Source organism: Bos taurus, chromosome 17, assembly GCF_002263795.3.
Source record: "Bos taurus isolate L1 Dominette 01449 registration number 42190680 breed Hereford chromosome 17, ARS-UCD2.0, whole genome shotgun sequence".
Taxonomy (NCBI): Eukaryota; Metazoa; Chordata; class Mammalia; order Artiodactyla; family Bovidae; genus Bos; species Bos taurus.
In genome coordinates this window covers 17,146,091-18,299,523 of record NC_037344.1, presented here as the reverse complement: position 1 = coordinate 18,299,523, position 1,153,433 = coordinate 17,146,091, and the positions used below count along the sequence as shown (strand labels likewise).

Genomic DNA, 1,153,433 nt, shown 5'->3' with positions numbered 1-1,153,433 from the left:
TTAAGTATTAACATGAAGAAGAGAGCCAAGGATACAAGAAATGTTAGGCAGATAGCACCTCCATCAACAAGACATGAAGGTTAGCAGTGATGCGCAGGGTTTTGGCAAAAAAAAACTACCTTTAACATTATCATTAAACAGGGTCAAGAATTGAGAGGGAGAAATTGAGGGAAAAAGAAAGAGGTCTTTTCAGTCATGAATTTTAGGCATATAACATAACGTGTAGTGGGCAGCTAGGTATGAGTCTAAAACTTACAAGAAAAGTGACTTGAAGAGTGAGCCATGAGTGGTATGACTTGACAAGACTGTTCAAAGAGAATAAGAAAAGGGGGTAGAGGAAGAGAAGCTAGTGAAAGAACCTAGTAGTCAAGAAGCTAGACTTTGAAAATAATAGTTTTGAGGAATCAAGGGTTTTCAAGGATTGGGGTCAATAAGTTCAAAATCAAGACGCGATAATTCACATCAATCTAGTTGTTAACATTTTGGAATAAGTCTGGATATCAAATGTTGGCTAAGATGTTGAAAAACAACAGAGGAACTCTCAGGTATCCTGTCTTTGAGTGTATAGATTGGTATAATCATTATGAGGGCAACATTCATTTACTAAAATGAAACGTGCATAAACCAGCTATTCTGATAGGATACCTGTATCTATAGATCTAACTCTTGATATAGATCTCTGTGTCTGTAGATATATAGAGATATGCCCTGTAAACATTCCCACACATTTGCCAGATACGTGCAAGGATGTTCATTGCAGTATTGTTTATAATAATGAAACTTGGAAATAAAATGTAACATAAATGAGTAAATTGTGGTATATTCATTTAATGAAATGCTCTACAGTTAAATAAGCTAGGATTAAGTGAATCAAGAATTGCGCTCCAAAACAGTAATGATCCACAAGCAAAGAGGAAGTTAAATGGCATTATATTTCTTATATGTAGAAATTAAAAATTTTCTTCTAAATTTTTTAAGCCAGATAATACTAAGTATGGTTTATGTGAATATTCACATAAAGTAAAAGTTTAAAAACAGGTTTGGGAATTTTAAACTGTCCAGAATTCGGGACAGTGGTTCTCTTTAAACAAGGGAGAATCATGTTGGGAACGTGAGGGTCCTATAGTTTTTATTTCTTAAAAAACATGTTTGAGATAGATATGGCAAAATGTTAACATTAGGTGTTTTTGTTCATTTGGGGTGGGGTACTTTTTTAGAAAGTTAAAAAAAATTTTTTTAAATTCCCTACTGGATAAAAGTGGGTGGACAAAAATATACTAAGATAATACTAACTCAGAAAGTAGAGAAAAAAATCTATAGTCAAAACAAATGCTTCTTTGGTTTCCCAGGAGGTTAAGGATACTTTTACTGATGTATTAAGCTTGATGAGAGGGCTTCCCTGGTGGCTCAGTGGTAAAGAATCCACCTGCCAATGCAGGAGACATGGTTTCAGCCCCTAGTCTGGGAAGATCTCACATACTGTGCAGCGCCTAAGTCATGCTCTACAACTATTGACCCATCCGTGCTCTGCAGCCTGGGAACCACAACGACAAGCCTACGAGCCCTAGAGCTCGTGCTCCGCAACAAGAAAACCTACCACAATGAAAAGCGCGTGCTTGCCACAACTAGAGGAAAGCCCAAACAGCAAGGGAGACCCAGTCGAAGGATGTGTAACAATTTTTCCAGAAGAAAAGAGACTCAAATAATGTATAAAACATTGCCCTTTGTAATTTCCAAAGTACTCATTTATTATTTAGTTGCTAAGTCATGTCCAACTCTTTGCCACTCCATGGACTGCAATGTGCCAGACTTCCTTGTGCTTCACTATATCCCAGAGTTTGCTCAAACTCATGTCCATTGAGTTGGTGATGCTGTCTAACCATCTCAACTTCTGTTGCCCACTTCTGCCCTCAGTCTTTCCCAGCATCAGGGTCTTTTCCAGTGAGTCAGCTCTTTGCATCAGGTGGCCAAAGGATTGGAGCTTCAGCATTAGTCCTTCCAATGAATATTCAGTGTTGATTTCCTTTAGGATGGACTGGTTTGATCTCCTTGCAGTCCACGGGACTCTCAGAAGTCTCCAGCACCACAATTCGAAAGCATCAATTCTTTGCTGCTCAGCCTTTATGGTCCAACTCTCACATCCATACATGACTACTGAAAAAACCATAGCTTTGAATATACAGACCTTTGTTGGCAAAAAGATGTCTTTGATACAGTGTCTAGGTTTGTCATAGCTTTCCTTGAGAGGAGCAGACATCTTTTCCTTTAATGTCTGCAGTCACCAGTGATTTTGGAGCCCAAAGAAATAAAATCTGTCACTGTTCTCACTTTTTCTCCATTTGCCATGAAGTGATGGGACCAGCTGCCATGATCTTAGTTTTCTGAATATTCTAAGCCAGCTTTCTCACTGTCTCTCTCACCTTTATCAAGAGGCTCTTTAGTTCGTTGCTTTCTGCCATTAGAGTGGTATCATCTGTGTTTCTGAGGTGGTTGATATTTCTCCTGGCAGTCTTGATTCCAGCTTCTGCTTCATCCAGCTTGGCATTTCACATGATATACTCTTCATAGAAGTTAAATAAGCAGGGGGACAGTATATAGCCTTGATGTATTCCTTTTCCAATTTTGAACCAGTCAGTTGTTCCATGTCCAATTCTAACTGTTGCTTCTTGACCTGCCTCCAGGTTTCTCAGGAGACAGGTAAGGTGGGCTGGTATTCTCTCTCTAAGAATTTTCAGGTTGTGACCACACAGTCAAAGGCTTTCACATAGTCAGTGAAGCAGAAATAGATGTTTTTCTGGAATTCCCTTGCTTTCCCTGATCCAACCAGTGTTGGCAATTTGATCTCTGCTTCGTCTGCCTTATTTCTAAACCCAGAAGTTCTCGGTTCACATAATGCTGAAGCCTTGCTTGAAGGATTTTCAGCGTGACCTTGTTAGCATGTGAAATGAATCCCATTGTTATGGTAGTTTGAACATTCTTGGGCATTGTCATCTGGGATTGAAGTGAAAACTGGCCTTTTTCCCATCCTTTTCATCATAGGGTATTGAAATGCAAAAGTCAAGAGATAACTGGAGTAATAGGCAAGTTTGGCCTTGGAGAACAAAGTGCTCATGTGTAGGTATTATTTTCCTTCCTTTATGGATGAAGAGATGTGTCTCAGAAACATTACATGACTGGCTAAAGAGTATCCAGCTAGGAGTAGAAAGCTGGTTCAATGGACCTGTGAGCATCTTTCCTTGTGTTCCTTCTACCATTATAAACTAGGTGTTGAAGTCCATGAAACTAGATGTTAGAACAGAACTTGAGCCCAGGTTTTCCTTTCAAGGCAAACTGTAAACCCCACAGTATTCCTGGATCACATTATTTTGCTTAAAGAGCTAAAAGTGAAAGTGAAGTCCCTCAGTCGTGTCTGACTCTTTGTGACCCTATGAACTGTAGCCCACCAGGCTCCTCCGTCCATGGGATTGTCCAGGCAAGAATACTGGAGTGGGTTGCCATTTCCTTCTCCAGGGAATCTGGAGACCCAGGGATTGAACCCAGGTCTCCCGCATTGCAGGCGGACGCTTTAACCTCTGAGCCACCAGGGAAGCCCCTTAAAGAGCTATTACTGAGGTTAAATGCCTTGGCTATTTAGAAGTGTCTTAGAAGAAAGTTGCTGCCATTTTAAAAAATGGATATTTTCTAAACTATGCATTTTTGTACAGTAGTGGCTCAGAGGTTAAAGTGTCTGCCTGGAATGCAGGAGACCTGGGTTCGATCCCTGGGTTGGAAAGATCCCCTGGAGAAGGAAATGGCAACCCACTCCAGTATTCTTGCCTGGAGAATCCCATGGACGGAGGAGCCCGGTGGGCTACAGTCCACAGGGTCGCAAAGAGTCGGACACAACTGAGCGACTTCACTTTCACTTTGACTTTGCTATATACAACGTGTTTTATGTTGATACTGCTTTGTTTCAAACTTAACCTTTTTTTCCCTATAACCCCTTTTTATGTTTGGATTTCCACTCAGTGGGAAGTGAATTTTTAACATAGTGAAGATCTATGTTTAAGATCATTTACCAGTTCCTCCTTTATCCCTTAAGATCCCTTAAGATCATTTACCAATTCACCCTTTATTCCTTAATTTACATGCAGTGAAAGAAACAACTGCAGTTGCTAAGCTACCCATAGTAACCTGGCCAAGAGCTGTAAGTCATAGATGTATTGATTATTAGAGATTGTCAGGCTGTCTTGCTAAAGTATTATGATTAAAAACTGAGATAATTGAGTCTATTTCGTCCTTTCACACCAACTACAATATTATACTTCAAACCAAAGAGTGACTCTTCCTGAGTAAAATGAGAGAAGACATTACCACTAGTGAAAAGTAGCATAAACTCACAATTCTAATGTTTGTTACATTTTGTAGTTAGGAAGTCCTTCACAAACTTTGCAAAATCAGTTTCCACAGAGTAGTGGGAAGTGAAGCCAGGGAGGGGTTTGAAAAGAAGATGGAGATGGTTTGGAATAAGCACCTGACTAAAGACAAAAACATTAATGAACAGTGTTAACCACTGAATTGATTTTGGAAATCACGAAAGTATAGTGATTTTCTGATTGTTTCTAGTACCTCAGCTGAATGGCTCATAGAACCAGGCATGTTACAGGACTGACCGAGAACTGTGAGTTGGATGAGATAAAGAGAAGACGGGATAGGTGAGGATGAAGGGAAGCGGGTTGAGGGCACTCGTGCCCAGCAGGATACAGCGATGTTCTATAAGTGTGTGTTGGAAGAGAGCAGGGAAGGGAACATATGGAGGGGGATTAGAAGCACCAAATAAGAGCCAGTTATGGAAGGAAATGGAATGAAGAATAACCTGGAAGCAAAGGCAGTATTATAGGAATGAAGGTCTTAAGCTTGTGGATCAGGCATACTGAGGGCACTTTGGATGGAAGGATAAGGGTACTGAAATCACTCTGAGCTACTCCATAGCAAAGCAGAGACTGCGGCCCGCAGAATGAGGTTGAAGTAGCCCTTTATCTGTGATGTTTGGCTGTTCAACAGACCATCCACACAAATATGGAAATAGGTAATGTTTCATGCAGTGAATTAAATAAAATGATCCAGGTATAATGTTATTCTGGAGAATGACCTGGAGATTAAGATGTGAAGGACAAAAGCAAGGCAAAGAATAGCAAAATTGGATGGAGTAAACTTCAAAAGAATGCAAGTTTTTATAGAAAAGTGAAATGCTTTAGAAGGGACTATGGGACAAAAAAGGGCAATACCAGTTCTGAGCTTTGTGGAACATACAGCTTGGGGAAACTGCCAAGGAGACAGTATCTTTGAGAAAGAAGTCGAGGAATTAAGAGTCTTCAAAAAAGGCTGTAAAGATATAGGTGAGTTTACTTATTGCAGAATAGGTTGCCATGGCCCACACCAAGGGCCAAGGGATGGTTTTGTGGGGACGGTGGAGATGAGGGGTCAAGAGGGCAGGCTATCAGGCACGAAGCAGTCAGGAGATGAGAAATGACAGGAAGCTGATGGATGGGTGAGGAGGCTGCCTTTTGAGCAGTGACCAGGAATGAAAAGTTGGGATGGAACTATGGTTTCTCAGCTTTTTATCCAGTTGTTTTGGACACAACTGGTTAACTGAGGGTCCCAGGGAGTGTTTAGCCTTATCTTTGTAGGAGTGTGCTGTGGTGGTAATTGCTGCTGCTTTGCAGGGATTGCTCTGCAGAAAGTTAAGTATGGAAGTATTTGGCCTAGTCTCTGCTGGACTTCCTTGTGATTTAAAACAAGCCACCATGGATTTGCCACACTCTGGCTGGTGTGCAGCACCCCATCTTCTAGAGAACAGGACCCCTGGACTTTTTCTATAGGACTGCACCCTCTTGAGTGTAAGGATCAGTATCTGTGCTTTACATGATATGCAATTCCCTTTTTTCCTGCTTTTGAAAAAGATTTCATTCGCCAGTCTTTGGGAGAGAGTATGATACAGTAGTGCCAACATCCGTTGGATCACAGAGAAAGCAGGAGCTCCAGAAAAACATCTGTTTCTGCTTCACTGTCTACGCCAAAGCCTTTGACTTTGTGGATCACAACAAACTGGAAAATTCTTAAAGAAATGGGAATACCAGACCATCATCTTACCTGTCTCCTGAGAAGCCTGTAGGCAGGTCAAGAAACAACAGTTAGAACCGGACATGGAGCAACAGACTGGTTCCAAATTGGGAAAGGAGTGCATCAAGGCTCTATATTGTTACCTTGTTTATTTAACTTATGTACAGAGTACATCATGCAAAATGCCAGGCTGGGTGAAGCACAAACTGGAATCAAGATTGCTGGGAGAAATATGAATAACCTCAGATATGAAGATGACACCCCCACTATGGCAGAAAGTGAAGAGGAACTAAAGAGCCTCTTGATGAAAGTGAAAGAGGAGAGTGAAAGAGCTGTCTTAAAACTCAACATTCAAAAAACTAAGATCATAGCATCCAGTCCCATTACTTCATGGCAAATAATTGGGGGAAACAATGGACCCAGTGACAGACTTTATTTTCTTGGGCTCCAAAATCACTACAGATAGTGACTGCAGCCATGAATTTGAAAGATGCTTGCTTCTTGGAAGAAAAGGTATGACCAGCCTAGACAGCATATTAAAAAACAGAGACTTTGCCAACAAAGCTCTGTCTAGTCAAATCTATGGTTTTTCCAGTAATCATGTATGGATGTGAGAGTTGAACATAAAGTAAGCTGAGAGCCAAAGAAATGATGCTTTTCAATTGTGGTGTTGGAGAAGACTCTTGAGAGTCCCTTGGACTACAAGGAAATCAAACCAGTCAGTCCTAAAGGAAATCAGTCCTGAATATTCATTGGAAGGACTGGTGCTGAAGCTGAAGCTCCAATAGATTGGCCACCTGATGCAAAGAACAGACTCATTGGAAAATACCCTGATACTTGGAAAGATTGAAGGCGGGAGGAGAAGGGGACGACAGAGGATAAGTTGGTTAGATGGCATCACTGACTCAATGGACATGAGTTTGGGTAAACCTGGTCATGGGCAGGGAAGCCTGGCATGCTGCAGACCATGGGGTTGCAAAGAGTTGGCACACTACTGAATGAACTGAACTGAACTGATGATATAGTGGAAAAAGCATGGACTCACACACACTTGGGTCTGAATCCTAAAAGCTTGTTAGCCAGTTTACTTAACATTTCTGAGTTATATGTACATCTTGGAGATAATGGAACCTTGTATGTCAAGTGCCTTAAACACAAAAGGTACTTAATAAAATTTTCTCCAGGAGAGCCTTGAGCATGAGGTGGTCAGAGGAGACACAGTCACCTACCCGCCTTCTCCGTAGTAGAGCAGCCTAAGCCACACTGGTAGTCACATTCACACCCTTTGGAAGGAAATATAATTGGTTGGGGCCTTCTGTATGTTTCTTAAGTAGCTGTATGAAAGAGAAATTGAACACTGTCAAGAATGTTTCAACAATATACTCAGTATTCAACAGCTAGATGGCAATGTTGTCTTTGCGTCTTAAGTGAAGAAGTTGATCAAATTTTCTGTCAGTGAATGGCCTGGTTTTACATTATTGCATGAGGTAATAGTAACAGGACAGTTTATTCCATTATCTTCTTATATTCTGAATTTAAATATTCCCTAGCATTAATTCCCTAGTAAAGTTGAGCAGTTTCAGTCTATAGATATAAATGTTGTAGACCATTGTACCTTATGCAAGGTATTTAATTATTTAATAGTACCTAATCATTTAAGTGCCTTTGTCCTTTTTCTCATGATTATCTTATCTGGTCTGGAAATTAAAACACACACATACATAGATCTTACTAAAACATTACACTAACCATTTACTCAGATTTGACGTAGAATGGTATAAAAGATGAAGTTGATGGTCCTCAAAGGGAGGTATATTTTTAAAAACAGTTTTATTGAAGTATAGTTTACATATGGTAAACTCATATTTAAAATGTACCACTGACACATGTGCACAGCCATGAATCATCACCACAATGAACATACCCATTCCCCCAGAAAGTTTCCTCGGGCCCGTCTGTAATCCTTCCTTCCCATCCATCCCAGCCCCCAGCCTCAACTTTCTATGTCTGCAGGTTAGTCTGCACTTTCTACAGTTTTATGTAAAAGATCATCATACAGTATTTATTTTTTAAAATCGGGTTTCCTCCACTCATCATAATTATTTTGAGAATCATCTGTGTTGTTGCATGTGCTGCTGCTGCTGCTGCTAAGTCACTTCAGTCGTGTCCGACTCTGTGCGACCCCGTAGACGGCAGCCCACCAGGCTCCCCCGTCCCTGGGATTCTCCAGGCAGGAACACTGGAGTGGGTTGCCATTTCCTCCTCCAATATATGAAAGTGAAAAGTGAAAGTGAAGTCGATTAGTCGTGTCTGACTCTTAGCGACCCCATGGGCTGCAGCCTACCAAGTTCCTCCATCCATGGGATTTTCCAGGCAAGAGGACTGGAGTGGGGTGCCATTGCCTTCTCCGGTTGTTGCATGTATCAGTGGCTAATTCCTTTTTAGTGTTGAGTAATAACCCCCTACACGTGCTCTAGAAAAAACAATTTTGAGCTGTTAGATGAAGAAATTACCATGAAGCACTGGGACTTGGGTTTTTCAGACATTTAAATGAATCTTTCTGATCAAAATGGTCTGATACTAATCTATATATTTTTGATTAATTTTAATTGGAGGATAATTACTTTACATATTGTGGTTTTGCCTTCCATCGACATGAATCAACTGTGGGTGCGCATCAGCAACTGTAAGCCAATAAAATGATATTAGTCTATATTAATGTTGTGCTTCATGTGCTCTTTCATCGTTGCTCATCAAAGTCTCAGGTTTAGCTTTACTCACCATGTGGTCAAGAGGACCACACTGGAGTCTTGTTAAAAATACTAACTTTGAAAGTTGAAAGAACAGGCCACTTCCATTGTTGTAGTGTCTTACCCAAGTGGAAATCACCACATCATATTTAAACTAGAAATCTGCTTTCTTTTAATCTATGAACAGATAAGTCACTGGATTATTCACAGTTCTGCAAGCACTCCCTGTGCTTTCCCATGTCAAGTCTTTTCAAACTTCTCACTCTTGCTGAAGTGTTCTTTCCTCAGTTACCAACTGAGCAAATTCTGCCCATTTTTTTCTCAGCCAAGTAGAATTTCTTCTCTAATCTTTCTTAGCACATATCATCTTTCTTTTATTCACCTTTATATGTAGTGTTAACTTAAACTTTTTTGACTGTGCATCTTATTTTTATACTATTGTAAGCTCTTTAAGGGCAGAAATCACATTTATTCATCTTTAAATCCCCCAAAGTGTATATTAGATGTCTGGTTGGTACTCAGTATATTGCAATAAACAGGAAAGTCATAATTAGTTCCATTATCAGCCTTCTTGAGGATTGTGCTAGGATTCCAAGGGGAGCATCCATTGGACACTTAAATACATTTGGAGCCCCGTGAGCTTTTAACCATGTCCTTCACCGACATTAGAAACAGAGTGTTGTTGCCATGATACTGTTATTCCGCCATGTCCCAGGCTTGTGGTCTTAGCATCAGAATGGGTACTTTTGATATGACAGGGACATTTAAGATGAAATATGTATTATATATATATAAGCGGAATTTTGACAGTTGCATACAACATCTGTCATTGGCAGCGAGCATAGTCTCACTTCCTCTTACCTTTGCAATCTGATTTCCCACAACTCTCCTAGGCACAACTCCCTTCCAGCCAGACTAACTCACACCAACCTTTAAAGCTGGGGCTTTTGCCCATTCCATTCTTCTGGCATGGAATTCACCGTGCCATTCCCATTCCTTTCCGAGTACAGCATATGTCCTTTCTCTGTGATGTGTCCCTGACCATGTTAACCCACAGATGCTCCCCTCCTAGAAATTCAGCTTTACTGTCCTTTCTGCTCACATCAGAATATCTGATGTTTGCGTCAGCTCAAACTGTTATTTAGTTCTTGATTATTTGATGTTTTTATTTATAAAGATTTTTTATTCCAGCCTTTTGTTTGACAGGTACTGAGTGTGATAGGGAAGTGAGGATTAACTGCCCTCAAGAGTCTAGGAAACTCCTATGAAAAGAGTGTTTCAGAACTGGCCCGAGCAAAGGCCTAGGAGGCACAGATTCTGAAGAAAGACATTTGGCAACTAGGTCTAGGAGTGCATTTTTTCCTACCCTATGTCAGTAGCGACATAAGATACAGCCTCTATTCAAGCCTCTGATTTACTCAGATATGTTGATTGAACATGTCTTGTGTTCCGGGCACTGTGCTAGATTCTGGGTTTGGGGTTACAATGGCAAGAGATTGAACAGCCTCTTTGCACAGGAGACATATAGTCTAAGCCATAGGCCTGTTGGATGGTCTGAATGTCTGTGTTCCTCCAAAATGCGTATGTTGAGATCCTGGCCCAAATCCGTACCAAGGTGATGGTATGAGGAAGTGAGACATTTGGGAGATGACCGGGTCATGAATGGGATTGGTGCCCTTTTTATAAAAGAGGCCCCAGAAAGAGTTTACTTACCCCTCCCATCATGTGAGGATGCAGTGAGAAGTCTGCAGCCCCCGCAAGGGGGTCCTCGCCTGACCATGCTGGCACCCTGATCCCAGACTTTGAGCTGGCAGAACTGCTAGACATACATTTTTGTTGTTTATAAGTTGCCCAGTCTGTGATGTTTTGTTATAGCAGCCTAAACAGGCTAAGACACCAGGAAATAGACAACTGTAATACTTGATATTACAACAGGGCAAGTAGAGGGTATGACAGGAATATGGACAATGGAGGTGGGACAGGTAACCCAGATTTAGGAAGATCAAGGACTGCTTCATGGAGGAAGTGCTGAGTAAGCTGAGACCTTACATATGGGTGTGAACTATGAGGAGAGGGGACAGAGCAAGAGAAGAGAAAGGGAGAGTATTGTAGGCAGAGAACAGCATGCTCAGAGTCCCAAAGGCAGAGTAAGGAAGACAGAGACATTGAAAGAAGCCTGCTTCTTACCTTGTAGGGCTGTTGTGAGGTTTGGCTCTTAGAGCAGTGTCTGTCACAGAGTATTCCATAAATATAAAAAATTATTACTGGGCCTGGAGCATAGAATTAAGGGTGAGGGTGAAAAGAGGTGAGCATTAAGGCTACACAAGTAAGCAGAAAACTATAGATTCTGTACCAGGCATTTAGACTTAATCCAGAAGTCACTGGCAACCTCACTCACAGATTGTCAATAGTGGAGTAAAATTCCTGTATTTTAGAAAGATGGGCTGGGACTAGTAGCATGGAGACAAGATTGTTGTAATCACAGTCTGAACTAGATGTGGATAATGATAATGGGGAAATGTGGGTGGATTTCAAGATATTTGGAAGGTGGATGTGTCAGTTTCCTGGGACTACCATAACAAATGACTATAAACTTGGGGAATAAAACAACAGAAATTCATTGTTTCACAGCCAGAAGTCTGAAAGCAAGGTGTCAGTCGCAGAGTTGGTAATCCTTGTTCCCTGGCTTGTAGCCTTATAACTCTGGTAACTCTCTCCATCTTCACTGGCCTTCTCCCCATGCCTGCATCTCACATCTCCTCTTCATCCTCCTCTCCTTTCTCACATAAGGAGCCCGGTCATTGGATTTAGGGCCCATCCAAAATCCAGGATGCTCTCATCTCGAGACAGTTTTGATCATACCTGCAAAGAGCCTGTTTCCAAATAAAGTCACATTCAAAGCACTGGGAGTTTAGGACATGGATATATGTTTTGGGGAGAGGGGGACACAATTTGACCCAACATAGTAGAATTAATGGAACCCTACTGATTGGCTGAATGGGGGTGAGGGGTTTGGAGGGGAAGGGGAAACCAGGGGTAACATCCATCAACAACTGGGTGGCGGATGGTGCCATTTACTAAGTAACAGTGGAGGAGAAACAGGTTTGGAGGAAGAAAATGACATCTTTATTTTGAGGTGCTTGTGGAAATCCAAGTGGGGTCAGGTAGCAGTTGGTCATGTAAATTGTGAGTCCAGTTGATGGAGAGGAGGGCTGGGCATACAGTTTTGGGTGATAACTGAAACTATGGATATGGGTAAGATTGCCAAGGGAGAATCTGTAGAATAAGAAGAACCCTGATCAGAATTCAGACACACAAGAGTTTTGGGGAGGGACAAGAAGAGTAGCAGTCAGGAAAGTGGTAGAAAACATTAAGAGAGGAAAGTCTCGGAAAAGGTCAGGGAAGAAAATGATGACAGCAGGAGTGAGCTGTTTCTAAGGAGTTTAAGAGAAACCAGAATGAAAGAGAGGTGAGACAATGCAACGAGCATAAAGAAATACTGCAAAAAGTGTGGCTGTTAGGAGCAGGTGAGATTGGCAGGTGATAGGAGATGCAGACAGAAGAGTTTTTTCCTTTTAATTTTTACTCAAGATGGGGTAGACTTGTGCCTGCTAGCAAGAAAATTCTGTAGGTCGGAGTGTTGAATGTAAAGGCCAAGTCAAAGTCATTGAGGAGGCAGGACATAGATGAGACATTAACCGCAGATAAGAAGGAAAACAAGGAATTCTTTGACTGTCCAGTGGTTAGGACACTTCCACTATAGGGGGGCCTGGGTTTGATCCCTGGTTTGGGAACCAAGATCCACATGCCCTGAGGCATGGTCAAAAAAAACAGGGAAGCAAACAAACAAAGGAAAACATCTCTTCTGCTTAGTGGAGGAAGAGGGGGAAAAGGATGCCTATAGAAGGGGGTAAGTTTGCTGATCTGATGGCAGGTGGCTATGTTTTTCATTTATTCATTCAACAAATATTTTTGAATGCCTGGCACATGCCAGGCACTGTTCTAGATGCTAGCGATACAAAGAGAATAAAACAAGGTCTCCATCTCCATAGAACTTACATATCAGGCAGGTGGATAGAGAAATATGTATGTATATATTTTTCAAAGCCCCAGTAGTTGGTCAGCGCTACGAGAAAACAAGAAAACGTAAAGAAGCTTAGGGAGGGAGACTTGAAAGGGTATCTGTTTAAATAGGGTGTCTAGGATCAGCCTCTTTGAGGTGGGAAATGAAAAGGCAAGGCATTAAAGATCTAGAAGGATTATTCCAGGCAGAGGAAACAACAGATATACAGGCTCTGAGGCAGGAGTATATTCGGCAGCATCAAAGAGTAATAGTAAGGAAGCTGTCTGAAACTAAGATTATAAATCAGTTATACTTCAATTAAAAAAAACAGTAAGGAGGCCAGCACAGCTGCAGCAGAGGAAGGCAGGAGAGAGGGATGAGAACGGTAGGCAAGGTTCTGGGCACAGAGGTCTAGTAGGCTGTGGTGGGGACTTTAGACCTTTAGTCTGAACGTGATGAGGACTCTTGGAAGGTTTTGAACAGAGAAGTGACCGGATACAATCTGTGAACAAATAATCAGGCTCCGGTGCAGAATAGACGGTAGAGAACAAGAGCGAAAGCAGGGAGTTCAGTTAGGAAGTTACTACACCGTCAGATGAGAGGTGGTGATGGCTTGCACCCGCGTGGTAGTTGTGAAAGGGTAAAAAATTAGTCCAATTGGGAATCGATTCTGAAAGTGATGCCCACAGGTCTTACTGAGAGACTGAAGATGGGATGTGAAATAAAGGAAGTTAAGAGCCTCAAACACCTCAGAACACTGGCTAACACAGAATTGATTCCTTCAAAGAAACCCTAGCCCAGGTATATGAAGAACGTTTGGATGAGATAAGTACATTACACAGGGAAAATGGAAGGAAATGTATTGGATATATTTGCTAGATGCCTATACTGTGCGATTTTTATGTGTCAACTTGTTGAATCCTCCCCACCACCTATGGTAATGTTATTATTCTTGATTTTAGAGATAAAAATTGTAATTTTGGTTAGATTTAATAGTTTATTCAAGTCATCTTGTGAATTTTAATTTGATTAACAACTAAGCTCTTGTCACTAACTTAGAAAATAACACTTTTATAGCACTAGTATTAAGTTTAATCAAATTAAAATATTTAATCTATTTTGAAGCAAAAGTACTTAAGAAAAGTCAGCTCTAATTAGATGATGATTCAAAGGTATGTATCATTTTGGGAGCAGTTCTGAAAGACTGTTTAGGTTTTCAAGGCTCTCAGAAGCTGATGGCACTAGTTATTCCTCATTTCTAATCTCACTTTCTGAAGAATCATCCCTAGTACAATTTTTGCACTTATTGGGACATATGCCTTTTTTTTTTTTTTTTTTTTTTTGATGCACAAAGATAGATCCAGAGCTAGACACCATTTCTCCTAAGAATTTGGGCAAGAGCTAGGAGAGGGGAAGAAGTTCATGAACACGTGCCTGTTGTGATGCTAACTCTTCAGCTCTGGGGAATGAAAACTTAAGTGGGAGAACATACCCTGGAGAAAGCTGGAGCAGGGGAACCCAGGGAAGCATATCTATAGTCCCAAGATTCCTTAGCATCTGGACACCGGAACAATGCAGAGTAAGTCTGTTTCTATCTGGACAGGATTCTTACAAGCAGCTGGGGCAGGGCTACTTTGTTTCTTTATATTGCTCTCCCTTAATGTTTATACTCTTTTTAACCTGGAGGAATTTAACCCTGGACATACTTAAGAGTTCTCACCAAAATCACTGAAGGAAGAGGCAGTGGGATATAGTGGAAAGGGCAAGGGCAATTCAGAGACTAAGATGGCACCTTAGCGGAGGTGCGGGAGAGGAATGTGGACCTCAGAATGCCTGCGCTGCCCCAAATGGGCAACCTCAAGTAGGTCACTTTCTCTGAGCCTTAGGATCCTCATTTGTTAAGTAGGGATAAATGAGAGTAAAAATAGGAACTACCTCATAGGTTCCTATGAGACTAAAATGAGTCAGTCTATGAAGTACTTAGCCAAAGGGCTCCACAAGAGAGTGTTACTATTGATAAGTTTCACTATCAGTGTGACTCTAGACAGACAACTTAAACTTTTTTGACTTTATTTCCTCAGCTGTACAATGACCGATAGAACTAAGTGATACTGCAGATTTCTTTACAACTTTATAGTTATGACGTTTGTTATGTATGTTGTTTCTTAGGGTGATAGGAAAAAAGTAAGAAATCTTCCCATGGTAGCCACCAGGTGGCGTTAGTGAGTCTTATGGACGTCCCACTTTGGGGGGGAACTTCTAGTTTTTTCAGTAAACAACAAAAAATGTTTAATTACTCATAAACTCTATTCCCAAGGAAATACCAATAAAATTTTGATGTATAACCTTCCATCCAAGTTATTTCTTCACATATACATGTAAATTATCATTTTTCAATTTTATGAGAAATGGGATACCATATATTGTTTTGTAATCAGTTTTTTTTTAAACACAAAATTATATGGTGAACATTTTCCATAGCAATTGACGTAGTTCTAAATCATCATTCTTAAAAGTTCCATGGTATTTTCCACAGGTATGTGTTTAAACCATGATTTGTTTGAACTATCCTCTACTTAGCAAACACTGATTGGAAAAATTTCCAGAAGTGAAATGCCTGGGCTGTGCACCCCTTTTCTCTGTTTTTTGTTTTTGCATCTGGTAGAGCAAGGTCCCTTATTAGAGCCTTCCTTCAGAATTTAATTGACTATCTAAAGCCTTCAGTCTTCTTGATGAAATTTTAAATCTTTAAATAAAATTCTGACCCGCTGTCTCCCCTAAAAATGTCACTGGGATTTTGATTGATACTGTGTTAAATTTACAGATTAATCTGGGGGGGTGGAATCTGCATCATTCCAATATTTTGTCTTTCCATCCAGCAGTATGGTATACTTCTCTAGTCACTCAATTCTGTCAGAAAAATGTCAATGTTATTTAGTTTTCATTTAGCTTACTTCAGGATATTTTTGTTGTTGCTGCTGTTAATAAACACTGTCTGTAAAAATGTTTTCCTAATGGCTTTTGCTGGCATGTAGAAACACTATTAATTTCAGGGTTATTGATTCTGTAGTTGGCCATGTTACTGAACTCACTTATCGGGTCTAATACCCTTGTGTATCCTTTCACTCATTTTGTAAACACTCATTGAGTGCTTACAGTGTGCAATGCACTATTCTAGGCCTTGGAAATAAGTAGTTAAAAAAAAATCTGTTCTAAGATCTTTACATTCTACTGAAAGAAAATACTAAACAAATAAATATATGACAGGTGGTGCTAAGTGCTAAGAAGGTGGGAAAGCATAGTAAGAGGAGGGAAACTGACCACAAAAAACTCTATTTTGGATAATGTGTTTAAATAAGCCCCCTCTGATACATTGAACTTTGAGGAGAGACCTAAAATGATGTTGTTTTTCTTGGGTTTTCCCAGTAGATATTTATATCATCATATGTTCCCCCGTCCCACCCCACAGCAGGGTCTCCATGCTCCTGGAAGACTGTCCAGTGGCAGTGACACCAAAGATTTAGTTTGTAAAGGAGGCTTCTAGGGTTTTCAGTGACAGTGTTGAAACACTGTCAGTGTTCAAAGATTTAAATAATGGCTCTGGAAGTCTTGGCAGCCGCAACCCCAAGTGGATTTTAGAGGTTCACAGAGTTCAGCGTGCTGCTGTTCAGACTACCTTTCCCTTCCCCTCCCAAATCACGGGATCTACCTGCTTCACCAGTATAAACTGCCTAAGGGGACAATCCCAAGAGACCATTAGTATAGGCTACAAGCTGTTTGAAAGAACAATCCCAACTGGCTATAATTTCCTTTTTAAAAAAATTAGAAATAATTCCATCATTACTCATTGCCTTTTTTAACAGGTCAAGTTCATCACATCGAGTTTTAAAGTAGTGCTTTAATGTATTTGTTGGCTGTGCTGGGACTCGGTTGCGTGTGGGCTTTTCTCTAGTTGAGGTGAGCAGTGGCTGCTCTCCAGTTGTGGTGTGAGGGCTTCTCACTGCGGTGGCTTCTCTTGTGGAGCACAGGCTCTGGGGTCTGCAGGCTTCAGTAGTTGAGGCTCCCAGGCTCTAGAAAACAGGCTCAATAGTTGTGGCACTCAGGCTTTAGTTGCTCCAAAGCATGCGAGATCTTCCCGAATGAGGGATCAAACCCATGTCTCCTGCCTTGGCAGGCGGATTCTTTATCACTGAGCCCCCAGTGAGGCCCTGACATATAGATCCGTAACCCCATAACGCTTTGTTTTAATCTAGCCTAACTTCCCACTTTTCTTAATCTGTTTTGATTCTTTCATTGTGCTGTTATCAGTCAAATCCCCTATTATCCTTAACAGCTTTTCTAAACATTCCCTTTACTCTAACCCCAAACCTAGTCGTCTGCTGTAATATTGTTTCCTTGCAATACTCTCAAGTTGTAGCTGTTTTGTTCTGCTTTAAATCCTTCAGGTCCTGCTTGCTCCCAATTCCAAACGTTTCCCCTTCCTTGGAAAATCCTAGTTCCTTTGAGGCGCATACCATTACTCTACAGCCTGAATCTACCCAGGTTGTGTCTGTGTGTTCACTTTAGTCGTCTCCGACTATTTGCGACCCCATGGACTGTAGCCCGCCAGGCTCCTCCATCTATGGGATTCTCCGGGGAAGAATATTGGAGTGGGTTGCCATTCCCTTCCCCAGGGGATTTTCCTGCCCAGGGATCAATCCCATTTCTCTTAGGTCTCCTGCATTGGCAGGTGGGTTCTTTACCACTAGCAATACCTGGGAAGCCTGCTAAAACAAAAATGTAAACATTCTCAATAGAATGTAAGCAATACACAGAGGTTCAGAACAGAAGAATCAAAATGCCCAGGATACAATCTAAAATTACTAAGCATACAAATACCCAGGAAAATCTCAATTCACATGGGAAAAAAAGATGTCGGTGCTGAGAGAACACAGAAGTGGACTTACCTGACAAAGGCTCTGAAGCAGTCATTTGTGGGAAGACAGCTCTCCATTGATCTCTTGTATTTCTGCATGTCTTCTAGGCAAGGGCATTAACAGCTTTTTCCTGATTTTTTCAGGGATGTCTGTGTAGCAAACATCCTTAGAAGACAGAGATAATGTCTTCCTCTGGGCCCAAGGGGAGATTTGTTTGCTGTCTAGAATAAAAAAGATGAGTTTCTTTCCACTACTCAGTTGGATAGGTTTGCGAGTCCTTTATTACAAACTGGAGTTTCCCCATAAAGTTCCTCTCCTATCAGGAAACTCACTGCATACACAGGTATTACCTGGTCCTCCTGGCATTACTTGGTAGGAACTGGGACTCAGGAAACTGTCAGAAATCCTGATATTCTACTTCCCACTACTGCAGTGAGTGATAAATTGTCCTTTGTCTCTGATTCAGGAGACTCACAACTTCACCACTATGCATTAAACTGCAACAGCCTAACTTGTTAACTTCTAAGTAAAGTAAAATGCCAGACCTTTCAAAATTCCGAATTCTGTTATAAAAATTCTCTTAACAAGCAATAAAAAAAAGCACTTTTGAAACCAATGGAAAAATATAAAGTATCAGCAAAAAACAGAAAATATAAAGGAACAAATCTTTAGTTTAAAATTGAAAAGTGTAATAGCCAAAATTAATTATAAAAATTCTCCATATGGTCTCAGTAGCAGAGGAAATGACAGAGGAAAGTGTCAGTGAAATTGAAAACATCAATACAAATTATCCAATCTGAACAACAGAGTGGGGGAAAATTGGATAAATAATGAATAGAATCTCAGGGACCTGTGGGATAATAGCAAAAGGTGTTGAAAAGTTTTTGAATATATAATGAATGAAAAGTCTCAAGTTTGGCAAAAGATACAAGCCTATTGATTCAAGAAGCTCAACAAAGCCCAAACATAATGAACATAAATCTGTGTCCAGACACATCTTCATCAAAATGCTGAAAAAGACAAAAAAAAAAATCTTGAAAGCAGCCAGAGAAATGCAACATATTACTACAGGGTAACATCAGTTTGAATTACTATAGATTTCTCATCAGGAACCATGCAGTCCAGAAGGAAGTAACACATTTTTAAAGTGCTGCAGTAGAAGAATGGTCAACACATAATAATATATGCAGTAAAAATATGTTTCAGAAACTAAGGTGAAATAAAGGCCTCCTTCTCAGATGAAGGAAAACTAAAAGAACTCATTGCCAGTTGGTCTGTTCTAAAAGAATTGCTAGAAGAAGTTCTTCAGACAGAAGAGAAATGATACAGGAGAGAACCTGGAACATCAGGAATGAAGAAACAGCACGAGAAATGGTAAATATTTGTATAAATATGGTAGATTATTCTCGAGTTTATAAAACGTATTTGATGTTAAAAGCAAAAATTACACTTTTGTCTGAAGGGTTTTTTTGACATGCGTGCTAAGTCGCTTCAGTTGTGTTTGACTCTGCTACCCTATGGACCCTAGCCCACCAGGCTCCTCTGTCCATGGTATTCTTTAGGCAAGAATACTGGAGTGGGTTGCCATGCCCTCCTTCAGGGGATCTTCCTGACCCTGGGATTCAACCTGTGTCTCTTACGTCTCCTGCATTGGCAGATGGCTTCTTTACCACTAGTGCCACCTGGGACATATGTAGATGTAATTGATGCCAACTAGAACATACAGGGGAGAAGACCAATGGGCCTATGTGGTGGTAAGGGTTCTGTATTTCACTTAAAAAAAACAAAAACAAAAACATTGATTCTATACAAATTTTAAAAGTTTTAATATTTGCCTTCCTTGAACTTTGTTTTTGCTTCAAGGGCTTTGCAGCTGTTTTTTCCTATGTCTGAAAAACCATTTCCTTATATATACCGTCAGCCCTCCCTATCTGAGGGCTCTACATTGGTGGAGTCAACCAACCTCAGATCGAAAATCTTTGGAAAAAAATTTTCAGAAAGTTCCAAAGAGCAAAACTTGAATTTGCTACGTGCTAACAACTACTTACAAAGCATTAACATTCTATTAGATATTATATGTAATCTGGAGATGATTTAAAGTATATGGGAGAATGTATGTATTAGGTTAAATACAACTCCATTTTATATATGGGCACTGAGCATTTATGGATTTTGGTATCCTCAGGGGATCCTGGAAACAGTTCCCTGAAATTGAGAGTGTTTTTTATGTGGCATATAGCTAGATTTTTTAAAAATTTCAGTTTCTATCTTTGGTAATTTTAATTGTTGTTGTTGAGTCACTAAGTTATGTCCGACTCTTTGCAACCCCATGGACTGTAGCATGCCAGGCTTCTCTGTCCTCTACTATCTCCCAGAGTTTGCTCAGATGCACTTCCACTGAGTCAGTGATGCTATCTAAACCATCTCATCCTCGGTTGCCCCCTTCTCCTTTTGCCTTCAGTCTTTCCCAGTATCAGGGTCTTTTCCAGTGAGTCGGCTCTTCGAATCAGATAGCTAAAGTACTGGAGCTTCAGCTTTAGCAACAGTTCTTCCAGTGAATATTCAGGGTTGATTTCCTTTAGGATTGACTGGTTTAATTTCCTTGCAGTCCAAGGGACTCTCAAGAGTCTTCTCCAACACCACAGTTCAAAAGCATCAATTCTTTGGTGCTCAGCCTTCTTTATGGTCCATCACATCCATACATACTATTGGAAAAACCATAGCTTTGACTATATGGACTTTTGTAGCAAAGTGATACCTCTAATTTGAATACATTGTCTAGGTTTGTCATAACTTTCCTTCCAAGGAGCAAGAGTCTTTTAATTTCATTGTTGCAGTTACTCACTGTCCACAGTGATTTTGGAGCCAAGAAATGAAATCTGTCACTGCTTCCAATATTTCTTCTTCTATTTGCCATTAAGTGATGGGACCGGATGCCATGTTCTTAGTTTTTTGAATGTTGAGTTTCAAGCCAGCTTTTTCACTCTCCTCTTTCACCTTCATCAAGAGGCTCTTTAGTTCCTCTTTACTTTCTGCCATAAGAGTGTTATCATCTGTGTATCTGAAGTTGTTGGTATTTTCCCAGCAATCTTGATTGCAGCTTGTAATTCTCATTCAGCCTGGCATTTTGCATGACGTATTCTGCATAGATGTTAAATAAGCATGGTGACAATATACAGCCTTGTCATACTCCTTTCCCAATTTTGATCCAGTCCGTTGTTCCATGTCTGGTTCTGTTGGTTCTTGACCCATAACACAGCTTTCTCAGAAGATGGGTAAAGTGGTCTGGTATTCCCATCTCTTTAAGAATTTCCCACAGTTTGTTGGAATCCACGTAGTCAAAGGCTTTAGTGTAGTCAATGAAGCAGAAATAGTTGTTTTTCTGAAACTCCCTTGCTTTTCCATGATCCAATGAATGTTGGCAATTTGATCTCTGGTTCTTCTGTCTTTTCTAAATTCAGCTTGTATGTCTGGAAGTTTTTGGTTTACATACTGCTGAAACCAGCTGAGCATAACCTTGCTGGCATGTGAAATGAGTGCAGTTGTACAGTAGTTTGAACATTCTCCGTTATTGCCTTTCTTTGGGATTGGAATGAAAGCAATTTTAATACATATACATTTATTTTGATTCTTGATGTATTTGAATTTATTTCTACATCCTTTATGTTTACCTTACTTTTTCTGAGCTGGGTTTTTTTTTGCCCTTTTATGGGGGGATTTTTTTTTAATTAACTTTTGTTCAGAGTTTTAAAATCCCATTTTTATCTCTTTATTTAGAATTGGTACACTCTATATTTGTTCTTTTTAGATGTTTTCTTGTACCTCTAATTTAACAAAATGTAAACAGTATATTAACCCTTCTAAACAAAACAATGATCTTAGAATCATTTTAACTCTACTGACTACTCTTCCTCCCAACACCTACATGCTATTATTATTTATTCAAGATACTAATTCTGTCCATTTTTTTTTAAATTCTGTCCATTTTTTAAACCTCACAGATTACACATTTTTTAGACAGTGTTTAAGCCTGATATGCTGCAGTCCATGGGGTCGCAAAGAGTTGGACACAACTGAGCAACTGAACTGAGCTACATTGACAAGTTTGTTTACCTTTGATTCACTCTCAGTTCTGTCTTGCATCTCAGACTATTCTAGGATAATTCCCTTGTAAATTTTTTTTAAAGTTCTCACTTTATGCCAGGCTTTGTTCTAATTGCTAGTTTCTACTAACTCATTCAATTCTCATAGCAAGTCCATGAGATATATACTGTTACTGTCAACATTTTACAAATGAGAAAACTGAAGCACAGAGATGTTAACTCACTTGCCTAATGTCCCACAATTAGCAAATGTCTGAACAGGGATTCACACCAGTCAGTCTCCAAAGTAAATACTCTTAACCTGTTTGAAACACTGATTCCCTTGTATCATCTAGGAGTTCCTTTAATGCAGGTCTCTGAGGTAAACTCTCATTTCTCATTTATCTTAAGTATTTCTTTTTTACTCTTGTTCTTGAACAATAGCTTGGGGAAGTACACAATTCTAGCTGACCTATTTTCTTTCAGCACTTGAGAGCTATTATTCCATTAATTTTTGGCTTCCATTGATGCTGAGAAATCCATTGTCATTTTAATTGTTCTTCTGCTAGTGGTCTGTCCTTTGGCTGCTTTTAAAGTCTTAAGAGTTCTTCATTCATTTACTATGTGTCATTATGCATTTCTTTTTATTTATCCTGCTTTGGTTATGTTGTGATTCTTAAAACAGCAAGTACCTGTTTTCATCCTTTCTGCAAAAGATAAATATGTATATATTTATTCAAATGTCATATATTATAATATTTTATATTACATGATATTTTATATAAATAATTTAATAAATATTAAATATTTACTAAGCATTAAAATTTTAATCTCATTAGGATACTAGTAACCAGTGAAGATAGAGGGCAGGGGTTGACTGACAGGAGGCCTGAGGGAACTTTCTGGGGTGACAAATATGTTCTGTTTTTTGATACGATTTTGTGTTATAGCTGTGTGTGTTTGTGTGTTAGTCGCTCAGTTGTGTCTGACTCTTTGCGACCCCATGGACTGTAGCCCTCCAGGCAAGAATACTGGAGTGGGTTGCCATTTCATATTCCAGGGGATCTTCCTGACCCAGGGATCAAACTGGTGTCTCTTGCATCTCTTGCATTGGCAGGCAGATTCTTTAAATGATATAGCAAATGTAACAAAATATTAATTAGAATTTAGGTGGTATATATGAGTGTTCACTCCACAATTTTAACTTTTCTGTGTATTTGAAAAGTTTTGTAAAATGTTAGGGGAGACTACTGCCTCTTCTTTATTCTACTCTATTCTTCTGAGACTACTGTTAGTTAAACGACTGACCCTCTCATCCTAGCCTCCATCTCTTAATTATCTCTTTCATATTTTTAGTTATTTTTATATTTTAATATTTTATATTTTAGTTAAGTTTCATATTTTGGTTATTTTTAGTTGGGCAAGAATCCCTTAGAAGAATAGAGTAGCCATCATAGTCAACAAAAGAGTCCAAAATGCAGTACTTGGATGCTATCTCAAAAATGACAGAATGATCTCTGTTCATTTCCAAGGCAAACCATTCAGTATTACAGTAATCCAAGTCTATGCCCCGACCAGTAATGCTGAAGAAGCTGAAGTTAAACGGTTCTATCAAGACCTACAAGACCTTCTAGAACTAACACCTCCAAAATTTGTCCTTTTCATTATATATGACTGGAATGCTAAAGTAGGAAGTCAAGAAATACCTGGAGTAACAGGCAAATTTGGCTTTGGAGTACAGAATGAAGCAGGGCAAAGGCTAGTAGAGTTCTGCCAAGAGAATGCACTGGTCGTAGCAAATACCCTCTTCCAACAACACAAGAGAAGACTCCACACATGGATATCACCAGATGGTCAATACCGAAGTCAGATTATGTCCTTTAAAAAAAAAATAGTTGGCAGATAATTGCTTTACAATGTTGTGTTGGTTTCAGCAGTACAGCAACATGAAGATCCCTCACTTTTTTAAACATTTGGAACATAGATATTCTATACTTTATCAGTTCTACTACTATGGCCTTTGGAGTTATATGTCTGTTGAATATTATTTCTGCATATACTCATAAAATGTTGGCTTCTTGGTGCTTGTAGTTCTTTGATTGTAAACTCTTTTTTTTTTTTTTTTTTTTCCCGGCCATGCCACTTGGCTTTAGGATCTTAGTTCCTCAACCAGGGATAGAACCTGGGGACTTGGCAGTGAAAGAGTGGAATCTTAAACCACTGGACTACCAGAAAACTCCCTTCACCTCATTTCTTGACCTTAATTTTGGGAGTCCTCTTAACCTAAACTGGGGATGTTTACTTTCAGAAAGTTTTGCTTCTTTTTCTGCTCATAGCCAGGGAGCAATACAGACTTGAAATGAATTCAGCTCCCTTAGAGAATCTTGTTTCAGTAGGGACTCTCATGCTTGGCTTTCCACCTGGCAACTGGGCCAGGGCAGTGTATCAGCATTGCAGCTGATATCAGCATAGGTCCTCATATCTGCTTGCTTATTAGCCTGGGCTAAGCATATGTGGTGGTAGAAGAGATTCCTTAGGACTTTCTTAATCTCTTGAGAATAATAGAGCATGTCTTAGGCAGATTATACCCATTCTGTAGGAAGAGGGCCCCTCTAAGGACCTTACCAGCCATGCTTCTAGAAGAAAATATTTGACTTTATTAGTAAAGGATGTATTCAACTCCTAATTTATCAAAGATTTTTAAATTAAAAATGGGTGTTAAATTTTAATATCAAATGCCTTTTCAGCATCTGTTGAGAAGGCAGATACGATTTTTCTTCTTTAACCAGTAGTATTAAGAACTGTTTTATCTCCTAGATTCATTGCCTGTTCTAAAACTGGAACTATGCTCTTTAAATATTTCTCCTTTGCCAGTTGGTACAGTGTTAAGCTATGTCAGTAGAGAGTGCTGGAAAGAATTTTCCTTCTTAATTCTTGCTTGCTTTGTTGCTTGGCACTTGGACCACACATAGCTTCTCTTGCACCCCTCATCTTGCAGTGCCTGCAGCTTTTCCTTTGCCTGGCTCCTGCAGTCTCGGTGGCTTCCTAGCGCCTGACTCCTGCAGTACAAGCGTGTCCCCCAGCACCAGGCTCCTGCAGTATGGGCAATTTCTCCAGCACTCAGCAGCTCCCCTAGATCCCCTACCTTCAGACTATTTTGGAGCAGAGTGGCTCCCACAAGACTCCTACCCATGAACAACTTTCTCTGCACCCAAGAGGGTACATTTTCAACAAATTCCAGAAGATGGATTTCCAGCATGCCTCACTGGTACAGAAGCAAAGCAAATTGCTTGTCAGTCGGCAAGCCATGGCCTTGTCCTCTATGGGCTTCCCTGGTGGCTCAGTGGTGAAGAGTCTGCTTCTAATGCAGGAGATACGGGTTTGATCCCTGGGTCAGGCGGATCCCCTGGAGAAGGAAATGGCAGCCCACTCCAGGATCTTTACCTGGGAAATCCCACGGACAGAGGAGACTGGCGGGCTACAGTCCATGCAGTCGCAGAAGAGTTGGACACAACTTAGCAACTAAACAACAACACAACAACTTGTCTTCTTGCAAAGTCTGGATCTCAGCCTGGAGTTGGGGCATGGCCCAGGAGCACCATGGGGACTCTATCTTAGCCCTAGGGGTAGTAATTAATTCTTTTATCTGATATTCCTATAATATTTAGAGTTCTCTTTACTTTCTATTAGCAAACCCGTTGTTATCCCAGTCTCATCGTAGTTATAATTCTCTATATTAAACCACATGGTCAAATTACTGGTTTCTGTTTCCTGATTGGACCTTGACTAGTACTTTCAGTCATTTCTAAATTTACTGAAAATTAGAAAAAATGTCTTCCAGTTTATGGTGTATCTTGGTGGAATGTTCCATATACATTTCGAAATAAATGTGTACTCTGCCATTGTTTGATGTAGAATTCTATAAATATTAATTAGGTCAAATTGGTTGATGAAATTGTTCGAGTCTTCCATATCATTGCTGATTTTTTAAATCAACTTATCTATCAAAAACTGAGGTGAACGTTGAAATCTGTTATAGTTGTGGATTTGTCTGTTTCTCTTTTATGTTGCCAGTTTTTAATTCATGTAATTTGAAGCTTTGTTACTATACCTTCTTGATGAATTGACCATTTTATTATTATGAAACATCCCTGTTTATCCATGATCTTGAGGATAGGCCAAATTCTTTTTCCTAAAGTCTATTTTGTCTGACAATAATATAGGTATTCCAGCTTTATTGTATTTGCACATCTTTTATCATTTTACTTTGAACTTACCTGTGTCTTTATGTTGATGATGACTTTTTTGTAAGAAGTACATCATATTTTGTAAACAATACATAATTGAACCTTGCTTTTTTATTTGGAGAGGTTTGTCTTTTTAATTGCATGGTTTAAACTACTTACAATGAATTATTGATATAGTTGATATTTATTTTCTATTTGTCCAATCTACATTTAAAAATTTTTTCTCTTGTCTTCCTTTTTGAGTAATATGTAGAATATTCCATTTAATTACTCTATTGACTGCCTTAGCTATGCTTCTTTCATCATTTCTGTTGTTCTAAGTTTTACAACGTGCATCTTGAACTCATCATAGTCTATTTTTATTAATCATACTATAATACATAGTATAATATATATATGTTTACTTCTGTTTTTCCCTCTCATTCTTTGTATATTATGGGCATATATTTTCTTTCTATATGTTATAATCCCCATAGTATACTGCTATTATTTTTGCTTTAAACAGTCAACTCTGAAAGAAATTTTAAAATGAGAAAGGAGTCTTTTAAAATTTATCCAGATATTTACCATTTCTGGTGCTTTTCATCCCTTTGTGTAGTTATGCATTTCCACCTGATATCATTTTCCTTCAATCTCAAGAACTTCCTTTAATATTTTACATAGCATAGGTCTGTTGTGACACATTGTCTTGGGTTTTATTTGAAAATGCCCTTATTTTGCCTTAAGTTTTGAAAGAAAAGTTTGCTCCATAAAAAAATTCTAGATTGACTTTTTTTCTTTCAGCACTTTAGAGATACTGTCTTTTCGTTTCTGGTATATAGTAAGTGACAGTTCTTTGTTCTTATGTATTTATTGTTTTTTTTTTTTTTTTTTCTGGCTGCTTTTAAGAGTTTCTCTTTTCACTGGTTTTCAGCAATTGATATAAAGTGCTTTGATGTTTTCTTTTTGTTTATCCTACTTGGGGTTCATGGAGCGCCTTAGATCTATGACAGTATAGTTTTAATCAAATTTGGAAATATTTGCAGCATTGTTTTTTCAAATACTGCCCTCTCTCAGGGGTATTCCAATTACCTCTATATTGAAGTGAAAGTGAACGTTGCTCAGTCATGTCTAACTCTGTGACCCCATGGACTATACAGCATGGAATTCTTCAGGCAAGAATATTGGAGTGGGTAGCCTTTCCCTTCTGCAGGGGATCTTCCTAACCCAGGGATCGAACCCAGGTCTCCCACGTTGTGGGCATATTCTTTACCAGCTGAGCCACAAGGGAAGCCCAAGAGTACTGGAGTGGGTAGCCTTTCCCTTTTCCAAGGATCTTCCCAACCCAGGAATCAAACTGGGGTGTCCTGCATTGCAGGCAGATTCTTTCCCAATTGAGCCATCAGGGAAGCCCTGCATATTGGAGCACGTCATATTGTTCCCCATGAAACTGAAACTCTGGCCTTTGTAACTATGTGTTATAGTTTTTTTTAATTGTGCTATAGTTTGAATAGCTTCTACTGCTGGCTTCAAGTTCACCAATCTTCTACAGTATCTAATTTGCTGTTAAGCTTCTACAGTGATTTAAAAATTTTTTCATATATTGTATTTTTCATCTCCAGAAGTTGAATTTCATTCTTCTACATATCTGCCATTTTTACCATAATGTTCATATTTAATTATAAATTCTTCATTATATTCATATAGCTTTTTAAATGTCTTAGTGCTAATTCTGTGATCTCTGTCATCTCTGGTTCTGTCAACTGACTTTTGTCTTGGTTATGGGTCAAATTTTGCTGAAGCTTCACGTATCTAGTAATTTTTTGTAGACTAGTCATTGTAAACATTATATTGCTGATTGTCTTGTGTGTGTGTGTGTGTGTAAGTATTGAGTCTTGTTTTGGGAGGAAATTAAGTTACTTGTGGATCAGCTTGATCCTTTCAAGATGTTACTAGGTTACATCTAGAGTAGCTTTTAATCTAGGGCTAATGTAGCCCTACTACTAACGTATAAGCCTTCAGGTGTCTGTACTTAATTGCTCAGTGTTCAGTGAGGTATTTACTCCAGCTGGTAACTCTGAAGTCATCCAGTCCATTATGAGCTCTGGGAATTTTTCCATTTATAGCTCCCTGGTAATTGTTCTTTTCTTGGTGGTTGATCTTTGCTTGGCCTTGCACAGTATTACTCTACACATGCTCAGATTTAGCATGTGTAGTCACAAGCAGTCAGCCAAAGACTCAAGATTTCTGTAAATTTTCTCGGAGTAAAGAAGATTCCTTTTTCTCCAGTATTCTGTCAAGCAAATTCCACAAATTGCATCTTTTTGGTAACCACAATATCCTTGCTACTGCTAAGTCACTTCAGTCGTGTCCAACTCTGTGCGACCCCATAGATGGCAGCCCACCAGGCTCCCCCATCCCTGGGATTCTCCAGGCAAGAACACTGGAGTGGGTTGCCATTTCCTTCTCCAATGCACGAAAGTGAAAACTGAAAGGGAAGTCGCTCAGTCGTGTCCGACCCTCAGCGACCCCATGGACTGCAGCCTTCCAGGCTCCTCCGTCCATGGGATTTTCCAGGCAAGAGTACTGGAGTGGGGTGCCATTGCCTTCTCCACGATATCCTTAGCCACATGTATAGGGCCAGCATGTTATGTGGTAGGTGCTCAACAAAATATTTTTATGAATACATGGGCTTGTATTCTTTCATATTTAAAGTTTCCATTATCAGAGTCTATCTCCTTTTTCATTTATTCTTCTTGACTGCTCTGGGTCTTCACTGTGGTGCACAGGCTTCTCTAGTTGTGGCATGCGGGCTTAGTTGACCTGCAGCATGTGAGATCTTAGTTTCCCGACCAGGAATTGAAACTGAGTCTCCTGCACTGGAAGGTCGATTCTCAACCACCGGACTATCAGGGAAGTCCCTCCTTTTTCATTTCTAACATCTTCTCTCCTGTTTTAAAATCTTTGCTTTTATTTTGCCATATTTATTTTGTTGAACATATCAAATAACCAGCTCTTTCCTGTTATGATCTGTTCTGTATTTCTGGATTCTAATTCACTGCGGTCTACTATTATTATTTTGCCTGCTGTGCCTTAAAACTTTGTGTTTTTCTCATTTAAGATAAGAGGCAGTGTAATGTAGTGGTCAAAGAACTGGGTTTGGTTATTGACTTTATCACTTATTAGCTGAGTGAACTTCAGGAAAACAGTAAACTCTCCGAGCCTCAGATTCTTTATTGATAAAAAAGGGAGAATGTTACTTGCTTTATATGAGTTAATTTTTATAGAACACAACAGTGTCTGACACATTAAGTACTATATAAGTGATAGGTAAACCATATTTTTACTATGATTTTTACTAATATTTACTAATATGATTTACTAATATTTTTCTATATTGGTTAGTATTAAAACATTGATCTGTGATTTTCCTTTATGTACTACTTCAGCTGAGTTCTTATGTTGTTTTATTGTTCTCATTGTTATTACTTTCTAAATAGTTTGTAAATCAGTGATTGTGATTTTTCTCCTGAACCAGAATTAGAGATTTTCCTCTTAGCGTCCATACTGTATAGTAGATAAATTTTCTTTTTTCCTTCTACTTAAAGAAAAAAGAAAAAGAATAGCTTGTTTTTATCGCTTTGGTATCAGACAGTATAACTTAAAATTGAGATTTTTCTGTGTTATTTAGAAATAAATGTTTATAAATATGGACATTAAAAAAGTACATCATCTTCAAGGTGGAAAGTTTAATTTTAAATCTCCTAGTTACTTAGATCATCTTCAGAATTATCAGTTGCCTTTGTTATATCAAATATAGGGAATGCTATATAATCAAACATTCTAAAGGTGAGGAGGGAGAAAGGGAATGAAATAAAGGAAACAGCAAAGACCACCATGACTGCATTTTGCACATATCAAATATTTGTAAGTCTTGCTTACTCATAATTTGAGTTTATTATAGAGAAGAATGGCACTACCACAGGCACACTCACCTTTAACTTATTGTCCACTACAAGAAGGCCTTCCATCCTAGCTCCTTGACCGCCTCCACACTTGAACACATCTAGAATTTCTACAGTCTTTGCCCCTGCCCCAACCACAAGAACAGTGGAGATATACAGAATAGTTAAATTTCATAAATCCTCAATGATCCAGCTTATAAAGATGTAACTTGAAGAATTCTGAAACGTAGAATTCTGAAATTTACCTATAAAATGTTGATGGTAATTTGCTACTTAGATGCTAAAACTAAAGCCCTTGTTATTTATAATGTAGTATCTCATAAAATATTTGGGGTTACTATTAACCAGTGATTTGGTAATCTGGTGGAGGCCAACAAGACCAAAGCTATACTTCTCTGGGGAACTGGAATTCTGTCTTTAAGGGAGAGATGATTCCTGCTGTCAAATGGGATGGACAGGAGACCAGAATTAGCAGAAAATCCCTTATATAGGCCAATAATTCTCAGTGAAAGTGAGAAAGGGACATAACACCCCTCAGGGACATTTGGCCATGTCTAGAGTTGATTTGGGTTGTTCCAAGTAGGGGTGGGGTACTCCTGGCAGATAGTGGGTAGAAGCCATGTATGCCACTAAACGTCTTATAATGCACAGGACAGCTGCCCACAACAAGGAATTGTCTGGCTTACTGACAAATACTGCTTGATATCACTTACATGTGGAATCTAACAAATAATACAACTGACTGTATATCCAAAACAGAAACAGACTCACAGATATAGGAAACAAACCTGTGGTCACCAAAAGATAGAGGGACAAGTTAGGGACAAACTACTATGTTCATAAAATAAACAGTAAGGATATACTGTACAGCACAGTGAATTATAGCCATTATCTTGTAATAACCTATAATGGAGTTTAATCTGCCAAAGTACTGAATCACTATGCTGTATACTTGAAACTAACATAATAAGTCAACCATACTTCAGATATTTACAAAAAAAGAATTATCTGGTGCAAAATGTCAGTAGTGCCAATAAAGGCAAGCAGGTAAACTCTATTTTGTCCTTTGTACTCAGGCCTGAACTTAAACAGTGAAGTTTTCTAGGAGCTACTCCTTGGTTAAGACCAGTTAAAAAATGGCTTCTGCCACAGGGTGGTGGCATCTCTTAATAAATAAAAGTTGACCGTAAGTAGTTGTATTTTGTACATAAGAGTACCCTTATTTTGTTAATATCCAGTTTCTATCTCCTATTAGAAAAATACTTTTTTTTTTAAATTTCTAAACATTTTTATTTCAAATCTCTTTTCACCCCTTCCTCAAAAAGACATGGGTCAGTACAGCAATCATAAAAAGGAGATACAAACACAAGAGTCAAATGTCTCCCGCACTGACACTTTACAAAAAACCGGGAATTGTGCATGAGTTTTCCAAACAGGACCTGCAGCAGCTACTAATGTCCCTTTACAAGAGTCAACATGCCTATTAATACAGTATATACAGACACCCCATTCTGGAACTAATCTACAGGGACATCCCAACACCCCCCATCTTAGAAAAATACTTTTAAATAAGCCATCTTACTCTAAACTATGTAACATTCCAGTTGTACCACTAAAGGATCCAAATTCAGTCTCTTCTCAGCTGTGCAGTAAAATATGAAGGAAAGGAAGGGTTACATGCTTGTCCTTTGAGGCCAAGTGGTAGTGGCGGCAAGCAGTGAAAAACTCCAAGAACAAATGAATTCTCAGAAAACAGGGCTGCATAATCCATCCACTCTTCCCAACAGTAGCATCTTCTTCAAGAGTCAAACCTGGAGGTTCTGGGATTATTCAATAAAAAAAGAGTAACATACACTTTACTCACATAAGGAATCTCTCAAACTGCAGACTGAAAATACAAAACTCTTCGTAACAATGTCAGGGTCTTTTCCATCTAAGCGGTGCTGAACTGTGTATAACTGGTAAAGGGTGCAACCTGACAATGCTTACACAAGAAATTTCTCACTAAACTCACTTATTCATCATTTGTTGAGTAACAATGAGCTCTCCGTCAGTAGTCAAGAGCTGACATTCTAGTTGGAAGGCACAAGACATAACCATGAAACAAACAGCGAAGACAGTACTGCTGAGACCAAAGAGCTATACCCCAAAAGTGTACTAGATTTAGAATAAGTCAAGAACATTTTGAGCTGAAGTAATCAGGAGTAGCTTCTCAGAGATGAGACTTTTGAACAAGGATATGAAATGTGAATAGGATCTAAATAAACAGACAAGAAAAAGACTAAACCAAAAAAAAAAAAATACAAAAAATAGAGCAAGGGTTTTGTGGTGTAGAGACAATGATGCTTTTTCACGATCCTTTAAAATTACCTGATTATCCAGCTTTGAATTCTTCAACTGTTTTTTGTTATTAAATCTTCAGATGCTATCCTTTAAATGGGATAAGTAGAGTAGATTAGAGGAATATTTCCAAGGCTCTCTAAAAGTCTCTGGGATGATTTATCTTTATGGAAATAAAGTCACAGGTAAACCATTAGGATTTTCCAGGCCATGTTCTGGTTTCTATAACAGGAAACTGACTAAATGTATTTTACTCACCTGGAACACACATTCAACCAGGTGCGTAACCTTCTTTCCCCTGGCTAACATAACTTGGTATATCAGTAACTGTATAAAGTTTTTCTACCGCAACAGAAATGATTGTCTATTAAAGGCTTTTGCAAATTGCTGCAGCTCGGCATACTCAGCTTTTACTACTAATTTGCTCTGACCACATTTTCATTTTATGGACTGAAATGAGCAGTTTATTTCCTTTCCTAGGGCTTTTGGTTCTCTGTTGTTCCCCTCATACTATTTAAGGCATGCCATGTCTTCCTCGCCATAGTCCTTGAATTTGCAAACTATGCGCTCAAACAGAAAACAAAACACCCCCAAACTCCAGTCTTGTTATCAGAAAACAAAACTCCTCACAAAAAGCAATATTTTTGGACATTTTGGAACCATTCTATGACTCAGTGTATGGTAGGTTTCCTCGGAAAACTCTCAGTGGTCCGGAGAATCCTCTTTAAGGCTGGGTGATCTCGTCTATTAATATTTTCCTGAGATATATGGCTAAAGACAACTCTGTGTGCTCCGTAATATTCAACGGCTACATCATCGTCACCCAGACACGAGGACGTAACTTGGGCACAGTAGGTTATATACTCTCATGAGAGAGGCCATCTAGTACCAGCTCCTGGGTTCAATGCCACCAGGCGGCCCCCCTGTGATCTTCTGGACGCGGGCCTTGGGCACCTGAATCCCGCGGATATCGGAACATTGCTTCGGCGCCTAATGAAATTCTCCGCGCGAAGGCGGCAGGCGGCCTTGAACTCCCGCCTGCTCACTGACAGCCCTGCTCCTGCCAAGACCCAAGTTCCGCGCGGCCGGAGCTCGCCTCTAAGAGTTTCCCAGGCCCAAGGCGCGGGCTTCTGGCGGCGCCTAGCGCCCCTCAGCCCCGGTCGCTGTCTCATCTCCTGCCATCCCGAGAGTCCGGAGGGAGCAGGGAACGCGGAATCGGCCCCCAGCTGCAAGCCGAGGGGACCCGCCTCCACTTCCAAGTCCAGGGAGCCCAAACGGGAAGCCAAGGCCAGCGCCGGACCTTCCGGAGACCTCACACGTCCCCGTCGGGCCCACGCCAGCGTCGAAGCGGCTCTCCCGCCCTCTCGCGAGAGAGTGCCTGGTGGTACCTCCTTCCTTTCAGCTTTCTCTCCCCGCCCCCAGAGTGCTCGCGCGGCTTCCTCCCGGGGGCGGGAGCCTTGGACGTGGCGGGGCCGGGACAGCCAGGGTGCCGGGCCCGAGGCGGTCTGCTCGGCTTCTCAGCAGCCGGCCTTCCGCGCCACCGACAAGCCCCTGACAGGCCCAGTGCCTTCGCAGGTAGACGGGCCCCGGCCTGACTGACGCTGCGGTGGAGCCATAGGCCGGGCGGAAGGATCAGCGAGCCTGGGCTGGTGGGCACCACACCTGCGCGGGCGGAGGCCGGCAGGAAGGTGCGCACGCGCGCTGCCTGCGGGAGGGCGGTGGCTCCGGGGACGCCGAGCAGCGAAACCCACGGGCTGGGCGCGCTGGGTGGCGGTGGCGTAATCTCGCAGCCTCTTAGCGTCTCCTTCCCTCCGCCTCAGTTTGGGGCGGGTCAGGAGAATGGCTTCGGACATAGAGTCGTCGCTCGAGGCGAGCTTCTCATCCAGCGGTGCAGTGTCAGGGGGCTCAGGGTTTCTGCCACCGGCTCGCTCCCGCATCTTCAAGATAATCGTGATTGGCGACTCCAATGTGGGCAAGACGTGCCTGACCTACCGCTTCTGCGCCGGCCGCTTCCCCGACCGCACCGAGGCTACGATCGGGGTGGATTTCCGAGAACGAGCGGTGGAGATTGATGGGGAGCGAATCAAGGTGAGCGGATGGGAGACTGTCGGGAGGAAGGTTATCCCGGGATGACACGTGTGCCAACCCCTTCGTGGGTTAATTGCTGGGGCCCGGTATAGGGCGTGCGCTTCATCTTTTCTCACGCTGATGTGAAGATGGGAGTTGGAGATTGGAAGGATTTGTATATAGCAAACTTCTAAGGCAGTGTTTCTCAAACTTTATTGTGCATGAGATTTACCTGGGTTTGTTTGTTTTTCCCCAAGTAAAGATTCTCATTTGGTCAGGTCTCCGGTGTTGCACATCAGCTAGTCAGTGGAGCACACACCGAGTAGCAAGCGTGTAGGACTGACTTATGGGCCGGGTTCTCACGTGTTGGGAGTTAGTGAAGTAAGGCCAGAGTAAATATAGTGAAATTTCTCAGGCATGGGAATTTCATTTAGTAAATATTATTTGTTAAACATTCATTTGAACACTGCCCTAGGTTTTGTGGAAGTAAAACCCCCGTTGTCTTTGAGGAAGTACCTAGGTATTCTCTTGCATGCAGTTTTGTTACAGTAGTTTCCAGATGACACTGAGTTGTTTAGAAAATTATGTTTTCTTGTTGAAACATTCTGTAGTTTGTACTTGGTTCCTCAGTGGGTTGCCACATTCTTGGTGCCACCCTCTTTTGAGTCTTAAGTCACTGGCGGCTCCTGAGACTGGAGAACACAGTAAAAGTGGAGAAGGTAGTAAGCTCAGAGCCAAGCCTGGGATTCTCAGGGATTGAAATGGAAACATTGGAGAATAAGGCATCAGTGACCAGACTGAGGCACCTTAGACACACTTCTTCACTCTGACTGATGTTCAGCCACCTGCTGATACAATCCCTTAAAACAGGTGGACTCGAGGAACTACTCTGCTTTCCTTATACTGTGTTTTTTTATTTATTTATTTTTTGCTTTAAATTAGGATGTTCATCTTTACCTCAGTCCACTGTGGGGGGAAAAATAGGCTCACTTCATTCCCACACCCACATTCTTCAGACATGAACAATTTAGTTTTTGGTTCTCCAATCTAGGGGCTTCCCTGGTGGTGCTAGTGGTAAAGAACCCACCTGCCAATGAAGGAGACATAATGAGAGTTGGGATCGATCCCTGTGTCAGGAAGAGCCCCTAGAGAAGGACATGGCAACCGACTCCAGTATTCATGCCTAGAGAATCCCATGGACTGAGCAGCCTGGTGGGCTACAGTCCATGGGGTCACAAAGAGTCTGACACGACTGAAGCGGTGTAGCATAGCATAGCAGAATCTCTGGCCCATCTCCCCACCCCCAAAGGGGTTTTACTGCCAATGATAGTAAAGGAGAAATAGGGCTGAAAAGGCATCAGTCCTCTGTAGGCCCTTTTGCCTTTTAATCTTAGCTTTAATTTTTCATTGTCCCATTCAAGCTGGGAATGGTGGTCTTTTGGATGCACTGTATTAGGGAGTTAAGAAAGATCTGCATACATTGCAAAGAAAAGGGTAGAATAAAAGGCTATTTTCCATCAGAATTAAGTTAGGCCCAGGAACCTCTGGGGGAGGAAAATAATAGGATTTCTGAGGTTAGAGGGGGAGTTTGTTTGGCAGAAGGAGTTCTGAGAGAAATTGCCTGGGTTTTGAAGCCCAGCTGGCCTGGCTCAAATCTGAACCTATGAAAGGGCTACGTGTCCTTCGTAGGGAGATCAGCATTACCTAGTTTTCAGTATAAAGTCTCACATCCCAGGAACCGTCTCAGTCTTAGGCGAATTGGTGTGGTTGGCTAGTCTGGTGGTTAGGCAGTTTCTTTAATCTTTCAGAGTCTGTTTTTCTCATCTGAAAAATTGGGACCATAGTACCCCATCAGGCTCACATGAGGGTTAGATGAGAACAGATAGAAGGTACTTGGCTCAGAGTCAGTGATCTTGAGAAGATTCTTCTCCCCTGGTGGTTTAACATCATGATTTCTCTTTGGCACCATCAATTCTATGATTGCACAACCAGAGTGAAGCAGAGATCAAGTAGGGCATAGGCAGACAGCTGAAGGGAAGGTGAAAGTGAAAGAAAGTGAAAATGAAGTCACTCAGTTGTGTCTGGCTCTTTGCAATCCGTGGACTGTAGCCAACCAGGCTCCTCCATCCATGGGATTCTCCAGGCAAGAATACTGGAGTGGGTTGCCATTTCCTTCTCCAGGGGATCTTCCCAACCCAGGGATTGAATCCAGGTCTCCCACATTGCAGGCAGACGCTTTAACCTCTGAGCCACCAGGGAAGCCCAATGGAAGCAGGATAGTAACAAAGTAGAGGGACTGGAGGCAGGCGAGGAGTTGGGGTTCAGTGACCCTTTACCTGCCTCCAGGTTGCCATTTACACTTTAGATCACAGATGAATCAGGTGCAAATTTAAGAGAGACTTATAGCATATTAAACATATGAACTATGTCCAGTGTGTGACATCGAAGGCTTAGCTTTCAAGATTGGTGCTGGCGCTGATAAGTGAAGCAGAACCTCAGATGGGATGAATCTGGGAGCACAGAGTTGATCCTTCTGGTTGAGAGGAGCAAGGAGAAAACACTTTTCTCTGTGATTGTCCTTCCTGAGCTTTAGCCTGACCTCATATGTTGATAGGGCCCCTGAGTTGGTATCCTAGTTGGTAGAGAGGCTGGATTTCTTTTTCTTCTAAGGCCTTATCTGTTGACTTGTACTTCCAACTGTAAGACTTGAGAGGTTTTTATTGTGGTCAAAAAGATTACAGAGATTTCTGTAATAGAAAAAGATATGAGTATTTTGGTGGGGGAAAAGTTTAAGGTGTTTTTTTGGTGTCTTAAAAAAAATGAAGTGATATAGAATAGCTTTATTCCATATATTGCTGCTGCTTTTTTGTTAACCTATATTATGTTTTAAGTGCTGCTGAGATGTTCATATTATCTCTTTGGAGCATTGTAAGCCTAACCTGAAACGATATTTCTTCTAACTTTTCATCTTGAAGTGAAAGCTGGAAAGCTCTGTTACTTTATTATTTATTAGTAAGTAGACATTATTTTTACGTGTTTGGTAAAAGTGAGAGGTTGTGTTAAATGTTTTGTGGACTGTAAATTTTTCAGAAAGCGTATCTTATAGCAGTGCTGTTTCAGAATCACTTAAAATGTTTTATAAAATGTGATAAAGTCTGTTTGCTATTCTGTTCCTGAGTACTATATATGTATAATGGAAAGTGTAAAATCTTGTTTGGAGAATTTGGAAAGTTGGATAAAATTATATAGTTAATTCCTTAAATAAAAATACATTTGGTATTTAAATCAAGGTATTTAATCCTTATGCTCCTTCTGTCTCTGTGTATCCTCACCATGGAAGCTATTTTCCTTTCATATCAGCACGTGACAATGTCAGACACCAACAGAATCATTCTCTGTCTCTCACTAGGGATCCTCAGTTCCTATTTGAATATTGGGATAGCTTACCTGTCATTTGTAGTGAATGAGATTTTACATGTTAAATGCAAGATGTTAATATTAACTAGATAAAAATAATCAGGGCCTCTCTCTCCATAGGTAAAGCAAACATTTAATGAGTAAACGTTTAATGGAAAGAAGACATTTTGTTAGACAAAAATAATTATGATACAGTGCAGGAATCAGCAAACCATGCTTGAGGGCTAACTATGGCCTGCTGCCTGGTTTTTTAATTTATTTTTCTGTTTTTTTTTTTTTTTATGTGAAATATGGTTGATATACAATATTATGTTAGTTTCAAGGGTCCTACATTGTCATTTGCTATTTGCATACATTATGAAATGATCGCCACTGTAAGTCCAGAAACCGTCTGTGCCCTGCTGTCTGTTTCTCTGTGGCCTGCAAGCTGAGTTTTACATTTGCAGATGACTGGGGAAAAAAGAACCACAAGAATAAGATTTCATGACAAGTGAAAGTTACATGAAATTTAAATTTCAGTGTCCATAAATAATAAAGTTGTATTGAAACACAACCTGGCTCATTTGTTTATATATTGTGCTTGCTTTTGCACCACAGTGGCTGAGTTGAGTAGTTGTGACAGAGACCGTTAGGACTGTGAAGCCTTAGATACTTAGTACTCTGACCCTTTACAGGAAAAGTTTGCTGACCCTGATACACTGCATAGATGATTTGCTGTCCTACACAGGAATAAAATTTATATACCTAAAAAGATGGTTGAGGGCAGGAGGAGAAGGGGGCAACAGAGGATGAGATGATTGGATAGCATCATTGACTCACTGGACATGAGCAAACTCTGGGAGATAGCAAAGGACAGGGAAGCCTAGTGTGCTGCAGTCCATGGGGTCCCAAAGAGTTGGACACGACTGAGCGACTGAACAACAACCACAACAGAAAGATGACTAGCAAAACCAGGCAGTAGGTGACTGCCAAGTTATTTTTGGATGTTAGTGGAGGGCTCATTCTCACTGGAGGGATATTTTGATGAGTAACATTAGCAGGATGCTCCAGCAGGATTAAAGTTTCCTGTGGAAAAGTGGCAAGTGAGAAGAATTGCATAGGTGTTGGTAGCAACATTTCTGAAGAGTTTCTAAACAGCTAGAATCTAGATTTCATTTTGTATGTGTGCTAAAAAGTCCAAGTGTTTTAGGAAGATAAATGGGGCAGTGATTGAGGATGAATCCTGAGTGAGCCTGATTCTTCCCCTTGATGAACTGGTTTTCTGTCTGCATTCTCTCCTTTAGTAGACCCTTGACTTTGGGTATCACTTCTATGAAGGTAACTTCCAAAGCTTTGTTTGGCCCAGCCCTCACTCCTCATCTGTCCCTCTGTGTTCCCTATCATTTTGTCTGCTAAGTCTGCTAGGTCGCTTCAGTCATGTCAGACTCTGTGTGACCGGATAGACGGCAGCCTACCTGGGACTCTCTAGGCAAGAACACTGGAGTGGGTTGCCATTTCCTTCTCCAATGCATGAAAGTGAAAAGTCAAAGTGAAGTTGCTCAGTCGTGTCTGACTCTCAGCGACCCCATGGACTGCAGCCTTCCAGGCTCCTCCATCCATGGGATTTTCCAGGCAAGAGTACTGGAGTGGGGTGCCATCGCCTTCTCCGCTATTGTTTTGTAGACATGGCTATTTGGATAAGCCCTCCCTCACCTCAAAATTCTGGGGTGGGTTCGTCTTTCCTCTCAAATCTGCCTCTTCTGTTGCTCCTCTACGTGACCTACATGGTCCAGATGTTGTCCGCCTCATCCTGGAGGCCTCACCATTCTTTGCTCCCTAAATCCAGTTAGTTTTCTACATGGATGATTTCTCTCATCCATTCTTCTTTCAAAATCTTAGTTCATTTTTTTCACTCCCTATACAATGGAATACTCCTCAGCCATAAAAAGGAACAAAATTGTGCCATTTGCTGAGACGTGGATGGACCTGAAGACTCTCATACAGTATGAAGTAAGTCAGAAAGAGAAAAACCAATAACATAAATTAACACATATATGTGGAATCCAGAAAAATGGTACAGATGAACCTATGTGCAAAGCTGATGGGGATTTATTATGCTCTGCTCTATTGTAGCAGTTCAGCTCATCTCCCAACCCCAGCCGTCAATTAATTTGTTGTATACATTGTTGCCAAAATGCCAGATTAATGTTGCTCTTTAGGGAGAATAATCTCCCCTGCCTCAGATGCCCAGAGTAGTTCTCCATTGTATTGTAAAAAGTTCCAACTTTTAAAATTAACATAAGACCTTCCTTCTCTTGCTCCAGACTGCTTTTCTAACTTAACTCCCCCCACCATTAATTCCCTTTGAGTACTCTATAGTCCAGCCAACTATTTGCTTATCCCTGTTTTCCTGTTGCATTTCCCACTCTTTGCCTGGAATAACCTCCCTTTCCATATTTCACCATGTGTAATTCTTCCTGATTCACCTCAGTGTGTCTCTGTCAGGAATCTCCCTACCTCTCATTCTCCTTTCTATTTCTTCTTTCTCTCAGCTTCCTTTAGCACCTTACCTGAGTCTTTAAATCTCTGCTGTTTGTACTATATGTGTGTCTGCCTCCTTTATTAGGTCTTACTCAGTTTTGTTCAGGACAGAGTCCATGTCTGATAATTCCATAGACATCTTCCGGAGTCCAGCTCAGTTCTAAACTATATAGGGCTCAGATAAGTGTTGCATATATTGGAAACGGGAGATCAGTTGGTAGCTTGCTCTGGAAATCCAGATTCGGGGTGATGAGGGAAGCTAATGGAAGGAAACAGATGACATGAGATATTTTGATGATAAAGCCGAAAGGCTTCAGTAACTGGCTTTTTGTGAAGAGGAGGAGGACTCAGATGGCTGAGGTTGTGGATCTGATTGACTGAAGGTAGATTGCACAGAGTCGGACACGACTGACGCGACTTAGCAGCAGCAGCAGCAGGTAGTATCTTTAGTAGGGATAAGGAGTATAGACTTCCCTGGTGGCTCAGATGGTAAAGCGTCTGCCTACAATGCGGGAGACCTGGGTTCAATCCCTGGGTCAGGAAGATCTCCTGGGGAAGGAAATGGCAACCCTCTCCAGTATTCTTGCCTGGAAAACCCCATGGACGGAGGAGCCTGATAGGCTACAGTCCACGGGGTCACAGAGTCGGACATGACTGAGTGACTTCACTTTCATGGAAGATTGATTTTTGAGAGGCTCTGTAAAAAAAATTTTGTGTTAATCATTTCTTTGTTGAGATGGTGTTATATTCAAATGGAAATGTTGGATTGGCAGCTAGAAGTGTGGAACTGGAGGAAATAATCATGACTATGACGGTGAAGTTGGGGAGCATAGGTAGATAAAGACAAAATGCCCAGTGTAGTTAACATGCTTAGAGAGTGGACTAGAACTTGGCTTCAGAGTGTAATGAAGAGGATATACCATGAATGCTGAACCCAAATAGAAATCAGATTATTTACCCTTCTCCATTGTTTTGTCTTAATCTTTATTAAAAGTAATCCAGTGTTTATAAGTCAAAGAGTATTTTATTTTATAAGACATCTTACACCTTACCTAACTAGAATTAAATTGAGAATTCATCTTAGAAGTGGTGATGGTGCAGTATTGTAATTAGCCTCCAATTAAAATTTAAAACAATTAAAAAAGTGGTGATGGTGGTTAGCAAGATACCAAATTGGTCCTCTTGATTTGATTTGCACTGGAATTCAGTGAATGGGAGTATTGACAGTTGGGGTACCCTAAAAAGGAATCTTAATCTATGACTCCTTAGCTCAGAAAACTGGGATATTTGAGTCTGGAGTGGTTTGGTCTTGAGTCCTGTATGGTATAAGCAGTCTCCATATTCACAGACCCAAGCCATTCCACTATCTGAAGGATCCCTGGAACCAGGCCAGAGCTCCCATTGTTCTTCCAGCCTGATCAGAAGCCTGTGATTCTTATAGCTCTTCTTTGAAAAGTAGCAACATTGGTGTTTGTACTCAGATGTGAGATGTGATGGAATTACTAATTTTCCAGGGATCTTTCATCAGTAGTTAAGATCTTTTGTTTTAGAGTCTGTGTCAGATTTCTGTACTTAAATTAGCTTAAGCAAAATGAGATTTTTTTTTTCCCCCACATAGCTGAAAACTCAGGAGAAAGTACTTCTTTTTCTGTCAGTTCTAACACCAGTACTAAAATGGAGACTCAGAGATTCTGCTTGGGGACTGTGACATATGCCCATCCCCAAACTGTGGTGGTGACATAGGTGTGGGGATGGGTCATGTGCCTGGCTGGGGGTTCACGTGAGTTGAAGGCAGGGGAGGGGTGGTTCCCCAAGGAAAATGAGGTGCTATTAACAGTACCCGGTGAAGAGCCAACTCACTGGAAAAGACCCTGATGGTGGGAAAGGTTGAGGGCAGGAGGAGAAGAAGGCGAAGCAGGATGAGGTGGTTGGATGGCATCGCTGACTCAACAGACATGAGTTTGAGTAAAGATGGTGAAGAACAGGGAAGCCTGGTATACTACAGTCTACGGGTCGCAGAGAGTTGGACATAAAGACTGAAAAGCAAACAACAATAAACAGAATTGGGGTTGTATGCTAGACTGGGAAAACCAACACTCATCTGTAATAGAGTCACTCAGCCCAGATTTAAATCCTGGCTGTAAGACCTTGGTAGTACAGCTCTTTCAACCATCTTGGAAGCTGTGGAGGCCTGCTGGGAACAGGACTTCTAGCACAGCTCTTAATAATATGTCTGGAAGACTATGATCCAAAGCCAGATTTGCCGGCTGTAAGCAGGGTCTCCGGACCCAGAGGGATCATACAGCCCTTTGTAAAATTGAAGATGTTTGTGCTCAAGATGAAACTGAAGTCTGTCTAGAGATGTACTTATGTGTATAAAGCAAAAACAACATAACTTCTGGTGGAAAACCTAAGAAAAGCAGAGTTATGTGGGGAAAGGTAAGTGGCTCTTGTGGAAACAATGGCGTGGCTTGTATCAAATTCTGAAGCAACCTTCCTGTTAAGGTCATTGGATGCAGAATCCCTGTGATGCCATCAAGGATTTAAATTTATCGAACAGAAAGTAAAAGTGTGGATTTGTTTAAAAACAAAAAAAAAGGCTTTGTAGCATAACCGAATCACTGTGGTGTACACCTGAAACTAACACAATTTTGTAAACCAATTAAACTGTAAACTGTACTTCAATTAAAAAAAAAGGCTTCATAGTCTCTTTGTGTCCTCAGGTGAGTTACACAGCCTTAGTAAACCTCAAATTGCTCATCTGCAAGGTTGAGTAATTGTTACATTCAGTTCAGTTCAGTTCAGTTCAGTTGCTCAGTCGTGTCCGACTCTTTGCGACCCCATGAATTGAAGCACGCCAGGCCTCCCTGTCCATCACCATCTCCCGGAGTTCACTCAGACTCATGTCCATCGAGTCAGTGATGCCATCCAGCCATCTCATCCTCTGTCGTCCCCTTCTCCTCCTGCCCCCAATCCCTCCCAGCATCAGACTCTTTTCCAATGAGTCAACTCTTTGCATGAGGTGGCCAAAGTACTGGAGTTTCAGCTTCAGGATCATTCCCTCCAAAGAAATCCCAGGACTGATCTCCTTCAGAATGGACTGGTTGACTCTCCTTGCAGTCCAAGGGACTCTCAAGAGTCTTCTTCAACAACAATTCAAAAGCATCAATTCTTCGGTGCTCAGCTTTCTTCACAGTACAACTCTTACATCCATACATGACCACAGGAAAAACCATAGCCTTGACTAGACGGACCTTTGTTGGCAAAGTAATGTCTCTGCTTGATTAAATAAGATAGTGCTTGTAAAGGACTTAGCATAGTACCTGGAACATGCTTGGGCTGTGCAAACCTCAAGTAAATATGAGTAGTTTAAGTTCAGTTCAGCTGCTCAGTCGTGTCTGACTCTTTGCAACCTCATGGACTCCAGCACGCCAGGCTTCCCTGTCAATCACCAACTGACGGCGCTTGCTCAGAATCATGTCTATTGAGTTGGTGATGCCATCCAACCATCCCATCCTCTGTTGTTCCCTTCTTCTCCTGCCTTCAGTCTTTCGCAGCATCAGGGTCTTTTCCAGTGAGTCAGTTCTTCGCATCAGGTGGCTAAAGTATTGGAGCTTCAGCTTCAGCATCAGTCCTTCCAGTGAATATTCAGGACTGATTTCCTTTAGGATTGACTGGTTTAATCTCGTTGCAGTCCAAGGGACTCCCAAGAGTCTTCTCCAACACCACAGTTCAAAAGCATCAATTCTTTGAGTGAACACTAATACCTTCGGGAGAGATGGTAATAATGGAAAATGCATAAATAAGCAGAGAAAGAATAGGGAGGGAAGACAGCTAAGATTGCTGTTTCCAAATTATGTGTATTCTTTACTCTTAAGACCACAGCTAATGAAAAGAAAAGAAGATGAGCTCATTATGTTATGTAAATTAGCCCTGATTTTAAGGTTAAAGCAGGCTTTTGAAAAGGTGAATGACTGGATCAAGGTCCCACAAATTGGTGGCTGGGCTGGAATTTACAGCCCAGCTCTTGCTTCCTTTCTCTCCTTGCTGACTTCCTATCTCTTGCATTATGCTATAATTAAATTCTTCCTTTAAATTATTTCTAGTCACACAAAATGTGTCACTTCTCCTTGTTAGGGAAGCTAAAATTTATTTTTAAAATTTGCCATGTGGATCTATATGTCAGATGTACATATTACTACTCTGTACAGTGTGCTAAAAGGAAAAAGAGTTCTGTTACAGTGTTACTAATACTAGTTATGATGTTGATTTACATCATCAAGCTATTAATAGAAGCTTTTATGTAATCATCAGATGATCTCTCATATAGGCTGCTTAGAAGCAAAAATAATAAAAATGTGTTCTTTGAAAGAACAGTGCCATGCTTAGTCACTCAGTTGTGTCCTACTCTTTGCGACCCCATGGACTGTATAGCCTGCCAGGCTCCACTGTCCTTGGGGATTCTCCAGGCAAGAATACTGGAGAGGGTTGCCATGCCCTCCTCTGGGGGAATCTTCCTGCATTGCAGGCAGATTCTTTATCATCTGAGCCAAGACTGGGTAGCCTATCCCTTCTGCAGGGGATCTTCCTGACCCAGGAATCAAACCGGGGTCTCTTGCATTGCAGGCAGATTCTTTACTAGCTGAAAGTGAAAGTCACTCGGTCGTGTCCGATTTTGCGACCCCATGGACTATATAGTGCATGGAATCCCCCAGGCTAGAATACGGGAGCGGGTAGCCTTTCCCTTCTCCAGGGAATCTTCCCAACCCAGGTATCGAACCCAGGTCTCCCGCATTGTGGGCAGATTCTTTACCAGTTGAGCCCCAAGGGAAGCCCAAGAATACTGGAGTGGATAGCCTATCCCTTCTCCAGCAGATCTTCCCAAGTCAGGAATCAAACTGGGGTCTCCTGCATTGCAGGCGGATTCTTTACCAACCGAGCTGTTACCAGCTGAGCTACAATAAAAATGTGGTCTTTGAAAGAATAGGGGAAGAGGAAATTTGATAGCTGATCAAAGAAAGAAAGATCATTTGGGCTAATACTGTATCTTCTTTAGTCAAGCAAAAAAGTATTAAATCAGTTTGCCAGATCATTTCTCATTTTGGTAATAAAACTACTAAAAAGAGCTTTCACGAATAGTAAGAAACTTCTCTTAAGATTTAGCAAACAGATTTGTATTGGAACTTGATACTTGGATTTAAAGTAGGGATTCATGAAATATTTTTAAAGTATATTTTATGTTGTCTTTATAGTGTCTCAAACGGGAGAATATCGTGTAAAAGCACCTTTGAGCCATTCTCTTTCCTAAGATATTAAGTATTAAATTGGGAAAAATTGCTCTGAAAACACTTCCTAACTTAACATCTGCCAGACAAAAGCATGTCACTTGCTTAGTTTCCAAAATGTCATTTTCTCTTCTTTTCTAAGCATTGTGAACCACTGCACTCAGAGCTAAACCTAGAGATTTTTCTAGGTTATCATAGGTTTGTTCCCCATTGGCCCACTGGGGAGCTGTATCTGCCTCTCTTTCAGTGACAGTTCTCTCTACCTTCGTGGCTGACGGTTTTTATCAGTTGTGCTGTCCTCTCTTTGCTGAGGCTCTTGGCCCTCACCTCAGTGCACACCCGAGAGGCAGCAGACAGCGTAACAGTGTGTCCTAGGCTTTCACTTGTTCTAGTAATTCAGTGAGTGAAATTTTGAAGCTTCCTTTTAAATTCAGTTCACTCTCTGTATCTATGGGAGAATATTTGGGGAAAAAAAATTCCCCAAAGCAAAACTTGAATTTGCCCACTGCTGGCAACTGTTTACATAGCATGTACATTGCATTAGGTATTGTAAGTAATTTAGCGATGACTTAAAGTATACAGATGTAAGTTAAATGCAAATACGATGCCATTTTATATAAAGGACTTGAGCATCCGTGGATTTTGGTGTTAGATTTTGGTGGGGGTTCCTGGAACCAGTCCCCCATGGATACTGAGAAACAGCGGTATTTCTTTGTAAGTGACTCACGAACATAGTATATACTTTTAAGGCTGTCCGGTAAAGTGTGAGATGTTATCCCATACTTCTTGTTTCCTGGAAGTCTTGATATGATCAGAATGTTTTGAGTAAGATTGATGGGAGGAGGCTTATTGTTGAGTCAATCCTAGCTTAAACAAACAGTTTTCTTAAGGCTGAATATCCTCATCATCACCACTTGCATTTATTGAGGATTTTCACAATTCTTTGAGACAGGTCTAAATTCTGCATGATTTTTTTTTTTTTACTTTAGTTTGTTAAAACAAATGTATGTTTGTTACAGAAAACAGAAAAGTAGAAATAAAGGGGGAAATTTGCCTTAAATGCAACCATTTAAAAAATTACTTTTAATTGGAGGATAATTGTTTTACAGTATTGTGTTTTTTTCTGCCTTTTATCAGTATGAAACAGCCATAGGTAATATATATGCCCCCTTCCTCTTGAACCTCCCTCCCACCACCCACCCCATCCCCCTCTCTAGGTTGTCACAGTGTACTGGGCTGAGCTCCCTGCGCTGTACAGCGACTTCCCACCAGCTCTCTGTCTCACAGGTGGTAATGTGTATATTTCAGTATATTTCAGTCCTGCTCTCTCCATTCGTCCCACCCTGTCCTTCCCCTGCATGGTCTATTCTCTATGAAAGACAACCATTGTTCCTGTTTTGGTCTGTTACCTTCTTGTGTACTTTTAATTTTTTTAACTTAAATATGTCCTCTGCTTAAAACGTTATAAATCATTATTCTTCATCGGTGAAATGAATTTTGAATACTTGAGCTGGGAAAACGTTATTAAAAGAGGAAGACGTCAGTTCCAGTTCTTTGGACGGCTTTTATGTAGACCATCCAAATTATTCCCAAAATATCTTTCTGAATGTTAAAGATACAGTTTGAAGTGGGATTTTTTTTTCATTCTAAAAAACTGAGATATTTAAGATTTGTGCTTTGAAAATAAACCATTCAGTGGTTTTTAGTGTATTCACAAGCCTATGTCACATCATCACTTATGAATTCCAGAACATCTCACCAGAAAGAAACCACTTACCCATTATCAGTCACTCCTCATTCTTCCCGTTCCCTCGGACCCTGGCAACCACGAATCTGTTTACTCTCTCTGGAGACTTGCCTTATAGTGGACGTTTCATACACATGGAATCTTATGACGTGTGGTCTTTTGTGTCTGGCTTCTTCATCCATGTTGTAGCATGTGTCAATATTTCACTCCTTTTTATGGCTGAATAATGTTCCATTATATGGATATATATTTTATTTACCCATTCATAAGTTGGTGGGTATTTGGATTGCTTCCACCTTTTGAAAGTTCAACATGTTGGTCGCTCAGTTGTGTCCGACTCTTAGCAACCCCATGGACTGAAACCTGCCAGGTTTCTCTGTCCATGGAATTCTCTAGGCAGGAATACTGGAGCAGGTTGCCATTCCCTTCTCCAGGGGATTTTTCCAACCCAGGGATTGAGCCAGGATCTCCTGCATTGCAGGTGGATTCTTTACCAGTATAGTGTAAACATAACTTTTATACATGTAGGAATAAAAAATTCAGTAGGAAACCAAAAAATTAATGTGACTTGCTTTATTGTGATATTTGCTTTATTGCAGTGGTCTGGAACTGAATCTGCAATATCTCCAGGATATGCCTTATATTATATTTCTACCTTGAACAAACTTAGACTTAGGAAGAAAGGGAGACTATTTCAAAAATGGATACATTTGGACTAAGAAGAGCTACCATAAAAAAAAAAAAAGATGAAAAAAAATCAGAACTGAAAAATTAAGATAGCCTGGGAGTGGTGATCAATATTTCCATCTCTAACTACATGTTTAAAGTGTATTCATTAATTCATTACATTTTAATTAAGCAGTTACTGCCATGTTTCAGCACTTCCTCTTTTATATACTACTTACTTTGGGGGCCATCTACAGTATCCCCTCAGTTTTCCTCTCCTTTGGTATTGCTTTCAGTTCACTCACTCAATCATGTCTGACTCTTTGCCATTCCATGGACTGCAGAATGCTGGGCTTCCCTATCTATCACCAACTCCTGGAGCTTTCTCAAACTCATATCCATCGAGTCGGTGATGCCATCCAACCAGCTCATCCTCTGTCGTCCCCTTCTCCTTCTGCCCTCAATCTTTCCCAACATCAGGGTCTTTTCTAATGAGTCGGTTCTTCGCATCAGGTAGCCAAAGTATTGGAGTTTCAGCTTCAACATCAGTCCTTCCAATGAATATTCAGGACTGATTTCCTTTAGGATGGACTGGTTGGATCTCCTTGCAGTCCAAGGGACTCTCAAGAGTCTTCTCCAACACCACAGTTCAAAAGCATCAATTCTTCGGCGCTCAGCTTTCTTCACAGTCCAACTCTCACATCCATAGATGACCACTGGAAAAACCATAGCTTTGACTAGATGGAGCTTTGTTAATCTGCTTTTTAATCTGCTGTCTAGGTTGATCATACCTTTTCTTCTAAGGAGCAAGCGTCTTTTAATTTCATGACTGCAGTCCCCATCTGCAGTGATTTTGGAGCCCGAGAAAATAAAGTCTGCCCATTTCCATTGTTTTCCCATCTATTTCCCATGAAGTGATGGGACCAGATGCCATGATCTTAGTTTTTTGAATGTTGAGTTTTAAGCCAGCTTTTTCACTCTTTTCTTTCACTTTTATCAAGAGGCTCTTTAGTTCCGCTTTGCTTTCTGCCCTGAGGGTGGTGTCATCTGCATATCTGAGGTTATTGATATTCTCTATAGAAGTCATCTATTTAGGCTTCCATACTCGGAGTATCTATAAATAATACAAGTCTTTCAGTTAAAAATTATCTAGGGGACTTCTCTGGTGGCAGAGTGGATAAGAATCCTCCAGCCGATGCTGGAGACACAGGTTCGATCCCTGGTGCTGGAAGATCCTACGTGGGTCAGAGCAGCTAAGCCCATGTGCCACAATTACTGAAGCCGGCTTACCTAGAGCCCATGCTCCGCAACAAGAAGCCCCCACTTGCTGAAACTAGAGAAAGCCCATGTGTAATGATAACCCAGCACAACCAAAAATTAAAAAAAAAAAAAGCTATCTGAGCATCTCTGTCCCTGGTCTTTTCCATTGTGATTAGTACTCTCATCATTTAATATTTCTCAGGAACTAAGCAGGGACACAATAAATTCCATGTTTTAAGAGAATCATAACACATGACTTGTATTTAGCTTTAGATATCATTCCCCCCGCCACCCCGTATTTCCATTGGGAGGTATTGGAATATTTTTATTGGTAGAGATGTTTAGAATAGATAAGTGATTTCCTAGTCATTTAAATTTTTTTAAAGGGGCCTGGATTTTGTCAGATGTATATATATGTTAGACAAGGCTGTGGTCCTAGTGTGATCAGATTGGCTAGTTTTCTGTGATTATGGTTTCAGTGTGTCTGCCCTCTGATGCCCTCTTGCAACACCTACCGTCTTACTTGGGTTTCTCTTACCTTGGACGTGGAGTATCTCTTCACGGCTGCTCCAGCAAAGTGCAGCCGCTGCTCCTTACCTTGGACGAGGGGTATCTCCTCACCACCGCCCCTTCTGACCTTGAATGTGGAATAGCTCCTCTAGGCCCTTCTGCGCCCGCGCAGCCACCGCTCCTCGGGCGGGGGGTAGCTCCTCTCGGCTGCTCCTGCGCTGTCGAAGCCTGGTACTCTCGGCTGCCGACCCTGACCTCGGACATGGGGTAACTCCTCTTGACCGCCGCCCCTCGGGCATGGGGTCCTCCCGGCTTCTGCCCCTGACCTCGGACATGGGGCAGCTCCTCTAGGCTGCGCTGTGTGCGCTGTCGCAGCCACCCACACTATGTCTAGTCAAGGCTATGGTTTTTCCTGTGGTCATGTATGGATGTGAGAGTTGGACTGTGAAGAAGGCTGAGCACCGAAGAATTGATGCTTTTGAACTGTGGTGTTGGAGATGACTCTTGAGAGTCCCTTGGACTGCAAGGAGAGTCAACCAGTCCATTTTGAACTTCAGCCCTGGGATTTCTTTGGAAGGAATGATGCTAAAGCTGAAACTCCAGTACTTTGGCCACCTCATGCGAAGAGTTGACTCATTGGAAAAGACTCTGATGCTGGGAGGGATTGGGGGCAGGAGGAGAAGGGGACAACAGAGGATGAGATGGCTGGATGCCATCACCGACTCGATAGGCGTGAGTCTGAGTGAACTCCGGGAGTTGGTGATGGACAGGGAGGCCTGGCGTGCTACGATTCATAGGGTCGCAAAGAGTCAGACACGACTGAGCGACTGAACTGCACTGAACTGATATATATGTTCATGTGGGGGCTAGGCCTCATGACTTTTCACATCTATCCTAATTCTACTATTTTAAATTACATGAATGAAAGGCAGGGAAGGGCATATTGAATTTGTGGAAATTAGACACTTAACATGTTTTTAAAATCTGATATCTGTTTCTTTTAGCATTTAAAATCAATTTTTGAGGTATAATTTTTCCAAACAAACTTGACTTACTGAATTAAAGTGCTAAATTGAAGTACTTGTTCTGCCACTTGTGTTAATCATGAAGTGACTGGACTAGTATCATGACATTTAAATCACATAAATAACACCAAAAGGGCACTTTCAAGGGAACAAAGTAGTATAAGTGAAGCAGCACAAAGGGCCGTGCGAAGGTAGTGAAATTTTTCTGTGTGTGTAACTGGATGAAATTGTCAGTTTTTCTCTTCTTTTTCCCACTTCCAGATCCAGTTATGGGACACGGCGGGACAAGAGCGATTCAGAAAAAGCATGATCCAGCACTATTACAGAAACGTGCACGCCGTGGTCTTCGTGTATGACATGACCAACATGGCGAGCTTTCACAGCCTGCCGTCTTGGATAGAAGAATGCAAACAGCATTTGCTAGCCACCGATATACCACGGATTCTTGTTGGAAATAAATGTGACTTGAGAAGTGCCATTCAGGTACCCACAGACTTGGCACAAAAATTTGCTGACACACACAGTATGCCTTTGTTTGAAACCTCTGCTAAAAACCCCAATGATAATGACCATGTGGAAGCTATATTCATGACCTTGGCTCATAAGCTTAAGAGCCACAAACCCTTAATGCTTAGTCAACCCCCCGATAACGGAATTACCCTGAAGCCTGAACCAAAGCCTGCAATGACATGCTGGTGCTAAATCACAGTCTTTATTACAGTATCTAATATTGACTAAAGAAATACTTCTGAAGTATGACAGTGATAAGTCATAGAATTTAATCTCAGATACAATGGATCATCCTGACACATTACTGTTTATCATTGTTATGCTTATTTTTGTATTTTGTGTCTACTTAATCAAGTTTGTCGCTGTGACACCACAAGGAAAAAGTTTTCAGGTGAGGTTGAAATGAAGCAATATTAGGATGAATCAGAACATCTTTGCGTTGAGAGCTCGAGGAGGCTTCATATGAGAGCATAATGGGATTTTTAAGAGTCAGTGATTGTTTGATCCTGTGTTCCTGAAATTGAAAAAAATATATTAAGGGTTTAGGACACTTACTGGTATGTCCTTTGAATAGGAAGTATTCTCAATAGGATAAAAACTGGTATTTGCCTCTCCATAGAGTTCTTTCTTTGTATTGTTAGTATATTAACTGCATTATTATTGGTACATTTTAAGAGCCAAGACTTCAGGTCTGGTGGCAGAAGACCTAGAATGTTTTCTGGTTCTCAGCCCAGAAAGAATGACTTTCCCAACAGTCCTAGATGTTTGATCTTTATAATCAGTGTCAGTCAGGCCTATAAAAATATCATTATTATTTTTAAAAAGAGTAATTCTAGAAAATATGCAGAAGTAAATCAGATTATAATGCAAATGAAATGACATCATAAGGTGCTTTATACTTTACTTTGATATATTTAAATAGTAAAAACTAACTGAAAGATTTGAGATGTTATAGTTTAGGGGAAGTAAGTGGACATGGCTCCTGGCTGCCACCAGAGACTTTCCAATCCCTGGCTGTCAGTCATTTCAAGCTGTGTGTCTGACATAGGATCTCATGCTCCCCCCATCCCCAGTCAACTCAATGCCTAAATGCATTCATCCTCTCTTCCATTTGGATTGTAACTCTGAGGGCATACCTATAATTGCTGTGAGTCTACATTTATTTCTGTAATAGAATTGTGTCATAATCTATAATCTTTAAATTTTATGGTCACAACAAACTACTCCTCCTCAGTATGAAAAATAAATTAGGTATTAAAAAATATCTAGCCAATCCCTCAGTGATGGAAGGAATATTTTAGAAAGTATTTTACCCTAAATACTTTTGTTTTGAATGTAAGACTTTGCACATAGGAAATAATAAGCTTGCATATGAAGCTATTATATGAATGGAATGTAAGCCATGAACTCTAACTGAAGTGTGCACATTCGCTAATTCTGAAAGATTGCTGAATTTACCATTTTAGAGGAAATTAAGCTGAAAGGTGATTATACTTAAAATATTTTCAGAATGTGGGAAACCAATGAAATATGTGATCTAATCTAGAGTTTTTTCCTTAATCATCATGGTGGTCCTGGCTGAGTAATTTAGTTATAAAAACAAGATAATTCTATTACATAAACTAACTGAAGATAATAATTAGAGGAAATAGTTACTCTATTTTAAACACGAGACCTTAAGGAAAGAGAAATTGTCTTTGTTTTTAATGAGATTAATCCATTTTTCTTATCATGCTAGAATTAAAAGTGGTTTGACTTTATCTAAATTGATATTAATTTGTAACTATTTTTATAGCAAAACAATGACAGCTGTTACAATTGTTGTGGGTGTTAACAGTTTTTTAAAGAAGGGAATCTGTTTATTGCTTATCAAAACATTTTCTAAAGTGGGGGAAGAAAGTTTACAGACTTTCCAAGCACATTTATGTTTTTTCAGTGCTGTTTATTAATAATTTTTTAAAAAGTAATTTAACTTTATTTCTTTTTGTAAGGAGTTAGTAGTAAGTATCCTTTAAAGTTCTCTAAAAGGACTTATTTTTTCCACTTTAATATTTATTAATTTAAAAATATTTGTATCCCATTTGTGGTGATTTGTTGTTTTAATTTTCTCGATACATGTTTTCATTTTTAAAAAGAACATACTTACCAGTTGAATGGGGATGAAGCTTTTAGATATTTTCCAAAATATTTATAAAACACCAACTATTGACAAATCACTTCCAAAATGGTGGCTGTTATTAATTTTTAAAGCACAAGTCACAAGTTTTATAACTTCTGTGCGAGTTTATTTTAACTGTGTCCTTTAGTTGAAAACCTCAGATATGTTTTGGAAAAGTCATAGTTTGGGAGAACACCAAAGGAAGCTAATCCAGGCTGTAATATAGTTCTTAATGACAGTGCTTTATTGACAGTATGTTGCTAATACATTTCTTCATGAAATCTAAACCAGAGTTAAATAATTTTGTTGTGAAATAGCATCACTGTAATTTTGCCCTCATGAAGTTCAATAAACCAGCTTTGACATAAGGAAATTGTAGCTTATTTTCTTTCTTTGGCTGAGTAGAAAATGAAACCAAAAAAAAAGTTTCTTTTTTTCCCTTGGCTTCTAGGTAATGTGTAATATACTAAACAAACAAAAACACTCATTTGAAAATTTATTTGGAAATACATTCGAGGTTAAAGAAGGTTTCAGGTAAAAACCCTAAATTTTAAAATGAGCTGATAGGGTAGCTTTTTTATTTGTGAGGTTGAGTAGTCCCCCTTGTTTAAGAACAAACACTTCAGTGCAATTGGCAGATACCACAAGAGTGATTGACATTTCTATTCTAGATTTAGAGGTCAAAGGATTTAGAAAAATGAATAACTATAAAATGTGTGAGAAAGAAGATGTGGCAAATGTAAAATTATAGTCTCTGTATTCAGATGACTGGTTTAGGAGAATGTGGACTGGGGCCTGGGGCCTCTGAAGTTCATACTGCTTTCCAGTTTATCTCGTATACGTCCCTCTTCTGTTCAAACACAAAATTGCGTTATTCATGAAAGACGGCTTTTTTAGTTGAATAATAAGACAATAGGTTGGTCTTTGGGGGACAAACTTACTAGAGCCTGTGTTCGTGCATGTTCAGTCGCTCAGTCGTGTCCGACTCTTTGCGACCCTCTGGACTGTAGCCTGCCAAGCACCTCTGTCCATGGAATTTTCCAGGCAAGAATACTGGAGTGGGGTGCCATTTCCTCTTCTAGGGGATCAGTCTTCCCGACCAGGGATCAAACCTGAGTCTCCTGCCTCTCCTGCATTTCCAAGCAGATTCTTTACCACTGCGCCACCTGGGAAGCCTCTGTGGCAAACGCTAATTCACTGCATTTGCTGAAGTAACCTGATTTATCAAACATTTGTCAAGTACCTGCTATGCATTTTCCAGTTGTGTTGGGCGGTGAGCTGCAGAGATGAACAAGATTGTCCTTGAAGAACTTAGAAAATAGTACATAAACCAGTAGGAATTCTACAATGTCATGTGGTAGATGTAATTAAAGAGGCAGATACAAAGGACGATGAGCACACAAATGGCATGACCTTGTGGCTCTGATGCAGAGGAGTGAGTGTGTGGTGAAATGAAGGGGTGGTCAGAACACTGGGAAATGAAACCAGCAAGGCAGGGTGTGGTTGAACCTCCAAGTTGCCATATGTAGTGTAATTAGGACTGACTTGGTTTAGGTATCAGAAGCTCAGTTCACGTCAGCCTACAAGGGGGCATTTATTGCCAGAGTCTGACTTGTCTGACTTTGGATCAAGCTGCATCCTTGTCCTGGAGTCTAAAGAAGAGCTGGGATGGAGCAGTTTCCTACCTGTGGGCTCAACTCACTGCACACCTTCATTTTCTTTCTCTACACCTTCATTCATTCTCCTTTATTACTGGATTTCTCCACTTTTCTGGTTCACTTGGCAGAAAACATGGCCACTGACCGCTTCTGAGCATTTTTGCATGCTGCAGAAATCCAAAGAGAAACTGTCAGTCCCAGGTCAAAATATCTAGGATGACTTGGCTAGATTAAGGTGCCCAGCGTAAGACCAATAGCTAAGAAAAGATTAGTTACCAAATATCCATGTTTGGGGAAGAAGGAATTTTGGGGAATGGAAGGGAAAAAGCCACACAAAATCATTTGAGCTTTACTATTTAGACAATGGGTTGTTCAGTTGCTAAGTCGTGTCTGACTCCTTGTGACCCCATGGACTGTAGCATGCCAGGCTTCCCTGTCCTTCACTATCTCCCAGAGTTTGCTCAAACTCACGTCCATTGAGTTGGCAATGCTATGGCTAGAAAAAGCGTTTAAACATGAAATGCTTAAGAAAGCGTGCAAACATTTTAGCAAGGAAGTAAGTAAAATAATCAGATTTATGCCTAAAGTTCCATTGGCAAGGGGAAGGTTGAGAATGGAGACATGGGGGCCAGTTTACTGTAATAGCCTAGAAGAAAGAACTTCCAACTGAGGTGTTGACAGAACAATATGCCATACAGCACTTGTCTTCCTCTGGCTGGCTTATCTCACTTAGCACGAGGCCCTCCAGATTTATCCATGTTGTCTCAAATGTCGGGATTTCCATCTTTCTAAGACAATAATATTCCTGCGTGGGGGGTGTTTCCATACCTTGGCTATTGTGAATTAAGGATCCAATGAATATGGTAGTACAGATCCTTTTGAGATAGTGATTTTTTTGCTTTGTATACCCAGAAGTGGGATTGTTGGATCATATGGTAGGTCCATGTTTAATTTCTTGAGATAGCTCCATACTGTTGTCCATAGTAGCTGTACCAGTTTACATTCCCAGCAGCAGTACACAAAGGCTCTCTTTTCTCCACATCCTTCTTTTTGATGATAGTCATCCTAAGAGATGTGAGGTGATATCTCATTGTGGCTTTGGTTTGCATTTCCCTGATGATTAGCAATTTGAGCACCTTCTCAGGTACCTGCCAGCCTCTGGTATTTCTTCTTGGAAGCATGTTCAGGCTCTTCTACTTTTACACTATTTACTTACTTTTGCTATTGAGTTGCATGAGGTTCTTGTGTATTTTGGATATTAACTCCTTATGGGATATGTGATGTGTCAAGTTTCTGCCATTCCACAGGTTATCTTTTAATTTGTTGATGGTTTCCTTTGCTGTACAGAAGCTGTTTAGTTTCACGGAGTCCCACTTGCTTATTTTTGCGTTTGTTGTCATGTAGTCATTTTGTTAAAGAAAAGGTCGACCAAAGTAAAATCCACCAAAAAGAAATCAGGTCTCCCCAAACCCGGATACTCATCTGAAGTGGTGTCTTCACTCTGCGGGGTGCTTGAGAACACACGAGTGGTTCATCAGTGTCCTGGTGTTTATGTCTGCCAGTCCCTGTGCCTTCACCCGTGCTCTAGGCTTGGCTTACTGCCAGAGAGCCTCCAGTTGCTCAGGCCCGCAATTCACAAACTTCTTAAGCAAATATAAGATTAGTAAATGGTATCTGCTTTGTGGAGTCTATTAGTTCGCTGTATATCCACAGACGCTGTATAGCACACATTTAAATGTTCTGAAAACTCTGGGAACTTAATCCCAGAAGGTCATGTGTATCATAAACTGGACAAGGAGGCACTCCCTAAGCCTTTGTCCTTCTTCCACTTCTCTTCTAGCTGAACACCCTTTCCCTTTATGAGCTCATCTTTAGAACGCTCTTGATTCCCCAACCCACTTCCAGGGCCTTGACTTGGCCCCTGAATTCCTGTGGGCCATCCTCCTTTTAGGGTACCAGTGACACACACAACTAGATATGTCAAAATCCAAACTTATAATTCTCTGCCCTAAACTTTTTCCCCCCCCTATGTTTCCTCAAAACCCCTAGGCTCTGTTTGAGGCTTCCCTTCCTGCACCTCCCATATCTGGTCTCCCTTCAGGATCCATTGCTTCCACTGCTTCTGATCCTTGCATCTGTCCTCTTTCTGAGAGGCCGTGGACACTGCACATAGTCTCTGAGGTCTAGCTACAGGCGGACCGAATCTAACGCTAAAATCTCTCAGGGCTTCAATATCCTCTCATTTTGTTAAAGTCTTTATTGAATTTGTTATAGTATTGCTTCCATTTTATATTTTAGTTTTTTGACTGGGAGGCATGTGGGATCTTAGTTCCCTGATCCTGCTTTGGAAGGTGAAGTCTCAACCACTGGACCGCCGGGGACCTCTCATTTTTAAAGGGGACTGACAATAATTCATAGGGTTATTGTGAGAATTAAATGAGTTAATATGCATGTTCTCCAGTGTTGCATAACAAATATTTCCACAACTTAATAGATAAAACCACACTCGTGTGTTACCTCTCACTGTTGCAGTGAGTTAGGAGTTGGGGAGCTGTCCAGCAAGGCAGCTCTGGCTTGGGTCTCTCATGAGGCTGTAGTCATCTAACAGCTGGGCCTGGAACAGCTGGCACTCCCCAGGCATCTCCTTCTGTCTGGTATCCCCACATGGTGGCCTTGAGGTAGCCAGACTTCTGCTAGGATGGCTGGAGGTACCCTGAGCAACAGCCGCAAATACACCTGCAGATGCCCCAGGGTCTTTCCTCACTTAGCTCAGAAGTCCTGCTCTATTGTCTTGATCGAGGAAAACCTGCTGGGGAAAGAAGATCTAAAGAAAGAGAAAGAATGAAGATGGATTAGAATAAGCGCTGACTCATTGGAAGGGACCTTGATGCCAGGAAAGATTGAGGGCAAGAGGATGAGATGGCTGGATGGCATCACTGACTCCGTGAACATGAGTTTGAGCAAACTCCGGGAGACAGCGAAGGACAGGGAAGCCTGGCGTGCTGCAGTCCATGGGGTCACAGAGAGTTGGACACGACTTAGTAACCGAACAACAACAAAGAGGATAAAAGGGGGGCTGGGAAGGGGATAATAGGAACCCTAAAGGACAAATACAGAGGATAAAATGATGGATCAAAGAAACAAAACCCCACAAAAAACCTGCCAGGATTGAAAGTGGGGAGACATAAACTCTGCATGGAGGCCTGTCAGAACACTTGTGGATCTTAAAGCCGTCACAGAGAGTGGCCATGAGAATGTTTTGTACCAGTCAGCTGACTCACAGCTTATCTCACGGCGGTTTTATTGAAAGACTGGAACTAAGATGTGCTGCACGTTTTTCTTTCACAAAAAGATATGATTCAAATTACTGGCCATTTGTATAGTGATGCGTGTCTGGAGTGTGTTTCATACTAAAGAATATGCTACCTTGATAGTTATTTTTAGAAAAGCACTATTGCTTCCTGGTGGGCATCTGAAAATGTTTTTATCTGACACGCTTTTATTTCTAAAGTCTGTGTCACCTATAAAAATTCTATCTGAGCATTCTGAAAGTTAGAATTTTCCATTCTGTTTAAAGTTCTTCCAAACTAAGACTTAACACTAGACTTTGGATCTGTTTGTTAAAATGAAACAATTAAAAAAAAAATGAAACAATTAGTTTGCAAGAATGAATTGGGGAGATGGAGCTCTAGCAAATGGTTTCCAGTAAAAACCTTTGCATATCTGGTAGGTGGAATTGAGAACTCAGCATCAAGGTTTAATTAGGCCTGTGAATGATGTTCTTCTATTTGGACCTAAGGATCTTTTTATTTTTCTCTTAACTTTGGTAGTAATTAAATGCTAGTATCAATGTAAACAGTTTATAAATAGACTTTTGCCATGCTTTATGTTGAAGTATTAAAGATTTTCAAAATAATGAAGCATATTTAATCCTACCACTTTCACTGAAAATTAGTTTCAGCTAAATAGGGCTGTGTGAGAGAGAGAATAAAAAGGTTCTTTAAGACTATGTGAAAAATATAATAATTATTTAAAACTATACTTCATCTCATCTCTTAAATTTCTATTTTGTGTATGTTTCTTAATCTACTTAAGGTTGTCAGTACAGATTGTAGTTATAGTTCTTTTTATTAAATAGTTGCAAATTCCTTTTTTTTAATTTTTAACATTTTTATTTATTCATTTATTATTTTTTGACCATGTGGTGTGAAGGATCTTTGTTCCCTGACCAGGAATTGAACCTGTACCCACAGCAGTGGGAGCATGGAGTTGTAACCGGCTGGACTGCCAGGGAAGTCTCTTGATCGTGGCTGTAGTTTTAGATGAACCAATGGATAGTCACTGGAAGTGTTACCAAACCAATCTTGGGTCTGCTTGCCCAAGTGCAGAGTAAAGCCAATTTATCAATACAAGGCTGTGGTGAAGAAAATGCAGTGTTTAGTGCAGGCCGCCAAGCGTGGAGTTCAGGGCAGCTAGTATTTGAAAGACTCAAACTCCCCAAAGGCTTTCAAGATTTTTAAAGACAGAGTGAGAGGGGATTGTGGGGTTTTGATCAACTTATGGACATCCTTCTGATTGGTGGTGAGAGAGACAATGTCATCAACCTTCTGGTTCCAACTGGTCTGGGATCTGTGTTCTTTTTCTGGGCTCAGTTGACTTCTTCCCCCTGGTGGGGGTTTCAGTATCTGCAAAACACCCCAAAGGACATGACTCAGAATATTGTTTATAACCCTTGAGGAGGAACTAAAAGTCCTTTGGCTTGGCTTAATGGCTAAAAAAAATTTTTTTTTGCCTTCCTTGACTGTTTTCCTTTTTTTCCCCCTGCATTTTCTTACTTCTCCGATGAAGTTTTCCTTTGACTAAAGTTTTTTTATACAGACAGAAGGTCAGCAGAGGACATGGGGGGGGATCTATTTTGGGAAGACCTATTTTCAGAGGGTCCTGCTTAGTTACAGAAGTGCTGGTCACACACTTTTTCTGATAAGAGTGTCTGGTCTGAAGAGTCTGAAGACCACTGAGGTGCACACTTCCATCAACGTCTGTGAAACACCCTGAGCTGTTGGCATGCATGTCCTCCTGCACTTTGTGGATTTGGGCTGTGTCTCTACGAAAGAAAGCTGAACACCGAGGAATTGAGGCTTTTGAATTGTGATGTGGAGAAAACTCTTGAAAGTCCCTTGGATAGCCAGGAGATCAAACCAGTCAATCCTAAAGGAAATCAATGCTGAATATTCATTGGATGGACTGATGCTGAAGCTCCGATCCTTTTTGGCCACCTGATGCAAAGAGATAATCATTGGGAAAAACCCTAATGCTGGGAAAGATCAGAGAAAGCAATGGCACCCCACTCCAGTACTCTTGCCTGGAAAATCCCATGGATGGAGGAGCCTGGTAGGCTGCAGTCCATGGGGTTACTAAGAGTCGGACATGACTGAGTGACTTCATTTTCACTTTTCACTTTCATGCATTGGAGAAGGAAATGGCAAACCACTCCAGTGTTCTTGCCTGGAGAATCCCATGGACAGGGGAAGCCAGATAGGCTGCTGTCTATGGGGTCACACAGAGTCAGACACCACTGAAGCAACTTAGCAGCAGCAGCAGCTGGGAAAGATTGAGGGCAGGGAGAGAAGGGGGCAACAGAGGATGAGATGTTTGGATGGCATCACGACTCAGTGGACAAGAATTTGAGCAAACTCTGGAAGATAGTGGAGGACAGAGAAGCCTGGTGTGCTGCAGTTCATGGAGTCACAGAGTTGGACATGACTTAGTGACTGAACAACAGAAACTCTTAATGACGTGGGAAGAGGCAGGAGCCACTGCTTGGGGATTTGTGCTAGACATACTCCCCTTAATTGATCCCTCCCTAGGATATCACGGGGGAACGAGAAGGAACCACTTGCCTTAATTCTGCTGATGGTAGCCTTGATTATCTATAATAATCTCCATATTTTCACAGTCAGCATCTAGTCTTTGAATGTCATTTGTTTCCTCCACAGTCACCCACTTTCCCAAAGTGTTTGCCATTTGAAAATCACTCGTATTTAAGCAATTCTTCTTGATTCGTTAATGATTTGACTCCAAGGGCTTTCAAAAGGAAAAAATATTCCTGATATGATAGTTGAGTCATGCTTGGTGAAATGAGCAGTTCAAGCCCTTCACGATGCTAGAGCAATACTGCATTCAGATTTTGGCGAGAACATGTGTCTTCTGGGAATTCTGTTACATGAAAGTAAAAATGAAGTCACTCTGCTTTTAACTCCTTTGCCAAGCTTAAAAAAAAAAAACAAAAAATAAAATCAAAGCAGGCTTTCTTAATATTAATAAACTTAAAACACTGAGGTCCTCATGTTTTTCTCTTGTATTGTGATGGCAAGTGAGATCAGGTTCTGCCAGCTGAACCTGGGCAAGACCCTACAAGCCGTGTTACATGTCCCTCAGCCTCAGTTTCCCCATCTGTAAAATGGGGTCAGTAACAGTCTGTAATAATACCTGCTCCCTTTTATGCCTTAACATAGTTATTATTAAATCAATTTATGCTAATGAAATCCTCTTAGAAGCGTAAGACTTCTTTCTTCTGCTGTTGACAAAGTTGTTTCTAATACAAACTTCTCTGCTTTGTATTGTATTTTGTCTGGTGGGAGCCATTGTCCCCACATTTCCTACAGCCAGAGTCTCTTTTAGCCTTATGAATTGAATTTAGATCAGATCCTCTTGATTTCTGCAATGGATATCCTCCACTGCAGAAATGAAATGAAACAAACAAAAAGCCATCAGACTCTTCCAAACTGGTTATGCCAGTCTGGAGTTCCTGACCAGCACAGAGCCTTGCTCAGATTATATCTGGTTACTGTTTTTTGTGTGTTTTTTTTTAGTGTATATGGCATTTATTTTTTAATTAAAAAATTATTTATTTTTAATTGGAGGATAATTGCTTTACAATATTGTGTTGGTTTCTGCCACACATCATCATGAATCAGCCATAGATAATATATATGTCCCTTCCCTCTTGAACCTCCCTCCCACTTCCCACCCATCCCATCCCTCTAGGTTGTCACAGAGCACCAGATTTGAGCTTCCTGTGGCATACAGCAAACCACCACTGAAACACACATTACCACATGTGAAACTAGATAGCCAATGGGAATTTGCTCTATGGCTACTGTCTTACAGGCTGTTTTCCTCGGAGGTGGCCTGTTAACACTGGACTGCATAGGCAGGAATCGCTCACCCTTGCTGCCCTTGGAAACTCAGGGCTTCTTACTTCAGCCCAAGTTTTGGAACTTGTGCAATGGCAGCTGTCTCAGAAAGAGGGACTTCCCAGGGAGGCTTAAATGGATCTCTGTTTTGGAGGCCCTTCACTGAGTCACCCATTTCTAACTCCTGCCTGCTCAGGCTCTTTACTCTTTAGGCAGCCAGTAAATGGAGCCTAGGACAAAGAGCTTTCTGAAGACCGATGACAATTTTTGAGACCTAGAAAAAAAAGGAATTTACCCCAAAATATGAAAATAAGACACAACTAAGAATCATTTAATTAAATGTCTACAAACTAATAATTAGGCTATTATTAGCAAAATGTTAATATTCAAAAATAATAATAATTTTTTTAAAAAGGAGGTTAAATCATTCCCCTTCAAAAGGATCATGTACCATGCTTGCTGAGAAATTGATTGCAAATGAAATGGCTGACTTGTAGCTAAACTGTTAAAACTTTTTTATTTCAGGAAAACAATACTGTAGGTGCATTTTAATATATTTGATATGATGTAGAGGGCTTGGGAATTTGAATGAAGACTGTATATATATATATATATATATACTAGATGGCATTACAGAATGATTGTTAATTTTCTTAGTTGTGATAATGATATTGAGATTAAGTGGAAGAATCTGAGGAGCTACTTATGGAAGTATATTTAGGGGTAAAGTACCTTGATATTAGCAACTTGCCATCAAAGTGTACTGAAAAATAATAACTATATGATGGAAAGAAGGAAGCACTAATTCCATTTCTTCTGCTTATGTCATTTGTTTGCTACACAGTCATCCTTTTCTCTTAAGTGTTTGTCATTTGAAAATTACTCAGCATGTCAGCCACCCGCTTTCAAAAGTTTCTGCAAATGATAATAGCAAGTATATGTGTGTTCATATACACACACATGTACAGGATAAATGCAGTGAAATGTTAACAAGTGTTCTGAAGACTAGTAAAGCAGGTTAGAGGAGTAAGAATGATGGAAGCCAGGGGGCATTGTTTGGATAGCACAATCAGGAAGCCTTTGGGAGGAGTAACATCTGAACTGGATCTGAGTCAAATATGAATGAGCAAGATATACGAAGATTTGAAGGAAGTATTTGTTGCTGCTGCTGCTGCTGCTAAGTCACTTCAGTCATGTCCAACTCTGTGCGACCCCACAGACGGCAGCCCACCAGGCTCCCCTGTCCCTGGGATGCTCCAGGCAAGAACACTGGAGTGGTTTGCCATTTCCTTCTCCAATGCATGCAAGTGAAAAGTCAAAGTGAAGTTGCTCAGTCATGTCTGACTCTTAGCAACCTCATGGACTTCAGCCTACCAGGCTCCTCCGTCCATGGGATTTCCCAGGCAAGAGTACTGGAGTGGGGTGCCATTGCCTCCTCCAGAAGTATTTGTTAGGCATATGCAAAGGCCCTGAGGCAGGACTTCAAAACACCTGATACTGTCCAACAAATTTTTTGCTGTTGTTAATCTAATGACAGTAAAACAGACTTTAATTATTTTAAATTTATATTTCCCTGTTTACTAATATGAAATTTTTAGTATATTTATTTTTTATGTGTGCTTCATTTTTTGTGAAATTCTTATCTTTGTTTATTGTTCTATTGGCTTGTCTTTTTTTTTATTGATCTATAGTCCTTATATTCTGGATAATGACTCCTTTGCCCATTATATGTTTGGCAATTATCTTCTTCCTATTTATGGATCCTCTTTTCTGTCTTTTTAGGGTGTCTTTCAAGGAATAGGTGCTATTAATTTTAATTCCATTGAGTTTATCAGTCATTTTATTTATGGTGTGCATTTTTGTGTCTTAAGACCATTTTTCTTACCCTGAAGTGAAAAAAGATGTCCCATTAAGCTACTCTAAATGTTTTATGATCGTTTTTCACACTGATGTCTTTAATCCGCCTAAAATTGATTTTTATGCAGTACAAGGTGAGAACCCACTTTTGTATTTTTTTCCATATTGAGTATCTACTTTTTCTGGCACCATGTATCAAGTAGCCACTCTCTCCCTAATGATCTGTAGTGGTCACTGTTTGTCAATGAGGGCTCCATATATTCTTGGATCTGTTTCTGGGCTAATTTTATTACATTCATCTATTTGGCTGTTACTGGACCAATACTTGGAGAAGGAAATGGAAACCCACTCCTGTGTTCTTGCCTGGAGAATCCCAGGGACGGGGGAGCCTGGTGGGCTGCCGTCTATGGGGTCGCACAGAGTCAGACACGACTGAAGCGACTTAGCAGCAGCAGCAGCAGCAGGACCAATACTACCTGTCTTAATTTCTAGAGCTTTATGTCTTGATATTTGGTGAGGCAAGTCCCTCGCCTTTATGCAGAGTCTTGGTTATTTTTTGACCTCTGTTCTTCTACCTAAAATTTCCGTTCAACTTGCCAAGTTCTATGAAAAGCTCCGTTTGGGATTTTGAATGGAATGCTCTGAACTTAAGGGAATTGACATCTTAACAGTGCTGAGTCTTCAGTATGGTACATCTTTCTATTTATTTAGGTTTTTTTTATTTTTTTAAAATTTATTCACTTATTTGGCTGCATTGAATCTGTGGTTGCTGCGTGGGGGCCCTTCCTTGCAGCTGGCAGGCTTCTCTCCAAGTTGTGGCCTGTGGGCTTAGTGCTGTGGCACACCGGCACAGCTGCTCCAAGGCACGTGGGGTCTTAGTTCCCCGACCAGGGATTGAACTTGTGCCCCCTGCATTAGAAGGCAGATTCTTAACCACTGAACCACCAGGGAAGTCCCCAGATTTTTCTTTAGTCTTTCAATAATTTATAATTTTTTTCTTAAAGGACTTGACAGTTCTAAGAACTTCATTTTTTTGTTCTTTTTTGAAGGTTATCTTTACACAGCTTCTAATTGTTTTTTGCTATTGTATGAAAACGCAACTTATATCTGTGTATTGATTTTATCTAGGAACCAGGTAAAACAATAATTCTAATTATTGTAGATTCTTTTTGGTGTTTTACATAAATAATAACTTGCAAATGAGAACAATCTTTATCATTATTTCCAATTCTTATACATGTTTTGGAGAAGGCAATGGCACCCCACTCCAGTACTCTTGCCTGGAAAATCCCATGGATGGAGGAGCCTGGTGGGGTGCAGTCCATGGGGTCGCTAAGAGTCGAACACAATTGGGCGACTTCACTTTCACTTTTCACTTTCATGCACTGGAGAAGGAAATGGCAACCCACTCCAGTGTTCTTGCCTGGAGAATCCCAGGGACGGCAGAGCCTGGTGGGCTGCCGTCTATGGGGTCTCACAGAGTCGGACACAACTGAAGCAACTTAGCAGTAGCAGCAGCATACATGTTTTACCTTTATCTTTTTTTATTGCACTGACCGAGATGTCCAACACAATATTAAAGAGGGAGGTGACAGCTGACATATATGCCTTATTCCTGATCTGAAAGAAAACGCTTCAGGCATTTCACAGAATACGAGGTCTGCTGTAGGTTTTTCACGGAAACCTTTTCTAACGTGTGTTTTCCAACACCACCAAGCAATTCTCCAATTCTCGGCAGATACTGACAAGTTGTCCTACAAATTTAACTAGATTCTGACAGTCTCAACCTGGAGATAGGTCTCACAGGTTAGGAGCTCAGTCTCTGAAGACAGCCCCACTTCACATGCCAATCAGAAACAAGTCCAAGTTGTTATCTGTGCTTCTGACCAACTGGTGATAAGCTGGACGTCCCCGTGACCCTCCTCAGCTTCAATTAATTTGCTAGAGACACTCATAGAACTCAGGAAAACCATTTTACTTTCTAGATTACTTTCTAGTTTATGACAGGATCTTAAAGGAATGAAGAGATACGTGGGGTGAGGTCTGGAGTGTTCTTGAACACAGGAGCTTCTGTCCTGCGGAGTTTGAGATGGGCCACCCTCTGGTCACATGGATCCATTCTGATTCGCCAACCCTGAAGCTCCCTGAACCCCATAGTTCAGGAAATTTTATGAAGGCCTAATTACATAAGCACGATTGATTAAATCGTGGACCATGGGTGATTGATGATGGATCAATCAACCCCTGTCTCCTCCCTGGAGGTGAGGGAATGGGCCCGAAAGTTCCAACCCTCTAATCACCTGGCTGTTTCCACTGGGAACCAGCCTCCATCCTTAGATGACCTCCAGGTATCCAGAAGTCACCTTGCATTGATGTAAATATACACGTGGTTAAAAGAGACTTGTTATTAATAACAAGACACCAACTTTACCTTTGTTGTTTAGGAACTGAGGGCAAAAGATCAAATATTATAACAAAAGATGCTCCCTCTGTTTTTATCACTTAGGAAATCCCAAGAGTTTGGGGATCTGTGAGCCAGGAACTGGGAATGAAGACCGGATATACATTTCTTGTTATAAGTCAAACATCACACGTTTTCCCCCTTCTTTTCCTCATTAAATTGCCTCCAAACTCACCTGTTTGTTTTCAGTTTATAACTTTATTACTCTGGTCCATCCTGGGCCAGGTGCTTTAAGTATTATTTCTTTCAATCTTGACAATAACCCTTATGAGGTAGGCATTATTGCTTCTCTTAGAGAAGTAACTTTCCTAAAACTATATGCTACAAGGGGATTGATCGAAGCTTGTCTAACTTTGCAGGCTCTTTTCGTCCCAGAAATCTTTGCTACCTTATTCTTGGGTTGAAATTTATTCAGTACAGGGAATCCTAAGGAGATGAATCAGAGCAGTTGGTTTGAACAAAGGAGGCCTATTAGGAGGGGAAGTAAAGAGGAATGGAAATTTAAACAGACAGTGAAAGACACCTCACAGGCATGTGATGCTGAGTTTGCCAGAAGCAGGCATTTCATTTTGACTGGCTGGGTCACCTTCACTTCCAAATGTCTCCTCCCAAGAACCCCTGCGGTGCTCAGAGCTGTGGCAATCCACACAGCTATTGGGCAACACTGTAAATCATCCATACTTCAATTTTTTACGAAAGTGAAAAACCAAAATCAAACAGCAATCAAAAAGCCCAAACAGCTACTGGGCAATGAGAGTAACACAGTGTTTTTTTTACTACATTCCATTCTTGGCCAATCACAGTTGTTCCCTTACAGTTTTGGGGTTTTTTGCTACCAAATTGGCTTCCCTGATTATCCGTTCCTGGAGTTCATCCAGTGGTTATACATGTTCTGTGTTAGGCACTTGTTATTCCCACTACGAATTGTTAATCCCACGACTCAATGGACATGAGTTTGAGCAAACACTGGAAGACAGTGAAAGTTAGGGAAGCCTGGCACGCTGCAGTCCATGGGGTCACAAAGAGTCAGACACGACTTAGTGACTGAACACCAATAACAAATGAACAGAAGATGGAGATGTGTAGGCAAAACCCATTCACTTATTCAGCAAGTACTGAAGGAGTGTTTGCTATATTTCATGTACCAGGCAAGGAGCTAAAGACACAGCAATAAATGAGACAAAAGGCTGTTCCTCAGGAATGCCTTTATTCTAGTGATAGAAGACAGACAACTAACCTAAGCAAAGAAACAACATAACTGGGTTGGGATACTAGTTAACAATGAAACAAATTGGGTCCAGAGATAGAGACGGTGAGTCGGGAGATAGGCTGAGTGGAGGACGGTCAGGAAGGTATCTCAAAGGCGGACTCATGAGTGAAGGGCTGACAGGTGACACCAGCCGCACAGAGACCTGGAGCAGAGCAACGGGCAGAGGAATCAGCAGGTGTCAAGGCCTCGAGCCAGGGCTACACTTGGCAAGTCTGAGGGACAGAAGGTCCAACTGGAGGATGGGGGCGGGGAATGGGCTGACTGATACTGGGGATGCAGAGGGAGCCAGGCCAGTGTGCATAGTTCAGATTTTATTCTAAATGCAATGGAAAGGGATTCAATAAGGCAATGGAATGACCCACATCACTACATGAAAAGCTCGTCTCTGGTTGCTGGGTGAAAAGTGGAGAATGTTGGGATTCCCTGGTGGCTCAGAGGGTAAAGAGTCTGCCTGCAATGTTGGAGGGCTGAGTTCAATCCCTGGGTCAGGATGATCCCCTGGAGAAGAAAATGGCAACCCACTCCAGTACTCTTGGCTGGAAAATCCCATGGACGGAGGAGCCTGGAGGGCTACAGTCCATGGGGTTGCAAAGAGTCAGACACAGTGAGCGACTTTACTTTCACCTTCAGGAGATGAAGGCAGCATGCCTGCTGGAGTCTCTCTCTTTCATATAGTTTCCCAGAGGCTTGACTCACTGACTCACCACTCGTCGCCAGCATCTCTTGGGCCAGAACTGGGTCTTCTGGCCAGCCCTAGCTGCGAGGGATTCTTTTTTTTTGTTGTTAATTTATTTTAATTGAAATGTAGTTGATTTACAATATTGTGTTGGTTTCTGGTGTGCAGCAAAGTGAATGGTATATATATCTGCTGTATTCTAAGTATTGTTTAGTCACTAAGTTGTATCCAACTCTCTTGTGATCCCATGGGCTACAGCCCTCCAGGCTCCTCTGTTCATGGGATTTCCCAGGCAAGAATACTGGAGTGGGTTGCCATTCCCTTCTCCAGGGGATCTTCCTGACCCTGGGATCCAACGTGCATCTCCTGCATTAGCCCGTGGATTCTTTACCACTGAGCCACCTGGGAAACCCATATACATATCTATCTATCTATGTATTTTGTATTATTTTCCATCATGGTTTATTAGAGAATATTGAATACAGGTCCCTGTGCTACATAATAGGACCTTGTTGCTTTTCCATTTTATATATAATAGCTTGCATCTGCTAATTCCAAACTCCCATTCCATTCCTCCCCGTTAGCAACCGTAAATCTGTTCTCTATGTCTTTGAAGGATTATTTCCTTTTTTCTTTTGGAATTGCCATAGTAGAGCATTCTAATTTTTTAATTTTTGTTTTATTGAGGTATAGTTGATGTACAATATTATATGTTTCAAGTGTACAGCATAATAATGTTTAAAGGTTATGATAGCTTATGGTGAAAGGTGTCGGATTTGTGATCTCCAAAGAAGAAGATTTAGCTTCGGGACCAGGGACCAGTCTTGATCACTCAAGAGCTTTTGTGTAGCAGAGTTTTATCAAAGTATGAAAAGAGACAGAGAAAGCTTCTGACACCGACATCAGAAGGAGGACAGAGAGTGCCCCCCTTGCTGGTCTTAGAAAGGGAGCTATATACTTTTTCAATTGGTTATTACAGTAAATCAAAAGAATGCCTCAAGGTTGTAAAGGTCTTACCACACCCACTCCCACAATTTACATTTTAAGGTAATGGGATTAAAAATAACAATAGAAAGATCTTGGGCTTCCCTGGTGGCTCAGATGGTAAAGTATCTGCTGGCAATGTGGGAGACCCGGGTTTGATTCCTGGGTAGGGAAGATCCCCTGGAGAAGGAAATGGCAATCCACTCCATTACTCTTGCCTGGAAAATCCCATGGACAGAGGAACCTGATAGGCTACAGCCTATGGGGTCGAAAAGAGTCGGACACGACTGAGCGACTTCACTTTCACTTTCACCAGACCCACTCACGTAATATACATTTTAAGATGACAGGATTAGTCAGAAAGTTCTCAAGAAGGAGAAACATGTCCTCAAGCAGGATACATTGTTGTTATATAATCATTGGTACAGAGTTTAAGGAAAAACATATCTTTGAGCAAGATGAGTTGTTTTGTTGTGCAATCGTCAGCTCTGGGCTTTAAAAAAAAAAAAAAATGTTTATCCTTTTCTCCTCCTTGAGACCTCCAGACCCCTGTGTCCCCCTTGAGAGCCCCAGACCACTTTCTCCTCTTTGGGGACCCCCAGACTTCTTATCAATCTACCTAAGAATTGACTCAGTTACAAACATTTGAAGGTTATATTCCAACAAAATATTGGCTGTATTTTCTGTGCTGCATTGTATATCCTTATTATTTATTTTATACACAAGAGTTCCTACCTCTTAGGCCTCCTACCCCTGTTTTACCCCTCCCTCCTTCCTTCTCCCCACTGGTAACCACCTTTGTTCTCTGTATCTGTAAGTCTGTGTCTGTATTGTTATGATTGAGTGTTTTACTTTTAAGGTTCCAAATATAATTGATATTATACAGTGTTTGTTTTTCTCTGCTTATTTCACTTAGCATAATACCCTCCAAGTTCATCCATGTTGTTGCAAATGGCAAACTTTCATTCTCTTTTTATGACTGAGTTGTATCCCATTGTTTATACATATACTACAAGTTCTTTATCCATTCATTGGCTTATGGACATTTAGCTTGCTTCCACATCTTGGCAATTGTAAATAGTGCTACTGTAAACATTAAGGTGCAAAGGAATTCTTAAAATATGAATATTTTAGGCACAGGAAGGCAAGGAGGGAAATGGCTTGTAAATTACTTTTTTGGTAGCCATTCTAGTCTGTCACTAGGGTCATCTGTATTATTCCTAAAAAGAGCCTGAGAAATAGGTGGGGCAAATTTTTTTTTTAATAAATGTGGTAGACATTCTTTCTTTATTTATCACACCACACAACACTCGGGATCTTAGTTCCCCAACCAGGGGCGGAACCTGTGTTTTCTGCTTCAAGACTCTTAGCCCCTGGACTGCCAGGGAAGTCTCTGCTACTGCTGCTAAGTCGCTTCAGTCGTGTCCGACTCTGTGCGACCCCATGGACTACAGCCTACCAGGCTCCTCCATCCATGGGATTTTCCAGGCAAGAGTACTCTCTGCTGCTGTTGCTGCTGCTGCTGCTGCTGCTAAGTCGCTTCAGTCGTGTCCAACTCTGTGCGGCCCCATAGACGGCAGCCCACCAGGCTCCCCTGACTCCGGGATACTCCAGGCAAGAACACTGGAGTGGGTTGCCATTTCCTTCTCCAATGCATGAAAGTGAAAAGTGAAAGGGACGTCGCTCAGCCGTGTCCGACTCTTAGCGACCCCATGGACTGCAGCCTACCAGGCTCCTCCATCCATGGGATTTTCCAGGCAAGAGTACTGGAGTGGGGTGCCATCGCCTTCTCTGAGGGAAGTCCCTAGGTAGGCCAATTTTTATTGGACTCATTTATAAAGGAAGACAACATTAAAAAGCACAAAGTTCAAAAGGCTTGGATCTCGATCTTTTGACCTCAAATTGAATGTGTTGTTTTCACTACTTTTCATTTTTCTCATCCCCATAAATGACTGAACCTAGTCACCACATGTCCTGTTGCATCTCAATGTCCATTGTCCCTGAGCAATTATCACAGCTGAATGGACACTGGAGGGAGATCAGTTCAGCAAAACAAATTTTTGAAATGGAAAGAAGCCTTCTAAAAAAGAAGAAAGAAAAATAAAACAATAAATAATGTCTTCTGTTATAGTAGGAAAAATTGTCCCACCAAACAGAATGATCAGGTGGAAAGAGCACACACCCCGGGAGATGTGGGAGACAGTCCCCTGGAGTGTGGGACGGACACTGAGAATTTTGTGTTTGCATGGATGTAGACAATACAGCTATAGACATGGAAGCTCAGCGTTGCTAATGTTTACTTATTTTTATCAGGCTGCACTGGCTCTTACTTGCAACATGTGGCTCTAGCTCAGGGATGAACCTGGGGCCCCTGCATTGGGAGCACAGAGTCTTAACCACTGGACTACCAGGGAAGTCCCAGCATCGCTAACATTTAATACATGGATTGACACTGGGTATCACACAGGCACATGCCCTACATATGTGGGATTCAAATCATATCGTTATCCTACAGTCTATACCATGGTGAGGTTAGCAGTGCTCTCACTGTTTATTTATTCTCTCTCAATGGATTGTGGCAATAGGGGTTGCCAAGTGCCTGATTATGTGGATTTCCTAGTAATGTTATCTTAAATGGTAAACTCTTTATAATTTTTTTTATAATGAGATGGAGAGTTTCAGTGAAATTATACTTAGAAGAACAATGCTTAACAATCATTACATATATATACATATATATATATAGTCATATATATATATATATAGTCACATATAGCCAAACAATCATTATGGATTATATGCAGTAAGAATTCAACATAGGTATGTTATATACATAGATATGAATGTAATTACATACCACAGTGTTTTCTACTATGAAAATTAAGACAGCTAACAGAAAGCACCTAGTACAATGCCTGCTGTATGTATTTTCGTAAACATTCAATTAATCAAGAAAAACAATCACAAACTGGCTAGAGTGTTATTCACCTGGCTGGCCTCTGAGTGGTTACATCAGAAGATATTCCTTGGGAAGTTTTCCTTGGCTTAATGCTTTTCCTGGGTTCAGACCCTGGATATTTTGTCAGCACATTATTAATAGCTTCACCTTTCAGGACAGATTCATTAATCAAACTTACAAGACCAGAATCAAACCCAGAATCTGAGTTTGCTTACATGCTCAGTCGCTAAGTCATGTCCAACTTTTTGCAACCTCATGAACTGTAGCCCTCCAGGCTCCTCTGTCCATGGGATTCTCGAGGCAAGAATACTGGAGTGGTTTGCTATGACCTCCTCCAGGGGATCTCCCTGACCCAGGGATCGAACCTTGTGTTTCTTGCATCTCTTGAATCCGAGTTTAGTGATATACGGTTTGTGAAGTGATGCTAGCATGATCAGACTATGTTCTCCCTGAAGGTGGACTGGCAATCAGACAGTGCTTGGTGAAGAACAAGGGGAGCTTTCACTTATACACGTGTCCTGTTTAATGCCCTCTGATAGATCCGTTTCACAATAGGGATTAATTTGCCAATACACTCAGGAAATTCAAGGCAGGCAATTCCTTGGACAGAATCAGGGCAGGTAATGTGTTTTTCTCTGTGGCACTTGATTTTGAAATTGTAGGAGAACAGGACATGCCACCCCCAAACGTGTCTCTTTGGTATATTCATTATATTAAATTGGTTATTTTCTAGGAAACATCAGACATAGGAAAAACTCTGAAAACCAAGTAGAAGTTACCCTTTGGTAAGAAACACTCTGATTTATAAGAGAAACCTCCATGTGTAAGGGTGTCTCCCTGGCTGTACCAGGAAGAGAATGACCAGATCTCTAGACACTTTGATGAATGGAGAAAACAACGACTTAAATCTGTGTAAGAACCTTACACTCGCTTACTGTGCTTTTCCAGTTAACTCTCCATAACCGACTCTTTCCACCCTCTAGTCTTTAGCAAGGATGATATTTAAGGTGAGGGGTTCAGCCACTTCTTTTGGTAAGTCACTCAGTCCCCCTGGGTCTCTCCCATGTACATGCCTGCTCAGTCATTCAGTTGTGTCTGACTCTTTGTGATCCCCTGAACTGTAGCCCACCAGGCACCTCTGCCCATGGAATTCTCCAGGCAAGAATACTGGAGTGGGTTGCCATGCCCTCCTCCAGGGGATCTTCCAGAGCCAGGGACGGAACCTGTGTCTCTTAACTCTCCTGCATTGGCAGGAGACACCTGGGAAGTCCCTGTGTATACATGCTATTAAACTTGTTTGATTGATTTTTCTCCTGTTACTGTCTCATGTCAATTTTATTCTTTAGACCAGCCAGAAGAACCTAGAAGGATAGAGGAAGATTTCTTCCTCCTTGACAATTTGTTTATGATTAATAACATTCTCTTTTTCAGTTCCTTTTTTCTCCTTTAACTCTTTATTATGGAGATTCTGAAACATACACAGTGTAAGTTAATGAGCCCCATGTACCCACCACCTGACTATAATCCCCATTCACACATGCTCAGTCAGTCTGGTTTTATTTACGTCCTCACCCACATCTCCTACCCTTCTGTATTGGAATTTGTAAACATCCTGATTAGTTTTAAAGATATGTTATTGAATCAAGTCCTGCTGGTTTGAGCACCATTTTAATTTTTTTTCTTTTTCTGGTGACTTTAACTATCTCTGCTCCGATCTTAAAGTGCTTCCCAGAGAGTGAGTGTTTATTTCTCAAGGGAAGCCTATGGTTCTGAAAACAATTACCATTATCATTAGGCAGGGTACATTCCACTTACTTTTATCTTTCCTTAATTACCCAGGGATATCACTCTGAGCATCATCTTTTAGGATCTGAAATAGCTCAACTGGAATTCCATCACCTCCACTAGCTTTGTTCCTTGTGATGCTTCCTAAGGCCCACTTGGCTTTGCACTCCAAGATGTCTGGCTCATGAAATTAAAAGACGCTTACTCCTTGGGAGGAAAGTAATGACCAACCTAGATAGCATATTGAAAAGCAGAGACATTACTTTGCCAGCAAAGATCCATCTAGTCAAGGCTATGGTTTTTCCTGTGGTCATGTATGGATGTGAGAGTTGGACTGTGAAGAAGGCTGAGCACTGAAGAATTGATGCTTTTGAACTGTGGTGTTGGAGAAGACTCTTGAGAGTCCCTTGGACTGCAAGGAGATCCAACCAGTCCATTCTAAAGGAGATCAGTCCTGGGTGTTCTTTGGAAGGAATGATGCTAAAGCTGAAACTCCAGTACTTTGGCCACCTCATGCGAAGAGTTGACTCATTGGAAAAGACTCTGATGCTGGGAGGGATTGGGGGCAGGAGGAGAAGGGGATGACAGAGGATGAGATGGCTGGATGGCATCACTGACTCGATGGACGTGAGTCTGAGTGAACTCCAGGAGTTGGTGATGGACAGGGAGGCCTGGCGTGCTGCGATTCATGGGGTTGCAAAGAGTCGGACACAACTGAGCGACTGAACTGAAATGAACTGAACTGATGTCTGGCTCTAGGTGAGTGATCACACCATTGTGGTTATCTGGGTCATGAAGCTCTTTTTTATACAGTTCTTCTGTGTATTCTTGCCACCTCTTCTTAATATCTTCTGCTTCTGTTAGGTCCATACCATTTCTATCCTTTATTGTGCCCTTCTTTGCATGAAATGTTCCCGTGGTATCTCTAACTTTCTTGAAGCGATCCCTAGTCTTTCCCATTCTATTGTTTTCCTCTATTTCTTTGCATTGATCACTTAGGAATGCTTTCTTATCTCTCCTTGCTATTCTTTGGAATTCTGCATTCAAATGGATTTATCTTTCCTTTTCTCCTTTGCCATTATCTTCTCTTCTTTTCTCAGCTATTTGTAAGGCCTTCTCAGACAACCATTCACCTTTTTGCATTTCTTTTTCTTAGGGATGGTCTTGATCACTGCCTCCTGTACAATGTCACGAACCTCTGTCCATAGTTCTTCAGGCACTGTCTATCAGATCTAATCCCTTGAATCTATTTGTCACTTCCGCTGTATAATCATAAGGGGTTTGATTTATATATACCTGAATGGCCTAGTGGTTTTCCCTACTTTCTTCAATTTAAGTCTGAATTTTGCAATAAGGAGTTCATGATCTGAACCACAGTCAGCTCCCGGTCTTGTTTTTGCTGATTGTATAGAGCTTCGCCATCGTTGGCTGGAAAGAATATAATCAATCTGATTTCAGCATTGACCATCTGGTGATGTCCATGTGTAGAGTCGTCTCTTGTATAGTTGGAAGAGGGTGTTGGTGTTTGCTATGACTAGAACGTTCTCTTGGCAAAACTCTGTTAACCTTTTCCCTGCTTCATTTTGTACTCCAAGGCCAAACTTGCCTGTTACTCCAGCTAGCTCTTGACTTCCTACTTTTGCATTCCAGTCCCCTATGATGAAAAGTGCATCTTTTCTTGGTATTAGTTCTAGAAGGTCTTGTAGGTCATCACAGAACTGTTCAACTTCAGCTTCTTTGGCATTAGTGGTTGGGGCATAGACTAGGATTACTGTGACATGGAATGGTTTGCCTTGGAAATGAACAGAGATCATTCTGTCGTTTTTGAGATTGCCCCCAAGTACTGCATTTCAGACTCTTTTGTTGATTCTGAGGGCTACTCCATGTCTTCTAAAGGGTTCTTGCCCACAGTAGTAGATGTAATGGTCATCTGATTTAAATTTCCCCATTCTGGTCCATTTTAGTTCACTGATTCCTAAAATGTCTATGTTCACTCTTGCCGTCTCCTGTTTGACCATTTCCAATTTACCTTGATTCATGGACCTAACATTCCAGGATCTTAAGCAAATCCTAAAAGATGATGCTGTTAAAGTGCTGCTTTCAATATGCCAGCAAATCTGGAAAACTCAGCAGTGGCCACAGGACTGGAAAAGGTAAATTTTCATTCCAATCCCAAAGAAAGGCAATGCCAAAGAATGTTCAAACTATCTCACAATTGTACTCGTCTCACGCGCTAGCAAAGTAATGCTCAAAATTCTCCAAGCTGGGCTTCAACAGTACGTGAACCATGAACTTCCAGATGTTCAAGCTGGATTTAGAAAAGGCAGAGGTACCAGAGATCAAATTGCCAACATCTGCTGGATTATAGAAAAAGCAAGACAGTTCCAGAAAAATGTCTACTTCTGCTTTATCGACTACACCAAAGTCTTTGTGTGGATCACAACAAGCTGTGGAAAATTCTTAAAGAGAAGGAAAAACCAGACCACTTTACCTGCCTCTTGAGAAATCTGTATGCAGGTCAAGAAACAACAGTTAGAACCGGACATGGAAAAATGGACCGGTTCCAAATTGGGAAAGGAGTATGACAAGGCTGTATATTGTCACCCTGCTTATTTAACTTATATGCAGAGTACATTAGGTGAAATGCCGGGCTGGATGAAGCACAAGATGGAATCAAGATTTCAGGGAGAAATATCAATAACCTTAGATATGCACATGACAACACCCTTATGGCAGAAAGTGAAGAAGAAGTAAAGAGTCTCTTGATGAAAATGAAAGAGGAGAGTGAAAAAACCGGCTTAAAACTCAGCATTCAAAAAACTAAGATCATGGTGCCTGATCCCATCACTTTGTGGCAAATAGATGGGGAAACAATGGAAACAGTGACAGATTTTATTTTCTTGGGTTTCAAGATCACTGCAGATGGTGACTGCAGCCATGAAATTAAATGATGTTTGCTCCTTGGAAGAAAAGCTATGACCAACCTAGATAGCATATTAAACAGCAGAGACATTACTTTGCCGACAAAGGTCCATTTAGTCAAAGCTATTGTTTTTTCCAGTAGTCATGTATGGATGTGAGAATTGGACCATAAAGAAAGCTGAAAGCAGAAGAATTGATGCTTTTGAACTGCGGTGCTGGAGAAGACTCTTGAGAGTTCCTTCAATTGCAAGGAGATCAAACCAGTCAATCCTAAAGGAAATCAGTCCTAAATATTAATTGAAAGGACTGATGCTGAAGCTGAAGCTCTGATCCTTTGGCCACCTGATGCAAAGAACTGACTCGTTGGAAAGATTTCCCAGACCCTGATGCTGGGAAAGATTAAAGGCAGAGGAGAAGGGGATGACGGAGGATGAGGTGGTTGGATGGCATCACCGACTCAATGGACATGAATTTGAGCAAGCTCTGGGAGTTGGTGATGGACGGGGAGGCCTGGCCTGCTGCAGTCCATGGGGTCACAAAGAGTTGGACATGACTGAGTGACTGAAGTGAACTGAGCTGATCACTCTGAGCATCACTTACTGGACTGCATGGCAAAGCAGACATGCCAGACGTCTGTGCTCTGCCCAGGGGGACTTGATCCACATGCAGGGTCTCCGAGAGCTGGGTCCAAGAAATTGCATCAGTAACGAATTCCCAGGTGACTCTGCCCCTAAGGTTGGAGAATGTTGTCAGAGTTTGCTAGGGTTTCAAAGTACTTAGGTTTCCAGCCATGGTGCTGAAAAACTGAAAGAGACTTTTAGAAAACCAGCTGCATTTTTCTGGTGCTTCCTTCTTCCGTTTCACACCTCTTGGGTCAGAGGCCCTGAGGCTGGAACCTATTCCTTGGTGGCTGTGCCAAGGTAGTTCTGCAGAGCAAAGTTCATGAACTTCGAAATAGCGATTGGCTGCTTAGAAGTCCCTTGATTTCAAGTTCCTGGCTGTGTCCTACATAGCTGTGGGTGCTGTAGGTCTTACCTAGATAAATGGTGTTATTATGGGCTTCACAGGTGGCAGTGGTGGTAAAGTATTGCCTGCCAATGCAAGAGACCCGGGTTCGATTCCTGGATTGGGAAGATCTCGTGGAGGAGAAGCCCGTGGACAGAGGAACCTGGCACTCTACAGTCCATGGGGTTGCAAAGAGTCGGACATGACTGAGCAACTGAATACACACACAAACACACACAGGCTGAGTACTAGATTTGCTTTTAAAAAAAATTGAAGTATTGTTGATTTAAAATGTTGAGTTAGTTTCAGGTGTACAGCAAAGTGATTCAGCTATATTCTTTTCCCTTTCTTTTCCACTATAGTTTACTATAAGACATTGAAAGACACAAATCTATCTCCCTGTGCTATAGGTCCTTGTCGTTTATCTATTTTATATTTAGTAGTGTGTATCAGCTAATCCCACACTCCTAATTTATCTCTCCCTTCAGCCCCTCACCTTTCCCCTTTGATAATCCTAGGTTTGTTTTCTATGTCTGTGAGGCTGTTTGCATTTTGTAAATAAGTGCACGTGTATCATTTCTTAAGATCCCACCTAGAAGTGATATCATATGATATTTGCCTGTCTCTGTCTGATGTGCCTCACTGAGTTTGAGAATCTCTAGGTCTATTCATGTTGCTGCAAGTGGAATCATCTTATTCTTTCTTATGGCTAAGTAACATTCTACTATACATGCACCACATCTTCTTATCCATTCCTCTGTCAATGGACATCTTGGCTATTGTAAATAGTGTCACTATGAACATGGGGGTGCATGTATCTTTTCAAATTCGAGTCTTGCCCAGGAGTGGGATTTCTGGATCTTATGCTACTAGAGCATTATATTTTGAATGGTTCTCCTATATAGCACCCTTTGGAGAAATTTCTTTAATATCTCAGCTCTCCTGGGATAAATTTTCCTTTGAGTGACCAGGTTCAGTAGCATGGGATGAACACTCATACTCCCCGCAGTGTTCATTCCAGTCCTGACCCTGTTTTTTATTTCAAGCTGCTTAAGATTTCCTTGTTTTGGAGAAAATATATTCCTCTGAGGACTCCCTGGTGGCTCAGTGGTAAAGAATCTGCCTGAGTTGGAAAGATCCCCTTGAGGAGGAAATGACAACTCACTTCAGTAATCTTACCTGGGAAATCACATGGACAGAGGAGCCTGGTGGGCTACAGTCCATGGGATCTCAAAAAGAGTGTAGTTTGTGCATATGGATGGCTGGGAGATAACTCCCCCTGCTGATCCATGACCCTCTTGTGACACCATGGGGTGACTCATTAAAAAAAATAAAGAGATATGTCAGGGAAGTACAAGATAAGATTGGTTTAGGACTAGAAATTACAACCCATATTTTGCAGAAAACGGTGCTTTTAAAGAGCTACCTGACCTTAAAATGCTTTTTAGATTTTGTTTTAGTTTGAAAGGAAAACAAGCTTTGTTCAACATAGTTTATTGCAAGTTCCAAAAGTGCTCTTCTGTGCTTAGTCCCTCAGTCACGTCCGACTCTTTGTGACCCCAAGGACTGTAGCTCGCCAGGCTCCTCTGTCCATGCGGATTTTCCAGGCAAGAATACTGGAGTGGGTTTCCATGATCAAACCCAAGACTCCAGCATTGCAGGCAGATTCTTTACCATCTGAGCCACCAGGGAAGCCCTTTTTTGTAATTTGGGTGTATTTAAAAAATAAAAAAAGCCCTGGAAATTGTGTCTTCATTTGTCTGTTCAAAGTTCAACCTGATAATGGGAATAAGCATCAGCTCAGTTTTCATGTTTGTTTTCAAAACGTATTAAATCATCTTCTTGCTTAAGTTCTTTCTGTTCTACAGCCTCATGTCAGAAACAGTATGAAAATAAATCCTTACCACAAGAGGGAGCTGGATCACGAAGAAACTAACGGGTTGTTTTGGAAATAGAAATAAAAACTGGGAGAGTGCTGGTGTTTCACGGCAAGACCGTCAGCATCAGCAGTGGTGACAGAAACGATTTTCACAAGCGATTATTTCTTTCTTGTAGTGGTTCAGACCAAGAGCAGAGTTGTCCTTGATTCCTTACTTCCCAAAGAGTTAAGCGTGTCTTTCTCTTCTGATGCGTTGACATCTGAGGCCTTGCTGAGCTGGGCCACCAATTTCTTTAGCAAACGATTTGTCCTTTCATATGCAAACCTACCCGTCCAGAGCCCATCCTGCAACCCGCTTCTTTGTCTTCTTTTTTAATCCATAAAGATGCTCATTGCAGTGTTATTTATGATTCCATAGTGCTAAGCAACTTGAATATTCAATAGGGGATAGGTTAAAGAAATCATGGTACTGTCATATAATATAGTACAGTGTAGCTTTTAAAAATTATGCCTGCGTGCTAAGCCACTTCAGTCGTATCTGACTCTTTGTGATCCCATGGACTGTAGCCCACCAGGCTCCTCTATCCATGGGATTCTCCAGGCAAGAATACTGGAGTAGGTAGCCATGCCCTCCTCCAGGGGTTCTTCCCCACCCAGGGATCAAACCTGGGTCTCTTAAGTTTCTTGCACTGGGAGGTGTGTTGTTTAACTAGCACCATCTGGGAAGCCTAGAACCCAAATTTTTCAATGGAAATATATTTATGGTATATGTTATTTAAAAAATTTATTTAAATTAGTTTTTATTGGAGTATAGTTGCTTTACAAACCAGCTTTCTTTTTGGCTCTTACACTCCAGGCCTCCATCACCCCAGGGCCAGGTACTGAATAACTAAAAGCACCCCCTACACTCCAGAGCCTGTTGAAATTATTCAGACTTGTTTAGTTGCTAAGTTGTGTCTGACTGTTTGTGACCCCATGGACTGTGGCCCGCCCGGCTCCTCTGTCTGTGGGATTCTCCAGGCAAGAATACTGGAGTGGGTTGCCATTTCCTTCTCCAGGGGATCTTCCTGACCCAAGGATCGAACCCGGGTGTCCTGCATTGCAGGCAGATTCTTTATCAACTGAACCACCAGGGAAGCCCCGTTTATGAATACTCTGTGACAGACACTATTCTAAGAGCTAAATCTCACAACCGTATAAGATAGGAAGCAGCCTTTTTCAATGTCTCCACCTTTCTTACTCTGCTTCTCAGACTTTGAATATGCCATTCCCTGTCTAAAATACTCTCTCTTGCTTTTTGTCCCCTCTCCCCATAATTCACTCTTATATGTAAAGTCTCAGCTTATTCAGCACTTCCTCCACGAAGCAGTCCTTGATCTTCTTAAATCTGGGTTACTTGTCCCACCCCATGTGTCTCTCGCATTGGCAGGCAGATTCTTTACTGCTGAGCCACACCCCAGAGCCCACTGAAATTATTCAAAATAATTAATTCTAAACCTTCCGTGCCTGTTCCTTCCCCCAGAAACCACAGTCCAGCCTCTAGTCTCCGTTTTCCCGGTCCTCTCTGCCTCCTGACCCACCCTGGGTCCCCCAGCCACACACACACACCATGGCTTGGTACCCCTCCCCTTGGGAACTGTGAGTAATGAACTGCCTGGTTGACAGCACTGATCTGTTGGCCTTATCCCCTGAGTGATAATAAAACCAACACCTTAAAATCTCGAACCCACATCTCAGCAAGACCTACTGTCGCTGCCTTTACGGCATACCCCCGGGTCAACCCCTCCTCATCGCCAGCGCCCCTTCTGTGTCTTGTTCTTCCAGCTTCCACCTGGGTTCCCCGCCCCAGTCTGTTCCCCACCCTGTGTGCAGTCAAGGTGAACCTGTTACACAGGTAAGGCCAGTCTTATCACTCTTCTCTTCGGAGCCCTCCAACTGAAGGGCTAACAGCAATTACAGTTTCAACAGCATTTTTGGAACTGTCAGCTACAAATGGGTGCTTGCCAAGATTGTTGCCAGAGGCTGAACAACAACAAGGGCACTTCCATCTGCCTCTGCAGAGACTGAGTCCTGTGCTGCTTCGCCTGCTGACCTTTGACCCCCCGGGGGATTCAGGGCGGAGAGCGAGGCACTCTGTGCTCGGGAAACAGATAGTTAGATACTTTCGGGAACTGATTTCATGATCCCAATCCTTGCATCTCCTCATATCTAGAAAATCAACGAAATCCCTTCTTGGTGACATCAGCTCCTTGTGACTAGCAGAAAACCTTTTGTAAAGTAAGCACTTGACTGCTTTGAACTCCTCTTTCTCAAAAACCTTATATATTGACCTTCCCCCACTGCCTCTTTGGAGCAGTCTCTCAGAGTCATCTGAGGTGCTGTCTCCCAGGCTGCAGTCCTCATCTTGCCCGGAGGAAAACTTAACTTGCAACTCTCAAGTTGCGAATTCTTTAACTGATAGAACATTCAGAAAACTAAGATTGGATAAAGCTGGTTTGTTTTTCTTAAAAAAACACACAGAAGTAGTTTATGTCATTGGTTGACTTTTCATGCATTCTGAGTTAAAAACCAAGTCCTTAAAATGGCTTTGGGGGCCCCTATAGAACTGGAAGACAGTGAGGGTGGCTGGAGAGGAAGCAAGAGGGTCAGAGAAAGAAGAGGGCTTGCAAAGGTTCAGTCTTCACAGCCCCCGAGCAACCCTGTGCCACAGGTGTTATCCACTTTTGCTAGACAGCAATCTAAAGTCCACTATCCTACGGGGCAGAGCTGATACAAACCAGTCTGACTCCAGAGCCAGGTCCCCCCCAACCTCATAACTCTCCCCGGTGCCAACACAGAGAGGCAGGAATAGTGAAATATCCCTAAGGGAGCTTCAGGTAGTGAAGGTGAGGAATGAGAAATAGGCTGGGGTGGAGAAGCTACGACTGGAATCCAGGCAGAGGATGTGGAAGTTCTGGGTCAGGGCAGAAGGTGATGTGCGCAAAACTATGGGAAGTTGGTCCGGGTATTGATGCCAAAAGCTCAGCTTCTCTGCACACCAGTGCTGAATCAAATCAGAGACAAGAGTTTTAGGTGAAGCAAAAAAAGGATAGTTTTATTGCTTTGCCAGGTGAAGGGGGATACAGTGGATTCCTGTCTTTGAAAATCACGTGTCCCAATCCAGGATGATATGTTGAGGAGTATTACAGCAATAGTTCAAGGGTGGGATTGCTGATAAGATTAGGGTGTGTGCAGGGTCTCAGGTGGTTGGTCTCCTAGTCTTGATGAGCTTCTCAGAGTCCTTTAATCTCTCCTCAAGTGGCTGCTTCTTCCTTGATTAGTAATGGTTCGAATCTGCCCTTTGGAACACAGGGGAGGTCATGGAGGCTGGAGTACTGCCTAAAAAAAAAGGCCACCATGCCTGGGAGCCCCATAGGGCCCCAACTTGGTTTCACTATTACATGAATTGGACCAAGTAGGGCCTGGGGCCTGGGACATCAGTTCATCGGTGGGCTAAGTAAGTGATCAAGGGGATAGAAGCTGGCTTTACCCTGTGGAGAGCATGAAGTGAAGGGCAGATGGAGAGAGGAGCTCCCGTAAGTATGGTCTGGAAAGCAGCCTGGAGCCCAGCCCTCTGGCTTCATGCTTTGCCTCTGCTTCTTTCTTGTTAGTTCTGTGACTGGTTACTTAACTGCAGTTAAGTAATATCTCTTAACATAGAGATGTTAAGGTAACATCTCTTAACATAGAGATGTTAAGGTAACATCTCTTAACATAGAGATGTTAAGGTAACATCTCTATGCCTTGGTCTTTCCTTCTCTAAAATGGGGTGATGGCAGTACCTATACACATGGCTGTGTGAGAAATAAATGAATAACCTAAACATTAAAACTGCCTTATAAGCTTGACCTACATGTATCTTTGTAGAACCTCTCCAACACCAGTCACTGGAAAATTCTGAGTTGATTAGATTAATTAGAAAATCCATTTGGGGATTTCCCTACTGGTCCAGTGGCTAAGAAAACATGCTCCTAATGCAGGCAGCGTGGGTTTGATTTCTGGTCAGAGAACTAGTTCCCACATTCAAGTAAAGATCCCATGTGCTGCAACTAAGACCAGGTGCAGCCAAATAATTAAAAAAAAAAAAAAAAAGCAAAGAAAACCCATTTATTTATTTGAAGAGACTAACCTCTTTTCTTTTCAGAAGAAAATAAGACAAAATCTATGTTGCAAAAGAGACAGACACTGTGGGTGGTCAGCCCAACCCTTATTTCTCTTTCCTTCCTTGCTGGGAGAATCTCAGCTTTGTTCAGGCCCTGCTATCCTTCCGCTCACAGCTATATGCTTCCCTCAGATACTAATGGTGCTCCCAGGGTCCTCCCATGGAGGACCAAGGTTTCCTCCATGGTAGAGACCATACAAGAGACTTACCTTTTCACCCACTGTATATTGCAAAATCTGGCTGTGATGTCTGGAACTGTGACAGCCACTTTGTGACTGTGGGGTGAACTGGCCCCTAAAGGCAAACCTGACCTGCTAAGAATTGCAAAGCAGAAAGATAGAAAGAAATTTTGTTAGAATTAACCAACTCCAGGGTCACTCAACACTTCTTGTTATGTGAAAGAGTAAATCTTAGTTGCTTCAGCTATATTGAGGCAGGTTTTTATGTTTCTTGAAGCTAGAAACATTCTGATATTTGCAAAAGGAAAAATTTGGGAGCAATGTAGATGGAGCCATTCATCCTTTTGTATGTATAGTGTAAGAAGTGAAGCTCTAAATAAAAAGTCATGGCTTTTGGTTTCACACCAATACGCCGCAGGGGAGTTTGCATCATCTTTTTATATGGAAGGCAACTGTTGCTTTCTAAAACACTTGGGGCAAAACTTTCTAGTTGAACAACCCCAACCCCCAATCTTCTGAATGACTATTATCTAATTCTAATTCTAGAGATGACCCCTGAAATCATTTCAAATTGAGTATGAATTATCAGCCTAAGTGATCTGGAACATTAAAGCCCAAAGGCAGATATTTTATAAGCAGTATATGTGGGGCGATTACTGAGCATAAAACAATTTGGTCTCGATCTTCCTCACAATCCCATATTCTACCACCCTTTAGCCCACTCCATCTTAACCCACAAAAAATTGCCTGATCCTTCACTTTTGAGAGTTTAGCTTCTTAGATTTATTCCAGTTTTATTCATTTTAATCTCATACTCCTCTTCCTCACAAGCAGGAAGAATACTGTGCGTTGGTGAGTGAAACTCTGCCTTAAGGATCCAGGGTATGGATGTGTCTTCATCCGAGTGGTAAAGCTGGTCCAGGGCTGGTTTGGACTGAGTCATCTCACTTGCTTCAATGGAAGGAAGTGTGATAAGAGCTAGGAATGGGCAGCCAAGGGGGCTAAGAGAAAGCAGGCGTGCTCATGGATTGCTCTAGTTTGACACCCAGCTGACTCACAGCTTGGCCCAGCTCCCTGGAATTCACTGCTTCGGGACCCTGGGCAGATGGTGCAGTCGATAGCGAAGTACTATTTTTATCCCCTTTGTCACTGGCTTTTGTGCTTTGGAAATGTTGTAGGGGAGAATTTGGGGAAGTTGATTGTGATTAGGCAAAAATAAGGGGTTCCAACTGAGTGAAATAAGTCAGAGAGAAGGAGAACTATTGTATGACATCCCTCATATGCAGAATCTGAAAAGATATGATACAAATTTACAATATGTTCCTTATTTACAAACAGGAACAGATTCACAGATGCAGAAAGTGATTTATGGTTGTTTCGGGGGGTGGGCAGGGAGAACAGTTAGGGAGCCTGAGATGGACATGTATACACTACATTTAAAATGGACAACCAGCAAGGGCCTGTGGTATAGCACAGGGAACTCTGCTCAATGTTACGTGGCAGCCTGGATGGGAGGGGAGTTTCGATACATGTATATGTATGGCTGAATCCCTTTGCTGGTCACATGAAATTATCACAACAACATTGTTAATTGGCTATACTCCAATTTAAAATAAAACTTCTTTTTTTTTTAAAGCAATAAGGGGCTCCTGGCTTCCTTGGCTCAAAGCTATCCTAAGATCACCAATACCTATCATGACATCTAACAACGTTCCTGTATCTTAACCATGAGTTTCCCATTCTTCTTACCTTTTCCCTGATTTTTCTCTTTTCCGTTCAATACTCTTAACATTTATGGAGTCGATCAGATATATTTGGCTGATGTTGCTAATTTTTCTGGATTCATGGGTGTATGTGGTATTATGCCAAATATACGGGATGCTTCTAATCTTTCCATAGCCCTCTCTCAGTTCTTATTATAATGCTTTGAAAATGGTAAAAGGTGAATACTATTTTGAAACTAGTTCAAATGTAAAGTTTGCATAGTAATTTAAATATATAGATAGACATGGCATGAGAAATGTTACTGCTTTTCTGCAACCAAAGGAAGACAATGACAGGTGATTGTATATTTTGTTTAATACTTGCATTGTTTCTATAGCGCAATTATAGCAATCTTTAAATTGACTTCTCATTACAAATATTTGTCAAGTTTTGTTTCAGAAACATTTTTCCTACTCTCTTGCACATGCACCCAGACACACTACAAAAAACTCATTCATAACACAGTAAGGGCGAACATTATTCATGTAAACATCTTTCATTAATTTCCCATAATTTAAAAAAACCATAGAATTATAGATATTGAATAAGGCTCATAGATTTAGTTCAAATTCCACAAAAGACCAATCAAAGATGCTCATTAACTGTGATGAGGTTAACTTTTGGTTGCAATAAATGCTGAAAGCATTCCCTTGGCTTCCAATCCTTAAACATACCTCACAACCTAATTGATTTGTTTCAGGATAAAAAGAGAACACAGAAAACGCAGGAGAAAAAACTCTTGAAGTAGGGAGCTCGGAACCATGAACCCAACTCTCTTCTATGATAAGCAGACACGACGTAGTCCCTGTAGCTTCCCAATGCATGAATCGAGATGAGTGACAGTCATCCAAAATGTAACCAAGTTGTATATTAAGATACATCAGTACGTGTGTACATATTGCTAGTATACACAGTGAAAATCTGTCATCATATTTATCATTTCATTTCATCCAGGACCAAAGTGGAAAAAAACAAAACCCACTCAAGTTGACTATCATTATAAAGGAGTGTTCTAGTAAGAGTCAGGGCAGTTGGGAGGTATGTCCTAGGGAGGTGACTGGTCTTGATGTTAAAACGACTTCTAACAACGGTGTGTCAAGTCACAGACAGAGGAAGCAATGATCTGCGTTATCCAAGGATGTCTCTCTCTGGTGGAAAGTTCGGTGCTTGGGTGCATAGTTGCCCAGAGCTGAGACAGGAAGTGGACTGTGCTGAGAAATGGGCCCTGCCTTGCCAGCAGGACCCTCCTCCATCCTCTCTCGAGGTGAAGGCCTGGAGGCAGGGACTGCTGGCAAAACCGAAGAAGCCCCACCCGGGGGATCTGAACCCCAACTCCACTCAGGGCAGCCTCCCTGACGTGTGTGACTAGGCAGTAAGGGTGACGGTGGATGGCGGCCAGAAAACCCGTTCCAAGGTTCCCACGGCCACGCCTGGCTTCTGATTCTGCTGCCCTGCAAAGAAATTGTGCTCCAGATAACTGCACCGGTGTCTCTAATGCCTCTGAGTCACTCCCGGCCCCTGAAGGCCTGGAGTGATGTCACTGAAGGGTGGACACAACTCCACGAGCACCTAACTTCCACCAGGAAGCGGCTGAGGCACTGGGAAGCCTACAAGCTGTCTCCACGTCGGGGGCAACAACGCGGGGAAGTTGCCACGCGGCAGAGTTATTTGTAGGCTTTTGATTCTTTAAAAATCAAAATTGATCTGCATTATATCTCAATAGACTCAGAGAATTCTCACCAAAAATTTTTGCAATTTGTTTAAATAGCACTGGAATAATTCAACTTCATTTAAATATATTCATTCTACCATGAAAATAGTTCATACAAACATCTATTTACATACAAACACATTAAAATTTGTGAAAAGGGTTTCCGTCCCTGTGGTTGTATGGCTTGAAATAGTTTTCATTGCTTTGAATATGTCTGCACACATTTGGCAAAATAAAACCTTAACAATTTAGTATTTTTTAAATAAAAATAGACACCGAAGTTCCAAATTCCTGAAAAAACAGAAAAAAAAAAAAAAAAAACTATCAAGGTACCTCAAGTAGATGTAAAAATTTCATATATTTTGTGAACCTTTGATCTGCGGCAAATAAACATTACCACTATCAGTCTTGCAACATAGTTTTGCTTGTTTTTCTAAAACAGAAGATGTCTGGATTCTAAATCACTACTCTTAAGACAGAAACTTGAGGCAATTGTTTTAAAACAAAGCACAACAGAAAAACGATACCTTCCTGGAATATCTTAAATGCAGTTTGCAGTGAGTGATTTAGAATTTCATAGATTAAAGGAAAATTACTAAAGTGCCACATACGACTCACGGAGAAGACAACCCTTGAACTCACTGTTCACAGTTACTGCAATTTTATGGTTACAACTAAATATCATCAATGGTTACACTTGGCCTTCACACTGGCCTTTTTCAGGTTGTTGGTGATGAGGAAACTGTTTTTCAAGTGTGAAGAACCCCCAGAGGGCAGATAAGTTTAAAGACAGCCTCAGACAGGTTCAAAGGGCTCTTCAACAACAAATTTTCTTCTCAGTGTCTCAGGCAGACCAGGGATGAAGCAGGTTAAAATAAGAATAGGTACTGCAAAACTCAAGTCTTCCATGTCAGTTGCTTTTTAATCTCATCATTCCTTTTTCAGAAATTCAATCCTTACGTTTGTTTTTTTCTGAGTCCGTTCAAATGCCCGTTTGGGGACATACTCCTACAGATTAGTTCCTATTCCTAACTCTAACACAAGATAATATTTTGTCATAGAAAAGCTGCTAAGGAAAAATCTAGTCATGCAGGAGTTGGACTGAGATGGCTCTGATTGAATCTCCTGGGGACCATGGCATCACATACCCATCTCAGCACTGGCCTTTTCTGGGGAGCCAGAAAGTTACTCCTGTATCCCCACTACACGGATTCTTCCACATTTCTGTGCTGTTGCTCATGAAACTACCTGCTTCCTGACACAGCTCCTTCCACAGCGGATATCAAGACTCAGTAGAAAAATACATCCCTCAGCTTTGGCTCAAACAGGGAAAAAACACCCTTATTCCCTCAGCAGTTCATTCCTCAGGGGACCCCGACCCCCTTGGCGGTTTTGTCTACCTACAGAACACAGTGAATCTTAAGGCGCCCTCTAACCCCACCCTGTGATGAAGTCTTACATTTAGGAGTGTCGGGGGAGGGCAGGGGATAGGAGGAGCGGTAGATTCAGACATGGATGCAGAGTGATGGAGAGAGGTACTCCTGGAGGGAAAGACAGACAGGGCCCCAGGGGAGCACACAGAGGGAGCGGGAGCCGGGGATCAGCTGGTGGGAAGGGGGGATCAGCTGGTGGGAGGGGGGGATCAGCTGGTAGGTTGCTATGTAGGCACACTGGGGCATTCTCACAGATGACAGAGAGAGAGAAGAAAGCAGAGGGCATGAGAAAGAAGAGCCCGGAGATGCAGAGAGGCTCGGGTTGCGGGCACTGCCTCCTCTGATGTGTCTGACTGTCACAGACACACTGCCAGGCTCTGAACTCAAAGTGTTGTCATTCACGATGTCATCTGAAAAATGGATTTGTGCTGGTTAATCACTACTATTTAATTCACTTCGATCGCTTTTATCAAAAGAAAAGAGAAATTCCATTTGAACTGGGTAGCCCATTGGTATAGAAATGACACCCCAGGGCAGCCTGAAGTCCTTGCTGTGGGGTTCTGTGCCAGTCTTCCCCCTGACCTCACTCCCAACGCCACCGACCAGGGTTAGTTCAAGCCATCTTTCTCTGGAGACAGTCACTCACTTTGGGACACGTTTGAAGGAAAGCACCTGTCGGAATACAAGTCCCAAGACTCCGTCGTCTGTCACAGTTCACTGAACGGTCTCTTTCTACAGAATAGAAGCGATCCTATCCTGGTGCCTTTTAATCTGAAAACTTCTCAGTTCCCTTCCTGGAAGATCTTTCTGGCAGCCCTCAGAACTTCTCACAAGCGAACCAGCAGCATATCTCCCTGAAACCAAGGCCACTTAGCCGCTCTGCCGGGGGGACACAGGGGCTCTGGGAAAGTCTAACCAAGGGAAAGGCTGAATCCTGTGCCTGGAGCCAATTGCCAGAACTGAAAGCTGTGAGCAGCTCTGGATCAAGCACTTCTGTGAAGTTCTTCCCACAGCACGTGTAACTGACACAAAATAGCCAACTTCCCCCTGCCTGTTTCTTTTCTCCTTTCTGAGCCTCCCCTAGTTACAGGAGCTACAGTGTGGAAGGCTTCAGCTTTCAAGACCAGACTGACTTGGTGACAGGTGCTCTGCTGACAGCTGTGACTTGGAACAAATGTTAATCTCTAGATGCCCAGCTCCAAGCGAGGCATCTAGGGAAGGCGTAGCTGTGGCATGTGGCAAGGGCACTTGCCATGACCCCCAAACTCTCAGAATTCATTCAGAGCAATCCCAGTTAAATTACATACCTAATTAGCTAAACTAAAAAACAGGGGGGTTTCTCTTTATTTCTGCAGTTGTGATTACACATGGCTAGCAAAATGACTGAAATGCTATCGATACGGTTGCTTTTAAACTATACAGGTGTTAATCTTAATTCACAAGGCTTTGAAGCAGGTAAATGATTTGAAATTACAATGATGAAGAGTTAGTTTTAGCAGTTAAGGTTTGATTTGTACCTAGTGATCAGTACATCTCTCTTAATAGTAGCGATTTAAAAAGAAACAAAACAAAGGACTTTCAAATTCTGGATTAGAATTCAAGTTTGCTATTTGACTTTTGAATTCAATGTACTGCGCCACAAGCCAGACTGCTCTATGTTATGTACATTTAATGTGTATCTAAGGAGAAAAAAAATGACTAGCACTATTGAAGATACTGCAAAATTGCCACAGTTACTGCTTAGAAATACTAATTTCCCTCTCTTCTTTCTTAAAGTATATATTACAACTCTTCCATAACTTAATGCAAACAAAGTAAATTCATCTCTTCTCACATCTTAAAGCAAAGATATCTTTGTTTACATGCGAGAATAATAATTCTATAATAATAGCCTGGCACTAGGAGCCAGGTCTTTATATTAGGAAATAATAATGAAACAATGACAGATCGATAGAAAGAGCCAGAGAGACCTACACGCTGGCGAGGACACGAAATCTGTTTGGAAGTTTTCTCTTGTGAAAGATACCTAAGAGAGAGAAGAGGACTAAGGGGTGAACTGACTCAAAAAGTGGGGTTCTGTTCGCTAGGGGGCAAAAAACAAAGCCATTCTATTGCAAGAGACAGATCAAAGGTTAAAAGGCAAATTATACTACATTTACAGAATAAAAATGTAGTAATTCTCCCCTTCGTATGGCGCATATGCAAGTGTGACACCACAATTTGCATTGGCCATAGAAATAAATCTCATGGAAAAACCACTGACTAAAAATGACTGAAAAACCCCCTTATTTTCCCTTTTTTCAGTCTAATCATTTGGCATCTCTGAAGCGGTACAGATTTAGACTTGAACCACCCAAGAACATCATGCTGTCTTCTGTCAAGTGCTCGACAGTACCTCTCAGGAGGGCGTTGTTGCGAGGCTAGCTAATTTTAAATCTGGTATGAGTAATACAGTCAGACCTAGTTAGTATTCGAGAAAGTCGTAGCGAACGCAGAGAGGGTGTGATGTCACAGCATGAGCAGTCCCTGGTTGTCCCGTTGTCGGATAAACGTAGTGCATAGATCCAAGTTTCTATTCCAGGTCCCCTGAAGCCCGGAGCCAGGCCTTTCACTTCTGCTGGGTGGCCTGGAAGGCCTTCAGCTCCACCTGGTACCACTCGGGGGCTTCTGGCCCGCTCTTCCCTGGGGGGCTGTGGTCGTAGCCATAGGCAACGGTGAGTTCCTCGTTGGCCTCCACGGCTCGGAGGGTGCGGATGCATTTGATGGGCCCGAACCGGGGGTGGACAAACCTAGACATCAAGAGGCACACAGTCATTCCCAGGTGGACCAGAAGGTCAGATGCAAAGGCTAGAAGGGCTGAGACAGGGATCACCCACATGCTGTGGCCTAGACACCAGGGGCAGGTCCTCAGGGTGACGGTCACAGATGAGCCAGCATCAGTGTTCCCTGGGAGCCTGGTGCTCACGGTGACACTTAGGCTACCCCACCCAGACGTGGCAGTGGAGTCTGCATTTGAACACCACTTCCCCTCCCCCAGGGCACTCATGTGTGCACGCTCAGTCGCTCAGTCATGTCTGACTCTCTGTGGCCCCATGAACCGTAGCCCGCCAGTGTCCTCTGTCCTTGGGCTTCTCCAGGCAAGAATACTGGAGTGGGTTGACATTTCTTCCTCCAGGGGATCTTCCTGATCCAGGGATCGAACCCTCATCTCCTGCCTCCTGCACTGCAGGCAGATTCTTTACCACTGCATTGTGGCTTAAAAAGCATGGCCCTGGGACTTCCCTGGTGGTCCAGTTGTTAAGACTCTCTGCTTCCAATGCAAGAGGCTGGATTGGACCCCTGGTTCCAACTAAGAGCCCACCTGCCATTTGGGATGGCCAAAATAAGTAAGTAAGTAAATAAAAAGTATGGCCCTATCTTTCTTTTTGAGCATATTTGGCACTCTGTATTTATAAATCAATAGCCAGATCTACCCCAAAAATCTGTCTTTAATGAGAAATCAGATTCAGTGTAGTCTGTCAGCATTTCAGCTCATCCGGCCTGTAGCATCAGATTACCTGACTGTGTCTCAGGGCAAGGGCACTTCTGGAGTTTTAAGAGAGAGCCCTGTGGATTTTCAAAAGCAAAAAATGCTGTATTCCATCCTGTACTTCTTGAGGAAGTGTTATTTTCTAGTTTTGAAAGTAAATGAAGATTTCTTTGCAAGAGGGAAGCCCTGCCACCCTGCTTCTTTCAGATTTCCCGCTGACCCACGCTGTGAAGGGAGAGGCTGGGCTCATGCTAGGATTGTGCTCATCTACTGAAGGCTCCCAGCCCGGCTCACCTGCACAGCTCCCTGCAGGAGAGCAGGGGCTAAATAAGTATTAATAGATTTGTCTCCTCTAACAAGGGATTCCCAAATGGTGCTAGTGGTAAAGAACCTGCCTGCCAATGCAGGAGATGTAAGAGACCTGGGTTTGATTCCTGTGTTGGGAAGATCCCCTGGAGGAGGGCATGGCAGTCCAGTCCAGTATTCTTGCCTGGAGAATCCCATGGACAGAGGAGCCTGGAGGGCTGCAGACACATGGAAGGCATGGCCAGAGAAAATCTTATATTTTTGTATGCATATGATTGAATCTGTCTGGTTCATTTACATTTTGAACAGAGGGCACTGAAACATTACAGAAGGTCCTAGATCCTAAGTTAGACGGCACATTGTGCGTGATGGCAAGCACTTGGGGGGAGAGGTGTGTCTGCGGCATACGGACATACTTTGTGTGGGATGAAGAGGAACAGCCGCATCCTCACGTCAAGGGGCCTCAGTGTCTGCCCGTCCTGGGTGTCCTGCGCCCTGGCAAGCACACTTAATTTGGGGTTGAAGACTCTGGTGTGAGTCCTGGTTCCGCACGTTGTTACTGCCTCCTTCTGGAAACTCACCTGTGCAGCTCTGAATCTCACTTTCCTCCTCTGCAATCATGAGACTAGTGATTTTTATCCTCCAAGAGTTCCTGCGGTGACAAAGTGCTGTGCTGTGCTCAGTCACTTCAGTCATAGCTGTCTCTTTGCGACCCTATGTAACCCGCCAGGCTCCTCTGTCCATGGGATTCTCCAGGCAAGAACACTGGAGTGGGTTGCCATTTCCTTCTCCAGGGGATCTTCCTGACCCAGGGATTGAGCCTGCATCTCTTGTGTCTCTTGCACTGGCAGGCAGGTAGGTTCCTTACCACCACCGTGTCCCTGGCACAACTGAAGACTCTCATCAGTGACTAAGCATGTAAGCAAGCCTGTGGGTGTGTGAGATTGTGCACATGCACAGAATTCTCAAATGCGCTCTGGCACAAAAGATATTCCTGGACCAGGGATTTGGGAATTACTTATGAAAATCACAACTCGTGGTCTCTAAAATATTTCACTAAAAAAACTATACTCCTTACAGTAGAATATTACTCAGCCATAAACAAAGGAAGAAATATTGCCATTTGCAGCATGTAGACAGACCTAGAGATTATCATACTAAGTGAAGTAAGTCAGACAAAGATAAATATCATATGATATCGCTTATACATAGAATTGAAAAAAATGATACAAATGAACTTAATTTACAAAACACAGACTCACAGACATAAGAAAAACAAACTTATGGCTGCCAAAGGGAAAGGTGGGGAGGGAGGAGGGATAAATTAGGAGTATGGGATTAGTATTAATAGATACACAATACTATGTAGAAAATAAACAATAAGAACCTACTGTACACTACAGGGAACTATATTTAATATCTTATAACAACCTACAAAAGAAAAGCATCTGAAAAAGAAGACATATATATATATATATATATATATATCTGAATCATTTTGTTGTACACCTGAATCTAACACAATATTATAAATCAGATACTTCAAAAAAAAAAATACTCTTGAAATGGAGCTCTAGTTAACCTTGTGGTACACCAAAAAAAACAAAAAAAAATCCCACAAGAAGCCTAAGATTTCTCTTATTATCCTCTTGCATTTTCATTTTCCTACTCATTTTCATTATTTTCAGAGTAGAAAACAGACAGACTGAAAAGAAAGAACTCAGTCTCAGGTGCCGATTCTTCAAGGCAGCCCTAAAGCACAGAGGTTTAGAGCACTTCACTTTGACAAGAGCCCTATGTTTCCTGTCCCTGATCTGGGATACTGGTAATAATCACCAGTAATACTGGTGGCCCCACGAAGTTACTGGGAAGATTGAATGACATCGTGCACAGAAGCCTGTACCACAGTACTGGCCTGGAGAAAGCGCTCAGGAAACACTGGGCAAGATCAGCCCTCAGACCACACCTCTGAGCACGCAGTTCGGCTCCTTGTTGATGAGTAGCCTGTATCTATAGCAAGGGAAGCAGTTCCTGTCTGTCATTTGGCACACTGTACTGGACTACAGTTAAAACAGCTTGCAGACGTTGTTGTTCTGTGTTAAAGTGTGCATAACAGTACCAATGATTTTAGAAACAAATGAATCCCATGGAATGGTATCTGAATGTTCTATCTGATTATTATTCAGACAGTCTCTCCTGGGGCTTCTCTGGTGCTTGTGGTAAAGAACCCACCTGCTAAGGCAGGAGACATAAGACATGCGGGTTTGATCCCTGGGTCAGATCCCCTGCAGGAGGGCATGGCAACCCACTCCAGTGTTCTTGCCTGGAGAAGCCCATGGACAGAGGAGCCTGGCGGGCTACAGTCCATAGGGTCGCAGAGTTGGACACACCTGAAGTGACTTGGCACAGTCTCTCCATGACCCCAAGTAATTAATCATTCACACTGGGCTTGAAAAAAAAATTTCTGAGGAGGGACTTGATTTTGCACAAATGGTTTCTTCTCTTTTCTCCTGTGCTCTCTTACTTTTGATGAGAAAAATCATATCCTTGCCATTAAATCACAAAACTCATTCGTTTTAAGGGGCAGCCTAAGTAGCATTTATCGGAGAAGGCAATGGCAACCCACTCCAGTACTCTTGCCTGGAAAATCCCATGGACGGAGGAGCCTGGTGGGCTGAAGTCCATGGGGTCGTGAAGAATCGGACACGACTGAGTGACTTCACTTTCACTTTTCACTTTCATGCATTGGAGAAGGAAATGGCAACACACTCCAGTATTCTTGCCTGGAGAATCCCAGGGACTGGGGAGCCTGGTGGGCTGCCATCTATGGGGTCGCACAGACTCGGACATGACTGAAGCGACTTAGCAGCAGCAGCAGCAGCAAGTAGCATTTATAATCCTTTGTTACCATGGGTTTAAATGGTTATTGTTCAGCTGTGTGCAGCCTGGAACGATGCTTTGGCCTAATTTACATTGGCCACAAAAGCCTTGGAGTTAATAACAGTGTCAGTTTCATTTCACATGACACATGTCCTCTGCCATTTCTGCTCGCCCTTTAAACAGAAGTTGTAGCTTCAGTACTTGGTACTGGCTGCCAAGGAGAACAAGCGACTGCCAGAACAATTTTAAAGCCATCTCAGGGATGCAAGAAGGGACACGCGAATCCTGGCACTTCTCCTACAGATTAAACGCACACGATCTGATCCCGCTTATGTTCACAAGCAAGAGAACCAAGCAACAGCAAACTACAGCTGAGCAGAAAAGACTGCACCCGGCTCCTGGCTGCTAGGAGGAACTGTCATCCTCAGGCTGAGCTAAGGACAGCAGTAACATGGAATCTCAGCTATCCCTTTAAGGAACAGTCAGAAATGCTTGACTTTGGGAAGACAGTTTGGGAGTGCATGAAAACTACTATGATAGTGTAGGACTACTATGTGGAAGAGAGATTGATGTTGTACACAAGAAGAAAAGGGATAATTAGGGCCAAGGGCTGGAGAGTACAGGGAAACCTACTGGGGCTCAATAGAAAGAACTTTCTAGTCACCAGAGCCCAACAGCCAACTCCATAGTATGTATTTGTTTGTCCAGACAGCTGCCTTTGTGGATAATGGTAAGGTTCTCATCCATGGATGTTTCCAAGAGGTTCAGTGTGCCATTGGAAGGGGAGGCTCAAACTGAAAGGGATTATTTGATTTTTTAAAACTAATGACTGTGCTGCTGCTGCTAAGTCGCTTCAGTTGTGTCCGACTCTGTGCGACCCCATAGACGGCAGCCCACTAGGCTCCCCCGTCCCTGGGATTCTCCAGGCAAGAACACTGGAGTGGGTTGCCATTTCCTTCTCCAATGCATGAAAGTGAAAAGTGAAAGTGAAGTCGCTCAGCCGTGTCTGACTCCCAGCAACCCCATGGACTGTAGCCTACCAGGCTCCTCCGTCCATGGGATCCTCCAGGCAAGAGTACTGGAGTGGGGTGCCACTGTCCTCTCCCAATGACTGGTGAGATGTAATTCAGGCTTCATAAAATGCACCCATTTAATGTGTACAATTCAGTGGTTTTCAGTTGTGCAACCACAGCCACTAACTTTGGAAGCCTCAAAAGGAACTTCCCACAACCTAAATATCTATCAACAGAGGGATGAATAAAGAAGATGCGGTACATATATACAATGGGCTGTTGAAAAAGAATGAAATAAGGTCATTTGTAGCAACATGGGTGGCCTAGAGATTGTCATAGTGAGTGAAGTAAGTCAGAGGAAGAGGAATATAATATGATATCACTTACACATGAAATCTAAACAGGTGATACAAACGAAAACTTATTTACAAAACAGAAATGGACTCCCAGACTTAGAGAATGAACTTACGGTTACCAGAGGGGAAAGGTGAGGGGAAGGGATAGTTAGGGAGGTGGAGATGGCCATGTACACACTGCTGTATTTTAAGTGGATAACCAACAAGGACCTGCTGTATAGCACATGGAACTCTGCTCAAGGTTATGTGGCAGCCTGGATGGAGGGGACTTTGGGGGAGAATGGATACACATGTATGTATGGCTGAGTCCCTTTGCTGCCCAATTGAAACTACCGCAACCTGTTAATCAGCGATACTCCAATATAAAATTATAAAAAGGAACTCCCACGCTCATTAGCCATCAACTTTCGCTCCCCCAAGCCCGGCCCCCAGCTCTAGGCAAGCACTGATGGGCATTCTGTGTCTGGGGCGATAGAGGACTGTTCATAGAAATGGAATCACACACCACACGGTCTTTAGTGACTGGCTCCTTGCGTGTTTTCACAGGCTCATCTGTGTTGTTGCCTGTGTCAGCATTTCGTTCCTCTTGGCTGTCAAATGATAGGGACTCTGACTTTATAGGTTGGTTTTTTTCTAATACCCAGACCTCACGCCCTAGGTGTAGGATTTTACAGTCCTCCTTCCTTTCACATCATAAAAGGATTCCCTAATCTCTGCAGTGCAGTTTCAATTTGTACTATTACTTCCAATGACACTAGCCTTAATTTTCCAGAATGAAAGTGCTGAAGAACAGAAAAAGCCACAATAAAACAGCAACCACAAAGCATAGTATTTCCACAGCATGTCTACTCTTTGAAGCCCTTTTCTATTTCTGAGTTTCAAGTAATAAGCATGAGTAGTCCCCTGGCAGAGGACCCTCTGATATTCTAAGGGAGCCACCTTCCTGGGGGCAGGATATGCCTCTGAGGTGCCCTCCTCATTCCCGGGGCCCCGCGGCTCTGGCAGCTTGGTGTCCTACTCACATGTCATAGACACAGTTTGGAGTGAAGGAGTGATTTGCCTTGTGTCCCAAGGAGGCACAGTACTTGGATACATGGTTGTAGGGCTCAGGCACATCAATGACCGTTTCCTCGTCAAGGGAGAGGGTGTTCCCATTGAGAGCCCAGTCCCTGCTGTCAACCTGCAGAAAACAAGAAAGTGAGTGTTGGAAACGAGCTTCCTCCCAGGAACTCAAAGGACACTGAAGATATTAACTCATTTATCCCTAACCTCATGGTTTGAGTGTCACATATAGGGCAAAAGCCTAAGGCAGCGGTCCCCAACCTTTCTGGCAATGGGGACCAGTTTTGTGGAAGACAGTCCTTCCATGGGTCACAGTGGGGGATGGTTTCAGGATGATTCAAGTGTATTGTGCACTTTATTTCTGTCATTGTTACATCAGCTCCGCCGCAGATCATCAGGCAATAGACCCTGGAAGTTGGGGACTCCTGGCCTAAGGCATCCCTTGCACTTTGATGGTGCATACTCCACACACTGATGGTGGGAAGGGCATACATGAGCAGTGCAGGGCAGCTCAACTTACTATTTATTTTTCAAGTAATTTACTTGATTGATTGATTGATTGATTTTTGGCTGTGCTGGGTCTTTGTTGCTGCGTGGGCTTTTCTCTAGCTGCAGTGAGCAGGGGCTACTCTCCAGCTGTGGTGTGCAGGCTTCTCATTGCAGTGGCTCCTCTTTTTGCTGAGCATAGGCTCTAAGGCAAGCGGACTTCAGCAGGTAGGCATATGGGCTGAGTAGTTGCGGCTCCTGCACTCTGGAGCACAGGCTCAGTGGTCGTGGCACCCAGGCTTAGTTATTCTGTGGCAAGTGGGATCTTCCCAGATCAGGGATAAAACTTATGTCTCCTGCATTGGCAGGTGGGTTCTTTACCCCTGAGCCACCAGAAAGTGAAAAGTGAAAGTGTTAGTTTCTCAGTCGTGTCTGACTCTTTGTGACTCCATGGACTGTAGCCCACCAGGCTCCTCTGTCCATGTGAATTTCCCAGGCCAGAATGCTGGAATGGGTTGCCAATCCCTTCTCCAGGGGATCTTCCCCACCCAGGGATCAAACCTGGATCTCCTGCATTGCAGGCAGATTCTTTACCATCTGAGCTACAGGGAAGCCCACGAGCCATCAGAGAAGCCTTCAACTTACTAATTAACTTTCTTCTACCTTATATAAAAAAAGAATTTGAAAGGTGTTTAGGCCATGGGGGCAGGTAGAGCCCTTATGAATAAGACCAGAGTTCTTATAAGAGACCCCTGAGACTCCCTCATCCCTCCTGCATTGTGTAGTTACAGCAAAAAAAGGGACATGAGTGAAGCAGGAAGCAGGCTCTCACCAGACACTGAATCTGTTGGCACCTTGATCTTTGACTTCCTGGCTTCTAGAACTGTGAGAAAGAAGTTTCTGTTGTTCATAAGCTATCTAATCTATATCTTTACTATAGCAGTCTGAGGTTGGCTGTAGAACGATATCTGAGCAATTCTGTAAAAAAGCCTAGTCTTTTGTTTCTTTCTATTCTTAGTGAGCATTAAAGTAAAAGGACCAATGAGAAAATCAAGGGTGTCTGAAACAAAGCCCTTTCACCAATCAAACTGAGTTCCCACTTCTGCCCCACTCACCTCTTGATGTGTAATTCGGACTCCATTGTAAAAAGACATAACAGTGTCAGGTCCCGCAGCTACCTTTGAAAACAGCCCTTCTCCAGCACTGGAAATGAGAGATTCAGCAACATAAACCCTAAAAAGAAAAAAAAAGGCAAATGCTCTGTTTTAGTTTGATATATCATCCCTTACTAACCACCCAAATACCGTCATAGCTACAGAATCCAAAATGTGAGTTCATAGTAATCCAATGACGAAGAAAGAAAAAGTGAAATACAGATTTTGGTCTTGAAAACTGGAGAACGGTGTATACTTACGATTCTCACTGCTCTCTAATGAAGAGACTATTAGTATATATTCACAAAGTAACTCAGTGCTTGATATAAGGTTTTTAAAAATGTGTATGTTTTAATTAATGACAATTTCCACTGTCTTCTTGGACTAGACAAACACTTCCCAAAGCTAGTTAAAGCTATACCCAAGGTTCTCAACCCTGAGATGAATCTTCTACATAAAAGAGTGACAAATAATTAATAAAAGATACTCAATAAGTACTTCCCAACAAAGGAGTTTATAACAAATTAGCTAACTCTGGCCCAAGGATCAAATCTGGTTGTTGTCTGTTTTTGTAAATAAAGTTTTATTGGGACACACCCACACCTATTTGTTCAGTATTATCTAATGACTGCTTTGGGGTTACAAAGGCTGACTTGAGTAGCTGCTGTAGAAACTCACAAAGCCTAAAATATTGACCACGTAGTCCTTTACAGAACAAGTTTGCCAAGTGCTGGTTTTAAGAAGATAGAGCTCATGATTATAGAACAAGATTTATTAAGAGAGTGAGGGCGTGCACGTTAAGTCGCTCAGTTGTGTCTGACTCTTCATGACCCCAAGGACTGTAGCCTGCCAGGCTTCCCTGTCCACAGGATTTCCCAGGTAAGAATAGTGGACTGGGTTGCCATTTCCTTCTCTAGGGGATCTTCCCGATCCAGGAATCGAACTCACATCTCCTATGGCTCCTGCACTGGCAGGCAGATTCTCTACCCCTGTACTACCTGAAGTGAAGTGAAGTGGCTCAGTCGTGTCCAACTCTTTGCGACCCCATGGACTGTAGCCTACAGGCTCCTCCGTCCATGGGATTTTCCAAGCAAGAATACTGGAGTGGGTTGCCATTTCCTTCTCCAGGAGATCTTCCCAACCCAAGGATTGAACCTGGGTCTCCCGCATTGTAGGCAGATGCTTTACCATCTGAGCCACCAGGGAAGTCCCTATTAGGAGAGTACATGCCCCAATCACATAATTTCAGTTATTCCAGCCCCTGTGGTGGATAAAAAGTCTGGTGGAAATGGTCATTTGGGATTTCTGTTATGTAGATCTTCTGCTTATTTGATGGGCTGGAAGGCTGAATTACTGCTTCCACCTCCTGACTCTCTCCCTGGGACAGAGTCATTCTGATTCTTGGTCATGTGACTGCCCTTCAGCTTGCATGGAGGATAATGTCCCTGATCTGCTTTGCCACTAGGCAGAAGTGACTGCAAAGCTAGGTCTCGGGTGTTAAGAAGCATGGCAAGTTTCTGCCAGCTTCCTTGAACTTCTATTCATCTCCACAAGGAGAATATGCCCCAGGGGGGCTGTTGTTTGCTTAGCCTGAGTCTTGGAATGAAGGCATGTGAGACAGACCGGAACCCAACCTGAAACCTGGAGCACAGCCTAGTCCAGCTGGGCTGAGTGGAACCCAGTTGAAAGTGGCTGAGCCTCAGCCAATCTACAGACGTATGAGTGCAAAAGAAAATATTTGCTTTCATAAATCGCTGGTAGTCTGAGGCTACTGTTATGTGGCATTATCACAATGACAGTAACAAAAAAAAAAAGACAGATACATATGGTTAGGGGACTGTTGTGTTTGCGGGGCTAACAAAGACCAAATTTTTCTCTCTGCAAACAGGCCAAAGCCTCATCTCAAGAAAGGGGCCATTCGTTCATTGTGACATTGTAGTGTCAGCCCTGTCAGTTAAACCAGGGAAGAGGCCTTTTCTCAGATGCAGACAGAAAAGAAATGGAAGCCATGATTAAAGAGTGAGGCCAAGAGAAAGTCAACTGCAGATGGCATTCTTACCCACAAACAGGCCAGTTGCTGGGGGATACGAACCCCAGTCAAGAGACTAGAGAAAGCCATTCCAGGAATCCAGAGCTAGAGTTTAGCTAGCATGTCAAATGGAATGGGGCTTGACACTCTGGGATGGAGCTTATAGAATCAGAAAACTGTAATTTGTAAGCTGGAATGTTTTTATGCTTCTTACATTTTATTTACTTCTGTCTTCCCTTAGTGAATAAAGAAATTATCTTGTGCTCCAGACCCTCTCAGCTGGGCTAAGTAAAGCAGCAGACATCTGGTCCTGCCTCGACTAGAGGTTTCAAGAGTGTGAAATGCTCCCAAGGGGCTAATAGAGGCTGCCAGGACAAGAGCCCCAAGAAAGCGGACACCTGGGCAGGGCATAACGGGCTGCCGGACCCAACTGCTGTCCCTTTGTAGAAGCTTCACTCTGGGACTGACACACAGGCTATTCTGTGCTTTATGGGCGGAGAAACTCTCTTACAGGGACAGATGTATGACCATAAAAATGCTCTTTCTCAGAATATACATTTTTTTTCTGCTAGGGAACTCAGCCTGAGTAGAGGGCCACCAAGGAGCAATAATTCCCACCACAAGAGTTATTTAATCTTACATAAATGATGTCATTAAAACCACAAGGGAACAATTACCTCTCTGATTCATATGGGTCTGGAAGAAGAGCATTGGTAGAAATGCAAGATGAAGTTGACTTATCAAAGTGGTACACTGAACCTAAAAAGCAAACAAAAATTTCAGTACAGGCCCAGAGTTAGGGAAGTGCATCAAGAACATTTCTCTCATCAATGGGACAAGCATAAGTTAAATAATGCAAAATGTTACTCAAGTTAGACCAACTAGAATGAAATTCTTCAGTATAAATGGAGAGCTTTTTTTACTAATACTTTTTCATGATAAGAAAGTTTACTTATTCTGAGTGTGCAAACACAGTAAAATTTTTAGCTTCATTCTCCGTCATATTCATTATGCGTCTCTTGGTGACTATAATAACATTCATTATTTTTAAGAGAATTTATTAGTGAATACATAAATCCCAACCCATTTTGTCACCTAGTAAAAGATACACATATGGGGTTTCTTTCTTTTGCTGAATATCCAAGTGGAAAAAATACAGAGAGACACTTAGGAAAAAGTTAATCTAAAGTAACAATTTTTTATTACTCCTGAGATGCTTTCACTATGTTCAGGAATATAATAATGAAGTTGGATACCGTGTTGCAAAGCATAATTTACTTTCACTCTTTCATTCTTTAAATATCTGGAATTACATGAGTGACCTACATCTAAGCATCATCCAACCCATTGGTAGAACTCACGTTATACTTCTAAGATCATTCCTGATTTGAGAATCATTAAGTATAACAAATATTGTCATAACATCAAATATTCTTATACTAGGGGACTAAAATCTGATGGTTCATTTGTTGAACTTTGTGATGCTGAATTGAGTTGCTAAAAGATATTTTTAGGTTGTTATTGAATACAGCAATTGGGTGCTTAGTAGAGGGCATGGGTACCAGGTGATAATGTTAATTTAATTAAACTACGTGATAGGATGAAATAGTTGCTGGTTGGCTAGATAACATGCTTCTTACAAGCAAGTTTACACCGGTAATTACAGACTGCTGTGCAAAATATAAATGGTTAGTTTTCCGATTTGCTCTGGAGTTTTGTTATCAGGTCTTCAGAGCCATCAGGAATATCTCCTAAAATTCCATTTTTGCTTTTGATTCACATTTTTCTTTACTCACATGATTTAAAAGCTGCTTGTGTAACTAAAAATTTTAATCGAGAAAAGGCTTTGTCATGAAAACCTGAGATCTCTCTCTGGTTGGATAAGACTGGATAATAGTTTTAAATTTTCCTTGTGTTTTTTTTTTCACACTAGACACAGTCTGTAGAATCCAACCACCCACCCTTGGCAATTGTCTCCTTCACTAAAAATAAACATTCAGCCTCACTAGAATTAGGGAGAACAGACTGCTTTTGATAAAGCATTAACAAAGTCATCTTATTTCTATTAAAGTGGTTCAGAAACCAGTTAGTAATTTATTTCAGAAATGAAGGCACACAGCCACTCTAGAATTAACATTGCTGCTAAGCTGCTAAGTTGCTTCAGTCACGTCCGACTCTGTGCGACCCCATAGACGGCAGCCCACCAGGCTCCCCCGTCCCTGGGATTCTCCAGGCAAGAACACTGGAGTGGGTTGCCATTTCCTTCTCCAATGTATGAAAGTGAAAAGGGAAAGTGAAGTCGCTCAGTTGTGTCTGACCCTTAGCGACCCCATGGACTGCAGCCTACCAGGCTCCTCCGTCCATGGGATTTTCCAGGCAAGAGTACTGGAGTGGGGTCCCATTGCCTTCTTTGAGAATTAACATTACTTCTCTGCAAAAAATTAGCCTCCAAGAACCCTCACAGAGCAGGAGGAAGACATAAGGTGTTCCAAAGGCTAATAAGTAAAGAAACAAGTTTACTCCTGAAAAGTCAACATTTTAGGCACTAAGGCATCATAAATTATCCATTAAGCAGTTCCTAAGCAGTTACCAATGGTTACCAGGTCCTCTTTCTTTCTTTCTTTTTAATACAATCAAAACCCAAATTAATGTTTCAAACTAAAAGTCTGAGATCAGTCCATGTCATAGGCCATTTGAGTATTTTCAAGAGAGAGAATTTAATACAGGGAATTGGTTACACAGAAGACAGAAGAGCTGAGAAGCCAAAGGCGGAAATGAAGAGCCCAGAAACTGTCAAGAGCAGAAATCCATAACCCTGAGTCATAGGAGCAGTGTTAGTCACTCAGTCATGTTCGACACTTTGTGACCCCAGGGACTGTAGCCTGGCAGGCTCCTCTGTCCATGGAATTCTCCAGGCAAGAATACTGGAGTGGGTTGCCATGTCCTTCTTCAGGGGATCTTCCCCACCCAGGGATCGAACCCAGGTCTCCTGCATTGGCAGGCAGATTCTTCACCGTCTGAGCCACAGAGACATTCCTGGACCTCTGGAGCTGGGGGAGCCCAGGGAAGCTGGATCTGAGGGGAAGTGACCTGCTAGATAATGGAATCGGGAGACAAGCCCCTGCTGGGGACTCTACGGGACACACCGAGGGCTTCTCCCTGCTCCTGTCCCTGGTCTGTGGCCAAACGCAGACAGAAGCTGGAGGCACGGAGTCTGGGAAATGTAGGCAAGGGGCAGACACCCCCACCTGCAGTAAAGCAGGGCAGGGAAGGCTGAGAACCAGCTCACAAGCAATTAAAGGAAGTTCAAATAAGAAAAAAAAACAAACCCCAGAAACCCCACATTCCCAAACCAAACATTTCTGTGGAATAGACATCCTATTGTGCACAAATTCTCCTAAGAGCTCCCATCTCCTTTCCTTAGACTAAAACTTTCCTCACAAATGTGCTAAGTGCCAACTACACATAAAACACCACGTTGGGGACTGTGCAGATACAAGCAGGAGTCATGTCATATCTCTTCCTGCTTTCAAGGAGTCAATGTGTCTTCTCCAACACTGACCGTCCCTCCCTCCGCTCCCTTAGACAGGCTGAAGGCACCCTCTCCTCCCTCTATTCCTCTGTCATTGGTACTATGACCTGGGACTGCAATTCATCCATTCAGTTGACAAATGTTACTTCTAAGAGGAGAGCCAAGCCATAAGGATGGAACAGGCAAGGATTTCCCTTGCAGTCCAGTGGCTGGGACTCTGCACTTCCACTGCCGAGGGCCCAGGTTCAACCCCTGGTTGGGGATCTAAGATCCTGCAAGCTGCAGGGCACGGCCAAAAAAATACTAATAAGGACCTATTGCATATCGCAGGGAACTCTACTCAATACTCGAATGGCCTATATGGCAAAACCATCTAAAAACGTGTGGATATGTGTGTGGGCATAACTGATTCGCTTTATCGTACACCTGAAACTAACACAACATTGTAAATCAACTATACTTTGATAAACATTTAAAGAATTAAATTTAAAAAATGCAACTTCAATCTAATTGAAGGGGGCCTGATAACCTGCATTTCTAGGAAACATTCAAGTGATGCTGATAATTGCACTAAAAAAGAGACGGAATAGGCATTAGCCAGGAATGGAATTGCTATGTAAAGAGGCGAAGAAGAAATGAGGAGAGAAGAAATTCCAGGCAGAGGCACAAGGAAACTCCGCAAGAAGCGTTTGTTGATCCAAGAGCACAGTCAGGAGAAGGCAGTCAGGAGGGTTTTAGGTGAGACCCATGCGTTCTGTTTGCTCCTCCCCCAACCATTGGGCCAGAAGCCACATGACCCCGAAAGCCCTCACCTCTCAGCCAGTCAGTGGCTCGGTACTTGTAAATGGAAGAGGAAGGAGACAGAAACAAGAGGGGCGGAACACAGAGCAAAGACTGGGCCTGGTTCCTCCCACCCACCCAGAGCAACTATGCCTTCTGACCCCTTTGAGACCCAAATTGTTCAACCCAGCTTTAAAAGAACTGAGGCCTGCTGGAATCTTGCCAATAAACCCACCCCTCCTTTTCTGGTCTTAAGTGAGTTTGAAGAGGGTGCTTGCTATTTGCATCCAGGAGTTCTAAGAAAAACCATAATTCCCCTGAGACTGATTACTCTCACTTTCCAAAATGCGTTTCAGACTTATACCAAGAAGAGTGTAATAACCACAGTAACTTCCCTGATGGGGCTTTATGGTAGGTGCCAATATCTGTATTTTATAAGGAAGAAACAGGTTCTAAAAGGATAAGTAACCTGCCCCAAGCCACAATACAGTAAATGCTGGAGCCAAGACTCCAACGAGGTGACTCTCAAGTTCAAGACTCCTGCCACTAGAAGTGTTGCCACTTCTGAAGTTTTAAAATCTGCATCACCAACTGGGATCTCCCCCTGGCTGGAGTGTCCTCGTTTCTAAACATTGTAACACTGTCTGCTATTGAAATGGACATGAAGAGTGCAGATATTAGAGTTTAAAGTTCAAAGATTACCTTTACACTTAAAAAAAAAATAAACACTTCATTGTGGAATGACTTTAAATTTACAGAAAAGTTGCAAACACGGTACAGAGAGCTCCTGATGCCCCTCACTGTTCTCCTGTTAATTTCTTATGTTACATGGTACATTTGTCCAAATTAAGAAACCAACATAGCGTTACTATTGAGTGAACTCCAGACTTTATTCAGACTTCACCAGTTTTTCCACGAATGTCCTTTTTCTGTTCCAGGATCCAATCCAGATTCCCATACTGCATTTAAAATGCCTCAGTTTTTAACTTAAAAAAACAAAAACGGAGACATTTATAACAACCCAAGTTGGAGCTAAATGTAAAGCGCTAGGTTTCCTATTTTTGGACAACCACCCTTTGGAGAATCTCCTTCCAATCCACAGAGCTAAATATTATCTAGGCCTGGCAGTGCCTAGATGCACTATCTTTTCTACTTTATTCTTCTTATACCTTAACTTAGATTAGAAATACATATATGTCGGGAAGATCCCCTGGAGAAGGAAATAGCAACCCACTCCAGTATTCTTGCCTGGAAAACCCCATGGACAGAGGAGTCCGGTGGGCTACAGTCCATGGGGTCGCAGAGAATCAGACACGACTGAGCACTTGACTTTCACGTTCATACATTGTTTTCTCAGGAATCAGACCAATTTAGCTTTCTTAATATTGTGCCACTCAAAATATAAAACCTTGATTTTTTCTTTGTATGTTTTCCAGATTTTCTACAGTAAATAATTTCGTAATAAGAAAAAAAGTTTGGTGCCATCCTGTACTTCTAAAAGGAAACAGGACTTTTTCTAACATGGAGACCAACAGGCTCATTTGTGTGTGGAGTATGTCTTCCAAGAAGATGCTAGATTTTCCCCTCCCACCACTTGCATAGTTCAGCATGTGAGATCTTAGCCAATCAGGGGCTGAACCCATGCTCGCTGCAGTGGAGGCACAGCGTCTTAACCACAGATCACCGGGAAAGTCTCAATGTTAGACTGTGAAGAGAGCCCAGGTGCCAACGTGCATTTATCTTCCCCAATCGGAACTCAGGTTGAGTCAGCGTTACAACTTGGAGATCTACCTAATTTGATTCTTTATCAATTAAATCATTAAACTGTAGGGTTTTTTTTTTCCCCTGAGATATATTTTAAACTGATTAAATTACTGCTGTCATTTCTTCACTCCTGTGCATTAGAATTATACAGCTATGCCCTTGCCAGGTGATTCTCAGTATCTGCTACTAAAGTGCCTTTGCTTGGCCTGGCCGTGTGACTTGCTTTGACCAATGACAAGTGGGTGAAAGGGGCTTTGTGTCAGTTACACACCGAGGCTTCAAGAGGCATCGCAGGTGTCTGCTCATGCTCTGGCTTCCTGTGGACACCTGAGAAAACCAACCGACAGGGCCCAGAATTAAGACACAGCACAGGCTCTGAGCTGACCAGGGCTTCCCTAGCGTTAGAGAACGGTGGTTCCGTGTTAAAGAATCTGCCTGCCAATCAGTAGGAGATGCTGGTTTGATCCCTGGGTTGGGAAGATCCCCTGGAGAAGGGAATGGCTACTGACTCCAGTATTCTTGCCTGGGAAATCCCATGGACAGAAGGGCCTGGTTGGACTTCAGTCCATGGGGTCGCAAAGAGTCGGACATGCCTTAGCGACTAAACCACCATCGCCACCACCGAATTGACTAGAAGCCTCGAGTCCCACCTGGCCTGGCCATGCCCCACCCGGACCAGTGAATACAGCTGCTTATCAGACCTGTGTTTGCTGTTGTAAACCACTGAAGTGCTGAGGTGTCTCATAAGTGGCCAAGCTGATACACCAGACAAGACAAGGAAATTAACTTCTCCCCAATAAGCCCTGACAACCTGTTTTGGAATTAAAGCAACCCATCCGAAGCAGATTCAACTTACTTCCAGGCATCAGTTCAAAGTGAGGCCTGCCTTCTTCAGTGGACAGAAGAGTAGCCAGCTTCCCTTCTATCATCTCTCCATCGATGAATTTTCCATACAGGGCCGTCCTTTCATCAGGGTACACGTAGGCTATCTTCTCTCCTGTCATCTCCCCATCTTCATTTACTTCTCCTACAAGGCTGCCTCCATCCTGATGGGAGAAACCCAAAACCAGAAAATATTATATTATAGTATTTATCTATATGACACGACCAGTATTCTTGGGCTTCCCTGGTAGCTTAGCTGGTAAAGAATCTGCCTGCAATGCGGGAGACCTGAGTTTGATCCCTGGGTTAGGAAGGTCCCCTGGAGAGCGGCTACCCACTCCAGTATTCTGGCCTGGAGAATCCCACGGACTGTATAAGCCATGGGGTCCCAAAGAGTCAGACACGACTGAGCGGCTCTTACTCACTCACTCATATGACACGAGTTCAAGGTATTTCTCTTGTGCATGCCCACTGTTAGTAGCACTAATATGGATCATAACAGTTTAAGAACTCAGCTTTTCACATGAGCATGAACAGCATGAGGCATATCATCCCTCCCCACCCAGTCTCCTATAGGCTATATGCACAGGGAGCGTATAAGCCTGATTTACAGAGTCAGAGATGGAGCTGTACTTTATAATCCTGGACAAGTTACTGATTCTAACTTGGTTTCTTACCTAAGAAACAAACATGCTGTATTTGTGTGAGCACGTGTATTCAGTCCCTTCAGTCGTGTCTGACTCTTTGCGACCCCATGGACTGTCGCCCACCAGGCTCCTCTGTCCCTGGGATTCTCCAGGCAAGAATACTGGACTGGGTTGCCATGCCCTCCTCCAGCTCTTTCCTGCCCAGGGATGGAACCTATGTCTCCTGCGTTGCAGGCGGATTCTTTACTCACTGAGCCACCCATTTGTAACATGTCATAAACACTGAAAGGAAATGTAACAAGGGTTACTATGGGCCAATATCAAATGTGATGAGGATCTGTAGCAAAACAGTCTTACTCACTATGCTTAGAAATTCGTTTTTCAAATATTGAATTCTGAATTTCTGGTCTATTAAGAAAATCTTTAGTCCAAAGATACTTAAGAATTAGTTCAGTGTACGTGAGTAGAGAGTTGTGTTTTCTAAGGAATAAACAAAAGAACTTTGAGATACTGTCTTTCTGAGAGTCCTATACCATGGCTTTTTATTTTTTTGAGCTAGAATGCAAAGTGAAAAAAGAACAACTAAATTCTGCTCCTTTGCCCATCACTTCCCTCTTCCCACTCTTCTTTATTTACTGCTCCCTTCTGCCTCCTTCCAGGAGAGGAGCCAGCTGTGCTTCCTGTTTTACTGTCACTTGCTTCATTCCCAAGGGTCCTTAAATGCTTTAGGGCAGAGGCTATCGTAGAATTCTCTATCCTGGTACCAGTGCTAGGGACACAGGAGGTGATATAAATACTTTGTAAATTGCATTGGGACACTAAAAATAAACCAGTAGTTAATTATTATTAAATATTATTAAATTATATAAATAAATATTATTATATATTATTAAATAAAAAGAATTAATTAAAAAAATCGAATCTAGGGTATAAGATATGTTTCCTTTTTTTCCTTCCCATCTAGGAGGTCCTCATGGTATAAATAGAAATCTAGGACCTTTGAGGGTTTGACCTAAGACTAGTAAGGCCATGACATCTTCTAAAAGCTTGGCTATTTCCTCAACTGAAAGGTTCTAGAAGTAGCTACTCAGAGTCAGTGATGTGGGACGACTTCTGAGTGATTTCAAATGCTGTTTACTGAGAGAGAGCAGGAAGAAATAACCACCAAGTATAGGATCTCCACAGTTCACTGTAGTCTAATTGCTCTTTGGAGAAAAAAGAAGTTATAAATTTAAAAATGAATCACAGAACTTCCATAGAAAGCAAAATACTTGGAAGCATTTTTCCCAGATAGAGAGGACATTGCTACTGCTGCTAAGTCGCTTCAGTCACGTCCGACTCTGTGTGACCCCATAGACAGCAGCCCAACCAGGCTCCTCCGTCCATGGGATTTTCCAGGCAAGAGTACTGGAGTGGGGTGCCATTGCCTTCTCCGAGAGAGGACATTAGGCATGTATTACTGCTCTTCCTCCTCCCTGAGTTAATTCTTAATAACCCAGCCTGAACAGAGATGTATTTTCTGCAAGATCTGCCTTCAGACTTGCAGTGATGAAGACAGCTGAGTGGTGTTAGAGCACATGAGCTCCTCACACACTGTAACTAATTAAGCCATCAAGATTACTATTTATTCAGCATTCTGTCTTTCTAGGGTCTCAGGTTTTCTCCCCCCTTACGTGCTTTAAACTTCGTTTTGGGGGCAAGTGATTTTATTTGTCCAGAACAATAAAGCAGAGATTCTTTTATTTCAGAAAGGAGTTGGTGGTTTTAGTTGCTAAGTCATGTCTGACTTCATGACCCCATGGACTGTAGCCCTCCAGGCTCCTCTGTCCATGGGATTCTCCAGGCAAGAATACTGGAGTGGAATGCCATTTCCTTCTCCAGGGGATCTTCCTCACCCATGGATTGAACTCGGGTCTCCTGCATTGCTGCAGGCAGATTCTTTACCGACTGAGCTACCAGGGAAAGAAAAATGAGTTTTTAATGAAAACTCTCCATCACTGTACCAAGGTAAACTTTCGAAAGAAATAAACTACCCTTGGCAGCAGCAGCAGCACCCTTAGAATGAGCTTACAAATCCTGTATGGAGGATCATTATTTTTTGCCTCGCTTTGTTCCTACTTTGACCTCAAGTCACAAAACACTTCCTTGTTGGCTGTGCCGGGGGAGCAGAGGGAAAGCTGCTCCCCTCTCGCCTCTGCTCAGTGGCTCCCCCTATGGGAAGAGGAATCCTTCACTTGATCGGTGAGAAGGCAGGATCTGACACCCATCTCTACCAGGTTGGGGTTAACAGGATAAAGACTGCTGTCACATGTTCTGCATTTTTGCTCACCTGTTCTGAGAACTGGCAGCACCCATGGGCTGCACCTGCTCTCCTCTCACCCTCTCTTCTCCTTGGGGAAGCTCCCCCAGGCAGCCCTACTCCCCAAGGGAAAACTGCAGCTTTCTAGCTGCTCTGTGGGCACCTGGCCCATCTGTTTAGTTCAGAGGGGCAGAAGTAGAAACCCATGACACCTCTGCATTCTAACTCTGCCATAATGAAGTCCTGATCCCTGACACCTATGTCCATTTCTTAATTGCTCAGTTGAGTCTGACTCTTTGTGACCTTATGGACTGTAGCCCTTTGGGCTCCTCTGTCCATGGAATTCTCCAGGTAAGAATATTGCAGTGGGTTGCCATACCCAGGGACCGAATCCAGATCTCCTGCATTGCAGGCAGACCCTTTACTGTCTGACCCATCAGGGAAGCCCACTTCTTAATTGATTCTCAACCTGGAGATCAGAGCAGTGGGATGCGATCACCAGCCTCACGCCTGGCCCCAATGCCAACAGATACTATACACAAAATGTCATCAACCAAGTTAATTTTGACAGCTTGTAACTCCCCAGTGCTTCTTCCTTTCTAAGGTGGAGTCCTCTCTTGGTGTTTAAAAGGACACTAATTCAAGCTGAAAGCTAAAATGCAGCTGCGCATTTTAGGTTTCAAACTGCAACTACATTGAGTGAGTCAGGTCCATTCACCTCAGTGCATCTTTGATCTCCTCTAGGGACTTAAATTGATCATAGTTACAAGTAAAATTACAAGTAGTGGGAGAATCTTGTAATCAATTGCATTTCCCTCATTTCAACTCCCAGGAGGAATGCCACTTTCCCTGACTTCAAGATTCACTGTGCTATGGGCAGCTCCCTAGCACGGGGCAGTAGGAAGCTTATTCTGCCTAGTGACGAACCAACAGAAGTTTCAGGCTTCCTAATCTGGTGGGTACCTCCACCTCTTCTCCCTCTGTAACAGAAACTTCTGAGCTACTGCAGATCCTACCAAGAGAATGTATAAATGTGAAACATTTTTTTTCTTTGGCTAGAGTATAACTTATTTTTCAGCAACAATAATGTGTAAGTAGATTTTCCTGGTATTACTTTTCCTGTTATACATATAATAGAGACTTTGTTTTTATTGATACTTTTAAATCATAAAAGGAAAGGATTAAGACTAAGAAAAAACATATTTTGACTTAAGCTCCGGACAAAATAAAATATTAGATAAAATATTTTTGCAGGTCTATTTTCTGAAACATTTTCTGGAAACTCACTAAGAACAGATGGGGTATTTGAAATGCAAACAAAAATTACAGCATTAATTCCCAGCCATGGGTTTTTGCTGCTTCTTTCTGCTCTAGTCAACTCCAGAAAGATCATAAAATGTTATCAAATATTCAAAGGCTAGTTAATTTTAATCACCTTGATTTAAGCAATATAAACCAAAAAATGGGGAGGGGGATTGGAAAGCCAAGTAACAATAGTGTAATAAGTCCAAAAAGATGTGAAATTGTTGGAATCATTCTTACATATGAGAGAGAATAAAATTAATTACAACAATGAAACATTCCAACATTCTTTCTATATCCCAAAGAAATATTTTTTAAAATCAATGTATTTTTGTTTTTATTGGTGGTATAATCAAGCCAGTTTGTCTCAGTTTGGTTTTCTTTTAATTTTTTAAAAGATATTTACCGTAGGATCAAACCCAGGCCCCCTGAATTGGGAGCATGGAGTCTTGGCCACTTGACCACCAGGGAAGTCTCCTCCATTTTGTTTTAATTGTGACTAATCATTTCTTTCCAAAGCCACCCTGAAGAGGAATTTACAGCAGATCGGAGGACAATTTAAGTCAACTGTTTCACAGTGAGAGGACAACCCCCCTAAGTTGTTGGCTTCAGCTACTGGCTCTCAAGTTTTCACAGTCTCATGTTTTCTAACACAGAGAATACATTTTATTCTTCATTGGGAGGACTCAAAGCCTTGTCTTAAAACATGCTATTTTTCAGCAAAATGAGCAGTGACAAGACTTACTGGGTAGTATATCCAGCACACTCCATGCCGAATGTTATCTTTGTATTGTCCCTTGAAGATCAGCCTCCCGTCTGTGTCGTACTCCTGGGCCGGTCCATTCAGCTCTCCGTCTACATATGTGCCCTGGAGAACTCCTCCATCCTCGTAAGTGTAAACTCCCTGGCCCTGCAGGGCATCGTCCACATAATATCCCTCCAGGGTGCTGTGAGACAAGGGAGAACAAAAGAGGAGAGTGAGACCTCGACTCAACTCTCCTAAAAGAAAGGACCGTATCATGCCCACCTCTGTTCCAATGACCACATGTACTCAGTACATCCTCCTGAGTTCTCTGAGACTGCTAGGGAAAAATACTCCAGAGATATGGGTAGGATTAGAAACAGAGGAAGATCTAATTCCTAATCTCCTAGCTCCTATTAAGTCCAGTTTCTCTACTGAAAGAAGTACAAGAGAAAGAAACCACAAGTGGAAATAGAATAAGCCTCATCTAAGTTATGTTTCCTGGGGCTTCCCTGGGGGCTCAGATGGTAAAGAATCTGCCTGCAATGCAGGAGACATGGGTTTGATCCCTGGATTGGGAAGATCCGCTGGAGGAATGCATGGCAACCCACTCCAGTATTCTTGCCTGGAGAATCCCCTTGGACAGAGGAGCCTGGTGAGCTACAGTCCATGGGGTCACAAAGAATTGGATACAAGTGAGTGACTAAGCACACTAAGTTTCCAAGGCTAGACGCTGACCAACACCAGGCAACAGAAATGCTGGTGTTACCCTTTCCACACATAAACCACTCCTGCTTAACTTCCCTCATGAGTGGTCCAGAACTCACTGGGAGTTCTCAAGGGTCTTTAAATGGCTTATATAGAGTGGTCTCCAATAATACAAACATGGTTTAGAACATGTAGATGTCTACCTATCTGTCTTACACTATTAATGCATTATTTATTGGTGACAACCACAGTTAGTATCCATTCAAAAGTATCCCCTTCCATCTCTTTGGAAGCTATCTGGGGAGGTACTTGTGTGTGTGTCTATGTGTGACGTGTGTGTAATCATGGGCAATGGGGGTAAAGTATGGAAGACGGCAGGCTAACCCTGACTAACACCAATTGCTGTTGTTTAGTCACTTTAGTCATGTCCAGCTCTTTTGTGACCCCGTAGACTGTAGCTTGCCAGGCTCCTCGGTCCATGGGAGTCTCAAAGCAAGAATACTGGAGTGGGTTGACGTTTCGTTCTCCAGGGGATCTTCCTAATCCAGAGATCAAATCCAGTTATTTGAGTCTCCTGCATTGTAGGCGGATTCATTAGTAGCCTGATAGAAAGTTTGAGACCCATAGTCCCAAAACTGAAGAAAGCTCACAGGGGTGTTTATGGTGATTTTATAAGAACCTTTTTTTCTCTCCTCATAAAGCACTTTTTGGATTTCATAACATATTTTGAGTGTCAGCCTTGCAAAGGCCATTATGCAACAAAGCTAACTTTATCCAAAAATTCCTTCATGAACTGAAATTTGGAATAAAGGGAAAGACCAACTCAAATTATTATTTTTTTTACAATTAAAACATAAGATGCTTAGCAACAAACAGTTTGATTATTTTAACATGCACAGATAACACTCATTCATTAATTCAACTAACATATTTATAGGATGGCTTCAAGTAGTGAGTACAGTTGTATGAGGATCTAGGAAGCATTATGAACAAGACAGCCATAAAACCAGGAGACAGGTACTGGGGACAGGAGGGAGCCATGGGGACGGATGTGGCTGCACCTGACTCTGCCTGGAACAGTCTTATCTTGCTGTTAATGAATGATAGAACGATCTGTAATTATTAAAAGAAAAGCACAGTTGAAATAACGATACCCTCTGATTACAATGTAATTAGACTATCTGTAGTCTCCCAAAGAGATCAATCATTCTCTTTCAGTTTTGTTTGTATGATCGATGATAAATAGGCCTAGTAAATTCATGTAGAGATGAAGGTGTACTTCAGCAAAGCCCTTGCATCAATAATCAAAAGTCTAAATTAGGGAGGTTGGAATTAATGAGATTACACTGTCATTAGATTTCAACCACGAAAAAAAAAAGAAAAGAACAATCTTGGTGAAGGGTAACCAATCAACCAATATAATGACACAACAGACAGGACAAAAAACTATTTAATTATCCATTTTGACTTGGGGAATTACCAGATAAAATACAGGATGCTCAGTGGAGTTTCAGATAAATAACAAATAACTTTTTTAGCATAATTATGTTCCAAATATTGAACAGGACATAGTTATACTAAAACATTTTTTGTTGCTTATCTGTGTGTGTGTGTGTGTGTGTGTGTGTGTGTGCGCTCAGTCATGTCTGACTCTTTGCGACCCCATGGACTGTAGCCTGCCAGGCTCCTCTGTCCATGGAATTTTCCAGGCAAGAATTTTGGGATGGGTCACCACTTCCTATTCCAAGGGGATCTTCCCAACCCAGAGGATTGAACCCAGGTCTCCTGTCTTGCAGGCAGATTCTTTACCAGTGAGCCACTTGGAATACCATTTTAACTGGGTGGCCTGGATTTTTATTTGTTAAACCTAGCAACCCTATTGACTGAATTCTCAGTGGCATTCAAAATGTTACTGTGTGTGTTTGGGCAGAATTATCCCCTGACAGACTAGACTGCCAATATTTCTTAGGTTTATGATGAAATCTACAAGGCATGGGTCTCAAGAATCAGTTAAACAATCATGTGGATTTGCACATATTTCCCCCTGGTCATGTCCAGTAGCTTGTCTCCCCCTCCCTTCCAGCAGAGCCCACCCTTATTAGTATCATAATCCTAAGAACAAACTGCTATTTCCTATAGCTCAATAAACCTAAGATTCCCAAATGCAAAGTCATAAGACTTTGGAGAGCAAAACTTACTGCATTGTTTTCCAGCCCCTGCCTGAGGAAACAGCTTAGCTTCCTTGGTAAATTGTTTTGGTAACTTGGGTGGAATCTGATAACAAAAAAGGGACATGTTATCATAGGAACTGTGATCTCCAAGGCAATAAAAAATGATAAGGCTCTGAAATCTTCTGTCACTTAGGAAATAAAATAAAAAAACCTTCTTAGTCTGATGTTAAAGGCACCACTTCTTTCTCTAACTTTTTCCTCCCGAAGAGGCTGGCAAACCATAGCTGGCTGCCTGTTTTTGTAAATACAGTTTTACTGGAACACGGCCACGAACATTCCTTTCCGTATCCTCTGTGGCTGCTTTCATATCACAACAGCAGAGTTGAATAATTGCAACAGAGGCCATACGTGGCCCCCAAAGCCTAAAATATTTATTATCTCCCCCTGGGCAGAAAAGGTTTGTCCAACTTCTGCTCTAGAAGCCCCTACTTACATTATTCACTGGCCTCAAGCACACCTCTATGTATCTTAGCTTCTATACTCTGTTTTCCCTGCTTCTTCCCTTAAAACATGTGTAACTAAACTTTTTAAATTCCTGAGGATGCCTTCAGGAAAAAAAAGAAAAAGTTATGGGTTACATTTGCCTTTTTATCATTCAAAACAAAAATAACTTTGGGAAAAGAATGAATATTCTCCAACCTCTGGTCTTTTTCTATTTAAAAAAGAAATCAACTATGAGAAAATGGCATTATGTTGCACTCAATTGTTAGTATCCAGTCATATTTGAGAAGTAGCTATGGAGGGAAAACTTTCTAATCTTTTTCTTGCTGAAATGGCACAGGGAGTTATGCTATAAAGGGTGCTCATCATCGGCCTCCCTGGAGCCTACCCTTCCCCCACATGGAGCCCTGCTTCCAAAGGAGGCTACCTTGACCTCTGTAACCACAGTCGCTGGAGACTAGTCATGGACGGGTACAGGAAGTGCCACGTCTTTATCCATGATCAGCTTATGGGCCCCGTTTCTCTAAATAGATTGTAAGCCCTTTACAGGAACAAATCGGGCATTATGTATTTCTCCCCTCACATATAAACACAGCATATCTTCAAGCGCTATTTCCTAAATGAAAGAGTGAAACTGGGATAATCTTGCTCTGAGAAGAGGCAATTGAGAGGGAACATGAGCATGTTAAGAGTATTTCTCAAGCGCAGGGAGAATTTTTTATATGAAGTGTATGTGCATTTAAAAAAGAAATCAACTGTGAGAAAATGGCATTATCTTGTAGCCACTCAATTGCAAGTGAGGAAAGTTTCTTAAACTCTGTGCTTTATTTCTCCATTTGTGAACGGCAGCTACTAATGAGGCTATTCAGGATTACAAGGTTTAATACACAGCAAGTGCTCAGAAGATGTGAGGACATAACGATGGCTCGAATAACAACTGTTATTATTATTATTATTATTTTTTTTTTTTGCTTTTTATGCTGGAATGGAAAATTTTATTTTATTTTATTTTTTTTAATTATTTTTTTTTATTTTTAAACTTTACATATTTGTATTAGTTTTGCCAAATATCAAAATGAATCCGCCACAGGTATACATGTGTTCCCCATCCCAAACCCTCCTCCCTCCTCCCTCCCCATACCATCCCTCTGGGCCGTCCTAGTGTTATTATTAAAATAGCACGCACTTTCATGTATATGACGGTGAGCTTTTTACTGAGAAACTTAGCTTAAAACAGCAGCACTAGGGAACTAGTTATGAGACCCTGGAGTAGACAAAGAAATGAACAACACTGCTCTAGATTTACTTTTAAAAAACCCAGCTAGAAAGATTCCTCTCTGAGGGAAGGATGAAATAAATGCTTAAGTGAAAAAAGTAAAACATATTCATTGTAAAACGAACAAACAAACATAAAGCAAATCAAACACTACAAAGATGTGGAAAGCAGAAACCCCTGTACACTCTTACTCAGTTTGGCATATATCATTTAAGACTTTTTTTTTCCATTAATACATTATGCATTTTCCAACCTTGCGTGGTGGCTGTTTTAACAAAAATGGGATCATACCACACCCAATGTTCTTGACTTGTATTTTCTTAAAATTTCTTTCAACACTTGGCAGATATTTTAGTATGTTAAGAAGCTACAAAAAATGGTTTGATTTTTCCAGTACCAGCACTTGAATCAAATAACTTGAAAACATGGAGAAAATTTAAAAATCAGTTTTAATTAGATTTCCTTCTTCCCATATACACACAGACCATTTTTATCTGTTTTATCAAAGCTCTTGTACTTAATTTTCCAGTATTAAGTTAAATGAGAAAACCTAACTTACAAAGAAATGAAAAAATTTTATAGTTGTTTACCTAGGCAGATACATCTGCAATCTATTCAACTATTTTCACTGAAGAATTCTCTTTAATATCTGAATACACAAAAGTGTTCTTAGGAGACTAAACAGCTTTGGCTTTTCCTTCACATTTTGGGCTCTAGAAGGTTTGGGGCTTTCCAGCTCCTGAGGCATAAGCTGTGCTCCCTCCAGCACCGTGTTGCCTTCCTTCTGTCTGGTACAGAACCTAGAGGGAAATTTTATTTAAAAATTATTTATTTATTTATTGGTCATGCTAGGTCCTAGTTGCAGCACATGGGCTCTTCAGTTGCAGAATGTGGGATCCAGTTCCCTGACTCGGGAGCAAATCTAGGACCCCTGCATTGGGCAACCACTGCACACCCAGGGAAGATGAAAGATATTTTAAATGAAGGGTAATTCTACTTTACACTCCTATCTCTAGCCAAATTAACTTTTGACTAAGTTTAAAACATTGTTCAGTTCACTTCAGTCACTCAGTAGTGTCCGACTCTTTGTGACCCCATGAATTGCAGCACGCCAGGCCTCCCTGTCCATCACCATCTCCCGGAGTTCACTCAGACTCATGTCCATCGAGTCGGTGATGCCATCCAGCCATCTCATCCTCTGTCCTCCCCTTCTCCTCCTGCCCCCAATCCCTCCCAGCATCAGAGTCTTTTCCAATGAGACAACTCTTCGCATGAGGTGGCCAAAGTACAGGAGTTTCAGCTTTAGCATCATTACTTCCAAAGAACACCCAGGACTGATCTCCTTTAGGTTGGATTGGTTGGATTTCCTTGCAGTCCAAGGGACTCTCAAGAGTCTTCTCCAACACCACAGTTCAAAAGCATCAATTCTTCAGTGCTCAGCCTTCTTCACAGTCCAACTCTCGCATACATACATGACCACAGGAAAAACCATAGCCTTGACTAGATGGACCTTTGTTGGCAAAGTAATGTCTCTGCTTTTCAGTATGCTATCTAGGTTGGTCATAACTTTCCTTCCAAGGAGTAAGCATCTTTTAATTTCATGGCTGCAATCACCATCTGCAGTGATTTTCGAGTCAAAAAAAAAAAAAAGTCTGACACTGTTTCCACTGTTTCCCCATCTATTTCCCATGAAGTGATGGGACCAGATGCCATGATCTTCATTTTCTGAATGTTGAGCTTTAAGCCAACTTTTTCACTCTCCTCTTTCACTTTCATCAAAAGGCTTTTTAGTTCCTCTTCACTTTCTGCCATAAGGGTGGTGTCTTCTGCATATTTGAGGTTATTGCTATTTCTCCCGGCAATCTTGATTCCAGCTTGTGCTTCTTCCAGCCCAGCGTTTCTCATGATGTACTCTGCATAGAAGTTAAATAAGCAGGGTGACAATATACAGCCTTGATGTACTCCTTTTCCTATTTGGAATCAGTCTGTTGTTCCATGTCCAGTTCTAACCGTTGCTTCCTGACCTGCATACAAATTTCTCAAGAGGCAGATCAGGTGGTCTGGTATTCCCATCTCTTGAAGAATTTTCCACAGTTTATTGTGATCCACACAGTCAAAGGCTTTGGCTTAGTCAATAAAGCAGAAATAGATGTTTTTCTGGAACTCTCTTGCTTTTTCAACGATCTGGTGGATGTTGGCAATTTGATCTCTGGTTCCTCTGCCTTTTCTAAAACCAGCTTGAACATCAGGAAGTTCCCGGTTCACGTACTACTGAAGCCTGGCTTGCGGAATTTTGAGCATTCCTTTACTAGCGTGTGAGATGAGTGCAATTGTGCAGTAGTTTGAGCATTCTTTGGCATTGCCTTTCTTTGGGATTGGAATAAAAACTGACCTTTTCTAGTGCTGTGGCCACTGCTGAGTTTTCCAAATTTGCTGGCATATTGAGTGCAGCACTTTCACAGCATCATCTTTCAGGATTTGGAATAGCTCCACTGGAATTCCATCACCTCCACTAGCTTTGTTCATAGTGATGCTTTCTAAGGCCCACTTGACTTCACATTCCAGGATGTCTGGCTCTAGGTCAGTGATCACACCATCGTGATTATCTGGGTCGTGAAGATCTTTTTTGTACAGTTCTTCTGTGTATTCTTGCCATCTCTTCTTAATATCTTCTGCTTCTGTTAGGTCCATACCATTTCTGTCCTTTATCAATCGAGCCCATCTTTGCATGAAATGTTCCCTTGGTATCTCTAATTTTCTTGAAGAGATCACTAGTCTTTCCCATTCTGTTGTTTTCCTCTATTTGTTTGCATTGATTGCTGAGGAAGGCTTTCTTCTCTCTCCTTGCTATTCTTTGGAACTCTGCAGTCAGATGCTTATATCTTTCCTTTTCTCCTTTGCTTTTCGCTTCTCTTCTTTTCACCCCTATTTTAAGGCCTCCCCAGACAGCCATTTTGCTTTTTTGCATTTCTTTTCCATGGGGATGGTCTTGATCCCTGTCTCCTGTACAATGTCACGAACCTCATGCCATAGCTCATCAGGCACTCTATCTATCAGATCTAGTCCCTTAAATCTATTTCTCACTTCCACTGTATAATCATAGGGGATTTGATTTAGGTCATACCTGAATGGTCTAGTGGTTTTCCCTACTTTCTTCAATTTAAGTCTGAATTTGGCAATAAGGAGTTCATGATCTGAGCCACAGTCAACTCCTGGTCTTGTTTTTGCTGATGGTATAGAGCTTCTCCATCTTTGGCTGCAAAGAATATAATCAATCTGATTTCAGTGTTGACCATCTGGTGATGTCCACGTGTAGAGTCTTCTCTTGTGTTGTTGTAAGAGGGTGTTTGCTATGACCAGTGTGTTCTCTTGGCAAAACTCTCTCAGCCTTTGCCCTGCTTCATTCTATATTCCAAGGCCAAATTTGCTACATGAAAATATATATTTTTTAAATGCTCTTTTTTAAAAAATTGAGATATCACCAGCATACAACAGTATATTACATATTATCTCTTAAAATATTGAGAACTAAGTAAAGAAGAACAGCAATAAAAAACCCAAGTCATCTGCTAGGGCTCTATCCAACCAGAAATGCCAACTTACTCCAGGATGTGACAAGCAAACTGAATGGAGCTCTGTCATGCAACCATGTAATCCTGTGTTCTATCTTCAAAATTTCTTACCTTTTAATAGATCTATGAGTCTGTAGCTTCTGATTTTTATAAAGTTTCAAGATAACAGCAGGATATGTGAAGGGCAATCAGTGAAATTGAGTTTTGCTCTGTAAAAATAAGCCCTGGGAAAACCCTGCTGGCCACTGTTAACTGATAATAGTAATATCAGTAATAAAATATAATAGTAAAAAATCATAACAATAATAATCCATCCTTGCTCTTGTGGGCATTGTGTTAAGTCAAGTAAGTCAGACAAAGACAAATACTCTATGTCCCCACTCATATGTGGAACCTAAAAAAGCTTAACTTGGGATTTCCCGAGCAGTCCAGGGGTTACAACCCCTCACTTCCAAGGCAGGGGGTGAGGGTTCAATCCCTGGTTGGGGAGTTAGGATCCCACATGCCTTTTGGCATGGCCAAAAAATTTGAAATAAAAAATAAATAAAAACAGAAAAGTCTAACTCCTCGAAACAGACTAGTAAAGAGTAGTGGACGCCAAGGGCTGGAGGGTGGGGAAATGCGGATATGTTGGTCAAAGGGTACAAACTTCCAGTTATAAGATGAGTAAGTTCTGAGGATATACAGCATCCAATTAGATCAGATCAGTCACTCAGTCGTGTCCGACTCTTTTCGACCCCATGAATCGCAGCACGCCAGGCCTCCCTGTCCATCACCAACTCCTGGAGTTCACTGAGACTCACGCCCATTGAGTCAGTGATGCCATCCAGCCATCTCATCCTCCGTCATCCCCTTCTCCTGCCCCCAATCCCTCCCAGCATCAGGGTCTTTTCCAATGAATCAACTCTTCGCATGAGGTGGCCAAAGTACTGGAGTTTCAGCTTTAGCATCATTCCTTCCAAAGAAATCCCAGGGCTGATCTCCTTCAGAATGGACTGGTGGGATCTCCTTGCAGTCCAAGGGACTCTCAAGAGTCTTCTCCAACACCCCAGTTCAAAAGCATCAATTCTTTGGCGCTCAGCCTTCTTCACAGTCCAACTCTCATATCCATACATGACCACAGGAAAAACCATAGCCTTGACTAGACGGACCTTTGTTGGCAAAGTAATGTCTCTGCTGTTCAGTATGCTATCTAGGTTGGTCATAACTTTCCTTCCAAGGAGTAAGCATCTTTTAATTTCATGGCTGCAGTCACCATCTGTAGTGATTTTGGAGCCCAGAAAAATAAAGTCTGACACTGTTTCCACTGTTTCCCCATCCATTTCCCATGAAGTGGTGGGACCGGATGCCATGATCTTCGTTTTCTGAATGTTGAGCTTTAAGCCAACTTTTTCACTCTCCTCTTTCACTTTCATCAAGAGGCTTTTTAGTTCCTCTTCACTTTCTGCCATAAGGGTGGTGTCATCTGCATATCTGAGGTTATTGCTATTTCTCCCGGCAATCTTGATTCCAGCTTGTGCTTCTTCCAGCCCAGCGTTTCTCATGATGTACTCTGCATTTAAGTTAAATAAGCAGGGTGACAATATACAGCCTTGACGAACTGCTTTTCCTATTTGGAACCAGTCTGTTGTTCCATGTCCAGTTCTAACTGTTGCTTCCTGACCTGCATACAAATTTCTCAAGAGGCAGATCAGGTGGTCTGGTATACCCATCTCTTGAAGAATTTTCCACAGTTTATTGTGATCCACACAGTCAAAGGCTTTGGCATAGTCAATAAAGCAGAAATAGATGTTTTTCTGGAACTCTCTTGCTTTTTCGATGATCCAGCAGATGTTGGCAATTTGATCTCTGGTTCCTCTGCCTTTTCTAAAACCAGCTTGAACATCAGGAAGTTCACGGTTCACATATTGCTGAAGCCTGGCTTGGAGAATTTTGAGCATTCCTTTACTAGCGTGTGAGATGAGTGCAATTATGTGGTAGTTTGAGCATTCTTTGGCATTGCCTTTCTTTGGGATTGGAATGAAAACTGACCTTTTCCAGTCCTGTGGCCACTGCTGAGTTTTCCAAATTTGCTGGCATATTGAGTGCAGCACTTTCACAGCATCATCTTTCAGGATTTGAAATAGGTCAACTGGAATTCCATCACCTCCACTAGCTTTGTTCGTAGTGATGCTTTCTAAGGCCCTATACAGCATAGTGACTATAATTCACAATACTTTTACACTCGAAAGTTGCTAAGAGAGTCCATCTTTTTTCTTCCCTATTCCACATAGCTGTGGGATCTCAGTTCCCTGACCAGGGATTGAACCTGGGTCTTGACAGTGAAAGTCTGAAATCTTAACCACTAGGCCACCAGGGAACTCCCAAGAGAGTTAGATCTTAAGTATCATCACCACACACACATACACAAAAGGCAATTATGTGGGGAAATGGAGGTGTTATCTGATTGTGTGGGAAAAAGTGCAGACAGAGTAATAGGAAAAAAGTAGGGAGCTTCTGGGTTGGTGACTTGTGAAGACGCTGGGGGAGTGATGCCCTTGGAGGGGGTCTGGGAGCCGCATGCTCCTTCCTCTTACTTTGCTCAGTGCATCTCTTCCATCTGGCTGCTCCTGAGTTTGGTTGCTAAGTCGTGTCTGACTCTTCGTGACCCCATGGACTGTTGCCCGCCAGGCTCGTCTGTCCATGGAATTTTCCAGGCAAGAATATTGGAGTGGATTGCCATTTCCTGCTCCAGAGGATCTTCCCGACCCAGGGACTGAACCCAGATCTCCTGCATTGCAGGTGGATTCTTTACCGACTGAGCCACCAGGGAAACCCATTGTAAAGGGTTATATCTTAAACTGAGTTATATCCTTTTTTAAATGGACTGGTGATCTAGTTTTTAAAAAATTACTAGTAGAGCTCCTTCTAGGTACCCTCCACTCTAAGGTCTTTACAGGCTTTTTCACTCAGTCTTGACAACTAGGAGAAGTTGATAATAATTATCCCCATTTTTCAAATGAGGAAACAAGTTTAGGGAGGCCAACTTGCTAGGGCAGGGCTCTTCTGAACTGATTCCTCTGGAAAATCTCCCGTCAATGTGCCAAGCTCCCAAGTTGTTTAAGCTCCTACAAGAAAGTAACTGAATTCACCCCAGGACGCCTTTGAATTTTCCACAATTAAAGCTAATGAGTAACCTCAAGTAAAATGAAGGCATGAAACAGAAGGTCAGGATCAGAGCTTTTTTTTTTTTCCCTTGGCATGTGGGATCTTAGTTCCCTGACCAGGGATTGAACCTGGGCTCCCTGCAGTGGAAGTGCAAAGCCTTAACCACTGGACTGCCAGGGAAGTTTGGAGCTATATCCTTGCTTCCTGTGAGAGGAAGGGAGCAGATTCAGGGAGAAGAGGGGTGGCTTTGGAATTGAACTCACCTTGGCTTGACTCTCAGCTCCAGCTCCTACCGGTGAGGTCATGTGGGGCAGGTCACTTCACCTCTCTGTGCCTTAGTTTCTTCACAAGTAAAAAAGGACTATGAAACCCACTTCACAGATTGCTGTGAAGGCTGTATGCCCAGTGCTGAACAAATGGTAGGTATTCAAAGTTCTCCATCTCATTCCCTCTCCCTTTCTTCTCATCCATCACAAAACTCTGCCTCAGCCAGAACTGTTCCTTAGGATACAGATGAACGTATTTGTTGAGCCTGGTTCCAACAAAACCAACATAGAAAGGACTTTTGCCTTGCGTGGGAAGTTGGGATACATGACTTCAGAAGTCTGTTCCAACTCCAGTTTTCTGAAATGCCACCAAGTGCTTTCTAAAAACCCAACAAAAGAACTCCTCTGTGGACCTGTCACCTGGAAAATATCACCCTTCTCCATGGCTCATCAGATGGGCAGCTTCTCTTAAGTTATCTGGTCAGTGATTAACTACAAGGAGCCCTCTTAACCAGATTCATTAGGAACAAATCAACATCAGAAAATGTCTTGGGCAGAGGAGGATGAAGTCATGGAGTAACAAATAATACTTTGAAATCTAATTGGCAGGTCCAGAGGAAGCATCAATAACGTTTAACAAAAAAAAAACTGAATGAATTCACTTATCTCTATTTCATAATCAGGCTAAAAACCACATGATGCCCTAATACCACACAGCCCAAAGCCACTCTACATTGAAATATCTTTTTCTTGTTACCGTTCTAAGATTTTGAGAAGTCCTGCTAAATTGTCTTTACATCCACAAATCTTGGCTGAGATGAGAACAATTGGGACAATTAACATGTCCCAGAATCTGGGATTATTACTGTATAAAAATCAGAGATGTGCATATTGAAGCATTTTGCATACTAAACATTTTTTAATCCCCTACAGTACTCCAGCGGATTACTGGTGCCAGAGAGACTCCAGAACCACACCAACAAAGCCTCAAGATTCCTCTCTCCTCACCACATAAATACCATTATATCAGGACCAGAGCAGATGTTAGGGAGTCCCAATTACCTAATCTTAGGACAATTCTCTTCTTTGCATTAGAAAGGGGGAAAATGGGGAACTGCTTGGTAGCCCAGTGGTTAGGACTTGGCGCTTTCACGGCAGGGCTTAAGTTTAGTCCTTGGTCAGGGAAGTAAATCCCTGCAAGGAGCATGATGTGGCCAAAAAAAAAAAAAAAAAGGCTGGGGCGGGGGTGGGTGCGGGAGGGGCAGACTGGAAAACAACGGCTGCTTGAAAAGACAATTTAAAAAATCAGGTCAATTTTCTCATTCATTCCTCATTTGTGGGATAAACTATCTGGTTGGTCAGACTTTATGTTTCTGACATAATAAGCCAGATTTAACTTATGAAAAGACAGGTCAACTGTTAAGATCTCAAAACTGGCGACAATTCTGAAGCCTCTGAAGCTAAGACAGCAGTAAAAACGTACATGTTGGCTATTTATACTGATTTAGAAACAGATAACTAGTTCCTAATGGCTCAGACGGTAAAGAATCTGCCTGCAATGTGGTAGACCTGGGTTCGATCCCTGAGTTGGGAAGATTCCCTGGAGAAGGGAATGGCAACCCACTCCAGTATTCCTGCCTGGGAATTCCCATGGGCAGAGGAGCCTGGCAGGCTACAGTCCATAGGGTCAGCATGACTGAAGCACTGAGCATATTCACTTTTTACATTTCTGTATTTCTTGAAATTCTTTTTTCTACCAAGTATTTGCTACCTATGTAATTTAAAATCAAAATAAAATATTCTGCTTCTATTTTTCCAGGCCATCTTTCCTGGCGATCTGCATATTTAAAATTCTTATTCAGATTTATCATATTCTGCGCATAGAGTCGGACACGACTGAAGCGACTTAGCAGCAGCAGCAGCAGCAGTGTAAGGGAAAAACTGATTCTGGACCTTTCTTGATATAAGTTTTTATTTGTTTGAAACCTTCTCATAAATCACACACCCAGTCTATGGCACAGATTGTGGTGATGGTTTCATGGATGCAGACTACGCCAAATTCAAGTTGTGTACGTTAAACATGTACAGATTTTTGTATATGAATCATGCCTCAAGTTAAAAAAAAATTATACACTCAGGTTCAGGTTTTATATAAGATTAAAAATGCATCAAGCCAAGTCTTCTGTCACTACCCTGGAATTTTCCAAACACAGGCTCCTGTAACTGCAAACAAAGCCTTTGATGGCAACATAAGCTAGTGCTACAGGTTTGCACAACTTTAAAAAACTTTATCAGAAACCTTTTGTTTCCTCAACGGTTATTTCAAAACCTTAATTTCACCCTTTTTGGAGGAATTTTTCCAGACTAAAGCCTCCTGACTGCTAATAAAAAACCATGAATGCCCACTTTATTTTACTCAATACATTAGACCCCCCCAAAATTGGAAGCAGTAAGAGGGAGAAAAATTAATAAAGCAATGTAAACTAAGGTGCTGCTTCATGTAGAAACTGACTTCTCTATGACCACTTCCTGCACCTCCCGGTTAGATCTAACAGATTACACAGCCTTTTATTTCAGTCATAAGAGTCACGAATTTTTCCACAAATTCTTTTTTTTTAATTTTACTTTTAACTCTATTAGTACAATTTTGGGATGGTATCCGCCACCTCCCGGTTAGATCTAACAGATTACACAGCATTTTATTTCAGTCATAAGAGTCACTAATTTTTCCACAAATTCTTTTTTTTAAATTTTACTTTTAACTCTATTAGTACAATTTTGGGATGGTATCCGCCACCTCCCCGTTAGATCTAACAGATTACACAGCATTTTATTTCAGTCATAAGAGTCACTAATTTTTCCACAAATTCTTTTTTTTTAATTTTACTTTTAACTCTATTAGTACAATTTTGGGATGGTATCCGCCACCTCCCCGTTAGATCTAACAGATTACATAGCATTTTATTTCAGTCATAAGAGTCACTAATTTTTCCACAAATTCTTTTTTTTTAATTTTACTTTTTACTCTATTAGTACAATTTTGGGATGGTATCCGCCACCTCCCCGTTAGATCTAACAGATTACATAGCATTTTATTTCAGTCATAAGAGTCACTAATTTTTCCACAAATTCTTTTTTTTTAATTTTACTTTTTACTCTATTAGTACAATATTGGGATGGTATCCACCATACATTAACATGAATCAGTCATAGGATACATACGCCCCTCCAGCCCGTCTCCTAAAGCACCCTCTCACCTCTCTCCCCATCGCCTGCTCCAAGTCACCAGCTTTCAGTTCCCTGGATCATACAGCAAATTCCCACTGACTGTCCACTTCACATATGGTAATGTATGTTGCAGGACTACTCTCTCAAGTCATCCCACCCTTTCCCTCCCCGACCATGACCATAAATCTACTCTTTCACAAATCCTTCTAATAGATGTCTCACAACATGATCGTTATTGGGCTTAAGAGAGAAGGTGATTGCGACCTTTTGAGAACCTGTCACCACATGACTTCATCCCATGTCACAAAAGCAGTGAGACTGATCTTTTCCCCTCAAGGGATTACCTGCCATGCGCACAAGGCTAACAAGGGTGAGCTTTTCAGGTCCCTGCTAATTCCATCATTCCTTGAGTCTCCCATTGGACCTAAGTCTCTTCAGGTGTTTGAGTGGTAGGTATAAAAACCAGTGAATTTGTGCCCCCAAAAGAAAAAAAGTGAATTTCTTTCTATTCCTGAGATAGTTACTGACCTAATGCTTCAGCCTTACCTGGTGCTCCAGTCTGCGCTGGTCTTGACCCATAGGCAGATCGCTGCATTAGTAAGGCACACTGGAGGAACTGGATGAAGCTGGTCAGAGCTGGACGTGACTAGCTTGGCAGAAGGAGGGATGCATTTGGAAGTCTCAAGGTCCCACTCAGCACCCCAGGCCTCATTCCTGGCACACTGGTTGGGAAGCTTAGCCCAACTCTTGAGTACAGAGCAAGCCCATATGCTCAGTCACTGTCATGTCAGACTCTTTGTGACCCCATGGACTGTAGCCCATCAAGCTCTTCTGTCTGTGGAATTCTCCAGGCAAAAATACTGAAGCAGGGTGCCATTGTCAAGAAGATCCCCTGGATCCCCAGGGATCAAAGCCAAGTCTCCTGTGTTGGCAGGTGGATTCTTTACCACTGAGCCACCTGGGAAGCCCATAACAAGCCCACAACCAACACTAAATTCAACCAAACCTGCTGGACTGCTTTCCCAGAGTCAATCAATTAATTAGGTATGACCTTCAAAGTAAGAGATGTAGGGTGCTCTTTAAATACTTGTGTGTGTGTGTCTATGTGTGTGAGAATTCTACCCTCTTTTTCATCTCCTATCCTCATTTAGCAAGAACTTTTTTTTTAGTACCAAATTAAGAGAAAGTGCTATTAAGCATAGAAGATGAAACAGACACAGATTTTGCCCTCAAGGAAAGCTCACTTCTGTAGGGCAAATAAGACTCATTTTTGGCTGCACTTGTTGCTTGTGGGATCTCAGTCCCCAACCAGGGACTGAATCTGCACGCCGTGCATTGGAAGTGAGGAGTCTCAACCCCTGGACTGCCAGGGAAGTCCTTGGAAATAAGACATTCCTATAAATATATATTTGTTGAATGAGTAAAGGAATAACTGCATGAGGTAAATAGTGACACTTTCCAAAAAAGAGTTATAAACTCTTTTAATTATATTTATTTTATTTTTAAATAAACGAGGCAGGAAAAATCTCCCTCTGGATGGCTTAAAGGGGTTGTGAGAGAGAAAAGCGCTGATACCAAATCCAGTAAGAGGCCACTACAGGCCTTGGGTATCCACCAGGGCAGAAAAAAGGAAGTAGAATACTAATGAACATGAATAGTTTGGAAGCCAGTTTCTGCTAAAATGAGGTTGAGTGTGGGCTTGGGGACAATGGGAAAGAGAAGGTTGGAGTTAAAAGTTTACAAAAGTTCTCTGAGGCTTTTATTGCTTTCCTCACCCCTCCTTATTTCAGATAATTGAGGGCCTGAAGACATATTAATATTTTTTTTTAAAAGCAACTCACTCCACCTACAGGAAAGGGATGGGATGCTGGGTCACAAGCCAGTGTCTATGATCACCCTTCAGCTATCAGCTTAGACAATCTCTCTCCTGAAGAAATTTCAAGGTTTGTGGAAGCTTCAGTTTATTACCAGTGTCAAGAATTTAGCAAGTGGTGCTATGCCTGATACTGAGCAGGACCCTGTGGAGCTCCTGGGCAGAAGGCCTTTCTGTGCTCCCATTTCTTTGATTATAGGCGACAAAACTTCATTCAGTCTCCATGACCTCTCCTGAGTTTCAAGGGGCAGATTCAAGCAGTTGTTAATTAGGGAAGGGAGGGGATGCAAGACCAGGGAGAAACAGTCCAGAGCAGCCTTGGGGCAAACTCCTATTTTCCCATCAACAGATACAGGTGACAGACAATATCTTTGAGCCATTCTGCAGAGACTGAAACCCCCTCCAGGTGGGAGAAGTTAGTGATTAATGACGGTATGCTGCCCACAAGCAATGCAGACCCCAGACCAGTTGGACCTGAAGGTTGACCATATGGACTCCTACTTATCTCACTGCCAACCCATCAGAAGAATATTCATGAGCTGGTCACACCCTATGTGAACAATTACTATAAAACTTGTCACTGTCTTTCCCAAGATGGGACACTTGGTTTTGAGGGCATTAGCCTGCTGTGTTCCCCTCTGCGTAGCAAAGCAATAAAGCTACTCTTTTCTAGTTCACCCAAAACTATGTCTCCAAGATTTGATTCAGCACTGGTGTACAGAGTAGCTGAACTTTCAGCATCTTGTCCCACAGAATTCTATAATCTGCTTTTAGCTAAATCCATTTCTGGGGTCTTCCCTGGAAGTCCAGTGGTTAGGACTCTGTGCTTCCACTCAGGGGGATGTGGGTTGGATCCCTGTTCAGGGAACTAAGGTCCTACATACAGACCCAAAAAATCCATTTCTGTATTACTCAGTCAAGTGGTATGAAAAGAACCGGTTCTTCTGTGCCTCTGAATTCCTCTAATTGCTGGAGAAATTCACCCAGCCACTCCTCATTTCTGAAGACGACATGGCTTAAAAGTCACTACTGGCAAGCTGGGCCTGTGTAACCTATCTCTTTTGAAAGAGACTAGTCCTAGCTATCGGAGAAGGCAATGGCACCCCACTCCAGTACTCTTGCCTGGAAAATCCCACGGATGGAGGGGGTGGGCTGCAGTCCATGGGGTCGCTAGGAGTCGGACACGACTGAACAATTTCATTTTCACTTTTCATTTTCATGCATTGGAGAAGGAAATGCAACCTACTCCAGTGTTCTTGCCTGGAGAATCCCAGGGACAGGGTGCCTGATGGGCTGCCGTCTATGGGGTCGCACAGAGTTGGACACGACTGAAGTGACTCAGCAGCAGCAGCAGCAGTCCTAGCTATTCCCACCTATCTCAAGAGGGTGAAGACCTTCTGCCTTATGGTGTTCTCATAAAGGAGGTGAAAGCAAAGTAAAAGAATCCTGCTGTGAAAAATATTTTAACTAGAGGGAGAACATAGGAAACACAGCATCAGCACTGAGGTATCACATGCAGTGTCTGGTCACCCCAAAGACAAGCGTTTACAACACTGGGCCTGGAGCCGGCCCCGCCTTGTTCACCCGTCTTACTGCATGAACCATGATGACAGGCTTGGAGGACCTCTGCTAAATATTCTCTTGGCTAATCTCAGGAGGGGAGAGAATATGCTGAGAAAATGATGAAGCTGCAGGAACAATGGGGTGGCTGAAGCTTCTTTCAGGAAATCAAGAAACTGGACCATGATGTCTGAGAATGGGCTGAATGCAATGGAGTAAGTGCACATTACACTCAAAAAAGAGCGTGGATCAGTCACTACTGGGATTGCACACACTGGTTCCTGACGAAGAACGATCCCCACTTGTGTAACTTTATGGAGACGCGTTACCTGAACAAGCAGGTGAAATCCATCAAAGACCCACCAACTTGTGCTAGATGAGGGCCCCTGAATCTGGCACGGCAGAGGGTGTCTTTGACAAGTACACCCTCAGAGGTGATGATGGCAGAGCTGAGTCTCAGGCCATAGCCATGGTGGTGGGGGGTAACCGAGCAGGACCCTATGGGATCTTCCCAGGACAGACCCCTCCCCCATATCTTCTGCGGTAGCTCCCCTCTGAAGTACCTAGATAACAGTACTGATGCACATTTCCCAAGTTGACTTACAGATGCTAAATCCCTCAGCAAATGGAAGAAATTGACCCCTTGACGACCATGAGCGAGTAGCCCCCAGACTTACTGACGCCTCTGGGTTGGTAAAGCTAACCCCCATGACACCGCCCTGTTACCTCACCGTCAATCAGAGAATTGTACACAAGCTCATTACATATCCTGGGATGCCTCGCCCTTACGTTGTCTTTAAAAATGCTTTCCTGAAACCCGTGCAGGAGTGTAACAGGCAGCACTGGGTGCCCTGGACTCCTTGCTTGGGGCTCTGCACTGAACACTTTCCCTCCCCACCACCTGGTGTCAGCAGACTGGCTTCCCTGTGTGCGGGCCACTTGAGTTCTGTAACAGGGGCTGAATTCCCTGGGTCCCAAAGCAGTACATGCATGTTGGGCTTACCCTGACCTTTTCTATACATTGTATTAAAATACTGAAATTCTCTCATTCATATCATTCTTCCAAATAGTTTGGTACCTACCTCCTACCCCCAGAACGAAACAAAACCAAACCGTGAGTGCTACCTGCCATCAAAGAAGAAGAACTTGCCCCGTCCATTCTTTTCTCCGTGAATGAAGTTGCCCTCGAATCTGTCCGTGGAGGAGTAGGTGACTGTGCAGAAGCCGTGCGGCAATCCATCATCGTCCAGGTGCCCTGGGGAAAGGGAAACACAAGGCAAACCTTAACATCTTCCATGCTCCCCCACCCTCAGATCTGTGCTTAGATGCTGCCAGCAAGTGCCCTGAGCAGCCTGGGGGTCCCTTCCTTGCTCAGGGAAGGGCGAATGCCAAGCTTTTTCTGCCTGCATCAGCACCATCAGTTCCACTCAGATACGCTTTCAAAAGGACGGGTCCACGATAGAGCACCTTAGACACATGTAAGAACAGGAACCCAAGCCACAATCATATTTTGCTAGGGACTGAAAGTTATTCTCAATAATAACATCTGCAGTGTGAGTTTCAATTGACTTAGTACCAAACCACATGGTAGTCCTCAGGTTTGGAATTAATGCTCCTGAAAGGTCACGCTTAACCGAAATGTGGTTGAGATGGCACACTGTCTTGGCAATATGTGATGTGGTTGTAGAACCAAGCACAATACAATTTTATACATCATTATATGGCTATGGTTTTTCCAGTGGTCATGTATGGATGTGACAGTTGGACCATAAAGAAAGCTGAGTGCTGAAGAATTGATGCTTTTGAACTGTGGTGTTGGAGAAGACTCTTGAGAATCCCTTGGACTGCAAGGAGATCAAACCAGTCCATTCTAAAGGAGATCAGTCCTGGGTGTTCATTGGAAGGACTGATGTTGAAGCTGAAACTCTAATGCTTTGGCCACCTGATGCGAAGAGTTGACTCACTGGAAAAGACTCTGATGCTGGGAGGGATTAGGGGCAGGAGGAGAAGGGGACGACAGAGGATGAGATGGTTGGATGGCATCACCGACTCAGTGGACATGGGTTTGGGTGGACTCCGGGAGTTGGTGATGGACAGGGAGGCCTGGCGTGCTGCAGTTCATGGGGTTGCAAAGAGTCAGACACGACTGAGCGACTGAACTGAACTGATACGGTCTGATGTGGAGCTCTGCTGGCCAGGCACCCTCTGAAAACCCCCCTGCTCTTTGTTACCTTCTGACAACAAGAGCTCAACCCACCTCTCTACAACTGCCCTAACGTCTGCACCTCATTGTACAAACACACAAACTCAGAGTCCTTCTAAGCTTGAACTTAAGCTTGAACTTACTGCTTTACTTTACAAAAACCTTTCAGCTTTCAATGTTCAGTAATAACCTTGTCATATACCTTCTGCCCATTGGGTTCAGAGGGTTTGTGCTTTAAATGTAGCCAGAAGTATCCACATGACCATTTAAGCAGTGATTTTGAACATCAGTAGCCATGATTACACTGTGATCTTTAAATTGCTGGTTCTTCTCGCATCACCAACTGGTATATTTTAATATTTATGTTTCCAGTCAACATTTAGGTTTCTTATTATTATCCACATATTTCACAAAACCCAGGAGTCACCTCCTTGGTGTCTCCCCAGTCATTTTGCTGAGCTAATTTTGCAGAGGTGGGTTGAAAATAAAGGCAGCAGTTAATCTGCTGACTTTTTCCTGGGTTAATGACCTGAGTCATGGATGAAAAGGTATAAAATAATTAAATACTGTGCAATGCAGAGACATTAAACACTTAAATATGGCTTCCAGATGGCTCACAGACATAAAAAAAAAAAAGGAACACAGACCATAACACCACAATGAATGCTTTACTCTCCTAAAATAATTTCTTCTAAAGTGGTAAAACAGTATCATCCCTTAGAAGGGATAGTAAGCAGGCACTCTTATCAAGAGCAAAAAACCTGTTTATTTGTATTATTGATTACATAAACATAAAATACAAATGAACAAAGACTGTTTTATTGCTATATCTCATTCTGTATAGAATGAATTACCTAGAATATATCACAAGAAAACATGGCTACTTAAATAAATCACAGTCAATAAGGATCCTTTTCTCTTAACACAATTTTTTTTTCACCAAGGGCCAGGAAGTTAATGGTTAGGAGGGAACTAGACCACATTTGCTTCCTTGCTCTAAAACCAAAAACTGTATGTGACATGATTCAATGACACTTGAATCATATGAAATAATTTGGACAATTATTTTCTAAATATCTACTGATGACATTTTTCTCATTGAAATAAATTAAGTCTTTTTCTTTTTTCATAAAAAACCCACTCAGTGTATAGTTAAAAGCTTTTTCTAATGAAATGTTGCTCAGATCAAATTAAATTTAGCTGTTAGCATTCCTATGAATGTAGCATCCCACTTTTGATTCAGGTATAACTATCAGAATAACCATTTTAGCCTTATATTGAAGTACTTACTAATCTGTTGAAAATGCTTTCTCCATAGAAAACAGTTCACATATTTCAGACTTTATAAAACTAATGTTTGATGAAATTAGTGATTTTGCCTCATTTTTTTTTTTTAATATATTTAAAAATTTTATTTGGCCATGCGGGGTCTTAGCTGTAGCATGTGGGATCTAGTAATAGTTCCCTGACCAAGGATCAAACCTGGGCCCCCTGTATTGGGAGCACAGAGTCACCGGACCACTGGGGAAGTCCCTATTCTACTTTGGATCAAGAGAAGTATTATGATAAATATGAACCCTAAGGGGAAAAAAACCCAATGTAAATTCATTTCCACCTTTCCTCAGTTGCAATGGTCCTGTCCTATTTCTGAGCAAAACACCGCAGGTGCACCCTCAGCAGCGGCATTTAGATATTGCAGAAAATTGGAAGCATCACAGAACACAATAAAAACACTTGAGGGACAGTCCTGAATCCTACCGAGATGAGAGCGGTAATACCAACCCCACTCCATGAAGGATGCGGCCTCTGTACCGGCCAGTGGGGAGAAGTCCCAGCACCATCTTAGTCTCCAGGGAGAAAGGAACAGAGGGGCTGCTGAATGTTGGCCGTTTTTCTGGTGACACCACGTGTCTAGGAAGAAGGCTGGGACGGGTGACCCTTTACTGCCTTTCCACAGGTGTTCAGGTTGTATGCTGCGAGAAATCTCTGAAATCGCCTTCTATCAGATCACAGCAGGGTCCTCTGGTTGGCTTGTCTGTTCTCTTCTCATCCTTCCAAAAGCAGGATGATGTGATCAATGACCAGGATGTGATCAATGACCAGGATCAATGAAAAGGAGCTAAAAGTTAATACGGCTTATGATCATTCAAGACTTCCATCCTGAATATTTAATAGCCTGGGGTGGTGTTTCTGGCAGCAGAACTTTATATTTAAAACAACACCCACAACCAAAACAACAACAGCTAAGAGACTTTCCAAGAAAAGAAATGTCAGGAAGAGAAGAGACTGGGTTGCTATGACCTCACATCTCCTACCAACTAGTGCTATAGGAGCTTCTGGTACAACTCTTGTTCCAAAGCCATTTGGACAATAAGATCATGTAATATTTATTTTGCCAGTAAGTGAATTTAATGGAGAGGGAGACTGAACCACAGAGAAGAAAAAAACATCTGTCTACCTACTATGCATCAGGCACTGAGTTATGTAATTTCCTATTATCTAAATTAAACCTCACAACCATCCCTCAAATTCCAGTCTTACAGCTGAGAAAGTCATCCCTATTGCCCAAGAAACACATTAACAGCTACCCTGAATGAGCTAATGGATGTTAAGAACACCTTCCCCCACTCTTTCAATCCTGGGATAAGAGCGAACTGGCAGGGTATCCTTTCCTGCCGATGGCAGGAGAAGTGACCTCTAAAGAGAGGTGATCTCAGGTCCCAGACAGAGAAATGGAAGAGGCCTTCAGAGTTAAGAGAGTTCTCACAGCACCAGCATATCCTGACGGCAAATGCCTGCCTCTTCCACGTGTTACCAACGCAAAGAGCAACACTAGTCCTGCCTGCTCGGATCGAGGTCAGCCTGTGCAATGTGCCAAGTCAGCCAACAGCCTTCCAGGCCAGTTCCCACTCCACAGAGGTTGACGGCCAGACCCAAACAAGGAAAACCCACTAGAATGACGGTCGTGCGTTGGGAGAGCTGCCCCGGCTCTTGTGTCGTACATCTGTCTGTAGCACGGCGTTCAAATATTGACAGAAGTTAGAGAAAGGGGAAAAAAAAGAACCGTCTCACAAATCTACTTTTTCACTTTGCTCTCAAGATCATTATCTACTGAACAGACAGAAGTTCAATTTTTTTTCCCCTTGGGTTCCCTCAGAGTTTTTTTCATGAACCTGATGAGAGCGAGGGCTGTATTTTGTGCAGTGATGGTTCCTCTCAGCACAGGAAATTCCCTCTGGATCAGACACTCTGCTGCGTACAGCCTCAGGCTTACTCACAGGAGATCTGAGTGTGTGTGTGTGTGTGTGTGTGTGTGTGTGTGTGTGTGTGTGTCTGAGAGAGTGTGTGTGTGTTCCTTTCAGAACCCGAGACCCTTACATGCATTGTTGGTTTTGTAGAACAGAATTATTTTTAAAAAGGTAATAATCATAAAAAAGGCAAACTTATTCTGTTTAGTGCAAGAATGTGCCTTCATGATGAAGCACTGATGCTTGTGGTTAAAAACACAATTTGATTTTTGAAAGTCATCCTTTGCAAGAGCTCAGTTATTAGTTGTGAGGGTCATAGTTTTAACGTGAGGCCCACATACAAAGCGTGTTACCAGACACCTCGCCTGTATTCTTCCTAAGTTCAGAGCATCAGCAGTCTTATTAGAGACAGGTAGGATAAGTGATTAGGAGGACAGTTAAAAATACTCTTACTATTTGAGAGAGAGCAGCATGGAAGCATGGGGCTTCCCATGGTGGCTCAGACGGTAAAGAATCCACCAGTAATGTGGAAGACCTGGGTTCAATCCCTGGATCGGGAAGATCCCCTGAAAGAGGGCATGGCAACCCACTGCAATATTCTTGCCTGGAGAATTCCATGGACAGAGGAGCCTGGCGGGCTACAAGTCCATGACACGACCGAGTGACTAAGCACACACACAGCATGGAAGCATATACATTAACATATGTAAGATAGACAGCAAATAGAAATTCGCTGTATGACTCAGGGAATTCAAACCTGGGCTCTGTCATGACCTAGACGGGTGCGAAAGGGTGGGAGGTGGGAGGGAGGTTTAAGATGGAAGGGATATGTGTACACCTATGGCTAATTCATTTTGATGTATGGCATAAATCAAACCAATATTGTAAGGCAATGATCAATCAATTAAAAATAAATAAATATATTTTAAGGGGAAAAAAAAATCCTCTTACTATTTGAGGGGACTGGGGCAGTGAAACACAGAGATTCTTATTTTCATTCTGGCTTCTTTGTTCTAGTGATGCTGCTTTCCCCTTTTTTTCTTCCTCCATGTGGCCTTTATGTTTCCAGGCCTGTCTGATTTTTCCTGCCCTCATAACTGCTACTTCAAAGAGCCTTCTAGATGATCGCTTCACCTGCTCCCCACTGCCTGTTCATTCTCCCAGAGCAGAGCCCCCATCCTTCCACTCTGAACTCTAAAGAGCCTCTAGGACACTTCACGGTCTGGGCCTGTGACAAGACTCCGTTCCCTGTGTTACCCTCCACTTTTCTCCTCCTCGACCCTCTGTTATAGTAGAAGCCAGCAGTTCGTCTCTGAATGTGCCTACAATAATTCCACTCTCCCCCTCTTTTTCCTTTTCCTTTTTTATGTTTTGATGTACCTGGGTTAACCTTTGATTAGCTGAAATTCCTTGATGATACTAATGAATCATATGTAAGAATGTCCCCTTCTTTGCAGGATGATATTAGTCTTATTGAATTTTGCCAACCTAATTAGAGAAAACCTTTATCTCAGCATTTGCATTTGTATTTATTTAGTGAAGTTGTTTCTTTTCAAATGCTTATTGGTCATTTGTTTTTTTTTCCCCTGTGAATTGTAGTTTCATTCCACACCTGTCTTTTCTCGAAAAGTGCCTCTCTCAACTGGACTCAATTCCACGCCAACTCTTCCAGGAATTCCTTTCCCAACTACTTCCACAGGCTGTATGCAATTTCCACTTCCTCTCAACCACCATCACTCATCTGATTAGATATGATATATTTATTTCAAATTACATTAGGGAAAACCTTGTATTCATCTTTGTGTCTACTGGTAGGCAAAGAAATAGATGTAATAAAAACTTCTATTCCCAAAGTTAAACATCACCCTTCCCCGAACCAATGAGCCTCAAAGAAAAAAAACCACAGCAAGGGGACTTCCTTGGCCATCCAGTGGTTGAGACTCTGTGCTTCCAATGCCAAGGGCATGGATTATCCCTTGTAGGAACTAAGATTCCCATATGCTGTGCAGGGCAGCCAAGAAAACCTTTAAAATAATAATAATATAAAAGAATAAAAACCACAGCGGGAGCTCAGGTGATGTTTGCAGGCCCGCTGAGCCCCAGGGCTGCCCTCCCAAGGAAGCCCAGCCAACATCATAAACAGAAACTCCCTCCCCTCCACCCACCTGCCCTCAGGGATTCCTCCACCAGAGCTTAGAACACCAACCAAGATGCAGTTCCACCCTAACAGAGAGGTAACCAAAAGATACATGATGTGACAATCAACACTCAAACTTAAGTCCTGAAGAGACCAGTTTCTTCCCCAGAGTAAATTTCTAAGGAGGAAGAAAAAGGATGTCGGTAGCAGAGGCTATAAGTTAAATTCTCTTTCCCCAAATATATTTTTTTCTGAGAGTCACTGAACTCTTTCAGAACCAGCCTCTAAAGAGTGACACTGATAAAGAATGACACCGACACAACATTTAACGGTTGCTTTCAAACTCAGCTACCAACTGTTTCCTATATGTGACTGGCTCATTAAGAAATAAAAAATAAGAAGGGTGTAGGGAGACTACTAGAGAAGCGAATGGCAATCCACTCCAGTGTTCTTGCCTGGAGAACTCCACGGACAGAGGAGCCTGGCAGGCTACAGTTGGGGGGGTTGCCAAGAGTCAGACATGATTGAGCAATTCACACACACACACAGGGAGACAATGTCGTATGGTGGAGCTGGGTTCTGGGGTCCAAGCCTGTCCCCTGCATGGCTGAGGGTCCTTGGGTCAGTTCTTAACTTCTCTAAGCCTCGGCTTCCTCCTCTGTAAAATTAGGATAATAGGAGTACTCACATCATGAGTGTGTGTGTGAAATACTAAGCACAGAGCCTGCACATAGTAAGAACTAAATAATTACAGCAATAATGATAGCTAAGACAATGAAACTGCAGAGAACACACGCTCTGTATATGGACAGAAGTAGGTTAGCCGGTACTTCCACACCAAGATGCTCAGACTAGCCTTTTACCAGTCCCCCATGCGTGTGTTAGATCTTGACACTATTACAGACAGCACTTTAAAAGGCCAAGAATGGCTGGGAAAAAGCCTGCTTTTACACATGCGTGCTCTAGACACTGTGTGAGTCTACGCCTTGTGTGCCTCTAAGGACTTAAAGACTCTGCGTTACTTTGTTTACTGTTGGTATTACTGAGTAACCATGTGTCCTGGATTCCTCCAGACATTCAAGGTTTAAGCCAGTTGTGCCAGCATAAGAATTAAATAGTGACCCTTCTCAAGTACATTCTGACTTTGGGTAATAATGTATATGAACATACCCTCACACTCTATATAACAGAAACTTCCTTGCTTATATAAAGAAGTTTCTCTGCTTCCACCCATTAAGCAATCTCAAAAGCATCGATGTATTTCTAAAGCTGCTTGTTCACATTCTGCAAGAAGCCTGGGACTGTGGACAACTGAGCCTTAGGTTTCCAAACAGCTTCAAAGGGTAAGGTAGTTTAACCTTGGGAGCACTGCCTGGGATCAAGGGTTTGCATTATTTTTACAAGTCTAAGTAAACTTTGAAGAATGAGAGCAAGTCCTAACAATCTGAGAGTAGCATTTTTCAATTATCTTTCATAACATGAAGGCACAGGTAGTCAATAATTTAAGTTTAAAGAAGATTACCAATCACCGTCTTTGGGCCCCAGTAAGTCCCAGCATTGGCTTTATTTAGAGAGAAATAGTTCAGGGCATTGTGAATTTAAAACAAAACCAACACTCCTTGAAGCACGATAAAGAAATAAGTTTCAACAGTTACATGAAGACAGATTTTAGAGAATTAAAAAATATTATTCAACTTAATCTCTCCCTAAGACCTTGGGAGCATCGCAAACGGAGTCAATCATGTTGATATAAAAATTGATTTTTTTTCCTCCCAAAGTAGCAGTAACTGCATTCTCATGCATCTGTAAGCCTTGTCACTTTGTCTTTCTTTACCATTTCTAAGAACTTGTTAATACAAATTAGATAGAAAGCAGATTCAACCAAAAGCTAAAAAATGTTTACTTAGCTGTTTGGTTAAAATATTCTGGAATAATACCACGAAGCACTGCAAAACATCACGACGTACCGTCCAGGGTAGAATCATAGAAATAAATAACGCTAACGTGTATTTTCCAGTATTCACTGTTACAAAATCATAACGTCTCATGATACAAACAACTAGATTGTATAACGTCCCCACCTCGTTTTTTTAGAACTAGCCAAAAAAAAAGAGGTGGAGAAACTCAGCAAAACAAAGTGGCGAGAAAAGTCGGGGGAGGGGCGCTGGAAGCGAAGGGGCGGAGAAACACGACACAGAGGCGGTGATATCACCCACAGCCAACTGCATGGAATTCAGAAAGTTAAGTGTCACCCAGCAATTTGGGTCCGGGCTTGCCGGGCGCCTGCACAGCGTGGCGGCGGCGGCACCCGCCGGGGAAGCAGGAAGGGGGAGGGGCGGTTTGGCCGATGCGCTCCGGGGCAGCGGAGGCCAGGTCGGCGTGCGTTCAAGCCCCGGGTTGGGAGCCTTATCCCCGGCCCTGCAATGATTTCATCTTTTCAGAGGAGCGACCGCGCGAGCCGCGGCTGCCACGTGCCTGGTCCAGCCCTGTGCGCTGCGCCGGGGGACCGACCCGGACGCGACCGCGGTCACCGCGGGTCGCAGCGGCAAGCCGAACGAAAGGGCTGGCGCCGGGAGAGGAGCTCGGGATTGCTCCGCCGAGATCGCCAGTGGCGGCGGGGGAGGGGGGGCGGGGGGGTGGTCTATCCTCCTGCGCACCTCCATCTCCCATCCCCGAAAAGGGGAAGGCCGGAGTGCGGGGCAGGTTTTGCAACTCCGAAGGCGGATGCAGGCGGTGGCCGGGCAGGATGGAGCAGCCGTGCCCCTCTCCTGACCCCCCGGGGACCCCGACCCAGCTGAGCCCCGTTCCCGGCCTGCGCCCTGCCGCGCACTGCGCGCTCCCAGTGGCGTGGCCGTGGCCGTCCGGCCCCTGCGCGAACCCGGCCACCCGCCTAGGGGACAGTGGCGGCCGCTGGGGGCCCGGAGCCGCGCCGGTCGCAGCCCGCCACTCCTTCCGCGTCCCGTGCCCCCTCCGGCGCCTCCTCCCAGGGCTCCACAGAGATGCTTGTACCTTCCACCGCCTCCTCCACCATCTCATCGTCGCTATCCATGGCGGCTGGGGACCCTGCCCAGCTCGGGGCCGCGCGGCTGCCTCGCGTCCCTCCGGGTGCTCGCGGCGGCTGAGCGAGCGCTGGGGCTGAACCCTGCGAGTTTGGAGGAGGAGGAAGAGGAGGAGCAGTCGGGGCTGGCTCACACTGCCTCCCCCTACAGCCCTTTCAATTCCTTGGCCTTAAGCTGCTCCGTCGGCAGCCGTCCCTCCTCCCTTCGCCCACTTGCCCCCTTGCCTCCCAGGCTCCGGGGTGCTGCCGTGGCCGCCGCCGCCGCCGCTGCAACTTTCTCCTGTAATACCCCCTCTTTGTTATCGAGCAGCTGATCCGCTGACATCACCCAGCGCCGGTGCGCTCCCTCCCTCGCTGATTGACAGTTCCCTGTCCCTTCCCAGAAGTAAGGCTCCTTAAAACGAAAGGCGCTCCCGGTCCGCGCTGGCTCTGCGCCCCACCCTGCCAGTCCCCCGGCCCATCACGGGTTTAGCTTTTGCTTCTGCGAGGCTGGGTGCGCTCCGAGAGCGCTCCTCGCGGCACTTGGGACCTCCGGGTAGCCACCCTTGGGGGTGGGGAGGGCTCAGAACGCTCGACCTCCAACTATGCCAGGGACCCCTTGGAAGTCCGCGTTCAGTGTTCGCCAGCCGCAGCAGCCCTCCCCTCCCCGCCCCGGCTCCTCGGGACAGCCTCCAAAGAGCCGGGCAAGCTAAGGCAGCGTTCCTGATACTCCAGCGCCTCAACTTCCTCTCGCCCTCGCCCCCACTTCATCCCGTTTGCCACCCGGAGCTGCACGAGTGCGGCACGCACGGGAGCGCAGGTGTCCCCGCGTTGCCGCATCATATCCGCGAGCAGGTTTCCCAGGCGCCAGGGGGTGACATCCAGCCCGGATGCCGCCGGACTGCGGCTCCCACCCTAGCGCGCTGCGTCCCCACCCTCCTCGGGACCATCAGGCGTCTCGTCTCGAGTGATTCAGAGCTTCAGCAAATCCAAATGGCAGCGGGCTCTTTATCAGGCAGGAAATAAGCCGCGCGGAAGGCCCGGCAGGTCCCTCCTCGCGGTGGTGGTAACGGAAAAGGAGCCAACGACTGGAGCTCCCGAGGAAGGACCCTCCGTCTGGCGCGCCTCCTCCTGTCGCCTCCCGCCCAGTACGTGTGATGTCCCCAGCCGTCTCCTGGTTTCTCCAAGTGCCAGCCCTTCACAAATTCCTGCTCTTGAAGTGTAGAACATCACGGGGCCCCCGCTTCCCGGCCCCGCCACTTAGTGTCATTACGGCGTTGCCTCTTACAGGTGGCGGTAAAGGGCGGCTGTAAATAGCTGGTTAAATGGATGCAAATGTACACAATGTACCGTGGAATTACCGGGTGCCGCTTTGGGCATCTGCCAAGAACAGCTACTGCACGGAGCGAGCGGGTGAGGGCGGGGAGAGGAGAGGAGGGAGCAGAGAAAGTTGTTCTATTCTGTTTTCTGAACCACGAATGAGACTTTGCGGATTTCGGAGTACTTCCAGTACCCGGGAGACCACGCCTTGTTTTGGGGCTTTGTGCTTAAATGCCAGGTATTTTTTTTTTTAATCGAGTACTGTGTTTCTTCTTAAACTCAGTTTTTATTCTGTGAAAAAGAGCACAATGTTAGGGACATGTGTCTCAGCACTGCCAGAAATTTCAGTCCGTTTTGACTGAGAAAGAGCGGGAAGGCCCCTGAGCCAGGGGTTAAGAAGGTTGTGTCCTGGTGATGCTCACCTGCAGAAGGGCCTGGGCAGGCCACCTTTTCACAGCTTGAATTCCTCCCCTAGGAGATAAGAGGCTTAGGCTACACTGGTATCAGTTCTGCCAGCTCAGGCTAGACTGCTCAGAGGTCCTCCAGCCTAGTCTATACTTTTCCAAAGTCTTCTGGCTTAAATATAACCTCCTTAAAGTCCTCCAGGGCAGACACCTGGGCTCCAAAGCTACAAAAAGAACCAGTTCCTGCAGTGGAAGATGAAAGAGCCACTTTGGATTACACCATTTTCAGACATGAACTGCAGAAATAGAATTTTATTTCGGATATTAAAAAAATAAAACCATCAGATACTGAGCTTGGTCAAGCACTAAGTTTTAAGTTGTATGATATTTTTTTCTTATTTCCCCTTTTAAAACATATCATCTCCTCTCTTACATATTAAACACTGATGCACAAAAACACACAGATACTCATCTTCTTCAGTTTCCAGTTTATTTTACAGGGCAAAAAAAAAAAAGATGCTGAAAGCTAAACGAAACACAAATAATTTATTTCTTTACTCAAAGGGGGTTGAAACAGGGGCATAGTAGGTTAAATCTTCCCTCAAAACACACATGGGGAGTCAACTGAGACCCAAGTTCGAGGTGGGTGGGGGTGTGTGTGAGGGGAGGGAAAGGAATCATGTCACAAGTGTCCACAACTTGAGGCTTATAAGGAGGATGTCTAACTGCCCCTTGGTGCTGGGAGGTTTTCCCAGCTCCCATAACTTCAGCAGACCTCCTCTGGATGTAACAGGGGTGGGGGTGCGGGGGGAAGCAACCAGGGTCTTCCTGCTAGAACCTTCCTCAGGTTTGCACAGGAGGCAGGCAGCACCCAGGGCGCAGTCCCAGGCCCTCCCTGCCCCACTCCTGCCTGCTGGCTCTGGGCCCAAAGTTTAGGCAAAATGTTTTGATGACTCCCTTAAGAGCCATTTGCATTTTTAACACCTCATTCCGTGTGTTTTCAATCCCCTTCTCTAGACTGACTGATTCTTCTTTCTAGCCTCAGAACCCAGCACAGTGCCCAGTACAGAAGGGAGGTTAAGCCTTGTCCGTGATGGTTGTGCAGAGAGGAATAGTCTATTTTATATAAACAGCGCTGAGCCTTTCTCACATACCAGATCCTTCCTGTGTTTGGCAAAATGCTGTGTTTTTAGTTCGAGTTTGAAGAGCATTTTTGAGTTGTTCTGCTTTCCCACATCTACTGGCCCCAGATCTGCTCCCATCGCATTCTTTCCCACAGTTTTCTTCATTGAGAGCTCATTTCATAAACCCTCTTTCCACTTGGCTTCCCGCCAGCCTCCTCTGCCATACTCTGTCCCCACCAATGTGGTCATGGGCTAGAAAATCAATCATTGAGCTCTTAATCACAGTGCTGGGCGGCAGCGGCAGCAGCCAGGCTCAGTGCCTCACTCAGCAGATCCCAACGGGCCGGAACAAGCCCGACCCGGGAGGAATGGCTGGCTGGGAACGACCATCAGCCAGGCCTGGGGGTTGGGGTGGGGACTTGCCCCCATGCTCACACCAAGGAGTGACTTTTCTACGCTATTCCGCCTTGTTCCTAGGCATCCAAGGATAAATCCCTCTCTTCCCACTCAGCTTGAGAAACAGAAGTCCCTCTTCCACTGCAGCAAACAGTCAAAATACTAAGTTATTTTATTCATTTTCCCACCCATGCCTTTTCCCAGAGAAGGCTGGTGCTTTCTTACAAGACTGATATAACTTTTGCAATAAATATATTTTCACAGGCATCATGTATTTTATGCATCTTCCTACACTGAGGGGGAAATTTTCTGTCAATTTACCACTGTGTGTGCTGGCTAATAGTGAAAAGCCTAGTGGATGTGGGACTTGAGCGGAGTTCATTAGCCTGGCTGTCTCTGAACCCTCCTCTTGTCCCGCTGATCTGGGCTGGAGGGGCCCAGGCCGTCTTCAGGGTCTCCAAGCTCCTAGGAGGCGGAGCCTCCCCAGGTGTCCTGGTGGATCTATGACTGGTATGCATGCTCTGCTTTGATCTTTTGCTTACACTGCTGGCAGGGAGACAAGAGCAGAATGAGTGAAGGAACTCTTAGGTAATCATCAAGTCTGGTCTTGGCACTGCTCACCCCTTAATAAGATTTTTTTTCCGCACCAAATCTGCCACTGTACTTGAGTTTTCATCCCATATGTTTTGGTTCCTCCAAGGGTTAGCCATGCAGCTGCTCAGTTAAACTCTCTGGACCTTGGTTTTCCCATCTGTAAACGAGGAGGTTGGTCTTCCATCGAAATCCTAAACTTAAACCTTCTCTGTCCACCTTTCCTGGGGAAAAGTTAAATAGAGCATGAAGAGCTCCAGGGACACACACAGAAGAAGAAAAGGGAAGAAGTAGGGGGTGGGGGCTAAACTTGGCAAATGGAATATTCAAGGCCCCCGGACTTCTATACTGAATGGTACAGAGATCTGGGGGTGATGGACTTGATCTGACTCTGAAAAGAGAAGCAGGGGCCTTTGCGGAGGGCTAAGGTTCTTGGCTTCTGAATCACTGAGTTGCTAATCAAGTGGCTAACTGTGTTAGTGACAACTGCAGAAGCTGGAGGGAGGGGCAGAGAGCAGCGCTGGGGGAAGGGTGTGGGGGAGGAGATGTGGATGAAAGGGAAGCATTTACAGCGTGTGGAGCTCAGCGAAGAGCAACTGGGAACATCAAGGGCACCAAAATAAAGGTCTGGGAGCAAAGGAAGAGATGGAGAAAATTCATTCTGCTGGAAATAGACATGACTGCAGTCGTGAGGAGGACTCACAGATTCAGGGTGACCTGATTTGATCACTGCAACAGGAAGTGCAGGGGAGAGAAGGCAGGATAACCTGACCCGAGGAAGTGAATTAAATAATGGAGAAGACATCATTGTTGCCATGGCATTTAAATATCTCGCACCACATTATGCTTCTTCTTCTCTCTTTGGCTTGATTCTTGTTCTTGCAACATGTTAATGTCATTGCAGTAGATACAGTAAACTAAATTTAGACCTTTTGGAGCATGGAGGAAGGGAAGATGAAGCCCAGGTCTCCCTGTCTGGGTCCACTCTGAATACATGTTCTTCCTATGCCGTGTGCCTGGTTCTTTTGGCCTTTGCATTATGGGTTATGAAAACCCTTGTCAGTCTTGGGTTCTGTGAAGCTGCTGAATGACATAATTAAAAAAAAAAAAAATTGGAAACGATTTCAAAGAGGTGACTGCTTTAGAAAATAGAAAAATCAATAAGGTGCAGGAATTTGAAAAATAACGACCATCAAAACCAAATGTGTTTTCTTAAGTATCATGTTATTGTGTTGCTTTTTAAAAAATATCTTAGTGGGCTGCAGTTAAGGTTATTGGGTCCTGTAATCAGTCATGTACAAATGCTAACATTCAGGGGGTGGGTACCTTGTGTATCTTTTGACATTACTGTCCACAGAGTGAATGGAACGGCATTTCCAGTTGTCTTATTTACTACAAATGTAACAACATTCATCAAGGCCCAGATTCTGAAATTCCTCAAATAAGACCCCCAGAGACTGATGTACAGACCTGAATTATGATCAACGGACCAGAATACTCATGCTGCCATGGCAAGCACAGTCTCTATAAATAAAGGTACTTGAGAACACAAATTTTATCCAGATGTTTGCTTAAACTGGATTTAGAATAAATGAAATTAGTTGTATGGTCCATAGAGAAATACCCCTGACACAAGTCCCTGAAAGCCTGAGGCAGCCCACACACCCCACCCATACTTGCTTAGATGGGCCTGCCAGCTTCTGAGAGTTTCATCTTCCTTTCCATATCCACGTGTCTCTTCAAACCAGTTTCTCCCACACAAGGTCTATATGGCCAACTAGGCGGAGTTACACTTTTAAAGTCATAATCACATTCCGTGTCTCAGTTCAGTTCAGTTCAGTCTATACATCAGTGTCTCTTTTGCTGTCTCGTACACAGGGTTATTGTTACCATCTTTCTAAATTCCATATAGATTCGTTTTTCTAAGGGCCTATCTCTCTTGTTACCATGTTGTTGTCGTTGCTTAATCAATAAGTTGTGACTGACTCGTTGCGACCCCGTGGATTATGGCCCACCAGGCTCCTCAGTCCATGGGGTTTCCCAGGCAAGAATACTGGAATGTGTTGCCATTTCCTCCTCCAGGGGATCTTCCCAACCCAGGGACTGAACCCACATCTCCTGTGTCTTCTGCTTGGCAGGCGGATTCTTTACCACTGAGTCACCTGGGAAGCCCTTTTGTTACCATACTCTTCTAGTATATGGAGAATTTTATGTTGAATAGAAAGCAATTTGTTATCTATGATCTCATTAGTATCTCAAAGAAAGAAAATGAAACTCGCTCAGTCATGTCTGACTCTTTATGACCCCATGGACTATACAGGCCATGGAATTCTCCAGGCCAATTCCATTCTCCAGGGAATCTTCCCAACCCAAGGATCAAACCCAGGTCTCCTGCATAGTAGGCAGATTCTTTACCAACTGAGCCATCAGGGAAGCCCGGTATCTCAAAATAATCCTCAAGACCATGATGATAAAGACTTGCCCAGGATCCCACAACAAAAGCATGGCTTAATGGAGCTCAAATCAAGGTCCATTGGGCCTTCAGTCATGCCACACATCTCATGCAGAGTGGTGAGACCCTTCAGAGGACAGGCATAGGAGGGCAGGAGACGAGTGAGAAGAGAACAGTCCTTAGAGACAGTCTGCTATGTCCCAGGACCTTGACCCATGTAACTTCATTTAATCCTGAAACGACCTTATGGAATATTATCTCCATATAGAGATGAGGAAACCCGAAACTCTAAATAACTTGTGTACAGTCATATCTGTAGCGGTTTGGGGGCTGAAGTCCAAGATATCCAAACCGTGAAGAGCCACAAACAGAGGAAAGGGAAGTGACAGGATAGGGGTGGAGAAACAATTCTAGAAGCTGATTGAGTAAAGGAAAAGTACATCAGTTTTCAGGGTGTCTTGCAAGGTGGATTTACGGGATTAGAGCCACAGGAGTATATACATGGTTGACCTTGGGTAGCAGAGGAAAGCTTTCACTTTATCTCTGAAGGCATGTGCACCCTTCCGAGTTTTATTGAGACATAACTGACGTACATCACTGTATAAGTTTACAGTGTACAGCATAGTGGTTTGACTTAGATATATTATGAAATGATTACCACAGTATGGCTAGTTAGTGTCTGTCATCTCATATAGATACAATAAAAAAAAGCAAAAAAAGTTTTTCTTGTGACGATGACTCTTAGGTTTTACTCTCTTAACAATATTCCTGTATGTCATACAGCAGTGTTAACCGTAGTCATCATGTCCATGGCATCTTTAGTCCTTACTTACCTTATAACTGAGGGTTTGTACCTTTCCACCACCTTTGGAGGTATGCTTTTATGGAGGTGGCCGAGGTGACCTTCATCTATTTGAGATGGCCTGCTACTTGGGCCCACATTGCTCAGTTTGTCTTTCTGGTGGTGGTGGCTGAGATGGATGGCAGAAGTGATGTCTGCTGCTGCTGCTGCGCTAGGCTGCGTGGTGCCTCATACAGTTCGGACATGTAGGCGTTGAGATGTGTGCTTGTTGCCCGGAGGTGCTCTCTGCCATTGAGGGACCAATTCTAACAAGCCCACCAAGAGCCTGTTGCTGGGAAGGGCCATCTTGGGAGCAACTTACATCGGACAGATGACTTTTGAGCCAGGGATGTGGCAGAAGACTGAAAAATGTTTTTTGGAGAACTTCATCAAGTTAAAAACCATCTAGTCTGTCTTTTTTTGGCTGTGTCATGTGGGATCTTAGTTCCCCGACTAGGAATCAAACCTGGGGCTCCAGCAATGAGAGTGCCAAGTCCTAACCACTGGACAGCCAGGGAATTCCCAAAGATAAACCAATCTTAATCTATAATTTTAGATCACCATTTACTTTATTACTTTTAGAAGCAAAACACTCATTGTAGAGATATTAGAAAAGTAAAATATCAAAAAGAAGAAAGTGAAACTCACTTGAAATCCTAACAACCAGTAAAAAAACTCACTTGAAATTCTAACAACCAATAACAAACAATAAGTAACTTGTAAAAAAACAGTGTGGTATATGGCGGCTCAAACAGTAAAGAATCTGCCTGCAGTGTGGGAGACCTGGGTTCCATCCCTGAGTTGGGAAGATCCTCTGGAGGAGGAAATGGCAACTTACTCCAGTATTCTTGCCTGGAGAATCTCATGGACAGAGGAGCCTGGAGGGCTACAGTCCAGGAGGTTGCAAAGAGTCAGACACGACTGAGTGACTAAACACGTATACTCTTTCAGACACTTTCTAAAAATATAGAAGCACAGTTGGCTTCCCCAGTGGCTCAGCAGTAAAGAATCCACCTGTAACGCAGGAGATGCAGGAGACTTAGGTTCGAGACTTGGGATCTTCCCAAACCAAGGAAGATCCCCTGGAGGCGGATCTTCTTGTATTGTTGCCCAGAGAATCCTGTGGACCGAGCCTGGTGAGCTACAGTCCATGGGGCTGCCAAGAGTCATATGCGATTGAGCTACTGAGCAGGTCATAGTTAATTTACAATGTTATTTTAGTTTCAGCTGTAGAGCAAAGTGACTCAATCACATATACATACATACATTTACATATATACTTTTTCAAATTCTTTTCTGTTACAGGTTATTATAAGATACTGAATATAGTTCACTGTGATATACATACGTCTTTGTTATCTATTTTATATATAGTAGCGTGTACATGTTAATCCCAAACTCTTAACATATCCTTCCCCCAATTAACACTATTCTTAATTAATATTTCATAATAGTTGACTATCCAATAGTATACTTGATTCTGTTTATTATAATTTCACATTTTTTCATACTGTCATTCAAAATGGATTTGTGGACAGTAATCTTAAAAGTAGTAATAAAAATGTTTTAAAAAAAACTGTAATCTAGGAATTATGTCCTGTATAGAAGTAAGCAGTTTAATGCTTTTGAGAGCAGCAGACAATGTGTTTGGGGCTTCCCTGGTGGTTCAGTGGTAAAGAATCTGCTTGCCAAACAGGAGACATGAGTGTGATCCCTAGGTGGGGGAGATCCACTAGAGGAAGGCATGGCAACCCACTCCAGTATTCTTGCCTGGGAAAATCCCATGGACAGAGGAGCCCAGTAGGCTACAATCCATGGGACCGCAAAGAGCTGACGGAGAAGGCAATGGCATCCCACTCCAGTACTCTTGCCTGGAAAATCCCATGGACGGAGGAGCCTGGTAGGCTGCAGTCCATGGGGTCGCGAAGAGTCGGACACGACTGAGCGACTTCCCTTTCACTTTTCCCTTTCATGCATTGGAGAAGGAAATGGCAACCCACTCCAGTGTTCTTGCCTGGAGAATCCCAGGGGCGGGGGAGCCTGATGGGCTGCTGTATATGGGGTCGCACAGAGTCGGACAGGACTGAAGCGACTTAGCAGCAGCAAAGAGCTGGACGTGATTTCAACTAAACCACCACCACCACCACCAGACAATGTATTTGCACAGCACGACGACTGGAAGAACATAAGCTAAAATGTTAACAGCAGTTATCTCAGGGCTATGTGTCTCAAGTGTTTTAGTTTTTTTTCTTTTTGCTGACTTAAAATAATTTCCTTGTAGTGACTATTATTAACTTATATAATTACAAAAGGAGGGTATTAAAAAAAAAACTACTAGCTGGAGGCAAGTTTCTTTACTTTTTTAGGCTTTATGTATCATATGGAAATTCTAATAATTTCTAATAATTTCCGTTCCACAGAGTGGATTCATCAAAGTAATGCAGGTAAAGCACTTGTAAAGAGTCCAGGCACGTGGTGAGTACACTGTACCTGTTGGCCACGACCGTCCCGACTGTCACTGTATGAGTTGAAGCTTCAGCTTCTTCTACTCTTGTCTTCTCGTGGAGTAGGAGGGAGACCCTTCAAGTCAGTTCACATTCACCATCGCCCTGCTTACAGCCTCCCAGTGTTGCCTGTGTACTTGAGATCAGATCTAAACAGCTTACCCTGGTTGCAAGGCCCTGCAGGATGTGGTTCCTGATCAGATCTGCAAACAACTCCCACATCCTTCTTCCTTCCCTGACTCTCTTGTTCCTGGGATAAAAATCAAGTTCCCTCCTGCCTCAGGGCCTTTGCACTCACTGTTCCCTTTACTTGGAATTCTCTTCCCTATAGCCTCTCACAGCTGGTTTTCATTTTGTTTTTTTTTTTTTTTTTAATTGGAGTAAAATTGCTTTACAATATTGTGTTAATTTCTGCTGTACCATGAAGTGAATCAGCTACATGTATACATATATCCCCTCTCTCTTGGATCTCCCTCCCAACCCCGCTTCCCATTGTACTCCTCTAGGTCACCGCAGAACACCAAGCTGATTTCCCTGTGATATACAGCAGGTTCCCACTAGCTATCTATTTTACACATGGTAGAATATATAGGTCAATTCTCATTCGTAGCTGGGTTTTGGTGTTAGTATAATAGTCCCTCTTCAGGGACGCCTTCCTGGCCACTCAACCAAAAGGAGCTGCCTGGGCACACCTCTCCTGTTTAATTCTTCCTCTGTTTCCTTTTCCTCTTAGCATTTGCAACAACATGTTCTTGCTTATTTGTGTTACTCAGTTCAGTTCAGGTCAGTCGCTCAGTCGTGTCCGACTCTTTGCGACCCCATTACTCTGTTACACTATTACTCCTAGTGTAGGTCTACCCATAGATGTTCTTCTTTATGTCAGAATTTCCTCTAGAACACCTACCACAGTGTCCACTCAATATATAGTTGCTGGATGATTTAATTAACTACGTAAATTATCCTTGTTAAGTGAAAATTATCTTTGAGCAGTTCAATCACGTCCCACCACCTTCTCTTCAGATGGCTGGTGTTTTCCTAAAGAGGAAGAAGGCAGTGGCAGACATATCACTTTATTTTTTTTTTCGTATTTGTTTTGGCCAAATCACATGGCACAGAGACTGAGCCTGTGCCCCCTGCATTGAAAGCATGGAGTCTCAACCACTGGATCACCAGGGAAGTGATCCATTTTATTTCTAGCCCCATTGTATTTCTAACCCCTTCTCCCAGTTAGAAAACAGATGATACAAACATCAAAACCGTTTATTTTTTAGGGTCTCCCACATGTGGCTAGATTCATGCTTTCCAACCTAGAGTGAGATTTAAAAAAAAAAAAAAAGAGCTGTCCAGGTTTGAAAAGAGAACCCCTTAGAGGCTTTTGCTCTGATGCATGAGACCGGATAGGCAGTCCCCACTCTACAAAAGAGGTCGTGTTCCCAACATTTCTCTGTGTATGTTGTTTGTTTCCAACACAGAATGCATTTTTCACTGAAAACAATGTTCCCAGACTAGCCCACAAAAGCCTATTTAACCTACCATGCTCAGTAGGGGAAAAAAAAATACGTTTAAAATCTAGGAAACAAAGCAAGGAAAATGAATAAGAAATACAGTTTAGACGTTTCTCTTGAGTACTAGAGCCTGCAGAGGAGCCGCGTTCAGCAAAGCAGAATCGGCTGTAAGTGAAGGTTGTAGAGGACTCGGATGCCACAGTCCTGGGTCTGATGGACCCAGGATGTTGACAAAAGCCACGTCTCCTGGGAGCGGACAGGTCCGAGCCTGTCTGAGGGAACATTCCTGCAGGCCTGGGTGCCAACAGAGGGCTGGCGAGGCTGACACCTGCTCTGTCTTCCACACACTGAATTCTAGAGGCTACAGTCAACATGTGAGAGTTCTCCCATAAGACCAAGTTCCCATAAAGCTGTTGTTCTGGTGGTCCATGAGCTTTCTCAGAAAATTTCTGCCTGAGTTACATGACAATACAGCTTAAAAAAGAGTAAGTTCAGTGTTGGTTTCATCACCGAAGATCACCATTTCATCACTGAAAGTACCACGAGGTAATTTCAAGCATGCTTTTCCCTGTATCTGATCTTTGTGCTGCCACTTAAGGCCAAAGATTTTATTGCCTGAAAATTAAGCCCCAGAAAGCAGGGGGGCTCCTTTGATGGCAGTTCTTCTGAAACGTTGTGTATTATTTTGCATAAGAAAGTGTTCCATTTGGGGAAGACCTATTAAGCTGAAACAACTTCAATCAACTCTAATTCTGAAAGTTTGTAGACAGAGCCTCTCAGAGATCAAAGCTTCACTCTCTGAAGTAGCTGTTTCATCGACTACAAAATAAAAACAGTCACACTTCTTACATCACTGTTTTTTGTCCCTTTTCTTATAAATATGTAGATTTAATCATTGATTAATTTATACTAATAGAAGCAGGATCTTTATCCCTGTTTATTTGATTTAAATTTCGGATGATTTAATTTAAAGCCATTTTCAGTTCAGTTCAGTTCAGTCACTCAGTCGTGTCTGACTCTTTGTGACCCCATAGACCGCAGCACGCCAGGATTCCCTGTCCATCACCAACTCCTGGAGTTTACCCAAACTCATGTCCATTGAGTCGGTGATTCCATCCAACCATCTCATCCTCTGTTGTCCCCTTCTCCTGCCTTCAATCTTTCCTATCATCAGGGTCTTTTCAAATGAGTCAGCTCTTCACATGAGATGGCCAAAGTATTGGAGTTTCAGCTTCAACATCAGTCCTTCCAATGAACACGCAGGACTTTTACTTAATGTGCTTTGGTATTTACCTAATTGTAGGTATCTGGCCTGGCATTTTACTTTAAATAAAACAATGACACTAGATCCTAAGTACTAGCATCGGTAGTTGAGGAACTGCTTAGGCTTTCTTTTCTAGGTTTAGTCCTTCCACAGAGGCTACTGAAGGGTCAGCAGCAGTATAATGTGGAAGGCTTTGGGGTCAGATAGTCTGAGATCAAGTTCAAGTCCCATTCTTTTATAGAGCCATCTGATCTTCAGCAAAAGTCTTAATCTTACTTGGTCACACCTGTCCTTTATTTTTTTTAAATGGAGATGAGAATAAAATAAAAGTAGGGATGACTCTGGGCTTCCCAGGTGGTGCTAGTGGTAAAGAACCTGCCTGTCAATGCAGGTTAGACATTAGAGACTTGTGTTCGATCCCTGGGTTGGGAAGATCCCCTGGAGGAGGGCATGGCGACACACTCCAGTATTCTTGCCTGGAGAATCCCATGGACAGAAGAGCCTAGTGGGCTACAGTCCATGGGGTGGCAAAGAGTCGGACATGACTGAAGTGACTTAGCACGCAGGCAGGGATGAATCTACTTCATTGGTTATTGAGAGGATTAAATGAGATCATGAATGTAAAACCCAGCAATAGATGTTGGCCATTATTGTTATGTTATTATTATTTTAAAATATAGGCTGGTAATTGTATTAATCTTCAAGGGTTGCTGTAACAAAGCACCATACACTGAGTGGCTTAAAATAACAGAAATATATTGTCTCACAATTCTCGAGACTTAGAAGTTTGAAATCAGGTTGTCAGCAGGGGCCTGCTCCCTCTGAAACGAGTAGGAGAATCCTTTATCTCTTCCTGGCTTCTAGTGCTTTGGCTTCTAGGTATATCACTCCAGGCATGAGGCATTTTCTCCATATGTGCTTTACATGGCCTTCCCAGAATGCATGTCTATCTCTGTGTGTAAATTTCTCCCTTTTGTAAGGACCCTGGCCCACATTCATGACCTCATTTTAATTTGACTTCTGCAAAGATCTTGTTTCTAAATGATGTTACATTCTGAGGTCCTGGAATTCAGACTTCAGCATATCTTTTTCTTTGGTGGAGGTCGGAGAGGTGGAGACATAATTCAACTCATAACAGTAATGTAAGTTAAAAAAAAAAAAATTCTCCAGAGTAAGAAGTAATGTCTCACATGTCTAAAATCTTTCCTCACAAGATTTTATTATCACTGAGATTTTGCTCATCAGGGAGGTTTAGATATAAAGACATAAACTCTTAAGTTGGTTCTGTTGGTCAATCAGTTTGAAAGTAAGGAATTTGCTTTGTTTAAAGAGGGAGGTATTCTTTCCTGCAGAATTCTGTTTAGTACACGTCACTAGTACCCTATTTACTGCCTTCCATCCAGACAGGCAAGAACCCAAGCCCATTCTCTCTTGGCTGGTCGCCAAGCCCCTCCCTAGGTCTTGATTTCAAATGGTCATCCAAATCCATCCTCGCAGACTCTGGTCTGCAACAGAGACCGGTGTCCCTGTTTCGTGTGACATTTGGAACGTACTTGGCAGTGCCAGGACTGTGGGTGTGTTATCAAGTTGCCCTTGGTGGAGTAAGGGAAACTATCATAAGTTCTTAGAGTTGGAAGATGTCTCAGAGATCATCTTGTTTAGTTGTTCCCAAATCTGGCTGGGTGAGAGTTGGACTCTAAAGAAAGCTGAGTGCAGAAGAATTGATGCTTTTGAACAATGGTGTTGGAGAAGACTCTTGAGAGTCCCTTGGACTGCAAGGAGATCAAACCAGTCCATCTAAAGGAAATCAGTCCTGGGTGTTCATTGGAAGGACTGATGTTGAAGCTGAAACTCCAATATTTTGGCCACCTGATGCAAAGAGCTGACTCATTGGAAAAGACCCTGATGCTGGGAAAGATTGAGGGCAGGAGGAGATGGGGACGACAGAGGATGAGATGGTTGGATGGCATCACCCACTCAATGGACATGAATTTGGGTAAACTCCAGGAGTTGGTGATGGACAGGGAGGCCTGGTGTGCTGTGGTTCATGGGGTCGCAAAGAGTCAGACACGACTGAGCGACTGAACTGAACTGAACTGAAGGGTCACTCAGGGAAATTTAAAAATATGGCAGTTCCGAGGCCTCATCTGAGAGATATTCAATCAGAATGGTAGGGGAGAGAGGAACCTTAAAAAAGCTCTCCAAATGAGGCCCAAAGAGGCTGCATGACTCCTCATGCTTGGTTGTCATTAAATAGTTGACTGACTCCTAGTTAAGGGCTGGTTCCATGCTCCAACTTTCTTCTCCTATGATGCCAGGACCTTTTTTTTTTTTTTTTCTTCCCTGGCTGTGCATGTGAGATCTTAGTTCCCCAACCAAGTATTGAACCCACAGCCCCTGCACTGGAAGCTCAGAGTCTCAGCCACTGGACTGCCAGGGAAGTTCCAGAGCCAGGGCTTTAATTCTGGTGATGTTTGCAAGGTGAACACAAAGATTCTCTCACTGCTGCTTGTTCCAGAGAGTATTTCCAGGGCACAGAAGGTCTTGGAGCATTTGTGATTTTTTTTTATATGTAAAATAGCTTTGCAACAGGTTGTACAGGCTGGTAGGTCTCCTTCTGAAGGTCCTGTCTTTTATGTTATTTGTTCCAACATAATTTTTTACACCACTGAGCCATGTTTTCTCATTTTAAGATATGAATGTGTGTGGTTTTTTAAAGGAGAACTTAAAGGATAGTTATAAAGAGTTTTCAATACCTTTTCATCAGAAACCACCCATGAACGGTAGAGAGCTTAAAGGGAGTGGGGGCAGGGTGGAGAGAAAAACTGTAGGGAATCCGCTTCCCCTAGGGGTGAGAGTTTGGGATGCAGACAAGGAGGACAAGAGAAGCATGACCCAGCTCTGCATGTTAGGACACTGTCTGGCTATCAGTGCAGCTTGGTATGAGTCAGCCGTCTCAGGGTCAAGCTGAATGTGGAAGAACATAGAAATCAGGAAGCCAAGCTTTTAAGTCAAGGAGACCTGGGTTCAGATTCAAGCTTTCTCACCACTGATCCATTTACTAATGTCTCTGAGCCTTAGTTTTCACATCTGTAACACTGAGGTAGTAGCACCTCATAGGGTTGGGGTGAGATTTGGTATGTCTGATACCTGGTAGAGAGTGTTCAAATGTAGATGCTATGATCATTGAAGAGTTACACTTGGGGGACTTGCAGGGACATTTTTCTGTTCCTTGCTTGAGGCCTTCTGCATATATCTTTCCAAGGGAAAACATGCCACTTTAGCAAAGTACATGGGGCATGATTTGAATGTGGCCCCACCTTGCAATCAGAGGAAGGAGGCGCTGTCTCTGGCCGTCTGTCCACTTTCTGGTCTACTGTTGCTGGATCTGAACTAGCAATCTTTTACATTGCAAAAATGAGTCCATGAAGAAGAAGCAAGTTTTCTCTGGGAGTGGAGACCACAGGAAAGACCTTGTGTAGAAAAATGTAGTTGGTTCTGGAGAGGACGTGGACTCAGGCAAGAGAGGGTAAACCCCAGACACTGGGGTGTTGGGCAGGCTTGAGGCTGAGGAGACAACATCTACAAAGAAAGTAAGACAACAAGAGAGAGCATAGAGAGGGGAGATGACAAAGATGGGACAGGCTTCTGAATCTTAGGATTCCACCCAGGCTTACCATCCTGGGTGGACTTTATTTTAAGCTTTGAATTCCTCCCCTGATTGTGACTTGTCCACCTGGGCAGGATGCTTGTCTCCATGCCCCAACTTTTTCATCTCTAAGATGGACAAAACCCAAGGCCTCCCTCATGCATTGATTAGAATGTAAGGAGAGATCAGAACAGCTTAAAAAGTCTTGATTATATTCCTTAAGGGATACATTTAAAGAGACCCTTGAGGGAACCCCTCCTACACTGTTAGTGGGAATGTAAATTGGTGCAGCCGCTATGAAAAACGGTGTGGAGTTTCCTTAAAAAAACTAAAACTAAAATTGACATATGATCCAACAAGCCTACTCTTGGGTATATATCCAGAGAAAACTCTCATCTGAAAGATATGTGCACCCTCAAGTTCATAGCAGCACCACTTACAATAGCCAAGACATGGAAGCAACCCCAGTATTCATCAACAGATGAACGGATAAAGATGTTTTACACACACACGATGGAGTACTACTTGGCCATGAAAAAGAATGAAATAATGCCATCTGAAGCAACATGGACGGACCTAGAGATTATTATCCTGAGTGAAGTCAAAGACAAATACCAGACGATATTACTTGTATGTGGAACCTAAAATATAACACAAATGAGTTTATCAACAAAACAGAAACCAATTCAGAGACACAGAGAGCAAACTTATGGTTACCAAAGAGGGAAGGAGATGAGGGAGGGATACATTAGGAGTTTGGGATTAGCAGATGCAAACTACTATATATAGAGTAAACAACAAGGACCTGCTGTATAATAGGGAATTATATTCAATGTATTATAATAAACCATAGTGAAGAGAATATGAACGAGAGTTTGTATATAGTATATCTATCTGAATTACTTTGTTGTACATCTGAAACTAACACAACACTGTAAATCAGCTGTATTTCAATTAAAAAAAAAGAGAGAGACTCTTTAGGGCACCTTTCTTCTCCGCTAGGACTTTGGAAAGGGCAGTCTCTAACCCTTGAAGGGATTCAGACAAATTTGTATGAGCCAAAAGGCATCGACTCTATTTTCCAGACTGCAGGGGCAGAGGTTGTCCAGGTGGTGATAGGGGCTATAATCTTGACCTTCTGATTTAGGAAATCCCACCTGATTTCCCATAGGTTCCCTTCATTTGTGAGGCATGTACCCCTATTTGGGGCTCAAAATATTTGATCGGGGTAGCCATGGGGTAAGAGAGAATTATGAAAAAGCACCCTCCACAAATGTCATCTGATAGCACTTATATGTGGAATTTAAAAAGAATGATACAAATGAACTTACAAAACAGAAATAGACTCACAGACACAGAAAATAAATTGATGGTTACCAAAGGGGAAAGAGTGGGGGAGGGATAAATTATAATTTTGGGATTAACATATATACACAGTACTATATATAAAACAGACAACAAGGACCTACTGAATAGCTCAGGGAACCATATCCAATATCTTGTAGTAAACCATAGTGGAAAAGAATCTGAAAAAAGAATATATTCATGTATATATACATATCTATCTGTCTATCTACCTGAAAAACAAAACATTGTAAATCAATGTAAATCACTGTACTTCAATGAAAGAAAAAGGCACCCTGGCAGCCCGTGCTCAGTAGTCTGTGGGTCAGCACAGCACAAAAAGATACACACATCCTTGCTAAGGACTTCCCACCCCTGAAGTCTGCCTTTTACCTGGATGGAAGAGAAGATCTGCAGATATTTTACTGAACAAACCACCTACTTACTTCTACCCCTTGAGAGAAATCCCTGATTAATTTGTATCCCCTCCCCAGTGCCAAGGGCCAGGAACTGGGCACCCACACCAAGATCAGCATATAGCAGACTTCAGTATGGAGGAAGCGGAAGACATCTCTGTGGATAATTTCCCAGCCATTTTCACCTTGGTCAAAGTCACCACCAGAACCTCCAGACGCTGCCTCTTCAGTCAAGTTGTACGGAGGCAGGTCATTGTGAAGCACACGTGTGAGAATGACAGCTATGAAACCCACCAGAAAGAGCACAAGCACCGTGGGATTGATGATGGACAACCAGTGGATTTCCCATAACCCGGGAAAGCAACAGCCATCATCACATGGCGCCTGTCCCTCTAAGGCACAACTGAAGTCTCAGACGAGCGCACACTGTAGGTGAGGGTGAGGTCGAGGAACTCATGGGGTTGTAACTCATTTAAATTGTGGCGCTTGACACCCCCAACTGAGACTTGGGCAAATATAATCCAGTCTCCATGGAATTCTAGGTGGAAGTGCAAATGGATCCAGAGCCCTATCTTGTGGCCGTGAGGCAGGAAGTCACTCTCCTCCCTGCAAAGCCACAGATTGGCAAGTTGTCCACACAAACTCAAAGTAGTAAAGTTCCTCAGTGGCCTGGCGCAGCTGTTCCATCTACAAAGAGCAAGTCAGGGGACTTCCCTAGTGCTCCAGGGGTTAAGGCTCCGAGCTTCCACTGCGGGGGGCACAGGCTTGATCCCTGGCTGGAGAATGAAGACCCCACGTGCAACATGGCATAGTCAAAAATAAAATAATAATAAAAAATAAAACAAAATATTAAAAAAACAAAAATAATCAAGCAAACAGAACACCCTCTACCTCTCCCCACCCTCTTCAGCAGAGGGACAAGCCAAGGTTCTGAAGTGGCCCAGTCCGCCTGGTTGGGGGTGTTGGTGCTGAGTTAGAAGCTCAGGGTATTCCTGTGCATGAGCTAGGGGATCTTTAAAATCCTAGTTCTTCCCCATCACTCCCTGCGTTTGGGAGGAGGTGGGTGAGATGGGACTGTGGTACCTTAGGATCAACTCTGCCTATGGTTCTTTTCTCTTAAAAACGTCTTTTCTAGATGTTGGAAGGAATCTCCCCATCCGTCTGTGATGGGGTATTGAGGGGTTATTATCTCTCATATTTCACAGACAGGAATAGTAAAGAGTGAAATGCGCAAGTCATGCTCCCAAGGTCATGTGGTGAGTTAGTAACCGAGACAGGGAAAGGATTCGGGTTTCTGGTTCTTCCAGTTTTATTGCCTCAGCATTAGACCTCGATGTCTCTTTATATTTCACACGTAGTTAGGATTAGGGTCTGTAGCTGTGTATTCATTGTTGTTTTAGTTGCTAAGTCGTGTCTGACTCTTTTGCGACCCGATGGACTGTAGCCCGCCAGTCTGCTCTGTCCGTGGCATTCGCCAGGTGAGAACACTGGAGTGGGAAGCCATTCTCTTCTCCAGGGGCTCTTCCCAGCTCAGAGACTGAACCTGTGTCTCCTGAAATGACAGGCAAATTATTTCCCACTGAGCCACGAGGGAAGCTATCAGTTCCGCCTTAACCTTGTTCATTAAAAAAGAAAAAGTGGGGCAACTCTTGCTTTCCAGGCCTCAAAACTGCGTTGTGACTTTATTGGGCAAGACCTAAAAGACAGTCGAATTTCCCCCAGCATGGCTGAGTATCTTTGTGCTTTTGGCTACTGGCATTCTGCAGCAGCTGTCTGAAGGAGATGGAGAGCTCCAACAGGGATGGGCCGGAACTCCAGCTGCTGGTGAGCAAGTGTTCCCTATTTATAGCAATAGAGGGGCTGCGAAGGAATGGAATTTTTTTTCCTTTGGAGTCATTTGTGACGCAACCAACAGGAAGTGGGCTCTAATAGATGCTAAATTGGATGACATGAATGAGATCTACTACAGCGCTTCTCCAGCCTGACGATGCATCAGAATCACCCAGAGGGCTTGTTGGAACCCGGGTTTGTTGGGCACCACCCCTAGAGTCTGTGACTCAGTAGCTTCTGGGGTGGGGCTCCAGAAAGTACATTTCTAACATATTCTCTGAACGGTGCTGATGCTGGGGGTTGGTGCAGCAAGTGGGGCTGCTCTTCCTTGCGGTGCTGGGCTTCTCATCACGATGGCTTCTTTTGCTGCGGAGCACAGGCTCTAAGCCCAGTTGCGACATACAGGCTTTAGTTGCTCCACAGCATGCGGAAGCTTCGTGGACCAGGGATCGAACCCGTGTCCCCTGCGCTGGCAGGTAGATTCTTAACCCCTCTACCACCAGGGAAGTACCATATTTATTCTTAAGCTTAAAAGGTTTTAAGATTATGACTTTTCCTCTGAATAAATTTTTGACTACATCTCATAGATGTTAATAAGCAGTGTTCTCTTGATCATTATTTGCTAAATTATCTAACTTCTCTTTCTTTGAATAAAATGAAGCAAACATCTTTGGCTTTGCTGCTGTCAGTGTACTCGGGGAGCTGCTGTCTTTTCCTAAACCTTTGTAGATTAAAGCCATAAAACCGTTTTTAATGACATCTCTGTGACTTGTGTGATAAACAAGGTTACATTGTACTTTATTGCAATTTAAGAGGAAATGGGATTTGGAAGATGAAAATCTAAGCCTGACTCTGCCACTTTGTACTGGTAACCCAATAAATGCCCATTTTGAATCTCACTTTTGTCTGCCAGTGTTGGATTGAGTTACATTATCTCTCCTGTCCTTTTCAATTTATGACTCTAAGAGATTTGGAATTAGTTTCAATTAAACTGGTTGGATGATTTCTAGGCTGACTTGTTAGCAGATGTAACACGGCCAAGTGGAAAGATCCCTGGCCTTGGAAACTGGAAAAGCTGAGTTCAACCCTTGCCATGGGCAGCAAAATGCTTGTTTCCTCGCATGCTTTCTTGTGTGACACTCTCAGAGGAAAGAAAATCTCATGGCCCTCACAGCTTATTTCCTCCCCTTTTGTGGCAAGAAGCCAGCCTGGTCAGAGTTAGCTCAGAGAGGAAGAGTCTGATCCTGGAGGATGAGCCCGGGAGCCTCCTCACGCTAGCAAGGCTGGCTGGTGACTCAGGAAGCTCCATGACTACGAAATTACCTAGATGTTCCCGTGCTTCTTTCTCTAACTGTGTATAGAGCACTGAAGACACAGCCCTCCTCTCCTGGGATCTTTCTGTGATGTTCTTATCTCCTATGCTGAGTCCCACACACCTTTCTAGGTTATAATGGGACCTCAGAATCTCATGACCACACGTTATTTCTATGCTTGTAAGTTTCCCCCTGATAAATCCTATTTTTAATTTGCATCATGTGTGTTATTAATGGTGCTCCTGTCCTTTTTGTACAACCCACACTATTTGATGAGCATCATAATAAGTGCTTTACACACAGCATTTTATTTAATTCCTATGAGGAGTTTGTGAGGTATATTACCCCCATTTTACAAATGGGGGAAACCCAGTGCCCAGAAAAGTTCAGCAATTTTCTGGAAGAGGCAGAGCTAGAGTTTGAATCCAAATAGTTTGTTTTTCAGGCCTGGCTTTTAACTCTAAAAGGATGCCATTCACATCCTAGACATCACAGGCAATTTTCCTGCAGCTGGTGAGAAATGGTCTTATTTTTTAAAAAATCAGTATGTTAAGCCAATTTATTTTTAAAATGTTTATTTTGCTGTGGCACATGGGATCTTTAGTTGTGGCTTGTGAACTCTTAGTCCCAGTGTGTGGGGTCTAGTTCCCTCACCAGGGATCAAACCTGGGCCCCCTGCACTGGAACCACGGAGTCTTAGCCATTGGGCCACCAGGGAACTTCCCAGACGATTTCAAAAAATAGATTAAGATAAAGTGTAAATGTCCAAAAGCATTTCTAATTTGTCCAAATTTCTAATTTGTCTAAATTTCTAATTTGTCCAAAAGCACCATGTGGACAAGCAGCAGCTGTGATGTAACCTGACTATGTCCTAGGAGGGAACTTCGGAATGATTTTTTTTTTTTTAAAGAAAGGTTCAATTCAAGATGCATTCAGCATTCCTGAGAATGCAAAGCCCAGTCTCAGAGAGAGGAGAGAGGGAGGGCAAGGCCAGAAGTGGTGTTTCAGGAAACCCAATACATTGACCTCTGTGGTCCTGAGGCCAGACATTCAGGGTCACAGCCCCTGCTTTCCTTTTGCTGCTCTGTTGATGATTTTGAAGATCTTATAGTAAAATTACTCAACGCTCTAGTGGCTATGACAGTTCCAAGGCACTGCTGCTTAAAAAACCTAATTTGTTGTCCTACTGGTGACATGAAAGAGTGTATCTAGGAACATTCGTTTTATAAAGGCAGATGGGGGGAAACCTTCATTTTTAGGAAATTAACTTTATTATGTTTCATGAGCTAGAAGTGACCCTTTGAATCCACAGCCCTGCAGACCCCCGTGGTTCTGTGTAGATCCCCCACCTTCCGAACAGCATTTTGTTATAGAATTCCTTTAATTCTTTTCCATGAGGCTCAAATGTCCTACTTCCACGTGCTATTTTCAGTTTTTGTGAGCAAAATCCTCTTCTGAGACTTGCCAGCGCTCATGTTAACTCATTCCCTTCTCTTCTTCGTGGTTCAGCGAATGACAGCTTCTCTGGGGTCCGAGCAGGGCCCAGTCTTCTAGATTCTCCCTTGACTCACCTGTCATTTGGTTTAAGCAGAGCCAGCAGTCTTCAAATGCCCCTTAGGGACTTCTGATAGCAAATATGTGTCTACCCTCTCAATACCCAGATATACACGTGTATGCTTCCTTTCTGGGTGATGTGCTGAAACTGTGAGGGGAATGGTCTCACTGGGCTTGTGAAGTAAAGCACAAGACTTTGCTGTTACACCTGAATGGAGGTGCACAGACAGTCACACAGAAACACTGCACTTATCCATACAGACAGAGGTACACTACCCGGAGAGAGCAGATGGATGCATGGAGGACTTCCTGTAAGAGGTATATGTTGGGAAGGAAGAAATTTTCCTCTACTCTGCTAGGTTCTTCTGGCTGGTCTAAGAATTAAATTGATGTGAGACAGATGAGGTGGCTCTAGTGGTAAAGAACCCACCTGCCAATGCAGGAGATGTAAGAGACTCGGGTTCGATCCCTGGGTGGGGAAGATCCCCTGGAGGAGGGTGTGGCAACCCACTCCAGGATTCTTGCCTGGAAAATCCCATGGACAGAGAAGCCTGGTGGGCTACAGTCCACAGGGTCACAAAGAATTGGACATGACTGAAGTGACTTTGCACACTTACATGAGACAGATGAACAGAAGAAAATCAAACAAAAGTTTGTTAACATGCATACACAGGGAGAGACCCAGAAGTGAGTAACTCTCCAAAACGGCGAAAACCCTCACGTTAAAGACCATCTTCAAAGACAAAAGAGGATGTTGGGAGAAGTGGTTTGGAATGTTAAGGGGGAGGAAACAATTGACATGGAGATAGAAAAGCAAATGTTTGGTGAACAAATGTTTGCTGGGCCACGCAGAGACAGTGTGATGAGAGGAATTTAAACAAACTTTGCTAGGTTTCTTCTTGTCTACACGCCTAGTTCATTCTAGAGTTACCTGCAATGAAACGCCTTTCCTGGAACTGTCCTCTGTCTACAATCTTTAGGCAGATAGACGGAAGGTCAAAGGTTCTTCACGAGTCTTTGAGGCTTTGATTGTTTTCAGTTTGATGTAATCCACATACTAAAGAGACATTTTGCGGGTGGTGAATTTGCTCCTCTACACAAGCAAGTACCTTCATAGACCCTTGATTTTAAAGGATGCCAAGAACTAGGAGATGGCACCCCACTCCAGTACTCTTGCCTGGAAAATCCCATGGATGGAGGAGCCCGGTGGGCTGCAGTCCATGGGGTCGCTGAGGGTCGGACACGACTGAGTGACTTCACTTTCTCTTTTCACTTTCATGCATTGGAGAAGGAAATGGCAACCCACTATAGTGTTCTTGCCTGGAGAATCCCAGGGACGGGGGAGCCTGTTGGGCTGCCGTCTATGGGGTTACACAGAGTTGGACACGACTGAAGCGACTTAGCAGCAGCAGGAACTAGGAGGAAGGTCACACTGGCGTAAGCTCGAGAAGACAGCTGCCTTGATGAGACTAGGTTCACCGACGACTCCAAGCAGAAGAATGGGCCCTGGAATTTCATATCAGTCTGGCTCCTAGCTTGAAATCTAGGAAAAGGAGTAATTCTAACAATGTGATTTTCTATGATTCCTAAGCACCGCCAAGAAAGGAAGAATGTGATGTACACAGGAGTGTTCCTGGTAGGAAAGTGGTTTTATGTAAGTTGTATGGGTGATTTGAGTGAATGTCCCTTAAATCTGGGTGGTTTCCATTTTACTGATTCCAGGTCCTTCTATATTAGTTTTCTGATAATTAATGTGGCTCCCCTGGAGGTCTCTAACTAATGCTTAATACAGCAGAATTGTAGTAAAACCAAAGATAGTTCCCTTTGGAGTTTTTTGGGTGCTTCCTAGGGAAATACTAAATCAGATATGTCTCCCACTACAAAAATAATAAGAATATTCTGGTGCATAAATTAGTCTCTTGAGAATTGGGTTAATACAAATTCATTCAGTAGAAATCGAACTAAGAAAATGGAGTTTATCTTTAACACCAGCCAAAATAGCACTTCCTATAAGGATTTACACTAGCCCTTCAAGAAGTAATCTCATAGATCTCATTCATTCATGCACTCATTCATTCAACAAGTATTTACTTAGCACTTGATCTGTGCCAGGCCACCTTCTAGGTGATAGAGATCCATCAGAGAACAAAGTATGCAAAACCCTCATGGAGCTTATATTCTGGTGGAATTCACCCTTGGAGTCTCCTTTTATGGAGCTTCACACAACGTGTTGTTATTCATTTGCGTGATCATTTGATTTGGTTTTTTCCTCTTCTGCAAGGTCCATGAGGACTGGGTCAATTTGGCTAAGCATTGCACATCTAGGATTCACACAGTGCTGACTCATAAAAGGCACTCGATACATATTTGTTGAATGAATAGATTAGTAACTTCTCAAGGCTTCATAGCTGGTCTCTGGGCCTCAAGCAATTGCTCCTGAACCCTCAGAACCATCCATAGGTTTGCATGTTTGGAAATTACTAATGGGCATTGCTTTCTTGATAGGAAGTTACAGAGCCAGGATTCAAACTCAGTCTCTCTAACTCAAAAGTCAATGTTTTATTCACTACACCAGTAGTCTCAAACTGGGAAACCCATCCTGAAGGTATTCAGAGACATTTCAAAGGGAATGTAGGTTCAGGTGCTTTTAAGGGTATGACTGATTTTATTTTTCAAGATTAGCTGAAACAATATTTCCCATCCATATTTTCTGGAACCTTGCCACACCCTCACCAGAAGGAGGAGTCTGTGTATCTTCCCTTTGAACCTGGGTGGGCTTTTATGAATATCTCAACTCACAGAGTGGGCAGAAGTGATGCTACATGACTTCTGAGGTGAGGTCCACCTGGTGCATTCTCTCAGGTCACTTGATTTGGGACCCAGCTGCCATGCTGTGAGGAAGCCCAGACCTCATGGAGCAGCTCACATGAAGAGGAGCTGTGGGGAGTGCCCAAGACCATCCCCAGGTTTGATGATTCACTGTGAGGTCTCACAGGACTCAGCATATGCTTGTACCCCCAGCTAAGATTTATTATTATATGCAAGGGTACAATGCAAAATCACAAAGGGAAAAGGTGCGTGGGGCAAAGTCAGGAGAGACAGGCACAAGCCTCTGGAGTCCTCGCCTTTGGGAGTCACACAGGATGTGCTGAATTCCTCCTGAAACTTGTGTGACCACACGTGTGACCATGCGTGTGAAATGACATCTACCAAGAAGGGCTTATGGCCTTCTCTGGTGGCTCAGACAGTAAAGGAGCTGCCTGCGATGTGGCAAACCTGGATTCAATCCCTGGGTTGGGATGATCCTCTGGAAAAGGGAATGGCTACCCACTTCAATTTTCTTACCTGGAGAATCCCATGGACAGTGGAGCCTGGAGGGTCCATGAGGTTACAAAGAGTTGAACACGACTGAGCAGCTAACATTTATTGTCATTGTCAAGAAGGGCTAAGAGACAAACTGCCCAAGGCTTTTATGGTGGGCTGGGCTTGTAGGCACTCTGCCTAGTATGTCCCAAGATTCTAGAACCTCAGAAAGAAACTGGTATTTAGCATAAAGTACATTGCTTGTATAAACAATTTAAGCGCAGAGAGCCACTCTCACCAGTTAGGGAGGTGAGACCCTCTCCCCACATCCAAATACCCAAATACTAGTCGAGGACCAGCCTGCACAGGAAGCCCCTGGCTTCCATCCTCTGAGCTCCCAGGTGACAGCTGTGGATGACTTGACATCCATGTGAGAGGTCATCTAGGAAACATATCTCCCAGCCCTTAGCTAAGTCCCATGAAGCAACAGGCGAGCTTTCCCCTCCCAGTCCCACTCGAGGTACAGATTCGAGAGCAAATTAAATGACTGTTCTCAGTTTAAGCTACCAAGTTTGGGGTATTGGTTATGTAGCAATACACAGGGAATCGTTTGCCAATTTGAATGTTCCATACGTCCTCTGTGAAAATTGATCATCCTAGTTCCTTCGCTGTTCTATCTGAAACTGTCACAACATTGTTAGTTGGCTATACCCCAATACAAAATAAAAAGTTCAATAAAAAAAATAAAAAGAATCATCTTGAGAATCCAGCATCATGACAGACCCTTTCACCATGGCCCGTCTTCACTGCACAAATTAAGGTGTGGCGTCATCCTCCTGACTTCAGCAGGAAGTTGCTTTGTCCTAGATTAGGATTCAGAAAACTTTACCTGAAAAGGGTCAGATGGTAGATATTTCAGAAAATGTGGGCCACATACCATCTCTGAATGTTCTTCTTCTTTGTATGTGTGTTACAATCTTTTAAAAATGTAAAAACCATGCTTAGTTTGAGGGCTGTACAGAAACAGGATGGCAGAATTTGGCCAGCATCAGCTGGCCATCGTTTGCCAACCCCTGTCCTAGATAATTAAAAAAGCAAAACTCGGCAAACAAAACAAAACCTCCAGTGCGGCAAAGGAAGGGATAGTTTGAAATAATGGTGTCAGTACTGAAAAAAGAGAATGACTCAAATATTTGGTAATAAACCCTTTTGCAAAGCAGGTGGTTTCTAATTCTTTGCTTTCAACTGTACAAAGGAGACATAATCACATTTTTAGCTGGTAGATCATAAAAAAAAATAATTCTAGGTGTTAGATCACTGTGAGATTGTTGGTCCATAACTTGGAAGGCATTCAGAGAATTAAGTAAAATTGCAGTTATGTAATTTACTCCATTTTCAACATCAACAATATTCTTTGGTGCTGTGTCTATAAAAAATAAAAATAGGAATAGAATTTATATAGAAGCCTGTATCATTCTAGAATTAAGTAATATATTAATTAAAAAATTAATTTAAAAAATAGTCCCATCTTATTATGGTACACTTCCAATAAAATTCCATTTTTCATCTTTAACGAATATATATGTTGTTTTGTTCAATTATATATTACTACTAACTATAATATTGTTAGTATAACAACAAAAAACTATAATATTTAATCCAAAATAAAAATCTTAAATACTCAGAGCCTAATAATTATAGGAAATTTAAGTACATTTCAATTTCATCTTCTAACATGCATTTATGACAGATACGTGAAAAAGTGATCAATAAAATACTTTTAAGAATAAAACATATTACATTAGCATAAAATTCAATGGAGGAAATAGGATGGAAATAAAAGCTCAAAGGGAAAAAAGAGCAATATAAAATTTCCAGTTGTCAAGAGGAGCTTATTCTTGTATTTTTAAAAGTTAGATGATTCACATTTAGATTCCATTGAATATATTTAAGGGAGTGATGTGACGATTTTACTTAAAATGTCAATATTTACAGTACATCAGAATAGCAGTTCTCAGAGTGTAGTTCCAGAGTCCTCACCCCTGGGATCACCTGGAAACTTTACAGAAATGCAAATTCCCAGACCCTTCCCGAGACCCACTGAGTCAGAACCTCTTGAGGACAGGCCCTGGTATTCTGTGTTTTCACCTGCCCTCCAGATGATTCTGATGCCTGCTCAAGTGTGAGACCCACTGTACCATCTGTTACTGCTTTTGCAGGTACTTGAAGTTATAATAGAAACTTTTAAAATGTCAATTTAAAATGTGTGAAGGGACACATGGTCTTATAAAAAATTATCTGAGGCAAACACAAGCAAAAGTGTTTGAAGACCACTGCACCAGACCCTGTGGGGTTCCCGGGGGGCTCAGATGGTGAAGAATCTGTCTGCAATGCAGGAGACTAGGGTTGGACCCCTGGGTGGGGAAGATCCCCTGGAGGAGGAAATGGCAATCCAGTGCAGTATTCTTGTCTGGGAAATCCCACGGACAGAGGAGCCTGGTGGGCTACAGTCCATGGGGTCACAAAGAGTCAGACACAACTGAGTGACTGACACACACACACACACATGCACACACACACACCAGACCCTGTACCTCTTGTATGTTTAAGCTAAAGAGAGGTTTCTTCTGAAGGGGAATTACTGGGTCGGGACACGTGTTGAGGATGGTTTCACATAGAAACAGGAAAGGATTTGGACAGGCATGAGACAGGAGAACACGGCAAAGTAAATTTATTTAAATTTATTTATTTATTTCCAGTAAATCTGGAAAGACAAGACTGCAGTGATGCCAGGACTTCATTTTGAGCAGGAGAAAGATGTGGTCAGAGATGTGCTTTTATGGAAAGAGTCTGGCAGAGATCAGGTGGGAGAGGCTGGCAGCAATGAAACCCAGGAGGGTCACCACCGTCTCTTAGCTGGAGTGGTCCTTGTCCACCTTCACTGAAAAGTACAGGTGCTGCCCACTGGTGTATCAGAAGTATATTTGGACTTTCTCCCTGGTTCCTGGCACAGAACTCCTCAATCTCTTGGGATTCCCGGAGTGACAGAGTGTCTTTTGTTTTTCATAAGAAGCCCCCTTTGAGCCCATCTGAGTTCATGCTAATGAGGTGACTTAATGTGGGGCTCCTAGGTTCCCTCAGATGGGACTGGTCACCTGAAAGGCCAAGGGGTTAGAAGGCTGGAACTTTCAGCTCCACACACCAACCCCTGGGAGGGGATGGAACACTGCAGATGAGCTGTATCAAACCTCACAGACAATTTGATGAGCTTCGGATTGGTGAATGCATCCAGGTGCCAGGAAGGTGGTACTCCCGAGTCCCCGGGGACAGAAGCTCCTGTAGTCAGAACCTTTCCAGACTCACCCTATGCACCTCTTCAACTGGCTGTATCTTTTATAAATATCCCCTACAATAACTGACAAATGTTAAGTGTTTTCTGAATTCTGTGAGCTGCTCTAGCAAACTACTGAACCTAGGGAGTGGGTTGTGGGAATTTCCTATTTACAGCCAGTTGGTCAGAAGCACAGATGACAACCTAGACTTGTGATTGGTGTCTGAAATGGGGACCATGGAACTTCAGCCCCGAGCCAGTGAAATCTGAGTGTCAGAACTGAGTTAAATTTGTAGGATACCTAGTCAGTATCTGCTGAGAATCAGAGAACTGCTTGGTGGTGTTGGAAAACATTCCAGACCACCCAACCCAGGACATTGTCCACCCAATCCAGGGAGGCTAGCAAACCCTAGGGATAGAGAGAGTCATGTTTGGAGGCAGCTATGTCCATCTGTTGCGTCGGGCTTCTTTGAAGTCTTGGCCATTCCTTAAGTCTGGAGCCCACCTCCTGAGATCAGTGAGAAGCCTGCAAATGCCAGGAGTTGTTCAGGCAGAAGGAATTCACCAACTCCTGGAGCACCTTATTGTTATCTTTGTTTCCATTTAACCAATGGCTCTCCAGGGAGAAAAGGCATTGCATCATCGAAGCACGCTCTTATTGGCTGTCCATTCCCCACGGGGCGGGTTTTCTTTCCAGTCGCTTAGTTCTCCTAAGTATTATGTGCAGAGCAGAGTCATGTCCTGTCACTTCAGTTTCCAGATGCAATGCCTCTGATGTCATAGGTTATGGCAAGAGACTGAGAGAACACAGTGATGGTAAATTTTAGTTGACAGTGTGATGCACCTTGGAGAAGGCTGTTCTGAGCCTCCAGTTTTCCCCTTTAAGGTCACTTTCCACTTTGCATCGCTACATTAATTCATAATGCAATATGCATGAGGGACAGGGATAAGGAAATTGTGACACTAGCTCTTCTATTTAGTGTCTTACAAAATGGGATGCAAATGAATTGGTTCTGTGGGAGCATTTTATCACAAAGCTTCCACCTACAATTCCTACAAGGATTGTTGTCCACGTGCAGATGAGTTTCAGGTGCCATCTCAGCTTTCATTTGCAGGTTAATAATTGAACTGATTTTTTAAAAAGTCTTATATAATTACGTTGAAGAAAAGGGAGCAATGGTCACAATTCCTTTTCTCCAGACTTGAATTTGATATTCCTTTTGGATGCGAGGAGTTAAAATGAATGTCTCAGTTTTGGGAGCAGTTAAAAAGCAACATAATTCTAAAGTGAAATTTCACTTAATCTATCCAACAGTCCCAATCAGTCTATAAAAAAATGTCAAGAATAAAATTTCAAAGGAATTGGATTTAAAAATAACCACTGGGCACATATTGTAATAAAACTTTTAATAGCTGTTTTATTTTTCATTTCTGTGCTTGTCTTTAGTGAAATTGCTTGGAGGTGAATAGAGCCAGAGTGATGGCCTAGGAGACAAAAGTCCTTTGTTTCTGAAATAACAGCAAGTAGCATCCTTTGGTGATGTAGACTGTTTCTCGGGAACTTACAGCTGCCTCTAACTAGGCTTGCCCCATCCCAGGCACATTCAGTCCCTCTGGGCTGACGAGGCTTGAGGGGCTGGAGGTTCTCCTGGTCTTTTAGATGTGTGGGTGAGGAGGCCCTGGAATGGGCCATAACTTGTACCTTTCCAAGTGAAACTGAGGCCTGAGGGCTCCTGGACAGAGCCCTTGCATGCATATGTAGCTCTTCCAGATTTACTCACCCCATGACTTCATGGTTTCAGAGATGGAGTATCAGATGGAGGAGATGCTGTTTTTTCTCCCTTTCTCACTTACCCTAGTTTTTCTGGAACATGTATCAAATTCACTGCAGTGATGTCCAAAGGAAACCTTCAATAAAAGGGTGTTTTGCAAAGGGTTTTTCTGATTTCAGAGAGGGTTTGGGATGGTTTATATCTGAATATTAAGAATTGAAGCAGTCATCATTGTCTTGTGTGCATGCTCAGTCATGTCTGACTCTGTGACTCCATGGACTGTAGCCCACCAGGTTCCTCTGTCCATGGGATTCCCCAGGCAAGAATACTGGTATGGGTCACCATGTCCTCCTCCAAGGGATCTTCCTGACCCAAGGATCAAACGCAGGTATCTTATGTTTCCTGCATTGGCAGGTGGGTTCTCTACCACTTGAACCATCAGAGAAGCCCCAGTTAATGCAATATTGTAATTCAAATATCAGGCTTAAGAGTTATGCTGGGTTGGGCTCCTGGATTCAACACATTCATTCGCTATGTGGCCTTGTAAATGGAAACTTTCAGAGCCTCAGTTTACTTTTCTGTAAAACTGGGATACAAAATCTACATCATAAACTTGATGTGTGGATTAAATAAGATTAAATGCATGTATACATATATAATACTTTATAATATACAAATTTATGTATACAGTGCTTAGCACAATACCCAGCACATGTAAACACTCAAAGTAATTTGATTTCTTCTTACCAACTTTACTTTTATAAGTCTGATCCTTTGTTCAAGAGTTCCAGATCGCTGAATTCTTTTCCCTCTGTAAGATAAACTGACAGTGTGACTCTGGTGAGCTAGGGTAGAGAAAGAAGTACTTCTGGTCTCCCTGTAAAGTGTCTCTTTCTTTTCTTGGTTCTGGGAGGCTCCAGGGTGGGTCAGTTTCCCTGGTATCTCCAGCGCCACCCTGAGCAAGCTGAGACTTTCTGTCGGGTACAAGGATATGGAGGTCTGCAGAGGAGCCACGGGCTGGATCCCTCTTCCACAGGGCTCTGCTGCTGCTGCTGCTGCTGCTAAGTTGTTTCAGTCGTGTCCGACTTTGTGCGACCCCATAGATGGCAGCCCACTAGGCTCCTCTGTCCCTGGGATTCTCCAGGCAACAACACTGGAGTGGGTTACCATTTCCTTCTCCAGTGCATGAAAGTGAAAAGTGAAAGTGAAGTTGCTTAGTCGTGCCTGACTCTTAGCGACCCCATAGACGGCAGCCCACTAGGCTCCTCCGTCCATGGGATTTTCCAGGCAAGAGTACTGGAGTGGGTTGCCATTGCCTTCTCCGCCAAAGGGCTCTAACTGTTCCTGATAATTTCTGTCTTTTGCTGGAATTGGGAACAGTCTACTGTGTTTTAGAGGACAGAACATTTCCAATCCTTAAAAAAATCTTTCTAAAGAAGTCTCTTGGCACAGAGCAGAGACTCAGATGATCCTGGTGATGATGGTCTTTTCTCCTATCAGTCTGTTCACAACCACGGACTCCCCAGGGCTGAGGAGCCTCCTGGGAACTCAGGTTCCTACCAACCTTGAGGACGATTTACTGTCAAGGGCTGAAGGAGGACTATTTCCTGAACTGCCTCCCACCCAGGCAGCATGACTTCATCCCCCGCGGAGAGAAAAGGGCTTCGTGCCTGAAAGGGCTTGTGACTAAGTCTTGTGACATTCTGAGGTTCAAGGACCCGTGTGTTGTCAACCCTGTAACCGAGTGTAGCCGGGAATGTTCTGACTTTATGAGAGAGAGCAGTCTTGTTGCCTGCAGAGTTTCAGAGATGTACCAGCCCTGCGGGCACCCAGGGAGGCAACCTCCAGCTTGGAGGGGCTCTTCTGGGGTCAGGGTGGAGGTGCCCTCTCAGCCAAGCTTGCAACGATAGGGATACTATAAATACACACCCTGGGGATTCCCAAGTACACTCAAGAGAGGGGAATTTGGATGTCAAGCTGGTGGAGGCTGTGAGTCATGGAGATCTGGATATTAATATTGATGAAATCCCATTTGTGGTCACAGGCCAGTGAGGCCTCAGATATTTTGGCTACAGAGACACTGAAGCAATTTCCACAAGATGTATTTTTTAGGATTTAGCCCTCGATTCTCTAATTTAACCATTTATTACCATATTCATGAAAAACCCAGAAAATGGCTCAAGATTGAAGCCGTGTCTTTGGGATGCCCATTTGGTGGAAAATCCAATCCATCACCTCACTCTGCTTTCCCCTGCGAATGACAAACAACTTGCTTAACTGCACTGATTGATTTGACCAGATGTTTGGCATCATGTAGCAGGTTTCAGTCAAGACGGTGGGCTGTTTTTACTTGTCTGATTGCTGTCTTGGTGCCTGAGGTGACTACACAATTTTCTAGACATAGTTTAGAACCTTTTAAAACAGTTTCTCTCAGTGATTTCCCTCACAGTTCTATTAAGGATCACAAGGCCTTTCCCTCAGGAGCTGAAAGTGAGGGAAATGGTGTGATCCCAGGCAGCAATCCCTCTTGATGGTTTCTCCCACCTCGTGTGGGGTTAAGATAGATGACTTTCTTTCCCTTCTGAGTCAAATGCACTAGACACTGACCCACTGAGAAGGCTTTGCTGATCAGAATAACTCAATACCTTAAAAACATACTTCACTCTAAGTCACTTCAGGATATTCATGATTTCAATCAAGATGTCCCTGGCTTTTCAACATCATAAAAGAAGAGTTACATGAAAATTGCGCCATCTCGTTATAGGAAATAGCAGAGGAAACGTCAGCTTTTACCTGAAACCCTAGGCCTGAGAATTTGCAACAATGACACAGCCAGAAGGTGGAGCTGATCCCTCCTTCCCACTTCAAGCAATTCTTCCATTCAGCTTCTAGGCTTTGACACTCTCCTGTTTCTCCTCCTGCCCGCCTGGCTGCTCCTCTCAGCTCTCCGCTGGGTCCAGCGAAGGCTGGCATGGCTTCCCTCTCCTGTCTCCTTCCCTCCCCTGGTTATATCACCGGTCCTGTACCTTGCTGTACTGCCTGTACCTGTACTGCCGAACTTATTTCTCAAGCCCTGCACTGTGCCCTGAGCTCCAGTCTTATTCACCCAGATGCCAGCTTGACATCTCTACTAAATGTCAAATAAGCCTCTCAAACCCAACATGTCCAGCACTGAGGTCCTAGACTCCTCTCCCAACTCTGTTCAACCCACATCTTCACCATCTCAATGAATGGCAATTACATCCTCCCAGTTGCTTGTGTTAAAAGAACTTGGAGTCACTGCAGTGAACTGAAATGAAGTCTCCCCAAAAGATATGGCGTCCTCACCCCCATTATGTGAATGTGACCTTAACTGGGGGGAAGTTGTTGGCAGTTATAACTAAGCTTCTTTAGGTGAGATCATGCGGAATTATCTGGGCAGGTCCTAAATCCACGGACAAGTATCCTTATGAGAGATAAGAGATGACACAGACACAGAGGAGAAGTCCATGTGAGGATGGAGGCAGAGGTTGGAGTCATGTAGCCTCAACCTAAGGAATGCCCAGATCCCCCAGAAACTGGAAAAGGCAAGAAAGAATATCCCCTAGAGCTTCTGGGGACAGGCACCTCTGACAACTCCTTTATTTCAGCCTTCTGGCCTCCAGAATTGTGACAGAATAATTTTCTGTCACTTTAAGCTGCCAAGTTTGTGGCTCTGTGTTTCCGCAGCCACAGAAAACTAATGGAGGGTTTAACCGTTCCCTTCTTTTTTTTTTCTTGAGCCAACCTCGCAGTAAATCCTGTTGGCCCTTTCTCCAAAATAGGCCCAGAACCTGACCACTTCTTACCAGCTCCATTGTTATCCACCTGGTTTGAGCTCTTACATCTCTTACATGGAATATTGCAATCCCATCTTCCTGGTTCTGCCCTTGCACCCCCACCCCCACCCCACCCCACGCCAAATCCTTTCAACATGAGGTCAGATCATGTTACTTCTCTAGCTCCTCCTCACAGTAAGAGCCAAAGTCTTACTAACAAGGGGCTGCCATGGCTTTCATAATCTGGGCCGGCTTCTCTGAGTCTCTAATTCACCTTAGACTATGTCTCCCTTGCTCACTCTGCTCCAGCCACTGTAGCCCCTTTGCTTTTCCTTGTATGTATCGATCATGTGTCTGCCTCAGGGCCTTTGCACTGACCTTTCCTTCTGCCTGCAACACTCTTCTCCCAGATATCACCATGGCTAAATCCCTTGTCTTATTCAAGTCTTATATATTTCCTCAGTGAAGTCTTCTCTGACAATTCTATTTAAAATAACAACCCTAATATATGCTCCATCAACCCTCTCCATGCTCGAGCATGCGTGTGTGCTCAGTCACTTCAGTCATGTCTGACTCTTTGAGACCCCACCAGGCTCCTCTGTCCATGGGATTCTCCAGGCAATAATACTGGAGTGTGTTGCCATGCCCTCCTCCAGGGGATCTTCCTGACCCAGGGATTAAACCGATGTCTCCTGCATTGCAGGCAAATTCTTTACCACCGAGCCACCAGGGAAGATCCTCCATACTCATATTATGATATAAATACTGTATATCTTACTTGTTTATTTTATTTGTTGTTTTTCTCCATCTGCTCGAAGGTGAGATCCCTATGGATATATTTATGTATTTTTTTACATATTTAAAAATATATATTTAACCCATTTTTCTCTAGAAAAAACAAGCTATAAAATCTCACCAACTGAAGAATCATCTTCCAAATAGTTGCATCTTCCAGAAAGCATTTGCATCATATTGCTTATTTCTGGCTCTTTGTAAGAAGTACCTTGGGGACAGTAGCATCTCATGGGTTTATACAGATATACAGTGCTTTGAAAAAATGGGAAAGTGAGACTAGGAATATTCAAAACAAAGTCAGAGTGTGGTTGTTTACATTACCGAAGGACTCTTAATTTAGAAAGGAAACCAGCGTTGAGTGCCTATAAATAGCAGCTCCCTCTGCAAGTAAGTGCTTGTTTATTTGACTAAATGCTTGAGGTCAGGAACACTTCAAACTCATATGTTACCAGGTCAGCAAGATCCTTTGAAAATCATTGGAAATGATGGTAAGTTAGACCTAACATGATGGTGTAATTGGTGAGAAAAAAAGTGTATTTACTCCATCCGCCCAAATCATCTTCAAATGACACTTTGGCAACACATTCTTGACATGAAGCTAAGCTCAGTCATACTTGCATTTGCCATGTGGAACTGTCTGGCATTGCAACTCACACAGAATTCAAATTGGAAGACTGTAGCTGTCAGCAGTTTTACAAGATCAGGGGATAAAAAGTAAGTCTGTTTACAGAGAGGCAGCCAGACCCATAACTTCTCATTTACAAGCAGCACACACACGATTGTTTTATGTGTGTGGTTTGTTAAAAAAAAAATAGCAACTTGATTTTCAAACTCAATAAAGGTTTAAGGGCCTTGGAAAGCACTGTAAGTCATAGTCATCATAAGCAGCCACATACACTAGAGCGTTAGTTTTCCAAATGATAATCGAATTCAACCATTTAAAACCATGGCTATTTCAAGAGAAAGTGTTGTAGTAAACGCAATCTGAAAATGTCATGTTTCATGAGGAAATCTTAATATTCAAAACTGAACACTCAAAGCGACCTCTGCAAAGGCTTTGAAAGTTATGTGGTTTATGTAACTTTTGTCGATTTCATGGTTAAATACACCTTTCCAGTTGATTTCTTTTAACAGTAAGGAGAAAATTCAATTTCTTCATGAGAAAATCCCACCCAACGGCAGGAACTAGATGTGTGTCAGTCTTGACAGAGTAACAACAAGAGACAATTTACTTCTGTCACCAGAGGGCACCAAAGCCCAAGCTGCCAGGAAAACTGCAACCCACAAGGACACAGCGGTCGGACTAGAAAACCCCTGATGTACTGGACAAGACCTTACCTAGTTATTTCAAAGGACTGCCAGTGTCTCCAATAAGGAAAACTTCCCTAGCTTGTTGTCATAGAGCAGTCTATTATTCATAAACTCTCCCAGCCAAGAAATTCTCTACATCAGCTCATTTACTCATCCATCTCATATATATTTACTGAGTCCGTACTATGTACCACACCCTAGGGAGCAGTTGTCGACAAGAAAGGCCATTTCTGCCTTCGTAAACCTGGCGGCCTACAGTCCATAGGGTCGCAAAAGCTAGAAGGGAAGACTGCCTCTAACCCACTCTTACAGTTCAGTGTGGTGTGGGTGATGAAGAGGGCAGAGAGGGGCCGTGGGGGCAGCGAGATGCCCTCCTCACTTATCTTCGAGGTCACCAAAGTGTGGTCATTTCTGTAACAAATGATCACACATGGAGTGGCTGAGAACAACACAAAGTCATTCTCTTGCAGTTCGGGAAGCCAGAAGCAGAAACTCAGTTCTGGGAGGGCCGTACTCCCTCTCAGAGCTCCCAGTGTCTGTCCATCCGTGTTCTAGGGGCTCCAGGCACCTCAGGTTTGTGGCTGAATTTCCCCAACCTCTGTCTCTAGGGTTACATTCCTGTCTCCTCTGTGTGTCTGCACTATAAGGACACGTGATTGCATCTGGGCTTCCCAGGTGGCGCTAGTGGTAAAGAACCCGACAGCCAATGCAGGAGTCATAAGAGACACAGGTTTCATCCCTGGGTTGGGAAGATCCCCTGGAGGAGGGCATGGCAACCCATTCCGGTGTTCTTGCCTGGAGAATCCCCATGGACAGAGGAGCCTGCGGGCTACAGTCCACAGGGTCGCAAAGAACTGGACATGACTGAAGTGACTTAGCATGCACACATGTGATTGCATTTAGGCCTGTTGTGGATTGAACTACGTGTGCCCCTCAAATCCATATTCTGAAGCCCTACTCCCAACATGAGTATATTTGGAGACAGAACCTATTTGAGAATAGGGTTAAATGAGGTCATAAAGGTGAACCCGCTTCAATAGGACTGACTGGCTGCCTTAAAAGAAGGTGAGACTTTTCTAGTGGACCAGTGTTAAGATCCTGAACTTCTACCGCAGGGGGCTCGGGTTTGATCCTTGGTTGGGGAATGAAGATTCTTTATGCCGTGCAGCATGGCCAATTAAATGACAACAACAAACAAAAAGAAGGGAAGGAGACATTGGAACCCTCTCTCCAAGGAAAGACCATGTGATGAGAATGAGAATTCAGCCATCTGCAGGCCAGGTAGAGAGGTCTTACCAGAAACCAACCCTGCCAGCGTCTTGATCTTGGACTTCTAGCCTCCAGGACTATGAGAAAATAAATTCCTGTTGTTTATGCTACCCAGTCTGGGGAATTTTGTACGGCAGCCCAGTGCTCCCCCACCCCCTGCCCTGAACAATCCAGGAAATCTGGAGATGCCTAGCTTAATCACATCTTTTGCCATGTAGGGTAATAGTTACAGGTTCCAGGAATTAGGATGGGGATAGCCTTTTTTGGATAGGGGCACTACTCAACTCATCATGGAAAGCCTCCTTCCCTCCTGAGAAAGTGACATTTAAGCTGAGACCGGAAGACTAGTTGCAGGAAGGAGAGGTGTGTTGCAGGACTGTCTGAGTGAGCTTCGGGGAGCAAGGGGGAGAGGCAGAGAAGTGAGAGCCTTGGAGGCATGTCAGAGAGTCTGTGTTTTATCTCATGGCCTATGAGAAATCTTATAGGAATAATGAGGAAGGGGAGGAGATACAGGACACAATCTGATGAACATCTTCGATCAGTCAAAGCTGTTAGCAAGGATGAAGACAGGAACCAGGGGGACCGACCCAGAGGGTTCTGCTGAACTCCCTAAAGCAGAGGCTGGTGCCTGGACAAGAAATGGCAGTAAGGATGGAAAGACGGAGCTAGATGGATAGATTTTTAGGTTAGACAATTGGAAGACTTGACTATTAACTTGATGTGAGGAGTTGAGAGAGGGAAGTTTCAAGAATAAAGTCTGAGTTCCCAGCAGCAGCACCAGGGTAAAGAGTGGGAGCATTCCTGTGAGCAGGGAAACCTGCCGGAGTCATGAGATGGGAGGAAGAAAGGAGAGTCATGAGTCAAGTTTGGGACATAATGAACTTGAGGGGTTCATAAGAGATAGATTCAATGGGAGGTGTCCAGGGGTTGTGCAGCCACCTGGAGCTCAGATGAAAGATCTAGACAAGATGAAAAAGGCTTGAGCATCATTAGACTTTAGATAGTAAATGACATCTTGAGAGTAAGCGAGCTCGTCCAGGGGGAATTTTAAGAGTAGAAAGAGAAAAGGGCTTTGAACAGAGACTTAAGGGCAAGTACAGAACAAGACACGTCCTTTGTGGATGGTCTTGAAAGGAGACTGGAAAGGAGGGGAGAGAGAGAGGGAAGAAAGGAGACCAGGCTGCGGTCTGAGGGGCAAATGGTGCCTGGAGGTCAAGAAAAGCAGAACCAAAGCTTAGGGGCAGAAAGCTTTCTCTGGGTCAGAAGTGGTGAAAGCTATTTTGGTGCAATGGGAGCCAGAGGTCAGCTGGAGTGGGATGAGTGAAGGATGTGGATGCAGAGGTCATTCACGGAGAGGAAAGAGACAGGTTAGAAATGCTGACTGAGGGTGAGCTTTGATTTTACTTACTTATTTTCATATTTATTTATTTATTTGACCGTGCTGGTCTTAGGAGTGGCACGTGGGACCTTTGATCTTCACTGTGGCACGCGGGATCATTAGTTGCGGCATGTGGGATCTAGTTCCCTGACCAAGGATCGAACCCAGGCCCTCTGCAGTGGGAGCATGGAGTCTGAGCCACTGGACCACCAGGGAAGTCCCTGATTTTATTTTTTAAGACAAGAGAAAATGAGGATATTTAAATGCCAAGGGGAAGAGTCCGCAGAAGAGACTGGGAAAGAGACTGAAGATGAAAAGAAGCTAATTCGTCCCTGAGAAGGTGGTTGAGGAGGAGTTCAGGGTCCAGGAGAACAGGAGGCCCAAGGGTGACCTGTCCACTGTACCCAGAGGGAGGGGACAGTGGAAGGAGGCAGGGGTGGTGTTTTGGTGGCACATGTTACAGGTGCTCTTTTCTGGAAGCATCTACTTTCAGAACCGTGAAGTGAAGAGCTCTGTTCATCGTGGTGGATCTTGAGGTCACCTAAGATGTTGACAGGTCTCAGAATGGAGAGAAGAGCTTAAAACCAGAGCCAGAATCTTCGCTGGAAGAGAGGAGCCTGTGTGGAGCAGGGCTTTGAAGATGAGGAGTCCTGGAGCCAGGACTTTAAAAGTAGTTGTCCTCTGGCTGATGAAGATCTACAGACCAGTCTAAGGGTGGCTTGGTTTTTTTTTTCCAAACTGTTGTTCTTCAGTCGCTAAGTCCTGCCTGACTCTTTGTGACCCCATGGACTGCAGCAGGGGATCGCAAAGAGTTTCAAACTGTGGTGAAAGCCAGTTAGAATGTCCTAGCAGAAAAAATTGCCAGATCAACCAACTGGTCCAGTCGATTGTGCAATGAATGAATGCAGCAGGAGAAAAAAAGTCTGCAAAGCAGTTAATAGTGGTCTTAATAAAGACATTCCCTTAATACGTGTCAATGACTTCAAAGCCAAACAGTTTTTTTCCATTATAAACTGGTTTGCATTATCCGTTCCTGGATTCCTTTTGCTAAGTGTGTTTAATCCAGAGTTCGCTAAATCTGTACTTTAAATGCCACAGTTAAGCCTCATAATTCATTTCTGTCTTAGTGGCAATGGGACGGAGCTGACCACTATACTCATCATAATAGCTTTTAATATCCTTATTGAAGACAGCTATTAATTTCACACACTCTTGCCTTCCTTTTTTCCAGGCTAAATCCTGTGCCTGGTGTCTCTTTCACAGTGCATATTTCTTTACCCTTTAATAATTTTATATTTAAGTCTAAAAATCGTCCTTTAAAAAATGCAACAGATTTGATAGGACCATGTACTTTTATTAAGTGTATCCAAAGACAGGTCAGTACATGGATACTAGAGATATGATGTCTAAAAAAATTTCTACTGTTAACAATAAATTATTATTATTATTTTGCCTATATAATTTTTGCATCCTATGGGTCAGCCAGGGTCTCTCCTCTGATCTTCAGCAGAACAAAACCTATCCTGGAGGAGTTTCTTTTTACAAATGTCTCTACTGTTAGGACTTCCCTGGTGGCTCAGTGGGTAAAGAATCCGCCTGCAATGAGGGAGACGCAGGCAGATGTGAGTTCGATCTTCTGGTCAGGAAGAACCCCTCCAGTATTCTTGCCTGGAGAATCCCATGGACAGAGAATCTGGCAGGCTACTCTGTCCAGGAGTCGGACTGAATTGGACATGACTGAAGTGACTTAGTCTTTCTTTCTTTTTTTTTTCTTTTTGGCCACTCGATTTGTGAGATTTCAGTTCCCCGAAGAGAGATTGAACCCTGGCCATAGCAGTGAAAACCCAGAATCCTAACCATGGGGAACTCCCAAGAATCCCAAAACCCAGAATCCTAACCAATACACCACATTTAAACATCACAAAGCCCCTGAGAGGTTAATATTTGTATTATTTCCCTTTTATGGATAAGGAAACAAGCTTAGAGTTCAGGTATATGCCTGAGGGGGCACAAATCAATAAAAAGCAAAACCTGAATTCAAAGATCAGTTTAAATCTAAAATCCATGTGATTAATGAACTTCTGCTGCTGTGATGAGAATGCAGGATGAATGTGCATGCCTGTGGGTGTGTGTGTGTATGAGAAAGAGAGAGAGTGAGAGGGAGAGAGAGAGGTTGCTGGTGGCAAAGATGTTGGGGGAGGGGCAGGGACTGGCCTATATGGAGAGAATAGAGTGTGGCAATAAATAAAAATATATATATATATAAAGAGAAACATCAGAACTAAGAAAAAAATGTAATGTGTTTTTTAATGTCAAAACTCCAAAATCAGGTGTGGGAAACCTTTGTTCCTTTAAGAATATGCTTTTTCACTCTTTTATTCTACAGAAATCTGTAATAGGAACAGCCTAGAGTAAATTTTCTTCATCTGTTTTTTTTGCCACCCTGCTGGCTTGCAGTCATTGCAATTCCCCAGTCATTGATCGAACCCAGGCCCTCGGCAGTAAAAATGCAGAGCCCTAACCACTGGACTTCCCTGGTAGCTCAGCTGGTAAAGAATCTGCTTGCAATGCAGGAGAACTTGGTTCAATTCCTGGGTCAGAAAGATCCCCTGGAGAAGGGATAGGCTACCCATTCTAGTATTCTTGAGCTTCCCTGGTGGCTCAGATGGTAAAGAATCTGCCTGCAGGAGACCTGGGTTCAATCCCTGGGTGGGGAAGATCTCCTGGAGGAGGGCATGGCAACCCACTCTGGTTTTCTTACCTGGAGAATCCCATGGACAGAGGAGCCTGGCAGGCTACAGACCATAGGGTCACGTAGAATTGGACACGATTGAAGCGACTTAGCATGCACATGCATGCAACCACTGAACCACCAGGGAATTCCCTAGAATACACTTCTTAACACTCTTCTAGTTTTCTTATCTGGGATCGTCTCTTCTTCTTAGGTGGGAGGACTGTAATCGGTAGCTCTGCCTTCTTTCAGCCTGGGAGCAAACAAGTGGCTCCAGTTTAGATGTTCTGACTCCAGTCAGACGCTTGTCTCATTTTGGGATTGTGACTCAGTTGTGCTGTCTCATCCCTGGGGTAGGTCCTCATCAGAATTCTCTGTCACAGTGTTGGTATTTAGTCTTGGAGTTTAAATGCACTCTTGGGACTTCTTGGTTGTCCAGTGGCTAAGGCTCCATGCTCCCAATGCAGGGGGCCCAGGGTTCAGTCCCTGGTCAAGGAAATAGATTCCACATGCTGCAACTAAGACCCTGCCCAGTCAAATAAATAAATAAAAATAAATATTATTTTGAAAAAAATTGCACTCTTGGTTCTGTTTCCTTGACCTGTATGTTTTCCCTTATTCCAGTACTACAGTCTTGATTGTTGTTGCTTTGGAATAAGCTTTAAAACTGAGAACTCTGACTCCTCCTACTTGGCTCTTATTTTCCAAGATTTCTTTTGTTGTTCTGGGACCCTTGCCTTTCCGTATGAATTTTAGGACCTACTTATTCATGCATTTTTGTACAAGAAGGCAGCTAAAATTTTGATAAAAAATTGTATTGAGTCTGTAGATCAGTTTGGGGATTGTTGCCACCTTAACATTATCTTCCAATCCATGAATTCAGGAAGCTTTTCCACTTACTTAGGTCTTTCAATATCTCTTTCAGTGATCCTGTGTAGTCTGCAGTGTCCATGTCTTGAAACAGAGCAGGACCCTATGGTCCTTGCCTGTACCTCATGTGCTCTGCCTGCCTTTTGTCTGTGGAAATCTTTAGTCAAAGAGTAAGTTTAATCAGAGAAGTGAAAACATGCAAAAACAAAGGAAAACAGTCAAAGAAGACCAAATAATAATAAGGTACTCACTTAGCGTAGTCAAGGAGCTTTATTCCTTTCTCAAGGGCTATAGATAATATTCTGAGTCATATCCTGTGAGTTGCTTTGCAGACACCAAAAGCCCCACCCACCAGGTGAAATTAACTACATGATGACCAGACTGTAGCCATGGCATAAGCTGCCACAGTTCTGAGAACTAGCCTCAAAGAAATGGAAACAGACTCCGGAACTGAAAATTAACTGTACCTAAAACAACCAAGAGGCTGGTCAGACCTCCAATGACCAATTTGAAGATGACTGTCAGAGTTGACTGTGCTGTTTCTTCATGTAGCTCCCCCCTTCTTCCTAAAAAAGCTCTTGCCCCACTGGTTGCCAACGGGTGGTGGGGGGGTGGCGGCCCGCCTTTGGATAGATGTCCATTCTCCCCCACCAGTTGCTGGCATCTGAAATAAAGCAAACTTTCCTTTCCACCAACTTAGCCTGTTTATTGGCTTTTGTGTGGTGAGCAGTCAGACCCCAAACCTTTCAGTAAGTCTTACATTTCTTTTGTAAAATTTATTCTTCAATATTTATTCTTTTTAATGCTATTGTAAATGAAATTGCTCTCTTAATTTTACTTCTGGATTGTTCATTGTTCGTATGTAGAAATACAACTGATTTTTGTATATTGATATTGTATCCTGCCATCTTACTGAATTTGTTTATTAATTCTATTATTTTTTTCATGGTAATCAGGATTTACTATAAGAAGATTTTGTCATATACAAGTAGAGATAGTTTTACTTCTTCTTTTCCAACATTTATCCCATTTTCCTAAAGGAAATCAGTCCTGAATATTCACTGGAAGGACTGATGCTGAAGCTGAAACTCCAAAACTTTGGCTTTGATTCGAAGAACTGACTCACTGGAGAAGCCACTGATGCTCAGAAAGATTGAAGGGAGGAGGAGAAGGGGACGACAGAGGATGAGATGGTTGGATGGCATCACTGACTTGATGGCCATGAGTTTGAGCAAGCTCTGGGAGATGGTGATGGGCAGGTAAGCCTGGAGTGCTGCAGCCCGTGGGGTCGCAAAGAGTCAGACATGACTGAACTGAAATGAACTGATCCCATTTTCTTGCCTACTTGCCTTGGCTAGAACCTACAGTACAAATGTTGAATAGAAGTGGTGAGAACAGACATCCTTGTCTTGTTCCTGATCTCAGAGGGAAAGCATTCAGGTTTTCACCACTAAGTATAATGCTAGCTGTGGGTTTTCCATGAAAATGAAAAGTGAAAATGTTAGTCATGTCCAGCTCTTTGTGACCCCATGGACTGTATAGACCACCAGGCTCCTCTGTTCATGGAATTCTCCAGGCAAGAATACTGGAATGGGTTGCCATTTCCTTCTCCAGGGAATCTTTCTGACCCGGGAATCAAACCTGAGTCTCCTGTATTGCAGGTGGATTCTTTACCATCTGAACTACCCAGGAAGCCCTCTAGAAGCTAGAAAAGACAAGGAAACAGATTATCCCCTAGGGCCTCCAGAAGGAATGGAGTCTTGCTGATACCTTGATTTTTAGGATTTCTGACTTCCAGAACTGTAAGAAAATAAATTTGTATGATTTAAGTCACTCATTTATGGTCATTTGTTACAGCAGCAACATACAGAAAATGAAATATCAGTTTCTGTCGTAACTCCTGGACTTTGCTGTTGTAGTAAAAGCTGTCGTAGATAATATATATATATGAGCAGATGTGTCTGTGTTCCAATAAAACTTTATTTACAAAAACAGACAGGCTGGATTTGGTCCATGGACAATAGCTTTCTGACCTCTGTAATAGCCTTGTATGCATACCTCTATTCTATATAATCTCCAGTTTGGAGATGTAAGTTTGTCTCCATTTTTAAATTACAATAAATAATGTTCCAGTGAACATTCTTGTGGGCAGTTCATTGGGCATATCTCAGATGACACGTCTAGAACAAATCCTAGAAATGTGGTTCTTGGGTAAAAAAGTGTGTGTATTTTTCCCTAGGCTGACCTTTTGCAAAGCCACAATAATTCACATTCCTGGGGGAGCACAGCACAGTCTACCACATGCTCAGAATAGCCAATTCTTCATACGTAGATACACAGGGACTGGGGTAAAACACCCGGATAACAGCTCTCATTCATATTTTACACACAAATTTTAAAATACTGGAACAGGTTATTTTTCTGGTTATCCTGAGTTTCGACTGTTTAATGTGAAGTTTTAAATGTGGGCAATAGAAAAGAAAGTATAAAGTCTAATACCTAAGCATGCTAATAAATGATTATAATCTTTACATTTTATTGGGCTGTGCAACTCAGTAGGTTGCTAGTTGGTAACAATACTTGGATTTTGGCCTCTGTGTGTTAGCCCACTGAGATTGGAAACTGGCTGGCTAGATGCATGTGACTTTCTCATCAACTGTCTAAACAGAGACTTTCAAGGCCAGTATTTCTGGAATGTGCTCTTGATCAATTTATTTTTAGTATAAGAAAAATTTTCCTTGTATTCACAATCTTATTTCTCTTGGTCTCTGTAGGAATTTGGAACCCCTGATTTGGGGTGGTAGCATATAGGGAAAATGGTTAGTTGATTCATTCCTTGCTTTTTGGAGGAATGAAAAATCAATACCTCTTTTTTTTCCAGCAAAATGCACCATGTTTCTAAGACTGTTCTTTGACTCTTGGCTTTAGCAAGGATCTTCCAATCAGGGGTTATATTCAGATTGGCCAAGAGTGTTTTTATGATTCTTAGGGAAACTTCACAGGTACAGCGTCAGTGTCCTGTATCTGAATGATATACATGGACTTACCTGGTGGTCTGGTGGCAGAGACTCCAAGCTCCCAATGCAGGGGGCCCGTATTCAATCACTGGTCAACAAACTAGATCCTACATGCCGCAGCTAAGAGTTCATATGTCGAAATTAAAAATCCCATATGCCGTAACTAAGACCTGGCACAGACAAATAAATCAATTTTTAAAAAATGAAATACACTGTGTGAAGATGCGAGGTGTGCACTAATATAACTAACATTTGTTGAGGATTTAGCATGTTCTGGATGGGAAAATTTTTCCTAATTAGTTCTGACACCATCTTTGAAAGCTAGGCATGACTATTACTGTTGAGGAAACGAGGGGGAATAAATAACTTGCCCTATGCTAGGAGCTAATAAAGAGTTTCTGAGAGTGGAACACAGACAATTCTATTCCAAAGCCCATACTTTGCATTATGGATTACAATAGGTAATCAATGGATGCATTCTTCCTTTAATTTATTTATCCAGTCAGTCAGTCAGTAGGTGTTTGTTTATTGATTGGGCTTCCTTGTAGTTTAGTCGAGAAGTTGTGTTTGACTCTTGAGACTCCACGGACTGTAGCTGGCCAGGCTCCTCTGTACATGGGATTTCCAGGCAATTACTGGAGTGGGCTGCCATTTCCTTCTCCAGGGAATCTTCCCGACCCAGGGATTGAACCGGGATCTCCTGTATTTCAGGCAGATTCTTTACCAACTGGGCTATGAGGGAAGCCCTTTTATTGGGCTTCAGTTCAGTTCAGTTCAGTTGTTCAGTTGTGTCCGACTCTTTGCGACCCCATGAATCGCAGCACGCCAGGCCTCCCTGTCCCTCACCAACTCCCGGAGTTCACTCAAACTCACGTCTATCGAGTCAGTGATGCCATCCAGCCATCTCATCCTCTGTCGTCCCCTTCTCCTCCTGCCCCAATCCCTCCCAGCATCAGAGTCTTTTCCAGTGAGTCAATTCTTTGCATGAGGTGGCCAAAGTACTGGAGTTTCAGCTTTAGCATCATTCCTTCCAAAGAACACCCAGGGCTGATCTCCTTCAGAATGGACTGGTTGGATCTACTTGCAGTCCAAGGGACTCTCAAGAGTCTTCTCCAATACCACACTTCAAAAGCATCAATCCTTCGGCACTCAGCTTTCTTCACAGTCCAACTCTCACATCCATACATGACCACTGGAAAAACCATAGCCTTGACTAGACGGACCTTTGTTGGCAAAGTAATGTCTCTGCTTTTGAATATGCTATCTAGGTTGGTCATAACTTTTCTTCCAAGGAGTAAGCGTCTTTTAATTTCACGGCTGCAGTCACCATCTGCAGTGATTTTAGAGCCCCCCAAAATAAAATCTGACAGAGTTTCCACTGTTTTCCCATCTATTTCCCATGAAGTGATGGGACCAGATGCCATGATCTTCATTTTCTGAATGTTGAGCTTTAAGCCAACTTTTTAACTCTCCACTTTCACTTTCATCAAGAGGCTTTTTAGTTCCTCTTCACTTTCTGCCATAAGTGGCATATTGGGCTTAGTATATATCAATAAACAAAACAGGAAAACTTTCTGTCCTATATTAGAGGTTTTCCTTCCAGTGAGGGCCATGACAATAAACAACCAACAATTAATATACCAAACATAGTAAATAAGTTGGTGGTAAAGTGTGTTGGAAGGTATTAAATACAATGAAAGAAAGAAATAGAGCAAAGGGAGTGGGGGTAGGGAGTGGGTGTATGTGGATGGGCTTCATTGAGAGGGTGGTGTTGAGCACGGATTCAAGGAGAAGAGGGAGTTCTTAGGATTCCTATCCAATCATCTTCTACATTTGTAAATCTTTCTCAGTGAAATTTAAACCAGAATAATATCTGCACCTCCTGTCTAGATGGTAACATTGTATTTACCATACCACCTATAGACTCCTTGGAATTCTCATCAAGCAGGGGACTCAAACTTAGATTATCAAGTTACTGAAAAGCGTAACTAATAATATATATAGCTTGGGCTTCCTTGGTGGCTCAGTGGTAAAGAATCTGCCTGCCAAGCAGAATACCTGGGTTTGATCCCTGGGTTGGGAAGACCCCCTGGAGGAGGGCACAGCAACCCACTCTGGTATCCTTGCCTGGAGAATCCCATGGACAGAGGAGCCTGGCTGGCTACAGTCCATGGGGTCACAAAGAGTTGGACACAACTTAGTGTCTAAACAACAACAGCCTCGATTATTTGGACATTAGATGAAAACAATGATCCCCCTACACCAGTATATCTGATTCATGTACATATATTGACTTTACTACAAGGACATCTATAAAATTCAGGGGCAAGATAAACATCACAGGGAACTGACAGAAAACCAGAAGAAAAGCTACTGAAAAGTAAGACTGAACACCTGTTTCCTCTCTGGCTTTCGTTGTCAGGCAAACATTTTTCCAGGGAAAATGGCATAAGACATGAGAAGTACTGAGGATTTGTTTTTGTTTTCATTTTAGATGCCTGCCTGGTGTCTCGACATAAAATATTTATTGAACTGCATTTGAGAAATATTTTTGTAGGTCACATTCCAAAAACAAAAAGGAATTAAATTGGCATTGATATATACATGTCTCGGTTGAGTATGAAGTTTGTTTCAATCTTTATGAAATTGTAAGTTTCATGGGGAAACAGTGGAAACAGTGTCAGACTTTTATTTTTTTGGGCTCTAAAATCACTGCAGATGGTGACTGCAGCCGTGAAATTAAAAGACGCTTACTCCTTGGAAGAAAAGTTATGACTAACCTAGATAGCATATTCAAAAGCAGAGACATTACTTTGCCAACAAAGGTCCATCTAGTCAAGGCTATGGTTTTTCCAGTGATCATGTATGGATACGAGAGTTGGACTGTGAAGAAAGCTGAGTGCCGAAGAATTGATGCTTTTGAACTGTGACATTGGAGACGACTCTTGAGAGTCCCTTGGACTGCAAGGAGATCCAACCAGTCCATTCTGAAGGAGATCAGCCCTGGGATTTCTTTGGAGGGAATGATGCTAAGGCTGAAACTCCAGTACTTTGGCCACCTCATGCAAAGAGTTGACTCATTGGAAAAGACTCTGATGCTGGGAGGGATTGGGGGCAGGAGGAGAAGGGGACAACAGAGGATGAGATGGCTGGATGGCATCACTGACTCGATGGACGTGAGTCTGAGTGAACTCTGGGAGTTGGTGATGGACAGGGAGGCCCAGCGTGTTGTGATTCATGGGGTCGCAAAGAGTCAGACACGACTGAGTGACTGAACTGAACTGAACTGAAGTTTCATGAGGTGGAAGTATGTGTCTGTCTTGGTGATGCTCAATAGTTGTTTGTTGAATTAAAGGATGAGGGAAAGAAAGAAGGATGTAAAGGAAGAAAAAAGACAAGAAATAAAGGACGGAAGAAAGGAAGAAAAGAAACCGAGAGAAGAAAAGAAAGTAGACTCTCTTTATTCAGGAGCAGAAGTTGAATAGAAGATAATAATGTAAGATTAGGCTTCCCAGATGGCTGAGAGGTAAAGAATCTGCCTGCAACGCAGGAGACACAGGAGACTTAGGTTCCATCGCTGGGTCGGGAAGAGCCCATGGAGGAAGAAATGGCAACCCACTCTAGTATTTTTGTCTGAAGAATTCCATGGACAGAGGAGCCTGGTGGGTTACAGTCCACAGGGTCGCAAAGAGTCAGACAGGTTTGAGCAACTGAGCACGCTCGTGCACACAGTCTCCAGGGACAAATCGTTTCACTTTTGTGTTCTATGTGTGTGCACTAATGGTTTTTCGACTATGACAATTGTGAAAGAGGCATTTGTGCTTGCAAAGAGCGACATGAATTCACTCCTCGTTTTGGGGGAGGTGCACACGATGGCAGTGGCAAGAAGTTTCATGAAGATTTCTTTTCTGGACATCCATGTCAATATTTGACCCTATGCGGATTGGGGCTGAGAACAGAGCCTTATATTAGTGATTTCCAAATTGCAGAAATCAACCTAATTTTTTGTGACCAGCAATTAAAAAAAAAGAAAAGTGCCACATAACAGGGAAGAATCAAACACATCAGAGTGCCCTGTGTGCTATGAGGGTGAGCGTTGCACCGTATACGTGTTTACTGGATGAAGAGGCAAAATGCATTTCCAATTGTGGAACCGTTTTGTTTTGGCCACACCAAGTAGCATGTGGGATCTTAATTCCGTAACCAGGGCTTGAACCCCTGCTCCCTGCACTGGAGTCGTAACTTTTGGACTGCCACGGAAGTCCCTGAAAAGTTTAAGTTTAAACTTTGAGTGAATGAAGCGATGGGATTGGTATGTGCATGATCCCCATGTCATGAATAAGCCACCGAAATCCCTCTGAAGCTCAAATCCTTCTGAGTTTAGCAGAGAAGCATTGAGGGAACGTCTTTCTTGGTTCAAATCCAGCCTCTACCACTTCCTAACAGCTTGACTCTGGGCCTTTCTTTCCTTACGTATAAGATGGAGTAATAGTAGTATCCACTTTAGAAAGTTGTTCCGAGTATTAAAAATGAACTACTGTATGTGAAGTGCTTAGAAGAGTGCCAGGCACATAGTAAAGACTACATGAGTATCCTGATTATTATTGTTACTGTTGTTGCTGTTGTTACATGATGAGCCCTGAGAGGGGAAATACATAGACATTGTCTTGTTTAACCTAAGACCAAGAGTTTCAGCACATGCAATACTTTACACCTTATTTGAAGTAGAGTCTGCCTATCTGACTTCTGTTGGCAGGAACACCCAACGGCTTAAAAACCAACCATCTCCCTAGATGTTCTTCTACATAAGATCATACACAGTAACTGGGGACACTCTTTATCTGGGCATGCAGTGTTTTTTTGTTTGTTTCTGGTTTTTTTTTTTTAACTTTTAAAATTTGAACTCCCCAAGTAGCTTCTCGTGGCAGAGACCAAATTTGCTTTAATATATTACATATATACATACACACTTGTGAAATACATGTACTTTGAGGGGATCTGTTTATTTTCCATTGGGAGTCATTCTTTACTATCAGAAATCTCACCTGCTGCTTTATATATTTGGTCAGATTCCTAACATGTTTTGTTTCCTCTGTTTAGTAAAGATGTTCTTCCTGGAATGCATTAAACCTGCCTTTTGATTTAATATACTGAAAAAGAAATTGAAAGGTTAAGATTAATTTTAGGAATGCCTTGGGTTGTGTATTAAATAGCCATTCATTCTGGAACACAAGGATAGGATTGCAATAAAAGGAGATGGAACAGTTAAAAAAGAAATTACCTCAGTCCTTATCACTTCCTACTGGCTAAAGTCATCTGACAATTTATGTTAACTTGTCTGATCCCTCAATGCATTTGCCTTTTAAATCCCTTCTCAAGATTGAAGTGCCTAAAACTTCCTTACTCTGCACTTAGCTGCTTTTCAGCTTCAGATCTTTAAACTGAATTAACACGTTATTACCTAACGGGGCTGTCCCCTGTCTTCCACGTCTCCTGGCCTTTCACCCAAGAGGCACAGGGCAGGTCGCTCTGCTGTAAGCATCTCACCAAGCTACCTTGTGCTTGGTGGAGCCACTCTGAAATGGAAAGAAAACTTCTGTGAAGCACATATGTTGTCAGGCACAAAGCCACGCACATCCATCTAGGGACCTCACGAGACTCCTGGGCTGAATTCCAGAACTTCTGCGATGGCAGGTAGAGGAGCTATGGGAATATTCTGTGTTCATATTGCAGCCTAGAGTACAATAAAATATACGTAAGTTGGTGTATTATGGGCTTTAGCTCATTTTTAACAAGATCTTAAATTTGTATGGCACCATTCTCTAAAAAGCTAGCAATCTTGCACATACTGGATATAATTCATCACCACACTGATTCCTTTAGAGAAGATAGGTGGGTGGCATAGATTAGGGGAAAATGTAGCTACCAAATGGCTGCTCACATTAAAAATATCTAAGGTTGGGACTTCCCTGGTGGTCCAGTGGTCAAGACTCCGTGCTTTCAATGCAGGGGGTGTGGGTTCGATCCCTGGTTGGGGAACTGAGATCCTACATGCTGTGCAGCCAAAAATCAAGACAAATATCTAAGGTTGTATAGCTGAAAAAGCCATAGGTTTCAACTATTCTGTGAAAAGAGCACAAGAGGACTGAATTTTCTGGTTAATCTGATAGATGTAGGTAGCTCAGGGCTGTACCATCTGGTCGTCCCTATGGAAAACATGTGCCATTTCACATAGGGCTGTGTAAAGACTCCTGAGGTCTATAGTTCCCTTATTGGCCATTAGAGTCACTGAGAAGAAAAAAAAAAGCCTTCAGAAAACACAGCGTGAATAATGGCAGCAAGAGAAGTTCTTGGTTATAGCCCACTCACATATTTTTGAAATGTAGGTCAGATCTAGAGGAAGTGAAAGAAACTTCCTGTTGGATTTTCATTTATAGCATGTGTCTGAAAATCTCTAAATGTAATCTCTTGGTGTAAAATAAACTGCAGAAATCTGGGATGTGTCAGTCTGCTTTATGTTTATTGAAGCCATTCTATTTGAAGCTGAAATGTTGTAAAATTATATAGTGGAGTGAACAGCTACAATTAGTTTAACAGACATGACCATATTTTTCAATTGAAAAGCTGTCAAGACCTCAACAATCAGATACAAAAAAAGATCCAAGAATCCTATAAAATCCTGTCTCCTAGGAAAGATTACATTTCCCTTTGGTTGCTACACATCCTTTTGAATATTTTACTATCTTCTACTCTTTTGTTTTTTTAGATTTTAATTTTTTAAAAATTGAAGTATGGTTGATTTAAAACACACTGCTAGTTTCAGATGAATAGCAAAATGATTCAGTTATACATATATAAATATATATATATATATGTTCTTTTTTAGGTCTCTTTCCATCATAGGTTATACAAGGTATTTAATATAGTTCCCTGTTATACTGTAGGTCCTGGTTGTTCTACCATCTCTTTTTGTGGTTTAAAAAAGGCACCTCCTAAAGATAAAAAGATAAGTTTTTTCCCTCCCCCACAAATAATGTTTAAAAAAATTCGAACTGGCTAGAACAACTTAGATATTTTCATGATCCCAACCATGCTCTTAAAATAAAAAATGTTTGGGCAAAACTAAAAATCTCATTACCATAGCATGGTAGATGCCCCCATTTAATTTATCTGTAGTCTACTTCGATTTTGAATTTTCGTTCTGAACTGAGATGAGGATTCTATTAGTTGTAAAAGTAATGCTACTTGATGACCCTTGGTGTCACCTTCAGCAAACATTGTTGATGGCCTACGCAACCAACAGCAGAAGCTCTGATTCTGCGGTTGTATCAGCCCTAATGTGTTCTGTGAAGGTCACCCTGCTTCCTACCTGGGGGGATAAATCACCATCTTGTTGAACCAGTCATGATCATCCCATTTTCCTTGACAGTGAGAGCAGAGAGATGGAGTGAATCTGGACCCTTCATGGTATCATGAAACCATCAAACTCTGAAACAACCTACACTGAGGTTTTAAAAATGTGAGTTTTTTTTTTTTTTTTTAATGTGTAAGCCAAATTCAGTCAGGACTTTCCATCACTTGGCTCCTCAATTCAGACACCCTATTGCAACAAAGAAAATATTTCTATGCCCTCAGTCTTTCTCAGCATCAGGGTCTTTTCCAATGAGTCGGCTCTTCAAATCAGGTGGCCAAAGTATTAGAGCTTCAGCTTCAGCATCAGTCCTTCCAATGAATATTCAGGGTTGATTTTCTTTAGGATGGACTGGTTTGATCTCCTTGATGTCCAAGGGATTCTCAAGAGTCTTCTCCAGGACCACAGTTTGAAGCCATCAATTCTTCAGTGCTCAGCCTTTTTTACTGTCCAGCTCTCATATCCATACATGACTACTGGAAATACCATAACTTTGACTATATGACCTTTGTAGGCAGTTTCTCTGGTTTTTAAAATATGCTGTCTAGGTTTGTCATTGCTTTTCTTCCAAGGAGCAAGTGTCTTTTAATTTCATGCCTACAGTCATTGTCCACAGTGATTTCGGAGCCCAAGAAAATGGGCTAATTATGAAGGTTAAATGAAACAACGTGTTTGAAAGGCCATTGGATGGAGTACCCTTGAGAGCACGTATTGTGTTGTGCTCATCTTTGTAATTTCTATCACACAATGGCCAGCATATAGCAGCAAATACTTACATATCATCTACTTTGTGTCTGTGTTTTTCACATACTAAATATTTTTCATGTATTTTAAAACTCATTTAATTGTACTCACTCATTTAATTGTCACAACAACCCTATTGTATTTTTCTACTTTATGGTTGAAGAAAGAGGCTTAGAGATATTAAAAAGTATATCCAAGGTCATCCCAGTAGGAAGTAGTAGAGACAGGATTTGAATCTATGCAGTGTTCAAAGTCTAGTGTCTCAACTACACAATATTCTACATAGTGGGGGCTTAGTATTTATTTGATGGGTCAATGCTACCTGATACAAGTTTAATGAATGTTTATTGATCAAGTGGGATGTAGCAGTTGAATAACAATTACTTTTACTTAAGAAAGAATGTTATACTTTGGTATTTTTTCTGTTGGGGAAAAAGTAGTTCTTCCAAGCTTAATGAGGTTCTGTGACCATAGGTCGTTTCAGGGGACATTTTTTCCATGTTAATAAGTGTGGCCCCCAAAACAGCTACCAATAGGATCAGGCTTGAATACAAGGATTATTCAGCATCCTTTAAACCAGCCTTATAAATCATCTGCTCCAATTTATTAAATCAGCCCCGTTAAATATCTTGGCCTCCATTGAATCAGTCATCTGTCTTAAATCTCCTGACACCCATTATACCAATCAAATCCCTTAAGTTTCCTGACAATACCCTCAAAACCAATCTGTCTTCTTAACTCTCTAGATATCCATTAATTAAGTCATTCTGCCTTTTTAATTCTCCTGAACCCCAATTAAACCAATCACCCCTCTTAATCTCCTGACAGCCCTTAAAACAATAAGCCCTCTTAAATCAGGTGATTGCCTTTGATTCTATCAGTCCCCGTAAATCACTGGGCTGCCAATGATTCAATCAGGCCCCTCTATCTTGTGACTCTGTTGATCTGATCAGGCCCCTAAATCACATGGCTCCTATTGATTAAATCAACCCTGCTTAAATCTCCTGATGTCCATTAAACCAACACCTTAGGTTTCTTAATCCTGATTAAATTAATCAACCCCTAGGTTTCCTGACCCCCATTAAATCAATCTGCCTTCTTAAGTCTTCTGATAACCATTAAAAAGGATGATTCATTTAATTAGGGTGAGCTGTCCCCCATGGGGCATGGCTTGGCAACCCCTCTGCGGTCCAGCCAGGGAGTGGTGCTATATTTCATTGGACGGTCTCTGAAATGTAGAATACCCTTAGTTTTGTCTATCATCTCTTCTCCCAAATGGTTTGTTAGAGCACATACTAGGACAATTCTGGCTACTAGAACATCCTGGTCACACACCCATGATTATTTATAGCTAAAGGTTGGTTAGCTAGGTTGATTATTGGTACCTAAAGGCAGGAGGAGAAGGGAACAACAGAGGATGAGATTGTCGGATGACATCACTGACTCCATGAGTTTGAGCAAGCTCTGGGAGTTGGTGATGGACAGGGAAGCCTGATGAGCTTCTGTCCATGAGATCACAAAGAGTTGGACACAACTGAGTGACTGAACTGAAAGTCTGGTCAGGAAAGTGAGTGTCTCATTTCTGTGCTGTGTCACCGTTCCCTATGGGCACTCCCATGCCTCTGTCCCATCCTCAGCCCCAGTGGTGCTCTGCTCACCATTCTTCTACCTGCCTGCTCTCCATTAAAACCTGTGGTCAACAAACTGTCTTGAAGGAAAGAATTCTAACCATGAAATCAAATGCATAATGACAAAAATCATGAATTGCACACCAAGTTATGTAACTGGCTTCTCAGGTGGCTCAGTGGTAAAGAATTTGCCTGCCAGTACAGGAGATGCTGGAGATGTGGGTTTGATCCTGGTTCTGGGGGATCCCCTCCCTGGAGTAGGAAATGGCAACCCACTCCAATATTCTTGCCTGGAAAATCCCATGGACAGAAGAGCCTAGGAGGCTACAGTCCATGGGGTTGCAAAGAGTTGGATATGACTGAGAATGCACACACATCATGTAATTGACTCATAGTTTAATCAATGTGTTCTTCCTTTGAGGACAGTGGACAGAAGCATGCTTCTCAACTCTAAGAGGTCAAGCTGACAGGCCAGCATGAAAGAGTTCATTTGGAAAGGAAGCCTTCCTTCCCAAAGGAAGGGAAGATATAAGGCCTGGAGAAGAAAGAAGGAAGGCCAAATACTTCAGAGGTGATAGGGTCACTGAGATGACTAAGTGTTAGAAGTACAAGTAGGTGACCTCATGCTAAGATGTCACCACCTCTTCAACTTCCTTCCCTCTTCCTTCCCCCTCCCCCAGAATCTTAAAATCAAAACAAGTTCTTTTGGTCATATCTTTCTTCTGGTCAAATCTTACTATCTAGACAAATTATTAAATATTTTGATTTTTCTATGTTCTTTCATATGTCTTCCCAGGGAAGCCATGATTTCCATTATGTACCTAAAGTCTGGTATAGAATGTAGAAAACCATGGAACTAGTCTTTGTGAAAGTATTGCTTCCAAATACTCTCTATTCCAGACTTAATACACGTTATAAATATAAACAGAACAAGAAATTTCACAACTTCATAGAAAAAGGACCTAATAAACTTTAACTCTAAACAGCACTGTCTGGTAAAAATATAATATGAGCCACATATGTAATTTTAAAATTTCTGGTAACCACAGTAAGTAGAAAGTAACAAGTGGAATTAATTTTAATAATAATTTATTTAACCCAACATATTAAAAATAGTCATTTCAACAGGTAATCAACATAAATTTTTTGATGAGATATTTTATATGTTTCTTTATATTAAGTCTTTGAATCCAGTTTTACGCTTATCACATGTCAATTTTCCAGTACTCACTAGTAATATGTGGCTATTGGCTACCACACTGGACTGTGCAGCTCTATACTATGCACATCTTTTCATATATTCTGCTAATTTTTCTGAACAGTTATATGTGTTTTTTTTCATGTATCTAACCAGTTACTCGAACTCTTGCATTCTTTTCCCCTGAATTACTGTGTACAAATGCATGTCACATACGCACCATGCATATTGAAATATATAACATATATTTATCCATATGACTGGTATGATCCATATAAATGGCCTACCATTTTCAAAATCAATCTAATAATCTTCTGTTGTGTTATGATACTGACTTTTGGGCATTCATCTATTGGACATCTGAGTAATTTACCATTTTTCTCTGTTACTCTTATGAATGACTTTTTTTTAGAGTGGAATTTTTTCCCCCTTTCTTTCTCTCTCTTTTTCCCCCTATTCTATGTCTTTTTCAGGATTAAAGAAAGTGAGATTGAGAGACCGTCCTTCCTCAGCTGGTCCAGGATCAACCACTTCTCCACTCTACAAGCACTACCTAGGGGCATCTATGTCTTCAGCAATAAAGTTGGTTACCAACTTAACGGGCCCAATTAATTCATGAATGTGTAAAGAAGAAACAAAGATGGTAGGGTCAGAGGCTTGAAGGGTATAAAACAAACAGCTTCTTTCATAAAGGCTCTTGCAGGAGAAAAGCAAAACCCCCTTCATTCTGAAGTGTCAGGAGAGGATGTAGTAGCAAAACAGAAAACACAGGCGTGAATATGGATGCAGTTTTCCACCCAGCCCCGCTGACTTGAAGACAACAATGAAGAGGCTATTATGGCTCCTATTACAAAGGTGATGGGCTGGATGTAATTAAGGATTAAACTGAAATTCCCAGTACATATCCAGTGTTTCCGGAACTTGACAAGCTGCCATCTCTCCAAGATCCCTGGGAGGAGCAAAGCAGCTGGCTTAATAGAGGAGAGGGCATGAGGGGGGCCTGCCCGTAGCAAGCCACTTACGGCAGTGCTAATGAACGGGGAGGCCTTCCAAGAGGGGAACCGGAGCAGTGGTGTCACTTTCCCGTTGTCATGTGCACATCAGCTGGCTTCTCCTTAGGGGCAGTGACTTGTCAGAAAGGAGACAAGTTGCTAGGTAACCAGGGAGTATGAGGGAAGCCCCTCCCCCATCCCCAGGGAAGCAGAGAGACAAGGGGGCTCCAAGAAGGATATGTCAGTTAAAAAACAGACAAAACAACTATAGCCTCAAACATGGAAAGATTAACTGCTACCCTACGAAGTAGCAGGATACTTTTTTTTTTTTTTTCAGAAGGGGGAGGCTAATCAGAAGAGAATACTGTGACCTGGGCGTCCAAGGAGAGGGAAGAAAAGGAAGGGAAAAGGCCAGAGAGTAAAGGGAGAGCAAGCTGTGTGTTTGGTTTTGGGTTTCTTTCAGCTGTGCCGCACAGCATGTGGGATTTAGTTCCCTGACCAGGGATCAAACCCATGCCCTCTGCATTGGAAATGTGAGTCTTACCCACTGGACCACCAGGGAAGTCTCATGGGGGAGCAAAAGAGTGAGGGAGAAGATTGTGGGAAAGAAAGCATCTCCATCAACTCGGGAAATGACCCTATCATAAGACAATGTATTGGGGCCATCATGAACTCCAGGGCCTTCAGAAGGTTAAGACACTCTATGCGAAAAAAAAAAAAAACAGGTTAAAAAGTATGATCTTTGGACCAGCCAAATCTAGAAACTAGCTGGAACACATCAAGCCCAGATTCAGGCCCACTGCTCCAGTAACTGTGTTCTAATAAACCCTTCAGGTGATTCAGAAGCACACCAGTTTGAGAGTCACTGCGGCAATGAAACAAGATTTTGGAGAGTGGGGCAGGGGCCTGTCAAAGATGACACTGTGCAAAGTCAAACAGGCAAGGAAAATGTCATTCAAGGCTATTGCAATAATGGAGAGAGGCCAGTGCTCAGACTTAGCTCCCCTGCATCAGAGGGCAGAAGGATTTTATTTTTTAATTTGTTTTTCATTTTAAATTCTTACTTGGCTGCTCCAGGTCTTAGTTGTGGCTTGTGAGATCTAGTTCCCTACCAGGGCTGGGACCCCAGGCCTCCTGCACTGGGAACTGAGTCCCAGTCACTGGACCACCAGGGAGGTCCCCAGAAGGGTTCTTAAGTTTTGGGGTGAGCTAGCAGAAAACTACTGGACAGTGTTAGGGTGATGTCAAATGCCATCTGTGTTTGTTCATAAGCTTCTCCTGTCTTTATGGCAGAAGGTAGCTTTACAATCAGAAGCAAGGTGTTCTCTACTGTTAGGCCAGAGGCTGAGATAGAGAAGCTGTCTCTTCTGATGATTACCTTTCCAAAGGTCCCCAGGTCCTAGAGAAGGACATTCTTAGAGCCATATTGAAGATGACAAGGATGAAAGGCAGGTCTCCAGAAGGAGACCCCTTCAGGGTGACGGAGGGAGGGAGAAGGATGGAGTGACGGAGGGAGATGGGGAGGGACAAAAGCAGACGGTGCAGAGTGTCTTCTGTTGTCGCTGCTGGTTTCATTTCTTTCATGGGAAACCAGACAAAGGGAACACAGGCAGGGAGGGCAGCTTGGGCTTGATTTGCCAGATTCTCTCAAAAGGTTTTCTGAAGAACTGATAATATTCACCTGGAGCCAATTGTCTGTGGTTAAGATAACAAGCCCACGGCTGTCCTTCCCAACTTCAGCTAGGTCTTACTGCTGCACCAGTGATTGTAACTCCCCATAGACCTACCTCTGAGGGACACAGACAAGATGAATTGCCTTCCATGATAGATTTACTGGAAGACTCTGCACCTCTAACCATGGGATTCCTGGGAGGTATGACTACTCTCGTCTTTGAGCATTAGAAGTTCTGCCAGAAGAGTTGGCTTGCTTCCCACCGCATTGTCTGCTGTGGCTACGCTTCTTCCATATTGCTGGTGACTGAGCACGCAGGACTGATCAGGGTTGAACTGCTCCAAAGGGCAAAAAGGCTGTCACTAGTGACCTTTTAGATAAACTGGCCCATGCCTCCCTCCTTTTTTTGTTTTCTTTTGCTCAGAAAGGTAAGGAGGCAGATGTTCCTGGAAGTCAAACCAAGGCCAGGCATGAAAGTTTGACTAGTGTTTTGTGGGGCGCTGTGTAGCCCCTCACAGCACCAGGCTCAGCGGACCTGCCTCCTGCACAGAACAGAGGGTGAAGCCACAGGGCCAAGGCCTCTGGGGCCTAATGTTGGCTCAGCTCAAAGACATATGCACCCCCATGTTCATAGCAGCATTATTTACAGTAGCCAAGACATGAAAGCAACCTAAGTGTCCATCCACAGAGGAATGGATATATATATTATATATATATATATATATATATATATATATATATATAAATATAATGGATATGTATTTATATAGTCCACATATATACAACGGTGGACTATTACTCAGTCATAAAAAAGAATGAAAGAGTGCCCTTTGTAGCAACATGGATTGACCTGGAGATTATCACACTAAGTAAGTCTGAAAGAGAAAGATGAATACCGTATGACATCACTTCTCTGTGCAATCTAAAGTGTGACACAAATGGATTTTCTGACGAACCAGAAACAGACCTACAGAGAGAGAGAAGAGGCTGTGGTGGCCAAGCGGAGGGTGGGTGGGGGAAGCATAGCCTGGGAGGTTAAAATCAGCAGATGCAAACTATTACACGCACAGTGGGTGAACAACAAGGTCCTGCTGCATAGCACAGGGAACTAGATCCAGTATTCTGTAAACAATGTAATGGAAAAGAAAACAGTAGGTTCGGCTGCATAGTAATGTCTGCCACAGTCCATCCATGAATACGATGCTCCTGGGACAACCAAATGGTGATATTTAAGAAATAAAAATGCTGGGAATTCCCTGGTAGTCCAGTGATTAGGACTCTGGGCTTTCATTGCTGAAGGCTGGGGTTTAATCCCTAGTCAGGGAACTGAGATCTTCCAAGACACATGGCATGGCCAAAACATTTTATATATATAAATGAAATAAATAAATAAATAAGCTATGAAAGCGTTCATCATTATCACTTTACCCTGTACTCACTGGCTTATTTGTATCACTAGACTGTGGGCTTCTCAAGCCAGGGCTAACCAACCCTCAGTGAATGCCTGTGTTGATATGTGAGTAAAAGGATAAATGGGAGGCCCCAGGACTCCCTTTGTCGACTCTGTGGTTGCCCATTTCCTTCTTTTTTTTCCTTCTATTTTTCTGTTTTTTTTTTTAAATTATTTTTTTATTGAGATATAGTTGATTACAGGCATTTAACACAGTGATTCACAATTTTAAAAGTTTTATTTATAGTTATGACAAAATATTGGCTATATCTCCTGTGTTGTACAATGTATCCTTGTAGCTTCTGTATTTCATACATGGTAGTTTAATCCTCTTAATCCCTTATCCCTATGTTGTCCTTCCCCTCCCTGTCCTCACTGATAACCGTTAGTTTGTTCTCTATGTCTGTGGGTCTGTTTGTTGCTTGTTATATTCACTAGTTTTCTTTTTTAGATTCCATATATAAGTGATATATGGTATTTGTCTTTCTCCGTCTGACTTACTTCACTTAGTATGGTAATCTCTAGGCTCATCCATATTGCTATGAATGGCACTAATTCATCCTTTTTATGGCTGAGTAGTATTCCATTATATATCTATACCAAATCCTCTTTATCTATTCATCTGTTGTTGGACACTTAGGTTGCTTCCATGTCTTGGCTATTGTAAACAGTGCTGCCAGTCTCTTACCATCTTTTATTTCACCCATAAAAATGTTTTTGAGAGACAAAACAAAACTGTGTTTACCTCACCATTCTTAAGAGCTTGAAAATTGCTGCCAGAAGAACTATAAGTAGATCGGCAATCTTGGTAATACTGGGTATTAATTAAAAAAAAAAAAAAAACTAAGTTAACCTGAGAAGAATATCATCTAGCAAACGTTAACAGTTTTTGACTGAACTGCTGAAGACCCAGTGAATGCAGGGGAAATGCCTGTTTGTGGAAATGACTTACAAAAATAGCCAAACCAACATTTGAGAGTGTGGATTAGTCTAAGACAAAAGATTGATGCAACCACACCATAAATAATTCATTGAGGAAGTTATTTAGTGAATATTTACCATTTGCACAACAGGTACCTCACCAGCCACAGAAATGCTAAGACCACATTTATCTCCTGCAGGTTTCTGTAAGCAAGGTGCCCTGATGGCCAAGAAAGAACCTCATGGAGCCTGAAATTGTGCACCTGAAAATAACATTTCTGGGACTTCCCTGGCTGTCCAATGGTTAAGACTCCAAGCTCCCAAGGCAAGGAGCATGGGTTAGATCCATGGTTGGGGAGCTAAGATATTTCATGCCATGGGGTGCAACCAAAATTAAAATTAAAAATTAACAGAACAAAACATTTCCAAAGCAGATGGTTTTAAAAGACACTATTCTAAATAAATTTAAAACAACAACATTGAAGAGTTCCCGGGAATTCTCTGGCTGCCCAATGGTTAAGACTTGGCGCTTTCATTGTGGTGGGCTCAGATTTGATCCCTGGTAAGGGAACTAGCAATGGCACCCCACTCCACTACTTTTGCCCAGAGAATCCCATGGACGGAGGAGCCTGGTAGGCTGCAGTCCATGGGGTCGCTAGAGTTGGACACGACTGAGAGACTTCACTTTCACTTTCACTTTAGTGCATTGGAGAAGGAAATGGTAATCCTCTCCAGTGTTCTTGCCTGGAGAATCCCAGGGACGGGAAGCATGGTGGGCTGCCGTCTATGGGGTCGCACAGAGTCGGACACGACTGAAGTGACTTAGCAGCAGCAGCAGCAGCAAGGGAACTAGAAAGTAGAGGTGATGGAATTCCAGTTGAGCTATTTGAAATCCTGAAAGATGATGCTGTCTGTGAAAGTGCTGCACTCAATATGCCAGCAAATTTGGAAAACTCAGCAGTGGCCACAGGACTGGAAAAGGTCAGTTTTCATTCCAATCCCGAAGAAAGGCAATGCCAAAGAATGCTCAAACTACCGCACAATTGCACTCATCTCACATGCTAGATAAGTAGTGCTCAAAATTTCCCAAGCCAGGCTTCAGCAGTACGTGAACCGTGAATTTCCAGATGTTCAAGCTGGTTTTAGAAAAGGCAGAGGAACCAGAGATCAAATTGCCAACATCCACTGGATCATGGAAAAAGCAAAAGAGTTCCAGAAAAACATCTATTTCTGCTTTATTGACTATGCCAAAGCCATTGACTGTGTGGATCACAAAAAAATGGAAAATTCTGAAAGAGATGGGAATACCAGACCACCTGACCTGCCTCTTGAGAAATCTGTATGCAGGTCAGGAAGCAACAGTTAGAACTGGACATGGAACAACAGACTGGTTCCAAATAGGAAAAGCAGTTCGTCAAGGCTGTATATTGTCACCCTGCTTATTTAACTTCTATGCAGAGTACATCATGAGAAACGCTGGGCTGGAAGAAACACAAGCTGGAATCAAGATTGCCGGGAGAAATACCAATAATCTCAGATATGCAGAGGACACCACCCTTATGGCAGAAAGTGAAGAGGAACTCAAAAGCCTCTTGATGAAAGTGAAAGAGGAGAGTGAAAAAGTTGGCTTAAAGCTCAACATTCAGAAAACGAAGATCATGGCATCTGGTCCCATCACTTCATGGGAAATAGATAGGGAAACAGTGGAAACAGTGTCAGACTTTATTTTTGGGGGCTCCAAAATCACTGCAGATGGTGACTGCAGCCATAAAATTAAAAGACCCTTACTCCTTGGAAGAAAAGTTATGACCAACCTAGATAGCATATTGAAAAGCAGAGACATTACTTTGCCAACAAAGGTCTGTCTAGTCAAGGCTATGGTTTTTCCTGTGGTCATGTATGGAAGTGAGAGTTGGACTGTGAAGAAAGCTGAGGACTGAAGAATTAATGCTTTTGAACTATGGTGTTGGAGAAAACTCTTGAGAGTCCCTTGGACTGCAAGGAGATCCAACCAGTCCATTCTAAAGGAGATCAGCCCTGGGTGTTCATTGGAAGGACGGATGCTAAAGCTGAAACTCCAATACTTTAGCCACCTCATGCAAAAAGTTGACTCATTGGAAAAGACCCTGATGCTGGGAGGGATTGGGGGCAGGAAGAGAAGGGGACGACAGAGGATGAGATGGTTGGATGGCATCACCGACTTGATGCACATGGGTTTGGGTGGACTCCGGGAGTTGGTGATGGACAGGGAGGCCTGGCGTGCTGTGGTTCATGGGGTCACAAAGAGGTGGACACGACGAGTGACTGAACTGAACTGAACTGAAGGGAACTAGGATCCCAGAAGGGAAGGTGTGGCCAAAAAAACCCCACAACAGACAAACCAACCAAAACAACAAAAAACATTAAATGGTTTCCATTTTAAACCTGTGGTATTGAAGAACAAAGTAATTTTCCTTATGAAAAATTCTCAACAGTGCAAAACTAAAGGACGATTCGGAGAAACTGGTTTTAGCCAGAAGAGGAAAAGTTTGGAAACGCACCAAGCCATATCCCTTCCAAGTGTCTTTATTTCATCTAATTTTAAGGAGCAAGCTGGCATGCTCTTGTAAGCATTTGCATGCAAAATAGGCTGGAAAGTGGCCTTGTTTAAATAAGAGGTCCTAGCAAGGGCACCCACCGTCGCCCACCCTTGGCAGCAGGAACCTACCAGCAATGAAAGAGGTGGCCACGTGAGAGTTGAAGCTGAAAAGAAGGCTTTGAGTCGCTCAGCTGTTTAATAAATGCGGTTTTCCCGCTAAGGTTAGAAATCAAGCAAGTGGGGAATGCATTTGTGAGCGATCCACCACTCTGGGTCCTTTCTGTGCTTGCAGAGAGAGAGGCGAGGTGTCCTCGCCGTGGGCAGCTTTTCAAGCTTCTGGCGGAACCCTCCCTTATCCCCAGCGGTCCCTCCATCACAGCGAGGCCTTTGGCTGCAGCGGGGCTCTCAATGGGTTGATAACCACAGGAAAGACGCTAAAGCTGCTTTTGATCCTGGCATAAATCAGAAGAAAAAAAAAAAAAAAATCCACGCCTCCGACCACAGAACTTTAGTTATCTAAACTGGGATATTTAAAAACTCAGCAACCCTTTGAGAGGACTGTGAAGTGACCCAAGATGCAGGCAGAGGGCTCCCAACTCAAACAATTGCTTTTGTTGGAGGCAGAGGATTTTCCTCAGTCTGACAGCCGGCTCCAGAAATCCAGAGAATGGAGGACGATGAATGGGCCTGGGGGAGGATGTGGGGAGGTGGGTGGGCTGGTCACGTGAGAGTCAATGTCTCCTTGTGTGACAAATCCACATTTGTCACCTGCCTCCCCCCTCCCTCTGCATTTATGCCACTTGAGCCAGACCTTTGCAACATCGTGAAGAGAAATCTAGACATCTAGACATGAAGAAACATCCTAGACAAACCTCCCTGCTTTATTACTATTTACTTATTCCTATTAATATTTTCTTGTGCTAGTCTGCTTGGGCTGCCATAACCATGTAGCCACAGGCTTGGTGACTTAAACAACTGAGATTAATTTTCTCATGGGTCTGGAGGCTTGATTCAAGATCAAGGCGCTGGCAGGGCTCGTTTCTGGTGAAGCCTTCCTTCCTGGCTTGCAGAGAGTCACCTTCTCTTGTGTGTTCACATGGCCTTTCCTCTGCCTGTCAGCTCCTCCATTCTCTTTCTCTTCTTAGGAGGAGGTGAGTCCTATTGAATTAGGGGCCCACCCTGATGACCTCCTTTACCTTAATTGCCTACTTACAGGCCCTAGCTCCAGGTTTAGTCGCAGTGAGGGGTCAGTGCTTCAACATATGGATTTAAGGGACATAGAATTCAGTTTGTAGTACATCTCCTCCCTCTTCTTTTCTTTTTTAGCAAGCCTGACCTTTTTACTTCTGTCCCCCAAACTCTTATCAAAATATTCACTCCAGAAAGGGCATAGTTGGCATTGCCCTAGGAATATAGGGGTTGGGGGTGGGATGGACAGTTGGATGGTTGGGAGGTGCCTCAAGATACCAAGAGTGTCAAACAACTAGACTGCAGAGTATGGACTGGGACATGGAGTGCTGGAACTAAGTGGTTACTACACTGTCTTTCTCCTTTTCGTATTTAGCTTCTAGAAAAAGAGTCACACTTATTTTATTCATTATTCCACTTTATTTCCAACCTAGCTTGTCTTCCACCACAATTCTGAAATGTTCTTTATTGAGATGGCAAAAAAGTGCTTCCCTGGTGGCTCAGATGGTAAAGAGTCTGCCTGCAATGCAGGAGAGCCAGGTTCGATCCCTGGGCCGGAAAGATCCCCTGGAGAAGGATGGCACCCCACTCCAGTATTCTTGCCTGGAGAATTCCATGGACAGAGGGGCCTGGTGGGATATAGTTCATGGGGTCCCAAAGAATCAGACACAACTGAGTGACTAACACTTTCACTTTCAAAAAGTGACTGCTAACCATCTCCTTGCATCACACTGTAAAGGGAACAACTTGCCCCTGTTGTTCTCTAATTTCACATTTCTGACACAAGATGTGGGTTTATTCCCACACTAGCCAATTCAGCAACACTAGCTGGGTGTCTTGCAGTTCAGTTTGGTTCTGACACTCCCTACTTAGAACTAGCATCAGAGCCCTCGGTCCCTCAAGGCTTTCCCCACCCCTAGATGCCAATTGCAAGTTCCTTATGCTTTTGACCTACCAGTTGTAAGTCAGAGATTCCCATGACCTCCTGCTCCAGTTTAATTAACTTGCTGGCGCAGCTGACAGAACTCAGGAAAACAGTTGCCTTACTAGGTTACCGATTTATTAGAAGAAGGTATGTCAGAAGCAGCCAGATGGAAAAGGTGCATAGGGCAAAGTATGTAGGAAGGGGTATGGAGCCATTCTCCCTGCACGGCCATATGTTCACCAACCCACAAGCTCCCTGACCCCATCCTTTGAATTTTAAAAAACTTTATTTATTTTTGGCTGCACTGGGTCTTCATTGCTGCACACAGACTTTCTCTAGTTGCCAAGATCGGGGGCTCCTTTTCCGTGCAGTGCTTGGGCCTCTCCTTGTGTGGCTTCTCTTGTAGCAGAGCACGGGCTCAAGAGAGTGCTCGGGCTTCAGTAGCTGTGGTACATGGGCTTAGTTGCCCCAAGGCATGTGGTATCTTCATTGAATTGGTGTCCTCTGCATTGCAAGGCAGATCCTTAACCACTGGACCACCAGGGAAGCCCCCATCCTTTGAGTTGTTAGGTAGGCTTTATGACATAGGCATGGCTGATTAAATCATTGGCCACTGGCAACTGACTCTCATCTCACCAGAGGTCGAAGAACTGGGGAGGGCTGAAAGTTCCAACTCTCTGATCACGTGGTGGGTTCTCCTGGCAACCAGCTCCCATCCTTCAGTTCAGTTCAGTCGCTCAGTTGTATCCGACTATTTGCGACCCCATGGACTGCAGCTCACCAGGCTTCCCTGTCCATCATCAACTCCCAGAGCTTGCTCAAACTCATGTCTATAGAGTCTGTGATGCCATCCAACCATCTCATTCTCTATCACCCCCTTCTCCCACCTTCAATCTTTCCCAGCATCAGGGTCTTTTCCAGTGCGTCAGTTCTTTGCCTCAGGTGGCCCAAGTATTGGAGTTTCAGCTCCAGCATCAGTCCTTCCAATGATTATTCAGGACTGATTTCCTTTAGGATTGACTGCTTGGATCTCTTTGCAGTCCAAGGGACTCTCAAGTCTTCTCCAACATCACAGTTCAAAAGCATCAATTCTTCGGCGCTCAGCTTTCTTTATAGTCCAACTCTCATATCCATACCTGACTACTTGAAAAACCATAGCTTTGACTAGACAGACCTTTGTTGGCAAAGTAATATCTCTGCTTTTTAATCTGCTGTCTAGGTTGGTCATAGCTTTTCTTCCAAGGAGCAAGCGTCTTTTAATTTCATGGCTGCAGTCACCATCTGCAGTGATTTTGGAGCCCCCCAAAATAAAGTCTCTCACTGTTCCCACTGTTTTCCCATCTATTTGCCATGAAGTGATGGGACTGGATGCCATAATCTTAGTTTTCTGAATGTTGAGTTTTAAGCCAACTTTTTCACTCTCCTCTTTCACTTTCATCAAGAGGCTCTTTACTTCTTCACTTTCTGCCATAAATGTGGTGTCATCAGCGTATCTGAGATTGATATTTTTCCTGGCATTCTTGATTCCAGCTTGTGCTTCATCCAGCCTGGCATTTGGCATGATGTACTCTGTATATAAGTTAAATAAACAGGGTGACAATACACAGCCTTGATGTACTCCTTTCTCATCCTTAGAGGCTTTCCAAAAGCCACCTTATTAACATAAATTCCAGTGCAGTTGAAAAGGATTTGATATGAATAATGAGACCCTCTATGGCACCCCACTCCAGTACTCTTGCCTGGAAAATCCCATGGATGGAGGAGCCTGGTAGGCTGCAGTCCATGGGGTCGCACAGAGTCGGACACGACTGAGCGACTTCACTTTCACTTTTCCCTTTCATGCATTGGAGAAGGAAATGGCAACCCACTCCAGTGTTCTTGCCTGGAGAATCCCAGGGACGGGGGAGCCTGGTGGGCTGCCGTCTATGGGGTCGCACAGAGTCGGACACGACTGAAGCAACTTAGCAGCAGCAGCAGCAGCTTTCACTTTTATGGCTCTGGAGCTATTTCAGGATCCAAGGCCAAAAGGCAAATTTTATAACAAAAGATGCTCCCATTCTCTTATCACTTTGGAAATTCCAAGGGTTTTAGGAGCTCTCTACTGGAAGACCAAATGTATACAAGCGGTCGCTTCAGTCATGTCTGACTCTTTGTGACTCTATGAACGGTAGCCTGCCAGGCTCCTCTGTCCATGGGATTCTCCAGGAAAGAATACTGGAGTGGGTTGCCATGCCCTCCTCCAGGGGATCTTCCAGGCCCAGGGACTGAACCTGTGTCTCTTGTGTATCCTGCACTGGCACGCAGGTTCTTTACCACTACTACCACCTGGGAAGCCCGACCAAATATATATTTGTTATTATAAGTCATGATCTTATATATACCTATGTTGCTGCTGCTGCTGCTGCTAAGTCACTTCAGTCGTGTCTGACTCTGTGCGGCCCCATAGACGGCAGCCCACCAAGCTCCCCCATCCCTGGGATTCTCCAGGCAAGAACACTGGAGTGGGTTGCCATTTCCTTCTCCAAGGCATGAAAGTGGAAAGTGAAAGTGAAGTCGCTCAGTCGTGTCCGACTCTGTGCGACCCCATGGACTGCAGCCTACCAGGCTCCTCCATCCATGGGATTTTCCAGGCAACAGTACTGGAGTGGGGTGCCATTGCCTTCTCCGATATACACCTATGTACACTTCATTCATTTAAGCATGCATTCAACTGAATACTGCATTTGGTCCCAACCCAAGTTTGTCCTGAGTTTGCGTATGTGGGGCCTTGTGGACAAATGGAGTTTTGGTTCTTGATCCTCTCCTTATTAGACTAAGTTATGAGGTTGTACATAATATTCCTCTCCTCTTATATTTGAGTTAGAAAAGTGCTTTTCAGATTTTAAACACTGTGGTGTGCATGATGTCATTTTAACTTGAGTAATGGAAAAGTGAAAAAGTTGCTTTATTAGAATAATTCCATGCCTGTTGCAATTTTGTATTTTGGGGAAGGAGCAGAATTCCTCTTAGAGGTTCATGGCTTTTTTTCTTTAGGAAAACACTGACAGGCCTTATGGAAATAAAAGGTGGGACACCCATGGTGACAAGGGTTGTGAAAGAACTGCATCATTGCATGTACTCTCCCTGTATACGAATTTAAGAGTATTATCATGGAGGCTTGCAATATAGGGAGGTTAGGGGACCAGACCTAAAGAGGATGCAAAGTGGCGAAGGGTCTCTATAGAGAGAGATGACATGAGCAAAACTGCCAGAGTTAGCACCCAGCGGGAAAACTGGTCCTTGAGAAATTCCGATTGAGGACTTGAAGGTATTGACCAAGAATTAGTCAATCTAAAATTGGAAAATTTTACTTGAGCCAAATTCAAGGATTGTAACCTGGGAACAGCATCCCAGAAAGCCCTGAGAACTGTTCCACATCGAAATAAAGATACAGTTTATTTTCTTTTTAAGACAGAGGGCTGTATATTGACATATTATTGAGTTTACATAATGCAGATTTAAGTGCCACCATGGCACATCGTGTGACCTTTACAAGATCAAGAAGGTTGCTTGTCTGCTCGTGACACTGTTCATTTAGAGGATCTTAGATCTTAGTTCCCAGATCAGGGATTGAACTCAGGCCTCAGCTGTGAAAGTGCAGAGTCCCCTCACTGGACCACCAGGGAATTCCAGGAATGTTAGAACAGTTGATTAGAACAGTTTGGGTGGGGCTTCCCTGGTGGCTCAGTGGTAAAGAATCCACCTGCCAATGCAGGAGACACAGGTACAATCCCTGGGTCAGGAAGACTCCCTGGAGAAGGAAGTGGCAAACCACTCCAGTATTCTTGCCTGGGAAATCTCATAGACAGAGGAGCCTGGAGGACTGCAGCCCAGGGGGTCGCAAAAGAGTCAGACACCACTTAGCAACTAGACAATAACTTGATGCTAGGAGAATGTTGTTGTTTATGGTTGAGCAGGTATTCCTGCTGATGGGGAGGGTGGCTGGTGCATACTGCAGGTACACAACGCAGAGTGGGTGATGAGGGGAGGCCAAAGGTCAGGGAAGAATTTTTATGTTTACATTTTTCTTGTCTTGACATAAATAAGAATTTTATTTCACAAAGACTTCATAGGTGATGTTCAGTTTTCTTTCTAGCCATATGCTGTGCTGTGGTCTCCTCTTTTATCCAGGAATAGTTGGTAAATGTCTATCACATGTAACAGCTTCGTGCTGGTGGGGCTTGAGGAAGGAAAGAGTAACCGTGGCCACATGTGGAGGGTCATGGTGAGGGAGAAGGCTGAGGAGAGAGAAGAGAGAATAAGCTGATTCCCCCTCTCCAAGGTTTAAGCAAGAGAGGAGAGACCCAGATCCTTTAGAAATCCTAGAGTGATTCTTAATATCCACATAGATAATCCACTCAACACTATGACCTCTAGTTCCTTTATCTCCTCATTTCCATTGATCTTGTCCTCCAGCCTGTCACTCACTCTCATGGTCTTATCAGTTGCTGCATCTCTTCCAAAATTTTGATTTCAAGCATCCTAATCCCTGATCATCCTTACATACCCTTTCTGCTCCTCCCTATGGCACCTCTGCTCTAAAAATGATCAGCCACACTTGGATTTTTAACCCACTGACTTTCCCATCTTTGCATTTCTGTCCACCCTTTCATCACATTACTTATTTCTTAACCCAGCTGAGAGTCTTTGGGTCATCCTGAAAATCACCATCAGCTCCTCCTTCCATCACTTTTTCCTGCAAGCTACTGACTCCTGAAAAGCGGAAGGCTACTTGGAACAGTCACATGCTGTTTGGATTGGTCTCGTTTTTAAAACGTTTTATTTTGTTTTTTATTATTTTGGCCACACTGTGCCACATGTGACAGTTTCCTGACCAGGGACTGAACTCATGCCCTTGGCAGTGAAAGTGTGGAGTCCGAACCACTGGACTGCCAGGGAATTCCCTGGTCTCACTTCAAATTTATGAACTCAAACTTCAAATGGGCTGCTATCGGTCTGGGTCTAACCAGGCAAAAAGAAACTAAGTGTTTAAAACAGTGGGAATCCGATACAGGGAATTGGTTCTGTAAGTGATGGTTGATCTAAGAAATCAAGGTCACCAGAGAGCTTAGCAGTAGCATGGAGCTCTACCAGCCTGAGGTTGGATACAAAGATGGAGGCTATGGCCAGGGCCCAGGACCAAAGTCACCGAGTGAGAGGTGAAAGCACCGTGAGCATGGCCAGAGAGGGCCAAGACGAGATGACACCACCCAAGTGGGTCAGTACTCTGCAGTGCAGGGCGGAGCAGGGAGAGGGCAAGGAAGAGATTAAGGAGAAACAGGCTGGTAAAGTTCTTCCCTCTGTTACTCAGAATCAGAGAAGCAGAAACACACATACTCTCACACATACATATATATACACACATATATAGTTCTTAGTTCAGACTACTATTAATATAACAGAATATCTTATGAGTACATCATAAACAAAAGAAATTTGTTTCTCATAGCTCTTCATCTGGGAAATCCAAGATCAGTGGGCTGGCAGATTTGGTGTTCAGTGAGGGCTCGCTTCTTGGTTCATAGATGGCCCTTTTTTTAAATGTCCTCACATGGAGGAAAGAGGGAGGAAGCCCTCTGGGGCCTCTTTTAAAAGGGCACTGATGCTATTCAAGTGGGCTCCATCCTCATGACTTAATCACCCCCCACTCCCCACAAAGCTCTACCTCTTAATACCATCACACTCGGGCTTAGGATCTCAGGACATAAACTGGGGTGGGGGGTGGGACACAAACATTCAGTCATTGGCAGCACACAAACATTTTAAGGGATTTTTATAGGAGTTTGACTTGTGCAGCTGTGGGAGCTGGTTATGCCTTCCGTAGGTGGCTGTTGCTTTGGTCTCCGGAGCCTGAGGTCAGTAGGGCAGGCAGTTAGGGGGCACAGGTGGATGTGAAGGGAGGTAGCAGGTGCATATTAGAACCTCCAAGGATGGGCTGGAGCTGAGGGGAAGGACTAAAACGCACGTTAGTCTCTTGTCTCTTCCATCTCCCACATTGGTGAGGGCCATGACCTACAGTAGAATCTGGTGCTCTTGGTCATAGAGTGAATAGACACCTGGGCCGGAGTCCAAGGCACTGAGGGAGCAGGTTCAAGAGAGCAGGTCTGTGGCTGCCTCACGCCAGTGCCCAAAGCCAGCACATGAGCGCCCACGGGCCTGGGTGACCACAGCACCGTGTGTTCAGTGCTGACCGTCTAGTATAAAAAGAAGACCACTGCTTCACTTCTGTCTTCCAAGTCCTACACAAAATGACTCTTGCGGCCTCCATGAGCACAGAACTTCTTAGGAAGGGGATGTATTTCTAGTTTAGCTAAGTTGACACATACAAATCCACCAGAGCCCACACTGAGATGGAGTCTGTATCCTTTTAATGATACTTAGATTTTGTTTAGCCTGGTAGGCTGCAGTCCATGGGGTCGCTAAGGGTCGGACACAACTGAGCGACTTCACTTTCACTTTTCCCTTTCATGCATTGGAGAAGGAAATGGCAACCCACTCCAGTGTTCTTGCCTGGAGAATCCCAGGGATGGGGGAGCCTGGTGGGCTGCCGTCTATGGGGTCGCACAGAGTCTGACACGACTGAAGCGACTTAGCAGTAGCAGCAGATTTTGTTTGAGGAAACTCTGGGAGACAATGAAGGACAGGGAAGGCTGGCGTGCTGCAGTCCACGGGGGTGCAAAGAGTCAGGCGTGACTTAGTGGCTGAACGACAACAAGATTTACCTCCAAATTGAGAAAATAGTAAAATAATGCTTCCACTTACACAATGGAACTGTCCCTCATACAACTGAAAATATACTGTTCCTCCAAAAGAGGACCCAAGTCCTTTCCCCCTCTTTGGGTGATGATTATTTGTCTTCTTAGGGCCCCAGTGTCTCTGTGAGATAGAAAGTTAAATGCTATGAGTACACATATGTTAGATGGGTAGGTGAATGAAAGAGGGTGAAAGAGAAAAAAGTTAATATAGAAATAAATTCATATCGAAATAAGAAAGAAAGACTCATGATGATTATGGTTTTTGTTTTTCCACATGATCACATGGTCTTAGCTGGTATTTGTGACTGTTTCCTTCCATTGCTGGTGGCTCAGATGGTAAAGAATCTGCTGCAATGCAGGAGACCCAGGTTCAACCCCTTGGTCAGGAAGATCCCCTGGAGAAGGGATGGACAACCCACTCCAGTATTCTTGCCTGGAGAATTCCCTGGACAGTGGAGTTTCACGGGCCACAGTCCTTGGGGTCGTGAAGAGTCGGACACGACTGAGCGACTAAGGCTTTCACACTTTCTTCCCCTACGTACCTCATACTTCCTTTGCCCTTAGCAAATTTGACTGGACAAGGTAGTGGATGCCCCAAACCTTCATTCCTGAAAGATCTGGGTGATCGTCAGTCCTGATACTATAGCTTTCCACGGACTCCAATCCAGGGGTGAGGGGACTAAGAGATGCCCTGGGTGTCCCCCTCCATTCAAGATACACTCCTCCAGATCCTGAGTTTCCCCTGATGGCCTATCACTTCAGCTAGTACATCACTGCCTTCTTTGTCTGTTGACTTCCCTGGCCTGAGGATCCCAAAGTGACCAGATGGCAGTCTAAACTTCCAGTTTCATGGCACCATTGCTGTATCCACTGATGGAACTAAAATGTCTAGCTTAACAGAGCCTCACGTTGCAGGGATAGGAATCGAAATTTCCCCAGAGAATGTCATCCCTCTCCAAGTCATCAGCTGGTTTTCTGGCTGTTGGTTAGTAGCTAAGTCGTGTACAACTCTGTGTGACCAAGGCACTGTAGCCCGCCAGGCTCCTCTGTCCATGGGATTCTCTAGGCCGGAATACTAGAGTTGGTTGGCATTTCCTCTTCCAGGAGAAATCTTCCTAAGCTCAGGAATCGAACTTGAGTCTCCTGCATTGCTAGGCAGGTTCTTTACTGCGGAGCCACCTGGGAAGCCCAGTCTCATGATAGCAGGTTGATTATAAGATAGCTACACTAATGGAAGGGGGAAGAGTTGGTTCTCACTAAAATAGACACTTTTCTGGATACAGATTTGCCTTCTCTGCCCGAGATACATCTACACAAACCACAGCTGGACTATGAGGCTGGGCTCACAACTACCACATATACTCATGGCTCCTGCATCCTATAACTCCCTGGACCATGAGGCAACACACCAATACAGAAATCTGACATCTTGACAAGGTGCCCTTGAGAAGACTGCATCGGGGCTGGGTTGAGAAGGACTTAGGTTATCAAACCAGGGCTAGTTTTCTCCCTAAGGGAACAGCGGAGCAGCCTGAAAAAAAAGGTGCTGGAGATCCAGAGGCATCGAATGACCACTCGATCATTTCCCCAGCAGAGGGCAACCCGGTCCCCAGCCACCAACCATGATCTCCAATAGGAGCTGCCTTCTGTACTCTCCAGCTAGGTATTTCTCTTGTCTCTCCTCTACAATTTTCCCTCCATAAAGGGACAACTGAAAAGACGCTTACTCCTTGGAAGGAAAGTTATGACCAACCTAGATAGCATATTCAAAAGCAGAGACATTACTTTGCCAACAAAGGTCCGTCTAGTCAAGGCTATGGTTTTTCCTGTGGTCATGTATGGATGTGAGAGTTGGACTGTGAAGAAAGCTGAGCGCCAAAGAATTGATGCTTTTGAACTGTGGTGTTGGAGAAGACTCTTGAGAGTCCCTTGGACTGCAAGGAGATCCAACTAGTCTATTCTGAAGGAGATCAGCCCTGGGTGTTCTTTGGAAGGAATGATGCTAAAGCTGAAACTTCAGTACTTTGGCCACCTCATGCGAAGACTTGACTCATTGGAAAAGACTCTGATGCTAGGAGGGATTGGGGGCAGGAGGAGAAGGGGACAACAGAGGATGAGATGGCTGGATGGCATCACTGACTTGATGGACGTGAGTCTGAGTGAACTCTGGGAGTTGGTGATGGACAGGGAGGCCTGGCGAGCTGCGATTCATGGGGTCACAAAGAGTCGGACACGACTGAGCAACTGAACTAAACCAAAAGGGACGACTTCTTTGAAATTTCTTACTTCTCTATGAATTTCTTCTAAATGGGTCTCCATGGAGCCTGGCCTGGGTGCATTCCCAGATTGAACAGACCCTCTGGCCTAATCTTGCAACCTGGGACAGCCCTGCCAACCCTCCAGCCACTCAGGGTGAGGCAGGCACATCCAGGCTGCCACCCAAGAGCTGGCTTCCAGGGAGGCAGGCCCCAGAGAACGAGGGAGCTCTGTGATCTCCAGGAGCGTGCTGCAGTCGGGGCCTTCGAAGGAGAGAGATGAGGGGAAGCTGATTTTCACAGGGAATAAACAGTTACTGATGTTCTAATCAGTTCATCAGTTAGAGATCCCAAACCAGATCCATCAGGGCTACCACATGAGCCCCAGAATGGACTGTTTTTTGTTTTTTTTACAATTACTTGGATTCTTTCCGCTATGTTTATCCTTAACATCACACAACTGAACTTCATGAGCACGTTGTGACCACGGCTTCTCCTGTGACCTCTTGGGGCCAAAATTAGGCACAAAATGCTGCCCTCTGCCCCTATCCATTAGTGACTGGATCCTGTTATGGACTGACTTGTGTCCCCACCCCTCCAAATTCGTATATTGAAGCCCTAAGCCCCAGAAGCCCAGAAGGTGACTGTATTTGGAAAGAGGAACTTTAAAGAGGCAATTAAAATAAAATGAGGTTGACTGTGGAAAACAGCATGGAAGCGCCTCAGGAAACAAACAAAAAAAATCCATATGGTCCAGCAACCCCACTCCTGAGTGGGAAGTAGATGAAAACTCTAATTTGAAAAGATACATGCACCTCAGCATTCAGAGCAGCACTAGTTACAATAGCCAAGACGTGGAAGCAGCGTGCCCCGCCCCCCCACTCCCCAATAGAGTACTATTCAGCCGTAAAAAAGAACGAAATAATACCATTTGCAGCAACATGAATGGACCTGGAGATTATCATACTGAGTGAAGTAAGTCAGACAGAGAAAGACAAATATTACATGACATCACTCACATGAAAAATCCAAAAAATCATATAAATGAATCAACATACAAAACAGATATAGACTCACAGACAGAAAACAAACTTGTGGTTACAAAAGAAGAAAGTGGGGGGGTGTAAATTAGGAGTATGAGGTTGACTGATATAAACTATTATACATCAAATAGATAAATAACAGGATTTACTGTATAGCACAGGGTATTATATTCAGTATCTTGTAATAATCTGTAATGGAAAGGAATTGGAAAAAAGTGTAACCCAATCACTTTGTTGAAACACTTGCCACGAATACAATATTGTAGTCAACTAGGCAATGGCACCCCACTCCAGTCCTCTTGCCTGGAAAACCCCATGGATGGAGGAGCCTGGTGGGCTACAGTCCATGGGGTCGCTAAAAGTCAGACATGACTGAGCAACTTCACTTTCACTTTTCACTTTCATGCATTGGAGAAGGAAATGGCAACCCACTCCAGTGTGCTTGCCTGGAGAATCCCAGGGATGGGGGAGCTTGGTGGGCTGCCGTCTGTGGGGTCGCACAGAGTCGGACACGACTGAAGCGGCTTAGCAGCAGCAGCATACTTAAAAAAAGAATAGTAACACACCTACAAATAAAATAAAAATAAAAGGAGGCTGTTTGTGTGGCCCTCATCCAGTCTGACTGGTGTCCTTATAAGAAGCGAGGGTAGGACACGCAGAGAGACCAGGGATGTGCACACAGGGAAATGGTCGCGTGAGGACACAGTGAGCCTGGAGAGAAGCCTCAGAAGTAAACAAACTGTCTTCACCTTGATCTTGGACCGCCAGCCCTCAGAACTCTGATCCTTTGTTAGGGCCGCCAGCAGACGAAGACAGGTCCTTTAGATCGGGGGCACGAGTGGGTCCTGGCAGTGCTGTGATGTACTAGCAGGTTGGGCCAGTGGGCGGGAAGGGTCTGTGGGAAACGACCCACCAGTCGCTATGGGGACCGGCTGCAGACCTGGACTCTGCGCAGCACCCCGCCTGCCTGCTGTCCTCACTCTTCAGGACACACTATTCCCTGATGTGGGTGGGACTCCTGCCCTGGTGTCAGGGGTGGAGAGAAAATAGAATCAGAGATGTGGGTTAGCAGTAGGACGGGAAAGGAAGAAAAAAAGCAAATTCATTTATAGTCTGTAAAGAGCCAAGCAAGGATCCCAGTGGGAAACGGGGCCAGGCAGAAGGCTCCGCGTTCCTAAATAGAGCTCTGTTTTGACACTCTCCCTGCAGCTGCTCTCCCGCACGCTTGTCTGTCTCGCCAAGTGAACCGATAGAAGCATCAGGACTTGCGCCTCTCACGGCGCCACCTAGTGGCGCTCAGGGAGCGGTACAGTGGTTCTTGCTCACAGACTTCTCCCCAAAACTTGGAGAAACGCCTTCTGTTGTTCAAGAGTAATAAATAGAAGGGTTGGATACAGACACTCTGGGGAAGAAAGCAATAGTGCAAACAGCACTGGACTGGAGTTAAAAGTGGACTCTAGCTTTGCATCTTATTCGTTGTATCATCTTGGGCAAATTAATGAACCTCTTTGTGCCTCAGTTTCTTCATATAACAAATATGAATGACTGATACCAACAAGATCTTGTAAAGGATTCATTGCAATAAAGACCCCCAGATCAGGAAAGCCTCAGCAAATGCTTCATCCCTTATTTTCTTCAGTCTTCCCTGTATTTTCCCTCCTCTACATGATTTTGTGAATAATCAAATGTTTTTGTTGCTGTAGGCACTGCCTTTTAAATTTTAACGGTGGAGGTGGGGGAAGGGGGTTTCGAAGGACCTGAAACTATGAGTTGGGAGAGCAGGAGGGAGTGGGTCCAGCGAGTCCCAGGTGCGACTTGGAGACCCCCAGGTTCTGCCTTTGCAGAAGTCAGACCTGGTGTCCTTAGACCTAATCTTGACTTTTCATTTCAGAAGAGGACCCTGCCTACCAATGATCAGGGACAGGAGGTGGCAGGCTCCCATCACCTCAGGCCTAGAAATATTATAAGTACATGAACTAAAGCACCACTGACAAGAAATCAGTCAAACGCACCAATGATCTAAACACACGATGCAAAAGAGACTAGCATTATGCATACATGGAGCATTTGAAATTTAGGTTAAGAGTGATAGGGAGGAGAAAGAGCAGCGTTGCATGCTGAAAAAGGATTCCAACATATCTGAAGGTAGCTAAAATATTTTCCCCACACATTCAAAAAAATAAGTAAATCTGATGGTATCTCTGCTGCTGGCACTGGGCTAGTGGGCGTGTGTTTATATATGGGGGCTCCTGCAGATGGCAGGTTCTCTCCCAGGGGCTCCTTCTGATTTCTCTAACTCATTAGCCTTGGGACCCTTGGACAAAGATCCCAAGCAAATACCTGGAAAATATTCTTTGCACAGGAAAGAAGATTCAGGAACAGGCTTTCAAGCCCTCTGGGGGCTCTGGATCAATGACCTTGACCATCTTTTGTATCCTGAGTTCGTGTGTGTGTGTGTGTGTGTGTGTGTGTGTGTATGTGTGTGTGTGAATCACTCAGTCATATCCCATTCTTTGTGACCCCATGGACAGTAGCCTGCCAAGCTCCTTTGTCCATGGGATTCTCCAGGCAAGAATACAGGAGTGGATAGCCATTCCTTTCTCCAGGGGATCTTCCTGACCCAGGGATTGAACTCGGGTTTCCTGCATTGCAAGCAGATTCTCTACTGTCTGAGCCACCAGGGAAGACTGTTTTGGGCTCCTACTTCTTGCCATATCTGACGGACACACGCACTTCAAACTGAGCCCTCTCCTTTTATCCAGCTCCTCTCTCAGTAAATTGCACTAATGATTTAAATTAAAAGCATTACTCTACCTGGTTGCTTAGGTCTAAACAGAAGTGTGAGAATCCTTACCTCCTGCCTGTCCCCACCTCCCCTCTGTATCAGACACATTAGTGCACCACACCCAATGCCCTTTGACCTCGTGTCTCTCCTGAGCCCTCAGCCCTGTGATCTACTAGATGCTGCTGTGGCTGACTGACTCCCTGCAGGGTACCTGTAATCTGCCATCTGGGGCCCCTCAGTCATACTCCTGGTGTCCCTGGCTCCTGTCTGAAGTGCCACATTGCAGGGTACGGGGTGGTATCAGAATGCCAAGTGATGCAACCTTTCCAGGTTGAGTCATGACCTTGTAACAAGTGTGTCCAGTGGCTTTGGGTATGACAAATTACCCTGAAGTTCGGGAGCTTAAAACAATCCTTTACTTATGCTCGTGGATTATGTGGGTCAGTAGGGCGCAGAAGGACTGGCTTGTCCCTGCTTTTCTGTCTGAGGCCAGAGCTGGGAGACTCATGACTGCGAGCGACTCTATGCTCGTGCGCTAGAATCATCTGGAAGTACCTTCACTCTGAGGGTGGGCAGTTCGCACTGGCTGTTGGTTGGGTCTGTGATTGGAGCTGGTGAATGGAGCCCTTCCCGCTACCCCCAGGCTCTCTGTGTGGCTTGGACTTCATTCCAGCACAGTGGCCTTACAGTCGGTCCTAACTCCAAGGGCTCCAAGCACACACAGCTGCTCCAGTGCGCAAGGCAGAAGTTGTGTCTTTTTATGACCTAGCTTCAGTTCAGTTCAGTTCAGTCGCTCAGTTGTGTCCGACTCTTTGCAACCCCATGAATCGCAGCACGCCAGGCCTCCCTGTCCATCACCAACTCCCGGAGTTCACTGAGACTCACATCCATCGAGTCGGTGATGCCATCCAGCCATCTCATCCTCTGTCGTCCCCTTCTCCTACTGCCCCCAATCCCTCCCAGCATCAGAGTCTTTTCCAGTGAGTCAACTCTTCGCATGAGGTGGCCAAAGTACTGGAGTTTCAGCTTTAGCTTAGGAAGTCCTATAGCATCACTTCTGCTGTGTTCTCTTGGCTGTGAGTGAGTTATTAAGGCCCAGATTCATGATAAAGGATGTAGTTTCCACCCTTGAGGGGAGAAATTTGCAGATATGTTTCAATGGGAGAATTTGCAGGTATGTTTCAAAACGGCCACAGGAGAAACTGACCACTGAGAGATGGGAGATAGATGATGCATTCTCTTCTCTCCCTCCAGCGGACTGTTTTGAGATGTAGCTACTCCAGCAGCCCATCCAGTGTTATCCTGGGTGGCTGGCTGGGTGCCGGTTCAATGACTAGCTGTGTCTCATCACTGCTTATCTGAAGTGATAAGATAAGGGGTTCAGGTGGAAACACTGCTTCCCATCATTCTGCCTTACTTCCCTTTCCTTCACTCTTCCTGCCCTAGTACTGTGAGGCCTAAAAGAAGCATCATCATTTAAGACTTGTCTTGGGCTCTGTTGATTTAGAGAGCACGGGCTAAGATACTCGTCGCAGCCAATCTGTCACCCAGTCCCACTGATTTATTCTTTTAAGCATCTTTCTCATCCATTCACTTTTCTCCATCCACACCGACATTCCCCAAGGCTGGGCCACACGTCTTGCCCAGATCATAATAGATCTTCCCAACAGATCCCTTTTAGATCTCCACTAGTGATTCTCCCTCACCAGTCCACACTGAAATCAGAGTGATCTTTTTGAAAGAAATCTCATCACAAAACCTCCCAGCCTAAAACCCTTGGGTGGCTCCTGATCCTCATTATAAAACAGGGCTTCTCCACCTCAGCATTGTTGACATCTTGAGTGGGGGAATCTTCATTGTGAGGCCACTCTGTGCCACACAGTATATTTAGCAACATCCCTGGGCTCTACCTGGGGCTTCCTAGGTAGCACTAGCGGTAAAGAATCTGCCTGCCAATGCAGGAGATGTAAGAGATGAGGGTTCGATCCCTGGGTCAGGAAGATGCAGGAGAAGGTCATGGCAACCCACTCCAATATTCTTGCAGGGAGAATCCCGTGGACAGAGGAGCCTGGCAGGCTGCAGTTGCACAGAGTCAGACATGACTGAAGTGACTTAGCATGCATGCACTGGTCTCTACTCACCAAATGCCAGTAGCAGCCTATTCCCTAGTTATGACAAGTAAAAATGTCTCTGGAGATTGCCAAATGTCCCTGGAGGGCAGGGAGGCAAAGTCTTCCCGGCCGAGAACTTCCGGTCTCAAGCAAGCATCCTTGCATGGCCCTGCCTGGCCCGGCCCTGGCTCACCACCTGCACCCGCTCTCCAGGTCTTTGTGTAACAGCCATGCTAGACTTTTCTCAGCATCCTTTGACCATGCCATGGCCTCTCCCTCTTCAGGCCTTTTTACTGCTGTTCCTCAGCATGGAACATTCCCTTTTCTCCTGCCTGTCCATTCTTTTCACACACACCTGCACACCACTCACCTAGCTAACATTTTATTATCAGTCCTCAGCTAAAACATCGCTTTTGTGAAGGCTGTTTTGGCCTCCCAGACTAGGTGAGTACCCTGATACCTGCTCACACGGCATCAGCGACTTCTCACAGTATTCAACACAGTGACGGTGAATTAATTAGCCTTGGGAAGCCCTGTTAATGCTTGTCCTGAAGCCTCTGTGAACCACTAGAGTGGGATGCTGTTATCTTGCCCAGCCCTGCATCCATCCCAGTACTCAGCTCAGAGCTTGGCGAGCGCGAGGTGCTCAGTGCATTTGGGAATGAATGAACGGACAAATACTATTTACCTGTATTCTTTGGAAGGACTGAGGCCGAAGCGAAAGCTCCAATACTTTGACCACCTGATGCAAAGAGCCGACTCATTGGGAAAGACCCTGTTGCTGGGAAAGATTGAGGGCAAGAGGAGAAGCGGGCAACAGAGGACAAACGGTTGGATGGCATCACCGTGTCATTGGACATGAATTTGAGCAAACTCTGGGAGATAGCGAAGGGCAGGGAAGCCTGGTGTGCTGCAGTCCATGGGGCTGCAAATAGTCAGACACGACTAAGTGACTGAACAACAACAATAACCCTTATTCTTGAGAATCTTCAGATTCCTTCCTTTTCTTGCTTCAGATTTTTCTCTGTCACTCTGAAGTGGGACCCTCACTGCACGTGTGGGCAAAGGCCTCATTCTCTGTTTTTTTTTTTTTTTTTAATATTGATTTATTTGGCTGCAGCAGGTCTCAGTTGCAGCATGTGGGATCTAGTTCCCTCACCAGGGATTGAACCCAGGCCCCCTGCATTGGGGCCCTGGGGTTCTAGCCACTGGACCACCAGGGAAGTTGCCCCATCCTCTGATGTTTTATCAACCAAACTGTATGCCTGATCCTGAGACTCTTTCCAGACTCTGCCCAGCTCTTTGACCTTCTCCTTTAGAAAGAATTTATGTAAAGTATTTTGTGAAGTACTTTTTAATTTTACTAAACTACTCTAGAAGCCAGAGGTACAATGAAGGATCCAATTGAAGTTTAAGATATGGAATTTGAGCCCTCAAAATATTTACCAATAGATGGAATCTCCTCTCTTGGCTGCTGTGTCCGCTAAATGGGACTTCTTGTATCTTTTCTCACCTCTCACTGCTGACTGCCTCCTGCAGGGCTGCCCAGTTTGAATGTCATGTCCTTTTTGAACCCAAATGGCAACCCACTCCAGTACTCTTGCCTGGAAAATCCCACGGACAGAGGAGCCTGGTAGGCTACAGTCCAGAGGGTCGCAAAGAGTCGGACACGACTGAGCAATTTCACATTCATTCATTCATCCATTCAATGGAATGTAAGCCTTTAGGGCAGAGTCTGTGTTTGGCCTGTGTCTAGATTTGAGTGGGTCAGGATGAAGGGTTAAATCCTGGTCATTTTACGTCTAAGCATTGAGGAGTTTTGCTATCACAAGTTTCTTGCTGGAAATGGTCAATATTGATTTCTGAAAACCTGACATTTTTTAGGACATTGTTTGGGAATGATTCTGGCAAACAATTTCTGTTAACTGACTCGTTCTTGTTCCACTGATGTGCATGCTCATAGTGTCTGGAAGGCTGGAGGAGAAAGCTGTAACTGGGCCTGGAGACTGGCCCGTCCCTGAAGCTCCAACGTCCTTCCCGAGTTGTTGCAGCCCTGATTTCTGGTAACCCTGGGATTTACTCCCTCTAGTGGCTTGATGAAATATAACATCTCCTGATGGACAAAGTTTAAGCTACAGCTCCCTGGTCTGAATGTATGCCTGTTCAGAATCTTCAGATTGCAAATTAGGGGTGAAAAGAGGTAATAAGCTGGTGGGTCCTCTGAGAAGAGGATGTGAAACGGGCTCATGGACCTGGAGGGCACCATGAACACGAGGGCAGATGAAGCTCTTTTGTCTGGAATTCTGGTCCCAGAAAAACTGAGACTGAAATCCCGAGGATGTTTTGCTGATGGAGTTCCAGAAACATACTTGAGAACCAAACATTGTCTAAGGGGAAGCAAGAGAGAGAAATGAGAAAAAAGAAAGGAAAAGAAAAGGAAAGAGAAAACCAGGCATCAGTCTTTGAAATTCCTTATCCTCTTGCTAAGGTAGTGGAACAAAACAGTCACAGAATTTCCTGCCTAGGTTCGTGTCACATAGAGTTTTCCTGTTTGGGGACAATCCTGAAGTGGCCCTCCACTAGCATGTGGAACCTTGTGGCAGCTGACTATCATGAGAGATGTCTTTCTCTCCCCCATTATACTGGTGTTAGGCTGTTAACCTCCGTGTTTCTTTCCAGTTTAAAAGTAGCAGCTCCTTGCTTGCTGACTGCATGGGAATGGCTGGTGAATACAGCCAAACACAAGGCCTGGATCATCTACAAATTGGAAACATACCCTGGGTCCAATCCACCATCCCTAAGCAATGATAGACACAGGCTTTAGAGATATTAACTCAGGGACTGGCTTGCAAATTAGATGTGGCCAGGTACCCAGATGGGTTTGGTTGGGACCTGTGGCAACAGCAAAATAATCAGAGGACCCCTGAGTTTTCTGGCTGTGGGAGGGGGCAGAATAATGATCTAGTGGGATGGAGAAACAGCTCCTGGCCATTTACAAGGAATTACGACAGATGGAGGTGGAGTTGAGGCTTGCTCTCCCATCTCTACATTTGGCCACTTTGCAGATGAATCCTCTTTGCTGCCAGCCTCGGTGTGTTGGCCTTTTGGCTTGTCCTGCATCTGGTAAAATGAACCTGGTTCCGTAACAGTTTTGGAGGGCTAACTAGGAGGGACCGGGTTCAGGCAAAAAGGGAACAGTGGAGAAACAAGGGGTTACTTGTCAGTGGCTGCCTTTACAGCAGAAAAGCCAGGACAAACTGAGGACCCCCACGAGGGGCTCAGCAAAACCACTTAATATATATATATATATACACACACACATATATATGTATATTAAATTTATAGTTGATTTACAATATTGTGTTAGTTTCTATTGTATGGCAAAGTGATTCATATCTCTGTATTTTTCAGATGCTTTTCCATTGTAGATTTTTCCAAGGTGTTGAATATAGTTCCCTGTGCTACACAGTAGATGCTTGTTGTTTATTTTATATATAGTAGTGTGTCTGTTGGAGAAAGCGATGGCACCCCACTCCAGTACTCTTGCCTGGAAAATACCATGGACAGAGGAGCCTGGTGGGCTACAGTCCATGGGGTCACGAAGAGTCGAACATGACTGAGCAGCTTCACTTTCACTTTTCACTTTCATGCATTGGAGAAGGAAATGGCAACCCACTCCAGTGTTCTTGCCTGGAGAATCCCAGGGACAGGGAAGCCTGGTGGGCTGCTGTCTATGGGGTCGCACAGAGTCAGACACAACTGACGTGACTTAGCAGCAGCAGCAGCAGCAGTCTGTCTGTTAATCCGAAGCTCTTAATTTATCTTGCTATGTCTCTTCTTCTGCAGGACCTGACTGAGTCCGTGACCTGATGAGTGGGTGCTTTGTGAGTCAGGTTGGCCCAGGCTGGGCTGTGGGGCAATGGCTGTGGTTTGGTGTGCCAGCCCTATTGTGAGTTCAGTGCACATTTCAAAGTCTGAGCTGCTTTTAACTGTTTGTTCTTAAGCTGCAACCTTTCTCCTCAAGAGGGTGAAGAGTTGCCCATTCCTTTGGCCTTAACAAGCCCCAGAGAGACAGAAAGGGAAGCCACGGATCCCCTCTGCCTTACGTAGCCCAACACCCTGCATCTTCTGTGCTGGGCTTCTGTCCTGCTTGCCCTGGACGCCTAGTGGAGCAACCGGGCAACACACGAGAGATAGACTGACATTTACACCTCAGGGACAAGCTGAAGAGAAATGCCGAATGTTTTTAGTTCAGAAGAGGTGCATCTTCCTCTCTTCGTGTGTAGAAATCTCAGTAATTTCTTGGAGGCAGTAGCTGGCCACGCTGGTGTCGCAGTGTCTGAGAGATTTCTCAGTCACATTTGTGTCTATTTCAAAAGCGCCCTTGGTGGTTCTGAGGTGAGAACTGCCAAGTCTCTGAACATCAAAACCAGTTAGCTGGCAAATACTGGTGGACCTGTGATGGCTCAGTGATAAAGAGCTCGCCTGCCAATGCGGGAGACATGGGTTCAATCCCTGGGTCTGGAAGATCCCCTGGAGGCAGAAATGGGAACCCACTCCAGTATTCTTGCCTGCAGAATCCCATGGACAGAAGAGCGCAGTGGGCTACAGTCCATGAGGGAGGTGAAAAAGAGTTGGACACGAGTTAGTGACTAAACAACAAAGCCGATGGACGTGGTGAGGAATTTGCTGAGACACAGGCTCCGGCCAGACCACTGTCTGCTGGGAGTACCCCTTCTCTGCCATCTCAGCCTTGATTTTTCTCCTGTGTCTGTCTTTCCTCCTTCCTCCACCCAGGCACCCCAGAAGTTCCTCTGGTGGAAATCTCCCTCCATTTCTCCTGGGCTACACCCTGAGGACCCCCAGATCCTGTTCTCCTATTCTCACCTCTTCCCTCTTGCCAATCCAGATCCTTCCAGTTCCTCTTCCTTCCTGGGCTCCAAGGACACTCACTTTGGCTTCCCCCAGCTGGTTTATTCCCCCAGACCCACTCCAAGAGGCTGTGTGATCATTCCTCCCTAGAAGGCAGTGAGATGGGGCGATTAGACCAGTTCTCAAAGCTCTCTGGGTGTCAGTGTCCTTATCTGTGAACTGAGAATAATTTACAACTTCGTAGCTGTATTGTGTAAAGCATATGAGGCCATGCCTGCTTAACCAACATGAAATCCTTGCTCAATAATGGATCCTGGGAGAGGCCTAGAAATCTGCATGTTCATATCACCTCAGGTGATGGTAGTGGGTGGCAAGGACCATAGTGTTTGAGACCATGGTTCTCCATCTTGGCTGTGCATTGGAATCATCTGGGGAGCTTTTGAAAAGTTCAGGCACAGGACTTCCCTGGTGGTCCATTGGCTAAGGCTCCTGCTTCCAATGCAGGGGGATCTGGGTTCAATCCCTGGTCTGGGAGCTAGATCCCACATGCTGCAACTAACATGCCCCTGGGCATGTGGGGGCTAGATCCCACATGCCCAACTGAAAGATCCTGCATGCTGCAATGAAGATTGAAGATCCCGAGTGCCACAGCTAAGACCCGGTGCAGCCAAATAAATAAATTATATAGTAAAATATATATAGATATAAAGTTCAGGTGCCCAGGGCAAACCAGAGACCAGTGAAATCAGAATCGCTGTGTGAGGGGAGAGCTAAGGGCCAGTATTTTTAATGACCCCCAGGTGATTCCAGTGTGCAGCCAAAGTGAAATGCAAAGGCTTTGGGAGCAACAGGGCTGGGTTGTACTGAGCCTGGGCAAGTTACTCACCCCTGAGCCTCAGTTTCTCCATCTGAAAAAATGGCAACAAGACATGTGCTTTGTTGCTGATTAAGCAGAGTAAGTTAAGAGTAATTAAGACACAGTTCTACACGGGGCCAGGCACCTGCTCAAAACTTCCTTTCTGTTGAGTGGAACTGGGATCTGGGACGGAGGACATCAGAGCCCCCATCACACCGAGGCCCACACCAGCCGTCTGGGCCCAGGGCCCCCCTACCTCTTGCTGCTCTGATCCCAGCAAGTTGATGAGCCCAGCTCTGAGCCCACAGGGAGCCTGACTTCTCTCCATGGGGTGGGGCAGGGAGTTTATGCCAACAGCCCTTTTTTAACGTACTTCATTTCAAATACTATTTAGGTTTTTAAGAATTAATAACTACTAAACAAAAGAGGCAAATGAACAATGTTAGTTCCTTCTGTGGCTGTTGTTCAATTGCCAGTATGCAGCACGGATTAAAATTTGGGGTTATAGGTTAAAATTTTCACTTATGGGTTAAAATTTTCTTTAACTTGCGGCCACTTGAGAATAACGCCACTTGCTGTTTTTGCGAGCATGTGTGCCCTTGGGTCCAAACATTCAGTTTACAAATCCCCTTTGGGGACATGAGGGTAGAATGTGCCTCTGTGTTAATATGCATGGGTATATATGAGTCTTTGATTATATGTGTGTGTTAGTGTGTATTTATGAGTATGTGGATGTGTAGGAGCATGAGTGTGTGTGTGTGTGTGTGTGTGTGCGCGTGAGAAGGGCTGCCTGTGCTGGGGAATGTCTGTGGGAATTTCCAATTCCCCTCCCCAATCTCTAGATTCTGCGTTACTTTATCCTTTCCCAAGCTTTATGTAAACTTAGGACAACTCAGGTTCAGACCTCCTGTTACTGTCAAAGCTATTTTTGAAGCAATTCAAGTGCTGTTTCCATTCTTCTGGGAAATTATAACAGTATTCTGTGATCATCGCTGCTTTAAACCCAAGCCTTCCTGACAAATAGATCTTGTCTCTTGTGAGTCTACCAGGCCTGAGGGTGTGGACGGGGTGCCAGAGAGACCTCATGGGCACCCTACCACGTGCCAGGTTCTAAGCTATTTGCTTCCTGCACATTATTTCGTTAAGCGGTCTGAGGGACCTGTGTGGTTGGGCCTATTGTTTCCCTTTGAGAAAACAGGCTGGGGAACCATTAGCAACTCACCACCATACAGGGACGTGAGCCTAGATCACTAGCTCAAAGTTTGTGTTCTTTTCACTGTACTACCCTGGAGACTTCCCTAATGGCTCAGAGGGTAAAGCGTCTGTTTGCAATGCAGGAGACCCTGGTTCGATCCCTGGGTCGGGAAGATCCCCTGGAGAAGGCAATGGCAGCCCACTCCAGTACTCTTGCCTGGAGAATCCCATGGGCGGAGGAGCTACAGTCCACGGGGTCACAAAGAGTCGGACATGACTGAGTGACTTCACATCCCAGGGCAAAGGTCTCCTCGACAGGGAAATGCCGCCGCCCTCTGTAGTTTAGTTTCCACATCCAGGGCCACAGAGCAGAGTCTCCAGCTTCTGAAGCGGGAGAAAATGTTTTGCAGGACAGCCTACAGTTCCCTAGATGTTTGCAAAGTATAGGTTGGGGCATAACTTCTCAAGTGTGGTTTATCTGAGCTTTGAAGAATTGCTGAGTTGTTACGGATGTTTTCAATCGGTCAGGACTTTCAGCAAGAGAATGTAATAAACACCAAGCATGTAGAAATCCTTACCTGGGCTGGTTTTCCGTCAGGAGTATTACGGTCCTTGATAATTGTGATCGTTCTGTTTCTGGGCATCCGTGGGATGCTGGTATGTTTTCTGTCTCTGCCTCGGGCTTGTTGGTAGCAGAGAAGGCCAGCTCTAATGCCGGCAGGAGCCTACCATGTGCTGTTTTTAAGTACTTTATGAGTGAGTGAGTGAGTGAGTGAAGTTGCTCAGTCGTGTCCGACTCCTAGTGACCCCACAGACTGTAGTCTACCAGGCTCCTCCGTCCATGGGATTTTCCAGGCAAGAGTACTGGAGTGGGGTGCCATTTCCTTCTCCAAGTACTTTATAAATGTTACCTATTAATAAATCAATCCTTAAAGCAGCCCTATCTCATTTAAATTTCCCTTCAGACCTCATTAGCTCATCTTATCGAAATGAGTTTCAACTCCTGACCAAGGGTGTGTCATCCCTAAGTGTCTGGGCTGGGAGCCCGGGTGTTGGCTTCTGTGGGGCTGAGACACACCAGCTTTCCCACGGGCACTGGGCTCCCTCTAACTGAGCTGAAGCACGGGACAAGGAAGGGGCCTCATCTTTGTTTCATGGGAAGATGAATCTTATTATTATTATTTTTTTTTTACTGTTTTTACTTTTAATTGCTTCACAATGTTGTGTTGGTTTCTGGCACACAACATGAATCAGTCATAAGTGTACATATATCCCCTCCCTCTTATTCCTCTCTCCCACCCCCTCCACCCCATCCTATCCCTCTAGGTTGTTAAAGAGCACTGGGTTGAGCTCCCTGTGTTACACAGCAACTTCCCGCTAGCTGTCTATTTTATACATGGTAATGTACATGTTTTGGCTTCTCTGGTAGCGCTAGATGGTAAAGAATCTGCCTGCCATTCAGGAGACCCAGGTTCAATCCCTGGGTCAGGGAGATCCCCTAGAGGAGGAAATGGCAACCCACTCCAGTTTCCTTGCCTGGAGAATGCCATGGACAGAGGAGCCCGGTGGGCTACAGTCCATGGGGTGGCAGAGAGCAGGACACCACTGAGCGACTGGCATTAACATTATTAATGTGTAGGTTTCAGTGCTACTCCCTCGATTTGTCCCACCCTCTTCCTTCTCCACTGTGTCCAGCAGTCTGTTTCTCTGTGTCTGTGTCTCTCTTCCTACCTTGCAAGTAGGTTTATCAGTACCATCTTCCAAGATTCCATATATATGCATTAATATCCGATACTTATTTTTCTCTTTCTGACTTACTTCACTCTGTGTAAAAAGCTCTAGGTTCATCCACCTCACTACAACTAACTCAAATGTGTTCCTTTTTATGGCCGCCTAATAGGGAAGCTGAATCTTTAAAGGGCAAAACAAGAGACTTCCCTGGCGGTCCAGTGGCTAAGACTCCATACTCCCAATGCAAGGGGCCTGGGTTCGATCTTTGGTCAACAAACTAGATTGCATATACTGCGACTAAGAGGCCATATGTGGCAACTTAATGTCCTGCATGCCACAACTAAGACCCTGCTGCTGCTAAGTCGATTCAGACTCTGTGCGACCCCATAGACAGCAGCCCACCAGGCTCCCCCGTCCCTGGGATTCTCCAGGCAAGAACACTGGAGTGGGTTGCTATTGCCTTCTCCATTGCGTGAAAGTGAAAAGTGAAAGTGAAGTCGCTCAGTTTCGTCGGACTAGTATCGACCCCATGGGCTGCAGCCCACCAGGCTCCTCCACCCATGGGATTTTCTAGGCAAGAGTACTGGAGTGGCTTGCCATTGCCTTCTCCGACAACTAAGACCCAGTGCAGCCAAATAAATAATAAATTAATATTTACAACATATTTATAAGAAGAGAATAAAGTAATTGTGTTGACAGACAGGAGGAGCTGTGGTAACTAGGTTCTGCAGAAGAAGCCACCGGTTGTGGAAGGACAGCTCTAGCGGGTGGTGTGGGGTGTTGCTCCGGCGATGGAGAGGCCCTGGATTGGTGTGGAGACCGCGTGTGCTGTGTTTACTATATAAAAATATTGACCTACTTTTCCCCTCAAGGGCCCTTTTCCTTCTCAGATTGTATATCCTAGTGGTACAAACTTCCAGTTATAAATAAGTCCTGGGGGATGTAATGGACAGAATGATGACTATAGGTAATAATTCTGTACTGTATATTTGAAAGTTGCTAAGAAAGTAGACTATAAAAGTTCTCAGCACAAGAAAAAACCGTAATTATCTGAGGTTGAAGCAGGAGGGAATGGGGCAGGGAATAATCTTTAGAAAAACAACAGAGCCGTTGGATACGCAGAAACTGATTAGAACCCACGAGGCCCAACATGGCAGATTTGACTTCCAGTACAGTAAGTCCCTTGCATGTGAACGAGTTCCATTCTGAGAGTGCATTCATAAGTGTAATTTGTTTGTAAGTCCCACAAAGTTGGTCTAGGTACCTAACACAATCAGTTATATGATCAGATCAGATCAGATCAGTCGCTCAGTCCTGTCCAACTCTTTGCGACCCCATGAATCGCAGCACGCCAGGCCTCCCTGTCCATCACCAACCCCAGGAGTTCACTGAGACTCACGTCCATCGAGTCAGTGATGCCATCCAGCCATCTCATCCGCTGTCGTCCCCTTCTCCTCCTGCCCCCAATCCCTCCCAGCATCAGGGTCTTTTCCAATGAATCAACTCTTCGCATGAGGTGGCCAAAGTACTGGAGTTTCAGCTTTAGCATCATTCCTTCCAAAGAAATCCCAGGGCTGATCTCCTTATTGTGATAGGTTTATAATCCTTTTCATACAAATAATACATTAAACACACAAAAAATAAAGAAAATATTTTAAATCTTACAGTACAAACTCAAAAAGTACAATAGTGCAGGACAACAGCTGGCATACAGGGGCTGGCATCGAGTGAACAGGCAAGAAGAGTTACTGACTGGAGGAGGGAGAGGAGTTGGGAGATGGTAGAGCTGAAGGGTCATCAGTAATAGGAGATGGAGGGCAAGTGGCAATTTCATTCACACCTGATGTTGATGGCACAGGCCCTGGTTCCTTGCTGGGTTCAACGGTATCTACTCTCTTGGGAAAATGCTCCAGTGACGTCTGGGTAGTAGCTCTTTTCTCTCATCACAGATGACACAGTAGCAGCAGATTGCTTGCTGAACAGCTGCTGAAACCTTCGTGGCCTGCTCTACAGTCAGGTCTTGTGCCTCAGAAATGAACAATACCTCCTCAAACAAAAAAATTCTCCTTGCCCTTCCCTGCACCATGAATCTCTTGGGTTCTTCTGCTCCTTCTTCTTCCTCTTGTCTCTCTTCTCTCTGCCTCCAGTTCCACTGGGTCTTTATTAGTAAGCTCCATGTTCTCCTGTTTGAAAGTTCACAACTTGAAGGTTTATATGTAGGGGACTCATTATAGTCGCTGAGCCTCAATTATATGCTTATTGCAGTGCATTAGCATATGCTAATGACACACCCCCAGTGCCATGACAGGTCTGAGGCCAACCATGAAAGGCCAAAAATGGGTTCTGACCCAGTTCCTTCAAAATAGTTGGAATAATCCTCTCACTCATTAGCCTATGAAATTACCCAGCCCATGAAAACTAATCACTGTGTGTTTCAGGGCCTCTTGTCTTCTGAGATGGCCCACACTTTCACTATGGAGTGTGTTTCTCCCAAGGCCGTTCTCACCTTCTGAAATGGACTGCATACTGACCATGAGATGTCTAAATAAATCCACTTCTTACCTATCATTTTATCTCTCACTGAATTCTTTCTGCAATAAGACACAAAGAACCTGAGCTTCATTGAGTCCTCGGACCAGGTGTGTGAGCCCAGTGAAAAGACGGGATTCAAGTCTCCATCTGAGTTGTGCGGTTTCAACATAATGGATGCTAACCTCTGAAACTCCAGTACTTTGGCCACCTGATGTGAAGGATGGACTCATTTGAAAAGACCCTGATGCTGGGAAGAGTGAAGGCGGGAAGAGAAGGGGATGACAGAGGATGAGATGGTTGGATGGTATCACTGACTCTATGGACATGAGTTTGAGCAAGCTCCGGGAGTAGGTGGTGGACAGGGAAGCCTGGCGTGCTGCAGTCCATGGGGTCGCAAAGAGTTGGACACGACTGAGCAGCTGAACTGAACATAAAATTTATTATGGAGATAATTTTGCAATAGACACATGTATCAAATCTATGTCCTACATCAGAAACTAATAATGCTATATGTCAATTATAACTCAATTCAAAAATTTTAAGGTCAGCATGATCACGGGAGAGTTAGGTGACAGTGGGAGGCAGCCTGGTTCAGGGCTTAGGCCACCTTTGGAAACTGCGCGTGAGTTCAAATCCTGGATCTGTTGTTTACTAGGGAATAAAGTTACAACCAGTTTAAATTACTGTGTAAATTTCAATGGGATTAAATAAAATCTCATACCTCCTCTCTTTTTCCACAGGAGGTGTGAACGATCTTAGAAAGGCCTTGGAGCCAGGGAGGGGACCAAGGGGCCCAGAGGTTGAAAGAGAGGGACTGGGAATTGTTTTTGAATTGGCCGAGAAGGTGGTTTGACTCAAGGTACTGCTGCTGCTGCTTGAGGGCTAAAGGCAGAGGTCTGAGCTCAGGGGACGAGAAACAGGTTTGGGAAGCCGCGCCGGATCCAGGTGAAGATCTTTGCTCTTTGATTGACAGCCTGGACCCGCCTGCCTTCCTAATTCCTCTTCCAGAGCAAAGGTCACGCAGCCAGTTTGAACCTCCGTTTTTTTCCCCCCCTCTTCCTTTCTCAGCTCAGATGAACCTATAAGGCAGGTCAGCGTTGCCAAATCAAAAGTCGCTCTTCCCCTAACAGGAACTATTCTGCAAATAGTTCTGTGAACCAGAACATTCCCTGGGAAAGATGGCAGGGAATTCGATATTGCTGGCTGCACTCTCTGTCCTCTCAGCCTGTCAGCAAAGTAAGCGTTCTGAAGTGGGCTGGTGTGTGTGTGTGTGTTACAGGGAGCCGGAGGGTTTGGGTTTGTAAGCGTCCTGGTGTGTGTGTGTTACAGGGACGGGGAGGGTTTGGGTTTGTAAGCGTCCTGGTGTGTGTGTGTGTGTATGTGTGTTACAGGGAGGGGGGAGGGTTTGGGTTTGTAAGTGTCCTGGGGTGTGTGTGTGTTACAGTGAAGGGGAGGGTTTGGGTTTGTAAGCGTCCTGGTGTGTGTGTGTGTGTATGTGTGTTACAGGGAGGGGGGAGGGTTTGGGTTTGTAAGTGTCCTGGGGTGTGTGTGTGTGTGTGTGTGTGTTAGAGGGAGTGGGGAGGGTTTGGGTTTGTAAGTGTCCTGGGGTGTGTGTGTGTGTGTGTGTGTGTTACAGGGAGGGGGGAGGATTTGGGTTTGTAAGTGTCCTGGTGTGTGTGTGTGTTACAGTGAAGGGGAGGGTTTGGGTTTGTAAGCGTCCTGGTGTGTGTGTGTGTGTGTGTGTGTTACAGGGAGGGGGGAGGATTTGGGTTTGTAAGTGTCCTGGTGTGTGTGTGTGTTACAGTGAAGGGGAGGGTTTGGGTTTGTAAGCGTCCTGGTGTGTGTGTGTGTGTATGTGTGTTACAGGGAGGGGGGAGGGTTTGGGTTTGTAAGTGTCCTGGGGTGTGTGTGTGTGTGTGTGTGTGTTAGAGGGAGTGGGGAGGGTTTGGGTTTGTAAGTGTCCTGGGGTGTGTGTGTGTGTGTGTGTGTGTGTTACAGGGAGTGGGGAGGGTTTGGGTTTGTAAGTGTCCTGGGGTGTGTGTGTGTGTGTGTATGTGTGTTACAGGGAGGGGGGAGGGTTTGGGTTTGTAAGTGTCCTGGTGTGTGTGTGTGTTACAGGGGGGGGGGTTTGGGTTTGTAAGTGTCCTGGGGTGTGTGTGTGTGTGTGTGTGTTACAGTGAGGGGGGAGGGTTTGGGTTTGAAAGCTTCCTAGTGTGTGTTTGTGTGTATGTGTGTGCGCTACAGGGAGGGGAGAAGGTTTGGGGTTTGTAAGTGTCCTGGTGTGCATGTGTGTGCGTGTGTGTGTTTGTGTATGTGTATTACAGGGAGCGGGGAGGGTTTGGGTTTGTAAGCGTCCTGGTGTGTGTGTGTGTATGTTGTGTGTTACAGGGAGAGGGGAGGGTTTGGGTTTGTAAGTGTCCTGGGGTGTGGGTGTGTGTGTGTGTGTATGTGTGTTACAGGGAGTGGGGAGGGTTTGGGTTTGTAAGCGTCCTGGCGTGTGTGTGTGTGTGTGTTACAGGGAGTGGGGAGGGTTTGGGTTTGTAAGCTTCCTAGTGTGTGTTTGTGTGTATGTGTGTGCACTACAGGGAGGGGAGAGGGTTTGGGGTTTGTAAGTGTCCTGGTGTGCATGTATGTGTGTGTGTGTGTTAGAGGGAGTGGGGAGGGTTTGGGTTTGTAAGCGTCCTGGTGTGTGTGTGTGTGTGTGTGTTACAGGGAGAGGGGAGGGTTTGGGTTTGTAAGCTTCCTAGTGTGTGTTTGTGTGTATGTGTGTGCGCTACAGGGAGGGGAGAGGGTTTGGGGTTTTTAAGTGTCCTGGTGTGCGTGTGTGTGTGTGTGTGTGTGTTAGAGGGAGTGGGGAGGGTTTGCGGTTTGTACTCACTTCCTGATGGCCTGTGGGCTCTGCAGAGCACTCAGGGTCATCAGGAGACAGGCAGAGATTTAGAACATTCTAGGGGTTAGTTCTCCCTAAGTTCTCCCTCTGGGGCCATGGTGGGCCCTCCAAGCCCAGAGAGTCTGCATCATCTGTGGTTACAACCCACAGCCCTCTTTGAACCTGGGCCAAATGGGCTCTAAATATTAATTAGGAGTGTTCCAAAGGGAACATTGTACCTTGCTTGCAAATCATGGCTGTGATTTCTTGAACCCTGTGTTTCCTAAATAAGCTGACTAGGGCAGGTATGATTATCAGGTACAAAAAAAAAAAAAAAAGTTCCTGCAAAAATATGAGCTTCAGATTAAGCAATTCATTCTAAATTTTAAAGCGCCTTCCCATTAGGATTATTCAGTATCCTGATCGCCTGGTTGAATAGAGGCTTTTTCTCCTCTGGGGTCACTTTTGCTCAATTCCTATTATTTTAGGCGTGTGCTTCCTTGGCATGCAAATTGGGGGAAAGTGTCTGAGCCTTGGCCGAGCAAGACTTTTTTATCAAGTGCACGTTTGTTAATTTCCCCCAGTGTGCTTGTACCAGGAAATGGGGCGGAGCTGTGGGCTGCTCCGCCCTGGGCACCAGAGGCACACTGGTTTAGGACACAGTCCAGCCTGCACGCACACTCAACGGGAAAACTTGCCAGCAAGTCTGTTTTTGTGAATTTATGAAAACATTATACCTAAGACACACAGTTTGTGGTTTGATTAACCTCTTTTCTGCAGTAAAGTAGAATGCTCATTGCCAACTAAGTATCACTTAGGTCTGAAGCTCCCTGTGCTGACCCTCTGGTTCACATAGAGCCACCCACACGTAGGCACTGTCCACCCCGCGCGTGCCCAGGTCCCAGCGCTGAAGGGGGCACAGGGGCAGGTCCACGGGTGTCCCCAGGCTGACTCAGCCTCTGCCTTCCCCACAGAGGGGCTCCGTTTGCTGGTGGGTGCCAGGGACAGTGTGAATTGCAGTGTGAAGTTCAGGCAGCTGGCTGGGAAGAGGAGACTGGGCCAGTGGTAGTTGGTGGTGGACTGGGAATGTTTAATGACGGTGGACAAGTGAGGGGTGGGAGAGAGAAAAAGGAGGAAGGGAGAGAGGGAGTTGGCATGAAGAACCAGAACTCGTTGCTTAGCAGAAGTCTGGTGTTTATGGAGATGGGACACCGCTGTGCTGTAGTAGAAGCAGCGGAAGGCTTGAAAACAGGCAGACTCACATCCTCCGGTCCAGCCACTTACAAGCTGGGTGCCCTTGGCCAGGAAATCCTGTCCTTCAGTGTCTTCAGCAAAGAGGGCTAGACAGGACACTGGTAGGGAGTGCCCACCAGGGTACTTGGCCCAGAGTTGGCACTCAGCGTGGTCGTTTCCTTGGCTGCTTCCCCACAGAGAGGAGTTTCTGCTGGATTGAGAGGCAGCAGCAGGAGTCCGGCTGTGGCCGGCAGCGCAGGACAGGAGGTCTTGATCACTTTCCCCAGCACACATGCGGCCCCCTGGAGAGAGCGAGGGAAGGGAAAAGACAGTCAAAGCCAAAGGAGCTCATTTTCAGTAGCTTTTAATCAACTCATGGGAAGGGGAAGAAACGGAGGCGCTCCAGAAAAAGGGGTGAAATAGCCTTTTCACCCTTGTCATGTTGCTCAGTGACAGCCATGGTCTCTCTGAAGGCCCTGACATGAGACCCCCTGGGACTGCAGCTGCTGCAACAGGGTCCTCCTTCCTGAGGGCGGGCGGGGCTTTTCAACCCCATGGACTGTAACCCGCCAGGCTCCTCTGTCCATGGCATTCTCCTGGCAAGAATACTGGAGTGGGTTGCCATGCTCTCCTCCAGGGGATCTTCCCAACCTAGGGATCGACTTCAGGTCTCCCATATTGCAGGCAGATTCTTTACCTTCTGAGCCATAGGGAAGCGATTGCTGATAGATAAATCTAGGAGCACACTTCTTTCCTTGTTTCCATTTTACACGTGGAAACAAAGAGCCTTGACTCCTATTTTCTCTGAGGTTTTGGACTGAGTTAAAAGCACCAGTAATAAGGTCCAGGATGGCCAAGTCTCAGTTTTCTCCTCCATAGATAGATTTCCAGCTGATGCCATGAGCCTTGGTCTCTCCAGATTTATGATAGCTTCACAAGGCTTAGCTCAGAGTCGGACACCATTAATGCCCAACCCCACTCTTATTTTTACTCTGCTCTCCTAGACTTCAATGATATGACTACAGTTTGAATGAGAAAGATACCAGTCCTAAGTGTCGACACACTTAGATGTTCAGCTATAGCTTTAAAGTCCTGATCAACCCTTTATTTGAAGGGTTGTCAGGACTTAGAAGCTATAGGGTTATTCTGAGGGGAATGAAGGGGAAGGGGAGTGGCCAGCTGTGAGAGCCTTACTTGACCAGGTCCAATACTTACTGACTTCTTGTTGGAGAGGAGATAGTACCATGTGTCAGGAGGAAACACGTGGTCCCTAAGACTGTCACACAGTGAGACACTGAAGCTGCACACTTAGTGTGGAAAAGGAAATTATTTTTAAAACATTAGCAGGTAGGAAAGGGATATTGAGGTACTGAAGTAAGGGAGGCCAGTATAGTGTTGGAGAAAACTAATGAGAAACTGAAATAATCTGGAGGAAATAATCTGAAGAGAAAAAAAGACCCCAGAAGTCAGTTCAGGGGTAAAAAGAGAGAGAGAGAGGACAAGAGGTGAGAGCTGTCGACAAGGAGGAAGTGTAGGTCTAAAGGAAAGAGGGTCACAGAACTGATCATCAGAGGCAGGTGATTCCAGGCATCAGGGCTTAATAACCTAATGCATTTTCCATGCAGCAAATGAAGGGTGAGAAAATCATAATTATTTCATAATGGGGAAACTGAGTCATTTAGGGAACCATCGTCCCCGTTTTCTTGACCCCCCTCACCTTCCGCCCTCCTCATCTCCAGGCAATTACTGATCTGCTTTATGTCACTGCAAATTCATTTGCATTCCTGAGAATTTGATACAAATAATCTTATACAGTAGTACCTTTTTTTGAGGGGGTGGGGTCTTGCCTCTTTCATTCAGCATAATTTTTTTGCTATAAAACATTTAAACATTCATTTGGGGGAATTTGATGCATTACCAGCGTATTACACTTGCGCCATCAAACTTGTAGCTTCATCGACATTAACTGGCTTGTTTTCATGACCTTGCTGAGGAATCAGCTGTTTCTGCAGAGGTTCAAGAGAAAGGCCCTTGGAGACGTGTGTGCAACTTCCTTTTGTATATCCACAAAAGTTTTATTCACTCTGTTAACTTTCTCATCATTCACAGTGTTTATCTCCTTAAGATCTTGGTAACTAGTTTTGCTTTATCTTTAACCTGAAAGCTTTTTTGGCTGACTGTGTGGAATACATGCCTGGACTCCTGCTGTCTTAGCTTGTCCTTGGCCACTCTCAGATTCTTGTGCAGCTGCTCAAGTTCCAGGTGATGCTGTCTGCACGCGCCTCATTCTGCGTAACTGTTCTGAGATTCACCCATGTTGTTTTGTTTATTACTAGTTCATTACTTTTTATTGTTGAGTGGTATCTTATTGTATGGATATACCACAAATTGTTTATCCACTCACTTGTTGATAGACATTTATGTTAGGGTTCTCCAGAGAAACAGAACCAATAGGGTACACATACACACTCTCACACATCTGTTTTAAAAGATTGGCTCTTATAAGAGTTGGGGCTAGAAAGTCTGAAATTTGCAGGGTCTGTTGCAAGACGGGATATTGCAACAAGAATTGGCGTTGCTGGGACTTCCTTTGTGATCCAGTAGTTAAGAATCCGTGCTCCAATGCAGGGGACATGGGTTTGATCCCTGGTCGAGGAATTAAGATCCCACATACCTCATGGTGTGGCAGAAAGAAAAAAGGAACTGATATTGCAGTCTTGGTCCAAAGGAAGGCAAAATTCTCTTCCACTGTGGGGGACCTCAAGCTTTTTCCTTAGGGCCTTCAACTGAATGGGTAAGGCCCATGCACAGTAGGCAGGAAAATTTGCTTTATTCAAAGTCTACGGATGTAAATGTTCATCACCTCTGAAAAATTATCTTCACAGCAGTATCTGAACTGGTGTTGACCAAACAACTGGGCACCATGGTTAGCCTTGTTGACATATAAAGTTAATTGTCAGCAAGTTGTTCCTAATTTTTAGCTATTACAAATAAAGCTATTATGAACATTTGTGTACAGGTGTTTCTATGATTTCATTTCTCTTGGGAAAATGTCGAGTCGTGGACTGACTGAATCATATGGTCAATATATGTCTAACTAAAAAATTCCAAATGGTTTTCCAAGGCGGTTGTACCATTTTACATTCCTGCCAGTGATGTATGAGAATTTCAGTTGCTTTTGCATCCTCAGCTGTCTGTCTTTTTCAGTTGGTACGATCTGACTTTTTAAATTTTAGACATTTTAATAGGTATATAGTGCATTTTACTAATAAATGATGATGTGCCACATTTTTAACGTTCATTCCTTTTTACTTGCAGGTTATTTTGCTATGCAGGTAGGAAAGGCGAGATCAAAATACAAAGTTACGCCCCCATCAGTCTCTGGGTCGCCAGATTTTGAGAGAATATTTCGTGCACAGTGAGTAATGCTTTTCCCTTCTGGAATATGGACCTGCCACATACACACAATTCCTAATTAGGGGAAAGATGCGCAGAGAAGATACCCCATTATAACAAGCTACTCTTTACGGCCAAGACCCTTCTCAGGATACTTGAGGCTTGAAGTAATCAGTGCATGGAGTTTCCACCCACCCATAGTACAAATTCAGAGGATCCATTCATAGAAAAGGCTGGAATCTTGGAGGAGGGACTGCTGTATGTCTCTAAACATGGCAGTTTGGTCCAAGAGCCTGGAGGGGTCCCCCTGAGAGTTCAGTAGCCTCATGTTGGATTAGTTATGCTGTCCATTTTCCATCTAAAATCTTTATTTCTTCTTATCCACTTTGAAGCAGAGGCAAGTCAGTATTATCCTCTGCCAACGGACCATTTCCTGAACCCAGAAACCCGTAGTAATAAGGAAGCTATTTCATTGTATTCATAGTGTTTTTTTAAAATCATCTTGCGCTCCTTGTGTTTTCAGATCCACACAGAATGTTCCACCATGACTCTGCCTGATGCAAGATGCCAGGTCTCCCTTTATATTTAATTCCCCCAACCAAGTGCTTTTAAAACTGTTGCATATTTCACCATTTATGCACTGAGTGGCTCTTTTGTTAATACTTTGGGAATTTTCATCTTTGTTCATAACTGAGGTTGGACTATAATTTTTCTTTTTTTTGTATGGTCCTTGTTTATTTTCATATCAAGATTATACTAGTTTCACAGAATGAATGAGAGAATTATTTTCTCAAAGAATTTGAATAAGATTGGAAGAGTGTATTCCTTCAAAGTTGTTAGAATTTGCCTATAAAGTGATCTAGACCTGATTTTTTTTGTGTGTGAAAAAAATTTAAACTATGAGATTTGATTTGTATAATGATAATGGAATTATTCTGGAGAAGGCAATGGCACCCCACTCCAGTACTCTTGCCTGGAAAATCCCATGGATGGCGGAGCCTGGAAGGCTGCAGTCCATGGGGTCGCTGAGGGTAGGACACGACTGAGCGACTTCACTTTCACTTTTCCCTTTCATGCATTGGAGAAGGAAATGGCAACCCACTCCAGTGTTCTTGCCTGGAGAATCCCAGGGATTCGCATCTCATAGACGGCAGCACACGACTGAAGCGACTTAGCAGTAGCAGTAATGGAATTATTCAGGCTTTTTATTGTGTCTTGAATCAGTTTGGGTCAGACTAGGCCCTTGAGCTGACAACATTGGTCTCTTGTCCATCAAATTGCTCCAACGAGGATGGTACACACTATTCCCTAGGCTTAAAAATATGATGAATACCACTGGTAGTATAAGAGGTGCATAGACATGCTTACATTTTTTTTTAATCTGGTAATAATGTGTAACATGAGCTCTACCCTGTTAGCAAAACGTTGAGTATATCATACATTACTGTTGACTAAAGGTACAATGGTGTACAACTCTAGATTTCTACTGCTGCTGCTGCTAAGTCGCTTCAGTCGTGTCCCCAGACGGCAGCCCACCAGGCTCCACCGTCCCTGGGATTCTCCAGGCAAGAACACTGGAGTGGGTTGCCATTTCCTTCTCCAATGCATGAAAGGGAAAAGTGAAAGTGAAGTCGCTCAGTTGTGTCCGACCCTCAGCGACCCCATAGACTGAAGCCCACCAGGCTCCTCCGTCCATAGGATTTTCCAGGCAAGAGGAGTGGAGTGGGGTGCCATTGCCTTCTCCACTAGAGTTAGTTATTAATCTAACATGGCTGAAATTTTATACCCAAAGTATGATTTTAAATAACATTGAACCACATGATAAGGAAGTCATTTCCATTACCTTTGAATCTTTATATCAAGTGGAGAGTACGGATTTGGTGCTGATATGTCCCACATCCCAAAAGTAATATTTATTTTTTTTAGCAAGGTAATACATGTTTGTAGTCTGAAGATAAAGTGAGGTTACAAACCTTATAACAAGAAATAATTCTTCTTACCCCCAATCCATGCACAGAGACAGCCATTAGCACTTTTTTCCTTTTTTTTTTTTTTTACTACTTTTGGTATTTATTTCCATATTTCTGAATACTATGTGTTCACTGCTATTTATTGACTCAGAAATTTTCAGTTCAGATCAGTCGCTCAGTCGTGTCCAACCCCATGAATCGCAGCACGCCAGGCTTCCCTGTCCATCACCAACTCCCGGAGTTCACTCAGACTCACGTCCATCGAGTCAATAATGCCATCCAGCCATCTCATCCTCTGTCGTCCCCTTCTCCTCTTGCCCCCAATCCCTCCCAGCATCAGAGTCTTTTCCAATGAGTCAACTCTTCGCATGAGGTGGCCAAAGTACTGGAGTTCCAGCTTTAGCATCATTCCTTCTAAAGAAATCCCAGGAGATCTGAAGATCTCCTTCAGAATGGACTGGTTGGATCTCCTTACAGTCCAAGGGACTCTCAGGAGTCTTCTCCAACACCACAGTTCAAAAGCATCAATTCTTCGGCGCTCAGCTTTCTTCACAGTCCAACTCTCACATCCATACATGACCACAGGAAAAACCATTGCCTTGACTAGACGAACCTTTGTTGGCAAAGTAATGTCTCTGCTTTTCAATATGCTATCTAGGTTGGTCATAACTTTCCTTCCAAGGAGTAAGCATCTTTGAATTTCATGGCTGTAGTCACCATCTTTAGTGATTTTGGAGCCCAGAAAAATAAAGTCTGACACTGTTTCCACTGTTTCCCCATCTATTTCTCATGAAGTGATGGGACCGGATACCATGATCTTCGTTTTCTGAATGCTGAGCTTTAGGCCAACTTTTTCACCCTCCACTTTCACTTTTATCAAGAGGCTTTTGAGTTCCTCTTCACTTTCTGCCATAAGAGTGGTGTCATCTGCGTATCTGAGGTTACTGATATTTCTCCCGGCAATCTTGATTCCAGCTTGTGTTTCTTCCAGTCCAGTGTTTCTCATGATGTACTCTGCATATAAGTTAAATAAGCAAGGTGACAATATACAGCCTTGACGTACTCCTTTTCCTATTTGGAACCAGTCTGTTGTTCCATGTCCAGTTCTAACCGTTGCTTCCTGACCTGCATACAAATTTCTCAAGAGGCAGATCAGGTGGTCTGGTATTCCCATCTCTTTCACAGTTTATTGTGATCCACACAGTCAAAGGCTTTGGCTTAGTCAATAAAGCAGAAATAGATGTTTTTCTGGTACTCTCTTGCTTTTTCAACGATCTGGTGGATGTTGGCAATTTGATCTCTGGTTCCTTTGCCTTTTCTAAATCCAGCTTGAACATCAGGAAGTTCCCAGTTCACGTACTACTGAAGCCTGGCTTGGAGAATTTTGAGCATTACTTTACTAGCATGTGAGATGAGTGTAATTGTGCGGTAGTTTGAGCATTCTTTGGCATTGCCTTTCTTTGGGATTGGAATAAAAACTGACCTTTTCTAGTGCTGTGGCCACTGCTGAGTTTTCCAAATTTGCTGGCATATTGAATGCAGCACTTTCACAGCATCATCTTTCAGGATTTGAAATAGCTCCACTGGAATTCCATCACCTCCACTAGCTTTGTTCGTAGTGATGCTTTCTAAGGCCCACTTGACTTCACATTCCAGGATGTCTGGCTCTAGGTGAGTGATCACACCATTGTGATTATCTGGGTCGTGAAGATCTTTTTTGTACAGTTCTTCTGTGTATTCTTGCCATCTCTTCTTAATATCTTCTGCTTCTGTTAGGTCCATACCATTTCTGTCCTTTATCAATCAAGCCCATCTTTGCATGAAATGTTCCTTTGATATCTCTGATTTTCTTGAAGAGATCCCTAGTCTTTCCCATTTGGTTGTTTTCCTCTATTTCTTTGCATTGATCACTGAAGAAGGCTTTCTTATCTCTTCTTGCTATTCTTTGGAACTCTGCATTCAGATGTTTATATCTTTCCTTTTCTCCTTTGCTTTTCGCTTCTCTTCTTTTCACCCCTATTTGTAAGGCCTCCCCAGACAGCCATTTTGCTTTTTTGCATTTCTTTTCCATGGGGATGGTCTTGATCCCTGTCTCCTGTACAATGTCACGAACCTCATTCCATAGCTCATCAGGCACTCTATCTATCAGATCTAGGCCCTTAAATCTATTTCTCACTTCCACTGTATAATCATAAGGGATTTGGTTTAGGTCATACCTGAATGGTCTAGTGGTTTTCCCTACTTTCTTCAATTTAAGTCTGAATTTGGCAATAAGGAGTTCATGGTCTGAGCCACAGTCAGCTCCTGGTCTTGTTTTTGCTGACTGTATAGAGCTTCTCCATCTCTGGCTGCAAAGAATATAATCAATCTGATTTTGATGTTGACCATCTGGTGATGTCCATGTATAGAGTCTTCTCTTGTGTTGTTGGAAGAGGGTGTTTGTTATGACCAGTACATTTTCTTGGCAAAACTCTATTAGTCTTTGTCCTGCTTCATTGCATATTCCAAGGCCAACTTTGCCTGTTACTTCAGGTGTTTCTTGACTTCCTACTTTTGCATTCCAGTCCCCTATAATGAAAAGGACATCTATTTGGGGTGTTAGTTCTAAAAGGTCTTGTAGGTCTTCATAGAACCATTCAACTTCAGCTTCTTCAGTGTTACTGGTTGGGGCATAGACTTGGATTACTGTGATATTGAATGGTTTGCCTTGGAAACGAACAGAGATCATTCTGTCGTTTTGTCAGAAATTTTAGATATTATCAATTGACTTCCTTTTGTGGAAGAAAAAATTCCATGCTCCTCTGATTCTTCTTTTCCTCACCTCATCCTTTCTGTAAAGTTATATCACTTCATCGAGTTAAATCCATAGTCAATGTTTATGTTATTGTGATTAAGTAGATAATGTTCAAAGCTGAATCAAGTAGTTTACTATGATTACCTTTCCTTCTTGTGTAGTTTTTTGTTTATGTGGGGTTAATATTTGCCTCTTTATTTGCTTGCTTAGTTTCATCTTCATATCTTTAACAGAGCTGAAAATCCTCTAATACATTTAAATACATCAAGTAAGCTAGTAATACCTTGGAGTGGTTGGGTTTTTTTTTTTGGTTTTTTTTTTGAGTCATTTGTGCTTGAATCTGTGCTTAGAGTCATTTCTGCTTGAATCTTCCATTTTTCTGCTCCAATCTGGAGGTTACACTTTAGGTCTGTTACGTAGCTGTCACCCCAGGATTTCCTGTCATTGTCCTAGGAACTTCCCTTGTACTCTACTGATTTGGGGGCTTCCCAGGTGGCACTAGTGGTAAAGAACCCGCCTGCCAATGCAAGAGACGTTAGAGACACTGGTTCTGTCCCTGGGTTGGGAAGATCCCCTGGAGGAGGGCATGGCAACCCACTCTAGTGTTCTTGCCTAGAGAATCCCACGGACACAGGAGCCTGGCGGGCTACAGTCCGTAGACTCGCAAAGAGTCAGACACGACTAAAGTGACTTAGCATGCACACTACTGATTTGGATCCCCCGTTTCCTGGATTTCCTATTAGGCTATTTATCTTTTATTTCTCATTTTGGTGGAGTATACCCTTTAGGCACTTTCTGAGAGAAGGGAAATGGTAGGTCTTGACATTTCTGAATATGCTTTTATTCTGCCTCATAGTTGATTGATGACTTTGTTAGGCATATATTTCTATGTTAAAAATCCTTACCTTAAAAAAAAAATCCTTACCCTCAGAATTTCAAAAACCTTGTTTCACTGTTATCTGATTTCCATGGCTGTTGTTGAGGTGCTCTGTGCTGTTCTGATCCTTTGTTTGGAAACTGTAGAAACTTGAAGGTCTTGACCTGATCCCTGTCCTGAGAGGTTATGGTGCTGTGCTGACTCAGCCAGAGGTATTTTTCTTCACAGTTGGTTGCTCAGTCATGTCTGACTCTTTGTGACCCCATGGACTGTAGCCCTTAAGGCTCCTCTGTCCATGGAATTCTCTAGGCAAGAATACTGAAGTGGGTTGCCATTCCCTTCTCCAGAGGATCTTCCTGAACCAGGGATCGAACCCCAGTCTCCCATGTTGCAGGCAGATAATTTACCACCTGAGCCACTAGGAAAGCCCTTATACTGAACCCTAGAGGAGACTCTTCGTAGCCTGAAAACTCATGCCCTTCTGTTCTTGAATATTCTTTAATATTATTTACCCCTAAATTTTGTCATCTTCTTTTCCCATTCTTTCATTCTTAAAATATATATAAGTTGTAAGTTGACCTCCTGGACGGTTCCTTTAGTTTTCTTTTATCTTGAGGTTGTCATCTTCTTATGCTTTTATTCTTTCTGGGAATTTCTCGAACTTCCAACTCTTAATTGATTTCAAAAAAAATTCAGATATGAATTTAATTCTTAAGGATTAATTTTTATCCTTTGACCTTTAGTTCTTGTTGTTATTGCAGTTACATCATTCCTTTCTTGTTTCATAGATGCAGTTTATTCTCTTATATCTGAGGATTTTAATGATATTGTTTAAAAAAGTTTTCCTTTATCATTACTGTTTCTTCCAAGTTCCTTCTTATTTGTCTATTTTGGCTGTTGTCTTTAATTTTTATTTGTTATTCACTCATTAAGTATCTTTCAAGCACCTCTATGTATTAGGTACTGTTTTAGTAGCTTGGGATATGATACTTAGACAAAGATCCTTGCCCTTCTGAAGTTTACCTTATAGCCAAGGAAGACAGAAAATAAACAATTAAGAGATAGTAACTTAAGAAAAGAATATATTGTGCAAGAGAGTGGTAAGTGTTAAGAAATACAAGAAAAAGCATCGCATGGACACATGGGTGTGGGTTGCTGGGGTGGGTTGCAATTTGAATAGGGTGGACAGTGTAGACCTGACTGATAAGGTGGCACTTGAGCAAAGACTTAAGCACGTGAAGGAGTTAGCCATGTTAACATGTAGGGAAGATGCTTTTGAGACAGAAGAAATAGCCAATGCAAAGCCTCTAAGTGGGAATGTGTCTGGTGGGTTAGCAAGGAAGTTAGTGCGGCTGAGAGAGGGAGGCAGCAGAGAGTGGTCAGAGGGAAAGCCAGAGAGGTGATGGATGGCCAGGCCAGGCATCCACTGAAGGCCAGGGCTAGGACTTTGGCTTTTTTAAGTGAAGTGGAAAGTCACTACAGGGTTTTAAGCAGAAGACTAACTTATATTTTAAAAGGATCTCTTTGTTTTGCCAAGACTATCTCAGGCATTGGTAGATGCAGGAAATTCAGTTAGGAAGCTACTGCAAAGATTCAGGCAAAGGGTGACAGTGACTTGAATCAGGAAGATAGAGTAGAGATGATGAGATATGACAGATGCTGGGTATATTTTGAGGGTAGAGCCAATAGGATTTCCTGAAATGACAAATATGGAGTGTGAGAAGAGTCAAGAGCAGCTTTCAGAGTTTTGGCCTGAGCATCCTAAAGGATGGACTTGTGATGAACTAAGAGAGAGAGGGCTGCAGGAGGAGCTGTTTTGGGGGAAACACCAGATGAGACTTAATGCGGCAGCCGTAGAGAGGCGTTAGACATAATGCTCTACTAAGCTGTATGGGTCATTTTTTATTGCGTCATCAACTGGCTAATACATTGTTGCTTACACATCCAAGCAGACATAGAGAGTAGATAGTTGGACATACCTATCTGCATTGTAGCAGAGAGCTGGAAATATAAATTCAGGAGTCATTGGCACATGAAGATGATTTCAAATCAGGACACTGGATGACATCTTTAAGGGAGTGGGTGTAGATAATGAAGAGGAGAGGACCAAGGACTGAACCTGGTGTGCTCTGGCCTGATGAGGCCAAGAAAACAAGGGTCCAGCCAAGTGATCCAAGCAAAAGAGATCCTAGAGGCCTTACTCAAATGTCAGGTCACTCTTGACTGGCTGTCTATGCAATTCAGTTCACTTGGGAGTGAGCTGGAGGCTCTGTGTGCATGGGCAGGGCTTACTGAGTGTGCAGCTTCACTAAAGGTTGACGGGTCACGAGGCAGCTTTCTTCTTGGGGGGAACCCCAGATGTCAGTATCTGTAGGTCATCTTTATGGGACCATTTATTTTCTCTTCGGAAGAAAACCCTTAACCTTCCTTAGGGGGAGGAGGGACTATGGGGTGACAGGGGAGGGTGGGTATAATTGGCTTGCCTGCTAGCAGTCTGACAGTGTGGCTGGTGAAGGAAGGACACTTCTTCCATGGTACAGTATATGAATTTGCACCATGATCAACACAGAGCTTCATCCCCACCTTCCGCTGTTCCTGGGAATGCCCGGAGAATCCCTGGTTCAGTTTCTCCAGGCAATAATCTTCCTGAATCCTGCAAAAGATTAAGGGCAAGAGGACAAGGGGACAACAGAGGATCAGATGGTTGGATGGCATCAGTGACTCAATGGACGTGAGTTTGAGCAAACTCCAGGAGATGGTGGAGGACAGGGAAGCCTGTTGTGCTGCAGTCCATGCGGTCACAAAGAGTCAGATGCAACTTAGCGGCTGAACAACAACTCCTGTGATGGAGCAGTGGGGGTGGGTCTCAGGTGGAGGGGAACCGAAGCCCACCTTCTACAGTCTTTCAGCCAGTTCTTCTGTTTTGGCCTTTGACCTCCAAGGGACTTGGGCCCCACTTCCTGAGCCTCTGGGATCCTGGGACAAAGATTATCTCAGTCCTCGTTGGTTCTTTCTCCTGCAGGCTCTTAGTTCACTTTCTACACCAGCCCACTCAGCTGCTCTTCCCTGTGTTTGCTCCCATGCTCCCTATTCTTGAAGATTTTATATCTGTTTTTTGATTCCTTAATTGGCATGTTAGTGAGGTTTCAGGAGGGAGAAGAAATAAACATGGGTTCAGTCTGCCATTTTAGCAGGAAGTCCTCATGACGTGTTCCTGACCCCTTCTGGACAGCCATTTCCCCCACTCAGCAGAAAAAGGGTCTTATGCTCAGTCAGTCAGTTCAGTCACTCGGTCGTGTCCAACTCTTTGCGACCCCATGGACTGCAGCACGCCAGGCTTCCCTGTCCATCACCAACTCCCAGAACCTACTCAAACTCATGTCAATCATGTTGGTGATGCCATCCAACCATCTCATCCTCTGTCATCCCCTTCTCCTCCTGCCTTCAATCTTTCCCAGCATAGGGTCTTTTCCAGTGAGTTGGTTTTTCGCATCAGGTGGCCAAATTATTGGAGTTTCAGCTTTAGCTTCCAATGAATATTCAGGACTTCCAATGAATATTCAGGACTGAGTTCCTTTAGGATTGACTGGCTGGATCTCCTTGCTGTCTAAGGGACTCTCAAGGGTCTTCTCCAACACCACAGTTCAAAAGTATCAATTCTTCAGCGCTCAGCTTTCTTTATAGTCCAACTCTCACATCCATACATGACTACTGGAAAGACCATAGCTTTGACTAGATGGACCTTTGTTGGCAAAGCAATGTCTCTGCTTCTTAATCTGCTGCCTAGGTTGGTCATAGCTTTTCTTCCAAGGAGCAAGCGTCTTTTAATTTCATGGCTGCAGTCACCATCTGCGGTGATTTTGGAGGCCAAAAAACAAAGTCTGCCACTGTTTCCACTGTTTCCCCATCTATTTGCCATGAAGTGATGGGCTCGGGTGCCATGATCTTTGTTTTCTGAATGTTGAGCTTTAAGCCAACTTTTTCACTCTCCTCTTTTACTTTCATCAAGAGGCTCTTTAGTTCTTCGCTTTCTGCCATAAGGGTCGTATCATCTGAATATCTGAGGTTATCGATATTTTTCCTGGTGATCTTGATTCCAGGTTGTGCTTCATCCAGCCTGGCATTTCGCATGATGTACTCTGCATATAAGTTAAATACGCAGGGTGACAATATACAGCCTTGATGTACTGCTTTCTCTATTTGGAATCAGTCCGTTGTTCCACGTCCAGTTCTAACTGTTGCTTCTTGACCTGCGTACAGATTTCTCAGGAGGCAGGTCAGGTGGTCTGGTATTCCCATCTCTTTCAGAATTTCCCACAGTTTGTTGTGATCCACACAGTCAAAGGCTTTGGCATAGTCAATAAAGCAGAAATAGATGTTTTTCTGGAACTCTCTTGCTTTTTCGATGATCCAGTGGATGTTGGCAATTTGATCTCTGGTTCCTTTGCCTTTTCTAAATCCAGCTTGAGCATCTGGAAGTTCACAGTTCACGTATTGTTGAAACCTGGCTTGGAGAATTTTGAGCATGCTTTGCTAGCATGTGAGATGAGTGCAATTATGCAGTAGTCTGAACATTCTTTGGCATTGCCTTTCTTTGGGATTGGAATGAAAACTGACCTTTTCCAGTCCTGTGGCCACTGCTGAGTTTTCCAGATTTGCTGGCCTATTGACTGCAGCACTTTCACAGCATCATCTTTCAGGATTTGATATAGCTCAACTGGAATTCCATCACCTCCACTAGCTTTGTTTGTAGTGATGCTTCCTAAGGCCCACTTGACTTTGCATTCCAGGATGTCTGGCTCTAGGTGAGTGATCACAGCACTGTGGTTATCTGGGTCATGAAGATCTTTTTTGTACACTTCTTCTGTGTATTTTGGCAATCCACTCCAGCACTCTTGCCAGGAAAATCCCAAGGACGGAGGAGCCTGGTAGGCTGCAGTCCATGGGGTCGCAAAGAGTCGGACACGACTGAGCGACTTCACTTTCACTTTCACTTTCTGTGTATTCTTGCCACCTCTTCTTAGTATCTTCTGCTTCTGTTAGGTCCATACCATTTCCATTCTTTATTGTGCTTATCTTTGCATGAAATGTTCCCTTGGTATCTCTCAGTTTCTTGAAGAGATCTCCAGTCTTTCCCATTCTATTGTTTTCCTCTGTTTCTTTGCATCGATTGCTGAGGAAGGCTTTCTTATCTCTCCTTGCAATTCTTTGGAACTCTGCATTCAGATGCTTATATCTTTCCTTTTCTCCTTTGCCTTTAGCTTCTCTTCTTTTCTCGGCTATTTGTAAGGTCTCGTCAGACAACTGTTTTGCCTTTTTGCATTTCTTTTTCTTGGGGATGGTCTTGATCGCTGCCTCCTGTACAGTGTTACAAATCTCCATCCATAGTTCATCAGGCACTCTGTCTATCAGACCTAATCCCTTGAATCTATTTCTCACTTCCACTGTATAATCGTAAGGGGTTTGATTTAGGTCATACCTGAATGGTCTAGTGGTTTTCCCTACTTTCTTCAATTTGTCTGAATTTTGCAATAAGGATTTCATGATCTGAGCCACAGTGAGCTCGTGGTCTTGTTTTTGCTGACTGTATAGAGCTTCTCCATCTTTGGTTGCAAAGAATATAATCAATCTGATTTGGGGATTGACCATCTGGTGATGTCCATGTGTAGAGTCTTCTCTTGTGTTGTGTCTTCTCTTGTGTGAAGAGGATGTTTGCTATGACCAGTGCATTCTCTTGGCAAAACTCTGTTAGCTTCTGACCTGCTTCATTTTGTACTCCAAGGCCAAATTTTCCTGTTACTCCAGGAAGCTCTTGACTTCCTACTTTTGCATTCCAGTCCCCTATAATGAAGTGGATATCTTTTTTGGGTGTTAGTTCTAGAAGGCCTTGTAGGTCTTCATAGACCTACCTTCATAGACATTCATAGCTGAACATAGGTGTTCAGCTTCAGCTTCTTCGTCATTACTCGTCGCGGCCTAGACTTGGATTACTGTGATATTGAATGGTTTGCCCTGGACATGGATAGAGATCATCCTGTCATTTTTGAGACTGCATTCAAGTACTGTATTTTGGACTCTTTTGTTGACTATGATGGCTACTCCATTTCTTCGAAGGGATTCTTGCCTACTACTACAGTAGTAGATATAATGGTCATCTGAGTCAAATTCACCCATTCCAGTCCATTTTAGTTCACTGATTCCTAAAATGTCAATGTTCACTCGTGCCATCTCCTGTTTGACTACTTCCAATTTGCCTTGATTCATGGACCTAACATTCCAGGTTCCTGTGCAGTATTGCTCTTTACAGCATCAGACTTTACTTTCATCACTCATCACATCCACAACTGGGTGTTGTTTTTGCTTTGGTTCTGTCTCTTCATTCTTTCTGGAGTTATTTTTCCACTCTTCTCCAGTAGCATATTGGGTACCTACCAACCTGGGGAGTTCATCTTTCAGTGTCATATCTTTTTGCCTTTTCATACTGTTCATGGGGTTCTCAAGCAGTTAACAGCATCTAATGAGAATCTGACAACTTTTAATTTTCATACAATTACTTATTATTTCATACTTAATTTGTTTTTATACTTATCTTTTATTTATAAAGTGGTATTCTTACATCACTATCACAAATGGGAACGATTTAATTTTTTCCTCATTTGTTTGAGTAAAAATGTTGAGAAGTATGGCAGAAACCAACATATTGTAAAGCAGTTTTCCTTCAATTAAAAATAAATAAATTTTTAAAAGTTGATTCATAGAAAAATAGTGAGTATAGTAGTAGTGGTTTAGTCGCTCAGTCATGTTCAGTTCTTGCAACCCCATGGACTGTAGCCCACCAGGCTCCTCTGTCCATGGGATTCTCCAGGCAAGAATACTGCAGAGGGGTGCCATTTCCTTCTCCGGGGGATCTTCCCAACCCAGGGATCAAACCCAGGTCTCCTGCATTGCAGCCAGTCTCTTGCATTACAGGTGGATTCTTTACCAACTGAGCCACCAGGGAAGCTGGTAAGAGAATATGGATAGGCTAAATTTTTGACAGTAATATATTAATGTTTGAATTTTGGGAGATACTATTTATAAAATGATCAAGGGAGGAAATTCTGCATCTTCCCACTTTGTCTTTCATGATCTGAGAACTTCCTGTTGGTGTTGGATTTTCAGCAGGTTAAATTCTTGGGCCAATTCTGGTTCTATGTTTGTTCACACAGTTTTCACAAATTTGATTTTCTCCCTTGAAGGTCTCATGGCCTCGTCAGTAACAGAAATGCTGCCTTTCTCCCACTCTTCCTCTTGCTGCTTTGCCCTAAGTGTAGCCAAGAAGAATTATGACTAAGTCTTTCTTTGAGTGGACCTTGACAACATCTCATAGCAACTACTCTGACTACCCCTGAAGTGCCTGTTTCCTGTCCGAGGGTCACCTCAGATTGAATATTTGTCAAGTAGAGATGATTCTTATGGAGCCAGTTTACCCGAGTCGCTCGGCCAGTTACTAACCCCTTCTCTAGAGACCCCCTTCATTTCCTCTTCCCTTCCTCTAGGGAGGGCCTTCGGGGTGACTCTAGAGTTTTGCAGCCTTTTGCCAGAATACATTCTTTGAAACTGTGAAAATAGCAACTATAATTTCACCAAGGGCCATTTCTTCATGTTATTGCTAAGCTTAGAAAAGTCTTTCTAGTCTAATTTGAGCACCTTGATCCCTTTAGATTAAAGGCTTTTCTAAATCTAAAAAGTAGATCCAAATAATAAATTAATCTTGTAATTTAAATATATTTCCTCTGATTCTATCCTCACTGGAAGAGAAGAACAGCTGCTGATGACCTCATTCTTTTTCATACACTCAAGGATCATTATTAAATGTCTTTCATCTTCTATATTTTGAAGCTAAGTAGCACAAATTCAGCTTTTTTTCAATCATTAAAAAATTTGGTTGTTCTCTTTAGACTGAAAAAATTTTCAGTTTCTAAACCTGGAGCCTAGGAACGTATGTAGTATTCCAGCAATGATTCCATCAGTTCAGCATAAGGTGGAAGAATTACCTCTTACTTCCATCTTATATATACCACTATTTGCTTAAATGCTGAATTATTCAGTTCCTATTCCCAGATTAACTGGCCATAAGACAAGAGTAAACCCAATCATCATGAACCTGAGAATTCTTTAGAAATATTATTCTTTTTATACTCGGTTACAGTTCTGTCTTTTTTTTTTTTTTGCCATTTTATTAACTTCTTGTAGTCACTTTGAATTCTAATCCTGAAATTTAGAAACTAAAATTATTGACTATAATGCTTGTCTAAAAACCATGGGAAAAAGGAAAATCACAAAATAGTAATTTTTCAAATATTCTGTAACAATAAGATTTTAGTAATGAGTCAGCTCTTTGGTAGGAATGACAAAAATGATACATAATAGGCAATAAACACACTTCCATCCTCCTTAGAAGTGTACTGATCTTAGACATTAGCTGAAAGCACAAGCTGTACTTATCCACTGAGTTAGAAAGGGCTCGAGATCTCCGAGATGAGAGAATGACTACATGAGGAGCTTTTCAAACTCCATCCTCCTCTAAAGCCTACCTGTATTTGTCACCAGGGGCCATGGTAAAACAAAATGCCACAGCCTGGGTGGCTTCAGTAACAGGTATTTATTTTTTACAGTGATGGAGGCTGCACGTCTAAGATTGAGGTTCTGGCTGCTGCTGTTTCTGCTGAGAGCTTTCTTCTCTTGGCTTGATGTGTCCTCACATGGCCTTTCTTTATTAGAGAGAGCGAGCGAGAGGGAGAGAGTCTGCTGGTGTCAGAGAGCTCTCTGGTGTTTCTTCTTATAAGGACAGCAATCCCATTGAATCAGGATGCCCCCTTTTGGACCTCATTTAACTTTAATTACTTTCTTACTTCAAATACAGCACCCTAGGGGTTTAGAGCTTCAGCATGTAATCTTTGGAAAGACACAAACATTTAGTCCATACTACCAGCAGACAAACAGCTTCTGTCCCACAAGCTGGGTGATTCTCAGGCAGTCAGAGGAAGAGAAAGTGAAAGCTGCTCAGTCATGTCCGACTCTTTGTGACCCCATGGATTATACAGTCCATGGAATTTTCCAGGCCAGAATACTGTGGGTAGCCTTTCCCTTCTCCAGGGGATCTTCCCAACCCAGGGATCAAACCCTTGTCTCCCTCATAGCAGGCCGATTCTTTACCAGCTGAGCCACAAGGGAAGCCCCAAGGGATAAGCGGCAGCTAGAGTTTGGTTGAAATGCAAGCCTCACCTCCGCATCTCCCCATGCTGTTCCTTGGCAGCAGCAGCACTGAAGGGATGGTAGGATTCATGCCCTGCTTCCATCAGCAACAGTCTCCCTCTGGGGTCCCCGTATCAACAGTTACTTGACAAGGGACAATTTAGATAGTTATAGGTCTAGATAAAAAGATATCTCTGACAACCTCTCATTCCCAAATCTTTTCTGAGCATATTGACCTGTTGCTGTGGTCAAAAGCCAGCAGATCAAGGCTGCTGCTGCTGCTCAGTCGCTTCAGTCGTGTCTGACTCTGTGCAACCCCATAGATGGCAGCCCACCAGGCTCCCCTGTCCCTGGGATTCTCCAGGCAAGAACACTGGAGTGGGTTGCCATTTCCTTCTCCAATGCATGAAAGTGAAAAGTGAAAGTGAAGTCGCTCAGTCATGTCCGACTCTTAGCGACCCCATGGACTGTAGCCCACCAGGCTCCTCCATCCATGGGATTTTCCAGGCAAGAGTACTGGAGTGGGGTGCCATTGCCAGGCTGGATCATCTATTAATAGCGCAAGTAGCTTATGGCAGTGTGCAACCTACTGAAGTTTCAGAACAAGTCATCAAAACGAAAGAAGGATAAAGAGGAGCAGCAAAAATCTTGAACGAGGGAAGCCGCCTTTAAGTTGCCTTGTCTGCCTTTTATTTTTTAAAATAAAAATACTTTAAGCATAAGGGCTTCCCTTGTGACTCAGATGGTAAAGAATCTGCCCACAATGTGGGAGACCTGGGTTTGCTCCCTGGGTTGGGAAGATCCCCTAGAGAAGGGCATGGCAACCCCCTCCAGTATGCTTGTCTGGACAATCCCACGGATAGAGGAGCCTGGTGGGCTACAGTCCACAGGGTTGCAGAGTCAGGCATGACTGAGTGACTAAGACACACACATTGTAAGCATGGAATTAGAAGTGTTCTCTTGACTGTTCAAGTTTTCCCCTTTGCAAATGGTTCAGATTTTTCTAGGAACAAGTTTGTCATAGGCAAAGATTCACATTGAGTGTTCATGAGAAATCTCTCAAACAGCAGAAATATTCAGAAGTGTTTGAGGCCAGAGATTTCCCAAGTAATGTATATACACTGAGGGGGCGCAGTAAGGGATCTGCTGTGGGAGTGAGGAAAATATTGGAGCTCCTATTTATATTTGCTCTTAAAATACCATCTTTTAATTTCTATGTGTTTTATAATATGTGTGATACTCTTTTCCAGTCGAATGTATTAGCTGTGCTGGTGGATCAGTCCCATATTCCCAGTGGTTTAATACAATGGAACTTTATGTCTTGCTCACTGTCAAAGCCTCCATGGGTGTTCCTGGTTGGGTGGCTTTGCACATGGTCATTTAGGGGCCAAGGCTTCTTCCATCCAAGGGTTTTGTCTCTGTCCAGGTGCTCAAGAGTTCTCTCTCTTCAACCAGTGTGTGGGGCAAGGGGGCTTGGCATACCATCTACTTGGCCATCTGGCTCAGGAGTGATATATTTTATTTTAATTTCTTTCCATTGGCAAGAAGTGGCCCCATCAAAATCCCAGGAAGCTGGAAAGTGTATCCTTGACCAGGCAGCTACCACATAGCACCAACGTTGTACCATCCTTGTTGTCAGCCAGCGCTCTCTGCTCTTGCAGGACATGTGGATATTTTTATTTGATCAGGGTTGTGCAGTTTGAAAAAGTCAGAGACTGGGGTTTTAGGCACTGTGCCAGAACCAAATATGTGGTGAGCTTTGTAGTAACTACACATGATGATGGAGACAGGGCCCAAACAGTCCTTACTTCAGATCTATGTTCATTGTTCCCAGCCCTTGGGTCCAGGCAGCAATCTGCAGTGGTCATGTGTCCTGAGGTCCCAGGTCCAGAACCCCTTGGAGCTGGGGATGGACCATGAGAACTTGCAGTGGCTTTGACCATTCAATCTCCACAGACTCCATCAGCCCATCCTCTAGGGTGACCAACTCTTTCCAGTTTGCCCGGGACTTCCCCAATTTTATCACTCCTGTTTCTGTGTCCCAGGAAATCCCTTAGTTCCAGGCAAACCAGGACAATTTAGCTGGGATTGTCCTGGTTTTTAAATCAAAGACCTGTGTTCTAAAAACTTCTTCGGTGGGGGGCACACCAGGATGGCTGGTCACCCTACTGTCCTTCTAGCAAAGACTCTTTCTGTTATTACCCCAGGTGGGATCTGAGGCTTAGGGTGACATCTGCCTGGAACCTCGTCCCTCATCTTTCTGTGGGATGCTTAAATATCAAGCTCAACATTCAGAAAACTAAAATCATGGCATCTGGTCCCATCACTTCATGGCAAGTAGATGGGGAAACAATGGAAACAGTGTCAGACTTTATTTTTTGGGGTTCCAAAATCACTGAAGATGGTGATTGCAGCCATGAAATTAAAAGACACTTACTCCTTGGAAGGAAAGTTATGACCAACCTAGACAGCATATTAAAAAGCAGAGACATTACTTTGCCAACAAAGGTCCATCTAGTCAAGGCTATGGTTTTTCCAGTGGTCATGTATGGATGTGAGAATTGGACTATAAAGAAAGCTGAGCGATGAAGAATTGATGCTTTTGAACTGTGGTGTAGGAGAAGACTCTTGAGGGTTCCTTGGACTTCAAGGAGATCCAACCAGTCCATCCTAAAGGAGATCAGTCCTGGGTGTTCATTGGGGGGACTGATGTTGAAGCCGAAACTCCAGTACTTTGGCCACCTGATGCAGAGAGCTGACTCATTGGAAAAGACCCTGATGCTGGGAAAGGTTGAGGGCCAGAGGAGAAGGGGACAACAGAGGATGAGATGGTTGGATGGCATCACCAACACAATGGACATGGGTTTGGGTGAACTCTGGGAGTTGGTGATGGACAGGGAAGCCTGGCATGCTGTGGTTCATGGGGTCACAAAGACTGAGCAACTGAACTAAACTGAACTAAATATCAAAGCACACAGGATTATAGTGCAAAAAGGACTCTCAGCAGGGAATATAGTGGACACATGTGTCTTCCCGTAGAGTGGACGCGCAGGAAGCGGGGCAGCCCGGGAGCGGTCAGAACCACTCTGCTCCCGTGCAAAGGGAAACTGACACAGCTGCTGCCAGCCGATTTCTGCCCCATTTCTGTCCATAAGGAGTTTTTCCTGAGAATCTCCTGTAATAATAGATCTGGCTTCATGTCCAAAAAGAGACCATCAATTATTTTCATTTTGGTTTTCCTGTCAATGTGACTGTAATTAGTCACCGATAGGATTGCGAAGAACACATTTTCAGAGCTTGGTCCCCCTGAGTTAAACAACGTCTGTGGATGGCTCACTGTGAATGAGCTGTCCCGGCACACATCCAGGCACGGACCACTTAACCTAGCTGTGGGGTCTGCGGAGGCCCGAACGTCCTGGTGGTAAAGGATGTGGTCACATGGTGAAGGGGATGCGAGAAGTCAGACCGAGCAGCTAGAATGGGATTCCAGTTATTTTAGGGCCAAGAAGTACTTGGTGTCTCCAGCAGGCAGCAACTGTTAGAAATAGTGGGCTCCCAGGCTGGCTATCAAACGTGGCGCTAGTGGTCAAGAATCTGCCTGCCAATGCAGGAGACACAGGGGAGTCGAGCTGGATCCGTGGGTCAGGAAGATCCCCTGGAGAAGGAAATGGCAACCTACTCCAGTATTCTTGCCTGGGGAATCCCATGGACAGAGGAGCCTGGAGGGCTACAGTCCATGGGGTCGCACAGAGTCGGATATGACTGCGTGCACACAGCTCAGGCTGGCTGGCAGAAGGTGATAGTGGACGTGGACAAAGCCTCGGGGCTTAGGGCAGGTCAGAAAGGAGGGACCAGGAGAAAAGTACAATGAGCGCACCTGGGACACGGGTCAGGGCGAGCCCAGCAGTGATTCACTGCCGAGTCTCATTCCTTAGGAGAGGAGGGTGCAGGGATAAGGTGCCCCAGCGCTCCAGGCTCTGCCCTCCGGGAGCACTGATGCAGTGACTCTCACATCCCTGCCCGTTGCCCCTGCTCCTCTGGGCCTCAGCACCCCTTTCCCCATCTTCTCGGTTGCTCTCTGGAGCTCCAGGGCTGTGGGCGGGGACAGCCCTGCTGGCTGGTGTTTGACGGGAGGGGCCGTGCCACTGCCGTGTCCCAGGCCCCCCGTCCTGTGAGGGCGGGACCCCTCCCAGGCTCTAGAGCCTTCCGCGACTGCTCTTGGGTGCTCTGTGGTCTGGGGCGGGGAGGGTGGGGGCGGCGGCTCTCCCCGGCTCTTTGCCGCTTCTGTCATCTGCGGCACAGCACTGCCCGCACCTGGAATCTCAGCCGTCCTTCATGAAGACCGTCCTTCAGCTTTCAGCCTGGTCTCCACTCAGGGGTGAAAGTGGTTCCCTGGCTTGGGTGGGTGTGCGGGAGACCCTTGAACATATGTTCGTTTTCCTCTTTGCTCACCCCTTCTTGCTCAGAGGCCCTCTTCCTCTTGTAGATGAGATATGAAAGTGCTGGTACATCTCAGCACGTCTGGAAGGATGCCCACAGGGGCCACAGACCCGAGAGGATCCGTCTCTACAGAGTAGCCTGGGCTTGGCTGGGATGCTTTTATATAACACCATTGCTCTACCTCACGTGCCCAGCCAGGACCACTAGTGCAGCGGGGAAAAAAAAAAAACCCTTCTAAATAGTTGAGATTTTTATGAAGAATAAGATGGACTGCTTTCAAGGGTGATTTAAAAAAAAAAATTTCATTGCGGCTAATTTTGAGTTGTGTTGTGGAAAAACTTAACCATTAAATTTGGAATATCGTAAGGTGTTTTACTCCCTTGGAGGAGGGCATGGCAACCCACTCCAGTATTCTTGCCTGGAGAATCCTATGGACAGAGAAGCCTGGCAGGCTATAGTCCATGGGGCCACAGAGAGTTGGACACTACTGAGCGACTCAGCACAGCACAGCAAGGTGTTTTACAAGACTAGATAGAAGAACTATAAAAGCACTGTAACCCACCAGGCTCTTCTGTCCATAGGATTTTCCACGCAGGAATGCTGGAGTGGGTTGCCATTTCCTTCTCCAGGGGATCTTCCCAACCCAGGGATTGAACTTGGATCTGTATTGCAGGTAGATTCTTTACCGACTGAGCCACCAGGGAAGGTTCTAGATAAAAGGACCATTGTGTTTTGTTTCCAAAAAGGATCACAGAAACATCCAATGAGTGTGGAAAATAGAGCAATCTTCTACTATTATTCTCTTCTGCTTCACGGAGACAGGTCCATGCATTTAGCTGAGGAAAAGGAAGTGACTTTTAACATAGTTGTAATTATTCTGACCATTCATATTTATAAAGTGTCTTCTTGTTTAAACTACTGCAATGACCTACATTAGTGAAAAAGCAATCATCACAAGCAAAATAGTGCCAGGGAGGGGAAAGGGCATAAAGGCAAATCTCTGTTTTTCCCCGAGTGTGAGAAAGTTGTGGCAATGATTTGTGAGGGTGTCAGTGTCAGAGTCTGGACGAGACATTCCTTAGGTCATTCTACTGGTCTTTCGAGACTTTAAAGGCAGCAGTAGACAATGAAGAGGAAAGCTTTTGACATTTGTATTCTGCATTTCTGATGTGCCAGGGGTCTGATGATTGCTCCCCTGGCTTTGAGAGTTGAGTGGGTGACTTCACTGTCGTCATTGCCGGTGAGGGGTTAGAAAGGTTCACTCATGCTTCTGACTCTGCACCAGCCATGGGCTTTATATGAGCACTGAGTTATGCAGTTAATTATGCAGCTTTCTTACCCAGCTTTAGTAGATGGTTGAATGATTATCAGGGAGTTTTTTCTCATGTAGTTGAGTCAAAAACTAATAAGGTTGAGTTGACCCATCTGCAATTTCCTGTAGATTTCATGGAGAATGAGGAAAGAATTACACTTTATAATTATGCTTTGTTCTTTTTTTTGTTAGAGGTTTTCTTTTCAGATTTATTGAGGTATAACTGACAAATTAAAATTCTACGATATTTGAAGTACACAATGTGATGATTTGACACACACATAATTTGTGAAAGAATTTCCCCCATTGAGTTAATTAACACATCTCTTACCCTTTACATATTTACTCTTTTTGTGAAAACACTGAAATTTTACTTTCTTTCGTGGTTGTTCAGTCACTCAGTCGTGTCCGACTCTTTGCGACCCCATGGACTGCAGCACACCAGGCTTCCCTGTCCTTCACCATCTCCTGGAGCTTGCTCCAAACTCATGTGCATTGAGTCAGTGATGCCATCCCACCATCTCCTCCTCTGTGGTCCCCTTCTCCTCCTGCCTTCAATCTTTCCCAGCATCAGGGTCTTTTCTAGTGAGTTGGCTGTTTGCATCAGGTGGCCAAAGTTTTACTTTCTTAGCAGACTTCAATGATACAATAAAATGTTATCAGCTAGAGTCACCGTGTTACATATTAGATCCTCAGTTCAGTTCAGTTCAATTCAGTCGCTCAGTCATGTCCGACTCTTTGCGACCCCATGAATCGCAGCACGCCAGGCCTCCCTGTCCATCACCAACTCCCAGAGTTCACTCAGACTCACGTCCATCGAGTCAGTGATGCCATCCAGCCATCTCATCCTCTGTCGTCCCCTTCTCCTCCTGCCCCCAATCCCTCCCAGCATCAGAGTCTTTTCCAATGAGTCAACTCTTCGCATGAGGTGGCCAAAGTACTGGAGTTTCAGCTTTAGCATCATTCCTTCCAAAGAACACCCAGGGCTGATCTCCTTCAGAATGGACTGGTTGGATCTCCTTGCAGTCCAAGGGACTCTCAAGAGTCTTCTCCAACACCACAGTTCAAAAGCATCAATTCTTCGGCACTCAGCTTTCTTCACAGTCCAACTCTCACATCCATGTATGACCACTGGAAAAACCATAGCCTTGACTAGACGGATCTTTGTTGGCAAAGTAATGTCTCTGCTTTTGAATATGCTATCTAGGTTGGTCATAACTTTCCTTCCAAGGAGTAAGCGTCTTTTAATTTCATGGCTGCAGTCACCATCTGCAGTGATTTTGGGGCCCCCCAAAAATAAAGTCTGACACTGTTTCCATTGTTTCCCCATCTATTTGCCATGAAGTGATGGGACCAGATGCCATGATCTTAATTTTCTGAATGTTGAGTTTTAAGCCAACTTTTTCAGTCTCCTCTTTCACTCTGACCTTAATAACTGAAAGTTTGTACCCTTTTATTAGACTCTCCCTATTTTGCCCACCCTCAGGCCTTGGCACTCACCATTCTGTTTCTGTGAGATCACCTTTTTTTTTTTTTTTTTTAAGATTCCACATGTAAGTGTTACCGGGGACTATTTGTCTTTCTCTGTCTGGGTTATTGCACTTAGCATAATGCCCTGCTGGTTTGCCTAGGTTGTGGCAAATGGCAGGATTTCCTTCTTTTTAAAGATTGAATAATATTCCATTGTGTGTAAATATATCATATTTCTTTGTCCATTCATCCACTGCTGGACACTTAGATTGTTTCCATATTGGCTACTGTGAGTAACACTGTAATCAAGATGAGAATACTGATATCTTTTCAAGATAGTGATTTCATTTCCTTTGGATATTTGCCTGGCAGTGGGATTGCTGGATTATATGGCAGTTCTAGTTTTAATTTTTTGAGGAATCTCCATGCTGTTTTCCATAGTGGTCGCATCAATTTACGTTCTCACTAACAGTGTATAAGGGTTCTCTTTCCTCCGAGTTCTTGCCAGCACTTGTTCCTTGTCTTTCTGATAATAGCCAGTTAAAGAAGTGTGAGGTGATATCTCATTATGGTTTTGACTTGCATTTTGCTGATGATTAGCAATGTTGAGCACTTTTTCATGTACCTGTTGGTCATTTATGTCTTTGGACAAATGTCTGTTCAGGTTCTCTGCCCATTTGTAAACTGGGTTGTTTGGTTTTCTCTGCTATTGAGTTGTATGTGTTCTTTCTATATTTTGGGTTGTAACCCCTTATCGAATTTGTGGTTTGCATGTATTTTTTTCCCATTGTACAGATTGCCTTTTCATTTTGTTGGTGACATCCTTGCTGTGAAGAAGCTTTTTAGTTTGATTTAGTCCCACTTGTTTATTTTTGTTGCCTTTACTTCTAGTGCCAAATCCAAAAACATAATTACCAAGGCTGATGTCAAGGATATTTTCCCCTAAGTCTTCTTATATGAGTTCTATGGTTTTTGTTGTTGTTGTTATATTCACTGGTTTGTTGTACTTTTTTAGATTCCACCCATAAGTGATATCATATAGTATTTGTTTTTTTCTGAAGACCTCCCTTTAACATCTCTTACATGTCTAGTGGTGATGAACTCCCTCAGATTTTATTTCTAAAATTCTTTATCTCTGCCTCAATTTTGAAGAACATCTTTGCAGGGTAGAGTTTTCTTAGTTGGCAGTTTTTTTTTTTTTTTTTTTTCCAACACTTTGAATATATCTTCCCACCCGCTTCTGGCCCACCAAGTTTAAAACTGTTTCATTGCTTGTGATGGTCCTGTAGGACCTGTGAATGCAAGCCTCATTGGCTATCAGAGCTGAGTAGTTTGGGGGCCTGTCCCTTAGGGAGCAACAGCAAAAGCTGGGGTGCCAGATGTGTGTGCAAACTCCTTCTGGACAGATGCTGGCAATCTCATTTTATCAATGGAGTGAATTGAAGGCAGTAGGTAAGGGAAGTGCCCATCGGCTTCCATGGGCACCAGGGAGGATCTCATCTAGCCCTTGGATACGTGCTAAACTAGAAGCAGGGTCTCCAGGCATCAGCTTGTAAGTCTGGAGGAAGACTGGAGACAGGACTTTTTGCCTGCTTCCTCTGCACTGAGCCCCAGATGGTTAGCTGTACTGAGTGTTCATGCACTCTGTTAAGAAATGCTTCTTTGCTTGCTACAGTCCTGTGGGTCTCATGGATGCAAACCCTGTGGGGTTGCATTTTGAGGAAACCAGCCCTCAGGCGGAAGTCTTTAAACTTGGAGTGTGAGATGTGCAGTCTAACCCCTTTGCTCCTCAGGGAGAAGCTTGGGGTTGAGGATTTCCTCCTGAATGTATGATGCTGTGATAGGGGTGAGGAGAGTGTGTCTCAGCTTCTCTTGCTTGTTTCAGTGTGGCCTTTTTTTGGCCACACCAAAACTGAGATCCTGCAAGATCAGCTTGCAGGATCTCAGTTCCCTGATGAGGCCCTGAACCTGGGCCACAGCAGTGAAAGCCTGGAATCCTAACCACTAGGCCACCGGGGAACTCCCACTATGGCTGCTTTCATATTTGCCTGATGTGTAGGAGTCATTCAGCTGGTTTCAGGATTTCTCGCAGAGGGAGTTGCTCTGTGTGTGTCTACACATTCATTGCACCTGCAGAAGGAGGGAAGTTTAAGAGCCTCCCATGTTAGCATCTTGGTCACAAAAGAAAACAAACTAAAACAAAACACGACCCCCCCCCCCCTGCCCACATTGAGGAAAGAAGAGGGAAAAAAGAGAAAGAGAGAGAAAAGAATCATTCAAGGTGACCTGGGTTAGAAGACTCAGCCTTTAAGAACAAGGATCAACTGTTTCTTGGTTGTTTGCCTCGTAACCTTACATATTCAAGCTTTAAGGCTTAAGGATCCTGCATCCATCCTTAAAGGAAGGATGTAGGATCATTTCTAATCCTGTAGACTAAGACTCTTCCACCAGGATCAACTCAAGACCTTATTACACATTACATTAAAGTTTTCTTTTACTCGTTGTGATATTGTCAGCAGAGAGCACAGCCAACCTAACCAAGATCACTTGGGGGCATAGCACAGGAAGGAAGATGAATATAATTCATCTTTTTTCCTTTTGCTAGGTGCAGACGAATTAATTATAGTTCCCAGATAATGATTCCCTTTTGCTTAAAATAGTATCAAAATTTCCACCCAAGTCTTCTATGAATAGAAGCAATTTGACTTGACATTAGACAGAGCTTTGGGGTCTGGAGATGACACAGACTTCCTCTGATTCTCTGGGAGGCATCGTCAGCTTGGGTTCTCAGTCTTTAGTTTTTTCCTCCATAAAATGGGAATGAAATGTGCTTCATTCATTTCAGGAGGTTTTAGGGGATTTCTTTGAAAACCATTTAATACGATGAGCAACTCAAATGGAAGGCACTGGATGTAAGAGAATTCTGGGCAAGAAATCCATTTAATATGAATGAGCTATTTACTGGGTTCTTTAGACAAGATACAGAATGATCTTTAGGCTCAGAATTGGAACCATCTGTAGGCCTGTCTTTTGGAAAAGAGCTATAATTCTACTGCTGGCAACTTACATGTAGAAGAGTGATTCTTGGCCCCGCTCTGAGGTTTGAAAAATGTTTGAGTCTCACCTTGAAACACTAGAGGTGCAGATGATAAAGAATCTGCTGGTAATGCAGGAGAGCTGGGTTTGATCCCTGGGTCAGGAAGATATCCTGGAGAAGGGAATGGCTACCTACTCCAGTATTCTTCTCTGGAGAATTCCATGGACAGAGGAGGCTGGCGGGCTACAGTCCATGGATTCCAAAGAATCGGTTACAATTAAGTGACTCACTCATTCACTTGAAAGACTAATTTTACCTATAAGGACACTTATGCTCTTTAGGTTAATTCTTGTATTATTTTTGTAAGAAGAGGCTGGACATTTACCTCTAGGTGAAAACTCACTGCTTTGGTGTATAGTTTTCTCATAGAATAACCTACATCTTTATTTTTTTCCTGCAGGCAAAACTGTGTGGAGTTTTACCCAATATTCATAATCACATTGTGGATGGCTGGATGGTATTTCAACCAAGGTAAGTTTAAAAGACAACTCTGTTCTCATGATGCCTGTGGTCCTTACAGCCATTAAGTAGCAAATATTCACCTACACATCTACGGATCCTAGAAATTGTTTTAAGCAAAATAAGCACTGTCTGTTTGCATCAAAGAGCAGTGTGCTACAGATAGGCTAACTTTGGCTTCATTCAATTTAATTCAGTGATTTTTTTTTTTTTTTTAATAATAACTTGGAACAAACCAGATGTGGGGGACTCCAGAATGAAGATGACATGTGATTTTGGCTTCAAGTCTAATACTCTATAAATTCTAATTTATCTGCAGGAACAGAACACAGAATTAACAGTTCACCCTAGTTATTATCGGAGAAGGCAATGGCACCCCACTCCAGTAATTTTGCCTGGAAAATCCCATGGACAGAGGAGTCTGGTAGGCTGCAGTCCATGGGGTCGCTAGGAGTCGGACACGACTGAGGGACTTCACTTTGACTTTTCACTTTCATGCATTGGAGAAGGAAATGGCAACCCACTCCAGTGTTCTTGCCTGGAGAATCCCAGGGACGGGGGAGCCTGGTGGGCTGCCGTCTGTGGGGTCGCACAGAGTCGGACACAACTGAAGCGACTTAGCAGTAGCTAAGCAGCTAGTTATTATAGCTAATGTTTATTGAGTACTTACTTCATGCCAGGTACTTTTTTTTTAATTAATTGGCTACTCGGGGTCTCAGTTGTGGCACGTGGGCTTCTCTTGTTGTGGAGCACAGGCTCTTGAGTAGTCGCAGGCTTGAGTAGTTGCGGCATGCAGGCTCAGAAGTCTTGATGTAATGTGGAATCTTAGTTCCCCAGGGATCAAACCCATGTCCCCTGCATGGAAGGCACATTTTTAACCACTGAACCACCAAGGAAGTCCCTGCCAAGCTTTGTTTTTAGATGTCACACATATATTATCTCTTATGTAGCACTTATAGGATTAAAAACCTCTTATGAGGTAGGTTCCATAATTTCTGCTTTATAGGTGAGGAAACTGAAGTACAGAGTGGTTAAGTGTTTTGTCCACCTTAGCTTTCACCAGTATAGAAGAAAATTAGCTTTCAAGTTCAGAGCAGGGTTTATAGGTATTTGACCAACGACCCATGTGCTTTTTCTTAGGAGTTTCCAAGAATGTGGTCTACTGGATGTAGAAACTTTGTAAATATCCGTTTTCTATTTGAATGGGGGATCCTTGGGGAGCTGAGGGCTTTACTGAAACTCTGCCTAGCCCTTTCACAGGTCAGATTAGCACCAACTACCTTTTTGGAGAAATTCAATCTCTTTTTTGTCTGATAACTCTCATGGCCTTATTTGCACTTGACATTTGATTGTTAAGATTTAAATCAACCAAAATTCAACTGCTTTTCAAAGGCAAGGTAAAGTCGATCAGTTGTGTCCGACTCTTTGCGACCTCGTGGACTGCAGCCCACCAGGCTCCTCCGTCCGTGGGATTCTTCAGGCAAGAATACTGGAATGGGTTGCCATTTCCTTCTCCAGGGGATCTTCCCGACCCAGGGATCAAACCCAGGTCTCCCGCATTGCAGGCAGACATTTTAACCTCTGAGCCACCAACCCTGTCACAATTTTTTTTTACTGTCAACTGAGAAATTTCAGATAAAATATCCTGCAGAGAAAGACTTAACTCTATTCCAATTCACCTTTTTTTTTAAAACCCCTGAAAGGCAAGAAGGGTCGTTTCCTGTCAGGTGAGACCGCATTCACAACTAATGAGAAAAGAGCCTTTGGCGGTGGCCCTCGGCCTGTGACATTTGACCCTTTGGATTTCACTGCCATGGGCTGAATGAGGCTGCCTGCCTGTCAGGGGAGGGTTTCTTGGGTATCTCGTTGTAATTTTCATTCTTTCTCATCCAGAGTTAGGTGGCCTATTACTGCCTTGACCAGTTCTCATTGACTTTGTGGGAGCAGTTGCTTGGAAAGGGAGTTTCAAGAACCACGGTGCGCTCAGGATCTCCCCTTCCTCACAGGCCAGGTGGCCCTGCCAGCCCTTCTCCTCCAGCTCTTTGCTGGACCCTGTCCTTCTCATCCTTCAGGGCCCAGCACAAACAGCACCCCTCAGAGGGGCCCTCCCTGACCCCTTCCTAAAGGTGAGCCCCCAGTTCCCCCTGGCCCAGCCCCCTTTGTTTCCTTCACAGCATATTCAAGCCTGCACTTCTTTTCTCTTCAGCATATTCCAGTCTGTACTTCTCCCTTTGTCTTTGCTGATAAACCCATAAGGGCAGGGAGCTTATGTCTTTTTTACTGCAAACCTCAAACCTTACAATAAGGATACTTGGTACAGTATGTAGTAGAAACAAACAAAAAAAAGTTTGTGACCTAATAAAATTATGAATTTAATTTTATCCATCATACCAGAGTCCCACAAACAGACTTCTAGTGTTTTCAAGAGGGCTCTGGCAATTTGCATCTGTGACTTGCTGAGGAAAAGAGAGGGTCCCTAGTACAAGAAAGATACCAAGATTGTTTTTTATTGGACAAGATGGCAGAATATCACCCTGCATTCCACATTTCTTTTAGGTAAAATGTGTATTTGGTTAAACGCACAAATCTCAAGGGTACCATTTAATGAGTTTTGACAAATGTGTAAACCTGTCTCACTCAGATCCCTATCAAGATGTGGAACGTGACTACCACTCAGAGAGTTTCCTCAGGTTCTTCCCCATCCCTTCCAGAGGCAAACAGTGCTCTGATGCTTTTCGTCATAGTTTAGTTTTGCCCATTTTAGAACTGTCCATAATTGGAATCATATAGTATGTACTCTTATATAACGCTTCATTCACTCAGCAAAACGTTTTTTGGATTCTCCATGCTGTTGCAAGTTGTCCATTTCTTTTCATCGACAGTGGGGTTCCATATTGTATGCTTATCACGGTTCGGCTATCCATTCTCCTGTGTATGGATTCCCAGCTGTTTCCAGTGTTTGGCTGTGATGAATAAAGCTGCACTGAATATTCTGAACAGGTCTTTTTATGGATATGTGCTTTCATTTCTCTTGGGTAAATACACAGGAAAGGAAGGACTTGCTGGGTCAAAAAGTAATGTTTGGTGTTTTAAGAAACTACCAGATCTTTTCCCAGAGCGGCTGTACTGTTTTGCTTTCCTACCAATAATGTATGAGGATTCTAACATCCCCAACATTTTGTGCTGTCCGTCTTCTGAAACTTTTACCACCCTGGTAGGTGTGCAGTGGTATCATCTCCTTATGGCTTTATTTTTAAATGAGAGGGAACATTTTTTTAAGTTTTTTTTTTTTTTTTTTTGCTGCTCTGGGTCTTAGTTGCAGCACGCAGGATCTAGTTCTTGAGCAGGGATCGAACAATGGACCCTTGTATTGGGAGCATGGAGTCTTAGCCGGTTACTGGATCACCAGAGAAGTCCCCTCATTGTGGTTTTAAATTGCAGTTTTGCTGATATCAAATGATGTTGAATAATGTTGAAACATTTTTCATGTGCTTATTGGTACACTTGCTTATATTGCTATGTGAATTTTCTATTCAAGTATTTTACCCATTAAAAAATGGTTTTTCTTTCATTATTGAATTGTCTGAGTTCTCTATACATTCCACACACAAGCCTTTGTCAGATACATGTTTCGTGAGTGTTGCCTCAGTTTTCACACCACATTTTGAGAGTCTGCCATCATGTTCTGTGTCTTTGCTTTCTTTTTTTCTCTCTAGTTTTTGCTACTTGTCTGGGTCTGGTGTACATCTATTCCCGTCACCAGTATTTCTGGGGATACGCAGAAGCTGCTAAAAAAAGGTAAGGAGCACCCAAGGATTGTGTATTTGGACAGAAGGTAGCAGGATGGTCTGTGTTAGCTTCCTGTTCCTGTAGTGTAGCACCGATGGCTGTGATGACAAAAATGACGCACGCTGCCGGCCCACGGCCAAGTCTCACCAGGCCTCCACACTTAGGTGTGAGGCAGAAAACTGAAGGGATAAAACTGTGCTCTAAGTGTGCACCCTTTGACCACTGCACTTTCAATCCTTGCAAACATTTTGCCCTATCTCCCAAAAGTTGCCAAGGAAATAATCCTGCCCAGCCTTGGTGATTCTTTGCATGTTCAAAGGAGCTAGGCATCTTCTCTAATTTATTTGATGAATCAAAATGTTCAAGTGCAACAGCACACAAGTTCTGGGCAGTGTTCATAGGAGAGGTCTGCTCCAGGCTCCCCGGCTTCCTCCCTGTAACCCCGTTTATTCATCACCTTTGTCTCTCTCATATCTGCCCACAGGGTCACTGGTTTCCGGCTGAGTCTGGGGGTTTTGGCCTTATTGACTGTCCTAGGTGCCGTGGGGATTTTGAACAGCTTTCTGGATGAATACCTGGACATCGATATTGCCAAGAAACTGAGGCACTTCTAACATTTCACCTTCCTTTGTGCAGATGCTTATAGGAGATGTTTCCACTCTCAAGGTTAGATGGTGCCACTTGTTCCATTAAAAGAAATAAAATTCTCTCTCTTTTTTGAAATGGCTTTATAGAAACATACCTTTTAGATTTCCTGAAATTTGCTTTGAGGGCAAGTGTCCTAACACCAGTGGATGTGTGCTGAGCCCTGGTTTTAGAAGCACATGCTGAAGTCATGGCTCCTCATGTGGGTAGAAAGCAACCTGACCTGTGTCTGGGGCTTTCCATCTACCACCTCCATCACTTGCCTCTAAGATTGCTTCTCTCGTGATGGGGAGTTCCAGACAGGTGCTGAAAAGGCTCTGAGCCCATTTCATTGGTTGCAGGAATGCCACAGATGGTGGAGGAAGTCAGCAAACACATAAAGTAGCCAGAGAAGAGAGTCATCAACTAATTGCACAAGACACAGCTGGCTGTGAAAATGGACTTTACAAAGTAAAAAGAAAAAAAATCTGTCATTTTCAAGAAACCACCCAGAGATGAGTGCCTGGGGAATACCTTGCCCCTGGATAGGGGAGAGAGAGGTCGTGGTCATGCCTGGAGAACCCAGGCTGGGTTCCACTGCACACCCGCTGTCCTGCGGGCTGGGGGCCTGCTGCTCTTGGATCCTGACGTACAGTCACGGTCTAGCCCAAGGCTGATGACCTTCACTTTCTTCATCTGGAAAATGGGCATGAGTCTTCAGGAACCTTAGGGAAATGGAATTGTGAGCATATACAACACTGTTTTAGTATCAGGAGAAGGACTCTCTGTAATTTTTCTAAAGAAAGTGACAGCCTGAATCTTCAAGCAGCTTTTTATTGGGACTTTTTTGGTGTGTGGGTACAAAGGCAGTTACAGAGACCATGAGTAATAGAGAAAAATAAAGGTATTAAAACACTAGTGTTTCCAGAATAGAAGGGGAGAAGACACGAGCACCTCTTGCATCCCAGAGGGCAGTGTGAATAGCCCAGAGCACGTTGAGAACCATCAGCCTGGGATCCCTAGCTCTCTGACTCTGGCTAAGGCAGCTTGCAGTGGAGGTCGTGTAGCAAAGACTTGAAGACACCAGAGCCAGTCAACGCTAATCCTGTTCCACCACTCGCTGGCTATCCTACCGCAGCCCTGGTAGCTCTCTGCCTCAGTTTTTTTCCTCGGGTATAATGGGATTGATATCTTACAATGCCGTGATTCTATGGTCTTTTTACTTTTTAGTATTCTGATCATTTATAGTGACTTGTATTATGACATTTTAATTGTTTTGTACATTGAAGACAATAAAGGAAGAGAGTGCAAAAATTTTTGACCTGAAAGCACAATTTCTGCAGACTCATATCCTTTGGAAGTGAGAAAAAACCCACAACTTTTCCACATCTTACTCTCCAGGCTTTGTAAACACTTTGAATTTTGCATTTAAATTGGAACTGTTTAAATATGTAAACTGAAAACATACACACACAGACACACACACACAGTTTGGTTAAACCACACGTGTAGAAAATGAAGATGGGCCCACCAGCATATCAAAACTTTGTATCTCTACAGTATCTGAACTAGAACTTATTCCCTTTGTTCTAATTCTGTTGTCACCAAGGCAACCACTTGATGATTTTAATTCATATAAATTTGGCTACAGGGAGTAAATGTGCTGGCCAGAGAGATGTAAGTTTTTGAGATGTTTGACATACGTATTTTTTGTGTATTAGTAAGTTGACTGGTTTTATTTCCCTTTGTTTTGGCCATGTGGTGTATGTGGGATCTTAGTTCCCTAACCAGGGATCGAACCTGTGCCCTCTGCGTTGGAAGTGCAGAACCTTAACCATTGGACCGCCACGGAAGTCCCTGTTTTGTTTTGTTTTTTGATTTTATTTTTAGCAATCAGATTCCTTGTCTCAAAAAGTCAATGTTATAAACAAAGGGAGAAGAAATTTTCTCTATTAATAGAGCCTTCAAAAGCATAAAACCCAACTGGTAATGTGGGGTTCTTGATCAAAGCCTAGTTAGGAAAAAAAAAAGCTATGGGAGACATTTGGCAGAATTTGAATACGGAATAAGAATTCAGTATTAGGGAATTGTGTGTTCAGGGCAATAATGTTGTTGTGGCTAGGGAAGAAAATGCCCTAATTCTTTGGCGTTGTACGCTGGGAGGTTGTGGGGTGAAGTAACCAGCTGTGTATAGCTTTGAAATAGTCCCACAGAATATATATGTGAAGCATATATGGTGAGGTGTAATAAGCTTCAAATTGAGTTGGTAAGTGTATAGCTCTTCATTGCAGTATTCTATTTTTCTGACTGTTGGAAAAGGTTAATAACAGAAAAGTTAAAAAATCTGAAGCAAGGTTAAAAGCTAAAGGAAGGTTCTTTGTAGCTCTGTAGATTTTTTTTTTTTTTATGTTGAGAGCTGTATGCTTGACTTGGGATCAGTGTTAGGAACAGAGCCATAGCATAAGTTGTAGCTCGGCAGCTGTCCTGGACATGGCTCAAGTGTGTGAGTGCTGTGGGCTAAGTCACTTCATTCGTGTCTGATTCTGTGGGACCCTGTGGACTGTAGCCTGCCAGGCTCCTCTGTCCATGGGATTCTCCAGGGAATAATACCAGAGTGGGTTGCCATGCTCTCCTCCAGGGGATCTTCCCAACCCAGGGATCAAACCCGTGTCTGTTTCCTGCATTGGCAGGTGGGTTCTTGACCACGAGCACCCCCTGGGAAGCCCCAAGAGTGTGAATGATGCCCTAATTACCTCTGCTTGTTATGCAATGAGACACGTGTCTGTGGTACCTTGTCCAGAGGACAGCAGCATGAAATCTAATGTCCTCACAACTTAAAAAGAAGTTAGATAAAGGACTAGTTCCACGAACAAGTAGCCCTGCTCTCTTCCAAGGTATTTTTCCTCCCCTTCTTTTCTTTGCAGGCTTGGTGGAAGATGAGGTGTGGCTAAAATGTCATTATAAGGAAAAACATCAAGTCTTTGTTTTCTTTAACCCCATTTCTCTAGATATTAATAGAACCTTCCTTGAAAAGATGGATTAAAGGCAGAAATAGCTCCTTTAATGCTTCTGAATGTTCCTTAACTTTCAGCAATAAAATACCTCCTCACGGGGCCAGATGCCCAGTGACTTCTTGGAAAAATGTTTATTCTCTCCCTCCTTCTTTCCCTGTTACCCACTTGCTGTACTGAGATTTTACAAAGGTCAACATGAGTACAAATAAGGAATCATTTTAAAGGAGAAAGGTATTCCATCCATCCAGGGCAGTAAGTAAAAACATGTGGTTTTAACTAATCCAGACCAGGAGAAGTACTCAACCCTTCTCAGGCTTCATGATTTATTGGGTTGTCAGCCTTCCCATCCCCACCCCCAAATCAGTTGAATTTTGACCTCATGTCACTAAGCCTGTATCACTGGGACGAGGCCCAGTGTCACACTGCTTTTTTCTCCATGCTCTTATTTGTCAGCTGGTCTGGAACCACAGCCCACCACGGGTAGGGTTCAGTCCCTACCCATGGAAGGGACTCTTCTTCCATAGTCAAGTTCATTCTTTCTCTTGGTTTGTATGTATTAAAATGCACCTTTGGTTTGGATCTATTTTTGATGATGACCTTATTCTGTTCTTGTGGCCTCTTCTGCTTCATCCAGACAGTTTTGACACACGATCCTTTACTATGCCTTTTAAAGTCTGATGGAAAGCCTTAGGTCAGGTCTTCTAGAAGTGGAGTGGAGTCACATGTGAGTGATTTGTTAACAAAGGGCTCCCAGGAGGGGGAAGCTGAGGGAGTTGGCGGGGGTGGGGACAGGGCAGAAAAAGGCAGGAAGCCTAGCAAGGGAGTACCTTCTGGCGAAGTCCCAACCTCTGCCAGCTCCTGCAGGGGAGCTCGCGATAGAAATGCTGTCTCAGGGTTTGTCCAGGCAAGTTAACTGGGTTTTCACGCTCCTGCACCAGCAGGCCATTGGCTCAGTGAGTCTGGAGGGATGTAAATGTCTAAGCACGTTCAACTCTGTGGGTGTTGTTGGCTGAGCCGGGCTCTGGCGGGAGACCGCCCTCCAAAGAGACGCAGCTGGAGGTAAGACACCCATGGTGTGTGTGTGTGTGCCTGAGTCTGGAGGGATGTAAACATCCAAGCACGTTCAACTCTGTGGGTGCTGTTGGCTGAACTGGGCTCTGGCGAGAGACCGCCCTCCAAAGAGACACAGCTCTTTGGTAAGGCACCCATGGTGTGTGTGTGTGCATGCGCGTACCTACAGTGTCCATTAAAGTGGGGCGAGGCCTACTGTTACTCTCCCACCTAATATATTCCTTGAGTTTTCTTCCTTCTCAAATGAAACGTGTACTATCAGTTTTCCAAGTTCCCTGAGTGAACCAGGTAGAAGCTGAGCTGTCTTGGTTCTGAATCCCGGATGGATCCAGTATACTCCTTTCATAGATGACTCTCTTACTTTTGCCACATTCCCCCGGAGAGCAAATTTGGAATGTTTTAACAGTGTGGTGGAATTAAAAAGGCTGGGAATGATTGATTGATCTCCACTGTTACTTAAATGTTTAAATAGTGATATCAAAATTTCGAGACAAGAACTACAGTTAATCAATTAAAACCCAGGCATAAAACGTTTATCTGCTTAATTAGGGCCGGAGCGCCTGTGACAGTCCTAAAAGAGACTTTTTTTTTTTTAAAGTAATGTTTCTTTTTGTTTTCCTTTGGCCATGCTGTGAGGCTTGTGGGATCTTAGTTCCCCGACCAGGGACCGAACCCTGTGCCTCTTGGCAGTCAAAGTGTGGAGTCCTAACCACTGGACTGCCAGGGAATTCCCTAAAATAAACTAAACTTTGGATTGGTTCAGATAACGATCTTTTATTATTATTTTTTCTTTAAAAGTGGTATGCCAACATCACTTCATTTCTACATTTCTGAGTTCTGTACATTTCTCAAAAGGAAAGAAGCAATGCTCAATGTACAAAGGAAAACCAGAAAACTAGAAAAATCTGAATCAAATGGAGGAAGTTGCCATAGATCATACAGTACAAATTAGTAATTCGATATCGTCTGAAGTGCAATACCACTGCTGGGATGATGAGTTAAGGAATGAAATAAAAATACTCTATTTTAAACAAACAGTATATATATATTTATATGTATATTTTTTTACAGATAGTAGACCCAGTGATATCTGTAGTATTGTAAAAACTTATTTACAAATAACTTTTTTTTTAGACATTACATATACATCAGCACCGTAGTAAAAACAAAAAACAAAACGAAGCCACCTTATTAAAATCTACCTCTCTATGTAGTTGGTCCCAGTATTGAGCATTTGGAGGAAGCGTTTAAGAGAGAACAGAGGCCCCCTCTCCCCCTCCATCAGCCACCTCCAGTTCCTCATCATTGCTTATATATTTATTTCCTGTACCTTTCAGAAAAAGGTAATTATATATTTCTGTGTCTTCTCGTTTCTTCACTTTCCCTTGTTTTTGGTTTTCATCTGCTTCCATTCGAGAGCTCCCCTGGCGGTGGCCCTCCCCACGCAGGGAGTTCATGGTCAGCCTGCCACCACCTCTTCCCCCAGGGACCACAGCCCCGACCTGGGTCCTCACCCACGTGGCCCCCTCTGGTCTCCAGCCTGCACCTTGCCAAGGAGAGCTATGACCTTGGTACTTGGCGAGCAGGCCCCGGGCAGTGCTTGCCTGCCTGCTGCCTCTCTACATCCTCTGTCCCAGCTCTTCATTTTTACCCGCTTCAGTCCCAGGACCTGCCCCCAGTGTGACTCCCCAGGCTGGGCCGGGGCTCTGGTGTGGCAAGTGACATGTGAGTGCACAGAAGCAAGCCTGCCTTTTGGACATGGAGGGAAGGGATGGCAGGAGAAAAGCTTATGCCACGCTCACTCACTCAGGACAAGAGCTATGTCCCGTGGCCTCCGAAACAGGCCAGTGGGAGGGGAGGGGAGGGCAGATGAGACCAGCCCTCCAGCAGCAGAGAGTGTGGATCCCTTCCAACAGACTTCACTTAGGACAGATCTGCGTGAATTACACAAAGAACAACTGTACAGAACTTCAAGAGGGTATCGCTTTGCCCAAGGAAAGGAACCATACCTTCCCTCTTTTCATTAGCAAAACGGCTGAAGTGGAGCAATGGGTTTTTCAGTTCCTCAGCTTTCAGGACTTGAGAGTTGTCTTTCCGGGGAGCAGGGATGAAGGGTCAGGCTGCTTTAAGAGCATCACTCCTGGGATTTTCCCAAAGGGAACCAGAGCCAGTGATGTCCAGGCTGCTCCTCCCTAGTGTCCCAGAAACATCAGATGCAGCTCATGGAAACCCACCACCAAGCAGCAGAACAACCCGCTCGGTTCCAGGAAGAGAAAGAAAAACTCCACTGTGGCCTTTGCATTTCAGGCACTAAGTTCTTCTTGCTCTTATTTTCCCTCTGCGCAGGCTCCCTAAAGACAAAAGCTTCATTTCTTCTTGGATAGTCTGCAAGGACCAGCACAGGCAGGCTGGGGCGGAGGTGAGGAGGAACGGGGTCAGGGACCAGTTGAGGGGAAGGTGGCCGCACTGACACACACACAGCGTCCACCCCGGGCCTCCCCATCCTTGGCCTCCTGGAGTAGATGGGACCGGCTGAGATGTATCAGGTCGTACCGGGCCCCCAGGAAGCGCCAGGCCAACTCCCCGGAGTAAAAGCCACCACGGTCATCAGCAGAGGGCTGCCCGCCCAGGACTGCCAGGACCCTTCTCCAAGCTCTGAAATTCCTGCAGGTCATCGTGAGCAGGATACAGGCCTGTAGGGTCTCCTGTCTTCCTGTGACATCTCTCTGCAGCCAGAGTTCAGCACGTATCTGACCTGTGCTCTTGGCCTGCACCACCACCCAGCAGCCTCCGTGGGACTCTCAGCCCCAGGCTCTCTCCCCTCTGGGTCTCCAAAGCTGTAGATCCGGGCCAAGGCCAGGAAGCACTGACGGCCACCTCACGTTGGGCAGCAGTCTGTCTTGGCCAGAGTGGCTCTTGTTGGGCCGGGTGATCACAGGGAGGGCCAAGCTGAGGGCTCCGGAATCATCTTCTCTGCCCACCTCTGGTGTGTCCCCCTCTCTTGCAGCAGGATCCGCAGGGCGTCTGTCTCCATTGCTGTGTGAAAATCAGGTGAAACAGGGCCCGGCGGGGCTGTGGATTGGTGCCTGGATCTTCCACAGTCAGCTGGCTGCAGCTTTGCTCAGATCACGTGGGTCAAAAAAACAACACAAAAAAACAAGGATGCAGTGACATCCTGTTTCTTTTTCATGGTTGGAGCTTTAAACCACTGGAGTTGTGGTGGCCTGGGCTGCTCCTGACTAGGGGTTTCCAAACAATTCATCGAGCTCCTGCATCCACTCGTCCCCAGGTCCACCTTTGATGATGGAGTCCACAAGGTCGGCACCGTCCGAGAGGCCGGGGAAGGACGCCCCAGCCGTCTCACCACTGTAATTGTACGACATGTCCTGAGGGGGGTTCCGCTCGTAGCCTTGGCTCTGGCTGCTGGAGGCAAAGCTGGCACTGGGCATCGGCTGCTGTGCTGGGGGCTGGCTGAAGGCTGGCATGCCGGGAACGCCCTGGTTCAGGCCCGACATGACCATGGGCCTGGCCTGGCTGGTGCCTTGCTGCCCCGGGAGCGGCGGCATCATCTGCCGACCCATGGCGGCCGGGTTGAGTGTTCTCACCCCGCCAGTGTTCGCATCCACCACCTGGCTCAGTCCCTGGGGGAAGTGCTGCTTGGTCAGCCTCGGTTGGCCGGCTTGCAGCGGGTAGCTGGCGCCATTGTTGAATGATGCTAACTCTCCACTAGTCCTCCCAGGCATCCCCTGTAAGCCCCTCTGCTGCCAGCTCTGGCTTCCCTGCGGGACCGTTCCCATGATGCTTTGCAGCCTCGGTGGGCCCTGGGGCCTGGGCAAGGACTGGCCTACCTTCATCTGCTGGCGCTGCTGGGTCATGGGCGAGTTCACCAGCATGCTCTGACCAAACCCACTCACCATCCCAACCCCTTGCCCCGAGGTGGGCTGCCTCGGCCCCTGGGCTTGGTTGTGTGTGATACTCATACCGCTTTGGTTTGGGTGCTGCAACACTTGGGTCATTCCTGTGCTCATGTTGTACATTCCCGGTTGGCTGGTAGGTGTGTTGCTGTAAGGGGCCAGTCCCATCTCTGACTGGGTGGCTGCTGTGGCCATTGTCCCTGGGTTCTGGGAGGGTCCCATTCCCATCATGCCTGCGTTCTGTGCCATCAGCCGTGAAGTTCGCATGCTCTGGAGGGCGGCCTGGCTCCTCACAGTTGCTATATCCTGGGGAGACCCTGCAGAGAAAAAAGGACACACCTCTTCACTCATCTCCATAAGCGGTGCACAGTGACACGTAGCTGGACTTTTCTTTGGGAATGACAAAAATGCTTTGATTAATAGATGAAAGGATCTACTCTGATAATAAATCCTTTAAAGAAAGAGAGATGATTATTTTTCTGACTATAACATACACTGATTGTGAAAAATTTGGAAAATAGGGAAAGCACAAAAATGAAAATGAAAGTCACCCAAACTCCCACCATCCAGAGATGACCACTGCTAACTTACCTTAATATATAAAAATACACATGAAAATTGGGATCACACGTAGTTGACTTTTCTATTTGATATACCATGATATTATTTTTGCTCCTATTACAGAAGCAATTGTTTCTTTCCCTCCCTCATGGCTCAATCGGTAGAGAACCTGCCTGCAATGTAGGAGACCTGGGTTCCATTCCTGGGTCAGGAAGATCTCCTGGAGAAGGAAATGGCAACCCACTCCAGTATTTTTGCCTGGAGAATCCCATAGACAGAGGAGCCTGGTGAGCTACAGTACGTGAGGTTGAAAGAGTCTTTCAACTCTTTGGTCGACTTAGCGACCAAACCACCACTTCTTCATATGATCTTCAACCAATAAGATAGCATCTTTTTGGAGGTGAGAGGAAATTCACCTCCTGAGCTAAATTAAGAAATGGTGGCTCACTTTGCACATCCTGTTTGTGACATGGAATATGGCTCAGTAGAGAATACTATCAATAAAGACCATTAGACTAATTTCCCTGAAGATTTGAGCTGGATTTGAGAGGTTAAAGGCCTCTGCTTCTGCTAAGAACCTATTTTGGCAGATGGGACATTGTTTGGATCCCCTCTGTAGATTTCCACATGTTCCGGATTCTCTGAATCATAACATGTCAGTGCCAACCTGCCAGCTTCCTGAATTAGAGAAAGAAGACATCCTCCTACTTGCTACCTGGCAATGAACTTGATGCACTGATGCAAAGGCCACACCTTCAAATCAGCAATGACCACTAAGGCAGTTTCAATGATGCTACTTATAAGCTGACCAGAGTACCAACGCCCAGTCATTCAACTCTATTTGACGTTTGAGTGAGTACTTCTTTACATGTTTCCAGGAAATTTCTAAACCTGCCAAGAGAGTAAAAATGTCACCCCTAGAATCCCAGTCAACAGTCAAGGGCTAGGAGGTGCACAAAAATGGATTTTTCTGTCTCTCTGCTGCTGATGAAGTTTATGAAAAAAAGAAAAATAGTTTTTTCCTGGACATTTAAAATAGGTGCAGCATGGGAGCCAATCAATATTATAAGCAAATTTGATCATTCCTGGGAGTGGGATGAGAAATCAGATGAGAATAGTACATAACCTTGTTAATCCTGGCACCTTGGCAGATAAGAGAAGTGTGTTTTTGTCTTTCTGATAGGGTTATTGATTTCTGGGCAGCAACCATGTCTCTATACTTTCTTTCAAGAAATAAAATTATGGGAATTTTGGTTATGACTTAAGTTTTTGTGGCTTGAGGTCAGTATCAGGCTGCATTGAAAAATGAAACGGTTACCGTGAGGAAACCAGAAAGATCCGGGGGAGATCCCTAGAAGCATTTCAATCTTTTGTTTTGAGCTTAATGATAGCTAAGTGGATTTAGATATAATAAAGATATTAAAAAGTTCCTAATTAAACACTGGTCGGTAGTATATCTTGCAGCTGGCGATCTTGTTATGAAGTTTTGTGACCTTAATGACTAAATTTGCATTGACTGCACAGCCAGCCTGATAAACTGGGGTGAAATGGGTGTTTGGGTTGCTTATAAAAAATTTAAGGGAAAAATATTGCTGACTCAGATTGATTGAACAGACCCAAATTACATAAACAGGCTGCTGGAAATGGATGAAAGGACTTTCATATTCTGAATATTTTTGTTGTCTCTTTAGAATTAATATGTTGAAGGATTAGGTTTTGTCTGCAATAATTTTGTGAGTCAGATTACTGCATGTGTTAAACAACAGGCTTTCTTCAAATTTTTGTCTAAAATAGGTGTTACCGTGAGACATTATAGTCAAATTAATTTTCTTGTCTATCGGTTAACATCACAATGTCAAAGAAAAATTTCCATATTCAAAAAGAGACAGTAACATGCAATTTTTCCCCTAAAAGGATCTATGTTCTGTTTTCACTCATAGGAAGTCTCTAGTTACGAAAAATAAGCACTTCCCCATAGGCATGTAACACTGTCCAGAGGCACAGAACTCAATAAGCGAAAGATCATCTTTAAAACCTTTGAAAAGTAAAGTGGCGGGAGGACCTGTAACTCTCAGACAAGTTAATCCAAACAGAACCTCTGTCCAGGGACAAACTTTCTTATCTATCAATTTGCTATTTTCTCAGGTACATAACATTATGATATCTAGGATGTTAGTCAAATATGTGAAAATACTGAAGAGAGTTAAAAAAAAAATTGTATCAATCAGCTCAGGAACCCTCAAATATAACTGGTTGTACAGCTTAAGTGTATAGAATTTTTAGGTTGACTGCCTGTAATTTGGGGCTTTAGAAAAGTTCAGAGGAGAACTTTTAAATAGGAGCCAAACCATCTAGAATAACTCAGAGAAGAGTTATTAAATTTTGGTGGGTCTTTTTAGTCTAAAAAATAATGAGTTATGAATCTAGAAAACTCAAAGGGCATGGTGCCGGGTTTATCAGATTTAATGGTTTAAATTAGTTCATAATATAAAGCACCAGTTCCCAAAGTGTGGCCCCTGGGTCAGCAGCAGCAGCAGCAGCATCTCTGGGGAACTTGTTACAGATGTAAATACAGATGCAAATACAGATCCAGCTCCAGATCTCCTGAATCAGAGACTGTGGGAATGAGAGCGGGCTGTCTATTTTTTGAACCAGTTCAGCTGGTGACCCGATGCAGGCTCAAGTCTGAGAACCCAGAGGGAGGGTATGGGGAGGGAGGAGGGAGGAGGGTTCAGGATGGGGAGCACGGATATACCTGTGGCGGATTCATTTTGATGTTTGGCAAAACTAATACAATATTGTAAAGTTTAAAAATAAAATAAAATTTAAAAAAAAAAAAAAAAGGAGGGCTCGGTGTCTGCAACAAAAACCACGCCTGTAACAGTAACTATTTCCCACTCTTCTACACCTATGGCCAAGTGAGAAAGAGAATTCCTCAAAGAATACTGGCACAAATTTACTACACAGCACTTCCACGGACAGCCCAATTCCCTTTGTCCTTCCCTGTGTGGGCCCCAAAGGATCTGAAGTGATATAACTGTCCCACAGATTTAAGGGTGGTAGCTGCTCAAGCTCCAGGGGTCCATAGGCTATCCTCAGGAAGATCTGGCCATGAACACCAACCACTTTCAGACTCTGAACCACAACTCACAGTACACACACACGTGGGCTCAGGACAGAAACAAAAGCTGCCCTAATTATGATACACTCCGATCATTTTTTTCCTATTATTTCATTTTAAAAATGCTGGTTGTGGCCCACTAAATTATCTTCGATGGGCTTTCCTGTTGGCTCAGACAGTAAAGAATCCACCTGCAGTGTGGGAGACCTGGGTTTGGTCCCTGGCTTGGGAAGATTCCCTAGAGGGAGCACATGACAACCCACTCCAGGATTCTTGCCTGGAGAATCCCCATGGACAGAGAAGCCTGGGTGGGCTACAGTCCAAGGGGTCACAAAGAGCTGGACACAAACTACTTGGGTGTTGCAACCCGAAGAATGAAAAATGCTACCCCAGATCATAAATTTTTCACCCGCAGTCTATGGAAAAGGGTAACTCTTGTGAAATGATCCATAAAGTTTATATTTATTTATTATATATGCATACTTCTGTGCAAGGGACTTCCTGGATTCTGGCAGATTGTCAAAGTGAGAGGTAACATTTGAGAAGTGAGGATGCATTGATCTAGGTCCTCCAAGAGGATGGAGGACAGGAACTAGGATTTCTGCTGCTTCATGACTCCTGTGGCCCCCCCAAAACTCCTGTGGATGAGACTGGGGAGGGTCCTCAGACTCATCTTCCACCATCATATAAGACCCATAGGGGTTCCCTCTATTGGAGATTGAAGGGATTGATATTTGAGGGGATCAATCTGTGGTGCTGGAGAAGATGCTTAAGAGTCCCTTGGACTGCAAGGAGATCAAATTAGTCCATTCTAAAGGAAATCAACCCTAGATATTCATTGGAAAGACTCATGCTGAAGCTGAAGCTCCGATACTTTGGCCACCTGTTTCGAAGAACTAACAACTCATTAGAAAAGATTCTGATGCTGGGAAAGATTGAAGGCAGGAGGAGAAGGAGGTAATAGAGGATGAGAAGATTACATATTGTCACTGACTCTATGGATATGAGTTTGATCAAACTTCAGTAGAGAGTGAAGGACGGGGAAGCCTGGCGTGCTGCAGTCCATGGGGTCACAAAGAGTCAGACATGACTGAGCGACTGAACAACAACCATCTACAGAGGAATGGCAACCCTGGACAGTGCAGCCATTCCTCCTGGGGCCATGATTCAGGATTTGTGCAAAGGGCAACAGGATCAAGACAGTCCAATCAAGCTCAAGTCCCTATTTGTCTTCTATGTTCAGCAGAGATTAGTGGTTGCTAAAAGCTAGATTCTTCCACTGCAGTTGCTGAAAGTTAAGGCTTTGGTCAGCAGATCTGCTAGGATTAGTAAGAAAAATGTGACACAGGATTTTCCCCACTGTCGTCACTGAGATGTGATCTAGATACCAACAAGGCTGATATTGGGTCAACAGGAACCTATATGTCTTTGGAAAGTGGGAATGTTTGTCTCTCAGTTGTGTCCAACACTTTGCGACCCCATGGTCTGTAGCCCACCAGGCTCCTCTGTCCATGGGATTCTCCCTGGAGTGGGCTGCCATTTCATACTCCAAGGGATCTTCCCAATCCAGGAATTGAACCTGGGTCTCTTGAATTGTAGGCAGATTCTTTACCATCTGAGCCACCAGGGAAGCCCTGGTTGTTAAAATATTGAAATACTTCTGTACTTTTGGTAAAGAATAGCTGCTCCGGTCCCACCCCCAAAGTCACCATGACCCCACCCTGGGCCCACCAGGACCTCTCTGGGGCCCAGTGGCTGAAAGGTTAATGCCTGGTATTCTGACTGGTTGGTATCATCAGGTCTTAAATATTTTCCCTATTACTTGGACACCAAACACAGCACCCACGGCACTGTCACCGGGTGACATTCACTTTAACGTCCCCCCTGGAAGGAATACAATGGCGGAGGTGTGCACCCGCCTCACCTTGAAACTGGGTGACCTGCTGCACTGGGTATGGATTCCGCTGCTGCTGCTGCAGGTGCTGCCGGGGCAAGTGTGGCTGCTGCAGCTGCTGAAACGACAGAGGACAAGGAGGGCCAGGAGGTGAGATGGGAGAGAACGTGCAATTAAATATCCCAGCTGTTCTGAGGAAGGCGGGTTTTACAAACTAAACTTTGTATTGAAGAATAGCACACATATAGGTAAGCACCCAGGCGTGCAGCACCTGTACAGTGTGAGGGATACTCCCAAATGGACACACTTTTGGGAACCAGCCTCTCGATCAAGATGCAGAATGTTGCCAGGAGCCCCTCCTGTCCCTTCCCCATCACTACCCTTTCCCTGACCCCTGGGGAGCACCCCCAACCCAACTACATATTAGTTATGTCAGCTTCTGTACTTCATAGACGTGGGTTTTAGGCATCGTATTTGAGTCTGGCTTTTGTGTCTGTCTTCTTGCACTTGTTGCATTTTTGAGCTTCATCCAGGTCGATGCCTGCAGTGTGGACTGTTCATCCTCACTGCTGAGTAGTATTCCCCTCAAAGAACATACCTCCGTGTCTTTATCTGTGCTGCAAGGGATGGTTATTTAGGGTGTTTCCGGTTTTTGGCCATCAGAGCCACTTCTACCACCCACATCCTTGGTGAACCTCTGTGGCATGTCTGCTGTGTGGTCTTGCTGGCTTAAAAGGGATGTGTAGTCACCCAGGCAGTTTTTTTAAAAAATAATTTTACTTATTTTTGGTGGTGCTTGGTTGTTGTTGCTGCACTGGCTTCTCTCTAGTTTTGGTGAGCGGGCTCCTCATGGCAGCGGTTTCTCCTGTTGCAGAGCACAGGCTCTTGGGCAAGAGGGCTTCAGTAGCTGCAGCACCTGGGCACAGTAGTTGCGGTTCCTGGGCTCTAGGGCACAGGTTCAATAGTTGCAACGCACGGGCTTAGTTGCTCCATGATCAAACCCATGTCTCCTGCATCGGCAGGCAGATTCTTTACCACTGAGCCACCAAGGGAGCCCAGGGAGGCAGTTCTGACTTTGCTTTTTCAGTATCAGCTGCATGACTTTCTCAGCATCGTGGGGACTGAGCTCAAACAGACAAGCAACTAATTTTTAATGACCTAAAATAGATGCTTCGGGTATAGGAAGATGGGATTCTCAGGGACTATTTTAAAAAAAGCCTCATTTTAGTCCCAGGGTGTCACACTGCCTGCAAAATACATCTCCATGAGTCAAAAATACAGCATCTAATGCCTTGAGGGAACCGTGTGGGATTCCGCATACACCAGGAACCACGAGGCCTGTTTTAGTTTTTCTTCTTGCAGTCAGGGGGCTTCTGTACTGCCAGTGCTGTTACCAATATACTGGGGAGGCTACTGTGTATCATTATCATGCTGAATGTGAAAAGGGAGAGAAAATAAGAATGAGGTGGAAAGAGCAAAGAAAGGGGTTTTCGTTCTGGGTCTAATGTCAAGTAGCTGGGTGACCTTCGGGGTGTCATTTAACCTCCTCTGCAGCCGTGGAATATTCATTAAGCACCTTTCATCTGCAAGGGCTAGAAAAACAAACAGCCAGGGCTCTGCTCTTTAGAGTGTTCATTATAAAAATAACACACGTTGACCACTTCTTAACACATGTGTTTATTTCTATTTTTTTTCTCTTGCTTTTTGTTCCTGGGCAGCTCTATAATTTTCTTTTTCTTTCTTTTCTTTTTTTCTTTTTGTTGACAAGGCCAGCCAGCACTCGGGCAACTGAAGAAAAGAACGGCCTCTGTTCACCCTGTCCTGTAGTGCCTACCGTGGTGTTGTGCTGTTGAAATGAATTAATTGTGTAGACACAGCATAGACAAGAAACCATGCTAATCTTTTAGGCAGCAATCTAAGAACATTATTGAAAGTAAGCTGAGCATTTAAAAGCTTCTCTGAAGCCAAACTTCCCATATTATGTAAGAATTTTAGTGTCTCATCTACAAATGGGTATAAGCCCTGAAGTAGCCTGGGGTGGTGGATTGTGGGTCAGGAATCAGGGGACCCAAGGTGCCAGTCCAGTCTCTGGCTCTCTCTAGCTCTGCGATTTCTAAAAAAAAATCATGTAAGCTTCCCCTGCCTCACTTTTCCTCATGTGTAAAATAAAGAGACTTAATGATTAACATTTCTTTCAGATCTACAATTCCAGGTTCCACTGAACCTTAGTGAACGGATGGCAGCTGACACGCTCTGTGCTCTGAGAAAAATGCATTAAATGTTAACTCACGCCTGGTTTCTACTTGTTCTGTTCTGATTTCTAAGTCCACTGAGAACCATCTGAATGTTCCCAAAGATATGCAAGATCCCCAATCTTTCTGTTTTCCCTCCCATGTCCTTTCGGGGAAACCCATGTGTTCCCAGTATGCTGCTGGCAAAGTTGAAAATGTTAGAATACTTTCTCAGAGAAGGCGATGGCACCCTACTCCAGTACTCCTGCCTGGAAAATCCCATGGACGGAGGAGCCTGGGAGGCTGCAGTCCATGGGGTCGCTAAGAGTCAGACACGACTGAGCGACTTCACTTTCACTTTTCACTTTCATGCATTGGAGAAGGAAATGGCAACCCACTCCAGTGTTCCTGCCTGGAGAATCCCAGGCATGGGGAAGCCTGGTGGGCTGCCATCTATGGGGTCCCACAGAGTCGGACACGGCTGAAGTGACTTAGCAGCAGCAGCAGGATACTTTCTCTGCTGCTGTAGGGACCAAGAAAATCAGCTTGGCGTTGATATGGCCTCATCCATCCTCGAGAGTGTAGACCCCCAGGTAGGTGCATCAATAAGCACTGTCCCCAGGCGCAGGCGGCATGCTCCATCCCTCTGCCTCAGTTCTGGCCAGTCCCACAGGACGGCTGGCTCCTGTGGCTGCAGCTCTTACGTCACATTCCGTGACACCAGAGTCATGTGACAGAGCCCCACCTTGTGCTGTTTCCTAAGGGTTTTATACACATGACTCATGAGAACATCGGGAAGAAGGCTGGGAAATAGGGAAATCTATTTGGCAGATGAGAGAGTGAAGTGGTTTGTTTTGCCAGAATCATACCACAAGCAAAAGATGTGGCCCAGTGTAAATTGTTCTTTTGGTCGCTCTTCAGCTCTTGGTACACACAGTCATTACGGAATTACACACACACTCTCTCTCTTTTTCTTGCAATTTCTCATTTCCCAGCTTTTCTGAGGAGCCCTGTGTCTGTTTTCTGTATCCTGGGTTCTGAAGGGTCCCGCACTCTCTCGCCCAGTGGTCTGTGGGCACCATCCTCGGTGGCTCTTCTTCTTTCCACCTCCTTCCTCATCCTGGGCTTGGCTGGTCTCACGGAGCAGGGACATCCCTGGCCTGGCACAGCCAAGTTTGGCCTGGTTATCCTGACTCCCCTTTGTGCCATGGTCACAGCACACCCATCAAAGACAGTCACTTAAAGGATCAGGCACATCTGAAATTGCCTAGGCTTGGCTGAGGGGAGGATTTGCAAAGCCCAGCTTGCTCTCGTTCCCCTCGGTAGCCCCATTTATCACTGTCTGAGAGACATGAGTGTGGTTCCTTGTCACACACCTTCCGCAGGGTGAGAGGGACAGAGGTTTGTTTGTACAAGAGCTGCCAGGTGGCTGACTGACCTTGGTAAAAAGGGAGATAATTACACAGCTGTTCAAGAACAAAAGTGAAAAAGGGAAGCTAAGTGAACTGTGCTCAACAGGACAATTTTTCGTTTGGGGGGATGACTGGTTACTTTGAATGTGCTCTTGGTCACTAAGGACCTCAACGTGCCTCTGGTCCTACACAGCATCTTGTATAGATATGGCGTGGTGGAGATGCTTGATAAATGTCCAAAATTCTGATCCTATTAGGAACATTCTAGAAGGGTAATTGGACCTTGAGCCGTAGACAATAACCTCATGGCTCCTATAACAGAAGGACAAGATGCATGGGTCAGACCCCCCACTGGAGCCATCTAGGGACGGCCTAGATGGAAGACCTTCAGCCTCTCTCAGGATAACACGAAATAAGTCAAGGGCCTCTTGAAAAACAAAACACACTGAAACTCAGAGGAGCAGCCCACGGCAAGGCTTCCTTTCAAAGCTGGAGGAATTATGTGTCAACGGTGGTCAAAGACGCCTCAGGTAAAGCTTTCTCTGTGTTAGGCCTTTAACTCAAAGATTTCCTGAGCTGTTTTCAAAGCTGCTGGGAATTTTTCTCAAGTTTGCACCCTTTCTGTGACCCGGAGTTCAGGTTTCCAAGTAGTTCTGTGGGCCCTATTATTCTGCAATTGTTCCCGTTCCATTGTTCATGACCAACGCTGTGAGAATTCTTCTCAATCCCCCCTTCTGACTCTTTCCTCCAAGAAACAAAGTTCTCTGAATTAATTTCTTTTTTCTTCCCGCTGGGAATATCAGAATTTACGAAGAATATAAGCCAGCTCCCTTCTACCCTCGCCACCCCCATGCTGATTCCACAGACCCCGGTACCAGAAGCAAGAAGCAAAAAGCCAGACTTGAAGACAGGTCTCTGGCAAGGGGGTCTTCAAATGCATGGCTGAAGCCTGTCTTTTCAGAACAAACCAATTCATTCTAAGAAAAAAACCTAACTAATGGAAAGGTCTACATTCTGCAGGCTCTTCTGTAGTCTCGGCAAGTGCTGGCCAGTGACTTTCTTGCTGGAGGACGAGACCTGAGACTCGTTCACAGACACCAGGCCCTGAAGAACTGTTTTCGAATCGCACGAAGCCCACCATAGGCGTGAGTTACCTGCTCTGTGAGAATCTGCTGCTGCTGTTGCTGTTGCTGCTGCTGCTGCCTCTGCTCCCGCAGGAACTGTTGTTTCTGCTGCTCCATCAGCTGGGCCCGCTGGTCAATGAGCATCTGCTTCATGAGGACTGTCTGGGGCTGGCTGCCCAGGAAGCCTGGCCCCGCGGGCCCCGGTCCGGAGACCATGCCTCCTGAGCCCGGGGGCACAGAGGACTGCATAGGGCCCGTGCTCCGGGGAAGCCCCACTGGGTGCTGCTCCTGGTAGGACAGGGAGAGAAGGGAAGAGAAGAGAGAAGAGAAGTGAATGTGGTGACTTCACATCTGAACGAAAGCACAGGGGATGGGGCATGGGGTATTCCCTCCCTACGGGATCCCTAGTGGCACATATTACATTTCCATAAAGAGAACACAGCAGTCCTCCAATCTTTTAACACAGTGGGGCTGGAGAGGCTAAAGGGGGCCAGTAATGGCTCTGCGAAATCTGAGGCCAGGCCCAGTCTGTTTCTGATGTTGCTGCTTAGTCACTAAGTCGAGTCAACTGTTTACGACCCCAGGGACTGTAGCCACCCAGGCTCTTCTGTCCATGGGATTTTTTCCAGGCAAGAATACTGGAGTGGGTTGCCATTTCCTGCTCCAGGGGGATCTTCCCAACTGGGGAATGGCACCCATGTTTCTTAAATCTCTTCCATTGCAGGCAGATTCTTTACCACTGAGCCACCTGGGAAGCCCCTGTTTCTGATAGGATTGGCTAAAGAATAAGAATTGCATTTTCAGCTAACCATCGGTGTTCCTCCAAAGGAAAGGGAATAAGCCCTCAGGTGGGGCTCATTTTCAGTCTAATAGGAGGCAGCCTGACCACCTCTTCATCCTTGCCTGCCTGGCCAAAATGGGCTACTTAGTTAGTAGGAGAGACATTTATAGAATGCTGCTGGAATTGATTAATCAGCAGAACTGCTATTTGATGAAATTCTAATTAACTGTGACATTTGAAAGCTCTGACATATAAAAAAAAAAAATCCTGCTAGTGAGAATTGTTGATGGGGAGAATTAGGAATGTGTCACACTGACCAAAGATATGGAATCTCCTAATATCTTTAAAGCAATGGCACCCCACTCCAGTACTCTTGCCTGGAAAATCCCACGGACTGAGGAGCCTGGTAGGCTGCAGTCCATGGGGTCGCTAAGAGTCGGACACGACTGAGCGACTTCACTTTCACTTTTCACTTTGATGCAATGGAGAAGGAAATGGCAACCCACTCCAGTGTTCTTGCCTGGAGAATCCCAGGGACGGGGGAGTCTGGTGGGCTGCCGTCTATGGGGTCGCACAGAGTCAGACACGACTGAAGCGACTTAGCCACAGCAGCAACATCTATAAAAACAGAATTGAGTCTCAGGTGTCTGAGATAATTTAAATGTTGGGGGTTGAACTGGGTCTCTAGATTCAATAATTATGTCAGTCAAAGGATGTCAAATTTTAAGGACCAGTCTTTAAGGAACAGGAGATAGGGAACCCCTCATACACAGCCCAGGTGACTCCTCCGAGACTGTGCTCAAGGGGAAGTAACAACCCAATGGTGTAGACCACGGGGAAAAGACAGCTGATGGGAAAAGTAGGCGTGTGGCCATAAGATGTAGTTTCTTGATGCTTCCTTTCCTGTTCATTCTACCAAGCACACCTCGTAATGGCAAAGTATTATCTGATCATTCTGCAGAAAAGTGTGAAGTGAAGTGAAGTCGCTGAATTGTGTCCAAGTATTTGTGACCCCATGGACTGTAGCCCATCAGGCTCCTCCATCCAAGGGATTCTCCAGGCAACAATACTGGAGTGGGTTGCCATTTCCTTCTCCAGGGAATCTTCCCAACCCAGGGTTCGAACCCCAGTCTCTCGCATTGCAGGCAGACGCTTTACCCTCTGAGCCACCAGGGAAGCCCATTCTGCAGAAAGATTCCCTTTAATTCATTCAAGTTTCAAGTAATTAATCTGAACAAACAGAAGCTGCTGTCTGAGAAGTATACAAATTAAATGGATACACGTATAAGGACATACACAGTCATTTTGTGAGGGACAGTTATGAGACTTAGATCAGGAGAGACAAATGTGAATAAATCTACATCAAACATTTTTTAGGCAGTTAGACTGGATTTTTAAGAAAGACTTCCTCATTGTAAAATCTAGATACTCAGTTTTTCACGCTGGTTATTAGTCCCAGTTATACGTGGTGAAGGAAATTAAGGTTATAAAGATGTATACACAAAAGTGACTACCTTAAATGGATGCTTAGTAGTTATCAAATTTTATATATTACTTCTATTTGCCATGGTATTTCCATCACTATTAATGCATTCCTTTATTAATGCATTCAACAAGCCTGCTTTGTGAACAACATGAATTTTATCTGCCTCCTATGAGCCATCCTAAATGGAAAACTGCAAACTGGATTTTAATGTTTGTTCTCTTTTCACTTTTCTTCCTCTTCAGTGTCAATAGAGTCAACCCTGAGGGGAGTTTCCTCTCAAAATATAGAATTGTGTTGGATCTTCTTCCCTCCCTCCAGTATCCAAACAAAACAAAACAAGCACCAAGAAGCCAAACAAAAACCTACTCCTCCTCTCACCCAGGTAACAACAGCTCAAGAAGGTTGAGTTAGAAGCGCTAAACTAACAATAGAGTTGCCATATGATCAAATAGGAAAAGGAGTACGTTAAGGCTGTATATTGTCACCCTGCTTATTTAACTTCTATGCAGAGTACATCATGAGAAACGCTGGACTGGAAGAAGCACAAGCTGGAATCAAGATTGCCGGGAGAAATATCAATAACCTCAGATATGCAGATGACACCACCCTTATGGCAGAAAGTGAAGAGGAACTCAAAAGCCTCTTGATGAAAGTGAAAGTGGAGAGTGAAAAAGTTGGCCTAAAGCTCAACATTCAGAAAACAAAGGTCATGGCATCCAGTCCCATCACTTCATGGGAAATAGATGGGGAAACAGTGGAAACAGTGTCAGACTTTATTTTTCTGGGCTCCAAAATCACTAAAGATGGTGACTACAGCCATGAAATTCAAAGATGCTTACTCCTTGGAAGGAAAGTTATGACCAACCTAGATAGTATATTCAAAAGCAGAGACATTACTTTGCCAACTAAGGTCCGTCTAGTCAAGGCTATGGTTTTTCCTGTGGTCATGTATGGATGTGAGAGTGGGACTGTGAAGAAGGCTGAGTGCCGAAGAATTGATGCTTTTGAAGTGTGGTGTTGGAGAAGACTCCTGAGAGTCCCTTGGACTGCAAGGAGATCCAACCAGTCCATTCTGAAGGAGATCAGCCCTGGGATTTCTTTGGAAGAAATGATGCTAAAGCTGAAACTCCAGTACTTTGGCCACCTCATGCGAAGAGTTGACTCATTGGAAAAGACTCTGATGCTGGGAGGGATTGGGGGCAGGAGGAGAAGGGGACGACAGAGGATGAGATGGCTGGATGGCATCACTGACTCGATGGACGTGAGTCTGAGTGAACTCCGGGGAGTTGGTGATGGACAGGGAGGCCTGGCGTGCTGTGATTCATGGGGTCGAAAAGAGTCGGACACGACTGAGGGACTGAACTGAACTGATGATCAAGCAATCCCACTCCTGGACATATACCCAGATAAAACTGTAATTCGAAAAGATACATGCAACCCTGTGATCATAGCAGCACTATTCACAACCGCCCGGACGTGGAAGCAACCCAAATCTAAACAACCTAAATCTACAGATGAATGGATAAAGATGCGGCACATATATATGATAGAATGCTGCTGCTGCTGCTAAGTCACTTCAGTCATGTCCGACTCTGTGTGACCCCAGAGACGGCAGCCCACCAGGCTCCCCCACCCCTGGGATTCTCCAGACAAGAACACTGGAGTGGGCTGCCATTTCCTTCAGTGACAAAAAGGACTGAAATATTGCCCCTGCAGCAACATGGATGGACCAAGAGATTATCATACTAAGTCAGTCAGGCAGAGAGAGACAAATAACATCACATCACTTATATGTGGGATCTAAACTGTGGCATAAATAAATATATTTATGAAACAAAAACAGATTTACAGATACAGAGAGCAGACTTGTGGTTGCCAAGGGGAGACTGGTTGAGGAGGGAGAGACTGGGAGTTTGGGATTAGCAGATGCAATCTATTATATATAGGATGGATAAGCATATATATACATAAAGTCCTACTGTATAGCACAGGGAACTATGGAAAAGAATGGAAAAGAATATGAAAAGAATGTGTGTGTGAATATATATATATATATGAGTCACTTTGCTATACAGCAGAAATGAAATACAACAATGTAAATCAATTATACTTCTATAAAATTAAAAAAAAATTTTTTTTTTTAAAAGCTCTGGTTAGTGTGGTGGCCCAGGCCACACAGTTAGTAAAGGGAAGAATCAGCACTCACAGAACTGAAACATTGATTCTGAGACTAAATTCAGTATTCTTTTCATAAGTACAGGTTTTTCCTGGACGATGGGTCCATGGTGCCAAGACTGCACCTAAGAATTGCTTGTAAACTAAATATACAGTATCTGTCCCACAAATACACTGTGTTCTAGTTTTCAAACGTAAGTGTGATATTGCTGAAGTTAAAACTTATTGTCCTTGTGTATTTTCTCTGTATACAGATAATGAAAAGGTAGAGAGTTATGAAATATTTATGTTAATAAAAATACGGCATATTCAAAATGCCTGAAACTTTATGCTCCCAAAAAGTTTACTTTAAGACTAATCCCTGCAGAGATCGAGATATTTTACTCTTTTCTTTTCCCCCTAAACTTGCTGCCTGTTTCCCAAACCCTTTCTTCCAGTGGGATAAAGCTGTTTCTTGCCACCTTTGGAGACAAATGGCCAACTGACTTAACACTTTAACAAAGGAATTCACACAACAGACAGTTAAGCAATCAGCGAAAATACAGATATACAGGGTTTTTTTTTTTCTGAGTATTTAAGCATATTTGAAATCTCCAGTTTTGATAAGGAGGAGACAGTGGGAAAAGAAAATGAGACCCAGGGGGAGATCAAGTTTTCTTCAGCTTGATTTTATGAGAGGTCTGGTGTGGGCTGGCCCCATTGTCTTTGTGCACTTTGAGATATTCTTGTCCTATAAGATCAGCCCACAAGTACCTGGTGAGCTTGCCCAGAAGTGGTAAGTAGTGATGAGTTGCTTTCCCAGGCTTCTCTCCACCCAGAAAGAAAGGGAGAGGCGAATGAGGTGGGGACCTAGATTCATCTCAGCACTTCTAGTCCCTGTCTTCCTGGACCAAAAATAAATATAGGTATCACCCACTTTTCAAAAGTTCACTTTATGCCACTTAGCTTTTACAGAAGACCTACACTAGTATCTGGTTTTGCTAACCAGGAGACATCTGAAGAGGATTTTAGAGTTTATAGAAAAAGGTGAAAATCTAAAATATCATCAGAGTTCGTTTTGCGGAGAGTCATTATAGAGACAGCAGGCACCCCCATCTGTGAGAGTGGCGCCACCAAGCTCCTCCCCCAGGAACTACACTCAGCATCTCAGCATCAAGTCGCCACAGCTTTGAACTCTGTGAGCATCTGTGTTTTATCTCTATTTATTCTGCACACTCTTGGCAAGAGGTGTCCTAAGGTGTTTGCTTACTCACTGCAGGCCATTTCTGCTTAGGAAAGATTTCATTGGAATGCTGTACTTTCAGATGGGGCTGGGGGTGGTGCTGTACTTCAAAAGCACAGTGGGAAAAACCCTTCCCAAAGGGAAAGTTTGGTTATTACCTCCCAGGATATGTATTTCCCCAAATGATTCCCTCTCAAAGATTCTGCCTTCAGGTTTCTCACTGAAGACCTGAAGACCGATTTCCCTGCAGCGACTTGAATGGAACCCCGAGAGGCAGGAGGGCTGTGTGCATTTTTAAAGGACTCCCTTTCATTGGAAACATCTGTGAGCCTAGGTGGATACACCTCTCCCAACCAGTTCTGCTGCATTCAACAGTGGGTAAGTGACGCTAGGGCCCCAGCCTTAGGTGTGTAAGCCAAGTGTGAAGCTGTGCCAAGTGACTCACCTTACAAATTGAGCTGGCTGAGGCCATTAGCTGTTTCACATGACATGGTGGCTTTTAACCTCCAGCCTAAGAGTTCTTAATGAGCAATAGTCTGTCGAATTTCAGGATTTCAAGCCACAGCTCTTGTTTCTAAGGAGGACACACACTGTGTGTGCAATTAGAGAAAACCAGGCTGAGCTTTCGTCACCAGAAATGTAATGCCTTGAAGCCAAATGAAGCAGTATTTTTAGTTTTAATTACTAGCTTGTTCTCCACTCCATCCCCTGCCCAACGACCTCCCTTGCCTTCCACCCAGAATCTTAATTCCATCTCTTCCTCTCAGAAATCCAATTGACTACATAGATCTTCATTATTTCCCAAAGCTCTCACTCTTCAGTAAAATACAGGAAGGGGGGGCATCAAAACCAATGAATCTATTTTACGTATCTTCTCCTCCAGGAAAAAAAATCTTAGCAATTTTCTATGGGCTGGAGAGAAAGATAGAAGTTATAAAAAACACCCTACCTACCCCCCTAAGAGGCCGTTTTCTACTTCAAAAAACAGCTGTGGTAAAAATATCTCTTAAGAGCAGCCAGCTGTTTATTTATAAATCTATGCACAGGGAAGCTTTATGTCTCTGATGTGTTTTCAAGAAATGCATACTGTTCGGGTGAGAAGGGCTGTGGTTGCTGGCAGTGAACGAAAGACTGCCGGCTCCTTGGAAGGGAGGCTGCGGGTGGTGATGGAGACTGGGGTGGGGGGTGCTCAGTGGAGAACTGGCTGGAGGGTGCTCAGGGCTTCAGCCTTTTTTCAGGTGTTCAGGTGGGGCGGGGAGGGGAACAAGGAACAGCTGCTGTTCTGCCTCTGCCCCAGCAGATGGTGGTGTCAGCCCGGTCCTCGCTGCCTGCCAGCCCGCCCGCTCCGCCCGCGCGGCGTGTCCCCCCGCCCCCAGCCTGCAGATGGCTTAATCATGACTCGCCTTTCTCCCCCACCGGTCCCCCCGCCCGGCGCGTCTGGGCTAACGCTGCGAGCGTGGAGCCAGGCAGTCAAGTGTTACTGCGTACAGCAGGTAGCCTGGCAACTGAGAGCATAATACCGAGCAGATGGTGTTCGCACGGCGTGATGGACATCACACACGACAGCCCGAGACAATCCAGGAATTCCCTGGTGACTCGAGGCCCTCTTTACACAAAACGAGTTCTCTCTCCATTGCCGTGTATCTCTGGGGTTATCTCCCCCCTCTATCCGACTGACACTGAACTGGTTTCTTATTACCGACTTTGCTTCCAGCCCGAGGGGAGGGAGATTTCAAGTGGGGGGTGGGGGAGGCTATGCAAGGAAACGGAAGGACCGGGAGCTGGGGGAGGTGATGGGGGCGGTGGCGACCCGAGAGGGTAAGGACAGTGGCGTACTCCAGACCCAGGGGCGGACCATCTGAGAGGGACAGGGTTCCCCCGTAACCTAGTCTGCAAGAAGCCGGCGTGGGGAGGGAAGCGCTGGGGGCGGGCGAGCCTGGGCTTAGTGGCTTCGCCATCGAAAGGCTTACCAAGAACCTAAATGAAATTTAGGATTTTACTTAAGAAGCCCCCTGGGGCGTAATTTAGCCTCTCGACTCGAGCCTCTGTGCTTACAAGCCCTTAGGGGACTGAGAAGTCAGGAGTGGAACCCGTGCGTCCCTGAAGGGCCGAAGATGCCTCTCTGCGCAGGCGTTCTTAACAAAGAAACCGACCGGGAGGTCCGGGCGCGGGCAGGGGTAGCGCGGAGGGCAGAGGGGACCGGGAGAGCCGCCCAGGGGCCCCCAGGTCCTCCGCCTGAGAGCCGCTACGCAGCGGTGAGATCGCTACGCGCTCCGGAGCGCATTTCGCCACCCTCTCCTAGCCGAGCGTCATTGGGAAGGAAGTGGGTGCCGGAGGAAATGGGGGGAGACAGGAGGATTGTTCACGGTAGGGAAAAGTAAAATTAATATAGAAACAAAAAGCATGTCTCAGAAAACAAATCTGTGCTTTTCACACACACACTTAAGCGGGTCAAGTAATTAAAAAAAAAATACAGCCCAAATGGAATTTTGTCTAGATTTTATATGTCACGCCGCTTCTATGTCCAACCTATCACCACTCTCGGGGTGCTTTCTCCTGCAAAGGTACTGGTCAAGTTTTAAGTTTCAGAAAGAGGGAGTCTTTTCAAAGGTCGAAGCTGACGTTTCACGCAGAACACCACACTTGCTGGGAAGGAGTTCAGCAGTTTCGTGTCAGAATCCGACACCCACTGCGGAGCTGGGTGGACTCCCTGGGGCTCAGGGTGGTGAGTTGGCATTCTCAGGCTCAGGAGGCCACCTGACTGCTTGGTCTCTACCCCCACCTCCTCAAATGGAAATCATATCCAGTAGGACTCCTCCCTTGACAAAGGAAACTCTGGGGATGAATGAGCTATAGAGAGAAAATGGCTAAGAAGGTGCTAAAACCTCCTCCACTTTCAGTGTGGGGTGGGCTTTTGGGGAACCATGATGGGCTAAACCAGGGGTTCTCAAAGTGTGGTTCTAGGACCAGCATTATTAGCATAACCTGGGAGCTTGTTAGAAATGCAAATTTTCAGACTCTACTCCAGGTCTCCAGAACAAGAGTCTCTGGGTGCAATTTAACATGCCCCAGGATAACCACAGGGCTTCCCTGGTGGCCCAGATGTTAAAGAATCCACCTGCAATGCAGGAGACCTGAGTTTGATCCCTGGGTCAGGAAGATCCCCTAGAGAAGGGAATGACTACCCACTCCTACATTCTTGCCTAGAGAATCCCATGGACAGAGGAGCCTGGCCAACTACAGTCCACGGGGTCGCAAAGAGTCAGACACAACTGAGCGACTGACCACACACACCAATCACCACAGTGCCCCATATTTTGAGACTCACTGGGCAAATAATCCTGGTGTAGGAGCACTGACTGCAACCTGGGGTATCAGCACTGTCTGTGCCCTGATTAGATGACAAACCCTGCACTTTCCAAAGCAAGTCAGAGTGCCCAGCTACTTAGCTTTCTATTGCAAATTCTTCTGCAGTTGGAACAGATCTAATTTTCAGAGGGCTGTGCAGGCAGTATAGGCTTAAGAATTCTGGAAAAAGCCTATGCTGTGATTCTTCCAGAAAGGTCAGTGTTCCTGCAGCTCTGCTGTGAAGGCTGAGGAGCAGCCAAGATCCAGGAATGGGTGAGGCCAGTTCAACTCCTTTGCTCAGGGAGAAAGCATCAAATGCCACTTGGCTTCCTGTCTCCTAGTCTGATATACAGTAGGGAAGCTAAGATATGAGGAAAGTTCCCTCTTCAGACATGAAAAAGGCCCAAAGCAACAACAGAAGACAACTAGCATGTATGGGGTACCTTACTGTAGGAGTGTTTTCATCTGTGTAATCAAACTCATTTTGTTGATTAAAACAAAAAATCTGAGTCTCTGAGAGGTTAAGTAACTTGCCTGATGTCCCACAGTCTTTGGGATTCTGACTTTTCCACTGACCAGAATGTGCATCTGGTCTAAATTGAGCAGACCACCCAAGAGGGCTCTGGAGTAAAGAGAAATGGGAAGGAGGGGGGGTGGGGGAAAGGGATGGGAATAGAAGAAAAAGGTAGACACTCTATTGGGATCAAAGGATGAAGCTGAAAGAGCACAAAAATATACATCATGTTTTATATGTTGCCTGATACCCAAAATTAGGATGCCTTTGTGGTATCAACTTTGACATTTAAAGAAAGGGCATAAGATTAGCCCATTCAACCAGAAATGGAAGGAAGAAACAAAATAAAATAAAACCTTAGAATTCTCTTTGAAGTTGATCAAGTGTCAGGGCAGAAACTTGGTTTCAGGATGGTGGCTTCTTTTAAAGACTTTCTTTGTCCTTGTCCAGAATAATTTTTCACTGTGGGTTTGGAGAGTTGCTTGTAATAAATTCGTAGTGGTGCCCCAATAGACCCACCCCATATAAACATCTCTGTTTCAGCAGATTACTGAGGAAGTTTGGATAAAAAAGTTTGTTTTGTGATGCGGCTGTGTCACCAAGATGACTGAGTTTTGAGGTAGTTTACCAATTTAGCAAGCTTATCACGTGCAGGACAGTAACTTGGGGGTGCAATGCTAAGTCTGTTTAAGTGGGTGCAGGAAAGTTCTTTGTTCCGCTTTTAAGAAGCAGCAGGGGAGGAACCCAATAGGCTTGGGTAGAAACTCGAGGGTCCAGTGACGGGCATGTCCTGACCACACAACACATAGCTTGTTATCACTATTATTGCTATGACTTCTTGATCATGCAGCTTTAGAAAGTCAGGGTGAAGGAAGTGCTGTGTCTCTGGCTCTAGCTCAATTCCTAGGATAATGAGGTCTAAGACTTTAAACTTGATTTTCTTTCTAGGTTCTCAGTGAGCAGGATGGCATTCCTACTCAGACTTTTGACTCTTTAACAAATATATGTTTTGCAGATTTTCATCCTCCCCACAATCATTGGGAAAATTTAAAAATAATGTCTGAAAGGGGACTTCCCTGGTGGTCCAGTGGCTAAAACTCCATTGTCTCGATGCAGGGGGCCTGGGTTCCATCCCTGGACAGGGAACTAGATCCCACGTGCCACGACTAACAGTTCACGTGCTGCAGCTAAGATCCTGCCTGCTGCAACAAAGAGCCGGTGCAGCCAGAAAAATAAGTATTAAAAAATGTATTGTCTAAAAGTATTTTTAAAAGGCAACTTTCATTTTTAACACTCACAGGCAACCATGTTTTGATGTGTTTCTATGTTTCTTCCCAGCTTCCAGCCCAGTACAATAATATATTTTCCATGCTCATGATCATGGTATATATACATGATTGTTCCACTATTTTTTACTAAGTAACTGGTGGAGAGGTAGGAAGTTCCAACTTTCCACATGCTTTGTTGTTGTTGCTAAGTTGTGTCTGACTCTTTGTGACTCCCATGAACGATAGCCTGCTGGGCTCTTCTGTCCACAGGATTTCCCCAGGCAAGAATATTGGAGTGGGTTGCCATTTCCTTCTGCAGGGGATCTTCTCGACCCAGAGATGGAACTCACATATCCTGGGTCTTCTGCACCGGTAGGCAGATTCTGTACTGCTGCTGCTGCTGCTGCTAAGTCACTTCAGTCGTGTCCGACTCTGTGCGACCCCATAGACGCCAGCCCACCAGGCTCCTCCATCCATGGGATTCTCCAGGCAAGAGTACTGGAGTGAGGTGCCATTGCCTTCTCCTGCTGAACCACTAGGGAAGCCCTTTTAAATGCTTATAAGCGGGAATTTTCTGGTAGGATATTACCTTATGGCAACACTCCTTCAAGGTCTACAGATTTCATTATGGGTCTCCCAGCATTGGGGCTTCCCCGGTGGCTTAGCAGTAAAGAATCTGCTTGCAATGCAGGAGACCAGAATTCAATCTCTGGGTCAGGAAGATCCCCTGAAGGAGGGCATGGCAACCCACTCCAGTATACTTGCCTGGAGAATCCCATGGATTAAGGTGCCTGGTGGGCTAAAGTCCATAGGATCACAAAGAGTTGGACATGACTGAAGTGTCTGAGCATGCATGCACACACGTTTCCAGCATCAGCACAGAGCTAGGTCCACAGCTGCAACAGACTATTTGCTAAACTGATTGTGGTGAGTTGTATGTGATCAAGGTCACATATGACTAGAGAGGAGGGAAAAAGATAACCCTGTCACACACTGCTTCTCCAGGCTACCGGACTTTCCGCTGAAGATGAAAGAAAGGGTTAGAGTTGGCGATCCAGAGCAAAATGGGAGAGTGCCATCAGCCATAAGAAGGTCAGACTTTCAAGGACTTACTTGGAGGTAAAAACAACAAAAATACCATTTGTCCTTATCGGTACTTTGAACATAGTTACCATAGATTCCTCCAGTGGAAACACAACTTTGAGAGTTATGCTTTTCCTCTGCCTTTGATGTAAATTATAGAGTCCTTTTGATCCCTGTGTTGTAATTAATTCCACCACCAAAGCAACTCTAAATTGGTTAAATGTTCATTAGTGTGCAACAATAGGAGCTTGATTAAATAAATTATGGTACATCCATACCATGAATACTAGGCAGCCAATAAAAATCATGCGTTCTCAGGCTATCTAATCACATAATACAAACTCTTACAATATATACTGAAAAGGGGAAGAAAAAGCAGTTACTAAAACTAGCCACAGAACGATCATGTTATCTGGGGATTATAAGTGATTTTTGTTTTTAAACTCTTTCAAATTTTCTATTATGAACATATTGCTTCAAATAAATATTATAAAGCCTCATGCTGTAAAGAAATAAAGTATTTAAATTGACCTAAAATAGCAAAGAAAAAAAGGGTCTCTTTGCTTGTTTTCAAGCAGTCCACAATTCTGGTGGGGAGGGAGGAGCCCTTAGTTTCTGAGCCACTCATGACATCTTTGAAGAGGAGGTGGCATAAGCCACAATTCTGGGCCTTTCACCAGGGAACACCCGACTGCCTGGGAGGGGACTGAAGACTTCCTGGAGGAAGCGATGTCTCGGCAGGCCTCAGCTAGCCAACAGGGGAATGGGTTACAGAGTGGAGGGACAGGGTGATCAAAGACTTGAGTATATCAGATTCATAAATTCCATTTCAAAGGACTCATTTCCTGGAAATATTCATAGCTTTGTGCAAAGATTTATCTTAAATAGCACACATGGTTTTGAGTAGCAAAAAAGAAAAAGGAACAACATAAATGGCCAATATTTAGAGGATTCATTAAACTATACTATACCTTCCTTGCCTCTCCAAAAATAACTAAACCTCATTAAGACTATTTAGGCTATGTTATACTGGAGAAGGCAATGGCAACCCACTCCAGTGTTCTTGCCTGGAGAATCCCAGGGACGGCAGAGCCTGGTGGGCTGCCGTTTATGGGTCGCACAGAGTCGGACACGACTGAAGTGACTTAGCAGCAGGCTATGTTATACAGGGTGAAGGGGCTTCTTCGGTGGCTCAGTGGTAAAAAATCTGTCTGCAATGCAGGAGAGGCAGGAGACACAGGTTCAATCCCTGGGTCGGGAGGATCCCCTGGAGGAGGGCACAGCAACCCACTCCAGTATTCTTGCCTGGAGAATCCCATGGACAGAGGAGCCTGGAGGACTATAGTCCACACTGTTACAAAGAGCTGGATACGACTGAAGCGGCTGAGCATGCATGCACGCATGCACATACAGAGTGAAGTAAGTCAGAAAAAAGCAAATATTGTATATTAACACATACATATGGAATCTAGAAAAATATACTGATGAACCTGTTTACAGGGCAGGAATAGAGATAGATTTATGGACACAACAGAGGAAAGAGAGGGTGGGACGAGTTGAGAGAGTAGCATTGAAATATATACATTACCATGTGTAAAACAGATAGCTAATGGGAAGTTGCTGAATAGTGCAGGGAGCTCAGCCTGGTGCTCTGTGATGACCCAGAGCGGTGGGACCGGATGGGAGGTGGGAGGGAGGCTTACGAGGGAGGGGACACGTATAGCTGATTCATGTTGATGTATGGCAGAAACCAGTGCAACACTGTAAAGGAGTTATCCTCCAATTAAAAAAAAAAAAAAGATTATTTAGGCTAAACAGACCAGGAGTATAGTGAGTTTGAGAGGGGCTCTAGTGTCTATTTCCACCAGAGCCCACCTCACACTCTGGGGTGTGCAACAGACACTGTTAACGGGCAGGTCTCCTGTCTAGACCTGGACGCGGCATGAACATGGGCAGACTGGCTTTGGCTACAGGTTCAGCATGTAAGCCAGGTTTTCGTTGCTTCAACAAAGAGCCTTCAAGTCCCAGAGAAGGCTCCAAGGGGACTGACATCTTGCAAGAATTCTCTGATGCACCTGGATAAACTTTCCTTTGGGGCACCACCCTGCTTTCGGGATTTTTTTTTTTCCCATTCTAGGCTCAATACCACAGAGCATGGCCAGAACCAGCCTAGCCTTTAGAATTTAAGAACTCAGAGAGATGAATGAACGTCACTGTCGACCTCTACAGGCTATCTCCTCCTCGGGGCTGTCAGAAAACCCAGCCCAGGGGCTTGAGACCTGCTCCACAGCAGGGGACACCGCCTGTATCCAAGGGGCTGCATGGACTGCAAGTGGTTTGTCAGTGGCTCCAGGAAGAAGGTTTTTTACCCATTTGTCTGCTGCCTTTGTTTCCTTGATTTAAAAATCGAGAGGGGAGGAAAAAGAAGTCTCCATTGTCTTCAGATGAGCTCCTGGGAAAATTTTCCTCCCAAGCTACTGTTCCCCCATCCTGTACCTTTCTCTTTCATTGCCCCCACCCTCTTCTGATGAAGTCATCAGAGCTCAGATTGCATAACTGCTGCAGAGACCTATCTTGTGTTATACTGGGAGTCAGGCCAGTGTTTCCATTTATAGACAGCAGTACCACCACGCGGCCAAATGGCGCTCTCTGCAGCAGCCACTACAAGACAGGAAGAAGGGAAGGAAGGCTTGGAGCTGGAGGGCTCACCATGCAGAGGAGGCTTGGTCACGTCTCTGTCTTCCCTGTCCTCCCCGCAGTCATGGGAGGGGGCGCTTGGGGCTGCTAGATGAGGATGCCTGGGAAGAGCCACTTCTATGAAGCTGTCCCCTGGTCTCTCCCCTCCCCAGGACGGGAGGAAAGGTCTGTGTCAGCCCGCTCTGCTGGGTTTCTCACGGTCCAACCTGTCTCTGGGCAAACCAGGTGTGATCATAGCGAGGCTCTGGGGAGGATGGCCCTTGCCACACTCCTGAGAGCAGAGCCAGGCCAGCTGCCACGGTGGGGTTATGGGAGGCCATGGGAAAGGAGAAGAAAGAGGAGGCACATTAGAAATCTGGGGTTGGTACTTTACACAGTTAGAGATTCAGGCTGAGAACCAGGTTCTTAGAGGAAGCAAGTCTAGGAGGGGGCTCATGCAGGGTCAGGGAGGGCAATGGGCAGGTGGGCATGGGGGCCATTGGGCCCTGGGTCTTACATCCACTGTGATCCTTGAGTTTAGAGCCTTAGATATAGTTTTTCTTTTTTTTTTTTTCTGGCTACTCTGTGAGGCATGTGGAATGTTGGTTCCCTTACCAGGGATTGAACCTGTGCCCCTGTAGTGGAAGTGTGGAGTCTAAACCACTGAACCACCAGGGAAGTGCCCAAGAGCCTGAGATACAGTCTTCATACAAGGTTTTACAGGGGGACACTGAGAAACCCTGATATGATTGAAAGATGCCTCGTATTTTATGGCTGAAGTTGTATCCTGTAACTAGATCATACTGCACTAAGTCCATTATGAATTAATAGTCTTCATCAGTCCTGTGTTTATCTTGTGAATGGTATAATTACACTGTCCAGAATTTTAAACAAACAAACAAACATTAGTTTCTTTTTTAAAAGAAAAAACCTTACTGGTGTTTCTTCAGTTTGTAAATGTAACTGATGACTCCAAAAATTAAAAGTGGTCCAGGTCTTCTGTTCACTTTGAGAAGAGTTGGGGACAGACTGGGATAAAAATAGTCTTAGAAGAAATATGGGCCTCAAAGGGAGTTTCGTCCATCACAGTGAATGCAGCCCCTGACTCGACACACACACACAGACACACACACACAGTAACCTGGATAAAGGAATCTGGAAGCAATTAGAATTCATCCTTTCCACAGTTCTTAAACTTTTACCCATTTCACCAAAACTTCTCCAGGCAGCATGATTCAACAGTTCTCGGCAAAGCAAGTGCTGATAAATTTCTGCCATCATTATCATCAATATGAGTAACAGTGAGGCGCCTATATGTTCAGCTCATATTTTGTTCTTTCTTAATGGTCAGATCAGTTCCCCAGCCTTACAGAGGGAAGAAATCCCTGTTCACAATGGCTACCTTTTGCTTAGGATAAAAATTAAGTTGACAACTAAATATGGAAGCAGAAACTAGCATGAGGTTGAAGTTTATGTGAAACTTTCATTTTAGTGAGGAGTAAATCCATTTGAATTGGCAACAGCTACAGAAGCCTTCTAAGATGGGGGTCATGGGCTGCACATCCCCTGTAAAAGCCTAAGTATTTTTGCTTCAACATCTGGTATGTATCACCAGTTTCCTACTCTTTCTCGCGTGTGTGTCTGTTAAGTCACTTCAGTTATATCCAACTCTTTGCGATCCTATGGACTGTAGCCCACCAGGCTCATCTCATGGCATTGTTCAGGCAAGAATACTGGAGTGGGTTGCCATGCCCTCCTCCAGGGGATCTTTCTGACTCAGGATCAAACCCACGTTTCTTATGTCTCCTGCATTGGCAAGCAGGTTCTTTACCACTAGGGCCACCTGGGAAGCCCTTACTCTTTCCTACCAGAAGCTAAAGTCTGGTCTGAGCCCCTTACCTTACTATCATCCCAATTGCACATCCCCTTCCCACTTTCCCCCAAAGTGTCTTGCGCTAATTCTTCCTCTAGCTTAGCTGACTTAATATCCCCTTCACCTACCCTTCCCAGATCCGGGTCAGTTCCTTTAAAACATACATGGGATTCTTGCACACACGTCACCTAAACTCGCATGGCTCTTTTAAGAGCTTTCACAACTGCGTCTTCTCTGCAAGTTGTCTGCTTGTAGGAGGTTAATATCAGAGCAGGAGGATCGGGCTGATGGATGCTCAAGTAGGAGAGGGTGATCTAACCTGCTGCTCAGGGTATTTATCAGCCTGGAAACTAAGAAGCCTATTTCTGGACTTACCTTACCTTTTGATCATTTCTGTAATATACAAGCTTAGTTTCTTTTACATTGGTCCAACTAATTATTTTACTTCTTCCTCTTTATCCCCTGTCTGTCTTCATAAAGAATTTCTCAGACTTCCCTGGTGGTCCAGCGGTTGAGAATCTGCCTTCCAATACAGGGAACATGCGTTCAAACCCTGGTGGGGCAACTAAACCTGAGTGTTCCATCTCCCGAGGCCTGCGTGCCCTAAAGCCAGTGCTCTGCAACAGGAGAAGCTACTGCAATGGGGAGAAGCCTGTGTACCGCCACTAGAGAGGAGCCCCTGCTCGCTGCAACTAGAGAAAGCCCACGTGCAGTAATGGAGGCCCAGCACAGCCAAAAAGAAATACATAATAAAATAAAACCCCACATCTTGGTTCAACATTAAAAAAACAACAACAAAAAAACAAACCTAACAGTATTTCTCATCAGAAATGATGAAATCCTTCCCAAGCCAACCAAATGTTTTCTGGAAGCTGAGATGAAGTATGAATGGTTGGACACCTTTATATATACTGTATATAGTGGGGAGGTAGGGGTGGTAAACCTCTGAATTCAACTTTCTGTCTGTCTGATGTCCCCATTATGTGACACACAGGAAAAGCCAGTAAGACGGGGATTCCCTTATTTGTCTTAGGTTCTTAGGGCTTAATTTTTTTTTTTAACTGAAGATTACTTTTTATGTAAGGCCCAGGGAACACTACCTCTTAATTCATATTTAGAAGCTTGTAAAAAAGGCTGAGGCCAATCTTTCAATCCTTTTTGGATGCAGTTGCAGAAAATTTCCAAGCACAGAAGAAGCCCCTGAGTCCCCATTAGTCAGTCAACATAAGCCCTCAAGAGTAGAAGTCCATGCACCCAGTCATCCCTGGGTATTCGGGGGGTGCCAGGATCCCCTGCGGATACCCAAATCCATGAATGCTCAAGTCCTTACATAAAATGGTGCAGTAGCTGCATATAACCTGTATTTTAAATCCTCCCCTATACTTTAAATCATCTCTAGATGACTTACAATACCGAACACAATGTAAATGCTATGTAAACAGTTGCAAAGACAACGTAAGCACTGTGTCAAAAATTTCCAGGCACAGTAAATTCAGGTTTTGCTTTTTGGAATTTCCTGGATTTTTTTCTCCAAAGATTTCTCATCTGTGGTTGGTTGAGTCTCTGGATTCCGAACCTGTGGATTCAGAGGCCTGACTATAAGGGATGGTGAGAGATACTCACAACATGGGGGTGGGGGATGCCATCCCCTGCCTCTGGGCCCAGCCTCATCACCGTGGAAGCATCAGGGGCAGTTGCCAGGTGCCCCTCCCTCTCAGCACATCCCAGAGGCTCGCTGGGGACAGAGTCCGAATATATCCTACAGTTAGACACACACACACACCCTGGGTAGGAAGCAAGAGAGCTCTGGACCGCTCTGATTCACTTTCTGCTAACGGACTCGGATAAGGAAGGGTGATGAGGTCAGTAAGACATATGGCCAAGGCTGCTAACCTAAGGGAAGTTCAAGGATCTGGTTCAAGAACGTGGAGCCTTACGCCTGTCACTAGACAATACCGCACAACCCTGAAGGGCATGTTCAGGTCAATTCCCAGTCTCAGATTTCAGTATTCCTAGAGTATCCAGGTAAAACCAACCAACCAACCAACAGAACAAAAGAGCCAACAACTGACTTCTTAATCAAATACCCCCAATACATGGTATAGGTTATGTTTACAACTGCGCTTTGATGGTATGCACACTAAGACACTACTGCTCCATGACCAAAATGGAAACCCACTCAGAAAGCAAGCATGTGCCACAGACCCTCCACCCGCAGCCCAAGTGCTAGAACATCATGTGCCGAATGCATAGTTTGCCATTAAAGTTTTCTTTCAATTCAGATATGACATCTCACTTTTAAAATAGCTTTGAATGCTCCAGGAGTCCCCATGGGCCCCAGCTAATGGCAGGTGTTGTGGGTGGAATCTCAGAGAAAGGCAGCCATGGCCTCACTCCTGGAGTGCTACTAAAGTCCCAGTGGATGGACAAAGCTCCCTTCACTGAAAACCTCCAGGACGATCCCAGCCTGTCGAGGGTGAAACTGTGGCGGGTGCCCTGGTTCTGCAGGATTTCCATAAAGCCCATCTGGCCACACCTGGGATGGTCAGTTACAAGGTAGAAAGGGGCAGGGACAGTGGGCAGGGGATGCATGGGTTTCTCGGGATCGTCTGACTCAGGACCAGTCACTGAACATCTCTGAGCTTCATGTTTTCCTTTATAAAATGAGGGCACCTGCCCAGGTGATCTCCCAGGACCCACCTGCCCTAAAATTCTCGGAGAAGAACTTCATGGATAAAGTGAGGACTTGACTTGGAGCTTCGATACTGGTGTAGACTTGGATTTGAGGGGCAGAGAAGGAGAAGAAAGGAGCAGTCAGGCACGAGGAGGGAGGTGTGTGTTGGGGCATAAGGGAGAAGAGCCACGTGGGGCAGGGTGGGTCTGACCACCATTGGGTATGACAGCGGCACAGACAGCTGACTCAGTCAACAGCCAGGGAGACACAGGAGGCTCTCAGAAGGACTAAAACGATAGAAGGATTACTCTAATATGATTAAGCTGGTGTCAGGTAGAGTGGAGATCAGAATGGCGATGGATCAGAAGGAGAGATGTGGGGAGGCAGGGTTGGGGGGAATCCATCCAGGACCTGAAGGGGAGGTGGTGGCCAAGACTCCATTACGGATAGTGGCAATGAGAGTAAAGAGCCAAAGGACTTCCCTGGAGGTCCAGTGGTTAAGGATCTGCCTTGCAATGCAGGGGATGCCGGTCTGATCCCTGAGCGGGGAACTAAGATCCCAAATGTCACGGGGCAACTAAGCCCGGGTGCCGTAGCTACTAAGCCTGCACGCAGCAGGGAGATCCTGTGAGCTGCAACAAAGACCTCACACAGCCAAATGAACACATACATACTTTTAAAAAGAGTAAAGAGTCCAATTTAACAGCAAGGTTCATGTCGCCAAGAATAAGAATGCACACGTTCTTTGCTGTGGGCAGAAGTGTGGGTTACTCCCTGGTCCACTGGTTCCCAGCCCCTCCCGTTCACTCCCAGACCTCTTTCTCCCTTTGCCCTCACATGGCTCTGGAAGTCTGGCAGAGACGTTGATCCCTGCTTAAAATTTGAGTGTAAATCATTCCAGTTTCCTTTGTCCTCCCTACTTTTTAAAAACTGAATTTATTTACATCTGAATTTAGTAGAGGGTATTTTAAACATGCCACCTGTTTAAGCGGGAGGAGGATGGTAGGTGTATAGCTTGAATATTTTTGAAGCTCTGACAATATATCCTGGGGATGAAGATGCCAAACAATAACAGGAAATATGCCCCAAACTACTCTGAGAAGAAGAAACCTTTTCATTTTTGTATTTCCTTCTCTGGTTCCCCCAACTTTATACTTCCTGCTACGTGTTTCATTTAACTTTTTTCAAGCAGATCTGACAAAGAATAAGGAAAGTTAGCGTGCTAAGTCACTTCAGTCGTGTCTGACTCTTGGCAACCCTATGGACTGGTAAGCCGGCAGGGCTCCTCTGTCCATGGGATTCTCCAGGCAAGAATACTGGAGTGGGTTGCCATGTCCTCCTCCAGGGGATCTTCCCAACCCAGGGATGGAACCTGTGTCTCTTATGTCTCCTGCTCTGGCAGGCAGGTTCTTTACCTGGGAAGCCCAAGGAAAGTTAGATGGTAACACAATTAAAGGATTTTAATGACAAGTAGAATTCATAACAAACATGATTAAGCATTTCCACCACGGCTGTTCGTGGGTTTATGCTCTCTAATGGACTTTTTAAAAAGTCAGAAAAATCATTCTCAGCTTTCGTGCCAAACCTTGTCTACAACAGAAGTGGTGCCACATCGTTTCAGAAGATAGTTAATATTACACTTACTCCACCAATCTTTTAAATCTCCACTAGAGACGGCAGTTAAAAAAATTTTTTTTAACCTTTTGTATAAAAAATTAATTTTTTTTGGAGTATAGTTGCTTTGCAATGTTGTGTTAGTTTCTCCTGTAAAGCAACGTGAACCAGCTATACATATATCCTCCCTTTTTTGGATATCCTTCCCATTTGGGTCACCGGAGAGCATTTAGTGGGCTTCCCTGGTAGCTCAGCTGGTGAAGAATCTGCCTGCAAGGCAGGAGGCCCCGGATTGATTCCTGGGTTGGGAAGATCCCCTGGAGAAGGGATAGGCTACCCACTCCAGTATTCTTGGGCTTCCTTGCTGGCTCAGAAGGTAAAGAATCCGCCTACAGTGTGGGAAACCTGGGTTTGATCCCTGGGTTGGGAAGATCCCCTGGACGAGGGCATGGCAACCATTCCAGTATTCTTGCCTGGAGAATCCCAGGGACAGAGGAGCCTGGTGGGCTACAGTCCACGGGGCTGCAAAGAGTCGGACACGACTGAGCAACCAAGCACAGTACAGCCCAGAGCATTGAGTAGATTTTCTGCGCTATACAGTGGAATTTCTAAGAAAATAGTTAGTCTCTAAAAAACCAGTCAGGCCTTTGCAAATTCATGATTGAAGAATACGTTGGTGGTCCCAGGTAAAAAACGTGCTTTATTTACCAGCAGCTGGGAAATTAGGTGACTCCTTTGAACAAATGAAAAAATCTCCTCTTTGGGAAAAAAATCTTCCTATCCCTTATAGAGACAACGCTGAGGCCCTCTGTCTAGTCTACAGCACTCAGAACTCTCCATGGGGCTTTGGAAAATGACGGCTTCTACCTATTTGTTCTGTCTTCTCATCTGAGGTGGGGGCGCCCATCTCCCCATCTGTCTCCTTCGCTCGCTCGCCCACTGGGCCCCTCGTTGCCATGGTCCTTCCCACAGGGTCTGAAGGAACAAGATTCCTCTGACGTCTGACACTGGATCTCCACAAGCAGCCTATTTGTTTTCCTTTCGAGGGCCCCTGCCCCTCCGCTCTCCCTTTCGAATGCAGGAGATTCTTCCTGTGCACCCACCAAGAGTAATGCGTCAGACTACGATTAGGTTCTCTTTTATTTAAACAAATAGACGAGAGACAGATTGCTTTCCTTCATTTGACCAAATAAAGGTAATCCAAGGCCCAGGGAAAGCAGAGTGGGAGAGGGAGCAGCTGGGGGTCTGCTGTCCTGGGCTAGTCCAGCTCTTGTTGGGGGTTCATCTGAAGGAATTCTGGGTGACTCCCGATTTTACTAAGGGGCCAGAGGTCGGCCACAGCAGTCTCTCATGGTATCTGCATCCTGACAGCTGAGTCTCTGCAGCATGCAGCCCTTTTGGCCTGTGTTCTGGGGGAAGGGAAGGGGATGAAAAGAGAGGGAGGCCCTGCCCTCCAGATGGGCAGGGAAGTCAGCACTTAAATATCATGTCTGTAGAATGGGCTGCTTTTGATGGAAGTTAGGGGACTTCCCCGGTGGTCCAGTGGCTAAGACTCCATGCTCCTAATGCAGGGGCCAGGGTTTCACCACTGGTTGGGCAACTAGATCCCACAACTAAGACCCAGTGTGGACAAATAAATAAATTAATTAATTAAAAAATAATAAAGGAAGTTGGTAGGTGGGGAGAAAAATCCATCGAAACCCTTAAAAAAATCCACTGAAACCCTTAAAAAAATTCATTGAAACCCTTAAAACTTCCTACCAAATCCATACTATCTGCACTGCTAAGAAACAAAATATAAAACCTGGGGACTTTGTATATTGAGGGGAGGGATGCAGAGCATGGGGAAGTTTTGAAACTGAGGGAACAGGATGCAGCTGGAGAAGAATCAGGGTGAGACCCTGGCTGGCAGACACCTCCATCCCTGTTCCCAAAAGCAGGATGAGGTTTGTCTTGGAGGACTTCTTATCCAAAGATGTGCTTTCTGTTGCCTATACCTTTTGGGGGTAAAGCGCTGTTGGGGTAACAGTGCTTATTTTTCTTTTACTCCCAGTGGAAGTATCTTTGGAGAGCTGAGCAATTTCAAGTGAGTGCTTCTGAGGCTCTGGATGGTGGAAGGGCAGGAAGAGGAGCAGGAAGGTCCCAGTCTGACCAGACACTCTGCGGGCAGCCATCTGCCAGGCCTGTGTGCCCACCCTTGCTTTGTGTGCCGGCCTCAGACGACAGCCTGTCTTGGGGGCTTCCCTTTGTGCGAGCGACACTCAGAAGATCGTGTGGCACTGGTCAACAGAGTGGCCACAGTTTGTGACTGCTGAAGCCCTTGAACCCCAGAGGGCACCTTCTTCTTCCCATCTAGGCCCTCCAGACTGTGAACAAACACAACCCAACAGTTCTAAACAGAGCTCAAAGGGAATAAATAATCTCTTCTTCAGGAAACATTAGGAATTTCTTCATATTGGGGAAAAATAAAGAATGTTTCATAAATGTATAGTTATTGTATTTATAACGATACGCTATGCCCTGATTACATCAAATAAAAGCAAAGTTTATGGTTGACCTGACCCTTTTGCTTTTCTGGTATCTTTGCCTTCATGCCAGTTTTTAAGATATGAAACATATATTCGTGCTAAAATACTAAAAATGTTTCCACTAAGAAAAATGGCTACTCAGGCACCATGGGGCCAGGGTATATAACTTTGGTGGCCTTCACATAGATACTTGCATGTATTCCATTCCTAATCTGTTTTTCTCATAGATCTGAGTGAAAATTTGATTTTTGTTTAGGTTTTTTTTTTTTTTTTTTTTGAGGCAGAAGCCCAGCTGCAGGAGCAACTCGTAAACCTCACCACAGACATAGTCCTCATGGCAACAGGAGCTGTTTTCTTTGGCTTCTGAGCTCTGGTAACTGTCAAGGGGCGGGGGGACCAATCAGAGAAATCTGGAAAGACACAAGTCTGTCAGAACACGTGAAAGGACTTGACACAGAGGCCACGTTCATGTTGCACAATTTGCATGAACACTTCTGGACAAATTCTGTTTTCACATGCAGTTCACAGGCCCGCAGCGGCAGTGCTAATTGGTGAGGTTGCCACTCAAGTGTGGTACTGAACAGGGGCTCTCGCTACATGGATGAATAATACAGAGTTTTGAGCAACGTGGTAATTATTTTACAGTTATTTTGCATCACCGGCATTCCATTATCTCTTTGTCCCATCACCCCCACCACAGTGGTGGAACTGAATCAGAAAATCCTCACCCATCCCCCACCCCCCTCCCCCACCAAAAGTGAGATTCATGTTATTTGAAATACGTTTAAGAATAGGAAAAGACATGGCAAGGAACAGCCATCATTTCATTAATATGGATGGATTATTCATGTCACTAGAGTGACAGTGAATCTGATTTTGCCCTTAAGTGTCAATAGGATGCCAAATGCAGCCGTGAAAAAAACACAAGAAACTCTGGATGGTAGCATGCTTTGGAATTCATCTGCAAGAATCCCAGGTCTCCTAGTTAAGGCACCTCAGGGCCCACGTGGTATGCGTTATTGCTAAGTGGGAACGAAGAGAGAGTTAAGATTCCTTGAGTGCCCCCCATATCAGAAAGAGAAGGGAAAGTGACAATTCTCTAGCCCCTTCCTAGGTGGCATTAGAAGCTTGAGAAACTTAACCTGAGCCGGGCGCTCTCCTGTGGGCTACTCTCCATCTCCAATGAAATCGATGGATTCAGAGGGAAGGAGAGGCCGTCTGGGTGGAGCGCCACTGGGTTCTGCTTCTGCAGACCATCCAGCATTTGCTGCATCTGCACTAAATACATGTCAGGCTGCCTCTAGAAATAGCCTTTGGTGCAGCTGTGGGTTTTCTCTCCCTTTGTTCCTTGGAGATACTAAGCCTTAAATCCTCTTTGACTGTGAGTTACCAATGGGGCTGTGTCTGAACCATATCACGTCACGTGGTGAAATCTGACACCCTGGGTTCCCTCCTCCATTGTTCACTCTGTCTGACCTCAGTGCAGACGTGAGGCTGAGAAAAACAGACATTTAAAGAAGGAGTTAGGTTCTCTTTAGGCTCCATTCACTTCTTTTTCTGCTTCACCTAACAATGGTCTGAGACTACTGTGTTTTCAATTTCAAAAGTCAGAGATACATTTTCATCCCAGCATTTCTCATAGAAAAATCTCATTACCCCAGTCATTTTTTTTTTTTTTAATGGAAGTGAGAGGAGAAGAAGCGTTTTTGTTTTGTTTTGTTTTCACATTTCTGACTTCAGCCTTCAACTTTCACTTGAAAGTGATTATCCATTTATGAGCAGTAGGGGCGGAAGTGTCTTCTGGTTGGGACACCCAGCAGTTGTCTCCTGTGATCCAGTCACTCCTTTTGCCATATTAAAGACTTGTAGACCTGAAAATCAGCCTGAGTCTTCAGGCTTTCACTCTGGATCTGGCAAGCAGTGTAGGCAAAGGATGAGTCTTAAGTGGGGTGGGGTGACCTCAGAGGGGGCAACCCAGAGATCGGGGCTTCCCTGATGGCTCAGATGGTAAAGAAACTGCCCGCAATACAGGAGACCCAGATTTGATCCCTGGGTTGGGAAGATTCCCTGGAGAAGAGAATGGCAACCCACTCCAGTATCCTTGGCCTGGAGAATCCCATGGACAGAGGAGCCTGGTGGGCTACAGTCCACGGGGTGGCAAAGAGTTGGACACGACTGAAATGTCAGCACCCACGCAGGACCGAGTAGGCCCAGAGTGGTGGCTACTCTTCTGCCCACAAGGGGCGTCCACCCTGGACCCAGCTATGCTCTCTCTGTGCTCATGGCCCCACCTCTGAAAACGGGGTGAGTGAGGACCTCCCACCCCCATCCTCTTCTGGGGAACAATGAGGTGATGGCTGGGGAAAGTGACCACGGGGCACCGGAGCTTTGGAAGCCAGTATTTCCCTCTCAAGGCTTCATTCAGAGCAAGACCTGGCACAAACACCTTCTGTGTTTTTCTAAATGATAGTTAAAAACAAATCTTTACCACACAGCACTGCAAATATTTCTTCTAAGATAGCATGTGTACAGATAAGACATAGCAGGACCACTCAAATAAACCCGGGGCCAGCACTGAAATAACTTTAGTTTGATTCTAGAAGAGAAAAGGCTAGGAGCAGGCAATAATTTTAAAGGAAAAAAATGAGCCCCTACATTTATAACCATAGTTCTTCCGGCTGCTAATGCTTATGGTCATCAGTGGCTTCCTTGTGGTGACACTGGGAAGAGCTAAGAGGAAGAAAGAAAATGGGGCAGAAAAGGTTTTGCAGGCTGGGGTGATTTTTTTTGGACCTATCTGCCAGGTCAAGATAATAGGATACAATACAAACCTGAGGAATTTATTCTTCCTGTCTTCGAAAAGACTTACTGCAGTCTTGAATCTTATTCGGGAAAGGGCTCAACTAATAAAAAACAGATTTATAGAAGGAGTGGGTGCCACAAGACTCAATTTCTATTTTCCTTCCTTCCTTCCCTCTTTTCTTCATCTTTTATTTCCTTCTTTATTAATCATCTTCCTTTCCTTCTTTTATTAATTGTGGTAAAATGTATACAGCATTTATAATTTTAAAATGTGGGCTTGCCTGGTGGCTTAGACAGTAAAGAATTCACCTGCAAAGCGGGTGAGCCAGGTTCGATCCCTGGGTTGGGAAGATCCCCTGGAGAAGGGAATGGTAACCCATTTCAGTAATCTTGCCTGGAGAAGCCCATGGGCAGAGAAACCTGATGGGCTATGGTCCATCAGTCCACGGGGTTGCAAAGAGTTGGACTCAACAGACTGACTAACCGTTTCACTCTCACTTTTAAAAATGTACAACTTGGACCACCTTGGTGGTCCAGGAGTGAAGATTCTGCCCTTCCAATGGGGGCGGGGTTGGGGGTGGAGGTGAGTTCGATCCCTGGTCAGGGAACTAAGATCCCCGATGCCTCATGGCCAAACAAACAAACAGGACAATGCAGTGGCCTTAATTACAGTCACAACACTGTGTACTCATCACACTATTGCCAGAATTTGTTCATCATCCCAGGAAGAATCGCTCTACTCATTAAACAGCCTTCTTTGTTCTTTTCTGGTTATTCTGTCTTTTTTGCTACGAGCATTTTAACTGCTGTTATGGGTATCGATACAAATTTGGAAAGGAATGTGACAAAGGCAACACGGGAAAAGTCCTGAACAACAAGTTGAAGATGAGTTTTCGAAGCTGGTAAGAGAACTTTTATAAACAGGCCTGTATAACCCAGGGTCTAAAACTTATTGTGAAAATAAATTACGATTTTATAAAATGACTAAAGGGAAAAATCTGTATTAGGGCAGTTGCAGGCCCTTTAGGCTACTGACCTACACAATTCCCTGAGCCCAGGTCAGAATGAGTAGGTTTGCATGGCTCCTTGAGCCAAACAGATATGACATCATCAAATCCTAAACCTGTTCACTTCTGTCTCTCTGCTGGTCCATCTCTCCCTCATTTCACCTGTCCACCTTTAGTGAGCAGCTTGATGCACACAGGTAGGCCGTGCTAGGCTCCTTGGCTCTGAAGATGCATAGATAATAGCCTGCCCCCAAGTAACTCCTGCATCACGAGGGAGACAAATACAGAAACAAAGAATTATGCAATGAGTAAAACACAGATAAGGGAATGAATAATTCAGTCCTAGGACTGGGGTGGCAATGGCACCCCACTCTAGTACTCTTGCCTGGAAAATCCCATGGATGGAGGAGCCTGGTAGGCTGCAGTCCATGGGGTCGCTAAGAGTCATGCACGACTAAGCGACTTCACTTTCACTTTTCACTTTCATGCATTGGAGAAGGAAATGGCAACCCACTCCAGTGCTCTTGCCTGGAGAATCCCAGGGACAGGGGAGCCTAGTGGGCTGCCGTCTATGGGGTTGCACAGAGTCAGACATGACTGAAGTGACTTAGCAGTAGCAGGACTGGTTGGGGGCAGGAGGTGGGAATGAAAACCCTTTCCACTCACGGGAGACTTAATCTACTTCCTGTGTGATTATACATTAATATTTTATAATGTCATAAAGTTATGGATTTATATACTATGTATAATATGGAACTATAATGTTAGTTGAAAAGCAGACTATAAAATGACTGCTACTGTGTTAAAACTTTGTGTACATGTGAAAAATAAAAATATGTTGTGTTAGGTTGATGAATTTGCTGTTTTTTAAATTTAGAAATGTAAACATGTGCTTATATTATAATATTATAGTATATATATTATTAATAATATATATTATTATAGTATATATATTATGAGTATATATATTATGAGTATATATATATGAGTATATACTATTATATAGTATTAATAATGGGCTTCCCTGGTGTCTCAGGGGTAAAGAATCTGCCTGCAAGGCAGGGGACCCAGGTTCAATCCCTGGGTTGGGAAGATCCCCTGGAGAAGGGAATGGCAACCCACTCCAGTATTCTTGCCTGAAGAATCCCATGGACAGAGGAGCCTGGTGGGCTATGGTCCATCGGATCACAAAAGAGTTGGAAGTGATTTAGCAACTAAACAACAACAAATTATAAATAACATATCAATATTATTAATAATATTCTATTATAATAAAACATGTTTATTAATAATATATTCTACAATAATATGCTATATTATATTAATATATGATATTATAATATTAATTTCTTTAAATTGCTTTTCTTTTTGATTATAAATTTACTTACCACCGAAAAATTAGAAAACACAGAAAAGTATAAAACAAGAAAGCAAAAGCACTGGAAATCATTATAAAAAAATGGTAATCACTTGGTAAATTTCCTTCCAAATTCAAATAAAACAAGGATTATATTATTCCATTGTGTTATCATTTATTTAACCAACTGTCTATTGTTGGTCATGTGAACCATTTTCAGTTTTTCACCATTTTAATTCATGTTGAAATTAACACTTTTGTCCATAAACGATTATGCATATTCCTGATTATTTTCTTAGGATGACTTCCTAGAAGTACAAGTTCTGTGACAAAGAGCATGAACATTTTTAAGGCTCCTGTTTTGGCACATATTGCCAAATAGCCTTCCAGAAAGATTTAACATACTTGCACACACATCAGGAACACACAAGGGTCTCTCTATATTACACATTATGCTCAGTTTTTAAAAACAACTAACTGCCCCAGTGCAAATATGATTCTGCATGTTTCCTTCCTAAGGAATACAACGGAAGACCCTCCAAATAAGACGAATTGATAAGGTAGTCATGTCAGCTTTTCCCTCAGTTCCTCTTCCTCTACCCAAGCCTGGGGAGTAGGCCTGGTGAGGCTGTGCTTTCCTTCACCAGCATGCTGGCAGCTGGTGTCTCCTGCCTCTTCAGGGTGGTAAATACCTGGGTGCCACAAACACCATTCCCTTGGGCCTGTCACCTGCGATTCCTCAGCTCTCTGATCAGAGGCAAGGTCCCCGGGTATTAGTGTGAAAAGGCACGTCTTTATTCCTGGAGTTGGCGTGACCAGCTGGCCAGTACCAATTCTTATGAATGATAGCTGGTTCACTGTTCCATATTTCAACAGCCCTGAGCCAGGATAACACCTGTAGGCTCTGGGAATGGAAAGTGCCTGGAATGACACTGGAGACAGGATGCTTTTGTTATCTGGCTTGGACCTCATGCCACTTTAGCATCTTGGATCCAAGATAACTAAGCCAGGAATGAGGGCAACCAATCAAGTTAGAGTCTACTGCTCGGTTACAACCGCAGTTAACTTGATTCAGGGTTTCAAATGACTTTTTTGGTTCCCCATACGAAGTTTACAACAATCGTGAAAAAAAAAAAAGGAGAGTAAGCTTTTGCATGTTATTATTAGATAAACATCAATGCACATAACAAAGAGACTCTGGGTACGTCTGCTGATGAAACTATTAATACTAGAGGATAGGAGGTTCTACCGAAATTTCTGTTTGTCTGAAGTTTACGCAGTGCATCAGGATATGACAATAATTATAGTAGGAAAAAAAAAAACCCTAAAAACTCTAACTCTGTAATTTATCACTCAATATGTCTAATGGGCACTGTGGGGTCCAAAGCTGGTTAAGAACAGTTTTTGCAAATTTGAAATTAAATTTCTACTCTTTAGAACTCATTCTGGGATAACTTCAGTGGTCTGAGAATAAAACTAAGTGTGAGAGAGGGAAATGGAAAGTTGCCGAAAAGTTATTTGAGGGACTTCTCTGCACGTCCAGTGGCTAAGGATCTGTACTTCCACTGCAGGGAGCATGGGTTTGATCCCTGGTTGGGGAACTAAGACCCTGCATGTCACTCAAGGTGTGGCCAAAAAAAAATATCCCCACCAAAAAAAAGTTATTCGGTCATCTACATAATTCATTAGAAAAGCTGCATGTAATAGAAGGGAAGAAAAGCAGCGTTTTGCAGTCACTTGAAGCAAGTGGGTTCTCTGCAGAAGAATGTTCTTTGAATTTCTAATCCCAATGTATTAGCTATTTTAGTATGTTTTAAAAGTAATACTCCTCCGTCATAAAAAAGTTGATGATTTTGAAAACTATGTGTGTTGATAAAGGGTTATTCACCTTAAAGTCTACCATGGTGTTGAATGAAATGATTCTCTAATTTTGATAAGTTTTTTTTTTTTAATATCCCTCAATACAAACTTCCCTGGTGGCTCAGATGGTAAAGCATCTGCTTACAATGCGGGAGACCTGGGTTCAATCCCTGGGTCGGGAAGATCTCCTGGAGAAGAAAATGGCAACCCACTCCAGTTTTCTTGCCTGGAAAATCCCATGGACGGAGGAGCCTGGTGGGCTACAAGTCCAAGGGGTCGCAAAGAGTCAGTCACGACTTCACTTTCACTTTCAATACAAACTTAAAGACCCGCCTGCCAATGTAGGAGACATAAGAGATGCGGGTTTGATCCCTGGGTTGGGAAGATCCCTTGGAGAAGGAAATGGCAAACCATTCCAGTATTCTTGCCTGGAGAATCCCATGGACAGAGGAGCCTGATGGGCTATGGTCCATGGGGTCGCAAAGAGTTGGACACGACTGAAGCATCTTAGCACAATACAAACTAAAGCCAGAAGTATGTGAGTTTATGTAACAGAGTCACATTTGGCTGAAGAGAGAAAAATGGCCTTAAAACATCATCCCTCAACATTCTCGTAGAAGAGCCCAAAACCATACCTGGGAGAAAAACACTAGAAGCTGCAAGACCTTAAATGAACCCAGAGGCATCAGGTAACTTTGACCTCATAAGGAAGCTGCCATGAACCCAGAGGCATCAGGTAACTTTGACCTCATAAGGAAGCTGCGTCTGAGAAGGCAGTGTGCAAATTCAGGCTGCTGGTAATAAAATATTCTTGGAAATGGCTTGGATGCATCTTAGCAGTTCGGCTGTGCTAAGGTGGTTTAGGTTCCACCAGCATGGTCCAGCTCTTTGCTCACTGCACACGCCTCCCCTACCTGCCCCCACCCCACCTACAGTTTTCCTCTGGACTCAGTCAGTATCTGACAGCTTGGCACCCGTGAAACAGTTGTGACTAGGAATATCAGCACACAGTATTCTTGAGAATCAAAGTAATTTTGAGAACCAGGTAATTTAGAACTAAATTGTTCCCTAAGGAAACATCTGTTGTTGTTGTTTTTTTCTTTTTTTTGCAAAGCCCAAACCCCCTGCCCTTTTCCCTAAGATATATATTTTTTTTCCCAGGGGTAGGCTCTCCAGGTTTGCAGGACATAATACGAATGTGTGACTAACTCTCCTGCCTATACAGCTCTCCCATCGACAGCTTGGAAGCAAATTCTCACAGTAAACAGATACAGTGGGACCAGAATGAAATCCACCTGACGTTCCCCTGCCCCCTCCACTCCAACCTTAGACTCTGAATACGGTGCTGCCATCTTGCTAGCATGATGTCTGGGCCTGGGAGTCATTCTAGACTCTTCCCTACCCCTCTTGTTCTCTGGGTCTAGTCCATTCTAGAATCTAGCAGCTTCTATCTCCTATTATTTCATTGGTCCAGGTTGTCAGCACTTCCCTTGGGTCACTCTGCTAGTCCTCACTGGTTTCCATTTTCCTCTCTTGTTGCCCTCCAACATCCTCCAGCCACCTAGACATGAGGCTGAGGTCTCTGATGATGTTTCTACTCTTCATCCCAGCCAGGCTCTTAACCACACACAGGGTAGAAATCATATTCCTTAGCCAGCATGCTTCATGTCCAAGCTCTCCAGCCCCATTGGAGTTCCACCCCCGTGATAACTCTGGCCCTACCAAATTACTTCCATTTCATTAAATGTGTCTTGTGCTCCCTATCTATTTTCTCTCCCTCCAACCCCTCTACTTTCATTCTTCACCTGGCAAACTCCATCTACTTATCGTTGAACGCTGAACTCCTATATCACACACAGGAAGCATTCCTTTGTCATCAGCTTGGCTGGTTGCTGAAAAAGCACCCTTTGCTTTTTCTCCACTGGCCTCCTCGTTGTCTGGATCCCAGCCATGTGCTTACCCGTCCGTCTCCGCTGTTAGCCTGTGAGTCCCTCACCAGCCAGCCTTCTATCTTTGTACTCATCTGCTTCTTGCAGTACCCGTCACACGGTAGGGACTCAATGAATGAATGAACGACAGAAAATAGGTCCGTGATTAGCTGCTTCATATAACCTTCTAAATTCCCTCATGCCTCCTCCTCAGGTCAACTCATCTTGAGTTTTTCATCTTGGGAGAGAGCCATCTGCTCTTCCTGAGCTCCTATCTAAACTACAGTTCTTAGTGTGTATGGAAGAGATGGTGTGTTTTCCTACTTGGCAGATGTAGTCTGTGTACATATCACTATATAAAAGAAAAGAAGTGAGGCGGCACTGTAGGGCCTGAATACATCTTCTAATTTTTTTTTCTTTGACAATATTTTAAGATGTGGCTACTACGACTGATGGTTATCCATCTGTGTGTTCAGAAGTGGCCAGAAAGACTGATGTTTGCCCAACTGTTCATTTGATACCAGACACATAATTTGACCTGTGTTTGAAACCTCTATTTGTATGACCTACTGTCGCCTTTTGGGGTGAAGTTCTTGACATAATGGTTATTGTAATTTTCCTTTATCCTCTCCTGCCACGCAGGGTTGGGTTGGGGTGTTTGCAAACACTTGTTTCGGTCCTCTCTTGTTTTCCCCCTTTATTTCCATCAGCATCTTTCCCAGAACAGGCTTTTCCACATTCTTACCTAGGCCATCTGATGACTAGCTTGTCTCTTCCCCAAACTCCTCCATACGACTCATATTTCCTCGAGGTTTTCCCTAGACTGTACTGAATTTTCATGAAGATCACCAGCCACTGACAAATATACCAAGTGATATCCCTGTTTCCAAAATATCAATCACACATTCAAAGAATCACTGAGCTGGAAGGGACCTCTGGGCAACGCTGCACCTGAACTTCTCATGATGAGAATCTACAAGACATTTTGTTAGATGTTTGTCCATCCATCCATCTGTGAAAAATCACAGTGATTGACTGCGAGATTGGTTCTAAACTGAACCTAATGTATTTGGAGACAGATGTCCAACATGGAACAGTCACCAGAGGGAACCTTCTCGCCCGTACGATTCCTCTTCTAATCTTCTAGTCTCAAATGTTCACACTGACATTTGAGGGGAGGAGAGAAACGTGTCCAGATGAAACTCTCAAGCTGTGTCATAGGGAGCACTATAGTTATGACAGAATGAGAAGATCCACAGCCGGAGAGCAGTCAAGTAATTCCTCCGGGAAACAACATCAAGAGGTTTGGGGACGTCCATGTGCTGCCTTGAACATCAGCAGCAACAGAACATGCTTGGCTGCACAGGGAGATGCCCTGGGGCTCACACGATGGGGAGACCCCTGCCTCCCATCACTCCATCATCCGTCTCATTCCACGTGGGGGTCCAGCCTTCCTCCTCACTTTGAACCAGCAGCATGTCTCTCTCACTCATTTTCTTGCAGCTCTGAGGCTATAGTTCCTGCTCTAGACATGGGAAATCAGGCCTAGGTCTTGCTACAAATTATGTTAGCACATAGGCAAATGGCCTTCTAGATTTTAGAAAGAAGGAGTAGATGTCAGAGTTTATCTCTAAGATTGCTGGACCATATTATTTTGATAATATATTTATACTGCCCATATTTTCACAAGAAGTATGCATTATTTTATATTTGGGGAAAAGGAAAATGATGAAAGATAAAATGCTTTTTTGCTCTGTGGTGGTAGAAACACTGCTAATGTTGAAATGAATGGATGAATAATGTAAGATGAGAGTGGATAATGAAGCCTACAGTCAAGGCAACAGCTCACTTTCTCACAGGAGGTAAAGGTGAACATGATATTGATTTCTGGCAAAATTTTTATAGTGAAAATATATACAACAAAGGAGACACCTTCTGCATTATTCCTTAGCATGTTAGTTGTTAACTTGCTACAGTGAAGACATGCTTCGTACATAACACGTCTCAAACCAATGTAATCTCTAACAGTCTGTCTCATGATGACTTTTGGACACATGGGGAAAGGGGCAGAGAATTCAAAGGTAGGTTGCTTGAAAGCTGATGGAAATCCTGGGACCTACTGGCCCCAGGTGATGTCAACCCAGAAAGGGTTTTCTGACAGGGAGCCGTGGGCACTGTCGTTGATCTGGAATACTGTAGCAGAGATGACGACAGAAATCTGAAAAGATGATCTCAAAACTCTGTGTGTGTAGTTTCTGAGATGCTGGAAACTTGAGTAGAAACTCAGATCCAACTTAGAGCTAAATCTGGCATTTAGAGGGAGAACAATCAGCTACACAAGTTTACGATGGGAGGCAGGGCAGTGGGCTTTGGAGTCAGACAGTCTGCTGAGTTCAAATCCCAATATTTTGGGTAAATTACTGAACCTCAGCCTCAGGGCAGATGGGAGAATGCTGGGAGGTAGTAATCGTACAACAGTCGGAATGGTGCCTGGCCCATGGGCACAGGACATGCTCGATAACTGCAGCTGCTATTAACATAATTATTAAATGTGGTCTGAGGAGTTTGTCCCACATAGAACATGAGGTGTTTCACTGCCTACAAGAGCAGTAAGAACTAACAAAGTGACGAGGCTGTAAAACAAAGGCATTTGAAATCGTATCCCTGTAGCCCACATGGACCAGAAGCCCTCTGGAATACACTGTTCAGCTCAGGACACCATGTCTGAAGAGGGACAAGAGGCTGGAGGGTGTCCTGCTGTGTGACACAACAGTGAAAAATAGCAGAAGGCCCTAGGGTTATTTCACAAGGAAAAACCAAATCTAACGTGCCACGCTAACGCTCTTCTGATACCTGAAGTGTTCTTCCACAGAAGAGAGAATTGAGTTACTCTGCTGTTCCAGAGGACAAGGTTCTGAAAGTCTTCAGCAGAATTTGCTCAACGAAAGGGAGAGCTTTTCGACAGATGTGACAGGGGAACGGATTGCTTGATGAAGCAGCAAGTTCTCGGTCACTGCAACTGTTCAGAGAGGGTCTGGGTGGGCATCCCTTAAGGGAGATGGGGAGGGTTTCATCACTGCTCGCCTTCCTTCCCTGCTGACTCCTGCAGTAACCAACTTGACCGCTCCCCTCACCAGGCTCCCTTCTGTCCCATCAATCACTACCAGGTAAATGAAGAGTCTAGGGCTTCCCAGGTAGCTGAGTGGTAAAGAATCCACCTGCAACGCAGGAGATGCGAGTTTGATCCCTGGGTCAGGAAGAGCCCCCGGAGAAGCTAATGGCAACCCACTCCAGTATTTTGCCTGGGAAATCTCAGGGACAGAGGAACCTGGTGGGCTACAGTCCATGGGGTCCCAAAGATTCAGGCAAGACTTAGCAACTAAACAACAACAAAATTAAGAGCCTCCTGACCCCCATCCTTTCCCACTAGGGCAGAGAAGGGACATTCTCATGGACAGGTGCATATGCATCCCACAAGTGTTCATCGGTAGCCGTCTACAGGTCAGGACCTGTGCTACTTGACAGAGGCAACAAAGATGGAGCCAGTGTGTGCCCAGGGAGCACCCAGGCTCATTAGAAAACAGACCAGATGTTGGGGAAGTGGTGAGGCTAAAGGAAGGGATAATCAGCGCAATGGGCCCAGGAGGCACAAAGGGAGTTCCACTAACCCAGATGGACTGGGGGAGGAGGGTCAAGGAGAATCTTTCAGGGGAGTAGACTCTGGAAGCTGTGTAGAGACTGGCCAAGGAAAGAGACAGAGGCAGCAGGAACATGAGGAGCAAAAACATGGAGATAAGGCACTTTGCAGGTGGTCCAGTGGCTAAGAGTCTGCACTCCCAATGCAGGGAGCCCAGAATTTATTCCTATCCCACATGCTGCAACTAGGAGTTTACATGCCATAGCTGAAGATCCTGCATGCCACATCCTGGCATGGCCAAATAAATAAATATTTAAAAAAGAGAGAGAGAGAGATGGAGGTAAGATGCAACATTTCATGTATCGCTGGACTGGGAAGTGCAGAGCATGGTTCAGGAGGAAACTGGGCTGGCGAGCTGAGCCCAGACAGCCCCCTTGTGGGTTTCCAAGGGTTCACAGGCCACATGCACACACTTGCACCATGCAGGACTCTTCCTTAAGCTGCAGGGTCCCAATTGGTCCCTACCGTCTAGAAATTATAGTACAATTGTTTGTTTCATTACCATATGTCTGCTCAGCTCCCTGATGGCAGAAACCTTGTTTATCTCCTTCACTGTTACATTCCCATTGTTTAGCCCAGCACCCCACACACAGTAGGTGCCCAATAAATACTGTACATTTTCACTGAAATATTGGGGAAAGAAAGGATGCAACCTCAGAAGACTGTTGAGTTTCTCTATATTACTATATATATCTTGCTTTGAGCAGCACCTAGCCCTAGTAAGCACTAATAAAGGAGAGTTATTATTATTAATTAGTGTTTCTTGTTCTCCTGTCTGGTTGGTTTTGCAAGCCCACTGCTTTTGTGGCCACCCTTGCTTAATACATTTTGATGAGTAATGGTGTTTTTCAAACAATAACAGCCTGAAAAGAAATCTTCAAAGCACAGAGAGTTATGGAAGTATTCAGCATCATAACCAGAAGATGACATTCGAAGGAGACGGCTGAGAGACTGTTTCCTCTGTGGGAACCTCAAGTCTGTCTCTGCATCTCTTGAAGAGAAGTTGCATGGGTCAGAGACGGCTCCGTTGTCAGACTAATGGCCAAAATGTGTGCCCCCAGTGACCACTGGATAAGAGGCAGATGGGACATTGCGGGAACAGATGGGCACCTGGAGACCCCATGTAACTCTAGCAACCTTTTGAAGGGAGTCTGAGCAACCTTTTGAAGGGAGTCTGATCTGGTGGGGTGAGGGCAGGCATCACCCCATAGCCTCCATAAGGAGGGTAGGGGTTGGGGGTGTGTGTGCTTGGTGGTCCAAAGCCCAAATCCAGCCTTCCTCACATTCCCCTGGCTTCTCAGGGTGTAGTGTCTTCCCGGCCTGGGATTGGCTGATCTTGGTTACAGGGAAGCTGACCAGGGCTGTTTGACGTATGAGACTGCTTCTGAAGATTCAGAAGAAACGTCACTTTCCCTGAGAATCCAGTCTTAGCCAGGAACAACACTTTAACTTTTTAGGGTCTGATAAAAACGTCAGTGCTGGAGAAGGAAAGAGCAATTCTCTCCAGTATTCCTGCCTGGGAAATCCCATGGACAGAGGAGCCTGGCGGGCTACAGTCCGCAGAGTCGCAGAGAGTCGGACGCCACTGGGCATACACACAAAAGGTCAGTGCATCCCTTGTGGACAAGAAGTTAACTCCAGAGAGGGGATTTTTCCTACCACAGGGCTCCTATGAGACCCGGGAGGAATTTAACATCCTTTCTCAAGTCTCAAAGGATACATTCCTTAAAGCAAATCCTGGCGTCTCTTTATTCCCCCTGATGACTTAGGCCCCGGGCAAGGTTGTAGAAGAGTCTGGATTCTGTGAGAACCTATATGATGCTGCTGAGTTGGCTGCTGCAGGGCCATCTGTTTAACCAAGTTCTGGGCTAAGAGGTGCACAGAAGTGAAACACAGCTGGGGTAGGTCCCTGTCTGTGGACTTCTGGTCGGATCTTGAATCAGGAGGGAAAATGGGGACTTCCTTGGTGGTCCAGTGGCTAAGACTCCGTGCTCCCAATGCGGGGGGCACCAGTTCGATCCTGGCTCAGAGAACTAGATTCCACATGCCACAACTAAGAGTTCACATGCCACAGAGAAGATCGAAGAACCAGAGTGCTGCGACTAAGCCCTGGCACAGCCAAATGAATAAATATTTCAAAAAGTCCCTGCCCTAAAAAAAACAGTCCTCGCCCTCTAAAAAAAAGAGAGAGAAAATGAATCTTAGATGTTCAAAGTTCAGGGGTAGGTGAAATGACTTCACTTGCCCAAATCAATGAAATTACTTAATTGATCTGACTGAAAGAACCTGTTCAGCACTGGATTAAGAAAAGTCCTGTTAATCCAGCCCCTGTTTATCTGGCTGAGTGCTGGGTGGAGAGGTATATTTAGGCTCAGTGTGTTCACAGGACCGCATCTCGCAGCTCAACGGGAAAGTCCAGTCACCGCTCAAGATACCTCTGCATGTTCAGAAATTGACGAGCAGTCATAACAGAGGGGCTATGGTGGTCAGGGGGCTGGAATAGTGTTCTTTTAAATGAGAGAGGCCACGGAATTAAACACTCTAATATACCAAGTTCATGGTAGGCAGAATGCACACAACAGGCAATAAAGAGCCAAAGTGGCAGTGCTTCTGTTGCTAAAATAATACTGAACGGATATTCTTTTCTCCTTTTCTAAGCCTACAGAGAAACAGGTGAAGACACAGACATAAAGAACAGTCTTATGGACACTGTGGGGGTGGGGAGAGGAAGGAGAGGGTGGAATGTATGGAGAGAGTGACATGGAAACATACATTATCATATGTAAAATAGATGGCTAATGGGAATTTGCTGTATGGCTCAGGGAAGTCAAACTGGGGCTCTGTGACAACCTAGAGGGGTGAGATGGGGACAGAGAAGGGAGGGAGGTTCAAGAGGGAGGGGACACATGTATACCTATGTCTGATTCATGTTGATGTTCGACAGAAACCAACACAATATTGTAAAGCAATAAGAAATAAAAAAGAAATGGGTGAGGGGGGAGAGGGTAGGCTCTGAGATTTCCCCCAAAGAGGATGAGAAACCATGCCAAAGTGAAGGAGATAATTTCCTACCTTTGCCCCTTTTCAAGAATAAATGGCTTCCCTAAGTAATCGACATGTTATTTTTTGGTAACTGAAGACAGAAATGGTAGCACCAAAAAGACCTGGATCTGTGGTCCTGCTGACAAGCCATCTGGCTGACAAGCAAACCTTTTCCATCTTGGTCAGAAACTGTTTATTTTTAAACATCATTTTGCTGGACTCCCTTTTCAGCAACCCTGTGCCTTTGCTCACTGATGCCCAACTGGAAAGGTCCCTACTTACTTGTGTCACATGCCTGGCAAAGCCACTTGCTTGAGAACAGACAAGGGTGAGTGTGTGTGATGGGATGTGGGCAGACAGAGCAGGCTACCACTCCTTCCAGAATGGTCAGTGGACCCAAGCTCAAGTTCACTTTCATTCTTTGAAGACCTTCATTCCTAGGACACGGCCTCCATCTTCCCAGACCTCAATTTCTTTTCTTTTGCTTTTTCAAAACTGATCTTTATGAGTATGGTTGTTTTACAATGCGTTAGCTTCTGCTGTACAGCAAGGTGAATCAGCTATATGTATACATATCTTCCCTCTCTTTTTGGATTTCCTTCCCTAAAGCACTGAGTAGGGTTCCCTGTGCTAATCAGTAGGTTCTGGAGTCTCAATTTCCCTTTCCTGGAATGTGGAGCTAATAAAGCGCATCCTGAAGACCTTCTAAGGGTGTCGTGGGGAAAGAACAGGCTAACGTGGGCAAGAGCATTTTGTGACTCTGGACAGCTGGAGCCTGTGGAGGCTGTTGTGGTCGCTGTTGTGAAAAGGGCAGGGAAGGAATGGCATCTCAGGGGATTAGAAAGCGCTGGGCACATACACCATAGTCTGTGTTCTCTTGTGGGATCAGCAGTATCTCAGGCAGCTAAAAGCCATGTCCACATCCCAGCTCAGAGCAGCAGAGGGTACAGGCCTGTTCTCACTCTCAGCTTGGTTCCTTGTCATAACAGCTGTCTCTACTCTGTTGCAGTAGCCGCTCCTCTTCGGGGAAGCTGGCAAAGCGGGGCTGGGCCTCAAGTCGTTGGGAAGCAGGGACCGAGGCAGAGGTGGGCCTGGCCTTGTGAGTGGAATCAGGATATCCCCAGGGCCTCCCTTGGGACTGGTCCCCAGGCTGGTGAGCTCCAGCTGGGAGGTGTAGAGACACCCATCTTCTCTTAGGCAGCCCCTCTAACAGTTGCTGTTTGGTCATCACTTAACTGAGGTGATTATAAACATGCACTTGTGTTGTCTAAATCCAGAAGGGAATATTAAAAAGTGGAATTATCTGTTGTGTGAGGATGGTGGGCTTATGAATGCTTCCCTTGCCTCTTTTCCACACTGTTTTTTTTTTTTTTATTGCACCACGCAGCACATGGGGTCTTAGATCCTCAACCAGGTATCAAACCCATGCTCTCTGCAGTGGAAGCTGGGAGTCTTAACCACTGAAGCACCGGGGAAGCTCCTTTCCTACAGTATCTTAATGTTGTTAAAAAGTCTTTAAAATAAAGAGGAAAGGAACTATAATTGGAGTGTAATAATTTATAAAATGGCAGCTGGTTGTCCTGGTTTTGCCTTTACGGGACCTGAAAGTGCAAAGTTGAAGAAATGCCACAGAGACGAGAAGTATTTCAGTGTAATAATTATATTTTCAGCCTCCAAAATATTTTAACAGTGGCTTCCTTCATTTCATGGTATTTTTTGGAGTATGCGTAAATGGCGAAGAGAGTGAGGGGTTTACAAATTGGAAATCATATCATAGCTTTTTAACTAGGAAAATGCTTCAACATCTACAATCTTTCAATTAATGAAGGAGAAAGTATTTCTCGAGCACCTCCTATGGGCTGAACACTGGGCCAAGTGTTGTGTATTTCCTCTTTGTTCCTCTTTTCCCCTATTCTACCATGAAGGGATCATTACTGGTTGTTTTGCAAGGCACTCAGTGGTCATCTTGCTTCATGTGTGATTTTTTTTTTAACTTGTAGGTGCCAAGACAATGGCAGTGAGGGAGCGTCTTAATAACTTGGGGTTCATTTAATCAACAACCATAAACCATGATAAAATAAGTTCTGGCACCTGGGCAGACCTTAGCTGTTTTTTCAGGGACAATAGAAAGGGCAACTGCTCAGCCTCTCTGATTTTTCTCCGGATGACTTCAAGCTCACCGTTTCCTCAACCTTGAGTTTGGAAATCATTCACTCTGTTTGACAAGGAGGTGCATGGAGATAAGACGAGGTGAAGGTTCTGGCTTCAGGGCCCCCTGCAGATGAGGAGCAGAATGGAGCAAAGAACCAAGGTTTGCTGTTAGAGACAACCAAGGTTGTCTCCCTGAACCCTGGCTCTGTAACCAATGGAGCTGGTGAGCTTCACAAGATTTTATGTGTGACGTTGAGCTAGTTACTTACGCTCCATATTTCAGTACAGTAAGCCCCCTACTTCAAGAAAACTTCAAGTTGTGAACTTTCAAAGATGTGAATGTGCATTCAGGCACGAGTGAAATTACAGCTTGCCCTCCATCTCCTATTGCGGACAGTCCTTCAGCTCCATCATTTCCCACCTCCTCTCCCTCCTCCAGTCTTGTCTGTTCACTTGATGCCAGCCCCTGTATGCCAGCTGTTGTACTTTACCACTGTACTTTTCAAGACACTGTACTGTAAGTTTTAAGATTGTTTATCGTTTGTGTTTGTCATGTATTATTTGTGTGCAAAATATTATAAACCTATTATGTACAGTACTATGTAGCCTATGGTGAAGAAGGGAGGAACGTGTCCATTACTTCCAGTGTTTCCTGTATGTAAGTCCCCTTCATATGAACAAGTTCTGTTCTGAGACTGTGTTCATAAGTCCAGTTTGTTCGTAAGTCCAACATAGTTAGCCTAGGTATGCAACTAACACAATTGGCTATAGAGTACTGTAATAGGTACAAGAGGCTGCAAGACTTAATAGTATAAGCCCCAGGAAAATTCACATGTGGATACGATGCTTATCAACCAGTGAGAAGATCTGAATGATGAGAAGGCCTTCCATGCCAACGCTCCTTTTTTCAGAATCATAGACATCCTGAAAAATATTTTCATTCTCTCTGAATATGAATAATGTAAATAATAGCACTGGGAAAAAAAACCTTTGGACCCTTCTGGTTTAAACAGGCTTAGAGTGGAAGCTCTTAGAGTCTAGCAGTTATTCCCAAGGGTGAGGAAGGGAAAGAGAGCCCTCATTTTAGTGTAGTACAGAACTTCCTAGGGATAATCTGTTTGTGTCCCTGGTAACAAGCCTCTCCCGGGCTCCTAAGGGAGCTGGTAGAGAGGGTGGAGGAGGAGAGGTTGGTCGTGGTTTGGTTGAAGCAGGACAGGATAGGGTCCTGATGTCAGAGGGCCAGGCAGGCACTCAGTTGGAAAATCACTCTTTGTTCCTAAAAATAAAATGTCTGAGCCTCCCTTTTTGGATTCTTCCCTGGGATGAAGACAGCCAACTGCTGGCCCCTTTTTAGGCTTAGCTCAATAGCCCTCAGCCCAAAGGTGAACTCCAAAGACCCTTAAGATATTCTGGCTCCTCCTAAAATGCTCCACAATAAAGTACATGATGTCAGTTTCTCTTGAAAGGATATGGCTGCAGTGTATAGTTGCAAAGCAAAATAGGCTCAGCCAAAAAAAAAAAAAGGCTCAGCAGAAAGGGTGAGTGGGCAGACCTAGGAAGAGAAAACTGGGTCGGAAAGGCTGCCCAGAGAGGGTGAAAGAGACTAATGACTGGATGAGCAGTGTGCTTTAGAAAATTCTCTATGGGGACTTTCCTGGTGGTGCAGTGGTTAAGACTCTGAACTGTCATTGCAGGGGGCCTTTGATCCCTGGTCGGGGAACTGAGATCCTGCATGAGACATGGGAAAGACAGATTATCCCCCAATAGCACCAAGATTCCGAATGCCACATGGCACGGTCGGAAAAAGAGAGAGATGTCGGGGAAATAGATTACACCAAGTAGAAAATTCTCAAGGAGTGCTGGTGGCAAGGATGCCTCATAAAAAGGCCTCCAATGAAGAATCCATACCACACTTTCCTTCTAGAGAGTTCTCCATTCATGAAGTCTTCACCCAAAGTTAGAGCTTTGATGAATGAAGGACAGTGGTGTATGATGCTGCATATCTAGCAAATAGAAGGACCACAACCCCTCTCCTCTGAAGAAGCTCTGTTTGGGGAAGGTTTGGGGCATCCATTGTCTAGACCGACTACACACGGTGATGGGTCCAAGAATTGAAGCCATTTCTCTGAGCTCTTCCAAGATTGAATCTCATGTGATGGGCTGATAGCCCTGTGTACAAAGAGCTTTCCCAGCCCAAAGGGATGGACTTGCCTGGTGGTCCAGTGGTTAAGACCCTGCACTTTCACAGCAGGGGGCACAGCTTTGAGCCCTAGTTTTGTCCCACATACGGCAAGATATGACTGAAAACAAACAAAAAAACAAACCAAAACCCAAAGGGGCCCTTTTTGCAGTGTCTGCCCTAACCATCCCATTGTCAGCCACTTTAAGACTAAATGCATAAATAGAATGTCAGATAGTGAAGAAGACCTTCCCTATCTTCCTCTTTTCTTCTTCCCTGGAAGAGGAAAAAGATTCTGTGAGCATGGGCACTCATGCTCCAGAACATTTTGCCCTTCAGGAAGCACCGGGAAGAAGGGTCACTCAAACCTCAATCATTACTTCCTATATAAGTGGCTGGGGCTATAGGGTGTAAAATAATGAGCAAACCCACTAGTTAATTTACATACTATGCCTCCAGAGTGCAGCTGTTGGAAATAATTTTCTGGTTGAGGAAATAGAAGATGTAAAAGATTTCTCAGGGACTCTTTAGTTCATCAGAGTCCAAATTTTCTAACCTAGGTTTGAGTTTCTTCATTAGGTGGTCCAGAGTGACCACTCATACCTGCATCAGCTATAGGTGCTTCAGAGGTTCCAGGCGCCCATCCCAGACTTGGATCTCAGAAATGGGGCCTGAGAATCTTCGTTTTGAGCAAGCTCACCTGGTGATTCTTTGGCACACTGAAGTTTAGGAGTCACTGCTATGTCTTTAGCCTCCTCCTACTCTTTAAAACAAGCAAACAAAAAAGGACATAACCATTCTTCAGGTATAGTTCTGGCTCACTCAATTCACAGACATTTTAAAGAAGTTATAATAACATTATTGCTGCTGCTGCTGCTAAGTCGCTTCAGTTGTGTCCAACTCTGTGCGACCCCATAGATGGGAACCCCCCAGGGCTCCCCCATCCCTGGGATTCTCCAGGCAAGAACACTGGAATGGGTGGCCATTGCCTTCTCCAACGCATGAAAGTGAAAAACTGAAAGTGAAGTCGCTCAGTCATGTCCGACTCTTCACAACCCCATGGACTGCAGCCCACCAGGCTCCTCCGTCCATGGGATTTTCCAGGCAAGAATACTGGAGTGAGTTGCCATTGCCTTCTCCAATAACATTATTGGCCCTCCATTAACTTTTACATGTATTATGGCAAGACTTAAAGAATGAGCTGTCCGATAATGGAATGATTAGTGAATTTTCCATCACTGGAGGTATTCAAATGGAGATTGAAAACCACTTAGCAAGGATACCATAGAAAGGATTCAAGTGTCAGGAGAGGGTCCCAACCCTCTACTAAGGTAGGACATTTCTCCAGTTCTATGATCCTATGATAATATTACAACAAAATCAGCTTTAATATATCAAGTACTACATTTTCAGAAATCTGAGCGTACACTCAGAAGTTTTATTATTATTAAAAGCTTGTAAAAGCAGCGAGAAAACCAGTCTATAAATCTGAAGTCCAGAAGCTGAGGACAGACCCAACAATGAACTTGGGGATTCTTAGCTTTAATTCCAGCTCTGAAACTTATTGGCTGGCCGTACGCTCATGGCAACAAGCAGATAAAGGGCAAAGAGTGTGTCGTCTTCACAGTGGCTCCACACCTCAAGCATCCTGCTATCGGATGGCACGGAAATGACTGTTGAGACTTTTTGCCCTTCAGTTTGGTGTTCATCAGATCATAGACCTTAAAATCCCTTCCAGGGCTTTAGGTTCTTCAACCCCGAAGGAGGCTATCACTAAAGGACCAGGGAATCACAGTCCTCAAAAGGATAAATGCCTGCCAGTGCTGGTTGGTGTGGCTGTTTTCTACCACCCTAGAGTTTAGTCTTCACTGGTCAAGAATGTGTGTGTGTGCATGGATCATTACCACTGAAGAAAAGGAATTCCAGCAGAGATGGGAGTAAGGGTAGAATTGCACTTAGCATATTATTAAAAGGCTCAGTGCTAAAAGGAACAGAAGATGGGTTTGTGCCAAACAACAGAAAATGGGGATCCTGTAGTTCCTCAATTATTAAATATCATCAATTCAGATTGAGTGCAGAGTGCATTTGGGGAGCCTGAATTATCTGGTAAAACCGTTTACAAGTATCATATTGATAAAATGATTGCCAAATCACCCACCCTTGGGTTTGTGTTGTATGGATTTGCAAACACCTTGACAGATCTGGACCTCAGACTTGAAAAGAGCACTTTGAGGTGATGGTTGAGAAAAGAAATGTTCAATTTGATGAGAAATGACAATGACTGTTAAGTCACATACGTGGATTCTTTCCAATGGTGTGCTTTACTTCTCAAACAGTTTTCAAGTTTTGGAACCTAAAGCTACACCTAAACCAAGCACATTATGTGATTGGTGCATAATAAGAGTTCAATCCACAGCTGTCAAAAGGATGAAAGAACAAGTGAGTGAATAAATAAGTGAATGAGTGAATGGAGAGATAAGAATAGATTCCCGAAGTATTAGGGCTCAATCCTTTAGTCCACTTTTGCGAATGACAGAATGTTCGAAGACCCTGGCAGCTTAGATTCATGGATCACTGTAAATTTGTGAGGTATGAATAGGGTTTCAATTCTGCTTTGCTCCATGAATGATCAAGGCAGAGAGACTCCTAAGAAGTGAAAAGAGGTGAGGGAGGGGAGGACAGCAGGAGGAAAATTATGCTTAAGAGCTAATTGATGATTTATACTCATAATTTTTAAATCTCAGACATAAATCATCTAAACCATGATAACTGAATTTAGTGTAAATGGTGGCTGTAGGATGGCTTGAGCGGTTACATGATATTTTATTGAATCTTCACACTGCAAAATTGGTGGAAATTAAGCTGTTTGTAAATGACTTTGGAGGAAAGAGAAATAAATGTGCATGTAGATGTTAATCAGGTCGATGACCTGTCTTTTGGTGCAATTTGATAGCTCCACCTGGGATATGAGCCACCATCTCTTTGGGGGGAAGACTTAATTTTAGAATACTGGCAATCTCTAAATCCATAGTGGTGAATTACACGGGTCTGAAAATAAAATGAAAAGTCACCATGACTAGAATGAAAGGATAATGCAGGGGGACTTGGGCTTCTCCTAGCAGCACGGTAGATGATTCTCTGGCTTTATACTGGTCCTTCCTCAGCCCTGAGAACTCTTAATCCTATTTTCATTGCCCTAGGTAAACTGGGAAATATTTTCTCCTCCTAGACTGCAGTTACTCACACAATAAACAGGTAATAAACATTTTACTGCCCTAAGCAGCCCTCTGCTAGGCAGGCAGCGGGAAGAGAAAAGCCTGTGCAGAGAGTAAGCCCGCACAGGATAAACTGCAGGGGACAAAGGATGTGAGTAACCCTTTTAATGGCCTGCACCCTCTCTGGGCTCTGCCAGCGTGCATTAACTGGCTTTCGTGGTCTGGTTTTCTCTCTGCTTGATGCTAGTAGGGAAGATTTGATTTCACCAAAAGGTAATTTACTTGCCATTTCGAAGCTCTGTCTAGCTAAATTAAGGATGAGGAATGAACTGGAGTTAGCAATCTCCCAGGTGAAACCGTGGGCTGTGAGTCTGGAAAACCAAAGAAGGGACAGTCCATAGCCAACCAAAGTGCTTCCGAGGATACAATGATTCCTATTCAATTTCTGTTTGATTTCCAGTTTGCATGCTATTTTCCAACACATCCTGGTTTCACTGTGACAGTTTACATCCTCCCCTGATATCAAATCAAACAGTTGTTATCATCTGTTGACTCTGTGAAAGGTACAGTGAACATTCTGTTTTCCACTGTACTCAGGGTTCCCTCAAAAGTCCGTTACCTTCAGCTTAGTAGAAAACATTGTTTTATGGTTCCAACTGCTCAGGAAATATTTTGGTTTTCTTTCATGCTGAAGGTACAACTTGCAGCTGTTGGAAGACCTTCCCTCATCTCAGGGAAAGAAGGGCAGAGCCAAAGAGAATATGAGAAGCTCTGTTTCTACCTCTGCCATTTAACTTATTTATGGGAGATGAAAATCTTATATAAATATTTCCCACCAAATAGCATGCCAAATATGAAAGTATTAACCCTGGGCAAAATGATAAATGTATCTGCATAAACAATTTTCCAATTCATCTAGGTTGAAAAAATGATTATTTTATAAATCAACAGTTCTTTGATATCAATTGCAGTTAATTTATGGTATTTTGCTCTCGTTTTATTATTTTGGAATACTAATTTGTGCTGTATTTTGTGGCAGAAGTGTTGCAATTTGTCTTGCAAGAACTAAAACATTCTGACATGTTTAAAGAGATCTACTTGAGGTCTGATCACATCCAAGGCCATATCTGATCACAGATCAAGCCCACTGTCTTGACACAGGACCCTAAAACCCCACACGCTCTTCTGTTTTTTGAACCTTTCTTGAGAGGGCCGAGGAAGTGACAATGCAGATAACACATTAGAAAGCAGTTTGAAGATGGACACTGATAAATGAAAGAAAAATAATGAAGGTATTGGCCGCTATTGGAAAAACACACAAGGTGGAGCCGGGCTACAAGACATTCGGTAGAGATTCTCAAGTAGAGTCTTTCCCTTAACTGTGTTTAGATGACTCCTTCAAAAGCAGCATAGAGATATGCCTGAAGCAGCTATCTGCAAAGCGGGCCCTTAAATCCCCAAACAAAAGATACAAACAGTGGATAACAAAGCACAAGCAAAGACTGAAGCGAAGGGGCAGAGTTCACAGGTGGACCAAGGAACCAAGTCAAGGGATTTGGGAAAACAGGCGTGGGGTGGCTAAAGAAAGTGACTTACAAAGGGCAGGAAAGAATCCTTGTGCTTGACCAGTATTAGACTGATATTCTGTATCCTATACTTTGGCTGTGGTATTTACAAAATGACCACGGAGAAAAGCGGTGGTGACCCAGAGCCCAGCAATGGCCATGATTAAAAGGGTAGAAGAAGGCTCTCAAAGTGAGATGAAAGGAACTGGAGTACAAAAGGTTAAGGGGTGACAGCGACTGTATTCAAATACAGGAAGGGTTTTGGAGGGGCACTGACCAGTTCCTTCACGTGCAGGGAGACCGATGAGAAGAAACAAGAGCCTTAAATAGAAAACTGGAGCAAGTTCAGGTGGCTAAAGGAAGGACTCAGGGGAAGGAAGGACAATAAAAACTATATTCAGGTCAATACGAATCTTGGACTTAATATGTTTAGAACAGAATTTCTGGTTCCTTTTTCCCCTTGACCCTGACATTCATGAAGTCTTCTCTATTTCAGTAAACAATGCCAATATCCACAGTGCTGGCCAAGGAAAAAGTCCCAGGAATCATTCACGTGTCCTTCCTTTCCCTACCTACCCCAATCCTGTCCTTCAGCAGATCTTGTCAGCTCGACCTTCAGAGCAAAGTCTGAACTGGATCACTTTTTAATCTGCACTACCACCTTCCCCATCCAAGCCCATAGCTTCATTGCTTGGATCCGAGCCAGGAGGATACAATCCATTCTCCACAGGGCTGCTTTTTAGAGCGTAAATCAGACCATGTTGCTCCCCTGCTCAACTTCCAAAGACTTTCCATCACAATTAGAATACAATTCACGCTCTTTACCACAGTCTTCAGGGCCCGGCATCATTAGCCTCCTGCCCACTGCTGGGTCTTCCTCACCTTCTCCCTCACTCCCTCTGCTCACTTTAGCCACACTGACTTCCTGGATGTGCCCGAACAGGTCAGCCTTGTTCCATCTTTGGATCTTCTGCCTCCTTGGCCTGGTACGCTCTTGTCTGACCTCTTCATTCGGCTGGCGCCTTCTCCTCAATCGGGGTCTCAGCTCAAGGGTCATCTCTGCAGGCCTCCTGCAGCCACAGGAGGGGACCGTACATGAACAATCTGAGAGTGGTGACTTTATCTTTTTCCCAATGGTATCCTCAAGCCTCAAACAGGTACCTGATGCACTACAGGTAATGCAATAAATACTGGTTGAATAAAGAATAGGATGACTGTAAAAGAAGGTTGTTATATCCCAAGAGAGCTGGAGATGAGAAAGAGAAACTGCTGTGAATGGACTAGGTGATCCTTTGGGCAAAGATTCACAGGGCTGTGTACTTTTGATGTGGGGAGGGGGTCAAGCTTACTCCATTGAAGTTCTAGAGCACAGTAAAACCCACTGGCGCATCATCCTGGCTAGAGTCAGGGAATTTGGGGAGTGTTTCCTTGAGCAAGCATCTGCCTGCAATGCAGGAGACCTGGGTTCGATCCCTGGGTTGGGAAGATGCCCTGGAGAAGGAAATGGCAACCCACTCCAGTATTCTTGCCTGGAGAATCCCATGGACAGAGGAGCCTGGTGGGCTACAGTCCAGGGGGTCGCAAAGAGTCGGACATGACTGAGTGACTTCACTCTACTTGAGCAAAGGAAAAAGCACTGAGGGCTGTCCTTGGGTTTAGAGGATAGTCACAGTGGAAGAGAGAAGGAAGGAGATATAAGATCCACTACGCTACTCAAAAACCATTGAGCTGAATCATCTGTTAGGATGAACTGAGGTTTCTATTGTCTATTTTATAAAGAGACAGGAGAGGCTGGGCTGCTCTCTTACTCTTCTTGAAAGTTGCTCCATAGCTCTGCTTCCAGAACATTTATAAGGCCCTCGTGGTTTTACAGTCCCCTAGGAAAGGTTGAGTCACCCTAAACTTGGGTCACAGTGCCTACTTAAAAAAAATTTTTTATTGGAGTATAGTTGATTTACAGTGTTGTGTTAGTTTCAGGTGTACAGCAAAGTGAGTACATATGCATATACATACATATACACACATATCCACTTATTGCTATTGCTAAGTCACTTCAGTCATGTCCGACTCTGTGCGACCCCATAGATGGCAGCCCACCAGGCTTCCCCGTCCCTGGGATTCTCCAGGCAAGAACACTGGAGTGGGTTGCCATTTCCTTCTCCAATGCATGAAAGTGAAAAATGAAAGTGAAGTCGCTCGGTCGTGTCCAACCCTCAGCGACCCCATGGACTGCAGCCTTCCAGGCTCCTCCATCCATGGGATTTTCCAGGCAAGAGTACTGGAGTGGGGTGCCATTGCCTTCTCCGATATCCACTTATATATAGATCCATATATAACTGATATATGTATATGTATCTATCAGTCATATATATACACATACCCACTCTTTTTTAGATTCTTTTTCCATATAGGTCATTACAGAGTATTGAGTAGGGTTCCCTGTGCTCTATGGTAGACCCTTCTTATCTGTTGTATATATAGTAGTGGGTGTATGTCAGCCCCAATCGCCCAATTTATCTTTTCACAGAGTCTACTTTTTAAAACCTTCTGTTGGAGTATAGTTGATTTACAATGTCAGTTTCAGGTGTACAGCAAAGCTCATCAGTTATACACATACTTACATCCACTTTTTTTTTAGATTCTTTGCCCATATAGGGTAGTACAAAGTATTGAGTAGGGTCTTCTGTGCTATGTGGCAGGTTCTTATCACTTATCTATTTTATATATAGAGGTGTGTATATGTCAATTCCAATTCCTCAATTTATCCCTCTACATCACCTACTTTGATTCAGAATTGGACTAAGGAGGGATGAGAAGGACCATTGGAAGACAAGGCTGCAAGATTCCTATAGGCCTTGTATGCAATGACTTTTCATCACCCCAACCAGTTAGCCAAGGCTTTGAGATCAGGGTCACTAGCTTCTATTTTATTTTTGCCCTTAATTTCCCCAAAGAGCCAAGGGCAGCCTTTGACAGGGTGGGGGGCAAGGGAGTGGAGGCTCCATAAATGTTAATGATTGATTGACTCATGGATTTCACAGAATGCAGACTCTAGCGGGTTTCTTGTAGGCTTTGCTGCCCTTCAGTTCAAAATCTCAAAGTGTTATCAGGTGGCTGATAATAAGTGAAGATAATTGAAATAAATCTAGAAACTTAATTAAAAAAATATTTTATGATTCTCCCCTGCCCCCCGCCAGAAAAAACCCAAGTGGTCACAATTTGAATTTTGTTTTTTAAGGTTTATGGCCCCGATTGGTTATATTAAACATTGTTTCTAAAATGTTTAAGAAAGGCCAGGAAATCTCCTTAAACTTAGAAATACAAGTTAATATCTGCTGTCTATTTCAAGAAGTATTTCTTGGGCTCTGTTTGTATCCCAGGATTTGCCATGATACATATAAGCTCAGGATATGATGACAGACGGGAACATGAGCTGGATCCTTTATAAATCAATAACTAGAGGAGGGACGAGGGACTGTCCGCTTTGGTGATTTCATTTTCAGCCACAGCTGGCCAGATTGCTTATTGGAAAATAAAAGTCATGGCAAATTGAGCTTGACAATAACCAGGCCTGACTACACAGGCCCCTTCTCCACTCTCTGCAATTAGAATGAGTGGAGGAGGGGAGGCTGACAAGGAAAGACATTCCCCCTCCTCTGTCACAGATCAGTCTTAGTTTATTTTGGAGGGCACGAACCATATGTCGCCCGTGTAGAGTGCGTTTTCTGTCACCTGGACTCTGCTGTTCTTGTGCCTCCAGAAGCAGGTGCTGCTGCTTCTGACTTCCAGGCTCCTTAAGATCTGGAGCCTGGCTGTCCAGTGCAGTACCACTATTCACATTTAAATTAAATTAAAACAAATTCAGTTTCTCAGTGGCACTGGCCACTTTGCAAGTGTTCATAGCCACATGTGGCTAGTGGTGACTGCATGGGTCAGTGCAGATAAATGACATCTTTGACAATCCCAGAAAGATGGATGGGAAGGCCCTCATCCTGAAAACTCACTCGGTGCCAAGAGGCCCTTCCTTCTCTGTTCACAGCTTCTGAGATCATCACACCTTTGTGGGGATGAAGGGAACTGGGTCTCTTAGTATTGGAGAGTCTTCTGGGTGCCGAGCATCCACGTAAAATGTGGGTACCACAAATCTGTGACATAGCTCAAGGAACCTCAAACCTGAGAGAACCTCAGATTTCTCAGTGGAAGCCCACCCTGGGCTTTTATCCTACCAAGCTGCGAAAGGCACGTGGAACGTGCCCCCCTGTACTTGCTGCCTTTACACGGCACCTCACCTGTGTTGCCTGGCAGAGCTGCAGCTCTTCCTTAATGGGACGCTGCGTGTGTCTCTCATTTCTGACGACAAAGAATTACAGAGACTCTGAAAATTTATCTTTGCTTCTAGGGCAGTCACTGAAATCATAATTTCAATGCTCAACAATCGCTACGACTGATTCAACTAACTTCTTACCCCCAGTGCCGTAGTCTCTGGATGCTGCTTGCATTACATACATATTATCAATTCCAAGTTCTTCTTCTTTTCACCCTTATTTTTTCACCATGTCGCTTGGCGTGTGGGATCTCAGTTTCCTGACCCGGGATTGAACTTGTACTCCCTGCAGTTGAAGTGTGGCACCTCAACCACTGAACTGCTAGGGAAGTCTCATGACTCTTAAGTTCTTAATTCAGTTACTGCCCTCAAGATAAGTTGTATATCATTAGTGAAGAATAAAATTTCAGGAGGAAACCTAGAAACACACCAAAACATGAAGCAGTATAACCTACCCTTTCCAATGTGGATCAGAACTTATGCTGTACAACTCAGTTGCTGAACTTTTGGGGTGTGAACAAGAAACGGGAAAGCCCTTTATACTTACAAGTGGAAATAAAACTGGAGAGTGCTACGGTTTGAAAGGTTGGGGTGTGGTGATTAAATTTGGTAAACTTCAGGGTCTTGACGTTTGATAAACTTCAAAGTCCCAATTCTACTATTAGGTTGGATTTATGGTAAGAGCTTGATTCTAATGATTTTGAAGCACTCATTCGCATAAGCGGTACTGCACATCCATTATGGCTATTTTCTCTGCACTAACCTCATTTGTTTTCCTGCATTAAGCAGGATTAGCTATTATTATTCTAATGTCACAGGTGGGCAAAACAGAGGTAAAGACTAACCATAAACAAGATGAAAAGACAACTTTCAGAATGGGAGAAAATAGTTACAAATGAAGCAATAGACCAATGATTAATCTCTAAAACAAACCAACAGCTCATGGAGCTCAATATATATTAAAAAAAAACAACAGTAAGCAATCCAATCAAAAAACAGACAGAAGACCCAAATAGATATCTCTCCAATGAAAACATACAGATGGCCAAGAGGCACATGAAAAGATGCTCAACATCACTAATTATTAGAGAAATGCAAATCAAAGCTACAATGAGATATCGCTTCATACTGGCAGAATGGTCATCATCAAAAAATCTACAAATAATAAATGCTGGAGAGAGTGTGGAGAAAAGGGAGCTCTCTTACACTGTTGGTGGGAATGGAAATTGACAAAATGGCACCCCACTCCAGTACTCTTGCCTGGAAAATCCCATGGACGGAGGAACCTGGTAGGCTACAGTCCATGGGGTCACAAAGAGTTGGACACAACTGAGTGACTTCACTTCACTTCACTACTGAGAACAGTATGGAGTTCCTTAAAAAACTAAACAGAACTACCACATGACCCAGAAATCCCACTACTGGGCCATATGGCTTTGAGAAAGCCATAACTCAAAAAGACACATGTACCCCAATGATCATTGCAGCATTATTTACAAGAGCTAGGACATGGAAGCAACCTAGATGCCCATCAACAGATGAATGGATAAAAAGGATATAGTACATATATACAATGGGATATTACTTAGTCATAAAAAGGAACTAAATTGAGTCAGTTGTAATGATGTGGTGAGCCTAGAGCCTGTCACACAGCTGAAATAAGTCAGAAAGAGGAAACAAACATTGTATATTCATGCATATATATAGAATCTAGAAAAATGGTACCGATAAACCTATTTTCAGGGCAGGAAAATAGGCGGAGATGTAGAGAACAGACTTGTCGACACAGAAGGTGGAGGGATAGGGTGGGATGAATTGAGAGAGCAGCCCTGACATATATAAAACTGACATGTGTAAAATAAATAGCCAGTGGGAAGCTGCTGTATGGCACAGCGAGCTTAGCTTGGTGCTCTGTAATGACCTAGAGAGGTGGGATGGAGAGGGTGGGAGGCAGGCTCAAGAGGGAGGGGATGTAAGTGCACATATATGGCTGATTCATGTTGTTGTACAGCACACACTAACACAACCTTGTCAAGCGATTATATTTCAATTAAAAAAAAGACTAACGCCTCCCATAGGCAGTGAAGTGTGGTTTTACCTCCAGGACCACAGCCAAGCTTATTTCACATCTAGACCACGGGGGCACTGGTTTCGTCACTTAATACTCCATGCGTGGTGATACTACTTCTTTTCTACAAAACTTGGGAAAACATCTGGTATCCTAAAGTCAAGCCAACTGAGTAAAATGAATAGCGTAAAATGGTAAGGATGTCAAAAATCCCTTTACAACATTTCCCCCCATGGGCAAGCACCCTGATTATGTCATTTGATTAGATCATACATTTGATTGTCTGTTTGGTCCCTGGGTTTGGAAGATCCCCTGGAGAAGGGAAAGGCTCTCCACTCCAGTATTCTGGCCTAGAGAATTCCATGGACTGTATAGTCCCTGGGGTTGCAAAGAGTTGGACATGACTGAGCAACTTTCACTTCACTTCACTTCACTTGGTCCAACAGAAGATGAATCTGATGGGATAGAGAGGGATACTGGGTACCGGGGAGAACTGCATGAGCATCGAGACATGTGGGATGTGGAAGGGAGAGGAAAGGATGATGTTCCAAATTAAGGGAGAGGAAAGGATAATGTTTCAAATTAAGGGAGAGGAAAGGATGATGTTCCAAATTAAGGCTAAATCTATATGCCCAACTCATAAATCATATTTAGTCAAATCGGCTTTAAAAAATCAGCCAAAATATTTTTTAAAGAATTTAAATGACTTGTGGGCCCACCAAGGACAGTGAAACTTAAGAGGACTGTGCCTCATGTGTTCATGTGGACACAGAGACAAATGTTGGCTCGCACACCTCTGTAGAAAGGACTTGGACAGCCCTCCCCGTGTTAACATCTCAGGAAGGACACACACTCAGTGCAGGAGAGCTTCCTTTGCATCTCTTTCTGTCGGTCTATACAGAATGGAAAAGCCCAGCCCTGGAGCATCCGTGGGCTGAAATGGCCGGGAGCCTGGGGTGTGTGTGCTTGGAACCCACAGCATCTGGGGGTGAGGCTTCACTTTAAACAGAGTCTCTGCTGTCAACCCCCAGCTCTGGGTGTCTGGAACATGTATGTGGCTCAATTTTGATTCACTCCTCCCCTAAAAGCAGCCTTCTCCTCCATCTTTCAGATAAGGATTTGCATCATCTCAAGGAGGGCCTTCCAGTTTTATTTGCTGCTCTTTCCTAGGCTCCAAATTTAGCTGTAGGCTGCCTATTTTCAGTGTCTGGGAACCCCCAGAAGGGAGCAACGCATAAAAACCTTCAGCTAATATGAATCTTTTCCCAGGGCTTGGCATTTAGCTGCAGTTCCATCACGCATTTAGAATTGAACAATAAAAAGGCACATGCAGCCTCCCACAGTCCAGGGGCCTTAAAGACAATGTGGTCCTTGCAAGCCCTTTTGTGCTCCATCTAGCTGTGGTACAGGACGATGGATATGGACATGTGTAGCCTGTCGTCCCTATACCAATGCTGCCTTGAGGATGCAGTCTTTACTGGGCAGATGGCTAATTTCTCCGCTCTAACCTCATTTCTCCAGTGTTTCTGTGTTTGTGTGATGTCCTGCCCCTGGAGTCAGATCCTAATGGCTGTCAAATGTTCTGAGAGGGAAGTGGCATCCATGCATCATTCCTGTGAGGGCTGCTACTGGCTGGGAGCTGTGGGGGCGGCTGCAGCGGCTGAGACCCAGGCTGCGTGCGTGGTGGGCAGTACCTGCCAGGGCCCAGCTGCTCAGAGCCTGCTTTTCTGCTTCTAAGTGTCAAGTGGAACACTGCCCTTTGTTAGCGCCTGCAGCCCCTGGGCCCCGGCGTGCTCAAAGCCCCGTGTCTTTCTGTTGGGATCAATAGCCACCTCCTAACTGCTCCTTGCTTGCTCATAGTCTCTTGGCATCCTTTTGACCATGCAGATTTGGGCAGGGCCGGGAGAGGGCTCGGCACAGGCTGGGGGGTGGCGGTGTGAAAGCGTGGCCCCTCGGAAGCCGGCTGCTGCAAGCAGACAGGTAAACCTCTGAGCCTGGAACCCTGGCCGTCAGCGACTGGCCGTCTCATTGGATGCACATTCGTCTTCAAATTATGTTGTGTGACAGCCCGGGCTGCTGAACACTGTTTTAACATGCAGATTGACTCCTCTGAGGCTCTTCATTATGCATTTAGCGGTCTGTTTTCAGACTAACCAGCATGTCAGAGAGGCCCACCATCCTTTTTCCACCTGGGTGGAGGAACTAGCTCACTGACGGTGAGGGAGCTGCGGATATTAAAATGCATATGTTTACTTTCCTGAGCATCCGCTCACAACCGCTTTCCCTGATGCAAGAGCGAGCAGCGAGGGAAGAAGAGACAAGACCTTGGTCCTGCCATTCCTGCGAAACGGTCACGCAAAACAAGAAGCCTTTGTTGCAGAAAGCAGCCAGCTAGGCCAGGCCAGTCTGATGCCAGCCTGGCTGCCCACTAGCCCTCCTGGGTGCCTCCACACAAGCCCTTCTCTTATCGACACACAGACCCCCCTCTTTCTCTGTCACACATGCAGTCTGAAGCATTTTAAGCAGCACACTTCTATTTCCTGTTTCTAAAACTGTCCTGCATCTCCAACAGCATTCGACGACCCTGGTGGGTGTCAGGACAAGTTGACCCAGGGTGTGAGAGCACTGGGTCTGGTTAGGTGGCTCTGGGGTTACCCAGGAGGCTCAGGGCCCCCTTGTCACCCCTCCCCTCTACTCTTTCTAGTGCGATTTACTTCCACTTGTTAAGAATATTTCTCTGTGGCCCTAGGCTGCTACGGCATGAACACTGCTGTTTTCCTGCGTGCATGAGTACGTGCATATGTGCATTTGTATATATGCATGTATGTGTATGCCCTTTTTCAAGGATCTCTCTCCCTTCCTTAAAAGGAATGTTTGCATTGCTTCTTAAAATCCCACCTGTTCCTATTTAGTCTCTCAGTGTGGTATTTCCTCCATTTTTCTAGGGCCTTCTACCTTCACCCCGGGTATGCCTTGGCCAAGGCAGCAGCGCCCGTCTTTCACCTCCGATCAGTAGGGGCTGCCAAAATCAGGGCTTGAGGGGCTCTCCTGCTTCATTTCTTTGTTGCCACCAGAGAGAGAGATCCTGGACAGGGTAGAAGGCTAGATTGGACACAAATCTCACACACCCAAGACTGACAGCTGCCTTCCTAAACCACAGTCACCCTGCCACACGCCTTCCCGGGGGCCCATTGTCCGAGCACCAGTCTGCCCCCTCAGCTTCTGAGTCTTGCCAGGCATTGCCGCATCCTGATCTCAAGAGCGTGTTTGAAGGTTTGCTGTTTACATGTTTAAAGTATGAACCAGCAGAGTTCATTTTAGTAGGGCTCCGGCCAGAAAATAAAACTGACAGCAGAACTGTATTCCTAATTCCCCTGGAAAGGCTGTGAGTGGGAATAAAATGGTTACTGATGCCTGCGCTGGACCAGAAAGCTCCTGATGAGTGCATTGGGCAGTAAACGCGGCTTTTTATTTTTGTACGGACTATGGTGATTCCCCACTGACAAGAACAGGTTGCATGTGGTTGCTGGGCTGTTGCTCAGCTGGTGTCACTCTGTAGAGCATTGTTTGGAAAGATATCACCCAGCAAGAACAATATGGCTACCCAGCGCCTGAGGCGGTGTGTGGAGAGCTCTGCTGCCTCATTCACATGCTGCCTCACTCTTTTTTTTTTTTTTTCCGGGGATAAAACAAATGGATTTCCATATTTTAAAACACTACTGAGGGTTTTGGTCCTGGAACTACTCTGGGTTTTAAGGAAGCTCCTTGAGGGACTTCCTGGTGGTCCAGCGGTTAAGACTTGTCTTCCAGTGTAGGAGGTGTGGGTTCAATCCCTGGTGGGGAACTAAGATCCCACATGCCTTAGTGACCAAAACAAAAAGCAGAAGCAAAATTGTAACAAACTCAAACATTTGTTACAAAAGAAAAGAAAGCAAGCTCCTTGATTGACAAATGAGCAGGGGCCAACTTGGGGTTTGCAAGCTTCTCAGACCTGTGAAAAGAGGGCTGTGGGTTTCGGTTCCCATAGTTACTTGCCATATGGGGCAGGGAAAGTCACTAAATCTTGAATTTTAAGTTGGTGGTGGTAAAATGGGCTGCATTGTGTCCCCCACCACAGTCAGACCACAGAAGTCCTAACCCCTAGGACCTCAGAATGCGACTGTATTTGACACAGGATTTTTTAAAAGAGGTAATTAAGGTTATAGGAGACCATTAGTGTGGGTCCTAATCCAATATGACTGGTATCCTTGTAAGCAAACGAGTTAGGACACACACACAGGGAAGACCTTACGAAGACAGTGGAAGAAGACGGCCGTCTGCAATCCAGGAGAATGCCTCTCAGAAGAAAGGAACTCTGCCAACACCTTGAGCTTGGACTCCCAGCCTCCAGAACCACAAGGAAATAAATCCTGGACCACTCAGTCTGTGGTCCATTGTCACAGCATCCCATACAAATGAACACTTGGGGCCATGAGTACTAAGGTACCTCCAGGAGATGAGAAACAATGGAAGGAGGAAAGGAGAGTTTCATAGTATTTTGGGGATCTCAAGCATCATTTTAGCTGATCTATTTTAAGAAGACCCTAAGTCTCGACCTAGATGCTAATTTCACAGAGATCAGGTGGAAATCGGGCTGTTTTCCGTCAGCAGGATACCTGCAAGAGAGTGGCTGCATTTCGGCTTCCTGTTCTTAAGGCAGAACTGACATCTTGAACTGAGAAAATGCTGTGAAGGACCTCACCGGCCCTTCAAATAAATCTCGAGATTTTTGTGTGAACCAATCAATCGGTTCTCCAACATGTCAGCTGGTAACAGACATATCTGTCAATACGACAGTCCTGCAGTCCCCGGGCAGGTTGTGTTCCCGGCAGGAAGCACGGCTCAGCAGTTACTTATATTTGGAAAATGGATAACCCAGGATTATGTGTTTCAGGAGGTGAGGTTAAAGTGGGGTCAAGGGCCAGGTTAATGCTAGCACAGTTTCCACTGGAGAAAGAGAACACCATATATTGATTTCAGGGAAATGATATGTGTTCCCAGCCTTGCTTTCAGTCCTGCTTCTCATCCGTCCAGGGCCGTCCTTCAGCAGAGTCTGAACACCCTCTGCCTTCCGGAAGCGTCCCTGCCAATTGTTGCTGCAGGAAGTGCTGAATCATGAGAGCACAGTCAGAGGAAAAATATGTCTTCTATGTCTAAGAGGAACAGGGACATGATTTAATTGGGTTTGGCTGCCAAGTCTCTTAGCTGAGTTTTGTCTCTCAGGCTGAGCCCTCCCCATTCTGCAGCCCCACTCTGGCCGGTACCCTGCAGGGAATTTCCTTACACTTCACTTACTCATTCTCAGTCGAACAGACACAAATGTTAATGTAATTCTGTGCCCCTTAATCAAATACAAGTCCCCTCCTGGAACAGGAAGACCTACAGCTTAAAGGAACACTGGTTAAAGAACATCGGATATCTTTGTTTAATATTCTTTTTCGGTGAATTCACTGAGTGCTGCCTTTTCATAAGGTAAGACACCACAACCAAGGAAGAAGCGTCATTTCTAAACTGTTCTTCCTCTTCTCTGTATTACACCTCCTCTTCTTTCTTCCAAAATGCCATTCTCCAAGTCAGTAAGCTTATACATACCCCAAGTCACGCTACTTTTCTAAACTATTTTCAAGTCCCTTTTCTGGGGGTTAATATCTCCTATGATAACCAAAACTGGGCACAGAATAGCACTAATGTTTTCTATGCTATTTTAAATTCTCTATATTATTTATTTTTCCTTTTACCATCCCCCAAAGCATCCTATTGGCTTTTTAAATTGCTGTTGGATACCAGACAGATATTTTCCCCAAGTTATCAGTCATGACTCTTCAATTATTTTACTATGAGTTCAGAGCCTATCAGAGATTATGAGAAGTTTAGATTATTTTTCCCAAAGTGCATTATGTTACACTTAACCAAATTAAATTTCATCTGCTTTCATGCTACCCAATCCCCTAGTTTGCCTAGCTTTGCCTGAAGTGTCTCCTAGCGATCCTTAATTTTTTAACTGTGCCAATTCAAAGCTTTCTACTTAACTTCCTGCTTTAGAGCTTTTGCCCTCCACTCCCGTCACACTTTGGGAAATCGGTGAATTTTAAGAGGTGAGGCGTGAAGCAGTATTTCAGAAGATGCTATGCTAGGGGATCCAGAAAAGAGCCCAACAAATGAATGACAACACACTTGAAGGCGAGGCTCCAGAGCCAAGTTCAACTCTAAGAAGCACTTTCATTCCTGTGCTGAGAAGAAATGATCCTAAAATGCTCCCCCTTCTCTGGGATATTACATGAAAAACTCAGATGGGAATCCAAGCAGGTGGCTGATTTTCCTGTAGAGTTAGCCCCTATATTCTGGCTTTCTTTGTGGGGCAGCAGGGAGCCTGCCAAACTCTTGTCTTCCTGGCCCTCTTCTTCATGGTGGTATTTCTTTCAATTGAATGGAAACAAGGACCAGTGAGTTCACTAGGTGCTCGTCCATGGTTCTTTCTTTTCTTAGATATTAAGAGAAAGATGAACATGTTGCATCTTAGCACCAACTTTTTGCTCCAAGTTGTCTCCAATTATTTTCCCCTACACAGGCGGAAGAGGAAATGACAAAGGGAAATTCTCCACCTCTAAAATTACTGTTCAGAATGCTGCTCATACAGTAAAAACCAGAGCATCCATCAATGGATAAATGGATAAAGATGTTGTGGTATATGGAATATGGTTCAACCACGAGAAGGAAGGAAATTTGGCTATTTGCAGCAATGCAGACGAGCCTGGAGGGCATTATGCTAAGTGAAATAAGTCAGACAGAGAAAGACAAATACTGTATTATCTCACTTATAAGTGAAATCTAAAAAAGCTCAACTTGAACAGAGTAGAAGGGTGGGCAGTGAGGGAATAAGGAATTACTGACCAAAGGATACACACTTCTAGTTATTTAACATAAGATTAATAAGTTCTGTGGATCTAATGGACAGCTTGGTGATTATAGGTAATAATGTTATATTATATACTTGAAAGTTGCTAAGAGAGTAATCTTCAATGTCCTTACCACAAAAGAGAAATGGTAATTACCTGAGGTGATAGAGGTGTTACCTAATGCTATGGTGATGACTGTTGGGCAGTATATAAATTGATCAAACCAACATGTTGTACATCTTCATCTTACACATGTTCTCTGTCAACTTTATCTCAATAAAGCTGGAAAAAGAAGAAAGCAGCTGAGACTATTAATTGCCTATCAAGTTCCCATTTCTCCCATTTTTAACTGGGCCCACTGCTATCCAGCTGAAAGGTTATAACCCCCAACATTTCTTATTGATAAAGGTGGTCAAGAAACTAAGTGATGTAAGTAAGTAGGATATAGGTGGAAGTTTGGGTATATCTTCTTGGAGATTTCCTTCAAAGAAGGCATGCTTTCTCCTGTTCCTGGAAAGAGTTTCTGCCTGGAACTCTCATGAGATGACTGGGGCTCTGGAAGCAATCATGGACCATGAGGCCCACCACTTAGGAAAGGCAGAGTAGAGAGCTGGAAGAAGGCTGAGTTTTTGAGGACTTTGTGGAGCTGCCACAATAGCCCTGATCTGCATACTCCTGTACTTCCTGTATAAGAAAGAAAAATAAACTATGCTCTTTTTAAAGTCACTATCTTGGGAGTGGGACGGTGAGGGTGGTATTGGGGAACCTCTGTTTTTGCAACTGTGTCTAATTTTTACCAATTCAGAAAGAGCTGGTTTAGGTTCATTTCATTTAACCAAGACCTTTTAACACTAGAGAGTGGCCTTAGAGATCATCAAGTACAATCCTTTTAAATACAGTCCAATTTACCAATTTACTTCATCTGTTGAGTCCACTTAATGTGAAAGTACACTAAACGCCATAGAGGAGGCAAAATGCAGTGAAATACGGCTTTTCCCTTAAGGGAGGGTTGAACACAACTGAAAATAACATAAGGCAGAATATGTCAGACCTCGTAGGGGAGGAACGTGAGCGTGCCGCCAAAACACCGGGAGGGTTACAAGTGATGAGGGGGCAGCGTGAGGGGCTCTGAACCAGGGATGGCTTCACGAAAGGTGTTTGCACTGTGCCTTCAAGAGGGGTAGGATGTCATAGCGAGGGCAGAGAGAGAGAGAAACACAGTCTAGACAGAGGGAGCCTTGTGAGCAAAGAAAGGTGAAGAGCAGGTGAACCCAGTTAGGGCAAGGATCGGTATTCCAGAGTGAGCAGATGCAGTGGAGTGTAAGGATGTAGCCGGGGTAAGGCCTGGATGGGAGCTTGGAATCTGAGTCTTGAATGTCATGTAAGAAGTTTGCTTTCAATATTTATTTAAAAATTTTTTTATTTGTTATTTGGCTGAACAAGGTCTTGATTAAGGCATTCAGGATTTTTGATATCATGTCTGGGATCTTTTTCAGTTGTAGCATGCGGGATCTAGTTCCCTGATCAGGGATTGAACCCAGAGCCCTGCAATGAGAGTGTGGAGTCTTAATCACTGGACCACCAGGGAATTCCTAAGAAGTTTTTATTTTAATCTGTAAGTACTGGGAAGCCATCAAAGTTTTCTGACCAGAGAAGTGATATATAATCAGTTTTTTAAGGTAGTCTTGGAAACAGGAAAGTATTGGCGATCAGAGACGAGGTTACTCCAGAGATATTTCACAACCTCGGTGAGGGCAATGTTGTTCAAAAAGGAAGACGGTGATGGAAAGGGCATGGCAGGATCTGGACCTGGGGGTTGAGGCTGACTGAATGTGGGTGATTGAAAGGCTTTGATGCTATTAACTAGACTTTGGAATATTATGAGATTGAGGTGCTGGAATGATATTCTCAGAAGTCCAGCTGACTGTGGGAATAAGGTTAGGCACATGGGACATTCAGACCTTGTTTGGAAGGTCAAGTAATTATTCAGACTCTCTCAGCTAACATCCCTGAGGATGCTGGAGGCTGGCAGGGAGCAGTGAGGGATAAAGGGGCCACCCACCTCATCTGAACGATTAGTTGACTCAACTCTAGTGACCAATAAAGAAGAGAACGTCCAGATCTGGAATGAAGCGGAGAGCTCGGGGGACAGAAGAAACCTGGATGGCACGGTCCCCAAGTGACGACTGAACACATATGTCAGCAGGTGATGGAGCAGCTGAATGGTGGGAAGAAAAGGAAACAGCAGGCAGGCCTTTGGCAAACTCACCATTTCACATATGCTTTAAGAAGTAGCTCCAGCAAGAAGAGATCAATGAGGAAGACCAAGAACAAGTGGCTGGAGTGGCAGGAAGAGAATGAGGAACGTGGTGGAAGATGACTTCCCCATGGAAACTGTGCTGGCTGTTAGAGAGGGTCCGGACCACAGACTCAGGAGTTTCACCGTTTTGTGCCTGGGTGTCCTCAGGAAATTTAAGTGAACTCTGCAGATGTCAGTTTTGCTTTTTTCTTTTAAATCTTTAAAAATTATTTTATTTTTTATTTATGGCTGTGCTGGGTCTTTGTTGCTATGTGAGGGCTTTCTATGGTTGCGGTGAGCAGGGGACTACTCTGGGTTGCAGTGCATGGGCTTCTCACTGGTGTGGCCTCTCTTGTGGAGCACAGGCTCTGTACACAGGCTTCAGTAGTTGGCCTCTTGGGCTCAGTAGCTGTGGCTCGCTGGCTCAGTGGTTGTGAAGCATGGGCTTAATTGTCCCTCTGCGTGTGGTATCCTCCTGGATCAGGGATCAAACCTGTGTTCCCTGCACTGGCAGGCGGACTCTTAACCACTAACCATCAGGGAAGCCCAAACGTACATTTTTCAAAGGGGGTAATCAATAGTATTTAATATTCTCCTGTATTGTCCTAACTCCATGGATGTAACATCGTCTCAAATTAAGGCTCCTTTACTATCAGAAAAATAACAGTATTTGATTTAATTTCACTTGAATTTCATAGAAGAAAATAACTTTGATTTCATAGAAAACAAAATTGAAGTGGAAAGAACTGCTAAAACTCCAATAACTTTTTTCTTCTCTCAAGAAATATTAGTTCCTAAACAACCTCTTGAAGATTGAGAAGAAAGGGTGGGATGAATTGGGACTGACGTATATACACTACTATGTATAAACTAGGTAACCAGTGAGAACCTACTGTGCAGCACAGGGAACTCTCCTCAGTGCTCTGTGGGGACCTAAATGGGGAGGAGATCTAAGAAAGAGGGGATATATGTGTACATATGACAGATTAACTTTGCTGGACAGCAAGAAACGAACATTACATTGTAAAGCCACTATACTCCAATAAAGATTAAAGAAAAAAAAAAGATCGAGAAGAGATTTTGGAAGTCACTAAGCGTATTTAGGTGTTTCAATTTCATTGTGTATAAAATTGCGACTCTATAAATACTAATTTCAGGGTGTGGTGAGAACTGTAAAAAGCTTAGTAGAAGAATTATGGTAACAAGGAATGCAAGTATGGTAACAAAGAAAACAAACTAATCAAATAATGATAACTTCAACAATATATTATTCTCCACTTTAAAAAAAATTACCATAATAATAATTTTTCGCTTGATGTGGAGATAAAACCACTTTTCTAAATTGTGAAAAATATACATAACAAAATTCATGATTTGAACCACTTCTAAGTGTACAGATCAGTAGCAATGACATGCATCCATCACCAGTATACATTTCTAGAACCTTTTCATCATCCCAAATAGAAATTTGGTACTCATTAAACTTCTGCTCATTCTCTGTAGTCACTGGGAACCACTATTTGACTTTCTGGCTCATAAATTTGCCTATTCTGGTACCTCATATGCGTGGAATTGTATGATACTTGTTCCTTTGTCTCTGACTTATTTCATATAGTACCATGTTTTCAAAGTTTTCATCCATGCGGTAGCATGTACAATAAGGGGAATCATTCCTTCTTAAGGCTGAATAATAACTCCATCATATACCATTTGAATTATCCACGCATCTGCTGATAGACATTTGGGTTGTTACCATCTTTTGGCTGTTTTAAGAGTAATGCTGTACCTGAGTAATCTTACATTAAAATCTCAACCAACCAGCTTTTGACTAAGTCCCCACAGCAACAGGGTGAAACCTGAAAATTTTATAGTGTCCCCTCTTTTTTGTTCTGGAAGTTTACCAGAGGAGATTATGTCATTTTAAATGACCATATTGAAAAACATTAAACAGAATTTTTGAATAGAAAACTAAGCTGATTTCATGATATTAAGTCAAGCTTAAAGACAATCCTGCTAGAAATTTCACTTAAGTTTCTTTTAACTCTTAACATGTACTGAATTTCAAAAGCTTTATAATGGAACCTTATTGTTACAAAAATCTTTAAAGTTTATAAAGCATATTATTCTCCATTATCCTTGAAGATAAAGGTATCTTTTATCCAAACAGACCATGTCATTGACTTATAAAGTTATAGATGAATTTTCTCTGAAGTTTCATAATAAAAGTATTCCCGTCAGTGCATTTACTTATGTTTTAACACTCTTAATTTCAAGATGAGAGCCAAGGCAGCTTGCTCATAGTACTGGGAAACGCACCTCCTGAAGGTTACATGGAGCTGTTTGGCCACAAGGCATATTATTCCAAACTAATAATATTCCCAAACCTTGAGCACATTTTACAGTGTTCCCAGTGCCCTGTACTCTAGCCTCATGTTCTGTATTGCTTCCTCACCAACCTAAGGTACTGTTAACAGCCAGCTTGCTGGACTGTTATAGAAGGTGTTCCTTCCCAAAGCAGCCACTGATGATGGATGGACACAGCGATTCCATAGGCTCTGTCTGCTAGGAAGTGCTGAATACACTGGCATCTCTGAACTCAGAGTTTTGCAGTATTGGGGCCAATGCATGCTGTAGGCTAGAGAAGCCTTAATACAAACAGTGTTGCTTTAAACAAATGAATTCAGTTCAGTCATTTATTGAGCACTTGCTAAGTTTCAGGCATGGTGACCAAGGCAATTCTGCTCCTGGAACTAAGTTTTCCAAAGTACTTCCTATTGGAAAAATGCTAGCCCTCTCTGCTCCCAGTTCAGTGGCAGAAATGTGGCTTGGGGGAGCACCTCTGGATTCTATGCTGGAGGAACACATCTCTATTCCACACTAACTGCTGGTACTGCCAACAGCCTTTGCTCCTCTGTGGAGCCGGCCAAGATTATTCCTGTCTTCACGCCGCTTAATAGACCGGGGGTCAGGTGCCAAGAGGTTGCCTGCCCTGAAGGCTTCTTTCCTGCAGGAAGCTAAGACTTGGTGGCAGTGACGTCTGGAAACTCCCAAATAGCTGAGGTTTTAGAGGGAAACAATCATTGCCTCGCCAATAAAGTTATCTCTCTTAAAAAGTGACTGAGACTGAAGGTATTTGGCTTCTTCCCCAGGGCTCAGAAAGGGCTACTCCACAAAGTTAGGCGAGACGGCACCAGGGAAGTGATGGAAGACTGGCATCACACCTGTCACATATGTCAAGAATCCATCCTGAAATTCAGGAAAGCCAGGAAACTGTCTAACTTGAAATTTCGTTAATGGTAGTAATAATAATAAAAAAAAGACTAGCCCCAAACAACCCTAACATTGTGCTGAATTTCATAGACATTTTATTGAGGAGGAAAACAAGCAAGTAAATGGGTATGCCCCTTAAAATGTGGACTTCTGGCTCTCATTTTTTAAAAACAAATAAACAAGGATGTCAATTGCATCTGAATTCAGTGAAACGGGTCATGCTTTGTGTGTCATGCATCTTATACATGAAATGTCTTTGAATGCATTTTAGTAAGTGTTAAGGGTGAAATTAGAAAGGCTTAAAAATCGGAGGCAATTTCCTGTTAAATTGTCAAAGCTAATTTGTCCTAGGAGCTTCTGGGGAGTGTTTAAGTCACCGAAGTTCTTGTGTTCTTTTCTATAAGAAAGTGAAAAAAAGTTGAAGAGAAATTCAGAGTTTCCAGGAAGGAACGGACTCTGTTCTTTTTCTCCATAACACAGACTTCTAGTCATCAGGTTGACAAATCTCCCTACCACAGAGATGCACTGTCTTGAAAGCTGCAGGTCGGGGAAGGAGCTTCTGTCTTTTCAGAGGACCCTCTTGAATGAAGTTTCAAGCTGATTCCACTTATGACTTGTGGTGGTACTTCTGTTGGGATGTAAATACTTTAGGAGGTTCCTGAGTTACTTTAGGAGAGACTGGTCCACTGCATTCCCACGCTTGTATGTGTGCAGAAGTGGCCCCACAAATCCATCTCCCCTTCTGCCTTTCACAGGTAGACACGCCCCCTCTATGCACTTACCTACCTGCTCCTATCAGTATGAGTATTTCCTGGGCATAGGTGTATACAACACTGGCATTTGGTAGGGTAAGTTTTAGGTACCACTTGGAAATTTCTTCTCTGAGGTTGGAAACTAGTTTCTGTTGGGCAGGCAGTTTGAGGTAAGAGTTCATCAGACGTTGAAATGTAGGGGCTTTATTTTTTTTTAATTCTAGAAAGCATTTTCTATCATTTTTTTATCAACAAAGGATAAGATCTGTCTCTGACATTCAATCAGATTTGTTACGCATTATAATCCTTGGCTTACAGACATGACGGGCTATTATGAGGCTTTAGGAAGTGCTGATATCTGCTAGGGCTTTAGAGAGAGGAAAAACTTTGAAAAAAGAAGATATTTTACGCTTCATGTGTCTGACAAGGGTGTGTGGGGCCAATTTACAGCAGGGGCTTAATATATTTTTGATGAAAATTGCTGCAATGTGGCACACAGATTAAAGAAAAAACAGCTATTTTGTAATGACAGCAGTAGATTCTGAAATGAAGCCCAGCTGGTACAAAGATCCTACATGGACTTTTAAGGAACACTACCTTCCTCCCAGGGTTTCCCAGTGGCTCAGTGGTAAAGAATCTGCCTGTAATGTAGGAAATGTGGGTTTGAACCCTGGGTTGGGAAGATCTCCTGGAGAAGGAATGGCAACCCAGTCCAGTATTCTTGCCTGGAGAATCCCATGGACAAAGAATCCCATGGCAAAGAATCCCATCTTTGCCATCCATGGGGTGGCAAAGAGTCGAACATGACTCAGTGACTAAACAACAACAAAACCTTCTTCCCAGGCTTTTCAGAGGCAGTTAAAAGTCCTCCAGGCTAGAGGACTCTATCAGAGTTCTGTGGGTGTGAACTCTGTGGCTCAACGCTCAGCCTCTAGAGGAATTAGTCCATTATGCTGGGAAATCTGGTTATATGACTGTGTTAAAAAACAGACCATCATGGATTTACAAGTCATGGTTTAGCTCACCCTTCCAGAAACTATAGCAAATACTTAATAGAATAATGAGACTTAAGGCAGAGGCTAGTTCTATAATTCTCTATAGCAATTCTAAAAAGGTTACAATGTATATGCTTTAAAGCGATACAAATCAAAAGAGGGGGATAAATTAGGAGCCTGGGATTAACATATACTCACTACTATATATAAAATAGATAAGCAACAAGGACCTACTATATAACACAGGGAACTATATTCAATACCTTATAATAACCTATAATGAAAAATAATCTAAAAAACATAATCACTTATCTATATACCTGAAACTAACACACTACTATAAATCAACTATATCTCAATAAAAAAGAGATTAAAACATTAAAAAGAATCAAAAGAGGAAGGATATTAACCAAAGTCAAGCTTAATGCCTGGGGCAGGGCAAGGATGAATGTATAAATCTAAATGAATGACTGAATGAATGGTGATTAGCACAAAGACTCAGGAGTTAGGTTTCCCAGATCTTACTTTACACCTGAGCACTGGACTTGGATTGAAAAAAAAACCTTAGGTAGATGATCTAATTTCTCTTACACTCAATTTCCTCATCCGTAATGAGAGGCTGACAATTCACGGGGTTGTTGTGATGCCTCAAAGTGTAAGGTCCAAGGGCCTGGCTCAGTGCAGGCGCTCTAGGCGAGACTGCTTCTGAAACTGCAGCTTTCAATCTGTTCTTGCAAGTGAAGAAAATAATATCTATATCTTGTGAATCTTTACCGTTTTATAGTTTACTCCAACTAAGTTAACATTAAAGTCATAAAAACCACAACAGATACGTGCGTGCACACACACATGCTGATGTTTCTAATTAGAGACCAGTGAAGAGGTGGTCCTGGTCCTCTGACAGACTATCCCTAATCCTAGACACAGTGAAATTCTACATGCAGCTCAGTACCCAAAGGTGTTGGACATTCCAGGGATGGGCCAAAAAGTTAGATATTTGTTAACCACCTTCAAGAACTGCTTCTATTATAACTGTATTGCAGTGGTTGGTACTGAAACACATGGGCCCAACCAGACAAATTCTGGAACAAAGCTTCAGAATTTTCCTTAGTTCTGTTATGTGGAAAGTGTTTATCTGCCTCTGTGCACAGAGGCTAAGTTGCTTCAGATGTGTCAGACTCTTTGTGACCCCATGGACTGTAGCCCACCAGGCTCCTCTGTCCATGGGATTCTCCAGGCAAGAATACTGGAGTGGGTTGCCATTCCCTTCTCCAAGGTATCTTCCCCGGCCAGGGATCGAACCAGTGTCTCTTAAGTCTCCTGCATTGGCAGGTGAGTTCTTTACCACCAAGAACCTCCATATCTACCTTAAAATGGGGATAGCAATGCTACTTTGTTCATAAAGTAGTTTAAACCATCAGTTCAGTTCAGTTCAGTCTCTCAGTCGTGTCCGACTCTTTGCGACCCCATGAAGCACAGCATGCCAGGCCTCCCTGTCCATCACCAACTCCCAGAGTTCACCCAGACTCACGTCCATCGAGTCAGTGATGCCATCCAGCCATCTCATCCTCTGTCGTCCCCTTCTCCTCCTGCCCCCAATCCCTCCCAGCATCAGAGTCTTTTCCAATGAGTCAGCTCTTTGCATGAGGTGGCTAAAGTACTAGAGTTTCAGCTTTAGCATCATTCCTTCCAAAGAAATCCCAGGGCTAATCTCCTTCAGAATGGACTGGTTGGATCTCCTTGCAGTCCAAGGGACTCTCAAGAGTCTTCTCCAACACCACAGTTCAAAAGCATCAATTCTTTGGCACTCAGCCTTCTTCACAGTCCAACTCTCATATCCATACATTACCACAGGAAAAACCATAGCCTTGACTAGACGGACCTTTGTTGGCAAAGTAATGTCTCTGCTTTTGAATATACTATCTAGGTTGGTCATAACTTTCCTTCCAAGGAGTAAGCGTCTTTTAATTTCACAGCTGCAGTCACCATCTGCAGTGATTTTGGAGCCCAAAAAAATAAAGTCTGACACTGTTTCCACTGTGTCCCCATCTATTTCCCATGAAGTGATGGGACCGGATGCCATGATCTTCGTTTTCTGAATGTTGAGCTTTAAGCCAACTTTTTCACTCTCCTCTTTCACTTTCATCAAGAGGCTCTTTAGTTCCTCTTCACTTTCTGCCATAAGGGTGGTGTCATCTGCATATCTGAGATTATTGATATTTCTCCTGGCAATCTTGATTCCAGCTTGTGTTTCTTCCAGACCAGCGTTTCTCATGATGTACTCTGCATAGAAGTTAAATAAGCAGGGTGACAATATACAGCCTTGATGTACTCCTTTTCCTATCTGGAACCAGTCTGTTGTTCCGTGTCCAAAAGCAATTTTTAACCGACCCTTTTAAAAAATTCACTATGGTTTAAACATGGAACAACAGTTTAAACCATAGTGAATTTTTTAAAAGGGTCGGTTCAAAATTGCTTTTTAAAACCTCTCAGAAATACTAAACACAGGGTATGAAAGATAAATAAAAAGCAAAAATCTCCTAGCCTTTTGTAGCCCACATCTTCCTTATCATAAAGTGTAAGGGAAAGACAAAATCAGCCCAAAACCCATAGCTTTGACCTGCCTTGGCTTTTTATGGTCAAGCCCACTACCCACTGGTCATGAAGAACGTTCCTGATGTTATTTATCCCGGGTATTGCCCTAGTAGCAGTAGCGCATTGCTCATCGTCTATGAGGTAAGACAGATGAGGGCCAGTCCCACCAAAATACTGCTTCGTCCAAGCACAGAAAGTAGAAGCTTCCAGAGACTGACATTCTGCCAATTTCCAAATTCAGTCTAGGTCTCACCTCCAAAATTAAAGAAAATAAACTACTTTGGGTAATGTACTTTAAAATAGGGAAAGCTACCCAGTTTAACTAGGATGTAGAACCATTTACTTTTAAATTCCGATCCTCCAGCTGGCAGGCCCATTTGTAACTTTCATTTATTACATTTTGTGATTTTTAATACCTAATATGTTTATCTCTTTATCAAAACGGGGCATATTAAAAGCAGCTGAATCTCTTGGCCTGTGTGTTAGTGAGTTAGTCGCTCAGTTGTGTTTGACTATGCGATCCCATGGACTGTAGCCCACCAGGCTCCTCTGTCCACGGAATTCTCCAGGCAATAATAGTGGAGGGGTTACCATTCCCTTCTCTAGGGGATCTTCCCGACCCAGGGGTCAAACCCCAGTCTCCTGAATTGCAGGCAGATTCTTTACCGTCTGAACCACCAGGGAAGCCTATAAGTATTGATAATTAGCTTAGGCAGTTAACGTAGCCTAAACTATGGGTAAGGTTTTGAGTTTGTTTTCAGAGCTTTCTTCTCTTTACTATGGCTAATAAGAGCATTCCAATTCCAGCCAGCCTTCTATAACCCCTGCTCCCTTAGGTTTAAAGATCAGGCGAGAACATTCAAAAGCCTGACCTTTACTGTCTGTAGGTGAGTAGGGCCATTTTTGTGTGTGAAGTAACAATTAAATGTCCATCTTCTTCTAAAGTGAATCACCTTCATGAGTGATAACCATTTCTGTGTGTTTGGGATCAACAATTCTTCAAGTGAGTCTTGCAAGGAAACCCCCACAGATGCTACTACATCAAGCTAATGTTACAAATTGTCTAATGATAAAGGTGGCCATTCTACTTTCAAGGTGAAAGCAACCAAACTCAGAAAGTGACTAGACAAATGTTCACAGATAAATGTGTGTGTTTGTGTGTGTGTGTTAAGGAAACAGATGGTTGATTTAAACCCTGGACAGTGGGAGGGAAACTCAAAACTCTAAGAAAGGCACAGAACTAAACTCTTTTTGTCCTCATACGACACGGTATTATTAGGTTCATGTAAAGAAACGAAATGAAGCTTATAAACTAGAAGCAGGATGAGACTGGGGTGGGGGAAGGGAAGGACGACAGGAAGGAGCCTGGGTCTCCTCTTTTTTCCAGGCTGAAGTCATTCATTCATGTCTTCCGTTCTCTAAAGACTGGACTTCTGAATCAGGCCGTCCCCCTGCTACATCAAGGGAGGACTGAGCATGCCGACAGCTGATTTCAACTGTGGTACTTTACAATTATTTTTCCAGAGGGAGGGCTCCTGGTAAGTCCCATGACTCATATATAAACAGAAGCAAATGCACTTTAATATTTACCATCTCAAGTTTCAGGAGAAGTAAGGGAAATAGGAGAAAAGGGGGAATATGAGACCAAATATTTATACTATCAAGGAAAAAGTGTAAATCTTTGTACAAAACTTAACTGCACTGTAAAAGGTTGTATTCCTGCTTCCACCATACTAAAGAAACTATATTATTACAGTATGAAATCGATGCCAAACATTATTTTCATTTTGAAAAAGAATAGCCAGGCTATTTCTTTTAGATTCTAACAGCTTGTACTTTTTAAAATGTTACTTGCACCACCCTTGGGCTTCCCTGCTGGCTCAGATGGTAAAGAATCCACCTGCAATGCAGGAGACCTGGGTTTGATCTCTGGGTGGGGAAGATCCCCTGGAGAAGGGAAGGGCAACCCACTCCAGTATTCCTGCCTGGAGAATTCCGTGGACAGAGAAGCCTGGTGGGCTATAGTCCATGGAGTTGCAGAGTTGGACACAACTGAACGACCAACACTAACTATACCACCCACATATTCTTCAATGTTTCCCGTGCAAGTTGATGAGTGCAAGGTTTTAGGAGTCATTAGAAATGGAGGATGGAGAAGGCAATGGCACCCCACTCAAGTACTCTTGCCTGGAAAACCCCACAGACAGAGGAGCCTGGTAGGCTGTAGTCCATGGGGTCGCTGGGAGTCAGACACGACTGAGCGACTTCACTTTCACTTTTCACTTTCATGCATTGGAGAAGGAAATGGCAACCCACTCCAGTGTTCTTGCCTGGAGAATCCCGGGGACGGCAGAGCCTGGTAGGCTGCAGTCTATGGGGTCGCACAGAGTCGGACACGACTGAAGCGACTTAGCAGCAGCAGAAATGGAGGGAGGTCTTCCCTCATAGCTCAGTTGGTAAAGAATCCACCTACAATGCAGGAGACCCTGGTTCAATTCCTGGGTTGGGAAGATCTACTGGAGAAGGGATAGGCTACCCACTCCAGTATTCTTGGGCTTTCCTTGTGGCTCAGCTGGTAAAGAATCCGCCTGCGATGCAGGAGACCTGGGTTTGATCCCTGGGTTGGGAAGATCCCCTGGAGAAGAGAAATGGAGGAAGGCCCCTTCTATGCCTTGATTTACTTAATGATAACCTGTGCCATCTTCCTTGGAAAGGCAGAGTCCCAGAGCTCCCAGAAGGAGTCGCACAGAAGCCTGTGTGTGTGTGATCCTGGCAAAAGCAGATTTATAAAGATGGGAACACGTAGGTATTTAGTATTTGATTTGACGATGTAAGAATAAATAAAGATGAAAAGGAATGGGAAATACATAGCTCACTGAAAATTATAAAGCTTCTGTTTGAAACTTTTATGGGTCAGAGCGGGATTTAAAGAAGAGAAAAAAAGAAAGTGCCACACCTCTTTAGCTGGACCTTAGTAACCAAGCAGGCTTCCTTCTCTGATGACTCTGCACACATAAGACAAAACAGAAAGAATCCCACAGGCCTCTAATTTGTTTTCATTTGAAAACTCAAAGTCAGCTTTACTTTTTGAAAGGGATGGGAGATAATGACTCAAAATGTGGCAGACTAGTTTTACAAACAGCCATTTGCCCAAAATGAATAATAATTTTGGATGATGAATTGTAAATAGCACTGATTTCATTTATTTTGCAACCAGTGATGCAGTTGAGGAGAGACAGGGCTGGCAAATTGTGTGAATTATCTGCAGTGTTTTTGGCCTTTATTTGGAAAGTTAGAGGAAATCCTGGCTCTGAGAAAAATAAAATGACATTTCGATGCTTGTAAAGAGCTGCATCCAGGTGGGAAGGTTTTTTTTTTCAGGGATCTGGTTTGGTGCTTATGGGGCTTCAGATGTGCCTAGGCCTGACCAACAGATCAAGTGGAATCTGCTTAGTTCTTAGAAATAAGCAGGCTTCCAAGGAACCTAGGAGACCACTATGCCATAGGAGCCCACTGTGCCATAGGCCAGTTTCCATGGCAAAGGCCACCTTTAGTGCAACGTTCTGTCCATCACCAGGCCTCTCCCTGGGGTGGCACTGAGCACCCTCCTGAGGAGAGTTGCTAGGTCAAATACTGTTGTTTTTCAGTTGCTCAGTAATGTCCGACTCTTTGCACCCCCATGGACTGTAGCCCCCCGGGCTCCTCTGTCCATGGGATTTCCCAGGCAAGAATACTGGAGTGGGTTGTCATTTCCTTCTCCAGGGGATCTTCTCGACCCAGGGACTGAACCCATGTCTCCTGCTTGGCAGGCGGATTCACTACCGCTGAGCCATCTGTGATGCCCCAACAGTAAGGTGTTATTACTTAAATGACAAAAATGTCTTATGCCTCATTGTACTCTATGGCAAGTACTGTTAAATGAATTTATATTACAAAGTTTACAACTACTCCTCTGTGGCTTTTCCAAGATGCCTCACACTATGAACTAGTGAACACTCCATGGAGTTTGAATTTAAAATGCAGTGCTACCAGGCAGTTTCCCAAAAAACAGTTTCAAAAACTTTTTTTTAAAGCTGTAATTTACTACCATCCTTTATATATTATACAGCTTACCATCTTTTTTGGGGGGGGGGTTGGAAATAAAGATTTCATAAAGCAAAACAAAATAAAAACAGGACCCCTATTATGAAGTTCTAAGAGTTATATGTTCTTTTTCCTAGGCATATCATCATAGAGAATTTCTGTCAGCAGGTGCTTGGGAGATGTGTTAAGTTAATGACCATGTTTCACTATCAAAGCAGTAGAGAGGGCTAATTAGCACTGAAAGGTCGGCTCTGGTGGAGTCTGAGAGGTTTGGTGCATACAAGGTGGCAGCTGAACATTACCAAAGCTGCCATGAGCCTCCACTGTTCCCACTCCCCCTCACTACAGTTCCCCCAGAACCATGATGAAAATAATAACGAACACTCCCAAGTCCTTTATAGGTTATAGAGTACCTGGATATAGATGTGCACACACACAGCATCCCATTATATCCTCTCTAAGCTCGGTGAGCAGGTCTTATTCCTCACAATTTCATAGAAGAGGAAACAGGCCAGCACAGAACACCTTACTGAACATCCAAGGTCCATCAACTACTTCTGTCTCCTTGGTGCACAATTAGATATGCATTATAGAAAACACACAAACCTAGGATTCAGATACTGGCTTCCTTTTCTATTTGAAAGTTAATTTTTAAAAAGAGGACACATTATAAGTGAGCAGCTTGAAGAATGCTCAAGGTGAAAGCATAAATGGATACATGAGAAATAGAAGAGAAGCCTCCTATAAGCCCCCTCTGGTGTGTCCAGATCCAAATCTCCATTTGAGGCCTGGACTCCAACTTCCACGCTGGTTCCACTGCACGCAGGTCACGTGACATGCGTACAAGCGGTGTGGGGGGATCTGATAGAATCTCCATACGGTGTGAGGAAAGGTGTCGCAGAGAAAGCTGGGGGTCAGGAGGCCTGACTTCCTGCCTTTGTTCACTTATTTTATTGGAAATTTATTCTTCAATATTAAATATTATTTATAAAACATGATTTTTAATTCCCGCATAATTTCCCCTGGAATGACTATACCAAAAATTATTTGAAATTTAATCTCTCTCCAATTGTTGAACATTTTATTTGTTTACCTTTTCTTGTTTACGAATCTTCTTGTAAATAAACCTTCAGTGGCCCAGAAGAGCTGTGTGCCCACGGGTGTGTCATCTCAAACGTGTGGGTCTTTGCTTTCTCACCTGATGAATGAGAGGCTTAGACTAGAATGAGAGGCTCAGGATCATTGTCAACGGTTTCTGGAGTCTTGGAGAGTTGGTAAGCACATGAGATCCAGCTATAGACTCTTCTTTCAGAAAAATGCACATGCACACACACATCTCATTAACAATTTCAGGAAATTCATGGATCCTAGGGAGTAGCTGGCCTTTGGCTAGTTGATTTTTAGGGTCTGTTTGTGCTCTAGAATTCTGTAGCACATCCTCTTTCTACAAACAGTAGTTTAATATATGCACATAGTCTCATCTGTGTGTGAGAACTGAAGTATTACTATACTTACAAGTTTACTTCCATCCTGGAAAAATGCATCCTCTTGGAAATCAAAAGTTTTACTAAGGGAATGCCTGAGATTTGACTTAGGAAGAAGTGTTATTTTAGAAGCAGGGAATAATGGGTCTAGAACATTGCCATTTAGTAAAGACAAACAGCAGACTTCCCAAGTGGCCCTAGTGGTAAAGAACCTGCTTGCCAATGCAACAGACATAAGAGACGGAGATGCAGGTTCTATCCCTGGGTTGGGAAGATCCCCTGGAGGAGGGTATGGCAAGCCATTCCAGTATTCTTGCCTGGAGAATCCCATAGACAGAGGAGCCTGGAGGGCTACAGTCCAGGGAGTCAAAAAGAGTTGGACATGACTGAAGGAATTTAGCAGCTGGTGGTTCAGATGGTAAAGAATCCACCTGCAATGCAGGGGACCCAGGTTCAATCCCTGGGTTGGGAAGATCCTCTGGAGAAGGAAATGGCTACCCACTTCAGTATTCTTGCCTGGAAAATTCCCTGACAGAGGAGCCTGGTGGGCTACACCAGTGTCACAAAGAGTCGGACATGACTGAGCAACTAACACACACAATGACAAATAGCAATGTGTTTAAAAATGAATTTATTATAGGTGTGAAGTTCAGTTATTTCTCACTTACCCATTGACTAAGAGTGGTGTGCTATTAGGGATAGTCACTGATGATAATATAAGAATAGTAGTCCGATACTTCTTATCTGAGAAACGATACCTTAAAATGGGTTAATTTAATCCAATTAGTTTTCAGATGAAAATTATTTAATTACTAATGACTTTTAGCTTGTCAAGTTCTGTTGGGTGTTCTTATAGTGTAACCCCAATTTAGCTAATCAGGACCCTCCTTTTAAAAATGTCATTTTGCAGTGATTTCAGAAACAGAAATAATTAAACACTTGAGTTACCTAGGAATAACCTGAATAAGAAATGAATAAAAACTCTATGAAGAAAATTAGAGACTTGTTAAGACTTGAATGAATGGAGATAAATTTCATATTCCTGAATGGAAAGACTGTATATTGTGAAGATGTCAATTCTTCCCAAATTATTCTACAGAATGAGTGTAATTCAAATCAACATTCCAGAGGAATTAATTTATGAATCTAATGAAATTTTTTTAATAGTTATTCTGGAAAAACAAACTAGGAGGGAGAGCTAAGGCAGCTAAAGATAAGCAATGTGAGATATTAAAACCTGGTATAAAGCCAGAGTAATTGAGAATTGTGCTATTGAGGTAGGAATGATGGATCAATGGAAGAGAAATGATAGTCCAAAAGCAGATCTTAAGAACTTACATGTTGAAATATGGGGAAAGAAAGTTTATTAAATAAATAGGTAAGAGTTAACAAAAATTTGAAGCTAGGTCTGGACCTCACAATTACACCAAAATACATTTTCTGGGAAGCATATAATTGACTGTAAAAATTAAACTCCAAAAAATGTCTTAAAAGTCAATATTTAATGATTTTGGCATTAAGTCTAAGTATAAAAATAACTAGAAGTTACAAAAGAAGAGGTTAACAGTTTTCCTCACATAAAAATTTTAAAACTGCACATAGAAAAACCTTAAAAATTAAGAGACGAAGTAAAAACTGGGATAAAATATTTGCAAAAAATGCAAACTGCAATATGTATGTTTTTAAAAAGAAATATCTCATTCTAAAAATGAGGAACAGACATGAATAGAAGAGAGTTTATGAATGAAAACTACAATTTAGTCAGTAATTCTTAATAGAGATGTTTAATCTCTGATGCTGGGAAAGACTGAGGGCAAGAGGAGAAGGGAGTGGCGGAGGATAAGATGGTTAGATAGCATCACTGATTTGATGGACAGGAGTTTGAGCAAACTCCGGGAGACAAAAACAGGGAAGCCTAGTGTGCTGCAGTTCACGTGGTGGCAAAGAGCTGGGCGTGACTTAGTGACTGAACAACAAAAACAATGATCATATAAATGCAAACTGAAATATCAAAATATATTTTCACTATTATATTGCCAAAATATTTTTAAATCCCTAATTTGTAAAACAGGAAAGAGTATGAAGAGAGAGCTCACTCAAATGGCTGGTATAAATTGATAATATCTTTCTGAAAACCGATTATGCAGCACATGACAAGATCCTAAAAAGTTGTTAATAACTTCCAACCCAGCAAATCTTCTAGGAATCTATACTATAAATATAATCACAAATCCACTGAAGGTTTATTTACAAGAAGGTTCGTAAACAAGAAAAGGTAAACAAATAAAATGTTCAACAATTGGAGAGAGATTAAATTTTAAATAATTTTTGGTATAGTCATTCCAGGGGAAATTATGCAGGAATTAAAAATCATGTTTTATAAATAATATTTAATATTGAAGAATAAATTTCCAATAAAATAAGTGAAAAAAGTAAGATATAAAACCAAATGCTGCTTGACATAAGGCTGAATATATCAAAGCCTTATATTAGTCTTACATGCATAGAAATGACTAGTATGAATTGCTTCAAATGATGCTGGAGCGACCATCTTGGCTGGTACAATTATGCATGATTTGTAAAACATACCATGTATATTAAAAAAATTCTAAAATAAACATCTTTTTTAGTATTAAAATATGATGTAAAAATAATTTGCTAAAATTTGCCACAATAATTTAGAGAGACAATATATGCTTAATGGCAATGAAAATGTTTTTCATCAGCTGCCTTCCAAACCTGTTTCCTCCATTTATTTGCTCCATGACCCTAAATAAGTTCCTTATCTCTCTTTAAGCTTTGGTTTCTTCAGCTTACAAATAGCTACCAACAAGATCTGCCATAGGGAAAGCTGCCTTGCAAACTATAAACCATTGCACACACAGAGGCTATTATTATTAGTTGTGTGTGTGTGTGTGACTGAATTTAAAGCTCCAATCTAAATGGACCTTGCAGATTAAAACAAAAATGTGCTAGCCTATATCTGAGAAGCCTCCGTCGTGAAAAATCTCAAAGTGAAATGTACATACTTGTTGCCTCATAAACAGGAGTGATCTTTTGTTCCATGTACAAGCTGATTTGTATCTACTGGCTTTGCAGCTGGCAAAGAAATGACTGATCACTTCAAGGGTTATGGGTGGAGAAGATAAGAGAAAGATCCAACCTAGGAAAGGCTGAGCTCAGACTCCACAGGATACATCACCCTAAAACACCCCTCGCCTTCATGACTGAAGTGACTTGGGGTGGAGCACACCTGGTGCTTAGTGTGGAGTCCAGCAGGTGGAATGCAGTTCTCGGCCCACATTTAGTTCTCCTTTCAAAGTGAGAAAGTTAGTATCCAATAAACTGAGAAATAAATACAGAAGGTTGATGATTAGCCTGATGAAGGTGAAATGGACTCTGGGCATAAAGGATGCATTCCAAGTTTAATACTTTTTCTTACCAAATTAAACAATGACGGTGAGTTCTAGCTTAGCAGGTTCCAACGTTCACGGTGAGGTTAGACTGCTCTGATTTACAACTTGGGCTAGGGGGCGGTCAGGATTGAAGGGCGGCTGGGGGCAAGTTACCCTTCTCCACTCACGTCCAGCAATTCCTTTCCCTCACTTTCTCCTCTGTCCACGGGTGTACGGCTGAGGATCGCTTCAATGTATAGTACATGGCAAGGGACAAGGCCTCCATCTGTCACAGAGGCCCTGCAGTTTTCCTGGCTTTTTAGCTTTTCAAGCTGTTCCTAACAGGACACTGAACTCCACTCATCCATCACTCATTCATCCATCTATCCATTCATTTATTTATTCATTCCATCCATTCATTCTTCAAACAGCTGTGTGTGCCTGCAGCCCCTCCTGCAATCTCTGGTGGCTTCAATAGTTTCAATGAACGTACATCAGGGTACAAAGGAAGGGTGTATATCACCGGCCTGTGGCCAACCGCTGCAGGCACCACACCACTTCTGAGCCCTGTTATTTGATTATCACCATCTTTATTGGCCACAGAGGGGAAGGGATATTATAGCTTTGTGGCTTTTGAGAGTAAGGTCCTTAGTGAACTGCCAAGCCTCAGCAGCAGCTCCCAGATCACACTGTGGGGGATTTTTATGACCACATCTCAGTTCTCACCAGAAAAGGCAGAAAGGAGGAAGCAGATGACACATCACAGAATACACAGCAACGGAGAAGCCCAACAAAGCCAAATCCTAACCATCCCCCTCTTACCTTTGTGTCTGGTCCCTCCCACTTTCCCTGTCAACCCTCCTGAAACCCCCTCCTGAAACCCCCTCCCAAACCATACTCCAGAAGAATTTAAATTGGCTCAAGCTCAAAGAGGAGGAAACATAAAACTGACTATTCATTATATTCTGTGCCATGCTTTTTTTTTTTTAAATATGGATCGCTGAGCCCACCCTGGTGTGAGCAACTCCTGGACAGAGGGGGCGTCCATCTGGGTGCAAGTGCTTGCGTGGTGGATGAGCCAGAGGCAATGGCACAGTGTGCGTGTGTGCACGTGTGTGTGCATGCATGTGTGCATGTCTGTGCGTGTGTGTGTGTGTGAGAGAGACAGAGCGAGAGAAATAGAATGTCAGTGTGTGATTTCCCCCCTCTTTCTAACTGCGGAGCCTGAGAGGCACTCCCTTCTCAGAGCAATTACTACAAATGATTTATGTGGCCAGTCAAGAGGGCCTGCCAGGGTTCTTATTTCATCTCCAGAAAAAGGAACTCTGCTGGAATGTTATCAGGGAGCTTGGGATTAAACTGACAGCTGCCTTTTGTTTTCCCCGTGAAAGAGCTTCTCCTTTGGACTGTGGTGCTTGGTTTCTACACAGACAGCCGGAGCTCAATGAGGGCGAAGACCAGCTAGGAAAGGGCCTCGAGGGAAGGGAAACGTTTTTCAACAGGAGAGGCTTTGCCCTCCCTTCTGTATTTATCTTGAGAGGATGTGTTTGTCGCTGCTGATTTTAGGAGGCAGTCTGGCTCGTGTGGCTTGGAATATTCTTTCTTTTTTTTTCGCTGTATAGAAATACCCACAGCACCAAGCCGCTCTCCGTTTCCGGTGCTCATTTAGCTGGAGCGAGGAAAATAAAGGTCCCTTCCAACGGAGGTTATTAAACGTCACCCCGGTCACTGTCCTCTGCTGGGGCAGAGCATGGTGACAGGGCCTGGGGTGTGACAGGTGATAGATCTGCGGTGTAAAGCAAGACAGAACGCAAAGCACTCAACGGACAAGCGGGCAGGAAAAATTCCCTGAACGAAAAACGACAGAAGCCGTGTATGTTCTCCCCCTCTGGCTCCCGAACTAACAGACCACTGCAGTTTTCATAAATCCTCAGTTGTGGCTTGGCTGGCCACAGCCATCCCCTCACATTAACTTCCCCACCTCCTCGACCCAACCTGGTTTATAAGGGCTTCCCACCGCTTTGCTGGGTGAAGGGAGCAAAGGTGCAGTCGGTCATGGGGACGGATAAAGAAACACACAGAGAATGGTGGTCCAATGACTGCGTAATAAAGCTTTGTAGATAAATAAGAGTAAATACAAATTAAGGAACCTCCCAAGAGACCAACGGAAGAGTATGGTGAAAAGATGGTGATGGGCGGTGGGGAGAGCTGTAAAAGGAAGGGACATAAAGGAAGATTAAGGATTATAATAAAAGACATGGGCTGTAAAATCATCTTTATAGTCTTGTGTTCTCTGTATCTTCTATGCAGACAACCTGTGCTAAAAATATACTTTTTTTTGACTTGTGACCCCCAAATCTCATTCTTACTAAATGCCCTGCCAACAGGTACTATGTAAGGATCAAAGCAAACAATTTTTATCAAGTAGCATACATCCGTATAGGTCTTGGCAGCATATGCTAACAGTGTGCTGTGTTCAGAGATCAGACTGATACTAGGGATCACAGGGAAGGAACTAACATTTATGAAGGGCAGATTATGTGTCTGGCACGGTGCTCTCTGTGTTCTAAATATTTTCTCCTTTATTTATCCCTGGAACTCTGTGAGGTAAGTATTTTCATTCTCACTTCACAAATAAAGCTATTGATGCCAAGGGAGGTGAAATAACTTGCTCAAGAAGGTACACCCAGTGTGGCAGACACTGTTGGCTGCTCTGCTAATATTCTTTTTACTTTCTTCATTAAAATCCTGATTGTGTTTGAGGGGGACTTCCCAGCTTCCCTTGCAGTTGGGCGTGGTTATGTAATATACTGCTGGCCAATGAGATGCACAGAAAGCATGCTGGGAATTTGTGCTTGGCCCCGCCCCTCTCCTTGTCCCTTTCTTTTTTTCCTCAGCCCTAGAGTACAGGTATTGGAGAAGGAAATAGCGACCTACTCCAGTGTTCCTGCCTGGAGAATCCCAGGGACGGGGGAGCCTGGTGGGCTGCCGTCTATGGGGTCGCACAGAGTCGGACACGACTGAAGCGACTTAGCAGCAGCAGTAGCAGAGTGCAGGTGTCCGGCTGGTGGTGAAGATACCATCCTGTGTTGTGAAATACCAACTATGAGGATGAAAGCCACAGACCGGGGTAGAAAAGAGCAACATGCGTGCTTAGTCCTCTTGTGTCCGACTCTTTTCTACCCTTTGGACTGTAACCCACCAGGCTCTTCGGTCCATGGGATTTTTTCAGGCAAGAATACTGTAGCAGGTTGCCATTTCCTCCTCCAGAGGATCTTCCCAACCCAGGGATGGAACTTCTGTCTCCTGCAATGCAGGCAGATTCTTTACCCACTGAGCCATCAGGGAAGCTCAAAAAGAGTGAAGGAAGTGGGAAATATCTGACATCTGACATCCTGAATCAGGATTGCATTTCATCTCACCTAGCTTATTACATAAGGAAAATGAAACATCTAGTGCTTCTTGAATACAGACAAATGTGATCCACACCAACACCCTACTAAGGGGCAGGGCTAGAGCTGGAACCCAAATAGAGCCTCCCTAAGGACACTGGTTGTACAACACTAGTACTATGATACACTGCTTCCAGAGTGCTTACTCCCAGGTGGCGCTAGTGGTCAACAGTCTGCCTGCCAATGCAGGAGATAGACACGGTTTGATCCCTGGATTGGGAAGATACATCGGGGGAAGGCATGGCAACCCACTCCAGTATTCTGGCCTGGAGAATCCCATGGACAGAGGAGCCTGGCAGGCTACAGCCCATGGGTAGCAAAGAGTCAGACATGACTGAAGCGATTTAGCACAATCGCACAGTTTAGAAAAGCCTGGACAAGGGGATGGCTGAATTTTGTCAGTTCATAAGGGGACTTATAGCTTAGGGGCTTCCAGTTCTTCAGGCTACTCTGCTCTGGAGTATGCTCTAATCTTCTGTGGGAAATCACACTTCTACTACCCTGGAAAGTTCTAGATCTCAGTGCGTTTCTTAGGATATTCTGATGCACACTCACATCACTACTGTAGCCTGAAGTGGAAAGAGTCCAGGATGTGGGACTTGCTAAGTGACTCAGACAGTTTTATTTTGATGCATAGGGAAACAGCGTATCCCTTAGAAACAAAGGGTCGACTCATGAATTGCCCTTAAGCATGGCAGACTGAATACACGTTTATCTCCACTCCTTTTCTACCTTGCCTCCTTACACTCCACAAAAATGACAAAAGAGATTGTTTTAAAAGAACAAGACTCTACATAGAGCAGATAGGAAAGGAGCCAAAAGCAGATATGAGATGTCGACATGATTTCAGATACTGGAAAGCAGATGAATGAGTGGTAACCAATTTAGCAGAGCAGAAAAAGCTGAAATCTAAACTTTCACTGGGGGAAAGCTAAAGAGAAGAAAGCCAGTACATGTTAAACACCTTAAAAAGCTCAGGAATTGGAGGAACCAGATACTTCTGATGATGGGGTGCACACGGGGCTAAACACAGGAGGGATGGTCAAAAATCTGTATAAAGAAGCATTAGGTTCTGAGACCCTTTTCCCACTGCACACGGCCATGCAACTACTTCTTCTCCAGCCTGAAAGGGTTGGTGGTTTCCTCTCTGAAGAAGCAGAAGCAGATGGATCTAGCATGTGGACACAAAGTTTAAGTTGAAAGTGGGGTTGCTGTACTGGAAACAAGGGAAATGAGTGGAAATCTCCAAGTCACTGGTGAGACAACCTTAACCCAACTCCAAACCTTTCCTCCATCTGCCTTCAAGAACCCTGGCAGCATCATTGAAAAGTCTATAGATAACAAATGCTGGAGAGGGTGGGGGAGAAAAGGGAACCTTCCTACACTGTCGGTGGGAATGTAAAGTGGTACAGCCATAGTGGAGAACACTATGGAGGTCCCTCAGAAAACTGAAAATAGAATAACCATATGATCCAGCAATCCCACTCCTGGGCATATACCCAGACAAAGCTATCATTCACAAAGACACATGCATCCCTACCTTTGTGGCACCACTATTCACAATAGGCAAAGCACGGAAACCACTTACATGTGCACCAACATACGCATGGGTAAAGGAGATACAGAAAATGGAATACTCATGCTCATGCTCAACTGCGTCCGACTCTTTGTGACGCCATGGACAGCAGCCTGCCAAGATCCTCTGTCCATGAGATTTCCCAGGCAAGAATACTGGAGTTGGGTGCCATTTCCTTCTCCAAAATGGAATACTATTCAGTCATAAAAAAGAACAAAATAGGGCCATTTGCAGCAACATGGATGCAACTAGAAATTATCATCCTAAGTAAGTCAGAAAGAGAAAGTCAAATAGCATACGATATCACTTACATGCAGAATATAAAACACGACACAAACGAACGTATCTACATGGCTCACAAAGAACAGACCGGTGGTCGCCAAGGGGGAGGGAGCGGAGGGACGGACTGTGAGTTTGGGCTTGGTCGATAAAAACTAGTACATTTGGAATGGATAAACGACAAGGTCCTAATGTCTAGTACAGGGAACTATATTCAATATTCTCTGATAAACCATAATGGAAATGAAGATAAAAAAGAATGTATATATGTATATGAGTCACTTTGCTGTACAGCAGAGATTGGCACAACATTTTAAATCAACTACATGTCAATTAAAAAAATAAATATGATTAAAGAAAAGAACCGTGGCAGCCAGTCTTAACATCTTCTAGACAGAAGGTCAGCAGACGCCTCTAGGGAAATTAACCAGACCAAGAGAAATGACTAGCTCCTGGATGCCCCATGGCTGGGTTCCAGGCCCATCACCACCACTTGAAAGTTTTCACATATAAACATTGGACTCCCAGTTAGACTGTTAACTCTTTCTGACAATGAATATACAGACAAGAAAACCCACACATTTGAGGAAAGCCCCTAACACAAAATCCAGAGTCCAAATAAACAACTGAAAAAGAGAAAACAGAGGCAAAAAGGAGAATACTTTAAAATTGTTTATATATTCTTGGGAAAAAAATGCACCGAACCCATGAATTAAGAACAGAATAGTGTAAGAATAGACATTTAGAAAATTAAAACAGAATTTTATAAATTGAAAAATATAGTAGCAGAGATAATATTAAAGTAAAGAGTGGAGAGGTAAAGTTAAGGAATCTTTTGAAAAGTAAAACAAAAGTCAGATGGAAAACAGGAGAAAAAAGATAAGAAAATCTGGGATCCATCTAGAGGGTACAACATCTAAATAAGTCCAGAAGAAAAGAAGAAAACAGAGTGAAGGAAATTATCAATGAAATCATACAAGAAAATTTCTCAGAACTGAAGGACATGTGTTCCATATTAAAAGAGCCTAGAAAATTCCCTGAACAATGAATACAAAGATAGCCATAGTAGGGCACATCACTATGAAATTTAAGAAAGTCAAGAATTTTTAAGAACGCTATAAGTGTCCTAAGATTGGGAAATTAGAATGGTTATGGACATTTTGACAGTGATCTTCGAAGCTAGAAAAAAAATTCATTCAGTGCTTCAGAATTCTTTCTGAGAGTTATTTATAGTCTAGGACCTTATATCCAATCAGATATGAGAGAAGAACAAAGCTGTCTTCATACATACAAGACCTCAAAAATGTATCTCTCATGTAAATTCATGAATCCTTAGGAGTAATTACAGGATTGTTGTTTTTTAGTCACTAAGTGGTGTCTGACTTTTTGCAGCCCCACGGACTGCAGCATGCCAGGCCTCCCTGTCCCTATCTCCCGGAGTTTGCCCAAGTTCATGTCCATGTTGAGCTGTCTCACTGGAAGAGACCCTGATGCTGGAAAGACTGAAGGCAAAAGAAGAAGAGGGTGGCTAAGAATGAGATGGTTGGATGGCATCCCCAGCTCAGTGGACAAGCAGGGGCCACACTCCAGTAAAATGAAGACAAATCAAGCGAGAGAAGACTTAGGATCCTTGAACCGAGGATCCAACATGGGAGTGAGGTGAAATGCAGGTGAAGGCGAGAGAAGCCAGCTCTGCAGCAGTCTCAGCACCAACTCAGGTGGCGGCAGAAGGGTGCAGAATTCCAGGAGGAGTGACTCCACGAAGTGGACGGACTCCCTGGTGTCTGTAAATCCATCAAAAGGAGATCTACACTGCTGATGAAGATTCTGTGAATGACTTAACGGACAGGAACAGAAAACACTGAGCAAGCAAATAAAGCAACAGAGCCAGTAACTGCAGGAAGAGCAAGAGTGCGTGAGATAAAAATGTGATCAGAGTCCACCATTTGGCCCGGTTGTGAACATTTTTTGAGCCATAATACACACACACACACACACACACACACACACAATACTGATTTTGCCAAAAGTTGTGATAGAAGGGTAACTGGGAAGAGGGAGAAAAACCAAGCATGTTTAAGAAGTGGAAGGAGAAAGTGCGCTACATTCACATTTTCCATTGGAATGTGTCAACGGGTAAATATCTAAAAAGCGATAGTTAAGAGGTAACTGTAGAGGGACTCCCCTGCTGGTCCAGGGGTTGACCCCACCTTCCAATGCAGGGGATGCTGGTTTGACCCCTGGTCAGGAACTAAGATCCCACATGCCTTGGGACAACTAAGCTCATGCCCGAAACTACAGAAACAAAGACTGAGCACAGCAAAAAAAAAATTAAAAAAAAAAAAAAAGAGAGAGAGAGAGATAACTGTAGAAATGTGTTATTTAGAAGCAGAGATTCAAACCGGCAGAAACAGCCAGAATATGTTAAAACTCTGGGGAACAGCCATAAGGAAGGGAAGAAGGGTAGGGCATGGGGGGCTATTTGCCATCATATCAGTGGTAGAGAGCTATATGGCCCCTCAAATTATGAACCCAAATACTGTGATAAAGGTACTATTGAAACACAAAGAACTGACTAGTTATTACTGAGCACTTACACAGATTGAAGATGACTGCTGCTGCTGCTGCTGCTGCTGCTAAGTCGCTTCAGTCGTGTCCGACTCTGTGCGACCCCATAGATACCAGCCCACCAGGCTCCCCCGTCCCTGGGATTCTCCAGGCAAGAACACTGGAGTGGGTTGCCATTTCCTTCTCCAATGCATGAAAGTGAAAAGTGAAAGTGAAGTCACTCAGTCGTGCCCGACTCTTAGCGACCCCATGGACTGCAGCCTACCAGGCTCCTCCATCCATGGGATTTTCCAGGCAAGAGTACTGGAGTGGGGTGCCACTGCCTTCTTGGGGTCCTACTCTGTGGCTATTGTGTAGATATGACCTCGTTGCAATGAACTGTGCTTCAGATAATTTTTGTTATAGCTCTGAAAGCTGAAAGGTATGTGAGGTAGCCCCCTTAGTGAAAGTGAAAGTTGCTCAGTCATGTTTGACTTTTTGTGACCCCATGGACTATATAGTCCATGGAATTCTCTAGGCCAGAATACTGGAGAGGGTAGCCTTGCCTTTCTCCAGGGGATCTTCCCAACCCAGGGATCAAACCCAGGTCTCCCACATTGCAGGTGGGTTCTTTACCAACTGAGCTATCAGGGAAGCAGTCCCCTTAGATTTGGCAGATTTATATACTGTGCTTGCTGAAAGAGAACTCTTTTAAGAACTCAACCATTTCTCTTAAAAAAGGTAAATATAGCCTGTAGAGTAATAATAGGCAACATTTATTGAGACTTTTTGGGCTTTCCTGGTGGCTCAGTTGGTAAAGAATATGCCTGCAATGTGAGAGACCTTGGTTCAATCCCTGGGTCGGGAAGATCACCTGGAGAAGAAAACGGCTACCCGCTCCAGTATTCTGGCCTGAAGAATTCCATGAACTGTACAGTCCATGGGGTCGCAAAGAGTCAGACATGACTGAGCACCTTTCACTTCACACTGAGACTTTATAATGTGCTAGACTCTGTTTTAGGGCTTCCCAGGCGGGAGTAATGGTAAAGAACCTGCCTGCCAATGCAGGAGACAGAAGAGACGTGGGCTCCATCCCTGGCTTGGGAAGATCCCTTGGAGGAGGGCATGGCAACCCACTCTGGTATTCTTGCCTGGAGAATCCTATGGACAGAGGAGCCTGGCAGGCTATGTACAGTCCATAGGGTCATAAAGCGTTGGACATGACTGAAGCGACTTGGCGTGCATGCATGCAAACTCTGTTTTAAATATAGGCTTACTTAATTCTCAAGACTCTTCTGTGAGATGTGTACACGATGTACCTTTGAGAGGTAAAAAGTCCCCATTTTATATGAATAGAAAGGAAAATTAAGATACAAATGAATTAAATAACTACCACAAGACTACAGGTAGTGAGTGGCAGAGTGGAATTCAAATGGAGATTCCAAATACCCAGGCTCTTAATTTGTATCAAGTCTATAAATGATAACATTGAATGGTAAGTGCATGATAAAACAAATAATAAAATGACAATTAGATGACTAGGTAGGAAAAGAGATTTTGCATTAAGAGTAAATTCTTTACAGGTAATCTTTTTACAGGTCATATTCTCTTTATGTGTATGGATTCCAGCTCAGGTTTCCAGAATTCAACTGGGATAAAGTAAAAAGTTTCAGTTCAAAACTGAACTTTTCTCTTAAGATGAGTTTCAGAAATCAGATCTGGGCTCTCTCCCTTGTCTACAATTCATCTTAGACCTCCAGAGATAAACAGTAGCTGGAGCAGCAAGATGGCAGCAATAAGTAGGACATAATAAATACTTACAACGTTTGAACCCTTGTGTCACCAGAAGGAAAAAAAAAATCTTATCACATGGTAGAAATATCACATCTGTGCATATATTCGCCTCAGCCCCAATATAATTCTTCTAAGACTGCCAAGCTCTAAGACCTAGAAATGGTGAGTCAATTCAGAGGGGAGAAAGGGTGAGGGGAGCAAAGATGAAAATAGAGATGTTGACTGCATTGTTACTAATTCCATTTAGCTCCAACAGCCCAGCCTGGTGAGTCAAAGGCAGCGACAAGAAGACTCGAGAAAGAAAGAAGCATGATGCTCTGTGGGGCCGAGCGGACGGGATGCAGGCGGATGCAAGCGGCCACATCAGTTAACTTCACGCCAGGAGGAGACCAACAGCATTGAGGCTGTGGTGTGACTTCAAAAACAAACAAGTGGGAAGTGCCAGGGGATAAAGTGGGCTCAAATCGATGATCAGCAGTGCAGCTGACCCTCTGGTAAAATGCTGCCTTTTGTAAGAAGCCCCTGGTTGTGGGGGATGGGGCCTGCAGACTGGGAGCCTCAGAGGCCAACTGACAGTGCTCAAACAGAGTATTGTTTCCTCTGCGGTGTAAGGCTTACTGTGATTCCAGACATGTCGCCATGGCAGCAGTGGGGAAGGGAGAGACGGATGGAGGAACAGATGGGGGTCACCAAGGTCCTAATTCTCATGCAAGGGCCCCATGCTCTCCCCTTTGCCCTTGAGGGGTCCAGTGGGGAGCTGCGTCTTCTCTCACTGCTCCCTGCGGGCCAGTCCAGTTCCATTTAAGAGCTCTTTTTAAGTGCCTACTACCTGTAGGTCTTTCACTTCTGATTAACATTAACTTCCATGAAAAACATCTTACCTCTGCTTGGTTATGGAAAACGGAGCCAAGAAAAAGACCTAGTGTGCACACTCTCAAAGTTTCTCTTTTCCTATTCCTAAACCTATAATGGAGAGGTAGGTTAAAGATACCTAGTCATATCCATGGAACATAATGAATGAATGTATAAGAATTTGACTGTGGTCCCCAAATGCTAATTTTATATGTCAATCCGGAAGAGTGAGGCAGTGCTGCAGCACCCTTAGAATTATGTGATGGCTTTCCTCTAGTTTCTTGCCTGTATGTAACACTGCTAGGTTCAGCTTCCCCAGACATACCTACCTATGTGATGTAACCCTGCCTACCCTCCATGGTGGCCCAGAATTATTGGCTCAGAATTCAAGATCTGTCCTAGATGGTCCCCATCCTACCTACTAATCTTCCTCTACCTCAAAGATTTCCATGCTCCTGAAAGGGCATAAGAGGTAGAATGAATAAATAAGTGGATAAATACACATGGGCTGGTATTTCAGTTAGTCTTGGCAATCTGGGTCTTTTAGGACTAGTCTAATTTCCAATATTCTGTCCCAAGGTCACACTGCTTGATATTTTTGGTCCAGAAAACATGGTTGCACATATCTTGATATTCATATACTATTTTGTGTTTGCCTGATTTCAGCAAATATGTATTAAGTGACTACTGTATGAGGTCATCTGGCTTGGCATCCATCAGAGGCATTTACAGATAAGTAACAATCTGATGGAGAAGAGAATCATAAATCACTGGCTAAAATGTAAGGCAGAAGGAAATGAGATGAAGGCACCTATAAAAGTACACAAGTATAGAAAGGAAGGTCAGATCATTTCTGACTGAGGTAGTATCTGATTGGACCTGGAAAGTAGAGAATGATCCTGGTGAGCAATGAAGGAGGGCATTTCAGGCCATCTGGGGACAAGGGAACATCACTGGCTGAGGGTCCGACTCCTTGAAGTGTGTGGCTCACTCATGGGAAAGAGAAAAGAATACTGTGCCTACAGAGATGAGAGACATGGTGAGGGGAGAGAAAGCTGGAAAGATATTTGAGGTCAGATTATATATGACATAGTGAAAGTTGCTCAGCCATGTCCAACTCTCTGTGACCCCATGGACTACACAGTCCATGGAGTTCTCCAGGCCAGAATACTGGAGTGGGTAGCCTTTCCCTTCTCCAGGGGATCTTCCCAACCCAGGGATCAAACCCAGGTCTCCCACACTGCAGGCAGATTCCTTACCAACTGAGCTATCAGGAAAGTCCAGATTATATATAATCTTTTTAAAATTTTTATTGAAATATAGCTGATTTACTGTGTTGGATTAATTTCTGCTGTACAGCAAAGTGATTCATATATATATATATACACACACAAACACACACACATACACACACATACTATGCTTAGTCCCTCAGTCATGTCCAACTCTTTGCAACCTCATGGACTGTAGCCCATCAGGCTCCTCTGTCCATGGGGATTCTCCAGGCAAGAATATTGGAGTGGGTTGCCATGCCCTCCTCCAGAGGATCTTCCTAACCCAGGGGTCGAACCCAGGTCTCCCATGTTGTAGGCAGACTATTTACCATCTGAGCCACCAGGGAAGCCCAAGAATACTAGAGTGGGTAGCCTATCCCCTCTCCACGGGAACTTCCCAACCCATGAATCGAACTGGGGTCTCCTGCATTACAGGCGGATTCTTTACCAGCTGAATTACCAGGGAAGCCTATATATATATATATATATATATATATACACACATATATATACACACATACGTACATACATACATATATATACATACATACACATATATACGCATATATATATGTATACACACATATATATGTATACGCACACATATATATGTATACACACATATATATATATTATTTTTCATATTCTTTTCCATTATGGCTCATCACAGGATATTGAATATAGTCCCCTGTCACATTATATATAATCTTGCAATCTTGAAAGCAAGGCTAAGGAGCTAGTATTTTGTTCCATGGGTAATATGGTTCCAACTGCCTCCTCTATGCTGCCTTCATGAGATACACTTTTTCTCTGGTTTGGCTTAGGGTAAACAGGTGTGTTGTCTATAGTCCTTTGGATAGATATGCAAGGCTAATCCTCCATTTGCCTTTTGGAGTATTTAGGGTTTTTTTTTTTTTTTCAGAGAAGGCGATGGCACCCCACTCCAGTACTCTTGCCTGGAAAATCTCATGGATGGAGGAGCCTGGTGGGCTGCAGTCCATGGGGTCGCTAAGAGTCGGACACAACTGAGTGACTTCACTTTCACTTTTCACTTTCATGCATTGGAGAAGGAAATGGCAACCCACTCCAGTGTTCTTGCCTGGAGAATCCCAGGGACAGGGGAGCCTGGTGGGCTGGCGTCTATGGGGTCGCACAGAGTCAGACACGACTGAAGCGACTTAGCAGCAGCAGCAGCAGGGTATTTTTTTCCCAATTGGGCTACATTGCCAACAGGTTAGGGATCACAGGTAGTAATCATAACTTTATTTTCTCAACACCTAAGGGTTCTCAGAGATATGATTAATTGTGAAAGCCAGATGAGCCCAAATATCTAGATATAACTGGGTAGTTTATTTTACAAATTTTGACTCAGATTTTTCTCCATGCTAACCCTACCAAGATGCAAAGACTTTCTTCACTTAGTTCTGAATGGTTGGTTTACATTTGGTCAAAACTGGGAGATACACAGAGTCCTCCTCTATAGCTGTTTTCTCACGTGTTGAAGAACCTGTTCATTTTCTTCCGCTCTGACACGTCTAGTGAGATAGGATTTTGATAACTTGGGCTTTCTCATTTGGTAAGTGGTGCTGTGCTCAGCACTCCAATACTCAAACTTTCTCTCTCTCTTTCACCTCTAGGATAATGGAGAAACTGCCCTCTTTCCACCCAAACGACTGCCACACGAGAAGGTGGCGGGCACGACTCATGCCTCTATGCGTTCGCTGTAGATCTCCACCTGCCATTTTTCAGATCAGGAAACAGTTTGTCAGCCACTTCACCGACTTATCTGAAGAACCTGGCGATGAAGCAACTGTTATACCCATGGCACAGAGATCTCCACTTCTTTGAAAGAGGCTGCTTTTGAAGGAATGCAAAATTGCAAAAAGCATTAGCTTTGATCAAATGTAACTTCAGGTTAAATATGTTTTAAAGAAAAGAAACAGTTGAAGAGAAACATAAAGTAGTTTTAAGACTGATGCTGAGCTATCCAATCAGTCATGTCACTGGGAACTTAGGAGAGAAAGTATTTCTTCCAGAGTTACACTTTTCTCTATGTTATTTCTTCCAACCTTTCCTCCAGATTTCATTTTTGGGAAAAAAAATCCTAATACTTAGCTTCCATTTCACCAAGCCAAAAACCCAACCTGAAGTTGTTTACATTTTCACTCTTCTTAAAATGCTGGGATCACAGGTAGTTTTATATTCTTGTTGTTGCTGTTTAGTCTTCAGTCATGTCTGACTCTTTGGGACCCCATGGACTGCAGCACCCCAGGCTTCCCTGTCCTTCACCATCTCCCTCCTGGAGCTAGCTCAAACTCATGTCCATTGAGTCGGTGATACCATCCAACCATCTCATCCTCTGTCGTCCCCTTCTCCTCCTGCCCTCAATCTTTCCCAGCATCAGGGTCTTTTCTAATGAGTTGGCTCTTCGCATCAGGTGGCCAAAGTATTGGAGTTTCAGCTTCAGCATCATTCCTTCCAAATGAATATTCAGAACTGATTTTCTTTAGGATTGACTGGTTTGATCTCCTTGCAGTCCAAGGGACTCTCAAGAGTCTTCTCCAACACTACAGCTCAAAAGCATTAATTCTTTGGCATTCAATCTTCTTTATGGTCCAACTCTTACATTCATACATAACTACTAAAAAAACCATAGCTTTGACTAGACAGATCTTTGTTGGCAAAGGAATGTCTCTGCTTTTTAAAATGCTGTCTAGGTTTCTCATAGCTTTTCTTCCAAGGAGCAAGTGTCTTTTAATTTCATGGCTGCAGTCACCATCTGCAGTCATTTTGGAGCCCAATAAAATAGAGTCTGTCGTTGTTTTCATTGTTTCCCCATCTATTTGCCATGAAGTGATGGCATGATCTTAGTTTTCTGAATGTTGAGTGTTAAGCCAGCTTTTAAGCCAGTTTTATATTCTACCTTATTTCATTTATTATATTATGGCCACTTCTTCATGTTATTAAACATTCTTCTAAAACAACAGCTTTGAAATACTCTTTCAGTTGAATGTATCATATTTTTTTAAACTAGTCCTCTACTTTTGGTCATACCATGCTTTTCCTCCAATTTTCATCACTATAAATAATGCTGCAGTGAACCTCATTATATATAGAAGTAGAATTGCTGGTTCAGGGGACAGGAGTACCACTCACTCCAGTATTCTTGCCTGGAGAATTCCATGGATGGAGAAGACTGGTGGGCCACAGTCCATGGGGTCACGACCGAGCGACTAACACTTCACGACATACTGCTAATGGGGTTCCCAGGTGGCACTAGTGGTAAGGAATCCACTTGCCAATGCAGAAGACCCAAGAGACTCAGGTTCCATCTCTGGGCTGGGATGATCTCCTGGAGTAGAAATGGCACCCCATTCCAGTATTCTTGCCTGGAAAATTCCATGAGCAGAGGAGCCTGGTGGGCTAAGTCCATGGGGTCGCAAAGTCAGACATGACTGAGAGACTGAGCACGTACGCACTGCACACTGTGAGAGTGTTCCATGCCCATTTCCCACGTGTCAGATATTTGGTGACACTGCTTGAAGAGTCCAATGAGAAAACCCATGGTCAAACTGCCTGGAAGCAGCACCCTCTGATCTGAGTACATCTACTGTTATCATTATAGGAATGCATTATTTTGTTTGCTTGCCTGTAGCTGATCACTGAGTTTCAGATTCATTAATTAGATTAACTGTCTGTTGCAAAGGTTTTCAGACACATGTATTAGGCAATAAGATAATCTAAGTAAGCAGGGCCCAGCTGCAGGGCATGTCTTTCTACCACACACCAATCAGGAGAACAGAAGGGTCAGAGAACTTGGCCTTGGCTGTTAGAACCCTTTCTAAGTTAGAACCCACCTTTCTGAGTTCAGAGTCTGACTCTGTACTCGGTAGCTGGATACCTGAGTCAGGCTCATTTTCCTCATCTCTGTAAGGTGGATAACAGTGCCTAAATTCAAAAGCTTCATGACGATTAAGTGGGATAAGATACTTATCCCAGTACCAGCTGAATTGCAAGCATCTAGGAAATACTTATTTTTCAAAATTATTACTTCTGTGTTCACAACTACCTATGCAACTATCTATTTGGAAATAGAACCAGAAATAAACTATCTATTTGGGACCCAAAGTTTCTAAAGTTCACACAGCTTCCTTTCTTTTTTAAAAGTTGTATTTGTTTATTTTTTGGCTGTGTTGGGTCTTTACTGCTGCGCAGGCCTTTCACTAGTTGTGGCAAGCGGGGGCTACTCTGTAGTTGCGGTGCTCTGGCTTCTCATTGCGGGGCTTCTCTTGTTGTGGAGCAGAGCCTCTGGGGCACACAGGCTTCAGTAGCTGTGGTTCCTGGGTTCTAGGGCACAGGCTCAGTAGTTGTGGCATATGGGCTTAGTTGCTCCGCAGCATGTGGGATCTTTCTGGTTCAGGGATCAAATCGTGTCTCCTTCATTGGCAGGTGGATTCTCCACCACTGAGCCACCAGGGAAGGCCCCCACAGCTCTCTTTGTCCTTTGTAAGGCAGTTGAAAGTCAGACCGTCATCATCAGCATCATCATTGAGGAGCCAAAGGGAGTGGGGCCCTACAGACAGCTGAAAGGGCTGCAGCTGGGCTGTGTCTCCCACTAGGTGCCCACTACTGAGTTTCTAGTGTGAGTTCTGGTCCTCGGGCCTCCTGCCAGCCCCACTCTGCTTCTCTGGGCAACAGGTTTGCTGCAGGAGGAATCAGGCCTCATGCTTTTCAGTCTCAGGAGTCCCATTATGGGCCCTAGACATATGGGCAGGGCATTTCTGCCAGGGTGAGTGTTTACCCACCCTTAAGCACAGCATCTGCTCCATCAGAGGTGGGGCTTCCTGTGAAACCATTCCTTCCTTGTGTTGGCCCCAAACACAAAAAAGCCAGCCGCGGACAGACATCAGGATGATGGCCAGTGCTGGGGAATGTGGACCCACTTCAGTGATCTGCTCCAATTCTCAGCTAAAGTCAGCCTTCTATCCTAAAGAGAGGGTCTGAACCATTTTGCCTATCTTCTAACTGTACATCGCAAGCCTTAATCAGGCAGGAGGCCAGGAGTCCTAATTTCAGTCCCAGAGAAGGAATGGTAAAGAATAGATCAGAATTCTATCTGCTTTGCTTTTCAACTACAGATGCCATCACGTCATCTTCACAGTGATGCAGGAAGCACAGCACTGACTCTGAAGAACAGAAGAAATGATCATCTATACCTCTCCCTGAAATCAGGCAGGGTGAGGTTTGTGGGCCTATTTGCCTTGACCTTTCCTATTTAGTTGCGGGTAGAGAACACATGCTGAAGCTGAAGCTCCAATACTTTGGCCACCTGATGTGAAGAACTGACTCATTGGAAAAGACCCTGATGCTGGGACAGACTGAAGGCAGGAGGAGAAGGGGATGATAGGGGGTGAGATGGTTGGATGGCCTCACTGACTTGATGGACAGGAGTTTGAGCAAGCTTTGGGAGTTGGTGATAGACAGGGAAGCCTGGCCTGCTGCAGTCCATGGGGTCACAGAGTTGCACACGACTGAGCAACTAGGTTTTCCCAGTGGTCATGTATGGATGTGAGAGTTGGACTGTGAAGAAAGCTGAGCACCAAAGAATTGATGCTTTTGAACTGTGGTGTTGGAGAAGACTTTTGAGAGTCCCTTGGACTGCAAGGTGATCCAACCAGTCCATTCTAAAGGAGATCAGCCCTGGGTGTTCTTTGGAAGGAATGATGCTGAAGCTGAAACTCCAGTACTTTGGCTACCTCATGCGAAGAATTAACTGATTGGAAAAGACTCTGATGCTGGGAGGGATTGGGGGCAGGAGGAGAAGGGGACGACAGAGGATGAGATGGCTGGATCGCATCACTGACTCGATGGATGTGAGTTTGAGTGAACTCCAGGAGATGGTGATGGACAGGGAGGCCTGGCGTGCTGCAATTCATGGGGTCACAAAGAGTCGGACACAACTGAGCGACTGAACTGAACTGAGCGACTAAACTGACAGAGAACACAAGCAGGGAATGGAAAAAAACCATAGTTTTTAAATGAATAAAATGGACCAAACATAGGGACACTTGGATGTTTTGTAGTTTTGTCTTTGGGTGTTGAGGAACTCAAAATGCTGACTTAGTCCTTCTTAGAACATCAATAAATAACTTCTCATCAGCCAGGTCAGCCACATTTTAGTATTTTTAACCATACACTTGTGATTCTATGAATATGCCCATTGTCAGGAAAAGATAAGTTTTATGCTACAGGTTATGTGATGAAACACTGATGAAAAGGAACCCAAAACTCTATCTGGGAATCCTGAGCCGAGCCAGGACTGCTACAGCCAGCCTTCCACCCCAACGGGAAAGTCTGGATCATTTCCCCCATCTTCTAACCCTGACCTCTTTCATAGACACCCATGCACAGGGTACCACTGTCAATGGTAGCCCCAGCTCGTGCAACTAAGGTACCCAACTACAGCCACTGTTGCCTATGTCATGTGGGTCTGAAGATTCATGTGTGTGAGTGTTGGCCTCCCCTGTCCTTGGTGTTTGGTGTGGGCCTGCTCTGGTAGGCTGCCGTCATACAGGGGTGGGATTTATGGCTTCACCAGCTGATATACCCATTGTCCAGGCAGAACCTTCACTCTACCTGTGGTTGAATTAATTATACAAAGAGACCATTAAATTGAGGTGTTCTGATGCTTTAGTAGCCTTTGCAAAGCAACCTGAAACCTAAGCTTGTGATGCCTCAAGGTTAAGAATTCAAAACCTAAGCACAACCAATCACAGCCAACTAGGATTTCCCAAATAAACAAACACACAGGCTCTAGCCAGTCAAATAATATCCTTGTTTTGCCTCTGCCTTTTCTGTATAAAGGCCTTCCCTGGTGGTTTAGACGGTAAAGAATCCTCCTGCAGTGCAGGAGACCTGGGTTCTGTCCCTGGGTTGGGAAGATGCTCTGGAGATGGGAATAGCTATCTACTACAGTATTCTTGCCTGGAATTCCACGGACAGAAGAGCCTGGTGTGCTACAGTCCATAGGGTCACAAAGAGCCAGACACTGACTGAGCTACGAACACACACACAGAATCGAATTAGAATTCAGATTCTAGTTAAACATTTACTAACTCCACAGTCTAAGACCTGTTTGTTTATATGAAATATTTACCTCTACCCCTGACCCCTCAGGCTCAAAACTACTTCTGGTATCCACAGAGCGGTGAGCTCTGACACCACCAAACAATCTCTGTCACTTGGCAAAACTGAGGAGGAAGTAAAATATTTACTGAAGCATAAAACTTGGTGGGGTGAGGGGGTGGTCAGCAGTCTGGGTTTTCACTTACCTAATGATGCCTATTGACTTCCCACTCCCCAACTTGGTATTTATTTTAGAAGTAAACAAGCCAGTGTAGGATTTTGGTCTGTGATTCAAGAATATTCTAGATTTCTGTTAAATCTGCAAACTGCTTACTTTGCTACTAACTCAAATGAGAAAAGATCCTTGCTAAATGGCTTTCCATCCTCGGAAGGTCTCACGCCTTTGTTTTCAGTAAATGTTTGAGCATGATCTTAAAAGTATGCAACAGAACAGAGAATAAAAAATAAAGATCATACTGAAGCTGGGTATCTTTCAAGTTTTCCCAGTTGCTGAGAGGTATAATTAGGGTAAATAAATAATTTTTTTGCTCAAACCAGGATTGAGTGGCATGACCTGGATTTCTTGGGCAGATTCTACTTATGATTATTTTAGGTATAATTGGCTTCTGTCACTTTAGAAGATGGGAAAGGGTCAGCAAAGATGAGTGCATCTGAAACGTCAAAAGCGTCGTGGTTTGCGTCCCAGTCCATTTGAATTCAAGGGTCACAGATGTTGATACAAATATTCATATTGCCAATTCACACTAATTTCACTAGTTTGTAAGTATCAGGCAAGACTGTTCAATAAATGACCTAGCGAATTAATCTCTTTCCCCCCATTAGTTTCTGACTCTTGAGCATGACAATATCAGACACTCTGCTAAAGCACAGGCTGTGTAACAGCGTTTTGATTTCCTCCTCCCAGGCCTGTCTGTCTTACCACCCCTCCAGCATGAAGCCCCCTCCTCTGCTCCACCCAGGCTCCTAGTTCTCAGTTCTTCCAGCACAATCAGAATAAGTGAAAGAGGACCCTGATTTTCCAGAGGGACCAGGCAGTCTGAAAATGTACGTCTTCAACATCATTAGCAGTTCATCTTCTAAAACCTCGGGGCAGCCCCTAGGCAGCCCCTCTACAATCCCCCTCCCCCAGCTCTCTGCCACCCCTTGCTTTTGGTGTCGGCTTATCAAATTAATGAAGCCTATCTAGACGAGAGGAAGTTGGGGCAGAAGACAGTGGCTTCAGAACAATTCAATGCAAGCCCCTCCCTCCCTTAAAAAAAATAATGGGGGGAAAAAAATCAGAACATCGTTCTCTTAGGATGGGAAGAGGAAGTGGGAATGGTGTTGGGGGTGGGGCAGGGGGCTGGCCTCGACTGTCTCCAAGTTCCCTGAAGCAGGAGATGTCTATTTACTTTCCACGACTGAACATTTGCATGTTAAGAAGGCGCAGTTCCTTTGTGGATTTATCTGGGATGCATTTCCTACTTGACAGAGCAGGCTGTAGGGTGAGGATGCCCCGTGAAGGATAAAGCGACTTCCCTGGCCCTTTCCTCTCACCTTTTTATAAAACACTCCCCTCTGTCCGGGGAGACCAGGGCAAGACTTCTGCGACCCTGGGCAGAAGGAGGGCAGAGAGCTCAGGCTGCTCGCCGGCGGCTCAGGCGGGCTGGGCCGCCTATGCCTCCGCTGTGCTCAGGCCTGGGGAGGCATTTTTCAGCTCGAGGTACCAAACACATCAACATCCCTCATCACGTCACTGACCTAAATATAGACAATGACTTCAAGAGGGAAAAAAAAGTTGCACATTCTTTTATACCTGCAAACGCCGCAGAGCTCTTCAAACAAGCACTGGCAATGAAGAACAATAGATAACCAGTCAGATGTGAAGAGAGAAGGGGAGAGAAGGGTGTTCTAGAATGATTGCTGTGATAAGTCCATTACAGTTGCTCAGCTTAACATCAATCCTCATTTGTAACCTGGGGTCTCCGTATCGCTCTGGGACTGGTTTTGTGTCCCTGGTAGCTTTACCCCCTCCCCCGACCCCCAGCAGCCCTGCCACGGGAAGGGGGCATGTACCATGGGTCTGCCTGGCTAAGCAAGGCTGTTCTTTTCATGTGTAGGGCAGGGCTCTGATTCAAAGAACAGGGCCGTTGGACTGAGAAGCATTTCCTCGCCATCTGAGAAGGGCATGTAGTGTCAGTTTCTTTGCTGTTCTTAAGCACCTTTCCCAGGAAGCCACTTTAAGACCCTCCGATCCCAGCTCTCCCCTTGAGTATCCCAAGTCAGTGCCCTCTTTCTTTCTTTCAAAGCCTTTATTGAATCTGTTACAACATTGCTTTCATTTTATGTTTCGTTTCTTCGGCTGCTAGGCATGTGGGATCTTAATTCCACGACTAGGGATTGAACCTGCACCCTCTGCTTTGGAAGGTAGATTTTTAACCACTGGACCACCACCAAGGAAGTTCCAATGCCCTCTTTCACGTCATTTTTTTTTTTTTTTAAGTTTATTTATTTATTCTTGGCCACACTTCCCAGCATGTGGAACTTACCCCACCTGGGATGGAACCTCTGCCCTCTCTGCATTGGAAACGGAGAATTCCAACCACTGGACAACTAGGGAAGTCCTTCCACATGATTTTAGGCAAGATTTGTGGGCTAGCTCGCTTGTTTACATCACAAGGGATGTCAGGAAAGGTTACCTTTTCCCTCACAGCAGGAACATCCATTGGGCAGAGTCTTTAAATGCTGTCTTCATAGGAGTGCTTACCTTTTTATTAACTTGGGGATTATTTGACTGCTGGGTGAACAGAAGGGCCATATTAGAAGCTTTTATGAACATGAATCCCATAACTAGGGACCTTGGGAAAGATATCTGAACAAAACATTAAGTATGAATAAAGCAGTGTCCTCAGCAATTAGGACACAGTTGTGGGCAATCAATAGCTAAGCAGAAATCACGTGTTTCTCACATATTTCCACCGCTCTTCCTGTTCCCTCAGACAACTATCTGCATAAGAACAGCCTGCGTGAGGCTCCCCAAGTATAATATAATTGCCTGCTGTTAGGGAACCAGCAAGCTACTTCAGGCTTAAGCCATCCACAACTTCCGTATTTGGGCTGAAACATAAACTCCTGCCCTTGTGTGTTAGCAAAGCATCCATACATGCAGCCATCAGATTGTTTTTTCAGCGAATGCATCCATGTCTTTGTAGGAATATATTACACCATCACAAAAAGACTCCTATCCCTTGGAAAAATAATAATGGGAAATAAGAAAACACATCTCCTATGAGATAATAAAAGGATGCTAAAGATGCCATCTACAAAATAAAAAGGAAATAAAAACAGTGGAAGAATCCCAATAAGAGCTGAGGACAAAAAAGAAAGCAAAACAGAAGCTCTAACGAAAAACAACAACAGTGAAGAAAAGGTTTTGGCAACAGCAGACCTGTATTTGTCCAAGATTAGTACAGTCGTGGGCTTCCCTGGTGGCTCAGTGGTAAAGAACCTGCCTGCAATGCAGGAGTCTCAAGAGACGCAGGTTTGATCCCTGGGTCGGGAAGATTCCTTGCAGGAGGACATGGCAACCCACTCTGCTATTTGTGCCAAGAAAATCCCATGGACAGAGGAGCCTGGTGGGCTACAGTGCATGGGGTCCCAAAGCGTTAGACACAACTGAAGCGACTGAGCGCGTGTGCACAGTACAATTTCTGTGCCTGACAGTGTGGTATCAACATCTCCATGGTTTCCCTAACATGGTGAATCTGCTGATGCTCGCAGCTCTTCTAAAAACTGAGGCTGAATGAGAGCACGGAAAAGAGGGAGTTTCATGTTCTCAGAATAAGAGACACCCGGAGGGTGATGGAAAAAAATGGCTCTGGGTTTCAAAAACCAGTTTAAGGTTACCACAATCAGAACAGAAATCGAGCTGCTCTATGATTTGTAAAAGATTCCCATCAATGCCCTTCAGGAACAAACACTGACTGATGATGGTTTCTAAAAAGGAACTGGGAGTGGAGTTCAGGTGAAGGGACTGAGAGATGCTGACACAGGAACTTCGAAGTCTTCAGAAAATCTGCTTCTGCTGGGTTTTGGCTTCTCTACACAGACCCTTGGAGATATTCTCTCTGAGATAGGTGCATGCAATTAAAAATGACCAAGGACTAGAGGGGGAAAAAAAATAGACAATAATTTGGTCAAGAAGAAATATGCCCAGAGTCATTTTTTTCCAATCCAGTATCTTTCTTAATTAAGCATTTCCCAACCTCTGCTGAGAATACTAATAGTCATCTCATACTATACTACTCATTACTAATAAAACATATTTATGAAATGGAAATATAATGTGCCTATTTCCAAAATGTGGTTATAAATGACTTACTCTAAGCCACAATTTAAAATGGTTTGAGAAATGAGTCTTTAATAAAGAATTGATGAGGATGATGACTGCTGATAATAATTCTATTTGGTGAGATTACGTGGTTTGCTATGGCAATTTGAACTGAGGTGATTGCCTCAAAAATTACTGCAAGTAACTAATATAGGGAAATTTAATTGATGATAAATATAGTGGTGGTATGTCAACTCCTGAAAAAGTGAGCATGTAATTGAAGAATCCAGCATCATCTTGTCTGCTGATTACACTGTCATTACAAGTGCTGTCAGAATGTTATTTGTCTGACATACCTGCACATAGTAGGGATAGAAAAGGTGACAGTGAGTAAGTACCTATAATTATTCCTCAATGTGGGATCCTATATGCAATTATAGTTAATCATAAACCCATTAACATTTAGAAAAAAAACAATTATAGTATGGTTCAGGATAGAGCCATAATGGTGTTTGTAATCATCAGTTAAGTGGATGTTCAGCATGGTGAGAAAGTCTTCACACTGGGGGCAGAGGATCTAGCCTGAGCCTTTTATAAGGAGGGAAGAAAACAAACCACTGAAGCTCACTTCATTAATGATATTACTCCACTAACAGGTCAGAGTGTCTTGATTTGAACAAAGCATTGGATGTAACTTCTTTCACTGTCCTCTGAACAAAGACAGCTAAGTACACCAGCAGACCTGCAGAATATCATATTCACATACAGTCTTATGAAACACCGGGCATTGCCTGAGGCGGTGGAAAGCCACAGAAAAAACAGAACCCTGTCCATCAAGGGGTAGAAAGTGTAGAGGGGTGAAAACATGAACAGGCAGTTAAATGAAAGATAATCAGTGATACATGTTGCAGTGATTATGCGAAGCGGGTGCTTCAAGAAGATGAAAGCTGAAAGTGGGCCAGAGAAGGCTTTGCAGAAAAGGCAATTCTCTTTTTTTTAAAGTTTATTTTAATTGCCGATAAACTGTGGTCTTTATTTATAATGTTGAAGTAAAACAAAACAGAAATAGACACGGGATGCTGGCTTCAAGGTTAGCTTTGGTGTGCCTCCCCTTCAGGATTCTGACTGAGCTTAAGAGGTGATTCTTCTTTCCACCAGAAATACTTTTATTTTTGTTTTTATTCTTAAGTCTGTTTATTTGTGCACACATTTTTTCTTTTCTTTTTTCCTACAGTTTCATTGAGATATAACTTGTGTACCCACTGTATGGGATTATTACAATATATAGCATAATGATTTAACTTTCATATATTGTGGAAACTACTATTATAAAAAATTTAGTTAATATCTGTCATCTCATATGGACACAAAAAAGAAAACAGTTTTTTTCCTTGTAATGAGAACTCTTGGGATCTATGCTCTTACCTTTCACATTATCATACAGCTATGTTGATTATAGTGTTCATAATAATGCCACATGGATGGACCTAAAGCTTGTGATACCAAGTGAAGTCAGTCAGACCAAGAAAGACAGCTATCACATGATATCGCTTAGAGGTAGAACTTAAAAAAACTGTACAAATCAATCTATTTACAAATAGAGTCACAGATGTAGAAAAGAAACATGGTTACCGAGGGGGAAAGGAAGGAGGAGGGATAAAATGAGAGACTGGGATTGACATATACACACTGCTATGTATATAAAACAGATAACTAATAAGAACCGACCGTATAGCACAGGAAGCGCTATTCAACAGTCTTTAATGATCTATATGGGAATAGAATCCAAAAGAGAGTAGGTATGTGTATAACTGATTCACTTTGCTGTACAGAAGAAATTAACACAACATTATAAATCAACTCTAATAAAATCAATTTAAGAAATGCAAAGTAAATTAAAAAGTCCTTAAATAAGAAGCATAGCCATCATGTTCTCCATCACATTCCTAGTACTTACGTATCTATAATTGGAAGTTTGTACCTTTGACCACCTTCGTGCAATCCCCAGCCCACCCCTGAGATCTCATATCCACCTCTGGTAACCACAAGTCTGGTCTAAGAGGTGATTCTTGAGTTAAGTTTCAAAAGGATGAGTAGAATTTTGTGAGTCAGGGAAAATGCGGCCAAAGCCTTCTAGGCAGAGAAATAGCCTGTGTGAAGACAGGAGGGACAAGTGTGTTTGAGAAACTGCGGCAGTGGGTCCCAGGGAATGTATGATGATGGAGTGGGGAGGAGATGAGGCTGCCAAGGTTGACAGAGGGCAGGTGATGGAGTTGGATGATGTGAGGGGTCTGGATTCTTCTGTGTGGTGATGGACAACCCCTGAAGGAATTTTACTCTCTGTTTACATTAGTGATTTGTATACTGGCCGAGTAGTAAGCAGGAAGAATGATAACGACAAGGAAAAAAGAATACATCTTACCGGACCACAAAAGGTTAGGTATTAATACTTGAAAATACAGATTCACAAACACTAATTTCTCTTGTCCTGCACTAGGATAATCTTGTCTAAATGTGGTTTAAGTGACAAGATTTAAAAGTTAGAATTGATGCAAGCACCTTTAGGCTTCAAACAAGATGTGATGATTTTTATTGATGCCTGTGTTGGTCAAATGACATCTGGGTTTTGTGCACAGATCTGGGAATTTCATTTTTAAAAAGAAAGCATGTCAGAAAGAGGACAGTCTTGGTGACAAAGGGTCAGATCATCATGCTATATAAGGAAGAGTGAAAGGGACTGGGAATGTCCAAGTTGGGAAAGAGAATATAGAAAAATATGAAAACTTTTTGTTAGTTTTTTAAAGTTAGTTGTATATGAAAAGAAGCGTAGGTTTAATGGCAGTTTTATGGAGACAGATTTCAGCTGAATGCAAGGAAGGACTTCCAAATCATTCCATATCCAAAAAATGAAAATGATGACAAGCTGGGACTCGACGGTTATCCTGACAAAGAAGGGTTTCAGAGGAGATTCCTGCTCTTGGCCAGAGTCTGAGCTGGATCAATTTGACAGTCCTTTCTCTCCACAGATTCTATAAAACTTGGCAATATATCCTGGCTCTATGATATCTGTAATTTCAAAATAACCAAAGATCCCACACAGTTTACATCTCTGAAAATTAAGTTCGTGTTAAAATAATTACCAACTGTTTCTGTACCAGGAGAATAAAACAATAAGGCATGATCCTATCACCTCTCCTGTCCTCGGGGCACACAGCATGATTCTATGTACAAACAATGACCTTTTATGAAACTGTGGCCTGATCCCAGCTTACCATTAGTCTGGAAGTAGAAATCATTTAGAAATAGTCTTATTAACAATGGCGCTTAATGCACTGTGAGGATATGAAGGGTTCCTTTGAGTCATAAAGTGAAAGTTAGTTGTTTAGTCGTGTCTGACTCTCTGTGGGCCCATGCACTAAAGCCCATCAGGCTCCTCTGTCCATGGGATTTCCCAGCCAAGAATATTGGAGTGCATAGCCATTTCCTTCTCCGGGGGATCTTGCCCACCCAGGGACTGAACTCGGATCTCCTGCATTGCAGGCAGATTTTTACCACTGAGTTACAAAACTGGAACAATAAAAGTGATATTGAAAGAGTGGATCAGGAATCCACATTCTGGCTGCTATGCTATTAATATAAGGAGATGATCAAACAGTTGAGAAGCTTTCTTTTCCAAATTTGTAGCAATGACACAATCGTGATCATCAAAATCCCTCAGAGAATGGGAAGGTTTCAACTTCCATAAGCAAGGGACCATCAGTGAGGTCATGGTGAGGAGGTTTCCAATTACTTGTTGCTAAACCAGTAGAAGTATCAATTTCATACACCAGAGATCCATTTCCACCTATTATTTATTATAAACTCCTCAGGGTAAAAATTAACTTTAGATTCTTGTTTTCAATTTTTTAATGATTTTTTTTAAAAGCCCAAATGAAGGTCTTTGATTCTGCTGGGGGAAAAATAATCAACATTTAAAATCTTAAAATGAAAAATCTGAGTTTGCCAAACATTTTAAGATTAATGACACCAAGTTCCAAACCTAAACCTAAGGTCCTGACTAGAGCCTTTAGAATTATTCACTCCCATTTCACTGTGGTCAATTTTCCCATATGATAAATACACCATTCCCTGCTTATTAATTACATAGCATGTTACAGATGGGCTTCCCCAGTGGCTCAGGTGGTAAAGAATGGATGCCTGCAATGCGGGAGACCTGGGTTCGATCCCTGGGCTGGGACGATCCCCTGGAGAAGGGAATGGCAACCCACTCCAGGATTTTTGCCTGGAGAATCCCATGTCCAGAGGAGCCTGGCAGGCTACAGTCCATGGGTTGCAAAGAGCTGGACACGACTGAGTGACTAAGCACATGCTACAGGTATGTTATATAGTAACTTCTATCACCGACCAAGAGGCTGTGGCCTTTCTGATCCCAGGGACCAAGGTGACAGTCAGAAGAGCATTTCTCACCTGACAAAGGTACCAAATACATGTACACACTGGAAAATAGCCTCAGACTCAAGTCCAGGATCACCTTTTCCTGAGGATGGCCAAAGCCAAGATTCTGAGCATGTGTGTGGCCAGGAGACAAAAAAAATCAATCAAACCGAATATGATATTCTGAGGAACAAAGGCCAGCACCATCCCAGGGAGTTGATGTCCCCACATACTTTAATCAGAATTGTTTTTCTCCAAATGTGCAGGAGGTTTGAGGGAGGAGTTGGTGTAGTTACTCTCTGTACCTTTAACCTCCCCATGGAAAGAGAAGAGACAGTAAATACAGCAGGAATTTTGCCTGGCACATTTTTATGAAACTTACAGCCTCAAAAGGAAGGATGTGCAAAAGTTATTACTAAAAAATATATTTTTTTTTTAAAGGAGAAGAACTTCAGATTAAAGTGAAACCCATAGAAAAGCAGAGGCCCATGTGATCAAAGTCTGTGTAAATGAATGGTCTTCGAGGTTACGAGGCAGTAAGCTTAAGTGTCTGATATTTGGATGTATCATCCTTGTGTGACCAGCATGGGTTCTTCCTCTTAAATTTTAAATAATAACCTCAGAAGAGAGGAGACACATCTCCTTTATTTTTAGTTAAGAAAAAACAACAGGCCAGAGAGTGTAACAGTCATTTATGATTTTGCTGGTGTATTATCATCCAGTAATAAGTGCAACTTGAAACTGCCAATTATCTCATAAGAGGGGTATCACCTTTTCCCTTCTCAATGACTCCATCAATAAATGTAGGTTCAGCGCACTCACTCTTCTTCATGTGACCAGCAGCTTTTCAGCCACAGAAATATGCCAGGACCGCATAGAGGGGAAAACCACCACCAACAACAACAGTTAAGACACAAACAGTCAAGTCTGCCCAGCCTCTGGCTCAGGAAGCCACAGAGGGGCTGGAGGAAGGCAGAGAAGGCCAGGGGGAGGGGAGCCGCGAGGAATCGCCTGGAGCAGTCGGTAGGTCACACACACACACACACGCGGCGCTCGGCAGCAAACTCAGTTTACAAAGAGACATCTGTTCCATTACTCCAATGCATTGTGGCTAATTACATCCTGGCCCGTCTGTGAAATGACAGCCACTTATTCTCCAGTGAACCGTAAAATCTGTACATGTTCGATTTGGGGAATGGAGAGCAGGGCGTGGAGGCTGGAGTGGGAGGCAAGGGGAGCAGGCAAGGGGAAAGAGAAAAGATGGGAGAAAGCCCAAGAAATAAGGTTTTCTGGCAAGACGATCATGGTGGAAAGACGACGAGGAGAAATAGAGTGTTCTGATGCCACAAGTTTGAGGGAAGAATCTGTTTATGCAGCTGTTGCTATTCCTTCCTGTTCAAGAACCACAGTGCCCGGGGCTGGTGGGGACCGTCCTCTGTCACCATCACCTTGGGATGCGGCATGGGGACAAACCGACTTGCCCATTTGCTTGAGTCCCCAGGGGCTTGTAAAGAGGCGCAGCTGGTTGGAAGCAGGGTAAAGCTGTTGATGGAGTGGGGGCTGGGAGTTCTCCTGGAAGCTTTTTAGAAAAGTGAATAGCTGTATCCTTGCTCACTCAGGGACGCCGCCTGAGAGTGCAGCCTCTTTGACAGACTGAGTGTGGGGCGGGTTTCCTGAAGAGTGGGAAGAAAGCTACAGCGAGGATTTTTAAGAGGAAAAAAATCAGTTTAAGAAGCTGGGGGAAAAAAAATAAAAGATGGTCCCTCATGCTTTCGGTTGACATAAAAACTATCCTAGCAAAGATCCAAAATCACTTGGGTAACTTGGTGACAGGGACAGGGAAACAGAAATGGAAAATATAGCACACTACCATTTTGGAATTAGACTTCAACCCACTGTGGGTTTTCATGGGAAACTTACCTTCATTCCCACACAAAAGTTTTCTGTAGAGGATTTACACACTTCTGGGGGAATCTATATTTAGGGCTATCTAGTGTGGTTAAACATCGATCTTTCTTCCCTTTGGAAGAAAGATCACCAGCTTGAAAGAGCTGGTAGTTCTCTGCAGGGAGGGTTACTCCATAGCCTCTGCTTGCCGCTACCACTAGAAGTAGCAGCCTTGAAAATCCTAACTGCAACCCCTCTACAAGGCCTGGGGTTTCCTGCGTGCCATCTGTAATTAAAACAGTGCTTTTCAAGCTTGGACGTGCACAGCAGTCACTGAAACTGTGGTAAACTGCAGTTCATTCAGTAGGTCCTGAACTCCTGCATTTCTAACACGGTCCAAAGTGAAGTGGATGTTGCTAGCTTTCTGGAGAGCAGCAGAGCTCTAAAATTACCGACCCCCCCACACCACACCCCCCACCCCTACGTCTGTGCAGTAATAGTTGGGCTAGTGTCAGGGAGAAAGCAATGGCACCCCACTCCAGTACTCTTGCCTGGAAAATCCCATGGACGGAGGAGCCTGGTGGGCTGCAGTCCATGGGGTTGCTAGGAATCGGACACGACTGAGCAACTTCACTTTCACTTTTCACTTTCATGCATTGGAGAAGGAAGTGGCAACCCACTCCAGTGTTCTTGCCTGGAGAATCCCAGGGACAGGGAAGCCTGGTGAGCTGCTGTCTCTGGGGTCGCACAGAGTCAGACACGACTGAAGTGACTTAGCAGCAGCAGCAGCAGTGTCAGGGAAAGGTAGAATAAAGGAGAATTTCTTGAACATGAAGCACTGCATAGAACTGCTCTGGGAATTTTACTAATTTTGAGTCAAAGTAATCTCAAATCTGATTGACTACAGAGATCGTGAAAGGGTGACCACCCCTTCCTGGGGCTAAGGGGAGGGGAGTTAAGACTAGGTAGAGAGTGGGTGCAAAACATGAAACACGCCCTGATTTTATGCGAACCCCAAGAAGTGAATAATGTTCAGTTCTCAAGGGAAAAGTCATCTTAAAGGAGTCCTGGCCTCTTACTCACTTTCCACCAATACGTTTCCCATATGAAGAAGCAATGAAGAAGAAGAAGCAGTGAAGAAGATGAAGAAGCAATCAGCTCTAGCAAAAATCCCAGTTATAGGGACCGGGGATAAGACAAGGGTATCTCCCTTCTGCTACGTGTTCTCACATAGTGATTTGGATTTAACCAAGTTAAACTAAAGTAAATGTTTTCATAATGAGCGGACGCTAAGGGAGAGGGGTCACCCCTTTGTCCCAGATGACAGATGGCCTGTGTGTCCAGTGTGCACAGCACCCTTGGCTGTGGCCACGGGCGTAGCTCTGTCCTGTGCTGACAGTGAATGAGTTTTGGCTCGTGCCCCAGGACACCTGATACTATGCTGCAAATTCAAAGTGTTTGGTAAACATTGCTGACCACTTAAGATGTGTGAGTTGAACTTTCATTTATCATTTGAGGTGTCCTAACACTGATTTCATTTTAGTTCTTGCCATATTCTTTGCAGGCTCTGAGCCCATAGGTTTTCATGAACCAGAAACCCCGTGGTTGGGTTTATAAGTCCATCCAGCACTGGCTATTAACATATAGATACCCAGAATAATATTATTTAATAAATGTTCAGACTGGAAAATAATTTAAAGGCTGAACTGAGGCTAGAAGTGATCTAATTCGACCTCCCCATTTTAGCAGTGGGAATTCTCCCCATTTTCACTCAATGACCTGCAGTCGCTAAGGGAAAATAAGTGACTGAGTCATGTCAGCTCCTGGACTTGAATCCAACCCTCTTAATTCTCAGTGGAAGCTTTGTCTATCACATCTTGATGCCTTTCACCCAAATTTTAAGATATCTTTTCCAAAGAAGTCCTTCATTCCCTTTATACAATAACAGAAGAGTCCAATATTATTTCCACGAAGAGGGATGAACTTATTGTGATTCAAAAGAAGCAAATCTAAATGCAAAATCAGAAGTGAAATTCCACTTACGTAATAGAAGAGAATAACTTTATAATTCAGGGAACTGATATTCAGGAGTATGTTTTTATGCTCATCCTTAAAGGTAAGGCAGCCACAGGTAAGGGTGTCTGGGGCTGCACCAGAGGGAGCAGATGAACCTTATCAGGGAAGACCGTGAAGGTGCTGACCCATGCGACCCTGGGCTCCCTAGGCCCGAAATGCGTAAGAAGGTGTAAGACTCATCCTTCTGGCTCTGTACTTCCATAGTCATTTCTACACAGAGATTGCGTTATAAAATGCACCAAAATAGTACACATATAAACAGATAAATACAAATAGGAGGAGGAAAGTGTTACAGAGACCACACATCTACATTTTAGCCACTCAATCAACCTGTCTGCTTTACATACCTACCGTCTGCCAACTCATCAGTACAAGAGAAGAATCTAGAAAGGGCAGTTGAGAAAAATCAAGCAATACAATAAAAATCACAGACCTCTACAGGAGAAGATTCCATGAGCAGGAGTTCGGTGGGTGATAGGAAGTACCCTCGGAGGGCTGTTATGAGAACTATTTCCAATGCAAAACAACAAGGATGATCAACTTCGTTCAGTTATCAGCTTCTGCTGTCTTACTGCCAGGTTTAGAGGTGGTCAGATTATAAATCAGAAATGGAATACCACAGTTCCTCAGGGGGTTAGCAAAGTGACGGAGCACTCCTTTGATAGCATGGCAAAAGGCCCTTCTCAGCCGCAAAGACTAAGGAAGAACATTGGCGACTGTATTCTTGGCTGAATACATTATTATTCCCACTTATAAAACCATACTGTTTTATTATGATTCAACTATTTTTCCAAGAAGGTATGGCATGCTTACAGACCACCTTTAATTTGCTAGAGTTACCCACCCCAATACCAACCTCAATACCATCTCTTTTCCCACAAGATCCAGTTCAGGTCTCTCAAATAGGGTAAGAGAAGCTACTTTTCCCACCATTTTTTTATAATAATTATTTTATAGAATAGTTACATATATTATGCTATTGCTGATGCTAAGTCACTTGAGTCGTGTCTGACTCTGCAACCCTATGTACCATAGCCCGCCAGGTTCCTCTGTCCAGGGGATTCTCCAGGCAAGAATACTGGAGCGGGTTGCCATGCCCTCCTCCAGGGGATCTTCCCGACCCAGGGACTGAACCTGTCTTTTACGTCTCCTGCATTGGCAGGCAGGTTCTTTACCACTACTGCCACTTGGGAAGCCCCAATATGTATTACATTAATTACATATACTCCAACAATTATTTCATTTCATTGTAAGGATAGTAAAAACTATTCTGACTGAATAAATAAAATCATGCTGTACCGTGTGCATGAGATGAAAAGGATGGAAGATAAGCTGGTAGAGAGATCTGCCATGCTAGATTATACTCCCAGTAAGGGAATGTCTGGATCAGCAGAGACTAGTTGGAATGCATATTCCTAGGCTGTAATTACTGGGCTCATGCAAGGTGTTGGATGGAGGCTGCCCTATACATGCCATCCTACCCAACTCCCTCTGTTAATAAAGGATATCTTCTTTTGGTTCCAAGGCTACTCTTAACAGTAATATTAGCATGTATATGACTCTTCTATTAATTTTCAACCAGGCACTAGATTTTAAACTTTCTTTTTGGGAATTATTCCTGAAAAAAAAAAAAAAAAACAACAACTGCATTTCAGCAATATTTCCTTACCTTACAGATATTTACCTACCCTATAGATACTTCCTCCTGTCTAGTATCATCTGAAGTCTAATTTGGGGGAGGATAGAGTATCATTTAAATATTGTCTAATTTCATCTTTTTCTTCACCCCTGAGCACTCCTGCTTTGTCCACTGAACTAGATTGGGGAAGTCAAGATGTCATTCTTAAAAAAAGGAACTGTAAGCTTAGTAAAATGCATTTTTAAGAAAAGGAAGCTCTGAAAGTATTGCTGTTGAGGTCCCTGAATCAAAATTTTTTACTCTTGGTTCTTTACTCATTTGCTTTTTCCATTCCTTCTCTTGTAAAATGGGTGAATTGTGGAAATTTACTGTAGGAAAATGGTATTACGTTATGCTTAGGATAAGACAAGGTTTTGCACATTCCAGGCTTTTTCACCCTGGAACAGAAAACCCATTATTATTATTATCCACTAACTGCCACTTTTAAAGCATCTTTGTAGAATCAAGACATGGTATGCACGTCTCTTCCTTGGCTGTAATGGTGAGGTTAATGATGGTGCGGGGGCCTGTCTGGCACTCAGCACAGTGTCAGTGACGAAGCTCTCAACAGATTTCTGACGTCTTCGTTCCTGACCCACGGCTGAGGTCACGTGAAAACACTCACCCGAAAACATTCAGGTGGGATAAGTGCAAGCCTGAGCCACTTTCTCAATAGATTGGAAAAAAGTTTGCAGGGTGCGGATTTCTGGAAGCCAGGTGGCTTGCACATCTGCAAGTCTGGCTTGAGATACCATTTGCCATGAAGAACCTGCTGGCATCGCTCCTCATCAGAGCAACCTACAATCCCCACACACACCCCTCCCCACTCCTTCCCGGGGACCTAGGCATCTGATGCTCAGTCGGCATCCAAAGTTCATCGCTGTCCACTGTCACAGAAATCAAGGGGTCAAGGGCTTCAGCACTCCCGGGACACTGGCTTTACTAGGATGGAAACCAAGAATCAATTGCTTTTGACACATTGCCCACATTTTTTCAAATATAAACCAGGATGAACTAGCTCATCTTCTGCTACCTGGTATCCCATCCTGGCCAACAGCTCTTATCCTTTTTTTAAAAAGGAGGGTACTTCTGTTGACATGCCTTTTACACCTCCCTCAAGAGGAACAGCGTTGGGGAGCAGAGATGCAGTGGGTGTGTACACCCAGCATGCGTTTCCTCAGTCCCACCCTACATTGTTTGTTGAAATAAATATGGAAATAAGGCTGAGCAAGACAGCCAAGCCAGCCAAACTGAAATAAATTCATCACTCATGGCCTCTCAAGGGAAGGAAACCGTGCATTTTTTTCTAAATGATTATTTCTGAAGCACTGAAGGAATGGCTATATCGCTAATGAGGCCTGTACACCATGACTGCTGATTATAAATGACCCGCAAAGAGACAGGAGACGGTGGAGAGGAAGGGGAGGGGCCGGGGGAGCTGCAGGTGGGGGCTGCTGCCCTTGGGGGCAGGGGGTGGACATGGTACCCGAAGTCAACCCCCCCTGCTTTTGTGACCCAACACCAAGTCCCCCAGCAGAGCGCAGGACTTACTCTGAGTCGATACAGGTGAACAGGAAGGTATCAAAAGGCATCTTGTGTAAAAGTTCTTATGCCACCATGAACACCTCTCTCCTCCTGTGCATGCAAGTCCTTGGCAGTATCCCAGGACCTGAGATGCAAATGGTAATGATGTGCAAACCATGCTAAGCCACTAAATGGCGCCCAGACCCCTGGGATCCTGCCTCAGTGACTGTGTACTAGGCATATGGGAAAAGAAGGTGCAGAAATAAATACAGTTCATGGGATGGGATCACTCCCCAGGGCAGCTGGTGAATTCTGAACGGATTGACAATGGACTTGCAGACTGGATATCAGGATGCTTAAACAGAGAAAGCCATGACACATCCTGATACCACCCCTCAGAACCTCAGGACTCAGGGGCATTAGGACATCATATGACACACTTTAGGAAAATGCCCAAATATCTCCTGGCAAGACCTAAGAATCATTCAGACAGAAGAATTCACTGTGCAGTGTTAGCAGCAGCAGCTAGAAGAAAAGACCTGGCAAGGAATATTCTTGACAAATGTGGTGATCCAGCCTCTGAGGGCCAGGGCAGAATGGTAAGGGCAGTTGCTTTTTTAAATGGGTGTATTATTTAACCCCAGGAAATGCATTAATTATCCTTACATCCTTCCGGAAAGGTGGAGGTAGAAAGGCACTTCTGCTGCCTGTCAAACAAAGAAGCTGTGACAGGGCATTAGATCTGTTCGCTCCGTGCAGTAACGCCAGAGGTCCCTGAACTCACAGAGGGCAGTTGCTCTGGTCTGCCTGCCCTTTGCAGGCAGCACGGTCTCACGCAACACTCTGACGGCGCTGCGAAGTGGCGTCTCGTCGGTCACGCGCATCCTCCTGCGCGTGACCTGGATGAGAGTTATGTGGGGCGAGAGCGAAGGCCTGCTCTTCAGCTCGTGATGCAACGGGCACTCTAGCTATTTCAGGTCATCAGCAACTTGTCTGCTCACAGGGATTGCAAAATAAACCAAGGATTCCAGAATACACCTCCCCATTTCCTATATGTTCAAAGGAATAACAAGACTAGGCGCAAAAAAAATTGGTGGCTTCAGGCATTACAAAGGCAGTCTGGTCCCCAAATTTGTCCAGGGGATATTCATAAAACTGAGAGGAAAAAGGAGGGGACAGAGGATGAAGGATAAAGTTCCGCTCCATTTACCACCGCTTTTCAGCCTTGTTTGTTGTGGCAAGAAAGACACGTGCATCTTACTCCCTCTCTGCAGTTCTCCTGGGCAACAAAAAGCCGCGCGGTTAGCAAAGAGAAAAGCAACACCGGGCAGGTCCCAGCGTCCCTTTCCTTCATCACTGGGGGGTGGATGCCAGTCCCAGACCTTTCTTTCTCTCTCCTCTTCTCCGTGGCTGCTTGGAGAATAAACAGGGGTTCTCGAACAGTCAGAACAAAGAATGAAAAGCCACCCATTCCAAGACATAGTCTCCAGGCTTTGCTGCTCCCTACGGAGGAGCAAAGACAGTCCTTACCGCACGCTGCCTCCCTATGGGCGCTGACGCTCGCTAATGAATCTGACCCCCGGCTGCAGCTCTAAAAGGGTGCGGCAGTGTGTCAATGTAAACAGCTAAACCTAGTGTCATGTCAAGTGGTAACAAGGCCACCGCGGGTTTTTTACAAGTGCTGTGCACTTAGCAGATAAAAATGAGCATGCTATCGCCGGCCTCCACAAGTCACACTTATCAACGGTGAGAAGAAACAATGCTTTGTTTGATAGCGGTTGCTTGGTGCCAGGAATAGGAAGTCAAATTTCTTGCGGGGACCCATTAGCATGATGAAAGAGCAAGTAACAGCTGCATTCACAGACTCTTTTTGCATGTGTCCACAGTAAGCAGTCCCGGGCTCCTGATGTTCCCTTCAATAAAGAGAACTAATTACCCTCCACAATGCCACCTGGGCTTGAGACAACCAATGTCAGGAAAGGGCTCTGACAAACACATTTATTTGTCCAGGACTAAGTCCAGGGCCAGCAACCTCCATTCTTCCTGGTATCACAGTGGAGCCAGAGGAACACAAGATCAATAAAAGGTCCGGGGTTCACTGCAGGCTGGGGGCAGTACCTGCAGACAAGGAGTCCCCAGGGAGGCTGGGGGAATTCCAACCTCGGCGGCCAGGATGCACGCATGCTCAGCAGGTGTAGCCCGGCCCGTGTGCTGGGTCCGGATTCGGGGCAAAGTTCTCCTTTAAGAACACATGTACAACCGTGGCGGATGCATGTTGATGTATGGTAAAACGAATACAATATTGTACAGTAAAATAAATAAATAAATAAAAAGAAAGTGCAAAAGCTGAAATGTTAGAAGCTAATCCAAACTTAGTAAAGAGTATGATATTCGCCAAGGCATAGAAAGGATACTCACTCTGTATCTTAAGTTATAATAATAAAGCAAAGACTATTTAAACTCCTTTTGATAAGTTTTGCATTAAAAAAAAAAGAAAGCTGAGAGGTTTGAAAGATGTCAAATACGGAAGGGGAGCTGAAAAGAAGAGAGGGCTCATTTCCCGATGGTAGTGGCTTTACAATAGAAGAGCTGTAAACAGATAAACATATGTTGACATGATCATCCCTCACTTCATATACAAGGAAACTAAAGGACAGATGAGGTCCGAAAAAAGGAAGAGAACTGGCGTTTACTGAGCACCCACTATGTGTCAGTTATTTTCAGATATATTTTCTAGTTGAGTCACTTCCACCATCCTAGGCGGCGGGACTTCAAGACACACTCACACAGGGACATGCAGACACTCCCCCCGCCCGGAGGAAACTGAGGCTGAAGGAGATGAATCAACTTGCTCAAAGTCACTCACCTAGTCTTGAGAGTCCCTTGGACAGCAAGGAGATCAAAACCAGTCCGTCCTAAAGGAAATCAACCCTGATATTCATTGGAAGGACTGATGCTGAAGTTGAAGCTCCAATATTTTGGCCACCTAATGTGAAGAACCAACTCACTGGAAAAGAACCGGCTACTAGGAAAAGCTGAAGGCAGGAGGAGAAGGGGACGACGGAGGATGAGATGGTTGGATGGCATCACTGACTCAATGGACAAGAGTTTGAGCAGGCTCCAGGAGATGCTGAAGGACAGGGAAGCCTGGTGTGCTGCAGTCCATGGGGTCACCAACAGTCAGACATGACTGAGCCACTGAACAACCAAAAGGGCTGATTCACAATTTGATCCATCCGACTTTGCAGTGAGACGAGTCTCATCTCACTCCAAGCTCCTCAAGGTCATTTTGGCCCCTGAACCCGTGTGCAAGAGGCCAGGCGATCTGATTTGGGGAGTTATTCAAATACTTTTGAAAGCCACAGAGGCCTTTAGGAAGCTTCCTGTGTGTCTGTGGCCCTATTCCACCAACAAAGCTTTAAGACAGTAACAAGGAAAACAAGCATGGCTCCTTTTGTTAGCTGAAGATGTGTTTTTCAACTCCTTCCCCGTCTAAAGAAAAGGGAAGAGTAAAATTATAACTTATGACATCTGATCTTCCCTGAAACTCTATGTGTATCCATCTGATAATGGGGCTCTGGGAGTTACCTAGTTCCCCCAACCCAACTCCTCAGTCTACTGTAGAACTTAGCATTCAACAGAAAGAACAGGCCTGTCTTTTGCCCAAAGGTGGGTATGTTACTAAGACACATCACCTTTCCAGATCACATGGGTCACATTTAAAACCACACCAGACAATAACTTGATACATTGCAATTTTAGATTTACTACCAGGTTCCCGGTACAGGGAGGTAGGATGTTTCAAACACTAAGAACTAAAATGCCAACTTACTGTCAAGTCTTAATTACCCATGTTTAAAGACAACGCAAAAATAAAAACCTGTTAGTTAACATTCATGATAATTTAATCTAACCCATATTTTTTACCTTCTCAGCTCATCAAGTCTTTTGTTGCAAAGAAATTTATGGACTCCCTATTCATAGACATGAGGAGGGCATGGCAACCTGCTGCAGTATTCTTGCCTGGAGAATCCCCATGGACAGAGGAGCCTCACAGGCTGCAGTCCATGGGGTCACAAAGAGTTGGAAATGACTGAGCGACCAAGTACACATTCATAGATATAAGTATTATATACAGGCTTCCCAGGTGGCACTAGTGGTAAAGAACCTGCCTGCCAATGCAGGAGACATAAGAGAGGCGGGTTTGATCCCTAGGTCAGGAAGAAGGAGGGCATGGCAACCCATTCCAGTATTCTTGTCTGGAGAATCCCATGGACAGAGGAGGCTGGCAGGCTACAGTCCATGGGGTTGCAAAGAGCTGGACATGCCTGAAGTGACTTAGCATGCATGCACACAATTATATACAGCTTGGGTTTTTCTAGAAGTTACTTCTGAAGTACCTTGATTTATTTGTATTTTCTAATGAAATGGCTACTATATCCAGTTTAAGAGACAGAACTATCCTGCTTGGTCTGGTCCTGTCCTAGTCCTAATCTCAACTGTTCATGGTAGGAATTTCCCCATTTCTGGAGACCTCATTCAAAGGCCTGATGATGCCTACCCACAGTGGGCAGCATCATGGCAAGGGTGAAAACCCCACCCATCCAGGGAAAAGCTGGACCCACAGGGCCCCTGGGAGGAGCCATTTTCGTCTTCTATTGCACGGCACTGACATTTTTAAATTATAATGTCTCCATATCCCAAATGAGTCCTAAGAACATTCTGAATCAGCTAATTAATAAATCAATTGCTCTTCAGAATGGCATTTATCAAATTCGCAAGTAATATGTGAGGTGGGGTAAGAGTGGGAGTCTGCAGCTGCTATACTGCTGGCTCTAGGAGGAACCACTTACGTAGGACCCAGCTTGTTCCAAAACCTTCTGCTGCTCCCTGACTGTAAGCTAACAACCATCTTCAAGCATCTGTGCGTACCATTTGAATCCATTGGGGCACAATTTCATCAACCGAGACAACAATGTACGGAATAATGAGTGGTTGCTTGAAAGAATGAAGAACAGGCCATCCTTACTCATCAGACACTTAGTGTCCCATATGTGATAGTAATTGAAACATCCTTCCAGTCACACTGTTGAACTAAGATTAAAATCAATTAGTTGCCACCGTTTAGATGTTAGGGGCATTCTGGTGTCTTTATCTTGTTCATTAGGCACAGATATGATGTGGGACACACAATATCAGGCTGGGCACAGCCCTTGGCAAAGAGAGTAGATCATTAGTAAACTCTTCAATCTCTTAAGACTAGCTACTTTTTCTAGCAGGTTTCAGAATCACTGCCAACACATTTGAAATTGGTCGTGACAATTAGGCTATCAGAGCAGCTTCTTGTTGTTTAGTTGCTAAGTCGTGTCCAACTCTTTGCAACCCCAAAGACTGTGGCCCGCCAGGAGCGGGTTGCCATTTCCTTCTTCAGGGGATCTTCCTGACCCAGGGATTGAACCCGCATCTCTTGCAATGGTAGGCAGATTCTTTATCGCTGAGCCACACCCCAGAGCCCAGAGCCTTTGTACTGCTCTTAAGCATCTCCTTGGTGCCTTGTGGAATTGCCATTTCTCCATTATAGACAGTACCCCCCTACCCATCATCCAGCCACTGCTTTGCTTCACATGTTGTTGAGGGGCTGGCATTGGCAGTGTGCGTGTGAAAGAGGAACTATGAGAAAACAGCCCAAGTGTGCAGGACACCAGTAGTGGAATGACATAGAGTCAGGCTAGAAAGCAAGGCGGCACAGACTGGGGACCTGGTGAGCGGAGACGTGGAGAACTGTTCAGAGGTCAAAGCCTATCAGTGGTTTAGGGGGAATTTGGCTCATGCTATTTACCCTCCTTTCCTTTTTTTATAGAGTCAGTGTGGTTTTTGCAAGCTTTTTCTCCTGGAGGGGTCTCTTTTTCTTTTTAAGAAGAGATAATGGGTGTCGATTTTTCAGTCAAATAGTCACTAAATGCCTAATGGCTCTCAGAATTGAATCCTGAGGTCAGATATCAAGGAGAGAGAATGTCGGGAGGAATCAGAAGTGGTACAATGCCCAACGGAGAGGACACACCAAAGAAGAAGATGGAAGGAATATCTTTTTTGACCCACCTCCTAGAATAATGAAAATAAAAACAAAAATAATCAAATGGGACCTAGTTAAACTTAAAAGCTTCTGCACAGCAAAGGAAACCATCACGAAAATGAAAAGACAAGCCACGGGAACAGGAGACAATATTTGCAAATGAAGAAACAGACAAGGGATTAATCTCCAAAATATACAAACAGCTTGTGTAGCTTTAAAAAAAGTTTGTGTTTGTTAAAAAAAAAAACAAACAACCCAATCAAAAAAGTGGGCAGAAAATCTAAGTAGACATTTTCCCAAAGAGGACATATAGATGACCAAAAAGCACACAAAAAGATGTTCAGCACTGATTAGCAGAGGAATGCAAATCAAAACTAAAATGAGGTATCATGTCACATGGATCAGAATGGCCGTCACTAAAAAATCTACATACAGTAAATGCTGGAGAGGGTGTGGAAAGAAGGGAACTCTTCTACACTGCTGGTAGAATGTAAACTGGTATAACCACTATAGAGAACAGTATGGAGGTTCCTTTAAAAACTTAAAATAGAACTACAATATGATCCAGCAATCTCAGTCCTGGGCCTACATCTGGAGAAAACCATAATCCAAAAGGATACATGCACCCCAGTGTTCACTGCAGCACTATTTACAATAGCTAAAACATGGAAGCAACCTAAATGTCCACTGACAAAGGCATGGGGAAAGAAGATATGGTGTGTATATACATATGATGGGATACTACTCAGCCATAAAGAAGAATGAAATACTGCCATTTATAGCAGCATAGATGGATCCAGAGATGATCATACTAAGTGAAGTAAGTCAGACAAAGACAAATATCATATGATATCACTTATACGTGGAATATAATTTTTAAAAGATACAAACTTTTACAAAACAGAGACAGACTTACAGATATTGAAAACCAACTTACGGTTACCAAAAGGGAAAGACGGCAGTGGGGGAGAGGGATACATCGGAAGCTTGGGATGAACTTACACACACCACAATATATAAGACATAAAACCAACAAGGACCTGCTGTATAGCACAGGGAATTCTACTCAATATTCTGTGATGACCTATATGAGAAAAGAATTTTAAAAAGTGAATATACTTATATGTGTAATTGAATCACTTTGCTGTACACTTGAAACTAACACAACTGTAAATCAGCTATATTCCAATAAAATGAAAAGTAAAAAAGAGGAGAAGATGGGAAGAGAGAAGCAGGGAGGGTGAGAGAAAGTTAGTAGGAATTGTACGTACGTCTGTATGAGACAGAGAATGTGGAGAGGGTGTGCCAACACAGAAATGGGAAAAGACATAAATTAAGAATGAGTGTCTTTTTTTTGACGTATACTTGATTTACAGTGTTGTGTTAGCTTCACATGTATAGCAGAGTGATTCAGATATATCAGGTTTTTTCCCTTATAGGTTATTATAAAATATTGAGTATAGTTCCCTGTGCTATAAAGTAGGTCTGCACTGTTAATCTATTTTATATGTAGCAGTGTGTCTATGTTAATCTCAAACTCCTAATTTTATCCCTCTCCCCAAGGTTGAATGTCTTTATCCAAGGTCAAGGTGTCTGAATGAGATCAAATTGGCAGAAATACAGAGGTTGGAACTGAAGTTAGAAAAACGAAGTAAGAACAAATAAATCACATTTTTGTTGCATGGCAAGTCCATTTCTGAACACAGAGATGTCAGAAAATTTCAGTTCATGTCCATACCCTCTTCATGACTATGCCAAGATCTCACACAGTAAGTGATACCAGGAATTAGACTGGCTTGAGACCAAAACAAAGCAGGAAGCTACTTTGAATGTAATTTTACTTAACTCAGTGTGTTTGGATTTGAAACAGATGCTTATCTGAATGAAGGCCTTTGTGATTTCTTATGTTCTCCTTTGTAGGCCCATTTATAAATCTACAGCCAGCAGTATATAATGGTTTCATTGGCACCACCATCTCCTATGCCCACCATTATAATTCTAAAATACAAACTGGATAAATACATAGGTAGGTCATTTTCAAAGTGATTTTTATTTGCTCAACAGATTGAATCTGGGCAGTAGTAAAATTACAGTTGGTTAAGTAAATCTTGAGTCAGAGTAAGGTGTATCAGGGTAATGTTGATCTTTAGTCCTTAGGTCCTAGAATATATTTTTAGGAGTAGGAGGAAATCCTAACATCCATATAAACAGAGAATTCAGAGTGTGAAATGACCCAAGCAGACTTTCTTAAAGTTATTGGTGACAGCTTGACAGGGATAAAAACATCAGGTTCTAGAATGCTTTCTCCCCAGCTTTGTGGCTCAATTTTTATGCAGTCTTCCTCAGATTATTTTGTGCCTTAATTTCCCTTCTTGCAGACTGCCAGGAGCCTTGTTGACTAAGCTACAGATTATAACCAGCTAGCACTGCACCTTATTTTTATTTGACTCGTCAGATTCCCTCACCAAACTAAGCATTTCTGTCTATGAGGGGAAGAGTTTAAGAAGTAAATGATCTTTGAATAATAGCTTAAGTATTATTTTATATTCCAAGATGTATTTTAAAAGTTACTAGTTGATGACTGTTGGTGGCAGACAGAGCCTTTCTCTATAGAGTCACAGTCCTTAAAGCAGCTCCATTTTTAAACATTTTTGCTTCTCCCCTGTACTTAAAAATACCTTTCGTGTAGCTTTCTCAGGATATCCTATAATTTAGAAAGTCAAGGTGATTCATTTTGATATTTTGCTGAAAAATTGTGTGGTTTCCCTGAGAAGCTACCGATCCATGTCACAGCTCTGGAAAGGCAGTGGGGCAGGAGGACCCAAAACATCATGAGACTGGATGGATCTGCTTTTTCTCACATCATTCAACGAGATTTCACAGTTCACACTCAGAATTTTCTGAATCTAGGCAAGCCAGCTAAAAGGTAATGGAACTTCGCTCTCCCTTCCCTTTCTGAGTCTTTCTCCATTATTCAGGTTGTGTAAAATTACAACATTAAAAAAAAAAAAAAACCCCACACATACTGTCCTTTCCTGCTGGGTTAGTACAGACCACGGTTGGTCTAGGTGAGTGTGTTAAATTGGGGGCTGAGGCCAGCGTGGAAAGAACAAGATCACTCACTGATTCAGTCTATGGAGCAAATCATAGAAACCTTTTTAAGTGGTTGTTGCCAGCGCGAATGCATGTGTGCTCAGTCGTGTCCGACTCTGCGACCCCATGAACTGTAGCCCGAAAGGCTCCTCTGTCCATGGGATTCTCCAGGCAAGAATACTGTAGTGTGTTGCCATTTCCTTTTCCAGGGTATTTTCCCAACCAGGGATCTAACCCATGTCTCCTGCACTGGCAAGTGGATTTTTTTTTTTTTTTACCACTGAGCCACCTGGAAGCCCGGTTGCCACCAGAGTCATCAGGAATTACAGAATGCTTGTTTTAAACGTGTTTCCACGCATCCCTGATCCTGTCATTCTCTCTCAAGGACTTCTGACAGCTCAGGTTATCAGGAAGTGATAGGGAAGCGGGAACATCTTTTCTGTGCCTCTCTACAAAGCCTCCTAAATCTGATTTACAGAGTTGAGAATGATTAAGAAACAAGCAAAAAAAGTGCTGTAGCTAGTGCTAGCAAGTGGAGGATAGTGGCAAACTGTTCAAATTAAGCATAAAACATAGAAGCTTCAAAAATACTTTCCAACCATGCCTCGCTGCTGATCGCCAAGCTCCCAATAATGACAGAGAACAGACTTCACCTGATGACTGCGACGACAGAATACACAGCTGCTTCCATTGTTGTGAAAGGCTCACTTGAAAAGGAAAGTTAATCTGGGGCAAATGAATGAGCGGGGTGCCAAACGTAGGTCACCAAACCCAGGGCCCCCGTAAGCAGGAAACTCTGTCTGCTTGGGACCCAGGAAGAAACAGAATTGGGAATATTTGTTTGTTTATTTGGTAGTACGTTTGATTTGGGCAGGACACTGTTTTAGGAATCTCCAATTTCATCCGTTTGATCTAGTTTGCTCCTGAGCATGTGTGCTTAGTGAATTGTACATTGTTAGCGACCCTGGGGTGTGCAATCCCATCTCTTTTAATATACTTTTCCATTCTGACAAGAAGCTTCAGTGGCTTGGAATAATCCCCTTCAGTTGACAAAAGCAGCCCCCAATTTCTAAGTTTTTAAACCATTAGTGGCTGATCAGTTGCAACAAATATGCCGCCACTGCCGCCACTGCTGCACCTAATGATTGAATTTTAAATATTCATGATGGATGGATGTCTGTGTGTGCGCACAGAAATGACACATCGACGGCTGCTTCTCACCAGGGCACCGTTAAAGCTGAGCAGAAGCTGCATATGTCAGATATTTTCTGGTTAAATATTCCTGTCATTAAAAAAATTATTCTATAGATCCAGCAGCATTAATGTAGGAGATACACATGTCTGAAAATATACACTGTGGAAACAGGTAGAATGCTTCCCTCAAAAACAGCCCTTTAATCATTTAAAAAAAAAATCCCCATTAAACACACCAGCAATTTTGATAGTGGTGATTTGGGGTCATTTTGATTTTTCAGTGATTTTAATTTTTCTTATTTTTGCTTATCTTATTTTTCAAAAACATTTTCTATAATAAATGCAAATTATTTTTGCAATTAGATAAAAGATAACTTAAAAATCCCATGCTAAGAAAAATGACAGTGTTACAATAAAATTTTGATTAATTAAAAAAGTTCCTCATGGAGAACTAAAAGCAGTTATAGGTTATAAAAATACAGACAGAAGAAGAGATGAGAATAAGTTTTGTCTAAGTTTTAACTATGAACAGAGTGGGAAATAGGACCTAATTCTCCTCTATGAATAGGGAAAATGCAAGTCAATTTTCAAAGGAAATTCAATAGAAGGGATATAGTGATCTGAAAAGGGATACATTTTTTTTGAGATGAAATTACACCAAATGTATTCTTTGACCACCTTTGTGGCTGAGACTAAGAACAACTAAGAATAATTAGCTGAACTGAAAAATGCTGGTGTTTTCAATCTGCTAGGATGAATCCCTGTTTTTTTCCTTAATATCTGTGATCCCTTCCTACTGTTCCTTTCTGGAAATCTTCCTCATACACATAAACACCATTAAATCTCATTGTTCCTTGCACTGTTACATTCAGACCATCTTCTTCCAAATGGACACCTATTTAATAGCATATATGACTACCTGGATCACAGGAAAAGGGAAAAATAATGAACAAACACAGGTATCAGAGAGAGAAAGCCAGACACACTTGACCGCTCCATGTGGGCGAGCAAACACTCAGGCTTGTCATTCTGTAATAGGATTCCATTAGTTCTCCAGACCAGTGACTAAGTGGTTAAAAGGAAAACTGTATCAACCGCTTGGCTCTGATTGGTCCCTAGAAACTTCCTGTAGAAAAGAATTAGAGCAAATGCCTTGAAAGCAGGGTCTAGATTCTGTGTCTACAAGAAACACAGGGGGAGAAAAATAAGAAGAGGTCTGACCTTGTGGCTGATATGCAGGTTAAACTGTACAACTGTGTCTGGCTCCCCGTTAAGAGGTTACACCAGGAGTCTAAGCAGAAGGAGGAGGATCAGCAGGGATGAAAACCCGTGAAGGCAAAAGCAGCCTCATTGGAAAGAACAGCTTAAAATCTTGAGTCTGAAAATCACTTGCGTCCTGAAAATACTGAGCTTGGTGGCCATAACATCATCACGTACAGATTAGTTACCAATCCAAATGAGACCCACTGTAAGTTAACCATTCGGCTTTTAATGTGTCACGCGTGCTCCATCCTATCAAAATATCCCTTTACAGTTGATTTGCGGTGCAGTTCATTTCTTTGAAATTTTACATAAAATTCTGAAAAGTTCTTTTTCTGTAATTGTTTGCATTTTAAATAGTATTTGTTATTTAGAGAAGTTATAGAGAGAACCATCTTAAAGGAAAACATGGTTAGGATACTTACTAGAAACAAAATGACACAGACATTTTCACTATATTAAAAAACCTCGTGTTCCATGACTTCTATGAGGTTTACAGATGAACAGAACTCCTGGTTTTCTGGACCTTATCTTTTCAGTTCACTTAAAATTCTCGATTGCCTAAAATCCAATTTATTTAGATTCAGTGTTTTTTGTTTGTTTGTTTGTGTTTTTCTTCTAGACCCTGTAGTATATGTAGCTAGTTGATCTTTAGCTTGTATCAGAACAAAAGAAACAAGAAAAGAGCAAGTAGTATTTTATGAAATTTGAGCTTCAAGGTGGTTCTGCATAAAAGAAACTAAACATTTAAACAACGGCAAGACAAAATCCTAAAAGATCAAGTCATTATTACTGCCTTAGCCCTCTCTGCTCATTCAATTAACCTCACTAGGCAAAATTATGATGATGATATTTCCTGATCTGCTCAGAACATCTCTGGCTTACAGCATTGTCCTGGTGACCCGTTTGGCTAGTGTCCCATTTCACTTTCAAAAGTGTCCTGGTTTGGATGAAAAATTCGATGGAATTGTCCAAGGTTTTCTACAAGTCCACAGGATAAGCTAAGTTGTGTTGTCAACATCTAGCACTGTGCAAACCTCAAAGTCAAACATTTTCTTTGCTTCCAAAAGGATGTTTGAGAATAAAGCTTTTGCTGTACACAGACACTTATGATTAGAGAGACAGGACTATTTGCAAGATGAAAGGAAGTAAAGAGAACATTTTACCAAATATGTTTAGAATATAGTCAGCCCTAGAAGATTACTCATATTTTAAGAGCCTTTTTCCAGAAAAGTGGGAAATTATAGCAATTTTAGATGAAATTTCTTTGTTTTTTTAAACATTCACTCTTTGGGTGTCTTACATTCCAGAACTTTGTCTAATTCCATTTCAGATACTGTCCCATAGGTGACTTTTTTATGAAGGTATTAATGGCTCTATAATCTTGCAGACTCCCCTTTGGGGCTCTGACAGCTAACCAGAACCAGAAAGTCAACCTCTTCTCAGATACAGAGTGTCACAGTTATGGCAATCCAGCTTTTTGGGGTGCTGTTTATCTATGGCCTATGTCTGCTATTGGCTGGCATGTGTATCACAGACTTAATATGCCACTTGGATGCCTTCATTCTTCTCCAGGGTATTCTGAGACTCCTCAAAGGAAGGACAGCTTCCCTTCACACTGAAAATCTGATTTATATTGCCAGTGCCCAAGGCTGTAAATGCTTGAGGAGAAATATGGAAGAAAAAGAGCAAGAAAGGGCAACCAAATTGTTTTTAGAATATATAATGTCTTCAGGATTTTTCTCTTCTCAAATGCTGACAGCCAACATATAAATAGTTCATTATTCCCTTTTTCCATACAGAGGAACCATGTTGATTCTGGGCAATGTGAAGCTGATAGAAACAATGAGCGAACTAAGCTGAGTGGGCAGACTGGCCTAGGCCCTTATGCAGAAAGCGGATTTGGGGTACATGACTTCAGGACTCCTCTTAAGATTGCAAAAGAAATAGGAAAGTATGGTCAGGTTTGCAGATTGTAATCATGTTGGCTTGTACACAGATGTTCTCATATTAAAACAATGGCTACTTGTGAACGGCTGATCATCCAAGGAGGGTGAAGTGTTGTCTCTGTATGAAACTGACCTTTCAACTCCTTGAGTGGAATGGCTAGGGGTCACTAATAGGGAAGTAGAGAAGCGAAAGCCGCCTTTCTAATTCTGTACCTGGTCTCTAACAAATAAAAGGGTTCTTAAGAGCCTGACGACCTCGGGACTTGAATTTTGAGTTGGGGCTGGCAACATAGCAATCTCCACCCTGGTTCTACCAGCTACGTCACAGGCTATACTAACCACTCTAAGAGATTCATAGATTCACCACCTATAGGAATCAGGTTCAAAGGAGGTACAAATTTTGGAATTATTACTTTTTAAATTTTATTTTATTAATTTGTCTGTGCTGGGTCACAGTTGTGGTGTGTGGGCTCTTCGATCTTCCCTGTGGCATGTGGGATCTTTAGCTGGGTGTGCAAACTCTTAGTTGCAGCATCTGGGATCTAGCTCCCTGACCAGGGATCGAATCTGAGCCCCCTGCATTGGGAACAAGGACCCTTAGCCACTGGACCACCAGGGAAGTCCTCAGATTTTGGAATTATTGAAAACACATTTTGGGACACTTGTTCTATACTGCTAAAGATAATTTAATCAAGTGTATCATCCCTATGTCATTGAACAAAGCCTGAAGGAAACTTTGCAAAGCATAATAGTTTTAGGGAGAAGCTTCATATTTTTTAAACTTCTCTGTAAATCAACTTATGTCCATGTCACAGTCACAGAGTAAATCGTAAAAGATCTAGAAATCACCCCAGGTCTATAGATGTGTAAAACCATCATCAATAGCTTAATTTTGTTTCTAGTATTCACAAAGATTCAGACAAGCTGTATATCTTTAGTTAGGGCTTCCTTAGAGAAGGGAATGGCTACCCAGTCCAGTATTCTTGCCTGGAGAATTTCATGGACAGAGGAGCCTGGTGGGCTACAGAAGTCACAAGAGTCAGACACAACTGAGTGACTAACACACACACACACACACACACACACACACACACACATCTTTTGTTGTATGGCACTTTTCCCAGTTCTGGACTGGTAGTGATCCATTTCTAGAACTTTACCTTTCTCAAAGTGCATGAGAAGCATTCTGGATCACTGTCTCTGCCTTTCTTATAGACTCAGCATCCGGTCCCATCACTTCATAGCAAATAGATGGGGAAACAATAGAAACAGTGAGAGATTTTTATCTTTTGGGGCTCCAAAATCACTGCAGATGGTGATTGTAGCCATGAAATTAAAAGACACTTAAAAAGCAGAGACATTACTTTGCCGACAAAGTCAAAGGTATGGTTTTTCCAGTAGTCCTGTATGGATGTGACAGTTGGACCATCAAGAAAGCTGAGCTCTGAAGAATTGATGCTTTTGAACTGTGGTGTTGGAGAGGACTCTTCAGAGTCCCATGGACTGCAAGGAGATCCAACCAGTCCATCCTAAAGGAAATCAGTCCTGAATATTGGAAGGACTAGAAGGACTGATGCTGAAGCTGAAACTCCAATACTTTGGCCACCTGATGCAAAGAATGGACTCATTGGAAAAGACCCTGATGCTGGGAAAGATTGAAGGCAGGAGAAGAAGGGGACGACAGAGGATGAGATGATTGGATGGCATCACCAACTTGATGGACATGAGTTTGAGCAAGCCCTGGGAGTTGGTGATGGACAGGGAAGCCTGGCATGCTGCAGTCCATGGGGTCGCAAAGAGTCGGACATGACTGAGTGACTGAACTGAACTGACTGTGAAATAGAGCACGTGACGCTTGCCTCCTGGCTCTGCCCTTTATGAGTTGATGATCTTGGCCAAGTCTCGAACACTCTACGGGCCTCAGTCTCCTTACTTATGAAATACTTGCCCTTGCAGGTGCTGAGTAAGAGATGTACACATGAACATTTTACAGGCAAAAATAACCTGTAAACGGGGATGCACAGCACACATGCTATCCTGCCCTCTCATGTTACAGATGAAGAATTGACACCAAAAAACTAGAACAATGAACTGACCAGAAGCATGTGGCGAGTCCATCACGAGCCCCACATTCAGCCAGCACCCACACACCCAGGGCACTGCTTCCACCCACACACACAGACGAAGGATGGGCTGCTAATCCACTGAAGTGAAGTGCAAGACACTCAGTTGTGTCCAACTCTTTGCAACCTCTAGGCCAGAATACTGGCGTGGGTAGCCTTTCCCTTCTCAGGGGATCTCCCCAACCCAGGGATCAAACCCGGGTCTCCTGCATTACAGGCAGATTCTTTACCAGCTGAGCCACAAGGGAAGCCCAAGAGTACTGGACTGGGTAGCCTATCCCTTCTCCAGCAGATCTTCCCGACCCAGGAATCAAACCGGGGTCTCCCGCATTGCAGGCGGATTCTTTATCAACTGAGGAAGCTATCAGGGAAGCCCGCTAATCCACTAATCAGTTTCAAATGGTACCATCGACATAGTTGCTTCTTTCTTTATAATAACAGTGCACTTTGAAAATGATAAAGAACAAGCCTGCTAATCTTGCTGAGGGTACCCATATATTCTAGATCCAGAATATATAGTCTTTGTATTATCAAATACACAGAGTCAAAAAGGAGCAAGCTGGGGGCCTGCAGGTATGTTTGCTGAGTGTGATGAGGGAGTGAGGCTGGAAGGATGCTTTGAGGATTATGGATATGGTCTGGGGGTCTCCAGGGGGCAGAGTTTTAAAAGCTGGGTGACAGGAACACAAAAGGCTCTTCAGGAGGTAAATGATGTCTGGAGAGCAGCAGCGAAGCTGGTAATAACTCCTGTTTATTCCCTCACCAATAAAGTCTTTAGACACCCCAGTCAGAAAATCGGAGGATGGAAGAGACCTCAGTATCCCCAAGCTTAAAGGAGCAGGATGCAGTTCAAATACCATCTCTGCCTGTTAGCAGCTGAGACTCTGGGTAAGTTTCTTATCCCTTCTGTGTCCTCACCTGAAAACAAGAGAAAAATAACCTCATAGATTCTTTGAGAATTAAATCTGATGTCTATGAAGCATTCACCTCAGTGCCGGGTATATAGTAAGTTCTAGAAACGTCAGCTGTTTTTGCTATGAATTTAGCTTCTTAAGTTCCTTGTGAGAAAACTGAGGGCCAGAGGGTATTGGTGGCTCGCCCAAATCCACAAGGTTCAGATTGATGGCAAAATATGGACTACACACCAAATCTTTCTGCCAACATTCCAGTACATTCTCCTCCACATTCCATGTTGATGCCCATTGTGCCCCAGGGTTGGTCATCTGCTGATGGGCTCTGAGGTCCCTTCTAGGTCTACAGAATCAGTGACGTTAAATGGCAGACTAGTGCACACAACCATTTCTCAACGTTCGGTGTGAATGGTAAGGAATACGTTCATGAAGGACCCCAGGCTGCAGATGATCCACTCGGGGCTGACGTGGGTTTGGTGGCGGCAGCAGAGAGCAAAGCCATGGTTTGCAGTGCAGGGCATCTGTGTCCTGAGGGTGACTAGCTCTCAGAGCTGAGTGCAGTTTAAGGATTAAGGCGGCCCTTTCCCGCAGGGCATGGTGTCAGGCACTCTGGTCATCCAGAGCTGTTTTTAGCAGCATGACAGCCGTCAGGCCACTTTCACTGGAGCCCATGACCTCCTCTGTGATGGTCCCAGCCTGGTTGTAGAATCTGAGCCTTAGATTCCCCTCTTAAGGCTCACTCTGATCCTTCTTAATGCCCCATTCAGCTTCTCTCTACTTTCTTTTTAAAATTTAATTTTATCATTGGACTATAATTGCTTTACAATGTTGCATTAGCTTCCGCTATACAATGAAGTGAACCAGCTATATGTATACCTATGTCTCTTCCCTCTTGAGCCTCCCCCCAATTCTCTTCTAGGTCATCACAAAGCACCGAGCTGAGTTCTCTGGGCTATACGGCAGCTCCCCACTAGCTACCTATTTTACACGTGGTAGCGTACATATGTGGAGAAGGCAATGGCACCCCACTCCAGTACTCTTGCCTGGAAAATCCCATGGATGGAGGAGCCTGGTAGGCTGCAGTCCACGGGGTCGTGAAGAGTCGGACAGGACTGAGCGTCTTCACTTTCACTTTTCACTTTCATGCATTGGAGAAGGAAATGGTACCCTACTCCAGTGTTCTTGCCTGGAGAATCCCAGGGACGGCGGAGCCTGGTGGGCTGCCGTCTATGGGGCTGCACAGAGTCAGACACGACTGAAGCGACTTGCAGCAGCAGCAGCAGCAGTGTACATGTGTCAGTGTTACTTTCCCAATTCATCCCGCCCTCCCCTTTTCTCTCGGCATCCACACATCTGTTGTGTATGTCTGTGTCTCTATTCCTGTCCTGCAAATAGGCCCATCAATACCATTTTTTAGACTTCCATAATTATTGTGTAATTATATGATATGTGTTTTTCTCTTTCTGACTTACTTCAGTCTGTATGACAGACTCTAGGTCCATCCACATCCCTACAAATGACTCAATACCATCCCTCTGTTTTCTAAATCATCTATGCGCTCTCATCCTGGAGAAAGGGAAACCAAGCTTGTTTAATCATCAACCTCTGTCTACTTTCAACTCCTAGTCAACAGACTTGTTCCTAGGGTTGCTCTGTGTCTTAAAATCTGTCTTTTATCCCCAGAGCTGGATCTGTTTGGATGTCTGAGGTTTCTAGAAGACTCACCAGAGGATGAATGGGGTGTCGTAGGAGCAGGTGTCAGATGGTAAGCAATCCTGTTCTCGCCTTATTTGAATGTGAACTTCATCCTCTGCTACATGCTGGTGAATCATAAATCTCGGGGTCTGACACCTTTGGAGGTCTGAGGGAATGAAGCTGCTGCCAGATAAAAAGTGTTTCATGCAAAGAGATGAACCAATGTCAGAATAAAAAGTTTATCAAGGTGTATGTTAGAGGAAAAAAAAAAAACTGTCCAAATCAAACGGCTTTGGGGATGTGTACAGTTAAAGCAATTTTAAAAAGCACCAAGCCTCTCTCGCTCCCTGGTTTTCAACACATGTACAAGATTTATCACCCTAGTGGCATATCTATATGCATTGCAGAGTGTTCTTTGCTTCCTAGTTCCAAAGGATTTCCGTTCTTCAGATTTAAAATCACCAGGGAACTTAGAAGGAGTGAAAAATATTCCCAAAAGGTGATTTGATAAACCTAAACAGAAACCCTTACATTGTACAGCTCCCTTTACTTCATGAAATGCTTTTCTGTACGTTTTCTCATCTTTCTCTCGGGCATTGAAGGTTTGACACCATGCAGAGAGCAGGAGACTGGTTCAGGTCTGTATGGGGCTGCTTTACAAACCCCTTCTTTCTAAGTTTTAATTTTCACATGACAACCAAGAGTTTCATGAGTCTACAGGAGAACAAAATAGACGCATGATGAGGAAACCACTACAGGTTTCCTCATCACAATTCTTCAGGAAAATTGTCCTGTTCCAAATGTTGGCTCTGCAAAACGCCCACTCACCGTGGGAACCGCGAAGGTCTCGCTCCTTTCAGGGCAGCCACTGACCCCCTGGTCTTCCCCTGGATGCGCACTTTTCCTTCAACTCCACATGCTCCCACCTCTGCTAGTATCCTGGCCCATTCACGCTACACTCCCCTTCTATGGACCACAGGCTCCCTAACGGCAATACCAATGTCTTGTTTTTTTAGGCTTTTTTTCGGACATGGATCATTTTTAAAGCCTTTATTGAGTTTGCTACAATATTGTTTTGGTTTTATGTTTTGGCTTTTTGACCACGAGGCATATGGGATCTTAGCTGCCCAACCAGGGATTGAACCCACACCCCCTGCATGGGAAGGCGAAGTCTTAACCACTGGACCACCGGTCCCCAATATCTTGTTTTTCATCTTTCCTGTTCGTACAGGGCAAGGCGCTGCGAGGGATTCAGTATATATGGAATGAAGGGTCAGAAAAGTCCACGGCCAACAGGTACCTTACAGAGAGTGTGAACATGAGCTGGTGGAGTCAAAGAATCTTCTGAAGCACTAAACTGAATACAGCTTTTATCACTTATGAAGTCAAATTCAAATACGACACAGGAGAAGGCTCACAAAAAAGATTCCCCTGTTAGAGAAAGGACAATTACGAGGACTTACAGCATAGGGAACCTGGAAGGACACAGCAGTGACTGACGTTAACGCTCCTCTTCTAGCCTCCAGAAGTTGTCAGGATAGAAAGACAATGGGGCAAAGAGAATGAGCCAGCAGTGCTCAGAGTCAAATGCTAAGTCAGCCAGTGTCAGTTGCTCAGTTGTGTCTGACTCTTTGCGACCCCATGGACTGTAGCCCTGCCACACTCCTCTGTCCGTGGGGATTCTCCAGGTAGGAATACTGGAGTGGACTGCCATTCCCTTCTCCAGTATAGAGGAGCCTTTAAATTTAAACTACCATAGCCTGAGGTTAACTACAGGTATCAGAAAGCAAATGAACGGCTTCCTCCTGATGCCTTATACCCAGGCAGTTAAGGCTAGAGTAAAGCCTCTTGTCTAAATTCCATGAAGTGCTGGAGTCTGAACTAAGGTTACACAGAAGCTGGGAGGAGTTTGTGCTTTTAAGAAAGATGGCCATCTTTCACCTCTCAACTTTGTGATTCCCAGAAGAGTACAGGGGAGCTCTGCTGGCCCAACCCTCTCACCAAAAGAGAGTAAATAAACGATTATAATCTTTGCTATCATTGAAGAGCATTACTTGTAACTCTCAGGAGACAGCAATAAATAAATTGTACCTACACGCTATTTTGTAACATTAACAGATTTTCAAGACAATAATATATATACACCAAGGAGAGGCAAAACTGTGTATGAGTATCCTTACGTGCCTGCTAAGTTGCCTCTGTTGTATTTGACTCTTTGCAATGCTATGAACTATACAGCCCACGAGGTTCCTCTGTCCATGGAATCCTCCAGGCAAGAAAACTAGAGTGGGTTGCCATTCCCTCCTCCTGGGAATCTTCTCGACCCAGGGATTGAACCCAGGTCTCCTGCATTGCAGGCATATTCTTTACCCCTGAGCCACTGGGGAAGCCCATATGAGCATCCATGAGGTTTCAAATTTTAAAATTTAGTAGTGGAAAAATGAAGGAATATCCAAATAAGAAAGAAACGAAAACACAACATAAAAGAAGATAATTAATTAGCATAGGCGTAAGGAAGTTTTGTAATTTTAAACCACAAAGAGAACCCAAAGCAAACAGGAAACACAAATATCAGTGACATTAAACACCAAAAAGCAAGAGGAGTGGGAGTCAGCTTAACCTCTGCAAGGGGTTTACTGCTGGCTGCGGCAGGAAGAGGTTTAAAGGAGATTAAGAAAGATAAACAATAAGCAGTCTGTCGAGCTACTCTTTATTTGGCTGCATGCATCCAGCCAAGTGGAAGGTCTGTGTTTGAGCTAGTGAGCTCACATACAGCCAAGGAAGCCAGGAGGACAGAGGATGGGGGAGCACTTGCCCTAGAATGGAAGTTCCAGACCCCACCGCTCCCACCTCACCCCTACCCAGTGAGCATGAAGGAAAACTGCCACCCTCAGACTCCTATCTGATCATTCCTGGATCTTCTTTAGTGCATTAAAAAAAAAAAAAAAAACAAAAACCCAACATATCAATAATAATTTTTCTGGCCTATTGTCTTAATTAAAATATCCCTGTTTATTCTCAAAATGACCGAACTTCGGAGGTTGGACATTAAAGGTCACTGAGTCCACCCATCAAGTGGCCATCTGGTCTATCATCACGTCTAGTGACAAGGACCTCATTTCTTCCTGAAGCAGTTGTTACCATCCTCGAGAAGTTCTGATGATCAGCAAATTCTTCCTTAGATGGAGCTAAAATTTGTCTTTCTGAAATATCCACCTTTGGTCCCTGGGGAGAGAATAAATCTACGCCGTCTACAATATGAGAACCTTTCAAACATTAGAAAACATTATTATGTACTAGTCCAGTCTTTTCTACTACAGGCTAAATATACTTTGCTCTTTTAACCTTTCATTGTATGATTTTAAGCTTTCTCACTATTGTGGCTACTTTTCTCTGAACTCAGTCCAGTTTGTTTTCTATCTCTCAACATACTCACTGGACATATGTCATATGCTGTGGTTTGGCAAGCACCAGTCACCGTGAACCATCCCCATGTTTTTCGCGATTGTTGTTGTTCATTGTTCAGTGGCTTAGTCGTGTCTGACTCTCTGCGACCCCACGAACTGCAGCACGCCAGGCTTCCCCTGTCCTTCACTGTCTCCCAGAGCTTGCTCAGACTCATGTCCATTGAGTCGGTGATGCCATCCAACCATCTCATTCTCTGTTGCCCCCTTCTCCTTCTGCCTTCAATCTTTCCCAGCATTAGGGTCTTTTCCAAAGAGTCGGCTCTTCACATCAGGTGGCCAAAGTATCGAAGTATCTTGGGATTACTATACGGTTTGATCAGGCAGCTGCAGGCTGGAAGGAGTACTGGTCACATGTACTGAGTGAACATCTATGATGGGGTGGGCACAGGAGCACTTTACATACACTGAGTTAAGGTCTGAGAACTAGCCTGTGTGTCAGGGCTGCCACACTTCCTCTTTCACACCGAAGGGCCCACAGACACAGAGAGGTTAATTAACTTGTTTAAAGTCACAGAGTAACTGGCAAGCCATCCACTGAGTCCTGATACACTATATTTTGATTGACGCTGTCCAACATTCCGAAGTGTGGTGCTCTCTTTAGACCTCCATTCCTTCTTTCAATGTACTGTATTCGTCATTCCTCCCAGCCCCATGCAATGTCCAACTCAATAAACGTGCCCTTTATAACTTCATCCAAGTCATTCATAAAATTTTGACCGGGACAGAACAATGGCTTGGTTGCCTAATGACTCTTGGCTCCTTTTTTTTTTTTGCAATGACAGTGGAAATTATTCCATTCGACCAAATTATGAGACTTTATTTTAAAAATGAATTCATTGTAAGTTCCTTGAATGCTTGTCACATATTTCTTTGCATCCCACACAGCTAGTTAATACTCGGTAAAAATCGTTGAAAGAAGTACAGTGTTCTGAAATATGAAGCCCGAGGGAGGGCTCAAGGGGGGTGGCTCACACACTGCCTGCAGCTCCAGAGTTAACAGGCCAACAGTTTCTCCACTACTGGCTGTTTGGTCATCCTCCCAGCCTCGCCCTGTGGCTCTTTCGTGCTTTCCACAAGCCATAAGAGCAGTGAAGAGATCTGGGATGTAATGCCTTACGACAGGAGACCTAAAAGGACAGTGAGAATTTTAGAATATGAACCATGTTTACGACTGAATTTATTAAAACTGGCTCAGAAGTCAGGTCATCTGTAATAAAGTCATGATGAGAAGTTATCTGTCCACCACGACAAAACAAAAAATCTAGAAGCTAAAGTAGAAGTAAAGAGACGTCGGAGGCATACCTGTCACCTCTGAGGATGCCATGATGCATTATTCCTACTCCAGTTCTCAGAACATAATAACCCCACAATACCAGAGGGCAGCCCTGGTCTGAGAACCACCATCCATCTCCACATGCTAATGTGGAAGGTCAAAGCCTGTCCCCAGATCTGCAGTCACAGGAGGAACAGCTCTGATTTTATCTTGAAAAATCTTGTCTTTTGACACCAATGTTATCCAAGTCTCTCTTCTAGTTTACATGAAATACCTTGAAGTACACTGGATTAAAGAATTGTGAATATAATGTTAACTTCAAAAATGAAAACAAGCAATGGGTACTTCATAAGGGTCAGGACCAATGTTAACTGACTAACACACATTGTCTCCTTTAATGGTCACAACAACTTTATGAAAAATATACTAAAATTATTCCCAATTTACAGATAAGTAAACGGAGGCAGGGAGAGGTTAATTACCTTCCTTGTAATTAGCAGAATGCTGAAGCTTGACTCCAGCACTGTTGAACACTTACCCTTTTAAATACAGTAGGTGTTAGTCCAGTTCTTCCAAGAAATAGACACCAAGATGGTATTAAAGGTGTCAAGAATTTTTTTAAAGGGAAAACACTTGCATGGGAGAGGATGGGGAGAGAGGGGTCAGATGGCAATGCCAGGTGCCCCCAGGTGAAGATTAGAGGTCAATGGGAGGGTCTTAACCTCACCATCTGGGGAGCCCCCGAGTCCTGTCAGCCGTCAGAGGAGTCCTGTGATGGGGGGAGCTGGGGGAGCCGGGGAAGGTCAGTCCATGTTTGGGTGGAAGTGGCCTCTGCAGTAAAGCAATGGTGGAGCCCAAACAGCGGGACCTTGAACTCCAGTTCAAGGTCAGCCAGACACAGGCTCTCATGCTGCCTCCAGGAGGCCTCAGGAGAGAGGCCCTCAGTCTGCTCTTAAGTGTAAAATGGAAGTCGCATCAGAAGGGTTGTCGTTTGTCAGTGAAGACGTCTCAACACCCACAGCCTGAGCGGCTGGAATCACGAACTTTCAGGCCGCGGAAGCAGAGGGACGTGACCCGTGGGAGTCTTAGCGGGACCCTGGGTCCTGGGAAAAGAGGATGGACTTTGTTTCTTCCCAGCATCTGGAACAGACTCCCTTCAGGCTAATCTCTTGCTTCCAAAGTATGTTCTTCTGCAGATGATTTCCCGAATTCTCTGTAAAGCATTTGGGAGAGGGGGTTTCTCATGGCCATATTCTAGAAAGTTCCCAGAGAGGATTTGCTACGCGTGGATATCATGGAAATAAGTGGGAGAGTCCCAGGGATGGCTTCTGGCTGAGCAGACGCTGCTAACACACAGCCCTTTAATTTTCCCTTTCTCATATTTTTCTCTTGTTCCATCAAGCCAACCATTGCTCTTCCACAAAATAAAGTGTGAAGATCCACTGTCGGCGTTTTGTTGGAACCCGAGGAGAGTTGGGCTCACCTGCTCACTCTGGCCGCTGCCCTGCACCCACCCTGTCAGGCCTGGGTCAGGCACCACTTCCTCCTGCATCTCCTGAGCTCTGGCTCCAGCCCAGCCCGTGTGCACAGGTCACACACACCCAGGGACGCTTCGTTGTCTACCTGCATGTATATATCCCTGAACACACAGAAACGTACACAATATACACATATGCATACAAACCAGCCGGAACTAAAGCGGAAGGCCTCCCTTTTCCCTGGCAGACCCGAGGCCATCATGCAAGTCATCTCTCATTTTCCAGCCCTTGATCTCCTGACCTCTCTGTGGTGTTGCTGGCCACCCTTGGACCTCAGGATGTCATTCCTAGCTGTCTTCAGACCTCCTGGAATCCCAGCTTCTTCATTCTCTTTTCCTCTTTACGTGCCTAATCCTTAAATATTGGTGCTCCCAAAGGCTTAACCTTGGCTGGTTCTCCTCTCCGCATGTACTTTCTCACCATGGGATTTCATCCACTCTCCCCACCAGAAACTGCAGGCAGCCTTGGCTCCTCCTTATAGTTTTTCCTCTTGTCCCCTGCGACATTGTCCTACCATCAAAACTCCAACCAACCTATCATAAAATCGCCTCCCCATCACTATTTCACTGGGTTAAGCTTACGTGTGAATGTCTGTCCAATGCCACACAATCGGTCAGGTGTTTTATGTATATTATTTCACAAGCCTTATAGCAATCAAGCAAAAAAGATACTATAAATTCCTATTCAGATAGGGAAACTGAACTCACAGAGATTTAGCTCATAGCCTAGAATTTAAATTTGGTCAAGAAGCGTCTTTACTTTGAACCGAGGTCTCAAGCTCCAAAGAGCAGGCTCCCCAGCAGCTCACCATTAGCCCCCCCGACCCCGATCCCCACCCTCGAAACACTTGGTTCTTCTGCCCAGCGAGGGCCTCCAGACACTCCCTGCTTGGGGCACCATGGGCATGGACAGAATTACCTTTTCCAGAAATGAGTATGACCATGTCTCTTCTTTTCTAGAAGCCTCTGTTGATTATACTCCACAATTAAGTCCTTACTAGCTGGTTTGGCCAGTGGTTACCAGGCTTGTTTGAACATTGGAATCACCTGGGGAGTTTTGAAAACCACTGATGCCCACTTCCCACCCCCAGAGGATGTGGATTCATTGGTCTGGAAAGTGGCCGAGTTTTGACGTTTGTTTCATAAAATCCCAGGTCATTCTAATGGACAAGCAAGTTCGGAAACCACTGAGTTAGGAACCAATGGCCCTTCTGTTTTGACTCTTTCCTAACTCTTCAGCGACTATGGATGTCCTCAGCTTCAAACCCTGCTGTGGATTTAACCATCCAGCTGTCTGTCCTGAGGTCCTTTCTCTCTTTGACCAACTTCTACATCCTTTGACATTCAGCTCAAACGTGCCTTTGAGCGTCTCTGCCCTGACCACCATTCTGCGCTTTGCTTCCATCACCAGCCACGCACACTCCCCTGTAATCTAGTTGTTTACCCAGCAGTTTCCCCAGACGTGTGCAGGCAAGGGTGGATACTCCTTCTCACCTCTTTGTATCTCCTTCCAGAACACAGTGCCCAGGAGGTGCTCTGTGCATGAACGGATGGATGAGCGAGTCAGTAAATACCTATACAGGAAGTGGAAAGGGTCATTTGTAGAGATGTGGACGGACCTAGAGGCTGTCATACAGAGTAAGCCAGAAAGAGAAAAACAAATGTCGTATATTAACGCATATCTGTGGAATCTAGAAAAATGGTACAGATGAACCTATTTGCAAAGTAGAGACAGAGACACAGTCACAGGGAGCAAACGTAAGAACACCAAGGGGGGATGGGAGGGCGGGATGAATTGGGAGATTGGGATTGACATATATATACTATTGATACTATATGTGAAATAAATAACTAATGAGAGCCTCCTGTAGCACTCAGGGAACCCTACTCAGGAGTCTGTGGTCACCTAAGTGGGAAGAACACCCAAGGAGGAGGGGATATACGCTAAGTACCCAGGTGGCACTAGTGATAAAGAACCCACCTGCCAGTGCAGGAGACGTAAGAGATGCAGGCTCAATCCCAGGGTCGGGAAGATCCCCTGGAGGACAATGTGGCAGCCCACTCCAGTACTCTCGTCTGGAGAATCCCATGGACAGAGGAGTCTGACGGGCTACAGTCCATAGGATCACAAAAAATTGGACACGACTGAGGCGACTTAGCATGCATGCACATAGCTGATTCACTTTGCTGTACAGGGGAAGCTAATACAACATTGTAAGGCAACTATACCCCAATAAAGTTAATTAAAAAAAAAAAAGAAATCATACCTCTGGACTGCATTACTCTGGAGACCAAAATCTAGGTTGCAACATGGAATGAAAAAGCTTGGGGTGTGGAGCAGTATAGACATGAATTTGAACACAGGCTCTAGATACGAACTATGTGATTCTTAGGCTGTTGAAATACATGGAATTTCAGTTTCCTCTATAGCAAAATGAAAATAATAATAGTTTTACCTTCATTATTGGGAAGGGGAAGGTAGACACTGGTATTTGTGAAATGCTCAGCATAATGTCTCCCCCTCAAGTATTAAAAAATGTTAGCTTTATCATTACCTCACTAACCTTGGTTTGTTCATTTGTGTGCTGTGAGATTTTTGGAATATTACATACTTTTTCTGTGTCTCTTTCTCATCTATGAAATGTGCATGGTAATATTTCTCTCTCAAAAGGAAGGTGAAAGTCTTCACTGAAAGAGTTACAATTGTTTCACAAGTGTACCATGTTCGTATTTACTTCCTAATTTCTGTTCTTTCTTCTACCTTCTGTGATAATACCAGAGAAAGCATTTTTCTTGTACCACAAACTCTTGACATGAAAGGGGAATATATCCAGAAACATCCATACACCCAAATTTGCAAATACTACCAGAACAGACACGTTTCCCCAGAAAATTCAACCAACTATGACAAAATATTTCATAAGGGTCACACCTTCAGATCCATAATGATTTGACCAAAACAGGGCCAAAGAACTTTTTTACAACTTTTAAAATAATATCTGCCACAAAAATAATTTCCTAACACAGGTGTCAGTGACATCACTATTATAGTAACATCAGACATGAACTCAACCAGATTTGTAAAAGCTAAACAGTAGTGATGGATCATAACATTCTCATCTCATGAGCATTACTTTGAGGTAGATTACAAACAGGAACACAGAGGTGGAAAGAAGATTCAGACTTGGGCCATTCTGGGCTCATTCACTAACTCTCCTTTGCTTGTTCCTCATAGTGGCTTCAAATTCATACTCCAGGGACTTCCCTGGAGGTCCAGAATGAAGGTGGGTCCTTCATTCTGCATGCCCAATGAAGGGGCCTGGGTTTGATCTTTTGTCAGGGAACTAGATCCTGTATGCTGCAATAAGAGATGGCACAGCCAAATAAATTTTCAAAAGACGGTCTAAAAAAATTCATACACCAGCATAATTATTATTAATACTGATACTATAGTTCTTTGGCTTTATTGTGATGAGTTAAAAATCCTGAATAATATTCCTAATACTGGAAGTCAACTATGTTCATTCACTCTTGCCCTACAGTGGTCATCAACATGTTTCCAGGCCAAGGGACAATGCTAGGTGGGGCTAAAGGACTCAAGGTCTCTCCAATTCCCTGCTTACTAACTTGATCAGGAATAGAGCTAAGTATGGATAAAAATACTTTAGTATTTTGGACAATAGTAATACAAAGTTGCACTTAATTTTTCTTTTTTGCTGTAATGATAACTTATTATTCATTTTCTTCCCTCTTAAATCACTCAAATATTTTATTCAGAAACAGAAAAAGGATTTGTGAAATAGAGACAAATGATAAATATCATTATCATTTTCTTAAATTCTACAAACTATATTTCTGTGAAATTCAAAATATGTTTTCATCTTTAATTCTGAAAATAGTGCGATTTCAAATACAGCAACTGTCCTCTCTTGGTCTAGCTAAATCTTCAATATTTATACTGAATCATCTACGTAAGTTATTTCTCAATATTCAATATTCTAAAAAGTAATTTTTTTCCTTCTTGGGGAATCAGAATTAACCTCTAATTTTATTCTCTTCTGAGGAGCACAATGGACTGCTTCATTCTGTAAGGGTTCAGATGCCAGTATACAGCAGGCAGTTACCACAAGGTACAGAATTGAGATGCGGCCAGGTGACCTTGAGGAGAAATCATTTCCAGTCCTTGCTTTTAGCTCCAAAACCATCATTCTTTTGCCTTTCATATCTCTTGTCACTGAATTATAGAGCCCTTTGGCTTCTGGAAAAGCAGTTTTTTCCTCAATTCTCTAACTAAACACAATAATAAATTGAGTCCCTATCTTTGTTAGAGGTCTGGCCTTTTCCCATCTTTTCATCAACCCCTCTTGCATCTTTTTGGCTTCTCCCAACACCCACTTCTGCCAAGTGAAATGAGCAAGATTAATAACAGTGACTTAAACTCACTCCTCCCTGAGTCTACCTCCTCTTCACTTATGCCCTTAGACACACACATTAGGGGCTCCAGCCATGATTCCCAGCTTTACAGGCCCGCTGGGGTCTTCCTTTGGTCACCCTTACCTACCAGGGCAGGTATTTGGCAGGGCCAAGGTGAGAAGAGCCCATGTCTTCCCTTCTAGACTGTGTTCAGGATACCTGGAACCCTCATCTTCCCCCGCCAGAGAGTCTCAGTCTGCTTTCCCAGGTCTTTGCTCTGGAAGGTGGACACACACCTGTGTGCACCTTCAGGCCCAAAGAGTGGACAAGCATGCATGAAGGTGGGGCCGGAAAGTTCCCTAAGTGTGGGAGGCCACTCTGATATAGCACGGAGCCAAGGATGGGGAGAGAAGAGGGTAGTCCAGGGAACCCACACTGCAGAACCAACTGCATTTAAACCTGACTGTCCCAGTCGCTAGGAAGTTACAGTTGTCAAAGCCAGAGGATGGACCATATTTTACTTAACAGCTAGTTAGAACAAATAAATATGAAACATACATTGGAAAATACCCCAGTGCTGGGAAAGATTGAGGGCAGAAGGAGAAGGGGGTGATAGAGGATGAGATGGTTGGATGGCATCACCAACTCAATCAATGGACATGAGTTTGAGTAAACTCTGGGAGCTAGTGAAGGACAGGGAGCCTGGCATGCTGCAGTCCATGGGGTCACAAAGAGTCTGATACGACTCAGCAACTGAACAATAATAAACAACAATAATATGGTATGTAGGTCCACCGCTATGCTCTTGTCCTGGGCCCATAAATGTTAGGGGCAGGCCTCTTTCTCCTCACCTAACAGTCCTCCTGCAGATCTCCTGCCAACGCCCGTGCCATCTCTGCTATGATGACTACACAGAGTCTGGAACTTTCATGTTTTTATTTCCTGTCCTGCCAACCAGGCCTCCTTCTTCACACTATGAAAGTGAAAGTGAAGTCGCTCAGTTGTATCTGACTCTTTGCGACCCCATGGACTGTAGCCTACCAGGCTCCTCCATCCATGGAATTTTCCAGGCAAGAGTACTGGACTAGGTTGCCATTTCTTTCTCCAGGGGATCTTCCTGACCCACGGATCGAACCTGGGTCTCTCCCGCTTTGCAGGCAGACACTTTACCGTCTGAAGCCCCTTCACACCATTCCTCTCCCTATTCAGATTCAGTTCCTGACAGAAGGCCCTGGAGTTAATTCATAAACAGGGAAGAGAAGCTGCAGTATGTCCCACTGGGAGGTTTTTGTGACGCCTGGGTCCTCCTGGGTCAGCCCCTTTCCAACCTGGAACCTGGGTGCAGTGATAATCACAGACAGACAGGTGACCCCTTTTTTCTTTATGGATTTTCCTCCCTCCTCACTGTGTTATTTCATTCCCCTCATTTCTAAAATGTGTTTCAGACGCAGAGGGAGCGGCTGTGATGGAAGTCGGCCAAGCAAGGATAGAGGGTGGGGGAGCAGTGGGCAACTCCAGTTTGACGCTAATGATTTGTGTACAATTCAAGGTCAGAGAATGATATGTGAGGCTTGTGCGCCCACCCACACAAGCACACACAATTTAGGGCTTGATTATATCAGCATATAACACTAATACATCTCAGGCTGCCGTGTTCACTTGCCTCTCCAATTAGAAGAGAACTCGGAGGGCAGGGACCACATGTTAAGCTGCCTTTGTTCCCCAGAACACCCACCACCTTATTAGGCACATAACAGGCATTTGATAAATATGTTTTGTTAAAAGAGGCTTGTCTCCATTAATGAAATAAATGTGTTCTTCAAGTGTTCTGAATCAAGTGAGTTTTTGGTAAAGAGAATTCCATTTTAATGCTGCTACATTTGCAATGGGAATACAATGATAAATTCTTTTACAAAGCAGATCATCATTCCATTTGGGTTGTCATATATTTGTAAATTCTTGAGCCTAAACCAGGGAATCTTACACTGGGGGTGGGGGAGGTGAGTGCCTATGAATTCCCTGTAATTGTATCCACATTTGTTTTGGGAATGTGTATTTTTCTGGTGATATTGTTGGAGCTTTCACTGTATTCTCAGAGGGATGTGCTACTTAAAAAGAAAAAAAAAACGTTAAAATCTGAGCTTGGAAGGTATTAAGCAAGTTGGTCTAAGCTTCTGGGAAAATAATTCAGCAGCTTTGGTATGCAGAAAATACTAACTAGAGCTAACATCTGTTGAGCCTCTGTTCCACACCAAACATTTGATATTCACCATAGTTCACCTTCCTTGCAAGGTAGGCATTATCAGCTCATTTTATAGATGAAGAAACTGAAGAGACCTGTCCAGGCACACAGTTGTTAAACATCCAAAGTGAGATTTGAAACAGGATCTGTTGAATTCCAAAATAGGAAAATTTTCATAAACTGTTTCTGTCTCACTCTGCTGCCCTACCTAAAATATTAATCATGATGATAATAAATACATTAACTTTGGATAGATTACTGTTGTCCCCACTTCACAGATGGGAAATCTGAAGTTAAGAAATACATATGAGAACCGACATGTGGACAAAGAGCGGGGAAGGGGAGGGTGGGATGAATTGGGAGAGTAGCACTGACATATAGGGGAAGGCAATGGCATCCAACTCCAGTACTCTTGCCTGGAAAATCCCATGGACGGAGGAGCCTGGTGGGCTGCCGTCTATGGAGTCTCACAGAGTCGGACACGACTGAAGCGATTTAGCAGCAGCAGCAGGAGGCTGCTATATAGCACAGGGAGCTCAGCTTGATAACCTAGAGGGCTGGGATGGGGTCAGAGGGAGGGAGGCCCGAAAGTGAAGAAGTGAAAGTGAAGTCGCTCAGTCGTGTCCGACTCTTTGCCACCCCATGGACTGTAGCCCACCAGGCTCCTCCGTCCATGGGATTTTCCAGGTAAGAATACGGGAGTGGGGTGCCATTTCCTTCTCCAGGGGATCTTCCTGACCCAGGGATCGAACCTGGGTCTCCTGCATTGTAGGCAGATGCTTTACCATCTGCGCCACCAGGGAAGTCTAAAGTGAAGGGTATATGTATATATATAACCGATTCACTTCACTGCACAGTAGAAACTAACGCAATTATACTGCAATAAAAAATCAAATTCAAATTAAAAAATACATATGAAATTCAAATACAGATGATAACTTGCTGATAAGGAAAGGGGCTGATAAGGAAAAGGGGCTAGTGTTCACACTAAGGTCCATCCACGTCCTGGGCCCACTGCTCCTCACTGCCTTTCATAGCCCCCTGTTGGAACAGCCTGGCCTCCTCATGCCTCTTAACACAGAAATCATTTATGAGAGTCCCTGTGACTATCTCACGAAAAAATGGTGCCCAGTTTCAGTATACTATAATACTTTTTAACTGGAATTCTAGATGCTATTTCTGATATATGACTGTACTTAGGACTGTTTAGGAAAATAGCAACTGGGCCCTCAGATGTAACAGTCCCTCTTCAAATCTCAAGGAATACTACTATACATTTAGCAGGAACTCAGAGACAGTACGAGCAACTTCGATTTCACTTTTCACTTTCATGCACTGGAGAAGGAAATGGCAACCCACTCCAGTGTTCTTGCCTGGAGAATCCCAGGGACGGGGGAGCCTGGTGGGCTGCCGTCTATGGGATCGTGCAGAGTCCGACCCGACTGAAGGGACTCACCAGCAGCAGCAGCAGCAGCAGCAACAGAGACAGTACTGTTGATACCGGGTACATATGGAAGGTTGGCCACAGGACCATCCACGATTCATTTGATATTATGAATTCATTCCACTTAGCTACTCAGCTTGATACAATGAAAGCAGATTAATACATGAAAGCACTGTTAGCTCTCTGAGAGAAAATAATATTGAAATTCAGGTTTACTGTGTAACCTGGAAGGCAGTTTTGCACAGTAATCAAAGCCTGGGCCCTGAATTCAGAGACATCTGAGTTCAAATCTCTACCCTCCCACTGACCAGCTATGTGCCCTCAGGAAAAAAAAAATCTCTTGACCTTTCCAAGCCTCAGCCTTCTCACATATAAAGGGAAATAATTATACAGTATGACAAGCTTTGTGAAGATTAAATGAAGACGTGTAGCTAGGTTATGGAGAACAATGTTTGAAATATTGTATTCACTTTTAAAAGAGGTAGCATTTTGGTTTTTTGACTTCATGTCTAAGGAAATAGGATAAGGAATTTGTAGAATTTCTCCCTCAAAACCAAAACAGGATAAAGGATACAAATAAATTCTTCTCTTCCAGCGATAGCACTGGTATTAAAAAGAAACTCAATCCTGACCAAAAAAAAGTTCACAGGAAAAGATTCTAAAATAAGTCTTTTCCTGTGCATAGGTTTAACCAAATTTCCTTCCTAATTATGTTTATTACTGTTGACATTTTATTACTTAAAATAATCTTGTGTGATCCAGAAAGACCCACAGAGATGGGTGGGGCACGCTAAAATGTGTTATGGTCTTTCAGTAAAAGTCAACGTTGGAACTAATTACAGTGTATCTGAGGGTTGGTTCCACATTTGCGGATTCAACCAACTGAGGATCAAAAATATTTGAAAAAAAAAAAAATTCCATAGAGTTCCCCAAAGCAAAAGCATTTGCCTTGCAGCAACTGTTTCCATAGCATATACATTGCAGAGGTATTATAAGGAGTTCCCTGGTGGTGGCTCAGGCAGAAAACAATCTGCCTACAGTGCAGGAGACTCAAGTTTGATCCCTGGGTCAGGAAGATCCCCTGGAGAAGGAAATGGCTACCCCCTCCAGTATTCTTGCCTGGAAAATTCCATGGACAGGGGAGCCTGGCAAGCTACAGCCCATGGGGTTGCAAAGAGTCTGACATGACTTCACAACAGGTATCATAAGTAACGTAGAGTTGATTTAAAATATCAGGGAGGATGTACACAGGTCACAGACAAATACGATGCTATTTTATAGAAGGAACTTGAGTATCCTCGGATTTTGGCATCCATAGGGAACACTGGAAACAGTCCCCTTGGATTCCAAGGGATGACTCTATTTCTACCCCATGCTGGTATGGGAAACAAGGCAAAAGGAATAGAGATTGAAGAGCCTTATTGGGTCTTCCTAATTCTTGTTTGTATAGTAATTCAGTATATGTAAGACAAAAGTTCCTAAAAAACCTAATTTTCAGTCAGAAAAGAAGTGGTGATTACTGGCAGCAGAGTGGAGCTATATGAGTGCACACAGCAGTGGGAACTCTTTTCTTCTGTCCCAGCCGACAGGCAAGCCAATTAGATCCACCGAGTTGGTGATCTATGTTTTCAAAGACCCAAAGAAGGCAGCTTTTTACAAGTGATGCAATTTTTGTTTTTCATATGCCGTGTCCTTCGGTGAAAGTGACAAGGGGTTTGAGGTATCTGTAGACTTCTGGAGATCAGAATTCTTTATCCAGAGATAAAGACGAAGAGGCCCAGGAAGCTGGGTGAGAATAATACAAAAAGGTCTGCTTGCACACTGCTGCAGTGTGCTTAAATGATGCTACAAAGTAGGAATTCTCAAGTTATTTTCAGATTCTTGCTCCATGACCCAAAGGCCGGCAGACCAGAAATACAGCAGTTTCACAACCAACCGAACCGAAACCACAACCAACCAAAACCACCTCCCACTCTCAGCTCCAACAAAAGGCACACAACACTCACACAAAAGAAACACCTCTCTGGAAAACGGGGTGGGGGAGGGGTGGAGGGAAAGAGACACAGGAAAGAGTTTCAATCTGTTTTACCAGTTAGTGCATTCCAGGGGAATAAAAGCGGTTCTAAGCCACTGCTTTGGCAATGGCAGGACAAAATGAGACCAGGCTGTCAGACACGCTCTTCAGATGGCTTTTTTGTTCCCATTTCACTCTGTGAATGTTAATGTGGAGGCCAGACTCCATAACACTTAAGAGCTCAGGTTTGGGTTCATACAGACTTAATTTTAGTTCCTGGTTCCAATGCCTACTGTGTGAGCTTGAATAGGCTACTTAACTTTACATGTCTGAGTTTTCAGGTCATTTGAAGATGACATGAAATGATTCATGTGAAGGGCTTAGCACTGTACAGATCTCGGCACACAAGGCATTCCATGGATGGTAGATATATCAACCCTTAGATCAGAGCTTCTCAACCGCAGCATTATTGACATCTTGAACGGGAGAATTCTTCATCGTGGGAGGCTGTTCTGTGCATTATAGGATATTTAACAGCATCCTTGCTCTCCACCTACCAGATGCCAGGAGTAGCCCTCCCCTGCCCTAGTTGTGACAACCAAAAATGTCTCCTGTTATTGCCAACTGTCCACTGGGGGACACGGAAACAAAATTATTCCTAGTTGAGAACCACCGCTTTGGATCAATTCAGGTTCTAGAAGATGAGGATAACTCAGTTCTCCTCCTAAACATGCACATATTTAAGTCCCAGCTTTAAAAAATTCATACTCTTATTTTGAAAGCCAGTCATGAATCACTCAATGATTGCGGGGGGGGGGGGGGTCTTACTTTTCTCATCCTAAGACCATCATTTCAAGATTCCCTTTTATTCTGACCTTGAAAATTGTATTCCTGTCTTTTTCATTTCACCAAGGACTTAAAAATGAGGAAACTTATGTAAAGAAACTTATATAAGTGCTACATCTTCAACTGGAAAAACCAGGAAATACAGATAAGGGAAAAAGAAAGAAGGGAGGAAAAAAAACAAATACCATTTATAATTCCAGCAGTTAGAACTAACTAGGGTTAACATTAGGATGAATGGGTTTTTACATATTTTTCAACTAAATATATATGTGTGTGTATATACACAAACACACATGTACATGTACATTCATACAACACACACACATACACACACAGGTATTTCTTACATGCTTGTCATACTTTCCAGTTTCTATTTCTAGCTGTCCATTTCTATAATGTCCAGACCTAGCACCAGACGTTATATATTTCTTCTCCTGTACAACTTCCCTCAAGAAGTGGTTAGTCACTTCATACTTTCAAGTAGCACCTGGATGTAAAGAAATCTAAAACTCACAGCTTTAGTCCTGTACACTTCCACTGAAAGACATCTTTAACTGAATGTCCAACTGACACCTATACTAAATAGTATCAAACTATCCCCGTTGGACGACTCTCTCTCTCAGTAACAGATGGCTCTCCTCTATTTTTTAAGTTAGAGACTTGGATGTGAAATTTGATTTCCGCATTCCTTATTTGTTCCAAGTCATGCCCGTGGTCATTTCCACTCATCTCATACCTTTTCTTTGACTCTGTTCCTTGGGTCTTATCAGTCAGGTCCTAATTATTTTGTTCCAGGTATGCTGTTTCATAGCATCAGTCCTGCCAATCACTTGGATCAAGATAGCACTCTCCTCTTTTCAGAAACCTACAATGACTACCCATTGCTTCTTGTATCACAGGTTAGATCTTAATAACGGACTCCAAGGGGCTTCATCATTGCCTCGGTCCTTCCCAAGGCCTCATCTTTTCCTGCTTCTCAGCTTACACATTTTACTCCTTATCAAGTCTTCACAGCCCACAGTTCCCTGACTCCCTTTCCTGAGCAACAGTCCATTAAAAGTAAAGTGTATCAAAGCACAGGGCTGATGTCTTTCAAAACAGAAGAAAAACGAGAATGTTAATAAGTCATCCTATGCTTCTATTTCAGTTACCAGTTGTAGGTAATTATTTATTACATTAATAGATGTATCTTTTTTACAGGTTGTTCATATATGCTTGCTTGCTTTCTTTTAGTTTCAAAAACACATTTCACCAGTTTCGGTGGAATGTATTTATAATCCTAGGAAGTCAACCCATTAAATGATTTTCTTGTAGCGGTATTTCTCATCAAGGCACATGCATTTATTTAATCCAAAAGACAGCTAGTTTTCTCTATTAAAAGGTATGCAAAAGAATAACCTTTGAATTTCATCATTGTAACCTGGACAACATGTCACTCTGTTAAATATAAATAGGAATATGTATGCTGTTATTGAGAGGGCAATGGCATCCCACTCCAGTACTCTTGCCTGGAGGGTCCCATGGACAGAGGAGCCTGGTAGGCTTCAGTCCATGGGGTCGCTAAGAGTCGGACACGACTGAGCGACTTCACTTTCACTTTTCACTTCCATGCATTGGAGAAGGAAATGGCAACCCACTCCAGTGTTCTTGCCTGGAGAATCCCAGGGATGGGGGAGCCTGGTGGGCTGCCGTCTATGGGGTCTCACAGAGTCGGACACAACTGATGCGACTTAGCAGCAGCATGCTGTTATTACTTAAACGTTTTTTAAAAAAATCTAGCTTTTACTAGAGGATGAACTTCTTAAGGGCAGGGACCATGCCTTTTACATCCTTTGTGATGCTCACAGTAGTGGAACTACAGCTTCATTCTTTTGCAATTGGTCCTCAGTAAATTTGTTAGGTGATTCATACTTAAAGGGGAGATGGAAAGAAAAGCCTGAAGGACTTCAAGGATTTGCGTGCATGCATCTTGCTGTGAATAATCAAATGTGGAGACAGATGACTAAGTGGACAGCATGGGGCATAGAGGGTTTCCACCCCTGAAATATGCAATAATAGGAAGTTACAGTGTGACTGATGGCAGCACCCAGATCGTGATAGGGAAGACGAAGGAACCAAAGGATGTGCTGGAGGAAATCTAAGATGCCCTGGAATTGCAGCATCAGTAGGCACTGCCTTTCAGGTGCAAATACTTCAAGGAGGAAACCCAGCACAGGGCACTAAGGGAAGGACAGAAGCCATGGAATAAAAACAATAAACGCTTTCAAGTGAAAAGATGAGGGAAAGAATTTTTAAAGCAGAAGTGACCAAATCACTTAACAAGGTTGGGTTTAGTGTCAATGAGATAACAGCTCAGACTCTAGGTCTTCTAAAATTGTATTTCCTGCTTTAAATAAAAGCAGAGGCTTCTTCGCATGAGACTACAGAATTCTACATTCATTCTCTATCACTAGGGATATTTGACATTAGATCTGGGACTGCAAAGTAAAAAAGAAACAAATTCCTGGTGCGTTGGAGTCTATGATTTCCTGCCTCCTCACTCCCCTCCCCTCCTGACTCTGGCACACCATGCCAACCCACATATCCCCTAGATGAGTCTGCTCATCTTTGCCAGCTCTGTTTCCCCAACCTAAGCATCTCTGTGCCAACGCCACTGAAGCACTTTATGAAATGTCAAAAGCCTTTCATGGTAATTATGGTGCCCACAAATATGCCCAAAATTTGTGACGCTCCACTCAGAGGGTAGAATTCCCTTCCCCTAGAGTGTGACTGGACTTAATGATTTGCCTCAAAGGCACAGCATAATGAAGAGGTGTAGGCGTATGACTTCCATACTGTGTCATAAAAGGTACTGTGACTTCCTCCTTGCTTCTTCCTGAATCACTCACTCTGGGGAAGCCCAGCTGTGAGAACACTCAAGCAGCCCTTTGGAGAGATCTATGTGGTGAGGGGCTGAGGCCTCTAGCCAGCTGCCATGTGAGGGAGTCCTGGGGAGCAGATTCTCTGGCCTTGGTCCAGCCTTCAGATGACCGCAGTCCAGGGCCACAACACGGCTGCAACCTTATGAGAGATCCTGAGTCAGACCCCCCCAGCTAAGCGGCTCCTGGATTTCCTCAGAACTGCTTGCTGTTTTAAGCTGCAAAATTTCGGGTGTAATATGTTACACACTGATAGATAAACTCATATTGTAAAATGTCCAATAGTGCTTTTATTTATTTTGGAGTGAAGTTTTAAAAGTTTTACTAAAATGCCTGTTTTAATAACTCCCCAGAGAGAGAGAGAGAGAGAGAGAGAGAGAGAGAGAGGCTTTAAAGTAATCATAGCTTTCATTATTTTGGGAATACTTGTTTACTTGCTCCTAAGACACGAGAAGGTTAGCTGTTCTGTGTTTCATTTGAATTAAATCTCAGCTCCTTTTAAGCTTCTGAATTTTACAAAGACAAATGATTTTTCTCATATCCTAAGATTTCAGAAATAATCAGGCCTCAAATAGTCTAAGAGATCTTTTTAAGTTAAGGGATGGGGAAACAGATTTTCTCTTGAGGTGTTTTTGCTCATTTTATAGAAATGAACAAAAAGTATACATATTCATGTGTTAAAATATGACAAGTAATTCTAGTTTTAAACAGGGGTAATTGCAGGAGGAACAATCTTGTCATGGCCAGGATGAAGGAAAATCCTTTTTATCAGCACTTAAAACTTGCTAACAGTGGGCTTTTAAAAGAGAATATTAATACACTTTTGCCATTTTGTTTGCAGTCTCTGTCCACATAATTTTCATATATATGATAATGTTTCTCCCAGACTCTTTCCATCTTTGTATGCCCAGAACCTAAGTATTTCAGGTATATAATAAATGTCTATTGAATGAAGGAATGAATGAAGTTAGCTTAGAAGAAAACTGAAAGACAGTTATACTCTCCTAGAGGATTAAAAAGGTGTGAATAGCTTATGATATGATTAATATTTTAAATTAAAAAATGCAGATAGTACATACTGTGGATCTGATACTATTCTAATGCTTCACGTAAATTAAGACACGGAATCATCATAACAATCCTATTATTACAGTCCCCATTTTCTAGGTGAAAAAACTAGAGCTCAGAGAGAGCTTACGCAACCTGTCCAAGGAGCTCAGAGTTTATGTAACCTGCCCAAGATCCACAGATAACGAAACGATGAAGGCAGGGTCTGAGTATCTGTCCTAGCTCCACAGTCTGCTCTTGACTTCACACCAGTTCACACCAGCCAGTTCTCAAGTCTGGAGAAGGTGGAGGTGGGGGGCCAGGCAACGGTGCCTGCTCTGTGGCGTTTGGGGGAATTGTGTTTATTCACGAGTTTCTCTCCCTAGACCGCTGATTTAACACTCTGCCAACTGTCCAATTATTCACATTCACGTGGCGCTAAGTGGGTTCTTCTCCAGCTGCACACCTTTTTCTCTCAACATAATTAATGAAGCTCATCAAAACCCTAGAAAACAAGCCCAGAGCACCAGCCACTCTCATTGACATGTTAATAAGGGGTCAGGGGCTCCTGACCCGCTGCAGGATGTTTATATGGCCCCAAGGCTGCTGCTCACAAATGTTATACATTGATGATGGGGTTTGGATGAATAAGCGGAAGTCCCCATGTTACACACACACACACACACACACACACACAGCAGGTGAATTCTAATGACGAGGACACAGAGCCTGCTGCGTGTGGATGGCTGGATGGCTGGAGGGCAACAGGGGGCACTAGTCTCTTCTGTCCCGTTTAGGGTCACAGAGCTGTTAAGAGGTGACAAAAAGAATCAGCGTCTCTGAAACAGCCAAAACATATTCCTCCTGCTTCACCGCTTTCATACTGCCAGTCACCTTTCCGATCACTGAGCAGACTTTTGCTGTTGTTATTTTAGACCTGTCCATCCCATACTGTGGCCACTAGGCACGTGTGGCTATAAAGACGTGGCCTGTGCAAATTGAGCTGTGCTGTAAATATAATAGACACATCTGATTTCAAAGACTTGGTCTAAAAAAACAATGTCAAATGTCTCACTAATAATTTTTATATTGATTACACATCAATATAACCTCATATTTTCATATATTGAAAAAATAAGAATGTATTAAATAACATATACTAGTAAATAAAATTACATTAAAATTATATAATAATATATATGATATGTATTATTTAACTTTATATTTTATGTTGGAGTATAGCCAATTAACAATGTTGTGATAAAACATTAAAATGTAAATATATTAAAATTAAAATATTTTATAAAACTATTTTATTAAAAATAAAAAATATATATTTAACTTAATTTTGTTTCTTTGGGCCTTTCATGATGTGATGAATAGGAATTTTAAAATTCCATGGCTTGTATTTGTGATTTGGACACTATTTCAATGGGTGGTGCTGCTCTAGAGTTTGGTACATCCAAACCTGTCACAGCTCTAAGAGACTGATTTTCTCTGGCCTTTTCTGCCACAGCAATCTCAGAAGTGATATTGAAATTAGCTATGAAAATCCAACTATTGAAACGAACTATGAATATCTTAGAGGTGATATTTGAAACTAGCATTATCTGCCATGAAGGCTTCTCTACAGTTGGACATGACCCACCCTACATCCCAAGGTCTTTGGTCACCCTTCAGCCTGATGGTGTCACACTCCAGGCCCCGCCAGGCCACAGCACAGTCTGGCACTGGGCGACACACGGAACTCTTGATTCTTATTGCACGGGCCTGAGAAGCTGACTCTCTGCTCTGTGCCTCATGGCTTTTCAGGAATGAGAAGGTGTGTCAGAGCCCTCATCTGTGGTTACAGAATTCATTAATAGTGCAATGGCATCCAGTGGAGTGTGCAAGGGGGCTGCCATCACACCTGGGGTGCCTGGGAGGCTGCAGCTTCAGTCCATCTGCTCAGAGGGACTGACCACTTCCTGACCACTTCCCAGGCACCCCAGAGATGACCTTTTCCTTTGAAACACTGTCTAACTTCAGTTTGGTACTGCAAGCATTGGTGGCCTGACAAGCTCGTTAATGTCCTTTGTATGAACTGGCTGAAGCTCAGTGCAGAAAAAAAGCCCAGATAAACTTTCAAACATCTCAGATGCAAAAGCAATTAGGGAATACAGGTATGTTGGTAAAACCTCTTCTAGAAAATCATAATATTAATAAATGAGAGTTATCAGTTTGGACACTACATGGGGTCGATACTTACTCTTTAGTAAATGAAAATGTATACGTACGCTGCATAATCTCATGAATCATATTAACTAATCATGACAATGTATTAGCAACGTAATTAACTCATGAAAGGTATTTTGATTCTTTATGCACTGGGTCAGATGCAAACCATTTGGTGTGTAAAAAAGATTAATTCCACAGAAACTTGCTCAGGAACCAAGATATTATAGAATATCTTTGTACAGGAAAAAAGTTTGTTTTTTTTTTTTTCCCAAATAAAAGTCCAGAGTTGCCATAACTAGTTAATGAATGATGATGTATTATGTGTGAAAGCTTGGAACTCTGTTCATCTGGTATTCTTGCATAACGACTATTTTATAGAGTACTTTCTTCAAGTCACAGATGTGACCAAGTAAATCCTTATGATAAAAATATTAAGCAAAAGGAACATATGATAGTCTGCTGCTGCTGCTGCTGCTAAGTCGCTTCAGTCGTGTCCGACTCTGTGCGACCCCATAGACGGCAGCCCACCAGGCTCCGCCACTCCTGGGATTCTCCAGGCAAGAACACTGGAGTGGGTTGCCATTTCCTTCTCCAATATGATAGTCTAACACTATTCTAAATAATGAAAACAACCATTTTCACAATAATATGAATTTATTGACAATTAAATGCTTGTTAAAACAAAAAACCCAACTCTAAAACAGGAGGAGTTATTTGTGGCTCAGTTTAACACAAACTTTTTAAAAGGTGCTATGAGCTTCCTTTACATCTTTTACTGAGTGTGGAACCTGTACCTTAGCAAACAAGAAATACAAGCCAGCAGAATAAGATAAATAATAACAACTGTTTGAGTTGCTTTGTATACAAATAAGTTTTGATGTTTAGATGTATATATAAGAAGTCTGTCATCTTTCAGAAACTATTATACCACCTAATATTTAACTTTATGGTCATAAATATATGATTCATTTCCCTTTCCTCTTATCATATATTCACTCACCAAGTTCTATTATTCCTTTCCTCTAAATGCACTGTTTTTCCTTAAAATTTAAATGCCACATCCTGATGGATATTCTTACTGTCTCCTACTTCAAAGAGTAGAAAGTACCCTAGCTGTTATCCCATGCATTTCACCTCACTATTCTCCAACAGCCTGGCCATCATCTGTATCATCTCTTAAGGACAAATTCCTTACCTGCCCCAGAATGTCTTTCCACCCACCCTCTACCCATCTGACTCCTAACTCAAGCTTACCTCCCCCTTGAAGGCTTCTCCTTTCTACTCCTTGCACTCCTGACCCTTGCCCTCTCTCTGCCTGTAAGCCTTAATGAAGAACCTAGTAAGATGGCACTTAACCAATGAATACATATGCAAAAAATAGAAACAAACTCAGATTTAGGGGTTTCACTGGTGGCTCACTGATAAAGAACCTGCCTGCCAATGCAGGAGATGTGTGTTTGATCCCTGGGTAAGGATGATCCCCTGGAGGAGGAAATGGCAACCCACTTCAGTATTCTTGCCTGGAGAATCCCACGGACAGGAGAGCCTGGCAGGCTAGAGTCCATGGGGTCTCAAAGAAATAGTCCGACACGACTTAGCAACTACACAGATTGACTTGCATCATAAGCATTCTCATCTCCCCAACCAGACTACATACTGCCAGACACTGTAGGTGACTTTATTTTGGTATCTCTTCTTCGTCTAAATTTGGAATTCTAAGAATTTCAGAAGTGAATACACTCGGGGAGAGTATGCCTGGTCAGGTTTCACAATTTTATATACTTGTGATAGACCTTCAGGCTAGTAGGCTCCTGTCAGCGTAAAAATAAAGCCAGATCTACTCTCTTACATGTGGATGCAGTGAACATCACTGGGCTGGGGCTTGCTGCTGCTGTTGCTGTTAAGTCGCTTCAGTCGTGTCCGACTCTGTGCGACCCCATAGACAGCAGCCCACCAGGCTCCACCATCCCTGGGATTCTCCAGGCAAGAACACTGGAGTGGGTTGCCATTTCCTTCTCCAATGCACGAAAAGTGAAAAGTGAAAGTGAAGTCACTCAGTCGTGTCCAACTCTTAGCGACTCCATGGACTGCAGCCTACCAGGCTCCTCCGTCCATGGGATTTTCCAGGCAAGAGTACTGGAGTGGGGTGCCACTGCCTTCTCCAGGGCTGGGGCTTAGGATTCAGTGAATGGTCTTGCAAGGAAGGAAATCTATGACTCTAGTGCTATGCCATGGTTCAGTCATATCTGACTCTTTTCGACACTGTGGACAACAGCTTGCTAGGCTCCTCTGTCCATGGGGTTCTCCATGCAAGAATACTGGAGTGGGTTGCCATTTCCTTCTCCAGAGGATCTTCCCAACCCAGGGATCGAACCTGTGTCTCTTACATCTCCTGCATTAGCAGGCAGGTTCTTTACCACCAGCGCCACCTGGGAAGCTGTGACTCTGGAAGTAGAATGAAATTGAGCATCTGGCTAAGTCAACACCTCTCTCAGAGCCCTGGAACATCTGGGAAAGGTGCTTGGATGCTGTTCTTGATGTAACGGTGTCAAAACACAGAACCCCAAATTGCGGTCCTACTGACATGTCTGCCAGCAGTCTTGTCCTGAGGAGGATGTCCCCAAAGAGGTCCTCAGTAAGCCTTGTGTTTCCGCTAATCTGCACACTTTCCATGTCATGGTAGTCTCTCTTCCCACAGATCTTGAAAAATGCTACTTGACACACAAGGCAGGGGCCTCGTTATGCCTATTAATAAAACAGAGGACTGGATAACCAGCCCTCTCTCTGGGAAACAAGGGGAAATTCCACTCTTCACCTTGGTTGGGGGCAGCATGGAGAATGAACTGTTTTGTCTTATTAAGAGAATCAATAGGAGCAGTTCCATAATTTAAAAAAAACATAGCCAGGATCCACAAGATTTCATCTCTTAAAAAAACTCTCTTATCCTATAACTAACGAGAACCTGTTGCATAGCGCAAGGCGCTCTGTTCAGTGCTCTGTGGTGACCTAAATGGGAAAGAAATCCAAAACGGAGGGGATATAAGTATACGAATGGCTGATTCACTTTGCTATCCTGCAGAAAATAATACAACATTGTAAAGCAACTGTACTCCAAAAAAAAAGAAATGCTTTAAAAACTTGCTATATCCTAAAAAATAAATCTGGTAAGCAGAGTAGCGTAATTTTTCCATCTTACTTTAAATGATACAAGTCTGAGACCTTGCAGAACTTATAGTTCCACAGACAATAATTTAAGCATATGCAAATATCGGGCAATGAAATAAACACAGTTTGCTTTACTTGCAGTTCAGAGTTATCTTATGCACCACTTCTCCATTAGAAAATGGTGGTGGATGGCTTTAAAATGCACCTTTCCAAGCCTCATCCCAGACCTACTGATTCCGAGTCCTTAGCAGTGGAATCTGATTCCCTATATCTTGAACAATTTCCCTAGGTGATCCTCAGGAGCCCCCCTACCCCACCCCAAGTTTCATAACGACTGTTTGACGGGGTATAAGCTCTCTCAGTAAACAAGAATATTCTCATTCCACAAAACCTTTACAGAGTATTCTCATAGGGGGCTAATTAAAACCTTTTTCTTCCACAATACTCTTAGAAAATGAATTCCTTTCCTAAAAGTTCTCTTTTTCGGCTGTTTACTCTTAGCCTCATATTTCTAAGACTCTGACAGAATATCAATCAGGATTTTCAAAATATGCCAGTATGTGGATGGAAATGGCCTATCATACCCATCAGTTGGAACGTTTTATTTACTGTACGGAGTTTGGTAGCGCTTCTGCCCGTAGGTTTCCCCTGCGTGGGAGGCCCTGCATTCAATCTGTGACGAGGGTTCTGTCAATATTGTGCCTTGCATCTGACTTGCCAGACTCTATTGGCTTAGTCAGGGTCATGGAACTTAAATTGTTTTTCTAGTCCTTGAAGCCAGTCGATATTTTTGAGATCCTAAAAGCTACCCAACGGTTATAATCACCAGCTTTTATTCTAAAATAGCATGATGATCATGTGACTCTTCCCTGTCCTTCTGAACGTATGTATTTGACATGTAAATTTCATGTCAAGAGAGTACTTTAGCATTCCTGAAACCAGCACTGTTACAAGTCCAATATGTTAGAAGTAATAATGTGAAATACGTTGTAACACATACATTTCAATACTCGACAATATTCAATATTTAGAAAGTCACCGAGCAAGCCTCTGGTAAATGGACCATCCTCATTCATCTTGGATTTCTCCAACTCCCTGGCATAGTGACAATAAAGGAATAAAAATGATATAAGCATCCAAAAACAAAAGAGGACGGGAGATGGAAATAGCCATCAAGGGTGTCAACGAAATTTTGGAAGCTGAAAATCAGATGGCTGAGTGGTGATAACTGAGTTCTTTAGAGAAAGCTAACCCTTACTCTTGGTAGCTGCTGCTGCTGCTGCTGGTAGAGGAAGCCAAAAATCAACAAGATGGGTCAGGGTAAGGGATGTTGTAAAGTCTCAGGTGGCAGAAGCACTTCTGAATGCCAGAGCGCACACAAAAGGAACATGCGCTACATTTGTGTTTTGTGAAGCGGTGGACCAGCTACACAACTCCAGAAGAAGGAGTCTGGAGAGGTGAAGCCACAAGACTCCGGAATCCTATGTCCCAGTTCTGGCTGAGAGTGAACTGAGAAGCCGTACAAAACTGGGAGATAAATTGAAAGCCTACAGAAAAGTTAGTGAAATACGCTTTGCCACCACCACCACCTGCCAATTCCCTTCCTCTGCTTAGTTCCAGAAAGCCAGCCTCGAGATTCACAACTCTCTGTGATGAGGTTGAGAGAGTCTTTTCTGACTGGCCACTGCGGTAAAAATCTGCAGACACTGACCCAGTGACATGGCTGGGTTTCTAGCTCAATCCCTCTACAGTGAAGCCTCACATTTGACAAGCCTTGTCGAAGTGCACAGAGCAATGAATTAGCTTTATTGTGCCTCACTCTTTAAATAAACAAAGAGAAAAGCTTCTAACATGAAAGAAAGAAAAATAAAATGAGCATATGGAAAAAGGGTGCTTAGGAGAAACAAAGGCAAAGCAGGGAGTACAAGGAAAATTAATTTCTAAATGAGAATTAATATCCTTAGGTTGAAAGGGATAAGTCAGAGAACAAAGAAGAGCTTATGAAAATTTAAAACGGATTCTTTACCAGCTGAGCCACCAGGGAAGCCCAAGAATATTGGAGTGGGTAGCCTATCCCCTTCTCCAGGGGATATTCCTGACCCAGGAATTGAACTGGTGTCTCCTGCATTGCAGGCGGATTCTTTACCAACTGAGCTATCAGGGAAGCACAAAATGTGATAAATAAAATGGTTAATTTTAGAGTTGGAATGTAAAGTTAAGAAAATCTCACAGAACACATTTTGTGAAAGGGCAAAGATATGGAAAACTGAAAACATACAAAAATTAGAGAACAATCAGGAGGTCTGCTACATGATGAATAAACTTCCAGAAAGTTAGAAAGAGAGAAAAGACAAGGAAGAAACAATCAAAGAAATCATATAAGAACATATCTTAAAGACACATTTCCAAAAAAAGAAAAAGGTCACAGTACCAGACATAGTGGATGAAAAATAGCTACATTAAGGCATATTGTCATGAAATTTCAGGGATAAAGTAAGATTTTAAAAGTTCTCAGAGTGAAAAAACAGATTATACACATAGAGTGGGAAATCCAAATGTCACTGGACTTCTCACCAGTATGAAAGCCACAGGACTATGAAAAAATGCCTTTTCAGTTCTGATGGAATATGTTTTCTTCACTATAATTCTACATCTGGCAAACTCTGAATCAAATGTGAGGATAAAGACATTCTCAAAAATCATTTTCATAAAAACAATCTCCCTGAATTGGGAGATGGGATTTGACGTACATACATTACTATGCGTAAAATAGATAACTAACGAGAACCTACTCTATAGCACTCTACTCAGTGCTCTGTGGTGACCTAAATGGGAAGGAAATCTTAAAAAGAGGGGATCTATGCATACGTATAACTGAGTCACTTTGCTGTACAGCAGAAACTAATACAACATTGTAAAGCAACTGTACTCCAATAAAAATTAATAAAAATTATCATCAGAGCTACATGGAACAATGAAATAAATCATTGCTTCTCACCTGTAATGAGCTTTAAGAGAACAGTAAGACTAAAAATGAATAAAGAATTTTTGAAATAAAAGCCAATGTCCTATACACCCTTTCTTAAGCACTGAGAACGTGCTCTACCAATTTGCAGGGCTAAGCCAAGAAAGAAGAGGAGGGATCAAGAAAACAGCGCAGCACAGGAGGGGAGGAAATAGTTCAAGAATGATAGCGAAGGGTGAAGGCCAGCTGCATGACTTCAGTTAAGCAGCCGGCCAAGAAACGTGTAGGACAGAAAACTGGAATGAAAGTCTGTAAGTCTTCAGGAGAGACACTGAAGAAGAGAAAGAAACAGAGGGAGACAGAAGGAGAAAGAGATTGAGAGAGAGTGGCAAGTAGGAGGTGGGAGGAGGAGGAGGGAAGGAGAGAAAGAGGGAGAGAGAGAAAAAAACGAAAGAAAATAATAATCAAGATCATTTGAAGTGCTTGATCCTATTAAAACTTTTACAGGGTCAGAAAAGTTGAGGACACATTGAAAGTAGGAGCAGAGACAAAAAAAAAAAAAGTGTTGGTCGCTCAGTCGTGTCTGACTCTTTGTGACCACATGGGCTACAGCCCACCAGGCTCCTCCGTCCCTGGAATTCTCCAGACAAGAATACTGGAGTGAGCTGCCATTCCCTTCTCCAGCTGATGTTTCAGACTCAGGGATCAAACCTCTGTCTCCTGCATTGCAGGCAGATTCTTTATCATCTGAGCCACCAGAGAAGCCCAGGGAGCAGAAATAACACCAATTAAAAACAGAGACAGTTATAAATTCCAGGGAAAACAAAAAGTTACATAAGAACGGAAATATAACCATAGCACACTGCATAGCTAAACTCTGAGGCACTATGCAGAAATCAGTCATGTAAATATAGAATAGTTTCAAAGTCATAGTTTGTGATCTATTTAGTTCTACTGAGAGTATGGGAAGAGAAAAAGAGATAGTGTGAGGTGGGGGTTGTTTGTGAGGAGGTCTTGCAACTGAATTAAATCCTTGTATTGAGAGTCGAATAACTGAAATGCTAAGGAACAGCAGTTTATGGAGATAAATAAGAGAAAATAACTGAATGAGTTGAAGCAACCACCTTTGGGAAGCAGAAATTAGAATGGAGGGGTAATACAAGGGACTGCTCTTTCTTATCCTAAGCCTTATAGTATGCTTGACTTTCTGAACTAGGTCATGTATCATTTGGAAAAAATCAATAATATATATATTTACAGAAACTAAACAAAGGGGCACCAAGTTTTTGAAGTTAAGAAAAAATGTGTCTTCAAAGAGACTTCCATGATGTCTGTGAATATCAGAGCTCTGTTCCTTGTGTGCAGATTCGATGGCTACAAAGCTTATAATATTAATGATATACCTCACAAGGGGCCCAATAGATTTCAGTAAAATCACATTGAAAAGGGAAAACATTCTGTAAAATATACTCATATATGGACTCATTAGGATAGACACAGCCACGCACAGAAAACACACATATGAAGAATACAGTAGCCAAGTGCTTATGATTCATCTAGTCCTATAATTGCAACGAGTAAAAATTAACATCCATTTTGGAAATTATTCACTTTCCGCTCTTCCCTGTAAGAATTATTCTGGGGCTCTGACTATCGCTGTCCCCCTCCTAGACCAGCCAAGTAGCCACTGGCTTTTGCTTTTACTTCGGCCATAGCTGCTCTGTTGTTTTTCTGCTTGTCACACACAGAGACAGAGTTTGCTGTCTTAGCAATCTCGTTGTTCCATAGGTTCAAGATAACCACCCTAGCCAAGGATTCTTTTTTGACTTGCCTTTCCAGGTCTTCTGTTGGATCTCAATAGCCGCTCTGTGTTATTTGTGCTAACCCTCTCCCTGTTGGAGCCGATCATCAACTGCAAATATATTTTTGGCCCAAACATTGATCATTGCCATCAAATGACTTATGAAACATCCCTATGTTTAAGACATAGTGTTAGGTGCTATGCAAAAACTAGCAAAAAAAAAAAAAAGAGCATGATGAGAGATCCTGTCCTTGAAAAACAAGATCAGGAAAAGATAATTAGACATGACCAAAGTAAGTTCTGGTTATTCCATCACAGAAATGCATATTTTAAAAATTAGAAAGCAAAACAGAAGTTTTGATGAAGAGAAGTTTGGAAAAGGAGAAAAAGGAAGGGAGAGATGATCAAAGAAATAAGTTGTGCAAGAGCACAACTTGGAGAAGAGTTGAAGGATTATACTAGTGGAAATTTTATTAATACTCTCATTGTCACTGTTTTAGCTGATGAATTAAGATTGTAAGGAGTGAAAGGGGATGTGAGGAGAGAAAGGAAAAGAGAGTGAAGGGTGGGGAGAAGGGTTCTGAACTACCTCTATAAGCAGGGATTCACAACTCATATACATAAACGAATAGAAAGTAATAATATCACCTCAGTTCTATTGGCAAATTGGATAAGGAGTCTTTGAATAAGTAAAGTGTAAACTTCTAAAATACAGAATATTTTCTTCCCTTAAAAAAGTTTTTTTTTTTCCTAATGATAGAATATATACATACATATATACATGTATGATGGAACATTTTAAAAAACCGAGTCAAGTATAAAGAGGAAAACAATAAGTGCTCAAATTTTACCAATCAGAAATATCATTCTTTATGTTTTAGTTATTCAGTGTTTTTCTATACATATTAAAAAACACAATTTGGATTGTGACATACAAACTGTAATCTCATCTGCTTATTTCGCTTGTACTATGAGCATTGCCATGTGATCAATCATTCATTAATAGCACGATTTCCAGGCATACTATTTATTTTTCCAAAATGCTTATTATGGTCCTAATTTTCACAATCCCAAGTAACACCAAGAGCATAACCTTTGTATACAAATCGTTGCTCAATTTTTGCATTGCAAGGAATAATATGAAAATTCTGAGAACTGGAGCTGTCAGGTAAAACATATTCAAAATTTTGGAATAAATTATTTTTTGTTTTTCTCAATTTTTGGTTCCCTCCTTCTTGAAACCTTCAGGAACAAAGTGGATTTCTATTTGTTCCTAGGAGAAATGGCATTTGCTGCTAATGTCCCAAATAAGTAAACATCTGTACAAGAAAATTATCTCAAAATATATGTTCTAGTGTTCTAGTGTTATTGGCTTTGGTGCTCAAGTTACTCATTACAACTAAGTGTTCATCGCGGTCCTTGTGGCCAACAAAGAATAAAATGAATTTTCACTAGCAACAGCAGAAAACAAATTTGAACTACACCTATGTATAACTATACTTTATATCTTGCCTGTAATTCATGCTCATATTTGTGCAGAGTACTCGCATAGAGTGTAATTAACTACTCTGAGAGCTGTGTCAATACTTCTCCACAATCAGATAAAAGCACGAAATAAATGGTATATTTGCGGAAAGATATTCCCATGTTTATATATGTATGTTGAAGCTTGTTTCAGTGGTGAGTTGATATTTCATTAAAAAGCATGATTTTGCTTGATGGTTCTTTATGAGGTTAAGAAACGATTATTTTAATGAGGAAGATTCTGTCCATCCTAAAAGTACCTCATGAGATGGAAGGAGGAGAGGAAAGCCCATAGATTTAATCCAGAAAACCATCACTTGTTTCTTCATCACTTGACAGAGTCCTCTTTAAACATGACCTCTGTGGTCCAAGCCTTCAGTTACTCACAGCTAGGCAAGCATAAGGACCTGAAATAGCACCTTTAAGATTCATGTTCCAGCAAAGACAGGAGCTTCATCCCAAGCTAGCAAATTTCAAAAGACATTCAGTGAGGGTGGGGAGGGAGGTTGGCTCATATTGTACCCACACATGTGCAGAGCTGGAATTAATCACCTGTGGTCTGGCTTGGAGGAAGGAGAAAAAAAAAAAAAACAGTGGAGGGGGAAGCACAATTTGTATTTGTCATCAGCAGCGGATGACCATGCTGACAGCCTGCCATCTCAGAAACCTCTGAACTACAGCAAACACCTCTGTGTATCACCTATATTTCTGCATGCTTCAGAACTTAACACTGAAATGTATCAAATGCTGCATTTTCCAATAGTATAGTTTTAATGAAACCAGGATAAAACAAAAAAGTTCCCATTTCAATGATGTTTTTCTACCAGCCACTGATGGCAGTTTATGTCAACCAAGGTATATTTTTATTTCTCCAGACAATTTCTTTAGAGCTGGTTGGCATGTGCAGACAAGAAACCACTGTGGGGCTTTGGGTTGGAAGTGCTGTGAAGGACAAGCATCAAGCCACAGAGCTCAGGCCTGTCTCTGCAGGCCGGCACCACCCTCAGCCCTGCAGTCTCCATCAAGCTTGGGGAGGTGGGGTGGGGGTGGGGTGGGCATACCAGGAGAGGCAGACACAAACAGCACCCAGTGATGCAAGATCTGCCCACCTTAATTCCCGGTGTTTCTAAAGCATCCCACTGTGGATGCGTATCCAAGCGCTAGTTAAGACCTGTTTGCACACGAGGGCCCCTAAAACAAAGACTTTTCTGCAAAATCTCCAACTGCCATCAAGTGTGGGCATCCAGAGAGGACCAGAGAACAGAACTGTGCCTCCACAATTCACATCAACTGGCAATAAAATGATGGCTTATGAAGTCACCCATGTAGGGGTAAGGTCAGTAGGATGGTGCTTTTTCCCACTTCTTCTCCCCTTTGAGGCAGATAAAGTGTTAAATTAAAGGAGTGTTGGCTGCTGGCCACATTGACCAGGGTGAGGAGACAGTTGATGCTTGTCAGTGAGTATTCATTCACTCCCCAGTGGTTGGCACTCACTCTTACCATGGATCCCTACACCTGATAACCATGATCCCATGAAGAAAGACAGCAGGAAAGAGGAGACTTGGACACAGCACTAAGAGACAGTCACCATCAAATTCTCCTGAATTATAGCTGATGAATCGGAGATGGTTTTAGTACACTCTCAAGTCACAAGGTGGAAACAGCTGCTCAGTGCATTTGTATAGCAACAAGTATTGACACGCTGCACGGTCCTACAAAAATCTATCCTCCACTTCACTTTGAAAACACAGAAAATGCTCCCACCTTTGACTATCTGGAATCCAAATTTCCATAATTCATAATACAGGGAAGACAGGCTGAGCATGTTCAGGACCTCATAAGACGGCTGTAGAGATCCCGAAAGGCTCCGACCTTCCCGCCTCCCCAGTCTTGGACCACACACGACCTGGGAGAGAAGCTACAGGAGAAGCAACACGCTGTGTCACGTGACCTCTACAGCCTCCCATCGAGTGAGCATCTTATGCCATTTTTGGTTTCTTATCTGCTGTCCAGAATAAAAGAAGTTCGATCCCCAAGCATTCAAACACAGGAAAGTATACTCTGCCACCTTGTCCCATGTCTTAGAAAGAAGAGAAAAAAACTCTCAACAAACCTAGTAACAACACAAGGATGTGTAGGAAGGATGTCTGAAGGTAATTAACCCCCTTATGGCACAAGCAAGCAGAGCATCGCATGTCGACAGTCTGAAACGCACCCGAGAGCATCTCCAAGTGCCTCACTTTCACACTTACCTGACCGTGGGATGGCAGCGCCGGGTAAGCCATGGGCTGACTCATCACTCCTTTCTGCTTGATGAGGAGCACGCGTTTCTGGTCCTCACTCAGGTGTGCCCTGGGGGCCTGGAGCTGAGGTGGGGGCTGCTGCGGGGGCTGCGGCTGTGGGGGCTGCTGCTGGATGTAGGGCGTGAGGGGGGTTTTGTTGGGATTGGCCATCGGGGGCGTCATCCTCTGACTCAAGTCGGCATTAAAGTGGGTCAGAGGCTTAGTGTTGCCGTAAGTCAGAATATTGTGCTGTTTGTTTAAGGAGTTTGTACCCATGTTATTTGGCTGCTGATTGATCATATTCAGGTGATTCTGAGGGAGGTAGTTATTCATTGTCGTCTTCTGCAGGTTGTTGGCCATGGGAGGCACTATAGGATTTTGGTTGTTAAAGGCTTGGGGGTACATCATGGGGCTATTTGGTTTTTCCGCCGTGAAAGCTGCTCCGTAGGGACTGGATGGAGGCCCTAAGGGAGACCAACTGGAAGTCTGATTTGAGTGCTGCTGCTGCTGCTGCTGCTTCTGCTGCATGAGTTTGGCCCTTTGCTGCTGCTGCGCGGCCATCTGCTTGAGCTGCTCGGCGGGGGAAAGGTCAGAGCCGGGCATGGCCCCAGGGCCCGAGCCCGCAGCAGCCACCGGCAGGGATGCAGGATTAAGGAGATAACCATTTCCGGGCCGAGACGGAGCCTGGCCCGGTGTGTGAGAAGGGTTCGGAGTTTGAGGGGATTGGACCGCACAGTTCGCTGGGGAGCTGGCAGGGTTGGGCGCCACGGGAGTGGTGGCCACAGAAGGTAAGTTGGTGGCCGCGGAGACGGTGGAGAAGGGAGGACCCGAAGAAGAAGGCCTGGCCTGGGGGGAGCCCAGAGAGACGTGAGTGAAAGGAGAATGAGACGGGTCGCTCTTCACGCTGGTGCTCTCCTGGGATAGCGGGGTCTCTGTGGCCGGTTGCGAGAATTCCGGCTCCTTCTTCTCTTCAAAGTCTTCATTGAACAGGTCCTGTATGTCGTCTTCAGGAACGGTGTTGGCCAGTTCGTCTATTAACTCCTGCCACTCCTGATCGTTCAGGTTAATGTCTGAGAACAGCTTGTTCTGATTGGAAAGAGAGGTTTCTGATGTGTCTATGCAAGTAGGGTCGTCGAGAGGTTCTTGTTTGAGATCTTTGCTCTGCAAGATGGTGAAGCTGTCCTCCAGGTCACTGCAACCATTCACAGGAAGTTTAAGTTCTGGGAGTCTCCCATTCTTACTCAGGTCTTCCAGAAGCCCAGGAGTGTGAGTCCCGCTATTCTGCAAGGGCAAAGAAGGCTTCAGGTCAAGTTGGTGAAGTGGAGAAGCTGAAGGCAGTGGCATGTTGTTGGGTAAATTGTTGATGGCTTCCATCCCCGTGGGAATGTCCTTTCGTATCCGCTTGCTAGTTGGAGAAAAGCTTCCATCGCAAGCCCCATTCTGCTGGTCTCCATTAAGTGGTGATCGGGCTCCTTCCAACTTCCTTTTCACAGTCTCTTGGAGCTGCAAAAGAAACAGGAAAGAGAATGACTAAATCTCCAAGTCACAGTTGACTCTTCAAGCATGGCAGTATGCATTGCTATGAACGAATTGTTAAATTATTTAGAACATATCAGAAAGATGTTATATATCTAATTTCAAAACTGTCCAGCCTTCGATTCAAATTCTTTGCGAAGAGCTTTTATCCAAAAGCAGAGTCCACAGGACTAAGAGATTGTAAGCAAACCAAAGACTGAAGGGTGGAACAAAAGAAAAGAAACAGTTAAGGCAATCAACGCTTGTCTTACTGGGAAGAATCATCTAGGAATATTTTTCAAATGAATGCTACATGTGAGACTGGGGCCAAAACGTGCCATACTCAAGAAAGGTGTTGATACCTATCGTAAATTCTTGTCACAGCTTAACTGAGAACATCAAGGAATTAACAATACTACAAAGCACACTGAAAATCCTTGAAGAATATGGCATTTAACGCATTTACTGAGTAGCACAGAAATGAAGATTAATGGTTAATATAACCCAAAACTTCTTTTTGGTTCTTATTGTACTTGACCTCCCAGCATCTCATAACATAGTAGCCTGCTCTGTTCTAAAAGCAGGCATGCAAGGGTCCCCTGATATCACACTTGCCTGGATTTCCTTCTTTCTTTCCCTTGTTCTCTTTTGTACTCTTTGGTTCTCCTAAATGATGGCATTCTTCGTTGTTTGGTCTTAAGCTTCCTTTTGCCTCCAGGGCGCTGTACCAGTTGTTTTCTTCTCTTGGAAAACACTCCTCCCCCTCTCTCGCCCCTTCCCTGGTAATAGCTACTCATCTTCCTGGTTGGATCTTAGATTTCACTTCCTCCAGGAAATCTCTCACATCCCCTCCCCACCCCAACTACAACAGGCACCTCTTTACCCCCACCTGTACTGGGATGGAAATTCTGGAGTAAGTTTTTCCAAGCCACCTCTCCTTCCCCATCATAGGTTTTCCTGTACACTGGGACGGTTGCTTAAGTGTCTGTTTAGCAAGCTCCAAGAAGGTCAGGGCTACGGCTGACTTGCTTACTATGCATGTGTGGGGCTGCACATAGTGTTCAGTTCAGGTTCACAGCAGTGGTGAACAGGTGACAGCAAAGATGAGTGATTCTATTTCTAATTCACAGGTGCTGAAGGAGGTGAGTTTGGATCAGAGCAGGAGGCAACCCCACTGACATGAAGGAATGCTTGACTTTGAACTTCTACATTCCTGGTAATGGGATATCTAACCCTGGAGAGTGCTGTGTCTGTTTAACTGGACTTATCTGCAAAGTCCAGTTAAGAAAAGTCTTGCTAACTGTGGATTTAGTAAGTATAACCTAATTCACCTGTCTGTCCCTTTCCTTTCTGCAAGGGCCAGTTCATAGGGCTCTAGTGAAGGAGGCTGACACAGAGGAGGTTGTGGGGAAACATGTGCTGGATGATGACAAAAGGAAGACTAGGTTGGGTTAGAAGGAGGCTCTAGTAACTTTGCAGAGTTGAAGGCACAAGGCAGAGAGACCTGGGGAGGGAGTGGGAAGCAGAGCAGCCCCGATCTGGGCCCTCTCCAACTCTTGGCAGAGCATCCCAGGATCAAGGCAAGAGAGGGACAGTCTTCCCTCTGGCCCCACATACACACAGGGAGGCACACGTGTAATAAAACCAACCTGGAGGTGACATGAGGGGTTCTAAGAAGTGCCACTTTATTGCTATCATCTCATAAGTAGAGAATTCCATTTTAAAAGGAAACAGAAGAGGTCTTTAAGTAAAAATCCAGTCTAACCTTTGCTCCTACACTTTCCTTTTTGAATCACAACACCAAACATTCTGTAGTTGCTTGGTAGACACTCCTGAATTGCTTGAAATCAGGCCGTAACTAAGACACACTGGAATTTGACTTCAAAGAAGATACTGGCTTCATCTATCGTACAAGGCAGAAACTTTGAGAAAACGAAGCTATTTATTGAACAAACCGGGAAACTGTGGTTCTGATCTTAGGTATGGCAGACACTTAAATGTAGCTCCACAACACAGCGGCAAGGTCAGAAATGACGGGTGCAGAATCTAAAGTAAAACTTGGGGCCTCGGGACGTCTTGAAGGGATGTCAACCTTAAAAAAGGAAGCACTTGTCTTAAGATGAGGGCTTCCCAGGGGGCTCAGTGGTAAAGGAGCTGTCTGCCAATGGAGGAGAGCAGGTTCAATCCCTGGGTTGGGAAGATAACTTGGAGAAAGAAATGGTAACCCACTCCAGTATTCTTGCTTGGAAAATCCCATGGACAGAGGAGCCGGTGGGATAACAGTTCATGGGGTCACAAGGACTTGGACACAACTTAGTGACTGAACAACAACAGCAACTTAAAAATGAACCTGACTTTATTTTTAAAGGTAAAGATCCAGGATTCTGTTCTAGGCCATGAAATGGACAGGGCAGGATGGAGAAATGAAGACAAATGCTTTATTTACTCCTCTGGGAATAGTGGCAACTGAGACCATGGAGACAGACAAGTCTGGCTGGGAACCCCAAGGCTCACCTCTTACCAGCAGAGCAGGCCTGGCGGGGGGTGCGGAGGCGGGGGCGGTGGGTGAGGCAGAACATGGCAAAAACATAGAAATAGCCTTGTTGGCCTTGGAATCAGAATGCCTGGCTTCAACCTCTAGAACCCCCTCTAGGAGTTAATACGTATAAATGTTATCTGGTACTCAATAAATACTAGCTATGATTGCCCTCTGAGCATCCCTGGTGGCTCAGATGGTAAAGAATCCGCCTGCAATGCAGGAGACTGGGTTCTATCCCTGAGTTGGGAAGATCCCCTGGAAGAGGGCGTGGCCACCCACTCCAGGAGTCTTGCCTGGAAAATCCCCGTGGACAGAGAAGCCTGGCAAGCTACAGTCCGTGGGGTCACAAATATTAGGACACAACCGAGCGACTAAGCACACACAAGATACCCTCCATTGGAAAATGAGTCAGAGGGACTTCCTGGTGGTCCAGTGGTTAAGAATCCACCCACCAATGCAGGGGGCACAGCTGTGATCCCTGGCGGGAAGATCCCACATGCCGAGAGGCAACCAAGTCCATCCACCAAGCTACTGAGCCCGTGCTCTGGAGCTTGCAAGTCACGAGAGAAGCCACTGCGATGAGAAGCCTGTGCACTGCAAGGAAGAGCAGACCCCACGCACCGCAACTAGAGAAAGCCTGTGCGCGGCAGTGAAGACCCAGTGCAGCCATAAATAAATAATTTAAAAAAAACCCCCAAAACAGAGAGTTACATGAAGGTAGGGATTTTTCTGCTTTTTTCCACTACTGGACCCCAGGGGCTCACAGTACATACTCAGTAAATACGTGTCAAATGAATGAATCCTGGAAAACTTAAACTCTCCTAAACTTTGGTTTCTTCATCTGCAAAATGGGTCAATAATATCTAGATCATACAGTTACTGTGAGGATGAACTTAAATGAAATAAAATGGAAAGCACTTAGTTTCATGCCTGGTATCCTGTAAGCACCCACTAAGCCTTAGCTATTATTATCTTTAAAAATGTGATTAAAAAGTTTTTAAAAAAATGCAGTGATACCCACTGAAACAACTGCAACTTAGTTTCTGAATCTCTAAATACATATAGGTACGATGATATATTTTTGTTCTCCAGCTTGCAATAACCTAATGTTTTCCAAGCATCCTGTATAACTTTTTAAATATAAACAACAAAAATCAAATTTGCAATTCAAGCCTGAGTCCAAGTGCTAATGCATTCGTGTCCTAGATTGTAGAACAGCGCTGCATGGTTGGGGCTCAAATCAAATACATTTCCAGGATGTGACCCGAATGAAGCTGCTGAGTATTTCCTTTTCCTTGAGGGCCTAGAGTTCCCCACCGCTGGCCCCTTTAAGCCAAATCTTGACATATATTTCCTGTACCAGAATTGGGAATGGAAGAAAGATATTATAGAAGAAACATGTTACATTTTTTCTTTTGTTGTTGTTCAGTCACTCAGTTGTGTCTGACTCTTTGTGACCCCATGGACTACAGATGCCAGGCTTCCCTGTCCTTCACTATCTCCTGGAACTTGCTCAAACGCATGTCCATTGACTTGATGATGCTGTCTAACCACTGGTCCTCTGCTGCCCCCTTCTCCTTTCATCTTCAGTCTTTCCCAGTATCAGGGTTTTAGTTGTGTCCAGAACAGCAGAGCCATCTCAGCATCCCTCCTGTGTCCCATCTTTGCTAGACAGCAGGATGGTCTGAGAGTCTGACTCCCTCCTTATGTCCCTCTTAGGGGATGGAAGGAGAGTGGGCAGGAGGAGACAGGACCTGCAGGCTAAGGAACTCACAAGCAGTAACTCTCACGCTCACAACTGCCTACACATGAAAATGTCCTGGGGACTCCCCACGCCCCAAGGACTCAGGTCAGGGTCTCCTCCCTAATAACTTTATTTCAGGAAATCCCTGGGGAAACCATGGGAACAGTGAGAGCCTTTATTTTCTTGGGTTCCAAAATCACTGCAGATGGTGACTGCAGCCATGAAATTAAAAGATGCTTGCTCCTTGGAAGAAAAGCTACGATCAACCTAGACAGCATATTACAAAGCAGAGACATTACTTTGCCGACAAAGATCCGTCTAGTCAAAGCTATGGTTTTTCCAGTAGTCATGTATGGATGTGAGAGTTGGACCATGCGAAAGCTGAGCACTGAAGAATTGATGCTTTTGAACTGCGGTGTTGGAGAAGGCTCTTGAGAGTCCCCTGGACTGCAAGGAGATCAAACCAGTCCATCCTAAAGGAAATATTCATTGAAAGGACTGATGCCTAAGCTGAAGTTCCACTACTTTGGCCACCTGATGTAAAGAACTGACTCATTGGAAAAGACCCCGATACTGGGAAAGACTGAAGGTAGGAGGAGAAGGGGACGACAGAGGATGAGATGGTTGGATGGCATCACTGACTCAATGGACATGAGTGTGAGCAAGTTCCAGGAGTTGGTGATGGACAGGGAAGCCTGGCGTGCTTCAGTCCATGGGGTCACAAAGAGTTGGACATGACTGAGTGACTGAACTAAACTGAACAGGAAGTCCCTGGCCCTTCTGCTTCCCAAAGATGGAAGCCTCTTAGTATGATTTGTGCCCTTCTGGAAGAATCACAGGAACTCTTCGCCAAGTGTCGGCTTCCTTGTTCCGCTGTTCTCGCTTTATTACATGTGCACGTTTTCTCCCATTTAGGGACGCTGCGGGGCCCGGAGCTGAAGTCATCCACTGCCTGTGACAGTGGGGGTCTGTCTTGTGTGTCAGTTACTCTGAAGGAAACAAATCCTCCTCCACAGTGGGTTCAGCATAGGTCTCTCGCCTACAGTGTGGCCTGATGGCTGTGTTTCTGTGAAACTCTGTGTGTGTGTGTGTGTGTGATAGAGTTGAAACAGGGAGAGACAGAATGGTTTGGGATCAGTGGTATGACATCCAAACCAGTAGTAATAAGAACAGCGAAGCCTTTGGGGTTATAAAGCACTTTTATGCAGGATCATATATTATCCACATAGCAAACCTCTGGGGAAGGTTACGTGTGTGCTGGTCTGATGGCTCTACAGGAGGTGAAATGGAAAGGGTGGATAATACCCAGAACAAGGAGGAACATGGCTGAGATGACTGGACCTCTATTGACATTTCCAGCAGGTTCTAAACGGTCCATGAGAAAGATATTCTTTCTTCCTGTAGACTTTTAGCAGTGCCAGTATGCTTAAACAAAGCAAAACAAAACAAAACTCAACTCTTATGGACTGTCTCTGACTTTGCATGAAATTGGGGAGGATCTGGGAGCCTGGAATAAAAATGATGATCCTGCTATTAAGATGATGAAGATTTTAAGATGGAAGACATTGGGGGGTAACCATCAGATTCCTGTCTCCTCCTCCTACAGAGTCTAAAAGGTGGGAAGGATTCACTTGAACCACCTTACAGAGGAGGAGATTAGGCATAGTGAGGTTAGCACTGTGTCCCAGAGCCTGGGGTGGGGGGCAAGGTGGGGCACTCAACCTGGATTCAAATTCAGACTCAGGTGACTGCATAAGCACTTCCCCTCATGCAGGTGGTGAAGCACAGCCATGCCTTCATTAGTGACCCTGGGATCCAATGCTAAGCATGATGAAGTGTTTTCAGACATTTTCAGGACTCATCCTTATTCCACCTTCTCCCCACCACCTAAAGCCAACTGCACCTCAAGGACATCTGTTCTTATCACTGGCGATTTTTATCTTAATAAAAGATTTTCATCTCATCTTCCACTCCCAACGCCACTCCCTTAGTTCAGATCATCAACACTGCTCTCATGATTTCGGCAGCAGCTCCTGACTAGCCTCTCTGCTCCAGTCTTGCCTCTTCTCCACCGATTCTCTCTGTTGTCTCTCTGTTGGGGCTGTGGTTTTTCCTTATAAAATGTGAACCCATTCTCCACTTGCAGCTCCTCTGGAGCTGTCTGCTGTCATCAGCATCATCTAAGCCTCCCACAACAGCCCTCCACAAGTTGATCTTTATCACTGCTCACCTCTCCAGTCTCAGCTATCACCTTGACCCTTCTTCCCCTCCACTGGCCCTCCAACTCCAAGCAAATCTAAACCTTCAGCTCTACTTAATTATTTGCCATTCTCAGGACGCATGGTGTTTGTTCTCTGTCTCTCTGAGTCTTTGCATATGTTATACTCTCACCCAGCTTCTTCACCTGACTAATTCTGTTTGTCCATCACCATACAGTTCAGATTCTATACAGTCTCTCATGACAGCTCCTCTGCACAGGTCCTGATCTTGGAGACCCTTGATGTGCTTCCATAGCACCTAATACACATCATACCGTAACAGCTCGCCTTTTCCTTCATAAGATTGTAGGAATGAATGAAAACTAGAAAGATTTCTCAAATAACCATACTCAGTTTGTGTAACTGATCCCTAAAGCAGGCACTTGAAAATGTTGGCCTGTATGGTGTTTTAATGACAAGTAAGTAAATGTATTTTTGGGGGGCTCCAAAATCACTACAGATGGTGATTGCAGCCATGAAATTAAAAGACGCTTACTCCTTGGAAAGAAAGTTATGACCAACCTAGATAGCATATTCAAAAGCAGAGACATTACTTTGCCAACAAAGGTTCGTCTAGTCAAGGCTATGGTTTTTCCTGTGGTCATGTATGGATGTGAGAGTTGGACTGTGAAGAAAGCTGAGCGCCAAAGAATTGATGCTTTTGAACTGTGGTGTTGGAGAAGACTCTTGAGAGTCCCTTGGACTGCAAGGAAATCCAACCAGTCCATTCTGAAGGAGATCAGCCCTGGGTGTTCTTTGGAAGGAATGATGCTAAAGCTGAAACTCCAGTACTTCGGCCATCTCATGCAAAGAGTTGACTCATTGGAAAAGACGGATGCTGGGAGGGATTGGGGGCAGGAGGAAAAGGGGACGACAGAGGATGAGATGGCTGGATGGCATCACTGACTCAATGGACATGAGTTTGGGTGAACTCCAGGAGTTGGCGATCGACAGGGAGGCCTGGCGTGCTGCGATTCATGAGGTCGCAGAGAGTCAGACATGACTGAGCAACTGAACTGAAGTAAATGTATGATTTATTTTGGTTATTTTAAAAGTCTGGAAATGGCCCACAGACTGTCCCTTCCTTAAGATGTTGGAGAACTCTATGGGTCCAGGAAACCTATGTTGAGAACAACTTGAGAGCATATGAACAGCATCATGGTGAGGAAGAGTGAATTTGAAACCCAGAGACTTTACATAACATTACCAGGTTCATAGGTTTTGACATGTTTGTGAACTCAAAATGCTGGATATTTTCATAGTTGAAAATTTTAAATTTCCTTACACAGGTTTTGAGTGGTTTTCACCCACCAACGTGCCCTTTCCAACCAAAAGTGTGGGTGAACTTCCTTCACCAAATAGTAGAGATATAAGTATACAAGAATTAAAGGTGAATTGCAGGTGCTATAAGTAATTTAGAGGCTCCAAGAGAATATTCTGGTTATTCTAATCTGCTCTGGTCAAACCAGAAGATGATTCACAGAATCAGTTTTCATATGGTTATTTTCTTCTCATTCTATCAGTAGATAATAAGCTATGAACATATGGATAAATCTGACTTGCTTATTTAATATATTTGATGAATGACCCAGAATATTCATGTGTTAGATATATTAATTAGTAGAATACAGATAGAGTAGACAACATTTCCAGAACTGTCTTCTAGATTCAAGTATCCTTAGAAAGGATCTTTTGAGGTTTATTTAGAGGATCAGTTTTCTAGATCAGTGACTTTACAGTGACTTGGGAAGCTATTAAAAATGCAGGTTTCTTGGTCCCACGTCCTCAGTTTGATTTTATCCCCCAAGGTGGGGCCCAGATTGGGACACAGACTGGTGCCACAGGCATCTAAAGAAATGTAATAAAAACCTTCCATTTCTCTGAGTTCGTCCAACATTCCCAGTTTTTAGAAATTCCTATCTATACTAACAATTCTGTCAGAGTCCTGAAATTCTGAAGTTGTCCGTTTGAGTAAAAATGTATACGCACACAAAGCTAATGAATGTCAGTATCAGATGTTCCTGGGAATCCCCTGGTATCCTGTGGTTAGGACTCAGTGCTCTCACTGCTGTGGGCCTGGGTTTGGTCCCTGGTCAGGGAACAAAGATCCCACAAGACACAGAGTGGCAAACAAAACAAAACAATAAACAAAAAAACCCCAGTAAAATATCATATGTTCCCGAGTTGACTGGAGATGCTCTGGGACAGCTCATACACAAGATCAAGAAACAAAGCTCTAGATGGAGATATTTCCAAGCGCAGGGGAGCTTGAGTCCTGTAGGAGCTTGCTGAATTTCTAAAAGACTTTACATGAAAATGTTTCTTTTTTACATTTGAGGTTTCTCTGAGTAGGATAATATCCTAGATCATTTTCTCCCTCCATATGATACATACTTACCTTCATTTTCATTCCTCATGAACTGAGGGTGTGTTGTATGCCTGATGGGTGGGTTCATCCCCAGAACAAAGACCACGTCAGAAAGTGAATGTATGTCAGATGTATGTTGAGAAAAGTCAAATATGTTTGTTTTAAGGGAATCTACGTGAAGAGTTGACATGTCCAGATAGCATCACCAACTCAGTGGACATGAACTTGAGCAAACTCCAGGAGACAGTGTAGGATGGGGAAGCAGGGCGTGCTGCAGTCCATGTGGCTGCAAAGAGTCGGACGTGACTTAGCGACTGAACAGCAACAACTTGAAGGGTAGAGCAACCCAGATGAAAAAGATAAATCTTATCATAACATCTGAAATCTGCTTTGTCAGCCTTTATACTCCTAACATTATGTTAGAGAGAAAACAACTTTATTACCTAACAAAATTCATATGAGTTTAAATACAGACACACAGAAAATTTGCCTGAGAGCCAAGAGTTTAAAACCTCTACCTATGACCATTCCAGGATACAGCTTCTTTGGACCTAATCAAGAGGAAATTTGGGTCTTTGGAGAGGATGTCAGTTAAAAACCTGACATATCCTCTGGTCCCAGTCCAGTTGTTGGGAGTCAGTGCTTTCAATGTTGTGGCCCAGGGTTCAATCCCTGGTCTAGGAACTAAGATCCCACAAGGGCAGCACAGCCAAAAAAGAAAAGAAAAGAAAATCTGTGTTCTGAAATGCTCTGTGAAGAAATGGATCATCTTAAAAGTGGCCTCGCCCTCCCAGAAAGCATCTGAAACCTCAACTACATAGGCCCAAGGGGATGCTGGGGCATTGCTGAGCCCCAGCCCAAAGAAAGAGGACCAGGTAGAACATTCTGGGAGACTTTGAGTTTAGCTTTAGAAATGACCATGATCTTTTACCTTTTTGCTATTATATATTGTATTGCTCAGTCACCCAGTCATATCCGATTCTTTTTAACCCCATGGACTGTAGCCCACCAGGCTACTCTGTCCCTGGAATTCTCCAGGCAGGAATACTGGGTGGGCAGCCATTGCCTTCTCCAGGGGATCTAGGTGACCCAGGGATCGAACTCGCATCTCCTGCGTCGGCAGGTGGATTCTTTATCACTAGTGCCATCTGGGAAGCAAACTCTATTCCCAAGGCATCTTAGATATGTACACACAAGAGCGGTGGTGCCTCTTTTCAGTGTCCGGAATGTGGATGTCCGCCCAATTCCAGCTGCAAGCTGCTAAGTTAAGACATTCTTTAAAAGCATTTAAAATCTTTTGTGTGTGGCTGAATTTTTAGGTACCCTTTTATCCTTCAGGTATGCCTAACCTGCACCACCTGAGTCGACAGCAACACATTGAGAATGGATCATAAAACACCAGGAGCAGTGGTGGCCAAGGCCCTTAACCCTGAGAAATGCCATCTCACGATGTCCTCAAATCTCCATATTGCCAAATACATGAATGTTGGTAGAGGTTCTTGGCTTTCTCTCGATTAAACAAATAACATATTTTCATCGCAAGTCAGGTGAATTATGTGTATTCTTTATATCTGAAGTAGTGGAGTTTTTACAAGCTCTATATTTGTAGTTCAAATTGGTATTTCAGTGAATTTATTAACTATGTGTTGAAACGGAGACTATCTCTGCAAATGCCAACTTTCAAATCTCCTCACAGACCTAACTAGTAAGTTTTTATTAGAAAATCTGGTTCACTGAAGATTTTATTGTCATTTAATCTTCTAATTGGCTGAGACCTTGCAATGTACCAGGCATCATGCCACATGCTTTATGTATATTGCTGGTGATGGTGGTTTAGTCGCTAAGTTGTATCTGACTTTTTGTGATCCCATGGACTGTGTAGCCCACCAGGCTCCTCTGTCCATGGAATTCTCCAGGCAAGAATACTGGAGTGGGTTGCCATTTCCTTCTCCAGGGGTCTTCCCCAGCCAGGGATTGAACCTGGGTCTCCTGCATTGCAGACAGATTCTTTTATCAATGGAGCCACCAGGGAAGCCCGATCGTTAATCCTCACAATACCCCTATGAGGACGAGGAGTGGGCTCAGAGACTGTGGTCATTTGTCCCAGGACGTACGGCAGAGCCTTACTGAGTTGCATCTGCCTCTCAAATCTGCATTTTCACTTACTGCACTGTTCTGCATATGATGACTCCTGTCCTGATCAAACACGAGCAAACCTGGCTCAGAAATTCTGGGAAAATGTTTTCGACACTGGTGTCGTGACGAGCTAAGGAGGATGTGTTCACGTGTTTTGAGTCAGAGCTCCCTGATTCACAGAAAAGCATTGTGCTCCTCTACGAGGAAAGATGTTACTCTGCAAATTTAGCATGTGTTTGAGAAGTGATGATAGCTGTAGCCTTGAAAACTTCAGGAGGGAGCAGATGTGTGCATCCCTTGGCAGCTTCCTTTGCTCAGTAGCTTTCTGTAGGAAAAGCTCCGCTGAGATCTGCAGTTGCCATCAGAATTCTACAGTCTGAACGCCGCACAGCTCTGTCTTTTCAGATACACACACACACACGTACACACACACATACACGACACTACATCTAAGGACAAGAAACAATTTCCTTAGGAATATCTCCTCCTAGAACGTCTTGCATACATTAGCTACTCAAACACGCCGGTGTGCATGACCTTGTATTACAATCTGAAATTCCTAATGGGATTTTATTTAGAGCTGTAAAGAAATGACAGCAAAGGAGGTCGGGGAAGAAGAAGGGAAAACCATAGGGAGGAAGAGGGCAAATGGAAAGATCAGATCTTATCTTCGTCCTTCACAGCTGGAGACTCACACCAACAGCACAGACCAAAGAACAGGCATGTTGGAACGAAGCATGAGGTTTCAATCTGTTTATTTTCTGGGAGGAGGGAGGCAGCAGGAGAAATACTTCAGGGAGGCTGAGTACTTTTCTCTCCCTTGGGTAGGAATCAAGAATATTTTTATTTCACTGTTTACTCAACATGTCCCTTCTTTTTAATGAGAAATTCTCCTTTTTGTTTATAGCCCCTTCCAGGAGTGCCTCCATCATACTGACGTCCTGTCCCACAGCTCATGGGATGCAAACAGCCCCCAGCGCCTGGTCCTGACACCGCTTTTGAATAAAAATCCAAGCACGTGTTTATCTCCCTTTGGAAAACAAAAGTATTGAAATAAGATCTCTGAGTCTATTAAAAGCCTCTTGTTTCCCTCAACGAGGTCAGACATTGCTCTTCCTTGTAAGTTGGGAGTTTACAGATAGCAAAGGAAGAGAATTCTTCATTTCTCTTTCTCTTTCTCTCTCTCTCTCTCACACACACACACTGTACACAACACACACACACACACCCCATCTCAGTGAGCACACAGGACGTTATTCTTATTCCTGGATGGCGTCTGACTCCCACACCTCCCTTTCTTAGCAGGTTTTTGCCCCAAAGCTGAAAGCTAAGGGCTCTCCTTCAGTTGCCAGCAAAGAGATCACCATTATTTATGTCTTCAGAGTAACTTTGTCCACAAATAGGAGACAAGGCAGGAAGAAGGAAAGGGTTTTTCTCTCCAGGATGAATCTCCCGGGGGTGGCGAGGTCCATGTGTAGACAGGTGCTTTCTCACTTTCAGGCAAACATGGGTATGATTTAACCAGCTCTGAGGATGTTCCAGTGGGCAGAGGCAGGCAGGGCACCACGCACTCAACCCATAAACAGCAGAGCTCCGGAGGCTGTCATCTGTGGGGAGAAGCTGCTCAGCTTCATCCCACCGGCTGAAATTCATTTTTCAAAAGAAATTAGACCAAGGTACTGTTGTTATAGCAACAGTCAGAGTCACTTACACAGCCTCTTTCCCACAACCTCACTCTGACTTCCTGGGCAGCGATTTTAGTTATGCACAGGGAGTGACCACGGCTGAGCCGGGGTGGACCCTTTCTTTGCCCTTTAAGGAGTGCAAGCCTAAATCCTCTATTCCAATCCTCTAAAGCTAAAAGACCAGACCCTCATGTTTCACAGAGCTCTCCCAGTCCTGAGAGTCAACAAACAGGGAAGATCAGAGAAAAGCCTTCGCATCTGATGTTTTCATCTCTTGGGTAGGAACTGGGCACGCGACCACTGAATTTTCTGGGGTTCCCCAAGTACTAGCTGTTTCACAATGAGAATTTCCAGTGAGTCTGGTAACGTTGGCCATCACCACCACATTCTGAACTGCTTTATTACTTTCATCCTCTGGGATTTTATTCTTGCGGGTGTGGAACTCCCAATATGATAGCCTAGTCCTAGCCCCTGGAAACAACCATCAGCTCCAAAATGCCACTTTCTTAATGAAAATGTACATCTCTTATCAAACCTTTATAGCAAATAGCCTATTCAGGAAAACAGCAACATAAGAGTGGTAAAAATCTATGAAGCCAGTGCTCATGATGACCGTGAACTGTGTCCCTCCCCAAATTCATATGTTGAAGTTCTAACCCACAACAGCTTAGGATGTGAGGGTATCCAGACAGGGGGTCTTTAATGAGGTCCTATGGGCATGCCCTCATCCAGTCTGACTGGTGTCCGATAAGAAGAAAAAATTAGGACACAGATAACTCACAGAAGGAAGACCACGTAAAGACACAGGGAGAAGATGGCCAGGGACGAGCCAAGGAGAACGACCTCAGGAAAAAGCAATCCTGCTGACACCTTGAGTTTACACTTCCAGTACCTGTAAGGAATGCATTCCCGAAGTTGAAGTCACCCAGGGTGTGTGCTTTGTTATGGCAGCCCAAGTAGACTAATGTAACCAACAATCTGATTTAGATGTATCTCTGTTCTCTCAGTTAGGCACTCAATAACTATTTTAGAGGAAAATCCTGCAAGACGTGTTCACACGTTGATTCAATGAATGGAAACCCTACAGCGTGCCGAGTTCTAGAGCGGGCACCAGGGACTCCACAGTGAATAAGATTCAGTCTCTGATCTCCGGAGTCTTCAGAGTGGAGGGGAAAGAAGCAATGAACAAGGACAAGATAACTTGATGTAGATGCCTGTGCCGTGGAAGCACAGCGTGCTCCATGCTCGGTTGCTCAGTTGTGTCTGACTCTTTGTGACCCCCTGGACTACAGCCCGCCAGTCCAGCTGAGGTAAAGCTTCCCTGGGGGACTGTAATGTAAGCAGAGATGTGAAGGAATCATAGTGAGGAGAAGACCAGAGGAGAAGAAAGCATGGCTTCTAAGGGAAACTCAAGTGGGGGCGCCTGGCTTGAGCCAGAGTGTGAGGGGGGTAGCACTGAGAAACGAGGCTGGAGCATGGAGAGCTGTACAGATTGTGGAGGGTTTGTCTGCCATGTTAAGAAGTTTGGACTTTGGAGAAGGCAATGGCACCCCACTCCAGTACTCTTGCCTGGAAAATCCCATGGATGGAGGAGCCTGGTAGGCTGCAGTCATGGGATCACCAAGAGTCTGACATGACTGAGCGACTTCACTTTCACTTTTCACTTTCACGAACTGGAGAAGGAAATGGCAACCCACTCCAGTGTTCTTGCCTGGAGAATCCCAGGGACAGCCGAGCCTGGTGGGCGGCCGTCTATGGGGTCGCACAGAGTCGGACACGACTGAAGTGACTTAGCAGCAACCTAGAAACGTATTAGAAACCCTTCCTGGAAAAGGCATGGAATTAGTGTATATCATGCTTGCTAAGTGCTTCCTAGGCTTTGTTTGGTAAGCCGTAAAAGTCACAAATCTCTCATCATTATATCAAAAAATGAATATCTTTCTCTGTACTTTTGATGTGTATTTAATCATGGATCATACCGTGGGTTGTAAAAGGTTTTATTTCAACTATGTGTGAAATCAATACATGGTTATTAATTAAAAAAAAAAAAAGTTTGGACTTTATCCAGAGGCTTTGAGAGGCACTGGAGGAGAAGGGGTCCTTTGGAATGCTAACTTCTGATTCTACACTGATAAAAATTGGTTGCAAACGTCAGATATTTGAAGTGATTGGTATTGTGAAGTGAAGATGCTATGGCTGCCATAACACAACACCACAGACTGGGAGGCTTAAACAGCAGAAATGTATTGTCTCACAGTTCTGGAAGTCCAATGAAGGAACTGGCAGGCTGGGTTTCTCCCAAGGCCTCTCTCCTTGGCTTGCAGGTGGCTACCTTCTACGTCCTCACATGGCCTTTCCTCCTGTTTGTGTGCATCCCTGGTGTCTTTCTGTGTGTCCAGATTTTCTCTTCTTAGAAGGACACCTTCATTAGATTGTATGAAGGTCTATCCTAACAGCCTCATTTGAACTTCAATGGCAGCCCACTCCAGTACTCTCACCTGGAAAATCCCATGGATGGAGGAGCCTGGTAGGCTGCGGTCCATGGGATCACTAAGAGTCAGACACGACTGGGTGACTTGACTTTCACTTTTCACTTTCATGCATTGGAGAAGGAAATGGCAACCCACTCCAGTGTTCTTGCCTGGAGAATCCCAGGGACGGGGGAGCCTGGTGGGCTGCCGTCTATGGGGTCGCACAGAGTCGGACACGACTGAAGTGATTTAGCAGCATAAGGCCCTATCTCCAAATACAGTCCCATCCCAAGGCTTCAACATATGAAGTTTGAGAGAAGACACCATTGCAGCCCATAACAGGATCCAATATTATTCCCCGCATGTCTGACTATGCCAATGGCTAAAGTCACCCTTAACTTACACACCTATAGAGCACACACTTGGTCTTGAAGCAAGAACCTCAACAATTCTATTTGGTACAGAGCTGAACACTCTGTTTTTTCAAAAAGTGTTTGTCTCCCAATTTTAATCTCAAATTCAAAAGAGACTTCATATTAGTCCCTGAACCATTAGCAAAGGAGCATAGTCAGAGATGACTGTGCTGTGCTTAGTCATTCAGTCGTCTCCGACTCTTTGCAACCCCATGGGCTGTAGCCCACCAGGTTCCTCTGTCCATGGGATTCTCCAGGCAAGAATACTGGAGTAGGTTGTCATGCCCCCCTCCAGGGGATCTTCCCAACCCAGGGATTGAACCCAGATCTCCAGTACTGCAGGCATATTCTTTACCATCTGAGCCACCACGGAAGCCCAAGAAAACTGGAGTGGGTAGCCTATTCCTTCTCCAGGGGATCTTCTCGATCCAGGAATCGAACCAGGGTCTTCCTGCATTGCAGGCTGATTTTTTACCAGCTGAGCTACCAAGGAAGCCCTCAGAAATGACTGACTCCAAGCAAAGCCTCGGAAGTAGCCTGTCATGATTTAGAAGCCTCTGAATAATGACCAGCTGTTCCCTGAAGCTTAGTAAATGTTACATTACATTGATAATTTATCTCACTTCATAGAGACATCCGGAGGGAAAATGGAGGCACCAAGAGACAAGGGCCACAACCTATTCAAAGAAAGCACAAGGAATGATAGTCAGAATTCCTGATCCAGCCCTGTGCTATAAATTACTTTGCCTATAACAAATTCAGAGTTTGTCAACTTTCTGTTCAAATTGTGGTGCGTTGTAAATGTACTGTAACAGTGCACAGTCAAAAGTATGTATTTCAATGGTTTTATCTTTCTTACCTAGCCATCCAGATATTATTGATGCAGTTTTCATTATTGATGCAGTTTCCATGATAATGCCACAGTGAAGTTTGCATAATATTTTCTGTTACCATGTACTTGTGCATGGTTATGGCTCTCTAAAACTCCCCTGGGACAGCATTTTTTTCACCTCAGTTTCAGTTCCAAAGTACATTTTTTTGGTAACGACAGATGATGACTTTGGGGCTATTTTGAAGTTATGTGGATGTAAAAGAAAGGAGAATTTTTTTTTCCTGCAATGAATATTTTGTTACCTTTTGTCTAATCAAACACCACAAATCAAAAAGAGCTGAACATAAACGGATCAAGCAAGGTGGAGTAATAGATTTCACTGAAGACTGCCCACATTGCCAGATTTCACTAAATGAGATTTGCATTCACATGATTATCAGTATTTTAGAAATACCCTGAGTGCACACAACTGAAAATGTCAGGAAGTTGAAAAGCCAAACTATGCACATGGCGTTTTCCAGATTGCCCTAAATCACAGCAAATAAACAAACTTAATTATGTGATCAGGCCACAATGACTTAACCTCTCCGGACCTCCGTTTCCTCAATTATAAAAGGAGAGGGCTGGACTACCTGATCACCAAGGCTTGTCCCAGCTCTGTTTGGACTCTGGATTCAAATCAATGACTCACTTTCAAAATCACCCTGGAGGCTCTGTTAGCTCAGAAGGGTAGCTGTATTTGGCAGGTAGTTACTGAGTAACTAAGAGCTTCATTTTAAGTCAGAGAGCAGGAAGGCACTACACCCTTCCCCAGCTTTAGTAAATCGGAAAGAAAAATTAACCTAAATCCTAATCACCAAGATCTTTAAAAAAAAAAAAAAAAACTAGAAACCCAAGGGTGTAAATCACATGGGTCATTTAAAAGAATTTCTCACTTTCTGATGGTCTGCTTGGTGTCAGGTGCTGAGCTCTGGGTAGAAGACAGGAAAGGTGCAGAAATTCAGAGCTTGTTCACATTTTCCTTTCGCTCTTAGTATCTAATGGATACTTTGGGAGAGTGTTCCTGTTATGCTTGGTTAGCATCTGTCTGATGCTAACAACAGTGATGTTTCCATCTGGTGACCATATCTTGGCTAACTTCGCTAATTTATAGAGTGGTGCATAGTTGTCTCTTTACCTCCACCATGAGTGGTTTTGAGTAATGACCTTAAATTACATGAAGAGTCTAAATGTGCCTGCTGGTTAACTGGATACCCCACCAGGTTACAGGTAGGAGCTGTCCAGCTTTGCTGTGTGTGGATCATTGCGTGTGTCACCTAGAAGATGCAGATGAGTGTGAGTCTAATAATCCCAAGGTTAGAGTCACAGGCACTGGGTGCTAGAATTACTTCTCTCATGACCAGGCTGTGTGTTCTATGGAGGTCAGGTATCTATTCTCATCCTCCCTTTTCTCCTGGACAAAATAATCTCCAAATCCGTTGCAGATCCAACAGCCTAGAATTTTAAAATCTCTAGGTCAGCTTGGATATAGTTGAATGATGAACCAACTGGCATTTTAGGTTTCCTCTCAACCTTGTGGTTCTTTTCTAAAATATGCAACTAATTCCTAAATTTGAAAGAATGAAAAAGTCTGCATCAATCACAGTTTCTACACTGTGTAGTAAAACTTGATGAATTTAATTCCTGCTAACTTTGCCTTTACCTGTAAATTGGCTAAGGGCCAACCTGATGTTTATCCTGATGTAAAAAAAAAAAGCCCACTATGTAAAAAAGTAGGTATAATAATGATTTTAAGGGGAAATGCTTAACTTACTTAAGACAGAAATGGGTTTCACGGTACAGGTGCTATGATTCCTTCCCATATACTAATTAAGGTAGTTCCTGAAGATGTTTATTTATTAACCCGTTGATGGTCTAGTTTGGATTGCAGTTGTTACTTTCAAATATCTCAGGTAGTATATATTTACTGCTATACTTCAATTCAGATTTTTCTCAATTTGGGCAGCAGTTTGCCCAAATTAGTTTAAATTAGGGACAGTCTATTGTGCCCATCAACGGCTCATCTATACGGCAGAAATGATGACTATAAAATCTGTCTTAGCTTTGTTGGAACTCTGCAGCTTACCATTTAGTCTGAGCCTCGTAAAGAATGAACATGGAATGATTAATGGCCATTACTGATTTCTTACAGCTGGAACTTATCAGAATATGTATACTCTAATACTGTACCCATGGTAATTATCTCATTACTATGAAGTGTCACAGAAATGCATTATGTGAAGTACACGTTGAATCAAACTTAGCAATTTCTTTTTATGTTCAAAACCCTGAGGCTTAGTGTTCTCTAATAGTTGGAGCTTTGCATGGAAGTTGGGGCTTTGCAAAAAGAGTTGGGGGCTTTGCGGGGGAATAGGGGGCTTGGCATGGGAGTCATGCACATGAGCTGCAGTTCCTGGGCAGAGGCATCACCAGCTTTGTGCCTCTGGACTCTCTTTGAGACTCTTCTGCACCTTAATTTCTAATTTGAAAATGGGCATATTCGTGCATGACCCCTGCTATACCTCATAGAAAGGATTAAGCAGATTAGGTCTATAAAACAGTTGGTCACCAGGAGGAAAGGCATTAAGGAAATTACTCAGCACACAACAGTGGTGACTTCTCCAACTTCATGAATATTTAATGACCAGGTACACATAATACTTGACATTTCTATGGAGCTTTTCATGCAAGCATTTTTACATCACTTAAAGAAATGCATGGCAACAATTATCAGAGACCGCAGAAGATTAGCTCACGGGCCAGAGAGGGTAGAGATACAGAAGCTTTGTTTCTAATATCAGGGTGTTCCAGAGGAATTAAACATCCAGATCCAGGTATCCTACAAACCTGAAGATATGGCCTTAGAAATAAGGGGATGTTTATCCGCGAGTCAGCCACCCATACATCTGAGATGGCCTACACGTGAGAGCAAAAATTCCCAAAGGAGGTGAGCACATGATTGGAGACGGGTTCTCTTAATTAGATGACAGAAGCCAGCAAAGAGACAAACAGTATCAGTGAGAGACTAAAATAAAACATCATCATGAAAGTAGGACAACGCAAAGAAGAACAATTTGTGGTCAGATTTGGCATGCCCGTTGCGGCTCTGAAATGAGAAGTAAGAGTCCACTAAAGTAGTTCAGTGGGAATCTAGTCCACTAAAGTAGTTCAGTGGGAATCTAAGAGAGGGTTCCTCTAGGACACCCAACAGCATCAATATCACCAGGGAACTCGGACATGCAAACTCTCAGTCAGGTCTCCAGACTTCTGAACCAGAAACTAGAAAGGTGGGTCCCAGATCTGTGTTATAACCAGTCTGTCCCTCTCCCCGAAACAAGTGATTCTCCTGATTTGAGAATCCGTATTCAAGAGCAGTGCTGTCTGGGACTTCCCTGGTGGTCCAGTGGTTAAGACTTAGCCTTCCACTACAGGGGGTGCAGGTTCAATCCCTGGTCGGGGAACTAAGATCCCACATGCCTGGTGATCAAAAAATGAAAACATAAAACAGAACCAATACTGTAACACATTCAATAATGACTTTTAAAAAACTGGTCCACATCAAGAACAGTGCTGTCTGTTCAACAGAACTTACTGAGGTGATGAAGATCTTCTGTATCTACATTTTCCAATACATTAGCCTCGGGCTATATGTGGCTATTCAGTACTGGAAATGTGGCTAGCCCTACGAAGGAACCAATTTTTACATTTCATTCATTTTAGTTAAATTTAAAATCGCTGCATGCAACTAGCAGCAATTCTGTTGGATAGCAAAGTTCTAGAATTCTGCTGTGAACGGATATGAGGTTTTGGGTCAGTAAGAGAAGCAAATGGTGAAGAATGGAGATGCTGGCATGGACTCTTCTATAGATAAAATATCATTTGGAAAAGCAGGAGAGAAAAGGCATCATGGCTTCTAGGCCAGGAGGTGAAGTCAAGGTTTTTCAGGGAAAGGAAGGCCTGGATGGTTTCAGAGGTGAAGGAAGTCAGAGAGCAGGAGAGGTGGACATTAAGAGGGAGGGACAACCTGTGGCTGATTCATGTCAATGTACGGCAAAAGCCACCACAACATCACAAAGTAACTAGCCTCCAATTAAAATAAATAGATTAATTTTTTAAAAAAAGATAGGAGGGACACGTGAAAAATTGTGTAGGAAATGTCTAACTGTGGTAAAATATCCATAATAGAAAGTTTACCATTTTAACCATTTTTAAGTGTACAGCTCAGTGGTATTAAGTACATTCATGTTGTTGTACAATCATCTTCACCATCCATCTCCAGAACTCTTTTCATCCTGCAAAACTGAAACTCGATACCCATTAAACTATAACCTCTTATTATCCCACCTCCTCAGACCCTGGCAAGCACCATTCTTCTTTCTGTCTCTACTAATTTATTCTAAATACCTCACATAAGCAGAATCATAGTGGATTCAGTTTTTTGTATGTGACTGGACTATTTCATTTAGTATAATACTTTCAAAGTTCATCCACACTATAGCATGTGTCAGAATTTCCTTCCTTTTTCAAGCTGAATAATATATATATATATATATATATATATATATATATATCTCTCACTCATCTGTCCAAGGGCGTTTGGGTTGCTTCCATCTTTTGGCTACTGTGAATAGTACTGCTATGAAGACGGGTTCATAAATGTATCAAGACCTTACTTTCAGTTCCTTTGGGTAAATACCCAGAAATGGAATTGCTGGATCATACCGTAGTCCTATTTTTAATTTTTTGAGGAACTACCATACTGTTTCACATAGAGCTATACTATTTCACATTCCCATTGAGATACGTGCTTTTGAACCAATGAAGAATGGCACATGAGAGCCACTGAAAGATGATTCTAAAGGCAAATATGGGAAAGAGGTATGTTGAGATGGATGTGTGTGTGTGTGTGTATGTGTGTGTGTGTATGGGGGTGGGGGCAGGTGGACAAGGCTGCTTGAAGAAAAGCCTATATATATATATATATACATATACACACACACACACACACACACACACACACACACTTCTCTGGTGACTCAGTGATAAAGAATCCACCTGCAATGCAGGAGCTGCAGGAGACATGGGTTTGATCCCTGGGTTAGGAAGATCTCCTGGAGGAGGGCATGGCAACCCACTCCAGTATTCTTGCTTGGAGAATCCCATGGACAGAGGAGCCTGGTGGGCCACAGTCCATAGGGTTGCAAAGAATCAGACATGACTGAAGCAACTCAGCACACACACACACACACACACACACACACACGCAATGGAACACTACTCAGTCATAAAGGAGAATAAAATAACATCATTTGCAGCAACATATGTGGATCTAGAGATTGTCATACTAAGTGAAGTAAACCAGACATAAAAAGAAATATCATACAATATTGTTTATATGTGGAATCTAAGAATCAGTACAAATTACCTGACTTACAAAACAGCAATAGACGCATAGATGTAGAAAATAAAGTGATGATTATCAAAGGTGAAGGGAGGAAGTAGGGATAAATTAGGATAATTTGGGAGATATACATTATTATATATAAAACAAGGAAGCAACAAAGATGTACTACATTGCAAAGGTAAATATATTCAATATCTTGTAATAACCTATAATGGAAAATAATCTAAAAAAGAATATATATATAACTCAATAATTTTGCTGTACACCTGAAACTCTGTAGACCAACTATCAGTCGGTTCGGTTCAGTCGCTCAGTTGTGTCCGACTCTTTGCGACCCCATGAATCGCAGCACGCCAGGCCTCCCTGTCCATCACCAACTCCCGGAGTTCACTCAGACTCATGTCCATTGAGTCAGTGATGCCATCCAGCCATCTCATCCTCTGGCGTCCCCTTATCCTCCTGCCCTCAATCCCTCCCAGCATCAGAGTCTTTTCCAATGAGTCAACTCTTTGCATGAGGTGGCCAAAGTACTGGAATTTCAGCTTTAGCATCATTCCTTCCAAAGAAATCCCAGGGCTGATCTCCTTCAGAATGGACTGGTTGGATCTCCTTGCAGTCCAAGGGACTCTCAAGAGTCTTCTCCAAGACCACAGTTCAAAAGCATCAATTCTTTGGCACTCAGCCTTCTTCACAGTCCAACTCTCACATCCATACATGACCACTGGAAAAACCATAGCCTTGACTAGACGGATCTTTGTTGGCAAAGTAATGTCTCTGCTTTTGAATATGCTATCTAAGTTGGTCATAACTTTCCTTCCAAGGAGTAAGTGTCTTTTAATTTCATGGCTGCAGTCACTATCTTCAGTGATTTTGGAGCCCAGAAAAATAAAGTCTGACACTGTTTCCACTGTTTCCCCATCTATTTACCATGAAGTGAATGCCAAAGAATGCTCAAACTACCACACAATTGCACTCATCTCACATGCTAGTAAAGTAATGCTCAAAATTCTCCAAGCCAGGCTTCAGCAATACGTGAACCGTGAACTTCCTGATGTTCAAGCTGGTTTTAGAAAAGGCAGAGGAACCAGAGATCAAATTGCCAACATCTGCTGGATCGTGGAAAAAGCAAGAGAGTTCCAGAAAAACATCTATTTCTGCTTTATTGACTATGCCAAAGCCTTTGACTGTGTGGATTACAATAAACTGTGGAAAATTCTGAAAGAGATGGGAATACCAGACCACCTGATCTGCCTCTTGAGAACTCTGTATGCAGGTCAGGAAGCAACAGTTAGAACTGGACATGGAACAACAGACTGGTTCCAAATAGGAAAAGGAGTACGTCAAGGCTGTATATTGTCACCCTGGCTATTTAACTTATATGCAGAGTACATCATGAGAAATGCTAGACTGGAAGAAACACAAGCTGGAATCAAGATTGCCGGGAGAAATATCAATCACCTCAGATATGCAGACGACACCACCCTTATGGCAGAAAGTGAAGAGGAACTCAAAAGCCTCTTGATGAAAGTGAAAGTGGAGAGTGAAAAAGTTGGCTTAAAGCTCAACATTCAGAAAACTAAGATCATGGCATCCGGTACCATCACTTCATGGGAAACCAACTATACTTTACTAAAAAATTTAAATAAATAAGAGAAAAACAGGGAACATTCCCAGATCTCTGGGGCAGAAGTACAGCCAGGACTGTTACAGGACATAATTGTGCTTCCCCATAAAAGTGTGCTGATGTCCTACCCACAGGACCTTAGAATGTGACTCTATTTGGAAAGCGAGTTATAGATATAATTCATTACAATGAAGTCACGCTGGAATAGACTGGGCTCCTAATCCAACATGCGTGGTGTCATTCTTACAAGAAGACGCAGATGTGATGGCATGGAGATGCACAGAGAGAGTGCCAGGTGATGGCAGAGGCAGAGAATGGAGCTATGTAGCTGCAAGTCAGGGAGTGCCGAAGAATGCTAGCAAACCATGAGAGGCTAGGACATGGCAAGGCAAGATTCCAAGCAGAGTCTCAGAGGGAGCAGGGCTCTGCTGACACCTGGATTTTGGACTTCCAGCCTCTGGGGGCTGTGAGACAATAAATCTCTGGTGTTTTAAGCCACCTGGTCTGTGGTGCTTCATTATGGCAGCCCTAGGACCTAATAGAGCTGCAGAGTATGAATCTGCAATAGGCCAAGGTCATCCCATGCCAAGGCCAAAATAAGTATTTACAAATTACTGTGCATCCAACATACCAGCAGTATGCTTCCTGATACACTGTGATAAGACAAGTTATCAGTCAATGTAACCTATATTTTGAATCATCGTACTTGCTAAAAGATTTTCTTCCTGTCTGTCTTTCACAAGAACAAATAGCACACACGCATAAACTGCAGGCTTCTAAGAACCAAGGGAGGAAAGAAATCTCAGAGCAGAAGCATGTGGACTAGTGTACAGACAATACTTGTGACTGTCATTACCTGGACATTGTTCTGAGTTTAATTCACTTACATCTGACTCCTGAATTCTTTTCTGGGTTATTAGTCTGAGTCTGGAGCTTGCTTCACCTGTAAAAATCCACTTTCTCAAATTCTTAAGTTTGTCTGCTTTTGCTGACTTTGGACTTTAAGTGTCCATGATTTCAGGGAATGATTTCAGTGATTTTGGGGAACTAGTAATACAGTTATATTCCTACTTTTACACTTGAGTTTTATGGAAAAAGTCAGCATTAAGGTGATGAAAGTCTAGAAATTAAGTCATTTAAGAAAAAGCTGCCTGATATGTATAGGTGGATAAATTCAGACTTTATTTTCTTCGGCTCCAAAATTACTGCAGATGGTGTCTGAAGCCATGAAGTTAAAAGACGCTTGATCCTTGGAAGAAAAGCTATGACCCACTTAGACAGCAGATTAAAAAGCAGATACATTACTTTGCCACCAAAGTTCCATCTAGTCAAAGTTATGATTTTTCCAGTAGTCATGTATGGTTGTGAGAGTTGGACCATAGAGAAAGCTGAACACCAAAGGACTGATGCTTTTGAACAGTGGTGTTGGAGAAGACTCTTGAGAGTCCCTTGGACTGCAAGGAGATCAAACCAGTCGATCCTAAAGGAAATCAGTCTTGAATATTCATTAGAAGGACAGATGCTGAAGCTGAAGCTCCAATTCTTTGGCTACCTAATGCAAAGAACTGACTCACTGGAAAATACCCTGATGCTGGGAAAGACTGAAGGCAGGAGAAGGGGATGACAGAGGACGAGATGGTTGAATGGCATCACTGACTCAATGGACATAAGTTTGAGCAAGCTCTGGGCATTGGTGATGGATGGACAGGGAAGGCTAGCATGCTGCAGTCCATGGGGTTGCAAAGAGTCAGACACGACTGAGTGACTGAACCGACATCCAGGTGGTAAGTGGTAAAGAATCTGCCTGCCAGTGCAAGAGACACAAGAGACATAGTTTGATCCCTGGATTGGGAAGATCCCCTGGAGTAGGAAATGGCAACCCACTCCAGTTTTCTTGCCTGGAAAATTCCATGGACAGAGGAGCCTGTGGGCTACAGTCCATGGGATCAGAAAGAGTCAGACACAACTGAGCACACACATATCCAGACAAAACTATAATTCAAAAAGATACACACACTCCTATGTTCAAAATAGCCAAGACATGGAAACAACCTAAATATCCATGGACAGATAAAGAAGATGTGGTACATATATACACAATGGAATACTACTTGGCCATAAAAAAGAGTGAAATAATGCCATTTGCAGCAACATGGTTGCAACTAGAGATGATCATAGTTAGTGAAGTAAGTCAGGAAGAGAAAGACAAATACTATATGATATCACTTATATGTGGAATCTAAAATAAGACACAAATGAATGTACCTACAAAACAGAAACAAACTCATGGACATAAGAGAGCAGACTTTTGGTTGCCAAGGGGGAGGGATGGTGTGGGAGGTTGGGGTTAGCAGATACAGTTCAGTGCAGTCGCTCAGTTGTGTCCTCCCCATGGACTGCAGCATGCAAGGCTTCCCTGTCCATCACCAGCCCCCGAGTTTGCTCAAACTCACGTCCATTGAGTCAGTGATGCCATCCAACCATCTCACCCTCTGTCATCTCCTTCTCCTCCTGCCTTCGATCTTTCCCAGCATCAGGGTCTTTTTCAATGAGTCAGTTCTTCACCTCAGGTAGCCAAAATATTGGAGTTTCAGCTTCAGCATCAGCCCTTCCAATGAATTTTCAGGACTGATCTCCTTTAGGACTGACTGGTTTGATTTCATTGCTGTCCAAGGGACTCTCAAGAGTATTCTCCAACACCACAGTTCAAAAGCATCAATTCTTTGGTGCTCAGCTTTCCTTATGGTCTAACTCTTACATCCATACATGACTCCTGGAAAAACCATAGCTTTAACTAGATGGACCTTTGTCAGCATAGTAATGTCTCTGCTTTTTAATACGCTGTCTAGGTTGGTCATAACTTTTTTTTCCAAGAAGCAAGTGTTTTTTAATTTCATGGCTGCAGATAACATCTACAGTGATTTCAGAGCCCAAGAAAATACAGCCTGTCACTGTTTCCATTGTTTCCCCATCTTTTTGCCATGACGTGATGGAACCAGATGCCATGACCTTGGTTTTCTGAATGTTGAGTTTTAAGCCAGCTTTTTCACTCTCCTCTTTCACTGTCATCAAGAGGCTCTTTAGATCCTCTTCACTTTCTGCCGTAAGGGTGGTGTCATCTGGGTATCTGAGGTTATTGATATTTCTCCCAGCAATCTTGATTCCACCATCAGATACACATACAAACTATTTTATATATGGAAGAGTGAACAACAAGCTCCTACTGTATAGCATAGGGAACTATATTCAGTATCTTATGATAAACCATAATGAAAAAAATATATAAAAAGGGAATATATATGTATATGTATAACTGAATATGAATAACTGTATAGCAGAAATTAACACAACATCGTAAATCAAGTATATTTCAATTTAAGAAAAAGAAAGGCTGCTTGGTTATGAATCTTGGGTGAGTCTCTGCCGGAGTCGGATGTATAGTGGTTGTGAGAGTTGAGGGCTGTGGGATCACCACTGCCATTTTCTGCAGTACAAGACAAGAGTCGAGATCCCTCAAATGTCCTAAGAGAAGAGTTGTGCTGTTGCACCCTGGAAGGGGAGCTCAGCGATGGCTGATGTGGAAGCAATGTGGATTACTTGGTTGAGCTGGATAATCTTGAGTGTTTGCCAAGTTAAGACATAGGTCATAAAAATAAAGTCTTTCCCCTGCTGCCTGCTTGTCCTTTTCCCTTGAAAACATACCTCTCGCTTTTGTTAAAAATTCACTACATCCCAGTAAAAAAGGAAGAAAAGAGCTGCAAACTGTAGTTACAAAGAAAAAAATCCAGAGAGAACTCAGTATTTAAATTTCTTGACAAGCAAAGTATCCAGTTAACAAACTCTTTCCCTCCTCTCTCCCTCCCTTCTATGGCCCCTTGCATTGAAAAAAAAAAAAAGGCAATTATATGCTTTGGCTTTTCATGAAAAGCCCACAGTAAAAGTATCACTGTTCCAAAATTCCAAAGCAATTTCACAATCCTAATGAAATGAGGGAGGAAATGGTTCTTGTTGAAGTCTTGAAAACAATCACCCCATGTTGCTATACGAAATATCTTTATAAATTGAAAAGGCATTTGCAAAAATTAGTTTGTTCCTTCAACACACACTCACTGAGCATCATTTATGCACTGGGCCCTACATGAGAAGCTGGGGATACAGAGATGAATAGGCCATGATTGGTCTGGAAGAGCTCACAGCACAGGGAGACGGTCATTATTATTCATCACAATGTGGCCAGGCTTCCCATGCCCTGTTCCTACCTCCAGCTCCAGCTTCAGGAACCTTGATTTTAATTCACAAAGAACCATACTGTGGGGAGAGGGGAAAAAAAAGAAAATGACCACAGTAAATCCTGTGAAGGTGGCAGGTCTCTCTAGAAATATAGCTACTCTGTGAGCTTAGACCTCCTTTGAACAAAGGGGAGGGAGAGGAAAGAACACAGTTGAAGACCTAGGCAAACTGTACCAGACCCAACCACGACAAGCGCCTGGAACTAAATGAGAGAAATTCAAAAGTAATGGGGAAAGAAAATCATACACAGTGTAAAAATGAGCTAAAAAGGAAAACAAAACAAACTGGCAGAGACTCAAAAGCATCTTTCTCTCCTTGTCCTTTGCAGAATTGCCCCCAGAATTACATCTGAAGAAAGACATTACCTTCAGCTCCACTGGAAGCGTGAGGTTTCACAGACAAATTCACCCAAGTCTGGAATTGATAACCCAGCTTCTACATATTTTGGTTTTAACTCAGATGAGCCCACGTGAACATCCAAACTCAGATTTTTCTCATGTGGCTTTATGCCTGCTTAGATTCAGAGGCTGCAGAGAAAAGTATATACACAATAAATCTAAAATCATTCAATTACCTTAAATCAATTGGGAGGCTTATATTTACTGAAAATAGGCATTTGACTCCCATATTACATAGACAAGCAAATGACTCCCATGTAGCAAAATCATTCTGGATGGTTTATTACTCTGTGCTCAGTTGTTCAAGGAACAAGGAGAAAGGCTTGAGAGCTTGATCAGGAAAGTACTACATTTGTCAATTGGCAGCAACAGCATGCCAACACAGCCTCTTGAACTGACTGCTGTATGTGCATCAGCTCTCAGCAAAGGGAAGAATTCAGCCCCCTCTCTGGAAACAGAGTCATGCTGCAAAATTAAGTTAATCTCCTTCAGTTAATTAAATCGGTTTCCTTATTAGCAAAGGGAGATGACCAGTCTAGTCCACATCTAATGACTCACAGAATGATGAGGTTAGCTAGCCCCATCTCTATATGTAAACTTGACTTTTAGACTGAGTCTCCTAGCACTCGTATAGGCAGGATTAGTCCTGCCCAGTATTTAGTTCTGCTTTTGTGACTGTGGAACCAAGGATTCTCTCAGAAATGTCCATGTGAACTACCTCTGAGGTCTGCTAACTGCTAAATTCACGTACTGTTTTATTTCTCTGATGTGCGTGTGTCTGCACCGAAAGCACCATGACATATACCCTTGTGAGTTTGAGGACTAAGTAGTACTGGGGAATCCTCTGAATCCCCGTCACATGTCACCTCTCATGCAGGATAAGCTTATGGTGGATACACTCTGACTTCCCTATCTTAAGCAAAATTTTGGTGATGATGAGGGGTGTGGACAGGGACAGGAATTCTGCTAGAATGGCCCAGGGATCCAGGTCCAAACCAGGATAAACCTGATGGTATTGCTGAGCCAACTGTTACTCAGACAGTCCCAACAACTGAAACTCTCCTTGAAGTTACCAGCAAATAGCCACCGTTCACCATGTATGCCCTCCTATGCCAAGCAAATCCAAAATCTCTTCATTCCCACACCAACTCTGCAAGATGATACATATAATTTCTACAAATGAGGAAACTAGGGCTCAGGGAGATTAAATAGATTGCCCAAGGTCACACAGCTAATGGGAGGGAGTCGAGGTTTGAATTCTAAAGTCTGTGCTTTTCCATTCCATGTTTCTCCACTTGTGAATGGAATGTGTTTCTCATTTCCAAATTATTCTGCAATGAGCGTGGCTCTGAAAGAGACAGGAAGAGAGGGGAGGCATCTTCGGAACCACTCTCTCTCTCTGCAGTGGTTGCCTGGCACATAAGGACATACTATCTGAAACAGGATTTCCAAAAAGGGCTGTTTCAGATGTTCTTAGAACAGCTCTTCAGCTGTCTGAGCTGCACAGGTATAAATACATACCAGCCACTAACCCAAAGCTGTCTGATCCTAGAAAAGAATAGTGTCAGCAACGGCTGGCACACCACCCACATGGGTCACAGGAATGGCCAACCACATTGATGACCACTCTCCAGGAACATCACTGCAAAGGCACCAACACAAGAACACGTTTCCCAGGAAACCAAACCCGCTCATCAACCACGGTTCATCACTGGAGCAGTAAAAACTCACACGACAATGGCACTGCCTTCACTTGGATCTCTGTAATTTTCTTTATTTTTCTTTATGACTGTCCTTCCCTTCAGTTTCACTGTCCTCATAAGACAGGGTTAATGTTCTCTAGTTCAGAAGATGACTATATATGCCAAATGAGGCAATGTATTTAACAAGGCCACTTGAAGACTTCTTGTAACTTTCCTCTTCCATTAACGACTTCATAGTAACCTGGTGGGGATTTCCAAGCGGATGTCCCTTAACACCCTGTTAATGCTGTTATCAAGTGTAAGGATAACACAAATATACAGTTTTAGATGACAGAAGCAAGGTTCCACGATATGAATACTGCCAATTTTTAAAACTTGAGGTTTATATCTATGAACAGTATGAAAAGGCAAAAAGATATGACATTAAAAGAGGAACTCCCCAGGTCAGTATGTTCCCAATATGCTACTGGAGATCAGGGGAGAAATAATTCCAGAAAGATTGAAGAGACAGAACCAAAGCAAAAATAGCACCCAGTTGTGGATGTGACTGGTGATGGAAGTAAAGTCCGATGCAGTAAAGAACAATATTGCATAGGAACCTGGAAAGGTAGGTCCATGAATCAAGGCAAATTGGAAGTGGTCAAACAGGAGATGTCAAGAGTGAACATTGACATTCTAGGAATCAGAGAACTAAGATGGACCGGAATGGGTGAATTTAACTCAGATGACCATTATATTTACTACTGTGGGCAGGAATCCCTTAGAAGAAATGGGGAAGCCATTATAGTCAACAAGAGAGTCCGAAATGCAGTACTTGGATGCAATCTCAAAAACAACAGAATGATCTCTGTTTGTTTCCAAGGCAAACCATTCAATATTACGGTAATCCAAGCCTACGCCACGACCAGTAACTCTGAAGAAGCTGAAGCTGAACGGTTCTATGAGGACCTACAAGACCTTCTAGAACTAACACCCAAAAAAGATGTCCTTATTATAGGGGACTGGAATGCAAAAGTAGGAAGTCAAGAGATACCTGGAGTAACAGGCAAATTTGGCCTTGGAGTAAAAATGAAGCAGAGCAAAGGCTAATAGAGTCTTCCCAAGAGAATGCACTGGTCCTAGCAAACACACTTTTCCAACAACAAAAGAGAAGTCTATACATGGACATCATGAGATGGTCAATATCGAAATCAGATTGATTATATTCTTTGCAGCCAAAGATGGAGACGCTCTTTATACAGTCAGCAAAAACAAGACTGGGAGCTGACTGTGGCTCAGATCATGAACTCCTTATTGCCAAATTCAGACTGAAATTGAAGAAAGTAGGGAAAACCACTAGACCATTTAGGTATGACCTAAATCAAATCCCTTACTTATACAGTGGAAGAGATCAATAGATTCAAGGGATTAGATCTGATAGACAGAGTGCTTGAAGAACTATGGATGGAGGTTCGTGACACTGTACAGGAGGCAGGGATCAAGACCATCCCCAAGAAAAAGAAATGCAAAAAGGCAAAATGGTTGCCTGAGGAAGCCTTACAAATAGCTATGATGAGAAGCAAAAGGCAAAGGACAAAAGGAAAGATACATGCATTTGAATGCAGAGTTCCAAAGAATAGTGAGGAGAAATAAGAAAGCCTTCCTCAGGGATCAATGCAAGAAAATAGAGGAAAACAATAGAATGGGAAAGATTAGAGATCTCTTCAAGAAAATGAGAGATAACAAGGGAACATTTCATGAAAAGATGGGCACAATAAAGGACAGAAATGGTATGCACCTAACAGAAGCAGAAGATATTAAGAAGAGGTGGCAAGAATACACAGAAGAACTATACAAAAAAGATCTTCACAACCCAGATAATCACATGATGTGATCACTCACCTAGAGCCAGACATCCTGGAATGCAAAGTCAAGTGGGCCTCAGGAAGCATCACTATGAACAAAGCTAGTGGAGGTGGTAGAATGCCAGTTGAACTATTTCAAACCCTAAAAGATGATGCTGTGAAAGTGCTGCACTCAATATGCCAGCAAATTTGGACAACTCAGCAGTGGCCACAGGACTGGGAAAGGTCAGTTTTCATTCCAATCCCAAAGAAAGGCAATGCCAAAGAATGCTCAAACTACTGTACAACTGCACTCATCTCACACGCTAGCAAATAGCAAAGTAATGGTCAAAATTCCCAAGCCAGGATTTAACAGTACTGAACCGTGGAGCTGGATTTAGAAAAGGCAGAGGAACCAGAGATCAAATTGCCAACATCCACTGGATCATCAAAAAAGCAAGAGAGTTCCAGAAAAACATCTGCTTTATTGACTACACCAAAGCCTTTGACTGTGTGGATCACAGCAAACTGCGGAAAATTCTGAAAGAGATGGGAATACCAGACCAGCTGACCTGCCTCCTGAGAAAAGTGTTTGCAGGTCAGGAAGCAACAGTTAGAACTGGACATGGAACACTGGATTGGTTCCAAATCGGGAAAGGGGTATGTCAAGGCTACTAATTGTCACTCTGCTTATTTAACTTATATGCAGTATATATCATGAGAAATGCTGGACTGGATAAAGCACAAGCTGGAATCAATATTGCCGGGAGAAATATCAATAACTTCAGATATGCAGATGACACCACCCTTATGGCAGAAAGTGAAGACGAACTAAAGAGGCTCTTGATGAAAGTGAAAGAGGAGAGTGAAAAAATTGACTTAAAACTCAACATTCAGAAAAATATGATCATGGCATCTGGTCCCATCACTTCAAGGCAAGTAGATGGAGAAACAGTGGCAACAGTGGCTGATTTTATTTTTTTGGGGCTCCAAAATCACTGCAGATGGTGACTGTAGCCATGAAATTAAATGACACTTGCTCCTTGGAAGAAAAGTTATGACCAACCTAGTCAGCATATTAAAAAGCAGAGACATTACTTTGCCAACAAAGGCCCGTCTAGTCAAGGCTATGGTTTTTCCAGTAGTCAGGTATGGATGTGAGAGTTGGACTATAAAGAAAGCTGAGTGCTGAAGAATTGATGCTTTTGAACTGTGGTGTTGGAGAAGACTCTTGAGAGTCCCTTGGACAGCAAGGAGATCCAAGTAGTCAGTCCTAAAGGAAATCAGTCCTGAATATTCAGGATGCTGATGCTGATGCTGATACTGATGCTGAATCTGAAGCTCCAAAACTTTGGCCACCTGAGGGGAAGAACTGACTCACTGGAAAAGACTCTGATCCTGGGAAGGATTGAAGGCGGGAGGAGAAGGGGATGACAGAAGATGAGACGGTTGGATGGCATCATCAACTCAATGGACGTGAGTCTGAGTAAACTCTGGGAGTTAGTGATGGACAGGGAGGCCTGGCGTGTTGCAGTCCATGAGGTTGCAAAGAGTTGGACCTGACTGAGAGACTGAACTGAACTGAACTTACATAAAAGTGCATTTTAGGATTTCTGACAACCCCCAAAAATTATATGCAGAATCCTGTGGTTATACGCCTTTATTTCAGGAGAGAGGATTTAAAACTTTCATTACATTCTCAGTGTGGTTTAAGATCCTCCAAAAGTGTACAGTAACAGATAAGGTCAAGGAAAGCCTGCCTTGTAAGCAACTTCGATTTCTTCAAAGTTCAAACCATGTGCTTTTGCATTTCCAGGTTGCATTAATGAATGCATGTTCTCCAGATCCAGGGAGGCTGTGCTTATTCTACACTCATGGCAGCTGGAAGACTGGGCTTGGTTCCAGAGTCCTCATTCTCATCGGGCAGCAAGAGGACATGACCAGGGCAGAGAAGGTCCCAGAAACCATATCATGTGAGAAACAGATGAAGGAACCAAGTAATTTTTGCCAGAGAAGGAGAACTGGGGAGTAGGAATGCCAGAGCTCCTCTTTAAATGGGTGACCATTGCCATGTAGGAAATGGATTAGTTTAATCGATGTAACTCCAGAATATGGCACTAAGGTCAAGCACTGGAAATTACTGGGAAAAAGAAATCAGCTTCTCTGTAAGGAAGAACTTTTAAAAATGATTAGAGAAATTGAAAATAGAAAGGGCTTCCCTGTGAGGCTACAGAGAAGGCAATGGCACCCCACTCCAGTACTCAAGGCCTGGAAAATCCCATGGATGGAGGAGCCTGGTAGGCTGTAGTCCATGGGGTCGCTAAGAGTCGGACACGATTGAGCGACTTTCTTTTCACTTTTCACTTTCATGCATTGGAGAAGGAAATGGCAACCCACTCCAGTGTTCTTGCCTGGAGAATCCCAGGGGCGGGGGAGCCTGGTGGGCTTCCGTCTATGGGGTCGCACAGAGTTGGACACGACTGAAGCGACTTAGCAGAAGCAGAGCAGTGAGGCTAAGATCCTCCTGTCCCTTCAGTTTTCATACCACGTTGCATGTTCATCTGCCAGGGATTTGTAAAAGGGATTCTTTATTGGGTGGAAGGTAGGAGAAAATGACCTCTACGAGTCCTTCTAATTCCATGATCTATTAAGATTTTATATCTCTTATTAAAATTTATAGTCAAAGATGCATACATATGTTCCCTTCCTTCATATAACAGATCTTTATGGTGAATCATTTTATAAGGAGGATAATCAGTCTTTTTTAAAACTAAATTTCTATGTATTTTGTTGCCTTAAAATGGGGGTAAACCTGTGCCCAGAATGCTGTGTCTGTTTTTTCAGCAAAACCTCGCCCATCTACCTCCTTGTCTGAGTCTGCCCTACCCCCACCAGCCTTCTCCCTGGGACTCTTGGGCTCTCTGCCTAACTGTAACCTTGCTTCCCACCTATGGTCTTTCCAGTGTATTCGCCACGAGTAACTAGAGGAATAGTTTAAAACTACTCATCAGAGGATGTCTTGCTGTCTCAGTTCAGTTCAGTTACTCAGTCGTGTCAGACTCTTTACAACCCCATGAACCACAGCACACCAGGCCTCCCTGTCCATCACCAACTCCCCGAGTTTACCCAAACTCGTGTCCATCGAGTCGGTGATGCCATCCAACCATCTCATCTCTGTCATCCCCTTCTCCTCCTGCTCCCAATCTGTCCCAGCATCAGGGTCTTTTCCAATGAGTCAGCTCTTTGCATCAGGTGGCCAAAGTACTGGAGTTTCAGCTTCAGTCCTTCCAATGAACACCCAGGACTGATTTCCTTAGGATGGACTGGTTGGATCTCCTTGCAGTCCAAGGGACTCAAGAGTCTTCTCCAACACCACAGTTCAAAAGCATCAATTCTTCGGCGCTCAGCTTTCTTTATAGTCCAACTCTCACATCCATACACGACTACTGGAAAAACCATAGTGTTGACTAGACAGATCTTTGTTGACAAAGTAATGTCTCTGCTTTTTAATATGCTGCCTAGGTTGGTCTTGCTGTCTAAAGTCCTTCTATAGACTCCCATTCTCTTAAAGTCATGCTGAGTCATGACCCGGAAGGTGTTAAATGACCTGGTGCCTCCACGCTCATGTTAGGCCAGCCTCCCTTCTCTACCTGAGCTCTGGCCACACGGGCCTCTCCTCCTGCTCTTCTCCTCTGCATCTGTACCTGCTTCCTCTCCACCTTGAAGCTGCTCCTCTCAGATCTTGGTTGTCCTTCAGAGCCCAGCGCAAGTATCAACTCAGAAAGGCTGTCCCTGGCCACGGTGTCTCAGTTAGCCGCAGCCCGCCTACACTTGAGCGTACCACTGTTTTACTTCCTTTGTACTTCTTATCACAACTTATCACCATCCTTCTTCTTACTTTTGGCTTGGTATTCTTCCCCCATCTTCGTGTAGCTCACTGAGCGTACCCAGTCCCTGTTGTTGACTGATGTGTTTGTGCCCGGTGTCTAGCACAGGGACTGGGCCATGGTTGAGGTCAGTAAGTGCTTTCAGAATCAAAGAATGAATGCACGGGTGAGTGACTGTAGGAACAAGTCCGATCAGTACAGATGGTCGGCTCTGAGGCTGTGTGTGACCTTGTTGTATTAGACTAAAACAAATATGCTTCCTTGTTGTTCATCCTCTTACCTAGGTCAGGGTTGTGTAAACAGCAGGTCCTTAAAGAATTTTCCATGCCCCACCCAAGAAGCTCACAAATATAAAGTCAAAGATTAGAAAAAATCACCTTTTTTTTTTACTGAAGACAGACATTATCCATGCCATGGAGTGTCCACTGAGGGGTACAATCCTAGAGAGAAACAACCCAAGTCCCTAAACCTAGGATAGCATGTTTTTTCTTCCTCCTTGGGCTCTCAGGAAAAACTATTCTGGCTGAGAGGAGCAAGAAATGCTGGAATGGGTTACTGAGGAGGTGGTAGAATCTCCTTTTCTGGAGATCTTTAAAAATAGAACAGCCATCTGGGATGATTTAGATATGGTCTCTATTGAAGAAGGGGGATGGAAAGGAAAGATCTCTCTAAGTTCCATCTCATCCTTGATTTTCTGATATTTCACTTTAAGCTTTTATTCATGGCAAAAGCCTGAAAGGAGCTAGGAATTCACTTTTTCTTGTTAACAGAAAGTGAAATCCCATTTTCCTTTGAGCTGCAATTCTGCTGTATCACTCTCCTTTTCTCCTCAAATGGGCAATTTGGGTGTCATAATTTTTTGGTTAGGTAGAAAGTTTAGATGACACTTAACTTCCATTCTCTTTCTTCCTGAAAGGGAAGCAAAGGAATCTGAAATAGAGGAGTTTAGATGTTGAGAAATGAGAGCGTGAAGAGCACAGATCCGCGTGGGTCTTGCTATCACCAGTGAAAACAATACAGGGGGAGAAGTAGCCCAGATGAAAACAGGCAAGACTGTGGAATGCTTCGCATCCCACAACAGGGACCCGCCATGCTTACCCACAGACGTTAAGTTGAGAAGCCTCATCTGCTGTTTGTAACAATTCATTTTTTGTCCTGTTTTATTTTTTTTAATGGAATCAAGTTTGGGGAAGTCAACATGTAAACAGCATAAAACATATTTTTTTCTTACATTTGGCTATGAAATTTATAGCAGTTGAACTGTTTCTGAGCTCTATTCTTATTACTCTTTCTTGGTTTGTCAAAGCTGTGTAGTCGAAAGAATAATAGATTTTAATACACAAGAGTCTGAATTTGACTATTTTTACTACAGAGGCCACACCATAAAAAGCCTTGCTTAATGTTCCTCAGCAACATTTGTAGCCATAACTGTATTTCTAACCTAAATAAACCTGGTTGTGATGATCAAATACATTTATTTTTAAATATTCATTACAGGCACCATAGTACATAACAAACTAATGGCCAACAGGACTGTGGTTTTGTTTTTTCTTTCTTCCAAAAGGAACACAAACAGCTTTCAGTGATGAAATTAACTCTTTCACCTTTAAGTTAGTGGATAATCCATACTTTTATGGAATATTGTGTTAAGCCAGAATGAAGTGCGACCATAAAGGTCTTCCTAAACCATACTTGAAAGCCGGCCCTGTCACTTCACAGGACATCCATCAAGGTCATGTGCTTCTTCATCTGCTCACTGTTTCCAGAATGTCCACGTGGGAGACATCCCTGTGGACCTCTGGGTGTGCCTGTGCCCACTTATACTAGAAACAGAACCTGAATGGCAGATATTTGCAGAAAGAAACTTCTAAGGTAGAAATAAGAGGAAAGCAAAACAAAAAGGCAGAAATGGGATATTCTCAAAGGACAGGAACATGAATTACTTTGGGCGGCCCCAGTGATACAAAACCCACACATGGTTATTTTGGCCCATTCTGTTGTGTAAGTCTTTGCTAAAGGGGCGGTCACCACCTTTCACTTCTGGACAGAGGACACATATGGGTTCAGGGCTGAGAGAAACACCTGATCCTTTAACAGAATAAGGATTAAATAGATTTAACAGAATAGGAAAGTTGTAGTTTCTGCAGAACGTGGCTCCAACTTGTCCTCCCATGAGGCAGCTGTCTGGCTGCTGGAGCCCCTGGGGTTACTGCAGAGGGGCAGGGTCCAGTTTGGGCCAGGGTTACAGAGCCTAGCATACCAGGATTTAATCCCTGGGTTGAAGCCTGGATGGGTTTAGGCCCAGCGAGGTCAGATCCGAACAAAGAAAGCCTCCCCCCTCCAATCTTCTTTCTATCTGCTTTGTCACCTTCTCTTTGCTCCACCCATACCAAAAGGAGCAGATGGCTGCCACTGAGAATGATGGTGGTACTTTAGAGGCTAGGTCTTGTGACCCCATGGACTGCAGCCCACCAGAATCCTCTATCCATGGGATTTCCCAGACAAGAATACTGGAGTGGGTTGTCATTTCTTCCTTCAGCAGCTGAGAATGCAGCCTCCCAAATCCCACAGGCTGAATCCCCCTGCCCCATTTTCTTCTCTTTATTCCTCCTCTGTCTCCTCTCTCCTGTCTTATGCTGTCCTAGTTGATCCCAGGGAGCACTGGGCACGGGGGGCAAGTGCCACCTTCTCTGGGAGGGTCTCAATCTGGAGCTCGTCTATCTACCATTTCTCACACCTAGGCTCTGGGACAGCTCCTACTGAAGACCCAGGGCTTCCTTTCCAGGCTTCCGGTCAACGCCCCTCCCTTTCCATCACCGGCCCCGCAGCGCCTTGGAAGGCGGGTCACTTTGTTATTTACAAACTATCCAGTTCTCCCTCTCACTTCACTCTACTGCATCATCGTTCTCTATCACCCCTTTGGGGTTTGCTCACAGCCTTCCCTCACAAATTCAACACCACCACTCCCTCAGTGCAAAACAAGCGTGGAGAGCTTGCTGGGGCTTGCAAAAAAGGCGGAGGTGGGGGGCGGTTAGTTGCTTTCCCAAAGCCCTTCCTCTGGCACTGCACATGTTAACGCCTATCTGCGGGGAGATTGCAATTCTAACATAATGAGATATTAATGAGTTTTGCACATGTCCCCAGCTACAACATTTCTCTCCCCCTCCCCCCACCCCGCACCCCCTCTTCCGCGCAGAATCTGCTGTTTTTCTGACATTGCGATTTGTCCCCCTTCTCCTCTCCCACCCGGACACCCCCGCCACACCGCGCACCTCAAGCTGCCAGCGCTACAGAGCACCAAATGGGTTGGCACCGCCTTGTTTCCTGGCCTAATGGATGCTTGTTTAAACACTGGGGCTGTTTGCATTGCTGCGGCTCACTGCATGTTAAACACAGTCCTCTGAAACCCTATGCCAATCCAATAAAGGTATCAGCAGTTCAGTGCGGGGAGGCAATTAGGAGATGTTCCCAAGTGTGCCTTCGAAGCTCTAGGAAGGAAAATTTGATCGAACAACTAAAAGGAAAATCTGATTCGGCTCAGCATCACGTGGAGGACACAAGGCTTAACGGCAGCCAGGTCTGTGGAGGGCAGAGGGAAATCAATGAGGGGCCGAAGGGAGCACGTGCGCCACGTTAAGGCGCCCTGAGCCAGCTTGTTAGGAACCCCGGCTCCTGCCTCTGCGGAGACACCCGCCTGTCCTGCCACTTTGGCTCCCTTTATCTTCCTTCTTTTCTTTTTTTTTTATTCCAAGGGGTATACTTATTTATTTTTTAATGACAAACTGCCATCCTTCTTAACACCCTGCACCTCTCGTTCACCTTTAATTCCGTAAGCACTCATATTTTTAAAAAAAGGCTTTTCTTGTGCTAGATCATTACCATATCAAAGGCGATAGAGAGAGAGCACACGCAAAAATCTTAGAGGGATAATATACCAGCAGAGAGAAGGCTGGGCTTCAGAGAGGCTGGTGGGTCCCTAACCTCTGGCTAATGATATCAGTCGATAAGGCAATGGATTGGTTTTCTGCCTAAGTCGGAGAGAGTAAGGGAAGGGAACACAAGATGTAAAGCAAAAGTTTTGGAAAGCCCTCTATTAAGTTCTGGACTTCGGTTTCTTTTTACTTTTCTCTGCTTTTCATTTAAAATCTGCCCCGCAATGGCCCTTGTTTCCGGGAGAAGGCAGTAGCGGATGTGCCCTGCAATGCTAAGAAACGCTACACACAGAGCTCACTGGGGTGCCGTCCATTTGCCAGGAGTTTTGCCAAATCCCTGTCTGTTCCCCGAGGTTCCTGGCACAAGGGATACAGCCAAGATGGAGCTGAGCTGCTGTCAGCCTCAGGCAGCAGCAGCCCAATGCAATGCGCGGAAGGATAACGCTGTCCTTTCAAGGCTGATGGGGCCAGAGTGCTAAAGGGAGTCTGTGGTCTAAGTGAGCTCTAATCACCACAGGGTTCCAGACAGGTAATTATGGATAACACAGTGAAAAGTAGTTCATCCACAAGAGTCTTTACGCAGCCTCCAGACCAGCACACACTTAGTTCCCGGAACAACAGAGGCCCCGGCCTTGCACCCCTGACTTGCCTCTTTGTTACCCACTGCACTTGCTATAGAAAAAACTCTTAACTGCCACACCCCCGGGCTCCAGGTGGCAGGGAACCAGGTACTAAAGGTCCAGAAGGCCAGCAGCGTGGCTGCCCGGCCCGACTGCAGGGCAGGATGCAGCCCTGAACTCCTCTCTGCCATTGACCGGGAACAGTCATGACAACTCAGGAAGACAGTAGCCTTCAATGTCCGTAACTGTTGACACCAGGTCAACTGCTACTCATTTTACATAAGCCACAGCTGGTGTATTTGGTGCTTGCCTTCTCTTTGGCTTTCTGACTTAACATTCATGGAACTGCCGCCTTATCTCAGGCCTGAAAATATGGGTGAGAGCACTATGGTAAAACCCTTCCAAAAATTACAGAAAATGCCTTGCTTATCTTGCACTTCGGGGAATGAAGTGTTCCACTTAAGATACACACACACACACACACACACACACACACACAGATGCTACATCCTTTAATTGCCAAAGTAATTTTTAAAGATTTTAAAACTTTGTGATGAAAAACTTTCTAGAAATATTTAGGTGCTTCCCTAGTTTATTAAAAGGTAGATATTAATAACTTTTAATGGAAAACTGTAATATGTTCTTTTCTATTTTATATTGGTGTATAGTTGATTAACAATGTTGTGTTAGTTTTAAATGTTACAGCAAAGTGATTTAGTTATACATACACACATTCTTTTTCATCTTTTCCATTATGGTTTATCACAGGATACTGAATATAGTTACTTCCCTGTGCTATAAGATAGGTCCTTGTTGGTTATCCATGTTATGCAATACTGTGAACTTCCAGATGTTCAAGCTGGTTTTAGAAAAAGCAGAGGAACCAGAGATCAAACTGCCAACATCTGCTGGCATCGAAAAAGCAAGAGAGATCCAGAAAAACATTTATTTTCGCTTTATTGACTATGCCAAAGCTTTTGACTGTGTGGATCACAATAAACTGTGGAAAATTCTGAAAGAGATGGGAATATCAGACCAGCTGACCTGCCTCTTGAGAAATCTATATGCAGGTCAGGAAGCAACAGTTAGAAGTGGACATGAACAAATGACTGGTTCTAAATAGGAAAAGGAGTACGTCAAGGCTGTATATTGTCACCATGCTTATTTAACTTATATGCAAAGTACATCATGAGAAACGCTGGGTTGGATGAAGCACAAGCTGGGATCAAGACTGCCGGTTAGAATATCAATAACCTCAGATATGCAGATGACACCACCCTTATGGCAGAAAGTGAAGAAGAACTAAAGAGCCTCTTGATGAAAGTGAAAGAGGAGAGTGAAAAAGTTGGCTTAAAGCTCAACATTCAGAAACTAAGATCATGGCATCTGGTCCCATCACTTCATGGCAAACAGATGGAGAAACAGTGGCTGAGTTTATTTTCTGGGGCTCCAAAATCACTGCAGATGGTGACTGCAGCCATGAAATTAAAAGACACTTACTCCTTGGAAGGAAAGTTATGACCAACCTAGTCAGCATACTAAAAAGCAGAGACATTACTTTGCCAACAAAGGTCCATCTAGTCAAGGCTATGGTTTTTCCAGTAGTCATGTATGGATCTGAGAGTTGGACTGTAAAGAAAGCTGAGCGCTGAAGAATTGATGCTTTTGAACTGTGGTGTTGGAGAAGACTCTTCAGAGTCCCTTGGACTGCAAGGAGATCCAACCAGTCCATCCTAAAGAAGATCAGTCCTGAGTGTTCACTGGAAGGACTGATGTTGAAGCTGAAACTTCAATCCTTTGGCCACCTGATGTGAAGAACTGACTCATTGGAAAAGACCCTGATGCTGGGAACGACTGAAGGTGGAGGAGAAGGGGACAACAGAGGATGAGATGGTTGGATGGCATCACTGACTCAGTGGATTTGGGTAAACTCCGGGAGTTGGTGATGGACAGGGAGGCCTGGTGTGCTGCAGTCCATGGGGTTGCAAAGAGTTGGATATGACTGAGTGACTGAACCGAACAGTGTATTTGTCAATCATGAACTCCCTAACCATCTCTCTACCCCTCCTTATCCCCTCCCCAACCATGAGTTTGTTCTCTAGGTCTGTGATTTTGTTTCTTCTTAGTAAATAAATTCACTGAGTAGATAATTTTTTTGATAACTCATTGTGTCCTACGTTACCAACCTTGTTATTGGTTATCAGTTGGCTGCTTAATTTCTTTGGTTAGGGAAAAAAAAAGGTAATTAGTTGATTATCACTGTTTATTAGGACAGAAGAGAATCTTGCAAAAGATAATAGGCCAATACATTTAGGAGGCTCACTTATGATCTGTCTTGAGATATCACCTTGCTTTATTTCCAGAGTCTAAGGTCTGTAGGAATGCTAGACTTGTTTCTCAACAAGACATGAACTATCCCCATTCAGCAGAAACATTACGTTTTCTTTTTTCTTTTTAGTGTTTGAATATCATCATGAAATTTTTAAAAAGTGATACTGACCCCAAACATTTTCAACCTGCTCTTTTATTCTCTCCCCAGACACAGAAACTCACAAAATCTCTGGGCTCCCATAGTGTCACTCTCATCCAGAGACAGCAGCTGAAGTGTACTAAAATCACAGAAAGAAAGTCTGCTGCAAAGAAGGAGAAGTATGGTAAAAGAGAACATCTGTTGGTAGCGACTCTGAGATGATCAAAGTAGAGACAATAGTTACAGGTGGACAGAAGGATTTTCCTCTTGTTTGATTGCTTCTTTGTGTGTACATCGAGGCTGTTTTAACTTAAATATATAAAGAATAATCTCTGAAATCTCTACCTTTCCTACTATTTACATAACAACATTTTCTCTTTTTTCCCTAATTTGTACCACATGAAATTTTCTCTCCATGCAAACATCTTGAATTTTGTTATCCCGCCCCAAGACATGGTATTCCTTCTCACCACCATGAAATAAAGCTCATATCCTACTGTAAAACTGTTAGACGATTATGAAAACCATTGAAGTCAGTTATCCCAAAGTGTACTTTCATCATCTGGCAGGCTTCACTCCCAAATACTACTTTTCTCAAAGAGGTGTAGCTTTCACCCTTTGATATCATACTTGGATACAGATGTAAAAATCTCTTATACTCAGGAAAGGAGCATCTTATTTATCTCATTTCAGTATCCATTTATATCACCACTTTCTGATTACCAAAAATTGCCGGAATGCTTTGTTCAGAATAAAACCCAAGATTTTTTTTTTTTTTAATTTTACAATATTGTATTGGTTTTGCCATATATCAACATGAATCTGCCACAGGTATACACGTGTTCCCCATCCTGAACCCTCCTCCCTCCTCCCTCCCCGTACCATCCCTCTGGGTGGTCCCAAAACCCAAGATTCTTAAACCCGAGTTATTGATGATGGAAAAACTCAGATTAACAACTGGAAGAGCCTGGTCGCATGACCTTTCATTACCCTTTTTCCTTCAGTGTTTAATAACACAATCAGCAAAACACGATTTTAGTTTCTGTTAGAAGAATTAAACCTTTAGACCAAAAAGTGACTTTGAGATTAGAGTAAAAGCATAAATTAAATTTGGGCCCCTAAGCAAATATCTGGGCTTCCCAGGTGGTGCCAGTGGTAAAGAACCTGCTTGCCAATAGAAGAGACACGAGACAGGGGTTGATACCTCGGTGGGGAAGATACCATAGAGAAGGGCATGGCAACCCACTCTAGTATTTTAGCCTGGAAAATCCCGTGAACAGAGGGGTCTGGTGGGCTATAGTCCATGGGGTCACAAAGAATTGGACATGACTGAAGTGGATGTGAAGAGTTGGACTGTGAAGAAAGCTTAGCACTGAAGAATTGATGCTTTTGAACTGTGGTGTTGGAGAAGACTCTTGAGAGTCCCTTGGACTGCAAGGAGATCCAACCAGTCCATTCTAAAGATCAGTCCTGGGTGTTCATCGGAAGGACTGATGCTGAAGCTGAAACTCCAATACTTTGGCCACCTCATGCAAAGAGCTGACGCATTGGAAAAGACCCTGATGCTGGGAGGGATTGGGGGCAGGAGGAGAAGGGGATGACAGAGGATGATATGGCTGGATGGCATCACCGACTCAATGGACATGAGTTTGAGTTGGTGATGGACAGGGAGGCCTGGCGTGCTGTGATTCATGGGGTCGCAAAGAGTCGGACACGACTGAGCGACTGAACTGAACCGAACCGAACCGAAGCGACTTAGCACACATGCACGCAAGCAGATAGTTAGAGATCCCTCTTTTATTAGCCTCCACAGAAATGACCTCAATCTTCACTGTGTAAAAAGGTGAGAGAGAGAATTTTTGTGAGTCCCTGCACTGGAGCAGTTGCTCCTACTGTTAAGATAAAGTGGCCAAATACAAGGCACAGTCTCAAAACCAAGAGTGTAAAAATAAGTATGAACAAAGTGTAAGAACTGGAGCCCGTGCGGTCACCTTCATCCTCACCATGCAGAAGAGAGACCATTGATGACACCCTTGGAAACAGTACCTGTCTGGTGAAGAACAAGTTGACAAAGCTTTTATTATATTCTCTCTATTTCTTCCCTATGTTTGAATGTATCCAAAATAAAATGTTTTGAAAAAAGTATGTCGATTGGTTCACTGGAAAAGAAGAATGCACAGACGGCAAAGGAAGTGAGTACTGTATCAGTTCCGTCATCTTCGGATGGAGATCTTGAGCTCTCTGCCAAGCCATAATGCAAGAAGAAACAGGAGGATGCAGAAAGTACAGGAGCACAGAGGGCAGCCTCTTTCTTGCTCAGAGAACTCCCCAGGGTGATGGGAAGGTCCAGGCAGTGGAGAAAAGGCTGCTGTTGACATCATGTTGTCAGAAGAGATTTCAGACAGAGCCTCAGTCAACTCAAAAACCCAAGCATGCACATACAGAGATGGCATATGTTCTACAGTGTCTGACCGGAAGCAAATAGCTTTTTGCACAGGCTGCTAGACCTACACATCCAAAAAAAAAAAAAGTGGAAACGAGATGTAAGACAAAGCAAAGAATGACAATTAGAAAGGCTACAAAGGATGTTTGACTGCTTAACTTTGATTAAAGGCAGTTTGGATCATCTTTGATTAAAAATTGTTTACAATATTAATTACTAATAGCCACCCTTTAAAAAGTTTCTTTAATTTTAAACTATTTTTGACCTACAGAAATGTGGCAAAAATAGTACAAAGCCCTTCTTATCCTTTACATTGCTTTCCTTAATGTTCATGTCTTACTTAACCATAGTACAATTATCAGGAACAGGAAATTAATATCCATGCTATATTATTAATTAAACTATAGACTTCATTTGAATTTCACCATTTTTTACACTAATATCCTTTTCCTCTTGCAGGATCCCATCCAGAATGATCCCACAATGCAATGACTTGTTATCTTTCCTTAGTCTTCTCCTTCTTCCCATGTCTTTCTTGGCCTTGACACTTTTGAAGAGTACTGAACAGTCATTCTGTTGAAGGTCCCTCATTTTGGGCTTGTCTAACCAACCTAGATAGCATATTCAAAAGCAGAGACATTACTTTGCCAACAAAGGTCTATCTAGTCAAGGCTATGGTTTTTCCTGTGGTCATATATGGATGTTAGAGTTGGACTGTGAAGAAAGCTGAGCACCAAAGAATTGATGCTTTTGAACTGTGGTGTTGGAGAAGACTCTTGAGAGTCCCTTGGACTGCAAGGAGATCCAACCAGTCTATTCTAAAGGAGATCAGTCCTGGGTGTTCTTTGAAAGGAATGATACTGAGGCTGAAACTCCAGTACTTTGGCCACCTCATGCGAAGAGTTGACTCATTGGAAAAGACCCTGATGCTGGGAGGGATTGGGGGCAGAAGGAGAAGGGGACGACAAAGGATGAGATGGCTGGATGGCATCACTGACTTGATGGACATGAGTTTGAGTGAACTCTAGGAGTTGGTGATGGACAGGGAGGCCTGGCGTGCTGAGATTCATGGGGTCGCAAAGAGTCAGACAGGACTGAGCGACTGAACTGAACATTTTTTTCATGACTGGAATGAACTTATGCCTCTTTAGCAAGAATACTACAAAAATGACGTTGTGTAATTCTTGGCGTATCATATCAAGGGGTTCATGATGTCAATATGGCTTATCACTGGTGCTGTTTCCCATGATCACTTGGTTAAAATGGTGTCTTTTTTTTCCAGTGTAAAGTTTCACTGTCTTTCCCTTTATGGTGAAAAAGTGTCTTGAAGGAGATATGCTGCCACTATACAAATCCCATTTCTCCTTAGATGTTACCCACTAATTGTAGCATACATCTGGGATCTTGCCTTAAACAATCATTACTGTGGTGTTTGCCTAATGGTGATTCTCTTTTCCAGTTTCCTTCCACATTTATTATCTGGAATTCTACTTAAAGAAGAGTTGTCACTTCTCCATGTTTTTTATAGTCAGTATGGAATCCTTGATATTTATTTCATTCTACAGGTTAAAATTCAGTACTATCTTTATCTTTCTGCCCAACTTGTACCAGCTTTGGTCACTAGGAACACGTTTACATTGACTCCTGTGTTCTTTTGACAAGCTCTTTTCTTTTGGAAGGAATGTTTCCTTATTTCTTGGCACTAGAAGATGTTCCAGGTTTGTTTTATGTTTTCCCTGCCTGAGCCCTGAAACACAAGTGCTTCTCCAAGGAGGCCTGGTTCCCTTTATTGGAGAATAGAGTTTAGAAACAAGATATGGATGCTGAGTGAGCTTCTTGCTTCTAGCCTTCTCAGCAGATGGAGCTAGGTATTAGTAATATATGCATGCATACTAACCCATTTATATACAGATATGTATATTTTTGTATCTCTCTGTGTGTGTGGATAGTAGTTTATATTACTACTCTGATCCTAATCCAATAGGGTTCTTTTTAGCCTTCCTGTCTCTGTCTCTTTATTGAGGGGCTTCCCTGGTGGCTCAGTCAGTAAAGAATCTGCCTGCAATGAGGGAGACCAGGGTTTGATCCCTGGGTCAGGAAGATCCCCTGGAGGAGGAAATGGCAACCTTCTCCAGTATTCTTGTCTGGAGAATTCCAGGGACAGAGGAGCCTGGTGGGCTACATAGAGTCCATGAGGTCACAGTCAGTCAGACACAACTGAGTGAATACCACTTTCACTTTTCTCTTTATTGATACCTTTTTCTCTGTCACTGTGATGCCCATAATAGCTTTCTTTTAACTTAAAACCATTAAATTTAATTAACTCCAAAGCCATTCATAGACTGGAAATGGAGTTATTAATTTAGCAAATATGAATTGGCAAGTATTGTGTTTGTTTAAGGCCCCGAATAAAGAACTCTGGGTGGAATGGAGATAATCACAGACCCTACCTTCAGGTCGTTTATGGGCTACCAGGAAATATATAAAAATAATACAGAAAGTAAGGAGTGTCCAGAGAAACAAATAAATGGTGATGGGCATGCAGAGGAAGGAGAAATGCATTCCTATTGGAGAAGCAGGGAAGGCTCCTGAAGAAGCTATGGATCTTAAGAGCAGGCAGGATGGGATCTGTGATGATTAGGGGAAAGCACTCCAGAGATGACTGGATGGTATCACCGAGTCAATGTACATGAATTTGGGCAAACTCCGGGAGATAGTGAGGGACAGGAAAGCCTGGCCTGCTGCAGTTCATGGGGTTTCGAAGAGTCGGATACGACTTGGTGACTGAACGACAACAGTGGCTTCAGAAAAAGGAAACAGCTCAAACAAAAGCACTGGAAGAAGATTGTGGAGGCAAGGCATGGAAAAAGAGTACCTGTGTCTGGCTGGAGTCCAGGACTATGAAGGGAGCATGGTGGCTGGAGCTGGATCACAGAGCACCATGGACCGGTGGCTATGGTGGAATCTGTGCTCTGTTCATGGGCCATGGAGAGCTCCTGAGGTTTTGTGAGCAAGACAGGACCAGACAGGATGTAGTGGGACTCAGAGTGGAGGGGGAATCCGTGAACCAGGGAAGATTTATGCAGGACAGAAATCAGTCTAGAAGCTACTGACACAGGTTATGGAAGCAGAGATGGTCTGAACTCCGGCAAGAACAACAGGTATGGTGAGGAGGTATTATTTATGAGGAGCAAAGTTAAGCATAGTCAATAACAATTGACAATAGCTTAGATGAGGAAAGTCAGGAAGGAGTCAAAGGTAACTTCTGGATTTTAAGGAGATATATTAAAAAGCTATTAGAGTTAGAAACTAGGATATAAGCAACATAGTGGGAAACTGTCCAACAGCCATCAAAATGCAGAGTTGAGGTAGATCACTTCCCATGTGATCATCCTGGTGCTTGGTTATGAGTGGACAGGAAAGGAGAGAAAAATCACACATTATATCAAGCAGTGATGTTACTTCCTAGCAGCAATGCTAAATGTCATATAGTAAAAAAGAAAAAAAAAACCCACACTGAAAAAGAAAATGAAATTTCAAGATGATAATGAAATTTCATTTGCCCATGATGCTGCTTAACTACTAGCATTGATAATCACCACAAAGGAGTATTTTCTTTGAAGTTAGATAGTTAGCACTCTCTAAACTAGAAATTGCCAACATTTTATCCATAATGACTTGGAGACTAGTAAAACAGAGCCATATAACTCCAGTCACCAGGGAGTTTTAGAACACTGAAGTTAGAATGAAACTATAATAGCTCCTCTATTAATGATGTATCACTATTCAAATGTGATGGTTTACCTCAGGGAACAGCTGAAACTCAAATATACTAGCATCTATACAACCATGGCGCTTCCCAGGTGGTGTTAGTGGTAAAGAACCTGTCTTTCAATGAAGGTTTGCTCCCTGAGTTGGGAAGATCCCTTGGAGGAGGGCATGGAAACCCATTTGAGTATTCTTGCCTGGAGAATCCTATGAATAGGAGCCTGGCGGGCTACAGACCATAGGGTCACAAAGAGTTGGACACGACTGACACGACCTAGCACGGCACAGCACAGACAACCACGAGAGCACTCATTAATCAGTACATAATGAATAGAAATAGGCTGTGTTTGCTGGAGAATATTTGACTTTCAGGTTTGAGAAGCAACTACAAGTCAATTACTGTTATGTCACAGTCTTTGTTGACTGTGTTCTTTTAGAGGAATAAAGGAACGAACTAAGTTTGCTCATTTGTTTTGCAAGATGCTAGACACTTAATCATGCTATAGGGCAACAGAGAAGACAAGTGGGGGAAAAGAGCACACACTTTCCTTCTGCTAGACTGTGGTGAAGAAGGGACTGCAGACCTATTGGCTGTAAGGAAGTCTGGCATGGATGCTCAGGCTGGCCCCAGCCAGGTGACCACGTCTGGATGGGCCAGCACCCACTATCCACCATGGCTTGCTCATCCTCCCCCAGGTCATGGAGATGAAAGGCCTTCAGGTCGAAGGCTTTCACCTTCTTAGACAAGGTGTCTCTGTTACCCTAATGGCTCTCACAGGATGAAGCTGCTAGAATGATTTAGAAAACAGACATTCTTCCAGTAGAAATGGAGAGCCTTCTAATCAAGTGGAACAGAGGCTATTATTCAGTGGAATCAAAGCAGTCACACCAGAGAGAGTCTATGTTATCACCTGTTAAGAAAGCTCTGTGACCACAAGAGTTGTCCATCACCAACCAGCACACACTTCCAGGCAGGGTCTTTGCACCCAGATTCATACCCTGAGTTGACAGGGGGCGTGAGGACAGCCTTGCACTGGACCTTCACTAGTACAAAGACAGGTTGAGGCTTCCCCGGTGGCTCAAATGGTAAAGAATCTGCTTGCAATGCGCGAGACCCTGGTTCAAGCCCTGGGCCAGAAAGATCCCTGGAGAAAGGAATGCCAACCCACTCCAATATTCTTGTCTGGAGAATTCCACAGACAGAGGAGCCTAGTGGGCTACATACAGTCCATGAGGTTGCAAGGAGTTGGACAAGACTGAGAGACTAATACACAGACACACAGGAGGTCAAAGAGGGCATTCCCACTATTAGGGAGACAGCAGCTTTGAAGATATGAAACAACCACTGTAATGGAGATCGAGCTCCCCGCCTTATGAAACTGCCATGTTAAAAGACTTCTTTATCAGGTAAGGCAAGCAAGGTTGGCAGAACTGAATACCTCAGCGAGAAAGAATTAAAGGCAAAAACTGTGAAGTGATGAAGACACCTGTCATCGTGCACTGTCCCCCTCCCCGCAATATCCCCTCTCCCCTTCATGCCACTTTCCCTCTTCTCTGTCCTTCCAAGTCCCTTTCTCTGTGTTTAAATATGGAGTAATGGCACACTAGACCTTTAAACTATTTATTGATTAATGACACTTTACTATGTTGGTTGCTTAGGTTATTATGTTACTAATTGAGTCCATGACTTTTAAAATTTTGGTTTATAATTATGAAATTGAAGGCTTTGTCACTGCTATAGGAATTTCAGGCCTTGGCCAGTTGTGGGCTATATGAATTGAGCACTTAGAAGGGCCATATGATCCCATTTTTAGTTCTCTAAAGAAGTGAGGTGGCAGAATTGGAAGAAATATGGAGTCCGTGTTTCCTTTGTTATCCTGGAACCACTTAGGTTATGGTTCTTGTGTTCCAAGATGCTGTAAAGGAAACACTGCCAGCGAGACTGACTCTACAACTTGTAGGACCCAGTGTGAAATGAAAATGCAGGACTCCTTAATCCAAAATAACAATCTCAGATGGCGACAGCAGAGCACTAACCCATGCTCAAGTTCCAGAAGCCACAAAATCCTGCTGTTCTGCCTTCAAGCTCCTCTTTTCTGAGCAAGTCTGTCATTCTTGACACTAAAACTCACCAAAATGCTAAGACACTATTTGATCATAACCAGGTTTCATCTGCCATTTCTTCTTTGGACCTTGTACCACCTAGAACTGCAGAAACATATTAAAATGATTTCCCGTTTCCCTGTGGCTCAGTGGTAAAGACTCTGCCTGGCCAATGCAGGAGACATGTGTTCGATCCCTGGTCTGGGAAGATCCCACATACCGCGGAGCAGCTAAGGCCATGAGCCACAACTACTGAGGCTGTGCTCTAGAGCCCGAGAGTCACAGCTACTGAAGCCACGTGCCCTAGAGCCCATCCTCCTCAACGAGAAGCCACTGCAATGAGAAGTCTGCTCACCGCAACTGGAGAAAGACCACGCAGCAGTGAAGACCCAGCACAGCCAAAATTGAATAAATAAATAAAATTATTAAAAAAACATTTTCCACTTTCTATTTTGTTATTTTATTCAATAGTTCATTTTGTATTCACTTTTGAATAACAAGAAAGTTAAAGTCACTCAGTCTTGTCTGACTCTTTGCGACCCCATGGACAGTGTAGTCCATGAAATTCTCTAGGCCAGAATACCGGAGTGGGTAGCCTTTCCCTTCTCTAGGGGATCTTCCCAACCCAGAGAGCAAACCCAGGTCTCCCGCATTGCAGGCAGATTCTTTACAGTCTGAGCCGCAAGGGAAGCCTAAGAATACTGGAGTGGTAGTCTATCCCTTCTCCAGGGGATCTTCCTGACCCAGGAATTGAACCGGGGCCTCCTGCATTGCAGGCAGATTCTTTACCAACTGAGCTATGAGGGAAGCCCGTTTGAATAACATATTCTGGAGCATATCCCCATGCCTGCTCTAATTTCTTCCTACCAAACTGCAGTTCTGGATGTTTGTATAGGTCAGTGGAAGGCATTCTTCCTGCCATCTAAACATCTTCACAATGTCAGCAACCCTCCTGTATGGTCTTCTTTAGTAATCTCTGTTTTTTGGAATCACTTTCTGAAGAGTGAAAAGAACTTAAAAAGTACTTGAGAAATAATATCCTGATTTGCTTTGTTCATTGAATAGTGCTGTTTTGACTGCCTTCCTTTGACCAAACTTTAGAAAAATATGATGTAAATAAAAGGTATTCTCTCCTTGTTTCTCATATCAGGGCATTAATTTTCTATTATGCTTGCATTTTTTTGTTTGATCGTCTTTAACAAAGTGTTACAATTTTATTATTATTATTTTTTTTTGGAGCGGTTTAAGGTTCAGAGCAAAATTGAAGGGGAAGGTGCAGAGATTTCCCACAAACTCTCTGTCCCTGTGATGAGATTTTTATTGCTTAATTTATACAGTCATCCTTGATATTCACAGAGGATTGGTTCAGAACACCTGTAGATACCAAAATGCTCAAGTCCCTTAAATAAAATGGTGTAGTATTTGCATAAAACCTATGCACATCCTCCTGTATGCGTTGTCATCTCTAGATTACTTATAATACTTAATAAGTAAGTGCTACGTAAATACAGTTGACCCTTGAACAATGGATTTGAGCTGCTGAACTACAGGGGTCTGCTTCTGTGTGGATTTTTTTCAATAAGTGTCACAGGACCCCATGATCCATTGTTGATAAATCTACAGATGCTGAACCACAGAAAATGGAGAAATGTCATTGTGGGGGAAGAATAAATTATAAAATGTTTTAAAGGAGTTTCATTGATCTCAGGATTGTGTAACACCTCAAGCTAACTAAGGGTAACAAAGTGTTGCTTAGTTAACAGTGATGGGTGTCAGTTAAGGCTTTAATTAGTAGTTAAGGCTTTATTTGTAATTAGCATATTGATTATTTACACATAAACCAGTTGCTTCTAAAGTGCTTGAGGGGATCAACAGAACAGCTTGTGAAGCATTCCAAATCCCCCCTCCCCCCACACATCATTTATTTCAGTACTAATAGACACTATTTTCCAAGCAGGTCTCCGCTAGACCAAGGAAATATTGGCTAAACCACAAATTCCAAATAAGTACTGTCAACTAATAATCTTCATTTCTAGAAAAATGTTATCTGAAGTCCTTTTAAAGTAGGTTTGCATAGATAAAAAACCACTGGAAAAGAAATAGTGATGTAGACCTAATCAAGGCTCACACTCGTCCACCAGCAGTGTCGATCTCCTGTGTCTGCATTTTAAGGGAACTGACCAAACTCTACAAGATTTGTTCATGAGGCCATCTGCCTTCGGTCACAGCTGATGGAGCCAGGGAGGAGCCCCTGATCCAGGGAAAACCTGCTCTCTGTAGACACAGGCTGGCTTGAAAGATGAAATTCCTCCATCAGCTTCTAACTCTGGGAAACGTGTTGGGGAACACAAGAGAAAGAGATGCAGCTAGCGGTGGCCCCAGAACTAGAAGGATGGCAGTTAAGAGAGGAGGCCAGGAGCAGGGGTGAGCCATGTGCAAAGGTTGAGTTGCCAAAGTTGAGTGGTTTGAGGAAAGAGATGTTGAGGGAGGTAGGGAGGGACGAAGGGAGGGAGGGGGAAGGAAGGAGGAGGGAGAGATGGAGGGAAGGAGGGAGGAAGAGAGGGAGAGATGGAACAGGGAGAGAGGGAACAGGGAGAAAGGAAGGGAAGGAATAAAATGAAAGCCATACACACACAGACAAGACAGGTGACAGATGGACCACGTGACCCTTGAGAGGGCGTGGTTTGCGCCCGGAGATTTCCTCATTGACTTTTCCACTCAGGCCCGGCCCATAAGCATCCTTAGAGTGAACCTCTTTATCTTCTGAAATAAATCGAATGTGTTGCTGTTCCTTATTCTGTAGCTTACTGCCAGAGATGAACTAAAATGCCCCCAAACATGGGAGAAGGCAATGGCACCCCACTCCAGCACTCTTGCCTGGAAAATCCCATGGAGGGAGGAGCCTGGTGGGCTGTGGTCCACGGGGTCGCTAAGAGTCGGGCACGACTGAGCAACTTCACTTTCACTTTTCACTTTCATGCATTGGAGAAGGAAATGGCAACCCACTCCAGTGTTCTTGCCTGGAGAATCCCGGGGACGGCGGAGACTGGTGGGCTGCCGTCTATGGGGTCGCACAGAGTCGGACACGACTGAAGCGACTTAGCAGCAGCAGCAGCAGCCCCCAAACATCTTCTTAATAGGAGCAAAGTCAGGGGCCTGAGGAGGGGTGGTGTATGTGGCTATGGGACAAAACAGACAGACATCCAACACAGAATACATTTTACACTGGAAGCGCCTTCCTTCCTATAGATGTGAATTTTTTAAAATCTTATTTTATATTGGAGCATAGTTAATTAACAGTGTTGGTCTCTTTCAGGTGTATAGCAAAGAGATTCAGCTATAATGTACATGTACCTATCCTCTTTCAAATTCTCTTCCCAGTTAGGTCATTACCCGTACGTATGTCTTCGCAGGTACACAATCACAAAAAGGTCTTTTGCGAGGATGGTTAAGGCCTGGGTCCTGCTTGTAAAAGCCATCAGTGGCCGCTGCTCTGTCAGGCCTGATACCAGGGCGGGTCATGGGGTCTGTCACACTGCTTTGATGTTCCCAGGCAGGACAGCTTCTGCCTGCTAAATATTCATTTAATCCAATTTGGCCAATCAAACTTCAGGTCTAATAAATGATTACAGTAACAGGCAGCTCTTAACCCACAGTCCCTTCTGTCTCCTGGTCAGCCTGGGGTTTTGTTTGAAAAGCAGTATCTAGCAAAGCAGCAAGGGGGAACCCAGAGAGAGAAGGTAAGAGAGAGACTGTGTTGTGAACATGTTGGTGTGTGAGTGCGAGTGTGTATGTGTGTGTGAGTGTTTGTAGAGGGGGCAGGGAGAAGGAAGGGAAGAAATGGAGAGAAAAACAAGCCAAAAAAAAAAAAAAAAAAGAAATGGAAGGCTATGTGAAAAGGCACATGGAAATCCTCCTCTCTCAACTGGAAATACAGATTCAAATGTGAATCTGCCTTCCAGGCAGCCCTGATGTCACTCTCCCTTCATCAGAAGGCAGATGCCCCTTGCCTTCATGCTTGCCCATCATTCTCTTGGAAAGGGGTGGGGGAGTTGGCAGGGACTCTTCAGTGCTCCTATTTCTTCTCAAAGACAAATACGAACCACGTGGTTCTCCGCACGCCTCACTTCAGAGCATGCAGAGAGAACGACCTCATCTTCCAAAGGGCTTGGGGCAAACACCCAACTCAACTCGACGTGTTCTCTCTGTGTCCGGGAAAACTGGTGAGTTGCCGCTCTTGTTTCTCTAAACATCCTTGGCCTAACATCATGTTGGAACACAGAGACAAGAGTCTTTATCTACCGAGAGAAAACAGACCCTGAAGCCTATAGCAATTTTCTGCTTGTTGAATCTTGTGCCTGGTTTGTTTCAACAAAACCCCGTTTCCTTAGCATCACCTGGCTTATTCTATAAAACAGGCACTTAAATGTGGGTGTAACCAGGTTTAGCCAAAGCTCTCCGCTTTGCCAGACATTGTCCTGGGCAATGAACTGCTGCCAATATCCACTCAATTAGCAGGTATTCATCATCCATTTTACCATTCTCCCTACTGCTCACCACCCCCCACCCCCAGCTCAGCAAGACACGGGCCCAGCAGTCTTCAGTTTTCCTGGCAGACGCAGTTACACGGCAACCATGAAGACACTCCTTTTTTTTTTTTCCAGACAGATATTCTAAGAATCCTTGCAAGTTTATTGGTTCTGACTCATAACAATCCATCAGCCATATGTGCAATAAATGATGCTTGTAAATTAATACCCACATTTCTGCAGAGGAGGTTTTACATATTAAATTATCTTTAAAGTTATAAATAAATAATCTACATGAAATAGATTTAAGCAATAAACATATACTCCACAAACAATACTCAGGAAGCTTTCCGTTCATCAAGCACAGGCGATTTTGGCAGTATCTTGTTAATAGACCCCTCCACCCCACCCCAACATTCCCCGTCCTTCCTTTCTGGTAAGACCATAAATCCACTGCACGCAATATTGGGGTCATTCCTTTCTTAGCAAAAACCATGTGCTTCCTTTTTCTAACACTTATTCAATGCTTCAGCTGCCTTGTTGTTTTAAAAGAGTAATTTAGAGATCTTCCAAGATATATTTGCTCTCACTGCCTCCTCTTTACCTGGTCCCCCAACTCCTCCAACAATGCCATTTGAATAGCCTTTCCAAATATTATTTTATTTTTATATAACAGTTTTATTACACATGTATGTTGTTGTTCAGTCGCTAAGTCATGTCTGACTCTTTGCAACCCCACGAACAGCAGTGTGCCAAGCTTCCCTGTCCTTCGCTATCTCCCAGAGTCTGCTCAAACACATTCAGATATATACAAAACACAGTGTTCAGTTTTTTTCTATCCTTTACAAGCAATGTGTTGCAGGTAAGTAATAGCACATCAAATTTTACCCTTACTAAGTAATGAAGATATAGCATTTGTGGTAATGAAGTATTGAGTTATGGAACACAGTTTTATTCAATGAATTGTTTTGTATAAACATTTAGGTTCTTTTATTGAACCTTACGTTTTAGATATGATCTGATAAGACTATACCAGAAGGGTCCTTAGGACCTCATTCCCTATCGAAAAGTCTCCTTCAAGAAACTGTTTCAGGATTTAGATTGGGCTTTACCACTGACCTAATGAAGAACACTGACTTGTTCTTCTATCCAAAGAACAGACATACCCTGAACTTGAAAGTATCTTGTCTCTTTATTTATCTATGAAGTTTTGCTTATTTTTTTATAATTTATCAAAGAAGGATAAATGGTCTTTAGGGAGTTTTATTTCCCACTCTATGCTGCTGCTGCTGCTGCTAAGTTGCTTCAGTCATGTCCGACTCTGTGCGACCCCATAGACAGCAGCCCACCAGGCTCCGCCGTCCCTGGGATTCTCCAGGCAAGAACACTGGAGTGGGTTGCCATTTCCTTCTCCAATGCATGAAAGTGAAAAGTGAAAAGTGAAAGGGAAGTCGCTCAGTTGTATCTGACTCTAGCGACCCCATGGACTGCAGCCTACCAGGCTCCTCCGTCCATGGGATTTTCTAGGCAAAAGTATTGGAGTGGGGTGCCATTGCCACTCTATACTGTATGCCTAAGATTGAATAACCTAAAAAGTGACCCCTCTAAAGGAAGTTCTGTTGAAATCATGGTTTCAGTTGAGTTTTTCAAGAACCCAAAACATTAGAAACTCATCTTGTTCGTAAAAGCAAAGAGGCTAGTCAGGAGCCAGCAGTCTGTTCTAATATTTGATGAAAATAAGTTGGGGCTTACACGAAAGTGGGGCTTCTCAAGTGGCGCTAGTGATAAAGAGCCATCTGCCAAAGCATGAGATGTAGGGATCTAGGCTAGACTAGACTTTAGGGATCAATCATGGGTTCGATCCCTGGGTTGGGGAGATCGCCTGGAGCAGCACATGGCAACCTACTCCAGTACTCTTGCCTGGAGAATCCCATGGACAGAGGAGCCTGGCGGGCTACATAGTCCATGGGGTTGCAAAGACTTGGATGTGACTGAAGCAACTTAGCACGCACACACACACACAACGGAAAGTCAAGTTCCTACCAGCTGTCAAACAACTATATCACAGCGTCTTCTAAAAATAAGTCAGAAACCATTTGTTTATTTTTATTTTTGTTTTTAAACAAGGGGAATGAGAAGGAAAGAGAGGCTAAAATGCTATCCTCCAACTTTGATTTCTAATTAGCTATAATTTCTAAAAATACAATATTGTAAATTAAAAAAAAAAAGAAACACTCAGTAAAATGCTTTGTAGAGATACTTTTCTTTAAGTACTGAATTAAAATCTGCATAATTTCATCAAGTATCGCCCTTCCTGGAAATGTAATGATTACTGCACTCTTGTTTCTTAGAACTAAATACTTTACTCTTAATCTCAGTCATAGATTGAACCTGCTATCACAAACCCCGACAGCATTCATGTCAGTGACAACTTACAGCGAATTAAGGGTTAACAGCAAAAGTCTAGTCTAGACAATGCTATGTCAAGGGACATTTTTATTACTTAACCTCAAAGGCAACAATAACAGAACTCAACTTTATGTCGGCCACTCCTATAGCTTCGTTGGCCCCTTTTTTTCTTTGCTTTTCTGCACACAGATGTGCATTTGGCTGATGAATTTAGGAGAAGTGCCTCCATCAATTATATTACACCTTTCCTGCCTTCATGCAATTTTGCCAGACTTCAAAATTTCAGGAGCCAGACAGATTAAGACACACAGACTTCAACTTGATATCCCTGCTGGATTCTGAGGCTAGACAGACAAATGCTGATCTTGTGGTTGTCTGCTAGGTAAAAGCACCTCTTTGATGCCACACGCACAGCACTGCCCGTTTTTCCTGTCTCCTGTGCCAGTGTGGACACTCTCACAACCCTCAGAGTCTGACCCCAAGGGCTTTGTGTGGTTTCCAAGGCCAAGAGATTCTTTCTCCAACTTTATTGAGGTATAATTGACAAGTAAAATTGTATATATTTACAGTGTACAATGTAATATTTTGACATATGTATACACTGTGAAATGATTATCACAATAAAGGTAAGTTAGACTCAAAAAGAATGTATATATACCTATGTGTATATATATGTGTGTGTTCTAAGTCGCTTCAGTGGTGTCTGACTCTGTGTGACCCCATGGACTGTAGCCCGCTAGGCTTCTCTGTTCATGGGTTTCTCCAGGCAAGAACACTGGAGTAGGTTGCCATGCCCTTCTCTAGGGGATCTTCCCAACCCAGGGATCAAACCCGTGTCTCTTACACCCCCACGTCTCTTATGTCTGCTGCATTGGCAGGCAGGTTCTTTGCACTAGCACCACCTGGGCCGCCTCTCTCTCTCTCATTCTCACATATATATGTGTGTGTGTAAACTGAATCCCTTTGCTGTACAGCAGAAATTAACACAACATTGTAGATCAATTACACTTTAATAAATGTTTTCAAAAAAGACAAAACTCTAAATTAAAACAAAAATATTTCATTCAAGTCAACAAAGGCTATTTTTTCCTTGATAAAGGTGGCTTAAAGATATATATATATATATTTTTTTTTTTTTTTTTTTTTCTGAGTTCCTTCACTTGGAAGCCATTACTTATGTCTCCTCCCATGTATAACACAACGCTGGGCATGTGTCGCCTTTCAGTTTAAGAGCACAGTAGAGCTCAGTCTCCATTTCCGCTGTGTCCCAGTGCACAGACATATAGTACCAGGGAACTGCTGCTCATTAAGATTTACTTACATAGCTTAGGAGTTGGCTCAATTCTCAGACTTCGTTATTAATGATATTGTCCTATAATCTATGTTAAATATAGATCATGAGGGATGCTGATGAATGAGTTGAATGTCACATTTGTGTTAGTTCAATTACAATCATATATTAAAATGTTCTCTACCCCTACTATGTAGATTTGGTGTAGGGTTCCATTATGATGACATAATATTCCTTTCATTTTCATAAAGACATGCTGGCTTTTTTATTTTGCTTTCTATTTCTAGACTGAGCTGTACATTATTAGCAACACATGCTGCCCACATTACAGAATTTGGTAATAACTTACACTATCTTTGAAAATTCTTTTCAGGGTGTAAGATTTTCTAGTCTAAGTTGCTATATGTGTCGAAACTTTGGTTTTCCTACATATTGTAGATTCTGCAAAATAATCCATGGAGTCATGAATTTATCACTGTAAGTCTGAAACAAAGCCATCAATATACAGAGGTGGGTTGATGAATTAGGTATAAAACTTTCAACTTGTATTCTGTCTGTTAAGAAGTTTTCTCCTCAAGTATCAGGTTGTAGCCTCCTTCTAGTGCATGAAACTAGAGTAATCCTAATTTGCCATTGTTTCTGGTGGTGGTATTGCAGTCTTTTTTTTGTTTGTTTTTTGAGGGTTGCAAAGAATTCTGGAGGCAGAAGGAACAGTAATAGTGACCAGACATTAACAAGGCATGTGCATTTATGTGTGATCTGTGTACATATGAGTGTCAGCATGTTGTGTGCATGTGTGCATGTATAAAGAGTTGCTGCTACTGCTAAGTCGCTTCAGTCGTCTCCGACTCTGTGCGACCCCATAGACGGCAGCCCACCAGGCTCCCCCGTCCCCGGGATTCTCCAGGCAAGAACACTGGAGTGGGTTGCCATTTCCTTCTCCAATGCATGAAAGTGAAAAGTGAAAGGGAAGTCGCTCAGTCGTGTCCGACTCTTAGCGACCCCATGGACTGCAGCCCACCAGGCTCCTCCGTCCACGGGATTTTCCAGGCAAGAGGACTGGAGTGGGGTGAGATACATGCTAAACCTCACTAGCGGCAAGACATAGACACATGGTCTGCCCCTGGGCCCTTTGATCTAATATGCCTTCATAGTTCAGTATGAACATACAACTGAGTGAATTACTCAGTCCTCTCTTACTTCCCATTAGAAACTTTTAATACCAAACAAAGAGGCTTAACATCAAGGAGGACACAACCCAGAGGATTTCATTACCTTCTTTAATGGCCAAGCTAAGAGACTCAAGAGTCCATGCCCGCTTAACAGTGGGCTGCTGAGCACAAACAAAGCATTGCAGTTTGCTCTTTCCTTTCCTCTGCCCCACTACAAACATGTTGGAACCGCTGTGCGATTACTGAAGCCAGTTCTCTGCGATCAATCTGGACTCGACACTGACCACAAGAATGCAGTCAGGTATCTCATCTGAGAGACACCACTTTATAATTATGACATGAGGCCCCTGGGTCCCCTCTGTCTTACGTTGTATCTTACTTAAATCACTCAGAAAGATGACTTAAATCAAACTTTAAGAAAGTACAGTTTCATGACTCTTTTTTTTTTCTTACCAAGGTATGCCCCCTGTTGTACATATTGCCACTGTTAATGAGAAAAAAAAACTCAGACTTCTGGTTCTCCTATGTAAAAACAGTATACATTATATATGTAAACTACATAGAAACCATGTTGGAGCAGTTACATTAGAAAACTGAATTGTGATTTGGTTAGTTTATTCCTCAAAGCTAAATAAAGCAGGTTTCTGTGAAGTTACAGTGAGACAAAGCATTTTCAAATTGACAGGTTAATTTGGGCAACATTCTTTTGCTCTGCTGTATTAGAATAACAACCATCATAGCTCAGAAAACTGATATTAAGTTTGTGCCAATGTAAAATGTTTATATAAATGTGTTTGTATTCTAATCTTTTTCCTCAATAAAACATAGTTTTTTTAACAAAAGTGTAAAATCAGAACTTATCTTACTGATACCTGTGAAATGGGGTGCTGGTAAAAATAAAAAAGAATGTTTCACTTTTATTTAAAAGGATTCTTCCAAAATAGAACACTTAAAATAGAGGATTGTTTTGAATAGCATTGTGCCCCTCCAATCATATAACATCAAAAGAAGGGAAAGCTTCTTCTATTAGAGAAAAAAATGTTTATAATCTTTACAGCCTATGGAGGTAAAAGAAGATATTGGAGAAGCCAGGTATGATTGACAGGAAAAGAATAAAGAGGACCCACAATTGAAGGGGCCTGGAGAGGGCTCTAGAGAGGTCAGAAACTGCCAGGGGCTGGGAAAGGAAAGTGTCCCTGCTTTGAAAATAGAGAAAAGAAGTAGGGAAGAAACAAACTGAACCTTAGGGAAGAAGAAAAGGAAGTCAGCGGAACTAGAGCCCTGGGGTGGCAGGTGGGGGTGGAGGAGGGACACAGGAGGATGTCTGGGGTTTATTTAAGGAGATAAGCTCGCTGCAGCAAACCTGGAATTCCAGGAAATGACCAGCTCTGGGTCCAAGTAATTACGCAGCATATGAGCTCTGTCGCTCAGTCGTGTCTGACTCTTTGTGACCCCATGGACTGTAGCCCACCAGGCTCCTCTGTCCATGGAGGTTTCCAGGCAAGAATACTGGGAGGGGTTGCCATTTCCTACTCTAGGGGATCTTCCCAACCCAGCAATCGACATGAGTCTCTTGCACCTCCTGCATTGGCAGGTGGATTCTTTACCACTGGTGCTACCTGGGAAGCCCATGCAGCATATTATTTGGGCTAAAATGCAAATAGAAAGAACCAGAACTAAACATGGATGTGGATCAAGGTGTATTTAATACCTACACTGAACATATGTAATTTACTTGTTTAGAAAATGTTCAGTGGAGGTGTTCTTGCAATAGAATGCAATAGGTTTTATATGCTAAATAGCTCCCTTCTGTTGATTATCTACAATCTGTTGATTATTCACTACAAAATTTTGAAACACAACAGGGTACTAAAGGATAGGTTGCAACCTAAAAGCAAAAGTTTAAAAGACGGAAGATTCCCTCTCCTCAAGCCCTTCTGCTGCTGCTGCTGCGTTGAGTCAGTCGTGTCCGACTCTGTGCAACCCCATAGATGGAAGCCCACCAGGCTCCGCTGTCCGTGAGATTCTCCAGGCAAGAACACTGGAGTGGGTTGCCATTTCCTTCTCCAATGCATGAAAGTGAAAAGTGAAAGTGAAGTCGCTCAGTCGTGTCCGACTCTTAGCGACCCAATGGACTGTAGCCTACCAGGCTCCTCCATCCGTGGGATTTTCCAGGCAAGAGTACTGGAGTGGGGGTGCCATTGCCTTCTCCGCCTCAAGCCCTAGGCAAGGATAAAGGCGATTTCCAAGAAATTCTGATTTGAGGTCAGCTCTGAGCAGTTCCATTCACTCTCACAGGCTTCCCCTTTTCCTCCTTATTTTCTTGGGCAATTAAGGGGAGCTTTGCTTCTCTGCTAGTTAAATTTTAGTTTCTCAATTAAAACTGAATTATTCCAAGGCAAGTAACTCTTCCTGTAGGGCACAGCATGGCGACTAAAGTTAATAATATTTAACTGCATATCTGAAAGTTGCTATTTTAAGAGTAAATCTTAAAATACTCTCATCCCCAGAAAAAGAAATTCTGTAAGGCATGGTGATGGATGTTAACTAGACTTAACATGGAGATCATTTCACAGCATATACAAATATCGAATATTATGTTGCACATCTGAAATTAATATAATGTATATCAATGATACCTCAATGAAAGCATCTTTAATACTTACATATCAAATCCTGAATTTATCAAAATAATTTTTAAAGTAAAAAATTATTTAATATTAAATTTGAATTTAAAATATCAGTCTAAATCCATGACAGTTTTTCTTTAAACACACACACACATTTCCTAGCTCTGTCAACTGAAAGGCCTAACAAGACAGTCCTGTAACAATGAGTGTCCTTATGGCCCAGTCTGTGGCCTCCAAAAACTACTTTCTGCTAAAATGAAGAAAGGCTCCTGGGAAGAATGGCTGATTCCAGATTTTTTTTTTTTTAAAAGACTAAACTATTCCAAAACAAAGAACTCTTTCTATTCCTGCAAATTATCTATTTTATTTACTTCTAATTAATTCAGAGGTTTAAACAACTTCCAGCAATACACTGAAGTGACTATTGTCTAAAACCTTGTAAAGAAACATTTTTAAAAAGATGTATCCTTAAGCCCCAAAGTTTCATACCCAGTAGTATGGATTGATGATTGCTGGATGTTAATTCCTTTTTTTATACTCAAATATTTATACTTAATATGAAAACTAAACATACGCAAGACAGCATTGTCTACAATACTCTTTTAGACACAATTTAAAGTCAAAGTTTTAACTGCATAGAGCTATTTAAAAGTTAACAAATTATCATTTAACTTTAGCTTCACCAACTTGATTTCATTTAGACAGCCTGATACTAGATAGATATTTCATAAATGTTTGTCCTAGGCAGATTTTTCCCCTACATTTAACAAAACTAAATCAAAGTTTTATTTCAATCGTTAAAATGTTTTAATTTCTCTAGGTCATCAGCACAGGTTCCTCTACCTACCCAGGTACCGCATATCAAAAGTGTTTAATCAGGCAGTGGTTTTTAATAAGCCATTGTATGAAACAAACGAAGAAAGGGGGAAGGTGTTGCCTGGGAACTAACAGCCGTAATAAGGAGCCAGCGGATTGCTTCCTATTAAGTGTATGCACCGCACATCTCCTCTGTCCTGATTAACTACATTCTATTTTAGCACCAGACATCTTCTAATGAGAAAATGCTAAGTTTCCCCAAATGATATGATGGTAGAAACAGAATGGAAAATACCAATAAAATCTTGTGAACACTATACCCCCCAAAATGTGGGCTAGTTTCATCTTGATGTCTTTTGAATTCATCATTCAATATACACAATAGGGAAAACTTACAGTGTGCTAAGTGAGGCAAAATCTTATGTTCAGAAGCTAAAGATAATATATGCATCAGATTCATACTAAAGTCTTTAAAGGCAAAGTGGAATTTATTATTTTTCTAGGTAAACCATCAAGGCTGATTCTTTCAGACTCAGGGAATGTGCATTGGAGCAAATTTTCATGGTTGATATGAAGGACTGGTGGCCAGAATCAAGTACTTTTTAGTCTGGGTAATGAGCCTGTTAATGTGAATAATAATCTCAATGCAGTAAAAAAAATTTTGATGCTAAACACACAGGGGGGAAAGTAATTCTTAAATAGTCAAAAGATAACTAAACCAAACACATAACTGCTAATGTGGGGGATAATATGATAAATAATTAGAGATTTTTTTAATGTAAGTTTTCATGCTGGAAAAAATTTATTTCCAGTAGAAAAATTAGTACTTAAGTAAAAATCAAATTGAAAGCCTTCCAAACACCCTAAGTTGACACTCTTGGTTTTATTCAAGTAAACAAATATTATTAAGTAGTATAGTAAGAGCCACAACAGAGGAAAAACCATGCTTCCTGCCCTCAGGGAGCTTATCAATTCACTGAGGGTCAAGAAATAGCATATTTCTTAAACTATCATACTTGACTATTACTGATGCTTCAAAAGGAAAACAAAAATAGCACCTGAACTTCTCGAGACATACATGTGTGCGCGTGTGTGAGCACAGACACACACAGGTGCTTTACAAAGGGAAAGTTTGCAACATGCTATAATTAAGCTCACATCCTGACAATAAAAGACGCAAAGTTTTATTCTAAATTTAGAGGAAGAACTCTTCACATGGCACAACCTCTCTAATGGTTGCTGTAAAACTTGTCATGGATATGTCAGCATCTCTGTTGCAAAAAAGAATCATTCTTTCTGAAAATACACACACAGTAGATGTAAAAGCTGTACCACATTTATTTTTTATTTGCACTGGAGATTTTGTTAACATCTCTGGTAAATTGCTTTCCTTCTTTGCCCCTCTTCTAGCTCTAAACCGCTATTTAAATGGCATTTTCCTTCTCGCTCTCAGAAGGCAGTGAAGGGCTGTTTGCTAACTGGACACGAACGCTGGCCAGACTTGGAGAAGGCAAAGGCACCCCACTCCAGTACTCTTGCCTGGAAAATCCACGGACAGAGGAGACAGGTAGGCTGCAGTTCATAGGGTCACTAAGAGTCAGACATGACTGAGCGACTTCACTTTCACTTTTCACTTTCATGCATTGGAGAAGGAAGTGGCAACCCACTCCAGTGTTCTTGCCTGGAGAATCCCAGGGACGGGGGAGCCTGGTGGGCTGCCATCTATGGGGTCGCACAGAGTCAGACACGACTGAAGTGACTTAGCAGCAGCAGCAGCAGCAGCTGGCCAGACTCAAGTCCTAGGTCTCAGTGTTTCGTGAACACTGTTTCCAGGTCTCCTCCATAAATCAAACTTGTCCTCAGCGGAGAACCTACACACACAGAGCAGCTGTCAAGCACCCAGGCTAAGCCCTGCTCAGTGAAACACACCGACAATACTGGCGTGAAACGCCAACTTCCCAACATACCAGACCGGACTCAGTACTGTCTCATAAAAAGAATTCCAGACACAAGAGCAGTTCAAAGCACACTTTGTAAAATACCTCCAAGCCCCTAGCAGGGGGTAGGGCTGATTTAAGTTGATGAAACTTAAAGAACATTAGAGGGTTGTGGTTAAGTGTTTGGGCTTTCCTATTCTTGCCACTTGGAATTCAGCTACCTCTGATGAACCTGGAGCAAGCTCACCCCCTAAGCCTCGTGTGTGCAAAGTTGCTTCAGTCATGTCCGACTCTTTGGAACCTTATGGACAGTAGCCCACCAGGCTTCTCTGTCTATGAGATTCTCCAGGCAAGAATACTGGAGTGAGTTGCCATGCCCTTCTCCAGGGGATCTTCCCAAACCAGGAATCAAACCTGCCTCTCCTGCACCTCCTGCATTGGCAGGCAGATTCTTTACCACTGCATGACCTGGGAAGTCCTCAGTTTTTTCAAATGGAAAACAGTGATAATCATAGTAACTTCATTATATTATTGTGAAGACGATGTATGCTGATACATATAAAACCTTCACGACGGTGCTTGACAACAAAAGGTAACTAGTATTATTTTTCATTAGAATTTGTAGGACAATGAAAGCTACCACTCTACACCAAAAAGTCAAACATGGAAGTATATAAACCAAAAACCTATGTAGAAAACTCTACAATTTACAGAGATACATTAGATGTATAGAAAGGAAACACACTCTGAAGCCCCCCTACTCTGCACTACACTTCATCTCGCTAAGAACAACTGAAAGGCCTTTGGTGGCAAATACTTCAACTTTCAAATATCTTCTTAGAAAAGCACTAAAAGCTATATTTTATTGCCTCTCAGGCAATTAGACCATGGTTATTGCCACATCTGCTATTTGCTCATCAGGAAACTGCTTCCAACACATTTAACATTCATAGGTGTATTAACTCATTATTAATACCCTGGAAGTTCTCCATGACAATATTAACTACAGCACAGAATTGGATACAAGGAGTCTCCATCTTGGTGTCAATTCATCTAACGGGATTAGGAACAGAATTCCCTAAAGGACAACACTGGAAAGTAGTCTCAAACATGCACAGAATCAGAGCAAAGTTCTCATATATAATCTATTTCTAAAACCTTTTCTTCAACCACCTCCATCCTCTACTCATACTTTCTCTCTTCATATTCCCAGGGAGTAATCATAACAGCAAACATTTATGTGGCATTACCTATGTGCAGATGCTTACATCTGTTAATACATTTAATTGTCCTAAAACCCTATGGAGACTTCCCTGGTGGCTCAGACGGTAAAGCGTCTGTCTACAATGCGGGAGACCTGGGTTCGATCCCTGGGTCGGGAAGATTCCCTGGAGAAGGAATTGGCAACCCGCTCCAGTACTCTTGCCTAGAAAAATCCCATGGACGGAGGAGCCTGGTAGGCTACAGTCCATGGGGTTGCAAAGAGTCGGCCAGGACTGAGCGATTTCACTTCGCTTCAAAACCCTATGAGGCAGAAACTAGTGGTATTCTCCTCTTTGTACCTATGAGGAAACTGAGGCTCAGGTGGGTTAAACAACATGGCAGAGCTGGGAGCTGAACCTGGGCAGTTTCATCTCACTGTTCAAACTCTCCCCTCTGGCGATGGAGCCTCTGCACCTTATTGACACACTTCTAAAAATACAGAAGTGGTGTAGAAATTAATTACTCTCAGGTTCTTATTATAGGGGCTTCCCAGGTGGTGCTAGTGGTAAAGAACGAGCCTGCCAATGCAGGAGACCTAAGAGACACGAGTTCGATCCCTGAGTCGGGAAGATCCCCTGAAAGAAGGCACAGAAACCCACTCCAGTATTCTTGCCTGGAGAATCCCATGGACAGAGGAGCCTGGCAGGATAGTCGATGGGGTCGCACAGAGTCAGACACGACTGAAGGGACCAAGCAGGCTCTTATAAGACAGAGGCAGGATCAGGAAATGAACACTGCTCTTTTCAGAGATCTGCACTAGCCCATGTGCTACTCCTCTGACATCAAGGTAAAAAGAACTATCTCCAATGAATGCCCATTAGATCAGAGATTATACCAAGCACAATCTGTCACAAGAAAACCAGAAAGCACATCACCGAGACAGCCTGGCTCATACCATGTTTTACTCTAAAGAAATTTCTATCATTTGATGTATGGGCATCTGAATAAAATGCTCTACTTTCAGTGTAGAAATTCCCCATGTGATGTTGAATTTTATGTTTCAACTTGACTAGGCCACGGTGCCCAGTTCTTTGGTTAAACTCCAGTCTATATGTGGCTGTGAAGGTTATTTCTTTAGATGTGATTAACATTTAAATCAGTAGACTTTGAGTAAAGCAGATTACCCTTCTTAATGTGAGTGGGTCTCATCCAAACACCGGAAGGCCTTGAAAGCAAAGACGGAGGTTTCTGAATAAGCAATTCTGCCTTTAGACTGCAACACAGAAACCCTGCCTGGGTTTCCAGCCTGCAGATTGAGGACTCAAGACTGTAGCATCAACTCTTACCTGAATCTCCAGGCTGCCAGCCTTCTCTACAGATTGTGGGCTTGCCAGTACCCACAATCACATGAGCCAACTTCTTAAAATAAATCTCTCTCTCGACATATATACACACACTCATATATACATATTATATATATCACATATATCCTATATATCTCCATATATATTCTGTCTACAATATGTGTATACATATACATTTTACATATATGTTATATAAAATACACATCCCCATAAATGTGTATATATACACACACACTCACACACACATATTGTAGACATATAGAATATATAGGAGATAATACAGGATATATATGATATATATAATATGCATATATATGTCTGTCTCATATATAAGAGAAATATATATATCCTATTAACATATATATACACACCACACATATATACACATTCACATCTTCTGGCATATATATCCTGTTGGATATATAGATAAATATATCTATATATCATCATATACATACCATGGACTTCCCAGGTGGCTCAGTGGTAGAGAATCCACCTGCCAACGAAGGAGACACAGGAGAGGCCGAGTTCAGTCCCTGGGTGGGGAAGATGCCCTGGAGAAGGAAATAGCCCACTCCAGTACTGGTGCCTGGGAAATCCCACAGACAGACGAGCCTGGCGGGCTACAGTGCATGGGGGCAGCAAAGGAGTCAGAGATGACTTAGCCACCGAAACAAATAACATACACAGCATAGACATATATATATGTGTATATATATATATCCTCCTGGTTCTTTTTCTCTGAAGCATTGACTCGTCCACCCCAGAACCCAGCCTCAATCACTTTTACATAGAAGGCTCTCAACACAGAGTCATGAATGGTTCTAGGTAAAGCCTCCTTCCTGGTTCCCCATTCTAGTTCTAAGAAGAGAAGATGGAGCTGGCTGTTTTAAGCACAAGAACTCAGACTAACACACTTTCTGGAGCTGGGTCACACACTCTTCCTGGTTGGACCACGAAAGCGTCTGATCCACAAGCCTCTGAGAATGGTTGTGGTTTGACAGGCTACAGGGACACACACCCGGGTCTGTGGAAGTCCCCACACAGGGCCCCAGAGACCCGCTGCCTGCCAGGCTCAGAGTCCAGCCAAGTCCCGCCCTGTGGGAAGGACACCGCCCACCATCGCGGCGCTGGGTGCCCCTCTGGGCCAGCCCCAGAGACCTGAGGAGGCTACTTGGTTTACAACTGTGTTTTGTAACCATTTCCTCCCAAGATCACCGCGAACTCCCTCATGATCCTCATGGCTCCCAGTTTCCATCTGCACGTGGGGTCGGCCGTTATCCTCTCCTGTTGCTACCTGGCAACCCTCCCATTCCAGACGTCCGAATTCCTCTCCTATGGCAGCTCCCAAAGAAAGGACCAGAAGAAAACCAGTATCTATTTCCTTAAGAAGAGACCTCCAAAGGCCGATGTCCTTCTTTCCCCCACTTCTTCTTTCTCCCCCATCCCACCCACACCACAGAGCCCTGGACTCGATAAAGGACCACAGCTGGGAGCTGGTCCCACTGAGAACATCCAGAGTTGCCCAGAGCTGTTTTCCTTGTGGCTTCTTCGGGAGCAGGCACGCTGCCTTCAGTGTTTACAGTCAGCAATTTCAAATGTGCTGACATGGAGAACAGTGACCACAGAGTCCGCACAAACCAGCAAGGAAGAGAAACCCCAGGCGGAAGGGCTCAGCGGGACGTGAGGCGTCGCTCCTCCCCAGGATGGCCGAGGTCCGCCCGTGAGGCCCCCGGCTCACAGATGCCGGATGCATGGTGGGGAGAGAAGGCGCTCACCTCATTCTGCTTTTTCCTTCCATCACAGCTTCATCCCAAGGTTTCTATTCTGGGGGCTGACGCAGGCAGAGCCCTGCAGGAGGGCGCCATCTCATCCCATGAACAGGACAGGGGACGGGGGTCAGGCTGTGAGGTTCCCAGCAGCTTCAGGACTTCTCCCTTTCCAGCACCTAACTTACAAAAGTTCTTTATATTGCTGATGTGTTTTTGTTCATTTTTTCCCCTCTAGGGGCAAAGAAAATTTTGTAAGCAAAAAGGGTGTCGGAAAATCGCTGTGTAACAAGTCTAGCGTGAGAGGAGGGGGTGGGGAAGGACTGCTAAATTAAAGCTTGGAAAGGACAATTAGAATATTGCTAGAATGTTTTATAGCCACATTGGGAATTCCAGAATCCCTCTATTCTTGGCTCTGTCTGGGTTAGATAAGACAAAAACCATTTACTTTGAGGAGGTCCAGTAGAGTGTTCAGGTAGGCAATGGATTTCCCTGTTCACAGACAGATGCCATGGGGGCATTTCTGGAACCCGGGCTCATCTACTAGCAGGGGCAAAAGCTGAACTTGACCTTTGGCCTCCTGGATAAAGCAGTGGTTCCCAAACTCTCACAGGTCACATCTGCGGTATGAAAATCTCTTACCAACTTCCCTACTGTACTCCCACACGCTGAGGGTCAAAAACCCCACTCCCTGTAATTACAAGAAAACCATGTACATTTGGGGATAAAAGCATAGCCAGAAAGAATGACCAGCTGTCCACCAAAGATGTGTGCAGCCCTTGGCCTGTCTGAATCGGATACTGATGATTGGTTGCCCAGTAAAGAACTACATTTCCCAGGTCTCCTCGCAGCTAGATGGGGATATTTGACTTAGTTCTTGCCAAAAGATTGTGGGTAGAAATGATGTCGCCATTTCTAGGGATAACCCATAAAAACCTCCAGCAAGATTCTCCATCTTCTAGGCTCTCTTTTTTCCCCACCAGCTGGAAGCAGTAGGTTCTAAATCCCATGGACAAACTTCAAGATGGAAGGAGCTGGTTGCCTGTCCACTGAATTCCCACACTGGACTATTGCACAAGAGAGAAATGAACTTTTTGTTATTGGTAAGCCACTGGGGATTTTAGTGTTCTCTATCACAAAAGCCCTGGTGGCTCGGATGGTAAAGCGTCTACCCGAAATGCAGGAGACTTGGGTTCAATCCCTGGGTCAGGGAGATCCCCTGGAAAAGGCAATAGCAACCCACTCCAGTACTCTTGCCTGGAAAATCCCATGGATGGAGGAGCCTGGTAGGCTACAGTCCATGGGGTCGCAAAGAGTCAGACACGACTGAGCGACTTCACATCACAAAAGCAATGACACAATATCAGTGTGATACCAGAAAAAAAGTATCAATTTAATTAGACACAAGGACATAGATGTTAAACATGGATACCATTTGGGTTAAAAAATAAATATTCGCTCACATACACTTCTATATGCTTGGGTTGTCTGTCACTAGAAGGAAACATAAGAAAATGGTAATGATGGTTGCTTTTAAGAAAAGGAACTGGGCAATGGGAAAAGGGGGGTGGAAAAGAGATTTATCGTCTACCATATACTGTTTTTAACCTTTTGAATTCTGTACTTTGTGCATTTATTACCCAGTCAAATGTTACATTTAAAAATCACAAATTCTGAAAGCATCCTATTTTCCAAGCACCCAGAGAATGCTTACAGACACGGCTATTCGTCCCTAGGGCCTTTTCTGAAAAGCAGTGGTACGAAGTGTTGACATTTAAAAATCCATAAAACTGTACTTTTCTTGGAAACTCCAGGGATGGGCAGACGTAGCTGCTATTCCCACAGTGTACCTGAATTCTGGGGGTTAACTTTCTCATCCTCTCAAAGACTTTCCTTTCCTTGCGGTGGTGACAGGAGGCTGAAATGAGAGAGGAGTTGTCCGTTCTGCTGGATCGGGTTACTGCTAACTGCCTCACACAAGTCATTCGTAGTGCTTGGTAAAAAGGAGGATTCCTGGGCCTCTTTCCTGAAAATTCTGAGTCAGTAGTTCTAAGGAGCAACCTGGGATCCACGTTGTTAACAAATGTCAGTGGACTCCCATGCCTGGGAGTCCTGGGAGACCCCACCCTCATCTGTCCAGATGTCCTACTTGCTATCCTGGATAAGCTGCTTCACTTTCACATTTTATCTCCCTGGAATACAAAGGATAAAATTTATGATCTCTGAAACAAATGTCTGCTGAGATGAAGGTGATGCCCATGAAAACAGCTAAACTCCTCACATCATGAGATTTATATACAAGCCCCAGTGATGACAATTAATTACTGTTAGCATGTGTGCTCTGGATTGCTATTTTATGTTTTAAAATTGACTTTATAAAAACAAAAACAAACCCACTTCATTTTAAAAGGGGAGGGTTGGGGTGAAAAGCAAGTTCTATGTTTCCGTGGAAAGCTTTTCTAAGAATTTCTGCTGTGCTGATGGGTGTTTAGCGGGGAGCTCACACTGAGCTGACCCTCCACCCATGACAAGTATTGCTACTTCCAGAAAGCAGAGAGCAGGGCAGGAGCCATAGGGAAGCTCCACAGGTGAGTCCACTAGCTAGAGGTGAGGGCAACTTAAACACAAGGATATTCAGGCAGCAACTGGGTCTGTGGCAGATTACCATATGGAACGGGGATGGATGCAAGAGATTCACTTTGCATGAGAACTATCTTATGCAGTCCAGCTGGCTCTGCACCATTTTGTTTTCTGTTCAGCTCACAGGTCCCATCCTGCTCTCTAAATATTCTAAAATCTTTCACACCAAAATGCCAACTACAGCCAAGCCCTCTATGTAACTCAAGAGTCAAACTGCTGCTTGTCCCTGATTGCAATTTTCCTCTATATCCATTATCCAAACACATAGAGTATTTCCCTCTATATCCATAATCAAACAAAGACAGGGCAAACCATGGAGAGGCTTATTTCCTGGGAAATAATCTGAGTAGTTAAGAAAACTTGTTTGAATGATATCACGAGTTTTCTAAAATATCTTAGAAGTAAATCTTGATATTTTCTAAGGAATAATTTGAAGAATTCTTTTAATCTGAAAGTTTCTCTATAAAATAGAGGGGAGTGGAGGGAGACCAATACATTTAGATCACAAGTTTTCTGCTTACTTTCTGGAGAACATTCTAATTTTTAAAATATCAGGCCCCAAAAGGGAAAGCATATTCACCAAAAAGAGAGATGAAAATGTAAAGGGATGGATGTTAATTAACTAGATGAGTGGAATCCTTTCACTATCTATGCGCTGCACTTAGCTCAGTTGTGTCTGACTCTTTGCGACCCCATGGACTATAGCCCACCAGGTTCCTCGGTCCACGGGGATTCTCCAGGCAAGAATATTGGTGTGGGTTGCTATGCCCTCCTCCAGGGCATCTTCCCAACCCAGGGATCGAACCCAGGTCTCCCACATTGCAGGTGGATTCTTAACTGTCTGAGCCATCAGGGAAGCCCAAGAATACTGGAGTGGGTAGACTATCCTTTCTCCAGGGGATCTTCCCAACCCAGGAATCGAACCAGGGTTTCCCACATTGCAGGCAGATTCTTTACCAGCTGAGCTACCAGGAAAGCCCTTCACAATGTATATATATATATATATGTATATCATATCACCACGATATACACTTTAAATACCTTATAATTTTATTTGTTAATTGTACCTCAATAAAGCTAAAATTTAAAACAAAGAGAAATGTTAGCATAACCTTTTGTGACTACAAATTATTTCATTTTTCTTTTTGGCAACTGCCTCATACATCAGATGCTGTTTAAATTTGCCTTATCTCTTTCCATCCTTCTCAAAGAAATGAAATGCCCAGGTTACAGTATTTAGCTTGCCAGCCTCCTTTGGAGAATTCCATTAATTCTCCAGACAAGAATACTGGAGTGGGTTGCCATTTCCTTCTCCAGGGGATCTTCCTGACCCAGGGATCAAACTGGGGTCTCCTGCATTGCAGGCATATTCTTTACCATCTGAGCCACCAGGGAAGATGCATTTATTAGAAAGCATCATTAATTCAAAATGGGGCCCTTGCACTGCACAGTCTTTAAATGGACCGACCACCTAAAAGCCTGTAGTGGAGATTTCTGGGGCTCTGCTGTCTTTCTAAGTGTATGGGAGGATTTCCCGGGCTCTCATGTAGTTAATTTGAGACCATGCAGCTAATCCGACCAATGAGCTACAAGCAGAGAAAAGCTGCTATGAATTCTGCACCTTTTCTTCCCTTGCTGCAGCAAACCTTGAGGTCACATGTGGAGATGGCAGTGTCGGAAGCTGGTGGAGTCTCTGTCAGCCTGGATCCGTGAGTGACCAGGGGGAGCAGAGCCTCTACATGCACACCCGCTCCCACAAACCTCAAGCTGGAAGTGTGGCAGGAGCAACATTTGTTGTGTTAGGCCAGTGGGGCCAACGGGTGATAGGGGGCAGTTACAACCGGATACTGTAAGTTAATCTTGCCTTTTCTGATTCATCAAAGCTACTGGCTGAAAATCTCTGGGTTCTAATCAGGACACTGGACTTCATATTGATGTCATTAGTAGACAAGTCACCTAATCTTTTGAAGCTTCTGGCTTTTTGTTTGTTTGGTTTGTTTTGTTTTTTAACTGTAAAATGGGGATAACATATTCCGCCGGCATGTTTACCGGTCAGGGATATTTGAGGATCAGATGAGTTTTTCTGAAAGTCTTCTGAAATCTGTAAATCACAAGCCCAGATGTAAAGTGCCAGCCTTGCTGCTGTGGGTCTGTCTGGACAGCTTAAGAGGCTAAATCTGACTGCTTATTTGGGGGGTCAGCTATTTGTATTCGCAGCTTCGTCATCCTTAAAGAGCCAAGCAATACATTCCACCGATAGATCTAGATCATGAAAAGTCAGATTCTGATACCACTTGGAGAATAATTCATTATCTTAAAAATGTCAGGGTTCGCTGAATGGTTTCAGAAGCCTTCCTTCCAGCAAGCAAACTCAACTAGTTGCCTCTGGCATAAAAAGAAAGGAAAAATAGAGGCCCCAAGTGAAAGGCTTGGCACAAAGCCCTTGATTCCTCGCACAGCCTGTCAGGGGAGGAGCGGGGGAGCACAGGGGAGGAACGCAGAGCTTGGGCATTCCACACTCCACCCCTGCACAGAGACAGGGAGCGCCGTGCACACTCAGGAGGGTAGCACAAACCTGTTCTTGTGTTCCTCTCACAAAGAAGACAGATTTCTCCCCAGAGGAGAGGGGAAACGGAGGAGATGGCCTCCACACAGAGAAGATCTAGAAGCAGGGCCCGTGTCTGTGCGCCCCGCCGTCCCTGACAAAGGGCTGAGGCACCCTGCTTTTAACGCAGGAGAAGGGCTTCCTGACCCTGACAGTGGATGACACCGATCCAAAGACGGATTCGCAGAGGGCTGTTTTCACCCAGCTGCTCAGACTGTCAGATAGTAACAGCTGCCTTTTGTGAGCACTCACTAAATGCCAAGCGCTGACATTTGAGATACCCAGAAACTCAGGCACAGCAAGGCTAAGTCACTGGTCTGAGGTCACAGAACAGGGATACAGCAGAACTGGGGAGTTCAACCCCGACAGTCTACCTCCAGATGCCATAGTCTTAACCACTGCATTGCTCAGGGTGGGAGGGCAAACAGGAAGGAAAACAGGGGCAATCCTGTTGCCTCCTACATGCCTCGCAATGGGCTCCAGACACTTTGACTCACTTCATTGTCCTATTTCTTCATTTTTTATATATTGCAGAAAGGGTTCAGAGTTAGGTGTCCTTAACTTTTAAAAATACATATTTATTTTTAATTGAAGGATAATTGCTTTACAATATTATGCTGCTTGGGCTTTCCTGGTGACTCAGATGGTAAAGAATCTGCTTGCAATGGCAAAGACCTAGGTTCTATCCCTGGGGCAGGAAGATCCCCGGGAGAAGGCCATGGCAACCCACTCCAGTATTCTTGCCTAGAGAATCCCATGGACAGAAGAGCCTGGAGGGCTATAGTCCATGGGGTCCCAAAGAGTTGGACATGACTGAGCAACTAACCCTTTCACTTTTCATTGTGCTGGTTTCTGCCATACATCATCTTATCCTTTCTAACAATTAGTATTCTTACCTCATTTCCAAGTGACGAAACAGAGGCTCAGAGAGGTCAATTAACTCACCTAAAGTTGGAGAAGACTCTTGGGAGTCCCTGGGACTGCAAGGAGATCCAACCAGTCCATACTAAAGGAGATCAGTCCTGGGTGTTCATTGGAAGGACTGATGCTGAAGCTGAAACTCCAATACTTTGGCCACCTCATGCGAAGAGTTGACTCATTGGAAAAGACCCTGATGCTGGGAGGGATTGGGGGCAGGAGGAGAAGGGGACGACAGAGGATGAGATGGCTGGATGGCATCACTGACTCGATGGACGTGAGTCTCAGTGAACTCCAGGGATTGGTGATGGACAGGGAGGCCTGGCGTGCTGTGATTCGTGGGGTCACAAAGAGTTGGACACGACTGAGCGACTGAACTGAACTGAACTGAAAGTCACAGAGCCAAAAAGTGAAGTTAGGCACCAAGTCCAACCTGATTCTGTTGGATTAAAGTAGGAAGGTTTGTGGCTGAAAAATATGCCAGAGTTTGGGGAAGAAACCAAATACAATAATAAGGCAGACAAAAGAAACACTATGGAAGGGAGGCAGAAGCTGGCACTTCTGGGTCCTGAGAAATAGAACAGAGCTAAATATAGGATAACACCTATGGACGGAGTTCCCTTTATCACAGAGGCTTTTGTCCTCAGAGTAAGAAAGATGGTCAGTTGACCGGACCAAAGAAAGACAGTCCCGCACATCAAGCAAACCTTTTCTTAATTCAGCAAATGGAGAGTTACTATGAAAATAGCCAATATCTTTTTTTGGCTGGCTTTACATCGTCTCATACTAAATTGTTATGATCATATACTTCCACATTCCCTAAACTTACGAATCACTGAGTAATTGTTAGTTGTTTTGTTGCTGTTATTTTGCATCATTTGCTAACCCACAGAGAAAATGTTCTTCCAACCTCAAGCTAGAGAGGAGCAATGTAATTATGACACAGGAGCAAAAGAAGTTCATTAACATACCCATGACTGACACGGAAGATCATTAATTAGGCATTCTGAGCATAAGTATATATGTATAAATTAGCATCTATTCACCATTTAAACTGTAAGAGGTTTTTTTTCATATCTGAATATTAACTATGTTGGAAAATTACTAAGTTTTCCTGAGCAAATTCCACAAACAATACCCAACCCTGATCACAAAAATAACATGAAGAGAAAAGCTTCTGTGAGAAGAACTGGACACAGTGGAAGGAGTCAAATGATGTTACAACCCTTCATCTGTCAGTATCTTCATCTGTGTCTCTCCCCTCGTGTGTATTTCTGACGAATCCACCTGTTGGGAGCTGTGTGTGTGGACCCTTTTCTGTCAGCAAAGCTTTAGATACGTCGCTACCACAGCTGATTCTAGAGATGCTTTACCTACGTCTGTATTCTGTCATTGTTCATCCCTTTATTCTTTCACTACAGGTTTATTGGGTGTGATTTCTGTACTGAAGACAACGTGGAGAATATGTACATGCACACGGCAGCATTTCTACTCTCAGGGACTTTACAGTCGAGCATGAAAGATGAGACATAAAATAGACACATAGGGACTTCCCCGGTGGGCCAGTGGTTGGGAGTCTGCCTTCCAGCGCAGGGGACGTGGGTTCGATCCCTGGTCAAGGAACGAGGATCCCACATGCCACAGGGAAGCCAAGACTGTGCACTCTAGCGCCTGCACACCACAAGTAGAGAAGTCCGTGCGTCGCAACTAAGACCTGACCCAGCTTAATAAATAAATACAAAAAAAACTAAGTGTACACATAAAAGTAACATGTTAAGGTAGAGAATTACACTGTCAGAGAGTATCAATCTGACTCAAAAGAAGAGCAGACTCCTTCAGGCAGGGGGAGGATCGGTGAACGCTTCATGGAGACAGTGGCATGTAAGCAGGACGAACGGAAGATGTAGAAGAAGCGGATCTGACAAAGTTTGGTCAAGAGAGTCACTTGATGGCGAAACTAGAGGTGAATCGATGTCTGTCGTCACACTCAGGTCTTGCATCTTGCTAGTTCTGTAGCCGATAGGGCCACTCCTCCGTTTTCCCAATGTGACTAAAGTACCTATTGCTTTGGGGCCCTGGAAAACCTCCAGTATCAGGAGCACGATAACAGTAACACTCTGTTGTCCTTCACACAGATGACAATGATCCTAATTACTTCATAGGGCTGGGCTTGCATTGTTTTTCTTGCAGCAGTGCTGGATCCATGCCAGCATATCCATTGTCCTCTATTGACTTCTCTTGGGACCAGTGGCACACTTTTGTAAGATGGCTATCCTGCTCGAGAGCTGGAATTCACAGTTCTTAGATCATTTTCTTCCCCAGGATGGAGCTAACAAGTCTCTGTGAGGACTGAAAGGAAGAGCTTGGCCTTTTGGGGATCAGACTATTACCATCTGAGTACAGCAACCACACATGTATTTCACTGGTGGTCTTTTTCAGCAGAACGAGAGAATTTTAACAACATCACCTATATAAAGAAAGGCGGTCAACTGCGTAACTTGCGAATAAGGTGAAATCTCAGAGTCTCCAGTTTTTGACATCTACCTGTAGAAACCAGGTAGCCCATAGATCGATGCCCAAAGCATGGGCCTTTCATCGCTTTCTTGAGGCTGCGTCCATGGGGATTCAGTTTGTGGGGCTGCCTTCAGGCTGAAATCCTTATTCTGAGGCCTCCATAGCAAAATAGGATTCAAGATATCTCCCTGGGAGGGAGTTTCAAGAGGGAGGGGACATATGTGTACCTATAGCTGATTCATGTTGACGTGTGGCAGAAACCAACACAACATTGTAAAACAACCATCCTCCAATTAAATTATGAATCTTTTTTTTTTTTTAAAACATGAAAAAAAGACATCTCCTTCATATTGGGTACCATTCCATGGCAGAAAGGAAGGCAACCCTCAAGATCAGAGCTCAGGTGTGCTCATAGAATTAGAAAACGAAGTGGCCAGCTGTAGTTTTCATGACTGTCAGAGTCTCTTGGGCCTCAGCCATTGGCAGGTATTGAAGTTTCTGAGGCAGTCTGGGTCCTGAAGGAAATGAACAAGTTACTTGTATTGGACTAATCTGGAAAAACATTGACTGTTATTGGAGAAAAAGTAGGATAATGACTGCTGATTTTTTCCATGTTCCTTGGTAAACAGAAATCTATCTTCTATTTGTAAGGCAGATTTATGTAGAGGAAGTATAAATATTCCATCTTTGTAATGGGAGAACTTTTTAAGGCCATTAGTACCCATGATAAAACTGCTAAGAAAATTCCTGACTCTTATATCATTACAGTGGATAATAATTACTTAATTGAAGCATCATTCACTAAGATTGTGTTATAAATCTCAACCCACTCCTGGTTGGCAGGTATGTGCTCAGTTGGGTCTGACTCTTTGCGGCCCCATGGACTATAGCCCGCCTGGCTCCTTTGTCCATGGGATTTCCCAGGCAAGAGTACTGGAGTGGGTTGCCATTTCCTCCTCCAGGGGGATGAAGCCACATCTCTTATGTCTCCTGCATTGTTAGTGCCACCTGGGAAGCCCCTGGCAGGTAATGGACACATACAAAATGGAAAGAGAGCATCATTTATTTGGAGATAGCTGCAGAGATCCAAGTTATGCTTGTTCTGGAAATTCAGAGGAAAGGAGAGCTCACAGTGGTCCGAGGTCACTCCAAGAGGCCCACATAGTGGAAAGAAGATAAGGAGTTGAGTTCCACAGAAAATGAGAGCTACATAATCTTCATGGGCAAAGTCACAGCTCAAACCTTGGAAGTACTTGTGCAAAGAATCTGGGTCAGATAATCTCAGTAAAAATTTTCTCAAATTTCCTCCTGCCAAAGAAGGAATACAATCATGTTGTTCTGTGGGCATCTGCTGAAATGTGTCTATTTTAAGAGATGACCGGCAGTAGCCAATGGGTGTATTAACCCCTCTTCCCCCACGACCTCCTAGAACTGGACAAAGCTCTTCCCAAGGTGGTCTTCTGACAAAGACTGAATCCTGGCTTTTGATGCTGAAATTCCTCTGCTGTATCAAAGGTAATTTGTTAAACCTTCACTGAAAGAGATGCTCTGAGCCCAACCTACGGAGACATGTTCCAATTTAGGCTGTGGAATGAAAATTACAGGGCAGTCACAGAGGCAAGTTTAAAATTAGGACAGACTTCACTTTGGGCCTCTTCGGCCTCAAAGAGTTAGTAGATGAGGCAAAGGAAAATGGAAAAAAAAAAGTAACAGTAGGAACTTGAAAAGCCAAACCCTCAGACTTTGCCCCTTCCTACGGCCCTCCCTCCCAACACGCCAGGCTCTTTGCACATGTGAGCATGAACCACAAGAAGCTTTCTTAGTCCCTTAGCAGCTTCACACAGGAGCCACAGCCTCTCAGGGCCTGTGAGGAAATGCCAGAGGCAGAGAGATCAGAAGAGCCTAGCTGAGAAAGAAGGAAGAGGAGAAGAAACGGGGGGGGATTCCTCCCCAGCCCACGTCTTTTTATTCAAGTCCTATGGCTCAGTCTACTAGTTACCCAGGAGTCACCCAGCAGACAGGTCTGTTGTAGGCATGCAACCTTCTTAGAGGGCAGTTGTCACTAACGCAAGCCCAGAACCGAGGTTGCAGGGTGACAGAGACTGTCACCTCTCCACTGACCCATCCCCTAACAACAACCACCCTCCTGAAAAAGAATGTCTCTGGGAAAGTGACTGGATTTGCTTGTTGCCTCTGCAATTTCATCTCTGTTTCTAGAGGTTAAGAAAACACTACCTAGGGACTTCCCTGGTGGTCCAGTGGCTAAGACTCTGCACGTCCAGTGTGTGTGTGTGTGTGTGTGTGTGCACGCACGTGCACGCGTGCGTGTGTCCTGAGGCGGGGGTTGGGTGGGGTCTGAGTTCCATCCCTGGTTGAGAGCTAGATCCCGCATGCCACAACGAAAGATCCCACACGTGGCAATGAAGATCGAAGACCCTGCATGCTGCAATGAAGACCCCGTACAGCCAAATAAATAAAATAGATTAAAAAAATAAAATAAAATAGATTAAAAAAAAAAAAGAAAACACCACCCACCTTTACCTTTTTCTGAGACCATTTTTGGCTGGGTGCTTTTTGGTAAAAAGTTTCAATTCCTCCAAGGAATTCAATTACTAAATAGGAGAGGAATTATTCTTACTATTACACAAAAGGGGTTCTTTTCACTTGAACATCTTATTTTCAGAAAGCTCAAGGGTGCACATATTTAGCCACTAACAGATAACCTCCCACTAGATTATCCTGAAGCAGGTACTAAGTATCTGAACAGGGTAGGGAGGAACCCATCAGATGCGATTGACTCTGCAAGTTCTCCAGATGGACCCAGTCTGGGACTCCCTTTTTCAAAATCATGTGTTAGATTCACTTCCTGGTCTGGCTTCCTGGAAGTAGACTACCTTACAGGAGTCTTAATTTCTGGTTCTACATTTCTGAGAACCAGAAAGTAGAAGTCAATAAAATGTGGAAGAACGGTTACTTTCATGTATGACTCTTACTGATGGTCTGAAGTGTAGTAACCAAGTCTGTTAAAAGAGTTGCCCACTTTTGCTATGTCTTGTTAGAAAATAGTTCTCAATAAATGGGAAATTTCATGAACCTCCAAAGTAAAAATGTTAGTCCCTCAGTCATGTCTGACTCTTTGGAACCTCACAGACTGTAGCTCCTCTGTCCATGGGGTTTCCCTGGCAAGAATACAGAAGTGGGTAGCCATTCCCTTCTCCAAGAGATCTTCCCAACCCAGGGATGGAACCTGGCTCTCCTGCATTGCAGGCAGACTCTTTACCGACTGATCCACCAGGAAAGCCCTAATGAAGTGTAAATACACTCCTGATCGAATTCATCCTGCAAACTAAGAATTCAAACGTGCTGGAGAGTTATTGCTCATCTCAGGCAGCCCTCTGAAACCTACAACTTTCTTAATCCAGAGAGTGTTAATAACAGATCATCAGAACATAGGGCCTCTCCCAACAGCTGTTGCCTTTTAGGCTACAAAGCTCACTTTGTCAGAGCAATTTCTGCTTGAGTTAGAGCACAACTAGTTATACAACTTGATCTCATGGAAATATTTGGTGCCTGTTGATATGTTCAAACAAATTCACCAGATCTTGATTATGTTCTGGCAATTAAAGCTATTAAGTCAGTAGATAGACAGCAGGTTATTTCATTGCTGGTTGAAAAAGCCAGCTTTCTTTTCTCCCCTTTGTATGTGACAGCACTGTAATTAGCCTTAATCAAATACTATTTGTGTTAGGTGCTGTAACTTTGCTTCCTTAGCCAGGAAACTCTGCCAATCAGGGAGAAGCAGAAATACAACTCTGGTCAAAGATCCAGAGAGATGGATGGGCATGAGGTAACTGGGAACTCTGTGCTATCTTTGTAACTTTTCTGTAAATCTGAAACTGTTCCAAAATAAAGACTTTAATTTTAAAAATCAAGAAACAGGGAAGAAGAAGAAATGAGAACGAGAAGTGCTACTTAATGTAAATCTGCCATCTTAGCAGGATAGCAGGTAAAATCAAGCTTTAGAAATTGTCAAATAGTCCAAAAAATATGGTTCCCTCTGGAAATTCCGGGTTATTCTCTCTCTATGCTGGGGTACTGCTGTGCTCTTTTCTTTTTAATCTCTGCGAGTAAGTTTGTGATGCGAGACTAGAACCAGGTGAAGGGAATAAAATTGATCCTTCCACCATTTATCCAAACTTCTAGTTTGCTTCTCTGTGTGTCTTAAATCCACCATGAGTTTCAAAAAGTCTTCAAAGAGCTCTTCAGATAGTGAACAGTGTTCCCTAAATAGGGAGGCAGTGTTCCCTAAACTTTAATGGTCACACAAATCACCTGGGTATCTTGTGAATCACACTCTGACTCGGTAGCTCTAGAATGGTCCCCAAGATTCTGTATTTGTAGCAAGCTACTGGTTGGTGCCAAAACTGCTGGTCTACAGATCGTACTCTGAGTAGCAAGGGTATACGGACTAGTGATTGGGAGAGTGATTGCACTTGGCCAAAAGCAAGAACCACAATACCTTGGCTACATGACTGACAACGAGAAGTCTGCAGGAAGCAATTGTCAACAAAACAGATATACATTTTCTATTTTCCTTGGCCAATAATCCCTTGTGTAAAGAATCTGAAATATATTAGTAGAATGGCATTATACCAGGAGTCAGATTGTCCATTAGCTCAAAGAATCCCAATAATAGAAGTAACTATTCTCCTTCAAAGTGCCTCAGCCATGATAGGGAGGCATCAGGGAAAATAGGTAAGTGGTGGTCGGGGTGCATGTGTGTGTGTGTGTGTGTGTGTGTATGCGCAGTGATCTAATTTTTATTATTTTGACTCTATATGTCTCCTCATACTTCAAATTCTATATTTATAAAATATTAGCTATTATAACTAGTAATATTTTGAGGTTAGGGAAAAAATGTCATGTAACTGTTAGAGCCTCTTCAGAGGCACCATCTAATACGGAGCTAGATCTTAGCTCCTGTTATAGAATGGAGGTCTCCTGCCCTGTGGCTGATAGTGACTTGATGAAGATATAGTTCATGTAACTCCATCCCAAATGGTAAAACCCACATTTGGGGAGATGTGGCAAGACCTAGAGACTGCAATACAGAGCGAAGTAAATCAGAAAGAGAAATACATAAAATATCATATATTAATGAATATATGTAGCATCTAGAAAATGGCAGAGATGAACCTCTTTCCAAAGTAGAAATAAGAGACACAGATGCAGACAACAAATGTATAGACACCAAGGCAGGGATGTGGGTGGGATGGACTGGGAGATTGGGATTGACATCTATATACTACTGTGTGGGGCTTCCCAGGTGGGGCAGTTGTAAAGAATCCACCTGCCAATGCAGGAGACACAGGTTCAATCCTGGGTTGGGAAGATCCCCTGAAGATCCACTGGAATGGCAACCCATTCCAGGATTCTTGCCTGGGAAATCCCATGGACAGAGGAGCCTGGCAGGCTACAGTCCATGGGGTCACAGAGAGTCAGACACAACTGAGCGACTGAACACACACTCACACGCACACACACACATAAAAGAAATAATTAAAGAGAACCCGCTCTATAACACGGAATTCTACTTGATGTGCAGTGGTGGCCGAAATAGGAAGGATACCCAGGAAGGAGGGGATATATATACACAAAGAGCCGATTCACTTTGCTGTACAGCAGAAACTAATGTAACATTGTAAAGCAACTATACTCTAATTTTTTTTTTTAAAAAGCGAAGACCAGGCCATCAGCTACTTTGAATAGCAAAAAACCATATTTCTTACAACTGGTGGAAAGTATTGTGGTAACTGCCCCAAACGCCACATTTCTGGTTCTATTCCACTAAGTTTGTTACCCATTTAAGACATTTTTTGAATTTCAAACTTTGATTCTGTGATTCTACTGATTTTGGATTTCTTCCATATCTTGACTAATGCAACTCAATTAGGCTTTATATCCAGTGATATGCTGGTAAATATTTAATAACCAGCTCTCCAGGCAAAAAAAAAAGCCCGGGTATGGAGCTTTTGCCAACGTTTATGGTGTAAATACAACCACTATGGCCGATTTCAAGAACCAACCTGACTTTACTGAAGAAAAATACTAGAAAGAAATGTGCGTAATCACAAACCTATGAGTCAGCTTTGGTACACAATAACAAGTGACCCTGAAGACAGAAATCACTGTTGTTTTCATAATTAAATTATAAAAATCTAGGAGGGCTGAAAGTATTCTATCATTCCAAAAAAGCTTGTTTCTTAAAATGTTTTTACAGTTTTACAGAAGAAGGCCATAAGCCCTTGTGTCTTTATACACCAAAAATAACTCCCTGCTAGTTTTTTTTTTTTTTTTTTAATGACAGTCTCGCAATCTGTATAATCACCACAAAATCTTATAAAGCAAGCCATTTGGATTTTAATGACACAAACATGCTGAAAGTTCAGAATTCTTCTATATGACCTTGAGAGTTGAACTCTCCCGTTTTTGGCTCATTCCACGAGCTTCCTTTCATGGACTATAAGGCACACAGCTCAGTCGGCCTCTGTGGCCAATGCATCTTGCAGAAAAGGCTGAACTCACCATCCTCATGGTTTTGATTGTCCCCTACCACTATTTACTTCTGATTGGCTTCCCCGGTGGCGCTAGAGGCAAAGACGCCGCCTGCCAATGAAGGAGAGATAAGAGATGCAGGTTTGATCCCTGGGGCGGGAAGACCCACTGGAGAAGGAAATGGCAGCCCACTCCAGTATTCTTTCCTGGAGAATCCCATGGACAGAGGAGCCTGGTGGGCTACAGTTCTTGGGGTTGCAGAGTTGGACTCAACTGACGCGACTTAGCACAGCATCACTACTTCTGAGACCGACAACAACTTCATGTTTTATTTCCTCCCCTATATCCAAAATTATTTTCTTCAAATTTAAAGACTATTTTAGGGACTTCCCTGGTAGTCCAGTGGTTAAGACTTTGCCTTCCAATGCAGGGCGTGCAGGTTCAATCCCTGGTCAGGGAGCTAAGATTCAACATGTCTTGCAGCCAAAAACTCAAAACATAAAACAGAAGCAATATTATATCAAATTCAATAAAGAGTTAAAAAAAACTCTTCTATATTAAAAAGGACACTAGAATGAGAAAACTGCATTTTTAAACAAAAATTTGTAACATAGATGTGTTTTTTGCACATTTAATGTACACAACTCTTTCTAACATATCATTCCTTCCTTCTGCTTTTAGTCCACCTGAGATTCTTTACATAACTGCTTCGTATTTTTACCCACATTCACCTGCTTATTGCCAATGAGCTTCTTATAAGAAAACAAAAGCAGAGAAGGCTACAGCTCACAGGATGAGGGGAGGGAGGAATTGGTGAAAAATATCTAACCAAGTAATGCAATTAACTTGAAGAAAAACATTTGCATCAGGACTACACTCATGTCTTTTTCCATCAGCGGAAGCCAAAACCAAGCAAACAAAAAGCCACCACCACTTGCCCACCACCCTGAGCGCAAATGACTTTGGCAGAGCAGCCGACATGAAAAAATACTGCTTGAAACAAATCAGGGGAAAGACACTGCTTCTAATCGAGTGTTCCTGCTTGCCTCCATCCTGCTCACTTTGTGTCTTTTGAATTGTGTACCCTGGGCACCTATTAAGTCTTCAAAAATATAGGTTGCCAAGCCATCCTAGGTTTGGAACTTTTAAAATTATCTTTTTAGGGAGAACCCCGTTTAGGAGGAACACATTAGGTTATAACACATGCAGAACGCAGTACAGTATGCCCCCTGCCATTTGCCAGATGTTAGCAACTAGAAACATGCAAGGATTTTTCATGTTAGAAAAATGGTGGAAGTCAGCTCATCAAAGGTAAAACAGCAGAATCTGTCCATGCCTTTCCTTTTCCTAAAATGTATTTAAATGCACCGGGCTCATCTCTAGTTTGACAGGATTATTAATGGGATGGGCTTACCACTCCTGTGGATGAATCTGTTAGCCAGCGAAAGCCTTTTACTATCTTGGATGTTTCTTACCAGTGTCTGATGACTGCCAGCTAAGCTTCGCATTAACTAGAGATTTCTGGCCGATGATCACTGTGTAACAGAGTCAGACGGGCAAACTTAATACCACTAAATTAGACCTAGGTGTTTTGTGTTTTTTTTAACAGAAATTTTTACATTAATCAGAAGACTGGCTAACACACTTTCACAGTGACAAAAATGTTCATCATGAAAGAAAAAGTATTCCCTATATCTGGTATTCTTGAATGATTAGGACAGAGACTTCTCAACTCGCCACTCATCAAGTACAGTAGCCATGCTTCATGAAGACATGAAACAAGAGACGTGAAGAATACAAATTCTATGGGATGACTATATGCGGAGTGACCATGGACACGGAAATAGATGGGACAGAGATCTATCCGGTAAACGAATGACTGTCCATGCCATTTTACACAATTGGGAATAAATTCAACTCTGTTTCATTTAAGAGCAAAATCCTTAGATTCTCTGTCGGAGAAAAAAACCCCAAATAGACAAAAATATAGCAGCAATGGCAAAGAACTCCGTGAGGGAAGCTTCACTGATATTTGGGGATTCTTCGCTGCTGAGTAAGAGGAGAAGGAGAGGAGATGGAAGGGAGACACTTAGAGACATTCAGTGAAAGGATCACCCCTGTTCAATGTCCAGTTCTTTCCCTGAGGTCACCTATCTGCCTCTGCATTTGTGCCCTTCCTGTTGGTAGCATCTGGGAAACACTAGAAGGAAGAGGGATCGAGACGTAAGCTGGCATTAGAATACAGTACAATCTTACTCTATACTCCTGCACAGCCCGGAGCCCATGCCTCTTTAAATGTAATGGACACACACACAATTCTTTATCCCCAGCAGTTTCTCAAATGAAACCTGATGTTCTGAGGCTGCATGCGGAAGGCGATGAGAGAGAGGTTCTCTCTGCCAGGTCTGAAAGGTTCTGGAGGGCATCTAAAAGTGAAAGCTTTTAGCAAAACACCAATGCAAGCAAATTGCAAAATCACAGTGTGTGCGGGACTGGATTCCGGTTGGCAAAGGTGTGGCAATGATTTTTTCAAACACCTGGGCAAAGGGGAATGGAGCCTCCCTGCCTCGTGGCCGGCCTTGAACTGCATTCAGGGTTCATTGCTCTATTTGCTTCCTTGCTATGCTCTCATCTAAATTCAACTGCTCTTTCCCAACAGACACCCCAGCAGACACACCGCTCCCTGAGCTCCCTCTGATTTTAGGTTCACATTAATGTGTCTGTGTTTCCTTAAGAATACACAGAGGCTGGGCAGAGGCCCAAGCTGAGTTTATATGCATTTTAAGTCAGGCGATACAAACTTAATCTGACTTCCATAACCTGGCTACTTTTTCTCAGCGCCTCAATTTCTCCTCCAGTCAAGAAGGCTGCTGATCCCTCTTAACAAGTTCATTCTAACTAGCATAAACTGAATTCTTGAGCAGCAGGCAAAGCCATTCTTACAGCAACCATAGCTTGATACTTTTATAGAGCTTATCAGACACTCTTATTAGACATTCTTCTAAGTGCTATACCTACATTGACTTGCTTAATCCTCAAAAATTCCCTATGAAGTGGGTTTTATTACCCCCCATTTCACAGATGGAGACATTAAGACTCAAAAAGACCTGCTGAGGTTGGCCTTAACTACTCCCTCATTTTCAAATATTTAGTGGTTGTGGGGATTACAGAAAGCAAAGCCCTCCTGCTGAAGAGTGGAGAACAAGGAAGCTGCCCATGCTTTCATCTACTAGCATTTTCCTATTCTGGGAAAGCAAGCCGACCAGTGTGTGGCCCAAGACTTGTCCAGAAGTGTTCAGACACGTGACTCTAAACCAGACCAGACAGCCAACTCGGGCAAGAGAAACAGGTAAAGGATGTTGGGTGGCCCGAGCCCAGGTGAGGAGGAGGTGGAGGGAGAAGGGCCAGCTGGTCAGTAAAAGGGAATCCTCAGGTGAAAGCTCCGTGAACCCATAGCACAGATCATGATAACATGCTAATGACTGGGATCCTTCCCTGACCTGCAGAGTGTAAGGGGGGATGGCTGCAACCCCCTTCCTGCTTCCAGACCCCCCAGTACGATGATGATAATGGACTGACTTGTGCACAGTTCTCATAACACAGTTCAGATAGATAGATGAGAGGTGAATGCAGTCACTCCTGACTTCACCTCTGCTTCCTTTTGCTGCCCCACATTCTTGCATCAGAAAATTATACTTGGAAAAATGAACCACACACACACACACAGTATCTCCTTTCAGCACATTCTTTAGTCAAGGACCTTTATAAGGATGAAGAATTTCCACATTTCATAATTTATAACAAACTTTTCATTTGGGTATGAAAATGTAGACATCTGAAAAGCTCCCTGACACCACTTCTCCCTACAATGGTAACATATTTATGTAAAAGAATTCACAATACAGATTTTATGTTAATATTCCTTAATCTTTACTTCTTGCATTTCAACTTAACTGCCCTCACAGGAAACAGCTTCCAGACTCTCCTTCAAATATTCATAGGGTGTACTGTAGACAGGGAAATTACACTCAACAGAAACACATCCATCCTGACTACCCCGCAACCTGACTGCCCCTGGAAATGTCGGGAGCCATGACAACACAGGCAATTTTGCACCTCGGAGTCACAAAGAAGTTTCTGCAGGATGAAGCCACTGATGGACTGGATATATGCTAGGTAAATGTCTTGGAGTTCCTAAAATCTTGATACAGATCAGAAGAACCAGGTTTTTAGAATGGATCTTCTGCTAACATCTGACTATGGGCAATAGTTAGCAGTGATGGGTGAAGGTTTATTTAACTCTGGGCTCTGAGGTAAATGGATAATGAGGGATGCAATCCCAGCCTAAGTCTTTCAGGGATTTCGAATTTAGGGAAAGAGCTAGAACTATAAACACTAAGCATAATCAAAGCAGAATGCAACTATTGTCACAGGAGCGGTCTGCAAATGGGCACTGTGGAGATGCAAGAAATCAATAACTGAACTGGGAGAATCAGAGCAGGCTTGGGGGACCAGGTAGCATTTGAGCTGAGTTTTGAAGGCATTCATTGATTTTGACAGGTGGAAAGAAACTGGGCAAGAAGGAACATGAGGAAAAGCTGGAAGCAGGAAATGCTGGCCACACGAAGCGAAGGCTGGAGAGAGGGCAGGGTACTGAACCCTAGTTTGTGGAGGAATGCGGCAGGAGGAAAGGAGACAGTGGCTCTGAGATACGGGAGGGACTCTGGACTCACTCTATAGGCAATAAGGTTCCCCTCAGAGTTCAAAGAGGAAAACAGAGCAGTGGTTTTAAGAATGGATGAGACAATCAAGAGATTAGGAAGCAGAGGGAGGTTAGGAAGATGCACAAGGAGTTTAGATGACAGATGACTAGGAAAGTCATTTAATTGCTCAGGGTCTTAGTATCATTTTTTTCTCCAAATGCAGGGAAAAAGGTCTATCATGGTATAGGTAATGTTAAGTATCCTGAGACAGTCTTTTTTTCCCTTTTACTTTAAGTCAGGCTTATTGAGGTATAATTCACACAGAGTAAGTCCTGAATATTCATTGGAAGGACTGATGCCGGAGCTGAAAACTCCAACAATTTGGCTACCTAATGTGAAGAACTGACTCATTGGAAAAGACCCTGATGCTGGGAAAGATCGAAGGCGGGAGGAGAATGGGATGACAGAGGATGAGATAGTTGGATGGCATCACTGACACAATGGACATGAGTTTGGGTAAGCTCTGGGAGTTGGTGATGGACAGGGAAGTCTGGCGTGCTGCGGTCCATGGGGTTGCAAAGAGTCAGACATGACTGAGTGACTGAACTGAACACTCTCCTTATCTGGAGTTTGATATAGTCATATCCAGCCTTGTTATTCCACCAATAGCAAGATACAGAACATTTCTATCACACCAGAAGGATGTCACAGCTCCAGACAACCACTGATTTGGTTTCTATCCCAATAGTTCTGCCTTTTCCAGAGCTTCATGGAAAAGGTATCCTTTTGGTTTTAGAGTAACTTGTTCTGTTTATGGAGTAATTTTTTAAAAGTCTGCATACTCTTCACAGAACAGAATAAAAACTGAGACAGTCTTATGGACTGGTTCTCCTGGGTTCTAATTGTGCCTGGTACCTGTCTTCTTTACAGAAACTTGCATGGAATTCTTGTGGTTCACTTTCATGGCTGTCTTCTCACCATCACAACTGCCTTATGAGCAGAACCTGTGCCTTTTCACTCTATTTCTAGAGGCCTAGAAGGGGACTACGCATACAGTAGGCAGTTGAACATCTAAATTACTCTGCAATTTCCAGTTTCCAGATAAAGACACGGAATGTCCCATGATCACTGAGAAAATAAGAATCTCTATCTTGGGTTTATATTAGTCATTAGAAACTGTCATACTGATGCTAAGGCAGCCTTAGAATCTACATCTATGTTTTAAGGACCTTGGGGTTAGTTTGCATCTCTTCAAATCTGTTTTCCTCTCTAGTCCTCAGAAGGACTGCCACTAGCCTCCACTCCCTTTGAATGAACGTTCCCAGTTATGAACACTCCCCACCACACCCTCTGGGTGAATTAAATGGCACTGTAGATCCGACTCGACACCAGCCTACTGGGTCTCTGTTGATCAACTGCCAATCCAATGACTGTATTGATACATTAATCCACCAAAAGTACCCAAAGGACTCTCTTCATCCCTAGGGCAACAGATTATATTTCAAATGTCAACTCACCCCCTATTCTTGGACACACGAGATACAACCATGATAAATGATGCTGATGGGTTGCCCTGGTGGCTCAGTAGTAAAGAACATGCCTGCCAATGTAGAAAGGCTCGGATTCAACCCCTGGACCCAGAAAATCCCCTAGGGAAGGAAACAACAACCCACTTCAGTATTTTTCCCTGGGAAATCCCATGGACGAGAAGCCTGGTAGGCTATAGTCCACGGGGCCACAAAAGAGTCAGACGTGAGTTAGTGACTAAACAACAATGACAATGATGCTGGTATCTAAACTACACAACAGAGCCTACAGAAGTAACACTCAATCTTCACAAATCCCAAAACTCAGAAATACAATAGCATATCATTTGCCTTGTGCTTCACGATAATATAAACATGACCAAAAACGTAAGGGATCTCTTCAATCCCTATTGAATTGTTTCTCTTTTAAGGAGTTATTTTTTGCATTAGCCCAATTGTTCTCTGAGACTATTAAAATTTTTTTACTTCTGTATAATAAATTCATTAATGGCCATCCATGCTTCCATTTTACTGGTTAAGAAAAATTACTTTCTTAGCCCTCTCCATTTCCATGTCCAGTATTCCATTTAACTTTCTTTGGGGAGTCATTTCTCATAAAGACACCCTGTTTCTATCACTCTAGGAAAATTACCTCCTTCAAACTCAGAAGACATCCTTACAATGGTCAGTTTTGCGCAACAGGGGTGATTTGCAGTGGGCTCACTCACGAGGGAACCCACTTACTCTTGTACCCATTCAGCTCAGAGAGTTGAGACTCAAACCTGTGCCTTGCAGAGTTACAAATTTCTTCCTCTCTCAGATCTTTTAGGTTCTTTAAAATACACAATATGTTCAGTCTGTAAATACCAGGGGTCTATTAAGGAACCAAACAAGCGTTATCCTTTACAGCAGCAGCTACACTGGGAGACATCAGCGTTTATGACAAGATAGATGTAATCCATTGCTCAAAATGGTTTTGGAATTCATCTCTGAAGTGACTGTCAGAACCAGTTTACAAGCCTCATCAGAAAGCAGATGCCATGACGCTATAGTCACATCTTGTTTCTGACTCAAAGTCAAATCACTCCATGTGATCTCCTAACTCTCAGCCACTGGATATAGCTCCTTACACTTTTCAGTTCCTACAAAAGTCTAATCCACTAAAGTAGTGCCACCAAAAAAAAAATAATAATAATAATAGTCACAAAGGTACTAAAATGAGAGAACTTCGGGGAAAGATGGAAATGTTCTATATCATCATTGTGGAGGTAGTTACACAAATACATGCATGATCTAAATTCATAGAAATGTACCCTAAAAAGTCATGAATTTTATTTTATGTAAATGATATCTCAATTTAAAAAAGGGAAACAAATATAAACTCTGAAGAAAATTTCCGAAGAGGAATTGTCTATATCCTAAGGATAAAGATAAATGTATGAAGCTTTTGACAATCCTAAAGGAACAACATTCAATTACAGTATTTTTGAGTATAGTTGAGTATAGTATCTCAATAGGGAGAGGAAATGGCAACCCACTCCAGTTTTCTTGCCTGTAGAATCCCGTGGACAGAGGAGCCTGGTGGGCTGCTGTCCATGGGGTCGCACAGAATCGGACATGACTGAAGCGACCTAGCATGCTTGCATGCGTTGGAGAAGGAAATGGCAACCCACTCCAGTGTTCTTGCCTGGAGAATCCCAGGGACAGGGGAGCCTGGTGGGCTGCCGTCTATGGGGTTGCACAGAGTCAGACACGACTGAAGTGACTTAGCAGCAGCAGCAGCAGAGAACAATAGATACAGATATATAAATATACAGGGCAAGACCACAAAGAATATTTTCCCTAGAATATGCACAAAATGTCAGGAATTTCATTTCATCTCTTATATGAATATATTGAGTTGGCCAAAATGTTTGGATTTTCCATAAGATGTTATGGAAACCCCAAACAAACTTTTTGGCCAACCCAATATATCTGGATTCTCCTCCAGCGAGACTGTGAGACACTTTCCATACTTCTGTCATTTGTTTTTATCATGCCATTTATATTTTATCTTGGATTTTTGACCACTGATATTCATTATTAGATGACTAGTTAAGAGTCTAGCCATAAATCAAGCTACTTGGTTCAATTAAGAATTTCCTCCTTCTTAGCATTACTGTCATCATGATATGGTCAGCTAAGTTAACTGACCGAGTCATAACGTTGGACCATGGGTCACTAATACTAGAATACCAGGCTTTAAAAGAGTTCTCGAAAACCAGAAGGATTTCTCCACAAGTTATTTCAAACCTCAGGAGCTTTGCTTTGGCTGCTGCACATGAATAGCAACTGAATTCACCTTCCATACTTCTGTCTTTTGTTTTGATCATACGTACATCAAACTCAAAACAGTGCTAAACATATTGGCAAAGGCTGTAACACTGGAAAATCATTATTGATTTGTTTGGGTGGGTGTGTAAGGTTAAGTGTAACCAGTCTATGTTTTGGACAACAGACTCCTGGAAACCACTTCATTTGGTTGTGCACTTATTACTGAAACAGGGTTTAAGCATTGCCCTCACATGGAGGCATATTTTCAAGAAAACTCTGTGCTTCACAAAGACACCTCTGGGTGACAGGATGAACTAGGTCTCCTGAAATTGCCCTAACAGATCAACATCTATACACATTGAAAGTTCATGTCTGCTATCAAAACCAATAATTATCCAAAGAAATAGCTCAGTGGATGGGACTCAGCCATGATTAGTCTTTCCCTTTTGGATAAAGAATGATTTTTTAAAAATTATTTTTAATCTCAATTGCTTTGATAAATCTTATTCAAATATTGAAAATAGCTGTATCATGTAGGGATGATACCATTTCATCAGAATAAATACCTACAAGAAAGGCAACATTTTTCATTCTTTCATCTAACTACATTCACAAGCAAATCCTTAAAATCCACAGCTGAAAATACACAAGTATTTTACATGGCTTTCTGCATCAGAACGTCTGTGAGTTCAAGATGTGGTTGAGGAATTAGGGGGCTATATTGGTCCTTTAAAAACAAAGAAACAAAAAATCAATTTACTTTTATATTGACTTGAACTTAATAAGCATCTGTTATATAAGTACTATATTAGCTACTATTATAGGGAGCTTTGGAGAAGTGCATGGCATGGTGTCATTCACTAATGAGTGTATAATGCCATTACAAAAGGCTGTTTCCTACACATTAACCATCAGTTAAGTGAATCTGAGAAATGTCCTAAACTCTGCTGAGCCTCAGTTTCCTCATTTGCAAGATGAAGGGGTCAGAACAGAGGATTCCTAAGGCCCTTCTAGGTCTTCAGCTCCTTAGACCTTTTGGTATAATACCTATGAGACCTGCTTTGAAAATAAGGCAAGACAGTAAACGATCAAGTTCAGACACACACAAATGATCAAGTACCACAGGAAGACAGAGCAGAGAGAGATCAATTTTGGGGTGCAAAGGTTTTCTGGGAAAGCAGAAACTTCAGCTTGGACTTGAAGGATGAGTAGAATTTGAAGAAGGTGGGGATCATTCTTTTTACTGAGAGTGCAGAGGGCTTTTGCAGGATGAGTGGGACAATTTGTGAGTAGGGGCCAAGAGATTGAGGAGTTTGTGGATAATGGGATTATATGCTGTCAAGTGCTGGGTTTAAGCAGGGCAAGTACTGACTTGATGACATGATGCTACTAACCTGTAAGTCAGAGCACACTGTCTCCTGGTCCAGGGGGCGCTAGTGGTAAAGAAACTGCCTGCAAATGCAGGAGACGCAAGAGACAGAGTTTGATCCCTGGGTCTGGAGGATCCCCTGGAGGAAGAAATAGCAACAAATGGCAACCCACTCCAGTATTCTTGCCTGGAGAATTCCATGGACAGAAGAGCCTGGCAGGCTACAGTTCACGGGATCGCAAGAGTTGGACACAACTTGGCACTATCTTTCTTTCTTTCCAGTATTCTTTCCTGGGAAATCCCATGGACAGAGGGGCCTGGTGGGCTACAGTCCATGGGGTCGCAAAGAGTCAGAGACAACCGAGCGACTAACACACACACAAACACAGAGAACACACTATACTTCTCAGATTATCCAGCAACCCGTCTCACTAGATAAAGGCTGAAGTCCCTGCAGTCCTTGCATCATCTGTTTTTCCCAACACCGTGAACTCTCTCACCATACCTCCTACTTCTCCCCCACACCAGCCTTCTCAGACCTTTCCTCAAACACCTAACATGCTTTGAGCTCTTACACATGCCTTCCTTCTGCCTGGAAAGCTCTTTCCCTGGGTATCTACATGTTGGGCTACCTGTTTGTGTATTTGCCTAAAAGTCATTTTTCTCAGTGAAGCCTCTCCTATCACTTTTTTTAAAAAATTGTTTCAATTTTTGAAAGATTTTTTTAAATGTGGATCACTTTTAAAGTCTTTATTGAACTTGTGACAATATTGTTTGTTTTATGTTTTGGGATTTTCATCATGAGGCATGTGGGATCTTAGCTCTCCAACCAGGGATTGGACTGCCACCCCCTTCATTGGAAGGCAAAGTCTTAACCACTGGACCACCAGAGAAGTCCCTCACATTTTAAACCAGGCCCATCTTTCCATGTACAGAAACATACACACACTCACTTTCACACATGCACACAGACACACACTCCCTATTACCCTTCCCACTTTGTTTTTCCATAGCATCTATCATATTCTATCACATGCTATCATTTATTCATTTTATAAATGTCTGTCTCCATATGCAACCCTCCCTGCTTGCCCTGAGTGGAATGTAAACTCCATGAGGGCAGGGATTTTTGTCTGCTTTATTCATGGCTGCATTTCCAGAGTCTAGAACAATGTCTGGCCCCAAATGGGACCTGCATGGATAAATGCACAAATACAAGGGAAAAGTGTGAGGCCAATGAATCTCACAGGTTGAACTGCAAGGTCGGGGTGGGGGGAGTAGGTTTTATGAGGTTATTATCTTTGTGGGAGGGTGAAGTTATGAAAATGGGAACTCAAGAAGAGCCATGGGGGACTTTCCTGGTGGTGGAGTAGATAAGAATTCATCTGCTAATGCAAGGGACACTAGCTCGATCCCTGGTCCGGGAAGATTCCACATGCCATGGAGCAACTAAATCTGAGAGCCACAGCTACTGAAGCCCGCACGCCTGGAGCCTGTGCTCTACAGCAAGAGATGCCACCGCAATGAGAAGCCTGTGCCCTGCAACTAGAGAGTAGCCCGTGCAAAGCAACAAACAAGACCCAGTGCAGCCAAAACCAACTAATAAAATAATTACTTCCTTAAAAAAAAAAAAAAGAAGGGCCATGGGAAGAGTGAAAGGGCTGACTTTGAGGGATCAGATCATAACCAAAAGGGACTGTTCATGAATTCAACATCCAGGCATGGATTAAAGGAAAGATATTCACCATGGGAGTTTGGAGAATGTTCAAGGGCAAGAGGAACTGGAAACGCACTGAAAATAAAATGGTGCATAGTTGTACAAACAAATATCAGCTGGATTTGACTTCAGTTGTTTCTCAACATAATTGATGGCAATTTTCTTCCTGCTTACATTCTCTCTTAATTCTGAGAATGACTGAAAGGAAAGTAAAAGAGAAGGAAGGAAGAAATATATACAGCATGCCACGTTTTCCTTTTAAGGTAACTTCAGCCTGAATGACAAGGCAAAGCTCACCCCGCATTTCACAGTTTCTTCCTCATCAGCTCTCAGGAACACAAAATATAATGCAGGAAAGACAGAGCCGGTTCTTCTGGGGTTTTCCTTTCCATTTATTGTGTTTTCTCCTCCCATAGAATAGTAATCGATGCGGATGATTATAAATCTTTCAAACATCGGCTTTGGTGTAATTAAACATACTGGAACTGGCAAAAGCAAGAGGCTTTGTGACATAGCCATTACCAGTTTGTGCAGGTGGGAGGATCTGACTAGACTCACAGCAAGAAAACACTATATATGAGAAGCTGATGTCTTATTCGTATCTTCTTTAAGAAATTATTAAACCATGGTATAGTAACATTCAGTCATCTAATATTATTTGGAATCACATGCGATATCTTCAGAAGAGAAAAGAGTTGGATGGTTCTCTTTCTTGAAGTGATTTCTCAAGTGCAGTTGAGAAGGTATATCCAGACGGTATATATATGTAGGAAAGGAGCTGTACACGAAAGCCCCACACTTCTGCTAGCTCAGATTTTACTAGTACCTCTTTAGAAATTCAGTATTTTTTCCCAGAGGTATTTGCATAATTAAGTTTGTTTCTATATTTATTTTTCTGCCTTCTAAACACACACCACAAATCAGCTCTCAATCACTGGTTCTCATCTGGGGGTGATTTTGTCTCCCCACGTCCCCCCCTCGCCTGGCTGCATTTGGCAACGTTTAAAGACATGTTAGTTGTTGCAACTGTGGCATGCTGGGGGGAGCTACTTGCATCCAGAAGACAAGAGTCCAAAGACGCTACAAATACACAGGAGAGCCCCCACAGCTAAGAGTTACCTGACCCCCAAATGTCACCAGTGTTGAAGGTGAAAAACTCTGTCCTAAATCTAGGGGCTTCCCTTGTGGCTCAGTGGTAAAGAATCTGCCTGCCAGTGCAGGAAATGCAGGAGATACATCTCTTTGATCCCTGGATTGGGAAGATCCCTTGGAGAAGGAAATGGCAACCCACCCAGTACTCTTGCCTGGAGAATCCCATAGACAGAGGAGCCTGGTGGGCTACAGTCCTTGGGGTCTCAAAGAGTTGGACACAATTTAGCAACTAAACAACAAGAACAACAACAAATCATCTCTGACAGAGATCACCAAATTATGAAAGAGTAATAGCTTTTTTAGTCTAAGTGTATCTTTCACATAAGATTAAGCAGAAAAGCCAAAACCCTGGACTTGCATTATTTAAAAATGCAGTCCAGCTCTGCTTTGGAACATTCAGTTCCTATTGGTAATGCTAATTAGGAACATTTAGATTAAATCTCCAGATAAGCATTAAAAGGATATTCTGTGCTCTCTTCTGTTCTTAAACAGAAATTCAGAGAAATGTATCATCACGGAATCGGGAAACAGACAAAGTGAAGAGCCCTTAGAGTTTATCAAGCGAACTCTCTCATCCTATCCATGCAGGTGGGAGATGGCGACGGGGGCGATGCCCAGTGAAGCTCGGGGCACTTGCTTCCAGGCTCATGGTTTACTGTGGGGACTGGAATTCACCTCATCCCGCAGGTCTGTGCTCCTCCTACTTACCTGAGAAGCAGATGGGAACAGTGTAGCCCCAGGAGGTTATAAGAAAATCCTAGGGCCAAAGTCCACCTCTGACGCCAGCCTCAAAGGCAATGAGCTCCCGCGTGCATGCTAAGTTGCTTCAGTTGTGTCTGACTCTTTGTGACCCTATAGACCATAGCCCACCAGGCTCCTCTGTCCATGGGATTCTCCAGGCAAGAATACCAGAGTGGATTGCCATGTCTTTCTCCAGGGGATCTTCCCAACTCAGGAATCGAACCCACATCTCTTACGTTTCCTGCAGTGGCAGGCGGGTTCTTTACCACTAGTGCCAGCTGGGAAGCCCAAGCCTCAAGGCATGCCAGGCTCTCCACCCCCAGGAGCGGCGAGCCATCCAAGCAGAGGAGGATTGGCATCGCTCTGACTGCGGACCTCTCCCCAGGCCTGGCCAGCATCAGCTAGGACGTCTCGAGGGGGCTTGTTAACTTGAACACAGAAAAAACCCAACAGATGTCAAGGGCAGTCTCTCAAGCACCACTTGTCTCTGAAGGGAAAGTTCTACCAAAACATGAAGGTCTGGAAACACTTTGAAACCCAGCAGCCTAGGATGGTGGGCTCTCTGCTCTGATTCTTCCTGAATCAGGGGCAACTGGCCCTCGCCACCCCCTCCAGATGCTTGCTATGACTGCCCGGACCAGCCACATCCTAAGACAGGAGAGACCACACAAGCACCCTGAGCGCCTGCAACACTCTCGCCCTCCCAGGTCTCCCACCTCGGCCCTGGGGGGGCTGTCTAAGAACCAGGGTCCTCCCTGCCTCTCCACGCCCCCCTCTCCCTGGTGGCTCCGGTGCCTCCACACACGACCTCCCCCCAAGCCCTGGCGGGTCCGCCTGCCCCTCTCCAGCCGCCACCACCTGGCCTTCACCCACAGAGCGGTAGAATAGGAAGCAGGCCAGTGACTTCTCCATCTCCAGATGACACTGAAACAAAGACACATTCCCCTTTCACTTTCCAAGGGCTTCATGACTAGTTACTTTTAGACAAACTGACAGGAACAAAAGCCACGACCCTTCCTGTGTGGTATCAGTCAAACATCACATCGGCCCCTGTTTATCAGGCATCTTGTATGTGTCTGGCCCCATTCTAGAGTTACTCCTATAGCTGCCCCAAACTTTTCAACAACCCTGGAACATGCGTATTTTTACTCTCATTTTAAAGGTGGAGGAATTAAGGATCAGGATGATGGTGAGATCACAGAGCCAGTAAATAAAATCTTAAAACATTTTAGCCTAAGTTGGCTTTCACTTCAATGTGCTATAAATGAGTGTAGCCTTGTCTGGCTCGTTAAAGTGTTTTCCTTGTGTTCACTTCCGAGGTGGCGCTAGTGGTAAAGAACCCATCTGCCAATGCAAGAGACATGAAAGTTGCAAGTTCCATCCCTGGGTTGGGAAGATCCCCTGGAGGAGGGCACAGCAACCTACTCCAGTAATCTTGCCTGGAGAATCCCAAGGACAGAGGAGCCTGGTGGGCTACAGTCCATTGGGTCGCAAAGAGTGGGACACAACTGAGCGACTTAGCACGCACACACGCACTGAGACTCGGCTTCTGACATTTTGTGCCTAAAGACTGAACTCAACCATCCTCTGCTCTGTGCAGACCAGCTTCTCCACCATCCCGTCTGCCCCATCTGCTGGGTCCCTTCCACATAACACGCAACGGTCTTCTCCATCTGTTGTCTCAGCTCTGGCCAGGTCCAGCTGCCAACAGCTGGACTAGGCATCATTAACACATGGGGTCTGGAGTACCACCCTTTATACACGGGACCTGAGACTATCCATTCGCACACAGGAGTCTAGGTGGGTGTGGACAGAGTCCCAGGGCCTGACTGAGCCTTGAGCTTGGTTTCCCTGGACCATCCTGCTACCTGCTTGGCTGGCCTGACACAGAGCTTCTGGCAGATGGTTCCCCACCCATTCAGTTTCCCTCAGGACCCAGCTTTGGGCTGAGGGCCCTAGTTCCTGCCAGTCTTTTTATGTCAGAAGCCCTCATCTTGAAGGGCTTCTCTGCCTTTCAACACGTCTGCATGTCGCTGATAAAGAGCAGGCCTGACCTTAGCATTAGATGTCTCCCTCCATTCTGCTCCCTTTGAGACTCCCTCTTCCCTGCCCACATACGCACCTCCCTTGGCTGTTACCAGTGCCTTATTTTGACTTGATTTTGTCCCAGTCTCTGAGGGCTGATGAGGGACTCCGGTCCAGTCAGCATCCCTTGCCCTCCATTCCTTGTTCAGATTCAGGCTGCTTCTCAGACAGGAGAATATATCAAAAGTCAAACACCTTGGGTTTATACTCTGCTCACCTTCTAGATCCCAGAAACTTAGAAAGATGTTTAGAGGTGCTTTTAGTCTAGTGGAAGTGAATCAGTAGTTCTCATCAAGAGTGCCCCCACTCCAGGGTGATTCATTATCCCCTCAACAAATAGTTACTGAGTGTCTACTATGTAGCCAGCACTGGTCCTGGGGTTTCTGTGCAGAGGATTCAACTATGCAAGACACAGCAGAGGTTCCTCTTCTCAAGGACCTCGTATTCTATTGCAGGAAGACTGGTGATAAATGAATAAACAAATGAGAAAAATAGCCGTTGGTGGTAAGCCCCATGCAAGGAAGTAAAATAGGGTAATGCAATGGTGTGGTCAGAGTAGGCTCTGTGGGTGACCTTGAGCTGAGATCTGAATGAACATGAAAATAATCCAGGCAAAGGGCCTGGGTTGGGAACAGAAAGAATGCCAGTGTCATCTTAAAAGCAACCTTTTACTTTAGAATAGTGTATTATTAATAGTTTGCTGGGGCTGCTCTTACAGAATACCACAGTCTGGTGGCTTGAACAACAGAAATGTACCTCTTCTCAATTCTAGAGGCTGAAGGTTCAAGATTAAGGTGCCAGCAGTTGGGTTCTTCCAAAGCTCTCTCCTCTGGCAGGCAGGAGGCCACTGTCTTACAGTGATCTTTTCATACAGCCATCATTTTGGGCATGTGTATTGCCGGTGGTTCTTCCTTTTCTTAGAACAGTGGTCCCCAAACTTTTTTGGCACCAGGAACTGGTTTTGTGGAAGATACTTTTTCCATGGACCAGGTCAGGGGTATGGTTTGGGGATGATTTGTGAAATTAAAAGACACTTGCTCCTTGGAAGAAAAGTTATGACAAACCTAGAGAATGTATTAAAAAAAAGAGACATCATTTTGCCAACAAAGGTCCATCTAGTCAAAGCTTTGGTTTTTCTAGTAGTCATGTACGGATGTGAGAGATGGACCACAAGGAAGGCTAAGTGCCAAAGAACTGTGGTGTGTAGAAGACTCTTCAGAGTCCCTTGGAGACCAAGGAGATCAAACCAGTCCATCCTAAAGGAAATCAACCCTGAATATTCATTGGAAAGACTGATGCTGAAGGTGAAGCTCCAATACTTCGGTCACCTGATGCGAAGAACTGACTCATTGGAAAAGATCTTGATGCTGGGAAAGATTGAGGGCAGGAGGATAAGGGGGCGACAGAGGATGAGATGGTGGGATGGCATCACAGACTCAATGGACATGAGTTTGAGCAAACTCAGGGAGATAGTGAAGAACAGGGGAGTCTGGTGTGCTGTAGTCTCCGAGGTCACAAGGAGTCAGACACAACTTATTGACTGAACAACAACAACAAGCAAATTATATCTGTTATGCCACTGCTGATCTGAGTGGAGGTGGAGCTCAGGGGGTAATACTAGTGATGAAGAACGGCTACAAACACAGAAGCAGCTTTGCTTGCTCCCCTCCATTCACCTCCTCCTGTGCAGCCCAGTTCATAACAGGGCATGGACCACTACCAGTCTATACCCCAGGGGTTGGGGATTCCTACCTTAGAAGGACACCAGTCATACTGGATTAAGGGCCCACTCTAATGGCCTGATTTTCATTCAATCCCTTCTTTAAAGACCTTTGGTCTCCAGATGCGGTTCTATTCTGATGTGCTCAGGGTTTGGGGAGGGACACAATTCATCTCATAAGAAACAGTTTTAAATCTACAGGAAAGTTGCAAAGGTAGTACAGAGAATTCCCATCTGCTTTGTCCTCTATTATTAACATACTAGTATGGTACATTGTCACAACTAGTGAAGCCATACCAATTCATTAGCATTAACTAAACTTCATACTTTTTACAGCTTTCCTCAATTTTCATCTAATTTTTGATTCCAGGATGCCATCCAGGATACCACATTCCATTCATCCGTGATGTCGCCTCAGGTTCCCCTCGGCTCTGATTGTTTCTCAGACTTCTTTCGTTTTTTACGACTGGCTTGGAGAGGACTGATCCACTATTTGGGGTTTGCGTGATGCTTTGCTCATGGCTACCCTGGCATGATAGGTCTTCAGGAGGAAGTCCACAGAGGTGAGGTGCCATTTTCATCACATCTCACTGAGAGTGCGTGGTACCAGCCTGACGCATCTCTGCTGACGTGAGTCGGCATCGTCTGGCTGAGGCAGTGTTTGCCAGACTTCCTCACTGTAGAGTCGCTCTTTCTTCCCTCTTTCTCCTCAGGGAGAGCTCACTGTGTGACTCGGTGAACACAGCTACAGAGTCAGAGGTTATGTTCCACTTCCTTGTCAGTGGAGTGTTTCCATAAATGATTTGGAATTCCTCTGTGCAGGAGATCTGTCTTTCTCCCCATTTATTTATTTATTCAATCATTTATTTATATCAGTATGAACTCGTGAATGTTTATTTTATACTTTGGGTTATAATCCAATGCTATTTTATTTATTTTGTTGCTCAGATTGTTCCAGCGTTGGCCATTTGGAGCTCTTTTGGTTGGCTCCTGTGTCCCTCTGGCATATCCCCACTATTGTGGTTATTTTTATTTTTATTTTTTTTAACACTTTCTTACTTCTTGACATTACAACAATTTCCAGGCTCATCTTCTATACTTTCTGCTCCAGCCCTAGAATCAGCCATTTCTTCAAGAAGCCCTGGTTCCTCTGACTGGAGACTGGTATTAGAAACCAAGATCGGAGCACCAGATGTGCTCATTGTTAACTAGGGTGTCATTTCTAGGCCCTCTCAATGGATAGAGCAAAGGACTTTAAGTTAGTATAGTAAGGTGTATATATAGATATATATTTTTTTAAGTCGCTCAGTCATGTCTGACTCTTTGCGACCCCCTGGACTGTCCATGGAATTTTCCAGGCCAGAATACTGGAATGGGTAGCCCTTCCCTTCTCCAGGGGATCTTCCCAACTCAGGGATTGAACCCAGGTCTCCAGCATTGCAGGCGGATTCTTTACCAGCTGAGCCACAAGGGAAGCCCAAGGTGTATATACACACATCTATAAATGTTTCTATTTGTATGCAAATGTATCTATGGTAAGCCCAACATGAATTCATACAAATGTCCATCTCGATTATCATATGGATCATTCTAGCCTTCTCTCACTTCACTATAACCCTCCACTTCAACAGTGAGAACTCTGCCTCCCACAATCCACCATTCACTTACTTAACTGTTCAACGATAGTTGTTTCAGATCGTTAATCTAGGGGAAAACTATCAGAGTACAGTGCTTACATGTAGCGCCTTGAGTGTTGCATTCTTCACTCATTTATAAAGCTACTTGCTCAGCACCTTATCCTCCACTCCCTTCAGTGAAGTTATTTCATATATTTGACACATTCTTTTGCCACAATCTGCATTCTATCCTTGGATCCTGTGACTCCCTAAATACATATATGTGTATATAATTTGTATACATTAAGCTTCACTCTTTGTGCTGAAAAGTTCAATAGGTTGTCACAAATTCAGTGTCAAGTACCCATCATTCCCGCGTCAGAGAAAGAATAGCTCACCACCCTAAAAAATCCCCTATGTCACACCTATTCAATCTCTCTTCCCCTCAAATACTTGGCAACCACTATTCTGTTTTATAGTTTCGCTTTTTACAGGCTGTCATAGAATCATGCAGTATGTAACCTTTTCAAACCAGTTCAAACACCAATGCTTTTATAGAGAGGGGCTAGTTAACAGTGTTCATTGCTGCAGAGTGGTAAATAAGTACAGAAGAGTGACGGGTATTAGCAGAGCACAGGCTTGATCTAGAAGTTTCCAGCAATAGAGCTGAAGTTACTGATTGCTATTTTGGTTCTCAATGTCAAATGACTCAAGAGTGAGAAGAAGGACTGTATCACTAGACTCCAGGAAAGGGAAATCTTGTCATGGAACACAGCTCTGGAGAAAGAAAGATCAAGTCTCAAAGATCCTCAAATCATCGACAACCTCACACGTTGGATAATAAGGAGAAGGATGAGCCCGTACTTTGCAATGATTCAAGTCTTGCAGCACACACTAAAATGTCAGTGCATTTACATGTGTTTCATCTATTTATTTGAGCTAAAATGAATTGTGATCAACAGTGAAACATGCCTGTCTAACTTGGGAATCACTTAAACCAGCTGGCCATGTCATTCAGCTAAGAGGACCCAAATGAGGAATGAATATGTACCAGGACCAGGATTCCATGCTCTCTGGAAATGACCATGTGTTGGGAGGTGGGTCCTAAAAAATCTCATTCGGGAGCACAGCACACATGCACATATTTGCCCTAGCTTGTGGGGAATTAGCATGACTTCCCCAAGAAGTGTTGAAACAAACAAACAAACAAAAAACACCCCCAAAGGCAACAAATATCTACACGGAGATCCTTACAACACTTTCTGTGAATCTCAGAATGCAAGCTCTTGCAGGGTTGCTATAGAAATAGACTGGATCTCTGTGCTGTCTCGAAGGTGACACTTCATGCTCTTTGCAGTCTCACCTCTGTTGGCTTCCCAAGCTCACTCTTGGACCTAGTAGCACCTGTCATGTCGTTCCTTCCAGCTTGACTGAAAGCAGCATCAGGATGAGCCAGAAGAGCAAACCAACATGCGCTTTCTACCCTCCCTGGCTCTCATTTATTTGCCTAGAGACTGCTGAGTAGAAACTGTGCTTTCTCTGATTTTGGTCACAGGCAGCATTATCACTTGTCATCAGAGTCCTGTCACACGTGACAGTCATTTCTTTATTCTTCTCCTCCCAGCTGAACTCCTACCCCTCCTATCATTGTCCCCTTGGCTTGAGTATCAAAGTTCCTTAGTATATATCACGAACAGGCATATTTGCCAAGATCCAAGGATAAAGCATCTTGGAAAGAAGCCGAGAAAATGGTGCAGCCACTGAATTCCTACCTCTTTCTATAACTACTTTTCGTCATTATCACTGGATTAAACACACGCGCACGCACACACGCACAAAACTGATTAGTTCTGGTTGTTATTCATTATTCTCCACTTCTTGTTTCTAAAAAATCTGCATTACAAACAACCCTCCGGGATCTTTCTCTAATCAACCTATCTCCAGTTTTACAATTGATATTCCTAATACAACCACTACGCCATTCGACTCCTTCTTTTTTTTTTTAAAGCAACAAAACCAAGGCCAATGAATCACAAAGCTCCATGGAAAGGAGGCCAAAGAGGTTAACCAGACAGTGAACTTGACACTGCCAAGCGAGAACCACCCCCTGTATTTCCCTGTTCACTAAGGCTCGTGGTTTTGGTTAACACAGGAAACACAGTGAATACAGTCAATTGCACACACAAAGCAGTCTTCGGCAATTTGCCTGGTGGGGTCGAATAGCACAGGGCTGGTAGGTCTCAGGAGATGAGGAACAAACAGCCGTGATGGATTAAGTGATTGCTATTGGCTGTGTGCTTGCCCAGCATATTTCACCATGGACAGTAATCAATTACTAGGGACCAGTAATGATACCAATCAAACGCACTTAGCACTTCTGCACTATCAACCCGAGGGCTGCCGACCTGCCAGTTTGAAAAGGCTGAGAAGTGATATGTGAGGCAGACACTGTGGAGTCTTCGGGCGGCGGCGGGGACGGGGGGATAGGCTTCTTTCCCTTCATGTTAAAAGATAAATGGATAAATTAGCCACTTGTCTGCTTTACATTAAGGTTTCTTTTAAAACAAGCACTATTTTCCCTTTCTCTCTCGCTCCCAAGGGGATGGCCGTTCATAAACACATGGGCATAATTTGAGGTATCCTGGTCAGCAGTTTCATATGAGCCAACGACCTCAAAGAACATGACTGGACGGGAGCTGTGGTCAAGCAGGAAAAACAGTCAGCCTGTTGCCTCTGGATCCCGTCAGTCACCACGGAGCTCTGCTGCTATGATGTCACTCCTGTTTGTTCTGTGATGGAAATGCCACGCATCACCTCTGTATGCCCAGAAGGCTCTTTCTGTTCTTTATGTTGTCCACAAGAAGCTGAAAAAGAAATCAGCCTGTGTTCCTAGCATGTCAAAATTATGAGTCAGTTCCTCTCCTCTCCGGCTTGGGAATCATTTTGCTTCCCTTCATGGTCATCTTCATTTGCAACATGGAAGTTCTCAGGAAGAAACACAGAGTCATAAGTTGATGGAGTCTTCTCCAACCCTCACCGGGCTTCTGGCGCCTTCTCTTCTGTGGGCTCTTGGCTCAAAGGCAGTCTTCTGTGAAATGGTGGGCTGTCCCACAGTTACTACATTGACAGACCTTTTGGCTTGACAAAAATGGCAGCTAATTAAAAGGCCAGTGTGGAGGGTGGGGAGCAGGGAGCCTTCGAAGAGTTGTCCCACACTTAATTCTTAAGGTTTATTTTTGCTGTGTTTTAACAGTTTTTGCCAGACAAGTATAAATTCCCTTTTCATGAGCTGGAGTGAATAGCAAAGTCTGAGTCCATTAAAGGCTTCCATTAAACTGCTGTTTACAAATCACTTCAATTCTTTAGCTGTCCTGGCTTAAATTTACACAAAACAAGGACAGGAAGAGGCAAGAAAGAGCATTTTGAGATAGTGGAAATAGTATATATTGTGGGTAGTGTAAGTGGCTACATGAGTGTATGCATTTGTCAAAGCTCAAACTGGACACTTAAAATTGGTAGATTGCTTGTATGTAATTTTTATCTCAAGAAAACTGAGTTAAGAACTCTTGACTGGCAAGCCATTCCCAACTAAGGAGCCAGATTTTTGGATGGGGAAGTGAGATAAACATGTCCTTGTCTTACCCTCTATTAAACCGAGGGTGATCATTTTCAAAGCCTGTGCATTCCTTCGAGAACCACCCAGCTCTGCTCTGCTCTCAGCAGTGGTGCTCACTGAGCCTGCTGCTGTGCTGACTGCCTCCTGGATGCGGCTGCTGGGTACAGACTTACTAAGCTGCAAGTCGCCTCCGTCGGCAGAACTGCCTCCTCCCTGGGATTTATGAACTCTGTCCATCCAAGAGCACAGCCCAGAGGAGGGCTCTGGAGGGGAAAGAAACAAGAATCTTGGCCAAGGACACAAATCTCCCAGGACCACCAAAGACGCTGCCCTCCAACAAAAAAACGTTGGGGATGGATTCATTAACGTCCCATTACCAAGATTGTTCCTAATAGTATACACCACCTTCCTATGCACAAGGGCGTTGTGAGAATTAATGAAATAATGAGCCCTCTAGAGTACTTTCCCAGAGAGAATGCGAGGCAAATCGGAACCATCAGCTTCCCTTGAGCCGGCATTTAAGGACAAAATACTTCAATGGCTTTAATTGCAATGACTTTAACTGCCTTTTCCCTGTTCTCCATCCCTATTATGGTAATTCTATTATGCAAACTTGCACAAAGATTCTGTTGAACTTGTCACTGAATGTATATAACTTTTCAGCTGAACTTTCTACAGTTTGGGATGTTATTATATGTCCATGAGTCATGGAGCCCACTGCTGCTAAGTTACTTCAGTCGTGTCAGACTCTGTGCAACCCCATAGATGGCAGCCCACCAGGCTCCCCCATCCCTGGGATTCTCCAGGCAAGAACACTGGACTGGGTTGCCATTTCCTTCTCCCATGCATAAAAGTGAAAGTGAAGTCGCTCAGTCGTGTCCAACTCTTCACGACCCCATGGACTGCAGCCTACCAGGCTCCTCCATCCATGGGATTTTCCAGGCAAGAGTACTGGAGTGGGGTGCCATTGCCTTTTCCAACAGAGTCCACAGGACCCATTAAGAAACTGAGAGACTCTACCTACTTCCTATCCCACCAGTCTCACTAAGTGATTTGTGCCAAGCTTCCTCCTGCTATTATACAAAGGACATGTAATCTGACTGGCTTTCCATCCAGATGCTACAGGCATGCGCAGGTACTCATTTTCTCTGAAAATTAACTGTCCAAGGTCTTTAGGGAGCTAAATCACAGCAGACAACACATGAACATGTTAATGCTATAACTCTGAGTCTGGTATTTTAATAATTTTATCTCACTCCTGCACTCAGCATCACTACTTCCTGCCTACACACACACACAAAGTATTTACTTCAAGGATAATTTAACTGCCCAAAGCAATCTATAAATTCAAAACAAACTCTATCAAAATTCCAATGGCATCTCTTAGGGATATAGAATCCTAAAACTCCTATGGAACCACAACAGACCCTGAATAGCCATATCAATCTTGAGAAAGAAGAACAAAGCTGGAGGCATCTTACTTCCTCATTTCAAAATATCTTACAAAGCTACAATAATAAAACCAGTATGGTATTGGCATAAGACATACATACAGACCAATGGAATAAAGAGCCTAGAAATAAATTCATACATATACAGTCAACAACTGGTATTCAAGAAGGGTGCCAAGAATACCCAATGGGGGAAGAGATAGTCTATTCCAACAAATGGCATTGAGAAAACTGGATATCCATATGAAAAGAATGATATTGGACCTTTCTCTTATATGCAAAAAAAAAACAACTCAAAATGGATTAAAGACTTAAATACTTGAAACTATAAACCTTCTAGAAGAAAACATAGGAGAAAATCTTCATGACATTAGTCTTGGTAGTGATTTCATGGATCTGACACTAAACAAACAGGTAACAAAATCAAACATAGACAAGTGGGATGACATGAAATTAAAAAGCTTCAGCACAGCATAAAAAACAATCAAAAGAGTGAAAAGGCAACCTGCGGGATATGAGAATATATCTGCAAACCACATATCAGATAAGGGGTTAATTTGTAAAATATATAGGGAACTCCTACAACTCGACAGAAAAAATACTAATAACTCAGTTTTAAAATGAGCTAAACACATGAATAGACATTTCTCCTTAGAAAACCTGCAAATAGCCAACAGACACCTAAAAAAGACACTCAATATACTCATCTGAACAACACAAATTCAAACCACAGTGAGATATCACCTGACACCTGTGAGGATGCCTCTTATCAAAAAAATAAAAGACAAGTGTTGACAATGATATGGGGAAACTGGAACTTTTTCACACTGTTGGTGGGATTAAAAATTGTGCAGATGCTATGGAAAACAGTATGGAAGTTCCCCCAGATATAAAAATACACACTTTCATACGATCAGCAATCCCACCTCTGGACATTTATCCAAAAGAACTGAAATTAGGCTTTGGAGATCTATTAGCATTTTCATGTTCATTGCAGTATTTTCACAACAGCCAAGATGTGGAAGCAACCTAAAGGTCCATCAGTGGATAAATGTATAAAGGAAATGTGTATAATACCATGGAGTATTATTCGGCCTCTAAAAAGAAGGACATTCTGCAACATGTGACATTATGAATAAGCCTGGAGACCCTTAAGCCAAGTGGAATAAGCCAGGCATAAAAGGAAAAATATTTCATAATTTCATTTATATGAGGTATCTAAAAGAGACAGATTTTTAGAATAATGAATGGAATGGTGGTGGTTAGGAACTGGGAGTGGGGAGGAATATGGGGAGTTGCTATTCAAAGAGGGCAAAGCTTCAATTAAACAAGATGAATAAATTCTATAGATTTGGTATACAACAATGTGCTTATGGTTAACAATACTGCATGATACATTAAAAATTTTGTTAAGAGGTGGATGTCATATTAAGCATTCTATTCACAGTAAAATAAAAAAATATTTTAAAGTTTTGATGGTGGTTATTTTTGGGGGGATGTAGTAAGTACTGGAAAAGGGGCATAAGTAGAACTTCTGGGTTTCCGGTAATACTCTATTTCTGAATCTTGGTGTGGGTGACAATGCTGTGTTCATTACGTGAAAATTCATTAAGTTATAAATTAAGATCATGCACTTTTCTGAATGTATACTTCAATGAAATGTTAAAAAAGAATAATTTAAATATTTTAAATGCTAATATTTTAAGAAAATTGGCAGGTAAAAGAAAAGAAAATCAGGACTGTTAGAAAATAAACAGGACAGAATTAGAAGGTATTAATTATTTTGCTCTCTGTTCAGTTCAGTTCAGTCACTCAGTCATGTCCGACTCTTTGCGACTCCATGAATCGCAGCACGCCAGGCCTCCCTGCCCATCGCCAACTCCTGGAGTTCACTCAAACTCATGTCCATCAAGTCGGTGATGCCATCCAGCCATCTCATCCTCTGTCATCCCCTTCTCCTCCTGCCCCCAATCCCTCCCAGCATCAGGGTCTTTTCCAATGAGTCAACTCTTTGCGTGAGGTGGCCAAAGTACTGGAGTTTCAGCTTTAGCATCATTCCTTCCAAAGAACACCCAGGACTGATTTTGCTCTAACATGGAGTAATTAAATATTTTTTTCCATTTTGTTTCATACTTTTCACAGTCTGAAGTTCTATTAACTACAACTTTTATAGTTATATAACTAACTAACCCCACAGCCCAGAAATCTTAGTATTTACTTACCTGGACAGACCTAAAAATCACATATAATAAATAATAAAATCTGGTCATTTTTAATGATTATGACTCACATGTGCTAAAAGATGTATGTATAGTAAGAATGATATTCACTAGCTTTAAATGGTAATATTAATATCAATTACTGTATTGACAACATAAATCTTGTCCTTGAAAATAGTATTACTGGAAGTTTGGAATGTAAGAATTTATTTCTGGATTCTCAGTTCTGTTCCATATACCTATTATTACACCAATAACACATCTTCTTGAATATTCTGACTTTATAGTACATTTTGAAATACTGTATGGAATAGAGGAAGTCGTCCAGCTTTGTTCATCTTTTTCAAAACAGTTTTAGCTATCATAGGTCCATTACATTTCCCTATAAATTTGAGAGTCAGCTTGTCAATTTCTACAAAAAAAATCTAGCTGGGATTTTCATATAGGGATTGCACTGAATTTATGGATCAATTTGGGAGAACTGCCATCTTGACAATATTTAGTCTCCTAGTGTATGAACTGGAATGCTCTCCGTTTATGAAGGTCTTTAATTTCTTTCAGTCATATTTTATAGTTTTCAGTGCACAAGTCTTAAACTTCTATTAGCTGTATTTCTAAGACTTTTCATTTTTTATACTATTGGGAATAGTATCAATTTAATTTTAAAACTATTTGCTGCTTATAAGAGAAATTGAAAGTTTTTTATATATTAATGCTGTACTCTGCAACCTCGTTGAACTCTTTTATAAATTCTAATTTTTTTGTGTGGATTCCATGGATTTTTGTAGATTTTCTACTTACAGGATCAAGTAATCTGCAAATAAATTCTCCATTTTTATGCTTTTATTTTTGCCTTGCTGCATCGCCTACAACTTACTGAATAATTGTTGATTAGAATATTCAATAATATTGATATTCAATATTCAATACCGAATAGAAGTGGCAAGAGCAAACATCTTTGCCTTGTCTCTATGTTAGTGGGAAAGCATCTCATCTTTCACTCTTCTGTATGAGGTTATTAGCTGCAGGTTTTTTGTGGGTGCTTTTTATCGGGTGAAGAAGTTCTCTTTCATTCCTAGTTTGTTGACAGTCCTTATCATGGCTGGGTCCTGGGTTTTGTCAAATGCGTTTTCTACATGTTCTTGTTGTTCAGTCACTCAGTCGTGTCTGACTCTTTGTGATTCCATGGACTGCAGCACGCCAGGTTTCCTTGTCCTTCACTATCTCCTGGAATTTGCTCAAACTCATGTTCATCGAGTCAGTGATGCCATCCAACTATCTCATCTTCTGTTGCCCCCTTCTCCTTTTGCCCTCAATCTTTCCCAGCATCAGAGTCTTTTCTAATGAGTTGGCTTTTTGCATCAAGTGGCCAAAGTTTTTTGTCTACATTTATTGAGATGAAAATGTTTTATTTTTTTCTATTAATGTAGTATATTACATCAATTAATTTCAACTTTACTATAATTGGGACACTTTTGATGAACTGCTTTTACTCTTGAGTATAGGTCACACTTTCTTCTTTCTTTGCATTTCCCACAATATTTTGTTGAAAATGAACATCAAAGATGGATTTATTGTAGCAATTCTGGATTGTTATATTTTCCCCCTGAACATTTTTTTGTTTGTTTCTGTTTATTTCTTGTTTAATAATTTTCCTGGATTAATTCTGTGAAATCTACCACCTCTGTAGGGTGAAGTCAATGATGTCTCCTTTCTGTTTTGTTTTCTTTTTTAATTCTTGCTTTTATTTTTAATCTTGACTTCCTAGTTGTTCACCCTTGTGTCTGCACAGCTTAACGACTGGCCAATGATTTGACCGATACTGTGATCAAACAGCCCAACCCAGTAAGACTTCCATTCTCTGATGATGGATCTGTCTGTGGATAGAGGTAGATTGTGGCCTGTCTGTGGACTAGAGTACCCTCAAAGTCCAGGCCATCTTCAAGAGGATCTCAGCTTTGGCTCTCCACCTGCCCCTCACTTCCTCTATGCATGTGCTCAGCCTCAGGATTGGCCAGGAGTGCAGAGTTAGCTTGGCTCTCGGTTGTCTGCTGCATATGTGGGCAGTCTCATCTAGAAATATGCCTATCCCAACCATGACTGCAACCTCAAGAAAACAGAGTCACTGGCCCTCCCCAGTCGCCAGCCACCAAAATCATTATGCCCACCACTGGTCATGAGTATTGCCCACCATTCCAAATCAAGTGAGTTCTCTATGACCACAGCAGCATTCTGCCAGTCTTTTATGGATGACAGTCTTCCCACCCCCAGAAGCTCCACGACAACTGGGGCAAGGAATGGGTGCAGAGCCCCAGGCAAGCATTCCACAAACGCCCACTATTCTTAATAGAAGTTCAGCAGTTGTTCTAGTATAAACATTTCTCAGATTGTTTTATGCATTTATTCAATTTCTAGTGCACTGGACATGAAATGATTGTTTTTGTTCATTCTGTTCAATTTTATGCTTGCTTTTTTAAAGACAGGGTTTGCTGACCTCCTTACTTGGCCATAGCCAGAAGTCCTGCCCCAGGATTTATTTTTGAATGCTGTGGATACTACACAAAACTTGGTACTCCAAATTATTTATAATCCATCCATTGTGATTTTTACAATGTCATATGTTACATAGTTCTCCGTAGGTCTGATAAAACATTTATCTTTTCAAGTGAAAAAGGTCTAACTGGAAATTGTGGAATAAAAACACCCACCCTTGATAAATTAAAGATTTAAGTCAAACCATTTCAGGTTCCAATTTTGGATATATAGTAGAAACTCAGTAAATGACCCCTTGGTTCATAGATGTGGATTACCACGTATATTTTGAGGAGAAATGTGCTTATTTCCCCCTATTTTTACAATATTTCTGCCTACAGTGTTTCATCAAGCATTTATAACAAATGCTATACGAAGTATATAATTAAGGATTAAAAATACCTTCCCTAAAAACATCCAAGAATAGCTACATTTTACTTTTTCACATGATCTTCCTGTTGAAAGTCATAGTGGGTTTTTCCATTTAATCTCAAGGAAGCATCTGATTGAGATGTGGTTAAAACAGCAATATCATTTGATTAATACATTGAAACTGTCGGGGTCATCTTCATTTACCTCAATAAAGACTGTTCATTACTTTCAGCGGTGCTTTACTGTTCTGTGTCTGAAATTATGAGACAGAGCCAGAAAAGCAGGAGGAGATTCAGAACCTCTAGTTCCTGTCTCTGAAATAAAACAACAACACAGCACTTCCTATAGTGTGTGTCAACCTGGGAACACAGAGTGTTTTGCCAACATCAACTAAAACTCACCACAGCTAGTGAAGTTCAAATCAATACCAGCCCCTTAAAGGAACATAAATGCATCTGCCTAAGATCATGTAACAAACTGGTACAACAGCCAGAAAAGTAGACCAGAATGCTTGTCCTTTAATCACCACAACCTGGTCTCCCTCTATTTACATCAAAACCAAACTAAAGGCCAGCTACCCAAATCTTTATCCCAGCACCCCTTCTGCTTGAGAGTTTTCCTAAAAATGAAGGATGTGGCCATCAGTCCCTTCAAATGAACTGCAAGTATGATCTCAGAGGCATGCTCAAAGGCATGTTAAGTCACTCAGTCGTGTCTGACTCTTTGCAACCCCATGGACAGTAGCCCACCAGGCTCCTCTGTCCTTGAATCTTCCAGGCAAGTACACTGGAGTGGGTAGCCATTCCCTTCTCCAGGGGATCTTCCCGACCCAGGGTTCAAATCCAGGTCTCCCACATTGCAGGCAGATTCTTTATCATCTGAGCCACCAGGGAAGTATGATCACAAAACCGGATCTCAAATAAACTAACAAAGCACAGATTGATTTTGCTGTTTCAGTCCAGAATGGAATAGATGTCTGCAACATTTGCAACATCCTTCTCCAATTTTCCCCATGAGCAGTTGCAGTTTTAGCCGCCATCAGTTCTTACCATGTTAAAACACATTTTCAGTGCTTCTTCTCTATAATGAAACCACTTCGAAGGTTCCAAATTGCTTTCTCATGGGGGATGTTACCCTATATATCCTGATAACTGTTCTAATACTCATTTAAGAAAGGTAGGGAGCAGGTATTATAATACCAGCGAAAGGAAAGCCAAGTGCTTAAAGAATGCCCCCAAGAGGTCTCAGAGTTCATAAACAGCAAAGTGACAAGCCAAAGTCACTGAAGCTGGTACAGAGCTGTGTCTAAAAAAGTAAGCTGACCCCTATCCTGAGTCCTCATAGGAAATGAGTCAAAATTACAGGCGAATACAAGAGCTAGATGAATACTCTCACCTGTTTGCACATCCATTCATATGAACACCTTCATTCATGCATCAAAGGTATTATTTTGTGTATTAATTAACCCAACAATGTTTCCCAGTTTATCCAGATGATTGTACAAAAAACAGAATGAGCCTTTCCCCATATACTCAAACTTATTTGGATAATGAAATCTATATTTGCCTCATTATTTATTCACAGCCTTGGCTTAACAGATACTATCCATCTACACTGGGAGACATTTTCCTTCTCAAAATACCCCCAACAAAACTAGATTCACACCTGGACTACCATGCCTTTTTGACAGCAACATAGAAAGATGAAAACCAAACCATTCATATGAACACTATTGCTTTTTCTCTACTTGATATCTGTTCTGTTGAACTTCTGATTACATTTAGAATAAATATAAAAATCTGAAAAGATATTCAAGTTGAGGTCTGAAGTGGGAAAACTTACACAGAAGTAGAAGCAGAAAATTCATGATTTTTAATGTCACAATAGTAAAGAGTAAGATTAGTCAACTCTCTATCAAATTCATTTTCATTATACATTCACAAATATTCAGAAGACAATAATGACTTCAGATTCCATCAGACTGAGGTTCGAAGTACTAGACTTAAAATCAGAATACCCAGGACTTACTGTTACTATTACTAATTACTTAGAGACTTTCCAGGTGGCTCAGTGGTAAAGAATCCGCCTGCCAAACAGGAGATGTGAATTCGATCCCTGGGTCGGGAAGATCCCTGGAGAAGGAAATGGCAACCCGCTCCAGCATTCTTGCCTGGGAAATCCCAGGGTAAGAGGAGCCTGGCAGACTACGGTCCATGAGGTTGCAAAGAGTCAGACACGACTTAGCAACTAAACAAGAACAAGCCACAGACCCCTAACACTGTGTCATTACATGGCTTGCCTGTAAGGAGCTTACATTCTGGAACAGAATCAGAACGTTCACACAACACAGAAAAAAAAATTACATGAACACAGTTACCCCCATTCCTTGATTTGTTTACTGCTGCTGCTGCTGCTGCTGCTGCTAAGTCGCTTCAGTCGTGTCCGACTCTGTGCGACCCCATAGATGGCAGCCCACCAGGCTCCCCTGTCCCTGGGATTCTCCAGGCAAGAACACTGGAGTGGGTTGGAGTGGGTTGTCATTTCCTTCTCCAATGCATGAAAGTGAAAAGTGAAAGTGAAGTCGCTCAGTCGTGTCCGACTCCTAGCGACTCCATGGACTGCAGCCCACCAGGCCCCTCCATCCATGGGATTTTCTAGGCAAGAGTACTGGAGCAGGGTGCCATCGCCTTCTCCGTGATTTGTTTACTAGATATACCCAAACCATCTTGGCAGAAAAGGAGCTTTTTTGCATGAGAATTCTTTTCCAATTACACAGCATCCCTTGTCCTTGTCCTTCACCAGCAGCACCGGTCCCTCTAGTGAGAGCTGGCAGAGCCAGGTGGAGATGTGCCCACGGAGGCAGCAGGAGAGCAGTGCTGGGACAAGGCACTCAGCTCCAACCTGGGACTAAAGATCTGGGCTCCAGAAGCCTGAGCTTTTAATAACACAGTTTGACTGGGGTGATGCTTCAGTTGACCAATTCTTTCTCAAAATCCCTCTCTGTAAATGTATTGGGTTGGCCAAACAGTTCGTTTGGGTTTTTCTGTAATATGTTAGGGAAAAGCCCAAACGAATTTTTGGCCAACCCAGGATAAGAGGATTTAGAATTCTAGAGCTGGAGGGACCTTTGCAGGGGAGTCCACAGGGAGTTAACACACGTTCCTGAACTGCTGCCAGCCAGGACTTGATCTCCAGCCCCTGAGACTGTCCTGTGTTGACCCTGCTGTGCTAGGCTGGGCCCCATTTGGAAATGATACTAGCATTGCTTCTTGGGGCAGGCCTGGGTTACCTAAGAGAAAATTTCAGGAGGAGCTCTTGGACAGAATTCCAAATATACTGAGAGGGAAACACCAAGTGTAAGAAAAATACAGGACACACGTTGGGTATAAAGAGAAAAAGACGCTAACTGGTGTTGAGCGGTAAAGAATACGTCAGGGGGCACTGCAGGGAAGAGAGGCAGAAACAATAGCTCTGAGATGGCCAGAGTCAAGGGCCTGATGCTTGTAAGGACAATATGGTTAATTTCAGACAGCTCAGGAAGGTAGAGAGAAACACAGGGTCCGATCGCACTGGCTTTGGCATGGAGGGTTACCACCAGGAAATGCTCTTTCTGTGTCTGGGGATAGACATTTTCCCAGTGACATCCTTCAAAGAGGACCAAAACATGAGCCTGTGCCCCTGAAAATCTTGAAAGTGCACCAGATTCAAGCCCTGGTGTGGTCCCATACAGGCTCTGTGTCCTAGAAACCGACCTGCAGCATCCTCTAAGCTCAGTTTCTGTGTCTCTAACCATCAGGATCTGACTCTTTGAATTAAGTGTGTCCCAGGTATAAGATTTCTATATGTGGAGTGCTTGAAGTTCCTGCAAGGCAAGTTTTTTTGTCAATTACAAATGGCTTTAAGAGCCTTGTCAACTCCGTCTTTCTCCCATCCCTGTTCTCCTCAGCACAAGCAAAAGCATCACTTAAAAAGCATTGTTAGCTACAGGTAACAGGCAGAAGGGAAGAGAGAGACTGTAAATGAGCTCTTTAGAGTCAAGCCCCACCAAGCCATTATTAATGCCTTACACTAGCCAGAATGGGGAGGCATGTGTTTCCTTCAGAAGCCATTCTGAACATGTACCTGGCCATTTAAATTCAAAAGGCATTTGTTGTCACATTTCGTTCCTTATTAACAATGGCCCAGAAGCCAGGGCATACTGACAGGTCTCTCCATACCCCTAGAATATTGGGTGAGGTGTATTAGCAGCAATGCCCTTTACTTATTATTGTTATGCTACTTAAGGACAAGCCCTACCCTCTCATTCAGCTCCCTCCCTCCTCCTCCTGCCCCCTGTATTTTTCACTAGAAACTATTACATCCAAGAACATGTAACTCTCAACTCCACACAGGCACACTGTCCATTTTAAAGGCATCATATCTTACGTCTTCACTTCTTGGAAGCTCATTAGAAGCTGGATCTTTAGAGCATCTACTTCACTAAAATCTTCTCCAATCACTTGAAGCATAAAACCAGTAGAGGACAGGGCGGGTGGGAGGGTAGGGAGTAGTGGGAAAAGAAAGAAAGAAAATGGGATGAACAGAGGCTGAGAGAGGCTGGCTACGGAGTGGAGTGTGTGACACCGCAGACAAAGAACCCCAGGCGCCGGAAGGGAGACAATGACGGCTCAGAGCAAACGCAGAGTGGGCTGGGGCTGCCAGGGAAGGGGCTCCCCAGATCCGAAATCCAAGCTAGCTTGGTGCCAGCTGACCGGCTCCTAGCAGCTGCTCCACTGCAGAGAGCCTCATACAGTCATTTCCTGGCTGAAAGGATTTTTACTGTTTTAATTACGTCTGCTTTTTTTTTTTTAAGATAAGAAATAACACCTCTTCATCCCCACATTCCCCAGACACAGCTGTATTTTCAACTATCCAAAGAACAAACAACAATTTGGGTTTCTGGAAGGGTTGAGAATTGCTCGTGAAATAAATAATTAAGGGGGGAAAAAGAAGTTCAACAAAGTAGTTCACATCTGTGCTGGTTTGAAAACCACGGGTAGAAAAATTGGGGTCCTAAGTGGAATGGGGTTTGGGAGACCGGGGCTGTTAATGCCAGGAAATGAATCTGATGCTATCAGCGCCCTTTGTCCTGTTCAGCTGTAGACAATGCAGAGGAGTCCAGTTTTTCAAATTTCAACTCTCCTCTTTCCCCAGAAAGATCTAGAACAGGTTAATTCACTCCAGAGCCATAGTCATCCTTGACAGAAAAAGAATTGGGGATTTCACAAGTAATATGTGTAAAATCTTCCTTAACCTAGAAAACATTAGGAAAAAAAAATCAATGCAGAACTGAGATCTAAAACGAAAACCTGGAGGAGAGGAAATCCAACAACTGCAGCTCCTATAGTCTAGGATGCTTAAAAGATGATCACTGCACAGCTCGATCTTTTAAAAACCACTATCTGTTTACAAACAAAGCACTTACTAAATAATACCCCAGGTAGTACATGATGACAGGAATAGGGTTTGCTCTTTTAAATAACAACAGATTGGGAAAAAATATTTCAATACCATCAAACAACAAATTAAGAGGAAACATCTCTTCTAACTGGAAGAATGCAGATCTAGCTGGGAAAACAGACTTACACCCACCCTCCACTCTCCTGAAAGGAGATTAGAAGGAGAAAACAGAAAAACATACGTCCTGGAGATGAATTTTGGTAATGAGCGCTATAAACATTCATAGGAAGACAGGTTCGTATTTCACAGATCTTGGAAAAAAATGTTTTAATATGCACATGTGAGTCAAACACTTCTGTAAAATGCATTTAATGTTTAATTGTTTTTATACACTGCCAGAGGGAGTTAGTCTTGTCACTCACCTGATGAAGCCTGATCTCTCTAAAATCATCTCACCTTACGGTGCTAAAGATGTTACTGCTGTGACATAATTCAACCTCAAGATATCTTGTGGGAAACACAGGTCAGTCTTAAAGCACCAGGTGGGCGAACAGTCCTTATTTAATCGCCTGACCTTGAATTTCAGGGGTTGTATACTCATCTGTTGCTTAGAGGCTGCCACTTGAGATCAGGTGCTAGGTACGGGTTTTCCAAATTTAAGTGGGCTTGATAAAATAAGCTGACTCTTCTTTGTCAGAACAAATGAGGCATCAACAGAACAAAGATTCTCCTCTCCTGTCCTTAATTCTAATAAGGGAGAGAGGGAGAAAGAGAATGGAAGCAGAGAGAGACCTTTAGCCCTCCCCTCCTCAACTGGTTTTAGAGTGAACAAGTTAGGAAACATTTCAAAACCCCTGATCAAAATGGAGAAAAAGGTGGCTGGCATGTTTTCTCATTCAGCCGAAGTTGTTCTGTTGACCTCTCACGAGTGAACAATTTCTGGGCCAACTTTGCATCCAACCACAGGTGGCGATGGATTGAAATTGATATTCTATATTCTTCTATCAAATTAAAACAGTAAAACAGGTAGTTATACTAATAGCAAATATTGAATATATCTTACCCTATGTCAGACACTGTTCTAAGTACTTGCATGTATTATTAACTCCTTTGAGACTCCCAACAACCCCCGAGGTAGGTACTGTATACACAGGAACATAAACTTGGTTACACATGAGAAACAAAAGAGCTTCACAGTGGTGGTGGTGTAATGAGATAGAGGTGGGTAATAGTTTTCAAAAGGAATCTCTGAATTCCACGCATCCTATAACATAGGACGTTGCCCTGTATACTGCTGGGGCCAAATGTTACACAAAGAAAACACAAAGCAATCTTTCAGCTACATTTCATTTAAATAGCCTAGCTCAGAAGCTTCCACGGAAGAGAAAACTAATCTCTACTAGAAAAGTAAGATTTTAAAAAGATTAGAAAAAAAAGATATGTAATGAAGGGTGAAAAGACTTCACAGAAGCTACAAATCTGCCATCAACTTGAGGAAAATTGTCTACACTCACTTAAAGGGCCAAAGAAAATCTCCAGAGAAAACTGGGTGGGTCTTCTTAGAAATCATAATCAGCTTCCACTTCCTCAGATGTGTCCTAATGCCAATTCCTAGTAGCTAAAATAAAGATACAGAAAAGGAAGCAAAAGGAGGATAGGAAATGTTTATGAATTCTATTACATTTGGGGGCAGGGCAAGGAAGCCTGGGCGATCTAGAAAGAAAGAAGAAAAATAAATAACAATTGAAAAGGTGTTCCTGTATCAATTACTATTGCCTTCTCAACCGTTTTCAATCCATTTAAAATCTTTGGAACAAAAGATTATGTATAGGTTGTATTCCAAAGTCACTGGCCCAGAAAAGCCTTGGAAGACCAGGCTGATCACTCTCTTCCGTCAATAGCTAACTGAGAAAGTTGGGGGGAAATACTAGTCTTGCTGCTGTGTCACTTCAGTCGTGTCCGACTCTGTGCAACCCCATAGATGGCAGCCCACCAGGCTTCCCGTCCCTGGGATTCTCCAGGCAAGAACACTGGAGTGGGTTGCCATTTCCTTCTCCAGTGCATTAAAGTGAAAAGTGAAAGTGAAGTTGCTCAGTCGTGTCCACTCTATTGACCCCATGGACTGCAGCCTACCAGGCTCCTCCTTCCATAGGATTTTCTAGGCAAAAGTACTGGAGTGGGTGCCATTGCCTTCTCTGAATACTAGTCTTACCAGATTCCAATTCTTGACCCTCCGCCTTTCCCATCCCACCCTAGAGAAGCCACTGGCTTCCACCCACCAACCAACACTGCTTCTCTGCTCTTTGACTAACATCTCCGCAAAGCCTGCCTCTTTAGGGACATGGTCCTTTCGGCCACATTAATTCAAAAACTCACAGTCATTCATTTGGCCCTACTATCAAAGAGAATTTTTCATCAGTAAGAAATGGCATTGTTGGGTGTTGTTAAGTCAATTTGGACTGCTGAGAAAAGAGATTCCAATGTCTAGGATTAATATTTGTGATATTTACTCTAGAGTTAGAATATTTTTTTAAATGTTTTCACATGGTGTTTACAGGTTCCTGACCTTTTAAAATCATATCACATGGTGAGGACTAAACATTTTCTGACCAAATATTTTCTCAAATAAAGGAGGTTTATTAGAAATAGTTTACCACCTATAATTCCCTTATGGCCATGGAGCCTAAAGGAACTCCAAAGAGAAACTTTGGGCAGACAAGAGATGAAAAGGCAAATGACAAATCTTATTTTTTTTTTCTCACAAGTTAAAAGCCTGCCTTTATATTGATTTTCAGATACTGAATATACGTAGTTCATCTTCCAGATAATCTCAACGTGTCTTACTCTAATAAGCAAATAAAATTTATGAGAATGGAAAAAAGAGATGGATCCATATCTGTAAACAACCTTTACACACACACACACACGCACACATATGCACACACACACATTCATTAACCTGATTTACAACTGATCTGGCTACAGAACAGATTTTCCTCTCTGCCCCAAACTGTGCCCCCTCTTCACAGGGATATAGACCCACTGTATGCTTCTCCATGCCACAGGCTCCTTACCAGTGGATTTGACAGAAGGGGACACTGAAACTGCTCATAAATTATAATTTGTATATTTATTTGGCTTAAGCTGGAGTTCTCTGAACATCTAAAACATTCAGTTTTCCTTAAAATTGTAACGCCTTCCAAACCTTGACTCGATGGTAGTTGCTCCTGTGCATTTGAGTTCTTAGTATAACATCATGACTGATACCCAAAACACAGTCTGGGTAACACCACCGTACATCTGTAGGCATCTATCTGCTCAAGTCCAACAACAGCGAATACTGGGCTAGAACATGAGCCTGTGCTTGTTGTTAACATGTGATGAGCGTCTCAGTCCCTAGAATTTGGGTTTACCGACTGGGAATTGCCAGAAGACACAGAGGGGGGTCAAAGTCAGGAATCAACAAGCCCACAGTTGCCAGACTGTCTCACTTTTTTAGAGTAAGATTTCCCACAGCCGTCTCATCACAAATGTTGCCAATCCCGACCAACTTTCCTAGTCTGTGCCACAGTTCAGCTTAAATAATGTGTGTGTGTGTGTGTGTGTGCATTAGTCGCTCAGTGGTGTCCAACTCTTTGTGATCCCATAGACTGTAACCTGCCAGACTCCTCTTCCCATGGACTTCTTCAGCCAAGAATACTGGAGTGGGTTGACATTCTCTTCTCTAGAGCATCTCCCCACCTCCCAGGGATTGAACCTGGTTCTCCTGCATTGCAGGAGAATTCTTTACCGTCTGAGCCACCAGTGAAGCCAAAATAGAATGTGTTCCCCCAGCAAATTCCTAGGTCTCTTATTCTGGTTAGCAAGACATCTTTTCCTATAAGGTGTTCTGTCCTCAATCAACTATGCTGATCAATGTTTAATGTCTTTACATGAGTGAATTCTCTCACTCAACAGTAACGTATTATGCGTGCTGTGTGTGTGCGCATGCTCAGTCACTCAGTCGTGTCCGACTCTTTGGGACCCCATGGACTGTAGCCCACCAGGCTCCTTGCATGGGATTTCCCAGGCAAGATTACTGCAGTAGATTGCCATTTCCTCCTCCAACATGTATAATAATAATATATCTGAAATATCACTTTACTAAAAAGTTCTTAAATCAAAGAAACCAATCTCAGTAATCCAGGCCCAAGAGTTGGTTATTTATTTCACTCAACAAAAATGTCCTGAGTAACAAAGGAAGGTCTAAAATCAAGGAATTTTATCACTTGAAGCTAAACTCATTTGAGACAAAATGTACGTCTCTTTGCGACCCCATGGACTATACGGTCCATGGAATTCTCCAGGCCAGAATACTGGAGTGGGTAGCCTTTCCCTTCTCAAGGGGATCTTCCTAACCCAGGGACTGAAATCAGGTCTCCCGCATTGCAGGCAGATTCTTTACCAGCTGAGCCATAAGGGAAGCCTTATTAGCATAATACTATTATTTAAACATCCTAAGGCTGGGCTTACCATTTGTTGAGCGGATGGCTGGATGCTATAGACAGTGAATGAACTTCTGGCTATTTAGACAAATTGCTTTCAACTAAGATGGTGTGGAAATAGACACTGCTTTCATTGGCTTCCTCCACATTCTAAAAATTTTGTTTCCCAGCGAAAAAGGTAGCTTTACCCTCCCATGCATGAAAATGGCACAGAATATGCTAACTAAAGTGAAGAAGCATCAGAAAAACTTCATCCTTTATTTTTCACCATGCCCCACTTAAAAAAAAAAAAAAAAGCATTCATGTTAGCTACAAATACTAGGGCCCTGTTTAGAAGTTAGTTCTGCTGCTGCTGCTGCTGCTTCTGCTGCTAAGTCGCTTCAGTCGTGTCCGACTCTGTGCGACCCCATAGACGGCAGCCCACCAGGCCCCGCCGTCCCTGGGATTCTCCAGGCAAGAACACTGGAGTGGGTTGCCATTTCCTCCTTCAATGCATGAAAGTGAAAAGTGAAAGTGAAGTCGTTCAGTGGTGTCTAACTCTTAGCGACCCCATGGATTGCAGCCTACCAGGCTCCTCCATCCATGGGATTTTCCAGGCAAGAGTACTGGAGTGGGTTGCCATTGCCTTCTCCTAGACCTTTCTTAAAAAGGCTCATTTCACTTGATTCCAAACTGCATATATGGCATTCAGCATCAGGAACAAATTTAAATCAGATGTTTTGACTGGGGTGATTAGAAATTTGTACCACTGATAAGTACACCTATATATATACACACACACATCTATGTTTGTGCCATATGGCAGAAGTGTTTTCTAAATGTTAGCATTCATTCAAACTGAATATGTAAATATATACTTATTTGCTAGTAAAGTCATATTTGCTCTTTAATTTATTCTCTTTGTAGGGGGAAGATAAGTCTGCACCATTCAAAAATTAGAATTAGGAATTTTTCATTCAAAGAAATGCTATTTGTTTTCAAGCCCATAACTAACTAGAACTAAATCAATAAAACATAACTATTGCCAAGGGTAGTAAGTCCTTAAGGTACCTCCTTGAATGCATTTTGTTGAGTATATTCACATATCCACAGCAGTTTCTTTAAGATCGACTCATGTTAGAAAAAATCCTTTAGGATCAATCAAAAGGAAGTAAATGTCAAAATATTTTGAACAGGGCCTGTGTGCGTGCTAAGTTGCTTCAGTTCTCTCTGTTTGCGACTCTATGGACCATAGCCTACTAGGCTCCTCTGTCCCTGGGATTCTCAGGCAAGAATACTGGAGTGGGCTGCCATTTCCTTCTCCAGAGGATCTTCCCATCCCAGGGATAGACCCCTCATATCTTACATCTCCTGCATTGGCAGGCAGGTTCTTTACCACTAGAACCACACAATAAAAAACATGAAGCTATTTCTAATTTGAAATAAGGGAAACTAATGAAGTAATGAGCCAAACAACAATATATGAGGCATACAGGCCCTACATATTATACTTTGATGATTTTGAAAAGTAGAGAAAGGCCATTCATTTAGTTATACTCCGAAGAGGGGTGTTTTTTTTTTCCCCTTTTTGGGTCATGTACACTGAGAGTCCTAATGATTTTTCTTAGTGCTTAATGTTTGGCTATATACTTCTAACTTCTCTGTCCATCTGTAGCTTGGCAAGTTTCTATATGTAGAGAAGAGATGCTTTTATTAGCTCTTAATCATTTTCCCAAAGTGCTAGAAACAATTTATTCTCTTATTCAACCCATCTTAAACATTCTATCTCTGAAAAATAAGGGGAAAGGGAAGAAAACCTTTTTCATGGAGAATCACAAGGAAAATTTCTACTTGTCTGAATTATAAAAGTTTCTGAATTAGTAAGTCTAAATTAATTTTACATATATTAGAGAAGTAATATAAACTGCAAAAAAAGGTCTATAGGGGTTTTCACTTACTTATTATGTAATACCTCTTCCATCAGACAAATTTTCTCGTGAGAAAGGAACCTTAAAATGGAAAGTTTTGAGAAACAGAATTTTTGCAAGTTTGGCAACCAAAAACCTTTTACTTTGGAGCTAATTCAATGAGGAAAAGGAGATAAAAGGGATGCTGTTTAGATTCAAAGACGAGTTTTGCTTCTGAAATCTAAGCTTCAGTCCCCCTGATGTACGACAATCTATCACTCTGTATTTGCCAGAGGACATAAATTGTGAGTGTTATAGGCTGTGGTGACAGACATGCCTGGAAGGTCGATGTGACTTAAGGTCTCCACTGTCCCCGCTCACTCCCTCCCCCAGCCTCCTCTCTGTCATCAGCCATCCAGCCCATCCGCTCTTCTTCCATCCTGCCCCAGCTCTCAGTTTCCTTCCAGATGCTGTCCTGCCATCCAAAGGCAGCATTTATGACCTCAGACCTACATTTCTGAAGTTACCACCAAGGGAGCTTTCCACCTTCAGTCACCGACACCCTTCACCACCAAAAAAAAAATGTTCCTATATTCCATGTGGGCACTTGTTTAGCAGTCTTCCAAGAGACCTCTTGGATTAACAAATAAAATCCCTACCTTTTAAACCAGTGAGTCAAGTTTCCTGAGAATCTAGCTCTAGTCTATCTTTCCAGCTCTGGGTTCTATTTCCATCCTTCATCTTCATTCTCCAATGATGTGGACACCTAATGAGATCCCATAGGGGGCACCGAAACATTACTAATAAATGAGAAATACAGAGCCAGTTAACTCAGGTTTCTACCCTCAAATTCCTTACTCACTAGTGAAATGTAAACCAGACCAACTAACATCAAAGGAAAAAATGTCCCGTGCAAAGAAACCACATGACTGTATCCTCCAAGATTACCTTTGTCTGTGGTGAGGACAACCAACCGTATCCAGTTGTGAGTGATTAAAGAAGACTGTAGTATGCAATGCAAGTCCAAGTAAGTTACAATATCATGTTGCATTCAGAGCATGTAATAGACATCTTCTTTTGAACATAAAGAAACAAGGACAAAGGTATGCATGTGTGCTACGTCACTTCAGTTGTGTCTGACTTTTTGTGACCCTATGGACTGTAGCCCACCAAGCTCCTCTGTCCATGGGGCTCTCCAGGCAAGAAACTGGAGTGGCTTGCCATGCCTTCCTCCAGGGGATTTTCCCCAGCCAGGGATCAAACTCATGTCTCCTGCCTTGCAGGTGGAGTCTTTACTGCTGAGCCACAGGAGAAGCCCTGGAGAAAGGTATACTAATCTTATTAATAGAAAATCATTTCCCCCTTACTATCCCACTAGGAAATGTTCAACAAATATTCAGGAGCCAGATGCTTAGCTTGCCAGGGACACCCGCATAGTTGAGTTTATCTCCACCCTTTCACCTGGGCACAGACACACCGTACCATTCTTCCTCTTTCCTGGGCTCATGTCATCTCTTTATCTGGAGCACCTCCCTTACATTTTTTCTCAGCCACCTGCAATTCCAACTGTTTTTTAAGATTCTACATTTTCTGTGGCATTTTCCTTAATCTCACTGACAGTGACAATGAAACTCGCTCAGTCATTCCCGACTCTTTGAGACCCCATGGACTGTAGCCCAGCAGGCTCCTCTGTCCATGGAATTCTCCAGGCCAGAATACAGGAGTAGGTAGCTGTTCGCTTTTCCAGGGGATCTTCCTAACCCAGGGATCGAACCCAGGTCTCCTGTATTGCAGGCGGATTCTTTACCATCTGAGTCACCAAGGAAGCCTGAGAAAACTTGAGTGGGTAGCCTATCCCTTCTCCAGGGGATCTTCCCAACCCAGGAATCAAACTGGGGTCTCCTACATTGCAGGCAGATTCTTTACCAACTGAGTTACCAGGGAAGCCCTTTTAATCTAGCCATAAGCAATCCTTCTGTTGTCTGAAATTCTATATTATCTCTGACACAACGCTGTATTGTCTTCTGTTCCAATTGAGAAAAAATTTATACCCACTTCATGCTAAGTCCTGTTCCAAGACTCTTATATGCATTTTTCTATTTATTTTTCAAAATAACCTTGAATGGTATCTTTATTCTATTTTTCACATGAGTAAACTGAGGTTTGTTGAACTTAGATAACTTTCTCACAGTCATATACCCAGGAATGGGCATGGTTTAAATTAGATTACCTAATTCTGGAGGCTGCGCTCTTATCACAGAACTTCAGTCTGACCTCCCCAGTTTAAGTTACTTGAGGGCAAGCATCATATTTTTGGTATCTCTGTACCTCTCTACAGTCCCCCAAAGAGACCCCTTCTTGACCATCAGGCGTCGTCAATAAATGTATGTCAGCAAATAGTGTTAGGGCTCCTTGCCTCTTCTGAGAGGAATGATGTGTATACTCCATGACATCTTCAACTTTCCAGCATATGTGGGGGCTTCCTTTGTTTGTATAGGCAAAGCCAATCTCTACAGGACCAGCACCACAGAAGCTACACAACTTGGAACCACCTTTCCATCATCTTCTGCTCAATCAGTCTTTTAGCCACAGGTTTTTAATCTTTCCAGGCCAACCTCTTTCTCAGTTCAAGAACTCACCGTTCAACACTGTTCCGACTTCCCAACTGTAGAACAATGAAGTAATGCCATATCCTCATCTGTTAAGCAGCTTGACATGAGTATCCAACCAACCAGAGAGTGGAGTCATCAAAATGACCAGACTTTGGATGGATGTCCAAAAGTCTAATGCAGATCTAACTTAATTTGAAATGAGATGGCTCATCAAAGCAGGAGGGAGTACAAAGATTTAGTTTTATATTTATCATTTTCACCCAAATTGGGAACAGCCTAAATGTCCAACATAGAGGAACAGCTTAAATAAACAATGGTGAATCACAGCCATTAGAAATTATTCAGTCATTCAAGAAATACAAACGAGTGCCTCACTGTATGAGATAAACAGGAAAGAAATGACAATATCCCTCGCGGTGCTTAGAGTCTATATGACAATATAGAAGAATATGTAAGGGAAAAATTTTTATGTTGTTGAGTGACTCAGTAGGTTGCAATGGAATATAATTTATACAAGTTAAACATTTTGTATTGCAGTTTTTCATAATTTGAAGATATACTTGTTCTATGTTCATAGCCTGCCTTGAAGAAATAGACCTTTTCATGAGTAGGTCTGGCGATATTTAATGTTATAGGATAAAGTAAAACTGCATATTCTCAACAAAACTTTGAGTGAAAACAAGGCAAGCACAAATCAAATAAAGATTAATTTGACTCTCAACTGAAATTAATTTTAGGATACTTTAAAAAAATATTTTATATGCTCATTATAAATATATATTAAAGTGTAAATTAAAAGGCTTCTATTAGTCAATTATGTTGTAAATGTATCATCTATTGATGTGTTAAAAAAAACAGAAAGAGAAAGGAATCAAAGTCAAATACAAAAAGCAAAAAGAAATGAAATTTTAAATAGCTTATGAAATGGCAATTTAAAAAATCTGCCTCTCTGGGTTGTCTGGTTTTGCATAAGTCTTAAAGGTATATATACCAAGAAGATAAACTCCATAAGTGTATCTTAAGCTAAACAATAATAATCTACATAAGATTTTTAATATTCAAACCTCTTTACTCTTGAAAATTCTTAATTTTCAGGAACAGAGGGAAACTTCTTCAAGTTAATAAAGAGCATCTATCAAATATTATATCCTAAATGCTGAAAGACTGAATACTTTCTCTCTAAAATCAGGAACAAATCAAGAATGTCTGCTCTCACCACTGCTATTCAATAAAGTACAGTATTAGAAGTGTTGGCCAGGGCTATAAGACAGGAAGAGGAAATAGCAGATATAGAGACGAGAAAGGATCTGTTTCTATTTGCAGAGGACATGACTGTCTACGTAGAAAACAGTAAGGAAGCTACAAAAAAGTTCCTCCAACTTTAAGTAAGACCAGCAAGGTAGCCAGATACCAGATTAACATTCAAAATACAGTTCTATTTTTATACACCAGCAAATAATATGGGCACCATAATTAAAACTACAATGCCATTTACGATCACTGAAAAAAGACGTAAGCTAACAAAACATGTAAGGACTTATATGCTGAAAACTAAAAATACTGATAAATGAAATCAATGAAGTTCTAAATAAAATGGAGACACTTGCTGAATTCATGGACTGAAATATTCAACATAGTTTTCAATAAAAATGTCAATTTCCTCAAATTGATATAAAAGTTTAATACAATTTCTATCAAAATCTCAGCAAGTTCTTTTTTTTAAAGACAAGAACATCCCAAACTTTGTATAAAAATATAAAGAAACCAAAACAGCCAAAATTATTTTTTAAAAGAAGAATGACATGAAAGGAATCAATTACCTAATGCCAAGACTTGACAGGAATCAAGACCGCAGTAGTAGTAGAGAAATAAACAGTATTTCAACGGAACTGCTGCTGCTGCTAAGTCACTTCAGTCGTGTCCGACTCTGTGCGACCCCATAGATGGCAGCCCACCAGGCTCCCCCGTCCCTGGGATTCTCCAGGCAAGAACATTGGAGTGGGTTGCCATTTCCTTCTCCAATGCATGAAAGTGAACAGTGAAAGTGAAGTCGCTCAGTCGTGTCCGACCCTTAGCATGGACTGCAGCCTACCAGGCTCCTCCGTCCATGGGATTTTCCAGGCAAGAGTACTGGAGTGGGGTGCCATTGCCTTCTCCGTTCAATGGAATAGATGTATCCAAAATACATCTACACAACATCAGTCAGTCAGTCAGTCAGTCAGTTCAGTCGCTCAGTCGTGTCCGACTCTTTGCAACCCCATGAATCCCAGCACGCCAGGCCTCCCTGTCCATCACCAACAACCAGAGTTCACTCAAACTCACGTCCATTGAGTCAGTGATGCCATCCAGCCATCTCATAACTTTCCTTCCAAGGAGTAAGCATCTTTTAATTTCATGGCTGCAGTCACCATCTGCAGTGATACATACCATAAATATGTTCAAATGATTTTTCACAAAGGTTCAAAACAATTTCATGTAGGAAGGATAACTTTTTCAACAAATGGGCTGGAGCAACTGAACTTGCATAGGTAAGGGATAAAAAAGAACTTTGACCCAAACCTCACACCTTATATAAAAATTAACTCAAAATGAGTCACAGACTTATATATAAAATGTCAAAGTAAATCTTAGAAAAAAGATTTTTCTTTCTTTCAGGAAAGAGAAAAATCTTTGAGATCTAGAGCTAGGCAAAATATTTGTAAACTTCATACCAGAAGCAGAATAAGTAAAAGAAAAATTAATAAGCTAGACTTCACCAAACTAAAAGCTTCTGCTTTGTGAAAGACTCTTAAAAGAGAGGGAAAAAGAGACAAATTATAGGCTGAGAGAAAATAACTGCAAACTACCTATTTGACAAAAGAATTTTATCTAAAATATGTAAAGAATTCTCAAAACATATGCTCCGTTGTGTCTAACTCTCTGTGAGCCTATGACTGTGGCCGCCAGGCTCCTGTGTCCATGGGACTTTCCAGGCAAGAATACTGGAACGGGCTGCCATTTCCTACTCCAGGGGATGTTCGAGACCCAGGGATCGAACAAGCATCTCCTGTGTCTCCTGCATTGGCAGGCAGATTCTTTACTACTATGCCACCTGGAAAACCCCTCTCAAAACACAGCAGTTAGGAATTCTCAAAACACAGCTAACAAAGATACAGGGAATATAGATCATTCACACATTGCCAGTGGAAAGATAAAGCAATACAGCTGCCATGGAAAACAGTTTGGCAGTTTCTTTAAAAAAAAAAAACTAAACATGTGACTATCATACCGTCAAGCAATTGTAATCTTGCCATTTATCCCAGAGAAATGAAAATTATGACCACAGAAAAACCTGTGCATGGCTGTTCACAGTAGCTTTATTCACAGTGTGGAAAGAACTTAAATGCCCTTCAAAAAATGAGTGGTTGAAATTATGTGGTCTATCCTTAGCATGGAATACTACTTAGCAATAAAAAGGAATGAATTATTGATGGATACATACAAATTGGACAAATCCTCAGAGATTTAAGCTGAGTGAAAATAGCCAGTCCCCAAAGACTACAAGGTTACAGAGTATGTAAGTTCAATTATATAACACTCTTGAAATGACAATATTATAGAAATGGAGAATAGACTAATGCTTGCCAGTATTAAAAAAGGTGTGGCTATAAAAAGATATGAGGGGTTCTGATGGTGATGGAAATGTTCCTTCTCTTGACTGTATCGATGTCAATATTTTGGTTATGATATTATAATACAGGGCTAAGAATACATGGGATCCCTCTGTATCATGTCTTACAGCTACATGTGAATCTACAATCATCTTAAAACTTTAATTTGAAAAATCAAAACAGAAATGCAGATCAGAGTTAGAGTCAGCTAACTTCCTACCAAATTTAAGAGGATGTCTACAGATAAGTTCTAGGGTATAGATATCTCAAGTTCAAGTAAAATTTTAATTTAAGAACTAATCCTGATTCTAATTTAAAACCTCTCGCTTTCCCTTTCTCCCATGCAGTCAATGCTGCTGATATATGTACTGAATGCAAACCAAAAAAATCTATCAGTTCAGTTCAGTCGCTCAGTCGTGTCCAACTCTTTGCAACCCCATGAATCGCAGCACGCCAGGCCTCCCTGTCCATCACCATCTCCCGGAGTTCACTCAGACTCACATCCATCGAGTCAGTGATGCCATCCAGCCATCTCATCCTCTGTCGTCCCCTTCTCCTCCTGCCCCCAATCCCTCCCAGCATCAGAGTCTTTTCCAATGAGTCAACTCTTCGCATGAGGTGGCCAAAGTACTGGAGTTTCAGCTTTAGCATCATTCCTTCCAAAGAACACCCAGGGCTGATCTCCTTTAGATGGACTGGTTGGATCTCCTTGCAGTCGAAGGGACTCTCAAGAGTCTTCTCCAACACCATAGTTCAAAAGCATCAATAATGTATAAGACACCATAAAAAAATCAAAAGTCTTCATACAAAAGTACTAAAGTGGAAAGTGAGTGAATTCCACATATCTCCTTACGATATATGATAAATAAGTCAAACAAAAGTACACTTCAATATTTTTATAGCAGTGATAAATTTCTAAATGAGGGAAACAATCTTGTTTCTCTTTTTGTGTTTTGTCTTGTTTATCTTTAACTAATTTTTTTCGGCGTATAGAAGTCTTACATTGTTGCGTTAGTTTCTGCTGTATGGCACAGTGAATCAGTTATATGGATACATATATCCCCTCTTTTTTAGATTTCCTTCCAATGTAGGTCACCCACAGAGCACTGAATAGAGTTCTCTGTGCTATCCAGTAGGTTCTCATTACTTATCTATTTAATTCATAGTAGCATATATATGTCAATCCCAATCTTCTAATTCATCCCACCCACCCTGTCCCACTGATAACCATAAATTTGTTTTCTGTATCTGTGACTCTATTTCTGCTTTGAAAATAAGTTCATCTTGATCATTTTTCTAGATGCCACATATAGGTGATATTATAGGATATTTATCTTTCTCCTTCTAACTTCTTTCACTCTGTGACGGTCTCTAGGTCCAACTATGTCACTGCAAATGGCATCGTTCATTCCTTTCTAAATCTAATTTCACTAAATTATACTAATTTCACATTGGGCATTTATTTGGCCCTAGACTACTAATTTCAACTATGATATTAATCAAAATAGTTTAGTCCAATTTCATGCAATTCATTCTCTGTGGTTAATTTTTTTGTGAAATGAAATATCCGACAGTCTCTGTGGCCACACTTAGTCTTCCCCACCCATCCGTTAATGTGTCCACAAGCATTTTTGATAGTCTGTTATCAAGTACTGCTTGGTACTGAAGGAGGCAGGAAGATGAATTAGAAATGGTCTCTGCTACTCATGTTTCTTTAAATGTTTATTTATTTGCCTGCAGAGGGCCTTAGCTGCGGCACACAGGATCCTCGTTGCATCACAAGGGATCTTTCATTGCAGCACACAGGCTCTCTAGTTGTGGCATGCAAGTTCAGTCGTTGCGATGCACAGGCTTAGTTGCTCTGTGGCATGTAAGATCTTAGTTCCCCAACCAGGGATCGAACCCATATCCTCAGCATTACAAGTCAGATTCTTAACCACTGGACCACCAGGGAAGTCCTACTCATGTCTTAATAACTTTAAAAAAATGGGTTGAAAAAACTGAATCATTCCTCAATGCCTTTTTATAATTTTTTTTCATACTGTAAAGTGTGTTTTAGCTTGCTACCAATTAATGTAATTAATCCTTTAATGTTGGGCATCTATATGTTTTCTCAACTTTTATGATTGTAATAAACAAACAGTAGTCATAACTGACAATAAATAAAAAAGTTTAAAAGACCAAAAACTAAAAGATAAAAATTTACTTAAAGAAACATGAAATCTTCACCTCTCAACTTAAATTGTTAATATGAAAAGTTAGTCACTGGAGGGTGACTTTTTTTTCTCTTCTAAATTGTTATTTAAACCTCAACTTCTTAATCAACTCGAGTTCCAAGTGGTTTCTGTTGACTCATTTTAAGTTACCCTTGAACTCTACCCTGCAGCCATGCTGAAATATTTTCAATTCCCCGAATTGCCTATGTTCTTTTCCACGGATCTGGTGTATTTTCTCAGTCTAGAAAACTTCCCCACTCAACATTTTGACCATGAGTGTGTGCTAAGTCACTTCAGTCGTGTCAAACTCTTCACGACCCTATGGACTGTTGCCTACTAGGCTTCCCTGTCCATGGGATTCTCCAGGCAAGAATACCAGAGTGGATTACCATGCTTCCTCCAGGGGATCTTCCTAACCCAGGGATGGAATCTGAATTTCTTATATTTTCTTCATTGACAGGAGGGTTCTTCCCACTAGCACCACCTGGGAAGCCCTTTGACTAACTATCTCCTACTAAATCAATGGGTTTCTAAGACATTTTTTTTTGTGAAATCTTCCCAGATCCCTTAGAAGTCTAGGTGAAGCATATCTCATGTGTCTTGTAACTGTTTCACCATACTGTAATTAGCCCTTTACTTGTCTGTCTGCCCAAAGGATCTAAAGCTCTTTGAGGCAGGGATGATATTTTGTTCACTATTTCATTGCCAGCACTAAGGAAAATGGCCTGATCCATAGCAGATGCTCAGGGAATATCCAAGAGTGATGAAAGAATGAGAACAAATGAATGAACAAAAAGATTCTTAAATCTCTCGCATAGGAAGATGGGCAACTCCTTGGTCACCCAGATGATCGGTTCCCGCTTATGAAGACGATCAACAGGATAAGCAAGCTTCTTGGAGATGCCCTGAATCTATCTTAGAGCTTCACCATTCTACTGCACACAGACTGGACCCTTCCACATCTTTTCAGAAAACCCGACCTAATATAACAGGTGTTTCCCATGAGTTACTCTTGGAAGTACCAAAGTCCTTTACGGCAAATATTTCAAGGTCCTCTAAAAGACACATCACACAGCTTCAGCGTGCAATGGGCAGCTAGGAGTGTTCCCAGTGAAGGTGGCATAAAAGGCTGCCTGCAATATAATACTGAGGTAGCTTAATCTGACTGCTTCATTTTCTTGGAGAAATATTAAAAGTCTGTGTACTTTAAAGAGAGGGTTTCCTGGTACTACAGAGTCTGCCGCTAAGTTCCCATCTTTCTCAGTACTGAGACTGCAAATCCTTAAACAGCAGCTCTGCGAGAGCTCGGCAGTGCTCCCAGGGACAAAGGCCGTAAGACACAGGATGTATGCCAGCCCCTTGTTTTTTCACGTCTCATTTCAGAAAGTTCTTCCCCCTGCAAAAAAAAAAGCAGTGCCATTTTTTTTCCTTCCTGATCTTTGTCAACTGTGTTGCTGTACTGCATTGGGAAGTATTCACAGTGGTCATTACCTGCCCTGTTTATTCAATGTTAAGTATTAACAAGGCCTGTGCTGTCTCAGCTGCTGCCATATTTCCCCAGGAAAGACGTGCCTATGTAAATGCCCTCGTGTAAACAGGAGCCTTATCTTTTGCTAAGTGGGGGTGGGGAGAAGACTTGGAGACAACTGAAAGGATAGAAGGAAATAGGAGCTGTTAAAAACGTCATTTCCAGGTACACATAAAATAACTGCACAATGAAATCTTGTTCGTGGCTGTTTTTTTGTCTGTGTGTTTGGCCACTTAATGTTTTTGCTAAAGTGGAGCTAGTGGTAAAGAAATCACCTGCTAATAATGCAGGAGACATAAGAGACGCAAGTTTGATGCCTGGGTGGGGAAGATCCCCTGGAGGAGGAAATGGCATCGACTCCACTACGCTTGTCTGGAGTATCCCATGGACAGAAGAGCCCGGTGGGCTACAGTCCATGGAGTCGCAAAGAGTCGGACAGGACTGAAGCGACCTAGCTCGCACACAGGGGTTATAAAGCACCTATTTCTGGGTTTGTTTATAATGGCTTCAGTTTTCTATTGAGTAAATGGTGTGTAAATATTTCACAGAATAAAGAGAAAAGAAACAAGCCTTGGCATTGGAGTCTTTGCTTAGGTTTGTGTGTTTGGTTTCCGGTATGGAGCAGCTATGCTGAAGTGGGTAGGGGCCTGTTTCTGAGGCGATGAAGAAAGCTGACCAGATTTACTCGAGCACAAAGAAGGGCGAAGGCTCTGATTAAAACTCCTACCAGATACTGCTTGTTGGACAGTGAAACTGCAAAACTTGCACAGAGGAGGGCCAAACACCACTCAGAGGAGATCAAATACAAATAAAAAGCTGACTGGGGGGACAGACGTTTCACTAGAGTCAGCTTTCCTGTAAAAACTGGCTCACTCTCATTAATTTCCCTACGTTTAGGCTTGGGTCAGATGACAAGGCAAAATTCCATCCTTGGAGAAATTGCAGGGAACACAGTGCCGTGAAACAAACCGAAGCCAGATACACGAGGTTTCCTGGACAAGATGTGATGCACGGAAAGCAAAGGTGTGGGTCACCTTTTCATTTTTTGTCAGTACCCAAGCAGTTACATAGAGATCAAAACAAACAAGGTGAGGAGAACAGAAGTCTGTTTCTTTTCTGTGCCAGGAGTCCTAAGAAATGAAACAGTGATACTGTGTCCATCGGGATTAACAAATTTGTGTGCTGTTTAGAGCAAGGGCTTTAGAGCTACACTTGCAAGCTTTAAATTCCAATTTAACCATTTTGTAGCTGTGCGATCTTGGACAAATGACTTAACTGTTTTTAATTTTCTATTTTTCAAAAGTGACTATGGATTACTGATATAAAAGAGACGAACTAGGGCTGAAAAAAAAAACAAAACAGTGATTTTGCCAGAAGTACCTTACAAGATAACTTTTACATAAGAATAGGTCTTGTAGGTCCCAGGCATGTCAGATACATCATTCTAAACTTTATATAGCTCTGCAAGGTTAACACTATTATTTTCAGTTTATAAAATAAGAAAACTCAAATTTAAAGTAGCTAAGAAATGGCAATCCACTCCAGTACTCTTGCCTGGAAAATCCCATGGACAGAGGAGCCTGGTGGGCTACAGGCCATGGGGTCGAAAAGAGTTAGACCCGACTCAGTGACTTCATTTCACTTCACTTCACGTCAAGGACTTAGACTTGGTCTCAAAACTGAAAAATAGCAAAGTCATTTACCTAAATCATTTTTTAAAAATGACCCATGAATTTCCTTCCCTCTCTAAGTCCTTTTTTCCTAATGCTACTGCAGGTCACAACTACACTGACAGTCTTTCTTCTTTCCCTTTGTTGGCCAGTTTAACTCTCCTAACATTACATGCTTCCTTTCTGGAACCACTGATCCCAGGACTTTTACCTAATTTAGTTTGGCTGGAGCCCTGTCCTCAACCCCACTGCTCCTATTAGATCCATCTCCACCATCTGCATCACCATCACAATGAGAGCAGACACTTATTTAGCACTTTTCTAAGTACTGGACACCTTGTGAGATAGTTACAATCATTATCCCCATTTTAGAGGTGTGGAAACTGGGTCATTGAAGAGGTAAGTAGCCTACCTACCAGGAGCCCAGAGTAGGGGTCAGAGATGGAGTACCAACCTCAGCAGTCTGGCTCCAAAGTTCTTCATCTAATCCTACACTACCCTGCTTCCATAGCCCTGGGGTAACCCAAAGTGTATCCCTGATTCTATCAAGCAAGTCTGAGCAGGAGAGAGGGGTACCTGTTTAAAACCTGGGTAAATACATTTTATGATGTTTGAAATAAAATTGCTTCCTTTTTGCTACAAAAGTGCATTAAAAAAAAATCACTATGGATGGACTTCCCTGGTGGTCCAGCGGTTAAGAATCTGCCTGCTAATGCAGGGGACACGGATTTAATCTCTGGTCTGGGAAGATTTCACATGCTGCAGGGCAACTAAGACTACGAGCGGCCACCACTCGTAGCTGCTCCGAAGCCCAGCACCCTAAAGCCCGTGCTCTGCAACAGGAGAAGCCACCACAGTGAGAAGCCTGCATACAACTAGAGAGTGGCCCCCACTCGCCACAGCTAGAACAAGCCCACATCCAATAATGAAGACTCAGTGCAACCAAAAATAAACAAATAAATAATTTTTAAAAAATCACTATGGATAAAATTATTTTGTAGTGGGCTAGCCTAGGAACATTGTTTTTATGGGAAGAGAAATACTGAGATTTAAAAAAAAAAAAAAAGCACTATTGGATCAGCCTATTCATAATTGTAGATTTCCTTCATTTCCATTTAGGATAAAATTCCTAGGAAAAGAGGAAAAAGAAGGGAAAGAGGAGAAAGGAGACACTTCAAGTCCCTAGTAGCCACAATTCAGAATGCAATCTGGATAATACATCCCAGTTTTCTAAGTGCACTAAAAATAAACATAAATGGTTTGTTAGAGCTAATCTGGCAGCCAAAAGTGAATATTAATAACACAGAAGATCAATAAGATGCCTAGCAAAAGACAATGGATTAACTTGGTTCTAGAAATAGCAAAATTCATGTAGGCCAGGAAGGAAGCCATGAGACAAGAGGCGCAGTCAGAGGAGAAATTCGTCTCTTCCTTGTATGATTCAAGGAATTGAGAACAGACAATAAAACATGCTCATCTCTTTCTGGCTCTACCTACTAAATAAGCACTTTAATCAATTTCTACCTTTCCCTCCCTGTCTTCATCTGCCACTGCTGGCTCAATAGGAGAATGTATGACCCTAGTTCAAACACAGGTCAGGATGACTAGTATAAATATTCCGAGCTTATGTTATCACCTTCTCCCTCTGTTCTTGTGTGGTATACTCTATTTAAGTAAAGGACTGAACAGGGGAGTTTTTAGCCAAAGCATATTCAATAAAAAAGGAGTTCCATGTTCAAATAAACCTGAGAAATGTTGCATGATAACCCCCTTTTAAGATATTGAGGGGGACTTCCCTAGTGGTCCAGTGGCTAAGACTCTGAGCTCCCAATGCACAGGGCCCGGGTTCTATCCCTGGTCAGGGAACTAGCTTCAGCATCTAAGAGAGAAGATCCTGTTTGCTGCAACCAGGACTCAGTGCAGCCAAATAAATAAATACATTTTAAAAGATATTGAGGGCTCAGAGTCTTTCAGGAAAGACAGCTGCTTCACAGAGATAACCCAGTGTCTCCCAAGCCCTATGCAATGTCATCCTTTTCTCTTACTCCCTATTAATATGTTGGTGCAGAAGTCTAGACCAGGAGGAGGGTAAACTGAGTTCCCCTCTTTGCTTTCCGTGAGACCTGAGTCACTTAACTTCCCAGGGACTTCAGTCTGTCCAGTCACAAGGTTCTAAGAGTTTCTTCAACGCAGCTTCCTAAGTGGCCTTGCTCAGCAGCATGGCGTCTGGGCTCTGGGGAGGCCGCTATGGACCAGCCAGCTCCTCCAGCTGGGCCCACACCTCCGGGGCCCTCACGTCACCCAGGAGCAGCCTAGACAATGGGCTCTTTTACACACTTCACATTTGGCCCTTTATGCTCAGGCTAACATTGCAAAAGCTGCTTTGGGGGGATAAGTGGGGAGCGGGGGGTGAAATTTGTAGGGAATTGTTAAAACAAGCTTACAGTTGTTCTTTGAAACATTTGCTGGCATTCAGAAGTGGCTGTTAAAATAGTTTCTTGTGCTTTTTCATTTAAATATGCAAGTTTAATAAACATTATTCATCCAAAAGAGAGAAATGAGGCAAACTCTTACAACTGATTCTTCAGGCCTATGTTCTTAGGCGCTATTCTCAGCTGATTTCACTTGAAATGCTCTTAACCTGACATTTCAACTTCTCTGGGGGAAAAAATGATCAGGATCCAGAGAATGGTTCCTAATACTGAAAATATAACTTTTATATAGTTTCACAAATCATTCGCCTTTTCTTTTTATTTACATGTCTTTCCCCTTTAAAACAGACTAAAGAAAACTAAAGGTTAACTGTCTGCAAGTTGAGGTTTGACTGACTTTCTTGTTTTATGACAAGGCTATACTAATGCTATTGGAGAAGGAAATGGCAACCCACTCCAGTGTTCTTGCCTAGAGAATCCCAGGGACGGGGGAGCCTGATGGGCTACCATCTATGGGGTCGCACAGAGTCAGACATGACTGAAGTGACTTAGCAGCAGCAGCAGCATACTAATGCTATAACAGGAATAACTAATACTTCTGTGAGTGTCCAGTATGTGACAGTCTTCATTCTAAGCAACGTGTGCATGTGGGGCATTAATTTTAGCAACAATCCTATAAGGTAGGTACTATTGTTATCCCAATTTTACAGAAGTGGAAACTGAGGTGTCAAGAGGATAAGTGACTTTCCAAGCTCATGTACTGCTAGGAAGTGGCAGAGATGAGATTTGAATCCAGTAATCTGCGGGTTTTTTCCATTGGAGAATAACTGCTTTGCAATGTCATGTTAGTTTCTGCTGTACAACAAAGTGAATCAGCTATATGTATATGTATATCCCCTCCCTCTTGGCAAATCTGTGTTCTTAATCACTACGCTATAGGACCTCTTGCTTAAATGCATAAAACAATAGAACCACTGCCATAAAATATTTATAAATCACTGGGGGACATAATCTGGGGTTAGCATGGCAACCCATTCCAGTATTCTTGCCTGGAGAATCCCATGGACAGAGGAGCCTGGCGGGCTACAGTCCATAGTGTCACAGAGTCAGACATGCCTGAGCGACTAACAGAACACAACAACATGAACTCCACGATAGCAACTAAAGACCTCCTAGTGCTACTGAAGTCAGACCAAGGGGAAAGGCCTGACCTATATTAGGAAGGGTACTGGTTAGAAATACAAAAACATGCTCTGCCTTCTCAGAGATATGAGACTGGCTTACCTAAGGAGGCTGGGAAACCTCCCTCTCAAGTGCTTAACAATAAAAGTGAGAGAAGCATCTGAAATATTCTGGCAGAATTTTCACAGAAACTGAAACGGGCCCAGTTACTTTAGCACTGGCCAGATGCACATCTAGGTATATACTTCAGGTCTTGTAAGACTAAGGCCACAAATGAGAATGAAAGGGAAGAGCATGGGGTGACTACAGAATAAAGAGACGGGAATAAAGAAGAGTAGCTCCATTGTTTCCGGGAGATTTTAGAGGACTAGCCTGCCAGCTCTAGTTTTACCGGTTCTTCTTAAGACTTTCTCTGGAAATGGGCTTCTCACCCAGTACTATCAATTCAGTTCAGTTCAGTGCAGTCTCTCAGTCGTGTCCAACTCCTTGTGACCCCATGAACTGTAGCACACCAGACTTCCCTGTCCATCACCAACTCTTGGAGCCTACTCAAACTCATGTCCATCGTGTCGGTGATGCCATCCAACCATCTCATCCTCTGTTGTCCCCTTCTCCTCCCGCCTTTAATCTTTCCCAGCATCAGGGCCTTTTCAAATGAGTTGGTTCTTCACATCAGATGGCCAAAGTATTGGAGCTTCAGCTTTAACATCAATCCTTCCAATGAATATTCAGCACTGATTTCCCTTAGGATGGACTGGTTGGAGCTCCTTGCAGTCCAAAGGACTCTCAGGAGTCTTCTCCAACACCACAGTTCAAAAGCATCCATTCTTCGGTGCTCAGCTTTCTATGATCCAACTCTCACATCCATACATGACTACTGGAAAAACCATAGCTCTGACTACATGGACATTTGTTGGTAAAGTAATGTCTGCTTTTTAATATGCTACTTAGAATAATATTGAATAAAATGACCCTGGTTTCCCTGTTCACCTTGAGTGTCTGGTGTTTATAATCTCATCCACTGACTGGCCCTCAGTTCTTAAGAGTAACTGGCTTAATCATTGAGAGGGTGTGTGTGTATGGTGTGTGTGTGTGTGTGTGGTGTGTGTGTGTGTGTGTGTGATGACCTATCCTTTATCATGGTGGTGATAATACACATCCTTGTCTTTCACCCATTGGGTTTCATCTTTATTATGAGATGAAGAGCCATGTCTCCATTTGGCATTCCAGGTGTACTTACTGAACATCCATCTTCAGGAAAGCTAATACCCTCTCAATAACTAGGAAATAGGGCTTTTTTCCCCAAAGAAAAACCACACAGCTAAAATCACTGTACTGTCCTTAAGTACCTTTACTGGAGGCTCATCAAAACATATTAAAATACAAATAAAAACCTTCAGAGACAGGAATAAACACTCTGAACAAATTAGTTGGTCAGACTCAACAAATACTACATTTTCTAGCATCCTCCTCCCCCTCAACAAAGACAAGCACTGATATATTTTGTTTCTAAGGATATACTAGCTTGTTGCTTTTAATTAAACTCAAGGTAAATTTTGCACCCTAGTTTCTCACTTAACATTAAAAGACTAACATTTTTCTGTTCTAACTCTTAAAAATACCCATGAGTGGCTGAAGAATATCCCATCAAGTGAAGATGGGAAACTTAAATTTTTTCCCAACTATGCGACATCAGGGTGTTGCCACTGGTTCAATTTATAAATAATACTCTAATGAACATCTTTATGTGCAATACTTTCTTGCGTAATTATATGTATTTCTATAGAATTGATCCTCAGAGCATAATAAAAAATGAAATTAAGAATAATATCTAGTAATTTCCCTTAACACAAGAAAAAAAATAATAATTTTTAAAAGATCCCACTGAGAGGTGAGTTTGTACTCAACAAGCCCTAACATCCTGACTCCATTAACTGGTAGCCTGTACTGTGTGCTTGGAAAAATATGTCCCTCTGTCCCAGCGGTTCCTTGTTGCTCACTGTGTTAATCTTGCCCGGACACTGGCCACTTCCCCCAAATGCCTCTTGCCCCCTTGTTTTTCTTACAACGTAACCACCTGAGTCTGCAGTCCTGGCTGCTCTGTCCAGAGTTTCATCATCCTTCTTGGCTCCCACAGCCGTTTGCTGCGCCTGCAACGCTGCACTTCCTTCATTCTCCCTCACTCTGTAGTCAGTTGCTTGCGTCATCTGTCTGCTGAGTCTTTTAATTCTTTCTGCTGTTTAGTCACTAAATCATGTCTGACTCTTTTGTGACCCAATGGACTGTAGCCCGCCAGGCTCCTCTGCCCATGGAATTCTGGAGTGGGTAGTCAGTCCCTTCTCCAGGGGATCTTCCAGACCCAGGGTTCGAACCTAGGTCTCCTGCATTGCAGGCAGATTCTTAACCGCTTGAGCCACCAGGGAAGCTGGGTCATTAGCTGATTTCAAACCGATTATTAGCATCATTCTATTCCTGAGCAGGTTGGCTCCCTTTGTATTATCTGCAGCCCTACCCAGTGCTTAAAATGCCTCTCTATTTCCCTTCTTCTATACATTTAATGAATGTGCTGTTTACATCTTTTCCCGGATAATTAATGAAGATGCTCAGTAAGACCTTGCTGAACAGACTCCCCCCCTCCCCTAGACTCAATGCATTGCCGTTTATCATTATGCTTGCAGTCCTCCAGGCAATTTTCAATCAATTTGACACATTCGAGTCAATTTGAACTCATTTTCCGAACTAGATTTTATGGGACCTGGTATCAATTCTTCCATTCACATCTGGATGTATTTAGAAATAATAATATATCCAGTGCATTCTTTTTCTCCACTTGTTCGCAGATTTTCCCCCAAAATCAATTAAGTTGGTCTAACATAAAAAGCTTGATAAATCTATACTGTTTGTGGCTCATGGCTCTAATATCCCCTAGATGTTCATAGATTTACTCATTCAAATACTCTATTTGTTAGCAACGTGGTTTTCCTAATTCATTTACTTATTCCACAACTGTCTATGGAACACATTGATCATTGAGCAACACAGGCTTGGACTGTATGGGTCCACTTACACAAGGTGGATTTTTTCAATAAATACTACAGAACTATAGGATATGTGGTTGTGGAACTGCAGGTATGAGGGCCAACCATGGGACTGAAGCATCCTCAGATTCTGGTCTCCCTGCTGGGTCCTGGAACTAATACCTCATGGATGCTGAGGGATCACAGTACTTACCATCGGTAGGCACTGTGCCTAGAACAGGTTTAAAACTAATCCTATTTAGAAATCAGAGAAGGCAATGGCACCCCACTCCAGTACTCTTGCCTGGAAAATCCCATGGACGGCGGAGCCTGGAAGGCTGCAGTCCATGGGGTCACTGAGGGTAGGACACGACTGAGTGACTTCACTTTCACTTTTCACTTTCATGCATTAGAGAAGGAAATGGCAACCCACTCCAGTGTTCTTGCCTGGAGAATCCCAGGGATGGGGGAGCCTGATGGGCTGCCGTCTATGGGGTCGCACAGAGTCAGACACGACTGAAGTGACTTAGTAGTAGTAGTAGTAGCTATTTAGAAATAAATTATTAAGGATCTCTTGTTCTGTGAAACATGTAGGACAACACTCTCTTAAACTGTTATAGATGGGATGGAAAGAAGACAGAAATCTGAGTTTGAAGTCTTATTGGAAGGTATGATAAATAGGTTCCTGGTGTAAGAATTCTGGGGGAAAAAAAGCTGAAATAAGGTATTAGAATGAATCTGTGCTTTATCTATGCTATCTCTGCCAACAATTGGATATACATTCTTGGACACTGAATAATCACGCAGCATTAGCTCCTCTTTTTTTTTTCTCTCTCTCTGTCTCCCTCATTATTCTTCATGATTTCCAAAGGAGAGCATCCATATTTTGATGAATTCATTACTACTTCCATTAACACGGGTTAACACATCCTCCAAGACCTTGCCTATTTATTTGTTTTCTTCTTTTTTTAATGAAACAAGTCTTCATTACTGTTTAATTATCCTTATTTATCTTCTTAAAGGCCAGTTTTAAAAAGCAGTTGAGAAGCTTGGCCATTTTGCCATCAATAGCTCAGTCATTTGAGCATAATCATTAAGCCTATCTCCCTATTCATTTAAATCGAGGCCTCCTTTATCTCTGGCGTGCCTTCCTTTCTCTTCTTTATTATGTTTGTATGATCACCCTTTGCACCACTGATCACCATAAATATTTCTTGGTTGTAACTCGGGAACCTCTCTGATGATTCATGCTCTCCTGTGAGAGTCCTACAGATGAACTTTATCAATTCACAGGTTTCTCTCCCCTCCCACCCCGCCCCGTTTTTGCACTCACTTGTCATTGTCATTTGGATATTGCTTCTGGTTTTCCCAACGACCTCTGGCCTTTGTGGTGAAACCACTGACCCCAGTTGAAGCCCTTGCCCCAATTTTACAAGGTGACAAGGGCTGTAGAACCACAGGGAGGAGCTCAGGGGTCAGAGATGCTTAGACACACAAGCTCCTGCCCCCAGGGGCCAGATTCCATCTTCTAGGTAAAACCAAACTCTCCCAGCACAGTGGAGCTGATTCAACTGGGGAAAAGGGACACATCTCTATTTGTGAGTCTCCCCGTCAAAACAGCAGACTGAGCCACTTCCAGCCACAGTCCCTTCTCTTCAAAACTGGCGTTGTCACCAGGACAATTTAATTATCTCCCTTATTTATCAACTATGTCTCAAAGACCACAAACCAAGAGAAACACTAAATTATTCTTTCCTTTCTGGATAATATCCATGCTTATATTTGACTTTAGATATTCACTCTCTTTTTTTTATTTCTTATTTGGGTGCTATCGCAATTTGTGGCTATTCATTGCTAGGCTATTTAATTACCATCTCGTTTTCACCTTGTATTATAGCACGAAATGTGTTTCTTAAAAAATAGGGAAATTTTAAGAAAAAGATTCATTTTAAAGAGTCTAACAAGAAAGAAATCACAAACTAAAGAAAAAAGAAGGCTTATAACCATATTAGTAAGTATAATTCTATTTGCAAACATTTCCCTTCAATTATATGATTTTTAAAATACTGAAATAAGACATGCATAATTATTATATAAATGCCATTTTTTATATCAACTTAGCAAAGGTGTGCATTTTTGTTTCAAAACCAAAAAAAGTCAAGGTGTCAATTTATGATGTTCTTTAAAATTCACACCAAATTAACCACTCTAAATTTTTGAGTCCCAAATCTGTATGTTTGACTACAGTTATTATGGATAATTTAAAGAGGACTTTTTGCTCAGTTTGGCAAAAGAAGGTGATAGAGACAAAATAAGTTGACTTCTTTCCCTCCTCTATCTGAGCAAGAGCTACTCACATATTTACATTTTTTTAAATTTGGGCATGGATGTAGCATTTCTATAAGAAGAAAAGAAGAAATGCGCAAACTCCAGGAGACAGTGAAGGACAGGGAAGCCTGGTGTGTTGCAGTCCATGGGCTCACAAAGGACATGACTGAGCGATGATAAGAAGAAATGAATAAAGTGAAGTGTGGATCTTTTTTCCCCACCACATCTTTCTCTTTGCCCATCCTGGTTTCTCTGTGTCCTTATGGCCCCCGACTTACAACCCCCACGATTCTTTTTTTCTTGTCAGCGCACTGAACCTGTTAACAGGTCACTCCACCCCTCCCCTCCCAATTTTAGGATAATTGCATTCTGCACCTTTAAATGTCACACCAATCACACAGCAGTAACTTCATGGCAACTTCTTTGGAGATAGCAGGTCAAATTTTCATATTACAACTATTTATTGATAAACTAATGCACAGGACATGACACGACAAAGAGCAGCTATGGCAGGGGCCCATCCGCAGCTGTCCAGATCACACACAAAGGGAAAGACCGCTTCCCAGCGGCCGGACGGGCGCGGTGGAGACTTGACATAGGAAGACAAAATCAGCTTTTACTGGATGGCAATGGCACCCCACTCCAGTACTCTTGCCTGGAAAATCCCATGGATGGAGGAGCCTGGTAGGCTGCAGTCCATGGGGTCGCTAAGAGTCGGACACGACTGAGCAACTTCACTTTGACTTTTCACTTTCCTTCATTGGAGAAGGAAATGGCAACCCAGTCCAGTGTTCTTGCCTGGAGAATCCCAGGGATGGGGAGCCTGGTGGGCTGCCGTCTATGGGGTTACACAGAGTCGGAGACGACTGAAGTGACTTAGTAGTAGTAGTAGTAAGGGGTAAGAATCTGCCTGTCAAGCAGGAGACTTGTGTTCGATCTCTGCGTAGGGAAGATCCCCTGGAAAAGGAAATCGCTAACCCACTCCAGTATTCTCGCCTGGGAAAATCCCATGGACAAAGGAGCCTGGTGGGCTGCAGACCCTGGGGTTGCAAAGAGTCAGACATGATTTAGCGACTAGACAACAATAACAACAACAACAAAAACAAGGGCAGGCTTGAAACAGTTCATTCCAAGCTTGTCACCCTTATCCTTTCCACTTCCACCATTTTCTTGTCTCCTAATGGTTTTTTCCTTTCCCATCCTTTTTCGCTTCTCTATTTCCTTAAAGCCACAGGTTCTTTACATTATCGCAGCTTCTTTTCCTCCTAATCTCAGGCATTTAATCCCCACCCCCATCCTTTTCTGGCTCTCCATCCTGGACTCCCAGCTTGATGAGATACAAAGGCGGGCTTCCAATGCTGACAGCTAAGAGCTTAGGGAGGAGAGAGTGCTGAGGTTACCCCCTGCCACCGGGCCAGCCTCATAACAGAGAAGACAGTTTAAACCCCAGGGATGGTAAAAATCATCATCATTATTACCTCTCCAGGCGCTGCAGCATTAGGCAGAGATTAAGGCTGCCACCTTTGATAAAGAGAAACTCAGAAATTACATAGGTTAGTAACACAGCATCAGCATATAATACCATCTGAGTTATAATGCCATATTGAGTTATAATACCATAACTCAAGCTCTGGTTATCTCACGATAACAACGACAGCAGAGATGAAAACCCAACCAGAAACAGCAGCAGAATCTAGCGATACTGAGCTTCTGCACTAAATCAGCCCCTCCTTCAATATTGCCACTAGTTGGGATTATTCTTGCTGGTCTATTACATTAGAAAATTTTTAAATTGGGCATTAAAAAAAAGCATAGAGAATAAATGTATGCATACCAAGGGGGAAAGGGGGTGGGTGGGGTGGGGAGAAGAAAGAAAAAGAAAATGGGCATTTAAAAGACATTGGAGCACAAATAGATGAACAAAAGAGAACAGTTGTCCATTATCCTTCCAACGTTTACTCATTCTATGATTTAAATATTTATTCCTCATATATGGCCAGTGAGTGTCCGAGAGAAATGTCAGAACACCAGATCTTTAACTCTCCTCTGACAGGCAACGCTGAGATTGTGTGTATATAATATTATTATAGAAAGAATAAATATTTAAAAGTGAACTAAGTTATTTTTTTCTTATAGACTCCCACAGAGAACAAAAAGTTTCACACTAGTTCAAACTCTGAGAAAGTCTATAGCTGTATGTGAGGGGACTAAAAATTTATTAGGGGATAGACAACAAACCCAACAAGCCTGACACAGTACTTTTGCTGAAATTTTGTGATATTAAATTTTGATTCAAATAAGTAACCCATTGGCAAAGGCTTCGCAATATTGGTTATACAAAGATTTTCAGTGAATGACAGTGTCGAAGTGGAATTTAAATAAATTTTATAATAATCCCGTAGTAGTGGCATGGAAACTTTTCTTCATAAATTTTCATCTTTCATAGGGTTAGTCATCATGATATTTTGGAAATGACAAGTTTCCTCAAAACTGCCTTCCACCATCTTCACTTGCCAAGACACATCTGAAAAGTATCTTCTTTCACAAAGATTTGCCTTCTCTCCCAATTAGGTGATCTCTCCACCCTTTGAACTGAGCTCAAATTCTCTTCGGGGTCTATTTCCAGCTCTACTTTATCCCCACTCCCATGCCTTTCTGGAAGCAATCGTATCAGCAACTAGAACTAACTTTGCAACCTCTGCTCTGGCTGACTGGCCAAGCGCCTTCTGCAGTGGCAAGTACTAAATAAATAAAAACTGTCCAGTGGAAATGTGGAATTTTGGATCCTAACTCTAGCTCTGTTTCAGATTCGCCTTAGCTTTGAACTAGATCTCACTTCCCCCACCCTACAAACAGTGCTGTCATAACTCCAGGGGTTTCCGTCAATGGAGATGGTTCTAGGTATTTCATTCAACACACTCACTTTCAAAGACAAGACAAGGGAAGCTTGAAGAGGTTAAGTGTTCCTTCTATCAGAGTTGGTGGTAAATTCAGACAAAACTGCAAGGAGCTGCTCTACATTATTTTTGCAGCAGAAGACCTGGTCTTGGAATTGCTTAGACTTCTTCCCAGGTGGCTCCAGTGGTGAAGAACCCACCTGTCAATGCAGGGGACATAAGAGATGCAGGTTTGATCCCAGGGTCAGGAAGATCCCCTGGAGGAGGGCATGGCAACCCACACCAGTATTCTTGCCTAGAGAATCCCATGGACAGAGGAGCTTGGTGGCTACAGTCCACAGGGTTGCAAACAATCAGACACGACTGAAGCGACTTAGCACACATGCACCCTAGCACTGAATGCAGAATGAGTTTAATCTGAATGAAAATTTCAGACATGAAATTATTCTGTTCTCAGGGAGACTGAAATTGTCAACTAGTTACAGTTAGAGCAGAGATTTTAAAATCATACTTCAGGACTTACTTCAGGACTTCCCTGGTGGTCTAGCAGTTAAGAATTCACCTTCCAATGCAGCGGACATGAGTTCGACCCCCTGTTGGGGAACTAAGATCCCACATGCCACAGAGCAATTAAACTTGCGCAATGGCAACCAGAGAGCCCATGAGTTCTAGAAACCCGTGCACCACAAGAAGAGAAGCCTGTGTGTCACAACTAGAGAAAGCCCACATGCTGTAATGATGATCCAGTGAAGTCAAAATCTAAATAAAATAAAATCATCTCACTTCTCCATTCAGTTCTTCACCAAGCCTCAGCAAGCTCAAAGTCTTTTGACTATAAAAGCTGTTAGTCATCTGAGAATAACGTCTATTGCACATTACACAAAAATAAGAGTACTAGACACACACACGGTAAATGGGTATAATCTTACTGAAGCACATTTACCCAAATTTTATAAAAGACTTTGAACATGTGAATCCTCTTCAACCTGTCAAATTTGCTTCTAAAAATTTATTTTAAGGAAAATTCACTAGAGATCTAGAAATATGATCAATTTTTATGCTTCTTTTACACTTGGGGAGATGTTCCAAGATTTCTTACAATGAATTTATGTCATTTCTGTCGTTGGAGAAAAAAAAAAAACTCTCATAAAGAATGAAGTGATGGAACTGGTTGCTTACCCTCCAAGGTCACTTTTAGCTCTCTCAGGCTGTGCTTGAGGATTTCTTCCTGGTCAAAATGTTATAGAAAGCGAAAAACTGTGTTTTCTGGAAGAGGTCACCAACTTGTAACTGTGAACAGGTGTTTGGAACACTAGTTGGTGTCTGAATTTTTGAAAAGCTACAGAAGAACAAGGATCCAGCTGAAACCCTTCTTCTCACATGGATTTCACACAATCAATGGACCTAAGAATACTCACTGAACACAACCTATGACCAGAACGGCACTGCGAGCGCTGTAGAAACACACCTCATGAGCATTTCCTTGCTCTTCATGATTCTATCTCTGCCTTGAAGCAATGATATGTTGTTAGTTGCTCAGTCGTGTCCAATTCTTTGCGACCCCATGAACTGTAGCCCCCCGGGCTCCTCTGTCCATGGAGTACTACAGACAAGAATATACAGGAGTGGGTTGCCATGCCCTTCTCCAGGGGATCTTCCTGAACCAGGGATTGAACGTGGGTCTTCTGCACAGCAGGCAGATTCTTTGCTGTCTGAGCCACCAGGGAATCCCCAAACAATGACATAAACCCATGAAAAGATGACCGTGAGTGAGAGGCACAATGAATTTCCAAATGCAAAATGGAGGAATTTAGAAAAGGGAGACACTCAGGCAGGGAACTATCATTTGGATTTTTCCATAAGATGTTATAGAAAACCTGGACAAACTTTTTGGTCAAACCAATACATGATGCAGACAGGCTTTGCAGAACAGGAAGGATTTAAGCCTCGAAAAAGAGATGGAGGCAATGTCTGGGAAAGGGCTGACCTAGGAGGTGCAGTGAAATAAATAAAGGTGTTCAGGAAAGAGACATAAGGACACCAGAGGGGAGAGGGAGGGAAGGAGAAACAAATTAGGAATATGAAATTAACAGATGCAAACTACTACACACAAAATAGACAGGCAACGAGGATTTACCATCTAGCACAGGGAGCGATATTCAATATCTTCTAATACCTATAATGGAATATAGTCTGAAAATACATATATAACCAAATTACTTTGCTGTACACCTGAAACTAACGTGTTAATGTAAATCAGTTATACTTAAAATTTCAAAAAGATATACAGCACCTCGAGTTCATGAGACATTTCAGAAGTTTCACCTACAAGATGAAGTTAAAGCCCAGTGGCACAGGGAGCCCTTCCCAATCTCAACCAAACCTCTAGCTTCAGTGCTCCCTGCTGAACTGAATTTCCTTCCAGTTTTGGTTCCTTGTCTTGCCATATGCTGTTCCCTCTGTTTTCCTTATTTCTTTTCCTGTAAATTCCTACATATTTTAAAGTCCAGTCCAAATATCAGCTGCCCCATGAAGCCTTCCCCTCGTTGTTCACACTGTTCGTGACACCATCATGCTTTTATTATTGCTTCTTTCAATAATGACCATAATGACTCTGTTTAGGATTCTGCCACCCACTTTTGACAATGAACTCCACTGGCACAAGGGACGATGTAGTACTTCATTTCCCAGACTTTGTATTTAGTCTTGAGGAGAATGTCAAAAGCATTTTTGCCAAAAGAGTAAGTGAAAGAATGAGTAAATATAAGTAACAGTGAAGAATGGAGGACAGGGCGAAAAAGCTTTTACTGGTTTTTAGGGGTAGACTATGAGTCAGAGGGAAAGGCTGGCTGGGTCCAGCCTGCAGAGTACCTTGAGTCTCTAATGGCATTTGACCATCAGTGAGCAAACACTCACCAGGGGTCTATTTTGTGCAAGATACTACATGAGGCATGCCGCACACTGCTGAAGAGCGCTGAGGACCCAGACTGAAAGCAGCTCTGATGGCTCCTGGCTCTGTGATCCTGGATAAGTCACTAATCTCTCGAGGTGTCAACTTCCAGGCATGTGAAATGGGTAGGATGAGAGTGCCCCATCGCCCAGGGTCGTGAGGAGGAGTCAATCATTTATGGCTGAGAAGGGGTAAGTGGGGTGCATTGGCCAGGGGCTGAGCATAAAATGGAACAGAGTCTGCCTGTGTTACGCAGAGACAGAAGACTTCAAAAACTTTCTTCACTTCTTATTTTTAAACCTTCATGAGATAGATGAAATGATTTACCTGGTTTTGAAAACACAGCTGCCTGAATATAAATTGGTTTTTTGATCACTAATCATCTTACAATGGGTCTCTCAGAGTCATCCCTATATACAGCTCTTCCCACAGTGTGTGTGTGTGTGTGTGCGCACGCGTGTGCACGCTCAGTCAGGATTGTAGCCCACCAGGCTCCTCTGTTCATGGAACTCTCCAGGCAAGAATACTGGAGTGGGTTGCCATTCTCTTCTCCAAGGCATCTTCCTGATCCAGCAATTGAACCTGCATCACGGGCATCGGCAGGTGAATCTTTACCACTGCAACACCTGGAAAGCCCTTCTTCTCACAGTGCAAACAACAACAGCTTTGTATAGCACCCAAATGTTCATGAGATACCTTTCACAAGAATCCTGTGAGGTAAGCCAGCCAACTGTCATGAAAGAGGTCAGGCTAGGACCCAGAGTTTCCATGTACTTGCCAGGGCTCCTACTGCTTACCCAGTGGCCTCATGGAAGAGAAGGGACTGAATACAACCTGGTCTCAAGCCGCAAACTAGAAGTTCATTCCTTATATAAAAAGAACATCTGATGTGTGATAATACGGTTGTGATTTGACTTTGACAGAAACTTTTGACCAAAAAAAGTCAACCTTTACAAATTTATTGAGGTTTTATTGTCCAATGTTCAAACATCTATGAATTCAACTACTCAGTAACTGAACAAAGTTCTGTTTTGCTTTGGATTTAAAGGTCTGTATAGTCAGAGCTATGGTTTTTCCAGCGAGTTGGACCATAAGGAAAGCTGAGCCCCAAAGAATTGATGCTTTTGAATTGTGGTGCTGGAGAAGACTCTTGAAAGGCCCTTGGACAGCAAGGAGATCAAACCAGTCAATCCTAAAGGAAATGAATCCTGAATCACCCTGATTTTAATAATAAAATCAACTGTGAATCAGCCCTGAATTGGAAGGACTGATGCTGAAGCTGAAGCTCCAATACTTTGGCCACCTTATGTGAAGAGAAGATTCACTGGAAAAGACCTTGATGCTGGGAAAGATTGAAGGCGGGAGGAGAAGGGGACAACAGAGGATGAGACAGTTGGATGGCATCACCAATTCAATGGACATGAGTTTGAGCAGGCTCTGGGAGATAGCAAAGGACAAGAAAGCCTGGAGTGCTGCCATCCATGGGGCTTCAAAGAGTGAGACACAACTTAGCGACTGAAGAACAACATTAAAAAAGGGATTGCTATTAATATTATTTGGTTGTAGGTGACACCCTCCTTGTCTGATTCCAAGAAATTTCACTTAATGATATACAACCAAATCAAAGCAAGAAATGGTGGGGGTTCTTTATGGGTAGAAGGCAGGGAAGTGTTCACAAACCCCACTGGAAGGCAATGATCAGACACAAGTCAAAATGTGTTTAGCTGTTCAACAATATGAGTCCAGGAAGATATAAAGTTAAAGCCTCAGAGATGAAGGGTCCATGCTCCAAATGACTGAGATCAATACAGTCATTTTCTGAGCTGAAGTTTGAACTCAAGACCAGGTTTTCTTTCCTGTTTTTATCCAACAGCACCACTAATGAAATCATCACTTAATACAATACAGTTTTTAAGAGATAAACTGTGTCTTTACCTCTAGGGAATGTATGAAGTCTTTCCCTTAAAATGTTAATAGAACAATAAAGTGAAAGAGTTAGTCACTCAGTCGTGTGCAACTCTTTGCAATCCCATAGACTGCAGCCCACCCATTCCATGGCTTCTCTGGCCGTAGAATTCTCCAGGCACGAATACTGGAATGAGTTGCCATTCCCTTCTCCAGCAGATCTTCTCGACCCAGGGATTGAACCCAGGTCTCCTGAATTGTAGACAGATTCTTTACCATCTGAGCCACCAGGGAAGCCCAATAGAACAACAAAGTTTAACACCAAATTGTTCCATTTAAGGTTGAGGGATAAAACTTTAGTTTATTTCTTTTCAGAACTTGCCGTTTACTTTCTTTCCCCCATTCTCACCACCGTTATTTTTTATTTAATTTTTAATTTTTTAAATTGTAGTTGATCTACAATGCTGTGTTTGTTTCAGGTGTACAGCAGAGTGATTCAGATATATGTTTCTGAAAAAATATATATTTTAAACATATATCTGCTATACATGTGCTCTTTTTCAGATTCGTTTTCATTATAGGTTGTCATGGGATCTTGAGTACAGTCCCTGTGCTATACGGTAGGTCCATATTGTGTATCTGTTCATCTCAAACTCCTAATTTATCTCCTCGTTCCCCTTTGGTAACCGTAAGTTTGTTTTCTTTTTTTAATATCAGCAATGTTTTATTTTAGTTATTTAATTGTTGGCAAAAATAATCTAATAGACCATTATAAACATTTATAGTCATGTAAGTTTGTTTTCTATGCATAGCTGTTCATTTTTTTGCTAGAGGTTTTCCCTACTGTCTTTCTCATTGAGGAGCTCACAGATCTAACAGCAGAGCTGGGAATGGAGGAAGATGAACTATAACCAGAAACAAAGCATGCCTCCAACAGGAAATGGCAAAGGAAAGCACAGATCAGGACATATTTCTTTTCTAAATGACTTGTTATACCACAGCCTTATGCTGTTCATAGTGTTTCTGCTTACATACCCTGCTGGTCAAGGTTTTCATTAAATACCAAGCGTGTATGTTTTTCTAATGCATTTGAGGCCCACTCTGCCACAGCATGTGCTAATGTGAGGCAAGAGGAGAAGCTACCAATTGCCCAGGTTCCAGCCTGCAGTAGAGGTGGATATACAGCAAGCAGGGAGCGGGCTGCAGAGACCTCAGCCACCCAACGTGCAGGAATGTGCGTATTAATCGACTGCATCTGCATTGTCAGGGAATACTACATGGACAATGAAAGAGCTACAGCAATTCCAAACCTGCTGCTGCTGCTGCTAAGTCGCTCCAGTCGTGTCCGACTCTTAGCGACCCCATGGACTGCAGCCTACCAGGCTCCTCCGTCCATGGGAGTTTCCAGGCAAGAGTACTGGAGTGGGGTGCCATTGCCTTCTCCGAATTCCAAACCTACCCCTCTTGAAATGGCTATGCTGCTGCTGTGCCACACAATGACGCTTTCAAGTTGGCACCTTGGTCTCAGCCCCTTCCGCTGCTCAGTGCAGACTGCATGGCACACCCCTGATCCCAGGACAGCCACAGTAGCAGGATCTCCTTGGGCAGAAGGAACAGAGATGCTGAGAAGGAATGGGTCCCATTTCCTGCCTCAAACACACTTTCAGCCCTCCTCTTCCCACTCCAAGGGAAATATCCTTCCTTCCTCTCCCTATTTAATAGTCACACAAGGATAATTTACTGAAAAGTTGTTAGGTTACAAAAATAATCATGCTCCCCTCTTTCATTTCTTTTCCCGGCAGTTGGTCCCCTAGAGCTGATCTTGAGAGTCAAACCCTTGGTGTGTATCTTAAAGCATCTAAGAATGGAGAGGGGGATGTGGAAGGGGCTAGTCTAAGGCTACAAAGCTTCAACATGCAAGCTGAATTAATTCTGAAGATGAACTGCACAAGGGGCCTAGAATGAACAATGCTGAATTGCATACCTATTTGCAAGAGGGTAGATCTTATGTCATGTTCGTACCTTGGAGGGAAAAAAGTTAATCTTTTAAAAAATAAAGGGGGCAGGAGGAAAATTTTGGAGGGGATGGGTAAGTCGAAGGTCTTGATTGTGGTGATGATCTCATAGGTGTATTTGTACCTCCAAACTCAGCAAGTTGCATACATTAAATGCGGAAATTTTTTAGGCTGTCAGTCAGACCTCAATAAAGTGGCTTTAAAGGGAAAAAAACAGCAAAGAAGAGCCCTGGAAGGCAACAAGGCTCAAGAGTACAGCACGCCAGTGCTAGTGTTAGACCCTCAGTCGTGTCCAACTCTTTGCAGCCCCATGGACAGTAGCCCGCCAGGCTCCTCTGTCTGTGGAATTCTCCAGGCAAGAGTACTGGACTGGGTTGCCATTCCTTTCTCCTGGGCAGCTTCCTGACCTAAGGATTGAACCCAGGTCTCTTGCACTGCGGGGAGATTCTTTATCGTCTGAGCCAGCAGGGAAGCCCGTACAATGTGCTTCACGCTGCAATTACAGCCCTTCTCCTGGGCTCCTCCATCTTCCTTCCCAACATGGACTGACCCTGGCTTTAACCACAAAGCTTTATATCATACCAATATCGGCACAAGTTGGTCCCAAGCAGAAGCTGACATCATAGTGGCCCTACCTGGGGGGAGACCGAAATAGAAGACATTGTATTATTTCACTGGTATCCCTTACTCTGCTGCTGATTGGGTAACACAATTCAGTACATTACCTGGAAAATGAGGCACTAAGAACCCTGATTCTTCTTTCCCTGAAACATCTTAAAAATCAAGGCTGTTTACCATGAAGTACTAGAAATGCTTTCTGACCCTCTGCTTTTTTTTTTTTTTTTAACAAAAAATAAATAGAACTAAGACGTGAGGAAGAAGTTTCCTGACTTAGTTTGCTCGTGAATCCTTACCACATGAGGATCACTCCGTTCTGAAACCAGAGTTGGTGCTTTAACCAGATATTTCGATAAGCTAAAAAGAAATGGCCTCCATTGAAATGACTAAGCAAGTGACCTGAATATTATTTTCTCTCAACAGCCTGAGCAACATAAAAAGAAAACGAATCTGAAAAGGAAATCTGAGTAATGCTGGGTGTCTACAAGACTGTGTCTGAGTAAGCACGCCTCTCCCTGTGGCATGACTCTTGAGAGGCCTGAAGCTTCAGTTCTGAACCGCCGCTCTGTTTCCCTCCGCACAAAGCAAAGCAGCAATAGCTTCGTGCTAACCAGACAGCCCAGCTCTCCAGGTTTGAAACACACCCAGAAACTCACCCTTCTTCAGTAAGACAAGGCCCAGGGAGCTTAGGGGTGACCCAAGGCACATGGATTCCAGGGCACGTCAAACTACTTTTCAGAAAACCATTTCATTTAACAAACTCTAGTCAGGCACCCTGACTTGACATCACCTGTAAGGGCCTTTTGTCTCAGGGCGGTGCCGCTCTGCCGGATGGGGCTCTCTTTGAGGGGATAATTGGTTTGGCTGTCCATTCCACCCATCAGGTGATAGAAAACTATCAATCAGGCTAAACGCAATGTGAGAGAATTCTCTTTAGCCAATTAGTCAGTAATGAGAACATTAGCTGCGGTATCTTCTGCAAAGGGCACCTTAGCCATTCCACTGGAGTCTGAGAAGATGACAGTCTCTGTGTGATTAATAAAGATCACAGGATGCTTCAGAAATTCTATGCAGTGAAGAAGAAAATCAGAGGGCAATGCACGCAGAGGCGCTCGACGTCTTCTGTGCCGCCAGTGCTCTACGTGAAAACACGGGAAACACAGAACCAAAAGACTTCAGAGCTGGAAGCGACCTTGGACATAATTTGATCCAACTCCCTGGTTTTACAGATAAGGCAGGGAACAAAATGACTCATCCAAGGTCACACAGCTGACTGGCAGAGGTGTACCCCTCAGTGCCCTAAATAAAAAATTGAAGGATGTTGAAAACAAGTAAATCAAAGACAACACAACCTACACAAGGCTTACGATTTTTTTTTTTTTTTTTGGTAATTTTAGCCGACCCTCCCCCAGGTCATACAGAGGTGAGGCGGAGGCGAGTCCTCCGCGCTGTCCTCCCATTCTATCTGGTGACCCAGGCAGAGCGTACCTAAGGTAGAGATACACTCACTCCACCACCAACACACGTCCTCCCAGAAATGCAAGATGCCCTACCCCTGACAACCCTGATATTTTGATATCCATCTTTTGTCTCTGCTGGGGGCAAGGATCTTGCATTTTACGTTCTGGACTCCCTAGGGCTAAGCACAGTGACTTCACATGGTATCTTGAGGAAGCATCCTATGTATTCAGAGCAATGACTTCTAAGCCATACTGTCTGAGTCCATTAACACCGGTTCAGCCACCGACTAGATGTGTGGCCTTGGGCAAGCACTGCACACCTTGTACCTCAGTTTCCCCATCTATAAAACGGGGGATAATACTACTACCTACCCTTCAGGATTGTTATCAGGAGTAAAGGAATGAGTCTACACAAAAGACAAAGAACTGATGCGTGCAAGCTCCGCTGTTATTCAGGAAGGTGCTCCTGGGATGACAGCTGCGGTAACCTCTGTGTATACAGGAATAACGTTGTGGTAAATTAGACCAAAGTAAATTCCATAACCTTCTTTAGGATGATGGCTGAGGGCATGATGGGAAGAAGAGTTACATTCCAAAGGCAAAGCCAAGGTGGGGCTGGTGCGATTGAGACAGCTACCTGTCAAAGCATCACTGAAGCTTTGGATGATGATGCCGTAACATGTGACCTGCCTGGGGGGAATGTGTGTATCCACTCACTCCTGCAGCCCACTAGCCAAGGGGCCCTGTTCCAGGCGATCTTTCATGATGAGCTTGACTCTTGAGCACTGAAGAGGTCTGAGAGTCCCACCTTGGTCAGAAACATTCCCCTACGTAGAGTCTCCAGGGCCTGACCTTGGAGGTGACGTCACCTCTTCCATGAGGCTTCTTCCTTCACCTGCTCCTCTGACTGGCCCCCTGCCCTGCACTCATCACACTGCACTGTCACTGCGGGCTGACTGTCATGACTTCCCAACTCTTTCCATTTCTGATTTTCCTACTCCCCAGGAGTGCTTCCTGAACTCAAGAACTTGACAAAAGGGGCCCCTTCACTGGATTGGCCCAGTGTCACCGACACCCAGCAACAAGAGCTACTCTGATCTGGAGTGCTAACGCACCGGCAGAAAATTCATCTGAGACTTTTCTCTTTTATCTTTTCACAGCAAAACAACTCTACTATCGCACCTACCAACACTGCCCCCCCCCAAAAAAAAAGACAAAGAAGACACAGGAGAGCAAAGGCAAACTCTTCTGCCACTGCTGGGGTACGGAGAGAAACCACAAACACACCCAGACGCTCACAGAAGCTAAACAGGAGAAGTAGGGAGAGGGAGCACACGGAGACACAGGTGGATGCATAAGAGACCACCACGCACGTGCGGACTGAACATTTAGGACAGGAAGGGGAAAGGGAGGGACGCCCCCTGACTTCTGACTCTCTCCCTTTATAGAGTATGAATGTTGTTTAGTCGCCAAGTCGTGTTTGTTTTCTTTTGCAACCCCATGGTCTGTACCTCACCAGGCTCCTCTGTCCATGGGGATTTCCCAGGTAAGAATACTAGAGTGGGTTGCCATTTCCTCCTCCAGGGGATCTTCCTGACCCAGGGATTGAACCGTCATCTCCTGCAATGCAGGTGGATTCTTTACCACTGAGCCACCAGGGAAGCCTATAGAGTATGAATATGAAGTCTCACATGAGAAAAATCAAGGGAGAGGGAGAGGGAGGGAGTGGGGAGGGAGAAATGGCTGCCTTCTCATTCTCATTTCTAGTCCATCATAATGTTGAGGAAGTCTGCAATCATCTGAATGAATGAGCTGACATTTGGATAGGAGTCAAAGAAATGTATCTTGAACTTGGGAGAAATTTCAAAACTCCCAAGAGCAAGGTATGCCTCATGTGGTTCCCAACCACTACATAGAATTCACAGAAGGAATTCATCTCTAGGCAGAAGAGATGGCACTTCATCTCAGGTGGCCCTTTCACATGAATGTGCACAATTCACGAGCCCCATTCTCTCCCATACAAGGTGAATACAGTTGACATCTACTAATGTGTCCAGCCCTCCTTCCTCTAACCCCTGGGTGCCATATGACATCTAATATGATGATCAACAGGAATTAGAAACTCCAATGCCCACCCCCTCAAAAAAAAAAAAAAAAAACAACCAACCAACCATACACAGGGTAAAGTACTTAACAAAAGGACAACATAATTTGGTGAAAAATGCACATGTTAAACTACACACAGAGTAATTGCCATATTTATGTCTTTCACGCTGACCTCATCTTGCCAGAGTATGGGAATCAGTGTCAGGAATGAACCCTTCACTGATTCAAATAGGATTCAAATATATATATTACACATAATAACAGTCTTCTTCCACTATTACATAAACATAAAATATTACCCTCCTTCCATTCTGGAGACGTTATGACAATCTGAGCTAATACATTTAATTCAACTCAAGTCCCCGAGAGAACAGAACTACAATTACTATTTAGCAAGTGTTGGATCTGTTCTGCTTGCCTCCGAATACATTCCATGAAACTTTCATGGAATCACTGTTGTATGACACACTGTGAATGTTTTTTAAGCTTTTATACGTCTGATGTTTAAAATTAAGACTTTATTTTCTTTAGGTAGGAGTTATTTAATGTCCAATAATATGCAAGCATTTCTATATAGATGCATATTGAGTTACCTTAATTTTAGAGAGGCAAACTACACTGTTTGGGGAGAAAGTCTTGAAGCACCAACTATGAATGAACGGGGTTATACACCTACTACTTGGAACTACACCTTTAGGTTCCATGGAGTGGGGCAGAGGTAGGAATGATGATAAAAAAGAGGCAGGAAGAAGGAGAACAGAAAAAACAGAAGAGAAGAAGAGGAAGCAAGGTAGGTGCATAACTATTCAAAACTGGAGAAATGGAATTAAATCCATCACTCTTCCCTCAAACAATCAAAGGTGTGATCTCACCTTTAGCACTGTTGAAAATGGGAGAATATTTTAAAACATGATTCAGACAATGAGATAAGTAAAGAAAAACCAAACTAGAATATAAAGGGAATGTTGCAATTCCATCATCCAGGGAGGGTATTTCAGGAGAGACCTCTAACTAGAGGATATCTCAGTGAGACTAGGTGGGTAGACATCTCTCATTCATGAGATAAATGAATACGACAGCTAACCTTGACCAAGGTCTTACTAAGTGAAAGGTGCTGATTGGAGATCATATTAACTCACTGAATCCTCAGAAAGCTCCAGGGAAGTGGAGCTTCCCATTATTATATTAATATAATAATAACTATTATTATTCACATTTTACTAGTAACAAGTAAGGAGCACACCCAAATCACACAGCCAGGAAATGGCAGAGCTGGGATTCAAACCCAGTGGTCTAACTACAGATCCAGCACTATTAACCATTTCGTGAGGGAGGGAGGGAATGAATGAATGAATGCAAAAGTCATGCCGATGGTTCCTAACTTGTGGCTTTAATGGCTGCTGGCAGGGCTTGTTGGTACCACAAACAGTTGCCTTCTAAACATGGGTCACTGAAACCGTGCTTCACACACACCCCCACTGCATACCCATCCCGACCTGGTCCTCCTTTTTCAAAGGGGCAAAGTCGGAAGGAAGGTTGATGTCTCCCTTGTGTGACCCTGTACGTGAGGAACATGCGAGAAGGCAGAGCCTCACTCAAGAGTGACTGGGGGGCTTCCTGTGGGCTCCATGGCACTTCCTGCTGGAGAACAGAGCTGGGTCCTTGTGCTCTGGCAACATCCCAAGCGGGCACACAACTTCACACAAAGTCTGAAGTTTCGGTTAGTGGCAGGGTCTCCACTTCCTGTTCCACGCTGTTGAGTAACAATCGTGTACCTCACGGCCCTGAGGTGTCTCCACTTGCATGGTGAAGACCTTGGGAGGCTCATAAACAGGTCTCCCTCAACATGGGGACGAAGAGATAAAAGCTTCAAATTCTGGACTGTCCCAATCTGCATCAGAACACTAGGCATATGACGATTTGAACACAACACGTGTGTTTTAATGCATTTTTCCCTTTCCCTCTGCTTTTCACCCCTCTTCTCTTTATTTCTCGAGTCTCCATTTATGGAGGCCAACAGGAGACATTTCTAGACTGATTTACCTTTAGCTCTGCTCAACTTTCAGATCCCATGCAGCATTCTTTTCCTTCCTCAGCTTCAACTTCATTTCTTTTGAGAATGTGCTGCTTCAAAAGTCCTGATTTGGGGGACTTCCCTGGTGGCTCAGTGGTAAAGAATCCGCCAGCCAATGCAAAAGACATGGGTTCAATCCCTGTTCCAGGAAGATCTCACCTGCTGCAGAGCAATTAAGCCCACGTGCCACAACTATTGAGCCCACGTGCCACAACTATGGAAGCCCTCGCACCCTAGAGCCTGTATTTCGCTACAAGAGAAGCCACGGCAATAAGTCAGAGTGCCAAAACTAGAGAGTAGCCCCCCTTGCCACAACTAGAGAAAAAGCCTGTGCAATAGTGAAGACCCAGCACAGCCAAAAATAAATAAATAATTTTTTGAAATAGATAAATAACAGACAGGTTTGAAAAAAAGAAAAAAGAAAGTCCTGATTTTTAGCTTATAAGAATGCTGAGGAAGAGGCCCCCAGAAGGCAATACTGTAACATTTTCCAAACAGTCATCTGGGGGATTTGTGACCTTACAAAAATTTCTGGTGGTTTTTGACATCCAACTTCCTTCCTTCTGCGAACTCTCTCCCTCTCCCCACCTTCTGTCACATGTTTGGGGGCAAGTATTTGGATGAGTGAAGAATCAAAAACAGAAAAGTGAAAACATCCAACGGTCACAGCAAATTTTTTTTTCTCTTAAAATTGCGCCAGTGTAGCTGGAACAGCTTCACAGGTATGCATCGTACATTTTAATCATATCAACTGTGCCCACCTAGATTTAGCTCTTGGGAAAATTCTAACAAAGACAAGACTCTCAATCAGTTTAAAATAGTCTATTGTGACAGGAAAGTACCTTGAAAATTGGTGAAGACTCATACATAGAACCAAGTTCCCCTCTAGGGAAAATCAGAGAATATAAATTCATTAGGGTAGTTAATTCCACCATGTAAGCAGTTCCTGACATCACTGTTAATACTTGGAAAAATAAGCAGCCTTTTCTAATGAACACACTGTAGACCCTGAAGTGAATACGGCTGAGTTCTAATTGTGCTCCCTTATAAACTGGGAAGCATAATATATGTTCTTTTTCCAAGGGAATGTCTTAAGGATAAGTAAGACAAAGGGGTGAAAAATACTTTTAGTTCTTCTAGGCAAGGCACTACCTAATCCCAAATCCCAAGATAGTTCTATAAGGATTAAAAAAAAAAAAAGACTGGTGTGTTCTCTGACGTTTCAATGAGGGCTATGGGGCCCAAAATGTTTTAAAAGCAGAAAACCGTTAACACTGGAGATACTGTCAAAATACATTTCCTTCTGGTTAAGAAAAGGAGAGAGGGAGGGCTGAAAGAGTGGAATGGGAAGGAGTTGTCATCAAAGCATTGTTAATATGAACTGAATTATATTACAATGGCAATACTTCAACACGGGGAGTGACAATTGTTCCGTTATTATTGTGGATTGACAATATGACAATCCTTCACTGAGAGCGGATGACAGCTGTAGCATTAGAGCACAGTGAACAACACAAGATGAATGAGTGTTACAAGTGTTCTTCCAGCATGGGTGCCTGTTCCGCGGGAGTTTGTATCAACCCCAAATAAACACATGCCAGTTTTTCACTATCTCAGCAAATTTAGCATCCCTTGACAAAACCATGTGCTACCAGTGGCCTCAAAGTGCCAGTGGCACGTCCCTGCTTAGTGGATTTGCAGCAGCTGTGAAATGTCAAGTCAAAATGCCACGAAAGATCTATATGGCGCCTCGGCAGAAGAAAGGGCAAGAAACGGTAACATGCCGATGCCCGGACAAGTGTGAGCTGACGTCAAGCTGTCTCCTGATCCGCACTGTTTCTGAACCTCCGTCTTGGCACCAGCCTCCTTCCACTGAGGGCTCCTCATTCTGCTGAAAGACCTAACACCATGTATGTCACTTGACATTAACACACGTCAGAGGGCAGAGTTATTTACATTATCTCCTTATATGCTAGAAAAGTCATTCTTGCTTACTTAAAACAAGAAGGCAAGGGAAGATGCACAGAAACCACTCAAGAGTATTACCACAAAAAGATGAGCCCTGGTCACACTCACAGCATGGTATTTCTCTTTTCAGGGATAATGCCTTTTAAAAAAGCAGAATCTGCCCTTTGTTCTGTTTGAATGCCTGCTTTTTTAAAACTCAGAAATCAATATATTGTGAACATCTTCCCAATCTCATTAAATATTCCTCTAAAATATAATTTGAATGGCGACACATAGTCCATTTTCTACATACACTGTGATTTCACAGAGCTAATCTACTACTGTTGGATATTTAGGCTGCTTCCAACTTTTTACTATGAAGCACAACACAGCTATTATGTAAAATGTGTATACTCTCTAATTTCTTGGAATAGATTTATAAAAACATGTACCGATTCTCCATGATCCTGACTGACAACACTCAACGGGAACCTGGGGGAAGTCCTTGGAAAGGTGTCTAGAGCATAATTTACCCATCATAAGAGCCTCTGAAGCACTGATGAGAGTAGCTGAAGAGGTTTAAACAATGGGCAAGGTGTTCATTTTATACATCGAGACAACAGAACCACTTATCCCTTAATAGCTGTGCCCAAGCCTTCTAGAGTTAAGCAAAGCAATCTGTCTTGGCAGGTGAGGGAAAGAAGACTGTACGTGAAGGGAGAGGAATTACGTGAATATTCTACATGCTTCCAAGCTCAACATTAAATAGAAAGGTCCTTTAAAAAGCCTTTGCTGTGTTCAGTCACTAAGCTGTGTCCAACTCTTTTGCGACCCCATGGACTATAGCCCGCCAGGCTCCTCTGCCAATGGGATTTCCCAGGCAAGAATACTGGAGTGGGTAGCCATTTCCTTCTCCAGGGGATCTTTCCCATCCAGGAATCGAACCCAAGTCTCCTACACCGGCAGGCAGATTCTTTTCCACTGAGCCACAAAAATCTTTGAGTGACTAATAATACAATGTGGAAGTTATTTTACGCTGTTTTCCAAGTATGTCTAACTTGCTATTTTTCAGGCACACAGCAGAACTGCACTTCCTGGCCCTCCTCTGGTTAGATGGAATCAGGTGAGTAGTTCTGACCAATAAACTGAGAGCAGAGTGCCAGGTACCATTGCTGGGCTGGAACACTAAATTGCTGATGTTAAACCCTCTGGAAAACTCTCTTTCCTTTGGCACAACCACTGGTGTGAGATAGCAAGTAGTTTCATCAAGTATGAGTCCCTGAATGACGATGATAAACAGAGTCTCTCTTCCCCCACACCCCTCCCCCAATAAAAAACATGAGCAAGAATTAAAGTTTTGTTGCTTCAAAGCCTAAGATTTGGGGGCCATTTGTTACTACATCACCACCCACCCTCTCTTGATGAATAAATAGAATGACTGTTTTGCCTAATTTCATTGTCTCATGATCTGATTTAAAATAATCACATGAAATTCCATTCTTTTCTACACATATAATTTGAAAACCTGGAGAGTCACAGACCTAATCTCTAAGGTTTCCTAGGCTTTATGATGTGATCATTCAAGGTTGGTATTTCTAGTGCCTTTTGGGTGCCAGGCACTTACGTTACATGCTTTGGGAAAGTTGAAGACACAGCTGCAGCCCTGAGAAGCTTAAAATAAAGAGGGAAGGATACAGTTTCAGAATTTCTATAAAGGAGGAATTTAGGGTTAGCAATTGGGATGCAAAGGGCACTTGGGAGACTAGCTTGAAGCTGTGTTTGCATAGCCAACACAGTCAGTGTGTAATTATATATTTATTTGAAGTGGCTTTGCAGGGAGGCTGAGGAGCAATATTGTAAAGTATCTAATGTCCTTCTCTGAGCTGACCTTGGCACCATCAAGGATACAGCAAGGACAACTCAAAGCAGATTGTGGAGAGCTTCTAAAGAAAGAGACTGTGATGCTCAGAGGACTGGAAGACACAGTCTGAGTGGGAGACACGAGAGAAAACGTTCACTGAGAACACCGTATTTGAGATGAGCTTTGGACCCTGGATTTCCACAGGGAGAGACTGGAGGCAGAGAAGCCAGGCAGAAGGAAAGCCTAGCATAAGCAGAGGCACAGGGGAGAGGAAACAGAAGACATATCTAGAAAGTCATCCAGGGCAGAAAGAAGTCATAACTAAGGTCTAGGAAGTTCGTTAGATATGTGCAGATTTGGGGAGTGACCACTGAGTGGCTGACCCGCATTTGTGCTCCAACGGCTCAGTCAGGGAATTCCGGGCAGGAGGTGGGCGGGGACCCAGGGATGTGAAGAGCAGGATCAAAGAGGAGGGAAGCAGGAAGCGGAAGCGCTGGTCCCTGGCAGGTTGACATGGCTGAAGCATGCCGCCTGTGTCTGAACAATGAAGGCGCTAAAGCCAAGGCGGCTGTAACCCAGAGCGGGAGGCACTGAGATGGACCTGGCAGGTGCTGTGTTTCCAGCTCAAAACTCTCAGCACAGGACTGAACATAAAACAGGCAAGCAGTAACTGAATAGCAGCTAACAATATTAACTCACAGACCAGATGAGGGGCAAGGCAGTTCTACAGGACAGAAGGCCTGTTCCCCCACCCCCTTTTAACACCTCTGGCCACTTTTGAAGCTTTGTCACTGTGTCTCCCTTCCAAAACTGGGCACAAAGATGAAGGTTTCACTCAGATCTGAGCCTTGGGCTACCTGTAAATAGTTCTAATTTAACCTGGTGTGTGTGTTAGTCGCTTAGTCGTGTCCAACTCTTTGCGACCCCATGGGCTGTAGTGTGCCATGGAACTCTCCAGGTAAGAATACCGGAGTGGGTTACCATTTCTTTCTCCAGAGGGATCTTCCCGACGAAGGGATCAAACCCAGGTCTTCTGGATTGCAGGCAGATGCTTTACCTTCTGCGATACTGCTGCTGAGTCACTTCAGTTGTGTCTGATTCTGTGCGACCCCATAGACGGCACCCCACCAGGGTGCCCGGTCCCTGGGATTCTCCAGGCAAGAATACTGGAGTGGGTTGCCATTTCCATCTCCAATGCATGAAAGTGAAAAGTGAAAAGTGAAGTCGCTCAGTCGTGTCCGACCCTCAGCGACCCCATGGACTGCAGCCTTCCAGACTCCTCCATCCATGGGATTTTCCAGGCAAGAGTACTGGAGTGGGGTGCCATTGCCTTCTCCTGCTACTAGGAAAGCCTGAAGGAGACTGAAAGTGAGTGAAATGATGTCTTCAGATTATCTAGGAATTGTGGCTTTAAATAGGATATGTGGGAATGTATAGACTGTTTTTTTACCTCATGATAATAAGAAAAAGGTGAACTCTTAAAAAGAAAAAAACATTGCAATTACTTGGCATTCATGAAGGTTTTTCACTGATAATTCCCTTTCGGTTAATCTGATCTCCCATGCTGCCCTTTATGAAACCATTTTAGCATTGTTTCAAAGAAAAAAAAAGACACAAAGACAAAAATTAGTAGAAAGGCTGGAAAAAAGCAGGTGGAGTGGGAGGATAATGATCACTTTTCTGTATGATACTGAATAAGGAGACTGGATTTCTGGCCCAGAAAGTATTTCAAGTATGAAAGGACCATTTCTTGAGGGAAATGGGCAGTTTTAACCACGAGTATCGTCCTTTTGATATCCCCCTAAAACACAAGCAGATCCAAGAATAGCTTACAGGAAACCACAACACTCTTGACTGAGAAATAAACACAGGTTATTTTTTCCAAAGGCACATGAGCACCCAAATAATAAGCCACCTCCAAAAGGTCGGGAGAAATTAGAACCTATCAGACAAAAGAACCAAAGGAAGTTCCCCCTGTATCTGGACTTCACCTGGTTGCAAAAGCGATGGATGCCTTTGCCATTCTTATCACCAAAGACAGCAAAAATTTCCACGGAGAACTTCACTGGAATCTGTTTGGTTCTGAGGTCAGATCTACACAGCCATAATTACCCAGGTAACTTGGGTCTGATGCTACCCAAAATATCTAGTAATTATAGGAGAAAGGTCATTTCCTCTCTATACTGGCAACTATACCTCTGGGTGTCTCCACTGGCAGTTCTCCAGTGAAGAGCAGCCTTTCATTTCACTTTGTGCTTGCACAGACCTTGCCAAAGACGATGACATTCTTAACGGGGCGGGCGGATTTTCATTTTAATTGCCTTTATAAATATTCCTTCTCTCTTGCTTGTTCCCTAGGACGATCTAATAAAATATCCTCTGCTCACTTGTACATTGAGGGAAAGGCATTCTGGACTGGGAGAATCCTGGGAGACAGGAAATGGAGAGGTGAAGAGGAAGAATAAACAGAGGGTGCCAAGATCTGCAAAACTGTCGGGATTAAAAGATTCACAGTGATGGAGAGAGGGGGAGAGACAGTGGAGGAAGCGGGGCAGATACTCAGTTCGACGGACGTCTTATTCAGAGTTTGAGCTTTGACAACACAGGCAGTTTGGGGGCAGAAAGCCGCATAACTGCCCGTCTGTGATTGCTCAAGAGAAGCGCCCGTTCCTTTTCTCCACAAAGAAAAAAATGGCATTTATCTCAAGTACAGCGAGGCATAGGAGGCTTCACCTCCCCCATCCTCTTTCTTCCCTCTTCCTCCTGCCGGCTCGGCTCCCTCACCGCCTCCCCTTCCTGTTGGAAAAGAAAAGGTGGGAGGGGAGTGGGAGGGGGAGGAGGACCCGCCGGCCACCGACAGCACGGTGGGAGTCTCTTTTCTTCGGCTTTTACCAGCCTATGGGGGTCAGGATGCTATTGGTTCAGCTTTACGTGTGATCTGGTGCCTCTCACTTAGCAACAGCGAGCAGGGGAGGCAGGAAGCGACGCCACCTGGCTCCTGCGAGCGTGCGGATGGTTTAAAACAAGCCACTAGCTCAGAGGGAGACAGAAAAGGGGGGAGGGGGGTGGAGAGAAAGAGAGCAGTCTGAGCTTAACATATTGCACCATTAGGAACAAGGCTTAATCGGGGTGTTAACTACAACCAACCGGCAGGCACGGGGCGGGGAGAGCTGAGACTGGACAGGAGTTATTTTTAATGAATATCTGGATATAAATCATATACAGAAAGCCTTCATGTATTTTTTTTAAAAGGACAAACGACACTGTGCTGCCTGGGTGGTGCGTGGGGAAATAGATGAGGTTCTCTAGGCAAAAAAAAAAAAAAAAGGGAGATAAGAGGAATCTAAAACTGTCCAGTGGGTTTCCTCGGTTTTATTTTGTTTTCACACCAGGGTGCTACTAGAAAAGGAAAAGGAAAAGGAAAATTGGGTGTACTTGAAAAAGCAATTGGCTATGTAATCCCAGGAATTTTTTTTTTTTTAATTAGTCAACAGTAGCTCTTTCTAAATCCTAAATTCCATTTTAGCATTTGAGAATTAACTTTCTGGAGTGGTAAGTGGCAAAAGAGAAGTACATCTCTGCTAGAGAGAGATTTTTTTTTTTTTTTTTGCTTTGCTTCCTTTGTGGTAAAAGGGAAATTTCTGAGAAGGATGCCGATAGAAGTTCTGAAAGCTCACACTGCCTGGATATAACAGGGCCCAGGGCCAATAACAACAAGGAAATGTATTCCGCTGTCCCTTCTTTCATTTCTCTTAATAGAATTTTCCCTTCCCCTCCATCCCAGGTCCCCCACCAGACTTTAGAAGGATTATCTCACCTCCTTACCCATGTAAACTCAACCCACCCCATCATATCAAACAGCCTCGAAACTACAGATGGGAGAGTGTCTTTCTTTCCTTCTTAGAGAAAAATGGTGCCTTTCAGCATGGACTGGAGCCTTTCACTGGTGTCAACCCAGGCCCCTAGAGACAAGGACACGCAGCCCAGAGGACACAGATGGACCTCTATCCACCCAAATAAACCAGACCCAATTAACCCCTTCAGCTCTGAGCAGTAAAAGCCACTGACTAGAGTGACACCTACTGCTCGGGGTGCAGCTGTACAATCTCCTGTCACCGACCAGGTTCTCAAAATCTGCTCCACTGGCGCGGGCTCCTCTGAACACACCTCTGTCTCCTAATAGCTGCATGAGGACATTTTCAGCTTCTCCTTCTTGGGCTGACCTGAGTGTCTGTAACTCAGGACTCCTCAGGGTCTAGGGATCCTCAGCCCTGGGTTACAAAAGCTCCCAGGTATAAACGGACTCCATTTAGCAGTGATTCTACACACGAGGGAGAGAAAGCATAGTTTGATTAAGAGCCCACAACTCATTCAGAATCACTGCTAAGGTAAAATCGCCTTTATTAACAATCCTCTTTGACACTTGATTACATTATCCCGGGGAAAACGAAACTTTTATCCAGTATCCATGGAATTTTACTCTACACGGGAAAAACCTGACGGTGAAGGACTAGTGTGGTGTGTGTGCTGTGCTTGGTCGTTAAGTTGGGTCTGACTCTTTGTGACTCCATGGACTGCAGCCCGCCGGCTTCTCTATCCATGGGATTTCCCAGGCCAGAACACTGGACTGGCTTGCCATTCCTTTTCCAAGGGATCTTCCCGACTCAGGGATCGAACCTGCATCTCCTGTGTCTCCCACATTGCAGGCAGATTCTTTACTGAGCCACCTGGTATAGAATAGCATTTTACCAATCCACATTTCTTTTACTCTGGGTGTTCAGTCAGATCCCAGAAATTCCCTTTCATTGGGAAAAAAAAAAGTCCATACAATTAATGAAAGTTAAAGTTATACTTTTCTGAAAGCATAGCAAAAATGCTATGTTAATGATGAAAATATCTATGTTATTATCCTTTTCTACAGTAAGGCCAAGAAACAATGTCACTAACAAAATCCATGATTTCTCCCCAAATAGGCACTAAGTTACAAACCATATTAAAGGTGCCAGGATGATTATAAAAGCAATGGGTCAGGAGGTATAGCTTGATTCATTTTAGGCAAAAAATATCTAGTGAGTCTTCACCAAGTCTTCACACATTGAACAGAACACTGCTGCTGTTGCTGCTAAGTCGCTTCAGTCGTGTCCGACTCTGTGTGACCCCATAGACGGCAGCCCACCAGGCTCCCCCATCCCTGGGATTCTCCAGGCAAGAACACTGGAGTGGGTTGCCATTTCCTTCTCCAATGCATGAAAGTGAAAGTGAAGTTGCTCAGTTGTGTCCAACTCTTTGCAACCCCATGGACTGCAGCCTACCAGGCTCCTCCGTCCATGGGATTTTCCAGGCAAGAGTACTGGAGTGGGGTGCCATTGCCTTCTCCAAACAGAACACTAGTAATGCTGAAAATTCAAACACTGCTCATCTTCAAGGATGCTCAAAAGTGTTTTCCAAATAGTCTGCTTTTTATTCCCAAACTACCCACTTGGAATGTTAAATTGTGATATTCTTATTCCAGAACTGGGAAACAGTGGAGTCTCCCAGCTTACACAAGGTCACAGAGCAAGCCAGTGGACGTGATGAAATGAGAACCCGGCTTCCTAATTTCAAGTCCAGGGCTTCCCCATTGGGCCTCTAGAACCAAGCAATTCTCTGAGTAACAGTGAGGTCTCCCTCATATATTTATGGATGCCTCATCCTTGTGTGTTAATTTCTGCTACTGTCTCAGAGTTGAAATGTCATTCTACTGACATTCCTCTTACTTTGTGATCCCTTTATCTGGTGTTTTTCACCAAATGGGTTAAGGGAAAAAATTAGTATTGGGAGGCAGGAGTAAAACCCATCAAAAAAAAAAAAAAAAACCAGAAATGGTTCAAACTTACATCAAATGAAAGCCTAAATATACCCACCTCTAACTTCCTGTCTAGCATTTTGACACAGAAATGAGTATTAGCTGAGGATACTCTGAAAAGTAGTTGTAGGGACTCACCACCAAGATACAATCCACAAGGTGGAGCTGCTATGGGGCATCCGGCTACTACTCTCGTTGGAGCACAGCAGGGAGACTTTGCCTCTTTTCCCAGAAGCTCACACTGACAGAACACACCTGTGTTGTGCGTGGGCACTAAAGCTCTACCCACAACTCTGCCATGAATCACCCTACCCTGTGTGCGAAAATCTCGTCAGTGGGGCAGGGGTGCTAGAAGTGACGTCTACAAGCGTCCCTTGAAAATCTCACACACTTTTTTTTTTTATAATGAGAGGCTCCTTCCCTCAAAATATTCTTAAACCTACAACTATTTCCCCATCATAGAGAAGAAACTGATGATCAATCTGTCCCAATTCTTTTCCAGTCGATGTTTTAACATGAACCCAAATATCCAGGATCAACTTAATGGACATCATCTGTGAGTTGTATACAGACAGCTATACAGAGGCAATTAGAACACCCCTCACTCAAAATGTGAAAGTTTTATCTTACCACGTCAATTGTGCAAGACGCAAATGCCCAGTGAGGGAGAACACATGCTTCAGACAGCAACAGGGCTGTCGGCACCAACCGCCAGCGCTCCTGGTTGTTAGAGTCGGACGGAGCGCCCCGAAGTCAGCAAGTCTGACCCTCAGCTTTGCAAAAAGTCCTTTTCAACATCCTTCACATGTTCCACGGCACCAACCTAGAAGTGGGGGCACCTCTGACTGCTCCCCACCTTGCTTCCTTCAGTTGACCTGCCCCCTGGACTGTTCTTCTGGCTCCATCTGGCTTCCATCCCCGACTGAATTCAGGTAGTCCAGGCTGGGAGCACATCACTTTCCCCCTGTATCAATGAAGGGACCACACTCCCGGATCCTTGGGTTCTCCTCTTGGCCGTGTAGCTTCAAGACTCTGTCTGCCATTGGCCCTCACCACCAACAGTGTTTCTTATTTATTTACTTGTTTCATATCTAAGATTTGCCATAAATGGCTCCTGCGAGCCTACTTTTATAAACAAAACAGAGCACCATAAACTACATTTATAAACTTTTTTGAAAGTATAGACCAGGACCAGCAAAAGGGCATTTAGTTAATAGTCTAGGTTTGGGGGACCAAAGAGAAAGAGCAAGGCTCTTCTGTAGAAACTTATACAATGAGAGAGAAAAATTTTCCAGAAACTTCTTATTGACAAAATTCAGCACTATATTTGTGGACACTAACATATGAATTTCAGACAGTTTTCACTTCTCATAAAATACCATTCTTCTTTGGAATTCTTTTCAACCTCTTAAATATGTAAAAATAATTCTTAGCCTATGTGCCACGCCAAAACAGATGGTGGGGCCATTTTAGCTCATGGTCCATGGTTTGCAAGTCCTGGAATACACAGTGAAAACTGTGGCTAGGTTGAGGGAAAGGGCAGGAGAGTAGAAAGATAAGTCCTTCCCCACCGCCACCACCACCATGTTTTAATTAAGACATTTCTGTATTATTTTCCTTTTCATTACAGGCGTGTTATTGCTTTTATGATTTGAAAAAGTCATGGAAGATGTGATGTGATTAATTAGAAGTCTAGACTCCTTTAGAGCTTTCAAGAGCTTTTTAGAGCTTTCAAGTTCCACCATAACCTTCTTATTTAACTTAATTTCCATTATTATCCTCTGTATCTCTTTTTTCGTCTAAACTTCTATGCCTCTCTCCTGTTTTCATGCCTTTGCTGCCTGGGAACCTCATACGTGTATTTCAAGGCTTACTTGCTAGTCTTCTTTCCTTAAGACGTCCATACCCAAGACAGTAAAGGGAAAACTTCAGTTCTCTGATGATCCCTTGTCAGTTACTTTAGTATGTGTTTGTCTTGGGTTCCCCCCAGGCAGGGACCACCTGGGAACCTTCAGGGTCCTTGCAGCACCAACCAGTAAGGGGTATCCACTTAGGTGTTCAACAAATACTTGACAGTTTTTTAGTCAACCCAAGCTAAAATACAACAGTATAATATCAGATAAATATTTTAGGATCAGTGGATAGAAGTTAGAAAGATAGAAATGTTGGCTTGATGTGTGAAAACATTATTTTCTAACTTTTAAACCTGTCCAACAATGAAATACACTGCCTCTTAAAATAACACATTTCCTGACACTAAAAAGTATTCAAAACACAAGTGGATGACCATCTGTCAGGGATTCTGTGGAAGGAATTCCTGTATTATTTAGGTCAGACCACATGGGCTCTAAAGTCCCTTCTCACTCAAGAATTTGTTATTGACATTCTGTCCTTACCGCCCCCCCCACCGCCCCCCCGCCACATACCTCATTTATTCGTTAAAATTAAGTGATTTAAAATAAGAGGGGTGGCACGTTCACAACTCAGATCATCAAAAATGCTGTAATTCGGTGGGTATATTAGGATGATATTAATTGGCTTGTTCTAGGCAGGCTTCGGAGAAGGCAATGGCACCCCACTCCAGTACTCTTGCCTGGAAAATCCCATGGACAGAGGAGCCTGGTAGGCTGCAGTCCATGGGGTCGCTAAGAGTCAGACACGACTGAGCGACTTCCCTTTCACTTTTCACTTTCATGCATTGGAGAAGGAAATGGCAACCCACTCCAGTGTTCTTGCCTGGAGAATCCCAGGGACGGGGGAGCCTGGTGGGCTTCCGTCTATGGGGTCGCACAGAGTTGGACACGACTGAAGCGACTTAGCAGCAGCAGGCAGGCTTAGTATATTTTTGATAAACCATCAATACTAATGTGAGAGATCCCAGAGTCATGAGAATGTTTGTCTCTTACTTAGATAGCCCCCTGGGGATGGTTTTCTTATTGTTTTGTTTACCCATTTGTTTGTTTATTCTTTTTTTTTAAGGTTGTTGGGTTTTGGTCACTGATCAGCTGTCTGAATGACAACCTGTAAATCAGAACAACACCTATATTTTGCTTATCCTGCATCCCAGCTTTCTAGATCCTTTAGAATTCTGGGAAAATCTCAGATTCAAAAGGAACTTATGACACACATATCCCACCTCCTCCTTGGAGGAAAAAAAAAAAATTATAACCTCTGAGCCTTCCATGACATGTAAACAAAGTTCCACAATTACATGTCATGGGCTCTTTCATCAAGCTGCTGCTGAACACCCACCCTGGGCCAGGCAGGGCACTAAGTACCAGGGACAAGCCCTAGCCCAAGGCCTTTTACTGTCACCCAGAGGCCCAGTTAGCTGTAGAATAGAAAGAAATCCATTGACTGGCTTCCAGGGTCTATCAGAGACCAACCCTTTTATTGAAAAGCCTAGGAACTGAGAGCTGGTGAAAGAGAGCAGAGGAGACAGGAAAGAGAGCAGAGGAGACAGAAAGGGACAAGGCAGGGAGAAAAGGAGAATCAGAATCAGTTGCAGCAGCAGGTCCACGTGGCATTAGAAGTGAGGAGATGATGGAACTTCCATGGTCGTCCAGCGGCCGAGACTCCAAGCTTCCACTGCAGGGGATGCAGGTTTCAGCCCTGGTGGGCGAACTAAAATCCCATATACTACTCATCACCACACCCACCCCTCCCCCAAAAAAGTAAGGAGACTCTGACAGAAAAGAAAGGGGACCCAAGACGCTATTTGAAGGGTAATACGGAAACTTCTGGAAATCACTGGGGCATCTACTCCAGGTGTCCACAGCTTCCAGTGCTACATGATGCCTTCACTTCAGCAAACAAACTGTGCTCATAATCAGAGATCACTTCTCTAAACCTGCGTTTCCCAAGAACTCTCTGAGTGTCCTGACCCAAGTCCTAGAAAGCCTGGCACACCCAGTACACCTTCAGCTAATGTTGGTTTTCTTTTCAAAGTCTTCTTGGGTCATTAAGAAAAAATTCAATCATGTTGTGGCCATAGAAACAAACCAGGGAGTAATATTGGTGGTGGTAGTGGTGGTGGTTTAGTGGCTAATTCGTGTCTGACTCTTTGCGACCCCATGGACTGTAGCTCATCAGACTCCTCTGTCCATGGGATTTCTCAGGCAAAAATCCTAGAGTGGGTTTCCACTTCAGAGTACTAGTAAGAGCTTCTGATTATTGCGAGCTGACTATGTGCAGACACTAAAGCTAAGCACTTTGAATGGATTACCGGCTTCCCTAGTGGTTCACTGGCTAAGAGCCTGCACTCCCAATGCAGGAGGCCTGGGCTTGATTCCTGGTCAGGGAACTAGATCCCACGTGCCACAACTAAAGATGCCGCATGCTGCAACTAAGACCTGGCTCGGCCAAATAAATAAATAAACATAAATATTTTAAAAATAAAAAGTTTTTTTTAAAAATAAATGGATTCTCCCAACAGCCCTATTACATAAGGCCTGTTTTTTGGATGTAGAAACTAGCGATTAGAGAAATTAGAAACTTACCCTAGGATCCTAAGGCTAGTAAGTAACAGATCCAGGATTTAAACCCAAGAGATCTGGCTCAAAATTCAGGGCTCTTCAACACAGAGTTAGGATGTGGTAAAATATCTAGAATATCTCCTTGACTTGCTTTTTCAACATCAGCGGCCTTCTCACCTTCAGGCCATGCAGGAGCTATTTAATATTCGAACATCAGAGCATGAGATGGTAAAACTACATGTTAATAAAAGTCCAATTGAAAAGTTCTTCTCTTGAAAAAAGAAATCACAATGAATAAAAACCATGTCCTAGAAAACCAAAACAAAATGTGCCCCCAGAAGACTGATGCAGATTCCAGGGACAATTGCCAGAAGCTTTTTCTCCCTGAAATTATAGGAAGAGGAAAAATCAGTGAATTTATTGGCATTAAGACAAGAAGTCTAAGGAACATCCTCTTGGTCAGCAAAAGAATGTTCTAAGGTAATGGTTAAGATAACACTGTGTGTGTGTGTGTGTTTGTGGGTGCGTGCTCAGTTGTATCCGACTCTTTGCAACTCCATGGACTATAACCTGCCAGGCTCCTCTTCCCATGGGATTTTATCTTGCTTTTAAAATATATGGTATCCACATAGTTGAATTATCAGAGAGTGAAGCTGAGTCATTGAAGTAAAAGCTGTTTTGATGGAAATCTTTCTAAAGCATGACATACTTACATTTACATATTCTTAAACAGAAAATATCATTTCCTTGATGTTTCTTTTATAGGATACTCATTATGGCAACCCACTCCAGTATTCTTGCCCGGAGAATCCCAGGGACAGAGGAGCCTAGTGGGCTGCCATCTATGGGGTTGCACAGAGTCGGACACGACTGAAGTGACTTAGCAGCATGAATATTATTAGTAATAAAAGGTTGCTATTCAATTACCTTTGAGGGGAGTATTAATCTCACTTGCGCTCTCTGCCCCTGCATTAGGTGACTCCACAATTAAGTGACTTCCCATGAGATGACTCCAAACTGCCACACCTCCAGGTCCTTTTATATTTCTTCTTTTCCTCCTTTCTGCACTTCCTGCTTTCACGTTGTTTCCAGTTTGCTTTCTTATTTTCCACTTGGTTGGTTTGCTGAGGATCTCAGGGTGGCTTTATACCATCTCCAGGGTTAATTGTAAAGGGTTTCCCCCTACTACTACTCCCTGAGTTTATTTGCAATGTTTATTTTTGGTTTTTTTTTTTAACTCTCTTCCCAGTTCCAGATGGTTGAGGTTGATGGAAGCCTAACCTCCAATTAAAGGTAAAGTTACTCTAATTTTTTTTTTTTTAATATCTTTCTTAAAAACCAGAGTATGGATTTCTGGAGAAGCTTTATTTTATTCATCTGAGAAATCAGAACCATACCTTTTAAAATTAAATATCAACATACAGTGGAAAAGAAAAGAGAAAAAGTATGATTCTTTTAAAAAGTACAATAGACTTTTGTTTTCCCTAAAACACTTCATGTGTTGGAAGTGATACTTCAACTTTAGGGTATTTTTTTTACTGAGTTAAGTTACTTTGGTAAGAAAAATAATCTAATATTTAATGTAATTCTTTCGTTATTTCTGCTTGATTTTGGTCAATGAATGGGTAGATAGATATTAGACATGAAATGGATTATATATAATATATACAAATACATACATACACATACATATGGCATTGTTGATAATATATATATTCACGGAATTTGTATTCTGCCTGTCAATTTTATGTTATTTCATGTTTCCCTGTTTCAGCATAGTACCCAATCTACCATGTCATAGCTTTCTGGAATTCTGTTATTTTAGTTTTCCTACTCCCCTATTATTGAGCATTTTATTTGCTTTACAATTTTGTTGTGGTTTAAAAAAAAAAGACAGTGGATATTTTCATAAAAATGACTTGTTCTTCTAAATTAATCCTTTGTGTTTAAACATGGATCTTCGTGTTATTGACTCAATTAAAAAAAAAATCCAAGTACAGTTAGGAAAGACAAACAGAAGAAAAAATGAGAACAGGTTTGAGAGAAATGAAAGAAGAGTCTGGGGATGTGCTTTGTCTGGAGAAGGCTGCCTCTTGTATGTAAAACGCTGGTTATATCACCCGTTCTACTTCAAATGCTGAACGACACTATGATCCAGGTGAAGATTACTCTCCTCACTGTGATTTGACTTATTGCATAGAAATTCTAACGGGAGAGCAGAATCAGGATTCAGTGCTTTCTAGAACAACTGCCATTATTTCTGTGCGTGCATGCTAAGTTGCTTCAGTCGTGTCCGACTCTTTGTGACCCTATGGCCTATAGCCCACCAGGCTCCTCTGTGCATGGAGCTCTCCAGGCAAGAATACTGGAGTGGTTGCCATTCTCTTCTCCAGGGCATCTTCCTGATCAGCAATTGTACCTGCATCATCTGCTATGGGGTCCCACAGAGTCGGACACGACTGAAGCAACTTAGCAGCAGCCGCAGCAGCACCTGCATTGGTAGGCAGGTTCTTTATCACTAGCGCCACCTGGGAAGTCCACATTTTCATTGTTTAAATTTGTCTAAAAGGAGTTGGACAAGGAGACAGGGATACCTGGGAGTGCTGCAGTCCATGGGGTCGCAAAGAGTTGGATATGACTGAGCAACTGAACGACAAAAAAGGAGTTGGCGACTACAAAGAAATAGTTATCATTATTTTATAAAAAAGCTTTAAGGGTGATTTTAAGCTTGCAAATAAAGAAAAACAACTTTCTGAATTGCTGTAGTACCCCTTGCACATTCACAGGAACATAGTAGGTAGCTGATAAGCACAGTCATGGGAATAGAGTCAGGAACGCAGTCAACACTTTCTGAAGGAATGGTGGGTGGCAGAGTTGTATTCCTCTCCCTGAAGGAAATTACTTTGCCCTACTCCATAGCATGCTTATGGATGGAAAAGTCTTTAAAATCTGATAATGCATACTTCCAAAACAATGCATAGTTTCTGAGCATTTGCCAACAGGGATGGGATGCAGATCAAAGGAGAAAAGAAATGCCCTGACATTCTCAGGATCTGATTATTAAGGAAATAATATAAATCCGTATTATAAAATAAAAGCATAAAGAACTGGATGAATAATAAATACAGGGAATACTACATCTGAACCAGAAGACCGTCTGATACAGGTTCAATTTTATAAATTTGTATTAGTATATTGCTCACGAAAGGAGTCAACCTTTATAAGGAAGGGTGGAGTAAAAGTGGACCTTGGTGATCTTATATGTGTCTGTAAGAATTAAAGATCTGCTAAAGAGAAAAGAAAAAAAAAGGATTTGTTTGTTTTGCAGAAATTGTCATGGTTTCTGTGGCACTGCAATGGCAAAATCAAATATACACCTCTTCAAACTGAAAGGTAAGAAGCATTTAAAACATAGATAAAAGCGTTTTTCTCCAACAACATATTTACTATATTTAGAACTCAAATTTTTGATACATGATGTGATCTATGAAGCAATATCAATTTTTATGTATATTAAGTCTGGAAGAGTCTAGCTTGGATTTGCAAGGGCTTCAAAGAAAAGGGACAGAAAAGCCATTAGAAGTCACAGACATCATTAGCACAAGACTAAAATCAAAGTAAAAACTGTGAACCAAAATGGGCTAACTTAACACTCAGACCCTGCCTCTGATACAGCTCAGTAACACAGATCCTAGAAAACATTATGAAGATTTCTTTGGGCAGACATTAGATCAGTGCTGACATGGCCAGTCACAGTAAATGCAAAGAAAGCCATTTCAAAGCCAGATAGTAAATTAAAAGGAAAATGAAAGTCTTACTTATTTTATGGATTTCTGCTACAGAGAGGGTCTGATCCTATGTTATGCTATGAAACAATTCTGAATAGCCACTGCCTAACTATCACTGTTACAAATGATATTCTGACATTCTTAAATATATAGAATCTATTTAAATGCAGATACTGAATATTTTGTGCTATTCATAATGGAAGCAAAAGGTCTGACCTATTCCTAATTACAGTATTAATGCAACGATCTGTGTGATCACGTGTAAATAGAAATCTAACTCCACATGGCACTGGATTTCAGCCAGAAGGTTCAGGTTCTAGCTGAAATTCAATGATATCAGCAGAGAATAATCTGCTCAGCTAAACAAGTAAGGAGAATAAGCAACTGTGGTCCCAGAAAATTTTGTCTTTATTCCAAGTTATCATCAAGGAAGATGACAGCTCAGATTTTGTGTCCTCAATAGTAACAATATGGCATGCACATCTGAAGGGGATACCTACGTGGCACTCACATGCAGAGAGAATTTTCAGAGCTCTACTCATCTCCCCCCTCTTTTCCCCCTACTCCTTCAACCATCAGCACCAAACTCTAGAGCTATATTTCATTTCTCAGTGAACACCCTGGGAACAGTCATCACCTTCCCCCAGAACAGGACCCAAAAGAAAACACCGTCCCTAAGTAAGTTAAACAGCTCAGTGCACCAGGGAGATTTATCATAAGAGAGATCTGCCTAATGAGAGTAATCCCCTGACCACGACACGGAAGACTGCATTCTCTCTCTAGTTAAAAAACACACTGCCCCGACATAGGAAGAAGTCAGCACTCAGACACCTCTAAGATCAGCAAGAAAACAAACTGCTGCTCTCAAAGGTCTGCTATGAGAGAATTCCAAACAAGGGCTGTAATCGAAACGTGATCAACGTGCACCACCTCGTAAGAGTTCCAAAAGGTCAGTGCAAGGAAAGTAACAAGACTCAGGCACTGAAATGCAACCGTGGCCAGTAATAACCTTTGGCAACAAAGACTTCTCTTCCTCCTATTTAATGAAAAATTTAAAAATCTGATGTTCAGAATGCACATGGGACTCAAGAGAAAGGCGGTTGCCTCTTTCACAGTCACCTTAGTCCACGACTTACTTGTTCCTTAGACTTTATTTGGTGTTGGCAGAAAGTGCCACTAACTGGCAAGAGGAGCTGAAAAGAGCAGGACAATATGGTGCCTGTATATTGCAACTGCCACAGAGCCCAGTGTTTTGACACTGTTACTGAAACACGCTCAACTATTTATGAGAGCTAAGTTGAATCAAACAGTTGGTGTGGCAGAAAAAACATCTGTGAAGTCTTTTTGTCTAGAAAGTCACTAAGAAGAGGAGGAGGAAGCAGAGCAATCACACAAACACAGATACCTCCCCAAAATCATAAATAGCACTGTCAAGTGAGAACAGATACCTTCCCCCACTCCCACTGTAACAACACCAAGCAGGTGGGGCTATCCCAGAGTCTTGGGCAATGCATCACTGTGGACAGCCAGCTCTTCTGGAGAGTTGAATGTCCCCTCTTTACAGACAAAAACGAGTTTTTTTTTAAATTCATTATTTCGAATATAATATCTTTCTAACTTAGACACTCCTGGGGAAAGGCCAAGCAATCTGTGTTTTAACAGGGTGCGTTGAAACACGCTAGGGTTTAAGGATCACTGCCATCCACTACATAGCTCTGAATTTCTGCGCTCTTAAGAGTTTTCTGCCTGCTTTCAATGGGCTTCCCTTTTACGGAAAGTTACTGAGTCTGCCTAACATGGATCTGCCTCTACTGGTTCTTTTCCCTTCCAGTTTGCTCCTTTCCAGTTTGTATCTAATCTGCCACAGGCTTAGAAATCAGTTGTCACAGTTCTTAAAAATCATGTGTAAAGTATAGATACATAGGATCAAACAAGACAAGAAGTGCATAAAAACTGGGAAAGCACCCCTGTGAAGGGAATGCATAGTTCTAGGACATAAATTTCTGAGTAGACATTGGTCATTTAGAGGCTTTTTTGCTTACTTCCTCAATTGTACAATATTTACTTGTTTTTATTCCTGATCAGTAGGAGAGGTTGCTAAATAACTTGAGTTCCAGAAAATGAAATGCTTCTGTGGTTTACTAGTGAGTCACTGGAACATTCATCTTAGTATTTTTACCATAACTGTAATAACTGTCATTCATTAAACTTTTGCTATGTGGCAGGCACTGTGCTATCTGCATTTTACATACATTATTTAATTAGATCCTCAGGCCTTGAAGTAGGTATTATTAACCTCATTCTAGATGAGAAAACCGGAGAAGGCAATGGCAACCCACTCCAGTACTCTTGCCTTGGAGAATCCCAGGGATGGCGGAGCCTGGTGGGCTGCTGTCGCACAACTGACGCAACTTAGCAGCAGCAGCAGATGAGAAAACAAGAAGCACAGAGGTATTCAGAAACCTGCCTAAGATCACAGGACTATTAAGAAACATAACCGGAATTCAGGTTAGCTGCATTCCAAATCCACCTATTTTCTTTTTCCTCGTCTTCTCCTTCTTTTTTTTATAAAAAAAAAAAAACAACAACAACAATCATTGGGCTATGTAGCACAGAGGCAGCCAGGTGTGAACCCAAAGCTTAGAAAAAGGGGGTGGAGTGGGGTTGGGGATAAAACTCAAAAGCAGGACAGGACTGTGATAAATGGTTCATATTCAGTAAAGGAATAGAAATGCCCTTCCTAGGAAGGAATCAAGGAAGGCAAAAGATTCAAGTCATGCCATCCTATCTGGAAAGTGAAAACCTATCACTGTTACTGTAAGAAAGTCTTCCGATCTGTTTTCCACAAGGATCCAGATTCCCTTTTATATTCTACTTTGGGGTCCTTACAGTTATTATTTAAGCTTGTTTAAAGCATATATCATCTTTATATTCATAAACATCATGAGGTCAGAATCTTCTGATCCAGGGCCGAGAGACTGTAATTGATAATAACTGACCATCCCACTCCAGTACTTTTGTCTAGAAAATCCCATGGATGGAGGAGCCTGGTAGGCTGCAGTCCATGCGGTCGCTAGAGTCAGACACGACTAAGTGACTTCACTTTCACTTTTCACTTTCATGCATTGGAGAAGGAAATGGCAACCCGCTCCAGTGTTCTTGCCTAGAGAATCCCAGGGACGGAGGAGCCTGGTGGGCTGCTGTCTATGGGGTCGCACAGAGTCGGACACAACTGAAGTGACTTAGCAGCAGCAGACCATCCAGAATGATATAAATCAAAAGGTCCTGTTGACTTCTTTGTTTACTTACTCACTTTCCTTAAAAAGTAAAAGGAAAGGGAAAGGAAAAGGAAAATTCTCTCTCTTAGCCTACGATTCTGCTAAACATATAGCAGCACTGTGATCTTTCCAGTGCTCTCTGAAATATTTAATGTGCAAACAGATGCTGTGAGTGGATACCGGTGGAATAAGACACACTGGGCATGTTGAAAGGAGAGCTCATGTATGAACGTGTGTCATGACCAGTCAGAATGGCCATTATTTAGGGACTTCTCTGGTGGTGCAGCAGATAAGAATCCGCCTGCCAATGCAGGGGACAGAGGTTCAATCCCTCGTCTGGGAAGATTCCACAAACCAAGGAACAACTAAGGCCACAAGCCACAGCTACTGAAGCCTGAGCACACCAGAGCTTGCACTCCACAAGAGAAGCACCACAATGGGAAGCCAGAGCAACACAACAAAGAGTAGCCCCTGCTCACCACAACTAGGGAAAGCCTGAGCAAAGCAACACTGACCAGATGCAGCCAAAAAAAAATTTAAAAACTAAACAAAAAAATTTTTTTTAAAGAATGACAATTATTTGAAAATTCACAACAATAAATCCTGGAGAGGGCATGGAGAAAAGGGAAGCTTCTGACACGGTCAATGGGAATGTAAATTGGTACAGTCACTATGGAGAACAGGATGGAGGTTCCTTACAAAACTAAAAACAGAGCGACCATATGATCCAACAACCTCACTCCTGGGCATATATCTGGGCAAAACGATCATTCAAAAGCTACACGCACCCTGGTGTTCACAACAGCACTATTCACAGTAGCCAAGACCTGGAAGCAACCAAAGCAATCAACAGATGAATGGATAAGGAAGACGCGAGGTGTGTGTATATACACACACAACGGAGTATTAGCCATAAAAAGAATGAAATAATGACATTTGCAGCAACGCGGATGCACCTAGAGATGATCATACTAAGGGAAGTAAGTCAGAGAAAGACAAATATATGATATCACTTATATGTGGAATCTAAAACACAACACAAATGAACTTATTTACAAAACAGAAACCAACTCACAGACATAGGAAACAAACTTACGGTTACCAAAGGGGAAAGGTGGGGGTGGGGGGGAAATTAGGAGTTTGGGATTAGCAGATACAAACTACTATTATCAAATAGATAGATAACCAGGTCCCTTCCATCTGCATAGAGGTTGTCTTTATCTTTCATTGACACGTAAAGATTGATAGGTTGGAACTCCTGATCTGTGAAGGCATCACCACCATTAAATGCCAAGACCTCATAAGGAAACAGAAGTAAGACTTGCTTTACAATAGAGGGTTTTACCAGCAAAATCCAAAAGCCATTTTGTGACGGGTACATATACAGAAGTGAAAGTACAAATTGACATTAAATTCTCAGTTGTGTTTGGAACTATGATTTGCTTTGACTTTCCTTTGTTAAAATTTCATTATTTTAGAATCCCATGTCTCTTTTTAATTTTTTTTTTCTGATTCACATTGCTAATGTATATTTTACTGAAGCAGAAGGAAAATAATGTAACTTTTCATATCAGTTTGCCCTACTGACTGTACTGTTTCTCATATAAAATGCAGCTGACTCCCTTCTACCTTTGGAAATCAGAAGCTGCCTTTCACCCACAGAGCTGTAACTTTTCAAAATCAATGTCTCTTGGCCTTCCCATCTTCAAGACCTTCTGGATTAAACTCAGTCCAGACAGTCTCTGCTGACCTTCACAAATCATCAGCCTTGAACAGCTTAACAGCGTTTGGTGTTGAGAATTTGGGCCTTGACTCATCCATTTTAAGATTCTTGAAACCTTGGCAGAGCCCTGCCTGAAAGGTCTCTCCTAGACTACACAGCCATTGTAGGTTTCACTCCCTCTTTAAAAAGTAATCTAACCTGTGAAAATCCAAAACGATCGATCAACTGGATCCCTGTGAGATTATTCTCATCATAAAGAGCATTCTTCTGTGCCCAGTTCCCTCGCCACCACATTCTTGGCACTTCCACCAGACAGAATCTCCAGGTGGAAGCATGCCAAAGCTGAGATCCTGGCATGAAGAAGCAGCTCTATCAGTGAATGGCATCCTAACTTCACAGAAGGATTTAATCAAGATCTTCCTCATTGTAAGAGTGTAAAAGTCAGCCCTCTTAGTGCACACTGTTAGCAATGATTGATTTACCCACATTTTTCCAGGACATGCCCATGTGTCTCATGCACCAAGCAGTCCAAAAGGGATTGGCAAAGATACATATAACAGACATACGAAGCATCCCCGATTAGATCTTTGGTTTTCAAGACTGGAGTGTTAGAATCAGAATCCGGACAAGGCATAGATTTTTACAACTTATTTCTTTATTTGACTGTGGCAGGTGTTAGTTGCAGCGTGTGGGATCTAGTTCCTGGACCAGGGTCGAGCCCCAGCCCCCTTCACTGGGAGCGTGAAATCTCAGCCACTGGACCACCAGGGAAATTCAAGGGCATGGATTTGAGCAGCAAACACACCTGAGCTTGAATCACAACTTTGTTATTGGGCAGGACTGTGACTACTCTAACAGTGGAAGTGGGGCTACTATCCTTTGAAGTTGCTGTGAGGAGTAAATGAACTATGAAGTAGGTAACAATAAAGACATGCAAGAAAGGCCACCTCCTACTATGCACTGGTTCCCTAAGTGATGTCTGCATCTTTGCTTGCTATCCAGAACAGAGGTTTTACAAAGTATCATCCTGACACTTGCAGAGTTCTCTCTCAAATACACACTTCTCAGACCACACAGATCGGTGGTTTGCCCAATTTGACATGTGTGTGGATAGGTGTGTCCTGGGAATTAATCTAAGAGTTAGGAGTTCCACATTAAGGCAGGGTACAAGTATATCCATAAGAATAGGAGAAAGGGGAAAAAATCATATTGCTGAAAATGACCAATGTGAAGTTTGGTGACTCAAAGCTGGATAATTCCAAAATAATAAACGGTGGTAAGTGAATCCCACCATGGAAGATGGAAGATCCCCTGGAAGAGGGCACAGCAACCCACTCCAGTATTCCTGCCTGGAGAATTCCATGGACAGAGGAGCCTGGTGGACTACAGTCCATGGGGTCGCAAACAGTTGGACACGACTGGTGACTTATCACACTAAGTGCTAAGCACAAATCCCATTTGCATTTCCCTCAAGGTCACCAGAGGCAGGGACTATGGATGACACTGGAGGCTTATATAGGAGCTACTATAGAAAGCTACAGCCTGACCTGGTCTGGAATGGCTGAGCACTTGGCCGGCAGGGTCAGAACTGCCCCAGATTCTCCAATCCTCCCAGCTGCCGCTTCCTTTCTGGATGATCCCATCCAATTTAAGTCTTGATTAGTATCACTTTGAACTTAATGTCTTTAGATCAGTATTGAGAGGTGAACCACAAATCTTTTTTATCAATCCATTATTCAGACACGAAAGGGAATTTTATACCAGACAGGTTATTTTTTAATCTCAGAGACATCCAATCTTTTATGTAATTGGGTTAGCACCAGCATCCCTTCCATAAGCCACCGCAACAACAATATTCACCTATGAATGCCTGAGTGATGCATTTGGCATGCTTCTTCTCCAATCTCAAGGCTTTCTGGAATATTTTCACTAGTTTGGAAGCTGGGAGAGGGACTTGGGATAGTAATGAAGGAAATCATAGACTATTACAGTCTCAGTGGCTCACGGGAAGTGAGTGCATGGGAGAGACAGAGAGGACAGAATACGAAAAAGGAGAAAATAAGAAGAAAGGGAACAGAGAAAAAGAGACTCAAGTCTCTCAGAAACGGTTCAGTTCCTTCTTCTGGTCAGGTAGATCATTTAAGCCCAGTCATCAAAGTGGCCAAAAGTTTGCAAATCTGTCACACAGATCCTTAGAGATGTGCCAGGGACAGCCACAACGTTGGGGGAGGGAGACAGCATGAGTGGTATTTACCATAAAACTTGCTAATGGTTCCTTCCCGGGTGACTCAGTGGTAAAGAATCTACCGGCCAATGCAGGAGACTGGCATTCAATCAGGAAGATCCCCTGGAGGAGGAAATGGCAACCCACTCCAGTATTCTTGCCTGGAGAATCCCATGGACAGAGGAGCCTGGCAGGCTACACTCCATGGGGTCACAAGAGTTGGAGACGACTGAGTGACTGAGCACACAGCATGCACACACTACCCATATTAACTGTTTAATTACAATGTCCTAGAATATAAAAGTCATTCAAGGAGAGAGGGTGCAGTTCAAAGTATTAAATTCCTAAAACAACACAGTTTTCTGTCTTGTCTCTACTATTCTACTCAGCTGCCAAGACCAGGTGCTATTCTATTTGTAATAATAAATATAATACAATACTGAAGTTTTCATTGTATTTAGTTTTCAAACAGTTAAAATGTACACTTTCGGGTAATATACACATGTCAACGATTTTATCCACTTTTGGTGAACAGGAAAGGAAGAATAAGTTGAAGAATAAAGATCATAAAATAACGGTATGATATTAATACTGTAATAATAATTACAGTCGGAGTGTTCAAAAACATGGCATGTATCTGCCTGTTTAACCAAGGGTCTCTGTAGGTAGAGGCTAACTGGGCCTGTTCTAAAATTTGTAAGGGAATGCATACAAGCATCTTCAGCAAAAAGAACTCAACCAAGAACTCACTCCATTAGCTCTCAAGTTAGAAAAGTGTGGAGCAGAATATTGACCCTAACATTTACAAACCAGACTTTAAAATGCATGACTTCACCCCCTCTAAAACCTTTCTCTGATTTTTAAACCAATAAGAAAAAATTCTCTCTTATAGTACTGGTGTGAGAATTAAATGTGTAAATCTCTACAGAAGTCCAAGAACAGGACCAGACACATAGTTGGCACTCAATAAATATGTGTGGTTTTTTCAATCATTACTTGTTATTCAAAAATTCTTAGACCACTCCATAGTACATGGCAAGCACTCTATAAATGTTAACTTTTAATATAATGATAACCCCTCTAACCCTCATCTTGTCCAGTTTCTATCCCCACTCTATCTTCCCCCTTATACCCAAGCATTTGGGAGAAGTAGACAAAATTCATAATTTGATGGATTAGACTTTCAGAACTTCCTGTCTTCCTCCTTTATGTTCTGAAAAATGTCAGAAAGAACAATGAAATGCCCACAGATGGGTAACTTTAAGAAAGATCAGGCTGATCGTCTTGGATTTGATCTAAGAGAACAATTTTCCCCTTGAATATCACAACTTCAGAATGTTATCATCCTGCAGAAGGCAAAGCATGGAGTCCTTTCCTTTTGACAAGGTTCCACTGTAGCATGGTTGTCTCTTTCTTAGTGGAGGAGAGAGGCTCACGCTCAGTTGTGTCCAACGCTTTGTGACCCCATGGACTGTAGTCCGCCAGGCTCCTCTGTCCATGGGATTCTCCAGGCAAGAATACTGGAGTGAGTTGCCATTTCCTTCTCCAGGGTTATGTCATTTTATGGGGTTTTTTGTTTTGTAAATATGTTCATTCGATCTTTTTTTTTTTAGATTCCACGTGTAAGAGATATCACATGACGTTTGTCTTTGTTTGACTTACTTCACTCAGTATGATAATGTCTAAGTCCGTCCATGTTGCTACAAATGGCATTATATAGTTCTTTTTGTGGCCGAATAATATTCCGTTGTATGTACGCACCACATCCTCTTCATCCACTCAACTGCTGAAGGACATTTAAGTTGCTCCCATTGTATGTACGCACCACATCCTCTTCATCCACTCAACTGCTGACGGACATTTAAGTTGCTCCCATGTCTTGGCTATTGCGATAGTGCTGCTAGTTGCTCGTTTTTTGTTTAATACCAAACTAAAGACAAGCCAGGCGCTGAAGTTCTGTGACATCTGTCCAGTTCACTGCTGCATTGCTGAAACTCACTTCAATACCTGGCACGAAGCAAAGGCCTCAGAAGTATTTGCTGAATGAGCTGCACACATTTATGTTAATAAAACAAATGCCTGTGAAAGGAGCCCTCTAAATGTTTCAACTTAGGTAAGTACTTCCACTTTGAGCCTACAGAGCATCTTGTTTTAATCTGCCATAATCTTGGTTTTCCATTATGAAAACGTTTCTCCCTTTTGAAAGGGAGCTTACTTTTTCAGTTCACTGATGAAGATAATCAGAATAAAGTGGAACACAGTGTGGACGGGAGAAAAAGGCAAGCCTCAAAAGTAAAGACCGCACCCCCAAAACAAGCAAACAAACTGCCCAGCAGCTCTTCAGTGGACACCCAAGCATCAAAAGGAAATTGACCTTTGCCTAGCAAAGCCAAGGGCTTCCCTGGTGGCTCAGTTGGTAAAAGAATCTGCCTGTAATATAGGAGACCTGGGTTCAATCTCTGGGGTAGGAAAGATCCCCTGGAGAAGGGAATGGCAACCCACTCCAGTATTCTTGCCTGGAGAATTCAATGGACAGAGGAGCCCGGTGGGCTACTGTCCATGGAATCACAAAGAGTCAGATATAACTGAGCAAGTTACACTAGCAAAGCCTAAAGTAGAATCTTGAAAAACAAATCCTTGAAATAAAAAGGGTACCTCTGCGATGATGAACAATCTTTAAAGCCTCAACACAGAGGGAGCAAAGGCCTTCCACTGAGCCCCTTGGTGGCCGAGGGGGCGGAGGGCACCTCCCAAAGGCAACTTCAGGCGTTGGCTCATGATTATCTGCATTTCAACTCAGCCCTGTTGGTCCACACAGATGATTTCCCCCCCCCTGCATCTGGTCAACATAGTCACCATTTAAAAATCACTGGGAAGTAAAAAAGCCCTTCCCTCTCCCTGGGGGAAAGTCCTTCATGCTAATAACCTCACAGCAGAGTCTGGCCTGCCTGCCTCCTGGCCAGCCCAGGGTCCCGGAGAGAACTGCCAAACTTCCCACAACAGACTACATCGTGCCACAGAAATCGGAGTGTGGCATCCTTCTGCCCCCAGCTCCAGCTTCCGGGATCGCCTGCCTAAGTCTCCTTTCCTGCAGCCTCCTTTGTCTCTCAGTTCCTGGGGATCCGCACCAGGCCTTGTTATTGTTGGGCAGGACAAATACAACCGACAGTCTCTCAACAGCTGTCTGCAAGAGCTGCCGCAGAAGACGCGTGCGCACGGCCGCACGCACACTCCCCTCCCTCCCTTCGGAACACCATCCGCACAGGCTGCAGGCTGCGCTGAAGCCGCTCCATTCAGCTTACCTGCCACCCTTTTCCTGAATGCACATTCCTGAGCCTCCAGGAGACCAGGTGGGAACCAACACTTGTTGGGCTTTCTAAGTTTACAGCTTTTACACGGAGGTGAGACCCCCCACCCCGACATTCCCATCGCCCCTGTGAACTTTAAATATTAACAACAGAGTGATATGAATGCCCACTTTTTGAACACTGAGAAATTCAAAGTGGCAGAGAATAAATATCAATACACACTAACTCAGGACTTCATAAAAAAAAAAAATTGCTTCATTTCTTAGGCCCACAGCTCCACAGTAATCATTTAAAAAAAAAATGAAAATGGATTAGCAGACATACTCTTTCAGATCCAATGACAGAAATTTTTACATTTATAGTTTTATAACGATGGGGATTTAAAAAAAAAAAAAAAAGACCAGCATCTGCCTTATGGTCTCTGTGACCAGCTGGACAGATGGTCAAGAATATCATTAGTTAAGAAAGCTCTCATTCATTATCTAAAAGTCCCTCGGGCAGGCTGGTGTAAGGGGCAAGAATGTCCCAGAATGTGATATCTGAAGAATGTGTGTGTGTCTGAGATACGAGGCCAGCGCTGGAGACGTGGGGGAGGAAGGGGAGGAACACACGGCCCGTTGTGATCCGAACAGTGACCACGAACACCTCAGTGGCAGTTGGTTACCCAGACACTTCCGGCTTCCATTCCCCGCCACCCGCTCCCCCGACAGTATTAATAGTGAAGAAAACCATTTAGAGGTCCCCGTAGCTGCCAACAATCCCTCCTTCTCTAGACGTAAGTACCTCTCCATCGGAAAAGCATGGAGAGACACAGAGGAAGACGTGCTGGCTGAAACTGTCTCTTCTTTGCCATCTCTTCTGGGTTCATCCGGAAGATGTCAGAAGAAAAAGAGGGTCTGATGTGTTCATCTCGACCACAGGGATTCCAGGGTAAAATCTCTCTAAATTTAAGTCACCACTCCGCCTGGGTAACAGAAAGAGTGCGCGCGCGCGCGCGTGTGTGTGTGTGTGTGTGTGTGTGTGTGTGTGTGTGTGTGTGTCACTGGAGCAAGGGGAAGCAGAAGATGACAACAAGAGACCAGAAATCAACAGATCTGCGACTGTCTGGCTTTCTGTACAGATTTTTTTTTTTTTTCTGTACTGATTTTTATCTACCATTTCAGCTTTATCTTTTACGAACTTCCGTCAGAGGGACTCTGGTACTGACAGGATAGGGGAGTTCCTTGGCCCTTTGGCTCTGTCTTCCCCCCAGGCATTAACACCTACTGGGGATGAGGTGCTCTGCTAGGAATACACAAGGAGCACAAGAGAAGGGGGGTCCCCAGCCTGCCGTTTTGGGGACTGCCATTTGGAGGGGGGCAGAGTGGACAGCAATCAATATTCATAGCTTCTGAAGCTGAAAAAACTAGTCTTCAAAATCCCTCATATATTTCTTTCTGCCAACGAGTCACACTGGTACTTTGATTGGACAGATCTAGGATATCAGTGAGAAAAACTTGAGGGTCCCAGCCAAACAGAAAGCCAGGTTCAAAGCAGGAAGCAAAGAAGTCAGAAAAAGAAGGATGGGGAGAGGGTCACTATTCACCCCCAGCTGGCCCCTGCTTCTCTCCCTTTTCCTGCTGTCTACCAGCTTTCCTTGGCTCTTAGAAAGCACCTGGGGCAGAATCCTCAGCCGCCACTGCAATGCCCCCTAAGGGGGAGAAAACTAGTAGCAACGACAATAACCGTAACTGTTTCCCACGATGAGTGCTTACTGTAGACTCGGCATCTGTTCAGTGCCTGAGATCTATCACCACATTTAATGCTCGCAACATCTCTCTGAGGTTGCTATCACTGCCAGTGTACAGATGAGAAAACTGAGGCTTGAAGAGGTTAAATGACTTGCTCAAGGTCACATGACTAGCAGGGGACAGTGGCAAGAACCAGATCCAGGTAGGTTTTGCCTTCTAGTCAGGGCTCCTAACCACTTCACTATAAGGTCTTTCTATGTCTTGGCTGAGATTTTTCCAAAATGAAACTTACTGAAGAATTAAGAAAAAAATAAATAAACTATAAATTCAAAGAAAAAGTGTTAAAATACAAGTTTCTTTCTTGTGCTCTTAAACGTCAAAATCTAAATGTCTGTCAATGAATAAGTTTGCCAGCCAATTTTCCTCCAAGGGTGTTAGGAAGGACATATAATACATGTGCATAAGTCTGGGTGAACTCCGAGAGTTGGTGATGGACAGGGAGGCCTGGCGTGCTGCGATTCATGGGGTCGCAAAGAGTCGGACATGACTGAGCGACTGAACTGAAGCTTTACATATTTTCAACACAATAGCAAAGCTGCTGCTGCTGCTAAGTCACTTCAGTCGTGTCCGACTCTGTGCGACCCCATAGACGGCAGCCCACCAGGCTCCCCCATCCCTGGGATTCTCCAGGCAAGAACACCGGAGTGGGTTGCCATTGCCTTCTCCGATGCATGAAAGTGAAAAATGAAAGTGAAGTCGCTTAGTCGTGTCTGACTCTTCGCAACCCCATGGACTGCAGCCTACCAGGCTCCTCCATCCATGGGATTTTCCAGGCAAGAGTACTGGAGTGGGTTGCCAGCTATTTATTCTCTCAAGGAATACTCTCGCTCTATCCCCCAACCCAAGGTCTCTGTGGATCACATGAGATATTATGACTGAGGATTCCACTTTAGATTGTTTTTTGGTGCAAGTCTAAAGAAAAAGGATATTTAACTTTTAAACTCTGAATCTTCAAAATGAAAATACAGGTCAATTGCTTTTACAAAACAACAGAAATAAGACGAACTCATCTCCTTGGTGGGTGGAGATCTTAGAATGAAGGGCACACATGAAAATGAGATTTGTGGTCAGATACAGAAAAGTCTCCTGTCACTCGGCCCTGGCTTCGTGGTTCTCTTCTCAGCCTCCTCAAGGCCTCAGGCTCTGTGCTCCGGGCAGTCTTCCTTCACCTGCGCCCCACTTCTCTTGGTGGCCTTCGGCTTCTCTGACTTTGTTGAGGCTTTCTAACCTTCCCCAAAGCTCCTTCTCTTTGTCGTTTATTCTGACCTAGCGTTTCCACACCCGTGGCCTCTGCACTGGGGTCATCTTGCCCCCAAAGCCTGGCGTTATCTTTTCTGTCCCCCTTCCAACGTCCACTGCAGAGTCTGTTCTTCCTTAAGCTGGGCTGTCCTGACTGGGCCACGACTCCTGCTGTCATGAAGGCAGAGATCACGTCCTCATCCTCAACAACTTGGGCAAGTTTGTTCACTGGAAACACCCCAAAGTGTCTTCTCTTTGTCTCTCCCCGTCTAGAGCGGACACCTCATTGATACATTTTGTAACACAGATGTCTCCACTTCATAGGAACCTTCCCAGGTCAGCACTTCCATGAAAGGCCTTACAGACTCTGCTCCCTCCACACCCAACAAGCTCCAGAGGCCTCACGTCAAAGGCAGCCCTGAAGCACCCCTCCATTGCGGAGGTCACGTTTTTAACCCACCGTATCTTCCCATACGCTGAGTTGTGGAGTCAGACGGATTTGAATTCGAATTCCAAACCTAATACAAAGCTCTGTGACATCAGGCAGGTCATTAAAATGCTCCAAACCTCAGTGTACGAGTCCTCAAAGTGGGGCTGATGATAACAGCTATCTTATGGTTCCCATGATATTTACAAGGGATGATGCGTATGAGATCCTTGCACAGCGGACTAGCAGTATTTATCACAGTAGCTACTATCTCCTGAGCAAAGCAGAGATAAAAACAAGCCCCATCTTCGGTCCCTGTATACTTTTGCAATTGAATCAGTTGCAATCAACAGTCCTTACTAGAATTCAGGGCTGTCCCTCCCTCCATTCTTTCCAAGAGGCTTGAAAACAACAGGGATAAAGAAGTGAAGCAAAAGACAAGAAGGAACCATAGGCACCACTCCAGCACCAAGGAACAGAAATAAAATATTGGGATTTTAAAAAATATATATCACCCACTCCCACACCAATCATTTGCAGCTTGATCAGACTGTCAAGCATTAGCCTTACGAACCCTGTTTAGTTTAGAAATGGCAGAAGAACCCTAGAGAAAAGGAGGACTCTTTTAATCATTACCGTTTTTATTACACCGCTGTGCCTCCCACACAGTGAAAACAAGAGCTCAGGGCTGGTAATGGGACACCAGCTCTGCCGAAGGGATGGGGAGGCCACTTGAAACTTTACTTTTAGAAGCAGCCCAGTCCTGAAACCTCCCCAGACTCGATGAGCCATTTGTGTCTTTAGAAGAAAGTTTTAAAGGGGGAAAATGAAAGATTCAAGGAAAGGAGAGAGTCGAGCAAGAAGAGATGAGCAGGGCATAAAAGTGGAAAGGCAGCTAGAGTCGAGTACGTTCAGCTCTGACTCCAGCATCCACTGCCTGATGCCAGGAGCTGCTTCATGCTCAACGCAAGGGTAGACAATTTCCTAACTCAGGACAGTTCACCAGGGCTGGTCCTGCTGGAGACTACCACTATCACTGGAAGAAAGACAGGCAGGAGAGAGAAAAGCCTGGGTGGGCGCTGTTACCAAACTATGTCCATGAAAGACCCAGAGGACTCTGCTCATTCGGACATGGAGACTCTGACTTCTGAATCCCATTCTGGGGTCCTGACGAAAACCGAAAATAGGGACTAGGAGTTTAGTGCCTTCTCTCTTCTGGGGTTTGCCACTGGCCAGGAAACCCCTACATCACTCTCCAAAGAGGAAGCCAACCTCAGCAAAATGGACTTTTTTTTTTTTGCCACATCGTGCGGCTTGTGGGATCTTAGTCTCCGGATCAGGGATTGAACTTGGGTCGTTGGCAGTGAGAGCCCCAAGCCCTAACTACTGGACCTCCAGGGAACTCCCAGGATAGGCTTTTAAAATGGAAGAAACTGGGGGAAACGGAATTTATGAATGAATGCAGTTCATGTAAGAAGCAAATGATAGATCTATATATCTGTACTTGTACTCTTTTCATTGGGAAACTAAAGAATAAACAACTCCTATCTCCAAAATAAAGTTTCCTCTGAATCCTAAAAAAATGTTTAGTCGAGGTTAAGCCATACATAAAAGTAGCTGAAATTTCCCAGATGTCCCCTCATCAAATCCAGACTCCGCATTACCAATCCCCAGACCCTCTTACTGACCGTCCTGTTTATAGGCATTCAAAGCTAAAAGACAGGAAGTCATCAGAATATTCATTTTTTAATTGTTATGGAAAAGTCTCAGACTGACCCTTAAAATGTCCGGCATTCCAGAAGGTGTAATTCATTCCGAAATCCATGTTTACAAAATACAAGACAGTTGTTTGGATTTATTTCAAAAGTATTCAAAAAAAAAAAAAAGATACACAGTACTCCCTTGCACAAAGAAAAGCAGAGCCTGTGGTAGTTGATTTGGGGAAAAAGAAGCGCATGTAATCTGTAACTTTTTTGAAGTAAAGGTTAATCTGCAGGAAGCAGGAAGTTAAGATATGTGTAATTAACCCCAAGGTACACAATGTAAAGAATGGAAAGTAAAAGACTAAGGAAGGAGCCAGAACGAGCCAGCACAGAAGTACAAGCAGAACCGACACATGGCTGAAATACTGCTTCTTCAGCTCGTTTCCTCCTTTAACTGTCACAGACGGGCATTTGCTTGACCATCACCGATCTGCCCTTTGCTTCTTACATGAACACTCTGGTCATGGGTCAGCGTAACCCAAGACAGTGTTATTCAAAGTATAGTCTCCGGACCCAGTGCTAGTCCCCAAACTGATAACGTTCAACGCTCCCAGGATAAGTTCCAGCTTTGCGAGTGCACAGTTAGCAATTTGTAACTGAAGGAACATCCAAACAGGTGATCACTTTCCTAGGGATTCATTTTTACTGTGTTTTGTCAGTGTATTGGTCCACCATGGATTGGAAATGGAAGGAGAAGAAGAAATCGATCTTTCACCAGAGGCAGTTTGCAGAACCTGCTAAAAACCTAAAACCTAAAATTGCAGATGGGAAGCTCTCAACACTGAGTTAAGAAAACACATGAAAATTTTCCATCGTTCAGTTTCTACCTGTGATTTGTTTCCCTGATGCAGAAGGCTGCCGGGTTGGTGCAGATAATGATGACAGAAGTGAGATGCGATGGCTACTTCAGCTGAAGACACTGATTCCTCTCGTACCCAGCCCTGGTTTCCAACTGTTTATCTATTCCACATAAGGCAAAACCCCATATAATCTTTTTGTTTGTCTGTATGCAAAATGGACTTCTGAACTGAACAGTCTACTCCAGAAGAAAAGGAATTAAGAGTTTTAATGATTAAGCAGAGCCAAATATTTATACATCATTAAACACAAAATACATGAACAGATAGGTGGGTTCATTTCTCCCCCACGTCTTACTGTAAAGGAATGTGTTACAGTATCTGGACTGTTTTACATTCCCGACCTCTTCTTTTTGTTTTACCCTCTGTGGTTACAGCAATATCATTTTTATCTTCTAAAAATATTTGAGGTTTCTTCTGCTTAGATATTTTTTCCCCTAGAATCCTGTTTATGAGGAGGTGTGGGCATAAAAGATGTCCCTGTCATAACATTAAACACATCAAAGAAACCATAATATACATACACATTTGTACATGAGCGCAAGTGCAAAACCAGATCTACAACCCACTCCTGAAGTCCCAGCAGCAAAAATCCTTCCTGAGTCACTGTCTCATCACTGAGAAGAAAAACAGTATGTCCAGGGACCTTTATTTATCAACACTAAGGGATTACCGAAAATAAAACTTTTTAGCTATTGCCTCCATGATATTTAGCAAGTCAGGTTCAAGTTCTGTACGTAAACACAAAATGGCACTAAATACACAGGCACTGGTTGACTGAACAAGATTGGGACCCTGTGACTGGGTGAGTCGAGGGAGAAATAGATGGGGAGGTGGAAACAAGTCAACAGGGACTCAATCTGAGAAGCCCTGTTAGTGAACACTGAAGTCTCCCTGGCATGATCTTACTCATAGCTTTACTGTCCAGCCATTCCTGCGCACAGGGGTCATCTACGAGGAAGGTAAGAAACAGACTTCGTGCCCGACACCACTAAGGATGGGAACCGTGCAGGCTTTCCCCCAGAACTTCATACCCAGGCCCTTTTCCCATCAAAGGCCTTCACGGAATGGAGCTGGAGTTGTTTATCCTGCTTTCTTTTTCTATGAGGTTTACTTTCCCGAGATTAAACTCCGTCAACTTTACTGCCCAGAAACCTGTCTTCAGAATAGGACTTTCTGCTTTGAAGACTCCTCTTAAGAAATGTCAAGGGGCAGTAAACATAAAATAGGATCCATAGCCCCACCAATGACAACAAAAACAGGGCCCAAGCTGATCAGCCTCGTCCATAAAATACAGGCGCGCTCGCTCTCTCTCTCACACAGTAGCAGCCCAATAAGATCTGTTGAGTGAATGTAAGCAACAGAGTGGGAAGCAGCTGAAGAGAAAGAATTCCTGCTGTGTCCTCCCCTTGTGCCTCCTTCCCAGTCAAAGGGGTTCAAGAAAAGAATGTTTTATGGCATGCTGCTGTTCACCACTCGGAGAGCAAGTTTATTCTGCCCGGGGGCCCAAGTGGGACGAGTTTGGTCATCTCCATATGTTCTGAAAGCAAAATTCTTCCCTTGCTTCCCTTTCATTTTGCAGCCCTGGTCTAATTTAAAACAAACCACACAGAGACAGTACAGGGTAAAGCATTGATGCTCAAGCTAAGAAGGAAGGTGGGCCTGCAGGACGGAGTCGCCCCAACAGAATATGAAGAAGGGTTTCCTTCCATTCGCATCCCACTGTCCTTCTCCCTCACCTGTAGCCTCCTGGGCCTAGCATGGGGCTCTGCCTATAGTCGGTACGGTTACCATGGCCACTAGCCCACATCAATGCAAGGCCTCAGAGTCCCCTGCATGCGGCATGCAGCCTCACAGGCCAAGTTCGTCTCAGTGATGGATGTCTGGACATGCAAGTTCAAATGCGAAGCACCCACCGGGCTTCTAAACCACTTAGGGATTTTACAAAAGAAACTGAATTGAGGACTTGTTAAAACTACTACAAATATCCCCTAAAGTCAGAGAACAGAGTGAGACTCTTGAGCCCCACTGGGACTCACTTCATACCAGTAGCCCTAAAATCCAACAGAATCAGACCCACTACAAGCCATTTCAATATACCTTCCTCCTTCCTGCCCTGGGCCCGATTTAGGGACATCCATGTAGGTGGCTCAGTGGTAAAGAATCTGCCTGCCGATGCAGGAGATACAGATTTGATCCCTGGGTCAGGAAGATCCCCTGGAGGAGGAAATGGCAACCTACTTCAGTATCCCTGCCTGGAAAATTGACAGAGGAGTCCATGAGTAGCAGAAAGTTGGACACAACTGAGCAACTGAGCATGTACATGCACGTGGATTGCATATGGAATCCTAACAGAAAAACAAGAGGAAATACAGATGAATATGATCCTTGTCTGCATGTACAGGTCATCTGGGCTCCTCAGACCCAACACGTAAGACTTTCCTGAATCAAGTTCTTTTCCTCAAATGCAGATCAGCCTGGAAAAGTTACACCATCCACCTCTGGAATCTCCAGTTATTCTTTAGTTTTACCTCTCAGTTCTACCAGAAGGTTTTGCAAAGTCTTCTCTGTTTTAACTAAGCCAAATGATGTTTTGTTAATGGCAGGGTTTAGGGATTTGGCTTTGTTTTAAAATCAACTTGCCATTCCCTGCCTGTCCCAGGCTGTTAACTGGGCATTTGGTCCCTTCCACGCCTCCTCCAGGCCCAAGTTCTCTCCCACACACTGGCTCCTGCAGGCTACAAAGGAGCCCAGTGGCAAAAGAAACACTATATTTTTTAAAAAACCAACCTGCTGATAGTGGAACTCAGCCCCAGGAATGCCAGGTGCAACCATTAACTTTGCTGCCAGCAGAGAACAGCTAAACTGACCTCCCCAATTCTGTAGATATATCACCATCACTCAGCACTCAGTAAGACTGAATGAATGACTACGATTATCCTGTAATATCTGCTTAAGAAAAATTTTTCCAAGCTCTTACTGAAAATATAAATTGCTGGACAAGCTAAGGGTTAATGACCACTCAGATATTTACCCGTTAGTCGTAGACACAACTTTAAAGTCCTGTTTGTCTTGTTACAACCATTTCAATGTTTTACTTGTTTACAAAACTTTTCTCAGCTATTTTTGATAATTTGCTGTCATATGAGCAATACAATATGTCAATATGTGTATATACACCAGTAAAGTGTGTAATGCTGGCACACTCTAGCTCTAAAGATCAGATTCTTCAAAGAAAATTGAAATGTCATTGATTTCATTATACATTTTTACTAGTAGATCAACCATTTTGATGTTTATTTCTTCCTAAATCCTCCAGATTCCTGTTCCTGAGTGTTTATGTCTCAGATTTCCCCCATCACCTCCTTTCCCATCAGTTTATTCCTAATATTCTGCTTTTCACTTCAAGTTATTATGAAGCATGACCCCAAACCAGCATTTATTTCCTGACCTCCAAAATGCAAAAGACTCACAAACAAGAAAAAAAGAGGAAGTTTTTAGCGACTATTTTTGGACCCCATAAACAAGGCTTAGCTTTCCAGAGAGAGAGAATCCTTTAACCTACTTTGAGGACTAAAACATGCCTTGAACATATTAGGTTCAAGGTTTTACCATAAGATGGGGAAAAGACAAAGGTCTAATGTTTAACATGCTATGATTTTTTTTCCCCTACATTAATAACCACCTCGTCCAATAGTAACCTCAGAAAATATTATTTTTAAAAGGACAGTTCACACAGTGTGGTGTTGTGGGACTGCTACTGTTTTGGGGGCTGCAGTTGCTAAGTGACCATTTGAAAATGCTTCCCTTCAAAATCCCTTCTAAAGTTCTCTGCAGCTAAGGAGCTGCTCCCAGGACCACAGTGAAGCTGTCAGCAGGCTGTGAACAACTTCACAAAGTCAAGGATTTTTCATTCCAGCCACAGCATAGAGAAGCCAAAAGATCTAACTAGTGTGGTCTAACCTGTTCCTGCCTTTGCTTATTTCTTCCCAAGCTCTCAACAAACAGGTAATGGGGAATTAAACATTTGGGACGAGTTACTCAGCTTGTTTTGCAGTCACAGGGCTGGTCCTGGCAGAGCAGCCAGTAACTTCAAAGGACACCCCTAGTCTGGATCAGTTTCACAAGGGACAGAGCCCATGCCCGGGAAGGAGGGGGGCTCATAAAACTCAGAACCGTGAGTTTATTCCTTGCCCCTAGCTACCTGAGGCACACGGCACCCAGGCAACAGTTACCACTCCCCGCTCATGAGCCAAAAGGGTTCCCTGCTTGGCCCTGTTAGATTCTCTGGAAAAGGTAAAGAGAAACTGGGTGCCTGCCATGATTCCCCGCCACCACTTCTTACTGTCCTCCGCTCTCTGTGCCTGGACACAGCTATTGATACTTAGAGAAGTCATGTTTTCAGAGCTGTTTGGCCAAAGCAGGCGACACATTGTATCAAGTGAGCAATTCTGAAAATACTTTCGATTTCTTGTCTTGTCTTTTCACACAAAAGTATGCTTAGCCAACAGGTACCTTGCAGTTTTAATTTACAATACAGTTGCAAAACTAAAAATTAGGCTCCCAGGTTGTTTAGAAACACACAAAATCCTAGTGGCTGGGTAGAGCTGCTGCCTTCATTAACAGTCACATTTTCCCAGAAACTCTAGCTCCAGGTGTACTGAAAGCCATCATTTTAGGTTATTTTACATTTGTGGCCATTTGTCTGACAGACGGCTTCTTAGGCCTCTAACATTCTTGTCAAAATTTATGCTTTCTCCTTTAACTACTACCGGTCTAAATTTACTTTACTAAAGGAAATTCTGGCCCTAATGAAACTCATATAAACTTTCCATTTCACCAGGATGCTCTTCGGGGATTCAGCATAAGTCTTTTCTGAATCTAAGTTACGGCTATTAAAGGCCCTCCACACATGTTCGTTTTCCAAAGTAAGAGCATCTTTCTACACATACATAAAACATTAAGAGCTTCATGGAGGTGTCCAAAGTTACTCTAAGCTGAGACTAGCTGATCTTGGCAGAGATTCTAATGTCGCCCACGTGGACTCTGCCTCACCAGGATGGCCCTAAGACCTTTGTCCCCTGCGATTTTTCCTTCTTTAATTCCTCTTTGGTAAACACACATTGTTGGACTCCAACTCTTGCCAGTTTAGCTCCAGTATACATTTCTTTTATCTTACAAAAGAGTTAAACAATATTCTGTCAAAAATGCTTCAAGTGCTTTTACCTGTTTTATTTCAATGGTCGTCTACATCAATGTGAGACAGAGAAGACCAGGAAATTTAAAATATCAAAAACTACGTGACTGGCTCCAGATCGCACAAGTTAGATGGAATCAGAACGAAATCACCAGCTTTCAGACTCTTGCCGACAGGGTTAATTCGTCATAGGCCTCGGTCTTGTGAATATATAGTAAATATAAATGGAATTTAAAACACTTAAAAGAGGGGAAGGGGAGGGAGAGAGAGAGAAAAGGGGGGAGACGAAGTAATGAACAGTAAACTACTTCACTAGAAATCTTCTTCCTGTTTTTGACTATGCCCCATTTAACTCAGAGGGGGAAAAAATGAAAACACAAAATGGACACTTCCACCAATCCCTTCCCTGTATTACAAATTTCCATTTGCTGTGTGACTCTGGATTCTTTTAGCAATCACGTTCTCCGCTTGTCAGCAGAGGGTCCATCTATCATGTACATCTTGCCACTGAATATTATTTTAGACACTTGTGTCTGTCATAGCAACCCATTCTAAGCCAAATAAAATATCCCGTTAAGCAGTCTCTGCCTCGACATCCTGTTATTTGGAGATCTGTACTGTTCTTAGCCCCTCACCATTATAAATAATGCTGCCACGAGAAACTCCATTCTTTACAAGTACTGGGGGTTTCCTATTAGGCTAGGGAAAGTCATGTTTCAGCTCTTTTTGCTTCATGCCAGATTCTTTGCAGGGATGGTATCCTTTTACAGAAACATGAACAAAACGTAAGTGGAGATGGTTTCCCACATTTTGACCAACACTAGGTTTAAAACTTTTACTTACGTCTTTAGTCTTCTAGGTATGCAGCTGCACTCAAGTTGTCTTGATACATGTTCCTTTAACTCCTGACTAAGGTGTGCCCTTTTCAGAGTAATAAATTATGGTCTCTTTCCACCCTATGTAAACTGTCTCCTTTACTACTCAGGCTGCCTCTTTTTAAGCAATGAATCATGCCATAGGTGGGAAAAGGAGTCAAAAGTCATTGTCTAGTCGTAACTAACCATGCCATCAACTGCTGAGGACAAAAAAGAAACACAGTTCTTAAGGAATTAAGGAAAATGGGAAATATTTAGCCTTCTAGAAACGAGTAACAATCAATCAAAAATATTTAACAGTTCCCACGTATGCAAAAACAGTTCCCGCAAAATTCTGTTCCCACACAATTCATCAGGTCAAAGGGAGAAAGTCTTTCCCCCGCTTCTTACTATTCTCCACCATCCACTTACCACCTGCCCCTTTTCCCAGACATACCCCAACAACTCCATCATGCCAGGACAATGCCTCCAGTCACCCAGGGCACAATCTCGTAATCTGCTTTGACTACTCTTTCTTTCGATCAGTTCTTCTTCCCTCAAAACACCTTTTTCTTTCCATTCTCAGTGCCTCTTTGGTTGGCTTTCCTCACTTTTCCCCAGACCAATGCATTTCCCAGCAAACCTGCTCTCCAGCTCTCAGGATCTGCTCCTCCATCCATCCTATGTGCTGCTACCAGTGAAACCTCCTATAGCACAGAACTGACTTGTCCATCCCTGATTTCTGGGGGATTTTATGAATCACTAGAATATATCCCAGCTGGTTCCCAGGCAAGACACTACATTTCCAATAGCACTCTCTTTGGAATTTGTTAAATTTCTTGAGAAAAGAGTGTGCATCATCATCTTTGTATCTTCATGTGTGTGTGTGCATGTGTGTGTGTGTGTGTGTATGCTCAGTCATGTCCAACTCTTTGCAACTCCATGCACTGTAGCCCACCAGGCTCCTCTGTCCATGGAATTTTCCAGGCAAGAATACTGGAGTGGGTTGCCATTTCCTACTCCAAGGGATCTTCCTGACCCAGGGATCAAACCCCTGTCTCCTGCATTTCCTACACTGGCAGGCAGATTCTTCACCGCTAGCGCCACCTGGGAAGTCCCTCATATCTTCATAGTGCTTCACAAGATTTTCAGTTCAGTTCAGTTCAGTAGCTTAGTCGTGTCTGACTCTTTGCGACCCCATGGACCACAGCATGCCAGGCTTCCCTGTCCATCACCAATTCCCAGAGCTTACTCAAACTCATGTGCATCCAGCAGGTGATGCCATCCAACCATCTCATCCTCTGTCATCCCCTTCTCCTCCCACCTTCAATCCTTCCCAGCATCAGGGTCTTTTCTAATGAGTCAGTTCTTCACATCAGGTGGCCAAAGTATTAAAGCTTCAGCTTCAACATCAGTCCTTCCAATGAATATTCAGGACTGATTTCCTTTGGAATTGACTGGTTTGATCTCCTTGTAGTCCAAGAGACTCTCAAGAGTCTTCTCCAACACCACAGTTCAAAAGCATCAATTCTTTGGTGCTCAGCTTTCTTTACAGTCCAACTCCCACACCCATACATGACTACTGGGAAAACCATAGCTTTGACTAGATGGGCCTTTGTCAGCAAAGTAATGTCTCTGCTTTTTAATATGCTATCTAGGTCTGTCCATCCTAGAGGAAATCAGTCCTAAATATTCATTGGAAGGACTGATGCTGAAGCTCAAACTGCAATACTTTGGCCCCTTCATGAGAAGAACTGACTCACTGGAAAAGACCCTGATGCTGGAAAAGACTGAAGGTGGGAGGAGAAGGGGACGACAGAGGATGAGATGGCTGGATGGCATCACCAACTCGGTGGACATGAGTTTGAGTAAGCTCCGGGAGTTGGTCATGGACAGGGAAGCCTGGCGTGCTGTGGTCCACAGGATCACAAAGAGTCAGATGCGACTGAACTACACTGGGGTTTGCTTCCAAGAAGCAAGTGTCTTTTAATTTCATGGCTGCAATCACCATCTGCAGTGATTTTGGAGCCCCAGAAAAATAAAGTCTGTCACTGTTTCCATTGTTTCCCCATCCATTTGCGATGAAATGAGGGGACCAGATGCCATGATCTTAGTTTTCTATGTGTTGAGTTTTAAGCCAACTTTTTCACTCTCCTCTTTCACTTTCATCAAGAGACTCTTTAGTTCTTCTTCACTTTCTGCCATGTACACAGAAGAACTAATTTGAATTACAGTTTCTCCTGTAACCCAGTTCTTAGTACCGAGTCAAATGTAAACTTCTTAAAAACAGTGTCTTTTTATCGCCCGTGGTCCAGTGCTTCTCCATAGTAGAATTGACACAAATAATGGTTTAATAAATGAATTAAGGAATTTCTAGCTCTTAATTCCAGAGAAGGTGATGGCACCCCACTCCAGTACTCTTGCCTGGGAAATCCCATGGATGGAGGAGCCTGGTAGGCTGCAGTCTATGGGGTCGCCGAGAGTTGGGCACAACTGAGCGACTTCACTTTCACTTTTCACTTTCATGCATTGGAGAAGGAAATGGCAGCCCACTCCAGTGTTTTTGCCTGGAGAATCCCAGGGACGGGGGTGCCTTGTGGGCTGCCGTCAATGGGGTTGCACAGAGTCGGACACGACTGAAGCAACTTAGCAGCAGCAGCAGCAGCAGCTCTTAATTCCAACCTGGATCCACTAGCTGTGTGCTCTAGAAAAAGCCACCTAGAAATACATTGGTATTTAAGAGGTCCACTGAAAGGAAGATAGTAATATTCAGAATACTCCTGTAAATTAGACATCGAAAAGAACACATTGTAAACATTAAAAAAAATAATAATAATGGGCCTTCAGGCTAAGTTCCATTACCAGATCATAATTAATATATAGATGTGCTATGGAAAGAAACGTGTTACCAAGACTAATACATATACTTTCCAAAGAAATGACACCACTTAGAATGCACTCCTTCCAAAACTGTTAGTTTCATAAGGCTCAGTTTCTTGATCAGATTCTGACCAAAAATAAGAAGAATGGAATTCCCCCTTGACATCAGCTACTTTTCTTAATCCCAGCATGATTTAACAGATGCTGCCTGGACTAATAGTAGAGAATTCCAATTTGTGCTCTTTCTTTAATTAGCTTCATGACCTTGGGCAAGTCACTTCACCCCAGGGGTCTCTGTTTTTTCACCTGGGAAATAAGACTGTCTGGCTCTGGTCATTAGGATTGCATCCAGCTCTAGAGTTCAATTCAATGATCTGTGAGTTAAAAATAAGCTGTTCACTGATACACACAGCAGCATGAATGAATCTCTAATGCATTGTGCCAAAGGGTTACATATTCTAGGATTACCTTCACATGACATTCTGGAAAAGGCAAAACTAGGAGTCACGAGATCAGTGGCTCCCAGAGATTAAAGGTAAGGGGGAGGGTTTGACTACAAAAGGGTAGTATGAAGAAATTTTCTTTGGATATAAAAGAATTGTTCTGTGTCTTAACTGTCATGGTTATAGGACTCTCTCTGCATTTGCCAAAATTTACAGAAGAGTACATCAAAAAGAGAGAATTTTGCTGTACGTGAATCACATAATTTAAGACATGAAAAAAACGCATTTCAGGCTTCCCTGGTGGCTCAGTGGTTAAAGAATCCATCTACTGATGCAGGAGACACAGGTTCAGCCCCTGGGTTGGGAAGATCCCACATGCTGGGGAGCAACAAAGCCTGTGTGCCGCAACCAGAGCCTGTGCTCTAGAGCCCAGGAACCGCAGCTACTGAGCCACATGCCTCAACTACTGAAACCCAGCCACCCCAGAGCCCACGCTCTGCACTGAGAAGCCCACACATTGCAACTAGGGAGTAGCCCCTGCTCTTCTCAACCACAGAAAGCCCACACAGCAACGAAGACTCAGCACAGCCAAAAATATACAAATCAATAAAACTAAAAATATATATATTCCTCTAATCCAATGCAACTTTTGACATTGTGAACAGTTTCCCCTAAGAAGTTAATATGGACTTTCAGTATCTGCTAATAACATTTTGTCCCAAGACTGATGAGCTAAGTCTGTATCCAAATAATCCACTGCTTCTTTCTGTGGCGTTATTGTTGCTTTTAACCTTTAGACAAACAGTCTACCGAATCCTTTCTCATGGAAGAAAAGATTTTTCTTTCATTTTCCAGTGAGCTTTTGACAATGAAAAAGTCAAACGAACCCAAGCAGGAACGGTTCTTGGGCTGCCCAGGCCCCACAGTGGCGTTCAGAGAATGTCAGAATGTTGTTATTACTCTCGTGATTCATACCAAAGATATGAGGGACAGCACATGCCTAATAATAACAACACAGCAGCAACAGCAGCAGCTGACATTTAATGAGCACTTACTATGTTCCAGGCCCTGCTTGCAGTGCTCACACACAGCCTTACTAAGTGCTACAGTAACTCCTCTGCTTCTCAGAATCATCCTGAAATAGGTCCAGCAAAACCGAGAGATTCAACAATTTCTCAAGGTCAAATGGCTAGGCCAGTGGCAGAGTCAGAGGTCCAACCTAGACAGCCTAAGTCTTACCGCCACACTAAGGTCCTGTGTAGAAAAGTTTATGTAAAGGAGCAATTCACTCATCTCCTTGCACAGTCTATCAGTTCAGTTTAGTTGCTCAGTCATGTCTGACTCTTTGTGACCCCATGGACTTCAGCACACCAAGCCTCCCTGTCCATCACCAATTACTCAAACTCATGCCCATTGAGTCAGTGATGACATCCAACAATCTCATCCCTTGTCGTCCCCTTCTCTTCCTGCCTTCAATCTTTCCCAGCATCAGGGTCTTTTCAAATGAGTCAGCTCTTCGTATCAGGTGGCCAAAGTATTGGAGCTTCAGCTTCAACTTCAGTCCTTCCAATGAACATTCAGGACTGATTTCCTTTAGGAGTGACTGGTTGGATCGCCTTGCGATCCAAGGGACTCTCAAGAGTCTTCTCCAACACCACAGTTCAAAAGCATCAATTCTTCGGCACTCAGCTTTCTTTATAGTCCAACTCTCACATCCATACATGACTACTGGAAAAACCATAGCCTTGACTAGATGGACCTTTGCTGGCAAAGTAATGTCTCTGCTTTTGAATATGCTATCTAAGTTGGTCATAACTTTCCTTCCAAGGAGTAAGCGTCTTTTAATTTCATGGCTGCAGTCACCATCTGCAGTGATTTTGGAGCCCCCAAAAATAAAGACTGACACTGTTTCCCCATCTATTTCCCATGTAGTGATAGGCCCAGATGCCAAGATCTTAGTTTTCTGAATGTTGAGCTTTAAGCCAACTTTTTCACTCTTCTCTTTCATTAAGAGGCTCTTTAGTTCTTCTTCTTCACTTTCTGCCATAAGCGTGGTGTCATCTGCATATCTCAGGTTATTGATATTTCTCCCAGCAATCTTGATTCCAGCTTGTGCTTCATCCAGCCCAGCGTTTCTCATGATGTACTCTGCATATAAGTTAAATAAGCAAGGTAACAATATATAGCCTTGACATACTCCTTTTCCTATTTGGAACCAGTCTGCTTCTACTATACGATTCCACCAATTCTTAACCAGGCTTTCTTCAGAAATTGAACAGAAGGCCTTTTCTAATTAGACAAGTCAATATGTTCGCCTCCACCGGGTGAGTTCACAAAGAAGTGGGCAAAGCAAAAACCCAGCTGCCTCTTTCTAGTCCACCCTCAGGGCCTGCAACAAATTTGGCCTCTGCTGAGAGGCAAGCTTTTCTTGAGACCTTCCAAGACTAGGCAAAAGAAGGTTGTGCTTCTCCCTGCCATTAGACAGGATCTACTTTTCCTTTCATCATTTTGCTGGTTTTTGTAGATTGGGCCTTCATGTAGAAATAATCCCAAAAGCAGACATGTGCCTATTCCTGAAGCAGTTCTCTGTGCAAGGCAAAAGCAGCCTTCAGTCAGAGGGGAGGGCTGGGAAAATTTAGCCCAGGCTGAAGGAAACCAACCCACCCCAAACAAGTCCATTAGACAGTTGTAAGGTATTTAGACCCTGAGAATAGAGTAGAAACGCAGATCATACTGAGAAAGGACTCTTAACTAGTTCCTGCGTTTGTTTAGTCTGCTTACTTACAGTCCAAGCCAATCATCCTAATGGTTGTTTATGACCAGAAGAGGGTTAAAATGGCCTTTCAAAGAAAGCAGGGCAGGCCACGCCCAGTCTCCACTAGAAAGAAACTTCCCTTTTCCCCACCCCCTCCCAACTCCTGCAGGACCCCAAACTTCGTATTAAGGATCTCCACTCAGAGCAAGTAGAATAGCAGACCATAGTTTTTTTCACAACTTATCCTCTTCAAACAAGACTATAAGCTCCAAAAAGGCTGGGCCTTCTTTGTCTTTCATTGCTATATCTAGCCAATTGATCACTTTTGCAATAAAACTTAAAAAAAAAAAAAAAAAATCAGAGGGGAAATGGGACTTCTCGGAGGGAAAGAGGGCAATTTGGACGGATTTTAAGGCCCTATTTTCCCACTCCAGTACTCTTGGCTGGAGAATCCCATAGACAGAGGAGCCTGGTGGGCTACAGTCCACGGGGTAGTAAAGAGTCCGACAGGACTGAGCGACACTGACACTTTCCTTGCTGTAGACACCAGAATCTTGTGACGGAGAGAAAACCTGCCCCTCCCAGCAAGTAATCTTCAAATTAAACCAACTATCGGTTTACTGGAATCAACGACATACATTTCCAAAATTCTCATCTGCTAGGAGGTGGGGGCGGGGAGGGGGCAGGTTTGGGAGGGGCAGTCAACACAGCCATCCTTCCCCAGGCCACCTACTCCCCCTCCTCCAAAGAGAATCAGAGGAGAACCGGGGTGAGGCCACGGTAACCGGGACGCCCTCCTCCAATTAATGTTATTACTCCTTTAAAACCGAGAACAAACGGGCCGGCCGGCAGCTCGTGATCCCGGAGGCTGCAGTGCGGTAATTGTCACTTAGCTACTTAACTCCCCGCTGCACTGCTCGCTAGCTCGTCCTGGTTTATCTCTCAGCCAATTACTGCTGTCATTTGCGTTTCAATGTGTCTGGGGCCCGGCCCAGGCGCAGGAACAGGAAACCCCGGGACTGGACGCTGGCTTCCCTGTGGGAGCTGCAGAGGTGTTCAGCAAAGACGCCCACAAAACCGCTCCAGGGGGACCCCAGTCTCCTCCGCCACTCTGGTTTTGTTCTCAGCCTGGTCTACACCGAGGCCACCAACAAGAGGGATGTCTGATCCTCAAGAATCCAAAGTCAATAACAGCGATGGTGATATTAAACATCACTAGAGCAGTAGCTGTGTGACAGCAGAGAAGCATGGTAAGTATGACTGCAATAGATTATTGTGGAATCAAGGCCCGCACAGTCGCCAAACGTGAAGACAGCAAGATCTTAATTCCGTGCTCACTGCTGTTTTTTTGCACTCAGATTTCCACCCAAGGAGGTTATCCGTCTATAACTTGGCCCTAAAGTGTAGGGAACATGAATTCTCTGAGGCAACAGTGAGTTGAAACACCTAAAAATTCTCTTTGTAGCCTACCGTCCTATTATAGGTTTGTGATAGATTTGTACTTTGTCACAAAATTTGATTAAAAAAAAAAACAAGATTTCTCAAAGGCACAACCAGATGTTAATTTTTATAATTAAATCAGGGAAAAGAAAAAAGGCTTTGACAGGTGACGTGTCCAGATTTTCAATTTCTGAAAGAAAAAAAAAAAGTCCTTTCTGGTTGCTCAGTGGGTCCTAACCACAGAAGTAAAGCCTTATCTTTTCAAATATTTATTTACTCAGTCTTCCTGGATCAAATCTACACCACTGTTCACTGCATTAAAGCTTTTATCCCGGAAGGTTTAAACCTCCCGCTTGCAGAGGAAGCATCTTAGCTGAAATGTATTAACCTAGCTTGAGACACCCTTTGGAATGCACTTGATCCACTTACGATATAAAAGCACATGTTTTAAATCGTGACTCCAGGAAGCAAGGGGGACAGGATGAGAGGTTGAGAAACAGCCCAAGTCTTTTACCACTGGATACACAAAGGATGGTGGCAACGAGGAAGGCAGCCAGCGTGTGCCAATGTGGAGGGCAGCGCACCAGCAAGCTGGGTGGTAACCCATCTCTGGGCTGTCAGCATCTTCCTTCTCCCAGCTGAGTAGCAGTGAGCTTGTCCTGCTCACCCTGCAGTTAGCAGCAAGCCGCCTCTGACATTCCATCTTCTGAAGCCCCAGCAACCAAGGGAGGGGAGGAGGGCGGGCAGCTTAGGCTGGAAGAGACCTGCTCTAGCTGGATCCAGGGGGCCCAGTCTCTGGGTCTAAAATAAGACTCTTAACTTCTCCGCCAATGAGCTTCGCGCAGCCTAATGACGTCAGAGGCGCCGGCAGTTCTATTTGCAGGCAAGGTCCGTGTATACCAGGATTTCATCCAGGTAAGGAGGAATTTGGGAGGAGGAAGGGGGGCGGGCGCGGGAGGATGAACCTGTCCTCCTGCTGTGCGTATAGAGAGGGGCTGAAAGGGCTGGTGAGCTGCCAAAGTAATTGTATGTCTCATCTTGGGCTGTGCAAAGAAGAGATGGCCTAGCTCTAGCTAATTGCCATCCTCAGGCTACGTGCTCCCCACTGAATACCAGAGAAGGGAATCTGTTCAGTGCATAACAAAGAAAAATCACAAGTCACAGAAAGCTAACCAGGGAACTCCCTGACCGCCCCCCACCCTCAACAGTGCTGACCATGGCCAGCCACACTAGGGGAGACTTGGATGGCCCTCACTCACCTTCTCTCTGCTCTTCTAATTAGGAAAACCTTAAACAAGGAGCCAATTTGCACCTTTCTTGCTCCTTTTCAGTCATCACCCTGACCCATCTCAGACAAGCGAGAAAGCACTTCAAAAGATAAAGAGCTTGGTTCCTAAGAGAGCTGCCGGCCAGAGTGTGAACTTCCTAATGAAGGATCCGCACAAAAGTAACTTTCTCTTCCTTACAGCTGTATTTCAAGCTGAACAAACTATTCAGATCTATTCCCCCTCTCTCCCTCCCTCTTTCCCCTGTTTCTCTCAGCTGATCCATAGCTTCTCTCTGGGTTATGAAGTATGCAATAAACTGCTCTTTCTTTTTTGGTCTCAAAGCCAGAAGTCACTTTACAGAGAAACAAGTTCCTCTTCTCCGGCCCTACCCTGGTGAGTGGCAGCCCTGGAGACGTATGGAAGCCTCCCACTTATTGCCCAGAACAAAACCCAGACCAATCTCCTGAGCCGGTCTGGAGAGTAACTGCCTGGCCAGAGCCTGGTCTGCTGCCACCCACCGTCCCCAGAGCCGCCCCTGGGCTTGGGGAGGTGGGGCTAAGCCAGGAGCCCCGCCTTTCTCAAAGGGTCACAGAGTCCCCTGCAGTTGGGATGCAACATACATACCCTTCTTTTGTCAGGCTTGACTTTGAATGAGAAGAACCTTTGCCCCTACCTTATCTATTCCCAGCAATGGCAGCTGCTGTCTCCAGCTTTCACAGAGCAAATCCGTGGGACCCCCCCCAACTTCCCGCCCCCACCAACCCCAGATTCCCTGAGATCATAGTGAGACCTCAGCCTGGGCCATCAGTGCTTCCCCGGCCATCTTCACAAAGCTGAATCCATTATCTTCTCCTCCACTGTGACCCTTCCATTTGTACCGCCGCCTGCCCTCAGGACTAGGGCTCGTGCTTTACTGCACCCTCTCCTCACCGCTGACATCCATCAGCCTGCTTTTTGAATTTTACATTCACAGACATTTCTCAAATCCAACTCCCAGTATCAAGAAATGAGGCCACAGCTCTTGTTCAGGCACAAATCCATCCTGCTCATAACCCCCACCTCCCCAGGAAGGACCTATCCAAAACACCATTGTCCAGTGCTCCTCAGCTCTGTCCACCAAGGGCCCCAGAATGACATGTAGAACCTGGCTTCCACGCTGCTCTCACTGCATTCACCCTGCAACAGGACCTGCCCCCGCAGGGTGCTTCCTGCCTCCCCTCTTGCCCAGGCTCCCTTGAGAACGGCCCCTTCTCGCTTCACCCAGATAATAACTATGACTTTGCCCAGGCTTCATCTTTCTTTGGCTTCTCCGCCTCCCGAGTAGGTTACATACTGCTCCTCTGGGCCCCCATCACGTTCACGCACATTTCTGTCACTGCATCCAGTTCCTTAGGGGTAGCTTGGGGCGGGGAGGGCGTGTGGAACATTTCTGCTTGTGGTCTCATCATCCAGTTCACACAGTAGACACCTGCTGCACACAGCAGGTCCTCAGCAATTGGTGTTTTCAGATGGCTGGTGAAGGTCATCCATTACCCCAGGGCAATCAATACCTTGGTCCAAATTAGATCCATTTTCGTGTTATCTATTTAAAGAAGACAGACACCGAGACACCAAGGATGGTGTCTATGTAACATGTTTAGTCTGGCAACTTATCTACTGTGGGGACTTAATAATGTGATGGACCTGAAGGTGATGACGATGGCAGTGACGTCAGCCATGGCAGGAAACTGGAGATGATTAGACAGCCTTTTATCCTTGGAGGCCGGGTCGTTGCTTAAAACAGTACACGATGAGTCACAAGATGACAGCTCACTTGTCTTGAAACCTTAACGAACCAGAATACGGGCTGGAACCCCAGTGAGACACACTCTGGAGAAGCCAAAATATCAGAGAATTCACCCAGCAGAGCTTAAAGAGAGAACTTTCTAGAAGGTGTTTGGTCTGCACTCATGGCCTATTTGTTCCCCATTTAACTTCCCCCTCCAACAATCTGTGGGATTTCATTCCCCAGGCAGGGCTAGTTAGATGCAAAATATGAGGGGGTGTAGGGGTGGAAAGGGGTTCCCAGGGGCTGACATCGTGGTAGGAGTACAACCAGGTCCAAAAGAGAAGACAGACTTTAAAAGAAGACGGAGAGGGACATCCTTGGCAGTCCAGTGGTTGGGGCTGTGCCTTCCAATGCGGGGGGTGTGGGTTCAATCCCTGGTCCGGGAGCCAAGATCCCACGTGTCTCATGGCCAAAAATCCAAAACATAAAACGGAAGCAATATGGTAACAAATTTAATAAAGACTTAAAAACAAAAACTGTATTGAAAAAAAAATTTTTGTTTTTTAATTTTAGAAAATGAACAGAGAACAGAGCAGTCTGGGGACATTTCATGTTTAGGGACAATGAGTCCCACTGGTATGAACAGACTCTGATGATACGATCTCACAACACAAAGACAATATTTACCTTCATGATGATGACCAATACAGCAAAAGAGACTCCAATTCTGTCCAGTTTTCTCAACTTTCAGGGAGAAGGAAATGTGAAATATTTTAAGAACGATTTCTATCAGTGTGTGGTGGGGGCTTTTTTTGTTTTTGTTTTCTTGTTTCAAGTTTTAGCACTTACTGGGGTCGATTTTATCTGTAAGGTTAACACTGAGATACCCAAGAAGTGAACAATTACTTACCTTCACCTGGTTGGAACTGTTAAGCAGCCACGTCACAGGCCTTGCCCACCCAGAGTATACGACCTAAAACAACTTAGCACCCTAGAGAATTCATCTGCACAGGCAGCTTTATTTTAAAACACAATGAAACAGGAAACCCTATCTGCCAAAAAAACTACCAAATATAGTAGGTCCCACACCTCCCCTTCCATGCAAAACACTCATGGACTAAGATTTAAATTCAGGTCAAGAGCACAAAGATGGAACTATTTCAAGGCAGGTCTCATCTCCGAAACAACTTTCTTTAGGTCACGATAACGCTCTTTCCTCTGTCACTCTCCTCTCTGGTGATCATGGCATGTCCCCCGCAGATAAATATCTCTCCCTTCCTCTCCTCTCTGCCATGGCCTTTCCCCACCTTTTCTCAGACCTTCAGACATACAGGAGCAGCTCAGATGAGGGAAAAGGTGAAGACTGGGTTCTGTTTGCTTCAGGCCAGTCACATGGTCATCGTTTCTTCAGTTGGTTCAGCTGGTATGACCCAGGTAAATCCACAAAAGGGGAGGGCTTGGGGATACCTGGTTCTTTTTCCACAAAAGATAAGTTTGAAATGGGATTAAAAGAAAAGGCTGTTGGATTAGAAAATATGAAAGGAGGGGCTCTTTCAGAAACAGGATGTTGCAAGAAGGAATGTGTTGAGGGGAAAGAAAGGGTGGAGGGTGACCAGAAGGAGTAATGGGTTAATCCCAAGAACAATATCAAAGAGTTAAGTAAAGAGAATAATGGGAAAGAAGGTGACGTTTGGCCACTCATCTGACCATTCCTGAAAAACCAGAAATTTCACAACTGCATCTCCCAGCTCACTGTTTCTTCCCTTCCGGGTAACAAGAGAGAGGTGATCACTCTTAACAAGGTGGGAGAAATTACTACAATAGTCCCAGTATTGGGTTTCTACCAAATGTTGACAAGGGGGCATAGGAAAGAAGGTATGAACCAGCTATCTCCGATTGGTTTGGCATTTTCTCAAATCCCCTATGTTAGGAAACTTATCTTTAAAATTACATTTTGAAGGCTGAAAACCTTCCAGTCTTCCATATTTTTCTCCACAACAGTAAATGACAAAGTCGTAGACTAGAGAGAAATAAACACTAGTCATGCATTGGGTCAACATTCATGCAGCAGTTACTGTGTGCTTGATCCAGTGAGTTAGAGTTCTCAAATTTCCAAACTGGGCTGACTTCTACTTTGCTGCATGAAGTGTGTTGACTGACACCCAAACAATATTCTGATAAAGAATATAATAATACAGGGACTTCCCTGGTGGCCCAATGGTTAAGAATCTGCCTGCCAATCAGGGGATTAGGGTTCGATCCCTGGTCAGGGAATTAAGATCCTACTTGCCTCAGGGCAACTAAGCCTGTGCATCACAACTAGAGAAAAAAAAAAGCCGTGCTCACTGCAATAAATACACAATGCTGCACCGTCCCCCCCAAAATAGTAAGAATAGAGCATACACAAAAGGCAGAGGTTGAAAGGCTACACAAATGCAGGCTTGAATTCCAGCTCTGTTGCACGCAAGGTGCTTGTCCTTGGCTATGGTAACTTAACTCCTCTAGGCGCCCATCTCTTCATCTGTTTAAAGGAGGGCCAGGTTTCCTTGTTTGGGGGAGATTAAATGAAACATGGGACGTCAAGCACCTAGCAGAACATGGCACCTGGCATTAAGCAGGCATTCATTCAGTGAATATTCATCACTACATGCAGGCTCTGATCCAGCCACTCAGTCCCAGCAACAAAAAAGAGAAGTGAGATCCCTCTTTTCCCCTCACCTTCTACATGTCGTCACCAGGACGTAACAGGACCCTGAAAACCTGTGACCGTGAAACCAAGAGGATGCCATACCAATATTCCAGATGTCATGACTTTCGATGTCCCATTTTGATCTGTGCCAAGAATTGCATTTTTAGGTGAGACTCCACTTGCAGCCCTGAGTCCTGAGCACTCAGACACAAAGGCTCTGTGGTTCCTGGTCCATGTGAGGCCATTCACCGGGGAACCCAACCACAAAGGGCTGGGGCACCCCATCCCTGACCTTCAGAGTTTAGGCAGAAATGGAACTTCAGGGACAGATTGTTGTCCCCCTTGTTTTAAAATGAGCAAGGTGACTTATGGGGGGCGGCAGGTTTATACAGAGGAAGTTCCCCAATGAACTGCAACATTGTCTCTCACACTCTCTGACTCATTTTTACTTTTCCTTCCCAGCTCTGTCTGTGGCAACAATGTATTCTTTGTGTACAAGATTCTAATATGCAATAAAATCTGTTAATAAGCCCAGAATCATTTAGGCACACACAAAAAAAGAGAGTATCAGGTAAACTGACATGAATTGTGCACTTTATTTTCTTATTGATAACATTCAAGTCGATAAAACCGATAAAGACACTAGCTGAAAACTTTAAACATTTAAAACTATATTCAAGGACATATGTGCTTGATACAAATACAGGGACATACAGATCTACAACTCAGGGGAAGACATATTTATAAAAGCCTTTAAGGAAATCGGTATGCTCTATTTTTGTTACTGGCACAACCAATCACCTAGTAAGAAAGTTTCAGTTATTTTCAACGAGTGAGACAATGAGGTTTTGTGGGAAGTCAGAGATAATTGGCTTTGAAACTCAACCCTCCTCATTTCTAGCTATTTCATGTCAAAGAGGTTCTAAAATGTTTCTAAGTTTCAGTGCCCTATCTGAAAAATCGATTTTTGAGAGAAATAAATTAGGTAAGGGATATAAGCCAGTAGTCATGTATGGATGTGAGAGTTGGACCATAAAGAAGGCTGAGTGCCAAAGAATCAAGGCTTTCCAACTGTGGTGTTGGAGAAGACGCTTGAGAGTCCCTTGGACTGCGAGGAGATCAAACCAGTAAATCCTAAAGGAAATCAACCCTGAATACGCATTGGAAGGACTGATGTTGAAGCTGAAGCTCCAGTACTCTGGCCACCTGATGTGAAGAGCCAACTCACTAGAAAAGACCCTGATGCTGGGAAAGATTGAAGGCAGGAGAAGGAGGCAAAAGAGGATGAGATGGTTGGATGGCATCACTGACTCAATGGACATGAGTTTGAGCAAACTCTGGAAGATGGTGAAGGACAGGGAAGCCTGGCGTGCTGCAGTCCATGGGGTCAGAAGCCTGGCATGCTGCAGTCCATGGGGTCGCAAAGAGTTCAACACGACAGCGAATGACAACAACAACAAGGGATATAAGTAAAAAAAAAAAGTTGTTCTACTACCTTGCTCCCCAACACATCACTCTCAAAACCTGTTTCTTCCATTCCATTGCCCAGTGAATACTCTCCTGGATTACCTGCCCTCTTGCTTCATGGCCTCCTGTCTGCAATTCCTCCAATCCATCCTGAAACTGCTGTTAGAAATAGCATTTAGAATCAGAAATCAGATCATGGCATGCCTCTGCCATAAATCCCTGCATGACCATTACCTGCAGAACAACTCGGCGATCAGAGCCGAGTCCTCATGCCCCCCGCCACATCTGCTCAGCCTCACCCTCCATGCCATCCCACCTCTGCTCGTTCCAGGGTCCCACCATCTGCTCTGTGGGCTGTGCTCCCTGCCCCTCCTCCAAGATGCAATCTCCACTCCACCCCTCCCATCTGTAGAGACCACCACCCTCCACAAGGCTCTGCTCAAATGCCACTTCACTCTGAAACCCTCCCTGATATCCTGGGTGACTTGGCTTTCTTAATTTTTATTAAGTTTTATGTTCTAAATTTACCCGCATCCATGAGTCCTTCTCCACTAGATTGTTAGTTCTTCTGTGCTAGAGACCATATTTGATACATTTTAAAAAAGAATCCTCAAGTTTTATCATTCCTCACAGGAAGAAGACAGAACCAAAAAATAAAAACGGGGCAAGACATTCCCAAGGTGCTTCAAAAAACAAAAAACCTACAAACCCTGAAATACATTGGAAATGAAATCTTAGGTGTATTCAGGAAAAAAGAAAACGATTTTTTTAAAACCCCAGCAAACCACAAAGGTGTATGTCATCTTTGCACCCCCCTGGTGGTCCCGTGGCTAAGACTCTGAGCTCCCAGTGCAGGGAGCCTGGGTTTGATCCCAAGTCAGGGAACTAGATCCCACACGATGCAAATAAAGAGGTTTTGCCTGCCAAAACTAAGACCTGGCGCAGCCAAATAAATAAATATTCAAAGGGAAAAAAGATGGTCACAAGTTCTTTGCGCCTTCCTCCACCAACAGGTGAGTCTGTTTCCCTGCCATTGAGTAGGAACTGCCTTTAACCCAGTTTGAGCAATATAATGACATTATGACATTTCCAAGTCTAGCATTTCCTGTGACTAATAGCTTTGGCCTTGGTCTCTGGGAACCCTGAGCATCACTTTGAGAAATCTGATTACCCTAAAGGAGAAACTTCATGGAGAGGCCCTGAGTCTATATGGAGAGGTAAGGGATCCAGGGGAGATCAGCCTTCTGGGAACCCTTGCTGTGGTGCCAGGCAGTGAGTGACATCATTTTGGACCCTCCAGACCAGACCAACCAGGAACTGAATACCACTGAGTGACCTGTGATACACTTCAGGGAACAGAAGGGTTACCTGGCTGATGCCTGCCAGAATTCATGATCAATAAAATCACAGATCTCATTAAAATGGTGGTTGTTTAAAGCCACCAAGTGTTGATGTGGTTTTCTAGCAGCAAGATGTAGCTGAAACACCATCTTCATCAATTTTGTCTCCAGCATCCCAGCCTAACCATTGGAATACATTTCCTCCAGAGGGAATACTTATATATTAATAAATATAATAGTTGGGGGAAACTGAATGTATCTTTAAGAAATGTGCATTACACATTACATTTGTCTATTATAAGCCCAGCTATCCTCCAAAATTCATTGCAACACTATGTACAACAGCCAAGACGTGGGAACAACATAAATGTCCAACAAGAGATGAATGGATAGAGAAGATGCATATACAATGGAATATTACTCAGCCATAAAAGGGACAAAAGTGGGTCATTTGTAGAGATGTGGATGGGCCTAGAATCTGTCATATGGATTGAAATAGTAAGAGAAAATACTGTATATTAACGCATGACCAAATACTGTATATTATCACACATATGGGGAATCTAGATAAATGGTACAAAGAAACCTATTTCCAGGCAGGAATAGACAAGCAGGTGTACAGAACAGATAGAGGGACACAGGGGAGAATGGGAGGGTGGGACAAAGTGAGAGAGCAGCACTAACACACATACACTACCGTGCGCAGAGCAGCCAGCCAGCGGGAACAGGCTGTGTAACACACACACATACACTACCGTGCACAGAGCAGCCAGCCAGCGGGAAGAGGCTGTGTAACACACAGAGCTCAGCCTGGTGCTCTGTGATGACCTAGAGGGGTGGGATGGCGGGAGGTGCGTGAAGTCAAAGTGAAAAGAGATATATGTATATATAAAGCTGATTCACTTCTTTGTGCAGCAGAAACTAACGCAACACTGTAAAGCAATTATATACCGATAAAAACAAACAAGCCCAACTGTCTTGGAGCTCGTTAGAGCTTTCATCTCTTCAATGAGATAATCAGCAACTCGAGGGCAGCACCCATATCTTACATGACATCTTGATTCCACAGGATGAAGGTACACAGTGTACTAAGTCGCATCAGAGGTGTCCAGCTCTTTGTGACCCTATGGATGCCCACTAGTCTCCTCTATCCATAGGATTCTCCAGGCTAGAATGCTGGAGTGGGTTGCCATGCCCTCCTCCAGGGGATCTTTCCCACCCAGGGATCAAACCCGCATCTCTTACATCTCCTGAATTGGCAAGCTGGTTCTTTACCACTAGTGCCATACTCAGCAGGTATTCAATACTAACTGAATCTGATTTATTGACTGCCAGCTTGGTAAGTCAGTTCAGTTCAGTTCAGTCTCTCAGTCGTGCGACCCCATGAATTGCAGCACGCCAGGCCTCCCTGTCCATCACCAACTCCCGGAGTTCACCCAGATTCACATCCATCGAGTCAGTGATGCCATCCAGCCATCTCATCCTCTGTCGTCCCCTTCTCCTCCTGCCCCCAATCCCTCCCAGCATCAGGGTCTTTTCCAATGAGTCAACTCTTCGCATGAGGTGGCCAAAGTACTGGAGTTTCAGCTTTAGCTTGATAAAGAGCATTGTATTAGAAGCCCTGGAGGTACAGCACCTAATCTCTGTACTTTGCTGTGAAAAGGGAAAAGACAAACGTGCTCACCCATATTTGAAAAGGTGCAGTTAATAGAGAACTTTAGGAACAACTCAGTGGAACATGGTAGAGGGAGCTAGGAGACACCCCCATCCACTTCTTAACCAGCCCAAGCTCTTATGCTCCTGAGGAAGAAACCTCTGTGCCTTCATCTGTCTAATTATCTGATGGCAGAACCATATCTGATATCTCTCAGATCACTGTAAGTTAGAAATGACCAGGTTCCCATGGTCGGAGGAGCCTGGCAGGCTACAGTCCATGGAGTCACAAAGAGCTGGATACGACTGAGTGACTAACACTACCACTACTACTGCTAAGGACTGAAAACACCTTCAGTTCCTTGACCAAACAATGATGGGTAAACTCAACTTACTATCATCACTCTGCACATACACGTGATTCTGGTATATCAAACAGCCTGAATTAGTAGACACAATTCCATGTGCTGGGTCAGAGAGCATTTCTTTCACATTTACTAGATTTCCCCTTTATTGTCTTTAAAGTATAGTAAATAAAGCAACATTCAAATGTACAGGGAGGATTCAACTAACTTTTGAAGGAGATACAACATGCGTCGGAAGCAAAAAGAATCATTCGTGCCCTAAGTCTGGGTCTTCTATAAGACATCAGCCAGGCAAACTGTGGCAGGAAACTTCAAACTTACGTGAGTAATGATTTGTGTTGTCTGCTGCAATGCTAGGTATTCAAGAAAAAGCCTAGGCCACGAGGAAACGAACACCAGCCTGTTCTTGTGGGCCTCATTCCCTCCACATATGAGACAGTATCCACGAGGCACTATACGGATTGCATGATATCATTTATTCTCATACCAAAACCCTACAATGTAAGAATGATTTCCAGCTCCATCTCTAATGTAGACGGGGAAATGAAAGCCTAGAGATTTTGTAAGTCTAAATTCGTAGATTCGTTTATATTGCTGCCATAACTAAATATCACAGACTGAGTGGCTTAAATGACAAAAATTAATTTTCTCCTAGTCTGGAGGCTGAGGGTCCAAGATCAAGGGGCCGGCAGGTCTGGTGTCTCCAGAGGCCTCTCTCCTAGGCTTGCACGCAGCTGCCCTCTCACTACGTCCTCACGTGGCCCTTTCCCTGTATACAGTCACTCCTGGTGTCTCATTGACTCCTTATAAGGACTCCACTCATTCTGAATTAGGGGCCCCACCCTTTAACCTCATTTAACTTTAATTATCTCCCTAAAGGAACTATCTCCAAATACAATCACACTGGAGGTTGGGGCTTCAACCTATGAATCTGGGGGACATAGTGAGTCTATAACATCCCCCACATCACAAAGCCAGTCACTGGTGGAGCTGGGGTGTGCCTCTTGACTCCCTCCCCATGATCCACTCAACTGCTCTCTTTGTCACTTTGCCGTCCACCACCTCCTCGTCCTGTGTACACAGAAAATGGCCCATGATACAAAAGCTAAGGACATGAAGGCTAGGGGGAGGCTATAAAGGAGAGAATGAAATGCAGAAAATGCAGAGAAAGTGACTCTTTGCAAAACAGGAAAGACAGCTTACGCCCAAACTTATTCTTCCATGGCCAAGAGTCTCCCCCCGCCCCCATGACCCTGGTTTTGCTTTAACAGTAGGAAATTCTCTCATCCTCTCAGATGGTAAGGAAGGTCTTGGGGACCAGTGTTTGCTCTCCTACTAAAAGCCTCTAGACTGAAATGACCCAATAACATGCTCTTTCCAAAATTACATGATAATATATGGTTTAACTTTTTTCATCATATTTTTGTAACCAAAAAAAAACCAACCAAACAAAGACCCTCTTCCAGTGCTATAGAGTTCAGAAATGTAATTAATAAAGATTTTCTGATTAGCTAGAACATGTTAAATCCAAAAAAGCTAAACATGCTTTTCTCCTTCTGTCAGATAATGCAAGGAAGCATCTTATATTCAAAAAAGCACATGCTTTCAACTATATTGGATTTTCCTTTAAAAAAAACAATAATTTAAAGTGGCTGCTAGCAGAGAATTAGGTGCATTTAAATGGGTATTTGTGTTCTGAAAATCTTAATTGAAACTCTTTCATTGTTGTAGTTTATGTATGTGTTTGTTTTGCTTCTGAGGGAAAGCTGAGGTTCTTTTGTGCATTAAGAAGCCTTTCATCTGAAATTCCAGTTTCATACCAAATTAAACCGGCCTATCGGAGATACAGCTTTATACAAAGCATTAAGACATGCTGAAAATATTGTTTTAAAAAGATATGAAGAATCAAGATGGTTTTCCTGTGTGAATCATTCTATAACAAACATGAGACACAGCAAGGCTGATGTAATTTGAAATGAAACGACATCTGTGTTGCCCATTACCTGTCCTCATAAGACCACTTTACTGGGCTTTGCAAGACAACCTAGCCTTACCAGCTTACCCAAGAATGGTTACTAAGGTACAAGTTCCACCTCATCCTCAGTCTCACTGGCTACTAACTAGCACATCAACATCAAATCCACATTGTCAGCTTCACCATGGCAGAGATCAAATTTTGGTTTAGAGAGCAACCTATCCCATTGGTCCAGGAAATGACTCTAACAATGATATTTCTTCACTATGTCCCCCCCAGGAAATACACGGTATGTACAGTTGCACACATATATAAGTAACCTCTGTTCTCGAATACAGTTGCTCATTGGTACTGCTGCTGCTGCTGTTGCTACGTCACTTCAGTCGTGTCCAACTCTGTGCAACCCCATAGACGGCAGCCCACCAGGCTCCCTGTCCCCGGGATTCTCCAGGCAAGAACACTGGAGTGGGTTGCCATTTCTTTCTCCAATGCATGAAAGTGAAAAGTGAAAGTGAAGTCGCTCAGTTGTTTCCGACTCCTAGCAACCCCATGGACTGCAGCCTACCAGGCTCCTCCCTCCATGGGATTTTCCAAACAAGAGTACTGGAGTGGGGCGTCATCACTAGAAACCAACAATGCCTATGTACTCAGTCACTCTGTCATGTCCAACTCTGTGAGCCCAAGGACTGTAGCCTGCCAGGCTCCTCTGTTCACGGGACTTTCCAGGCAAGAATATTGGAGCGAGTTGCCATTTCCTTTTGCAGGTGATCCTCCCAACCCAGTAATCAAGCGTGCACCTCCTGCTTTGGCAGGCAGATTCTTTACTACTGAACCAGCTGGGAAGCCCCCAAACCAATAAAACCACATCTTAAATAAAAGAATTAAGGCATCTCTATAAAGGCGAGGGGGGTTGGGAATTAGAGTCTGGAATTAGCAGAGGCAAACTAGTATATATAGGATGGATAAACAAGATCCTACTGTATAGTACTGGGATCTACATTAATATCCTGCAATAAATCATAATGGAAAAAATATGAAAATATGTACACATAAATGAATCATTTTGTTGCACACCTGAAACTAACACAACATTATAAATCAACTATACGTCAATAAAAATTTTTTTAAAGAATTAAGGCATCATGATAAAATGCTTTTTACTAGCCAAAAGGATTTTAAATTATATATATATATTTAATGTGTATATTTTAACACTATAATAGCAACATTGTCATCTGAGATATTAATTCAATGCCTCCTCAGCTTTTTCTCTAAACTTTCTGAATGGGTATGGAGGGTCCAGAGTGCTTATGTAAGGAATAAAAGATAATCCTAGCATTTCTACCTGGATCCTCTGCTTAGTAAGATCCTCATGTTGAAGCTCTCCGAGCACAGAAAATCTTCCACTCTCTTCAAAGCCATCACCACAAGCATGGAACTTCCGTATGCCTTGTGTCCTATCACACACACACAAAAAGATGTTGTGTGGGAATTCCCTGGAGGTCCAGTGGCTAAGAATTCTGCTTTCACTGCTGGAGGTCTTGGTTCAAACCATGGTCAGGGAACTGAGATCCTACAAGCCATGCAGCCAAAAAAAAAAAGATGAGTAAAATAAAGTCCTTTTTTTTGGGTACTTCGCATTTTCAGGTAAAGCATTTTATTCATAACTAGAAAAAAAGCACTTTAAAATGGTGATCAAAATAATCATGAAAGTGAAAGTCACTCAGTCGTGTCCAACTCTTTGCGACCCCATGGACTGTATAGTCCATGGAATTCTCCAGGCCAGAATACTAGAGTAGGTAGCCTTTCTCTTCTCTAGGGGATCTTCCCAACCCAGGGATCAAACCCAGGTCTCCCGCATTGCAGGTGGATTCTTTACCAGCGGAGCCATAAGGGAAGCCCAAGAATACTGGACTGGGTAGACTATCCCTTCTCCAGGGGACCTTCCTGACCCAGGAATCAAACCGGGGTCTCCTGCATTGCAGGCAGATTCTTTACCAACTGAGCTATCAAATAATCATGACACTATGTTTAATGAGGGTGGACCCAGAGGTTTCATATGGAACTAGATTATCATGCTCTTAGCCTGACACTCCTTTTTCAAGTTCTCATCACATCTACATCTCCTGTTCTATTTATTCAGAGCTAACCTAAGTGCAGTTACTTAGTGTCAAGGATCCCTACAGAACCTCTTACTACTTTGTGGAATGAAAAACAGGAATGAAACATGCAAAGACCCAAGAGGTCAGCCCAGCCTCTGTCTCACAAAACAGGATTATTCCCTGTAGTGCCTCTTCAAGTTTGATCACATCCATTTTTCTTATTTACAAAGCAAAGTGTTGATAAAGTATAACAAACAGTTACCTGTTTAAATAGCTGAAATGACAAATTAATAAGTCAGCATGTAACTCTAAGAAGTTGTTTGTGAGGAACATGGAGGGGGAAAAAATGATACCCTCTTCCACAGTCTGGTCAATATATCCATGAATACCAGTAGAGGGATGGGCATACTGAACCACCAGTGATGAAATCCTGAGATCCTGGTGTGCAAACACCCAAAGGAATAACTAGGGAAACATTTCTGTCCTTGAAGAAATTATAACCGAATATGATTCCAAATTCAATAAAGATCTGAAATGAGCTAGCATGGTTTTTCCACCTCAATGCTCCTAATCCCATTTTTAAGACTCTTTACGAACCCCATAACTCTGCAGTATGCTATACCACTAGGGACAGTCATTCTAAAGTGAACGAATAATCTGGCATCAATAGTTCAGGATATTTCTCTGTAAAAACTGACTTTTCTTGGAAAAAAAAGAAGAACCACTCTAGAGACATGTAAAAAGATTGAGGGAGAGGAGGCTTAAATTAATTTACCATTTCCTGTTGTTTCCAAAACTCCCCTCTTTGATTAGACACTCCCTGCTTGGAGCCAAGGGTGGATTGACTAATCCATCTATCCAGCCCTGGGTTTCACAGAAATACTCTTCCCTCCAATTGCTCCCAACTATCAAAAGCCTTGCAAGAATACTGGAGTGGGTTGCCATTTATTTCTCCAAGGGATCTTTCCGACCCAGGGATCGAACCTGAGTCTCCTACATTGACAGATGGATACTTTACCATTGAGCCACCTAGGAAGCCCATCAAAAGCCTCAGCTCTGGTCAATGGATTTATAGCTCTATGAGTAAATATCCTTACATAATACACTATTAAACTGCTATAGTTTTCAGCATATCAATCCAACAGAAGTAAACATTTGTGTGTGTGCATCCACAGACAAGCAAGCTGTAAAAGTCAAGAAGACTCTTCCTCACGCGACTAAGACCTTAGACTCTGGTTTCTTTGAACAAATCAAATTGATAGTTCCAAATACCTCCAAAATACCAGAATTTGAAATCTTATATTAACAAACTAGTTTAGTGTGGCATGGATACCGATATATACCAGCACTCAAATTTCATCACTTTTTATGGCTTAAATATTCATCTTTTTCCTTAATCACTGGTATCATAATTGTCTGGATGACCTGTAAGTTACTGACAATCAGAACCTGAGAAAAAGTCATTATTTTTCTTCTTTGATCTAAAATAGACAAAGCTTTGTGAATTTCCCGGTGGTCCAGTGGTTAGGACTCTATGCTTTCACTACCGAGGGCATGGGTTCAATTCCTGGCCAGGGAACTGACACCCCATAAGCTACACATATACAAATTTAAAACTTTTTTAAAAAGATGAAAAAATTAAAAATAACAACAAAAAAAGACAAGGCTTAACAAAATCCTGAGATTAATTTCAGAATAAAATCTTATTAACCAAGAAGTTAGGTTTAAAAGGAGCAGAAACTTTATGAAAACAAGAAAACAAAAAGCAGAGAACTTATGAACATTACTGAATGGAGAACTAAAATCTCCATTATGCATATAAACTATGTGATGAAAATATATAGGTCAATATTTAGTACAGAGACTAAGTCTGAATTTGGTTTTCAATCAGCTGCTTGGGACTTAAAGCTGAAGAACTATCACCATTGAGTCCTTTGAATGTACAAATTTTCCTCATCTTAATTATTTACATCATTTGTCTGTCTACCCCTTCTGCCTATTGCTGCTGCTGCTAAGTCGCTTCAGTCGTGTCCGACTCTGTGCGACCCCATAGACGGCAGCCCACTAGGCTCCTCCATCCCTGGGATTCTCCAGGCAAGAGTACTGGAGTGGGTCACCATTGCCTTCTCCAATGCATGAAAGTGAAAAGTGAAAGTGAAGTCGCTCAATCATGCTGACTCTTAGCGACCCCATGGACTGCAGCCTACTAGCTCCGTCTATTTAGGTTTCTTTAGAGAAAGAAGCCGGAGAAGGCAATGGCACCCCACTCTAGTACTCTTGCCTGGAAAATCCCATGGATGGAGGAGCCTGGTAGGCTGTAGTCCATGGGGTCGCTAAGAGTCGGACACGACTGAGCGACTTCCTTTTCACTTTTCACTTTCATGCATTGGAGAAGGCAATGGCAACCCACTCCAATGTTCTTGCCTGGAGAATCCCAGGGGCAGGGGAGCCTGGTGGGCTTCCGTCTATGCAGTCACACAGAGTCGGACACGACTGAAGCGACTTAGCAGCAGCAGCAGAGAAAGAAGCAAACCCTCAACCAGAATGATGGAAGAAAAAGTGGGGTTGGCAAACAATACTCTCAGAAAAGAGAAGGCACAGAGGGAAAAAATAGAAATTAAACAAGCTGGTCTTGTACATCTCTTGAAACCACATGATAGAAATAAATCCATGGAGTCTACAATCAGACTCTTCAGAGTGTTGATTTTACAAAATCAAGAAAACAAAACTCAGAGACTTGATTTTGCCAAGGCTCGTATCTACAAAATGATGATACATCTACTTTTTAAGAACACTGTGAGAAGTAAATAATTTAATTACTTTGCACACAGTACACCCTCAACAAATGTTAGCGCTACTTCCTTCTGAAGATCAACACAAGCAAAATAACTATGATTTGCTACCCGTCCAGTACAGGCCTGTGGGTTAAACTGAATCTCTGTTACTCCGACTGGTCAGTTATATGCCAATGGCATACAGAGGTCATTTCATCTACTATTGTTAACTTAGGTTTCAATACCGAAGAATACACCAAAGAAGATATTCCAAAGAAAAAGTCAGAAGCTGGGGCCACACTGCCTAACTCAGGGGCCCACCAGGAACGACCTGCTGCCCCATCTATTATGCCTGACTCACCAACAAACTGTGCTGGCCAGGAATACTTTTTTTTTTAAACTTACACAGAACCTCTTTTCCCTCAAATATAACATGGAAATGGAAACATAGGTGATTTTCTTCTTCCTACTTACCAAGATAAGTATGATTAAATGAGAACTATAAAGCTAGTTTCAACTTCTTAAGTCAAGGCACCACACTTACACACACACACACACACAATATTCATTGCTGCTTGGCCCTTGAGTATTTCAGTTCAAGACAGTTATAAATATTTAAGGTAAGACAGAAAATACTAAGAAAAGAGGAGACAAGGAGAGAAGAAGAAAGAAAGAGGAAAATAGATGTGGTAACAGCATTTGCCAAAGAGGACTCTCCCCATATTTAAATGTATCCCTCTAGATTCAAACAGACTTAGTCTAATATGCATAACTGTGTCTACCTCTACAGACTACTTAAAGCGCTGTATTAGAATTCTGCAACAATGACTTATTTACTCCTTGTTACTAACAAAAATTCAGTGAGGCTCTCTGGAAAAAGAAACACTCAAGCTCTTGCAACGTGCACAACTGGCTCCCTAGCCCCCCAGCAAAGCTTCTAGACCACACAGTGCCTCCTTGCCTCTTCGGAAGCCACTACATTATCGCATTAGCTCAAGAGGGAAGCAGAAACACATTGTGCTAATTATGTGTACGCAGACAGCAGTGCAACATCCAGGAAGCAATTTTTTTTCTTTTAATAGTCCGATTTCCTTTTATTAATAAAAAGTAAAAACTCCGATTTCTTCAGAACCATCTAGAGCTTTTAATGGAAATCTTTTCTCAACTAGGCTCGCTTTTCTCCAGCTGATCCTATAAACACTGCTGGCAATTTTTTTCCCCCAATGCCTCTAACATATTTTCACTTAGCACCAGTTTGATGTATAAGATCTGACAGCCCGGCAGTTATAGGCCACCTGCATCACTGTCGCCATGACAACAGTGAAAGACAATCCATGATCCCAGGCCCTGGTCACACGTTTCAATACAGCTTATCTGTCCAAAGCCACTGAGTCTAATGGAAGAGAGTAATTACCATCTTCCACTCATTGTCAAAATTCCCACCATATAATGCTCTTCAAAATTATTTTATTCCTTTCACATGACTGCTTAGCAAAAACTAAAAGAAAACCTTAAGTGGGAAAGGCGGGTGGGTGGGAGAAAGAGACGGCTGTGACTGGTACAAACGGAGCTGACTGTGTGAACTGTCCCTTTACCGCGAAAGAATGCACCAGCCAGCAAGCGGTACACAGAAGCAGGTGAGTTCACCGGATACCATCTTAAGATTTTTAAAACACAGAGTAAGGAAGTTGGTAAAAATTCCCAATGTTGGCCTGTTCTAAAGGCATTTGATTGCTACCACTGCAGCTGTTAGGCAGGTATGACGATCCCCATACAGTTCATGGGAGTCAGGGTGAACGGAACAGCTCCCAAGGGTGGAGATGAGAAGCAGCAGAGGCCCTCGGTCTGGATGCTTCTGTATAGCCATATTCCCCCCTACTCTCCAACCCCTCTCCTTCACACTCCAGGAATAAAAATGACAGAGTGACTGTCCGATTTCTGGATTCAGTGCTGTACATTCTCAGGGGCGGGTACAACACCATCTTGGAGAAAAGTCTCATTCTTACAGTATTAAAAAGTGAACTCTGACCAGCAAACACTTTTGTGGAAAAATCTTGTGGAGGAAAGCACTTACGGGAAAGTCATTAAATGGAAAGACAAGGTCAAAAGTCACGTGACTTGAAAAGCAAACTACTGAGAACAGAAAATGGACAAAAGGGAACAGAGAAGCCTAACCGTTTGGGGGCAAGGCACTCAGCTCTTGGTAAGACCATGCCACCTTCCTTAACTTCCATCGTTTTCACAGAAATAAAATCATGCCCATCAAGTACTCATTAACTCCTCCCAAAATGGGGAGTGGTGCCCCACCACCATATATGAAGTGATGCCTAGCCTCATGGTCAACAAAAAATACTCCCATTAAGAGATAATAAGCATTTTCAAATGATGGAACAAATACCAATCCACAAAAGAATGAAAGTAATGTGATGTTTATGTATAAAAGAGTTAATTCTGAGGTTAGTATTTGTACACCTGTCAGAATGAACCTGAAATGTTTTATTTAGGCTAAATCCTAAAAACCACAGCCATGAAACATTTAGCCAGCTGTAAAAACATTATAGTTATGAACCAACATAAACTATACTGTGTATTAAACATGGGATTATATACATTTTACAACAAACATGGAAAGCCTGGCTAGCCAAAGGCTTCTGTAATTATAGCCACTGTAATTATTTGGTGGTTGGTAGACAGGCCTTCTAAGCTTCCCTTGAAAACTAATTCCCAAAGAATTTTGGCCACAGGACACTATTCATTATCAGTCCTCATTGAAGACCAAAAAAAGATGGTCTGAGAGAAAACTGAGGCTGAGCCATCTAATGGAAAAATTCAATAGTTTGTATAATTTTCCATAGGACATCATAGATACAGATGCCAGCAAACACTGGGGTTTCCAGTAAATCTCTAATCAAAACAATCAACCCATGACCAGAACACTCCAATCAATTCAGACAACGTGAAACACTTGGATGGAACTTTTTTGAGGGGAGGCAGTGAGATCAAGCCAGTTTGTTGAGGAGCTTCTTAGGGCTGGGAGGACCACGAGACCCAACGTCCTTTTCCCAGCTGAAATCTCCCCAGCTTCACCATCGCTGAAAGGATGAAACACTTTTACATAATTGTTTGTGGATTTCACTTAGTCATCCTAGCTTTGTCCCCTCCCCCTTATGGTGGAATTTGGAAAACATCATTTAGATAACAAGAACCAGATAAATATAAAGGTCTGGACAGACTAGAGCCTGTAAACTCAAGTTGCCATCAGCAAAAAATTTCCTGTCTGTCACCGCCAACCACACCACCCTTCACTCCCCCCACTCCCCGGCTGTGGGAGGAGATCCAACTTGTAAGAGCCTTCTCTGAAGTCTTTTGTAACCTTCACTTAAAGGATCCTCTCTCCTACACCACCTTATCTGAAGAAGGAACTCTGAAAACTGGTTTGGAAACCTGCTCTTGAGGAAGTCAGAAACTCTCATCACCAACCCAAAGACTGGAAGTGTCTGTCTTCCTCTTTCCAATCTGTCCATTCCTGTGGTTTCTGCCCTTGCCTAGCCCTCCTCAGCAGTTCTCTGTCTTCTTGATCATGATGTTTCTGAAGATTACAGGCCCATTCATTCCTGTACAGAATGATCCTTAGTGTGGGTATGTCTGATGTTTCCTCATGATTAGATTCGGGCGAGTCTTTCTTTAGAATAACACTGTGTGTTCTCCATGCCTCATACTAGGAAGCACATGATGTTGGTTTGTCTCTCTACTGGCAATATTAACTTAGATCATCTGGTTAGAGGGATATTCCCTAGGTTTCTCAAATATAAAGTTACTATTTGCCTTTGTAATTAACAAGCAATGTGTGGGGAGATACTCTGAGACTACCCAAATTTACAGTTCCCCATCACACTTTCACCAGTTACTGCTTTTACAATACACTGGTGATTTTGCAACTCCATCCGTCCTTTTGTATTTAGTGGTTGGCATTCTAAATTCGAGTTGTGCTTTCCCTTCCCCGACTCATCTGTTTATTGACTCAATTCCTGTGTCAGTATGGACTTACGGATTCTCATTTTACTCAGTTAGTTATAACCCACTGCCATGCTTATTTTGATGTTCAGCTTCTCCCAATTTGGCCAGTGGGAGCCCATCAAGCAGATCCTTTGACTCTTGATTATCTGACCATTGGCCCCTTCTTTCTGGCTCAAGGACTTTTTTTGTGTTCTTCACTGCCAGAACATCGGAACTGGCTACACACAGCGGGGCTATGAGAGTCATGGGGCAGCTCTAGGGCAGAGAGGAGAAAAGTGGCAACACAGATCAGAGTTCCAAAGCAATAGTGAAGGACGGTGAAGACAAGGCACGGCATGCCAGCCACTCTGCCCTGCTGCTGCTGCTGCTAAGTCACTTCAGTCGTGTCCGACTCTGTGTGACCCCATAGACGGCAGCCCACCAGGCTCCCCCGTCCCTGGGATTCTCCAGGCAAGAACATTGGAGTGGGTTGCCATTGCCTTCTCCAACGCATGAAAGTGAAAGTGAAAGTGAAGTCGCTCAGTCGTGCCCAATTCTTAGCGACCCCCGGGCAGGGCCAAATTCCATGAAGATTCTCTGACTGACCAGGAGCACTTACCCAGGAAACCTACGAGGAGGAGGCTCTTCCTGTTTCCTTAGCACCAAATTACTTATCACATTTCACTCGCTCAGAAAATAGCTTCTGGCTCCATTTTACATACAATAGCTTAGCAATCTCTGACCGATTTGTGAGGGGGAAGATCCTATGATCTGTTCTCTTCAGAAAGGAAAAAATAAAGCAGAGACCCTTTTACCAGATGCTCAGGAACAAGAGCAATTTCAGGTTTGTGGAGCCTGAAGCCTGTAACATTTAACTCTTTAATAGTGAAATTACTAATATCAAATAAAGCATGCCTATATGAAAATTTCTCAGGCCCTTCCCAGAACTCTGAAAAGGGCTGTGCAAGGGAGGGGACCAGATACATAAGTTTCATTTGCTTCATTGTAAAAATTCACCTCTGCTCAAAAGTGATTTCAGCTTCTTGCTTCAGACCCTAAGGTCTAGCAGTAGGGGAATAATTGTGCAGCGTGGCCAGTCAGACAGCCCTCCAATGGTCTGAGAGAGTCAGAGCCTCCAGGCTCTACTCCAGGAGATAGAACCAAGGACAAACCTAGGAGATGGGCTTCAAATCCACCAGTATTGTCCAGTGTTAAACAGGAAAGTAAGCAGAAGTCCCATGAAAGCCTGAGAGCCAAATCTTTGGAAGAGGAGTGAAGGGTCTTGTTGGCTGTTTGTTAGCCAACTTCATCTGTCCACAGATGCCAGTCTGTCCCCCCCCCCAAGTAAAGTGACAAACACAGCTAGGCACCTAGAACCCCTCAGTCAAGCTTAGGTGACAAGTCCTACCTAAAGTCATAGGTATAGCTTGAAACTGGACCTGGAAACTCAGCCCAACAGATCTAAGAGAGACTAAGGGATGCAGCTCTTAGGCCGTGGGGAGAACTCACAGTGTGGGTCAGATTTTCCTGCTCTTGTGTCTGCCTCCTCCTCCACCGTGCTCACCCCATTTTATCTGGCACTTCATGTTCCCTGAGCCTATTACCATTGGGTGAATTCATTCTCACAGCTCCCTGCTATTGATTGTGCTGCTTTCTATGCTTGCAAAAGCTTTCCCATCTTCTCTGCCTGGAAAAACCCTGCTCATTCTCCTTAAGGCCCAGATCAGAGGCCAGCTCCTCGCACTGTCTCCCCTGATATGCTTCTTACCTGGTCTCCTTGACCTACAAAAGGCAGAATTAAATCATCCCAACCTTTGTGTTCCTATAATAGTTTTTTTTTTTTTTTAATAAGTCTATTAGAGCCCTGATCACATTATACTGGGGAATGACATGTAAAATTCTTAACAGCTACATTAGTACAATATCCGTGTTGTTCTTTGAATTTCCAACAATCTCTACTGTACCTAATACAGTGGGGCTTTAAAAAAATGTTTGCTGAATTAAAGACTGTTGCCAAAACTGCAAGTGTTCTTTTATTTTTAAAGGCTGATCTTAACTGAAATAAAACTACAATATTATTGGGCTTTAAAATCATGTAAGCTGTATGTAGTTGTATATAATTGCAACATAATCAAAGCGCTGATATTTTTAGGCATCTCTTTCCCTTGAAACCCTCCTTAGTTACCTTTGACAAAATATCAATGTATTTCCACCGTATAAGTTCTGTGCATGTATGTGTTTTTTTCCCTTTTAAAAACTTTTATCATCAAAAATTTCAAACATACAAAGGCACTCAGAAGGTCATGAATTCCCAGTGCTTAGCTTCAACCCTTGGCCTGTCCTGTTTCAACTATTCCTCATACCCAATACTCTGGTCTGAATGCTTGTGTTCTTCCCCCTCAAAATTTGTATTTTAAAATCCTAACTCCCAGAAGTGATGGTATTAATTACCAGTAGGACCTCTGGGAGATGCTTATGTCACATGGGTGAAGTCCTCATGAATGGGGTCAGTGCCTTATCAAAGAGGATCCAGAGAAATCCCTAGCCCTTTTGACCAGAAGTCAGCAACCAAGGACAAGACCCTCACCAAGACCATGCTGGCACCCTGATTTCAAACTTCCAGGTTCCGAAACTTTGAGCAATAAGTTTCTTATAATAAGCTGCTTATAAGCCACCTGGTCTGTGGCAATTTGCTAAAGCAACTCAAACAGACTATCACACCCACTTTTTCTTCCTATATCTTAAAGCAAATCCAAGCCATCATATATTGGTAAATATTTCAGAATGTACTTTTAAATGTTATTGTCTCTTTTTACAAAAGCATAGCCATAATACCTTTATCACATCTAAAACGTACTTAAGAATGATCCCTTAATTTTATCAAACTACTTCCCCAGGTGGCTCAGTAATAAAGAATCCGCCTGCCAATAGAAGACGCAGGTTCAATCCTTGGGTTGGGAAGATCCCCTGGAGAAGGAAATGGCAACCTACTCCATTATTCTTCCCTGGGGAATCCCATAGACAGAGGAGCCTGGCAGGCTACAGTCCATGGGGTCACAAAAGAGTCAGACACGACTTAGTGACAAAATGACAACAAAAATGTTTGAAATTTTTGATTTCATCAATTTCATCAAATATTCAGTTACTGTTAAAATTTCCAATTGTCTCAATCCTTTCTACTAGATTTTTAACAGGGAAAATATGCTGCTACTTCACACAACTCATAAACAAATTGTACTACTGAAATAAAAAAGTCCCAAACTCATGTCCTACAGAGCCATAACACGCCACAAGACTCATGAAGCCTCACTTCATTGTAATGTATTAATTATGCTGTGAAATTTTGTTAAACATTTGTCCTATAACAGATACGGAAAATAATTTGTTTTCAGTTCATTACCTTCTTACTCAAAGATTTTATTCCACAAGGATTTCCACTTGAGTTAGCACTACTTTTGAGTTATTTAGGGACCATGACAATACATTTTATTTTTTAAATCTTAAAGCCTAAGTTTTTCCTCTTCCTGAAACTCAAGTATTCACTCTTAATTAACACACGTGCTTTCACACTAAACTTTCACTTTTAAAATAAAACCATGGTTAAAAAAAAAAAATGCCCTCAAGAACAATTCAAAGGTAAAGAATGCAAACCTATAAACTATCTCATAGAAGTTTCACGTGGGCATGCGCACTAATACAAAATGTTTACATCCACAATAACAAGAAGTCAGTGAGTACGGAAGACCAAGACCAGGAAAAATCTGGGAGGTAATCGGTCTCTTCAGGCAGAACCTAAGACTACAGGGGTATTCAGAAGCAAGCGGAAGATTTAAGAACAGTTCCCTAAATTCATGTCTCGATGACCCTGGACACATAGTGTGTATTTCTTGATTTGGGATCGGAAGCTGATGCACGAAAAGCACAAAGTACGTGCACTTAATTTATGCAACTGAAATGAAAGACTGAATGCAAATAACCAAACATTTACCTGCAAACAATCTTGCCGTTAAGTGAATACTAAGGCAGAGACTTCGAGATATTAAGATTCTTTTCTATAATGCAAACATCATCCTTTTTAAATTTAGGTTTTAATACAGGAGGCTTCCCACCAAAACCACAAAGTCACTAGAAATGCAGTTAAACACAGAAAATACTTAGTACTTCACACTAACTGATGATAAGCTGATATGGACTAGCAAAAAGTTAGGAATTATTCTGAAATAGATACAATTTTATAGCCTACAAATATTTGCTAAACACATGTCCTTTTAGATCCTCATTGTGGTGATTTTATTTGTAATTACTGTTTTCCCTGTTTAAAAAAAAATAAATGACTCTAAATAAAAGCAGTTTATTTTATTTAACGGGTTAAATATCCTCCCCTATTTCTGTGTTACTCAGTTAACTTGTTTACTGATACTCATTTATATATGGTAAAAAGTCATATTACCATTAATACAAATTCTGAACATCCAGGTTCAAGTTAATCAAGTCATACTGCATTACTATATTCTGAATTTTTCCTTTTTTTCATGTGCAGCGAACCTGATCCTGTATCCAGGGTCCCCAGAGAACGGGCCCTTTTGTACTTTAAGATTCAGGGAGCTCCTTACCCATCGCTGGCCCTTAAGTGTTGCTCACGAGTCTCCTGGGGAAGACATTTACACACAGAACATCGCATTGGTGTGTTCAGAGCTATTGCCAGCCGTCAGAAATCAAGAGGGTGTCTATTCTACTTCAGTACAAGGACATGGAGGCTGACAAAGAAACTCAAAAGAAAACACAAGTCACGTGGCACCAACTGCCTTTTGGATGTCCGGAAGGATTCAGTTCCTTCAGAAAGTCACTTAGAAACTGCCACTCTCACTCCAGGGGCCAACCCCCTGCTTCCAAAGTCGCATTCCCTCCACCCTCCGGGGCTTTGGCCATTTCCAGAGCCAACCAAGAGAGCTGCTTAATACCCCACGGGGCAGGAAGGGATCACGCTTTACTCAACTGAAAGTGCAGCAGGTTTTCAGAAGGCTCAACACAGCCAGCCAAATTGAATCAGTGACACTTATCTTGTAAAGCAGTGTCATGGGATTGTTATTGATGACAAAGGATTAGCACTTTGGATTTACATCTCCCCTGGCAGATGAGACTTTAAAAAGCAGGGGCATTTCACCCACACACACAGAGCCCAGCTCCTAAGACCACCTCTTCAGTATCAGCGCTCAGACTGCTTTCGTTAACAACCCAGGCACCTCAGTGACGGAATCTCTACTTGCAGAGCAAGCCTAGTGCCTGTCTGGACCGTCTTGCCTCTTCCTCAGCAGAATAAAAAACTTCTACTTTTTGTTCTCAAAATACAGGTTTATCTGTCTCCTCTTTTTTAAAAAAAATTATAGTTGATTTATAAAGCTGATATACAGCAATGTGATACAGTTATATGAATGATTCAATGTGATTCAGACCCGGGTTCGATCCCTAGATTGGGAAGATCCCCTGGAGAAAGGAATGGCAACCCACCCCAGTATTCTTGCCTGGAGAATCCCACCGACAGAGGAGTCTGGCGGGCTACAGTCCCTGGGGTTGCAAAGAGTCGGACATGACTGAGCGACTAACACTTATGTATAAATACATTCTTTTTCATATTCTTTTCCATTATGATTTATTACAGGATATCGAATCTAGTCCCCTGTGCTAAACAATAGGACCTTGCTGTTGTCTCCTCTTTTATCTTTAGTGTGATTTGTGGTGATTTTTAGAGTCTTAATACAAATAAAATCTTAATTATAGGAAAGGCCATTATCATATCTTTTTCACTATAATCTCAAAGTGAATATTTGGGGCTCCTAATTAGATTGATTCAAATACTTTGCTCATATTTCCTTAACCACATATTCATTATCAAGTAAGACTTTTTAAAAGTGTTTCCAATAAAGGGGACTTCCCTATAGTTCAGATGGTACGGAATCTGCCTGCAATGAAATGAAGAGAATTTCTATATTTACTTTTAACTTAGGGCTAGTGGCCACTTAAAAATCAAATCTCTAAAAATAAAGTTAAATTTGAATGCAACGTTATGTTTTTAAGCATATCCTAAACATAAAACTTAAAAGGTATGATTTATAGAATACTTATTTCTTTAAAAAAAATATTCAAATGATCCACCAGTGACAAAGCAAGGTATACTGCAAATCAGAAATCCTTTGTAAGATACACAGTTTTTATTTTTTAATCATGAAATACATTAAGAAAATAAGTAGAGAATAGAGACATTAGTCTAATCAGATGCCACCCTCCCAGGTTTCATTAAAATACAAATTAAAAGTTTCTAAATAATGGTTATATTTTTCATAAAGTTACAAAAGCCTGAGATTATCCAAGGAGAAAAACATGTTCTCTAAGAATATCAGACATGGGAGATGTCCACAGCTCAGATTAAAGAGGCTAATTTTGTCTAGTAACTCTCTGGGCATTTTGTGTGTTCATGTTTTGAAGGCTTCTCTGAGATAAACATACCCAGTAATATGCAAATATACAAAAGAAGCCAAACCCTAAAAGAGCACACTAAATTCAATTTTTTAAATGATCTAAAATAAGAATCACAATATCCACAGAAAGTGTTTCTTCAGCGTCTACAGCTAAACATTTGCCACAAAACATTTTCTCTCTGATACCATCTACAAATTAAAGAAGGGTTTTTTCCTGTAAGAAAAAAAAAAAAAATATATATATATATATATATGTTCAGTTTTTAAAAAAATAATAGTCATGAGCACAGACTCTGGGAGCCACCTGCCTGAGTTCACATCACAGCTCTACCCTTAGCTATCTGACCTTGGTTAAGGCACTTAGTCACTTACAGCTTCTTCATCTGTAAATATCCCTACTTCATTGGTTACTCTGAAGATTAAATGAGCTAATAAGTGTAAAATGCTTAGTGTCTGGTAAATAGTTAAGTGCCATACAAGTATTATTAGTTAATAATAATTATATGTATGTGTGTGTGTATAAAATATATTTGTATAAGGAAGCTGAAACTTCACTACTTTGGCCACCTTATGTGAAGAGCCAACTTACTGGAAAAGACCCTGATGCTGGAAAAGATTGAGGGCAGGTGGAGAAGTGGGAGACAGAGGATTGAGACAGTTGGATGGCATCACCGACTCAAAGGACATGCGTTTGAGCAAGCTCCAGAGTTGGTGAAGGACAGGGAAGCCTGGTGTGCTGCAGTCCGTGGGGTTGCAAAGAGTCAGATCCACTGAGTGACTGAACAGCAAAGGATCTGGTAGTGAAACCACAACCTTAACATTGACTATCTTTGAAGGGCTTCTACACTCAAGTGTGGGGGCGAAAAATGAGTTCCTAAGACAGAAGTATGTAACACTGAAAATATTTTGCACAGCCCTGATTTGTTCATCTGGTCAATACTTATTTCCCAGCCCATTGGAACTGAACAAGCTGTAGCAGGGGAAGAGAGCAGAACACTCCTGCTGCAAAAATAACACACACAAGAGCCACTTCCGACCGACCCGTCCGGGTGGACTAGATTCTCTCCCTCCCGTCCAGGCCTCTGAAGGCACAGGGGAAGGGCACGGGGGGCCTGCGTTCGAAACGCGGTCATCCAAACCAACCGAATTACTGTTTGACAAGAGATTGGGAAGTGAATGTAGGCCTGTTGCTACAGGCATAGGAGCTAATAGCAGCTCTTATAGGACAGCATGTCCCACAGGATCCAAGACAGAAGTTTGGGGTGGTGTACGGGGGCTTTCAAAATCCACCCTGACCAAAAGGTCAGCCACAAGGTCCCCGGCTCCAATGTCCTACTCCATCCTAGAGACCATTTGAAAAGATGTTACTGTAAAATGAACAATGTTTAACAGATATGCTCGAGATGGAATTGTAAACATCTGTCTCCTCATTTCAGATGACATGAAAAGAACCTAGATTCGGCCACTGAAGTCTTATATTACAGTCTACAAAAATCAATTTAACTAATTCGATGGATATGCTTTTCGCACCTTCCTCACGCCCCACAATCCACACTTGGGTATGAACTGGTGGTTCATTTAGGGCATAGCCATTACAGACTTCCTTAACAGTTTTCCCTAAAGGGACTTGGAGAGTATTTACACATTTCAAGACAGGCTCCCTTCTGTGGTCAAACACCTTTTAATCTCACCATTTAGTCCACTACTAGTAGCTATTCCAGAGAAGCAAATTAATAATTATTGTGGGCTTGAAAAAAAACCTTCTAGTCACAATCAAGTTTGCCTTCTAAGGTTAAAAGCTAACCAAAGTGTGACGCCTACCACGTGAATCTAAGCGCCTCTCCTAATGAGTAAGGAGCAGCCGGAAATTACAGGTTACCACCGATACCTTATACAAAAAGCCGCACATCCAAGCTAGATGGTGTCTTACAAAACTAGTTATTAACCAAAGACTAATTAACAAAACCTTTGGCTCAACTGATATTCTTGTTTCTCTATTTGCTTATTGATAACACGGAACTTTGTGACTCTGTCTAATGTAGATTAATATTTTAAAGGTATCTAATCCTTAGGCTTCATGCTTCCACATTAATCTTTTGCATTTTGTTGCATATAATCCTTTTCCCACAGTTCTAATTTTAGATATAGTTAGTCCACTCGAATTAATCTTTTCCCATAGAAAGACTGGTCATAGCTAAGATCTAATAGTTTCTCCTTAATCTTTTTTTTCCCCTGCTCATGGAGAAACATATGGATTATGTTATTAACTGTTTCTTTGACTCTCACTTTTTATTTTGAAATTACCCACTGACATGGAGGGAAAGGTGTCTTTCACTTCTTGTTCCCAGAGGAAAAGAATCAGTAATATTCAGTTTGCACCTCAACAGCATCCTTAGGAATGGGTCACATTATGATGATCTTTATTACTTTAAAAAAAGGGGGGGGGGTGTAGTTTTAGAGAAAATGTACTTCCTGTATCAAAGCAAATCTTTGGGGCTAAAAACTCTGAATCCAGACTAAGGAACAGACTTAACATTAAGCTTTTAAAGTAATCTGCATTTTTTCTAAGTTTACAGAAGAGCTATTTTATGGAAAATCCCACCATTGGATACGCTGTGGAGAGAAACATCAAAAGGCAAAGTCATTTTCACTCGGGCACATAAACTGTGATGAGGTCAGACTCAATTTCTTGGCTTCTTAAAGCTTTTGTTTGTTTTATTTTTGCACAGTGGTCTCTGAAGCCAAGAAAGTTGTCTGTTTATAGCTGTGCCAAGGAGGCTCAAATAGTAATGTCTCACTGGGACTTACCAGGGCCCAGGTACAATTTAAAATGTTAAAGACTCCTTATGTTCACAGAAATAATCCGACCTTCGTGCCTTAGAAACCTGTCTTGGCCACTTTACAACGCAACATGTTTTTCCCTTGATTCTAATGGTAAATAAGTTCCAATGCTCTCCTGAAACCAATCAGAAATATTCTTCAGCTGGCAATCATGACTCGTTTGCCACTTTGAAAGGGAATAGGAGGTGACAGGCCACGTAGTCTCTGGAGGTGAAGGGAAAGCCTCTATTTTTATGTATTAGCCCATGATTTACTTGTGTTGATAGAGTCTCAATATGGCAAAGCAAAAAATAGAGTTTTCCAGATAGACTTTATTCAATGAATAGACTTTGTTCCTTCAAGGTAGCATCTAGTCGTTTTAATAAACCAAAACAAAATTTAGAAAATATACCAGAAGTATTTGTACTTAAAAGGTGCCGAGGCAAAAGATGTATCTCAAGAAAAACACTTCAGTGACAGGAATAATCAACCTTGAATCCACTAAGGAAAACCATTTTGTAAAACTGAAAGTATCGTTTCTTAAAACACAGCAACATTTAGCTAACTATCAAGTAAATATCTGCAAAGTGCTTCAAGTGCTTAGAGTTTTGATCGTACTGATAAGGTGTGAACTTTTCTGAAATACTTCTCTTACTGTCTCATCCTTGCACATACTTTCATATTTTCTCAAATATCACTTTTGCTTGATCTCTGTTTCCTGTTTCCTAAATCTGATGGGTTCAGAGGAATCCCCTCTTTGGCCCTGGAAAAAAGAAAAAAAGACACAGCACACGCAGTCCACCCCATCAAAAGAATCATGTTTGATGTCTGTTATTACTCCTTACAACTTAGATCTGAGTGAGATGAAGCATCAAACGAGTAAAAAACATTTAAATTCAATTTTGTGGTGCAACATTGTTAAAGGATGATTGATTTCTTTCTGCGCAGTGAGGTTCTGCATAGACCCTCTGAATAATGAAGATGAGGAGGTGACAGAAAACTCATTTATAAATTTTAAAAGGGGGGAAGGGACAGGGGGGAAATCTTTGTAAGGTCTTTGGGCTACACCAAGGTAAGGTCTTTTTTTAATCAGCTTCAAGACAAGTAAACACTCATTTGTCACTTTTCACTGCAAACCCCGAAGTGAATAGGGTTTGAGATGCAAATCCCTAAGGTTTACTCCAGTTTTTAGGAAAAATCCCATCCGATTTCCCCCCAAAATTTCCAAGTGGTTACCAGTAACCACTTAACTCATTTTCTCTCTTCTTCTAACCTAAGCAGTCAAAATGCTTTTCCTTCCAACAAGCCTCCTTCCACCCCTTTCTCTGAGGTTTTAGACCATCACTTTTTCTGCTTTTTCTCTCCAAAGTTTCTATGAGACTTCCTGTACATCTAATCTTCATCCACCACCTTGCACACTGCCAGGTACATGGCAGCATCTTGACCAGAAGGCTAAAAATGATGACTCATCTGAAACAAGGCCCAAGATCCGACCTTCCTGATCAGCCCCTAAATGCCAAGCCCAAGCCCACGCTGATTTCTTTTTGCAGCTCCTAGCAGGTGCCAAGGACACTGCTCTGTCCCTGGTGTAAGGATGCAGTCTCCTTCAACTCTCTTACTAAGTCTGGAGGGAAAGTCTCTAGGAGAGAAAAACACTCAGGCATTTCCAAGTCACTCTTAATTTGGAGAGAAATAAGAATCTTCAGGAAGTGCTCTCTCAAGGGCCTTGGGGACCCTGCACAAGTTATCCCTGAAAAGCACAATAAAATCTAGATGAAACAACAGAAGCTGACAGCCGTGGCCCAGGTTCAATCCTGGTCAGGGAACTGAGATCCTGCAAGCTTCGAGGCATGGCCGAAAAAAAAAAGCAGAATAACCAGGGAAGGTGGATTTAGTTTTTAGACTTTCAAGGCTACCAGGTCTACTTCCAGCTCTTATTAGTCTTGAATTGGACCTTTCTTCACAGTCTTCTAGCTTGTAAACTGCTAAGAGTACAAGAATTACACCATGTCCTTACTACAGACAAGCCCGTGATGCAAGCAACAGAGCCCCAAGCACCTTCAATTCTAGGATTAGAATCATGAACAGAGTAACTTTTGTCCAGCGTCGGAAAATCCCACAAAAGAGGCTGATATCCAGTCTACAAATGCCCTATGTCCAATACAAACAGTCACGTCTATAATGCAGAAGAGGCAAATTCTTCCAAAAGAAATGATTCATAGAAATTAATTGTTCTCTAATGTTCTTTAATTAAAGAAGCTGGACGACGACTTTGGTTTTTTAATTAAGCCCAACTTTTGCTTAATTTTTCAATATCCTGAGGTTTTGACGTTCAATTCGTGTCGATTCTATTAAAAGACACTCCAACTCATATCAGAACAGAAATTAGTATTAATGTATATAAACTGATACATACTCAATAAAAGGAACATTTTTCTGCAAAATAAAAGCCATTAAATGTGTATATTTAGAAACAATTAAGAATTCACCACAAAAAAATGTATTGGTAATCACATGGCTTTATTTCCTATTTGTCCTTCACAAGAATCCAATTTATATTATACACATATGCTTACTCATACACAAGGCAAACCCACTGACCATATCACTCCTATGTAGAGGAAAATGTATAGGTTTTACAGAGGCAACACCATAATTCAATTTCATAGACTCTTTAAAAAATAGTAATAATAATTACTATTATTATTAGACCATACTATGAATTGTAAGGAGAAGGAAATGGCAAGCCACTCCAGTATTCTTGCCTGGGAAATCCCATGGACAGAGGAGCCTAGTGGGCTACAGTCCATGGGGTCGCAAACAGTCGGACATAATGACAGCACACTGAGCGCATACACTGTAAGAACAACGATAGCTACTACAGAACTACAAGCACTAAAGAAACCCTAATCTCCACTAGACTTACCAGCTATGTAAAGGGGCCCCTCTCTTGAATGTGAGACCTCCCGGCCACCTTCCTACTTTCCCATGCATGCTGTTTTTTCCTGTCCAGCCAGCCTCTCCTCTTCCACCATCTCACTCACTACCTCTACGCACACCATCCCCCTGTAACAACTCTGACAAAAAGCCAGGGACTTCCAGTTGCCGAATCTCAGGGTACTGTTCAGTCCTTATCTTGCTACATGTGATACTACACTCTCCTTAGTTTACACACCACTCTTCACCAACTGCACTATTTCTTTTTCATCTCCTTTTGAGGATGTCCCCCTCTAAGTGAAAGCTGCTCTGTCATGTCTGACTCTTTGCAACTCCATGGACTATACAGTCCATGGAACTCTCTAGGCCAGAATACTGCAGTGTGTAGCTGTTCTCTTCTCCGGGGGATCTTCCCAACCCAGGGATCGAACCCAGGTCTCTCGCACTGCAGGTGGATTCTTTACCAGCTAAGCCACCAGGGAAGCCCTGGAATACTGGAGTGGGTAGGCTGTCCCTCCTCCAGGGGATCTTCCTGACCCAGGAATCGAACCGGGGTCTCCTGCATGGCAGGCGGATTCTTTACCAGCTGAGCTGCCAGGGAAGCCCAAATGAGGGGACGCTGTGGCTGCATGGCCTTCTAAAAATACACTGAATGTTGTTTTCTCAGGTTCCTGACCTCATTCTCTTTTCTTAATGCTGTATACCCTCACCCAATCTCATCCACTCTGATGTTTTAGCCATCTTCAATGTCTCCACCTACATTCAGACCTCTGGGCTCCACTCTAGGGCCTACATTTCCAAATGACTGCTGGACATCCTTGCAGGATGGACCATAGCCTCTTTAAACTTTGCAAATACAAAGATGAACTGATCATCTTCCCTCCAAAACCTAAGGCATCTCCTAAATTGGGTAATGATACCATCAGTCACAGCTTCCCAGGTGGCTCGGTGGTAAAGAATCCGCTTGCCAATACAGGAAACGTGGGTTCAATTCCTGGACTGGGAAGATCCCCTGGAGGAGGAAATGGCAACCCACTCTAGTATTCTTGCCTGGGAAGTCTCACGGACAAAGGAGCCTGGCAGGCTACAATCCATGGGGTCACAAAGAGTCAAACATCCCTTAGTGATTGAACAACAACAACCAGCCAAGCCAGAAATCTAGACGTTATCTCTGATTGTTCTCAATAATCCCTGTCTCTCAATGAATTCTTGCCTGGAGAATCCCCGTGGACAGAGGAACCTGGTGGGCTACAGTCCTTGGGGTCACAAAGAGTGGGACACGACTGAGTGACTAAGCACAGCACAGCACTCAATGAATTACTTCCTCAATATTTTTCAAAAATAGTCTCATGTCTCCATCTTTACCTGCCACTCTCCTACTTCAAGCTCTTCAACATCTCCTGCCAGAATATTCCGTAATCTCCTAACTGACTTCCCTGCCTCCAGCCCTTGTCTCAAACCCGTCCTTCACACAGTGGCCACAATGCTTTATCTAAAGTTGGCTGGCCATATCACTCCCTTGTTTGCAACCCTTTCTCTCCACCTGTATCACTGGATTTAAGCTCTTCACCTATATCACTGGTTTCTCTTCACCTGTGTCATTGGATTTAAGCTCTTGAGCATGGCGTATAATGCCCTCTGCTTCCTCATACCTGCCTAACTTACCAGCCTCTTCTCCCACCATTTTCTACCCTGAAACTTCCATCTCAACAACACTAAGTAACTTGTGATTTTATGCCAATGCCGTTTTTCACACCTCCATCCTTAATCTGCCCCAGTCTTCTTCAAGCTCCTCCAGGGCAGGGGCGGTAGTCCAACTGGGCTGCTGTTTCATTGCTTAACCCAGCATTTGGCTCATTAAAGGTGCCATATGAATGGTCAGGAATAAATAACAGAAGACATAGGAGAGTAGGTCCAAAATGAATGACACCGGTAGAACGTGTTAAAGGAATTCAAACTCATGTTGAAAGTCATTGCGATGGGGTCTACATGGACTTAATACTTGCCACACAAGACGTGCAAGAGAGCTTGTAGGAGCTCAACTCCTCCTCAACACCCACCTCACACCTGGAGTCATGCTCTAATATTTTTTAGAGAAAACATGTTGGCTACCCACTGAGCCTACCATCACAAGGCACAAGAGTGGGCACCTTGGTGATGTGCCAATAACAACCACTGACAATTACAGAACGTTTATGGTGTTATCTCTAACTTCTCTGAAAATTCTACATGAATTACACCTCTCAGTCTTCACATCAGCACTGTGAAGATGGAACTATTGTTTTCCCTGCTTGACAAGTAGGGAAACTGAGGCCTACATGTTAAGTAACTTCACTCATGGCACAGAGGTTGACTATTAAGGCACTCAGGATTAGTTGCTCAGTCGTGTCTGACTCTTGCAACCCCATGAACTGTGGCCCACCAGGCTCCTCTGTTCATGGAATTCTCCAGGCAAGAATACTAGAGTAGGTAGCCATTCCCTTCTCCAGGGGATCTTCCTGACCCAGGTCGCCCCCATTGCAGACAGATTTCTCTACCATCTAAGCCACCAGAGAAACCATTAAGGCACTCAAGGCATTTATTCATTGACTGTTCATTGACTATCAATATTGACTATTCTACTGTTGAGTGGAATGCAAGCCAAGCCTCCATATACATTTCACTTAGTTTCCAAAACTACGTGTGTATCAAGAACTGACCCTGAATGAAAGGATGAAAGAATGTGTCATCTACCCTCTGAGCCACTGCTCCCACCAAACAGTCACTTTGCTAATTGACAGAATCATGCCTTCACCCAGAGCCTCACAGACAGTGTCATCAGCACATCAAGACCTCAGTGACAAGACAGCTTCCTCTCCTCCAGAGTGAGGCCCCTTCCCCTGTTCCCTGGCTCTCTTTTGCCCCCTCGTCTGTCCATACTCTTCTCTGCTTTGCTCCCAACTTCTCCTCCCACCTTTGATTACTCAGGGGGGCTTTAGAACATACAGGAGGCAAGATCTCTCCTTCATAAAATCAGAATGCTCGTCGCCTCAGGAGGTACAGATGCCAAAAATATTCACAAAGAAGGATTTATATAAATTTACAGATGAGAAAACTAGTGGTTTATAAAAAGGGAAGGATGGAACAGGAAGTTTGAAACCCAGAGAGGAACCCTTGGCCCAGGGGACAGCCGAACTTGGCTAGGAGATTAAGTCCATAGGTGTGGACGGAGCACTTACTCTGTCCAAAGCACTATTCTGGGCCCAGAAGACAAGGAACGCAAGAGACGAAAAGCCCTGCCTTTTCGAGCCTCAAGCTCTGACCACTAGCTGTTTCTGTCAGGTAGACTGGTCTGTGGAGCAGACGCTGCCACCTAACCTTGAGGCTCTTGGAAAACACTCTCTCTGTATACTGTCAAAAAAAGGCACGTTTTAGGGCTTCCCTGATGGCTCATTGGTAAAGAATCTGCCTGCCAATGCAGGAGGCATGGGTTTGATCCCAGATCCAGGAAGATCCCACATGCTGAGGAGCAACTAAGTCTATGCACCACATAACCACTGAGCTTGTGCTCTAGAGCCCGGGAGCCGCGACTACGGAGCCCACAGGGAGCAACGAGAGAAAAGCCCACACAGCAGCGAAGACGCAGCACAGCCAAGAAATTAAAACAAAAAATTAAAGAGGCACATTTTATACCTAATGGTTTAAGCCACAATATTTCAGCAATAATAATTATAATAAGGTGCACACACACACAGGCTCTCATCAGAGATAGTTCCAAAGGCAGCTATGCTAGTCCTTTAAATTTGTGCTAGAGCCCAAATAAGATTTTTGAGTTTGGCAATCTGGGAGAGAAGCAAGTTAATAAAAGTACACAGTACATTGTGAGAACAGCCATGGTTACCAGGCTAAACACAGGGGCCAAGCAACCCAGAGCAGACCCCTAGTAACCAGAACCCAGGTCAGGGCAGAGTGGAGAAAGCCAATCAGGGAAAAAATGGTGAAGAACAACAACTGGGTGTGGACCCTCAAGATTTCCCTTCAACCATGGTCCACAGCACAAGCAACTATTAAGAGCGTTCCACAGTCCTAAACCCATCATTCTCCTCCTAGGACCAACACGGTGAAGTCATTACACACATTCATTAGTCACATATACTCTGGAGCAACATGCTCTGGATTTGAATCCCTGTCCTACCACTCATTAACCTTGGCAAGTAGTCAAAACTTTGGGACTCAGTCACTTCATCTCTTAAATGGAAACAATAATTACAACAACCTCATAGGATGGTTGTGAACATGAAAAGAGATGATTATATATAATATGTAAAGCATTTAAAAGTGTCTGGCACTCAGGAAATGTGAGCTGTTACTATTATTACTTTTTCCATCAATAGGATCACAGAGACCCCCTTCCAAGCCATGGCAAATCCTGGAAGCCACACAGTTCATGACATAAATGAATAGCTTAGAAGCACGAGCTGTCCCATTCTGAAGTAAAACAAAAATTCAACCAAATTTCTAAACACACACACAAACACACAATTCTTATGCATGCCTTCTTTCTCTAAGATATTTTTTTAAATCAAATTAAGTCAAAACTGATTTTGACTGCAGTACCTGTTTTCAAAAGGTGAAGACCAAACTAAGGGTAGATTTTTTTCCTTCTTTAGTAACTGCCCCTGAAATGGTATAGATAAACTTATTTGCAAAGCAGAAATAGAGTCACAGATGTAGAGAACAAACTTAGAGTTACCAAGGACAGAAGAGGAGATTGGGATGAATTGGGAGATTGGGACTGACAGATATACACTATTAATACTATGCATAAAATAGATAGCTAATGAGAACCTCTGGTACAGCACAGGGAACTCTCCTCAAAGCTCTGTGGTGACCTAAATGGAAAGGAAATCCAAAAACGAGAAGATGTATGTATACATGTCCGGCTGATTCACTTTTCTGTATAGCAAAAAGTAACACAACATTGTAAAGCAACCACACTCCAATAAAAACTAATTGAAAAGAATAATAATTGCCCCTGGCTCTCTGAAGGACAGACGGAAAGTTGAAACAAAAAAGAAAATGGAAACAAGAGGAGTTTCCAAGCTGATGGCCAATCAGTGTTGCTACTAAAAGAGCCAAAGTGTAGGCGGTCATGTACAATCAAACCACTCTATGATTTGTGACTATTCTAATATCTGCAGTGGTGGAAAGGGTCTCAATAAGTCTAAGCAGGTATTAGCTAAAGCAGAGACACAAGAGATAGAGGAGAAAAAGTTAAGTTGAAAAAAAAAGCCTATCTGCAAACTTAAAACCAAGTAGGTACGGTTTTTGGTTTGTTTTACAGATTTTTTGTTTTGCTTGTTTTGTTCTCATTTTCAGTTTAGCCTTTTTTTTTTTTTTTTTGCTGTACTGCATATCATGTGGGATCTTAGTTTCCCAACCAGAGATTGAACCTGTACCCCCTGCGTTGGAAGTACAGAGTCTTAACCACTAACCCGCTAGGGAAGCCCATTTGTTTTCTTTCTTTTTTTTTTTTTTTAATTTTATTTTATTTTTAAACTTTAGATAATTGTATTAATTTTGCCAAATATCAAAATGAATCCGCCACAGGTATACATGTGTTCCCCATCCTGAACCCTACTCCTTCCTCCCTCCCCATACCATCCCTCTGGGTCGTCCCAGTGCACTAGCCCCAAGCATCCAGTATCGTGCATTGAACCTGGACTGGCATCTCGTTTCATACATGATATTTTACATGTGGCATGGGACAAGAAGTTTATCAGTGCGTCATAGCAACTGAATCACCTGTGTAAATCCCAAGTCTAAAATAAACATTAGACTCAACCAAGTTCACCTCTTGCCCTTTAATCTGATTGGAGTGACTTTTATCTTTCACCTTGGAATGATAAAAGAATATGAGTTGTTAGCAAAACAATCTGAATGTGACTTAATTCTGGGGCACTCTCCTGTTTTTTCATATGCTTGTCAAAACTATTCAGACAGAAACCAAAGAGAAAATGTGCTTGCCCAAAAGGGAGGATGCAGAGGACAGAAAAATGGCTTTGGACCCAAGAATCTGCCTGATAGTGTACTCCACCTGGAAAGTTTTTGTTATTTTTCTTGCTCTATTGAGACCATCCAAGCAGTCTAATTTATGAAATTCTTTACTTATAAAATATGCTGGCAAACCTACTACAAAGCAAACTTCTTTGGAACTGAAGAAACAAGATCTCTGTTTACAGATTGTGTCCTCATTATTTGCACAGATTGTCTCATAAATCGACCCACTGCTCATCCTCCGAATTCATGTTTCTAAAGGAAATTCAGCTAAAATACTGTAAAAATACTGTATTACACTGTTCAAGATAGTCTACCAGTAAGAAATTGAGAGTCTAAAAGAATCGCTCTGAAGGTCAACTATACAAATGTGCTACAAAAGCCTATAAACTGAAATTTTATACACTGATTTTCAGAAACTGACTAAGATCCTCGGGATATTATTTGGGCTTATCAAAAGAAGGTTAAAATCAGTGGTAAAGAATCCACCTGCCAGTGCAGGAGACATAAGAGACACCAGTTCAATCCCTGGGTGAGGAAGATGCCCTGGAGAAGGAAATGGCAACCCACTCCAGTATTCTTGCCTGAAGAATCCCATGGACAGGGGAGCCTGGTGGGCTACAGTCCATGGGGTTGCAAAGAGTTGGACATGACTGAGCATGCACACAATGATTTGTAAATTTACAAATCATTAAGAAGTGGTACAAAAAAGGCACCCTGGTTTCACTATTAGATGGCAGATGGCTGATTCAAAGAGAAGAGGAACATGGTTTCAACCAACTAGAAAAACAAAGTTGAGTTTTCTAGCCACATTTGAAGATTCCAGCCCTGAAGTTTAGGACCCATGCCATAAATAATAAGGATGGGATGAAATACCTCAGCCAACATCATAGTTCAGGTCCATCCAAGAGATATCTCTGGAGTTCCTCCTCTACATCAGGCCCAATCTCTCTTTTAAAGAGGCTCACCACACAGTCTGGAAGCTACACAAGATAAGGACCACTGATGTATATGGCGCTAGGAGAACATGATGAGAAAAGGAGGGGCCAAGGGTTCTAAACGGAGAGCACCGACAGAATTAGAAAACACTCCTTCACGTTCTGCGGACTTAATAAATTTTACACACCCTATTTCCAAGCAGGGCACATGTCCATGTGCATTAAATCTATAAACTATATTTATGGGCTTCCCTGGTGGCTCAGAGGGTAAAGCGTCTGCCTGCAATGCAGGAGACCCGGGTTCGATCCCTGAGTGAGGAAGATCCCCTGGAGAAGGAAATGGCACCCCACTCCAGTACTCTTGCCTGGAAAATCCCATGGACAGAGGAGCCTGGTAGGCTACAGTCCATAGGGTCACAAAGAGTCGGACACGACTGAGCAACTTCACTTTACTTACTTATGATCCGTTAGACAAAACCCTCCCATCATTCCAGTGAAGGCTGAGCTCTCTTTTGCTGCTATGGTGGTGGCGGCCTCTCAGTAACCAGAAATAAGGATGCAGATATTCCTAGGATTTAAGTCAGTACCAGCATGGCTACACAAAGTGGACTAAATGCTAGCATCATAGAAATATTTCCTTCCTACTGGGAAGTGTCCTTACAAATCCACTAAATGAAACCATGAGTTTTGTGGTCCTAAGATATTCAGTGATTCACTCAAGGTCACACAATTTGTTGGGGGGAAAGCTTGAACTAGACCAGATTTCCTGGCTCTCAACATAATATTCTTTGAGTTAGACCAAATGCACCCCAATGAAGGGGATGAGAGACAGAGGGTGCTGGGAGCATTTGTTGTATTTGATTATCAGGAATTCTGTCTGTATTATACACAGAATAGAGATTTTACAGCCACCCAGAGGAACTTACTGGCTTGGTGCTGACTTAGCCGACAGAATGTGTGTGCTTAGTCACTCAGCTGAGTCTGACTCTTGGCCCGACTTTGTAGCCTACCAGGCTCCTCTGTCCAGGGGGATTCTCCAGGCAAGAATACTGGAGTGGGTTACCATGACCTCCTCCATGGGATCTTCCTGACCCAGGGATCAAATCCAGGTCTCCCACATTGCAGGTGGATTCTTCAGGTCTGAGCCACCAGGGAAGTCCTAGGCCAGGAGAAAAACCCCTAAAAGCAGCAGACATCAGCTGCTGAGGGAGCATTCCCTTGTTCTCAGCACCCAGCACCCACAGAGCACAGGGCAGAGCCCTCATCAGGGGAAGGAGGGGACACCCTGGGTAAGGGGCTAGAGGGAGGAGACCCTTTCAAGAGGTGACCTCACTTGTATCCCCCAAACCACAAGCTGCTCTGCTTGAGGACTCAGAGGCAGAAGGCGCCTGGGAATTTGTGTAGATCAAAAACGATGCATCAGTAGGGAACAAGCCAGGAAGGACAGTCAGAACAGGGCTTTCACCAGACGTTCCACGTGTCTCCAAGCACCTGCACAGACTTTCTGTCTATTGCACAAAGCAGCTCTAGGTCACGACGGGTCTGCACCCACACATCTCTAGCGGTCCTTGCCCTCTCTGCCTCATTTCCGCTTCCTTCTTCTCTCCAGCTCTCGTCCCCTGGCCCATTCTCCTTCACGTCCACTGATGGTGACCACAGGCCAGAGCATGTGCAGTCGCCCACTGGCCCAGGGCCAGAGGCTGGAAAGTAGCAAAGGGGAAGTTTCTTTGGGTCTCTGCCTCCAGTCTCCTCTTAGGACAAGAACTGCTGGGTGTTCCCCACCCTCCTAAAATCAGGAATACTCTCTCTGATTTCTAGAACATCAGAGATGTCACCAAGTCCATATGCTTCTCTTAATAAGAAAGGACTGGAACTTCCCTGGTGGTCAAGCTTCCACTGCAGGGGACACAGGTTTGATCCCTGGTCGGGGAAGTAAGATACTGCAAGCTGTGCAGTGTGGCCAAACAAACAAATCAAGTTTAAAAAAAAAAAAAAAAGGACCATCCTTCTAAAGGCACAGTGGTCATGAAATTGATGAGATGGTTTAACAGCTGGGCAAACAGGTTTCGTTTTATTTCCGGTAAGCAGGGGCCACGGGGGTCCTGTACCAGTGTAACCATCAGCTCTGTTCTTGTCCACACTCTTGTCCACACTCTGCAGCGTGTCCCTGATCTCTCAGCGTCATTTATGCGTCACTAATAATAAGCTTAGGAGAGCGAAAAAGAGGAGAGCCACATTCTCCATGAATGCCTATGTTCCCTAGTCCTCTCCCAGAAGAACAGAGTTCTTTCACTGAGCAAGAGACTCAGTTAAAAAAAACAAAACTGGAGAAAGAGATAGTCTTATTAATGGATTGACACTCGCCACAAAGTCTGGCCTATCTCAATAAAGCCACTTTCTGTTTGCATCCACCTGCTCCCCTCCTAGGACTAAAAAAAAAAAAAAAATAGGAAAAACAAAGATGACTTCCAGATAACTATGCTCCTCACAGCTGTGCAGTCAAGAGGAGGAAAAACACCTTTTCTAACTTCCTCTGGCGCTCACTGAGAACTCTGGACTTCAGGGAGGCTATTAGAAAAAGGTTAAATATGAGACTCTATAATGACATACCAAGGGACTCGTGTCAGGGCTGTTTGAACACTACTCAGAAGCAATTGCTGTCGAGAGCTGGCGACCACTTTAAAGAGCTCTGGCGAGGTCTGCACGTAGATGACTCCATGGTGCCCTGGGAGGAGCAGTCTGAAGCCTCCTTATTCTGCACAAACATCCTTGAAAATATTCATGCTCCATTTTTTAATTCCAAGATTACTAGATACTCATATCCAGTAATTCTTTCCTCCATGTGGCATATTTTCTTATAGTGTTCTTTGTTTAATTTTCATTTTACAAAGACACAGCTTTATGTACACAACGGTATCCTCTCCTTTCTCTTGCTGCTATAGGGTTTTTGGTCTACATCTTTAGACTCTGTGTTTCATTTACTCGCAACAAAATTGTCAATTGTTTAATATCACCAGCAAGTTTTTACTTCAAAAGTTCTGTTGGTATAACTTAAAAATGAGTATGTAACCCTTTTCTGCCCCTACAGCTAGATCATTCCCCCTTATAAAACGTGTGGTTATGCCCAGAGCACCTTGCACTATCCACGGCAGGGTTATGAACAACCATTCCCTGGTGCTTTATAATGATAACTAGAAAGTACAGAGTTACACAGTGCCCAGAAGATACTTATAATCGAATCACAGGGCATTCTGTGAATGTTTGGAATGGCGATCAGAGGACCACAAAGTGATACTGTTTCTAACTCTTGCCAGCTAGAATGTAAATGAAGCACCCTGAAATTCAATTATAAGAGTCCTTTAGGTATTAAATAATTATAATACAAATCACATTGGGGGGGGGGCCAAGTGTTTTTTTAATTGAACTGTCCCCATAGCCCCTGCAGATTTCTATTTCTTAATAGTTCGGAAAAACAACACAGCTAGAATTTCAGATTCACGGTTCTTCATCCAACTGGAAAAGCTGTACCAAACGCAGAATGTCAATAGGCTGTTTCTACTTTTGCTTTGCCTCCTCCTCACTGAGTGACCTGATAAGTGAGCTGAGTCTCACTGTAGCTCTGCTTATCCCATAAATGTGCTGCATAACAGAATGTCTAATATTATTGTGCAAATATAAAACGGCCAAAGAGAATCCACAAGCTTAATTCAGTGGAACCAAGGATCCTTTGTCTATCTAAATATTCACCTACTCTTAATACCCCAAAACGTCTTATTTCTTACCCTCACCTTCTTCCTCTTGTCTCCCGCGTTTCTTTCCAGCTCTTTCTTCCTCCCCTATTCATCCCTTCCAACTTCTCCACTAGCGCTCCCTGGGGGAGGCTGTGAGAGTTGTAGTAAAACCTCCCCAGTGGCTGTGGGTGGCTCCACGGTGCTCAGGACAAGGAAGACGAAGAGTTAAGTGTGGGTCTTTTTTAGTCATTTTCTTGCTTCCATCTTTTAAAAGGAGAGAAGGTAAAGATTGTTCCCCTAACTCAGGAAACTCAGGAAAGTAAAAGCTGAAATATCTCTCCCAGAACATGACTTGTGAAAATACACCATTAAGGCAAGGTTGAAAGCATGTTCCCAGCATCAAGGAGCTTCTAGAACCAACCCAGCTAGTAAATAGCAAACAGGAACCCCTCATTCTTCAGGATGCTCTGACTCTCATCTGGGGCACAGACACGGATCCTCCCGGCCCCCCAGGGCTGCAGCAAGGGCCTCATTACTCACACCAGATTTATAGAAGAGATCTATTTTCCTTCAAATAGAAACATTTTCTTCAAGGCCAGTGATCACAAATGTAAAACTAAAGGCCTGAAAAAGTATCAGTTCCCGCAGAGCGTTCCAATGTAATCTCTGATTAGTCATTAGTAGAACATCACAGAAATAAATAAATATACATACACATACATATGTATATTTTTTTCCCAGCAGATTCGGCCTTGGAATGACATTTGTTCAGGAGAAAAAGAAATTCACTCATTCCAACACCAAAACGAAAGCTTTATGGGTGTTCTGCCAAAAAAAAAAAAAAAAAGAAGTTCTCTAGACTTCAAGAATGGGCTTCCCAAGCGCCACTAGTGGTAAAGAATCCACCTGCCAATGCAGGAGACAGGAGACCTGGGTTCGATCCCTGGGTCAGGAAGAACCCCTGGAGGAAGACATGGCAACCCACTCCAGTATTCTTGCCTGGAGAATCCCAAGGTCAGAGAGGCCTGGAGAGCTATCGTCCATAAGGTTGCAAAGAGACACGACTGAATTGACTTAGCACACATGCACAAAGAGATCAAGAATATGGTGACATTTGGTGCTCCTCAATCAGGGTATCAATGCCACCCGTCTTCTCCTTTCAGCTCCTGAAATAAAAATATTCTCCGGCACGCAGCACAATAGCACAGGCTACCGCTCTTCCTCATGGAGTGTGATTCTCTCTGAAACTCGCCTTCTGCTACGTTTGCAGGAGCCACTCTCCCAGGACCATGTGGCCTTTCTGGGTCTTTCCTTGCACTCTGGAGTCAAGAAGAAAGGAACCAGAATGAGTGACCCTGACTCCATAGAAGCTGAGGTCGTAAAGGATTCAGGATGCTGGTACAACTCTGGCCGGTGTGGGGCATGGTCACGGCGCAGCCGAGGAGAACCCTCTGAGCAAAGTAGAGTTAATTAGTCTTTTTATGCACACACACATGCCAGCCTCACACATCTAAAAAATACACCCATGCTAAGCAAAGGGCCTATTTTAGCAGTGTCTTGTAAAAACTAGATAGACGGGTATACACGCTCCCTTGGAGCAGCAACCCTGGCCCTAAGGTACTAGCTGGCTTTAGCTATCCTAGTCTTAAGAATCAAGAGGGAACATGCAAAGCACATCTGAAAAGTACTAAACACAAAACAAAGCCTTGGTCACTCTGACCAGAAGTGAGCCCCGGTGAATTAATGTGTCTCTAATAACTCACTGGCATTCCTGCAGAAAATGTCCCTTTGGTTATGGAGCCACTGGGCTGCGATGGAAAAAAAAGATCCTAGTTTCTCCTTTTGGAACAAATGATCTGATTAGTGACCAAAGGAAGGAGGCGTGAACGCTGCCCAAGTCTGAGTCAGCCACAGTACAGCCCGGCTGGCCTGGAGCCAAGAGCCCTCCTGCCAAGGAGACTAGAAGTTTCTGAAGAGCCACCACAGGCCCGATGCCTTGAGTCACTCGGACAAAAGCTGGTGACCGAGTCCAGCAACTGGGTTGCCAGGCACCATATGCTTGGCAATATTGTCCTCCTGCAGCACGGGGGCCTGTGCGCCGGGCTCCTGTGTGCTGCACAGCTGTCAGCCCAGGCGCTGTTTTATCATTATTTTCACTGTTTTATTACTTTTCTGGGAATTCAAATCAGTGTAACCGCGCTTGATGCGCCGGGTGAAAAATGGTGTCTCCCTCCCCCCTCCTCCTTCAACCTAATGAATTGCCTTTTTTCATATCAAAGAGTAATGAGCACCAAACCACATAATATTTATTCATGGAACAAAAGACAGAGGGATGGAGGGGGTTGGGGGAAGCAGAAGCCGTTCCTGGGTGTGGAGAGGAGAAAAGCTGGACGTTTTAAAGGAGCTCTTCCTGCTGATCTCCAGTGACACGGGGTTCTGTGTGCAGGAAAAGCCAAACCTTTCCAAGCTCCCACCTTCAAGCTAGTCCTAAGTCAATGCTTAGAGACCCTGTGGCTAAGAGCTCACAGTGACTGAAAGTAACTCATGGCATAGAGTTGACAGTGACCTGGATCAACACTTTCTTTCCCAGTGAAACTCCTCTGCACAGCCTTCTCTCCTCTCTTGTGAGCACTAACCAGGTATATCTCAGAACATTCTAGAGAGACCCCTTTTTTTCCGTATCACATGACCTCCACTGTGGATGAGGGCTTGATCCGGCCCAGGGAGGAAAAACCGTAGGAATAATGGTGACACAGGAGCCTTATTTGCTCATTTCTTTTATTAGATGCTGTGAATTTTACCCACCTCCCCTCCCTTTTTGCCCAAGTCAAGCTCACACTCTGTTCCACGTTTTCTTTCCAATCCAAAAGAAAGAAAATAAGTACAATATTAGGAATAATTTAAGCCAACCCATGGTTAACCTCCTTCCCTATAGACACTGAGACAGGTCTCCTATGCAAAGCATCCCCAAATTGGGAGGGACTGCCAACTCAAGTTAATATGCCAAATGAACCATGTTTCTTAAAGGCCACATCCCCCAATGGGCAAGTCACCAAAGTGAGAGGAACTCTTTCCTTTAATGTAAGAGGGCTATTAAACAAAGGTCTCTCAAAAAACGACACAGGCTCATGCTCAGAGAGAGATTAAGAGGCACTGAGAACATTAGGAATTTTTAACACCAGTGGCCGAGTTGCTGTTTCTTCCTCCCATTTCACTGCTCAGTATCTTGAATCTCTCCACCTAAAAATCCTACATTGTTATACACACTATTATATATAAAACATCTAAACAACAAGGACCTACTAGATAGCACAGGGAACTATATTCAGTATCTTTTGTAATAACCTATAATGGAAAGGTATCTAAAAAGGAATATATATATATATCTGAATCACTTTACATCTAAAACTAACACAACATGGAAAATTAACTACACTTCAATTAAAAATGGTTTAAAAAAATCTATATTGGGAATAAAAAATATTTTTTAAACCATGAAAAATATTTAAATTCTTAAAAAATCACACCATAATCCACTTCTTCCTATGTCCCGGGCCACCCAGACAGCTGATGAATTTATCTGGATAATTTCACTCAAACCCAGTCATGGAATCCTTTGCTAAAGCAACCCTCTTGCTCCCTCCTCTTACAGTATCAGTTCTGTAAGGCTGTCAAAGCTAATTATCTCTCTTCTCTAATTTATTGCTCTTCAGTGTATCATAAACACATAGATTACAAAAAGTTGAAGAAAACAAGTGAAGTGTGCATTACACTGTGAAGGAAAAGACAGACAAATAATTATTCAGAGTATCCACTCTCTGTTAATAGAGTAATAAAATGGCATTAGGAAGAATGGATGAGAATGCCGAAGCCAGCCAATCCCCCTTCCCTCTTCCATATATGGCTGTCCCCACCCCCATGAGCCAGTACCAGAAACTCCCACACCATCACTTTAGGGTAAAGAGGGAAGCAAAATTCTTAGGTTGGCAGTCCTTTGACATTCCAGACCACAGATCAACACGGAGCCTACCAAACCAGTAACACAGACAACCAGCACCTCAGCAGAGGGAACAGACACACAGCCTGCCCTGCACACACCGTCATTAAGCTCCCTTCCTTAAAGCTACTGTTACATATTTCCAAGTGTTCCAACTCCAATCTCAGACCACAAACTTCAAGTTAAAAGAAAATGCCCCTGAATGATTCATATCAGTTCTTTCAATCTAAGAACAGAATCAAAGGTTGAAAAAAAAAAAAAAAGCAAGTCTATCTGAATTTCAATAGCCAAGAAGAGAGTTATCCCAGACCTACAAAGCCCCAGTATATGTACTGCTCTGCCACCCTCCCAGGTACCGTGGCATGGACCAAGTTCATCAGGGTCTCCAGACCTAGTCCATATCTGCCAAAAATTTTTTTCCAGTATAGTTATTCAATGTCGTGACAAATAGCTTTTCCCAACAGTCCTTCAACAGGTTCTAAGAAGTAAGCTGCGTGAAATCCAAAATCTAAAGGCGTCGTTTCTGTGCTGCAGTGACGAAAAACGAATGTGTCTTCAAAAAATCCAATAGCAGCTGCAAACCATTTAGGAATTCCCAGTTACACAGAAAAAGACGTTTTCAACCTTTCAGCTGTAACAACTCCTAAACTGAGAAAGTTGCTTCTTTATATAAACCACCTCTGTTTGCTCAACTTCAGAGGCTCTCCCGGGAAAGGGCTACTGCAGGATGTGAATAGTAAGGGAATGCTACAACCGGAGAGGTGCTGAGCTGCAGACCTCACTGTAAGGAAATACCCGAAGTGATTAAAGACAGATACCACCTGCAGATTCTGTGAAGCGGGCCACTGCTACAGCCACACGTGTTCTCATGGCAGCCAGGAGAAAGGGTGGGCTGAAGTCCCACAGTGGGTTAGAACTGGGGCGAAAGGTACCAAAACAGAATATGCCAGCAGGTACCTGGTGGCTCAGACAGTCAAGAATCTGCCTGTGATTCGGGAGACCAGGGTTCGATCCCCGGGTTGGGAAGATCCCCTGGAGAAGGAAATGGCAGCTCACTCCAGTATTCTTGCCTGGAAAATTCCATGGACAGAAGAGCCTGGCGGGCTACAGTCCACAGGGTCACAAAGAGTTGGACACAACTTAGCGACTAAACAGCATAGGGGATATATGTTTTACCCCCTAGGGGAACTCTGGAATTATTATCACGTAGCCATTCTGAAGCCAAACCTCAAGGTCAAACCATTAAAACAGTTGTATTTCTTTTACGTACTATCCAGGAAATTTTGTCAAGCTTCGACATATGTCCGATTTCTTTGCATAAATGTTAATGTTAACCTCCAGGTATTCCTCTGCAGGAATTATATCCATAGTAATTTGACTTTCTTTAAAAAAAAATGTCTAAAACATACTTTTGATAAGGTATGTTTTTTAAAAAACTCCATAATGAGATAAGACTTGATTCTGAGCATTTCTTATCTATCAAAAATCACCTCTGGACTCTTTCAAAAGGAAATAAGAAAATGCTTTTTAAAGGGACTAGAAATTAAAAGTTTATTGCAGCACTGCTATAATATTACCAGCCTTTAGAAAGTAGTTTTTAACCTAACAGCTATAGTCAGATATCTATGAAATAACTAATATTCAAAACAGAGAACCATTTATACTGTCTGCCATCAGTGTAGAGGTTCAATGTTATACTTGGGGCAAAATGCAAGGCAGCTGTCCACCTTTTACATTCATGGAAGTCATCCTTCAAAGAAGACATCTGGGTGCTAGAAATGAAAGAAACAGATCCAGGAAAAATCAGAAACAAACACAGAGAAAGTCAGATGACACTCCTCAGAGGGAGAGTAGACTAGCAAAAACGAAACCCGACTGTTTAAACTTGACGGTCAGCAGAAGAGTCAGAGGTTGAAGTTGGCATTGCATGATCCGACCAGCAACTTGAAGGATGTCTTCGTGGATCGTCCTGGCTGGCCCAGTTTCAGGATCAGGAGCAAGGTCCTTACTTCATGTGCCTAACCAGCTCTTGCTATGTAAGCTACTGGGGCAGAAGATATCTAGCTGTCTTTAGACTGAAGCCCCTCCCCTAAAGTCTGCACTGTGCACACAGCTGCATTAGCTTAGCTGGCCAAAGGGGCTTTTCTCACCAAGATGCTGTGTGGTGCGGCTAAAGGAAATAGAAGCACAGAAAATGGCTGTCAGTAGTTAGTATCTAGATCAACAACCGAAGCAGAACATCTGGTTTATTGGAATCACTGGGGAGAGCATGACCTCTAAAGTGGAGGCCAGTCACCTACAGCTCCACCTTTGGTTTACTTCTGTGGTTCAAATCACCGCCACCGACATTCTGTACAAGTCTCCAGGCCCCACTGCCACTGTGACAGAGGTAAAACATGAGTTGGTGGTAAAGGAGATGAGGAGAGAGGGTCACCAAGGCCAGAGGTATGTGGGGCCAGGAGACAGCAAAGAGGAGACAGCAAAGACTTGGCCTTCCGATGAGGGTGCTACCAGGGATTCAATCCCTGGTTGGGGAGCTGAGGTCCCTCATGCCTGAAGGCCAAACACCCAAAACATAAAACAGAAGGAATATGGTAACCAATTCAACGAGTGAGTGCTCAGTTGTGTCCGACTCTTTACAGCCCCATGAACTGCAGCCCACCAGGCTTCCCTGTCCATGGGATTCTCCAGGCAAGAATCCTGGAGTTGCTTGTCATTTCCTATTACAAGGGGATCTCCCCAACCCAGGAATCCAACCCGCATCTCCTGGACCTCCTACATTGGCAGACGGATTCTTTACCACCGAAACTTTTTAAATGGTCCACATCAAAAAAATAAAAATCTTATAAAAATAAAACAGCAGAGCTAACCAAGGACCAACACGTCCAGGGATCTTCATGCTGGGCTCCTGTTCAAACAGATCTGAAAACCTAAAGGCAGGTGAGGACTGCTTCTGCGGAGAGCATGGTTCTTTTGAAAAGGCAGCCGCTCACACCATCTTTTCAAGACAGAACTCTTCAGTCTGGCAAAGGCAGAACAACACTGTAGCCAAGAGTATAGATTTTGGAGCCAAACTGCTCCGGCTCTTATAAAAATACAGACTATAGTTCTGAGAATCTTACTGGAGGGCAGCTGCCATGCCAAAGGTAAATGAAAATGGCAAAGAAGGGTAGTCTTGAGACCACCTCACCTGTATGCTGAAAAGTGATAGGATTTCTCCTGTCTAAACAAACACTGGAGAGCAACTGTCGAGGCAAGTCCATTTTGATGCATTTTCTTCAGCTGGCCAGGTCAGCAGGTTGTTATTACCATGTTACACAGATGACTGGATTAGTCAGGGTAATTGAGCCTAGATGAAGTGGCAACTCACAGACCTGTGATTTTTATGACCACTCAAACCTGCACGCGTGGCCACCCCAGGTACCGTGCCACCCACAGAAAGATATTTTACACATAAAGCCATGCAGGCCTGGAGAACACCAAGCTCAAGAAAGGTACAGAGAACTACAGAAGTTGTTCAAGACAGTGAATGTCCCATGTTCACAGCCTGAACCAGCGCTGGTTAACTAGACTCCTACTCACTTCGCCACTGGGACCAGATGAAAAGAAAGAAAGTCATTTCTGTAAGATGTATGACCAGATATACAGCCTTTAAAAATTAACAGTGTTGACGCAGAGTGCAGTGACACACACCAAGCGCTAGAGCTGATACTTTTTTTTAAAGCCATATTTTTCAGGAGACACAATTATCACTTGCCCTAAAATGGATTGTAATAAATAAGATCCAGGATCCATGTTAAACAATATTAGATTAAGAGATTTGGCTTCTTCAGAAGAAACAGACTTCTTCTGTTTATACATATTACATATATGGAAGAAAGTCCAAATTTGTGTTACAGAAATCTCACATATGTACAAGGATAAATGGATAAGGATGTCCATTGCAATTAAGTAAGGCTTAATTGGCAAAAAATGAGAAACTATCGGTCTCTCAAAGTATGGGATCACTCAATCAGTTTTGTGATATTTTATTCTGGAATGGGGGGCTTCCCAGGTGCCACAATGCTAAAGAATCCACCTGCCAATACAGAAGATTCTGGAGATGAGAGTTCAATCCCTGGGTCAGGAAGATCCCTTGGAGGAGGATGGCAACCCACTCCAGTATTCTTGCCTGGAGAATCCCATGGACAGAGGAGCCTGCGGGGCCATAGTCCATGGGGTCACAAAGTCAGACACAACTTTTTTTTTTTTTTGTGGCTGCATCAAGTGGCTTGTGCGATCTTAGCTCCGTGACCTGGGATCAAACCCAGATCGTTGGCAGTGAAAGTATAGAGTTTTAGCCACTGAACCGCCAGGGAATTCCCAGGTAGTTCTTTTTCTATCATGAGGATATGAAGAGGAAGAAAGAGACAAAGGCCCTATCCTCTAATAACTGGTATTTTATTTTCATATTGTTTAATAAAAGTTTTATCATTAAAAAAAGAAGGATGTTGTCATCACCAACATTTCAGCTAACTGAACAACTTCTGCTGGAACATTCTGGCTCATCAACACAGCCCATTTCATCTGTGAACAGTTTCTATTTTCATATAATTGTTTTTTTAATATATTAAACCAAACTTTGCTTCAAATAATCGCCAGCCACTGATCCTAACTTTATCCCCTGGAGGCCACAAAGAGTGCATCTAATCCTTTCTTCACATGACAGCCCTTCAAATATTTTAAGAAAGCAATCATATCATCCCCCAAATCAGACTAAACACCTCCAGGTCTTCCAACTGCTCTTCATGTGACATGGTTTCAAGTCCCTGTGCCTTCCTGCTTGTTCCTTTCCAAATACTCTCTCTCTCTCTAATTTCTTCTAAAAGCTTGACGTCAAGCCGTGGTTATGGTGCCAATGTGTGTGTGTGTGTGTGCTTAGTCATTCAGTCATGCCTGACTCTTTGCAACCCCAAGGACTGTAGCCCGCCAGGGGCATCTACTCCAAAAAAAAAAAGAAAGAAAACTGATCTTTCTTGTTTTTAAAGCCTTGTTTTTAACAATCACCCTTTAATCTTATTCTCCACCACACCAACTAATCCTCTCCCCTCCACAAAGTGATTTTATTTGAAAAACAGTGAAATAAATGTTGCTACAGAAAGCAGTGCCAGAAACTATAGAAAACTTGCAAGAGGATACAAAGCATCTAGTATCCTTAGGATTTCCTTAAATGTTAGCTTATGGCCTGTGCATTCTCAGTTGCTCAGTCATGTCTGACTCTTTGCAACCCCACATTCTGTAGCCTGCCAGGCTCCTCTGTCCAGGCAAGAATACTGGAGTGGGTTGCCACTTCCTTCTCCAAGGAATCCTCCTGCCCCAGGGATTGAACCCAGGTCTCCTGCATTGCAAGTGGATTCTTTACCGTCTGAGTCACCAAGGAAGCCCAAGAATATTGGAGTGGGTTGCCATTTCCTCCTCCAGGGGATCTTCCTGACCCAGGGATGGAACCCACATTTCTCAGCAGGCAGATTCTTTACTGCTGAGCCACTTGGGAATCCCTGTTAGCTTGTTAACGATTTCCATTAACATGTTCTCATCAAACCACAAAGACTATTTTACCCAGCTCATCTGAAACATAAATGATGCTCTGCTGTGAGTCCAATGACAGTAAGGACCTGGGTTCATTACTGAATCCCCCGCACCTAGAAATAGTATCCAATATGTAGCAGTTGTTCAGGACCTTGCCATGACACCTCGGCTTCCCCATGAGTGAAATAAGCCTCAGATCACTCTAAGTCTGCACTTACTGCTACTACTGCTAAGTCACCAGTCGTGTCCGACTCTGTGCGACCCCATAGATGGCAGCCCACCAGGCTCCCCTGTCCCTGGGATTCTCCAGGCAAGGACACTGGAGTGGGTTGCCATTTCCTTCTCCAATGCATGAAAGTGAAAAGTGAAAGTGAAGTTGCTCAGTTGTGTCCGACCCTCAGCGACCCCATGGACCGCAGCCTACCAGGCTCCTCCATCCATGGGATTTTCCAGGCAAGAGTACTGGAGTGGGGTGCCATTGCCTTCAGTAGGAGGCAAAAAGTGATAGGAAAGTAATTCATAAAAACAAGCCCAGCATTTACGTAGCACCATAAAATCTTTGGAAGTCTTACGTATATTAATTCATTTGAGCCAAACAACCGCTCCGGCAGGGAGATGGGAAAATGCTCAGAGATGCTAGGCAACTCATCCAGATAGGAGCCGGCCAGGCACAGGCCAAGGCTTTTTAGTGTTTGTTCTACTTAAGAAATCTTGGCTGTAAAGAAGCTGATGGAGGAAACCAGCATGACCGGGTCAAGGTTCCCTTCTTCCCAGGGACTGGCTGTCTATCTCATGGCAACACCGCTCCCCTCTCCACCCTGCAAGTAGTAAGAGTGTTTTTGAAAAGCTGTAAAGAAAGCCTCACTGTATTTTCAGCATTCTAAGGGAGCTCCTTGTTTAAGGCATGGTTTCTCAGTAGCAGCAACACTGATCCTTTGGACACGGTGATTCTTTGCTGCGGTTGTGTTTAGGAGGTTTAACAGCGTCTCTGGCTTCTACCGACTAGACACCAGTAGCACCCTCCAACTGTGACAACTGAAAATGTCTCCCAACACTGCCAAATGTTCAGGCTGGGGGCAAAATCTCCACTAAAGGAGACTCTCTGATTTCAAAGAATCCTGTGGTAAACCCACTTAAATGGCAGAGGTAGTCATTTAAAGAAGCAGGGAAATATTTCAGGAATTTTTTTTTTTCAGATACAAATGATTTTAACATTAGCTCGGAAAAATATATATTTGAGTTTTAGCAATGTCTGCAGGTTCAGAATAGACTACTAAAATCATATGTTACTGCCATAAACTCCCAAGGCACCAGGATACTCTTTACCCCAAATGAGCAAAACCTCTCTTGCCATCCATTTCGGGAGATGCCTCCAAAATCCTCACCCACCTCTTGCCTCTCTCTCTTACCACTAGAGTTTCTTAAAGTCTTTTACTGGGAACCAGTCCCTTTAGATTCACTCTCAATCATCGAGTTACTTTCAGCATCTAACAAACAATCAAAGAAGGAAAAATAACCCACCACTGTGAGAAGGAAGGGCACTAGCAGAGCTTGTCTTTAGAGCTGTGCAATCCTTTTGAGTCACAGTTACAACCCAGGTTGAATCTGCACAAATAGACTCAACATTTCAGCCTTTTCTTTTGAAGGAAAAGAAGCCCCTGTCCTGACATGTGTTTTCTGGAGGTGGAGAGAGATACTGTTAGAGAGATAGGGTAATGGTTCTAACGTCTTCACAAGCACAAGTGACTGTGTTAAGGATCAGAGAGTCCGTAATATGAAACATTACAAAACTAGATTCTACCCAATAGAATGGGGACTTAAGGAGTTAAGACATTCTGGAGGCTGTTAGTTTAAATATTTCATTCAAGTTGTCTATGGTTGTTAAGCCACTGCTGAAGGAAGATGAGTGTTAGTTACTCTTACTTTACAAGATTCTACTTCAGCATCTGATGCAAAGAGACGACTCATTGGAAAAGACCCTGATGCTGGAAAAGATTGAAGGCAAAAGGAGAAAGCAGCAGCAGAGGATAAAATGTTTAGACAGCATCACTGACTCAATGGACATGAACAGTATCTGGGAGATAGTTAGTAGAGGGGAGAAGGAAACAGCAACCCACTCCAGTATTCTTGCCTGGAGAATCCTGTGGACAGAGGAGCCTGGTGGGCTGCTGTCCATGGGGTTGCACAGAGTCAAACACGACTGAAGCGACTTAGCATGCTTGTGTGCATTGGAGACGGAATTGGCAACCCACTCCAGTATTCTTGCCTGGAGAATCCCAGAGACAGAGGAGCCTGGTGGGCTGCTGTCTATGGGGTGGCAAAAAGTCAGATACTACTTTGTGACTAAACAACTTCAGCATAAAAGTCATTCTAACTAATGGAAGGTCCAAATAATTAAAGAGAGGTGTCTAAATTATTCTTAAGAAATCACCTTCCTTATGTCAGAGGAAGTACTGCAGGTCTTTTGAGATTTTTATTAAATTCCCCCAAGAATAGTAGGCACAGCTTGCCCTTAAAAAAAACCCTGAACCATAGTAGTAATGGCTTTTTCTATGCACATATGTATGGTGGCCCTAAAGGAACACTGTGCTTCTTTCCCAAATGGAGTTGCTTATCCATAGCTAAAAAGTCCCTCAACTGTTTAACAGATGGAATAGCCAGGTATATTTAAAAACAACAAAACTGTGCATCTTCTCCGATCCACGGGATGGACCACTATGATCTTTAAGTATTCATTATATGGCAGGCCCTCAACTCCATCTTCTGAGTAAGTTTATCCAGTATTATTCCTTTAGTTCTTTAAGCTTTGCTCAGATCAGATCAGTCGCTCAGTCGTGTCCGACTCTTTGCGACCCCATGAATCGCAGCACACCAGGCCTCCCTGTCCATCACCAACTCCCAGAGTTCACTCAGACTCACATCCATCGAGTCAGTGATGCCATCCAGCCAGCTCATCCTCTGTCGTCCCCTTCTCCTCCTGCCCCCAATCCCTCCCAGCATCAGAGTCTTTTCCAATGAGTCAACTCTTCGCATGAGGTGGCCAAAGTACTGGAGTTTCAGCTTCAGCATCATTCCTTCCAAAGAAATCCCAGGGCTGATCTCCTTCAGAATGGACTGGTTGGATCTCCTTGCAGTCCAAGGGACTCTCAAGAGTCTTCTCCAACACCACAGTTCAAAAGCATCAATTCTTCGGCGCTCAGCCTTCTTCACAGTCCAACTCTCACATTCATACATGACCACAGGAAAAACCATAGCCTTGACTAGACAGACCTTTGTTGGCAAAGTAATGTCTCTGCTTTTGAATATGCTATCTAGGTTGGTCATAACTTTCCTTCCAAGGAGTAAGCATCTTTTAATTTCATGGCTGCAGTCACCATCTGCAGTGATTTTGGAGCCCCCCAAAATAAAGTCTGACACTGTTTCCACTGTTGCCCCATCTATTTGCCATGAAGTGATGGGTCGGATGCCATGATCTTCGTTTTCTGAATGTTGAGCTTTAAGCCAACTTTTTCACTCTCCACTTTCACTTTCATCAAGAGGCTTTTGAGTTCCTCTTCACTTTCTGCCATAAGGGTGGTGTCATCTGCATATCTGAGGTTACTGATATTTCTCCCAGCAATCTTGATTCCAGTTGTGTTTCTTCCAGTCCAGCATTTCTCATGATGTACTCTGCATATAAGTTAAATAAACAGGGTGACAATATACAGTCTTGACGAACTCCTTTTCCTATTTGGAACCAGTCTGTTGTTCCATGGCCAGTTCTAACTGTTGCTTCCTGACCTGCATACAAATTTCTCAAGAGGCAGATCAGGTGGTCTGGTATTCCCATGTCTTTCAGAATTTTCCACAGTTTATTATGATCCACACAGTCAAAGGCTTTGGCATAGTCAATAAAGCAGAAATAGATGTTTTTCTGGAACTCTCTTACTTTTTCCTTGATCCAGCGGATGTTGGCAATTTGATCTCTGGTTCCTCTGCCTTTTGCAAAACCAGTTTGAACATCAGGAAGTTCACGGTTCACATATTGCTGAAGCCTGGCTTGGAGAATTTTAAGCATTACTTTACTAGCGTGTGAGATGAGTGCAATTGTGTGGTAGTTTGAGCATTCTTTGGCATTGCCTTTCTTTGGGATTGGAATGAAAGCTTTGCTAAACAACAACAAAAAAAAGTGTTTTGTTTTTCTAAGTTTAGGAAAATTAATTAGTCAATTTTCCAAAAGTTCCGTTTCCATCTCACAAACATGAATCAATGAATTTTTGGAATGTGTTTGTCTGAAAAGAATGTGTTTGTATTTTTTAATGAAAATTTAATTTGGGGGATCCAATAACTCCAGCATGGTCATCTGTAAATCAACTTTTTTTGTAGTGTCAAATTAGTTTGAAACAACAGGCAAATAAGCATATTATTTTACTTAAAATGTCATGCAAACGGGGAATGACAGCCTGAAACTGTTATGAAGTCACTAGCATCAAGGCTAATGGTGACTAAATAACAAAGACCTGTTATTCCCTTAAACCTAGCTTAAATAATACTGAAAATCTACCAAAAAAATACTACATTGTCAAAGTCTTGGATGCAAGAGTGTGATTTAGCATTTTCACTTCTATGAAGCACTATGAACTGGGTACCAGTACCGTAAAATGTATGAATGACATTTAAAAATTCAGTCTATTCTCTATGATTTGCACTAATGAAGAATAAATGGTATACTAAACTAAACCCATAATTAATCCAAAATAATTGATATCTTATCCAATTCATTACTTAGGAGGAAGCACTAAAATCGTCTTCTTCTTGCTTCTTCCCAACCTTTGGTAAAAGTGCGAAAGATCAGTGAAAAGACCAAAAGGTTGGCAGCAGGCGCAGAAAAGAAAAACAAAGCAAACAGCTGGATCCGAAAACTCAGTAATCAGCCTCTGAAAATGCAAAGCTATTTGGGAGAATTAAAACGCAAATATTATGAAAACCTTGGGACTGAGTTTTAAATATGTCCCTTTTTATAAGATTTTGATGTCTGATTGATGTCACAGTTCTCTATGATGGGTAATGTGGAAAGAGATGACAGAAGTTAGCCATCTTAAGCTCAGGAATGTAGCACAGAAGTGTTAATTAACACACAAGGAACACTGATCACAAGTAAAACTCCATGACATTAAATAAAACATAAGTACTAGAGATGTCTTCAAAAATTACTGTGTAGTGTACAGAATGGTTTATTATACTGGATTCCTTCTCCGGTAGCAGCACTAATGAGAGAGAGAGAAAGAGTCCTGCATTCATATCTCAACCGAATGGGAAAACCCAATCAGGAAACCTTTTTCACAACAGTTGGCTATCAGTCTCAGAGAGATATGTAGGAAACAACTCTGTACAGCTCCATTTCACTGTTTAAACTTCTCATCCTGCTTTCGGAAATGTCAGTACACCATATCCATGGACTGTTTATTTTCTTCGTATCAGGTGGCAGAACACCTCCAAAGATTCTAACGACGCAGGATAGAAAGCATCAAACATGCTATCCCCCTGAAAACTCAGCTTCCCCTGATAAGAAACTCAGCCTGAAGAGCATTTTAGATTATGATAAATGACTAACTATGCTTTTACTTTTCTGATCATTGGCTACCCATTACTAAATAAAATGTACCACAACTAAAGAACATACATAACACAATTAAGTATGTATTGGTGCTTCTTGGCCTTCTTCTTTTTTAATGCTTCTTGAGAATTAAAAGACAAACACTTGTGAAGAGAAATGAAATTTCAAAAAGTTTTTCACAAACTTAAGGCACACCCTGTGTGGGCTATGGCAAGTTTTTCGAGAGATACTGTCAAATCCTACCACCCAGAAGAGCAGTAGAAGGATAAGCCAGAGAAAGGTTCATAAGAAAGATTCAGAAATGGTTTGACATAACAGGCTTGCAAAAACACTTGACTACAAAGCCAACAATTTACCTTCAACAGGATAAGCAAAGGCAAACCAGCTTCATTTATAAAGAGGTTTAGCCCTGGACTAGTATATTGATATTTCCTATATCTCTTCCAGGAGGTGATGAGAAAGAACACTTTGGATCAGTTCAGTTGCTCAGTCATGTCCGACTCTTTGCAACCCCATGGGCTGCAGCACTACAGACCTCTCTGTCCATCACCAACTCCCAGAGCTTGCTCAAACTCATGTCTATCGATGCCATACAACCGTATCATCCTCTGTTGTCCCATTCTCCCCCTGCCCTCAATCTTTCCCAGCATCAGGGTCTTTTCCAAAGAAAAGACTAGAAATGCAAACACTTTGGATAGACTGTAGTTTTCTCTAAAACTCAGCATTTAATCTGCTTATTATCAAATAAACAACGTGATAAACTCTTAAGAGCAGAAATCACATAGATTTATGCAGTCTCTAAGCTGTGTATAAATTAAGCACACTGTTAAAGTTATGATAGTGCTGATAAGTAGAAAGGTCATGAAAACAGAATATATCCAGGTCAAGTAAACTACCACCATTTGGGATTCTGAAGGCTGCATCCTCATGCAGCATTTGGTATGCCTGAATGAGAATGAACTTGTCAATTGGAATTTATCTTAAAATTTTATCCAGGGGATCAGTTTCAAGTATAGAAAATGAACAATGTCTCATTCTGCTACAACAAGCAAAACTACTTCAGGAAAACCCATCTTTTCAACTGCACTGTTCTTACCAGCAACTCTTGGGGGTGGGGGCATGGGGGTGAGACCCTTCTGAATAAATAGTGTGTAGAGAAAGTCATTTAACTACATGTCTAGAAACTATCTTTCACCTGAGGGAATGCAGCTTCAAACCCAGGCCTGGGCCATCTACTCTCTAACAGGCTATGATGTGTGTACTCAGTCACGTCCTGCTGTTTGCAACCCCATGGACTGTAGACCGCCAGGCTCCTCTGTCCATGGCATTTCCCAAGCAAGAACACTGGAGTGGGTTGCCATTTCCTTCTCCAGGGGATCTTCCCAACCCAGGGGTCAAACCCACATCTCCTGCCTCTCTTGCAGGTGGATTCTTTACCACTATGCCACCTGGGAAGCCCAGGCTATTATGGACCCATACAAAAACCTAAGCCCTTTCCAGGAGCCTGGAGCCAAGGAAGATTTCTGTCTCCTCACCCACCCTGCTTCTGGATTGCTTGCTTGTTTTTCATGTCTATGCTTGTAAATGTGAAAGGTAAGAAAACAAATCAAAAGAGGTAAGCCTTGATTATTAGACTGCCTTCTGAACCCAAATCAAGCAGAAAGAGAACTAATCGATATTTAGTACTTTAGACATATTGGCCCTAAGAAGGTAAACAATAGCAATAAAACAGAAAAAAAAATCCTATTCATCTTTATTTTTATCATCACCATTATTATTATCTGACTCTGGTTGACTGTTGCTTTTCTTTAAGGCCTTCCAAATAGCTCAATCTAAGAACAAAATATAATTGCTCTGTGCCCCCTCTCCCAGAGCCCAACTAAAATCCAGCTGCTAATTCAAGATCAACATTTTCTTTGCAACCTGTTCTCTCAAGATTTTTACCTCTTAAACAGGTCAAGTTGAAATACTCTTTCATTTCAGGGATCTATGTAAAATTTTGAACTAATTATCTTTAAAGCAAAAATAACTTGTAGAGGAGGATGTTAATTTGTTCCCCTTTATTTTATATGGTACATAGAATTTACATGCAACTCGGCTTAAGATTGGAGGCTGTTGATTTTCATTACACTCATCACACAAACTTGTGCCACGTATCAATGGGAGATGCACGTATGAAATACACTTGAAGCTAAAATATACTCCTGTACATCAGTCTCATCAATAAGCTAAATTATTGTCATAAAACTGACAGAAAAATGTTATTTTCAGGCAATCATTTTTCAAATTTAGTTGTTAACTTGCTGAACTGGGATTCGCCATGAAATGTACAGCTTACGACTCGTCTATTCAAGTAAGCTCTATCTTTTCATTTTCAAAAGCAAGCTCTGGTTTGGGCTTGCTGCGTCCTTCCAGATAACATCAGGACCCCGTACTGTCTCCCACCTGCGGGTGTATCGTAACCCAGGCGCGCGCACCAGGAGTCCCCCTCCTCTCTACCCCTCCCAGGGCCCATATGGCCCCACGAGGGAACACAACCCAAACGCTAAAACTTTCTGGCTGCAAACTGTACTGCTCTCGCCTGCGATCAAAAGCGACCGGGCACCGGCTTTTGTTCCCGCGTTGCCCAGCTGGCGCGGTAGTCCTCCAATCCCGAAAGGTCGGCAGTGAGGCGGTGGGACTAAGATTTTGGAACCTCCCAAAAGAAGCCCATTCCTACGCAATCCGAGCGCGTGGAGCTTACAAAAAAAAAAAAACAGGAAAAGAGGGTGTAGCAGGCAAGGGTGACATTCCCAGTGCCTTTCAAATGCTACTTGAGTCTTAGGTACAAAAGTGAGTCTCCTCGTCCGTGGAAGGGCCTAAAGGGGGCGGGGAGTGACAGACGGCGCGGACCCGGAGAGAAATGGGTACCACCAGGGCACGCGAGATACAGTCGAGATGCAGGTCCGCCCCGCCTCCGGGTACAATCAGAAAAGCTAGGGTGTCAGTGGTTTTCGGCTTCCTGTTTGTAAAGCGAGAACCTCCCTCCTTGACTCTGTGACCGTCGTTCTTCCTCCCCACCGTGTCCGCCTCTTCGCGCACGGGCGCGGGGGGAGCGCGGGTCCCCAGGGGAGGGGCAGGGCCGCCAGGCGCAGCGCCCCTCCCAGCCGGGCGGCCTCCCGAGCCGAGCCCGGCGGCGAAGCGGACAAAGCGCCTCCCGCTCCCTCCCCCACGGCCGCGTTCCAGAAGGGAGGGGGAAGGCGGGCTCGAGGAAGGTGGGAGGAGGAAAAGAAGGGGGGGGCGGGGAGGCGAAGGAAAAGGAGGAGGGAAGGTGCTGCCGGCGGGACTGGGCAGGATCGCGCCGAGGAGGGAGGGGAGGGAGGAGGGGCTGGGCGGCCTCGCAGAACCCGGAGGAGGGAAGGATTCTTGAAGCCCAAGATAAACAAATTGTTCCTCTTCACGTGCCGGGTGGGGGGAGGTGGGGAGTGAGCGCAGTGGCCTCTCCTCTTCCCCTCCCCCCAGCCGGCTCTTTGTCACGGAACGCCCGGTGAAAGCCCGCGCCAGCACCCGCACCACCCCGGGCGCCTACGACCCTCAGACCGGGGACGTGCGCTATTGATACGCCGCACACCGACAGGGCCTCCCGCACCGCCCATCGAGGTGCGGTCTGCGGGGTAAACGGGCGAAGGCGCACGGCCCCGCTGCGCTCCTGGGTTCCCACCGCCCGCCCCACCCCGCACACGCGCGCAACCCAAACCAGGGCGGCGCGGCGGGGGAGGGGGCTGCAGACACCTTTCCCAAACTTCCGGCTCCCAACCCCCCCGCCCCAACCCCGAAAGGAAAGCCAAAGAACCGGAGAGTGGAGATAGGAGAAAGGATTCTACCCTCAGGGTTAGGGGGTGGGAACTGCCCCTTCCTCCCGAGAAGTTAAGCCATTGGCTGCTCCTCCTACCTCGAACCCACCCACCCAGCCATTTAAGCCTCTTTCACCTCCCCACTACCTTCCACTCCTCCAGGCTTATCAGACAGGCCCGGAAAGTTGGTGGGGAACGGGGCGGGAGACAGAAGCGGAGAAAGCTCTGTGCAAGCAAGTTTAAAAGGAGGAAGGGAGAGAATCCCCTGCGAAGTTGCGTGGCGGGGACTCTCGGCGCAAGCCCAGGGAGTCTCTCTCCCCTCCCGCCCCGGCGAGCCGCTCCTGCCTCGACCCTCGGGGCTGCTCCACCTGCCGGGCCAGCTGGGGGTCTCGAACCGCGAGGGAGCGCACCCGCGCCCCGCATCCGCGCGCGCCCTCACCGACGCGCGCGCGGGCGCGCGTCCACCCTCGCTTGTTTCTCACCCACTTCAAAGTTCATTCACAAAACTCTTAGACTTTCTCAGCCCAAAGTGGGTGAGCCGGGGAGAGGAGGCGAGAGCATCTCCGTCCCTCCTCCTCCCCACGGGGTTCGAGAGCCTGGTGCCCGCCCAGAATCTGCGACAGCATCAATTCCTCCCTACACCCAGCGGATGTGCTGAGCGGGGTGGGCGAAGGGGGACGGGTCTGGGGAGCCCAGGAGGCGAGGTGAGGGATGGGGTAGGGAGCGGTGAGGAGGAGGAGCGAGGTTTCAACTCGGTACACTCTTTCACATCGGTATCTAAGAAAGGGAGAGGGGGGTAAAACTTTTCCAGTGCCTTACTCCGACGCTCCTCTAGGCTCCCTCCGCCCCTTGCAGTCGTGACTGGCTTCCCCCCCTCTCGCCCCCTCTTCCCCAAATCTGACAACCCTGACAGATTAACAGGTAGCGGCGACGGCAGCTTTTACCTCAAAAAAGTTGACGTTAACCCTTCGGCTTCAGCCCACCTCGCCCGCCGTGCAAATCAGATCCCCGCGCCCCCTTGTTAAGAAGCTCCACGCGCCCCCCCCCCCCCTTCATGCGCGCGCCCAGTGCCCGCTGCCAGCGCGCCCTCACCATGATCAGCGTGTGGTTCCTCTGCTCCGCCGAGGCAGCCTCCGCATCTTGCTGGGGTTTGCTCTGGTGCTGTTGCTTGCCGGTGCCGGCGCCCGATTTCTTGGCCCTCTGTTCCAAGGTCCGCTGGTAGAGGTTCACGGTGTCCCGGCGCTCCAGCTCCAGCTGCTCCACCTGAGCCTGCTGGTACCTGTTCTCGCAGTTGACGTGGTGCCGCCGGCAGCCCTCGATGCGCTGGCGGAGCCGCTCCACCACCGTGCTGTGCTTGGGGACGGCCGCCGATCCGCCGCCTGGGCCCCCGGAGCCGCCGGTGCCGCAGCCGGCAGCCGGGTGAGTGCTACACGGAGCAGCGGGAGTACTATTGGGAGTATTATTCACACCGATCCCGGCCCCGCCGAGGCTGCTGTTCAGGCTACTGTTGATGCAAATACTACTGCCATTCGCGGCAGCAGCGGGGGCTGCGAAATCCCCCATCCTGCTCCCCGGGCACACTATTTTGGAAGAACTTTTTTTATCCACCCCCTATCAGCCTCCTCCTTGGGTCCAAGGATTAAAATAGTTTAAGTGGAACGCGGGGGAGACGCAAGCACATGGATAGAAACAGCGATCCCGACCGGGCGAAAAAAAAAGGGGGGGGGGAGATTTTGGGGTGGTTTTTTTGTTTCCTTTTTTTAAACTGTAAAGCTCGAGGGGAAAAAAGGGGGGGTGTTATCAGAATACCATCAGACACCTATCAACAAAAAGAATCACAACAAACTGAGCCAGCAGCAAATCGGGTTGCAACTCAAGGGAAGATCCGCTCTTCGCCTGCCTTCTTTTCATAATCCATTATTTTCTAATAAATTCCAAGAGATTTCCGGTGGTTGGCAAGCATTTTCTCCCTACGTACCGAAAAACACAACCCATGTACACACACAAGCATATGCCTCCAGTGCGGACACGCGCGACACACACTCACTCCACACCGCATCGGAAAACGGCAAGCTTGCTTATTGCATTTTCCTTCCACAAAAAAGTTTTGGTGTTTATGCCGCCCCGTGTTCTCAAAGTACTTTGGCTGCTCAGTTGCATTTCACAGGAACCTAGATATCGAATCCTCGGGCTGGGGGAAGTAAACACATGGACAGTCCGAGGCGACTGCAAAAGTAGATCGGTGAAGTCCTTTGCAAAACGCCGCGCGGAGAGCAGCCCCTAACGCTCGGCTGGGCTGCCGCTGCCGCCGCTGCTCCTGCCACCATCACAATGATCAACTGCTCGCCGCCGCCGCCGCCGCCGCCGCCGCCGCCGCCTCCTCCTCCTCTCGCTCCTCCACCTCCTCCTCCTCCTCCATGCCAGCGGAGTGATATCAGGACGCGCGAGCTCAGTAAACACGGCAGCGGCGGCGGCTGGAGGCCGTGAGACAAGCCCGGGGACACGGAGCAAAACCCGGCCCGGACTCTCACCCGGCAGGAGCGGGCGCGGCGCGCACCGGCGCCCGGCACCCAGCTCCCGCCTCCCTCTGCTCTTCCTCCCCGCCCCTCGCACGCCCCTAACTTCACTGCCACCCGGCCTGGGAAGTCGGCGCTGGCAGAAAAGAGAAAAAGATTCTGGGGGATCTCGGGAATTAATCAACTTTTGACCTGTGCGTGTGTGTGTGTGTGTTTCTGTGTGTGGTGCGCGCGCGTGCGCGCGCCTGGGTGTATGTGTGCGTGTGTGCACGCGCGGACGGCCGCGTGGACGCGCCTGGCTGGATTTCCTTATTCTGAGCGAGGTATCAAGCGATCCCAAGTTGTTGATATACATTTATGCATATTTTGCAGAACTGTGCATGACCAGGCAGAAACATTAAAGCTTCGCAGCAGTTGTCTGTCATCCTTATCCATATGGAAAGAAAAGCAAATACTGGCTTGTTTTTAAAACCCCAGTAATAAGTCCTCGGTAGTAGTAACCCTACTTATGGACACTTTTTCAAACTCTAGGCCAATCTTAACACAGAAAAGCGGAATTCTGAAGAAAAAGAAATAGGCAACAAAAAACTTGGAATGTTATTTGATTCGCTGTGCATGATTGTTGTTATTAGGGCAATTATTGTTTTACTTAACCTTGGAAAAAAATTGAAATAAAGCAAGCAGGGACTTAGAGGTGAGACTAACAGTACATTTTAACAGACTGTTTTGAACACTAGGTGCTAATGACAGCAGTAATTAAGGGTCCTTCCTAAATGAAGTGGAAAGATGCAGATTTCATGGACTAAAACTATAGGAAAAACACAGCATTTCACAGTTTGTCATAAAACAAAAACAAGCAAAAATAACAGGCACACTTTATTGCTAGATATATTTCTTTCTGTTCAAATGAACTTACAAAAAAGTACAATTAAAATGGAATAGCACCCACAGAAAGTAACCCGGACTTAACCCGTTGCGTATATACATAATTTTGAAACAATTAAAATTGAGGAACAGTTTCTGTGATCATCAGTAGGACAAGATCTTGATTGTGAGCTGTTTGTAATAAGGCATTTTGTATTATCTCAATAAATCTTATGGAATTAGTTTTTTGGGTAAAAATACACCCCAGTTTTCTAAAATAGCCAGGAATAAAAGAACTTTGGATCTCATGCATTAATCATGAGATCTGATTTAAACCATCTTCATTTCTTGGCATTGCAGATTAGCATAGGATGCTATTTCTAACCTCATAATGTCAGCAATAAGAACCGATATTTTTCTTCAATTAATCAGATCTATATGGTGAACTTTATCTTTACCATCCTTTGGATTATACAGTAAAATGGGCAGCAAGATACTGATTAGCATGTTGTGAGGTTCCCTCTAAGTAGGGAAACCAATGTAAAAGAGTAGCTTTCACTGAAGTTGCCATACTTTTTCAGAGGGCTAGTTATTTAACATATAATCTTCTGTATCATAACTAACTGCCCCTCCTTCACATCTGTTAGGAAATTAAACTTAAGTTCTGTAGCAAAAAAGTCAGTCCTGATTCTAAAAACATAGAAAAAATTGTAAGAAATTTTAAGAAAATGACATCACAAAGTGGCCTTTGTCTATTTTACATGTGCAGTAAATAGTATCTCTATTAATTCAGGAAACATATGGCTTCATTGGGGAGAGGAAGCTATGACTCCGCATTCATTCACTCTGTGCTCTCTGCACGGGTGTCTCATTCTTACCCCTCCTCCTACCCCACCCATACAAGACTACAATTTGATTAACAGAGGCAGTGAGTTTGAGAGTCTTGAGCATTGAGGCTTCTGTCTGGAGACTTGGATTCTAATTCTAGCTTTTTTTCCTATGCCTCGGAATTTAACTTTTCATTGAGAGTTTGTCATTCTGAAAAAAAAAAAAAATCCCAACAACAGCAGCAAGATGCATTCCCATCAAGTTGTTCATGTGTCCTGTGATGAAAGGAACCCAAAAAATACCCAAGAATTTGCATCCTTCCCTTTGGGGCATCAGCTGGTGGAGGAGGAGCGCTTTGTGGCTTTATCCCAGAGGCCCTCCAAGGCCGGGAGAGCTACTCTTGCACAACCACAGTATAGTCTGTTGCCTGGGTTTAGTGCATGAGTGGACTACAACACAAAAAAATGGCTGGCTGGCTGTTCGTGAGTATATGTACACACACACACACATACACATACTGCACCCATCTTTCTTCTCATCAAGATAGTGGGAGTGGCTGCCAGAAGCTCTAAGACCAATGTGTGGGGAAAGAAGGACTGTGAAACTGTGTGATGGCCAATGTGGGGAGAGCCTTTAAGGAAACTGACGTGTGCAGTAAGTCCTCTGCTGTGGCACATGTGAGGTCAGAAACCCCATCCTCACTGCGGGACGATTAGGAGAAAGAAGCAGGAAGTGAACAAGATGTGAGTCTTCAACAACCTAGGCATACCCTGAATTACAGGTGTCCCTCTACTCCAGTGACTTTAGAAGAAGCAAAGCCTTCTTTACCAGCCACCCCGAGGTTTGCATGATATCTTCCTACCAGACTGCCAGCTTTTCTGGTCACCATCCTGAAGATCTGCTCAGAAGTCATAGAGAAGTCCAAGTTCTGGGGAAGTGATTTTAGTCCCTTCCTAAAGGACTACCGCACACTCTGATGGTGTGACCAGATTTATCTATTATGTAAGCCTGCTACATAAAAAAAAGATCTTCACAACCAAGATAATCACGATGGTGTGATCACTGACCTAGAGCCAGACATCCTGGAATGTGAAGTCAAGTGGGCCTTAGAAAGCATCACTACGAACAAAGCTAGTGGAGGTGATGGAATTCCAGTTGAGCTCTTTCAAATCCTGAAAGATGATGCTGTGAAAGTCCTGCACTCAATCTGCCAGCAAATTTGGAAAACTCAGCAGTGGCCACAGGGCTGGAAAAGGTCAGTTTTCATTCCAATCCCAAAGAAAACCAATACAATATTGTAAAGTAAAAAATAAAAAAATAATTAAAAAATTAAAAAAAAAAGAAAGCAATGCCAAAGAATGCTCAAACTACTGCACAATTGCACTCATCTCACATGCTAGTAAAGTAATGCTCAAAATTCTCCAAGCCAGGCTTCAGCAATACGTGAACCGCAAACTTCCAGATGTTCAAGCTGGTTTTAGAAAAGGCAGAGGAACGAGAGATCAAATTGCCAACATCCGCTGGATCATGGGAAAAGCAAGAGAGTTCCAGAAAAACATCTATTTCTGCTTTATTGACTATGCCAAAGCCTTTGACTGTGTGGATCATAATAAACTGTGGAAACTTCTGAAAGACATGGGAATATCAGACCACCTGATCTGGCTCTTGAGAAATTTGTATGCAGGTCAGGAAGCAACGGTTAGAACTGGACATGGAACAACAGACTGGTTCCAAATAGGAAAAGGAGTTCGTCAAGGCTGCTTATTTAACTTCTATGCAGAGTACACCATGAGAAATGCTGGGCTGGAAGAAGCACAAGCTGGAATCAAGATTGCCAGGAGAAATATCAATAACCTCAGATATGCAGATGACAACACCCTTATGGCAGAAAGTGAAGAGGAACTAAAAAGCCTCTTAATGAAAGTGAAAGTGGAGAGTGAAAAAGTTGGCTTAAAGCTCAACATTCAATAAATGAAGATCATGGCATCCGGTCCCATCACTTCATGGCAAATAGATGGGGAAAAGTGGAAACAGTGTCAGACTTTATTTTTGGGGGCTCCAAAATCACTACAGATGGTGACTGCAGCCATGAAATTCAAAGACGCTTACTCCTTGGAAGGAAAGTTATGACCAACCTAGATAGCATATTCAAAAGCAGAGACATTATTTTGCCAACAAAGGTCTGTCTAGTCAAGGCTATGGTTTTTCCTGTGGTCATGTATGGATGTGAGAGTTGGACTGTGAAGAAGGCTGAGCGCCAAAGAATTGATGCTTTTGAACTGTGGTGTTGGAGAAGACTCTTGAGAGTCCCTTGGACTGCAAGGAGATCCAACCAGTCCATTCTGAAGGAGATCAGCCCTGGGATTTCTTTGGAAGGAATGATGCTAAAGCTGAAACTCCAGTATTTTGGTCACCTCATGCAAAGAGTTGACTCATTGGAAAAGTCTCTGATGCTGGGAGAGATTGGGGGCAGGAGGAGAAGGGAATGACAGAGGATGAGATGGCTGGATGGCATCACTGACTCGATGGACATGAGTCTGAGTGAACTCTGGGAGTTGATGATGGACAGGGAGGCCTGGCGTGCTGCGATTCATGGGGTTGCAAAGAGTCGGACACAACTGAGCACTGAACTGAACTGAAGCCTGCTACAAAGCCAAACTTCTGGATGGGAGCTATGGACACATCATCAGTGCTGTTGCTCTAGAATGGCAAAGAAATCTGAGACGTTATAGCAGTGACGAGAAAGAAATTACATGGTGTATCCCGATATGTTGGTGCTATTTCCCAGGATGCCAAAGAGAAGAAGGGCTCGATGAAGAAGGACCTGTGCCAGGCTGTCCTGAGGCTATGGCACTGAGCCAAAACTGGCTCTAAGGTGTTGAACCAGATTCCCTTTTCTTTAGGTCATCTCTGCATCATGCTCCCACATCCATCTGATAGGGTTCAGTGTCTCAGAGTCAAGAAAGAGGGCTTTGTGTAGAAACTCCAGTATATGTGCCACTTCTGCATCCCTATTAATGTAGATCAATAGGTCATAATTTATCATAGATCAATAGCTTCATAATTGTCCCCAAGAGAATACTTGGTGACCAGGGTAAAGCAGGGATACTCCACTGCCTACCTATAGGAAAGTCAACCTTTTTATGTGTCCACAGAGTGGGCCCAGGCAGTCCCAAAGTACTAACCACACGGGGTTGCCCTCAACCATCTCACAAGAACTATCACTTCAGTAATTCTACAAATTATGGCCTGCCGTGTGTCAGTCACCGGAGTAGTAGGCCCTGGGAATACAGCATGGACAGTGTATAGAACACAGTCCCTAAGGTCCTGGAGGTCAGTGTAGTAAGGAAAGTAAATCAGACAAAGACAAATATCATATGATAGCACGTATATGTGGAACTTAAAAAATAGTACACAAATGAACTTATTTACAAAACAGAAATAGACTCAAGAACAGAAAACAAACTTATGGTAGAAAACAAACATGGTTACCAAAGAGGCAGGAGGGGAAAGGGGAAAACTGGGAGTATGAGATTAACAGATACACACGACCATATATAAAACAAATGAGCAACAGGAACCTACTGTATTGCACAAGACCTATATTCAATACCTTGTAATAAACGATGGTGAAAAGAATAAAACAAAATACAGACACACACACATATAACCGAACCACTTTGCTATACACTTGAAACTTACACAATATTGTAAATCAACTATACCTCAGTAAAGAGAAATAAAAGAACACAGTCCAACTTCAGTGATGGGCAACTAGGAACTTCCCTGGTGAGTAGTTCAATGGCCAACACTCACGGCAGAGGGCTGGGGTTCAATCCCTGGTCAGGGAGCTGGTTCTCACTTGCCACAACTACGAGTGATCCAGCTGAAGACCCCATGTGAGTGCTCAGTCCCTTCAGTCGTGTCCTGCTCTCTGCGATCCCTCGGACTGTATCCTCCAGGCTACATGATATTCTCCAGGCAAGAATACTGGAGTGGGTTGCCATTCCCTTCTCCAGGGAATCTTCCCAACCCAGTGGTCGAACTCACATCTCTTATGTCTCCTGCATTGGCAGGCACGTTCTTTATCACTAGCGCCACCTGGGAAGCCCCAAAGATGCCACGTGCCACAACAAAAATGGAATGTCCCACATACCAGAACTAACCCAGTGCAGCCAGATAATAGATCAGATCAGATCAGATCAGTCACTCAGTTGTGTCTGACTCTTTGCAACCCCATGAATCGCAGCACGCCAGGCCTCCCTGTCCATCACCAACTCCCAGAGTTCACTCAGACTCACGTCCATCGAGTCAGTGATGCCATCCAGCCAGCTCATCCTCTGTCGTCCCCTTCTCCTCCTGCCCCCAATCCCTCCCAGCATCAGAGTCTTTTCCAATGAGTCAACTCTTCGCGTGAGGTGGCCAAAGTACTGGAGTTTCAGCTTTAGCATCATTCCTTCCAAAGAAATCCCAGGGCTGATCTCCTTCAGAATGGACTGGTTGGATCTCCTTGCAGTCCAAGGGACTCTCAAGAGTCTTCTCCAACACCACAGTTCAAAAGCATCAATTCTTTGGCGCTCAGCCTTCTTCACAGTCCAACTCTCACATCCATACGTGACCACAGGAAAAACCATAGCCTTGACTAGACAGACCTTTGTTGGCAAAGTAATGCCTCTGCTTTTGAATATGCTATCTAGGTTGGTCATAACTTTCCTTCCAAGGAGTAAGCGTCTTTGAATTTCATGGCTGCAGTCACCATCTGTAGTGATTTTGGAGCCCCGAAAAATAAAGTCTGACACTGTTTTCACTGTTTCCCATTCTATTTGCCATGAAGTGATGGGACCAGATGCCATGATCTTCGTTTTCTGAATGCTGAGCTTTAAGCCAACTTTTTCACTCTCCACTTTCACTTTCATCAAGAGGCTTTTGAGTTCCTCTTCACTTTCTGCCATAAGGGTGTTGTCATCTGCATATCTGAGGTTACTGATATTTCTCCTGGCAATCTTGATTCCAGCTTGTGCTTCTTCCAGCCCAGGATTTCTCATGGTGTACTCTGCATAGAAGTTAAATAAACAGGGTGACAATATACAGCCTTGACGAACTCCTTTTCCTATTTGGAACCAGTCTGTTGTTCCATGTCCAGTTCTAACCGTTGCTTCCTGACCTGCATACAAATTTCTCAAGAGCCAGATCAGGTGGTCTGGTATTCCCATCTCTTTCAGAATTTTCCACAGTTTATTATGATCCACACAGTCAAAGGCTTTGGCATAGTCAATAAAGCAGAAATAGATGTTTTTCTGGAACTCTCTTGCTTTGTCCATGATCCAGCGGATGTTGGCAATTTGATCTCTGGTTCCTCTGCCTTTTGCTAAACCAGTTTGAACATCAAGAAGTTCATGGTTCACATATTGCTGAAGCCTGGCTTGGAGAATTTAGAGCATTACTTTACTAGTGTGTGAGATGAGTGCAATTGTGTGCTAGTTTGAGCATTCTTTGGCATTGCCTTTCTTTGGGATTGGAATGAAAACTGACCTTTTCCAGTCCTGTGGCCACTGCTGAGTTTTCCAAATTTGCTGGCAGATTGAGTGCAGCACTTTCACAGCATCATCTTTCAGGATTTGGAATAGCTCAACTGGAATTCCATCACCTCCACTAGCTTTGTTCGTAGTGATGCTTTCTAAGGCCCACTTGACTTCACATTCCAGTATGTCTGGCTGTAGGTCAGTGATCACACCATCGTGATTATCTGGGTTGTGAAGATCTTTTTTGTACAGTTCTTCTGTGTATTCTTGCCATCTCTTCTTAATATCTTCTGCTTCTGTTAGGTCCACTCCATTTCTGTCCTTTATTGAGCCCATCTTTGCATGAAATGTTCCTTTGATATCTCTGATTTTCTTGAAGAGATCCCTAGTCTTTCCCATTCTGTTGTTTTCCTCTATTTCTTTGCATTGATCGCTGAAGAAGGCTTTCTTATCTCTTCTTGCTATTCTTTGGAACTCTGCATTCAGATGTTTATATCTTTCCTTTTCTCCTTTGCTTTTCACTTCTCTTCTTTTCACAGCTATTTGTAAGCCTCCCCAGACAGCCATTTTGCTTTTTTGCATTTCTTTTCCATGGGGATGGTCTTGATCCCTGTCCCCTGTCACGAACCTCATTCCATAGTTCATCAGGCACTCTATCTATCAGATCTAGGCCCCTAGACTCAGGACAGTGGATGCAGGGATGGGACTAGCATGAAGTGAGTGTGAGAACGCACAAAAGAGGCCTCAAGTGCATGCTTGGGAGTCTAAGCAGGCTTCTCCAGAACTCACTCTCATAACTGGGCAGAAGTGAGCCGAGCTAAGGCTGGCAGGCAGGTGGTAGGGGGGTGTGTTTTGGGGGTACGAAGTGGGGAACCAGGAGAAAGTGGAGCCAGGCTCTGAGGCCCATTGTTCCAGCAAATCCACAGTCGTTCCCTCTCACAGGAGCATGGACATGAGAGGGCATGATGAGAAAAGAGGCAGAAGTTGACGGAAAAGCACGAGCCAGGTCGTGCAAGGCCATCCAGCAGTCTAGACTATATCCTTGGCATCAGGCTGCCATTGGAAGGATTCAAACTGATTTATACATTTTACTTTGGTGATGCAATGCATGTATTATTATACTGTTTTCTAGAGCGTGTTTTGAAGAACCCAGTCCTATGTTTCAACAGAAAGTCTCCTGAGTCAAGTAAGCTTAGGAGATGAGCTGTACTGCATCTCTGTCTAGAAAATTCATCACCATGGTGAAGGCCACAAGAAATCTTGCCACAAAGCATGTTTAACTTTGTTTAACCTAGTGTTGCCAAGATCCTGTTATGTTCCACAGACTGAAACACAGTCTAGAAAGCTCTGTGTAGGAGAGAGTACAAATCGAAGGCAGTTGTAAATCTATTTAAGTTCACAATTGCCTGGGCAGGTCGTTTGTGACAAAGACCCTCCTCTTACTATCTGCTTTGTCAGAATCACCGGTACCCAGGGATCAAAATCCTTGCAGATGGTTTAGTCTCTCAGTCGTGTCCGATTCTTTGTGACCCCATGGGCTGTAGCCCGCCAGGCTCCTCTGTTCATGGGGTTTCTCAGGCAAGAATACTGCAGTGGGTTGCCATTTCCTTCTCCAGGGGATCTTCCTGACCCAGGGATTGAATTGGGATCTCCTGCATTGCCGGTGGATTCTTTACCGACTGAGCCACCAGGGAAGACCCTCAAAATCCTCCTCTAACTTTAACTGGATATGTTGAATTCTGACCTTGAAGCAGTAGGGAGCAGCAATACAAAGGTGAAAATCCCAGAATGCTGAATTTGACTTGCCTTTTTCAGCATTTGTACTTGGAGTATGTCATGTTAATGTCCATCTCTGTATAATGAAACCTCCTTATTAGGGGAAAGGTCAGTCATATTTAACTGAATATCATAATTATGTAATACCTTTAAAGATTTAGAGTTTCATAACTTCTTAAGCAGGGCTTCCCAAGTGGCGCAAGTAGTAGGGAACCAGCCTGCCAATGCAGGAGACATAAAAGACACATGTTTGATCCCTGGATCAGTAAGATCCCTTGGAGGAGGGCATGGCAACCCACTCCAGTATTCTTGCCTGGAGAAACCCATGGACAGAAGAGCCTGATGGGCTACAGTCCATGGGGTCACAAAGAGTTGGCACGACTGAAGTGACTTAGCACTCACGCACATAACTTCTGAAGCATGTGCTCTGTCTAGTCTAACACTTCCTGGACTCTTGGAGCTATTTAGATGAGCTCCTTCTACCTAGTAAACCAACTATATGTAGGTGACATCCCCATGGACAAGGGGTGTTTCAAAGGTTTGTTTCCGCAAGTATTTAAATATTCCTCGCAAGAGCCTGGGAGAAGGAAATGGCAATCCACTCCAGTATTTTTGCCTAGAGAATCCCGTGGACAGAGGAGCCTGGTGGGCTGCTGTCTATTGGGTAGCACAGAGTTCGACATGACTGAAGCGACTTAGCAGCAGTAGCAAGAGCCTATTTACATGACTTCCACTTTTTATAAGAAGGAGTTAACTTAGCTCTCAACCATGTCATAAATTTTGAGAGGAATATGAATTAATGGGGTTTATTTTCTTATTCATGTATTTTAATAGGTATATAATAGTTTTATGGTTATTAGGAAAAAGGTTATCTAAAGTCCAAGGCAGACAGATTTTTTTTAAAGCCCTTCATTCTGTTTCACATATATCTCCATTCCCAGTGCTAAGTAATTTGAAATAATAAGGCATCTGCCTTGAACAAGGTTGGGCTTCCATGTAAGATGTCGAAGATCTCTGAAATTTGGGGAAGACATTTGTAAAATGTCTTATTCCTTGAGGCCTATCAGCAGCCAAACTGTTAACTTCATAAATAACTATTTAACAAAGAATTGAAGAACTGAAAAACTGTGCTTTCTTTGCTGTAAACATTTACTGGTAATCAGCAATCACCTAGGATTTAATTTTCATGGTCAACGTTCAGGATAAAGTTCCTCTATTCTAGATTCTATTATTAGCCTCCACTTCACTGGTGAAGAAACCAAGGCACAGAAAGTTTAAGTCACTTTCCCAAACCAGAGATGAACAGGCGTTTGAGGGGATCTATAAATTGGCTTGGAGAAGTGCATGGGGTGAAGGAGAGGCAGCTTCTCAGAGCATCAGCTGCCTGTCAGCAAGGGGAAGGACTCACATTTATTGTAGACCCAGGGCCATGGTCAGATTTCAGGCAGTTTTCCCTGTGTTAACCAACTTAATAATGCCAACAACACCAGGAGGTATACAAACCAGAGTTGGCCGAAATGTGCCTTTAACATGAATTCAACTACATGCTCTCAGCTTTATGTGTGTGTGTGTGTGTGTGTGTATGTGTGTGTGTGTATTCATCTACTTCATCTGTGCCCAGAAATAAACAAGGGAGGGAGCTAAGGGGACTCTTTTGAAGTCGCTCGGAGTCAGTAGAAAGTGAAAGTCTCTCAGTCATGTCTGACTGTTTGCGACCCCATGGACTGTACAGTCCATGGAATTCTCCAGGCCAGAATACTGGAGTGGGTAGCCTTTCCCTTCTCCAGGGGATCCTCCCAACCCAGGGATCAAACCCAGGTTTCCTAAACTGCAGGCGGTTTCTTTACCAGCTAAGCCACAAAGGAAGCAGAGGAAGGTACCACATCATGTAAATTTATTTCACTTCATGGATGATATAAAGGTTTTAAGGTGATTACAACTGTTAATACTACACTCCTGAGAAAGCTGTAACTCCATCATATTATTACTCCCATTTTTCAGATGAGAAAATGAAGATTTAAGAGTTTCCATAACTTGCATCCAAATCAACTCCAAAGCCTCTGCCTTATGCACCTGCCTGGATTCCCCTCTGTGTTTGGTTGTTGTTCTGTTGTCACTGGGGCCTTGGAGCCACTCTGTTGCTGCTATCGTCACCCATTCAGCAAATATTTATTGACTATTGACAAGTCCTGAGTTAGCTGCAAGGGATGCATGCTTGAACAGAAAGAGTTTCCTCCCCAAAGGAGCTTAATAATCTAGTGGGGAGAAGGAAAGATAATAACAGAGGTCTAACAGAAGCGAACTGCAGTCAGCTCTTGAATGACCAGAGTTTGAGGCCGCAGAGGAATGGGTTTGTCACAATTAAAAGCAGTGAGAAAGGGATTGGAAAAAACAATTAACATAAGCTTAGTGAAGGGAAGGTTTACCATTCTATACATGTCATTCAAAAGGTAAAAAAATAATAAGATAACAATCATTTAAGTAAACAAAACATCGCTCTCATTGTCTGATGAAAAATCGCCCAAAGGTATCTGTTTAATGGTTTGATACTGTCTATTCCTTAGCCGAGCCCTCCCTTTTTAACACTGGAACAAAGCCGAAGCAACATCAGTTTGTCTCTGAGCAAACTGCATTCTTCACTGTTACTCTGTTAGACAGTCTAAGTCAGCGGTTTTCAAGCCACACAGAGCCCTAAAAATTCCCTGGGAGGGGCCTCAGGGGCTGTGCCTGGTGGGGAAAAGGATTGGTTGGGTCTTGGCTGCTCTTCAACTCAACTCATACTGGAGTAAGATTGCCTTTGAAGAAAGGGTTCCACAGCTAAAACGTATTCAAAAATAGTTCTATGTTTCGTCTTGTTTTTCCTGGCAAACTCTCTGTCTCTCCCCCACACAGTCTTCTCCCTCCATCACACATGTATCATTTCATTCTTCTTGATGTCACTAAGCTCTGGTTCACACCGGCTCAGAACTGGGACTTTGGCCCCCGCATTTAGTGATCCACTTGTTAGTATCAGCTTCCTCAGATTTCTCTTCTTTGATCTGGGCAGGTATAAGGATGACCCAACTAAGTATGTGATGAAAAGAAAACCACATTGTCTAGAAATCCGCTGGGGAGGACTGTGCATGTTTAGAAAGTATGCTAGCATCATCTGCCTGGTGTAGTGGTGGGCTAGGGTTTGCAAGACCCTAGAATCATGCAAGGAGAAGGCAATGGCACCCCACTCCAGTACTCTTGCCTGGAAAATCCCATGGATGGAGGAGCCTGGTAGGCTGTAGTCCATGGGGTCGCTAAGAGTTGGACACGACTGAGCGACTTCACTTTCACTTTTCACTTTCATGCACTGGAGAAGAAACTGGCAACCTGCTCCAGTATTCTTGCCTGGAGAATCCCAGGGATGGGGGAGCCTGGTGGGCTGCCATCTATGGGGTCGCACAGAGTCGGACACGACTGAAGTGACTTAGCAGCAGCAGCAGCAGAATCATGCAAAGGTGGAAATTCTGCCTGCTCACAGGGGAATGTCTTGGTACTACAGGGGTTTTGTCTTGCTGGGTGGGACAGGTTTGGGACTATAGACCAGGAACAGCTATTACAGATGGAGCCCCTTCTCCTACCCTCAATTTCTCCTTTGATTAAATGCCAAACAGAGTGATTTCAAGGTCTCCAAACAATAAATGTATCCAGGCATCCACACGCCTTGGTCCAGTCATGCCTCCGTGTTGGTTTTGGGGGCGGCCAGAAAATCATCAGACGTGAAATGCGACCATTTAAGGATCAGTGTATTAGTCAACACCCATAAGATTTAAAATAAAGGCCTCAAGACTTCCCTGGTGGCTCATCGGTAAAGAAACTGCCTGCCAATGCAGGAGACATGGGTTTGATCCCAGACTTGGAAAGATCCCACCTGCCTCAGAGCAACTGAGACTGCGAGGCTCAACTATCGAGTCTGTGATCTAGAGCCCAGCTGCCACACTACTGACCCCACGTGCTGCAAATCCTGAAGCCCCCATGCTCTAGAGCCTGCGCTCCGCAACAAGAGAAACTGCCAGACTTGAGAAGCCCTGGAGCTGTAACAAAGAATAGCTTTTGCTCTCTGTAGCTAGAGAAAAGCCCATGCAGCAACAAAGACCCAGCACAGCCAAAAATAAATAAAATAAATGAAACAAAGGTCTCAGTTTTGGCGGCCACACTTTTCATTTCTTCTGCATCCTCTTCTGCCAATTCTCTGTTAAAGAAAACCTTCAGCATGGAAGAAGGAAGAAGTCTGTAATACCTCAGGTGCCATAAACAATAGACCAAGCATAGGGATGAAGTGATGGCTGTCCAGGACAGAGGAGGTTTACTGATCCAATCCTGCTCACCTTCTGTGGATTAGTAACTGAGAGAGATGCTGCAAAAAAGACAAGAAGAAGGGACCTTCCCGGTGGTCCCATGGTTAAGAATCCACCTTGCAATGCAGGGGATACTGGTTCAATCCCTGGTCCAGGAACTAAGATCCCATATGCCACGAGGCAACCAAGCCCCCATGCCATAACTACTGAGCCCATGTGCTCCAAAGCCCATAGTCCACAATAAGAGAAACCTCTGCTATGAGAAGCCCGAACACCACGACTACAGAGTAGTCCCCACTCGCAGCAACAAAGACCCTGTGTGCCACGACGAAGTCCCAGTGCAGCCAAAAAATATAAATAATAGAATAAATCTTTAAAAATTAATACTTAAAAAAAAAGACAAGAAGGAAAAGGCTGATTGGCACAGGGCAGGGATCACCCAACCTGTGCAGAAGCGATATGGCATCTGTTGGTTAAAATGAAGTTCCAGCCATGGACATTATACAGATTTGTAGTCACTGAAAAGTGTTTTTTTTTTGGCACAAGCATTGGTGTTTTTTTTTAAAGCTACATTAATCCCCCTTAAGTATTGTTGCTTTTGGCTTCTCGATTACCATGGCCATGTTATACAGTAACAGAACACCTGGACAGCCTTTCAGAACTCTCCTGCGCGCATTCCCAGGCCATGCAGCTTGTAGCAGGGCAGGCACTGAACGTGCCCTGGTTCCAGGGGCGTGGCACCCATCCAGATCACCTTCCTCTTGACCACGGTAACTGATACAAAGACGGACATGTGACTCGGACAGGTCCAGTTAAAGCTCTCTCTGGGAATTTTGCTGGAAATACCAGAAAAGGAACATCTTCCCCTCCAGGAATCATGGAAGTTAACGACCATAAGAGCCCAAAGCTGCCTGGGGCCAGCTTTGATTTAACAAGGACAAAGCCTGTTTGAAAACAAAGCCAACTCAGAGGAAAACAGCCAAGAAATGGAGACAGTCCTTGTGACACCATTTCTGCTCTGGATCCAGGTGGGCCTAAAGCCAAGATGCCCTAGAAGGCTCAATTATATAAGCCAATAATTCTCCCTTTTCTTACATTTTCCTCTCTCATTCTGTCTCTCCCTACCTCTCTTCCTTCCTTCCATTCTTTCAACCGTGTGTGTGTGTGTGTGTGTGTGTGTGTGTGTGTGTACACTGTGCTTAGTTGCTTAGTCACTCAGTTGTGTCCAACTCTTTGCAACCCCATGGATTGTAGCTCACCAGGGTCTTCTGTCCTTGGGGATTCTCCAGGCAAGAATACTGGGGTGGGTTGCTTTGCCCTCCTCCAGGGGATCTTCCCAACCCAGGGATGGAACCCAGGTCTCCCACATTGCAGGTGGATTCTTTACAGTCTGAGCCATCAGGGAAGCCCATGCGTGTGTGGTTAAATAAATTATATTATATCCAAACAATGAATTATATGCAATTAAAGGACTTGTGTATAGCTACACATGAATTATTGCATTACTTATCATAGCAAAAACAGTGAAAACAACTCAAAACCACTACTAGGGGATGGGAAAAGTATATTATACCCACATATTCAAGTAAGCAACTGTTAAAAATGAGTCATATTCAGCTATATTGATTGATGTTAACAGATCTTTATGACATATTATTGATTTTAAAAAGCAGTTTATAAAACAAGTTATAAAAATGCTCTTGTTGTTGATCAGTCACTCAGTCATGTACAACTCTTTGTGACTCCGTGGACTGCAGCATGCCAGGCTTCCCTGTACTGCATTATCTCATGGAGTTTGCTCGAACTCATGTCCATTGAATTGGTGATGCCATCTAACCATCTCATCCTCTGTTGCCCCCTTCTCCTCTTGCCCTCAATCTTTCCCAGCATCAGGATCTTTTCTAATGAGTTGGCTGTTTGCATCAGGTGGCCAGAGTATTGGAGCTTCAGCATCAGTCCTTGCAATGAATATTTAAGGTTGATTTCCTTTAGGATTGACTGGTTTGATCTCCTTGCTCTCCAAGGGACTCTCAAGAATCATGTCCAGCACCATGGTTCATAGGCATAAATTCTTCTGCACTTAGCCTTCTTTATGGTCCAGCTCTCACATTCATACATGACTACTGGAAAAACCATAGCTTTGATTATACGGACATTTGTACACAAAGTAATGTCTCTGCTTTTTAATATGCTGTCTAGTTTGATCATAATTTTTCTTCCAAGGAGCAAGCATCTTTAAATTTCATGGTTGTAGTCACCATCCACAGTGAAAGTAAGAGCATTTTATAAAAATGCTCTCATTTTATAAAATTATGTAATTTTGTGTATATAAATCTAGCAAACTCTAGAAAGCTCTTCATTATTATTTGGAGATGTTTGGTAATTTCTTTTCTTTATTGCTTTAATTGTGTGTGTTTATATAATAAGGAGATAACATGAAAACTTTCTATTTTCTAGAAAGAAAGAGAATTAGAGAAAGGAACGGAAGGAGGATCTGAAGAGAAGGAAGAATGGGAATGTCTGTAGCCTGAGGTTTGCCTAAGTGATTTAGGAAAATATTCAAAGCAGAGGTGATACCTTCTCATGAATCTTCAAAAGGTATTTTCCAGATGGAAAGATGAAGAAGAGGACACCCGAAAAGAAGAAACAGCAAAGGTGAAGGAGTTCAGAGAAGTAAGAAGCCATGATACGTTAAGAAATAAATTTTCTGATTCAGCTAAATCAGTATTAGTAAACTAGCATTTAACCCTAAAAACTAGGGCAGGATCAATTAAAGTCAATGTTAATACAAGGAAATTCATGTTGGAATTGCATATGAAAGATACAAGGGATGAGAAAAATACTATATCTCAAGAACACTGGTCTCTGCACCCAGCAGCTTAAGCACATCTCTCCTTTGAGATCTAATAATATCTCCAACAGGGACTTCTCACGTGGCTCAGTTGTAAAAATCCACCTGCCAAGCAGGAGACACAGGTTCAATCCCTGGGTCAAGAAGATCCCCTGGAGTAGGGAATGGCAACCCATTCCAGTATTCTTGCTTGGAAAACCCAATGGAGAGAGGAGCCTGGCGGGTTACAGTCCACAGGGTCTCAAAGAGTCAGACATGACTTAGCATCTAAGCCATCAACACCATAGATGTGTATATGTATGTATATATACATACATATGTGTGTGTGTGTATACATACATACATGCTATCGGTTCTGTTTCTCTGGAGAGTCTTAGCTAATATTTCTTCCTTTCCAGTGTCCCAGTAACAGAAAAAAAAAAAAAGGCTAAATCAATCTACCAAGGCCTTGGTGTAAAGACCTTGGGGTCATCCTTGCCTATCCTCTTTTTTCCACACCTAAGATTCAACGCAAAGCAAATCATGTCAGGTCTACATTTCAAGTATATCCAGAACCTGACTGAAACTTATTTTGCCTCTTGCCACCAGCATGGGCTGAACTTCTGTCTCCCCTCACCTGGGCAAATGCAGTGGTGTCTTAACTAGTCTCCCTGCTTCCACCCCTGCTCCTTTATAGCCAACTATCTTCACAGCAACCAGATGATTCCTTCTCAAACGTGTCAGTCAAATATTCTCATTTGGGGTGAAATCCAAAGTCTTCACCATGGCTTGCCAGTCCCTGCAGGGTCTGGCTGCTCCTTCTTCTTCACTGGCTCTGTCTCCCAGCACTCCTTGTTCACTCTGCTTTCTGGCCTCCTTGCCTTTCTTCTTCTTCTTCATTTTAACAGGCCAGAAATTCTCTCTCTGAAATGTCCTATTCTCAAGTACCCATACCTGCCTGCATGCTAAGTCACTTCTGTTGTGTCCGACTCTTTGCAACCCTATGGGCAGTAACCAGCCAGGCTCCTCTGTCCATGGGGATTCTCCAGGCAAGAATACTGGAATGGGTTGCCATGCCCTCCTCCAGGGGATCTTCGTGACCCAGGGATGGAACTTGCGTGTCTTATGTCTCCTGCATTGTTTACTACTAGCAGCCCCCCGGGAAGCCCCAATTATTCATAGGGTCTTCCTAAATTCCCTCAGGCACGTCCCTCAGAGACTTCCCCTATGTGAAACAATTCTCCCCCAGCATCTGATCTTTTTTTTGAGCCATATTTCACCACCAGGCATACAGTATGTCTTATTTATCTTCCAAGTCCCCCTCTGGCACGTGAGACCCATGAAAGTAGATTGTTTCCTTGTTTCTCTGAGTTCTGAATGTGGAGCAGAGGTTGGCACCTGGGGGGGCACTCAATACCTGTTTGTTGATGAATGAATGAGGTTTCTTTCTGTACACTGAAGTAAACAAGATACTTCTGATATAATAACAGCTAACATTTATAGAGCACATGGGCTTCCCTGGTGGCTCAGATGGTAGAGAATCTACTTGCAGTGCAGGAGACCTGGGTTTGATCCCTGGTCAGGAAGATCCCTGGAGAAGGGAATGGCAACTCACTCCAGTATTCTTGCCTGGGGAATCCCATGGACAGAGGAGCCTGGTGGGCTACAGCCCATGGGTTGCAAACAGCTGGACATGACTACGCACACACAGCACACTCACAGAGCACAGTCTACGTGGTGCTAGGCCATGTTTCTGATGTGGGGATGCTATAAATGAACTCATTTCATTGCCACAACCCTAGCATTTTCTGAATGAGTAAACCGAGGCAGAGGTAATTCTGCCAATATCACACAGCTGATAAAGAATGGAGCCTGACTTCCAGCCCAGGCCAATTCCAGTTCCACAATATGTGTGTGTGCTTAGTCCCTCAGTTGGGAGGGGGTAGCCATTTCCTTCTCCAGGGTATCTTCCTAACTCAAGAATCGAGCCTGTGTCTCCTGCATCAGCAGGTGGGTTTTTACCACTGAGCCACCAGGGAAGCCATTGCAACATGTAACCTTTCCTCTGTCCACGGTGATTCTCCAGGCAAGAATACTGGAGTGGGTTGCCACGCTCTCTCCTCCAGGGGATCTTCCCAACCCAGGGATCGAACCCAGGTTTCCCACATTGCAGGTGGATTCCTTAACATCTGGGCCACCAGGGAAGCCCAAGAATACTGGAGTGGATAGCCTACCTCTTATCCAGGGTAACTTCCCGACCCAGGAATCAAACAAGGGTCTCCTGCATTGCAGGCAGATTCTTTACCAGCTGAGCTACCTGGGAAGCCCTGTTCCACAATATCTTTCTTATAAATTCATTAAGAGGTACTGAAGAATAGCAAGGATTGAAAAAAGGCTTATTCCCTAAATTTATTTTCCAGGCATAAAAATATTTCCTTCTACATAGTATCTGTACCAGCTTACAGCTAAACAGCTCAGCAGAGAGTAAGCAGACAGTGGAAAGCTCCCGGGACTCCCTTGCAGTTTACACCGTGACATTGTTGAAGCAATTTGGCAGAGATTAACAGAGTAACAGGAAAGACTTGTTTGAAACCCTTTCTTGGGTCACACATACCTTGTAGCTTTACAAACCTATTTGAAGATGCTGGCAGTCCTCACCCTTGTGAATTGATTCCTTTGTGGATCCAATCAACCCCACTCCAGTACTCTTGCCTGGAAAATCCCATGGATGGAGGAGCCTGGTAGGCTTCAGTCCATGGGGTCGCTAAGAGTCGGACACGACTGAGCGACTTCACTTTCACTTCTCACTTTCCTGCATTGGAGAAGGAAATGGCAACCCACTCCAGTGTTCTTGCCTGGAGAATCCCAGGGACGGTGGAGCCTGATGGGCTGCCATCTATGGGGTCGCACAGAATCGGACACAACTGAAGCGACTTAGCAGCAGCAGCAGCATTAGGTGTCAGGCGCAGTTCTAGGCATGGGGTGGGGGTGGTATGGAAATACTTTCTCCCATGAACTCTCATTTCCATGTGTAACAAAACGGAGCTTAGAGTGATTTGGAGCTAAACTCTGCAGTCAGAGAGACTTGGGTACAAATCCTAGCTTTGCTGTTACTGGCTGCATGACTTCTGGCAAGTCAAATAACTTATCTAAATCTCTGTTTCTTTGTTTATAAAATGGAGGCTCTATCGATTCTAAGATCTACCACACCGGCTTACTCAGTGAATTAAATAAAATGGCCTGATACACACTAAGCATTCAGAACTACACTACCTATAAAGACGGTTTCTGTGATTTTGAGTATGGTTCTGCACAAACGATGAACTTAGAGTTTTGGTGGTGTCTCTTCATTTAAGGGACAAGAGTTTGTCGGACTTTCAGTGGCTTGAAAGAATGCAGGTTTGGTGCTTAAATGTGACTCAGTGGTAAAGAATCCAATGCAGGAGACACAGATTCGATCCCTGATTCAGGAAGATCCCACATGCCGCAAAGCCACTAAGCCCGTGTGCCACAACAATTGGTCTCGTGCTCTAGAGCCCCGGGAGCACAACTCCTGAGCCCGTGTGCCACAACAACCGAAGCGCAAGGGCCCTAGAGCCACGCTCCTCAGCAAGAGAAACCACTACAGTGAGAAGCCCACGCACCACAACCAGAGAGCAGCCACCACTCGCTTCAACTAGAGAAAAGTCCAAGTGCAGCAACGAAGACCCAGCACAGCCAACAATGAAACAAATAAAAGTATATATTAAAAAAACAAAAAGAATTCAGGCTTTCTCCAGATTTTCAACCAGAGTGCTAAACTTTGTGCTTAAGTCATGGGGTCTTACGCCCACAATTAGACAGCCTAATAGATCTATTAAAAGAACTCTGATTCACTAATTTGTTCATTCTTTTTTCCTTCTGGGTTTATCTGGGAACACTGCCCATTTGCAGAGAGCTCCTTTGGCCATCTTCCTTTGCGTTTCAAAGCCCTCGAAAAAAGTTCTTAAGTACCTTGTAATGAGTCCAGGAGACTGTTGATTTTGTTTGTAACATGTCAGAAGTGACAATTTTTATACTACTAATAGACTCACTATGAGGTAGAAGGGATATCTCAGGTGGTTTCTGAATGGACCAAAAATTTATATTTATTTATAGACCCTTCTATCTTCCTGGGCATTAGACCAGGAGTCAGGAGCCATAAATGCTAATTCTAGACCTGATACTAGTGACCTGTTTGATCCTGACTTTTCTGGTGCTTTGTTACCTTATGTATCTGTATCAGAAGGTTAATGTCTACATCATCTTCCAAATCTAAAATTCTACAATCATCCTTAAATAAAACTCATCGGCCAGAAATCTGTCCTACTTGATACTTGGAACTGAATATGAGAATAGAAGGACTTATAAAGGAACAGAGAAGCTCCTGTTCTCTGCAAGGGCTCTTGCATTTCACGTTGTAAACCCCGCTACAGCCATACAGTAGGATAGTCATAAAAGGTAAAGCAATAATATACATTTTTTTAAAAAACATAAAGATATGTAATGGTTACATTCACTTCCTTGAAAAAAAATCAAACATTAAAAACTTATTTGAGGGACTTCCCTGAGGTCCAGTGGTTAAGAATCCACCTTCCAATGCAGGGGAAGCAGATTTGATACTTGTTTGGGGAACGAAGATTCCACACGCCTGGGAGCAACTAAACCCGTTCACTACAACTGCTGACCCTGCAAGCTCTGGAGCCTTCGCACCACAACAGAGCAGATCCCACCTGCCGCAACTAAAACCTGATGCAGCCAAAAAATCTTTAAACTTATTTGAAAATGCAAATGTTGACATAGCTAATACCATGCATAAAAAGTTGAAAACTAAAACTTTCTTCATCCATCGTGCACTGATCCTAGCCAACTCCATGGAATGTTTTTGTCATCGTTGTTTAGTTGTTAAGTCCCATCCAACTCTTTGAGACCCCTGTAGCCTGCCAGGCTGCTCTGTCCATGGGGTTTCCCAGGCAAGAATACTGGAGTGGGTTGCCATTTCCTTGTGCAGGGGATCTTCCCAACCCAGGGATTGAACCTAGGTCTCCGTCTCCTGCATAAGTAGGCAGATTCTTTACCACTGAGCCACCTGGGAAACCCTTCTGCATGCTTAGTTAGAGTCAGTATTAGATTTGAGGTTCAGTCCAGACCAGCTCTTTAGAGGAGACTGCTCTTCACATTAGGAGTTATTATGTAACTTTTTGAGGACTTTAAAGTACTTTGAGATAAAAATACACTTTCAGGCTGAACTCCTGAAGAAACAGAATTAACAAAATGTCCTTACCTTTGGGAAAGAGTAAAGCTCATCCAGGACAACTGAGTATATTTTGCAGATTGAAAGGGATCATTGAGTAAATGCTTTGGTGGTGCTAACATCCTCTTGGCAAGGAAAATGTTCCTTAACATTCCTCTGATTCTAGTTGGACGTCTTTGCATAGAGGAACGAGTCTTGGGAGACTGGGAAGTCACAGACAGGTTTTCAGAATAGTGGCTGAGCTAGTAATGTTCTGAATCCATGGGGCTACTAATTGCTGCCCTCTATGAGCCAGGCAAATTAGCCTTGGCCCATTGCACTGCCTGAGAAGAAATAAGGAAGCGGTTGAAAGCGGGGGCAGGGGCAGGGGGGCCATGATACTGTATTTTTACATGCTTGTTACCCCTCAGTTTGATTTTCCTGGCAATGTGTGTGCAGTGTGAGTAGTTTTGATGCGTCTAGACACATTTTTGATTCCCTAAACTCGGATGGCACTAGTGGTAAATAGCCCGCCTGCCAATGCAGGAGACGTAAGAGACAGAGGTTCAATCCCTGGGTCAGGAAGATCCCCTGGAGGAGGGCAAGGCAACGCACTCCAGTACTCTTGCCTGGAGAATCCCATGACAGAGGAGCCTGGCGGGCTACAGTCCATAGGGTCGCAAAGAGGCAGACACAACTGAGGTGACTTAGCATACAAACACAAGTAGAAAATAAGATGTTTTAAGAATCCTTGTCATGGCAGTGGAGTAATTATTACATAAAATCAGCATTTGATTCATGAAAAATTATAACTAAATAATATAGAATGAATTTAAAGCATTCACCCTGCTGAAAATTTAGCTGGTCAAGGTCATGAATTTTCCTTACTTCATTGCATGACTGTGGATATTTCCACAGTTGAGTAGTTATTTATAGAAACTACAACCGCCCACAAAAATGAACATCCTCAAGAACAAGCAGATATGAAAAAGAACTGATTAGGAATTTTGGAGAAAGGCACTCTTTGAAATTAAAAATCTCAATAGACGGAATAAAGTCTAGACTGAAATCAGCCAAAGACAGAGTTGGAAAATAATGCTGAGGAATTCACACAGAACACAGCACCTGAAGACAAAAACTACTTAAGAGAAGTTAAGAGTCATGAATAATAGATGGAGATGCTCCAAAGCAAATATTCAGGAGCTCCGGGGGAAAATAGATGAAAGAGAAAGACAGAGGAACAACATTTGAAAAGAGGAGGCTAAGAAATGTCCAGGATTGAAGACAAGTCCTCCAACTAAAAGTTCACAACATAAACAAAAATATATCCATATTGTAGGCAAACTGCAAAAACATCAAGGGCAAATAGGATTTCCCTGGTGGCTCAGACAGTAAAGAATCTGCCTGCAATGCCAGAGACCGGGGTTCGATCCCTGGGTGGGGAAGATCCCCTGGAGAAGGAAATGGCAACCCACTCCAGTACTCTTGCCTGGAAAACTCCATGAACAGAGGAGCCTGGTGGGCTACAGTCCATGGGGCTGCAAAGAGTCAGACACAACTGAGCGACTAATACTTTCATTTTCACTGACAGAAGAGTAACAGTTGGGCTGGCAGCTCACTTCTCATCAGCACTGGTAGATGAAATAATTATCCCGACTGCTGAAGGAAAATAATTTCCCATCTAGCTAGATTCTCCTGCCAAAACTAAACTAGCATTCAAAAAAGAGACAAAATAGAGACATTTCACCCATGGGAAGTTTACCCCTCATAGATCCGTTAAAGGATTGATTTGAATATAAAGAAAAGAGCCTCATAACAATGATAACAATAGCTAACGCTTTACATATCTCAATTACTTTTAATCCTCACAATAATACTATGGGGTAGATACATTTTTTTCTGTGTGCTCACTTGTGTCTGACTCTTTGCAAACCTATGGACTATAGCCCGCCAGGCTCCTCTGTCCATGGGATTCTCCAGGCAAGAATACTGAAGTGGGTTGCCATGCCCTCCTCCAGGGGATCTTTCTGACCCAGGTATGGAACCCACAGCTCCTGTGTTTCCTGCATTGGCCAGGGGATTCTTTACCACTATGCCAACTGGGAAGCCATATTTTAAACCTAATTTTAAAAGGAAGAAACTGAGGAACAGAAATGGTAAGACCTCCCAGCTTCTAAGAATGAGGATTTGAACTAGGTGGTCTGGGAAGATATTGGATGCAAGAAATAGTAATAAGCAAAGAAATTGACAAAATAAGTGGATATATTTTAATTAATTACTGACAGTATTAATTTTTTACTTTAAAAAGGAGGAAAACTAACTCTATGTAATAACACTATCAAATTCCATAAGTGGCTAAATCACATCAAGACTCGAAGCTTGTTTAGGAGAATGGTAGTAAAGAATAACTTAAAACTGTCAATGAAAATTTATAGTCATATAGTTAAAAATATAGGGGTAACCCCAGCAAGGATAGAAATGTAATTTACAGTTTCAAAATTAGCAGAAGAAAATTTAATGGAATAAAGGCATTTATCAATTCAGCAGAAAACAAGAAGAAAAATTATAAAAAGGGAAAGGAAGGTAAAAAGAAAATAGACCGTAGTAAAGATACATTCAATTATATCACTAATCACAATAAATAATGGTGAAATGAAATTTAATTATTAAAAGAATTTACTGATCTACTGTATTTTTAATTAGCTAAGAAATTTTATTATCTGTGTTTTATATCTGCCTCCTACAGATTAGTATCATTTTAATAGATGATATATTGAGAACATTCAAGAGAAGTATCTTGCATTTCTTATTTAACAACCCATATTTAAAAACTGAGACGTGTATTTATGTAACTATGATGATAAGGGAAATTATAACCCAAACAGATGGATATTTATAAAAACTGGTATTTCAAGAAAGGCCTTGAACTAAGTCCTTTCCAACACCTTCTTTAACTGGAGAACAATTGTTTCAGAACTACATTTTTTCCTAATTGTAATCCAGAGTAAGTCAAAAGGAAAACATTTAGCAATCTTTAATCTTTCACCTCCTAACACTTTAGAAGGATAGCTATCAGAATGATTTTCCAATCAATATTACAGGAAATCTTCTAATTAATAGAAGGCTAAATATCTACATACTTCTTAAAAGTTGAATGATTTTTAATGTATCCAGATGGTCTCTAGCATTTAACATATTGAACCAGATGGGATAATTTTTATTGTCCATTGTGTGTGTGTGGCTGCTGCTGCTGCTGCTGCTAAGTCACTTCAGTCGTGTCCGACTCTGTGCGACCCCATAGACGGCAGCCCACCAGGCTCCCCCGTCCCTGGGATTCTCCAGGCAAGAACACTGGAGTGGGTTGCCATTTCCTTCTCCAATGCATGAAAGGGAAAAGTGAAAGTGAAGTCGCTCAGTCGTGTCTGACTCTTAGCGACCCCATGGACCGCAGCCTACCAGGCTCCTCCATCCATGGGATTTTCCAGGCAAGAGTACTGGAGTGGGGTGCCATTGCCTTCTCTGGTGTATATGGCATTAAACTGTTATTCTCCTTGATCAATACTGTAGATTTCATGTCATGATTAATTCCAAGTAAACTAATTTCTGCATCTTCCATGGAAACTACTTATCAATTGTCACAACATTCTCAAAAAGTTTTCAGGTTACCAGCATCTTTCCTTTTTGATTGCAAAGTGCAAAAGATTCCTGAACTAATAAAGTGCATATAGAGAGCCTCCTATATGCCTCTGTCACAGTCAAGACAGAAAACTACCATCAGCATAAGGCGCATTCTGCTGCCCCTTTAAAATAGAGCAACCTCCTCTCCCTCCCCCACCTTAACCCCTGGCAATCACTTGTATTTTCTCTATATCTATAATTTTGTTACTTCAAGAGGGTTGTATACAGACAGTCATTCAGTATGTGAGCTTTTTTTTTTCCACTTATCATTATTCCCTCGAGTTTCATCCAAGTTGTTTCATTTATCAATATTTCATTCTTTCTATTGCTGAGTACTTTCTTTGGCATGGATATACCACAGTTTGCTTATCCATTCACCCATCAAAGGAAAATTGGATAATTTCCAGGTTTTGGCTATTATGAATAGAACTGTTTTGAACATTCAGGTACAAGCTTCTGCATGAACATAAGTTTTCATTTCTCTGTGGTTAATGCTCAGGAGTACAATTGCTGAATCATATGGTAAATACACATTTACTTTTAAAAGCAACTGCCAAACTATTTTCCAGAGTGGCTGTACCATTTAACATTCCTACCAGCATTGTATGAGTGAACCAGTTTTTCTGCATTCTTGCCAGCATTTGCTGTAGTCACTGTTTTTAATTTTAGCCATACTGATAGGTGTAAATGATAACTCAATCGTGGTTTTAATTTCCATTTCCTAGATGGCTAATGAAGTTGAATATCACTTAATGGATTTATTTGCCATTTGTACGTTCTCTGTGAGCATGGGTTCATGTCTTTGGCCCACTTTTCTAATTTGACTGCTTATTTGCTAATTATAGTTTGAAAATTCATTGTATTTTCTAGAAACAAATCATTTGGCCAGTATGCATTTTGCAAATATTTTTCTTCCAAGTTGTACTTTTTCTTTTCATCCTTTTAAAAGAGTCTTCCCCAGAAATAAAGCTTTTACTTGTGATGAAGTCCAATTTATTAGCCTTTCCTTTTAGGGATTTGTGCTTTTGGTATCAAATTTAAGAATTCTGCCTAACCCTAGGTCCCAGAGATTTTTCTCTTATGTTTTTCCCTAAATTTTTATAGTTTTGCATTTTACATTTAAGTCTTTGATCCACTTTGAGTCCATTTAGTTAATTAAAAAAAAAATATATATATATATGTTTTGGCTGCCATGGGTCTTGGTTGCTTTCCAGGGCTTTCTCTAGTTGCTGCAAGCAGAGCTACACTCACACAGGCTCTAGGTGCGTGAGCTTCAGTGGTTGTGGCTCACAGGCTTAGTAGTTGACTTGCACGGGCTTAGCTGCTCCCAGGCATGTGGATCAAACCCCTGTCCCCTGCACTGGCAGGCGGATTCCTATCCACTGTGCCACCAGGGAAGTCCCCATTTAGTTAATTTTTGTATACAGTGTTAGGTTGGGGTGGGGTTTGCTTTCTGGCTTGCTTTTTGCCTATGGATATGAAAGGCTGTCCTTCCTTCTGTTTTTGTACCTCTGTCAAAAATAAGTTGAGCATATTTGTGTGGGTCCCTCTCCGGGTTCTCTGTCTGTTCCACTGATCTATCAGTCTGTCCATCAGGGCTATATAGTCTCAATTACTGTAGCTACGTGTCTCGAGATCAGGTACACTGACTCCACCTATTTTATTCTTTTTCAACACTGCTTTACCTATTCTAGTTTTTTTGCTATTTCACATAAATTTTAGAATAATCTTAACTATGTCTACAAAAAATCTTACAAATATTTTCCTAGGAATTAAACTAAACTTATCAATTAGGAAAATTGACATCTTTATTGAGTCTTCCAATCCATGAACACAGTATGTCTCTTCACTTAATCAGATCACCTTAGATTTCTTTCATCTTGTAGTTTTCATCATATAGATTCTATACATTTTTGTTAGATTTATACTTAAATGCTTAATATTCTTTGGAGCAACTGTAAATGGTATTGCATTTTTTAAAATGTTGTTGTCCACTTGTTTGTTGTTTGTATGTAGAAATGCAATTGATTTTAGCTTTTGATCTTATGTCTGTGAACCTGCTGAACTCATTTGTGATTTGTAGGACAAGTTTTGTTGGTGGTATTATTAGAGTCCTTCAAATTTTCTAGTTAAACAATCATGTTACTTGAAAATAGAGACAGTTTTATCTTTTTCATTCATCATTTTGTATTTTCAAAAGTTATTTGTTTCCTTCAAGATATATAGCTTTAAAAGATTCTTAAAATTTTAAAACAAAGAATGGAATAAGATACATCAGGCAAACACACACACACACACACACACACAACAGATTGTAAAGACTTAGTAATATCAGAGAGATTAGAATATAAGCCTCAGTAAGATAAAAAATTCTTGCCTGGAGAATCTCAGGGACGGGGGAGCCTGGTGGGCTGCCATCTATGGGGTCGCACAGAGTCAGACACGACTGAAGTGACTTAGCAGCAGCAGCAGCAAGATAAAAATGAGACACTGCATAATAAAAGTATCAATCTACCAAGAATACATAATTCTCTATGCAACTAACAACATGGTATTGATATTAGTAAAGCAAAAACTGACAATTATAAAGACAATTTTGCAAAATATGGTGAGTAATTTGACACACATTAAAAACTAATTGATCACCCAGAAAAAAACCATAAGAAAATAAAAATATAAAAAATCAAGTTTGAGTTAGTATTTGTGCATGCACATACATTTTATATCCAACCAGGAGAAATATCAATAACCTCAGATATGCAGATGACACCAACCTTATGGCAGAAAGTGAAGAGGAACTAAAAAGCCTCTTGAAAGTGGAAGTGGAGAGTGAAAAAGTTGGCTTAAAGCTCAACATTCAGAAAACGAAGATCATGGCATCTGGTCCCATCATTTCATGGGAAATAGATGGGGAAACAGTGGAAACAGTGTCAGACTTTATTTTGGGGGGCTCCAAAATCACTGCAGATGGTGACTGCAGCCATGAAATTCAAAGATGCTTATTCCTTGGAAGGAAAGTTATGACCAATCTAGATAGCATATTCAAAAGCAGAGGCATTACTTTGCCAACAAAGGTCCATCTAGTCAAGGCTATGGTTTTTCCAGTGGTCATGTATGGATGTGAGAGTTGGACTGTGAAGAAGGCTGAGTGCTGAAGATGCTTTTGAACTGTGGTGTTGGAGAAGACGCTTGAGAGTCCCTTGGACTGCAAGGAAATCCATCCAGTCCATTCTGAAGGAGATCAGCCCTGGGATTTCTTTGGAAGGAATGATGCTGAAGCTGAAACTCCAGTACTTTGGCCACCTCATTCGAAGAGTTGACTTATTGGAAAAGACTCTGATGCTGGGAGGGATTGGGGGCAGGAGGAGAAGGGGACGACAGAGGATGAGCTGGCTGGATGGCATCACTGACTCGATGGATGTGAGTCTGAGTGAACTCTGGGAGTTGGCGATGGACAGGGAGGCCTGGCGTGCTGCGATTCATGGGGTCACAAAGAGTCGGACACAACTGAACGACTGGACTGAACTGAACTGAATATAATATATCCTTTAATTTCAAGTACTAGTGGAAATTGTAAAAAACAAACCATCCAAATGAGGTTACAAATATCAAGATAAAGTTGCCATATAGACCAAATCTTTTATGGTCCATTTAAATTAGAAGCCAACAATAAAAAGGAAAACAAAAAGACACATATATTTGGAATATTAAAGATACACTTAAGTAATCCAGTGAGTAAGTAGGAAATCACAACGGAAATAATAAAATATTTAGAAATAAACAGTATGAAATTACTACCTGTCAAAACTGAGATAGGCTAAAATGGTATTTTAAAGATAAATTGTAGCCTTAAATTTGTTTATTGAAAAGACATGAAAACTGAAAATAAGAGAGCTAGAAGAACAGAGTAAACCTGAATAAAGTAAAAGTAGAAAATAATAATAATGATGTAGAAATTGATAAAATAGAAATGAAGAAGGCAAGCAAATCCAAAACCTGCTTTTTAAAACTATTTTAAACTTAATTCTTTGATTAGATAAATCATCCATATGGATCAAAATTTTAAATGTATGACTAGTATGCAATTAAAAGCTTTCTTTATTTTTTTTTAACCTAGCCATCAAATTTTCTTCCCACAGACAACAAGTATTATTTTATTTCTCATCTTTTCAGTGATAACTTTTATACACGAAGCCGGTGTAATAGATAGCAGACATTTCGTTTTTCTTTTTTTAGCAAATGGTAAAAAAGATCTGGATAAACAGATCTTTAACAAGACTGACATAAGAGACAGGGAGAGAGAGAAGACACAATAATGGGAATTTAAAAAAAGGACATAACTATGGATATGGTAAAGATTTTAAGCATCCTAGTTAAATATTATGCCACTCATTTTTCATATGTATGCCAATAAACTAGAAAACTCAAAGGAGGTAGATAATTTATCAGAAAAATATAAGCTATCTGGGTTAATCAGTGTTCAGTCATGAAAAGAGAGCCTCTCCAGGTAGTCCAATAACAGGGATTTAATGCAAGAGATTGACTTCAAAGGGAAAACTTGAATGTGAAGAAGCAGGTGGTAAGCCAACACTGAAACTTGCACCATCAGGAAGCTGTTACCAGCGCCAGGACTTGGAGGGATCATGGTGGGGAACTGGTATTACTGAGGGGTAAGACCCAGAATCACCAGTGGTACCTGGATTTGTGACAAGGGGCTGAAAGGGAGTTGGAGCAAAGCTTTGTAGTGGGAGCTAGAACCCCAGAAGAGACAGTCACTGCTGGAGTCAGAGGACGGGGGGAAATGGCTTGGCTTCACCCCGACTCCTGCCCCACAGTTCTCTGCTGGTTCTCACCATTGACCAACTGGCTAATTGAACTTTGCAGCAGGAAGGCAGAGAAATCATCTGAGAGCAAATAGAAAAGAAATGGCATTCTTAAAATAGACTCAAGAAGGAAAAAAAAAAAAAGAACCAACAATGATAAACCTGCAACCATACACAAACAAAATGTTCTCAGTACTCTCCCTAACCTCCTAACCGCCAAAGACCTTGGACCCAGACAGTTTGATTGGAGTTAAAACAGATAATCCTAATATTATATAAATATCTTAGAAAAGTAGAAAAACTACCCAACTTATTTTTTGAGGCTAGTATAAGTTTGCAATTAAAACTAGAAAGAGATAGCATAAGAAAAGGTGTAAAACAATTGTATCTCATTTATGAACATAGGAATATCCTACATAAAAAAGAACAAAAATTGAATATATATATAATATATATAATACACCATATATATATGTGTGTGTGTGTGTGTGTGTACATATAATATATATCAGTTCAGTTCAGTTCAGTTGCTCAGTCGTGTCCCACTCTTTGCCACCCCATGGTCTGTAACACACCAGGCTTTCCTGTCCATCAACAACTCCCAGAGCTTACTCAAACTCATGTTCATCCTGTCAGTGATGCCATCCAACCATCTCATCCTCTGTCGTCCCCTTCTCCTCCCTTCTTCAATCTTTCCCAGCATCAGGGTCTTTTCCAGTGAGTCGGTTGTTCCCATTAGGTGGCCAAGTATTGGAGTTTCAGCTTCAAATCAGTCCTTCCAATGAATATTCAGGACCAATTTCTTTTAGGATGGACTGGTTGGATCTCCTTACAGTCCAAGGGACTCTCAAGAGTCTTCTCCAATACCACAGTTCAAAAGCATCAATTCTTCACTTTTCAGCTTTCTTTATACTCCAAATCTCACATCCATACATGACTACTGGAGAAACCATAGCTTTGACTAAACGGACCTTTGTTGGCAAACTAATGTCTCTGCTTTTTAATATGCTGTCTAGGTTAGTCATAACTTTTCTTCCAATAAGCAAGTGTCTTTGAATTTCATGGCTGCAGTCACCATCTGCAGTGATTTTGGAGCCCCAAAAAATAAAGTCTGTCACTGTTTCCGTTGTTTCCCTATCTATTTGCCTTGAAGTGATGGGACCGGATGCCATGGTCTTAGTTTTCTGAATGTTGAGCTTTAAGCCAACTTTTTCACTCTCCTCTTTCACTTTCATCAAGAGGCTCTTTAGTTCTTCTTTGCTTTCTTCCATAAGGGTGGTGTCATCTGTGTGTCTGAGGTTATTGATATTTCTCCCAGCAGTCTTGCTTCCAGCTTGTGCTTCATCCAGCCCAGCATTTCGCATGATGTACTCTGCATATAAGTTAAATAAGCAGGGTGACAGTATACAGCCTTGACGTACTCCTTTCCTGATTTGTAACCAGTCTGTTGTTCCCTATCCAGTTTTAACTATTGCTTCTTGACCTGCATACAGATTTCTCAAGAGGCAGGTCAGGTGGTCTGGTATTCCCATCTCTTTAAGAATTTTCCACAGTTTGTTGTGATCCACACAATCAAAAGCTTTGGCATAGTCAATAAAGCAAAAGCAGATGTTTTTCTGGAAGTCTCTTGCTTTTTTGATGATTCAACTGATGTTGGCAATTTGATCTCTGGTTCCTCTGCCTTTTCTAAATCCAGCTTGAACATCTGGAAGTTCATGGTTCACGTACTGTTGAAGCCTGGCTTGGGGAATTTTGAGCATTACTTTACTAGTGTGTGAGATTAGCGCAATTGTCCAGTAGTTTGAACATTCTTTGGCATTGCCTTTCTTTGGGATTGGAAGTGAAAAGTGACCTTTTCCAGTCCTGTGGCCACAGCTGAGTTTTCCAGATTTGCTGGCATATTGAGTGCAGTACTTTCACAGCATCAACTTTTAGGGTTTGAAATAGCTCAACTGGAATTCCATCACCTCCACTAGCTTTGTTCATAGTGATGCTTCCTAAGGCTCACTTGACTTTGCATTCCAGGATATCTGGCTCTAGGTGAGTGATCACACCATCATGATTATCTAGGTCATGAGGATATTTTTTTCTACAGTTCTTCTGTGTATTCTTGCCACCTCTCCTTAATATCTTCTGCTTCTGTTAGGTCCATACCATTTCTGTCTTTTATTGTGCCCATCTTTGCATGAAATGTTCCCTTGGTATCTCTAATTTTCTTGAAGACATCTCCAGTCTTTCCCATTCTGTTGTTTCCCTCTATTTCAAATGGGTAAATCTTTCCTTTTCTCCTTTGCCTTTCACTTCTCTTCTTTTCATAGCTATTTGTAAGGCCTCTTCAGACAACCATTTTGCCTTTTTGCATTTCTTTTTCTTGGGGATGGTCTTTTTTTTTTTTTGGTAACTTTTATTTATTTATTTATTTTTTTAATTTTATTTTATTTTTAAACTTTACAATATTGTATTAGTTTTGCCAAATATCGAAATGAATCCGCCACAGGTATACCTGTGTTCCCCATCCTGAACCCTCCTCCCTCCTCCCTCCCCATACCCTCCCTCTGGGTCATCCCAATGCACCAGCCCCAAGCTTCTCTTCTTTTCATAGCTATTTGTAAGGCCTCCTAGACAACCATTTTGCCTTTTTGCATTTCTTTTTCTTGGGGATGGTCTTGATCCCTGCCTCCTGTACAATGTCACGAACCTCTGTTCATAGTTCTTCAGGCACTGTGTCTATCAGATCTATTCCCTTGGATCTGTCACTTCCACTGTATAATTGTAAGGGATTTGATTTAGGTTATACCTTAATGGTCTAGTGGTTTTCTCTACTTTCTCTCAATTTAAGTCTGAATTTGGCAATAGGAGTTCATGATCTGAGCCACAGTCAGCTCCCAGTCTTGTTTTTGCTGACTGTATAGAGTTTCTCCATCTTTGGCTGCAAAGAATATAATCAATCTGATTTCAATATTGACCATCTCGTGACGTCCATGCTTAGAGTCTTCTCTTGTGTTGTTGGAAGAGGGTGTTTGCTATGACCAGTGCGTTCTTTTGGCAAAACTCTGTTAGCCTTTGAACTACTTCATTTTGTACTCCAAGGCCAAATTTGCTTGTTACTCCAGGTAGCTTTTGACTTCCTACTTTTGCATTCCAGTCCCCTATAATGACTTCCCTGGTGGCTCAGAGGGTAAAGCATCTGCCTACAATGCGGGATACCCGGGTTCATTCCTAGGTTGGGAAGATCGCCTGGAGATGGAAATGGCAACCCACTCCAGTATTCTTGCCTGGAAAATCCCATGGATGGAGGAACCTAGTAGGCTGTAGTTCATGGGGTCGCCAAGAGTCAGACACGACTGAGCGACTTCACTTTTGCTTTCTTTCTTCCCCCTATAACGAAGAGTACATTTTTTCAGGGTGTTTTAGAATTTATATACATCGTAATTAAATGGAATTTCCCCATCATGCAAAGATGTTTCAACATCATAAAATATTGGTATATGAATGTAATTAGCATGGTCAGTGAAAGAGAAAAGTCATCCTCAACAGATGCAAAAAACTGTTGGGATAAAATTAAATAGTTAAGATTTTTAAAAATCTTGGTAAATTTTTAATAGAACAGATTTCCCTTAATCTTATTTCTAGATTCACTGTTTCCACTCTATCACCTAATATTTTCTCCTGAGCCCAACTAAATCAGGCTATAACCATCACCATTTCACTACCAAGTTTAATGGAAAATTATTATTGTGTTCTCTGCAGCTTTTTAAATATTAATTTAGTTTTTGTTGAAGGATAATTGCTTTACAGAATTTTGCTGTTTTCTGTCCAACCTCACCATGAATCAGCCATAGGTATACATATATACTGGAGAAGGCAATGGCACCCCACTCCAGTACTCTTGCCTGGAGAATGCCATGGACGGAGGAGCCTAGTGGGCTGCAGTCCATGGGGTCGCTAAAAGTTGGACATGACTGAGTGACTTCACTTTTACTTTTCACTTTCATGCATTGGAGAAGGAAATGGCAACCCACTCCGGTGTTCTTGCCTGAAGAATCCCAGGGACGGGGGAGCCTGGTGGGCTGCCGTCTATGGGGTCGCACAGAGTCGGACACGACTGAATTGACTTAGCAGCAGCAGCATACATATATACCCTCCCTTTTAAAACTCCCTCCCATCTCCCTCCCCATTCCACCCCTCTAGGTTGAAACAGAGCCCCTGTTTGAGTTTCCTGAGATATACAGAGAGCAGCTTTTGACACCCCAGATCTTTCCCTCCTTCTTGCAATACTCTCCTTCCTTGGCTACTATGACCCTCTGCTCTCCCGATTTCCCTCCTGGATCAATGGTCATCCATTCTCACTCTTACTCACTGGCGCCCCTGTAGCTTTGTAGTATGTAAACACCAAAGTTCTCTGAAGTTCAGCCCTTCACCCTCTTTGTTTTTCCCTCCTCTCTATTAAAAAAATATTTATTTATTTGGCTGCATCAGGTATAGTTGCAGTGAGGGGATTTTTGGTTGGGGCATGTGAATTCTTAGGTGTGGCCTGTGGGATCTAGTTTCCTGGCCAGGGATTGAACCCAGACCCCCTCCACTGGGAGTACAGCATCTTAGCACTGGACAATCAGGGAAGTCCCTACCTTCCTCTGTTTATATTTGCCATCCTAATGATCTTATTCATTCCTGTGACTTTAAATACCAGTGCCCACTGATAACACCCACAGGCATATCTAGCTCCGACCCTCCAGTTGACATTCACTGAATGTAACACAAATGTCTCAAACCTAACTTGTCCAAAGTAAAACTCTTGGCTTCCCTTTTTCTTTTGCCAGCACACAACCTTTTCCCCTCCAGGACCTTCTTAAGTCTGTAAAGGCAACTTCATTTACTGTTGCTCAGGCTGTATACATAGGGTCATCCTTGACTGCTAGCCTCTCATCTACTATGTATCGAAGCCACCATTGTACCTTGTTGATTTCATCTTCAAATATGTCCTTAATGTGAGCCGATCTTGCTTCCTTCACAGCTACCAACACAGTACAAGCCAGCATAACCTCTTACACAGTTGACTGCAGTTACCTCCCAACTGGTCTCTCAGCTCCCACTCTTGTTCCCTACAGGCGATTCTCCCAACAGCAGCTAGAGAGAACTTCTTTTTTTTTTTTTTAAGTTTGTATTTTATATTGGAATATAGCCGATTAATGATGTTGTGATAGCTTTGGGTCTGCAACAAAGGGACTCAGACACACATATATGTGTACCCATTCTCTTCCAAACTACCTTCCCATCCAGACTGCCACATAACATTGAGCAGAGTTCTCTGTGCCATACAGTAGATCAGAGAGAATTTCTTAAACTGTAATCCATTCAGATTGTGTCCCTCCTCATGACTCCTCAAAGCCTTCTGTTGGTACTCAGAGTAAATTCCAAGCTTCTTGCCATCACCTACGTGGCCTGACAATGCTACCTCAGTGACTCAGCTCCCACTCCTGTTCTCCCTGTTTGCTTCCTTCTGGTTGCACCGCTCTTCATCTGCTTCTTAGACTTACTAGCTGTTTGTGTGCTGTGCTTAGTCACTCAGTCATGTCCAACCCCTGGTGACCCAATGGATTGTAGCCCACCAGGCTCCTCTGTCCATGGACATGGGATTCTCCAGGCAAGAACACTGGAGTGGGTAGCCATGCCCCACTCCAGGGGATCTTCCCAACCCAGGGGTCAACCCCAGGTCTCCTGAACTGTGGGCGGATTCTTTATCGTCTGAGTCACCAGGGAAGCCCAAGAATACTGGAATGGATAGCCTATCCCTTCTCCAGGGGATCTTCCCCACCCAGGAATAGAACCAGGGTCTCCTGCATTGCAGGCAGAGTCTTTACCTATGAGCTACCAGAGAAGCCCAAGACATCCTAGGCTGACACCTAACTCAGGTACAACTTTCATAGCCCCCTTGCATGGACTGCTTTTCTTCCAGATCATCATATGGCTTCTGATGCTCTACAGATCCCCTTTAGCGGTCTCATTGCCTCACCTAGAATCTCAGGGGACAGCCTGAATGGATGGCTTTTTCCACCCTCACTGAAGAAAGCCACCTTGTTCACGGTTATGCTACTTCCTGGGGTAGCTGCATCTAACGTCTGATCCCTGCAAGAGTGTAAAGGTGAAGTTTCCTTGCCGAAGCTCCACGTCTTCCTCTGCCCACACTTCTCACCTCCTTTCTCCTTTCCTAATGCACACCTGCATGCTGAATTCCACCTCAGAGCCTGCAGCACATGACCCACCTCAATTATTCAGTTCTCTGCTACATGTTAATCTCTCAGAGAGGCCTTTTTGTGAAGACAGTATCTACAATAAGCATTCCCCTGTCACTCTTTATTTTTCTTTGTGTGTGTGTTAGTTGCTCATTTGTGTGCGACTCTTAGCAACTCTGTGGGTAGCCTACCAGGCCCCTGTGTCCACGAGATTCTCCAAACAGAATTGGAGTGGATTGCCATTTCCTTCTCCAGGGGATCTTCCCAACCCAGGGATCAAACCTCATCTCCTGAGTCTCCTGCATTGCAGGTGGGTTCTTTACCACTAGCGCCACCTGGAAATTCTTTTTTTTTTTCCTTTATATCATGTATCAATTTCTGAATATGTGCGTGTGTTTTCCTTTTTATCTTGTGAGCTCAATGAAGAACTTTTTCATATTCACTACTCTGTCCCCTTAGAAAAGGTCCCGACACAGAGTAAGCTCTGAGTAAAAATGCACTAAGGGAAAGGCTCAATAAACTTGAAGATGGACATCAACTATTAAAAACAATAGACACCATTCTCTCTGTGCAGTTTTAGAACTTTAAGGAGAAGAACAAGGATATCTGATACTATCCCACTGTTCAACAATGTGATAAGATGAAAATAATGATCAGAGGGATAAGAACTGGAAAGGAAGAGACAAGATTATCTTTATATGTAAGCTATAGGATTGTTTCCCCCCCCAAAAAATGTGTTCAGATAATTGGTTAGTAAAATTAAGAAAATTTGGTTTATGCCAAATAAGATGAAAGTTTGGGCTTCCCGGTGGCTCAGATGGTAAAGAGTCCACCTGCAGTGCAGGAGACCCAGATTTGATCCCTGGGTCAGGAAGATTCCCCTGGAGAAGGGAATAACAACCCACTCCAGTATTCTTGTCTGGAAAATCCCATGGACAGAGGAGCCTGGCGGGCTGCAGTCGATGGGGTCTCATAGAGTCACACACGACTGAGCGACTAACACATGCACACACACCCACATACTCTAGAGCTCTGTAACATCCCTGTGTATCAGTAATAATTAATCTGAAAACATACTAAATGAAAGATAATTTATAAGTGTAATAAAACTATTAAGTACTTAAGAATTAGTCTAACAGAAATTCATAAGAGTTTTTGAAAGTTTTCAAAAACATATTGATGAAGACGACTTGAAAAAATGAAATGTAATGCTATGATCATTGATAAAAAGACTTCATAGATTAAGAAGCCTGTTGACTCCAAATTAATCTTAAAAGTAAATACAACTCCATTGTGTGAAAACCACAATGGAATTTTTCACAGAACTTGACAAAGCTAATCCTAAAATTCATCTTTTGTAAAGGGCAAAAATTAGCCAAAAATTTCTGAAACAGAAAAAACTAATATAGTCCTGACTCTATCACAGGGGAATATTTAAGGCAGTGTGACTTCAGGGAAAGGAGAAACAAACCAATGAGGCAAACACAAAAACTCAGAAACTGGACTATAAACTTAGTATAAGACAGAGGTCACAGCACAAACCAATATCAATATTGATAAGTCATGCTAAAAAAATTTATATGAAAAAGAAATGAGTCATACCTCACATCACACCAAAAAAATTCAGATGGATTACAGAATCAAATGTGAAGAACAAAACTTTTAAAAGAAAATACAATTTTAATCATAACAAATCAGTGTAGGGAAGAATGTATTAGGTAAGATATGAGATCCCAAACCACAAAGAAATGTTGACAAATGTGATGACATCATAATCTTAGAATTCAACATTAAGAATTCAACATTCAACCATATGACAAAAAAAAAAAAAAAAAAAACCCTCAAAGATGTAAAATGACAAGCTACAGACTAGAAGACATTCACTATGTGTTGAACTAACAAAGGATTCATAAAACAGACAATTAATAGACCAATGAACAAAAAATATGAACAGGCAATTTATAGAAGAAAAATGAATGGTCAGAAAGCATATGTTAAGATGGTCAACCTTACTAACAATCAGGGAAGTAAAAATAAAAATGAGTTGCTATTTCATATCTATTGGATTGTAAATAATAAAAAGCCTGACTTTAGTAAACAGGGACTTTGATGTGCTACCATCGGGGATATAAATTGGTAGAACAAGTTGGGAGGACAATTGAAATAGCAAAATTAAGATCCTTATACTTTTTACCACCCAGTGATTTCACTTCTAGGAAATAGTCTCTGCTGCTGCTACTGCTGCTGCTAAGTCTCTTCAGTCTTGTCCGACTCTGTGCGAACCCATAGACTGCAGCCCACCAGGCTCCCCCGTCCCTGGGATTCTCCAGGCAAGAACACTGGAATGGCTTGCCATTTCCTTCTCCAATGCATGAAAATGAAAAATGAAAGTGAAGTCACTCAGTCGTGTCTGACTCTTCTCGACCCCATTGACTGCAGCCTACCAGGCTCCTCTGTCCATGGGATTTTCCAGGCAAGAGTACTGGAGTGGGGTGCCATCGCCTTCTCCAAGGAAATAGTCTCTACTCAAGATAAACTCTTACACAAAGAACAATATTCACAGCTGTGTAATTTGTAGTAGCAAAATATTGGAAATGACCTAAATGCACTTCAATATACAAGAATATATTGTCAAATACAGTCATATAGCAAAATACTGTGCAGCTGTGAAAATGAATGACCTAAAGCTACATGTTTGCATGTGGATAAAGCTTAAAAAAATATAATGCTGGAAAAAGTAAGTTGGAGGATATATAGAGTACAACGTGTTTTGTGTGTTTTAGTCAATAAGTCGTGAGATTCTTTTGTGACCACATGGACTGTAGCCCGCCAGACTCCGCTATCCATGGGATTTCCCAGGCAACAATACTGGAGTGTGTTGCTGTTCCCTTCTCCAGGGGATCTTCTCAACACAGGGATAGAACCTGGGTCTCCTGCATTGGCAGGTGGATTCTTTACCACTGAGCCACCAGGGAAGCCCTATAGAGTATGATAATATTTATTTAAAGTTTAAGAACAAAAATGCAATGCTATCTGCTGTTTATGGATATATTACACACTTACAGATATAATCCATATAAAACCATTCATGGAAATGTTATGTAGCAACTTCCCTTTAGGGAAGGAATGGAGCAGATATGACTGGAAAGGGCTACACAGGAGGCTTTAATGACATGTTGTTTTTTCTTTAAAAAATTTTGATTTAACTATGACAAATTGCTGGGATTTGTTAAAACTCTGCTAGACATAGAAGTGTTTATTATATTATTATTTACATTGCATATATGTTTGAAGCATTTTATCCAAAACATTTAAAATTTAAGATATTTTATTTTAAAATCAAGAAAAAGGAAAATTATCAAAATGTCCAGTTTCTTCAAAATCACCTAAATACCCATGAATAGGGAACTAGTTAATGTTAGTACTTTAGTTAGTACAAATGTTAGTACATAATGAATTACCATGCAAACACTTAAAATGATGCTTTATACAATATGGGACAATATCTAAATATTTTATTGGATGAAAAAAGTTACAAAATATTATGTCCATATTTATATCAGAAATGTTAAATAAAAAATTCTAAATGATTTTTCTCTGGTTATATTTAGATAGTAGATATTCTTTGCTATTTTCTCTATTTCTTAATGATCATGTGTACTTTTATAAACATAATAAAACTACTGATACAGTTCTTCAGAAGTCACCTACCATAGAAATATAAATTAAAATGGAAAAGAATGGCAGGGCAGAGGCAGGATCTAGTTGGGAAAAGATTTGGGAGCCAGCAGACTTAGCTTCTAGGTCCACCTCCGCCCAGAGAAGTTCCTCTTCCTCTCTGGTGTCAGGGGCTCTGTCAATAAACTAAGGAGGCCAAAATGAAAGAGAAACAACAGTTTTCAGTAGTTTCAATTTTCACCTTTTTTTTTTAATTTACCTTGAGTGCTGGCCAGGCCACAGTTAAGTTCTACCCTTAATCATAGATGTTAGCTGTGTGAATCAGTATCACATTATCTAAAAAGTAATTTGGCAGTATGGAACAAGAGCACACTTATAACAGGTAATTATCCCAAGGAGAGAATCAAACATGCACACAAAAATGTACAGGCAAGGACGTTTTTGTTACAACATTATTCAGAGCATTAGAGAAGTGGAAACAGCCTAGATGTCCCACAACAGGGGATGGCTCAATAGATGAAAGTACATACAAGGAAATATTATGTTGCCAATAAAAAGTATATCTTTGAGGAATACCTAGTAAGATCAAATACGCTAACAAATAAAAGATACACTTCAAATTTTTGTCATATATATATTTTTAAACAACCAGGAAACAACACATCAAAATTTAACACTGATCACCTCTAAGAAGTTAAATGACCAGTGATTTTTACTTTTTAATTGATTTCTGTATTTTCTAAATCATATAGTAAATAGAAAGTTTCTGATCTGAAAATAGCCCTCATCTCTTCCCCCTTTATTGTCTCAGTACAGCATCTCCCTCTCCAGTCCAGTTGGTATTAGACTACAAGGCACACAGACCTCCCGGGTTATAATCCACTGCAGGGAATTACGAGCCACCATGATAAATTGCCCCCCTTGTCCAGACTCTGTTTGCAAAAATGAAAACGCCTGTGCAGGTCAACAAACGAGAAAAGTTAGTGAAAGATCAACATTTTATACCCCAATCTTGCCCAAGTATATAAATATTCCTTATTATCCTTTGCTCCTGGGTTAATAGCCATTCCATCGCCCTGAACTTGTTTGTGACATGAATGGATAGCATTTGCTGCCCCAGGGGAATGGTTAAACTATGAGAAAAGGATTAAACAAGGAAGAAAAACTACCTGTATGTCATAAAACACGCATGCTATTTCTAATTTATTCCTGTTCAGTTGGAGCGACATACCTAATGTGTTACTAACATTTCTGGCAATACAGTATCATTGTTCCCTTTAGTAATGTGCAAGTGTCTGTAACTCTGATTTGGACTTGGTGAGTGACTGTTTCATTCAATGAGGGAGAAAAAGATAAACTGTACTTGATTTGTATTTATTAATTTCTATGAATTTGCTATATGACATTTTTGAAAGCTTAGGCACATAATTTTTCTCTTCTTTAATTTACAGCTGGGGAACTGTTTAAATATAATTTTAAATGATACATAAAATGCTTCCTGACATATTTGTTTTCTGAATTTCTAACTTGCATATTTGGCATTTCTATATGATGAACAAATCCTGTCTCAAATTGTGAAGAAAGAAAAATATTACCTGTTTAGAATTCCTTTATTAAATCTGAGCTCTTGTATTTTGAGTTTTCTGGAGGTTGATAAGATGAGTTGCAATTGCGATCTGTTTCGTGCTTAACTCAATTTGATAGGTGAGGCTTTGCAGGTGTAGCAATCATCAATTTGGTGCAAAACCTCAGAACAAAATCTAAAAATAGATATTACTCTGATAGTCTTTTGAGGGGCTAGAAGAAGTTAAGTAATAGACGAAGTACATTCCTTAAAGAAAATTGTTATTTCTCTGATGATTTCCTAAGCATAATATAGCTTTTCCAGCAAAATAGGAATTTTTCTTCATATTTAATTTATTTAAAATGATTCTTGTTTTCCTATTATGTATTTCGATCATATTAATTTTTCTAAGTTTTCTAAAAACCTATATAGGTATTGTTCATATAGGGTTCACATTTCTGAAATTTCAATTTTTGAATTTTCAAATAAAAGGAAACTTTACACAGTATTTTTTTTCCCTTCAGAATAAGAGTCAAGTATTTATTTGGCCTTATTTTTTAATCAGAACGTACTTGAAAAAAATCACTGACTCCTTTATGAGCAATTAGTGAATACAAAAATGGAAAGGCTTAAAGTACTGCCATTCTACTGACTTCTGTCATTAAAACAGATGTTCTCTATAACCTTGACCAAACCATTCCATCCTCTAATCAGAAAGGAGCAGACTTGTTTGTGGATTTATGATATATGTCTGTGTCAGACCTGGGAAGACTGTCTAGGACTGTGGGCTCTTCACAGACTTGTTTTCATGCTGGAATCTGTCTTGTAATTCTTAACTTTAATTTGTTTTATATATTTTCACCCAAACATGGTTTGCTTTATTTAAAAAAAAAAAAAAGATCTTCTTATTCATCAGATAGTTCAGATGTATTCATTGCAATTATGAGTCGCTATGGCTTTAAATATATGAATGACTTGCTGATGTCAGCAGCTAAAAACTAATGCTGCTGATATCAGCTGACAGGACACTAATTACTAGTTATGGGGCTGTTGCCTGCTCAAGGAGCTATTCAGTGAGTTATGATTTAGAAAAGCTGGAGAGCACAGGGCTGATTTGTGAAGATATATCTAATAGGAAAATACCACCGAAGTTCTCAGATGGATCCTCACGACAGAGATCCGTCTAATTAGGAAGTGCCTATTTTAATACGAAACCACAGAAAAAGCCCAGCTGGAAAAGAAGAATTTATAGGAAGACACAGAACTGTCACTGGTTCGGCTGACGGCATGTGCAACCTAAGCATGTTTCTCAGCCTTTAATCAATAGTGGCCCTAGGACAATTATTCCCTCACAGACCATCCATCTCGACATCCTGAGAGGGAGGGTCTTTACAGGTGATCAGGATGGACAGCCCCGGTTCAACCCTGCTTGTCTTACCTGCAGAATGGAGGACTGTCCGGAAGCTAGACTCTCACAAAGGATCCCTGAGAAAGTAACAGAACTGACAATGTTCTGTCCTGGGGTGACTGAGCATGTCGCTCCCAGCCCTGAGATCCAGGTGTCCGGGTGAGGCATGACAACAGAGAGAGCGGGGACTTCTAGTTCCATGGAAGGATTAGGTTGGTCAATTCTGCTGTGAGACCCTAATGTTTTTCAGGACAAGAGCTTGTTGCTAAATTTATATTCTGTGTATGCTCAGGAAAGACTGATGGTCTGACTCTAGAGAGATCTTTGAGCAAAAAGAAAAAAAAAACAAACAACTGTAGTTTTCCTCTGAGGCTAAAACATACAACAAAAACAAAATCTGGCCACTTATTTGCCAAATACGAGAAGACACCAAATCTCTCTTTGTGGAGTTATTAAGGCTTTGTCCACACAAAGCCTAGGAACACGTTTGCAGGAATGAAGCCAGACACAGAGATGTAAAGAGATGGCGTCTTTACACCGCAGCCAGTTTCGTCTTCTCTCAGCTCCGTGGTTGTGTCATCCGTTGTCTGCGAAGAGTATTACAAAGCAGTCCGCCAAGCAGGCTGTTTGTGAGTCACGCCTGCTCCCTGCCTTCACTTTGGCACAGCCTCAGTCTCCACGGAGGGAGACGCAGCAGAGGAGGAAAAGGTGTTTTGAAAACACTTGCTTAGGTTGCCACATGTTTTATCGCTGCTAATCTATCCACGGAATAGGTAATAGGATGACAAATCATCAGAGGTTATTCCAGAAAGATCAACAGATTGATTCCATGTATTCTTGAGTCTTTAATCTGGAATATGGAACACTGACCTGGGCCCACAGGGTAGGGTGGAACCAGGATGGCCATGGGGCCAAAGAGAACAGTGAGTGCTCAGCATCCAGCTTATCTGCTGAGCAGCGACGTGACCATAAGCAAGTTATACCTCCTCCTGCGCTTCAGATTATCCTCTGTAAGATAACCCCTTATAGCCTATGGCTGTGGAGAGGATGAAATAAGATCATGCCTATAACAATCTTGACATGATGCAGGAAACTAGCCATTCTGTCATCGTTCCTTGCCTTCACCCTTTGTCTTACTTGAGGTTCCCGCCACAGCAGGGGCTTCCTTGGTGGCTCAGACGGTAAAGAATCCACCTGCAATATGGGAGACCTGGGTTTGATCCCTGGGTCAGGAAGATCCTCCTGGCAAAAGGAATGGCAACCCACTCCAATATTCTTCCTGGAGAATTCCATGGACAGAGAAGCCTGGTGGGCTACAGTCCATGGGGTTGCAAGAGTCAGACATGACTGAGTGACTCTCTCTGTCTCACACACACACACACACCCCCCTCAGCAGACCCTGAGAGAAAGTTTCTGGGGCATGGATGCTCCCAGAGGAGTGGAGAAGTGAGACAAGGATTGGGAAGCAGTCAGTAGGATGTGTTATTTAAGATGCACACCTGTGTGGATGACTGGAACTTAATCCCACAGGTAAACAGTGCAACACAGAACTTCAGCATTATCCCACCTGAGGGAGGAGAGAGCTGGGGTATTTATACACCTCGTCCTAAGACTCATTGGTTGAAGACTACTGGGAGAGGAATAGATTGTGTGCCAGGCAATTTCCGTTTGCTGTGTGCCTTCTGTTGTTCTGGGGGAAAGTTCTCAGCACAGACATACAATTCTGGCAGCTGGAAGTCAGCTGAAGCGATCTGACATATCTTGAGGAAGCAGGCAGGGCAATGACAGACCCAGTAGGGGAATAACTAGACATCTAAATCACGATAGTTTCCATCGTGAAACCACCAATCAAATAAGGAAGATAGGCAGGTCGAAACTTCAAAGGAAAAGGTTTGTGATGCCATGATGTCTGAAGACTCCAGGCGAAATCAGCACCTGGATCTCCCCAGGGCAGTGCTCTGTGCATCCGGGCTCTGGCTCCCAGCCCGGCACCTGATCCATCAGCACCCATGGCGCGGATTCAGAGGAGCTGCCAGACAAAACCAATACAATATTGTAAAGTTAAAAAAAAAAAAAAGAAAGACCCACAGTACGTGCTCCGTCACTTCAGTCATGTCCAACCCTGCGATCTCATGGACTGTAACCCTCCAGGCTCCTCTGTCCATGGGATTCTCCAGGCAAGAACACTGGAGTGGGTTGCCATGTCCTCCTCCAGGGAATCTTCGTGACTCAGGGATTGAACCCGTGTCTCCTGCATTTCCTGCATTGCAGGTGGTTTTTTTACCCACTAAGCCACCTGGGGAGTCGCAGAATCTGAGCAAAAAACTCAAATTCCATGTGTTGATTTGCATTTTCTCTCTGTAGCCTGAGCTCCAGGAAAGCTTACATTATAATCTTAAAGTGGATTTTAAAATGGAGATTCAGAGATATGGATGCTGTTCGAAATGGCTCCTTAACAGACACAGTTTAAGGACCTCTTACCCACTGAAGGGATGACCTCGCGAGTATGGTTAGAGAGGAGCAGTTTGACTTCAAGTCCCCAGCTGGCTTTGCCAAGAATGGATGTTAGCTCTCCTATTTGTGACTTCTAAAAATGTACCACGGTTGAGTGAAGACCCCCAGAGTCAGGACCTGATTCTAATCATCGTCCCACTGTACTAGCTGTGCGGCCTTGGCAGCTATTTAATCTCTCTGGGCCTCAGATTTCTCATCCAAACAGTACCTGTTTTATACAGTTGTAAGGTTTAAATGTAATACATCTAATATAATGCACAGAAAGAACCCCGACTAGTTTTGGGTATGAAAGGAAGTGTTAGCTATCACGATAGCTGTTCTTAGGCTGCCCTCCCCACATTTAAACTGTCCCAGTCTTCCTTAGGTATGGCAGTAGCTGTCAAGAAGTTTGACTCTGTTCTTGAAACCAGTTTATCTCATGAAGGTGTCCTTGCTTATTGTCCTAAAAGGTCTGTCATTTGCGTGCGGGGGAGAAGGATGGCCTTATTTTCCTCCCATTGTCCTCACTATCCGTATAAAGACAGGGACAGCTCAGTGGCAGAACAACATGGGCAGAGCTCAGGAGACTTTCAGAAAGTGCTCGGAGGTTCAGAGGCCAGAGGACTGACTGAGGAATGGAACTGGAGCGATCGCATGGGACTGGTAACTGAACAAGCAGTGAGTCTAAGGTTTTAGGTCAGGATGGTGTTTTCAAATGTTGCACAATCGAGAACATCTTTAAGTATTTGGCCCTGGAATGCTCTCTGGGGTTCTGCCAAGAGTGTCTCTCTTACAACTTGGGGGCAAAGCTACAAATCAAAGCTGCTGTCAGATTTATCACTGATAAGTGAAGTCATGTTCTTTGATGGAACCAAAGATTCCAAACCCTCCAGGAGGACAGCAGGACTCCTCAAACAGGGAATGAAAGGCCTCAATAAAGAATGCACGCAGGTAAAGTAAGCCAGACAGAGACAAAGAGCATGTGAGATTGCTTATTTGCGGAATCTAAAAAAATGATGCAGATGAACTTATTTATAAAACAGAAATAGATTCATAGACATAGAAAACAAACTCATGGTTACCAAAGGGGATAGCAAGGGTGGTGGGGAGAGATAAATTAAGAGTTTGGGATTAACATATACATACTGCTGCTGCGTCTGCTAAGTCACTTCAGTTGTGTCCGACTGTGTGACCCCATAGATGGCAGCCCGCCAGGCTCCCTCATCCCTGGGATTCTCCAGGCAAGAACACTGGCTACTTTGTATAAAATAGATAAACAACAAGGATCTACTGTATAGCACAGGGAACTCTACCCAATATTCTATAATAACCTATATGAAAAAAGTATCTAAAAAAGAAGGAATATATGTGTATGTATAACTGAATCACTTTGCCGTACACCTGAAACTAACACAATATTGTAAATCAACTATAGTACAATAAAATTAAAATATTTTTTAAAAACCTATGATGGAAAAGAATCTGGAATATATATATATATATGCGTGTATAACTGAATCACTTTGCTGTACACCTGAAACGAACACAACATTGTAAATTAATTGTACTTAAATTTTATAAAAGAATGCCCACACTGAAATACTGTTAGAAAACCTATCATCTCCAAGTGTGTTTGGGAAAGATGCTGGACATACAGACCCTGCACAGACCAGGAGAATAAAAGGATTCCTCGCAAAGTAAAGTGAAAGCATCACTGCAGAATGTGGACATAGAAAGAACCATAAGGAAGTAGAGAAACAGTAAGTGTGTAGAGAGGATGTTGGACTCTTGACTGAGAAGTTAAGGTCCTATTTCAAATGAATCACTAACTGGCCATGAGACTTTGGGAAGGTCATTCAGCCTCTCTGGACTAATGAAGTTTTGGTTAGGTGTTCTGTAAGACACATTCCAAATCTAACACTATTCTGCGATTCAGATATGGAGATGGAAGAGAGGACGCTCAGTTTCAGCTGGAAAACAAAAAGTACAGGGTTCCCTCAGACTTTCCCCCCATCAACCCACAGTCCCTGGCAAGAACCCCAACTGTACCAAAATGAAACCAATTAACATTCCTTACTACTGCTCGGTCATCAATCATCGTTAACTCAGAGAAGGCAGGTGGGCGAGTAGCTATAAGACATACTTTTGTCTATTGGTTCCTTCATATCCCACACATTGAATTTCATCAAACCAGAACTCGTCCATTCTTTAGGAGCACAGTGTGCTGTGGAGCCTGCAGGCACACACAGAGAGAAAAGGTGCTGAGAGAGCCATCAGATGAGGGCCATGCACTGCCTGATGGAGCTGAGCCATGTGAAGTCCTTGGTGATTTGCGCAGTTTTGGTGGAGTGGTGGTGAAGTCTTGACTGGTGTGGGTTTCAGGGAGAAGAGAGATTGCAAACGGTGGGAACAGACAGTTCTGAAGTTCTGCTGTCAAGAGAAAGGGATAAATGGGATTCAGTGGAGTCAAGAGGGACTTTTTTCTAATGGGAAAATAACAACATGCTTGACAATCATGAGATTTATCCAATAGAGAAGGAACACTTGATGATACTGGAGGAGAAAGGGGATACTTGCTGCAGCAACATCCTTGAGTAGGTCAGAGAGGATGGGACCCAAAGGTAGAGTAAATGGGCACAGGGAGGTCATGGTTGGTTGTGGCTATTGGGAGCATCACTTCTGTTTTCTCAGTGAAATAGGAAGCAACACCATCAGCTGAGAACAAAAATGGTGGAAGAGATGCTGAGGTTTGAAGAGACAGCAGGCATGATCTGGCTGCCTAGGAACATGGCAAAGTGATGGAATCAGGTGAATTCCAGGCAATATCCAGGACCATCCGAGGATAGTGACCATAAATCTAAAGTGAAATCACTCAGCAAGTTTGGGTGTTTGTCTGGCCATGCTCGGAGGGTATGATGTGTGCTGGTCCAGGAGGCAGAGTCGAAATTTCATGAGAGTCTTGGTTTGGTGAAGCCAGTACAAGGGAGAGAGGGGCAAGAGAATCGAGTCTGTATGCAAAGGGATGATTAGTTGTGGAATTTAAATTGGGCAGGAAAGAGACAGTATCAGGGGGTGAAACAAGGAGAAGGTGAGAGGAGCATTGGATTAAAGTCCTGGTACAGAAGAATTGTCCATGTTGAGATACAAGTTTGAAAGATAATAGACAGTGGTAAGAGAGTAGGATATTTGAAATTAAGATTTTAGAAGTGTTGAATTTCTTAAGAATGAAAAGCTCAAAGATATGGTCATCAAGTGAGCAGCAGAGAGGATGAGGCCATTGGAAAAAGGAGATGAAAGACTGGAAGACCAGGGCATTGGAAAGAATATCTGGCTATTGAAATTACATGAATAATAATCACACTGATTTTGAAAACAGTGATATTGTATTGGTTGCTAAAAATTTCAAGGAGTGAAGGGTAGTGGCTGAGGGATCAGTTGTTGTTCGGTCACTCAGTCGTGTCCAACTTTTTGGGACCCCGTGGACTGCAGCAGTAGGGATCAGTAGGGAGCTGAAATTGGGGATGGAATCATCTGATGCGTGAGATTCAAAGCAGAGTATTGTTAGGAAGGAGGGAAGGAGGGCAGTCTCAGCACAGTAAAACATGGAAAATACCTGCTCCACCCTGGCTCTGCTGTATGAAGAAGAAATAAGTAGCAGACCATCTGAGAGGGTTACAAAAAGTCATGTCCTCTGAGGGAGCCAGATGTCAGCCAGGGGAAGGTCAAGAAACATTCTTCTTTGAGGAGGCTGAGAATATAGTGCAGGTGTCAGCAAACTACAGCCATGGGTCCCCTGTTTTAGTAACAGTCCTGCAGAGAGGTGTGGCGGGCAGCAAGTGAGCAAGGAGGACTCTTCCTTGACTCGTGCTGCTGTTCATGTGCAGGGTGAGGCTAACTCCGGCTATCCACTCTTTCTCTTCATCTGAACTGACAAGTCTCCAGGCCAGCAGAGGGGCCTGATGACCCTGGTTGGAACACATCAATACCCGATGTAGCCTTAGCCTTGCATTCATTCTCTTATTCGATTGGGCTTCACTTATCAGCTACTTCAACACAAAATGCATTCATTTCAATTTAATATTGATGTGTCCCTAAACCAGAGGACTTTCAGCCTGACCTTCAGAAAGATTAGCTTGATTCTGCTTTACGACAAATGGAACTAAGCACCATTGGTGCGTAATAACATTAAAGATTTGAGTGAGATATTTGAAGCAGATGACTTGGAGTACACTTGGCTTGCTTTTTCATATTCCTGCCACACACACCAAAACTAGTGATCCAGCTTGGACACTGCACAAGTGATGAGACCAGAGAAGAAACTGTGACACATAGATTTGCTTTCTTTCTTGGTTTTTTTTTTTTTTTTTTTTTAGTTTTATTTATTTATTTTTGGCTATGCTGGGTCTTTGTTGCCGCGTGCGGGCTTTTCTGAAGCTGCAGTGCGAGGGCTTCTCTTGTTGCGGAGCGCGGGCTCTAGGGTGCTCGGCCTTCGGTAGTTGCAGCACATGGGCTCAGCAGTTGCAGCTCCCAAGCTCTAGGGCACAGGCTCAATAGCTGTGGTGCATGGGTTTACTTGTTCCTTGGCCTTTGAGATCTTCCCAGACCAGGGATTAAACCTGTGTCTCCTGCATTGGCAGGCAGATTCTTCACCACTGAGCCACCAGGGAAACCCCACTTTCTTGTTTTATTGACAAAGAAATAAAAGTTCTAACAGTTGCAAACTGGAATTGAAGTCACATGTCTACAAACTTTTCTCAGTCTGAGTCATGTCTTGATCAAAGGACCTAGACTTGAGAATTTCCATGTTGACCAGGAAGTGCTTTGCCCTGATGGCAGGGGCTAGCTCATTGGTCTGCTTCTCTGTGAATTCCTTCCAACACAGTCAACACTTTCCAGCTGCCCCCACATCACACCCAGAAGCAGCATAGAACAGAGGGGATCTGTTGGTATGCATTTCCTAACATCACCTGTTTATTTAGACAGTTTCATTTAAGCTGTCTAGAAGGTTTGAAAGTCTCTCAGTCATGTCCAACTCTTTGTGACCACATGGACTGTATAGTCCATGGAATTCTCCAGGTCAGAATATTAGAGTGGGTAGCCTTTCCCTTCTCCAGAGGATCTTCCCAACCCAGGGATTGAACCCAGGTCTCCTGCATTGCAGGCAGATTCTTTATCAACTGAGGTATCAGGGAGCTGGATAATAAATAATTAGTTTTTTCCCCATTTGTTGATATGTCCATTCATTCATGAAACATTTATTAAGCAACTACTTTTTATTTTTCAGCATATTGCTCAGCAAAGAAGAAACCAAGGCAAGTTAAGTCATGGTCCCTGTCCTCTTTTTCAAAAGGGATTAGGGCAAGGCGAGAATGGAGACTGGAAGTCAGGAGGCTTACTGACAGTTTCCGACAAAATTTTGGAAAAGATTATGGAGCAGATGTTTTGTGACCAAAAGGCAGTGATGACTGGGAGTTAGTATGCATCCGCTAGGCATGCGGCACACCTAACATAACTTTCTCTTTCGAGAAGGTATGAGACTAATGGATCCAGGAGATAATATCAACCAGGTGGCATAAGCAGCGTCTCAGAGTGACTTGCTCCTTGTGGGCTTACAGGAAGATGAATATTAAAACAGTGAGTGGATTTAATTCATTCTTTTATTTATTCACTCACTTAGCAAATGTTTCTGGTGCCAAATAAACAATGGGTAAGGTACTTGTTAGGTGAGAAGATATATAGATGATTCTTGCTTTTATGGAACTTATCATCTATGGCAGAAACAGACCATTACCAGGCAGAATACACACACTGAAACAGGTAATCCACAGGGAGAGTCACCAAGAATATTGACTAGTGGATTAGTATAAGCCCAAAAGGAACCTTCTAGTGCTTTGGGCGGCAGACTTTGCTCTGGACTTTCCCGGTAAATCAGACGATAAGGCAATATACTATACATAATATACAGTATAGATAATATATGTGTAATATTTGGGAGGAGAATTAATGTAGGTGCATATGTTAAAGAACACACAAAATCATTCTCAAATAAATTAAAAGTGCTATAGAATTCAAAATTACATGAAAGTCTGGTAGAAAATAGACTAAAATGCATGTAGATCTGTAGAGAAATGGCAATATTCTCAGCTCTAAAGAAACATAAACAATATCAACAGAAAAGACTGACAAATGACAGGTTTGAATAAGCAGACTTTTAAGACATCCATACAATGTAGATTACTAATATTAAAAGGAAAAAAATCAGGCTGTCAAAAAGATCTGCATCAATTATGACAGAATAACATCTATAATACTAAAAAAACTGGATTTAAATTTATAAGAAAAAAAGATGATGAATAAAAATAATAATTCACCAAAGAGGAAATACATAACATATTCAAAAGACACATTCGCAGGATGAAAGTTCATACTTTGCAGAGCAGTGAGGTCTCAGAGAGTTTCTTGGTATCTCTATCCAACTGAAGGTCTGTCAAATTCTTTATTTTTATTTTTTAGCTGCACTGCTTGGCACGTGGGATTAAACTCATGCAGCCTGCCCTGAAAGCATGAAGTCTTAACCACTGGACCACCAGGGAAGTCTCTGAAGGTCTTTCTTAATAATGGATGCAGGACTCTCAACAGAGAATCCCCACCAACAGAAGAAGGTGAAGTCAGGTGACGTCACTCTCTGACATCCTTGTGCTCCTATGGTTTCCTTTGTGTATTTCTCTAGGCATGCTTGTTACTTTCTGTTCTAAATACCACATGCTCACGTGCTAGATCGCCTCCTCTTGAGTGAAGGAAACATAGCAAGTATCTTTGTATTCCCAGCACCATGATAGTGACCAGTATTTGGTACTTATGAAGTAAGTTAGCATCCACATTCCTGACAGAGAGACAATGTGTCATGGAAAGACATGGGGTAACTGAACACAGAAAATTACAGAGTGGGTAACAATATGAACAGGCCCCCGCACCTCCATGCTGTGAGTCTAAGAGCAACCCTTGGATCTCCTGTTTTCAGGAAAACACTGCCCCTCCCCAATATATCCTCATTGTTAGAAAGTTAAGAGATGGCACAAGAACTTTGCCCGCTCCTGGCAAGACCCTCACCCTTCTTTCTAACCACTTCCGAACACTGGTAGCCTCAGTATTTGCCTTGAGACAGTCTGGAACAACCCCATCACGGCCTCTATTCCTGTCTGCTTCAGTCATCACAGGATGCTCAGAACACACTTCATCCCCAGCAGTCTTATTCACATGTGCAGTAATGCGCCGCTTTGTCTCCACCTCCCGCCTCCATAAACAGGCTCTTTGACTCTATGGCTTCTGATTGGATTCAATCAATGGATGCCGGGGCAGGATGCCGGGGCAGGAGGAGAGTGAGCTTAGGTGTGTATTCCCCTGATGCCCTCATCATTGAGTTACCATGGATTCCCGCATCCTTCTTCCTAAGGTCCTAGATTCTACCGGGCAGCCCTCTCTATCTATCTATCTAGCTCTGAGTTTCTGTAACCACTCTCTTCTTGTCCATTTAGGTGGACATTACTCCTGTTTGTTGCAAGCCCCTAAGCACTCCATCAGCCTTTGTTGGCTTCCTCAACTCCTGCTTATATTTGCAAATAATCCCTTTATTAAACTCTTTTCAGTTGCCCAGTTTGAGTGTGCCATCTGTTTCCTGCTGGGATTTTGACGAATACACTGCTGAATAATTAGTAGTTGGATGTATGAATGGCTTTGACTCTGTAAGAAAACTGAGCTCACCAGGAAGCACTCTTTGCAGCAAAGGTAAGTGTCTGGGCAGATGGTGGGAACTGTCTGCACTTCGGCAGCCTGACCTTGGAGGCACAGAAGGGAGGAGTGGCTATTAGTCAACAAGGCGGAGGACGGAGGAAGAGGGGGCAGATGTGGAGCCAGACTGGAAGCAGCCATCAGCCACAGCAAAGGAGATGCTTTTGGTGGGACTCTCCAGGGGCTCCAGGGAAGGGGCAGGTATATCAGGCTGTGGTTTCACAATCCCAGACATGGAGACTGGGCCAGAAAAGTAATGACTCCCCCCTCACTTCTTTCTACTGCCCCACCCATGGCTTCCTTGTGGGTTCAATGAGCACCGGTGGCAGTTATCAAAGACAAGAAAATAAGAAAAACCTGGGTCATATTACCACTGCAGAGTCAGCAGTTTTATTACTGGAGAACCTCATATACTCATGGACTTCAGTAACATTATAAGTCAATGCAACTCTTTCAGAAAGCTCTATGGCAATACGTATTGCATTTTAAATAAATGTATCTTGTGACTCTGTAATTCCATTCCTAAATGTGCACCCTTCAGAAAATTCACAAAGACAAATTGGCAACAGAGCCTTATCCCTAGTGTCGAACAATGTGTAATATACAATATTCAGTAAAAAGAATAAAATGTAAAAGTATATGAGACAAGAATATACAATGGAGAAAGCAGTCTCTTCAGCAAATGGTGTTGGGAAAGTTGGAGTGCCGCATATAAATCAATGAAATTAGAACACACCCTCACACCATACACACAAGTATACTCAAAATGGCTTAAAGACAAATAGAAGGCATGACACTATACAGGACTTCCCTGGTGGCCCAGTGATTAAGGCTCTGTGCTACTAAGGTTAGGGAGCCAAGATCCTACATGCTGCGGGCCTGGCCAAAAAAAGAAGACATGACACCATAAAACTCCTAGAAGAGAACATAAGCAACACACTCTCTGGCATAAATCATACCAATGTTTTCTCAGGTCAGTCTCCCAAGGCAATAGAAATAAAAGCAGAACTAAACAAATGGGATCTAATCAAACTTACAAGCTTTTGTACAACAAAGGAAACCATAAGCAAAACAAAAAGACAACTTACAGGCTGGAAGAAAATATTTGCAAATGATGTAACTGGCAAGGGCTTCATTTTGAAAATATACAAACAGCTCATCCAACTCAACAACAAAAAGCAAACAACCCAATAGAAAAATGGGCAGAAGAACTAATAGACGTTTATCCAAAGAAGACATACAGACGGCCAACAGGCACATGAACAGAGGCTCAACATCACTAATTATTAGAGAAATGCACATCAAAGCTATAATAAGACACCACTTCACACCAGTCAGAATGGCTATCATTAAAAAGTCTACAAATAATAAATGTTAGAGAGGATGTGGAGAAAAGGGATCTCTCCTATGTGGTTGGTGGGAATGTAAGTTGGTACAGCCACTATGGAAAACAGTATAGAGGTTCCTAAAAAAACTAAAAATAGAGTTGCCATATGATCCAGCAATCTCACTTCTGGGCATATATCTGGACATAACTATAATTTTGAAAGATACACGTACCCCTATGTTTATAGCAGCAATATTCACAATAGCAAGGATATGGAAACAACCTAAATGTCTGTGAATAGATGAATGGATACAGAAGGTGTGGCACATATATATAAGGGAATACTGCTCAACCATAAAAAAGAACGAAATAATGCCATGTGCAGTAACCTGGATGGACCTAGAGATTATCATACTAAATGAAGTAAGTCAGAGAAAGACAAATACCATACGATATCACTTATAAAGAAAGAAAGTGAAATCACTCAGTCATGTCCAATTCTTTGTGACCCCATGGACTGTAGACTACCAGACTCCTCTGTCCATGGAATTTTCCAGGCAAAGATACTGGAGTGGGTTGCCATTTCCTTCTCCAGGGGATTTTCCTGACCCAGGGATCGAACCTGCATCTCCCACACTGCAGGCCAGGGAAGTCTATATCACTCATATGTGGAATCTAAAATATGACGCGAATGAATTTATCTACAAAACAGACTCATAGAGAGAACAGACTTGCGGTTGCAGGAGGAGGTGGATGCGGGAGGGACGGATAGATTGAGAGTTTGGGATTAGCAGATGCAAGCTATTAGACACAGGGTGGATAAATGATAAGGTCCTACTGCATAGTACAGGGAACTCTATTCAGTATCCTGTGATAAACCATAATGGAAAAGAATATGAAAAATATATATATATATATAAAGCTGAATCACTTTGCTGTACAGCAGAAATAAACATAACATTGTAAATCAGTTATTCTTCAATTTTAAAAGGTTAGTAAAAGTTAAAAGTAAAAAAATGTATATGCATATGGATAGAGATATAAAAATTGGTATACATACAGGCAAAATTTGAAGAAAATAAGGCAGCAATGAAAACAGTATCAATAGAATGAAATCTTAAATTATTTTTTCTAAAATTCTTCAATGTTGCCATAACATTTTTACAGAAAAGAAAAGAAAGGTGCTCAGTTGCTCAGTTGTGTTTGACTCTTTGAGACCCCCATGGACTGTAGCCCTCCAGGCTCCTCTGCCCATGGAATTCTCCAAGCAAGCCAAAACTTGGAAACAAACCACTTGCCATCAACAGATGGATGGATACATAAAAAGTGCTATATTGGACTTCCCTGGTGGTCCAGTGGTTCAGAATCTGTCTGCTAATGTAGGGGACATGGGTTCAATCCCAGCTCCAGGAACATTCCACATGCCACAGGATAATTAAGCCCACGCAACACACCTGCTGAGCCCACGCTCTAGAGCCTGTGCTCTGAAATAAGAGAAGCCACCACAACGAGAAGCCTATGTACTGCAACTAGAGTAGCCCCTGCTCGCTGCAACTGGAGAAAGCCCATGCACAGCAACGAAGACCCAGTGCAGCCAAAACATTAATTAATTTTTTTAAAGTGCTATATACATATGATGGAATACAATTCAACAGTAAAAAGAACAAAATACTGATACATCCAATACCATCTCTGAATCTCAAAATAATTATCCTGAATGAAAGAAGTCAGACCAAAAAATACAAGCATTTCATTCCATCTGTGTAAAATTCTATACGAGGCAAACTGACCTGTGATGACAGAAAGCAAATCAGTGGTTTCCAAGGGATGGGATACACCAAGGGCCATGAATAAACTTTAAGGAATGATGAACATGTTCATTATTTTGATTGTGAACATTTTATAGATTTCTATGCATGCAAAGGCTAATAAAATTTACAACTAAAAATGTGTAATGCATTGTACACTAATTACACCTCAACAGAACCATTTTAAAAAGGAAAGAAATAGAGCATGCAAAGCACGATATTTGATAGCGTCATGGTACCCCTCACCTGGAATCCTCACCCACTTCTGCTGGAGATGCCCGTGTGCTGTAGTGTAGACAACAGGAAAGCGGACTCATATGTAGATGACTGAAAATCAGCTAGACTGGGGACTTCCCTGGTGGTCCAGTGGTTAAGACTCCACTTTCCAAAGCAGGGACTGTAGATTCAATCCCTCGTGGGGGAACAAAGATCCCACATGCCCCAGGGTGCGGCCAAAATCTAAATAATAAATAAGTTTTAAAAAGAAAATCAGCCAGACTCATTCAAGAGTGATTCCTGCAAAAATGTCAACTAAGTATTTGTTGAATGAATGGATGGATGGATAAATGAAGGTGTTCCTTCACTGAAGCCTATAGGTTTCAAATTTGTGCCTTCAGAAAACAATTGGTCACACAAAACTTCACACAAATGAAACTTCACGCAGATTCTTAAAACTGCAAATTTTAAATTCTCATAGGCCAAGGTCCTACTGCAGTCTATTTTAGGGCCCATAATTTAAGAGGTTGATGTCTTACAAGAGATAAGAAATGGGTAAAAAGTCTAATGTTTAGTGGGGAGACGTTTTAAGAGACCTGAAAATTAAACACATTTTGTAAAAGTAAAACCCCTCAGTTTTAGTTGATGGCTGGAAGAGGGGTTTTATTTTATTATTATTTTTTGGTCACACCACATAGCTTAGGGGATCTTAGTTCCCTGACCAGGGATTGGACCTGAGTCCCTGGCAGTGGAAGCACACAGGCCTAACCACTGAACTGCCAGGATATTTCCCGGGAGGTGGACTTCAATCTACAGTGAACTCTGAAGCTGGGTGAAGTGCATCTCCTATCCTCCCTTCCCACACTTCTGTAACACTGTGTACCTGGGCCGCTTTAACACTCCTACACTCTCTTGTGATTATTACTTTTAAAAACTGTTTTCCTGGCTAAACTGTGCACTTTTTGGTTTTACATAGCAAGAAAAAATATGATAAAGATGTTCAGTTCAGTTCAGTCGCTCAGTCATGTCTGACCCTTTGCGACCCCATGGACTGCAGCACATCAGGCCTCCCTGTCCATCACCAACTCCCAGAGTTTACTCAGACTCACGTCCATTGTGTCAGTGATGCCATCCAGCCATCTCATCCTCTGTCATCCCCTTCTCCTCCTGCCTTCAATCTTTCCCAGCTCAGGGTCTTTTCCAATGAGTCAGTTCTTCATATCAGGTGGCCAAAATATTGGAGTTTCAGCTTCAGCATCAGTCCTTCCAAAGAATATTCAGAACTGATTTCCTTTAGGATGGACTGGTTGGATCTCCTTGCAGTCCAAGGGACTCTCAAGAGTCTTCTCCAACACCACAGTTCAAAAGCATCAATTCTTCAGCACTCAGCTTTCTTTATAGTCCAACTCTCACATCCATACAAGACTACTGGAAAAACCACAGCTTTGACTAGACAGACCTTTGTTGGCAAACTAATGTCTCTGCTTTTTAATATGCTATCTAGGTTGGTCATAACTTTTCCTCTAAGGAGCAAGTGTCTTTGAATTTCATGGCTGCAGTCACCATCTGCAGTGATTTTGGAGCCCCCCAAAATAAAGTCTGACACTGTTTCCACTGTTTCCCCATCTATTTGCCAGGAAGTGATGGGACCAGATACCATGATCTTAGTTTTCTGAATGTTGAGCTTTAAGCCAACTTTTTCACTCTCCTCTTTCACTTTCATCAAGAGGCTCTTTAGTTCTTTGCTTTCTGCCATGAAGGTGGTGTTATCTGCATATTTGAGGTTATTGATATCTCTCCTGGCAATCTTGATTCTACCTTATGTTTCATCCAGCCCAGCATTTCTCATGATGTACTCTTCATATAAGTTAAATAAGCAGGGTGACAATATACAGCCCTGATGTACTCTTTTCCTGATTTGTAACCAGTCTGTTGTTCCCCGTCCAGTTTTAACTGTTACTTCCTGACCTGCATACAGATTTCTCAGGAGGCAAGTCAGGTGGTCTGCTATTCCCATCTCTTGAAGAATTTTCCACAGTTTGTTGTGATCCACACAGTCAAAGACTTTGGCATAGTCAATAAAGCAGAAGTAGACGTTTCTCTGGAACTCTTGCTTTTTCGATGATCCAATGGATATTGGCAATTCAATCTCTGGTTTATCTTCCTTCTCTAAATCCAGCTTGAACATCTGGAAGTTCATGGTTCACATACTGTTGAAGCCTGGCTTGGAGAATTTTGAGCATTACTTTATTAGCGTGTGAGATGAGTACAATTGTGCGGTAGTTTGAGCATTCTTTGGCATTGCCTTTTTTAGGGATTAGAAATGAAAACTGACCTTTTCCAGTCCTGTGGCCACTGCTGAGTTTTCCAAATTTGCTGGCATACTGAGTGCAGCACTTTCACAGCATCATCTTCCAGGATTTGAAATAGCTCCACTGGAATTCCATCACCTCCACCAGCTTTGTTCGTAGTGATGCTTTCTAAGGCCCACTTGACTTCAGATTCCAGAATGTCTGGCTCTAGGTGAGTGATCACACCATCGTGATTATCTGGGTGATGAAGATCTTTTTTGTACAGGTCTTCTGTGTATTCTTGCCACCTCTTCTTAATATCTTCTGCTTCTGTTAGGTCCATACCATTTCTGTCCTTTATTGTGCCCATCTTTGCATGAAATGTTCCCTTGGTATCTCTCATTTTCTTGAAGAGATCTCTAGTCTTTCCCATTCTATTGTTTTCCTCTATTTCTTTGCATTGATCACTGAGGAAGACTTTCTTATCTCTCCTCGCTATTCTTTGAAACTCTGCATTCAAATCAGCATATCTTTCCTTTTTCCTTTGCTTTTCTCTTCTCTTCTTTCAACAGCTATTTGTAAGGCCTCCTCAGAGAGCCATTTTTGCCTTTTTGCATTTATTTTTCTTGGGGATGGTCTTGATCCCTGCCTCCTGTACAATGTCATGAACCTCCGTCCATAGTTCCTCAGGCACTGTATCAGATCTAATCCCTTGAATCTATTCATCACTTCCACTGTGTAATCATAAGGGATTTGATTTAGGTCATACCTGAATGGTCTATTGGTTTTCTCTACTTTCTTCGATTTAAGTCTGAATTTGGCAATAAGGAGTTCATAATTGAGCCACAGTCAGCTCCCAGTCTTGTTTTTGCTGACTGTATAGAGCTTCTCCACCTTTAGCTGCAAAGAATATAATCAATCTGATTACGATATTGACCATCTCATGATGTCCATGTGTAGAGTCTTCTCTTGTGTTGTTGGAAGAGGGTGTTTGCTATGACCAGTGTGTTCTTTTGGCAAAAGTCTGTTAGCCTTTGCCCTGCTTCATTCTGTACTCCAAGGCCAAGTTTGCCTGTTACTCCAGGTATCTCTTGATTTCCTACTTTTGCATTCCAGTCCCCTGTAATGAAAAGGATATCTTTTTTGGGTGTTAGTTCTAGAAGGTCTTGTAGATCTTCATAGAACCATTCAACTTCAGCTTCTTTAGCATTACTGGTAAGGGCATAGATTTGGATTACATGGTGTTGAATGGTTTGCCTTGGAAACAAACAGAGATTATTCTTTCATTTTTGAGATTGCATCCAAGTACTGCATTTCGGACTCTTTTGTTGACTGTGATGGCTACTCCATTTCTTCTAAGGGATTCTTGCCCACAGTAGTAGATATAATGGTCATCTGAGTTAAATTCACCCATTCCAGTCCATTTTAGTTCACTGATTCCTAAAATGTCTATGTTCATTCTTGCCATCTCCTGTCACTTGCCTGGAGAATCCCATGGACAGGGGAGCCTAGCAAGTTACAGTTTATGAGATCACAAAGAGTCAGATATGATTAAGTGACTAATGCACACTCCTAGTTACAACTATTCATAGTCCAAGAAATGTTTCAAGAAATGTGCAATAAGTCTCTTATCCTTCTCCATCAGAGGGCAGACAGACTGAAAATCACAATCACAGAAAACTAACCAAACTGATCACATGGACCACAGCCTTGTCCATCTCAATGAAACTATGAGCCATGCCATGTAGAGCCACCCAAGATGAACAGGTCATGGTGGAGAGTTCTGACAAAATGGGGTTCACTGGAGAAGGGAATGGTAAACCACTTCAGTATTCTTGCCTTGAGAACCCCATGAACAGTATGAAAAGGCAAAAAGATAGGACACTGAAAGATGAACTCCCCAGGTTGGTAGGTACCCAGTATGCTACTGGAGATCAGTGGAGAAGTTACAAGAACACCCCAAATTCTTTCACAATAACCTGACCTTAGGTTCAGAGAAAAAGGTTGTTATAATCTGGAAAGCATTAACTGAATCAATTGCATTATGATCTGATGGAAGAAAGAATATGCTGATGGACCTAAGAGTATGATCTGTATGGAAACTACAAAAGGATATATTAGGAGAAATGAGAGAGGGTTTGATCTGTTGGGAGATACATGCTGATAAAACAACCCTGGGGTTAAATCTTAACTCTCTGGATAGATTTTGCCACATAGCAAGAGTATTACTCAAAGGCAGGAGGAGAAGGGGATGACAGAGGATGAGATGGTTGGTTGGCATCACTGATTCAATGGATGTGAGTTTGAGCAAATTCTGGGAGGTGGTGAAGGACAGGGAAGCTTGGCATGCTGCAGTCCACGGGGTCGCAAAGAGTCAGACATGACTGAGTGACTGAAGAACAACAACAAGTTCTACTCCAACTAACCACCACGTTGGCCTTTACATGGCATGTAAGGCCTTTACATCCTCGTGTAGACATCAACCTCTCAAGTTTGGTTTGTGTAAGGGTCTTTAATGGTCTGATCTCATCCAGGCAGACAGAAGACAGTTTTTGGATCGAGAAGCTGAGGTCTGGACCCTAGAACCCCAGAACTTTACCATCCCCTGCAAATGAGCTTTTGTGCTCTAGCTCTGATGTGAATGAAGGGAAAGCAGTTTTCTGTTTTGGAGAATTAAAACTTCAACATGAATGAATAAGTGGATGGATGAATGAATACATTAGTTCTAGGAGGAGCTGCCATCCAGAACTATAAACTCTGCATCACTGTGTTATTTTCATACATGAGATTGCTCCTCCCTTGTATCTAGCTGACCATCTGATCCAGATGATCAACAGACCCCAGAGCTGATCGGTGTCAACCTCTTCATCTTCTTCTTGCCACCTTCCCTCACCCACTACACTCCAGCCTTCCTGGTCTTCCCCATGCCAGAAACCAAAGCCCCTGGCTCTCTGCCTGGTTCTTGTCTTCTTCTTACTTTACATCCCAACTCAGCAGTCACTTGCTTAGAACCTGAGACCAGTCTCTGCAGAGCCTCTTCCGCTTGCTCTTTGTAGAGTCATCACCTTCCCACCCTCATCACCACCATGTTATTTTCCACCACAGCATTCAGCATTCTATATGTTTTATGGACTATTTTAGTTCTTATCTGCCGAGAAGCAGATGCATAGATGGGATTAAACATGCAAGAGATTTACTGGGAGAATTGGCTGGGATGGATAAAGGGAGGAGGGAGCAAGAGGAAGTGAGGAGAGCCACCAGCTGCAGGTCTGACAGCCCTGAAAGGGAGCGTGAAGGAAGGAGAGTTGGAGAGGAAGAGTCGTGAAGTGCAGCACAGTTCAGGGAAAGTTTTAGCCAGGCCTATGGGAAATCTTCCAACCAAAGTCCCCTACTGGAGGAATCCTAGCTGTTGAAGGCACAGACTTTCATTAGCACCCCTCCCATGCGTGGTTATAGGTTGGGAGCCCACAGGTTTGACCTTGGTGCAAACCCAACGGGAGGTCGAGAAGGGCAGAAGCTGGGAGCGCCTGTCATGTACACTTTCCACAGTTAATCATCTGAGCAGTGCATTTTCATGGTTATCAGATGCAATGAACTGGATATTTGTATCCCTCCCAAGCGTTAGTTGCTCAGTCATGTCCAATTCTTTTGCAACCCCATGGGCTGTAGCCTGCCAGGCTCCTCTGTCCATGGGATTCTGCAGGCAAGACCTGACCCAGGGATTGAACCTGGGTCTCCTGCATTACAGGCAGATTCTTTACCACTGAGCCACTAGAGAAGCCCAAACTCATATGTTAAAGTCCTCACCCCCATTATGATGAAATTCAGAGGTAGGACCCTTGGGGGGATATTAGGTTTAGATGATGTCTTGAGAGTAGAGCTCCATGATGGGATTAACTCATATAAAAAGAGGAAGAGACAAGAGCACTCACTGTCTCCCTCCCTTTTTCCCTCTGTCTCTCTTTCTCTCCATCATGTAAGGATACAGCAAGAAGTCTATCCTTTGGATGCCAAGAAGTGGGCTCTCACAAGACCCTGAACCTCCTGCTACCTTGATCTTGGACTTCCCAGCCTCCAGAACTGTGAGCAATAAATGTTTGTTGTTGAAGCCACCCAGGCTCTTCTAGGATAAAAGGGTCCCCATGTGGCTGACATGCCACCAAGTGGAAAATGTTCTCCTCAAGGAATAGTTTCATACTGGGGCTAAGCACTGGCCTCTATCGCTGACAGGTTGGACATTCACAGGCATCAATAACTAGCTTGATCTTTTAAACAGTGAGTCCTCTAGACCCTCCAACCCAACATGATCTTCTGATGAATTTTCTGACCTCACACAATATATCCATCCATTCCGTCATGCCCACCTCCTTCAGTCTTCTTAATCCTTCCTCAACCATCAGCCAGGGTATCTCAGGCACTGCACTTTGCTCTGCATTATCCAGCGATGTCTCCAGGCTTCTAAGAACCACCATGCTTCCCAGGGCCCTTGCTAGGGTTTTAAACCAGTGTCCTGATAAAATACCTCTAAAACAATAAAATCTTATTTATCATTCCTTACATTTGACCCTATTGATCAAGCACCCTCAAAATTTCAATTCCAGGGGTACTTCCCTTGCTTCTGCTGGTACATTCAGGCTAATTCTTATAACACCTTTAGTGAATAATCTCTTTCTTCCCTTGTCAGGCACAGCACATTCCTAGCCAGGTCTACTAGGAAGGTAACCCTAGTTATGAGTTTGTCAACCAGAGAGGAGGCAGGGCAGCTTCTGAGAGTGAGGCTCTAGGACAGATAGAGGGGGATAGAAAGAGATTCTAACCAGGTGAGAAAGAGGATAGAAAATGATGTATTTATTTAATCATTCATTTTTTTCTAGCAAGAATCCATGCCAAGTACTCTGCAAGTACTGAGGACACAATGGTGAACAAGATCAGCAGATTCTTTGCCTTCACAGAGTTACCTTTCTTGTGGCTCTCTTTGGATACAGCATAGCTCATCACTGCTATTTCTCCATGGTTAGGGAAGGGCTGAGTTCATTAGCACTCAGCTGGGTACACAGATCTTTCCCCCAACTGCTGATGCTATCTTTAGAAAAGCAGTGAGTGGGAGTGAGGGTGTGATGAGGAGACCCTGTAACATACAGAAGGCTCAATCATAGGGAGACTAGCAAGAGAAAGGAAGAGAACTACCTTTATGCTGGGATCAGGCCCACTGTGGTGGAAATGGCAAGCTGATCACTGAAATTCACACTTCTCTCTACGCAGAGAAACAGCGGCTCAACCAGAGACTCTAGTTCCCTTTGCATCTAAGCGTGGCCACTGGAATGGTTGCCGCGGGAATAGGAAGACCAGTGATGGATGTTACTTCTAGGCCAGGACTTTTTAAAAAATCATAGACTCAACTTTTATATTTTAACATTCTACATGCTCTTATTTGACAATACCCAGCTATATGACACCGAGTTCATTTTACTATTGTTTATATGGTGATGTAACGAAAATTTCAAATAATTTTCTACTTTTACTATACTAGTAAATTTTACTATGAAATATAGCATATGTGTATATTTAAAAATCACTACTAATAACTTTCAAAAAGAATGTGTATATACTCATCCCTTGACCAACAAAGATGCATGGGATTCCAATGACAACCATCAAACCGTATTTTCCACTGATCACAAATTCACCACAAAATTTACAGATCACACAAAGGCAGCAATCTGCTGTGAAGAGAGACAGCAGGAACATTAAAGAGGGACATGAGCTAATGCAACATTCTGAATTAATAAATTAGCTACATTTAAAATTATGAAAGAGATAAGATATGGAATAAAAACTCACAGGGGAAAAAAATCTCTGGGGGAAAAATTACACAAAGAATTTGTGGAAGGGGAGACATTGAGAGAGGAGGGGACAATTTTAGTTAGGAAATTAATTAACTCTAAAAGGTTTATAAATAATGTTATGTACAGATAGAAAAGTGAACAAGATCTAAGAAGACAGGAAGAATCAACAAGGAAAGAGGGTGAAGGGATGAGGAAGATAGGAGGAGAAAACGTGGCACCTAAGTTTCCTAGCAGCGAAGACAAAGTGAGGAACCCACTGTGCTTATGGCCCCAAAGTCAACGAATATAACCTACAAATGTGAAACGTTTCTAGCCCTGAGCTCTAAGAAAAGTATATTCTGAAAGCATAAAATGAACTGAGTATCATTGTGAACTCTATCCTAAACAATAGATTTACCCAAAATACAGAGATTTCACACATGGCTTTTGATTGGTCAGCCCTTAATAAAAGGGGAGGACACAATTTAAATCATAAAAGAAATTCTCCAGAAAGAGAATGATGATGGTTTAGAATCTGGGGTAACAAAACTTACTAGAAGAAAAAAAAGGAAAACCTAAGCACAATGACATTATGAAATATCATACATACAGGTTTATCATATTCTGGTAATTCTCAACATACTTGAAACTTTTTCATCATTATTATATTTGTTCTGTTGACCTGTGATCAACAATCTTTGATGTTACTACTATGACTCACTGAAGACTTCAACGATGGTTAGCATCTTTTAGCACTAAAGTATTTTTAATTAAGGTATTTTTCGCTGTTTGTTTTAGTCACTAAGTTATGTCCAACCCTTCTGCGACCCCATGGACTGTAGCCCACCAGACTCCTCTGTCCATGGGATATCCCAGGCAAGAATACTGGAGTGGGTTGCCATTTCCTTCTCCAAATTAAGGCAGTGGGTTAGCCAAAAAGTTCATTTGGATTTTTCTGTCATATCTTATGGAAAAACTCAAAAGACCTTTTTGGCCAACCCCGTATAAACATTGGGTTTTAGACATAATGCTATTATTGTACACTTAATATACTATAGTATAGCATAAATATAATTTTTATATGCAATGAGAAACCAAAATACTTGTGTCACTCACTTTATTGCGATATTCATTGTATTGTGGTGGTCTGGAACTGAGCCCGTAATATCTCTGAGCTATGCCTGAATTATAAAAATGTCATGAAATTTTAGAACAAGAGAGAAAATACCACTCTAATCCTAGGTTCTCAACACTGGCACTATTGACATTTCGTACTGGACAGTGATTTGTCATGGAGAGCCACACTAAGCACTATAGGAGGATTAGCAGTATCTCTGACCTCTGCCCAGTAAATGCAGAAGCAACCCCAACCCCAAACCCCGCACACTCCTTCTGGCCAGTTGCAGCAATCAAAAATATCTCTAAATATTGCCAAAGGGGGTTTCCCAGGTGGCTCAGTGCTAAAGGACCCACCTGCCAATGTAGGAGCTGCAGGAGATGCAGGTTCGATTTGTGGGTTGGGAAGATCTCCTGGAGGAGGAAATAGCAACCCATTCCAATATTCTTGCCTGGAGAATTCCATGAACAGCAGAGCCTGGCAGGCTATATAGTTCATGTGGTTGCAAAAGTCAGACACAACTTAGTGACTAAACAACAACAACAAAATATTGCCAAAAGCCCCCAGGGAGCAAGAAGCAACCCTAGCTGGGAACCACTGTTCTAACCATACGAAGTAAATACCATTTCTTTCATATTTGAAACTTTTTCATAGGTCCTATCAAATTGCCAATATCCATTGGATCATCAAAAAAGCAAGAGAATTCCAGAAAAACATCTACTTATGTTTTATTGACTATGCCAAAGCCTTTGACTGTGTGGATCACAACAAACTATGGAAAATTCTTCAAGAGGTGGGAATACCAGACCACCTTACTTGCTTCCTGATAAATCTGTATGCAGGTCAAGAAGCAACAGTTAGAACTGGACATGGAACAACAGAATTTTCCAAATTGGGAAAGGAGTATGTCAAGGCTGTATATTATCACCCTGTTTATTTAACTTATATGCAGAGTACATAATGCAAAATGCCAGGCTAGACGAAGCACAAGCTGGAATCAAGATTGTCAGGAAAGATATCAATAACCTCAGATATGCAGATGACACCACCCTTAAGGCAGAAAGCGAAGAAGAACAAAAGAGCCTCTTGATGAAAGAGAAAGAGGAGAGTGAAAAAGTTGGCTTAAAACTCAACATTCAGAAAACTAAGATCATGGCATCTGGTCCCATCACTTAATGGGAAATAGATGGGGAAACAATGGAAACAGTGACTTTATTTTTGGGGGCTCCAAAATCACTGCAGATGGTGACTGCAGCCATGAAATTCAAAGATGCTTGCTCCTTGGAAGAAAAGCTATTACCAACCTAGACAGCATATTAAAAAGCAGAGACATTACTTTGCCAACAAAGATCCATCTAGTCAAAGCTATGGTTTTTCCAGTAGTCATGTATGGATGTGAGTTGGACTATAGAGAAAGCTGAACACCAAAGAATTGATGCTTTTGAACTGTGGTGTTGGAGAAGACTCTTGAGAGTCCCTTGGACTGCAAGGAGATCCAACCAGTCCATCTTAAAGGAAATCAGTCCTGAATATTCATTGGAAGGACTGATGCTGAAGCTGAAACTCCAATACTTTGGCCACCTGATGCAAAGAACTGACTTACTGGAAAAAACCCTGGTGCTGGGAAAGATTGAAAGCAGGAGGAGAAGGAGAAGGGGATGATGGAGGATGAGACTACTGGATGACATCACTGGCTTGATGGACATGAGTTTGAACAGGCTCCAAGAGTTGGTGATAGACGGGGAAGCCTGGAGTGCTGCAGTCCATGGGGTGGCAAAGAGTTGGAGATGACTGAGCGACTGAACTACTACAACATATATGTATACATATGTGGAATGTTTCATTCAAGGAATGTTACAGATGACTAGAGAAGACTCCTGGCATTTAAGAAGGATACCCCAGACCTTTGTATATCCTCAAATTGGCAAATACCACTTTAGCGCATAACTTCTCCCATAATTGAGCTTGAGAATGGAGAGAGAAGAGTGAAGCTGCTCCCAAACTCAGATCACGAGCAGTTGATCACGTTCATTCAGTAGCTAAAGTATCTGGGTGTCCACTCTCCAACCTTGCAGTTCACTTTAATCAAATTTGTCTCACCTCAACTACAAATCAGTACAGGTCAAGGTTCTCCTGGGGTTCTCTGGAGTGATTCAAACAGTCAATCTAGGCTCTTTAAATGCCAAGGGACTATGTGGACTGCAGGGCGTGGGTGCAGGTGTGACAGTCCTTGGAGCAGAATGGAGGGCCAGGAGCTATTCCAGGGTTAAAGCCTAATTAGGCATTCATTTATGCAAGATAAGACCATATGTGCCTGTGTGATTGGTCATATGCTACTCTTTTTGTGGCCCACCAGGCTCCTCTTTCCATGAGATTTCCCAGACAAGAATACTGGGGTGGGTTTCTCCAGGGGATCTTCAACCCATGGATTGAACCCAAACCTCCTGTGGCTCCCTCATTGGCAGGCAGAGTCTTTACCACTGAGCCAACAGGGAAGCCCCAGAAAAGACCATGAGACCTAAGTATTTTTAAAGTGGTTTAAAACTAACACAACATTATTAATCAACTATACCCCAATATAAAATAAAAACTTTTTTAAAGTGGTTTGTTTTATAGATAAACATATTTCAAAGTAGAGCTAATGGGGTAGAATGGTGTGATTAAAAAAAATACAGTTGCAAATTTAGAGGTTGGTGTGCAAATTACACACCAATACCTGATGCTTCACATCAGCTCCAAGGCTCGGAAAGCTTGTCCTGTGGTGACCCAGCCCTGGACTACAAAACCAGCCTGGAAACTCACCCTCAGCACAGAAACTATGGCAAATAGTTTCTGCTCAAGGCTGAGCTCAGCGGTCCACTTAGATTCAGGCCCTCAGAGACGCTCTGAAGATGACCTCAGGCAGTGCCACAGCTGAAAGTACTCTTGGGTGTAGACAGAGCACGTGAGAGAAAACTGGATCAGGAGTGACAAGATCTTTGCTCCTGATCACTTCGTCTCCCTGAACAATCATTCAACTCCTGACAAGCGCAAGTGTGCCTGCGGAACCAATACCATCTGTGAGGGATACTGGGTTATGAGAAATTAATGAAAATAAGCTTTGAAAGCTTTAGAATGCAAGGTATTTGTGGCAAATTTGTCTCATCACTAAATCACTGCAATGTACTCCAAATTTATACACAGTGTTGCTGCTGCTGCTGCTAAGTTGCTCCAGTCGTGTCCGACTCTGTGCGACCCCATGGACTGCAGCCTACCAGGCTCCTCTGTCCATGGGATTTTCCAGGCAAGAACACTGGAGTGGGTTGCCATTTCCTTCTCCAACGCATGAAAGTGAAAAGTGAAAGTGAAGTCGCTCAGTCGTGTCCGACTCCTAGCAACCCCATAGACTGCAGCCTACCAGGCTCCTCTGTCCTTGGGATTTTCCAGGCAAGAGTGTAGAGAGTAGGTATTGAATGTAGCTTTCCTTGAGATCAATACTTGATCAGTGTAGGTTGTGATGTTGCTTTTCTCTAAAATCTTACAAGTCTAGAAGCAAGGGTAAGTTTAAGACTTGGGATTCAATCAGAATGGGTTTGTCTTTGACTCACACCCAGAGGTTAAAATGAGATAAACTATTAGGAAAAATTGTTCATGGAGTTTCCCAGTCATTCAAGCCTTTAGGACACCCTGTTCCCAGTTTGGCAGGAACAGAGGCAGGCCTAAAGGCTTGAATGGCCCAGTTTGGCAACGAAGAAGAGAGAGGAAAACACTGGATTTTGTACTTCTCTGCCACCTAAAGGGACACCTCACCAAGTCACCTAATCTCTCTAGACCTCAATTCCCTCACTTGTCAAACTGGAAATTTGGGGCATGCGTACCTCCTACCATTGTGGTAAGGATTAAATGCGATTATATGCTTGCATGGCATAAAGTACAGAGCTTTTTGAAAATATCAGGTAGCATCCAGTAAATATATTGCTCATTATTGGCTTCACTGCTACTTAATGAAGATGGGTGAGGAAGGCCAGAGATAACTAATGAATAAAAAAAAAATCTGAGAATTGCCTATAGATTTGCAAAATGCATACTTCTTTGCCTCTCATCATGAAGTTTAGCTCCAAATTGAAGTTCTATTCTATTGCCAGGAAAAGGAAATGTTTATACATCAACATAAATGACTCTCAACATGTCTTGTGCAAGAAAGAAAGTCTCAGAAAAATACATAGAATATAATTGCATTTATATAAAATTCAGGGAAATACACACACCAATATGGTGTTTTGTGATATGCACTTATGTGGTAAAATTATAAACAAATGTGAAGGAGAGGGAATGTGTTGGAGAGGGTAAAAAGTGTGTCTTAAAAGTTACAGAGATATAGGGCTTCTCTAGTGGTCCAGTGGATAGGACCCAGTTTCCTGGCTGGAGAACTAAGATCCCACAAGCTGCATGGTATGGCAAAAAAAAAAAACACATTATAGACAGGCATTCCTTAATCTGGGTGGTGGATACAAATATGATCATTTTATTATTTTCACTTAAACTATAGTTTAATAATCATAGTTTGAGAATAGCTCAATAAGAATATAGTCATCAAAACTGTATGTGTCAGTACTTATATGTATACAGACACAGACACCGTATAGTATATATACACATTTTATAGACATACATATACTCAGTATATATTATATACATAATAAAATATTATTTAAGATTCAAAGCATCTGCCTGCAATACAGGAGACCCCGGTTTGATCCCTGGGTTGGGAAGATCCCCTGGAGAAGAAAATGGCAGCCCACTCCAGTATTCTTGCCTGGAGAATCCCATGGACAGAGAAGCCTGGTGGGCTACCGTCCTTGGGGTTGCAAAGAGTTGGACACGACTGAGCGACTTCACTTACTTACTTACGCCTCTAGAATCATGTTCAAATAAAATCTTATTGACTTTATTTTTTTCTTAGTTTTGTTCATGGGTCAGTGTGGACCATTAGTAGCCTTCTCTTACACCAGTTTCCCCTCCCTGTCCGCGTTTCATCCATGATGGACATCATAATTTCTCGTGGTTGCCCTGCACTTCTTGCCTGCCTCAGACACTTTCACCTGCTGTTCCTCTGCCAAAGGGGCTCCATCCCCAGTCTTTCATCCTTTAGGTCTCTAGTGAAGCATCATTTCTTTCAGGAAGTCTTTCTGTCTCCTCTGAAGAGGTTAGGTTCTTCTGTGACATGCTTTCTACAGTATCCTGTGTATGTCCTTCCCAATATTCATCACACTTGTAAATACTTAATTTCTATCTCCGCAATAGACAGTAATTCCTAGAAAAGAAACACCATCTGTTTGGCTTACTACTGAATCACTAGTGCCTAGCTTGAGCATCCAGTGAGCATGCCACAGTATGTGTTGAATGAATGGTGAACGAATGGGGACTTCCCTGATGGTCCAGTGGTTAAGAATTCACCGGTCAAAGCAGGGGGCGCAAGTTTGATCCCTGGGCCAGGAAGATTCCACATGCCTCTGGGCAACTAAGCCCGTATGCCACAACTACTGAGCCTGTGCTTTAGAGCTCGTGGTCTTCAGCAAGAGAAATCTCTGCAGTGAGAGGCCCGCACATCACAATGAACAGTAGCCTTGGCTCGCTGAAAGGCCTGAGTGCAGTAATGCAGATCCAGCACATCCAAAAATAAATAAAAAAAATATTTTAAAATAGTGAATGAATGGATGATGAATGGAGGGTCTGATGGATGGATGGATTGATGGATGAATGGACAGATGAAGGAATAAATGGCAAAGCCAGTGGATTCCCTGGCAGATATGAATATGAGATTATAAAATAAATATTATCAGCTACATTTTGGGCAATGCTTCATCTACTCTTTTGTAAGAACTTGATGAACAATTAGCACCAGCTCTAAACAGCTGAAAGAGTTGTCACGGAGATTTACCTTTACTATATTTAATCTAGCACAGCAATTGCTTCTCACTGACTGTAAGGAGGGGGGATTGGCATGGTGATGTCACTTTAAATGCCTTGACGGGGTCTTTCTTTCACTGCTCTGGGAAAAAAGAGCAGGTTCCTCTCCAAGACAGGCTCGGGATAATGCATTATCCGAGTTATCACTGTTCAATCAAAAAGTGCACGAAGGAGCCACATAATTCATCTAGACAGCAATCACCATGGAGTTATGCAGGTCTCCCATGTAGGTGATGAAATAGCCAAATTCCCTGACAGTGGTGAATTACTCCTTGTGTTACTAATAGTGATGCCAAAAGAGGTGTCAAGGCCACAGGCAGGCGGAATAGGGGGCTCTTCAAAGTGCACGAGGAGAACTTTGATATGTTTTATTGCTTTCTTTTCATCTTGATCATTGAGATTTTAAAATGAAATTACAGGGATGCTAAGCCTGGCCAATGGGCAGAGTGATTCATTTCTACTTTGCAGTGGTGTGAGTATGGCAGCTTCTGTCCGGGCCAGGCCTCCCTGCCCTTCACCTCCCCTGTGGCTCAAGCTGGCACATCAAACCCTAAAGAAGGGTCCATGGCATATGGGATTTTTTTCTTTTTCATCTGTACACAAACATTTCAGCAAATATATATTTCTTTTTTTTTCTTGTGGTTAAAATATTGACCTGATGTAATAAAATTCTGATTTTTAAAAGCCTTGTAGTATGAGAGACAAGCTAACATATGAATTTGAAATCTGGTGATTAGGAAGTATTTTGAATGGGCTTGAGAACTGCAGGTAAAACATTAAGTTATACTAATATTCTTGTTTAGTGAAACTTTTTAATATTTTTTAAAGCCCTTCATAATATTATGGATAAGTAAATTCTTGGGCCCGATTTCAATTTGAGTCAAATTCCAACAATAATGTGACATCCATAAACCTTCTCCTTAACAGCCCATAACATTAAACTGAAAACAGAATTCTTAAAGCACCCTCTTATGCTGCCTATCCATGGAATAAACATTACAGACCTTCACCAGATGTCTTTAATAGACATTGCTATTGAAAAGAATATTACATAAAATAAATTCAGACTGTTAATCTAGCACTAAGGGAATACTGCTGCCTGTTCAGGTAATCACATCTATACTTAATTTAGGGGGGCAAACCTATGGCCATGATGATCTTTTGGTGGTGGCCATGTACTCATTTATCCATCCAGCTCATTATCCCAGATTAGGACTTGTTAATGCCTTCTTCATATCATAAGCCCCGATTTTCAGAACATTAAAAGTTGGTCAGAAAAAAAAAAGAGCTGCAGTTAACAAGCATCCGCCTAAGAGCAAATCCCTTATAAAAAAATCTTACGGAAAAAGAATATTCAGCTCTTTTTCAGTTATGAGTGCCAGAAAAAAAAATAAGTTTTCTGGTTTCAGGCACTTTTAAGTTTTATAATTTAAAAATAAGTTAGACTTTAAGCAGGAAAAAGAAAGCTGCAAGTCCATAATATGGATTAATGCCTGTGGTATGTTTTGAAGACAATACAAAGCTAGCAAAAACAACTGAACTATTTGTTGGGAAATATGTTGTGCCTGAATATTTCAAAAAACACCACCGCTCATGTCAACATTGAATTTTGCTGTCTGCCTTTGGGGCTGCAATATAAAAAAATATTATCCACTATTGTCAATTAGGTTATAACTGGCATAACAGCTGACATCTTGCATTCTAGGATATTGGACAAAGTAAGGGAAGAAAGGCCCACTTTTCTGGTCAATGGGGTGTCCTTGTGATGACAGCCCTGATGGCAAGAAATCTGGTGCTAATGGCCATTAAGACAGCCCTGATATTGTCATTTCCTGTTAACAGAGAAAGAATGTGAAGGAGGGTCTTAACCAAGATGACTCAGCAAATCAAAGCTGAAGTTCATGTCTTTCCCAGATGAGGCTGTATTTGCATTGTGTTAGACTGTGGTTTCATCCTCTTTATTTAGATACTGTGCATTTGGGCAGGTCTGGGAGAACAAGATGGATTAGCGTTTATTACTGGGGCAGTTGTACCGGGGATATTAGCCTGCACCAAAGAGCAGGGACCAGTGCGGGTTTTGGATCAGACAAATCTCGATTTGAGCCTTGTTCTGTAACTTACTGGTTAAGTGACTTTGGAGAGTTCTCTGAGACTCTGTCTATTCTCTGTAAAATTAGGCTAAAAAAAAAAATAAGACATACCTTTTGGGTAGTTTTAGGGCTTGTATAAGGAAGAGAGTTTGGCAAATACTAATAATAAGTGTCGGAGAAGGCAATGGCACCCCACTCCAGTACTCTTGCCTGGAAAATCCCATGGACGGAGGAGCCTGGTGGGCTGCAGTCCATGGGGTTGCTAATAGTCAGACGAGACTGAGCAACTTCACTTTCACTTTTCACTTTCATGCATTGGAGAAGGAAATGGCAACCCACTCCAGTGTTCTTGCCTGGAGAATCCCAGAGACGGGGGAGCCTCTCCCCTGTCCCAGAGTCGGACACGACTGAAGCAACTTAGCAGCAGCAATAATAAGTGTTAGGCCTTCCCTGGCAACTCCTGCAATGCAGGAGACATGGGTTTGATCCCTGAGGGGGCAAGATCCGCTGGAGAAGGAAATGGCAACCCACTCCAGTATTCTTGCCTGGGAAATGCCATGGACAGAGGAGCCTGGCAGGATACAGTCCACGGGGTCACAAAGAGTTGGACACAACTTAGCACCTAAACAACAGCAACAAATGTTAGCTTTAATATTCTTTTCAAATGCCAAACCTTGCTTCCCAATTACCAGTAAGTTAAATTTTGTAGGTGTATCTAATCGGATAGATCTTATTTAGATCTTGTCTACTTGACATACATAGGAAATAGCAGGCTATGATCATTTCCTTTTATACATATTTTTGAAATCTGACCATGCAGTTAAAGAAGCAGTAAAGAGGGCTGATGCAGGATTCAGAACACCTGGTTTGTGACCCAGCTCCACAATTCACCTCTTAAGCAAATTACTAAGCCTCTCTGAGCTTCACTTGTTTTGCTTGTTGTTTTTCCAACCTGTAAAACTGAAAGATAAATCTTACCTGGACCTCATCCAGTTCCTGTGAGGGCTGAATAGGAAGATAGATGTGAAAGCATTTTGAAAACTATAAAGCACTTATTTGAAATAAATTAGGATACTTTTTTTTCACTGTTTTGTTTTTTTTTTTTTTAGGCTCCAAGTCACGACGATAAATTTCTTTCTCCATAATTTTTTTTCCTTGAAAGTATATTCTGATTGGGAACAATTGTTATTTATGACTCATTTATTAATAGGCATAAAAATAGTTTTGATGACAGCCTGTTGCTAACAATAAACCAAAAATGGATTCACAGTTTCATAGTGCTGTTCAGCTTTTCTCCTTTTTTGAAGAGTGAAGTCTTCATAATTTGTTGCAGCAAAGAGAAGGGCTGTATTGCTTAATAACTGTTCTTCTAAAGTTCATCAAATTGTACCTGATGTTCTGACATTTATTGCTTACACAGAATGTGAGTTCTCTACCTGGTCTTATTAAGCACATACACACACGCAAAACTTTCTTGGACCAAAGTAGCCCTACTAGTATGGTGAGAATAACTAGAGAAATTCAATTTGTCTAAAACTTCAGGGTTTTAGAGCTAATCTCAAGCAACAGCATTAGTGAGAAATTTTGACCAAGAGAAGAATCTTACCTTAGGAAAAAGGCCGACATTTTGTATAAACACACTTGCTCCGTCCTCTGGCAAGGCTGTGTATGCTTAGTCATCAGGAAAGTTTCAGCTGAACTTTGATCAACATGACTCAGTAATTACTAAGACATTGACTACCTACAGCCTAGAGAGAAACGGGAAACCCTGACCTACTTGTAGCCTGGATACCTGAAAGAATAACTCGAGTTAACAAAATGCTTTATGCCATCCCTTTATTTGACGGTCACACCTGGTAAAGTCTGCCTGATACCGGGTCTGCTCTGCCCAAGGAAGTAGGAACTGTGAAATAGGAGCTCCTGAGGCTTGTTCAACACCACCCAAACTTCCATCTCTTTGGTCCATTTACTGTCTGCTCATCTTTAAGCAAGGAAACACCGCACACTCAAGTGACGACCTCCAGGTTAGGCAGTCTTCGTCCCTCTGCTCCACACCCACCCTTTCATATGCTTAGTCACTCAGTCGTGTCCAGCTCTTTGTGATCCCATGAACTGTAGCCCACCAGGCTTCTCTGTCCATGGGATTCCCCAAGCGAAAATACTGGAGTGGGTTGCCTCCAGATCCCCCCAGGGGATCTTCCCACCCGGGAATCAAACCCAGGTCTCCCGCATTGCAAGCAGATTCTTTCCCGTCTGAGCCACCAGGGAAGCCCATGAGTACTGGAGTGAGTAGCCTATCCCTTCTCCAGGGGATCTTCCCGACCCAGGAATTGAACTGGGGTCTCTTCCACTGCAGACGGATTCTTTACCAGGTGAGCCACCAGGGAAGCCCCACCTTTGCACACCTGGCTTTATGAGGCTGGATATGGAGTCTACAAACCATGTTTCTTCTTTGCCTACAGCTCTACATTAGGTTCTGAGAATTGTGGGGATGAGAGGAAGCCTGCAAAACCAGAGGAGGAGAAGGGACTGACTCCTTCCCACGTGCTCCCTACTGGCTTCGGGTCTGTTTGCCACTCCCTGGAGCAGCTCCTCAGTCACCCTCCTCCACTTCGCAGAAGCAGTTCTTTCCCATGGCAGCCAGTACAACCAGCGTTTAGGTGGTCCGACCCTGCAGAACCAGACACGTGTACATCCCTAGCAACCAGCGCCAGCCAAGCACACCCCATCCTCAGGGGTCTGAGTTTTAGCTCTATATGGCATCTCCAAGCTTCTAGATTTTTATAATTCCATCTTCTTTCCTTTCACCACCCACCCCCCGCAACCCTAGGATCTTAATATCCTCTTTTTACACTTAGTTATCTTGTATCTAGTTATAAATTCCTTATATTAAATTCTCTCTGTTAAAATAAGTAGGGGAGTTTCTGTCTCCTGACTGATACACAGCTGGACGCATGTGTTAACACTCCCACAATATCTTCTGTTCTATAGTAGCTTGCAGTCAGCATCTATTGCATTTGTCTGCTCAGAAACCATCTTTTATCTTGGCAAGCCTCCCCAAATTCATTCTCTGTCCCTGTAGTTTAGGTAGGACAATCTCTACCCCTTGCTCCAGGAGAAGGCTGTGACCCAAGTCTAACCAAAGCAAATTTTGGTGCCCCAGCCAGAGTGATGGGCTTAGCAGGTGGACATCGCAGATGGCAGCAGTGGTAAAAAACCTGCCTGCTCATGCAGGAGACAAAGCGACATGGCTGCAATCCCTGGGTCAGGAAAATCCCCTGGCATAGGAAAGGATATGGCAGCCCACTCCAGTGTTCTTGCCTGGAGAATCCGTGGACAGAGGAGCCTGACGGGCTATAGAACATAGTGTCGCAAAGAGTCAGACCCTACTGAAATGACTTAGTATAAACACATGTGCTCCAGATGGACACGGGATCAATGTCACCTTTTTAAATTCCCAGTTTAAAAGGTCCGACCCTTTGCAACCCCATGGGCTGTAGCCCTCCAGGCTCCTCTGTCCATGGGATTTTTCAGCAAGAATACTGGAGTGGGTTGCCGTTTCCTCCTCCAAAGGATCTTCCCAACCCAGGGATCGAACCCGTGTCTCTTACCTTTCCTGCTTTGGCAGGTCGGTTCTTCACCACCTGGAAGCCACTTAAGTAGAAATTTGGTGGATGTGTGTGGGTGGGTGGCAGATAGTTCTCCATAGTCTTCAAAACATAGTCCACAATGGAGTTGGTTGTGACAGGTATGTGTACACCTCACATGGTCCTCCTCCAACAGGAAGCCTCACTGGTACTCTTGTTGCCCACGTCCCCACAGGGCTGACTCCATGTGACCAGGGGTGGTAAGTAGAGAAAAGGCTTAGGGCAATGGCTTAGGGCTGGGTGTCCACAATGTGAGATGAATGTAACTTTTTAGAAGTACATTCTAATTAATGACTTAACTTGATTACCTTACCCAGTGATGGGGACAGGACAGAAATACTTCCTCCTATAATCTTCTAAATATGACTTATCTGATACTGTTGTCTAAGCTAAGATCCAAATAGGAGGAGAACTGGCACTTATCGAATATCCTTTTTGATAGAGATTGGGCTAAGCATTTTCATTTCACAACCAACCTAGGAAATATATCTCATCATCCAGTTTTTAAAGCTGAGAAAAGTGAGACTTGGAAAGGTTAAGCAGCTTGTTCAAGGTCACAAACTAATAGATTCAAATCCAGTTCCCTTTGACATTGAAATCCACTCTCTCTCACCACGTAAGATGATGGCTTCCCTGAGGAAGTCAGCGGATAGTTCAAAGAGAAAAGATGATCACTAAAAACATCTTGTCTCTTACTTTTCTCCTTGGTTTCTACCTCTAAAGCCCCAAAGCAGAAACGTGGCTGGAAATCTGTCCTAAAGGCAGGGATTTATCCTGTGTGTGGGGGGGAAGCAAATTCAGAAGCAATAGTACTTGGAATGTTAGAAAAAGAAAACTCTTTTTTCTTAAATACATACAAATAGAAAATTTTAATGGGTATTCTTTTATGTGTCTACCTATGAAGTCTTTTTTTCCACTTATTTTTTTTTCTGGAGTATAATTGATTTACAATGTTATGTTAGTTCTTGCTGTACAACTAAGTGAATCAGCTATCTGTATACATAGATCTCCTCCCTCTTGAGCCTCCCTCCCTCCCCCTCCCATCCCCCTCCTCTAGGTCATCACAGAGCACCGAGCTGAGCTCCCTATGCTGTACAGCAGCTCCCCGCTAGCTATCTATTTCACACATGGTAGTGTGTGTGTGTGTGTGTGTGTGTGTGCGTGCGTGTGCACGTGCACGCACTTAGTTGTGTCAGGCTCTTTGCAACCCGTCTGGCTCCACGAAATTGTCCAGGCAAGAATACTGGAGTGGGTTGCCGTTTCCTCCTCCAGGGGATCTTCCCGACCCTGGGATCTCACCCGAGTCTCCTGCATCCCCTGCTTTGGCAGGTGGATTCTTTACTACTAGAGCAAACTGGGGAGCCCTTCGTAGTGTATATGTGTCAGTTCTATTCTCCCAATTTGTCCGACCCTCTCCTTCCTCCCCTGTGCCCACATGTCTGTTCTCTATTCCTGCTCTGAAAATAAAAAATCTCTTAGGCTGTTTCTAGTCTAGCCACAAATAAACAGAGGTTTATATGTGTAGAGTGATTTACTATCATTCATTAGTGTATTTTATATTTCGCTAAACTTAGGAAAATTATATAAACACTTTATATATAAGCCCAACATGTCAGATGTCAGGACTCAAAATATGTGTTTAATTAAAAAGATACATCTCTTAAAACCAAAGCCCTAAATACATATTAAATGGTACCGTAATCTGAAGGTAAACGAGACATGCCACCTAACAGATATTGTGACCTACATTCAGTACAGTCTCCATTAAGGAGGCCAATGCATTCCAGTGGCACATGTTAGTGTCAGAAACGTCATTATCCAGTGAGACAATGACACGGACGTCATAAGGACCCATAAAGGAGGACAGAGACGTGGTGATAGTGTAAAACTATTCAGTATGAACCAGAGGAATACAAACAGGTGGCCTGAAAACAAGACTCTGGCAGCTCTAAAACAGAGGCTATAAAGAGGGAGAAGGACCCTCAGGGCCAATCTCTGCTGCTCCAGAGAAGTGGGGGAGAGGTCTGGAGGAAAAACCTGGGGCGGGGGAGGAGGGGAGGAAGCCTGGGTGATAGCAGAAAGGATTCCACTGACTTGGTCACTCCCGCAGTCCCAGATCAGGCCTGGAGGGGCTGGAACTGAGCCTGACCAGACAAGTCTCTGAAAGGACACAGCTATCTACAACAGAGAGACAGCATCCCTGATGCCCCAGGGGCCCCCAAATCCACCAAGGGTAAGCTCATCATTGGGGTTACATGACTGCATTGCATCCATGTCATCCCATTCACCCGCAAGTCCTCTCACAAAGGGACACGTCTGCCATGTTTCCATTAGAATGAAAAGACCAAGTACATTTACCTGGGTTCTATATTAAAACTCTCTTAAAGTGCTGACCAGGACTTCCCAGGTGGTGTAGGGATAAAGAATCCGCCTGCCAATTCAAGATACATGGGTTCGATCCCTGGGTTGGGAAGATACCAGAAGGAAATGGCAACCTACTCCAGGAGCGTTGCCTGGAAAATGGACCGAGGAGCCTGGCGGGCTGCTGTCCATGGGGTGGCAGAGTTGAATACTACTGAGCGACTGAGCATACACGCACCCAAGCGTTGCTCATTGATAAATCAGACAATCAGTCTGATCATAGCCTTCTCTTTCCTGCCAAAAGCAAGGAAGTGGGGAAGTGGGTTGACACAGAGCAGCAGAAGGGACAGAGAAGCCAGCCAAGGGACTGTGAGACTCAGAGGCTGGGGAACCCCTGCGTTTTTGCTGATTTTGTATTTATACCATAAACCATGCAGGACAAACAAGCTCTATTCATCGAGGTATTTTTGTCCTGTGCAGCTGTGTGGCTTAGCAGGAGCTTTGCTGCCGAGCCATATGACTCATGCCAACACTGGTGCATATAATTTATGGAGACCTAAAGAAAAAGAAAACAGCCAGCTTCATTATGAAGGAGCTTCACTTTCAGGGGATTTGTTCATCCAAGATCAAGGCACCATTTCTTGTTCTCTGAGTGACATAGTGGGGCTGCCTCCACCAGCAAGGAGCTCAAGGACAGCTTCCAGCTCTCCCCTCCCGCCACCCCTGCCCCATCTCCAGCTTAAATGAGGATGTCTGCAGTGTAAGAAGGGCTTCCCTGGTGGCTCAGATGGTAAAGAACCTGACTGCAAGCCGGAGACCTGGGTGTGATCCCTGGGTCAGGAAGATCTCCTGCAGAAAGGAATGGCTACCCCCTCTAGTATTTTTGCCTGAAGAATCCCATGGATAGAGGAGTCTGGCAGGCTTCATGGGGTTGCAAAGAGTTGGACAGAATTGAGCAGTTAACACTTCCACTTTGCACTTTTCTATGTAAGAAGAGGTCAGAGTTGTAGCCCCAAGAACAAGGGTCTTCAGCTGCCACAGGAGGTTCAGTGACTCTGAAAGGGGCCAGAGCATCCTATCAGAGGTGTTACTTAGACCTGGAATTGCTTCTCTCCAGACAATGTCTGCAGCTCAGGACACGCGAGAAGGTTGAAGAGGGACCAAGTTTTATTTGTACCCAGGCTAGCAGCTTCTGTTGGACTGTCTCCCAGCATCCCTGTTCAGGAGAGATATCCTTAACAGAACTCCTTTCCCCAGTCCCATCCATACTCCCCCAACATGGTGGGTCAGAAAAAGAAGGGCTTGTGTGTGTGTTAGTCACTCAGTCATGTCCAACTCTTTGGAATCCTATGGAATGTAGCGATAGGCATTGTAGAGAGTCCATGGGATTCTCCAGGCAAGAATACTGGAGTAGGTAGCCATTCCCTTCTCCAGGGGATCTTTCCGACCCAGGGATCAAACCCAGGTCTCCTTCATTGCAGACAGATTCTTCATTGTCTGAGCCACCAGGGAAGCCACAGGATCTCTTACTCTAAGACATTTCTAACCACTACCCTCTGGAACTTTCCAACTGGAAAGTCGCCGAGCCTTGGCTCTTTTCACTCTCCCTCCCTGATTCAGCTTTCACTTTCGATCAAGGCCATGTCCACATTTACTCCTTGAAAAATGGGAAACATCGGGCCTTTGGTAGCCCAGGTTTGTAACTGTAACAGCTCACAGGTGCTTTGTGACAAAGCAGCTTGGACTCAGAAAGCGACTTTGGTAATATCCTGTTAATCTGCTTCAAGGAATGTGCTTCACCCATCCATACCCTCACCACAATGGAGCAGAAGAAAAGTTCATAAGAATTTGTGAATAATATGGTCAGGAAGCCTGCGCTATGAACGCCTCCATCTTAAATTAAATTGAGAGGGGCTCAGGATAAAGCCTGTATTCATGCTGTCTAACTTGTTCATCAGATGCAAAGGGTGTCCTTTCTATGAAAGATGAGAAGGAAAAGGATTGGGAAATTTTGCAAAAAAGAACTGATAACGGATATTTAGATATTGAAAGGATTTACTAGTTGCCACCAAGGTTCTATTCTAAGGCAGCAAATAAAACAAATAACAGTTGGGGTGGAATTTTTAATTTTCCAGCAAAAGCATTCAATTACATATTCTATCGTTTCCTCTGGCTGTTTTTATTTTGGGGACAGTGCTTCAAGCTGAGCTTTCTTTCGGTTTATTTGTTTACTTTTTGTGTGGTCCAGTCCCTGCCCCCACCAACACACACACAAAGGACCTGAACAATCCTTACAGGTAGTTGCTATAATCTCTCCCCTTAGAGGCTTTGAAGGTGCTTCCAGCTGCATCAAACTGCTTCACTGCCCCCTGCATCTCCCGCCCAACTTCAAAGCCCCACCGCCAGGAACTCGTTCTGTGGTCTACCTTGTAGTTCTAAAGGAGCTATTACTCCCTATTTATTGTGCAAATTTTTATGGAGATGCCCTGGTATCTTTCTTGACTCACAGCTTAGCCTGTAGTAGCTTCTTAGATTGAGGGCAGGAGGACAAGGGGGTGACAGAGGATGAGATGGTTGGATGGCATCACTGACTGAATGGACATGAGTTTGAGCAAGCTCTGGGAGATGGTGAAGGACAGGGAAGCCTGGCGTGCTGCAGTCCATGGGGTCACAAAGAGCTGGACACCACTTAGCGACTAAACAAAAACTATCTTCTCCTACCTAGAATTAGGACTGCCTAGGAAAATTATCTACAGGAATAGGCAAGGGTCAGGACTGCCTGAGACTAATCCTGCTGACCTGAGGTCCTTTCCAGTGTCTACTATGCCACATCCTGCTCAACTATTTGAAAAGGCTCTATCAATCAGTACAGTAGCTGGGGAACTTTCTCTTAGGAACCTAAAGGGAGTTCATTAGTTTTGAGTTAAGTTGTCATTAGTTTTGAGTTAAGTTGTTGTTAAAGAAAAAAAAAGTTTCACTTTGTAAAAATTATTGGTAGAGGACTCTGAAAGGCATAGGAATGCTTAAAATACAAGAGGAAACAGATGCTCTAGGAAAGGTTGTTTGATAGACCTTTCTGCAATGATGGAAGCTTTCCAGGTGGCTAGCCTGGAGAATCCCAGGGACAGCGGGGCCTGGTGGGCTGCCGTCTATGGGGTCGCACAGAGTTGGACACGACTGAAGCGACTTAGCAGCAGCAGCAGCAGAGATAGAGAACCTGCCTGCTAATACAGGAGATGCAGAAGACCTGGTTTCAATCCCTGGGTCCAGAAGATCCTCTGGAGGAGAGCATGGCAACCCACTCCAGTATTCTTGCCTGGAGAATCCCCACGGACAGAGGAGCCTGGCAGGCTGCTGTCCATGGGGTCGCACAGAATCAGACACAACCGAAATGACTTGGCACGCATGCATGTTCTGTAACTCAGTGTTGTCCAATATAGTAGCCTCCAGCCCATGTGGCTGCAGAGCATTCAAAATATTCCTAGAATGACTGAAGAACTAAATTTTCAATTTTCTTTCATTTTAATTAATTTAAATTGTCATCAATGGCTAATGGCTACTGAACTGACCGGCTTGGCTCTAGGAATCAACAGTGTGTGTGTTCACAAAATGTCGAACCTCATGTGAAAGAAAGAGAAGGAAAAGGAAGAAAAAATATGGCTTACTTGGATTCTACTAGAAAAATTCTTCCCACCGTTGCTATACGATCTCCACCCAGGCAATAAGGAGTTCCTAGCAATCAGGCCCAAAGAGAACAGTGTCATCATGAGGTTCCATTAATCACTTGGGAGCAAGGCTGCCATGCCCACACACAGGCTGGCACTGCTCTGCCTTCATGCCTCCTGATTGATAGCACTGCCAGCCATCGTGAGCAAGGCAGTGGACAAGGGGGAAAGGTATCAGAATGCCCTTGTCATTCACCAGCCCAAGCCAATCATGGGTTATTGCGTGGAGCTGTGGCTTTTACACATCAAGGGTGTCCAAGAACAGGTAGGACATCCCCCACCCCTTTTAAAGTGACATAAGTCAGGAGCTGTGAGTGGAGAGGGGTGATCCAGAGGCCACAGGGATCTCAAGTGTGTCTGCTGGTCTGCTGTGGGCCTTGGAGTTGTTCCCTGAGCTGGCAAAAACAGAGGATGCTGAGTAGCCGTGCAGATGATGTGGGCAACCTCCTGACGGGACTCAAGGAAGGAAACACGCACAGACATGGATGGGAGTGTCTGCGCGTGGGAGGGCAGATCCCTGCTGGTGGGAGGCTGGGGACTCCAGACAAAGCACCAGGAAGACAGACCCCCACCCCTGTTTACCACCCTCTCCCCTGTGTTCATTTTCCAGCTACATTTTAATTAGGAAACGCTGAAGAAATCTTGGAAAGTATAAAGAACCAGACATTAATACGTTTCTCATTTCTCTCCATCCAGGGTGGGGGAGAAAACCCTAACTTGTTAATTAACGCACATTTCACTTCTGTAAAGTTCATTTTTTCCTTCCCTCCCAATGTCCACATCTGAACAGCAGTGTGTAGCATGCTATGAAATGTTTAGCTGCTGCTGTGGCTGCCTTGAGTCAGGAGAGAAGTGCCTTTTTCATCAAGAATTCTTTTGTTTTTCTCTGTGGCCAGCTGCTACAAAGATGCAGTCAATTTAGATTAAACAGGCTGAGGAGTGCTATTCGATATGTCAGCCAGGCACACTTCTTGAAATCCGGTGTTCAGCAGGTACAGCTTTTGAAAAAGAAAAAAGAGTCAGGAAGCTGCTCCCAGAGGGGCGCAGACTTGGGTTGTGAGTCTGGGAATGAGAGCCGGGGGTCCTCAGAGTGCAGACCTGGGTTTCTCCGGATTCAGCCCTGGGAGCGGTGGGAACAGCTCCCGCCCTTTCTCTCTGCTCGTCTTCACCCTCGTCCTGCTCCTCCTCCCCTTCCCCTGCTGCCGCGAGTTTCTATCTCCATTGTTCCCTGAAGCCCAGCAGCCAGTGTGCAGCCGGGCCCAGCATTGGATCCGCAGCCAGCAACTTCCTCTGAAGCTGCGATGCATAATTACAACCAGCTGCTCCTGCTCCGGGCGGCTGGCCGGCCGGCTCTGCAAACAAGCGTCCTGATACCCGGAGTTCCCCGGGGGCCACAGCCGGCTCCTGGCAGCAGCAAATCCTCCGAAGGCCGTGCCCACGCCCTCGGAAGACGAGCGAGCAGCCCGCGTCCCTCTCGTGGCTCCCAGAGGCCAGCTGCCTCCTCTCTTCTCCATTGAGTCAGAGAGGGTCGTTTCTACTGCTCAGGGGAAGGTGTCTGCTCGGTCGGTCACCCGCTGCTGCCCTCACCCTACCCGTCTGGTGTCACCTCGAAGCAGGATGGTGTGGGACTGGCTGTCCAGGGGTTAAGACTCCTCCCTACTTCCACTGCAGGCGGTGGGGGTTTGATCCCTGGTGGGGGAACTAAGATTCCACAGGCCACATGTGCCCAAAAATTTTTTAATTTTTTTAATTTTAATAAAGCAGGTGGTGTGTCCTAGGTCTGACTCAGGAAGCAGGAGCACCAGGGATCCCGGCTTTCGGTCAGCATCTCAGCTAAGGCGAACACGGAGAGATGGAGGTGGGAAATTTGCCCTGCTCTCAGGTAGCAGGAGGCAAAGAGACAATTGAGGTTGCTTTAAAAGGATGCCAGTGAAAATCCAAACAAGCCTGACTTAGTCTCTGGAACTAAGGAGAGCAGCAAGTGAGCATGTGAGAGCTGAGGAATCGCCCCGGACCCACCTCAGAGCTGTGGGTTCATTCGGGGACCAGTGATTTTTCAGGCCTAACTACAAGTATGACTCTGATCCAAAATTAGGCTTTGGATGTGTAACGCCAGGCTCCCTGCCCCACCCACCGCCTCTCTCTGCCCTCTGCCGTTTCTTCAGAGCCTGGCTTCCGGCCAGAGCTGGCCCTTCTGGCTCCTGGGGGAAGGGCTGGCCTGGGTGTTCTGTCTTGTTCTGTTTCCAGGCAGGGTTTTAGGATGGGTGAAGGTGCGTGGGCTATTCAGGAAGTAGAAGGGAAATTGATACGCTTGGGAAGGGCATCCAAACCTCAAATCACTCACTTCATCCAGCCAAAGGTGGAGGAGACGGTGCAGGTAGGAGCATGGCGGTGCCACCCTGGACTGCTCATGAGGCTTCTGCCCACTGTGCCTGCCAGCCTGGGCTCCCGCCAGGTCTTCAGCAGTGAGAGCCGAGCCGGGCTGGGCCTGCTGCTCTGTCATGTCCAACGGCAGCCATGGAGGTGGGGAGCAGCTGGGAGTGTGCTGTTGAACAGGAGCTGCTCATTTTACAGGCCGATTTCCCAGGGTTGCTGGCCCTGGCAGGAGTGGTGCAGACGGCTGCATCTTCGAGACCGCTTGTCCTCTCTGACCTTCAGCAGCCAGACCACAGGCAGCAGCGGGGCTGTCGTGTTGGGGTTCACCTTCGCAGCCTTCTTTGTCTCATTGTTTTAAAACCTTAGTAGAACTTTGTTTGCAGAGTGGTACCAGGCACGGAGTACTTCCTTGGAAGGAATTTTAAAGCAGCCTGGGTTGGCAAAGGGCATGCGAAGAACCAATCACGCTTGAATGTGTGTGCACAGTGGGGTAAGTGCCTCGCCAACTGTGACTTTTCCGTGTGTCTTCAACAGTCTCTGCTAACCTTTGCAATTTAATTCCCCACAGGAAGAAAACAATACCACTTAAAGTGTTCTTTCGATGTTCAACCCAACTTTCCCTTCGGATTCTTGAGCCTGGATACCCTTTAGAAGCACATACAAAGCAAACTCCAGTCTTTGAGAGCATCAAGACTCGGCTCTTTCAGCCCGGATATGACTGATGCAGCTTGACAGGCTCCTCCACCTAGAGCAGCTGCGAAGTCCCAGGGACTGAGTAATGTGATTTGGGGCAGGTTTTTCTTCGGTGCCTTGCGATGAGGAACCAGCTTAACAAGCAGTCATGTCTGAGTTCTCACTTCACCGCAAACCTTGCTTGAGGACTTCAGAGCTTTAAAGGGCTCTGTTCCCAGAGGAGAAGCAGGAGAAGGCACCTAGAGCCCTGTTCTATCAGTAAGTGGAGAACAAAAGATGTACAAGAACAGGAAGGGAAAATAGTCCTCAGAATGATCAAAGTGAGGTTGAGAGGGACAAGCGCCCGATTTTGAAGACAGGAGACTTATTTTTCTTACTCAGCCCCTAATTATCCATGTGGACTTGACGATCTATTTACTTCTCCTGGCTTAAGTTTTCTCATCTATAAAATGGGGGTGGTGCTACCATCTCACTGCGAATCTATCGTGTGTGTGTGGTGAGAACAAGCACACTAAGAATGTTAAAAGTAGTAGAAATGCATTTTGTAGTAGTGTGTGTGCTAAGTCGCTTCAGTCGTGTTGGACTCTTTGCAACCCCATAGGCTGTAGCCTGCCAGGTTCCTCTGTCCATGGGATTCTCTGAGCAAAAATACTGGAGGGAGTGTGTTGCCATGCCCTCCTCCAGGGGATCTTCACCCAGGAATCGAACCTATCTCTTATGTCTCCTGCACTGGTAGGCAGGTTCCTTACCACTAGAACCGCCAGTAAACTAGTATAAGTATTAGCAGCCAGGGACTTTCCTGATAGTCCAGTGGTTAAGACTCCACTTTCCCAACGCAGGGGGCCTGAGTTTGATCCCTGGTCAGGCAACTAAATCCTGCATCCCATAACTATCACCCATCATAGTCAAATATATATAAATAAATAAAATTTTAAATTAACAGATTATCTGAACACTGGGAAAAATACTGATAGTATTTGACAGGTATACTGGAATTTATGTAAAAAAGAAAATAAACTCATAAGTTCACAGAAAATTAAAAACATTAGATCTTAGCAGCCATATGTGTATCTTGCATATGCTGAGGCTTATTTGTTTATTATTTAAATGAATATTTAGGTCCTGCCATTGCAGTGGGTTTCATGGAACAACATCCACTGATAAATAAAGAAATACAAGTACTTTTTCAGGTACAAAAACCTCTTTCAATTAAAAAGATATATGGGGTCTGTAACTTTTTGCCCATCCGATGGAGTTTCATTTGACCACATAAAGAGAAGCAGTCTCTCAGGCCCCTTCGAGCATCTCCTGGTACTTTACAAAGATGTTCCTGACACTCTGAGAGCCAGGTATCATGTGTCACTCTTTCCACCAACAGATGGAGAAACTGAAGCATGAAGAGGTAAAGCGAGGTCACCAAGGGAGCAGGTGATAGACTGGCTTCTGGTCTCTTTCTCTAAGCCCTGCTCCACTTTGTCTCTCTCATGAACAGCTATTGATAATTTCATCTCCAGGCCAAACACTGCCAACCAGGACCCACAGTGTGCAAACGGGATCTCCAGCGTCCTGAGCAAAGCCAAGATCTGAGCAGAAAGGGAAGAGAGACAAGGGTTACCACTGGAGGCAGATAGACCGACCACTCACAGCGATGCCCCTGGAACAGGGAAGTGATGGGTGGAAAGCTGCACGTGATCGGCCCATTTGTACTAACAAAGATCATATAAACCTAATGGCAAGACTTCCTAAACATTTATTTAACCACCTATTTTTGACACTAAGAGATTTTTCTTCCTTGGTATCAGAACTGTGCAGAGAAATAGACTAATGACAAAATAATTGAAATTTCATGTGAATGTTCATATGTTGTGATAATGCATGTCATTACATATAAGTCAACCAAATGTTTGACTGAATATTTCTACTTAAGCTTTAAGTTTGTGACCCATTTTCCATTTACATACTGTGTACTCAAATACATACCATATCTCTTTAGGTTTTCTGCCTGGCTCCACCACTCATAAGCTTTGTGACCTTAGGCAAAAGCTCTGAGCCTCAAATTTCTCCTCTGTAAATGGGTAATCAGGCCTATCTCTGATTTTATTTTTTTGCTAATACTAATTGATTTCAGGTTAGTAAAGGTATTGAACACAAGCCCTGGTACAGAAAGAGTGCTTAGTAAATGATATTTCCTTCCTCCCTGTCTTCTGATCTCTTCCTTAAGGTGCTTTAATTGTTGGAAGTACTTTCATGTTTATTCCATACATACAATTCAGTAAGGCAGCTCTGCTGCTGCTGCTAAGTCGCTTCAGTCGTGTCTGACTCTGTGCAACCCCATAGATGGCAGCCCACCAGGCTCCCGCGTCCCTGGGATTCTCCAGGCAAGAACACTGGAGTGGGTTGCCATTTCCTTCTCCAATGCATGAAAGTGAAAAGTGAAAGTGAAGTCACTCAGTCGTGTCCGACTCTAGCGACCCCACGGACTGTAGCCTACCAGGCTCCTCCGTCCATGGGATTTTCCAGGCAAGAGTACTGGAGTGGGGTGCCATTGCCTTCTCAGAAGGCAGCTCAGAGGTATATAATTATCCTTGCCAAATATATGAGAAAACTCTGTCTCAGAGAAGTTAAGTAATGTGCTCAGAGCCACACAGCAAATTGGCACAAAACTGGAAGCCTGCCACTAGTCCTGTGATTCCTCAGACCTGAGATCTTTCCAGAAGCTTCCATCCATGGCGACCATTGCCTCTACCCAACAGAAGCCCCTCATCTGTCATCTACCCCAAACCAATTTCTATTCTCACGGGGTAACTCCTTGGCACCCCTTCCCGGGTCTCCCCTGCACTGTTGGCCCCAGCTTCAATCCCATCCTGTCCCTCAGGAATTTCCCTCAGCCTCCACCTGGGGTTGGATATTTAGGGACTCACCCATGCGGCATATAAGTCAGAACGAGTTGGGAGGGAATGTTCTTTTAAATGAAAGAAGTTGCATTTGATACTACCACACACATTATGTTGTTAAATATCTACAGCATGATAAAATCATTCCAAATGTCACCAATCCCTGGGGGACTTATTAATAATTAAGCATTTTTAGTTCACTTAGGAATGCAGATTCCATTTAACAGGAAAATACACACTAAATCTGTCCATTATACTGCAGCTTTCAACAGAATGTGTTCGAGATCTCAGCTGGGTTTCCCCAGGACAGATGACAAAGTTAATGCAGGTCTTTCCTAAAGCAGCACCCTGAATTTGTGTTTATTAGGAGTGTTTATTAGAGTGACTAATAATGGAAGGAAGACGACTTGACAAGTGTTGGGGAGAGCTGAGAGGAGCCTAGAGGAGACTGGATGATCCTGAAGAATGTAGGGCGGAACAGAGACTCAGGGTGTGAGGTAGAGTAAATTATTTGTCCCTGCAGTGATTTTTAAGGTGTTTAAAGGCTGAAATAGGGAAAGAAGGCCTTGTTCTATATGTTTCACTTAATGAGAAGGCCGCTTACATTTTTATTTAGCTAACTCCAAAAAGATATATGGCCCTGGACACACACACACACACACACACACACTTTTCTTTTAAAAGCAGTTTTCTTTATTTGCTTTGTTTTGTTCAAAATGATATCTGATGCTCTTTTCTTCATCTCTGTTTCCTGGGCAAAGTCAGAATACTGAATATTTTGAAAGAAAGAAAGGGATGCCAGCAGACAGATTGCCAATCTCCTCCATGTCTTTCAGACATGTACTGTTTTCTTCTAGGCCCACCGAAGAAGATTCCTTTTGAAGATGATCAAGGAGACAAAGGGAGAGAGAGGTGAGCCCTGGGGAAATCCATGATCTTTGGGTCCTGTTATTTAACCTCTCTCTCTGTAGGCCCCCTCTCCTACCAATAGAAGTTTTCATGATCTCAAAATCCCTTCTAGCCATGAGGTACCAGAAATCTAGGCTTGAAGCAGGGAGAAGGTTTCTTCTCAATGGTGGCTGAAGAATTTTGCAAGCTTTTAGCAGAAAATGACCGTGGATAAATTCTTCCACTTCCCTGTTTCCTGAACTGAAACTCTATGCAAATCAGGCCACTTCTTCCCTCCCTCACTTAAAGCACCTGCCAACCTCATAAAAGAGCCATAAATTTGGTCACAAGGGTCCCAACAAAGGCCAAGGATCCTCTCCTAACAAGGGAGGTCAGTGGGACAGGCTATCGCCAGGAAGCAGAAACTGCAGGGAAGACTGTTCTGGTGTCCTGCAATCAGCCTGGATGCAGAGGAGTCTGCAAAGCTGCCAAGCAGCAGGACTTAACGTGGAAAGCGGACTTGGTTGGCTTTATAGTCTCTTCACTTTCATCCTGATATTATTAGAGGTCAAGGTCCAGCTAGTACGGCCTCCAGGGGACTTCTGGTCTGAGAAAGTTGTTTGTGTGTGTGTAAGAATCGCTCTGAGTGGCTCTAAAACCAGTACTTCCTGTTGTTAGACACAGGTTCCAGGCAAGTGGACCGGTGGGGCAGAGATTCCCACCCTCCTCTCAGGAAAGAATCGACGTGGCTAGAGAGGAATGTGAGAAGAAATGGGGGGAGGGGAGAGCAACGAAAGCTATTTATCTCGCAGCAGCCTTGGGAGAGGAGTAAAGGAGGAGGGGCCGAGTTTCAAAACAACTTGCGGACTTAAGAGACTATAACAATGGCGGAGGCAAGATGATTTAAAGTCAGATAGATTAATAATAAACTTGATTATCCTGAATGGTTTTCTTTAGCCGCTGGTTTTCCTATTCTGAACTTCAGTGTTTTTTCTTGCTAATAACTAGCTGGTTCCAGCTGACCACTGTGTGTATTCTATATTTCGCCATTTTTAGAAGCAGGAGGTGAGGTTTCTCACTTTCCTTCACACACAGACACACACACACACACACCATCATCCTGCTCTGAAATGAGTTCTCTCTCTTTTGGCCACATTGTTTTGGTCACACCTCGAGGCATGTTGAACTTCCCCAACCAGGGATGGAACCCATGCCCCGCTGTATTGGAAGTACATAATCTTAACCACTGGATGACCAGAGAAGTCCAACCACCATGAGCCCGATACTCTGAGGAATTACTGTGCTCTGTCTCTTTAAAAAAAAAAATCTAGAAAATTCTTTGGGAACTGTCAAGGCTCATCAGTCAGAATTATGCTTATAACCAAGTGGGATCCTATCACCTATGGTTCACAAGTAATTGCTTCAGATAGACACTGAGAAATCATATCCAATAAGGCATGGCCTTGATCTTTAGCAGATTAAAAATTATGTTTCTGTGTGTGTGTGTGTGTGTGTGTGTGTGTGTGTGTGTGTGTTGGGGGAAGGGGTTGTTTTCTTCTTTAGCTGCTGTTATTTCTTATACTTTGGGCTCCTGGTAAAGAAAAGCATCTTGGAGATTTCTAGGGTTCTAACTGTGATCATAGATTTTCCAACCTTGTAGGAGTAGAGTCCAACCAATTCACTGCACAGATGATTAAACTGTGGACCAGAGAAGTAAACCAGAATAAGTGTGGTCACCCAGCTGGTTAACCACAGAGCCAGAGAAGGAACTTGGGCTTCTAGGCTCCTTGTTCCGTGCTCTTTCTACTCAGGTGGATTCTAGGAGATCTGTTTTGCAGAACTTCCTTTCCACTTTGTACTCAGCCGGAGACAAGAAATCATATTATGGGTGTATGTACCCAAAGTCCTTATCAGTCAAACATTCCCCAGCACTTCACTTTCACCCCCACTGTTGGAAGGCATATATCTGCATAAGGATATAGCAGGAACACATACAGGCACACAACAACTGTTCTTTTTCACAACCTTTTTCTTTGCTCCAAGGTTAATTTCTCTTTGTCCTCAATTTCCTTTTTACCCCTGTCTATTCACTTATATTAGTTCGTATGCTAACACTTAAATACACCACCTTTAAATCTGGGAGACACTAAACACAGCTAACTACAATCCGTAGCCCCAAGAAAGTAATCTAAGTTTGTGTGCTATTTCTTACTTTTGCCCCGTGGTGATCATGTGATGGGTGGGAGCTTTAAAGTCATGCCAGTATCAACTCTCCTTCTGAATATGAGCTTAAGTGACTTCCCAAGAATAGCAGGCAGAGTTGGAAGGGGACTGTCCCCGAAGACCCACTGACTGTTCTTTTTTCTATGATGCCACACCACCAACCTGCCGACATGAGGTTTTATATCCTTGTCCAAGCCTGGGAGAGATAGATACTAATGGAAACAAGATGGACATGACATGAGCCCAGACAGGGTATGGAAGGACATGATGAGGACTGAAGAACCCAGCCTGTGCTGCTCAATACACTAGTCACCAGCCTTGTGTGGAATGTTAATGCAAATTAATTACAAGTAAATAGAATTAGAAGTTTAGTTCTTTACGTCTTCACCTTTCAAACAATAGCCACAAGTGGCTTGTGGCTATGACATTGGGCATACTGGGATATGGAGCATTGCTCTCATCATGGAAACCTCTATGGCACAGCTCTGCTCGGCCAGACGCTAGGCATCAGGGTTTAATAGGAGTAACTATCATTTGCTGAGCCCCAGCAGCATACAGGGGCTTCCCTGGTGGCTCAGATGGTAAAGAATCCACCTGCAATGCAGGAGACCTGGGCTCGATCCCTGGGTCGGGAAGATCCCTTGGAGAAGGGAATGGCAAACAACTCCGGTATTCTTGCCTGGAGAATCCCTTGGACAGAGGAGCCTGGGGGGCTATAGCCCAGAGGATTGCAGAGAGTCGGACATGACTGAGCGACTAAGCACACACGCAGCACACCCAGCAGCATACAGACCTTATTGTTGGTGTTTTATGACTATTCTCATTCATCTTCATATAACCTAATGAATTAGTATTATTTGCATTTGACAGAGGAAGGAACTGATACTAAAATTTTTAATAATTTGACCTTTAGGTTTACTCATAAATGGCAGAAACATGAACACAGACTTGTTAATAACAGACTATACTGTGAGCTCTAGTTTCCTGGGAGGAGCCATAAAGACTGATAATAAAACTAACATTTACTAAGCACAGACTATATGCCAGGCACTGTTCTAACAGTTAACACATACAATTTCATTGAATCCTCTATAAGGTAGGCATGCTCATTATTCCCATAAAGAAATGAATTTAGAGAGGTTAAGAAACTGTCCTAATGGCAAGCAGCTAGTAAATGATGAACAGGGAATTTAAACTCAAGAAGTCTGAGTCGAGAAGCTGGGTGCCAAATCACCACACCATACTGATAAGCAAGTGGCTGCTGCTTCTGTGTCATATAGAAGGCAAGGACCAAGCTGCAGCTTACAAGTCCAGTCCTGGTTCACAGGGCTGGTGGCTCTTTCCAGATGGGCTATGATGAAGCCAGCTGTCATCTGCCTCTGCTCAGAAGGCTTGGCTCCCCTTCTTACTTCTGGCCCGCAAGCTTCTATGCCAAGCTGCCACGGCTAGAAGTCATCACGAAAGTCATGCTCAAGCAAGTCTTGAAAACAGGCCTTTGTCCTCCTCCTTGGAGGTGTCCCACCTCAGCTCAATATGGGGCAATTTCAAAAACATCCTGTTGACATTCCTGTTTGACATTTGGTTGGCCCAACTGACATCCTTTCAGTCCTGGCATACTGGCTGAACTTCAGACATGGTGGTGAATCTGTCTTACCCTTTAAATTAAAGTTCTACCAGATGATCTCAATGATCCTCAGGGTTCAGGACATCAACCCTGAATACTCACTGGAAGGACTAATGCTGAAGCTGAAGCTCCAATACTTTGACCACCTGATGTGAAGAGCCAACTCACTGGAAAAGACCCTGATGCTGGGAAAGATTGAAGGCAAGAAGAGAAGGGGACGACAGAGAATGTGATGCTTGGTTACATCATTGACTCCATGGACATGAGTTTGACCGAACTCTGGGAGATGGCGGAGGACAGGGAAGCCTGGCATTCTGTGGTCCATGGGGTCGCAAAGAGTCAGACACGACTTAGCAGCTGGACAAGAGACGATCCTCATGAGCTGACTCAAGAAGTTGGCTGTGATATTTATGGTACTCGTCTGTAGATTTTTATTTACTCTGGTCTAAAACCAGGAGTATGTACTTGTACATATGAGTACTAGTACAAACTCCATCTACCAGCCTCATCAAGATATCCTAATTGATTTTTGCTTAATTTTCCTATTGCCTTGATACTTTCAGAGCATTACCACTGAGAAGAAAAATTCAATGGAGGGTGTTTCTTTTGTATTTCAGAGGTGAACTTCCTTTGACTACTAACAGGATTCTCATTGCATGGGTTAGCATTCAATCGTGGTCAACTTTTTGACTTCTCACACCCTTAACAGTGTTATAACTTGCAAGATGGTCCAAAATCTTTTGGAGGCTGTTTCAAGTAGCGTGGCTTCAGTCACTCAGTTGCTCAGCTGCATCCAACTCTTTGAGACCCCATGCATTGTAGCCCGCCAGGCTCCTCTGTCCATGGAATTTCCCAGGCAAGAATATTGGAGTGGGTTGCTATTTCCTACTCCAGTGGCTCTTCCCTACCCAGGGATGGAATCCGTATCTCTTGTGTCTCCTGCATTGGCAGGCAGGTTCTTTATCAGTAGAGCCACCAGGGAAGCCCCAGTGTGGCTTAGCAGTCACCAGATGCTGTGCTATGCTTAGTTGCTCAGCCGTATCTGACTCTTTGCAACCCCATGGACTGTAGCCTGCCAGGCTGCTCTGTCCATGGGACTCTCCAGGCAAAAATACTGGAGTGGGTTGCCATGCCCTCCTCCAGGGGATCTTCCCAACCCAGGGATCAAACCCAGGTCTCCCACATTTCGGGTGGATTCTTTACCATCTGTGCCACCAGGGAAACCCAAGAACACTGGGGTGGGTAGCTGATCCCTTCTCCAGGGGAACTTCCTGACCCAGAAATAGAACCAAGGTCTCTTGCATTGCAGGCAGATTCTTTACCAACTGAGCTACCAGGGAAGCCCAGTTACCATATAACAGCTCATAAATGGCTTTAACAGAGAATGGCCTGTGGGTTGTGAAGTTGGAAGTGCCTCCCTGAGACTTTGAAACGTAGGTTTCTTAATGTACTTTGGAACAAATAAATTCTCAAGCCAGTCTCACACTGTCAGTGGTGTGAAGTGGCTGTGGGGAATACCAGTATATAAATGGTGGAATCTTCAGGGAATCCCACTGAGATTTTTTAGTCAAGTCAATAACAGATCTTGTGTACGTCAACTCCTATTATCAAAGACTTTTGTAAAACTGGTGGATACACTGCACTTCCTCTACGTGATATGCCACAAATACCACAGGAAAGTCACTCCCACCTCACGCTGAAGCCCAAACTCATGGTTGTCTTTCAAGAGTACAGCTGACCTTATTGTGCAACCACTGGTTTGCAAGGATATTGACATGAATTGTGCTGCAATAGAAAACTGTTGGAAGTTTGTGACAGCTGTCTTAACATTCTCATAGATTTTTCTTCTCAAAAAGGGTAATGAACCTAGAGTCCTGCTGTGTGTTCTCGGCACTCTACATAACAAAGATAAGTAAATACAGCTATCTAAGTAACTTCTTCTATTTCTCTTCCCCCACCCCCCCCCGCTAAGATTAGCCCCCAACACAATACCCTTTGTGCTCTCAGGGTCCTGAGCTATCTCTCTGGCTGCACTGGTCTTTAATTTACTGCATGCAGGATCTAGTTCCCTGACTAGGGATCGAACCCTGGTCCCCCGACACTGGAAACACGGAGTCAACCCTTGGACCACCAGGGAAGTCCCACGTCTTCTGTTTCAACCCAAAATTTTCTTCAGGTGCAGACCCATGATCATAATTCATGACTCCAGCTTCCTGGAGCTGGAATCCAGGGAACAAATTCATATTTTTAACCTAATCTGGCATGGATGCTTCAAGAGGTAGAACATTCCTTCTCGTGGGGACACTCAAGCACAGGACGACTGGCTATTGAGACTATTGTGAAGGGGGTTTAAGAACTGGCCCAGTGGCCACACTAAATTATCCAGTCAAACCCAGACAAGTTAGGCTTTAGCATGTTCTCTAATCTACAAAGGCTTTAGCATGTTCTCTAATCTACAAAGTTCTGTATTCACAATGTTCCTCTCTTTGAACACATCACACTTTCTTCTTCTTAGGGTCATTGCCCACCTGGTATTTTTTCCCTGGAATGTCAACACATGGCTGTTGACACAAAGTTGACCATTTTCTTTTTTTTATTGTTAACATGTTGATATAAATACTTTCTTCTTAGGCCATTTCTAATACCTCTATCTATGGAGGTAAACTATGTTATTCTTATTTCTGAATCCATTTAATTTTCTACCCAAATGTATGCAGCATGTGGGCCTATCTACAGTTGTTTGTGGGTTGGTTGTCTGTAGACTGTAAGAGGAAATACACTTCTGGTTTAGTCATTAATGTTACAACTGTACACAGCACATAACAGGCATTTATATAACTGTCGAATGAATGAATGAATAGTAAAAGCAGATTAAAGTCATTTACAGAATCTAAGCTGCAGAACTGTTGAGCTGGAAGACATGTTCAGAGACTATCTATGCCATTGTTTACCACTAAAGTATAAATAGCCTCAATTTCTTGTTTTCTGCAAGGTTGATGCTATGAAAATGCCCAAGCACTCTATAGTTATCTTTGATTGGGTTGCACACTGGAACTTGTGTCCTGTACCATCAGAAATCCAGCAAAAGAAAAGACAAAGTTTTCTGTTTTGCTTGTTTGTTAAGCAATACCCTGGGCTTGCATACATCTGGATAGTCTATTGGTTTCTTTAAAGATGGTTTGGAATCGCCTGATCCTCCTTCACCGTCTTTCTTGTCTCCAGCTAGTCTGAATGCAGAGGGTGTATCCTTGAGGTCTTTCTCTGGCTCCGTGGGTGGACAGTGACCCAGCTGCTCTGATTCGTGGCGTCCATGGCAAACTCTCCAGGTGGGGGCTGGTCACACTAAGTTTCATAGGACCAAGGCACCAATGACCAGATGCATTAGGAACAGAGAGGCAGGGAAGCAGGGTCCTGAAAATAGAAATCACGTCAAAAAACAGATGACGAGTTGATAATGCCTTGAGGCCTTTGTTCAGGAACACTCTGGTACTATAAAGGGAAAGACGACAGTGCCATATTCTTCTGTGAAGTGCGCGTCGGTTTTTCTTCAAGAGTTTTTCCCAAAGAAGGCCTTGTGGGTTGTGGCTAACTCCATTTTCCCTTTTTATCTAGATTTGTGTTTCAACGCAAAATGTTATTCTTCTGCCAAGGATTGCTGTATCATCACATTAACAATAAGATAAACAAACGACAAAAATTCACTGAGAACAATAAGCGGTGGTAATTGCATATTCTTGTCCCAGGTATTTCCTTTTTGTTCTCAATTAAAAAGCATTCCCAGCAGTTGTGTATGCTGTATCATTTGTTCACCTTAAATAAATACTTTTGAATCTAAAAATATAAGCAGAAATAAAACTTTCTGAAAAAAATAAAAAAGCTGATACTCAGAATCACATCAAAAATGAGAAATGGATTTTTAGGGGATCAGGATGATTTTCAAGCCGCTGAGGTTTCCTGACAAGCCAGCTCTGTTTACAGTTCTAGATCCATGAAGATCTCAGCCCTAGACATATAGCTGAATGGTGCAGACGCCCAGGAGAATATTTGAGATCTGCTTAGACTTCACAGAACTATGGGTTGACTACACTCATTGGCAGATATTTTAGGAAAGAACAGGATTTGAATTAGCATTCGGTCAGCTCACAACTCTGGTATACTAGTGCATTTTAATTCACCCTGCTTGAATTTAACACATGATTCTCAACTGTGACTAGCAGTGCACACATCTGAGACCCCTACTAGAGGTGGTGCACACGTGTGAATTCGCCATGTTTAGGGGCATGGGCTCAGCCACATACTTCTCTCTCTCTCTCTCTACCAATGGAAATGACCAGGGAAACTTCAGGAAGAGGCAAAGTGGCTGACCACTTTAGCTTCCACACCTGATCCATGCAGCAGCTGGGCTCTGAGCCCTTCAGGACAGGGTAACCTGTCTCCTCCCACCTGACCTATGGGCTTTTAAGCAGCCGGCTCTAGCAAGGAGAGAGAAAGCTCTCACACGGCCTCCTTTGCTGTGCTCACACTTCCCACACGACATGCTGAAACCAGCGTGTCAGGACAGACACACTCATAATAAGACCAGAAAGCAGTGACAGTGCCGGCAATTTTATACCTGGGCCAAGTGCCAGAACTGGCTCTGGGGCGGAGGTGGGTGGACGGCAGGAATGCCCTGCTCGCAACCCTTTGCAAAAACAAAGGTTAGGGCTACTATTAACTTAGTGCTGCTGGCAGACTCTGGCTTAAGGTGTTTTTTTTCCCCCAGTACCTTTGGAGATGGGGCCTCAACTAAGATCAACAAGGGGGCTTTTAGACCCCAGACATGTATACGGACCCAGCACACCCAGCCAGGTGAAGGGGCAGGACCTCATTCCCAGCCCCGCTTTGGCCCATGGAAGCCCCGTCTTTTCAGTGTTGCTAAATTAGTCATCTATGCAGCCTCTGGACACTTAAAACCATCTGAGTTTTTAAAAAATCTGACAGCATTTCTGTGTCTACAGTTCATGGGGTTACAAAGAGTCAGGCAAGACTGAAAAGACAGCACGCACGCATTTCTGAGTCAGGAATTTGCGGATGGCTTAAGGGTGTGTTTTGGGTTCAGGGTCTCTCATGAGGTTAAGACATCAGCCTGGGCTGCAGTCACCTAAAGTTCTGACTGGGGTAAGAGGACCCATTTCATCCAAGATGCTCACTCACATCACTTTCCCTGGGAAGTCAGTGCTGGCTGACAGTAGAAGGCCTCAGTTCCTTGACATGTGGACCATGTCCACTCACATCGTCGCTTGAGTGTTCTCACGACACTGGTGGCCAGCTTTCCCCATGGTGAGTGATACAGGGGACAGCAAAGTGGAAGTCACAATGTCTCTTATGTACTGGCCTTGGAAGTCACACACACGGTTACACAAGTCACCCTGCTTAACAGGGAGGGGACTACACCAGGACATGAGTACTGGGAGGCAGGGGTCCTTGGGGGCCATCTTGGAGGCTGGCTACCTTGGCTGCCTCGTGGCTCTACTGCTGCCCACGGGAAATGATCTTCTCTCAAGAGCTGTACAAATACCAGGGCTGGGACTTCCCTCACAGTCCAGTGGCTAAGATTCTGTGCTCCCAATTCAGGGGTCCAGGTTCAGTTCCCGGTCAGGGGACTAGATCCATCATGCTGCAACTAAGACTTGGTACAGCCAAAAACAAACAAACAAACAAACCCCCAAACAAAACAAATACCTGAGCTCTTCCCAAGAGCCATACAAATCTGATGCTGATGGAAATGTCCAAATGTCTTTCTAGAAAACAGTCAACAGTTCCTGACTTCCTGTCTGCCTCAAGTAGGGGGTGGTTCAGTGTCCCACCCTAGCCACCACATCTCTGCTGTGTAGCAGCAAGTACATTTGTGACAAATGCTGACAGTAACCCAGTCGCTGACTATCCAGCCACACACCATGGCTTAGATGCAGCTTGAAAGCAAGGCCCACCCCCAGAGAAACTTCTAGATGGAGTATTGCTCTAAAATGCGCCTTTGGTGACCCCAAAGACTGAGTAAGCCTATCTAAGTGTCTGAGTTATGCTTGTGAGGCTCTGGGGAGAAGAGAATGTGGCCTCACTGGATTTCTGCTCTCTTCCTGGAGGGCAAATAAAGCTTGCTGACTCAGAAGGGAGACGAGACGCTCAACGGTAGTAGTTCTGGGGTTCAACTTTGGTGGCTGTCTGCAGAAACTCCAGTGATCTGCAAGATAATCTGACCTAATTTCAACTGTAAACTTAAAAATCGACTGAACAGATAGTATATACCTGGCTGTTTAGAAACTTTATCTCCTTTAATCTTCAGAGGAACCCTTAGGTACGAATCATGACCACCATTTCATAAAGCTGCAAACTGAAGCTCAGGGAGGTTAAATGACATACCCAATGTCCCAGCTAGGAGACGTGGGCTCAGAATTTTCCAATCTGAGTGTGTCTGACCCCAGAGCCCTATACACTCTCTGAGACCTTTCCAACTGAGAAGAGAAACATATACCCAGGAAAGAGGAAGGAGAGGACAGGGGCCCCACACTGCCGCAGCCCAGCATCAGGGGCAGGAAGACGGATGGAGGCAGAGGGCTGAAGAGGGACAAACTGATGGCATCTGCTGTTAGGAGTGCCCAGTCTAAGGATGTTCTTCGGCTCATCTCTTGGCCCCCTGCTCCTCAGTCTAGGAGACAAAGATGCCAGATGGGTCTCAGGGGGCAACAAATTGTGCATCATCGTCCAGCTCCAAGGAGAGTCGGGTTGTTAATAAATTACTCTAGGCTGGCCTCCTGCTAAGTTAAGCATCACTTTTTAAAAATCCTCACATCGTTATTGTAAGGTAAGTATTACTGCCACTTTTATTTTATTTTTTACTGCCACTTTTAATAGTTGGGGAGAAGGAGGATTGGGGGGTTTAGGGACATCCCCAAGATCAAAAGACCCCAGGTGTCAAGGCTCACATTTCAACCCAGGCGTCTGACTTTAGGGCCATCAAGCATGTAACACCATGTTCTACTAGACAGAGGTTGGGGGTCGTGGACGACCGCGTGGCCCTTTCAGCGCGGGCTGACCCGGGAGGGGCAGGGTCGCCAGTCCTCCTGAGGGATGCATGCGGATGGCGCCAGCCGGGCTCAGGCAGCCACATGGGAGCCTGCTACTCCGGGGCCCACCGGACCCTGTTGCTTGGGGGCCGTGCCCGCAGCGGGTCCTGGCCTTGGCCTTGCCCGAGTCGGAAGGCAGCCCCATGCTCGGCTGAACAGCAACTGGGGTGCTCTGGATAGGTGAGCTAGAGAGGGAGGTATCCAGGCTTAGGCGTGAGCCAAGGACCCGGGCGTGGGGCTCTAAACCCAGATCACACCCCCCGACCCCTCTCCCCGGCGATCCCCACCCCGCACCACCCGCCTCCCACCACCAGTGGTCTGTCTGCCCGTCTGGCCGGAGCCCCGGCCGGGTGCGGCCGGGCGGTGCTGGGTGATGGGGGGAAGGGAGGGGACGCCCTGCTCCTCGGCCGCCGACCCCGGAGGCTTTGTGTATTCGGAACCGGATTCCCCACCTCCCTCCCCCACCTCCCATTCCCGCTTTCTTTCCCCTTAACCCAAGTCCCAGTAGAGTATTCAGCAATTAGCACGTGAGGAGGGGGTGGAAGGCGGCGGCGGGCGGGCGTGGGGTGGTGAGATTCCCCCGCACCCCACCGCCCCCGCCGGGATGGGTCCCGAGCTCCCGCCTGCGCTGCCTTCGTGCGCCACCTACCGGCTGCTCGCGGCAGCTTCGAGCCCGCCAGCACGGTTCCTAGGCAGATCTTGATCTCCGTGGACAATAGACAATGGGATTTTTTTTAAACAATGATTTATTTTGGGGGGTGGGGATAAGAGGAAAGGAGGGAGGGAGGAAGCAGCAGTGTGTTTGTCATCGCTTTAGAAAAAAAATGTCTGTTCTATCATTGTTTCTGCATATCCATTATATTGAGGACAAAAAAATCCCCTTCTGGAACAACAAATGTTTTCTGTGGCTGACATTTAATTGTGCGCTCAAGGTGCTACATTATCACGGGGAGAGACTGTAAGGAAGCTAGGGCACAGCTTAGGTTCAGAAGCCTGATTTTCTGCGTTAAGATGTGGGCTTTCTTACCTGAGCCCCGTTTTACATGGCCTCATGTGTCTCCACTGGTGTTATGCAGAACACACAATTCTGTGTTTCTGTATAGATGCCTAACCCATCACAAGGATTCCTTGTGGATTGTTTTCGCACTGCCTTCAAGGGCCTATTCTTTTACAGCCAACAGGGATAATCATGCTTCATTTTACAACCTCCCTACACTCACTTTACCAAAAAGATACTAATTTTAAGGAGCTGTTAGGAGCCTTGGAGAACACTTAGACCAAGCCCCTCAGTTGTACACAGGAAGCGGGCAGAATGCCTTGTCCAAAGTCATGAAAATGATTAGAGATGCAGTCGGGACCAGAAAGCTTGTATCCTGAGCCCTGGTTGTCCTGATGCCCAGCACCCCCTGACTCTCACCCTGTCCTTTCTGCCTGGACAGCCCCCCAGGCAGTGAGTTGTGTGCACTCAGGCCGGAGAGGGGTGGGTTAAGTGTAAACTTCCTTGACTGGCGGCAGCCCTTTTATTCTCTTCTCACCCGTTTCCCTCTGTAGAACGAAGGAGGGGTTGAGGGGTGAAATATGGACATTATCTTCATTCCTTAATTTTGTTATTTTTGCTGTGATAAGTTACTATGTAAAACCTATACAATTATCCACAATTCACTAGAAGATGCTTTTTCTGAGATGCAAGGCTTAAGCAGCCCTCCATTCTACCCCCAGTGCTAACCCAGATGCTGGGAACACAGAAGGAGTGTCTTCCATCTTTAGAAATTGTTCTCAGTGGTCTCTTGACAAAGATGGTTTACCCTTGGGAACTTGACTAAGATTTCCTTCTTAGGCTCATGAAAAATCCCTGGGGAGATGCAGATAGCTGATCATATTGTAACAGAGACATTTTTCTTCTGCCATCTTGCAAAACACGCTACAACAGACGGCACTCCCCTTTCAACTCTTAACTGTGACACGCTGAGACAGGATTGTCGAGTCTCAGGTGAGAAGCTCAGTAAACATCTTTGCACATCCAAAATAAGTCAACCCATCATAGAAGTCTGCTTATTTGAAAGGTTGTTCGATCTGTTTAAAGCAAATAGACTAATCTCACAATCTGTAGACAAATAGGCAACAAGCCGAAGAGGTTTCAAAACAAAAGCCCAGAGCATTCTCTGTGTTCTAAAAGCATAGAGAAGACAAAAACACACTGGGATTGTAAGCAGTTCTTAAACCTTTCTGCTGAGTTGTGGCACTTGAACCACTTTGGTTCATACTGAGGCTGTGTGACATGTTAACAGGGAGTTTAGATTCTCTCCATCTCTTAGTTATCACCTGGTTTTTTTTTTTTTTTTTTGTACCCAGTAGTGATTCATCCTGTCTCTACAGAAAGACCCCCAGTTCAACCATATTTTGTTATGATAACCATCCACCTACAAACACCTTGCCTCAAGGATGTTGTGAGAATCAAATGTGATCAAATGAGATGATGCAGGTAAAAGTGCTTTTAAAAGCCTAAAGCACTCTTCCGATGTGAAGACTTATTCCCATGTGTTTGAAGTTTTGAAAGTATCGAAATCATTCATGGGAGCTGTACCATAGCTCTTCTGTAAAGTTGTGACTGGCCCGTTTTTCAGATGGGAGGTTAAGGTTACACATCAGGGGCAAGGTTTAATGTAAATTTTAGAATATGCAAATCTGACCTTAAAGAATTCCCTCACATCATGTTGGTATCTGGTAAATGCTAGAATGCTGGTGACTCACTGCTTCCCTAATATCCTTATTTGGTTGCATACAAATAAAAATGATTATTTTCAGATTTAGGTTTTCTCAATCGTGGTGTGAGCAGTTATTTTTGCTTTCACTTTAGTCACCGTTCTCTGTAGTAGAGAGTGTATTTAGAGTTGTAAAATCTGTTTTTTTTTTTTTTCATTTGCAGCTTAAATTTAGATATGGAATACAGCAACTAAAGTACTGTCTTGGTCAGATATAGAAGTTGTCATATTCAGTCCCGTCTCTCTGGCACGTGGTCCTCATTTGTACACACGGAAGGACTCACAAGTACGTGCTTCACAAGACTGTCTACACAGCATGCCTGTTCACATAGCGTCTCTCGTTGGGACATCTCAAGTGACCAGCAGATATTATTTCTAATGAATGTTTGTTTATTTCTGGCTGTGTCAGGTCTCAGTTGTGGCATGCGGGCTTCTCCCTGGTTGCGGCGTGGGCTCAGGAGTTGCTGAGCCGGGGCTGAGTTACCCTGCAGCATGTGGGATCTTAGTTCCCCAGCCAGGGAGCAAACCTGCATCCCCTGCATTGGAACGAAGATTCTCAACCACTGGACCACAAGGAAGTCCCGACCGGCAGATGTTCTGTAACTGTTTCCCTCACTATCTGTATTGGCGTGATAGGGATCCACTGGGATGAGACCCAGTTTGTGGAAAGGGAACCCTCATCCCCATTGGTTGTCTTCTGTATGACAGGCCCATGAAGTGCAGAGGTCTCTACTAGGTGCTCAGGAAGAAATGAGTGATGTTACCAAAGAATGAACAAAGTCTCGGAACCCCAATTTCCCCAATAGTTGTTCTAGCTTACTAAGACCAAAACTGCTCTCAAGTTTCTCCAGAGGTCAATGCCTAAAGTTACTTCCTGCCCAGGAGGTTGGCTGCTAGCTCCTCAGACTTTTGAACCCATTACCTGCTTTAACCCCAGGTCTTGATACAGCCTGCATCCTGAACCTGACTCAGCAAACCCAGCCGTGATTAACTTCCTGTGACTGGACCTTCAGATGTGAATGCTGACGAAGTCCCTTCCAGTCTAGACTGGTCAGCTGCAAGAACATTTCCCAAGTGGTTTCAGTTAAACCACACTCCGCCGTCTCGTCCCCTTCTCTTTTAGGAAACTTCTCATGGTTCCCTGGGGCCGAGTTGGTGGCTCTAACATCTTGGAAGCTTCTGTTTATGGAGCTTTGTAGTTATAAGGCAGGCAGATGAGTGTCAGCTGGTTCTCCCTGTGTCTCCTTGACTGTCTTGTCCATTCAGGTTCCAGATTTTTTGGTGGATCCGAATCTGACACCAAATCCTGATGAAACATGGGACAGTGTAATGGCCACCAAAGCTGTTGAAGAGCAGGTGGGTGGACCAGGAAATAAAGAGGATTCAGGCAGGTGTGGTGCCTTAGGGGACTGTGTATGCTCTCAATGCCTCAAGCCACCTGCTCCGTAGCTGCCTCAGACCAGGGCTTGGTCACTGTGACGTCTCTCTACCCATCCCCCGTCTCTGCCATCTGTACTGCGGACTTCTGTCCCCATAAATTCCTGCAGTGTAGGGAATGCCCAGTGGAAATGCAAAAATAATCATGTCATCCTTCACACGTTTATGGTATTTTGGCAATGTTTCTAATAGCCACTAAGGGACAAGAGTTTATCTTTCTATCTTATATCTCATAAATCTTTTCCTTTTTTTTTTCATCACCAGTGTAAATTGTGCTTAGTCCAATAACAAGGTTAAAATTATAGTGCTCTTCATCATTACAGAGATGCTCTTGTCTCTGATCGGGATGATGCCTACATCGGAAGCTTAGCAAATTTATTCCCCCCCCTCCCCCCACTCTTTGCCCGCATCAGGGAGTCGTCTGGAAGATAAGCAGAGGCATTGTTGCAGAGGCATTGTTCAAGGCCTCTGAGTGTAAACATTTACAGGAGAGTGCTGTGGCGGGGACGGTCAGTTAATCTGTGCCTCTGCGGTTCCTCTGAGTTTGCTTTTCAGACAGATAAAGAGAGAGCCGTCTGAGGTCTCTTGCAGTGCTGAGGAACCCAGATTGTGTAAATACAGATGAGTTAATTTGTCTGTGCCTCAGTTTCCTCATTTGGGTGTAATAACAGGGCCCCATCAGTTCACTGGGAGGGTTTAGAGCCACAGAAGGTGTAGAGCACTTAGTACAGCACCTCGCACATAATGTTGTTTAGTCCCTCAGTCGAGTCCATCTCTTTTGTGACCCTATGGACTTTGGTCAGCTGGCTCCTCTGTCCATGGGATTTCCCAGGCAAGAATACTGGAGTGGGTTGCCATTTCCTTCTCCAGGGGATCTTCCCAACCCAGGGATGGAGCCCGAGTCTCCTGCTTCGCAGGGGGATTTTTTGCCACTGAGCCACCTGGGAAGCCCTCCTAGTACACTCAGTATCTGCCTGCATTATCATCCTTCCTATTTCCATCCTCTTTCCAACTGAGAGCCTTCTGTCTGGCAGGTCCCTGGAGCTGCCGGAAGTGGTGCTGGGACTGCCCATATAGCCTGTGCTCCGTGGGCTGCGCACATGCCCAGGCAGAAGTGGTGATAAGCTAAGCGGGGTCCGGGGATCCCACCGCCTCTCCTTTCTACTGCTGCTGCTCCGCTCGCAGGGGTCACGTGGCTCTCGGCTGCCAGACTCGTGCCGTTGAGGGGCTCTCACCCAGGCAGCCTGCAGGAGATGCCTTTTCTCTGCCCTCTGGGGCAATTTCCTCATCTGGGCCTTCCGTGGCTTCTCTCCTGCCTGCACAGCTCTGGAAGGCCCCAGATGTGGAAATTACCCCCATTTTCTGGCTGTGATGTTTATTAAGTTCCCTCCAGTTTTTACTCATATCTGCAGTCTCAACTTCTCACTTTTTCCAGAAGTGCACCCTCACTGACCGCTTTCTGTGGTCTCCCGTGCCCCTCCTTGAGGCCATCATTTGGAAACCTTCTGTTTCCAGACACCTCCACCTGCATCGCCATCAAACCTTTAGTTTTTGATTGAGGGTTAGGTTAGGACAGTGTCTCCCTCTCGCTGGATAAGACAATCCGTATGATCAGACTGTCCTTCCCGGAGGTGTTGGCCTTTCTCTCCGGAATAGCAGGCCAGTGCCACGCACACCTCTCTGTCATTTACTCTCATTATTTTAAGTTCCTTATTTACCGACTGGGTCAGACACTCATTCACTGTAGAAGCGGAAGATCCCCTTTTGATGGTTTGTGAGTTGGAGCCCGGCTCTCCCTCAGGGGATTCAGGGTCTGCTTTCTCTTCTCTTTCTGAGCTGTTGAGTAAGCCCCAAGAATAGCTTGCACTTTCCTCTCTCAGGAAGCAAACACAGTGTGGAAACTAGGTTCAGGTTCAGTGTTCTTGAAATGATGGCACATCATAAGGACTGAGCATTTCCTCCTAATCATAATTCTTGTATCTATCTGTCTATCTCTCTATCTAACATCGTCTATGGTTTTTTTGTTAGTTACTTCCTTTTATCTGACCCACCATACTTTCACTGAACAGCAGATATGCTCAGATATGACTCATCACTGATACAGTGGCCTGGTTTTTGTCAGACTCTCCATTTGCCCTCAACAAGTAGAACTGGTAGCAGCTCACATTAGAATGCAATAGAGAAATGCCTGGAAAGGCACACAGACAGGATTATTACTAAAGCTAATGAAAGTCAATGGAAAAATGCATTGGCAAAGCATTTCCACCTATGGAAACATCTTCAGGTGTGAAAGGTTGACCAGCAATCAATACTCATCCAGTGGGAGCTCCCTGGTGGTCCAGTTAGCTAAGACTCCACACTCCCAATGCTGGAGGCCTGGGTTCCATCCCTGGCCACAACTAAGACCTGGCACAGCCAAATAATAAATGTTTTAAACAACAACAACTTATCCAGTGACAAAGGCTGCTCAGTTTGTTTCCCCTCTCTCCTCTGCAGCCCCATCTCCCATTGATCACTGAGTTCCGTTATCCTTTCTTACTTCACAATATCTCTTGAAATCATTTTTTTTTTTTTCATTCCTCCTATACTCTCATCTTGGCTAAAGTCATCTGACCATGTGTCTGGCCCATTATAATAGCATTCTAACTGGTCTATTCTACTTCACATCTTTTCTCTTTAAACATCATCTTCAAGCTGCCATCTGATGAATCTTGTTAAAATACTAGTTGAAAAAAACTGCATGACCCCTTCCCTCCCCTAATTTACCTACAGGAAAATGTCCAAAATTCTGATGAAATGGCTTCAGAAACCCTCCCCACCCCCACACACAAAGCCACTCTCCAAATTACTCATCTATTTCCTATCTTTATTAAACGTCCAGCCATATCAAATAATTTTACCCCTTCTCATCCAATATATGCTCATGTCATTCCAGTTCCTGTATACACCCGTCCCTTTTCCTTCCTGCCTTTCCAAATCTTCTCCCATTTGTAAAGATTGGGCTCAAAAACAGTCCCAGGTTGAAATGATTGCTCGCCTCAGAACCCTCTGGGGTGCTATCATTTGTAAGATTAATTTTCCATACTCAACAAGCACTGTCTCATGACCTTCTTCTTGCATTTTGAGTCGCTCCCTAACATTCAAATGCTTACCTCTTCTCTTGTGTCCTGCATTGTGAGTTCCTTACAGATTGTTGATTCATATTCTAAGTTTCTTCTGAAGTATCTTGCCCAGACCTTGCACTAAGTAGTCATTGAAGAACACTGGATTGAATTAGCAGACAGAAAAGCAACTGAAAAATAAAACAAACCAGTTGAGCCATTTTCATCCCCAACACAGAATGACAGGTCCAAGTTTTGTTCCTGTGTATGTTAAATTCGGGGCAGGGGGAGGGATGGCGGAAGACAGAGAATGTATTTTTCATAGTGTTACATATCCAGGAAGGATCTTATGTGGCCATCTTTTCCAGTTTCCTAGCTCTAGGGTGTCTAAAACAAAATGAGATCAGTCACATGCTTAAAGAACTCAGAAACAGAGTTCCTTGGATCTTTGGGATAACTGAGTTTGAGCTGCATCAACTTTTCCCCTGACACCCGTGACTGTTCTGTCACTGGTCACTCTAGGCCAATGTACTGAATTGTAACTTATCTTGACAACTCTACAGTGTGTGTTTTTGTTTTCTACTTTTTGGCTGTGCCCTGCAGCATGTGGGATCCTAGTTCGCCAACAAGGCATCAAAGCTGCGCCCCCCGGCTTCAGAAGCTAGGAGTCTTAACCACTGACTTAGCCACCAGGAAGTCTAGTCTCTGCATGTTTCAAATGTAAGTTCCCAGGCTCACCCCAAGAGATTACATTCAGTCATTCTGGGCTGTGGGCACATGAATTGAACTATACATATAATGTATATGTGCAGATATGTACATTTATCACAGGTAATGCTTACGCAAGTTGTCTGGAGAACTCACTGTTAGAGTAAAAACTACTCTGATTTAGTATTTTAAAAAATTCTAATTCAGGCATATAGATTCTAGGGCCATTTTGTGAATATTAACAAACAGCTGATTAATAATTTTTCTTAATAATCATGAGCATTTTTAGAGAGCATTTCTTAGTAAACATGAGCATTTTTCAGTTCAGTTCAGTTCAGTCACTCAGTTGTGTCCGACTTTTTGCGACCCCATGGACTGCAGCACACCAGGCCTCCCTGTCCATCACCAACTCCCGGAGTTGACTCAAACTCATGTCCATTGAGTTGGTAATGCCATTCAACCATCTCATCCTCTGTCATCCCCTTCTCCTCCTGAATTCAATCTTTCCCAGCATCAGGGTCTTTTCCAATGAGTCAGTTCTTCACATCAGGTGGCCAAATCAGGAGTTTCAGCTTCAGCATCAGTCCTTCCAATGAATATTCAGGACTGATGTCCTTTAGGGTGGACTGGTTGGATCTCCTTGCAGTCTAAGGGACTCTCAAGAGTCTTCTCCAACACCATAGTTCAAAAGCATCAATTCTTTGGCGCTCAACTTACTTTACAGTCCAACTCTCACATCCATACATGACTAATGGAAAAACCATAGCTTTGACTAGATGGACTTTTGTTGGCAAAGTAACGTCTCTGCTTTTTAATATGCTGTCTAGGTTGGTCATAACTTTTCTTCCAAGAAACAAGTGTCTTTTAATTTCCTGGCTGCTGTCACCATCTGCATTGATTTTGGAGCCCCGAGGAATAAAGTCTGTCACTGTTTCCACATCTATTTCCCATGAAGTGATGGGACCAGATGCCATGATCTGTTTTCTGAATGTGGAGTTTTAAGCCAACTTTTTCACTCTCCTCTTTCACTTTCATCAAGAGGTTCTTTAGTTCTTCACTTTCTGCCATAAAGGTGGTATCATCTATATATCTGAGGTAATTGATATTTCTCCTGGCAATCTTGATTCCAGCTTGTGCTTCATCCAGTCCAGCATTTCTCATAATGTACTCTGTATATAAGTTAAATAAGCCGGGTGACAATATACAGCCTTGATGTACTCCTTTCCTGATTTGGAACCAGTCTGTTTTTCCATGTCCAGTTCTAACTGTTTTAACCCATCCTTATTAACCCATCTTTATTTTTAACCCATCTTTATTAAGCTCTAAGGGCCATTTGGTCTTCCACACATATTTATTGAGCACCAATGTGCCAGGCATCAGCATTATGAAGATTAATGAATTAAATATTAAGGTAGATAGATCCTCATTGTTAGGAACCTCATAGCAGAGCAGGAAAATGAAAAAGTATGATGATGATGGTGTTGACCTATCCCCTTTCACTCAACGTCTGTAGACATTACATAAATTTGTGGCAGTCTGGGGTGGGGGGGAGGCAGGGACTTGGGGTCCATGCCTCATGACCCTAGGTAGAAAGTGGGTATAATATGTCCCCTTGCTCTGGCTCCTAACTTTGTGCCGCTAGAGATAATAAAAAGAAAATGCATCACCCCACCACTCCAACAGCTTTGCAGAAGACAGGAGCATAGTCACTCCGTCACTAAGTCATGCCTTATCAAACATTTGGAATGACTAGGGCTCAGTAAGCAAAGTAGGAAATGAAAACCTACCCCAGTATTCTTGCCTGAAAAATTCCATGGACAGAGCAGCCTGATGGGCTACAGTCCATGGGGCCGCAAAGAGTAAGACACAACTGAGTGACTGAGCATACAAATACACAGGACTCTGTAAGGCATTTGGAGAGACCAATGCCCCCGTCCTCCCTGCCTTAGACTTTCCACAACAGCGTTACAGCCCTTCCCCATTCCTCTGGGTCCCTTTGATTTCACTGCAACCTATGTTAAGTCTGAATACCCTTTTCATGCATGAAATAAATATTTGATAGTTAGTGAGTATTCCAATGTGCAAGGCACTTGCTAAATGATGCGATGAATATAAAGATGAATCAGGTACAGGTTCTACTCTTAAGGAACTTACGTCTAGTACAGAGATACATCATAATACCTTGCCACAAAGTCAAATATAAGCAAATATACTATAGGGTGACTTCCAGCCAGGTTTGGGGGCCAGACGGCTGGAAGGATGGGAGGGGTGAGGACTGAGAGGGTTGTGCCTTTGGGAAGGACGTTCAGGTTTGGTGACCATTCAGGGTCAGCTGTGTCAAGGTGCAGATGTTGAGGGACATTCTGGTGAAGACGGCCAGTGAGCAGTTAGAAAATGTGTGGCCAGAGCTTGTAGAGAGGTAAAGGGAGGAGACACCAATGGCATATGAAGCTACAAGACTAGGTTTTATTGCCAAAAGATCTAGCTGGTAGGAAAAGGGAAATTGACACCCGAGGGAGATGACTCGAACATACAAGATTTTCTCTGGCAGTGCTGTAATCACTGGGAGATGGAACTTGTAAAGTCTGAAAGGTGAGTTAAAATATTTTATTTACTAATATAACTAATAAAATACATTTTATTTATTCCCTTTGCTTTTCTTAGGCGATGAGCTTAAATGTTTTCCATGTAGCCTGACCAATGTCTCTGCTAGACCTGTCTCGAGAGAAGGGTTTTAGAATCAGATGACTTCCTCTGTGTTTGTTTTATTCAGGAGGAAGTGGAAGGAGAGACAGAAGAAAAGAAAGAAGAGAGAACAGAATCTCTTTTTTGTAGCACCTATATTTGTTGACACTGAGGAGAATACATATTCTGATTGTGACTTGATTGGGATGATATGGTTTTTTTAGAAGGCTGGACTTATTGCTAGGGTCGGTTGAAGACTCTCCTCTCTTTAGCCTTTTGGGTTAAATCCATAATCTCCAAAATTGCCCTACAGTCCTCATGTGCTTTGCTTTCTCTCTCTTCGTATCTTCTTTTTGGTCATATTTTATTTATTTATTTGGCTGTGCCGGATTTTAGCACCAGGGATCAAAACCAGGCCCCCTGCATTGGGAATGCTGAGTCTCAGCCACTGGGTAACCAGGAAAGTCCCTCTTCTTTTTTTATTATGTCTTCCTCTCTCCTTGTTCTGATAGAGAATGCTGCGTTCAATGATTTGGGCTGTTTGCATAGAAGTGGACAATGGCAGGAAGAAGAAATAGCCATAAGAGAATACAATCAAATGTTGATTTGAAAATCCCCTTAGAGTAACTATTAGAGGCATGCGCAAGTTAAAATCATGGGCATCATCCTGTTCCAGTGTGTGTGTATCTCTTGTAAATATCACACACAGCTGGACGCTGTCCTTGGGGAGGTCCTTGTGGAGATTCTTGCCAGAGTGACTACAGTTGACCCTTGAACATGGGGTTTAGGGGTGCTGATACCTGCACCATCGAAAATCCTTGTATAACTTTTGACTCCCCTAAAATGTAACTAATAATAGCCTACAGTTGACTGGTAGCCTTACTGATAACATAAATAGTTGAGTGACATGTGTTTTGTGTTTATGCATTATATACTGTAAACAAGCTAAAAAAAAGAAAATGTGATTAAGAAAATTATTAAAAAATACATTTATAGTATATATTCTGTATATCTATATCTATCTATCTAATCCACATATACGTGGACCCACACAGTTCAAACTTGTGTTGTTCAAAGGTCAAGTGAAATAGATTTTCAAAGACCTGGTGACATGTTTACTTGTGTGTGCATGCTCAGTCGCTTCAGCTGTGTCCAACTCTTTGCAAGCCCATGGACTGTAGCCCACCAGGCTTTCCGTCCATGGGCTTCTCCAGGCAAGACTACTGGAGTGGGTTGCCACGCCCTCCTCCAGGGCAGCTTCCCGACCCAGGGCTGGAACCCTTGTCTCTTATGTCTCCTGTGTTGGCAGACGGGTTCTTTACCACTAGGGCCACCTAGGAAGCCCACTAGGTGTACTTACTCGACACCAAGTTCCCTGGAGAAAGATGAGACCTGGTCTTCCACAACTTAATTTCGGACCATCAGTATTGCAGAACCTACAAGCCACCTGCACAGGAGGCCAGTGAGAACGTGCTAATGCAGAACTATGGAGGGGACCAGGCCCTGGCCTCCTAGAGGTGCTCTCAGAAGCTCTCGCTGAGCTGCCCTGGGTGAAAGGTGAGCTAATTGCCTCTGAAACACCCCATGTGGGAAGCCACCTTTCTTTGAGTGTCTTTGGGAGTGAGAGCAGGTTATCACTGCTATACCCAGTGGTCTGACAGAGCAAACAGAAGAGCTTCGTGAGGTAAGGAGAGGTAAGGAGAAAATTAGCGAGGCTCAAAGGGGATCATCGAGAAAGCAGAGGGAAGGCAGGAAATTATGCCTCTTTCACTTGGGTTGGTTTATTAAATTGTCAGAACAGATGAAATGGGTCATGACCCAAAGCTGAAAAGCAAGATCAGATGGGATACAGGGGGTGAGCTAGGGACTGAGGCACTTCCAAGGGCCAGCCGAGATGCTGCTACTGGAGGCTCAGGCTTAGAAAGAGAAACAGGAAAGAGTAAATACACACTTCCCTCGGGTGGTCTGGAGGTCTTCCCCATGTTATCAGAGCCTAGACCTCTCAGTAGGGAAGAGGCTGGGGGGAAAAAGTCTCATAACTGGAGATGCAAATCAAGAAAGGAAGTGGTGGGACTTCCCTGGGAGTGATTAAGGCTCCAAGCTGCAGGGGCACAGTTCCATCCCCAATCAGGGAACTAAGAGTTTAATGTCTGACTTCTGCCCTGACCGCCTACTTGTTCTGCGAGCTAGGGAAGATACTTAGCCTTTTGAGCCTCTGTTTCTTCATGTGTGATAGGAAATAATAATAGTACTATTAATTTCTTACATACAAAACTCTTAGAACTGTTGCTAGTACTTAGAAAACAGTCAGAAGGGCTAGCTGATTAACACTTTACAACATAATATTTTTTTTGATGCCTTTTCAATTTCTTTGTCGTTTGCAGTGGCATTTAATAGCATTTACTCATAGGAGAACCTCTTACACAATTGGAGTCAATTCTTTCAAACCCTGATAGCTTTAGTAACTAAGCTTATGTATCATAGTATTTTAAATCTTTTGCTGTCATCTCTTCACAGCATCTTCACAGCATCTCCACCTGGAGTAGATTCCACCCCAAGAAACCAGTTCCTCATGTGTTAAAATTTTGTCACAAGATTGCAGTGATTCAGGCATCTGCAGGCTCCATTTCTAATTCTAGTTTTCTTGCTATTTCCACTACATCTGCAGTTATTTCCTCTGTTGACATCTTGAACCTTTCAAAGTCATCCCTGAGGGTTGGAATCAACTTCTTCTAAAGTCCTGTTACTACTGATATTTTGACCTCTTCTCATGAATTACAAAAGTTCTTAATGGTATCTAGAATGGTGAATTCTTTTCATTAGTTTTTCAATTTACTGTGTCCAGATCCATCAGAGGAATCACTATCTATGACAGCTATAGCCTTACAAAAATGTATTTCTTAAATAATAACACTTGGAAATAGAAACGACTCCTTGATCCATGGGCTGCAGAATGTTAGCAGGCATGAAAACAACATTAATCTTGTTGTCTATCTTCAAGTGTGCTCTTAGGTGACCAGATGCACCATCAGTGAGCATTAATATTTTGAAAGGGCAGTAGGTCTCAACAGTGGGCTTAAAATATTCAGTAAACCATGCTGTCAACACATGTGCTATCATCCAGGCTTTACTGTTCCATTTATAGAGCACAAGCATATTTCTGAAGAGTCCTAGGATTTTCAAAATGGTAAATGAGTATTGGCTTCAACTTAAAGTCATCAGCTACATTCGCCCCTAACAAGAGAGTCAGTCTGTGCTTTGAAGCACTGAAGCCAGGCACTGACTTCTCTTTAGCTATGAAAGTCCTAGATAGCATCTTCTTCTAATGAATGACTGTTTTGTCAACACTGAAAATCTGTTGTTTATGCAGCCACCTTCTTTAATTGTCTCAGTAAGATCTTCTGGGGAACCTGCTAGAGGCTCCACATCAGCACTTGCTGCTTCACTTGCTGCTTCACCTGCTGCTTCACCTGCTGCTTCTTTATTGTTTTGGAGATGGCTTCTTTCCTTACTTCTCATAAATCAACCTCTACTGGCCTCAAACTTGTTTTCTGCAGCTTCCTCACCACTCTGACCTTGAAAAGAGTTAAGACCTTGTTCTGGATTAGGCTTTAGCTTCAGGGGACGTTGTGTTTGGTTTGGTCTTCTATCCGGACCTCTAAACCTTATGGCAGAAAGTGAAGAGGAACTAAAAAGCCTCTTATTGAAAGTGAAAGTGGAGAGTGAAAAAGTTGACTTAAAGCTCAACATTCAGAAAACAAAGATCATGGCATCCGGTCCCATCACTTCATGGGAAATAGATGGGGAAACAGTGGAAACAGTGTCAGACTTTATTTTGGGGGGCTCCAAAATCACTGCAGATGGTGATTGCAGACATGAAATTAAAAGACGCTTACTCCTTGGAAGGAAAGTTTTGACCAACCTAGATAGCATATTGAAAAGCAGTGACATTACTTTGCCAACAAAGGTCCGTCTAGTCAAGGCTATTGTTTTTCCAGTGGTCATGTATGGATGTGATAGTTGGACTGTGAAGAAGGCTGAGCGCCAAAGAATTGATGCTTTTGAACTGTGGTGTTGGAGAAGACTCTTGAGAGTCCCTTGGACTGCAAGGAAATCCATCCAGTCCATTCTGAAGGAGATCAGCCCTGGGATTTCTTTGGAAGGAACGATGCTGGGGCTGAAACTCCAGTACTTTGGCCACCTCATGCGAAGAGTTGACTCATTGGAAAAGACCCTGATGCTGAGGGATTGGGGGCAGGAGGAGAAGGGGACGACAGAGGATGAGCTGGCTGGATGGCATCACTGGCTCGATGGACGTGAGTCTGAGTGAACTCCCGGAGTTGGTGATGGACAGGGAGGCCTGGCGTGCTGCAATTCATGGGGTCGCAAAGAGTCGGACACGACTGAGCGACTGAACTGAACTGAACTGAACTGAACTGAAACCTTCTCCATTTTAGCAATAAGTTTGTTTCACCTTCTTATCACTTGTGTGTTCAGTGGAGGAGCACTTTTAATTCCCTTAAAGAACTTATACTTTGCATTCAAAATCTGGTTTCTTATCTGGAGCAAGAGGCCTAGCTTTCAGTCTATCTCAGGTTTACACACAACATGTTTAATCATTTCTAGCTTTTGATTTAAAGTGAGAGATGTGTGATGCTTCCTTTCACTTGAACACTTGGAGGACATTGTAGGGTTATTAATCGGCCTAATTTCAATACTATTGTGTCTCAGGGAATAGGGCTGCCCAAAGAGAAGGAGACTGGGGAATAGCCAGTTAATGGAATAGTCAACAGTCAGAAGACACACATTTATTGATTTGGCTCCTTGTCTTTAAGTGGGCACAATTCATGGAGCCCCCAAGACAACCACAACAGTAACACCTAGGATCGCTTGTCACAAATCACCATAACAAAGATGATAATGATGAAAAAGTTTGAAATACAGTGAGAATGGCCAAAATGCGGCTCAGGGACAGGAAGTGAGCAAATGTTGGCAAAATGATAGACTTTCTTGACCCAGGGTTGCCACAGCTTCAATTTGTAAAACAAAATGTAATATTTGCAGAGCGCAATAAAACAGAGTATCCTATACCAGTCAGGGAAAGTGAAAGTTGCTCATACTGAGCAACGTTTATAGTCCGTGTGACTATAAAATACTTTTGGTCACTTTTATAGTCCATGCGACCCCATGGACTATGCAGTCCATGGAGTTTTCCAGCCAGAATACTGGAGTGGGTAGCCTTTCCCTTCTCCAAGGGATCTTCCCAATCCAGGGAATCGAACCCAGGTCTCCCACATTGCAGGCGGATTCTTTACCAGCTGAGTTACAAGGGAAACCCTTGTAGCAGTCAAGAGTCATTCAGCATTTCAGCAAATCACCTCGCAGATGGCAAAACAACCACCCGTATAGGCTGCGGTGCTGTGACTATTATGCTCCTGAGGCCTCTCCACAGGGGTGAAGCCCCAGGACTTGACTGTGACTTATGGGCTCACGGTGCACAGTGCTTGAGCATTTATATATAGCAATGCCCACTATTTTATTATCAATAATATGTCTTTCTTTTATATCAGTTAAGGTATGATGTTGATTTCTTTTGGAAGTGTCTGAACATGTTCATTAATTTTATTCAGGAGATTAAAGGGGCATTGCAAAACACTTGCCATAACAGAGATGTTAGTGTTAGCTCTCATAGGTCTGAAAACCACAGGTTTTTAGAGCCAAACTCAGTGCAGTTGTGGTTTCCAGACATTGCCCCTGAGACAAAGGAGTCAGGATGCCAAGAGTAGGCGTTTCACTCGGTCTAAATCAGCCTCTGCCCTCTCTTTGGTATTTAAATGCTCCAGTGGGCAGAGCATTTTGGTGTGTAGCCTGCACCTGTCCTCAAGGGTCTTGATATCTACATCATGATTAAGATAGCGTGATTTGACAAGTTTCTATAGAATACTTAACTTCTAGAGGAAAGACCATCTGTTCTTATCCACATGTCAACGCCTCTCTCTCTTCCTGTAAAAGCTAGATCACTCCAGGAAAACCTCTTTCTGGGCTTTCTGTTCTCCTTCTCTGTGAAAAGACCAAGGCAAGCAGGCAGGAAAGACTGGAGGACCCCCTTTCATCGTGGTGTCTGCTGCCAGGTTGAGGGCTATCTCCCCAACCAGAACCATAGTCCAGAGGTCCTACCTGTGGGGTAGACATGACAGAATTCATCTGAGGCCCCACCTCCAGCCTGATCGCTATTAAGTCCTTTCATAAGGGGATCTGTTTACCCCCCTGATGTGGGTAAAGAGAAAAAAGGAACAGCTGCAGAAAAATGCTGTGGTTGAGAAGGTCCTATATACCTAGAAGATGGTTTTGTCATAGGACAGTAGTGGGGAAGTTAGCAAGTACAGTCAACTTTCTGGGGGTAGGTCCTGATTTCAGTTTCTTTCTATTAATTAGTATATTAGAATAAGTTAACCATGAAGATGTTAAGAGTCTGCTCTGGCAATATCAAGAAACAAGAAAGAGCCATTAAATCTTAATCTGTGATTAAGCTGTATGCAGAGATGTACTATTTCGCACAGATTGTCTTCCTGTCTCTAGGAAGAATAAGAAAATGAAAAGGAAGAGAGGGAGAGACAGAGGGAGGGAGAAAATCTTTGAGAAAAATGATTAATTAATATGAGGAGATCTATAAAGTTTCAGCTGGGGCTCATTATATTTTCAAAGTTAGTTACCATAATATTTCCTATCCCACAAGCTCTTCTGCAAAGGAGTGGGGTCCCATCCCCTTCCCCTTGAATTAGACCCAGTATGAGAACAAAATATCAATACCACCTTCTGTTGGAGAAGAGAAAATGTGAATATATTTCTAGAGTGTTAGTTGCTCAGTCGTGTCCAACTCTTTGCGACCCAATGGACCATAGCCCGCCAGGCTCCTCTGTCCATGGGATTCTCCAGGCAAGAATACTGGAGTGGGTAGCCATTCCCTTCTCCAGGGGATCTTCTCAACCCAGGGATCAAACCTGAGTCTTCTGCACTACAGGCAGATTCGTTACCATCTGAGTCACCAAAGAGGATTATTTGGTACCAAACCCAGGCTGTACCCACTGGAACTGGGTTTTGCAAAAATGGGTCAGTGGTAAAGACAAATTGGTAAAGTGCTGGTGAGTCAGTGAGGGTCGGTGGGCTAGAAAGCATTGGAGAAGAAGCAGGAAGAAGAGACCCCGCTGGGAGGCAGGAGGGGCAGGTTGACCAGAGCTGGAGCTGGAAAGGCGACTAGGTTGGAACCTTAACGAGAAAGGCTGTTATTGACCAGATTATATTGGTGTACCCACTCTAGTGTTCTTGCCTGGAGAATCCCAGGGACGGAGGAGCCTGGTGGGCTGCTGTCTATGGGGTCGCACAGAGTTGGGCACAACTGAAGCGACTTAGCAGCAGCAGCAGCAGTCAGAATAAATGTCATTGGCTGAGACCTTTGAGCAGCTGACAGTGACCTTGGGCTGGAGGGTAGAGAACGGCTCTGCTGACTCACTGCAGTGCACTCCCTGGCTCCTTCCCCGGATCTGTGCCTTGCCCTTTCTTTTGTTGTTGTTGTATAGTTGCTAAGTCATGTCCAACTCTGTGAACCCCTGGACTGTAGCTCGTCAGGCTCCTCTGTCCATGGGATTTTCCAGGCAAGAATCGTGGAGTGGGTTGCCATTTCCTTCTCCAGGGGATCTTCCCCTCCCACGGATCAAGCCCGTGTCTCCAGCATGGCAGGCAGATTCTTTACTGCTGAGCCACCAGGGAAGCCCGCCCTTTCTCGGCCTTGTTCTGAATCAGAGTCTGCCCCTTGTTGGTGGTCTTTCCAAGACTGGAGGATAGGAGGCATTGATAGGTGGATGGAAGACAAGATAGGGAGGGAGAAGCTGCTACTTCTTTCTCTCCTTCTCAGCAGCTCTGAAACCTTCCTGGCTGAAGGGGTTGCCCCGTGAGTCAGTCCACTGTGGTTCCAGCCTGCACCTGGTGACAAGGCACCCCCATCCAGCCCCGGGACCCCCTCCCATCTGTCCTCTGCCCCGCGGCAGTGTCAGCTTTCCACACTGCAGTCTCTGGATGCCTCAGTGACCCCTGCCCCTGGCTGGACTCAGGCTATTATACCCCCTGTGTAATCCATCCCTGTAGCCAAGACCTCTGTTTCAAATTAGCTGGTGGTTTCCTGTTTCCTGGTTAGATGCTGACTGATACCTGGCACTGGTCTCAGGAGTGGGTGAGTTCTGAGGCAGGGGGAAAGCTTCTAAGGACCAGCACGGGGACACTTTGCTGGAAGAGATTTCTTGGAGAGCACAAGGTCTTCGGAACAAGTGGGTGCGTGCTGGCCTGTCTATTCCCATCTTCTCCAGAACCACAACAGCTGTTGCCTTAAGGAAGGTACTTTAAAGAGAAATAAGGAGAGGAGGGGGCTTCCCCACTGGCTCAGCCAGTAAAGAATCGGCCTGCAATGCAGGAGGCTTGGGTTCAATCCCTGGGTTGGGAAGATCCCCTGGAGAAGAGAATGGCAACCCACTCCAGTATTCTTGCCTGGAGAATCCCCATGGTCAGAGAAGCCTGGCAGGCTACAGTCCATAGGGTTGCGAAGAGTCGGAGATGACTGAAGTGATTGAGCACCCACAGCACAAAGAGAGGAGGACACGAGTTAAAGAATTCACTAAAACAATGCCACCAAGGACCCCAGAGACAGGACACAGCTTATGTCAAGTCAGTTTGGAAATAACCAAAAGTGCTCTGGTGGGGGTTGATGAATCACTGAATTATCACAGCATTCTTGGTCCCATGTAATATTTGTACCCTGTGTCTGGTTTCAAACAGATCAGAGAATAATGTTGAGTGTCTCTAATTTAATATTCTGATAATATTTCTACCACATCACATTCCTACTAGGACACATGTATACAAATGAATCATTATTATTTTTCCCTGTACCCCAGCCAAGCCACTTGAGCCTCTGCTAAGAAATGTTGATAAAAGTGATGAAAACAAAACAAAGCGTACATTATAATGTCATTTTTAAAAAATAAAAGGTTTCCAGGAGGTCCTTTGTTGCATTGGAAGAGCACAAGCTGCATGCTTAAACAACTTTTCACTTTCCCTTTTGGATAATCACAGAGAGTGATGCAACCGAAATAATCCTTGGCCTGCCGCTGAGGTTATCACTGAGCTCCTGCTGATGTGTGGTATCAGTCAGAGAGCCCAGGATTTCAGAGGCGGCATGGCCCTGGAGATATGAGACGGGGCATTGCTCAGGTCTCCTGTGCATCCATTCAGAGAAAACGTGAGCATCCCGTTTGAATGGGCTGAACCAGGACCTCATCACCTCCCTGGGGACGGCAGCAGTCGTATACCTGTCTCAGGGGCACCACAGTGGGAGAGAGAAATACCATCTGGGATTGTGTCCTTGGGGGATGCGATTTTTCACGCTGGGTAATGAACCTGCAACACGGAAGGGCATTGCACTGTGGGTTTTACTGCACCAGGCGATTCTGACAGGTATATGGACACTTATTCCCACTCCGTCATAAGATGAAGATGGCAGTGAGGAAGCCGCTTGGCTTGCAATGATGTATTTGGGGAGAGGACTTCACAGCAGACTTCAGAACAGAGGCTAACAGAGTCAAATTAGAAAGTCAGAGGGTTGTTTGCTTATTTGTTCCATTCCCTCACTAGAAACAAGGCTTGCAACCAAATGTGGCAGTTTAAAAACACAGCCGACAGACCCTGAATTGAGCTGTCTCTGAAGGGCAAATTACACCCTGAACTGTGAAGGTCTAATATGATAAAAAGAACATAAATCTTATAACTTTCACAGTGATCATATTTGGATATATTGGGTTAATTAAAATCCACTACTAAAATTAAAAACAAAACACAGCCAACAAGCTTGCTGACACGTTTTCCATTAAGACATGGGACCCTTATCTCTTACCCCTCAGGTGGGAGAGGCGCTTGTAAGTGCTTTGACCAACAGAGTACAGCAGAAGTGGCAAAATGGGACTTCTGAGGCTGGGTCATAAAAGACGTGTAGCTTTCACCCTGTCAACTGGAACACACTTTCTTAGAACCTTAAGCTGCCATGTAAACAGGCGTCTGTCTACCCCTAAGCAGCTACATGGAGAGATCACTTAGAGGCATTCTCGTGGACAGTTTCAGTGGCACCTAGCCTTCGAACCAAGGTACCAGACAAATGAAGGAATCAGCCTAACAGCCAGGTAAAAATCTTTGGGTGGCTTCCATCAACACCCCCATGAAGCAGATCAACCAGCCAAGAAAATAAATTGTTCATCGGTCAGTCGTGTCCGACTCTTTGTGACCCCATGGACTAAGCCTTTGTCCATGGGATTCTCCAGGCAAGAATACTGGAATTGGTAGCCATTCTCTTCTCCAGAGGATCTTCCCCACCCAGGGTTCAAACTTGGGTTTCCTGCATTGTGGGCAGATTCTTTACCATCTGAGCCACCAGGGATTGTTATTTTAATCCACTATATTTGGTGGTAATTTTTCATGCAGCAATAGCTAAGTAGAAGATATTCCTAACTAGACAAATCTTTAAGACAAATCTTTAAATCTACTCCCAAGTGTATCTTAGTAAGTAGAGCTTGCCACATACTAAGTGTTTCAATGCCAAACAGCCATCAGCACCTTTTATTGAGTGCTTCTTGCAAATCCCAGTGCTGTGTGGAATATGAGGCATACAGTTCAGTCTCTGACCTACAGGATCTGATAAAATAATAATTATGGGATATCATTTATTAAATGATGGCTTTGAATTAGGCTAATGACTCAAAGTTGCTGCTGAAACAGCAGTGTCAGCTTCACCTTGCAGTGTGTTAGAAATGCAAGTTTTCATGCTACTTATGAATTAGAAACTTGGGGGGTAGGCCCAGTAACATGTATTTTAATAAGACAAGGAGGTAATTCTAATGCACGCTATAGTCTGAGGACTGCAAGCGCTGTACTTAATCTTCCCGATTCCTCACTGTAACCCTGGGCATCTTGATTGGCATTCTGGGTGAGATAACTCTTGCTGCAGGTGGCTGTTCTGTGCACTGCAGGATGTTTGGCAACATCTCTGGTCTCTGCTTGCAGGATGCCAGCAGTGCCACTTTCCCCAGCTCTGACAACTAAGGATGTCACCAGACATTGCCACATGTCTCCTGGGAGTTACAAGTCATCTCCTGTTGAGAACCACGACCTTAGCCCTATGCGGTAGTGTTTTAAAATATACCCAGGATTAGTTTTAGTCAGGTATGGAAAGACATGCAGATATAGAAATGACTGTCATAGAGGAAGAAGATTTTACTCACAGTTCCCTAGAAACAGTAGTTGGCATGCCAAGGGGAGGCCATTTGGGGAAGCACTGGGGTCAGTCAGAAGACAGTGGGAACGGGGGAAATCATGGGCAAGCACATTTATTATGGCTTCTGTGGGAAGAAAGGGGTGAAGCAGGGAAAGCAGGCATAGAATTGGATGGTTTGAATAATCTTAGTGGGTTCTGGGGCCTCTGGGGCCTGTGTCTAGTTGCCCTGGGGCAGTTAGGGCAGGGTACTCGTGGTCCAAACAAATGTGAGAGTCCATAAGGGAGGTGGTCGGCGGTACGGAATCTGGGTTGGCTGGTTTGTATAGGAAAGGTGTGTCTGCCAGCCAGCCCCTTGCCAATTCTAGGAATTGAACTCCAGGAGTTGGCGATGGACAGGGAGGCCTGGCGTGCTGCGATTCATGGGGTCACAAAGAGTCGGACACGACTGAGTGACTGAACTGAACTGAACTGGGAGGGACAGTTTCTCCAGAGTCAAAGGCCTCAGATGTCAAAGCATCAAAATCAAATAAAAACATGCTTAATGCAAATAGACACAATTACCTAGTTACAGATGGCAAAGCTGAAGTCCAAAGAGCTGAAGTCCAAACCTGCCATAGATCATGTCTCACCAAGGGGAGAACCCAGATTGAAACCTAGGTCTACAGGACCCCTCCAGCCATGCTCTGACCCCCATGCTATAGTGCTGCTCATCTAGCTAATTAAGTATGGGGGTATCTACAACTATACAAAAAGATAATTGACAAAGGAGAAGGTGGATTTCTGTATAAAATACACTAAGCCATGAGAAGAAGAAGAGATCAATTGTAATGGTCAAACAAGACTCTGTGGGGGGAAAAAAAATGTCATTTGGATGGCTGATACCCCCACTCATTGATGACAAGGTCATCAGGCTTGCTGGGTGGGTCTTGGAAGTTGGAGAGAATGTGGCTGGGCAAAATGGAGGAGGGAGACTATTTTGAAAAGACAGGAAATGATGCGATTGCAAAGCTCAAAGGCAGTAACGTGCCAGGTCTGATGAAAACCCCAAGTGTTAACAGGCTGCCTTGGTTACTTGAAAGTCAATTAGAAGGAAAGGGAAAAGGGAGCTGCAGCTGGGTGCCACCCACTTTAATAAGCTAAATCCATCAGAAGCAGTGCCTGCATGTACAAAACATTCAGTGTGATGGGCTGGACAGCAACGAAATATCTCCCACCTAGGAACAGCGCCATCATTTAAATGCCTGGGCAAGATGAAAGGCAGCGTCAGAATCAAGCTGGAAATTTCCACTTCAACATCTTGCAAGATAATCAGCTAGGCTGGGAATCTGTGACCAACGGGGAGAACATAGACAAAGAAAGTTCGGACTGAACAGAGTGTCAAAGGTTCTGGCAGGTGGAATTGACAGCCATTCGTTCATGTGGATGTTTTCTGGGCGAGGTGATGGGGAATTAGAAATCATTAGCCATGTTCATGAAAGTGGATCTCTGCCATTAAGGGACCTGGTAAAGCAGTGAGCTCCCAGTCTCTGCAGCACCAGAGAGAGTAGAGGAGGCTTCGGTCCGGCCCAGCCTTGGAAAGCTGTGATGAATGGGCACCTGTCTGTGAGCTGAAATTTCAAGAGGCACCGCAGAGATGCTGGCAGCATGTCTTCCTCTATCTCTGGGGGCAGTCTCCCCTGGCGTCATCACAGATGGGTCCACATTACTGAGGGCTGGCGGGGCTGACAAGGCACACGATCACTGGGTCCCGCCCCCGAAGATGCTGACTCCCTGGGTGATAAGGAAACACTACCTTAAACCCTTGATAAGGCTGTCAATCCCTTTCTTAACAGTTAACATTTCAGCAGCTGGAATTTGGCAAGAATTTAACTAGAAAGTAAGCTGGAAAAGGGTAGAGATGTTTGTCTGTTTTGTTCACTGCTATATCCACACTGTCCAGCCCATATTCTATTACTAGGTCTTTCTTGAATGAAGAAATTGGACACATAGGCATGTCCCTGGATCCTACCGGGGTACAGGCATGGCAGAGGTAGGGGAAGGGAAGAAGTTATATCAAGAAAAAACAAAAAGTGGGACTTCCCTGGCTGTCCAATGGTTAAGACTCCACACTTCCATTGCAGGGAGTGCCGGTTCGATGCCTGGTTAAGGAACTAAGATCCCACATGTCTCGAACTGTGGCCAAAAGTGAAACAAACAAACAAAAAACAACAACAGCAAGAAGAAAGGGGAACTCTGAATAAGGGAGGTGGAAAGATGTTAAGTGTGAACCTGGCTTTTAGCAAAGTTCTGCTGGCGTGGGGGAGAAAACCACAGGTCTTCACTCTGCTGAACTAGAATTCCAAGTTATATTCCAAGTTGAGCCATAGTTCTAAGAAACACTGTGCTTAGGGAACAATGACCATTCAGTACTTTTCCAACCTGATAAAGGCTCCTCTATCTTTCTTCTTCTAATCCTCAGCCCAGGCCTTATTCAGAAACCACAAATGCCAACATTTCCAAGCTACAGGAATTCTCTCTCAAGGCCCCACCTGCTCATACAGTTCAATGTGAATTCAGGTCCTGCACGGGCCCAGAAATGCACTCCCTTTTCACACTTCCCTCCAGGGGGAGGAAGGGCACGCCTGCCTGAAAGAGCAGTATGACAGGAGAAGGTCTTGGAAAGGATGGAGAGAAAAATCAGGACGTCTCACCAAGTTAGGCAAACACCCCATCAAACACCTGGACTGCAGGACTGTGTTGTAGGGTTTCATAAAATCTTTTCAATGGGAAATGCTGTTTTACTCAATGTCTATCAGGCGTGAGGTTTTCAACCCAGCTTTCCCCCCCTTAAATCCTTATGTCCTTGAAAGAATCCTCAGTTCTGGTTTCAGATCTAATTCACTCTTCTATTTACACATCTTCTTGGGAAAGATACTTTTTTCTTATCCATTTTCCCACTTTTATTACACTTCTCACTCATCATTTCTGTCTACTGGGCCTAGTTCTCCTTTTGATTCGGGCCAGCCATGGGTGGGCCTCCAGAGGTAGGCAGGAAAGTAGCTGGTGTTTTAATAGAACCAGACAGATCACAAAATGTCTGTCAAATGAATATGTCTGCCTCAAGCTTCCCACTCTGATGGGGCTCAGTGCTAAGCTCTGATTTGCTCTAGTTAAAAAAAAAAAAAAAAAATCCCCTAATTTCACTGTCAAGATTTTGAGAAGCATTCTCATGATTTTAAAGAGATTATTGCATAATTTGTTCATGTTTAAAGAATTATATTGTTAAATAAATTTAGCTCTCCAGATTCGAAATGACAAAAACAAGTGAAGTTACATCATTTGAATTATGAAGTGATAATGTCTTCCAATTCTGCCCCAATCAAAAGTGTAACAGTTTAAAGCTTATAATAATCATGTTCAAACATATTCAGATTATAATTACTTTTCTTCTGATAATGATAGCCCGTCTGATTGGATGATTACCTATTTGACTTTGATAAGTCTCAGAGGTCAAAAAAGGGATAATTGCAGACATCTGTTTTCTATGGAAAATATAATCTCAGAAAATAGTGTTTAAAGTGACATCTGCAAATATGTGTTTTAGAAAGAAACTCACTGCACATTTAAAATCATTGGGAAAAGAAGCAATTCCTAAGCTACTCTGTATCACTCTGTCTTTGTAAACAGAAGAACAAGTTTAACTTACTAGTATTCATGTATGCATAAGTAATTAAAAGCAGCATGATTATATTTTGTACAGGTAGAATTAGAAATGGAAATAGACTGTGAGAAAGGAATTTGAAGGAGTCTATGTTAGAAAACGATACAGAGGCTCTTTCTCTTTACTTTGGCTTAATTCAGTCTAGACAGACATAGGTGTCACCATTTTCCTGGTTGGTTTTTATTTTCAAATTGGAGCTGGAAGATTCTTTGCCCCTGATTTCTCCCTGTAGGTAACCATCTCTACTTGTGAGGTTACTGTTAGTGGAGGAAGAGCTCATTCCTGGCAGCCATGATTCTTTCTGTACAGGAGGACCAATTCCTCTCTCTGTAGGTGCATCAACATCCCAACCCTCTTAAGAAGATGCCAAGAACCACTCCCTCCCTCCAGCCAGCAGCTGCATTCTACAGTAAAAATGGAGAACTCTTAAAAACATTCCTTTCCATGCACAGTATAACTCCCTTGGTTTTTTTTTTTAAATTGAATTGTTATTTTATATTGGAGTATAGTTGATTTACAGTGTTGTGTTTGTTTTAGGTGTTTTGCAACTTGATTCACTCATACATACATATATATATTCTCTTTCAGATTCTGCTCCCATATATGTTATTACAGACTGTTTTGAATAGTTCCCTGTGCTATTCAGTAGGTCCTTGTTGATTATCTATTTTATATACACACATATTAGTGTGTTATATGTTAATCCCAACCTCCTAACTTATCCCTCCCTTCATTTCCCCTTTGGTAACTATAAGTTTGTTTTCTAAGTCTGTGAATCTGTCTCTGTTTTGTAAATTAGTTTGCTTGTACCCAGTTTATTTGTGCCAAGTTTTAGACTCCACCTATAAGTGATATCATATGGTATTTGTCTTTCTCTGTCTGATTCACTTAACTGGTATAATCAGCTCCAGCTCCATCTATGTTGCTGCAAATGGCATCATTTCACTCTTCTTTGGAGAGTAATATTTCATTGTATATATGTACCACATCTTCTTTATCCATTCATCTGTTGATTGACATTTTGGTTGCTTCCATGTCTTAGTTATAGTAAATAGCACTGCAATGAATGCTGGGGTGCATGTGTTTTCACAAATTATGGTTTTCTGTGAATATACACCCAGGAGTGGGATTGCCAGATTATATAGCAATGTGTAGTTTTCTAAGGAATGTATGTAGGTCAGGAAGCAAGTTAGAACTGGACACGGAAAAATAGACTAGTTCCAAATCAGGAAAGGAGTATGTCAAGGCTGTATATTGTCATCCTCCTTATTTAACTTATATGTATGGGGTCGCACAGAGTCGGACACGACTGAAGCGACTTAGCAGCAGCAGCAGCAGCAGAGTACATCATGAGAAATGCTGGGCTGGATGAAGTACAAGCTGGAATCAAGATTGCCAGGAGAAATATCAATAACCTCAGACACCATGCTTGTGGCAGAAAGCGAAGAAGAACTAAAGAGCTTCTTGATGAAAGTAAAAGAGAAAAGTGAAAAAGTTGGCTTAAAACTCAACATTCAGAAAACTAAGATCATGGCATCCTATCCCATCAGTTCAGTTCAGTTCAGTTCAGTTCAGTTGCTCAGTCATGTCCGACTCTGTGACCTCATGAACCACAGCACGCCAGGCCTTCCTGTCCATCACCAACTCCCAGAGCCTACCCAAACTCATGTCCATTGAGTCGGTGATGCCATCCAACCATCTCATCCTCTGTTGTCCCCTCTTCTCCTGCCCTCAGTCTTTCCCAGCATCAGGGTCTTTTCAAATGAGTCAGCTCTTTGCATCAGGTGGCCAAAGTATTGGAGTTTCAGCTTCAACATCAGTCCTTCCAATGAACACCCAGGACTGATCTCCTTTAGGATGGCCCATAACTTCATGGCAAATAGATGGGGAAATAGTGGAAACAGAAACAGACTTTATTTTCTTGGGCTCCAAAATCACTGCAGATGGTGACTGCAGCCATGAAATTCAAAGATGCTTGCTCCTTGGAAGAAAAGTTATAGCCAACCTAGACAGTGTATTAAAAAGCAGAGACATTACCTTGCCAACAAAGGTTCATCTAGTCAAAGCTATGGTTTTTCCAGTAGTCATGTATGGATGTGAGAGTTGGACTATAAAGAAAGCTGAGCACTGAAGAATTGATGCTTTTGAACTGTGGTGTTGGGGGAGATTATTGAGAGTCCCTTGGACTGCAATCCAATTTAATCCCTTGGACTGCAATCCAATTTAGTCCCTTGGACTAGATCCAACCAGTCCATCCTAAAGGAAATCAGTCCTGAATATTCATTAGAAGGACTGATGCTGAAGCTGAAACTCCAATACTTTGGCCACCTGATGTGAAGAACTGACTCATTGGAAAAGACCCTGATGCTGGGAAAGATTGAAGGCGGGAGGAGAAGGGGATGACAGAGGATGAGATGGTTGGATGGCATCACTGACTCAATGGACATGAGTTTGAGTAAGCTCTGGGCATTGGTGATGGACAGGGAGGCCTGGCGTGCTGCAGTCCATGGGGTCGCAAAGAGTCAGACACAACTGAGTGACTGAACTGATCTGATGTGTAATTTTTGAGGGAACCTCCATACTGTTCTCCATAGTGCCTGTTATAAAAAACTTCTTTGGTTTTAATTCATTAACTCAGAGTCTTTTTTAATTCATGCAAGACCTGGGTTATTACTTTTGCCAGAGTAAGCTTCTAAAAATGTAACTTTCACCAAACACTTTCCTTTCCAAAGCCTTCATGGCTTTCCAGCATCTACAGAAGGTATTCCAAACTTCTCAGAAATTCATGATCTTTCATCATCTGACCCTAATCTATGTTTTAAAAGACTTTTATACTGTGCCTGGTGTGCTGCGATTCATGGGGTCGCAAAGAGTCGGACGCGACTGAGCGACTGAACTGAACTGAAAGGTTATTTTCCATTTATAGGTATTACAAAACATTGGCTATATTCCCTGTGTTATACAGTAAATATCTGAGCCTTACTTACACCTATGGTTTGTAACTCCCACTCTCCTGTCCCTGTATTCCCCCTGCCGCTGGTAGGCACTAGTTTGTTCTCTATCTGTGAGTCTGCTTCTTAAATGTTATATTCAGTAGTTTCTTGTATTTTTTAGATTCCACATGTAAGCAATATCACTATTTATCTTCTTCTGACTGACTTATTTCACTTAGCACAACACCCTCCAAGTCCATCCATGTTGCTGCAAATGCCAAAACGTCATCCTTTTTCATGGCAGAGTAGTATTCCACCCCATATATACCTATGTATGTATGTATCTATCTGCCATGTCCCTTTCATACATCTGTTGATGGACACTTACATTGTTTCCATGTCTTCTAACCCATTGTTCTGAGTCCTTGTTTTCCGCATCAGGGGTCCCCAGCCCCCAGGCCACAGACTGGAATTGGTCCATGGCCTGTTCGGAACCAGGCTGCACAGGAGGAAGTGAGTGGTGGGCAAATGAGTGAAGCATCATCTGTGTTTACAGCCACTACTCATTGTTCGCATTACCACTGAGCTCCATCTCCTGTCAGATCATAGGTTCTCATAGGAACACAAACCCTAAATGTAATGCACTTGAGTCATCCCCAAACCATCCCCCACCCTGGTCCACGGAAAAATTGTCCTCAACAAAACTGGTCCCCAGTGCCAAAAATACTGGGGATCCCCAACAAACTCACCTCCTTTGTTAAATTTGTTTAACAAGGGATAGTAATCGTTCTTTCCTCTAGTCTAAACCTTTAGTGATACCGTTACACTTACCTAGGATTTTCTCTACGTCATCTCTGCCTGTTAATCTTTCTTCCTGGTTGCTGCTTAGTTTTAGCACCTCAGGTGCACAAAACTGGATAAGTCACCATCTTCTTTTATAACACACTAGCATGACTGGTCCATTCAAGAGCCTCTTTTATATTTATTCATATTTACATGAATATGAGGAATTGTACATATTACAATGTATAAGTACAATACATAGAAGTACATATTAAAATTTGACCCAGTCAGGTCAGTTCAGTTCAGTTCAGTCGCTCAGTCATGTCCAACTCTTTGTGACACCATGAATCTCAGCACGCCAGGCCTCCCTGTCCATCACCAACTCCTGGAGTTCACTCAGACTCACGTCCATCGAGTCAGTGATGCCATCCAGCCTCTGTCGTCCCCTTCTCCTCCTGCCCCCAATCCCTCCCAGCATCTGAGTCTTTTCCAATGAGTCAACTCTTCGCATGAGGTGGCCAAAGTACTGGAGTTTCAGCCCCAGCATCATTCCTTCCAAAGAAATCCCAGGGCTGATCTCCTTCAGAATGGACTGGTTGGATCTCCTTGCAGTCCAAGGGGCTCTCAAGAGTCTTCTCCAACACCACAGTTCAAAAGCATTACTTCTTCGGAGCTCAGCTTTCTTCACAGTCCAACTCTCACATCCATACATGACCACAGGAAAAACCATAACCTTGACTAGACAGACCTTTGTTGGCAAAGTAATGTCTCTGCTTTTCAGTATACTATCTAGGTTGGTCATAACTTTCCTTCCAATGAGTAAGCGTCTTTTAATTTCATGGCTGCAGTCACCATCTGCAGTGATTTTGGAGCCCAGAAAAATAAAGTCTGACACTGTTTCCACTGTTTCCCCATCTACCCAAGTTTACCTTAAATCCTGTCTTTTCATAGGCGTGATGACCCCACTAAGGGGGCTCTTTCTCTCCTTTGAATTATTACAGTATTTATTAGCTTGAGTCCAGACCGCTGCTTGCACGAAACATAACTCATGCCGCTCAGTGCCACGGTTGTATGTGCACACAGCCACAGCCACAGTCAGCTGGTCCTGCTATGGAGTGCATGCCTGGGCCTTTGTTCCAGCTCTACAACAGCCCTTACCTAACTGTGTTGTATCTTACCGTGTTTTGTGTTCCTCAAAAAAGAGTAAGTGCCTCGTGGCCAGACTCAGTTTCTCATTCATCTTTGTATTCCAAGGGCCAACCACAGTGCTTGACAAATAATGTTTGGCAAGCAATCACTGAGTTGTTTTTAGCTTCCCAGGTGGCGCTAGTGGTAAAGAAACTGCTTGCCAATGCAGTTAGATGTAAGAGACGCTGGTTTGATCCCTGGGTCAGGAAGATCCCCTGGGGGAGGGCATGGCAACCCACCCCAGTATACTTGCCTGTAGAATCCATGGACGGAGGAGCCTGGCAGGCTGCAGTCCATAGGGTTGCACAGAGTTGGACATGACTGAAGTGACTTAGCCCACATTGAGTGTTTTAGGGAAATTGGATTATAAACTCCTGGGAAGCAGGGAAGGAGCTACAAAATTTCAGGCAAGAGATATACCCCTGACTTATTTTCTCACAATGCCTAGCAAAGTACTGAGCAGTACTCAATAAATATATACTGATTGACTGATGCTTAAACTTTTTCAGAAAATGAATAAACTATGTATATTAGGGAGGGTGACCAACTTATATCAGTCTTCTCCTAGCCATCCCAGTTTTAAAACAAAGAGTTCTGTGTCCAGGAGAACTCGCTGGACTGCGTGCATGCTAAGTCACTTCAGTCATGTTTGACTCTTTATGACCCGATGGACTGTAACCTGTCAGGCTCTTCTGTCCCTAGGACTCTCCAGGAAAGAATACTGGAGTGGGATGCCATGCCCTTTTCCAGGGTATATTCCAGATCCAGGGATCCAACCCTTGTCTCCTAAGGTCTCCCGTATTGGCAGATGGATTCTTTACCATTAGCGCCCCTTGGAAAGCTGTGGAGTTACCCTGGGTCCCAGGCAAACCAAGATGGCTGGTCTGCATAGAGTTCTCATGTACATACCAACAACATAAACGTTATTATTTTTCTCCCTCCTAGTTAAAGGGTTTTAAGGACCACTCTTGCAATCTTCATTTGAGTTTCTGTATTTCAGAAAGCGACTTTTGAAAATATTTCTTGGAAAACCTTATTTCAAGGAAAAAAGCCTAAAATCCAGGCTCTTTAGAATTAAATTTTAAAAATGTATTGTTTTTATCCAGCTCAACACAGACTCCAGCAGTAATTGATGTTCCTTCACCTTCCGGTGGAGGCCACACCCCTCGAGGCTTCAAGCCCCTCCTACTGAGGGGAGGTGCCTGCTCTAAGTTGCCAAGTCCCTTCTGTTTAAGATCAGCCTCCTTGGATCCCTTTGGAAATCTTTTATTAAATCTAAGGGAGTGGGTTACCATTTCCTACTCCAGGCAATCTGCCCAACTCAGGGATTGAACCCATGTCTCTTGTGTCTCCTGCACTGGCAGGTGGATTCTTTACTACTAGCACCACCTGGGAAGCCCATCACCAACTTACGGGCATGAAAGCAAGGCCCTTGTTTTTGCTGGATTTTCCATCCTCAGTGCCCAAGAAAGTGGCACATAGCAGCCGCTGGTCAACTGCTTAGACTTTCTTGGAAGAATTTGCTTTAAGGGCTATCCTTGTATATGAGATACACTAAGTAGAGCAAGTATTAGACTTAGAAACATCTGAGGAAAATTCTAGCTCTGATTCTATTCTTCTGGCTTGCTAGACTATATAATTGATTTGCCTTGTTTTCATGTCTCTAACACCGGAACAAAAATTCCTGCTGCCCCTGGACTCATCATATCAAATGCACCATTCTCCAGAGTCAGCATCTCTGCAGATTGCATTAACTCAAACTTTAAATGTTAGTTTAGCTGCTGTTAACAAAGAGTCCTAAAATTATAGTGCTTAAACGAGATGGAATTCTATTTCTCTTCCATAGAAAAACCCAGGTAAGCATTCCAGGGCTGGTGTGTTTGCACAATGGTGTCAGCCACCAGGCTTCTTCTTTTATTTCTGGCAGCACCACGCATGGCTTGAGGCTTCCCAAGTGGTTCAGTTGGTAAAGAATCTGCCTGTGATGCCGGAGATACAGGTTTGATTCCTGGGTTGGGAAGAGCTCCTGGAGAAGAAAATGGCAACCCTTTCCAGTATTATCTTCTGGGAAATCCCATGGTTGGAGGAGCCTGGTGGGCTACAGTACATGGGGTCTCAAAGAGTCAGGCATGACTTAGCAACTGAGTATGTATATATACATGCATGGCTTGTGGGATCTTAATTCTCTGACCAGGGGCTGAACCCAGGCCACAGCAGTGACGGTGCTGAGCCCTAAACACTGGACCAGCAGGGAATTCCTCTCCGCCCTCTTCCAGGTTTCTTAACATCTTCTTGCTCTGTCATCTCACTCTATAGCTTTCATCTTGAGGTAGAGGATGGATGTTCCAGCTTTCCCCATTACAGCCACATTCTAGCTATTGGAAAGGGAGAAAATGGAAGGGGAGGTTTTGGTTCTTCCTTGTAGGGACATGAACTGAAGGTTGTACATACCACTTCCATTTCACTCCCTTGACAACAGCTGAATGATATGGCCACACCAAATGCAAGGTACACTGTATTGTGAAATTTTGCTATTGTATATTTTCTACTAGACTTTGGGTTTTTTGAGGCCATGAATATTATCTTGTCCTTCTTTGTGTCCCTCCTTAGTGCCTAAATGAGAGCCTTCCATGTAACAGTCCCTCAGTGATTGCTTATTTTATTAGTGAAATAAGTCAAACTTGAAGTGGGTTCAGAATAGCTGAATGTTGGTAGGCAGGTGTTTGTCAAATGCCAGTGCTTTCATAAACTCCTAGAAGAAGTTTAATCAATCTTTCTAGCTTGCTCTATACACCAACTTTTATAATTCATCATGAAATTTAACTAGGGGTGTTTCAAGTGATGTTTAAGCCCATATATTGGCTTCAGAGAACTCATTTTTCTGGGGAGAGCGTCTACATGAGATTTTTTAAGCTGGATGTAACTGGAGAATGTTTGAGAGCCCCTGGTGTGAATGTGGGGTTTGAGGGGTCCCAGCACCTCTGCTGGAATTCAGAACAAATTGAAAAATAAGGCAAAAGACTAAGGTAGATGGAGGCTAATTTTTTTTAATCTATATTACTATAAAAGTTGGTATTCAAGAGTGTGGCATAACTATTTACAATAGTCAAGGTATGGAAGAAACCTCAATGTCCATCAACAGATGAAAGGATAAAGAAGATGTGAGATACACACACACACACACACACACACACACACATGATAGAATATTACTCAGCCATAAAAAACGAAATAATGCCATTTGCAGCAGCATGGATGGGCCTAGAGATGATCACACTAAGTGAAGTGAGTCAGACAAAGTCAAATGCTATCATATGACATAGGATACCATATGATATCACTTATATCTGAAACCTAAAAAAATGATACAAATGAACTTATTTACAAAACAGAAACAGACTCATAGACATAAAAAAAAATCATCATTACCAAAGGGGAACTGGAAGGGGAGGGAAGGATGAATTAGGAGTTTGGGATTAACAGATACACACTACTACATATAAAGTAGGTAAACAAAAAGGTCCTACTGAATAGCACAGGGAACTACATTCAATATCTTATAATAACCTACAATGGAAAAGAATCTGAAAAAAAAAATACATATATATAATTAATTTACTGTGCCTCAAACTAGCACCTAGCACAGCAATGTGAATCAACTCTACTTCAATTAAAAAAAAAGAATGTGACATATATGTTTTGGAAGACAAGTGGTCTTCCAAATGCTGAACGGCAGATTTAATCAGACTTTTTCTACAGCCTTGTACCTGAGCAGACCATCTTGTCCCCTCCCTACCAGGTGAGCACCTTCCCTGAGAGAGGCAAGCAGAAAAGGCTTCTCGTGGACAACTCATTCCCAGGAAAGACAGAGGAGGAAGAGGCCAGGGGAACAATCTCTTCTTCCAAACCAGGTGTTAGTAGCTCAGTCGTGTCTGACTCTTTACAACCCCGTGGACTGTAGCCCGCCAGACTCCTCTGTCCATGGGATTCTCCAGGCAAGAAAACTGGAGTGGGTTGCCATTCCCTTCTCTAGGGGATCTTCCTGACCCAGGGATCAAAGCTGGGTCTCTGGCATTGCTGGCAGATTCTTTACTGTCTGAGCCACCAGGAAAGCCCTTGTCTTCCAAAACTCCCCAGCATATTAAGTCACTCTTTCTTCCCTGGAGTAACGAGTAGGAGGATGGCACAGGTTTCATGCTAAGGAGTCTGTTTCCGTGGGTGCTGGGAAGAAGGATTCTCCCCTAACAACAAAGGCTGAAAAAATATTTTTGGTCGTAAGTCCGTCTCTCTTCACTGGTTCAATGAACAGCTGAGCCTATGTAGGCTTCAAAGCCTTTCCCAGCCCCGAAATGTGTGAAACAATTCCAACTATAATATTCATGGCTTAAATTTTGGGTGAATTGGGTTATGTGGGAAGCTTCCAAAGGCAGTGTTATATTTCCTGCTTTTTAGCCCCAGTCTTTGTCACTTGAGTCAGAGAACTTGACTCCACCTTGCAGGTCCTTTATCCAGTCCATTCAGGGCTGGGGAGCAGGTGGCCTCTCTGTATCTCCAGTATAGGACTATTTTAGACACAGAGGGGCTTCCTAGGTAGCACAGTGGTAGAGAATCCATATGCCTCTGAAGGAGATGAGGGTTCAATCCCTGGATCAAGACGATCCCCTGGAGTAGGAAATGGCACCCCACTCCAGTATTCTTGCCTTGGGTAATCCCATGGACAGAGGAGCCTGGTGGGGCTATAGTCCATGGGATCAAAAAAGAGACAGGACTTAGCGACTAAATAATAAAGGCACAAGGAATCTGGGGAGCTTCCTTTGAACACTCTCCCTGCCCCCCTCATCAGCTTACATAGGCAAAGCAGAAGCTATGGGAACTGGAAGAGTTGGAAATGAAGCCCCTTGAGTCACTGGAGAGTCTTGGAAATTGGGAGTCTGGGTATCTTGGTCTCTGACCTTGGTTATCTCAGTTTAATGCTGAACAATGCATTTTCCTGTTTCAGGCAGTCTCTAGAATGTATCCCTTGCAAATGGTAAGGAAATTGAGTGTTCTATATGCATATAAATAGCATCCTTAATCATCATCAACCAATGCTACACTTTCCTCGTAAAGCTTCAAGAAAGCGACCCGGGCGTTCCCATGGCCTTTTAGAGGGATTTTCCTTGATTCCATAAAGCCTTGAGCAACATTGAAGCTCTGTAATAATACCAAGCTACTTTTGCATTTATTCTAGTCTTAGATTTGAACATTATAATATTAGTTGTTTAAATTTTCATAGATTCCAAGGTCAGAAGAGTTCTGGGGAAGTCATTTAGATTCATCCTCCTGTGGGTCTCTAGGCAGGGCTGCAACTTGGCTAACAAAGACAAATGGTTTTCCGTCTGATTTGGAAAGGTCTCCAGGGGAAGGTTCTGTAACCGACCACAGTAATCACAAGTTACTCCGTGAATGCGCCCCCACTTTGAGAAAGCCTAGCTCCAGTGAGTCTAAGGTGGCAGGATAATTTATTAAGATGCTAATCTGTGCTTTGTTCTCTGTAATTTGTCTCCCCTACCTCTGCTCATCCCCCCCACCATTCCTTACCCAAGAAGGCGGTCGGTCAGTCCTTTTTCCCTTCTCTGGGAGGTGATGGAACTTACCTGTGCCATGTTCTTACTGCTGTAGTAGACAGAGGCAAAGAGACGCGGATGCACGTGCCCACATGCTAACTTTAAAGTCAGAATCCAGTCTCGCGGAGAAGCGGTAGAAGGCAGGCTCCTTAGAGGGTACAGCTCTGCCCTGGGAGATAAGAGCAGGAGCTATGTGTTCTTAGACAATGGTTTTTCTCTCTTTGACCTCTGTTTGATCATCTGTAAAATGAAAGGTTGGTTTAGTGACATTTAGGTACCACCCTGCTTTTGATTCTGGGAGATTATCAGTCTCTTTAGCTCTGACTGCCCAGGACAGCTGCAGAGCATTTGTTTAAAGGCTTTTGGGGTAGGGTGGGCAGCTTGAGCAAAGGAAAACCAATATGTAATACTAGGGAAACATTTCAAGTAAAAAATTATTTGTTGTTTATCTGAAGTTCATATTTAACTGAGCATCCCGATTTTATCTGATAATCTTATTTGAGGGCACCTGTGTTTTGGGAGACAAGAGGCTGAGGGTGGAAGAAGCCGGCTTCTGTTCAGGCTCCTTGAGACTGCCCTGGGCACTCCCCCTAATTCCCCCACCGACCCATCCTTCCCCACCCCATCCCCCTGTGTTCAGGAAGCAGACTGGTCTATTTCTTTTTCTGGTGAGTATGTCTATTTTATTTTTAAGTTTAGAGAATGGGCATCTTGGAATGAAAACTATGCCAGCACACTTTTCTTAACATCTTCAAAATAAATATTTAACAGGAAAAATAAAAATGGAGTCCACCCACTTTACTCAAGGTCAAAAATTCTAAGCTTTACAGAAATTAGAGACCAGATCAATAAATCCTACAGCAAGGAGAAAGTGAAACAGAGCAGGACCCTCTGGCCCTTACCCCTCTGTGTCCTCTGCCTGCCTTTTGTCTGTGGGAAAAACCAAGGAATAAGTTTAATCAGAGAAGTGACAAAATGCAGAAACAAAGGAAAACAGTCAAAGGAGACCAAACAATAATAGTGAGTGCAGTCACCAAAAAAGTCAAGGACCTTTGGTTTCTTCTCGAGGGCCACAGATAATATTCTGAGTCATATCCTGTGAGCTGCCATATAGACACTAAAACCCCCACCAGGTAGAAGGACTTAACTATATGATGACCAGACTGGAGGCATGACATAAGCTGTACAGTTCTGGGAACTGGCCTCAAGAGATGGAAACAAACCGACCCTGGAACTGAAGATTACTGTACACAAGGCAATGCTGGTCAGACCGCTGATGACCAATTTCAAGATGACTGTCAGAACTGACCGTGCTGTGTCTTCACGTAGCCCCTTCCCTCAGCCTACAAAAGCTCTTGCTCACTGACTGTCAGGGTTGGGGGTGGTGGGGAGTCAGCCTCTGGACAGGCGTCCACTTCCCCTCCTCCCACTGGCTAGCCGGCATCAAGATAAAGCAAGCTTTCTTTTCCACCAACTTGGCCTCTTTAATGGCTTTTGAGCAAAGAGCAGCCAGATCCCACTTTTGGTTACAAAATCAGCTGTTAAACTGATCGAAATGATACAAGTTCTTCTGTATCTGCTCTCCCAGGAAGGATATGACAGGTGTTCCCAGCAGGAGTTATATTTTTCTCCTGTCCTCAAAGCTTCTATGACAAAGGAAAGCAAATGGAGTCAAGGTTTGCACTTTCTATAACATTATAGGCTTTTTAAACAAACGTCCCTGGGAACCTGACATTCCTTTTCGGAACTGCATTCAATATCACTATGTGATTTAAGGAGATCATCAGCAAATCAAGCCAACCTGATGACACGAGTTGGGTTCCCTGTGGCTTCTTGACATAAAACAGGTCAGGATCTAAAACTGAAAGTTGAAAGAAAGATTATTTATATTTTGTCCAATGAGTGAATACATGACCTTCATGTAAAGGGAATGCCATGGCCTTGGGTGAAAGGACTCTCATTGATCTGTCACATTTTCAATCCAAGTAAGGTACCAACGCATGTAGGATACAGTAACTCATGGGCTCAAGGTTGAACACTGTTAACATTGGCAACAAATTTAGTGTCAAATATGTCTTCACCCATAACGAGGAGGTCACTTTGTCAGTGAGTAGGTCTAGGTCCCAGATTGGAAGTCCATTGTTCAATTTTAATACTTTAGCCGAATCTAGAGCTTTGTGAATACGAATGACTGAGGCAATGCTGTCCGTGAATCCTTTTGAATTGAGAGTAACCTAAGGATGATGTACAGGAAATAGGTACCTTTAAGGATGTGGGTGTGAGGGACAGAGTCTGAAAGACTGAGTGAAAACAATTCATTTATCAACATTCAATTTTCCTCAGTGTTAAACTAGTCACTCTCTTTTCATATTTTACCATCTAGAAATAGGTTTGCCTTGAGTCACAGTAAGTGCCAAAACCCCTTCCATTGCTCTGAATTTGTTGTGCCAAGAGATTTTACCTGCCTTGCATTCATAGGAAGGGTAGGTGGAAGGCATTTAGGGGTCATGAGAGAATGCCAGGGCAACTCAGCTGAGAAATACAGGGAGGGGTGTGGTTTGGACCCTGCTTCATTTCAGAAGCATTTCAAACAACTTAACGTGCTCAAGTATTTTCTGAGGGGCAGGACCATCCTGCAGAACAGATAAAATGCTCCAACTTCAAGTAGGCAGACAAATGTTTCAAAGAAAAAATTTGAGGTGCTTAGCCTTGGCAGTGTTCTGATGCTAAGCAGGGGTGGAGAGTCCAGGGCGAGGCTGGGCCTGGGAAGCAGGGGTTGGGCCGAAGGTGGGGAGAACTTGCATCAGATTTGATGTTGCTTAATCAAGGTTAAAGCTTTAGCTTGTTACCAGGGTAAGGACAAGCCAGTGAATCCAACAGCAAAATTGCTATTTATCTCTCAGAAAAAAGGGAAAGTAGGGAGGAAGAAAGGAGGCATGAGCATGGACTCTCTGTAGGTTATTTCTGAATAATGGAAATATTTTAAATTCCGGTTGTAATTAATCAAATCTATGTTCTTTCAGAGTCGAAAACTAAATGGATGCATCATTAATGGCTTACTGTAAAAGTACAATCATGCAAATTTCACCTAGTCTCCTATTCATTCCAACTGAAAACTCTAATGATAACTGTGAACATCCTGAACTTTTCCTGGAGGCCAGATACCATGCTCTGGAGAAGGCACTGGCGACCCACTCCAGTACTCTTGCCTGGAAACTCCCATGGACACAGGAGCCTGGTGGGCTGCAGTCCGTGGGGTCACGAAGAGTCGGACTCGACTGAGCAACTTCACTTTCACTTTTCACTTTCATGCATTGGAGAAGGAAATGGCAACCCACTCCAGTATTCTTGCCTGGAGAATCCCAGGGACGGGGGAGCCTGGTGGGCTGCTGTCTATGGGGTCTCACAGAGTCGGACATGACTGACATGACTTAGCAGCAGCAGCAGCAGATACCATGCTCAGAGCTTTGAGTATTATATTCTTACACCACAGATGAGGAAACTGAGGCTTAGAGGACTGAAGCAAATTAACACATCTCAGAGTTTCTTTTAAGTATAAAACAAGATACAGGGATATGTTGTACAACATGAGGAATATAGCCAATATTTTATAAGAACTATAAATGGAGTATAACCTTTAAAATTTGTGAATTGCTATACTGTATACCTATAACTTACATAATACTGTAAATGAACAATGGGCGTTAGTGGTAAAAATTCTGCCTGCCAGTGCAGGAGATATACAGACATGGGTTCCATCCCTGGGTCAGGAAGATCCCCTGGAGGAGGGCATGGTGACCCACTACAGTATTCTTGCCTGGAGAATCCCATGGACAGAGGAGCCTGGAGGGCTACAGTCCATAGTGTCGAATGAGTTAGACAAGACTGAAGCAACTTAGCACGCATGATACACATCAACTATACTTCAATAAAAAATCAATTTAAAATAAAAAGTAAATAAGTAAATACATAATTAAAAAAAGAAGGTAGGCCATAGGAATTTAGCAATAAGTGGACCTTAACAAGAGTTGTTTTAGTTATGGGAGCTGAAATAATATTGCATTGATTTGAAGTTTATTTTTCACTGTCCAGATCTCCTGCTCCATTGCTTTTATTTTTTTAACTTTTTATTTTATATTGGAGTGCAGCTGATTAACAGTGTTGTGATAGTTTCGGGTGGACAGCAAAGGGACTCAGCCATACAAATACATGTGTCCATTCTTCCCCAAACTCCCCTCCCATCTGCCACATAACATGGAGCAGAGTTCCAGCTACATCTCAGAGTTTATATGCGGTGTAAACAGGACTTGAATCTCTGAGGTCTAACTCTAAAGCACCATTCATAGCCATCACATTATATTTCTTCTCCTGCCAACATGCAACAGATGCATCCTTGCAATCAGGAACAGGTTTTTCTTAAGGAGCCAGAGGTGAGAAGAGCCAGTTTAGATGATAGGAGGAAAACTGTGGCAGAGCACACCCCTGTCACAAATAGGTCTTTGAAGGCCCCACGTGGCTGAACGGAGTAAACGGAGAGAGTGGGCTTATTTGCTGCGGGGCCTGGTTTACTGGCCTAGTGGATCAGCAATGGGCCAGGGGCCAGTCCTTCAAGGCACAGACTGAGAACAGGGCTGGCAGAAAGGAGCTCTTGGTCACTGCACTCTTATCTGGAGTCATGAAAAGCTGGGGCATTTGTAGGTGTCTCTAGATTTTAATTTTTGGTGGACTGGGAATGTCAAGAGAAAGAATATGAAACTAGGGCTTTTCCAAATTTTTGGAGACATTTAGATGAGAGCGCAGCATTTCCCTTGTAACAAAGGTTAGGTAGGGAAGAACCCTCTCCCCCTTTCTGGTGGACTCAGACAATGCTGGCCCTTGTGGGTGGGAAGGGCCACACAGGCCTGGCCTCCCAATCCTGCTCCTCCAAGCAGGCAGGCTCCTAAGCCCACAGACTCAATTTCCTTTTTAGTACCGTGGGCTGAAAATGCTGACCTTACTGGGTTGTCATGACGATCGGAGATGGCATAAGATTGTACCTGCACAGAGTAGGTACTTGATAAATGGTAGTTATTACAGGTGCATAGTTTTTAGTGGGTGGATGGGAGACGGCTAAACTAAGAGAGAGAGACAGACATTTTAAAGGCTGGAAAAAGAAAAAGAGGGAGGGTGGGAACCGTGGCATTCGGCTGGTGAGCCCCACTCCGTCCCCTCTCTAACTCTGCCCTTTTAACAAGCCATGTGCAGCTTGCAATGGATGAGACCTGGTGTCTGCCAAGACAAACCCCGGCCAAGAGGCCAGGTGACACGAAATTACAGCCCACATCTCCCTCTAATGAGCCTAGCCTGCTTGTTAAGTACGCAGTACTGTCGGGGGCCCAGTTGGGGTGGAGTCTGCTGCACCCCTCACGTGCACGTGGGTGGTTAGAGCACACGAGCGTGACTGCCAATATCACGGCTGATTAGTTCCACCGCAGCACAGGGCTGGGCAGGGTGATGTATGTGGGAGGCGGTTGTCAAGGACGACCACCCGAGTCACGCAGCCCTCATGCTACCTGGGAAGTGGACTCTGGCCAGCCAAGGAAGCTCTTGAGAGCTCAATGAGTGGAGGTGCTCTGGGGGTGAGAGCAGCTGGTCCCCCAAAGGGCTTGCTGCTCAGCTGGAAGACCACACAGGTACACACACACACACAGGCACTCTGCACACACCCCACACATGTGCGTGCCACAGGCAGACCACATATAAACACACATCATGCATCACACCCATGTACACATATGCACACCACACACATCTGATGCATGCACCCTCTCTATATATCACAAACATGTACATGCATGGCACACATACCTACCATAGGCAAGCCACAGATACATAAACACACATCACACAAATTTATATGTGCCATGTGGACCACACATCACACATGTTTATATTCCACATGCTCCAGACTCATGTACACACTACGCTACACATAGCACACACGTGCCTAACCTATGCAACACACACATATATCCACACATGTCACACATATACACACATCAACCCCACACTATCCTCAGGCGTGCATACTGCACTGATACCACACAGACACACAAATGGCCCCAGATCATACCCCCAGCATACACACCTGTGCTCCTTCCCACAGTTCCATACATACTACATACATGTAGACATACACACTGCATCAATACTTATCACACATACACACAAGCGTATATACTTCCTGGGGCTTCCCAGGTGGCTCAGTGGTAAAGAATCCACCCGCCAAGCAGCAGATGTGGGTTCGATCTCTGGGTCAGGAAGATCCGTTGGAGAAGGAAATGGCAATTCACTCCAGTATTTTTTTACCTAGAAAAAGATGTTCTTACCTGGAAAATTCCATGGACAGAGGAGCCTAGAAGGCTACAATCCATGGGGTTACAAAAGTTGGACAAAACTGAGCAGCTGAACAACAACAATATACTTCATATCACACAAATATACACATCACACTCACAGTACAGACCTATATACACAAAATACACACCACACAAAATGCACAGATGTACTCACCACTCACATGAAACACACTTCCACACACTACACATACACCCACACCCCACATACATCACACATACTCACATACAGCACATATACATCATCCAATTCACCCACACACCACACACACACACCACACATGTGCACACATACGTAATACATCTACCACACACAGCACACACATACATTCACACATCCAAACACCTCCACTCTACATGCACACATACACAGCCCCATGAATGCCACACAAAATACATGCCACACACCACACGCCTGACCACACACAGCACATGTACAGCACACATGCTGAAACTTCTCACGTGTCCACACACATAACACACACATGCACTACCACACAAACATGCGTAACCTCACACACATCCCAGCACCACACACAACGAGCACACACAGAATGTGCCTTGCTAGTGCCCCACAGGCATGAGCACACTGAATTTGCAGAGCTCAGAGCTGTGGGGACAGGAAATGGGAGTGATGTGATGGGGTCACCACTGCTCCTGTCCCTGAATTCCCAGACCCATACAGTTTTCAATTTAGGGGACACAGCGTCATAGAGGGACTTCTGACTTAATGCACATACCATCCTAAAGAACGGCATCTGATCTGCAGATTATTTCCGCTGTGCTTTTAGGAGGTGGTTCCAGAATTCTGGGGCTGCAGACTTTGGATGGTGTGTTGCGTGACACGACAAGTGCTCCCATGAGGTTACCCCCACTGGGAAGTGGGTCCCTGTTGGATGCTATGTTAGGGATTCTGAGATAGTGGTCACACATTCTGTGAACCCCTGGAGAGTGGTGCTGGCTGAGGCCCCATGGATGGAAAGTATCAATTCATATTGAGATAAGAGACATGACTACTGGGCGGATCTACAGACCACCCGGAGGACACACAGTCAGCCAGGGCTTAGCCAGGACTTTAGCCAGCTCCAGCTCTAAAAGGGGCTGTGATGGGGATTTGCTGTGTAACTCAGGGAACTCAAACCAGGGCTCAGTAACAACCTTAGAGAGGTGGGATGGGGAGGGAGGTGGGAGGGATGTTAAGCTGCGAGGGAACATGGGTAAACCTATAGCTGATTCATGTTGATATTTGGTAGAAACCAACACAATACTGTAAAGCAATTACCCTTCAATTAAAAATAAATAAATTTTTAAAAATTAACAGAAAAAAGTATGTTAAAAAATTTTTTTAAAGGGACTGTGACCACACTTCAGGTCTCCTGGTATCAATGAATATCAACAGATCTGTGCCTGACAGCCTTAAAATGTCTGGGTATTTTCCTTTCCCAGTGTATGAGGGCTCTTTGGGAAAGAATTGGGGAATCACTGTGGTGTGTACTTGCCACGGCATTGCAGTGTCATTCTGCCTGGGGATCTGACTGTCTCTAGTCAATGGGATCCAGACTTGAAAATCTTCTCAGGTCCAGAAAATAAAGCAAATGGTGATGACTTTTTCCTGGAGTGACCACTCTCTGCTCCTGCTCCTCTGTTCATGCCTTCTCCAGTCTGTAGGTATTAATCAGCACTCTCACTGGCTGACCATCTCTTTTTCCTCCAGTCTTAAGTTCAACCATCTTGACCAAGCATGTTAAAAATTTAATCCAGGGGTACTCCCATGGCTCCTGCTGGTTCATGATAGCTAATGCTTACAGCCCCTTTACGATGTAGGCTTCTTTACTCATCAAACCAATACATCTCTGGATTATGCTAGAGGCTGTCAATCAGCTATGCTCCCTGTAGCAGGACCCCTTAAAAGGAGATCTGAGTGATGCACATCCATGGCCACCATAATGGGAGAACAGCCCTGCTCACAGGATTGATGGAGCCAGCCTCTGGGTGCTTCTCAGAAAGGAAGTTTTCCAGGTGGTAGAAAAATTCAGGTGAGAAGAAGAGAAGAGGGCAGCAGAGGGTGATATAGTTAGATAGCATCATCAACTCAATGGACATGAATTTGAGTGAACTCTGGGAGACAGTGGAGTACAGAAAAGCCTGGCGTGCTGCAGTCCATGGAGTCACAAAGAGTTGTACATGACTTAGTGAATGAACAACAACAACCCCAGAAACCAACTCTTAACTTAGATTTCTCTTATTTAGTCTTAACTGTCTACCACTTTCGGAGAAGGCAATGGCACCCCACTCCAGTACTCTTGCCTGGAAAATCCCACGGACGGAGGAGCCTGGTGGGCAGCAGTCCATGGGGTCGCTAAGAGTCAGACACGACTGGGCGACTTCACTTTCACTTTTCAGTTTCATGCATTGGAGAAGGAAATGGCAACCCACTCCAGTGTTCTTGCCTGGAGAATCCGGGGACAGGGGAGCCTGGTGGGCTGCTGTCTATGGGGTTGCACAGAGTCGGACATGACTGAAGCGACTTAGCAGCAGCAGCAGCAGTTTACCACTTTGGTTAAGTTGGGAAGAAGCTAAAGACCCTTAAAGATCCAAAGAACCTAAAAATAGAGACACCTGTACTAGAGCCTAAAACCCACACTGGCAGGTGTGATAACCACCACAGGTTCCAAAGCACCAAGTAATGCTGAGGCTGGCCGTGTCAGACACGCATTCCACGTGTGCCAGGCCAGGTCATCCCACGTGGAATGCCCACCTCTTTCCAACTTCCAAGTGACTCCATTTATGAATAGGAAAATAAAGCAATGTCAATATCAAGGAAAGGTACTGGGGAGGGGCATTGACGCATCAAACAATTCTCAGTTTTCCTGCCATGGAAGCACTTCTTGCCAACATGAAGACCAAGTGATCCCCAATTTAAGATATTATTGGTTCAGAGTGTGCTTAAAAGTTTCCTGCCCCTTGGTGAATGCAATTCTCTGCTTAATATCTAATTACCCAGTCCATTGCCAGGAAGGAACTTCGACCCTGGAGAGTTCATCTGGGTGCGTGTTAATTTGCTGACCAACTGACTGAAGTCTTGTTCAAAAACTTGGAAGAAATGAGTCCGAATTCTAACAGCAGGAAATCTTAGTGGCTAAGGTGTGTTTCTTGGGCTAGTAGAGACTTTATCAAGAATGATTCTCATTTCTAGAACCATATCTGACCACTAAGTTCATGGAATTTCAAGGTTAGAAAGGACCATACAAGGACCATACGAACCATTCCATGCAACTCCTCATGACCTGAAATGTTGGCGAGACTGTCAAGCCTGGTGATGTCATCCATGTCAACTCTGCTGTCACATTTACCTCCCTTTATGCTGCTCTGGACACAGTTAAAAGTAGCTCCTGGCACACGTTCTGGTTCTTACAACTGTTTGCTGTCCAAGGTTTTCTGTGTCCAAAGGTCTGGGCCGTGATTTGAGAGCTTACATACTGTGCAAAAGTATAGCGATCCTAATAAATCTGAAGTCACATTCTATACACACTTCCCCCAGCCACCCCACATACTCCCACCTCACCATGCAGTCAGCTGGCATATGGCCTAGGAAATACACCAGCAAAAACAAGGCACAGTTAGGAGGCATAGCTGCTCCCAAGAAACCATGCAGTTAATTTCAAAGTAAAAAAATAATTGGATTATCTGTGCCATGGCTTTCTTCATTAATGCCGATAATTGGGAGATTTTAGCAGTCTATTTCCTTCCTTCTTGAAGAAAGTGCTTATAATGTAATGATGGGGATCCCTGCCCTTGACATTTACCCTGGGTGGGAGTTTGTAGGAACTTGTGTCTGGTACCTTTAACTGGCAGGTAAGAAGGAAAGTACTAGAAAAAGGTAACCTTGGGGACTTCCTTGGTGGTACAGTGGATGGGAATCTGCCTGCCACTGCAGGGGACACGGGTTCAATCCCTAATCCAAGAAGGTTCTACATGCCACAGGGCAACGAAGCCCATGCACTACAACTATTGAGCCTGTGCTCTAGAGCCTAGGAGCCTCATCTACTGAAGCCTGTGCACCCTAGAGCCTTCATGCCACAACTACTGAGCCCAGTGCTGTGAATACTGAAGCCCATGTGCCTAGGGCCCATGCTCTGCAACGAGACGCCACCTCAGTGAGAAGCCAGCACACCACAACTAGAGAGTAGCCCCCGCTCTCTGCAACTAGAAAAAAGCTCACGCACAGCAATGAAGACCCAGCATAGCCAAAAAGAATGAATAGATAATAAATTACAAAAAAGAAGAGTACAGTTAAAAAAACAATAAGCTTGGTGGCTTGGACCATGAAAATTAAAAAATCACCGAAGCTCTAACTACCATGGCTAACCACAACCCCACGCGAACATGACATCTGCCACTCACAACCAAGCTGGGGTTGAAGTCACACAGACGCTCACTCTCCAGGAGTCAGTGGTCAGAGTTGGGCTGGCCGAGCGTGCTCTGGCAATGGAGTTAACAGAATCAGGCCAAGCAGGAAGGGACTCAAGGGCAAGGGCTGAGAGGCAGCAAGAACAGCAGGGAGGGGAGGTGATACCCAAGATGGAAAAAGACATTCTCCTGTCCTCCAAGTTGTCCTGCCTGCTGGCTGGGCTTGGCTCAAACTGGGGTCACGAGTCCACCCACAGGGAAATCGCCTGAGGAGCTTACAAAGATGCAGGTTCCTGGGTCCTTGCCATGGACCTGTTTAATCAGCATCTTTGGGATCCCAGGAATATGTGCATGTGTTTTCCTAAGTTCTCTGGGTGATTCTTATACAATGAAATGCCAGACTCACTGCTCTGAGCACACTGTGCAGACTCCAACGGGGGACTTCCACCTGCCTAGGCATGAATCCGTATCTGATTGTGGCAGGCTCATCACGGTGGGGGTGGGCATGTCTTCACAACCCCCACTGGCCCTGATATTCACCAGGATCAAATCCAAAATGGGATTTAACAAGCTTGTTCTTCTTGAGAAATGCCGGTTTGAAATCCTAAGCCAGCAATTGGCAATCTCTTAAGGCAGAAAGGCTGAAAACTAAGCAACAATTTATTTCCTTGGAACTGGTAAGGGTTTAGCGGCTGTCTTCTCTCGCTGGATGTGCTGAATTAGAACCATGCAAAACAAATACAGCTCCCCTGGGGCCCTGTGCATGATTTATTTCCAGATTTAATGAATGACCACGTGCCTGGGTGAGTGGAAAATAACCCGCAGACCCGCTCATCCCTGAAGTGCAGTGGAAAAGCCTCTCTTGCAGAGAGGCCGCTCAAGGATGCTGACCCATTTCCACATCCTAATCTCCCCGTAAAGCAGGTGACGCAGCAGTGGACCAGGTACCAAGGCTGCTGCCTTTGCCTCTGAGAACACAGTTTCTCAACATCCTATGAGATGTCTATTGATCGGAGAGCCTAGCTGATGTCAACACTGATTGTCTGAAGGGAGGCTATTCAATATCACAAGGTCACAATGAGGAAAAGCCCTCATAATTCACTATCCTGGTCCACCAAACACCCCGAATTGTTTTCTTTTTTCATAGTATCTTTCCATGGTTGCCCAGCGACTCTCTCCCTGCCACTGGACTTACTGTGGGATTTAGATCTTACATTTGCTGTTATTTACCTGTTTCTCCCCTGGCTTAACTTTTCAGATTCATGTCACAGCCAACACCTGTTTTATATGCTCTGGCCCTGCTGCAGCCTCATCACACAAAAGGCTGGTTTAACTCCTCAACAGAAAGCTGTTATTTTACTGGCCCTGGGACTTTCATGAATCATATTTTCTGCCTGGTCCGAGCACCATCTCTATACTGAAATAATGTTTATCAGTGCTTAATTGATTGAATAGGCACCTGCCTCGCAGATGTCCTGTCGGGCTGAATGAATTCATTAGTTTGTTAAGGTTTTGTGAGACTCGCAGAGGGAATCAGGTCTGGTAACTAGATAGGGATGTCGCTGCTGTAGCCTACCCAGAACTTAGCGATGAATCACAAAAAGCACCTTACCCCCCTCCTCCCCCTACAATCCCCATCCCCCACCTTGAGAAGGGCAGCCACCTTGATGAGAAGCAGGGCAGTTTTAAATTACAGAATCATCTCCAACCACATGGTTGCTCCTACCCCCAAATTATGGCTCAGGCAAAATTCATATCCAGAGATACCACTTTCATGATTTTTTGCACATATTCGCCCCTTGATTCATTCATTCTCTCCTGCCCCCTCTCCATGCTCCTCCTTTCTCTCCATCCCACATCCTCTGGCTCCCTCCTTCTCTAGAGATCATTCCTTGCTTGCACCCTGCTGTCAGAAACACATCGGATAAACGAATTCCCTTTAAGGAGTAAGCGATTAACAAGGTTAACATCCCCCAATAGTATGGGTATTTGAAGAGGAAAATCTTAAATCCAAGGGCAGAATAAATGGCAATGGTGGAAATTCACTGAGGTCAGGGAAAGTGGGCTTTTCACTGTTCTGAAGTCACAATATCTAGTTAACATCCCTCAGCCTTTTCATGAAGGTTAATAGAAACTCCTGTTTCTTGGATCACACCTAACAGGAATCAGTTTCATTCCACAGGAGTGTCAGAGATGCAGTTCTTTGCTTTCCTTTTTTCCTCCTAAGCCTCCATTCCTCTGGGGGTTGCAGAAATTGAATTTCAATTAATTTGGCTTCTCCCCTCCACATGCTCCCTGGGTTGCATCTACATTCTGGAGGCTTCCATTGTGCCAGGTATGGGGAGGGGACATCTGGTCCTCGGATCACTCTCCGTCCATGCCAGCCTCCCCCGAGGTGTCTACCTCGCCACCTGGTCTGCAGTTACTGGAGCAGCAGGGGGCTGCTGAGTCATCCTCGTTCCTGAACTTGGGACTCTTCACACCCAGATCTCTCTCAGCTCCTTCCAGGACCACCTGGGCATGTAGGTGTTAACTGTTTGTGTCACCCTAGTCTGGGCCTCAGAAATCTTCAAGAGGCTGTCTAAAACCTTGCCAAATTTCTTTGCCACTCATGTGAATCTATGTAGGGGCATGAGAATAGCATTATCTTTTGGGATCACATTGATTCCTGGGCTTTTGGGGGCTTTGGTGGAACTTAGTGGAGGAGAAAATGGCCACCCACTCCACTATTGTTGCTGGAGAATCCCCATGGACAGAGGAGCCTGGCGAGCTACAGTCTATAGGGTTGCAGAGAATCAGACACGACTGAGCATGTGTTTGCATGCCCCTGGAAATCTGAATGCAGGTCCCTTCCTTCTCTAGGTAGAACCAGCCAAGCTGTGTTAGGAGGGCATTTGTCTTTCTTCCTCACTCCTGCACCAGGCTCAACCTCCGGAAGAAGGCACAGGGATGTTTCTCAGGGACCCACCAGCCTCTAAGCCCTACGAACTTTCTTCTGACTCCCTTCCTCCCCATGGCTAATTAGTTTCTCCTCTTTTCTCTAATTTCTGCTGTGTCATTCTTTTCTTGAGGTCAAAAATACAAAATGACTGAATAGAGGAATGATCCAAAGGATGCAAGTAAAAGGTGGCCAAAGAAGAATTTTATTATAAAATATCCAGGGAACTATAAAATGCTTTGCTAGGCACTGGGAGGGGGTATAAAGTATTGCAAATCATACATAGGTCTTACACCTACACCTATAAAGGTAATGCTAAACACAAATTCAGGAGTTAAATGACATGATAAGGAAAAAAGAAGTCAGTTCATAATTGCCTCCCCTGGAGGAGGGCATGGCAACCCATTCCAGTATTCATGCCTGGAGAATCCCATGGACAGAGGAGTCTGGTAGATTTACAGTCCACGCGGTCGCAAAGGGCTGGACATGACTGAGTGACTTTCATTTCACTTTTCCTTTTTTTCATTTTTCCCTTTTAAGGAATTAGGACTCTTCAACAGGCAGTGGCAATTTCTTAAAGTTAGAAGCCAAACAGAATACTGGTCAGACTCTGTATCAACAAATATGACTATGGCTCAAATCTGTGATTAAACTAGAAATAACAAAGCTTTACCCTGGAATTTACTTACTTTGAGCAGTACCAGATACAAATGAATTCGAAGACTAAAGGATTTGAACACCCCCTTCAGAATTGTAATGTCATTTGCCTCTTTAAAGATCTATGTATTTGGAGCCTTTATTACTAATATTAAAAATTTAGAGCAGTAGCCACACAGTTTGGGGACTATGGTGAAAGGAGATGGCTGTATTAGTCAGAGTAGGTAAGTCTAGCTCCTGTAACAACTACCCCAAAATCTCCATGCCTGAGCACAAAAAAGTTGATTTTCACCCACTTCACGGTCCACTGTTTGCCAGACTCATCTGGGGATCCAGCCTCTGCCTTTAATGCATGGTTCCCAAGTTCACCCTGAGTGTCAACATTGAGCCCACAAATGGGGTAGACACAGCACGCAGGGTCACGCTGGATGTCTGATGGCCTGCCTCAGAGGTAATGACGTCACTTCTGCTCATCTTTCACTGGCCACAACTGTCACATGGCTCCATCTAGTCAAAGGGAGCTGGGGGATATCATCTAGCTGTGGGCCCAGGAGAAAAAGGCAATAGGTCTGGTGAGCACATTGCAGATTCTCTGCCATATTTGTGAGCAAAGTTATCTGACGGCACGAGGCTCCCAGTGTCTAAAACCTCATTAGCAAAGAATCAGAACTGTTTCATTCATGAAGTCCAGACAGCCTAGATCTCTTCAGACTGTATTAAAACAGAGGATAGAAGAGTTCACATAGTCCTTGGACAAAACTTGAAGTAAATCTCTTTTCCACATCGGTGTAAAAAAAGAAGAGAGAACTGGAATGTCAGAGAGGCATGATGCTTCTGGGTGACCTCACTTCCTTCTTCCCAGTCCCCCTTCAGTCTGCCCTCCATGGGAGGACGGATTAGCAAAGCTAGAGTCTGCATCTTTACACACGCTTGCGCCTTACAGGTTTCTTTAGAAAGCAGAGGTGCACGCGGTCAGAGCCCCTCCAGGTGCTCCGCAGCACCCGACCCCAGATCAGAAAGCTTAGATATGAATCAGCAGCACTAGTGAATGTTGGTCTCATCCCTGGATGTTGGCAGGAGCTCAGAAGAGCACTGGAGAGAAAGCTGGGTAGCTATTCCAGACGAGAGGGGTGGGGAAGGACCTCAGACCTACTGAGCATGTGGATGGAAGCCAGTCTGTACCAGGAGGGCACTCCTGGGAGGTATTTTGGTCTTCCTTGTGCTATTCAAGCCAAACTCAGAGCCTGTAAAGCACTCACTTCGTTGATTGAAAGGGATTCGTTCTGAGGCGGAAAATGTCAACAGCGCTAGTGGGAATTCTGCTTTTGCTCTTTAGCATCTAAGTGGCTTTAAGGAAATGGATTAACTTGGTGTTTTCAGATGAAGTAGTCTTCACTTCCTGCCCTCCAACACTACAGGCCAGGCAGCCTTCTTTTGGAACGAGCCACCACCTCGGGACAGAGGGCTGGCACCTCCTTAATGGCAGTGACATTTTTATCAATGGATCAAGCTTGAGGAGCTGGCTGGATTAGGCAGCCATCTTCTTACGTTACACATGCCTCAAAACACCGGAGCCTGAGGAAGGGACGTTTGCCACAATGAGCTAAGCTTACAAAAAAGCAGAGGCGAAATTTAGGTCACAGTCCAGGGACAGGGAGAAAGGCAGTCATCACTCTAGAGTGGAAATTGCAGATGGAAAATGATGGGGAACAAATCTGGGCTCTTCTCCCAGCTTCACGATGGGGGCATATTCAAAGTTGTAGGTGAGAAGCATGAATATATCTGAGGGGGAGTTTAGAGCAGAAAGAACTCTGTTGTTCTTTCCTTGGTACTTCTAGTAAGTTCTTAAACAGTAGGTTTTTGCATGCTCTTTTCTAGGCCCTTTTAGCTTAAAAAAAATTATCTTCAATTCATTTCTGTAGAATCGGTGGGGGTGTGTGTGAAATATACAAAATTTGAAAGTGTCCGCTCTCTGATGTTTCTTTACTCATGGCTTCACATAGTCAGTTTAACCAGTTCTTTGTTGCTACATACAATCTCATAATCCTTTTTAGTTAATGAGGACCATTTTAAGTCCTTATTGAATTTGTTACAATATTGTTTCTGCCCTATTTCTTTCTTTCTTTCTTTTTTTTCTTTTACTGCTGCAAGACATGTAGGATCTTAACTCCCTGACCAGGGATCGAACCCACCACCCACTGCGTTGGAAGGCGAAGTCTTAACCACTGGCCCACATGCCCCTTTTATTTACCACCAAGAGGCAAGCTCTTCATCACAGCTTTCCTCAGAGATGGCAGTTGCACTGGATGTGGGCTCCACAGAGATTCATGCTAAGTGTCTCCCAGAACTCTGTCACCAACATCATCTCCTACTGGAGTGAGGCCAGGGTCATGAGAGGTCTTTTTCTGGTAGGATTGATCCTTGCTCAATTCTATCTAGCTAAGAAAATAAAATGAGAGCCTGGGTCTCGGCTGTGAAGTTACAGTTACAATTGCCCATGGCAAAGTACACATTTTCCCATAACCACCGACCTGTCATGGAACTACATTATCACTCTTTTCCTGCAAATGTACGTTTCTGAAAGGAAGCCTAACTGCCAAAAGCACATGCGACACGCTTTTGATTTCTCTAGTCATGGTTTGGATCGTGGCTGGGTTTTTGTTTTTCAGGCCACAGAACTAGAGGCAAGGCGCTGTGTCCACAGAAGGTTAAGGGGTCTTTGTCCTTTTATTTATTTCATGTTTTCTGTCCTGTTCTCATCAGTCATTACTGTTAGAGGTAAGTGACACAGGAGAAAGGGAAGTGAAAGTCACTCAGTCGTGTCCCACTCTTTGCAGCTCCATGGACTATACAGTCCACGGAATTCTCCAGGCCAGGATACTGGAGTGGGTAGCCTATCCTTTCTCCAGGGGATCTTCCCAACCAAGGAATCAAACTGGGGTCTCCTGCATTGTAGTGGATTTTTTTTTTTTTTTTTACCAGCAGATCTACCAGGGAATCCCTACACAGGAGAGGAGAACCTAATTGACAAAAGGTATTAAAGAGATATGCTGCTTTGAGATTCTTGCCTTTAAAGAATTAGAGGATTTGAAGGAATAATCAGGAATCATGGATTTGATTTTTGGCATGGGCACTGAACCAATCAATGTAAGACTGTGTAGGGTTAGTTACCTGTCTAAAGGTTTTCATTTCATTCCATTTTTCATATTCATATGAAAAATCCTTAGATAAAATGCACTAAAAATAAGCCAGATAGTGTAAAGTCATCCTAAATGGTATCTCTAGAATGGATATGATCCTCAATGGTAATCAGGTGATTTGATGAGATTAGAAGGGAAAATAAATCAGCTAAGTAATGCTTATGTCATTCACAAGAGGCCAAAGTGAATATCAAGAGACATTCTCAGGGTAGGTGTTCCTATCCATCTATAGTGCTGGAAGCCAGTAATGAAAGTAGATGCAGTCACCCAGCTGAATATTTAAATATGTCCTTATTTGACTCTGCAATCACACAGCCAAATATATTCAAGGGCGGTTTCCTTTATGAGGAAAAAAAAAGTAAATGAAATGCTCAAAGATGACATTAGCTCAGTTTTATGTTTGAAAACTTAATTGCACCCAAGTGAGAAAATACAAAATTAAAGTTCTCACTGCAGCCATTGAGTCTCACGGTGCCTGGTAACAAGAAGAGGTTTCACCCCACGTGTTGGAACTCACTGTGACGTGGATACTAAAATCAGGACTGGGAAACTGCCTGCAAATCCAGTACTGCCTTGTCCTAGAGCTGGAAGGAAAGTTTTCTTTAGAGATTATGCCAAGAGTCTCTTTCTTGAGAGTTACATTCAAGAGTGCATCTTGGGTTGCACCAGTTGAAGGAGGGGAGAGAAAGAAATGACCACTTACTGAGTGTCCTACTCCTGGCAGGGCATTTGTATGAATCTTATCTAAAAATAATTTTGTCTTTCTTTGTCCCCTACACCTTGTCTACCAGATGACCCCATCGACTCAGAAAGATGAGACAAAGCCTGCGTGAGTGTGTAGAAGTGAAGCCTCAGGTTGTCTGGTCCTGCCACCAACCTTGCTTGCTTATCGGAGCCCATGAAGTACTAGAAAGGCCACGGCATGGTCCAGTGCCATGACTGGGGTTCTCATCTGGTTCTTTCCTTCACAGCCTTTCCAGAGTCTTGAGGATGTCTGGGATAGCTTCTCCACACTCAAGCCAGCCCAGAAGAACCCAGGTTCCTCGCCCCCTTCTCTAGGATTATCTCCTGAGCTCCTCAATTCAGCTCGGGACCAACATCTTGGACTTGTGTCTTCGTGAAACACCTACAAGCAGCCGGGGAAAGGGAAGCGGAACTCAATCAAATTGAAAGTGCTCTGGGACTTTTCACCTAGAATTCCTCTTAATCCTTCTGCCCCTCATCTAGGGCACTTTTTAGGGGTAGAGATGATAAAGAAAACAGCATTGCCTATGCCACCTCCACTAGGCAGATGCTTGTAGATCATTCACTCATTTCTTCAGCAAATGCTAACTGAAAGTCTGCTATTGTATTGGGCTAATCTCTTTGGGACATCCAAAGATGATCAGATATGGTCCATGCCCTAAACTCATTGTGTAGTTTGAAAGGTGACACATGTACCAATATCCATAACATCAGCATGAACGTGCTAAGTGCTGTGGGAGAAACCCAGCACCACGAGGGCTCAGACTCAAGCAAGGCCTTCAGGGAGGGAGACATATATGAGCTGGGCCTTGAAAGGGAAGAGTGTGAGGTTCTGGCATGGCAAACCACAAGATGTCAGTGCACTGATAGGATGAAAGTAGGTAAAGAGGGAAAACAGGGATTTATTTTGGCCGGAGGTGATGGACGATGAGGTAGCAGGTAGGAGATGGGGAAAGACAGAGCTAATGCGACTGACTCTGGACATGCTGAGTTTGAAACCCCTTTGGGGGGCTTCCTTGGCAGTGTGGTGGTTAAGACGCTGTGCTTCCACTGCAGTGGGCAGGGGTTCAATCCCTGGTTTGGGAACTAAGATCCCACGTGCCTCAAGGTCAAAAAAAGAAAGAAATTCCACTTGGACATCCCAGCGGAGCTTTCCAGCAGACAGAAAGAGCAGAGTTTTGAGAAAGTTCAGACTTGGGATCACATGTGCACACAGAGGCCTGTTGAGACAGTGGATGTTGCCTAGAAACTGGAGCTAAGCAATACAGTGAAGCAATTAACACTCCAAGCAGCAGATACTAATATCTTCATTACTTGCAGGCAGGTCCTCTACCAACACAGAGGGAGAAACTCAGCTTTCCCTCTGCAGAGCTTTTGGAAGAGCTTAGAAGCACGGGGAGGCTCTTTGCTAGATCAGTGCAGTAAGGCTGGTCTTGGTAACTGGGTACCGTTGGGGGCATTTTGGTGCAGTGATCCCTGTGACTAAAACCTGATTTGTCTCTTTAAATGAAAAAACACTGTGTACTTTCCTCCTCATCTAGAGCTGTTCTGAGGTTGACGTCATGAGTACCATTTTTCCCCTCTTGCTATCTGATTCACCCATCATTCTCAGAATGATGTAGACATGCGTTCGAGCCCTTCTGTGATTTGTCCAGTGCTGTACTATTATAAGCTTTATTGATCACACAATCCATTAGGGCACCATTCACCATAAATAATTTATATCTGCAGGCATGAGCTTGTCTCTGTCACAGATGCCATCAGCAAGAATCCCCTTCAGGAGGTTTGTGCTGGGGGGGTGGGAAACAAACAAAAAAACAACTGTGCTGCAAATGTAGTGTGAACACACAAGGCCCAGGGAGGAATAAAAATAATGATCGAGTAAACCTCATGCCCAGAGCCCACATTCTACCAAGGGCGGTCTGTCAAACAGAGAACAGATCTGAGGTTTTTCAGACCACAGAAAGCATGCTGTCCTGACAAATAGATATAAGCCTATCTTCCTAGCGGAGGGAATCTGTTTAGGCAGCATATCAATATTTGTTGAACACACTAGAGCAGTGCTAGATGTTATAATTGCCGGGGCTGGAGGGAGGGGTGGGAGCAGGGAGAAAAAGAAATAGTAGACATGCTTGCATCGCTGTACAGACCTTAGAATTCTGTTGGTCAAATAGGAAAATACGTATGACTAAAACTCTAAGATCTCTGGCAAAAACAAACAAAAGAGGGCAAGAGCACTGGGGCTCATATGCGTCTATAACTTTCTGAAGGCCACACAACCGTAACAGAGTGCTTAGATTCTAGGCTTTAAGCAGGGTTGCCAAGCAGGAGGAGTCACACAGATAGCGAGGTGAGTAGGAGTGATGCGGCTGTAGGGGTGGAGGATGGGTGTGCAAAAGTCTGCAGTTGGGAGCTCACAAATCATGGGAGCCAGCAAACAGATGTCAGCAGGGGCAGAGATCCCACGGTGTAAAGCCAGAGAGTGACAAGTCACGATGCTGGAAGGGGGCTGCTGGGTTACGGCCTTCCCACACAACACTGGAGTTGGAGGGGCCTGTTGGAGGGTAGACAAGACCTGGGCGGGGAGGAGGGGCGGAAATCTTCATCATTTTTCCCTTTGGGTCCTTCTTTCTTGAGCTTCCCAAGCCTTCCCTACTACTGTAGGCCTTGCTGAGAAAAAATTATCATTAAGCTTACTGAATAAGCCAGGGTTGAGATAAGAAAACAACCTGGGTCCCTTAGTTCAATAAATGGAATTAAGAGGGGATCTAGCTACAGATAGATGGAACAGCTGAACAGCCAGGAGATGCTGAGGCAGAGATTAGTAACAGCTAGGGCTGGAGGTACCAATGGTGAAGAGCCTGGACTGTCCAGAAGATACCAGGGCCATGGCTGAGTGGCCTGGTGGGAGCTGGGGCCACAAGGAAACATGGACGCCATGGGAGAGGCTGCCCAAGACAGAAAGAGAGGGCTGGAAATAGCCCATACCTTCTCCCCTTCCTGCTAGGACCTCCCTTTGGCCTAATTTGTAGGCATCAGCTGGGAAGGGATGGGAAATGACTGGCATTTCCTTGTTCAGTATCTGCAGATGACTCTTGAAGAAAAGCAATGCCTGTCTCTTGCAAATGGTGGAATGAGGCATCAAGTGAGGCAGTATTCGGGGGCAAGATATTCTTAATGACTCTACAATTAACATGACTCAGTCCACTGCCTGTCCTAAGGCAGAGTAACTGAAATCAGAACCATTGGGAAGGTCTCTCCCAAGAGATCTGAGATTCCTTCCACCGTGACTGCCCTAAGGTTTGCTCTGGAGTGTCTGACCCAGGAATGAAAGGGCTGCAGGCTCAGTGAAAGCAGAGTGGGAACTGATCAAAGTCTGTGGTTTCTGCCTTCTCTGACTCAATCTCAGGTCCAGAAGTGTCTGCAGTCTCCCTTTCCTCAAAAAGTTCCTCTGCTATAATACCATTTCTGAGTCTCTCTTGTTTCTCAGAGACTTCACACATCACAGAGGAGCACTCCTGGCCTGTATGGGTCTCTTAGGCCTGATTTGAATGACAGATTAAACCAGACACAAGTTCTGCCAAGAATTCCAAGGCCCTGTGGACACTCCTGAACACTGGGTCTCCCATAGAAATCCTGTCCCCGAGGAGATGCTACTTAGTAACTTCTAGGGGTTGTATGCCTTTACATGAAATAGTTCAAAATTATTTCAAGTGACGGTCATCACTAGGGATGCCAATAAGAGGACAGAGAAGCCCTGCTGTGTTTTATCTCGAGAAGTTAATGTAGATGCACATCACATTGATTTAATATATTGAATAGTTCACTTACTGTGGATTGATCAACCACAGGGCAGATGGCCCTATAGAGACATGGTCTCTGCCCTTATGTCAGTTTAGTCAGGGCCAGGAAGAGGGTGTCAGGTACTTGCTGGTAGCAGGAGCTGCTACAAGGCCAGGACTGTAGACAGAGCATTGATTTTCCAGAGAAGGATATGATCACTGTGCTGTTCATCTGTTTGGTGCTAACGCTGCAATTCGCTGGTTCTTAAACAGAGCTTGACAAAACACGCTTGTTGTGAAGCCAGGCTGCTAATTGTGCTGGTAATTAAAAATTGGCAGTGCCGAGTTTGGCCCACTTCCCCTACCTTGAAACCTTCCAAATCAGCGTTTGCCTTTCACCACGAGAAAAAAACACCTGCTCTGTTTTCCCTACTCATTTCCTGGGACTTTCAAATGCCTCTTAGCTGCTGCTTTCACAGAGCCTGGAAGGATTTCTGGTATTTCATTCAGAAAGCTCGCGTGTGCACTGCAGTCAGCAGGGCTATATATAGGCAAGGCCGAGCAGAGGGCAACCTCGGAGAACGCTCAGAGGTGCCAAGGGCAGGACCGCCTGCGGCCTCATCTCACCCTCCTGCCAGACTGCTTTGATGAGGCCACATCCCGTTCAGATTTTTCTGGCTCTGGGAGCTCAAGTGTCGATTCCTGGAGGTTGGGGGCCACGTGGCAGTCTGCAGCTCCCGGACTTGTTAGCACAGGCACACGCACTCGGAGTGATGCGTCATCCGCCTATATTTATCCAGTTGCTGTTTCAGTGGCTCTGAGAAGTGTCTGGAAAACAACAAAGCTGCCTCCTCCTGCTATGCAAGCTGTCTGAACTCCACAGACAGGCACTAATGGCTTGTGTGTGTGTGTGTGTGTGTCTGCATGCACACGTCTGCACGCACAGACAGGGGCCCTGGTTCCTGGATCTCCTGGGTCAATGAGAGACACCCTCCTCCTCCCCTAGCCAGCCTGGTATTTATCATTCAGAAGGCTGCTGCTTTCTTGCTCTAACTAGGGCCCCCATCTGAGCTCACTCTCAAGTAGGTCCAGTCGTGAAGGGCACCATTTGCATAGTGGGGAAGGGGAGCTGGGAGGCCCGGGGCAGGACCATTGGCAGCAATAGCTGCAGTAAGGACAGAGACCCTGGGAAGGGGTTGGTGAATGTTAGCGCTGAAAGGCATCCTGGATGTGATCTTCCCAAGACTGTTGTTTTGTAGGTGAGGAAGCTGAAGCTAAGTAGGTCAAAAGTAATCCAGCACCGGCACGGATCTCGAAGGCCTATATTACTGAATCCCACAGCAGTGACTTTCTACCACCCCGTGCCCAGCAGCTGGGACCTCACTTCCCCAGCAAACATCCTTCAGAATGTCAGGCTCCAAGACAACGTGCTAAATTCACAAGTGTTAGGGAAGCCCGCTGATCGGTGACCAGAAGTGTATTGGTGATAAGTGCGTGGAGAGGTGATTGTATTATCTCAGAACTCTGGCTTCCACTGAGGGCCACCATCTAATGTACCCCGTCACCGCTCTGTGCTTGAGCCATTGTCACATCCTGCTGGCCACCTCCCAGACACACACTTTTACAGTCACTACTTTATAGTGTGTGGACAACTTCAGTGCCAGTACCCACAGGGTGACTCACTGTTGTTAGTCACTAAATCGTGTCTGACTCTTTGTGACCATATGGAGTGTAGCCTGCCAGGCTCCTCCATCCATGGGATTCTCCAGGCAAGAATACTGGAGTGGGTTGCCATTCCCTTCTCCAGGGGATCTTCCCAATCCAGGGATCGAACCCGGGTCTCCTGCATCACAGGCAGATTCTTTACCATCTGAGCACCAGGAAGATCCAAACAGAAAGATGCAAATAGATCTGGGCTTCTTTGTCATTTCTTAAAGCCCATCCCCTCATGATAATTTATCCAAGAGAAATACAAATCCCATTCCTAAATCTTGAGGAGTGGATGGTCTTCACTCAAGCTTTCCTTGATAGAGAGAGAAGTGGCTCAGAAATGCCCACGACAAATGTGCCGCAAATCCCCTTCTCATCCCTTTCTCCCCCAAATCCCATTGTGCACCATAGTTACTCAAATTTCTCTCTTCCTAAATTCCCAGCCCAGGCTGCCTCTCCTGTCACTTTCATTTTCCCCTCTCTCTTGCTATCCTTCTTGGATCCTGAATGTTTTATGGTTTTAACTTTTGCTTCCTTCGGTGATTCTAAGACTTTTCATGTGTAGATCAAACTGCTTCACTTCCTCCAAATTCTCCTTTCTACCCATTTTCTTGACCAACACACCAGAGACATAGGAACTGAGTAACTGAGACAACAGTTTGTCCTTAAAATGTGGGGAGAGGAATGGTTGTAAATTCTTTTACATGGCTTTTTTTCCTTTTTGCCACATGAAAATTCAAGTCAAATTGACCTTCAACTAACTGTCCTTGGTTGGGTTGCCCCATTATTGAATTCCTAAAGTGCTGGAAGTAATACAGTATTAATTCAAGGCTCCCTAAACCTGGTGCTTTGTTACTTCAAATAGTCTGCTGCTGCCTCTCAGTCACAAATAGCCAACTTCTCCTCTTGACAGCCATGTTCTTAGGATGGTGGATGTGTTCCCAGCTACCTAACTACTGCCAGCTGGACTCATGTCTCCTTTTCCATAGATTTTGGTCAAACCTTATTTAAATTGAAAAGAACAATAGACCTTTCAGTTACTATCACTCTATGTGCAACGGATCTGTGTCCCTGTTTTATATGGAGTAAGAACTCATTGCAGGAGCAGCAACCAGCGTGCTCAGAGCAACTGACACAAGCCCTGGCATTTGAGGGGTTCTTTCGATTCATGGGGTCACAAAGAGTCAGACACGACTGAGCGACTGAACTGAGCTGAACTTCCTCTTCCTCACTGGGTTCTGGTCTTGGACTCTATCACAGGAGCTGTCTCCCTTTTGAAGCATTGGGAAGTAGCTTCACCCCTTTCTCACTCTGTTAGCTCTTCCCTGGGGGCCAAGTCATACCTTATCTGCTTGGTGACTTTGGAAAGACTGAGCATGAGAAACTCAGCCCTTTCTTCCTCTTTCTTCTTAAATCTCCCAATCTGAGGATGGGTGTGTTTTGCTCACCTCCTGCCTCCTGGATGGCAGTCATGAGGGGTGCAGGGCCATCCACTGCTATGGCCAGGTCTGAAGACATGGCTTTCACTTTGACTCGATGGAGGGACACAGGAGAGGCAGCAGATGCAGCTGTCTTGTCCTGTGTGTACGTTCTGCAGAGCCAACCCTTCTTTGAGTGAGATTAACCAAGTTTTAGACTTGGGGAAAGGCATTAAGGATTTTGACTATGGCCACAATGAAGCCTTAGTCTTCAATCCAGCTTTATCATTAATAAAATATATTTTTAAAATCATCTGTCTTATTTCTGCAATTGTTTTTCAGTATCACGTGGGAAACCATAATATCTGAATTCAGTTCAATTAAACTATTAATTCTATAAATACTCTGAGGGAGGGAGCACAATAGTTCATACCTTACAATGCATGCGTGTGGGCGTGCTCAGTTGTTCAGTCGTGTCTGACTCTTTACAACCCCATGGACTGTAGCCCACCAGGATCTTCTGTCCATGGGATTTTCCAGGTAAGAACACTGGAGCTGGTTGCCATTTCCTCCTCCAGGGACCTTCCTGACCCAGGGATTGAACCCAGGTCTCATTGCAGCTGGATTCTTTACCACTGAGCCACCTGGGAAGCCCACTCTTAAACTGAATGAATCTATATCATACAATTAACACTTTACAACTGTCCACCAGGAGTGAGTCTAAGGAGAAGAGAAAGGGCAGGGCCATCTTGGATTCAGTTCCTAGAACGATATCAAGGGTGAGGGTATCAAGCCCACGATCCAGTGTCCAGTGGATTTTCATCTCGATGTCTGGTAGACTATGAAACTGTCCTCCTCCTCCTGGTGAGCCCGGGATGCTTTGGTAGCAGCACAGTAACATGGTTAAAGGGGACCCCAGGACCAGTTCTTGAGTTCATCCCTTCTCCACCCCAACAATAAAACCTTGGGCTGGTCACTTAAACTCTTTTTCCTTTAGATTATTTACTTAGGAAATTGGGACAATATCTCTTAGGATCATTGTGAAGAACAAAATAAGAGAATTATATAAAGATCTTAGAACAATACCTGGCAGATAGTAAGCCTTCAATAAATGTTAGTGATTATTAGTTGCAACAGTAAAATATTTTTTCTGTCACCAAAAATATCCCAGGAGGATGAATCTTTAGGATATGTCACTGGGAAAATGTGCTTTGCTTTTAAAATAATTTTGTTTTGCAAATATTTCAGGAGGAACACTGAAAGTGAGAAACAGCTATATAGCTTTCTAACAAATACAAAAGGGATACTTGTTAAAAAATAGAAATCCCATTTTTATTGCTTTCTCCACCCACACCATCTCAAGGATCATTTCTTAACTGCTTTTCCTCTGAAGACACATATCAGACCTAAGATCCAGTGACAACTGCCTCCTGAAAGTCTTGACGTGGAGCCCTACGTGGGGCATTTCTAATTTTGAAATGAGCTATGTGGTTCAAAAGCGCCACGCTTTCCAACAAGTAGATGATTGATAAGACTTTCTCGTTCACTGATCAAGCTTGGTGAAGAAGGAAAAACAGGAACTAAAAATACCCTTTGTGTTTGAACTAGGGGCACTGAAAGTAAAAAGAAGACCCAAATTTACATATGTGATTACATAATTATATATTTAATTTGTAGTTTGTGTGCTAAAGTCACTTTAGTCATGTCCCACTCTTTGTGACCCTGTGGACCACAACCCGCCAGGCTCCTGTGTCCACAGGATTCTCCAGGCAAGAATGCTGGAGTGGGTTACCATGCCCTCCTCGAGGGGGGTCTTCCAAACCCAGGGGATTCAATTCACGTCTCCTGCATCTCCTGCATTGGCAGGCAGGTTCTTTACCACCAATGCCACCTGGGAAGCCCCAGTTTGTAGTTTAGAGTAAAATTATCTTTTTGATCTAGGGATTTCTGTTGTCTCATCTCGTAGACATGGAGTTGTTACTGCAACAGAGCAGAATGCCTCTTTGCTGACTTTTTAAGCATCAAATTTATTTATTTTTATTTAAAAAAGTATTTGGCCACAGGGCATGGTGTGTGGGATCTTAGTTCCCCAACCAGGGATGGAACCTGTGCCCCCTACTGTGGGAGCACAGAGTGTTAACCACTGGACCATTAGGGAAGTCCCATCTCTTTTGTCAATTTTTAACACAAATTCAAAGTGCTATTCACTTTATCAGCTAGGAATTTTGCAACCTATAGAATTACCAAGAAAGAAATTCATTTGAAGTTCATTTCCATCTTCACCTGAGTTTTCTAGAAAATTGGGATGACATTTTACAAGTTAACTAAATAAAGATGACATAATAAATGATGGTTGATTAAGTTCCATTCCTGTCCTCGAGTTGGAATGTCCAGGTGAGAGGCTCTTCAGATTACCTCTCACTGAGTCAATGCTCCATCTTTTCATGGCAGTGATCCTCAGGTCATCTGATGGCACTGTCATAAATTGTACTTCTACTTGGACAAATAAACCCAACAGTCACTAACCTGAAGTTTTCTACAAACAAAAAATATCAAACTGGAAAAGTGGATTTTAAACAGAGCATGTGAGCTAGTGTGGTGACTAATAAGAACAAAATATTTCTCTCTTTTATTGTAAGTCTTCCAGCTGCACCTAAGAGACAAGAGTTTCAGATCCAAGAGCCTCAGCTAGCATCCTGGAGGAAAGTGAAAATTAAAGTTGTTCAGTTGTATTCGATTCTTTGCGACCCCATGGGCTATACAGTCCAAGGAATTCTCCAGGCCAGAATACTGGAGTTACCCACTCCAGTAAGGGAAGTATTCTTTCCCTTCTCTGCAGGATCTTCCCAACCCAGGGATCAAACCCAGGTCTCCTGCAATGCAGGTGGATTCTTTACCAGCTGAGCCACCAGGAAAGCCCATCCTGGAGGAGGTGGACATTTAATTCAAGACTCTCTTGCTAATTTATAAAGTCAAGAGAGGGTATAGGCAGGAAGCCATTATCTCCTGAAAAAAATGGGGTCCTGTTCTTTATGTCCTTCTGGGATTTCAGTGCTTCCTATGAATGACAACTCAGCACCATACCAGGATTCTTACACACCAGAGGATAACAAAATATTCCAGGCCAGTTCTTTCTCTTGCATATGAATCTCAAGGAGACAAGGAAGCAAGAACCACAGATGCAGAAGTTGGCAGAGAAGCTGGCTAGGAGTTTGGTGGCCACACTAGTCTTAGGAGCAATGAGAAGTTGGTCCCCGAGGACAAAGAGATAACCAGAGCCAGAGGAGCCACTGAACCTGAGACTGTGTATAGCCATGAACACCCCTTCAATTCTCCAGGAGTCATGGCTATGTAGTTGGTTGTTGATAGTTCCCTGCCTTTTTTCTTTTTAAACTTTCCTATCTACTCTTACAATAACCTCCTACCTCCAAATGGGTCTGAGTCCCTTGAACCCAAAAGAATCACATGCTGGGTTATACTTTCTATTAAGAACCTGAGGGCTAGGTGCCAAGTCAGTGACCCCCCATTGACTTCTACTCCATAATATGTTGGGATTCCTACATAAAGAACCTGGTTATCTGACCCCAACAAATCCCCTGAACAGAGTATAGTATTCTCTCTTCACAGTCAATGAAATAATAAAAATGCAAAATGTCTATTCCTCCCCTGGATGTCAACAGACATTCCTTTCCCAGGGGGATGTGACCTTTGAGTAATGATATGAAGTAGTAGACTGGAGCTTAAATATTTTAAAAGGGAACAATGTGGCTAATGGTACCTAACATTTATTGTGTAGCTCTCTAGGGTCAGTACTGCGTGCCTTGACCTCACCCTCACAACAGCCCTGTCAGATGGGTGTTAGCTTGTCCCCGTTTTATATTTTAGTGACTAACCTGAGGCTACACATCTAGCAAGTGGTAGAACTGGGATTCAAACTCTCTTTAAAAACTGGAGTATAGTTGATTTACAATGCTGTGTTAGTTTCAGGTGTACAGCAGTGATTCAGATATATATATATCAGTTCAGTTCAGTTCAATCGCTAAGTCATGTCCAACTCTTTGCAACCCCATGAATCACAGCACGCCAGGCCTCCCTGTCCATCACCAACTCCCGGAGTTCACCCAAACTCATGTCCATCGAGTCGGTGGTGCTATCCAGCCATCTCATCCTCTGTCGTCCCCTTCTCCTCCTGCCCCCAATCCCTCCTGGAATCAGAGTCTTTTCCAATGAGTCAGTTCTTCTCATCAGGTGGCCAAAGTATTGGAGTTTCAGCTTCAGCATCAGTCTTTCCAATGAACACTCAGGACTGATCTCCTTTAGTATGGACTGGTTGGATCTCCTTGCAGTCCAATGGACTCTCAAGAGTCTTCTCCAACACCACAGTTCAAAAGCAACAATTCTTTGGTGCTCAGCTTTCTTCACAGTCCAACTCTCACATCCATACATGACCACAGGAAAAACAATAGACTTGACTAGACGGACCTTTGTTGGCAAAGTAATGTCTCTGCTTTTTAATATGCTATCTAGGTTGGTCATAACTTTCCTTCCAAGGAGTAAGTGTCTTTTAATTTCATGTCTGCAATCACCATCTGCAGTGATTTTGGAGCCCCCAAAAATAAAGTCTGACAGTGTTTCCACTGTTTCCCCATCTATTTCCCATGAAGTGATGGGACCAGATGCCATGATCTTCATTTTCTGAATGTTGAGCTTTAAGCCAACTTTTTCACTCTCCTCTTTCACTTTCATCAAGAGGCTTTTGAGTTCCTCTTCACTTTCTGCCATAAGGGTGGTGTCATCTGCATATCTGAGGTAATTGATATTTCTCCTGGCAATCTTAATTCCAGCTTGTGCTTCTTCCAGCCCAGTGTTTCTCATGATGTACTCTGCATATAAGTTAAATAAGCAGGGTGACAATATACAGCCTTGACGTACTCCTTTTCCTATTTGGAACCAGTCTGTTGTTCCATGTCCAGTTCTAACTGTTGCTTCCTGACCTGCATATAGGTTTCTCAAGAGGCAGGTTAGGTGGCCTGGTATTCCCAACTCTTTCAGAATTTTCCACAGTTTATTGTGAATTTTATACATAGTAGTGTGTTATGTGTTAATTTCAAACTCTTAATCTACCCTTCCCCACCTTTCCCCTTAAACTCACTTTTAACTTCAGAGCCTGAGCTCCTAACCAGTGTCCTGTCATAGGAGCAAACTCTCAAAAACCCATTCCATCCAGTCTCTGGATGGGCATTTTCTGTTCCCGGGAAGTGTTCCATTAAGCAGGTCTGGTAAAGCCCACACCTCACCTCTCTGGACAGCAAGCAGGTTCCCTCAGATGTCTTCAGTGATGCCCACACTGTCTGGTGGAATCAAAGGAACACTGTCTAGTGGAATCTTCCTCTCTCATCAGGCTTTTGAAACCTTTAACCTAGATTTTTAAAAGCTTCTACTTTACCTGGTTCTTGCCTTTCTCCCACCAACGTTCGGAGGAGAGGAGGGCTACAATACGAGTTTATTAGATCAAAGAGATAAACTCAACTGGTACAGCAGCTGAAAGAGATCAGGCTGCTGCGGTCTTTTGTGACGGTGTAAATTTCCAAAAGGTAGAAAGTAAGTCCCACAGCCAGGTTCCCTAAATGTGTTTTTCCACAACGGCATTGGACAGAAGCTCTGGAAAATACAATACAGTGTTCCCATTGGCAGACACAGTAGCGGAACATACACCTCTCTGCTGTGGTCACATCCAGAAGCCCTCACTGATGCCCAGAGCCAGGAGACCAAATTTGCCAAGAGAACCAAGGGGAGAAGCGTGGTGATTTCCTCACTTGTGCACTTCGGGGACATCTTCATTCAGAGGCTTCTGTGTACTTTACAGGATACTTCTTACAACCTTGGAGGGAGACTGGGTCACAAGGAGGACAGTTTCCCAAGTCAACAACCACTTCCCAAGAAGGAAATCCAGGGGTTTTTTCTCTTCTAGCCACAGAGTCATACTTTTTCTTCAGTTGTTTGTAATGCAAATAAGGGTCATCATTTCAACTTATGTATATAGCAGTACATATTTTCCCAGAAGTATGTTTGCTTTACTTAACACCTTTATAAGAACACACCTCCTGCTCGCAAGAGTCAAACTGTAGCTTAGTTTCAGGGTCCTAAGTGGAGGGCAGCACACAGACTCAGACAGAAGAGGGATTCTCAGGGAGGGGACGGGCAAGGAATGGGCTTCAGAAGCACCTGGGGATTCTTTCAAAGTGCCTTCTCCTGCTGTCTCCACCACCCCACCCAGCCCACCCCAGGAAGCATCCTTACAGTCGAGGGCATGTTGAACCCCTCAGATGTGTCTAAGTGAAAAGAAATCTCAGGTCACTAGAATCCAAAACATTTTCAACAGAAGGGTAACTGGAGTCCTTTAAGTGACAGGTATGACTCTCAGTCCACAAATTAAGGTGTTCAAGCAATATTAAATCCATAGTTCTAGAAATCAGCCAAATTTGGGACTTCCCTGATGGTCCAGTGACTAAGACTCCGATTTCCCAGTGCCAGGGACCTGGGTTCAATCCTGGTCAGGGAAACAGATCCCACATGCCCCAACTAAGAGTTCCAATGCCACAACTAAAGATTCCAAGTGCCACAACTCAGACCTAGCACAGTCAAATAAATAAATATTTAAAAATCAGCTAAATTTACATTTGAGCCCAGATGTCTCTAGGCTCATGAGAAAGTATAGTCTCAGTCACTCCAATGACCTACCTTCCCTCCCTCCCCTCCTTCAAGGTCACATCGGGTGTCCAGCACACTCTGAGGTGTGAAGGTATTTGAGGAGGTGAAGTACTCTGGTATTTTCCATCTGTCTCACAGGTTCCCATGGAGACGTCACTGTCTTTGGTTCCAAGGGCTTTTTAGGACTGGTGGCACTTTGACACTTTTGTTCACCTAAACCAAACAGTCTGCCAGATATTTCTCCAGCAATGATGGGTTTATTTGGGATCAACAGAGAATGCCAATTTGGAGTCTGCAACAATAAGTCCCCAGCCAGAATAGAGAGGACCCTTTTATGTAGAGGAAAAGGAAGTACGGAGGGCTATAGTAAGCAAAGAGTCTTGGCTTTTCACTGGCTGAGTCCTTGCCAGGAAAGAAGAGGAGTCTTTTTTCTTCCTGTTGGGCTCTGCTATGGTCACAGCGCATGAGAGTTCCCCCTTCTGGTCTCCTGACTATTTTAATTGAGTATCTCCTCAATTATCTTTTTTATACTTTCCTAAGTATTTTTTTAAATATATACCTGAGACAGGAGACTCTCTTAGTGGCTTGGGGGTTCCCAACTGCCTGGATAGCTCATGCAGTGCCTCCTATGTGAGTTCCTACAGCCTCCTCCTGCTCTATTCCAAGGCCTCCATTGATCTCTAGCCCTGGTCTTTCTTCTAGTCTGGAAAAGTCTCCTTTCCCTGTGCTATCTATCCTCTTTACCTCTTCTCACAAAACCCTATTTGCTCTTTCTCAGCAAACCTTCTAAGTTATTCTTCAGGCTCAGGCTTCAGAAACAAAACACAGAAATTCTTGGAAGTTACTTCTTTCTATCCTAACATATACCTCCCTTGAGGCATAGAATCAACTCCAAGTCTGAGTGAGAGAAACAGAAAAGAAAAATCTATAGAACTTAGTGGCACCAAATCTTATTTCATTATATTTTGTATATACTCTTCATGGGTGACTCCCAGTTCTAGCTTTCTAATATATACCTTGAGAGATATTTTGGGGGCTGTTTGCAAAAATCCTCCTAAACTTTCAAAAATCACATTAATGCTGGTGAAATTTAAATTTAAAAATATAAATAAAGGTTCTGGTTAAAGCTTAGAGATTTAAGAGCTGGAAAAAGCATTTTTGCCATCCTTGCAATAAGAAAAAAGCTGGATAAACGTAAAACTAACAACTTTCCTTGAACCTATCAGAAAACCTATATTGCAGGCAAACAACTAACTTAAAACCAAGAGAAAGACAAAGGACTGCAGGGAGAAACAGGATTCAAGTGTTTGCTCACCTGAGACAGATGCTGCCAAATGTGTAAAAGCTGGTAAGAAGATTAAACTAGAAATGTTTAAAGAATTGCTAAAGGCCAAGTGTGGGCCAGCAGGAGGCTGTGAAGTCCCAGGGAGCTGTAGATGCAGGAGGGTTCACACCCTCTTTAGGTTTTTCTTCCAGGAACAGCATGTACTCCCAAAGAAGATGGGGAGAACCCTAACAAAATGTCCTCTGAGGCACTGGTACCCAACCTTTTTGGCACTAGGGACCGGTTCTGAAGAAATTTTTCCATGGACAGAGTAAGGGGAGGGGGTGGTTTGTGATGATTCAAGTGAATTACATTTATTGTGCACTTTATTTCTATTATTTCCATTCTTATTGCATCAGCTCCACCGCAGATCAGCAGGCCTCAGATCCCAGAGGCTGGGGGCCCCGGCTGTAAGGTGCTAGCTGGGTATGGAGAAGAGTAGCCACTGCCCAAACCCTATTCTGATACATCTGCTTCATCTCCCTTGTGAATTACAGCAGACTTCTTGCACGTGTGTGCATGCCAAGTCACTTCAGTCGTGTCCAACTCTTTGCAACCTATGGACTGTAGCCCACCAGGCTCCTCCGTCCATGGGATTCTCCAGGCCAGAAAACTGGAGTGGGTTGCCATTTCCTCCTCCAATGTATCTTCCTGACCCAGGGATCAAACCCTGGTTTCTTATGTCTCCTGCATTATTGGCAGGCAGGTTCTCTACCACTAGCACCACCTGTGAGAAACTGTAAAATAGACTGGTATCTTCAATATACTGAAAGAGGGGAAAATGTTGATCCAGAGTTCTACATCCGGAAAAAATGTCCTTCTAAAGTATAGAAACAATAAAGACTTTCTCAGACAAACAAAAATGCAGGGACCTATCTACTTGCTGTAGACCTAGCTTATAAGAAAAGTTAAAGGAAGTTTTTCAAGGTAGATACATGTCAGAGCATTGGACCTGCACCAAGAAACAAATAATGTCACAAATGGAACAAATAAAAGGCTTATAAAATCATTTTTGTCTTATTTTAATTGCTCTAAAAATAACTGACTTTATAGCAACAAAATTAACAATATATTATGTGCTTATAGCATATATAAAAGTGAGATATGTGAGAACAATGACACATCAGAGGGAGCAAGAAATTAGGAATATATTGTTAGAAGATTCTGGAACTAAAGGTAGATTCAGATTTTTTTAATGTATATTATAAACCTTAAGGCAACCAATAAAAATATTTTTTAAATGTTGAAAAGGAAGGAAAGACAGAGAAGGAGGTTAAAAGAAATAAATAGACAAAAGAATAGAAAGTAGCTAGTAAGATGATAGAAGTTAATCCAACTATACCAAAAACCACTTTTAATGTGAATAATGTAAACATATCAGTTAAATGTGTGTTTATACATTTGACAGGAATGATCAGACACAGTTAAGAAAGTACAAGGTAGTCTGGGAAAAAAATTTTTACAAATCATTTATCTCACAAAAACTTTTATCCAGAATTGGTTAAAACTGAACAATAAGAAAAGAAACAATCCAATTTTTAAAATGGACAAAAGACCTGAAAAGATATTTCACCAAAGAAAATATCAATGACAAATAAGCACATGAAAGATGCTCAACAGCATTTGTTACCAGAAAAATGCAAATGAAAACCATAATGTGATGGCACTAAATACTTAGTGTTGTTGTTCAGTCACTAAGTCGTGTCTGACTCTTTTCCAACCCCCATGGACTGTAACCCACCAGGCTCCTCTGTCCATGGGATTACTGGAGTGGGTTGCCATTTCCTTCTCCAAGAGACCTTCCCAACCCAGGGATGGAACCAGGGTCTCCTGCATTGGCTTCCCTCATAGCTCAATCAGTAAAGAGTCTGCCTGGAATGCAGGAAACCTGGGTTCAATTCCTGGGTCGGGAAGATCCCCTGGAGAAGGAAATGGCAGCCCACCCCAGTACTCTTGCCTGGAAAATCGCATGGAGAGAGGAGCCTGACAGGCTACAGTCTGTAGGGTCGAAAGAGTTGGACTCGACTGAGCGACTAAGCACCCACACACACTCCTGCATTGGCGGTGGATTCTTTACCACTGAGCCACCAAGGAGGCCACAAACTTACTACAATTGCTAAAATTAAAAAACAAAAAACTGGACAGTACCAAATTCTGGCAAAGATTTGGAGCAACAGGAATTTTCACTACTCATGACCGAGCATACAAAATAGCACAACTGTATTGGAAGACAGTTTGGTCATTTATTATAAAGTTAAATATATGCTCATAAAACAATCTAGAAATCTCAACTCCAAATGAGTTTAAAAATTTATGTTCACAAAAAAAGTTATATAAGAATGTTTATAATAATGTTATTCAAAGTCGCCCAAACTGAAACAACCAAGACGTCCTTCAACCAGGTAATGGACAAACGTATAGTCCACACAATGGACTGTGACTCAGTCATAAAAATGAATGCACTTTGGATTCACACACAATGATGATGAATTTTAAATGCATCCTTTAAGTGAAAAAAGTCAGACTCAAAAGGCTACACGTTGGATGATTACATCTTTATGAAAATTATTGAAAAGGCACTTTTATAGGGACAGAAAATAGGTCAGTGGTCGCCAGGGGATGAGGCGAAAGGGAGGGGTATCTACAAAGGGGCTGTACCTGCTATTTCTCAGGGTGATAGGATGCTCTGTGTGGTACAGGGGTGGTGGGAAATGGCTCTGCATGTGTCCAACTCCACACGGCTGTGCACTACAAAGTATGAGCTTTACTACGTGCATATGGAAAAAAGAAAAAATCAACCAGGATGTCAAGGAGATCCCTATTGGGAGAAGGAATGCAGAAAAATACTATTGGCTGAGTGGCAACTATCAAGTATGTTGAAGAACAGAAAAAACGAAGAGTAGTAAATAAAGTGTCACGACCTCAAAATCATTGGTGCACAACCTCTTCACTTTCGCCCACTGTGAGCAATGGATGAATGCTGTGTTAACGGAAGCTCCTAGGAGCAAGGCCTGTGTTTGTCTCCCTCTAGAGGCAGGCGGGTTACAGAACAGTGTCCCGCCAACTTGAGTAATCTACACTCACTCCTTTTAAAACTTCTTATGTGTGGTCAACTCATAATGTTGATGTCTTTTATCATCTTGTTTTAAGAATATGTATAAACATATAAATATACCCATTTCTGCTTACAATTATATATACAGTATGAACTAACAAAATTATAAATCAGATACAAAGAAAACTGTAATCCCAGTAAAGCCCAATCTAATAACCTTAAATTGGTGAAACCAAATCACGGCTCACAGTGTTGTTGGGTCTTCTGAGGTAAGCATTCCTGACGACTTTAGGCCTACTCAATGTTGCTGCTGTTACTCTGTTTACAAACGATGATCACAAACCTCCTTTTTTACAGCCCACCTGACATCATGTAAGATGGCTTGAAGAGGGTGAACCTGAAATCACTTCCCACATGAACATCATCACAACCACTCCTAGACTATGTTAAGATTATTCTATTTCCATCTGCACCTAACCTGTGATCAGTGACATGCAATTCAGGTTAAACTTGGTCCTTGTCCTCTGAGGAGCCTAAGTGTGAAGATATCATGAGGACTCACACGGGCGTGGTTTGTCTGTGTTTGAGGAGAAAAGACTGCTGGTGATTATGGCTCTGCTCTCTTTGTTCTGAGTCTCTGCCTGCTTCAGAAGATCCTGACAAGAAGAAGGTGCAAAAGCCACCCTCAGGTGGGATTTTAACATCTTGCACCACCACACTGATCTGTTTTGAATGACTTGGAACTCAAGGTTACAGTAATGCTTTCAAGGTCGAAAAGTAAATCATTTATAAGTGGGCAGCACTCATAACTCATCAATTTGAATAGAAAAAATTTTTTTAAATTGTTTGACACCTGATTCTGTTGATTAACCTGTGATTTGGAGAAATTTGTGCCGTAACAATGAATAGTCATGTGTTAATTCTGGAGCATTTTTTGCTATATGTCATACAAGAATAAAGCACGCCTTTGAATTTTTGCAATGGGGCAGCCAGTTTTTAACTGAATTTGCCGGAAAGCAAGTTAGGGGCTGGACCAGGGCTGCATCAGAGAAAGACGCTGACGGGATTTTTTTTAGTAGCACTGAATGCAGCTCCTGGTTGTGTAGCTCCAGTGACAAAAGTGTCAGTGGTCTCCCTGCTCCCTTCCTGCCCTGCACGTGTTCCCAACACCACGCTTGAGAAACAGCTGCAGGAAAGTGGACACATGTGTGGGTGATGGAGCCGGAGCCTGGCAACCACACACACCAGCCGTATTTTGGGGAGGCAGGGCAAATCATCAGCCTCTCTGTGCTCTGTTCACTCATCAAGGAAGTAATGTCATTCGTTGTCGTCCATTCACTAAGTCGTGTTCGACTCTGCGACCCCATGGACTGCAGCATGCCACGCTTCCCTGTCCTTCAACACCTGAGAGTTTGCTCAAATTCATGTCCATTGAGTCAGTGATGCTATCGAACCATGTCATCCTCTGTCGCCCCCTTCTCCTGCCTTCAATCTTTCTCAGCATCAGACTGTTTTCCGAAGAGTCAGCTCTTAGGATCAGGTAGCCAAAGTATTGGAGCTTCAGCTTCAGCATCAGTCCTTTCAATGAATATTCAGGGTTGATTTCCTTTAGGATCGACTGTTTTGATGGCAATAGTGATATGGTTGAAATGGGGAGATGCACATAACATCCTGAGAGAAAAGCTTGATACTGGGACATAATCTATAAATGTTAGCTGTTATTATTGTCACACTTAACGTGTTGGGTTGGAATCACCCATTTGCCCTTTTTGCTTTAAACTCAACTGGTCTGTGAGTTCTGGAAGGATAGGGACCATAACTTCTTGCCTCTGTTCCCACGGTCCCAAGCACACAACACTCAATCAAGGTGTTTTGAACTGAAGAGAGAGAATAGAATTGGAAAATTGTTTGAGAGAGCAAAGAGATTGCAACCAAGTAAGGGACAGAAACGAGTCATTTTCACCCTGGAGTGGAGGATAGTAATGGCTGTGTGCCCCCCTAGAGTCAATCTGTGTACCAACATAATTTCATCTCAATGCATTTAATGGAATTTTTCTCACAAAGCCTTCTGGTAGACTACCGGAGAGGATCCTGTAACTAAAGGTTGTTTTCTCTGCTGCAAAATAGACCTGAATGCTAACCAATTTTAAAAAAAGTCTCATTCTAAGGTACTGGAAATGGTTGCGATTTGGGTGTTGGATATACTTTATCAATACATACCTATAATCTTAAAATTTGCACAATTTACTGCATGTGTTATACCTCCAAACAAAATCTTAAAAGGCCCTTCGCCTATCCGTAGCAATTCTGTCTGACACATGTTTAAAAGATCACCATTGCTACCCCCACTGTCCTTTCCTTGGTACCTCCCAAAGGCATCCTGTGTACACACGGTATATAAAATTACATGAAATTTACAGCTTACCATGAATAGGAAAAGCCTCAAGGCTTCAAAACATGAAAGCTCTTTGCTAAAGAGCATCTGAAATTAACGTTCACATAATCTATCCACCAGAGGGCGCCAACACAGCCCTAATCATAAGAACACACTGACCTAGCAAGCCAACTTATCAACCTTTCTAGACAAGAACTGCAGTTTCCATACACAAGCAGTTATCAATTTCTAGGTTCCTAGGAAGGCAGATGAAATTTTATTAAAGTCAGATTTAATTCATGGGTTTATTTTTTCTCCTCAACAGTAGACATGCTGTAATAATAAGAGGCATCTTGATGTCATAAACACTAATAAATGCCTAATAAGGAGATGGACACAGAAATAAGGATAGTTTACCTTTGTATTACCTCTAATGCTTTACAGGTTAGGCAGAGAAGTGAGTTATGGCATTTGTTCTCCTTAATATGTGAATATAATTTATAAATATGGTGTGTGGTGCCCATTAGAGATGAAAAAATAGTTTCCACTGGATCCATGGATGACCACAGCTAACAAACAAACATGCAAATTAGAAAAAGGCACATCGGTGAAGTCTGGGGCAAAGCTTGGTGAGCAGGAATAAGGGATGGATTTCAAGTCCCACTTTCTCCTACCAGGCAGCTCTGCACAGGACTAACTGAAAAGGCATGCTTGAGGGTAGTTTTTAATTCTCTTTCTGCCCAATTATTAGATAAGAACAATAATTTTTATCTCTTGTAAAATGCAGTTCCAAGACAAGTTGCCCACCTGCCCCCTTCCAATCAGAACACTAACCTTAAGTACTTCCTTAAAGAAACATTCTGGATCCCCCACTAAGCTTTGGAAATGAAACCTTTCCCATCCTGTTCTCTGCTTTCAGTCTATCCTACTAGAAAGGTTTTGCTGTTATTTGCCAAGTAGCCTTTTTCTTTATAATCTCCATTTCCTGATCACTCCCTAGCCCCTCATTTTCGTAACTGACTTTTTCTCATGGGTTGAAATTTATTGTAGGAGGAACCTGAAAGTAGGCATGTGTTTCAACATCGTGCAGTTGACCGTGTCTCAGTTCATACCGTAACTGACCTCACAACAGCTCTTAACCCCGAGGATCACTCTGTCCTCTGGAAAGTTTCTTCATTTGGCTTCTAGGACACAGCTCTTTGGATTCTCCTTCTCCTATATGGCTGCTCCTTCTCAGTCTCCTGAATTGATTCCTCCTCATATTCCTGATTTCTAGGTGTTGACATCCATGAACCATCCTCTCTCCTGCTCCGTCTACACCCTTGCCTTGGGGATCTCACCTGGCCTGTGGGTTTACACACCATCTATCCACAACAACTCCCACATTTATATCTCCTTCGGTCTCTGCCCTGAACTCCAGATTCATATTCAACTGCCTTCTCAACATCTCCATTCAGATGTTTAAAGGCAGCTCAGACTAGACATGCCCAAAGCAAACCCTTTCTCTGCCTGCCATGCATGCCTCCCACAGCCTTTCACCTGGGCAAATGGTACTCCCCCTTTTTTTAGTTGCTCATATGGAAAACCTTGGCAGCATCTTTGGCTCGTCTCCTCCTCTCACTCTCCACATCAGCAACATCAGTTGGCTCCAGATTTGAATATGTCCAGAAATGGGCTACTTCACACCACCAGCTGCCACTCAGGTGGAAGTCAACATCACCTCTTGGCCGGGTTTTTTCTTTAGTATTTATTTATTTGGCTGCACTGGGTCTGAGCTCTGGTACACGGGATCTTCACTGTGGTTCACGGGTTTCTCTCTAGTTGTGGTGCAGGTTCAGGTGTCCCACAGCATGTGGGATCCAGTTTCCTGAATGGGGACCAAACCCACGTCTCCCACATTGGAAGGTAGACTCTTAACCCCTGGACCCCAGGGAAGTCCCTTGGCCTGGATTATTGCAACAGTCTTCTAATTCATTTCCGTGACTCTGCCCTTCCTCCCCTCTCCACTCTCCAACCAGAGTCAAATTTCTTCGCCACAGTTGGGGGATCCTAAGTGAAGTTAAGTGAGATCATGTCTCTCTTCTGGATAACGTGTTCCACCTCCCACAGTGAAACCAAGGAGCTTGAAAGTGCCTTTTAAGGCTCTACATGGGCAGCTGTGTTTTGGAGGAGGAAATGGCAACCCACTCCACAGAGGAGCCTAAAGGGCTACAGTCCACAGGGTCAGGCATGACTGAAGAGGCTGAGTACACACACACATAGTGTGTGTGTGTGTGTGTTTGATCACTGTCTTCCCCACCAAGGAAGTAACCTCTCTGATAGAAAGCATTTTGTTCCATTCATTGTTACAGCTCCAGTACCTAGAAAAATGCCTAGCATATAGCAGATGTTCAATACATATTCGTTGGATGAATGTTGAATGAATCTAGCCAGTTTATACACTGACTAAAAGTTACTTGCAATATATAAATAAAATGTATTAAAGTTTAGCTTAAAGTTTTCCAGAATTGGGTATCTTAAAAGGCATAGAAAGAAATAAGGTGTTTACTCTTGAAGTACATTGACACCATATAATATTTGATGAACTGAAGCACTGACTTCATGAACTGAACTGGACTGAAATCCACCATCTTTGTGTTCTGTGAGTAGATTGCCTCAAGATAATTGGGCCGAACAGAGCTACTAGCTGACATTACTTAACCCCTTTTTGGCCTTGTGTTGAATTACAAAACGTTAAATTTACTATATGTTTGTTCATTTTCACCAATTAGTATTAAATTATATCATTAAATACATGTTATATAACTGAATATATTATGAATATAATGGTTCACTATTGCAAATGCTGAAGAACCAGGCTGATGCACTATGAGGAAATATCCATCAGAGAAGTCAGGAATTGTGTTCTATTTCTCATCCTACTGGGGCTGAGATGGTAAAGAATCTGCCTGCAATGCAGGAGATTCGGGTTCAATCCCTGGGTCGGGAAGATCCTCTGGAGAAGGGCATGGCAACCCACTCCAGTATTCTTGCCTGGAGAATTCCATGGACAGAGGAGCCTGGCAGGCTGCAGTCCATATGGTCACAAAGAGTCAGACACGATTGAGTGACTAACATTTTCACTATCATCCTATTGTCAAATCTAATTGTGTATGTTAAAGATTTCTTGAGGAGAGCTGTTAGTATATTAAAATATATTTACCGAAATTCAATACATGATTCAAATGACATATAATTTTAAAATACTTGTGAAAACCACATGATAAATTCATTTAAAACAGGGTATAACTAAGGGACAAATTTTACTTAAAGTACTATATTAATAGCTAACCTAATTCAATAGTGGACTAGTTGCTGTTGTTGTTCAGTCGCTCAGTCATTTCTGACTCTTTTCGACCTTATGGACTGCAGGCTCCTATGTCCTCCACTATCTCCCAGAGTTTGCTCAAATTCATATCCATTGAGTCAGTGATGCTATCTGACCATCTCTTCCTCTGCCACCCCCTTCTCCTTCTGCCTTCAATCTTTCCCAGCATCAGAGTCTTTTCCAATGAGTCAGCTCTTCATATCAGGTGGCCAAAGTACTAGAGCTTCAGCAACAGTCCTTCCAAACAATATTCAGGGTTATTTCCTCTAGGATTGATAGGTTTGAACTCCCTGAAATCCAAGGGACTCTCAAGAGTGTTCTCCAGCACCACAATCCGAAAGCATCAATTCCTCAGTGCTCAGCCTTTTTTATGGTCCAGCTCTCACATCTGTACATCACTACAGGAAAAACCATAACTTTGACTACACGGACCTTTGTCAGCAAAGTGATGTCTCTGCTTTTTAATATGCTGTCTAGGTTTGTCATAGCTTTCCTACCAAGAAGCAAGCATGTTTTAATATGGCTGCAGTCACCATCCGCAGTAATTTTGGATCCCAAGAAAATAAAATCTGTCACTACTTTCACTTTTGCCCCCTTCTATTTGCCATGAAGTGATGGAACCAGATATCATGATCTTACTTTTTTTTTTTTATCTCAGTTTTATTTATTTATTTTACTTTACAATATTGTATTGGTTTTGCCATACATTTACATGAATCCACCATGGGTGTACATGTGTTCCCCATCCTGAACCCCCCTGCCACCTTCCTCCCCATCCCATCCCTCTGGGTCATCCCAGTGCACCAGCCCCAAGCACCCTGTATCATGCATCAAACCTGGACTAGTGATTCATTTCACATGTGATAATTTACATGTTTCAATGCCATTCTCCCATATCATCCCACCCTCGCCCTCTCCCACAGAGTCCAAAAGACTGTTCTATACATCTGTGTCTCTTTTGCTGTCTCACATACAGGGTTATCATTACCATCTTTCTAAATTCCATATATATGCGTTAGTATACTGTATTGGTGTTTGTCCTTCTGGCTTACTTCACTCTGTATAATAGGCTCCAGTTTCATCCACCTCATTAGAACTGATTCAAATGTATTCTTTTTAATGGCTGAGTAATATTCCATTGTGTATATGTACCACAGCTTTCTTATCCATTTGTCTGCTGATGGACATCTAGGTTGCTTCCATGTCCTGGCTATTATAAACAGTGCTGCGATAAACACTGGGGTACACGTGTCTCTTTCAATTCTGGTTTCCTTCGTGTGTATGCCCAGCAGTGGGATTGCTGGGTCATATGGCAGTTCTATTTCCAGTTTTTTAAGGAATCTCCACACTGTTCTCCATAGTGGCTGTACTAGTTTGCATTCCCACCAACAGTGTAAGAGGGTTCCCTTTTCTCCACACCCTCTCCAGCATTTATTGCTTATAGACATTTGGATAAAAGCCATTCTGCCTGGCATGAAATGGTACCTCATAGTAGTTTGATTTACATTTCTCTGATAATGAGTGATGTTGAGCATCTTTTCATATGTTTGTTAGCCATCTGTGTGTTTTCTTGGAGAAATGTCTGTTTAGTTCTTTGGCCCACTTTTTGATTGGGTCGTTTATTTTTCTGGAATTGAGCTGCAGGAGTTGCTTGTATATTTTTGAGATTAATTCTTTGTCTGTTGCTTCATTTGCTATTATTTTCTCCCATTCTGAAGGCTGTCTTTTCACCTTGCTTATAGTTTCCTTTGTTGTGCAAAAGCTTTTAATTTTACTTAGGTCCCATGTGTTTATTTTTGCTTTTATTTCCAATATTCTAGGAGGTGGGTCATAGAGGATCCTGCTGTGATTTATGCCGGAGAGTGTTTTGCCTATGTTTTCCTCTAGGAGTTTTATAGTTTCTGGTCTTACGTTTAGATCTTTAATCCATTTTGAGTTTATTTTTGTGTATGGTGTTAGAAAGTGTTCTACTTTCATTCTTTTACAAGTGGTTGACCAGTTTTCCCAGCACCACTTCTTAAAGAGATTGTCTTTTCTCCATTGTATATTCTTACCTCCTTTGTCAAAGATAAGGTGTCCATATGTGTGTGGATTTATCTCTGGGCTTTCTGTTTTGTTCCATTGATCTCTATTTCTGTGTTTGTGCCAGTACCATACTGTCTTGATGTCTGTGGCTTTGTAGTAGAGTCTGAAGTCAGGCAGGTTGATTCCTCCAGTTCCATTCTTCTTTCTCAAGATTGCTTTGGCTTCGAGGTTTTTTGTATTTCCATACAAATTGTGAAATTATTTGTTCTAGTTCTCTGAAAAATACCGTTGGTAGCTTGATAGGGATTGCATTGAATCTATAGATTGCTTTGGGTAGTATACTCATTTTCATTATATTGATTCTTCCAATCCACGAACACAGTATATTTCTCCATCTATTTGTGTCCTCTTTGATTTCTTTCACCAGTGTTTTATAGTTTTCTATATATAGGTCTTTTGTTTCTTTAGGTATATATATTCCTAAGTATTTTATTCTTTTCATTGCAATGGTGAATGGAATTGTTTCCTTAATTTCTCTTTCTGTTTTCTCATTGTTAGTGTATAGGAATGCAAGGGATTTCTGTGTGTTGATTTTATATCCTGCAACTTTACTATATTCATTGATTAGCTCTAGTAATTTTCTGGTGGAGTCTATGTAGAGGATCATGTCATCTGCAGTGAGAGTTTTACTTCTTCTTTTCCAATCTAGATTACTTTTATTTCTTTTTCTACTCTGATTGCTGTGGCCAAAAATTCCAAAACTATGTTTAATAGTAGTGGTGAGAGTGGTCACCCTTGTCTTGTTCCTGACTTTAGGGGAAATGCTTTCAATTTTTCACCATTGAGGATAATGTTTGCTGTGGGTTTGTCATATATAGATTTTATTATGTTGAGGTATGTCCCTTCTATTCCTGCCTTCCGGAGGGTTTTTTTTTTTTTTTAAATCATAAATGGATGTTGAATTTTGTCAAAGGCTTTCTCTGCATCTATTGAGATAATCATATGGTTTTTATTTTTCAATTTGTTAATGTGGTGTATTACATTGATTGATTTGTGGATATTGACGAATCCTTGCATCCCTGGGATAAAGCCCACTTGGTCATGATGCATGAGCTTTTAAATGTGTTGTTGGATTCTGATTGCTAGAATTTTGTTAAGGATTTTTGCATCTATGTTCATCAGTGATATTGGCCTGTAGTTTTCTTTTTTTGTGGCATCTTTTTCAGGTTTTGGTATTAGGGTGATGGTGGCCTCATAGAATAAGTTTGGAAGTTTACCTTCCTCTGCAATTTTCTGGAACAGTTTGAGTAGGATAGGTGTTATCTCTTCTCTAAATTTTTGGTAGAATTCAGCTGTGAAGCCGTCTGGACCTGGGCTTTTGTTTGCTGGAAGATTTCTGATTATAGTTTCAATTTCTGTGCTTGTGATGGGTCTGTTAAGATTTTCTATTTCTTCCTGGTTCAGTTTTGGAAAATTGTACTTTTCTAAGAATTTGTCCATTTCTTCCACGTTGTCCATTTCTTCCATTTTATTTGCATATAGTTGCTGATAATAGTCTCTTATGATCCTTTGTATCTCTGTGTTGTCTGTTGTGATCTCTCCATTTTCATTTCTAATTTTGTTGATTTGATTTTTTTCCCTTTGTTTCTTGGTGAGTCTGGCTAATGGTTTGTCAATTTTATTTATCTTCTCAAAGAACCAGCTTTTGGCTTTGTTGATTTTTGCTATGGTCTCTTTTGTGTTTTTTTTTGCATTTATTTCTGCCTTAATTTTTAAGATTTCTTTCCTTCTACTAACCCTGGGGTTCTTCATTTTTTCCTTTTCTAGTTGCTTTAGGTGTAGAGTTAGGTTATTTATTTGACTTTTTTCTTGTTTCTTGAGGTATGCCTGTATTGCTATGAACCTTCCCCTTAGCACTGCTTTTACAATGTCCCATAGGTTTTGGGTTGTTGTGTTTTCATTTTCTATGCACATACATATGCATTTATATTCATAGTTTAATTTCTTTTTTGATTTCTTCTGTGATTTGTTGGTTATTCAGCAGCATGTTGTTCAGCCTCCATATGTTGGAATTTTTAATAGTTTTTTCTTCTGTAATTGACATTTAATCTTACTGCACTGTGGTCAGAAAAGATGCTTGGAATTTCAAATTTTTTGAATTTACCAAGGCTAGATTTATGGCCAGGATGTGATCTATCCTGGAGAAGGCCCGTGTGCACTTCATAAAAAGGTGAAATTCATTGTTTTGGGGTGAAATTTCCTATAGATATCAATTAGGTTTAACTGGTCTATTGTGTCATTTAAAGTTTGTGTTTCCTTGTTAATTTTGTTTAGTTGATCTATCCATAAGTGTGAGTGGGGTATTAAAGTCTCCCACTATTATTGTGTTATTGTTAACTTCCCCTTTCATACTTGTTAGCATTTGTCTTATATATTGCGGTGCTCCTATGTTGGGTGTATATATATTTATAATTATATCTTCTTCTTGGATTGATCCTTTGATCATTATGTAGTGTCCTTCTTTGTCTCTTTTCACAGCCTTTGTTTTAAAGTCTATTTTATCTGATATGAGTACTGCTACTCCTGCTTTCTTTTGGTCTCTGTTTGCATGGAATATCTTTTTCCAGCCCTTCACTTTCAGTCTATATGTGTCCCTTGTTTTGAGGTGGGTCTCTTGTAGACAACATATATAGGGGTCTTGTTTTTGTATCCATTCAGCCAGTCTTTGTCTTTTGGTTGGGGCATTCAACCCATATACATTTAATGTAATTATTGATAAGTATGATCCCATTACCATTTACTTTATTGTTTTGGGTTCGAGTTTATACACCCTTTCTGTGTTTCCTATCTACAGAAGATCCTTTAGCATTTGTTGGAGAGCTGGTTTGGTGATGCTGAATTCTCTCAGCTTTTGCTTGTCTGTAAAGTTTTTGATTTCTCCTTCATATTTGAATGAGATCCTTGCTGGGTACAGTAATCTGGGCTGTAGGTTATTTTCTTTCATCATTTTAAGTATGTCCTGCCATTTCCTCCTGGCCTGAAGAGTTTCTATTGAAAGATCAGCTGTTATCCTTATGGGAATCCCCTTGTGTGTTGTTGTTTTCCCCTTGCTGCTTTTAATATTTGTTCTTTGTGTTTGATCTTTGTTAATTTGATTAATATGTGTCTTGGGGTGTTTCGCCTTGGGTTTATCCTGTTTGGGACTTTCTGGGTTTCTTGCACTTGGCTGATTATTTCCTTCCCCATTTTAGGGAAGTTTTCAACTATTATCTCCTCAAGTATTTTCTCATGGCCTTTCTTTTTGTCTTCTTCTTCTGGGACTCCTATGATTCAAATGTTGGGGCATTTAACATTGTCCCAGAGGTCTCTGAGGTTGTCCTCATTTCTTTTCATTCTTTTTTCTTTTTTCCTCTCTGTTTCATTTATTTCTTCCATTCTATCTTCTACCTCACTTATCCTATCTTCTGCCTCTATTATTCTACTGTTGGTTCCCTCCAGAGTGTTTTTTATCTCATTTATTGCATTATTCATTATATATTGACTCTTTTTTATTTCTTCTAAGTCCTTGTTAAACCTTTCTTGCATCTTCTCAATCCTTGTCTCCAGGCTATTTATCTGTAACTCCAATTGTTTTCAAGGTTTTGGATCATTTTCACTATCATTATTCAAAATTCTTTATCAGGCAGATTCCCTATCTCTTCCTCTTTTGTTTGGTTTGGTGGGCATTTATCCTGTTCCTTTACCTGCTGGGTATTTCTCTGCCTTTTCATCTTGTTTATATTGCTGTGTTTGGGGTGGCCTTTCTGTATTCTGGCAGTTTGTGGTTCCTCTTTATTGTGGAGGTTCCTTGCTGTGGGTGGGGTTGGACAGGTGGTTTGTCAAGGTTTCCTGGTTAGGGAAGCTTGTGTCGGTGTTCTGGTAGGTGGAGCTGGATTTCTTCTCTCTGGAGTGCAATGAAGTGTCTAGCAATGAGTTTTGAGATGTCAGTGGGTTTGGTGTGACTTTGGGCAGCCTGTATATTTAAGTTCAGGGCTATGTTCCTGTATTGCTGGAGAATTTGCATGGTATGTCTTGCTCTGGAACTTGTTGGCCCTTGGGTGGTGCTTGGTTTCAGTGTAGGTATGGAGGTGTTTGATGAGCTCCTATCGATTAATGTCCCCTGGATTCAGGAGTTCTCAGGATTTGGACTTAAGCCTCCTGTCTCTGGTTTTCAGTCTTATTCTTACAGTAGCCTCAAGACTTCTCCATCTATACAGCACGGATGATAAAACATCTAGGTTAATGATGAAAAGTTTCTCCACAGTGAGGGACACCCAGAGAGGTACACAGAGTTACATCGAGAAGAGAAGAGGGAGGAGGGAGCTAGAGGTGACCAGGAGGAGAAGAGGGGGAATCAAAAGGGTAGAGAGCAAGCTAGCCAGTAATCACTTCCCTATGTGCTCTCCACAGTCTGGAACCCTCAGAGATGTTCACAGAGGTACACAGAGAAGAGAAGAGGGAGGAAGGGGACAGAGGTGGCCAGGAGGATAAAAGGGGGAATCAAAAGAAGAGAGACAGATCCAGCCAGTAATCAGTTCCCTAGTGTTCTCCACAACCCGGAACACACAAAGAGATTCACAGAGTTGGGTAGAGAAGCAAAGGGGGAGGGGGGAGATAGAGGCAACTTGGTGGAGAAAAAGGAGAGTCAAAAGGGGGAGAGAGCAATCAGGCCAGTGATCTTGCTCCCAAGTAAAAATGGGTACTGAAGATTGGGTTCTTAAAGGTACAAAGTTGATAACAAATACCAAAAAGCAAAGATTAAAAATCTAGAGTAGAGGTTAGATTCTCAAAAATATAATATATTTTTTTAAAGTCACAAAAATTATAAAATATATATATTAAAGTTTGCTTTGAAATAGGGTCTTTTTTTTTTTTTTTTGCAAGGTAACAGTAGGTTATAAAAATGAAAATTAAAGGAGTAATAGGGGACTTAAAATGAAAAAAAATTTTTTTAATGAAAAAATGATAATAGTAAAAATATATCTAGGACTTTCTCTGGAGCTGTTGCGGACAGTGTGGGGTCAGTTCATTTTCAGACAGTTCCTTGGTCCAGCTTGTACTTCTCAAGGTCTATAGGCCCCTTCCTATGTAGTCGGTGCTAACTACAGGGTTTTAATCTATTGCACCTGTCACTTCCAAAGCGGTTCCCTCTGTTTATTTTAGCTTCTTCTGTTTGCTGTTTGTTCTGTTTGTTCCCTCTGTTTACTGGTCTCTTCAGTGTCTAATTTCCTCCCTGACACAAGGCAGGCGGTGGTAGTCACTTTTTTTAGGCTCATTTGTTCAGTCGTGTTGTGGGGAGGGAGGAACACTGCAAACAAATATCACTAGCGTGTGCTCACAGTGATTCAGCCACACTGGGTTTGCCCCCACTCACGGCATGTGTGCTTTCCCAGTCTACACTGCTCAGACTCTAGTTTGCTCTGCCGGGAACTGTCTGATGCTGGCCCTGGGTTGCATGCACTCCCCAGGTCTAAACCACTCAGGTTCAGGTTCTCGAGTACTCCACAAAGGTGCAGACTTGGTTGGGCCTGCGTTTTGTGCCCATCCCAGATCTGAGCAGCTCAGGTGACCAGGTGCTTGGTGAGTACAGTCGTCTCCAGTTGAAGGCTGTGACTTATCGCCTCCCTCATCCCAGCCGCTCAGTTTTCTGGGTGTACAACGGGCGAGCCATCTCAGGTGTGCCGTGTGTCTCTTCTGGGGAGCTGATCTCTGGCTGCGACCCTCCTGGCGGATGTCAACCATCCAGAATCCCAAGAAGTCTTGGTTAGCAACAAAGTCTGCTTGCAGTTTGGTATAGGATGCCTCTCTGGGGCCGCGAATGCCCCCTTCCAGCTCTGGCTGCCCTCGCCTGCCTGCCTGGTGGGGGATGGGCCAGTCCTCAGCCAGCTAGCTCTGCTCAGTCCCTTATTCTGTGAGTGGGCCTGGCGGTGTCTTAGGTTAGGGCTTTTCACAGGATAGCTATCCCACAGTCTGGGTTGCTATCTCAAGCTAGTTCCCTCAGATTGCCCTCAGGGCATTCAGGCCCAGTCCTTACCCTAAGCAATGCAGCCCACACCTCCCTGTCCAGCCCCCGCCTCCCTGTCCAGCCCCCCGCTTGCTAGTGGGGGATGGGAGCATCTGGGCTGCTGCTCCGCTGGGAGTTGCTGTTAGGCCCGTAATCTGTGGGTTTTAATTATTTATTTATTTTTCCTCCTGGTTATTTTGCCCTCTGAGATTCCAAGGCTCACCACAGACCCACCAGAGACAGTGTTTCCTGGCATTTGAAAACTTCTCTCTTTTTAAAGACTCCCTTCCTGGGATGGATCTCGTCCCTACCTCTTTTGTCTCTCTTTTTATCTTTTATATTTTGTCCTACCTCCTTTTGAAGACAATGGGCTGCCTTTCTGGGTGCCTGATGTCCTCTGCCAGCATTCAGAAGTTGTTTTGTGGAATTTGCTCGGTGTTCAAATGTTCTTTCGATGAATTTGTGGGGGAGAAAGTGGTCTCTCTGTCCTATTCCTCTGCCATCTTAGGACTGCCTCCATGATCTTACTTTTTTGAATGTTGAGTTTCAAGCCAGATTTTTCACTCGCCTCTTTCACTTTCATCAAGAGGCTCTTTAGTTCCTCTTCACTTTCTGCCATAAGGGTAGGATCATCTGCATATCTGAAGTTACTGATATCTCTCTTGACAATCTTGATTCCAGCTTGTAATTCATCCAGTACAGTATTTCACATGATATATTCTGCATATAAGTTAAATAAGCAAGGTGCCAATATACAGCCTTGATGTACTTCTTTCTCAATTTGGAACCAGTCAATTGTTTCATGTCCAGTTCCAACTGCTGCTTCCTGACCCACATACAGGTTTCTCAGAAGACAGGTAAGGTGGTCTGGTATTCCCATCTCTTAAAGAATTTTCCACAGTTTGTTGTGGTCCACACAGTCAAAGTCTTTAGCATAGACAATGAATCTGAAGTAGATGTTTTTCCTGGACTCACTTGGTTTCATCATGATCCAACGAATGTTGGCAATTTGATCTCTGGTTCGTCTGCCTCTTTGAAATTCAGCTTGTACCTCTGGAAGTTCTCAGTTCATGTACTACTGAAGCCTAGCTTGAAGGATTTTGAGCATATCCTTGTTAGCATGTGAAATGAGCACAATTGTATGATAATTTGAATATTATTTGCCATTGCCTTTGTGATTGGAATGAAAACTGACCTTTTCCATTCCTGTGGCCACTGCTGTGTTTTCCAAATTTGCTGACATATTGAGTGCAGCACTGTAACAGCATCATTTTTTTAAAAAGGATTTAAATAGCTCAGCTGGAATGTCATCACCTCTACTAGCTTTGTTTGTAGTAATGCTTCCTAAGGCCCACTTGACTTCACATTCTAGGATTTCTGGTTCTAGGTGAGTAACCACATCATCATGGTTATCCAGGTCATTAAGACTTTTCTTGTTTGGTTCGGTGTATTCTTACCACCTCTTCTTAATCTCTTCTGCTTCTGGGAGCGCCTTACCATTTCTGTCCTTTATTGTGCCCATCCTTGCATAAAATTTTCTCTTGAGATCTCCAATATTCTGGAAGAGATCTCTAGACTTTCCCATTCTATTGTTTTCTTCTATTTCTTTGCATTGTTCACTTAAGAAGGTTTTCTTCTCTGCTTGCTCTTCTCTGGAACTTTGCATTCAGTTGGGCATATCTTTCCTTTTCTCCCTTGCCTTTTGCTCCTCTTCTTTCCTCAGCTATTTGTAAAGCTTCCTCAAACCACTTTGTCTTCTTGCCTAGAGAAGAGTATAAATTTAAAATTTCCTATTTCCTTTCTTACATATTTTAGTATTTGATTTTTATCTTTAAAATCAATGCATAGAAATACAAATCCAATATTAATCAGATTGTGTATTTTAATACCTGTGATTATAGAGGTCATGCACCAGGGTGGTTGGAATGTGGGTTTTAGACCTTTATTACCTTGATATGAATTTGCTCTGCCACTTCTTGGTTGTGAGTCTTTGGCAAACTATCTTGTCCAAGTGTGTCCATTTTCTGATAGGGTTGTTGTAAGCAATAATGAGGCTGGTTACAGGTAAACACTTAGAATAGTGATAAGCATAGTGATAAGCATTTTCAACAAATAAATCTATTATTATTAGCTACATACCCTGAGAATAAAGTTCTGCCATCACATTAGCCCCCTTTGTAGCTACTGGGTTGAATTAATCCAGTTTGCACTAATTTGTCAAAAATATCCAAATAGTCTTGTGAAATCACTCCTAAAGAAAGAAAACCTTTAATACAGCAGAGGAATGCTTAGCACCTCCTTCGGAGATGCCAGTTTCTCTCCAGGAATCTTCTGATTACATATACTCCAGATGTCATAATTGGTACTCAGAGCCCTTAGAGATGTGTCCTGAGTCATTGCTTAGAAAAAGCTCTGAGAAAGCCCACAATAAACATTAGCTTCCAATGTGCTTCATTATTGATGTTTAATCTTGAGATAATAACAAAGAGTGTGAAAATCCTGGTTAGTTTACTAATTCTTTTAAGTTTAGATTTTCTTCAGCTCTGTTATCCCAACACCCATTAACATGCAGATATGCACATACCTACTTATACACACACAATTATATCCCACACACCCCCATTTAAAATGAGTGAAAATGATTTGTTATATAACTATTTTGACCCTAATGTTCATGCTTTTGAATCCTGTTTTAGGGAAGATTTGTATTTTAATAAAGTTCTACATCCTTACCTTAACCTCCTTCCTAGCCTTATTAATTGTATGAGACATGGTAGAGAGGATACAAGGTCCATCCTAGCTTTATTAATTCTATGATATGTGGTAGACTAGCCTTATGTTGAATTTGAAATTGTAGAGTATGTTATGATTTAAGGAAATAATTCAATTCATTCTTTTTTATTATGGAGAGAAAGTGTTAGTTGCTCAGTCATGTTTGACTCTGTGACACCATGGATTGTAGCCCCCAGACTCCTCTGTCTAGGCAAGAATACTGGAGTGAGTTGCCATGCCCTGCTCCAGGGGATCTTCCCAACCCAGGGATCAAACCCAGGTCTCCCACATTGCAGGCAGATTCTTTACCATCTGAACCTTCAGTTCAGTTCAGTTCAGTCGCTCAGTCTTGTCCGACTCTTTGCGATCCCATGAATCGCAGTACGCCAGGCCTCCCTGTCCATCACCAACTCCCAGAGTTCACCCAAACCCATGTCCATCGAGTCGGTGATGCCATCCAACCATCTCATCCTCTGTTATCCCCTTCTCCTGCCCTCAATCCTTCCCAGCATCAGGGTCTTCTCAAATGAGTCAGCTCTTCACATCAGGTGGCCAACTTAGAACCTTTAGGGAAGTCCAATTATGGAGAGACAGGCAAACCATAGACTTTTTTTTTTCCTGATTGGATTTTCTTAATCTTTTTTTAAAAAATGAGGTGAAATTGACATGACAAGCAATGAAGCATAATAAAGAATACAAATCAGGGACATTTAGTGCATTCCCAATGTGATCAGCCACCACCCCTCTCTAGTTTCAAACTTTTTAATCAACCAGAATAATTTCCCACACACGTTGGGTAATCACTCCACATTCCCTCCTTCCTTTATGCCCTGTTTTACACCTCTGTAAACTTGCCAATTGTGGTTATACCATATAAAAAGGATCATATAATACGTGACTTTTTCTGTTTAGCTTCTTTTACTTAACATAATGTTTTCAAGGTCCATCTATGTTGTATCGTGTGTCAGAACTTTGTTTCTGTTTATTATTGAACAAAATCCCATTGTATTCATATATCACAATCTATTTTTCCATTCATCCATTGATGGGCATTTGGGATGCTGCTATGAATATTTATAATACAAATTTCTGTGTGGATAAATGCTTTAATTTCTCATAGGTAAATACCTAGGAGAGGAATTGCTGGGTCATATGGCAGCTCTATGTTCAGCTTTTGGAGGAACTGCCAAAATGTTTACCGTGGTGACTGCATTATTGTACATTCCCACCAGCAATGTACAAAGATACTTATCCCTTCATATCCTTGCCAATACTTACTTTCCATTTTTGTTGTTGTTTTTATTAATGCTATTCTGAAGGAGATCAGCCCTGGGATTTCTTTGGAGGGAATGATGCTGAAGCTGAAACTCCAGTACTTTGGCCACCTCATGAGAAGAGTTGACTCATTGGAAAAGACTCTGATGCTGGGAGGGATTGAGGGCAGGAGGAGAAGGGGACGACAGAGGATGAGATGGCTGGATGGCATCACTGACTCGATGGACGTGAGTTTGGGTGAACTCCGGGAGTTGGTGATGGACAGGGGGGCCTGGCTTGCTGCGATTCATGGAGTCGCGAGGAGTTGGACATGACTGAGCGACTGAACTGAACTGAATACTAGGGGGTATGAAGTGATATCTCACTGTGGTTTTGATTTGCTTTTTCTAATTATTTTTTAATACTGAATATCTTCTCATGTGCTTATTGACCATCTGTATATCTTTTTGGAGAAATGTCTGTTCATGCTCTTTGCCCATTTTAAAAACTGGGTTGTTTGTCTCTTTGGTTGAGTTGTTAACAGTTCTTTATATACTCTGGACATTAAATCTTTATCAGCTATGCAATTTGCAAATATTTTCTTCCATTCTATAGGTTGCTTTTTCAGTTTTGATAATGTTTTTAATTAGATAAATATTTTCACTTTTTATGAGATCCAACTTATTTTTTGTTGCTCATAATTTTTGTGTCAAATCTAAGAATTCATTGCCAAATTCATACGATCTTCAAATTCATATGGAACCGCAAGGAACCCAAATAGTCAAAACATTATTTAAAGAAGAAAAAGGTATAGTACTCATACTTCCTGATTTCAAGACTTATCACAAAGCTACAGTAATTAAAACAGTGTGGTACTGGCATAAGTACCAATGGAATCAAACTGAGATCCCAGAAATTAAACCCAAACATTATGGCCAATTGATTTTTGACAAGGATATCAAGCCCATTCAATAAAGAAAAGAATATTCTCTTCAACAAATAGTGTTGGGGCAACTGGATATCCAAGTGCAAAAGAATGAAGCTGCATCCCTACCTCACTCTATGTACAAAAATTAACTCAAAATGGATCAACAACCTAAACTTAAGAGCTAAAACAATAAAATTAGTAGAAGAAAACATAGGAGTAAATATCTGCCACAGATACTTCTCCACCCTAGTTAACGGTGAATATCTTTCCCATCATAACTTTGCCCAAAGACTATGGGAATGGTAGCAAAGCTGACAGACTTGAATTTTTATCTCTGTCACTCCTCTGTCCACGAAGATAGACACTTCATGAGAAATGTCACTGAAGGTAATCAGAAAGAAGGCAAAAACAAGCAAACAAAAACAATAACCACAACAAAAACAAGTGCCTAAGCTAATCCTAACAAAAAGTATAATTGGCTACGAGTTATAAAACCCAAATACAGAAGTTAAACCAAACACATCTTTTGGTTTCTAAATTCTTTGCCAGGAATAAGGATAGTAGTGATTAAGAGCACAGACCCTGGATCCAGAGGGCCTGGGTTACAATCCTAGCCTTACTTAGTTGCTTATTATTTTACTTAATCTCTTCATGCCTCAGCTCGCTCACCTTTAAAATAGGCACAAATAATATTAGTGCCTACTTCATGGGATTGTTGCCTAGCACATAGTAACTACTTCAGTGTGTGCTACTATTTCTAGGACTGACAGAGGATGATCAGGCAAAAGAGGTATTTCTATGCTTCCATGATTATGTATACAGTTGCTTGAAAAAGCAGCTTATATTGTGGCCATTAGCATATGCCTTGTAGACCTTCAACTTTGCTGTAACTGAGGAAGGGCTCCAGCTGCTGTGCTCTGAAAACCAACACCGTATTTGCATAAGGTCTCACTTCCCATCAGCTGCTCCTAGCCAGTAACTAAGTGCCTGTAGAAATGCTAAGGGAGGTCATTCCTGGGAGGCAAAGGACTCCTCTTATGGTCAACTTTGGCTCAAGTACTCTTTGACAACCTTGTTGAAATTTCCTTGCTCTGAAGGACAAGCTAGACTTCCTATTCTGCTTTGTCTTCACTCTGGGTCAGTTCTGCATCATGGTCTGATGGCTCTTGCAGCCTTTCCTGTTTCCTTCCCTTTAAATCTCACCTTAGTGTCAGATTCTTAGAGGACTTGGACTAACACAGTTTGGCATTCAAGCTCTCTTAGCTTTGAACTTAACCTATATGCTGCAGTCTTATCTCCTATCTTTTTTTTTTTTTTTAATCTCCTATCTCTTGTGGTTGTTCAGTCACTTAAGTCGTGTCTGACTCTTTACAACCCCATGGGCTGTAGCACACCAGGCTCCTCTGTCCTCCACTATCTTCCAGAATTTGCTCAAATTCATGTTCATTGAGTCGGTGATGCTTTCTAACTATCTCAGCCTCTGTCTCCCCCTTCTCCTTTCGCCTTCAATCTTTCCCAGCATCAGGGTCTTTTCCAGTGAATCGGCTCTTCACATCAGGTGGCCAAAGTATCGGAGCCTAGCAACAGTTCTTGTAATGAATATTCAGGGTTGATTTCCTTTAGGACTGACTGGTTTGATCTCCTACCTCTTAGCTGCTTGTATCTTCCACTCTTGGTTTCCAAATGTGCCTTGTGCTTCTGCATTTCTGAGCCTTTGCCCATGCCCCTTCACCAAGAAAGCACTCACCATCTGGCCATTTTTTGCCTTTTGGATGACACTTGTCACCAGTCATGCATCTCAAATGTCATCTTCTCTAAGCCTTTCAAGATCTTTACCTTCTCTAAACCTCAAGGACTCTTGCTTTCGAGCTTTTTACTAAGCTTATTAACAGCAATAATTATTTCTTACTTTAAGCCTTCCAAAGTTCCCCAGGTGTATCAAATAGGCAATCACAAATATGTGTAGGATAGAATTGGAAAATTAGGGGGAATTCTATTCTAGTGAATTTAACTTTTAGTATTCAGGATTTCCAACAGCTTACATCCATTTTGCCTGATAAAGCAACAATGAACTCAGATGAATTAAAAAAAAAAATCCCATGTATCAAAGCACTTAGGGCAAAATGTGGCCTGCAGTAATTCAGTTTTAATATCTGCTTGAAATTCTTCATCAGTTTGTCTGATTTCCACCCCTCAAACAGTGATGATGTAAAATTCTGAAGTGAAGTCGCTCAGTCATGTCCAACTCTTTGCGACCCCATGGACTGTGTAGCCTATCAGGCTCCTCTGTCCATGGGATTTTCCAGGCAAGAGTGCTGGAGTGGATTGCCATTTCCTTCTCCAACGTATATGAACGGGGATTAAGAGACAAAGAAAAGTAGCTATTAAAAAAGGCTTCCTCCTCTAGCAAAGGGCCCTAGGCTTCAGGGCTGGCCCTTCCAGAAATAGAGAAAGGAGATCCTGACATTTTAACAAGCTTTCATGGAGTGAGGTACATATACAGTAATATGAAAGAGCATTGATGGGCTTAATATGTATAGAATCTTAGTCCCTCACATATCGTTTAGGGTCATTATTATAGTTGACACGTATCAAATGATTTTTATTTATGTTTAATCCTTACATAAGACATCTTGGTAAAGGACAGGAAATTGAGACTCTGTGAATACCAGACCACCTGACCTGCCTCTTAAGAAATTTGTATGCAGGTCAGGAAGCAACAGTTAGAACTGGACATGGAACAACAGACTGGTTCCAAATAGGAAAAGGAGTTCGTCAAGCTGTATATTGTCACCCTGCTTATTTAACTTATATGCAGAATACATCATGAGAATCGCTGGGCTGGAAGAAGCACATGCTGGACTCAAGATTGACAGGAGAAATATCAATAACTTCAGATATGCAGATGACACCACCCTTATGGCAGAAAGTGAAGAGGAACTCAAAAGCCTCTTGATGAAAGTGAAAGAGGAGAGTGAAAAAGTTGGCTTAAAGCTCAACATTCAGAAAACGAAGATCATGGCATCTGGTGCCATCACTTCATGGGAAATAGATGGGGAAACAGTGGAAACACTGTCAGACTTTATTTTTTTGGTCTCCAAAACCACTGCAGATGGTGACTGCAGCCATGAAATTAAAAGACGCTTACTCCTTGGAAGGAAAGTTATGACCAACCTAGATAGCATATTCAAAAGCAGAGACATTACTTTGCCAACAAAGGTCCATCTAGTCAAGGCTATGGTTTTTCCAGTGGTCATGTATGGATGTGAGAGTTGGACTGTGAAGAAGGCTGAGCGCCAAAGAATTGATGCTTTTGAACTGTGGTGTTGGAGAAGACTCTTGAGAGTCCCTTGGACTGCAAGGAGATCCAACCAGTCCATTCTGAAGGAGATCAGCCCTGGGATTTCTTTGGAAGGAATGATGCTAAAGCTGAAACTCCAGTACTTTGGCCACCTCATGCGAGGAGTTGACTCATTGGAAAAGACTCCGATGCTGGGAGGGATTTGGGGCAGGAGGAGAAGGGGACGACAGAGGATGAGATGGCTGGATGGCATCACTGACTCGATGGACGTGAGTCTGAGTGAACTGCGGGAGCTGGTGATGGACAGGGAGGCCTGACGTGCTGCAATTCATGGGGTCTCAAAGAGTCGGACACGACTGAGTGACTGAACTGAACTGAACCAAGTCATGCTAATAGGTCACTGACCCAAATCCCTAAGAAGTTTATGTAGGCGTCTAAAAGATGTATTGATCACATAAAATACACTTCCCCCTCCCCAACCTCACTGCAGGGCTTCTGGGGCAATGTTCTCAGGCAATTCAGTCTAAGGAAGCTGACACTGGATTTGGCACCCAGCCAGAGTACAGCAGGAGTGCCAGTTCAACAGCTTCAAGTAAAGGGTTGTAACTCTTTAACCTGCAGACCTAACCTCTCATCATTTCCGGTTAGGTCTGCAATACTCAGTAAGAACTCCTTAGGTGGCAAACAGGAAGAGGGTGGCTCTTACAAGTATCAGATAGCACCTGCGTGGACGCTCGTGTATTAATGATTTAACCAGGGTGATCACATAAGGGAACAGCCATTGTCCTCTGCCCTCATACTTGTCACTAACAGGCCTGAAAGTGAGCAAGATGGATGGGTCCAGCAAAGAGGAAGAGGAAGAGGAGGACCGTGCCTTCACCAACATTTCTCTTGCAGATGACACAGGTAAGGAAGAAACTGATGACTTCCGAAACATAAAATTCAGCAAATGCTTAGCAGCTTTGTAAAACAATAATTGTTATTGTTTTTATTATGATGGTAAAACATAGTCATTGTAGAAAAAATATAGCTACAAATATAAAACAAAAAAAAATGTTTAAGAGCTATTTTTCTTTTTCCTTTAAAATTCAGTGATTATTTTAAAAGCTCCTGTGGTTGAATTACATGTACTTTAAAAATCAATCAACAAATAAAAATATAAAATGTTTATTTCCTGGAGGCTCAGGAAACATGATCTTAAAGTTGTTACTAAAGCAACCTATGATATTATTACCTGAATTTGTTCAATTATAGTCCATTTCTTCTCTGTTCTGTGAAATTTCATCATTTCTGGTAAATGAATTAGGATACTCTGCAATTTGCTTTAAAATCTGTCACAGAACATGTCTGGTTTTTAAGCAAGGACAAAGTTTGCTGAATTCCACATGCAAGAAGGAAAAAGAAGGGAGTGGTGTTTCTAATATGCTGATGGAAGGGATAACTACAGCTCATTCAACACTGGTGAGAAAACAGGCACTGTCTGACTTGGGAGTGCGTGCTCAGTCACTCAGTCCTGTCTGACTCTTTGTGACCCCATGAACTGTAACTGGCCAGGTTCCTCTGTCCATGAATTTTACAGGCAAGAATTGCTGGAGTGGGTTGCTATTTCCTCCTCCAGGGGTCTTCCACATCCAGGGTTGAACCCGCATCTCCTGCGCCTTGCACAATGTTAACTGGAAAGACTTCACACCTCTAAGCACCCACGCATTGTGTGTGTGCATGTGTATTAGTGGCACTGTTTTGTATCCAAGTTCCCTCAGCAAAATCATAGTTATTAATAGAAGCCAGCAAGACTCAGCTAAGCAATGGGGGTTACTGATTTTGATTAACCGAGAGCAGAGCATGAATATTTAACATCAATTGCTCTTTCATACAGCCACGCTTCTCCACTTTCTCCCTAAATGCTCAGATTCAAAAAGCCTCTTTCTAAAGTGCGGCCAGACAATTAGCACGAACTGCCAGCCAGCTTCCCCTCCTGGCACCGCATAAACATGCTGAGGGCTTTGAAAAATCAAAGAGGAGCATTTTCGGCCTTTACGACGGGAGGAAAGGTACAACAAGGTCCGGGGTTTGTCGAAGAATAGGGATACCGCTGGCCTTCACATGTTCCCATCAGGGCGTTTTAGAAAAATGACAGGGCTGGAGAAGGCAGGGAAGGGAACAAAGACCAGGGAAACTTGCTCCTTAGCTTCTAGAAGGCACGAAGAGCGCTGGGCATGCGCTTGGGGAGTCCTATATGCCATGGGCGGGTGCAGCTCCTTCAGACTGCTGGCTTGCTCCGAATTCGCCCCCCATCCCGGGAGAGGATTCTTTCTCGCCTGTAACATGGGCTGGGCCTGAAAGCGATGGTCAGCAAGGTGGAGAAGGAGTCTTTGTGAAACCGAGGTCTTTCATCCAGCCTAGGGCACAGCCTCAACTCTGCCGCCTGTGTCTCAGCCCCTGCCACCCTCACGCTTCCCGGCTGGACTGAAAGAGACGAGGGCGGGGATTTGAACTCAGGTGTCCAATTCACGGCTGCCAATGGAGAGGGTCTCCATCGAAGTTGCTTGCTAACCGAGTCTGAGGCCAGGGGCATAGACTCAGAATAAACTGATAAACTGGGACGGAGTAAGCAGGATACCCTTGTTAGTGTGAGAGGTGGCAGTGGAGGGAGGGCTTTGAGGGCTCCTGGATCTGACTCAAAGCCTCCTCATTCCTGGTTGTAGATGTCACAGAATCTCAGGGCATCAGGGGCCTTCAGGGGTGGTCCAGCGTGGGAACCAGCAGTGGACTTGAGGCACTAGCTCTAATTCTGCTGTTTCAACATTCCAACATGGAAAATGGAAGTTGCTCCTGTACTTGTGGCAGGAAAGAACTGAAACCCCATGTTCTCTGGCTTTTGGAGATAAGTGTATCAATTTGATGTGTGGATACTGGTTCACTATTGTTAATAAGAGGTTCTTGGTGCTTGATAAATAAAAACAGGAAGACAAATTATTATGAAACAAATGCAGCTTGTTCACAATTTCACATTAGACTGAACTGCATTTCTTTCAATAACATCTCTTTCCATGCTGGCTTTCCTGCTGTTGGTGTGATAAAAAGCAAGTTCTGTGTAAAAATCCATGTAGAACAGGTAATAAGGGTGTCAGTTTGAGCAGGCTGGCAAAGTTGTGAAGTGCCCAGAAGGCCCACACATCCCATTAGGTAAGCTGTTACTGAAGAATGAAATTTTAAAGAAACTGAAATGTCTTTCAGCTTAGATGCAGTATTTTTTTTTTTAAATGATTACTAAGTTTTAAGGACATAAACACTTATTAAGGTATTTGGACGTGAATACTTAATTTCTGGAACTGTTTGGTATCTCTCTTGGCCTTGGAGCCCTGAAAAAATTACTTAAAATGAAGGGCATGGTGAACCAAGGTAGTTTGGGAATCTCTGGTCTAAGTGGTACTATTTAAGTCTTTCCCCAAGATTCCGCTCTTGGCCTGCTTTTCTTCTCTCTCTTGTTGCATTCTTACTGTCCATGCTATATACCAGTGACCCTAAAACAGAGCTTGTAAAATAAACTCCTTTACGGCCAAGCAGTGTATCTGTAGGAAAGAGGCAATGGCCTGTCATTGTTTATTTCACGCAGTTTCCTAAACAAACTATTGAAATTTCTATACTTATTTCAGTTTATTAGGTTTTCCCATTATGTATCTTTTTGTTTTTAAACTTCTTACTTTTAATGTGGTAAGAAGATTTAACATGAGATCTACTTCCTTAACAGGTTTTTAAAATACTCCTTTAGGAAATTGTTTATTTATTTTTGGCCGCGCTGGGTCTTCTTTGCTGTGCATGGGCTTTCTCTAGTTGCAGTGAGCAGGGGCTACTCTCCGGCTGTAGGCTTCTCACTCGGGCGATTTCTCTAGTTGCAGAGCACAGGCTCTAGGTGCCCGGGCTTCAGTAGTTGCAGCTCTTGGGCTTAGCTGCCCTGCAGCATGTAGGATCATTCCCAGACTAGGGATTGAACCTGTGTCCCCTGCAGGTGGATTCTTAATCACTGGACCATCAGAGAAGTCCTCCCTAACACATTTTTAAGTTAACAATACAGTAGCATTAACCACAGACACAACGCTATTCATGAAATCTCTAGAATAGTCTTACATTCCTGAAATGTTATACCTGTTGACGAGCAATTGCCTCTTTCCTCTCGCCCCAGCCCCTGCAGTCATCATTCTGTTTTGTGCTTCTGAGTCTATTTTAGATACCTCATATGAGTGGAATCATACAGCATTTGTCCTTCTGTGGCTGGCTTATTTCACCTAGTATAACGTCCACAGGGTTGATCCAACTGTGACATATTGCAGGACTTCTTTCTTTTTTAAGGCTGAATAATATTCCATTGTATACATATATCACATTTTTGTTTATCCAGTCATCTGTTGATTGATGTTTGGGTTGTTTCCACATCTAAGCTATTGTGACTAGTACAGCAGTGAATATGAGAGTGCTAATATCTCTTCAAGATCCTGATTTCAATTATTTTGAGTAAATATCCAGAAGTGGGATTACCAATCATACGGTAGTTCCATTTTTAAGTTTCTGAGGAATCTCAATACTGTTTTCCATAGTGGCTGCATCATGTTAGATTCCCTTCAGTAGTGTAAAGTGTTTTACTTTCTCCATATTCTTACCAACACTTGTAGTCTTTGGAGGCTTTTTATTTTGATTGCCATCGTAACAGGTGTTGGGTAAGATCTCATTATGATTTTGATTTGCATTTCACTGATGATTAGTCATATTGAGCATCTTCTCACTTACCTGTTGGCCATGTTTATGTCTTCTCTAAGGAAATGTCTGTCGAAGTCTTTTGCCCATTTTTAACTGGGTTATCAATGTTTTTGTAATTGAGGAGCTCCTTACATATTTTAGTATAAATCAGCCTTTTAAATGACCAGTTATACCATTTGCAAATATTTCCCCCCATTCTGCGGGTTTCTTTTATATCCCAGTGATTGCTTCCTTTCTTGTGAAGGAGTGTTTTCATTGATGTAGTCTTCCTTGTCTATTTGTGCATCGTCACCTCTGCTTTTGGTGTCATATCTGTGAAATTATTGCCAAGACCAGTGTCACAAAGCTTTTCCTCTACAGTTTCTTCTAGGGGTTTTATAGCTTTTGGTCTTACATTTAAGTCTTTAATCCACTTTAAGTTGACTTTTGTGTATGGCGTAAGATAAAGGTCTTCACTTTTCTGTGTGTGAACAGTTTTCCTAACACTAGTTATTAAAGAGATTATTCTTTCCCCATTGCATGTTCTTGGCACCCTGTTGAAGATTAGTTGACCTACACGTATGGATGTATTTCTGGACTCTGTATTCTATAGGGTGGTGTGTATGTCTTTATGTCAGTACCATAAGTTTTTTTTTTTTTTTTTTTACTATTTTAATTTCTATGCCTTTGTAATATATATTTTATTACACTGAAATCAGGAAGTGTGATACTTCTAGCTTTGTTCTTTTTTTTCTCTCAAGATTTTTGGGGCTATTTGGGGTCTTTTGTGGTCTCATATTAATTTTAGAATCGTTTTTTCTACTTCTGTAAAAAATGCCTTTGAGATTTTGATAAAAACTGCATTGAGTATGTAGATTGCTTTGGGTGGTATGGACATTTTAACAATATTAAAGACTTATACCCTGAAATTTACAAAACAGTGATGAAAGAAATTAAAGGAGATACAAACAAATGGGAAGTCATTACACATCTTTTAAATACAGCAGACAGTAATATTAACACGGTTTATTTCACAGTGATATCTCAAGTTTAATTCTTTCAACAAGGATATGCATTGTTTGCACATCAAATATATGGGAACATTATTCATTTCTCAACACCTTTTTTCTTGAAACACCGTCCTCTTGGACTATATTTAATTTTCTACATTTAACTAGGATAAGAGAACAAGAAAAGTTTACTTTTCTCTTAACTCTACTGTAAGAAAGGCAACAGTGATGAGATAGCAAACAATGCTGAGCCCTGAGCCAGGGGCCCAGCCAGGTGAGGACAGAGGCTTCTGCAGAGCATGTGGCCTCCTCAGAGAGCCCCGCTTCTTCCTGCTTCTAGCTGACTATTGTCATGAAAGAACAGAAATGCAAAAAAAGCAGAATTTTCAAGAGACACCCAAAATACAGATTCTGTTTTGGGGGGGATGGGCAACTTCCTGATTCTTCCATGTTTTCCACCTAATCCTGATTTTAAAAACAATATCATGGAAGTCCAAACAAAACACATCTTCAGAACAGAAGTGACTGCAGAAGAATCTATTTTCAGACTTCTCAAATCTTCATGATTTATCTCTGTTTTGAGCTTCTGATTCATAATTCAACTGCTTGCTAAATACCTAGCTATGTCCCAGTTGTCAAATGATCTCATCTTATCCCATGGGCATCCCCTAATCTGTTCCCACTCCTGATTCATAATTTTAATGAATGGTCCCATCATCCACCTGGTTCCTTAAGCGAGAAATTCACATGCCATTGTCCCATTCTTATTTCTCACAACCCAATCAAATTGCTTATTCCTGTTGACTTGACCTTGAAAATGTTTTTCAAATCAATCTGGCCTTCTCTACCCCTATCACCACTTCCCTGATTAGGCCCCATTATCTCCCACATAAACCACAGCATCAACTGCCCAACTGTTCTTCCTATTTCAGTTCTTATCCCTTCAAATCTCTCCTCCACACTGACCATATCACTCCCTCTCCCTGCAAAGACCGATCGATGCCTTGCATCCCCTGCTGGATGAAGTTCAAAACACTTAACGTGGCATTTAAAGTCTCCCTCTTCCTGGCTCTGCCTATCTCTTCAGTGTCATTTCCTGCCACATGGCTTCAGCTCAGTAGGAAACTCTTAATGTCCTATGGACACGTTGTCTGTTTCATGCCTCTGGACTTTGCTCGCACTGCTCTTTGCCTGGAATAATACCACTCACCCTTTCTTACCTGGCTAATTCCTGATTATTCTTTAAGAACCCACCCAGGCATCACTTTCTCCAGGAAACCTTCCTTGACCTTCCCATACTGATTAAGGTTTCCTTTCTCCTTCCTGAAAACTCCAAGCTTACATTTTTCATAGCATATTTTACGAGCTTGTATGTATATGAGCCCCTCTACCCTCTGCCAAGAGACTGTGAGCTGCTAAAAGATGGAATCTGGGTTTTAAACTGTGTATTTCTGGCACCTAACCCAATGTCTGGTACCTAATAGATGCTCAAAACATTTTTGCCAAATAATTTTGATTGAGTTTCTGTGTACACTGGGATGAAGGCCCCTAGCCAAGAATCGACTCCTAGGGTCAACTTTCTTAAATCATTTCTTTCCTATCTCCACTTCCAGGCCAGTTTAGTTCTGCTTTCAGAAAACATTTTTTGACCACTACCATCACATACCAGATAGTAGACAGGACCTGGCTATTTGGAGAATCAGCTCAGATCAGAGTAGCATGGCAGAAAGGGCTTGAACTTGGGAGTCAGAAATGCCTGGGTTTGAGTCCGTTGGACTTTGAGCGAGTTATTTAACATCCCTGAGCCTCAGTTTCCTCAGCTGTGAAATGATCCTAACAATATGTCTCAGAATTGTTTTGAAGATTAAATGAAATAATAAAGGAAGTTTCCTGAAACAGTCTGGTTTACAGTAAGTGCTCAGTATTTTTTAGTTCCTCCTTTGCCCACTTCAAGGAGATCACCCACAAGTTTCTTGAAAGGCTCCAAGATTTGTTCACATCGGTTGTCATGGTAACAGCAGCATCCTGTGGCCACTGCTCTATAAGCCAGGACTGACTGTTGACGTCCTCCTGATAAAGAGGCTTGTGGTAGAAGGGGGAAGTGTGGATGAACAAACTCTTTTAACAAGAGCATGATTCTTTTCTGATACAAATAAGACAGCTCTTCTTTTTCGTCTTCATCCTGGCCCTCACCTTTTCCCTGCCAATGTTCTTCTCAACGCCGTCCTCTTTTATGGCTCAGCCTCCTTCCTGACTCTGCTCGCTAAAACTCTCCTGGATGATATTCAAAGCTGCTTCTGTGTCTGCTTTTGGCATCAGCCAATTAGCCTTCATTGTAAAGTGGTAATAAGCTTCCCGGAGAAGTGGCACAATTGTTGTGTGCTTTTATTTGGTGCTGCTTTCTACCGCCGTACAGAAAATGTAACAATACCTGCCTCATGCCCTGCTGAAAGGAGGGTGGGTTTGAAAAGCTTTCTGAAGGCCATCTGCCATCCCCTCAGCCATGCAGCAGATCAGACATGAGGCCCTGCATTAGTTAGCACTCCAAGTAAAAGGTATCAAGGGCCTGTATTCCTTTTCATCTCACCCTCCATTATAATGCAGGCTAAAGATGGAAACAGACTGGTGGCTACTCAGCTGGGAGACACACTGAGCCATAGCAGGAGTCTTGCCTGAGACAAGGGAGCAGGCCTTTTTCTGATGGTGAATGGAGCCAGTGTTTGCAGCCAGCAGTTTTCCAAGGTCCCCTACCCTGCTGGTAATGGCTCGACTGGGTTACATTGGACCTCACGGGAGGCTTTGGTGCTGGTGAGAGTCTCAGAGTGGAGGCATCCTTATGTAAGCACACAAGGATGAGGAGAGGGTTGGTCACTTGTGCTGGTCCGGATATGCTCCCCACGTCACCTCAGTTTACACCATCCACCAATTTGGCCATGAATATTAACTTAAAAGATTATTCAGACATCCTTAGAGATGTCAAGAGAGATCATCTCTAGTACAGTAGAAATGTTTCTTGTGGATTTGAACGAGGGTATTCATTGCACCAACGATGGCAGAAAGTTTCAGCAAATCTTAATTGGCATTTGGGATCCGTATGAGTAGAGATAATGACATTGGCTGAGTGAAGTCTAATTTCCTGCAAGCTGAGTATAATATAGATAGTGACATTAAAAATACCTCTCTGGCCCAGTAAAATGCCCTAGAGACTCAGCAGAAGAGATTTAATAAGCAAAAGGAGATTAATTTTGCTTCTCAGTAGTTTCTGAGAATGCTATGACTCTGGGATCACTAATGTATTGCTAGAAATTGTAAGTGCTCTTTCTGTGAAAAAAATCTCCCATCAGAGGAAATCTACTTAACTGTAATAATCTAGCATAATGCAAAACCTAGTTTTAATAAACAAGCTTAAGAAATGGAATATTAGGACAGTATCTAAATATTTTCAGTAATCTAGAGTATTTTCTAATTTTCTTACCAAAACACAAGTAGTATTTTGACTATTACTTTAAAAGACAAAACCACCCATCAACTGCCCTGCATCAGCAATGTGTTTTTTCTTAGATTAGATTGCAGTGATTTAGTCACTAAGTTATGTCTGACTCTTGCGACCCCATGGACTGTAGCCTGCCAGGCCCTTCTGTCCATGGAATTCTCCAGGCAACAATACTGGAGTGGGTTGCCATTCCCTTCTCCAGGGATCTTCCTGACCCAGGGATCGAACTCAAATCTTCTGCATTGGCAGGTGGCTTCTTTACTGCTGAGCCACCAGGGAAGCCCCTTTATTAGATTAACAACAAAAATGGGGGAAAGAATGTTAATTTTATATGAAATCCTTCATAATTGTGCTAATTTCTATTTCCTACAGAAAAATCCAGATGAGATTCAAAAGATCAAGGATGAATTTTATTTACCTGAGTTCATGAGTTAAAGAGATGCTGCCCTTCCCTAGGTCCTTTTCCTGCTGAGAAGGGGGCCTATGTGGCTATTTTCCTTATGTGGACATTCATATCACAAAGGCCCCAGTTAGACTGGATGAGCTTTGGACCACTTTGCCTCACAGGCCTCCAGCCTGCCTGATCTGTTCAGAATTTGAGGGTCAGAGCCTGGTTTCCTTAGAGGCCCTTGGAGTTCCTCTGAGAGATCCTGAGAAAAGAGAATCTGGAGTGCAGAGAGAAGGAGGCTAACTCTAAAAGAACAGGGCAGACTGGAGGGACCAGCGTTAGCTGTGTTCATCAACACTTGAAATAGAATTTTTGAATGATCCCAAAGCTCTCAGTGACCCTACAGGAAATAGTATTTACTCCAATCACAGAATCAGTTACTGGAAAAGCTGTTTCAGAAAGACATGTTGTGTTTTCACGGATAGGCTTCAGCCTTCTTTCTCATCCTTGGACTTGACACTGGAAATAGAAGGGACTCAGTGGCAGCCCACATGAATGGTCCAGGAGAACAGAGAGCCTCCCTCACTGCCTTTCTGTAAGAACGACCTGGGTCTTCTGTCCACCAGCCTCCCAGGGATGCTCATGGCAAAGAGTAGCCTCTTTTTAGCCCTTACTGGCTTGCTTCCCCATTTAATCATTGTTTCCCTGTTTTTTCACACATGTATTTCATTGTCAGCTTAATGATTTTGGCTGTGCACATGCGTGGTTTTCTCCTTGCTGGTACCATGACACTCTAAAAACTGTTGGGAAAAGCTTGCATTTTAAGACATATTCGTCCTTTCTTATCCATTCTGAGATTCTTCACTCCCTTTTCCCAACAGACAAAAGACAACTCTGACTTGCCCATCTGTGTGAATACTAAGCCTTCATTTGCGTTGCTGCTGGCAAGGTTAGTGCGTTTTTCCAAGGTTATAATAACTATTCAGAAAGATTTGTTTATAGAAGTATTTAGGAGATTTTTTTCAACAATGTTCCTTACCTTTTTTATTTTATTTTATTTTATTTTACCTTTTTTAATTTTAGTATTTTAAATGGCCTGAGCTTTGTGCCAGGACAGTGTTCCTCAATGTACAGTGGACTCCTGGCCCTTCTGCTTTCAAATACTGTAAGAACAGAATTTCTATGTTTATGTTAAATAAAACATAGTTGATGTATAATTTGAGCAACTGAACAGTTGGCAGTTATAATTAAGGCAGACTGAATTTCTCAGCCAGTGCCTTTCTGTGAAATACTCAGTGATCATTAAATATACAATTACCTATATTTCAAGGAATTTCCCAAAGTATATATTTTGTAGAATTTTTCTGCTAAGAAAGCAGTAACTCTTTTATTGGTTCATTTTGTTAAGTTGAGACATTATCCTTTTTCCATAGTATGTAAGCATTTGACATAAAATAAATTAGGCAAATTCACAGCGAACTAGTTATCTTTAGAAAGCAAACTGTGTGCAATACTTCTGTCATTCTCCATTTTTAAGGGCTTTTTAAAAACTTTTTTTGAGGGGTACTATGCAGACTGTGGAAAATTCTGAAAGAGATGGGAATACCAGACCACCTGACCTGCCTCTTGAGAAACCTGTATGCAGGTCAGGAAGCAACAGTTAGAACTGGACATGGAACAACAGACTGGTTCCAAATAGGAAAAGGAGTAGGTCAAGGCTGTATATTGTCACCCTGCTTATTTAACTTCTATGCAGAGTACATCATGAGAAACGCTGGGCTGGAAGAAGCACAAGCTGGAATCAAGATTGACGGGAGAAATATCAATAACCTCAGATATGCAGATGACACCACCCTTATGGCAGAAAGTGAAGAGGAACTAAAAAGCCTCTTGATGAAAGTGAAAGAGGAGAGTGAAAAAGTTGGCTTAAAGCTCAACATTCAGAAAACGAAGATTATGGCATCTGGTGCCATCACTTCATGGGAAATAGATGGGGAAACAGTGGAAACACTGTCAGACTTTATCTTTCGGGGCTCCAAAATCACTGCAGGTGGTGATTGCAGCCATGAAATTAAAAGACACTTACTCCTTGGAAGAAAAGTTATGACCAACCTAGATAGCATATTGAAAAGCAGAGACATTACTTTGCCAACAAAGGTCTGTCTAGTCAAGGCTATGGTTTTTTCAGTGGTCATGTATGGATGTGAGAGTTGGACTGTGAAGAAAGCTGGGCACTGAAGAATTGATGCTTTTGAACTGTGGTATTGGAGAAGACTCTTGAGAGTCCATTGGACTGCAAGGAGATCCAACCAGTCCATTCTAAAGGAGATCAGCCCTGAGTGTTCTTTGGAAGGAATGATGCTAAAGCTGAAACTCCAGTACTTTGGCCACCTCATACGAAGAGCTGATTCATTGGAAAAGACTCTGATGCTGGGAGGGATTGGGGGCAGGAGGAAAAGGGGACGACAGAGGATGAGACGGCTGGATGGCATCACCGACTCGATGGATGCGAGTTTGAGTGACCTCTGGGAGATGGTGATGGACAGGGAGGCCTGGTGTGCTGTGATTCATGGGGTTGCAAAGAGTCGGACACAACTGAGCGACTAAACTGAACTGAACTGATGCAGAAAAACTAAAGCAGACATTGGAGAAAGATCATCAGTCAGTCGTCGCTTTAATTTTCCCATAGGTTCTCAATTCTGGAGAAACTGAGAAAATCAGTTGGTTTCTTTAGAAATACTAGTGAACTTTTGGATATGTGATGTCATCTAAAAAATAACTCACCATCCATCACAATTAAACTAGGAGAGTCACAAAATTAAGTATTTGGAGTAGGCCCACATTTTGTCATGTATCCTTCCATAAATGATAATAAAATTTATTGAGACTTTAACACATTCCAGGCACTGTGCTAAGAATTTCACATTCACTGTCTTATTTCATTCTCACAAATAGTGTAACAGATATTATTATATTAATGGATATTATATTAATAGATATTATTACGTCTGTTTTTTTAGATTGAAGACTCGGACTCAAAAAGGTTTAGGAATTTGTGTTGGGTTGGCCAAAAAGTTCGTTCAGGTTTTTCTGAACCATCTTACGGGGAAATTGAACCAACTGTTTTGGCCAACTTAATATGAAACAGAACTGGGTGAGCAGTCAGGTCTGAGTGACTTCAAAGCCTTCATTAAATGACAACGCATCAGGACACAGATTACCAGATAGCATAACTGCACTATCCTGATAAGATGGAAACAGTAAGGAGTTCACGTGCTGGACAATGAAATATGGCCCCCTTAGTTATGTTATGAGGTCAGTGTTTCAAAATGTAATCATGGAATTAGAGGGCAAGAAGCACCCCTGAAGCTTGCTAATAATACTGCAGTATGCTCAGGCAAGAGATAGAGAGTATAAAATTGCACCCAAGTTGTGATCATAACCATGTGAAAGTAATTTATGTATATGGACTGGGATGGAAGAGAAACTCGGGAAAATGTATTTAGTAGTGTGAAGAGGCTATGAGCATTACATTTTCATGTTCTATTTATGCAATATTTTTTCTTAATGATAAAATTAAAAGGTTTTTCTGATATATGGAAATAAAACACAAATCCTAACAGGAGTGCTGATTTTGAGAAGTATGTGAAAGCACCAGTGCTCGGACTGTCGCTGTTCAGTTGCTCAGTTGTGTCCGACTCTTTGTGACCCCATGGGCTGTAGCACACCAGGCTTCCCTCGTCCTTCACTATCTCCTGGAGTTTGCTCAGATTCTAGGATTAAGGGCACCTATCAAAATATCACTACTGCCTTCTGCCTTTTTAGTGATGCATGCAATCAGTTGCCTTAGTAAAATACAATGTAGCAAGTGGTAGATTTGGCTATAGGACATGCTAGGCAGAGGGTGGGGAGCAGGGGAGATAAGGCCTAAATTGTAAATGCTACCCTTCCGCACTTGTTGTTTAGTTGCTCAGTCGTGTCTGACTCTTTGCGACCCCATGGACTCCCGCCAGGCTCCTCTGTCCATGGGATTTCCCAGGAAAGAATACTGGAGTGGGTTGCCATTTCCTTTTTCAGAGGAATCTTCCTGACCCAGGGATTAAACCCACATCTCCTGCACTGGGAGGTGGATTCTTTACCATTGAGCCACCAGGGAAGCCCACCCTTCAGCACAGTCATATCTTATTTAAGTTTTACTTTTATTATGAAATAATCTCAAGTACCAAAATTTGAAAGTCCATGGAGAAGGATCCTTTCTCCTGAACTATTTGAGAGTAAGCTGACAATCTAATGCCCCATCCTCCCCGGATACTTTACTATGCATTTCCCACAAACAAGGACCCTCAAGGCCTCTCTCCTTCATAATGACAGTACAACCAACAAAGTCAGGGGAATGACATTTGTACATTACTATCACCTCATCTTCAAAGTGCATTTAAGTCTTGCCAGTTCTCTTGATTATATTTATGACAGTAAAAGCATCCAGTTAGAATCATACACTGCATTTAGTTGTCATGTCGCTTTAGCCTCCTTCAGCCTGGGACAATTCCTCAATCTTTACTTGACTTTTGTAACCCTGATGCGTTGAAAGATTATAGGGCAGTTATTTTGTAAAGGGGTCCTCAACATTGATACACTTGGCAATAGTGGAACTGATACCTTGTTTTGCTCATTGCACCAGGTGGTACATACTCTCTATTTATCCCTTTACCAGTGAGGTTCACTTTGATCCCTTGCTTACAGTGGTGTCTTCCTCCTTCTTTTACTAATTAGCAAGTATTTAGAGGGGATATTTTGAAACCAATTAATATTGGTTTGATGTATCTTACAACTAGATTATAAACTCTTTGAGAGACTTCTATATTTCAAGTGACCAACACATTAGCAGTTCAAAGTATACTTTTGATTGAGATTCACTTATTTATTTTTATAGGGTACAGAACACATATGTCTTCTTTTGGGCTCATGGTTTTAACATGTACATATCTTTAAAATGTGCAGTCTAATGGAGGAAGGAGAACTTATTTCTGTCAATTAGAATATGTATTCATTTGTTCTGAGAGCTCTTTGATTTTTTTATAGCTGATATTTAATAGAAGATTAATTCATACTTGACAAGTGTTCATTATTTTGTATTTTTCATTCAGTATTTTTTATAACTCAGAAATTTCTAAATAAATTCTTTGTTTTGATTATTATTGCTGTACAACATATCTGAAAACTTAATGTTGTAAGGCAACAGTCATTTTGTTTGTTCACTATTTTGTGACTGAGAGATTCAGGGGGCAGGGGGTTGGGTGGGCAGTTTGCCCTTGAAAACCCCTGAGGCTGCTGCAGGAGGATGTCAGCTGGGCTGCAGTCCTCTGAAGTCTGGAAAGAGCCTTAGACTAAGTAGACTTTTAGATCCACCCCTGAGGGGAGACTTCAGGCAAGTCATTTTATTTTTCTAGGTTTCATTTTCCACAGATAATGAAATAAAACAGGCAACTTCTTCTGAGAACTCTTCCAGCTCAAAAGTTGAGTTTATGAAATGAAAAAATAATGTTTGGCTATGAGCAGCTACACATAAATCATTGTGCATATCTAAGGTCATCCTACAAGTAGAAAATGCTACTAAATGAGAGGAGAACAGGAGGATTGAAATAAACATTTTTTGTGGTGAAATAGAACTGATCTTGAATCAATTTTACCACTAGAGGTCACCAGTGTACCATCTCAAAGAGAATAAATGGCATCAAGTCACTAACATTTCCCTCTCTATGGCCCCAAATGTTGGTCATGTTGTCTTTTAGTGTATTCTGATCTCCCGACAGCTGCCAGAGACATAAGTTATGATAAGGTGACCCCAGTTGTCGCTATAGGTGATGGTTCATATGTGCCTAATGTTCTGTAAGTGTGAAGAGCCACGACTTGGACCATAAAGAAAATGACTGGCTTTTTTCCCTTCCCACTGGGATGTGTTAAGAGGCAGTGAGGTAATTTGGTAGAAAGTCATGTGAGCTCTGAAGTGAAAAGACACTGTGGAAATACTATGTCATCGTCTATCGCAGCACAGACACATCTGCTTTTCATGAGATAGAAAAAGGAAGGACCCAGAACAGAAGGTTCATTCATTTGCTTATTCAACCAATATTTACAGACATGTATGAGGCACTGTGCTGGCAATTGGGTTATGTGAATTAAGAAAATCAGCTGGTTCTTCCTCAAGGAATTTAAGGAATCAGGTATAGAAGGCTTTCTGTTCAGATACTCTTGGTACCCACAGGCCACCAAGCACTTGAATTCCCATGTCTGCAGGTGGTCACTTACAGCACGGCCAAGTCAGTGGCTTTTTAAAGTTGATGACATTTTGCTGAGGTGACGTTAAGAGTAGATTATGTACCTTTTACATAAAATCCAAAACTAAACCGCAGAGACACGTGCCAGAAATGTTAAAATGCTGAGCTGGATTGTGACCAGTGATGCTTGTTAGAAAACATATGAAAACTTATTTTGAAATAAAACTCTTTAAGTGAGAGAAACAATGCCCTAAGTGAAATGAACGCCCTGAAACAGAAAGATCCATAGCACTTGCCTCTGAAGAAACTCCTGTGAGAAGAACTCCAAGATGCCTTTGAAGGGCGTATCAATTTTCTCCCCAAATGAAATTTACATCCTATTTTCTCATAACCTTGCTTCATGTAGTACACACAAAAAACCTACTTCAGATTCCAGAACTCACAATTCTACCATTAAGGATGAGTAGAAAGGAATTTTGGGGTTCTGTCAAGTTATTCAGCTCTTTCGATAACTTGAGGAGTTATTTCTTCTACAGCTTTAAGGCCATATCTGAGGAGGACGGGCAAAGCGCCTGTCCCTTAGCAGCAAGTCATTCTCTTGTTTTCTTCCCTCATTAGAGAAGAAAAAGAAAGGGGGTCGGCCAAATCTCTGCTTCAAGTTGAGGAACCCTTAATCTGCTTTTGCTGTGATAAGTGTTACTAATTACCCTGGCAATTAATAATTTTAACCATTTGTTTTCAAAACAAACTACAGACAGGGTTGTTCTGCTTTCTGATTGTTGCAAAGTTTGATGACATAGCAAAAAAGAGAGGGTGGGAGGAGCTACAAAATATAATGATGTATTTAAAAACGTGTTTACTATGACTATGCCATTGTCGTCTATTCACGTTTCTTCAATGCCAGCTAGTGTAGTTTGCTTCCTTTTTGACTGATAGGCATCACACCATTGTCTTATGAGACATTTGGTCCTCTCTGTCCCGTTTGTTTCCCTCGAAATAACTGTATAAAGAAGGAGGAAGGAAATTAGGAATTTGTCATGCACTAAAGAGGTTAGAGGTTTGAGGCAGTCTGCCATGGGGCCTGAGTGTCACTGCCCATTCTTGATGGTCTGCCAAGAGCACACGGCCCTGCCTGGCCATTACCCAGGCTGTTTCAGAAGGTGTGGTTGCAGAGAACAACTCTAAGTGACAAGGTCATGCCTTCATAAAGACTGAAGAGTGAGCTTGCTTCCACTTGCCTTAAAAGCAAGAACTTCTGTGAGCTAAGCATTCCTCCCACATAACAGCCCTCTGTGTGTGCAGGTGCCAGTCTGGGCTGGGGGTGGGAGGGGGGCGGTGCTGGGGGCGGGGATGGGAAGTGGAAGCAAATCAGCATGAAGCTCACGTGCTGTGAGCCATGAGGAACAGTCCTTGGACTTGGACATACACATCTCGCATCTTCTCCCAGCCTTCACGAAATCAAAGCGAGCTAAGCTTGTAAATTGTGTAGAATCCCAGTTCCTGACACAGTCTGGGAGAGGAACTCTCCCAAGTGGATTATTTAGTGTAAATGATTTCCAGGGAAACAGAAAACTATAAGGATTATGTCTGTGTATCTAAAGTAAGAAAACCTATCAGCAGCCCAGCATTTTAGAGCCTTGCTAGCAACTCACATGCTTTCTTTTATAAAATGTTAATTTCCTTGCCACCCTGACTCCTCTGCCCTTCAAAGAATCACTCTGTCTTATTAAACTGAATCCCTTTTATGCTCCAAGAGCCTGATGATTAGTCTTGGTTTTATAAAAATTAAGTGGAATAGGTACTCAGCTATGAAATGATTGATAATGGTAGATTCATGTGTAGAGAATCACAGAAACCCCGAATCATAAAAGCTCAAATGGAGTGGCTCAAAGATAACTAGCCCAGGAAAGCTTTCAGATCTTATGGCAGCACGGAGCTAAGGAATGGACTGTCAGACACAACCGAAGCATCAAAAGCTGACTCTTAGACATGGGGAACCAACTGCTAAAAGGGTTACTTGAAAAATTCCTCAACGTTAGTTTATACAATACTAGAGAAGCAGAATTAACTTTATCTCAGTCTCTTATCTGAGGAAGCAGAGGTGTATGGTAAAGTGACCTATAGCCTTACGGTCAATTTCAAATATTTGGATACTTTACAGCATCTGGGCTTCCCAGATGGCTCAGCGGTGAAGAATTCATCTGCTAATGCAGGAGACTCGGGTTCGATTCCTGGGTCGGGAATATCCCTTGAAGAAAAAAATGGTAACTGATTCCAGTATTCTTGCCTGGAAAATCCCATGGACAGAGGAGCCTGGCAAGCTACAGTCCGTGGGGTCACAAAAGAGTCAGAAACGGCTGAGCAACTACACAACAACTACAGCATCTAGTGCTAATGAACATCAAACTTTTAAACTAGTGACTATATGAAGAATTGAATGAACACATACAGCTTGAGTCAGATTTGAATCCGGGTTTTCTCTTCTTCAAACCAGTGCTTGTTGCCCTGTTGATAGACCTGATGTTCCAAACCAGTCATTTGCATACCAATGTTGCAATTTTTGCCATGTTAAGATTGCCGGGAGAAATATCAATTACCTCAGATATGCAGATGACACCACCCTTATGGCAGAAAGTGAAGAGGAACTAAAAAGCCTCTTGATGAAATTTTGAATGAGGAGAGTGGCAAAGCTTAAAGCTCAACATTCAGAAAACTAAGATCATGGCATCCGGTCCCATCACTTCATGGGAAATAGATGGGGAAACAGTGGAAACAGTGTCAGACTTTATTTTTTGGGGCTCCAAAATCACTGCAGATGGTGACTGCAGCCATGAAATTAAAAGACGCTTACTCCTTGGAAGGAAAGTTATGACCAACCTAGATAGCATATTCAAAAGCAGAGATATTACTTTGCCAACAAAGGTCCGTCTGGTCAAGGCTATGGTTTTTCCAGTGGTCATGTATGAATGTGAGAGTTGGACTGTGAAGAAAGCTGAGCGCTTTCTTTTGAACTGTGGTGTTGGAAAAGACTCTTGAGAGTCTGTTGGACTGCAAGGAGATCCAACCAGTCCATCCTAAAAGAGACCAGTCCTGGGTGTTCATTGGAAGGATTGATGCTGAGGCTGAAACTCCAATACTTTGGCCATCTCATGCGAAGAGCTGACTCATTGGAAAAGACTCTGATGCTGGGAGGGATTGGGGGCAGGAGGAGAAGGGGACGACAGAGGATGAGATGGCTGGATGGCATCACTGACTCGATGGACATGAGTTTGGGTGAACTCCGGGAGTTGGTGATCGACAGGGAGGCCTGGCGTGCTGCGATTCATGGGGTCGCAAAGAGTCAGACATGACTTAGCGACTGACCTGAACTGAACTGAACTGAACTGAATCTAACCATTCAATTAACATCACTTTCAAACTTAGCTTTGTTCAAAACAATATCTGCAAACTGAGGATTGTGTTATTCATATTTTTCTATTATTACAAAATGTGTGTGTGTGTGTGTGTGTGTGTTCAGTCGCTCAATCATGTCTGACTCTTTGCAACCCCTTGGATTATAGCCCACCAAGCTCCTCTGTCCATAGGATTTTTCAAGCAAGAATACTAACGTGGATTGCCATTTCCTTCTCAAGAGGATCTTCCCAACTCACAAAACCACGTCCTGCATTGACAGACAGATTCTTAACCACTGCAACACCTGGGAAGCCCCAACAAAATACAAAACTATTTAAAAAGCTCATTGTTTTCAACCAGAGCTATAAGCAACAATCTTTGGGAAACACTGATTAAACAGTCTAGAGAAAAATAAGCATCAAAACTGCATAGACTCATTCCTTACTATTTTCATTTTTTAAATATAAATTTATTTATTTTAATTAGAGGTTAATTACTTTACAATATTGTATTGGTTTTGCCATACATCAACATGAATCTGCCACGGGTGTACACGTGCTCCCCATGCTGAACCCCTCTCTCCTCCCTCCCCGTACCATCCCTCTGGGTCATTTTCATTTTTGTTGATAAGTTCAAATCTTGATTCCATGGAGACCCTAAAATTCTGAACCTTCATTTGAGAAACACTAAAAACACACATTTTTTGCTATTGAACAAATGAATGAAATGATTCTCTTCAAATTAGCCAACTATTGGTTATTATTAGGAAATTATAATCTTCAGAAAAGTATATGAAAACAATTTACCAAACACCACTATAGCATACTATTAAGTCTAGTCTTGAAATCAAGTTTCAACAAGCAGAATATATTCTTTACTCACCAAATTGAGGACAACACTCATTCTCCAATGAATTCAATAACCTTTCAAGGGGAAAAAAATAAGTAAAAAGGAAAATGTGAGTTCTTTTTTAGGAATGAGATCAAACGCATTTTGCAAATTAATTAGTGTAAAGTATGAGGAACACACCTGGTTACACTTGAAAGTTATCAAAATGTTCCATTTAGCATATTTCACTTTAAAATATCCACAGTATGTTTAGAACCCTCTAATTACTAAAAACAAGTTCAGAGTTTTTATGAGCTTGATGAGAGTATGTCAGACCAGGACATCAAAATGAACTTGGAAGTTTTTCTATTTTATTATTTATCATTTCTCCTCACACAATACTTTGCCTTGTAATGATAAATGATAGTTTCCAATTTGGGAGTTCCCCATTCTCTATGAAGAATATTTTAATTTATGCTTTTATTTATATAGTTTATAATATATGCAGATTATGATTCCAGATCACATGAATGGTCATCTTATGATCAGTTATTTCTATGCAATTTCAGTGGTCCCTATTGAATGTTTTCCTCATTCAGAAGGGAATTTTGTGGCTATTTTTAAACGATTTTTTAACTGAAAAATGTAATGCAAATGAAACAATATAACAAAAGTTCACTTCATATAAATTTTGCCAAGGTTTCTATACCCTTTTTATATTCACTTGGAGGTACTGTACCTTTTGGTCACTTTTTGCCATTTCAAGATTTTTTTCCTGTTCTTTCAAGGACACATCTTAGTTATCAGCAACATTGTTTTAGCCAGTTTGCAGTCTTTTGTGAATGACATGTTGCTTGTGACATTATGGTTACCTTTTTGTACGCTATCTTCTTCAGATAATTTGTCTAAAGATTTCCTCTAAGTTCAAATTCTCTAGCAAGATACATGCTTGATACTGAAATTTTAAAAAAGGTGAATGTTCTAGAATTACCATATCCTACTTATTAGTAATCATTTTCCTTCATTTTAAAAATAGTTTTATCTTCCAAGGGTGTATCCAAAATAAACCATAGGGGCTTTTTTTTTTGGTCTGTTTTTTAAAAGGTAGTTTAAAAATGATCAAATTCTAAAAAAAAAAAAAAGGTAGTTTAAGTGTCTTCTTATCTACAAGTCTTTCCATTCTTTTTTCTTCCAATGCAATTTATTTGCTAAACAAAAGGACTTTTTTTTTTCATGTTATTTGTTCTTGACTTGTTGCTGTTTTGTTCCATTATCAGATTTTGATGTTTATCCAGACAGTAGATTTAACACATTTCTCTGTTCTCTGTATTTCCTGTTAAATGCTAGTTTATGGGCTTGATCAGGTCAGGCTGCATTAAAAAAAAATTTTTTTTTGCAAGACTATTTCATTGGTAGTGCAGTCTTCTTACACCAAGGAAGTAAATGCTATCTGCCAGGTTCTCTATGTATTGTTAATGATATTGGTGCCCAGTGACAAGATCAGTGTTTCTCAACAGTCTTTTTCACTGTGCCCCACCCCCAAAGCCTTACTGACATTATTTTCCTAATCATCCCCTCCCCCTGGGAAACTGTCTTTTGCCGAACGAAAGCCAGTATGTCTTCAGATATTTTTTAGCCCCACACTCTTTTTCCTTTCCTTCTATGATTCTGATGACACAAATGCCAGGTCTTTTTTGTCATCCTTGTGTTCTGAGTTTGTTATTTTTTCTTCAACCATTTTTCTCCCTGTTTGAAGGCCGGATAATTTCTACTGAGGTACCCTCCAGTTCATTCTTCTCTCTTTCATCTCCATCCTGCCACTGGATCTTTGGAGACAGTTTTACATTTCGGTTATTTTATTTTTCAGTTATACAGTTTCCATTTGGGTCTTCTTTATAGCTTTTATTATGTTGTTTATACTTTAGATTATAACTTTTGTTTCAGGAGTTTTCATAATTGCTTGTTCAAGTATTTTTAAATAGCTGCTTAAAATCTTTTCAAGACAACTTCGACATTTGTGCCATCTCAGAGTTGCTGTGTTATTTTCACACAAAGTGAGATTTTCATGGTTCTTAATAAGCTGAATAACTGCAGATTGGATCCTGGACATTTTGTCTATAACATTATGAGCCCCTGGGTCTTGTCTAAGTACCAAGGAGAATACTGATATTTTTGTTTTGGTAGGAATTTCAGCTGGTTAGGTTGAAGATGTAAGTTCCAAACCACATTCTTTGGGCTGTGGTTCCAATGTCACTTCAATCTGGAAAGTCTTGGCAGTGCTTTATTTTTACTTAGTTCTAGCAATCTTAATAATTCAATAGAGTACATATTATGATACTCATTTTCCAGGTAAAAAGATAGGTTTTAATTCAGTCTATTACTAGCTGTGTGATATTGGACAAGACACTCTTTGAGCCTTGATTTCCTCATCTATAAAATGGGGTTGATAATCCCTAGATCACTGGATTGAGGACTGAGTAAAATAGCACATGTAGCATACCAAGCATACTGCAAACCTTAAAGAAACCTGGCTAGTATTCTCATTAAAGACAGAAATCAGCTTTGGTGAGGAAAAGTAATATATAATCAAATATATACATTTTAAATTACAGAAGATACCTTTTGGGAATTGTATACACTGTGTAACCACCACCCCAATCAAGATATTATAGAACATTTCCATTACAGCAGAAAGCTCCCACCAACCCCTTCTCAGTCAACCCTCTACCCATTATCAATCCGAGGCAACCACTGATCTGATTTCTACACAGTAGATAAGTTTTGTCTCTTCTAGAACTCTATAGTAACAAAATCATGCAGTCTATACATTTTCCATCAGGCTATTTTCACTCAGCACAGTATAGTTCAGGTTCATCCATATTAACAGTTTGTTCCTTTTTATTGTTGACTAGTATTCCACTGGGCTACCCTAGTGGCTCAGTAGTAAAGAATCTGCCTGCAATACAGCTTCCCAGGTGACTCAGACGGTAAAGAATCTTCTTGCAATGCAAGAGACCCAGGTTTGATCCCTGGGTTGGGAAGATCCCCTGGAGAAGGGAATGGAAACCCATTCCTGTATTCTTGCCTAGAGAATTCCATGGACAAAGGAGCCTGGTGGGCTACAGTCCATGGGGTTGCAAAGAGCCAAACACAACTGAGCAACTAACACACACATGCAAGTATTCCATTATTTCATTGGGAGTTTTTCTATTATTGATTTACAAGGTTGTTAGAAATTCCAAATTCAAGACCTTTGTTAGATAATGTATTGTGATTATCTTTTCATTTTCTAAATGATATCTTTCAAAGAACATGGAGTTTTAATTCTTATAAAGTTCAATTAATCTTTTCTCTTTTATTATTGTTTTTGTGACCTTTCTCAAAAAATTTGCTAACACCTAGGAGACAAAGATTTTCTTCTCTGTCTTCTTCTAGAAGTTGTATATCTCTATGTTTCTGTCTATGATCCATTTTGAATTTACAGTTTTGTGTATGATGTAAGTAGGGGTTGAGATTCTTTATCTTCCTATACTGATATCTGTTTTTTGGGGGGCACCATTTGTTGAAAAAAGAACTATCCTTTCTCAGGGAATTATCTTGGTATCATAGTGAAAATCAACTGACCATATATAATATGTATAGGTTTATCCTTAGATGCTATTGTTTCATTTATCTATGTGTCTATCTCCATAGCAACACTCCATTTATTTTATTGCTTTAGCTTTATAATAAAGCTTGAAATAAGGTAGCATAAGTCCTCTAACTTTGTTCTTACAGAACTGTTTTGGCCATTGTAGATTCTTTGTATTTCCATATGAATTTTAGAATCAGCTTTAGAACATGATTACTGAGAGAAATGAAACTCATGGGGCCAGCATCACAATTGCCCAGGCTCCCTGTCTAGGGACAACTGATGGATTTGATTTCCTAGTCATTTGTTGAGGACTCCACGTCTATGTTCAGTTTTATATTTTTTAATGTCTTCATCTACTTTTGGTATCAGAGTAATGCTGTTCTTATAAAATGTGTTGGGAAGTGTTCTGTCCTATTTTATTTTCTGGAAGAGTTTATGGCGAACTGATAAAATTCTGACAATAATTAGAAGAATTTACCAGTGACATCATTTGAATATATAGTATCTTTTGTGGGAAGATTAATCTGGTAATGACACTTCAAAATACAGATAAATTTTAAAATATGGACAGAGAACTATTCACATCATCTGTTCTTGTTGAGTGAGCTTTAATTTTTTTTTCTTTCAGGGATTTGTCCATTTTATCTAAATTATCAAACTTATTGGCATAGGTTGTTATTAATAGTCTCTCATTAGCCTTTTAATGTCTATAGAATCTATAATGATGCCCCCTCTTTTATTCTTGATATCTGTAATTTATAGTGTCTTCTCTTTCTTCCTAGATAAATTTGCCTAGAGCTTTTAATTTTACTGTTCCTTTAAAAGAACCATCTTTTGATTTCATTGGTTTTTTCCTACTGTTTTAAAGTTTTTCAACATGATTAGTTTTTACTCTATATTCTTTCCAACTGCTTGTTTTGAGTTTAATTTGTCCTTCTTTTCCTAATTTTTTCAAGTGAACACTTAGATTCTTATTTTGAGACCTCCCTTGTTTTCTCATATAAGCATTTAATGGTAAGGAAATATCACAAAGCACTGCTTTCATTGCATCTCATAAATTTGACATGTTTACATTTTAATTAAAAATATTTTCTAATTTCTCTTGTGACTTCTCTTGTGACTCACATTTTGTTTAGAAGCATGTAGTTTAATTTCCAATTACTTGGGTTTTTTAAAAATATCTTTTTGTTATTGATTTCTAGTTTAATTTCTTTGGGGGCAGAGAAAATATTTTGTCATGACTTTAATCATTTAAACTTTGTTGAGGTTGTTTTATGGTCCATTTTGGTGAATATTCCATGTGCACTTAAAAAGAAGACATGTGTCCTAGTTATTGGGTGGAATGTTCTAGAAATGTCAAATAGGTTAAATATATTGATAGAATTTTCATTCAGGTCTTCTATATCAATAGATCCCACTCTGTTGAAACCACCTTTGTAAATTCCAAAAGTATTAATGCCAGTATCCCACCTTAAAGACTAAAATTTTAATAAGGGTGGGATGTATCATTTGATAACTCTTGCTCTTTGAAGTCATTAGGAGATTTCCACGTGACTCTAATGTGAAGGTAAGCTTCAGACCTGGATCTGTATCCTTATAGATTTTCTGTACATTTGTTTTACAAATTACAGAGAGTGAAGCCATGAACTTTCCAACTACTGTTGTGGGCTAGTTTCTTATTTCAGTTCTATCCGTTTTTCCTTCAGTACCATTTTGTAGCTGTTAGGATTTGTATCTTTTTAATGAACTGATCCACTGATCCCTTTATCTTGTTTTAATATCAATCTCCCTGGTACTAGTGAAGGTAAACATTAAAAAAAAAAATCTTTCTGACCACTAAGTTTTCCTCTTCTGTGAGTTGCCTGTTTATGTTATTTGAATATATTTTTTATCTTTGTTGAGATTCTTTATATTTTCAGAACTTTATTCTTTCAGTCTGTGGCTTGTTTTTAACTTTATTTAAAATGTCTTCTTGTCTGTGTATAAAACAATCAAAATTTAAAATCTTTCCTAACGAATGGTACTGTTTTGTCTGGTTTAACAAATTCCTCCTTACAGTGATGTCATAAAGATACCTGTTTTTTCCTAAAAGTTCAGAATACATATTTACTTCACACTGCATATTTATTTCATTTGTAATTCAATTTTATTTGTGGTGTGAAATCAGGATCTAACCTCATATTTTTATATGAATAGCCAGTTTAACTAAAACCACCATAATCTGTCTTTTCTATAGGATATTAACAAAGTTATTGTGCCAATTTTACTATGAAGAAGAGGAAACAATAGTTTTTCCCACAACTTCACTAACATTTCTTCCTTACCAAACACCTTTATTGGATACCAACTTCCAGCTACAGGCACTTGCCTTTCTAACTTTCTTTATGTCTGTCCTTGTGTTAATACTGCACTTTAAAAAGTTGCTTTTAAAATAGAATTTCAATATGATCTAGCAAGTCCACTTGTTATATACTCAAGAGAACTGAAAGTAGAGTATCAAAGAGATATTTGCATATATTGCATTCAAAGCAGCATTCATAATAGCTAAAAGTTATAAACAACTCAAGTGTCCACTGAAGGATGAATGGATAAAATGTGGTATACACATACAGTGAACTAATATTCAACCTTAAAGAAGAAATTCTAATACAACATGGATAAACTTTGAGGATGTTATGCTAAGCAAAATAGGTTAGTCACAAAAGACAAATACTGTATGATTCCACTTAAATAAGGTGCCTAAAATAGTCAATTGATAGAGACAGAAAGAGTGATGCTAGGGGCTAGCAGTAGAGGTGAAGTGGGGAGTTGTTGTTTAATGGGCACAGAGTCTCAGTTTTGAAAGATGAACAAAGTTCTGGGAATTGGTTGCACAATGAGAATATACTTAGCACTACTGAACTGTACACTTTAAAACAGTTATTTACATGGTAAATCTTTTATGTATGTTTTACCCTATTTAAAACCAAAAGAAAAAACACCCCCCAAACCTGTTCATCTAGGGGGGTAAAAATCTGCTTTTAATAGTTCTCATAGTCTTCGGTGTTCTGCAGTTTCACCATAATGTATCCAGGTATGGAATTCCTGCTCAAGAATAAGTGTTCTTGAATCTAACTCAACTACTCCATAACCCGGAAAAATTCTTAGTTATTATTCTTTGAATGCTGCCCACACCCATCCTCTCTAGCCTCTCATTTTGACACTATTAGACTTACGTTGAACCTTTCTTATTTCCCATTTACTTAGTTCCTGCACTGAAGTCTAGTAAATTTTCCTCATGGTGTCCATCTTAGTTCCAGTGGAAGGTATAGTTCTCCAACACTGAATGGAAAATTTTTTTAATATATTCCTTAAAGGAAATAAGGCTCAAGGTCAGCAAACTGTGCTAGAAGTAAAAAGTTAAGAAACCAAGTAGATGTAAGGCTCACCTCTACAACTCAGGAGAAAGTGTCAACGCCGAAACAATAACAAATGTTAAAAACAAGCAGGATATGGTTTTTAGTCTATGGGAACTCAAACAGAATTTGTATCCTACTGTTGTGTGAAAATTGTATAAATCATTATGTTTAATTGGTTCATAGTGCTTCTCAGGCCTACTATATCCTTCTATTTTTCTGTCTATTCATTGTTAACTTTTGAGAGTTTGATATTGAAACTCCAACCAAAAATTTTAATTCATCTACTTAAAAAATCATTGCAATATATAGTGGAACTATATATTACTTTGTTCTGTATTTTCCCAGTATCCTGTAAATGTGTTATCATACTTTCATTCATAACTTAAGAAAAATAAAAAATTAAACAATAAACACATTTGAATTGGAAAAACAATAACGACAAAACAGGATGCTGCTTTGTGTCAGGTGCTGGGTATGTGTGATTGGTATCAAGTCGGTAACATTATATCCCAAAGGCTCGCACACAGCATTTCATACTTTGTCTATGACCTTGAGCAGGACATTAGTTTACTCTTAAGCTTCTTTCTGTGGGTTGCTGGGAGGATCAAATATTATAAAGTGAGCAAAAGTGCTCTATACCAAAGTAGTATTAAGGTATTTTCTCAATTCTAAAATATTATTAAGTGGTCGGGCGCACTAATGGATTTTAAATGGGGGAAGATACGAAGATGACTTATCCATTAGAGTTACACTTAAAGAGCTTTCAGATTTGGAAAATTAAAAATATGGCAAAGTCTGCTTTTAGAATTGAAAACCACCGTACTTTCTCTGCTATTATGTCCAGACATGCCCTTGTCTTAAATTTGAAGGATTTCTCTCTCTGGCGCAGAGTTCAGTTTTACCGACCTCATTCCTGACAGCTGTCAGAATTTACCACAGATTTCTTGACCCCATTTTCAGGGACCTGCTGAGACTTGAGAAGCTACCTCTATCGGACAGGCTTTCACACGCTTACCTTAGCTAATGTACTGTCATTGGCTGTTGCTCTTCCCGGACCCGCCTACAACGATCTCAACTCTGATTGGATACCACTGTCCTGTCCTTTTGTTATGGCAAAAGGTGGATCTGAGGCTTTGGGATAGGACGATTGGGGCGTCGGGAAGCTAATGCGCAGGCGTGTTTTCTTGAGTGGTGATTGGCTGGCAACAGGGCAGGCAGGGGCGGGACTCCTGGCTCGGCGCACGCTCTGTGGGCGGAAAGGGTGGGGCTGCCGGTGCCAGTTGGTCCAAGTGTTCAGGCCTGAGGCGTCTTACCGAGCCCTCCCCCTGCCGGCGCCTCAGAAGGCAGGTGAGGGTTGTCGTGGACCTCGAAGGGCCCGGCTTCGGCGGCTGGAATTGCGGCCTCTATACTGCTGAGGGCCTGGAGGGCGGGGTGGGCTGGACGCTGGCCGGCGCATCGGGGACCGGGGAAGAGCGCCTAGGCATTTGATGGGCGGCTGAGGCCTGGCTCCCCGGAGAACTCCTGCGCAACCTCTCTTTCTCATCCTCTCAGTACTGGGCCCAGAGGTTCCTTTGTGGAGGGTCGCCGGCGGTCCTTCGCGCGGGCTTGCTGTCGCCTTGTCCCCGCCGCTCCGGAGTCTAAGGACTCTGTCCAGCCCTGAAATGGGACTGTGGGAGGGAGTGTTCGGGTGGGATGGGACCTGGCTCGCCTGGACCTGCTGAGAACTCGGAGATGGGGGGAAAGGACGCCCAGGCGGGGAGGGAGGCAAGAGAGCGGTAAAACCAGGATTGGCGGCATCTTGTTAGGCTCTGAAAGTAGCTCTCGGTTTAGTTTCTCAATGACCATCTTTCTCAAGGTCTTCATGGACACATCTAGGGGAGTTAGGATTGGAGGAGAAACAAGGGACATCCCTGAAAGACAGGGTTTTGTTGTTTAATGTATCGATTCTGGTACTATGACGTAATAATATTAAGGACAGATGCTGTGTTTCCAACGCTGAATCTGTACCTGAGATAAAGCTATGCTTCTATATTCTGTGCCTGTACTCATTCATTGATTAAAGCCAGCATAGCTAGCCACTCTGGGGATCCCGTTTATGAGCAAATCCTTGTTTGGGCAATCAATCCCTTAATTTTGAAGAATTTAAAATTGGATTTATTTAACCAGAACAAGTCAGAATTTGAAGGTACCTGAAAAAACTTTGATAGTCGATGCAACTTGAAGGGTATGGAACTTACATTTAGGTTTTTAGATAGCAGAAATAGCAAGAAAATTTGACATTAAGGGTTGTAAAATGTTTTGCAAATTTAGATTAAGGCCATGTTAAAGTGCCTTCTGTTGTGTAATACAGGGATTTTATAGTTAGATCTGAGTTCAAATTCTTGATACAGACTTTGGCTGTAAAATCTAAGAAAAATACGTAGCCTTTCTGAGATTGTGTCCACATTTATAAATTGCCATGTCCTGTTGATTTGATGAACTAATAATATGTGTAAAACATTTAGTATATTAAAGCACAGTGACTTTTAGTAGTCTTGCTGCTGCTGCTGCTAAGTTACTTCAGTCGTGTTCGACTTTGTGCGACCCCGTAGACGGCAGCCCACTAGGCTCCCCCGTCCCTGGGATTCTCCAGGCAAGAATACTGGAGTAGGTTGCCATTTCCTTCTCCAATGCATGAAAGTGAAAAGTGAAAGTGAAGTCGCTCAGTCGTGTCTGACTCTTAGCGACCCCATGGACTGCAGCCCACCAGGCTCCTCCGTCCATGGGATTTTCCAGGCAAGAGTACTGGAGTGGGTTGCCACTGCCTTCTCCATTTCGTAGTCTTACTAGTTCATTAATAAATGGATCATAGATGATGACAATCAGTTTTAGATGTAGAAAAGTGAGTGGTTGTGGATATCAGAGAAAAGTCTCAAAAGCTCAGGTCTCAGATGTGAGCATACCAGTGGTGATGTGGGAAAAACTAGACTGGGACGTTGACTATATGTAGCCTTGGCTCTGTGTAACTACTACTATGATCGTGGGTACGCCATTATCATCTTGGCCCTGGCTTATTTGTGAAAATCAGATTTAGATTGTAGATTTTTTTTCTAAAATTCTTTTTGTGACTTGTATTAGAGCTAAAAGGCAGAGACGATACAGTTCAGTTCAGTCGCTCAGTCGCGTCCGACTCTTTGTGACCCCATGGACTGCAGCACGTCAGGCCTCCCTGTCCCATCCCCAGCTCCCAGAGCTTGCTCAAACTCATGTCCATCAAGTCGGTGATGCCATCCAACTGTCTCATCCTCTGTCGTCCCCTTCTCCTCCTGCCTTCAATCTTTCCCAACATCAGGGTCTTTTCAAATGAGTCAGTTCTTCACATCAAGTGGCCAAGTATTGGAGTTTCAGCTTCAGCATCAGTCCTTCCAATGAACATTCAGGACTGATTTCCTTTAGGATGGACTGGTTGGATCTCCTTGCAGTCCAAGGGACTCTCAAGAGTCTTCTTCAACACCACAGTTCAAAAGCATCAATTCTTTGGCGCTCAGCTTTAGCGTCTGCCTGCAATGTGGGAGACCCAGGTTCGACTCCTGGGTTGGGAAGATCCCCTGGAGAAGGAAATGGCAATCCACTCCAGCACTCTTGCCTGGAAAATCCCATGCACGGAGGAGCCTGATAGGCTGCAGTCCACGGGGTCGCAAAGAGTCGGACACGACTGAGTGACTTCACTTTGACTTTTCACTTTGTTTATAGTCCAACTCTCACATCCATACATGACCACTGGAAAAACCATAGCTTTGACTAGACGAACCTTTGTTGGCAATGTCTCTGCTTTTAATAGCTGTCTAGGTTGGTCATAACTTTTCTTCCAAGAAGCAAGCATCCTTTAATTTCATGGCTGCAGTCACCATCTGCAATGATTTTTGGAGCCAAAATAAAGTCTGTCACTGTTTCCCCATCTATTTGCCATGAAGTGATAGAACTGGATGCCATGATCTTAGTTTTCTGAATGTTGAGTTTTAAGCCAACTTTTTCAGTCTCCTCTTTCACTTTCATCAAGAGGCTCTTTAGTTCTTCACTTTCTGTCATAAGAGTGGTGTCATCTGCATATCTGAGGTTATTGATATTTCTCCTGGCAATCTTGATTCCAGCTTGTGCTTCATCCAGCCCAGGGTTTCTCATGATGTATTCTGCATATAAGTTAAATAAGCAGGGTGACAATATACAGCCTTGAGGTACTCCTTTCCCTATTTGGAACCAGTCTGTTGTTCCCTGTCCAGTGCTGTTGCTTCCTGACTTGCATACGGATTTCTCAAGAGGCAGGTCAGGTGGTCTGGTATTCCCATCTCTTTAAGAATTTCCCAGAGTTTGTTGTGGTCCACACAGTTAAAGGCTTTGGCATAGTCAATAAAGCAGATGTAGATGTTTTTCTGGAACTCTCTTGCTTTTTCCATGATCCAGCAGATATTGGCAATTTGATCTCTGGTTCCTCTGCCTTTTCTAAATCCAGCTTGACCATCTGGAAGTTCATGGTTCACATACTGTTGAAGCCTGGCTTGGAGAATTTTGAGCATTACTTTACTAGTGTGTGAGATGAGTGCAATTGTGCAATAGTTTGAATATTCTTTGGCATTGCCTTTCTTTGGGATTGGAATGAAAACTGACCTTTTCCAGTCCTGTGGCCACTGCTGAGTTTCCCAAATTTGCTGACATACTCAGTGCAGCACTTTTGCAGCATCATCTTTTAGGATTTGAAATAGCTCAACTGGAATTCCATCACCTCCACTATCTTTGTTCATAGTGATGCTTCCTAAGGCCTACTTGACTTCACATTCCAGGATGTCTGGCTCTAGGTGATTGATCATACTATCGTGATTATCTGGGTCGTGAAGATCTTTTTTGTACAGGTCTTCTGTGTATTCTTGCCACCTCTTCTTAATATCTTCTGCTTCTGTTAGGTCCCTGCCATTTCTGTCCTTTATTGTGCCCATCTTTGCATTAAGTGTTCCCTTGGTATCTCTCATTTTTTTGAAGAGATCTCTGCTGCTACTGCTGCTGCTAAGTCGCTTCAGTCGTGTCTGACTCTGTGCGACCCCATAGACAGCAGCCCACCAGGCTCCCCTGTCCCTGGGATTCTCCAGGCAAGAACACTGGAGTGGGTTGCCATTTCCTTCTCCAAAGAGATCTCTGGACTTTCCCATTCTATTGTTTTCCTCTACTTCTTTGCATTGATGGCTGAGGAAGGCTTTCTTATCTCTCCTTACTGTTCTTTGGAACTCTGCATTCAAATGGATATGTCTTTCCTTTTCTCCTTTGCCTTTCACTTCTATTCACAGCCATTTGTAAGGCTTCCTTAGACAACCATTTTGCATTCCTTTTCCTTGGGGATGGTCTTGCTCCCTGCCTCCTGTACAATATCACGAACCTCCGTCCATAGTTCTCCAGGCACTCTATCAGATCGAATCCCTGGAATCTATTTATCACTTCTGCTGTATAATCGTAAGGGATTTGATTTAGGTCATACCTGAATGTCTAGTCTTTTTCCATACTTTCTTCAGTTTAAGTCTGAATTTGGCAATAAGGAGTTCATGATCTGAGCCACAGTCAGCTCCCAGTCTTGTTTTTGCTGACTATATGGAGCTTCTCCATCTTTGGCTGCAAAGGAATATAATCAGTCTGATTTTGATATTGACCATCTCGTGATGTCCATGTATAGAGTCTTCTCTTGTGTTGTTGGAAGAGGGTGTTTGCTATGACCAGTGCGTGCTCTTGGCAAAACTCTGTTGGTCTTTGCCTTGCTTCATTCTGTCCTCCAAGGCCAAATTTGCCTGTTATTCCAGGTATTTCTTGACTTCCTACTTTTGCATTCCAGTCCCCTATAATGAAAAGGACAATAGCTAACATTAATGAGTATTGTTGCAGTTACATTATATATTGGGCTCCCCAGGTGGCTCCAAATATAATGTGACTGCAACAATACTCACATTAAATATATCAACTCATGAAATTCTCACAACAAAACTGTGAGGTACATACTGTTTTTACCCTCGTTTTACAGATGAAGAACCTGAGACTGAGATGTTTACCTAAGGTTCCAGATCTTATAAGTAGGAGAGGTGGGAATTGAATCCAAATGTGGGCTTCCCTGGTGGCTCAGAGGTTAAAGCATCTTCCTCCAATGCGGGAGACCCGGGTTCGATCCCTGGGTTGGGAAGAGCCCCTGGAAAAGGAAATGGTAACCCACCCCAGTATTCTAGCCTGGAGAATACCATGGATGGAGAAGCCTGGTAGGCTACAGTCCACGGGGTCACAAAGAGCTGGACACGACTGAGCAACTTCACTATCACTATAATCTAAATCCAGCAGGGACTTATAGGGCAGAAGGAGAAGAGGGCGTTAGAGGATGAGATGGCTGGATGGCATCACCAATGCAATGGCCATGAACTTGGGCACACTTGGGGAGATGGTGAGGAACAGGGAGGCCTGGCATGCTGTAGTCCATGGGGTCACAGAGTCTGTAACACTACTGGGTGACTGAACAACAGTAACTGTCTAAGTCCATGCTCTTAATCACTGTGCTAACTGCCTCTTTAGCTTACCAGGTGGCACTAGTGGTAAAGAACCCATGTGCCAATGCAGAAGGCACAAGAGATGTGTGTTTGATCCATGGGTCAGATCCCCTGGAGGAGGGCTTGGCACTCCACTCCCATATTCTTGCCTGGAGAATCCCGTGGACAGAGGAGCCTGGTGGGCTATAGTCCATAGGGTTGCAGAGTCAGATACGACTGAAGGGACTTAGCACTCACGCAAATTGCTTCTTATGAAGAGGATGTTATGGTCCTGTTGGCCGTGCCAGAAAAGAAAGTAGAGGTGTATTTGGTAAGATGATAGCCTTTGGTCACAGCTGACTGTGTGGGTATGGAAAATGGCTCTATACTAATATTTGCCACGTTTCTAGACCCTCGTTCTCTCCATACTTCTGCTCCCTGGACTTAATTATCAAAATAATTCTAGATTCTCTTCTACTGACCAAGGTTAGGTAAAGATAGGCACCAAAATTTACTGTGACTTTTGAAAAAGTTTTATGAGATCTGACCTCAGCTTAGGTCAGAATTGAGGAATCCCAGACAATTGTATCCATTGTGGAGAGCTAAGGTACATTTTCGATGAACAGACCAGCCTTAGCACCTCATGTTTATTTTGGTGTTCCCACACTTGAGATACTTTGGTGTGGAGTCTCTTTTCATGTCAGATTTGGATTTATGTGTACGAGCAGGAGTTGAAGATGAACTATTTTAAGAGCACACTTGACATAGAATTGGATTGATATGATAGTAACTATCAGATCAGATCAGTCGCTCAGTTGTCTCCAACTCTTTGCGACCCCATGAATCGCAGCACGCCAGGCCTCCCTGTAATTTTATGGTTGAAAAGGTCAGTTTTGTGTCGAGTGCATATTATGACATACTACTGTGCTAATTTAGGCATTGCAAAGTTTGAGGATTGGTCCTATTTTGAAGGAAATAAAATCCATGGCTGAAATACTTTGCTATGAAGACTCAACAAATCTTTTGATCCCATATATACAGTAAATCTGTTTATTACTCTAAATTTCATGATAGACTTGGAATATATACTAGTAGTGTTTTGAGACCCATCTATTTGATCACATCACAGTAAGAAAAATGGGCTACTTGTCTTTTTGTTGTTGTCATGTAGAGACAGCTGGTAGTGCTCTGGTCGGCTTTATTAAAGGGGAATGCTGTTTTGCACAGGGATGCTATGTATAGTTGGGCAGGTTTTGCATTGTTCAGCCCTCAGGGCAGTCTTACATGGACTGTGCTGTGAGTAGTGCTCTCCTGGGTTATGTGATACATTCTGTAGCACTGTCCTCATGCCCTGATTTTGTGCTCTTCTTCCTCCCCAGTCTTGATGTGCTTCTCTGAGAATAATTTTTTCTTTAATAAATCCCCTCCACCCCATTTTATGCCTTATTAAATTTTTTCAAAGTCAAGCTGTTGATGAGCCATGCATAGATTTTTCGATTGTTTGGGTTATACGTGGCCAGAATTTCAGAAACGGGCTTCTTTTCCTTACCTACTACATTAATCGGTCTGGAACACTTTGCTTTTATGGAAGACTTTTTTGGTTTTAGTATTAGATGAAAACAGAGGCAAAAGAAGTATAACCCATCCCTATACTAGATCTGACTTTAAAATCGAGTGCATTGATTTTGTGTTTATCTGTTGCTTTGATTTGTGTATTATCTCTTTTCAGCTGTCATGAAAATCCTATTTCAGGTGTATTTTTAAAAAGACTGAATATTAGATATTTGGAGCATTTAATATACAGGTTTCTCCCTACTCTCTGAAAGGAGACCATTCCTACCTCTTCGAAGCTGAAATGGCATAAAGTGATGAAGCAGTTGTCTTAGGACACACCTTGCTAACAGATGCACAAAAGAGGGAGAACGGACAGATGCTCACAGACACAGTTCAGAGCTACGGCAGCTTGATGCTGAGATGCTAAGTGTAGTTCTCGGGGCAGGAGCGCCCACAGTGAGGGCTGTTTCTAACACCCTGTTGCTAAACAAACACTGAAGGCTTTTTTTGCTTTTTGCCTTTTTTCATGAAAGCGAAAACCCTCGCAGATTTTTTTTGTTTAGCAAAACCAGGTCCTAATGTAGGTCTTTTATACAAGTGCACTGGCATTAAGTAAAACTTAAAACCTGGAGATACCTGTATTATGTAACAGGGGAAATAGCCAAGTTGATGGCTGTTGCTGCTGAGTAGTCCCAAAGTCACTTACTTTTGCTTTTGACTGTTAGCTCTGTCATCCCTCCCAGACAAGTAGTTGAAGCGGTATGAAAGTGCTCTTCTCTTGGGCAAGGGCCGAATCAAGTTTTCACTGCTAACACCCTTCCTCTTCAATTATGAAGACACTTTGATTAAATGGAGAGGAGTAATTTGTACGGTCTTCAAATACTATAAAGGATTGAATAACTTACAGAATTTTTGAGAAAAATTTTTGTGATCAGTCTATTTGGATATATGTATCAGCAGACGTGTGTGTGTACACACATTTTTGTTCAGTTGACCCTTCAACAACAGGGGGATCAGGGGTGCTGACCTTCTGCACAATTGAAAATCCACATACAACTTTATAGTCAACCCTTCGTATATCCAATTCCACATCTGCAGATTGAATCAACTGCAGGTCGAGTAATTCTGTAATAGTGTTTATTGAAAAAAATCTGAGTGTAAGTGGACCTGCATGGTTCAAAACCTTGGTGAAGGGTCATCTGCGTGTGTGTGTGCATCTATACCCATCTACATGTCTTACCTAAAACTTTCTCTGAAGTACAGAGAACCAGAGAATTAAAACCATGTGTAAAAGATGTGCGGGAGAACAGCCCTAATGCTGGCTACGTGGGAAGACTTGGGGTAGTTTTATCAAATATTATTTTTATTCCATTTGTATTTAGTTAATTCTTTAATAATGCTATGTGTAAAGGAGGTTTAATATCTCTTTTGGACTGAGTGATATCTATGTTTCTTTTTCTTATTGCAGACCATTCATCAAGAATTTTGTATCCAAGGCGCAGAAGTTTGTTACCGAAGATGATGAATGCTGACATGGATGGTATGTTCTTTGTTTTCCTTTTTATATGTTTTGTGGCAGACACATTGCTTTATTAAGCAATGTAAAGAGCAGAGAAGCAGTATTTAGAAGGAAGGCTTGATCTTAGCCAGTTGTACTTATTTATAATCCTATCTAGTTCTAGAAAGAATTTAAGGCAGCTTCCATTCTTTAACTGTAAGATGTTGGTAAAGCACTTTACCTTCACTTTGGTGTTGTCATCTGTGATGTAGGATCCATCTTTTATTTTACAGGGCTTTTGTGTAAGTCAAGGAAGATAATAAATGTAAAACATTTTGCAGATCTTTTATGTGCTGTATTACACAAATGGTAGTTAATAATAGTAAATCTGAACCTTTTCATTACAGCAGTTGATGCTGAAAATCAGGTGGAACTGGAGGAAAAAACACGACTTATTAATCAAGTATTGGAACTCCAACACACACTTGAAGGTTAGCTTGCATTTTGCAGTTTTCTTGACTAACATCCAGGTATTGAAATTGCAAGCATTTATGTTGCTAATTTTGTTACTGTGCCCAGTTTTAAAATGTATAAACTTCAAAGTTTACTTCAGTGGTTTGTTTATCCTGCCTGTAGCTTTGACTGGTGATTTTTAAAACACAGTTCTGTCTCAATAAGGAAGTCAAATAGTGTTCTTGTGCTTCCCTCTTTAAGGTCTAACATAATAGGAGCACCCCTTTTAAGTCCCTGAATGGTATTATTAAGTCCACTTTAATAAAGTTTAAATGAAAGTAAAAACAGTGTATTAGCCACAGAGATTATAAGGGAACTTACCTGAGTCTTTTCATTTTCTAAATGTCTTCTATAAAGTCAATTGCACCACCAAAATATCTTTTGGTTTTGGATGAATTTACGAGGTGGTGGTTTTTTAAAATCAGGTTGAGCAGATCATGTCACTCCAGTGGCTTCCCTTCTCATGGGTAATGAAAACCAAGTCCCTTTCTGGAAGTCTCTTATTTCCCTTTTACCTCTCAGAGTCCTGTGGCACTCTTGACTCAATCATCCTACCTTAGACACTCCAGCCTCCTTGCTTCTCCTCAGGGTCTTAGCAGTTGCTGTTTCCCTGTGTTTGACTCACCCTTAGTCATTTGCATATCTGTGTGACTTGTTCCCTCACTTCCTTTAGGTCTCTGGTGAAATTTCCTTAATCAGAACAGCTGTCCTTGGCTACACTATAGAAGGACCACTTCCCTTTGCTTCCTGTGATCCTTATCCTTCTTGCTTTTTCTCCAGAGCCCCCTAAATGCACCTGTGCTCACACGCACACCACAGTGTCAACTCTGTAAGGGCAGGGCCTTTTTGTTACTATCGCTACTGGAAAAGTGCTTGTCTACTAGAAGGCGCTGAGTAACTCAGCTGCTGAGTGACTGAACAGACGTAGTATCTCTTCATCGTCAAGGCCTGCTCTTTTGAATTTCTTGCTAATGCAAAAATACAAAATGATGAATTGCTTGGAAACTGACGGCCTATATCCAGTATGTAAATTTAGTTATATTCACCTACTACATTTTTTTAAACACTTCTACTTAAGAATTACAGTTTTATGATGCTAAGATATGAACCAAACTTCACATTTTAAAAACAGTATTTTAAAAAAATAGCCATTTTAAGAATTAACTACTTAACAAAAATGCTGTTTGCAAAGTATAACATTTAACCTAATGTGAAATCTCTTTTTAGGAATTGGCTCTTGATTCGTACTCAGCTTACTTTGTTTACATAACTTCTAAAGTAGTCTTAATTTAAAAACAGAAAATTCAAGGACTGTGGTATTTAAGAGTAAATCTTAATAAGCAGTATGGAATATGGAGTCATTGTCATCACTTTATTGATATTTCACTTTTTAATTTTTGATATAGATCTGTCTGCAAGAGTAGATGCAGTTAAGGAAGAAAATCTGAAGCTAAAATCAGAAAACCAAGTTCTCGGACAATATATAGAAAACCTCATGTCAGCTTCTAGTGTTTTTCAAACAACTGACACAAAAAGCAAAAGAAAATAAGGGATTGATATCTCTTACGTCTTACGGAATTGCTGCTGATCTTTTTTTTTCTTTAAAACTTGGATAGATTCCAAAAGTTACAGTACTTTTGTTTGTGGCTTCACTGAGTATTTATGAAGATAATGTCAGATCTAGGCAAAATTAAGAGCATAACAGAAGACTTCCATGAGTTTGTGTATTATGTTAGTCTATGAAAATGTGCAAATGTAGAGACTTTATAATTAGAAATGCATATATTTATGAAACTTGAAAATGAATGTTTTATCAAGTTTGTTTTGATTTATAGGGTTAGCATTGTCTTATATTATAGGCATAGAGATACAAGCAAGTAACTACCGTGTTGTGAAAAAGTAACCAAAATCATGTACTAAATGCACAGCTTTATTTACCCTGTCTACCATCGTGTGCCTCTCTTCCATTTGCTTTCTTCCTGTTTTTCCTTCCCCTAGGGAAAAAATTGGTTTCACGTTTGTAAAAAGTAATTTCAGTAGCTAATCATCTAGGAGAGTAGCCTGAACTCTAACTGTTGAAACTTAACCAAAATAAGATACTTTCTCAGTTAGGGCTTATTTATTATGTTTAGTAGTAGTAAGGATAGTAGGTTTCTCTTACATTAATTGAAAATGGAGGCTATAAAAATGAAGATTTTTCTTTGAATTATGGTATGGGGAAGATTTGTTATTAAAAACTTCCTTTGCACAAAATAACCCACTTGGTATCTGAAAAGATGAGTTCTGGTTGTGTGTGTGTGTTTAAAATAAAAAATTTTGAGGAAAAATAGAAATAGGGTGGGAAAAGTACTTCGTAAGTACCTGTAACCAACTCCACATGTTTCTACTCCAGATTTATGTTCTCTCTGGCACAGATTGGATTTTGGAAGGAACATTTTAAAAAATGGATTAAGTTTGGCTAACCTTACGTAAACCACACCTGGAAGAGAATAGAGTTTGGTCTCAGGTTTATTTGTAGTACCAGCAGATCAATTTTGCAAAGTCCATTAAGAGTGGATTAGTATCAGAGTCATGAATAAGATGGGAGAGTTTTACATGTAAACTAATTGATGCTTTCTCAGTATTTTATCACTTCTCCCAGAAGTTTCTGCAAACCCAACTACTGGTTTGCAGAATTTTAGTTACTTAACCGTTTTTTAAAATTTAGTTTAGTAGGTTCCATTTGGTAAGGAAATCAGTAGTTAATTAAAATGTTAAATAGGAAAAGAAATCCACTAATATAGTTTATAGTTATTAAATTTAGGCTAATCATGGAATAATCTTATGTTTGTATTGGTGTAAGATTTGATGACTTTAGCTGTATGAATATATAATAGTCATACTGCAAACATTTTGCATCTCTTTGTGACCTAATTTTCAAACATTTAAAATTGTGTTGCAGTTACGCTTTGCTGTTTAATAAAAAGCTGTTTCAAAAACTGCGTGTGTTTTGATATAGTTGCCTAAGTAACTGAGATACATATAGTGGTGCGGTGTGGTATATTCAGGGTTGTTCCAAGCCACAGTAAGTTTACTTACTGGATGTTTAAGGGAATACTATATTTAAAAAATGATATTATACATTAATTTAAAAAATAAAAGCAAAGAATTCAAAGAGAAGGATCCAAGATTGCCAGGAGAAAGGTGGTTGTCATTTTTTAGATTAGGTTAGGCTAACCTCTTTTAACAAGAGACACAGTGATTAAATATATGGAAGTTTTCTCTTCCAGCTAATGGTTCTGAAGTGAGCATTATAAACTAGAAGGCTTTATGAGCTGGGGATTTCTCTGCCATTTTCAGCCATGGCTTCCAAGTCACATTTGTTTTCTCTATTCAGATTTGCAGCAGAAAGTGCCTGGTGAACACATGCAGGGTTTTATGGGCTGGGCCTGCCTGGAAATGGCTCATGTCTTATCACATTCCCAAGGGTGTAGGGTGTGGGAGTTTACTTAAACCTAGTTGCTGAGAAATGTAACCCCTGGCTGGAAGCCGTATTCCAGCTACAACTTTATTATGGAAGCAGTCGGAGGATAAGGTAGTAGCAGCCTTAGCCACAGCCCTCTTCTCGTGCTGTGAAGTATCTGTGCCCAACCTTCTTCCCATGCGTAGAACATACTCAGCCTCTCCTTGTCCAGTTCTGATGCAGTGCAAAATCCAGCGTCTCCATCAAGGTCTGTCAGTTGTAGATGTGACCCCTCATAGTCTGACTACCTTTAAACTGATGACAGATTATATAACTCCCCTGCATAAGAACCTTCAAAAATGCGAATGTGCCTGTGCTGTCCAGTCATATAAGTTCACATGTCTAGTGTATATTGTCACCTGCGTGTACCCTCTAGAAGCGGTTGTGTTTTTGTGTGCTTTACTGTATACAGCACTACAGCATCTTAATTTCAAGCCCAGGAAGCAAGTGTAAAAGCTGTGATACATAGCAGATTGTGTTAATTGGGTACATAGGCTAACTCTGAAGTTATGAACAAGTTGGACTTAGCAACTTGCTCTTGGAAGGGAACTCATTCATATGTAAGGGTCTTACTGTATTTGCTCTGTCCATTTATAATGGTGTAGTAAGGATAGGCGGAGAAGGCAATGGCAACCCACTCCAGTACTCTCGCCTGGAAAATCCCATGGATGGAGGAGCCTGATAGGCTGCAGTCCATGAGGTCGCTAAGAGTCGGACACGACTGAACGACTTCACTTTCACTTTTCACTTTCATGCATTGGAGAAGGAAATGGCAACCCACTCCAGTGTTCTTGCCTGGAGAATCCCAGGGATGGGGGAGCCTGGTGGGCTGTCGTCTATGGAGTCGCACAAAGTTGGACACGACTGAAGCGACTTAGCAGCAGCAGCAGTGGGGATAGGATACCCAAATAACTCTCAATTTGGAAAATGGAATAAAGAGAAACACATCAAAGTCAACTGTGGAATACTCCTGGGAGAGAGACCCTGGAAGATTCTCTCATAGTGAACAAAGTTCCTTGATTAGACCTGAGTGTAATCTCTGGCAAGGGACTTCCCTTATTCCTTGCTCTCCATGGCTCCCCCTAGCTGGAAAGTTATTCCTATCCATCCCCCCCCACCCCCTTCCCAGGACTCTGAAAGAGAGTTTGGGGGTGTTCCCTGCACAGGTTAACGTTATGAAAACAGTCCACTTCTCACTGGTGTGAGTTTGGTGCCCATCGTTTGAAGGCCAAGCGTACATTTCTTGGGCTGTACAGTTCCCTCAGAAATAGACGACTTGTCTATATGCTTCAGTTCCATATGCTGTGAATCACAATCATTCTCTTTAGACTAAATTCTCCAAAGTTGGCCTGCTTTCCTTCTTCACAGGACCCTGCCTCTGAATGGACCCTGCCTCCTCTAATGGAGGCTACTGTGAAACCAACTGAAAACAGGGCTGGGAATCACAGCATCCAGGTATCACTGCAAGGTCGGGTTCCTTTGTCTGCCTAACACTTGGCAGAGAAATCTTTACTGGGCTTCCCCTTCTACCTCCCACACCTCAAAACAATGCTGAACTTTTCTGCCATTCAGGGTACAGAGGCAATTAGCTTTTCTAATGTTGTGAGGTACCTAATACACAATTTTTCTGTTCCCTTCCATCTCTGCTTGGAAGCTAAGTTCCTTCTTGTGATACCTTCTTGCTATAAGCATCAGGGCACACCCAATTCATCTCATATTCTGCCTTTTCCAACTGCCATCCTACAGCTGTTAATCCAGAAGGTGACAAGATGTTACTTGAAATACATGCCCCACCTGCTTGCCATACAGATGGTAAACCAGTGCACAGAGGAGCCCAGTGGGCTCCAGTCCATGGGGTTGCAAAGAGTTGGACATGACTGAGCATGCACACACACACACACAATTATGGCAATATCTTCAGGATGTCAGTTTCTATATTAGAAATACAGGTGGTAAACTGCACAGAGACTGTGCCTAGCTTCTGACTTTAACCAAAGTTTAGCCAGGTTCTTCTGAGCCCTCTTTCTCAGTAGGCCTTGTATCTTAGGTCCTGTCTTCAGCCTGACTAGTCCATTGTTAGTAAAAAGTTGGAAAGAATTCCCCTACTCTCAGAATCTGATCACCCTGCTGGCCTTCAGCAAGAATCCTGTTAAGTCAGCATGGCAAGCATCCCCCTATCTTAGTGTCTTCTCAGTAATTTTCCATCCCCCAATGACCCACTTCCACTCTGCTTAATGACTATACATCCTCAGCTGTCTTCACTGTAGTTGGAGCTGAGCCCATTCTCTTGCCCCTGTCACCACAGCCTTGGCCCCTGCTACAACAGCCCTGAATAAAGTCTTGTGTACTGTTTTAACCAGTGTCAGAATGCATTTTTAATTCTTCCTGGCTCTATCTAAAGGCTAGTGGAATGATGACTTGCAGGAACCCCTCTTCCTCAGGGTCTCCAGCAGAAATTCCCTCAATACTAACACTAGGTTCCATCCAAAATTTGTCTTTATATTCACTATGAACTTTACTTACAGCAAGTTAATACAGCTCATAACCCCTTATCTGTAACTCTTGGGACCAGATGTTTCAGCATTTGGAATTTTTCATACATGATAAAGTATTATGTAACTCACACACCAATACAGCTTGGGGCAGTACTTACAATCAAAATATATTAACACTTTTGTAGCAAAACATATGAATACTAAGATAAATGAAGACTATAGGTAGCCTGTTAGGGAAGTCAGGTTTGGCTGCCAAATGAGTTTTGATGTCAAACATGAAAAAACTTCAGATTTTCACAGATTTTTGGAATTGTACGTGTAACAATGAAACAATTTGTGAAGTAACCAAAATCAACGAAACAATTTGTGAAGTAACCAAAATCATCAAAGCTTGCAGTTAAGACCAGTTTCTTAATCAGTCGTGTCCAACTCTTTGTGACTCCATGGACTGCAGCCCACCAGGCTCCTCTGTCCATGGGGTCCTCCAGGCAAGAACACTGGAGTGGGTTGCCATACTCTTCTCCAAGGGATCTTCCGACCAGGGATGGAACCCAGGTCTCCTGCACTGGAGGCAGATTCTTTGCCATTTGAGCCACCAGGGAAGCCCTCCAACCAGTTTATGATGTCACATTTATATTCCTTTCATTACTCTTCCCTCTGATCTAATCTTTTTCCAAATGAGAAATGGAAAGTGAATTACAGTCTAGGATGACTTTTATGATCCAAAACAAAGCAAAACTGATCTTAGTTCTTTAGAGTGCAATCTTTCCTGATAATTTTTAGCTCCCTATCTTGAGTTCGGACAAGCAATGGCACCCCCTCCAGTACTCTTGCCTGGAAAATCCCATGGACGGAGGAGCCTGGTGGGCTGCAGTCCATGGGGTTGCTAGAGTCGGAAACGACTGAGTGACTTCACTTTGACTTTTCACTTTCATGCACTGGAGAAGGAAATGGCAACCCACTCCAGTGTTCTTGTCTAGAGAACTCCAGGGACGGGGGAGCCTGATGGGCTGCCGTCTGTGGGGTCGCACAGAGTCCGACACGACTGAAGCGACTTGGCGGCAGGAGCAGCAGCAGTGGTTGGTAGGACCACTTGTAAACTGTGAAAGAAAAGAGAATGTGTCTAACATGACAGGGTTAAGAATTGGAAGACTGACTTAATTGCCTCTTAGCTACTCTATCAAAAAAAGCTACAGACTATTTCACTTAAATCATAGAGATTAATGAAATTTGACGATACTTACTATAACTAGGACTTTATGTTGGCCTTAGGACCTAATTTACCATACAATGAAGGGGTATTGAGGAGCAATGACAGAAGCTAAAGTAATACATTGTAATCAACTGTATAATGTATTTGCCTTGTTTTAAATTTTCTATATTATCTATAGATGGCTTAGTCTAAGTAATTAAAACTTTAAATTACTCCAAAATTTTACAAAGGATGTAAAATTATATTCAAGAAACATAAAATGTGTGATATGATACCATGTCAGGTGTTAAAAGATCATTTACAAATTACCCTGTTGCCCATCTTTTTCTAAAATTACCATTGCTCTTCCTTCCATGCATTTTTATCTCTGTACAAACTCCAAACATATTCAAAAACACATTTTTTTCTCCCATCAACCTACTTCATCTGACCTGTCAATTAGAGATAATTTTATTTCCTGAACTTTTCACAGCTACCATACTATGGCAATGAGAGCTATAATTTGGGAAGATATTCTTAAAATTTATGTAGAAATGCTATTCAGTCACTCAGTTGTGTTCAACTCTTTGCAACCCCATGAATCGCAGCACGCCAGGCCTCCCGTCCATCACCAACTCCCGGAGTTCACGCAAACTCACGTCCATCGAGTCGGTGATGCCATCCAGCCATCTCATCCTCTGTCGTCCCCTTCTCCTCCTGCCCCCAATCCCTCCCAGCATCAGAGTCTTTTCCAATGAGTCAACTATATGTTTAAATAAACTCTTTACATGAGACTTAAGGAGTTATCCAACATTAGCCATCTGATATTTCATCTCTAAATCCTGAAGTTAAAAACAACCACAATTGACAAAAGAAAAAACTTCACAGATGCCTAGAGTATATTTAAATTTACAGTAAGATATTTATGTTTTAACTATTCTGAATAGTTTTCACTGAAAACTATTAGTTTTCTAAATTAGTATTCTAAATTTCTGAGGTTCATTAAATTCATTACTAGTAGTTAATATTGACATGTAAGGAATTTTATCTTCTGCCTCCTGCAAATGTGGACTGACGCATCTAAAAAGCTCCTAGTTCTAATAGTCTGTGTCTTTCTAGAGGAATGACCAATGGAAGCAAGGCTACCTTAAAAAAAATCTCAAGAAAAAGAAAGCTACTTTAGTCTGATCAAGGTAAAAAGTCCCCCCAAAACAAAGAGCAAAATATATTAATTTTTCTCCTTTATTAGAGAAAAGGATAAAACTTAAATCATTTAAAACAACAGAGTCAGACTGGGGTGGTAGAAGGAAAAAATGATCTCATTATTAAAGAAAACTCTATGCTTTGTCTACTGAGTGAATGGAGCACATACGTTTTTAAGTTTTGGTTAAACCTATCAGCCAATGGTACAGTCACAGAGGGGACACCCACAGGAAAGAGCAGAGAACTGGCAAAACTGGTTGCGCAGATTTTACCACTGCGAGCTCATGGAATTTAACCAAATGTTAAAGTTTAAATGAATCTGCAGTCAAGAAATTAAAAGCTTTAATAAATCTTTAGGGGAAAAAAGATCATATATAAGACACTTGTCAAGCAAGACGTTTCCCATAAAAATATATTTCATGAAGTAGCAGTTTACTTTCAAAAACATTCTCATCTAGAATCATTCAATGTGTCTAGTTCATTTCAAGTACATAGCAAGAAAAGGAGTCTTTGCAAGATGTGTTAGGTTTAGTTAGTATTAAATAAATACAAAGCATGGTTAGCTATGTATTAAGATTGTCCACCACCAATATATAGAAAATTCAGAACACAGCAATGAATAAAGCACTTATTTTCACTTTCAATTCACTCTCTGAAATGAGGAGTGAATTGTGGCTACACTAGCTATTTGGCTTCCTTCCTTCAGTCAGAGGAGAAGCTAGAAACTCATTTTCCTTATACAAGAGCTCTAAATATATTAGTGGGGCTAGCCCAATGATGGGATGTGTATGTTCATGAAGGAATCCAAAATATCACCCAACTAGTATAGAGTTCTCAAGGTAGTATTAAAGTAGTTTCATGGCCTCAAAGATTTAGATCACCTTCCAAAGGGTTTATCACCCAAACATGAAAAATTCTTAGATATGTTAAATGGAATAATACAGTTCTACTATAATGCACTTCTGTAACTTCTGGTACTTACAGTCATCCCTTGGTATCCATGGGAGATTGGTTCCAGGACCTGTGACAGATATCAAAATTCACAGATGCTCAAGTCCCACAGTTGACCGTCTTTATCTGCAGATTCTGCATTGGAGGATTCAACCAACTTCCTACCGTGGAGTACTGCAGAATTAATTGCAGAAAAATCCACATACAAGTGGAACCATGCAGTTCCAACCTGTGTTGTTCAAGGGTCAATGGTATTTTAAAAGAGGAGCAACAGTCTGTCTACCATAGAGGGAGCTTTAAATCTGGATAAGACAATAGATTTGAATTTGTCGGAAAAAAGATAAAAATACAAAACATGATGACCAATATCTATCAGCCACTAGAATCTCTTACTGATCAGACCCGAATAATAATTTACCTATTAAAGTAGGTATTGTTTAAAAAAAGAAAAAATGCTTAAATTTTGTTTTTAAGAGCAATATAGGCATAAGCAATCTTGTGAATAGGGTCAGCCATTCTGGCATAAAACAACTATAACAACTTGAAAAATAGCTGTACACCATTTCATTTTGATAAACTTCATCTCTGTATTTAAATGTAAATATGCTGCACTATTAACCAGCAGTTCTATGAATGATAAGACACATTTCTGTTTTGTTGACTGGCCTGTCAACAAAGCACCTCTTTAAAGTGAACAATGGACCATAACTATAACTTGACACAAACCGGGTAGACGTGGGTCACATACAACACTTTCAATTGTTGGTAGAACCAAACAGCCATACAGAAACTTTATTGCAATCAGCTCTGTACAACAGAACACTCTCTCACTTATACTGTAGAACTACCAGGTATATTGTAGTACAGCCATTTAGGGGAAATTCCAACAACTGACTTGTCCCACAGCAGTGAAGCAGCGTGCTGCATGTTATTTTGTTCTGCAGAAACCAAAACTTTCTCCAAACTATGAAAACTGTGTAACCTCTAATGATATAAATCTCTTAAAATCTGATATGTAACGTGCCACTTTTCTTTTATTCTAAATTCAAAGACCAGGTAACTTCAAAGGTTTTTCATTTCTGAAAAAGAAGATTAAAAGAAATGTCTGAAAGAATAACATTGCTAGATAGTAGAAAAGGGGTGTGCAGGTTGACTTAAGTGCAGTTCTGGCACACGGACTTAAGAATGCCAACTTGCTCTCTCAGGAGTGAAAAATACTTGAATACAGGTTACTCCTTCCGTACTCTTCTTTTGCGTACTGACTTTATTGGCCCATCTCCAGATCCTGTGCTCTCATCTGCCTCTTTCATCTAGGAAAAAACATTATGAAAATGTTTATTTTCAGACAGTAGGCAACAAGTAGACAGTAGTATATAAAATATTTCTTATTTCTAAAATACATGTTTCTAATCAAATGCTTTACACTAATTAATGATCGGTCAAAACGTGTATATAAACTGATGTGTTTCAGTTTGTTCATCTTTTGCCGTGATTGCATTTTTAGAGTAACTCTGCCTGTTACCCCATCTGTCAGATGTTACTCCATCTGACAAGGGATAATGCTAACAGCTCAATTCATGATTTTATCTCATGATTTCCAACTTAATCTAATGCCATGGTTAATTAAAGGCTGCATAATGTTTTCATTGTGGATAGTAACCACTAACTATACCATCAAATGTCTCTGTAATAATGAACTGCTGCACTGCTTTTACAGAGACTTTCCCAGAACTTCTGGCACACTGTATTTGATAAGAATTAGGAGAGAACAAAGGGAGACATCACACTTATGGTTTGGGTTTTTTCTATTCTTTAACTCGTATCCTTCCAGAATAATCATCTGTACATAAATTAAACTTGTATAACAAATAATGGAGGTATTATACAAAATGAAATGAAAATCATAGCATATATATGTGTGTATGTATATACATAAATATACATGTGTGCTTTGAGAGAGCATGGTTTTTAAGTCAACTGTTTCATCAACTATTAAGTTTCATCAACTATTAAGTTAAAACTACTTCTCAAGGTTATACTATATAAAAATTGATTTATTTTAGCTCACTGACAAATGCATAAAAGATTAAAAGACTGGAACATGGAATTAATATGCTTTTATAGGCACACAAAATATTTTTTTACAAAGCAAAATATAACAAGTGTTCCATATATAACTACAAGTATTATTATTAAAAGTATAACAGAGGGAAACAAGGACTATGTAAAACTATGTTCTGGAAGAAACTTTCTTCACCCAGGTCCCTCTCAATAAAGATATTCATAATGATCCCCCAAACCCATTTAAAAACTCACAAGACAGTTAAGACTAGTAACCAGGCATATGTACAGAATAAGCTTTAGAAAACACTTAAAACAATAAAAACAGATATTTGGGTGATTTCTTCAAGCAGACAAAACAGAATGTTTGTTTCATCACACACAACAGTCCAGGCATCATGGACATTTACCCTGCCTGACTCTAAGCTACGAGAGTGATGGGGACAGTGACTCTGTCGGGTTAAGATTATGCAGCTCTCAAAAGGCCAGAGAAGTAGAGAAAACAGGCTTTTGGGAGTATGCTGCTGCTGCTGCTAAGTCGCTTCAGTTGTGTCCAACTCTGTGCGACCCCAAAGACGGCAACCCACCAGGCTCCGCCATCCCTGGGATTCTCCAGGCAAGAACACTGGAGTGGGCTGCCATTTCCTTGGGGGTATATAGTAGGTTAAAAAAAAGAGAAAGAAAAAAGAAACCTCTGGTTCTGAATTATACCCTGGATGATTCTGATTTCATAACTGACTATAAAAAAGGGCACTGTGGAAAGTTTTATTATACATCAGGATGTGGGAAAAAAGGGCAGACATATCAAGTTAATGAAAAAAACGAGCTTAAAGATTTGAGAAAAACACCACTATTAGACACAGTGCTCCACTAGCCAATGAATGAAATCCTTTAAAATTTTACAGTAAATATAAATGTGACAGAATGTTTTCACAATGTCTATAAAGACGACTGCCTTATAATAAGCATAATTACCTCTTAAATATTCAGTTGGTCTGCTTATTACAACTTTCAACAAAACACTTTAATAAAATTTTGTTTTGAAACAGATGTAGCTATTTGGCAAACCAAAGGCTTATTTATACTATTTCATTGGCATTAGGAGGATATAAATTAGTTTTTTCATGCTTTCCTTATGGATACATTTTATACCAATATGTACGCTCTTAAGAAAGCTGGGAGAAAATATGGCAAAAAATTCTTCACAAATGAGATCACTATTTTTATTAAAATATTTTTACAGACTAACAATCATACATAGAAACTAGTTTATTTTCTGTTAAAGAGATGCTTACCTCATCCTCTGATCCAGACTTATTGGATTTATTGCCTTCTTCTTGTCCTTCTATAATTTCAATTTCTTCTTCACTCTTTTCCTCAGGTTCACCTTCCTCTTCTAGAATTTTTTATTAAACAGATTTTATTCAAGGCAAAAGACTCAATGAATTAGAATTTTTCTACTTAAAAGTATTAAAAGTGGAGGAGTACATTTAAATTCCAATATATGAAGGCAATTTCTTCCATTAGACATTTTTGAAAATTAAATACAAGTACTCATTATTTTACCACAACTCACTGGAAAAGACCCTGATGCTGGGAAAGATTGAGGGTGTGAGGAGAAGAGGAAGACAGAGGATGAGATGGTTGGATGGCATCATCGACTCAATGGACATGAGTTTGAGTAAGCTCTAGGAGATAGTGAAGGACAGGGAAGCCTGGCATGCTGCAGTCCATGGGGTCACCAAGAGTCGGACATGACTGAGCAACTGAACAACAACAATAAATATATCATCATATCTGAGGAAAGGGGCAGGTTTAAAGAATTTTAAAGCATTCAGTCTATGTGAAAAGAAAACCAAAGAATATATGCGTGTGTATGTATATACATAAATATACATGTGTGCTTTGAGAGAGCATGGTTTTTAAGTCAACTGTTTCATCAACTATTAAGGGCTCATTCTGGAGCCTGGCTTGGGACATCTGGCAAACATCAATAGTTTTATTGCTACCTAGATGTATACAAGGAAGTCTCACTGAAGAGGTACCAAAAAGCCACAGTTGTCTTCAGTCTAACATCTTCTGGAGTTTAGTTGAGAGCAGGAGGGGACACACGATTCAGCAATCCTCTGAAGAGACTAAACTACTGGTTTGATATGATAAACTATCTGATGAACAGCAGCCCTTGGTGTGGATTTTGTTGCTGCAGTCACCTGTCTTAAACCAATTACTCTTCCACAGAAGCTGTGATCTGTGCCTCCCATCTCATCCCTGGAGGCAAGAAAAACCCTTGCAAAAAGCTATGACATATGGGATTGATAGCTGCTAGATTCTGAAGCAACTGAACAATTTTGACAACTCTTTCTTCCTAGAAGAGAGAACGCATACACTGGATGTCTGCTCAGGTACAGTCCAGGCAAGGATGGTACTCCTCTTCACCACAGTCATGCACTCCTGAGGATTCAGATGGTATAAATCTGACACCAGACAAGTGCAACAGCTAGTGTTTCCCTCTTAATCTACTGTTCTTAATGAGCTCTGCCCAGGGTCCCCTTTATATATCGCCATCACTGTCCTACCTTTTTCAACAATTTCACCATCACTTTGCTTTTTTTCCTCTTCCAAGTCAACTGGCTTCTCCAGGGCTGCCTTCTCTTCCTTCACTTCCTGCTCCAGTGCTCCCTTTGTTTGTGGTTTACATATGTCCAGTTTTTCGAAAGCCACATCTTCATATTTTTTCTGTGGTAGTTTAACACAAGCTATTTTTACTAAAAGCAAAGCACTGTTTTTAAAAAAACATTTTCTTTTTTTGCAATGACGGATATCACACACACACTGAAGAACTGATGCTTTTGAACTGTGGTGCTGGAGACTCTTGAGAGTCCCTTGGACTGCAAGGAGATCAAACCAATCCATCCTAAAGGAGATCAGTCCTGAATATTCACTGTAAGGACTGATGCTGAAACTGAAATTCCAATATTTTGGTCACCTGATGCGAAGAACTGACTTATCTGAAAAGACCCTGATGCTGGGAAAGACTGTAAGGCAGAAGGAGAAGGGGACAACAAGAGGATGAGATGGTTGGATGGCATCACCGACTTGATGGACGTGAGTTTGAACAAGCTCTGGGAGATGGTGATGGACAGGGAAGCCTGGCGTGCTGCAGTCCATGGGTTTGGAAAGAGTCAGACATGACTGAGCAACTGAACTGAACTGAACTGATATCATACATGGGGAACAGTAAAAACTTATATAGGAAAATTAGTTTATTACTTTTAAGAACCACTGACTCCATTTATAGAACTCCTAAACACTAAGAGATTTTTTTTTTAATGTTGAAGGAAATTCATTTTCTTTACCTTTACTTTTCTTGGCCAACAAAATGAACCAATTAATGCTATTGGAAGTGCTGCTGTCAAGAGGTAAATGAACCAAAGCCACGGGCGCTGTTCAGTAGCTGACATCAATTGTTTGAATATACTAGGCTAAAAAAAAAATAAGCATAAAAAGGCAATTCAGATTTTATAAACCTTCATTCATAAATATAGCCTACAAAAACAAAAAAAGTTATTTCACCTAGGTAGTTTTCTACTAAGGAGTCAAATTTATAAGACAAAAAATATTTTCTATTTTATACTTTGTGAAGTTTAAACAATCTTAAAAAAAAAAATGTTTATCTGGCATGCCAATTCTTAGTTGTAACATGTGGGATCTACTTCCCCAACCAGAGATCAAACCCAGGGCCCCTGCACTGAGAGCGCTGAGTCCTAGCCACAGGCCACCAGGGAAGTCCCTTAAACAATCTTTAATTATTCACATGCATTGCAGTTTGACACTTGGTAGTAGAAGATACATTATATTATACAAGTGAATATTGCTAATTCTCCAGCAAGAATTAGGACAGTTTCCTTTTCTGGTAAGCTTCAGGACAGTACTGTGCTTCATTGGATGGATTATTTGGTTCATTTAGAAGTAAATTCTCTAACTCATTCTGTACTTTTAAAGTACTAAAAAAAAAAAAGTCAACCTAAGAATAGCTATGTTTTTTCTTATTTCTTAACAAATTTCACACACAACCTTCAGCAAGGAAATTGTTTTCCTTATTAAAATGTTTTAGTTAAAAGAGTTTCAAAATGAGAATCCTTTTACCTTTATTTACTCTTTTGAGGTTTTTGCTAATATTCAAAGAAACCTAATATAAGGTACATTTTTCTTTATGGTAATTGGTTTTAAAGATAGATAGATTCTCCAAGATGTACTGTGTTGAAATATTTAGCTTAAGCTTTCCTAAGTAGTGTTAAGATTTGGGGGAAAAATCTAGAACATAATAATTAAATTTTAAAAATTTCTGTACTCCTAAGTGAAAAGTAGTTAAAATGAATAAAGATTTAGATTTCTGTTCCCACTTGGGCCTTAAACTGATAAGGTGACAAGATATTAAGTCTCATTTCTAACAGCAGTAATAACCATCTCATTTCTATAAACATCAAAAGGCATTCAATCCATTTATGTTATCATAATCTAATAAATGAAATGAAGACTTACATATATGTATAATTCACTATATAGTTTATAATGAAGTTATATCATAATTTGGTGAAGCTCATATTCTGTCTACATAGATTTAAATATGTTTCATCATCATTTAGTAATTATTGTACCTATTTACTCATCAAAAGGCCATATGTATAACCTATAACCAGGACTATACCCTATTATTATCATATGCTAAAATACTGTGTACCTCATTAGCATTTTCTATCAGTATCTTCATTCCCCAACCATCTGCAGCCCAGCGGTCTGCTACTTCCTTTTCTGAACAGATAATAAAATTATCAAAGTAGATATCAGAGGTCATGGACCAAAGCTCTAAACCAAGAGCACGGAAAGAAGTCAGAAGAAATGGGTGATTGTCTTCAAAATAATCTGGATTAGGAATTTTTCGAGGACTCCAGATACCCTGGAAAAAAAATAATTTAAATACATTTTCAAACAATAATTTCATTATAAGTGTTACTCAAGAAGCAGTTGCTGTTGAATGAAATTAGCAATACTAACTGGGAAAAAGAAAACTTTAACTGATAATTCACTAGAAATAAAATCTTGTTTCCTCTTATCCTATACACGATGTTACCTATGAATAATACTGACTTTAAACTCAGCAAAAAAAAAAGAGGCAGAGTGAAAAATCCCACAGAAAATTGAGTAATGAAATTTCACAACTGATACTACATTAGATGAGTTTCTTTTTTTACATTTAGTAAAGATACTCAAGGCACGATATCATTAAAATTGCTCAAATCAAAGAGATTACTATATGGCAAAAATGGAACCATGTCTTTTAACATACACTTACGATGGGCATCAATAATCACTCATGGTTGAATCACAGAACAATTATTCAACAGAGAACTTCCATTAAGTCTTAAATGATTAAAGTCAACCAACTCAAATAAACTGGACAATGTGTTCACTCACTGACTCATTCTGCCATCACCTACGACTATTCTGTGCCAGGCACTATGCCATATGCTCTGCTGTGATAATCAAGGCAGACATGGTCCCTGCATCATGGTGTTTAAAGTCTAATGAAGGAAAGATAGATCTCAAACAAAAAAGTTACCAAAACAGTCATTCTATGAAGAAAAACTACAGTGAGCAAAGAGAGTCTATAACTGTATATATATAAAATAAATGTTAGAAAATGTCAATGAATAATTAGATAAAACTATAGCATTAAATGGACAACATAATAAGGACTTCTACCCCAAAAGCTAAGTATACTCAAAAAAATCTGTTTCATATTAGGAAAAAAAAATTTAATTTTAATAAAACCTGAGAGTAAGGAACACATTATTTAAGCACAGACTTCAATTACTAAAATGTACAGTGTGAGTCCTCTTGATCAGAACTCAATTCTTATACTTAATCCTAAAATAAAATATTCCAAAGTGATCAATTGATTACTAAGGAAAATAGTAAGAAGTGATTTATCTTTAGTTATTAGTTTTATTACCCAAGAAAATTAAAAGATGCTTTACTTAAAAAAAAAAATTATTTATTTACTGTCTGCGTCAGGTCTCTGTGGCTGCACTGACTTTCCCCCTAGATGTGGCAAGTGGGGAGAACTCTCTAGTTGCGGAGTGCAGAGTGGAGACAACACTGTGGTGGCCTCTCCTGTTGCAGAGCACGGGCTCCTGGGCACACAGGCTTTAGCAGTCGTGGTTCCCGGGCTGTAGCGCACAGGCTCGGCAGTTGTGGCATACAGGCTTAGCTGCTCCCCAGCTTGTGAGATCTTCCCTAACCAGGGATCAAACCTGTGTCTCCTGCACTGGCAGGCAGATTCTTTACCACTGAGCCACCAGGGAAGCAAGCCCCACTTTACTTTTTAAACATAAATTGGTTGGAGTCTATTTTCTTTGACTTCAGATAGCTAAGGCACATTATTACAAATCAAATTTCCTCAAGTTAACATTATTAATAACTAGCTGTATAACAGGAATCTGCACAGAATTTTAAAAAGTTTACTGTGGGATGGGAATAAGTGGTTATTACCTGGTAGTTAGGGTTATCTATCATTGGCGGTCTCCATATTCCTTTGTATTTCGGGTTATCTATCATGGGAGGGCTCCATTCACCACACCCAATCCGACATGCTGGGTTAGAAATATGAGGTGCCTCCCATTCTCCATCCATGTCTTCATTCCTTAGGGTATCAGAACAAAGCACATGGAGTAACCTCAAGACTCTCTTGTCAGTCATATCAATGGTAATGAAAGAACATGGAAGAAACAAGAAACTGACATCTGAAGGTGAAGAATGCTTACCAGTCAAAGGGTTTCTCAGCATTAGGATCAGGAATAAATTCCGGTTCATTATCAAGCCAGCCATCAGGTTTAACAGCACTTGAATCTACTATTTGGGGAGGTTCACTTTCATCCCTGTAAATACAGTATTTTATGCTAATTACTAATTATTCAAACAGTTAAAAATTCAAGTTACAGAATTCAGAAGGTACCAATAGGCACTTCCTACCTCTGTGAAAAGAAGAGAAGCAAAAGTAAAGGAGAAAAGGAAAGATATACCTATTTGAATGCAGAATTCCAAAGAATAGCAAGGAGAGATAAGAAAGCCTTCCTCAGTGATAAGTGGAAAGAAATAGAGGTAAACAATAGAATGGGAAAGACTAGAGATCTCTTTAAGAAAATTAGAGATACCAAGGGAACATTTCATGCAAAGATGGGCGCAATAAAGGACAGAAATGGCAGGGAACTAACAGAAGCAGAAGATATTAAGAAGAGATGGCAAGAATACACAGAAGAACTACACAAAAAAGATCTTCATGACTCAGATAATCACCATGGTGTGATCACTCACCTAGAGCCAGACATCCTGAAATGTTAAGTCAAGCGGGCCTTAGGAAGCATCATTATGAACAAAGCTAGTGGAGGTGATGGAATTCCAGTTGAGCTATTTCAAATCCTAAAAGATGATGCCATGAAAGTGCTGCAGTCAATACGCTAGCAAATTTGGAAAACTCAGCAGTGGCCACAGGACTGGAAAAGGTCAGTTTGCATTCCAATCCCTAAGAAAGGCAATGCCAAAGAATGCTCAAACTACCGTACAATTGCACTCATCTCATACGCTAGTAAAGTAATGCTCAAAATTCTCCAAGCCAGGCTTTAACAACATGTGAACTGTGAACTTCTAGATGGTCAAGCTGGTTTTAGAAAAGGCAGAGGAACCAGAGATCAAATTGCCAACATCCGCTGGATCATCAAAAAAGCAAGAAGAGTTTCAGAAAAACATCTATTTCTCTTTATTGACTATGCCAAAGCCTTTGACAGTGTGGATCACAATAAACTGTGGAAAATTCTTATAGAGATGGCAATACCAGACCACCTGACCTGCCTCTTGAGAAATCTGTATGCAGGTCAGGAAGCAACAGTTAGAACTGGACATTAAACAACAGACTGGTTCCAAATAGGAAAAGGAGTACGTCAAGGCTGTATATTGTCACCCTGCTTATTTAACTTCTATGCAGAGTACATCATGAGAAATGCTGGGCTGGAAGAAGCACAAGCTGGAATCAAGATTGCTGGGAGAAATATCAATAACCTCAGATATGCAGATGACACCACCCTTATGGCAGAAAGTGAAGAGGAACTAAAGAGCCACTTGATGAAAGTGAAAGAGGAGAGTGAAAAAGTTGGCTTAAAGCTCAACATTCAGAAAACTAAGACCATGGCACCCAGTCCCATTACTTCATGGCAAATAGATGGAGAAACAGTAGAAACAGTGTCAGACTTTATTTTGGGGGGCTCCAAAATCACTGCAGATGGTGATTGCAGCCATGAAATAAAAAGACATTAACTCCTTGGAAGGAAAGTTATGACCAACCTAGACAGCCTATTAAAAAGCAGAGACATTACTTTGCCAACAAAGGTCGTCTAGTCAAGACTATGGTTTTTCCAGTGGTCATGTATGCATGTGAGGGTTGGACTATAAAGAAAGCTGAGCACCGAAGAACTGATGCTTTTTAACTGTGGTGGCAAGAGTGAACGTCAACATTTTAGGAATCAGTAAACTAAAATGGACTGGAATGAGTGAATTTAACTCAGATGACCATTATATCTACTACTGTGGGCAAGAATCCCTTAGAAGAAATGGAGTAGCCATCACAGTCAACAAGAGAGTCCGAAATGCAGTTACTTGGATGCAATCTCAAAAACGACAGAATGATCTGTGTTCGTTTCTAAGGCAAACCATTCAATATCATGGTAATCCAAGTCTATGCCCCGATCAGTAATGCTGAAGAAGCTGAAGTTAAATGGTTCTATGAAGACCTACAAGACCTTTTAGAACTAACACCCAAAAAAGATGTCTTTATCATTATAGGGGACTGGAATGCAAAAGTACGAAGTCAAGAAACACCTGGAGTAACAGGCAAATTTGGCCTTGGAATACAGAATGAAGCAGTGCATTTGCCAAGAGAATGCACTGATCATAGCAAACACCCTCTTCCAACAACACAAGAGAAGACTCTACACATGGACATCACCAGATGGTCAACACTGAAATCAGATTGATTATATTCTTTGCAGCCAAAGATGGAGAAGCTCTCTACAGTCAGCAAAAACAAGACCAGGAGCTGACTGTGGCTCTGATCATGAACTCCTTATTGCCAAATTCAGATTTAAATTGAAGAAAGTAGGGAAAACCACTAGACCATTCAGGTATGACCTAAATCAAATCCCTTATGATTATACAGTGGAAGTGACAAATAGATTTAAGGGACTAGATCTGATAGACAAAGTGCCTGATTGACGAAGGTTCCTGACATTGTACAGGAGGCAGGGATCAAGACCACCCCCAAGAAAAAGAAATGCAAAAAAGCAAAATGGCTGTCTGAGGAGGCCTTACAAATAACTGTGAAGAGAAGCGAAGCAAAAAGCAAAGGAGTAAAGGAAAGGTATGCCTATTTAAATGCAGAGTTCCAAAGAATAGCAAGGAGAGAGAAGAGTCATGTAAGGTAGTCATGTATGCACGTGAGAGTTGGACTATAAAGAAAGCTGAGCACCGAAGAATTGATGCTTTTGAACTGTGGTGTTGGAGAAGACTCTTGAGAGTCCCTTGGAATGCAAGGAGATCCAACCAGTCCATCCTAAAGATCAGTGCTGGAAGGACTGATGTTGAAGGTGAAACTCCACTACTTTGGCCACCTGATGCAAAGAGCTGACTCAGTTAAAAAGACCCTGATGCTGGGAAAGATTGAAGGTGGGAGAAGAAGGAGACGACAGAGGATGAGATGGCTGGATGGCATCACTGACTCAATGGACATGAGTTTGGGTGAACTCCGGGGGTTGGTGATGGACAGGGAGGCCTGGCGTGCTGCGATTCACGGGGTCACAAAGGGTTAGACACGACTGAGCGACTGAACTGAACTGAACTACAGAATATGTTAGACTTTGTTTTAGTTCACTTAAAAACTCATTCATCTTTTTATATTATTTGTTGAAGTAATAATATTTTGGCTCTATTGAGTTAAATAAAATATATTATTAAAATTAAAAAGAAACCATTCATCAATAAATATATACAGAAAGACTAATACATGTCAAGACTGTTCTAGGAGCTCTGTTTTATATAAATATATATCTGCTTTATTCTTAACAGTTTCATAGTTTTCTACTTTGTGAATAAATAATAATTTATCTATTCTCTAGGATATTTAGTGTTTCCCAAAACTTACTATAACAAATAATGCTACAATTAATATCCTGGAATATATTAGAAATTAGTAAGAAATTAGTTGTCAACTATATGAATTAAAAATTTTTTCCAGTTTCTCATGCATTTTTATGTAGTTTATGGTGGGTTTTTTTGTCACAGAAAAATAATTTATTTTCATGTAGCTGAAATTTATTAATATTTTCCTTTATGATCCTTCAATTTTATGCTGTATTTGGAAAGGTCTTCCCTACTCCAATATTATTTTTTTTAACTCCCCATATTCTGGTAATTTTTATATTTTCATTTAAAAAATAACATTTAGAAAGTAAGCTCCAAAGTATATAAACATAGTCACAGTAAGTACAGAATAGAATTACTAATATAATTTTCATCTTTCAGAAAAGCAGGAATTTTATCTAGAATTTACATTATGCTTTTCCAAACAAAACTTGAATAATAGACTGAAATAATTTATATATGTGAAGACTGAGTAACAAAACTGAAATAATCAACTGTACACATGGCAAGACTTGTACTTTCCTGATATCAATATTATCTGAAGGTCTCTTAGGGCTCAGAGTAACCTGAGTTTAAAATTTAAGGGTCTTTTAGTACTTTATAAAACAAATTCTCACAGATTTCACCCATCATAATGAGACTGGTATATACAGTTTTTCTCTTTAAGGGCAAACCTATGTCCCATCCTTACTCTTTATAGGCAGACAAATACGAAGCAGTTAGAAACTACACACATACGAATATAGTCCTATCTTTTCTGACACCATGAATTCATGGAAGTGATACACTGGTAAGTGACTACTTTTTTTTAAAGGTACTGTTATTCCTATTTTGCACAAGTTACTTCCCTCTTATACTATTTTCCTGAAGGTAAAGACATTTTCATTGCTAACCAGTATCCCTCTTTATTTACAAAAGTTAACAAGGTAACACTTGGTTTTCCAGGAGCAACATTCTGTGCTTTCAATAGGTGGTAACCTCAATGCTTACAAACAACAAGAACTTGAAGAGGAATAGACACTTTCCCAAGTGAGGTACACAGAGCAAAACTGGTCTACAACAATGAATAGATCCTCAGTGACTTGTTTAACAACCGTAAAGCAGTCTAACACATTTTTCAGTGGCATCTCCTCAAAAGAGATGGGGAGGCATACACAAATACTTAGAGAAAGAGTGGCCAAGTGTTACCCATTAGCAGTATAACATTACTTGAGAGTAGGCTGACGTGGGGTAGCTCCTCTTGGCCGTGCTTGTGCACCCTCGCAGCTGCCTGCATCCAGGGTAACGAGCAGCGGCTGCGCTTTGCTGGAGCAGCCGTGAAGAGATACCCCACGTCCAAGGTAAGAGAAACCCAAGTAAGACGGGAGGCGCTGAGAGAGGGCATCAGAGGGCAGAAACCACAATCACAGACAACTAACCAATCTGATCGCATGGACCACAGCCTTGTCTAACTCAATGAAACTAAGCCATGCCGTGTGGGGCCACCCAAGACGGGAGGGGGGGGGGTCATGGTGGAGAGGTCTGACAGAATGTGGTCCACTGGAGAAAGGAATGGCAAACACTTCAGTATTCTTGCCTTGAGAATCCCATGAACAGTATGAAAAGGCAAAATGATAGGATACTGAAAGAGGAACTCCCCAGGTTAGTAGGTGCCCAATATGCTACTGGAGATCTCCAATACTTTGGCCACCTGATGTGAAGAGCTGACTCATTGGAAAAGACCCTGATGCTGGGAAAGATTGAGGGCAGGAGAAGAAGGGGACGACAGAGGATGAGATGGCTGGATGGCATCACCGACTCGATGGACATGGGTTTGGGTGGACTCCGGGAGTTGGTGATGGACAGGGAGGCCTGGCGTGCTGCGGTTCATGGGGTCGTAAAGAGTCGGACACAACTGAGTGACTGAACTGAGACTGAAATACGTTTAAGACGTGCACTGCAAAACCTAGAGCAACCAGTAAAACAACAGACTACAGAGGAAAAGCCAGAAGGCCAATAGAAAGAAAAAACAGAAGGCTCAAAAAACTAACTCAATTCAAAGATAGTCAGGAAAAAAATTTTATAAAAAGCCACAAACTATATGGGACAAAGAGAAAACAAACAGCAAGACAGCAGGTTTATATCTAAGTGTATCAATAACTGCATTAAATGTAGATGATTTAAAACATTCCAATTAAAAGGCAAGACCCAAATGCAGTTGACTACAAGAAAATTACCTGAAAAATAAAGGCATATACAGGTAATGCTCAAAATCCTTCAAGGTAGGCTATACAATACATGAATCGAAAACTTCCAGATGTACCAACTGGATTTATAAAAAGCAAAGGAACCAGAAATCAAACTGCCAACATCCACTGAATCACAGAAAAAGCAGGAGAGCTCCAGAAAACCTTCTACTTCCACTTCAGTGACTATGCTAAAGCCTTTGACTGTGTGGATCACAACAATCTGTGGAAAATTCTGAAAGAGATGGCAATACCAGACCACTTTACCTGCCTCCTCAGAAACCTCTTTGCAGGTCAAGAAGTAGAACTGGACATGGAACAATGGACTGGTTCAAAATTGGGAAAAGAGTACATCAAAGGCTGTATATTGTCACCCTGTTTATTTAACTGATATGCAGAATACATCATGTGAAATGCCATACTGGAAGAATCACAAGCTGGAATCAAGATTACAGGAGAAATAACAGCAACCTAAGACATGCAGATGATACTTTAATGGCAGAAAGCAAAGAGGAACTAAAGAGCCTCTTGATGAGGATAAAAGAGGAGAGTGAAAAAGCTGGCTTGAAACTCAACATTCAAAAAACTAAGATCAAGGCATCCAGTCCCATCACTTCATGGCAAATAGGTAGGGGAAAAGTGGAAACAGTGGCAAGTTTTCTTTTCTTGGGTTCTGAAATCACCATGGACAGTGACTGTAGCCATGAAATTAAAAGATGCTTGCTCCTTGGAAGAAAAGCCATGACCAACCTAGACAGCATATTAAAAAGCAGAGACATGACTTTGCCTCCATAGTCAAAACTATGGTTTTTCCAGTAGTCATGTATGGATGTGAGAGCTGAACCATAAAGAAAGCTGAGCGCCGAAGAATTGATGCTTTTGAACTGTGGTGTTGGAGAAGATAGTTCAGAGTCCCTTGAATAGCAAAGAGATCAAACCCATCCATTCTAAAGGAAATCAACCCTGAATATCATTGGAAGGACTGATGCTGAAGCTCCAATATTTTGGCCACCTGATGTGAAGAGCCGACTCACTGGAAAAGACCCTGATGTTGAGAAAGACGGAAAGGCAGGAGGAGAAGGGGGTGTCAGAGGATGAGATGGCTGGATGGCATCATCGACTCAATGGACGTGAGTTTGGGCAAACTCCGGGGGATAGTGAAGGACCCGGAAGCCTGGCATGCCACAGTCCATGGGGTCACAAAGAGTCAGATACAACTTAGCAACTGAATAACAACAACATACAGGTTACAGGTAAATAATGGAAAATAATATTCAGTGGAACTATGATTAAAAGAAATGGGAGTGCTGATCTAGTATCAGACCAAGTAGATTCCAAGACAGAGTAATTATGAATTTATAAAGAAGAACAGTTCATAATAATAAAAAGCTCAGTTCCTCAAGAGGTCATGAAACACTGTGAATTGATCTAGTGATCTAGACCTTCAAATTACACAAAACAAAACAAATAGAACTCAAAGGAGATAAAGACAGAGCTACAATCATAGCTGAAGACTTATTTTCTCTTCCCAATAAGAGAACAGGCTGAAAACCATTAAGAATACAAAGGCTTTAGAACAACACTAGCAACCAAGCTGATGTAAGTGACATTTGTAAATGTTTTCTGACAATAACAGAATTATATTGGGAGTTAAAGTGAAAATTATATCTGGAAAATCCATAAATAATTGACAACAAAGTAACACTTTAAAAAATATGTGAATCAAAAAAGAAATCACTAGGGAAATTATAAAACAGTATGAATGAATGTTCTCAGAAATAGTAGATATTTGTGGAACATAGTAAAAGCAGTGCTGAGAGAAAATTTATAGCTGCTTCTATCCGAAATTATTTTCTACCTTAAAAAAGCAGAAAAGGGAAGCAAATTAAGTCCAAAGTAAGAATAGAAAAAATGCCAACAGAAACTAAAACCAAAGCCCGTCCTCCAAACAGCTCAATAAAATTGATAAACCTGTAGCTAAACGTATCAAGAAAAAACCTGATGCAGAAAAGAAAGAGGGGATATCAATATGGACATCAAATGGATGCCAAGAGTAGAACAATCAGACATCCATATTTTTGAAAATTAATCTTGATTTATATCTCACACTACATGTAATAACAAACTTCAAACAGAGTTTTAGTCAAAATTATTTGTCTAGAAAACAAAAAATCTTTGTCACATTTAGGCATAATATCTTAGGAAGATGCAAAAACCATGAATTATCAAATACTGACAAACCGGACTTCATAAAAATTTAAAACTTCTGCTGTCTACTAAAACAATTATGACAAGCCCCAGCGTGAAAGGCGGTGTTTGCATCCTGCTGCTGCTGCACGTGTGCTCACCATGTCTGACTCTGCTGCAACTACACGGACTGGAGCCCACCAGGCTCCTCTGTCCAGGGGATTTCCCAGGCAGAAGACTGGAGTGGGTCGCTATTTCCTTCTCCAGAGCATCGTCCCAATCCAGGGGTCGAATTTCTGTCTCTTGCGTCTTTTGCCTTCGCAAGCAGATTATTTAATGTAATGTAATGTAACTAGTGTCTCCTGGGAAGACAAGCGCATCCCATATAGTTTTATAAGATGCTGAGGATATGGCTATTTAAAGCCAACTCATCATTAACTGCAACGACCACAACTATGTAAAATATGCACACACATACATAAGATCAAACCGGGAATAGAAATTAAAGCGCTGCTGCTTTAGACTCATGGTATTCTTTTCCCCACAGCACTGAAAGAATACAAAATAAAATATGCATGTTGGAAGTATACATTATATATATTTATATATATATATATGAAAAGGGAACAACATTAATTAAAATGAAAATTAAGATAATTAAAAGGTAGGAAGTGCAAAAATCCATTTCAGAGAAGTATTTCTCTTAAAAGTCAAAAATAAGTATTTCTGATGTTTAAAAGAATATGTTTCATTGGTTGTAAACGTCACTTGTATGTTACATTTTATTACTTTGTGCCAAACAATGCTTTGCTACTGAATTCTTTGCTTACCAGTCTTCTGGTTTGACAGCAGAAGCATCAGGGATTTTTGCTCTTTCATCCCAATCATCAGGTTTTTCATCAGTGGGATCTTCAATTTCTTTGGGAGGATTGATAGGAGGAACCACATCCTCTAGTAGGCTTCCTTTGTTTACAACTATCTGATCAATTAATACTTCAAATGTGTCATCTGGATTCATCACTGAGGACCAATTTAAACATATTACACTTATCATGATAGACGTGTTAAAGATAATCTTCTAAATAAAAAAACTACCCTAAACTTCATGGGTAAAATTTTCTCTCAAGCAGAATAGAGGAATTAACAAAGTATTAAATCAAAATATGCAAAAATCACTAGATATAATGTTTTCTAAAACCAAACATAAAATTTTAATAATAAAAATTTAATAAAATGCTCCATTACTTCTCAAATAAAAAAATACCCAATTGCTGACTCAATTTAGGACTCACATAACCATTCAGCTTTAGTCTTTTATAGTTACAGAATACAACCCAATCTTCACTATTTTACAATAATTTTTTGAAACGACCTCAAACTTTAAAAGTTGCAAGTACATATAAAGAACTTCACTTTTTCTTGAATTACTTGAGAGTAAGTTATTGACCTCATTCGTATCATCCCTGAATGTTTTAATGTACATTTCCTATAAACAAGGACATCCTTCTATATAACCTTAATCTAGACACCAAAACCAGGAGTTTAACATTCACACACTCCTATGATCTAGAAATCTATAAAACTCATTGGCATTTCAAATTCATTGATTCCTACATTGTAGTGTAAAATATCTTAAGGATGATTGAAAACACTCCAGCTCATGCTTTGGTATGTTGTTTCGAGGTAAACTCTAGCTCTTTAAAAGTTACCACATCAGAAGTTTCATAAGGACTCCCGTGATTATAAAAACAAAAGGAAAGCTCTCTCCCCCTTCTATAAACATGGGGTGGGGAGTCACTGAGCACAATTTTTATCTTTGGAAAGAATGGTAGATAAAAAGTAATAGCTTAACATTTGCTTTTAGTAAAGTAAGTTAAGGAGGTGGTGGTGGCAGTGGTGGTTTAGCTGCTAAGTCGTGTCTGATTCACTCTGGAGTAGGAAGGAGCTTCCTTCTCCAAGGGATCTTCCCCACCCAGGGATAGAACCTGGGCCTCCTGCATTGCAGGCTGATTCTTCACCAGCTGAACAACCTGGGAAGCCCAGTAAGGAAGTAGGAGCTGTCAATAAATGTCAGGATGATCCTGACTTAACTAGCCATGTAGACAACCACTTTCTGAAAAAACATTACTGAAGTAATCTCCAGAGGTTTTCAGTCACAACAATGCCAAATTGTTTATTTCAACATCAAATATTGCAATTTATATACAAATTCAAATAATGCAAATGAAGACTCAGTGTTTCCCCCCTTCTCTTTTTTTCTCCACCATTTTCTATTACAGCTGAGACTATAAAACTATATTAGTACACAAAGGAAAAAAGCACAACTAACAATAATAAGATCTTAAATGCAAAAATGTACTAGACTCTTTCTAATTCAAAAAAGGCATTTCTCAAGAAAAAAACCTGAAAGAGTATTTTCTGACTCAATTTTGCAACTCAAGTATTTTAAAATTACAGTAAATCCAAAAAAAGCACATGACAATTACATCACTTTGACATCTTTGTCAAAAATCTTTAGCCAAAAAACTTACCGTTTAGAAAACGGCTTTAAATATTCTAAATGAATTCACCACAAAAGGCACTGGATTATAAACTCTTTTTAAGGGAGTCTGTAAGGTTCTTAGAACAACTACAGAATAATGTTATGAAAATATAATACAGAAAGGTTTTTTAAAAGGAAAAAATTCCTTTAAAAGTGGATAATCCTAGCACAACAAACTTTTTGTGTATCCTAGTAAGAAAAGCAAATGTTTTAAGAATTTGCTTGAATTTTAATTCCAGCTCTACCAATTACTTTTGTTTCCTAGGGCAAGTTACTTAAATTAAGGCAAAATAAAAACTGCTCACCTCACATGACTGTTCTAAACAAAGAGCCTAGCACAGAGCATGGTGCCTATCAGGTGATTAATAAAAGTTAAGACTTCTCTAAGCTTTTGGTTTTGTTTGCATAATTTGTCTAGTGGCCATCAGAATGCGCCTCCAACTTTTCTTTCTTCCCCCATTTTAATATTATAAGCTGAACATTTTCATAGTTATCTTTTTGTATTGTACTGCATAGAAAGAAAACCACTACTGCAATGTTTGAGCTGCTTGCAATTTACAGTATATTTTCACACACAGGTCATTTTCTTCCTTCTGGATTATTTCCTTTGGAAAAATTCCTGAAAGTCGAATTGTGTCCTGATATATATACTATCATATTGGTTTTGACTAGGTTTATACAAGGTCTAATTAAAATTCATTTTTTTTCTGTTCTAGTTATAATTTCTCATTATTTCTATGTTTTAAGAGTTTACCTTACATTCCCCCAAATGTCCAGTACTATTTTCCAATTTCAGAGAAAGGTCTTTGATATTAACATTAAAAATAAAATTGGTCTCTGCCTTGGCAGACAAAAAGGAATGTTTCTGTAACTGCAGTTTTGAGGAAGAAAGTTGATACATGTTAGTCTTGGATGGAGTTGTCCTGTTAGGTTCTGACATGCTTGGATTTTAAGAAATCATAGTACCTAACCATCTGTACTGGATGAGGAGAAACTCCTGGAAAGAGGAGAAACTATCCTATATAATGTTTCTCCCAGTCAATGTACACTCAAACGTTATATATAATATAATGTTTCTCCCAGTCAATGTACACTCAAACATTATATATAATATAATGTTTCTCCCAGTCAATGTACACTCAAACTCCTAGCGGCAAAAGTAAAGCTAAGTATGTTAACAGATGGTTGCTGAATGCCTTCCCTTTAACTACCACCCAGGCAGGACCCAACGATGACAACTGCCTATAGAATAAAGTCTAATGTTAAGGATTTCTCCCTCTTTAACCTTATTTTCCGGTTTTCTATTCTGTCAGCATTGCTAATGTCAGGGTACCCAAAATATCCCTTTCCTCTCCTATGTTCCACATGGTATACCTAAACTTAAGATTAGGTCAAATAGAATCACCTTCCCCAGGTTTTCCCGAAGTTTCTTAACTGAAAGCAGTATTGCTTTTGAGCTCTTAACTGTATCTCATATGGCGCTTTCCTTTCTGCCTGTGCTGTAAGTATGTGTGTCTGATTTTCCTAAAAAGATAAATCCTTAACAGAAGAGCCTTGCTTGCTTCTCCCAAAGCACTTGCCGTGAAAATACTGGTAGTCAGCAAATACTTTTAAATTAATGAATGAATTAAAAGGATATACCAAGGGTATAAAGATGAGTCTTCCTGTCTGTGAAGAACCTTTTAAGGTCTACATCTGGAGGTTTGGCATGTTTTTCTTCAAAAACTCCAGTTTTGGGATGTTTATGTCTGAAGATAAAATGAAGTTTATAATCTTCTCCACATTTATCTGGCCCAAACATAATGGTATAGGATGTTTTATCATAGAAATTTTCCTTCAAAGAGAGATGAGTATTAGGATTAGTCCAGAATTGAAATATTTAATGAATTTCTCTATTCTACCCCATTGGGTAGAGTTCACAAAAATGTATTAAATGCTAATTCACCAAAGAGTTAGTTGACACATTGACAATAAAGGATGTGGAAAAATGACAAGTTTTATTTAAAAACAAATTTTTTTTTCTTAAAATGCACACACTACTTCCATTTTGAAGATGGAGGAGAGAAGCTGGAACCACTTTAACAACATAATAGGCTTTAATCACTCTATATAGGTCTGTATTAATATCTTACTAAGAAAATTAAGCATAGAGAAAAACGTACTGTGACTGAAGACTGCAGTGCTTACTTAGGCACTAGTACTATTCAGTAAGACACCAGAAAGCGGTGCCCTTTAAGCACAAAGTGAAGAACGGGGAGGGACTTGCTCCCCGTTTTACCACTAGTCGTTTCTCTTCGGGATTCCCTGGTGGCTCAGATGGTAAAGAGTCTGCCTGCAATGCGGGAGACCTGAGCTCAATCCTTGGGTTGGGAGGATCCCCTGGAGAAGGAAATGGCAACCCACTCCAGTATTCCTGTCTGGAAAATCCCATGGATTCATTTGGCATGGCCTACTGGTTAAGAGCATGGGATCTGGCATCAGATACTGAGGTTCAGATCCCACTGTTGCCTTTAAACCAGCTGTGTGTGGCCCTGAGCAAATCTTCCAACCTCCCCGTAGTTCTATTCCATCACCTCTGATGCGGATAATAATAGTACGTACCTGATAAGGCTTCTCTAAGGATTAACTGAGTTAGCCAGATACAGTGTTTAGAAAACCACTTGGCATCTGACTTTATTATTGCCACCGTACCTTCAGCTGATTGTCACCTCACAACGCCTAAGAGTTGCACCATAAGCTACAAATGGCTTCCCCTTGACCTTATCTAAGTAAACGAATCCTTTAATGTTTCATATCCAGGAGTTCTGACAAATATCCCATTAACACCCCATTCGTTTTATATTTGTTATATGCAGAAATTCTGACACAGCCTCCTGTGGGAGGATTCTATAAGAAATGTCTCCAAACTTCAAATGGTTCTAATATAACCTGCTTCATTATGAACTTAACATTTTTAAGTTAGTCAATTTTTGTAGACTGCTAACTCCTGAGCTGATCTGCCTTTTTAATTTGATTCTTTGGCCATTTTGTTTTACTGCTTTGCTCCATTATCTTACTTCTCCTAACAAAACAAACTTATGATTATTACTTTGTAAAGAAAATAACTGTTAGTTGATCTCTCGGTGACATTTACAAGCACCAGGTTATATTTTATTTTATAGACTTGGCAACCTTTTTCACATTGCTAAAGATTACAGAACTGACGCCATCAAGTAACACGGCTGTGTATGAAACTTGAAGGCACATGGAAAAGCTATATAAATTCATCTTGGATAAAAATTTCCAAAGTTATTTTTGACTTCAGATGAAAATAAAAATTTCAGTTGTGTCAATTACTCCTTAGAAATGCTTATTAACTTTAATAAGGCTTTCTTAAACATTAAAATATCATACCAGATTCAAACCATCAGTGTCTGCTAGGAGTTTAATGTATGCACCTCCACAATCAATACCATCTTGAAAATTTACTTCATATCTAAATGAAGGGAAAAAGAATCATACTGCTGATAAATAAAAATTACTAATTGCTCTTCAAAATCTAATGTATTACTCTCAATTCATTTAAACACAAACATTTACATTACCAGAAAGCTCACACAAAGTACATCCACAACCTGTGAGGAACAAGCAGAAAGGCCTTTTCCATGAACATCCTTAAAATACTGAAAATAGAATGACTATAAACAACTATAGAAAAGCCAATTAATTTGCTGAAATAAATTTTTTCATCAAAACTGTTTAATTAAGAATAAGATACTTTGATTAAAACTTTTAGCAGGAAACTTCAAGTTAAAATAGGTACGTACTCTACATACTCTTTATAAAGTGAAAAATGAAGACTATGGGGATCACAGTTACAGCACAGGTTTCTGGGAAACTGCAAATGACCTTAGCTATTCAGTTCAATAACTAATTTGTCTTTTAGTTCAGCTACACCTAAACCAGGTTTAAAAAGTTGTACATTTAATTAAATAACCCCAGCAAAGAGATTTTGTAAACCTGGACTATTTCAGATCTTAGCAGCCAGGAGGCAGGGGAAATATAGTGTAACAGCTAAGAAAGCAAACTGACACGGCAGTCTTCTCATGGATTTAACAACACTAATTCTCATCACAAGTTCTGGTGTCTTGTTTAGGCAATAGACAGTCTTACTGAACAATATGTAGAAGAGATTTTCAGTAAATTGGTGAATTATGTGTGACAAAAGTCAATGAGGAAATGGACATCAAAGTGAAAAACAGTGAAAACCAAAAATGTTATGACTGCTTTAATGAATTAAAGCAAAAGCAGATGAGAACCAGAGAAGTAACAGGATATAGTGATAATTTTAATAAAAAATTAGTTTAAAATGTTTCTGAAGAGACTTCAGTGACAAAGTAAAACTAGCATACAAAACTTTGACAGTTTGAGCCCAATTAGTAATATGCATTTTATACAGAAAAGAATAGAGAAAATACAGTAAAGTTTTAAGTGATAATCTCTGAGTTGCTGGGTGATTTCCCCTCCCTACTTTGTATTCTGCTTTATTTCTCCAGATTTCTACAACAGTGGTTACAAGCAAGCACTCTGGAGTCAGAAAGACCTGAGATTTGTTCTTGATTTTGGTAGGCCCTGGCTCAAGACACATTACTAAAGCTCTGGTCTCCATTTGCTCATCTATCATGAGGGAACACTGCCCACACCTACACCTCTAAGGACTGTTATGCTGACTAGAAGTAGTCCTGCACAGTGATGGGTCAATAAATGCTCAAAAATGTTAGCTTGTTATGATCAGAAGAAAAGTTTTGTTTTGTTCTTTTTTCACGTCTTAAATCAAGGAGTTTGTTTTCCTCAAGGCCTTATCAATATTTTTATTTTAGCAGTAGCTGATAAACTTTTCCTTCATGAAACACGTCTTTGAAGAGCATGAAGTAAAAGAAATGGTGTATAATGTGAACTAAAGGTAAATATCTGCGACTCTTAGAGCTTTATTATAGGTGATCTGAGGGTTCTGTGAAAAGACCTAGAGATAACAATTGTATAAATTGTCTTTATAACTGTAAGACGTTTTGCTATCTTATTATGCATGGACTTGATCACTATTTCATACACTGCATACTTTCAGATTTTTCACATCATTAACTTGTGCCTAGTGTAAACAGTTCACAATGAATTCGAGGATCAGTGAAATGTAAGTCATAGAGCTGGACCGACTGCTTGCTGCTAATCTTAAATCACACGAAAAGTGAGGACAAATGCCGAGTATATGTTAACCCTCTTCTCTTTAGAGAGCCATTTTCTAAACTGTCCTATGAAATAGTAATTATTGTTTAGGGTGGAAAAAACTTCTGTGGTCAAATATGTTTGGGAAACACAATGTTCAAATTAAGAACAGGTTTTTTATGTAGAACTCTCAAAATCTTTAATGGGCAAATATGCTTCCTTATCTTTAAGGTTCAGATATTCTTAGTTTCTAATGACCATATAATGCATATTAATAAGTACATAATTTGGGAAAAGCAGTTTTAAAGTTATGTCTTAAATAGTTCATATTTATGAGTTATACTATATTTATAGTATTTATAATAGTTATAAATAGTATATAATAGTTTTTATAGTATTTATAATAGTTATAAATAGTATTTATAATAGTTAATACAAAATTTATTTTATCTATACTATTTCATTTTATATTATCCTTCTTTGAATTGTTTTCAAGCATATCAAAGACCACTATTCAATTCTTTTTGATTCTCCTTTTCTTTTTTCAGTTCACAATTGCTTTAATACTTTTTTAGACTTACTATCTTTGCTTCCAATCTTGTAAACTATCTTTCACTTACTTGCCTAGCAGTGATTTATACTTTCTGAAAATACCAAACTTGATTCATTTTACTCTGGAGAAATTAAATTTTGTATTATTTTCCTTTAACCTTTCATTTAAGCCACAAAATATTAAAATAGAAAATTATATTCACCTAAATTCAACAGAATAAGATTACTTTCAAATTTTCAAGAAGAAATAAATACAAAACTCTGAATAATGCCATAATATCAAGCTCAAATATTAAATCCCAGTAAATACTTATGGTAATATTCTTCATTTGTTTAAATGGTTGTATACTCTTTTGACATTTGATATTTTAAATTTCTTGAAATAACAATGCAACTAAATCAAAGCATCAGAGCCAAAAAATTAAACCAATTATACCAAATGCCATATTGTTTTACATTTTTAAAACACAAAATGGCATTTTAGTTATACCACGCAGACAGATATTTAACATGCTAACAAAAAGTTTAAAACAAATTTATAGTTAGTAAGCTTATAGTTAGTAGTACTTCTTATGCTGTAATTAACTTTGGACAGCCCAATCTTCCGATATAAGATAGAAAATAACATTTCTACATTTCCTTTTCATTGTTTTTAATATGAATTTCATTTGTTTTGCAACTGTATTTGTACAGATCTATTTTGGATTTATACCAGTATAGGTGAAACAAGCTTGAGGAATTAATACTTGATTTTACAGTAGTTACACATGCAAGCAATACCACAAAACTAGTGTATGCCATATTTTGAGGGAGGGGAGAGGAAGGCTCTATGAGAACACAGACCTTTAAAAGGGCATTTCCTCTTTAAAACAAATTTGCTGCCTTTGAATCTTATCACTGGTTCAACAGCAATATTTATAGTTCTACTTAAAATATATTGAAGTTAATATATCTCAACAGCAAGTCAATTTGAAGTAAAGAGTTCAAACAAAAATGATGATTTTAATATGCACTATATAGATTATGCTGGTGGAATATTGCATATTATAGCAAATGTTATATTAATATAATTTTGCAACAAGTCTCCGTTTCATTCAAAACCTCAGGGTGTTTGTGCGTATACACACATCGTGTATTTAAATAAATGAAATGGGAAAGGGAAATCTGAATTTTTATACCCATATTCAGAAGCCAAATTATACAGAACTAAAATAAATGTTAGAAAAAGTATTCAAAACATAATAAAACTTACTGAACTACCAGAGGTTTATCAGCAAAGATGAAGGGTTTTGCTAACACAGCAGATATTGCATGATGCTTTGCTCTAGATTTCAACACCAGTCCTCGATCACCAGGTATTCGATTTTCTTTCAATTCTTCTATTTCCCATCTTCCTAAAATACAAAAGCAAGCAAGTTAAACTAAAACCAAAAACACTGACTTAAAAATTATCAGAAATGGTAACCAATAAGATTTTTCCGTGAAGGCTGATTTTGGAAAAATAAAATCACATTTTAAATCAGGAACTAGTACCTGCACTTGTATGTATGTCTGCTCTCTTTTTTCTCCTAAAATTGTGGGAACTATTGGGTTGGCCAAAAACATTCAGGTGTTTCTGCAACCTCTTATGGAAAAACCCGAATGAACTTCTTGACCAACTCACTAATAAACAACAGATATTAGAGCATTTAATTAAAGGACCTCCAAAGCTGGCTTAATTTGGATTTCTCTGAAAGACTGTAATCATTGAAACCACAGAATTTGTTTGTCTCATAGGGTCTCATTGTATTTTTAAAATGAGTTATTTTTAAATTACATAGGAGACAAAATACCTCTTTAACACAAAATGAATTTGCCTCAGTCTATGTATTTTGAAATTCATGGTGTCATCAACTACTTTGCTTACTTTGCAGAAGTTATTGTAGTGATTTAAATTTTATTTTAAAAATTGTATGCCCAAAGAACACAAATTGCAGTTACTCTTTCTGAGCTAAGCCAATCAGTTCTCAGAACTTTTGGCCAAGAAAGTCCTATAAGCTAGATTAGCACTAGGCCGCAGCAGAGCAACGCTGAGTGAGGCCCTCTCTGGCTGGACTTGTCCCCATTTTAGATCAGGAAGCTCCTGCAATTATATCATGGGATGCATACAATACAAAGATGAATGGGTCATCTGTTGCCTCAAAGTTGTGGGCTGGACTTTCCTCCTTTTAAAACAGTAAATAACTAATTTATATTAGTTTGTATAAAACGTTCCCGTTTTGAAAATTAGATGTATTGCCTATTCCAAGAAAATTTAGTGAACACTGGCTATTTTCCAGAATTGTGCCAACATGAAATATGGGCACTTCTGAATTTACCAATGCACTTTATATACATTTTTTTCTTTCTAAAAAACAACAGGACAAGAACCTGAACAGTCTCACTAGTCGGAGAGGGGTGTTTTGGGGTCTATCATTGTGCACACTTTCTTGGGCTTTCAAAAATTCATTTTTTCAACTTTTCAGGTTTGTTTTCCTTTTTGTCCCCCAACTTGGATATACTAAACTTTTCTTAAAAAGGTGAATTCATTTTCTTTTCTCACACTGATGAGCATCTGTATTATCACTACTAACCTTTGGCTTGACCAAATCACAAAGGCCTTCTTTTAAGAAGTAACAACTATATCTTTAGGGATTTTAGGATATTGATAGTAAAGGAATTTTTAAAACTACGTTGTCTTTCTTTTGTAATTACGTGCATACATTTATCAGCCATGAAAACGTACTCTCTAAAAGTACTACTTTAATTTTAGAAAACCTGTGACAAGGTGATTATTCCTCAAGGACAAGAAGTTTTTCCAAACTTCAAATCAGTAGTAACTTTTCATTAACCAATCTTTACTCAAGGCCAGGCAATGTGAACTCTGATTTAAGTAAAATCTAGAAAAGAATTCAAACAATTTTATAAGATAGCCTGAAAATTAGTCACTTAAAGAACTGGTGATTATTTAAACAGCTATATTTTTATTAATAACTTGATCTGACAATTTAAATAAGTCTCCCTCAAATGCAAACCCTGTTCTCCAGCACATAATGTTTCTCACAGATTGCTCCTGAAAATCTAACAATTGGTTTTACTCAAGGGGCACTTGACAGAAGCTGTGATTAATTACTGTTGCTGCTGCTAAGTCGCTTCAGTCGTGTCTGACTCTGTGCGACCCCATAGACGGCAGCCCACCAGGCTCCACCGTCCCTGGGATTCTCCAGGCAAGAACACTGGAGTGGGTTGCCATTTCCTTCTCCAATGCATGAAAGTGAAAAGTGAAAGTGAAGTCACTCAGTCCTGTCTGACTCTTCAAGACCCCATGGACTGCAGCCCACCAGGCTCCTCCATCCATGGGATTTTCCAGGCAAGAGTACTGGAGTGGGGTGCCATCGCCTCCTCCGGTTATTAATGACTATAAATACTAAATATTCCTGCAAAGAAATTGATACTGGTCTCAACTAACCACTATATAAAAGACATTGCTAACATTTATATACAAAATGCCACTTTCAGGACCTGAATCTTTAATAAGAGATTCTGTATTTTTCAAAGGTGCTTTCAAGAAATTGAAAAGTCAACCAACCATACCAAATCTAATATGCTAAAAAATTATTTTGTGGATAATTATGTTTAATAAGACTATGGACCAAACTTAGGTGTTGTTAGTAAGCCCATTTTTCACTTGCTTGCTTGAGTTCTAATTTAAAGCTGAGGGAAAATTCACCCATTTAAGCACTAAGAGTCAGTCTGTCCAGACTTAAAGTCACTTCTAAAATAGACCATAACCTAATTTTAGGAAAATTCCATCAGTGGATACTTCTAGAATAAAAACATACAGCATACATCTACCCAATGTTGTTCTAAAAACTGTAAAGTAAGCTAAACATAGATGTTTTAAGTCAAGCATTCTGTTTGATGGCATGTATTTCTGTGGGTATTATTTTAGGTACAGTTCTATCATTCTCTTTTCTAAATGAATTCAGATGACTAAACTCAGTGTTGTTTGTGCTGTGCGTATGGCAGAGTTCCTTCTGGAGTTGAGAAGCAGATGTCCTAGGATGGAGAACACAGCATGGACGACACGCAGGCATGATCTGTATCTCACACTAATAGACACTATGGAGAGGGAGAGGGAAGGAGACAGTTGGCCTCCTACACACGCTGTTATCTGTTCTGTTGTTATTCTCATGTAACTCCTATTGGGATCTGAATGGGAGATCACATCCTTATGGATCTTAGGTAGTCTGTGAGAGAGGAAATTCGATCCTGCTTTACGATTTAACAACTGAGGAGACTGGTTTTAGACTAACAGGAGGAAGAAATTATTTCATCATACTCCAGGAGAGTCCTGTTAAGGAAGAAAAGATGACCCTTGCTAATAGGACTTTTCTTTCTAAGGGTAAGCCTGAAGATAACCTATCAGAGACACGTTATGGGCCTGGAGACGGTGGCTCCAGGAGCAGCCACATTTCCTGTAGCTCTCATAAACGCCCCCTGTCTTGCACCCGCTAGGAGGATCATGCCATGAGTTACAACTTAACTGAAGTGGGCCTACGCTTGAGATGAAACAGTAGAGAACAGCAGTAGCCTGGGACATCCTGCAAAAGACTAATTGCAGGGAGAGAAAATTCAACTGTTTAAGAGTTAGAAACCTGGATGGTGGCTTAAGTATGGATTACTCGGACTTCCAGAAATACTAGAAAGGAGACAAAAGACTGAACATTTATTGTGAAGCAGGATGGATCCTGAGGCCCCATATATATATATTTAACAGAAATATAATCTCAAAAGCGCATGCACTCTCGGTCATCCTTGTTATGTTGAATATTTAAATAATACTGTACCATCATATATAGAAATCTCCGCATCTATATCATCTTTCTTTGCTTTTGATAATACCCACCTATAAATAAAATCAAAAGAAATATATATCATTTAAAAGAAAACTAACAATTTATAGATACAATGTGTATCAGAAATACAACAAAAGATTATCCAATAGTCCCTTTTCACCCTAGAGGCTAAATAAGGATGTCTATATACTATCTTGCAAAGAAAGTGAAAGTTGCTCAGTCGTGTCCAACTCTTTGTGACCCTGCTGCTGCTGCTGCTAAGTCGCTTCAGTCGTGTCCGACTCTGTGCAATCCCAGAGACGGCAGCCCACCAGGCTCCCCTGTCCCTGGGATTCTCCAGGCAAGAATACTGGAGTGGGTTGCCATTTCCTTCTCCAATGCATGAGAGTGAAAAGTGAAAGTGAAGTTAGTCAGTCATGTCTGACTCTTAGCGACCCCATGGACTGCAGCCTACCAGGCTCCTCCGTCCATGGGATTTTCCAGGCAAGAGTACTGGAGTGGGGGACCCTATGGACCATATAATCCATGGAATTCTCCAGGCCAGAATACTGGAGTGGGTAACCTTTCCCTTCTCCATGGGATCTTCCCAACCCAGGGATTGAATCCAGGTCTCCCACACTGCGGGCAGATTCTCTATCAGCTGAGCTACAAGGGAAGCCCAAGAATACTGGAGTGATTAGCCTATCCCTTCTCCAGTGGTTCTTCCCATCCCAACAATCAATCCGGGGGTCTCCTACATTGCAGGCAGATTCGTTACCAACTGAGCTATCAGGGAAGCCCAACTATCTTGCAAAACTAGAGTTAAATTAAATTTGGAATCTGCAATTTATTTGCTGTATGATCATAGGTGAGCTTCCCTGGTAGCTCAGTGGTAAAGAAACTGCCTGCAATGCAGAAGACGCAGGTTTGATCCCTGGAGAAGGGAATGGCAACCCATTCCAGTATTCCTGCCTAGGAAATTCCACAGATGGCGAAGTCTGGTAGACTACAATCTTTGGGGTCATAAAACAGTCAGACAGAATTTAGTGACTGCTGCTGCTGCTGCTAAGTCGCCTCAGTCGTGTCCGATTCTGTGCGACCCCAGAGAGGGCAGCCCACTAGGCTCCTCTGTCCCTGGGATTCTCCAGGCAAGAATACTGGAGTGGGTTGCCATTTCCTTCTCCAATGCATGAAAGTGAAAAGTGAAAGTGAAGTCACTCAGTTGTGCCCGACTCAGCGACTCCATGGACTGGAGCCTACCAGGCTCCTCCATCCATGGGATTTTCCAGGCAAGAGTACTGGAGTGGGGTGCCACTGCCTTCTCCGAACTTAGTGACTAAACAACAGCAATGATCATAGGTAAGGTATACTAAGCCTCAGGTTCTTCACTGGTAAAAGGCAGATAAAGACAGTTCTTACCTACATGGAATATAATAATCAACAGAGAGTAATCTTTATTTTCTTTATCATTATTTAGGGTGAAACATTAGCTTGAATTTGTCATCTGAAATTAAACTATTTATATTTGTCCTAAGGAATGAATAAATGTTCTAAGTTTTTACTTTATATTCATACTTAATTTATATATATTCTTTGTACAAATAAACAGCAATTCAAATTAAACATTTCTATCAATAATGAAAATGTGTTAAGGTGCTAATTTACCTTAACTAGAACATTAACCTTTTTTTTTTTTTTTTTTACAGTTCTGTGGTAGAGGCAATTTTCAGAGATTAACAACCAATAATTTGAAAAAAGCTAATCAAATCAAGGAAAAAATTCTCCTGAATGAATACTTACCCAGCCAGCCTTCCACTATCAAAAGTTTCTGTAAAATACACTTCTCCTACAGGTTGAGGTGTCTTATATTTAATCTAGAAAACAGATTTTAAAAATCTAAAGTTATTCACCTTCACAAATACTTTAATTAAACAATCTCATTAATTAAGAACCTAGTATGGAATGCACATATAGGTAACAGATAGTAGGTTACATGGTCTCCTCAAAACTTTATATCCTACTGGTAATAACATACAGAACATAAGAGATACATGATGGAAAAAAATACTCTATGCAAACAGAATACACTGACTCCCTCTAACACAGGAGGGGTGGGAGGAAGTACTTACCCAAGGTCTCATAATGCAGTGGACAAGGCCTTGATAGGATTCTAACAGGTGACAGTATTTGGGGATAAAAATTATTAGAAGTAAAAGAAATAGCATGATGATAAACATATAAGATGAAAAATTTAATAAGCACATAGGTTAGTTTAAAATTAATTCCTGGGCTTCCCTGGTAGCTCAGTGGTAAAGAATCTACCTGCCAATGCAGGAGACACAGGTTTGATCCCTGATCTAGGAAGATCCCACACGCCACATGTGAACCACAACTATTAAGCATGTGCTCTAGAGTCTTAGGGAGAAGGCGATAGCACCTCACTCCAGTACTCTTGCCTGGAAAATCCCATGGGCACAGGAGCCTGGCAGACTGCAGTCCATGGGGTTGCTACGAGTTGGACACGACTGAGCGACTTCACTTTCACTTCTAGAGCCTTAGAGCCACAACTGCTGAGCCTACATGCCTCAGTTACCGAAGCCCACATCCCCTAGAGCCGTGCTCCACAACAAAAGCAGCCTCTATAATGAGAAAGCCACACCCTGCAACTAGAGAAGAGCCTGCTTAGCAATGAAGACCCAACTTTCACTGTCCTTACCCTTCCCTAATAGCATACTTTCTATTCAAGGGAGGAAAATCAGTACTTAAACAAAATCCCAGATACTTCTACAGGGTCAAGATTCTGCTACCCAAATTGCCCACCTCCTATGAAGTTTAATGAATTACAACTTTACTGTTCTCTATATTTTTATGCTTTGGCAAAAATGGGCCAATATACTTTATTCATACTTTACCATTCCTACAATTTTCACGCTATAAAATTAGAAGCATCAAAAATTGTTCTCTCCTATTTCTTACCATCTTTTCAAATTATCATCAAATATAGTTAAGAGTCACGGGCTTTCCTGGTAGTTCAGCTGGTAAAGAATCTGCCTTGCAATGCAAGAGACCTTGCTTCAATTCCTGAGTCGGGAAGTTCCCCTGCAGAAGGGGTAGGCTACCCACTCCAGGATTCTTGGGCTTTCATGGTGGCTCAGATGGTACAGAATCCATCTGCAATGTGGGAGACCTGGGTTCTATCCCTAGGTTGGGAAGATCCCCTGGAGGAGGGCATGGCAACCCACTCTAGTATTCTTGCCTGGAGAATTCCCGTGGACAGAGGAGCCTGGCTGACTACAGTCCACGGGCTCACACACATACACAAAAAGTCAGACATGACTGAGTGACTAAGCACAGCACACAGTTAAGAGTCACAGGTATCTGGCAATTTCTTTAAAGTATTAACCTACCAAAACCCTCATAGTAGCTGTATCTTAAGTCAGCCATAAGCACTTTGATTATTACTTACTTTCTATGGATCACAGAACCAGATTTTAAAGAAATTTAAATTTTTAAGTTTGAAGCTTGCGGAGCTTCAAACTTAACAGGAGAAAGAATATTCACCTTGAACAGCTAAACAATACATGCATTTGCAAATTAAAAAAAAAATTCTAAAAAGAGATTTATAACAACTTGGCCAATTCATGTTGATGTATGGCTATAACCTTCACAATACTGTAAAGTAATTATTCTCCAATTAAAATAAATACATTAAAAAAAACTATGTATTATTCCTTTCAGCCCTTTAAACAGCAGCCAGCAGACCATAATTCATATTTTCTTACCAAAAATATTTCTGAAAAAATTTTGATTGTCCCAATATTAGATATGAATATTCCTCAATGTGAAAGTTCTTACGGATTGTCAAGAGTACACAATAACCTCTAAAAACTTTTCCAGACTCCTGTCACCATCTCAAAACACACATCTTCATGCTGACACCAAAACAGCGGGAGCCTTACTAAATGCCTATTTCATCATCACTCTCCTTTCTAATTCATCCTCCTAGTCAGCATTTCTTTCCTCAGAGAAATGAAGAAACACCATTTTCTCTACTTTTAGAAGAACTGAAAATTACTACCTTTCATCTGAAAAGGGTTAAAGTAGTTAGTCCTCTTTAGCGAGTAATGAACTCCTAGTTCGATCATAAAAATCTTTCCCATATTTATCTGGTAATAATACCATGCTAGGCGCCATGCACAAACTTCTGTAGCACATGGGCACCCCAAAAAGCACAGCAACAAACAGCTGGGAAAAGGCAATTTTTTTTTTCTATTTATTTAGAAACTAAAGGCTATTCCAATTGAAAGGAATCCTAAGAAATTAGTCAGCCCTATGTATCATGTAAAGGAATAATGGATAGCTTGGTTCTCAATAACCTTACCTCTGAGGAGAGTTCATCAGTCTCTTCTGAATTTTCATCAAAGTCTTCCATCTCAACACTATCATCCATAAATTCTGCATTAACTGAGATGAAAAGAAGACCCAAACATAGCCAAAAGCCTTGGAAACGCATATTGATTATCTGTGAAAGTGACAGTAATCAGTAAAAATAAAACAAAGTCGTGAAAAATAAGTGTAAGTATATTTACCAAGAAATAAGGCCTCCTTTAATACCCTTTTCTAGGATGGTTTTTAAAACAAATCATTACCAAACTTACTTGAATTATGCTTTCAACAAGTGCTACTACAAACTTCAAAATCCCATAGGCATCTACAGCTGAAGGCTTGCCTTGAAAAGCAAAGAGCCAATGGCACAAACCTAAAGATACAGAAGTGACCACCAAACTCATGTTTTTTTAAAAAAAGGATTGTGATTCCTAAATGTTCGCTCAAGTTACTTTTTTATTATAATGTCACTTAAGTGTATATAAACATACAATTGGAAATTTTATAACTGTAAAGCCAAAATACATTTATATGTAAACACCCAAAAAAGAAAAGAAAAACAATTTTACCACAACTGAAAGTGACAGCCTTTTACTGAAAACAAATTACAGCTGAAAATTCAAATAAATACAGGACTTACTGCAATCAGGTTGACTGCTGTGAATGAAGTTCTTTTGCATTTATCATCTAACACATCATGTAACACTATGATGATTCAATTACATACATAACCACTTCTCCATTCAAAGGCTCCAAAACCTCTGTTCCTTATAAGATTAATTGAGATGAGTAGAAGACAAATATTACTTGACTGCCTCTTGGCAGAAATATGTCATTTACATAATTACACCCTCCTCTTTCCCATTAGCATGTTAAACATTCGGGGTTTATTCTTTGGCACCAGTGGACTTTTAAACAAGTAAATGTGAATAATGAAATAGTGTGGCAGTACTGATTAGGAGATGGTCAGTCGTTCAGATGGTCCAGGGTATAGTTATACTACCATCAACATGAGAGAGTTTCTATTTAAAAAGTATATTCTGAGAGAACTCTTAACTCCTGCAGAACATATTTATAGACCTACATGGGTCTGCCTAAGAAACACTGAATTCATGACACAGCACTCTACACCCACCAGAATGGCTATAATCAAAGAGGACAATAACAACTGAAATCCTCATACACTGCTGGCAGGAATACAAAATGAGCTTGGAAAACAGGAGGGCAATTCTTCAAAATGTTAAAAACAGAATTACCTATGATTCAGCAATTCTACTCCTCTACCCAGAAGAAATGAAAAGAGATGTCCAAACAAAACCTCGGAATATAAATGCTTAATGCAAAGAGTTGACTCATTGGAAAAGACTCTGATGCTGGGAGGGATTGGGGGCAGGAGGAGAAGGGGACGACAGAGGATGAGATGGCTGGATGGCATCACCGACTCAATGGACGTGAGTCTGAGTGAACTCCGGGAGTTGGTGATGGACAGGGAGGCCTGGTGTGCTGCGATTCATGGGGTCGCAAAGAGTTGGACACTACTGAGTGACTGAACTGAACTGAATGATAATGATAGCCAAATAATGATGGTTGTTAATGCCAAAAAAGTGTAAACAACCCCAAAGTTCATCAACAGATGAATGGATAAACAAAATGTGGAATATTCAAACTGGAAGATTATCTAACAATGTAACAGAATGGAGTACTGAAGTGTTACAAGATAGATGAATCTCAAAAACATTATGCTCAGTGAAAGAAGTCAGTCATAAAAAGTCATGTATTGTATGACCCCATTTAAATAAGCAACCCATAGAATCAGAAAATAGATTAGTAACTGCCTAAGGAAAGGAGTCAGAAGAAAGGGTTAATTGCTACAAGGTTTCTTTTGAGGGTAAGGAAAGTGTTCTAAAATTGGAATATGGTAATGGTTGTGTAACTCTAAATACGTTAAAACTCACTGAACTGTACTCATTAAACAGGTCAAGTTGTAGGTATCTAAATAATACATCAATAAAGTTGTGTTTTAAAAAAAGAAACACCAGACTACAAAAAGCATTCTTCCATCTGGTTAGCTCAAATAACCCTTCTTAATAAGCAAAACTCAACATGAATGTATGGGCCAGTTAGCTTTACTTTCTTCTAAACGCCACTGACTACAACTTTAAAGTCCATTTTGAAAATGCATCTTTAAAAATAATAATATGAACATTCTATATGAAAAGATGTATTAATATCACCATTTTTATGGAAAAGAATACAAAAATGATGCATACTACTCACAGTTTAACTGTAAGAGTGTAACCTCTCTAGTCATAAAAAAGGAACTGAGATAGAAAGCAAATGTAAAGGGATCGATTTGAACTCAGTAACAGGAAGGTACAGATTTTTAAAATTTTCATTTACTGGCACAGAAATGAGTACAGTTGCAAGCTGCTTATCAATTGTTAATAACCCTAAAAGCTTCATTGCTCTAAAAATTAAAGAGCTTTCCATGGCTTATACAGTGTAGTAAAAAGGTGTTCTTCTTGACACTATCATAACATTTGAGTAAATAGAAATGCATAAAATGAATAACAGCAGAAATAATGAACACTAATATCATTTTAGCCCCATAGCATCTCCTTCAAAATGAATGCACACTTTAGTTTAATAATTAATTTGCTGAAACCATTTAGGTTATTACAGAGTATTGAGCAGAGTTCCCTGTGCTATACACTAGATCCTTATTGGCTACCTATTTTAAATATAAATAGTATCTACTATTTGTTTTCTATATTACAGTTCTTCCTAACTTTCCTTCAGAAACAGCTGCCAAAGCTTCAGGAAAAAATTTAAAAAACCCTTTATCTGGGAAGTTTGTTTCTTCTCTAAAGTTCTATGACTATAATCATTAATTTGCATAAAAGAACTAGCTAATTTAATCTCTGTAGCCCAGGACATCACTATGAAAGGCATTATTACTCCCAATCTACAAACTGAAAACTCGATTAAAAACCTGATCAAATTCTCGTAACTGGAAATGTGAGACAAGGTGAGAATCCAAAACTTTACACCATACCATGCTACTTCTTATTTTAATCTTACCGCCACTGCATTATTATATGTTCCTTTTTCTAGCTTTGGGTTCTTCTAGTTCCTTAAGGTGTAAAGTTAGGTTGTTACTATAAGATCTTTCTTTTTTAATGTAACTGTTTACAGCCATAACTTTCCCTCTTAGCACGCTTTCACTCTATACCACAAGTTTGGGTCTGCTTTCTTTTGTTTGTTTGTTGTTTCATTTATCTCAAGATCTTTTCCAATTTCCTTGTGATTTCTTTTTTGACCCTTTGGTTGTTTAAAAGTGTATTGTTTAATTGTCACATATTTGTGGATTTTTTTTCCCTGCTTTCCCTCTGCTACTGATTTTGAGTTTCAGCACAATGCAACTGGAAAAGATACCCTGAATCTTTTCCAGTTTAAACAAACTTAAAAATTTGTTAAGATTTGTTTTGTGGCATAACATATGGTCTATCCTAGAGAATATTCTGTGTGCACTTAAGAAAAATATGTATTTTTAGCAATACTCATCAGGGATATTGGTCTCTAGTCTTCTTAGTGTCTTGGTCTGCCTTTGGCATCAAGGGTAAGGCTACCCTCATAGAGTGAGTTTGAAAGTATTTCCTCCTGTTCAATTTTCTGGAAGAGTTTGAGGAAGACTGGCATTAATTTTTCTTTCTGCTATTGCTAGGTGAAGTGTTTTGTGTATATGTATTAAACTCCAACTGCTCTGTAGGGTTAGTCCTCTTCTAATTTCTTACTGAGCTATACGGTTGTCCTAAGACATACAGGATTAGTAAAGCAAGAGTTTGTTTATATGGTATAAATACAGAACTTCCAGTGCTGATGCTACCCTCTTCCCTCCTTACAAATCTATACAATATAAAAGCCCAGGGTTCTAAGCTTCCTGTGTATTCCTCACCTCATACAGGTTGTTAAAATCACAAAATATTTGTGAAGAAAGCAAGCAATGGAGAAGCAAATCCATTTGCATGTATCTTTGACCTCCTGTATGTTCTCTGCATTGCCTCTGGGCTGGTTCAATAACAAAGTAAAGTATAAGTTAACTGGCCAAGTATAATCTGGGAGAGATTTCTGACTGATCGCCACAGATGTTTTCTTTTTTTCCCAGGAGACATAACTATACTGTGTTTTTTCTAGAGTTAAGCACGACTCAGGTGAATGGAGTTAGATGAGACCCAGGAAAGCTAACGATAAGTGCTAGCCTGAGTATAAAAGCCTGGGAGCCAGGCTTGTCTCACATTTCCAGATGGCTGTGATAGTTAATTTTATGTATCTACTTGATTGAACCACAGGATACCTAGATATTTGGTCGAATATTATTTTAGGTGTGTTTGTGAGGGTGTTTTTGGATGAGATTAACATTTGAATGGTAGGCTGAGTAGAGCAGATTGCCCTTTCCCTAGGTGAGTGGCCTTATCCAATCAGTTGAAGGCCAGAATAGGACAATAAAGCTGATACTCCAGTGAGGATACATAAAATTAACTATCACAGCCATCTACTCCTTAGGACACCGGCACCAGAAATTATGTTAGGTCCCTGGGATTTTTTAATTTACTATTTGAGCATTACCTTAACTAACGCATACTGTTAACTGAAACGGGGTATATTTTTCTAAATCAGAAGGACTTAGAAACAATGAAAATATCTCAGGAAATACAGTAAAAAGTGGGGAAAGAACCATAATAGCAGAAATAATAGTTGAAAATACAACTTTCTAGTGATTTAGGCAAATAACTACAGTGTTTCAAGAATTTTGGATCTGATCCTATAAAATTCAGAAACTACTGAAGATGTGAGAGTAGTGAAGTGATCAGAGCTGAAATCCAGGATATGTAAATACTATTTGGTTTTAGTAGTTATAGAAAGAAGAAACTAAATCTGCACTGGGCTCTTTTAAAACATAGCTACACATTAAAGTTAAAGTGGACTAAAGAGCATTATTTTCAAAATAATGGTTATATAAACATTATAATGATACATTTATTTATTGAAGATTTATAGCACTTCTACATAGTTTCAAAGTGAAGAAATTTGCAACAACAAAAAACATACAAAAATATAAGCTCACTGACAGCCAGAATTCTCATTTCTGTACTCACAGTGCTAGCCAGAGTCCCAGTGCATGATAAACAGAGACATATTTATGTTCACAGAATGAATGAATGCAAAAATGACAGGAAAAAATGTTACCGGGGAAGATAAATAGATGTTACTAAGCAACCAACTAGAATGACTTTATTGTTGCAGCAGCACTGCAACCATAAATTTGGCAAAAAGATTTCTAGGCAATTAGGGGAAGGCCAGAAATAAAATGGAGTTTCACTGTCTATAAAAGTCTACAAGATCCTTGGAGGAAAAATCCTTTTTTAGAATTTTAGAAAAATTCATGGGTTGAAACCTTATATATAGTAGATGTTTTAAACTATGGTTTTATGAGACAGAAATGGTCATGTCAGTGCTTCCAACACTGGCCCTCTGAAGTCTTTTAGAACATTGTTAAAACGTAACACAAAGTATTCCTATAGATAAAGGAGATAATAATTTAGAAACTTTGCAGTTTTATGCTCTAGTTTAATATGGGGAAATTAAACATATTATTCAACTCTATTCTACATCTATGAAGAAACACCTCGTTGTGAGGTATTTCAGAATCTTGCTACAGACATTCTGCATTTTAACAACTCAGTTCATAACTTACTAGAAAAGATAGTTAAAAAAAAATTAGATGAAAACAGTGTTACCACGTCATAAAAAAAAAAAAAAAACTGGACAAATTTTCACCAAAATTAAAGGGTACTTTCGGAATTATCTGGCTATGGTGCACATAGTTCACTTTGAAGCATCACAAATAAGGTGGAGAGATAGGTAATGCTGCTGCTAAGTCGCTTCCGTTGTGTCCGACTCTGTGCAACCCCACAGACAGCAGCCTGCCAGGCTCCTCTGTCCCTGGGATTCTCCAGGCAAGAACGCTGCAGTAGGTTGATAGTGGCATCTTACATAGGCAGCCTTCTTCCCAAGAAGCTGCAAGACTCCATTTGAAATGCAGAAACTTTCTCAAAGAAGCATGCTTCAGAGTAAGTCACACCTGGGATTTATAAATTTTGTAATAGCTAATGTTTCCAGAAATTCAAGAGAGGTTATTCAGTAGATTAAAAAAAAATTTCATCATTCATGAATTCATTTAACAAATACTATGGCTGTCAATTATGTGACAGGCATGATGTTAGAATAACTTACTGAACTTACAGTAATTAGCAAAACATAGGCCCCTGACTGCAAAGAGCTTATAGTATGGGATGGAAAGCAGATGTTAAACAAATAACCCAGGTATAACACGTAGTAAATTGTGACAAGTGACCGACTAGTAAGGAATTTGTAGGAGTTGGTAATCGGGGAACTAAATTTGCACGGTAGAGAAGTGTCAGAGAAAGCTTCCTTGAGAAAACTACATTCAAACTGAGGCACAAAGGTTAGAAAGGACCGATTTCCCCAGGCCATGGGCAAAGGAAGAACTGAAAAGAGAAGAGTGGAACGAGGAGAACAGGAAGTGCTGTTTGAGTACACACTATTCAGGCTTATGAATTCCAATCCTTACAGCTACTCTCTGATGAAGGTACTGGTACCCCATCCTACATAAGGAAAGCAAGACTCAAGGAAGCAACTTACTCAAGAATACAGAATGCTACTAAATAGCAAAGGTAAGACCCAAAGTTATAATAGGTATAGCTTCAAACTCTATATTCATTTCGTTAAAGCTCCAAAGTTAGAAGGTTTAACTATTTAGCTCATTAAACAGCCTATAAATTGATGCTCTAGGTCTATATATACAAGGTTAAGTATTTTTTTTAATATGTTCCATCCTTTAGACATCCATTCCAGTTTCTGTGGGCTTCATATTCTAAAAGCCATATTTTGATGTCTATCCAAACTATAATTTATACACACAAATCTAGTTAGTTGGTTAAATGGCCTTTAAAATCTTTCCAGCAAAGATTTTAAAGCAGCTTAAGGCTACAAAAAAATATAAAAACTAACAACTTCATCAGTCAGTTCAGTTGCTCAGTCGTGTCCGACTCTTTGCAACCCCATGAATCACAGCACGCCAGGCCTCCCTGTCCATCACCATCTCCCAGAGTTCACTCAGACTCATGTCCATCGAGTCAGTGATGCCATCCAGCCATCTCGTCCTCTGTCGTCTCCTTTTCCTCCTGCCCCCAATCCCTCCCAGCATCAGAGTCTTTTCCAATGAGTCAGCTCTACGCATGAGGTGGCCAAAGTACTGGAGTTTCAGCTTTAGCATCATTCCTTCCAAAGAAATCCCAGGGCTGATCTCCTTCACAATGGACTGGTTGGATCTCCTTGCAGTCCAAGGGACTCTCAAGAGTCTTCAACACCACATTTCAAAAGCATCAATTCTTCAGTGCTCAGCCTTCTTCACAGTTCAACTCTCACATCCATACATGACGACTGGAAAAACCATAGCCTTGACTAGACGGACCTTTGTTTCATAGTATTACTTTATATTTCTCTGACATTTTAAAATTTTACAGTGTTCACACAAATTTCAGGATATTTAAAAAGACAGTTATGAAGCTCAAGGATAAACAGTAAGGCTTACTATTGGAACTATAATTATCACATGACAGATAATGTAAATGTTTCTGGGTATCACCTTAATGAAAGCATCTAGAAAGAATGTCTTAACTGTTAGCATTTTTAACTTCCTGTGGTAGCCACAAAAATGACCCCCGCCCCAAAGATGTCCACATCTGATTCCTTGGTTCCTGTGAGTGATACCTCACACGGTAAAGGAGGCCTCTCAGATGGAACTAAGGTTGTTACCTGCTGCTGCTAAGTCGCTTCAGTCGTGTCAGACTCTGTGCGACCCCATAGACGGCAGCCCCAGGCTCCCCCGCCCCTGGGATTCGCCAGGCAAGAACACTGGAGTGGGTTGCCATTTCCTTCTCCAATGCATCAAAGTGAAAAGTGAAAGAGAAGTCACTCAGTCGTGTCTGACTCTTCGCAACCCCATGGACTGCAGCCTACCAGGCTCCTCCATCCATGGGATTTTCCAGGCAAGAGTACTGGAGTGAGGTGCCATTGCCTTCTTTGAGGTTGTTACCTAGCTGACCCTAAAATAGATTATTCTGGATATGCAGGTGGGCCCAATATAATCACACAGGCCCTTAAAAGTCAGTGAGAGAGGGCAGAAGAGATCTGAAGAGTGAGAGGGACTCCACCCACCATAGAGATCTTGAAGACAGTGGAAGGGGGGTCATGAGCCAAGGACTGTGAGTGGGCTCTAGAAGGTGAAAATCACAACCTTCAGCTGACAATCAACAAGGAAACAAGAACCTTAGTCCTACAACCAAAAGAAATTGAATTCTGTCATCAGTCTGAATGAGCAAGGAAGAAGAATCTCCCCAGAGCTTCTAATAAGGAATGATGCCTTGTCAACACCTGATGGCAGTGCAGTGAGACCTGTGTCAGACTTCTGACCTATAGAACTGTGAGAAAATAAATGTGTGGCATGAAGCTGCTAAGTTTGTGGTAACTTATGATGGCAACAATGAAAAACTACAACTTCTAGTATTCCTGTGCTTGATTCTAGCTTCTTTGAAACAGTTCTCATCAACCAAATCTTACTTGGTAAATGCAATAGCTTTTTCAGTCCTATTGCCTACTGCTCTCTCTTGACCTTGCTGACTGCTTCTTCCAAACTCTCTCCTTCCTTGATTTCCATGATGCTATTCCTGAGTCTTGATTCTCTTCATCTTCTCTGCCACCTTTATGAGCTCTTTCTCCAATCTCCTGTAAATGATGCTGTTCCTTGAGGTTCTGTCCCCAGGCCTTCTCCTTACATTTCATATACTCTTGGCTTCTACCTCTAAAGACTAACTAAAGGCTCCCAAATGTTATCCACAGCACAGAAGCCACCAGTCTTTAGTTTCTTCAAGGATATATCAAAGCCTCCATTAATTTGAGGCTCATCTTTCCACCCAAACTGGCTCTCTAATCTCAGTTCCCTTCTTCCATTAACTGCACCTCTGGTCAACCAAATCAGCCATGTGACTCTGTCACTATCTTAAGATTATTCTTCCTGATATTCTATATCATTGGTAGCTAAACCTGTTTGGGTGTTTTTGAGTGTATCTTTCTATATCCATGCCATAGCCTTAATTTAGGAATCCATGACTTTTGAAAAGCATCAGTAAAGTCCCACTTTGCTTCTTCGCTTCCAGTCTTCCCAATCTATCTGCCACCTTCTCTCCAGCATGAATTTTCTAAAGAACAAGTCTAATTGTACTACCTATTCATAAAAACGTTCAACAGTTGTCTACAGTACTCAGCATAAATTCTGCCCTTTTAAGACTCATTTCTTACTCTTGACACTCACCTATTAACACATTCATGCTTTCTATCTGCTATTGTAATGAGATGTTTCTGGTATTCAGTTTTAATGGCTGACTGAGGACTCACCAGCACGATTAAGCCTCAAAAGTACTGTTGGAAAAATCACTAAAGTTTTAGTTGTTACGTAACTTCAGCAGGTCAACTACAAAGTGATATGATAGAAAGTACACTGAGTTTGGCACCATCATACCAAGTTTCACATTCTATTACTAAAAAGGAAAGGGTTAAAACTGTTCTAAACCTTTTTTTCCCCCCATCTATCAAGTGAAAGGATTAAGCTGGATGATCTTGCTGCTGCTGCTGCTAAGTCGCTTCCGTCGTGTCAGACTCTGTGCGACCCCATAGACGGCAGCCCACCAGGCTCCACCATCCCTGGGATTCTCCAGGCAAGAACACTGGAGTGGGTTGCCATTTCCTTCTCCAATGCATGAAAGTGAAACGTGAAAGTGAAGCCGCTCAGTCGTGTCCGACTCTTCGCGACCCCATGGACTGCAGCCTACCAGGCTCCTCCGTCCATGGGATTTTCCAGGCAAGAGTACTGGAGTGGGGTGCCACTGCCTTCTCCGGGATGATCTTAAGGTCTATTAAAGTCGGCAATTCTAGCTTTCCAGTTAAGAGCACTAAAACTTATTAGGAACAAGCAATAAGGCTAATTTATAGCACTTGACAACTCACTCCAGTATTCTCGCCTAGAGAATCCCATGGACAGAGGAGCCTGACAGGCTATAGTCCATCGGGTCACAAAGAGTCTATCCAACACGACTGAAGTGACTAAGCACAGCACTGTTCAGTTTCTACGGATCCATTAACATACACCATCCATACACAATAATCAACTTGATCAACTAGATGAGGGCTATCTTCGATGGATTTACGTATAAGTTCCAAATGTGACTGGAAGATCAAACCAATTGCATGTGAAGACAAAACTGTAAACTGAAAAGAAGTCAAACAATTGCCGAAAGGAAGGTTACCTTCAGCAATTAAAAGACCCAGAGTGACGTAAAAATTTTAAAGCAAACAAAATCGCAGGGCTAGATCAAGGTTTTGATGTTTTTAAAGCATCAAAAAGTTTCCGTACAAAGTAACTTTCCTAATTCGAGAGTTCTTCCCATGGCCACTCTCGAATGATCTCCTTTCTCCCTTCTGGACGTTGTTGCCGTTTGCTTATATATCAAAAGCAAACGCCTCGGAGCCCTGTTGCTCCGGCAGGTGCTATAAATAAAATCAGCTAAAGTATCTGATCGTAAACAGCCCGTCGGCGATAATGAGTCTCGAGTCATTAGGGCTTCGTGGGATTCACCACAACGCTCTCCCTCCCTCCCCAGCGGCGCGCACCGGGCTCCAGGCGGCGCGTCGAGGGAGCGGCCGGGAGTCGCGGGCCACCAGCGCCGAGAGGTCACGTCCCTTCGCCTCTACAGAGGCGGGGAGGGCGTGAACTGAGCCTAGTTGGGTTTGACTCGCCTTTCGGTGCGAAGTAGCGGGCGGAGTGAGCAGCGCTGAAATGAGACCGGCCCCCTCTCCATCCCTCGGGAGCGCGCACCGAGGCTCGAGCGTGGAACGGGGCTGAAATGGCAACCGCTGGAGTAACGGACTCGGCTCCCCGGGGCCTCTGAACCCTCGGGGACAGGCCTCTGAACCCTCGGGGACGGGCCACCTGGCCTTCCCCGCGCCAGCCCCAGCGCCGCAGGTGGCCATGGACACAGAGGTTCCGGGGATCCCAACCGACCCCGAGGCGGGCATCACCCCGCCGCCCGCCCGGGCCGGCCTCCCTACCCCCGAGGCCTGGAGAGCCCGCCCGAGAACCCCGCTGGCCGCGTCCCCATCCCCAAACTCAGCACCCACCTCCTCACGGGTCCCTACCGGGTCCGCCCGGCGGACGCCCAAGAAAGGGGCGCAGCAGGAACCCCCGCCCTGCGGGGAAGAGCTAAGACTCGGCTTCCTCACCCCCAGCTGGAGCACAGAAGGACGCGGAAAAGTGACCTACTACTACCCACGCACCTGTCTTGCGGGCCCGTTTTCGGGAGTGGCAGCTCAGATGTCCGAGCCGCTGCCACTTGGTCCCCGCGTCTCCCCCAGCTCAATCCAGCCGCCGGCCGCGCAGCAGCGACTGCTAACCGCGCGTGCGCGTGCGGCCGCGGGCGGGGAAGAGGCGGCGGCCGCAGGCGCGTGCTGCGCGCACCTGCACCGAGGGGCTCAACCGCCGCAGAGGGACCTTCCCAACCACGCGCCGCGCGGCCCCCACCGGCCGGTTGTTGCGTGCATCCGGCTCCTCGGATGGCCTGGGAGGAACTCCTCGCTAACCATCCGAAGACCCTTCCTTTCCGCAGAGCGCCTGCTCTCTGCGAGCAGTGAGGTTCAACCTCCTAACGCACGTAATTGGGCCCTGAATTTTGAGTAAATCACATTTTAACAGCGTCCAGTTAGTACCCCAGGCCTTCCCTGGGGTTCTAGACGTTCTGATGGGAGGTCATTGTGGTCAGCAGGGAGCTATTCTTCCCTGAAAGTGTATGATAGAGATATATTAAATATTAACATAATAAAGAGTACTGCATGGTTTCTTTCTGAAATGCTACTGATAAAGAATTGTTCATCTTTCGTTGTGTTTACTGCGCTCTAAACAGTTTTACATTCATTATGTTATCGAACGTCCCAACAACCCTGGTGAAAAAAACGGAAGATAATTACTTGCCTTTGGCTTTAAGTATTAATGGTGTAAATGGAGTTCAAATCTTTTCCAAAGCCTGTCATTTTAACTCACTAAAAGTTAAAATATAGCATAAACATAATAGTGAATCACAACTTTCTTTGCCCCATAGATGTTGGATCATACAGCCCTTACTTGCTTATTCTTGGTAGTAAATTTTGACTTTGATTTTGGTATTATCATGCTTTCAATTTTATTGTAATAATAAAATATTTAACTTGTGATATCTCTATTAAAGAGTCTCAGATTAAGGGAATTGATGGAGCTCCATGCATAAAATGTGATTACTGGCTAGATATAAAGATCACTGAACATTTTTCACATTGTATTCGCGATAAGGCCACTATATCTAGACTTCTGACACTGTCATCTTCTGTGTCAAAGATGGTATTTTTGGTATTTGGATGGTATTTATGGGTTTTTGAAACAACTTTTTAAGTCAACTTTATTCCAGGTACTTTTAACAGTATTATGCTCTTCTTTTCTTAGGCTTTGCAACTTCTGTTATTCAGCACAATTCTGTGACCGGTAACGAATTTGACTTGTTAGAAAAGAATTTCTGAAGGATCCACTCAAAGTTTGCAATGAAGAAGCTGAAAGCTTAAACTTTAGGAACAAGGAATCTAAGCTAAATGAGCCCTTAATCTGATCCATTGATGTAAAGATTTTTAAAAACTCCAAGATTCAGATATATGCTTAATACTTATTCTCAGTTTAGAATGTTGTTTGAGGGAGTACCTATTTATCTATTTTGTTATTTTAATAGGAATTCAGAATGAAAAGCTAAAGTGTTTCCATGTTCCTCGTACTGAGAGGCTTATCAGACACTTACTGAATATTTAGCTTCTACCTGCTAAACTATGAAAATGTTGATAATGCAAAGATCACAACTATATGAGCTCTGCTTTCAAATAGCTAATATATTTAGAAAAACAGACATATAATCTGTTGACCACCATTCTAGAAAGAGACCCAACTGAGATAAAAAGGCATTTATCTGGGGTCTGTTAGGACTCCACCCTGGAGACACAGACTCAAGAACTACCTGAATTGTGTTTTGCTGGACTACAAAATGAGGGAGGCTTATAAAGGCAAAAACCGAATGCTTAAAGTTACTTGAGTGGTTATCAAGAATTATAATTGGAGCTGGCAAGAAGTAAGGGTGCTTATTAAGTGAGGATTGGTGGGGGTCCCAAATGGTTGCATAGTTACAAGGGGAGAACTTGAGACCATAAGGTTGCAGCTGACAGGTGTTGTTTTGAATACAGCTGGTGGTGTTCTTGAGTCTGGCATAGCTCAAAGAAAGTTCAGGTTCTCAGTGGTGCAGAGACTTCTCTGAGACCTGGTCCTCATTGGCCACCCAACTCCATTTTTGTATGCCTGATCCAAGATTACTCCATTATAATTTTGTTATCAAATTAAATATCCAATAATGTATAAGTTACATAATAGAATGGACAAAATGCTGGGACAGAGTATGTTGCCATTCATTTTTCCTAAAGGAAAGTTTCATCAGAGAAGTACTAATGGACACTATGAAAGCCAAGGAAGTGGGCATTCTTGGTATCATGGTTGACATTTTCTGTCTCTACTTGTTATCAATTCAGGTAAACTGTATTACCCTAAGAAATCACTCATTTTTATCTAAGCATTCAGAAAGAAAATATCAGTAAAACAAAAATCTTTCATCTCATGATTCATTCATTACCTATGAGTAGCTACTAATATCAACACAGCATCTAAAAATATATGCTAAGGTTAGTGAGGAAAAAACAAAAACAACATAAGATGATGGTCTCCTTGGGAAAATGCCTGCACAGATTTAGCTCCCATTATTTGTTCATAATTGTTTCAATTCTGTCACCAGGTGGAAGATCCATACAGAACACAGCAAATCCCTAGATACTTTACACACTTAGATTAGAAGAGAGTGTCTCTTTCCCTTCTACCAGGAGTATACCACATTTACTATTACAACTACTATTAGTAGTACTACCATATAACCATTTACATCCACAGTATCTAAGGCAGATGATGGTGGCTATTATCAACACTTGAGAGACATTCTGGCAACAGACTTTGACTTGCCATGCCTCCAGTGTTTACAGAGCTATTCATTTAAAAGTAATGTTGAAAAAAAAATGTCTGAATGTGGCTTCTACAAACTTATCTGATATATTGAGTCAGGTGCTTAAATACATAATTTGCCTTCATATATTTGTTTGAAGACAAGTGATTTTTAAAAAGCAAAATTAGTATATTATAAAATGAATGCCCCAACCAACCAGTGAGCACTATTTGCTCTGCTATACTTCAGATAGGTGTCTAAGGTTCTCCAAATCTCCCCTTCCCCATACACTTAGACCAGAGGCTGTGGGTGGTGAACGAGGCCCTCCAAATATCTACCATTTGGGAGCAGTGGGGATGGGAATGGAACATGGGGGCATCTCTCCCGGCTACATTATCTACCATTTGGGAGCAGTGGGGATGGGAATGGAACATGGGGGCATCTCTCCCGGCTACATTAGAAACATTTTTGAGAATTGCTTTGTGCTGACCACTGAAACATTCTGTTCTGGAATCATTCCCATAAGGACAGCAGTCATTGGGTTGAGTCTTTAAGGCTGTCTTTTATCTTCCTTCTCTTTATCATAACCTCAGCATCTGCTATGCCCAGGGTATATCGGTCAGTGTTCAAATGCTTCTTTCTGAATGTCACAGCAGAGTTCCCTTGGAATCATCTGGAATCATTCAGGCTTTTCAACAACAGCCAGTGGAATGTTGGACAGTCTCCTTTAATACTGTTGGACACCTTATCTTTGACAAAGGAGGCAAGAATATACAATGGATTAAAGACAATCTCTTTAACAAGTGGTGCTGGGAAATCTGGTCAACCACTTGTAAAAGAATGAAACTAGAACACTTTCTAACACCATATACAAAAATAAACTCAAAATGGATTAAAGATCTCAACGTAAGACCAGAAACTATAAAACTCCTAGAGGAGAACATAGGCAAAACACTCTCTGACATACATCACAGCAGGATCCTCTATGACCCACCTCCCAGAATATTGGAAATAAAAGCAAAAATAAACAAATGGGACCTAATTAAACTTAAAAGCTTCTGCACATCAAAGGAAACTATTAGCAAGGTGAAAAGTCAGCCTTCAGAATGGGAGAAAATAATAGCAAATGAAGCAGCCGACAAACAACTAATCTCAAAAATATACAAGCAACTCCTCCAGCTCAACTCCAGAAAAATAAATGACCCAATCAAAAAATGGGCCAAAGATCTAAATAGACATTTCTCCAAAGAAGACATACAGATGGCTAACAAACACATGAAAAGATGCTCAACATCACTCATTATCAGAGAAATGCAAATCAAAACCACTATGAGATACCATTTCACACCAGTCAGAATGGCTGCGATCCAAAAGTCTACAAATAATAAATGCTGGAGAGGGTGTGGAGAAAAGGGAACCCTCTTACACTGTTGGTGGGAATGCAAACTAGTACAGCCACTATGGAGAACAGTGTGGAGATTCCTTAAAAAACTGGAAATAGAACTGCCTTATGATCCAGCAATCCCACTGCTGGGCATACACACTGAGGAAACCAGAAGGGAAAGAGACACGTGTACCCCAATGTTCATCGCAGCACTGTTTATAATAGCCAGGACATGGAAGCAACCTAGATGTCCATCAGCAGATGAATGGATAAGAAAGCTGTGGTACATATACACAATGGAGTATTACTCAGCCATTAAAAAGAATACATTTGAATCAGTTCTAATGAGGTGGATGAAACTGGAGCCTATTATACAGAGTGAAGTAAGCCAGAAGGACAAACACCAATACAGTATACTAACGCATATATATGGAATTTAGAAAGATGGTAACGATAACCCTGTATACGAGACAGCAAAAGAGACACTGATGTATAGAACAGGCTTATGGACTCTGTGGGAGAGGGAGAGGGTGGCAAGATTTGGGAGAATGGCATTGAAACATGTGAAATGTCATGTATGAAACGAGATGCCAGTCCAGGTTCAATGCACAATGTTGGATGCTTGGGACTGGTGCACTGGGACGACCCAGAGGGATGGTATGGGGAGGGAGGAGGGAGGAGGGTTCAGGATGGATTTTCTTTTAAAAATTTAGAAAAAAATAAAAATAAAAAAGAAAAAAAAAAAAAGAAAAAGGAAAAAAAAAAATACTGTTCCAGTTTATTGTATCAACCCTTCAGGTATTTTGTGCCAATCTTGGATGGTGAACTGAGAAGTCCTAGTGGGTACCTTTACAAGGAATTGTGCCTTCTTTTTGAGAAATGCTCTACCTGGAATTAGTTGTAATTTTTCATATTAACCTGGAATATGATCTGGTAGATTTAATTTTAAAAGCTGAAAACTGAAGTCAAATTTTAAAAATACATGTCTTTTATTCTTATTTTTCTTCCCAACTTTATTGAGATAATAGTTGACATATAGCTCCTTTCTTTAAAAAAGAAAGTGAAATGGTGCATATGAACAGTTCATCATTCATATTCACTTTGGTATGTGACACGGTTCATATTGATGTAAATGTGTGAAGTTTTTTAGTCAAGGATAATACAGCAGTTTGAATTAAGATTTTCATATTTTATGAAGCATAAGAAAGAAGTAATATCTCATTATTTCTCAAAATAAAGTAAAACTCAATAGAATAACAAGAGGAAAAATAGATTTTAATAGATTCCTATAAGAAACTGATGAATTAATAAAGATTTAAAAGCATTTAACAAATAAATTAAAAAGCCTGATATAAGAGAAACCAGCACCCATTGAATAGGAATATTTAAAGAAGACATTTATAAAGCACAAAACTAACATTTATAAAAACAAATAAAAAAAGGAAATCAACTATACCTCAATAAAAATGCAAATGAGTAATGCATATTTTAAAGGGAGTATGTAAAGACTATACATTCTTCCGTAATTCATATGAAATATAAGAATTCATAACTCTCAAAGTTTATCACACAAAGTTCTCTAACAACAAGGTAATTAAATTTATAAATCAACAATAAGAGATGGCAAAACCAAGATATTAAAAAAACACTCCCAAATAACCCAAGAGTTAAGAATGCAATAAGAAGAGAAAATATGAAATCTTTAGAAACTGAATGACTGTCAGAATACATATACATCAAGATGTTTGTTAATCAGCTCAAATGGCACTTGGAAGTTTTAGTTTTAAACGCATGTGTTAAAAAGACAGGAAGATACTGTGGCGCCGCCAGCCTCAGAGTTGCTCGGCCTTGTGCTTTCTATTTTTGGTGTCTTAACACAATAGATAACAGCATGTACTGGTTCACACAGGACCTGTCCCGGATGATAGCAAGTTTCTGAAATGTTAGCTACTTAGCTAAAATGTTTAGCTACTTAGATAGCTACTTAACTATCTAATTCAACAAAAGATATTTCTTTATTTTTAAAAACTTCCCTGTCTTATTTTTATAAAAATTTGTAATAAATAGCAAGGATACAAGTATCATAAACAAATATGCAAATTTTTCTTGACATAGAGGCAGTTAAATATTTCCAAATCTACTAGCTTGTTCATTATTCCTTCCTCTTGTATATAATCATTTGTTTTGAATATTACAATTTCTGAAAGATGCCATTAGAAATCATGGTGATCGAAGATTAGAGTATTACAGAGCTGCTTCTTGTTGGGCTTCATTTTTCATATTTCCTGTAATAAAAATAAGAAATCTGTTAACATCTAGAAATAGTATATTATTCATTCATAAGGATGTAATTATTTTCATGACAGTTTCTTGACAGTACTCTTTCCTTATTCTGTTCTTTTGCTACCACCTCCGTCTGCTCTATCTTTACATAAAAGAGACACATAAAACTTTACATAACAATTTTGAAGAAAATACAAACATGCTGCATGTCATTATTCAACAGTTAATGTATTTTGATGGGAACTATTCTTCTATGCCTTCTTCCATCACCTCCAACCAGGACTAACACAAAACAAATGGGTCATACACACACAAAAAGCCATTGTTTAACTGACATTCAAAGTTATTTGGGCATCCTGTATTTAATCTGGCAACCCTGCCTGCAACACATGGAAACACTCTGCCCTGAGCCCAGTGCACTGCAGTAAAAGGAAGATGACCTTTCGTGTAGGACGAAGCACTAGCAAATTATCAAACACGCTGTTCTCTGGCTTATCAAATAACAGAGACTCTAAGTACTTTGAGTTTTCAGAAGTTATTAGTACTGAGACATTTTGGTTGAAATTCTTTATGTTTATTATAGATGTAGAACATGAAATGATAAAGGACATTTAAATTGAAGACATAGGTAAAATTTTAAAATTTGTCAAACTAAAATTCATCATGAAGGTGAATTTTTATCTTACTAGATTATTATTTTTGAACTATAAGCTAGATGAATAGAGATAACCTAAATTATTTTTCTGCTTAATAAACTATATATAATTTATCTTATAAAAACAATTATATGAGAAGTACAACAAACAACTGGTTAAGGAAAAAATTTTACAATAAGGTTTTTAAAGGATGTAAAAGGAGTAAATATTAAGGAAAACACAGCAATGAAAGTGTTGCTATGGTGGTCTTGATTAAAGAAAAGACAGAGACTTTTACTTCTCTGGGGACACGTATGTAAATCTTATTTTACTTAACAAAATCAAAAGTTGAAAAAAATTGAAATGAAACATCCCACGTCTCTGTTTAAGGTATGGCGAGCTAGACTCCCCTGGAATGAGCGAGCATAAATGAACAGAAAAGGCATTCATACACTCTACAACATTGTTTGCAAACCAACAGATTCTTCCAAATGTACCAAAAACTTCCAGGAAGCCTCATCCTTTTCAGTTTTATAAAGGAATATGAAGATAAATGCAAGGTCAGTCTGAGGGTGAGGGAAAGGAAATAAAATTTATCTATATTGCCACCAGGCAACCAAGAATCACCAAATACTTGAGAAAGTGTGCAACAAGACAGGAAAAGATCAAAATAAACAGGCAGATAGTTTGATTTTATTATAGAAAAAAACCCAGCTCATTCAGAATGCAGAAGAGAACTTCAAAATTGTTTACTGAAAAGATCTAATACTCAGAAATTTGAGGAAAACTGTATCCTCAAAACAAGAAGATGCTAGGAAAAAACAGAAGAACATTTTTAAAAACTTCAATAGAAAAGTTAGTCAAGGAACCCCCCAAGTACATAGGAAAACAAGTACAGGAAATAGTAGATAAAAGCTATGACATATAGAGGATTGGCTAACTAAGTTTAATGTCTGATTATTAAGACTTTCAGAAATGAAAATTAGGGAAAAAAAAGAGGCAAAATAATCAAAGTAATAATATGCCTTGGACTAAATATCTGTGTCATCCTTTCTTAAATTCGTATGTTTGAAGTGTAAATCCCCAGTGTATTTGAAAGTGGGCTCTTTGGGAGATAATTAGGTCATGAGGGTGGAATACTCATGAATGAAATCAGTGCCTTTATAGTAATAGTGAAGTTGCTCAGTCGTGTCTGACTCTTTGCGACCCCATGGACTGTAGCCTATCAGACTTCTCCGTCCATGGGATTTTTCAGGCAAGAGTACTGGAGTGGGTTGCCATTTCCTTCTCCAGGGGATCTTCCCAACCCAGGGATAGAACCCAGGTCTCCTGCATTGTAGGCAGACGCTTTACCCTCTGAGCCAGGAAACCAGAGCTTTCTCTGCTCTTGGCCATGTGATGATATAACCAGAAGACAGCTATCTGCAAACCAGAAAGAGGACCCTGACCATAACGTGCCATGTTGCCACCCTGATCCTGGACTTACCAGCCTCCAAAACTGTCAGAAATAAATTGCTGCTATTTAAGCCACTCCATCAGTGGTATTTTTGGGCACAGCAGCCCAAACTAAGATGTAATAAAAATGAATAAGAATCTGAGTTAATATTAATCTATCCTGCAGGAAAAATAATTGTGTGGAAAAATAAAAATTAGCAGCACAGATATATTATTTAGCTGTAGAAAGATAACTACAAAGATTCAAAGTAGGAATGATTAAATGTTGCCTCTGGAAGGCAATGGCACCCCACTCCAGTATTCTTGCCTGGAGAATCCCATGGATGGAGGAGCCTGGTAGGCTACAGTCCATGGGGTCGCTAAGAGTCGGACACGACTGAGCATCTTCACTTTCACTTTTCACTTTCATGCATTGGAGAAGGAAATGGCAACCCACTCCAGTGTTATTGCCTGGAGAATCCCAGGGATGGCGGAGCCTGGTGAGCTGCCGTCTATGTGGTCGCACAGAGCTGGACACGACCGAAGTGACTTAGCAGCAGCAGCAGCTGGTGAGTCAGATAGAGCAGGGGAAGTGGGGAGAGGGGACTGATGCCTTTTATTATGTTCTTGTTATTAACTTTTAACTATATGTGTGTGTATATTACTTGATAAATAGAAACAAAGCTATGAATCTTAAATATAATTGAATTTTATTCCATTTTGAAATGCCGTGTTTGGAAAATGGAAGGGAGAATCCATTCTGCAACCTTTCATCAGTTTGGAAACATATAATCTTAGGTATTTAAATGTCCTAGGAAATTAACAGTCCATCATTTCCCTGAAGTTGATTTAAAGGATGCTGAAAGCACTTCAGATTCCTAAACTGGGAGGGAAAAAGGAGTGGTGGTGGTCTGCTTGTTGTTCTTGTATGAAAGAAGGGAAACATTCAGAAAGGAGCTGTGAAAGGAGACAGACACTTGACTGATTTGATAATGGATAAAGGTGCCTGGGAAATTCAATACCTGAGCTATTGATACTTTATTTCCACAAAGCAGCTGGGGATCTATCATATTTAGAGCTATAGTATGTTTGGGTATCTTTGAACACTACAATGTTGAAAACTCCACATATGCTTTACCATATCTCATCTTTGCTTCAAGCTTTTCCTGATCTCAGTCCCACTTAAAAGTGAAAATAATTAAAAAAAAAAACCTTTCATCATGATGCAAGTCTAACTGAAAGTCACCAGTGCAGAGTTATACTCATGGAAATGTACCCACATTAAAGTGGTGGTCTGTAGATAAATAAAGCGTACTTTTGGTTGTATAATATATAAAGCAAGGAACAGAAAGCCACTTTGAGGAGCTCTGGAAGTGCACGGGTCATGAGGAAGCCATGGAGGATGATCAGAGCAGTAGCAGGCCACGTGGGGAGGACCCCTGGAGGCCAGAGGCCCCAGTGATCTCACTGCCTGGCACCAAGCGTGACCGCAATTCCTGATCCTCCACAGGTGACCGCCGCCTTCTCAGCTGTCTTCCTTGTCTATGGGAGTATCTCTGCTCTCAGAATCTAACGTGGAACTTTCTGGATGGAGACCTTCTGTGAGCTGTACTTCTTGGTTTTTCCTGAGAACAGAAGAGAATGGAGAGAGGGTGGTGATGATGCAGGATTAATGACAGATGTGAAGTAAAGGAGGCAGGTGAAATAACGAATTACATTTATACTAAGGTACTAATTTGAAGTATAATTAATTTTCTCGGAGAGATAGGATACTTGTATACATAAAAAGGGAAGCCTGGTGTGCTGCAGTTCACGGCGTTGCCGAGTCTGACACAACTGAGCGACTGAACAACAAACAACAATACATAAAAAGAATGAACTGGAAGTCCTGGAAATTAAAATTTAGTTTTCTGAAGCTTAAAAACAAATGAAGAGACGGAAAAGTAAAAGCTGCAAGAATGAACTAGGAGTCTGCCTAATAAAATGGTGAATCAGACACAGGTACTTTCATTCTTTCTTGAACTCACACTTAAAACGACATTGAAGGCCATTTAGAAAATGCATGATCTTACAGAATGAGAGAGAAGACAAAGGTAACAAAATGAACGATGTCTAAGAAAGCTGTATCTCAAACCTCTGGCAGGAAATGGACAAGCATTCTGCAGGGCAGAACCCGCCATGTACTGCTAGAATAGGAGGTGAAAGTGGGGCAAAACCATGGGGGTGGCTGGCAAGTCTGTCTGAGAGGTGGTTAAAGCTCTAGAGACCATCTCTGGCCGCTTGATTTCAGATGACTATCTTTTCTCCACTCTTGAAGGATAATTCTCTAAAAAGGAAAACAGGGTACCTAGACTCAAACCAGGGTAGGGGCAATAATGAAAAACAGGGTAAATAAATGAATTCTGACAAAGTGAACACTGAAAACTCCATCTGTCTTTGCCCACATGGCTCTCATATTCTCTAGCAATTTAAGCAAGACCTAAAGATACTAACATAGGGAGACTTCCCAAAAGAAGGACCTATCCACTCCTTTCAAAGTGAAAGGGACAAATCCAGCCATGTGCTACATCCTCCAATCAGCGCTCTCTGCATTTGAACACACAACCTACCTACTATCACTGGATATATGAGAAAACCCTTTAACATGAAAACAGGGACTTACTTTAAAAAAAACTGGAGGAAAGAGAAACTATACAGGAAGTACAAAAAAGATTTTATACAAAAAAAAGATATTATAAAAATTTTTTTAAAGAAATCTTTTTAAAACTATTAAAATTCTCAGATAGTTGATAGTCACTCAGTGGGGTCCAACTCTTTGCGGCCCATGGACCTTTCCAGGAAAAAATACTAGAGTGGGTTGCCATTCCCTTCTCCACGGGATCTTTATGACCCAGGGATCAAACCTGGGTCTCCTGCATTGCAGGAAGGTTCTTTACTGTCTGAAGCACGAGGGAAGCCTCAAGGCTGCCAGGCTCCTCTGTCTGTGGAATTCTTAGGGCAAGAATACTGGAGTGAGTTGCCATTCCCTTCTCCAGGTGGATCTTCCCGACACAGGGATTGAACCCCAGTCTCCTGCATTGCAGGCAGATTCTTTACCACCTGGGTCACCAGGGAAGCCCTCAGAGGATTAAGCTGAACTACTAAAATTTCAATCACAAAATAACAACCAAATGTTATAAAAAGAGGCAGTGACGTTAGGAGAATAAAAGGGGTTCTTAGAGATTAAAAGTGTATTAGCAAAACAAACAAAAAAACCAACCAAATCAACCAGCCAATTAAAACTGCCCTCCCCTGCAAAAAAATAAAAGACGCTCTAATACAAAGAATGAAAGATAAAATTTAGAAACATTCCCAGAAATAAATGCAAATAGAAAATAGGAAACGCGTTCCTTAAAAAGATCATGGAAAGGGGAAAATTCATAAACAGAGTAATCTGTGAATATTTTCCAAGAATCAAAGCCTGAGTTTTCAGATTAAAAAGCCCCACCAGATTTAAATACAAGAACATTTTTAAAGGTTTAGAGATGGGGAAATTGACCTTATATAAAGAAACAAATTAAAATGGCTTTAACCACTTTTCAATAGCTATACCCTTGAACACCTTCAAAAATGGGGGGAATCATTTCCAACTCAGAATTTGTTTGCCCAGCTAATTTAACATTTAAGTTTAACAGACTGAAGTCATTTAAAGATGTTTTATTTCTCCAAGACTTTACATCTCACACAATCTTTTTCAAGAAATTACTGGTGGGTATGCTTCAATGGCACCCCACTCCAGTACTGTTGCCTGGAAAATCCCGTGGATGGAGAAGCCTGGTGGGCTGCAGTCCATGGGGTCTCTAAGAGTCAGACATGACTGAGTGACTTGACTTTCACTTTTCACTTTCATGCACTGGAGAAGGAAATGGCAACCCACTCCAGTGGGTTGGAGAATCCCAGGAGACAGGGGAGCTGTTGGGCTGCCTGGAGAATCCCAGGAGACAGGGGAGCTGTTGGGCTGCCTGGAGAATCCCAGGGACAGGGGAGCTGATGGGCTGCCGTCTGTGGGGTCGCACAGAGTCGGACACAACTGAAGCCGCTTAGCAGCAGCCACAGCATGCTTCACAAAAGCAAATAAGTAAATGAAGAATGATGTAGATCACAATCCAGAAAATAGGGGAATCAACTCAAGAGACAAAGAGGAGGATCCTGAGATAACTTCCAGAGCAGGTCAGAAGGCCCCAGGAGAGAAAATCTGTCAAGTGAAAGTGACATAAATGCAGAAAAGCATTTGGCAATATTCAACACTCATTCATGATTTTGTGAAATGTTCAAATATATCAAGAAAAGATTTAGATAATTCACAGAGAATCTGAGGTTTATAAGTACACTGAAATAAAGCCAACTTAAAACCCCAAAGGAAAAAAGTTGTGTATAAAGGATGAGTAGAAAGATTACACAATGTAGTTTTAGTGTAAATAACATGCATATCTTCATAATTATAAAATCATTGAATACTAAGCTAACGAATGATACAACTATACTGAGAGAGTAAAGGTTTGAATGGAGCGAATTCTATCAAAATTAAAATTATTCCTTGAGAGCTACTGTATACATGGAGCACAGGGAACTCAATGTTGTGTCCAGCCTGGATGGGAGAGGAGTCAGGGGGAGAGTGGATACATGTATACTTGTGACTGCGTCCCTTCCCTGTTCACCTGAAACTATCACATCATTGTGAACTGGCTATACCATAATATAAATAAAAAGTTAAAAAAAGTTGTTCCTTGAAATTTTGTTCACTGAAAGACGCTGTTAAGAAAATGAGAGAACAAGGCAAAGCTGAGACTTGTGGTCAGACTATAAAGAGAATTATTACAATTTAAAACTAGAAAGACAAACAACCAAATTTTTTAAATGGGCAAATATTTGAATAGATTTTTTATAAAATACATATAATGAAATATACTTAGGATATATCCTAAGTATATTTCATTATACATAATTATATGTATCTAAATATATAAAATTACATAAAGCACATGAAAAGATGCTCAACATCACTGGTCATTAAAGATATACAAATTAAAATCATAATGAGATAGCTGGGTTTGCTTGCTTTAGAATTTTATATAAATAGAATCCTACAATATGTAGTCTTTTGCACGTGGCTTTTTTCAGTTAGTATAGTATTTTAGTGATTTATCCATATTGGTGCATCTACTGAAAAGAATGTGGCTTCAAACTCAGATCTATTTTCTCCAAATTCATTGTACATCCACAGTACATGATAAAAAGGGAAGAGGAAATTCCTCTTTTACAATACATGATATTATATTCCCTTTTACAGTACATGATAAAAAGGGAAAGGAAATTGATCCTTCTGAAACAAAGTATTAGTGAATGTTAGAAAGTTACATGCATAAAATTTAAAAACATTCCAAACATAAGGATATAAAATAACACATTGATGACTAGCTGACAATTTTCTATATATTTATATCAATTTTTATACTTACCCTTATTATTGATGGTTTAACTTTCTGTGGTATGATGTAATCTCTTACCCACTATGAAGAAAGTTGAGAAATAGTCTAATCCTTGTTATGCCATTTTTTCCAAACAATGATTCTGATCATTTTTAAAGAAGGTGTTAAATTTTGAAATTCCTAATAATAGATATCCTGTTGGAAATTTTTTAAATAATTTAATACAATCATATTTTACACATCATTAAATTGCTATTTCTTTCTGTTTTATGCAGTATGAAGAATAAAAAAAAGTTAAGATTATAACATAAAACTATGAGTGATTAGATATACGTTCTCCTTAATCTGTCACGAATTTACAAAGATAGGTTAAAATATCTTATCTTGTAAAATAGATATATAAAGGAAAAAAAGAATCCCTTATAAAATAGCATCAACAAGTAAAAAGGCATAGACTAATTTCTGTCTGCATCACCTGTAACTATGTTTTATGTATTTTGATGATATTACTTTCTGTATAAAGATTCATAAAAGTTTTCACTATTCCAGACACTTGTTTACCAAACCCTTTAAATCTTGAATTCCACCTTGCCTGATGGCTAACAGCTAATGTATACTGAGTTCACACTCTAAGGTACTGTTTCAAAGGGTGCAGTACAATAAATACACGGACCACAGCCTTGTCTAACTCAGTGAAACTAAGCCACGCTGTGTGGGGCCACCCAAGACAGACGGGTCATGGTGGAGAGGTCTGACGGAATGTGGTCCACTGGAGAAGGGAATGGCAAACCACTTCAGTATTCTTGCCTTGAGAACCCCATGAACAGTATGAACAGGCAAAATGATAGAAAAGGTGGAAAGAGGGCAGACGAATAATGAATGAAATGATGAGAGGGTGTACATGTGCATTTGTCTCATTTCAACTGAGAGTATTAAAGCAATCATTAGCTTTGTTGTGTGAGGAAGCTAAGAAGGATAGCAATGTCAACAGCATTGCAGAGGTGAAAGAAATCTTAAGGCTCATTCATGTCAACCTCATTCTCTAGACAAAGAAAGCTCAGAAGAGTGGTAGGGCTTCCCAGTCTCAGGTACACAGGTCAGTTAAGTTCAGTTCAGTCGCTCAGTCGTGTCCGACTCTTTGAGACCCCATGAATCGCAGCACGCCAGGCCTCCCTGTCCATCACCAACTCCTGGAGTTCACTCAGACTCACGTCCATCGAGTCAGTGATGTCATCCAGCCATCTCATCCTCTGTCGTCCCCTTCTCCTCCTGACCCCAATCCCTCCCAGCATCAGAGTCTTTTCCAATGAGTCAACTCTTCGCATGAGGTGGCCAAAGTACTGGAGTTTCAACTTTAGCATCATTCCTTCCAAAGAAATCCCAGGGCTGATCTCCTTCAGAATGGACTGGTTGGATCTCCTTGTAGTCCAAGGGACTCTCAAGAGTCTTCTCCAACACCACAGTTCAAAAGCATCAATTCTTCGGCGCTCAGCCTTCTTCACAGTCCAACTCTCACATCCATACATGACCACAGGAAAAACCATAGCCTTGACTAGATGGACCTTTGTTGGCAAAGTAATGTCTCTGCTTTTGAATATGCTATCTAGGTTGGTCATAACTTTCCTTCCAAGGAGTAAGCGTCTTTTAATTTCATGGCTGCAGTCACCATCTGCAGTGATTTTGGAGCCCCGAAAAATAAAGTCTGACACTGTTTACACTGTTTCCCCATCTATTTCCCATGAAGTGATGGGACCAGATGCCATGATCTTCGTTTTCTGAATGTTGAGCTTTAAGCCAACTTTTTCACTCTCCACTTTCACTTTCATCAAGAGGCTTTTTAGATCCTCTTCACTTTCTGCCATAAGGGTGATGTCATCTGCACATCTGAGGTTATTGATATTTCTCCCGGCAATCTTGATTCCAGCTTGTGCTTCTTCCAGTCCAGCGTTTCTCATGATGTACTCTGCATATAAGTTAAGTCATCACAACTAAAAATTGATTGTTTTGACTCTGAAGTCTTTGCTCTTTCTACCCCACCAAGATGCTAAGTCAATTATAAATAACATTGTTTTTGAAAATGATGAAAAACTTAGGAATGATTAAAAATCAAATGATGCTAAAGTTTTGTTCATTTGGTAAACAGTGATCTGAAAAAGAATGCTGCTACATTTAAATTCAATAATAGAGGCATTTTATTTTTGAAATATTCTTTTATAATTCTGAATATTAAACTAAAATACTGAATTTTACTATAATTTTCAAAACACCTTTTTAAGTTTCATTATTTAAATTATACAGCTGAGCAGAGTAAGGCATAGGAGTTTACATAGGCTGGATTTTTCTAATCATGATAGATAACCTGGATCTTGTAAAGTTGATTGCTGTTCATAACAAATACTTCTGTCATAAGATGAATTGTGTTTAGACAATTTTGATAGCCTCTCATGTTCTCATCATTCCTTTTCTAAATAATATAAGCTCATGAAGCCTTGTGTATTACACAACTACATTTCAAAACACTTACTTTGAAATATTGTTCTCTTCCAGGATATGATGACTGTATACCCACATGCTGGAAAAGAGAAGGTTTATATCGAATACGAATATGCTTATTTCGTTCTATACATTTTTCCTGTAAGAGAAACAACAATCTTGTGTAAAAATCCAAATACTCATTTTTATTGCATTTACTGGTGGCAGAACCTTTTATTAGTTTTTGCCTGGATTCTATATTGCTATTTTAAAATTTAAACAAAACATTTAAATTCTTAGCTTTTTCTTTGTAAGAATAATGGAACAAAGAAATCGAGATACAAAAGCATGTATTTTCTTTCATGAACTCTATTAGTTCACTAGAAAATCAGGCTTGCTTGCTCATTCTTGTCCAACTCTTTGTGATCCCGCAGACTATAGCCTGCCAGGCTCCTCTGTCCATGAAATTTTCCAGGCAAGAATAGTGGAGTGGATTGCCATTTCCTACTCCAGGGGATCTCCCCAACCCAGGAATGGAACCAAAGTCTCCTGTGCGTCGCCTACGTTATAGGCAGATTCTTTACCACTGAGTCATCTGGAAAGCTCAGAAAATCAGGGTTCTATTGTGCGAACTATAATTTTCCTCTCCTCTCTATTCCAGTAATATAAACTTTCCAATATTTTCCCATCTATCCATTTCTCTTGGTCTACATTATTCTCTCCCCGTTTTTTAATTTCAAAACTAAATTACTCCCTTTTCAATTTCTCCTTAAAATGTATATGATTAAAAAAAACAGTATTACACTTCATGGAAAAAGATTTGGATAATCTTCTCAAAAATAAAAATAAGAAAGATGGCCTGTGACATTATCACCCCTATTAAAAACAAGCATTTGAGAAGATGTGGTACACATATACAATGGAATATGACTCAGGCATAAAAAATGAAATAAAGCCATTTGCAACAACATGGATGGACCTAGAGATTATCACACCAAGGAAGAAAGTCAGACAGAGAAAGAAGAACGTCATATGTGATTACTTATATCTGGAATCTAAAATATGCCACAAATGAACGTATCTACAAACAGAAACAAACTCAGTAGACATGGATAACAGACCTGTGGTTGCCAAGAGGGAGATGGGGTGGGGAAGGGATGCGCTGGGAGTTTGGGGTTAGCAGATGCAAACTATTATATATTTAATGGATAAGCAACAAGGTCCCACTGTATATAGTACATGGAACTATATTCAACATCCTTTAAGAAACCATAATGAAAAAAGAATATGAAAAAGAATGTATATATATATATATGTATAACTGAATCATTCTGCTGTACAGTAGAAATTAATACAGCATTGTAAATCAACTATACATCAATAAAATAGTTTAAAAATTATTATGATTGCTATCATTATTTATGTAATGTATACATATAAAATTCATTAAAATACATCTCAAATTTATGTGCATAATAATGTTAAACAGCAGGCTTAAATTCATTTCTACTGATGTTAACATGTAGGAAAATACTGTATTAAAATTGTTTTTAAAACTGTAAAGTCATTAAATAATGTACAGTTAATTTGAAACTAAAGCTCAGATAAAGTTAGTTGAGGGCTTAAAATATAGGAAATATAGTAATACCTTTAATCTATTAATAAAAGTTTCAGTAGGATGGTATTATCAAATTCTTGCTTGCCCAAAATAACCACTCAAATAACTTGTTGATGAAGCAAAGCTGAGTTCATTGCTTACTGCAGTAAGGGAGAAAATACCTTGATAAGAGTCCGTTCAAGTCTTGTGCCTATTTTTCAACTGGATTATTTTCCTGTTGTTGAGTTTTGAAAATTCTCTATATAGTCTGAATACAAGTCTTTGTTAGATATGGAATTTACAAATATCTTTTCCTATCCTGTGGTGCCTTCTCTTAACAGTAAATTTTGCAACACAAAAGGTTTTAATTTTAATGAAGTCCAATTTATCAACTTTTAAAAATGGATCAAGCATTCTATGTCATGTCTAAGAATTCTTCACCTAATCCTGGGTCCTAAAGATTTTTTTCCCATGTTTTCTTCTAAAAATTTTGTAGTCTTATCTTTTATACTTAGGTGATATACTTTGACATAATATTTGTAACAGGTATATGTTTACGTCAATTCTTTTTTAAAATATATATAAATATCCAGTTAAAAAAATCAATGCACTAAAATTTGTAAACAACATTTAGGTAATTACATCAGAGAGATAGTATTTTCCTAAAAATACAAAGTAAAGAAATACTCACAAGAGCTTCTCCTGGGGTACACATCTTTACCAGAAAAATGTCCCCCAAGAGCAAATCTATGGGTTTATCTTTGTAGAACATTAAAAAAAAACGTACAAAGTCAGTTAAATCTTCAGATTTAAATAGCTTTCCTATGGAGAAAAAATAAATAAAGCCCAATAACTCTTCAGTGTTTATACCACATATCAAAACATAACCCTTATATATAGTTATTCATACCATTAACATGGGAAAGAGTACAAAAATATTAAAAATTAAATACATCTATTCCTTGCAAAGCTTAAAGCATTAATGAAGTTGGAGGATGATGAAGCAAAATCATACATCTGCTTCAGTATTAAGAATTACCACTTTTGGTGGGACAAGTAAGAAGCAAGTTTAGAATTGTGAATACTCTCAGGAAATTAACTTTGATAACTAAGGAGGCTCAACTGTTTAAACCACTTGCAAGATATATAAATAAAATGGAAAGTTTAGGACCTGTAACATTTCACTTAGTTTTTCAGATATATAGAACTTTATCAACATACTACATTTTCTACTTTTAGTGCTTAATTTTGAATAAAATAGAGTATTATTTCAATATTTGAACATTATTTTATAAGAATTTTTTTTTGTATTTATGATTTTTAAAGATTTACTGTATTTTAAAGTATGATTTCACTACATCTAATTATATATTTCTAACATATTGCATCTTTAACTTGAAAACAAAGCTGAAGGTATAAGATTCAGGTAAATTTTGACCTTAAACAGTATAAAACACATCTAGCCACCTAATAAATATGATAGTAGGATGTAGGCATTTCATTTTTCACTAGGACTTGAGTCTATATGGGTCATTTGATCAAGTATATGGTTGTATTTGAATTTTAGGCACCTATGTATATAGTAACCAAAACAAGTGATTTAATGATAGAAATAGTTGATTTAATATGTTTTCTTTATCTGCTGCCAGATTCTGAAAATTCTATTTAGCAAGCTCATATTTTTAGAAAATACTGAAAAACAGAATTGTTATTCTGATAAAGAAAATGAAGCCTTTATAGATTTAAGCTTAAATAAGAATTCAGTATCATATATACAGTGTTTCTTGCTCAATGTGCTCTTGTGAATACTCTCTATCCTTCTACTACCTGACTTTTCTGAGAAAAGCAAAAAGAATTTAAAATCCTCAAAGTAATAACCAACAAAATTCTCTCTTCAAGCTTTCAGTGGGTATTACTGTCACCTACAATTTTTCTTTTTATTGTAACCAAAGCTGAGGAAAAAAACAAACTTTCAGAGTTTTAAAACTGGATTCCACACCACTTTACAGAAAGTTTGGGTCAGTATATGAAGTGGTATATAAGGAAGGATAGATGGATTTTACTAGCAATCAGAGAAATGCTTTATTCTCCTCCCGATGGCAAACACAAATTTTGATGGATAAAATCAAATGTTATCAAGTATATGGGGAAGCAGGAACTCAGATGCACTGCATATGAGAGTATATTCTACACAGTCAACCTGCAGAGCAATCTGGCAGTACTTGTGAGACCTGGCTATGTTTACCCCAGTGATCCCATCCCAGGGTGCATATATATCACTCCATTTCTTTGTGGCAGCAGACAGCTGGGGCAGTCAAGGTCCACCACTCTGGGAATGGACAAGTCAAATAGATTATTATGCAACAGTAAAGAAAATGAACATAAAGCAACATACTGCTGCTGCTGCTGCTGCTAAGTCGCTTCAGTCGTGTCCGACTTTGTGCGACCCCATAGACGGCAGCCCACCAGGCTCCCTCGTCCCTGGGATTCTCCAGGCAAGAACACTGGAGTGGGTTGCCATTTCCTTCTCCAATGCATGAAAGTGAAACGTGAAAGTGAAGTCGCTCAGTCGTGTCCAACTCTTAGCGACCCCATGGACTGCAGCCCACCAGGCTCCTCCATCCGTGGGATTTTCCAGGCAAGAGTACTGGAGTGGGGTGCCATTGAAGCACACACACCAGTAATTGCCTTCTCCAAAAGCAACAGACAGACAGCTATAAAATCTAGTTTGGTCGACAAAAACATAAGGAACAGAAATATGTTTATCAAATCACCATTTATGTAAATTTTAAACAAGTACGAACACAATGAACACCAAATCTTGCATGGTATCTGGTATTTATATGCATAATCTGACTGAAATATATTGAGTGCAAACCTATCATGAGAGTGGGTAGAAGTAGGGGGGTGGGCTTTAAACAAAAGAATAAAAAAGGGCTCCTGCTTGTAAACAAAGATGATATGCAATATGAAGCGAGTTAGGTAACTTGGCCTCCTGCAGTGAAGGTTAAATAAAAGAAAACAGGATAGAAGGATGGAAGGAAAAAATGGAAGGAAGCAAAAGGAAGGTCTATAAAAGAATTATAAAAACAATACATCATGGGCACAATTTTAGGAACTTTTCTGTGCTAGGTATAATTCATATGTTTTTACATTTTTTAAGCATGTTAGCTTCAGCATACTAGAAATTGAAAGGACTTCAGAGTACAATAGTCCTGTTAAAATTCCTTCCTCTATAACTTTAATTTTTTGAGTTTCAATATTTTTCTATGTAAAACAGAAGTACATCTTAGTCACTGTGCTAATATGTGTCAGACTCAGAGCTAGCATTAATAAGTAGTAGCTGCCTTATGTTTTTATAACATGTGAATATATGTCAATCTGCTTATTTATACTGTTTATCTACAAAAAATTTGGTTTAAAAACACATTTTCTGAAATTCAGATCTTTGATCTAATTTTTCTGCTAAACTAATAGTATCTTTACAGAAATTATTCCATTCCTTTTCATTGAGTAACAATCTCTTTGATAAGTTCTTAAAAACTTTTAAGATTATTATGTACTAAATTGACCCCACAAAAATAGATCCACTGCTTACCTATAAATCCAAGAACTGAAAACTCAATATAAAGCCAATTATTTGAAGTGATGTTATGTACAAAATCTGTGATTTTTGTAAGGTACATCTTGTTAGCTAAGATATCATCTTCCAGCTTAAAAAAAAAAAAACAGGCGTTAGTAACCTTTGATGCTTCCCTGGAACAAATTAGCTTGAAAATTGAAAATACAATAGAATACACTGAAAAAAATTTTTTTATGATGTAGTAGATTGATTTTTAGCTCAATTCATGTTGAGGTTATTTCCTGTTAGTCAATTTTCATTTTCTAATTCTGAGACCAGAGATAATCAGTTTCTTTCCTAAATACTAGTAAGTAACATTCGATCTAAATCCTCTTCAGAAGAGGCTATTCATCTGGGTTCATTTTCACTCTCACAACTAATTAGTTTCCTGGTTAAGACTAACTGGTTTTATGCTTAGTTGATAAGTGCCCTGTTCTAGTGCCAAATACTGTGTTTGGCAAAGCAGTGACAAAAGGGAGGGGGCACTCTCGGCCCCACTAGCTGGTTAGAAGTATGGTGCCAATAAGCGTAGATCTCCATGAGGGGGTGGGGTGGAAAGGAACTTAGAATTTCCTTTTTAAGTTTAATGTGTATTATGTGGAATCTATAGATGAAGAGGGGTTCCTAAATGATGTGGGAAGATGCGCAAGTCCTCAGGCACAACACCAGGGCACACAATAGAATCGTGCTCTTCCAAAAGGGGATGAGTACACTGGCTGCATCTCATGTCTCTATAACATTGCCTCTAACTAGGAATCGAAAGGGATTTTGGTTTTTCACAGTAAGAAGAGAAGATCTGGCTTCAGGCCTTTTTCAAATTCCCTCTCCATTCTCCAGTGATAGTCTGCAAACTCCTGTCACAACTGTGCACCCTCTCATGTGTGGTATATGCTTACTGTTGGGAAATGTGATATTATTATTTAACACCATGCAGGAATTTAGGAGGTACAGATTATATATAGTTGATGTATTTCACAAACACATAAGGCACTGTAGAGCTGTGTTACTCATAAAATGGGGCAACACAGAATAGCAATGATAAATGTATATATATATATATATATAATGTCTAACATAAGTGCCCAAAATATGTGTGCTTAATCTAATATACTTTGTGAGTAGAAAAAACATAAGTAATATAATTTATTTTCTTGCTAATTTGAGATTTTTTTCAGTTTGTTTCATGTAATTATAATTTCCTCTGTTAACAGTGACCCAGAAAGAAGACTGACACAGAATCAATGTTAAGCTTCCTTTTGGCATTTTAATATAATGGATATTTTCCACTTTTAAAGTACAGAGTCAAGTGGAAGGCTACAATGAGGAAGGAAGTAACTGAAGGAGAGAAGCAGGATATAATACTTCCGCTTTCAATTATGTATCTAAATAAGGTCTTACCTGTAAATAATACATAGCTTTGGGCTGGGCATACAGCATCAAAAAACAAAAATCTAATACTTGTTTGATTCTCCAACTAGAGATAAATAATAAAATTTGTTAACATTTTTCAATTTAATTTTTATTTATAAGCATATCTCAGTAATTAAAAACAAACTTTTTTTACACTTTACTCACAGAAAATACTATCTACGTTAAGTAAAACTGAATATCTTGTACTAAAGTTATACTAAAAGGTTTCCCAACTTTATTCAGTGAACAGTGTCTGCCATTGCTAAGCCAGGATTAGCATAATCTACTTATTTTATGTTTTGGTTAGTCAAATTACCATCTATATAATAAAGTTAATATTCTTCCTGATCTTAGGTCTTGTTTAAATAAAAGTATAAAGAACCATTATACTAATTTAATACTAAACCAGATACTAGCTGGGCTTCCCTAGTCGCTCAGCAGTAAAGAATCTGCCTGCTAATGCAGGAGACGCAGGTTCAATCCTTGGGCCGAGAAGATCCCCTTGGAGGAGGAAATGACAAAACACTCCGATATTCCTGCCAGAAAAATCCCAGGAACAGAGGACCCTCATGGGCTACAGTCCATGGGGTCGCAAAGAGTCAGACATGACTTAGCGACTAAACAACAGATACTAGGCCAGGTCCTGAAGCTCCGGAGAGCAATACACAGCGTGGTTCTTGCCCTTCTGGGTCTCATAATCTAGCATGAAAGATAGAAAAATCATAAACCGAGAGCCATTAGACAAGTACTACATAAAGATATTGACAATGATGACTTATAATAAGATGGGAGGGCGGAGCAGCAGGAAGTAGAACATTCACTGTGGAGAAGCAGTACTGCAAAGGCATGGATTGTGAAGGAGCGTGCCGCCTCCGAGAACACTGTGAGCTGATGGAAAGGAAGTGGAGGATAGTGAGATCAGCGAGGACCTGCTCATGAAAAGTCTTTCATGACATGCAGGAAACTTTATATATCTCGTATGAAAAAGGATTCTTCTGGCTACAATATGGAGAATGAATTGGAGTCAAGGCTAGGCTAGGATTAGTGAAGTGAAGTCGCTCAGTCGTGTCCGACTTTTTGCCACCCCATGGACTGTAGCCTAACAGGCTCCTCTGTCCATGGGATTTTCCAGGCTAGGATTAAGGGAAGCCAATAGATCTCCAATGGTCTGAACTAAGCCCAAGGCAGAGGACTGGGGATGAGAGGGATAATGTAGAGAGAGAATCTAAAAATGAAATGATGATGGAGTCACAAAAGGCAGAAGGAAAACAAGGATCTAGAATGTCTCCCAGCTTTAAGACTCTAAGAACTGAGTAAAATGTGGGTCATTAAAAGCAAAACAAAATCCTTAAAAGATATCTAGATTCGGACATACCATTTATTACTTAAAAAAAGAACCCAGTGACAATAAGCTTCCTGGATAAAACTTTTTTCTGAATCTTAATGTCTTTTGCTCTACTGAGTTTTGAGGAACCAAATTATTATATTTCTTGTAAAACATACCACATTTATAATCGAACAGTAGCAAACCTTTGTATGTGTATAGAACTTTTTATTTTTTTAGAATTCTTTCATAAACACGACTGTATTTTATTTTCACAATGACTTTCCCATATACATAATGTGGATTTTATTATACATACTAGAACGTTGAGGAAGTTAAGGAAAAAAGGCTAAATTACCTGCCTCGGATAATCAGCAAATAGAAAAGCTGGGAGTGTTAATAGAATCTAGGTGCCAGCCAACAGAAGCTAGCTCCAGCATACCGCTGGAGCATCAAATACTAACTACTATATGCTAAGTCTAACATTTTATCAGATGAAGCCAGTTATTTAAGGATACTACTTTTCAATATATCATACCTCTCTAATTTTTCTGAGTCGTCAGTTGATCGGGCAGCATGTGATATGTTTGGATAAAAATAAGCAGGTATAGAAATGACTTCTAAGGATCCAGATGTCACCTGCCTTTTGAATCTATAAACAGAAGTGGAGGAGTATAATTGAATTTGATTTACCAAAATCACACAATTAAAAATAAGTTCCTTATGTATATCCATATAGTATTTTGATCTTAATTACTTCACGATATACCTTATAGTGACATCATAAAATGAATACTTTTTTAAGCCAAAATATTTCTAAGTCAATGACACATGTAAAAAATTATAATGTACAATGTAAAATTAATTTCCTCTTATAAAAATTATAAGTATGTTGAATTTTTCAAGTTTTCAATCAGATATGCACTCTAACAGATGCAAGTTAATTGACTAGTTAGCACAGTATAGTAACTGCAAAATAGCAAAAAGTTAGAAGATTTAAATATTTAAATGCATAATTTTAGTTTAATAAGGTTCCTACCAAATAGCAATGTGGCTCCTGAAGTCAGACTGTCATAGAAAGGATTCAGTGTGACTCTTGTCCACAATTCTTTGGAGGAGTATTTTTTAGACTCTTTATTTTTAAAAGTTAATATTTATAGACCAACAAGGACATCATTAAAATGCATAAAATACTGCTCCAAAAGCTGTACTATAAATCTTGTACCATCAAGGTAAATAATGAGAGACCAGGTAGAGCATTTTAAATGGTTTTCCATAAGAGAAAAATTATGTGACTTTAAATGAGATTTAAATCTAGGTATGACATTATTTATTAAAATGGAAGCAGGACAGAGTTTATATGCATGATTTGAATTCAGTGCAAAATAGGCAGTCCTTGCTTTGAATTTCAGTTACTACATTTTAATTAAATAATGTACGTTTTCCCCAACACTTTTCAAATGTGAGTCTTCATGGAATATTAGCTGAATATAGTATAAAGTAGAAACTTCGCTTCCCGACTCCTCAGTTCATAAATCACTACATAAATAACAGATGCACGTCATCTCGTCACTTCTTCCAAGTCTGCTGGTGACTGGCCACCATGCATCTGTTTTTCAGGTCACTGATAGCCAGCAAAACATGCAATTGTGTTGCTTCCTTGTCTCCCAGTAATAAGCAAACCCACGTGACACTGAAGAAAATAACCCAAAGAGGGGACTGGCTAATAGATGAAAGTGCAGACAGTGATAACACTGGAACTTTCTCCGGATGCAACTAAAAGACCACAGACCCTGGGAATGTTGACACCTTCGCTCTCCAGAGACACCTGGGATGTGTTCCCACAGCTGCTTAGTGAAGGTGAACATGCCTGACATAAATGAGGAAAATGCTTGTAGCAGAAAGGATATCCTGTAGGATATGATGCTGGCAAAAAACTTCACATTAAAGGAACCCTCAGAGATGGTTCATGACATTGAAAATGTAAATGATAAAATGTAGGTGCCTGATCCAAACTCAGGAGTATGACAATTTGTCAGGGCATAAAAAAATGTTCACTCTGAATTTTAAGTTATAGGACAGGAAAAAGGCAAACAATGCTTAAACTACTTTTAATAAATTTTCTAAATGAAATACTTTATTCTCAATGATTGCCATGTTTTATTTATTTTTTAATTGAAGTACAGATGGTTTACAATATTATATTAGTTTCTGGTGTACAACACAGTGATTCAACATTTTTATAGATTATAGTCCATTTAAAATTATTACAAAATAATGGCTATATTTCCCTGTGCTGTACAGCATTTCCTTGTTGCTTATTTATTTTATACACAGCTGTTTGTGGCTCCATCTCCCTCCTCCCCTGTCCTTCCCCCACTGTATCTGTGCATCTGTTTTGTTATGTGTGTGTTTATTTTTTAGATTCCACATATAAGTGGTGGTAACAGGATATTGTCTTTCTCTGACTTATTTCATTAAGTGTAATACTCTCTAATCCATCCATATTGTTGCAAATGGCAGAATTTCATTCTTTTTTATGGCTGAGTAATATTCCATTTGTTGTGTTGTGTGCTCAGCCTTGTCCAACTCTTTGTGACCCCACGGACTGTAGCTCAACCAGCCTCCTCTGTCTGTGGGATTTTCCAGGCAAGAATACTGGAGTGGGTTGCCATTTCCCACTCCAGAGAGATCTTCCCGACCCAGGGATCAAACCTGCATCTCCTGCATTGGCAGGCAGATTCTTTATCCCTGAGCCACCTGGGAAGCCCGGTATTCCATTATATACATGTATCTCCCATCTTCTTCATCCATTCATCTCTTGATGGGCACATAGGCTGCTTTCATATCTTGGCTTTTACAAACAAAGCTATGAACACTGGGATGCATGTTTCTCTTCGAATTAGTGTTACCATTTTCTTCAGATATATACCCAGCAGTGGGACTGCTGGATCATACAGCAGTTCTACTTTTAGTTTTGGGGGGACTCTCCATAGTTAGTGGCTGCATGAATTTACATTCCCACCAACAGTGCACAAGCATTCCCTTTTCTCTACATCCTTCAAAAATATTATTTGTAGACTTTTTCATGATAGCCATTTTGACAGTCATGAGGTGATATTTCATTGTGATTTTGATTTGCATTTCTCTGATATTAGTGATGTTTTGCATTTTTCATGTCTCCATGTTTTAAATTACAGTGTACTAGATGAATATTAGCTTTACTATATTTTTCATTTTTCTATACATTTATAGCTGTCAGAAAGTATTAAACATTTTGACCAATGTTTAAAGGTCATGAAACAATTGCTTGCGATTATGTAGTCATATCCACAGGAAATGTTTGTAAACCTGTGTATTCTTTCTAGCTGATTCTGTCAAGAATCGCTTATGAGGATATCAAACTAGCGTGGATTAACGTCATTTTAGGATAACGTGTCTTCACTGAACAGTGGTTTATTATTCAGAATAAAGCAACTGAGAGGATAGCATGGGATATGAGGACATTTTAAGGATTTGAGTATAACGCAACATTCTCCTGGGAAATCTTCTTTGGGGAAAACTAGACATCCATGGTGTTTATTTAATCTTGCTCAACTCTGTCTCCTTTTACACACATCAGCTCTTTCAAGCCTTCCATACTGTTCTCAAGTTTATATGCTGCCAGTTAACTCCTCATTCTCAACGTATGATCTTTACCTCTCTCATAGAGAAACGAGAGACTACCTTTAAGGAGGGGACTGTTTCGTTTCACCTTCCCTGTCCAAACTAGTTTTGTCTTACTCTCTCACCCATTCTTATCTTTTTTTACTTAGTCCTGCCTATATCTCCATGTGTGCCTTGCAACCAATCCCCCGCAGTACTTGCTCTATCAGCTTCCTCCCTCTTCACCTGAACACACAGAAAAACACTCAAGTTGCTCCCATCTCAAAACTCCCCAAACACGTCTCCCTCGAGCTAGTTTTAACTTTTCTCCCCATCAGTTAAGCTCATTTAGAAGAAACTAATTTTTGAAAATTTTATTATGAAAATTACCCAAAATATGCAAATCCCGAATCACCTAATTTCAACAACCATTAATTTTTTAACTTGTTCATCTATGCAGTCCACATTCTTTGCTTAAGAATTTTAAAACAAATCATAGATATCATATTTTACCCTTAAATTCTTCAGTGTAAAATTGTAAAAGGACATTTATTTATGTAATGACATGACAGTATCACATCTCACAAAACTAAGAGTAATTACTTAATATCACATAATACTCGGTGGATATTCACAAATCCCTAGCAGTTTAAGTACAGGGTCTAAAGGTGGGGGGTGGGGATGAGATCCTCTCATTATAATTGGTTATCTGATTATATTCTTTGCAGCCAAAGATGGAGAAGCTCTATACAGTCAACAAAAACAAGACCAGGAGCTGACTGTGGCTCAGACCATGAACTCCTTATTGCCAAATTCAGACTGAAACTGAAGAAAGTAGGGAAAACCACTAGACCATTCAGGTATGACCTAAATCAAATCCCTTATCATTATACAGTGGAAGTGAGAAATAGATTTAAGGGACTAGATCTGATAGAGTACCTGATGAACTATGGAATGAGGTTCGTGACATTGTACAGGAGACAGGGATCAAGACCATCCTCATGGAAAAGAAATGCAAAAAAGCAAAATGACTGTCTGGGGAGGCCTTACAAATAGCTGTGAAAAGAAGAGAAGCGAAAAGCAAAGGACAAAAGGAAAGATATAAGCATCTGAATGCAGAGTTCCAAAGAATAGCAAGAAGAGATAAGAAAGCCTTCTTCAGCGATCAATGCAAAGAAATAGAGGAAAACAACAGAATGGGAAAGACTAGAGATCTCTTTAAAAAAATCAGAGATACCAAAGGAACATTTCATGCAAAGATGGGCTCGATAAAGGACAGAAATGGTATGGACCTAACAGAAGCAGAAGATATTAAGAAGAGGTGGCAAGAAAACACAGAAGAACTGTACAAAAAAGATCTTCACGACCCAGATAATCACGATGGTGTGATCACTCACCTAGAGCCAGACATCCTGGAATGTGAAGTCAAGTGGGCCTTAGAAAGCATCACTATGAAGAAAGCTAGTGGAGATGATGGAATTCCAGTTGAGCTATTTCAAATCCTGAGAGACGATGCTGTGAAAGTGCTGCACTCAATATGCCAGCAAATTTGGAAAACTCAGCAGTGGCCACAGGACTGGAAAAGGTCTGTTTTCATTCCAATCCCAAAGAAAGGCAATGCCAAAGAATGCTCAAACTATCGCACAATTGCACTCATCTCACATGCTAGTAAAGTAATGCTCAAAATTCTCCAAGCCAGGCTTCAGCAATATGTGAACCGTGAACTTCCTGATGTTCAAGCTGGTTTCAGAATAGGCAGAGGAACCAGAGATCAAATTGCCAACATCCGCTGGATCATGGAAAAAAGCAAGAGAGTTCCAGAAAAACATCTATTTCTGCTTTATTGACTATGCCAAAGCCTTTGACTGTGTGGAGCACAATAAACTGGAAAATTCTGAAAGAGATGGGAATACCAGACCACCTGACCTGCCTCCTGAGAAATTTGTATGCAGGTCAAGAAGCAACAGTTAGAACTGGACATGGAACAATAGACTGGTTCCAAATAGGAAAAGGAGTATGTCAAGGCTGTATATTGTCACCCTGCTTATTTAACTTATATGCAGGGTACATCATGAGAAAAGCTGGGCTGGAAGAAACACAAGCTGGAATCAAGATTGCCGGGAGAAATATCAATAACCTCAGATATGCAGATGACACCACCCTTATGGCAGAAAGTGAAGAGGATCTAAAAAGCCTCTTGATGAAAGTGAAAGTGGAGAGTGAAAAAGTTGGTTTAAAGCTCAACATTCAGAAAACGATGATCTTGGTATCTGGTCCCACCACTTCATGGGAAATAGATGGGGAAACAGTGGAAACAGTGTCAGACTTTCTTTTTGGGGGCTCCAAAATCACTGCAGATGGTGACTGCAGCCATGAAATTAAAAGACGCTTACTCCTTGAAAGGAAAGTTATGACCAATCTAGATAGCATATTCAAAAGCAGAGACATTACTTTGTCAACAAAGGTCCGTCTAGTCAAGGCTATGGTTTTTCCTGTGGTCATGCATGGATGTGAGAGTTGGACTATGAAGAAGGCTGAGCGCCGAAGAATTGATAATTTTGAACTGTGGTGTTGGAGAAGACTCTTGAGAGTCCCTTGGACTGCAAGGAGATCCCACCAGTCCATTCTGAAGGAGATCAGCCCTGGGATTTCTTTGGAAGGAATGATGCTAAAGCTGAACTCCTGTACTTTGGCCACCTCATGTGAAGAGTTGACTCATTGAAAAAGACTCTGATGCTGGGAGGGATTGGGGGCAGGAGGAGAAGGGGACGACAGAGGATGAAATGGCTGGATGGCATCACTGACTCGATGGCCGTAAGTCTGGCTGAACTCCGGAAGTTGGTGATGGACAGGGAGGCCTGGCGTGCTGCGATTCATGGGGTCGCAAAGAGTCGGACACGACTGAGCAACTGAACTGAACTGAACTGAACTATTTCTTTTTTAACCATATTACCTAGACCAGTCACTTTAGTTTTTCTTTCTTTCTTTTCCCCCATGCAACTGTCATTTTGAAGGAAATGGGTCAGCTGTCCTAAAGAAGGTCCCACATGCTGGGGGTTTGCTCCAGATTACTTTCACCTCTCACTGTGGATACTCTGAACTGGAGCTTAGCTCCATAGGCTTGATTAAATTTGATGAGATAAAATTTATATTTTAAGGCAGGACAAGAAAATTTAAGCATAAAATTCTTTGTCCCAACCCTCTCCCTGAGTGTGCCATGTGCCTCTGCATTCCATATACATTAACCAGACTGCCTCAAAGATGGGAGTGCCAGCTAATCCATAAAGATCCATTTTTTCCCCCCTTTCTTCTGGCGTAAATTTCGTAGAAGATTAGTATCCTTTCTCAACTCTGTAAGGGTTTGTAGTGACTTACTGCTCACTTTGTATCTGCTTACCTGGACTATGTATCCTTGGGGAACTTTAGGTAGACCATCACTGTGTCATGTTGATGTATGATCCTCTGTCTCAAAAATGTAACTGACTGTGCCTTTGACTTCTACCAGGGGGAAGAAATAGTCCTCAGAGCTTCTGAGAGTCTGTCTCCAGGGTTTTAATCCTAATTTGGCTCTACTAAAATTCTCTTTTTCCTTAACTTGTTAATTGAATTTTCACTGACAGATTCAAGGTCATTTTGTTTTGTTTTGAGGTTGGTGACCAAGTACACCCTACAGTTATTTCTTGGCGCATTTCCTTTGCATCATAACAGAAGGCAAAATTGTCTGACTCTGTACCTTGCAGTGACACTGCCGCCAATTAGAGGGTCAGGGAGGGGAACTTGAGCCCTTCCTGCTATTGATAATTATTCCTCTGTTCTCAGCCCCCATTTCCCCACTCCCACTGTGCCAGATATTGTAGGGTGGGGGTCTGCAAGCCACCATTCCAAGACCCCTTGCCTGCTCTTTCCAGGTAGTCCTATGGGAGGCAGTGAGGAAAGAGACTGGAAGGCAGGAGGAGGAGATTCTCCATATGACTGGTTTCTGGAGAAGTCTCCAGCAGCGGCCTGGAGCGCAGGGCCATGGCAGCGCTGGCAGGAGCGACAGAGCTGCGTCCCAGCGTTGAGCACAGCACAGCAGCCCGCGCACACAACCGCAGACCTCGGGGTGCAACCCCATCTTCCTTTACGTTTCTCCTGCCTCCTTCCTTCTTCTTTTTCTTCTCTCAGCTCTTGTAAACCTTTTTGGCTAATTTTATGATTTTATTTTTTATATTTATTAATTCGGCTGCACTGGGTCTTAGTCCCATCAGGGCATGTAGGATCTATTAACAGTTCCCTGAACAGGGATTGAACCTGGACCCCCTGCATTGGGAGCAAGGAGTCTTAGCCACTGGACCACCAGGGGAGTCCCTTGGCCAATTTTTTTGTATTAAATTGTCTCTATTTCCTCTCTCTGAACCACCAAGAGTTTCCCATTTGGCTGCTGACGGATACATCTTCCTTGAAAGCTTCCCCTCCACCTGTCACTTCATGATATGCCTGAATTGCTTACGTTTCAAAATGGTGAGCTGCTAATTCTATTCATTCCCCAGTCACTGGCTGGAATTCTTTTAACTAGAATAAGTTGGCTTCATCCGCTAGAGCTATTTGGTGAGGGAAAAACAAAACAGAGCAAAGCGCTGCTGGCTGAAACAAACGTGTCTGTTAGCCAGATTCAGCCTGAAGGCAACCCTAGCTTGTCACGCAAACAGCACACAGCCATAGCACCGATCATAAGGCTTTTCATGATCTCATTATGACCTGCCTCATCTCCATCAATCTTTCCTCCTTAATTCCAAACATCTACTACATTCAGGAGATATCAGTACTTACAGTCCTTCCCCCACATGTATCATGCTCCTTCTTTGGCCCTTCTGCCTTCCCAAGCAATTCTATTTGCCAGGCATTCTCTTCTCCTTCTGTCTGCCCAAAACATGTCTGATTACACTTGGACTCAGTCCAGTTATTAAGTTCTCCAGGAAGTCCTTCTTGGTACCTGAACTTAGAGTTAAATCCTTCCTACCTGGTGTGTTCTCACATTGCCCTTCCCATTCCACTAGCTTCCTTGCTGGGACTTGCTTTTTTTTTTCCTCACCAGTTGTATGGCCCACTTAAGCATAAGGATTTGGAAGGCTGGGTCCATTCCACAGCATCTTGCTTGATAACAAATTTCATATTGGTTCATAGCATGTGCTTGCATCTCCTGGGGTGCACGCAGCAGGAGATTCTAAGCAGAAGCTGTGAAAGTAACCTCATACAGTAAGGAACACAAGAACGCTTTAAAAATAATCCAGCAGGCTTCTCTCAGAGGCCATGGATTTCATGAAGAATAGATACTATAAAAATAATATCATGACAAATATGGACTTTAATGGGTAGATGATGTACAGAATTGGGGGGAAATTATAAGCTACATTTCATCACAGCATTGATAGAACTACACGTTTTTTCTGCACAGTTACACTCACTGAATAGAATAAGACACTAATAAAAACATGTAATTGGACAGAAAAATGAAAGAAGTTATTTTTAAATTTATCACATAGTACTTACTTTTTTGTAATCATGTCAACCACAGATTTTACATAATTTTCGTTACTCTAAAAATGAGAGAAATATTTTACTGAAATGAAGAAGCATGCCTCATAGTTCTACTAATGCATGTAAATCTAGTTTATGTGTGGAATGTTACTACGTCTTAATATTTCTAGTGTTTTTACTTTCTATGAAAGAGTTAAAATATTCATGCATCTAAAAGATCGGACTGGAATACTGAAGACACTTTATTCTCCCTTTGTCATAATATGAAATATCACTATACACCTATTACAATTAGAAATTAGTACACAAAAACTTATGTATCTAAAACAGCTTTGTCCTAAAAATGGGATGGCTTATTTCAAAGAACTGCCCTTTTTTGAAAGTGTCTTCATTTTATGAGTATTGTACTACAAGAAGCTTACTTCAAAATCACACCACATTTTTCTAGATGGTATTTGTTGGCTTGATTCCCAAATTTTCTTCCATCAGCAAACTGTATCTACTCTGCTATGTTAGGTGACAGATTCATTTGTAAGTAGCTTTTGATGGCTTATACTTTCAGGTAATTTTTTTAAACATAACCTATGGCATTTATAAGATGTAGCCTCAGGGCCCACAAGCATTCCCAACACAAAATTGTGAGAATATTTGAATACTTATAGTTCTACTACTGTCAACTCTGAGTAGTCTGAAAGGCAACTTTGTATACAGTTAAACTGCTTGTTTAAAAATATCAGCGTGATACAGACCACTCTATTATAGTACTTCGGTTTCTTAAGATAGCCAAAAATATAATCACCAGCTATTTCTTACCCACTGAAACATATGTTAAATGTACTACTAAAGTTATACCTCTTAAGCATTCTATAGTCCATTTTAAAATTTGTCCCCTGATATTTTATTATTGGTCTAAACTTTTTAGGCAGATGTGCCAACAGTAAAGAAATAAAGATTGTAATATGTAACACATGGTAATGTGATAAAACATTTTGAAGATTATATACATGCTTCCAATATTAAAAAATTAAACTTGGACAGAATGGTTATTTAATCTTTTATTTCTATGTTCCTATTAATTCTTCTTCTGCTTGTTTTGCGTTTTTCTGCACCACAATGAGAGAGTAGCCCCTATCTCTGAAACTAGAGAAAAGCCCGAGCAGCAATGACTAAGACATGTTTTTCATAGAAAATTCAAACAACAGAGAAAAAAACTTAAAGGACAGCAGAGATCCTTTTAACTCCCAATATCCAGAGATAACCATTATTAATATTTTGAAGATCATCATTCCGAGGTTTGTTCATTGTCTTTTTTTATGTATTCTATCATTTTATGTATTCTATCTATTTTTCCTTTCTTTCCTTGATTCCTCTATCATAGTTTCCATAGATAATATAATGTTAAACGCGATACTTTACAACTTTTTTCAGTCAACAATATGATATGGACATCTTCTATATCACTGAATATGGATATTCATTCTTTCAATGGTTACAAATTATTGCAATGTAGACAAAAGTACTTACCCTCTCACTGATACCTATTTTGGCTGTATCTAATATGCTATCATAAAACAACAGTGCACTGAAAATCTTTGAAATTGCCACTTACTGAACACTTGCTACGTGACATACATCACTGTAAGTACTCCCCATATATTAGCTAACTTAATGGCCAAAACATCCATATACTACAGGCAATATCATCACTGTTTCACAAAGAAAGAAAGTGAAGCATGGAGAAGTTAAGTAACTTGTTCAAGTTCACGAGGCAGGAAGTGGAGGAGCTGGCATCGGAACCTTGGCAATCTAGATCCAGAGTCTGTTCTCAATCACATCGGCACATTTTGCACTATATTATGTACTACAAACATATCGTCACTGTCTACTGTCACATTTTGATTATTTTGAAATTCTTGCTTGATTATCTCTTTAGGATAACTCCCAAGACTTGAGATTTCTGATTCAAAGGATAGACACATTTAAAATCTGATATCTTCTGCCAAATTCTCCTCTGAAACACCTTTTATGGTGTTAATATTTATACTACACTTTACAATTTTACATGGCATCAGAGGCAAGACAGAAAACTTTGGGCTGCTAGACAGATGCAGATTTGAATCTGCTCTATTAAGTGCTGGGAAAACTATTTACTTTCTTTAAGATCCAGGTTTTTCATCTGGATACCTACTTTACAGGGTTATATGCAGGTTATAAATAATGTATATAAAAATTGTCCACAATCCTTCAGACATAGAAAGGAGTCCCTCAATTAATAATAGTTACTGTGACTTAATATAAATTATCTCTTGATTCATATACTAACCTTTTCTTGGTCTGGGCAGGTTTTGTTACTATAGCATCCATTTACATGTCCTGTTTTTAAATATAATTTCTGTACCATATAGTATACAGGGTTCCTGATAGCATATTTAACAATATAATCATATTTCTCCACACAGAACTGTTTCATTTCCCTTAAACTGATGGTGGTATCAAACAAGTATTAAATACATTGTTATTCAAAAAAGGCATCTAGGAGATGCTTTTTAAAATTTAAGATAAAATTCAAAATGATGCAGTGATAACCACAGAGGAAATTACCACTGTGATTACCACAGTGTTTAGAGACTACGGGTCAGGAGTGAGGCGACCTGTTTATTTTTCATACATACATCTGCGATAGAGACGATCACCACAGAGTCCTTCTCTTCTGGAAGAGTCATCCTGGAGAGGATAGAGGTCAGTGTTTGCTTCAGGTAACTATAGTTTCCTCTGTTGACAGTGGAAATACCCAGTGCAAAGGTAACTGCAGGCACAGGAATATGGTATCATTTCAAAGCACAGAGAAAAACGTAATTTAGCACAAATATGTATGCTCATTACTATGTTTGGATTAGTTGTGTCGTCATCAAAAAAGTATTTGCAACTCTATTGCAAAAATAATCCAAACTGCTGTAAAGTTTTATCACATATTTTCTTTTTGAGGAAATTCCGATTTGCAGGGAATTGTTAGCAAACACATTAAATAGACTCTATGATGCTCTCATGTGAAGAGTTTCAATGTACTGAAAAATAAAACTAGCCATTCTCCATTTATTACAGCTGTCATCTAACTGGGTACAAAACATCATACACTGGCTGATTTTCTATTCTTCTTCCCAAGGAGATGCTGGAACCTAAAATAGGAAAAATACTTTGAAATATTTTCACCTGTGAAAAAATTGTATGAAGTAATTTCTAAATGACTGATGGAATCTATCAGGCATGGATCCATGACTTTAAGTGACTTTTATTGCATGTTAATGACTGAAGCACTAGGAGAAGAGACCCCATTTCCAATAGATGTTAAGATACTATCAGCGAAGTCTACCCAAACTCAATCTTTGCTGTACCAGTGCTCAGCTATTTGAGTTGGGTCAAGATATACAGTCAGTCAGTTCAGTCGCTCAGTTATGTCTGACGCTTTGTGACCCCATGGACTGCAGCATGCCAGGCCTCCCTGTCCATCACCAACTTCCGGAGCCTATTCAAACTCATGTCCATCGCGTTGGTGATGCCATCCAATCATCTCATCCTCTGTTGTCCCCTTCTCCTCCCATCTTCAATCTTTCCCAGCATCAGGGTCTTTCCCAATGAGTCAGTTCTTTGCATCAGGTGGCCAAAGCACTGGAGTTTCAGCTTCAGCATCAATCCTTCCAATGAACATTCAGGACTGATTTCCTTTAGGATGGACTTGTTGAATTTCCTTGCAGTACACCACAGTTAAAAAGCATCAATTCATCCGCGCTTAGCTTTCTTTATAGTCCAACTCTCACACCCATACATGAGTACTGGAAAAACCATAGCTTTGACTAGATGCACCTTTGTTGGCAAGGTAATGTCTCTGCTTTTTAATATGCTATCTAGGTTGGTCATAGCTTTTCTTCCAAGGAGAAAGTGTCTTCTAATTTCATGGCTGCGGTTACCATCTGTAGTGATTTTGGAGTCCAAAAAAATAAAGTCAGCCACTGTTGCCCCATCTATTTGACATGAAGTGATGGGACCGGATGCCATGATCTTAGTTTTCTGAATGTTGAGTTTTAAGCCAACTTTTCCACTCTCCTCTTTCACTTTCATCAAGAGGCTCTTTAGTTCTTCTTTACTTTCTGCCATAAGCGTGGTGTCACCTGCATATCTGAGGTTATTGATATTTCTCCCGGCAATCTTGATTCCAGCTTGTGCTTCAGCCAGCCCAGCGTTTCTCATGATGTACTCTGCATATAAGTTAAATAAGCAGGGTGACAATATACAGCTTTGACATACTCCTTTCCCAATTTGGAACCAGTCTGTTGTTCCATGTCCAGTTCTAACTGTTGCTTCTTGACCTGCATACAGATTTCTCAGGAAGCAGGTCAGGTGGTTTGGTATTCCCATCTCTTGAAGAATTTTCCACAGTTTATTGTGATCCACACAGTCAAAGGCTTTGGCATAGTCAATAAAGCAAAAGTTGATGTTTTTCTGTCCTGTCCTGCCTTAATTTCCACACCTTTATAATGGAGATAAGTACTTCGAGAATGGCTCAGTGAGGAACTCAGAAAAATCCTCTCCCTAAAAAGCAATAACCAAGCTGTAAAACAAAGTTGTCAAAACCATCAGAGCCCTGGTATACAAAACACTGAGAGGTGTTTACTTAAGAAAAATTATTGAACTTCAGTGACAGCAGTAAGAATCAGTATTTCCCTGATTACTATTGTGTTTGAGCATATTTTCATATGTTTGTTGACCTTTGGATATTCTTTTGTGAAGTCCCTGTTCAAGATTTGTCCATTTCTCTATTAAGCTGTCTGTATTTTCCTTACTGATTTACTGATGCTCTTCATAGATTCTGAATATGAACCCTTTGTCAGTTATGTGTATTATAAATATCATCTTCCATCATGGGTTTCCTTTTCAATGTTTTACCTCTTAAAATTAAGAAAAGATGCTCTTAACTTTAGCACTGTGCAATTTATCAATCATTTCCTTTATGGCCAGTGCTTTGTGATTCCTGCTGAGAAATGTTTGCTTATCTTCAAGTCCATAAAGATGTTTTCCAGATCATCTTCTAGCTGATTTACTATCTGCCTGTTATATTTAGATCTACAATCCGCCTGGAATTGATTTTTATGAATGGTGTGAAGCAGGAGTCAAGTTTCAAATTTTGGGATCTACTCTCGAAAGGAATTTCTTGAACAGCTTCCCATGTCTTAGGATATGGAATACATTTACAAAAATCTGCAAGACCCTTAGTGACCCAGTCCCAACCTACATCTTCTGTTTCAAATACCCTCTCTCAAAACCAGTCTTCCTTGGTGTCTTTCAGCTTCCCAGACTGATCATTCAGTCCTCGTTCCTCTCTAGGCATCTGCACGCACCATTCCTTGGTGCCCAGAACACTCTTTTTCGGGCGCCTGTGCTAGTTCTACTCACTCTTTCTAAATGGATTCTGACCTCGTCTCTCACACAACTTGTCCTTTTTGTTGCTACCCATTTGTCTTCCTACCTAGACTGCACACTGAGTGAGGGTTGACTCTGCTTCTCTTGTTCACTGTTATTATGAATCCAGCATTAACATAATGACTGCCACATAACAATGTCCAAAAATCTGGGATGGATAAACACATGGCCAAACTCCTCTATTATTTGGCCTCTGCCTCATATTTTACTGCCGACAGACACCAGCCCCAGTTGTGCACACAAACCACATCTTTTTTTCCAAGTCCTCTTGCTGTTAGACCTTTCACATTCTTTCTTCTCCTTTTCTGCTATCCACCATCTGTCTTTTCTCTACTTGCATGCATGCATGTGTGCTGAATTGTTTCAGTTGTGTCCAACTCTTTGCGACTCTATGGACTGTAGCCCACCAGGCTCCTCTGTCCATGGGATTCTCCAGGCAAGAATATTAGAGTGGGTTGCCATGCCCTCCTCCAGGGGTTCTTCCTACCCCATGAATCAAACCCATGCAGGAGAACCTGCATCTCCTGCATTGGCAGGCAGGTTCTTTATCACTAGCACCACCTGGGAAGCCCTTTTCCTTACTCATCCCATTGCAATTCTTTTTACTCTTTATGTCTCACTTTAGATGTCACCTCCTCCAGGAAGCCTTCCCTAATTCCCCAAGTACAGATTCAGTTCAGTTCAGTTCAGTCGCTCAATCATGTGGGACTCTTTGCGACCCCATGAATCGCAGCACGCCAGGCCTCCCTGTCCATCACCAACTCCCGGAGTTCACCCAAACTCATGTGCATCGAGTCGGTGATGCCATCCAGCCATCTCATCCTTTGTCATCCCCTTCTCCTCCTGTCCCTAATCCCTCCCAGCATCAGGGTGTTTTCAAATGAGTCAGCTCTTCCCATGAGGTGGCCAAAGTACTGGAGTTTCAGCTTTAGCATCAGTCCTTCCAATGAACACCCAGGACTGGTCTCCTTTAGGATGGACTGGTTGGATCTCCTTTCAGTCCAAGGGACTCTCAAGAGTCTTCTCCAACACCACAGTTCAAAAGCATCAATTCTTCGGCGCTCAGATTTCTTCATAGTCCAACTCTCACATCCATACATGACCACTGGAAAAACCATAGCCTTGACTAGATGGACCTTTGTTGGCAAAGTAATGTCTCTGCTTTTTAATATGCTATCTGGGTTGGTCACAAAGATTGGCCTTCCCTAAATCCCCAAGTAGATTTGGCTCTACCCTTGCATATCCTTGTCAGAGCACTGATTAATTTCTATTGTAATTGTTTCCTCATTTGTCTCTAAGAGGATAAGTTCCGAGTCTGTTCATCACTATCTCACTAGAGCCTAGTAAGTGTTTGGTGCTGGGCAGAAGCTTGTTAAAGCAGGAAACGTGGAAGACTTCACAAAGAAGTTGTCAGTTAAGCTGAAAAGTCATATTGGATAAGAGATATGACAAGTTAGTTGTGTGTTGACAGGAGGTGATATGTTCCTTATAGGCAATTATCAACTGATAATTATCAACTTGTAGGAAATGTCTAGGGTTGCTGCAAAAAAAGGAAGTGGCAGAAAATGAGATTTGAAAGATATAGCCTTTAAAAGACTTTGAAAGATACAGACTACTGTGCACATACCCAGGACTTCCCTTGTGGCTCAGACGGTAAAGCGTCTGCCTACAATGCAGGAGACCTGGGTTCGATCCCTGGGTCAGGAAGATCCTCTGAAGAAGGAAATGGCAACCCACTCCAGTACTCTTGCCTGGAAAATCCCATGGATGGAGGAGCATGGTAGGCTACAGTCCATGGGGTCGCAAAGAGTTGGACACGACTGAGCGACTTCACTTGGTCTTGGTGCATATACCATATCAGGGAGTTAATGTCATTCTATACGCACTGAGCATCTACTGAAGGATTTTAAGGAACAGTTGTGCATGATGAGTTATGCACTTAAGTATGTCCCTCTGAGGAAAGTATTAGGAATGAATTGACTTTGACAATACTAAAGCCAAGAGAAAAATGACAAGTCTATTTCAATAGACCAGGCAAGAAAAGAAGGCTGAATGAAAAATAGTTACAGAGGGGCTATAGAGAGTAGAAATTATCTGAGATATATCAGAATAGAGAGGATACAAGCCTGATGACAGGTTCCCCAGGAGGCCATGCTACAGACTTCAGTACTCTTGCAAATGTTTTATGTCATCTTTAAGGTAGCTAAAATCTCCCTTTAAATTACTTCTGAGGATGAAGGTTTATATGCAAGCCTCTCCTTCCAAGGAAGGAGGAAATCCACAAAAGGAGTCTCAAAAGAAGGATGAATATATTCAGCAATGGTTGTAAAGAAGGAAACAGTTGGGGGATTAGACAATTATTCAGGATTTAATGCAGCACTGATAACCGGTTTATTTCAACACCCCGAGCTCCCACGCAAGGAATTCCATTGCTCTTCCCAGTTACCAACCTCTCTCTCTCTCCTTCCTTTCACTCTATATCATGGGCTTTAGTTTATCTTTTCTGATGCTTATCAAGGCTGGGCTTCTCCTTGGTATCCAGTATCTTAGAGTTACTGGGTACTGATTTTACCTTCGCTGTGTCTTTCAACTCCTCCTCTTTCTGTAAGATGTAGTTTTGTCTGGTGTGTACTCTCTCATACATTCACGCATGTGTATGTACATATTTATAGGCCACGATTAAAATACTTCTAGGAAGGAATATGATGCAAGTGAAGACCTTTACAAGTGTGATCTCAGACAGTTCCATCATCTCTCTAGGCCTCAGGTAAGAAATAAAGATAATCACAGGCCCTCCTGCATTGGATAGTGAGAATGAAATGAGATAATGAAAGAAAACATCTAACTTGGTATATGGGACACAGAATTCGGGAGATGGAAAACAATGTCACCTGGCTCCTCCATCCCAACACAACAGGTTTCTTAGAGGCATGTGACACAGACCAATGCTGTTTATTCCCAAGGAACTGCCAAGAGCAGAGGTCAGCTCACTTTTTCTATTGAAGGGCCAGACAGTACAATTTTCAGCTCTTGGGCCATATCATCTCTGCTGACGCTACTTATCTCTGCTGCTGAAGCACAAAAGCAGTCGTAGACAATAAGTGAACAACGAGCATGACTATGGTCCAATAAAGCTTCTTAAAGACAGCCAAATCGGGCCTGCGGGCGCTGGTTTGCTGACCTCTGACCTGGAATGACTCGCTCATTGGAATGAACGAGGTTGGTGGCAATGGCAGGTGTTCTGAGATTTAACCTAATATCCTTGCTTCCAATGCAAATACTTTTTCTCTTCTCCTATACGTGGTGAAATTGAACTTATTCTTCAAGGCTTAACTCAAGCATTATCTCTTCTGTAAGGCTTTTATTGACTTTGCTCCCCAGAAAGATGAGGAAATAGGAAGACAACCAGATAAGAAATAGATTTATCAAAACCAAAGGAGAAAAGAGTTGCCAAGCATGTAACAGATGCTTAATGATGTCTGGCTTATATTGACTTATTTTCAAAGCATGTTCATTAAACTTGGATTTAAAGTCAAGTCTCAAAATATTTATTGAACAATTTTTTTCTGAAAGACAATACACTGATTTCCAGTAATACAAATGAATGCCAGATAGGCTTGGGGTCTGTCTGAATATCATATGAGTTGATTACATTTTAAAATTTAAAAGGATGTTTCCAAACATCAAAATGTCTGTATTTGATCTTCCAATGCTAAGTTTTCTTACCGCCTGTTTTCTCTCTGCCCATGATTACATCAGGGTAAATTCTATCTACTTTCCTTAGATGAGGGAAAAAGAACTTTAAGACTTCAAATGCATCAGATACTGTTTCATTTGTATCCGAGGCATTCACTTTCTTCTCAACTGAAAAAGAGAAAAGATAGGGTTTTTGAGTTCACAACTATAGGGATTCTTCTCTTTCCAGTACAATTTTTTAACATAGTAGTTAATAAGTTAATTCACGATTAATTAAGTATTCAATATATAGGATACACACTATTAACTGTGAATTAACAACATCGTAAGGCTATAAAATACAGCTCAAAGATTATTGATTCATGTTTATTTTAAAGTGAAAGTGTTAGTCACTCAGTCATGTCTGACTCTTTGTGACCCCATGGACTGTAGCTCACCAGGCTCCTCTATCCATGGAATTCTCCAGGCAAGAATACTGGAGTGGGTTGCCATCCCCTTCTCCAGGGGATCTTCCCAACCCAGAGATCAAACCCAGTCTCCTGCATTACAGGAGGATTCTTTACCATCTGAGCCACCAGGGAAGCCCATTTATTTTCAAGGTATTTAATGAAAATCTAACACTATAAGTGACACAACCAGAGGCTAACAGAACAGACGGTTCCAAACGAAGGAAGTAGAACTGAAACATGCTCTAACTGGCCTGCTCTACCACTTTAACATCACATCATCAAAGCCTGGATTTTTATAACTTTATTTTCAAGCCTCTCAACATTTAATGACTCCACTCATTCAAATTTGCCCCATCATTCTGAAAAAGAAGAACAAAGTTGAAGGACGTACAGTACCCAATTTAATTCATAATACATACTACAGTAATCAAGGCGGTGGAGTACTACAGAACAAACAGATACACAGACCTATGGAACAACAGAGATACAGACATAGATCCACACAAATATGGCCAACTGATTTTTGAAGAAGATGTACAGGTAATTGCAGAAAGAAAAACCTTTTTGATATATGATTCTAAAACACTTAGACATTCACATGAAAAAGACTGAACCTTGCATTTCTCTCATAATTAGTGATGTTGAGCATCTTTTCATGTGCTTCTTGGACATGTACATCTCCTTTGGAGAGATGTCTATTTGGTCTTCCACTCATGTGTAAAATAGATACCTAGGGGGAGGCTGCGGTATAGCACAGGAAGCTCAGCTCGGTGCTCCGTGATGACCTCAGTGGGTGGGAGGAGGGGAGGGAGAGAGGTCCAAGGGGAAGGGGATACATGTATACATATAGCTGATACATTTCATTATACAACTGAAACGAACACAACTTTGTAAAGCAATTATACTCTAATAATAAAAACTGTGGTGTTTGAATGTGGTGTTGGAGAAGACTCTTAAGAGTCCCTTGGGCTGCAAGGAGATCCAACCAGTCTATCCGAAAAGAAATCAGTCCTGAATATTTATTGGAAGGACTGACGTTGAAGCTGAAACTCCAATACTTTGGCCACCTGATGCGAAGAGCTGACTCATTTGAAAAGACCCTGATGCTGGGAAAGATTGAAGGCAGGAGGAGAAGGGGACAACAGAGGATGAGATGGTTGGATGGCATCACCAACTCAAGGGACATGAATTTGAATAAACTCCAGGAGTTGGTGATGGACAGGGAGGCCTGCTGTGTTGCATTCCGTGGAGTCGCAAAGAGTCGGAAACGACTGAGCGAATGAACTGAACTGACTAAAAACTGAAACTTTACCTATACTTCATGCCATTTATAGAAATAAACTCAAAACTTTCATAGACCTAAATGTAAAATCTAAAATGATAAATTAAAAAAAAAAGAAAATCTTTATGACCCTGAGTTAGATAAAGAGTTCTTAGATACAACATCAAAGGCATAATACATAAAAAGGAAAACTCAACTTTATCAAAATTAAAAACGTTTGCTTTCTGAAGGACACCACAAAGAAAATAAGACAAATCACAGCCTGGGAGAAAATATTTCCAAATCACACATTCATGAGATATGTATCCAGGATATCTACAACTCTCAGAACTCAACAGTTCAGTTCAGTCGCTCAGTTGTGTCCTATTCTTTGTGACCCCATGGACTGCAGCACGCCAGGCTTCCCTGTCCATCACCAACTCCCAGAGCTTGCTCAAACTCATGTTCATCAAGTGGGTGATGCCATCCAACCACCTCATCCTCTGTCATCCCCTTCTCCTCCTGACTTCAATCTCTCCCAGCATCAGGGTCTTTTCCAACGAGTCAGTTCTTTGCATCAGGTGGCCAAAGTTTCAGAGCTTCAGCTTCAACATCAGTCCTTACAATGAATATTCAGGACTGATTTCCTCTAGGATTGACTGTTTTGATCTTCTTGCTGTCCAAGGGACTCTCAAGAGTCTTCTCCAACACCACACAGTTCAAAATATCAACTTTCTTGATGCTTTCTTTATAGTCCAACTCTCACATCCATACATAACTACTGGAAAAACCATAGCTTTGACTATATGGACCTTTATTGGCAAAGTAATGTTTCTGCTTTTTAATATGCTTTTTAATATTCAAAACTCAACAACAAGAAAAAACTACTCAATTAGAAATGTGTAAAAATCTGAATAGGAATCTCATCAAAGAAGATAAATGGAGGGCCAAGGAGCACATAAAAAAGTTCAGCATCATTAGTCACCAGAGAAATACACCTTAAATCTATGAGAGGCCATGACACCAGAAAGGCTATAATTAACTGGAGTGACTGTGACTCTCATACATTGATCCAAAATGACACAACCACTCTGATAAACATCTTGGCAGTTTCTTATAATGTTAAACATCCACCTATCATATGCCCATCAATCCTAGATATTTATCTTAAAGAAAGGAAAATTATCTTCATACAAAAAAATCTGTACACAAATGCTTATGACAACAGGTAGTTGCAATCACCAAAAAACAAAGAAACCTGAAAAACAATCCAAATGTCTCTTAATTGGTGAAACAAACTCTCCACTGCACATCCATACAGTGGAATATTACTAAGTAACTAAAAGGCAACAAACAATCGGTCGCATAACAACTTGGATGAATCTATGCTAAGTCAAAGAGTCCATAAAGGTTATACACTGTGTGATTCCATTTGTATGGCATTCTGGAAAATGGAAAACTATGAAGAATTGATCAGCGGCTGCCAGGGGCTGAGTTCAGGGGAGGTACTGGATTACAGAAGGGGAAGCAGGAGGCAGAACTTTTCATCCTGAAGAAATGGAGAGCCAAGGAAAGTTGATTTGCAGGACAGTGTAGCCTTCACTTTGGCTAACGTGAGCATAAACAGGTGGGGACAAGAATGGAGAGAGAAAAGGGGAAAAAAGATGTTAGCAGTCATTCAGATGAAGCATGAAAGGAGCCTGATTCGGGTAGTAGAGATGGTGACAGAAAAATGTGGATAGATTTGTGAGATATACAGGATTATGAATCAATAGGACTGCTCACTGACAGTCATGGGAGAAGTATGCTAGAGGAAGAGGAAGAATTCAGAGAGGATGTGCAGGTTTCTGGCTGCTTCTGTCAGATGGATCACGGATGGCGGCACCGTTCACAGAGACAGAAACTAGAAGAGGACCATTTTCGAGGTACAGGTGAGAGGAAATTTATCAGTGATGTCTCTTACCGTACTTTTGCATATTTCATAGTAAAAGAATGAGTACTGATTTAGTTATATCTACTGGAAACAAATGCCCTAAAATCAGAAAGCATAAAATCTAAATTTCCAAACACAAAACATTACACAACAAACCACCATACACAAAACAAAAACAATGCAAACCTGCGTTTTGTGCATCACGTTCTTTCTCTGAAATGTCAAGTTTCATTTCCTTGAAGGCATTAAGCAACTCTTGGCGATTTCTTTCTGTTTTGTTTTTTAAGCGTAGTATACTTTCCTTAAACTCCGAAATATGGTTTCTACAATTAGTTAATTGATTACCTACAAAGAAAACATGTAGATATTTATACATGTAGCAATATCATATAATTTTCTATAATATATGGGCTTCCTAGGAGGTGCCAGTGGTAAAGAACCCACCTGCCAACGCAGGAGACATAAGAGACGCAGTTTCGATCCTAGGCAATATCATACAATTTTCTATAACAAAATTTAAAGTATATACTTCAATACAGTTATATATAACACTACATTTATATGTATGTGTGTATGTATATAGTCCCTGGAGAAAGAAATGGCAACCCACCCCAGTGTTCTTGTCTGGAGAACTCATGGACAGAGGAGCCTGGCAGGCTTCATGGAATCACAAAAGAGCCAAACACGACTTAACTACTGAACAGTAACAACATATATAGTGCTGTGCTGTGCTTAGTCGCTCAATCGTGTCTGACTCTTGTGACCCCATGAACTGTAGCCCGCCAGGCTCCTCTGTCCATGGGGTTCTCCAGACAAGAATACTAGAGTGGCTTGCCATGCCCTCCTGCAGGGGATCTTCCCAATCCAGGGATCAAACCCAGGTCTGCAATGCAGGCGGATTCTTTACCAGCTGAGTTACCAGAGAAGCTCATATAGTGCTATATACATATAATATATATGTACATGTATACATAAAAAAGAATGAAGTGTTAAAAATGGTAATATCTAGAAGGGGAGATTATCAATAGTTTTTGCTTTATTATTTTGTGCTTTTCGTATTTTCCAAATTTTCCATTTTGTGCATGTATTAGATTTGAACTTAGAGGGAAAAGCAAGTAAAGGCAAAAAATTCACTTCTAGGAATTTTTCTGAAGAAAATGACCAGAAATATGTACACAGATTTGGCTCTAAGGATATTCAACATAAGCAGCATTATTTATCACCGTGGGAAAACTGAAAACAACCATAATGCCCAGGGATGGAAGTATCCTAAATAAATTACAGAATACCTTTTAAGAGTTCTGGTGGCTCTCATGGCCGAATATTTGTGTGACGCTGGGCAAGCTACTTAATTTCTGTTAGCCTTTGTTCCTTCAGGTGCAAATGATTATTTCCGTTTAGCAAAGAAAGTACATTAATATAGTAAAAAAAAAAAAGTGTACAAGTTTATATTTTGTTAATATACAACCTTTGGTTTGTTGAATCACTTTTTATTTCTTATTTTCACAAAATTTTTTGTTCCTAAAATCATTTTTATTATGTCTATAATCACACAAAAAAATTAAGAAATAAAAAATTAAACACCTTTTATTTGTCAAGTACTCCTTGTCCATGGAAATATAAAATAGAGATGGTCAGTTCTGGCTTTCAGGAAGTTTATAGGCTGATTGATAGAACTAAATTAGTGACTGAAATTTCTGATATTATAGACTCTCTTCTCCTTAGGTTTTAACTAACTAAGCACACACGTTGATAATATCAGTTCCAAACAGGGACTGTGAGCTTTATTCGCGGCTCTGACAATGGGATACTGCACAATGCGCTGGGATGTCCTATTTGCCCACCCAAGTTACCCCTGCTCTCGCCTCACTCCTGAAACAGGAGGTGGACAACAGTCAGGCCACATCCACAGAGCGGATGACTTGCCACGTGTGCCTACTACTCCAGGAGCAAAGAGTAGACAGGAAGCCCATTCCTTCTTTCAGACAGTTACTATAAGAGGACAAGCCAGAGATGGCCCAAGTTGGCTTTTTAAGGAAGCAATTCTGCCACGTTGTTAATCTGGCCCACTGATGCTAGGTCTGAACAATCTCACTATTCAGGAAAACCCTCAGTATTCTGAGAAATGTAATGAGCTGCTGGGCGAAGTTCCAAGGGTTCCCTTTCAAATGCCCTCTCTAGGAGGGTGAAATGAAAGATACCCCCTTAAGGAAATATGGGCGGAGAACAAGTCCAACCCCTGACATGCAATGCCCATAGTATGCACAGAGAGCAGTGAGACGGTTAGGGATGGGAGGGGAGAGCAGGCTGGGGAAGGCTTCTGAAGGATGAGATCGCTCACTGACTCTTGAAGGAGCTTGAGTTATTAGACAGTCAAGGAAACAGGGAAAGGTACTCTGTTGGAAAGCAGTGTGAAAAGGCAACGAGGCATTCAAAAATACAGTCTCTACAAACCCAGAAGCTGTTCATTATTTCAGGACAACACAGGGAAAATTCATAGTGAAGGTAAAAAAGGATCTCATTATACTGGTCTTTTTGACAAGCTATGATAAGGAGCTTGAACTTTTTCATATGAACCAGTGTTTCTCAAACCTTTCTTCTATAAAACCTCTAGAGGACTTCCCTGGTGGTCCAGTGGTTAAGACTCCAAACTTCTAATACAAGGGGCATGGGTTTGATCCCCAGTAGAGAACTAAGATCCCACATGCCATGCAACATAGCCAAAAAATATATATTAAAAAAAAATAAAACACCTCTAATGGCAGTGAATTTGAAGAAAAGGGACACAGGGGGAGGTATAACTTGAAATGCCCACAACGTTCATGGAATTTCTGTAACATTTCTTTAAAATGTGGGCAAATTTTGTAGCCCATTCCACAGCATATATTTGTTTTAATATAAAGATAATGCAATCACTCGTTTTTCTTTGGGTAACTTTATACATCTTAGAACACCACTACAGACTATCATGGGAACAACTATCTCAATTGTGAAGCATCACTGAAGACTATTAGGTAATCACTACCTAATAGTTTTAGAAAGATCATTCTGATGACCCCATTGAAGATTGTTTCAGGAAAGCAAAACTAATGCCAGAGAAACTATCAGTTAGGAACCTATAGTGATATTAGTTTCAAGTGAGAGATGATAAAGAATAAACCAGGGCACAAAGGGAGAAGGCGATGGTAACCCACTCCAGTACTCTTGCCTGGAAAATCCCATGGACAGAGGAGCCTGGTAGGCTGCAGTCCATGGGGTCGCTAAGAGTCGGGCACGACTGAGCGACTTCACTTTCACTTTTCACTTTCATGCATTGGAGAAGGAAATGGCAACCCACTCCAGTGTTCTTGCCTGGAGAATCCCAGGGACGGGGGAGCTTGGTGGGCTGCCGTCTACGGGGTCGCACAGAGTCGGACACGACTGAAGTGACTTAGCAGCAGCAGCAGCAAAGCACAAAGGATTAGGAAGTAGGAGATGGATATGATAAATATCTGAGAACTTTTATTGCAAAGACTTAACTGATAGAGGGGCTTCCCTGATAGCTCAGTTGGTAAAGAATCCGCCTGCAATACAGGAGACCCTGGTTCAATTTCTGGATCAGGAAGATCCATTGGAAAAGGGAAAGGCTATCCATTCCAGTATTCTTGGGCTTCCCTTGTGGCTCAGCTGGTAAAGAATCTGCCCGCAATTTGGAAGACCTGGGTTTGATCCCTGAGTTGGGAAGATCCCCTGGAGAAGGGAAAGGCTACTCACTCCAGTTTTCTGGCCTAGAGAATTCCATGGACTGTACAGTCCATGGGGTTGCCATGAGTGGGACATGACTGAGCGCCTTTCACTTTCACTTTCAACTGATAGAGAAGAGAATGCTACTGTTGCTAACTCTGTGCGACCCCATAGATGGCAGCCCACCAGGCTCCCCCATCCCTGGGATTCTCCAGGCAAGAACACTGGAGTGGGTTGCCATTTCCTTCTCCAGTGCATGAAAGTGAAAAGTCAAAGTGAAGTTGCTCAGTCGTGTCCGACTCCTAGCGACCCCATGGACTGCAGCCTACCAGGCTCCTCCATCCATGGGATTTTCCAGGCAAGAGTACTGGAGTGGGGGGCCATTGCCTGCTCCGAGAGAAGAGAACAGAATCCCTCTCAGGATTCCAACCTGACCCTAGATTTCTAACCTGGTATTCAATCTGCATTGGGAAATGGGAAAAGTAGTGGGGCAGAAGTAGTCGTGATGCTCCTGAGGCATCCAAATGTGTGGCAAACACACAGCACAGAGAGCATGAGGGCACCAAGTGGTCTCCAGTCTTGGCCACTTTGCTGAAATATGGAAACATCTTCGCAGAGAAGCAATACATAGGTTTGCATTTTAGAAAAAGGCACAGAAAAGGAAAAAATCCATTGTAATTTCACTGCTTAAAGAGAACCACCCTACGTGTTTAGCTTTACATAGCTCTAGACTTGTGCTTACTTTTTTTTCCCTTTGCTTCAGTATAAAATGTCAAAAACAATCACACAGGGGAAAATGTAGTAAGTTAAAGTGGCTCGTTTTACACTGAAAAAGGCTTATGTGTTCATCATAATCTATGATACAAACAAATTCTTTATGTTACATAGTCAAATATCAAAATATATAAGAAAACTATTAGAAACACAAGAATATGGGAAAATTTTATATTTTAATTAGCAAGGAAAGCATAGAAATTGGCTGTCAGTTGAGGTGGAATAAAAGAGAATTCACCCCATGGAAGACAATAAATTCCAGAGGAATTTTTTTTTTAATTAAGGTAAAATACAAAGGTATAAAAGTAATGGTGATATATCTGGACAGAAACATTTAATATTTTTTCACTTGTCTGCCTTTTATAAACAAGAATATACATATATGTAGCCTGTGGCAAAGGTTGGGTAATGCCATTTCCCTGCTCCAAACCCATCAGAGGTTTCTCATCACACTCAGACAAAGAGCCAAATCTTCACCAGGTCGGAGCCCTACGTGTCAGGCCTTGGCTCCCTCTCTGGCCTCATCCCCGTCCCTCCCACCTGATTCTGGGGAGCAGCTCCAGACACACTGGCCTCCATGCTGTTCCTCATGCAAACCACTCTCCCCACCTTACACTTTGACTCCTGCAAATTTTCTCAGCTCATCTGCAGATACTGAGTGGCCAGAGCTCCCTAATTTCATTCAGTTTTCTGCTAAAATGCTGCCTCCTCTGAGCAGCTTACCCTAACATCCTTCATGAAATAGCACATCCCTTTCTCCCCTTGTCCTTTTTTTTTCCTCCTCAAATCACTTATCATTGACTTCCTACTCCTGTTTATTATTCCTATTAACTGTTATTATTCACTGTTTTTATGTCTCTCTCTAGAGCTCCATAGAATGAAAGCTTGAGAAGTGCAAGAACTTTGGATTTTTTAAGTATTAAATTCTCTATGCCTGAAACAGTGACTGCCACATAGCACTTCCACAAATACATGCTGAATGAATGAATGAACAAATTAATGTATAAATGGACTGGCCAGCATAGGAACTAATTTGAGTGACTCTAAAAGTGAATTATGCTTTGATCAAAAGAACTGCCACTATCCAGATAAATCCTGAATATTCACACAGTGGATACTATTTGAGGATGCTTAAACTGTTTACAATGGATGTGGGTTTAACCAAGATAATCCTGTCATTGGGATTCCCAGGGTAATATACTCTTTGCAAAATGGATACTGTGTTTGGAGTCATGGATGATGCAACATATCTATACTTCCACAATGTAAGTCAGTCCTTGAGGGATTAATTTGGTAAATGAAAGAGTTTTCTCCAGAGGAAAGAGTAGTTTTAGAAACAACCATACAGAAATATTAAAGGATATAATATCTACTCTTGGATCTGCTCCTTGTATATTCTTACCTGATAATTCAATTCATCAATGTTCTATTTAAAACATTTATGTTACTGCATATTCAGTTACATATTTAGAGGAAGAGCCATTACAAAATTACTTTGCAAAAGTTTGAATAATTTGATGTTTTGAGTTAACTGAGGTGAAATTGTGAAAACAAATATCACTCCCTGCATACACTAGGCAAAAGTGACTTCACCCATAAGAAGAGTCCAGGTAAAATCCTTAGTACCACTGACTTTGCTCCTCACAGCAGAGGTACAGCAGAGGTCCAAGGCACTGCTCCCCAGGAACAGTAAGATGCAAGTCACATTTGTAATTTAAAACTTTCTAGTAGCCACATTGAAAAAAATTAAAAAGAAAAAAGTTTTATAAATAGCATAGAAAATTTAATCCAATATATCTAAAATATTTCTCAACATGTAATCAACACAAAAGTATTGACAATTAATGGAATAGTTTGCATTCTTTTGTGCTCAGTATTCTAAATCCTGTGCCTATTTTATACTTTTACAATACACCTTAAAGAAAGTGAAAGAAAGTGAAGTCGCTCAGTTGTGTCCCCATGGACACCAGGCTCCTCCATCCATGGGATTTTCTAGGCAAGAGTACTAGAGTGGGTTGCCATTTCCTTCTCCAGGGAACTTCCAGACCCAGGGATCAAACCCAGGTCTCCCACATTGTAGACAGACACTTTACTGTCTGAGCCACCAGGGAAGCCATTCAGATGCTAAATTTTGATAGTTACAGTAAATGCAGTCTTAACAACAAAATTTGCTTAACTGAGAAAGAATTTGCACTGTTTCTGTTACTAAATTTAAATTGTTGTTGTTCAGTCACTAAGTCGTGTCTGACTCTTTGCCACCCCATGAACTGCAGCATGCCAGGCTCCTCTGCCCTCCACTGTCTCCTGAAATTTTTGCTCAAACTCATGTCCCTTGAGTCAGTGATGCTATCTAACCTTCTCATCTTCTGCCACTCCCTTCTCTTTTCACCTTCAATCTTTCCCAACATCAGAGGCTCTTCACATTAGGTGGCCAAAGTGTTGGAGCTTCAGCTTCAGCATCAGTCCTTCCAATGGATATTCAGCGTTGATTTCCTATAGGATTGACTGGTTTGATCTCGTTGCAGTCCAAGGGACTCCCAAGAGTATTCTTCAGCACAATTCAAAAGCATCAATTCTTTGGTGCTATACAGTCCAAGGAATTCTCCAGGCCAAAATACTGGAGTGGGTAGCCTTTCCATTCTCCAGGGGATTTTCTCAACCCAGGGATCAAACTGGGGTCTCCTGCATTGCAGGCAGATTCTTTATCAGCTGAGCCACCAGGGAGCCCTATCTTAATATAGGAAGTCTGATATGATATAGCCACAATCTGACTTTTCCATCTTATTTCACTCACCAAACATTTCCAGTAATGAGAAGCAAGCTGATATAGTCATACTTTCTTCCATTTAATACTTACCATGTACCATTCACTGTGCTATGTGATAGGTAAATAAACACAAATAAAGCCAGGTTCCTGCCCTAAATAACTGACAATCGGGGTGCTCTGGTTGGGGAAAAGAGCATATATTTAAACAACTAATTATAAATTAATTGTTAAAATGGAATTATCATTGAGTGCTACAGGGAAAGGAAGGCAAGAATGATTCTTTTTTTTTTTTTTAATGACTAATTCTTAAGGAGGACTGAAGAGTCGGGGAGGGAAGTGGAAAAAGTTTCAGAGAAGAGGGAATATTAGAAAATTTGAAGAATGTGTTTAATTTTGCATATAGCAAAGAGAGGGAAGGGTATTCTAGACTAATAAAATAACAACATAAATACATAAGTATAAAATAGTATGAATAGTGAGGGAAAAGCAAGTGATTCAGTCAGTAAGGAAAAGAAGGAGAAACAGCATTAAGTTTAAGTATTGGTCCATTTTAAACTTATTATTCACTTATTTGTATACCCATTGTGGTTTCAAAGAAAGAATATTTGAGGTAGTTAAAATGGTAAATACATTTCAGATTACACCCCTCCATGTATGCTTTGCAATAATCAAATTATACTATGTACCATGCTCTTTAAACTCCCTATGAGTGGTTCCTCTATGCCCTAGTTTTATGGGGAAATATTTTAACATTACAAAGAGTATTGATGACCTAAAACAAATAGATCGCTGGTTATTTCTCCAGAAAAAAAAAAAAAATGAGTTTATTCGGTATCAGCACAGAATTGCAATTCAGAGTCCACAACCATGGTGAGCCATATGCTAAGTCCCTGCACAGCAAAGGAAGAAGCACTCTTTAATAGAGAGGAAAAGGAAGAAGGGAGGGCCACGGTAAACAAAGAGTCTGTGGCTTTTCACTGGCTGAGTCCTTGATGTAAAAGAAGAGGAGTCTTGGGGACTTCCCTGGTGGCTCAATGGTGAAGAATCCACCTACCAGTGCAGGAGACATGGGTTCAGGCCCAAGTAAGGCAAATAAGCAATTCCAGATTCTCTTTCATGAAAGTGTTTATTGGGTGATGCAGCCTCCGCAGGGGCCCCTGGCCATCTGCTAGCTACCTCCCATGCCTGTCATCCCTGACAATACTGGATCTGCTGCTGCTGCCTGAACCCCTACACTTCAGTGAGGGCTAGTAGTTTGGCAGAGGAACCAGGAAAAGCAAAGTGACTACCACCTTCATGCACCCTCTGGCACAAATGCCTCCCACCGGTAAGATGGAATGAGAACACAGCTGGCCAGGGCATCTAACAGACTACTGGTTTTGATCATGACAAAGAATGTAGAAGGGCCTATAAAGACTGTCAGCAGATTTGAGTTTTAGAAAGCTCAGGAACAAAGCAAACTAAACAGCATAGTATAGGGGACATGTATAAATTGATGAAAACTATATTCTAAAAAGCAAAGAAAAAATAAGCACATAATTCAGGAGAGTAGTTAACATCAATGAGATGAAAGCCCCTATATCTATTATATGCAGACATTTTTCAAGATTTTGAGGATATAGCAGTGAAGCAAACAGGCAAAAACAGGGAAAAAATTCCTCTCCTCATGCAACTTACATATTTATTGAACAAACCAATGAATTAGTAATACTAGGAGTTTTCAAAAAGAAACTAAAAGGTTATCTACACATAAAAATTAATTTTAAGAAGGGAAGAATAAAGCACTAGGTAGTCACTATTTTTCTAATAAGTATTCCCAAAGTTTCATTGATAAGAATTATAACCATAAATCATGGTTTAAAGACAGAGGGACCATTTTTGGTGTTCTATAAATACCACTATTTCAAATACTAAGTGAAGTCTGTGTTTTCTTCTGTTGATGTAAGAACATCTTATTATAGTGCTACAATTGACTTCCTAATTATTTTAGAGCTAGGTTCCATAGAGACACATACTTAGAAAATGAAAAACCTGTTTCATCTGCTCTTAAGAGTAGTGCATTCTCAAGAACAATATCTCATTTTCTGAACTTGAACATACAAATGATGGGAATATTTATTAATAGACATTTTGAGGAATCAAACTTCATTTTCCTGGACAAAACTGGAAAAAAAAAAAACATCCAAATGATTGTATGTATGTCAAAGTCTACCATTTCATTATAAGAATACTAACTGTATTAAAATGCTTTCTGAGGTTACTAATTTAAATTATCTTCCAAAATTACTACAAAACAAAGTTTCTATTTTGCTTTCTAATTACCAGTAACTATTTTTTTGTTATGAAAGTGCTCATTGTTAACTGTTCTAAAATAAATAAAAACACATTTGGATAATGTTCTTTACAGGCAATGAAGAAGAAAAAAATGCATAAAATGACTGAAGATCAGTATAAATCAAATTAATATACATTTCTGATTTTTCAAACAAATGGGGTAAAATGTTGATATTGCATGTACATGACAAAATTTACCGTTAGGAAATAAACAAAATTTTAACTTTAGTGAGATTACATCAACATTAATTATAGGACTAAAGCCACTTCCAAACTTGAACCAGCATCTTACTACCAAGATTACTTAGTGTGCACCCTGAGTCATACATAAATGTGTTTAATAAGAAGAATTAAAATTTAACCAAAAACAACCTTGGAAGGTGGAGTTAATATATATAAGAATAATCTTGGAAGGCTGAGTTAATATATTTGCAGTTTTCCTGAGTCTTAAATTCAAAATTCAACTATATATATATATATATATATATATATATATATATATATGCTCACTATGGATTACAGTTGAAAGAAAAAATACTGGAAACCTAGTTAACTTTTAATTTCAGACAAATGATAATATTTTCTGTATAAATATATCCCATGCAGTTTTTGTACTTCAAATTAATGCATTCATTGTTCATCTGAGATTCAACTTTAACAGGACAACCTCCATTTTCACTTGCTAAATCGGCAACCCTACAGACAACCGTAAACTAAAAACCTTGGTGCATTTCAAAGCGGTAACACACATGGTCCATTTGAGAAAGATCAGGTGCTAAACCAGTACTCTAAATTCATAGTGTCTCTCTCTCCGTCACCTCATCCCTAAGCAAAACAAAACCAAAAACGCTTGGGAGCCCTGAAGTGTGACTCAAAACTGACATTTTGATAGAATACGAAAGAGGAAAGAGGCTGGCTGTGTAAAAGGAGTTCCTAAAGTCAGATATTCAAATTAAAAAAAAAAAAAAAAACGATGGGGAAAAGAACGACGAACTGTGTGGAATGCAGGGCACTTCGGAAGGGGCCCTTGAACCTCTGTGGGGAAAACAGCCCGCAGAGGTGAGGGGACCAGGGAACCCCGCTGACCTGCCATTAGCGCGCGCGCCCCGCAGGGGTCACGACCACCCGGTGAGGCAGGGGCGTTCTTTACAGTTTAACCGCTGGCCGTTTAAGGGCGTGGTGGTGGCGGGGTGTGGGGGTCACATCTGAAAGACCCTAATATGAGAGCGAGAGACAGCCATCATGTTCCCACATCTTCCCACTTTTCTCCAACACGGCCGCTCCAAGTCATCTTGGAGCCCTGAAGCCCCAGAACCGAAAAAAAGGCGGGAGAAGCCGGGCGCCGCTTACTGGTTTGAGTCATCCTGGAAATGCAGAAGCAGGAGAAGCTGAAGAGCACGACAGCGATGAGCGTGATGAGCAAGTTCACGTGCCTGGTCCTCATGGTGCTGATTCGACGGCGGCGGCCACCCACAGCTTGGCTAGAACAGCAGTGCACACAGCAACCACCCCGCCACCGGCTAAGGATGGGCACGCACTGTGCCTGCCCCCCGGGGCGCGCGCCGCTTCGCCCCTCCCCGGCGTCGCAAGGAACCTAGCTCCCCCCAACCCCCACCCACCCACCACACACGCACCCAGCTCCCTTCCCCCAGCAGCAGTTTTGGCCTTCTATCCTGAACCGCTTGCCAGGGCTGCTGATTTTTAAATGAAATAAGCTATGCGAAAGCTCCCACTCCAGGTGAGTGCTTAATAACTTTATTGTCCTGTAAGATGTCGCTTTAGCCAGACTCTGGGCTAAACAGTTTGCATACATGACCTCATTAAGTCCTCACAAAAGCTCAGTCTTTTTTTAAAAGTATAAAATGAAAATAACATCATCTTCCTAATATGCTGAGCAACTTGCTTCAAGTTGCACTGCTGGAAGCGGTTCCTTTTTTCTCATACAAACTTTGTACATGGACAAGAATTTCCTAAAGAAAATATGTGTCTTTACTTGGAATTTGCTAGCCTTAAATGGACTTTCCTGGTGACTCAGGTGGTACAGAATCTGCCTGCAATGTGGGAGGCAAGGGTTAGATCCTGGGTTGGGAAGATCACCTGCAGAAGGGCACACCAACCCCCTCCAGTATTCTTGCCTGGAGAATCCCATGGACAGAGGACTGAGCAGCTTAGCACATACACAGCACAGCCTTAAATAGTAACTGTCAAGTGCCCAAGTGACTTGGGAGGCTTAGATTTTTGTGTGGGGAGTGACCAAGACTAGACATTCAGTTTAATCCCCTTACCTTTATTTTAAAATATTTTGGTACCCCGTCTCCCCAAAGAAAGGAGCAGGGAGTCAAGTTTTGTGGGGAAAAAACAAAACAAAACAAAAAAGTTGTAAATACAATGAGCAACAGCCCAAGAGAGATTTGCTGGGCTCAGCCAAGTTTAAGGTATCAGCTTCTCAGATTTTTACCCAAAACTGGGAAACACTAGGAGAACATCAGTAGGGTTATACTCTCTGGGCAGGTTAAATGTGGTTTGTTTTTTGGGTTCTCTGCTCTGATCTCTCTTCTTATTTGGGATTCCCTGGCAGTGTCTGGTAGCAATCATTCTACTACTACTTCAAATCAGCACTGCACCACTGATTGGGCTAATTTCTGGCCCCATGACAGGAGAAAGATTAGAACACAAGCCAGCGTGAGGATGCTATTTAAGGTGCGTTTACTCATGAGTGAAAGGCTAGAAGTTGTGGCCTTCAGTTAAGCGGTGATCTACCCAGGTGCCAAAAGAGGAAGCTCAGAGGAATAAATACCTCTACTTTCTTCTCCTCCATCCCTTCAGTCTCTTGCCAGTGCTTCCTACTGGCTAAGTTCTACTGGGAACCAAAAGAAAAGGAACTTCAGCTTGATGTACTATATGCTATATTATACGACCCTTCCTCCCGACATATGAAGCAGGGTGGGAAAAGATATAGAGTAGATTCAAGTGGGAGAACCCACCTATCCAGCACAAAGGAATTTCCAAATCAGTGTTTCATTGTTCTCTTACCTGAGCTCCAGTGTCTCATTAACCATCTTCTCAGCACTTCTTGGATGTCCCGAAAGATGATGTTCAAACTTCTTCCCCAAGCTAGCTATCTTCCCACAGTCATTTGACTTTTGTCAAGGTCACCATAGTTTTCCTGATCAATTTACTCTTTTTCATTATGCCCCATAATTTATAAATCTTTACAGTCCTCCTTTGAAATGTCTCATCTTCCAGACCTGCACTTCTGTTGCTCTAACACTACCCCAATAGCCATATTCTTACGATGATACTCAGGCTGGCCACGCTGTAGTATCTACACTCTGCAGCCCACTTTTTACTCCAGTAGATTTCCAGTTCTCTAGTGTCAATTGTCTCATTTAAGTAGCTCCATTCTTCCGTAGTGATAAAGTTCAACCCATCAGGCTGTTCTCTGCTTTCTCAAGAGTATTTCCTGATATTCCCTTACATGCCTTAAGGACCTGCCAGACTCAATTCTATCCTGAACATGTCATGTTCACGCTTCTGTTTCTGTGCCTTTTCTCTTGATATTTACCCACAGTCCAGGATGCCCAGTCTCCTCCCTGACCGTTCAACTGCTTTCCACCTCTCAAGGTCTCAAGTTTGCTGTGTTTCATGAATCAAAATGTGACTACAGCAGACCACTTCTCTGAATGCTTTTAGTGTATCAGGTATCTGCCTTTCATTTTGCTATAGGGGCAGAGATCCCCAAGATGAGCCTGAGTTATATCCACGGTTAAGGGAGAAATTTATTTAAAGCAGATTGAATAATTGATGATTTTCCTAAGAAATGTACTTCCAGACATTCATGTCAGTGGTTAAGAAGGTTAATGGTATAGAGAATACTTGTGCATGGACGCCTGGGAAAAGAGGGCTTCCTGCTTCTTTACCATACCATGTAGATGAGCTCTGGGAGAAAAAGAGCTGGCTGTGGGAAGAAGCTGGAGGCCTGTTTCCAAGGAGACCATGGGACTCACAGGAGGAAAAACTGCTTCAGAGCCTAATTTCCCCAAATAAACAATAAATATACTGAAACAACCCTGTACACATAAACCTCATGGGTAAGGGTACAATGAGAGCCCAACAAAATTTTGGTAGGCATAGTTACGTTGATAACTTACAAGGCCTTATATATAAAGAAAAACCTCACTGTAAACAGGCCTAATTGAACAAGTCCATTTGCCCAGAAAAAAGTCCTAGGATTATTTTCCATCCTGCTAAACTGAAGGAAAGCGATTTAATAGCCAAGAGTTTCTAATTGTTGAATCTTTCTAAATTTGGCTCTTAACTGCTTCTGAATGTCACTAGATTTTTGTTGGTTTTGGAAGGAGCAAATCAGGATATCCAATGGAAAAAGAGCTGGTGCTTTAATTTATCCACATAGTTCATCTCTGTTGGAAAACCCAAGGAGGCCATGACGCTAGGCTCAAAAGGATGATGGATTTATTCAAAACACCCAGGCTCTGTGTGATACAATTGACGTTTGTAGAAACACTTTGTATTTGCATCAAGACTCTTAGATCCAAATGGTGAAAAGGCAAGCTTACTGCTTATTTCTGTACATTTTACTATAAACTGTATGCTATTATAATTCAAATATGTATATACAGTCTAAGTCATAAATCCAAACACATTATCTTCATATTCACTATTTATTTACTTCATAGTGATGATTTAAACATATTAACAACCAATTAAAGTACAACCAGCTCCAGGAACACATGAACTTCGAAACCTCTATGGATCAATACAGTAGACGTTTTGTTCTTGCTCAAGTAATGACCAATTGACCAGCAATTTTCTCTGTGATCGCTTGGGATTCCAGGCCCTTCCATGGTGTGGCTCCCTTTTCCTCTCAGGTTTTGGAATTCTTTCCATTTCACTGGGGGATTGGGGGCAACTGTGTGGAGAAGAAACTGGGACCAGAATAAACACTTTTATTTTCATTGATACAAAGTTGATGTACAGTATTATATAACTTACAGGTAGTAACCAATGGGTGCATCACCCAGATTCGCTTACTGGTTACTGCCTATAACTCTTTTTAACATGTCCAAACATTGCCTGAGGCAAAGAACTAAGTTCTCCCTCCACCATCTTCTATGCTCTCAATTGGCCCACTGCTTGAACTTACCTTGACATCATCTGACTGTTTTTACTGTCTATAGAACAAATGGTAGCTGTTTTTTATATTCTGGTTTGTACTATGCAGGGTCTCTTATGGATAAACCAAGAAAGTTGTCTCATTTTAGTGCAAAGAGTCATGAGGTTTAGAAAGTTTAGCCACAGAAGTGAACTTCGAATTAGTCCAAAAGCAGAGATGCTGCCTGCTATGTGTTATAACTCCACAGAGACAATTCTCAGGATAGGAATTTCATTTTATTTGAGAATTTTGTTGTGCAGCTTCTTGCTGATATCACCCATATTATATCACAGGTAGTTCAGACCTTAATATAATTCGCCACTCTTAAGTTATGGGGACTGTTTATGTGTGCTAAGCTGCTTCAGTAATGTCTAACTCTCAATCCTATGGACTATAGCCCACCAGACTCCTCTGTCCATGGGATTCTCCAGGCAACAATACTGGAGTGGGTTGCTATGCCCTTCTCCAGGGGATCTTCTCAACACAAGGATCAAACCCATTTCTCTTCCATCTCCTGCATTGGCAAGCAGGTTCTTTACCACCAGCGCCATGGGGACTGTTTATACCAGACCACAAACAGCATGCTGGCAAACTGGCTCTCTTAGTGCCATCATCAGGAACTTTTTGAGCCCCAAATCCCAGTGGTCACCACAAGGTGGCAGTATTATATTTAATTCAAAGTTTCCAATTTGAATATATTGTAGCATCAGAAACTTATGTATGAATTATGTAAAATTATGTATGAGTGTGTTAGAACTGAGGGTTGCAGCAGCAGCCTTGGGCCAGTACCTATTATATATTTTTCATAGTTTGTCAAATATTCCTTTAAGGCGTGGTGCCTCCTTTTTATTGATAGAGTCCTCAAGGGGGAGTAATGTATTGTTTATTTATATAACACCTCTAGAGGCCCTAAGTTACCTTTAGAAATTTCACTGATTTAGCTAAGCTCTTAATCTAAACTGGATTGATTCTGTGCATCATATGTACCAGTAACAGCTCTCATATCTCCTGAGTGTCTCCTTCCAGGGTGGGGAATGATCATGATGTAATCAGTATAATGAATTAATTTCATTTTGATAGTGATCATCTCTAAATACAGTCTCACCAAATTTTAGCAGTGAGTTGGAGTCCCCAAGGTCAGATGTCGTTGAAGAAGAACCATAAACATATTATACATTCCTTTTCCTGTACAAGGAAACTGATCTTACTCTGAGAGTGAGATCAAGAAGATACCATAGCTGTGAAGGGAACCCTCCTATACTGTTGATGTGAATGTCAGTTGGTGCACCCACTATGCAAAACAGTCTGGAGGTTCCTAAAAAGACTACCACTCCTGGGCATACATTTGGAAGAATGGAAAACAAAAAGTTACATACACACCAATGTTCATAGCAGCACTATTTATAGCAGCCAACACATGGAAGCAGCCTAATGTCCACTGACAGATGAATGGGTAAAGAAGATGTGGTACATATACACAATGGAATATTACTCAGCCATAAAAAATAACAAACTAATGTCATCCACAAAAACATGGATGGGCCTGGAGATTATCACACTATGTAAAGTGAGTCAGACAAAGACAAATATCACATGATATCACTTATATGTGGAATCTTAAAAAAAAGTACAAATCAACTCACTTGCAAAACAAAAACAGACTCAGATATAGAAAACAAATTTATGGTTACCAAAGGGAAAAGGAGAGTGGTAATAAATTAGGAGTATGTGATTAATAGATACACACCACTAAATATAATAAACAACAAGGATTTACCATCTAGCACATGAAACCATATTCAGTATCTTGTAATAACCTATATGGAAAACAATCTGAAGCTGTATACCTGAAACTAACACAATATTGTAAATCAACAGTAGTCAAATAAATGTTAAAAAAAAGAAGACAGCATAGATGTCACAAAAAATATTGCAGTCAAAGTTTGTTGAACCTCTTATATAGTTTTTTAAAATACTTGGTACAACGGACACTTAATTTAAATCATGGTAACTACCTTGGTTATTTTGATTTTTTAAGATTTTTTAAATGTGGGCCATTTTTAAAGTCTTTATTGAATTTGTTAAAATATTGCTTCTGTTGTTTATGTTCTGGTTTTTTGACCCTGAAAGCTTATGGGATCTTAGCTCCTCGACCAGGAATCAAACCCACGCCCCCTGAATTGGAAAGTGAAGTCTTAACCAGTGGATCATCAGGGAAGTCCCAGCTGCTGCTGCTGCTGCTGCTGCTAAGTGGCTTCAGTCGTGTCCGACTCTGTGCGACCCCATAGAGGGCAGCCTACCAGGCTCCCCCGTCCCTGGGATTCTCCAGCTCCCTTGTTTAAATCATGATCACCAACAGTTATTTCCAAGGGTCTTTTCTTATGGACCACAGAGGATTAATAAAAAGCATTGGTGGAGATTAGCACTGCTGCTTGCATTATTTTCTAACGAGAGATGAGATTTCCTATGTCTTTCCTGAACCTGACACTGCCTGGTATTAACTACAAACGGAGGTCTGAGCAGTCCTCGGGGCTTTCCTTTTGTATGTTTAATTGAAAACACATAAAAGGGCAAATTTCTGTCTCTTAAAAGCAGAAATGGCTTTAAGCTAGTAGTGACAAGGCACTTCATCACATCTACTCTAATTAGAGATTTGGGCAATGGCAAGCACTGGATAGTTCCTACTTTATTTCTCCAGCTTCAGCCTCACTGTGATTCTGGTGCTGCCTACCGTAACACTTGGGCTTCCCAGGTGGGGCTAGTGGTAAAGAACCTGCCAATGCAGAAGACATAAGAGACATGGGTTCAATCCCTGGGTCAGGAAGATCCCCTGGAGGAGGGCATGGCAACCCACTCCAGTATTCTTGCCTGGAGAATCCCATGGACAGAGGAGCCCGGCGGGCTACAGTCCATGGGGTTGCAAAGAGTCAGACACAACTGATGTGACTGAGCATGTGCGCACACACCATAACATTTTCATTTGTCCCAAATTTCGATTTCGTACCTTAATATTGTCCTTCCATTCTCCTGATGATAATACAATACATTTTGCACCTCAGTTAGATGATCCCCCAAAGATTTTCCACTATCCTCTGCCACTCAACATCAACTGTATCATACAATCTTGGACCTCCTACCAGGGGTCAACTGAAGACTTCCTGACCCTCAAGTTAGTTGTGCTTTCCCCCCACAATCCTAATAGATGAAATAAAATAACTTCTCTGTGCTAAACACACCTTATTTCCCTCTTATCTTCAGCATCCTTAGCCCTAAACTCATCTAGGCTGGGATAACTGGAACAGACTTAGGTTAACTTAGGTGAGGTGGACACAGGAACTAGAGTAGGTTTCCCTGCTCCCAATCATTGTTAATGTGCCACCAAACTCTCTGTAGGGTCCCTGTCAAAATTCTTGCTTCTTTACTCCCCCTCATTCTTACCCTCTGTTTGTTTGGTTTTTGTTTTGTTTTATTTTTGGGTTTTTTTGGATCAAATAAATAGTTCTACCCAATTCAGTGTTTATTTGCTTTGTTCTGGTTACTATCTTTACCCCAGCCCACTACCTTAATTCTGCATAGCTTACATTTTCTTTTCATTGGTAAAGCCCATTACTAGAAGCTGTACACATTTACCTTGTAATTCTGTGTATTGCCTTGGGCTTCCATTAAAAGAATTATATGGGGAATTCACACACAGGGGGTCCCCTAAGCACAGTGTCTAACATAGTTTCAGGGAAGTGCAACACAAATCAGCATAAAACCAATCAGGGTTGTCACTGAACATAACATTTAAAAATTTTTTTTTATTGGAGGATATGGCAACCCACTCCAGTATTCTTGCCTGGAGAATCCCATGAACGGAGGAGCCTGGTGGGCTACAGTCCATGGGGTCGCAAAGAGTCGGACACGACTGAGCGACTTCACTTTCACTTTCAGCTGCTTTACAGTGTTGTGCTAGTTTCTGCTGTACAACATCACATATGAGTCATAACTATGTGTGTGTATATATATGTATCCCTTCCCTCTTGAGCCCCCATCCCACCCCTCTAGGTCATCACAGAGCACCAGGCTGGGCCCCCTGTGTTATACAGCGCCTTCCCTCTAGCTGTCTATTTTATACATGGTAGTGTATATATGTCAATGCTACTTTCTCAGTTCGTCCCACCCTCTCCTTTCCCTGCTGTGTCCCAAGTCCATTTTTTGTGTCTGTGTCTCCATTCCTTCCCTGTAAATAGGTTCATCAGTACTGTTTTTCTAGATTCCATATATAGGCTTTAATATACAAAATTTGTTTTTCTGACTTACTTCACCCTGAATAACAGGCTCTAGGTTCATCCACCTCATTACAATTAACTCAAATTCATTCCTTTTTATGGCTGAGTAACATTCCATTGTGTATATGTACCACAACTTCTTTATCCATTCATCTGTCGATTGTCCTTAACATTTTTAATGCGTCTAAGGAAGTAATCCATTTCACTGTTAGTGGAAGGAGAATATAGTTTTCCTTCTCAGTATAAACTTGCTGCATTCCAGAGTTCACACACTTCAAAAGACTTGATGTTTTATTTGTGTCATCTATGGATCGGGGGCTTCCCTGGTGGCGCTAGTGGTAAAGAACCCACCTGCCAATGCAGGAAACATAAGAGACTCGTGTTCAATCCCTGAGTCAGGAAGATTCCCTGGAGGAGGGCATGGCAACCCACTCCAGTGTTCTTGCCTGGAGAATCCCATGGACAGAGGAGGCTGGAGGGTTGCAGTCCATAGGGTTGCAAAGAGTGGGACACGACTGAAGTGACTTAGCACACACGGATGCACATGAATCAAACTGAACACCATAACAAATTGTTGATTAACAGTCATACCAAACAACTCTTCCCATTAAGCAGCTTCTAAATCAACAGTGCCTTGGCTGTTTAGTCTGAGAATCCAAGAAAGCAGAGATTCCTCAGTACTACTCAGAAATACAACCAAACTCCATTACACTATAGCCTTTGTTTTCCATGTAGGCATATCTAGTAAGACCTGGTCGAAATTTAGAAGTTAGTTCAGAGACCTAAGTAGGTCCTATCTTTTTGAAGACAGAATTCTAATCTTAGGATTTAACCATCATTTACCAGCCACATAGAAAAAGAAAGCCAAATAGAATAGGAGAGAGAGAAAGCCAGTCTTCCTTGAGGCACAGGACTGGTTTAACGTATCTGCTGCTGCTGCTAAGTCACTTCAGTCGTGTCTGACTCTGTGCGACCCCACAGACGGCAGCCCACCAGGCTCCGCCGTCCCTGGGATTCTCCAGGCAAGAACACTGGAGTGGGTTGCCATTGCCTTCTCCAATGCATGAAAGTGAAAAGTGAAAGTGAAGTCGCTCAGTCGTGTCTGACTCTTCACGACCCCATGGACTGCAGCCCACCAGGCTCCTCCATCCATGGGATTTTCCAGGCAAGAGTACTGGAGTGGGTTGCCATTGCCTTCTTACAAGCAAATGAATTTGTGGCAGACAAGGAAATCATATGCACAAGGCGTCATAATGGACAGTGATCCTACTTCCAATAAATCAGTTCAATCAACTTCCTGAGTTCTGACCAAACGGGTGAGCATTCTCCTCTCCCGGAGAAAAACCTGGATAGACATGGGCTAACAGGCAGCATGGAGACAATAAGAACAGTTCCTTTCTTGCCCCTCCCCCACTCAGTGTAGCACCTTGAAAAGGTAAAAGAATTACATAATTGTACTACAGAATTATCTCACTCTCTATTATATGAAGGTATTATGTAATACTAGACCCCTAAAATAGAAGTTTGTTTCTAGATCTTAAATTTGCCAGACTGGCTGTGTAACTTTGCCTTTTGAATATTTTTTATGTACAATAAAAAAATATTCATTGAGATGATCTTTAAGTTCCTTTCAAGATCTGAGTCTATGTTTTATCATTATAGTATACGTCCAGATTTCATTGCCAAGTTGGTTGCTTCTATGGGTCAGGGATGAGGACTTACGCACCCTTCACATGTCTACTGTTTTACAATTAGCGCCTTTTTGAAAAATGTGGTTGAGGTGTGGAAGAGTGTGTACCGCTGCTTCAATCTGTGTTAACAATGAGATGGAGGGAGGGAATATTATATATACCTGTCTCTCTCTCTCTCTCTCTCTCTATATATATATATGTATACACACACACACACACATTTTCATAGAATACCCCTGAAAGTATAAAAAACTAATACTGGTTGCTTTTGAGCAAGGGGTTGAGGGGCCAGGAGTTGTGCATGGGTGGGTAAAAGTCATTTTTCAATATAGGTTGTCCTTTGTACTTATATTTTACTCTCCCCCTGGTCTTTCTTCTCCAACCATACTGTCCTTTTGCTAGTCCTCCAACTTACAAAGTATGCTCCTGATTAAAGCCCTTCGCATTTGCTATTCTAGTGTCTAGAATACTCTTCCTCCAGATTCTCTCCCTGTCTTACTTCATTCAGATCACTACTCAAGTGGCACTGTAACACGGAGACTGCCCTGACTATACTGTATGTAAATACACTCCTTCCTTTCCCTAATACCCTTTTACTTTAGTACCACCTGACATACTAAATATTTGCATTTATTTGGTGTATGACTCCCTTTTGGAACACTGCCTGGTGCATAACAGCCAATCAACAGATTACTTGACTTAATGAATACATTGTCTGAGGTTGGGTTTAAAAAAAAATAATCATGTACATAAATTACTTTTTCAAGAAAAAACAAACACCAGTTACGGGATAAATGTCCTATTAATTGACGATTAGATATATATTATGAAAGGACAAGGTCTAAACTTCTTTACTCAGCATACAGGGCTCTCCTTATCTTCCTGCTAGTGGCCATGGGCAAGTCATTCAACATAAATTCCGTTTCCTCATCCATAAAGTGCTAATTACTTCACAGAGTTAAGACTAAATGTAGGTGAAAGTGCTTTTGTAACCTTGGCTCTATGAAAGTCACACAAAGCACATCGCTTCTCCAGTGCGCAACTGACCTGAAGTTGAAGGAGAGCGAAATCTTCAGAGCCCCTCCGACAAAGACCTATCTTTGACGCGGGACACGCCGCGAGGTAGCCGTTGTCAGGGCAACTGTCGGGCGTCTCCAGCCTCCGAGCACGCGCGACGGGGCCCCTCGGCGCGTCATTCTTTCAGAGGTCGCGATTGGTGGATTTCGGGCCAATCGGAGAAGCCGGTGGGACGGGCCGGGGACGAGCAGTGTCCCGGGGAAGGCGTTCCCACCGTCTCGCTCCCCGACTTCCGGGTCGCGGTGCTTGCAGGGAGCGCACGGCTAGTAGCGTCGTTTCCGTTGCCGGCAGTTTGCAGTTGGGGAAACCGAGGCAGCTCCAGCTCCTCCTAGTTCTTCCGCTCCCTTGAGGTGGCTGCTGTTTGTTTTCCTCTCGCCCGGTGCTGCTTGGGTGCGGCTTCGCTGGAGGCGCGCGAGCCCCGTGGCGCCCTGCGGAAAGTCCACTGGGCATCCGGGCCGGCGGGGCTTTGTGCGAGCCGTTCCCTCCCACTCGCGGGAAGGGCGCGAGCTGGATTCGGCCAGACTCCGGGAGGGGGGCTCGGCGGCGCAGCGACACCCCAAGGGCTGGGGAGCTCTGGCGCCTCGAGGCTGGCGTTCCCTCTGCTTGGCAGTTCGGCTTCTTTTGTTCTGATGAGCGCGGACCAGATGGATTCTTTTTAAAGTCACAGTTCAGCCCGTCTCTGATTGCACAGATTCTGCGCTGACTTGAGGGGATTTCGAATTTGACAATCCCTCGGGAGACTATGTATCGGTGGGAATATTTAAGCCAGGACGGAGATGAGCTTTTTCTTTAGTTTTTAAGTAACTCTTCCTGACTTGCATTTCCCCCACCCCGCTCCATGTTAAGAACCGAAGATTTTTTTTCTTAGGGCATAAAGATTAAGTTTTATCGAGGGTGTAGTTTATCACTCTTTTTAGTATTTCTGCCCTTCACCTGTTGAATGGAAAATCAGCAATTAGCCAGGGTGTGATCTACTCCGTGTTCAACTTTGTACTTCAATTTGTAAGCTATATGTAGTGTTTTTGTTTGCTGGGATCACCTGACTGGGACACATGTAACTGGGTTATCCACGGGGTTAAGAAGAGTTGTTCCTTATACAAACAATTCTCATGTATACTGTATTTGATTTAATCGTTGCTTAGCTGGGATTCTTTCGTTCTTGGCCTGTTGATCCCTATTCTCAAAGAATAAGAAATAGTGAACCGAGAGCTTGAATCTAGGTAAATAGTTTGATTTTTACAGTTGTTTAGAAGAGGTAAATAGACCTTTTGACCAGCATCATTTAATTAATATAAATGGCGTATATTACACCTGCCATTGTTTTCTTAGATGCCTAACACTACTATAAAACAGACATGATGGATTAACAATGTAATTTGGGATTCAATGAGTTGGATAAACTAATTTTTCCCTTTAAAAAAATCCAATTTAGGGTCATTAAACCTGTCATATATTTCCTTCTGCAGGGAAAAAAAAATGTTTATTGCTTTGTGGGAGTTCTTCTATGGGCACTTTTTTCGATTTTGGATGAAATGGCTCTTACGACAGATGACTGGAAAATGTGAATTGCAGCGAATTTTTGATACCTATGTAGGTGCACAAAGGACGCACAGGATAGGTAATGTTTTTCAAAAAAGAATGATTAAAAATGAACAAGATTCTGTTTTTCTCAGTACTGATCGTGACAGATGCTCTTGCATATCGTGATCAAATCACTTAATCTGTTTCATGATCTTTGAATCCTTCTCACTCTAAAACTGATTTTATGGAAAAAGAAACAATTATTTAATTCATCAGTAAATTTTAGATTATACTTGCAACCTACTTTCTAGAAAAAAAAAAATCTCTCTACTGCTATCACCCCTTTGAAATTTTCACTTAAGTAAAGGGGATCCATTTTTACATTCAGCATCCTTCAGTCTTAATTTCTCAATGCAGTTCATGAAAGAACAATCTGGTAATCCCTGAGAAAGATCATTAGACTGGAAATCTGCTCTGTCATACTGTGTAGCCAATAGCCACATGTGGCTGTTGAACACTTGAAATGTGATTGGTTTGAATTGAGATGTGCAGAGGTATGAAATACATGCTGGATTTCAAAGACTGTGTGAACAAAGAATGTAAAGGTGTCTCACTAATAATTGTTTATATTCATTGTATGTTGAAGTGATAATATTTTGGATCTTTGGGTTAAAATATATTAATGTTACTTTTATTAGTGTCTGTTACTCTTATATGGCTACTAGAAAATGTTAAGATGTAAATGTTAAATGTGAACATACATGGTTCACATTTGGGCTTGCATTATATTTCTGTTGAACAGTGCTGCTCTTTAACCTTCTAAAATTGATCAGCTTTCCATGCTAAATTGAAAATATTACTTTAAATTAGAACACAGATGAGTGAGAAGTGTGACTGAGGTCATTTCTCCTTGACCAGAGTAAGGCAGACCAGGGATGCACTGCACTTCATGCTCACGGTGTTAAATGGGAAAATCATGACTTAACCAAAACCTCTTTTGTGTTGAACAAGTGCGCTTCAACTAAGAAATCCACCCCTGTTAGATGTGAGCAGTGGGTGTTGGTAGCCAAGACAACAGGCAAAGAATGGCAGACGGTCAGGGAGGGAACCTCAGGGCATCTGGATAACTGAAGTTTAATTACTTCCTAAGATTTTTCACAAATTTCTGACTGACTTAAATTCTTGCTTGATCTTAAGAGTTGCCCTTTTGACTACTCTGAAGAGAGCAAAGTACCTCTTGATAAGAAAAAAAATGTAAAAATTATTGTATCATCTAGAGCTATTAAAATAATTTGTTATTTTCTCAGTATTTATAATATTTGTTTATAGAGTAATTCACAAACAGTAAGTAATAATATTGTTTTGCTTCTTTTCAGAAAATTCCTTGACATACTCCAAGAATAAGGTAGGATCATATCAAGGTAATAATTCTAGAAAATTAACTTGGAGATACTTTTTCTTTAAAAGAATGTCTTAGTTTTAGAGTTAATTATTTTTAGTGTGCTACTAGAAGAGTCTTTGCTGTAAAGAGTATTGTGTGAAGTTTTCCCACTTAAGAAGTAGTATTCTATTTTTTAAAACACTTTTTTCTCTTTGTGTGTGTGAGGAGGGGGGGAGCGTACAATACTTGTCACAAAGAAGTATTTGAATAATTTGTTCTGTTTTGAGGTTTTGCTTGTTTATCTTACCTCAAAACTTGATAACTTGTGGGAAAGCAAAGTGTTTAGGGGGAAAGCCTTCTCATAGATTGTGTCCTTAGGATAGGTTTGGATAGTTATTTGGGTTTTCAATAGAAAACCTTTTGATCCAAAATAAGCCACTTTTTATTACTCATGCTATTGATTAGTCAGCTACTGCTGTATTGCTGTGGTTTAGTCTCTAAGTTGTGTCCAGCTCTTTGTGACCTCATGGACTGTAGCACACCAGGCTCCTCAGTCTTCCACTATCTCCACAGTTTGCTCAAATTCATGTCCATCAAGTCAGTGATGCTATCCAACCATCATCCTCTGCCACCCACTTCTCATTTTGTCTTCACTCTTTCCCAGCATCAGAGTATTTTCCAGTGAGTTGGCTCTTCGCATCAGGTGGCCAAAGTATTTGAACTTCAGCATCAGTCCTTCCAATGAGTATTCAGGGTTGATTTCCTTTAGGATTAACTGCCTTGATCTGCTTGCATTCCAAGGGACTCTTCTAAGAGTCTTCTGTGTAACAGACTTATAAAATCTCAGTGACATATACCAAAGTTAGTTATTTCTTATTCATATATCTGTGGGCCGACTAGACAGGCTCTTCCTCAAGCTGGTGCCAAGTTCAGGTCTGTTCCAGTTATCTCATTCTGGGATCCAGATTGAAAAGAATCCACATTGATTCATAGTAAATCGTTGGAGCTCCAACCACACAAATATATTTTAAGTTTTCTCGTGTCATGTGTCATTAACATGCCTAGAATAAGTTACATGGCCAAGCCCAAGTGAAGGGATGGAGAAATACATTCTGCTCACCATAAAGCCATGTTAGACATGTGGGTATATAATTCAGTTACATGGGAATGAAAAATAGGGGCCGATTATTCAGTCTAACACATGCTATACTTCCCTATAGTAGTTCACAGTTTTTTTCCTCTGTATATAGATTAGTTGGTGTGGCATAGGTAGAGTGTGGGTCATCTAGATTCTTGTTTGAGTAACATCAGATCAGATCAGATCAGATCAGTTGCTCAGTCGTGTCCGACTCTTTGCGACCCCATGAATCGCAGCACGCCAGGCCTCCCTGTCCATCACCAACTCCCGGAGTTCACTGAGACTCACGTCTATAGAGTCAGGGATGCCATCCAGCCATCTCATCCTTTGTCGTCCCCTTCTCCTCCTGCCCCCAATCCCTCCCAGCATCAGAGTCTTTTCCAATGAGTCAACTCTTCACATGAGGTGGCCAAAGTACTGGAGTTTCAGCTTCAACATCATTCCTTCCAAAGAAATCCCAGGGCTGATCTCCTTCAGAATGGACCGGTTGGATCTCCTTGCAGTCCAAGGGACTCTCAAGAGTCTTCTCCAACACCACACAGTTCAAAAGCATCAATTTTTCGGCGCTCAGCCTTCTTCACAGTCCAACTTTCACATCCATACGTGACCACAGGAAGAACCATAGCCTTGACTAGACGGACCTTAGTTGGCAAAATAATGTCTCTGCTTTTGAATATGCCATCTAGGTTGGTCATAACTTTCCTTCCAAGGAGTAAGCGTCTTTTAATTTCATGGCTGCAGTCACCATCTGCAGTGATTTTGGAGCCCAGAAAAATAAAGCCTGACACTGTTTCCACTGTTTCCCCATCTGTTTCCCATGAAGTGGTGGGACTGGATGCCATGATCTTCGTTTTCTGAGTGTTGAGCTTTAAGCCAACTTTTTCACTCTCCACTTTCACTTTCATCAAGAGGCTTTTGAGTTCCTCCTCACTTTCTGCCATAAGGGTGGTGTCATCTGCACACCTGAGGTTATTGATATTTCTCCCAGCAATCTTGATTCCAGTTTGTGTTTCTTCCAGTCCAGCGTTTCTCATGATGTGCTCTGCATAAAAGTTAAATAAACAGGATGACAATATACAGCCTTGACGAACTCCTTTTCCTATTTGGAACCAGTCTGTTGTTCCATGTCCAGTTCTAACTGTTGCTTCCTGACCTGCATACAAATTTCTCAAGAGGCAGATCAGGTGGTCTGGTATTCCCATCTCTTTCAGAATTTTCCACAGTTTATTGTGCTCCACACAGTCAAAGGCTTTGGCATAGTCAATAAAGCAGAAATAGATGTTTTTCTGGAACTCTCTTGCTTTTTCCATGATCCAGCAGATGTTGGCAATTTGTAAGTGGATCACAACAAACTGTGGAAAATTCTGAAAGAGATGGGAATACGAGACCACCTGACCTGCCTCCTAAGAAATCTATATGCAGGTCAAGAAGCAACAGTTAGAACTGGACATGGAACAATAGATTGGTTCCATATCGGGAAAGGAGTATGTCAAGGCTGTATATTGTCACTCTGCTTATTTAACTTATGTGCAGAGTATATCATGCGAAATGCAGGGCTGGAGGAAGCACAAGCTGGAATCAAGATTGCCTGGAGAAATACCAATAACCTCAGATATGCAGATGATATCACCCTTATGGCTGAAAGTGAAGAAGAATTAAACAGCCTCTTGATGAAAGTGAAAGAGGAGAGTGAAAAGTTGGCTTAAAACTCAACATTCAGAAAACTAAGATCATGGCATCTGGTTCTATCACTTCGTGGCAAATAGATGGGGAAACAGTGGAAACAGTGGGAGACTATTTTTTGGGGCTCCAAAATCACTGCAGATGGTGACCACAGCCATGAAATTAAAAGATGCTTGCTCCTTGGAAGAAAAGCTATGATGAACCTAGACAGCATATTAGAAAGCAGAGACATTATTTTGCCAACAAAGGTTCTTCTAGTCAAAGCTATGGTTTTTCCAGTAGTCATGTATGGATGTTAGAGTTGGACTATAAAGAAAGCTGAGCACCGAAGAATTGATGCTTTTGAATTGTGGTGTTGGAGAAGACTCTTGAGAGTCCCTTGGACTGCAAGGAGATCCAACCAGTCAATCCTGAAGGAAATCAGTCCTGGGTGTTCATTGGAAGGACTGATACTGAAGCTGAAGCTCCAATACTTTGGCCACCTGATGTGAAGAACTGACTCATTTGAAAAGATCCTGATGCTGCGAAAGTTTGAAGGTGGGAGGACAAGAGGATGACAGAGGATGAGATGGTTGGATGCCATCACCGATTCAATGGACATGAGTTTGAGTAAGCTTCAGGAGTTGGTGATGGACAGGGAAGCCTGGTGTGTTACAGTCCATGGGGTTGCAGAGTCAGACACGACTGAGCAACTTCACTGTCACTATACATCTCTAACTTTTTTAGATATTCATATATGTTTGTATTTGGTCGTGATGTACAGTGTGGATCTAGAGTTTAGGGTCAAACAATGTTGACTTTCTACTAGTGTCTAATGATACTGATATGAGTACCTGATTCATGCCAGAAAGAAAATGGACACTGTTGAATGTTGCAAACTTATCAGTTAAGTTCTGGAGAGTGACCTATAAAATAGGTGCTTTACTGATATAGTCTTTTATTTATAAATGGTCAGTATAACTCATACATGAATGAATATTGTGGGGAGCAGTGCAGAGTCCTACCTTTTTGTTCAGAATCTTACAGAATCTTATTTTGTTCAGAATCTTTTTCTCTCCTTCTTTAATAAGACTGTAGGGATCTAGAGTGTTACCAAATTGCTGATTCTAAAAATTTGTTTATACCTATCTACCCATATAGTTCCTTTAATAACTTGGAACACAATTTTATGAAGTAATAACATCATAAATTGTAGATGAACATCTGGAGAGATTCTGGAACTGGGAACTCTATTTCACAGATCTGTCTCTGTAACTATTATTACTAAAATTGATTTTAACATTTTCAGTCATGGAATTTGCTAGTGGGATTTCATGTGTTGTAAAATTATGCCCGAATTAAGTGAGACTGTATATAAGATGTTACTTTTTAAGAACTCTAGAGCCTTAGTCAAGTCCTTGAGCAAAGATTTGAGTGATTGCTATATGTTCAACATTCCATCAGGGTCTTTGGGATACAAAACAGTAAGTAAAAAACAAAATCTAATGTAATTATAAACAGGCATCTGGAGATGTAAGAGGTAAGGTGGGCAGAGGTGAAGTGTCTGGAGGCTTTAAGGTAGTAGTTGCAAGTTTAAAGAAAATAAGATGTTCGTTATCTTTTATCTCCTTTACTGGCTACTAAAGTTCACTAGAGAACTACACATTAAAATTGTATTCTTATGATTTTATTATTTGAAAATTGCTAATTGTGTTTTCAAGAGCATACTAAAAAGAAATGGTCAACAAGTGGGTGCTTAAATTAAATCACAGGAGCTTTGTTTTCTTGAAGTTTTAAATCCAGCGTAACTTGTCAATAAGCTAATGGGCGAAGTCTCATCAGTTTAGACATACAATTTATGGTGTGTGTTGTATCTCATTTGTTTACTTCATTTATCCATACTTTGTAGAGTAAAATTGACTTCTGATTTTGTGGTATTTCCATTAACTTGCTCTACTTTTTTATTTCTATGAAAAAAGTCTAAGTTCAGATTCTGTCACTTCCTTTGACTTTGTGCAAGTTACTCATTGTAAAAGGAAGGTATTAATATCCACATGGTTGTTTTAAGACTAGAGATGTTAATATGGAAGCAGTAATATATAAAAATAATAATGTTTTTAAAGTCAGTGAATGTAACTTGCCACATTAACAAAGTAAATCAGAAAAATATGGTCATTTCAGTAGATATTAAAAAAACTGTTTTGACAGAACTTAATACCCATTCATGATCAAAAACAGTCAACCAACTAGGAATAAAAGGAACTTTATCGTCATATTAAAGGCTGGCATGGTATGCAACACTGAAATATTGAATGCTCTGCACGTTCAGTTGGGAAAAAATGAGGATGTTTACTCTCCTTTTATCCAGCATTTGCTGGAAGACCTAAGCAGTGCAGTAAGGCAAAGAAAATAAATCTAAGACATAATGAGTGAAAAGAAATAAACTGTCTTTATTAACAGATGGCATAGTTTATGAGTATAGAAAATCCTAAGAAATCTAAAAATTACTGGCATTATTAGTAAATGAATTTAGCAATGTCCTAGGACATAGTATGTTTCTGTATGTTAACATAAACTTCTTAGAAACAAAAAAGAGAATAATTCCACTTACAGTAGCATATACTTGGATAAATTTAATGAAACCTGTGTAAGACTTCCACATTACAACTCCTTTTCCTGAGAAAACTTAAAATGGAAAGATATACTGTATTCATCAATTAGAAGAGTCAATATTGTTATGATGCCAATCCCCAAACTGACCTGTGGATTCAATGCAATTCCAGTCAAAATCCCAGCAAGTTATTTTTGAAGGGAGTGACAAGCTCATTTAAAGTTGATAGAGTTTTAAGGGACCTAGTATAGCCCAAATAGTCTTCTCAAAGAACAAAGTTAAAGGACATATACTGTCTGACTTCCAAGACTTTCTAAGCAAAGAGATAAATATAACAGGTGAGACAACAGAAATAGGCCATATGTAACTTTTAAAAAGAATACTAAAGCAATTCAGTGAGATCAGGAAAGTATTGGAAAACCAGTAAAGTGCAGGAACAACTGGAACCAAATTGGGAGGGTCAGGGGTGGGGAGGCTCCTATCACTCTCTTCTTGTGAAAATTAATTTGATATGGACTTTAGACCTATATTTAAAATGTTAAGCCTTCTCAAAGAAACCATAGGAGAATATGCATCTTCTACCATGGGTTAAGCAGAAGTTTCTTTTAGAGAAGACATAGCATTACCATTTAAGAAAAAAATCAAAAAATTAGACTTCATCAGAATAAAAACTACTTATCAAAAATGCCTTTAAGAAATGAATTGGCAAGCCACACAGAAAACATTTACAGCACATATATCTGATTAAGGACTTATATCCAGTAAAGAACTTTTTAGAACTCAGTAATAAAAAGCACAATTGCCCTTTTGAAAATGCTCCTTTTTTTCCCCAGCTATAAGAGATTTTTCTCATACAGCTTTCTTTCACACAAATAGGTTTTACAGAAAGCTACACTTGTTGTTCAGAGTGAAGTGGACAGATGTGTAGAAGATATAATGAAGGAAAAGAATATTAACCCTGAGAAGGATGCCAGGTGTGTGTTTTTACAGTATTCTCATTTATCGTGTGCTTACATCCTGTGAGGTTAAAGATCACACAAAGTTGTGAAACATGAGAGGTGAAAGGTTTGTGAAAATCATCCAATTCCGTCCTTACACTTCACTCAATGAGGAAGTGAGGTCGGGAGAGGTGAGTAGAAGGAGATCTGAAACCTGTATCTCTGGGTCCCAGGACTTCCCTGGTGGCTTAGACGGTAAAGTGTCTGCCTTCAATGTGGGAGACCCGGGTTCCATCTCTGGGTCGGGAAGATCTCCTGGAGGAGGAAATGGCAGCCCACTCTAGTACTCTTGCCTGGAAAATCCCATGGACGGAGGAGTCTGGTAGGCTACAGTCCATGGGGTGGCAAAGAGTCAGGCGTGACTGAGCGACGTCACTCCCTCACTCACTGGGTCCCAGTGCAGCAGTATTGTCAATTTACCGTCTGCCTTCCCTAAAATAGCTTACCATCACTTTCCCAAACTGAAATGTGACTTCAGCACCTGTGTCCTTCTTTGTCTTCCAAAATTCAGTTCCTCCACCCTCCTCCAGGAAGGTCGTCTGTTACACAATTAACCCATTGTCCTATAGTCACTGATCTGCTCTTGCTCCTCCCCAAATGAATTCTGAGTTCCATAAGAGAAGGACTTGACTTATTCCAGTTTTGTGTTCTCAGCACTAGTTTATTGAGATAGTAAATATTTAACAATTTTTTCTTCATTTGGTATTTTCTATGTGGATATTGAGGAAGGAGTCATTTGTTTAGGCTGAAACAGGGAAAGGTACAGGAGAGAACTGTGATGATAATTCCACAGAAGAGGGAACGTTTGAGCTGTACCTCATTGAGTGGGTTGGGGAGGACATTTCATGCAGAGAAGGAGGCTACAAGGTTGGGGAGGACATTTCATGCAGAGAAGGAGGCTACAAGGCACAGAGCCCTTGAGGATCTGGAAATGGTAGGGAGTCCTTTGCGGCCTGAGCGTTGGATAGACACAGAGCAGAGGCTGGAGAAGTGGGTGGGGTGCGAGGTCAGAGACACACGCAAGAAGGCTTACACGTCACACTGAAAACCTTGGATTTGTCCTCTGTTTTTTGTTTTTGTTTTTTTTTTTTAAGCGAACAAGCTGCATGATCAGATATGTATTTTAGGAAGATGGAGGGTAAATTTGAGGGTATAGGAGGCTGGTAGAAGGGATAAAGACAAAACAAGAAACTGAGTCATTTGGACAAGAGACGATGAAGCCATAAATATACCAGGTTAAACAGATATATGATGGGGGCTTTAAAGGACATTTCAGAGCCAGAAAGGATAAGGGCTCGGGGACCTTTTGATGTGTTTTTGATGGAGAGGAGGGTCAGAACTCGGAGCATTCTAGCTTGGGGAACTAGCTTAGTGATTCCATGAACAGATTGAGAGACTGAGTTGAGAAGGAGCATGCTTCTTCAGGGAAGATAAGCTGTTGTGTTCGGGAGAACTGGGAGAACCTGTCATGGCGGTGTGTGTTGTTTCATCCTTGGAAAACCAGGTCTGCTGTTAATATTGGGCAATAAAAATAGGGAAATGTGTGAGATTGCACAGAGAAAATGTGAAAAGAAGTGAACAAATGAAGGATTTGCACACTTTACGGTTTGCAGAGTTTGCTTTTCCTATGCAGCTTGCTCTCTTTCTAGGCCTTGTTCTATCTTACCGTACGTGATACTTTGTATAATGCTTTGTGTTTTCAGAGGCTCTTGATGCTTATTGTATGCAACTGAAAACTAGAAATTGCTTTCTAAATAGACATATGAACCACAAGCTATGGGAGGTGTTACTTTATTGTGGTAGGAAGGTATGTTTTTAAAAAATGATAATTTTTATCATTTTCAGTTTTAAAATCTGCATGAAGGCATGCTTACTACAGATATCTGGTTACAAACAGCTCTATTTGGATGTAGAAAGTGTGAGAAAAAAGCCGTATGATTCTGATAACCTGCAACATGAAAAGCTGCTTATCAAGGTAAGTTTTTGGCATTTTGTATTTTGAGTGACACTGGAAAATAAATCAGTCTTAAGATAGTAAGGCCTGTGTACAATGTCTAGAGGCTTACACAGCTATCTGATTTCTTTGCCTCTTAGAAAATGTAATCATCCTGGTGAAAGATTTTTCATTAACTATTTTTGTAATTTTCTGATAAGAATCAATAAGATATTCAAATTTAATTTTAATTTTTTTTTAATTCTGAAATAAATCATAAACTTAAAAAGGGAGATCTTTTCAACTGAGAAGTGAGTCCACAAGCTTCAGACGTTTTTCCCCCTTAAGTTTTATAGAATTCCTTATAAAAATTAGGCATTTTTTCAGCTTCCTCTCAAACTGTGAACACGGAGGTCCCTTTTCAGATCATTATATCAGATCTTTGGGGATTTATGAAACATGCTGAATATTGCCACAATAGATTTAAAAATTAAGGGAGTAAAGAAATTTACTTAGAACCTTCCTATTATTTCTGGAGTAGAAGTATATAAGGCCGGTGTGGTGCCAAAATGAGAGATTAGACCTGGAGCAAGCTTTCCAAGTCATCTGCTTTAGTACCTGTCTTTGAGGGATGAGTTTAATTCTGGGGCCTAGAGAAGATGAAGTCATTTGCTTCGGGAAGGTCTTAGAAGGATGAGTTCTGAAACAGAAATGAGTCACCTGCCCATCCACTTCACCTATTCTGATTGTATTTTTTAATGTTTAAAGTTAGGGAAGACAGCACAGAGCACCTGGTGTTTGGTTATAAACTAAACGTGCTGTGGAAAGAGACGTCATTCCAGTAAGCGGGTATCTAAGTAACAGTGAGAGACAAGTCTAAAAACAACACTTTTTCCTTGTTTTCAGAAAGAGTATAAATATGCACTTCACCGAACTTTAAAAATAAAACTTGGTTTTGGCAGAGCATAATAAAACTACTCAAAGGACTTTTGCTGCGGGTTGAGTTTCTATATTTCAGGTGTTAGCATAGTTAGTGCCTGGCACTCACTGAGGCTGGACTGCTCTTTATAACCTTCTCATCATCATTATTCCCGTAACCTCAGACCCTCTCTACACTGTATCTTCTCTTTAGAGGAGTAAGACCCAAGTCCTAGCATTTTAGTCAGGGGAATATTCATCTTGGTGATTCATCATGAAACTTACCGAAAGGTGAAGAGCCAGTGGCTGGCAGTGAATCACCCAGCCTCACAGAAACTCAGCAGGGTCAGGGGCTGAGGAGATCCATGCCTCTAAGTGCAATCTAAGGGCCACCTTCTCTAAAGGTAACCAGTGTTTTAACGTTTGGAATCCAGAGTTCCACGTTGGCCTATGAAATCACAATCTCCAGGGGTGAAACCCAGAAATTTGATATTTACACAGAGTAAGTGTTGAGTATTAGCGGTCTTACCTTGTCTCTCACCGCATCGTTGTGGGCCTCACTCTTGGCGTAATCAAATGCTTGCTGAGCTCACGGAGAGACGCTAAGGTGAGCAGATGCATGTGTTAGTGATGAGAGGAGGGACCAGAGAAAACCCAGTCTGATGACTGTATTAGCTTCAGGGCCAGAGTCCTGACCCTGTCTTACAGTAAGGTCACAAAGTCTTCACATTTCATTCTAGGTAACAGGATACTCCTTTCATTAGGAGTCCTTTACTCAACAATGCCTGAAATGATAGTGAAATGGAAAAAAAAATGCAAGTATTTCTGTTTTGCAAGTTTTCACAAACTTTCTTATCAACTTTTGTAAGTCTGTTTTGTTTGATGACTTGTGGTGTTGAATTTGGAAAATGACTGATTTTTTTTTTTTTAACTTTAGTTTGCATTGATTAGTTTGTTGCTATCCAATAGTTGATAGCTGTTCTTAAATCCTCAGTCTTGAGGAATATATTTACTTACAAACAAGTCATACTTTTTTCTTTTAAAATTATGAAAATTTGTAAAAATAATGTTATTGGTATTGTTTCTCCATGATCCCCTCCCTATCTCAGACTTGTATTCCTTCTGACTAGGGACTAATCACCCGCCATTAGAATAAAGCCTACTTAAGAATATAGTGTTTGAGGGAAGGGCCAAGTGCCTAGGACTGTGTTCTTCTCAAGGAAGCAGTTTACCAAGTCTAGTGTATATGTATTACTTAGTAAGTAAAGCCATCTTATTGTTTCAGATTTCTGTGTATTTGTTACCTTTTCAAAATCTGTCGTTCTTTATATCAGTCTTTTACATTGGAATAAATGTGCTACATTTTTTAGGATAACTGAAATGTTCTCTAAAGTCTTTGTTGAGCCTGTGATTTGTCTACAAAAGTAGTTTAATTGAAAGCATTCAGTTTACCAGTATGTCAGCTGCGAGAAGGAAAATGTCTTGGTAATTAAGAGCATCACTATTGTTTGTAATATGGAAGCATGTTTATACAGCTTTGGAATCTACTAATGCCCACGAAAAAGTTGAAGGCTAGAATCTCCAAGCAGTGGGCTGACATTGGTTTCCAGGGTGACGATCCCAAAACAGACTTCAGAGGCATGGGCATACTTGGATTAATCAATCTTGTGTAAGTGAAAATAAACTTTCTTTTGTTCTCTAAATGAAATTCCATGTAATCTCCAATCTTGTTAAGATTTAGTAAGAATTAATCTGGTTGTTTCATACTATCTCTGAATTTTAGTAGCTGCTGTGCTATTAGTATTTACTAATATGCTGGCAAAAATTTGAATATGTTGACCATATGCTTTGTCTGTGTGTGTGTGTGTGTGTGTGTGTGTGTGTATGATTTCTTTACTTACCAACTTTTCCTCTTTCTCTTCCTACCTTTCTGATACCGTTTAAGGAATTGTATGTACTCTTTTTATCCTTTTGCCTCTTCCTTCTTGGCTCTCTGATTCCATTTTAGGAAATATAAGCACACAAGATGAAAATAAAGTCTCTTCACACTTATTCTTCACCATCTGTGACAAGTGATCTAAATCCCTGACCTTTCAGAGCCTATATGAATTCTCTCTTGTTTTTCTTTTTTAATATTTATGCTTGGGCATATATGTGAAATCTCAAAATATGTAACTAAAGTCAGAATTGATAACCAACTCTACTTTAGAAATTAACCTGGAAGATTAATATGTATATGAATGTGCAGATGGAGATATTTTAGTGTTTGGGCCTGTCCTTGAGTAGTGATTTATAGGCTTATAAAATGCCTAGGGTGAGAACCCTAACCATAACAAAGTTCATATAATTGTTACTGTGAAAGAATTATTCCCCAAACTGAGCTAATTTATGTTAATATTGAGAAAAAATATCTAGATCAATATGGATAAGGCTATTTGGGAGGAAAATAGAAGATATAGTAGGGCTTTGATATTTACAGTTTTTTTTCCAGTAACAAAAGTATTTAATTTTCTGTAATACCTAAATTTATGAGTAGGAAAGTTACCTATATGTCTACTTTTCAAAAATAAAGCACAAAAGTCTGAAAAATAATGATAATAATTACAAAAAATGAGATTGCCAATTTTTCACTTTGATAAACAGAAACTTGAATTTAAGTAGAATAAATGCAGTTTGTTTTCACTTGGGAAAATTCTAAAATATTTTAAAATTTATTATTGTTCAGAACATGTAGATCTTTTGTTTTTAGCCTTTAAAGTCCATCTTTTTTTCTTGGTACTTGTAAACTACACAGATAATTGGAGTTCAGTTAGATACACATTCTTCTGATGTTTCCTTTCTTAACTTTTGCTGAATAACCTTGCTTTTGGCTTATTTCCTCAGAAATCAAGATTTTCAACGCTTTTCAGAAGATAATTTAGCTTAAAACTTAAATAATTTAATAGGATTTGATTCAGTTCTGTGGTAAGGGATTCTGATAGATCTTTAAATAATTTGCAGATATTTTTACTCTATTTAGAGCTAATAGCTACTAATTTGAAAAATGACCAAGATCCAGATATATTGTTTGATGGCCAATGATGTACTAGAAATGGTTGAAAATATAAAATTAGCTCTGACTTCTCTATAAGGTTTGGTCTATAAGAACTCAAAAGAGGTTGCATTGGTACTCACCAACAGGATGTATGAGCCTTTATATATTTCTCTTCTGTATCTGCTAATACTTCTGTTTTATGGCCAGTATTTTAGTTATACCACTCATCAAGGAGGGTTTTGTTTTTGTTTGGTTTTTAAGCAAAAGGAAGGCTATTGACTTTCTTCTGATTGCATTGACAATGGCATTAAGCAGTACAGACTTAAGTCACAAGAGAAGGAATGAACTCAGGTGAAAGGAAGTGTCCCAAGAGGTAGACAGTGACTATTTTATAAGAAATGTGGAACAGACAGAATTCTAGATTTTCCTTAAGATAGATTTAAAAAATCTCTTGTTGGATCATTTTTTTGTCAAATACTTCAAAATCTAGCAAAGGACCCATATCCTATACTAGATAGGCCTGATGGCTCAGAATTAAGTTTTGATTGAGAAGCATCTCAGAGTCACTAAAGGATTTGAGATGGAGATTGGGGTACTTTTGGCAATAGGACTGTCATTTTGACAGTAGCTTTTAAAATTGCTTCTGGGTATCTTCAGTTTGAATGGCATGTTAATTTTGTTATTTTTCTTAAACCTTTTCAGATATTTCAGTGAAAATTACACCAGTGAAGCTCATCAGATTCTTTCCCGTTCAAATCATCCAAAATTAGGGTAAGCTGGATATATTAAAGAAACTGTAAACTCTTGAATTCAAGTTAATTAGAAGATCTGAATTTGAAAGTATTTCAGGGTATTTTTCTAAATTATTTTAGTTAATAAGAACTTTATAAATAATACTGCATGACATTATTTTAATATATGTGATCATAAACTGATTTTGTATGTATTTCAGTTATTTTTATCACAAGATATAGTTTATCTATAAAACGAAAATAAGGACCTTTTAAAATTTTTCTGAGGAAGATTTGAAAATGGGAATGGGAAATGGCTTTGAAATAGGAATAGAAAAATGAGAAATAACTTTGAAACTTGTGAAGTGAAATGTAAATTGACATTATTAGCTTTGTTGTTGTTCGGTTGCTAAGTTGTGTCTGATTCTTTGCAGTTATTAGCTTTATCATTATTTATTTTTATATTTCAATGATACCTATCTTTGAAAAAGCATTATATTGATAACAGTATTACATCATAAAAATAAATACCCTGATAATGGAGAAACTGTCAGATTACCCAGTGTATTTTAGAAATCAATGAGGGTGTATGTAGTACTCTCTTGGATATTTTAAAAAGGATTTTGGTTTTAGATATTCATGTGACCAGAGCTTTATTTTCATGTTTTAGATTAGATCCAGAAAATCAATAGGCTCTGAAGAACAAAAATGTTTAATCAATTCTGGTTTACTTTCTTAATATGTAGAACTTATTTTAAAATCAATACTGTGTTAGAAATTAATCAGAGTAACATTTTACTAATTCCTTGCATAGTTTAAAATTTACTGTATGAACTATTTGGCTAGCTGGGATAACTGGTAATGTTTCTGACATAGGTATTCTTATGCAATAGTTGGAATCAATCTTACAGAGATGGCTTACAGCTTACTGAAGAGTGAAGCTTTGAAGTTTCACCTCTACAACTTTGTTCCTGGTATACCAACAATGGAACACTTTCACCAGTTTTATTGTGAGTATTGAAATGACTTAAAAGTAGATATTTCTAAGAAAAATTTTAAATCCTTAGTAAAGTGTATATATATATACATATATGTACACACTTAGTATATAATATTAAATATGTAATATATACTACCTTGATCAAATATATAATGTGTATTTGTCATTTTACTATTTAGTATCTCTGAAAAACAAGATAATGGAATATGGGTTTCTAAGAGTATTTTGTACTTCGGTTTATATATTTGCTGATGTAAAAAATTCACTGAGGCAGTTTTTTGACATGTATGCAAATTTAGTATTTATGCAGTTTCTCTGTAGACATTCATTTTCCAGTCAACTATAGATGAATTTTTCTTCTTATGTAGTGGTTAATGAATGCTGTTGAATCAAGGACAGATATCATTTGGTTACTCTTGTAAGGAAGTTTAAAGGAATGTTTCACACGCACACACTCCTTATTTCAAGACCAGGTTTTTTGTGTTAGGTTGGGGCTATCTAGTAACTCTTCCTAACAGTTAGGTAACAGTCATGTAACAGTTGTAACTGTTCCTTTAACTTTTATTTTAATGATATTTGAATCTTGAAGGTTTAATGTGAATAAACGCATCTTCTGAAGATACTGCTCAGAAGCAAAGAATTCAGATTTAGCCTGGCTTCATACTCCTTTTTCTTGATCTTTTTGTATCTTTAGATAGGATATAGGTTATAGGAAACTACTTAGATACTAAGGGCCCAGATCATAACATCTTCATCCATTCTCAAAGGAGTCATCCAGGTCTCCATTGCCATACCCTCCCCTGCCTTTACTAATCCCTAATTTCCAGGTTTGTCTCCTTCCTGAATTTCTCTTGAATTTGTCCACCTATTTCTGTCCCATTGGAACTGTAATGTTACTTTGTTCCTAGGTTACTGTCATAGCCTTTTCCCTAGTCTTTCAGTCATGACCCTCTTCTAGATGTCCACATTTGAAAATACAGTTATTTAAAATGAAAATATAGTTGTTTTCTTTCATCTTGTTACTGAAAAACTGTTTTTCCCTCCTCTAGTCTTGTTTAGTTTCTTCTCCTAAATCTCTCATTGACTTTTTGCAAAGGGCTGGAACTCCTGGGACTTGGCCAGCTGTTTCCAGATTACTTGTCTTCTCTATGAATATATGCTTGTGTAATGCTGCTTGTTGAACACAAAAAAGAGTAGCAAAATAAACAACCGAAAAACTACCCCCCTCAGCATTTTACCATATTTAAGTAAATGTGTTAGAGTGACAAGTGGGAATGCAGTACAAAATGAACTCTGTCCAGTATTCCCCCACAGAGGGGTAACTGGAACATCTTCGGATAGCGTTGCTTACAGTGCTTTCAGTACCAGCATCTTCTTTGGCTCCTGACTAGGAAGATCATCAAAGTAATACGTGAGGTGGCAAAGTCGTTACAGGACCTTCTCAGTTGTTTTGTTTCTATCAGTCAGATCCATAAGACCTGTGGATCATCCAGGAAGCAGAGAAGCTAATGTTTTTCAAATTTCTTGAAACATTTAAAGCAAACACACACACATAAAGACACACATATACTCATCTTTTACACAGAAGTTTCCCCCTCAGAATTGACTGTAATGTCTTAGTTAAGGTTCTGCTCTTATTCAGTTCAGTTCAGTCGCTCAGTCGTGACCCCATGAACCGCAGCACGCCAGGCTTCCCTGTCCATCACCAACTCCCGGAGTTTACTCAAACTCATGTCCATTGAGTTGGTGATGCCATCCAGCCATCTCATCCTCTGTCATCCCCTTCTCTTCCTGCCTTCAATCTGTCCCAGCATCAGGGTCTTTTCTAATGAGTCAGCTCTTCACATCAGGTGGGGAAGTATTGGAGTTTCAGCTTCAGCATCAGTCCTTCTAGTGAACTCCCAGGACTGATTTACTTTAGAATGAACTGGTTGGATCTCCTTGCAGTCCAAGGGACTCTCAAAGAGTCTTCTCCAACACCACAGTTCAAAAGCATCAGTTCTTCGGAACTCAACTTTCTTTATAGTCCAGCTCTCATCCATACATGACTACTAAAAAAACCATAGCTTTGACTAGAAGGACCTTTGTTGGCAAAGTAATGTCTCTGCTTTTTAATATGCTGTCTAGGGTGGTCATAACTTTTCTTCCAAGGAGCGAGCATCTTCTAATTTCATGGCTGCAGTCACCATCTGCAGTGATTTTGGAGCCCAAAAATAAAAAGTCTGTCACTGTTTCCACTGTTTCCCCATCTATTTGCCATGAAGTGATGGGACCAGATGCCAGGATCTTAGTTTTCTGAATGTAGAGTTTTAAGCCAACTTTTTCACTTTCACTTTCATCAAGAGGCTCTTTAGTTCTTCTTCACTTTCTGCCATAAGGGTGGTGTCATTTTCCTATCTGAGGTTATTGATATTTCTCCAGGAAATCTTGATTCCAGCTTGTGCTTAATCCAGTCCAGAATTTCTTATGATGTACTCTGCATATAAGTTAAACAAGCAGGGTGACAATATACAGCCTTGATGTACTCCTTTCCCGATCTGGAACGAGTCTGTTGTTCCATGTCCAGTTCTAACTATTGCTTCTTGACCTGCATACAGATTTCTCAAGAGGCAGGTCAGGTGGTCTGATATTCCCATCTCTTTAAGAATTTTCCACAGTTTGTTTTGATGCACAGTCAAAGGCTTTGGCATACTCAATAAAGCAGAAATAGATGTTTTTCTGGAACTCTCTTGCTTTTTCAATGACCCGGCAGATGTTGGCAATTTGATCTCTGGCTCCTCTGCCTTTTCTAAATCCAGCCTGAACATTTGGAAGTTCACAGTTCACATACTGTTAAAGTCTGGCTTGGAGAATTTTGAGCATTACTTTGCTAGCGTGTGAGATGAGTGTAATTGTGCAGTAGTTTCAGCATTCTTTGGCATTGCCTTTCTTTGGGATTGGAATGAAAACTGACCTTGTCCAGTCCTGTGGGCACTGCTGAGTTTTCCAAATTTGCTGGCATACTGAATGCAGCGCTTTCACAGCAGCATCTTTTAGGATTTGAAATAGCTCAACTGGAATTCCATCACTTCCACTAGCTTTGTTCGTAGTGATGCTTCCTAAGGCCCACTTGACTTCACATTCCAGAATGTCTGGCTCTAGGTAAGTGATCACATGGGTTATCTGGTCATGAAGATCTTTTTTGTATAGTTCTGTGTATTCTTGCCACCTCTTCTTAATATCTTCTGCTAGGTCCATACCATTTCTGTCCTTTATTGTGCCCATCTTTGCATGAAATGTTCTCTTGATATCTCTAATTTTCTTAAGCAATCTCTAGTCTTTCCCATTCTAGTGGGAAAGATCTCTAGGCTTTGTATTTCTTTCCACTGTTCACTGAGGAAGGCTTTCTTATCTCTTCTTGCTATTCTTTGGAACTCTGCATTCAAATGGTTATATCTTTCCTTTTCTCCTTTACCTTTCTCTTCTCTTCTTTTCATAGCTATTTGTAAGGCCTCCTAACACAACCATTTTGCATTTTTGCATTTGTTTTTCTTGGGGATGGTCTTGATCCCTGCCTCCTGTACAATGTCACAAACCTCCGTCCATAGTTCTTCAGGCACTCTATCAGATCTAATCCCTTGACTCTATTTTTCACTTTCACTGTATAAGCATAAGGGATTTGATTTAGGTCATACCTGAATGGTCTAGTGGTTTTCCATACTTTCTTCAATTTAAGTATGAATTTGGCAATAAGGAGTTCATGATCTGAGCCACAGTCAGCTTCCGGTCTTGTTTTTGCCGACTGTATAGAGCTTCTCTATCTTTGGAATATAATCAGTCTGATTTCAGTACTGGCCATCTGGTGATGTCCATGTGTAGAGTCTTCTCTTGTGTTGTTGGAAGAGGGTGTTTGCTATGCCCAGTGTGTTCTCTTGGCAAAACACTGTTAGCCTTTGCTCTGCTTCATTCTGTACTCCAAGGCCAAATTTGCCTGTTACTCCAGGTATCTCTTGACATCCTACTTTTGCATTCCAGTCCCCTATAATGCAAAAGTACATCTTTTTGGGGTGTTAGTTCTAGAAGGTCTTATAGGTCTTCATAGAACCATTCAACTTCAGTTTCTTCTGCATTAGTGGTTGGTGCGTAGACTTCGACTAATGTGATATTGAATGGTTTGCCTTGGAAACTAACAGAGATGATTCTGTTGTTTTTTAGATTACATCCAAGTACTGCATTTCGGACTATGCATGGCTACTCCATTTCTTCTAAGGGATTCTTGCCCACAATAGTAGATATAATGGTCATCTGAATTAAATTCACCCATTTCAGTCCATTTTAGTTCACTGATTCCTAGAATGTCTATGTTCACTCTTGCCATCGCCTGTTTCCCACTTCCAATTTGCCTTGATTCATTCCAGCAACATGCAGTATTGCTGATTACGCATTAGACTTTACTTCCATCACCAGTCACATCCACAACTCGTGTTGTTTTTGCTTTGGCTCTGTCTCTTCATTCTTTCTGGAGTTTTTTCTCCACTGATCTCCAGTAGCATTTTGGGCACCTACCAACCTGGGGAGTTCATCTTTCAGTGTCCTATATTTTTGCCTTTTCATACTGTTCATGGGGTTAAAGGGAACATGTCATGCAAAGATGGGCACAATAAAGGACAGAGATGGTATGGACCTAAGAGAAGCGGAAGATATTAAGAAGTGGCAAGAATACACAGAAGAACTGTACAAGAAAGATCTTCACAACCTAGATATTCACGATGGTGTGATCACTCACCTAGAGGCAGATATCCTGGAATGTGAAAGCAAGTGGGCCTTAGGAAGCATCACTACAAACAAAGCTAGTGAAGGTGATGGAATTCCAGTTGAGCTATTTCAAATCCTAAAAGATGATGCTGTGGAAGTGCTACATTCAATATGTCAGCAAATTTGGAAAACTCAGCAGTGCCCACAGGACTGGACAAGGTCAGTTTTCATTCCAATCCCAAAGAAAGGCAATGCCAAAGCATGCTGAAACTACCGCACAATTGCACTCATCTCACACGCTAGCAAAGTAATGCTCAAAATTCTCCAAGCCAGGCTTCAGCAATACGTGAACTGTGAACTTCCAGATGCTCAACTGGATTTAGAAAAGGCAGAGGAACCAGAGATCAAATTGCCAACATCTGCCGGGTCATTGAAAAAGCAAGAGAGTTCCAGAAAAACATCTATTTCTGCTTTATTGAATATGCCAAAGCCTTTGACTCTGTGGATCAAAACAAACTGTGGAAAATTCTTAAAGAGATGGGAATATCAGACCACCTGACCTGCCTCTTGAGAAATCTGTATGCAGCTCAGGAAGCAATAGTTAGAACTGGACATGGAACAACAGACTCGTTCCAGATCGGGAAAGGAGTACATCAAGGCTGTATATTGTCACCCTGCTTATTTAACTTACATGCAGAGTACATCATGAGAAATTCTGGACTGGATTAAGCACAAGCTGGAATCAAGATTTCCTGGAGAAATATCAATAACCTCAGATAGGAAAATGACACCACCCTTATGGCAGAAAGTGAAGAAGAACTAAAGAGCCTCTTGATGAAAGTGAAACTTAAAACTCAACATTTAAAAAACTAAGATCCTGGCATCTGGTCCCATCACTTCATGGCAAATAGCTGGGGAAACAGTGGCTGACTTTATTTTTTTGGCCTCCAGAATCACTGCAGATGGTGACTGCAGCCATGAAATTAAAAGATGCTTGGAAAGAAAGCTATGACCACCCTAGACAGCATATTAAAAAGCAGAGACATTACTTTGCCAACAAAGGTCCTTCTAGCCAAGGGTATTGTTTTTCCAGTAGTCATGTATAGATGTCAGATTTGGACTATAAAGAAAACTGAGTGTCAAAGAATTGATGCTTTTGAACTGTGGTATTGGAGAAGACTCTTGAGAGTCCCTTGGACTGTAGGGAGATCCAACCAGTCCATCCTAAAGGAGATCAGTCCTGGTGTCATTGGAAGTACTGATGCTTAAGCTGAAACTCCAATACTTTGGCCACCTGATGCGAAGAGCTGACTCATTTGAAAAGACCCTGATGCTGGGAAAGATTGAAGGCGGGAGGAGAAGGGGACGACAGAGGATGAGATGGCTGGATGGCATCACCAATTCTATGGATATGAGTTTGAGTAAACTCTGGGAGTTGGTGATGGACAGGGAGGCCTGGCGTGGTGTGGTCCATGGGGTCACAAAGAGTCAGACACGACTGAGTGACTGAACTGAACTGATGGGGTTCTCAAGGCAAGAATACTGAAGTGGTTTACCTTTCTGCTTTCCAGTGAACCACATTTTGTCAGAACTCTCCCACCATGACCCGTCTGTCTTGGGTGAACCTACAGGACATGGGTCATAGTTTCATTGAGCTAGACAAGGCTGTGGTCCATATGATCAGTGTGGTTAGTTTTCTGTGATTGTGGTTTTCATTCTATCTTCCATCTGATGGAAAAGGATAAGAGGCTTATGGAAGCTTCCTGATGGGAGAGACTGACTGAGGGGGAAGCTGGGTCTTGTTCTGGTGGGTGGGGCCATGCTCAGTAAATCTTTAATCCAATTTTTCTGCTCTTATTAGAAGAAGCATATTCTAACTGGAAGATAGTTTGAAACCTTATCTTTTGAACATACATACTTTTCTTTGTTGGGAGATTGAGCCCAATTCATTTGCACAAGTCAGTTCCAGGGTCATAGTTTCTATCTAAAAGAAAGAACTATATAAAAAGATGAGCTTTCACATTGTTTATTTCCCTGTGATCTGTGTCTGTCTCTGCTCTCCTCCTTGTCCCTCCTCCCATTTTATTGTTATCATCTTTCATGGACAAGACTAGAAGCAGCAAGTGGTGATTAGCTTCTTAGTTCTGTTGTTGCTGTTTGTATATCTAACATGTAAGCACATAGTCACTGTCATCCTGAGAAGTCACCAACCATTGGTTTGGAGGTTCCAAAAAGTTAACTCTTAAATTTGTATAATAAAAAGGTTATGACTTTTAATGGCTGTATTGAGGTGTAATTTATATACCATAAAATTCACCTGTTTTAAGTGTACAGTTCAGTGAGTTTTAGTAAATTTACTCAGTTGTACAACTGTCCCCATAATCCAGTTTTAGAACATTTGTATCACCCCAGTGAAAGGAAAAGGAAAGTGAAGTCGCTCAGTCGTGGCCGACTCTTTGCGACCCCATGGACTGTAGCCTATCAGGCTCCTCCATCCATGGGATTTTCCAGGCAAGAGTGCTGGAGTGGATTGCCATTTTTTTCTCCAGGGGATCTTCCCGACCCAGGAATCGAACCCGGGTCTCCCGCATTGCAGGCAGACGCTTTACCGTCTGAGCCACCAGGGAAGCCTCTGTAACATCCTTCACCCCAGTAACATCCTTCGTACCAGTTAATTCCTGTTTCTGTGGTTCTATTTTTAATCCCTATGGGAAAACCTCAAGTGCCCCTGCAGCTTTGGTTAGGGACAGTAGAAGCATACAGGGAATTGTAAGTTTAGAAATTTTGTATGGTATTTCCGTCAAGTCTGGTGTTTTAAACTCCTGGAGTCAAAGGACAATAGACTGGGTATGTTGCTTTATAGAAACAACTCTTTTCTATCACTTTAAAGTCATTTGAATAGGTAATGAAAAGCAATTTAAAGGTATGGTAAATAGCTAAAACCCAATAGCCAGAAATACTAAAACAAGCTGTGTTCTATAAAATTTAGTTGGATGCTTGACTTACAGTACTACCAAGAGCATTAAATCTCCAAAGTTTCTGATTGCACATCCCTTTTATGATATTGGGGGTAGGGTGCGGGAGAACAGAGACTCAATTTATATATGGATGAATAGATGTACTATTGTGCTCATGTATACACAGAATAAATTTTGAATGAAAGATGTAAAATATTAGTTACAAGATCACCTGTCTCAGCTTGTCTCTTGGGAACAGGAAGCAGATGGTGTCTCTCTGCCCAAAGAGGCCTTATTCTTTGATTGTGTCACATAACCCCGGTTGACAAAGATCTGTTATTAAGGGATTAGTCTGAAATCTTTCTTCAGTTGACCTTCTTATGAAATGATATTTCACTGTTGAAGTGTCGTGGTTCTTATCTGTTATTGTTTGCTTTATGACTAATGGTTTAAAGTGGAATTTACAGTCATTTCATACTATGCAATTTGTGATCGTGTAGCCACTCTTTTATGTAAAGTCACTGGCTGTATTCCCCCACTTATCTGAAATAGGTCCCTTCTTGAACAGCCTTTCAGAAGGGGGAGTGAGATGCTGGTGGAAACCAAGTCTGGTTTATAAAATACTAGAGGCCACTTGCACACTGTGGTTCGGGCGAGTCGTTTAACTTCCCTGCACCTCTGTTTCCTCTGCAGAAAAATGAGAATAGACAACACTGGCTCGTAGCATTGCTATGAGAGTGAATGAGCACATGGCCACGGCTGCAGTAGCATTTGCTAAGTAATTGAATAAATGGCATCTGGTTGAATCCAAATAGGGTTTAGGAGCAGTTTTAAATTCACATATTTTGCTGTTGTAAATATGTCTATTTACACGTTCATCTTCATTAAGTGTTTTTAACATTTTGAGTGTTAATTTGGCTATTGTAATGAGGATATTGAAAAACAAAAATATTAAGCCTATTTAGCACTCATGTATTCTTTTCAAAAAGAGAAGGTGCTGGATAGTTCTTTGAAAAAAGCAAAAGTAACTCATTTTAAAATCTAGTAGAAAACAGCTTTTTTTGTACTTTATCCACGCCTGACATTTTCTTGTACTTTCATTTTTCTGTTTCACGGGTCTCTGGAGATAACTTCTCCCCCTATTCTCAGAGTATCTTTTGATAATTTCTAAATTTGAAGACTTTTGTTGATTTTTTTTGAGACAAAGAATAAATGGACTCTAAATATCTTGAAGTTGATACTTATTTTGAACATACAAAAATATTTCTTATAAAGTTCCTCAGGTTTCTCTTAAAGATGGTTTCTGATCATTGAATCCTAATATGGAATTTAAAGAATGGTTATACACTTTTAAAATGAGATGGTTGGGTGTGATTTCATTATTGAGCACTATATTTATGTGTTTTTTTTTTTTTTTAACTGCAGGTTATCTTGTATATGAATTTGACAAGTTTTGGTTTGAGGAAAAGCCAGAAAGCATTATGTATTTCAACGTGTACAGAGAGAAGTTTCATGAAAAGATTAAAGGACTCTTACTGGATTGTAATGTATCACTTACTTTAAAAATATGACTCATCCGTAGTATCTTCTATTTTTACCACATTTTGCACACACGACAGAATTTATATGTTGTAACAGAAATTATCTGATCAATTACACACCTTATATATAATTTCCTACAAAAATATTTCAGAAATTCTATTTAAGAAAGCTAGTGGACAATCAGTGTATGTTTACACTTGGTAATACACTGTCCTCCAAAGGTACCTTATCTTCCAAAGATCCCCTCTGTAGAGTTGCATGAACTGCTACAGTTTGGAGCTTGGGACTTAACCCATTCAGTGTAAAAGTACAAATCAGGTACAAATCAATTTTTGTTAAATTGATTGATTAAAATGTGTAAAAGTCAGTTTTCATTTTTATGTGTTGTAACTATCAAGTTGGTATCTTTTCAAAGCTCTGTTAAGAGTTTTTGGTTTTTAGTCTGGAAATGGTCTTTTTTCCTTTGCCTTATTTTATTTGTAGGTTAATTAACAGAATAGTTCGTCATGGTTCTCTTTGTTTGCATCTCAATCACACGTCACAATGTTGTCTCATAGGAGCAACAGGAGCGTATAGAGAGACACTCTTTGTCAGAGAAGACAGAACTATGGGCTTCTTTTTGGTGTTTCTGATTATTTCATGTAATAGGTAATGAGAAAATGAAGTATTGGTGATTAGCTCTTTTGTTTTTAAATAACACACTTTGAAATATCACAGTGTAATTCTAAAGCTTTAAAGACTTTCTCATCTTCAGTATTTGCTTTTTTATCAGCTACGGAGAAGAAATTTTAGTGCTTGATGTGAGGGCTTTTATGAGGCCTCTCTGTCAGTGTACGTTTATGAAAAGAGATGCTCTGCTAGGAAAATCTTGATTATACTCAAAGAACAGGTGCTATTTTAATAAAGCTGTCTTCAAATTTTAGCAAGAGAAAAACCAAGCTTTTTAAAGATCTCAGTTAAGCGATGTTGGTTGACTTTACTCACTGTTGAGTCTCGCTTCCCTTTGCTTCGACACCACCACGTTTCTAGATAATTGTGTGTGACCTTGTGGGTTTTCTGTAACAGTCTGGGACTCTAAAGTAGCCTGAGGATGACGGCTGTGCATTTTGTATAGCTTTATTCTCTGAAAATCTCAGGAGAGCAGCAACTGCTGTCAAGGATTATAAAGTGATGAGATTCTAACAGGAACAGTTTCTTCTTTGTGTGTTTGACATTTGTACTCATAGCAAAACTAAAAGAGTGTAAAGATAGGTCCATCTGATTACCACATCCTCCTTAAATCCTACAGAAAGCAGCCTGTTAAAGACATAATTTAAAATGTGATGATAGTTAATACATCTTTAAAGTGGTACATATCAAGCATTTAAGGACTGGCTTTTATATGATATATCAAGACCTGAAACTTTCAAATATTTGTTTATGTCTACTGACAGACTTCTCTCTTTAAACTTGCCACAGAGAAGAGTGGTATAAAGTATTCAGCTGGAAAATAACAGGTGCAGTGTTGTAGAGCACACACATTAACAGTGCGTGCCAAAAGAAAGTACATGCGTTGAAGTTCTTCTTTTCTCAACAAGATAAAATGTTATAATTGGCTCAATTTTACTATAATGGTGGTTTAGATTTTCCGTATTATTGGACTTTTAAAACAGGTTTCTTGTGGGAGACTTCTCAATCCTAGGAGTACCTTGACTTCATCTCTTTAAATGCTTTCCATACTTTATCATCCATCCAGAGTTCTATGAGATAAAAATCAGGTATTAGCCATTAAAGTTCATTTTATCAGGATGTTTACCATTACATGGAAAGCGATTGTTAGTCTTTTAGTTTTTGCTTAGAAAATACTTACCTTTGTATTTAATCTTTTAACAGATGAGGTCTTGAACTGATATAAACCTTTGTCAGTATGCTTTTAAAGAATGATTGAAGTATAGAATGGGAAACTTTTCAAGTATTAAGTTTCTCCTAGGGGGAAGAAAAACCCTTTTAATAATTCTTTAATAATAATGTTTTTTAAATGTCATTTGAAATTTTGTTCAATAATATATTATTTAAGTCCACCTTTGTTTGTATAATATATTGCTCTGTTTTTAAGATGATCCATAACCATTTCAGACAATTCTATGGTAAGTTGGTTGAAAGCCACCAGTAGATTCTAAGATTTGATAGTTTGAAAGCCAAGCTAAATATCACCATTTGTAAATTAGAATGTAACATGAGCCTTCTGATTTTCATGTGATAGTGACATACATGAAAAGAGAAATATGATAATTGTGTCTGCCATCCTGCTTTTCCTTGCTTTCAACATATGTATGTTAGAATTTTAGGTAGTCTAAAAATCCATAGTTAGAATCTTACCTGTTTCTATAGTAATACAATACCAAAGTAGTGATAGAATTGAAGTAGAAGGAAAATTGTTTGCTTTAGCATCAAAAAAGTTAATCAGTGTTGAAATGAATTTTTGTGTGTGCCAGACTGAAGAGTGAATCAGTGACAAAAGTAGTCTAAAAATATAATTACAAGTTGCAGTTTAAATACATTCTGAAAGACAATCTTTAAAGAATTGAGAGAAATCAGGGGATATCAGTGAACTTAGACCCACCCCTCTTTATATATAAATATGGTGATATAGTTAGATATAAAAATCAGTGTCTTACTGGTACCATTTATAATTGAGAAAGGAAAATCTTTTTCTTAAAAATGCCTGTCCTGATTTTTTTTCCTAAAATGAGCTACTTGGATTTGTATGTATTTTTCTATGTGAAATATATGTGCTCTTCACTTTTATTCCAGTGTCCGTAGTTGTTATGTGCTCTCTCTCCCCTTTGCATTCAGTGAAATAGAACTTGGTCAAAGATTTGCTAAAAGGAGAAACAGTAGAGGAATGTGAAGGAGGAGTGTTCGTTGTCAGAGCAGGAAAGATTACATGTTATCTTAGCACAAAGAGAAGACATTTGGCTTGAAGGGCAATAATGTTTATTATCCTTTTGAATTAGTGATTGGGGACCAGCAGCTATTTTCTCAGGATAAATGGTCCACCCAACTTCTGGGGAGGCTTAATTTCGATTTCATATTTATGAACCTCTCCGATATTTTTAAATGAGGATTCCTGGAGTTGATAAAAATCTGAGAAAAACCATGAGTGAGCCTTTTTTCCCCTAGCTTCAGCTTTGAATAAGAAAAATGTTAAAATGTAGTGCAGGTAAGACCCAACTACTACCTTACTATTATAGGGCAAGGCTATGTTTCTGTTAAACAATGTATTCAAAAAATATTTAAGCAGTAGCTTTCCCTAGGGGAAAGAGTGCTGGTTGGCAACGTAAAGAAATAGATTTCTGTCTACTTTGGATAAAGCAATTAACTTCCTATGTAAAAGCAATAGTTGAAATGTAATGTTGTTTTGTTTGGAATGTTGTGAGCGAATAAAAACATGTTGAAATTGTCATAAGCCTCTCTATTAATATTTCTGCTCCCTTCCCATCTTCCTCGTCCCTTATTTATATCATTTATGTTCATGAAATAATACTTTTTTCATTTAATCCTTTAATCATGTTCCTGTAGGGTAAAATCAGAATATACAGAAAATTTTCTTATTTTTATGACTTTAACTCATCTACTGATTACCTATTTAAAAGGTTATTGGAAAAGAACAATTGGTTATGACGCCAGAAAAGAAACTACCATCACCCCCCGTTCTTAGAAAGGCTAGGAATAAATCATACTATCCTGCAACGTGTTTTCACAGTTGCTCACGGATCTATTTGTATGTTCACGCATAGCTTCCATACTTTTTTTAAAGCTGCAAAGCATTCCTCTGTGTGTGTGTGTGTATGTGTGTGTGTGTGTGTGTGTGTGTGTGTGTGTGTAGCTTATCTTGAGCTGAATATGGAACTGATTTGATGCAGCAAATGCAGTCCTTATTAAAGTTAGTACTAATTATAGCTTTAAATGTATATGTTAGGGAAAAAGTGCTTTAAAGACAAAGCAATCGTCTCAAGGAGTTTGATGAAGTAGTACCAAATAAACCTGAAGAAAATAGAGAAGAAAATATCAAAGACAAGAGCTTGGATGCATAGAAAAGGAAAAATGCATATAATAGGATCAACAAAGTGTTTGAGAAGACTGACAGTATTGATAAACTTTAGTGAGACAAATTAACAATAAAAAAGAAAGCAAGTAATAAATACTGTCAAGAATGAAATATGAAGAATCACTAGAGATACTGTAGATATTAAAAAGGATATATTGAGTAATATCAAAATTAGGAAAATTAGATGAAATAATTTCTAGAAAAATACATTTTATCAAACCTATCCGAGAAGAAATAGAGAAGCAAAAAAGTCCTGGAGCTATTAAATGGATTCAGCAATTAAAAACCTTTCCACTAAAAAACCTGCAGTTTCATATGGGTTTCACCAGTGAGTTAGCACATTTAAAAATAAAATGTTAGTTTTCACAAAACTTTCCAAATAACTTAATGTGTACACTCTGCAATTCATAAGACTGTTATGATCTACTTTTTAAATTGGGGTATAGTTGCTCTACAGTGTTTGTGAGCTTCTGCTGTACAATGAAGTGAATCAGCTGTATGTATACATATATACCTTCCCTCTTGGACTGTTGGTGGGAGTATAAATTGGTACAGCCACTATAGAGAACAGTACAGAGGTTAAACAAATAAAAATAGAACTACCATATGACCCAGCAAACCTACCACTGGGCATATGATGATCTTTAATAGATACAGAAAAAGCATTCAATAAAAATTCAATATCCATTCGTGTTAAAAACTTGGCAAATGAGAAATATAAAGGGATTACCTTAATTTTACAAAATATATCTTTATAAAATGAACTATAGCAAATATACTTAATTATAAAATATTGGGATCAGAATTAAGAAAGGATGTCTTTTCTCATCTCTTGTATCAGTCAGTCATTGCCACAATACAATGTACAATAACCAACCACGAAAATATCTCAGTGACCTACAAAACAGTTTTACTCCTCACACATGGGTAGGCTAGCCAGACAGTTTGGGTAGTCTCAGCTGGATTCAGCTAGCCTTAAATTGAGGTCATGATTTCAGTTCCAGTCATCTCCATGTGACTAGTTCATCTGAGGTCAGTGGGTTACCTGAGCCATGTTCTTCATGGTGTGGCAGAAACACAAGAATAAACTCAGTTGCTCAAACACATTCAAGCCCTTGCTCACATCATGCCTACTAATGTGATCTCTTGGTCATGGCAAATCACATGGCTAAGCCCAGCATCAATAAAGTAGGGAAATGTACTCTAAGAAGGGATGAGGAGTGAATCATTCAAATTGTTACCGAAAATAAATTCAAAATTGTACTAGAGATACCACCAACTGGAATGAAACAAGTGGATGGAAAGAAAAGTTACTGCTTACGAATGATAGGCATGTGTACACAGAACATCTGAAAGAAGTGATCAGGTATCCAGGACAAGGATGAGGAATTTGATATCAATAGTGATCATGTTGAAGGTGAGAGATTCTGGCTAAGCCAATTAAAGCAGGATTCTTGCTAAAACGGCTCTCGAGGACACCCAAAGACAGAACCAGGTGGGAAAAGGCAGCTTGGAGGAGCCTGACTAAAGTTTGGTCAAGGATGGCAACCTGTCACTACTGCCCATTGCCTGACCAGGTTCCCAGCAAACAAAGTTTTATATTTTCCTTCTTCTTGAAAGAAATATGCTACTCTGAAATGGTGGTTTGTCTTAGTTTGGAATCTCCCAGAGTCAGGCCTCAAGACAAGGATTTGGAATTCTTTCGGGAAGTGATCCCAGGAGACACCAGTAAGGGGATGGAGGATGGAGAGCGGGACTTGAAGTCTTCCCATAAACAGTTTTAGAGGTAAGCAAAATACCACTGAGTGTAACTGGATTCTGATCCCCCGGAGGCATTCCACCCGACCACGAGGGACATGAGATATTCACACACCAGCTCCCATCGGTTATGGGTCCAGGGCTGCTCACAGGGCTGTGTTATTTTTCCTGTCCTTCTAGTGTGCCATGCCCAGGTGGGCAAAGGTGTCTCTGGTGACCAGAAGAAGGCCCTAAACAGTACAGGTGCTGACATGACAAAGGGCAGTCCGGGCAGCATCACTAACGGTCAGAGCAGAGTGATCCGTGCAGGATACGAGGGCATCTGTGACAAGATGCTTTACAGTTAACAACTAAGGGAAAGAAATGGGAGGGAAGCCTCAGAGTCAACGGAGGAGAAAGGTAATAGTAAATGTAATGTGGAGCTCACAGCGCCTGGCAGCCTGGGGTCTACCTGGCCATTTAGTGGCCACTCCTTGTTTTTGTCTGAACAATTCTTTTAATCTCCTGTTTATTCTTTCCCTATTCCTTCTGCACTCAGCTGGTAGATGAAAAGGTTACTACAGATGCAAATGATGAAGTTGGCTTTGCTGGAGAGATGCAATGTAGATTAATTTTCATCTCAATCTGTTCCTCTATCTAACCAAAGGTACCTTCTAGCTCTAAAATTCTGTGATTCTAGGATAGATACTATGATTCTAATAACAGCAGTGCCCCAATGAACACAGTGTCTTAGAAGTTGTTATAGATGCCATAAAATGTGGACTCTAAAAATCAAAAGCCTGTACTAATAACATTAAAAGTAAGTTTTTGCCCATTGATTCTAAAGACCTTTCCTTGTTATTTGGGAAGTTTTGTAACCCAGTGAACCTCAACTCTTACATTAGATACAGATCCAAAAAAGGCAAACTTTAAGAGATATTAGCAATATTTTATTGAATATATTAACTGATAACAGGGTTAATAAATAAAAAGGAAACTTAGTTTTTAAGTATTGATAAAGTGTATTTCACTCAGTTTTCCTTTTCCATCAATTAATAATTGAATTAATAATTAAAACATGTTAAAGGTCTTCATATTCAATCATAAAATCCCTCCCCCCATTAAATAGTCAATTAGGTACAGTAGCTTATCTGGATATTACATTTGCCAGGGTATACACTGAATGTTTTGCTTTCCCTTCCTTAAAATACTGAGAATAAAAATCATAGGAAATAGTAGTTTTCCCTTGGAAAAAAAATAGTCCAGAACTCTCTATCAGAATTTCCTTATCTGGGTGAAATAAAGTGAATAGTTTCGCTTGCTTTTTAAAATTATCTGGTTAGCAAAGATCCCCACTGGTCTGTTCCGTCTTCTTCCCGAGGAGGACTAGGTTGCGCAGTCCATGGTGTGCCTCGACTTCATCAATTCTTGCTTCAGCTGTTCGAAGCACACAAACATGATGATGTTCCAGGATCCCAGTCGCAAGAAGGAAGGTACAAATCTAGAAAAGTGATGTCACCATTCTATTAGTTTGCTTAAAATTCTGATAGCTATTACAGTGTGTGCCTTCATCGACTCAATGGACATGAGTTGGAGCAAACTCCGGGAGATGGTGAAGGACAGGGAAGCCTGGCGTGCTGTAGTCCATGGGTTCCAAAGAGTTGGACACAACTGAGCGACTGAACAACAGCAAATCATAGTCTAGGCAGTGCATGCTTCTCCTGTGCTACGCATCTCCAGCGCAGGCGCTTGAGAATGCCTACTCTCCATGTTTCCTTCCTCGGCCTCAAGTTTCATCCAGGTGCCCTACCCTGCTTCTGAACAACGAAATCCAGAGGATCACAGCTACACAACGGTCCCACCAAACTAAACCAAACCTGGTCTCCTGCTTCTCCATCATCTTCTCCTTTTTGAGGGGACAGGAAATCTTGTTTCCCTTTGCTTTCTGAATGGAGTGTAGGAAACTTTAATCGTTTAAAAGAGGAAGTAAGTGGAGAAAGCCAAGTGATGAGTAATTAGACCATTTTCCAGGGTCAAGAAATCAGTGCTGTCCAGGTCTTGGTAATTCTGGCCCTAAGGGGGTGGTCAGAGACTAAATTGCGTTTTGTTGTTTCTGTTGCTCTTGCTCTTTTGAAGAATTCTGCCACGCTGTACACACCAGATGATTTATTTTGAAAATCCTGTCTACGGCAATGAAATATTCCCAGAGAAAATGATGTAAAACCTGTTAAATTTGCCTTGGATAGGTATGTTAGAGATCTTGCCTATAAAGATCACCCCCCAATATTTTGGGGGATCTCTTAACATATATCTTCTGACTCCTGAATGTGTGTGTGTGTGTGTTTTATGGTAAAATATACATAACATCAATTTATAATTTTAGCCAGCCATTTATACACATACATATGTGTATGTGTGTGTATATATATATATCTCATATATATATATTCAATAGTATAATTCAGTAGCATTAAATATGTTCTCATTGTGAGCAATCATTACCACTCCCCATCTCCATCCCAAGCTGAATCTCTGTACCCATTAAAATATAACTCCCGACTCCCCTCTCCCCTCAGCCAATAGATTGAGACCAAGGGACAAGCTGCCGGTTTCGAATGAGCCACTGATCAAGCTTGAGAAGATTTTACTATCACAACTTTAAATTTCCTGACACAGTGGAATTGGTGTATTGGAGAGATTTATGGCAAAGAAAAGTAGACATTAAGTACACTGCACATTCTAAGGCTGCTCAGCTGTCAATTGTTCAGATGAGATGCCCCCCGCCCCACACCGTAGCACACAGAATCCCTGAATACAACATTGTAGATACCGAAGAACACATCCTACCCTTTGAAAAAAGCTGACGGTCCTTCCCTAGTGAGCATCATCATTGCGCAGTTGGGCACACTTGTGTACTGTCCTGGTGAAGAATTAACAAATCGGGTTTTCACCACATCCACGGGAGAGGACAGAACCGTTGTGCAGAATCCAGCAACAACAGCGGACACGAAGTGGCAGGGCACATCGTCTGAAACGGATCGATGAGGCAGGTCAACACTGAATTCTTGGGAGGGGCTTCTAGTTTTTAGTTATCTATCAGATCTTCAAAAGCCTGTTGACAACAGGTCAACGTAGTTGTCTTATAAATAAATAACATACAGTAAGTGAGTGTTAGTCACTCAGTCGTGCCCGACTCTTTGCGACCCCATGGACTACAGCCCACCAGGCTCCTCTTTCCGGGGATTTTCCAGGCAAGGATACTGGAGTGGGTTGCCATTTCCTTCTCCAGGGGATCTTCCCGACCCAGGGATCGAACCTGGGGGTCTCCTGCACCGCAGGCAGATTCTTTACCAACTGATCTACGAGGGAAGCTTGTACATACAGTAAGGAATGTTATAATTTTAGAAAAAGTTGGCAAATGGTACATGGCATAGTGGATTATAAGTGCTTTAGGAAAATAACCAGTTACTTACCTCTGTCCTTAGGGCATGACGTAACACTCAACACATAGGCATCTATACTTTTTTTAAAAAAATTAAAGTCATTGTCCAAGGAGAATTTCAATGTTTCCAGAACCTATTAGAATAAAATTTTTAGGAACCTATCCAATGGTTCTACTTTTGGGATGAAACCACCAAGAAGCTCCTTATTTAACTAGCTCATCTGGATATAGTGCAGGATGACTCATTTCCTGAATTCTGCTTTATAAAGAATAAGAGAGATGCTAACAAAAATCTGATATATTAGTATTAAATGAGAATGATGCTGATATAAAAATACAGGTACATCTTAGTTTTGTTGCAAAAGAAAAAAACTTGCAACAGAACTTCTTTATATCTATTATTCAAGAGTATTACTTTTTTAAAAGATAAAATTATTACAATTAAGGGATTCAGCATAATAAAAGATGAAATTATAAATGTGCAGACCTGCCATGTGAGAAAGAAAGTTACCTGCTAATAGTTTGTTTTTCACAAGGGCCTCCTTCATTAGGTCATATGTTACTAGCTCTGTACAGTTGATGATGACATTCCTTGTCAGATTGGGAGTAGTCCCTGGAGGGAAAGAAAGTGTTGAATAGCTCCATCATACGATAAGATGCTAATTGGATATGTGTGTTTTAACGATTATAGAATCCATGTTGAAGAGAGTCACCTTTCCAAAGCCCCGTCAAGCCTTCTGTTGTTGCTATAATTCTGTAAGCATTGTAAGTCCCAGTGTATCGAGGTTTGGGACCGTGGAGATGGCTCTGAGCTTGCAGTCTGACCTTGACCACCTCTGTGGGTTGCCCAATGAACACGGCCACGCCTCCAGTCATTAGGCCCGCTGAGATCTTGCTTCCTAAACTAGCTGTTGTTATCCAGAGAGAAAAAAATGATGTGTCAAGCAAAAGAGAAAAAAGTCAAGACCTAGAATGCATGGATATGTCTTTTTAATTTTTAGTGGTTAATACTACTGTGTCATTCTATCTTTAGTACTTCCCTAATGCTTGTGCACGTGTTAATCATGTACTGTGCTGTGCTGTGCTTAGTCGCTGAGTTGCGTCCAACTCCTTGTCACCCCATGGACTGTACTAAGAATATATAAGTCATAGGAGGGCTAGAAGACTTCAAAGTTGACTGAATTTTTTTTTTTAATAAAGACTTTCAAGGAGAAAGAAAAACCCAATGCTTGTTTAAACAATGGCTTAGTTCTTTCCTATATTTGGCTTAGTTCTTTCTTTATATTTGCTCTATTTTTCAGTATTTCCCAATTGGGGGGAGGCACCAGTCACCAGTGAAGCTTAGTCTTCTAACCATCAATGAGACTGTTAATTATTGGACTTAGGGATCTTAGGAAAAGTCCTAAAGGACAAACTGCCCGAGTTTGGGACGTCAAGTGGTCTCAGGCTTCAACAGGCTTCTAAAGGGACAAAAATAAGAAGAAAGAAGTGATCACGTGATTTTTAATTGCAAATTTTGAAAAATTAACATGGGTTACTCAAGATGGATATCATTTAATAAAATGACAAATAGTCTTGGAGCCTCATTGTTGTTATTTAGTCGCTAAGATATGTCCTACTCTTTTGTGACCCCATGAAGCCTCATACCTATTCCCATAATTAAAGTATAGATCAATCACATTTACTCATCAAGGACTTTCTCAGTCTCTAATTCTATTTCCTGAGCTGTATAAAATGGAGGTAATAATATCTGCCTCACAGAGTCACTGTGTGAGTTAATAACAACATAGCACTTAGCATAGTGTCCTGCATATGGGAAATTCAGCAAGTCTTTTCATGACTGTGCGGTTGCTTTCCTTTCTCAATACACTTGGCCAGGAGCTGAGCACTGAATAATACCCCTCTTTTAAGTGGCAAGATGATACTTAAATAATTCCCTTCACTTTTGGCCCCTATTTACAGTCTTATTTGGTTGCACTCATCCTGTGTTCCAATCCCCTTTTCATTTCCCAAGCTCCTTGGGAGCAGGGCCATATTCTTTGTCTTCCCTTCTCACGGCCCATCTTCTCCTCAGTCCTCTGCAATATAGCTGCCACTTCTACTACTCGGCTCAACATGCTTTTGCCAAGGAAACCCATGAGTTTCTGCTGTTAGGTACATCGTTCCCTCCTTTCCTCACTAGATATCTCTGCTGTTTGGCCCTAATGATAATTCCTCCCATGACTGGGAAATCTATCCCAGCTGTTTCTCCTAAGTTCTTGTGCAGACCAGACATGACCTATCCTCGACACATTCTATGAATGGGATAGAATGAATGGGATATTTAACCGGAAACTTGTAAGTCATCTTAACATTCCTACCTTTTCTTTACACCTCACTTCCAACTCTCCACCAAGTTTAGTCAATTACATTTCCAAAATCTTTACTGCCATTGCTTTAGCTTATCCTGATGATTTCTTCCTTCTAAATTACCCTTTTCTTCCCCTTTTTCTGTATAGCTTTTACAGTGCTGCCAAAGTGACCTTCTGAAAATATAAATTATTTATGTTATTCCTTTGTTTATTATTTTTCAATGACTTCCCATCATTTTAAGGATAAAACCTGAACTCCTTAGCATGGCCTGGAAGCTCTCCTGTGATCTGATGCATTTCTGCCTTTCTGGTGTCACTTCTTCCCACTCACCAGCATGTCTTCCCTCCATGCTCTGTGTGTTCAAATATTGATGTTGGCTTGCCAGTTTGTTATGAAGACCACTACCCTGTGGGTAACTGTTTCCTGGGTCACAGCTGAGCCTAGGACATGTCTCTCTGACTTCTCCCCCTCCCAGGAACACTGCCTGCTTACCTTCTTTCCCTGTGGTGAAGAACTCCTGGACAGTATCATAGAGGCCGATCCTAAGAGAGGCGAAGCTTATTTGTCTCTGGAGACCAGCAGGCAGCCCACTGTAGAGTTTCACTGGCCCTTCTGTTTTTGCCAGAGTGATGATTGTTCCCAGGACACCTTTATACCTAATGGCACTGGAGATCAGGCATTCGCCCTGGATCTGGAAGTGAAAATTGAGAAAGGGAGTCCTACCTAGTGAGGAAAAAACAAAGGTTGGCATCAAGCTGTCCTCAATGGAGAAAACTTGAGCCAAGATATTTTTTCCATTGTGTTCCTATTTTCAGTCCTTTTCGCCTTCTCAGCAACATCTCCCCTTATCTATCTATCTAAATCCCTGGGTCAAGAAGATCCCCTAGAAAAGGAAATGGCAACCCACTCCAGTATTTTTGCCTGGAGAATCCCATGGACAGAGGAGCCTGGGGGGCTGCAGTCCATAGCATCGCAAAGAGTTGCATAGGACTGAAGCGACTTAGCACACATCTAGAGCTAGATATCTAGTTATCTATCTATCGAAAGGGGGAAGGGAGAGAATTTGGCTACTAGGCATACTTTGAAGGTCCTCCCCATCTCGCACCTCACTGTCCCACCCCCAGTAACTCTCCAGAACCCTTAGGCAGTAGGATAGGAAGATGTGCCTGTCTGATCAAGTACAGGAGAGGTTGGCAACAGTCACAGTCAACCCCTCCTCCTTGACCCTCGCACTTCTTTAGTTAATTCCTCCAATGTTCCAGTTTCCCACCCTAAAGCATCCATCCAGTGACAGGCAAACTTTTTTTAACGTGGCCACCTGCTCTACCTAAGGTGAGAAAGGATGGTAAAACCGAAGCCAGAGTCAAAGGGGCGCACACAGTAGAGGTCCCTTTTCTGTCCGAGGCACCTCCCCTTGCCCACAGCGCTCCCTACCTGTAGCCGGACTTTGGCGGTGTCCAGCGGGAAGGTGATTATGTCAGCCACGCAGGCCGCCACCCCAGCCGAGAAGATCTTGACCGCCATGGTAGGGGGCACGTCTGACTCTGTGTGTCCCACCATCCTGACTCAACGCGGACTCCGGCGCAAGGGGATCAGGGCTTCAGTCCCAAAGGTGGATGTTCTGCCTGGCTTCTCACTCCTGGGCGGCCGGGCAGCAGACCCGTCCTCTCCGACTTCTGCCCAGTGGGGGCGGCAGGCAGGGGGCTGCAGCGGCCCAGGTGGCAGGTGGCGGGGTCGATGCAGCGGCGCCTGCCTGCCCTCCCTCGAGTCCGGGCTGGCCACGCCGTGCCCTCTGCCTCCGCGGATGACTTATATCGCCGGAGATCGCGATCGGGGTTGAGCCGATCCAGGTCTCCGGGGAATGGCAGGGCGTGTCCTGGGGCGCAGGTCCCTCCCACCTCCCCATCCTGGTTCGGCACCTGGGGAGCCGCCGTCTACGCTCTACCCTCGATGCGCAGGGAAGGGCGCACAGCAGCGCGAGCTGCTGGCAAGCTGGGCATCTCTTCAGGCTTCTAGAATCTTCAGCTGCGCACCTTTGGAGGGCGGGGAGGGGGAGTCTCTGAAACAAGAGCGAGCTCAGTGATCCTGGCAGAAGTCCCTGCCCAGCCGGAGAGCTCCAAGGCAAGAGTGGACTCCTCTTATTCCTCTGACTCCTCAGGAGCCTTGCAGACACCTTCTCTGCTTGGCTTCCCTTTGCTCTCTTTCTGATTTCTTATCCTCTCACCCTCCCAGCCACATGCAGCCAAATGCGATTCCAAAAACTACCAAGCCGAATCCGAGAACATTCTGAACTTTCAAAGGTTTTCATTTGAACACTTTTTGTAGGAGGGTGTCAAATGAAATGATGAACATTCTAGAAAGCACACCCAGAGTAAATTGCTAGAGCAATAAAGTGCTCCTTTTAATTTCATTCTGGGTGCAGGGGCCGTGTGGTGAAAAGGACAAAGACAAGGGCAGGTCACCAGGCTCCAGATGCAGCTCTTACCTTTGCAAGTCATTTATGACCCTTGACCCTTGACCCCTTTCCTAGTCCCATTATACTCACCCCCATGTAAAGTGTGGATATTTGAGAGTCAGCAATATGAATGCAAGAAAAGAAGGTCCACACTTTACATGGGAATGAGTATAATGGGACTAGGAAAAGGGGTCAAGGGTCAAGCTATAGGGATCCCCAAAGTTATAGTCTAGGAAAAATGACCTTATCAAAGGTCAAATTAGGAAAGAAACAGTGTCCTCAGCCATAGAACTATGGCATTTGAGAATATAATTAATGAAGGGTTGGGTCTGTCAAGTAGTCATACTGTAATGTTCAGAAAAAATGTCAAGAGAATAAAAACAAAGGAAAGTATTGGATTTGGCTCTAACATAATTGATCACCTTAGGGAGTGCAGCTGTGGTAGAGTTATTAGGTTGTGAGGATGATGGCTAAGCAGATTGGGAATGTTTGTTATAATGCATAAAAGGTGAACCGCTGTCAACTGGATAATCCCCAACCCACAACCCAACCCACCGACCCTATGCATTGTCTTTCACAGTGGTTCCATCTGACGTGGTTTTAAAGCATAATCGCAAATTGCTTTCATCAAAAGACAAAGGGGCATATCTCTTCCCCTTGCATCTAGGAAGGCTGGTACATGCCTTACTAACAGAATAAGACAGCACTGCTGGTTTCTGATGCTGGACTATAACGTCCTTTCCTAAGGAAACATTAGGAACCCTGGGTTATTATGTAAGAAATCCAACCTCCCCGAGGCTGTCATGCTGGAGAGGCCCGCCCTAGGTAGGCAATTCCAGCCTTGCCTATCAAGGCAGGAGACATGAGAGTGCAGCTGCCTTGGACTCTTCAGATAAACCCGCTTGCCAGCTGAAAACACCACGTGATCTCCATCGCTGGAGTAGGACAGAAGGGTCATCCAGCTGTTGTTCAGTCACTCAGTCGAGTCTGACTCTCTGCGCCCTCATGGACAGCAGCACACCTGGCTTCCCTGTCCTCCACTATCTCCCAGTGCGCAAATTCATGTCCATTGAGTTGGTAATGTTATCTAACCATCTCATCCTCTGCGTCCCCCTTCTCCTTTTGCCTTCAGTCTTTTGCAGCATCAAAGGCTCTTTGCACCAGGTAGCCAAAGTATTGGCACTTCAACTTCAGCATCAGTCCTCCCAATGAATATTCATGGTTTATTTCCTTTAGGATTGACTAGTTTGATCTCCTTGCAGTCCAAGGGACTCTCAAAAGTCTTCTTCAGCACCACAATTCGAAAGCATGAATTCTTCAGAGCTCAGTCTTCTTTATGGTCCAGCTCTCACATCCATATACGACTACTGGAAAAACCATAGCTTTAACTGTATGGACCTTTGTTGGCAAAGTGATGTTTCTGCTTTATGATACACTGTCTAGGTTTGTCATAGCTTTCCTTCCCTTGTGGCTCAGCTGGTAAAGAATCCACCTGCAATGCAGGAGACCTGGCTTCGATCCCTGGGTTGGGAAGATCCCCTGGAGAAGGGAATGGCTACCCACTCCAGTATTCTGGCCTGGAGAATTCCACGGACTATATAGTCCATGGGGTCGCAAAGAGTCGGACTCGACTGAGCGAATTTCACTTTCACTTTTCCTTCCAAGGAGCAAGTGTCTTTTAATTTCATGGTTACAATCACTGTCCACAGTGATTTTTTAGCCCAAGAAAATAAAATCTGTCACTGTTTCCACTTTTTCCCCATCTGTCTGCCATGAAGTGATGGGACCATACCATACCATACCATATCAGTTGAGTTCTGCCCAAATTCCTGACCCATGAAATTGTAAGACATAACACAGTGGTTGTGGTTTTAAGCTGGAACCACCTTTTCTTTTTTGAGAAGTTAGGACTGGCATCCACTCTCTTTACACTTTCCTCCAACACTACCTTCATGATGAGTTGGATGCAGTGCATGGTGTGGAATTTTGGAATTATAATTATAAAGGGAAGTCACAGTACATTTCTGAAGGAGAAGCAGGGTAAACGGAAAGTCATGTTGTTTCCTTTAGGCTCATGTTTTTAAAAGGCAGGGTATGACAGGCTAGAGGAGAGGGTGAAATGAAAGCTATTAGAAAAGAAGGGAATGTGAGAAAGGGTCTGTTAGAAATGAGGAAAGGTTGTGGTCCCAACCAGCTAAGGACAGATAGGGAGAGGAGATTTGTGACCGGAGAACTGCGATTGCTCTGAGACTATGAGAGGGACAGTTCGAGCTCTGGAATGTTAATGTCTGGCTGGGTGAGTGTGGTCAGTTAAGAGACTTCTTCAGGAGGTAGATTTGGTTTATTCAGTGACGAGTGAGCATCTGAGGTGTGCTGGCCAGAAAGCCAATACTAAGGGTCCAGAAGAAGCAGAAGTCACAGCCTCCATGGCCTTCCCTGGCAGTCCAGTGGTTAAGACTCTGCAGTTCCAGTGCAGGGGGTGTGGGTTCGGTCCCTGGTCAGGGAACTAAGCTCCTCCGTGCCACGTGGTATGGTTAAAAAGAGAAAAAAAGTTAAAGCCTCCTGTGGGGCACCCATCAGAGGTCACAGGAGTTCCAGATTCGGAAATGGTTCTGGATTCCAAGGACCAGGCTCCTTTACCCCTTCGGGAGGCTCTGGGAAGTAGGGGAAAGTTTGCCTCAGGTTGGAGAGAACAGTAGGGGAGAGGGCGGTGTCCCCAGAGGCTCAGCCGTCTGCTCCTCTGGCACAAAGAAGTAGAGAGGTAAAGAACAGGGCAGTGTGAGCAAGGGCAGCAGAGCTTTCGTGACGTAGCTACGGGATGGTGGCGAGTTCCCACTGTGCTAAACACCTACTTCCCTCTTAAAATTTAGAACAACACTGAGGGGGAAGGGGGCTGGGATGAATTGGGAGCTTGGGACTGACATATATACACTATCGATACTGTGAAGAAAATAGGTAACCAGTGAGAACCTACAGTGTAGCCCAGGGGACTCTCCTTGGTGCTCTGTGGGGACCTGAATGGGAAGGAAATCCAACAAGAGGGGCTATATATAAACATACAGCTAGTCCACTTTGCCGTATAGCAGAAACTAGCACATTGTAAAGCAACTATATGCCAACAAAAATTAATAAAAAATAAAATTTAGAACAACAAACTGTGGTCGACCAGGAACCTCTGAACAAAATGTCTTTTTGTACTGATATTAAATAAGCATAACAATGCTGTACATTTGAAAAATGTTCTGCACTTTCCCATAATTCTCTCATTAACCACCAGTAGGAAATATCATATTGTAGTTATAGGTAATAACTATAGAGATAAATGTGCAAATGACAGAAGAGACAATTTATAAAAGAAGAAATACAACCTTTAAAATAGACTGATATATTTACCATCACTAATAAAAAAATGTACTTCACCTAATAAATTAATACAGTGTCTCTACAAAAAGCATAATTATTTTAACATTTACATGTACATTTTAAATTTACTATCATAAATATAAATTGTGAGTGGTGTAAATTATGCACATTTAAAATGTGGTAATTATCTTGTCAGCATTATATTAGTGATGGCAGTATAAATTTACATGATTCTTTTAGAAAACAGTTTGGTGGCATGTCCTGAGCCAAGAAATGTCCATATCCTTTCCTCTAACGATTCTGTTTCTGGATAGCTATCTTAAAATCATTAGCCAATATATGAAAAAGTCAATATGTAGGAAGATTATGACAGTTAAATATTTATAGCAGCAAACTAGAGGCAGTGCCAGCCTCAGGTGAGATCTAGCTCTGCACGTCTGCGTGTGTCTGCAGGGCTGGGCATGTTCTGTCCACAGGTGTCTGCTCTGCGCACTGATGCGTGAAGAGGGACAGAGCCTGCCCTTAGGAACAGGGCAACGGTAGGGAGAGGACAGGATGGGGTCCAGTCCAGCCCAAAGAGAAGGAGTGTATCGAGGTCCACATTAAGGAGAAAATATTCCATTTTCATCCCGATTAACATGGTATAGCCTAGTGATTAAGAGAACGACAAGTAGCCCAGGTTCAATTCTAAGATGCTTTCAACTGGGTGAGTGTGGACAGATTACCTAACTTCTCTGAGCCTCGAATGCTTCACTTTTGTGATAGGTATGAATCACTAGGTTATTCTTACTAGTCGATCACTCCTTAGGCTTAGCACTGAATGAACATAATCCTTATAACCCTACGAAAGATCATCCACTTCATGCACTTAATGAAAAGTTAACAGAAGCTTCTCTAAGCACTTGACAAAATGTAACACAAGTAGTCCTCATGGCTCTCTCAGAGGGAGCAGTGGTAAAGAATCCGCCTGCCAATGCAGGAGACGCAAGAGACACAGGTTCAATCCCTGAGTGGAGAGGATCCCCTGGAGGAGGCAATGGCAACCCACTCCAGTATTCTTGCCTGGGAAAAATCCCATGGACAGAGGAGCCTTGTGGGCTACAGTCAACGGAGTCACAAAGTGTCGGACACGACTGAGCACATCTCACGCTACCCATTGCTGCCCCCTGAGGTATGGATTGATGTACTACCATTACCCACTTCACGGGAGGCGGAAACGCGGAGGTTCAGAGGAGTTAAGTAACATCTAGGTCACATAACCACTTCATGGTACACTTGGAATCTGTCTGACCCCCAGACTCTCAATCTCTAAATGATGCCCAAAATGCTTTCCCAATGTATTTATTTATTGTTTTAAAATTTTTATTGAAATATAGTTGATGTAATGTTGTGTTAGTTTCAGGTGTGCAGTATATATATTCTAAATGTATATATAGAATATATATTCTTTTTAGTTTCTTTTACATTATAGGTTATTATAAGATATTGAATATAGTTCCCTGTGCTGTACAGTAGGTCTTTGTTGGTTATCTATATTATATATAGTAGTGTGTATATTTTAATCCCAAATGTATTTGTGACACGATACTTTGCTAAGTTTTGAAGGTGTGTAATGGCTAGATATATCATATTTTTTCTATAAGTCACATCAAATATTACCCCCAAATCACATGAAACAAATATTCTTTTACTCAGTTTATATACATTATTGAAAGTTTTACAAAGACAGAAATAAACAACACTTTTGCTTTAAAAATCGCTTGATTTCATGTCATTTTCAGTTGAACCTGGTGGAAGAGTTGGGAAGGTAATACATGAGATTTAGAAAAATTAGATTTATAGGGTTTGAGGCCTAGTAAAGGGAGCAGGGATTTCCCTGGTGGCTCAGATGATAAAGAATCTGCTTGCAATTCAGGAGACCTGGGTTCAATTCTTGGGTCTGGAAGACACCCCGGGAGAAGGAAATGGCTACCCATTCCAGCATTCTTGCCTGGGAAATCCTATGGACAGAGGAGCCAAGCTACAGTCCGTGCAGTTGCAAAGAGTCGGAGGGAGCAGAGAACACAGAGGTGACTTAGAGAGTAGGACCTTCTTGTCCTCAGATACTTGAAGGCAGTGGACAGGTAGAGTTGTTCTGTATATGATTACGGAAAAGAATTAATGCTGAGGAGTGGAAAGTACAGGTGGTCAGATTTGGGGTTAAATGTAAAAAATGTTCTACTTGGGGCGATCAGAGATGGACTGTGATATTATTTTGGGTAATAAGTTCTCTGTCACTACACGTATTAAATTTCAGGTAATTTGGTATAAGATTAATTCAGAGCATCACATTTATTCTCAGAAGGACCTGGATTTGAACCTACCATTTGCAATCCGTGTGACCTCAGGCATCTTTTTTCTTAATTTACTTTTTATTTTTTGGCACTGGGTCTTCATTACTGCTCACAGGCTTTCTCAAGTTGGGGTGCTCAGGCTTCTCATCACGGAGGCTTCTCTCTTTGCAGAACGCAGGCTCTAGGCATGCGGGCTTCATTGCTTGTGGTGCACAGGTTTAGCTGCTCCACGGCACGTGGGATCTTCCCAGACCAGAGATCAAACCTGTGACCCCTGCATTGGCAGGTGTATTCTCAACCACTGGACCACCAGGGAAGTCCCATATGCATCGTATTTAATCTCTTCATACTTCTGTTTTCCTGTCTATAAAATGGGGACTGTAATCATAATTATAGTGATATTGAGAGGTCACAAGTAAATAATGCCACAAGTAATGATCTTAGTAACTGCAACGTGGCACCTCGAAAGGGCATAAGAAGTGATCAGAACAATTACATTTTTTATGAATGCAGTTTGATGCCCGCTGTGCAGGTCGTCAGGAGCCAAAGCATTGAGCTAAAGGTTTTAGTGAAGGATATGAAAGGTGGCTTCACACTCTGAGTTCCTGAGTCCATGACTCTGTCACCCACCCTGGGATGCAGTTATTACCAAGGAGAAGCAGAGCTGGATCCCAGATCTCTATACTGAGATCAGCCAAGAGTGGCATGAGGGTGAAATGGCGACATTCCGGCTGGGAAAAAGCCTCGATGTTCCTGGTACATGGGGTGGAAGTGCTGGGTCAGTGCTCTGATGGGGACATGGTGGCCTGGTCAGAGGTCACAGCCCAGTTCCAGGATCCTCTCCTTCCCTCATCCCTCCTCTTCCTAATCTCCTGGACAAGGGGAAACTTCAGACTGGTGTGTCCTGCCTGGCAGAGACAACTTGGCCAAAGGTTAGCGATTGCAGCCTCATGTGACACAGACACTGGGGACAGGAACAAAACCAACTGAGGTTATGTTGAAAGCATTCTTTAAAAAAAAAAAGTATTTGTTGTTGAAATCAAATTGAATTACAATGTTTTATCAATTACTGCTATACAGCAAAGTAACTCAGTTATACGTATACATATATATGTTTATATACATATAGATATACACACATACATACATTCTTTTTCATATTCTTTTCCATTATGGTTTATCACTGGATATTGAATATAATTTCTTGTGTTATAAAGTAGGACCTTGTGGTTTGTTAGTTGCTCAGTCGCGTCTGACTCTTTGGATCCCATGGGTGGTAGCCCGCCAGATTCCTATGTCTATGGAATTTTCCAGGCAAGAATACTGGAACGGATTGCCGTTTCCTCACCCAGAGATGGAACCCAGGTCTCCTGCGTTGCAGGCGGATCCGTTATTGTCTGAGACACCAGGGAAGCCCAGTCCATTCTACATATACCAGTTTGCATCTGCTAGCCCCAAGCTCCCACTCTTGTCCTCTGCCTCCATCTCCCCCTTGGCAGCCGCAAGTCTGTTCTCTGTGTCTGTGAGTCTGCTTCTGTTTTGTAGCTATGTTCGTTTGTGTCGTATTCTAGATTCCACGTCTAAGTGATAGCATACGATATTTATCTTTTTCTGTCTGACTTACTTCACTTAGTAAGATGATCTCTAGTTTCATCCACGTTGGAAACTTTCTTTATAATGTCTGAATCTGTTGCTTCAAACATGGTTTGCCTATTTCCAACGACGAGGAAATCACAGACAGGCCAGGAGGCCGCTCAGCCGTGTGCTGCCTGAGAAAGAACCACTGTCGGCCTGTGCAGCGAGCCCCTAATCCCGAGTGTCTGGGACGGGAAACCCTGACACTAGGGAAGCAGTGGATTTTATTTCATCCACAGCGTGATACAACAGGGTGAAATAAAGCACTGCCTCTACGTATTCTCCCCTTGCTGTGTCAGTGTGGAGTGTGAAAGGCTAAGGGGGCAGGGAATGGGAACTCCCCAGGGAAACGCGTCATCTCGCGCCTCTGAAGCTGCTGTGTCTGAAGGGAGAGTTAGGGTATACGCAGACTTTGTCACGTGCACGCGCATTTGTGTGCTTAAAATTCCGTAAAAGTGTTCTCTTTTATATTTTATTTGTGTGATTACGGTGATTATTTGGAGATACGTGTGACCGATTTTAAGATGCCAGAATCTCACAGACAAGAGAATAAAGCTTCGTTTGCACCGTTTTCCAGGGATCTCTAGAATGACCTTTGGTTTTGTTTTTAAATTTACTTTTAATTGAAAGATAATTGCTTTACAATATTGTGTTGACTTCTGCCAAACATCAACATGGATCAGCTATAGAGATACATATGTCCCCTCCTTCTTGAACCTGCTTTCCATGTCCCACCCCATCCCACCCCTCTAGGTTGTTACAGAGACCCAGTTTGAGTTTCCTGGATCACACAGCAAATGCTTACTGGCTATCTGTTTCACATGTGACAGTGTATATGTTTCCATGTTACTCTCTCTGTATGTCCCACCCTCTCCTTCATCACCCCACCCATGGCCATAAGTCTGTTCTCCATGTCTGTGTCTACATTGGTGCTAAGTACCTTCAGTCGTGTCCAACTCTGTGTGACCACATAGATGGCAGCCCACCAGGCTCCCCCGTCCCTGGGATTCTCCAGGCAAGAACACTGGAGTGGGTTGCCATTTCCTTCTCCAATGCATGAAAGTGAAAAGTGAAAGTGAAGTCGCTCAGTCGAGTCCCACTCTTAGCGACCCCATGGACTGCATCGCTGTCCTGCAAATAGTTCCATCAGTACTGTCTTTCCAGATTCCATATATATGTGTTAGTATAAAACATTTGTTTTTCTCTTTCTGACTTACTTCACACTGTACTATAGGCTCTAGGTTATCCACCTCATTAGACATGACTCAAACACATTCTTTTTCATGGCTGAGTAATATTCCATTGTATATATGTACCACAGCTTCTTTATCCATTCATCTGTCGATGGACATCTAGACTGCTCCTAAGTCTTAGCTATTGTAAATAGTGCTGCAGTGAATATTGGGGTACATGTGTCTTTTTAAATTTTGATTTCCTCAGGGTAATGCCCAGTAGTGGGATTGCTGGGTCATATGGTGGTTTTATTCCTAGTTTTTTTTTAAGGAGATTCTTTAGAATGACCTTTTGATGGCTTTCCAGGGGGGCTTTCTTTGCCCTGTTAGATTTCATAATGAAATAGCTTGCGTGGAGGTTTACTTAGAAACTGTCCCTTAACGCTCTACTCCAGGTTTCTGGGCCATTGCCATTTTGAGATGTGCCCTGTTTAGCTTCTTTGCTAAACTCTCTGGTTCAAAATTTCTTTTCTTTAAATTCAAGTATAATCGATTTACATTGTTTCAGGTATACAGCAAAGTGATTCACCTATATATATATAAATCATTTTCAGATATTTTTCCATTATACATTGTTATTACAGGATTGAATACAGCTCTCTGTGCTATATATTGGTCCTTGTTTATTAGCATTCCTCTCCCCGCTTTTCCCATCGAGTAACCATAAGCTTGTTTTCTACGTCACAGAGTCTATTTCCGTTTTGTAAATAATTTTGCTTTTATCATTTAAAAGTTTTTAATATTTTTAAATTTATTTTTCGGCTGTGCCACGTGGCATGCAGATCCTAGTTCCTGGACCAGGGATTGAACCCATGCCCCCCTCTCCCCTCCCCACCTCACAGTGGGAGTACAGGTCGCAACCACTGTACCATCAGCAAAGTCCCTTTACCATTTTTTATTAATAGATTCAACATGTGAGTGATACAGTACTTGTCTTTCTCTGATTTACGTCACCCACATGCTGCTTGGGAATCAGAAGAAACCTCGAAGGCAAAGGAGTAACCAGCATAGAATTTACTTCTCATTGCTCACATCCTCTCCAGGGTCTGGGCTCCTCAAGGCCTTGCTGCCGCGTCATTCCTGCACTCCAGTTTTTGTCTCTCCAGCCTGAGAGAGACTACGCAAAACTCTGCTCAGCACTTTCGCCTCTTCGCCACCACTGTTTTTTGCTTGGCTTCTCAGCCTCTTTACCTTGCATCTCTTTACCTTATTCTAAGGAGAAAAGCTAAACATCTCCATGCACATTGGGATCACCTCCATGCACAGTCATTCTTTCCAGGACCTTAGTCCCTGAAGTCCTAGCTGCCTTGATCGTTTCCTCATGCCTTCATAGTTTCTTTGTTTTCAGCTTTGGTATTTTATCCAGCTTTTCTAGCTGTTCTTGAATAGAGTCAATCTGACACAGATAATCTATTGTACCCAGAAGTAGAATCATATAGTTAACAACATATCTTTTTAAAGATTAAGAAGGGTGAGCAGATGCTTGATCCTTATAGTATTAGAAGTTATTGTTTAACTAGAAAAATTAAAATAGATTCATACCTTTAAACATAAATTAGTTTATCTGGATTGTAAAAATTGATTTGTACTAGAAATCTTTATGAATATCAAATGATCTGAAACAAGTAAAGCATCTTTTGTATACATTTTCTGAATTTTTGGTTTTCGTATATGAGGCATTCTAAATCAAAATCTCTGTGAAACTAATTAGGTTGTACCATATCCTCTAGCCATAAGCTTATATTTCAATATCATTGGTACAAATTGAGCCACGATTACTGCCAGTTAAAAACAAAATGGCTTCTTCTTATTGTAAATAGTGAAAAGAGGCAGAGAAGTTTAAATTTCTGTTTTTAAATGAACTCTAATGTTTCTTGAGAGAGAGGTGGCCTGTGGTCACAGGGAGGAGAGAGGGGGACACCCGCCCCCATCTGTCTAGTGTGTGATAAGGAGAAATACTCAGACACAAGCAGCCGGGGACGGAAGGCTGCCTGGGGAAATGCTCCCATCTGGGCTGTAGAGAAAAGCACTGTTCAGTTCAGTTCAGTTCAGTCGCTCAGTCGTGTCCAACTCTGCGACCCCATGAATTGCAGCACGCCAGGCTTCCCTCTCCATCACCAACTCCTGGAGTTCACTCAAACTCACGTCCATCTAGTCGGTGATGCCATCTAGCCATCTCATCCTCTGTTGTCCCCTTCTCCTCCTGCCCCCAATCCCTCCCAGCATCAGAGTCTTTTCCAATGAGTCAACTCTTCGCATGAGGTGGCCAAAGTACTGGAGTTTCAGCTTTAGTATCATTCCTTCCAAAGAACACCCAGGACCGATCTCCTTTAGAATGGACTGGTTGGATTTCCTTGCAGTCCAAGGGACTCTCAAGAGTCTTCTCCAAGACCACTAGCAATTCTCAAATGGAAACCTTGATTCAGTATTTATGCCTAACACATGCCTCAACATATCGCAAAGTATCCAATGGTAAAGAATCTGCCTGAAACGCAGGAGACCTGAGTTCAATCCCCGGGTGGGAAAGATCCCCTGGAGAAGGGAATGGCTACCCACTCCAGTATTCTTGCCTGGGAAATCCCATGGACAGGGGAGCCTGGTGGGCTACAGTCAATGGGACATGAATTGGAGATTGAGAACACAACTTATCACCCCCCATTTCTCACAGGAGAGGCGTTGTGCATATGGTGTGACACCTCAGCTTATACATCATAGCTCTGTAAACAGTCTTCCCAACAGCAACTCACAGGCACCTTGGTGCTCTAGGGTGCCCACATCTCAGCAGGATGGGGAAAAAGATTTGGCTGAGAATAACGGGGTCAGGTCTGGGGTGTGATGGAGATGGTGAAGGTAATGCAATTCCACACACCAGTCTCCATGGTCCTCCTGGAGCGGTGGGTAGGGAGCTCTAGGACTCACATGGTGGACAAAGCATGGGGCCCAAGACAGGAAACTAAATGCTCGTGTCTGGGGACAGGACTGAACCCAAATGGCTCTCTGATTCATGACATTTTTCAGGTAGTATTATATTAAATAATATATATTTTTTAATACAGGCAGGGGGAAGGGACAGATGACTGGGGCCAAGTCTGTCCACAAGCTTAGCTTCATCGAGTGGTTTTACTGAATTTCTTAATTCATTCCTCTTAGGAACCTGAGGGGTCTCTAAACTCTTCAGGTTTGCTTTTATTCCCACAGAGTTTCCATGGCAGCTGCAATCAGAGGGGAGGAGAGAGGGAAGATAGAAAAGGGAGTCAGTAGGAAAGGGCAGAGGTTTGTGTGGCGGGGAGATGCTTCTTCCCATAAGAGGTGGTTCCACTGACCCACCCTCTGCTTTGTCGACTACTTTTTTCCCCCAAGCTCTCAGGTTAGAGACTTTAAACTGGGAGTGGAGGATCTCCTCCGGTTTCCAAAGACTCCGTCTGTAAGATGGGGGAGGGACAGCAGCAGAGAATGTATGAGGGAAGGTAAGCCCGTGGTCATCCCACCTGCTGGTCCTGACTCAGTCAGTGCCACCCCTTCCCTGACCATCACAGCCAGAGGTGCCAATCGGAAATAGGACGTGGACATTTCCAAGGGGACTAGACTCACCGAATTTGAAACCTGGCCTAGCTATTTCACACAGTGAACTTATCCGTCTTTCTCTCCTGTTTCTCTTTCTCTGCCCCCCCACGCCCACCTGCCCTTGCCAAACTAAGAAAGAACATTACCCAGCTTTGTCTGCAGGTGTCGCTGTCTGTGAGCGTTCTTGGTAGAAGGGCCACTTGGCATTGAGCCCTCTGTCAAGGTTACAGTTTTATTATTTTAGAAGTAGCACCGTTTAATTTTTGAATGGCTGTCTCATTTCACGTGGATCGTTTTGACCTTTGTTTCTTCAATCAGACCTTTCATGTTTTTAATGGAGCTTTTGCAAGCATCTCTTTTTCAGAGAAAATATAAAGTGCAGTCAACGGAAGTGCCTTTGGAGAGGGGCAGGACCTTTTGGAGGATGATGGGATCTGGCCTAGACTGCGCTTTGGGACGTGATTTTTGTACATGCTTTTCCTGAGCTTCTGACTGTCAGGGGAGGCCACCAGAAGTTATCTGTGATTCAGGCCAGCCCGATGGGAGGTGGCAGAGGTGTGCTAGCCAAGGGCACTGAGCCCCTGGGGACCGCCTGGCCCTGGCATGGCTGTATAAGGGAATGTTGCCAGTTTAAGGCCACGAACCCGAGAGGAAACCACATCCTAAGCAGAAAGAAAATCCTCTGGAGATATTTCATGTTAGGTAATGTTTGCCTCATGGAGGACATCATCTCTCCTGCACGTAATCTTTTCTTCCTTTGATCCTTTGGCTTCCTGACATTGTCTCGGCAGAGTGTGACCTGAGCAGATGCTTCTATCAAGCTTTTCTTGATATGCTTTGAGTTATTACACTTGAATTCACAGCTCTGCCCTCCTTTTCTGCCCTAACTGTATTGAGCAGTTAAGGGCAATGTATCCTTTTAGTTTTTACTAGAGATGTAAAACTTTAACCAGAATATGTTGAATGTGGGCCTCAAAGTTAGTCACAGGGATTGGTCTTTAGCCCAACATTACCCTCTAGTGGGATACAGTAGAATAGTTATTAATTAAGTGTGTGGGAAGCAACTAAGCAGAGATTTTGCATCAGGTTTGCTCTGTGGCAAATACAAGTGGCTATTAAGACTAAAGAAGAAGAAGAAGAAAGAAATTAAAAAATACTCCTCTTATTTCGAAGGTCATTGGTCTTCAGAGAGGGTGAAGCAATTCATTACACTTAATAACCTCCTCACTGTCTTTCATTGTATTCTCTCATCGTTGCCATAATGAGTGGCATTTACAACTAGACAAATAAAGAACAGAAGTCAGATAGAAAACGGTAACAGAATTGGAGCCTAAGAAAACGACACACGATTATAGAATGCATGACACCAAAATGTAGAAGAGAAATACAAAAGAAATTGAGAGAACCAGTAAATACTTCAAAAAATATTCAACTTCCCTACTATGATAGAAATCCAAATTGAGATGAAATATCATCTTTTATCTATCAGATTAGTAAAAATTGGAAGATGGTTAACCTCCAATGTCAGTGAACGTGTGTGAGGAGAGAGCCCTGGTTGTTGATGGGAGTGTGAACAAGTGAATTATTTGGGAAGGAACTTGGCAGGGTTTGTTACAGTGTTCATGGGTATATGCTTCAATCCCATGCTTTTTCTCCTTCAATCCTGTCCAAAATAAACATTCCTACATATGATCCAAATCTCTCTGCAATGATATTCATTGACACAGTGTTTATAATAAAACGAATCTATCATAGTGGAAAGTCCATTAGCTGGGAGGGGGTCAGAGTATGTGGTTAAATAAAATATAGAACACTCTCTTTCTATGGAAACTATCCTGCCATTAAAATAAGTGAATTAAATTTAAACTGATATGGAGCAATCTCTCTGACACTTAGAAAAAAATGAAATCAGGGAATACTTTTAGTTTGATCTACTTTTTAAAATGTGTGTATGTAATAAACAACCAACAAAGACCTAATGTATAGCCCAGGGAACTCTGCTTAGTATTCTGTCATAACCTAAATAGGAAAAGAATTTTAAAAAGAAAAAAAAAAAAGTGCGTGTATATACATTCTGCTGCTGCTGCTGCTGCTGCTGCTGCTAAGTCGCTTCAGTTGTGTCCGACTCTGTGCGACCCCATAGATGGCAGCCCATCAGGCTCCCCTGTCCCTGGGATTCTCCAGGCAAGAACACTGGAGTGGGTTGCCATTTCCTTCTCCAATGCAGGAAAGTGAAAAGTGAAAGTGAAGTCTCTCAGTCGTGTCCGACTCTTCGCGGCCCCATGGACTGCAGCCTACCAGGCTCCTCCATCCATGGGATTTTCCAAGCAAGAGTACTGGAGTGGGGTGCCATGGCCTTCTCCGGTGTATATACATAGATGTGTGTAAAACTTTGTAGGACAAATGAGCTTCAATCTCACAATAATATTACCATGAGGGAAATAGAAGTTTGTTAATAAAGGAAGGGGCTTCCCTGGTGGCTCAGTGGTAAAGACCCCGCCCGCCAGTGCAGAAGACCTGGGTTTTATCCCTGGGTCGAGAAGATCCCCTGGAGAAGGAAACGGCAACCCACTCCAGTATTCTTGCCTGGAAAATCCCATGGACAGAGGAACCTGGGGCGTTACAGTCCATGGGGTTGCAAGAGTCGAACACTACTTAGTGACTAAACAACAGCAAATTAAACACTAAGACTTTCCCAGTTTTTAAAAAAATATTTAGGTATTTCTTTGGCCGCACTGGGTCTTAGTTGTGGCATGAAGGATCTTTCATTTGGCGTGCAGGCTTCTCTCCAGTTGTGGTGTACTAGTTTAGTTGCCCTGAGGCACCATGGGATCTTAGTTCCCCGACCAATCAGGGATCAAATCTATGTCCCCTGCACTGGAAGGTGGATTCTTAACCACCGACCACCAGGGAAGTCCCTAAAAATCATTCTTCTTGCTCTGCCTATTTGAAAAGAAAATGGAATTCCAAAGGAGATTCTGAAACCTCCATGTCAACTTGTGTGTATTTTTAAAGCGACTCCATCTTCTACTTCATTTTCAAAGGCATCTCATGTGTTGCTTAAAGAAGTCAGTATACCTGATTGTTAACTTCACTTAAGCAGGTATCACAAATTCCCTTATTGCATGCTGCATCTTCTTTATGTTACCAGCTCTTGAAGAAATAACCCAGGGTAACACTCCAAAATACGCTTTTTTTCTCATAGACTCTCTCAAAGTTCTTCTCAGCTTAAATGAACATCTCTTTGATTGATTTCTCCAAGAAGGATCCAGTGAATTCAAATGTCTCTCCCTTATTTTCCCCTTGTTCTGACATACAGGTCTTTCTCATATTGAGAAGAGATATTGTGTTGTATTACGCTGAAAATAGCTGACGTTTCAATACAAATTACAGAGGAAGAATGTCCCAATATGTGATGCTAAACCTTCTTTTTGTCTTTTGATGAAATTTCATAACATATATTGTTTCATATCAAGATGTGCAAAACTTCAAATGTCTGTACTATCCTCTATTTCTCATTCTTAGGTCTAAATTTGGGGCAGGAGTTGTTGGAGGGACTGAAGTATTGCACATGGTTCATAGATGTTGACAGTATGACAAAGGAAGCTGTAAATCATATACAAAACCCAGCAAATGGGAAAAATAAATTTTATCCCTCATATATTTTACGTTCCTTGCCCCTTGGAATATCAGTAAGTGCTGAGAAGTTAGTCTATGCAGAAACAAGCAGTAACTTAATTATAAACATTTTTATATGCTTTTTTAAAATCAGACATCTCTAGCGGCTGAGTGGTAAAGAATCCGTCGGCCAATGCAGGAGACAGGAGTTTGATCTCTGGGTCAGGAAGATCCCCTGGAGAAGGAAATGGCAACCCATTCCAGTATTCTTGCCTGGGAAACCCCATGGACAGAGGAGCCTGGTGGGCTACAGCCCACGGGATTGCAAAGAGTCAGATGCAATACGAGCACATATTACGGTGTAGGAAGTTGAAGAGATTTGAAGTCGAAGAAAACGTGATTACACTGAAGGTTTAGAAAGACTGTGTAAGCATCAGCTTAGAAGAGTAACTAGAGGGTATGAAGGGTAGATAGACTGGCTACAATCCAGCAACCTGTACTGTAATCAAATCTTTATCCCACTCAGACTAACCGATAGCCAGAGGTCTACTCTGATGGCTGCCTTCCGACTGGTAAAAGAATATATACAAGCATGCTCAGTCGTGTCCGACTCTTTGCGACCCCATGGGCTGTAGCCCTGCCAGGCTCCTCTGTCCATGGGATTTTCCAGGCAAGAACACTGGAGTGGGTAGCCATTTCGTTCTCCAGGGGATCTTCCCAACCCAGGGATTGAATCCGTGTCTCTTGTGCCTTCTGCACTGCAGGTGGATTCTTTACTGCTAAGTCATTGGGGAAGTAGACCCCAATTAAGGAGAGTCACCTTGGAGCTGCCAGAGTCAGGGACCATAAATCCACAGATAATCTTCCATCCGGGCTTCCCAGGTGGTGCTAGTGGTAAAGAATCCACCTGCCAATCAATGCAAGACACGCTCAGTCATGTCCAACTCTTTGCAACCCCATGGACTGTAGCCCACCAGGTTCCTCCGTCCATGGAATTCTCCAGCCAAGGATACTGGAGTGGGTAGCCATTCCCTTCTCCAGGGGCTCTTACCAACCCACAGATGGAACCTGGGTCTTCCACACTGCAGTGAGGAGGATAGATAAATATTAATATGAGTCTAATAAAACCCTCTTGGACATTCAGATGAATACAGAGCTGAACTAAGAAAGTATAACTGAGAATAGATAGAGGAACACAGATTAAAAGGTGCTCAGAAAGAAACAATGGATTGACTTCAGTAACTGGAGGTGGGTCATAGGCAGGCAGGAGGAATCAAAGATGACTCGTTTCTGGCTTCAGGTACTGGATGGATATTGGTATTACCAATTAAACTAAGAAATAACAAAGGCGGACAGGTTATGAGGAGAAAGGAGTCTAGTTTCTGAAGTGTGACAGAATCTGATACACGGTATTCAGTCATAAAATAAGTGAATTCACTAAACAATAGATTATTGTCAACCCGGTGCTGGCATTAGTCTAGCCAATACTTTGCTCTTGAGGAATTCTAAGAACAGCTACAGGATTTTTGTTTACAGATCTTGGTCTCCCTGTGAAGTAGAGGAGGAGAAGCAGTTGTGAATCCAGGAAGTCCAAATAGTCCACAGCTTGGCCCTCAGCCATCTACTCCCAGAGACACTGAGCAGACCCAGATGTCTCCATCTGAGCCAGTCCTAAGCTCACAGGGACAGCTTCCCAGGCCCCACCTCCTCTCCTCACTTTGCGTCTCCTTATAAATTCCTTTGTCTGGCTGTGTAAGCTTTTTTTTTTTTTTTAAAGAATTGGACTGTCAAGAATATCTTAAACAAAAGACATAGGGCCTGAAACATTAGGTAAACAAGTCATTTTAAAGCAGAAAACAGCATGAAATGCTTTGTACTCACCTCATCAACTGCTATTCTTTTCCGGTTAGAAGTTGATGCTGTAACAAAAGAGCCGTCTTATAGTACGGGTCATGAAGAACATGCAGAGGAGGTATAGAATGAGGCAGTGACCAGGACTCCCCACGAGGTTCACTGTTAGATACTTGAACCGAGTGAGCTCTGAGTTGAAGTCCCCTTGACAAAGCTTCTGTCAGAAACCAGGCCAAGCTGTTCCATGTCTGGGGA

General features: G+C 42.5%; 9 protein-coding genes, 5 long non-coding RNA genes, 1 other non-coding gene and 2 pseudogenes across 39 annotated transcripts; 8 read left to right on the top strand and 9 right to left on the bottom strand.

The window, feature by feature from the left end:
- Nucleotides 1-31,287: 31,287 nt before the first annotated feature.
- Nucleotides 31,288-33,826, bottom strand: LOC100848703 (uncharacterized). Its single transcript, NR_045646.1, has 3 exons — nucleotides 32,703-33,826; nucleotides 32,475-32,607; nucleotides 31,288-31,924 (listed from the first exon to the last, which is right to left on the bottom strand). It is a non-coding gene; the product is annotated as an uncharacterized lncRNA (long non-coding RNA).
- A 38-nt stretch (nucleotides 33,827-33,864) lies between these two features.
- Nucleotides 33,865-53,982, top strand: RAB33B (RAB33B, member RAS oncogene family). Of its 2 annotated transcripts, XM_005217556.4 has the most exons (3): nucleotides 33,865-34,132; nucleotides 34,265-34,532; nucleotides 51,203-53,982. In XM_005217556.4, exons 2-3 carry the CDS (start codon nucleotides 34,284-34,286, stop codon nucleotides 51,641-51,643), a joined length of 690 nt encoding a protein of 229 aa, XP_005217613.1. In that variant the 5' UTR covers nucleotides 33,865-34,132; nucleotides 34,265-34,283; the 3' UTR covers nucleotides 51,644-53,982.
- Nucleotides 34,539-51,196, top strand: LOC132342585 (large ribosomal subunit protein eL33-like; annotated as a pseudogene).
- A 32,720-nt stretch (nucleotides 53,983-86,702) lies between the features above and the next one.
- On the bottom strand, nucleotides 86,703-143,322 carry SETD7 (SET domain containing 7, histone lysine methyltransferase). Of its 2 annotated transcripts, XM_005217582.5 has the most exons (8): nucleotides 143,212-143,322; nucleotides 133,740-133,869; nucleotides 114,316-114,517; nucleotides 109,297-109,486; nucleotides 103,042-103,123; nucleotides 100,297-100,414; nucleotides 98,656-98,813; nucleotides 86,703-92,338 (listed from the first exon to the last, which is right to left on the bottom strand). In XM_005217582.5, the coding sequence occupies exons 1-8, from the start codon at nucleotides 143,249-143,251 to the stop codon at nucleotides 92,158-92,160; spliced, it is 1,101 nt and encodes a 366-aa protein (XP_005217639.2). In that variant the 5' UTR covers nucleotides 143,252-143,322; the 3' UTR covers nucleotides 86,703-92,157. The 2 variants fall into 2 exon arrangements, with proteins under 2 accessions (XP_005217639.2, XP_059732240.1); XM_059876257.1 differs by lacking the exons at nucleotides 133,740-133,869; nucleotides 143,212-143,322 and adding an exon at nucleotides 117,219-118,657.
- Nucleotides 125,795-125,867, bottom strand: TRNAG-UCC (transfer RNA glycine (anticodon UCC)). The gene has a single exon. It is a non-coding gene; the product is annotated as a tRNA-Gly (tRNA).
- A 93,944-nt stretch (nucleotides 143,323-237,266) lies between the features above and the next one.
- On the top strand, nucleotides 237,267-275,097 carry MGST2 (microsomal glutathione S-transferase 2). Of its 3 annotated transcripts, XR_238042.3 has the most exons (6): nucleotides 237,267-237,436; nucleotides 243,621-243,720; nucleotides 269,296-269,366; nucleotides 273,071-273,152; nucleotides 273,628-273,809; nucleotides 274,130-275,081. XR_238042.3 is itself a non-coding variant. In NM_001076382.1 (5 exon segments), coding segments are annotated over 5 exon segments (441 nt in total). In that variant the 5' UTR covers nucleotides 237,269-237,378; the 3' UTR covers nucleotides 273,758-275,097.
- On the bottom strand, nucleotides 241,823-243,227 carry LOC101903840 (ribosomal biogenesis factor-like; annotated as a pseudogene).
- A 3,509-nt stretch (nucleotides 275,098-278,606) lies between the features above and the next one.
- On the bottom strand, nucleotides 278,607-738,809 carry MAML3 (mastermind like transcriptional coactivator 3). 5 transcript variants are annotated; one of them, XM_003587128.6, is made up of 5 exons: nucleotides 737,569-738,809; nucleotides 460,606-462,138; nucleotides 292,140-292,397; nucleotides 287,373-287,460; nucleotides 278,607-282,083 (listed from the first exon to the last, which is right to left on the bottom strand). In XM_003587128.6, exons 1-5 carry the CDS (start codon nucleotides 738,037-738,039, stop codon nucleotides 281,092-281,094), a joined length of 3,342 nt encoding a protein of 1,113 aa, XP_003587176.1. In that variant the 5' UTR covers nucleotides 738,040-738,809; the 3' UTR covers nucleotides 278,607-281,091. The 5 variants fall into 5 exon arrangements, with proteins under 5 accessions (XP_003587176.1, XP_015330876.1, XP_059732239.1 ...); XM_015475390.3 differs by having other exon boundaries at nucleotides 287,373-287,457; XM_059876256.1 differs by lacking the exon at nucleotides 737,569-738,809 and adding an exon at nucleotides 699,158-737,501.
- Nucleotides 673,211-674,756, top strand: LOC104974584 (uncharacterized). Its single transcript, XR_003029991.2, has 2 exons — nucleotides 673,211-674,062; nucleotides 674,479-674,756. It is a non-coding gene; the product is annotated as an uncharacterized lncRNA (long non-coding RNA).
- Nucleotides 738,810-751,371: 12,562 nt separating the features above from the next.
- Nucleotides 751,372-755,593, top strand: LOC132342584 (uncharacterized). Its single transcript, XR_009491007.1, has 2 exons — nucleotides 751,372-753,338; nucleotides 754,768-755,593. It is a non-coding gene; the product is annotated as an uncharacterized lncRNA (long non-coding RNA).
- A 70,932-nt stretch (nucleotides 755,594-826,525) lies between these two features.
- LOC107133280 (uncharacterized) lies at nucleotides 826,526-963,085 on the bottom strand. 2 transcript variants are annotated; one of them, XR_003029988.2, is made up of 6 exons: nucleotides 963,007-963,085; nucleotides 955,014-955,054; nucleotides 878,229-878,288; nucleotides 876,458-876,667; nucleotides 847,565-847,704; nucleotides 826,526-827,064 (listed from the first exon to the last, which is right to left on the bottom strand). It is a non-coding gene; the product is annotated as an uncharacterized lncRNA (long non-coding RNA). The 2 variants fall into 2 exon arrangements; XR_009491006.1 differs by lacking the exon at nucleotides 963,007-963,085 and adding an exon at nucleotides 962,898-962,999.
- SCOC (short coiled-coil protein) lies at nucleotides 935,617-975,061 on the top strand. 5 transcript variants are annotated; one of them, XM_024977042.2, is made up of 4 exons: nucleotides 935,617-935,741; nucleotides 971,541-971,612; nucleotides 971,978-972,061; nucleotides 973,490-975,061. In XM_024977042.2, the coding sequence occupies exons 1-4, from the start codon at nucleotides 935,666-935,668 to the stop codon at nucleotides 973,630-973,632; spliced, it is 375 nt and encodes a 124-aa protein (XP_024832810.1). In that variant the 5' UTR covers nucleotides 935,617-935,665; the 3' UTR covers nucleotides 973,633-975,061. The 5 variants fall into 5 exon arrangements, with proteins under 5 accessions (XP_024832810.1, XP_024832811.1, XP_024832809.1 ...); XM_024977043.2 differs by having other exon boundaries at nucleotides 935,626-935,741; nucleotides 971,981-972,061; XM_024977041.2 differs by lacking the exon at nucleotides 935,617-935,741 and adding an exon at nucleotides 963,143-963,338 and having other exon boundaries at nucleotides 971,981-972,061.
- A 7,124-nt stretch (nucleotides 975,062-982,185) lies between these two features.
- Nucleotides 982,186-1,027,268, bottom strand: CLGN (calmegin). 3 transcript variants are annotated; one of them, NM_001034205.2, is made up of 15 exons: nucleotides 1,027,158-1,027,268; nucleotides 1,015,681-1,015,821; nucleotides 1,013,100-1,013,173; nucleotides 1,011,312-1,011,370; nucleotides 1,007,696-1,007,837; nucleotides 1,004,083-1,004,164; nucleotides 1,002,331-1,002,523; nucleotides 998,978-999,167; nucleotides 990,312-990,425; nucleotides 990,040-990,190; nucleotides 988,229-988,444; nucleotides 986,844-986,969; nucleotides 986,064-986,223; nucleotides 984,783-984,883; nucleotides 982,186-982,736 (listed from the first exon to the last, which is right to left on the bottom strand). In NM_001034205.2, the coding sequence occupies exons 2-15, from the start codon at nucleotides 1,015,810-1,015,812 to the stop codon at nucleotides 982,656-982,658; spliced, it is 1,821 nt and encodes a 606-aa protein (NP_001029377.1). In that variant the 5' UTR covers nucleotides 1,015,813-1,015,821; nucleotides 1,027,158-1,027,268; the 3' UTR covers nucleotides 982,186-982,655. The 3 variants fall into 3 exon arrangements, with proteins under 3 accessions (NP_001029377.1, XP_024832808.1, XP_024832807.1); XM_024977040.2 differs by having other exon boundaries at nucleotides 1,027,002-1,027,254; XM_024977039.2 differs by lacking the exon at nucleotides 1,027,158-1,027,268 and adding an exon at nucleotides 1,026,621-1,026,721.
- A 4,790-nt stretch (nucleotides 1,027,269-1,032,058) lies between these two features.
- On the bottom strand, nucleotides 1,032,059-1,095,481 carry MGAT4D (MGAT4 family member D). Of its 6 annotated transcripts, none has more exons than XM_059876254.1 (13): nucleotides 1,095,317-1,095,481; nucleotides 1,073,723-1,073,881; nucleotides 1,069,924-1,070,061; nucleotides 1,063,395-1,063,528; nucleotides 1,060,735-1,060,781; nucleotides 1,052,099-1,052,212; nucleotides 1,050,225-1,050,300; nucleotides 1,048,803-1,048,917; nucleotides 1,045,896-1,046,026; nucleotides 1,043,660-1,043,767; nucleotides 1,041,166-1,041,330; nucleotides 1,036,983-1,037,292; nucleotides 1,032,059-1,033,600 (listed from the first exon to the last, which is right to left on the bottom strand). In XM_059876254.1, exons 2-11 carry the CDS (start codon nucleotides 1,073,766-1,073,768, stop codon nucleotides 1,041,316-1,041,318), a joined length of 924 nt encoding a protein of 307 aa, XP_059732237.1. In that variant the 5' UTR covers nucleotides 1,073,769-1,073,881; nucleotides 1,095,317-1,095,481; the 3' UTR covers nucleotides 1,032,059-1,033,600; nucleotides 1,036,983-1,037,292; nucleotides 1,041,166-1,041,315. The 6 variants fall into 6 exon arrangements, with proteins under 6 accessions (XP_059732237.1, XP_059732236.1, XP_059732234.1 ...); XM_059876250.1 differs by lacking the exon at nucleotides 1,095,317-1,095,481 and adding an exon at nucleotides 1,084,485-1,084,578 and having other exon boundaries at nucleotides 1,032,065-1,033,600; XM_059876253.1 differs by lacking the exons at nucleotides 1,069,924-1,070,061; nucleotides 1,095,317-1,095,481 and adding an exon at nucleotides 1,084,485-1,084,578 and having other exon boundaries at nucleotides 1,032,060-1,033,600.
- Nucleotides 1,084,783-1,090,724, top strand: LOC132342583 (uncharacterized). The gene is made up of 2 exons (XR_009491005.1): nucleotides 1,084,783-1,084,872; nucleotides 1,090,438-1,090,724. It is a non-coding gene; the product is annotated as an uncharacterized lncRNA (long non-coding RNA).
- Nucleotides 1,095,482-1,095,573: 92 nt separating the features above from the next.
- Nucleotides 1,095,574-1,124,954, top strand: ELMOD2 (ELMO domain containing 2). 2 transcript variants are annotated; one of them, XM_005217554.5, is made up of 9 exons: nucleotides 1,095,574-1,096,348; nucleotides 1,096,813-1,096,964; nucleotides 1,098,244-1,098,272; nucleotides 1,104,536-1,104,633; nucleotides 1,106,503-1,106,632; nucleotides 1,109,044-1,109,177; nucleotides 1,111,245-1,111,313; nucleotides 1,112,150-1,112,283; nucleotides 1,121,390-1,124,954. In XM_005217554.5, exons 2-9 carry the CDS (start codon nucleotides 1,096,823-1,096,825, stop codon nucleotides 1,121,533-1,121,535), a joined length of 882 nt encoding a protein of 293 aa, XP_005217611.1. In that variant the 5' UTR covers nucleotides 1,095,574-1,096,348; nucleotides 1,096,813-1,096,822; the 3' UTR covers nucleotides 1,121,536-1,124,954.
- A 3,312-nt stretch (nucleotides 1,124,955-1,128,266) lies between these two features.
- Nucleotides 1,128,267-1,135,128, bottom strand: UCP1 (uncoupling protein 1). 4 transcript variants are annotated; one of them, XM_059875872.1, is made up of 6 exons: nucleotides 1,134,562-1,135,128; nucleotides 1,133,620-1,133,818; nucleotides 1,131,489-1,131,683; nucleotides 1,131,287-1,131,388; nucleotides 1,130,181-1,130,361; nucleotides 1,128,267-1,128,834 (listed from the first exon to the last, which is right to left on the bottom strand). In XM_059875872.1, the coding sequence occupies exons 1-6, from the start codon at nucleotides 1,134,685-1,134,687 to the stop codon at nucleotides 1,128,720-1,128,722; spliced, it is 918 nt and encodes a 305-aa protein (XP_059731855.1). In that variant the 5' UTR covers nucleotides 1,134,688-1,135,128; the 3' UTR covers nucleotides 1,128,267-1,128,719. The 4 variants fall into 4 exon arrangements, with proteins under 4 accessions (XP_059731855.1, XP_059731856.1, XP_059731857.1 ...); NM_001166528.1 differs by having other exon boundaries at nucleotides 1,128,377-1,128,834; nucleotides 1,134,550-1,134,687; XM_059875873.1 differs by lacking the exon at nucleotides 1,131,489-1,131,683 and having other exon boundaries at nucleotides 1,134,550-1,135,128.
- Between the last annotated feature and the right edge of the window lie 18,305 nt (nucleotides 1,135,129-1,153,433).

Bases quoted from the DNA above. Each gene is read 5' to 3' on its own strand.
- CLGN (NM_001034205.2), bottom strand. From the start codon at position 1,015,812: ATGCGTTTCCAAGGCTTTTGGCTATGTTTGGGTCTTCTTTTCATCTCA. The intron at 999,168-1,002,330 runs GTATATCCTTTT...ATTGGTCCTCAG, and splicing joins GACTCATCTTTATACCCTTG to TGATGAATCCAGATGACACA. The intron at 988,445-990,039 runs GTAATAACCACT...TTTTTTTTCCAG, and splicing joins TAGATAACCCTAACTACCAG to GGTATCTGGAGTCCTCGAAA.
- RAB33B (XM_005217556.4), top strand. From the start codon at position 34,284: ATGGCTTCGGACATAGAGTCGTCGCTCGAGGCGAGCTTCTCATCCAGC. The intron at 34,533-51,202 runs GTGAGCGGATGG...TCCCACTTCCAG, and splicing joins TTGATGGGGAGCGAATCAAG to ATCCAGTTATGGGACACGGC.
- ELMOD2 (XM_005217554.5), top strand. From the start codon at position 1,096,823: ATGTTTATTGCTTTGTGGGAGTTCTTCTATGGGCACTTTTTTCGATTT. The intron at 1,104,634-1,106,502 runs GTGTGTGTTTTT...TATCATTTTCAG, and splicing joins AACCCTGAGAAGGATGCCAG to TTTTAAAATCTGCATGAAGG. The intron at 1,112,284-1,121,389 runs GTGAGTATTGAA...TTTTAACTGCAG, and splicing joins ACACTTTCACCAGTTTTATT to GTTATCTTGTATATGAATTT.
- MAML3 (XM_003587128.6), bottom strand. From the start codon at position 738,039: ATGGGGGATTTCGCAGCCCCCGCTGCTGCCGCGAATGGCAGTAGTATT. The intron at 462,139-737,568 runs GTGAGGGCGCGC...TTTCTTTTGCAG, and splicing joins GGAACCACACGCTGATCATG to CTCCAAGAGACTGTGAAAAG. The intron at 282,084-287,372 runs GTGAGGCGGGTG...TTTTCTCTGCAG, and splicing joins GCAGGTCACCCAGTTTCAAG to GGTCTCCCCAGGATATAGCA.
- MGST2 (XM_010813752.4), top strand. From the start codon at position 237,379: ATGGCAGGGAATTCGATATTGCTGGCTGCACTCTCTGTCCTCTCAGCC. The intron at 237,437-243,620 runs GTAAGCGTTCTG...TTTTACTTGCAG, and splicing joins CCTCTCAGCCTGTCAGCAAA to GTTATTTTGCTATGCAGGTA. The intron at 243,721-273,070 runs GTGAGTAATGCT...TTTTCTCTCTAG, and splicing joins GAGAGAATATTTCGTGCACA to TTTTTGCTACTTGTCTGGGT.
- SETD7 (XM_005217582.5), bottom strand. From the start codon at position 143,251: ATGGATAGCGACGATGAGATGGTGGAGGAGGCGGTGGAAG. The intron at 133,870-143,211 runs GTACAAGCATCT...CCCTTTCCCCAG, and splicing joins GGTGGAGGAGGCGGTGGAAG to GGCACCTGGACGATGATGGA. The intron at 103,124-109,296 runs GTAAGTTGAATC...TTTGCTTTTTAG, and splicing joins CTTTGAACTGATGCCTGGAA to GTTCAGTGTACCACTTTGAT.
- SCOC (NM_001191427.1), top strand. From the start codon at position 963,158: ATGCGCAGGCGTGTTTTCTTGAGTGGTGATTGGCTGGCAACAGGGCAG. The intron at 963,339-971,540 runs GTGAGGGTTGTC...TTCTTATTGCAG, and splicing joins GCCGGCGCCTCAGAAGGCAG to ACCATTCATCAAGAATTTTG. The intron at 972,062-973,489 runs GTTAGCTTGCAT...TTTTTGATATAG, and splicing joins ACTCCAACACACACTTGAAG to ATCTGTCTGCAAGAGTAGAT.
- MGAT4D (XM_059876251.1), bottom strand. From the start codon at position 1,084,578: ATGAGGACCAGGCACGTGAACTTGCTCATCACGCTCATCGCTGTCGTG. The intron at 1,070,062-1,073,722 runs GTTTGCATTGTT...TCTCTTTTTCAG, and splicing joins ACGTGATGCACAAAACGCAG to TTGAGAAGAAAGTGAATGCC. The intron at 1,046,027-1,048,802 runs GTAAGCAGTGGA...TTTTCTCCATAG, and splicing joins TTCAGTTCTTGGATTTATAG to GAAAGCTATTTAAATCTGAA.
- UCP1 (NM_001166528.1), bottom strand. From the start codon at position 1,134,687: ATGGTGGGACACACAGAGTCAGACGTGCCCCCTACCATGGCGGTCAAG. The intron at 1,131,684-1,133,619 runs GTAAGCAGGCAG...GGATAACAACAG, and splicing joins CTTCACCACAGGGAAAGAAG to CTAGTTTAGGAAGCAAGATC. The intron at 1,128,835-1,130,180 runs GTAGGATGTGTT...TCACTTTTCTAG, and splicing joins CCGTCAGCTTTTTTCAAAGG to ATTTGTACCTTCCTTCTTGC.